The 1,153,433-nt window shown below is 38.4% G+C and overlaps 11 protein-coding genes, 1 long non-coding RNA gene, 2 other non-coding genes and 16 pseudogenes across 26 annotated transcripts; 16 read left to right on the plus strand and 14 right to left on the minus strand.

The window, feature by feature from the left end:
• Nucleotides 1-2,884: 2,884 nt before the first annotated feature.
• LOC118605105 lies at nt 2,885-4,261 on the plus strand. The gene is made up of 2 exons (XR_004951914.1): nt 2,885-2,962; nt 3,671-4,261. It is a non-coding gene; the product is annotated as an uncharacterized LOC118605105 (long non-coding RNA).
• A 220-nt stretch (nt 4,262-4,481) lies between these two features.
• On the plus strand, nt 4,482-83,243 carry PLEKHH2 (pleckstrin homology, MyTH4 and FERM domain containing H2). Of its 4 annotated transcripts, XM_016142230.2 has the most exons (30): nt 4,482-4,603; nt 10,561-10,690; nt 17,307-17,369; nt 24,480-24,629; nt 25,807-25,890; nt 26,493-26,574; nt 31,337-31,522; nt 33,271-34,232; nt 37,055-37,130; nt 38,496-38,590; nt 39,192-39,336; nt 41,441-41,577; nt 41,687-41,797; nt 41,958-42,044; nt 43,315-43,473; nt 50,067-50,147; nt 53,935-54,114; nt 57,201-57,309; nt 58,235-58,347; nt 61,352-61,531; nt 63,423-63,520; nt 65,274-65,451; nt 66,373-66,528; nt 68,407-68,504; nt 73,444-73,585; nt 74,797-74,945; nt 76,011-76,140; nt 76,903-76,989; nt 79,382-79,519; nt 81,149-83,243. In XM_016142230.2, the coding sequence occupies exons 2-30, from the start codon at nt 10,568-10,570 to the stop codon at nt 81,332-81,334; spliced, it is 4,485 nt and encodes a 1,494-aa protein (XP_015997716.2). In that variant the 5' UTR covers nt 4,482-4,603; nt 10,561-10,567; the 3' UTR covers nt 81,335-83,243. The 4 variants fall into 4 exon arrangements, 3 of the variants coding, with proteins under 3 accessions (XP_015997716.2, XP_036080154.1, XP_036080155.1); XM_036224261.1 differs by lacking the exon at nt 25,807-25,890; XM_036224262.1 differs by lacking the exons at nt 57,201-57,309; nt 58,235-58,347.
• Nucleotides 72,423-72,541, plus strand: LOC118606034 (annotated as a pseudogene).
• A 5,839-nt stretch (nt 83,244-89,082) lies between the features above and the next one.
• On the plus strand, nt 89,083-117,900 carry DYNC2LI1 (dynein cytoplasmic 2 light intermediate chain 1). Of its 2 annotated transcripts, XM_016142224.2 has the most exons (13): nt 89,083-89,203; nt 91,076-91,193; nt 93,044-93,078; nt 95,314-95,383; nt 97,436-97,524; nt 100,681-100,867; nt 101,810-101,878; nt 102,504-102,581; nt 105,766-105,842; nt 106,430-106,500; nt 110,661-110,758; nt 111,173-111,265; nt 117,444-117,900. In XM_016142224.2, the coding sequence occupies exons 1-13, from the start codon at nt 89,196-89,198 to the stop codon at nt 117,504-117,506; spliced, it is 1,056 nt and encodes a 351-aa protein (XP_015997710.1). In that variant the 5' UTR covers nt 89,083-89,195; the 3' UTR covers nt 117,507-117,900. The 2 variants fall into 2 exon arrangements, with proteins under 2 accessions (XP_015997710.1, XP_015997712.1); XM_016142226.2 differs by lacking the exons at nt 110,661-110,758; nt 111,173-111,265.
• LOC118606001 lies at nt 103,771-103,889 on the plus strand (annotated as a pseudogene).
• Nucleotides 117,901-118,008: 108 nt separating the features above from the next.
• On the minus strand, nt 118,009-144,410 carry ABCG5 (ATP binding cassette subfamily G member 5). Its single transcript, XM_036224646.1, is given in 15 exon segments — nt 118,009-120,643; nt 121,504-121,616; nt 124,862-125,047; nt 128,399-128,537; nt 129,337-129,542; nt 129,621-129,719; nt 129,721-129,832; nt 130,302-130,431; nt 131,174-131,313; nt 132,679-132,811; nt 136,451-136,550; nt 136,622-136,757; nt 141,982-142,068; nt 142,071-142,102; nt 142,735-144,410. Coding segments are annotated over 15 exon segments (1,920 nt in total). The 5' UTR covers nt 142,881-144,410; the 3' UTR covers nt 118,009-120,482.
• On the plus strand, nt 143,024-158,337 carry ABCG8 (ATP binding cassette subfamily G member 8). The gene is given in 15 exon segments (XM_036225047.1): nt 143,024-143,033; nt 143,174-143,328; nt 146,908-147,009; nt 148,089-148,239; nt 151,065-151,228; nt 151,230-151,307; nt 151,823-151,955; nt 152,068-152,337; nt 153,938-154,100; nt 154,189-154,272; nt 155,151-155,350; nt 155,784-155,860; nt 156,523-156,788; nt 157,757-157,886; nt 157,978-158,337. Coding segments are annotated over 15 exon segments (2,121 nt in total). The 3' UTR covers nt 158,116-158,337.
• A 6,109-nt stretch (nt 158,338-164,446) lies between these two features.
• Nucleotides 164,447-256,489, minus strand: LRPPRC (leucine rich pentatricopeptide repeat containing). Of its 2 annotated transcripts, XM_016142222.2 has the most exons (38): nt 256,297-256,488; nt 247,420-247,616; nt 245,949-246,071; nt 242,532-242,653; nt 242,369-242,427; nt 241,613-241,699; nt 240,894-241,020; nt 240,386-240,530; nt 239,977-240,122; nt 239,624-239,729; nt 239,435-239,542; nt 235,870-235,988; nt 234,312-234,405; nt 231,543-231,609; nt 223,144-223,171; nt 221,500-221,557; nt 220,335-220,441; nt 220,038-220,115; nt 219,654-219,698; nt 219,211-219,315; nt 218,095-218,225; nt 217,319-217,404; nt 215,696-215,903; nt 207,719-207,843; nt 207,128-207,234; nt 197,275-197,343; nt 196,370-196,460; nt 190,429-190,571; nt 190,186-190,294; nt 186,633-186,759; nt 181,172-181,260; nt 176,909-177,113; nt 175,227-175,366; nt 174,960-175,075; nt 172,449-172,523; nt 170,465-170,549; nt 168,428-168,570; nt 164,447-166,553 (listed from the first exon to the last, which is right to left on the minus strand). In XM_016142222.2, exons 1-38 carry the CDS (start codon nt 256,443-256,445, stop codon nt 166,497-166,499), a joined length of 4,176 nt encoding a protein of 1,391 aa, XP_015997708.2. In that variant the 5' UTR covers nt 256,446-256,488; the 3' UTR covers nt 164,447-166,496. The 2 variants fall into 2 exon arrangements, with proteins under 2 accessions (XP_015997708.2, XP_036079843.1); XM_036223950.1 differs by lacking the exons at nt 164,447-166,553; nt 168,428-168,570 and adding an exon at nt 170,048-170,226 and having other exon boundaries at nt 256,297-256,489.
• LOC118605914 lies at nt 225,695-225,813 on the minus strand (annotated as a pseudogene).
• A 2,841-nt stretch (nt 256,490-259,330) lies between the features above and the next one.
• Nucleotides 259,331-259,450, minus strand: LOC118605769 (annotated as a pseudogene).
• A 23,861-nt stretch (nt 259,451-283,311) lies between these two features.
• On the minus strand, nt 283,312-283,429 carry LOC118606211 (annotated as a pseudogene).
• Nucleotides 283,430-361,080: 77,651 nt separating this feature from the next.
• PPM1B (protein phosphatase, Mg2+/Mn2+ dependent 1B) lies at nt 361,081-423,581 on the plus strand. Of its 2 annotated transcripts, none has more exons than XM_036224000.1 (6): nt 361,081-361,508; nt 399,439-400,298; nt 404,879-404,996; nt 411,038-411,149; nt 411,523-411,580; nt 419,931-420,984. In XM_036224000.1, exons 2-6 carry the CDS (start codon nt 399,453-399,455, stop codon nt 420,234-420,236), a joined length of 1,440 nt encoding a protein of 479 aa, XP_036079893.1. In that variant the 5' UTR covers nt 361,081-361,508; nt 399,439-399,452; the 3' UTR covers nt 420,237-420,984. The 2 variants fall into 2 exon arrangements, with proteins under 2 accessions (XP_036079893.1, XP_036079894.1); XM_036224001.1 differs by lacking the exon at nt 419,931-420,984 and adding an exon at nt 421,817-423,581 and having other exon boundaries at nt 361,083-361,508.
• Nucleotides 423,582-432,746: 9,165 nt separating this feature from the next.
• SLC3A1 (solute carrier family 3 member 1) lies at nt 432,747-476,733 on the plus strand. 2 transcript variants are annotated; one of them, XM_036223999.1, is made up of 12 exons: nt 432,771-432,789; nt 433,788-433,915; nt 448,562-449,023; nt 453,068-453,247; nt 453,643-453,797; nt 457,635-457,760; nt 464,481-464,600; nt 466,681-466,805; nt 468,201-468,396; nt 471,332-471,499; nt 472,481-472,597; nt 475,633-476,733. In XM_036223999.1, the coding sequence occupies exons 3-12, from the start codon at nt 448,594-448,596 to the stop codon at nt 476,071-476,073; spliced, it is 2,058 nt and encodes a 685-aa protein (XP_036079892.1). In that variant the 5' UTR covers nt 432,771-432,789; nt 433,788-433,915; nt 448,562-448,593; the 3' UTR covers nt 476,074-476,733. The 2 variants fall into 2 exon arrangements, with proteins under 2 accessions (XP_015997702.2, XP_036079892.1); XM_016142216.2 differs by having other exon boundaries at nt 432,747-433,915.
• LOC118606330 lies at nt 466,332-466,445 on the minus strand (annotated as a pseudogene).
• On the minus strand, nt 475,624-511,013 carry PREPL (prolyl endopeptidase like). Of its 4 annotated transcripts, none has more exons than XM_036223996.1 (15): nt 510,692-511,013; nt 508,767-509,306; nt 497,345-497,467; nt 495,822-495,888; nt 495,042-495,248; nt 493,916-494,051; nt 489,535-489,751; nt 488,771-488,956; nt 483,993-484,190; nt 481,623-481,798; nt 480,011-480,227; nt 478,676-478,825; nt 478,176-478,299; nt 477,246-477,319; nt 475,624-476,881 (listed from the first exon to the last, which is right to left on the minus strand). In XM_036223996.1, the coding sequence occupies exons 2-15, from the start codon at nt 508,983-508,985 to the stop codon at nt 476,792-476,794; spliced, it is 2,184 nt and encodes a 727-aa protein (XP_036079889.1). In that variant the 5' UTR covers nt 508,986-509,306; nt 510,692-511,013; the 3' UTR covers nt 475,624-476,791. The 4 variants fall into 4 exon arrangements, with proteins under 4 accessions (XP_036079889.1, XP_036079888.1, XP_036079890.1 ...); XM_036223995.1 differs by having other exon boundaries at nt 510,616-511,013; XM_036223997.1 differs by lacking the exon at nt 508,767-509,306 and having other exon boundaries at nt 510,692-511,012.
• On the plus strand, nt 502,257-502,414 carry LOC118605001 (annotated as a pseudogene).
• Nucleotides 511,014-511,120: 107 nt separating the features above from the next.
• CAMKMT (calmodulin-lysine N-methyltransferase) lies at nt 511,121-837,535 on the plus strand. Of its 2 annotated transcripts, XM_016142219.2 has the most exons (11): nt 511,121-511,381; nt 521,865-522,037; nt 530,622-530,686; nt 792,388-792,448; nt 794,522-794,576; nt 795,631-795,694; nt 803,355-803,421; nt 814,072-814,146; nt 820,971-821,034; nt 831,114-831,245; nt 836,951-837,535. In XM_016142219.2, exons 1-11 carry the CDS (start codon nt 511,244-511,246, stop codon nt 837,026-837,028), a joined length of 972 nt encoding a protein of 323 aa, XP_015997705.1. In that variant the 5' UTR covers nt 511,121-511,243; the 3' UTR covers nt 837,029-837,535. The 2 variants fall into 2 exon arrangements, with proteins under 2 accessions (XP_015997705.1, XP_015997706.1); XM_016142220.2 differs by lacking the exon at nt 803,355-803,421 and having other exon boundaries at nt 511,128-511,381; nt 795,631-795,719.
• Nucleotides 523,374-526,969, plus strand: LOC118605000 (annotated as a pseudogene).
• On the minus strand, nt 540,393-540,511 carry LOC118606222 (annotated as a pseudogene).
• On the minus strand, nt 557,768-557,886 carry LOC118605724 (annotated as a pseudogene).
• On the plus strand, nt 576,796-576,914 carry LOC118606206 (annotated as a pseudogene).
• On the minus strand, nt 591,651-591,769 carry LOC118606274 (annotated as a pseudogene).
• On the plus strand, nt 612,754-612,872 carry LOC118605736 (annotated as a pseudogene).
• On the minus strand, nt 702,133-702,232 carry LOC118605884. Its single transcript, XR_004952280.1, has one exon. It is a non-coding gene; the product is annotated as a small nucleolar RNA U13 (small nucleolar RNA).
• LOC118605815 lies at nt 717,392-717,510 on the plus strand (annotated as a pseudogene).
• A 136,643-nt stretch (nt 837,536-974,178) lies between the features above and the next one.
• SIX3 (SIX homeobox 3) lies at nt 974,179-978,649 on the plus strand. The gene is made up of 2 exons (XM_016141964.2): nt 974,179-975,380; nt 977,193-978,649. Exons 1-2 carry the CDS (start codon nt 974,578-974,580, stop codon nt 977,383-977,385), a joined length of 996 nt encoding a protein of 331 aa, XP_015997450.1. The 5' UTR covers nt 974,179-974,577; the 3' UTR covers nt 977,386-978,649.
• Nucleotides 978,650-1,016,738: 38,089 nt separating this feature from the next.
• On the minus strand, nt 1,016,739-1,016,857 carry LOC118605679. The gene has a single exon (XR_004952237.1). It is a non-coding gene; the product is annotated as a 5S ribosomal RNA (ribosomal RNA).
• A 7,787-nt stretch (nt 1,016,858-1,024,644) lies between these two features.
• Nucleotides 1,024,645-1,029,134, minus strand: SIX2 (SIX homeobox 2). 2 transcript variants are annotated; one of them, XM_016141963.2, is made up of 2 exons: nt 1,028,074-1,029,134; nt 1,024,645-1,025,927 (listed from the first exon to the last, which is right to left on the minus strand). In XM_016141963.2, the coding sequence occupies exons 1-2, from the start codon at nt 1,028,631-1,028,633 to the stop codon at nt 1,025,597-1,025,599; spliced, it is 891 nt and encodes a 296-aa protein (XP_015997449.1). In that variant the 5' UTR covers nt 1,028,634-1,029,134; the 3' UTR covers nt 1,024,645-1,025,596. The 2 variants fall into 2 exon arrangements, with proteins under 2 accessions (XP_015997449.1, XP_036080399.1); XM_036224506.1 differs by having other exon boundaries at nt 1,028,068-1,029,134.
• Nucleotides 1,029,135-1,100,974: 71,840 nt separating this feature from the next.
• On the minus strand, nt 1,100,975-1,101,093 carry LOC118606040 (annotated as a pseudogene).
• Nucleotides 1,101,094-1,113,073: 11,980 nt separating this feature from the next.
• LOC118605802 lies at nt 1,113,074-1,113,192 on the plus strand (annotated as a pseudogene).
• The last annotated feature ends 40,241 nt before the right edge of the window (nt 1,113,193-1,153,433 follow it).

Below are 1,153,433 nucleotides of genomic sequence, written 5' to 3' on the forward strand. Positions count from 1 at the left end.
TCAATCTGCTTCAGTGCTTCCTCTCAGTTGCCTTATAATGAGTGAGCTCTACACAGCTCTATGTCCCGCTGTTCTTATCCTCTGTAAACACTTTTTCTCTCTCTATGGTCTTTACTGATGGCCATTAAGCTCCCAACTCTACCATTCTTGGTCCCACCTATGAGCTGCTACCCACATCTGTCAGTGATAGTGAAGGCCCAGCTCATATGGCAAGGCGAGATGAGGTTGAAGAGATTTCTTCCTTCTTTGCCAACCTAAAGGACTGAGCAGGCCATTATGCTCTGGACACTGGGGACACACCAGACAGGCCATTGCCCTGGTCTCCTACATTGCAGGTAAACCCCGTGGTGTATCCAGGCCTATAACCATACCTATACCTATACTGGCTTGTATACCTGTCCACTCTTTCTGCTCCAGAAGCTATATGCTCATTTTAGTGGAGTCAGTGGTATCTCCTTTTTTGTTTCTTTTTCTTTTTTGGTTTTATGTGCAGTTGGATTAAAGAGCCAGACACTTCTTCCCTAGTGTACACCCAGCTCCCTTATCCATGCTTCCTCCAACCTCTCTGTCAAGTATGTCAAGTGGCTTTGTGGTCAGCAATCATTCTTCAGTTTACATGAATCTTTTCTCTATGCAGATTGCCTTGAAATTTATACTTAAACCCAGATCTTTCTCCCCAATTTGGCCTGACTTATTTTCTGCTGATTCTCTCCTTCTGGATATTTTACTGGCACCTCACGTTGCACTTAGCAAATCCAGATCTCATTCTTTTTCCCATTAACTAATTCCTTCTTCTCCTTGCTTCTTTATTTTCATTAATGGCACCATCATTTCCCAGTTTCATAAAGCCTCCCAGATCCTCATATTCTCTCCTTCTAATCAGTTGTTAGACCTTATGTATTTTAATTTCTTGAAAAAGGTTGAGCTGCAGCGTAAAATAGAGATTACTGTGAAGCCAGGATTCCTAGTTCACTGCCTAATGTCTGCGTGACCTTAGGACAGTTATCTGACCTCCCTGTGCCTCAGTTGCCCAATCTGTCAGATAGGAATAATAATTGCACCTATATCACAGGATTGTCATGAGATTATATATGCTAAAACACTTGGAACAGTGCTTGATGCATTGTAAGTGCCACCTGTTTACTATTTTTATCTATTTCCCCCCGGGCTCTTTCAATTCCCACCGTTACCTCCACTGCATTCTTATCATCAGCAACCTAGTTCAGGTCTTCAGTGAATTACTTCCTTAGCCTCCTAACTATTCTTCCCCTTCCTGGCTAGTCTCCGAACCATGCTAGTCAGAGCTTCCTAAAGCACAGCACCCATTGCTTCTGTCCGTCACCACCACTCCCCAACTGCCACCATCTCTCACCAGGATGACCGAAATAGTTCCCTAACTGTTCCACTGAATCCACTCTAGCTCTTTTCCAATCTACTCTCTGTACTCCTGCCACATCTGATCTCGTCATGTCCCTGCTTATAACTCCTCAGTGGATTCCCTGTGCTCTTGGAATAATGTAGTCACAGCCTTGCTATTCAAAGCGTGTCCCTGGAGCTTGTTCAAAATGTAGAATCCTGGTTCTCATCCCAGGCCTATTGAATCTGAATTTGCATTTTAACAAGATCCCTACTGATGTCTGAGAAGCCCTGTTCTTCAAGGCACCAGACTGGCCACTTTCTTCTGCAGCCTCCTCCCGCTCTGCTCTTCCCCAGCTCCTTGTGCCCTGCCTCACTGGCCTCCATTTAGTCACTCCGACGTCTCAGGCTTCTTCTCACCACAAGGCCCGGTAAGTTCCCACGAACCTGGGATTTTCTTGCTATTATCCCTTTGCTTTTGCCTGGTTTATTAATCCCTTCAGAACTCAGCCTATCTGTCTTTTTCTCAAAGAAGGCCTTCCTGACTCTTAGGACTGGGCCAGATTCCCTTATTATTCAGTTGCACAGCATCTCATTCTTTTTCTTCAAAACAGCTAAGGCAATTTGTAATTATATATTTATGTGTGTGGATAGTTAATAAATGGTATTTCTTCCCCTGGACCACAGCTCCATGAAGACAGAAAGCATGTCTGTATTGCTCATTTTGTAATCCTCAGAACCTAGTACAGTGCCTGGAATATTTTAAAGACAACAGAATACTACCTTCGTTCATTCACTTAACAAATATTTATTGCATACCTACTACAGACCAGGCATTGTGCTAGACACTAGATATACAGTAAAGAGGAAAACCGGACATTTTCTACTCTCATTACAGTCTAGTGGGGAAAAACAGACAACCAAATAATTACAAATAAATATAATATTACAACTGAGGTAAACACTATGAAACGAAGGTACATCATGTCATGAATGTTTACGAGGGCTGGTCAGAGATATTTTCCAATTGCTGCTACTTAACATAAAAAACGTAAAATTCAACATGTATTTTTCTTTTTAAGAAAATCTTTGTAAATCTTCATTTCTTTTGTGCTTTTTCTATAATTTCATAGAATTCAACATGTTTTTTTTCTTTTTAGCTTTATTAAGATATTTTATATAACATGCAATTCATTCATTTAAAACTGTACATGGCAATGGTCTTTAATACATTCAGAGTTGTGTAATCATCACTGCAAGTTTTAGGATGTTTTCATTTCCCCCAGAGTAACTCTCCCTTCTCCCAGTCTTCACTCCCATCCTTTCCGGCCCTTTATAACCACTAGTTTACTTTGTTTCCATAAATTTGCTTATAGTGGACATTTCATGTAAATGGGATCAAGACCATTTATGAATGGCTTCTTTCAATTAGTGTAATATTTTCAAAGTTTACCCATGTTGTAGAATTTATTAGTACTTCATTTATTTTTATTGCTAAATAATATTCCTTTACATGTATTTTTCTTAGCACAGCCAGAAACAGGATGCCGTTCCACTGTATTCTCCACAGCCAAACAAATTCAATTTGTCATGTTTCTAGAAAAAGGTAACAGTAAGCAAATGTTGGCTGAGCCTTACCTGGATGGTAGCAGTATTTAGAAAGCTTTTCATGAGTAACTTTATTCACTGAGCAATCTTAGTCTACTTAGCATTCTGACTCACAAATGGAAGTGATTCTATTCCAGCATTTTTTCTTTCTCCTGCTCTTTCTTAGTTCTTTGGTCTCCACTGATTTGCTGTGTTAAATGATGCAAGTTACTTAAACTCTGTTTATTTGACTCCTGTGTGCTTTGTAAAATAAGCCTGTCCAGCCTGCTCGTTTGCCAAAGCTGTTTGGAGACAATTTTTCATATGATATGTATCATCAGCTCCCACAGAAGGCAAAAGGAATTTGATATGCGGGGGTAGTCTGGGATCCAGTCCAAAATTAGTGCTCATCTGGAAGAAATATGGAAGCCTGATACTCGCTTGCTGGCCTTTTAGTCATATTCACTTATTGCGTTCAGTCTAAGGAACTTTGTAAATCTTTATCTCTTTTGTGATTTTTCTATATAAGGTGAGATGAGCTTAAAAAAAAAAAAAAAAACCGTGGTAGAAAAAGCCTTCTGATACCCTCTACTGCTCTATTGGCCAACTGAGAGTAATTTGCCTGACTTAGAGCTTTGAGAACCTGGGGAAGGATTACCCACACACGCAGAATTCATTCTCATTCTCTCTCTCTCTCTCTCCCCCCCTCTCTCCCTCTCTCCCTTAGACTGGCTTCTGCACATCTTGGAATGGAAAATCCAATCCAATCAAAATTACCACCCATCTGCATATGCAATACTCTGTGCCTGGCGCTGAAAAAGATGCAAAAATAAAGAAAATAAATCATAGTTTCAAAGGGCTCAAAGTCTAATGGAGGAATAACTGATGTTACACGAGGCAGAATTAGCTAAGCGCCAAGAGGAGAAAAAAACTAAATGCTAAAGGAACAGAAACAAGAGAAGAGGTGGGGCGACAAGCATGCTTTCATGGAGAAGATAATTTTAGTTGTGTCTTAAGGGATAGTTAGCATTTTTAAAAGTGGACGTAGGAAATAGTAGGCGAACGTTCCCAAAGCACTTCCCTAGTGTGGGGAGGACACAGTCTTAGGTGTATGAAGGGCAGGTGTTGAAAGTAAACCTGAAAAAGTAGTATGGAAGCCTTGAATAAGGACTCTGTTCTTGATAATTTAAGCAAAAGGACATCAATGAAGGTGTTTAGCAGGGTGTGTATCAAAACTGCACTTCAGGACAGTTAACCTGGCAAGAGGGTGAAGGATGGATTGGCAAGAGGAGAGACTTCAATTGGGGAGATCAAACAGGTGGGTACTGAGTCGAGGCAGAGGGAACGGAAAGGAGGTGACCGCTTCAACAGGCTCTGAACTCGAGTTGTGGCGAAGGGTAGCGGGTAGATACTCCTGGACAAAACTCCCTCGGGCTGTAGGGACTGCGAGGAGTCTAAGTCATAGCCACACCCTCAGGTGACGTCCGGAGCTCAGCTGCGACCTCCTACTGGCTGCTTCTGCCGCCAGTCCAGGAGGAGGCGGTTCCCTGCCCCCTCCGGCTCCCCGCTCTGTGTGAGGCCAGCGGGGGCTGAAAGCTCCAGGAGCCGGGCACAGGCGCCGCGGGTAATCGGGCTCGGCAGCCGGGGTCGCGTAGCAAAGGTAGGCTGCTGGGAAGGGCCGGTGTTAAGGGGTGACCTCGGAGCCTCGGATGCCCGGGTATCCCCGCCCCCTTGAGAGCGCGCGGTCCTGGGGGGACGTCTTCCCGGGCGGAGGATGGGGGCGGCGGGCAGAGCAGGAGGGAGGGGACCCCTGGGATGGAGTGGGGTGGTGCAAGATTCGCCCCCAGCGCCCCGCCTCCCGCCGCCGACTTCTGACGTCGTACCCCTCGCTGCCCCCTGGACTGTCTCATCTTGGGGCGGTGGCCGACCCCTGGTCTCCCATGACATTTTGTTTGAAAAAGCGGGGCCCGTGTTGTGGCCCGGCGCGGGCGCTCAGGGCGGGGGGTCGGGGAGGGGGCGGAGAGTCGCACCCGGGAGCCCTGCATCCCCCGCCGAGTGGCTCACGCAGTTAGGGATGCTGCGGTTCGGCCTCGGCTTCTTGGGAGCCCCTGTGACCTCGGAGACTAAACTTCTCAAAACTTGAAAGAACCATTTTCTACACCTCGAGTTGATGGAATGTCAAAGTGCCCTTAGGTGACCTGCCATGAAACTGCGCTGTCCTTGAAGTTATTAGACTACTTTTTAAAAGACGGAACATTTGAGCCATAGATTTTGATGTGCGAAACGCAGTGGAAAGAGTCGAATCATTTACGCTGTACACACTTTAGTGCTGTGCTACCTGTAGGTCACTACTTTCTTTTTAAAAATGCCAGTTTCAACCCTCGACCGCGTGGCCGTGCGCGTCGAGGAGGACCTGTGAAGAGAGCTGTACAGCTTTTCTTGGTAGTGTCCCCAAAGGGCAGGCTTTGCCCAAGTGGGGCTGTGGGGACGGGCAGGTTCCTTAAGCAAGGCATGCCTCAGTATGGTCAAGAAAGGCATCTTTTCTTTAGGGGGAAAAACAAAAACAAAAAACAAAAAACCCCCAAAGTTACCTGGCCAAATTAAGCTGTTCCTTAAGAGGAGAGAACTAAAGAATATGAGTGGCTACCCCGCTTCATCTGAGTAAGCCTAAATAGATGAGTTTGTTCTTTTCTTTTTCTTTCCCTTTGGGATTTGGAAGAGAAACAGGAAGTCAAAGATTCAGAGAAAAGAGCATTCAGTTCACAATTGTAAACAGTTAATTTTGTGTCAGTAAATATTTCCGAAAGTCACTGGGGGAGGGGGGATGGCGCAATTGGAGAACCAAGACGTTTTTCTGTCCATTGCAGTGAAGACAGATTACTTTCAAATTCAAAATCTAAAAGTGACATTTATTTAGCAAGTGATTAAAGCTCCCAAAGTTATAGAGTTGGGTTTTATAAAATCGGTGGTAACGGAAAATGATGGCGGCTATTGTTCAAAATTAGAATATTTACTCAAAATGGCTAGTTAACACAGCAGTTACTTTATACCAACTGAAATTACAGAATGAAGTGAGGATATCAGGTGTCTACACCTCAGTACAGACCATCAGCCAAGCAATCTGTAGTTTGGAATTTTTTTGAAATTATGATCCTATTAATAGAGAATGCAGACAATAAATGCCACTGATATTTTTAAGGGTTTACTACCTCACTGTAAAATAGCTAATTAGCATAACTAAAGAATAGGTATGTTTAACTTAAAATTTAAATATTGTGTCATTTTCATAGCACAGTATTCTTGCAAAGATATATGTCTGATTCTTGTCATATTTGAGGTTAACAATTACCTTGAAATTATTTGAACTAATGGTAGAATTCTTGGCAGGGATAACCACAAACAATGGATCATTAAATTTGTTGATGTTGGCCCAATACACATTCATTTAAACTGTTACTTTTTAAAAAAAAAAAAACTCATTTGTAAATATATGCCCTTTTTTATTGAGGTATAATTCACAAACTATAAAATTTACTGTTTTAAAGTACACAGTTCAGTGGTTTTTAGTATATTCACATAGTCGTGCAACTATTATCACTATCTAATTTTAGAATATTTTCTTCACTCCAAAAAAACCCCAAACTGATCATCATTGCTCTCTCTTCACAGCCCTTAGCAATCACTAACCTACTTTCTGTCTCTTTGGATTTACCTATTCCATGTATGTGAAATCATACAATATGTGCCCTTTGGTGTTTGGCTTCTTTCACTTGGCACTTAGGGTTTTCAAAGGTTCATCCGTTGTAGCATGTAGTAGTGCTCTATTCCTTTTTTAAGGCTGAATAATATTTCACTGTATGGCTAAACCACATTTTGTCTATCCATTCATCTGACGATGGACTCGGGTTGTTTCTACTTTTTGCCTAGTTGAGTAATGCTGCTATGAACATTTGTGTACAAGTTTTGGTGTAGATTTATGTATTCAATTCTCTTGAGTATATACTTAGTATTGGAGTTGCTGTGTCATATGGTAACTTTATGTTAAAACTTTTGAGGAACTATTAAATTATTTTCCAAAGTAGCTGTGCCATTTTTACATTCCCACAGCAGTATATGTGAGTTCTAATTTTTCTACATCCCCACCAACACTTGTTATTACATGTCTTTATTATTATTATTATTATAGCCCTCCTTTTTGGTGTACAGTGATATGTCATTGTAATTTTTGATTTGCATTTTCTCTTATAGCTAATGATATTAAGCATCTTTTTAAGTGCTTGTTGGCTATTTGCATATCTTCTTTAGAAAAATGTCTATTTAGATCCTTTGCCTACCTTTTCATTGTTTTTTATTGCTGTTGAGTTATAAGAGTTCTTTATATATTCTGGATACAAGTCCCTTATATCATACAAATCATGTCAGATGTATGATTTGCAAATATTTCTTTGAATTCTGTAGCTTATCTTTTCACCTTCATGATGGTGTCCGTTGAAGCACAAAAGTTTTACATTTTGATTAAGTCCAGTTTATCTGTTTTTTCTTTGATCATTTATGCTTTACACATCATATCTAAGAATCTGTTGACTGTCCAAGGTCACAAAGACTGATGCTTATGTTTTCTTCTAAGATTTTAGAACTTATACTCTTATATTTAAGTGTTTGATCCATTTTGAGTTAATTCGTGCATATGATATGAGGTGTGGGAGGGGTCCAGATTCTTTCTTCTGCATGTGAATATTCAGTTGTCCAGCACCATTTGTTGAAAAAATTATTCTTTCCCCAATAAATGGTCTTGGCACCCTTGTCAAAATTCAGTTGAATATAAATGTGAAAGGTTTTTTTTTTTTTCAGTATGCTTAATTTTATTCCATTAGTTTGTATGTCTGTCTTTATGGCAGTATCATGCAGTCTTGATTATTGGAGCTTTGTAGTAATTTTTGAAATTGGAACATGTGAGTTCTATATATTTTCAATATTGTTTTGACTGTTCTCGGTCCCCAGAATTTCCATGTGAATTTTAGGATCAGATTGTCAATTCCTGCAAAATATACAGTTGGAATTTTTATAGAGATTGCATCGAATATGTATATCAATTAGCAAGTATTGCCATTTTCACAATAATACAGTTTTTCAATCCATGAATGTGGAATGTTTTCCAATTGTTTAGGTCTTCTTTAATTTCTTTCAGTGATGTTTTACAGTTTCCAGAGTACAAGTCTTATGCTTCTTTTGTTAAATTTATTCCTGAGTATTTAATTCTTTTCGATGCTCTTATGAATGGAATATATTCTTGATTTTATTTTTATATTTTTCCTTGCTAGTATATAGAAAAACAGTTGATTTCTGTATGTGGATCTGGTCTCCTGAAACTTTGCTGAACTTAAATAGTTCTAATAGTTTTTTGTGGATTTCTTAGAATTTTCTATGTACAAGATCATAACACCTGAAGATAGAGATAATTTTAGTTCTTCCTTTCCAATCTGGATGCTTTCTATTTTATTTACTAGCCCTGGGCAGAAGTGGTGGAGAGCAGACATGCTTATCTTGTTTCTTGTCTTAGGTGGATAAGTCATTTACCATTAAGATGCTTTCGTAGATGCTCTGTAATCAAGATTAGGATGTTTCTTTCTGTTGGTAGTTTGTTGAATGTTTTTATCATGAAAAGGTTTGGGATTTTGTGGAATGTTTTTTGCATCTATTGAAATGATCATATGGTATTTGTCTTTTATTCTATTCGTATAGTGCATTACATTGATTTTTATCTGTTGAAAATGTTATTTTTAAAACTGTAGAAATTTTAATGCTGTAAAATTAAACACATTATTTTAGGTGTAGGGCAAAAATTAACCCAATATGAAATAGACTTTTCTTGTTGCTTTAGATAGAAGAGTATCTCCACATTTCTGTGCAATGATGTGAATTGTTCAAGACATAGAGATGTCCATTGCAGGACAGCTCTTTATTTTTAATGTTTCATCCATATTTTTTTTTCTTGTCCACTCTAAAGCTAATGAGAAGAGAAATGAAGTAGCAGTAGAATTGAAAAAAGTTTGTAACTGACAAACTATACCATTCACTCCAAAATCGTTGATAGCGAATACTACTAATGTGGGTAATGAAAAAGGTCATTAACAAGGTTAATATCCGTAGGAAAAAAACTCAGAAAATAATCGAATGAGATTTCCATAGAAACAAAAAATATGAAAAGAAGATGCTTTCCAGCTCTACAATTATAAGTATCCCTTAAAGTATGACTAGAATTTAGGGGCATCCAGAGGCTTTGAGATGGTTTTAGCCTTGTAGGACAACTTCGCTTATAGTTATTTCTAAATTATTGAATGAAAACATAAGAATTAGTTTGAAAACTGATTTAAGAGCAAAACAGTATTCTAGGAAAATAATCTTGTGTGGGTTTTACAAATGGTATAGATTTAAGAAGGAGTTATATTACACTAAATATTTGGAAAATGAACTTTATTAATATGTGAGGGAGACATATATTTGTAAAACAAAAGAACAGCGTAGTACACTTAAACTGTACTTCTTACCTGGAGTTCTGAGAGTTTTGCTGTCACGTATATCCCATGACTTGGGCTTGGCTTCTCCATGAGATCTATTCTTAATGCCAATTTTATCAATTCATAGCAAGACCAATTCAGAAGTACATTTTAAGCCGTTTATTAAATGGCCTGAAAAAACATTAACAAACATTTAAAACAACTTTTATAAATCCTAGAGCGAGAAACAGTAATGCTTCCAAAATCAAGTAATAGTTTTTTGCACTTTATAATTTCAAAACCACTTTTCTTGCCTCACAGCTTCCCCTTTATAGTGCTTCTCACTGGGACTGATGTCCTCAAAAAGAAAAGTTAATATCATGGAAAGCACAGATTCCAGATTTATTTAATATAGGTGATTCCCAATTTTACAGTTATATGTTTTCTCTTCTTGCACCAAATGAAAATAATGCAAACTTGTCCAGGGTCATAATACTTTGCCCAGTTAAATATGCCAGAGGACTTTTGGCTTGAAAGACAGTCTGAACCTGGACAAATTTAGGGTGGTGATAAGTAATAATTAATATAAATCTAAGCAATAATTGTTGCACTGGTATAACATTTCTTTAGGTAATTCTATCATGCTACCAATTGAATTAAACTGTAATAATTCTGTAAATTTAAGAGTGTGGTAAAATTATGAGTGGGTAGATTTTTAAAATATTATCTGTTGAGCAAAGCTAAAATAATAACAGTACTCTGTGTTTGTGTGGTGCTATTATACTGTCCAAAGTGTTGTTAAAAACAATATTTCACTTGTTCCTCACAACATACCCATGAAGAATGGTTTGTTATTACCATGTCCCCCTTTTTCTGTATTGGATAAACTGAGACATAGAAAGTTAAGTTACATAGCAAGTTTAATTAACACTGTTGGGCCTCCAACCCTGGCTTACTAAGTTTTTTCCACAAGCTACCACCAGTTCTGGAATTCATCTTAGAATTCAAAACTTGTATCTGGATATCATTAGGTGGTGACTGGAATGTGTACATTGGATGATTTAGTAAATTATCCTGAATGCTAATTGATACTATGCCATTTGAATGCATTCCTTTATAGAAAAAATATGGCAGAGCTTTCTGAGACAGAAGGACCAGTAGATTGGAAAGAACGATGTGTAGCTTTGGAGTCCCAGCTCATGAAATTTAGAGTTCAAGCAAGCAAGATAAGAGAGCTCTTAGCAGAGAAGGTAAGCTTTTCTCCCTAAACCTTTGTTATTAAACATCAGCTATTTGGGGCCTATTTTATTTATATTAAATAATCTCAGTGCTTTTGGGAGTAAACATTTTAAAAATAGTGAATATAATTTAACTTTTTGTCAGGGCTTTGAAGTTGTATTCGGCATATTCTTTTGCCAGTTTTAGAGTGAATTGGACATTAAGACAGAAAACATTTCTTTGCAAATATTAGTGGAATAACTCAGAATTCCATTAAGAATTGTGTGTATTTGATGAATGTGGAGTTCATTCATTCCAGAGAGAAAAGCTATTAATTTATTTGATTTTACTAGAGGTGCGTGACAGCATTTTGATCTACTAGATGTTTAGAAAAATCATGTTTAAACTGACTATGGAAGAATGTCCCTATTAATAATAAAATGTGTTTATACTGTATGTGAAAATATGCAATGTTTTAAGACTTTATATTGACTATATATCACTAAATTATCATCTCGGCTAGAATTGAATTTAATATTATTATTTGCTTCTCTTAGTAGTTCTAATTGTGTAATAAAATTCCATTTATGTCACAGGAAGTTTCGGGGTATACATATGTATAAAATCAATAGATAAATTCATTCATTTGGTCATTCATTCATTAAACAAATATTCATTGAGGACTGATTATGTGACATCATTTTTAATGCTACAGTTAACATCTGTGAACAAGACAACCCATGTTCCTATTTCTAAGAAACTTGGATTCTAGACCTGCACTATCCAATATGACAGTCATTAGCCACAAGTGGCTGTTGAGCATTTGAAATGAGACTAGTTAAAATTGAGATGTGTTTCAAATGTAAAACATACACTAGATATCAAAGATGTAAATGAAAAAAAGAATTTAAAATATCTGGGCAATAATTTTTACATTGATTACATGTTGAAATGGTAGTTTTTGGATATTGTATTCAATAAAAACTATTAAAATTAATTGTACTTCTTTTTATTTTTTTAATGTGGGTACTAGAAAATTTTAAATTACACATGTGACTTACATATGTTCCTTTTGTACAGTGCTGTCTGGATGAATGGGTAAATGATGTTAATGGTCGTTCCAAACTGATCAGAATAATTTATAAGTAGTTTCTTAAACTCCAGCCTACATAATCTTTTTGAGATGAAGGGACGGTACATGTATCACATCTGTAAAATAGACCTTAAATTTTCTTTCAATTGCTAGCTAAGGATCTCTTAGCATATAAGTATTTTAATAAAACCCAGTATAACATTATTCAGTTTATACTTTCATATGTATCATCTTAAATTTTTGCACTTTAACATCTTTTAGGTGGAAAGATTAAAGTTATCCTATTCACTTTGGGTCAGAGGGTGACCCCGTAATAGGCTTTGTGGAATAAATCCCCAATATCAATTTGCTTTATTTATCACCGTTAGAATTAAACTTGTAGCTTGAAAAAAAATGCCAGTTTGAATATCTCCAATTTAGAGAAGCTTATCCTAACTCGAGTTAGTGATTCATGCTTTGTCTTTTGCTCCTCTCTCTATAAAAATCATTTCCCAAGTTGTACTGTGGTTTATGTGGTATTTTCCACAATCTCAACCACCCCATACAATGACTTTTGTCAAGATTACCAATTGTATTCTTGTTAACCCTCTGGACACTTCCCAGATGTTGCCTTAGCCTCTCAGCAGTTGGCACACTGTTGACCACAGCCTCCTTCTCAACATTTTCTCTTTTCCCTTGACTTCTATACTCTCCTGGTTTCTTTATGGACTAAATAGTAATTATGCCATTTGATTTCCAATTCAACAGCCTTGAAATTCTAAATTTGATAGCAATATTTGTTTTGTTCTTTAAAGTCTTGTTGCAACAAATTTTTTTGAGTGCCTATTTAAAAATTTTGTGTTATTTTCACTACACGTAAAACTTTAAATGGCTTTTTAATTATTAATTTATGTTATTAGGTTTTCTTTTTCTTTGTCAGCGAATTAACATTAAGAAGAATATTACTTCAAAGTTGCTGTTGTAGTTATGGTTTCCTCTTCTTTTTTGGGGGGAATCTTTTATGTTTTATTCTGTTACTTAAATCCTTTGTCAGATCTAAGAGATGGAATTATTCAGATGTGTTTCATACAGTGGAAAGTGGATAAGTATGCCAAGTTACTCATGGTTTCCCAGTAAATATATTCAATGCCAAAATGGGAAAAATGTTTTCCCAATATTTTCTGTTATATTCCATTATGAAATATTTTTCTCTGTATTAAAAATTGTTTTTGGTACCCATCCATGTTTTAATAAAAATGCCAAGTATTTATTGATTTATTATGTGCTAAGCACTTTGTAGATGTGATTTATTTAATTCCTGTAACAACCTATGAAGTTAGAAATTTTATTGTCCCCATTTTACAGATTAGGAAACTGATGCTTACAGTGTGCCAAGCAACCTCCTAAATGCTTTATACAAGTTAGCTCTTTAATCCTTACAACAACCCTATGAGTTAGGTACTAATATTATCCATATTTACATAGGAGGAAACTTAGGCACATAAAAGTTATTTAGCTTGCCTAAATTCATGCCAAAAAGTAAGTGGTGGAGCCAAGATTTGAAACCAGGCATTTTGCTTTTAGAGACTGAATGCTTAGCCATCACCCCATATGGGCTGTCTCATCTAGTTTTATTACCACATTCCTTGCTTTCTCTCCTATTCTTACCCACTCATCTATTCTGTCTTCTATTCAGCCATGCAACATATAAATCCATCTCTGCAGGGGGCAGGTATCTGTTTGTGTTAGGGTGTGTGTGTATATGTAATAATAACTATTTACATGACATATTTTTGAAAGCAAACCCTACTGCATTGCTTTTACATGCCCACTTGGCATTCTGGTCACATTCATAACCTTTGGTTTTGTGTTAGGACTGGTCTGCTCCAAGGCTTTTCCCTAATAGTTCCCCAGACCTTCCCCCTAAATGGATGTAGGCCCAAGGCTGAAGATTCTTGAGAGAATACTAATTTGATTCTTCAACTCTTTGCCAGGAATTCTAGCCAACTTTTCTTTCTTGCAACAGTTTTGGTTCTTAGTTCTGTTTTATTGGCACTGGCTATTGGCAGCTAATACTAGGCGCTAACTATGGTCCTAAGCCTTTAGTACAACTACTAACTAGTTTAAACCCCAAGGTAATCCTATGAGGTAACTATTATCCCCATTCTAAAGATGTTGATGTTAAGACTGATACTATTTCAGTGCTATGCCCAATATCACACAGCTAATGATTGCAGAGCTGGCATTAAACCTTAGATCTTTCACACTTTTGCAGCTAATAGAGTGCCTGGCACATGGAAGAAACTCATTATTTTTCTGTATCTTTCTACACAGTCACACTGGTTAAGTGTACAAGGGAATAACTTAAACAAATGGAATTACTGATTAATGTGAGACATCTTTCTGAATTATTATAGGGAAGATGTATGAGATGATTTGAGTGTTTTTGTAATTAAAGGTGGATTTCAGTTATATATGCCTTGTTTTTTGGAGATGGAGTTGGAGAACGTAAGATTTTTTTTTTTTTAAAGAACGATTCTGCACTTTTTTTCTCTCCATCACAATTTCCAAGTAACAGAATATTGAAGCTTGTGAAGAAAAAGACCTTATTGAAGTCTTGGGCAAATACTGCTGTAAGTGGGAGAGGTCTTTAGAGGAATTTAAGGAATGGTGTTGGAAATATCTCTAGTATGCCAAATATAAACTCTTTAGGGAAGCTGAGATTTAAGCAGTTTTTCTACTTTATAGTTTAACTAGTTTTCTGAGTCAGGAAGAAAAAAGGGTGAGTTTCACTTTAAGTTGAATCAAATGTTATTTCTTATGGGTTAGATTTTCAGGGAAAGAGAAAGGGAAAAATATGAAGAATTTTTCCCTTTGGGGCACCAGCACGGCCCACATCGTCTAATGCTGCCTTTACCTGATACAGCATTACTGTCTGGGATTTCTTGCCACTTGACCTTGTTTTTGTGAATATGATTCCCCTGAGGTGATCTAGAATTCTCTTGTAGGAAAGGAGTCCTTGGACAGCACAGTGTTTGCTTTCATGCCACAGTTCAGTATAACACCACAATTGCCCCAAATTTCACATCCCCCCAGTCACTCTATTGCCTCACCGAGTATTTGACAGTACCTAACAGAAATTACACATATACTAATGACAAGAGCTTGTGGGCTAATTTAAATGCCTTTTTTTTTTGGCTACTGACTAAAAATATTATTTATTATGACAAAGTAAACTGATGATAGAACCTTTCATGGGTTTTATGGGGAAAAATCAGGAAGAAGGGTACTTGGTGGAGAATTGCTGTCCACATCAGTGAGTGTGAAGATCCTAAAATGTTCTTTCTAAAATAGCCAGTCTTATTAAACAAGTAAGTTTGTTTGTATACATTACTTGGAACACTAAGTATTAAGTGTGGTGATGTTATGATCTATAATCAGTGGCAAATTTCCTTCTGTCACTTGCTGTGTTCACTCTGGCTACAGAGGGCACTTCTGGAGTGGTAAATCAAAACACTAGTTGGAATTTGCCACTTCCTTTTATTAGAGTAAAAGTGTCGTGTTCATAAAATACTTCTTTTTGTCCGAAGCAAAAAGATATGGGGTAGCAGATCATTTCAAGTTTCTTTTAGTGTCTTAGTTTGGATTGGTTGTGAAACTGACCCAAACTTTATGCAGTAGTGTACATTGTGAAAGTAAAACCTTACATTAATATTTCCTGCATTGCTTTTAGTGTTTTTCAGTTATTTTCCAGCTTGAATGATAGTAACAACATTTAGTCAAAGAATTGCCTTTTATGTATTCTTATGTTTAAACTGATTTTAAAGTGTTCTAAACTTTATTGGATATACTTAGTGCATATTTACATTTATGCAATGTGAAATGTTCAGTATTTATGATCTATAATATGGAATGTGAAAATGTAGCAATTTTCTTGTATCAAAGTTTATGCATCTTTTAAATAATTTTTTTGGAAGGAGCTGACACCTTCATTCATTTGTTCTTTCATTCATTTGTTCAACAAATATTTATTGACTTTCTGTTATGTGGTCTTTATTACACCTGCCTCTACCATTGTTACATAACTAAACAATAAACTAGGGAGAGACTACTTAGCTTATTACCACCTACTCAGTGGTAGAATTCTGTGAGAATCTCAAATTCTAAATTTAGCCTCTCTTGGTTATACCTCTGTCCCTGTTTCCTTCCGTCCCTTGAGAACATGCAACTTACAGTTGCTTTTATTATGAATGTTCATACAATTTTAAATTACCAATAAAAGATTTCTAGGCTGAAAGAATAGCATTCAAGGCACAAAAATAAAGACAAATGCTTTCCTTCCAGATAAAAATTTTATGGTTATGTATTTAGGACTGATTTTCATATGATTCTGTATAGCTATATTTTGTGTGTAGAGTTTATAATCATCAAAACAGCTGCGGTTCAACTGGAACAGCACCAGGAAATCAGAACATGACAACTCAAACCCCACGGCTTTGCAATAGCAGTAGACTTTTAATTCCTCATAGAGATATGTTTTCATAAAAGAAAACATACAAATATGTTTTAAATATAAGTAAGTATTAAAGACAAGACCCCAAATGGTACTGCATCATTTCTACTGCATTCCATGGGTCAAGGCAAGTCACAAAGCCCAGAGAAGGAACAATGGACCTCACCTCTCTGGGAGAAGTGACGTGCTTACAGGGAAGAAAGGAATTGATGGTGGCCATCTTTGGTGGTTAGTTAATCCTAACTAATTACTTTAATTCACTCAGACTCTTGCATTCTAGCTTATGCCCTTGCTTCTCCACACTGCAGTTGACTTCACAAAGGTCACTAATGACCTCCTATTGGCATACCTTACTACATATCATTTTGTATCTTTCAATATATCATTTACATCTTTTCATATATATTTTAAACTTGTTATTAAAAAACTTTTCAAACACACAAAAGTAAGCAGAATATTAAATTGGACCCCCATGCTTTAATGATTAACTCAGCGCCAATCCTGTTTCACCTATACCCTGTATCCATGTCATTTTTTAACCATTAAACAAACATTATTTGTAGTACTGTAGGGCTCTGCTTTGTCAGTCTTCTGTCCAAGTCTCTTTCAGTATAGACCAATCATGCTCATCTTTGAATTCTCCAAGGATGATACAGAAATATAGCTTATGAGAATATACCACTTTCTGATATCATCATGGCTTTTGATCAACAAATTAGGTATAATGCTTAGAGTCTTACTATACTCTTAAATTTAATTTACTCTTTTTACTATGTGTTGACCAGTAATTTCTAACTTATGGTCCAATAAAGAAAATTCTATTGATGAGTATTCATGTAGCATATATTACGTTGTATTTAAAAGTATCAAACCTTTGGTATTTTGTTTGATCAATTTTTAAATATGCACTGAAAGAGCCTTTAATGTGATAAATTACATGTAATTTATATGCATTGAACTGTTTTAAATATTCTTAAAGAATTTGATGACGTGAGATTTCTAAGTCCTTTTCATAAAGGATATATGATTTTTATATTTTTTTCATTTTTTTCTCCTTTTACAGATGCAACAGCTTGAGAGACAAGTTATTGATGCTGAACGTCAAGCAGAAAAAGCTTTTCAACAGGTAGGGCATAATTTTAGTTAAAAATTTCTTTTTTTGCTTTTATCGATATAAATGTCGTTTTGCCCAAAAGTATGATAAAGCATACTTTCAAGGAAATCAAATATAACTTTGACAGTAATCCTAACCATAATGAAGTTTTATATATAAACAATGTTCACACTAACTTTATTTGAAGTAATAAAGAGTTGGAAATAATATGAATGCCATATTATAGGAGAATAAATAAGTGAACTGTATCTACTTCATGAAGTATTAAACAATCATTAAAAATAATTATTATAAAAAATGTATACAACTAACATAGAACAATGGTTAGAGTTATAGTGTTGGAAAAATGTATAAAATTTTATGCTTAATATTTTAATAGGCATAGGGGAGAAAATTTGAACCTTCGAAAAGTCACGTGACCCTTTCTGGGCCTTGCCAACAGCAGAACGAGTGGTTTGGATGAGGCCATCAGCCTTAAAGTTTGCCTAAGGGTTCTAAATCCATAGCTTCTCATTTTGTGAAAAGATGTCTGTCAGATTCAGTCAAGAATTTCAAAATTATTATTTCTGCTAAGAAGTTTATACTAAATTTCTTATACTTTGTCTAAGTTTGTCATGTTTCCTTCCTTCACTTTGATTACAGTGCTACCAAATTTTGTTTTCACCCAAAAGATTTAATTTTACGCGGTAGATTGTTTTTGTAGCCTGACAAATTTCTACATAAACCCAATCTCACCTAATCCTTAATTTTGTTAAGTTAATTATACTTGAAAAGGAAATTTTAGAACTTTATTTTGCCAAATTTCAACCACTGCAAGAGTAGAGAAAATAGCGATATGAACCCCCATCAGCAACTTCAACTATTAGTCAATTCGTGGCTAGTCTATACCTCCATCCATTTTTCCCTTCCCGCCTCCACACCGAGCTATTCTGAAACAAATCCCAGACATCGTATCATTTCACTCATGAGTATTTTAACAACTAATCTAAAAATAAAGACTTAAAAAATCATAACTACAGTGCCATCATCATATTAAAAAATTACTAGTAATTCTTTAAAAACCTCAAATTTAGGTATTAGTAGAAGTACTAGTAGTAATGGTCAGGATCTATGCTGTCCTTGGTTTTTATATTCTTTAGCTGATAGGACCAAATAGTTGTATCACCACTCCTATCTATAAAAAAAAACAATAATTAACAGTAAACTCATAAAAGGTCACTATATTCTGTTTCTGTCATTCTATTCTTCTACATCAAATGTCTTTGTCTTTTTCTATGGTGGGCCATTTCTGTATGTCCCTGTTTAGCCCATGCCTTGCAGCACACATTTGTCACCTTGTCTGCCTCTCTGACTTTCACGTCTTCCTCCTTGTCTTTTTCTTTCTGACTTTGGCTTTTCCTGGTGATCTTTCTCATTACTTCTATGCCCGTGGCTGTCTCTATATGCCCCTCTATCCCTATCTTTCCCTTCCCTTTCTGTCTTTCTTTTGACTGCTCTTTTTCTAGGAAAACAGGAAATAAATTGAGAATGGCTTTGTTTTGCTTTTTCTTAGGTTAAAATACTTAATTCATATATGTGGCAAATTGATTTAGCTCTGAAAATTAAACTGAATTAAGTATATTTGATTTGTGATTTTTGGGGTTTTTTTTTTCCCCCTCCGATTTACTGGATCTTAATAGGAAAAAAAAAAATCCCCGTTCCCAATTCAAGGGAATAAAACCATGGCAGTTTGTCACTATCAGGGCTCAACCACTGATTTGATAAGTTAGCAGAAAGAATTTCTTATTCGAAGTTATCCTTTGAGGATACTAGGTACAAAGTTATTTTTTTTCTACATGCTACATTTTTAAGCAATAAGACACTATGATTGGTTCACAGAGATGTGAAGTCAATAATATTGTAATATTGTAATAACCATGTATAATGCCAGGTAGAGGTACTAGACTAATCAGGGGGATCATTTCATAAAGTATATAAATGCCTAACCACTATGCTTGTATACCTGAAACTAACATAAAATAATATTGACTGTCAACTCTAATTTAAAAAAAAAGATACCATGATTGGTTATTTTAGACATACTACCTTAAATCAATCCCCTCACCCAAAAAGAGTGAGATTCGCAAATCGCCCAATTTCTATATAATTTTGCAAAATCTGTAGATATTTCTTTTTGTCACAATACTTTACATTTATTCAGTACCTACTTTTATATTTCCAAAGGTTTTTTTCCCCTCTTAATGAATATAAAAGTTAACAGGAAATATAGAGAACAGATTAATTCTCATGCACCAATTATATTACCCTTTTTTTTTTTTTTGGTCTTCACAAGATTAAGTAAATATTATTATGTTAGAGTAACTGAATCCTTTGCTATCTTTAAAAGTTTCCATGGGACTGTCTCCTATCTGCTATTTATGTTGCTTAAATTCAGCTTATCCTTTGTCATTGAGCCATATCCTAACACCTAAACTGTACTTACATTAACCAAAAAGGAATGTTTCACTACCGAAAGCAGTCATCAGCTGAAAGCAGCTGAACTTTATGCTTTTTAGCTTTGTATATTTTTCTCTTGTTTATTAATGAGTGACATCACCTGCATAACCATTAAATAAGTTCTCTATATTAAAAAAATCACATATTTTCCCAGAGAAATCTTGGCAATCTTTATACTTAATGCTGTAGTACATTTTCCTTGTTGTTGTTGTTCACAAGAAAAAGCAGTATATATAAATCAACCTAGTACTACTTATGTGTATTCTTGTTACAAAAGCAGCAAATAGCACATTTAGAAGATACTGATACACAGGATTCGTTCTCAAGTATCTGATTAGGTGGAGTACACTCCAGTCTACTACACTATTTTGTGCTAAACAAAAAGGGATAATTAATTTCCCCTGTATATGTTTGTGTTTTCATTCTGTGCTTCTGGGTTCAATCACTTGCCTGTGTTTGATTTAGCTGTATTTAAAGTTCCTTCTGACCATTCTACTATGTGGGCTAATCTACCTTTCTGTAAAGTTGGTTCTCAGTACTCAAGTCATTTTTTGGTCTTAAATAATTACTACTCAGTCATCCGAATCTCCAGGACCTTATAATGAGTTACTTTATTACATAGAAACCAACTTTATCCAGTGCTGTTCCTTTCCACTTTCAGTAAGAGTGGTTCTGGCCTGACTGCATGAATTAGGGAGCTCTAAGATAAAATAGTTGTGTTTAAGATGTGTTTAGAATTATTAATTAATTTGCAATAAATTTTAAGTAACTGCGAAATGGTTTAGAGTTCAAAGTACTCCTACAGTTTCTTTCTTCATTCTACTTTAGATGATTAGGTATCTTTGTCATGCATTGCAGTGTATATAGAGAAATAGAAACTTTCAGCCCCCACTCAAAAATACAATTAGATCTTAATGATCTGTGTGTATGTGGGGTGGGGGGCGAGGCAGGAACTGAGGTTAGAAATGGAAAGAAGGAAATACCAATGGGAACAATATTTGCAGCTCCCTCTTTCTTCACTATGGTCAGGAAAATGGAAAATAGCATCGGGAGCTGTGTCAGGGTCCCCGAGACTACCCCTCAGGTTTGATGATTCACCACAGAACCCAGAAAAGCTGTTATACTCACGGTTATGGTTTATTACAGTGAAACAATACAGATTAACATCAGCAAAGGAAAAATGCACATAAGGCAGAGTTCAGGGAGAAACCAGGTATGCACTTCCATTTGCCCTCTCACAGCAGGTACACAGGGGTGCATCTGATTATACTACCAATGACGTGTGACAATAGGTTTGAAGAATTGTTAACTAGGGAAGTTTATCCAAGCCTTGGTATCCAGAATTTTTATTGGGTAGGGAGTCAGTCTTGTAAGCATGGAATGCACACATGACCGACCTTAGCTATTCAATTTCCACCCCTGCCAGAGGTTAAACTGAAACAACATGGCTTAAGACCCCAGCTGAATGAACAAAAAGGGTACTCACCGTATTAGCATAAAGTATCTGGTGTGACCCAATATCTCAGGTACATGAAGACAGCCTTATCAGGCAGGATTTTTTAAGGGCTCAGAGGTTATTTCCCAGGAGCCAGTGAAGGACCTGTCCTTTCTTTGGAATATGCAGAGTGTGAGCACCTTCTCTGCTGAGTTAACTCTTTACTGCACAATAGCTTAGGAACCTCAGAATCAACACATGTTTTGGGGAAATGGCTGAGGAAAGGGCTGAGGTGGGTGGATGCAACTGAGGCTCTCTTGGAAGTAAAGGAGAAAGGTAGCCTAAAACTTTAAAATATTCCTCATTGGAGGATATCCATTTATAGGTAATTGCAAGAGTTTCTTTAACAACCAATTTGAATTCATATATGTTTGTTATTGGCCAGTCTCTGAATAGTTAAAATTCTTATATGGTTCAGGTTAATGAGTTGAAAAAGAATTGGGCAATTTTTCATGGCCTTGTAAAACATTTGCTCCTTGGTTTTTATGTAAGCCTCTTGCCTTTATGTAGACCTCTTATTCAAACTAATCACCAAGGAAGGCTAGTGAATCCCGTGGAACTTGGTTCTTACAGAATTTATTGGCAAGTAGTTTGCCTATAGCTACTTTGTGGTCTCTTTTCCTAAGAGATTTTGCCATTTTTGCCCATATTTTTCTTCCCTAGGAAAGTTGATTATGTAAAAGTAATGGTAGATGTTAACAGTTACATGTGGCAAAGATGCATTCAGGGAGCTCTGACTGGGCATTCATTCAGAAAACGAGGATACCTTTCAAATTGAGTATGTTTTTCAGAGAAGAAGAGTACTCCCAAATCACAGTTTTCCAGGATTGTAGACCTTTCCTAAGTAATAACAGGATAGTTTTCTGTGACATTCCAATGTCTGTAGGGTGGCTTGCTCTGACTTAATAAAAAGAGATTGTAGGTATAGGTCTGGTAATATTTATTTCTATTCTTATTCAGTTACTTTTGGTTTTCTTAAGGTTTATAGGGGTGGAAAAATTTTTTTCCTTCTAGGTTCTTTGGCTGGTCTAATAATTTGACATAAGACAGCTTAACAGGAGAAAAATAAATTTAATTTTGTACATATGGGAGCCCCATAAAAATATGAAACTCAAAGAAGTGAGCAAAGCAGGCAGCTTTTATACATTTGAGACAAGGAAACAATACATTGTGAAAAATTGATAAGAGAAAAAAGGTTTAAGCTTCACTGAAGTATTGAAGCAATAACAAAATTTGTTGATACACACTTTTCAACCCTAAATTCCCTATTTCTAAGGATAAGGATGTCTTCAATCCTCCTGATACAGGGAGGGTACCTTTCACATGGAAGGTTTATTTCCTGCTTTTAGGGGGACAAAGGAGTATCAGAATGTCATTCTTGCGCTGCCTGTTTCTCAAGTAACTTTAACTCAAATAATTATTATGCCAAAGTGGCATATTTTGGGGTGATACATTTTGCTCCCCATCAGGTTTTTCATCTATTACTCTAGCCCCAGAGGAAGACTGCCATTTTGGACTTGGTCTCTGCTCTTCTCTCTCTGCTTCCAAAGCTACAGAATGCCCTGTGTGGAACTGGCTGTACCATCTTAAGATTGACCCTGGGCATTTATTTACTGTCCAGCTGTCTGTTCTGTTCCAGCTGTTTTTCATGACAGTATCTCTAATGTAGACCTTTGTTCTTGACCTCTTGGTCTATAGTTCCTGCAGAAGGCCTACTATATTATGATTAAAAATCTAAATCTTTAAATAATTTAAAATTATCATTTTTATAGTAGAATCCATTTCTCTTATTTTTTAAAAATCTACTTTTATCTTCATCGTTTCCAGCCATGTGTGTGGTATTTAAATAGGACACTTTTGGCATCTGAATTTACATTTATACATGATGAAAACCAACAGATGAAACCTTGTATTCATGGTTAAAAGAACAAAACCAAACTAACCTTAATGTCATCCTTGAAGCCTTAATTAGTTAAGTATTTTTAAACATTAAACAAGGACTCATTGCGATTTTTCACAGATGTTTTTAATAGTTTAAGATTTTTTTATCTGAACTATTATCTTTAATTTCTCAAATGCTTTTACATATTTTTCTTCTTTGCTACACTGAAACATTGCTTAAATTACATTTTTACCTATCTGGAGTATATGGAATAAAAGCTTTAATATTATATGCAGTGCCTAGTACTTTATTTTCTTTCTTACTATTGTTAGCACTCATACATCCCTTCTAAGACTTCGTATGCCAAAATATGTTTTACAGAAGATCCAAGCAGAGCCAATATATCTCAAGTATTAAACTTGAGGCAACACTCAATCCTCAGGCACACTCTTTTATCTTGCTCTTTTTTTTTTCCCCATTACCCTTATCGTCTTATGTAACATACTGTATGATTTTTACATCTTTATTATACTTGTGATCTCTCTTATCCAGTAAAATTTAATTTCAATGCAGGCAGAGTTGTGGGTCTCTTGTTTACTGATGTCTTCCCAGGACCTGGAACAGTCCTGGTATTTGGCAGGTATTCATTAAATATCTGTTAAATTAGTGAATCAATAAACCCTCACTGAATGCATTCTATTATCTATATCTTGACACTCATTTTTTTTTTTTTTTTTTTTTTATGATTCCATCATTGGGGCCTACAGTCCTATGTTTTCCTTTTGCTTTCCATGGTATATATATTTCTTTTCCACCTAAGGTAACTTTTTCTCCCACAATGTGTTGTTATACTAGGTTTTCCAGCTTGAGTCTTACCTCACCATTTGCCTTTTTTACTTTATAGTCTAACTTTATTTAAAAAATGAAAAAGTTAGGACTGGAAACTTTCTGATTCTATACTCATATAAAAGACTTTGCATATTATTATTGCTTTGCTAAACGTGTGGACTACTTTATATGATAGTAATATTCTTCCAGTTTTTTAAAATGTACCCTTTTGGTAACACTACTTGGCAAGATAGTGGTCAGACTTTATAATCGTTAAATACATTAAATTGTGCAGTTCAATAATTTCCTTTTATGATGGTACCTTTTAGGAACCTATTTAATTTTAAAGTAAGATTCTAAATTTAATACTATGATAAATTAAGTACAGGCATGATTTTAATATTTTATCCTATGAATTTAGGTACAAGTTATGGAAGAGAAATTAAAGGCAGCTAATATTCAAACCAGTGAATCAGAGACAAGGTTGTATAAAAAGTGTCAAGATCTGGAAACTCTAATACAGGAAAAAGATGACATCATCCAAAACTTGGAACTGCAACTTGAAGAGCAGGTTAGGAAGAATTTGATCATTGAACATTTCTAAATATGTGCATTCATTTATGCATAATTGCAAAGATTAATTACAAAGAGCCCAAACTTCTAAATTTTGACCAGAAATCTTACTTATTTGGTTAGCCCATTGGATTGCATCACATTTTTTGGTGAAAGATACAAGTAAAATGGCTTTCACCTTTAAGTCTGGGGTGATTCCAAAGCTCTATAACTTTTTTCATGTGGCAATGCTCATGAACACTCAAACTTTAGATTTTGAGTCTGGTTTTTAAGTTGAAAAAAATTCTTTGTTATCAGCAGATATTTCTGTGTGTAAAATGTTTGAAGTAAATCTTTGCTTTAGGTTGTTGGGATATTGGAAATATTGTTGGAACATTATATTTTAAACATATGTTTGATGCTTATCCATCTGCTTAGAAATGTGTACGCTGTTTTTAAACTAGTTTATTGAGATCAGGTGTTGTATTTATTTTCATATTTTATTAGAAAAAAATTGCATTAAGGTTATTTACTTAAGTTGTCACTTGTCATCATTTAAATATGACCACTATAGAATTGTTGACTATGTTCAATAGTTGTTTATTTTTAGCATTTTTTAAATTTCCATGAGGATCAGTATTTTATTAGGTCAGCGGTGTTCAGCTTTTCGTCACTCCTAGCTCCCACCTGCTGTGATTTATATGATAGGTCATATCCTCAGTAGTTTTGTGACCATGACCAGGTTTTAAGGTTGGTAAATATAAGTTAGTTTTTCTATCTTCATTTTTTTTCTGGGTCTTTAAGAACTAGTGTTTGAGCAGAAAACAAGCCATGCCCCAGAGGAGATCCTGATTCTCTTCTCCTGAATCTGCTTAACCCCTATCCTACTGTTATAAACCATAGACCATTTCCAGAAATGGTTTGTTTTGTTGATTAGTTCAGTGGATTGATTTCAGTATATGATCTTTCAGAGAAAGGGAATAGCAATTATTAAAACTAGTAATATTTGCATATGCCTTTATGGTTTATTGTATCTCCTGGACAGTCGTTCTCATTTTTTATTCATTTGGTAGTTTGAAGGTAGAAGTATTCACTTGGAAACAGATTTTAAGTATATGCCTTTTCTATTCATGATGTAACGTTTTTGGAGCAGTGAGCTTACGTTTGAACTAAATAAACTGCTAATGTTATTTCAGAAACAAATAAGGATACAAGAAGCTAAAATAATAGAAGAGAAAGCAGCTAAAATCAAAGAATGGGTAACAGTTAAGTTAAATGAGGTATTTATTGTTATATTTTCCCTTTTCTGTGTACCTTTTACTTCTTTTAAATAGATAAGTCAATAGAATATATGATCATTTGAGTGAAACAAAATTATGATCAGTTGGTGGTGCTGCTGTCTTTTGATAAATGTGAGACAGGTAGCTTTCATTTTAATGTTTAATATATTACTAAAATGAAAAATATTGATAGATTCATGATAGTGTAAGTAGTCTCATTCTAGTTAGTTGATTTTAGTTCTAATTTATAATTATAGAACATATGTGTATATCATAAAACTAATGTGTTCAGTATCTGAAAGGTACACATTATTTAGTTTTTGTGGCAGATTAAATGCTGAAATAATTTGTTTAAAATAATTTTATATGAAAAGGCATAGGGGCGAAAACATTTAAAACTTTTAGTTCTGGAAAAAGATACATTGAAACCACAATTATTTAGGTTGATAACCTATGCTGTGATAAATTCATCTGATTTTTTAAATTTTTTCTTTTGTATTTCATTTATGTGTAATTAGGTATTAATGTTTTCTAAATATCATAATTTACTAGTGCATTTTAAAAATGTTATTCCTATGTTTAAAAACCATATGTTCTTTTAGTTGGAATTGGAGAATCAAAATCTTCGTTTGATCAACCAAAACCAAACTGAAGAGTTAAGAGCAATACAGTTAAAACTACAAGGTATGAGCCCTTTGACTAAGATAGCTTAATTGAATTTAATGGCTATGAATTCATTTGAAATATGACTAGCACAACTAAGAACCCAAATTTTACATTTTATTTAATTTGAATTAATTTAAATGTAAATTATTGCATGTCCCTATTAGACAGCACAGGTAGACAGTAGCGAATAACACAAAGGAGGTAATACTAATTTCAATGTTTAATTTCAGGTATGTTTCCTTGAAAAAAATTAGTCATGTTATTTTCTATTTTCACCTTGTGTTATGGTGATCAACAGTGATTAAAACTCTTACAGCCTCCATATTTAGAGCAGAATTTTATAATATGAATAAACCCTTTGCGTTTTCCAATGTTTACGATTACTTTCTTTCTCTCTTTTTAACTTCAAAGCCTGAGAGTGGACAGCAGAGTTAGAGATAGAAATTTACTTAAATACTATTCTGGTGATAGCCACTCAAATGTGCATGGAGTTGAAGAGGAGGTGAATCAGTGGGATTATTAGACCCGTGGCCTAGGATTGCTTTTCAAACTTATTTAGCAACAGAACCCTGTAAAAAAAAATTTTCTGTGGAATCTCAAAATAAAACAGGTAAAAAGTTTGGGGTGATGGGTCCAGACTCTACAGACTTGGCCTCACCCATGCCTCTTCTTATACCCTCTGGGACATCTCCACAAGGCCATGGAGTTTCACAGAATGCATTGGAACAATACTGGCATGGTTAAAAGAACATGGGCTTTGAAGTCAATTTTAATGCTCTACAGTTTAATGCTCTACAGTTTAATACAGTTGTATCTCCAGGGTTTTTGTTTTGTTTTGTTTTACATCAGTAAAATGGTGATTGTAATAGTGCCTTACTGGTTTCATGGGGGGTTGATTATAGCAACAGTCCCCAACCTTTTTGGCACCAGAAACCAGTGCTCCTATGAATCTAATGCTTGATGATCTGAGGTGGAGCTGAGGCGGTGATGCTAGCACTGGGGAGCAGCTGCAAATACAGGTGAAGCTTTGCTCGCTCACTCACCGTTCACCTCCTCATAGGCCACAGACTGGTACTGGTATGTGGCCCAGGTATTGGGGACCCCTAGATTATAAGACATGAAAGCATTTTGTCTACTGCATAATAATAATTATTGCTATCATTCGTAAAGGGAAAAAACTTTTCTATTTTTCTTCTCTTCTCAATACTTCTGATATCAGATGTAAGGGAGTTTTTCCCACACCAATCAATTTTTCATTTCTCAGAGGACACCAACTGGCTCTCCTATAAATTAAACTCAATTCTGACATTATCTACTTGGCATTAGCATCAGAGCCCACAAGAGCTCAATCACACAAAACCATCCCCTCCGTCCACTTCAGACTCAATCCCAAGTACAGATTGTCGCTCCTGCTTTTACCTAACTGGCTATATAGTGGAGGTTCCCATGGCACTGTCTTCAGATTTCATAATTTGCTAGAGCAGCTCACAGAACACAGGCAAACAGTTTACTTGCTAGATGACCAACCAGTCTGTTACAAAGGATGTAACTGAGAAACAGCCAAATGGAGGAGATACAGAAGGCAAGGTACGGGAAAAAGGTCTCAGAACTTCCATGCCCACTCTTAGTGTGTCGCTCTCCAAGCACCTCCACGTGTTCACCGACTGGGAAGTTCCTAATGCCGTCCTTTTGGGTTTTTACGGAGGCTTCACATTGGTCGATTAAGTCATTGGCCATTGGTGATTAATTCAACACTAGTCTTTTCCTTTTTCCTGAGGTCAGAGGTAGGGACTGGAGAGTCAGGTTGAAATTTCCAGCCCTCTAATCACTTGGTTGGTTCCCCTGGCATTCGGCCCTCATCTTGAGGCTATCTAGGGCCTTTCCAAAAATCTCATTAACATAAACTCAGATTTGGTTAAAGGGTTTGTTATGAAAACAAGATACTTTTATGGCTCTTACTTAGGAAATTCCACAGGGTTTAGAACTGTGTGCCAGGAACTATGGATAAAGACCAAAACATATATTTCTTATATCATACATATCCTCCACTTATATGATGAAAAACAGGTGTTCCATAGTTTATCAGGAATTCCATATTTAGAATTAAAGTTTTAGGTCTCTGTAACATTTACCCTCATTGGAATAGACTGGATATATTAAACCTACTCTCAAAAGACTTTTTTTTTTTTTTTAATATTCTGATGTTGCAATTCTAGTCTTCATCGGCAGTCTCTTAGGTCTTATAGACTAAGGGTTATTGATCATTGGAACCTAGGCTTGGACTGGAGAAGAATAGATATGATAAATGTTGATATGATATAGTATACTTGACTCTTGAACAACTGCAGGAGTTAGAGGTGCCAACTCCTGCACAATCGAAAATCCATATATAACTTTTGACTCCCCTAAAACTTATGTTGGCCCTCAGTGTCCATGGAGTTTTAGTTCTAGGACCCTGCGCAGATACCAGATCCTCAAGTTCCCTATGAAATGGTGTCGATCAGTACATACCATCAGCCCTCAGCATCCATAGACTCCCAACCACAAATCGAAAACAGTACAGGTATTTACTGAAAAAAAATTCACCTGTAAGTGGACCTGTGCAGTTCAAGCCCATGTTGTTCAAAGGTCATTCATACTTTAAAAGTATATGTGCATGTATATGATTATTAAATAATTGTGAATTAGTTCCGTGAGAGATAATAAACATGAAATAATAAGAGATACACCAGAAGGTATACACTATGTAAAGATATTTTTCTATTGTACACAATCATCAATTGCTACTTAATACTTTGGTACTCTCCTAGAGATAAGAATTTAATTTTTTTGAAAAATTTTCTTACTATCACCGGCATCTTCATGCTTTTGATCTTAGAAGCAGCAAGTGTTCCAAGTCCTAGAAGATGAATTAAACCCACGATTAGGTACTTGCCTGAACACTCCACTAGCTATCTAATCATCTGCCTACAAGCTGCCCACTCCCTGTCTTTTCCTCTAAAGAAGTGATGAAGGTCCTCTGTATTGTGGTCACTGTACCACGCTCCTCTATCTGCTTTCTTGTGAGAAGCATACTATAAACTTTCAAAAGCAAAAGTTATTACAGCGATAAGGTGATATTTGCCCCAATGATGATCTAATTTTTTTTTTCATTGTCTTGCCAACCAGGACCTTGGTCCCTTTTTCCTCACCATTCATAGCATTACCGCACGATCAAATTTTACCAGTCCTTGACTGGTATTTACCAATACTTGACTTTGCAAGAAGCTATAACTCTCTAGTTTGTTATAATATATTTTTTATTTGTTTGAGTTTGTTTTTGTTTGAGAATTAACCATGTTTAAAGGGATTAGATATTTTTCACTCTACAGTTAATATTTTGAACATTCAAATATATAAACAGATTTTAAACATTGGCATATGAGGCTAGACAGTGAGGATTCCATGTTACTGTACATAAATAAGTATGAACTTTATGTAAGCTCCTTGACACAGGTCTTGTTAATGAATTTTTTTAATCTGACACTAAAAGCAAAAGCGACAAAAGCAAAAATAAGCAAGTGAGACTGCATCGAACTAAAAAGCTTCTGTACCACAAAGGAAATGTCAACAAAATGAAAAGGCAACCCACTGAATGAGGGAAAATATTTGCAAATTATTTATCCATTAAAGGGCTAATATCCAAAATATATAAAGAACTCATACATCTCAATATCAAAAAAAAAAAAAAAAAAAAGTGGAGGATCCGAATAGACATTTTCCCAAAGAAGACATACAGAAGGTTGACAGATACATAAAAAGATGCTTAATATCACTAATCATCAGAAAAATGCAAATCAAAACTACAACAAGAGATTACCTCACATCTGTCAGAATGGCTATTATCAAAAAGACAAGAAGTAACATGTCAGCGAGGAAGTACAGAAAAGGGAACCCTTGTGCATGATTGGCTGTAGTGTAAATTGGTTCAGTCACTATGGAGGACAGAATGGAATTTCCTCACAAAATTAAAAAATAAACTACCATATGGTCCACCAATTCTACTTCTGGATATTTATCCAAAGAAAATGAAAACACTAATTCAAAAAGATATATGCAACCCCATGTTCATTGCAGCATTATTTTCAATAGTCAAAATATGGAAACAATGTAAGTGTCCATTGATGGGTGAATGGATAAAAAAAGAATGAAATCTTAGCATTTACAACAACATGGATGGACCTCGAAGACATTATGCTAAGTGAAATAAGTCAGACAGAGAAAGACAATATTGATGATCTCACTTATGTGTGGAATCTAAAAGTGAATAACCAAGTTTGTAGATGCAGAGAACAGATTAGTGGTTACCAGAAGTGGGAGATGGGTGGATTAATTTTTTTTTTTAATTATTTATGCCTATAGCACCTGGTCTTCCTAGGTGGTTTCCCATCTAAGTACTAACCAGGCCTGACCCCACTTAGCTGCCAAGATGAGACATTGAGCTTGTTCAGGGTAGTAGACCATGGACTGTGACTCCACTGGGATGTGAACCCAGGACCTTCTGCGTGTAAAGCACACGTGCTAACAGCTACACTATGGAACCATGTCCTTCTTTCCTCTTCTTCTTCTTTTATTTTTTTAGTTTAAATTGAATAAAAAAAGAAAAAACTATAACCGTTAGGATTTTCAGGCTTTTTTCCTGGATTAAGGAGTGATTTGTCCAAGTTTTCATATGTTTTGATTCTATTTTAACACACTATTATGAAAAATACAAATTTGGTTTTGATTAATGATCTTGCAGAAGTTCAAGGGAAGAAATCATCCAGTGTTTCCACACCAAAGTTTTCAGAAGGCCAGCGCCTAAGCAGTTTGACCTTTGGGTGCTTTTTATCTCGAGCAAGAAGTCCTCCTCAAGTAGTAAAATCTGAGGAAATAAGCAAGATATCATCTAAAGAACCCGAGTTCACTGAAGGAAAAGACAGAGAAGGTATTTATGGACTGGAAGAATTTGCTTTGACATTTTTTAAAGGGTAAAATCATATGCTAAGGTTAATCCTTATATAGCTTAATTTTCCTTTTTTTTTTAATTTTTATTTTTCCATCACTCAAAAGGGAAAATATATAAAATCTATCTGGATGATTCATCCAAGTTTCCTTACTTTTTTTCTTGACAACTTGATGTCTTATGAGAATATTTCTAAAGAGCAGTACAGCATTTCACTTTGTGTATCTAGTTATCTTGTGTCTTTTTTGAGATTCTTTGCCACTGATGGTTAGGGAAACTGATTTCCCCCTCTTGACACTTTTTCCTAAAGTACGTAGCAGTGAGATTTAAAATTAAAAAGTTCACAGTCGTACCTACAAGGTACTTGTTTTAATTTAGAATTGCAGATTAGAATTACGAACTTTCTATTCATTATTTACTTAAAATAGAAAAAAATGACCTAATATTAAATATGACATTGCAAACTTATAAAGAAAAAGAACACTCAAGGAAAATTTCATAACTGCTTTGATTTTCCCTTTATTGTTTCAAAGAGGAAAATGTCTGTCTAGATGTATAAACCCTGGACCTGTGTGCAGATTTCTATCCTTCTTTGAGTCTTAAAGCCCCTCTAAATTTTGTTTTGCTGTGCGACTGTTAGCTTTGCCACCTGTGTGACTTCTGAAATATTTTATTGAGGTTTGAATTTGCATCTTCTTCATTTTCAGTTTCTGCTTCCTTTCTCCAAAGGAGAAAAATTATACCCCTAAATGTCTATGCTTGATTATGAAATTCTGAAAAACGACATAATGTTTTTCCTATCAGAAGGCTCCTTTGCTACTTTCTTTTATGCTGTCACTTGCAATTTTTGTTTTGGAGGGGGAGTCGTTTTAATTCCTTTCCTACTTTCTAATAGTCAGTTGAGTATATAGCTCAGTATAACTGAGGCTGCCTATACTGAGGCTCTTGCTCATTTGCAAATTTAACAAATTGCCTAATACTAAATTGTAGATATTTTTTGTTTAGCCTCTATTTTCTTAGTTATGAGGGTCATAGATATGCTTCTTTGTTTTCAAATTTTCTTTTGTAGTCTTCAATCTAAATTTTTTGTTCACTGTTTCTGAAGCCAGTAGTTTGTTCTGTTATGTTATAAACAAAGATAAGCCATATCTAATGACATTTTTTAATTTGTATTTATGATTAAACCAAAAGTAGAGCAAAGAAAGCTTTTCTGTATTTTCTTAATGGCTTTTCATATTTCAAGTATTGAAGTTTGGGAACAAAGTTTGTGTTTTAAACTAGTTTTATATTTATTATGTTTAAATTTACTTATGATAATTTTGAAATTTAATTGACAAAGGGTTGTCATTTGCTTTTAAATGGTGTTCATTTTTTTAGTACTTTCTTCTTTTAATAATTACTTTCTTTTTTTAGTATTTTCTTTAATAGTCGGTATTACCCTAGTTTACATTTTGCTTCTTTTATTATTCCTCCTTAGACTGTTCTCAGTTTTTTTCCCTATGTTTATTTGTAAAAAGCAGTTTAATTTTTATATTATTCTATTGAAGTGTTAGGGCTTCATGTTGTATATAAAGCTTATAGTTTCCAAACCTGGCTTTAAAAAAGACATACAATAAATTAGCTTTATCCTCATGAAAATTCCAGTTTTACAATGTAGTTACATAAAATTAAGTGTGTAGAGAGATTATATTATTAAAAGCAACCTGCTGATATGATGTATGCTTTTCTAGAAATGGAAATTCCAGAAAAGTCTGTCGATAACCAAATTCAAGAAAACAACCGAGGACAGAGAACATTGCGCCAAACCCCTTGTGTCTCAGAACAGAATCGGAAAACAAGAACAAGCTTTGTAACAGACGGTGGTATATCCCAGAATTCTGGGGCTCCTGTGAGTGACTGGAGTTCCGATGAGGAAGATGGGAGCAAAGGAAGATCCAAGTCCAGGTACACGTCCACCCTCTCCAGTCACACCTCAGAGGAAGGGGTCCATTGTAGCAGAATGGGCAGTGAGATGTATTTGACGGCATCGGATGACAGCAGCTCTATATTTGAAGAAGAGACTTTTGGCATAAAGAGACCAGAACATAAGAAGTTGTATTCTTGGCAACAGGAAGCACAGTGGAAAGCTCAGAATAGTCCTCTAGGAAAGGGAAACTCCGAAGCAAGTAAAAAGGAGCACGATAGTTCCTCAGATGAACTGAATAAAAAATTCCAGTCTCAGAGACTGGATTATTCATCTTCATCTAGTGAGGCCAACACCCCGAGCCCTATTTTGACCCCAGCTTTGACTCCAAAGTATCCTAACCTACTTCCTGGAAAAGGAACACAATTAGTGCCTTCATCAAATTTGCCACCCCTGAAGCTAAGGATTCCTAATGTTTTCAGTATAAGTGTGGCACTGGCTAAAAGGCACTTAAGCCAGCCACAATTAAGCTCTGATAGGATGTTTGGTACAAACAGAAATGCTATAAGCATGATACGACCACTGAGACCTCAGGAAACAGATCTTGATCTAGTTGATGGCGATAGCACAGAAATTTTAGAGAATATGGACACCAGTTGTGATGATGGATTGTTTTCCTATGACTCTCTGGAATCCCCGTTTCCAGATGACCAGGAAACCTGTGACTCAGCAAAGAAGGCGGCCTGCAGCAAACCTCCAACTCCTCCCCTGCACCGTTTTCCCTCTTGGGTAAATTATATTGCTGTGTACAATACATGCACACTAGTTTTCTTAACACTCGTGTTCAGGTTTTTTTTTTTTTTTTTTTTACTTCTTTTCTTGTTTCTTTTCAAATCTAGCTTTGTTCTGACAATTCCTAGTTTTCAGAATACAATTTCCCCTTCTCTTTCCCACTGAGTTCTGAATGAATTGAGAAATAAGGATAAGACAGAGAGGAGATCAAAATATTACCATTATTAGCAATAAAACTGATTTTAGAGAATTGGTGGGCAAATGAGCTTTTCATTACTGGACCTTGGAATTAGCTAGATTTAGTCACCAGGTAGCACTGGACCACCACAGGCTTCCTTCCACTGAGGCCCTAACCCTCTAAAGCTTACAACATAGAGCAAGAACAAATGATTATTTCCTGCATACAGCTCCTTCTCAAGAGAAAGCAGAGAGGAAGGTGCCGGGCTCTGCATGTCCAGTGTCTCCTTCTAAGCTCACTGATCACATCAAGGCACTCCTCTCCCTTGGGGAGGAGAGAGTGAATGAATGTTGGGGAGAGATCAGGAGTGTTCAATTACTGGAGCTCCCCCCACATGGAAAGAAACATCAGGGGTGGGGAAGAAAGCTTCCCCCTAACCGTGTAATACTTCTGGGTGAATTCTTGACCAGGACACTTAACTCAGATAGATAGGTCATTAGTTTTTGAACTCAATCATTTACTTGATTAGCTTTAGGGGAAATTTAATTTTATTCTTCATGAGCTTATAAATTCATTGCTTTTACCAAAAGCCTCTTCCTGTATATCCAGTATTACTGGAAATTTCTTCCATTGAAACATTGACCATTAATACAAGAATTAACTGATCAGTTGTGTGATTCTTTTTAGGTATCGCTAGATTAAAAAAAAAAAAAAAACTTCCTATATTTGAAACACAGTGAGATTATCTCTTCTGTAGATTTAAGTTTTCCTTCAGATACTGACATGATTTAACCTTTGGCCTCCAGAGAAACATCTGGGTTGCAGGATTTTTTGGTTTTCAGAGTCATGTTCTGTTGTGAATTTTTAATTAGACAACAATACAATTTTAAGCAAATTAAGGCAACCATGTTTCCCCAATATAAATTCAGATCTTGAGATATATCTGCTCTTATTTATTTTGAGAAGAGCATTTCATTGCAGCGTCCACATGAAGCCATCCACAGTTTATTGCTAAATTCTGGGTATTATTGAAAAAGTGCATGTTATTGGCCTGTGAACCTCTGGAATTCCAATTATGTTACCCTTTAGGAAGTGAAGAGTTGAAATTTTGCTGCTTTTATTATGTTGAGATGTTTCAGAGATTTAGGTTAAGCTTTCAAGTTTGTTTTAGTTGGCAAACAATTTTACTACCTTTTTTTTTTTAACTTTCTTTTCATCTTCTGAAGCTATTCAGTTCTGAAAAGTAATATTGCTTTTCAAAAGCCTTTTAGCAGAGTGGCCAAATATGAAGTTTCTTTTTGTTTTTTAGGTATTTTCAGGTTTCAAGGAAAAGAGAATTGTTTGAGTTACTTCAATTTATGAATTTATTTTATGGATTTTCAAGAGTTCAAGATAATCTATCCTTATTGAACTTGAATGTTACTCAGAATGCAGTAGTCGCTCTAGTGGGACGACATGTGATGATTCAGCAGCACCTTCTATAGTCAACTCCTTAGAAACAAGTGACACTCATGGCCCCTGGTCCAGTGGCTCAGCTTGTCGTCTCCTGTCTGCAGTGACTCTCTGCTTCCCTCACTGCTACTAACTACTCCTCCACTCACTCATGGCTTCTAACGGCCTCACATCTCCTGCTTACTGCCTTATTTTTTTATGATTTTCTGTTCTGCTCACCCTGCTGTTTGTCTCTCTTGTGTGTATTTCACAATCCTATGTCTCAAAGAAACTGCATCTGAGTCATTCAGTCAGCTACTCTTCAATCTAAAGTGTCTCGGATAGTTAGAGATTTCATGCTCGTTACCTCACAGGTGTCTGGCTAGCACAGTCCTGAACAAGACTGCCTTAGTGGCCCTCTGTGCTCTAGTCCAGACAGCTGTCTCCAGGTTAGACATGTTACAAAGTTTAGGACATGGTCATCTGTGCATTGGAACAACCTCAAGTCCCTTTTTTCACAGGGGGAAGGGCTAATAGCCTTTTTAGTACTCATTTCAGAGAGGTCTCTTAGAGAAAAAGCAAAATAATAGCCTGGTTTGGAAGGAGATAATATTATAAATTCTATTGCAATTTTCAGATTCATTTGTTATTTGACCTCAGGTATTTCTTCTACTTCGTTGAAATATGGAAATGATAACACTTAATGCTATCGTATCTGTGATTTCTGACTTGGTTTTTTTTTTTTTTTCTTCAAAGATACTTTAGAATGATAGAATATTATAGATAATATTTGTGTGTAGTTTTTTATTGTGAGTGGTTTCTGGCTTCATGTTACAGCCATTCAAGTTTTTCCCTTTTTTTCTTTAACCATATTCTGGAATTACCATTCTACTACTATTAAGGTGGTGTTTATGTATAGCCAGTGATTGTGAATAGCTTTCTCTTACTTTTTTCCTATCTTTTCAAAAAAAAAGAATGAAAACACCAAACGAAAATTGTGGGGCAAAGATAAATAATGGAATGACTAATGGATGGAAAGAACTTGGGCGGTGCTGTTCACAGTGGCATATTTTGGTTGGCAGTGATGACAGTTTCATAATAATGCTGCACTCCAGTGAATATTAAATGAAGAACAAATGAAAAACATGTGTGTTAAAAGTAATCACTTCTTTGCCTTAAATATCGAGTTTAAATCTCTCTTTTACATTAGGAAAGCAGAATTTATGCTGTAGCCAAATCAGGCATTCGAATGTCTGAAGCCTTCAGTATGGAGAATGTTAATAAAAGTAAGTGATTTTGCATGTTACGATATGGATGAACCTTGAGGACATTATGCTCAGTGAAATAAGCAGTCACAAAAAGACAAATATTGTATGATCCCAGTTAGACAAGGCATCTAAAGTAGTCAAATTTGTGGAAGCAGAAAGTGGAATGATGGTTACTTGGGTCTGGGGTTGGGGAAAGGGGAGTAGTTGTTTAATGGGTATAGAGTTTCAGATTTGCATGATAAAAAGTTCTGGAGATCCGATAGGTAGCAACGTGGATAACTGAACATTAACTGAACTATACACTTAAAAATGATTAAGATGGTAAATTTTATGTTATGTGGTTTTTTACTACAATAAAAATGTTTTAAAAAATAAATGATTTTGTGCTGCCGTTTCACTAGCTAAGTGCTTCCTAAATGTCTGAAATTATAGAATAGAATTATGTAAACTTTTAGAAAATGATTTCTAGGATTGCTGATTTATATATTTAAATCGAAATTCATGTTACTCAGTATAGGGGCTCACAGACATTCAACTCCCATGTAGAGGGCACTTCATTATGTTTTTACCTAAAAAAGCTAGAGCAGAGAAACTGTGTAGTTTCTTCTGTTTAAAGTAAAAATATCCATCTTTATGTTCTTTTTTCTCAAAGTTTAAAGCGTATTCCTCCTTCCTTTCCTTCTTTCTCTCGCCCTTCCTACCTTCCTTCCTTTTACCCTCCCTCCCTGCCTTTTGCATGCCCATTGTAAAAAACAAACAAACAGACTGTCTAGAATAAAAAGAGAAATTTTCCTTTGGTTCCTTCTATCATCCCCTTCCCTATTCTACCACTATCCCATATCTCACAGGTAACCACTACTGTTCTATTTCTTCTCATCTATCTCATGTTCTTACTATTTAGGAAATTATATTCTAACCTTTCAATATGAGATTCACCTTATAAAGGCTTTAGAATTAATGATGTTTTAACACCATGTCAGTAATAGGGCTGTGAATAATCAGAGAATATTTTCATAGGGCACTGCTCATAGAACCAGTCAGTCGGTGTTTGAACTTATTTCTGCCCAGCCTGAGCTGGATGGAGATGCCATAAAAATAAAAACTAGGATCCTTGCTCTCAAAGAGCTTACAGTCTGCGTAGCTGGGGAACTAGCACATATGCGGATGTAATGAAACATGTAAGAGTATATATTTAAACCTTCAAATGCCATAATTATTAAAGTAGACTAACACATAATCATGTGTTGATTCAGTTTCTCTTTTAATTGGAAAGTTTGTTCATTTATATTTGTAAGAAATAGACCTAAGTGCTAGTTAGAAGGTTGGTTTTGTTTGTTTGTTTTTTTTTTTTTTTTTTAAAAATCATTTTGTTTTCTGTTTCAGATTCTATTGCAATGCTTTCCTGTACCACATCAGGACTTTACACATCTCTGATCTATAAGAATATGACAACCCCAGTGTACACGACTTTGAAGGGGGTAACTTATTATTGTTACAATTAAACATGTGATTCTCTTCATAATGGATCAAGAAAACTGTTTATTCATGTTCCAGATTCCCTTCTTGTCATTTACAGAGTCTCCTTTTATAGGGAGTTTTAGAAGTTCATATTAACATATCATAAAAAGAGAAGAAATGGAAAGATCCGGAGAAGATATTTATTCTTATCGGAGTACTAGAAGTCTGAGTCCATTCCTATCATGTCCCGTATGATACTCTGCCCCCTCCATGGCTGTTAATTGTTTAAAGGAAACATTACTAATGATGTAATGAAAACGCCTAATTTAAAAAAGATCTTTTTATCACTGCTAGGGTCCTCCTCTCTAGCTTGAAGTATCCAATTAAAATAAGCATCTATCCGATATTCACCACCTTATGTTTTCAAGAACCTTTAATAATTGGCAGATGCCTTGCAATTAGAATTTGGAACTTAGCAACATTACTGATAATGGCAAAATATATTCTTGTATTCCTTAAAAAAATCTTATTCCATGATTACTTCCGGTAAAACATTCTATAGCTAAGGAGAGAGGTGACTTTAGAGTTGGACAAAGAAAGCTACTCTGCTTTTTTTTTTAGAAGGCAACCCAAATAAGCAGCAGCCCGTTCCTCGATGACTCCTCTGGGTCGGAGGAAGAAGACAGTTCCAGATCTAGCTCCCGGACTTCGGAGTCAGATTCACGCAGTCGGAGTGGGCCAGGCAGCCCCAGAGCCATGAAACGAGGTGAGGGAGAGTCTCAGGTAACAACTACAAATAATTCAGAATGTGTAATGGGAATTTTATCACTATGATAGGATTTTTAAAAAAATCAAAATACTTGTTTCAAACCACAGTGACAAGAAAATTAGCCTAAGACTAAGACACTTATATTCTCTTAATTCTCTTTGTGATTCCAGACAAGCCACACAAACTTTTTTTTGCTTAACCTTATTTTGTCTGTAAAAGAGAAATCATTTTACCATGGAATAAAGTGAGATGCTTGGCCAACATGAGGTTTCTCTTTTATAGTTATCATGTGGCATTTTGCATAATTTATGGATTTGACTTATTTCTGCTAAATGGCAGAAAATATACCAAAAATTTTTGTGGTTAATCGGATAGTAAGATGGAAACCAACAGCAACAAAAATTGCTTTAAATATATTTATGATTTTTACTAGATTTTGAAGAAATTTTTGGCATAGGTAGAGGTTGCGGAGAGATCTCATCCTAAATGATGTCTGTATTTACAAAAGTATTTAATGCATCATGATATGTCTGTTGGTTTTTAAACTGTGTTGCATGGAACCCCTAGGAACTCCCAAACCTCACAGCTTCGATGGGAGCTGTTCAGCTTTCATTGGTTTAGTATTTGGGGCTTTTAATAGTCTTTTTTCTCTTGCCTTGACCCCCAGCAGCTAGAATCAGGTTGCGGCACACTTTTGCTCAAAACACTGCAAGGACTCATAATGGCTCTAAGAAGTTATATGATTCTTCTATGTCTTTCCTCATCTCCTGTTTTCTCCTCCTTTACTCAGCTCTGGCCACACTGCTGTTCCTAGAACATTCCAGGCTTTTATCTCAGGACTTTTGCACTGGTTGTTTTCTCCACTTGGTGTTCTTCACCCAGATGTGGCTAACTCCCGCACCTCCTTCAGTGGTTCGTGCAAACCCTGTCTTCTCAGTGTGACCTACCCTGACCACACTATTCAAATGCAGTCCTTTGCCCTTCTCCAACTGCTGGATTTTTTAAAAATTGTCTTTAGTCTGGTCTATGTATTATTTTTCCATAGCACTTACTGCCCGGTTTTTGTCTGTCTCCTCCAGCTAGGAATGATGTTCTATAAGGGCAGAAAATTTTCTGTTTTGTTTTCTGTTCTATCCCTAGCACCTAGGATAGTGCCCAACACACTGGCCCTGAGGTTGGGAGCCTGAGATTTACACCCCAACAGTGCCCCTCCCTAACGATTTGACTTTGGACAAATCTTTTAATCTCTTGACCTTAGTCTCCTTAGAGAATGAGGGCATTAACCAGGAGGATCACTGATGTTTCTTATAGATCTACATTTCTGTTATTCTAGGAAAAATTAAGATATTAGTGTTATCACAGCTGTTATTTGTGTTAGTCAAATAATAAGAGTAACAGTACAGTGGCATTGTCCTAATACATCCCTTAAATGTTAATAGACACTTTTAAACAGTTGCTGGATACTGTAATAAATAATGATTTGCAAATCTTTTTCTAAAAAGGCAAGTGAATTATTGTGAACACGTTCCCCTGAATTTCATTTTATGGCTGCTGGCAAATGAAATACTCAGTTTATATCTCTAAGTCTTATTGCTTCTCTTTTACGAGAGATTTTTTAAAAACCTATGAACTAGTAGTATTGGGTTTACATGAAAAATGCTACTGAAATCATGGGAGATTGAATATGAATTACTTTAAAAATGATTACCAAAAGTGGTTTAAATTGTGATTGTGCAAGTCTTGATAAATTAAACATTTTTGCCTACATATCAATATGTAAATATATATTTTTAATCCTTAATAAGAGATATTTCAGTAGACTCTTGCATATATTTCATATATGTAAAGATAACTATGCTTGTAATCATACCAAATATTATTTATGTTCTTTTGACTTCCTTGGAGAGTTGCATGATAGTCCTTAACCCTTTAGTTCTGTTTTCTGCTTTAAAAGTTCTTTATGGCCAAAGGCATGAGAATAAATCTAGTGTAGAAAGATTTGTGATTTAGGGATAGCTGTATTCCTCGGGAGAACTCACAGTCAGCATTTGGGCCACCCAATTATAGAATATTGACTTGATTTATTTCTTTATTCATCTAGGTGTGTCTCTCTCTTCTGTGGCTTCCGAAAATGATTATGCTATTCCCCCAGATGCTTACTCCACAGACACAGAGTACTCTCAACCAGAGCAGAAGCTCCCGAAAACTTGCTCCTCTTCCAGTGATAATGGGAAAAATGTAAATGCTGCATCGGGTTGTTTTTAAACAAACAAACATTAATGAATCCATCCGTTTGAGCCTCCAAAAGGAAGCTTATTAAATATTTTTTAAATCTCTTTCTAATTAGGAGCCACTGGAAAAATCTGGCTATTTATTAAAAATGAGTGGTAAAGTGAAGACTTGGAAGCGGAGATGGTTTGTTCTTAAAGGTGGTGAATTACTTTACTACAAGTCTCCGGTGAGTGGGAAGTGCTTGCTATTTAGAACTGAATTCCTCACACTAGAAAGCAAATTCCTGATTGATTTTCTTCACTGTAATGCAATGATTTATATAAAGCATTTCTTATGGTTACTATTATAGGTAATCACTTTGTATTGGTTTTCTTCCTTTCATACAGAGTGATGTAATTAGAAAACCCCAGGGCCATATTGAACTTAGTGCATCCTGCAGTATTTTAAGAGGAGATAACAAACAAACAGTTCAGGTACTTTTTCTTTTCTTTTCACTTTTTCTTTCTTTTTTTGTATCATGCAAAACTCAATTCTCATTTATCCAAGTGAATAGAAAGGAGTTTGGATGATTCAGTAGTTTTTAAAATTAACTTTGGGTTAGGTTTGATGCTCAAAAATGTGCGAAACCCCAGGACTTCTTAGTTAAAACTATGATATAAGCTATTTGTGTTGAGTAACTCCCCACTATACTTTCTTTGCCCTTTATCTCATCGTTGTTTCTCTGTACCTAATCTCCCAGCTGTTCTCAGCTCTCAAACTGTCTAGCTATTTTAGGGACGGGTTATCTGATAAATGAATTCCCAATAAGATGTTAGTAATTTCGTGTGTTACAGAACCAGAAAGTGGCCGTTTTCTTTGAACTGCAGATGCTGTAACACCTAAATGGGAATGATATTGGTGAGAAAGGGGCTGTGCAAGACCTACCAACTCATACCACAGAGGTAGCTGCTGACCATTTCACCCACACATAGGCCAGTCTTGCCAGAAACCTGTTAAATTTAAAAATGCAGGGTGTGGAGACAGTTCAGTACATGTAATTTAAATTCACTTTATTTCTGAAATGCTTTTAATAATCATTATTTTCTTATATTGCTCCTTTGGAGGGCGGATGTCAACATTTATCAAAAAAGGCACGATATTAATAATTACCTGAGAATTGCCCCAAAATGTAGAAAGCATGACCAGGGAAAACTTTTTCTCGGTGCATGGCAGATAAGAATCATTTATAGGCTCCTGAAATATCTGGAAAATTTGAAATGTCATTAATCTGAGATTGAAAAATTGTGAGTTTCTAATATTTGATCACATTATGTTAATTTTGAGAATTTCTCTTATTGTGTAGTCTTCTTATTTTATTTATAATTGATTTCTTCTTTTCTGTAACAAATAACTCCTCTCTCTTTACTTAAAATGTAGTATTTTTTGTAGAGTCACCAATCATTGTGCTCTTCATTTCAACAACCAGGAACCTATAGCACATTTAAGGTAGAAAAGGAAAATATTGTGTAAACAGGATAAAAAAAATCATGACCCAGAGGTTTAATACTACGAAAAGTTTAAAGTCAACTAAAATGAAGAAAAATATATTTCAACAAAAAGTTAATTATTTATTTATCGAGTCATTATCTTAGAACCTAAGATTCAAGGTTTAACGTGTCCATTTCCATGTTCAGTAGTAAGGAAATGCTAATTATCCTAAATCTTCAGAGTTTCCTTTCCTATCTCTTTCTCATCCCATTCTAGTTGACCACTGAAAAACACACATACTATCTGACTGCAGATTCTCCCAATATATTGGAGGAATGGATTAAAGTGTTACAGAATGTTCTCCGAGTTCAAGCTGCCAACCCACTTTTCCTGCAGCCTGAGGGGAAACCAGCGGTGAAGGGACTGCTCACCAAGGTAGGGACTCTTTGCGCATGGCATTGTCCCAAGCAACAGATCAGCCTCACTGATAATGAAGAGTGGGCGTCAGAGACTATGTATACATATACACTGAATATTTATATTATCTTGAGGTCTTTTAAATAAGATACCAAAGACCAAAACTATAAAGAGGGAAAATGACAAATTAGACTATTATACATAAAAATGTAAATGTTCTTACTTTCAAAAATTCTCTAAGCAGAATTTTTAAAACACGGTTGAAACACTTTGAAAAAGTATTTGAAACATCTGAAAAACAAGGTTTTTCTAATCAGTAAGTTAAGGATAAATACCAGCGGAGGGAAAGGAACAAGGGACACCAAGGGAGAGAAGTAGAGCTGGTAGAGACAGGAAGGAATACAAATGATCCAAGGCAAACGGAAAGACACTTTATTCTCACTAATAATTTTCTTAAAAAGCGCAACATGAAATAATAGATATTTTAAAAAACCTGGTCAACGCGAACATTTTTTAACTTTATGAACCACAGTATTGATACAAAGTAAGAAATCTGCTGGTGAGAGAATTACTCTAGAAGGCAATATGGCGATGTCTTAGCCAAGCCGTTTACTCAGTAAATATTTTTAAAAGAATAAATGAATGAATCAATGAATATTAAATGTTTTTAAATCACATATACATATCCTTTGATCAGAAATCTCAGTCCCAGAAATTTATGCTCAGGAAATGGTTTCAATTAGCGAAAGATTTAAGTATATGGATGTTTATCACAGCATGGTTTTTTCCCCCCGTTTTTAAAAAAATGAGATATAATTAGCATACACTGAAATGCAGATCTTAAGTGTAGAGTTTGATGAATTTTGACAGATATATATATATACTGTCACTCTGTCAAGATGGCGAACATTTCCAGTAACCCAGAAAGATTACTTACATGGTATAGTTTGTAATAAAGAAAATTGGGATCAACTTAAATGTAGAGTAGGTGATAGCTTAAATAAATATTTATAGAATCATATAATGCTTTGCTCTGCAGTAATTTTAAATGTTGTAAAAGAATAATGTTATAGAAATATGAGGTATTGTTGGTCAATAAAACAAGTAGAGTGCAATATTACATTCAGTCCATATACTTGAAAGTATATTTATATAGAGAGCGTGAATATAATATGGTAAAGCACAACTTTTATTAAATATATTCCTAGAAAAATGTATGAATAGTCAATTTACTAAGGTATCTTGCCGGAAGCCAGCCGGCTAAAGGCGAACAGTACCTGAAAGAGGGGGGTGAAGCCTAAGAAAAAAGAAGACAGGAAAGCGCTCCGGGAGGGCATCCCGTCACTGCTGCAGCCCCGTATTTATTTAGCACAGCCTTTATATAAGTTTTTGGATACAATAGCAAAGCACAGGGTACAATATAGTAAAGCACAGGGAACAATAATAAGGTACAGAGTACAATGGCAAAGCACAATGTACATTACCATAGGAATGCTGACATTTACATAAGTTCCTATTCTTTTCTGGGCTGTAAAACATTCCACTACCTTAAGAAGATCTCTTTAGGAGGCAAACCTCCCCTCCAGGGTCAGTAATGTTTAACTCCACACCCTGCTTCCTAGAACCTTTGTTTAAGCAGTCTCAGCAGCAGCAGCTGCTTCATGGCTATCAGCTACGTGAGTTCTTCAATGTCTCTTAATGGCTCCCGACAGTATCTTGAGTATCTCTATGTGACTTTATTTTATTTTTGCTTAGTTCTGTTTTCTAAGTTTTTAGAATAAGTAGATATTGATTTATGTTAAGATAAATGTTATTTAAAATTATTTAAAGTACAATTGGTTTTGACAGATATTTACTGTCACTTTTAGAGAAATACAAGAACATATTTACAAACAAAATATTACACACAAAAATAACCTCTACACAACTGCTCACACTCACGTGCTTTGTTTATGTAAGAGGTGAAAAATTTAGGTGTTAATGAGCTAAACCACCATATAATATATACTTCATATGGGAATGTAGGTGGGTGCTATACGGTAATATTTATAAAGACTGACCGGCTTTTTTCCTCCAGAAGTAAGAGGAAAAAATTTACCAATACATTCAACAAATAAAATATTATATTACCGTAAAAATATTTTTTCAGTTACTGATGGGTTAGAGATCTCCTTAGTACTGTGCAAATATATATTTACCCATGAATACAGTGTTACTTTAAATCACATTCTTATTATAATTCATAATGACTAGTTGTCCCCCTTTTACAAGGACCACATATGTATATCAAACCCTTTAAGTTTAATATGTTCCCATGGCCAAGGGTTTGTTACTTCTCCCACAATTAGTGTTTTTGTTTGCTTGTTTTTACTTTATCAGGTGGCTTATTAATTTCTGCTCTTATTACATTTCTGCTGCTCCCTGCTTCCCATTTCACAACTGCATTTTAAGTAAGTCGATGTGATTATTAGTACTAAACCATTGGGGTTTACAGACAGGATGCCTATTAGGTTATCTTCCTACCATTTGTGAAGACTTGTCCACCAATATTTTCACCCTCAGAGCCTTAAAACAGAAAAACGTCCCTTAGTTATTCTGAGTGACTTGTTCTAAGCTCACATTCAGTCTGCAGTTTGAGATACTGAGATACAATTTGAGATACAGTTTAAAATACTTTAGAGAGGAGGAGTTTTTTTTCCGAGTTGTCACATTGTTATTATTAAGTACCCAAATATGTAGGTAGATATTAAGAACTTGGCTAATTTGATTCAGGATATTCACTCTTGAGTTTACTCTTTAGTTTACTACTTAGGAGTCACATTTTCTATATAAGAATTTATTTATTTAAACAACAAGAATTGAATGGGCAGATATAAAGGTAGGGGAGGGCACGTGGGAGGGCCAGAATGGCAGAAAGGTGAGGTGAGGAAGGAAGAGTATTATCTAAGTCTGTGGGACTTTGAGTGAGATTATGTCTAATATTCTCCATTTTCTTGATGACGTTTACTCCATAAAACAGGGTTGTTTACTGAGAGCAGGGAAGGGACTGACAATGATCATTCAGGAAAAGAGGACAATGTACCCAAGGACAAATAGAAAGATTGGTGAATGTTCTGAGGGTCCACCTGACTATAGTGATTTGAGTTCATACTGTTTATTTTTCTTTAATGTCTTCAGATGCCCAGAAATAGGAGCAGGTAATTTACATTATAGTGATGTGAGGATAGTGATTTTTTTCTTAATATTTTATTATGTAAATTTTCAAATATGCAGAAAAGTCAGAAGATTTTACAGCGAGCATCCATATTCTGATTCCTAGATTCTACAAATAACATTTTACTTGCTTTATACCTATCTATCAAAATGATGATTTAATCATTGTTTTATGATGATTTAATCATTGTTTTATGATAGGTATTTGCAAACATATGTGAAAGTAGGAGGAACAATAGAATGAACCCTCATCTATTCATCACCCAGTTTCAACAGTTATTAACTAATGACTAATGTTATTTCATATAACCTCCCATAACTATAATCTCTCTCTTTCCACACTCTCTACTGAGTTATTTAAAAACAAATGGAGATGAACTTTTGTTGGATGGATTTGTCAGAAGCATTGAAATGCAACATGATCATGGGCCTTGGAGCAGCATTTCTTTTGTGATCAAATACAAGATCCAAGATTGGTGAAGGAAGAGAGACCAGGGGGGAAATGGTAAACTGGAATAAAATGGGAGGATTTGGAGTGGTGTACGTAGAGAGGGAAGTGAGAGGAGGTTGAGATCAGAGAATAGAATATGTATTTCAGAAGTGGAGCAGTTCCCAGTGAAGAAAAAAGGACTAGGTGTGGCCAAGGGGTGAAAATGGAGGGATGGCAAAGGTTATTGGAAATGAAGATGGCAAGGTGCTTGGAGTTAAATATGTAGACAGGCAGTGTAGCAAAGAGGCTAGGGCAAGAGCATCGGGGGAAATCCTGGTTCTGACATTTGCCACTGTGTGACCTTGAATAAGGTATTTCTAGGCTTTGCGCCTTAACATCCTCACTTGTAAAGTGGGGATAATAATAGTGCCAACTTCACAGGGTGTTAGGGGATTAAATGAAGTATTTAAGCAGGTAAAGTTCTTTAGAACAGTGGCTGGCACATCATAAACACTTCAAAAATGTTAGCTTTTATTATCACCTAGAAGTCAAGCAAAACTGATGGCCAGATCTGTAGAGAAGGCTACAAGCAGAAGATACAGGAGAGGAGAGAACACCATGTTTTGTGTGATGACAAAGGCTAATTGGGATGTGATACACTGTCTTCAGAGTTTCAAACAGAGCTAATATGAAGTATCTTTGTTATGGGTGCAGGGTAAAATAGTCTTCTTCCAATTATTTAGTTTGCCAAAGCCTTGAGGTTTGAGATTGCCTTTAAATCTTCATGAGGATTCTTCTAGTATAATTTGCTTTATTATGAGTTTTTCAGATTAATTCAGAGTTTTAAGAAATCCTAATATAATCAGATTTACAAATATAGACTTTTAAAACAGCTTTTACAGTGAATTGACAAAAGTCTTCATTAACTTGTAGTTCTTCAAAGGTACACATTGTTCTATTTTAAATCATTTTAAAATGATGTACTGTATAGGCAGACGCATTATGTTTCAGTTTGGATGAGGATTTTTGAGGGAGTTTATTTGAAAGGAGAAAAAAATAACTGCATAACACAAACTATTTAAAACTTCCAGGATATTTGTCTGTAAATATATGTTTCTAAATTTAATTAAACTGAAACATGTCTTGCCAAGTGAAACATTTTTTGCTTTCTCTCAAGCAGCACTCGAAATCCATCAAAGTGTCTGATGGTGAAGTGATTTGCTTAAACCACAGTTTTGAAAGCCCAAAGGCTGGCTGTGTTTGGGGTTTAAATGAAACATGTGTTTTACTTCTCCCTGTGCATAGGGAGGAAGGAAGCATTTATTGAGTAACTACTTTTATTCTTTATTTACATTTTCTCCTTTGGTCATTACACCAACACAATAAGGTCTACAATAATCCCATGTCACTCACAGAAGCTGAGAGGTTAAGTCAGTTGTCTGAGGACATCCATCTGGTATGTGGGTAGAACTGAAATTTAAGCCTTGGTTCATTTGACCTCAAAATCCAGGCCTTTTCTACTATAGTGTCTTGCCTACTGTAAAACCTATTGTGGCAATAATTTATACTCTTCTCAATGTATCACTATCAGTTCATTTAAATGTAAGTCATTGCAAAATATGTGTGCCCCCTCTCACCTCCTGCTCCTTCCCCAGTGACCTCTGTCCTTACTTGCTCTGTCTCAGACACATGAGCAGTCACATACCATCTGAGGGCCTTGGAGCTTGCTGCTTTCTTTGCCCAGGGCACTCTTCCCTCAGATGACTGCATAGCTCATCTACTTCCTTCCGGGCTGGATTCAATCAGTGTCAGAGAGGCCTTCCTGAGCACCTCGTTTTAAGTTGTTAAACATGTCCCGCCTCCCGATTTCCCCAAGCACTTTCTTCTTCCCTGTTATTTTTCTCCTTAGTACTTACCACCATGGCCAAGAATGAAAGATAGAATATTGGGCTTTAGTTTTACTGGCCAGTGTCTTGGTTTCCAGGTGGTGGGCTTTTCCAGATGGAAGCCTCTTCTAACTATTGCAAGCGAGGGTCTAGTGTCAAGGCAGAAGTTGGCAGGGCTGGCAGGGTGGGGGGATTATAAGGCAAGCTCTACCAAACACACCACATTCTAGGTCTGGGGCAATAGGGCTTACTGTAAATCTACTCACTGGTGGAAATGGGGTCCTTGTTGTGTTTCTAGGCTTGAGGATATAGCCGGGACCGACCGGCAAAAATCTCTAATACCTATTTCCTAAGCAAAACTGGAGCAGGGAGGAAGCCGCAATAAGGATCTTAATAAAGACACTCAATGATGAAAAATCTACAATACTCAGTAAAAATTGTGGTGAAATGTCTCCCACACACACACAAAAAAACACATATAAATGTAAACTCTGTGTTCTTGTCAAAGGTATATAGTAAACTGCTGATTTAATTGTTTAGCGCCTCACAAGGCTGTGTGTGCTCCTGACATATAATAATTACTAAATATGTAATATTAGCTTTCAATGTTATTTTATTGTTTTGTATAAATCCTTTTGGAGACGTCATCAAATATTTTGAATGAATGAATCTTTTACATTTTAGAAATCACTAGAATTTTTAGGTTTTAATCTTCTCATTTCCAACATAGAGTGTTAACCCAAAGAGTAACCGGGTTGTCGAAAATCTATAAAATATGGAAACTATAAAATACACTTGTGAAATTGGCATCTTGTTTTATCTATCTTTGAATCCTCAATCCCAGGCATAGTACTTGATACATAGTAAACATTTATTAAATGTTTATTGGTGAGCACCAAAGCACAACATGCTATACTACTACTGTAACAGGTAAGTCTTAAATAGCATTTGGACAGTCTAGTTGGAATACCACTTATACCTTGAGCAAACTAGATACCTATACAGATAGAGAGTATATGTGCTATACTTTAAGATGTTAGAGTTCTGAGCTACATTTGTAATTCTTTGAAATATGGTTTTAGGTAAAACATGGCTACTCCAAGAGAGTCTGGTGTACACTTTTAGGAAAAACATTATATTATTTTCGCAGTCAAGAAGATAAGGTATGTATGTATTTTTAATGTGCTAATTAGATAAAGTTTTGTTTTTTTCTGTGTTAAAAAGTTTTTCTTACAATTCTTCTGTTGTTAGCTAAAACATTAGAATTTTTAATAAGGTTGAAATTTTGCATAAAATTTATCACCAGGTAATCATCTACCTACAAGGGTTTTGACTCTTAATTATAAGTCTTAGTAACTTTTAATTGATGCATTTTTTTTCTCAGAAGAAAAAAGTTCCTATACTCCACTCCCAACTATCAATTTGTTATATTTTCCAGATCTGACAGACTAGAAAAAGTCAAATGAAGGGAACAGTAAACTAGGAAAGAACTGGGGTGGGAAAAGAATCAGGCCTTTCCCTCAACTCCCTATGTACCAGTTATCTATTCATCTATTTACCTATTTATATCCTGTTTATTTAGTTTTAAATTAATCTCCCAAAAAGAACTTGAATTATCTTCGCTTTCAGAATAAAAAGATGAGATATCTTCCAAAGGTGAAATATATGCCCAGTTTTCATTATGGATACTCCACATCACCTTTGGGTTACTGAAACTATAGAAATTGAACCAACATGAGCCAAGAATAATTACATAAAATAGCAATGCCAGCTCCACAGAATAGCAGCCTGTGACCGATTACTGTGTTACTGAGACTAAACTTGGTCCAGTGACCACGTGGGTCAGTTAGTATTTCTCTGTTCCATAGTCACAGGCTGCACTCTCGGTTCTGAGTGGCTTCATTTAAAAATGTGTGTCATTATTTTCAGTATTGCTCGTGGGATGGGAAGTAACTCAGTGTAGCCATTAAAAAATGATACCTTTGGAGTAATGGGGGAAAATGATCACATAAAAATGCTACGTGAATAAGCACAATACAAAATTATACATTCATTAAAATCTCAACTAAATTATAAGTCAGGAAAAGAGAAGCCACTCTGTGTATGCCAGGTATAACAGTTTTAATATGGAATTAGGGACATGCACACTTTTAGGAAAGTCACATACTGTTTAGAAAAGTTGGGGGAATAGAGGTCAGGGAAGCTTCCACTGAAGGCCTGAGAAGTCAACACCGTGAATCTGAGCCCAAAGCACTGAGGCGGCTGGTCCTTAACAGTTTACTGGGAAGCCTCTGTGACTCCCACATCAGCCCAGGCATCTGACCGCAACTGCCTCAGAAGTATGACTTCTCTTTCACTTCTCATGCAAATCCTCTCATAGGCAAACTCGAACTCACAACCATACAGGAAAGGGGATTCTGACAGATACGGTTCCCAGCTTCTCTTCTGCAATTATGGAGAGACAATAAAAGAGAGTAGTTAGGATGCTGAGTTTATAATTCTCAGTCTGGCATATCTATGTAAAAATATATATAACTAAGACCGAAAAGAACTACACCAAAATTTTAAGTAATTATCTATGATGGTAAAATTATGGATGATTTTCTCCTTTTTCTTTTGATACCTTCCTATACTTACTAAGTTTCTATAATAAGCATGTGTTTTATAAATAAAAAATAAAGCTTCCTGAGAGTATAACTTAAATGTACTCACCAATAATAATAATTATTATTATTATTAAAATAAAATGGATAGCATTGGTCATAGAAGAAACAAGTCAGAAGAATGCAGATAAATGAGTAGAAATCCATTATAATTACTGTAAAAATATTGAGAATGCATATGAATTAGTATAGTTCCTACTTCATTTCATGCTATAGGTATTTTAGGAACAATTTACTTTTAATCTGGATCAGTATCTTTTTTTATTCATTGAAAATATTTAAAATCTCTAGGTCTATTTACTGTTTATGGAGTTATGGTGGATCCTTTGGTTAAATCAATAATCATCTTTAAATATTGTTGGAACCTTAGTTTTTATATGATCGACTATGCCTAAAGCATGCAATTAGTATAGTATTGTCATGTATTATCATAGTAGAATTATTTTTTTTATTCCATTTCTTAAAATTTGCTTTTTATTTATTAATGATTTTCTATCATAATTGTTTGTTTTACTACCTTTCTTTTCTGAAAGTATAAAGTTAATTTTGCATTTTTCAGAAGTAAATTTTTTTCCAGCCAGTGCTCAGAACAGTGCTTTGCACATAGTAACGACTCAGAAAATTATTATTATTAACCTAAGGGGGGGGGAGTCATGTTTCTCATGAAAGACAACACATTTAATTAAATGAATTCCTTTTTGTACTATTAATCAGCTATTAGCAGATAATATTTCATTTTAGATAAGATATTCACAGAAGACCTCTCTGAGAAGCTGACATTTTAATAGGTTTAATAAGTTCTGAAGAAAGCAAAAGAGCGGCCATGTAGCTATTTCAGGCGAGAGCATTCCAGGCAGAGGGAACAGCTAGTGCAAAGGCCTTGAGTCAGGAGCATGGCTGGTGTGTCTGAGGAACAGTGAGACGGTCAATGTGACTGCACTGGAGTCCATTAGGAAGAGAATTATAGGAGGAGAGATCAGAGATGTAACAGGGACTAAATCACATGGGGACTTTGGCTTTTACTCTAAGTAAGAAGAGAAAACATTAGAGATTTTTGAACAGAAAAGTGACATGATCTAATTTATGTCTAAAAAGAACACTCCCACAGCTGTCTGAGGGAATAAGGAGGATATTAGTTAGGAGGCTATTACTGTAATCCAGGTGAGAGATGATTGGGGTTTAGTGGTGGTGATGGATGTGTGAGAAGTGACCAGATTCTGGCTATATTCTGAAAGTCTTGGTGACAGCATTTGTTGACTGAAAAGGGATGGGATTTGAGAGAAAGAACAGGATCAGTAATTATTCCAAGGTTTTTGGCCTAAGCAGCTAGAAAGGTAAAGTTGCCAATAGCTGAGATGGGGAAGACTGGGAAGAGCAGGTTGTGGGGGATGGTATCGGACATTTAAATAGAGATATGAGTCTGGAATTATAAATATAGAAAGTAGCTAATACATACTGGTACTAAAGCCATGAGCTTGGATGAGTTCACTCATGCGAATGTAGATGGAAAAGAGTCCAAGCATGGAGCTCTGGGCCTGAGCATGAAAACATACGGTGATAAATGTCCTTGTAGTTAGAATGAACGTTTTCAGACTGCAATTGCAAACCCTATCAGATATTTCAGAAGCTGTATTTCTAAAGCTTACCTTGCATTTTCTTGGAATAAATGTACTTAATTAAAGCAAAAGTTTTAAATATACTAAATATTCATGAAGCAGATATAATTGTTTTATCAGTAAAAGAGCAGGTAAAGTTTAATATGTCAGTTTTATATTTATATTAATCCTAAATTAAGATGAAAGAAGCAATGGTGGTTTTTGTGATATATTACATATATTAATAGATACCCTCAGAACACTGCTCATTCGTTAGGACTTAGGGTGATAGTTAATCACACTTTTTTGTACCAGTTAACTAATTATGTTACTTTTTCATGAATAATATTGAGACTATTTCTAAACTTGTCCTTAATCAAATCAATTCTGTGGGGGAAAAAGTCAAGTGAATATTTTGACCGAGTTATATAATTGCTTGACTAAGTAAAGTATCTTCTTGCTTTTTTCACAAAAGTTAAATGTGTAGTATCCAGTTTGTTCTCTTATGTTATAATTGGGCATTTTGTTTGTGACTGCTGCTTTCATAACAATGTGGGTAATTCAATTGCCTTTAAGCATTCATTTTTTAAAAAGTATGCTTTATAAAGGTAAGACTGAAAAGGAATTTGAAAAATTTTACTAGGAAAAGATTTAGAAAGTACATTCCTCACAATTACTAACATTTACTTTAGTTTCCTTTAGGTCAGATCAAACTCTGGGAGGCTAAAGTTGAAGAGGTTGATAGATCCTGTGATTCAGATGAAGATTATGAAGCCAGTGGGCGAAGTCTCTTATCCACACATTACACCATCGTGATCCATCCCAAAGACCAAGGCCCGACTTACCTCCTAATTGGATCTAAGCATGAAAAGGTACGAAAGGACTTATTGGTTGATTTAGAATGATATAGATTAATGCTATTAAGTAATGGTAATAATTTTCAAATCATTATTATGGAAGCAAGAAAGAAAACTTTGCTAAAGACTTGCAACTCTATTTTCAAAGATTCCTTATATCCTTGGAAACAAGCCTTGTTCAAATTATGTCATTTTTTGATCCTTTTGGTAGAAGTGGTCTCAAGGCCGAAATTAGTGCATGAAGGTTTAGAACAAAGGCTACATTTGTTCAAAATGTAGCTCTCTCAGACTGGATTTTTTTGGGGTGATCTAAAGCCTCCACCTTTTATTTTTTGACTCATTTTCAACAAAATTTTTAGTTTAGATAAAATTGAAAAATGTACTATATGTATATGTAATCATATATAAAAATATAAAAGTTATATAACTTTATATGTTTTATATATAAAATAAAAATATAAATTAATTTGTGATTAAAAAGGCATCACAAATTATTGGAGAAGTAATGGATTATTCAATATACATAGTATTGCATGTCTTTACGTAGTGAGGAAATTGGCCGTTCAGGAAAACATTAGTTTGTCATCTTCCACATATAGCAAAATAATTTCCAGATGAATTTAAAGAGTTAAATAATTTTTTAAAGAGCCTTTATCTGATCTATGAATAAAGTCCTTTCTAAAAGAGAAGGCAATGTAAGAAATGACAGTAGAAATGGTTGCTAGATTCGACTACAAAAAAGAAATACTTCTTCATACCAAATAAAATCATCAACATAACTAAAAGGATAATATAAAAAATAAAATATTTCATGAATGACTACTATGTCTTTAACATATAAATAACTTTTATAAAGTATTCCTTCTTTTTTAAGGCTCAGTAATATTCCATTGTATGCATATACCACATTTTCTTTATCCATTCAATGGACATTTAGGTTACATCCATGTCTTGGGTATTGTGAATAATGTTGCAGTAAATATAAGAGTACAGATATCTCTTTGAAATTCTGATTTTAATTCTTTGGATATATACCCAGAAGTAGAATTGCTAGATCATATGGTAGTTCTATTTTTAGTTTTTTTGAGGACCCTCCATACTCTTTTCCATAGTGGCTGAAACACTTTACATTACAACTAATAATGTACAATGGTTCCCTTTTCTCCACATCCTCACCAGCATTTGTCTTTTGCTTTTTTTGATAAAAGCCATTTTAATGAATGTGAGGAGATACCTTATTATGATTTTGATTTGCATTTTTCTGATGATTAGTGATGTTGAGCACCTTTTCATATATTTGTTGGACATTTATATATCTTCTTCAGAGAAATAGCCGTTGTGTTCCTTTGACCATTTTTTAATTGGATTATTTGTTTTTTTACTATTGAGTCAGGAGTTCTTTATATTTTTTGAATTTTAGCCTTTTATTGGATAAATGGTTTACAGATGTTTTCTCCCATTATGTAAGTCGCCTTTTCATTTCATTGATTATTTCCTTTGCTGTATAGCAGCTTTTTAGTTTTATATAATTCTATTTGTCTATTTTTGTTTTGTTGCCTACATTTTTGGTGTCATATCTAAGAAACCATTGTCAAGGTCAATGTCCAGAAGCTTTGTCCCTATGTTTTCTTCTAGTAATTTTATGGTTTTAGGTTTTATGTTTAAATCTTTCATTTTGAATTGATTTTTGCGTGTGGCGTTAAGATAAGAATTCAATTTCTTTCTTTCTTTATTTTTTTTCCCAGTTTCCTCGGCAGTATTTATTGAAGAGACTATCCTCTCCCCTTTGTATATTCTTGGCGCCCTGTCAAAGATCAGTTGACCATATATGTATGGGTTTATTTCTGGGCTCTCTATTCTGCTCCTTTGGCTTACTTGTCTGTTTTTGTGCCAGCACCACACAGTTTGACTACTGTAGCTTTATAATATATTTTGAACCAGGAAGTGTAATACTCCAGCTTTGTTTTTCTTGCTTAAAATTGCTTTGGTTATTTGGGGTCTTTTGTGGTTCTAAAGGAATTCTAGGATTATTTTTTCTATTTCTGTAAAACAATGTCATTAGGATTTTGATAGGGATTGTATTAAATCTATAGCTGCTTTGGACAATAGGAACATTTTAGCAATATTAACCATTCTAATCCATGAACACTAAATGTCCTTTCACCTATTCGTGTTTGCTTTAATTTCTTTCATCAGTGTTCTATAGTTTTTAGTGTACAAGTCTTTTACCTCCTTGGTTAGGTTTATTCCTAAGTATTTTATTTTTTTTGATGTTATGGTAAATGAGATTGTTTTCTTGATTTCCTTTTTTGGATAATTTGTTGTTGCTGTAACCAACTTTTTGTACATCGATTTCGTATCCTGCAACTTTGTTTTTATTAGTTCTAACAGTGTGTTTGTGGAATCTTTAGAATTTCCTACAGATAAGATGTCATCTGCGAGCAGAGACAATTTTACATCCTCTTTTTCAATTTGAATGTCTTTTACTTCTTTTTCTTGCCCTGTTTCTCTGGCTAGGACTTTCAGTGTTGTGCTGAGTAAAAGTGGCAAGATTAGACATCTTTGTCTTGTTTCAGATCTTGGAGAAAAAGCTTTCAGGTTTTCACTATTAAGTATAGCACTAGCTGTGGACTTTTCTTATGTGGTTTTTATTGTATTGAGGTAAGTTTGTTCTTGATATTATTTTCTTTAAATTTTCTGGATTTACTAAGTATTTTGTATGTGTCATTAGATGTATTGGGAGTCAGATTTTAAATTTTATATTATTAGTGGTATTTCTTCAAGGAATATTAACTGGTTATATTTATTCTAGTCTCTTCACATCATATTACTTTCCTCAGTTTTATCATGCTTTTCTTTTCAAAGAAACATCTATCGAAAATAATAAATACATGAACAGTGGGAAAAGGTATTATGAGCACAATTCAAATGAGCCTATTTTAGAACTGTTTAACTATGTGGCCTTTAGTTATTATTTAAAAATTAAAGTTTTTTTCAATGTCAAAGTTTTCTTCTGTTTATACAAGTTGTTTCCCTCCCCCCCCTTAAGTCATCAAAGATTATATGTTTGTTAACATCTCTATTAATGTTTTGGTTTTAAGGACACTTGGCTTTATCATCTGACTGTTGCAGCTGGAAGTAACAATGTAAATGTTGGATCTGAATTTGAACAGCTGGTTTGCAAATTACTAAATATTGAAGGGGAACCTTGTAAGTTCATAACACATAAGGCTTTATGGTTTATGAAGTGGACCTTAACCCCTTTTCTCTCTGTGGGTTCCTGTTCCCTGCAATGTACTGACCTTTTCACTGGCTATGCTTATTGTGGGCCAAGATTCTCATCGTGGTGCTTAGGCTCCAGGGATGCCATCATTTCCTGATATGCCATGCTCTGTGACACCACTGCCTTTGCTCACGTTACTCCTCCTCCTGAAACGCCCCCTTTTCCTTCACATTCCTCACCGACCTGATAAGATCCTACCTGCCTTAGGAGCTCCCCCAGCCAGCTCACTCCTGCTCAGCATCTGGCTCATAAAAGATACTTAATAAGTGTTAAAATGATGTCCCAAAGCATTTTGACATTTAACTCTTTTATGACATTTGTCGCTTTGCATTGAAGTTATTTTTTTATGGCTAAGGTTTCCCCCGTTGAGAGTCTAGATTCTACGTTGTGCTTTACTTAATTACAGAGATCACATTTGCTTTTCTGTATCCAGTCTAAGAATGTAATAAATATCGACTTCAAGTTCCTCTTTATCATTCTATTTCCTCCTTTGGTTTCTCCTTTCTAGATCTTTCTCCAGCTCCTTTTCACGTAGAATCATCTACTAATGTAGGTCACCAATCTTTAGCTCATTTAAGCAACATACTAGTGTCCTGTTAGACTTGTTTCAGTCAAGAATATTAGGACCAAACTCTTCTAGAGTTAATGTATCCAAAATAGAAACATTAGAATTCCAATGGCCTGGAAAATGAAGTAAAATAATATTGCCAAAGGTTTCTTCATGACCTTTATGACTTAAAGTCATAAGCCAGGCCAAAATGAGCTAATTTTTAAAGGGCTAATAAGTAGGAAGCCAAGATAAGCGCTTCTTTCTGTTTTACGTTTATACTTTATTCTGTATTCTGTGTTTAGCCTCTCAGATATGGAGACACCCTACACTTTGTCACAGCAAGGAAGGAATCATTTCTCCTCTGACAACACTACCTTCCGAAGCTCTACAGACAGAGGCTATTAAATTATTTAAGGTAAAATTTTATATAGAGTTATATATAAAACTAGGCGAATGTAATATTCTGAGTGAGGATTTGGGATATACTGTAATAAACTATGTGTGGTTTGGGCTACATGAAACAATATCAGAGGAATCATTTCCCCACCAACCTCTCAAGTGGAGAGATTTCACAAATCACACCTCCCCCAGTATTGGGAGAGGGACCAAAACCCTCTTCTTTTCCAATGCTACTCTCCAATTCTTATTATTCAACTTTTACTAGAAATCCCTGAGCGCTTGAAACTTGTCATTCAACTATATCACTCTTTATCAGCTTCTGGAAACTTCAAATCTCATTAATTTCCCATTCTTTCTTGCTAACTCAAATCTTGCCATTATGCTGAAGGACTTTATTATTACTTGACACACCAATGCCATGGTCTTAATATTCCTGACCTTCTTAATGACAGTAAGCTTCACTTCTCGTCTACTTCACCCTCCCATTCTCCATGTCCACACCCTGACCTCACCTTTATTTCCAAGAACAACACCTCTGAAAGTTTAAATTGTAATATCACTTTCTTTAATCATATTCTCTTAGTCTACAAGCTCTCTTATTTTCTTACTCTTCCATTTTTCATCTTCACTAAGACTTTTGTTTTAAGCCATTTATTTTCTTTGCAATCAAGAGAGAGCATGCTAACTTCCTCTTGGCTTTTTTTTTCTTCTTTATTCAGTCTGGATTACTTTCATTAATGCTCCGTAATTCCTTAGAACCCATAATTCCTTACATTCTTCATCCAAACCCCAACCTAGATCAATGCTACTGTCTTGTCTGCTGCCACGGTAATCACATGTGTACTGCTAGTGAACATTACACAACCGTGTGGACTGGAACCCATGTAAATCTGTGGTCTTCATACCTCAGAGCCAACTGTCTCTTTGTTCACTTGCCTTTGGTCACATTCTCCCTCAAACTCCCTACTCAGTAATGCTCCTCACAAAAATTAGAGAGCATCAGACATGAACATCTCAAATCTCTCCCTTCAAGAGACATTATTTCATCTGTTTTGTCTTCCATTCCTCCAGTACCTTCTATGGATTCAGGTCTCAACCCCACACCAGGACCTTGGTACTTCGTTTTCCCCTAGTTTCTTAGAGTCTCAATTTTTGTGTTTCTTTTGGCTTCTTCTTGCCTACATTCTTCCCGTCTCAAAAAAATAATCTGTTCCTTAGGTAATATTAAGGAATTATTATTAATTTTGAGGTGCAATGTGACATGGTGGTTATGGGAAAATTTTTTTTATCAATTGAATATCCATGCTAAAGTATTTATTGGTAAAATAACATGCTATACATTAAAGTACTCCAGAAAAGAAAGTAGAGCAGGGGTTGAATGAAACAAGTTTGGCAAAATACTAATAATCATTAACACTTGATGATGAGTGATCATTATACTATTCTCTCTACTTTTGTCCATGTTTTAAAATTACCATAATGGAAGATTTTTAAAAATCCACCTTTAGGATGCACAAATACTGAAAGCAAGAAAGACTCTATACAAATATATTTGAAAATCAGATGAAGTAATCAACTTTACAACAAACTATAAATAGTCAAAATTGCTTCCATAGGAGAGTGAAAATTTAAACAGGGGAATTTACTAGACTTTATAAGTGTAGATAATTTCAGTACTATTTCAACTGTCACGAGGCACAGAAAAAGAAGGAAATTTCCCAAATTCTGTTTTTTTTTCTTTTACTTTTTATTTCAGAAAATTACAAACATATGTAAGAGTACAGAAAATATTACGAGGTCCAAGGACCTCATCGCTCAGCTCCACAATCATCAGCACAGGGCCAGTTTTGTTTTATACTGCCTACCCACACCGCTCCCCAACACTGGATTATTTTGAAGCAATTCTCAATGATCATATCACTAGATTCTTGTTGTGAAGTGAGTTTTACTTTGATACCAAATTCCAGAAATGATTGTACAAAACAGAGCATTTCATGTAAAAACTAATAAAATATCCATAAACAGAATCCAGCATCATATTATAAGAAAACTAAATAGTGACTAAAGGAGATTTATTTCAGGAAATCAAGGATGATTAAATATTAGGATATCTATTAATATTATTTATTATTAAACAAGTGTCTCTAAAGATGTTGAAAAGGCATTTGACAAATTTTAACTTTCATAAAATGGTGATGGATACTTACTTCCTTAACATGGTAAAATTTAATGATGAAAATCTTTTTTCATTGAATATTTTACTTAATGCTTGGGTAGCAATGCATTAGGTTAGAGAGTAAATTTATTTGATTATATTCTGTCTTCAGACCATAACGACGCAATAATTAAACCAACCATTCATGTTTATGATAATTTCCTTTTAATATTTCTTAATAGATATTATGTTTATTTAATCAAATTTTAAATTTCTTCATTTATTAAACATTTACTCTGTCACTTTATATTGCATGGAGAATACAAAGATAAGTAAGACATAGTCCTGTCCTCATGAAGTTTATAGCCTGGTAGAAAAGACATTGTTTTCTATAAATGTCAGTTAGATTAAGGTGGTTGATAGTGTTGTTCAAGTTTTCTAAATCCTTGCTGATTTTCTGTCTATTTGTTATCAATTACTGAGAGAAGTGTATCTTTGACTATAATTGTACATTTGTCTGTTTCTCCTTGCAACCCTGTCAGGTTTTGCTCCGTATATTTCGAAGCTCTGTTATTAAGTACATATTCACTTAAGATTATTATGTCTTCTAGATGAACTGACCCCTTTATCATTATAAAATGACCCTCTATCTCTGGCAGAATTCCTTGGTCTCAAATCTGCTTTGTCTGATATTAATGTAGCCACTCTGGACTTCTTTTGATTAGGGTTATCATAATATATCTTTTCCCATCCTTTTAAACAAAAACTATTGCTAAGAAGAGAATCAATATAATTAATGCAGAATAAATCTAATCATTTCTCACCTTGAGTATAGCTTTCTTTTTTTTTTTTTTCCTTAATTCAGACCTGCCAGCTTTTTATAAATGCTGCGGTTGACTCCCCTGCGATTGATTACCACATATCTCTAGCCCAGAGTGCTTTGCAAATCTGTCTGACACATCCTGAGCTGCAGAATGAAATCTGCTGTCAGCTCATTAAACAGACAAGACGGAGACAGCCACAGAATCAACCAGGACCACTGCAGGTATATAGTGATACATATACATGCAATTAAAATAATGTTGTTATCCTGATTGTAAGAATGGGGCATATTCAATAGAGACATTTGGAAAATACAAAAAGTATGAAAAGAAAAATAGTTATAATATTTTGATATATATCTTATTTATTTATTTATATATAGTTCTATAGAAATGTATATGTGTGTATATTTATATGCTCTCAGTTTTTCCCATTATTAGGGTTACAGTGTGCATACTGTTTTTTAAAAACTATAGAATATAATCATTTCCCCTATATTCAACATTCTTTAAAATGTTAATGATAGCATTAATATTAATTACTATTCATTTATGTTTTTTCAATTATTTTTCCTATAATAAATGCCTCTACAGTAGACATCTTTGTACATAAATCTTGTATACAGGTCCAGTGAATTTTTTGAATCCATCTCTAGAATTTCCTTGTATCTTCAACAATATTTAGCTTAATTCTTCTTTTAAATTCTTTTCAGGTAAAATTGGTATTTTGCTATTGATTTAGGATGTAGTTCTTTAATTGTTAGTGCAGCTGAGTATATTTTTCAAGTGATTTTTAGTCACTTCTGTTTACCCTTTAATGAATACCTATTTTCGTCTTTGCTGATTGACTCTTGTTAACTACAGGATACAACAGGAATTTCTTTGCTGGCATATAGGACTCTCAGGTGTGGATCTAAGTTTTGTGGGACTTGAAGCTTACACAATTACTATTTTGCACTCTTTAAGAAAAAGAGAATATATGTTACTTTGACACATTTTAAAAGAACATATGGTCATGTAAACATAGTTTATAAGGCTTTTCCCAGGACCTTGGAGGGGGCCCTTGCGTGAGAGAAGTTCCAAAGATTAAGCTTCATTTGCATCAAGGGCCCCTTATAATCTGGCTGCAGTGGCCTCCTCTTTCGCCACTTCATTTCATGTATCCTGCCTCCAACAGACAGAGAAAGAATAAACGCTCCCTATTCTTCAAACACATGCTCCCTTTGCATTATCCTTCACCTTGCATTTGGCATTACTCCTGTTACCTAGATACTCCTTCTTTCTTCCCATATGTAGACTTTACGGTCCAGCCCAAGCAACATCTCTCCTGTGAATTCTTCCCTGACTCCCACAGCAATTAGTCATTCCCTCCATTGGTTATACTTATAACGAAGTATGGCATGGTATTAACCATGTTATATTATAAATTACTGTTTAAACATAGAATGTCTTCCCAGGTACTTCAAGAGCAGAGACAGTGCTTTTTTTGCTTCCTTTTTAAAAATATAACTTTTAAAAAGTATTGAAGCTATACTTGCTTACTGAAAAAAAAAGATTAAAATAGGAAAAAGAATACAGAAGAAAACAAAAGAAAAGTAAAAATCACATATAATTTTATTACCTAAAGATAATCTGTTAGTATTTGCATACTTACCCCTTATTTACATATTTATTCATCTATGTATGTGTGAGTAGATTGGTTTTGTTTGGGGGTATATGATTTTTTTACTATATTTTGATCTGTCTGTTCTTAAAGCCATTACTTATATCACAACGAACGAGTCAATACATAAATGAACAAAAAAGGAGCAATGTCCCTAATCTTTGAGTGTGATGTCAAAAAAGACTATCATATCTACATGTCTTTTGGTACCTCTCTTTTAGACAACAGTAGACACAACTAGATGGATTATAGCTCTGACCCAATGTGGAGTTTTTATGTGTTATAAATGCTCTAAGCAGATAATGTATATGTGGAAGAAGCAAAATCATATTGGGGTCAAGAAAGACTATTATCACCCCTTTACTCTGCTATCCTCCATCAGTCACACTGGTTCTGACTTGGATCTCTGACTGTCACGTGGTACCTGACCTATGCTGCTTCTCTTTGCCCAGGCCTGGCAGCTCTTGGCACTCTGCGTTGGGCTCTTCCTTCCCCATCATCCTTTCTTGTGGCTCCTCAGGCTCCACCTAAAGAGGAATGCAGATTCCAGGTACGTAGAAAACTAGCCAGCTGAACCATTTAGGTGGCCTCTAAGTCTACAATAAATCATAAGTATTTAGTAATTTGTCAGGTTCATCTGTGGAAGAATGTGTGAAACAAATGTTGGTACAGGAAACCTTTCATTATCATTTATGTGAAACTTAAAATTAATATCGCCTTTGTTATGTTAGATCTCTTATTGAAGATTGCAGTGAAGCTTAAAACTTGACAAAGAATATTTTTAAGTGAAAAGTCTATGTGCAATTCAAGTATGAATGACTTAGCAGTTTGTTAAAACAGCAACTATTTTACTTCCTTAGTTTTCTCTGTTATGCTGTTTTTCTCCACATAGAATTTTTTTACATAGAAAACTTTCTGGTGGTCTTCCCTCCTCTTATACTTGTGTGTATCTGAATTACTTCAGAATTTTTATTCCCTTGATAAATACACTGGGACCCAGGGCACCTAGCCAAGGGTTATTGGGGTCATTTTGTCCAAGAGGTTAATATTAAGTTACTTAAACAGACTCTGGGACTAAAACAAACAAATAAACAAACTCAATTAAACAAGAAACAACTTTGAAGCAACAGAAAAATATTTATATTTCATAATTTGTTTCGGGGACTCTGTGATCAAGGTCATGTAATTTCAGTTGCAATCACCAACAAATCACCCAAAGGGTGACATTTTAAAGTCTGCCTAGAAGACACTTGAATACAAATATATTTAGAGGTGTTATTGATCTGCTTTTATTAACAGTATATTTTATTAATATACTTAACAAATGAGGGCAAATAAGATCCCTATCCAGCTTTTACATTCATGTACTCCAGTGGTTTTGTTTAATGCTTAACATTTTTAAAGAATGTATGTTTTATAAAGTAAAGAAGAAAAATATATTTTCATTTCTGTTTGAAGATATTTTGTTACCTTGTTTACCAGTCAAGCACTAACCTCCAAGTTCTTCAAAAGAAAACTCCTTTACGTCATGTGTTTTTTAAGTTATCCTATACTATTGTTTATACAATTATTTTCTTTATATTTAAAACAATTATTATCTATTGACTGGTAATTATATGATAACTGATCATTTGAAATATATTTTATAACTATAATAATATGATAAAGATGAAGAATGCTCTGTCGGGGAGTTTGATTCAGTCAGTGGCAAAAGTAAAGGAACTAGGACTAACAAGAACTGATGTCACTGACTTAAGCAAAGCAGGCAGCATTGATGTGTCCTACATCCAAGGCACTGTCTGCATAGGGATGAGAAGATCCATAACGCATAGGCCCTGTCTTCACCATGAGGAGGTGCACATGTAAAGGGCCAGTAATACAAGGAAAAGCCCTGAAGTGTGGATATCAAGAGTGTGTGAGGGATAGTTTTGTCGTTTTTTTCAAACAGATTCTTATCTTTTAGAGATATCTTTCATTTGAGTATCCCAACAAACAGTCACTGAGATAAGGATTTGAATGGAGGTAGTTTATTTGGAGGGTGCAGTAAACACCAGCAGGGGCAGCGGTATTAAGGGCTGAATTATGTCCCCTAAAAAGAAAAAAAAAAAAGAAGCTAGAATTTGAGAAAAGTTACAAAGGTTTAATATTACATTCAAAAAGAAAAAAATTCTGTCAGAATTAGCTTAATACTTTGTAATAATATACACCAAGGAAAGTTTTCTTAATGGTTATTTCTACTTACATATATTAGGTTGTCTTAATTAAATTCATTCTTAGGCTTTATCTTAAGTTTTGTATTATAGAACAGAATTTGGAAAATATGCCATTTATTGCCAGCGATGTGTAGAAAGAACGCAACAAAATGGAGATCGCGAAGCAAGACCCTCAAGAATGGAAATTCTTTCAACCCTTCTTCGAAATCCTTATCATCATTCTTTGCCCTTCAGTATCCCTGTGCACTTCATGAACGGGATATATCAGGTAGATTAGGCTTTCTACCCTGAAGGAAACCTGCTTAACCTCAGGGCAACAGGGAAGCGAGACTGTTTGCCTACCTTTGTCAGCAGCTGGCAATGATACACATGCAAATATATTAGATCTTTTATCAGAACAGCTGAATTTTGAAACAGTTTTTCTGAAATGGATTCACACTAAACACAAATCCATATTGAACCAAATAAGGGAGGAGTTTCACTGCCATTGCAGTGGAGAAAAAATACAAAACAAACATAATTTGGTTTGATGCCACCAGTGCACCTGTTAAGTGAGGAAATGATTACGAACATTGTGGGTGTACAAGTTTGGTCTCTTTCAAATCTCCAAATCTCAGGAAATGTCTGGGAAAACCTACCCAGACCCTCCCAACTATCAGACTGAGATGCTTGCTTATTAACGGATGCAAACATGTTCCCAAGCTAGCAATTACTCTTTGTAGCCATAAGCCTTTTATCATGAAATTCAGATATTTAACTGCATATTAAAGAAACAAACTATAATGCATGAAAGTTTGTTCATTTAAGTGCATAGCTGTTCATTTTTTTTCATGTGCTTAAAGATTACAGATCGTACTATAGTTCTTGGTTTGCTTTCAGTGGATAGGGATAATATCTCTACAAAATGTTTACAGCTGTCAAATGGCCTTATTTTGAATTCATGTCAGCTGGCTATAGCCAAGATTTCTGAATTCTTACAGCAAGGTAATGACTAAGATGATATTAATTTTCTCCCATGGCACTCTGTGAAAAAAAAAAAAGTTAAAATACCGAGGTGAATATATTTTACCCTCAATCATGCATCAAGTATGTCCTGTTTCTCTCCAGATATCTAAGTTTGAAATGTACATACCTTTTTTTTTTTTTTTTTTTTTTTTTTACTAAGAACGACTTTGTTATTTCTGTTTAGGTAGTTGGATTTGATGCATCCACCACAGTGGAAGAATTTTTGAATACTCTGAACCAGGATACAGGAATGAGGAAGCCAGCACACTCTGGATTTGCATTGTTCACTGATGATCCTTCTGGCAGGGATTTAGAACATTGTCTTCAAGGAAACATCAAGGTAAAACCAATTCCTCTAAAGGAGACACAGGCACACCCAGCGAACACTAAAGAAACTACTCTTTGCTATTTACAACAAGTTCAAGTTCAGGAATTTTCAAAACCAAAATTTAAGCTATCTAATCTTTACAATACAAAAAACTTGCAGGACTTTGTTTAAGCCATAGAATTCTTAATGCATCATCTGCACACTCACAGACTCCATATTAAAGAAAAAGAATCAATAATAGTAAGAATACTAAATATTAGGACAATAAGGGGGAGAAGTGGAAGCTCTAATCAAATGGTTTTCCAATTTATTCATTTATTCACTCAGCAATATTTATTGACTATTTATTGTATCCCGGGAGCTGGAATTGACCATGTAGGGAATATGAAGAAGGATCAGAAGTAGTCCCTGCCCATAGCAAATTTATAATTTGCTTAGGGAAGAGCAGCTTCACACAAACAAAACTAAACTAAAGTTGGTAACCTTAGATTAAAGTTGAAAGTGATAAATGTTTTAAGAGCGCTGTGGACATTCCACAGAGGGAGAGATTAAGTTCAGCATTGGAAATTAGGCAAGATCCGAACTGGACTTTGAAGGATGAGTAGGAAATGGACCTTTGGAAATAAAGAAGAGCTTCTAGACATAAAGAAAATCATGCGCAAAGACAGAAAATTGGAAGATTTTTAAACAGTCTCTCCTAGGTCATAGTAAAATAACTTTAACAAAGTTTCTAGTTAAGGCAACAATTAGAAATGTAGAATTACAGATCTATCAGGAACGTTAGAGAAACAAACAATTTTGCAAATAAGGAAATAGACCCAGAACAGGAAGTGATTTACACCAAATCAAACAGCTAGAGCTGGGCCTAGACCCTTTTCTTACTTGATGTGGTCCTTGATCACTCTTGGGAATAAGTGCCTAGTTATTGGGTGAAGGTGTGTCTGTGATTTGGAGATGAAAAATCAGGGCAGAGTAAGGGAAGAACTAGATTTACAAGTAATAGCTCACAAGTTTAGAGCATATGAAACAACTAACTTCCAAAGCCTAGCTCCACTTGCAAAAAAACTGGTTGGGGCTCCATGGGGTTCGACAGAATACTGTTAAAGCTCAGACTTAGTTCATTAGATGTTTTGGTTACTAGATATGGTTTCACCCCACACCTCTTTGCCTTTTTCTTCCACTGCATATTGAGAAATCTAGGTCAGTGAGTGCCTTTTCCCTCCTCCTCTCCAAGTATATCATGTTCAGTTCAACAATTCCAAATGTAAATTTTTGAGACATTCCTAGAGCACTATTGTTAATAATTAGTCAAGAAGATAAGCTAGTAATTTTGGCTGACTTGAACCAAGTAAATATTAGGGGCTTTAGTGCATTACTGCTTACCACATGTTTCTGAAAACTTTTATTTATAATTCTGTAAATGATCACTTAAATAAGCAAACATTTATTAGATTCTTGAAGAATTGTTGTTCTTTCCCAAAGAATCTTAAGATTTCATTCCAGATTTCTTAGTATGACTTCAGTTGTTCTAATCTTTATAAACTCAGAAGGTAGGAAAATTGCTTCTTCAGTGACTAAATTATGAAAAAACTTCCTGGAATCCTCTCATTTCCAGTCTCATGCAGTCAGTCCTTCATTAGGATTCCTTTTCCAGTAAAATATTTATCACCACAGTTCAAAGTTAATGTGTGTCCAAAAGGATAAGTGAACCAAAGAGAAATTTATAATTAAACCCTAAACTCAGAGCCGCACAGAAACTTAAAACAACAAGTTTCAGTCCATTTGGTTTGATCACAATAATTAAAAATTTTAAGTGTACAGATATGTTTGTCTTCAAAATATAGAGATTTGAAAAATATTATCCATCTCCCTTTTTCACTTCCCTTCTAGATTTGTGACATTATTTCTAAGTGGGAACAGGCTTCCAAAGAACAGCAGCCTGGGAAATGGGAAGGTACGAGAACTGTTCGTCTAACTTATAAAAACAGGTGTGTAATACTATCGCCAAATGCTAAAGTAGGAGCATACACTTATGTTTAAATCATGTACCTACAATTTAATTTCCACTAAAGGGCCACCCACTGTTTGAACAGATTCCTTTGATCTGAATAATAATGATCTGAATAATGGTTGTGAGCCATTGGAACTTCTCTGTTCAGGGGCTCATGAACTATAGTGATTGGCAAGAGTTCTGAGTACACAAGAAGATGACTGTTAAGCTTTGGTAGCTAAGGTTTAAAATCATGCTTTCTCACATATAAGCAGGATTACCTAAATAATGGAAACATAATAGGCTCTGATTCTGGAAGAACCTGTTTCAACTGACAATAGCCTTCATCTGTGGCTCTTTGGTGACTATCACGAACAGTGGGCTAGAATACTTGGGACCTTCCAGATGATTGTTTTAGTCCTGTGATTTCTGGATCGTTGGTTCCCATAGTATGGGGCCTAGATCTACAGCTTCAGCATCCCATGGGAACTTATTAGAAATGCAAATTATTAGGCCCCACTTCAGACCTAGTGAGTCAGAATCTCTGGAGTAAGACCCAGAAGTCTATGTTTTTAACAGCTCTCCAGGTGATTTTATGCATGCTGAATTTTGAGAAGCACTGATCTAGAGTGCTTCTCTCTGCTGCCCCAACTCTTGCTCCTGCCTGTTGTGGAAGGGAGCCAGGTGCTGGACCTGACCTGTCATACATCTTTCTGTAGAATAGGTTCAGGAATTCTCATTTGGTTCCGTTGGCACTAAATAGAGTTACTTTCATGTCTAAGACAATTTTTAATAATGCAGACTTTATGAATACTTATTTAGTACATACTAATTCTACCTATGATGGCTCCAGTTGGAGCCAACATTAAGTTTGGAGGAAATGGAGAAAGGTGGCCTGAATGACACAGATAAGAATAATGCTCCAAGTTTAGCAAATGCCACTGGGAAGGACAAAGAGAGTCATGAATAACAAATAATAAATATTGCCTTATTTAAAAAAAAAAAAACCCTCATCACAGTATCTTTGACATCAGAAAAAAATACAACTCAACCAAAAGGTTTAATTTTTAACAGAAGTCTGAAATGACTGGATAGCCACAGCTATGAGAAAGTACTATGTTTCTAAATATGGTCTTGTTTCGCATATGGTATAAATGGCTCAGACAATGACCCCTAATTCCCAGTGTCACAGTTAGGAAGAAACTGGCTGTGACCTATCAAGTAGCCATGGACTTGATTCTTCATCTGTCAAGCAGCACTATCATAAAAACAAAAATACCAGCTCTCTTTATCATGGAATTTTTATTTATATTTAGTAAGTTATGGAATTTTACTTTAGATTCAGAGGTTAAAGATCTAATTAGTAGGTCCTGAACTTGTTCTCACAGATGACCATTTGGAAACAAATGTGCAAATTCTATTCATATTTAAGATGCTTATTTAATTTGATTTCTTACTGTGTGTTGACTTTGCAAAGTAAAGACATGTTTTTAACAAAACAAAACTGGCAAGGGCCTTTTCCCTGGGGAGAACAACTCTTCTTTCCCCTTCTTTGAAATAAAAGATCATTTTCAGTAGTCCTTTGTTGTTACTATTTTCTGAGCATGGTTTAACATTCCCATCTCTGCCACCTTTAGCCGATTGTAAGAATGCCTATACCCATTGGCTCCTGAGCCAAGAAGCATCTTGACAGGTCACCTAGTTTAATCCATTTCTTCCAGCTACAGTAACACCAGAAGTTTTCAGCATGAAGAAACTCTTGTGTTCTAAAGACCTCTAGAGAAGAATCATCATAATAAATAATAATAACAACCACCACCAACAACATTTATTGAGCACTTACCACACACCAAGCCTTGTGCTGAGCTCTTTTCATGCATCATCTCGTAATTCTAACAACACCCCTATGAAGTAGGTATTATTATCATCTTTATCTATAAGATAGAGGAAACTGGAGCTTTAGGGAGTTATTTGCCCAAGGCTGCAGAAAGGGGATTCTTCAGGCTTTTGGCAAATAATTTCCGTATTTAGCTTTTCTCACTACCATTCATTTATCCATTCATGCAATAAACATCTGTTCAGTGTCTGCCAGTTCCAGGCTTTGTTGAAGCCCTGGGGATTCAAAGGTGAAAAGAATTCCTTACACTTTAGAAACTTACACTTTATAGGGAGAGATGAACATGTTATCAATATGATCAATGCTGTTATAGAAACAGTATAGCAGAGTAGTGAAGAACTGGAGAGAAACTGCCTGGGTTAGAATCCTAGCTCCTCCACTCATTTTGAGCAAATGACTTACCATCGCTGTGCTTCAGATACCCTCTACATGAAATGGAGATGAAAATAGTACCTACCTTTAGGGTTGTCCGAAGGACTACATGTCAGCAAATGTAAAGCACTTAGATCAAAGTCTGCCACGTAGAAAATGTTTCATCCATATTCGCTCTTACTGTGACTATAACATGAATATGTACAAGCCGTTGGGGGAACATAGCGGAAGGCTTCTCAGAGTGGGAACTTCCAACCAGATGACTCGATGTAGTGTCCATTGAGGCAGGAATGAACAGGGAAGGGCAGGTCACAACTGCAGTTCTAGTAGAGGGCTACCAGCAGACCAAAGTGGATGGAGAGGGAAGGGAAGGGAAGTGGAGAATGAAAAGAGGCTCTCAGTAAGTTTACAAGAGTTGGCAACAGTAGGAAATAAATGCTCTGAGGAATGAAATATGGAGCTGGTTGGAGGCAAGCAAAAGGATTACTCAGCAGGGCTCAGAGCTTTGCTAAATTTGGAGCAGTGTTTGTACAGTGGTACTGGTCCACATGGTGATGAAATTTCCTTCCCACAGTATTCAGCTTCTTGGGTGTCAAGTGAAGAGGTGGACATTTGGGACTGCCCCTGCTAGATTGCCCGTGCCCTGCCTGCTGTGACGGAGACCCACTTTCTCTGCTTTAGGTCTCTTTAGGATTGGGGAGCTGGTCATGTTGAGAGAGACTCAGATCACATTCTCTTGACACTTTTCCTATTCAGTATCCATGGATTTGATTTCCTGACTTCTTGATCATGTTTGTGACTCTTTAGTTCCTCTCCACATTCTCTCTAAATACCTGTATAGTTGTTGGAGCCCAAAGTGCTTCATTAGCAGCTTGAGCCTATGATTCTTACGTGTTGTGTTCCTACATATGTGGCTGGGATTATTTTTCCCTCTTTTGCTTATAGTGCTTCATTTTCCCTTCCCAGGTTCAATCTTATTGGCAGGCCAGAAACAACTGAAAATGCACATTAGCTCTTCTTGCCTATTTGTGTCTGGTTCTTTTCTCTTCCTAGCTGCATTACCAATTCAAATTTTTATTAAGAACCTTTTAGTGGTAACACTTTGCTAAACTCTAGTGTATAATGGTGATGAATAAGACATAATTCTTAACTTCAAGTGGAGAAAATACACTATGTACAATGTCAGCATGCTGAAAAGGGAGGGCTTCCCCTTCAACTTTATTCTGTCTGTTTCATAGCACTTTGCTTACATCATTTTGAACTTAGAATTGATTTCTCTTGCCCAGCAATAGTCTTTTACCAGTTAGTAATTTGTCATCATGAGTCACAGATAAAAATGGAGCTTAGGATTTATTTTTCAAGAAACCACTCTGAATGACTGCCCAGGCCAGTGATTCGTAAGCTGGGCTGGGTGGAAAGAATTATCAGAAGCATGCGGAGGGAGAGCTTTACAAAGTACACTACCCTCCATGCCTCCACCCGAGATTCTGACCTGCCACCCTCCTAGTCCCTGCTATTTGAGTTCATTATTGCAAGAGATACTGTGTGTCATCTCTCTCAAGTATATAGGGGGGAAAAGGCTAAAAGTCCAGTTATAGCCAATTGGGCACACACCTGAAAAATGCTGGATCTAAATCTCTTTTTTCCTTCTATGGCCATGCCACCCTGAACAAGCCCGATCCTGTCTGATCTCAGAAGCTAAGCAGGGTCGAGCCTGGTTAGTACTTGGAGGGGAGACCACCTGGGAAGACCAGGTACTGTAGGCATAAAAAATAGGTAGATAGATAGATAGATAGATAGAAAGATAGATAGATATAAGGGGTGTAAGCTGACAAGGTCCTTGCGATCTGTGAAGTCAACTAAGGGTTGCCTTGCCTAAAAAAATAAATAAATAAAATAAATCTCTTCTTTCCTGTGTTGTCATGACAGTACCAAGATATGTCAAGGTGCTGTTTATCCGTCCCACTGTCACAATGCTCACAGCACCGACAGCACCCGTGCTTGATCTGCAGCCTGAAATCAGAGCCCCCGAGGTCTCACCTATAAAGAAACAACATAGTGCATAAATAGGGAGGGTCACTGAATTGATCCAGACCTGGACAAACTCATGTCACACTTCAACAAGTAATAGTGAAATAACATGTAAAACTGTTTTTGAGCTCCTAAAGCTGCTTGTCAGAATGTCTTCAAAAAAGTCAAAACATTTAAATGTTCAAATATTATCTTTTAGATTCCCAGAGGAAACTGCCCCCTCCCATCTAACGTTGATATAGAATTGAAACCTCCATCTCCTGTTCCCTGGTGTGTCCAAGGTATTTAGGAAAGATCATGAGTGTTTTGAAACTTGAGTTTATACAGCCCATTGAAATGAAACATTACATTAGCATTTCCCACTAGAAAGAGAATAGTTGATTTTGCTCCGTGTCTTACGTCCTTCCTCAGTAACACTTCAGGATTTGGTATTTCAGGGCATAAAAAAAATAGCATAGAAGCATTCTTCAACTTCAGCCTCAATGCACATTTCCTCAGTTTGCTTATATAGTAGAGAAACATAGCATCGACAGATAGTAATGGTCTAAGTTTGTATCACATAGAGAAGAACTGTGTTAGAACAACCCTTTCTTTGTAAGAATTTTGTTTAATGAAAAAATTTTCTCTTTCTCTACAGACTGTATTTCTCCATGCAAGCTCGTGGAGAGACTGACAGAGAAAAGTTGCTATTAATGTATCAGACAAATGACCAAATAATAAATGGACTTTTTCCTCTGAACAAGGACCTGGCATTAGAAATGGCTGCTCTTTTAGCTCAGGTAACTTCCGTGTTATGTGGAGTAATATTTTGTAAAAATAAAATACAATTTCAACACTGAATTAACTGTAGTAAAATAATATACCTTTAGTAATTTTTAAAATTTATTTTGCTATGATTAACACCTTAAAAATTACAGGTATTGTAAGTACGATTTGACTCCAGTTGCTCACAATTGCAATGATGTGGAATGAGACAATACTCTATCGAGGGAATCTAGCTTCTTAATCATCTTGAAAGTATATCACTAGGTTTTGCATTCAATAAAGAAGTTTGAGTGTAGAGCTGTGGGACTAAGGATGCCATGCTGAAATCACTCAGTAATCTAACAGGAATCAGTCTTTTAAAAAGCACTTTCTTTTATTCACCTATTGTATCAATTAGGATTAAGTTCAGACTTCTGTAATCACACATATGCAAATTAATAGTTACAATCTAAATAGAAGGTTGTTTGTCTCACATAGAGAGGCTTGCTGGCACCTCTATGAAGTCATTAGGGGCTTAGGCTTTATCCTGCTCTCCATTCTCCTATCCCTAACATGCCATCTTCATGGTCCTTGTGCTCTGGCAGGGCCCAGCTGTCTATCACATCAGTATTCCAGGCATCAGAATGGAGGAGGCCTGAAGAAAGGCATGTCCTCCCGCCTTAGAGAAACGTCCCACCAGTTACATAGAAGATTTCTGTTTATGTCCCTCTGGCCAAAACTGAGTCACATGGCCTTGTCAACCTACAAGAGAGACTGGAGAATAGAGTCTTAGATGGGCAGCAGTGAGCTCAGATAAAAAGCTCAGAGAATGGTCATACAAGGCAAAAGTCCCTACCACATCTTTGCACAGGTTAATTAAGGAAATGTGTTAAGGCAACTATGTGATACGTCATCAGTGTTTAGCCTTCTCACTCGACACACCGTCCCAATAGTAGAGTAGAATGGCCTTTAGCAAATACTATTAGATGATGATATTAGCTTAGGGTGGTTAATGTAGAAATGGAACTGAAATGTTTAAGTTATAGAGTTTTTCGAAATTATCATTCAAGTGGAATTTAGATTTTCATAATAATGTTTACATATGATTATAAATTCTATAATCACACAATCATGACAAGTAGATTTATATATGTTATAGAGAATGTTTAGAAAGAATAAAACTGATTTTCTTTTTTAAAACTCTTTTCAATATGCTGTGTTTTCTCCTTTTTTGATTTCCAATTAGGTGGAGATTGGAGATTTTGAAAGACCTTTTTCAACTCCAGCAGGGCATGTTACTACTAATCAGTGCAAAGCAAATCAAACTCTAAAGCAAGTCATAGAGAAATTTTATCCTAAAAGGTATAGAGATGAGTCTTCTGAAGAACAGTTAAGGTGAGGAACAACTTGTAACTTTTAAAAGGCAGAGAGACCCACTTGCTTTTTGGTGATATTTTTCTGTTCAAAGTTTAAAGAGGAAAAAAATTGTATGAGACCTTTTTTTGTTAAAGATTTTTTAATAGTGTTGACTCCCAGGAAGTTTATTTAAGATGTGCTTAGAAGCTTTAGAATCTAGGTTAAAAAATTTTTTAATGAAAAAAAAAGTTACCTTAATTTAAATGATCTGCCTTTCATTTGGTCCTTTTCATCCTTGTTCAAATTAATCCTGCTAATAAATCAAAGAAAAAAAAACTATGCAATAATATTATTAATTTTATGAAGTAGTCATAAAATTAAGGTATTCCAATATTTAAAAAAATGAGTACCATATGTCTCCATTAAGGTATTCCAATATTTAAAAAAATGGAATAAAAGTAAACTAATTTTGTATTTGTTTTAAAATAAAGTTTTTAATTAAACTCAACTAATTTGGAGTTTTTATTTTTGAGTGCATGTAAAGAAAAGCTGTAACTTAAAAAATAGAGGCCAATCCAGTTCAGCATAAGCTTTTTCCAAAATAGAAACATTTGAAATCAGTCTATGTAAATTTAGTGGTTGTCTTCATGATTTTATTTAAGAGGTTTCCCCTGCATCTGACATTTCTCAAAGCCTGGAGTGGTAATACCTAAAATTCCACTGTTAGGGATTCATTCTTTGGTCACAACTTCTTGTGCTTTTCTTTAAAAATGAAAATTATTCCCATGATAAATTGCCTTTTAAACTGATTTACACAAAGGTTGATGTTGGCTAATCATATTTTTAAAATGTACCTGAAGTGGGTGGGCAATGGGAAACCAAGAGCACTAATAATAAGAATTTGGTGAAAGGAATGCTACAAAGGACAAGGGGTGGACATACTGAGATGGGAGCCACAAAATAACAGCTTCGCCTAGGTTACGCCTTGGTATCCCAGTTGTATCTAGGATTGGCTTAAGGAGAGCTTTGTCTTGGGAGGATGATACATTGTTTTTTGTTTTGTTTTACTTTTATATTTTTGCTTTTGTTCTCTTTTTTTTTTAGGCAGCTTTGCCAGCGACTGTCAACCAGATGGATGGCCCTCCGGGGACACAGTGCTGCTGATTGTGTGCGAATTTATTTGACGGTAGCCAGGAAATGGCCATTCTTTGGTGCCAAGTTGTTTCTTGCAAAAGTAAGAAAGAATGGAGAGACTATTCAGTTCAGGAAAATAAAACAGTGGTAATAGTCACCCCAGGTTTACATATTCGGCTTTTAAAAAGAAAATAAGGAAATTCCCAGTGATTTAAAGAAAACAATGAAGGGGCACTAAGGAAAGGGCAGGAAAGTCATCAGCTTCTCTATTGTTTTCCCTCTGCTCCACGTCCCCCTACCTTCAATCATTTCTTACACTTGTTAGGCTCATCATTAGACTGAAAACAACTGCCGAATTCTGCTTTCTTCTCTTTATTCGTCTGGTCATTCATTTATTTTCTCACTCATTCGCTCATTTATTTACTGTTTACTGAATTCTGTTTGTCAAACACAGAGCTAAGCCCTAGGGATACATAGCCCTTGGTTTCAGGTGGGTTGTACTCAAACTTCCAGGAACTCACAATCTAGTGTTGCGGTAGGACTGGAAACGAGCACTGTGTGGTGAATATGGCTAAGAGTGACATGAACAGAGTGCTGCAGGAACACTGAAGATGGAGAGACTAACGCTGGCCAGAGGGTAGAGCAAGTAACCTGTCCAAAGGCACATGTTAATAAGTGGCAAGTTTGGATCTCAAACCCGGGTCTCCCAATATTAGATTCACTGCTTTTTCCTTTATACCACACTGCTTCCTCCCCAACAGAGATTTTAAATAAGTTGTTGTTTCAAGTGTTGCATTGTATTTAGGCTGAAAAGTATTTCTGTAATTTTGCTTAGCATTTTTTATATTTCACCTCTTCATAGCCCATAACTCCATCATCACTTGGAAGTACTTTCCTGTGGCTGGCTATACATGAAGATGGTTTAAGCATCTTAGAATTCAATTCTATGGTAAGATTAAATCCTAAAGTTTTGCATTGTTTTCCATTGCTCAGTGTACTGTAAACAGAGGGTTATGAAATCTTAATCTGATTTTTCTCATATACAGAAAAGTCTTCCTAACACTGTATAATGATTAGTTCTTCTACAAATATATAATTATGATTACAATTTAATCTTTTAAAACACGATTAGACAGGTTATATACAGGCATACCTCGGAGATATTGTGGGTTTGGTTCCAGACCACTGCAATCAAGCAAATATCACAATAAAGCAAGTCACTCAAATGTTTTGGTTTCCAATGCATATAAAAGTTATGTCTGTGCTATACTATGGTCTATTAAGTGTACAATAGCATTGTCTAAAGAAAACAATATACATACCTTAAAAATACTTTATTGCTAAAAAATGCTAACCATCATCTGAGCCTTCGGCAAGTTGTAATCTTTTTGCTAGTGGAGTGTTTCACCCTCAATTGGTCAAAAACGCAGTATCTATAACACATAATAAACTGAAGCACAATAAAATGAGGCATGCTTATACTGTGTATAAGAAAAATATTAAGAGACCGTGGCTTAATTGTAATCATGGTAGGATTCTTAAAATAGCTATTCATTTATAGTGTTAAAATGATTGCTTCCTGCATAAAATGAAAATCTTTAAGATAACATTACAGTAGAAACTTTAGCTACCAAAGTTTAAGTTCAGTTTCACTAACGCTTCTATAATAATAACTATAATTTCCTATAACATATCATTACCAGTTCACTTGTACATATACAGTATGTTAGAGCTTTTTATATGATCAAATATGAAGACAAACTGTGCTTTCCATATGTTTGTTTATTTACCTGCAATTTATTTTCTGAAATATTTCTTATGTGTCATATTACATGGTAAAAATTTTGTCCTTTTTTTTTTTTTTTTTTTACCTGGAGGGCAGGAATTGCTAAATTCACTTGGTAGATGTGGCGGTGCTCTTCTATCTTTGAACAGTCAAGGATCACTGAGGAATTTTTGGAAACCAAACTATCCTTTAGTGTCACAAATATCTGTTTCTCCGTATAATTGCTAAAAAACTTTTTTGAAAGAGTTTATAGTTTTGAATGCTTTTTAGTTCTTGAGTGGCTAACTTGTAGATTATAAAAAATCAGTGATTTAAAGTCAACAAAAATTTGTAGACCGATATTAAGTCACTTTAGCTAAATAAACCAGTCCCCTAGCTCCTGGGAGATGGAGGCACAGGCCAGGAAGGAGACCCTGGGGGCTGCAGATCTTGAGGCATTTAGTACTGGAATGGTCTACAAGCAATTATCAGGTGTCCACATTCCTTTACTTTTAGGCAGTACATCTTCAAATTATATTTTTTAAATTGTTTGAGCAACACATTGGGAAAAATATCTGTTGCATATATAACAAAAGGTTGGTATCTTTTATGAACACAGGTGTTTTATAAAACAGTAAGGAAATGACAAGCATACCAACATTCATATGGGCCAAAGCAATTCACAAAAGAAATGCAAATGCTCAGTTAATGTATTTTAAAATGTTAATGTCACTAGTAGTCAAATACAAATTCAATCTAAAACAGTGAGAGTCTACTTTTCACCAGTCAGATTGGCATAGAGTGGTGCTAGTAACATAAGTGGGTGTAACCTTCCTAAAGGAGAGTTTGGAAGTATTCTCAAAATTGTCCCTATTTGTTTTGTTTTGTTTTGTTTTGTTTTGTTTTGTTTTTAGAGGTAGCATTTTCAGTTGTTGAGGTTTATAACCAAAGAAATAATTATGATGTGTATTATGAAATATGTTGAAAAATTTGCATTGGTGTATTGCTTAAGATAGTAACAAATAAAAATGATTTAAATATCCTGCAATAGGAGTTTAGTTATACGAGTACATATGTTGTCATAGAAAGCGTTTCACAATATGTTAAGTTAAAAAAAAGAAGCCACAAGCATGATAATGTTTCCCTTTGTGTATATCAAAATTTACATATCGGGGTGAACCATATGGATTTGCCAATATTTGACCATTTTTAAAAAAGTATCGGTTTCAAATGGTTCAATCTAATATATATATATATGATCTTAAGAACATAGAAAAATATTAACAGTGATTTTCCACTGGATGCTAGAATATAGATGCTTTTTACTTTTGTCTTGTATTTTCTCATTTTCCTGAGTTATTTGTTTCAGAATCAAATATATTTTAATTATAAAGATAAATGATACCTATATAAAATTAGAACACAACTATTTTGGATCATAATTTTGATTTTAGAAAATAATTTTTATATTACATCATAATTTATATCAGCATTTTAATGAAGACATATGGTACTCATTTCTCAACTTTCTTTGAAAACAAAGAGCATGTAACATATTTACTTCTTCTCTTTGAAGAGGTTAATAGTCAGCTATGTGTACAAGAGTCTAATGACCTTTGGAGGATTTCAAGATGATTTTATGGTAGTCGTTAACAATACACATTCAAAGGACAAACCAACAGAAAAATTACTTTTTGCCATGGCAAAACCCAAGGTGAGTAGAAGCTTTTCCACTAAAATTTTACTCTAGTTTTTTCATACTAAAACATTTATTGTGCAAAGACTAAGTTCCAGATGGGAAAATAAACAGCCCTAGGTCCAAATTCTTGCTTGCCTCATCTTTCTAAAGCCTTGGTTTCTTCATCTAAAAAAATGGTATAATGCTACTTTTTTTTTTTTTTTGCCTTAAGAATGAATTAAATGAAGGCATAGTTTTTAGCCTAGTGCCCATTATATAGGAAGTTCAAAATAAATGGCCTTGGTATAAGCTGTTGTTGTCAAGTACTTTATATGCATTATCTTATTTACTTGGAGTAATTCACTTTATGGACTCATTAGTGGGAAGATTGAGGTTTTATAATTAAAACATACTTGTTTCTTTACTATTTTTAGCAAATTACGTAGTTTTAATGTAGTAAAAGTTAACTAAAAGCATTAAATAAAATTACATTCTAACGAGTAATTCCAATTTTAGTAAAAAATGAGAAATTGATTTTTGTAGAACTTTAACTCTTAAAATTGTCTACCTTTCAAAGAGACTATTCTTAGAATCCGAAGCTTTTTAAAATTTTATTTTATTATTAGTTTTGAGTACATAGTACATTGGTTAGACATTTATGTAGTTTATGAAATGATCCCCCTAATTGCTCTTTCTCTCCTCTGGCTCTCCACCTAGCCATTACATTACTGCTGACTGCATTCCCTATGCCGTGCTCCCCATCCCGTGACCATCCATCAACAACTAATTTGTACTCCTTTAACCCTTCACCCAAATCTGAGGCTTTGTTAAAAATGGCAGATATCTTTTTAAATGAAATCTATACTTAAGTGAAAGCAGATAATAACTACAGAGGATAAGAGCAAACACACAGTAGTCTAGTTTCAATAGAGTTGATATGATACACTGAATTTCTTTTTTTATATCATTAAAGTGTGGTTGATACACCACATCATATCAGTTTCAGGTATACAACACAGTGACTCGACACCTGTTTACCTTATGAAGTTATCACCATGATAATTCTAGTAACCATTGGTCACTGTAGAAAATTATTACTATATTATCATTGACTGTATTCCCTATGCTGTACATTACATTCTTGTGACTTATTTACTTTATAACTAGAAGTTTATACTTCTCAATCCCCTTTACTTTTTTCTCCCTTTCCCTCACTGCCCTCCCCTCTGGCAATCATCAGTTTATTCTCTGTATCTATGAGTCTGTTCCCGTTTTGTTTGTTCATTTGTTTTGTTTTTTTAGATCTGGCATATAAGTGAAATCATATGGAAATTGTCTTTTTCTGTCTGACTTATTCCACTTAGCATAATACCTTCTAAGTCCATCTTAATTCATGTATTCACAAATGTGGCCTTAAGATAATTGATAGAGTCATACTACTGTCACGTTTTCTAATATTGCCACTGAATTCGATGGCTTTTTAAGAATCACTCTTTCTGCTGGTTTCAGTAATGAAAAAATATGTCCATGCCTTGATAGTGCTGAACATGAAAATTGGTTGATCTGTATAGAAGGGAATTGTGGTAGCCTTGCACTTTCAAATCTAGACCAGCTACGGCCAGCCTACTTCTCAGAAGCCTAATGGTTTTATTTTTCTTGTTTTAGATTCTTGAAATCACTCTTTTGATTGCCAGTTACATCAACAACTTCCATCAGCAAAAGGCAGCACTTCACCACCTCTCTGCTCCAGCACTGCTCTCAGCACGTACCGGGGGACCCCAAGCCAGGACAATGGGAAGCCAGCCCCTTCTGTCAAGCAGCAGACCGACCATAGGCCCCACTTTACTGTGAAAGCTCTGGGGCTTGAACATTCACACCCTGTCTCCAGAGCAGTGGCTGCATCACCTCTGAATAAGTTCATTTACATCCTGGCAACACGGCACCCACACGCTAGTATTCCAAACTTTAAAAATAATGAGGGTTACTCACTTTTATTTGATTCATAAATATTCAAATGAAAGCTAATAATAAAACAAAATTTGCCAACACACCGATTTTCTCTTACATTAAATGGGTTAGAATTTGTCATTGTTTCCATCTCGCTTCTTGCTTGCAATATGGGTTGTTTTTTTCTTTAAAAAAAAAAAAATATTCTGGCAATCTTTAGAAAGGGGGATTCCAAACTCTCATTTGGCAAACCAGTTGGTTATTTGGAAATGCTCACTGCCAAAAAACTAAGTACTGTAATTAAATGTGCTTTTAATTAATGATATGGTGTTTGGAAAGAAAGAGAGTACACATTGTAAGAAACAGCTGCAGGGTAGTATTTGTGGGTAAACTTTCAGGGCAAGTACAGTAAATCTTCTGGCCCTATGAATCATTGAGTGGGAAAACAGGATTTAGGTCACCAGAACCTCCTACATGGTATATTAGAAAGCATACCTGGTCACCTTTTCAGATCACTGGAGTGTAAACTTTAAAGTGAGACAGTAATTTTTGACATTCCTTGGTTGTCAACATAGCCTGAGTTCACTGGAATAGTGCCCATATTTCACTGCGTTTGGTGCTGGGTCATCTTGACCTTGTTTTGTTAAATAATAATATCTGAACAAAGATAATTCTTAAAGCTTTGCCTCATTTAGTACTTTTTAATTATAATTTGAAAATAAATTCCCAGAAATATTTTTAAAAGAAAAGAGAAAGTAATATTTCTGTCAAAGGAGGTAAAATTTTGGTTGAAAGAGTCTAGAAATATGTTACTTTACTAGGATACATAAATGATGAGTACATTCCAGTATGTATCAGAACAAAGTAATTGGTATTCATGATAAAAATGAAACTGTGATAAGACATGAAAATTATAAAAATGTTTAATTACAATAGTAGTCACGAGTATACTTAATATTATTTATGTGTAGAATATTCGTATTTATTTTTTGGACATATTTATCATTTTGTGGATGGTATTTTTTTTAACCAATTTGGGAAAAAAAATGTTAGCTGCTGAATTAATTTGTTGGCAGAGCCTTCTTCTTTGCTGCTCTCTCCCTATGGCAACATACTGTTCTCACACTAAGCCTTTTAAAAATGTTTCATCCAATATTAGCATCCTTATAAAGGGCAGAGCCAAAAAATGCCCTGCTCAAGTAAGACGTTGCTTTATGGGTAATGACCAAAAAAAAAAAGATCATAGAAATAGATTTCCATTTACTATTTCTCTTAAATCTTTTGAGCCACAAACACTCACTTCATAAGCAAATTAGTTTTGGGGAGTACACTGGTTACCAGTTTGGGATGACTCTCAGGAGGCTTTTGGCTGGGATACAATAGAGTTTCTAAGTTCCCAGAAAACCATTTAAAAATCATTAGTTGGTGAGCCAGAGGCTTGGCCGAGCTGTTACATATATGTGAGAACTTTATTCTCAGGCAATCATTAGTTCACTTTTTCATAAGCCCTCACCCCCTCAAAATCTTCTAATTTAAACAGTAGTGAAGGCTTAGCTTAAATGGTAGTACCTGAGAGTTGGCATTTATTTTTGATAGAGCAGAGATAAAATATTTTGATGGAAAGAAATCAATTTTCTGTAACTGATGATGTGAAAATTTTATTTTCTGTGAAATTACTTATGTAGCCATTTAAAAAATTCAAAGTATGTTATTATGATTGGTTACAAAAGAATAATGTTACATGTTTAATTGTAATATTTGTCTCCTATCATTTTCTTCCCTTTCAATCATAATAAATGATTTACAAAACCCATTTTGAGCATTAGCTTTTGAATAATCTTCAAGAAATACCTAATGTTTTCATTGTCAAAGCTGAGGTGTACTACCAGTGAAAATGGTAGTTATTACCTCTTTCTCTTGCATTCATGCTTTGTCTTCAGTGGTGCTTTGTTTTATTCGTATAAAAGAAAGCTATTTGGGCAAATTGTAATTTTAAGACATATGTTTGCATATTGACACATATACAATGTGTATAAACCATGGGGTTCTCCTATGATTTCATTATAAGCTCCTTAAAAGAGCATATTTCATATAGGTGAGTTGAATGGGCTGTGTTCTAAAAATTTATTTTAAGTGGTTCTGTGTTTTGTGTATGTTTGTCCTAAAACTCATATACTGTCACAGCTTAGAAATGAATTTAACTCTCAACTTACAAGAAAAGTTGATCTCAATTTATAAAGAGTCTTTGTTCTAAAAATGTGTTTATCAGTTGGTTGGTTGAAAAATTTTTTCCCATAGAAAAAAAATATGTGGTGGTCAGTTTCCTGGAACAAAACATTTAACCTATAATTGTACTGAAGTATAATTCTGGAGAGTTAACCACCATGGATAACCATATTTCTCTAGAAAAAGGCTTTCCGTGTTCCTGGCATGCCAATGACACATTTCACCCATCCGCCCATGCCAGCTGCCATGGAATTTGGACTCCCTTAATGCAGAGTCTCTGGGCTCATTTCTGTGGAGCCAAGGCTCCAGGGATGTGGGAACCGAAGAGGGGGAAATAAGAAGCAGAAAAAATGGGGTGGAGAAACTTCTCTGCTAACTGGTTCATGTAGAAGTTGCATCTCTTCTCAGGTGCTCCCCCCATTAACTTCTCCCTAAAAGAAGAAAGGGATTTTGCTCTTACAGAAGTAACTTTAAACTCCAAATTAATATAAAGTCCACGTGTAGATATTTAGGGTGAACTGAGATTCATCTATATTTTAGTGGGACCAAAACTCAGAATTTTCTTGGGCATTTAAGTGGGAAGGTCAGTCCTACAGTCAAGAGTTGGATGGGCTCGGGCAGAGGCTGGGGTGAGGAGATGAGATGCATACTTGCTCTATTTTATAATTTTACCTGTTGAAGTTAATTTTACCTAAATTGAACATAGTCTCGATGGTTCTGGAGGCATGTTTATAATCAGCATCAAACCAAACATTTTCATTGTATGCTTTTTAAGTATTTCGGGGTCCAGTAATAGGAAGGAACAAAAACTTTCACTTTGGCAATATCTATTAGCAAATAACTCTAAAACAAGATATAAATGTTCACCATAGCATTTGAATACAGAGTACCTTTCCTTTTAGCATTTCGTTAACATAATCCTCTCATCAATGGGGTTGGGAAGTGATGTGAAGATGACATTTCTTCCTGAAGGTATTGCTAGATTATATTAGTGACTTTATGGAAATTAGATGACTTCAAAAGAACAAACAGCAAAATAAAGAGTAGATAGATGGAGCTACGCCAAACTTAAAAACTTCTGCACATCAAAAGAAACAATCGCCATAGTGAGAAGGCAACCTGCAGAATGGAAGAAAAGAATTGCAAGTCATATATCTGAGAAAGGGTTAATATCCAGGATAGATAAGGAACTTTTATAACTTAACAAAAATCTAAAAAATCTGATCAAAAAATAGACAAAGGACTCGAATATTTCTCCAAAGAAGATACAAATGGTGAATAACCACAAGAAAATATGCTTAACATCACTAATTATTAGGGAAATGCAAATCAAAACCACAATAAGACATCACCTTATGCCCATCAGGATGGCCACTATCAAAAGAACAGAAAATAGTACATGTTGGTGAGGATACAAAGAAGTTGGAACCCCTACGTACTATTGGTGGAAATGTAAAATGGTGCAGCCATTATGGAAAACAGTGTGGAGGTTCCTCAGAAAATTAAAACTAGAATTACTGTGTGATCCAATACTCCTGCTTATGGGTATATATCCAAAAGAAATCACAGCAGAATCTCAAAGAGATGTTTACACACCCATGTGTTCATCACATCATTCACTATAGCCAGGAGGTAGAAGCATCAGCAACAGATGAATAGACAAAAAAATCTGGTATATACATACAATAGAACATTATGCAGCCTTTAAAAAGAAGGATATTCAATTAATGCATAATTTTAAAAGATAAGAATTTCGTCTTTATGCATGTTAAAAAATAAGAAGGAAATCCTGTCATTTCTACAAATGGATGAACCCCAAGAACATTATGCTAAGCAAAATAGGCCAGTCACAAAAGAGCAAATACTGATTTTTTTCCATTCATATAAAATATCTAAAGTAGCCAAAATCATAGAAACAGGGAGGTGGTAACCAAAGGCTAAGAGAGGGAGGAGGGAGCTTTAGTATTTAATAGATATGAAGTTTCCATGTTGCAAGATGAAACAGTTCTAGAGATCTGTTGCACAACAATGCAAACATACTTACTATTACCGAACTGGTTAAAATGGTTAAGAAGGTAAATTTAATATTATGTGTTTTTACCACAATAAAAAAAAATATTAGGTGAATCTACTTTAACAGTGGCAGTGGCTGTAGAAGGCTAATTCTTAGTGTCAGTATGTGGGCTGAGGAATTCCCAGGAAACGTCTGAATGTTGTGTAGCAGAAGGGATGGCTGGGAAGTTATAATCTTAAATTTTCAGAAAATACTATGGGCCTACCAAACTCCAGTAAGAGTTTCCTTTTATGAGAAAAGTTTGTTGAAAATGAGTAAACTTAAAAAGCTTAAAGAGCGTTCTTTTTAGCTTTTGGGTTATGCAGATTCAAAGATTGTTTTTCCCTGGGATGTGGTCTCATCAACACTGATGTCATGCGCCACTCTTCTACTGAAACGTCTTTACATGAGATTACCATTGCCCTCCTATCAAATCCAGTGGACTCCGAATGGTCTGTCTGTCAGATGGTATCTCAAATTCACCAGGTCCTCTAAGCCTGGTTCTCCAATACTTGGCTAATAGGATCATCAACTCATCAGTCACACGAGAGAAAACAACTTTTCTCCCTTTCCCATAGCCCCCACTTTTTGCTGTTTTGTACTTATATTAAACAGCACTCTTTTGTTGCAAATTCTAATATTCAACTTGAACTAACAGACAAAAAGGAGAGATTTTATTACAAGCTTACTAGAATGTCTCACATAATCAGAGAGCTGAGCAGCCGAGTCATAAGAAAGGTGAGAACACAGATGAGCCTCAGGGACAACTGGAACTCTGAGACATGTGCTAGTACTTTCTCTTCATATTTCTCTGTGTCTATTTCATGTTCTCACCACAAAATAGCTCCTTTATTTAGCAGAAAATATGCTAGTTTTTTCCTAGAGGGAGAATGACTTGATTTTCCCAATTCTACTTTGAAACATCCCAAATCAGGGCTCTGATTAGCCATGATAGGTGTTTTCTCTGAACCACCTCAAATACTCAATATTAGGAGAATTCTTAAGTATATTATTAAAAATCTATGTAGTGGAATATTTTGCAGCCATCAAAGTTGTGTTTATGATGTTTTTTTAAAAAAAATCGATAAGGGAAATACATGTTAAAATCAGAATTTTCATTAATTTTATAGTAAAATCTCAACTTTGTAAGAAAAAAGATAGAATGGAATACCAAAATATTTAATAGTTATTACTTCTGGAGTTTGCTTATTTATCCCCTTCATTTCTTCTGTATACTATTTTTTTTTTCTACAATAAGCTTACACAACTTTGAAAACAAGGCAAAAAAAATCTTAAAAACCTTATTGTCACTTTTTGGGCTATTGTTAATAGCTTCCATATGGTCTTCCAGACTCAAAAACATCCTTCATGCAGCTGCAAAAAAAATTATCTCGTTGAAACTCAGTTCTAGCCTTGACACATTCCTATTTAAAATCTTATTTGGTTTCTCATAATCAACACATTAAAACCTAGACTGCAGGCTCCTTCACTGCAGCCCAATCTACATGCCCAGTTTGCACTCCCTCCTTAGCCCCACCAGACACTTTATATGCTTCCACCCCAAACTACTCGATTCCCCAAATATATCCTGCACACATCTTTATCCTTCTGTACTGTTGCTCATTCCATCCAACAAGCAGCATAAAACGGTTTCCTCCTCCATCACCACCATTGAAATCCTTGAGTCTTTTTTGGGTGACCCAATGGGGAGCTCAAATTTTGTATATTCTTACTTTGAGAACAATTTTCATCTACCAAGGAAGACCACTCTGCCTAAGTGTAAAGCCTCAGGAGGCATAAGGGTAGAAAATGGAACTCACCTGCTCAATCAGATCAACTGAATCAGCTGAATCAATGCTGATGATCAGGGCCCAGCCAGAGAACTTTCACTTTCCTTGTTACCAGGCTCTCTCCTTCAACCACCTACCCGTTACCATGCCTAGTACACAGCAAGCACTTAGCAAAATGTTATCAATGGGGCTTCCTAACTAACATGCAAAGGGATTCCAGAGTTCCAGAACTTAAATTATCATGTCATTACAAGCTGTCCCACATCAGTTTGTGAGCTTATAGGCTGGCTAGCCCCAGGATATCTATGCTAATTCAGTAACAGGTATATCAACCCCCCTTGCAATCATCCTTTCTCCATTGAACTCCACACGCAATGCATCCCTTTTTATGCACAAATGCAGCCTTACATATCTCCAAAATGCATCTAGATGTTGGGAGAATTTTTGTCTCCAAAGATTTTATCTGAAGTGAATGTATTTTTTTTTTCCTACCAACCATCTGCTTCATTTCCAGGAATGTAATCTTGTGTTTCTGCGTTTAAAGTTGCTGATCAGCAGCTTACCACATGATAATGACAATCATTAAGTCATTATAATGTGTCAGACACACGAAAGTTATGTTTTACATACATTTATCTTATTTAAAACTCTTAATTCTCTCTACTTTACAGAATCAGAAACTAAGCCTCAGAGAAATTAAATTGAGTAATTTACCCCTTGTGGCCATGTGGCTAGTCAGGACTTAAATCTACTTCTATCTCACTCTAAAGCCTATGTTCATAAACATTACACCATAGAAACCAAGCCAAGTGATAGAAAGGAAGAAGGAGAGTATCGCCTTTAAATATCCAGGACATCTTAGCCTAGAAGACCTGGGTCTACTAAGCATTCAAGACAGATCAAACTGTCACTGCCATGAATGTTTCACCAATTTCATCAGCCACAATTAGTCACATGTTCTTATGTAAAATTTTTGTAATTTTATGTAATAGCTTATGTCACTGACTTACTTTAGGTTATAATTAGTTTCGTATGTCTTTAAGAATTGAGATCTTGTCTTCCTCATCTCTCTATTTCTCACCCTGTGGAGTGCAGAATATTGCACATAGTAATGACAATATGTTACTGATTTGGAGATAAAGTAAATGAAGCATTGTGGAGATGCATTTCCTTTATTAACTTATTGATAAATGATGTGCTATTACATAAAACCTGAAACAACTAAACAAGCAGAAAGTTGGAAAATACTAAAACTACAAATATTCTTTTCGTCTAGTAAATCACTAGAAAACAGCTCAGGAGATTGTTTCACCCTCCATTCCCGAATCATTGCTGTTGGGGAGAGAAGAATAACTGAAGACAGGTCAGAGAACCCTAGCATATATCTGATGCTCGGTAGAATATTTCTTTTTAATGAAAGAACACTTCCAACCCAGAGCTTTTAGATTCCAGGTTTGTTACCACCGGCACCTCGTTCTCTCACATTCTAGAGTAGGAAGATAAGCGTGAGACATGAAAAAGAACGTTAAGAACTACATTTCCCATGATGCCTTTCTTTCGTACGCAACCCAGCCTGCCACGTCGTTCCCATGGCAACCGAAGAGCCTGCACTCCCGGCCCATCTTGGAGTTTGCGGTGTGTCTGATTCTAATCTGGGCCTACGCGGAGCCGCCAACATTGGGGCGGCCAGGACACAATGCCCAGGTATCCCCTCAACCCTACTTGCGCCCGGCTCACGTTCCCCTCAATAGCCTCCCCTCTTTTCCACCCTAGCCTGGAAGGGGTAGGGAGGGAGAGGCCGCTCAGGATACCTTTGGGGAGAGGAGTCCACGCGAGACCAGCTGGTGGAAGAAATTGTGGGTCTGTCCTGCTTGCAACCCCTAGCTGAGTAGTCAGAGACCTGTAGGAACAACCCTTGCGTGTGTGGGTTCTGCCGAAAGCAGGTAGAGAAGTTCCGCCCGGGTAGAAAAGTCTTGATTTTGAAACATCACTCAACTCCAGCCACTCTTTTATTCAATAAAAGTTTCTTGCGAAGCAGGGAGTGTTCTAGGAGCGGGGTACAGGCTGTGAACTAGACCACAAAACCTCTTCCTTAGGGACCTCCCCTCCTGATGCAGGAGTTCACGACAACAGTAAAGCGGGGGAAACTTGCGAAAGCACTGTGAAAGTGTTAAGATCATGTTTAAAAGGGAAGGGGCGAGGGACAGAGGGGATATTGTTGCCAATTTTAATGACCTATCCTCAAGATCATACCTAAACGTTTTCTGAAACAACTTATAAGGACATACATGGAGAGAGAGGTGACCTGGAGTCCATCACAGAGCAGGATAAATCTTTTTTCTCACCCGTGGATCGGCGGTGTGATCTCTCTTGAGACTGAACCTTAGTGTGAAAAATTCCCAGCCTCTCACCATTTAATTGGTTACAGTTATAAAGTTCTGGCTAATAGTTATATATTTCCACCGGTGGCATGTCTGGTTGCAGCACCTCCTCTCTGTTGGGAACTCAAGAAACAGATAATCACGTTTTGAAAGGACGGTATGTAAATGAAGAGTAGACGGGCCGGGATTGAGTTCCTGGGGAATAAATGTATGAATTTTAGTGCAAACATTTCAGGGTATCTATTTTGGTCTTTTATTGCCTCCTTTTTCATTCTTGGTTCTTGAATAATAATTATTATGATCGCTCGATAATTTTAGGTTATTATATATAGGACAAGCCCTAATCTAAATGATTGCATTTTAACAATCAGTCGTGACAGTCTTATAAGGTTGGTATTCCTTTTTATTGGCTTTTTAGAGATGAAGAAACAGGTCACTAACACAGAAGCTTGAATATATTAATGCTCAATAAATATTTGTTGAATTAATAAAGGAATGAAGGATCCAGAGAAGTTAGGTAATTTACTGAAGTTGGCATACATAGAAAATAGCAGATTCAGGCATACAACACATCAATAACTCACTCATATATATTTTTTTAGTTCAATACATTTTTATTTAGGCTTTAACTTAATGATATAATCTAAGTTGTATAAAATTATATGTGTGTAGAGAGATGAATAAAAGTATGATTTTCAAAATATAATTTTGGGTGATTTTTTTACCCTTTTTTATATTTTATATATTAAAAACAGGAATCTTGAACCAAAAATATAATTTAAAAAAAAAACAAATATTTCAGGGAGCAGGGATTATTTGGTACACTGATTTTACACATTCCCCCATTTTCCTAGATGATGTTGGTTTTCTAGTCGTATGTTTCCAAAAGTCATACATTCATATAAGTCTGACAAGCTAACACATAGCTTTCAACCTTGCCTGAAAGGTCAAGAATAAGAAACCCTCGAATACTGGTGAAAAAGACTCTGCATATCATTTTTTACTTTCTTTGATGAACCAGTCCAAAGAAAATGACTAATCCTCAGAAGTTTTACCAGTTTATTGTCCCCCCAGAAAATAATGTCGATTCATTTTATAAATTTGACTGGAATAACATTTCTCTGTGCTTGAAATGAATAAATCAGAAAGAATTATTTTTGTTTTCCTGAATTTTATTTTTCTGCCTCTCATTTAGTGAAACTCTCTGGGAAATTGCAAAAGCCGAAGTAGAAAAACGAGGAAATAATGGAAATGAAGGTGATGGAGTTGAAACTGGAGAAAAATCTGTTTTCTTCATTGGCAGTAAAAATGGGGTAATGCCTTTTTTCCTACTTTTTTTTTTTTAAGTACTGTGGTGATTTAACAACCAGTGGTAAGATTTATATTAACACGTTGCTAAAAATGTGTCTACTTCGACGCTTTCACCAGATGATCAATCTTCAGCATGCTTGTTACTTCAGAGCTGGTTGTGTCCTATATGAGGGTGCCCTGCTCATAGCCGAGTGGATACTTACATCCAGCCTGAGCACTTCTTGTCAAGTGGTGTGCCCTGACATGGGCCACAGCAGCTCGAGGACTGTCAAATTCTAAGTAAACTTCCCAGAGGAGTCATCTTTTCCAAATCTGCACAAAGGCACCATAAATGCCGATCTGATGGTCATATTTATAGGTCACTTGTACAACTAAGTATGTAGAAAATAAAAACATGAACCATAGAGGATATGATACATTTAATCTTCACTTATCTTAACTGAAGTCACAGAAATTGAAGGAAACGTGGAGATTCTTTAGTCTTCTACAATAGGGATTCTTACCCTGGGGCCCATGGAGATACTTCTTAGGGTCAGTGAACTCCTTAGAAATGTATGCAGAATTGTGTGATTGTGAATCAGTGCATTTTTTTTCTAGGAAATTAGATTTTTCCAGAATTCTAGCACCTCCCCAATAGGTTAAGAGCCACTGCAGACAATGATTGTATAGTTTAGGTTTGAATATCTCCAGCAATGGGGGAGTTCTCTTCCGCAAGGCAACCTGTTTTAATTTTTGTTAATTCCTAGTTACTAGAAAACCTCAATCTGTTTCATTGTAACTTCCACCACTTGGTTCTAATTCTGACCTGTAAAAGTATGGGAATAAATCTAATTCCTCTTCTACTTGTTAAATCTTCAAGTATTTTTAAAATACCCTTCAAATAGTGGCCCCTCAAATAATTAATGGCCACCACGTTGTCCTCGTGGGTCTTTCCTTTTCAGCTTTATCTTCATTTATTTCTGCCATGCCTTCTGTGTCATGGACTCTATATCATTCATGGATTCTCTGTCACGATTTTTGTAACTTTCAACTGGAATTATTCTAATGTATAAGTCTCAGGATGGAACAGAATTTTTGAGGTTTTGCTTAACTGTAGTAGACTAGAGCAGGTCTGCCAGCTTCTCTTTTTCCAGATGCTGTGCTGCTGCTACTGTATAGAAAGATTTTTAGTAACCACCTAACTCTGTTCACTAAGGTTGAGCTTGAGATCTGTCTTTTTCGTTCATACTGTTATTTTGTCCTTACTTATATTAGATTGGGCCCTTTGTTACAGTGTGTTTCTGTTTTTATTTTTTAATTACTTTTATTAAAATAAATCATGTATGCGATCCTAAAAAGAAACTTAAAATAAGTATATTCTCTAGAAATAAACAAAAAAAAAGGTACTCTAACCTGGTATCTGGATTGCTGACTTTGAACATATTTGCCACGTGTCCTTTATTTGTATGTTATCTTTTTTCTTTATTTCCACTTCAACAATTGGAATTCAAACATTTTAGAAGACGCTAATCATCAGCTTACCCAGTAATTAGCATTGATGAGTAGACAGAAAATTTAAGACAGCTGCCAAGTTGACCACTAAAGTGAGGTATGATTTGCTAGTATTTGTCATCTGCAGGACTTTATAATTATAATAATAGCAGTGTAGTTACACTGAGATGAAAAGTTGACAGTTAACTTTTTCCACTTATCAAACTTAGGAACAATTCTGAAAGTTTCTAGTTTCCAGGTAATTTATCATTCAAGTGATTAAAAAGCTATTTTGGGCCACAATTATGAACAAGAGTAAAATTTTACATATGGATGACATTAACACAATATTCTTTTATTTTATTTTTTTTTACATTCTCAGGGAAAAACTACTATTATCCTAAGGTGTCTTGACAGGTAAGTATTATGTTAACCTTTAGACTACATTTTTTGTTTATTCTAGTTGCATAGGGCAAGTTAGAGTCTTAAAGACATATGGAAGAAGAATAAATTTGAGGTCCAAACAAAATAATTTAATTCCTGGTGAATCCTTAGTATTGCCTTTAAGATCTTCTTTAAAAATGAAACCATAGGGAGGGGTAGATGAGGTAAAAGGGGTCAAATATGTGGTGACATTAAAGAATTATAAATAAATAAAATTTAAAAAATAAATAAAACCAACAACAACCTGAAAAATTATGCAGAATTAATACGATATTCCCCTATTGGGAGAAAAATCAACATAACTACACTGCCTATGATAGTGCTTACTTACTTTTTGGATCTACTACTATGATATTTAAATTATTTTTACTCTACCGAGTTCATGATTATTTGAATATTAGTCATAATCTTTAAATTACGGATATAATTTCGAAGCACAAGGTTGGTCCTCAAACTGTACATTTTATCATTTGTTTTACATAGTTCCTAACCTTCTATATCATAGAAGGGTGCCATCAGGTTAAGATTCATGTCATAATTGGTAGATATTGAAGGGAGTTGATGAGGGAAGCCTCCAATAAATTTTGGAAGATATTTGTTTGCTACTTCACTCCAGTGCCTCCTTTCTGTAACTTCTCCAAAAACATCAAAAGAGATGGAATTTGGTCTTAAGGTCACATTAAAGAAATCATTCATTTAAAAAACATTATTAAAGAATACAAATAATAGAATCCTGGATTTGTATAATTCCTTTTATCAGCAAAATTGTTTCTTAGAAGAACCATCCACTGTGACACCTGTGTCATCTTTGCATCCCCAGGAATTATGGCTCTTTTTAGATCAGGTGTGTATCCCATTACAAACGAGTCATCCAACGCAATATCAGTTGAGGAGAAAACTAAATACTAAACTGATCAGAAAATGATCAATTTTAGTTCCTTGAAAGTCTACTTAGAAAAAGTAGACTTCAAATTGTAGGTTAAATATAAGCATTTCTAAATTTTGTCTTAAAAGCAGCATTTGTTTTCATAAGAGGAAATTTTTATCTTTCAGGAAATATAACCAAATATTGTTACATACATGTATGAAAAAAGATACATGCAGGGATGATATACAAAATATTCAATAAACATAGCTTTCTAAATCACAAATTAAAAATTATTTCTCTTCTCCAAATTAAAAATAGATATATACTAATATTATTCAGCCTTAAAAAGGAAATAAATCCTGTCATGTACTACAACATGGATCAACCTTGAGGATAGATACTTAATGAAATGTGTTAGTTACAAAAAAACAAATACTATATGATGTCGCTTACATGAGGTATCTAGAGTAGTCACGGTCATCAAAACATAAAGTAAAATGGTGTTTGCCAGGGGCTGGAGGGAAGAGAAAATGGGGAGTTGTTGTTTAATGGGTTTGGAATTTGTTTTCTAAGATGAAAACGTTCAGAAGTTTGGTTGTGAATATACTTAACGCTAGTGAACTGTACATTTAGAAATGGTTAAGATGATAAATTTATGCGTTTCTACTACAACAAAAAATTAAATAAATAGCTATATACCATAAAAGTGCTTACCGAGCACTGTAAGCTATAGTGTAAATAATTCATCAAATCATTCTAATATTTTTCAAATCATTTGTCAATTTTTAGGACTTATTAAGATCATTTGTAGCTCTCACTAGATAAATGATGTCCATGTTCGAGCTGTGATTTAAGATAGAGAACTGTATTCAAGTCTTCATCGGTGTCTTCTTTAAATTGATAGTCATTAGGTTCCCAGCTCCCCAGATCAAGGCTGAGCACAAACCTGATGTCGCTGCTTCCCACATGGCCTGGATGCAGAAAGCCTGTGCCATAACACAACCATCAGCACTGCCATCGGCACTGCCATCAACACTACCAGCTCCGCTGCCCTTTCCACTTGCCCCAACGGTGCCTCTAGAGGCTACCACATCACACAAGTGCCATTATTCACCTCTGCAGCTGCCGCTAAAATCCATTAAGATGGTTTTTTAAAGGCTTATTGATTTTTTATATAATTTTTAAAATCATTTTTACTTCAATGCTATTATACAAGGTAACTTCTTTACTAATGGATTAAGAAGAAGTTTTAAGAGAAAGCAAACATGAATCAGGTAAGATGATAGCATAAGAAAATAATGCCACCCATGATGGTAATGCTATCTGTCTTTATTGTACAGGGATGAGCCACCAAAACCAACCTTAGCTTTGGAATATACGTATGGAAGAAGAGCGAAAGGGCATAATATAGTGAGTGTCTTTTTGAGTGGTATCGCTATGTCCATAGATGGAAAAGTGATGATGCTGACTTTACATTTTCTATCTTATCTACAATCAGAAAACATATCCAGCTGTATATTTCATAGCTATGTAGTTTCAAATTTCAAATGCAATTCAGCAGATATAAAGCCAATTCAAACTGAAAATATTTTAGCCTTCTCATTTATTGTCTCTTAAAATGCTGAAATAAGGTTCCTTTGTAACTTTAGTGTATGTTTTTTGATATATTTATATTAATTGTATTAATGTGACTTTTTCTTTTTTCAAATGAGAATAATATTGTGAGTCACCTACTGCCTGCCAAAATATCTGCCAAAAATATGAGTTTACCCTGTGGAATATTTATGAAAATATTCTTATCAAAATGTAAATTATTAGCATTTTTACAAAGACATCTTAAAGTTGATAATATTATTTGAAATTGAAGGCCCTGATTAATTATAGTCCTATCTTCACTCGTTTTAGTCTCTTTTCAGAGGAAAGTTAGAAATTATTCAGGATAGAGGGAGAGTTAGGAGGATAAAAAAATCCTAAATAGAATTCTGCTTTGGAGTTCTCACAGCAAAAGAGGTCATTTCTTAAAGTTAGCAGTATGAAAGAATTATCTAGAATGGAAGGTTCCACTCTCCCATAACACAAGCAAATTTTTACAGACTGATGTAGTCTAAATGTTTGATTGTTAGACAATGTGTAGAATTAAAACTGCCTGTTGCTGCTTTCTGATTTCACCAGTGAAATTTATTAAAACTGTGAAATTAAAAAGAAAAGAAAAAATAACATATTGAGATACCTTTATTTTTGTGACTCACATGAATTTTGATACAAGTGATAAGCCTAGAAATGGAATTATTCTTTTATTAGAAACTTTGAGACAACTTTCATAGGCTTAACTTTTGAGAAGAGCTTTAAAAACCTCCCTTCATCAAATTCTGAATTAAGGGAGATTTTCCAATGAAAAATTATTTTTCCCACAAACATTAACAATTTAAATATCAACAGTCGAACAATTTTAGTGATTACGAGATGATAATTTGTCAAAAATACATATCGATTTATGTAAAACTTGCTTTAATGATCATCTGTCTCTTCAAAGTTCATGGTAGCAGATACATAAAACTCAGGTGATTCTTTTTCGCCTATTTTTTTCTTTCAACTTTCTGCTGTCAAGTTGGGCTTGTCAACATTTAAGAAGATTCATGTCTTTCTCAAATTCAGTGCTCCCTCAGAGTTTTAATGGAAGCACACAGTCTTGGTGTCCTGAAGGCTCTTCAGCATCACAGTGGAAGCAGAGATGCCAGTCACTAGGAAGTTTGCCATGGTCTTATTTCCAAGCTACTTGGCTGCCTGGCCTTTTCTATACTCTAATATTTAAGAGCCCTATAAAAAGGCAAGCAGTTGTTTAGGCTCTTCATATTCCCCCACCTACCTCTTGTATTGCCAGGGGTAGCCTGTCAGATTCTCCAGGGGCTTCAGGCAGACTGTCTGCTTTATGCTTTGCTCAGGTAATCCTGATCTGCAGCTGGGACTGCCATCTGTTCAGCCCATTTCCTCATGCTTTATCTGTTCATCTAATTTATTTTGTGAGCTTCTGCCAATGTAAATCAGAATTTTTTTCTATTCAACTGTTTTATTTCTATCTAGAATTATAATGCTTTTCAAAAAAAATATCGAATGTTTTCAAGAGGTTAATTTTATTTCACATTTAAGTAAGTGTCTGCTACATGTGATATTTACAGAATTGGGACACTTTATGTCTTCTGTTAAGGTATTACTGCAATCAGGGCATTTATGTTTACACATATTTTTTTTGTCTCATCTTTGTTGTTTAGAATATGTGTTTTGGTGCATTTTGAAGGATGGGCTAGAAAAAGAGGTTAGGTTTGACTGTCAAGAAAGGGTTGACGGAGGACTACAGTACTTTGTATCCATAATTATTACTGGCTGATGCTAATGAAGTATCAGAAGTATTTAAATTTTTTAAAAAATCAAAAAAATTAATATAAAAAAATCCTGTTTTTTCAGCCAAAAGATATTGCTCACTTTTGGGAACTAGGTGGAGGAACCTCTTTATTGGACTTAATCAGCATACCAATCACAAGTGATACCTTAAGGTAAGTGAGCCAGCTCCAGGAACAGTTTTTAGTAAGTACCCAGTAGTGTTCACAAGATGAATATTAATAGCCTTTTGTGAATCAGAATTTAGGGGGACAGTTTTATGTTGCTGAAGGCTTATGCTCACTTACTCTCTATGTGATTAAATTCTAATGCTTTCAAAACAGTTTAAAAAGAACTAAGGTTATGACCTGTGCTAAAGTAAAATAGCTGGAATTCCAGCCAGTGACATATTTTGCAAGCCTGCAAACAAACAAAATATGTCAAATAACTCTTGGGCAATGAATTCACTTGGCAAAAATAAATTTGAAAAACTTAATTCTTTCTAATACTCATCCAAGTGTGAGCTAATTCAGCCCTGAGTTTTTTCTTTAGCTGGATGTTGTAAGTCCACCTTTGAGTTTAATGCGAATTAATACTGTTGAAGCATCATCCGAGGGAAGGATATGAGTTAGAAGAGGAAGAAAGTCTCTTTATTTGCTGATGTTAAGAAATAGAACTTTAGGGAAAACCTCAATCTCATTGGTGATGTTTTCCTGACAATGCCTCCTGCATGTTGGCCAAATCAAATATGGAAGATTGTGACATTTCTCACAATATTTCTGGGAACCTATCCTAGCCAAGGAAAACAAAAATTTTTAGATCTGAAATATCTTACTCTTGTAAGAGTTGAACACAAACCATTGCTGCTGCTTGAACCAAATACAAAAGGCATGACAATTATTTATTTCACCCGTTGAGAGTATGAAATTATTACTTGTTAATGGGACAACTGTGTTTTCATAACTAGCTGGTTAGAGGTAATATTGGCTTTATTTTTCCTATGTTTTTTTTTTCTTTTAAAGACATATAATTTGCTATTTTTAGCTTATTACAAAAGTAATGTATGCTCACCTAGAAAACTTGGAAAAATACTAAAAGGTAAAAGAACGAACACTCACAGTTACATAAAAAATAACCACTGTTAACATGTTGAGTTATCTCTTTCACTGTTTTCAGTGTTCGTAACTATACTTTGTAGAGATTTAGAATGTTTTATGTGTACATTCAGATTTTACTTTTTCACTTCTAACCACTATTTCCCCTTCACATTATTTTTTAGAGACTTGGACTTTTACTACTCCCTAGTTTTTCATTTGTCCTCCTTTAACATAGACAAATAATCAAGCTGCCTAGGAATTTAGGTACCTCAGGGTGGTGTGGTTGAGAAGAGACTGCTAAGGTGAGAGGCAACTGAGCTGCCAATTAGCATGGCCTGAGGCTAAAAGCAGTTTGGCTCTTAGCAGGGTTGTGAGCTGGCTCCTGTTCTGTCCCTGGCTTACCACATCACCTTGTTACATTACCTCACTCCCCTTTTCTGTGACCAACAGGGTTTGGGCCTGATGGGCTTGTGAAAATTCTCATTTTTGTAGGAAACCAAATCTTTCCATAGGTTCTTTAATACCTGACTTTGTCAGTTCTTGCTCTTCCTTTTTCTGGAACCCCAGGGCAGCTGGAGCCTGCTTTAGGAAAGAGAAGAGGTCAAGGTTTTGAAAAGAGGGAAGGGGAGCCATAGGCTTGGGTCCAAAGTAAATTGCTAAATGGTAAAAGAATTCATGGAAAACATTTCATTCCTAATGTACTTGCAAATCGCAGAGTGTTTTGTGACTGGAATTAATTTGACACATAATTTCCTTGTGTTGGATAAAGCCCAGCAACTTGAGAAAATAATATTGCCAAATGCTATTAGGTATTGTTTATCTTTTAAATGGCTGTTCATAGAATAATTATAGATACATTGAAGATTTCCACAGACTTTAGGTAAATTGTAATAGAGCATATTCTATGGTCTGATTCTTTGTTTAAAGAGGTTGGGGTTTTTCTTTTGTTTTGTTTTTTGTTTTTTTTTTTTGCTTTTTAACTTTTTTTTTTAGCTGTCATTTGCTATGGAGGTAAATGTAACACAAGTACTTCCAATGCAATTAAAACACAAATTTTAATCTTGAAAAAAGTTAAACAATCCGTTTCTTATTTTGCTTAAAACAAAATTCTTTTTAATTTGAAAAAAAGTGATAAATTTTGTTATATATATTTCACCACAAGAAAAAAAGCCTATGCTAAATCCCTGAAAATAAAATTAGTTTCCTTATTATTAAATACATATCATATTATTGTTGCAGTTAAGCAAAACTGTTTATGACCTTATTGAAATGTTGTAGATATGATTTGCTAGATGATCATTGTATAGAAAATCTTCATAATTAATGTCTAAAACACTACTTTCTGAATTTAGACCTATAGTACAGATTTACTCTTTTGCTTAAATTACACAAAATAAGCAAAATATCTGACTATATTATAAAGTAACATAAAATTCCTTGCTATATATACTAGCAGAATGTGTGCCCTGTTGATCAAAGATATAATTGGCCCACGATTATGGTTCCACATACTTATTATGAATTTTCAGACATATTTCTAAATTTATGTTTATTTTTTATTGTGGTAAAATATCATAACATAAAAGTTACCATTTAGTCATTTTTAAGTTTACAGTTTAGTGGCATTAAGTATATTAATACTATTGCGATATCATCACACCATTCATCTCCAGAACTTACTCAACTAACTAAACTGAAACTCTGTACCCGTTAAACAATAACTCCCTATTTCCCCTTCCCCTAACCTTTGGCAATCACTACTCTACTGTTCCTATCTATGAATTTGACCACTTTTTGTTGCAAAGATTAAAGAAGCTAGGTAGACCCCTAGGTAGTCCATCAGTAAATCTGTTTCCTTTTCCCTTGCCTGGTTATGCTGCTGCTGTTATTATTGTTTCTCTTCTTTGGAACACACAGTAAAATTGGAGCTAGACGTTGCATCATTGGACCCAATTGCTTACAGATTATTTGAACTGAATTATTATTATTTCAAACAAAAACTTCAGTGCCACTCTTGATTGTAATATTTAAATATGACTAGAGAAAATCACTCAAATAAATAAGGATATTACTTTACTGTTGGATTTTTTTTTTTTGTCTTAGAAAATTGCTATGAGGTTTTATTTTCTTAAGCTATAGTGTTATTCTGAGATAATAACTTTCAGTATAGTAGGATTTCAACATGGTAATTATTTTTGAGTCTTTTTCGAATGATGTTTTTTTTTATTTCTTTAGGACATTTTCCATTGTTCTTGTTTTGGATCTTTCAAAACCTAATGACCTTTGGCCCACCATGGAAAATCTGTTGCAAGCCACAAAAAGCCATGTGGATAAAGTGATAATGAAACTGGGAAAGACAAATTCTAAAGCAGCATCTGAAATGAGACAGAAGATATGGAGTAATATGCAAAAGGACCATCAAGTGAGTTGCCGTTGGGATAATTCCTAGAATCCTTAGCCCCATATATAGTTAAAGATACATCACAAACAACTTCTCTAGATTTTTATGCACGACTTGAGATTTATTTGATGTAGATGAACCTACTCACTGGAAAATTATAGCAATTTAATGAAACCTCAGTAAGAGCAAAACAAGGAAAAAGATTTCTTGTTTCTTCTTGTTAGACATCTGCTGTGATTGTTATGGTATATTAACTAGTCAAAGGAAATAGTTTTAAAGTAGTCATTTGATACTGAGTTTATAAAATGAAGATTAAGAAACTAGACTGTACAAAAGTCACCTGGCAAAAACTAGATGAAGCTACAGATTTGAGCGAGGAGTAGAGTTTAAACAGCTTTCACCATCACTCTATATTTTACATTCATTTAGTGTTCTACGTTCAGTATCTTTTTATCATCTGACAACTAATTAAATCATAAAGTTACAATGGCGACAAACAAGTTCCTTAAATACAATCCTGCATATCATCGTCTATAAAACTAATAGCAGTGTTTTATCTTGCCCAAAGTTGATATGAACGTGTTTTACATAGGTCATATCAGAATAAAACTGATCGTTTACGGTTCCTGTGGATGTAGTATAAGTGCCATTGCAACAAACAATTAATACAAAATAGTAAAACCAAAAACACAGAAACAGGAAGACAACATGTTATACAAGAAAATAAAAGGTCAGAACAGAAAAAAAAAATAAACATCATAGTAATTTAGGGACTTGCCATTTCGAGTTTTATACTTAAGAAATACAGTTTATTAAGTGAAATTATTGGAACAACCTCTGTGTCGAGCAAACAAATCAACATCTATGAAGAGAGTTAAAATAGTGTATTTTTAGAAGTACATAGAAACTATTGAATATATACTAATAAACAATTATAATGAATCAGTGAAATGTATTTAACAGGATCGTGAATTAATTGACCCATTTCCAATACCTCTGGTCATAATTGGAAGTAAATACGATATTTTTCAGGTAAGCTCTTCCACTTCTAGTTGAGTTTGTCATACATGCATGCCTGTGCTTTATGGGAGAGGAACCAAAGTAATAACAAAATGAGAAAAATACCTCTCAGAGGGAGAGGTCAAGGAGTCACACATCTTCAAGATGGTAGAAAAGAGGATATAGTTGGAAAGAGAAAATAGCTAAAGGAGAATAAATACAGCGGAATGGGGATAAGGCAGTAGAATGGGGATAAGATAGAAGATTTAGAAATTGTATTTTTAACCTAGTCACTGAGGGATAGGACTTACTTCCCAACTTTTAAATTGAAGAAGGTAGAAAATTGGTTTCTTCTTATCTTCGCTTGTCAGAGAATCCTTAGGGTATTCCACACTATAAATGTGTGCCCATATCTATATTCTACCGAGCTAAGTGCTTAAACAAGGAAAGATCTGATAGCTGTAGCTCTAGAAGGCTACAGCTATTGTTCAACTCTCTATAGAAACAAACATCAAGGTAATGGAATCCTACTCCTGAGGGTGTGTTCAAAAAAAAAAAACCTAAGAAATCATCTATTTCTATATTTAATAATTTGCATCATGCTACAGATACTTAGTTCTCTCAACTTGTTTTTCATTTTAATAACATGTTTCTTCAGGATTTTGACTCCGAGAAGAGAAAGGTAATATGCAAGACACTTCGATTTGTTGCACATTATTATGGAGCATCATTAATGGTTTGTACATTTCCTATTTTGGGGGCTTGAACAGAGAGTACCAAATTTGGAAAAATTAGCAACTTGATACACAGTTATGAACAAATACTAATATTTTGACAGATAGACATCATCCCCTCCTTTCCTTTTTGTTGGCTAAAAGCCCTCTTGTTACAGAGTGTTTGATAATGTATCTATACAACACACTGCTAGATAGCCTGCCATTTCTTTGGTGCAGAAGTTCAAAATTGCTTATATCCATAGACCCCATCAATCTTAAAGAGATAAATTGGTTATTTTTTAATTCATTTTCAACTTCCCTTAATAATTGGAATCTCTATTCTCTTAAAAGAAAAGAGGGAGTCGGGGGAAACTTTAACAATATGTTCTTTTTTAAACTTAAAAAAAAATGCTGTTTGTTGCAAAGGTTAAAAACATGAATTTGGGAGTTATGCTGCCTGGGTTCAAATCTCAGGGCAACTATTTACTAGATATTTGATCTTGGGCAAGTCACTTAATCTCATTTAAGCTTCAGTCTCTTCCAGGATAAAATGAACAGCAAGCCAGTTTTGCTAGATATCCTTCAATGCAATAAAATAGAAAAACATGTTTAATTTAAAAAAACACAGTTTTCCTATCTGATGGTCTCTTTCCCCCTAAAGTGCTCAGAGAAACCAGGAGATAACATGGTCTAGCCTTCATAAAAATTTAAAACTTTTATACTTTTCAGAATACCACAAATAAACGCCATTATATATTTTCTTTAAAATCATCACCTTTTATGTTTGTACTATATTTGCTTACATACTGGGTTGAACAGACTACTTTGTAAATATTTTTCTCTGCTATTTTGAAAAGATGTGGAGAATTTAAAGTGCATGGCTCATCTAGGGTACAGAAGCGAAAACTATGGATCGTGTAGTTCCTTGTTTCTACTGCTAGGTAAGGGTTCACATTTAGTTCTAGTTAGTTAACTAAGGGAAATCTCTACCATTCTTTTTGGAACAAATCATATTTAATAGTAAGTGAAGGCCCAGTCTGGTTTTATGGGTACAAATTTAGATGAAATCAGGTCACTCAGGCCATGGCAGGCCTGAGATTGGCCATGGCCCAGAAGACCCTAGAAGATCAGGTCAGGGACAAGAGAAACGATTTGAGAAGGGCTTTGTCTCAGTTTCAGTAAGACCAAGAGATTAGAGGTTGGGGTTAAGTCTACGGCCATGCCACCCTGAACAAGCCCGATCCTGTCTGATCTTGGAAGCTAAGCAGGGTTGGGCCTGATTGGTACTTGGATGGTAGACAACCTAGGAGGACCAGGTGCCGTAGGCATAAAAAATAAAAAATAAGGGATTATAAGCTGACAAAGTCCTTGCAATCTGTGAGGTCAACCAAGGTTTGCCTCACCTGAAAAATAAATATGTGAATAAAAATAAAATTTAAAAAATTAAAAAAAAAATATTTAGCAGTTGGAGTCGGAGGAGCACTTCTGGACCACCAAGGGAACCATGAAACTTTTCTAGCTTCCCAAGCTGATAAGAGAGTAGCCAAAGTTCTCCGTGCCCTATCTTTATTTCACTTCCACTCTTATCCTGTACCCCATTCAAGGGAGCAAGTTCAGTACTGCTTTACAAGATTCAGTGATATTCAGCAGTTTTTTTCAACACTATAGTTGACCCTTTATATTTCAGTCAAGAATACTGATTCAATGGTATGAGCAGTTTAATAAAGTTAATAAAAACAAAAATAGAAAAACATTGATAAATAGGACCAGATTCAATGGAGAGCCACCAGGATGGTAGGCGACTTAAAATTATGATATATAAGAAGGAATATAAAATTATATTGTCATCTAGAAAATGATAATGCTCTTTCAAAATGTGAAGGACTGTTACATGAAAAGGGACTCCCTTAGACTCAAGAATAAGTAATCTTGAATGGGAGACCACCTAGGAATACCAGTTGCTGTAGTTAAAAACAAACAGACAAACAAACAAAAACGAAGAATCAATAGAAAGAGTTTAATTCAAAATAAGAAAGAATATCCTAACACTACCATTAACTGCAAATGGAATGGGTTGCTTTGGGAGATAATGAGTTCCCAGGCATTCCGTTTATCCAAGCAGAAGCTCTATAGCTATTCCTGGAGGATATTTTCAAGGTAATTGATGCAGCACATGGGGGGTTGAGTTGGAAAACTTTTCATGTCCTCTCATCCCTGTGAAATACATTTATGATGGAATTTTTTCCCTCTCCATATAGGGAATATAATAATAATATGAGTTTTTTAAATTCAGTTAAATTTTTTTATATTTAAAGAAATGTATTAATAGAAGCACTTGTTTCAATTTTTAAAAATAAATGTATCATATCTTATATTTTTACATGAACATTCTCCATTGAATTCTTTCCCTGAGCCTATTCTTAATCCAGAATGAATCTTATCCTGAAAATTGATCTCTGCTTTATAATTACATTTCATTTTGGTTCAAGGTTGTTTTTCTTATTTTCATACATCTTAGTTATTCTGATTTTGCTGAGTGACTTTTGGTATTTCTAAAACTCAGATTTAGTCATAAAAGATTTGTAGGGTAACCATGTGTCCTGGTTTTCACCCAGTGTCTTAGCTTAATTATTAATAATACCTACCTCCTTTCATTCTCTACAGTATTCTGGCTATGGTCACTCTAGTTATATACCACCACTGAGAATGTTCAGTAGCTTATTTTGCAGTTTCCAAAGGCAATTCAGAAGAGAAGTTAAAAAATCATTTTAGTAAGTATCAATATTGTTAGACTAGTCTGCAGCCACCACATTAACTGCTTTGAAGGCAGTAATATGTCCTTATTGGAAGAGTTATTTCCGATGTACCTACCTCTTACTTTTTAACCAACCAGATTGCATTTTGGCAATGATTATAAGCCATATGTGGGAGTAGCTGCAATGATTAGTGCATAAACACAAGTTCCTTCAATATAATGACCTCATGAAGTTTGAGGAGTCAGTGAAAACAAATTTATCAAAATTTCTTTTATTTCCTTTACTCAGCTTTTGTTATGTCTACTTAAACATAAATATTTGTTGAGCAAATAAATAGTACTCTCTGCAATCTGTACTTGTTCAAAGCCATATTTATGTTACCGATTTCTGTGATTTGAAAGCAGAGTATTTCATTTATTCTGATTCTTTGTTTGTTTGGTTTTTTTAGTTTACCAGTAAATCAGAAGCTTTATTACTAAAAATACGTGGAGTTATCAACCAGTTGGCTTTTGGTATTGACAAAAGGTACTGTTAAAATGAATTTTTTATATCTTTTTATTTTATTATTTTTGGCCAGTGTTGTCATATCTATTGTTCTCACCAGCCTTTTGTTTCTTGACTAGATAAGTACCCCAGATATCTATTCTTAGAGAATTTCATATTATCTTCTGCTGCTTATATTGTTTAAATATTTCTCAAATTTGACAACTACAATGTTATAGAACACTTTGAGACAAGACTAAAATAATGATACTATTATACTTGTTTTCCTGGTTTCTTTTACGTCTTTGCCTCATTTTAGTAGCTTTCCCTCTATTATCACTTTCTTATGTGATTACAAGTAGAATCAATAATTTTATTACGTATTTTCTTAACCTTGCTACTTTTCTTCATTTTGATTTAGGGTTATTTGAGTCTGTCACTTTTTTCTTCTGTAAACCCTTTATTAATGCTGTACTTTAATTTTTGAAATCACATTAATATTCACTCATTCATTTGGGGTAGTGCTCTCGCCAATTACTAGATATAAAACTTGGCTCTTGTATTTACAGTACAGCGTGGCATTCAACTGCTAAACTAAATTAGATTCTTTTTTCTTTTTATCCATGTAGCAAATCAATATGTGTGGATCAGAATAAACCACTGTTTATCACAGCAGGATTGGATTCTTTAAGTCATATAGGTAGGTGAGCTTATTAAGATTGTTCAGTCTTTTTTTAATTGCTTATTGATTTTATCCTACTCCATGTTCCCTTCATTTCCACCATATGACCATTTCTGGTTTCATTATCAGTGCTGTTATTTCTTATGTGTTTATTTGTATATACAGTATTGATGCAACATATATCACATTGACATTTGTGATGGAAGGTTTGTTGCCATATTAGAGACAAATTTCTGATCTCTATTCCACTAAAAATTTGTATGTATTTCATTTTTGTTACTGATTTCTAGGTACTTTTATATTTTAGCTTTTGGGTTTAGAAGAAAACCAAGAGCATAGTGGTCAGGAAATTCAAAGCTGTATATAGTGGGCAATGATGAACATTAGAGAATCAAGTGATGGAATAAACCCGAAAGAACACAGTTCTATGAATTAAGTATGCCTTAATTTTTCATTATGAAAATAGTTTGCCTCATCTATTGGGATATATATCCTAAATTTATAGATGCCATAGGCTCATGAAGCAAAAGGAATTTTATGAGTTTCTTTAGGCAAGTTCCTTATCTTCCTATAGAAGCTATTTTTATTTTGAAGATCTTTGGGCCTAAAAACTATTTAGGGTTGTCATAGTTTGACTTTAAACTCTAGTAGGCTTGCAAAAAAAAAACAAAAAACAAAAACTAGCCGGGCAGTACTTTTCTTTTTTATTTCTCATTCCCCATTATTCATACAAGCTAAAGCTGACTTCGGTGTAGAGATTTTGTGATGAGATTATAGATTGAATTGGAAAAAAGGGGATAGTGATGGTTAATGAGTGGTCATGGAGACTGAGGTTTTTTTTTTTTTCAGAGACATTGATTAACAAAATCCAGTAAGTTTCAAATGTGCAATTCAACAGTATGTCATATATATGCATACATATGCATATATATATACATATATACACATATATACATATGTGTGTGTATACACACACACACACACACACATATATGTGTGTGTGTATATATATATATGGTGATTTTAATCAAAAAAGGCTGTGTTGCCCCCAGATCTTGTAGGGAAGATAAGCCATCTCAAGCAGATGCTTTTGAAAGCATCTTCCAAGAAGTTCTGCTTAGCTCTGGCCCAGCGGGGACACAGAGCCCCATTTGGGAGGCAAGAGGCACTGAACGTGTTGATACTCTGCAAAACTAAGAGTCCTGTAAAGAGGCTATGGAGAAGGCACTTGCCCAAGGTCACAGAGTTTGTTAACAGACTGCTTGTACTTTAGCCCCCGCTACCAAATGACCCATGGTGTGAGCTGGATGTCCAAGGAGCTCACTGGCAGACATGAGAAGGCCAGCATATCTGGTCGGAGACCCGAGTTGTATGAGACACATCTGATCCTTTGATCACTCCACCCAAGTCAGCTTCTGGACTGCATACCGCCTCCCTGGAGTGTGGATGGAGAGAGTTCCAGAGCCACAATTCAACATGGTCCCTTCTCACCCCAGAGGCCCAGGGGCTCCTCTCAGAGGCCTCAGCTCCATCCTGCTTTCTGAATCTGAAATCAGACTTTTGGACCAGAGCAGACACCTCCGCCTCCCTTCCCTTTCTGCCTGAGCTAGTCGTGGTGGTCCTTTATACTCACTTAAAATTGAGAAAACTGAGGTTCGGAGAGGTGATCACACAGCTCATAAATGACAGAGTCAGAATTCAGACCTACAGCTATCTAAAGTCTTCCAGAATGAGCTCTTTCCACCAGTTTAAGGCTACTGTTTTGGCTTGTTCCTCAACAAGGATGGATGCGCAGATGGGACGATGGAAGGGTGGACCAAAGCATCCCTGGGATCGCTGTCCGTGGGTGGCCCTGAATTCAGCATGAGGTTACAGAGAGGAATGAGACATAGTTTGTATATCAAGGAGCCCAGTGTGTCAGAGAGTGCTTCTCAAACTTCTGTACCCAAGTACCCGCAAATGACCGAATATTCCCTACAGAGCCTCAAGGCTCTGGGGAAGCCTGTGCATTTGTTGTAAGTGAGAAATTTCTCAGAAGTCTCCACTTTTAGCTTATAATTCACATGAGTTGATTGTGTTATTCCATAGCTCATATATATATAGCATTGTATGTTTACCACCCATAGTTAGATTCATGAGCTTGGAGCTCATCAAAATTCAAAACTTTTTCTTTTGATAGCGCATGTAAAAAGGATGAAAAGATATACTCCAGGAGAAAATATTTTCAAACCACATATCCAATGAACGACTAATATCTAGAATGTATAAAGAACTCAACAGTAAAAAAACAAACAATCCAGTTAAAAAGTAAGCAAAACACACAAGCAGGCATTCGCTGAAGAGGATATCCAAATGGCAAAGAAACACGTGAAAAGATGTTTAATATCATTAATTATTAGGGAAATTCAAATTGAAACCACGTTGAGATATCACCATACACTATCAAAATAATTAAACTAAAAAACAATGGCAACACCAAGTGCTGACAAGGATACGGAGAAACTGGATCACTTATATTTTGCTGGTGGGAACGTAAAATGGTATAGCCACTCTCGAAGATAGTTTGACAGTGTCTTATAAAACTAAGCATGCAGCTACCATATGACCTAGAATTGTACTATTGGGCATTTATCCTAGGGAAAAGAAAACTTATGTTCACAAAAAAATCTGTACAAAAATGTTCATAACACTTTATTTGTAATAGCTAAAAACTGGAAACAACCAGATATTATTCAACAGGTAAACGAATAAACAAACTGTGGTACATTTATACCATAGAATATTACTTAGCAATAAATAGGAACAAACTATTGATATACATGACTTGGGTGAAGCTCCAGGGAATTAAGCTGAACGAAAAAAAGCTAATTAGAAAAGGCTGCATACAATATGACTCTCTGTATATAAAATTTTTAGAATGAGAAAATTTTAGAAATGAAGGAAATATTTGTGCTTATTGGAGGTTAGGGCCAAAACCGTGGATGGGGCGGGTAGACGGTGAGAGGTTGGGAAGCAGGTCAGTGTGATTATTAAAGGGCAACACAAGGGATCATCATGGTGATGGAATTGTTTAGTATGTTGACTGTGGTAGTGGATATATGAACCTTACAAAGGTGATGAAATTATATAGAACTTAATAAACACACACACACACACACACACACAAACACACACACACACACACACACGGATGAGTAAAATACCTGGGAAAGGTGAATAAGAGCTATGGATTACATCAAAGTCTTTCCCACCAAAGTGACAGGCAGCCCTGAGAGAGCAACAGTGAAACAATCTTAGTGAACGATACAGATGCCAAAACACAACGAAAAATCCCTGATTATAGATTTAAATTACCAAAAAGTGGCAGCGAATTTATAAAATTTTCAAATTAAATTATACAATCAACACATAAAGGCATTCTCCTTACAAAATGTCAAAATAGAATATATAAGGATTGAGTTTGGTATGTATCTTTCCAGACCATTTTCTATATATGTGTATGTTGTATAAAGAAAAATATTTGTATTAACATAATTGTATCATTCTTCATCTACCATTTTGAAATTGGCCTCTTTGACAATATATCTTAGAGGCTTTTCTATATTAATGCCACATATAGGCCCATTTGGTATTTCGACTTCTGGATAGTATTACAAAATAATTGAGTTCACTATTAATGGACATTTTGGTGATGGTGAATTTTTCACTAATGATGCTTCAGTATGAAATCATTAATACATGTGTTTCTAGAGCAAACACCAAAAGCTGGAATTGTTTTTTTAGTATTTTAATAGTATTTAATGGTGCCAAATTATCCTCCAAATTAGCTGCCCAATTTGCACTCTAGCCAGCAGCACATAAGAGTGTCTGTTTTCTTATAAATTCACAAGCACATGAGAATATCAAATGTTTATATTTTTGCTGGGTAGCAATTTAAGTGTGAGGAAAGAGAATTACAGTTTACTCATGACTCTGTTTCCCCTTCTTGTAGTACTGGAACCTGTCCCAGTGGTCTTGCTACACTGGGCTGGGATAAATTTTAGTAGTGACTGTATTATGGAGCGGGGAAATGAGTGATCTCAGATTTATACTTTTGTAAGCATCATCAGCTTTTTTGATAGAGTCTGTAATGTTTTAATCAATGCAGTCATTGGAGTAAAATTTTACTCCAATTTTAGGATCTCCTCCTGTTCCTGATAATGACATTGGAAAGCTTCATGCCCATTCACCAATGGAGTTGTGGAAAAAAGTGTATGCAAAGCTCTTTCCACCAAAGGTATATATTTCTCATTCTTTTAAAGCAAGAATTTTCAGCACTATTCAACATTATTGGGAAATGTTCTAATGAGTGTATTATGATAACTTTGTTTTCAACTCTCATGCTCGAAAGTTAACATTCATTTAAAATCTATTGTTATGAGGCCCCGTGGAGGTTAAAAGGTGGGCAAGACACAGTTCTTGCTCCATTTTCAAGCAGGGCTCTCTGGCTATTAGACAAGGAGAAACCTCAACTGAAAGGAGAGGAAGGAAAAAAGACCTGGTGGAATTTGTGGTGATCATAAAAGCTCAAAAGAGCATAGAGAGCCTTCATGGCTGGCTAAAGAACAGGAAGTTGGTTTGAAAGATAGATGGTAGACACTGAAGGTTTGGGGGTATGGACATGAAATGATTCGAAGACTTGTAATTTCAGACTGTCAACACACTAAAAGATATCAAGGACCCCGCAAAAGACCCTCAGTATGCTGAAAGTGAAGTTGATGAAATGAGAATTCAAAAGGATCAGGTATTATTCTAAACATTTATTTTATTTCATCTTGCATTATCACAAAAATACCTTTAGAATTCCATAGGTTTTTCTCTCTCTTTTTTTTTTTTTTTGCTTTACAATATTTAAATAGTACACTGCACTATAGAAAAATAAAATTCTGATATGCATGAAGAAGGAATTAAAAATCACCTGTCATTCCAACACCCAGAGATGACTTAATATTCACATATCCTTTTTGGATTTTCCAGTTTATGTTAAAGATGGGTAGTGATTCTAACCTTGCTGTTGGGGAGACTTTCATAATATTCTTTTGTTTGTGCAATTTTATATAAGGATTTGGTTTTTATTAGGACATTCAGACATATCTATACTCTCTTTGTACAAGAAAAATTGACTACCCAGTCTGAAAACACACAAACTAATAGATAAAAATATAGGATTTCTTAGGAAAGTGGTTAAAAGTGGAGACTGCATTGCATATATTCCAGATAGCACTGTTAGTGATACACAAATATGATGTAAAAATGCAAAAGTTGGTAAATTCATTAAGACCCAATACTTAGATTTCCTCAGATCTCGTTTTAGTCTGATAAAATGAGACATTGTATGGAATCTGACCTCATATAAGTAAGTTTATGTATAGTAAACACTGTAAATTGAATGCCTTGACAGCCTCTCAGGTAGGATTTGTAGAGCTGTATAGCTTGGGCAGTCACATTGTTGCAAGGATAACTTGAAACAACCATCCACTGAGAGCATCGATCAGGGTATTTTGGTCAGCATTAGCCTTTTGCTATCAAGGACTCTATAATAAGTAAAACATTTTATTTAGACATAGTCCAGAAGGCTTTTGAAAAATATGTCATGAATATTTAGAGGCTTCATAGCCTTAGCAAAGTGAAAGGCCTATTGTAATCCCAATAAAAATTCCAACGGCGGTTTTCACAGAAAGACATCAAGCAATCCTAAGTAAGGTATGTATGGAATCACAAAAGACCCTGAATAGCAAAGCAGTCTTGAGAAAGAAGAATAAAGATGGAGGCGTCACGCTACCTGATTTAAAACTATATTATAAAGTTTCAGTAATCAAAACAATATGGAATTGGCATAAAAATAGACACATAGGTCAATGTAACAGAATAGAGAGCCAGAAATAAACCCATTTATATGGTCAATTTACAACAACGAAGCCAAGAAAATACAATGGGGAAAGGTCAGTCTCTTTGATAAATGGTGTTGAGAAAACTGGACAGTGATATGCAAAAGAATGAAACTGGATTACTATTTTACACCATGCACAAAATCAACTCGAAATGGATTAAAGACTTGAATGTAAGCCCTAAAACCATAAAACTCCTAGAAGAAACATGTGGTAAGCTCCTTGACATTGATTTTGGCAGTGATTTTTTTTTTGGATTTGACACCAAAAGCAAGGGCAACAAAAGCAAAAATAAATAAGTGTGATTATATCAAACTAAAAAGCTTCTATACAGTGAAAGAAACCATCAACAAGATGGAAAAGCAACGTAGTGAATAGGAAAAAATATTGCAAATCAAAAATCTGATAAGGAGTTAATATCCAAAATATATAAAGTACTCATACAAATCAGTAGCTAAAACAACAGCAGCAACAAATAACAATCTCATTGAAAAAATGAGCAGAGTATCTTAATATACAGTTTTCCAAAAAAGATGGCTAACAGATACATGAAAAGATGCTCAACGTCACGATTTATCAGGGAAATGCAAATCAAAACCATAATGAGATATCATCACCTCACACCTGCTAGAATGGCTATTCTCAAATAAACTAGAAATAACAAGAGTTGGCACTGATGTGGAGAAAGGAGAGCCCTTGTGCACTTTGGTGGGAATGTAAATTGTTGCAGAAACTATGAAAAAGAGTACGGTGGTACCTCAAAAAATTAAAAATAGAATTACTGTGGGATCCAACAATTCTACTTCTGGGTATTTATCTGAAGAAAATGAAAACACTAATTCAAAAAGATATATGTACCTCCTCATGTTCATTGCAGCATTGTTTACAATAGCCAAGATTTGAAAACAAATTAAGTTTCCAAATCTTGGGTAGGTAAAGAAGTTATGGTACATATGTGGAACATTATTCAGCTATTAAAAAAAAAATGAAATCCTAGCATTTGCAACATGGATGGACATTGAGGGCATTCCGCTAATAAAACAAGTCAGACAGAGAATAACAAATACTGTATGACTTCACTTACATGTGGAATCTTAAAAAAAAATTTTTAAATAAATCATAGATAAGGAGAACAGATTAGTTGTTGCCAGAGGCAGGGAGTGAAGTGTAGGCCAAATGGGTGAATGGAGTCAAAAGGTACGAAACTTCCAGTTATAAAATAAAGAAGTCATGGGGATGTAATATACAGCATGGTAACTATAGTTAATAATACTGTATTGCATATTGGAAACTTACTAAGGGTAGATCTTAAAAGTTCTCATCACAGGGGAAAAAATCTATAATTATATATGGTGACATGTTAACTAGACTTGCTGTGGTGATCATTTCACAATATATTCAAATATTGAATCATGTTCTATATGTGAAATTAATATAATGTATGCCAATTATAGTTCAATTTTTTAAAAAGAAGCATGTTATAGGAAGAGTAACATGACCTCACGTAACCCTTATTATGTGTGTAGTTTGGCTAGAGAGATTAATTAGAAGTCATCCCTGAATTAATATTTATCTAGGAGTCAATGACTAACTGCCATTGTTAATAAGAGTATCTGTTTATATTGCATAACGATCCCTTTTATTACATTTACATATATAGGTAGTATTAAAAGGGTTAGAGTATTTCTCAATATCATGAGTCTTCACATTCAAATCCATTTCCCTAACTTACCGAAAACCTTAGGAATGTTGAGCTGAACTGGAAAACAACCCCACAAAACCTGTACATTCTTTGCTCAGCTCTTGTACCTCTCTGCTATGTCACTCAATTCTGTACTCTCTTGACTGAGAGATTTTTTTAAGCTACCCGAAAAGTTATAATATCTTAATTTTACCTCTAAACCAGTTTTATTTGTAGTATTTTAATAGATAAATGAGTTGATTTCAGTTTACCTACATAGTTCCTTAATGTTATTTTATGCTTCTGCTTTGAAGTTACCTTAATGATTAGTAGTTGGTGCTCAATTGTTTGATTGCCAAATTTTGACATTCTAATGTCTAAAATTTTAAAGTTGTGTATTATTTATGCCCTCCCAAAGTAGTTTCAGGGACTTAACATTGTTTCTGGTTGTCTGCTAACACGCAGAGAAGCTGACTTAGGTATGAGAAAACTCTAAAGATTAATGGTAAAAGATTCCTATTACTTTGTCTCTGAACACTTAAAAATAATTTTCTTTGGGGAAGATAGTAATGCTAGTTTTATTAATACAGTCTATAAAAGAATTCACTTGTATTAGGTGAAAATCTAGCCTACAAGTCTACGGCTCTTCAATTGCCTGTCTCTTTGATCTTTTCTTATGATTATTGCTGCACAGCATTTTTCAATGAAGATAGCATGATAATCTTTAAATTTGATTTGATTTACCATGTGGGACAATAATAATAATCATTTTTTAAAAAGTCTCACTCAGGGGTTTCTATAATTACAGAAAAATATGTCCTTTCTTCAAAGAAACCTATAAATGCTTAAAGTCTATACTGTGTGCTGTGTCTGCATACCTTTAACCCAAATAGTTACTTCTGATTCTTACACTTCTTGGAGGAAAGATGGCATCCTGTTTCACTAATATATAATACAATCACATACGAGTGGAGGGCTGGCCTTGAGCCTGACTGAGACTAATGTGGTCTTTCTTTTGACTTCCTCTCCATCTCCAAGCTTCATTATTAGTGGCTTAAAATAATCATCAGGAATAAAACCAAAAATAAGTCCAGGGACTTAAGCTTTGACTGTGAAATTTAAGCACATCACTTTGGGGAGGATAATTCATGAGTTCCATGCAGTTCCTCCAATGCTTGAGCCTTCAAAAAAAGCCCCAAATCATATCGTTCTGCCCAGAAGAATTGCAGTTAAATCACACTTCCATTAAATGATCTTGCCAGCAGGGGAGGCACTGAGCCACAATATTCCATAATACTTTATTTTAAGTCCTTGGTAGTAAAACATGTCATTTATGATAGCTGTGCGGAATCATTCCTGCTGCCAGTCTCCACAGACACATGGAGATCCTCCCAGCCTGTGAAATCAGTCCTCACAGGTCTGAGGATCCGTCTTAAGACACCTTGTACCTTTCCTGTAAACTAAGTGTCTTTCTTAATTTGCTCTCTTTTCTCTAATTACTCAAAGTACTCTTTTTTGGCAGACCTCTCATGGACACCAGAAAATATTTCATTAATATTTACTATTTTTTAAAAAAGCATTCCCGATATTAAGGGAATGTGAGTATACAAAGCATTTGTTGAATACTTCTATCTCTTTTCTATATTTTTATTGTGAAAGAAATTTTTTAAAAAGTTAAGTTTGAGTAAACAATTATTTTTAAGATCTTCTTTCTTGACCAACCACACATATCTGTTTTGAATCTCTGTATTTAAAAATCAACTTGCTTATAAATCCCTAGGCCTATAATTTAAACGCGTGTGTGTGCCCACACATATATATGCCGATATACTGATTTACATGTTTAGGGAAAAATGTTCTTACTACCTTGTGTTGAAGATGTTGTTTTAAGCATTGTAAGACTGTGGTCTGTTTATATTTGAAAACTTTAGAGGTTTTTAAGAGGCAGGGTGAAACCCTTTCATGGTTTTGCTTTCACTTTTAAAATGGCTCTCTAAAGCAGCCATAAAGAATTACAGTGTAAAGAAAACCCTCTTACCTGCCATTCCCTGAAAGCATCATCATATTACTTTGAGGTCACATGATAACAGTACTGAAGATCTAGTGGACATGGTGAGTTCTGTGTCACACTAGTTAGCTATTCTTTATCCTCCCTCTGACATGGCCTGTGTGACCAGCCCCATTCTTCTAAATTTGCTGTCTGCAAGAGAAAGATCCTACTAGCAAAGAATCCTAAAGTAATATCCTTATTTTTATCACTAGTACAAATAATTACTGGGGCTTTTTTTATGAGTTAACAATCTTTTGAAACCATTAACTGGTAGATAACTGGTGAACTGAATTAACTTCATTAGAAAAAAATAAACCAAGCTGTATAGACTACTATAGAAATCATTCCAAAGTCTTTATACAGTTTTGAAACTTTTTAACATTTAAATTTGAATAATTGAGAGTAATAGGTATGAATGAGACAATCAGTAATTTTCCTGAAAATGAGAATTTTCATAGCACTTCTACTATGTTAACCAAAGAGCAGTGATTGCTTAATCTTGCAGAGCAACCACTTTTTCTTATCTGAAATAATAATAAACTTAGTATAATTGAGACATGGAACAACATGTAAGAGACCAGGAGGCAATCCCCTTAGATCCCTTTTGCATGTCAGTTGTCTCATGCAGGATTTCCACTCCCTCTAAAATTTATTTTATGAATTATAAAAAAAATCATATACCCATTCAGAAAAAAAAAAATTAAAAGCTATAGAAGTATATAAAGTGGAAAATGGAAGTACCCTGCTCTCTCTCCATCTATTTGCTTTTTTCACCTATGACCACCATTATTTTTGTTGCCCACGGTGCACATGGTGTAGTTACTATCCTTCTATTTATATGCTTCTGTTCTTCTCTATTATTCTATATGATAAATTTCTAAAGGGAGAATTGTTAGGTCAAATATTGATACTTTGCTAACTTCAACCAGGTTGTAACAAGAGTTGAACAACAAACAATTAAAATTAAGATCACTTTTAAATACTTAAAGTATGACAGATGCTTTATTAGTTGGAAGACAATTTGTGTGTAATATATAGTATATAATTTTGTCTGAAACTTTATTAAATTCATCTCTAAATGTTACTTAGGCTACCCAGAAACTCCAAAAGATTTTCCATTCTAGAAGATACATCCTAAGTCTAATCATTTGTAAAACAATTGTCAAGAAATTATGAGAATGATAATGCTATAAAGGAAAGGATACATTGTTATATCTAAAACTGCTAAAGGAGCTTTAAGATGCCTAGTTCAATTTTTAAAGTTGAATTTTTAAAGGTATTTTAATACATATTTCTGTTTTAGGAACTGGAACAGTACAAAAGAAGTTCTTCCAAGTCTTGGAAACAAATTGAGCTGGATTCTTGAACCTAAGTCAACTATAGTTATTTATTTCTTCTTTCTCAAATAGAAGTAAGATTATTTTATTAATATTAAAAGAACTCCCCTTAAATCAATAGTGAGCATTATGATCTCAGAAACATCATTGACTCATTGGGAAGAAACAGCCTATTCCACAATAGCTAATTGATAGATGTTATAGTATTAATAAATAATATTAATAATAGCTCATTAGTAAGCTAGCTATTGTGGTAATAAATAAAGTTAAGATGTTAACTTTGTTAAAGGAAAAGTGAAATTCTTATATTAGTCCCCCCCCCCCCCCCGGATAGTTTTAAGTCCTTAAAAGAAAAAAAATTGTGTAACTACATGTAATATTTTTAAAATAAAAAGAATCTTCTACTACCTACCTCTAACATGATTAAGTAATACATACTTGGTTCAGCATTTGTAAGTTTCTGTTTGTATGTTTTATGAATATGAAAGCAAGAGCACTTAGTAACATTGATGAATTTAAGATTAAGTGTTCATATTAGACACATTTCTTCCCTAAAGAGTTCTCAGCTGTGGCTGGTAGGAAACTGGAATTGGATTCACTTTCACAAGCCTCATAATTTTAGTCTAATGGTGAGGCACAAAAAGCACCCAAAAATATACTTATTTAAAATATACATTCCTGAGTCCTCATACTCAAAAATCTGGAATCAGTCCGGAATGGGGCTCAGTAATCCAAATTTTTAATCAGCATCTCCAGTGATTCTGACGTACTTATCTTGAGTATAACTTTTGAAGAACAGGCACTTTTAAAGAGATATTTTGTCAACAAACAGGCCAAAACTTCCTAAGTTGGTCATAACCAAGATTACCTCCAAGATGGAATAGATTTTAAGAAGCCTTCCCAATCCTGTAGATTTGTGTACCTGCTAGGCAAATTCAATTTGGAGCAAGTAAAATTGCTGTTATTAACCAGGAAAGTTATTTCCTCTGTGTTATTCCATTTCCACTAGAAAATATGTTGACTCCAATATACCATGCACCCAGCTTCAAATAAGCACACCTACTAACCCCTAGAACACCAAGACTGATGAGTGGTATTTGAGTGAACAGCAAGCTACTCGATTATTGCAATGACATAAGACGTCCTAAACTAGTTGCAATATATGTGGCTCCAACACCCTTGAGAACAGGACTTGCAGCATGTTTCCAGGGAACCTCAGTTTAAGGAACAAACAGGCACCATGCCTGACTGCTATGGAGAAAGACCTCCTTTTAAATTAATAGTGAGCGTTCTGATCTCAGAAACATCCTTGAGTCAGTGGGAAGAAGCAGCTTATTCCACAATAGTAGTAGGTATTTTTATTATATAATTTGATTTTCTTAAACATCATTGTCCATTTTTGACTTAAGACACAAACTGTCACATGTTGAAAGTCATTGTGTTTTTCCAAGATGGTATCACTAACATTTAATAGCTTGAAGTCACGTGCTATGTCAATTTTCCAAATGTTTCTGAGCTAGAATGAAATTCATCTGCATATGAATAGTAGAAAATGTTTCCACTTACATTGTACACCCATATCTTTATTAAGTTGAAATCACTGATTTCAAAAGAGGTTCCTGTGGGACTTTCTTTGAACTACTTTAATAGATTATCATCTCCAGAATTATCTAAAACTGATGTGACATATATAATCTGTAAGGCATTATGTAACTATTATACCATAATCATCAGTGTCAAAGACCCTTTATAAGAATTGACAATACTATTCTGGTAATTTACCAATGTCTCCAGATCCTTAAATACTGTTCTAAGAAATAGAATTTTACTGTGGTTTCCTTAATGAAACGCTCGTTCTTACTATAATATGAGACATTTCAAATGCTATAATTTATCATTCTTTGCAAGTTAGGTCATAGTAACTGAACAAGTTAATGTACTTTCTAGGATATCTCGCTCAGAGTTACCATGGTAATGTGGAGACAGTTTCATTTCAGACTTGTACATGAATTACTTGGAGATCAATCAGAAACATAGTCATTTAGTATATAACTTGTTTATATACAACCTATATGCATTTCATTCCTAAAAGTATGTAATATGTGTTTATCAGCGTTCTTTCCCCTTTACAATTCAAGAACATTTCCATTACAATTACAATTCCTAGTGTGTAACCCTGTTCTTAGTGTAAATGTTGTGTCAGTTCAACACCTTTTCTATAGGGACTTTAAATAACAGCTGCTCTCCAGCCTTAGAAATGTCATTTCTCAGTACATACACTTCATCTAATAACATTTGCTTTTTAATTTTATAACTAAACTAAGAGAAAAGTGAAAAATAGCTAACTAATCTTTAAAAACATTACTAGAGGTTTGTCTGTTGTGTTATGTTCTCAGTTCAGCCCATTCCTGCAGGTTTTCATTTTAACCCTCGAGAAGATCACTGAGTACTCTGTACCTGTGGTCATCATCCCACATCTGTCCACCATCCTCTCGATGTGATCAAGTAAGTCAGACCCCTCATGTGGACATGTGCACATGATTAGAGGCTTTTAAAGAAAAATGAAAGCATTCTTACCCAGTTCCGCATGACGCTTTGCTTCAATCACACCCACAACTCCTTTTTCTGTCACTTAGAGTTAGTAATCATTCAGATGTTTTCTTTATACTGAATCCTTTATCAAATGTAAGCATAATTTTTTTAACGGACCTATTTTTCTGTCTAGAGCGAAGAAAACAGTCATACTAGTCTCCATAACTTTATGAATTATTATTATCTGCATTTTGGGGCTGTCTTAGTCATAATTTCCAAATACCACATGTCCCTGCAAGTTGGAATAGCATTCGCGGCCTGCATGGATCCAAGGGCCACTAACGAAGTCTTAATGGTTTAAAAGACCTGGGATGTGCTATCAAAAAAGAAACACGTGGCATTCTATTTCAGACATCCAAAGCCATCACGTATATCTAGGAGCTTAAGTTCCATTTTCATAGCAATGTTCTTTATTATCTGCAAATGAGATGGTCCCTTACTTTAAAAACAACTATTCCTAGGATGACAAGAACTGGGAATCTGGATGTTGCACCTGGGCAGATTCTCTCAATTAATTGAATTCCTTGATTGAAGGCACACATTGGATTAGTTGACACAGAACCATTTGAGCTGCCTGCCAGGGAAAAAATCAATAATGTCAGTTTGGGGCATTTGGTAAATACTTGTTGATTAAATCACGTCCCAAGTAATTTAATCAGCAAGTATTTACCAAGTGCCCACTAAGTTCTTAGCACCCTTCTGAGAACCATTCTTCATGAAAGATACAGGACATTTGAAAGAGCCTGGAACTCATCATTGAATGAAGCAACAGTGTTCTGTTATATGTGTTTTGTGCCTCGGCTTCATTGAAGGTGGAAATGGGTTTATTCCCAGTTTGGGTATATATTCATTACCATACGACTGATAAAAATCATGGTCACTTATGATCACTTAACACTAAACATTCTAAAGTTACTGATGTTATTACCTAAAGATGTTTAAAACAACTATTCAATTCTACCCTGTTCTTAGTAGTCTTCACAGAGTGGCCTGGGATTGCCAATGGCCAGCAGGACCTTGTTATTGCTCCCGCTGCCCTCTCACGGCACTGGGGAACTGACTTTTGCCAAAAATGGCTTTCCTCAGCCATATACTATGTACACTTTGGGGAACAAGAAGCCACTGTGGCTTGCTTCACCCTGTTTGGATTCCATCCAAAATATACTGGAGTGTACCTCAGTGTACATTGGGTCTGTCATTTTCTAAAAACAGACTGGCCTTAAGCTATTGACTTTTGACAGGCGACTAACCTGACCATGGCTTATTTTCATTTATTTTAAAAATCAGAGAAAATGCTAGACCTTCATTTCAAAACAAGGTTTTAAATCTATTTATTATAAAATATAGCTTTATTTAAAAAATACATTTCTCTCAGGAAATTGCTTTCTCAGAGTAGTACTACATAAAAATAATATTCCAAAATAGTTTACTTACCACAAGTGAAATTCTGTCCATAGAATTCATTGACTACAAGAATCTCACAGCAATATTTTTGGAATGTAAAATAAGTGAAGATTTTCAAAGGAATGGGCATTTCTTCTATGTTTCTTAAGAAAAAAAGAGAGCAAGGGAGATGAAATTCAGTAGGCTCTGGTAATAGTCCTACCAAATGAAAAGAAAGGCAACCCTTATTTTATATTTCCCAACATGAGTACAGTTTTCCATCACTCATTATAAAAATTATGCTTACTATAAAAAACTTCAAACAGTACTGAAAAGTATAAAGAAATACCACTCCCCAGAAATAACTATTGTTAACATTTTGGTGATATATGTGATATGTATATATGTCTGTTTATAAGATTTTACATAAATGGAATTAAACTCTTCATACTCTTTCCTAACTTGCTGTTTTTCAACCAAACATATGTCTCAGACATGCTTCCAAATTAGTAAATATAGCACACCATCGTTTTTGTTTGTTTGTTTGTTTGTTTTTATCACAGCGTGATGGTCGATTACAGTAGAAACCTTAATTTAACAAGTCCCTAATGATGGATTGGTATCTAATGTTTTTGGTAAGCATCATTGACATAAACATAAAAGAAAACACACCTAACACACATCACATAAGAGGGGGACTCTTGTGATTAAGCAGATTTGAGGGTGCTAGTGTATGAAGTGAGAACTTAACTACAATACAAGGGTAAAGGACAGAGCAAGCAAAGATTCATTGTGAAAATGAACTGTCTTCTCTTCAGCCTATTGCAGGAGAAACCTCTTGCTTACCTTGTGGCCTTCTTGGTCCACTATATAGCTTCTATCAATCAACAAGTATGATTAAATTCTTTGTTTGCAAGGTGCTAGTTCTAGGTGCTTGAGAAATTCAAAAGAAGTATCCCTCCACTAAAGAACTCACAGTGTCATTGGGGACATAGACTACATATCCTTAAGACTATAAAAATACACAGTGGTGAGCGATGTATGCCTAGAAAGTATAAAAAATCAGTACCACATATCTATGACAGTCCTGTATTTAGTATATATGGTTTCAGTTATTTCCAAGTGACCCCCAAACTCCATGACTTGTAGTTCTTGGCAATTTTCTAACACACAAAATTGAATTAGTCATATTGAGAGGCCACTAATTAGGTAGGAATTTGGGGAGAAAGTAGAGGGAAAGGAAGGACACTCTAGGAAGGCAGAATGGTTATGAACACAGGCATCTCAAGGGCTGGCTATGGGACCAAATGGACTTAGAGAGGCTGAAGCAGAGGATCTGAAGTGGGAGCAGTGGGAGGTGAGTTTGGAATGATAGCCAAGAACCAGCCATTTCAGGGCGTTGCAGTGGATTGACATTGAAGAATTATGAGAGAAATCATGTTGAAATTAGTGTTTTGAGGAAATATGGCACCAGCAAATAGGATGGACTGGAATAAGGGTAGATTAGGAACAGCAAGAAGAGGAACAGGCTACAGCAGTTCAAGTTCGAGATAACAGAGGCCTGGAATAGGATGATGGCCACTAGAGGGTGGCTGCCCAGCAGACTAGAGTGTTACCGCCTTGAAGTGGGAACCGTGTGCCTTCATCTTGTACCGTACCACACAAGGTGAATCACAGAGTCAAAGCTCCACGTGTATTTGTGGTTTGACATCAGAGAAGAAATCCAGCATGATTTGATGACTGATCCAGGGTGTGGGCAGTTGAGGCAGAGAGAGCAGTCATTCATTTATTCACTCATTCAATTTCAAAAATGAATTAAATTGGCTCAAGGCCTTGGGGTGGCCACTGATAAGAACTATAATGATGAATGAGAGCCGCTGCCCATAAGAGGTTGACAGTCTATTAAAAGGAGGATCACATGATGGGCTATGAGAAAAAATGGGGAAACAAAAGGAGAGCTCATCTAGCCAGCGGGGAATGGTGGGCAGCCTTTGTGTAGGTGGCAAAGGGAGACAAACCAGTCAGTGAGACACAGGAAGGGAACCAGCTATGTCATGGAAACCCCTGGTGTGCGAAAGTACACCAAGAGGGAGGAACCAACGATTAAATTTATTGGCATGGGACTGGCCATATTATATTGCTAAATGGGGGGGAGGAAGGGGGAGCATGTATACTTAAACTTAATATATTGCTTTTATATAACTCACTGCAGCTTATGAAGTATTTTCACACTGATTATCTCATTTGCTTCTCATGATCCTTTGAGGCAGCTTGGGCCAAGATAATGATCTCTGTTTGGTAAATGAGGAAGCTAATTTAGATAGAAAAGTGACTTGCCCATGGTCGCATGGCAGCTAAGTGGTACAGGAAGTCTCTGACTCCAGGGTCAGTCCTCTCTCCAGGGAGCCATGTGCATCCTAGGACAGTCTTCACAGTGGTGTGACTGGAGCTCAGTGAAGTCTGAGCTTAGTTTCTTACCTGAACATGGATTGCTCTGAGAGCAGTAATTAAACATATCAATATAATTACATATGATAGATACTCAATAGCTTTTTTCTTTGATTTTTTAAGTGAAAGAAACAGAACCTTCTTTACATTTCCTCAGGGACCCATAGGTTACTTATTTGATCCCATCTACATCACTTGCCTGGGGTCACTTTTACCCTTCCTGCTACTACTTTTATATATTTACATATTTTTTATTTATGCTATTTTATATTACTTATATTACTTTTAACATAAAATGTCATATATAATTACTACTTTTTACTTATTTATATATCTTTTTCTTGGTTATAAAACAATGCTTGTCCATTATAGAAAATTGACAAAATATAGGAAAATATGAAGAAAAAAGCTAAATATATATCACCCAGAGCTAATTACTGTTGAGATAATTACTGTTAACATTTGGAGCACATTCTTTAGTCCTGGTGCTTTCTTGAGCAATCTTTTATCTTGCAGGCTTTTTTCTTATCTGACTATTCTTACTTCCTAAAAGCAACTGGGAATTGACAACTGGAATAGAGACTCAACAGAGCAGGAACAGAAATGAACCAAATACATGCTGTTTAACTTGTAATATAGGCTGTGGGTTTTTCTGGAGAATGGATGGGTTTTCCTCCTGTTGTTATAATGGATTATTACATGTGAATCATATTGATAACTTGCCTAAATTGTCATTTCCTGATTCTCTATGTACAGTCATTTTATTCAGTAGATGGCAGACAATTTAAATAAGGTCTAAGCAATGATGATTAGCAAGCACTGTAAATACTCCAGACTATAAGGTGATTCCTTTGACCAGTATCACATAGCTCTCCTCTGGAATCCCTTAATAACAATAATGATCAGATGATCATTAACAACAAGTCATACCAATCTAACTCCTTTGACTCATCACACTTACCTTAAGAATCCAGATCCCACAAGCAACCCAGCAGTGCGGAGCAGAGCCACGATACTGTTGACCACATTAGGGTTTTGGACCATTCCAAGTAGCACGAGAGTTAGAAATTCACCAATTAAGTGGGGGGCCAAGAGAGCAGCAGAGAAATATCCAAACCTGGCAACCTCGGGGTTTAAGCCCAGAGTCCTAAAAAAACACAAGGTCTTTTGTTTCTAAGGGTTATCTTTTAAGAAAAGATACCGCCTTTGCCTTTTATGAATGAGCCCGTGGTGATTAGTTGGGGGAAAGAGTTTGCAGAGCAGGTCATACTCCCATTTGAAAGGCCCTTTGGGAAGAACCAACATTTGAGACCATTTATTACTGCAAATAGTTTCTGTTGTCTCCAACTCAATGTGAGCCACCTTTGCCCTTTTTCATCTCCTTCAGCTCTCATAGGAAAATATTAACACTTCGACAGTAGTCACAATTAACTGCAATAAGTAAGGTCGTTGAACTCTCCAGGCTTCTCCATAAATAACCACAATTCTGCCTAGCTAGCACGGCTCCTACTGGAGCTAACCTACTATCCTAATGCTAAGAGCTCTCCCAGTGTGCCTCTCAGCCCCTCCTTCCCTGAACCTCATCACTGTTATATGGGGTTATTGACAGTGTGAACACCCTTCACTGCTTTCATCTTCTATCTGATTATCCCTCTCCAAGCCTACTCCATTCCATTCTTGTTTTTTATTCTACCAACACCAAATAACATTTCCCTAGTCATAGCATGTCCTGAACAACCATTAGACATGGCTGCTCTTTTTTTCATTTGTAGAGTAAGGAAAAAAAGTTGGCATTTCTTATATCCACCTGTTCCTACCACCCTTCAAGACCACCTGCCTTTCCTCTCACACAAATCATGAAGTTTGCTTATACTATTAATTCTCTTGCCCAGTGGAATCCTCTGTGACTTTTAAGATTTTCGAGAGAAAATTTGATGATTTCATAGCATCTGAACCATGGTCATTCTTTCCATCCCTATCCACTATTCTTATTTCCAAGGTCTTTAACCTTCTTGATTGATGAACCATCACCATCAGTGCCTCCTGACTGGTCAGGTAACCTGATCAATGCCAGTGGCTCCCTCCACCTAAACTTGATCACCATGTCTTGGACTTAAATGTTACTCAAAAGTGTTCCCCTTCCACGATTTCAGATTCTGAAAATGCCCTCTCTGATCAAGGCCTCCCTCCTGCCTTTCAGTTCTCCAAGCCTTCGCTGCCTCTGATCCTTGCCTTCTTTTGTTATTCCTTCCTTACCAATCCCCACACCTGGGGACTCCTGCTCCCTAACTTACTCAACTGAAAGTGTGTTGAACAAGGCATATTGCTGTACTAGTTGCATCTCCTCTGCCACTTTGCCTCAGCTGACCCCAGACCCCTAATTTTTCCTCATTGCTTATTGGGTCCCGATTGCATGTCTCATTAAATCTCTACTTTAAATTACCATTTCTGCCTAATTTCATACTCTCTCCCTAGTGCCCGGCAAATGGTTCACCTCTCACTTTATTAATTTCTCACTATCTTGATCTTCCCTACATTCCATCCTCCATGTCTTGCACATGTGCACTCATTCTCGCTCTCTCTCTTTCCTCTCTCTTCCCCTCTTTGCCGAGCTTGATCCTGTCTACTTGCATCCCTGGTCCCATGTTATCCTGATTCTTCTATCCTTACCTTGATCTACTCTGTAAACTCCATCTGTGAATTATCAAGCTCTGCTATAGTATTATCTAATCTCAATCTAATGTTTTTTCCCCCCTGATGATCTTATTTACCATTTCCTAAAACAAGCATTCTTTGAGCCTGATAACCATTTAAGCAATTGCTCCCTTTCATCCTACCCTGAACCGACCGCTTCTTCCATCTCACCCCCTCGTAAGCCTGACTTGCACCTCCACCACTCTACTCTTCTTTGGAAGATCGCCAGCGACTCTGAATCTTATACCTCACCACCTTGAATCTCTGCAATACTGAATGGACTTACTCCTTCTCCTTGACATTCTCTCCTCTCTCAGCTTCCCTGGTGCTGCTTGATCCTGCTTCTCCTTCTACTTCTCTGACCACCCCTCTGCCGCTGTCGTTGGCTCACTTTCCTCTTCCCCGCCACTTAAGGTTTTATCTTCGCTGCTTCCTCCCCTTTTGACCCTCTCTCCTATAAGATTCATTCCTAGGTCTTTTCTCTTACTCTTTCTTTCCTCCAACCTCTCTCCCAAACCTCAGATTGACATCTCCAGTTGGGTGTCCAATAGCATCCCAGATGGAACATGTCCAAAACCAAATCCATTCTCTTTCTTGGCAAACTTGATAAAGACGCTGTTACCTTCTCATTCCTCAGGCTGGAAACCCAGGCATCATCCATGACTTTATTTACCTCCAACAAATCCATTCAGTTTCTGAGTCCATTTGGTTCTACTCTCTCAGGATCTCAAAGTGATTCCTCCTTTATGTTGCCACTGCTCCTCTCTTGATTAAGGCCTCTGCCTTTCCTATAGACTGTTGCCAAGACTCCTCACTTGGCGGTCCAGCGTCTCTGCCCTAACTCCAGTTTGCTGCCAAAGTGATGCCAAACTCACCCTCCAGAGTCCAACACAGATGGGTCCCAAATTCTCTTCTGTGTCCCATTATCAAATCCACTTCAGCTCCTTGGTCTGGCATTTAGCACCTCCCCCACCAGACTCCAAGGCTGGCAGCCATTATTTCCCACTACTACCTCCAATCCTTCATTCCCCACAGTGCAACTGAACCTCTTCTCTGAAAAAGTCTTGTGTGTTTTTGCTTCTGAACCTATGCCCCCGCTCCTTCTTCCCCTGGAATGCCCTTGCTCCCTTATCCATCTGTTGAAATGCGGCTGTCTCTCAAGTTCTCCATAAAGCATCCAAAAGTCCTTCTCCCCACCCAACCAATGGACTCTTGGTCTCCTTTTGTAATTAACTGTGATAATGGACATGAGATGGGGAAGACACTTATTTCATCTGTGCCTCAGTTTCCTTGCTTACAAGCAAGGATAATTATAATACCACCTTTATAGAATGGTTGCAAGGATTACAACCATTAATATATTTAAAGCTCTTGGTGCCTGACATATAGCAAGTGTTTGATATGTGTTCATTATTATTATTATATTCCTAAGCATAGTATTCATGCCCCTTATAATACCAATCTTACACTTTCTCGAATTAAAGTCATCTGGAGATTTGTTTATGTCCACAATCCATTATCTGACACACTTTAGGGTTGGATGTATTTTTGAAACATGGCAATTTACAGATTTTGGAAAGATTTTACACTGCATATACCAGACTTGCTTCAGTCGAATCTGGGACCCTGTCCCATAATCAAGCATGTTAATATTTCTGCTAAACAGGAGTGCTGATGGGGAAAAAGTACAAAGAACTACATGGTTCCCTACCCTGGAGCTCCCCCTCCACAGGGCCACTGGCCATGTGGGACCACACTGGGGGCCTGGCCCAGAAAGACTAAACACCTGTGAATGCCTCCTTACCAGTAGCACAAACTGCTGAAAATCATGGTGGCAATGATGCTGAAGAGGAGGGCATGCATCACGTAGGCCAACAGCATCTGCCACTTCTGGTACAGGCCATCCTGGTTCTCCTGGTCACTGACAGCTCGCAGCATAGGAACTGGGCATGGAAGGCAGGTTTCAGAACAGTCGGTCACCACGTAGCTGAAGGAGGGCGGGCTAGCCCAAACTGAACTTGAGGTCTGTCAGGGCTGAATGATAAGTACTGGCTGGGGCTCCCAAGTCATGCAAAGAGGGAACCTGCCAACTGTAGAGCTATAAATATCCCCCGCCCCAGGAATCTATACTCTACCTGAATTACAATATGGTTGCAAATTTGTTCCCTTCTCCCTAAGGTGGAGGGAGGAGTGTCATCAATTCAAGAACACACATGCAAAAAAGGGGCACAAATGTGTGATGTGAAGCACTTTGCCCTTTTTTGTATAAGGTCTTGACACAGAACATCAGGAAACTAGGTATTGCTTCTGGACTCCCACTGAGTTTGAAAATTAGGTGCCGGCTATCCTAAAATAGGCTCCGAAAAGAATGTAAAAGCACAAAGTTGGCCAGGTATCTAGGGCCCAATGACTGCAGATCCTAACAGCCAAGATAGGATACCAGGGACGGTCTTTTGATAAACTTTCCAAACCCTGCCCATCAGAACCTCATAACTTCATTTTCCCTAGATCCTAAGAGGAGACCCTCAGAGAGATCCACCTGGTGAACTAATTCACTAAGGATTAGTAGCTCAGCAGTTTCCTTTCCCAGAGAGAGAAGATGGAGTTGAGTTCAGAGAAACACCCTGATAATTGTGGATACTTGCAAGGTGGTGATTGGAGAAAAGAGATATTCAGGGAGAGAGGGTCACTCCCCCGATCAGCCCCTGCCACTAAGGCACACCGCCTATGCATGGCACTTACACAGATTCACTGCATTGAGCATGCCTGTGTATGGCATGGCACCCACAAACTGGTACAGGAGACCCACGCGGTCCTGGTAAGCACCCTTTAGCACATCATTCTGGACCCGAAGAAGGAAGAAAATGACCAACAAACCTATGATCAGATTCTGAACCAGACGCAATATCACTGCCAGCTTATTTCTCATTAAGTTTCTTGTCACTCTCCTGAAAGACAAACCCATTTTAATTCCTTTTCTTTAATTGGTGGATGTGTAAGCACCTAAAATGGGATGAGGCTCTTACCTCAAAAGAACACACAGTTTAGAGAGAGCTCCAGGGGAATTTTTGGTTTTGAAAAGAACCATTGGTAATGTTTTCAGGTGTTTTGTTCTTTCAATACTCCAAGATTTTTTGATAAATTGCTGATTTCTTATAGGCAGATTCAATCATCTGGACTCTCCTGTAGGTTTCCATTTCCCCTTCTTTGCTTTGGGTATCCACTGATGTCAGGTCCACTAAAATTTTTCCCCAAAAGAAATAATCCATGTGTTTTTAAATGCACATAAATACACAATAGCTAATAACATATATTTCATCATTGGTTTAGGAATACTAGCCATAATACCTCATCTCCTCAGAATAATACCTGTTGTTAATGCTCACCTATAAAATCAGAATATTTTAAAGCTACCAGCAGAGCCATGAAGATCCTACTGGAGCTGACTGGAAGAATTCTGAAGCTCGGCTAACTGAATTTTTCTCTGACAAAGTAAGAGGACCCCAATTTAAGAGAGATCTCCCACCTCATTCTTATATGTGATCTGTGGCAAGTGAATTGACCAGCAAAATTAATTCCTTGAAGAATAAACAAACCAAAACAAGAGCAAAAATAAAACTCAGTAATGCTAGTGTCATCCAGGCAGAAATCTGAGACGATGAAATTTTAAAAACATTTATGATGGGGAACGTGAAACAAAAACTTACTATAAAAATCAAAAGGGTTTGAATGTTCTGGACAAGAGTAACCACAGCCATTGAAGAAATCAAGCATTTCCACTGGTGTCCCGCAGAAAACCAGCTCCCCGTAGTTCAGAATGGCGATTTTGTCAAAGAGCTGGTTGGACAACAGATGGTGTTAGCATATAATCAAGTCACCACATCCTCACGGAAAAAAAGTTTTCAAGCGGTCAGTCCTTTGATGGTCTCAGCCGTGCTTCAGTATTTTTACTGCATCCATTAAGGACACTCAAAATGCACCCTTATTCTTTTCAGCCTGGGTTGCCACTGTGCATTCAGCCTGTGCCCAGCATCACATCTCGGATACAGGAGAACTACTGGACATGATCGGTGGACCTGGGTTCAAGTCCCAGCCATGCCACTGAGTGAGTCACCTTAGACAAAATATTTTTTTGGATCTCAGATCCTCATCCAAAAAAAGGCAAATAATAGCTCTCTAAAAGGATCTTAGGAGGATCAAGTGAGATTTTTGGAAGGACACTTATGATTTAGTGGAAAAACACAGCCTTTGAAGCCAACTGGACTGTGAATGCGAATTCCATCTTCTTATTAACTGCATGATCTTGGATCAGTTTTGTATCATTTCTAAGTGTCGCTTTTGATAGCCACTTGGCAAGACAGTTGTGCAGATTAAATGAGCTAATACACGAAGGGATATGGTACATGGTAGGTGCTGAAGACAGTGAGCGTCCATCCTTTGCCCTTCTCATATCAGGAGCTTTGGGCTCCAACTGTTCTGATTGGTGAGTACTAATCTCTGCCCTATGATTCTCAGCTCAGCACACACATACATACCACCCTTGATGAGTTGAGCAAGAACAAGAGATGTCCTCTCTCACCTGGAAGAGCTCAGAGCGGGGCTGGTGGATGGTGAAGATCACGATGCAGTCCCTGTGAGCCAGTTCTGCTAGGAGGACAATGATCTGATTTGCAGTCATGCAGTCCAGGCCAGTGGTTGGCTCATCAAACAGCATGATGGCTACCGGCAAAGAAGGGCAGATTTCAGTCTCTGTTGAGCCTGGGTTCAGCACTCTAAACTCAGAATTTTGACAGTTCCTAATTTGAGCTGTTTTCCTCCATCCAAACAGTGCGCACTGAGAAGCACCTGTGTATAAACTGTCTTCCAGCCCAAGCCCAGAAGAAAGAACCTGACCTGGGAGGACCCAACGCCCACCTCTGGAGCACATTTCAGGCCTAATCCTTGAGGGAACAGGGCAGCGGTCAGATCGGGCCTCTCACAAGGTACCGTGGACTGTTTGGGCTCAGTCCAGGGGACCCTGAGGAAACAAGGCCTGGCAGGTGAGCATTAGGTTGCTTTTAAAAGGCTGAGAGGAGGCTGGTTAAAAGGACACAACCCCTTTCAGGGCAACAGCACGAACAGGGTCTTCGCAGTGCAAAACACTCAGACCCATGAAACAAGGTCCGAGGTGGACAGGTGTTTGGGTTCTTTAAAGCCGTGGTCCCCAGCCTTTTCGGCACCAGGGACCAGTGCTGCTATGAGATTCTAATGCCTGATTATTTGAGGTGGAGCTGAGGCAGTGAAGCTAGCGCTGAGGAGCAGCTGCAAGTATAGATGAAGCTTCACTCGCTGTCCCGCCTCTCACCTCCTGCTGTGCAGCCCAGTTCCTAACAGGCCACAGGCTGATATATAGCCCAGGGTTGGGGACCCCTGCTTTAGAAGGTTTCAGTGTAGCTTATTTCTACCCAAAAAGTGGCAAGGGCTCTTAAGAACACCTCTCTAATTTGCCTTCTTATTTGCCCAAGCACCATCTGGAGAGCAGGAAGTCTTGGCCTCCCCCAATGTAAAGAAACTGTCCAGACACAATATGTTCTCTTCCAGGTAAATATTGTAGTGAGGTTTCCCCAGGCAATGGGAAGAATGACCGAACCAGACAGGGCAAGGGAGCCAGGTGGCAAGCTACCCATCTTGATAACCCTTCCCCTCAAAATATACACTTTTAAGTCATTACTTTAATGGCTGACATTTATAAATACTTCTAGTCACACCAAAGTTCACTGGCTTTCCATAGCAACACAGCAGTATTACTCGAGTAAGAAGTAAGGGTGGACAGGGCAGGGTCCCATATTCATGAAAGACCCTAATTGAACATTAAATGCAATGCTTCCAAGACCAAGAGCTGTTTCATACGTGGATGATAGAAGAGCAACAGAAACTATGTAGTATTTCTAAAAAGGCTACTTTCTCAGTTTGAAAGTCCCCAGTGACTTCGGTTCCAAACAAACCCCTTTTTAAATGGAGACTGTGAAGAAAAGGCCTAATGCATCTGCAGACACATGGAAGATGCCGAGGCAGCCGCTAGGGGCAGGTGCGGGTCCCACTTGCAGGGATCCTGGAGGAGCTGGGCTGCGATGGAGACCCGGCGCCGCTCGCCATTGGAAAGTCCCCCAAAGTCGTAGTTGCCGATCAGTTGGTCTGCCATGTGGCTCAGACTCAGCTCTGCCATGACCGCCTCCACCTGCAGGAGACACGAAACCCAGGAAAACTGGTCACTGCCGGGCAGCTGATTGCAATTCACAGTCTGAGGATGACACAGGACGGGCAGCACACTTCCCCCAGGTGCTTGGCCGCGGCCACGTTCGGACACACTGTGCCCTGAGGAAAGCATGCCCGTTCCAGTAAAACCCAACTCGTTTCCAAGCACAACGTAATTCACAGGGCCGATTAAAACAAATAACATGAACTGTTATAAAAAGTCCTCAAGGCAACAAAAATGCTTGGTTTTGCTTCGGGAAACAATGGAGACTCCACTGGACTCCCTCTGTTTTCAGACACTGCAGTCAGTCCTGCCCATACAGAAAAATTCCCCTTGCCTCTTTTGGGGTAGAAAAAAAAAGCAGAGTTACAATTTAGCTTGTTTTTTCCCCTAATGTTTGGTTTTTGAAACTTTATTAAAATAAATGTTTTATATGTTAAAAAATCCAATTTGGTTAGAAATAAACCTGATTCCCCTTCTATAGCCCAAATAAGTCCTGTTCTGTCCCCTGCGGTCCAATCTCAGTGTGGTTTTTTATCAAAGAAAGAAATATAATCCAGCTATCAAAAGTAATTTTAAAAAAGGCCAATCTTTACTTGAGTCTCTTTAAGGACTTTAAAGGGGGCCCGGTTTATAACAGCCACACTTCTTAAAATTTCTTCTCCCCAAATTCTCCTCATTTTACTTATCTTACACGTTGAGGCTCCCTGAAATCTCTCCTTAGTCCTCATTTTCAACTCGCTCACAACGATGAAAAAAATTCTTCACCGACTCTCTAATCAAGAAGGTTGGTCTCTTTCCTTCTTCTCCTTCGTTCCTTCCTCAGCTTATCTCCTCTCCAGAGACTCTTCAAAGATCTCTATTTCTAGCCCCTGCCTCACCGATTACCCCATATCTGCAGAAGGCCCTGGGGAAAGCAGATAGAAAGGGACTGAGAAGAGTCATATATATGTTAATGAGTTTTGTTCCCATACACCTTCAATGGGATTGTGTCACTTTTATAATAAAAGAGAAACCAAAACACCGCATTTTAAAAAATAACAACAAACTAGGTTAGAGTATAAGAGGGGATGTTTTATGAAATAAAGTTCTAGAACACAGGGGGTGGATGGACATAGATGAAACTTTGACCAAAAGAAACACATTTGAAATAGATACGAAGACATAATGAGAAGGTTAAACATACATAAGTAAACCATATGATTTGTTCTGGGGGAAAAAGAGGGTCTCCTCTTGCCATCGGAGTGGAGAGATCCTGGATTCTATCTCTCTTGACCTGGCCGGTTTATGTGGTCACCAGCCAGGACAGATTCCTGAACATCCCTTTCATCTGCTCTGCAACAGCAAGTAAGGAGTAAAGCTTGCCCCTCCTGGCTCAGAAAGGCAGAGAAGACTTTTACATCATCTGTTTCAGATGTCTCTCACTCTGGCAGGAAGCCTCTCTTGTGTTTTGCAGACGCTATTGGGAAAAGAATTCAGTCTTAGAGGGTACCATTGGGACCATTGGGATCCACGGGGATCATCAACTTTCTCTACGCTATGTGTTCTCTCATAAACTGATTTATTTCTCACCACTCCAGGAAAGATGCATTTTTATAGGAGGAAAAAAAAGACCCTCAGAGAGCTCTATAACTTGCCCAAGTCATGCCATTTGCAAATGGCAGAGCTGGGATTGAGAGCAAGATTGTCTGCGTCCTTTCAAGTGGTCCATGAAGCACGAAGTTTAGCAACAGCCCAATAAACACAGCCTGTCCACGTCAAGCACAGCCTGTCCAGGTTCCTGCTGTGCCCAGCCTCAATTATCACCAGCACTTCCTTCTCACTAAATTACTTTGCAGGATTTTGTACCCTGTGAACTGGATTTGCTAAGAAAGTACTCTCAAGCAGACATAATTTTTGTAGGACGTTTAGGAGCTGCCAGTGTCAGGGAGAGGGACCACTCACCAGGGGAACAAAAATGCCATTGATTTCAAGATATCCACGACTTTTCTGAATATTTATGCAAATATGTGCATTTTCTGGGAAAAGGGCTCAGTAACTTTTTCAGGTTCTCCCAATGGGGTATGTGAGATAATACATCATTCAGAAGAATTCGTTTATGACTATATTTCTCCCATCCAAAAAGCAATCCTCTCTTACCCCTTTTAGAGAGAGAGATACTAAAGCAAACAGAGAGAAAACCTGCAGAGGACCTCACCCCTCACTCATGGTCAGGGTCATTGAATCATATGAACATGCCTGTGGGCTGAACTCTGACCTGTGTCTTCATAGACCACAGTATAGCTCAGGGAGGCATGATGCAGCTAGAGGGCCTGGGTTCATGTCCCAGCGCTGCAATTTCCAGTTGTCTGATCTGAATGTCCTTGGGTGTCAGGAGATAATTCCTCCCTTACAGGGTTGATGGTCCTTCTTGAGGGCCAGGGCCCTTGCTAAGGTGCCTCTGAAGTGAAAACTATACTCCAGAATTGTCCAAAATTCAAATAGACTTAGTTCCATTCTCCAAGCCCCATCAGAGAGTTCAGTGAGGGAACAAGATGAGCAACTCCCCAGGGACAAGCTCAGCAGCGCTTGGTAAAAATAGGGTAACCTGCACCCTCAGACGAGATGAAGGATTCCCCGGGAGCCTCAATGGCATTTGTAAAAGGCCAGCATTGGAGCCTGAACTGCCGATGTAATTTGTGTGCCCAGGAGGAACCTCACCTAGGCCTCAGGGTGCTGAAGCCTCTGAGACAGATGTCACTCATCTCCTCTGGCAGCTCTGAGAGCCCACTTCCTGGGGAATTGTGCATGTTTCGCATGGCACATCTCCCTGTCCTCGGTCCTCTGTACATTCTCAGTCCAGGCACTTCACAGTCCAGACAGAAATGAGGTGATGTTTCCAGGTAAGGTCCCTGTGTGTTTACCTGCGGCTACTTCCAAATTGGGTGCATTTAAAGAAACAGATGGGAATCTAGAAAGAGGTGACAATTCAATAGTTACTTTATTACCTTACCTCAGTTTGGGTGACGCACATTCAAAATGCCTCAAAGAAAGTTGAGAAAAGTCTCAACAGGGCTCCAGGGCAAAGCACAATGGAAAAATTAACCATATCTAAAGAAATGCTGAGCTCTTAAGACAGCACCATCCAATAGAAATACAATGCAAGCCACACACAGAATTTAAACACCTTAGTAGCTACATTGTAGAAAGTAAAAAGGAACAGGTGAAATTAATTTTCATAATATAACAACCCAATATAGCCAAAATATGACCGTTTCAACCTATAATTAATATTTTTTAAATTACTGAGATATTTCACATGCTGCGTTTTAAGATGAAATTTCTAAAATTTGGTATGTATTTTACACTCAGGGCACATCTCAATTAAGACTAGTCACATTTCAAATGTTCAAAGCCACATGTGACTAAGTAGCGGTAGCCACACCAGACAGTGCAGGTCTGGACAATAAAAGGGCGAAGCATCAAGGGGAGGAACCGGCAAGCGGAGGGAACGCGAAGCCACTGGGCGCGGGGGCGAAGCCACTGGGTGCGGGGGCAACCCCTGCGTGACCCTCCTCAGGGGCCAGGGGAAGCCTGGACAGAAGCCCACGGGCGGCCGCTGTGAGGACAGGCCGCACTCACCTTCTTCTGGATGTAGCTGGAGGAGCCACCGCGGATGGCCAGCAGCGCTGTATAGCGGAGCATCTCGCGCGCTGTGAGGTTGCTGAGCAGAGTGTCGCTCGGCGGGAGAGGGAGGCGTCAGCGTCTCCCCAGACCCCGGCTGTAGAGGCTGGGGCCGGGGACGTGCCCACCTGTTGGACGTAGGAGAAGCAGTCCTGGAACTGGTCCCTACGCAGCGCCTGGCCGTTCACACACACGTCCCTGAGCAGGGTTCCCATGTGCCACAGTCTCCTGGACATGGCATCCAGCAGCGTGGTTTTCCCCCAGCCTGATGGGAGTGAGAGGAGAAGGCCCTGGAGGAGCCCTGCCAGAAGGCATCACAAGAACTACCCCAGACCCTGGATGGGTCCTCAGTCTAGCCCTGAGCTCTCTCTTTAGCCATGTGGCTCAAATTGTCATGACATGAATGAGTCTTTCCTGCTTGTCCCTAGTGAGAGGAGGGACAAGCCATTTCTCTTATCTGGGTCAGGACTGGAAGGTCTTTGCCTGCCTGTTTATTTGCTTTTAAAGCTGTTTTAAGTTGAAAAAGAAAATACAGGATCAGAATAAAAGGAAAAACCACGCTCTTGGAAATGCTTGATCCTTAGACATCTGAATTTATTTTTGTAGCCCTCTGGGGTAGTCTGGTGGTTCCTGTAAGTAGGGGCACTACCTAGAGCAGAGGTCCCCAACCCTTGGGCCTCAGACCAGTACCAGCCTGTGGCCTGTTAGGAACCAGGCTGCATAGTAGGAGGTGAGTGGCGGTCCAGCAAGCAAAGCTTCATCTGTATTTGCAGCCACTCCCCAGCACTAGCATCACCACCTCAGCTCCACCTCAGATCATCAGGCATTAGATTCTCATAGGAGCAAAAGGTTGAGAACCAAAAAGGTTGAGAACCAAAAAGGTTGAGAACCGCTAGCTTGGAGCCTTGCCAATCAAGTGTGGTCTGGAAACCAGCAGCATCAGCATCCCCTAAGAACTTGTTAGAAGTGCAAAAGGCCCACAGCTACTAAATCAGAATCTACTTTTTAACACGATCCCTGGGTAATTCCCACATATATTAGAGCTTAAAAAGCACAAGCTTAGTGAGTCTTTTGATAAAATCATGTTGATCTCAGCTGGCATAACCCACCGGGTCATTGCTAAGAACTTTCCCAAAAAGGAGTTGTGATGAGCTAACTGCCTGGTGCTGAGGTGACTAGATGTTGACATTTCCCCTGGTTTGCTTCTTCCAGGGTTAGAGGTTAGGTGATGCCTTTAGGATAAGACACCAGCGAGCCTCGTCCCCATTCATATTGGACTTAAGCTTACACAGGCCCAGAAGGTCATGGTGACAGAAACAGGTGTCACCAGGCCTTTCCTATCAAAGGCTGCTAAGACGTTAGAATTAATGACAGAGAAAAGAGGCAGGAGGTTCCGAACTGTCTGAAAAGGTAGCAAGAGAATTCTACTGAGGATGTGATGACTTGTGTGAAACCAAAGAGGTCTTTTGTTCAAATATTTTAAAGAAACTACTTGTTGCTATGAGAAGTACAGAAATAAAAAGCCATGCTCCCGTAACAGTGACAAAGCTCAGAGTTAACCCTAATGCATTCAGATAGAGGTCCGCTTGGAGGCGAAAGGAGAGTGATTGTAAAGAAACACAATGTGACTTCACTGGGGTTGTCTTTCAAAATGTGCCCTGAAATTTCCTAGTCATGCTACTGGGTCTTGTATGTGGTCGTCTAACTAGAAGCCTCTTGGCCTCACATTTTTGGGATCCAATTTCAGCTCTGACAGAAGTTCTGAGTATCCTGAAGCCTGGATTCCAGTCCCATCGCTACATCAAAACCGGCCTCCCTAAGATCATCAAGGCTACTTACTTATCGCCAAATACAGCGGTTATTTCCCTGTGTGTCAGTTGACCTTTCAGAAGCCTTCGGCGGTGTTCCTTGCTCTCTCCTGTAAATCTCTCTCTCCCTTGGTTTTGGTTCCACTTCACCCTCTCGATTTAATCCTGCTGGTTTGGCTGCCTCCTTCTCAGTCGCCTCTGGATGACACTCAGGGTTCTCTCAGGAGTTTCCTGTTCTCCTGTCACACATTCTCACTGAGCAACAGCAAAAACAACTTGCTTGCCAGCATAGAAGGGAGCCACCATGCAAGTAGAGTCTCCAGTCCTGCCCAAGGCTTCAGATGACCACAGCCCCAGCTGGCTTCTGACTACAACCTCATAAGAGGTCCCATACGGAACTTCCTAAGTCACTTCCAAATTTCTATCTCATAGAAACCCTGAGGGATAATAAATAATAAAAATGATTTATTACATTAATTTCTATAATAAATAATAAATCATTTTTATTATTTTAAGCCACTTAGTTTGGGGATCCTTTTTTTACTTGGAAATAGATAACTGATAGTTTTTCTGAATATGTGTCAAATATTTATTAACTCATTAATGAAGGTACCAGCAGGATGAGAAAGCTCATTCATATATACTATGTATATAGTCAGTCAGTGGAGAATAGAAGGTTAGAATAAATTGCAAAAATGGTTAATGCCCTAGGATATAACACCAAAGGTCAAGTAACAAAAGAAAAAATAGACAAATTGGACTTCACGAAAATTTAAAACTTTTGTTCATCAGAAGACACTATCTTTAGTGTAAAAAAGCAACTCATATAATGGGAGAAAATATTACAACCTATATATCTGATAAGGGATTAATATCTAGGATATATAGAGAACATCTAAAACTCAACAACAAAAAAGACAAACAACCTGATTGGGCAAAGGACTTGAATAGACATTTCTTAAAAAAAGATATATGAATGGCCAATAAGCACATGAAAAGATGCTCAATATCACTAATCATTAGGGAAATGCAAATCAAAACTACGATGAGATACCGTCTCATGCCCATTAGGATGGATACTATAAAAAAAACAAACAAACAAAAAAAACAAGTGTTGGTGAAAATGGGGAGAAATTGGAACTCTTGTGCACCCTTGATGGGAATATAAAAGGGTACACACAGCTGCTGTCAAAAACAGTATGGTGGTTCCTCAAAAAATTAAAAATAGAATTACCATGATATTTGTACACTCTTGTTTATAGCAGTATTATTCACAATTGCTACAATGTGGAAGCAACCCACATTGATTCCATTAATGGATGAATGGATAAGTAAAATATAGTATCTGCAGGCAATGGAATTTAGCCTTAAAAAGGAAGGAAATTCTGCAATATGCTACAACAAGGATGAACCTTGAGGACCTTACATAAGTGAAATAAAGCAGTTGTGAAAAGACAAATACTATATGATTTCGTTTATATGAGGTAGAGTAGTCTTAATCATAAAGATGGAAAGTGTAAGGTGGTTGTCGGGGCTGAGGGATGGGAAAAAAGGGGGGGCAGTTATTGTTAACAGGTACAGAGTTTCAGCTCAACAAGATGAAAAGAGTTGTGGGGATGCATGGTGGTGATGGTAGCACAACAATGTGAATATATTCAATACCACTGAACTGTGTACTTATAAGTGGTTAAGACGGTAAATTTTATATTATCTGTATTTTACTACGATGAAAAAGAAGGTTAATTCCTTACAGGGCAATAACCCCAGGACCTTTGGGGTTCTCTTTCCTAAAGGGACAGAAACTGTTTGTTCCTAAATAGTCTTCTCCAAGGGAACATGCTGCCCAGAGTCTAGGTCCTAATCGATAGCAAATAATGAGTCAAATAAGGTTACCTGTTCTTGGAGTGTTGGGTGACCCTAGGCAGGCTTGCATTCGACCATTCTCTAGTGAAACTTTGAGCATCAAAGTCATCTTTTGCCTCACGAATAAAGATTTGATAAACAATGCTGCTTTAGATAAGACACTAATGAAATTATGTCATTTTAGGAAACACTGAGTAATTTATATAATTTATTCATTTACTTACTCATTGATTCAACAAATACTTATTAAGTGCCCATTATGTGGTCAGCCAGCGCTGTTCTAGTTGTTGAGGATACAGAAGGGAAAAAAAAAAGACAAAATTTTCACTCTGGTGGAATTTGCAGTCTACTGTGAATTCATGTTCAATATAAAAGGATAGACATTGTCATAAAACCGTGATTAGGCATCATCAGAGTCTAGTCTATGTGCCCCCAAATCAAGGACCCGCACTCACTGTCCTGCTGAGACATGCATGAAGCATGACACTGGCCTGTGGGACACACTTCTGAGAAGGCGGGTTCAATTCCTCGTCATGTGCTACATGCCATGCTTTTTAATCTTACATAAAAAAGGCAACAAGTAATAAATTATTATGGGAATTACCCATCTTGTGTTCTTTTGTAAGAAGTATGTTATAATTATAAAAAGGAACTAGAATGACCCTGGCTGTTACAGTAAATGCATATAGTTAGAAGTGGTTAAAAATTGGAAATAGGAACTGAAAGGAGATCACAGGAAAGTGTCACAGTTGTAGTCAGTGAATTCCTTTTCATTTAATCTTAACACTCTTGCCATCCAGTTGTCCACCTGCTGTAGCAGGGGAGTGGCTGTGGGTTTAACTCCCAGGGTGGAAAGAGGCCAATCACGCTTAACTTTCATTGCAGACTTGCGGTGCCCATCTCTATTGAAAAGGGTAATGCAAGAGGACAGTGGCAGTGCACGTCAACAATTCGCAAGCGAGAACTCAATCACGAGGCTCCTGTGAAGCCCATTTGTCATAATCTTTCAACCTTAAAATGTGCAAGATAGCCTAGTGTGGAGGACACCGTGGCCTGGCACACAGATCCGCTGTCAGGGCCAATGCAGCCATCCCCCAGCTGCCGAGGATTCACGACCGTGAACCTCACGGCCATTGCCCTCAGCCACGAGCAGCTGCCTCACTGCAGGCTACACCTTCAGTGATGCAGGGATAAAAGACAGATCAATTCAGGCTCAAATACAGTCACTCAGAGAAAGAGGAAGAGGAGGGCGAGGTGGGGAATGGGCACATAGAGAGCCTCGGTGGACTCTGTAATTTGTAATTTCTTAAAAAAATATATCTGGTATATGGTATAATGTTAAGATGTATGAAGTCAGATGTTGACATATGAACATTCTTTATTTTATTCTCTATTCTTGCCTATATATTTGAAATACATCATGATAAAAAAAAAAAAAAAGGACCAGTGAAAATGGGGGATAAATGAACATCTTTGAGCTCATTTAATTCCTTTTCCTGTCTCTAGGTAAAGTACAGATAAGGGAAATTCTGTTTACTATGCCAGGCTCTTTGCTAGTTGCTTTCCATACTTTGAAATATGAATTAACTTACACTCTAGTCAGGACTATATTCTTTTTCAAGATCTCTCTAAAGATTTCTTATTAGTACCAGGTTCCATTCACAGTCAGACATGTCATTAGATTTCATTCTAATATCAAACCTGTGGCCTTCTTGCTACAACTTATATCTGTTTCCTCAGTGTGGTGTGGTGTTCAAATCAAGCAAAAGCCTTTTCTGAATCCTCGTTGAGAATTAGAGTACTCCATCCCAAGCTTACCTGAGCTCCCTAAGATACACATGATCTGCCCACTCTCGATGTACAAGGAGACATCTTTGAGGATCTGCCTGTTCCACTGGTGCAGCGAGATATGATGTTCCACCAGGACCCAACGTGATGGCTTTCAAGGAAACCCCAAGAGGGGAAAGTCAGCGTGGGGTCTTGGAAGGGGCCACACACTGGTCCCTCAGCGCCGACCCCAGTTGTCTGGATAGGTTCCTAAGTGTGTTTTAGCTTCAATGTCCTCCTCCGTAGACCCTGGTGGGTGATGACTGAAGAGGGTCGCCTGTGTAGAGCACCCACCTGGCAGCTGTGCTGGTCCAGCTCTTTGGCCGGCTGGGAGACGGCACACAGGACAGCGCTGATTCCTTGAGCTGATCCTGCATTCCTTCACCGGGCTTCACTACACCTCATGCTGTAAGCACCCCCGTTCCCCAAGCCCTCTCCATCCATATAAAGCAGACTATACACAGGGGACAAAACAGGAAGGGGCAAGGGCCACAGCTGCCATGTGTGGCAGAGCTTCCAGGTCCTGCCATGGGCAGGAGGAGGGGCCATTCACCGACGCTCCTTGTTTCCCACTGGCAGCCTTTCCCCTTCCTCTCTCCACCTCCACCCACTGAGAGCATCCATACATGCTCCCCATTAGTAAGCAAAGCCAGCAGAGGGGGCGAGAGGCCCAGTCAACTTGGGCCATGCCCAGCCCTGACCACAGCGCTAAGTTCCCTGCAGGTGGAAGGGGCATCTGTTTACCTGACACTGTAGGAGGCATGGAGAACGCCCAGGCTGTGCCCAGGCTTTGAAGTCGCTGCAGGAACCTCCTCTGGCAAGCACTGGGAGCCTCTGTTTATTTGGAGTCCTGAGGTCTCCCCGGGTATCCAAGCTGAGAGTTCACTCATGGCCAGCAGGCAGCAAAGATAGGCAAATGTTCTGGTGGCCTGACCCTTCCTGGAGTGGCCTCAGCTGAGGAGCCGGCAGCAGGCTGCTCCTTCTGTTCCTCGCCTGGCCCTGGAGTCCCTCCTTATGCCTTCCCAGCGGCAGCATGGGGTTTGGCCGCAGCTGCCAGTATCTGACGTACCTTTAGCCAGAATGTGTGTATTATCTTGGCAGTGGGCAGAACACACGGTCTGTGTTTGTGGGAAGGTTTGCCAGAGAGGAATGCTGGGAGACAGATGGTAGATCATTGAACAAGGACCAGAGGTTGCTCAGCTCTGGGAAGGAAAAAGAAAAAAAAAAAACATTGATACCGGCAGGCAGCAGCTAAGGTCCAAAGGAAGCTGCAGCAAAGGAGCACCCATGGCTGAGGAGAGAGGGCTGCATATCAGGACCGCTCCCCAGGATGCCTCGGTGAGTGGAGAGTCAGTCACTTCAATCCCAGTAAGGCGAGGGTGGATCAGACCTTTCTTTCCTTCCTCAGGAACCACAAACAGCGAGAACGTGGCAAAAGAACCCCATTTCCTGGGAATCTAAGGGCTGAGGGGAAAGGATTCAGGGATCAGGAGTTAGTGGGGGGCCTCTGAGGTCAGTTCCTGCCCTGAGGCACACTCCAATAGGGAATGGATGTTCCAGTTGGTGACTTGGACTGACCTAGCTTTTTACTAAGGAGACTCCATTGCAACCATGTCCTCACACATACCAGGGACTCTGCGGTATCTCCTTTGTGTGGCTGTCAAGTTCAGAGTCTCAGTGTCAGTAAACCGATGAAACAGGATTGCGGGTGACATTTATGGGAACACCAGACTTTATGTTCGAAATAAGGCTACAGCCGGCAGTCATAAGATCCCGGAGCTAGTAGGAATAGGCAACAGTCGGGGGACCAAAATGTTGGGGTTCAGGGTTTCTGCTCTCATTTTACATGAGAAATGTTTAGTTGCGAAATGGCCTTTGACTACAATTGAGATTTGGGCAGGATTTGAAGCAGGAGGCTAAGTTGGAAGGTGGAAAGGAAACAGCTCCCCGCTCTCCACCGTTGCCTCACCCCCACCCCGCTTTTCTGTCTTTGCCTGCTGTGGGGAGAGGGGAGAGAAAGTCAAGAGCCACCGAGGACTCCATACCCAACAGGGAAGGCCACAGGCGACCTGAGCTGGCCTTGAGTTGCCTGGCCCGACTTCGGCCAGGCCCAAGGAGCCCCCTATTCCTGGTCAGCTCTGTAGCCACAGCAAATAGCCAGCTCTGCTCTGTGAATATCCCACGGGACCAGTCCTCACCAGGAAATGACTCCTAGGAGCCATGACTGCAATGCTCGCAGCCTGAATAGGATGTAAAGTCACTGGCAGCTTTGGGGACACTTTCTGCATGGAAAGCCTGACAGTTCAGCCACCACAGCTTGGGTGGAAAAGAGCTGCCCAAGCCCAACGCCCAGGAATGGGTACAGGCATGCCTGCCATTTCCAGTTTACTTTTCTTCAATCCTGTTACTCAAGGTGCCAAAACAGGAGGATGAGGGCTATGCGTCGTTTCTCTAGATATTTTAAAGTTATCAATGGAGCTAAGAACTGTTAAATAAAACGGTTTCTCTCCTCTTACCTTGCTATACTTTCCCCACAACCTGGCAGGCCGGGTGTAAATTCAGAAGTTCTAGGACTTCTCTGAGAGGTAGCTGGAATGTGCCTACTTGGAGGAACCAGCTTCCAGCCCAAGCCACAGCCTGTCCCCCTTCTCTACCCATCTCAGCTCCGCATGCGACCTCACACACACCTACGTGGTCACTCCAGCCTGCCCACCCACTTTCCATCTGCACTCTCTGCAGAAAAATGCCCCTCTGTCCTGGGGTGCCAAGTTGGGTGGTACTGTCAATGCCCAGGGGTTGCACTTGGATGAAACTTACACGGGCCCTGGACGTGGGCTTCCAGTCATTTGCACAGAGAATTTTGGTGTCCTGGGTACCTGGAGTGGCAAGTGCCTTGGCCCACAGGCTCCTCAGTCTACGGTCGAGATCATGGCCAGAGGAGGGTGGGAAGGGCCCAGGCCTCAGGGCGGAGCCATGTGAGATCTGATCTGAACATTTTATAAAAGGACAGGGTCCATCCCCTCAGCCAAGCACAAACCCCACGTGTTTCCCCTGGCATGAGTCCTCAGCATGTCATCATTTGTCCGGGGCACGGGCTCCTCATCGCAGAATAAGGACCTCGTGTTCTGTGCTCCCCAGGCTTCCTTCCTCTCTATGCTTCCGACTCAGGAATTTGATCAGAAGTTAATACAAGGAGAAATTACAGTGTAGCCCAGCAAGAACCGAGCTGGTTACCTACAAATAAATCTGCTTTTGCTTTTCTGGGTGTCACCTGTCAGAAATTCAAGTGATGTTCTGACAGTCGTGCTGATTAAGATGTCAGCCGAATAGATATTTAAGTATTTGAAAAATACAGAGAGTTTGTCAAAACCTTAGGAAGAGTCTAACAAATTCTTTTCGGGAGCAAGGAAAATATTTCAAAATGGAACAGAGGCTGTCCCCAACCCAGCCATGAATTCTCTTCCTCTGAAAGTTGAGCTTCCTGTGGAGCTCCAGAAAGCACAGTCCCTTCACAGTTGTTGGGGTCACAGGCTGGTCCACACCTTCCCAGGGTGAAGGGAGAGGAGGAGCCGAGGAGCAGGGAGCACGCACCTCTCCCCTTCCCTTTACCCCTCTTCCCGTTCTGATGTCTCTTTCCCCTGGGCCCCAGCATCCTTCACCTGCTCAGAGCACCTACCTGTTATTTTCGCATAGGTTGTAAGTCGTGTTATTTTCACATACAGCACATTGGATACACAGTGAATATATATCCTGATTGGGTGCCCGAGGTCAGCTTACCTCTACGTCTGGCCTGTCTTGCGTTATGCTAATCACCTGTCTTATTCGCTAAAATCTAATCTTCTCAGAGACTGTCTTTTTCACTGCCCCATCCCAAATTCCATGCCTAAAGGATATGTGGGTTCCCAATAGGTGTTTGTTGGATGCTTGCTTGCTTAATTGATTGAAGGAACGCATCATTGCGAGAATGGCAGCTCTGAGGAAAGAAGACAGAAATCAACAGGAACTCATTAATGAGTGCGTCCTTTTCCCTACACTGCAGAAATGGAAGAAAATTTGAATGCATTAAAAAATGGAAAACTTACCAGGCAGGTTCTTCATTGTTTGGGCCTCTATGATTTAAATGATCGAATTGATAAAAATAGAAGGAATTCAGATCTGTAGATGGTTGGTACGATTCAAAGGCATCAGCTGATACCATGAAACATTGATTTGTTTGATGTGCATTTAAATATAGCACCACTCCAACAATAGCAAGGAGATGGAAGAGGAGGAGGAGGAGGAGGAAGACCAGGAAGACCAGGAGGACGAGGAGGAGGAGGAGGAGGAGGAAGAGACTTTCTCTGAACTCTCCCAAGAGCATTTTGAATAGCTTTGTTGTGCAAAACTCATCAAAACAGGATGTAACTTTTCTAAGGATGATGCCTTCACAAATACTGAGCGTTAGCCTGTTGATAGCTGTTTTTCTCTAACATACTGGCTCTGTAAAGCCTGTTTGGCAGTAGGAGGTATAAAGTCAGATGCGGCGTGGAGAGGACGGAAGGCCAGTTCCCAGTGCAGGTCTCCCCAGAGCGGACACTCACAAAGCTCTCTCCAGTCCCCAGCCTGGGGCTCGTCCACCACAGGCTGCTGAGGTTCGGGTTGCACTAGCCTGCTGGTTGGGGTTCCCTGGGGCCGGGAGCTGTACTGCGGGCCGGTTCTAAAACTCTCTCTGCAGAGAGGAGAAGACGAGTCCTCATCGATGCTGCTATTTCCTCAGAGCCATTGAGTTTCACCTGCCCAAATGTGTGTCTTGCCAATTTGCGATCTCAACCGGCCACAGGAGCTGCCGCTCTCATCTCTCATGTCTCCTCCTTCCATTTTCTCTGTGTCCTCAGTGGCTTCCGAAGGAGCCCCTCAGCTTGTCGTGTCTCCCTGCAGGGCGCCCAGGAGAGCTGTTTCTCCTCTGAAAGTGACAACAGCCTGTACTTCACTTACAGTGGTCGGTCCAATACCTTGGAGGTTCGAGACCTCAGCTACCAGGTAGAGGCACACCTGTGAACAAGGTGGGAGGAGCGGGCCGGGAAAGCCAAACAATCCCACGAGTAGAAGGGAAGGGTGAGCCCGCCCTGAGGGTTCTCTGCTCGCAAAGACAGGTGCCGGTCCCCGTTGCCTCCCGTGTTGGGTGACTTCCTTCTACTGCACATGGCACAGCTGGAGGTTGCGAGGCATAAAGAATGAGACTTTGTTAACCGTGTGAACTTATGGGGGAAAAAATCTATAAAACTTTTTTTTAACTTTATATTTTGAATAGCTTTAAACTTTTGATAAAGTTGCAAAAATAGTGCAGAGTTCCCGTTACCCTTTTGTCCAACTTTCCCTAATGGTAACAGCTTGCTTACTGACTGCAAAATTATCAATTACGGCATGATACTATTAACTAAACTGCAGACTTTTTGCAGATTGCATTCACTTTTATATCTTTTTTTTTTTTTTTTTGTAAAATGTACTGTTGCTGGAGCTAATAAAATATTCAAAGTGCAAATGCCTTTCAGAGACTCTCCAGAGTCCCCTGATCACTTTCAAAGACCCCTATTCCCCACCCTTCCCCTGGGGGAGACCCCAAGTGGCCCAGATGGAATAGGGTGGGGCCTGGGGTGGTGAACCTCAGAGGCTCGCATGTGGCTTTCTGTGGATGTGAGTTAGGACGAGCAAATGAGCTATGTGACCCTGAGCAACTGACTTAACTGCTCTGAGTTTCATCTGTAAAACAGGGATTATAATCATATCTATGTTATAGGTTTACAATGCAGATTGAATGAGATAATGGATCTAAACTGGTAAATACAGTGCCTTGCACATAGTAAACATTTGGTAAATTTAGTAAATTACTATTATTATTGAGAGCAGGCATCATTTTACTTCGTGTTGTATTTTATTTCTGTTCTGCTATTGCACGTGTTTTCCATGTCCAGCTTCCACGTTGGGTAGACCCTGGGTGGGGGCCGCTCGGGCCTGTTGTGTGTCAGTGGGAGGATGTCTCCTGTAGAGAGCCGAACAGAAGTTACTGAAGCCCCTAGCCATGCGGCTCTCCGAGGAACCTGCCAATGTCTCCCTGCCAGGTGGATGTGGCCTCCCAGGTGCCTTGGTTTCAGCAGCTGGCTCAGTTCAAGATGCCTTGGACATCTCACAAGGACTCTTGTGAGCCAGGCATCCAGAACCTGAGCTTCAAAGTGAGGAGCGGGCAGATGCTGGCCATCATCGGGAGCTCGGGTACCACCAAGGGGCTATAGTGGGGAAGTGGGATGCAGAATGGTCCCTTGGGCGCAAACTCTGCTCCTCCATTCACCTGCTCTTAAGTACTTGCTGAGAATCGTGAGTGTGGAATCATGAGTGTGCCTCTTGTAGATGGTCAGAGCTTCTGTCTCCGGTTGATACCTTTGACCTTTCCAAGATCATCAGGGAGCTTCAAAATTTAATGTTCTTTTCAGGGGACTCCTCCACCACAAGGAACACTCATTCACTGTTCCCCCATTATCGAATTCCGGGTTACGGTCAGGCAGCGGGTAGGCACAGCCCTGCAAGGCTGACACGACCTTTAACCATCTGCACAGATCTAAATTCTTGGAGTGCCTCAAGTAGCCGCCTCAGCAGGCCACACTTAACATTACAGAATGCCAGAGCCGAATGGGGTCTCGGAGAAGAGTTCATTCTTGTCATTGTCTCCTACCTTTCTTCATCCTTACCAGTTTGGGAGCATCTTTAAAGGAGGATGTTCAAATGATATAGCCCTCAATCCTTCTGGAGTGTCCTCCTGCCCCTCCCCTCACACCTTCATTGACAGATGAGGAGAGTAAAATCTAGAGAAATACAGTTTTATCCACCTAAGGACATAAATTTAATGCAGACTTAGAACTAGAACTTTGGCCTCCTGATTAAGATATCAAATCAAAGCATTTCTCCCTTACATTGTATTAGAGAGAGCACTTTATCTTTGAATTAATAATTTCCAGAAGTACAGATAACTCATCTCTTTAACCATGGGCTCTAAATTTTTACAGTCTTCAGATAAGGGATTTCTATTTATTGTTTAACCAAAGATCACATAAGATAATGTGCGTAAACGCACTTTGTAACTGAAGCAACCCCACAAGTCAAGTCTCACCCTCTCATGGCCTCCCGCCTCGGCAATACTGGTCTAAACAAGGATAAAGTGGATACTCCATAGGCCAAATTTTTTTGTTTGTAACCTCTGGTGGCTTTTCTTGTTATATTTGCTTCCTCTTCACAAATTAAGAATCTAGTGGACACATAGGCACTTACCAGATGCTTCCACAAAGCCCATGAGTCATCCAAGTTAACCCTCACTACACGCAGCCCTGTAGCTGTCACATTTCTGATGTGTGGCTGAGGAAAGTAAAGTTTGGAGAGGTTACGCTGGGTCATCTCCAGGTCTTCTGACCCTAGGTTCAGAGTTGTTTAACTTCAAGTTTACTTAGCTGAAAGAGTTAAAATAATTTCTTAGAAAGGTTTATCAATAACACTTCCTATGACTTTTACTCTACTCACAAAAAAAAAAAAAAAAGAATGTTGGTTATAATTTTCTTAAAAATAAGCTAAAACAGCCCCAGGCATTTTAGCTTCTTCTATAAAATCTGCAGTGCCAGAGATGTGTTTTGCAGTGAATAAATTTACCGCTTTGGAGATTCCAGCCATTTTATAAGGGTCTTGGATTGGGGAGGGTGTTTTCTCCTGGTTCATGAGGGTCTCTCCAATCTTCCAAGGTGCTGGGAAGACCACTCACTTCTCACAAACTTTTGTTTAGGAAATGTGGCCTTTCTCCTCCCTGATTGGGGACCCCACAGTGTGAATGTTGCCAAAGTCCCCTGTGCTCTGAGAGCCTGGATCTGCCATCTAAGGCTAAGCATTGTGCAGGAACCTCCCCTGGCCATTTTACCACCCCTAAGTTCTCAGGGGCCTTGAGAACTAAGGCAGCGGTGTGCAGGTCCCTTTCCACCCTGAGAACCCGTGGCCCCTGCGCAGAAGGATCACTGGGGAAGCTTCTTGAATGTTGGTGGTTGCACGAGGGTTGGTGAGGCTCCTACAAAGAGGCACTTGCGTGTGGCGAGGAGAAGTCGTTACATGATGTGTACTGGCGCTTCCCTCGTTTGAAAACAACTTAGAAAATTTACTCTCCGAAAGGAATTTACAGTAAGGAAACCAAAACCCCACCCAGGGAGACTGGACAGAGCTTTTTCCCAGCTTGTTTGCAAGAAGGTGTTCTCAGACTCATTCACGCTTTCAACGTCTGTCAAGAAAGTCACATGGAATGCTTTCAGAAACCCGGTGCAATCTGACACTTACCTTCCCAAATCCAGAGCAATCGCTGTGCCATTCAGAAGTGGATGGTGTGAATTTGTGTGCAATGGACCATTTGTTCTTACAGAGAGTGAAAAGTACCTCTGATAAAAAATGAGAGCATGTAGAGGGTGGAGAGAAATGCAGAACGCACATGTACTCTGTGCTGTAATTTTAAAGTCATTTCCACATCTGTTACTTCTCTATTTTTTCCTCTCTTATTTCTGAAAATAGATTCATTTGTGCATTTTTAAAAGACATCCTGTTAATTCTCCAAATTAGTCCTTCTCACAATGCCAACTTCTGAGCCCAGTGACTTGAATGATGAAATGTTGCTGGCATGTTTGCCAGCCTAAAATAGTTAAGCTTCATGGGTGCAATTAATGACAGCCTTGCTTTGGGGGGGAGGAGACACACACTCCAGATCCACACATGACTGTGGAGGCCAGGATTCCATCCTTCTCTTGCAATAAAGCCACTGGCTGACCTGGCTTCAATCCTCAGCATCGAGTACCTCTAGCACCCCAAGGCCTCTCAAGTTGGCTTCGTGCAAAAGCCTGGGGCCCCAGCTCCTGGGGCTCCCTCATTTAAGGCTCCCCACTGTGCTACCTTCCTAGGGGCCGGTCACTTCTGCAAGGACAGAGCAGTCCAGGGTAATGGGAGAGTATGCTGGCAGCAGTGGCTTCCAGGATGGCCCCCGAAGAATCTCTGATCTCAGGGATGTCTTGGTGGCTTTGCAGGTTGTGGGAGATCCTCTTTGCTGGATGTGATCACTGGGCGAGGCCACGGAGGCAAGATTAGGTCAGGCCAAATCTGGATCAACGGACAGCCCAGCACGCCCCAGCTGGTGAGGAAGTCTGAAGCCCATGTGCACCCGCATGACCAGCTGCTTCCCAACCTGACCGTCCGTCCGCGAGACCTTGGCTTTCGTTGCCCAGCTGCGCCTGCCCAGAAGCTTCTCCCAGACCCAGCGTGACAAAAGGGTAAGTAACTGACCCTGGTGACCCCAAGAAGCCATGACATCCTTCTCATCCCCGGCCCTCCCTCCCTGCCTCAGGGCCGAACCACACAGTCAGGTTTGAGCAACCCAGCTCACCATTCGTTCATCTGGAAAATTCTACCAGGTTCTCAGCCCTGCCCTTCAGTACTCTTTTAAAGCTCCGTAACCCTCTGTAAGCCATCTCAGCCCCGCTGGTTCCCTTCACGGCAGGCGACAAAATGTGTGACGAGTATTTATTTACTTGTTTGGTGGTCCTCCGCGTGGGCAGGGAGGCCAACCCTCTTTTCCCCAGCACGCGGCCCCATTCCTGACACACGGCGCGGCAGGCGTGTGAGGGCTGCTCGGGACAGAAGCAGGGAACGAACCGTGCACCAGAGAAACGAAGGCTGGAGCTTCAAAGCCGCCCGGAAGAGCAGGCATTTTTACACTCTGGGGCAGCTATGTCTGGCGAGGCCTGTGGAGGTGGCCTCTGAAGCCCTGGGCTCCTCTCCCTCTCAGGTGGACGATGTGATCGCTGAACTGCAGCTGAGACAGTGTGCCAACACGTGCGTGGGCAACGCCTGCCTGCGGGGGGTGTCAGGGGGTGAGCGGCGGAGAGTCAGCATTGGGGTGCAGCTCCTGTGGAACCCAGGTGAGGCCTGCGGGTGCCGGATCGGCCGTGAGGGGCCTGTGTCACCTCCCTGGCTTGGCCTGGTCCAGCCAGCGCCCTGCTGACTTACCAGGCTCCTCTCTCTGTCGGGAAGGAATCCTCATTCTGGATGAACCCACCTCTGGGCTCGACAGCTTCACGGCCCACAACCTGGCGAACACTTTGTCCAGGCTGGCCAAAGGCAACAGGTTGGTGCTCATCTCCCTCCGCCAGCCCCGGTCGGACGTCTACAGGCTGTTTGACTTGGTCCTCCTGATGGCATCCGGCACCACCACCTACTTGGGGGCAGCCCAGCACACGGTCCAGTGTTTCACGGCAGCCGGCCACCCCTGTCCTCGGTACAGCAACCCTGCTGACTTCTACGGTAAGCCAACCAGGCCTGTGGCCTGGTACCCAGGGCAACCCCACGCCCCCAACCCTGCCAGAGGCTGTTGAAAAGATTCAGGGGAGAAACTCACAGAGGCTTCAGGAGAGCAGGACCGAGGACTGGGGTGTGGGCAGCAAATGCTCAAAATGAGCACCTGAGAAAAAGCAGCGTCTGACATAGCCACTCTTGTGCGCGTAGACTCCTGGCCCTGTTGCCCACCCCCTCCCTCTAGCACCCACTCTCTGCCCGCCAGCCTTCGCCCTGCGCTCTCACACTGTGAACTCAGTCATGCTCCCTCCCTGCGCTCAGATGCCAGCCTGACTTCCTGCAGTGTGTCAACTTCAAGTCAGCTGTCCCCAGATAAGAGGGCAGAGGGCACCTGCCAACCTGGCCACAGGGAAAAACTTCAATAACTCTGGAGAGGGGTTACTAAATGTCAAACACCCATAATAGACCTGGGGGCAGGGGTGGGGAAACAACCTTTTTTCTTTTTCTTTTTGTTTTATTATCTTCATTTTTTTTTTTTTTTTTTTTTTTTATGGGGTCTCTTGCCTGTACCTGCCTGGGCCAGTTCACAGCCTGGCTGGGGTGCAGGGCCCGGCAGTGCCCAGGGAATCTGGAGTCCTGAGCTCCAGCCTTGCACGTTCAGGGGACACATCACAGTTTACAAGATCTTCCCTAGACATGACTTTGCCTTGAGACATGCCGTGAAAATAGGAGGAGGGAAGAGGCAGAAGTTAAGAGGTAACCCCCAGGGAAGGGAGGAATGAAAAGAGGGGAGACCACCCCACTTGGGTCTGGATCATGGCTGAGCTGGGCCGGCTCTGCTGTGATGGGTAGGCGTGCCTTTCTAGCATGGCAGAGCCCCTGCGAGGAGGGCTGTGGTCTGGGGCGACCAGCTGTCCTCAGAGCCCTAAGTGGAGGCAAATGCAGGTCAGCCTCGTTCTCCAACTTGTCGCGTTGGCTCCCTCCCCTGGGAGCAGTGAGAACTTCATTTACAGGTGGCTGAGCCCGGGCACCCTTTAGCCAAAACATTCTTCCCATTTGGGCAGGCTGCTTGAGATGGCCAAATTGCTAATTTACAGCGAGAACTAGAACTGCCAGGAGCCCAGACTGCTCAGCCCCACCCTGGCCAGCCCACCTTCTCCCCAGGGACGACACACCTGGCAGGCCGAGTCCTCACTGCAAGCTGCTCGGACAGCTGGAGTTGGAGCCAGGGCATAACTATGCCACAGCCTTTGGCTCTGAAAGTCTAGTGTCTCCTTCTCTGTCCTGGGGATGTCCCCATAATGAGCCTGGGTGGTGGGACTTGGGGCCGGTGCCCAAGGGCCTCCTCTACTGCCCCCTACCTGATCCACTGCCCCTATTCCTGAAGCAGGCTTTCCATAGACCCGCCCAGGCCTGGCAGGGCGGAAGCCAGCCCTTGGGAGCTGTCTGCCCTACTCCATTCTGACCATCACTTCACAGTCCTCTTGCAGAGGGGTGGGCAGCAGGTCCCAGACCCGGGCTGACCAGCAGTATGGGCTGGGCTTGCACTGAGCTCCTCGCCTATGAGCACATGCAGGGACCAGGTCACCTCTACACCCTCTGCTTGCAGTGGACCTGACCAGCATCGACAGGAGAAGCAGAGAACAGGAAGTGGCCACCAGGGAGAAGGTACAGTCACTTGCAGCCTTGTTTCAAGAAAAAGTGTGTGACTTTGATGACTTCCTATGGAGAGCGGAAGCCAGGGAGCCGGGTGTGGGCTCTTGCGCAGAGAGGTAGGCAGGCCGGGTGGCCCAGGGTAGAGAGCACCCTGCAGGAGGTGTCCACCCCTAGGGCTCCATGACACACTCTCCCTCCTGACAGCCTGACCCTCCAAAAAGACATCAACAACCTCCTGACTGCCACCAAGCTGCCCGGCCCTGTGCAGCAGTTTACCACACTAATCCGGTAATCGTCTGCCCCTTCATGCCCCATTACCCCCACCCCACCCTGAGAGTCTTTGTTGTATCAAATTAAGCTCTCTCTATCTGAAGGGATTTTGAAGGAGGAACTAGAATTTGAAATGACTGAAGAGGTAAATCATTCGAGAAAACCCTCCTCACCGACAGGCACCAGCACTCCTGTTATTTTTATTTTTTTTAAACAAAATCAAAATGTCCTTACTGGCTTGTTGATCATAGAAATCACCTAGGACCATTGTGAAAAATTCAGACTATACAGGAGAACCTCAGGTGGAAAGGGAAGGTTTCCTGTCACGCCAGCCCTTGGAGGAAAAGAGCCCCAGTATTTGGTCTGAGTATGTTTTGGGGCACGTTAGCCATTTCAGCAGATACACGGGATAATGCTCTGCATATTGTTCTGTAACTGGTTTGTTTCATTTTGTTCATCAAAATAGTGCTTCTACCTCTCATCTGGTCAGGTCTTCCTCATTTCAATCTAGCCATGATGCATTTCCCCTCTGAGTCCATATTGATGGTCAGATGATTCTTAGCCTTTTGCCATTACAGGTAACTAAGGCTGACATCCTGAACACATCTCTTTATGTACCTGATTGGTTATTTCCTCAGGATGACTTCTTTAAGTTATATGGCAAGACAGATACATCGATGATAAAAGCAACAGCCAATTTACTGAATACCTACCATGAGAAAGACGCTTTCATCAGTGAGCTCATCTGGTCCTCACAGTAACTCTGTGAGGTGGGCATGGCTGTCCCCATTCTACAGGATGAGAAAAACGAGGCTCACAGAGCGTAAATGACATTGCCAAGGTCACGGGATGAGTGTATGTTGTGCCCCTGGCACCTGTTACTTTTGTTCTCTAAGTCGTCAGATTTCCAATGACTTCCGAGACTTGCCTACCCTCCTCATCCACGGGGTGGAGGCCTGCCTGATGTCCCTGATCATCGGGTTCCTCTATTACGGTCACGGGGCCTCCAAGCTCTCCCTCATGGACACGAAGGCCCTCTTGTTCATGATCGGCGCTCTCATCCTTTTCAATGTGATCCTGGATGTCACTACCAAATGTGAATGTTGCCTGCTCCCTGTGACCAACACCTGGAGCAGCTGGAGCCCACAGCGTCAGCGAATGAGCTGGTCCAAAGCTGACCTGTGCTGCTCCGAGCTCCCAGGGAAAACAGGTTTGCTGAATAATTTCACCGATTGTGAAATAAAAGATGATCATTGTTTTTAAAGTTCGTGCATTAATATCAATATGCAGATGAAAACAAACGACCATGGAGCCGGAGGAAGTCCTCTCCTAGCAGGATTTATATTTGACAGCAATGCACAAGTCACAGAATTGCAGACATCTAAATCAGAATGATTTTGCTCTGCCTGTTTTTATGAAAACATAAAACATTTAGGCAATATAGTTTAAATTGCACTAAGAGAGACTCAAAAGCAGAAACACTGAAAATTATTTTTACTTTTTCATTCTCCTTTTCTCTCCTCTTTTAGGTCACTCAGAGAGGGCAATGCTTTACTATGAACCAGAAGACAGGCTGTACACTGCTGGTCCATATTTCGTTGCCAAGGTGACTGGTCAGGGCTGACAGGGAGTGACTGCCCCAGGTTGGGGTAGGGGCAGAGACAGCCGCACCACATTGTACAGAGGTTACAGAGAAGCATTTTGCTGAACCAGGGGGCCAGGCATCTGCGGTCGTAGATGCCACATTCCCTAGGGGAGTTTCAGAGACTTAATATTTTTTAAACGTTTACCAGGAAGTCAGGACCTTGGGCCAGAAATGACCTTTTCTGGTCAGCAGAAACCTAAAAAAGAAAAGGTGGGAAACATCAGTCCCACCACATATCCGGGAAGCAGGTCCAGTCAGGCAGGTGTTGCTGTCCTCATTTCATGGAAGTGAAGGCTCAGAGAGGTTATGTGGCTGTCTCAAGGCCACACAGCTACAAGATCTGAGCAGGCGGGATGGGACCTTGAAACCAGGTCTTATGAGAGCAGATACCCACTGCCTCCCTAGAGAAAACTGCTCTGAACTGTCCCAGGAGCAGTTTTGAGCAGCTGTGAGCTCATGCGCAAGGGACCCACCAACCTGCACCCACCGGCCCTCCTGCTGCAGCCTGACTGTTACCGGGAGGGAAGGCTGGCATACCTGGGGGTTGCTGTCTTTAAACGTTTAAAAAATAGTGGCAGATAAAAGCATTGGCTCCACATCCTTGCAAGAGCTGCTTTTTGCAGATCCTAGGGGCGCTTCCGGAGCACTGTGCCTACATCATCATCTATGGGATGCCCACCTACTGGCTGGCCAACCTGCGCCCGAGCCCCGAGCCCTTCCTGCTGCACTTCCTGCTGGTGTGGCTGGCGGTCTTCTGCTGCAGGACTATGGCGCTGTGTGTCGCCGCCCTGCTCCCCACCTTCCACATGTCTGCCTTCTTCGGCAATGCTCTCTACACCTCCTTCTACCTGACTGGGGGCTTCCTGATAAGCTTGGATAACCCGTGGACCGGTGAGGCCTGCTCCCCACACCTGGTCAAGCTTTTTGAGGCCTTCTGGATTCTGTCTGCTTTGGCACAGGGATGAGAACTCATCATTTAAGTCCAACTCAAGGGTGGTGCTTCCAGGAGCAGGCGCCCTGGACAGCTGTCTTGAGTGCCAAGGGAATAATTCTATAAAAGGGTTCAGATGTTGCTGTTTTATGAATCCCAGCTGACACCTGGAAGTCACTCTTGACTCTCCCTCACCTTCTATAGCACCAGTGAGCCAGGTCATTTCTGCCTCCCAAGTCTTTCCGAAATGTTCTTATCCCCAGTTCTGCTCTTATCAGCTGACCTTGGACCACTGCAATAGTCTGGCCTCTGTGCCCTGGTTCCTCCACATCCCTCTCAACGTTCATCCATGCAACGACCTTTCTAAATGCAAGTCCATGTTGCTGCTTTGTTTGAACCCGATTGGGGGTGGGGGAGGGGCTGCTCACCCCCTGCTGTCTCTACCCAAGTCTTCTGAGGCCCATACACTCCACACCTTCCTCTCTATGAGAAACTGAGGCACAGCTATTCTGTACCTCCCTCGGCTCCTCTCCTCTGCCAGGCCTTTCCTGACCCGCCAGGGGTCACGGCTTCCTCCGCCACATGATACCACCACAAAGTCAGGACACAGACTCAAAAGTCTCTGTTTTGGGGCTGCTGTGTCTCCACATCCAGTCAGCTCTGGGAAGCTGGGCCCGTGCCAGGAGGGACACCTAATTAATCGCCCTCTGGAGTCGTTGTGGGCCCACATGTGGTGACCCAGCAGCCACTTGCCAATCCTCACGCCCCCATCCCTCCCACTCCCTGACTCCCCCCTCCCTAGACCCTGTCCCAATCTGCCCCTCCTCCTTCAGGGGACTCACGTTCCCGGGGGCAAAGCCACCACGGCCCTCTCTCCATGCTTCACAGGGAACAGGGGTTAGCCTGTGGGAATAATGTGACTCTCACTGTCCTGCGTGGATTTCCAAAGCATCCTTCCTCCGATGGTGTTTCGAAGGACTGATGCAGATCCAGTTTAAAGGGCACACTTACCACTTGGCAGTCGGCAACCTCACCATCCCTATCCTAGGAGACGTAGTAAGTAGCCGAGGCCGTGGACTTTCGGTAGATGGCATTCATCTGAACGTCTGCTTAACCGTAATGAGCTCGCTGAGGTCTGTGTCCACAGATCCTCAGCACCATGCACCTGGACTCGAACCCACTCTACTCCATCTACTTAATCGTCATCGGCATCAGTGGTGGCTTTGTGGTTCTGTGCTATGTGTCCTTGAGGTTTATCAAACAAAAATCAAGTCAAGAATGGTGATTCACGCCCAGACTCCGGCCCACTGGCGGGGGACTTGAGCAGACCCTTCCACTGTACTCCCTTTCTCCCCAGGAGCCCCTTCCTGGGCACACGGACGACAGCGTGAACACAGATGCTCTACCACACCCGGCCCACAGCACTGCAGTGGCACAGGCTGGCCACAGGATGGCAGTAGAATAAAGACAGTCAAAAGGGATTCCTGATCACTGGCCAGAGTCTGAGATCACTGGGCCTGTGAAACCCATATTTGGGACACCTACAATGTTGCTAATTTATTTCCTTTTGATATGTATTTATATACAAGATGGGAGCAAATTAGGTAGGAACTGAGTAGGTATGCCATGCAAAAATTGATAGGGCCCGGGGGGAGCAATAACATTTGGGGAGTGGAACATTTGGCCTTGTCTTCCAGGGTCCCCGAACTCTGTTAAGCCACTCTTGAGACAGAACATGCCTTAAAACCTACCAGTGAGGTGCTATCCCTTCTTTTTGTGTGGGGTCATGAGCTCCGAAAGCCAAAATGAACAATTGAAAATTTATTGAGCATCTACTCTGAGCCAGCTACAACTTTATGTGAGTCACATTCAGTTCTCAAAACAACCGTTTGAAGTGAGGTGGATGGTATCCCATCTTATACGCAAGGAAGCTGAGGCACAGACAAATTCGGTACGCGAAGTAAAGTCACACAGTACTAAGTGGCGGAGTCACATGGGGGCAGAAAAGACTTTAAGGCCTTGAGAAGCTAGATGGCAGAAGGCAAGGCCTGAGCCTCTGTAAGACTTGGAACCCCAGGAAAGCTCCAGAAGGTGAAGAGTTGTGTAGAGCTTGTGTCTGCTCAACCAGGCCTCTTACAGCTGCATCCCACTGACCCTGGACCAGCCTCTAGCCTTCCACAGAAGCCAGGGTCTGGGATGGAGCAGACCCAGGTCACTTGCTTCCTGCCTAAGCACTGAGGACCATTTGACCCAAAATAGAAACACAGAGAACAGGGAGGGGATTGTTCCCAAAAGAAACCCAGAGTCTGGAACCAAGAGAAGGGGAAAGGTGTGTGTTTAGGAGGGGAACAGTAAGTGTTCACCACAGGTTCCGTAGGCCTTTGTGACTTCAAGTGTGGTTGTCTGGTCAGAGCATGGACCTTGCCTGGGGGCCGGTTAGACTGGAAGAATCTCAGGCCACCCGCCTGGACCCGCTGAATCTGAATCTGCATTTTAAGATCTTCTGCTGATTTGTAGGGACATTGGAGTTTGAGCAGTGTTCTAGCAGACCCCCCTTATATGATACAGCCATGAAACTCAGTATATTCACGAATTATATTATAATATCGTTACGTTGCCACTGTCCCGTGGGCTCTGACAATGTCCATCATAGCAAAAAGATCTAGATCAGGATCAAGTGATAGATTTAGTTGGCAATTCTCTTTGGTCTCCTTCAGTTTAGAACAATACTCAACTTTCCTTGACTTTCATGACCTTGACACGTGAAGCTTTTTGTAGAATAACTCTCAATTTGGATTTGTCTGGTCTATTTTTGTGATTAAATCGAGATCATGCACCTTTGGCAGGAATATCACAGAAGCGATGTGTTCTTCTCATTGCATCCTATCAGGCAATTTCAATTTGTCTCATAATGATGATGTTCACGTTGGCCACTTGATCAAAAAGGTGTCTGTCAGGCTTCTCCACAGTCAAGCTTCTATTTCTCCTCCTTTTCTAATTAATAAGCAGCTCACAGGTAGGTAATTGAAACTATGTAAATTGCTTATTCCTCATTAACCTTTCCATTTAATCATTTTTAAGTGAATATCAATATAAACTTATGATTTCCTGTTTTAATCAATGGGTTTAATCCTTTACTAGCATTATTAATTTTGATGTTCAAATTGTCCCTGATTTGGCCATGGGAGGCCATTCAAGCTGTTTTCTGCATCCTTTTGACATGTCTCCATCATTCCTTGAACGCTTTCTTTCACAATAAAGTATTTTAGGCTCATCTTACACTTTCCCACCCCTAGTTCTGAAAGCAGACATTTCTCTGAAGAATATTCATTACTTTTAGTGGAAAATGGTATTTAAAAGCCAAGATCTGAGTGATAATTATGCTCATTATCATTGGGGCATCACCACTCTCAGACTCTCTCAGAGAACCAAGCTAGGAAATATATATTCACATTAATACATCTAGTTCCAACCCAGCACCACAGAGATGATTCTAGTCCTCTCTTCATAGTTATAACTCCCTCCTCCAATTGTGAGCAACTTGGCTCCCATTATCTTGGATATTTTCACTCATTTGGTTAATTCCTTGTATATAACCAGTCTCCTACCTACACTGCATGTCTTCTGCTCTGTGAACACCCTCCTTATCCTGCCCGGGCTTTTACTCACATGTGGAGCTGTCCCTGAGTTTGCGCAGATGCCCTGCTCACCCTACTCTTGCCCACTACAGCTCCCCCACGCCATCCACACCTTCCCTCACAGTGTGGCTACCTAATGGCTTCAGGCCTAAATGGAGAAGGAAGAAGAGCATGCTGCGTTTTTTTTTCTTTAGCTCCTCAGTGATTCCAATGTGCAGTGAGGGTTGACAGCCATGAGGCACATCATCTGTCTCTGTGAGAGTGAGAGCCATTCAGTCTGCAGAGGGCTTTAAGAAGTCAGTAGGCTCTGGTGTGCAGGCTGCAGGGGCAAGGGGCAAAGTGCCAAGACCACAGAGATGGAGAAACTCCAGCAGCCGCCATTTTTTTTTTTCTTTTTTTTCCCTAGAGCATCATGGTTCTCCACCCTGCAGCTTTAACAAATGCCAATATGGACCGCCCCCACCATCCCCGCCCCTGCAGAGTCTGATTCCACTGGTCTGTTTTCTTTAAATGCCCCCCAAGGGCAGGTGAGGCCAGGAAGCAGCATTGGTCTAGAGGCATGCATGTGGCTCAAGTAGCCCTCCCAGCAGTGAAAGGGGTCAGATCTGTTTATGTGTAATTATCAAAATCAGAGTTTCCAAACTTTTCCTGTTAAGGGTCAAATAGCAAATATTTTAGGGTTTGCGGGCCATATTGTCTCTGTCGCAACTACTAAACTCTGGTGTGTCACAGTGTGAAAGCTACCACAGAACATTCTAAGTATAGGTAGTGTGGCTGTATTCCAATGAAACATTATTTACAAAAACAGTCTGCGCTGGATTTGGCCCAAGGCTCTAGTTTGCAGAGCTGTGATCAAAGGTTAACGGTTTTGAAATTTGCATTTTAAGCCTTCCAATTTCGAGTTATGCTATTGATGGGGAAATTTTAATTAAGCAGAAAATAATTACCTATATGGACTCAAATATTTCCTGATGTGACTTTTTTATTTTTATTTTTTTAACTGCTCTTGCTCCTATAAAGATTATTTAAGACATAATCTTGCTCAGGGTCAGCTAGACTCCCTGGTCAGGCTCACAGAGGTAAATATTGCATTTGCTTTTTTCTTTTCTCCTGCTTTTCTTTTTTTTGATCCCAGATTAAACAGCTAGCAGCAATAATATTTAAATCTACACCAAATCCAAGTGTTAAGTACAGACCTGGGGCCAGGGCTTTTACTGAGATTCAAATTAGTCACTTAGCAAAGGAGTTGGGCACTGTCACCCCATGCCACTTTCCTTGAGGCCCAGCCATGGGTCAGGAACACCAAGCAGGCTCTGAAGAAGGAACAAGGGACTGGATTGGGAGTGAAAAAGCATCTTGCCGGGTGACCTGTGCTTATTTGGAAAATATATCTAATGCTCATGCCTGAAAGAAAACGTCCTTATCTAAACTAGGTAATTCAAATCTCAAGTTATCTGTCTGTTGATTTTGATAATATGATTGAGTCTTCCTTTAAAGGGGCTGGGGTATAGAGCAATCAATATCCTGTGTCCCTACCAGAGTCTGCCTGAGGCAGCTTTGGCAGGGAGGAGGCAGGCAGATAGAGAATAGCCCATTTTTGGCTGGCAGGCCAGGAACAGCAGAGCATGCAGTTTTAGCAGCTAATAATTAAAACAATAATGTTTTAAGCGATGGGTTGAGATTTTCAAACACACACCAACTCGAAGGCAGAACGCATCTCGGCTTTCTATGTAATAGTGCTCACATTTATTGTTGGTATGAAGGTCTTGTCTCTTTGTAAAACTGGAGGTATTCCGTGTTTCCCCGAAGAGCTCTCCCGCCCGTGTTAAAATGAAGCTTTGTTTTTGTTGATCCCACTCTTGCACTGTGCTAGTGCTCAGCCTGTTTTCTGACTCCCATATCTGAGTCCTCCTCCTCAGTGCAAACTTAAAAACGTTATCATGTAAGCATATGGGTTGTGAAGGACTTCTTGGTCAACCCCCAATATCCTAGCTCTGAGCTACCAAGTGGCATCTTTGATCTGATGAAAACAGGCGTGTGTGGGGGAACCCTCCAACATCCAGAAACCATACATCTCAGAAAAGAACTGAATTGGAAACGACTGTTGTGCCCACCGACTTGCCCAGTTATGGTTACTGGGCATCTACCAGTGCCAGGCTGTTCTAACTGGTGGGTCTCCAGAGAATTAGGAGAGCTCACATTCTTGGGGAGGAAATGACAAAAACAAGCAAATAATGAATAGAATTTCAGAAAATGCATGCCTACTTTCAAGAGAATGCTCGACGCATGGGGCCCGGGAGCCCACCAGTGTCCAGGCAAACGCGCAGGGGCACTGCATCTGAAGTTGGTTAAACGTTTTTGCTCTACCTGGACATGACGATGTTGTCCTCATGCAAAGAAGAAAAAGATAACTGCCTATTTTGAATTTGCTAATGCAGCCATTTTCTTTATTTATACCAAGGCTGCATAATGTGGGCTTTGTAAAGTTCGCAGGTCTGAAAGCAGGATACATTTCTAATGGAAACACTCGTGTGCATGATTATACAACAGCATAGCGATAAATTACCATGATTTTGTACCCCCTGCAGCTGAGTACCACCATACTTCAGGAATGCTGCTTTCACAGAAACCCTACAAATATTGGTTTGTCAGAAAGACAAATATTATATGAAAATTGTGCTCAAAGACATATGAAAAAGTGTGTGTTCAGTCGTTGCAGACTTGAGAAATAAATTATACCAGAAAGAACAATTTGCAATATAAAGCTTGCTTAATAATTTACTGGCATTTGCAGACTCGGCCATTATGCCAGGCAATGGGTATTTGATTAAATAGAAGAAAATAACCTTACAGTGCAAGCTGTCCAGGGACTGGGAACACTTGTATTAATATAAAGGTGTTTTTTTTTTTTTTTAATAGACTATTTTTACAGTTTAGAGATTCCAATTTGACTTTCAGCTGCATTGCGTCAGGGTTTTTTTTGTATTCTCATAGGAAGTAAATGACTCATCAGAGTACTAGCCTTGTGATATACAGTAGTGGTGCGGGCAAATTAGCTCTAGCAAGCCCACATTTTCTTGCCATGCGTATCAGGTAAGAGGGGTGCCTGGCATATGGTCATAGGTGCTGTGACCTACGAGGAACCCACATGACAGACTACAGACAACGCAGACAACATAATTTACTCTGAGCTCAAAGCCAGGATTGTGCTTCATGCGGGATTCAGACAGGAGACAAAGAACAGGTCCTCAGGGAGTTCATGACCTGTGTGATACTCGCTCTGCTTTTCAGTGGCTGCGAGGGCCCTGGAGAGAGAACAATATAGTGGGTAGGGAGAGGAGCCAAGAAAGTGGCACAAAGGCGACACTGATGCCGGCCTCGTCAGCATTCCTGAGAGAGGAACGGGAGGGTGACGGCAGAGAGAGGAAAAGCGCGAAGACAACAGCTGAGAAGTGGATCGAGTCGTTCACGTAGTTGTAAAATGCTCCTTCTGACATTTAAAGCACGATAAAATCCCCTGCATTTTAAGTGTTGATTTGCCATGTATCCAATTCTATTAATTCTTGCCAACTTCGTACCTCAGGGATGTCAAATTAAATATCTGCTTGTCTGATATCTACAAAAGTTAAGCAGTGACACAAGCTGTACACCGTTTAACAAGGATGTTCTGGTAACAGAGGCCACCATACGTACACTTTTTAATTAAAATTTCTGAAACTAAAGTCCTTGAAATGGTTTAAAGCAGCGGTACCCAACCTTTTTGGCATCAGTGACTGGTGCTACTATGAGATCATGCCTGGTGACCTGAGGTGGACCGAGGCAGTGATGCTAGTTCTGGGGAGCAGCTGCAAACACCGGTGAAGCTTCGCTCACCTCCTGCGAAGCTCACCTCCAGTACTGGTCCGCGGCCCGGGGGTTGGGGACCCATGGTTCAAAACACATGCAAACATTTGATAAGATAAAGATGAAAAAGCTCACAGGTTTTTGGTATACGATTTATTCAGAGCATTTTACATCGAAATTAGATTAGATTCAAATACATGGATGTACAATGACATATAAAACACTATACTTTCTAAAAGTTTACAATGATGTTTATTTTAGAATTAGCCGTTTGCTTGTAGTTTGAGTCTAAAATGTATTGTTGCTATAATTGTTTACTCTGTATTTCTACTTACTTCAATTTCATTGGTATTTAGAAAGCATTCATAAGCCCACTAGAATATACAATGATTACATTTTAAATATTTACATTCAAATGGGAAAGCCAATTCAGTGCTAAAGATATAGGACATGATAGTTGTTAATACAGGTAATTTATTTAATGGCCCCAGCCTGTTTAGAACGCTAGATGAGGGATTGGTATCTATTTCCTCTGCGTTACACCCACATTTGACCAGAGTCAATATAAAAGGCTGGCTTGGAGTCCCTTCATGAAATTGAGATTGTACTCTGTTTCCCCAAAGATGAAGGGGAAGTCCAGATTATGTCCCAAGGTTATGCCTCATTTTAGAAACCTATTTTAATGAACACTAATAAAATTTAACTTGCGCTTAGCATAACTGCAATAAACAAGGTCTGCTTCAAAGCAATGACAAACGGAGTGAGGCTGGCGACAAATCAGACTTGAACAGGTTCTGCACCTGAGGAGAGCACAGAGGCAAGCTTCTTAAGTCCTCTTGGCTGGGACTTGGCACTGGCCAAGTCCCAATTCCTTAGGTCTAACTCTACAAAACCAATGAGGAAAAGCAAGGCCAATGCTATAACAACATTCATTTCTTGGCTTCCCTCCATCACCCCTCCTTCCCATGCCATCTGTAGGCTCTAGATGCAGGATGGCTGGTCCCACAGGACACAGGTTAGCAGCACGAACAGCATGAGGCCAGCTTGCTTCCCTGAGGAAAGGTCATCCCCTTATGTAAACAGTGGGGACCAAGTAAGTTGTCAACTGAAACCAAAACAGTAGGGAGACATCAATTCCAAATGGACAAGAAATACACCCAAATGGGGATAATAATGCTCAAATAAAACATTTTCAACTTCTTTTGTATTAATTACTAGGTCAATATTACATACTAAGATACCTTTGTAGTGACAAATTGTTTTGACTATCATAAATTCTTTCATAGTAACTACTTTACAAAGTAGATGTTAACAGGCATGAAAGCCATTTTGGGGATAACTTTGATAAAATGGAATAAAAACCAAGATTTTACTCCTTTGTATATTAATTACATAGGGTATGAGCATAAAGTAATAAGCCCAGTGTAGGCTATAGCTTGTGCGGACAAAAACCGGAAGCCAAAATGAGAGGAAATGCATTGCTCTATTTCATGACGAAGTCGTCACTCAGACTCAGTTTTAGAGGCTTTTATGGAAGAGGCTCATGGAAGCCACTGTGGTAGAAGGAAGAATAGCACGGTAAGGAGCCATCCAGCATTGGCAAATGGTACCCTGACCAAGGCAAGCGACCGTCTCTTTGGGTCTCTGCTTCCCACTGAAAAATGATGAGCACTGGATGCGGTAACTTGTAAATGCTTTTTAGCGCCAACATTTTACAAAATTAGAAAATTATGCAGGGCTCCACGCATGTAAAGAATATCAGTATAGAATATTAAGCATCAGAAAGCTCACTGGATGTCATTTTTTCGAGCTCCAAAATTTTTCGGATAAACAATATTAACAAGTTAAGTCTTAAATAAAAGAACCTTTCTATGAAAATAATGAAATAGAGTACAGGGCCTGAGGAGTCAATTAGGAAAAGAAACCCAAAAAATTACAGCTTCATACACCATGAGCCACAGATTTATATTGTAGGCAAAAAACAAAAAGTCTGGTGACAAAAGGCGTACATTATTGTCAATAAGATGCTGAACATATGATATCCTGTACTATGAATAAATACAAGTACATAAACAGAGTAACTTTTCATTTATTTATTTTTGTCCTCTCAAATATATTTAAAAAATAACATTTTAGACACAGAATCACAAATACACACAAAACAAAGCAGTAGTGCCTGCTTGTTTCACAAAGGGTTTTCCCTTAATTCCTTCAGCTGCTTTGCATAAAATTCAAAGCTTTCCTGTTGAAGAGACAAAATAGGAGGTAGGTCAGATAAAATTACTAGTAAGAGGTGATGGTACAAAACTCAAAAATCATCAAGTACTGCAAAGTGGGAGCAAAGGCTGCTTGGCCCAAGAGAGCTGCGCCCCCCTCAGCACGCCTTTATGTTTCGTGAAATCACTCGTTAGAGGGCCCCGAATTCAGAGTTAGAGCTGGCACCAGGAATCCCCGCTGTGTATGCGTGCGTGTAGGTATTTTACCTGGGTATGGAAGGTTGAGGTATTTGAAATAAACATGGTGTCGTGCCTATCAGTTTAATGACACAATAAAAAGTTCTGCATATATGATTCCTCTTATTAAACAGAACAAAATAAAACAAAACTTCCTCAGCGACTCACTAAATAGTAGAAAATATTTGAAAACCATATATGTGATAAGGGATTAATATCTAAAATATATTTTAAAAAACTCATACGAACGTACAGCTGAAACATATTGGATTTTGTTAACCAATGTCACCAAAAAAATAAATTTTTAAAAAATTATAAAAGAATTACTAAAAAAAAAAAAAAGCACCTCATACAAATCAATAGCAAAAACACCAAACGATCCTTTCTAAAAATGGACAGAAAATATGAATAGAAATTTTTCCAACGAAGACATACAGATGGCCAACAGGTAGATGCTCAATATTGCTAATCATAAGGGAAATGCAAATCGAAACCACAATGAGATATCACCTCACGCCTGTCAGAATGGCTATCATAAAAGACAAGAAATAGGTGTTGAAAAGAGAAGTCCTGTACACTCTAGGTGGGAATGTAAACTGGTGTGGCCACTGTGGAAAATGGTACGGAGACTCCTCAAAAAATTAAAAACAGAACTACCTTATGACCCAGCAATTCTACTTCTGGGTACTTATCCAAAGAAAACAAAAATACTAATTCAAAAAGATATATGCGCCCCCCATGTTCACTGCAGCATTAGATGTGCTACGCACACACACACACACAGAAGAATACTGCTCATCCATAAACAAGAATGAAATCTTGCCATTTGAAACAACATGGATGGATCTTGAGGGCATTATGCTAAGAGAAGTCAGAGAGAAAAAGTAAATTTTGTATAATTTCACTTATTTGTGGAATCTGAAAAACAAAACACAAAACCAAGCTCATAGATACAAAGAACAGATTGGTGGTTGCCTGAAATGGGGGGGGGGGGTGTGTGAAATGGGTGAAGGGGATCAAAAGGTACATGTTGCCAGTTATAAAATCAGTTAAGTTACGGGGATGTAATGTGTAGCATGGTGCTCATTAGTTAATGATACTGTATCGCATATTTGAAAATAGCTAGAGAAATGGTTCTTCAAAGTTCTCATCATAAGAAAAAAATTTTGTAACTACATATGGTGATAGATGTTAACTGGACTTATTGTGGTGCCTATCATTTTGCAATATATAAATATCAAATCATTACACTGTATACCTGAAACTAATATACTGTCATGTCAATTATACCTCAATAAAAAATGTCCTAAACGAAATTAAAACTTATTTAAAATGAGTAAGCAATGAACAGTTCCATAATGTACTTAGCTATTGAAATATAGGCCATTAAATCCTATTTCAAGTTGAAATGATGAGAAAACCACCCCAAGGACATTTAATAAATTCATACCTATAGCTGAAGGTCTGAGACTGATCTTGTATTTTAAATCTCAGCCTCAGAGGGCTATGTTCTCCCACAGCCAAACTCTCCCCTGAGGGTTCTTCACAGAGATCTAATCCTCATGTAATTAAGTATTCAACTATTTTTTTTTTACACATTATTATGAAGCATACATAAATCTGCAGAGGTAATTTTTTTCCCCCTTAATTAAGAAATACTCACAGGAGGCTCAGTAAAAGGGACAGACTCTCCAGCATTCTTCAGCAAAACCGCATAACGTTTTAGAAACAGGTCATCCAATTTTATATTCTTCGCAGTCAAATTTTCATACAGTGCTTTAGCAGATGAGACATCACTGTCCATGACTGAAGAGAAAAATATTAATCATAAGTAAAGACAACCTGGCTTCCTCTTTCCCCAAAATACTGGGCCATTAAGGGACTCATCGATTCCTTGCTCTCAAGGCAAAGAGATACTTAACTACCTTTAACAAAAAGCCACACTCAGAATCTACAAGGTCCCTCGCTCTTTTCCTCATACCTCTCATTTAGCATTATTCACTATAAGAGGAAAATGACAAATAGGAGTATTTTAAAAGATCCATGATAGTGGCCACATACTGAACTCCACAACCAGATAGTAATCACATACCGTTAAACCCTCTTCGTTAAACCCTCTTCGGCTTAAAATCACACTTTGAAATCAAGCTAATTTAGGGATTGTTGTGGTGAGGGGTATGTAAATTATGGAGAAATCTTTACAGCAAGACCAGCTAAACAACATCACAAATACTTTCAATACATTCTTGTCATAAAATTAGCAAATAGGAGGAACAGAGTAAGCTAAAATGACCAAAAAAGTCTATAGATTATCAATATACATTAAAAATTTATATACATCTATAAAATATTGTTATATTAATATTCCACTTAAATGAATGATGGAGCAGCCAGGAGGTAGATTTAGCTGACTCTTCACTTGTGGCTGATTTGTAGAAATTTTCTTTTTACGTTTACTGTAAAGATTATAGGGACTCTGCTAACAATTACGGCTGGTGATTAACATCTAAGCACCTAACAACCCCACCCCTTACATTGATGCTCAAAAACCAAGCCCAACGCTAGCAGGCACCAGGGGAGCCTCCAAGACGGAGGTAAGAAATTTAGGAATCAATCCAAGGGTGGATGACTCACCAGCTCTCACTGGAGCTGAACAGATAGATCTTTGCAGGTTGAGTAAAGTCTATTTCCTCCATGTAAATTCTTTGTTCCCCTCCCTAGGGGGCCAAATCCTTTCCCTGTCACTGACAAGGGCTTAGCTCAAACTCTACCATTGTCCCTTCCTGATCTCCCAGCTCTTCTCCCTCTTGATTCCCAGTGGGATCACACAATTTAGTAAGTTTTATACTGTTTGACCCTATTTCATGTTATAGTAACTATTTAATACCTGCCAATTCCCCAATAGGAATATTAAGAAGGTTTATGATTATAGCTCTGTTTTGAAATACATCACGTCCTCCTCATAGGGTAGAAAAAAGAAGAACCAATTTACTGATTCTGACTGAAATCTGTTGCTCTGCCGACAATAAAATCAAAAAAGCAATTCTTTACTCACCCTTGCCTCAAGTGAGCAAATTAGTGGGTGGCAGATGAAGAGGTAATTAAAACTTAGAAATGATAACATTTATCTTGATTTCTGAGGAAACTTTAGACTGGTTCCCTTTCATATGTGATGGACTGGCAATCGGGGTATAAACTGCTTAAGACTGGAATTTGAACTGTTACTTAAGGGAGAACCCCGGAGCCCACTTTTTAGTTAAGGGTCTGTTATTTCAAAGGCCTAGGTAAAGAGAGAGGGTACCGAAGAAGCAAGAAGGTAAGTCAAGCAATAGTCTTGAGTATGTACCTATTTCAAGCAATGTTTCAGGTGGGGAGACAGGACTGGTTCCCAGTATATAAACCCAGGTGGACTTCCAAGTCTCTCCAGGAGTCTGGGATCCCACTCAACATATGCGGGCCCCTCTGAAGATGCACAGTGATATGATTTTAGGTTAAAATTATATGAATAATTTTATTCAAAAATTATGAATAAATTATATGAATAATTTCATTTTTCTTATGTAGTTTTAAAAAATATTCTTAAGCTAAATCATTTATATCTAATTATTTGATATTTAGAATTACTACCTATGAGCTAAAGACTAACTTAGCTGACTACACTACGAATATTTAAATAATATAGTCAAATAAAACTTCTTACCATAGCTTTTCATGATGGAATTGTATGCTTCTTCCTTTTCAGTTAATTCAGGAATCAATTCTAACAAAGATTTCAATGTTGGTGCCTAGGAAATTAACATAGGTAATGTTACCAGCAATACAAAAGAACAGTGAAACATTATATCAGAACATCTTGACAAAAATTACAATAGAACTGCCTACTCAATAAAATGGACTATTTTCCCTTCTGTATACAGGCATACGTCACAGATGTTGTGGGCTCAGTTCCAGACCACTGCAAAAAAGCAAGTTATTACATAAAGTGAGTCATAATTTTTTTGCTCGTGGAGGATCCTGCCTTCAGTTTGTAAAAAACACATCTGCAAAGTGCAATAAAATGAAGTATGCCTGTATCTTAGTATAGAATTTTGTTTTAATAATTTATGGCCAAAACAAACAAGCATTTTTCAAAAGGTAATGCAATCCTATTTACATTTCCATGAATTTTTTTCTAAAATATTATAAAGGTTGCTTCTTCTGTCAGTTGGTAACCACAGCAAGAAGTTATGAGATCCCGAAGAGTAGAAGAGATAATAAGGGTCTGTATGTTTAGGTGCCACCAATTTTAAGTGAAATGTGAAGATTTAAGTCAAACATTCAGAAGTTTTCCCTACTGGGTATATAGAGCACTTGAAGATCTCACTGGAATTTTCACTTAATTGCTTCCAGCTTTTTGGTTCCTATAGTGAACATAGAACTGCCACACCCCAGTGAATAACCACTAAATATTTCTAAACACTCCAATATTGCTGGATAAATCAAAAATGAATAGTATGTAGCTTTATGCTCTATTCCCATTTCACCACAAGAAGCTAAATCAGGTTCGACTATTCTATGGTTAAACAGGTAGACCCTGTAACAGAAATTTTTTAAAAATCCTAATTCACTTTTAAGTGCATTTATTCCATCAATCTACACCTGGACCTGCATCTTTCAAGGACTTCCTATTAATTTCAAGTCTCCTGGAAGGGATGTTCTAAGCAGACACGTTACTATATATTTTCTGTCCCGTCTTCCAAGCAAGGCAAGGAGGTACTTGGCACAGCCCCATATGTGAAGTGACAAGTGCTTTTTAGATTCCTTATACTTTTCAATCACAAATTTTAAAAAATAATCTCTTTGAAAGAAAAAAAAAAGAGCAACTAAATACTGTCAAAAAATTGTTTATAAATACACAAGCCAGAGCTAAATATGCAATTAGGTTAAAATTTTTTTAAAAATGTGTATAAAAAGTACATGTATGTGTGTGGGAAGTATATAGAAATTAAGGAAAACTTAGACCTACCTCCCAGACTAGAAACAACCTAAATGTTTCACAATAAAACAAATATTAACAACTGGCACTCTGAAACTTCATAACGTGCCCAAATAAACTAATAATGGGGTTCCTGGTGCTCAATAGTTTAAATCAGGTCTTAATAGTTTTTTTTTTTTTTTTTTTTAAGAAATTGGCTTTTATTCTTTAACATCAAAAATTGGACTTGGTTCTGTCTCACACACCACACACATGCATCTTTTAGTGTAAGGTAGTTGTACAAACTGAGAACATTAATTTCTAGCATATGTCCGTTTTAAAGTCAAATGGATAACCTACGGATTAATAGTCAAAACGGCCACCTGATGGGAGCAGTGCTTCTGCACTGTTAAATATACTAAGTGACCTAAGCTACAGGGTTTTTATCCTCCATTTCTCCAGGCCCTTTCTCGGGGCTCTTAATGCACAACTATACGCATGGAGAATCCACTACACGGACCTGTATTGCATTTCCGGTACAACTAAGGAGCCAGAACTGACTTAAAATGTAAATACTTAAAATGTAAACAAGTATAGACAAGGAAAATCTTCCATCTTTATAGTGTTTTTAGATCTGGTCCTGAACCAACAAGCTCTTATGTGAGATTCACACCTTTGAACAAGATTGGCTTATAGCATCATTGATTTGTCAGCAAGGAAAGCACAGTACCTTTCCTGGTCTCCGAGAACTCCTAATACAGAACACCAAGAAAATTGGGGTTTGTTCAGCAATTGCACCACATCTCTAAAAATTGAAACATTATTCGGTAAGTGAAGGTTTTTGATAAACAAGCACACCAAGGTGAATATTTCCAATTAAGAAAGTTCACAATAATACAGTAATGTATCATTATCAACAGGAAGTCCTAATAGTCGACCAATTTTTTTTAAGGCAAGAAAAAAGAAAACAAGAGCAAGCTATGCCAGCTTTTGTGAATGTTGTCCCTGGCATTGCAAGTATAAAGTTTGTTTAAAAAGACAAGGGAAAAATTAAACTAATGCTTCAACGACCACAGAATAAGGTTTAGGACTGCGAAGAAAGAGGAAAAAAAGAAACACTATTCCTCTCCAATTATACTGCCAAGCATTCACAAGTGAGCTAGGGATCATAAGGTTAATTATACATTTAATAAGGTGTCAGGGAGATAACTGCTCGTTTCTTTATAAAAATTAAAATGTACAAAGCAAGTTCTCTTTAAAGTATAATTACCTACACTTATGCATACAAAAGGACTGATTTCAATCTCTCTATTTTATAAAAGGCTTTCATTGCAACAGACAGCCAGTGCTTGAGAAAGAGACAAAAGTTAAACTCAAAAAAAAAAGTTTATATGACAGACCAGATAAATCAAGTGTCTATCCAATCTTAGATGCTATAGTAAAATCAAATATGGCAAGACAATATTTTAGTTTACACTCTTCATAGATGTCATTCTCTTAAGTTTCTAAAAGCACATTCCTCTTTCAAAGCTTTAAAACATTGTCAATACTAAAACGAATAGTATAAAAAGAACTTTTGGGGACGCACAGAACATTTACATTATAAACTGATATTTTCGACATCTGTGAATAAAGTATTCTTCCTCACAGCAAGAATAATCTTTTACTGTTTGACAAGCAGGTAAAGGATGGGTAAAAGGTTTATCATATGAAACCTCAGTCTGCTGAAGGCATGAAAACGAAAAGACTGCTGCAGTTGCATCAACACGGCCGACACCGAGGAGCCGCTAGACAGGCCGCTGCGGGTGAGTGCAGCCCCGAGGGCAGCAGCAGCATCCCTGCGCTCTCCCTCTGCAGGCTGCTGTCAGTCTTGCTCTCTAAGAGCCTTGAAATATTCCAGCTCAGAACAAGCTGGTAGATGAAACACCAAGTGCGCCACTTTCTAAAGAACTATCAAAATAATGTAATAAAATCCAGTGAACACTACCATCTGTGTAAACAGATATGGGCGTATCCCTATTTAGGTACGTACACACAAAGATAAAGCATTAGAGTTTATTTCTTTTAAGATAGAACCTGTAACACTAAAGGCAGCAAGATAAAACAATGAAAAAAATTCCTGACATTTCTATCATAAGTTGCCTTTTCCATAAAAATAAACAAACAGACAAAGAAATAAAAAAAACAGTAAGCAACCTAAACCAAACAAAAAAATTCCCAATTAACCGGAATTTCTCTTCGCCCTTAAACAAAAGAAAGTCTTAGAGGCAGTGACAATTTATACTTCTTACAAAGCCATTTCCACAGAGATATTTCTCAGGCACTACTTTTAAAAAGGGCTTTAATTTTACTGTTAAACTAGATGAACGTTAGGGATCAAAACTAGAGCTCAAACAAATGGGTACAGTTTTACCATCGCTATCTACTATTCGGAAAAATGTAAGTGAATAGAACACTATTTACTACCAGAAATTGGTCCCAGGTCTCAATTTGACACAGGGAGTCTACACAAACACAGCCGTTGGCAGGATCACGGTGACTATTTGACTGCCACCTGCTGGGAAGGGGCTCCCCAGTGGTGCCTGTTTGTGTACATTGCCAGTGGCAGCTCCGATCACCCACCGTTCGGCACTTGGAGCAGCTTTATATTTAGTGCTGTTAAAATGGCATGAATGCAGTTGTCTCCTTCCCTGAAGATTGCTAATTTAACTGAGAGTGCGGGCCACAGAGACCTGCATTTGTCATTTAATGTGTCTGTGACACACAAGTGAATAGAAAGCAAATTCAACTCTTAATAAACCTTGAATAAGGCACTGAGAGTGTTTGAGTATTCAAGGGAGAAGCTGTACTTGAAAAGCAAACATTTCCTACTTTTTGTTTGCAAACTGTGTTGCCATGGTGATGCACAGTATTTAGAGCATTAGAGAAATTAAAGTAGGAAATCAAAGGAATTGTTTTGCGCTACCTATCTGCACAGAAACATTTGCCTTTTAAATCTCAGCACCCTCCTCACTCACTAAAATCTAAGGATATTTCTGTCTGATTTGGCATCTTTAAAACGAGGAACCTACAACTTACAATCTAGTCCTTGTCACACAACCTTGGTTTGCAATGAATTTAAATGTGCTAGCAGCACCACATTTCACTTCCAGTGTTCTACCACACACCTATGTCTGGTCATTTCTCAATTTACTTCTCCCAAGCCACCAGCCCCACTGTTCCATCTGTGGTGGGCCATTACCTGTAGAAGAGCTCTGGCATCATCCACCTTGCCTGAATCCAAAAGCTGAAGGAAAAGGTCAGTGACAGGTTTGTAAACTGCAAACTGATTGGCCAATCTCTCTGCCATGATGCTTACTGAAAAAAAAAAAAAAAAATGACAGGTAAGAAAAATATTTTGTTTAAACAGTGGTATAACTCATCTGCCAAAGAAATTTGGTCCAGTCTCTCTATAGAAAAAATGTGCGTGCGTGTGCGTGTGATATTATAGCAAGAACAGCCAACTTACTCTTTTCAAGTGCTGGTTCCAACCGCTCCTCTATTACTTTTCTGAATAAGTATGCCAAGCCAAAGTACTGGGGTTCCACAGTTTGATTCTCTGAAGTAAGCATATTTTCAATGTTTTCTATTGCAACATCTATGTTATTGCTGTAAAAGAAAGTAAAATAAATCATAAAGAAATATCTGCTCTGGTAATGTTACAGGCAGTTTTAGTATGAGAACTTACTTTGGAATTTATACACACAAAATGCTTTAGAAAAAAAAGGAAATAATTTACAATTAACCAGATAAAAAAATACTATGCAAGTTGAACCCAATCACATATAGGCAGAAAAAGTAATCAGTAGGTGGTTTATTCTACAATAAATAAAGTAGTTGCTTGTTTGAAAACACTGCTCTAGAGACAAGATCAAACAACTATATATAGAAGCATTGATAATGATAATAACTTTATCTTAAATATTTGACTTTGAAGCTCTTTGGACATAAAATGAAAACTTGTTTAAGTGTTATAACTTTGGCTTTAAAATCTAAAACTGGTCACTACTGCATGAAGTAAAGATGATATATACCATCTCAGGATTCTTAAGATTTTGATGATGTCTTTAAGAGGTGTAATTTCACGTCCCTCAACCCACAGTCACGATAATGTGTCCATCAAGTACTATAGAACATTTGAAAACTACTCAATTTATACTAAAATTCTTTAAAAAAAAAAAAAAAAAGTATCTTCATGTTTTACATTAAAAAAAAAAATCAATTACATGGCCTTAACAATTTATAATAAAAATTATGACTTTTTGGTTAAGGTGCTCTTTAGTTGTTACTTTATATTCATGGCACTCCAAACCCAATCAATTTTACGTTAGAGGAATTACCTAAAACATAAGAATTCTCTAACTTAAAATTAATGCCCCCATTACAATAAATTTTTCTTATGGGTTTTAATTAAAAAATTATTTACTAGTGAATAAAAACATTCTCCACATTATATAAAACTGTGTTTATATGTTAACATTTAAAACTTCATCCAGATCTTACTTGGATAATTTCCTTGGATCTTCCAACTTAATCACATTTTCTTATTAAAGGGAAAGTTTAAAGTTCTATTTAAGGATAGTTTTAAAAGGGAAAACAAAACAAAACATTACTTCTCTACCCAAAGAAACAGAAATAAACAAACCCCTCAAAACCAAACATTACATTTTAATATCACAACGTATTAAACGTACGTAAGAGTAACAACTAAAGAACATTTTTTCTAAAGGCACGAACACGGACAATTCCATAATTATTCCCAGGAACATGCTTGCTGAGCTCCCTCTTTTCACTTCTAGTGGAACATCTCAGGTGTTGCTGACAACCAATGAACTCATTTTTCATTTCTGCTAACAGTGTTACAAGGGCCTGGTGTGTATGAATGAGAGGAGTAATCAACCACAGATCAAAATTTACGTTTGAAAAATCTGATAAATGTTCTTTATTCTATAATTTACTTTAAAGCGAAAACACATTTTGTAACATATAATAAATTATTCCCTCATAGTTAGGGAATAATCAGCAACTGGAATCTTTATTTCCTCTGTAGTTGATATGGTTTCTAATAGTTTAAAAAATTTTTTTTAAAGTGGTATTTGAGATAACGCTCCTTCCGGTATCCAATGGAAGAAAAGGCTAGAAAATACTCACTTCTTTATCTGTGCCAAAGCAATGTTATTGATGAAAACCATATGTGAAAGTCCAATTGAATCTTCGAGTCCATTTACCATCTTCTGAATCGCATGTATGCTTTCCGTATCACCCTTCAAGGCACACGCCTGAATCAGGCGGGTCACTGCTATCCTAGAAGGTGTCTGCTTCAGATCCAAGGCCGTTTTTAGCGTTGTTAGAGCCTCTACAACAGAAGAGCAGGCGACTGAGTTTCTCTTCTATGAACTGTACTGACTTTAATGCATTTTGAAAACCAGCTTTTAAATATGAGCGCCAAATGGTCATATGCAAAAAACTATGAATAATTTATTCTAGATTACAGAAAATATTAATACTTTATACAAAACCTAAAAAAATGAATTTATTTGAATATAAGATATCAGAGACCAGAGAAATTTCTTCTATCACAGGGAAAATACAAATGTTACTGACAGGATGTGGGTACCATTCAGGGATAACATTTAGTGAATAATTTCAAAGAAGTTGACAATTTCAAGAAATATAAATGAGAATTTTAAAAATAGAATTGCCAAAAATATGTGATTTTTTTACCCACATTCATACTATCCCAAATTTTATTACACTCAGAGATTATATGATTATTAAAATCTTCTAATATTCCAAAGATTCTTTCATGAAAACAATGTCTTTTTCTAGTCCAAACAGCATTGATCACAAAGGAACAGCTAAAATGGAACTTGCAAATTTTATGTAATTAAATACCTTATAGGTATTTTCTTGCATTCATTTTTCAAAGACAATAAAGCTCATTAGATTCCATGGATAGAGCCATAGGAGTTTTTGTTTTGTTTTTTGGAGGGAGTTTGTTTTTAAGCATCATACTTACAAGTACTTGATTATGGATAAATATGAAATATCCTTTTCATTTACTGACTCATGTACAAGTGTAACAAAATCATTATATTAAATAAAGTGGTAGACTAGAGGGAAAATGTAATACTTAGCATAACAATCACCACTACCACTACCAAAGAAAACTTCATGGCTTTATAGCAATTAAAGCTATGTAACCTAGACAAAACTAACACTCTCAAAGCAGCTGTCTATTAAATAAGAACAGCCTATCTTTTAAAGAATGGGAAAAGGGTAATAATTAAAGTCTATTAAAATACATAATGAATTCTGTATTTATTATGGAATAAACAATTTATAATTACTCCAAATCTACAATCTAAACCAGTGACTCTCAAATAGGAAGAAGAGAAAATAGGTAGTTTAAAAGGCATATTCAAGAAAATTTTAAATACATAGTAACATAAAAAACAAAATGTTATTAATATAATTTTAATAATATAATCTATAGAAAATAAGCTTGAAAAAAAATCTTAACTGGTGGTCATACACAGATAATCAACTTCAGAATATTCTTTTTTTAACAAAGTAAAACTTTATTTGGAAATGCATCTCTTTAGATGAATGGGGGGCTATTATTTATTTATTTGTTGTTGGTTCTTGCATGACTATTACCAACTGCTGAAATGAAAAAGGTTCAGGGAAATTCACAGTAAGACAAAACATCAGGCCACCAGTAAGTGCGGGTTTACATGAAGTGCAGCAACGATCACTATTAAGTAGGCACTGTGTACCGTACAATCTACTTTCTATTCTGGTAGAAATAATTAACAAGTGGAGAAGTGGCTGACAAGTGCCAGAAAGGATATTCATTGCTAAGTAAAAAACGAATACCATTTTGAAGTGTCCGTTGATTTATTTCTTTTTGGTAAAAGGCAAGGAAATGTTTATCCTGTGAATAACAAATATTCGAGAAAACACAAAACACTTTTTGCTATAAATGTAATGCTGAGATGTCAGAAATAATATAAACATTTTGATGTTTAATTCTTTGAAATCATGTAAAATACCCAAGAATATTTTTATAATCAAGAATAATGTCAGCTAGGGAGGATCTTTACACCAGTGGATAAAAATAATAACAAATAAATAATGATGGTAATGATAGTAACTTGCATTTATTGAGCTTTTACTAGATTTGTTGAACATATATGACATGCCAGGCACAGTAGTAAGCAACTATACTCACAACTACCCTTCTGAAGTAAGTACCAATTTTATAGGCAAGGAATGGAGGTACAGAGTTTAAATAATTTACCCAAGGTCATGCTAGACACTAACCCAAGAATCTAATTACCGCAGAGTCTGCTTCTATGGACACATGTGTGTATGAGAGAGTGGAAGGTAGAGAATAGATTATATTATGTCTATCCAAAGGAAGCATGGAACATTAGCATCTAAGTCATATTCTCAAAAAGGACCTTCCTTCTGTACAGTTTATGATTTAAGAGACACCAAAAACAGTATGCGTCCATACCCGCCCGTCCTTTTCATAGCCACCTAATTTACTAGTAATACTGATTATATTGCAAAGGTGCTATGTATCGGCTATTAATATTCCAAAACAGTATTAGCTTATAAAATTAAATTAAAATTGAATTGGCTATATTTTTTTCTTCCTGTATTAGATGGGATTGAGAAAAAGAAACCTGGAGAAGGGAATTTAAAACTTGGGAGCTCTAGTCAGCCATGGAGCAAAGTAAGGAGATGTGGATAGTGCCAACACCATTCCCATCCACGCCAATGATCACTTGATTCTAGGTCAGCCTGTGGAGAGGCACAGGAGGTGGCATGTAGGGATGGAGGTGGTAGTGGCGGAACAGTGGGATCATCATTCCTGCTCTCAGCCAACCTCCAGTTAAACTGAATAGCTGAGAAGAATAGATGTGAAAATTAATCATAAAGGTTCTCATAGCTTTCACGGCGTACCTAACATAAAGGGTAACAGTCAAGTGAAACAAACGGAATTCAGATTCAGCACAAAAATCAACCCCTTGAAATTAAGAAAGTGTTTTGTTTTTATCTCCATGTCTGCAGATATATAAGCTATTTATGAATGAGCTGATTTATATGGGGAGCAAGTTTAATTTTTCTATGTTTTAAAATTGTCATTTCTACATAAAATATCAATTTGACAGAAAGCCTTTTTTTTATTAAAAATAAAATGAAAGCTTTTAAAGTTTTAATAACAAGCCTTACATCACTCAAGTATGACTTAAGGCTGTCCAAAAAACAGTCTATATGGGCTGGCCCTGCCTGTGGAATGCTGAGATGAAAATTTTGCAAAGGGAGAAATCATCACTTATTATACGCTGTCCTAATCAATTAGGAAGATATCTACAGACCAGTACATTTAGGTATTACAAGCAACGTTAAAGCTGCATAATCAGACAGCAATTTTCTCTGAGGGATGTGAAATTATTTTATAAACATGCAAGTAAGGAATAACACCATTATTACAGACTGAGGAAGACATATGGTAACATATTTAAAGGTTAAAGAGCTTTTTCAACCTTCCTTAAAGATTTCCTAAGTGGGTTTTATTGTATTGGCAAAAGTATGGTGTTACTGTACTAAAATTCAAATTCAAAAACGTGAAAAGGTGCTTACCCAAATTTAAGAGATTCAACATTTCCCCCCTCAGGAGCTCATTCATGACTGTCAGATCCAAACCCATCCCTCTGCAAACCCATGAAGAGCCTCCACCAAACAAATGGTCCCCCCCACTTAAGTCCTCCCAAAAGTCATCTCCACATCTTTCTGGTGGTATACTCTTAATTTAAAAACTTCAAATTCCAAACTCCAAACAAACACCATATTTTATTGTTGTTGGTATTACAAACTATTTTTAAAAAGTATTAGATTAAGTCTTAAAAATCAATATTATAATCATTTGGTGCACAAATCCGTACATTTAACACTCAATTTAACTCATTTGCTATCTCATACACAACCAACACAATATGCAAGAAACAACTGCTGGGAATTGTTTCAGATGCTCTAAAGTATGTTAATTTCCAAAGCAAAATGCCTTGTGCTGTGAATTTTAACGCACTTGAAAGCCTGTACTTTCTCTCATTCTGGAACACAAATTTTGCATGTCTGAAGAGCTGTGATTCATCTTAAGAAAACCCATCTTGTGTTAAATGGAATGGAAACTGGACTAAGTGGTCAAATGACAAGTACATTCATATTCAAGCTGTATTATAAATGCATGTACAGTAATTTACGTCTCTCAGCTACCACAAAAGGCTCTTGATAAGCAGGTAATTTGCTAAATGGACTCCTTTATCCAAGTATTCGAAGGGCGTTACAAGAAAAATCTGCAGAGGCATTAATGTGACGTAAAGGTCAAGCATTGTGACATACCTTTCAAATAATCCCGCCTAACTTGCGTTATGATGAGGAGGCTGTTGGCAGCATCGTTCAGTGTGAAGCCCTTGATGTGGGTCTCAGCGCTAAAAGAAGCAGACATTTAGAAAGGAATTACTGACATGCTTCTGATACGATAATAAATGGTTGAGCACCAAGGTGAAATTATAAAAACTACTGTTCGTATGTTAAAAATATTGCTGCAAAATATCGACCTGGAGACAGCTTTTGTGTTATCCTGTCAATGGTTATAGAAGGATAATTTTTTTTTGCATTCTGACAGATGACAAAGTTGGAAATGAGCAACAAAAGAAACAAAGTACAAGATTTTTTTTAAACAATCGGTTCAGATTCTTGAATGCTGACATATTAGATGACTAAAATAACTGCATGCCCTGCATTGTTCTGCTGTATCCTAAGCTGGATACTTTTTCCTCTTTTTTCTACATTCACCATAATTATAAAATGCAAAACTATTCTTTCGGCAACAAAAATGAACATTTATTTTCAGCACTGCATATTTTAAATATAAACTAAAGCATATTACTAACACCTTATCATTTGGTTGATTAACTTTCAAATTTCTGTCATCTAGATACATACTGTTTTTAAAGGTGAACATGCTGAACTAAAACCATTGTTAGATTAAATTAAAATTTCACACAACAATTTTGTCCTGGCCTTAAATCTAAAACATTCCCCTCACCCAAAAATAATGCACCTTTTTAAAACTCAGGAGCAAAAAATTGCTCATGACCAAAACCTACATGATTAAAAAAAAAAAAAAAAAAAAAAATCTTAGCCAGAGATGATTTCTGTTTGCTACACTGTTTGCACATCTCCTGTGATGAAATTTCAGCATCCTTAATGCCCCTGGGGTTCATCTCCCGATTAGGAAATTTCCACAGGTCAAAAGGACCAAAAGCAATTGCTGCCATTTGCCTTAATCAAGCTCAGCGATGATCTTGCTGCCAACAACCTCAGCCTGACTACATGAACATCTAAGCTGGGCAGATTTCAAGAACAGCAGGGTCACTGCTAAATTATTCTCATCAATCCCAAGAAAATCCTCCAAAGACATGGTGATGCGCGCATCCTCTCAGTCATTTCCAGCCTCTGAGGTTCACCCCTGCATTTCCCTGCCTGCCCCCCCAACAGGATTTTCTTATCCTCCACCCATCCCCTTAATCCCACCAAAACACCCATTGCTCAGTTTGACTTTTTTCCTTTGTCCCATCTGTCAAAGCTCTTAAGTCAACAACTCGTGCATGAGACTATAAACTGCATAAAATAAAGGATTTGCTTTCTCAGTCTTTAGCATGATTAAATAAACAGTAAACACTATTAAAATTAAGCTCACTTTTTATGTCCAACACTACATGTATTATACCGTATTTACCTGAAAATATTACCTAAAATTTATTAAACCCATGAGGTAACAAGACTTCTCTTTTAAGTGGCATCAAGTGTGAATCACAAAACCTTTCTGAAACCTCAAAACACAGAACATTTTCTTTCGTATCTCAATAAGCTGCCTAGTGCATACAAATATGAAAGTAAAACAGGAAGAAATCTCTCCAGCTCTATTATATACCGAACATATATATATTTTACATATATAGAAACTTATCAATTACATTCAAAGTCTATTCCAAACTGGCAAAAGGAGAAAAACTAGAACAAGTTTCTAGTAGAGATTTTGTGTTAGATTCATTCATTCAATATGATAAAAGAAGTTTACTTCTGACCCATAATTCTGATCCTTCCTTTTGAAAAAATATCTTTTCCACGGCTGTCAAATCAAACTTCCTATGATGAGGGGAATTTTTTTAATCCATGTTGTCTAATAGGGCAGCCACTGTGTCTATATGTGACAGAGGAATGGAAATTTTCATTCTATTTAATTTAATCAATTTAAATTTAAATAAGCACATATGGCTATGACTATTGGATTGAACAACACAGAATTCTAGACATTTTCTTTTCATTTTTAGAACTGCCAAATAAAGGGGAAAAACTACTGATAATGGACAAGAGTCTTTTAATTTACGATCAACTGCAAAAATTAATCTGTCTTAACCAAAGAAGATAGTATCACAGGGAGAGTTTCACATTAGAGATTTCACTGGTCTGTGGATTATACTTACATAACACACACAGAGGATAGTAGCTGGTGATTATAATTTACCTTACTTTGGATAACAAAAACTGGCCAATCCAGTAAAAACCATCAGTGGTTGATTGAGTATTATTTCCTAGATAGAATGAAATAAAAGCTGGTAGGGACAAAAGAAAACAAAGTGCTATTCTCAAAAGATAAAGCAGAGCTCCTGCCGTGTGATTCTCAAATTTCCTAATACAGTTTAGTGTTATCAGAGATTTAAAATAATAATGTATATCCCTTACTGATCTTTGAATAAGCAGTTCCTCTCCCTTGAAAGAATTTCACTGTACCTAAATTTTTATTTTGAAATATGAAGAAATGTAATTCTAACTAAAAGTGGAAGAAAGTTAGTTTCTTTAAAATTTTTTTAAAGGCAGCTGTTACTGTTACTTTTGAGGTTCCATTCCTTGTTGGGTAGGTTAAATGGTCCTGTTAATAAAATTGAAGTAATCTCATCAGAGATCAAGTGAATCTGCAAAACATTAGAGACAGCAAAGGTATAGCAAAAACAAAGACTGTACCTTTTAGTTCCTAGGAAAAATCATTGCTCTACAGACTGAACAAGTGGCATCGTGCAGATAATTATAGAACAGACAGCTATTCCCAGACCAACAGTAACAGCACCAGGATCACAGCAGGAGGCACTGCTTCTTGCTACAGTGGCTCATTTGGTTACACTATATTATAATAAAGATGCCTATAAAACAAAGCAACAATTCTTTGCTACTCTGATCATGGATACAGATCTGGAAATGGGAGAGATAACATGGACTCATGTTGGCAATGAACCAGGAAATGAATCCAGAGAAGTTACATGACATTATTCTGGTATATAGTTAATTACTTGGAAAACTGGAACTACAATCTATTCTTCTGAATTCAGTCAAGAGTTATTTTCAAAAGTATTCACTGCAGATCTAACCCAAGATACAATTCTTCATAGTCAGTTGTAACATTTTATTGGTTTAATGGAAAAGACATGCATCCAATCCCCAGATTAGGTGCTTCTGGGCATTCTAAGGCTTTCCATCTAGAATTCTCTTGGGCCACACAGCCACATGGGGAAGGTGGCTATGTAACACTCCTGGAAGGATAACAAAGCTGAGATAACAGTACCCTCAAGAGAAAAACTACTCTAGATGAGTGGTCTTCAATGGAAGCACTGTGTGTAAATGCTTTAGGGTGAGGCAAAAAAAAAAAAAGTTTAAAACTCTATTTTTAAATCTTATCCTCTGAAAACTTTTTTGAGCATTTTAAAATATACTTACATGTGAGACATTAGTACAATTCATTAGTACAATTATTAAGGGTATGCCATCAAAATGTTTAAGACATACAATTCTCAAATCACTTGGGTGTTCAGTAAAATGCAGATTCCTGGGCCCCGTAGCAGATCGGCTCAATCAAAACATTTGGGGGAGGCTGTGAGGAATCTTTTTATGCTGCAGGAATGTGAGGCTCCCCATTCTAGAACAAACCCAATTAAAATTTAAAAAATTATAATCTGTAATTTGGGGAAGTATTTCAGAGGTCTTTGTGACCAACCTTGAGATTAAAGGTTTTTTAAATAGTTTTCCTTCTTTGCTTCTACCCCCTCACTTAATCATACCCAATTCTCAACACAGAATGCTTCATTTTCCTGTCTCCTCTTATTCCCAAACCATTGCTGCTTCAGAACACCTTTGATTATTATGGCTACATAGTGTTGGAATAGAGAATTTAGATAATTTCCTGAGAAAAGTAATTTTAGGAAAAAACCCACACCTCCTTGATGACTTCAATGATTACAGATGATAGGATGCTGTTCACTGTCAAATTTTCCAAGTCACTAATTCAGGATGTACTAAGTATTCTAAAGATAGGTAATTTATTTAATTAGCCACTGACTAAAAAGAAATGAGACACAGAATACATTAAATACATGAAATCTTAATGTGATTGTCCTATATCAAAACACACAAATAATGCAAGATCATAGATACATATGGTATATATGTGTGTGTGTATATATATATAGTATGCATATATCCATATTTATTGTATATGTGTATCTATATGAAGATATATTTCCATAGACAAGTGCAGTCATACACATTTTCAAACTGTACTGAAACATCAACAGTAAATATGGCTCTATGGTGCATAACTTTAACGTGATACTAGTATTAACACCAGGTTTTCCAGCAAATTGCAAGAATGGCAAGCATCATTTTCTATTCAGGATTCTAATATCCCCCAAAATGCTGAGACTTAAAAAATTTGAAGGCCAAAAAATTAGCCCAGAGAGATTAATTCAGAACTCACAATATACTATGAAAAGGTTGACCTTTGCCATTGAAAATAAAGCTACTGACTCAATAGGACAGGTCTATGTTCTAGAGCAGCAGTCCCCAACCTCTCTGGCACCAGGGACCAGTGCTTCTATGAGAATCTAATGTCTGATAATCTAAAGTGGAGCCGAGGTGGTGATGCTAGCGCTGGGGAGCAGCTGCAAATACAGATGAAGCTTCGCTCACTCACCCACTGCTCACATCCTGCTGTGTGGCCCGGTTCCTGTTCCTAAGAGGCCACGGACCGGAACCAGTCTGTGGCCCGGGAGTGTGGGAACCCTGTTCTAGAGTAGGTGACCTTGATCTATTTCTTTCTAGGGCCCTTTCTGATTAATAACTCAACTTATCCATGGGGATAAGATAACAGAGTCAGTTAATTAATACATCAGGTAAGAAAACTATTCTTGTTCTAAGTATTTTACTCTAGGGAAGTAGCCAGAGATATGTGTTGAGCACCTGTATTTTCTCTACTTCAGTCTATCTTCTTCGATACCTAGAATAAATCTTTCATGTACATACTATCATTCGCTCATCATATAGAAGAAAAATTAATACTCAAAGATGAGGATAATTTTCCCAAGGTCATAGAGCATTCAGTAAGACTCAAACCCTTGCTCAAGTTTTTGATGTCTTCATTAGATCAAGCTGCTCCCACCACGAAAGGTACACATAACTAGCTGCTTAACAAGAAACATAATAAAAATTATTTTTCTGTATATGGGCATCATAAATGAGTTTCAAGATTATGTAAGGCAAATAAAAGACACTGCACTATGCAGGGCAGTGGAGGTTATATATCTTAAAAGCTTAAAAACCCCCATAAAATTAAAAAAAAAAACATGTCATATGATTTTTACAGGTAGTTGAGGAAAATCAAGCAACTGCTATTACAATAACATATCATTAGAAAATTTCTTAATGATAGGTGATAAGTGAGAGCTTTAATAAATGGACTTATACTTACAAATCTTTCACTTGCATTGCCTGTGGAAAGCTATCCTTTGTCAACAGTAATTTAATGAGACTGCTGTATGTTTCACTGTTAAACACAACATTTTGCTTTTGTGCTTTCAGGAAAGTATCATATGCATCTATGGGGAATAAAAGCAAAAACAAAAAAATCCAAAAAAACAAGATTATATCATTCTGAAATGGCAAAAAGGAGGGAAAAAAACTCTAAAACAAAACCCTAAACTCACATATTTGTTTCTTTTAAAACTTACCCACTATACCACTCTGTAGAGACACACATATTGACTGAGCAAGCAGCTGTTGTCACTCTTGTAATCTTTAAAATACAAAGTGATATATTTGGAAACTACTACTTAATCCAAGTGGATGGTACCTGAAAGGGTTTCCTTCAAAAATTATTTTTCATATTAGCTTTCTAAACTCAGTAAATTATTTTCCTGCAAATAAAAATGAGAAATAGCTCTTCTGAATTTGTCAAAAAATTACACCAGTTTCAAAAAAAATTGCAAAATGTGTGTTAAAGTCCAAATAAACCAGAGGTATAATTTAGACTGAGGGGAGCAAAAGATTCATTTTAAAGCAATCTTTAATCTATAAGTGGGTGGTTACAATGGTTAACATTTCCACACAATAGCATTAAAGTGAATATAGCCTATAATTCTAAAATTAGGAGATCAAATTATTTGGCTACGACAGGACTTATACAAAAACATACAATTTTCAAATATACAGATATCTAACAAGTAAACTAAGCAACATTTGTTTGACTGATTAACAGTTTTATTTCACTTGTTCACAATAACTGTCAGTGAATGAAAAGATGTTACCAAAAGAGAAGTAACTACACTTTTCAGTCACTTACTTTTCTGAAATAAAATTGCCTGGCTATAAACATCCAACTGAAACTACAATCCACTCTCTGGTATGTAAAAACAAATCACGGTAAAGACAGGGCATAACTGAACTATCACGTATGACCTTCTGTGAATATAAAGCTCACTGTAAAGAAACAGAGAACACACAACTAGGAATGAACATGCTATTAATGCTCAGAAGAATATTTGAGAGGTTCCTGAAAAAGCAGAAACTATTCTTATATTTATAAGTTAGGGAAGTGTGCATTAGCCTTTTAATTAACGAAGTGGCATCAAAAACTTCGTTATCTTTTTGAACTAAATTCACAGCAAACGAGAGAAAAAGTATGACATTCATATTTGTATCTTAACTAAAAAGGACAGAACCTGTCATTCAGTAAATAAGTGAAGAAGTTATGATGTAATGAAATTATTGTCTACTTCTCAACAAACATATAATAGTTTAGTTTGCTGAATGAAAATAAATAAGTACAATTTGAATATTTAAAATCAAATAATCTAGAAAATCTTAATAATTGTTTTCTAAAAATTGTAGTCTTCACATGAAATTGGTATGGCTATGTTTCTTATTTTCTAGTAGCTTAAAAAAAAAGCAATTACTGTAATGTACCAAATTCATTCACCACAGGTTTTAGTCTGGCGTGAAAGTCACACTATCCCTGTAAGTATACTAAACTACCAGAAATTTGATAAAGTGTTCATGTAAGCATTTATTATCTACGCTGTTCATATTTTGTTAAGGATTCAAATCCTGAGATATACACAAAAGTAACTAAAAGCTCTGAAAAAATTAACAGGATGAAACCAATTAGATAAATTTAAATTATTAAAATATTGCAATTAGAATAGGAATATACTTTTACATTTATAATACATTATATTTAAATAGTTAAGTGTTTTTACTTAAAACAGCCATTTGAAAAAAAGCATTATATGAAAGAGTTTTAGACTCTTTAAGCAGAAACTATATAGTCAAATCAAAACTCCACTAGAATATTTAATAGCATTGATAATGATAATTAATTTTACATTTAGGTTTAACAGATACATGGTGAGACTCAAGGATGTACAGACTGAGTACGCAGCAATGGATAATGACTCAATGAATAAAAAGTTACTCTGCATGACTGAGAAAGCCTAAGAGCTTACCTTATTCTTATTTCATACACTTTATCTCAATGTCACATAATTTCTAGTTAAGTCAAGAAATTAAGAGGTTCAAAAAATTTCTAAATTGATTCCTTTCTACTGAACAGAGCTAAAAACTGTCAGTACAAAAATGAATAAAAAATCTGTTGCATAATGGTAAAATTATCACAAAACATACTTGAAAATCCACATGGTACTGTTCTATGGAGAAAAATTAACAAGAATAAAGGAAATAACAGTCATGTATGATTTCGGGGGATTACAACAAAGTCTTAGTGAAAATATCTAGAATACAATTGGCAAGCTTATATTCAAGGGTTCAGATGGTCAGAAACCTTTTAAAGTTGTCATAACAGAGGTGGGCATGCCTTCAGGAAAGTTTACCACTAAAGCAAGGAATAGGGTTCATGTTCTGCCTCCAGCCCTGGATACAGTAATCCCCCTTATCTGAGGTTTTACTTCCTGCCGTCCAAAAATATTAAATGGAAAATTCCAGAAATAAACAATTAATAAATTTTAAACTGCACACTGTTCTGAATACTGTGATGAAATCTCACTGTCCTGCTCAGGATGTGAATCGTCCTTTGGTCCAGCGTATCCATGCTGTATATATTACCCAGTTATTAGTCACCCAGTAGCCATTTCCGTTATCGGATTGACATCTGTCATGGTATTACAGTGCTTAGGCTCAAAAAGCCCTTATTTTACTTAATGATGTCAAATTCACATAACTTTTATTACAGCATATTATTATGATTGTTCTATTTTATTATCAGTTATTGTTGTTAATCTCTTATTGTGCCTAATTTATAAATTACACTTTATGACAGGTATGGATGTATAGGAAAAAACATGGTATATATGTTCTATCTGTGGTTTCAGGCATCCACTGGGTGTCATGGAACGTATCCCCCACAGATAAATGAGGGACTACTATATTGCTTGATCACTTTGACACACACTAATATGGTGGTTAATGCACTAATCATTTTTTGCTTTGAATAAAAGCAAAATATATATTTGCCAAAAAATAAATTCATGGTAATGCTATTTTCAAAGTATAATTTTTGATAAACTGTATACCTATTTTGGTATTTTAAAAAATTGCAAATGTAGAGAAAAATATAAAGAATAGTATAATAAACCCCTCCACAGATCCATAACCTACATCTAATAATTACTTTCATTATTTGCCATTTACTTTATCTTTGTTCTTTATGATTTAAGTATTTTAAAATAAATTACAGAAACATAGATTTTTTTTCATCCTTTAATACTTCATTATAGATCTCAAAATTTAAGGACATTTTTCCATAAATCATAATATCATTATATTATCGAATAAAAATGAGAGCGATTTCTTAATTACCCACTCTTTAGTCAATATATAAATTTTCCTAATTGCCCTCAAATGTCTGTTAATTTAAAAAATAAAATAATATATACAATTTAAGTTCCATCTTTATCCTACAGCACTTCAAATTTGTTGGGCTATTAGAAGACCCCAGTGTACATACTGACCTTTGCTTCTCTTCCACTGGCAGGCATTCAATAGATCTTTCTGAATATTAGTTTCTACACGTGAGGGTGCTGAAGGATTCGGGGAATGTTTTTCTTCCTCAATCCACAACTTGAAAACAAAATTATTCAGTTAACCAAAACCTGGTAAATACAGTGATCATTTCAGTATAAAACTGGGCTAATCTATGACCTAAGTCATACTGGAAACAAAATCTGCTATGCTTACAGATAAAAACAAATTACCTCAGGTACATCAAATGGAACCTCCTGATTATTGTTTCTAAGGATTTCTGCTAATAATCTTAATGTCTTTCCACGAGGAATAATATTTTCTTCTTGCATTTTATTCCAGACAGCATCAGCTCTTTGCCAGTCGCCATTTACTTCTGTAAAATTTGATTAAACAGAAATTAATGAAATTACTAAGTAGAACTTAAGAAAATATTTAGAACTTTTTTAAATATGATGTTGGAAAAAGAACTATTCCAAATATTGCCTCCAGGGAAAGGAACAGAGTGATTGTGAACCAAAGGTAAAAATGACCTTCTGTGTATCTTTTGAATTTTAAACCACAGAAATACTTCACCTATCAAAAAGTGAAAGAAAACAAAAAGATCTTGCACTTTGTTAAACGCTCTGAAAATTACGTTGATAAAAATTTGTCGTTTTAAAGTGACTGAGAAACTGCCTGCTGCTGAAATCAGACTAAGTATTATAGGATGACAGGAAGTTTATTGGAAAAAGGCAGACTGTTTCATATCGAAAAAAGTCCCTTCTATGTGGTAATCCAGTCTTCACAAACAGAAAAAACTCAATATAATCATTAAGCATAAACCAATACTACTTTAAATGTGTTCTTTTTAAAAAATTTATAAATATCTTGATTGCGCACAGTCAGCTCTAGGAAGGTTTGGGCACAAATGTTCCATAAAACACAAGTAAAATTTTTCCCCAAAATATCCAAATACTAAATAAAATAAATGGAATTTTCCTAGCCCCCTTGACCCCTCACCCCAAAATTGGAAAGCTAAGTTTGTGATAACTAATGATTCCTGAAAGTAAAAAATCTTATTCACACTCCATTAGAAATTTGCAATAAAGGTAAATAATGAGTAAGATTTCCCCGAGCCATACATAGATTGCACCTCAAACTTTCACACAGAATATATTAAAAAGTGCCCTAAATAGTAGAAATTAAAGTTCAGAGTGATTTTATAAATAGTTTGATAACAAAGTCAGTCTAATTAATACAAAAGCCTTTCGTTTACAATCAATTTTCAAAACAAGACTCTCAGAAGCTAATTATAATTTCATTCATTAAAATATTCTCATGTAATGTAAAATTCAATTTATAAATGTAATTTTTCAAGTGTATGAATATACAAAACTAATTTGATTAAATAAAAACCTAAGCCTTGGAACCTTTAATTCTGAAGAAGAGGAAGGTAGACCACATCTGTTCCCTGCCAAAGGGTACCATGGGCTGTGGGAGACACAGAGAAATTTCCAAGAACTGGGAACAGCACTGCTAAGGTGCTTTTTACAGAGATGAATTTTTAAGCTAACATAACTATTCCAAAAACTGAAGACGTGGGTAGACAATGAACAACACTGTGCCTTCGGACTGAAAGATTCTTCAAGCTAGGAAGACAAGTTGTTTTTTTTCTTTTAAAAATGTCCCAAAGTATATGAAAAGCTTCTACCTGGGGAGGACAAGATATTACAGAGATGCACCTAATTCAAATGGACTACCAATTTATAACAAAAAATATTTCAAAATGCAAGGGAGAATCACTGTATATAGCATTAAACAACTGTTATTTATATACACATAACATTTTTTAAGGGGAAAAAAATTCTTGGAAATGTACTTGAATAATAAAATATGTGATAAAAATGTGAGGCAATGAAACTAATCAGTGTGCCAAAATCTGCAGCTGTGTGTGAAATCTTACAAGTGTGCAGAAAAGCCATGCCTTTCTTTCATAATATACCTCTGGGGCTTAAAGTTCCTTCCACCAAGAAAACAACGATTGTTATTAGAAAAACAAAATAACCACAAACCTGGGCTATGACCAGGGAATGGACACTCTGCCTCTATAATACCGCCACTTTCCTGAAACTCATCGTTCCCTCTTTAAATGAGAGAACTATTAAATGATCTCTGAGAGCTCTAAAACCAAAGATTTTTGACACTTAGTGAATTTTAAAAGATTAGACACAATTGTGGGGCTACATTTTAAGGCTACATGATCACTGTATAACAACAGCTGGCAATTTACACATGGTCTCTATGGCATTAAACTGAGATAAAGATTTCTAGTTCAGAGTTTTAATTATAAAGCTGGTAAATTTTTACATATTACAATTTCCAAATTCCCCATTTATCAATCATCTAATTATAGTCCTGAAATATTATTCCCCTCTAAAATAAAGACTCCAGGTGGGACAAGAATTATGCCACATAAGCTTGCACTGTTTTGTTTTGTCTGAAAGTAAGGAATTATTGAAGACTAATGGGAAGTGTCAAACGACCTAGAAACCAATGTTAGGGGTTCCCGCTGGTCAAAGATGGGACAATCTAAACACCAAAAAGAATAATGCTACAACAAATTCAAATACAAACATATAAAAAGAATTCATAATCTCATAAATCAATGATCGACTTGGAGGTTCCAAGGAAACCAGTACTTAAAATAGGCAATTAAAGGGGAGAAAAAAGCAAGCATTAATTTCTCCTAAGAGTTTATTTCATAATAAATAAAAAAGGAAGCCACAGAATACAACATACAGTATGAAACGTGTCGAGTATATAACAACCAAAATAATAGGTGTATATGTAAAAAACATGTATACAAATGGAGAGAGAATTGGAAAGATGGCGGCCAGTTGAAAAGTTAACACTGACGGGTGGACACAATCAGATTTTCACATTTTGCTCTGTATACCATTGCATTACTGTAATCTTTAGTAATTTAGAATATATTCATGTCTTATCTGTGTAATAATAAAGGAAAGAAAGACCACGTAATGTGAAAAAAAAAAAGGTCAATGGCAATAAGTACCTGAAGAAAACAGTACATAAATAACTTGAGGTAGAATACATGCTACAGTTATAAATATAGGGTTTTTAAAAAGATCTGAATAAGTTTTATTACAAAATTACAAATGTAAACTAGCTTTATGTTGGGATAGAATACTTTATGTATACAAAGAATAAAATTACTTTGTATATGTAAAGAAGAAATTGAGTGTTTAGAATATAAAAAAAAAGTTTGGTAAGAAGGTTAAAATATTGCCATTTAGAAATAACAGTATATTCCTTATGCAGGTGAGGGAGTTGTTTTATTTATGTAATGTTTGTCATAGATCTTAGTAGCTAATTTGGCAAGACTATCACAATGAAACATCAAATGTATTAGAAAGGATAGAGCTAAAGTTTGAATTATGACACATTTCTGTAACCGATCACCTATGAACATCATACCATACTGAGTACATAAAAAGTAAAAGCAGTTTTAGTACAGCAAATATTTAAAGGTATGAAAATAGATGTACTTTCTATTCTATTTCTTAATCTACATTAGAGTTACATGAATGTTGGCTGTCAACCACTGCACAATGGGTTTTTTTTTGGGTGCATGTTTCTGCAGTATGTGTAATTCAAGACAAAATTAAGTATCTGTGTATATTGTTTTATTTACTTATTTTTATTATAATTATTGGGGTGATACTAATAAAATCAAATAAGTTTTAAGCATACAATTTAACATGCCATATGCATATCGCACTGTGTGTTCACCACCCAGTTAGATTTCCTTCTATCACCAAATATTTGAGTCCTTTTACCTCTATCTCCCTCCCTCTCCCCCAAGAGAGATTCTGTTTTAAAACACACAAAGCAAAATTGCTCAACAATACCCCAAAATAATTAAGCCTCCTTTCAAGGACTAAAATTACATCATTCAAAGAATAAACGCATGAAAAACTCCAAATAAATTATTTTCAGGTAGGTAAACCAAATTATTTTCTCAGAAATCCAGAATCTAAAATCTGGACTTTTCAAGTATAATAATAGGACCACCATATATTCCTTTTCAAATAAACCAAGTCCGCAGTGCTTTATGTATTACTTCACTTATTAAAGCAGTGGCCCAAGTTGGAAGGCAAAAGGAAGAAGGCGGGCCGCAGAGGAGCTAACTTGCTTTTTCTTCAGAAAGAGAAGAATTAGGGTTATCACAACTGCATTATTTATAGCACTACAGAAAGTGGGAAGTATATAAATTGGGTTAAAAAGTATACTACCGGCTCTTGAGCCCTTGAGCTTTTGAGCTATGCTTCATGCTTCTCTCACTTAGGCCTGCTTCCACGTCTGTAAGTGTACTATCGCTTCTAATAAAGCTATTCTTTTCTGCTGTTAAAAAAAAAAAAAAGCATACTTCTCTATAATTATTTTTCTGGCTTCCAGCCTCATAACAGGCCACCCTCTCAAGCTACAGAGTTCCTCAGACTATTGGCTTAAATACAGAGTAAGAAATTGGAGAGAGGTGTCCAACAGAACAGATAGAGGGGATCAAGGAGAAGAAAATGATAATAAACCTCAGAGACTGCTTACCTTTGAAGGAACTTTTAAGATGAACTTAACAAAACAAAACCAGAAAAAGATCAACTGCATAGGAAAAAGTTTGCTGACCACCTCTCACCCTTCCCATAACACCCACTGTACCATGTATATTCTTACAGCTGTGATTTCACCCTGAATTATCAGTCTTGTTTCAGTCTAACTCTTTCTGCGGAGCAACACCCTGTATCTCTGCAGCGCTCACCTCAATGACTAGCACAGTAAGGTCTTCAGCCTATATAGTCTTCTACGGGGACAACTTTAAATGCTAAGACTCATTTGCATAAATTTGGGATTTTTTTTCAGTATTTTTGAAGTTTGCCTAAAATTAGAATTTAATATGGAATAGCTCTTCAAAAGGAAAACAATGCAGCAGAAAGAGAGAATTCACACGCGAATACAGGCTATATTCCACAAATTAAGGACTAAATACTCGAAACATAACTCTTTAAATTTTATACAATTGATAACAACATCAGTATTGTGTGCCAGAATTTGATCATCATTCAAGCTAAAATTTAAGATTGCCAATACATGGTGAAATAACCATAAGAATGTATGTGAAGTATGTACTTCAATGCAACCAACAACTGAAATGTAAATTTTACAAGTCTTATTTTACTTAAAGCAACAAGATGTAAGATAAAGCTACCAAGGATAATAAATACAAGTTCAAAAAGTAAATGACTCAACTTATTCGCTGCTGTTTGTTTGATGAAGAAAAATTTCCCATGAGAAAAGGAAGAAAATAAATCTAGATCAAATATCTATGAAGCAAAAAAAAAAAAAAAAAAGGTTGTTCCTTTCTACCCAAATACCCTAAAAGAAACTGCAAAGTTCCCAGATGTGTAAACTGAGATATTAGAGCATTGTTGCTAATAGAGATCAAAGGCTTCAGAATGTCGGTCACTTTTAATCCTTAATACAAATACAAATTCACCCTAAGAAACAATTAAGGGTGTGAACAAAGACTAAGGTACAAAGATGACTAATGCAGTGTTATTTTATAATATGAAAAACTCAAATCTATTGACGTGTCTAGCAATAGACTGTTACAGTATATCTGCTCAATATAGTATTTGTAGGTGATAAATGTAGAAAAATGTTTGTAATACAGAACTGAGTCAAAACTGTATTCTAATATGATCACATTTTAAAAAGAAATTGCTTAGCAGTGAGTTTGTATATCAATATGCATTTTTCTGGAAAAACGTCTATACTCGTGAACATGTTGCTGGTTACCTAGTTACAGCAGTGACTGATACATCTACCAGAGGGTTTAAATAAAAAGAAGAAAAAGAAGAGTCTATCGTGGTCCTGATGAAGATTTTTCAAACTTCTCATTATTGCAGTACAAATGCAAGAAATTATAAAGATTGTATAGTGTCTATTGACATTTTGTGATAAAGTTTAATCTGGCCTCTACCTGAGTCTCTGTTGAAGATCTCACATTTGACAATCCCTGGAGCTTCCTCAAAGACTGATATTTCTTTCCTGACACTGCCTTCAACAGAGTAAATGAACATCACAAAATGAAAACATAGGAACAATCACGTTACTTACTATACAGTTTTAGCAGATTGTAGTACAGCTGGTCTCTATCACATTCAAATAGCTTCTGTGTCAGCTCCACTAACTTTTCTAGAGTTTCAACCTTAAAAATAAGATTTACAGATGGATCTAGATTGTGTAAAGGATATAGTACAGTTGACAAATCTTAATTGCATAATCCCTCAAATTAGCTTTATCCGAAGAGTAAACTAACTTTATTTCAAAAGGGCTGAGCACAATATGAATGTACTTAATGCACTAAACTGTATGGTTAAATGGTTAAAATGATATATTTTATGTTATATGTATTTTGTATTTTATATAAAATTTTAACTTAAAAAATTTTTTAACTTAAAGAGTTCAAAGACTACTGGAGTCAAGAACACAACATGTACAATTATCTAGTTAAGGGAACTTCTAAGAGGTACCTTTTGGAGAATTCTAAGCTATTGCAGGTGGAGGCCTCAGTGAGTATATCCTATATTTATTAATAAGAACACTCCTCCACCCAAACATTATACTACTCTTCTCCTGTGGCTTTTACTTGGCAGGATGTGAACAGATATCTGGACTGGAGGAGAGGTAAAGCAGAAATTCCACTGGGCTCCCATCATGCAACTCCTCTGGTCACTAAGGACAGAAGCAGACGTAAATTGCCAAGGAGATACAGGCAGCCTGCTCAAACCAACAACTAGAATAAGTGAGCTAAAATCGTCAGAGTTCAACTTAGAATTTTTAGGAACTACTGCACCTCAGGAACTAGAATTAAGCTACAGCTTACTTGGAAAATAACCAAAATAACATTGCTTCCATTAATAACGCTGTCTCTTAAAATCCCCAAATGCTCATAGGACATGCAAAACACTTGCTTTCTACTCACGGTTTTAGGTGCTTAAGACCAGAAATTAAACACAAACCTGATTACTTGAAATACATCTATCACAAAACCACTGAAGTCTTGCAGGTCGAGCTCTAATGCCTGGAGTCTGTAAAATAAAATAATCGCACGGCACACAGGTAAGGCTTTAGTTTTCCGTCTAATGCATTTGCTGCCTCTGTCCCAAACATATACACTAAAAAAAACCCTATAACTTAAACCCAGTTATGAAATATCTTTATTTTTCATAAAGTTATGAAGGATTAGAACAGAGCAAAAATTATTAATGTTATATAGACTTATACAAAAATAAATCGATGGCTTTTTTAGAAGAAACATGCTTTGCAAAATTTAGTGATAAAAGTCTTCTGACTACCATAAATGCTTGCCTAGTATCTGAAACTAAACGTCTAAAGAGGTAAGTACTTAAATCAAGCTAAGTACTTAAAATTAGTCTTAGTTTATTTCAATAATGGAGATGTTATATCCTCAACTAAAAATTACTAAGGTTTGGTCACTAATTCTGGCTTCAAAGCAATTATTTCACAATTTTGGATACTAGAAGACAAACCATTTAACATATAATTCCAAGGATTTGTTACTGTAAATATACTATTTTCATCATCTGTATGAGGGCTTCACCATTAAATACATTTCAATCATAAGGAAACTACAATACTCATTAGCCCTGGCTGCTCCAGGCTAGGAGGTACTTATACTCCACTCAGCTTTGTTGACTAAATCAGGTACCCCTCAAATCGAATCTCTTATTTATAAGTCCTCATTACTTTCTATTTCTTACAATAATATTGTACAATGTTAAATTAGGAACTGAAGCAGAAACTAACATCTTGGAGCTCTGGTAGAATGACAGACAAACTGGTACAGTAGAAGTGTTCTCATTCTAATTCTGCAAGTACCCACATTTTGGGATATAAAAAATAATTTTTGAATAAATTAATTTTTGAAATATATTCTCAAAAATCATTAATATTTACATTTCACATAATCTATACTCAAGCATTTTCTCATATTATGTTTTGTTTCACATATATTACACTGCAAATGAAACCCACGTCGACTCCATACAAAAAGCCCTTGAAAAAATACTAGATAATCCTCTTTAGAACATGGCAAAATGCAAGGGCTACATTCACTTACAACTTTCAATATTATTCCTGATCCAAAAGCCAATGATCTAAATAGGACAACTTTTATGCAAACTCTTCCCTTTTGTGGCTGATTAATCTCTCTGTCACTGGCAGGACAGCTGACTTATATGGCAGATATTCCTACGTTTCATTTTGAAATTGAGAACTGTTTACGCATATAAATCTCAATCATGAAAAGAACATCTAGGTCAGATTAACGAAATCTCCTAGGCTTCTGTCTACATTTCTGGCTTATCTCTTAACATCTTATTGAATTTTAAACACTGCAAGTTGAAAGCAAAAACAGAAAATGTAATAAAAACATGAAGAAAGACAAAATTCTAACTGGGAAGTTGAATGTAACTTATCAAAAACCAGTTAATGTTTAATTAAAACAATGCACTCACCTCTACTTTTTTGTTTTTGCTATAAACAATCTACTTAATGGACAGTGAGCATAAAATAATTATTGTAATAAAAAAAACCTGGCATATTTGTTTCTACCTGTATTACTGTGCTTCAAAACATTTTTTGAGGTTTCAATTTTACTACTAGGTTCACTTGCATAAGAACAAAAATTAATCCAAAATCAAAAATAATTTTCATTACTTAAATTTCATTACATTACTCTGATATAAATTTGCTACTATTATAATAGGCTTTTATGTATCTAGTAAAAACAGATATCAAGTAATTATTACCTTTAAAGTTAAAAAGAAATGGTTCTTTTACCTCAAGCTTTACCTCAAGAAAAACAATCTTAAATATGACTCAAATAGCAATTTTTAACCATTTTAATTTTTCTTGCCATTACTGCTAGAAACAAAAAACAGAAAACAGAAAACAAACAACTACCCCAAGCTTCATGTCTTCTAGTCAAAGAAGCATGAGGAAAATCAAGTGCATGAGGGAGATGGGGCAAACAAAAAACAGGAACCCAATTATGTATCCCCACAGCTGGGATAGCAAGAGAAGGAAAAAGGTATCATGGAACTTATTAAACCTTTCAGTAGTTGCCCTTTTCTCCAGAATCTTTAGAGAGGACTGAAAGACCATGTCTATCTAGTAAGGATAAAAATATGGATGATCAAGTCAAACTAACAGTCTACTTGAAACTAAACATGATTCACTTAACCAGGTATTATAGGAGATACTAAGTAAACTAATTCATGGGAGAGGGGTTATAAACTGGCATGAGAACTGATGTTTTTTGAAATTTGAAAGACCAGGGGGCGGGGGTGGAGGGAGTGAGGGTGGAAACCTAGCTCTAAAATCCCTTCTGTATATATAAGATCCATTTTGGCTTATTAAGGAAGGCAAATCAGGGCAAAACCCTGAATCTCATCTAGTTAAGAACAAAGGGAAGAGTAACAAAGATTGGAACATCGTTGTAATCTAAACTTTTGGTCTTAAACCTAAAGCCATAAAAAGAAAGGCAACAGCAAATTTACTCTGGCTACAGTGTGATGGAAGGATAATAGCAGATAAGAAGAAACAAAAGATTCAAGAAGAGTACTTTTGGAGAAAAGGTAAATTGTTTTGGTGGTTCAGATACTGAAGAGTCAAGAGATGATGGAGGTCATATTGAGATACATAAATGTATCAAATCAGCACCTTGTATACCTTAAACTTACAAAATGTTACATCTTTTCTCATTCTTTTAAAAAATGAGATCATGGAGGCAGGAACCAACAGAAAATGTGAAATCAGGACCCAATTTCCAATTACAAGACTACTGCCAACTAAATAAGCTACACACACTGAAGTTTCTTTGCCCTAGTTACTTCTAAGTTTTGTTTTTTTTTTTTTTATGAGGCTCATGTGAAGATGTATATGAAAATCATTTTAGAAGTATAAAAGTGTTACCAATATTACTAGTTATACTGTTTAGTTTAAAATCTAGGGTTGAAACTCAAGGTACGAAATTAAAATAAGAAATGCTAAGAAAGTATAAAGTAGACTTTTACTAATCTTTGTATTTATATCATGAGAACTTACAGCACACAAAATGAATTGTCCAAACTGTGTTAATTTACTTAAATGACCTGTAACACTTCCTTCCTGGAATGTGACTGAGCTACCTGAAAAGATACTTGACTAAAAAAATGAAGATTTTCCTTTTTTCTTTTTTACAAAAAAAAATTACCATCTTATTTTATCATAATTAATAGCAAAAGGAGTGTGGGACAAGAACTCAGGTGGCCTGGGTTTTAGTCCTATGCTCTGCTACTAAGAACCATAGAAGAAGTAACACCTATAAAGACAAGAAAATGTCTGTCTTTATGTATCAGGGGCCCCCAAAACAGTAATGACATCTGACCCACTTCTGAGAAATGATCCTAAATAAATATCTGAAAACCAAATATGCCTTTTAGGTAAAGATGTGAATTATGATGATTACTAATAGTGAAAGTTTTTATTAAAGGAAAAATGGACAAATAAACTTTAGTTCACTTATACAATGGAATGATGTGGCCATTAAAAATAATGCTTAGAAGAGTTCTTAATTACGTGCAGGGAAATTCAGAGAGTGAGTAGGGTGAAGAAAGTATTAAATAAGTTATATGATTCAACTTATTTCTATTTTATATAAAAGAAATACATATTGAATAAAGGATAGAAAAACCACAAAGATGACTAGATAGAGTAATGGAATCAATATTGAGTTTTTATACTTGGCATATTTTAAACAATAACATGTTTAAGTTGTATCTATACATGTGGGAAAAAATCATATTGATCATCATCACTGGTAAGATACAGATTAAGTTCACAAAATATATTTACCTGATATTATTATATAAGCTTCTAAATATAATGTGTGAACATTTCCCAATGGCGCATTTCATTCCAGAATGTGCCAGAAGAAGAGTGGAAGGAACTAGGGATAGCTGACAGAGGATGAGACTGCAGAAAAGACAAAAGGGCTGCCTTCAACACAGCAAGAAAGTGCTACAGAAGGGAATAAAACTAACATTTGTTAAGTGTTTAATAACGTATCAGACGCTCTAGATGCGGTCTTTGTGTTATCTGATAAGAGTCTTCAGAGACAAGGATAAAGGATGAAACCACTTTCCTGCCTCCTAGCCTCTGCACAGGAATGCTTTTGCTTCCACTCTTTATGTAACTGGCTCCCAACTGGTCCTTTAGTTTTCATCCCACCTATCACTCCTCAGGAAGATCGAGGCTTGAAATAGTTCCTTTTGACATCACCTTCTCTTAACAGCAATTATTGCATTTTATTGATTTATCTTTTGAAGGTCTATCTCTATGACTAGACTGTAAGATGTGATCAATAATTACTTGTTGAGGGAAGGGGGAGGGAGGGGAGAGAGAGAAAAAGAGAGAAGAAGGAGGGAGGAGAAATTGGTCAAATAGGGAGGTCGCTGAAATGTTATAACCATCTTCTTACAGGGTTTCATTCGGGAAGTTTCAGATGACGAATCTGCAAATGCCAGTTGTAAGGGTTCAAGATGAGAGTTGCTTTATCAGATCTAAGTTTGAGCTTCGTTTACCTCAAGTCGGAGCTCAGATTATCTCATCCCTTTGTTAATTCACTCCACCTTCTGCTAAGGTCACTATTCTCCAATTATTAGATATCATTTGAAATGACTAAGTGTCTTAAAAATCCCTACAACGATTATCCTAATTCAGATCCTATTAATCTCACTGCCTCAAATCCCCTTTAATCTATCGTACATCCTCTGCTAGTATAAATTTCTTTTCAACACTGCTTAGAATCCATTGTTTTCAGAATGAACTCCAACCTGCTTATTCTGATACTGAAGGGTCTCTGGAGACAGTCTACCCTTATAAAATATTTCTCACAAATCCTATACCATACGATAAAAGAACTATTAGAAAATTGGAAAGTAAAATTTTCTTTGTTTGCATCTATGATCTTATATGTAGAAAATCCTAAAGATTCCACCAAAAAACTATAGAACTAATCAATGAATTCAGTCAAGTTACAGGATACAAAATCAACGAACCAAAATCAGTTTCATTTATATACACTGACAACAAAATATCTGAAAAAGAAATAAAACAAACCCAATAGTATCAAAAAAAATATAATACTTAGGAATAAATTTAACCAAGGATGTAAAAGACCTATTACTGAAAACCGAAAAACTTTGATAAAAGAAACTGAAGACATAAATAAATGGAAAATATCTCATGTTCATGGATTGGAAAAATTAATATTGTTAAAATATCCATACTACCCAAAGCCATCTATAGATTCAAAACACTCCCTATCAAAATTCCACAAGGCATTTTTCACAGAAATAGAATAAAAAATCTTAAAATATGTATAAAACCACAAAAGATCCCAAATAACCAAGGCAATCCTGAAAAACAAAGCTGGAGGCATCATACTTCCTGATTTCAAACTATACTACAAAGCTACAGTAATCAAAACAGCATGATACAAGCATGAAAACAGACACATATACAATGAAACAGAATCAAGAAGCCAGAAATAAACCCTTGCATAGAAGGTCAGCTAATATTTGACAAAAGGTGCAAGAATACTCAATGGAGAAAAAATAATTGCTCTTAATAAATCGCTTTGGGGAAACTGGAAAACCACATGCAGAAGAATGAAATTGGACCCCTATCTCATGCCACTTACAAAAACTAACTTGCAATAGATTAAAGACTTTAACATTAAGACCTGAAATGGTAAAGCTATTTAAAGAAAACATAAGGAAAAGCTTCTCGATATTGGTGTTGGCAATGATTTTTTGGATAAGACATCAACAATACAAACAATGAAAGCAAAAATAAATAAGCGGGACTACCTGAAACCAAAGAGCTTGTTCTGCACAGCAGAAAAAACAATGTGAAATGAAAAGGCAATCTATGGAATGGAAGAAAATATCTGCTGGTCATATATCTGATCAGGAGTTAATATCCAAAATACATAAAGAATTCATACAACTCAATAGCAAAAATAAATAAATAAATCCAATTAAAAAATGAGCAGAGGAACTGAACATACATTTTCCCAAAGAAGACATACAGATGACCAACAGGTACATGAAAAGATTCTCAACATCACTAATCACCTGGGAAATACAAATCAAAATGAAATGAGTTATCCCCTCACATGTGTTATAATGGCTCTCATCAAAAAGACAAGTGATGGGCGTTATCGAGAATGTGGAAAAAAGGGAACCCTTATGCACTGTTGGTGGAAATGTAAATTGTTACAACCATAATGGAAAAGAGTATGGAGGTCCCTCAAAAGATTAAAAATAGAACTACCATGTGATCCAGCAATTCTACTGGCTATATATCCAAAGGAAATAAAATCGAGATCTCAAAGTGATCCGTACTCCCATATTCCTGCAGCATTATTCACAAAAGCCAAGACATGGAAACAACTTAAGTGTCTGTCTATGGATGAATGGATAAAGATGTGGTAATATATTATATAGAATGGAATATTATTCAGCCATGAGAAAGAAATACTGACATTCGTCATTTGTCACTTGGATTAACCCTGAAGGCATTATGCTAAGTGAAGCAAGTTAGACAAAAGACAAATATTGTATGGTATCATCTATATGTGGAATCTTAAAAAGCTGAATTCCTAAAAACAGAAAGAAGAACAGTGGTTGCCAAGAGCTCAGGGGCAGGGGTGGGAGAAATGGGGAGATGTGTGTTGGTCAAGGATACAAACTTCCAGTTATAAGATGAATAGGTTTTGGGGATCCAAGGCAAAGCACGGTGGTTATAGTTAACAATGCTGTGTTATTTAGTTGTAAGTTTCTAAGAGGATAGATCTTAAATGTTCTCACTGCAAAAAAGAAATGGTAATTATGAGGTGATGGAGGTATTAACCAAAAATACCGTGGTAATCATTTTGCAATATATAAATATATCAAATCAATAACTCGTAAACTTACACAATGTTATATGTCAATTATATCTCAATAAAGCTGGGGGAAAAACTATTTTGTGATGTCCCCTTTATGCTTCTTTACTCTACCACTAATACTTCTAATATACTTCCCATCAAACTCTCGAATGTTAAAGTACTACCACATCTCTCGGTCTCCACCTCCTGCATGCCCCTTTTCTCCAGAAAGTCTTGCCTAATTTCCTACAATGGGAGTAAGTTCTACCCTTGAACTCTTAGAATTATTTATGCTTTTCTTATAGCAGTTAACACTTCTCAGTCTTATATAGCAATTATCTTCACGTAGTAATCTCATGTTCAAGGAACTTCACATTAGCTTCTTAGGGCTTGATCCTAGCCTGAATCACTTTTATCTCTTACCCTCTTTCTTTTGGGGAAAAAAATAACACTTTTTTTTTTAGTATAAGAATATATGTGCTCATACAGAAAACTCAGAAAATATACAAAAGTATAAAGAAAAACACCAGCTATAATTCCATCCTCCTGTAATAATCCATATAGAAATAAAAGACTATGTTAAAAATGTATTATATATAATACCTAATATATGTATGCCAACTCATTTTAAAAACAACAAGTCATATTATACACTGAATCTTGTCTCTGCTTTCTTCGTTTAATGTGAGCATTTTAATGACTGGTTTATCTTATCTACCTCAGTGCTTCAAATACAAAGAAATTTCATTGTATATTTTGCTCTAGAAATTCAACCCTAGTGAATCTACCCATTGACAAGACACCACTGCCTTTTGGAGAATGATAAAAATGTTGCTCTGTGTTTATAATATTCTTTCTTATGCTGATATTGTCCTAGTTTGTTAATTTTCATTACTTCTTGTATTTTCAGCAATTCTTAGAAAACTATTAAGAGAACGCCAGGTATTGAATTTTAACAGTGAATAAAAGCAAGTTCCCAACTTTAATTCAACTCCACGACCATTAAAAAAAAGACAACTGAAAATGTGCTTCAGTATATTCTCAGATATTACAAACCTTGCTGTCCTATTCTAGGGTACTACAGGGATTCTGTAAAGCTACTCTTTATCTTTAAAGCAATTTTGTACATATTCACTCTGAAAATTCCGTCATCAGTAAACAGCCATTCCTAAGTGATTATACTCAATGATGCTGTACATTGGCAACGCTTTAGAGAAATTAAGAGACAGTCTGCTCTTGCTTATTCACGTGACAAGCATATATCTTAAGCTAAGCACCATAATGTGAATTATGTGGGGTAAAGAGGACAACAAATCCCAATCTTTAAGGGGCAAAGAGAATTAATATTATTGATTACTATATAATCCAGGAAACACAGAAGTTGCTTTAAAAATACACCATATGATTGAATCTTAAAAAAAGATACTATATTCCCTTTTATAGATGAGGAAGCACAAAAAGGTTTAGTAACTTGTTCATTATCACACTAGCAAGAAGAAGGCAAAAGGAGAACTCACTCTTATGCCTTTGGTTCTTCCTATTGTATCTTTCTTATTACAAAGAAGCACATGGCTACCTACTGTAAAACCTCTCATTGCTATAATCTGAATATCTTAAAGCAGTTAACACTTCTGAGCTTCATTTCTACTCTGATCGGTGCCCTGCTAATACCGATAACGTGCACACAGAGCAGCAGGACTCAACAGGCCGGCAGCTTTCCTCACATTTTCAGATATACCATGCACTTATAATGAAAGAATTGATACTGTTTTCTAGAAAATACAAATGGAATACTTGAGCTACAGAAACATTTGTCCGGGAAAGCATGTCTCACTTCCCTTTGACAGGGAGATCAATTGAGTTATAAGACAGACTAAAAGAGAAGAAAGATCTGAATTAATTTCACAGTCCTTCATTTCCATGCTAAACTTTTCTTTGAAAAATATTAGGAGAAAACAATAATATTCTGGCCTGTATGCCTACATTTTCAATTTCATGATAAACAGTCATCAATATATAAATAAGAAGGTCAAACACCACCTTTGTATACCATCCGCCCTGGGGACTTTTGGAAAATTACACTGAGTAATGGCAAAGTATGATGTGAGAGGAAGATGATTACTGATATATTTACAAATATTTTCTCTTAAGGTGATGGGTCCATCTTCTGTGGAATGTCTTGCTTAAAGGACACAGAATTGTTTAATAGTGAAATTAATCACAATTTGAACAGACTTTATAGTTGCCCTTTGACTTATGAACCTTAGTAAGCAAAATTTCAATCAAGCCTAGATAAAATATATTAATCCTAAACAGGCCATGTTTGTTGCCTACCATTTCTCATAAGCTGCTTACCGTAGTTTAAAAAAAAGAAAAAGAAAAAAGAAAAAAAGGAAAAGAAGAAGAAATTTTAAATTAAACGCCAAACAGTTGCAGACAGCACTTGTTTGGCTGATTAACTTGTAGACAAGCATTACAAACAAATCTGAGCATGGTCTGCAGCAAATTAAATTCCACTGCTTTTAAGAACAAAGAACTCCTTGGCAAAGAGGATTAGCAACTTTACACCCAGGAATGCCAGTTTAATTTAATTGTTCCACAATCCAAGATTTATGCAAATATCATTTTGATATATAACAGTGAATTTAACAAAGTGAGGAAACAAATTCAACATACAACCAGGCTGCCTTTTCTGAACTGTAATTACCTACAATAAAGAAGCAGGCCGAGTTCCCCCCTCCAACTGCCCCATTATTGAGATTGAATTATACTAACATGAATCAGAACAAGTCTAATTAAAGGTTAAAATTTTTAAATATATCCTAATTAAGAGTCTAAATAGCTGTACAATTAGAATACTGTAGTTAAAATCGCACCTCAATGATCTTCTTGGCCTCCTTGAAATTTCCTGTTTGTAGAAAGGCAAAGAAGAGATCATACAGCATTGTCATTTCACCTTGTTCTTGGCTCACAAAGTCCATTGCTAGAGAGGAAAGAAGAAAAAATATAGAGAAACATTGTATCTCTTGAAGTTCTGGAAAAACACAAAAAAACTTCGAAACAAATATTTAGAGTAACTTAAAGATTATAGCTTTGCCAACCAGTTTCTTGTCACATTCCTTAACAGCACACATTTATGACATTAAGTACCCGAGACCAGCTTCAAAGTGAGAATAGGGTTAAAAAATCCTCATAAAGGCAGATAAATAATCAAGAAGCAGAACAAAAAATAACAGGGGCAACTTTTCAAAATGAAGAGTTATTAAAATCAAGAACATTTATAATACTACCTGATATAAATCTACCTGATATTTTTCCTCTTCAATTTAGAAGTGTTAACCAAGTTTTTCTAGATGTACCTGCTTTTCTGCTAAATCTTCTCTTCACAGCAACGCATTAAGATTAAATAAGCAATGGGGGCGGCGGGAGGAGCCCCAAGTACACGGAGATATTAGAAGGTGACTAACCTTTCTGGATTAGATCAGTCTCGCCTTTCTCTATCAGTTTACATAAGACATCATGAATTCTTGGTAATATTTTATACTTTTCATAGCAACCAATGGAGGCTTCAAGAGCAGCAGGTAAGTCATCCCTTGGAAACATAAAAATATTAACAATGAGTTAAATATATCTAATTAGCTTAGAGAGATGTACAATGACCATTCAAAATGTACGTGGACTGAGCTTTAAGGTAGAAAACCACGAAGCCAAAATTGGAGGAAAAAAAAAAAAGTAAAAGAAACAATCCTTATATATAAATAAATATTTAGAGTACAGACGTCATTAGCAATTCCCTGTTTTCCTTGCTTCATCTTTTACTATTTTGCTTGCTAAACGGCACTATAAAAAAAAAAGTCCAAATAGACAAAGGCATTCTCTGAGATTATTATAAATAAAACTTGACGTCACAGAATAAGTTGCTCTAAGAATGCATTATTTCTGCTATCAAATAATTTTTCCACTACTTATGGTCTTCAGTGATTCCAAATTTGGGGGCTTTTATTAAATGTCCATCAATGGCTCTCAAGGAATTTTCGAACAATTTCAAGTTTATCATATTTTTCATACTGCCACCTCTCCAAGGTAATGAGAAAACAACTTCAGAATTCATATATATATAAATTTATTGTTGCTAAAACTAGGATATTCTATAGTCAGTGAATTCTAGGGAAACTCTTAAAAAGTTTTCTTTAGAGATTAAATTTAAGCTTTAAAACTTATTTCCAATCATCAAGTCAATTCTTCTCTTCTGTGTAATAAATTAAAATAAAAAGATATTAATAAAATAAAGTTATTAAAATAAAGATATTTCCATTAAGTCACAAGTTTCTGAAGCAAGAGTATAGAAATATATTCTTGTGAGTCCTCAAAAACTTTTCCTTTAAAAGGAAAGTTGACAGTGAGACTTGAGGAAAGCTGGAGAGGTTATGTGTCTCTACTTGCCACCCTCCTTTATTTGTAAATAGATGAGGAATTAAGGCATCTAGAGATTGACCGATTGCTATAGGTAACAGAGGAAGGCAATGCCATCAGGTCCCTGGACTTCCCAATTTTAGTAGAGTATATTTAATTGCACGTTATACTCTAATGAAAGCACTGATGTTTGTTTAACTGAGAAAAGTGGTGCAATTGAGAATAAAAAAATAAATTCTTAAGAATAAAAATATATTCTTAAAAATAGGCATGGTTAGAGACATGGACTAAAGTACAACTACTAACAATGACAATCTACATGGACAGAACACATTTCTCTCACACACAAAACAGTTTAAAAAAAGGAAGAAAGCCCCTTCTTTTCTATGGAAGCCCTAACATTTTCATCCATTATACAAATGTTATGTTGCCCTGGATTGAATTACTATTTTTAACTAGATTAAGATTTTGAACTGTACAAAAAACGTAAAGTACCATGAGGAAGTGTTAATTTTACTGCAATAATACTGACACAGTGAAACCTGAGACTATCCTGATGGAACTCTACCTTATCCCCTTTACTGAGCCCTGTTTACAGTGCATCTTCTGGCACCCCACAGAGTCATTTGAATTTTTGTCATTTGGGGTGAAGACTAAATTACAGGTTAATTTCAAAACTGCAAGTAGATGTTGCAGGCTAGATTACTGTCATACAAGAGAAATGCTACAGTAGCTACCACATATGATATAAAGCTTTATCTAATCAGTATTTTCCTTTGCTTGCTTCAGACACAAGTTCAGTTATTACCTTCCCACAATTCCATTTCATAGAAAACTACTAAAATATTTTTAAGAGAAAAACTAACACATACTGATTTTTTCAAAGCGATATAATTTGCTTTTTCAGATCAATTCCCAAACTAGAATAGTAATGTCTCAATTGTATTTCCTCTACATTAGGTCAAAGCTATCAATAAATGAATGAATAATTGTACTGTCAATCAAAGAGACATGTTAATAGTCTTTGGTCTCCAAATATATGCTTCTGAAGATTATACATGCTCAGAACAACAACAGAAAAGACAAGAATAGCAAAATGGAAATAATTCATATACGTTAGAAATTTTAAGTACCTATATTATTGCTCTCAGGTTGCCGACAAAATGAATTATAAATCCATAATGAAGCATTTCATATAAAGTGTACTCAGGATAGAAATAAACTAATGACTTGTCTATTCTTCTCAATCTCTATCTACATTCTGACTTACAGTTGGATCACGTCACTTTAAAAAGAGATAAAACTGCCCATTCCTCCTGTAATTTGAAATCATCATTAATCTTTCCTATTAAAGCCTGGAAATATAAGTGATGTTAATGAAAAACATGAAAAAAGTATCTATAATTCACATTGCTATGAAAATAGTTATATACTCATAGGAGTTTTGAATTTCCATCCTATTAATAAGTATACTACCTGCAGCTCAACTACAGCAATGTGATACAGTTCTAGAAGTGATGATGGAAAGCAGATTATCACAATGGCTGAACCCAAGGACCTTTGGGTTCCTTTCCAATTCTAATACTCTAAATGTGAGGTTTCTCAAAATTGACCTTATTAGGTTTATCAACTCAAATGTTTCACAACAGCACAGAAAATTATATGGAAATGCCACTTTTATCAAGTGGTATGAAATCAGTAAGAGCAGCAAAATATCACAAGGAAAAAGGTGGAAACTGCTTTATACCCAAAATGTGAGATATAACACTACCTTTCCAATCAATGTACTTCTGGTTTCTGTGACCTAAAATGATTCTCTGATTTGCTTTGTACACTTTAAAACACTAGACCTGATTTAAAATCCTACTCAAAAATAACAATAATCCTCTGAAGAAATCTTGTAGATAAAATTAATTCTGGATTCAAAACTTTGAATCCATGCTTATTTTAGTATATAGGCATAATTCCTAAAGCTTTATCTACAAATGGGTCACAAATTTTAAAAAGTCCATTGCTGATAAAAATTTAGCTGCTGTTTTCACAAACTTCAAATAATACTAAAAGAAAATCAACTCTACAACATATTATTATTTCTTTAAAAAGAACTCACTATGATATTTTCAGTGACTAGACCCCCCCAAAAAATATTTCAGTGAAACACATGATCTTCACGAATAAAACTATATATGCTAATATAAGTAGGTAATCATTTAAAAAATATTTTGACTGATGCAAATTAATGTTTTATCAAGATTCTGTAAGCCTGTGAAATAAAGGTAGAACAGAGGAAAGGAAGATTCTATAATTCTAAGTTTTAAGAACACATAATATACAATAGACAGAATCCAGTGAGTAATTAAAACACTTAAAAGTGAGATTTATTAACTAGAATGGACTTATCTGGCCCATATTAAAATTCATTCCCGAAATCTCTAATTCACTTTTTAAGGGAACATGACCATATATAAATCTATTACAAACTTAATTTTGCATTGCTACATGAAGCAACATCCAAAACCACAAACTTGAAGCTCACAGGGTAAATCTGATGTTACCTCTTGTTTTAGTCCTTATGAAATTCAAGTATGTGACAATGCCCCTGACATAAAAACAAACCCTGGACATACATACACAAGAAGCATTTACTGATCCTAAAAATATCTACTTAAAGGTACCAGGAAACAAAGCACTCCTAACTCAAATTCCTCACTGTATATAACTGTAAAAATTACAAATATGTTTCATATGGTCTTGAATTGTTAGAACAAGAACAATCAGTGACAACTGTTCACCTATCAGGAGCTTTAAAACTAGTCTCTTTTGAGTGAATAACTTTGCAATGCAGAGAGTATACTTAAACAAAAAAAGACAAATATTGATTTTTAATTGGAATAAAGTGCTTCAACATTATGCATAAAGTGTTAGAGAAGTGCCAATTCACTTACACTTAAAGGACTTATTGACTGCAAAGCTCTCAAAATCTGAAATCACTAGAGATAAGAGGGGCTTTAGGGAAGAAAAACGTTTAAAACAAGAGGGGAAAAAATGTTTCAACACTCTAAAATCAAACTATTCTATAAATCTTAGGCAGATGTTCAGTATGGAGAAAATTCAATTCAGAAGAAACCATCGTCTTCACAAAAATTATTCTGTTAAGAGAACCAGCCCTTGAAAGAGCTAAATGTTTTTTTTTTTTTCTGTTCATCATCTATAAATGAGGAATCTTCAAGGAGACTGGTGTTGCAATTACAACTAATCCTCCCCAAAAAATTAACTGTGTTGAAGGCTTTGTAATTTCCCTAGGTACAATTTAGCTGTCACTTACTTTAAAATTTACTCAAACATGCGTTCGGAACAGCACTAACTTCACATGTCAAGTGCTTTCCAGCCAATTGAGTCTAAACTGGAAGTCGGTGTTAAACAACTGAATGATTAGACAAGATAGCTCATTTCCCTGCTCTTTTGTTCAGAATAAAATGCCACATTTACATTATCAGGCTCAACAGGATTTTCTGACAGAGGGAGAAAAAACCCTACTGAACACTGTCCGCACTAAGCACATGAAGCCTGTCATTTACCAATCATCCTTCAAAAAGCAATAGCCATGAATGTAACTTAATTACGACCCAATGATCCTTGACGAAAAATCATCTTATCACTGTCCTGTCCCCCTAGGGCAAATGAACCACTTTTGTCCTTTGGCACTGATGATGCTAAATTCTTAATTGCAATAATGGAGTAAGAGAGCCGAACCTCCTAATTTCCTTTCAGCACATAAAGAGTTTTACTCTAGAAGGCAAGCATTCCCATAAATAATAAAAGTATCCAGTACAAATGAAGACGCTAAAATTGAAGGGGAGTGTATGTGACAGAATAACCAGCATTTAAAAAAGTATATTTCCCATTTATGTAACATATTAAAGTGTTACAGTGAGTTTTAAACTTATATTGTTATAGGTTCATCTTACAGAAATTATGACTTTCATGAAGAACTCAAAATTAACTTAGCAAGAGTTCTGGGAGAATTACATAAAGTCCATAATTCACTTAAATGAAATGCATGTGGGCACATACAGATTATAGCACAAATCAGCACTGAAAAATCCTTAATGGAAAGCAAAAATTAAAGCTTCTTTAATCAATTATACTAAATAATCCAGTTAAACAGCTTGAGATATTTTTCGTATGTGATGAAACCAAAATAGATCAGCTATAAAACAAATGATTCTGAAACTGCATCACGCAAATTCTTATGCCTTTAAACCAAATGGCCCAGATTTTATTAATTTCATTTATTTTACCATAGCATAAAGACTAACCAAAAGCTCTTTTAACCATTTTAAAGCATTTCTTTCTTCCTGCGCGTCCTGGTCATTTTCCAGAATTAGGCATGATTTCAATTAAAAAAAAATTTTTTTAAGTAGCTACAAAAAAATGTTTAAAATAACATTCATTTAGACTACATATAGACTAATGGCTTATAAAACAATCCTAATGAAAATGGAACACATGAAAATTTTGTTCGACTGCATATTTTTCTGTTTAATGCAAGTATTAACATTTTAATAATATGAAACCAGATTAGTTTACCTATTTGTTTATAATTTGGTAAACCTGTTTTGACGAAAAAATAAAAACAAAATATATTATTTTCTATATCTATAAAGCTTTTTATACATTATCCAAGTAACTAAATGACAGTGTTAATTTCTCCTGTTTTATCTGGTACTGGGAAGTCAGCTCAAAATTAAAATCTACTAAAATCTTAAAGATCACCTTTCTAAGGGGCTCAACCTCAAGAATTTGCTCCAGAATTACATGTAAGTGTTGGCCTCTTTAGTTTTTGCAAAGACATTCCAAAAAGGTGCTTGCCTTTGAATGAAAAATGATGAGAATTTTGTATGATGTTCTTAAATGTTTATCATAATTTTATCTCAAATTTGAATAAATAAGGCTCATCCCACTGATGAGCTCATACATACCTGCTGAGGTCAATTACATGATATTAGTGAAGATTAAACATTTAATCAAATCAAATACATATGGACTTTTTGGCAGGCTAATGTAGTTAATCCTAGTACTGCACTTGTCATGACTGAATAAATTATCTTCTATCAGTTGGGGAAAACACAATTGGAAAAAAGTTTTAAAGTCAATTTTTTCTTGCAACTTATCCCTGACTAGCAGTGCTCCTATTGTTTTCTCCAATTTTTTAAATGAAATTTCTTTTATCTCCTTTTTATTATTCTCATGACTCTATAACAGTCAACACAACCTTTTTATTATGATAGATAAAACTGAAAGATCTTGTCCTGGAGACTGACTGCAAAACAAGGATAGCAAAAAAAGGCCTAGGCAAATAAAAACAAAAGGTAATTATTTCTCTATGTATCTGAAAATAGTGAGAATTCAAAAAAAAATGCTAATTTAGATTTCTCTAGCCCAATTAACAAGGACAGTCAGATTTTACTTAGACATACAAACCTCTGACTGTACTGTACAACCAAAAGCACAGAGGACACTCCAGGGTAACATCTGAAGCCCACGCTATTTATTTCCATGTTCCTTTGGGTAAGCACTCCTTGGTTCATGAGCCCCATCTGCAGACCTCTTTTGGAAAACTTCTGTGTCTCCTCTGTCTTCAAAGTATTTCTACTTGTAAGATACTCTTCTAGCAGGGTCTCATTTTCACTATTAATTATTTTATTTTTGCCCAGTAGTGGAGGAGGGCCTAATTCTTCTGGGCACTGGGCCCATTTTTTCAAATCCCTATGCAGAATTCCACATGCAATTTGCAGAGATGGGTCTTTTAAACAGTCGAAAAATTCTAGTAGGAAGCATATTAATTATAGGATTTCTATATAACGTTGGCTGTGAACATGAGCACGCAATAACAGTAATTGTTTGAATCGCTATTTCTTTAAAAGAATATAAAGCTGAGACTGTGGAGGTTAAGATTTGGCCAATATTCTAACTTGATAAATTGTTTTTTCATTGGATAGCAAAGGAAATATTTCATAAAACATGTATGTACATGTGTGTATTTATGCATATGTATTTATACAGACATTTCCTAACATATAGCTAGTTAAAAGAGATGTTTTTCATTCTACATTTTAAATCCAATGATAAATCATTCATTATATTCAATTAATTATAACCCCTAATAATGAAAAACTATCTGAAATTTGGGGAAATTATGAGAATCATTAAAATATATCTTTTATTTTTCTCCTGTCATTGACAGAACATCCATACTAAAATCAGAAAACCCCATTCGCGATATAAGCAGATTAAAAACTGCATTAAGCCACAGAAAAAGATGACAAAGAAGATCTAGGAAATTAAAAAAAAAAAAAGCAAAAGGAAAAGAAGATAATAAAGGGTGCTTAATCAACTTACGAAAATGTTTTGCTCATTAAAAGAGAGTAGGATGATTTCGTGATTTGCATTGCAAATGATACCTTAAACTGGGCACCAATATGAGCATTTGAAATGTAAGAATTTCGAACTGAGTAAATCTTGCCCCATCAACAAAATTCATCTTCTTCACACAAGGCACAGAGACATGATCTACAATGTTTACCAAAGCTAGAAAAACTGTATTGGTACATGCAATTACAATAAAATACCATCTGGATAAAATGAGCACTGAAGAGATGCTGTTACACTGTTACCTGAGTAACAGTCATGATCAAAAGCCCCAGGGAATCCTTCTTTGTTATACTTATTAATAATTAACACTCATAAGGCTCAAAACTGGGAAGAAGCTAGATTTGATGTCATGTAATATCACCACATGCCCCCCACCCCCACCAAAATTACCATACACCATCCCATTGAGAAGTAATCCACATGACCACAGGGCTGCTGATGGTTTTAAAGGTCACCTAGTCCATATGAGCCCTCTCATTCTCGGCAACCTTCAAAGCTTTCACAGCACCACACAGTATTTACAAAGTACAATCCCCAAATGAGTAGACTCATTCTTTTAATGCCAACATTTAAAATTTTAAATTCAATTAACTTACTTTTCCAGATACAGAGTGACCAATGGGGAACTTATGGTAGTAGATGGTTTCGTTAACCCCAGAGTCACGATGGCTTCATGCAACTGTTTTACTGTTTCAGTTTCACCTCTTAAAGCTGCGCCATTTAGGATGTGAAAAAAGGACAAGACTGTTGCATCTTTGATAAGAACATCCTTCTCTTTCATTTCCTTTAGAATGTTAATAGCATCTACAATGAAGGAACACAAAAGACCCTTAGGTAATTTCATGTAGGGAAAACAAACCGCTATTAAAACAGCATTTCAAGCCCAGCAGGAATGTAAATTCTAGTGTATAATGCCGATTTCAAGTTAATTACTACTTGCATTTCTAAACGAGACTACAATTATAAATCCACAATAGCATGGTTTTATCATTTCCCTGCAACTTTGACTACAAATTATAGACAGGGACTGTGTGCCCACTCTGCACCACGTAACCCTGTACGGTCTGCCCTATAGCTGTAAGATCCTCCTAAATGGATGCTTTTATCGTTCAGAGCTAACATCTGCTAAATCACACCATTGTTTCTTCACCAGATGGCTTGTCAGGAAGCCAGATAATAAAGATGTGTTTACACTGTATATACAGCCAGACTAATGGTCTGATACCGATAGGGCCTGTTTGCTATGTCGATACTAATTAGCCAAGCAGAGCCAATGAAAGCTTTCCAAAAGACTGCATGTTAATACATTAGATTCATTAAGCTTCATTAGGAAGGCAGAAACAAACATTTTAGGATATGGAATAAGTGCGTTTTTATAATGTTGCTCTTAATTATTGCACAGGCAAAATGTTTTGACCACTTTACAAAAAGTGATTTTTAAAAAGCAGGCTAATCCTTATAGAGTTTTCTGTGTTAGATATGACTCCTAGGAAAAATTCAATGTTCAAAACAAATATTCCATCCATACATTTTTCACTATAAAAAAATTTTCTTTAAATCTTCTCTAGGAATAAGAGGAAGAGAGGAAGGCTAAAAAGGAAATTTCAAAATAAAACCCAATGAGAAAATCAAGAAACGAGCAAATAGTAAGACTATATTATCAAGTGTATTTTTATTAGGCTCAGCATTATCTCAGCAATGAGAAAATTAGAATATGCTCATCAGCTATTTAATCATCTAGGCTTTTCCTGCAAACTTCTAAATAAAAACTCGTTAAAGTATACATTTTATTAATGTCATTAAAAATTAAGACAAAGACTGCTGCAAAATTCGCATTCCTAAATAAAGGTTATGTTTATAGGTTTTATGTTCAGCCTCCAGACATCCTTAAGCAAAAACAAAGCCATTAGTGCAAGCATATAAGCAAATTGTGCCATAAGTCATGATCTTCAAACTCAATCCAAACAGCAATGCTAATAAAAACTAGCTGCAGAAATGCAAAAAGCACTGAGCTGTGCAAATGTAAATGACAAGCTTGCCAATCCATTAAAACTAATGGCCTACACTGTCCATGCAGCTCTGGTTGGATTCACATGCAAATTTGTATGCAAAGTGTTCAAGCACTTTGCAGGACATGATATACCATCAATATCAATTCACATGTTATTCCGATGGCAAGATACTTGCACCACATAGTTCCTTTATATGCCCAGGCTTACCTTGGAGTTTGCCATGTTTTCCCAATACTTTTACAAGGCCTACGTACTTGCTGGTGTCAAGGACAGCAGATGAATCTAAACGGTCACTAAAAATTAAAGCAATATGTATAGTATGTTAAAAGTCAATTAACTGAAAAAAGAATTACAATATCCAATTTAGCACTTTTCAAAAAAAACATCACACTGTCTGAACTGTTAACAACATTGGCCCCTACATTTAAGTTATGGTTTGTTTTTAAAGCCACATACAAATTTGCATATAATTATATTCAAAGTGACAAGAAGTAAAACTCTAACACCACATATAAATTGTATCACTCCATCTGCAAATGATAAGAATGAAGGAACAAACGAAAGAACTCACTTCATAGCACGTCAGGTGATTCTAACTTTGTCATGAACAGTGAAATACCCAGAGACATATTTTTATTTGCTAAATCAAAATTGGGAAACCAAAGATACCTGAGAAATGGGGGGAATTTTGCTTACACTACGGTATCGCAAGAGGACTATTCGACAAGGCTTAAAAATACCATCACCACTGTTATGACATGATATGGAAAAAAAACCCTTGGCTTTAAGAAATAGAATGTCTTATATTTAAAGACTCTGCTGCAAACAAGCCATAACTAATCAGTCTCATATTATGAAATTTAAAAACAATGACAAAAATTTTTTAATCATATTGTATGAGAGTAATGTTCAATCTACTTGATCCATCAGGACTGTATATCAGCATTAATGCTGAAGATCTGTTTCAGTGCCAGAGTACTCACAATTCCTGTTTCAGGTTCAATGCATCTTCTGCATTATCATGTCGACAGCACAAATTTATTAAAGCTGCATAGCCACCAACAGCCATGTCTGATTCATATTTTGCTTTCAATTCGAGAGCTTTATTCATGTTCTAAAGAATAGAAGTGAAAAAGAAAGAAATAAACAAAAGAAAATGTAAAATTTCTAGATTTAATGTTTGAAATGTAGAAAAAGAGTACTTCAAAAATAGATTTATGTTATTAATTTCTCCTTGCTTCTTGATATTTTTATTCACCTTTCAAAAAGCAGGTAAAATATATGTGTAGGGTTTAAAAGGTTTGTTATTTGTACTGCAAAACAGGCCACTATGCCAAATTTGAAATTTCAGCTTTGATACTGTATTATAAAAAAGACTTCCAGGTTAAATATGTTTCAAGTCAACCCCTACTCATGTCCAATTTCCATACACAGAAATATATATCATTGCATAGTTCCTCACAGTCTAGTTTAATATCCATGTGAAGAAATATTTTAGAATTTAACATTACCATGTTATAATCTTAAAGACAGTTATATTTTTTCCCCTAAAATCACAGGCATAAGACCAAATCGTATTGAACTAGAAACTGAAAAAGTCTAGTGATATGCCACAAATTACAGACACACACTAAAATAAACACAAAGTACAGCTGGACGCCTGCTGAAAAAAGGCAAGAGACCCTTTATCTCAGAGAAAGAGCTTTTTTTCCAGCAGGAAAATGGAATTTCAATCCTTGCATTAACAACCTAGTAATATTTGACTTGCAAATGACTACTGCATGTATCAGTTGCTTGACAATCTAGATATAAGAGACCGGAGCCATGGCTTGAAAGGACATTTGGCATGTATGATAAACCTATCACGGCTGTTACTATCATTCACTTTGCAGATTATCGTAAACAAACTACAGCAACCCGAAAACATGCCATTCAAGGTGTAGCTAAAACTAGTTAACCTTTCATTTAATTGCATTCTTCACAGGCATGACATATAATAATCAATTGTAAAAATCATAAATATTGTATTTGGCTTTGCTTATATTTATCTGTAAAGAATTTTTTACCCTAATAGCATATTTAAAATATTTAAACATTACCTCTTCTGAACAAAGTGTTAATATGAGCTGCTTTAGGACATCTCCTATAGGTTGATTTTCAGCTTTTAGTTTTTCAAGAGTAGACTCCAAATCAGATGACGTAAGCTGTGTAGTCCACAGAAATGCAAAGAAAAAAAGAAATTCACTACAAAAAGAAAGTGTACCACTTGTCACTCTTCCTTTTAAACTTAACCTTCCTAAATGTCATAAATGCTATCAAGAATATTAATGGGTATCTGTGGATGGACTCTAGGGATGATTATATGTATGCAAATTTCTTAGATACGTTGATTATTCTGAGAGCGGAATAGCTTTTACCAACTTTTTAGTGGTATACCAATGGCAAAATGTTTAGGAACCACTAGTTATATAAAGATACAGTATAGAATTCTCATTAAATGTGGTTATGATAGAATGTAGAATCTACTCAAAAACCAACTTACTTTTCGAGAGTCTGTCTTCTCTCTTTCGACCAATATACTAACATCCTAAAATGGGGATTTAAATTAGAATTAAAAAACACATGAAAAATATGTTAGCAAATGTCAAAAGCAAATTGAAACTCTCACCTCATTTTACTACTATTTTTCCATCTTTCCAAAATTTTCCAGAAATTCTTTTCATACTTTATTAACCATTTTAATAAATGTTTTAAATGCATTCTTCAATATATAAACAGTATTTACCAACAATCAATGAAAAAGCCTTGTTTTAACTGTTGTCATTTAAATACACTTTTTTGGCCTAAGCATATTTAAATAAAAATTTAACATGCGTTTTAGATATAAAGTAAGCATTTAAAAAGTTGATTAACATTTCTCACACACCTTAATCAATTCAGGAACATGGTAGCTATCCAGTAGATTACGAATGCCTCTGTAGATATTTTCAGGAATTTTTACATTCTGTGAAAAGGGAAAGGAGGAAAAAAAAAAAACAAACCCTGAGTTTTAGACAACCAAACTGAAATTTGTCTAACAGAAATTATCTCAGACATAATTTAAGTCTCCAACTCATGTATGTCATTGAGAAGTGGTCTGGTTGTACTTAAAAGCAGCAATTTCAAATCTAATAGATACATGTCAGGCAGGACAGGCATTATATAGCAAAAAATGAAATGGTACCATCTCCTTCAGCTGATGGAAGTATTGTCTCAAACGCTCCTCCTTGGCCTGTACCTCTGAGTCACTCATGCTGTCAATCAAGTTATAAAGAAAATAGCCAACAGCTTCTGTGGAAAAAAACAAGAGAAAGCATTCCACTAAAATTACTGAGACTGTCATGTTATCAAGATTAATTTATAAGAAATCATTTTGGTGTGAGATGTCACCCTGATGAGAGGCTCTGAAATGGCAACAATGATCACTGAGGCATAGAGATTATGTGGTTTGGGAGCACATATCTAACTGGTGAGTGAAAGGAATATTAATTATTTTCAGACCGAGTGACAGCTTTTCAGTACTGAATCTTACTTCAATCTATTTTTTTCCACCACTCTATGACAGAAGTGGTTCTGCCCAAGGCCTTACCCCTTTCCTGTCCAATTCACAGTAGTGAGAATAAATAAATGCCTTGTACTCATTTCTATACTAATTTTTTTGTGGGAAATAAAATTAGAAAGGATTGTTAAATGTTGAGTATAGAAAGTTAAGTAATTTTAATAAGTAGATATAGTAATCCTGTGGAGAGCTGCCTATTAGCCAATGAAAAACCAAGATTAACAAAGATGTTTCGTAACAACAGTAATTTTCCTATGCGTTCAAGCATAAGATGTATAGGGCCATGTGTTAATACCTAGGATAGAAAATGTGAACTTTCAAGAAGGGTACCTTCCTACAGAAAACAGTTGGTTATAAATCCTTATACTGATAACCACAACATTTTGAGGTCTATGAGGTGTTTGGTTTTCTCATAATTATTTTTTTAAAGACAGGGATGGGAGGCTTTTTCTTTTCAGATATTAAGGAACTGATCCTTATAGCACCTATGAAAGAAGGCTTAAAAATTAGTAATCCTTAGTGTTTATGTGGTTTTAATGTTTCGCAAGTGTAGTTAGTTATCTTTAAACATATAAAATAGTAAAAAAGTCTTATAAATTTTTCTCACTTAATAGAATTTATTACATTATTTGACAAAAAGACTTTCATTTTTCACATAAGACCTAGAATATATGATTTTCATATTTCACTTTCAAAAATAAAACATTTACTGTTGTAATCTTCCTAGCCCATCATTACACAGAAGAATGGACTTGTGGATAAGTTACAATCATCAAAATTGAAACGCTACCCGTTGGTCCTGGAGGCTCCTGGCAATAACGTCCATCCTTGTACAACAGTTCTGTTATCTGGTAAGACAGAAAATTCGTGCATTGCAGCAAGAGAAGCAAACAAGAACAAATACAATCTGAAATTGAATTCTTGAAATAATAAAGCCTCTCTCGAGTAAGGTATTATTCTTTATCACAGTAATTCAACACCACCCCCACCTGCCAAGGAGATTGTTTCGTTTTTAAATAATAGGTTTGTCTTTTAAAAACAAAAACAAAACAAACTCATGTTGAAGGAAAACTGTAATATTTTATAAAATGTCACTAACAAAGCCTCTAAACTGATTTGTTTATAGATTGTTTTAAATGGATTATCATATACGGGAATTGCTTATAGAAACTGTCAACCAATGTTATTTCTCATATTGTATTTGGTCTTGTTAAAATTGGACCAGTTTCTTGGTTTTAAATGAAGTATTACAGAAATAATTAAGTAAAATATCCTAGACCACTAAATAACTTCTTTTTTTTTTTAGTTGTTTATCAACTTCTTCATAGTCATTTTAATGGCATCAAAAGAGGTCAATGTATTTGTTCTCCTGGATCCTTATCAACTGAATACACAACACTTACTTTTCAACATTAATTCTGCTGGCAAAATTTTACTTAAAAAAGATCCAAATATGTATTTTATAATGAAAATTATTACAAAATCTAGAACACTGACTTGTAACTGCTGAACACAGGATTTGACTATATATCCTTGGGCAGAAGTTAATAAAAATGGAAGCAATTATTTTCCAAAACGATGTCAGTTAAGAATTATGAACTTCTTTATATAAGTCTACCACTGAATTTATCTGCTCTTAAAATAACACCTGGCACATATTATAAGTGTTAACTACTCAAACTACAGTTATTTCTCCTACTATTTATTTCCTAACATGAAAAATTAAGCAAATTAACCACATCCCACTTTACTCCACCATGAAAACTGTGTTGCAGTTAGCGGCAATTCAAAGGATAGTTAAGGCAGAAACGGTTCAAAAACAAAGCAAAACAATTTTCACCTACAAACTGCTTTTTAACCAACAAAGACAAATAAAGTCTATCAGAAGTTGTAGCCATACATTAAATATAAGACAATCATATGTAACACCAAATTTCGAACAAAGACACATTCAATAAATAAACCAATAAAAACTGTCGAAAAATTACTTTCAAGTATAACTATCCTGAACATATGCTATAACTGACTATAGTTTGAAAGACTATAATATTAACAAAATTAAATGAAACTTAGATTTTAAAAAAATATTTAATTGGGAATTCTAATCAACAATGCACATTCTATTTTATTACGCTACAAATATTTCTTGCAATTCAAAATAAGAATAATTGTATTTACTGCATAAAAGCAGTTAACTTCTTAAAAATATAGCAGTTAAAAATTGGTCTGTTTAACATTTATCTAGACAGTTACACAAATGTATAACATGTATACATTTTAAAAATTATTAAATCTGTATGGCCAAATGTCACTTCAAGATTCTAAATTCGTTAACTTAGAATAATACATTATAAATGTATAGAGCTAGTATAACTTTTGCTCTTAATAGCTTTCTATACATCACCTTATGATTTGCACAATTAGGAGTACTTACCTTGCTCCAAAGATTTATATTCATTGACCTGCAGAGGGCAGTAAAGGATTAAAAATAAGCCCAGAGGTTTCAAAATCATTTTAAGTTAAAACACACTAGCAATTATTATACGCAATGCATACAGATCAAAGCCTTAAAATAAATAATAAATATTTCCAAAATCAAGTTGAATTTTCAGGAGAAGGTAATTTAATTTAGAAAGGTGACTCTCACTTGTGATCCCTTCAAAACAAAGGTTAGTTTGAGCAAGAATAATTAGGAACCATCCCTAAATCTTGTGGTCCAAGCTTGATGAAGCACAATATCTGTATGGTCTCTAAGTGTCTGCCCATGACTGCTTGCTTATTACTTGCAGTGGTAAAGGCAGTAACTATATAATGGAGAAGTCGAACATCTCTATTGGATATCAAAGTTAATATCCCTAATGAGATGCTGATGGACATTGTGTGATTTTAGATTTCATTTCCTGAGGACAGAATATCACTCCTGTGGAACTCCAGCCAGGATGTATAACCTGAAGCTAATCATGGAAAACCATCACGAGGAACATCCTATAAAATAAGTGCCCTATATTCTCCAAAATGTTAATGTCATAAAAGACAAAGGCTGTTCCAGACAAGAGTGAATTAAGGAGAAAAGACAACTAATTCATCCCTGAACTGGATTCTGTACAAGAGGGAAAATAATTGATAAAACTGAAACATAAACTATATTGGAAAAAAATATTCCATCAATGTTAAAATTTCCTTAACTTGGTAACTGTGCTGTGGTTATGAAACATCATATCCTTGTTCTGTGTAATTACATACTATTTAAGGGAAAAGGGTCATGATATATATAACCTCAACCCAAATAGTACTGAAAACTTTTATATATCTGTATGTGTGTATATGTATATACAGATTCACATATTGATGGAATAAATGATAAACTGGCAAAACGCTAAAAATTAATAAATGGAGATACAAGAGTTCTCTGTAATATTCTTATAACTATGCAAATTCAAAATTATTTCAAAGAAAGCAAAAAAAAAACCCAAAAAACAGCTCACCCAAATTTTGCCTGTTTAAATGAGAAACCATTGACAAAAAAGGATAATCAATGAACACTGGCTTTATACTACTTTTAAGCTTTGTAAACTTAATGTCTATAAGTTTCTTTGAGAAATCAGTTAACAAAAGAAATGATAAACTGACCTAAAAATCTAACTCTAGGCTGTAGTGGGAAACGATCCCTCAACTATCACAAGGGAGTTTTCATCTCACCCACCTACTTACTACATACAGAGAACCTGCTGTGACTACCTGACATTGCCACATGCAAAAAAAAAAAAGTTTTTCTTTTTCCTTTTTTACAAATAGTAAGTGAAAAAAGAGATCTCAAGGCATGAGGATAAAAGAGAGGGTAAAGAGTACGATATGACAAAAATTTATATTGTTGAGTTCACAGAGAAGGGGCCGAGGTCTAACAGTACACAGTATTATATGGCAACACTGGCAGTGGTTTGTCACCCTTTCTGTATCATGTATCCCCCCTTTGAAAATCTGATGAAATCTTCTCAATTACTGTAAATTTTGTTAAGTGTGAGAATACTGTGGTTCTGTTCTTTTACTTAAAATAAATTCTGAGATGTATATTAAAGTATTTATAGACAGAAAGACAACAGATCTGTAATTTAAACAGTCCAGGGGAAAAAAAGGAGGGGAGGGACGGGAAAGAGATGACACAATATTGCCAAAATTTTAACTGTTGAAGTTGAGTGATGAGTTTTACTTTTGTGAATGTTTGTAAACTCTATAATAAAAGATAAACATATACCATCCCTCGTCCATATTCTGCATCTCTATTCCAACTGTCAACAACAAGCTAGGTTTCTTTTTTAATAAAGCTCTTTTAGTCATATCTTTGATCAAAATACTAATTTAATGTAGAATAAAAAATATTTCTAAGATGTTAAACTGCCCTCAGACCTGATATGAAGTACTGTGAGAAGGCATGGAGAAAAACTTTCAAAATTGTACATATATTTAAAACAACTGAAAATAACTTAAAGCGCTACCTTGAATGGGAAGCTTCATGATAAATGGTGAAGGTTCAAAAAAAAAAAAAAAAAACCTATGCGGAATCTTTTAAAACTACCGTTTGTAAAAAATAGTTAACATTTCTTTACTACATATTTGCTCCCTAATGCACTGCAACCTGGCTTCTGGCCCCAAACCTCCACTCTTGCTAAAATACTACTAACTTCAACTCAAAATTCACCCAGCACTTTTCAGTCCCCTTTGACTATGTTTTGAGATTTATGTTGTTATTGATCATTATCTTGCCAGGCTCCCAATGATGCTATGCAATCTCTTTATCAGAAATTCTCTTTCCCTATCTGTTCCTTATAAAGCAATCCTCTGTACTAGGTTCCAAATGCATTTTTCATTTTATTTATTTATTTTATATATATATATATTTTTAGGCGAGGCAACCCTTGGTTGACCTCAGGGGTTTTAAGGACCTTGTCAGCTGGCTTACAATCCCTTATTTTATTTTATTTTTTTTATGCCTATAGCACCTGGTCTTCCTAGGTGGTCTCCTATCCAAGTACTGACCAGGCCCAACCCTGCTTAGCTTCCAAGATCAGATGGGATTGCGCTTGTTCAGGGTGGCATAGCCATAGTTGTGTTTTTTATTTTTAAGACAATCCTGCATGTAGGTATTTAAATTCTCTTTCACAGAAAAGTAAACAGACTTAGAAAGGCTAAGTAAAGTATCTTCACCTGAAGTTCCATAGCATCTCAAAAGGCACCTCAAAATATCCCACAAATTGCTGATCATCTCTTCATGTTGTCCTGGTTCTCCATTTACCCATATCTACACCCTTTTCCTCCCCCTTCAAATACCCACTCAGTTATCTTCATTACATTAACTTTCAATGGTTCAAAAGCCACAGCTCAAGGTTCAAACCTGATAACAGAATAAGACCACTCATGGAGAGCCCCAGGCTACCATTTTGGCTTTATTTCTTGCCATTATGTCATGTTTTCCTGGGCTACCTCTTATTAATCTACCTTTAGGTCTCCAACTGCACTATTCGCTCAGCCTCAATACCTTTGCCTGGAATGCCCTTCCTTTCCTTAGGACAAATTCTTACTTATCCTTCAGTACTCATCTCAGCACCTTCTCTGTACACCTTGCCTTGACCCATCCCTCCCCTAACATTGGCAGAAAGAGACAGTACCTTTTCCTCTATACATTCATAATTATCAAGACTAGTTTGCAGTTGTGTTCTTACTTCCTGGTTTCCAACTATGAACAACTGCAGGGCAAGACGTTTCCTATTCATCCTTGAATTACTTATTATCTCAGTCCCAGCCCCTGGCACACACTCATAAGAGCTAGTATTCTCTGAGCACTGACAAACTGTAGTTCATAAAGTATTTCCCCTCCCCCTGTGAAAATGTCATGAGTGGGAGTTTCACTGCCTGGCTGAAATGAGAATCTTAACATCTGGCATTTAATTTGGTGACTTCCGATAGGATTAGTATCAGAAAGTTAATTGTATTTCAATGTATGAATAGCAGCACCACTTCAGCGGTACAGACTCTCAACTAGCCAAGTTCAGACTATTGTCACTGGGTCAGAAAACCCCTCCTTAGATCACACAGCTCTTTTCTGTGCACGACAAAGAATTAGATGCCTTCACAGAAATTCTGAAACATTTCTCTTCATGATATGATATATTCCCGGCCAAGTTTTGAACTAGCTTCAGTGACATTTTGTCTTTTAGAAGTGACTTAATATTTCTGATGGTGGAATTTTCAGTAATATATAAAATGTATACTCCCCTCTTTCTCATTTGAATTTTGTTTAGCTAGTGCTATTAGGAAGAAAGTCTTATTCATAGTAAATATCTTCTTGCCCCAGATTTGACATAAGACTTTACTAACTTTATCAGTCAGATATAAATGCCGTTTAAAATATACTCTTAAAAACAGCCTTATTTTTTTTAAGTTTAAAAGTAAAAATTCCCTAAGAATCTTAAAGACTCTCCCCCTAACTAAGCAATATTGAATTTAAATTTCAACAGGTGATTTTCCCTATATGTTAATAAACAATTTTTAAATTGAAAAAAAAATTTTAGGGAGGCATTACACTTGATTGGTAATCAATGACCACTTTTTGAGTTTATCGACTTATAGAAATACCAATTTGCCATTCAAATACTACTCGAAAAAGATAAAGAAAAAAAATAGTGTTGGTTTTTCAAAAACAATTTCAGGGTAGCATAAAAAAATTAATCTGGGCTAAAACAGGTTACAGAACACATGCTAAAAACTACTGCCTCATAGACCCTAGACCCACCACTTGAAGGCAGACCATACTAAAGGTTAACAAGCATCCCAAAAATTGCATTCCGATATTGAAATACATATCTAAGTTTCTCTCAGGATCAGCTAAAGTGACTACGATATCTCATTTAATGTTCTGTAATTTCTGACATTTCTGATAACTATCAATAATTATTTTTGGTAAGGAGTAATTTTAAGTCAATCTCTTATGTGCTAATCTTTATAGGAGTTACAGGTAGTTAATGTAAACTCTATTGGGAATGCCAATCAGTATTCAGTCTTCTCTGTTCCACTCAGCAAATTCAAAAGATGCTAGAGTAGGACAGGATCTTGAGAAGCACATGATAGGTGACTGTTTCAAAAGCTGTACTGTATATACTGACAAAGGGATTTTAAAAATACATATATGTGACTCAGCACTGAAAGACTAGAAGGCTATATTAATAAACAGATAATAGACTGTAATATTACATTTTTAATTTTTAGTTTTTGGAGTGGGAAGGGAAAGAAGAAATCACCTCTAGTCACAAATGCTTCAATTATGTATATATTTTTATGAATAATACCATATTACCACAAGCTGAAACTTTCTGTATCTACAATAAGAAAAATTCATCAACATAATGTAGTTTTAGAATATGAAGACTTAAAACACTTTCCTGGAAGGGACTAGTTAAGACTGATTTTTACTGGGCAGAGTACCAGAGGGGAGACCTTGACAGAGAGCGAGCTCTGGAGATCTGCAGTGAGCTGCCCTCAGTCTTTAAATGACTACTGAAAAGCACATGTGAGTGAGCTAATAATCTGAAGCTGAGGACACTACCTGAGTCCTTTTTGAAGGCTCTGAAAAAGACAATTTCCAGAACTCACATGGGCTTAACAGTTCATATTCTCAATAATCTTCAAACACATAGGGGTTAGCAGGTAGAGTACTCAGAAGCAAAGGCCTCAATAGTAGGGCTATTTAGTGGGAATAATCCTCGACTAAAGCTGCTCCAAGTCCTGCCTAACAAAGCATAAAAGCTAGCAGAAAACTGTTCCAAGTAACTTAACTTAAGGCTGTCTCTGAACAAAGTTCAAAAATATTTAAAGGGAAAAAAAAAAATTCATATCCACCAGGATAAAATCCACGTCTGCTATCCAAGCAGAAATGACAAAGAAGCAGAAATGTATGATGCACGAGGAGGAAAAAAATCAATAAACAGACCCAGAAATGACACGAATGACAGAATTAGTAGACAAGGACATCGAAACATCTATCATTAACAACCCCACATAGTCCAGAAAGAATAAAAAAGCACGAACATGATAAGTAGAGATGGAAGATATTTTAAAAACCTAAAGTGAATCTCTAGAAATAAAAATGTCTGAAATTAAAATATTTTCTAAATGTATCCCTGTCTCAGCCAAGCCTCTACATTACACAAGTCAGTCTACTTTCTTCAGAATAAAGGAAAAATTCCTCTATGTTATTTAAAATATTTTACAATCTTCAATCTCAACAATAAATACTTTTAAATTAAAGAATTTGCCTAAAATCAGAGGTAGAAAATAAGGCCCAAGTAATTAATTCAACAGCACTGATCATGTGGCAGGTATTAAGAAATTGCTGAAGAAAGTGCAATAAACCAAACATGGAGCTTATGTTCTAATAATCAAAATAGCTGCCACAAAATCTTTGTTACAAAATAACAACAAATAGATATGCATGTTCTTATTTAGAACTGTTTATTTTTCTATATTATGGTGATTTCATTACCTAATTTTCAGCCTACAATAAACAGAAATAGCAAATTATTTGTATATAAGTTATTTAAGGTAAATATACTGAAAGTTGTCAAGAGTGACAGTAAAAAATCTGACAGCAATGATGGTAATACAAAATTAAAAAGCAAAAATAGAGAAAACACAGCAATCAGACACACTCACTAGAGGTGCAAGCAGCTCTGCATACTTAAATCATTGAGCCACTAAAAGCTCGACGACTGACTTGGATACATATCAGAATACACAATTTGTTTCATTCCACCATATTGAATCAACTTTAGAGTCTAAATACTTTGTTTAAGGAAGTCTAGGGTTTGCGAAATATAACTGACATTCAAACTAACTAAAAAATATAAAAAACTTTCCCCAACCGTTTCTCAGGAATAACTATATGAAAATGTTACTCTATTTCACTTCATAATGCATTATGGGTTCTTTTTTTAAAATCTGGCTCTACTAGCATGTTTGTCCACTCTAATATGTATTCTGTATTTTTCTTTTCTTTCCTTTCTCTTCCTCCCGCACTCTTGCACTCTTTCCCTCTTTTCCTCCCTCCCTTTCTCCCTCTCTCTCTCTCTCTTTCAGTGAGGCAACCCTGGTTGACCTCACAAATTGCAAGGACCTTGTCAGTTTACAAACCCTTATTTTATTTTTTATGCCTACAGCACCTGTTCTTCCTAGGTGCCAAGTACTGACCAAGCCCGACCCTGCTTAGCTTCTGAGATCAGACAAGATTGGGCTTGTTCAGGGTAGCATGGCTGTAAATTGTATTCTGTATTTTTCAAACTTTATTTTTAAAGACATGGACCTTGATTTCTTCTTTTTTTTTTTAACCGCACACAAAACCATCATATCACTGAAAAGACTATAACTGCACTAGCTAAAGAGCAGCAACATAGAATCCTGCCTACTTGTTTTACCTCTTCTTGCCTACAGTGGAGATTCCAAAGATGTCTACAGAAAACTCCAGCACTCTGACCAATGAACAGACTAAAAATTATTGGGGTTAATATTGGAAGTCATTAACATTATACAGAAAGAATGATAATATTAGAAACTCATCCTTTTGCAACCACCACTGTTAACAATTGGTTCAACAAAGATTACCAGTAGCTGCTAAAAACACTGAGTGAAAGATGCTAGGAAACAAGGCAGACACATTTTCTCAAAGTATCACCTCACAGAATTCTTACCAACAAAAAGGGGATGAGGTTCCCTTGCAAGGGAGAGATATGGGGACCAATACCACAATCAAGTGATGACTGAACTTAGCTCATGGCGCCTGACATTATGTCTCTTGATGCAATAAGAAATACTTATCACCTATGAAGCATTGTTTCTAAAAATGTTCAACCTGAATATATCATGGGAAAAAAGTCAGACAAATAAAAATGTGAGGGGGACATTCTACAGAGAAAGTAGCCTAAACTCTTCAAAAAATAGTAAGTGTCATAAAGACAAAAACAAGGTTTAAGAGAATTGTTCTTGATTGAAAAAATACAGACACAGTAATTGAATGGAATGTATGAACTTAATTGAATCCTCAATCAAAAATTAAAACAGCTATAAAAGAAATTTTTAGAACAAATGGGACTATCTATATAGGGACTATGTATATTGGGTGACATTACGGTACTGTTAATTTTTTAGGAGTGACATTGGTACTGTGATTACATAGATGACCTTATTCTTAAGAGTTATAAGCTAAAGAATCCAGTATGATATCTACAACTTCAAGTGGTTCAGCAAAAAAGTGTATATATGTATGTGCATGTGTGTATATACATTAGAGAAACAGTGTATGAGAAAGTACGTAAATATTGCAAAATATCAAAATGGTAATCTATATAAAGAGTATATAGATGTTTACTATTCTTTCAACTTTCGTGTTTGAATATTTTCAAAATAACAAAAGTGGGAGGGAAAGGTCATTAACATTCTCCAGTGCAAGAAAGTAATATGACGAAGATAATCACCTTGTAATTAAATATTTAAAGTATAAATCAAACATACATGCAAATTTGTCCATAACTCCAATTCATCATTTTCAAACAGCGCTTTCTTCTCTGAAACAAGACCTTTATCAAATCTGTATTTCTTAGAAAAAATATAAAAAGCTGCCTGAACTCCATTCAACTCATTAGTAGGAAGAATAAAACAAATAAGATTTCAGGTAACTAGTACACTGGAAGATTTAGAAGAATACCATCTTTCTTCTTACAATAGGTCAAAAAGACAGGAGAAATCAGTCCATATTCAGGTAAAGAACATTATATAAGGTGATCATCTTACCTCCTAAAGCCTAGAATTAGGCTGCCTCTCAAAGTAGTAAGTGAGAAAGGCAATGTATTTGATTCTACTGCAAAAGAAAATGATCATGATTAAATCGCAGACCAAAACCAAATAACTTAAATTATCAGCTTATTTGAAAACACATTTAAATCTATACCTTTTAATTTTCATTTTGGAAATTTTATTTTTTAAATTGAAATATTTCATAAAAAATTATAAAATGCAATTATATTTGCTATATATAAGCTATCTTTTTAAAACATTTTAACTTCATTTTCATGCATATACATGACTAATGAATTTACATGTTCTTTCAAATAAATATCAGTAATTAATCCACCAACATACTCAGAGTCGGCCTGGCACACATATCGATCGAGGCAGTATGTTAATGGACAAAGTAGCACTGTAACGGGACAGAATAACTACCCTACAGGACTTCTGTCTTGTAAAAACAGTAGATGAGGAGAAAAGTTCTTTTCTGAGTGGTGTTGGGTTCTGTTGAATCATTCACACTTTCTTGTTCTGTTTTCTTGTTCTGATCAATGGCCTGCACTCATGCAAGAGTAACAACATTAAGTCATAAGAAAATCGGTTTTTACTTCTGTTATATTATTGATTTATATTGATCTCTCCCTTTTCTGAGCATTCACTTGCTCTACTACTCATTTTGGCATTTAACAGTCTACAACCTTGTATGTTTCAGTGCTCATACTGTAAGCCTGATTTGCCTTAGTATTAGAATAAGGCCTGATTCTTCACATAACCCTTGCCATAACTAGCATGGAATAGAATCACATTTGGCATCTCTTAAATATATTTTTCTCTGTCATTCTATTAAAATGGTGCCATGCTATAAGTAATTGATTTAATATTTTCAGTATACATATAATGTGGTTGAATGATCCAAGATGGACAGAATTAGAGAGGAACTCATAGTGGAGGGAAATTCTGAAGTCAGAGTTAATAAATACAGTTTAGGTGAAGATTAAGATACCTGGTTTAAAAAACAAAACAAACAAACAAACAAAAATCTCATGGAAAAAGTCATAGTAGATTGTAACATCATTTGCTTAACTCCCCCACACACTTAAAGAGAGCTGTCTTAGATCATCTGTTATATCCCTTGTACACAGAGTATGAGTTTCTCGATGGTTTTACATGGCACTGAAAAACTAAAAATCATTTTTAAAATGACCTGTCTTTTGGTGACTCAGAATTAGACATAACTTACATGCCTTTCAGCAACTTTTAATTTTGCTTAATAGAATTAATTTTCCATGCCTACAAACACACGTGGGAAAATGCTTCCTACTACTCCATCAAGATAAGCCATTTATTTACTCTTCTCTCCTACCTACCATCCTTTGTGATGTGGTAACCAAAAAATCATGCCTGTGACCTGCCTAACAGTGAATACCAGCAATTACAGAACTTACTGCTCTCCAAAGACCTGGAAATAAAAGGAGGGACATCAAAGTTCCTGAAATTTTTCTTTTTCAAATTTAATAAACAATCTCTTGAAAATTTATTTTTATACTATTTAAATTAGTCTTTTACAGAATATTGTCAAGTTTCTATTCATTACAAAGGTGACCAGAAACATCCCAGCAGGCTGAAGGTTGCTGACAAAAAACATCTAGTTTCCTTAGCAACAAACAAGTCTGAAAAATCAAGAGGTTGACAATGAAGTGAAATGGGTGGTATGATAAAGAGAAATGGCAGCTCTCGGGTATGCACCTTATGTGCTCAGATTCATCTGCTAATGCTTCTCTGTTTTCATCTTGTCAGTATGAAAAATTTATATATTATAGGATGGAAAGCAAAATCAATACAGATAGCAGCCAGCATTAATACCCAAACTTCAATGCTAACAGCTATACCACTACCCATCACCATTTTTCATACTAAACACTTCACCTTTCCTTCACAATATTATAAACTATTTTAAACATTTACACAGATTATCTCAATGATTTGGTTGTTACAAAGCCTCCACCTACACAGTTTGAATATACATTAATCAGAGCTTAACTTTGAACATTTTAGGTTAGAAATTAAAGTTTGTGTGTTCTGTTTTTAACTTTTTTTTTTTTTCACAAGATCTGAAAAACTCAAGTTCAAAAAAGAAGCCTTTAAGAAATGTCTTATTTATTAAAATATAGTGTGATGAAAAGAATAAGGCTAACGTTAGATCTAGGTTCTGACTCAATTACTAATTTTGGGCAAATCAGTTAACTTCCCTATGCTTTTTTCTTTACCTATCAACGTGTATGTGATGACCATTGTAAAGCACCTTAGCATTTATAAGTGTTTTGTAAACATTTGCTGGTTTTTGTTAATGAGAACTGGGAGATGGCTTCATATAATTATGGCTATAATAGGAGTTAGTTTAAAAACACTTTAAGAAACAATATCTCATGATTTTCACAACTCTCACAACATAGGTAGATAGATAATACTACCCCATTTCATGAAACTGAATCAAAAAAAGGTAAAGAGACTTGTTCTAGGTCCCATAATCAGTGCCTTAATTACAAACAAAACCCAACTTTTCTAGGTCCCCAGTCTAACCTACCAACTATGTTATCCCCTCAAGATCCTTTTAACTTTAAAATTATTTCCAAATTATCTACGAGTTCAATTCATAAACATCTTATTAGTCCGACTGACTTAAAATATACACTGAAGGCATAAAGTACCCTGCATGCTTTCAACAGTAACTGAAATCAACACCTATCAAGTTTACTGCTAATGCTGAGTACTTACAAAATGACAAAACATAGTCTAAGTTCCCATTTACTGCTTCACTTCTCAATTCAGCTTGAGAAAATACATTACTTTCAGGTAGACATCCATTTTCCTAGGGATAAAGCACATTTCAATGATAATATGCCTCAGCTAAAAACATTATGATATGCCAAATTTCCTGTATTTCCATTTCTTTATATGACCATATTCTCTGATAATCCTTCATTTAAAGAATCATTTTCTAGAACAATACCTAAACTGAATAATTGCACGTTAGCAAAAACTATGAAGTTGGAGTCCCAACATTCCAAATTAAAAGACTTTCTTCAAGTTTAGATAATCCGTTACCTGTAGAGTGTCTTCCTTCAAGGAAGAATTTACTACTAAAGACACTAGGACAATTCTCTGATTTAAAACAATACAAAAATTTATGCATTGATTAACTATGGTCTTTTGGGGCATACAGTGAGGTAAAAATAAAATTTAATTAATCTCCAAATGGTTAATCACTTGTCCCAACATTACCATGTTTAATAATTTAAGTACATGAGCTAAAAATGAGCTCGAATATATTTACTGAGTCACTGTATAACAGCACCATATTAAAAACCATCCAATCAATAATAAGCAATAAATAAAAGTAAATTATGGTATAGCCACAATAAAAGAGCATGCAAGCATAAAAAATAGTTGGTGGATTTATACACTGTAATGGAAAGGTACCAAGTGAAAAAAGATTTAGGAAAATAAGGATTTAGGGGAACTATTTTTTTAATATATATTTTAATAGTAAAATATATACAGCACAGGCTCAGAATACTCTGTTAAGTACTTGGGGAAGAGAGGTAAAGACACTTCAAACAAACTATCTTTCAGAGGGCTATAATTATGTAATTATTTCAAAGAAAAAACACACTCTACTATTAGAAAAATCAAGGCATTAGGTGAAAAATCATCTAGGAAACAGATCTTTGAACAAAATATTTCTTATTAAAGTATTTGGTGCTCTGCCATGTTGTTCCAAATTGTATAGCACTTTCTTTTGAAAACAGAAAGTACAATCCTTGCTGATCTAATATACGAAGTCAATTTTATCATATTCTCCTTTATAAAGACCTTTCCTGTTCTCATGGGGACAGGAAGTACTGGGTAGGAAAATAATGCTTTGGAGTCAAACTAAAAATGACTTCTTAGAAAAAGAATAACAAATAAACTATGAGTGTATTATGAAAATTCATAGAGAAGTACAAAGTAATATTCAAAAGGTGAAAATTAAAGTTGCATTGTAGAGTCGGATTCAGGAGCAAATATTGTGTTATTTAATTTTTTTTTTTTATATTGACATATTGTTTTTCAACACACAAGAAAAATGCTGCTTTACTTTTTTAAAGTTTTAAGTTTAACTATTACAGATGTTACACTAACCAGTATTTTTACGAAGCTTTAGAAATTATATACAGTTACAACCATTTTTAATGCTCAGCTTAATGACTTTTTTCTTTTTTGGTGACCACGAAACATTAGGGAGGAAAGATATTCTCTTCAATTATGAAATTAAAACCATATGTATACTCACCTGCAAAATAGCACGAACTGACGTTACACTATCAAACGATGGAAACACATAATTTATGTATGTTTCTTGATCAGGATTTACTCCCATTTCATGCATTCCTTTGAGGACTTCAACTATACCTGTAAGATAAAATTTAGAAGAGATGACAAACCTGAAATAAATTAACAAAAGATCAGAAAGTTTAGTTCATTTACTTTCTGAACCATAATGAAGGAAAAGTACTCAGCATTTTGTTTGACTAAAAGAAAAAGAGAAAAGAAACAGAACTGGGAAATAAGTAAAATTCTGTAATATAGAAATGATAATAACGCTTCCTACTTTCCTCTCACGGCAGTCATTAAAATTAAAGAAAAAAATATGTGTGAAACCCTAAAATATTAAATAAATTTAATATTAGCAATAATAATTTAATTTTTTATCCTGCCTTAAAATACTCTAACAATTCAAAAATTTTCCTTAGATGCTATGTAGAGTAAATTTAGCATAAGGTAACTAGATATTTGATTTTCTTATGTTTGAAAATAGGCCAAAAATGGATAATTCTTATTATTGTACAATATACTTCACTCAATCATCTATGTCTCAAATACTTTTTATTCTCTTAATTCTTCATTTTTCCAATAATGTTTATCAGGGAGAGGAGTGCACTCTGTTTATTTAGATGACCTGTGTAACCAGCATTTTTAACTTATGCATTTTTCTAACTGAAACTAAAGCAGGTTTAAGAAAATCTGGGTTCACACCTTTACCTAGGTAAGTTCAGTCACTCCCTCAGGCATTCTGAGAAAGTATAAAAAAGATATTCAACAACTGTAGTCAGATGGAAAGAGAGAAACACATATCAATAAGAAGAAAAAAGTGATTAATCTGACAAAACTACATATGTCCCTCTAAAACATATAATTCATATTTTTAAAAGAGATTAAAATAATCACATATTAACACAACCATGGAACCCAAACCTCTATGAACTTAAAAAATCTGAACTAAATACACAATCTAATAAAAATATTTCAAATGTAGTCATGAGAAAGTTTATGAATCAAGAGGAAAGTCTCCATTCAAAAAGTTTTATAAGAATTAAAATAGTTCAAACTTTTGGGAAATAGCATATATGGTTTGCCCGAGCAACTTACACCAACTATGACCATTTATTTATTCTGCATGATTTCAGACTTTAACCAGAGCACTCATTTTATTAGGAGGCAATTTCTTACTTTTTGAAAAGTATCCTCTAATCAAACACTTCACTTATCTGGCATTTATGCTTTCATATCAGCTCTCCCTTACATATTTTACCTTTTCTATATTCTAATTTTTATGTTTTCTAAATATATGAAGAGATTGTTAGTCATTCTGGGTTATTTCCTCTTATTCAGGCCAACTTGCTAAAATTCTAAGTGGTAACTTTTTCATTTATGCCACAGAAAAATACTAGTAGATGAGCCATGAGGAAGTCATCATAAGAGTCTTTCTTAGGGATTGGTGATGGATAAATCTGTAGCCAGAAAAAATTTTAGAATTCAATAAAAATCTGATCATCATTACTGAAAACTCTGGTTCAGTTTGAAGTGACCCCCAGGCAGCTTTCTTTGCTATCCTGAAGGGTTTTTTTTATTCCATAGGAAGCATTCCTCTACATCCCCCGGCTCCATAGCCATTATTTTCTTCTGGTATTTCTACCAGTTGATAATGTTGCTTTCTTACCTTACACTAAAGATACAATATATAATACATACAGCCATTTCCCTGTTACATGAAGGAAGATCATATAATCCATAATATTGTAATAACTTATGTATGGTGTCAGATGGCTATCAGACTTATCAGGGTGATCACTTCATAAGGTATATAAATGTCTAATCATTATGTTGTACACCTGAAACTAATATATTGCATGTCAACTATAACTGGGAAATAAATTATTTTTTTTAAAAAAAGACCACTGATTTAAAAACTTAGTAACACTTTTAAAAATGTCCTTAATGTAAAAATCAGTACCCAATTTTTAACCCATATCTAAGAATTTTCATAAAATAAATTCAGCATACAGATGTCAAATGTAGAGGTATTATGGTATTTAAATTGAGTATTTGAAATAGAAAGAAAAAATACTCAGTTCTAGTCCGAGCACTACAGACAGCCAGATGTGTAACTTAAGGTAAGTCACTAAATCTCTCTGCAGCTCTCAGTTCCTTCATCAATATAATGTGAGTTTTCAACAAGGGACCTTTGAAATCTAAATTCTAAGATTCTAAGAAAAGACAAATTCAAGATAAAGCTCACTTTTCTACTATTTTGAGCTATAACTATAGAAAGAAATGCCCTGAATTCTTTTGTGTACTAAGTAATAAAAATGTGGTATCCAATTCAAGTCTAGATAAAGTACTAAGGTTGAAGAAAGCAAATTTACTTGATAAAGAAACAAACATTTCAACAGGGGTATGCATTTTCACATCTATGTAAAGGTGGACAATACTAATATGCTCCCAAATTTTCATGGAATGATATAAACTTTCTGTGGTTCAAAAATACTGAGTTAAAGGTTACTTCTTGGAGCTTTCAGAACTGGAGGCTATGCAAAGAGTTAATCAACTAGCATATTGTTTTCTAAAGATTTTCTAAAAAGGGTTTAGAGACTTTTATAGCCAGAAACAATTAGGGAATACTTGTTTCACTATTTTCTTCAAAGCAGAAGACAGCTATATATTTAAAATAAAATTGCAATATGAAAGTCTGCTAAAAGCACTTTTTTTGTTGTTTGTGCATTTTGTTTGTCACCCAGTGTCATACTAACAACTCTACATCTCATTCTAAAGCACATTATACTGCGAGATAAAATGAAAAAGACCATTTTTTGTTTCCCCATGGGGGAAGTACTTCTGTTAAAAGCATCTTTTTATGATACTACTCTTTCTGAATTACCAATAATGCAAACCAAAGAATTAGATACTGTACTCTAAAATTTAATATTTCTTCAATTCTTATTCATATCCTATAGACATCCCATGTGTACAAAGAAAAGTATGTTAAACGCTTAAACGTACTTAAGAAACTGAAAGATTGAACATTTCTGTCCTTCAATCAGCAGGCTGTCAGGTCATGAGTACTCATTTTGCAATAAAAGTTTTCTTTTCTTTCCTATTATTGTAACTCAGCTCAGTTAAGAAGAAATATAATGGTCCACAAAGAAAATGGCCTGATTACATATAACTTTATTTTTAATAAGGCTGGACAAACTAACTTCTAACCCTATATGTAGAACCAAGGACTAGTTTTAGAAAATCTTAAAAATAAGGAACTATTTAAAATTACACTCGCAAGTTTGAATATCCAGATCAGAGATGAATTAAGAAATGAAATGTTAATTAAGATGAAAGAAATCTATTACGTTTGTTTTATAAAATCCTTAATATTTTACTATGATTTAAATCAATTCTATTTTCAAAGAAGATTAAATACTCAGGAGTAAGGATGTTTTCCCAAAGAATTCAATTAGATGTGTGTAGAAACTACTACAATGAATCTCTGAACCATCACAAATCTGTAAAAGGCAAAACCTAACCTTGAACATTTTTCTTCTTCTGATGTCCAACCAACAATGGCCAGAAATAATGAGTTCTGACAGGAAAACCTTCTTCCTTCAGAGCCTTCATTAGAGTTTTTGCCAAATCTGAAAGAGATACCATGAAATATTACAAAGCTACTTCAGAAAAACTTATTTATGTTGACTTAAATGATAAGAACATAGTACCGGCTTTATTGGCTACTAAAGCACACTGGAGTGTGAACTGCAAAGGCGCCGTGTGCATCTGGGCTTCCTTTAGCTTCTTACAGTATTCTTTCAGCTTCTCTTCAGGCTAAGGGAAAAAACAGCACACATCAGCTAGATCTACAAATATCCTACCATTTGATATTGTACAAATATTCTAACACTTTGGGGATGAAACATTTGAACTTCTCATCCCCTTTCTACTCAATAATCTTATAATGTGAAAACAAAGTTTCCATAATATTTATGATTGGTCTAATCTCATAATAGATTATTATTTTTAAAAAATCTTATTTCACTATTACACTGTCTACAAGTAATAATGGACAGAATACCGTATTCATAGTCACACAGTGCCGTAAAAAGAAACTGCCAAAGTCACTCAGACCATCTTCCCTTGATACAGGACATGCTAATAGAACTTGCAATGCTGTATCTTCCAACTTTTCAGTGACTAAAAGCAGAATGAGGTTCATTGCATCTGGGAAGAAAAACAAAGATGTCTTTGTTACTGAATGGAACAATATTTTTACACTGCAACCAATATGGAAGACAAACTTATGACCTACAAACACCAAAAGGATATATCTACCTAAATAATGAAACACTTGCAAATCATTACATTTATTAAGCTGACTTTGAGTCCTTTGTTCATCTACAATTCCCTACAATACCCTTTTCATCATGTAAGAATAGTAATTCAGATTTTTAGAAAAATCATGAAAGTAAACTTTTAAAAACTACCTGGAATATATCTTCTTTCATATGTAATTTTTTCCAAAATTTCAGAGACATATTGAGGATATCCGGCTTTACTGAAGCTAAAGATAATTTGCAACAAATCACGGTCCATAAGGTAAAGATCAGACTTTTCCACCTTCTCCAGAGTCTACAGACAGTTCCAAAAATTAGAACAAGTTAGAAACCAGTATTCTTTAATTAAAGCCAAATAAATTAAAATATCAAGATTTTAAAAATTAGAAACATATACTATCTAAAGATTTGGGACTTCTTTTACAAAACAGAAATATTCTGTTTCAACAATAACTGTTACATTAACACCAAGGTACTAACTATAAGAATTCTCCTTCACTACTATTGTCTATAAGAGAAGTAAAATAGCCACAATCATGTAGACAAGAGATATCTTTAAAAATAGACATAAACTATACTTTTCTGCTTTATGAAAAAAGTAACGTACATTTATACAAATGATTTTAAAGTATATTTATTTACATGGTATAAGTCATACCCGCTTAACATGGTCAATGTCACCCTTCTCAGCATATGCGTTTAATAAGGCTAGGTACGTGTCTGGACCAGGCTCAATTCCGGCCTCTTTCATCACAGTGAGAATATTCTCTGCATTCTCCATATCTCTGTAAGTTAATAAAAATTAAAAAAAAAAAAAAAGGTTACTATAATACTGTCAAATGTAATATATTCATTTAATCTAAAATATATTACCTATGCTTAATAAGATTAAAAATTCTGAAGTACCATTTAGAAACAGGCTAACATCAGAAAAGGATAAATATATATTAAACTGGTTATAGGTTTCTGAATTAACAAAGATCATAAACATCTCAAATTTTCACAGATAACTTTTACAAAAGAGAAACTAAATTGACATTAGTATGTATTCTAAGTATGTTATGACTCAAAGTTAGCTTTTTAGGGAAGAATAACAATTAGTAAATTATTCTTTAAAAATGAAAATATTCTCCAGGGCACCAGATCAGTTAATAAACTTTACGAAGTTAGCTACTTTGAATCAGGCCCAATTTTTGAAAGTGAAACATTTTAAATAAAAGTTTTATGAACAGATATTTTAAAATAGTGCATGTTCTACCTCACACACTGATTTTTTTTTTTTTTGAAAGGGTAGATAAACACGGCTTAAGAATTTTCTACAGTTATTTTCTATAATTCAAACCTCACTTGAGAATAAAATCAAAGGTTGAAAATTACCCGGATCTTGCATGCCCTGTAACAAGAGCACTGAACACTGCCTCTGTGACTGGAAGATCCTTAGTTTTCATAAATCCAAGAATCTTGCTGTAATAAAAAAGAAATGAAAATATTCCTTGGAAATACACATCAAAAACACTTTTTACAACATGTACACACAAAACACATTCCCTGAAATTCAGTAATTATCTTGAAGTACTCTTGTTAAAAATAGCAGATAATTTTCTAAAATCTGTTTCTTCTATACAACTAAACTTTAAAAAGCACGCATTTAATAAGATTCATTTAGTTAAAAATGTGATTGTACACTGTAATTTAACCCTTATTTCCTAAACCTCTATCCCAAAGTAGTAATAAGTTTTACACAAGCAGAGAAATTCCACAACTGATTTTATATGAATCAGCGAGAGAAAGATATTGTTTTATAAATAAATATAGTTTAAATGGCTAAGAACATTTCCTTTAGGAAATGTCGATTAAAAAGTAAAGCCAGCTTTATACCTCAACAATTTTAAACCACTGCTCCAGTAAATCAAGTTTTTAATTAAGACAGCAATTTTCACTTATCTTTCCCCTCTTACACAACTTTTATATTTTACCTAAATCATATTACCGAATTTGCTAGATTAAAATACTTCTGAAATAATTTCCCTACCAAGAAGAAACATAAAAAAAAAAGAAGAAGAGTGAATATATTCTAGATTTACAAGGCTTATAAATTTGTTTGCTTAAATATATGTTTACAGAGCTCCATACCTGGCTCCTTCAATGTCTCCCATGTTACAATAAGCGGCAATCAACCTTTGGTATGTCACCTGTCAATATAATGGGCCAGTTAATATTTTTTAGTATTTTTTTCTGGGGAAAGAAAAAAAACAGAAGATGTGACCAATAAACATTTATAATAGCAACTACCTACTCGGTTTGGTTGAATGTTTGCTTCCTCCATTTTTGCCAAGAAGTCAGTTGGTGAAAATTTATATTGATTTTGAAGGTAGACTTTAAGTAAAGCATTATAGTGACTTACATCATACACGGTACCTACAAATGAAATTTAAATCAACTTTTTAGAAAAGTACTTAAAATCATATTCTTTTATCACAACATGTACACTTAAATTTAAGAGTAAAATGATCACTTCAGTATTTCACCCCATACTTAGATCCTTCTATGTAGAAATCCTATCAGAACAGAGCAAGCGAAACATGTAAGACAGTAATTACTGAATTACTATACAATTATAAGGATCTGCCTAGTAAGATATTAAGAGGTCTCTTACTTATGAAGTATAGTATTCCCTTCCTGTTACAAAATGCTGACAATATCCCTGTATTTAAAGTGACTAAAAGATTTTTCTTTATTAGTAGTCCTTGCCACATTACTGACACATTGAGACAGATGGATTAGTTGTTTCATACAGGTAAGACTGTGCTGGCAGTTTTGCTTATTTACTAACCAGGCCTTCAAAGCCTTTGCTTGAAGGTTCTCCTTCCACTCCATCCCCAGTTGCTGAACACCAATTCTACTCTGCTACTGTTAGTTATCTGTATTCCAATGCCCTTTGTTTTCTTTCTGTGTCTATCTTGTGTAAGGCCACATCAATTAAGGTTATCATTCAGCCTTACTATATCTACTCATGATATCATAGTTATCATATTAATCAAGTGCTAACATGTTTTACTAAGTTTTTATAAATTCCGCACCTATATTCACCTGCCTGTGGCCACACAGGCCCATGGTCAGTATCTGGTTGGTTATCAGTTTGAGATTCAAGCCAGCAGAGACCAGTTCTATAAAATTAATATGTTTTCATCTTCGTAGACATGTAGAGTGCTTACTATGTCTCAGGCACTGTGCTAGGTGTTCTGCATATACTCAGTTACTCTTCACAAAAGCATCAAGGCAAGTACTATTATCATCCTCACCTTACAGATGAAGAAAACTGACTTTTACTTGTCCAACACCACATGGTTAGTAAGTGACCATAAATTTGAATGCATGTGGTCTGCCTTGACAGCCCAATCTCTTAACCACCATAATAATTTTTATATAGGGCCTCATAGAGAACCATGCGTAATTCAGCATCTGCAATATGATTATGCAAAAATGTTACCATATAATGTCTAAAAACTTGTAGAAAAATCAACAAGTCAAGCTGAAGACTCTACTAATGGTCAACAATAGCTCTATGGCTGAAGGATAGTATATTTTATAATTTTGTAAAAACATTCACTCCGGTTTGTTGGAGAAGCTAAGGAAACTTCAAAACGCAGATAAGTAACATATATTCTAGCTTTTCATAGATTTGAGTCAAGATCAATATTCAGTATAACTCTACTGTTTCATTTATTTCTCTCACATTGGAATAGTGCTATGGATGACAACAATGTTTCTATGAACTCAGTAAAATTCCCATAAAAATTTTTATTATGCCTAGTTAATTCCATGGGTTATTTCTAACTTAGACTAGAGATGAAATGGAGAAATTTAAACCTTAGCTTGAAAAATAGACTGATTTAAAGAGTAAGAAATAAAGACCATTCAAGAAAAGATGAACAACTTGAACAAACAAAAAGTGAGGAGACATATATTATCATGGTGTGTCCAAGGAGGTACACCAGAAGTATTCCTGTTTTTTAAAATTTACCACATGACAACATTGAAATGATATTCTATCATTTCCAGCAATTCCTCCAGAAGTCCTTTTTTTAGTTTGGAAATCTTCAGTTCCAGTCTCAGATCTGTCAATAGCTCATTCTGTAACTCTGGACACATTACCTAAGCTAAAATACCTTTTAGTGCTTTACAAGTTTGTGAATAAGAGTCACAATGGCAACATACTAGGCTTCTAACAATATTAACTCGACAAGTATTTATCAAGTGTATATGTACAAAACATCATGCTACCGGCAAACAAAGGTGTTATGGATTCCATTATCAAGTAGGATATGGAAGAAAGACATGTTTGTGAGAAAATACAATAGAAAGTATTAAGTGTCTATCTTTCTACTGAGATGTTAACATTATGACTGCGATGTCAGGGCTTCTTTGTATTTTAGAATATAACCTTTTTCACATGTTTCTCCCAGTTCAACATTTTTTAAAAATTATGTGACATACAGACATTCCTAGTTTTTATAGAGTCAATTCTTTATCTTCACTTTTCTGTTGCTTTTACACTTAGAAAACCCCTTTCCATTCTGGAATATTTAGCTTATCTCTGTTTTGTAAACCTTTTTAAAAATAAACTTGTCATTAAAATTAATTGTAGATGAATCCAAAACTCTAAAGTATGGTTCTGTCTTTATTCTAAATATTATTTAAGTTAATGGATTTTTGTCATTTTATATTTCTAAAATATAAGTTGATTTTCTGGGATTTTACAGGTAAAACGCACATCACCTGAAATATAATAATTTCTAGTATTGTTTCATATCTTATTTCATTGGCATTATACATTATATTTATTAGCTGTCGGCATTAGATTTTAACATATGAGAGAAGCATCCATCTAAGATTTATTAAAATCTTTTTTTTTTTTAATCCCTACAGCAAGCACCTGGTCTTCCTAGGTGGTTAAGATTTATTAAAATCTTAAATAGGAATGAACATCAGATTTTATCAAATGATCTTTTAAACTATTTTATTTTTTGAATAGGTACTATGTTCACTGTTCAAAACTGAAAAAGTTTAAAAAGCTATAGAGTAAAAATTGTATCTAGTGTTTATCATTCTTCCAGAAATATTTTAACATTGTATACACATAAACATAACATTTTTCTTTAAAATGGTAGCATACTATACACACTGTTTTGTACCTTAATTTTTCTTTACATTTTGGAGAATACCCCACATTAGTACATGAAGAACTCCTTTATTTTTTTTAACAGCTGGAGAGTATTCTATTTTATGAACACTTTATTTAGCCAATCCTTGAGTAAGAGACATCAAAGCTGGTTCCAATTTCTTACTATTATAAACAAGCTACAATGAAGAATATCCTTCTATAAATGAGGTATATCTGGATCTAAATTCTAACAAATGGAACTGCCTGGTGAAATGGTATGTGCATTTATAACTGACAGACCAAAGGCTTTGTTAGTTTGTTCTTTGCTTTTCAGCTTACCATAAAAGTAATAATTCTTATGAAAAATTATTTAATTCTTAATGCCCCTAGATGTCACTATAACTCACCAAATAAATATTACAAAAAAATTATGAATCAAGTAGCCCCTCCATAAAATTAAATTACAGCATTAATGTAAAGAAATTCTCTTTTACTACAGGATAAAAAATGTACACCTTTTATATACATCACATATTTAAACGGTCATACCCAATTTCTGAAGTTTGTCCCATATTCTATGAGCCAATTCTGTTCTCTCTGAGACCTTTAGCTCAGGCAAAAGAGAACCACAGCTGCGCAGCAGAAGTAAGGCTTGATTACCACCTGGGCAACCTATGAAAAAAGGTTAATGGGCTACATTTAACATAATACTGATATCATATAGCTAAATATCAAAACAAACTTAATTCTGTTAATATTCAAAAGTCTCTGGCCTCCCTAAAGATAACATTAAGAGAATACCTATAAAATGGAAAAATACTATCCTAATTCACAAGTACAATTTATAATGTTACTAAAAATTATAAGTTTTTAAAAATTAGTCTGCTTTATTAAGGCATGCAAGGTTATGAATCTATATAACCTACAAGACCATAGAATACAAAAATACAAATAACCTAATTTATAAGCAGTGCTTACTGCAATTCAAAGGCTAAGCTTCTCGGTATCTTATGAAATAGCACAAAGCACGATTAAAACCCATGAATATCAATTTTCGGTTTATAAATAGTTACAAAAATATAAACTTCCTTCACCCTTTATCCATGTCCTTTATCTACATGTCCCTGAAAGCTGATTTTAAAACAAAAACAAAAGCGAGCCACTTATTGTATGATTCCATTTATATGAAGTATCCAGAATAAGCATATCTATAATGGACAGAAAGTACACTAGCGGTTGCTTAGGGCTGGAAGGGATGGGAGAGTTTGGGTGCTGATGGGAGTAGGAAGGTTTCTTTTTGGGGTAAAAGAGCTGTTCTGAAATTGATTGTGGTGATAGTTTTGACTTTGAATTAATGAAAAAGAGAAAATGAAAAACAGTATTTAAGTGCACATTAATTATAACTGATACTTCTTTGGTATCCCTCATCATTAGAATCTATAACTTTTTAATGTGACTGAAATCCATGGATGGGCTTTAGGAACCTGGTAAATGCTCTGAAACTATTTCATGTGTTTGCATGTGGGCTCTTTTTCGGGGGTAGAGGGAGTGGAGTACAGGGCCTACAGGCTTTTACCAGATTATCAAAGTTTCATAAGTGACTCAGATTTTAATAGCGAAGTGAAAATAAAAGGGCAATAATAAAAGAGAAATGATTATCAGTGTTCCCAGGAATCTGTCACTTATAGTCATCTCAGTGAAAGCTGATACTATACGATGAAAGATAAGAAAAACTAGCATCTTTCAAGAAACTTCACCACTGAAAATCACATATAAACTACAGAAAGCAAAAGGGAGATTTTTATTTGATTTTGAAATAAACACCTGAAACAAAATTTTTTACTTAAAATTTTGCCCTGATGAGTCAGAAAGACAAGATCACAACAATAACATAAAACCATGATGATCAATAAAAATAACAAAATTAAAAGCATCAAATAATGTGCTCTACAACGAGCTTACCCCCAAACAAGTATTTATTAAGAAGTTTCAACTTTTTGAACAGAAAATTTTGAAATACCTGAGTCACAGGTGTTATCAAAGACTTTTTGTAGAAGAGTCTTTGGGATGCGGCCAGTTCTTCGGACAGAATTATCTAGTCTTGTTAGAGCCCAATCAAATTGACTGACATTCCTCCTCTGAGAGGTGGGCTCCTCTTGAAGATAATTTTTTCCTTCAGCAGCAATGGCATACAGTCTGGCCTGGCTCAGTAGTCCTCTATAAAATGAAACACAATTAATAATAAACTAAGTCAACTACGATCCTTTTAGGTCATCTTTTTTAGCAAAATTTATACAAAGCTTTTCTATTAGTTACTAAATACATAAATTTATAGTACAATAGCGTTCTGCTCAAGGAAGTATAAACTGGTATGAAAGTTATGAATTTCGCTTTAAATAAAATCACACGCACATATACAAACTGTATGCAAAATAAATCTCTTTTTTGACAGTGTCTTGAAAACCTTCCATAAGTAACCATTTCAAACTAAACCATAATATGATGTTTTAAGTGTTTTTTTAATCTCCCTTAATGAAAACCATCAAAAATAAAACTAGATTACTGGTGTTAAACATCATTAATTTTCAGTAAATCATATGAAAAATGTTTATGTTAGGTAAGGTCAGACTAGTATGTGCATATTTATAAAGAGCAAACAACCTTTAAATCATTCAATATTTTAATAGTACAGGTCTAACATGCAAGCTAAATGCTCTAAAACATGAAATCAGAGGTATTCCATACTGTAGAAATACAAGCTGTACCTGATTTACAAATACCAAACTTAAAAATAGTCCTTATGTGTGAAGGAAACCTTGTCATAAATCTTTGAATTGACTTTAAACTTTCTCTGCATTCAAATATCATTTACACAAAATTACTAATTCAAAGATTTATATATTTACTCCAAAATATTTTTAATTTTTTAATAGCTGCTAGTAAGTACAAACAACTAAATAATACATAGTTAAGTATAAATTAACTAAATATAGTGGGAAAGTATTCTACTTGTTAATCCAGGAATGCCCTCAGGGATGTGTATTTTTTTCTGACATGTATATTTTTACCAGTCAACTACCAAAATAAATATTTATATAGTAATTTATACAGTAATAATCTTTAATAATAAAACTATTGATTTCCTACCCTATGTCATTAACATGGAAAACCAGTCACAAATTGAAGGATTAAGTATGTGATGTTACATTAAAGAAAGCTACCCCAGCAATTTCACCACAAAGTTATGTAAGACAGAGGCAGTAACTGATACTAGACTAGAAAATGCTACCACTGGGATCTGGGACAAATCACAACCACTCTGACCACCAACGATTTCACTTAAGTAAATAAACAGAATGAATGAAAATAAAATAGAAAAAGTCAGGATACTAACTCAGACAATGTCTTATCCTTGTAAATTTAATGAGCAGTACATTGTAAGATGGTTAGTTGATTCGTCTGTTAAATGAGCTAATTGTGCTAAATTATTACCTACAAACCACAGAAGATATACTCCTACATATATTTATCCCTTATTTTCAAAGGTCTGCTTTGGCCATTTACTTGGCTACTGGATCAGCTGCTACTAAACTATGCCCTTGTTGGTCAAGCAAACACAAAATAACATTATTTTTAAATCACCCAGAAAAATGTCAAGTTCAGATGAGTGTACAATAATAATTTTCAACAACGAAAGCTGACAAATATAAAAATTTCAAAATTGTAGTGAAGTATATTTGCCAAAGTTTTTCACACAAACCAAATTTGATAAACTGTGAAAGAGCTTAAAAAAAAAAAAATAAAGCCTTTGCTAAAATGCAGTTTTTAAATGTAAGATCAAACACACACAAATAAAATTCAGGCAGAAAAGACAGTAATAAATCAGCACAGCATTCTGAACATTCATTCTAAAGCTAATTTTTCTTTCAAATAAATCATTAATGAATGCAGCTAAGACTCATATAAGTGTATGTAGAATAGCTTGGGTTTCATTAGCTAAGTTCAAACATGAATCTACTATAAAATAAATTGGGGTGGGGGAAGGATTACACATTTAAACCAGAGGATTCTCCAGTGCCTCCCGAGATGGCAGTGCTTTCTACATTTATTTTTTGGCCCAGAATTTATTTTTAAATTTACCTGAGCGCACCCTATAGGAAACAAGAATTTTATGGCCTGGAGCAATAGTATGTTGTGATAGAAAGGACAAAAAAGAATAAATACAAGGGCGGGTGCATGCAAGGTAGACACCTACCTACCCATCGGGTCAGCACAAGCTGGAATGCACTGCCTCCAAATTCTGATGACCAAAATTTATGTAACCACATAAGAGAAATTACTGTTTTATCATCTCATCGAAGAGTCATAAATGGCTCAGAAGTTCCCTCCTGAGACTTCACCACTCACCACTAATATTCAGGCTACCCATGAATTCTCTCTGGCAAAATAAATAATAGTTACTTTTCTCATTTTTTAAAAAATTGGTGGTGGTGATGTTTGACTTTTTAGTACAAAAAATAACGATTTTATAATCAAACATCTGTATTTCACAAAGCTTTATAAAGGAGGCTTCCATAGGACTCCCCTTTTAAGCCTCTACCATTTTTTAATACTTTATCGTTTTAAGGCATATTTTTAGGTTTACATAAAAATTGTCCAGAAAATAGAGTTCCCATATACCCTCTTCCCCTTTCACAGTGTTTCCCTATTAACATCTTATGTTAGTGATCCATTTGTTACAAATGACCAATATTGATATAGTATTAACTAAGGTCTAGAGGTTATAATAGGGTTCACTCTGTGTGTACACATCTATGGGCTTTGACGAATATATGACATGCATTCCAGAACCATACAAAACAGTTTCACTGTCGTAAAAATGCTCTGTGCTCCACTTATTCATCCCTTACCCTCTCCTCCTGAACCCCTGGCAACCACTTTTTACTTGTCTCTATTGTTTTGTTGTGCCTTTTCCAAAACATCATATAGCTGCCTCATACAATAAGTATGCACCCTTTTTCAGACTGGCTTCTTTCACCTAGCAAACATTTAAGATTCCTCCATGTCTTCTCATGTCTTGACAGCTCCTTTCTTATTAATGCAGTATTTACTTCACAAGGATATCAAAAAGATTAACTGAGATATGCAGTGTTTCCTAAAATATCACATTTCTGCTAGGGAAGATAATTTTAGATAGCATATAAAGATTTTCCATTTTAGTAGGTCCATTTATTTTAATAAATATTTTAAAATAACTATCACAGCAAGCTCTTTATTTTACTAGCATTCTTGCTTAAGATAAAATTACAAAAAAATGTCAGTTCAAACCTAAAAAAAAATGTCAAGAAAAATATTAAATATAAATGGTTTAGGTAGTACTCAGATATGGCAAAAAAGAAAAAAAAATGTGAAGGTAGTACACAAATGCCTAAAGTTCAGGCAACAGTGAGAGTATACATAAAGGACCCAGGAATGTAAGTGTATTAAATATTAACTACATATTTACTATAGCATTTTTTTTTTTAATGTATTAGCAGAAAGCATGAGACTTATTTTAAAAGCCCTAGTCAAATCCAAACTACACTATTTAATAACTATGTGACTCTGGGAAAGGTATTTAATCGAAGGAATTTTCTAAGTTCCTTCATCAGAAGAAAAAAACCTACCTTGTAAAGATCACATTAAAATAACAAATATAAGATTCCTAACAAAACAGTGCTCAACGAAGCTCATTATATAATGTACTCAATAAACATCTGATAATTGATCTTTTTTTTAAGTCTTTCTAGAGTTGTCACAACAAACTTCTCCCTGAACTATTTTGCAAGACCTCAATTCTCCAAAATAGTCTTGCCCAGTTATGCTATCCCCTAAACACTTCATGCTTTAAATTTGACTGGTAAATCACAGAATTTTAGACTAAGAGAGCCATTTGTAGATGGGTTGATAAGTCTCCTGGCTTGAAACACTGATACCATTCCTTTCCCCCTGTCCAGATGCCCCTCCATCTCAGGCTCCTCCATTTCTCTCAACTGTGATAGAAAGGGATGAAGAGTCAGTTAATGAGGTTGTGACATATGATGTGACATGGAGAAAGATGTCTTTAGAATCTTAGTGAGAAGGGGATGGACTAGATTATTCTAAAGATCCCTTCCAGAGTTCACATTCTGAGATTGTATCATACTCTTACTTACCTGTGATAGTCTTTACTTCCTAAATTTATAAGGTTTCACGTACTGTCTTTTTAAAAAATGTTGCTATGCCCATAAGTAATCCCTTCAGCACCTAAAACATGGCAGCGTATTCAAAACACTTCAGAAGAGGGGATAACAGTATCTGTCGTCAAATCTCAACTAGAGATCCCGGATAAATTACTTCACCCTTCTGTGCCCCAGTTTCCTACTTTGTAATATCAACCCACAGAAAATGAATGTATGTGTGATGTATTCATACTAACATTTTGAAAATAGTAAAGACCTAAACTATAAAAGTACTACTGTTGATACTAATCTCCAAATCTATTCTTCCTAATTTTGCTAACATCCTTACCAAGTTCTTGTTCTCTCAAAAAGAAAATCTCTCTTCTTCAGATCTGCAGTTGAGGCCCTATTAGCCCTAATTTACAGTATCAATGTTGTTCCTTAACTGTTCTGTCCATGTCCAGACTCTATGTCTTCATTAGTCTAAGTAAACTTTGTCAAAACCTGTACCTTTCAAAACCCTCCAATGGTTTCCAAGCATCAAGTAACCAACTTTCTAATCAACCTTGGGAGCTTCAAGAAATCAAATGACCTTTGTAGTTATCAACTTTCACAACATCCCACCCACCCCATGTACAGTCTCCAAGTCTCTTCATTCTCTTCTCTTCCCCTAGAACACTCTGACTACTCATTACCATCTTCTTAAATTCAAGTGATCCTCTATCACAAAACAAATGTACTGAAATACCACAGTTTATTTCCCTATGGATAGTACGTATGTAATAGTTGTACATGTGCCTATCACAGCCCTCTGTAATTGATAAACTTATAAACACAGGAAGCAGAGGCTGAACTGCAACCCCAAAGGACCCGGATGGGCTCTTAATATTTGTTAAGATTTTTTTTTTTTTTTTTTGAGAGGTAAACAAGGAAGTTTTTCTTCCTTCCAACATTAGAAGTTATATTGTTCTGTCATGGGGCAATATGTGATCTTCACCTTTAAGTCAATCATCGATCTAGATCTATTTCCAAACTAATTTAGCTCAAAGCTTACCTTTCCTCCGAAGCACACAAATATTCTAAAAATCTCACAATATATAGGCGGCATCTGATCCAGAAGTGTGAGGAAAAAAGTGTCTGCTCTTTCACTTTCCCAAAAGACGATAGGGTAAGAGCTAGTTTTTAAGAAAACATTTGTTTAAAAAAAGGAAAAAATAAGTAATAAAATAGGAAAATGAAGAGCAAGACTAAATATAAAAATCTATACTTACTGGTGCTTCAAGTTTGAAAACAATTTAATAAATTCTAATAATTTCGCTCAATAATACTCATTTGTCCTCAGACAAGTCATTTTTGGAAATCAAATCAGGGTGAACTTGTGGAGATTAACTGCATTCTATGAATGGGTTAAGTATCCCTTCAAACTTCTCTGCATCTCACAATATTCCTTCCTCAATGTCTAAGATTTTCATTGATATACTCAACCCAAGGCAAACAAAAAATAAAACAAAGTTCTTGCTTTCAAGGTATTTACAAATAGGTCTGGAGTGCTGGTGGGTACACATGTAATCAAGTTAATGGAAGCTTTAGCGATTCAGGTTATGAAAAAAAGCACAAGAAAGGAGTGGTCAAATGGGAGAAGCAGTCAAGAAAGATTTAACAGAGAAGGGGAACACTTGATTAGGGGGAAGGGAAGACACATCTCAAAAGTGAACATCATATTCAAAGGCAAGGAGATGTTTAACATGGCCCATCAGAGTCTTACTGGTCAGCAGCAGCACCTTTATCACCCGGAAGCTTGTTAAAAATGCAGAATCTCAGTCCTCTGCCCAGATCTACAAAATCAAAAGCTACATTTTTAACAAGATCCCCAAGGAATTCTTATGCTTATCATAGTTTCAGAAGCCCTGCTGACTTCGAAGTAGTAGTTTGGTATGGCTAGAATACAGGATGCCATGGGAAAAAAACATAAGCGGCTAGGCTTCAGAAGCGTATCCAGATTATGAGGCAAACTTATTCTGGAGCTAATGGGAACCACCACAATGTCTATTTGTAAGAAAAAGACATAATCAAATTACCAGGGAGACTAGGGAACGATGAGGAGGAGATTCATTCCAGATGAAGTAGATCTAACAGGTCCTAATCATTTGTGCAATCAATATGAAGGGAACAGAAGGGGCAGGGAAGTGTCAATAAAATATGAATGAGAAATCTTGAGAAAGCAGATAAAAACATTCACTAAAATGGGAAACAAAGGAGGTACAGATTTGGGAGGGAAGACAAGTTTAGTATGAGACGTGATGGGTTTGAAGTACCTGTAGTTCAACCAGTGGAGGTGTCCAGTAGACAGTCTATATACAGGAGGAAAAATAATGAGAAAACAAAAGACCAAGGACCAAACCCCCTGGACATCAGCATTTAAGAGATGAACAGAGGAAAAAGGATGCAATAAAGCCAGTGAGAAAAATCCTAAAGAAAAACAAGAGTGGTGTCATTGATGTCAAGAAAAGGGTCTCATGAATGGGAATTGGAAGTAATATGCCAGAGGTCAAGGCCGTGAAAGTAGATCATCTCACAGATCTTATACATACATAAGTGACTAGGAGTTATCAATGGCTCTGAGTGATAGAATTAAGGGTGATTTTTAGTTTATTACTTTCCCCTTATATTTTGCAATTGTTCCTAAGGCACATGAGTTTTATAATTGTAAAATATACAATAAAAAAAAAGACAATGATGGCTTCTGCACTAGTGATTGCAGTGGGTAGAAGAGAGTACAGTGATGAAATTAAGGAGATGAGAGTGCAGACGGGGAAGAGAAACTGGGAAGCATCTAGAGTAAGTCCAGAGTCTTGGAAAGGTTTTGTCTTTCAGGTAGGAAAGATCTTGGTATGCTTACAGGCTGAGGAACTGGAGACTATAGAAAAAGTGTTCGGATTCCAGGGAGAAAAAAAAAATACTTCCTTATTACTTGCTCTAACCTGACTACACAGTGATGAACAAAACTAAGTTCTGCTGTCATGAAATTCATTTTCTACTAAGAAAACAGAGAAAAGATGAATATCAGACAAGTGAGAGGTGCCATGATAAAACTGGAATAGGGTGGTTTTCTAGACTGAGTATTAAGGTAAGGCTTCTCTGAAAAGACAGCATTTAGGTGGAGTCCTGAATGACAAGAAATAAGCTTTACAAAGAAAGCAGAAAGGCTGTTACCTCTACTTTATAGATAATAAAACTGAGGATCAAAGAAGTTAGGTAAGATTACGTGGCAAGTAAATGGAACCTAGGTCTGATGAATACCCAGAACTTTTTAATAATACCCTATTACATCGCGTACCCTCTGTTGTTCCCCTCAAATGCAACGGTGAAGATGAATGATAACATCGACCTTCCTCTGGCCTCACAGGGTTAAGGACTAGAAAAATGAGAATAATTAGCACACCTTTTTCAAAGAAACTCTTTGAAAGCCAAGAGATACAGCACAAAAGCAGAAGCATGATTTCTGAAGGTTAACTTCTGAGGCCTAATGAGGAAAATCCAGGAAGCTACATTCCAAAGATTTATAACTAAGTTGTTAAGAAGTCATAAAACATTTCCTCTGTATAATTTTATGCAGAGGTTTTCAGGCTGGCCCACAAAGACCCATGTAATCATAGTTGCTATTATAGTAACTAATAAAGTACTTACTAGGTACCGAGCCTTAGGTTAAGTGCTTTACATACAATACTACCAACATTACTACTCCTCCCATTTTATAACTAAGGAAGCTGAGGCCTGGAGATATTAAGTAACTTGTCCAATGGCATTATGCAAATAAATAGGGATCTTGCCTATTCCAGATCCTTAACTGTCTCCCAAAGTACCTTTAAACACCATTCTTTCAAAGTCAGTTTTTCTCTGATTCTAAAATCATGGTACCCATCTGCCCTTCTCAGAACACTATTCAAATTAACACTTTCATCAAAATTCTCCATACCCTCTACCACCAAAGTCTATACTAAATTTATATCCTGATAAATCTCAACCCAGGAAGGCATTTACTTACACGTTTGATACCTACTGAGAATTTAACTTGTCTTTGCCTCCCCATGTTCCCATGGAGTGCTTTGCGTGTGCTCACTTACTCATTCATTGATACAGAGCCTACTGTGACAATTCTCAACCAATATCACACCCTAGTAAATATTAGGAGAAAAAGCCCAAGAAAATTTAGGGAAAAACTCAAACTAACATCATCAAACGTCCATCTCTGAGCTATCCCTAGCTCACACCAAATCTCAAGCTATCCTCCTCCCCCCAAAACAAACACTCTCAAAATCTAAGTCCTAGTACCTAGTTTGTTACTGATCAACAATGCTTGCACGTGGGACAGAACTCAAGCGGGTCAATCCTAAGAGTAAATCCTGACACTAGCAGAAGCCTTCAAAGCCCCCTCAGCTTCATAGGCAGTAAATGGCCTGAGGATCCAGGCCGGAAGCAAGCAATGCCCGCGACCATGACCTTCTGAAGGCGACCAACCCAATCAGCCAGAAAACCCCAGGAAGGAATTGGGTTCGTGGCCCCAGGACGCTTGGCCCTGGCGCGGCGAAGAGGGCACGGAGAGGGCACACAAGAGGGACCCGTCCCCCCAACAGCGTCAGAGAACTCGGGGGACGCGCACACTGCAAGCGGGCTGGGGGAAGTGCCTGGGCACTCACCCGGCGACCGGCCTAGCGCGTGCGCTAGGGTGACACAGGGCGGCGTGCGGCTGGCCCGGGGCGCCAGCGAGGAGGCGCAGGGAGAGCGGGAGGCGCGGGGCCGCCCCAGCACGCAGGAGCCAGCCGGCGGGTCTCAGCAGTGCTGCCATGGCTCGGCTGTCCCCACTGCGGGCTCCACGTTCAGCGAGAAGGACAGGGGGAGCACGTGACTGAGAGGTCGCCCGGCACGGGAGAGACCAAAGGCCGAGAGCCCCAGATGTAGGGGGAGGCAAGGGTCCTTTTAGTGTGGAAGAAGGAAAAACCTATTTATCTGAGGAGACATGAGCCCCATGCCAAGTTCAAGTTACAATGTGGTTGTAATTGTTATTTAAAGAAGCTTCTCTTTTCGTCTTATATTCTTCATCTCAGCACGATAAGTCGCTCCACCCCTGCGCTTTTCAGTTGGTGGAGTCGGAAGAGGTCGACTCCTCCCAAGTTAGCGCAGGGCCTTGCGGGGGGCCAACCAGCGAGAACACGCGGGAACTCTCCGGAAGAGCCGACCATGAAGATCCCAGAGTGTGGAGCTGTTCTCTTCGGAGGGTGGATGTTGCCGCCGGCGTTCAGTGGCTCTTACTCAGCGCCCAAGCTGCCGCGCTGATAGGAACGTTCCATAGCTCCCAGAAATGTGGGACAGAAAAAACGTTGAGGACCTTTGCACTGTGCTAGGGGCCTCTAAAGTTAAACATAGTGTGATTTGCATTACTGGGTCCAGTGGACAGTGTAAAGGAATACAAAGGTCCAAACCTAAGTCCATGAGCAGTGCCTGGCTTTATGAAGTAGACGGGTTCTAACAAAGGTATAAGTTTTAAAGCTGGAACTGAACTCATTATCTTCCCCACCTACCGCGCTGCCCCTTCAGTAAATGCACCAGCATCAGAGGTAAGAACGATATGACAAGCTAAATCTGGGGATAAAGCAAGAGGCCTTCACAGGGTTTACAATCTGGAAAGGTTCCTTGTGCACACGTGGAAAGTCGGGAACCTAGGGATCGATCTTCCCCTCTCTCCTCACTTAGCTATATCCTACCCATTCCCAAGAGAATACTCAGCTTCCTTCGAAAGCCTTCCATGGTAATTTCTCTTTTGGCTGTTTATCCCACTGGACATTGAACTCCTTGAGAGCAGGGACTATATGACCTTTTCTTGTAGCACAAGCACATACTCAGTTCCAGGCATCTAAAAGGATGCATTAAGTATTTACTGAATAAATGTGTATTTTAAGATGATCTAGCTCATCTCTCCTTCAAGAGATGAGCAAAAAGGTTAATGATCTCTGGGTTATACTATTGGGCGTTAGGAATATAATTTATTCACTCATTCGACAATGAACACATATTCAGTGCCAGGCCCTATTTGAAATCGGGGTACAGCAGAGAACAAAACAGAGCAAGTCTGGACTCTGATTAAGCATTCCAAATTTTAGTTTGGGAAGATAGATAAGAACTGTGATGTAAATTAAATCCGGGTAAAGGGATCGAGGGGGAAATGTTTAGCCCCTACAAAGAGGAGTAAGGAGGACAGTGTGGACGTGAGGAAAGAATAAGGCAGGGAGGGGAGAAAGTGGGCATGGAGGTCTGAGGTAGTTTAGGGCTAGATCATGCAGGGACTGTAAGGACTTTTTTTTTTTAATTCCAAAAGAGAAGGAAAACCACTGGAATGTTTGGTGTGTTGCCATGAAATGAATCCATTTTTGTGTATTCATTTAAATTTATTTAAATTAGTTTCAAGTATACAGTACATTGGTCAGGCAGCTATATACTTTATAAAATGGTCCCTCCAATTGCTCCCTCCCTCCCCTGGCCCTCCACATAGCCATCATATTAATGCTAATTTCATTCCCTCTGCTGTGCTCCCCAACCCCTGTGACCAACTATCAAGTGCTAATTTGTACTCTAACCCTTCACTCCATTCTCCCAACCCCTCAAATCCCCTCCCTTTTGTCAGTCACCAAGTTGTCCACTATATTTGTGAGTCTGTTTATGATTTCATTTACATGTGGAATCTAAGGAACAAAAAGAACAAACTAATCCATTTGCATTTTTAAAGGATTAATCTGGCTGCTGTTTGGAGTGGTGATTTTAAGGGAATAAAGGTAAATAAAAGTTGGAAGACCAATAAGGAAGAGTTTATAACAATCCAGACTAGAGATGATAGTGGCTTGCACTAGGGTAGTGGCAGATGAGATAATGAGAAAGGGTCAAGTTCACTCTATTTAATAGTAGAATCAAGAAGATTTACTGATGGATTTGCTGGAAGTGCAAGTTAATGACTACAAATTTTCTAGCCTGAGCAATTTGAAAGGTGGAGATGGCACTGAGGGAAAACAGATTTAAAAGGTGAGATCAAAAGTGATCTGTAATATTAAGTTTGAGGTGCCTATTAGACATCTAAATGTCAAGTTTGAGTAGGGGGTCGGCTATATGATATACAAGTTTGGAGTTCAGAGTTAGAGATACATTTGGAAATCTACAGCCTATACCTAATATTTGAAGCCGTGGGAATGGATGACAGTATCTAGGAAGAAAATAGAGATAGACAAAAGGTGAGGTCCAAGGGCTGAGGCTTGTGACATTTCAGTATTTACAGAATGTGAAGATGAAAATCCAGCACTAGAAACTAAGACAGAATAGCCAGAGAGGTAGGAGGAGAACCAAGAGAAAGTGGTGTGGTCCCAAATAACAGAGAAAGAAGTCTTTCAGAGAGAGAATTATTGACCACATAAAATGCTGCTTTTAGTTCTTGTAAAATGAGCACTCAACATTGACCATAGGATTTGGCACCTCAGTGGTCCCTAGTGATGCTGAGAAGAGCCATCTTGATGACATATTGAGTCAAAAGATTGCTTTAAATGAGTTTAATAGTACATGAAGGAAGGGGAAGTGGAGACAGGGAGTATAGACAAACCTTTTGTAAGCTATATCGTGAAAAAGGGAGCAGAGAAAAGGGGGTGGTACCTAGAAGGGGGTGTAAAGTCAAGGGAAGTTAATTTTTTTTAACACCTACAGTACCCGGCGTTCCTAGGTGGTCTCCCCTCCAAGTACTAACCAGGCCTGGCCCTACTTAGCTTTCAAGATCAGACAAGATCGAGCATGTCTCAGGGTAGCATGTCTGTAGACTGGAAGTTAATTTTTTAAGATGGAAGAAGTAACAATGTGTTTGATGCTGATGGGAATTATCCACATTTAACTATTTAAGTTACTTTAAATTAAATTTTAAAAAATTACTTCCTCAGTGATTAACCACATTTCAAGTACTCAATATCCACAAGTAGCTAGTAGCTACCGTATTGGACAGCAGAGACAGAGAACATTTCCATCATCGTAGAAAATTCTATTGGTCAGTCCTGCAGCAGGGAGTGAAAAACTGATAATGCACAAGAGAGAGAAAGAGTACACTGAGTAGGCAAGAGGAGATGGGATTCCATATAAAAGTAAAGGAGTTGCCTCTAAACAAGAATCGAGACAGTTCCAGCCATTGTCATAGAAGGAAAGACGTTTTACAGATGTAACAAGGTTAATAGAGGGAGCAGTGAGAATGAATGGATGTTCTCTTCTAATTGCTTCTATCCCTGAAACCCTTAATCTTCAACCAGCATTCTCTCTGTTACCATACCAGGCTTCCTCTTGAAATATGAAGCAACTGTTTAAATTTGTCTAGGCATTGATTTATTCACTCATGAGTGTATTTATTGTTTATTAAACACCTAAGATCTGCCAAGCAGCAAGTTAAGCAGGAGCAGTTCTTAAAGTTATGGAGCTTACTTTCTAGAGAGCAAAGCAGATATTAATTAAATAATCACGCTAATGAATTACACACTGAAACAGGGGTTCTGAAAGACAGAAATATGTTTCTGTAAAAGCATATGTCTCAACTAGGAGTCAGAAAGGTTCTCAAGGAAAGGATCCTTAGATCTCAAGGAGAAATAGTTGCTAACACATGCAAGGTGCGTGCACACATATGTATGTCTGTGTGTTTCACATGTGTCTGTAGGAGAAAGAAAGAATGGTGTCTGCTTCTTCTTTTCAGTTCAGACTTCCCAAGTTCTTCTTAGATTTCTTTAGATTCCAGAAGCTATGACAAGTGGAAGTCCAGGTTGATCATCTTTGGTTTTGCCCTTAGCTTATTTTGAACTACGAAATAGATTCAAATGTTGGTTGGAAAATCAGTGATCCATGTCCCAATGAATGATATAACCTCTGAATAGAGTCTTACTCAGAAGGACAGCTAAAAAGCTAGATTTTGCAAAAGTACTTAAGTACTGCTTGGTTTCCTTATGTGTAAAGCTGGTGATACCTACCCCTTCCTCCCAGGATTTTTTTGGGAATATTAGTTAAAATAAGAAAAGTATTTACTGTATTCACAGGCACATAGGAAGCTCTGAAAAATAGCATAGTACTATTATTATTGTTGCTTTTCATAATCAAGCCTAAACCCCATGAATTTGGGTTCTCTAGTCCCTTCTTGGGATCTGATATTTGACACCTGTCTCTTCACTTCCTAATAACCTATACTAGTGTGTCAAACTCCTAACTCAGTTGACTCAATTGTTAAGTACTTCGTGTAAGCAAAGCACTGGGTAAGTTTCATTTTAGGACAAAGAAGTTATACATACTATAATTGGTGAGCTTAATTTATGGGAGGGTGAAACACACTATTGTATACAGATAATCATTACATAAGGCAGTGTGATGAGTACAATAAAAAAGAAGCAAACCAAGTGACAGCTGGGCAAGAGAACAGAAGTTTCCATGGTGGGAATGGCGTTTCAGCCCTTGGAGGCTTGGGAATATATGAAATAGTGAACGTGGTGGCAAAGGGAATTCTAGGCACAGGAGGCAACAGCAACAGCCAAGAGAGAGAGCACCCCTTCCTGTAAAAACATCCCCCCTTAAACTCCAGAGTCTGCCCAGAGAGAATCACTAAACCAGTGGCTTTCACACTTCTGTGACTATGACCAAAAGTAAGAAAGTACATTTTAGAAATGACACACATATAAAAATAAATTTTATAAAACAATGAGCCTTATTCATGTGACGCACTAGGTTATTCATTAATCTATTTTCTTCTATTTCATTTTTTTAATGCTGATTGATCCTAATTCTAAAAAAAACAGCTTTAAAGAGACATTTTTTAGACACTTGAGGTATTTTGCACAATACCTAGAGTTCTCGCTAACTTTTTTAGGCATGGTAATGGGATTTGTGGTTATATAAGAAAATATTTACATTTTTTTAGAGATGCATTCTGGCACACATAGAAGTAAATTAACTTGCTGTCTGGAATTTTCTTTAAGATACTTCCCCAAAGAATAAAAGAAAGAATAAAATGACATAGAAAGCAAAAGTGACAATATCTTGCTAATCATTGAATCAGGGTGATGGATGTATGGGAGCTGATTACTCTAGTCCCTCTACTTAATATACATTTTTAAATGTTTATAAAGAAAAAGGTCTTAAAAGCTGGTTGTATTTTGATTTCGCTACTCAATACAGCACGACTTAGAGTTTGAAAAACTCTGTACTCAGTCTTGTCCACCAGGCAGACAAACACACCAGGCTGTACCAATGAGAGCTGGAGACCTGTTTACAGGAACAACATGATCGAGTGACTTCTCCAGCAAATAGTTGCTCAAACATCCAAACTTGGGATTGTTGCTAAGCCATTTTACATAAAGCATGAAATATCTGAGATTATAGCCATTACAATCTAAGAAATATTTTCATTTAAGACCAAAGTTAAAAAAAAAAATACACCTGAAACTAATACAATATTGTATGTTAGCTGTATTTTAATGAAAATCTTAAAAAAAGAAAGAAAGAAAGAAAGAAAGAAAGAAAGGAAGGAAGAAAGGAAGAAAGGAAGAAAGAAAGATACATTTATCTTCAAATTCTGAGCTGAAAGTATGGTACTCAACACCCTGAATGAGAAATTTATAAGGCAATGGGAAATTTATAAGTCTTGTTTCACTTTGGTCAATTAACCTTTGGGTTGGTGCGGAGAGACTCATAACAATTTATGATGAACCACGAAGAATCAAAATAGAACTGATCATTCATAATTGTTTGTTGGCCTTTTTGGAGTCCCCTTCAATTTTCACACAAATACATTCAAAGTAGTGAGTGTAAAGAAGCAAGTGATTGCCTTGAGTTTAAAAGCCTATTTTGCTTGAAAGCCTTAACATATTTTAAGCAGCAGTTTTAATGTTTAGCTATGATTGTATTTTTTCTTAAGGCAACTTGTCTGATGAATCAAGGGCTTCTTCCATCTGTGACTACATCTTTTGCATCCAAATTTATTCATGTATGTAATTCCCAATTATTCAAAAAATATTCTGCTTAGACCTTTATTTGCACACAGCCCCAAGATTCTCATTATAAGTGGAGGTCCAATTTGTCATTGTTACACCCTTCAGCAACACTTCTGTCAAACAATAATTCTTTCATAAGCACACAAACCAGTAAGACAGATGCAGGGTCATTTACTATAAAGAAAGTAACCAACACTGGCAACAAGGGCTTGTTGCTGATATTTTCCCAGTGTTACCATGTGTGAAGGCTGAAAGTTTATGTGTTTCCCACAGGGCAGATAGTGTCTGGATAAATCAATATAGAATAGTAGTCAAACATAATTGGCATTTCAATGTACTATACAACTGAGTCCCTTCAAGACAGAAGACAGTTATAATCCTTGTAATAGCTGAACATAAACTTTATGAAGTCTTATTAACAGTCATGGTTAATTCCTAAAATTTAACATGAATCCTTTAAATGTCTTGATTAACTGACTTTTTTTTTTTTGGTTTGTCTTGTTTTTAAGGAACTAGAAAATATATATTCAGTTTTCTCTAACCAATAGATAATGTGAAATTTCTGTTTCAACTGTGTCTCTGTAAAAGTTGAAAATAATTTATCTTTCAGAAGTTGGACGCTTACATAACTTGCCTTTCAATAATTTCATTTTAATTTGGAGGAGATTATTAGAGTTTACTTGGGCTTAGGAAAGAACATATAGATTTTCTGTTGAATTAAGTTGCAAAGACACTGATATGGCCGTTGTTCTTGACTACTCATCTTGCTTTCCAGGCCTTATTGGGAGGAATGCAGATCACCTAGAAATGTGGTATTCAGAGCAGGATGTAGAAACAATGTGTGTCTTTGGATTGTCTTCCACTGGAGAGTGAATAGGTATGTTTTCAGTTGCGTGTGGGACAGTTGAATTATGTTATATTAAAGCACTTTTTAAATTATATATGGGAAGAAAGAATGTGTTTATTGCTGCATGTTAGAAGGAGTAGACTGTCAGCAGTTTTGGTTTTTTTTGTTTTTGTTTTTTGGTTGTTCCATGTTTCTCCTACATACATACATACTTCTGATTTCCAATATCACCCCCATTTCTGGACATAGGGTTCAGCATGTGACCCAGGCATAGTGCGAATCTCATCCTTTTGGCTAGAGCGATTGTTTTGGATACCCAAACAAAGGCAATTGGAATAATTCATTGGCTTTACTAACTCTAGCTACTAGGACAGATGTCTTATCCTAAAGTCATCAGCCATGAAAATGTGAATCGCTAATTGCTGCTTGGCCATTCTCCCTACCCACCAAAAGACACCTGCATGTAGTAGGAGAGAATGAGAATGTCACATAGAGAAGCAGAGCCAAGGACTGAAGAGAGACCTGACGAATTCATTGGAGTTTCTATGTCCACTTGTGCTTGAAGCCAAATTTACCCCTGGCTTCCCAGTTACATGAGCCAATAAATCACCTTTGTATTTAAGCTAGTTTCAGAGAGGTTTTTGTTGTTGCACTAGAAAAAAGGACTCAGAACATACTGAGTTTGGGAAGGGTCATCATTCTCCCAAATTTTAGGATTAGTTCTTTAACAACATACTTCTTTCTAATATGAGTAAGTGTTGATTTATTATTATTATTATTTATTGTGTGTTTTAATTCATTCTCTGTGTTCACATTTCTTTTTTTTTTTAATCATTGATTATAATTTCATTACATTTAAAAAAAAATAAGGCACTGAAAGTGCTGGAAGATTAAAGTACCAAAAGGGAACAAGTCAAGGATAACTAAATTTTTAAAATATCAGATATATTCCAAATTGAAAGTAACACGCCAAAAGTATTTCACAGCAAAACAGTACAAGAAGTTGAGGAGAGACACCCTAGAGCAGGAGTCCTCAACCCCCAGGGCCGAGGACCATCGATCTGATCCTGATCTGATCAGTGGCCTGTTAGGAACTGGGCCACACAGCGGGAAGTAAGTGGCTGGCGAGCAAGTAAAGCTCCATCTGTATTTGCAGCCGCTCCCCAGCGCTAGCATCACCACCTCAGCTCCACCTCATATCATCAGGCATTAAATTCTCATAGGAGCACTTGGCCCTGGTGCCAAAAAGATTGGAGACTGCTGCCCTAGAGCAAAAGTAAAATGGCCTGCTGACCAAGTGGCTTGGAAATAACACTTTCAAAGAAAAAAGTCTCATTTAATTCTACACTACACACTGCCATCATCTCCCTAAATATAATTAACTGCTCTAAGGGGCTTAGTTTCTTCAACTTCTGCAGATCCCATGGCTGCAGATCCCATGACATATATTTTACGTAAACTCCCCAGGTGATACCGATGCTCAAAAAATTATAAATTTATTGAGCGAGCTACATAAATTAATTCATTTAACTTTCATAATGGTTCTATAAGGTGGATTCTATTATTAACTACCTTTGGTAAATGAGGAAACTGAGCCACAGAAAAGCTAAGTTGCTCAAGATCATATAGCTAGTAAGTGGTTAAGCCAGGTTTGAAACCCAGGCAGGCTGGTTCCAGAGCCAGTGTATTTTAAGATAAATGGCCTTAATGCAAAGGCAAAGTAATAAAGGTGACACTTTCAGGCTGGCCAGTAGAAGACATATTTGGGTTCATTAGGGCCTTTAGTTACTCTGTCTCCCAAGAACTCTTCTACCCCAGCCAACAGTGATTTCTCTCATTTCTTAATCTCTTCCACTAAACTTCAAATCAGTATTGCACAATTTGGCATTTCATTACATCCTCTTTCATTCTGTTAGTTTTGCCTTCTCGATGGTATCAGAAATTGACTAAGAACTCAGGTTCACTTTTACTTCTCCCTTTGCTTGCAGAGCTTGGTGCAGTGCACCATGAAGTTATTTGTTGATCAGATTTGGAAGTGCTAAATTGACTTTAGAAACCTTTTTGTGACTTTTAGATTCATTTAGGACCAAATTTATGAGATCGTCATTACATTTTATCACTTCCTATCCATTTGCAGTTTTAGATGTTAACCAGATATTTCCTTCCTTTGGTCACATTAGGTATACTTTTATTGATCTGCTCTACTTAAAGCCCGTGTTTATTTTGCTAATCAAATTGGTGTGAGAACATTCCCTTTCTGCAGCCTAGAGCAGTTCTTAAAAGATTTTCCTTTTGAGAAAGCTTCCAGCAAGCTCTTTCCTCTTTGATTTTTGTTTATTTCCTAGAAATGTCCATGCTGGGACAAAATTATTTTATCCAGATGCCAGTGATTGAAAAGACATTCTAATTATCTGTTGATTGTAAATCATAAAACTTGAGAAACCTACTTGTTGAGCTTGTGAACGTTCAGAGGAAAGAGAGGTTTACCTGGTACCACAAAAGTAAGTTTGGTCTTTGAAAATGCTTTAGGCTTGACTGCATTGCATTATAAATCGAATCATTACTAACTTAACCTCTGGGGGTTTTCAGTGATTGTTTTATTCAGCTTTAGTGACTACACTGCCCATAGCAACTCTGGCAATGATTCCCCTAGCGGCACGAAGTAGCTGCCCAGCTGCAGAAATTCATGATGGCTGCATTTGCCTGCAGAGTTTGGAAAGATCTAAGGTCTTTGGAGACTAGGAATGTGTTTTTTCTTGTCTTAACTGGCAGAATGAGCCTCTGGCATTTCAAAGTGCAAGTCATTAGTGCCCACCCGGGTGATGTTAATCTGTCTGTGTTTCAGTCTCAGGACATTTTCCAGTTGCTTCTGCCACAACAATCTCTGCCATGTCAGTGCCTCTGGTACCCCTTGTGAATTCAGGAAGCTCTGCAATGCCAGCAGGACTTCACAAAAACCAGTTGCTAACAGATCCTCTTTTTCATCCCTCTCTCAGTCATCTTTAAAGAAAGTCTCAAAGCTCATTTGAAAGGTGGGGCTTGTGTTTGGCGTTTTCAAATTTCAGCTGAGAGAAACCTGTGTTTTTGTTTTTGTATTTAATTATCAGTAGGAAGGAGACTCTATTTCAAATTTAGTGCTTGAGTCATATAGTCCGGGGAACTTAAATTGCTGTTGATCACATTCAGGAGAGATATGAGACTTGTAGGGTGGGGAGAGGGAGAAGGGAGAGTGAGAATTGCCAGAAAGCAACAAAAACAAGGCACTTCAATGATTGGAAGAGACTCAGAAAAGCCAGAGGGTCCAGGTGATACTTGAAATAGGTGCGAGGGGTCAGAATCTTCAGGACATCCTATTTTCCTCCTTCTTCCTGGAATGACTAAGCTGAACCCCCCGTTGTCTGAGCTGTGGTGTCCTGGAGGGCCAAAAGGGAGGGTGGTTTTCTCCTTTCATCAGATCGATTCAGACTTCCCTGTGACATGGAGCCAAATCACACCGAAGAGAGCTAGATGGCGGTTGTTAAGAGCTTTGGCCTTTGATTTAATCATCAGAAAAACCAAGGCTCATAGATGCTGGTAAAGTGCCAGATTAATTATTCAGAAACCAGTGTCTGGGATTGGACCAAGTGTTGTCTCATTAGCATGCAGTGTCCATGCTGGAGTCTGGTTAGAAATCCACAGAGACCGCAGGAAGTTTTGATGGGAGGAAAATAGGGGAAAAATAAAATTAACTTCCCCTATACTGTGCTGTAAAATCTCATTCTAACAGAATGCCACCCTCCCCAATATAGAATACTCTCCAGTATGTGCCCTGGCCCAGGCACTGTTCTGGAATATGCAAGGTAGTTATTCTACTAGCCTCCTGCATCTGTACCTATAAACTTGTTCTCCTTTCCTCTTATAATCCATTGCGTCTAAGGCCAATCCTCCCTTTTGTGTTCAGATCTTGTCTCCTCGTCCCTGCTCAAGGACTTCATGCCTGAAATTCTTCTTTCTCTTGCACCGTTAAGTTCCCCTTTTTGCTAAATGATTCCCATCAACATGCATTCCATCTTTAAAAAATGCAAACCTCTACTTTTCCCGCCATCAATCATCCCCCACACCTTTTTCCCTTTACAATAAAATTCCTGAAAAGCAATATTTATACTGGGTTTCCCTCTACTTCATCAGTTTTCGCTCACTCTTAGATTTATTGGCTTTGTCCCCACCATTCCACTTACCAGGACTTTTACATAGCCAAATTCAGAGGTGACTATTCCTCCTAAGTCTGTTTTACTGGAAACCTAAGGTCTCAGTCCTTAGGTTTCTTCTTTATCTACCTTAGCAAACTCTCTTGGCTTTATATATGATGATGACACCCAAATTCCTATCTGACTTCTGCTCTGAGGTTCAGTCTCTAGTTCCTACTTGGATGTTTAATAGATATCTCTGACCCAAACTGCTTCTCCGACAATTTTCCCTCTCAGTCATAGCCATTCCATTCTCTGTTTTCTTCAGAGAAAAAAACCTTAAGATCATATTTTTTCCTCCCCTGTCCCCCACACAGTGCATCCACTCCATCGACAAGTACTGTCAACTCCACCGTCAAGATGTACTGCACTTCACGCTTCTCACCCCTGCATCATCACGTCCCGCCCCTGCCAGGTCTCACCTGGACTACCGGAATAGCCTAACTGCTCAACTACAGTCTGTTTGCCACACAGCAACAGAAGCTGTACTTTTAAAATATAAATCTAATCATTTTATTCTCATAGTCAAAATTCTTTATGGCTTTTCCATCACACTCAGAGCAAAAATCCAAAGTCCTTACCATGTTCGCATGAGATCCTGTATGATGCGGCCCCTGCTCATTTCTTCGACCTCACTCACTTGCTCCCTCTTGCACCTCTTTCCACCTACAGTAGCCTTTCTGTGCTATCTCCAACACCTAAAATTTGTCTCAGATGCCATAGTCCTAGGTTTCAATTATAATAACAGCATATCATTTATTGAGCTCTTACTGCAGGTAAGCCAGTCCATTAGATATTTTACATATATAATTTTTCATCCTAACCATTACCCCTCAACATAGATATCATCATCTCCTCTATACAAATAAACCGAAGCTCAGAGAGGTTAGGTAATTTGCCCGAAGTAACAGAGGTGAATAGTGGTAGAGCGGGATTCGCATCCAGGTTTGTCTGGTTTTAAAGTCTAAACTCTTTCTACTGCATTATGCTACTTCTCTGTGACTAGTGTGGACATAGAGCCCTCAGTAAAATGTTACTTTTTCTTAAAGGTGTGTGCGTATGCACAAACATGTGCTGATGTCCTGGCACTCATTATAAAACTGGCTTAAAAGTTTTGAAAGAGGTAGTTGAAGAAGTTGATCCTGTTTGTAAACTCCTTGGATCTCCAGAAGAGAAGTGAGGGATATCGGGGTACAGCTGTGGGGAGGATGGGTACAGCATCTTCCCACCTGAGTGATGGAGCCCGTAGGACTGGGGGAACAGGCCCTGGGGGAATGGCTGCAATGAAGACTCTCTTTTGTTTCCAAATGCTAATAGTTCTGGATTCAAACTCTTTTCTCTCTTTGACTGGACCCGGAGATAATAAAACAAAAAACTTACAGCATATAATTTGGCATTTTACTAGTATGGTAGGCTCACAAAATTTTGTTCTCCTGACAAGGCTCAGATAATTCTATCAAAATAAATCTCTGAAGGAAAAAAAAGCTTTCTTTTAAAGTCTATGAGAAGCCTTTTCAAGAACAAAAATAACACTTAAAACCGATATCCTGTGTATCTTCTTTTTCTTTTTCAGAAGAAATCCTGCCCTTTCTGATAATAAAAAATAAAAAATGTCAGGGGGAAAAATGTCAAAATTTGGCATGCTATAGAGAGTGGAAATTTCCTCCAGCACCGTGCTTTGAATTTTAAAGAGTTTTGGGCACAGGTTGTTCAGGAGTCAGATTTCCACATCTACATGTATTCTTAGTCAATGCATGTGCCCAGCTTCAGAATATTTGCACTCATTTATCACACCTGGACTGAGAACATGACTGTATTGGTTGGGGTTCTCCAGAGAAACAGAACCTATGGGGATATGTATAGATCTCTAGATCTGTATCTATATCTATATATATAGATAGAGATTGATTATAGGAATTTGTTCACAGGACTATGGAGGCCAAGAAGTTCCACAAACTGCTGTCTGCAACCTGGAGAATAATGAAGACTGTGGTGTAATTCAGTCCAAATATGAAGTCCTGAGAACTGTTAGAACTGACCCTAATCTGAGTCTAAATATCCAAGAATTGGGGAGTTAATGGTGTAAGTTCCCATCTGAGTCCAAAGGCTTGAAAACCAGGAGCTCCTCGATGTCCAAGGGCAGGAGGAGATGGATGTCCCAGTTCAGATAGAGAGCAAATTCACCCTTCCTCCACCTTTTTGTTCAATTCTGGTCCTCAGTGGATAAGATGTTGTTCATTCTGGTGAGGGCAACTTCTTTCCTCAGTCTACTGATTCAAATGCTAAATCTCTTCAGAAAACACCCTCACAGACACACCGGAAAATAATATTTTACCAGCTATCTGAGCATCCCTTAGCCCAGTCAAGTTGACTTGTAAAATTAACCATCACAATAATCATTACAAGAGCCAAGAATTTTAAATGGTCTGTTATGTTTCTTCTCAGCCCTTGTGAACACTTCTCTGCCCATAATGTGCTTTATGAGAAATGACCATGTTCTTGCAGGTAGATCACACAGCAAGGTTGAGTAGCCAAGCTGAATTCTGTATGCATTTCAGTAAAGCCACATTTACTATGTGTTCAACATCATGCTAGGCGGTGTGAAGGCAATAGTGGAGAAGAGGAAGAGAGCAAAACTTGTTTTTTACTGAGAGCCTACTGTGTGCCAAAGAATTTATACTGCATATGTAATATAATAATATATATGGTGAACATTATTCTATATGTTTAGAGAGAAAGTAAGGTTCCAAAAGGGTAAGTACCTCACTTAAGCTAGGAAATGGAAGAACTAGAATTGAAATTGAGAATTGTCTGATACTAAAAAACGTGGCACAATTAAAGCTGAGGTTCTTTTCCAAATGCATCATGGTCCAGGATGAAATGCCAAATTTTCCAACTAATAAATTCTGAAGCAATTTGGATAAGAGGGAGACCTAAAACTACTTGGATTATCAAAGATGGTTTCATACAGGAGGCAGGGTAGGAGCTGGCCTTTGAAATCTGGTTAAGATTTTATGAGCAGGAAGGTAAGTCATAGTAGGTGAGGGGAATTACAGCTGGGAAACCAGAACGAGCCAAATAATGAGGGGAATGACAGTGGCATGCAAGAGATGAAGTGGCATTTGCTCTCATTGCTGCTAAGAATGTACGCTAAAATTAGACGATAGGGCTATACAGGTATTTCAATCAGATTGTGGAGTGCTTTCAAAGCCAGGTAGAGTTATAAGAGAGATATGGGGAAGAGTGGATAGTCCATGTGCCTTCTAGAGGGGGGAATTTTGTAACTAACTGAAACATGATAGAACTCTTAGTGTATGTGAATTCTCTACATACATTGGGATATGTAAATCATAATTTTGTTCTGAAATATAGTATAAATTAAAGTTACTCTTCAATTAGAAAATAAAATGCATATAACAATGGCCATCTTGAGATAAACTCTCACAAGGACCTTCAATTTACCAGGGTCTCTACATAGTTCACATTGATGTGTCAGCACCATGGACAGCGACTCCATGGCCTCATGCATTTCCAGGCAGAATTTAGACTTGCTGTGTAGTACACCTGTCACACCAAACCGGTGGAATGGAATCTTTCGGTGAATTTCAAAGACGAACATTTCTACCAAGCTTCCCTTTCTTGCGACTCCTACCAGGGAGAGAAGGGCTCTATTTGTGCTCTCTTGTGTGCATATGTGCAAGTCCACGCACGTGCAAGTACACACGCACACACACAGAAAACGCAAAGCTTTCAGAAAATTAAAACTAATTCTTTCTACAAATATTGAACACCCTGGAAGAAGAAGATAGGGATATTTTAAAGTGGCATGATGCCCTTCTGAAGTCACCTTTCCCTGAATACCAAGACATGGAATTCAATTGTCCATCATATTGAGCACCTTAAAGCCAGCCAATTATTCAGAGTCTGAGACCCTCAGCTTGCCACCTGCTGAGAGCAAGATAGAAAATGACAAAAAAAAAAAAATGCAGAATCTGGTTGGCCTGATTCAAAGAGTGTGCTCTGAGTTTTTTCTGTTTTCTTAATTCTCATCTGCATACTTCTCAATCAGGTTTAACTTGAAGTTGGGCTAAATGACATCTTAGGGCTGAAGCCAGGGTAGAATATTATTCGTTGCTTACAGGAGAAAGAAAAGGATGGAAAGAGATGTGTAAAGGGATTTAGAATCTATAAAAAGAATCTTTAGGACATCTTTTTTTATTTTAAGGGAGGGGGGCAATTCTGTCGCTGAGGGGCATTATCAGTTTTGCTCTTCCATTCATGGGATCTTTTTCCAGTTTTTCTCTTCAGGCTGACTGCATACTGAAAACTATCACCTACTGGAAGATTGTACTTCTTTTGCCTAGTGCTTTGCCCCAGTCAGAACTCTCATTCCCTCTATTTGACATTTCCTGAACACTCATCACCTATGTCTCTTCCTGAATGTTCTACCCATCTTTTAAGCCCTTTGTTTTCATAGACTTTTTTTCTAATGTTCCAACTAAATCAGGAGCATTAAGTCCCAATAGTATCTACAATGCATAGTTTTGCTTATTGGTACTTTGTGCATTTGTACTGTCTCTCTTCCACTAGATTTTAAATTCCTTGAGAGCAATAATTATGACTTGTGTTGTATGTGCCACAGGGAAATCCATAAGTATTTGTTGAGTTTAATTATGTGGGAAACTTCACTTGTGAACCAGCACTTTAATTGAACATTCAACATATACTATGAAGGCTGACAGCCTCTTAGAAGTGGAGGAGAAACAGACAGGACCTGAGCGGATTGCCACCAGTCACTCCACTCCCCTCACCTCCCTTGAATTCCTTTGTAGCAAAGGGAATACAGTGTTGGCTTCCTCATTTAATCATCACTGTGATTCTTTGAGGCTCTTAAAAATTAACTTTACCCTAATGCATTTCTAAAATGCCACTTGACAATAGTCTACAGGTATTTTACATAACTACTGTATACCAGAGGTGTCTTCAATAGAATGTAGTGATCAAAATCCAGATCATAATTATATCCCGTCAGTGTTTCCATTATAAGCTCCTCTCCAGAAGGGTTTGTTACTCATTTGTTTAATTTGTATTAGGCTTTAGTCTGACATGCAAGTTCTCAGTCCGACTGTAATGTAGGGAATCTTTTTCTACCCCAAAACATACATTTTAATCAGTACCTCAATTCTGTATGTGGAATACTGTGTTTCTCTGTTAGGGAAGCAGACTCAATTATCCATACTAGACACTCGTATTAACACTAGATATTTGTATCATATCATATTTGACCTTTCTGAGGCAACTCAGATGGTCCAGGCTTGCACTGCTCAGGGTCCCCTGTGAGCTATCCCGTGGATTGGGTGTCATACCTGAATACAAATGACACAATGATTCTTGAGAATCTTAGTCACTTGTGAATGTGTTCACTCATAAGGGCAACTCAGAATGTTTGCCAGCCAGGACGTCTGGCCTCCTGTTACCTGCTACCTGGGCTAGCAGTAAATTCTCAGAAAACTAGAGGCTCTCTGATTCCTCCTCAGGAGTCAGTCTTATTTTCTTTCCTCTGGATTTGCCTCAGCCTTTCGAGACCCAAATTTATTGCCCCATTGACTCCTCTTATTCTGAGAACTTTGTACCTTATGGGTCAGGAGTTAGGGAGTGAAGTGCTTACCCCTCACAAGTCTTCTCTAAGGTGGAGTACATTTCCCACACCCAATGTCTTTCCTCCTCAACACTATTCCTCTTGACATTCAATTTGTTTTTAGACATCTCTAGTGGATTTTTGCCAGCCTATCTTTACATTGAATTTTTCTGGGACACTTCTGTGATATTAAAGGATAGAAAAAGGCAGGGACCAAAGAATAGAGGGAAGATAAAGTCACTTCTTTTGAGTCTTACAAGTTTGCTGTGGGAATTTCTCCTAGAAAACTTTCTATTTAGAAACTTCTTGCTTTGGGAATTCTACTAAAATTCCTGATGTGTAGCTTAGCTAATTACTTATTTGCTCTGTTTCCTTAGGTATCATGGGAGGAGATTCATTATGTAATGCACTTGAACAATATTTATTGAGCAAGCAAGAGAAACACAAGTCCAGTCCTTATGTTTATAGGTGTTGCCAAATGGTCTTCAAAAATAGTTCTACTAATTTGCTTGGTGTATTGATGGATAACTGTTTCTCTATATTCTTATAGTCAACAGTGATCCAAAGTTCAGCTTAGGGAAATAATCTTGAAGAATTATCTAAAGCACTTCATTCAAGACTTGAATCTCTGAATTTACCGTTGAATCTAAGTTAGGATGGTGGCTTCCAGAAATGGTGGGCAGATGAAAATAGACAGGTGATGGAAGAACAGAGCTCTGCTTTCACTTTCAACCAGAACTGTTCCAACTGGATTGGGTTTAAGTGTTGAGGTGCCACATGAGATCTCATTTTTAACAAAGAAGTCTGCCATTAAAGAAAGTTTGAAGGTCAAGAACTCTTAGAGTCAAATTTGTGTTCTACCTTATTTGTAGCACGTCCCCCCCCCCAACACTGACTTTGTCTAAATTTTCTCAGTTAATTTTTTTTAGTGAGATATCTAAAGTTCATTTCTGAATAAGGTAGGGTATGAGTAAATAAGTATATAGGAAATTGTCAGCATTTTAATCATAATAGAAATTGAGGCAGTAAATGCGATCATCCAGGGAGAGTGGGCAAAATGTGAAGAGATGAGTGCTAAGGGTGGAACCCCCGGAACAGCACATGTATGTGGTTGTCTGAGGAAGGAAAAACAAGAGAAAGAAAACTAGGAAAGGAGAACATTTCAGGAAAGAGGAAGTGGTCAGTGGTGTCCGAAAGTAGAAAAAGGTCACATAGATTAAAACCTGAAAATATTCATTGGATTTAGCAAGAAGGAAGTCAGTGGGGACCTTAATGAGAGTGTTCCAATGGAGGTATGCAGGCACAGCTAGATAGCATGGGTGATCAAGGGAATGGGAAATGAACGAATGGAGATAGACCTTGCAAAATGTTGGCTGAGAAAATAATTACAGAAGGAGGTGGCTAAAAGGGTATATAATAAGGGGAGAGGATGAAGTTTGTCCAGAGGGAGACTAAGGATGTCATCCCTTGCTCACATAGCCAGACAGGGTGGAGACCCGCAGCCTGACTCACTGAAGGGGGGTGAGGGGTTGCAAGAACCCAAGCTGCCCCCTAAAAATATACAGGGATCCTGGGATGAGGGGCAGCCTCCGGAGTCCCCAGAAGCCTGCATGTCCCAGTGTGAAGAAGGGGGACTGCGTTCTTGGATACTTAGAAACATGTTTATAGGCTGAAGAAGAAGGTCCAGTAGAGAGGGAAAGGGTAAAAGAGAAGAGACAGCAGTTGGTGGGGCAAGATCCTGGAGGAGTGATGAGGGATGGAATCCAGAGCACCAGTTCCAAAACTACGCATGCTCACAAATGCATAGTAGTCTTGCTCAACCTCTCTAAAGATTTTAATAATCTCTAGTAATCGCAGCCAAAGTCCTTCCTGCTTCAGTCTTGTTTGTTCCAATGGGAAGTCAAAGAAGAGTTGAACACTTTCCTCACAATAGACTGTTTGCATTGGAAGTGAATTACCAGAACTTCCTTTATCCTGAGCCAAATGACCTCGATTCACTTCACTTTTCTCTGAGGCCAAATTTTAGCCAAACCAAAGTTTAGTTTCCCAAACTTTCTCTTGATATTTTATGGTTTTGTTTGGTTAAGATTTTCTAGGTTCAGAAAAATATAGGAATCTGATTCATGGCAAGAACATTGTAAATTTGGCTTTTTCTCATGGCCTGAGGCAACAGCATCCCCAAGAGATTAAAAAGTTTAAAATGGCTTGGAATTTGCCACAGAGTGATCAGGAAGATGCCAAAACATATTAATTTTTATGGGTATTTTCTATCATCCTAGCAGTTTCATTGTGAAGACCCCAAGGGAGAAATTGGGCCATGATGCCATCCCAACAAAGGCCTCAGCCAACCTCACAGAGAACACTGGCAACAGAATGAGCTTTCAGTTGTGTCAAGTTGGGCCAGTCTTTATGCCCCCACATTGATCAGTAACTGGATGCCAGCTACCCCTGGAAGGAAGTGTGACCTTGGTTGGGTGTGGGGTTCAGCTTTCTTCATGCAAGGCCAACAATAGCTTAGGGCCAAATCTCTTGGCCCTCCCAGCAGCTGGAGGAATAAGTCCTTCCCGCCTGAAGGAGATCTAGACCATTCATCCCGGCATCTACAAAAACTCCCAAAATTTGTGGAGACTCAGTCAAAGCCAAAACTTTAGCTCCAAATATCATCTCCTTCTGTCTGTTCCCCATGGTTTATCGGTACATCTTTGCCCTTCTTAGTTTATTTCAGAGTGCGGCAGATATTCCACGACCATTGACATGCAAAAGAAGAGAGGCATCTGGGAGGATAAGCCATTTCTCTAGGTGACTGAAGGAAAAGGCATAAAGGGAAATTACGTGAGAGTGACCTCATCGTCGTAATTTGTTGGCTTACAGTGGGGATGACATCAGAACCTCACGACGGATCCACATGAAGTCATTGCAGGTAGTTGGCAAGTCGGTGCCATATTAGTTTTGGATCAGATTTAAAGGTCATTCATGGTTCCTCTTCCATCCACTATATGACTATCTTAGGAATATTGAGAGATCATTGGGGAAAGAAGTGAAGGACATGACTTCATACTTTGATCAACCTTATTCTCCCCAGCTGGTCCAACCCAAGGCCTCCAGCGCCAGCCCAGATATGAGAAAGAAGAAGAAATATCTTTTTATAATGATGATAATATTCCCATTCTCTGCTCACCCTGGAGGCTTATCTTGAAAATCACAGTGATTTAACTTGTTAGCAGTTTAATTCACTTTTAAAAGATTAACCAGACTAATTATTCATCAGATTTCACCATCTTTGTCAGCCTCAATAAGGATCCTTTGTTATAATGATTAATGTGTTTTAATTGTAGCTTCTCTCAGAGCAATAATTCGATCGCACAGTATTTGCCGAATCTATGGAAATCTTGGAAATGCTTTGACAGCTGAGCTATTCTCGGGAAATGGAAGTAAAGGAATATGTGTAACTAAAAAAAAAAGTGTTTTATAGTATATCACTAATATGGATTTTCTTTCTCTGACAGACCTTCAGTCCATGAAGCTACTTGCCGTGAATGTCATCTTGCCATCCAGGAACTATCAGGAGATGGATATCAATTAACACAGGTGACTGGACTTTCTCAAGTTGGTGCCCTCAAACATATGCTAGTTATAGTAATAATCATGGCAAATATACTTAGGTCACAGGGAAAATTAATCAAATTAGCCAATGTCCATAAATTACCATCCAATTAAAAAACTGGATCCTGTGTTGATCATTCCATTTTCTACCTAGTGTTTTATCATCATTTATTTATTTAACTAGTGGCTGCTGTCCAGGTTAAAGAATTTTACAACATTGAAAAGGCATCTGTAGAACCTGGTAGAGAGATAAATTGTGGCCAATTCTAATTTCAAACTGAAAATGTATTTTAATGTTATTTTTTAAGCACGGTTGTTCTAAGAGTTTTGGAGTCAGCCAGATCTGGAGTTGATTCTCAGCTTTTATTAGCTATGAGACTTTGAGGGGAAATTAGCCTGCCTGAGCCTCGATCTCCTCCTCTCTAAAGTAGATATAGTAATACCCACCTCATAGTGAGGATTAAAATGCGGTATTACTTGTAAGACCTAGTACACTGCCTGGACTATAGTAAACACATAACAAACTATTTCTTAAAAAGCTATAGGCCATTATAAAGAAAATCATATAGACATAAGCATTTTTGATTCTCGCAACAACACACACTGAACAAGTAGGAAAGGCGTGTTGCTGTTGTTTATCACAGAAGAGAAGACAGAGCACAGAAGAATGTGGTAATCTTACTAAATATGTTATATGTGCCCATCGACTCACTACTTAATCAAGCACAGAGGGTGCTCTAAACCCCACAGATACTTATTCCTATTCTATGCTTTTTTTTTTTTTCAAAACTGCAACCTTAGAGGAACCAAGGGCTCTGAATGAGTAGAGTGGTTGAGAACAGAATAACTAATTCATTATTTGTTGGAAAATATTAGCCACTCTGTTGGGATATATACACCAATAAGAGCTAACAGAGCCAGGCGTCACCTGATTTAATTCCTAGCAAGCCTTGGAGGTAAATATTACCGTTGCTCTTCTTTTAAAGTTGAGGATACAAAGGTTTAGAAATATTGAAAAGCTTGCTTGACAGATTCAAACCCAGATCTTTCCAATACCTCTGTCTGTGTTTTAACTGTATACAAGTCTGCTTCTTGCCACCCCACTTTGTAAATGGAGTGTTGTGAGACCTATGAGGTTGGTACAGACACCAATTACTATACTTTAAATTACTGTCCTTGTGGTTCAGGTCCCATGATTTTAAAATTTCTTTAATTTCTGAACCAGAGATTGGGAATACTGTCGTTCCTTCACGTGGGGAACAACATCAGCTGTGAAAAAGGTTTATATGGTCAAATATTGGAAAGTAAATTCTTCCTTGGATAGTCATAATATCCATTTACATAGCAAAGGCTCTGAGAAATACTGTGGTTAAAAAAAATTTTTGATTATGTTAAATGTGATTCCCAAGCTTATTTGACCACAGAATCCTTTTTAGTTACAATCATTAAGAACCTATGGAATCCCATTTAAATTCAATTAAATAATAATTATGGCCAAATTTATGGAGCACTTAGTATATCCCAGACACTGACCTCATAACTTTATGTGTATTAACTCATATTATAATACTGCTATGAGGCAGGTGTTTTTAGAAGAATCTTATGAGGTAAATATTTTTCTTAACTTTCCCAAGATCGCAAACTAGTATATGGCAGAACCTGGGCCTAAACTCAGTGTCTCTTCCCAGAACCTGTGCTCTCAGAGCTGCCATGGAAGAGCTGGTTCAGCACATCGTACTCAAATATATGTTATGTTATTTTCGAATATCCATTTACCTGGTGGCTGCTAACTGCAATAAGCATGCTATACCAAATTGCCATTTTGATTAAATTGACCCCACTGAGGGGAAAAACCCTGGCAAAACCACCTCTCTGAATCAAACACTCAACACAATCAAATTTGTCTCCCTGATATTAATGACTATATTTTCCCCTTATAGTAGTGCTGTTTAATTCTTAAAATACTTGATCCAATGATGAATGCCAACTTACATTTTGTATCAGACGCAGAGGGAAAACCATCTTATCACCATATGTCTTCCCAGGTAGCAATCACTTGAGTTTTCCACTAGGACTAATATACCAATATCAGACAGATAAAAATTCTCACTTAGAAACGGTTAGGTGAGCACTCATCTAAAATAGGAAAGATGTTACTTACTCTTACCAGTAAGGCAAAGGTGCAGAACATTTTTTAACCCTCTCCATTAGTTTTATTTCCTTACTTTTCTTTATTTAGTTTTAGGTGAAGCAGTGGCTTATGGAATGACAAAATCTGGGACTCACTCACTTAACTGAAGATACCGCAGACTAGAATAAGGACGAGGAAAAAGGGCAGAAAGCTCGAAGGAAGCTTCCAAGTACTGCTGCTGCCTTCTTTTTCTTTTGATCCTCTCTCCCCATAGAGTGGCTTTTTTTTTTTTTAAACATACTTTTCCAAGTTGTTACATTAACAAATTTGCACTGATTTCTTTATCCTTGTCATCTAAAGACCACCTTGTCGGTGGATGGTGAACTTTTCCTTCATGTCAGGACAGCTGCACTGTCTAATGTCACAAGTGTCTGCTCACATTAGCTCCCAGAGATTGGAGAAGATTCCGCATGGGGCCTTTCTGGCAAGTTGATTTGACAGAATGAGTCCCCATGCTAGCTCATGGCACTTATCAGTTAGTCAGCCCTCCTCAGGGAGGGGAATTTAGAGTGCACCATATTCAGTTTCCAAATCAACTGCTGTCCCCTCAGGAAGCTGTGTGTTGCATTATTAAAAGAGATGCCTTCAACCACAGCACCATACTTAAACATTCATCCACATTAAAAAAAAAAAAAAAATGAAGTGGAGGGGACAACACTGTGCCCCAAACCCTTCACTGTGTTAACTCTTTCTCCCCAGGTTTCAAGTCTCCCTCAATGAACACTCCTATAACTTACTGGTGAGCATGTTATTGTGTGAATCTTACCTTTATTTAAAAAGGGATGCTTTTGCATTACTTGGGATAGCTATGAAACATTTCCCTGAACTGTAAGAGCTTGGGGCTGAGAGCACCACATTCCCAACCTCTCCTTTTCACGGAGCTCCCATAGCAAAGTTAAATTCAAAAATCTAGCTGCCAGAAATAGCACTGACTTTGATTTATCTGTTACCTACCCCCTCCCAGGGGTTCAAATGAAAGGCAAGAATTGGTTCTGAGTTGCAATTTAGCAGATCTCAAACTCACACTTTAATAATTATAACGTCAGTATTTCTAATTTAAAAAAATAATATAATATATGTCCAGTTTACCTTTATTTTTCCAAATGAGAAATTGACAAGATTTCTGGAGAAAAGGAGGGATTCTTTTTAAAGCTGCATGTTGATATAAATATGAAAATGGATTAAACTCTGCTTCCAATTTCCAAACATGTGTACTTCAATGAATATTAAATGGCAGGCCCCTATCACCATCATGACTTATTTACTCACCAGAGTTTTTATCAAAAAGGGACCGGAATTGCCTATGGAGCGTGAAAGTCTCCTGTAATTGAGTTTAGAGTGGTAAATCCACTACACAGGCCATGGCCCCAGAGACACCCCTGAAACCCACCTGTCAGCTGGTGTTAGATCACGGCTCAAACGAGGCATGGCTGCCCGCTCCTGCTAAACACTGCTGTGGCCCAAAACAAAAAAAGAGAAGTCGTTCCCCAGGGGATGAGGGAGGGCTGGGGGCAATTCATGGGGGTTGGGAGGGCAGGGGAAAAACTCTCATCTAACAGCTGCCAGGTGTCAGCTGGAATCATGATCTGAAACTCAGCTTGGGAGGGCAGCTGGCTAGGGCCTCACTTGGTAAGGTGTCATTTCTTGATCCAAACGTCCGTTAGGTAGGAGCGTAATGGAGTGGACAAGAAGCTTTTTCATCATGGTTGAGCCTTGGAAATCAGAGCTCAGAGTTTCAGTGAGGATAAAGATTCAACAGGCTTAAGAATGATGCAGGAAGGTCCATGTCTAGAAATGGAGGAGACCAGCCAGGGGTGGGAGTAGTAACATTTTAAGCCAAGAAACCATCATTTATCCAATAAACATTTATTAATTGTTTAGTAGTGCTAATTACCGTATCAGTTGCTAACTGTGCAAAGATAGATAAGACATAATTCTTGCCCTGAAGGAACTAAAATGTAGTTGAGGAAACACACAGATAAGTCAACTATTACAATATAGTGTCTCAAGGTCTATGGGAGCAAAGATGTGTGCTTAAAACAATAAGTTAAGGAAGACTTCTTGGATAAAGTGACATTTAAATGATTTTGTTTTGCTTTTGTTTGTTCGCTTTTGAATGAGCAGGATTTAACCAGGCAAAGGAGAGGAGTAGGGTGAGTATAGGGATGGTGGTAAGAATGAGAAGCTCTTGCTATGTAGAGATATACCATCAAAAGGGATACTGTGGTACCCTTGTAGTGCTCCCAGAGGCTTGATGTGGCTGGGGCATGGGTGATGGGATAGAGCCTGAGAGGAATGAGACCAGAGGGGGTGAGAGAGAGAACGCACATAACCAAGGGCTTTATCAGCTTGGCTAATCAGTCTGAAGTTTATCCTGGAAGCCATGGGGAGCCAGGGGAGGATTTTAAGCAAGGGAGTGATGTAGTCATGTTTGCCTTTTAGAAAGACCAGTTTACCTGTTGTGCATGACATGAATTAGAAGTGGCAAGGCTAGAAATAGGAAGGCCAAGCAGGAGGCAATTAGAGGAGCTTTTGAGAAAGTAGGCGATGGCCTGAACCAGGGAAGTCACAGTGGAGATGGAGAGGAAAGGACAGAATGAGAAATATAGAAAAGAATCAGTAGGACGTGAAATGGGAAAAGAAGGAGGAATTCAGGATAGCTCCAAAGCTTCTGGTTTGGGAATAGGGTTGCCAGATTTAACAAATAAAAATGCATTCAATAACATTCAATATTCGGGACATATTGATCAAAAAGTGATTCCTTAACTGAAATTCAACTTTAACTGGGAATGCTATACTTAATCTGACAAACCTACTCGGGTGGTTGGGTAAATGGTGTGTCATTTATCATGCTAGGGATTGGAAGAGGCACAGTCGTGGAAGAGGGGGCAAAGAAGATGATAAATTTACTTTCATTTATATTGAGTTCAAGATATCTGAGGGCTATAGCCAACTTCGATTATCCCCCAATGCCTTTCTGCTTTTCTGTAAGGATAATTTAAGCTGACACATGGCCACTCAGCTAAAGACTACTTCTTAGCTCCTATGGCAGAAAGTGGCCATGTGACCAAACTCTGACCAATGGCATAGGAGAAGAAGTGATGTGTGTCTTACTCTTGGGAGGATTGGACATTAAGTCTCCTGACTCTTTTCTCCTTTCCATTGACTGAGAAATGATAAGCAGAACCAAGGCAGCCGCCTTGGGCTCAGAGGCGAAAAGCACATGTCGTGGTTGGCAATGCCATCTGTCTTTCTCCAGGCCACCTACCTTTGAATTGAAAGAGAAATAAGCTTAACCTGTACCTTAACTACAATTCAACATCCAAGTGGAGATGGTCAATAAGCAGTTGGATATACAAGTCTGCAGCTTAGGAGAGAGGTGTGAGCTAGCAAATAAGAATTGGGAGTACTTAGCAAATAGGCACATTATGAGGCTTTAGTTTAACTGAGGTCTCCTGGAGGGAATGCTAGTGTGAGAAGAGTTAAGCACAAGAAAGTCAAATGCTATCTTTTTCTTTTGACACTTCTTTTTGAGACACAACCTTAAATTTACCCTCCAGTTAATAGAGATGTTCCAGGAGTGTTAGGATGCATGTTGGAAAGTTTTGTTTTCATTTCCAAAGCCTTTCCCCTCTACATAGCCATGAGTCAATGTTCAGTGCTATTAAATTCATTTGTTTGTGTTTTTATTTCTTTTTCGGCCCTGTCTGGCAAGTAGGGGTTCACATGCTCTGTGGCTATTTGGGCATTTGTGCACATCCTGTGCAAACATGACTGGCTGTGCTAGTGTTTGTGCTAGGGTCAGTACACATGTGTGTAGCCTACATGCCTCTGCGATGTGAAAGCGCACATTTTCATTTATTCCTCCATGCTCTGGCTTGTTGATATGTGCCCTGAAGGTGTCTTTGCATGTGTCTGTGGGAGATGCTGGTCATTTTTGCTCAGTTTAGTAGCCAGTCCCCAGCACTGCCTTTTGGATTCTTCTCACATAGAAGTCTTCTGTCCATTTTGGAGACTGTAGATCAATTCAGTCATCTTTCTTTTTATTTTATTTTATTGTATTTTATTTTATGTTCATTTAATTTTATTTTTTTTAAGCAAGGCAACCCTTAGTTGACATCATAGATTGCAAGGAACTTGTCAGCTTACAATCCCTTATTTTTTATACCTCCAGCACCTGATCTTCCTAGTGGTCTCCCATCCAAGTACTAACCAGGCCCAACCCTGCTTAGCTTCTGAGATCAGACAGGATCGAGCTTGTTCAGGGTGGCATGGCCATAGACTCATCTTTCTTTTTTAAAATGGACTTTGTTTTTCAGATCACTTTTAGGTTCACAACAAAATTGATTGAAAGTACAGAGATTTCCTATATAACCCCCACCCCACACATGAATATCAATATTCCCTAACAGAGTGGTGCATTTGTTACAACTGAGGAGCCTATGTTGCACATCATTATCACTCAAAGTTTATAGTTTACATTAGGGTTCATTCTTTGTTTTGTACATTCTGTGGGCTCGGGAAAATATATGATATGTATCCATCGTTTATAATACAGAGGCTGTAGCATTTTGCTTTCCCAATAGTAATGATTGAGAGTTCCTGTTGCTCCACATCCTTGTCAGCATTTGGTGTTGTCGGTGTTGTGGATTTTGGCCATTCTGATCGATGTGCAGTGATATCTCATTGTTGTTTTCAATTGTCTTTTCAAATCCAAAATGTTTGAAGGAAGAGCCTCCCAAACTTCCCCAGGGGCATTCTTTGCCTCTTCTTTATCTATATGTCCATCCAGACCCCAGACCCCAGATCCGACTGGGCCTGAATTTTACATAATATGAAATGAATGAAGAACTTTATAAGAATCACAGGCACCACAGAGTGTATGTATGTATTTTTTTATTATGAAAATTTCTAAATGTACTCGAAATTAGAACAAAAGGAACCTCCAAGTACCCATCACCTAGCTTCAGTAATTACCAACATTTTGCCAATCTTGTTTCACCTACCCCTCCCTTTTTTTCCTGCTAGTGCATTTTAAAGCAAATATTAGATACCTTATCATTTTACCTGAAATATTTGTATCTCTAATTGATATGACTTTTTTACATTCTACAATATCATTTACCTAACAAAATTAATGGCAAGTCCTCAATATTATCTAAACCCAATCCCTATTTAAATTTCTTGATTATCTCGGATATATATTTTACAGTTGTTTTTTTTCAAAATTTACATATTACATATGGCTGTGTCTCTTGATCTCTTCATTCTGAAGCAGACCACCCTTGCCATTGATTTGAGGAGGAACCAGGTCATTTGTTGTGATTAATGTCTTGTGCTCCGTATTTGTCTGATTGCTTTCCTGTAGAATTAGGTAACGTGTTCCTCTATCACCTGCCTTTCCTGTAAACTGGTAGTTATAGTTAGGGCCTGGATTAGATTCAAGATCAATATATTTATGTGCCGATACTTCATAGTGGTTCTGTTACTATGCAGCACATACTATCTGGTTGTTTCACTTCTAACAATTCTAAAATTGATTAGTAGATTTCAATAGTGTCAGCCCACAAAGTTCCCTGTTAACTTTTCACCTGATGATTTTAGCGTTCGTAGATAATTGTTACCTAGATCCACTATTTCATTTGGAGTATCAGTGGCTTTTAAAGGTTCTTTTATTTCTTCCCTATGTATTCTTCCAGCTCCAGAATACTGCTGATCAAGGGAATAATGAAGTTGCCAAGCACTCTGGGCCAAGTGGGGGTTGGCCAGGTCTTGTTCCATATTTAAAAAGATTAGTTCAGGCTTGCTCCAACTGGAATGACCCTTTATGCTCAGATAATGTTAAATTTCAGTAAGTGCCCTAGGAGAGGGATCTACCTTTAGCTTTGGGAAAATGGTCTCTCGGAGTTGGAGAGGGGAAAACCCAGGACACTGGAAGCTCGGGGCTGCTCAGGACCTAAGGCCTGACCTCCAGGAACTGGCTCTGCTCGTTTGGGGGTGACTCTTTTTAGCCTCAGTCAGGCTCAGTCTGGGGCTCTGGCTTTCCTGTTCCTCTTCAGAGAAGCAGTGGCCATTCAACCACTGACCCCAGGGACCAAATATCTGAGTTTCTGATGCCTTGATTTTCTACCTCTGTGTCCTCAGATGGACTCCAGGCCCTTTGCCACCCTAACCCTAGCTTGGGCACTGGTCTCCACAGATTCTTTGAGAAACAAGAACAGAGCTGATCTCCTGCCTGGTGTCCCTCTTAAATCTGAAGTCTTCTGAAAGCCCCATGACAAGCAGTCCTATAAGCAGGGCTCGATTTCTCATTTTAATACTCAGCTCTGAGGGACCAGGACTTGAGGGGAGACTGCGCTCCATCAGGCTGTCTGGATACCTCCCTAGTCAGTGGTGGAATAAAGCAAACAGACCATTTTTCTTTCTTATAAAAGATGGGCCTGCATGGCAAAAGTGGTACCAACACTCATGTCTGGGCAGAGATGTATTTTAAATTTTTATAAAAATGTACTTTAGTAGGATTCCGTGATATACATTGTTGGCTTTTAAATGAGACTTAATTCCCTTAAGACCCTAGTTGAAAACATATATATTCTTCAAACATATATATATAGTCACCTGGCTACAAACGGTAGAAGAAAATCTGAGTTATTTCTTTGTATTCCCATCAGTAACCGTTTGGCTTAGAATAACTTTTAGCTGTTTCTAAAAAATCAAATCCACTCTGAAAGCAGAGCGGTTTTCCCTCAGGGAGGGTGGCTGAAAAATAAGCCTCAGGCTGAGCTCCGCCAACAAAGGAGCAAGGAAAGCTTGTTTGCCCCTGCACCTCCCATACATGGACACTAGATGGCAGACTTACCTTCCAGATGGAGGTGTCTGACACCTAGAGGGAAGCATCTGGCTCTGGCAGCCCTTTCCTACTTCTAGCTGCCACACACTCTCAAGCAGATCCCAGGGCATCTGGTAGGCACCCCAGGACGGGTGTGACTGAGCCTAGAATTGGAGGGGGCGGGGGGCGGAGCGGACAAAGGGAAGAGTCGTTTGGTTAGGGAATGCCTGCCTGTCTAACTGCAGCTGCAGTGGCATCAGGCCAGGGCTACTGGGTCCCAAACCTCATGGCTTGTGGCCATGATGACTCCACCGCGGTGTCAGCCACACCCTCCTCCCAACTGTCTACTCCAGGTGTGGGGCTCAGAAATACCCCAGCTTCCTTAGGCCGACTCAAGGTGCAAGGTGTTTTAGATGTCCCAGACACGGGGAGGTTATGCTTTATAGATGGAACGTGTGTTTTCTAGGATGCATGTCTTCATCTTTATTCCTTCTTCCTCATCCCCAGCGGATTCTACCCCAAGAGCTCAGTTTGGGATATGCCTGAGTCTTTCTTACATCTAGCTGAAATCTCTTGCACAGCAATTTGAGACGGTTCTTTTTTCTGTGACCTCCATGCAAATTGACGATGGGATTCGGGAACAAAATGATTATGGACTGAATCGTGTTCCTCCTGCAAATCTATATATTGAAGATCTAACCCCCGGTACTTCAGAATGGGGCTATATTTGGAGATAGGGCCTTTAAAGAGGCGATAAAGGTAAAATGAGGCTAATAGAATGGGCCCTCATCCAGTCTGACTGGTGTCCTCATAAGAAGAGGCTACTTGGTCACACAGACACCAAAGGTGCGTGCAGAGGGAAGACCGTGTGAAGAGACAGCAAGAGGGGAGCCATCTGCAAGCCAAGGGGAGAGGCCTCAGAGGAAAGCTACTCTGTAGGCACCTTGATCTTGGACTTCCACGCACCAAAATTGAGAGAAAATACATTTCTGTTGGTTATGCCACCCGGTCTGTGGTATTTTGTTATGGCAGTTTTAGCAAACTAACACAAAATGACATGATTACAATGTAATAACCATGATATGATACATAATGTTTTGCCCCTTTTGAAAGCATGTCCAGTGTCCAAAGGACTGGAATCTAACTGTTGTTGTGTGATTGAGTCTCCACCCCCACCTCTGGTCCTTGGCTCTTGCCCAGTAAGCAGTTAGGGAGAGACAAAGACCTCCTAAGAAAAGGCAGATGTTCATAGCTTTAGTCATGGATGGGCTGCTCTCCCAGGTCCTTTTTAGAAAAGCAGGCACAAATGTGATGAAGAATAGGCTGATACAGCCCTCAGGAGAGAGGGCTCCCAAGTACCACAAAAGCTAAGCTCCCCAAAGAGATCAGCACAGCCTCAGCGTCCCAAAAGTGGACACATCGAGATAAATGAGGCTTGTCAGAGAGGCTGCTTGTTGGAGATTAGGTTAGACCTGAGAAGATTTCTTAAAGATTCTACAACCTGGAAATTGAGGACATGGGAGGCAAGGAGAGAAGGCACAGCGCTGGCTGAGGAAGTGTCAAAAGAAGCCACAACCCTGAAGCTAGAATCAGCTCAGTGAACACAGAACACCTCAGGGTCAGAGACCATTGATGGGGAAGCTGTGAAAAACAAGGCAGTGCCTCTCTTTTTCCAGAGTCAAATTCAAGTGGTAGGATTTGGTCTTTGAGAACTAACCGAAGGTAATTCATTCTCTATAATGTGGAAATTCTGGGTCACACTGGGGGTGGCAGGGCCAGGGTGGATGGAGGAAGCTAAAACTGAGACTCAGATGACTATAGTTAAGTTTTGTGGCAATCAAAAGTTACACACAAATTTTCAACTTAGGGCTGGGGGATCAGTGCCCCTAACCCCCCACATTGTTCGACAGACAACTGCCCCTGTCAAATACCATCACATTGGGGATTAGAGTTTCAACATAGGAATTTGGGGGAGACACACATATTCAGTCCATGACTACGGTCTTTGGTAAGATGGAACTGATGTTAACAAGAGAAAGGCTATTACCTTTTAAACGTTTCCCTCTGAGAGACCCAAAACCTCCTCAGGGACCTCAAGGGACTGAATGCTGTCCACGACGGGGCCAGAATTCTGCAGAGAAGGCAGAGAAGTAGGAGGAAAACCCAAGGAGACTGCAGAAGGGAAGAGTGGAGAAGAGAGAAGGGTCTCCTAAGTGCCTGGGTGTCGTGGTACTTCTTTAGCAGTGGGAGTTGGTGGTTCAGCCTCAGCTGGGTATGTGCAGGATGGGGGTTCTCTAGCAATCCGAGATTCTGGTACTTCCTGTGTGGGGAACTGGAAGCCATTCTTCTGAGCAAATAGCAGTAGAATGAGCCCATATTTGTGTTGTAGGTTCTTGCGGGCATCATGGTCGCAAGCCCGGCAGTCAGTATCACATTTTGAGCAGCATGATGATAGTGGCACACTGAGTGCCCTCAGTCTTCTCCATTGGAATGGGGCAGAGAGAGGCTCAGTGGCACAAAAGGCAGGGCCACTGTTGGGGAAGAAAGTCCAAGTATTTGCACTCTGCCATTCTCTTCTTCCACCCGTCGTAGGCTCCCTGAAGCTGCCGCACATGGCTGTGTGGTTTGTGCACTGCGCAACGCCAGGAGGCACCATTCACAACCACAGTGCAACACTCACTGGCGGCTCTTTGTGAAGGCAGAGACCGCAGGGAATCCAGGAGCCAACCCCAAATTGCCATTTCAAAAAGACTCGTTGCCTTGAGAGGGGCGACTGACCTTTTCACAAACATTGGTATGAGATTGACAGGATTCCAACCATACAGCCAGTGAAAGATGAATGGCCCTCCCAGGTGTTTCCCTACTGGAGATGACCTTCAAGAAAGTTACAAAGCCAGAGGTTCTCAAGTTCTCACACTAAGTTGGATTTTTAATTTTTTTCCTTTACATTGCACAGAAGCAACTTAACCATTGTAATATGCTGAAGAAAATGTTGCATGTTACATCTCAAAGTGTAAGTTATAGGCTTAATTTTAGCCTAATGTGATTTGAAATGGGAAACCATAGTTGCAAATAGCCCTGAATATGATTAGACCCTGTTGGGGGCTGGTAATTAATGGAGACATGACAGACCCCTCACAATCGCTCACTCCACACAGTAGGCTAAGAAAATGCACTTAACATCTCTACAGTTGATAAGCCAGATATTTTTTGCCCAATGGAGAAGAGCATTCAATTTTTAATTATTTGTTAAATCTTTTTTAAGTTATTAGGGAAAATTCTTTGGTTTGCCAATATTACTTACTGGAGAATATGTGACTCTTCTGAAAAAAAAAAAAAAAAAAAAAACCTTCCCTTCATGGATTTAGAAGAGAAATTTGGAAAGAAGAGTGATATATCGGCCATGATGTTGGGCAGGAGGAAGGCTGATGTGGCCAGAGCCGCAGCACTGGGCTTAAAATAAGAAAGAGTCGTCCTGGTTTTCAGGAGGATCTGGAGGGGGATTCTTTTAATCACTGAGGGCTCAAAAGGGCACTTCATTTCGTTAAACCCTAAAGCAATTCCTGTCTTTGGGTGAGAGAAATAGAAGGGATGTGTTTTGAAGACAGTACTTTTTTTCCCATAAAAAGATCCTAATTTGATTCCACTACTCTACCTCATTGATCTGCTTCTCTTTACTGCAGAACTTCTCAAAAGTTCACCATTCCCTCTTGAAACCACTCCAGTTCAGACTTTTACCTCCACTACATAAAACCACACTTGCCACAGTCATCTAACGCCTCCAAGTAGCTAAATGTAATGGTTGGTTCTCAGTCTTCCTCTTACCAGACCTGTCAGCTGTATTTGCCGTGCCTGATCGTGCTTTACTCCCTAAAACACTTTCTTTGGGATACCACCCCTCCTGGTATCTTACTACTTGTCCTTCTCAGTTTTGACATCTCTACTTGGATGTCTAAAGGAACCTAAAATATGTCCAAAATTAGACTGTTAATGTAGACCATCCAAATTTGTTCTGCCTATCGGTAAACGCGTAGGCCAAACGTCTTGTGGTCATCTGTAACTTTTTTTTAGACTCCACTAACAGTCCTTGCATAACTCTTTTAAGCTTTACCTTTAAAATATAACTGAATCTACCTTCGCTCACCACCTCCACTATCTCCCGACTCAGGTCATCCATTTCCCTCCCCTGGATGATGGAAATAGCCTCCGAACTGTCTTCTGCTTCTGTCTCATCCCTGCCATGCAGACTTTTTTCAACACACCAGCCTGAGTGAGCTCATTAATATTTAAGCCGGATCACAGGATCCAGGCTTGCATTCTTTCTCCAATATTCTGCTGCCCTCCTTTTTCCAAGAAGGGCATGGTCACTTCCAGGTAGGGGGACAAGGGAAGGACCGGCAGAATTAGGACTTGAGTCAAGCTTGAAAATAAGTAGCATTTGAATGGGTAAGGGAGAACAGTGCCCTCGGGAATACCATGACAGGGTCCCCAAAGCAATGAGTCTCCTGATGGGCTCAGACCAGTGAAGGACCCAGTGAAGTGGACATTCGATGTTCACCTTGGGGAGTGCCTAGAGAGAGAGAGATTTGAGTCAGATGGTGGAAGGCCTTGAATGCCACACTCAGAAGTTTGGCCTCTATCCTTCATTTTCCAGTAGATTTGGGCATAAGGGGGTGGGAGCAACTATGAAATTCACTTAGTATGGTTATCTCAGCTGCCTGCCAAGTAGTCTATTTAGTCCAATTCACAGGGAGAGCTTTGTTGAGCGTTGAGAAGTCACTTGCTCCCTGTGAATCCAATCACCACGGCAGGCATACCTCAAAGAGGGAACACACAGCCGCCTCTGAAAAGCCTGCCCCACACTCTGGCAACTCAGTTCATGAATATGCTTTTCCAACATCTGATGCTGCTGCTTAGCAAAGATATTATGGGACAAATCCTTGATTTGACCCTTTGTATCTCTATCCATCCCACTGTGCTAAAAGCAATTATGTGCATCTTGTGTGTGGCTGTTGGAATGAGGAGTCACTTAGCAATGGGTCCTTTTCACACTCCAACTGTCCTCTAGCTCATTCCTCTCCCCCTCTCACCATGGCCCTCACAGCAGGCCTGCTCTGCTGCTTGGCAGAGTCTAAAATGGCTTTAGAGGGAGGTGAGCAGGGGTGTAAACAGGTGGAAACAGTTCCTGTCATGGCGATTAGCATTCCCCTTGGCCAGGCACAGCTACCCATGAAAAACGGGGCTGCAAGGCAGAAGGGTGGAGAAGGCTGGCTCAGGGGCTGAAGGCAGAAGAGAGCTGAAGTCATCATCAAAGTCACAGCAAACTTTCTGTAAAAACTTCCTACCAAACAAAGCAATCCCAGTGTCGAGGTGGGTGGTAACGGTCTCTGCTTAAGGATAGATGATCTGTCAGCCATCTTCTCTGCCTGTAGTAGATTTATGTGTGCTCATGTCTGTGTCATGTGATTAAATATGTGTGCAAGTATTGATGTCTGCATTTATGAGAATGCACAAGTTGTGCCTGTGTGTGTTTGCATCTTGTGTATATGTTCAAATGTCTGGATGAATGCTCGTGTTATTCATGTGTATATACTTTTAAGTATGGGTGCCAAGGAGAAGACACGTTGGAGCGTGCATGTATACATGACCATGCGCATGTCATTTCCGGATGTGGTGTATTTCTCTGTCTGTGTACATGTGTTTGAGGGTACTAATTGTCATGTATGAGAAAAGGGCTGAGTGAGAAAGAGTTCTACTATCCCTCTTTTTGATGGAGTAGCTCAGTATGACTGTAGAGGCCACTCCAATCCTAGGCAGAGAAAAAAGCCTTGATATTGCTAAGTAGTCCAAGGGTCTGGTTCTTCCAGAACTGATACTTTTGACTTAGTTTCCTACTTTCCCCAAACTCCAGCCCTAAAAGTACTTGAAAGACAGACCCAGAGCTAGGGAAGATACCCAGGAAGATAACAGAGGGAGAGAGTTAAAATGCTGGAAGTAAGACCCTGGGGGAACTGGGAGAAGATCAAGGATCTTTTCTCAGCTTTTGTATGTAAATAATTTACTAAGGAAAAGTGAGCTGGCCTTTGGGGCAGGAGGTAAATGCAGCCCAAGAAACAATGTGAGTAAAGTGATCTGCCCTCAGCCCAGGCTCACCCCCGATTGGGACTAGCTTGGAGAAGAAGAGGATATTAAACTGGTGGTGGGCAGTGTTATCAGAGCTGACTGGGACCATCTCTGGACTGTCTGAAAGAGCTCTCACCTCCCTGTCGCAGGTACAGCCACCCGATGGTGCTGCCATTGACTCTGGAAACTAGGGCAGGAAGGAGAAAATCTGCAGTGCCTGCAGTCAGAGATATATGTTTTTATCCAAAAAACCTTCCACGCACAGCAGATTTTACTGCAATATCCAGCTTCTGCCTCTCCAGCTTCCAGTCAGCAGTGTGTGACCTGGCCTGATCTTATCACCAATTCCAGATCACCTTTGGACCTCTCAGATTATTCTCAAGGTAGGGAGGAGTTGGTGAAACCTCAGGGTCAGTCTGTCTGCTTTTAAAGTCATCCAAGGGACTCAGACTTTTTATGATGACTCATTGATTGCTCATTGTATGAAAATGAAGAATAGAGGTAGAAAACAAAATAAAAATTACCCATGAAGATGCAACTTGGAACTACCAACATTTAACCTTTTGGCATATATCTTCCTGAGCCTTTTTTTTTTTTTTCTGTGTATATAGCTGTCCATATGTGTATATATACATACCTATAAGCTTTTTATAACAACTTTTTCACTTACAAATATGTCTTAAATATCTTCTCATGTCAATAAAAATCTGTACCATCATTTTAAATATATACTGCCCGCTAAATATCACATTGTTTGAGCATACCATAATTTGTTTAATCAATCCTCATTTGTTATATATTTAGGGCTTCCTTTCCTTTTTTTTTCTCTTGTAGATTTAAAATTTTGAGATAATGACATTAAAATATAGTTGCATGTTGAAGTTAATGTATTAAATTATTCTCAAAATTATGTATATGAAGATTGTACTTGTAACTTCTAAAGAAAAATTATCGCCTTTTATTACTTAGCCTAGAGAGTAAATTGCACGTGATTAAGCTACACTAATCTCTTAATACAACCTAGGAAAAAACTGTTATGACCTGATTTTCTTCTTGACAGTGGTAATGACATTGAGAAAATATAGCTTCTGTGTTTTCTCATTTTCAGTCAAAATTAACTTTGAATGTTATTCTGCTTATTTATAAGTGGGTCAGGTCAAAAACAAAGAGATGGTAATTTCTTTGTTAAAAAAATAATTGAGATAATGATAATCAATGAGCTTGCTTGCTTTCTTGCTTTCTTTCTTTCTTTCTTTCTTTCTTTCTTTCTTTCTTTCTTTTAAAGAAAGGTCTTTCATGGTGCCTTAGGTGGGGCTGATTGCAAAGGTGACATTAAAAGCAGAGAGCCTGACCCTGGGGTTTCATCACTCACCTCCCCATCTTGAGAATAAACTGAGGATCAGTGATAAAATCATGCAGGTCTCACTCTGCTGGTTGGAAGCTGGAGTTGCAGAAAGCGGCCAGGCACCATGAAATCTGTGGTGTTTGGAAGGCTTTCTGGAGTGATGTATATTATCTGATTACAGGCACTGCTGACTTTCTCTGGGAAGCAGCCTTCCTGCTCAGGTTCCAGACACAATAACTACATCATCCAGGACCGTTACAGGGAACAACCACTCTCTGCCCAGACAGGTGAGAGGGACAGGAAAGAGCAGAGACTTCAGCAGACTTGCTCAGTGTCAGTGAAGGGTTTTTTGTAGAGTTTTTTCCTATTCTGCATCACTCACTCTGGTTTTTATTGCTACCTGGATCTCCTAGGTTTTGCCTGCTTCTGCTCTCAAATTAGAGTTCTTTACAATCAATTTTGTTCTTCAATCATTTCTTCCATATAGTATACATTTATTGAACGTCTACTGTGTGCCACATTGTCTTTGGCACTTGAGGACATGACGTTAAGTAAAACACAGTCCTAGGCCTTCAGGTACCCTATTTCCTGGACAGAATTTGAAGGCAAAGAGAGAAAGCTGAGATCAAGCTTTCAGTCTTCTAGAGCCAGGGCGATGCCTCTTCTCTCCATGAATTTTCTTAGGCAGGGATGCTTCCCCATCTTGACTCCCATGTCTCAGCCATTACAGCCCTTATACAAAACTGTCTGCACTTGAGACTGAGAGCTTCTCAAGGCCAGGGACTGGACTCTGCCTACCTTCATGTGCCTAATACCTGACCCAGGGTCAGATGCACAGCAAACCCTTAGGGAGCATCACGTAAGAGAACAGTGTGTTCACCACTGCCGACCAGACTTGGTCCCACTGGACCATCGTTCAGTCAACTGCACTAATGATCATTCTCCACTCCTGCCAAGGATCTCGATTAAGCCTGTGGGCTCCGAAGTCAGAGTGTGTGGGTCCAAATCTCTTCTCTTCTACTTTCTAGTGTGGCTCCAGATTAGTCACCTAACAGATCCGTGTGTCAGTGTCCTCGTTTGTGAAATGAGAATAAGAATAGGACCTACCGCATCCTAAGACATGGTGAGGATTATGTAGTTAATGTTTTTAAAGCACCGAGAATAGGAGTGGGCACATTGTAAGCTCTGAAAAATAGCCAGCTCTGACTATCACCATAATTTTTACCTCAAATGGAAAGAAGTATTCTTTGAGCCTTTCAACCAACCTCGGGAAGCTTGGCTTCTGGTGACTATATCTCATTTGACTCTTTAAAAGGTGCTCAGCTCTTTTGAGTTTCTTTCTTTCTCTTCCCAGAGACCCAGACCATGCCTTCCTGGAAGCTATAAATCATAGCATGACCTGTGCGGCCCACATTACCTTGCACAGAGCACCTGACCTCCATTACTGTCTTGCATCAACCAGAGTTCTTGGCCTCTCTCAAGCACATGTCTCAGGGATTAAAGGATGGTCATTGTCTTCCTACTTTCTGTACAATGGAAATCTGACCATTGGCTTCAAGATCACCTTTTTAATTTCCCTCAGGATGCTGGAAATGCCATTCATACTAATCCGGCGTTGGTGGCTTACCATGATGTCTAGAACTTCTGATGTGGGCACATAGACTCCCAGGCACATTGGCACATTGTCTCCCATCAAAAGAAAATGACATGTGCTCCGAGTTGTACATCTAGAGCTGCATGGGCTGCATGGAATTATTCCTATTCTCAGAATCCTTTGTGATCTATAATACACTTATTAGCAGGGGGTTCTCTGGAGTTAGGAAAACTACACATCCTTGACAGCTTGTGAGGGAGGTGAAGTCTGTCCCCAGTGTTCCCATCTGTCCATTCAGGCCAATATTATTGATTCATTTGATGAATATTCCTTGAGTGACTACTATGCTTCAGGCAGTGTCCAGCGCTAGAACAGTGAAAAGTCCTGCATGGAACATGTGCCCTTGGAGCTCACAGTCAACCAGGGATAAAGGTTATAAACAGTCATACGATACAGTGCATTACATGCTATGATGAGGAAAGCACAAGGAGTTATGGGGATACACGGCAAGGGCATTAAACCCAGACTGAAATAAGTAGGGAAAGCTTCCTGGAGGAATTAATGTCTGAATTGAAATTTAAAGGATGAATAGGAGTTAGACAGCCAAAGGAGTGGGAACAGAGCATCTAATTGCCATAAAGCAAGCGAGCAGAGAATGGACGAAGGAAATGAAAGATGATGGGTGTTACAGGATGATCACATTGCAAAAGCTAAATATAAAAGCGATGAGATAAAGCTGGGGAGATTGACAGAGGCCAGATCGTAATGGGTATTCTAAGCTGTGTTAAGGAGTTGGACTGTATCCCCTACCCCAACTACTTGTCCTGTGCCCCATTCCTCCTGCTTCTCATTTATTACATCAGCTGATAAGGCTTAATGCTCATGGGGAAGGTAGAGAGGGTGTGCCTTTTAGAGGACACCTCAGAGGAGTAATAAAATATTTTGTCCAAGAGAATAAATCTGTAATGGTATAATGATGGTCAGTGGTGTGGACATTTTGGAAGTGAGGAACCCTGCCTAAATTCTCTTCAAGCAGTTTCTTGGAAGTAGCTACCTGCTTCTAAAACTCTTTTGCTTTCGTTTATCATAAGACTCAAGTAGACCAATTTTTTCCCCATAAGGATTCAGAAGCCATAATCTTGTGCACTGTGACAACAGAGAAGCCAATGAGCATGCAGGAGGAGCGGGTAAAATAGACTTAAGTGTGATGATGTGTGTGAAAGGGCCTAGCACAGCGGACAGCACATAGTAGATGTCAAATATCCACTGAACTTGTTGATGCCATTTCAATTAACCATCTTCAGATGCTCACCTTTCCTGAGTATCAGGCACAGTGTATGGGGAGTGGTGCAAAGAAGTCTAGGACCTAGGAGCTCGTGGTCCATCTCAGGAATTCAGACATCTCCACTATTGATCCTCATGGTACACAGTATAAATGCATATGGCGGCACCCAGAGGTACCAAGGCTTGACAAATGGATGGCTGAGACAAGTAGAGCTTTGAGTGTTCTCTTCTAGAGAGTTTCTTAGAGGAGATTGGACTTGAGGAGGGCCAGAAGGAGAGTATTTACCTAGGCAGAGAAGATGGGAGTCAAAGACGGGACGGAGGGATATGTTTTTCTAAGAGTTGAGAAGACTAGTAGGCAAGTGGGAGTGGGAGTGGGACCAGTTTCAGCAAAGGTATGGGCAGAAGATGCAATCCCAGCCAACCATGGCTCAGTTTTGCAGTCAACTGGACTGGAGTTTGAACTCTATTATCACTTCCTATAAGCTGGATGAACCTGGATAAATTATTTACCTTTTCTAATCTAAGTATTTCTCACCATTAAACTAAGATTAATAAGAACCCAACTAACTTGAGGAACAACATTTCATAGACTCAAGGCCACAGAAATTAAGAGCAAGGATTTAGGGGTCAGCTAGAACCAGTTTCAGGTTATACTTAGCAAACTACCATTCAGGTGGATTTGGGGAAATTAATTAGCCTCGCCAAGGTTCAATTTCTTGTAGGTAATGGGGATTGTCGTTGTAGCAGTAATGGATTATAAATCTGTCGAGATGAACAAAGGAGATAATGCAAGTAAAGGACAGAATGCTTGGCACTTCTAGTATGATTGGATACCAATTACTAGGTAATAAGGTGGGAGGGATACATCTGGAGGAGGAGGAAGAGAGTTTGAAATCAGGGCAGTGCAACTTCCCTAGTCACTCTCTGGGCTGGAGGGCCCAAGCCTAGAGACTTCCTCCCCTCCCTGTTACCTGGTGACCAGGCACTACCTTTAGCAAAGCACTCACAATCTGGAACGAAAGCAACATAGGAGCTTCTGCCAAATGCCACTAGAGCTGCCCAAAGCAGACTGTTAACCATTACCCTAAGAACAATAGGCCCCCAAATTGACATCTGAGTGCCACCATCTATGTTTCAAAAAACAGAAGGAAAATGCTCTGATTAATCAGCTGGAAAGGAGCTGAATGTGAATGCATACGCATGGGTGTGGCTGGCAGTGCTGAGTAAAAGTAGAGAAAGAGGTCACGAGTTTCTTTAAGCTCTATTGACCTGGAGGTGGTAAGAAGTTAATATTGGTTTCTAGTGGAAAGTTTTATTGTGGATCAAAATCCAAAGTGCAAAAGGATTGTTTGATGTTTTCCATTACAAGACAGCTCATTGATGTGTAGGCTTAGCTATAATTTTGTTTTGCCTCCTGAGGCAAAGATTATAACAAGAAAATTTGAAAGCAGAAACATGTTCTTTTCACCTTTGGGGTGGGGAAGGAGGAGGTTGCATCAGGTCCCTCTAGGTTAGAGGGGCTCAGTGGCACAGGAAATGGAACACTTGGCAACCGGGGTCCAGGCCTCTGCCTCTGCCTCTGCCTCCCCCTGCTCTGCACTGCTCTGAAGTATCCCTATTCTGGCTGCCTTTATTACCCAACCTACAGTTTCTACATCCTACCTGAAAAGGATCTCTTTCCTGAACCTATTTGTTTATGTTTGTTTGTTAACTGAAATAGTTGGGTGCCTTCCAGTGTGCTTGTGTTGCATCAAGTTTTCACACTCTGGGAGAAGGCAGACATGTACTGGTAACATTTACTACAAGTGAGCATTGTTTTAGTGGTGGAATGAACATAGTGTAATAATTGTTTAGAGGAGAGGCCAAAATGAACATTCCAAAGTGCGGTGCCAACACCCACTGCCTCTCTCTGTCCTGAGTCTGTCACCAGAGGACAGACAAACGGTCAATACAGAGAGAACACCCAGAGGGATCTAGGGGTACTGGTACCCCCACTCTCAGTGACAAAGCCTGGATTGAATGTTTTAATCAATGGTTTATCCACACCTCTTGGTTGTATGCCTACTGTATACACATCTGTATGCTAGACGTTTCTGTGAAGATGAAGACATATTGACTACCCTAAAGGAGTTTTTAGTCTAACTGGAGAGGTTAAAAGCTAAGATAGGGAACAGATTCGGTGGGAAGGATTTTTTTTCTCCTTCCCTTTTCTTCTTGGTACCTGCCATGGTAGGTTAGCAAAAGAAGACAGGCTCTAGCATGACTGGGTACAGATATACAGGCTGCACACTGCATAGCTTGAGGGAAACCATTCACATAGACAGTGGGCGGCTCTGCAGGAAGTGGTGGAGATGACCATCAACAGACTTGCCTATTCGTCTTGACTCCCGAAGACACATGAAGACAGTCAGGGGGCCTAGAAGGCTTTCCCTGCTAGCAGAGGACAGATTTTATTTTAAATTCATGTCCAGCCTTACACACATAAGAGTAAATAAATGCATACCCAACTCAAAAGTTTCCCGTTATAGTTTTATTCCTGTTTCTTGTTTTGGGGGTTTATAGCATTTCTTGAATCCGCTAGTGTATAGCTATCATCAAATTGCAACATTTTCAAACATTATTCCTTCAAATAAGTTTTTTGTGACCCCACCCCCCACTTTTAGGGACTGCAATTATACAGATATGAGGCTCAAAGCTGTCCCAAAGCTCACTGGTTCTTTTTATTTATTTATTTATATTCTTTTTCTCTATGCATTTCTTTTTGGATAGTTTTATTTTGCTATATCTTCAAGTTCATTAATATTTTCTTCTGCAATGTCTGTTAATCTGTTGTGATTCCCATTCAGTATATTTTTTCATCTCTGATAGTATAGTTTTCATTTTTAGAAGTTTGCTTTGGGCCTTTTTTTATCTTCTATTTCTTCAGTTAAATTTTTGAACATGTGGAATACACGATAATAAATGTTTTTGACATCCTCTGTTAATTCTAGCATTTGTGTCAGTCTGAGTCATTTTCGATTGACTTTTCTTCTCTTTATGGGCTGTGTTCTTCTGCTTCTTTGTGTGCCTAGAAATCTTTGATTGGAGTCCAGACATTGTGAATTTTACTTTGTTGGTGGCTAAATTATTTTTGTATTCCTACACCTGGTGATGCCAACCCATTACCTAAGGCTTTTCTCATTTTCTAGAAGCCTATGTTCATCTTCTTTCGGGTAATTTTGCTGAGAAATTTCATTGGAAACCACAGTGGTTTGCCCACTTGTGCACCTATATAAAATCAGCAGTGCCTTTTGCTCTATCAACTTGCAAGGGAGGAAAATTTTTTTCCTTCTATCTTTGCTAAGTTCTCATCTGGGACTCTGAAACAAAAGACATATTAATGAGCTAAAAGCGTACACATTTATTTAATATGTTTTACATGACATGAGATCCTTCATAAGAAAATGAAGACCCCTAAAAAGCAGTTAAACCTGAGTATTTTTATACCAGGTTTGATAAAAAGTGGAAAGTTGTGGGAAAACATTACAGGGGACAAAGAATCTGAGCTAAGTGTAGTAAACTGGGGGAAACTTAGCAAAGCCCATGCGTTTGGATTCCTTTCAATGTCCCTCTGTCTTCGGATGTCGGGATGCCCCTTTCCTCCAGGTATGGGGAAGGAAACTCACATGAGGATCCTAAGACCTGCTTCAGGGCAGAAGAGCAAGAGAAAGTTAGAAAGATCTTCCTTCTTTTGCCATTTTCTCAGACTCCTTCAGCTTAAAATATTCAGTATACCAAGGTGCCATATTTTGGAGTAGTGTGTCCTGAACCCTGTGAAATTCATTTCAATGGACCCAGTGAAAATTTAGATTTTCATAGATTCCTTGTTGATTAGAGAATGTGTACTGATTTCCATTTGTAGAGATAGAGAATCATAATTGTTTTCTACCCTCGTATTTAAAAGATATTCCCAGCTTAGGAAGAGCAAGGAGCCATGCTGGCTTCAAGTTGTCCCTAAAGACTCTGGACCTACGCTGTGCTTTTCCTGGTGGGCTGTGGGGCTTTCTTCCTTTAGAGAAGCAAGAAATGTCAAACAAGGGAGGATGAGAGATAAATCGTTCCCGAATTCAGACTTTTTCCTCATGTAGCAACTCCTGCCAGGCCCAAGAGAAAAGACCACAAAATTAAGACCACGAAATTGCAAAAGGGAAAGAAAGAGCAAGAGAAAGTCCACTCACATTGAGAAAATGGTACAGTTATCACTGGTCAACCAAAGCTTTGCCTGGGTTAAGAGTGCTAAACTAGTCCCTTTGGATTGACCATTAACTGAAATCTCTGTAATCAGATCTCTTAGTACACACACACATGCACACATGTGCACACACACACACACAATACATATATAAGAATATATTATTGGTGTTATAAGAAGAATGAGTTGTACTTCTTAAAAAGGCTTCATTTATAAGGCATTTTTCACATATATTATTTTGTTCCATTTTCATATGCGATAACCAAGGGTTGGGAAATAGCTTGTCCAATGTCACACAGGTGGTAAGTGGTGGAGTGCTCTGACTCCAAGACCCATGCTATTTTCAGCACATCAAAGCTGCCTCACATACCTACAGGGAGGCAGAACCACTGGAGGGTTGTACACTTTCATTATAGAAAAAAAAAATTTTATTAAAGATAACATACATATACATAAAATATATATACATAAAAGTATATCTATATAAAATATATACATATATACATGCACAGAAAACAGGAGCAATACATTGAAATTAGATCGAGTTTATAAGCGACTTTTTTTCTTTTTCGCTGTCAGTAGAATCTAGAGCAGCACTGTCCTGTGGAACTCTCTGCTATGATGAAAGTGTTCTCTACCTGCACTATCCAATATGGGAGCCACTAGGTACAGGGGCCTATTGAGCATTTGAGATATGGCTACTCCTAATCCTAATTGGAAAATACATACTGGATTTTTAAGGCTTAGTATGAAAAGGAGAATGTGAAATATCTCTGTTATTTTTTTTATATTGATTAAATGTTGATAATATTTTGGATATATTGGTTTAACTAGAAAATTATCAAAATTAGCCCCACTTGTTTCTTTTTATGTTTTCAATGTGACTAATAGAACATTTTAAATTATATGTGTAGCTCATTGTATATTTCTATTGAACAGCTCTGGTCTAGAGTTTAAGAGCATGACATTTGATATTAGGAAAACTTGAGTTTAACTCCAGTGTTCACTTTTCTAACAGATGACCTTGAACGAATTACTGAATCCAACCCAACCCTTGTTCTTTTTTTTTATTGTAAAACAGGATTAATGATTATACCTAGCTCAGATAATTATTATGAGGATTAAATGAGTTGATAATGTAAAGCCTCTACAGCAGGTAGTGCCTGGCATCTGCTAACTGCTCAGTAAGAATTAGCAGTTGCTGATTTCTAACTTTTTAAAGCAGATGTGAATTTCTTGTAAAGGTTAAAAAGAATATTGAAACAATTAAATTAAAAAGCAAAAGCAATTATTTTTAACCATGATCAGAAGCTGAGTATTTATGTTGTTTTAAAGCTGCACAATAATATTTGTTTTGTCTTGTAGTATATGTGTATGTGTGTGCATGTGCGTATACAAACCATAGACACAGTAGAGTTTGAGACCATTACAAGTGGCCATTTATTAGGCAATCTCGTTCTTGCCTTCTGACCCTTGTCCTCCCACTTCCATCCAAGGGAGGGGAGAATTGCATCATGGTTCTCCCTGGCATGCACAACACACCAAGTGTTCGCCTATATTTAGCTAACATGAAGTCACTGAAACTCTATGCCCACTAGATGCAATTAGTGCTTTGTTATTTGTTGCTCACATAGCTTATATCCTGACTATTCTGCATAGTTTGCCTCCTTAGATGAATTTAAAAGGACTGAAAACCTTTTGTTGCTGGGAAAATTGCTCGGGGAGTAGGAACTAAAATCTCAAGTCAATGAGTCCCCTGGAAGGGACCCTGAGGTAAATATTTGATGTCTCTTGCAAGCCAGGGAGACCTCAATTATCCTTTTCTTTGATGGCTGGGGGAGGACCAGGGTGAGCAGCCTGGGGAGGCAGGAATAGTGTATACTCCACTCAACTGGTAAAAGCAGCACTTCTGGTCTGTGGCTCCCAATAGTGGTCCCAATTCCATTTTTTTTTTTTTTCTAGCAATCAGAAATAATACAGGATGCAAAACAGAGCAGGGTTGGCAGGGTGGCAGGGGTTGACCTTCAGTTTTACTCTTCAGGCTTCCTTCCTCTAGTTTAAGGCTCTGAGAGAGAGACAGATAGACAGACAGACAGACAGACAGAGACAGACACAGAGACACAGAGACACAGAGACATACAGGGAGGAAGGGAGGGAGGGAGGGAAAGAATGTGTGTATGTCATTGGGAATATTTGCTTAAAGTCTTGATTCTCAAATTTTTGTTGCTCAAACTTTATCTTCACTTTGGATGACAAAGGTTTACTTTTATTATTAAGAACCCAGTTTGTTTTATTTAACAAAATATCTTCAAGGGAGCAAGGAAAGAAACGAGGCAGACACGAGCAAAATATTTCTAAAGTAGATAAGGTATTCACAGAAGGATATTATATTCTAGAGGCCAGGGAGTCTATACAAAATTTAGAGACCAGTTGCCACTTCTTTCTACCTCAGACATTACCATTTTCTTGTTCTCTATGTCTCATTTCATCATTTAGGACTTTCTTCTGCTCCCCAAAATTGACATTTTTATGATGAAAAAAATATATAAAAATAACATTTCAAAGAATATTAAACTCTATTTAGAAATACATCTTTTGAAATTACTGTTTTTACGCTGCAGATTATATGAAAAGTAAACATTTCAGAAAAGCATAAACTCTATTTTTAATGTTTTAAATATTCATTTACTCATCCAACAAATATTTATTGAGTATCCATTTGTGAATAATAGTAGTATACATTTCATTTGTGTCGTCACTTTATCTTTCATTAATCATAATTCTTGTAGTTTTACTAACAAATGTGTTTCCAGCATCATTCTTCCTCACCTAATATAGATTTGGTAAAATTATTAAAAATTTATCTTTGGACAACATTATAGAGAAAATGAAAGCAACCACATAAACTCAACTCACTCTCATGGCAATTCGTAGTGGCCTCGGCTATTAAGGGTACATTGTTATATCCCCATGCGTGGGCTGTGACATTTTCTCTCATGCAAAAGAAGTGTGTAAATAAGTTAAGGTGAATATAATTCAGGGGAAACATTGAGTCAACTCAGATTTATTACAAAGTGAAGTATCTCAAACTTTAGTACTCTATTATTAGTAACAAGTTAATTTCCACATACCTCACACTCTAATGAGAATAGCTGTGTTGGACAGTAACCAGTCATCAACACCTCAGTATGAGTGAAGATCTGAGAGTAAATTCTAAAATATGAAGTGAGGTAGTGAGGAGAGAACAGTGGGTACTTGGAGTAGGGAGGGTGCACCCTGGGGAGAAAATGTCTCTCACTTTCTAGTTTTGCACAGGAACCCTGATCTTTGAAATAACCTTCCTAGGTCCTCATCCTGTTTTCCTCAAAATCATAGAAACTGAGTTCTTTGCAATTGCAATTCATATTTTACTTCTACTAATTGCTATGATTAGCACTACTAATTACAATGATAGAAAGGGAAATCTGCTCCTTTTGAGAGCTTTTATGTGTTGACAGTCGTTGTAATGACCATTTACGGTAAATTTTTAATTGCTTGTAGTGAGGTCAGAAGTAAATATTGTTGCTATAATTTTAAAATGTAAATACATAAAAATAATAATCCCATTGTTACAACAGTCAAAATATGCCATAGTAGAATTGACAATAGCTTTTACTATTATATGTATATAACATAATGATTTTAAAAATTTCTTTCAGATGACATATTTCAAATCTATGTGAAAAAGATAATCTATTAATAAATAGAGCACCTATTTGAAAAATAAAATAAAGGTGAGTGTCTATCTGACTCCTTATATAAAAAATATTTTTAAAGGCCTAAATTTTTAAATAAAATAAATGAATGTTTGTTCCAAATTAATTCAACTTTACCTGGAAAACAGTCTGTAGAGATCTTTATACACCAAATGTGAACCAAAGAAGTTTGAGTTGCAGGCTTCCACACTCAGACCTGTACATATGAGCGCCCTGGGAGATCCCAAGGCCTCATTTGCACTCTTGGCTGCAGAATACAAGAGACCTAGCTCATTTGGCTTGGCTGCTCTTGCAGCAGCTTTCAGAGGCTCGGGATGTGAGACATTGAGTTAAAAAGACATTCCAAGTCAGCCCCCATTTGTTTGGAAGACAACCTCCAACCCAGCTCCACTAAAGGTCACTGCCTACAGGGCACGGCCTTGCCAAGGATGGATGCAAAGATCAGACCTGCCAGCCAGGGCTAGACACTGATACAATCTGAATGGAAACCAAGAGAAGGGAAAAGAAAGCAAAATTTGTATAATCCTAGTGGCTTTAGCTATCGTTCAGATCAGGATTTCCCTAAATCTGGCCTGCACACAACTGAGGGCATGGGAAATAATACTTTTAGGTAATAGACAGATGCATTTTAATTTCAATAGCCTTGCATGTGTTTCAGTGTATAAACACATAACTGGCACATAAATGTTATGATCTCAAATATATAGTTTTTAAGGTGAGCCTACATTAAGTGTTTAGGTGAAAAAGAAAAGACTTCATTTAAAGAACAATACTAAGTATTAATGGTGCCGGTGTTATTTGAATACGAAAAAGAAATTGTGGCTGAGGCATGCAAATGACTAAAGTTTGGGAAACACTGATATAGTCCATTTTGTATAATTTTTTTTGAAAAGTCCTGGAAAGAGAGACATTTTACAATGCCTGCCAATCCATCCATACATCCATTTATGCAGCTGTAACAGAGTTTGAGAAACAGTATTTACTATTTGTGCAATGTGCTCTGGAGCCTAGATTCACTTTTGACTCCCCTTTTCTCTTTCTTTCTCCTCATATTTGATTGTCTATAAGCCCTTTTTTCAGTTCTGCTTCTAAAGGCTCTTTATCCATCCCTTTTCCCATCTCCAGTGCTTCTTTCCTGGTCTATGTCCCCATTACCTTTCACCTGGACTATATCCTAACCCTCTCCTCGCCTCCAATCCAATTTTTCTCCTTGAATCCACCCTCTACGCTGTTGCCAAAAAGGTTATTCAAAAACTCTGATCTGACCGTGCTGTGCTCCAGTGAACAGGATAAAGTCCAAGCTACTCGGCAAGCCTTTAAAGGTGCCTAGTGTTGGTCTCTGCCGACCCTTCCAAATTCCACCCAACACTAGCAGAACCAGCCCTAGAAATCCAGGATTCTTGAGTCTCGAGTCTAGTCCTCTTCTCAACATACTATGCTACCACCTCAAAGAATCCTTGTTTTCATTCCACAGGGGATACCTGCCTAGGTAATACCTACCTTTCTGGCACAGGAAGTTTTGAGTAAACACTGTCATGAGACAGAATATCATAAAGTAGACTGCACATGGTCAAGGGTATTGTGTTCCTGAACACATAATGTCGTAAGTGGAGGGTATAGCTAGTGATAGAAATGAATAAAAAGGACATTAAAAGTGTCTGTTAGGCAGTATGAAATTCATGTTGTCGGCTGCTAATACTGCGTAAGGATTATCTAGGCCATCCTCACTTTGCAGCTCTCCCACATGAAGCAGATGTGGGAGAACTGCAAAGTGAGGATGGCCTAGATGTGAGCAGACAATAACCCACTGGTTAAATTCCAGTCTGGATCAGCTTACTAGAGTTAGCAGAGTATATACCACTCCCCGCCCCTAACCCCCATTGATGTTGGATTTGCCTTAGTCAATGGAATATTAACAAACAGAGGCTTCAAATGTGTTTGCCTGTTTTGACTTGGCCTCTTGAGTGGCTTCGCACCCTGCCAAAGGAGTATGCCTCAGGTAGCCATATTCCTTTCATCTGGGTCCAAAAATGGAACCACGTGGAGCAGACTTGTATCTGACCCTAAACCTGGAGTCCACCCTAGCTCAGCCAGCCCAGGTGAGCCCAATTGAGAGCAGACCAAGGCTGACTTGCAGGCTCATTAGCACGAAAAATGTTAGTTGTCCCCAGCCACTGAGATTTTGAGGTGGTTTGCAACAGCAAAAACTGACTAATCCAGAAGTAAAGTGGGCTTTTGTTTTGTTTTTGCTTTTATCGAGTTAAAAATCAACTTCAGTTTTCCTTTTGTGGATTATCCTCCGGAGGGGGCGGGGGCGGGGGCGGGGGCAGTAATAACGCGCAGTTGACCTCCTAGCCCCCAGCACATTTCTGGGGCATCTCCCAGCATGCTGGTTGCGTAATGTGGAAAGCTCCAAAACCTCTTTCTCACATTAGCCTGACGAGAAAGTAAATTAGGACTGTTATACTCCTGCACTCCCTCCCCCACTGAAGTCACAGTGAAGCACTAAGTACAACAGACTAGCAAGTGGCCCTTTGTTATCAGCATATCCATGCCGCTGCTTCCTTTTTTTCAGAAACATTTGTTTTTTTTTATCAAAGGCCTGCACCGTTAGCGATCTTGTCCCCACGCAGTTTTGGTCATAATTTTTTCTAGTGAGAGTTTATGGTGCCTGAGTCCCTTTGTAAAAAGGAATGTTCCCAGGAGAAAGCCAGCAGAGTTAATGCCACAATGTCCAATGGCCTGGATTACTCAGAACTCATTTTCCTCTAACTGAGGTAGCGGAGGAGCTTCTCTCCAATTGGTTAAGCCTCCTCTGTGTTTTTCCTCCCCTCCTTGCGTCTTCCCAGCTCGCGCCCGTTTTCTCTCGTGGGTTCCAGCCCGCCAAGGGCCGCTTCCTCGCAGCCAGGGGCCTCTGCGCCATTGCGACGCTGTCCTCGAGGTGGCAGTAGAGAGCCGCTCCCTGCCTAGCTGGTTACGTCACCTTGTTTACCCGACTCTGGGTCATTTTTAGATCTAAAATCACAGGATGTTAATTGGGCCAATGATTTCCCATTCGTTTTGGCAAAAGGCCCTTCTGTGGGCGTCCGGGCAAACATGATGTCCTTTTTGACAATGAAATTTTGCTGTGGGCAGTACTTATTTGTAAACTCTTGGAATTTCATCTTTAGGAAATGGGAAAGCTGTGCTTCGGTCTGAGCTGTAGGCTTGTTTTGGGGTCACTTTGGTTTTAGAGCCCGAACAAGGGTGGCGGTAACTAGGGAGAGAGAACCTAGATATTACCACGGTGCCTGGGAGGCTCTGCCTGCGCCAGCTGAGAGCCCACTGAAGGAGTCTGTTTTTTACTTCCCCTTTCACCTTCTAAAACAACTACTGAGCAGGAAAGCATTTGGACTTTGGAACTTGGAGGAATAAGGAAAACAGCTGATTTGATCAATCTGTGCCCTGATTCATTGTAGGGAGACACCTTGAAACTCAGGGACTCACTCTGAGGCCCCTGCCTCGGATGCCCTCACCCAGAAATTGGATCTGAATGTCTCATTGCCATAAATTACATGTTTTACAGGCTGGAACTTTTTGTTCCAAGAACAACAAGCACCACTTATGTATTACTCCCACACTGCCCAGCTACTGATGAGGAAAGGTGAGGCACAGAGGAGCTAAATGGGCTAGCACACTGTCTCATTTCCAGACCCTGTGGCCTTTCTGCAAAGGTAAAAACATCAAAAGCACTGGGCTTTGTGCCCTTTCCTGCCGGCTTTGGTGGACAGGGGATGGAAGGGGCTGGGAGTGTGTCTGTGACTGTTCTAGAGGCATGATAAACAAGTAGGTCTTCAGCGATGCAGTCCTACACAAGAAGAAGGTAGAAGCATCTTATGCTAAGGAGAAGAAAGATAGAAAATCATCTGGGAATTAATGTTAAAAATAAATGAGCCTCCAAGTTTCTTAAGTGCCCGTTCCTCCCTGTCCACCTCCCATCTCATCCTCATATGCACTCCTGCTGCTGCTCCCATGTAAAAACCAACTCCCAGCAAAGTCTCTCTCCCTCAAGTAGTGTGCAACCCACCGAAGCGGTTACGCTGGCCTGGAGAAGTGGGTGGTTTTCAAGCAAGCCGGAGGGGAAGGAAAATTCAGTTCAGTTTGATATGGCCACTGTCCCTCGAGCTCCTAATGTGTGTCAGCCACCCAGGCAGTATAGGTTATAAAAACACAAAAAGACACAGTTCCTGCCACTGTGGAGCTTTTTGAGACTAGTGGAATTTATAGTCATAGGGAGTTTCACGTCCCTTTTGGAAAGCACATAATGAAAGAAGAGTTGAAGGAGATGTTACAATAGAAAGAGAGAGTCCCAGGTAAACGGCTTGGAAAAGCATTCCTCCATTTTGATATCTACTCTTAAGTAGATATCAAAATGGAGGAGTGGACTAGAGACAAGGCTGGTAACTGGCAGAGATGCTCGGTGGAGAATAGGAGCACCATGCTCCAAGCACTCACCAGCTCTAAGGAGGCTGAGAGAGGCAGAAAGAACAAAGAGGACAGTGCTTGCTCTGGGTCAAATAGCTCATCAAAGGGCAAGGATTTGGAGCCAGTGAACAAGAACCATGGAGTTCTGCAAAGAAAGTTCCAGAGTACGAAGCATTCCCTATGGCTGCCGTCTGACACACATCCAGGACAAGCGTTAGACCCAGCTTCAGGAGAAATGTGTGAATAAAGAGAAATAAATGGTTCCGGGTCCACTTACCATCAGTAAAACTACCTTTCGAATCCCTTTTGTCAAGAACCTGTTGATAATTCAGATCCATCTAATTAATCATAGGGAAAAGCAAATGGGGGAAAAAAGCAAACAATGAAATATTTTATTTTTTATGGTTATATGAAATTTAAAAAATATATATTTAAAACACTTTTAAATTGTTAAATATGAAGCAAATGCAGACAACAGCATAAACAAATTTACAACTTCATAAATTATAAAGCCAACATTCTAGTGACCATGAAATCACTCATGAAAGAAGCAATCTCAACCAGAACTCTGAAAGCCACAGTAACTGCTGCAGCCTCCTAGGTTAGACTGGACAGGTTACTTACAGGATGTTCTGAGGCCTCCAAAACAAAAATGGGGCCTTCAATCATCACTAAAGCAATGCTTACTGAATACACATAATAGGGTCACATACAAATTAAAGGACTTCATCCCCACATATTTACCTGAAGGAAGGGAGAAAGGAAAAGAACCAGCATTTATTGAGTGCCTACTATATGCTAAGTGCTTTACCTATGTTATCTCTAAATGAGATAAATGAAGATTAACACTCACTACAATTCTGTGAGGTTGGTGTTATTATGGTCACAGCTCTTGTCAGGTAGCCCACTTTACAGATGAGGAAACTGATGCATAGAGAGGTTAAGTAACTTGCCCAGAGTCGAGTGGCAAGAGGCAGTTGGCATTTGAACCCAGGCAGCTTGGCTCCAGAGCCCCATTCTTCACCACCACCCTAAAAAGTAAGTCAGTTAGTATGCTAGATGCTTCCGTTTGCCCTTCCAGATCCACCCTCTACCCTTCTCCACCCTTCTCCACCCACTCAACGTTGCAAACTTTATCAGCGGGCTCCCTCACCGTTTGACTTTTGGGGTTAGCCAGTATCTTAGGCAGACCAGAGGGAGGGAAAGTGTGTGAGAAACCTGGGGTGGAGTGGGGTCACCTTCAGGCTGGCTGCATCCCTTGACTCATGGTCACAGCTCTTGTTAGGTGGCCAACCACACAGGGCCCACTCTGCAGGTTCTGGTGTTTATACCTCCCCTCACCCCTTCAAGCTTAGGGGTGGTCAAGTAGCTGTTACTTATTGCACTGGCTTCTGTGGTTTCCCTACATCCTGTCCACACCTTTGTAAATAGCCCCTTTATTCAGCTCTCCTCAAATTACCCAATTTGAGTGTGCCATCTGTTTCCTGCCTGGGTCTGACCTGATATAAATAGGAAGTCAGGAAAGCAGCAGCTCAGAGGCCTCCCTCCCTGCGTGGGCAGCATTCCTCATGGGTATAGGACCAATCGCAGGTGAATCAAGATGACCTCTCACTAGAAGGGCGTCGGGACTGTCTGTGTGTGTGTGCATGTGCGTGTGCGTGTGTGTGTGTGTGTCCCAGGCTTAGGGCCTCCTGACCAAGACAGGCTACAAAGGATTTTATAGGTTTAGAGGATCCTAGGCCTTCTAAGAGAGCTAAAGGGAGGAAACAGAATATGAGGGAGGTTAAAGAGATGGGCTTCCAGAGCCACTGTGCTTGGTCCAAGTCCCAGCATCTCTAGGTCATTTAGTATTTTCATGTCTCAGTTTCCCTATCCATATGAGATAATAACAGTAAACAAATCAATAAATGCAGTATCTGGCCCATATTAAGAGTTATAGTACTGAGGTAGCTCAGAGATAAAATGTGGGACTTTTGAGAAACTCAGGGCAGATGAATCTGCCCTTGTTGATGATTCACGGGGAAATCAGAAAGTGAACCATGAAGCAGATTGCCACAGCTTGGATCCTGAGACCGGCATGAAACGCTAAGAGAGGCTCAGGGCATGGAATCCTTCCAATACCTCTTGGCCCTGTCCTGGATTAGGCTGTCACTTGAGGGCACGCAGAGCAGACATCTGTCAGAAGACCAGAGCAAAAAGTTACCAGAAAGATCTCACACTGAGAGAATGAAGTACGCCCACTTCTCCCGTTCCTAAAGTCTTCCTTTCTGCAAATATCACGTCTCTCTCCTGTATTGTCAATTTCTCCCTCTTGAAAAGAATATTCTCATCAGCCTATAAATATGCCTAATATCTCTTATCTTAAACCCTGCTTTGATCTTCTTCTATTTCTGTAATCTCATTCATAGTAAAATTTCTTCAAAAGAGTTATCTGTAGACACTGCTTTCGCTCCTGTTGTCTCCTTAACTCAATCAGTTAGCATTTCGATCCCAAACCGCTCCCCTAAACTGCTCTTCACATGGTCACCAATAAGCTCCACATTGCTTCATCTAATGGTCAACTTTCTACATTTCTCTGCCCCGTAGCTGCATTTGGCCCAGTGGGACAACACTCTTTGTGTTGGCATGTCTTCCTGCCTAGGCTAGGCTTCCATGGATCTGTATCTCCTCCTACCTCTTCAGGTTTGTCAATGTGCTATGCCAGCAAGCCAGACACACTTGAGCTCTTGGGGTGTATGGTGTGCAGAGATTATTAGCTCATTTATTGATTCTTCACAGCGCCTCAGGAACTGTGAAGGGACTTCCATCTTTAGTGACCATTTGATACATGAGGCTGATGAGAGCTGGAGAAGAGAGAGGTAGCCAAGGAGAAACACTGGAGATGGTGCAAGGATGAGCTCCAGTCTGTCTCACGCAGCCCTGGGAGCTCACGGCAGTCAGGTGCTGACATTCACCTCTAGATTTTTATGGTCTACTGGCCTTTATCATTCTTGTTTTACAAGGGAAGAAAATGGAAGCAGGGAGGGTGTGGGATTTACTAATATTCTCGGTCAGGGTCATATAAGGAGAGGAGGCAGTGCCCCAATAAGGCTCTGTGTAGAAGTAACCCCCATGCTTTCCCACCCATGTCCTGCTGGGTTCCCCCAAAATAAATCTCAGTCTATGGCACTTTCCAAGCCTTTACCAGAATCAGTCCTCTCTTGAGCAATCCAGGGGCAAACCTGAGACTAGAGCTTAGTCCTAAGAGCTCAGCATCACCACAGTATTCTTTTTTGTCTTTACTGGGTGTCTTGATTTTGTGTGTCGAGGCAGGGAATGGCAAAGTGTTTGGGGCAAGGGGGGAATAAGGAAGGGAGATGCAAACCCAGGAAACAGATCTTTTTCTGTTTAGAATTTAAGTCTTTTATAGCCTATCTGCAGAGACTGTGTCATGAATGTGAGAGGCAGGATGTTCCTCAGTGAGAAATGTTTGAGAGGAGCCAGTGTTGGCCTTTCGCCATTACAAAGTCTAAGTGCCATGTCCAGGTGCGCAGGACAAAGCTGGAGGCCAGTGTCAAAATGTCTGTGGGTTTCCCACTTCTTCTTTGGAAGCAGTATCCAGGGTCTCTGGTAAGGGATGTTTTGAGGACAGTGGTTTAATTACCCATATAGGCAGTTTCAGGAGATGTGATGTCTATTCCTTTCTTCCTTCTGTCTTATGCCACCAAACCAAGTAGCCTTCCTGTGCATGTTCATCCTCATCTCTTCCACTGTGTCTTTGGAAAGCTAATGAGAGGTGGAATGTAGGGAAAAACAGTCTGACCAGATCTGGGTTTGAATTTGAGTTGCTCCTTAGAGTAACTAGGAGATATGCATAAGTTGGCTTATGCTCTCAAAGCCTCAGTATCCTCATCTATAAAATGCAAATAATAAATATCACCCTTTTTGTGTGTGAGATTTAGTCAGTGGTTCTGGCACATGTGTGTGGTCAGTGCTTAGTAAGCAGAAGCTGTTATAATAAAGTTCCCAATAGGCTAGCCTTTCACTTAAATCTTTTCATACAAAAAGATCCGGTGAATCATTTAGATCAATTAGGATGCTTTCACCTATAAGCAACAGGAAATTTAAATAAGAATAGGTTAACAATAAGGAAGCTGTATCTATTTAAAGAGAAATCTTGAAGTAGCTTCAGAGACGGCGAATCTACAGCTTAACAATGTCAGAGTCCACCCATTCTTCCTTCTCTTGATGTGTCCTCAGACTGTCTGCTTTGTCGTCCCCATCGTCTTCTCCTAGTTTCAAGACAGTGGACACGTGGTGTCATATGGAAACACAACCACATCGAGTAGCAGAAGAGGACTATCTCTTTGTATGTATGCCTTTTTAAACAAGGAAATTTTTCTGAGAATCTCCCCAATAGACTTCTCATCATATTTCATTGGCCAGAATTATCTCATGTGCTTATGTTTGAGCAAGAGGAAGACAATCACTAAAACTGGTTGTTTCAATCAGGTTTTATTCCTGAAACAGAAAGGATGGTTACTGGATAGACAACCAACCAGTGTTCTGCTCCACTGTTTGTTTAGCAACGTACAAAAAAAAAAAAAAAGTTTATTGTGCACCTATTATGTATGTGCTTAGGCTCTGGAGGTATTGACACCATAATTTAATGTCAATCACCACAAATTTAGAACCTAAATGCTGGAGATCTTGACTAACAGAGAGGAGGTGTTGAGGAAATGTCCTCTGAAGCATGGAGCTAAAGGGCAAGGTGGAGTTACCTAGGCCAGGTTCATTCATGGCCAGGAAGTGGCTGTCTTGGAAGCAGAGCTTGCCAAAGAGGGGAGGGAGCTCCCCAAGCTTCAAGCTGGCACTCAGCTCCCAATTATGATTCCAGAATTATTAGCTTTGATTCTGTGAGAAAGGAGCACATCAAAGTCAGAATCCTATGAATTAAAACGTTGACTAATCGAGCTAATTATAGTTCAGTCATCTGAATTTTCATACAGTGAGCCTGAGTTCCCATGAAAGTCTTCTGTTGGACAGGAGGCTTTGGTGATGAAGCAGCTATGTGCGTCCTAGATCCATTCCTTCTCAATCTGGCCAGGAGTCCTTACAGAGTGCCTTTGCCTGCTCAAACCCCTTATGAGTTCTACCCCAGGTTTCTTGAAAGCTGAAGCAAGCTCAGTTGAGGCGGAGCTTATGAAGACGTTGGGAGCAAGATTCCCCTCCCTGGAGGAAGATTTAACCAGTGTGTCAGGATGTCATAATGGGATTCTTTTCATTTTCAATTTTATTCCAGGTTTTAAAATACTTAGGTAATTTACATAGCCTAATTATACTTCAGGGAGAACCTTCTCACTTAACATGTCTCAGTTATCAGATGCAGAGTAGTATAATAAATTTTAATCACTGTTTAGATGTTCTTTGTTGCAGAGTTAATAATATAGACTAAGCCTAAATCTTTGAGGAACTACTGAAGACATTTTTTGGTTGTCACAGCTGGGGAGGATAGATGCTACTGGTATCTGATGTGTGAGGCCAGGGGTACTGCTAAACATCCTGCAGTGCACAGTTCAGACCCCCCATGACAGAGAATTATATGACCCTAAAGGTTAATAGTGCTGAGGTTAAGGAATCTTGTGTTCAAGGGTAAAGGTCCACTCGGCGTTAGTCATCCATTCGAGGTGAGCATATTTGCTTAAACAGTACTACCTGCCACCAACAGACATATTTGGGCAAACTCCTTTACATTTAGCATTTCTGAAAGAGGGCCAGGAATAAAGAAATGGATTAAATCCATGACAATTATAGTCTCAAGTCTTATAGAAGATGATTAATTCCTCCTAGTCAACATGCTTACTCGTCAGGTAGCTGGCACTTGATGAAAAACAATGAAGTTTATAGATGCACAGGCCCACTGGTCAGATGCTCCTTTTGTGTGGACAGTTAAGAGAAGTAATGTAGAGATCATGATCTACTCAGTGTGTTTCTGTCCCCAAACTACCTCTTTTTCAAAGAAAGTTTTAATTAACTCTGCTATGAATGTTACAGAAGCAATAACAAGATTTCAAATCAGGCAAGATCTAGGTATAAATTGTGTTCTTGTTATTAAACTTAACCGCTATTGAACTGTACCTAAATCAACTAAGGGAGCCTTAGGCCTTCCTCTTGCTTTCTAACTCTTCCCTATATTATCTGGAGTGTTTGGAGCTTGAAGTTAATTGGCCTTTTCAACACACTTCTGACTGTGAAGATGTACTGTTCTTCCTTGTTCTTTTGGAGAAAGACCACTTAAAAATTGTTTTAATGATGCCCATAATTTAAAAAGTGAAATAGCATTCAAAGTTGAATGACATTCAGCAGTTTTCTTTCTCATTCCTTCCCACTCCCCTCAGTCTTCTTGTTTCTCCTGGCATTTACACACTGTCATATTTCAAATAATATGCATATGCTGTTCTCTTCTGGTTCTACAATTGAGATGTGTTATCTTCCTTTTATGGTAAATAGGGATTTAGCACTCTTTTCAGCTGGCCCCCTCTGTTTTATCTCCCTAGTTTTCCCTACATAATGACATTATAACTTTTGGTTAAATTAATATTTGGTGTTTACATCATTATACACATGCAAGGAAACTGGAGCCTTGTAGTGCAGTATTACTTTTCTTTGTTACTTTTAGTTTTTCCTGATGTTAATAATTGCCTTATTTTTTCACTAGCGACTACTAAAAATTGTTTTCTTTGTATTACCTTTGGTTAAAAGTACAGTAGTTCTGATCTGGTTTCTCTTTGCACAGGCCAGGTTTAGCTGACATTCTGAGTTTTCAGCTCCTGCTTGCCCTCCACCTCACAACTCACTGAAAAGAGACTCTAACCTTCCCATCATCAGTTCTATTTTCCCCAAAATGAGTCATTCTTCGGTCAAAAGTTTTTGTCTCCATTTAAGAGCCAAACTTCAGCTACTCTTTCGTGGCCTTCGTTAAGGGGCCACGTATAAATTAATACTTGAACTCTCAACACTACAGTGTCTCTAGTCACACATCTTAGATCAGGCATTAAACAGCTAACGTTGCCTTCTTCGGAGGGTTTCAGGGGCAATACTGGCTCCAGCATAGGTGAACACAAGTTGGGTAGCTTTTGGAAACTCCTGCTATGGCCATGCCACCCTGAATGTGCCCGATCCCGACTAACCTCAGAAGCTAAGCAGGGTCAGGCCTGGTTAGTACTTGGATAGGAGACCACCTAGGCATATCATGTGCTGCAGGCATTTTGAAAAAGAAAAAAGGAAAGAAAAAGAAAAAAGGAACTACCAGTGGGCAGCGTTCACACGTGGCTGCGCCCAGGATCTGTTTTCTCCTTTTGGTTTTATGCCGTTGCTTGCTGCCCTTTGGATTCAGGATCTTTAGGTTGCCTAACTCAAATCATCTTTGGCTGTGAACAATCCAGGATTTGTTAAGAATGGCGTCGAACAAGTGGCAACCCCCTGGCTTCCGCTTTCACTGAGCATGGTCTATGATATCCCCAGGATTCACTGCCCTGTTTTTAGTCCTCTCTATGAGGGCCTATGTTATTGCCAGTACATGAAACCCTGGTAATACTGTCCCCAGGAGTGAGGGGGTCTGTCACAGAAGATAAAAACTCCAATGTTGAGGAGAAGAAACCTCATTAAAAATATGCATGGTTCAATTCATCCAGAGAAAAGGCCTCACTCAGCCAAGGGTCCCCATCAGGAGAGCACCCCTCCAAAGTATACTGGCCTCTCAAGATGCTGATAGCAGCTTCCTGACTTAGCTGATTCAGCCCTGGTCTGCCTGCTTTTGGAGGATGCTTGATCATGTCAGCTTCCTGGTGATAACTGGCTTTAGCCTGCCATGCCTGTGTCTATTCCTGTACCCTTTCTTAGGGAATTTCTTCCCATCCAAAACTGAGCAATTATGGAGGAAAGTCAAGCAGTCTATGCTAGAAAATCTTGAAGCATCCAGATCTCTCTCCAAAATTCAATGACTCCTACTTGTAGCAGAAAGACACACACACAGATGTTGAAACTCTGGCTTGGTGTCTTTTCCTTAAAGACAGCTCTGGCTTTCTACTTCTGCGTCTCTGCTCACGTCTCAAGAGAGAACAAAGAGATTTTTGTGGAGGCAGACACGCCCCACATTCCTAGTTTACGGAATTTATTTTTAACCAGAACTACATTTAGAAATATATGAGCAACTATACTAGTAATAATAGGCGGAAGAAGAGAAGGCATTTGTGTGTGTGTGTGTCGGGGGGGGATTCATCTGCCTAGGTAGGCGTGGCTCCAGTTAATACTTAAAATGACCTTGAGTTCTCTGAGCACACACTGACTGTCTGATGGGAGAGGTGGTGGGGAGAGGGACAGGTGGCAGTGGGAGAGCTGACCTCGGATCAAAAATTAATTGCACTCAGTTTTCAAATTACATCATTGTAGTCAGATGGCTATGAATTTTAATATGATTTTGTATTTAACCTTTTTTGAGGAGATTTAAACTTATTCACCAACTAGGCAATTTATGAACTCACATTTCAGCTTTAATTCTACCTCATCATAAGCAGAATTATAGGGCTGGAAAGACTCCACCAATCATCCTCTGCTGGAAAGAACCACACCCAAAGCCAGCCAGGGCAACAGGGATCCCTAACACATTTTTTAGATTTCTAATTTAAGGTATTCCACCGCCAGTCTCCTTTGGGAGCAAATTCTGGTATTCCACTTTTCCATTCTGTTAGACTCTGCTGTGTTTCCTCTTCCCCTGTTCCAGGCAGCTGGATAGACCGAAGAACCACCACCTGCAGCTCAGGCTTCTTCTGATTCAGCCGCAGCCTTAGCCTCTTCAGGGGCTTGCATACCTGTTCCATGGCCTGTGAAGTAAGGCATGCCAGATCAGGTCACGATGTTGGGCCAAAGGGAAAGAGCAAACAAGGAGAGTTCTTCTTACTTAGGGTATAAGCTTTGGGCTAAAAGGAACTCACTGGAGGCTGGTCCCACAAGGAAGCTTGGTCTACTCAAGATACAGTGCCCCCCCAAAAAAGGGTATAAAAAATGATGCTGATGGACACACTGTTCCTGATCTCAAAATCCAGCCTGTCTCTCCACCCCTTCCCAGAGGATACTAGCTGCTCTTTGGGAGGTGATGGGGGGCAGGAACACCTTCATAGCCACATCAGCCACAGAGGGGCAACGCCAGTGGGGAGCTGCCATTCATTTCTCCTGGGGACCAGCTCAGAGATGAGCTTAGAGCTCATGGCCATTCTAAGAATAAAAGGAATTCTTTTAGGTTAAAAAAAAAAAATGAATCCCCAGCCAGCTGCAATGGACTCTTAGTTTGAAGAAGTCATGAACAAGAATGAGAAAAAAGGAAAGGAGGAACTCTTATCAAAACTTTAGACTCAGCTGACATTTATTTGAAAAATGCCAAGTGGTCTACTCTGTGAATTTTTAGTCTATATATGTAAAAGGTAATCAGGATGATGTCAGCCATTACAGTTCACAAGGAATAAACCCACCAACAAGTAACATCATAAAGTGATTTCTAGTAAAAGCTGCCCTTTATTTTATCACACTGGTCCTCATTAAACTCTGCAAATATTTAGTCATGCAAACATGATCAAAAGTCATCGATCATGAGCCTATGAGTCTCTCTTTCTCAATGTCTGCCTGGAAGGGAATAAAAAAAAGATGACCGTGGATCAGTAAGATACAAAAGTGGCATCTCCTCTCCTCCACTTTCAGTGCAGATGCATAGCCCAGGGAAGGAGAGCAGACGGAATAAGCTTACTTGTTATTGACCTCTGTGTGTCCCTTCTCCCCAGCCCCACCCACCCACCCTCATCGCCCTTCACCTACATACACCTATATATACACCTACACCTATTATCTCCTTACCATAAAATCAGTGCTATAAAAACTAAAGCTTTTGTGTCAGCAAAATATTCCCCCCTCCCAAATAAAAAATTTCAGGCAATCTTGTAAGTGGTTCGTGGTCTTTTTGGAACTTACCTAGTTGTAGAAAGACTTGAAACTAAAAGGACTTCCGTTCCCAAGGGGCAGAGACTTGACAGAGGCTATTTTAGTTCAATCATCTCTCCCTTTTGGAAATTAACAGCTCAAGTCTCTATTGATTTAACATGCTGTCCCTGTGATGCAGCGGGAACTTCACACAAGTAATGAGGACAGGCCTTTCTGTGATTATTTAACCCTTGTGGTCCTTTGTTTTTGTAACTTTTTCTAAAATGAGAACAACTCAAATACATGAATTAGAGGAAACAAGACCGACATCTGCATTCCTTCTTGTACTTTAGATAGATGTGCTGAAATATACTGTACAGATAAGCGCATTTCAGTATGTGTACCTGCACTGTACTTCTGAACCACAGATGTTCTTGTTAAAAAGCAGACCCCATCATGCATTAGGACAAGAGGCAAGTGACTGGGCAGGGCATGGAGGAGAATGAATGTGCACCTTAATTTTTCTGCTTGGATCTCTGCCTCTTTGTCTCAGAGTAGTCTGAGGCTGTGCTTGCTTGTGATGATATCAGCTTGCTGTGGGTAGAAATTATGATGGTGGACTAAATTAGATACCATGACTTCAGTGCAGGGAGAAAGAGGAGGAGGGAGGAAAGGAGGCCAGAGTTGCTGTTTAAAGTGCAGTTAATGGAGTGATTGTCAGGAGCGATCAATTAATTACTTTATACAAAACTGAATTGCCAGGAAGGAGTCTTCCCTTTGTTTTGAGGAAGGAAGAAGCAAAATCCTTTATCTTTGGGATTTTAAGGACAAGGAAAGTCTTCCAAATCATGGTGGGTGGAGGTGGAGGGATAAAAAAGAAAAGCCTTATTACCCAGGCCACTTAGCAAATGTTCAGTGAGCACCTGCTGTGAGCTAAAGCCTGAACTGGACTGAGGGAGAAGCCCCACCCCTGCCATGGACTGGGGCTTTGTGTAGGTGGAGAGGTCACCAGGACATCCTAGCTTGTGCCCTGCTTAGACAATGTCTCACTCTCTCGCACTATTGTAAGTTAGTAAAATTGGTCTCTGGAGTCCTCCTCCCACCCCTCCCTTGTCTGGGGGTCATCCCTGTGTCGTCGTCAGGTTTTGCTCCTGTGGCACCCAACCGGGACCCTTTTATTTAATTTCCCCTCCCCCAGTTTATCAGTCTTAGTTCCTTTTCTCACTGAAAAGGGGTGGGGTGGTGGAAAGAGTACTACTGGTTCTGCCCTTGCTAGGTGACTTTTGTTTTGGCATGTCATTTCGCTTCGTTGAGTCTCAACTTTTCTGTAAATAAGAATGGTAATAACACCACTATTGTGAGGATTAACCGAAATAATGAATGTGTGTTTAACTACAGCTAATTTTTATAGAGAATATAGCGCACGCCAGGCACTGTGCTGAATGTCCTGTGTGCAATATTCCATTTCATCCTTCCAACAGCCAGTCGTGCAGGCATCCTCATTCCCATTTACGGGTAAGAAAACTGAGGCTTAGAGAGATTCAGTGACTTGACCAAGTCACACTGCTAGTTTGTGGAGGGGACGGAATTCGAATTCAGTTGTCTTACTCCAAAGTCCATGATGCTAGCAACCACACTGCTCCATTGCCTCTGTAAATGCCCCTGTAAAATGCTATGTCAAAAGAAGATAATTTTATTAGATACAACTACCTGGTACCATTCACTATTAGACAGATTCGAAGATACCAAAGATCACATCATTTACATGTAACAAACGCAGGGCAATTAATTTAGTAGAACCACAAGCTTTCACAGGTGAAAGGGACCTTTGAGATGATCCAGGTTTGTGGTTTTCAGAGGCCCCATACCAAGCTCTGCTTTTATGTTTTTAAATTTATGATTATTTCTAGTAGCATTTTTTTCTTAAGAATAATTCTAAGGCATACTCTTTTCTAATTCACTCACAATCATTTTACAGTGCCTTTTTTGGGGAGCACTTTACTGAATCCTTACGAGATAAGATACCCAAAGTTTCCTGACTTCTGGTCCAGGTCTCTCTTTATTCCTTCATCCTAGCTCTTAACATAATGTGTCCAGTGTAGTAAAGAATTTAAAATATTAAAAATTAATAATCAAGAGAGATTTTTTTCAAAGAAACATTTTAAGAAAGCACATAGGTTTGGATGATTTAAGCAAAGGCAGCAGAGGACTCGACCAAGAGAAAGTAATAAGGCTTGGTAACAAAAATAAGAACAAAAAGATTTCGAGAAGGACTTGGAATGATGTCAGTGGTAACTATTATGAAGCTGTCTCCTATGGGAATAAGCAGAGAAATACTAGCCTCTGAGGCCATCAAATTCACTTAGTCATTCAACCATCATTTATGAAACATCTATAGTGTATACCAGGCACTGTATTAGGCAGAGGGATCATAGAGATGAATAACACAACGTCCCTGCACTGGGGATGGGGGGGGGGGGAGGTGGGTGGGTTAAGTGACTGGTGTGGGAGGTGAGGAGGCAAAGGCATTAGAGAACAACAATAGAGAAGAGATTTACAGTGTTCTGGGGATGTTTCAAGAAGGGACATTTCATCCTGGCATTGGTAGAGAGAGGATGGTATATGTAGAATGTAAAGATGTACCTGGGAAGAATTCAAATTACAGGAGACTGACATAGGACAACATTGTTCTGACCTTAGGTAGAAGGGAATTTAGTTTCTTTCTACTTTTTCTAGTGAGGCAGAGATGGGCCATCCAGCAAGGCAACTTGACCTAAACCACAAGCCGATCAAAACCCAAACCGCATTGCCTCAGGGCTATTGCTAACTAGAAGTTCTGCTTTCAATGACTATAAATAGTTTTCTAAGGTTATTTCTTCCTACCAAGATGAAAACAACTATTCCTCAGAATCAGAGCTGGGTGACATTTTTCTCAGTGATCACTTGGCTCTTACCTCCTTTGGTTGATTTCTAAATATGGGAGCCATACTACATGTTTATTGGATACTTGAAAGAAATATGAAAATGAACAGTATTAGTTATAGAATGGACCCTAAAATGCAGTGGCTGAAATCCAACAGAAGTTTATCACTCATAAAACAGGGTGAATATTCCAAGTCATCAGTAGCTTTCTTACGGCCCCACGCTCTTCCATCTAAGAGTCTGCTCCCCTACAACCTTGATGTCTCTCTGCATTCAGTTAGAGGAACAGGAAGGGACCTGTGAACACTTTTTTAAAGAGCTACACTCAGCACTGGCCCGTATTATTTCCCCTCATAATTTATTGGCAAAAATTAGTCACATGGCCACATATGGCTGCAAGACTGCTGGGAAATGTAGTTCCAAGCTAAGCAGCTGCTTCTAGCCACGACTCTATTGCTATGGAAAAGGAAGATTTTGGGGGGCAGCTACTGTTTTCATCATCTAAATTGAGAGAAAGGAAACGGATAGTCACAGAAAATCTTAGAGTTGTAAGAATGCCTCTTACAAATCAACAAGTTGTACACCTTAAACTTGCACAATGTCTTATGTCAATTATATCTCAATAAAGCTGGGAAAGAAAAAAAATGCTTCTCAGCTCTAGAGCATTTTATAGTTATTTGCTTGATAATATTAATATCTGACCACTTCTTCAAAGTTTCAGATAGAATCCTATTCATAAATGGAGACCACAACTGGGTGATTGTATATTTGTTTGTTAAAGCCCTGATTAGTTTTTGAAATATTTAAGGAATCTAACAACTAAATAGATAATATTAACAGCAGTAAATCATGGGAAACTGTTAGATTTTCCCAATTATAGCAATTTAATCACAGCTACAGATATTTTTCAATGCCTTTCCTATGCTAAATACTTTGAGATAATATAAAAAAAGACATTGTCATTAAAAAATGTTTGAATATATATGTGTTTGTATACAATTAAGATTGAAATAGAAGTGATACAGCCCAATGACACTATTGATTGCGAAATGGCTGGCACAGGAAAAAATGTAGGTGTGGTCTGGAGGCATGGAGAAAGGATCGAAGCGTGACCGAAATGCTGATAGGTGTAATGAATGGGAAGGTATGAAATATGTGAAAGTTCCAGAAACAAAAGAGAGCAAAGTCTGTGAGAGGGACAGAGGGGACATCATCATGGCTGAGGAAATGGATAACACTGACTCATCATAGTGGTGATTCCATATGAATATGGGATGAAGGAAGGTAGGAGAAAAGGTAGGAGACATGTAACCTTTGGCTCCCTAGGTGGGAATAAGGTTGAAAATAGTGTATGTAACCGAAAAAGCTCCCTAAGTAATGTTGTTACATGTTACATGTCTTCACTGAAACATTTTGAAAAACCACTTTAATAAGTTATATTTAATTGTTTATTGAAAATATTTGACTTTTTTTTTAAGCCTGTAGTAGACTTCAAGTTTTCAAGAACGTGAAAAATCTTTCAGACTAAAATTAAGATTCCATTCAGCATGACTGTGGTACAATGCACTTAATAAGTGGCCAGTAGATTATTGAATTGATAAACTGACTGATAAACACCTTAAGATAGATTCGTAGAACAACCACGTGGCAGGCAGAATTCTAAGGATAGCCCCTAAGGTTCCCATCCCCTGGTTATTCTACCAAAGCTAATCTCAGTAATCCTGTGAGGAGATTTTGCAGATGTAATTATAGCCCCAAGTCAGTTGACCTTAAAATACAGAGAGTCCTTTAAAAACACAGCTTTTCTTCTGGCAAGTAGCAGAAGTCAGACAGATTGGTAGTGTGAGTGTCCCGTGTGCCACTGCTGACTTTAAAGATGGAGGAGACCACGTGAGAAGGAATGTGGGTGGACATCAGGAGAAGACAGTGACAACCAATAAGGAAATGGGGACCTCAGCCACAAGAAACTAGATTCTACCAACAACCTGAATGAATCTGAAAGTAGTTTCTTTTCAAGAGCCTCTGGAAAAGGACTTAGTCTGACAAACACTTTGATTTTGACCTTGCGAGACTGAGCGGAAAGCCCAGTTGAGCTTGCTCAGACTTCTGGCCTACAGAGCTATGAGCGAATAAATGAATGTTGTGTGTGTGTGGGGGTGGGGGGTTAATGAATATTGTTTTGAACTAAGTTTGTGGTGATTCGTTACATGTAAATGATACCTGAAGTCAGTTTAAGGAAGGATCATACACTTTAAGGCTCAATTCTAATCAACTGTGAAAAAGTCTCTGATCACCCGAGAGTAATCCTTTTCTCTTCTCTAGTCCTCTAGGACTTTGTTTCATCATTCTGGAGTTAGATATCACATAAGATTACACCTGTGTAATCGATCTTTCTTTTACCCCTAGATAGTAAGCTCCTTGATGGCAAGAATTAAGTGTACAGTTTCTACTTTAAGGGTATGGGAGTGTAAGAGGAGGTGGAGGGCAAGCCTGATGACTTTCAAGAGTTTTCTATCAATAAAAGCCAATAAAGTGTTGTGCGCAAGAACAAGTAGCTATGGTTTTCTCTCAATAAATAAGAACCGGGAAAATATTCAGTTACTAAGATCAAAGTTACAGACCTCCTGTGAGTGCCAGCCTGACCAGGGTACTATCGCTACATAACTGGCAAACCAGAATGACTAGCCTGACTCATAAGGGATAATTGAGACCCTTCTAGTTATGAGTCTGTTTTATTCTTAGTGCCAGTTATTACCCCATAACTGTGGCTTCATCCTATCCCTGTTTGCTGCTGAGGCTGTGACTATGGCAGGGTGTTAAGGCCTGGTTTACAAATTACAACGTTCTTTTCTTAGGTAATCCTGTGAAAGCAGCTTACAAGCCTCCAGATGCAATATCCTTTATTTCTTAGAAGCTCCTTGATATATATGTATTTCTCATATGAGTGAATTTTATCTTTTTATCTTTATGAATGATCCACTAATGCAAATAACTTAAAATTTATAAGTGCCCAGCACATTTTATACATCTGCAAACTGATTCTGTAATGTGTTCACATAGAGGTGGAAGAAGGCATCTGAGAACTTACTCCAGGGTTGCGAATTCATTTCTCCTTCCTTTCTTTATGGGTAGCAAAGGAAGCTTTACAGTGCCAGAGGATGATCAGACAAGCCCCGAAATAGAATAGTTTCACTTGAGACTACTGTTTAACCCACAGTCAAAAAACCCGGTTTTAGGAAACTCTCATGACACCCAGTGTGATTTTATATGACAAGTTTGAGGTTTCAGAAACTACATCAAATGCAGTTTTCTTTCTTCTTTTTATTTTTAGATAAAAAAAAAGATTTTAAGATTTACTAGCAACGTTTTCACTGGATTTCCTTGGCCTTATGCTTCAGTCATCCTTTTCTTTTTAGACCGACCTATCTGCCCATTTTCTGGTTTTGCAGTAATTTACAAAGTATTCTGAACTCCTCCTACTCATCCCCAACCCACCCCCAACCCCACCCCATACACACCACATTCAAGTTCAAGTCCAGGATGTTCACCCTCCAAAATATCTTTCAAAACTACTCTCATTTCTCTGTCATCGTCCTCACTGCCAAGGCTATGTTCCTCAGTCTCGCAGCTTCTCTCTCCTGCAAACTAGACCTGGAATAATTTTTTTCTAAAAGATCGATTTAGTTATGTCACTCACTATCTTGCTTAAAGTCCTCTGTCCTAGTACCATCAAGATATACTTCCAATTTCCCAATCAGACAAAGGTTGAATCTTTGCCTATTTCTCTAACCTTATTTCCTGCCTTTACCCATTTCTTTGACTTCTTCAGTATTTCTCAAAGTGTAGTCCTTTAACTGTCTTTTAGAAAATCACCACTTATATTAAAATTACAGATTTCTGAGTCCTGTCTGAAATCTACAGAATCAAAAACTAAGAAAACTATAGCATTTACAATGAGGACTGTTTCAGAAAATCTGGGATGTTATCATTTCTAAAACTGTATCAAGAAGTCGAAAACAAATGGCATAATGTCCCAATGATGGTTATTAATTTGTTTTAAATTTAAAAAGTTTTGGTGAGAGCAAAAAAAAAACATTTTCAGAGGAGACAATAGACTAGGTGTGTGCGTGCGTGCGTGTGTGTGTGTGTGCGCACGCGTGTGTGTGTCGTGGGAGGGGTGGGATGATTATTGAGGAAGAGTCTCGAAGGAAAGTCTGAAAAGTTGGCATTTCATACAAAAAGTGTTTGGAATAAATACGAATTCAAGCAGTAAGTTTTTCAGTTTTCCCTAATGTTCCCCTAAGATTGGTCAAGAATTTATTTTTATTGGAAATTATATTTTAACAGAAGTATAAAATAATATGCGCTCCATGATAAAAGAAAAACTGTAAAAGAAATCTCAGGAGGGCTAAAAGTAACACAGGAAAAGAAATCAGCAAGTATTTTTTAAACAATGGAAAGAATTCCCATTTGTTTGTAATTAACTGCTAATAAAACCCTGCTTTCCACAGAGGTATAAATAGATCTGTTACTACCCTTATTAAGAGACAATCTGGATCACTGGGGAACTACACTTACTCGTTTTAACCAGATCCCCAAGTAAATTAGTTCTGTGGCCGAGAAAATAGTGTTCACTTGATATTCCATGTGCTTCCCTATTTCCCAGCTTCCTTTGTTTGCCTGGTTAGGGCCTTGTAACTAGTTCTTTCCAGGAGACTCTGAGGAGAAGTGCTATATGTGTTTGCCTTATGGTCTGAGATTGGGAGTAGCGGGTATGCAACCACATATTGAGATGGTGGTGTTGCAAGAGATGGTTCCTGACTTGCCATATGAAGGAGAGCTTTGCCAAACTTCTTTGGACTTTGAGTAACAACTTCTTTTGTTGTGTTAAGTCACTGTATGTATTAGTTTGCTAGGGCTGCCATAATAAAACACCACAGACTGGGTAGCTTAAAACTACGGAAATTTATTTCTTCATAGTTCTGAAGGCTAGAAATCTAGGATATCTGGCAGCTTTGATTTCTCCTGAGGCCTCTCTCCTTGGCTTGCAGATGGCCACCTTTTGCTGTATTCTCACGTGACTTTTGCTTTATGTAGGTGTCTCTTCCTCTTTTGGTGTGGACACTAGTCATATTGGATTAGAGCCCCAGCCTAACAACCTCTTACCTTTATTGCCTCTTTAAAGGGGTTGGCACTTCAACATATGAATTTGAGGGAACTAAAACCTAGCCTCTGACAGTCACTGAGATCTTGAGATTTATTTTCTTACCACAGCATGCACAGCTTTATCCTAAACAATATAATTTTCCTGGGAACAGGAATATAGATGTGTTTGTTTTGAACGTATAGATTTATGTTCATATATGAGGGTGTGCGTGTGTGTGTGCGTGTGTGTGTGTGTGATACGCAGAGCATTACAACCTGTGAATGAGTTACAACATACCAAGATATTGTTCCCCTCATACTTGGGATAGCTGGGCAGGTTCTGAGGGGTGGGAGCCCCTAGACTATTCACCTTCGGTCATGAGCAGCCCATCTGTTCACCCAGTATACCATACAAATATTATCTTTGATATATGCAATGGTTGTAAAAAGGTTCCAAAGTACTTTTATTCACTATGAATAATTATATATCATGTCAACATATATATATTTTATGAATTTCCTCCATTTTATTGAATGTAGGCAAAATTAATAAATTTTACAAGTACCAAGCAACTGTTCTAAGTTTTCTGTTCTAATACACAAAACTCTAAATGAGTTATACATTAACTCATTATATCTCAGAATAACCCTTTAAAATAGGCACATTTAAAACCCCATTTTACAGATGAGGAGACTGAAGCACAGATGAGTTAAAGACTTGCTCAACGTTACAAAGATGATAAATGGTGGAGTCAGAATCTGAACCTAGGCAGCCTGAGTCTGATCTTTCTGAAGCAGCACTATAGGCATTGCCAACTTTAAGCAGAAAAAAATATTAATAAATGAACTTTATGATCGGATTTTGTGATATGCTTTTCCCCCCTTATGTCTACAATGCAGTGGTTGAATCAGTCTCTTCTTTGATGCTTTTGAAAAGTAATTGTTTTGATTTGGAACAAAATAAAATTCTTGCTGTGAAAAACATGAGTAAACATAGTATGAGCTGAGGATCAATGCCATCATTCCAATCAGTTCAATCCAGCAAGGTAATTTGTTGAGTAGTTACTATGTGCTCGGCTCTGTGTCATGTGCTGGAATGACAGTCGAGACTAAAATGATGCTATTTCTTGCCTAGTAGGACCAAGCCGCGATAACAGAGGCGTTTATGGTATTTTCCTCAGGTGTATTAGTTAAGAAAAGAGATTAAGAACCATAATAGGTTAGCTCTATATTGAGCTACAAAACAAAACAAAACAAAACAAAACAAAACAAAAAAAACTTAGAAATTAAAACCGAGAATTTAAAACAATTCATTCTTTTAAAATAATAAACTCATGTTAGTAAAAATAATATATTTATGAAAAAAATTATTTCAAAAACAAAAATTTTGGTGAAAAGAATGAGATTGTCTTGGTTTTTTTACATTTCGTTTTTGCTAATCTTAATGTCATGCTTAATAGAAAACAGATTCTCATATTTGCTTCTGCATTCAGTCTGTTGCAATAGACAATATGTTGCTTAGTTTGAAACAAAGAAAATCTGGCTTCACACAGGTAGTTGGAAAAGGAAGGGGATTTTAACAGTCTTTCGGGTGATTTTGGATATTCTTCTTTGCTATTTCACAAAAACTTGGCAAATTATAATTTCATAAAGGTTAGTTGAGATCTGAGAGCTGACCTTTTCATACTCTGTTAAATTAAAGTCAATGTATCTATCTCTCACTTTGAATGAATATGTGGAGAAGGAAAAAATAAATTTTCCTTCTACCCTTTGAATTCTTCCAGCTGTACTAATAATTAAATTAACATGAGACAGATTAGCAGGAGAAAATGATCACATTTATTACTTATGTATGTACAGAGTGTTCATAAAAACAGGAGACCGACCAGAAGACAGATGGGCAGTTAAGGCTTATTTGCCATCTTGAGGTAAGGAGAAATGCTGGGGGCAGGAATGTTTGGGACTTCGAAGGGCGAGAAAGCAATTCACATGGATATAGAAAAGCAAATGTTGTATAAATAAATGTTTGCTGGGCCATCTTTAGCAATGGGACGCAGAGGGGACTTTGATCAAATGGGCCTTGCAGTGTTCTTCCCTGTCTATCACACTATTTCATTTTAACCTATAGTTATCTATGATTATACTTTCCTTTCTGGAGCAGATCCTCTATCTAAATTCTTTAGGCAGTTAGGAGAAAGGGCCAATGTTTTTCCTGAGTCTTTCATTTCTTAAAAATAACCAGCTTCAAATAATCAGTATCCCAAAAGGCATGTTTTGAGGGAGAACAAACTCTGCTTCCCCTCAAATATTTTACTCATGCATGATGCATTGTCATTTAGAATATACTGGCTCATTGAGGTATGCATGTCATCCAAATGTTGACACATGTCATCATACAAAGCCAAAAAAAATCACATTTATTAATATCACCACCAATCCCATTGGAAGGGTCTTTAAATACTTACTGAGAAGCTGTCAGGTTTACAGTGGCAGACACAAGGTTTTTAAAATTCTAATATTCATGTGGAAACCCAAATTTTACCACTGGCAACAAATACTGTCAATTGTTTTCATTGAAGTGACAGACTCCTTTGTTCATTCTTGAGGAAATGTTTCCCAAATACCCATGTTTGAATAACTGTAATTTGTCTACCAGTCATTATTTTAAGTCAAAATGGCGTTCTATGAAAAACAGCAGCTAGTTCAGCTTGCAACTCAAAGAACAAGTGCTGTTGCCTCAAGATAGCCCCCTATTTCAGCATACGGCACAAGAGCTTTATGTGTACTTCCTACTTTATCATAAAGCTATTAAAAAGACATGTACTCAAGGTTCAAGACTGAGCAAAATGAGAAATTTTATTGTTTCACCAAGAGCATTCTTAAGTTAAACTGGCATCTTAAATGTTCTTTCTTTCTTTCTTTCTTTCTTTCTTTCTTTCTTTCTTTCTTTCTTTCTTTCTTTCTTTCTTTCTTTCTTTCTTTCTTTTCTTTCTCTCTCTCTCTCTCTCTCTCTCTCTCTCTCTCTCTCTCTCTCTCTCTCTTTCTTTCTTTCTATCTTTCTTTCTTTCTTTCTGGCTTACTTACTGCCAGTCCTTAGCAGTGAACAACATAATGGCTATTATTACAGTTTGGAGTAACTGCTTTCTCTTATATTAAGGCACCATTGCTTCCATACCATCAGTACAAATGTCAACATTATGAAAGAGGTGGATAATTTCTTAGTATTATCAGGAAAATAGTTTTGACCTCATGGACCTCCTGAAAGAGTTTTAGTGACTCCCAGGGAGAGGCAGACCACACTTTGAAAACCACCATGACAATGAAGAACTGTATTTCCTCACAAAGACTGATATCTGAAACAGAATGCTGGAGTAAATCACTGATTATAATACATGCCCAATTAATAGGGCAACTACTATAAAAATCACGAAATGAAAAAACAAAAAGATTTATGATTAATTTAGCTTTTCTAATACATGTGCCTAAAAACGAACTTATTTTCAAAAGTTTAGAGACTTTAAAATTAGATTAGTTATTTATATTTTTGTTTTTAAGCATTAGAAGTTCCATTAGTGAGATAGCTTTTCCTTCCTTATTACTTAGGATCTAAAATTTCATTAATGGTAAAGGATCTGAATAGACGTTTCTCCAAAGAACATATACAAATCATATACAAATGGTCAATAAGAATATAAAAAGGTGCTCAACATCATTAGTTGTCAGGGATTTGCAAATCAAAACTACAATGAGCTACCACTTCACACTCGGTATGATGGCTAGAAATCAAAAAGTCAGAAAATAACAAGTATTGGTGAGGATGGGGAGAAATCAGAACCCTCATATACTGCTGGCAGGGATGTAAAATGGTCCAGTTACTTTGGAAAAACAGTCTAGCAATGCCTCAAGCAATTAAACACAGTTTAAGTATGATGCAGCAATTCCACATATAGGTATATGTCCAAGAGAAATGGAAAAATATGTCTACACAGAAACTTGTATATGAATGTTCATAGTAGCATTATCTGTAATAGCCAAAAGGTGAAAACAACCCAAATGTCCACCAACGGACTGACAATAGATAAACAAATGTGGTATATTCATGCAATGGAATATTATTTTTCCATTAAAAAAAATAAAGTACTGAGGCATTCAACAACATGGATGAACCTTAAAAATATTAGGCATACTGAAAGAAGCCTGTCATAAAAAACCACGTATTATGTAATTCCACTCATATAAAGGTTCAGAATTGGGATATCTATAGAGACAGAATGTTGATTAGTGGTTGGGGGTGGGTGTCAGTGAGGAGTATGTGGGTGAAGGGGGTGATAGCTAGAGGATAAAGGGTTTCTTCTTGAGACAATTAAAATGTTCTAAAACGACTGTGATGATCATTGCACGTATATGTGAATATACTAAAAACCATTGAATTGTACACTTTGAATGAGTGAATTGAATGTCATGTGAATTATATCTCAGTAAAGCTGTCCTCCCCCCACCATCCCCAAATTAATTACATGACCAAAAAATTAACCATGAAAAAAAAGTTTTAGAAAGATAATTTTATAGAGGGGGAGACTGAAGCCCCAGACAGAGAGGTGATTGACCCAAAGTCACACTAAAGCTGGAACGAGAACCCAGGTTTCTGGTTTCTACAGTAGAGTGCATTTCACCCCCGGAGTAGTATAACAATACCCCCTTTCACTTCTGAGAAGAAAATTCCAATGATCATACCAAATTCATTCAAACTAGAGTCAGCTTAAGAGGTGAAAAGAAAGTATCCTCAAGAAAAGTACTCTATCTACAATTCTGCTCTGAACAATATCACGCTTTGTGGAAAGAAATGGGAAACTGAGCAGAATAAAAGAGGAGAAATAGAATTCACCTTCTTGCTTTTTAAACACTAAACCATTTATGGTCAGGCTTGTAAGTGATCACATCAATAGCATAGGCTTTTTGCCATCTCCTTTAAAAATAGCTGTTCATAAAAATAGTAAACGCAAAATGCACCACAAACATTTTGGTAGATCCATGGGCTAGCAAATATCATACCTTTTTGTGATCAAATATACTGTAATGGACAGCTTGGTGCTTTGCTCACAAATGATTTGTTCCAGTGCTAGTCAGAGTCAGGCAGAACTGTATGGATACCTCTGACTTATGTAGTGCTTTGAGTTTCGATCTGCATTTTTTTTTTTTCTTAATCACTCCTTTTATCCTTGTTGATTTTTTTTTTTAATTTTTAGAAATTCTTTAATGTCACCTCATATTTGACCCCTTTTAACCCCATCTACTTCCCCCTCCCTTTTTGTTTTCAATCGGCTTTTACATAGTATCACGTCTGATGCTCAGAACAACACGGTGAAAGCAATAGGGTGGGGTATTATTAGCCCTGTTTGCAGTTAGGAAACTATTTTTAGGTAAGTAGGACAAGGTATTATCATCCTCGTTTTATGAATGAGGAGTCTTATTTTACACAAACAGTGTGATATAAATAGCTGCAAGAGAGAACTTAAACTCGTAGCTGGTACATGAAATTTTGAGAACTATTTAAAACTGGAGAACAAGGGAACAGAGTGTGCAGCTGGAATACTCACGGAAATGACAGATTTATTGCTGCCTTTATATTTATTACACTTCCACACACTGCTTTTAGACGGATCTGACCCTGGACCTGCAAGCCCTAATATGCTATAGAATGATTAATAGTGCTGCCTCCTTGCCCAGTTCCAAGGCACACACGTGGAGGTGACACCATTTCCCATAGCATTAGGTATGAGTGGTGGCTGTTAATGGAATTAACAAAACAGATTCTTGGCTGTAAATCAGAGATGCTATGTAGATATCTCAGACATGAATGGGACAAATCTAAGGCCCATCACAAATCCCACCTCCTTCATGAAATCTTCCTCAATAACTTATAACAGTCCATTATAAGCATCGAATATTTTGGTATTTTTTTATATTCCATTTTAACCGTAATTCGCCTTTTTATGTTATTCTTCCATGTTTTATCCTTAAGTATTTGACTCATATAAGTTTTATCTCCTTCAAAAGACTGTAACTTTTCTACTTTTCCCACTGTTTTCCACTTCTTTATGCTCGTCTTTTTTATGCATAGTAAATACAGTAGTCAATAATTCAATTAAATTAGTCAGTTTGTCTTTAAAAGTGTATCAGTTAGGGGTTGATTTCAGCTGCATGTAATAGAAACTCAACTGCAGTAGTACTTTACCCTGATAGGATTTTAATGTTTTCAAATAGCAAGAATCTAGAAGTAGGTAGGGTTGCCAGTTTGAGCAAACAAAAATACTGGACAGTCAATTAAATTCGAATGTCATTAAACAATTTTATATTGTAGGTACATCACATGCATAAATTAAATTGGGCAACCTGTATTTTATTTTGCAATCATAGAAGCCGGCTGTCCAGAGCTGGTGCAGCTGTTCAAGGATGTGTCAGCAAGCTCCTTCTAGCATTCTATCCTATAATCTTTTGTGGCTTTTGTCCTCATGGTTGCAAGATGGATGCTGTACACTGAGGCATCAAATTTATGTTCTAGGCAGGAAGAATGGGAGAAAGAGAATTGGAAAGACAATAGTCCTCTTATCCAACACAATTTTGCAATGAGATTTTCTTCCTAATCTAAGTATATTATGTGGGTGATTCTCCTACCAAGAGACAATTAACTAAGATTGGGTATCAGCACCTCTCACAACCTCTTCAAACATTTAGCGTTAACTTATTTCTTTTCTTGTGGAAATTGAAAAAGAAATCACTAACAAATGTTACAAGATTTTTTTTTTTTCTACTTAGTACTGGTCTTAAAAAACTATTGGTTCTTTTTTCTGGTTAAACCAGCAGAAGTTTCACAGTTTTGATGAAATATTTTCTGTCAATAACAAAACCAGTCGTTTATCTAATTTGGGACTATCAAAAGCAATATTATATATTGCCAATTCTATTTTATTTTTCTGTATCAGTAGAGAAGTATATATAAAATAAGAATATAATTTTCATCATAATTAATGCATTTCTAGTAATTAAGATGAATTCTCAAAAATAGAAATTTAGTTTTAACAAGCTTTTTCATTTTGTTTTGTTTTTACAACTTGGCCACCTATCTGTCTTTATTATGGTAATATCTACTTGATTTCTAGTTAAAAATAAGATTCATGTCCAACTGAATAAGCAGTATAATTATTTGGTCAAGGAGTAATGAAAATGAACATTTCCTCAATGTCTTGGAGTAGGATAGTTTTTACAAGCTCTACAGAAGGAATCATTCAGATAAGGTCACACAAAATAGAAGTTTTGCTCATTGAAATAAAAATAGATCAGCTCAGTGACTCAGCACGTAGCTTATTGCAGTTGCCTACTGAGAACATCCTAATTCTTCCTTGTACTACATCACAGTGAAGTACTTGTGTGGCTTTATGGGGATTAGCTTATTCAGCTATTAGAAATAAGATCACAGTATATCTAGGACATTCTGTCAGATACAAGCATTAAGAGTATTATAGGTCAAATTCTGGTTAAGTATATGTAAGCATATACTTAACATTATTATTTAAATTTCTTTTACTGAGAATATTATGGGTCAAATTCTGGTTAAGTGTAAGTATTTGAAGATTTAAGTTCTTTTTAAAAAAAATTACAGTAATATGGCTAAATTGAAAGCATGCGATAGAATCAGGTTATAGAGAATATTTTACTGTGCTCTAATTTCTAGAGCAATGCCTGTTTCATTATGCCATGAGCCTTCCTACCTGACTTGCCCTCCCGTTGCCATATGGGAAACCTCAGGGGATCTTTACTGTCTTTCCCTCCTTTATTACTCACATTCGGGCAGCAGCCAAGTAACCTTCAGCCCCAGAACAATCAGGGATCATCTTACGAATGAAGTTAGTAGTTCTCCTGAAAGGAGACGTAAGGAATAGAAGGCCACCTTCCCCAAAATCTATCTCCGAATTATCGGCTATCTATCCGGAAACAATTTAAGCTAATATCTTCCATTAACATATATTAACATATTTGGCATCCTAGCACTTATATTAAGTGTTAGAGAAACAAAGATGAATAACACTAGGTCTTGACCCTTTAAGGGTTCTATTTAGCTCATGATTGATCAGGTCCTTGAGTAAATAAACAGGTAAGTCATAGTGTGGAAAAAAAGAAAAATAGGAAGGTGGGAAGGTGGAAGAATCAGTCTTGCATGGCCCCGCACTGGAGAGTCAGCCAGGGTAGCAGGCCGGTGACAAGGAGTAGCTTAAAGGATCTAGGGCCTTTGAAAGGAGGAAAAAATCAATGCAGAGGCTCTGAGAGGTACAGAATACAAATTTCATTCTCATAGAAATTTAACCTAAAGGTAATCTTGGGGACACTGCCTGGTTTAGCCTGTTCCTCTCTTACATCAGGCCCTCAGTGAAACAGAGGTAGCTGAAATTTGTCTTTGGCAGACAGTCTTGTTTCCTTCAGAGTAGTTATTTTTCAAATAAACTCTTAAAAATTTTAATACACCTGTTTATCTTTTAACAAAGATTAATATTACTCAGCATTTCAGGTCTTTGTCCTAGTCCTCATCATTTTCCTTATTTCATTGTGTGTTTATTACCCATGTAAATGACTTTCCATTCATTCGTTCAGAATAAATGCTATTTTTTGTCAATTATTAATCCCAATCAAAGCATTTAAAAAAATATTTATACTTCCTCTAAGAGTAGAACTAACTGTAAAAAGAAAATGTAGATTGGTAATTTTCTAAGCATTATTTCAAGGTTTATGTATCTAGTTTGTCTGGGAGCTAGTATTAAGGTAGACTTGAATATATCCTCTGTTCACATTTTCCTTGGAACATATGTTCATAACCACCAAGACTCATCTGCTCTCATTGGTCCCCAGTACATGGCTCCTACCTGACATTGGTCTGGTGGTCAATGTATTGAACCTCAAGAACTTAATAGTCAGTTGCTCCCAAGTTCTTAGAACTGAAAACTGTCAATCGTTTCACAGTATTTACTGAATCCTTGTTGGCAAAGGAATTGTGTTTATATAGAGTTTATATCAGTCTAAGAAAAGGACTTGATAAAGTTTACTAAGCAACATAAAAATAAATGTAAACGAATGGAGTAAATATAGTGTATAAAATCAGTACGAGAATATGTACCAATCTTCTTAAATGCTGGAACAAACGTGAGGGCAAATACAAATTTTCTCCTAGCTGAGAATGAGCCAAGAAACTGTCCTCTTTTTCCCTCTGACCTTTTCAAATGTATGTAAATCTTTTTAATGGCTAAATAAGCCTCTGGCCAGTCACAACTCAGGAATGTTTCCTCGAGGGCCTGAGAACAAGCTCTTTGAAGTATAATCACCAAGGAAGATAAAACCCAATCTCCTAGTTTCCTGGGAGTAGCTGGGTCTGTCTAATTTGTCACCTAACTCCAAATTGCAAAACCTACCTGAGGGTCGAATGAGTATATCCATGTACTTGTATTAAGGAGGGAGATTCTATTCTGTCTTTGCAATTTGTTGAGCATTAAATTCTGGTTTAACACGTATTCAAATTTAAAATTTCCCATTTTTCTACCGCTGTGGAAAACTTTTCTGTTTTGAGAGGAGATTTTGTTTTTAATTATAGCTCCCCAGTGCAAGCATGGGCTGAGTTTTCTGGCAGCTGAGATATTGATGCCCAGTAGGTTTCAATTATGACATTAATCCTCTGTTTTCTTTAAGTGATGGAGAATCAGTGCAGCATTCTGGTCATGGATAAAGACTCTGGAATTAAAATGCTTGCCTTCAAATCCGGGCTCTTTAATTCAGCAGCAGTGTGACCTTGTGCCTGCCAATTTGCAAGTACACTCAGTTTTCCCGTGGTCTAAATTTCCTCATCAAGTTTTCTTCCTTATCTCTAAAATTATGAATGATGAATCAGGTCTACCTGAACCTTATGGAAAGAAACCCCCACAACAAAGACTGACTCTGTTTCTGGAAGAAGTAGAAGAGGATGCTAGGCAACTGATATCCAGACCATTGTTAATCTACTGCCGGATGAGGCTTGGATGGAGCTGTGTCTTACTTTATGGCTTTAGTGCCCAACACAGTACCTAATACTTAATATTCACTCAGTAAATGTTGGATAAATAAACAATGAACGAACAAATGTCATAAGTAAAGTTTCAGAGGTCACAAAGCTAAAACATGGAATATAGAGAGTAACAGTGGGAAATATAATTGAGATGTAAGTTAGGACCATATAGTAGAGAGGCTTAAATTTTAAGCTGAACAATTTGTTAATTACTCGGTAGGCAGTAGGGAACCACTAAAAGTTAGTGGGCAGGGAAATAATACGATCAGAGCTAAACCTTAAGAAGAGTAAACCAATAGCTATGTCTAGAATGAATTGGTGGTGGGACTCCTAGTGGAAGGGAAGATGTTTCTAACAGAAGGCTATGGCAATCCTTTAAATTAGAGAAGTGGTTCTCACCTGGGGGTGATTTTGCACCTCCAGGGACATTTGGCACTGTCTACAAACATACTTGATTTTCATAACTGATGTGGTATTATTGGCATCTAGTAGGGTAGAGGCCATGATCACTGCTAAACATCCTACAATGCACAGGACAGTCCCCATAACAAAAACATTATTCTGTCCAAAATATCAATAGTATCCTGCTTGAGAAACTCTGGGTTAGATGTGTTTAGATAGATAACAAGAAGGAAAAGAATGGGGCAGACATGAATGGCACTATGGAATTGGAATACACAGAATTTTGAAAGTGACCAAATCTATAGGGAAGAGGAGAAGGAGGAATTTAAAAATTATATTTTAAGCTTTAAAGCAGAAAACTGGGACGATGATGATGATGATATCAGCAAGCAGAACAGAGAAGTCAGAAGGAGGGCCAAAATTTAAGGGGAAATGACAAGTTGGTTTTGAGTACTGGATGTTAACTGGATACTTCAGCACTATTCTAGAGGCCGTTGAAAATGTGTTTGTGGAGCCCAGCAAGAGGCTAATACCAGAGATATAGATTTTAGGAGACATTTGTATTGAATTATTGGTTAAAGAAGGGGAACAGAAAAGTTTGCTGAAAAAGAGCAAAGAGGAGAAGAGGTCTGAGAACAGGGCTTTGAAAGACTGGCAGAAAGATGCAAAGGTCTATTATTATAAGACTTAGTGACATTTTAAAAATCATGTTATTTTTCAGTATATTTCTCCATTTCAATTAGTTTCCCCTGACAAATCCAACATATTAATTAGAGTACCTGGAAGTGAGTCTTTCCTGTTTTTGAACTCTTTATTAAATCCATATCAAAGAGCATCTTGTTCTCTTGTTTTTAAATAACTGTTTTATTAAATTCTTCAAATCCTCTTCTAAATCCCAAACGTACTTGCAAGTGTGGCTTGATAGAACAATATTTCTAAAGTATTCTTTTCCCACTTTTTCTCTATCTTTAGCATTTAATAATTATTTAGAAATTACTTTCAAGATCGGCCTTCTGCAAAATTGAGAAGTGTTTTATTTGATTTCAGAGCCTAGCAAGCCTCTGGCTTTTTTGCTATCCATAGGATAAGAAAAATGTGTGAGCATGAGTTTATATTCCATGAGTTTATATCCCACTTCTGCCACTAGGAAACTTTGTGACCTTTGGAAATTTTCTTTCTCTCTCTAATTTAAAAAGCTTGTCTTGAATTATACCATACTTACCAAAAACCACATGAGTTTTGTCAAAGACTAACATAAACATTTAACAGGGTTGTTGCTCATAGACCTATCCTAGTATAATTTATTGCGCATACCACCAGTGTAAATTCCTAGGCACAATTCAGAAGCATTCTAGATTTTTTAAAAATTTCCACAGTTTTCATTTTGAAAAATGTAAAACCTACAAAGAGTTGAAAAAATAGTATAATGAGCACCCATATACCTTCACCTAGATTCACTTATTATTAACTTTTGTGGTTTGTTCGCTCTATCTGTTTGTATCTATCTAGCTACCTATCTTATTTTTTGCTAAATTAGTTAAAAGTATGTTATAGATAACATGGAACTTTACCACCAAATGCTTAGTAAATCTGTCTCTGAGGAATGAAGACATTCTGCCGTATAACCACAATATGACTTCATCCAGGAATTTATCGTTGATACAGTGTATTATCTAATACATTTTCAAATTTTTTAATTTGTCCCCCAAATGCCCTTTAAAAGAGTTTTGTGTGTGTTTGTGTGTTTTGTCAAGCTAGGGTTTAATTAAGGTTCATGTTTTTCTAGTCCACTTTAATTTAGAAAAGTCTTTTGCATTCTTTGGTCTTTTATGACACTAATAATTTGGAAGATTACAAGCAACTTGTTTCGTAGAATGTTTCACAATCTAGAATTGCCTGATTATTCCCCTCTGATTAGTTTCGGGTTAAATATTTTCATAAAGATACTACAGATGATGCTGTGTCCTTCAGGAGACACATAATATCAGTTTGTCCCATTATTAGTGATATTAAGTTAGACCACTTAGTTAAGGTGGTGTCTGCTACATTCCTCCTTTGTAAAGCTTTCCTCTTTTTAGTTAATAAATAATCTGTAGGATGATACTTTGAAGCCATGGTAACTACCCTCTGTGGTCTTGGAGTTCTTATCTGGCCTAGCCTTCTGGAGTTCTTGCCAGTTTATTGACTACGGTTCTTCAGAATTTTTTTTTTTTTTTTTGAGTGCGGAAACTAAACTTATAATATGTGTGTGGGGGGTGTTTTTTTGTTTTTTTGTTTGTTTTTTGTTTTTAATTGAGTTAACCAGATTTGGCTTCTGTTATTTTCCACAAAATACCCTAACTAACCCCCATAATATGAGAAAACATTGTGTAAAATTTCTATCTCACCAGAATACAACAAAGGTAGACATTATTTTCAGTGTTTCTAGAATCAGAGTGTTGTTTTTAATGTGACTATATACCGCACAGAGGCCCATCTATATGGGACCTCCAGAGATATTCGGGTTACATATAGAAAAATAGTTATCAATATGTGTAGCTGGTGAGTCCTGGCCAAGCTTGCCTAGCTCATATATCTACCAATGGACTAATCGTTGTAATGAGAATATGCTGATTGTAATTCTCAGTCATTATTATAACGCTGTAGACAATGTAGCAAGATGGAACTAGTGACAGAGTAAAACACTATATCCAAATCCTACTTGCTAGATCCAGATGATCTGGTTTGCTCAAGGCAGATTTTACAATCACATTAGGTAATTTTGCAAGAATTTCAAGGTGGGGTGGATTATATTTGTTAATAAGCTGTAGTAACAGGAAAACTCTAAAATCTTAATGGCTTAATGCAATAAAAATTTAATTTCTCTCAGTCAAATTCCAATTGGTGTTTGGCAAATGGCTTTCCATATAGTAACTCAGGCTCTTGAGTTTCTTTGATCCCATGGTCTGCTATCTTCTGGAGTTTTGGAGTCCTGTTTTCCAGTGGCAGAAGAAAAAGATCATATAGGTTTTTGGTTTTGTTTTTTGAATTACATGTTTTACTGAATTGATTTTAAACACACAGCAAGAAGCAAGAGAAAAGAGAATGAGGTAGGTAACCAGAGTGAAGATAAGAATGGATAGACAGACCACTTGAATTTTGTGTTATGCAATGTTCATATGTCCTATATCTTTTGCCACATCAATTTGCTCTGCTGATGGTCTGTTTGAGCAAAGAGGCTCAGCAGATAGAGTCTACGCATATTATGCACATTGGAGAGAAGCAGGGGCATGTATGCCTGGCCAATAACTATGCAGGAGGATTTTAAAGCCCAAGATGAAAGCGCTACATATCACTTCTGCCCACATTCCACTGGCCCAAAGTCAGACTGTGCCTCTCTGTAATGGAGGCTAGGAATTATGCCTAGGTGCAGCGGCATAGATCTGGTGAGCAGCCAGTCATTCTCTTTCACAGAGGCTGTAAGAGGCTTGGTAGACCCCCAAACCTGGGGCTACCTGCGAAACTGAGAGGGACTGTACATACGAGAGAAGCCGTAGTCACTAAATACCCCCAGCCTGATGGTGTATGTTTCAGGGACTAGTTGGGCCTCACTTCTACAAACTTTTACTTGTACTAAATATATATTGAAGAGCACTATATTTCATTGCAACCTCAAATGCACACTCCACTGCAGGATTGCTACCGCTACTTTCTTAATTTTTCTTTAGAAATGTTGAAGGCATCTATAGCTAGTCACCTAATTGTGAAGAGTGCATAATCACTTGTATGCCGAAGCCAAGCTCAGCAACGTGCAAGTATGAAAGTAACCCTATTCATCATCACCAGTTTCAGGTAAATGTCCCTACCTGAATGAAAATTCAGGCATTCTGTCCAGTTACTCCAAAATAACAAAAAGGCCTTTGGTTTCTTTCAAATGTTAAGGGGTCTTGTCCAGATTTTCAGAAGTACGTACACCCAGGAGGAAAGTGACACAAGTTTGTAAGCAGACAAAAGGCTGTGAGAGGTTTGATAAACATCCACTTGGGGTTTTACCTTGAATGAATTATCGAAAAAATACTTAAAATGTGTTGCTCACTAGTATGTTACAAGGAAACCTACAAGGCCTAAAATGAAGTGGAAGCAGAAATTCTAAGAGCCAGAGTAAGCACCAAAGCTAACTTAGCCCTAAGATTTCTGAAGAACTCTGATGACCTTGAGCTTCCACTTTGATGTCCTGTTTGGGGAAAGATGATAATGCCTAGGGCTTATCCAAACGGAGAGTCTACTACAAAATCTCCATAAAACTGGGACGCCAGAGATCTCAAAGAGAAATAGACTTATCACTCAGAAGTGAATAGCAAAAAAATCTCCACTGAGCATTTTATAACACGAGCTGGCCTCCAAGTGGATTTTCAGTCCAAAAGCATATTCCCTGTGAGGTTCGAAAACCACAAATGATCATTGAACTTGAAGTGGTCTCAGGTTGGTAGTTCCCCCAGGCAACAGACAGGAAGATTTCAGTTTCAGCTTGGACCTCAAAGAAATTCCACAGATAAAATGCCAAGGCCAGTGGTTCAGCTCGCAGTTAAACATCTAACACCACAATGAAATAAGGCACTTGAAGCAAGAACTAGTGGAAGCAAAACAAAAGAATCAAATCTGCAAAGACTTCAGAAATTGCAATAGTTAGACCCGACATAATAGTACTACTATCTGTTTAACAGATTTAAAAAATAAAAGAGTGGCTTGAAAATATAAGCAAGGAACAAAAGACTATTAAAATTGTTAAGCAGGTACAAAAAGGACCAAACAGTTTCTGGAGATGACAATTTTAAAAATTGAAGTTGAAAATTGAGCAGAAAAAATAAGCATCAGAATATAAACAGCTGAGGGGAGAATTTGTAGAAGAGTCCAGTCCAGGCTTGTAATCACATAACTCCAGTCTCATGGAGGATAATTTCAAAATTCCAAACGTGTTCGAAGCTAAACCTTCAGTGCTTTCCCAGCTCAGGCCTGCTTCAGGCCCGGAAGCCTAAGGTCGGGGAGGCGCCTCGTCAGCTGCTCTCTCTCTCCTCCCACACTGCCTACCCCACTTCTTAGGGCAGTTTCTGACATCTTCGCCTGTGCCAAGGGGAAAAGAGGATCAGGGGGAAAGGGAAACAGTCTTGTATGCCTGGTACTGTGTCCTTTGATGTCAGTGCCCTCTGGGTATGGAGACTGTCCAAAGCTGACTCTTTCCAGATTTTTTGCTCAGAAGTACCCCTTCGCCCTCCACATACTCTGATCGTAGCTTCCTGATGCAGGCAACACTGCTCTGGCTGTCAGCTTTTGATAACTCTCTCAAACCTGGGCTGCTGGTGTTTTCTTCACCCATTGGGGGCCAAAGAGGCTAGATTCCTTTGCAGATGATGCCAGGCCAATGCTTTTTATGGATTATATTCCTTGGGACATACTCCTCCTTGCCTCCTGTAAGTGAAAGTCAACTTTACACTGTGTAGTTTCAGTGTAGCCCCGAAAGCAAGTGAAGCCTCAGCCATGCTCTCCTGCCTTCACACTTGGCAAGAATCAAACCCACGCCCTTCTTCCTAAAACTCTAGGAGACAAATTCTGAGAGATCTCCTTGAGGCAGTTCTCATTTAGCTTGAGGTAAGGGAGAACACATACCTCCCTGACTCCATGTGAAGGTAGAGGGAGGAGAAAGCACTTCCCAAAGAAATCCTCAACCCGCACCCCGCCCCCACAGTCTTTTCTACCTCAGCCTCCTTATGCTTTCAAGGTCAATAGCAGGTTCATGAAAGCCAGAAATGTTTATACACTCTTAACAGAGCCAGAGTACTTGAGAGTACTGGTCAGCCATTGTGTTGGTTTCGGCTTTGGGGACCTGGCCAAAACAGGGAGAAGTGCCATTTGAGCATCTTGTTTCATTAGATTTTATCCCAAATAATTGAAATCATTATACTTTTTAGTAAGTGGAAAAATCCAAATAAAATGCTATGATTTCTTTGATGTCAAAAATTCAAGGCTGAAAATACAAACCACAGAGAGGGAGAAGATATTTGCAATGCATCTTTAAAAGGGTAATGCATATTATTCAGAATGCATAAGGAATTTTTACAAGTCAGTAGAAAAATGGAATAGAAACTTGAACAGGCTCTTCACAAGAGGATATACAGTGACAAGTAACCATAAATATGTGCTTAGGCTCATTAGTTATAAGGGCAAAGCAATTAAAACCACAATTACATCCATTACGCACTTACTAGAATGGTTAAAATTAAAAACAGAAAATACCAAGTGTTGGTGAGAATATGGAGAAGCCAAAATTTTCCTATACCAGTGGTGTGGGAGAATAAAATGATATGCCCACATTAGAAAGCTGCTTTACAATAGCTATTAAAGCAGAACATTTGACCTAGAAATTTCATTCGTAGGTATTTACTCAATAGAACATACATGTGATGCAATAAGAGATAGGCTCGTGAGTGCAGCATCATTCATTATAGCCTCAAACTGAAAACAACTCCATCTATAGATAGAACACATACATAAATTGGAATATTTGTAAAATGGAATACTATGCAGGAATAGAAATGAATGAACTACTGTTCCACATAACAAAGTAGATAAATCTCACATGGGTAAAAAAGAAAGTTCAACATGAAAGTATCCATTTTGCATGATTCCATTTATATAAAGTTTGAAAACAGGCCAATCTATGGTGTTAGAAGTTAACAGACTGATTTCTATTTGGGAAGAGGGAGGGAGGAGTGATGGGGAGGGGTCAGACAAGGGGCTCTGGAGTGGCAATCATATCTATTTTTGTGCCTAGTTGGTGATTACATGGTGTATTCTCTTTGTAACAACCCATTGAGCTGTAGATTTATTTTTGTGTCCATTTTATACTTCAATAGAAAGCAGTCTTTAAAAGGAAAATAAACAAACAAAAACAATTTTAAAAAGCCCAACTATAATAAGACGAAGACCAAATGTGGGTCAGAAATATATAAAGAACACTGATTTTGAGTCTGTATTGTATCCTCACTAGGTTAATGATACTGAACAAATCACTTGATGTCTTTGAGCCTTAGTTTCTTTATTTATGAAACAAAACTGATCAAATAATATTTCCTTAGAAAATTGTTGTGAATCTCAGATGAGAGAATGTGTGTAAATGTGCTTTGAATGGTAATAAGTATCAGTTATGATAATAGACATATATTAAATATCAAGGCCAATTTTTCTTAATAAATAATTCTCTTTCAAGAAATAATATAATGCCCAACTGAGAATCAGGTAACAGAGGCCTCCCATACTATTTAATCCTCATGAGTCACCAACAGATGTACTGTATAGCTACACAGATATGTGAGTCTACAAGATAAATTTAGAAGCTTTTCATGGCAACAAAATATTGGCCTTTTAACAAGACTGATTTATCTCAATGGACAAGTGTGTAGGAAAGACTCTTTCTTACTTTTAATCTGGATGTCTCAGTTGCAACTATTTTGGTTGCGAATAACTGAAACCAACTCAAGCTAATTTAAGCAAAAAAGAATGTGGAGATGTGTCACAGAACTCAAGGGCAGTAAAGTAGTTGGGCTTCTGGAATCAGAAACTATTCAGCCTTAAAGAACCAGGCAGAGCTTGTTCCCTCGTCTCTGCCCAGCTTCTTTAGGGACGTCTGCTTCATTCTTCTCTCACAGAAGGCTGGCTCTCTATCCTTCCCTGGGCACAGAATGGGGGGAGGGATGATCCTGAAATGGTTCTTCGTAGACTGCCTTTCCTCTCAAGGGACCAGCCTAGCCTGATGGGCAGTTTCTTGGCCTCAAATCAGATTTTCCAGGAGAAAACCAGTTTGACTTGGCTTGGGAAGAGCAATCACCTGATTTGGTTAGCTGGCCAGAGGTACAGTGCCATTTTGTACAAATTTGTTTGCTGTAGGTCCACCCCACTGGATCAGGGGTAAAGTCCGCAGAGGAAGGGGGTTATGAGCTGAGAAGAAACCCATAAGAGCTTTTATTGCAATTTCCTATAGATTTTAACTGTGGTTGTTGCATCCATCAAGTTATCTGCCTTCTGTCTTTCTTCTTCTTTGAGAATTTTCCCCCACAATCTTGCTGAGAATGGATATCCAACAACATGACCCTTGGTATCCAAGTGACAGCTTATTGGCCCAGGGACTGTTATCTGACCCATTACAGGCCAACTGGATTTTTTAAATAGAAATTTGGAAATGGAATGTGAAGGATGGGTCAATTATTCATGAGTACCGGACTTGTAAGACCATGGAAGGTTGATGCTAGAGTGACCATGCCTACACCTACATAGTGAGATACAAGCAGGTGGATGGAGAAATGGAAAAAAGAGAGGCCATGCTGACTTTTAGAAAAAGACATGAAAACATTGACTGGTTTCTGACATTCCAGCTCTCAGGTTCAGTCCTAAGCGGTCTTAATTACTCATCTGAAGTTGGGTTCCTTGAAATCATCCTGTTTGTTTCTTATAGATACTAAGCTGAGCCAAGTTGAGGAGATTTATATCCATCGTAACCAGTGAGTGTCCTTTTGGCCCCACACAGGCGTGAAGATTTTTTTTTTGCTTCGAGCTCTGGCCACAGTTGTACAAAGCCAATGGCTACTTTTAGATTTTCCAACAAGACACTTAGTGCCTACCATGAGCAGCATAAAAACCATTAACAAAGAAATATGACACATGGTCCTAGCCTCAGAGACTACAGTCTAGTTGAGAAGAGAAAACATAGCATACTCAAAACAATTAGAGACTAGCACAAAACAACATATCATTAACTATTAAATTCCATGGCACAGAAACGTTAGTACCATACAGGAAAGAGAGAGAGCAAGATCCTTGAGTCTGTAATGGACAGAGATGAAAGAAGGGGAAAGGGTTCCATAGTGAACAAACCAACAGGACTGAAAAAGAGGGTTCACATCTCAAATTGGTAGGAAATTTGCTTAAAAATAGTTCTCTTATCTCTAATTACTAGCTTCTAGTTAGTGATGAGTTCTCTTGTAATGTTGGGAAATTATAAAAGCACACTGCTTTAATCGAAGTTGTCTACTCTATAATCTTATAGCATTTTCAATGCAGTCTACTTTCACTCACTTCAGTTTGGTATAAGATTAGATTTCCTGGGGCCAATCAGCTATTTGTCCTACTCAGTGAACTATTTTGCAACAAATATTTAACAATCACGTCTAAAACCTCAAGCTGGTTATTGTATATTGGCCGGCATGATGGTGATTAATAGCAAACGAACCATAAAACAGTTATCTTAATATGAACAAATGTGTGCATATTCATGTAGCAATTGAAATTCACAAAATACATTACTTTATAATATAATCACTGTACACTAAGTAAAAAGAAGTAATGCTAGGAAGTTACAGTAAAAATATCGTTACGGTAGTTATATATAATCTTCTAAAACACACACAAAATACAGCCAGGAGAAAGAAGCAAGAATGTATACACATTCTATATGACTTATACTATGAAATTATTATAATTCTAGAATTTATCTATATAATTAAAGAAGAATGACCTTTATTTGGTGTTAAGTTGTCATAGATTAAATAAATTTTGTGTTAACAAAACCAGCAAACTAGTTGTTCTATGTGGGTAGATGACTACTATGAAATAGTGTGAAAATTACACTTAATTTATTATGGGTGACCAATTATGTTCCAAAATAATACAATGCTTTAAAAGATGGCTCTTTTCTTTTTCTATAGCCATTAACTATGTCAAACTTAACCTTATAGTGATAAATAAAAGATAAATCTAAGTAGGGAATTTTTACAATGTATCTTTTCTGTATCTTTTTGAAATGGTACTCTGAAAAGGATAATTTTCTTTTCATCTTTAGTGACTTATTCCATCTTTCCACTTCAAAGTCAATTAGCTTCTCTTTTAATTATTGTTTTAAAGAATTACAATTTTATGTAATATGTATCTAATTTTTTTTAAGCCTACAGCACCCGGTATTTCTAGGTGGTCTTCCATCCAAGTACTAACCAGGCCCAGCACTGCTTACCTTCCCAGATCAGACAAGATCAGACGTGTTGAGGGTGGCATGACCATAGACTGTATCTAATTTTTTTGAATGAACACATATTAAACGTTTATTAATTCATTAATAAGAGAACCAGTAAGATGGTAAAGCTTGTTTAAAATTTGTCTCTTTAGACTCATGGACATTGACTATAAACTAGTGGTTACCAGAGGTTAGCAGGTGAAGGAGGAGGGGGGTGGTAGATGTGGCAAATGGGATCAAATATAACGGGATAGAGAGAGAGTAAAGTGAGTAAAGCAGATCAAATATATGGTAACTGGAGAAAACTGGACTTTGGGTAGTAAACGCACAATAGAATATACAGATGTTAAATTATAATGTACACCTGAAATTGTATAATTGTATTAACCAATGCTACGCCAATAAACTTAATTTTTAAAAAGTTAAAAAAATAAATAAAATGTATCTCTTTAATTTTAAAAGCAGTTCTATTAGAACTGTGTCCATACCTCATACAAATAATTTGAAATGGTATTCTATTATTTTTTAAATGTTATATTTTAAAGGCATAATATTGGCCAAAGTAGAATCTAAAGAAAATTTAAAATATATTTAGATAAACTGTTAATTTAACATAGTAATGACTTGTCTTAAGTTATATTTAGAAGTGCTTTTTAGAATGCATTTTACATAATAAACTCAAAATGAAGGTGCACAAATATTACCTTCAAAACACAACCCAAATGCAAAGCGATCTAAAATGTAGAGCGAAACTTCAGTTTGGACTTTATGTTTTGTAGTTGACTTGGCAACAAAATGCTCAAAGAAAACATCATGCTTGAAATGTTTACAAATCTGGAAATACCCCATTTTTACACAAGAACAGGACTTAGGGGGTAAAACGGCATTTATTAAGCTTCTGGGCTATGCTAGGCATTTACACAATTATCTCAGAGTAATCCTTTCTCTACAAAGTAGGTATGATCTCCCTCTAACATAGCAGAAAATGAACCTAAATCGCTTGCTCAAGAAGTCCTCACTAGTGGTTGCTGGAATCTATTTATTATTTTGTAAATTCATACTTTTCTCTCTTCCTTTCAGTGACTATCTTATTTGGAACCATATCAACTGGTGATTAGGTTAAATTTCAAAATCTCAGACTCTCAGAACAGGAACTTTTTTTTTTTTGTAAACAAGGGAAACTGAAAAATATCTTTCCTCTGGAGTTACTTAAAATTATTATTAAAACTGCTTCTACAACTGTCTACCTCTTTAAGAGGTCGATGTTATAAAAAAAAAAGAGGGGAACAATTTTAGATTAAAACCATGTAAATAGATTGATTAGAGTCAAAGACACGCTATCCCAAAATATAGAAAACTTTTTTCTTTCTATAGAATATAACAACCAAACGAAAGTGTAAAACTATTGGATCCTGGTTAGGAAAAAGATATAAGAGATATTCTTGGGAAAATGTGGAAAAAATTGAATAAGAACTGGATATTGGATGACATTATTGAATTAATTATTGCTTTTATTGGGTATTATAATGGTATTATAGTTAAGAAGCTTCCTTTTCTTAGGGATGCATACTGAAGTATTTAAGGGTTATCTGCAAGCTTTTAAAAATGATTCATTGATGATATAAAATATGAATAGGTAGATCATTGGAGAGTGATGAAATAAATGTGGTAAAATAATAACAGTTATTAGATCTAGATGGAGAGTGTACAGCTGTTTATTGTAATTTTCTTTCATTTTCTCTCCGTGTATGAATATGTTCATAAAAAAGTTTTGGGAGATAAAAGCTTAGTCTGTAAGCATCGCTTAACTTCAGGTTTTTTTTTAAAGGACACTACAAATTATCTAAAATAAATAGATGAATTTCTATCAGCTGTCCTACAAATTCAAATCCATTTCATTAAAAAGTGAGTTTCATTCATTTGTTGAATATCTACCCAGTTTGGAACATTCTGTTTGTGGGAGGCTGAGCAAAAGTGATGAAGAAGACAAAGATCCAGTGTGTGGGATTAGGATTAGTGTATTAAGTATTAAGAAATTAGACTAAAAAATTAACAAGTACTGGGGAACTTAAGAGTAATGGGAGATCTCTGAGAACTGTAGTAAGTGGGATCTTCAGACTATCCTTTAAAAATGGGAAATATTTAAACAGGAAGAATTGTAAAAATTATAGTTGAATGAATCAAAATGAGTGAAAACATGGAAACAGGGAAGACTTTTAGCATGTTTTATAAAACAAAAACATAAAACTGTCATTCTAAATTTCAAATTTCTAGGAGATAAGCAGTATTTCTTCACCGAGTTGGTATAATTCCAGAACTGAAAGTAAGACATGTGGCCAATGCAACTGTACTAAAAGTAAAGGCATGATTTCCTTTAAGTTTTTTAAATATGGAAAATAGTTCTCAGGTTCCCTTTGTTACTTTTGAGCACCATTAGAGGTGGAGAGACCTTAAATTGCTAGCTACTCATTAGGGGCTTGTAACTTTTATTGCTAGTGGGTATTAGATCCTTTAGGTGTGAAGAGATGATGGTCTAGACTACTATGGTAGAAAGTAACTAGTGGCAGCTAATAAAATAGTCCTGATGTAAAGGCTAATCTAGGCCCCTCTGTGAGGGGCTCCAGTTTATGAAGGAGATAAACAGACGATCTTTTTGTATGTTGTACTAATCTAGGCAGGCCATGACCTCTCTGAAGTTATTCTTAAAAGAATGGTCCCTGGTTCATATAAGCATCTCAGCCAATTTCAAACACTCAATTTCCACTTAAAATTAAGGCCTATTTGAAATCTATTGAGTTATTGAGGGTTATGAAGTTTTGATTTTCATAAGCTAAAATTAGTGATTTGCTGGAGTTTAGTGAGGACTATGGAAGACAGGATGCATGCAAAGCTGCTCTATATGGCACGTGTGCATATATGGTTGGTAGAAAATCCCATAATTTTCAGGAAGAATACTTTTATTATAAGTGCTTCATCAGTATTATTTTTGATTGGTAATGGTTTTTAAGAGTTGCTATTTTTATATTCCATGCTCACTTAAACTTTATCATTATCAATTCGCTCTGGGGTTTCAATTAAATTACAACATGCAGCAGTATATATTTGCATCAATATCATTTTAGCGTGGAATTTTCCAATATTTAGATATTAAGATATGTACACATTGTTCAATCAATAAATAAACCATATTAGAATTCCAAAAATAGATACATACATAATCTCCACAAATTTTCCCATAGAGTGACGCTTCACTCTTATATCCAACTCTTTTTTTCCATTGGAAAATAAGAATGAGTAGATAGGAAAGCAAATATAGGGTGTGATTTTTCTAGAGTTTTCTCTCCTGACTAAAGCTGTCATTGACAAAAATTATTTGAGACCAGCTGCTCTGTTCCAATTACCTGCTATTAATTAACGCTGGAGGCTTTTCTCCCTTTTTTTTTTTGGATGAAATAGTGGTCTGGATTATACAGGGTAAATTTGACAAATATTATGATCTATTAAAATTATCCATCTGTTTACATTTTTTCAGTGGAGTATAACATTGTTTATCTGAGAAGCAAGACACTGGTAACATCAAGACAACAGAATTTTCCTAAAAGGATTATTTTAATAATCAGCCATTTAAAAAATCAACCCATTGAAGTAATGTAAGAATTATTTACTATAGTAGTGTTTAGAAGTGACAATATGATCTACTTAGGATGCTAATGATGACTTAATTTTTCTGAGTAACAACTGTTTAAAAGTGTTAAATTGTAATTTTATGTCTGTACATACATGTTACATGAATATTTATAATATATAAATATTGTTTATTGTATGCATATAATAGATAAAATGAGAGAATTCTTTCATATGCATTTTAAGGATGAACCTTAAAAGATGCTGTTGGTAGGCTGATTGCTCTAAACTGGACAGCCCAGTGGTGTGTTTGGCCCATGCAATTTTAAAAAAAGTAATTGAGTTAATTCTTAATATTAAAAAGCTTAGAAATTTACATAAAATTTAGATGTGAGGTTTCTTTGGGGGAAAAAAAATGAATGTTTTTTTCCACACTGGGTCTACATTTACTAATGAGACAAAGTGATAAATAAGCTATCCCTCTAGGCGAGTACCTGTTATTTTTTGTTTTTCTATACTCACTTTCTTCACGCATTTATTTCCTAGCCTCTATAGGCATGGGAGTGTATGATATCTGAGTTAACTTACAGAGGTCTCGGGATATTTACGGATTGCCACCTGCAGTATTTTCATGTAGGCTCAGTTCCATATAAAAGTAGGAAGGGGTTCCAATTTCAGTTTGTTGCCCCTATACTTTTAAGAGAAATACAACTAATGCTGATTTCTATTCAAGTACAATTCCATTTGTTAACTAAGGATATTATGCTTATTTAAATATATATTGCCTTAGCATTTCTCCAGCTCTATTCTGTGGAACGCCATAAAATGGTGACTGGAAAATGAATGCCTTTTTGGTCAATTAAGCTTGGGTAGCGCTGAGTAGTAGAGTCCCCTCTTGAGGCTTAATGCACAGAAGCATATTGAAAGCTCTGAGAAGTCCTGAAGCAACTTTGTTTAATGGTTTATTAAATAAACTTATTTGGCAGGGGAAGATTATTTTTCTCTAAAAATTATTCTCTGAAAAATCTTTGCTCAGAAAATGCTTTATCCATCCATCCCTCCACCCATTCATCGTATCGAATTCCTATTGTGTGCTACACTTTGTGAACATGACAGAATTTGCCATGACCAGTATTTTTACTTTTTTCAGCCCCTCACTTCTCAAGAGGGCTATTTCAGGGCATTGGCTTGCACTATTTTCTCTTTTGCCACTAATGGTAATTTCGTTAATGGAGAGAAAGGAAAAGAAGTTGGAAGAAAACATTTCAAAACTGGCTAGATATGGAGAATCATAAAAATGACCAAAAGAGAAATTATGATGCCTCAAGCAATAAACTTGAGGAAGCTTTAGGGAAGACAAATCTGATTTGTGGCATAAATATCTATGGTTTTGGCTGCAAGTAATAGAAAATTCAACCAAAGAAACACAAATAGTAAGGAAAATTATCTCATTTAATGAGAAATTTAGGGATAGGGTGGTTCCAGAGTTATTTAATTTAGTTGCCTGATATCATCAATGCTTAAGTTCCTTTCCAAATTTTCTTTTTTTCCTACACAGTGAGTTGGTCTTTGTCCTCAAGCTGCTCTTTAATGGTCACAAGATGGCTGCCACAGCTCCAAGCATCACACCCTTAAAAATAATAGCTAAAATTTACATAGCACTTTTGACAGGCCAAACACTGTTCTAAGCATGTTACATATATTAGTTCCTTTGCTCCTTACAACAACTCCATGAGTTGGTTCTATCATCCCTATCTTACAGATATGAAAACTGAAATACAAGGAAATTAAGTAACTTTTCTCAGTGTCATCTTGCTAGGGAATGGCATCATTGAGATACAACTGCAGGTAGTCTGGGTCTAAGAAAGGGAGTACCTCTCTCACATTCCTTTATAAGAGTAAGGAAAACTCTTTAGATCCTGCATATTTCCCTTCCAGTATCATTAGCCTGATTTGTATCACATGCATATTCCTAAACTAATCACCCAAAAGGGGAGATGAAATTAGTTCAAACTAATCTAGATTAACCTCTGAGGCTAGAGAGTAACCAAACCTACCCTCATACATTAAGTAAGTGAGGTTCTATATCAGGACACAGGATTAAGGTGGGGAAGCTCCTGGGAAAGCAACCAATGGTGTCTAGTACAGACTGAAGGGCCACGTGACTTTGAAAGGGACAGATCCAACATGCATCTGAGGACACATCAAAGGATAGGGCGGGTGCTCCATATTTAGGGCTCTGATGCATGGAGTCCTGAAAATGGGGTCCATTTCCAAGGAAGATGGTATAGAGATCAGAGGGCAAGAAACCAAACCTTAAGAAAATTGAGGAGAAGGATGGTTGAAGCAATATAGTCAAAATTGTGAGAACTGTGTAAGCTGTGTGATTCGTACATGTGGGTCATTATATAATTTTTCTGTCTATTTTTGTGTGGGTCTGAAAATTCCCCTAATAAAAAAATTTAGAAAAACAACAAAATCAACCATGTATCCTCTGGAAACTCTCACTGTGAAGGAGCTTTCAGTCCATGCTTCCCTAACCCCTCTGCAGCCTTGGTCCTTAACCCTTGTCTAAAGTTTGAACCCATGCCCATACTTTGAGTCAAGTTTGGGTACCAGGCAGGGAGGATATAAGAGTTCCTAGTTTGGCTTCTTACTGGTTCCATTTCCAGCCATTTCTGTTGCTAGTCTATGCTAGCAGTTATGATGGGAGTCTCTGGCTTCCTCTCCTGTCATCATTTCTACTGGCTTCAGAGCTTGAATTTCTCAACCCTGATCTCCAATCTTTCTGTGGCCAGGTCCTGATAAGATACCTACATCTAGACCAGTTATCTAACTGCTAGGATCTCTGCGATTTGCCAAAAACGTAAAGCCTTTATCTAAAGGATATTCAGTTTGGGCCTTATTATGAAAGCTTTTAAACTAATAGCACTCAAGTCCTGCATGTCCCTTTTACCATGAATTTTTCACTTGAGAATATTCTTATAGTTATTTCCCTGAACACTTATTCTTAGAATAATCAACCTGTGGCTTTACTCCTGGTTTCATCTCCTGGATGTCTGTTTCATCCTGAAAGTCTGTTTAGATTCTTAAGATTAGCAGTCATGCCTAGCTTTAGAGCAAGAGAAAAATAACTTTCAGATAAATAAACAGGAAAGGAGTGGTTGCAGATATGAGGAAAAAAATATAAAGGAAAAGTAGCACAATGTTTCTTTTAGGTTTTTGAAGTATGTGCAAACCACCATATTGCATAAGCAAATGGCAATGCTACTAAGAAGCAAAAGCTAAAGAGTTGGCAGAAATGTATAGTTTATTTTAAAAAGAAAACAACATAACAAAGAGAACGGATAACATAAATGAACTTGGGTGTAAATGCTAAACTGCTTACATAAATGGCTAATATTAGAGTTTTTCACAGCCAAGTATGTTTAAACATTTTGTAGTTTTGCAGCATTTATATTGCTGGGCTCCAAGTGAAAAGTGTTACTAATACCACCCACTGTGTGGTAACCATAATCTCACTCATCTCATGTGCATGACACACACTTAAAACACAGAGGAGCATCTGGGCTCTGAGACAGCCAGTTTTGGCCTCCAAGGCTATGGGGATTGCATGCAGGATGGTGATAGCTTGATCAACTTCCTCTCTTAGGAGGAAGTGGGGTGAGGAGCCAGTCCAGGCTTGGCAGGGTAGCACTGAGGAGAGGGAAAACATTCAGTGAATTACTTGAGATTACCTAAATTCAATTCAGTGAATACTTATTGAGCATCTACTTTGTACAATGCACAACAAAAGAAATAATATACTTACTGAACTGAAGATTACTGTCTCAGCAGGGGTTATTACTCCCCATACCTGTTTGTTTGTCTGTTTGTTTGTTTCAAAGGATCCCTTTGGTGAATCCTAGGGATTCCTTCTTAGAATATTTTTAAATACATAAAATGAAGTCCATAAGATCTCAAAGGAAATTAATTATATCGAAATAGTCATTAAACTTAAAAAAACAAGCACATTTGTGATATAGTAATATACATGCTTCCTTATTGAATACTTCAACAAGATCTAGTGGTGAGTCTAATAATTCCTGTAATTTCAAAATAGTGTTTAGTGTAAATGATATTTCAAGAGACCTGTAATAACTCTAATGTGATATAAAAATATCAGTAATGCCTGTTGGTGTAATATCACAAGTACTGCTAATGTTACTGCGGTTTGTTGTCTACATTCATAAGAAAGAATGCTAAATTTCAGTTAGAGGTTAGTAAAAATAAATGTGTAATTTCTTTCCCTATCCAAGTTCATAAATTTGTGAATTCAATCCCCTTGGACTTTGTGGACCCCTGGTTAAGAACTTCTCATTCTGTGTGTGTGCATGTGTGCACATGTGTGCTTGTGTGTACACATATGCTCATATACATATCCTTCAGAGCAGGTAAAATGTTGGAACAATAAATTACCTAAACAATTAAAATATGAGGCAGAATAAAATACGTGTTCTAGATTTGGAGCAGCAAAGCACTATTGGGGCTCAATGGGGACAGGAAATCGCAAAGGGCTTAAAAAGAGTAAAAGGGACGAAAAGAAAGTTAAAGTAAGAAAGATAGGTATCCTACCTTCTGAATCATCCTTTTCTTCCCGTCCTCTCCCTCCCCACCTCATTAACCTGAATAAAGCCAGTTTATGTTTGGAGCTAGCCTTAGGTGGAATATGACTTAGAATGGTTCTCAAAGAGTTTGGTCTCAAGATCCCTTTGTCCTCTTACAAACTGAGTACTCTAAGAACTTCTGTTTGTGTGGGTTATATCTATCAACATTTATTGTATTAGAAATTCAAATTGAGAAATTTAAAACTATTAATTCATTTTTTAAAAAGCCTTATGCATCACATAAATAGCCTTCTTTTGGTGAAACTTAACTATATTTTCTAAAACAACAACAATATTAGTGAGGAAGGAGACATTGTCTTACATTTTGGCAAATCTCTTTAATCTCTGGCTTAATAGAGCAGTTGGAAGCTGTATCTGCTTTTGTATTTGGTGTGTTGCAATAGACATGTTATATAGTCTCTGGAAAGCTCCACTGTATTCTTGTGAAAGAATGAGAGTGAAATAGGCAAATAAAGTGTTAGTATCATTGTGAAAATGGTTTTGACCTTGTGGACTCTCAGGGGCCCTCAGGCCATATGATTGAGAATTGTTGATTTAGATTTCTTCTAATATTTTCCTTCTTTGCTTTATGATTTAAATTTTCTTTACCTACAGAAAAAGATGAATTCTATAACTTGAAATAAATAGTATAAAAATGTGTGTGCTGGATAGCTCTTGCTGTCCTTCCAGATGTCCAGCTGTTCCTTCACCTTTCTCCATCCTATTCTGTGACATGTATGAATAATATCAAAAGGCTCCCGTTGGTTTTGGCCAATGAGTAGCACCAGCAGGAGATCAAAGAGAGAAAAGAGAGTGAGGTTAGAGTATTTATTCCCTAGCTGAAGAGGGCTCCCAAGTCCCTACTGCCTTCAACTTGGATATCTTATCTGAAGCTTTAGTAACCATCCTGCAATCCTGGGACAACAACATAATTGTAGAAGCACCGACTTTAATATTACCATTAGACTCCAAACTTCTTGTTATATGAAAAAAATGCCACTCCATGCCCTCCAGTTATTTAAGCCACTGTTGAGGTTTTCTGTTAATCGTAGACCAATGTATTTCTAACTTATGTAATATAGTTTTTAAAAGAAGATTCTTCCCATCATGAAGATAAGAATTTTAAACAATATTTTAATATTGAAGTAAGTATTAAAAACTGGAGCAGAGGACAAAATTCTTATGAATTTTTAAAATAATTTTTTAGCATGTGTGGCCCAATTCTTGCTAAATCCCCAGATATCTTGGGATAAAAGGGCCTCGGTGCTAAGGAGTTGTCCTCTGAAAATGTTTGAGAAGCACTTTTAAGAGAAACCATGCTGTAGTTTCATGAAAGTCACTGTTGGTCATTTCTAAGAAAGTAGTATGATCAGTAAAAGGGAAAACTTGTTTCCTAATCTGTTCATGACACTTCTGACACCAAAAGTGTGGCTTGTTTTCTTTCCATTAAATGATTCCGATACTACCTGGAGTTAGTGCAGCCCCTACAGGTGAGTACCACAAGACTGCCCCCCGCTCCCCCCTCCACTTCAGAGGCTAATCATAAGTCCCAGGTTATGTATGACCTGTACTTCTGACCAACCAGGTATAAATCAAGGGGTCCCACCCCACCCCCCCTTCCAGTTTGACAGTTTGCTAGAACAGCTCAAGGAACTCAGAGAAGCACTTTACTTACTATTACCAGTCTATTATAAAAGATACAGCTTACTATTACCATTTTATTATAAAAGATATAAAAGGAACAGCTAAACGAAAGAGATACATAGGGCAAGATATGGGGTGGCTTTTATGCCCTCTTTGGGCTCATCAACCATCCAGCACTTCAATGTGTTCACCAAGTCAGGAGGTATCTAAAACCAGTTTAGGATTTTTATGGAGGCTTCCTTTTATGGCTGATTAAATCATTAGCAATTGATTTCATTTTCAGCCCTCCCCAGAAGTCAGGGATGGGGCTGAAAGTTCAAACCTTCTCATTACATGGTTGAGTACTCTGACACCTAGCCCCAGTCCTCCAGGAGTTACCTCATTAGCATAAATTCAGGTACGGTTCAAAGGGGTTTATTATGAATAGCAAAAAATGCTGCTCTCACCCCTATCACTCAAGAAACTACAAGGGTTTGGGGAGTTCTGTGCCAGCAGCCAGGGATGAAAACTAAATATAAGCTTATTATTTCACAATACCACAGTTAATTAATTTCAAAGGCAGCAGTGCCTATCATTTACCATAGTACCTGATGCAGTGAATTTTTAATATTTGTAGAGTGGAACTGGTGATTTTTTTTCCAATGAAGAAAACAGGCTTATTAGTGGAAAATTTCCAGTGGTTAAGAAGGGAGTGGATCAATCTACTCAAATCAGACTACTAGAAGTTCGACACTGAAACTCCTTGTCAGAGAACACAGTGATCTGCATATAACAGGCGCATAAATATTCTGACTGAATAAATGAAATTTCTCCTGTGTGACATATAAAGATTCAAATTCAACTGTGGCAGGCACTGTATTAGATGCTGTTATATACCACATCCCATTAACTTTTGAAATAATTGTGTGAAGTAGGCAGCACTGGATTGCTAGTGCCTGAGTGTGGGTTTAGTGTACCAGCAAAACTAGGGCACCCAAATTTGGAGGAAACCAATATCTGATGTCTTATTTAAAAAAGAACATCAAAGTACTAATTGCATTACTAAGACCATCTAAAGCTCTTCTTCTGGCTTTGGAAGATGTTATGATTCCTGTTTTATAGAAGAACAAACTAAGGTTTGGAGAGCATAGTTACTAGCTGAAGTCACACGGCTAGTTAGTAGCAGAGCTCACTATGATGCTAGTCAATGTTTATTAAACACTATATATTTATGATGGCACATACCAACTTTCCTTTTAAAGTTGTGAATTTTGTTGGGCCTTCTTTAATGTTTTAATGTGTAATTAAATAAAGCATACAACAAAGTTAATCTAAATATCTCTTTTAATTCCTATTGTATTCTTAGTGCCTAGAACAGTATTCAGTATACTTTATTTTTAGCTATCGAAAGAGTGATGTGCAATCATCAGTCTACTTAAATGATTGTGCATTAGTTTTGGGGTCAACCAAGGGAAAGTGAAAAGGGAATCAAGCAGACCAAGATAGCTTCTCTGATGCCCTTCTGAGGGTGCTTGGATTCTCCAGTCAAGGGTCACTAGATGTCTCTACTTTTATGATCTTTAAGTTCCTATTTTGGAAGCTGGAATCCCAGACTTCCTTCCTCCTGTATAAAGTGTGTCAGGCAAAGGAGTGTGATTTAAGAAAATGTATTCTGTAAGTCATTTAAGAAATTTTTCCTGAGAACTATATGATCTCATAATCATAATAAAGGGGACAAAGGACAGACAAAATCCAAATGGGCCTACTTATTTTTGTCTTTTTCTTTCCAACATTCAGTAGTGGGGACACTGAATTTTAGCATTACCTGTGCTATAGGGTATCAATCATTGGTGTGCACAAAAACCACATGGGGAATTATTTTAAAATTCACCTAAGTCTTATACCCCGAGTCTCCGATATTATAGGACTTCACTCCAGGTAATTTTGATGCTGGTGGTCTAGTCACCATGCTGTACAAAAACACTATAATTAAAGAAACTTGAATAGATCAAAAAATCTGAATTGTAAGCAAGTATTTCTGCCATTCTCGCCATAGCCTGGGCAATTGTTCTATTCCTGAATTTGTCCTCCCCCAAACATCCACAGTCCTAAGCTGAATGGCACTCTCTTGGGCCTTAAATTGTCTGCCCAAACCAGTTTACATAAAAGAATGAATAAGGTTCAAATCCACTTTTGTAGCACTAAAAAAAAAAAAAAAAAAAAAAAAAAAGAAAGAAAGAAAGAAAGAAAGAAAGAAAAAAGTATCCTAAGCTATTAGAATGCCTTCATTATACTTCAGTTTTATATCTTTTGGGTGTGTGTGGAATTACCCTGTCAGTATCTTTTGGTCTAATTCTGCTGCTGGAGAGTCATGTCCAGTTCCTTCATCTGCCTATTGGATTACTCATTCTAGACTCATCCTGTGTCTTTGTGGAGCTTTCCTCGGTAAACCTTATCCACAGGTATCTTTTGTGTCATCATCGATCCGTTGCACGGTTCAATTATAGCACCTTTCGTCTTGTATTGGGATTGCCTAATTTATTTTTGTATCTCTAGCTCTACGTACAGGGCCTGGCAAATAGCAGATGCTGAATAACTGTGGAATGAACGAATGAATGTCAAAGAGTAGGCTGAAAGTTTTTAAAATAAATGTTGGCTGAGAAACAAAACACGGAAATGGCAAGGGCTAAATACCAGGCAGTGCAGGCCTAGAATAAAAATGACCACTAACTGCATAGAAGCCTCTTGAAGGGATCAGTTTTTTCATTTTCTCACATCGCTTTTTAGGCACTCCTGACACCCCAATTTCCCCGCTAACTCAATTCTCTTCCCTTTCGGAGGACAGGTCAGGCAGGTATTCCAGCTCAGCTGCTCTGATTGGTCCGCGATGATTTCATTGTTAGGGCACATCCGGGCTTTTCCCCTCCCCGCAATACGTCCATCAGAGCTCTGCCTTCTTAATTTCCCTCTCTCGCGTGCGCCCCACCCGCTGGCTGAGGCCAAACAACCGCCTCTCCCCAGACCGCTTCGCGCCCTCCTCTGCACCATCCCTTCCAGTCTGTGCGCCCAAGAAAGGCATTTATAACCTCCAATGAGGGCTTAGCAAGCTTTGTTAGCCAATCAACAGCCAACCCCCCTGCAATTCCGGGTGGGACTAGGCATCCACACTTGTAACTGGACAGCCCGTTGGCTTCTTTATGACGCTCGTTTTACGCAAAGCTTAAAGGTCAAAATTAGAGGGGCACAGTCCTTGTAAAATGGGAAGGATCCACACAGACTCTCTGGGTTTGACCGTTTTCGAAGACTAGCCAATCGCTTTTCGGATACTTCCCCGCCTTTTGCCCGTTCATTTAAAAAAAGCCGGTGTGACGGACCTGGAAATTGGTCCAGTGACGGACGCAGAGAGGAAGCCAATGACTGAGAGTTCGGGCCACCCTTTGGACCAATAAGAAGAGAGAATCGCTAGGGCTTGAGCTTTGCGAGGCGGAGCGCAGGTGGGTGATATTTGATTGACGGCAGTCTCTACTTATGGCTGGTAGGGTGGGTTGGTCCTTGACGTCCGGGCGGCATAGCAGAGGCGGGGATGAGTGAAGTAAATGGTAATAAAGGGTTGGGTCTCACTCAGTGGGCGGTGTTTGATGGATAGTTGACCTTGCCAATTGAAGGTGGTCACTGATGCCCAATGGAAAATTAGGAACTCGGAGGCGGGTTTTTATGGGCGGGGAAAACTCAGTACATAGGTAAAGGGGAAGCTGGAGTGGGAGGTAGGGCGCTGATTGACAGCTTGCTCAACAAACCGAGTACAGCAAGAGGCTGCGCGGCTTCCCAGTGGGTGGGAGCTGGGGGCGGGGCTCGCCAAGGGGCGGGGAAGGATGAGGTGCGGGGAGGGGGTTGCAGAAGGAGGCTGAGCGGCTGCTGCTCAATGGCGGAAAAGCCGCCGGTGCTCTGACCGCCTGGTCCCCCTAGCTGTTGCGGGGGAGTTTCCTGCCGGCGCGGCTGGAGTCTCTGTTTCTCAGGGTTTGGTGGCTGGAAGATGCTCCAGAGAGACGAGGCTGCGGCGGAGGAGGTGGCGGCGGCCGAATCGGCAACGGCGCTAGGGTGGAGGAGAGAAGGCGGCAGCGGCGGCGGCGGCGGCGTGCGGGGCCCCACGGTGTAAACAGACCCGGAGGCGGCGACCGAGACCCCGAGAGGGAAGCGGCAGCTGAGGCAGGGTCCTCGGTTGGAAGCCTGGGTTGAGTGCAGCTGGGGGCCTCTGCGGCGGCGTGAGCAGACGCCCTAGATCTCGCCTCCCTCCCTTGCCCCAGGTAAGGCCGCTTGACGCCTCGCCGCCGGGGAAACCGCTCGAGGGCATAGCCGAGACCCTGGACTGTTTTTGGGGTGCCGCCGATCTGCGGCTAGGGCCTCAGCCCGCGTAATCCTGGCCTCTTTTCTTGTGGCGCGGTGCAGGGAGGAGCGGAACGCCGGGCCTGGCTCCTGGATAGGCCCCTTCCCCAGCCGCCGCCTCCGCGCTCGACCGAGGCTGGGAGAGGCTTGGGTAGGGAATTTTAGTTTGTTCCAACACCTGGAAGTAAATTGCTTGCCCCTGTTCTTTGCTTCAGTTTGCGAACATCTCTTTCACATGAAAGCACTGGGGACACCCCAGGCCTTAACTCATCCCTTCTTGGTGCCTGCCTATTTGAAAACACTACCTTTTCCCATTTGTTTCCTCGTCAGTTTCTACCCCACTTTGCGCTCCACTTCCTTGTTAAATTTTCTTTCTCGATCTTCTGTCCCTGTGTCTCTGGCATCTCCTTCCTCCTTAGTGGCTTTAAATTGTTTCTCTCTCTTCTCAGCGACTCTGGGCTTCTCTCTCCTGCCTTCCTCACCAGTCCTTTTCGGATGTCATTCTTTTTAACCAGTGAAGTTCTAAAATTGCTATCGTCAGTACCCCAAATATACCAGAGGCCCATTAAGAGTACACTCGCCAGCTTTATGTGGCTGATCATTTTTTATAATTTAAGTGAGCCTAATATTCTTTAAAAAAAAAAGTATTATTAAACGCAGAATGTGAAAGTAACACTGAAGTAATATTGAAAACGAAGGAATCAATGAGTGTTGAAAATATAGTATTTCATGGTTTGAGTTGCGTGACCTCTGTCAGATTTAGCAGATCTAGAACATTTGCCCATCTTACTTGGCAAAATGCTTAAGCGTTTGATAGCGGAGCGGGTCAGACTCACCAGTATTCAAGCTGGTTTAAACAACTTGAAGATTTTAAAAAAGAAGTCTTTATACGAACAACTAGGAATATGTTTTGGTGAAGTCACAGCTAAAGACCTTTTAAAATAGGCTCCACATGTTTAATATATCAAAATTAAGTTGGCAAGAGTCTTGTAAAAGGATTATATAGGCATTTGACTAGTCTTGGTGTTATGTAGCTATTTTGGGAAAAACATTCTTTTTCTGTTAACAAACGTTTACAACTCCTGTGATGTGAGAATTACTGAGGTTTATTGTGGGATTAACACAGGAACTCATTTTATTTGAGCTGCCTGGATGTAGAAGTGGTAAATTGTTCAGGGTAGACAGTGCAAGTATATTCTAGGAGATGAAGAAACATGCCATCAACACTGAATGTTAATAGACATTTCATTTACTTTGTTGTGCAATAGCAAAGTTCCTATTGTTGGCCTACTTTTAAATAGAGCATTTATAAGTAAATAGGCAAGTTACTCTAATTATTATAGTAGTCTCTTCCAAGTGTACAGACTTTTTAAAAAATATATTGAAATTATACTATTAAAATGGTAATTTTTAAAAATATTTTTGTAGGCCTCCTGAATAGATTGTGTGTTGTTTCAAGTAGAACTTTTAAAATTTAATATTTAGAACAGATTTTTTAAGTCAACAGATTTTCAAGGATAATCCTGATTTTTACTGAGCTTCTTACCTTCTCTGAACGTCGTCTTTGTCTCTTTTTTAAGTGATTTTGTTTTCTCCTCTCCATCTTTATTTTTGCTCTCATAAAGTCTAATCACAGTTTTGTGGTTCTTCATGTTGTTCAGTTATCAGCATGGAGTATTTTTATTTGGTCTTCGTACCCATTAGCTAAGATTTCTCGTTTCTTGTGCATTATCTTTTGGATTTGTTCATGTTGTGATTATTCTCTTAGAAGTGACCAGCAGAGCTTTCAACACCTGTTTTCTTATACTGGGTGTCTGATTTCTGTGAAAACACTAGTAAGGTGAAAGCCTTTTCAGTTTATCTGACAGTCATGTCAGTAAATACTATTTCATTTTAGTAATTCACATAATTACCAAATTCCTTAAGATTACATCATCTGGAGAAATGGCATAGTATCTAAATAGCTGTGCTTCTAAGAGCACCTGATTCACAAGTTGACAAGGTCAGAAAAAGTGGCACTTGTTGAAAGGTTATTTTCCTATAATGTACATTTTGTACAAAGCCCTTTGAATTAGAATGTGATACTGATAGATTATCTTTTGGCACTCTTGGGTGAGTAGAATTTGCCATAGGATAGCTTAGTGATTGTGGAGATTCATTAAAAACTGGCTGAGCCAATAGTGGAAGGATTGCAAACATGCCTTTGTAAATGGGTTGGTAAACATTTATTGCACATGATACTGAGAGTGAGTTTTTCTCCCCCACATTCATTGGTATTACGTCCACAATTTATCTTAATTATGTGAATTTTTGTATGTTGTGTATAACTAATTTAAAGTATTTTTTGACATTACCTAGCATAGAAAGTAGTAAAATAGTATAATTCTAACTCTGCAGTGGCCCTTCATTATTAAAGTGAATAAAATTAATTTATTAAAATAACATGGTATTCTACTTTTTCTGTGAAATATGCCTTTCACAATTCACTGATTTTTAAGCAAAAAATAAGTTGGAAAACAGCTGATGATATCAGTTACAATAGTTAAAAATTTTTTAAATTCTACAATTCTAATAGCAAAATTTATTAAAATAATACTTAGCTTAAAATATAAAATTGCAATTAGTGGTAAGAGAATTTGGGGAAATGGTTATTTCTGGATTTTCAGTGATTTTTCACATTGTACTTGATTCTTTTTTCCTTGAGTGAACTAATTTTAGAATCTGGATTGAAATAATACTGTTATTTATATTAGCTTTAAAGTTTTATTGTAGAATATAACTTGTATATCGTACTAGTAGAATCGTGGATTAAGAGAACTGACTAATTGGGAATATGAGATATGATTCCTACAAATTTAGATAACCTCTGGAATTATAACCTGGATTACTTCCCATCTCCCTGTTCTGTACTCAAACTAAACAGTGTAGGTAAAATAGGGTAGATTTGGGGAATATTGGTTTTTGTAGTTTTTGCTTGACTCTCTTAAAATTTATAAAATGACAGCACTTGTCATCAGCTTCTAGCAGCTGATCTAACAAGGATAGGTAAAGAAAAGGGTCCATGAGCTTCATAATCTACCATTTACCATTGTTTTTGTTGGTGAGACTTGTTTAAATGAACATTTTAAATGTTGATTTAAAATAAAATAACTTTTAGTCTTTTTGACTAATTTAAGTATGCTAATAATTCTGATCTGCCATTTTGGAATCTTTTCAAGTGAAACATCTCTAATGTGATTTAACTTCTTTGTGTAGATTTGACTTGAGTTACACTTCAACTTTCCATCTATATCTCCCCCACCCCCACCAAAGAAAACCACCATTTAGACTAACTTGAGTGATTTGATCAGGTAGATGAATTGGTGTTCTGATTAAAAGAAGTCATTACTCAATTCTTGACAATGTTACAAAGTTTTCCAAAAGTGTAGTCTATATTCTGCAGTTTCATTTCTCAGACTGTAAAGATTTTGAGATTTAGTTTTTAGTATCATCTAGCAACATAGGAAACAAATATGTGGTAGCTCATACCTTTTTTAAATAAGTTTTTATTTAATTTTTAGGATATTTTATTTCTCTCCTTCAATTTAATGTTAATAACAAACATTAATACTTTGCTCTAAATTATATGCTAAGTCGTGACACAGAGAAGTTCTCAAGTAAATTTTTTTCTTTTTATTTTATTACAGCTAACTTGTGACTACATCTACAATATCTTATTATTTCTTGGCATAAGATACACCTTAAATAATGATATCCTTTGTAATAACTTACTTTAAGAACCCGGTAGCTTAGCAGTCAATTATATTTTAACTTGTTCATACATTTAGACATTTAATATTTTTCGTTAACATTAAAAGCACAGTTTACCAATTTAAACCTTTTATGACTTACTAAATAGTTTAATATTTACTTGGTAAGAAAATGGACTCAAGTTTTTTGAGGGGAGTGTTGAGATCAAGATTATATATTTATTTGCTTTAAATTGAGTTGTTTCTTTAAAGATCTTAAAGTTTAGAAAGTAACACTAGTTGGAAAACTTGTTTTGCATCCTTTTGAACCAAAGATGATCCACTATAACATGGTCTGATATTTAGAGGAGAGGTAGACAAACACTGGTAGACTCTATTGGATACTAAGAAACTTGTCTTACTCTTAGTGATGTAGGGAGGGTAATGTCTCTAGTATTGCTGTGCTTTGTTTGTGTGGAATGTCCTCTACTTCAAAATAGTTTGTGAATGGAAAGTGCATTTATGTGATAGAAACATGAAAAACCTTTTCATTTACGGAAAACTGTTTTATAATGTTATGTTATTAGGTATAAACAAATTTGTAATACAAGAAAAAAAGTGAATAGATTTTGTTTGATAGGTAGTATATATAGTAGTACCCCCATATCCACAGTTCTGCCTTTCTGTGGTTTCAGTTACTCATGGTCATAGTAAATGAAAAATATTAAATATTGTTAAGTATTATGATCATTTTAAATAATTATATTAAATGGAAAATACTCAACTATATTAAATGTAAAATTCCAGAAATGAATAACTTATGAGTTTTAAATCGCACACCATTCTGAGCAGCATGATGACATCTAGAGCTGTTTCCTGGTAGGTAAGTCATCCTTTTGTCCAGTGAATCCACCTCACTTCATTTCATCACATAGATATTGTATCATCTTATACCATCACAAGAAGGGTGAGCACAGTACAGTAAGATATTTTGAGAGACCACACTCATAATTTTATTACAGTATATTATAATTATTCTATTTTGCTTTTATTAATCTTTTATTGCATCTAATTTATAAGCTAAACTTTATCATAGATATGTATGCATAGAAAAAAACAGTATATGTAGGAATCAGTATTATCTGTGTCTTCAGGCCTTACTGGGGGTCTTGGAACATATTCCCAGCAGATCGGAGGAGACTGCTGTACCTGAGAAGAAGCAGATTTGATAAAGGGTATATAATTTGTGAAGTTCTGAAGGATTTCGTAGCACTTTAAAGCTTGGGAGTAACATCACTGATTCTTAAATCTAATTGCATTTTATTTTCTTGATGTAGGTGTGTATAAGTGTATTCCTAATATTGAACAGGGTAGTTGAGAGATGTTCTTACGTGTAGGGAATCTAGGAGTGTCCATATTGCTCCTGGATGCTTAGTCCATCTTGGCAGAGTTTTGCTTTTCCTCCCTTTTGATTAAAGCAGTCAGCTCTGAGGTCACAAACTGGCCTTATCTGTTGAACACAGGTGACCCTTGGTAGTCCCTTACAAAGAAAATAGTTAAAGCAACTCTAAATGATAGACTGCATGGGAGATCAGGTTTAGATATGAGGCTTCCTGTTACTTTTACTTTAGGCTACTAATCCAGTGAAAATGAAAGAATTCATTATTTATTCTGTAGGTAAACCCACCATCCCTAATTATTATTCTTACATTCACTGAGTGCTTTCTAAATATGCAAGGCACTATTCCAGTCTGGAGACTGAACAACAAAAATCCCTGCCCTTACAGATCTCTTATTCCGATAACAAACACTCTTCCTCAATTTACATTACAACATGTTCCCGCTGCGGATAGCTTAAATTATGATTGGGAAATTTAGGATGTATGGTGTTTAAAAGCTGTGATTAGAGAGAGCTTCACTATTTTTAACAAGCGAGAAGGAAGAAGAGTTTTTCTGTAGCTGGACAAAAACTGGAATATGGAAAGAAATAGGAGCAAATGTTATTGTACCTAAGATTAAAAATGGGCCAAAGATTGAAAAAGATCCCTACATTAGGCATGAAGATCCTTACATAAGGCATGAGAAAAGCTGGGGGCTTCAGGTATTTTTATTCACTGTCCAACCTTGGGTAGTTGAGTTTCTGGACAGGAGAATGGGAGAAAAGGTGGGATAATGGGAGCAGGGTGAACAGGACTTTTAACAATATAACTTTAGTAACTTGAGGTATACCTATGAAATACATGTTGTTGTTTGTATTTGAGAAAGACCCTGTTTCTGTTCTTTGTGAGTACTGTGTAGCTGCAAGGTCAATGATTGACTAGTAGTGTTTGGGAATACTGTCTCTGATTTGTGTTTCTATTCTCTGGCCATATGACAGTTCTGTTGAAGATAGCTGATAGAGCCAATCTAACTCTTAATTTATTGTGCTCAAATTTATCTATATATTTGTCACTGCTTCCCTTAATTTTATACTGTGGTGTATTACTTGAATTTGTCCCTTTATTTCTTCCTGCATTGTAAATTTCTGTATAAGGATGTCCTGTCGTACTTAGCTATAAAGCAGGTGCTTAGTTTTCTATTCTATAGCTCTCCTAGTGATGGTCCAGTTTGGTAAAGATGTCTCCTGAGTTTACACAAACACTGCACATGTAGCATCAGTATGAGAAATCTTTGATCTTTGTTTTTATTTTAATACATAATGGTTTTTCACTTTCATTTTTGAATAGTTGAGTCAAAGTCTCATGTGATCTTGCTTGCTGAAGTGAATTGAGATTGATGGATTTTTCTTTTTTATTTTAAAGCAGATCAACTGTGTTTATTTCAATGCCCCAATATGAAAAGGGACACTAGTTCCATTATGATTTAAGAGACCTCATTTGTAGTGCCTAAATAAACTTTGAAATTACTAGTTTCACTTTTACTATATTTTCGTAACTGTATCACTTTTATAAAATCTCTGATGTACAAAAGTACTTGAACTTTTGAATATATTAAATTTAGTACTGTAACTCAGACCAGGTTCATTAACCTATTAATGTTTGGACATCTTTGAGTGCCTATATTTTAAACTAAAAAACAAAACAAAAACAACCTCACTCGATTTTTTAAATTATATCTCATAACTGGTTTTGTTTAAATAATTCAGAACTTATCTTGTTAAACCTATGAACACAAATTTCCTGCTGTTTAATTTTTATTTGGTAAATAAATATTGCTTGCATGCATTAGACACTTTGGGAAACAAGGATTATTTGAGTCAGCCTTGGGGCAATGAGGAAGAGAGTAAAATGTGTATGAATAATTACACAAGGTAAAAAGTTAAAATGCAATGTAAAGAATTATAGGTATATATTATGTGTTAGGACTCTTTCTAAAATGTGTAAAAATCAAATGGCAGTATAATTAGAGTATCATTTTTTCTGCCTTGTTCTCACTTAGAAATCACAAGCTTAAAAGTTACAGCATCAGTGTCATGAACTTCAGGAGAATTTCTTTTGGGTTGACTTTGATATGTAATCTTAAGAACTTTTGAGGAGACTTACGACTAATTTAATATTTGTGGAGGAGAGTGGTGAATAAAATTTAATAAACTAAAATCTCATTGCATTTTTACCTTTTATGAAAAATTTTAATCCTATATACTGTAACAGTATACTTAGTACCACCTAAATCGAACAGTATATTTTTACCATATTTGCTTCATCTATATAACCTTTGCTGAATTATTTAAAAATTTAGACATCATGTTGCTTCAATCCTAAATGCTCTTAAGAATGAGTCTTTGAAAAATGACATTTTGCTCTCTGCCTACAATATTATAATACACAACAGTTATCTAATCACAGAAGTCATCAATCCCTAATCCATTTGCAGATTTCCTCAGTTGGGTCAAAAATGTCTTAAATAACTTTCCCCCTCCATACCAAAGTCAAGTTGAAGGATCATACAATGCATTACATTGCATTTACTGTTGTATCTTAATTCTCTTAAATTAAACACCCACTTAAAATGGACTCTTTGAAGAGACCAATTATCTTGTAAAATGTCCTAGATTCAGAATTTGTCTGATTATTTCTTTGAGGTCTTGTTTAAAACTTACTCCTTTGTCTTCTATAAGTTAAATCAGAGCTATGGACTGCATTAAATTCAAGTTACACAGTTTGGCCAGGATACTTCATAGGTGATGCTGCTTCATGTTACACCACATCAGGAGGCACAAAATGCCCGATCATGCTCTTAGTGGTGCTATGTTTGACCACACTCCGTTAAGGTAGTGATTGCTAGAGGTCTCCATGGACAAGGAACATTTTTCTAATTACTAGGTTATTTGTGGCATATTTGTTACTGCGCAAATTCATTTCTCCTTCAAACTTTCACTTAATGGATTTACTGTTTTCTTTTTTAAAGGTGAATCTAGCTAGGGTCACCATACTGTGGCTCATTGGCCAAATTTGGCCTGCTGCTTGTTTTTGTAAATAAAGTTTTATTGGAACACAGCCATGCTCATTTGTTTACATATTGTCTGTGGCTGCTTTCCCATTACTGTGGCAGGATTGAGTAGTTGTGACAGAAACAACATGGCCCTTTGAAGCTACAACTATATATTATTTGGTCTTTTAAAGAAAAAGTTGCTGACCCTTGATTGAGAATGTATGTATAGTTCCCTTTTTCTCATTGTAGTGGTAGTAGTGATACACAGTTGATGTTTATATATTTGGTGTTTATATGTAGTTTCTCCTGAACCCTGATGTTGTGCAAGTATACCCAGTTAATGTTTCACATGATATATAAAGGTATATGTTGGAAACATAGCAGTATTTCAGTTGTAAAAAGTGTTATAAAGAATAGCGAACACCAAAGTACCCACTACCCAGCTTAGTTTAGGATATAGAGCATTACTAGTATAGTTGAAGCCTTTCTATATATATTCTTCCCGGATTCCATCCTTTCTCATTATCATGAATTTTGTGCCTATCTTCACATATATGTTCTTAATGTATGTCTTAATAGCATATTGTACTGTTTTAAGAGATTTTTATAGTTTTTGTACATGTTCATATGTGAAATGACTTTATACAATTTGCTTTTTTTTCTATTAACACTTGTGAAATTCTTGTTGCTCTGTTCCTTTTTTAAAATACTGTTACATATGTATTACATAGTATTCTATTGTATTATTATAACACATGTTGTCTGGTTTCTTTAGATGCACATTGGATTATTTTTGTAATTGTATACAATGGAGCTAAAACATAATTTACTTATCTTTTTGTATACATGTGTGACAGTTTCCCACAGCACATACTTAGGTGTGTAATTGCTAAACTATAGGCTCTCATCCTACAACCTACCTAGATATTTCCAAAATTCTCTCTAAAGTGGCTGTACCAATTTGTGCTTCCACCATTGGCATGTAAAAGTTTCTAGTGCTCTCTCTCAGTGCTGTACTGGAAAAAAAAATAATAATGTCGACTGTATGTGTAACTTAAAATTTTCTAGTAGCCATCGTAGCAAGTGAAGTTAATTTCAGTAATACATTTTATTTAATCACGTATATAAAAAATTTTCCAACATGTAAACAAAAATTAATGAGAGAATTTTGTACTCTTTTTCTGTTAAATCATCAAAATGTGGTATGTATTTTATACTTACCAGTAAATCTCAATTTGGATTAGCCACATTTCAAATTCTTACTAGCCACGTAGCTAGTAAGTGGCTACTGTATCAGACAGCAAAGCTCTATATCCTTATCTGCTTTTGGTATTGAGAATGGTCCCCCCCCTCCACCCCCTTCAATCTAATGAGAAAGAAATCTGTTTCATTGTGACTTTAATTTTGAGTTTTCCTATTCGGAAATTTGCATTTTTCTGTTACTAGTGAAGGATGAATATTCTCATGTTTATTGGCCATTTGAATTTCTCCTTTTGTGTATTTGCTGTTATTTTGCCCTATTTTCTATTTTCCTATTTTTTTATTACTGACAAAATTTTATAGGCATAAATATGGATTTACTTTAGAATGCTGGTATTTTTGTTAATTGGTGTGTCTATAAAAATGACACATTAAACATTTTAACCTAAATCCAGTTTTGAAATAACTCCAAAGATATTTGGATTGAAGCAAATGCTTAGAAGCATAGTACTTGAGTGATAATATGAGGATGGGGGGGAGATGGAAACTGTGTGATTGGTTTATACTTAAGGTGAACAGTCCGTTGCATATATTTTTTTTCCTCCGTACATTCTTCCTTTTGCTCAACATAGTCTTGCTCCTTCTTAAATCTAAGTGCAAAGACCCCTAGGAAGATCTAGGCTGAATGGATTGTGGTAGAACCAAATTGGTTCTTAAAAAGGGCTGTACAGGTGGGGAGTTGGGGATGCTTTGTGTAGAGCATCTGGGCAAACCAAGTGAGAAATGTATCGCTGTACCCTCTCTCTGCAGTAAGTGGGTGTAATTGGCTGAGTGCTTTAGTGTGAAACACCAAAAGTAAAATTGCTGGAAATCAAGAACTGCTTGTACTTAATAAGTGTTACAGTAGATGATGGAGGTTAATCAGTGTTCCAATAGTTTTTTAGTTCTCTGGCAATGTAGTATTTTTTGTGAACATTGGAATGGCTAACTAGGATATCCATTCTTGAAGAAATATCTTTTAATGTGTATTTTACTCAGTTCCTGCTAGGTCCCAAGGTCATAAATTAGGGAGAAAGGGGAAAAGGAAAGCAAAATGTTAACAAGAATGTGGATAATTGTGTAGGAGTAGTGAGAGTGTGGGATGAGGGGCTGTGAATGGCATCAAGGAGGAGGTATTCCTTCATAGGCACCTTGAAGGATTTGGTTAGCTCAATGAAAGGAGATAGGAGCAGAACAAATTGACTATGAGGTAGTAATGAGCATGATATTCTTGGCCTGTGTAAGGCCTAGGCAGGAATATGAGGGAGAAAGGTTCCAGCGGGATGTTTTGTCCTTAATGTCAGTTGGGGAGTAAGAAGCCACTACATCTTTTTGGGACAGTTAAGGTATGTTTTAAAGGAAGTCAAGCTGGAGCTAATCTTCAGGGTGGATTGAAGGAAGGGGAATTTAAATCAGGGAGACCAACTAGGAGGCCATTAAGATAATCCAGACAGTAGGAGCTAATGCTCAAGATGAGGATAAAAGATAAGAGAGACACTTAAAAGGAAGATCTAATGAAACATGGTGACTGGTGTCTAGTGGTTGGATTTATATATAAAAGATATATGGTTTCTAGCTTGAGTTACTAGAAGAGTGATTATGAATAGGTATAATAGGTAGTTAATACACATAGGTTGGGATATGAAGGTGATTTGGGTTCAGAGATGAAGCTTTTTTGGGGGGGGGCGTTATGTTTAAAGAGATGTAGAATAGCCAAATTTAATGATAAAAATCGATTAAAATTCATCTGAGAAGTCAATGTAGAAGTGATAGCTGAAGTGATAATACTAGATCAGAGGACAGATGCTATGTTTTGGGTTGAAGGCTAATTACTGTTTTGGGGGGCCCACTTCCCTCTTGAATTTGGGAGGCTGAAGGAAAAAGAATGAACATGAATGCGAGTGTTTTGAAAGTTAGCAGAAGTGTAGAGTTTCAGTAAGGGAGGCGTTATCAACAGCGTGAAGTACTGCAAAGTACCTCATCTTAAGAAGCCTGTTTTTTAGGACCTGAATGATATGTGATGAGCTAATTCTGTCAAGTAGGAGCTAATTCTACCAAGCAAGATATCAGTGTTTGAGTTGTTTTGCCAAGAATATTAGTCATTTTTATATTGGTATGGTTATATATTATATCATGACAAACGTTCAATATAATACATTCTAGATATGTTGGTAATACGTACCGTGACCATGCTCCAGGGTAAAATAAATTTACTCATAGATATTAGGACTATAACTATACATTAGAGTCATGTTCTGTTCCACTTCAGTAACTTCTCATAAACATAGTGCTAAAATGATTAGGCAATCACACCTATAAATAAAATTTCCTCTGAAATCGTCATGAAACCTTTGCTATCTGATATTTCTCTAAATCTAATTTTTGTGATATGGAGCAGTTTATTTAGGAGGAAGGAGAAGACAGAGAACAACTAGAAGTAAAATCATAGTCCTGAACTTATTATTGTTATAGCCAATTAAAAACCTGTTGGCGTTAGAAGTTATTTTATTCCTGGGTTTCTTTGCTGAAGTTAAAAAAGTGTTCTCTGTCAATATGCTTGAAATCAGTCTTGTAGTAAAATAGTCAAGCATAAAAATCATGACAAAGTTCAAAGTACCTTTAGCCCTGTTTCATCATACAGATAGGAAATCATTTCAGCAATATTAGCTGAAAATGTTAGTGTTATGGTCAAGGGAAAAACTCATTTACTTTAGAATATTAAGCTTTTAATGGACATGAGCAGGGAGCTGGTGATATGTTCTTTACAACAGGCCTAAACTTCTTTCTTTAGGCTTTACTTCAGTCTTCCAAATCTGTGAGGACCCAGTTTTTAAAAGCCATGGACGCAATAAAAAGGAACAAACTAATAATAAATACAACATAGGCGGATCTCAGGAACATTATGCTAAGTTAAAGAAGCCAGACACAAAGGAGTAATAAATACTATGTGATTCATGTATGCAAAAGTTTAGAAAAGGCAAAACTGCTTTACTGACAGCACATCAGTGGTTGCCGAAGTCTGGAGGTGATGGGGAGATTGACTTCAAAGGGGCAGGAGTGAACTTGTTTGAGTGATAGAAGTATTCTGTATCTTTACTGTGGTAGTGCTAGTTATACAAGTATATATATTGTCTAAACTCACCAAGCTTTACTTATAAAATGGGTGAATTTTATCACATGTGAAAAAAAAACCAACCAGGGGTCTTCAGCAATGGGTAAGTTGGACAGCGAAATGGAACTTTTTGAATTGGACACTAATCTGAGTTTTTCGTAGTGAATTGGCCTTTTTTCACGGTAAAGGTATCTTAACACTGATGATAGCCCTTGATGTACTCGATAGGGAGTTATATGTGAGATAGTAATTCAGATAAATGTGATTTTACTACATTTAAAATGTAAGCAAACTATATATATAGATATATATATGTATGTATGTATATGTAAAATCAACTAAAATGTTATACCTAGTTAAATGTCTTTTTTTCTGGTTTGCTGGTTTTAGAAGCCATTGAAGGGATTTCAGGAATGGAAAAGCAATGAAAGAATATTAAATGTAGTTGAGCCTAGTTGGAAAAACTTGAAAGTTCAAGAAGTTATCCATAGGATAATCATTCTCTAAAATATTTTCTCATCTGTCAACTTATATATGGATAGTTGACTATGGGACATAACTATAATTCTTTTTTTATTTGAATACATCAGATTTTATTTATTATTTGATTGATTATGATAGACTAAGGTACACTTTATGGATTATAATCGTAATGATAGCTAATACTTTTAAAGCACTTATTTTATGCCAAGTAGTGACCTACATAGTTAACTTGTAGTTCATTTAGTACAATAACTTTGTGATATAGGTGCTTTTATTATTCTTTTAGAAATAATTAGGTCAGGGTGACACAGTGAGTCATTGAGCTAGCATTTGAATTCAAGTTTACTTCATTCTAAAGCACATACTTTTTTTTTTTTTATGAAAAAGGGAAGTCTTGAAAGGGAAATTGTTGATTTAAAAGAGAGGGCACAATTTGGAGTTTCTGCAGATTCTGCGATCCATGCTAAATGGATCTTCAATACCCAAGATAGAGCATTTTTAGCTTTTGACGGCCCATGATGGCAGATTGTGCTTTTTGATTCTGAGCTAATGATTCTGATGGCCGTTGGGAATGAGGTTTCTGCTTTACCCAAGGTCATTCCTTTCTTTTTCTCTTCCTCATCTTCTTTCCTAACATTCTTACGTCATTGTCTCAAGTTAGGTTCTTTTGGAAGGCCTTATGGGAACAATATTCCCTGAGTTCTTGCATGTTCATAAATAAAGTTTGTTTACACTCTTTTATACTTGAAAGTCAGTTTTGCTGGATGTAAATTCTGTGATAAATATTTTCTTTCCTTGCATATCTTAAATGTCATTGTTTTTTGGCATAGAGTATTGCTGTCAAAATTTGATGACAATCTGATACAGCCTGAATGCATATTCTTCACAGTTCAGATATGCATGAAGTCTAATTTTTAGAACACACTGTGCATATCTAGTGATAAGTTTTTGTTTTTTCCCATTAAATTTGCAGCTAAAGCAAAATGTCACTGTCAATAAAGTTATTTTCATTTTATGACCTACTGTTTCCTTAATTGAAGGGCTAGGGGAGGGATTAAGAAGTGGTACTCTTACCCCACATTTGAAATTTCTAGCTATGCTTTTGAATTAGAACAAGAACATCTAAATTATTTTCATATCTGGTGAACCTCATTTATTATAAATTAATGTCACAAAATCTGTGACTTGAATTAATTCGTTTTCATCATCTAATCGAGTGCTGTAGTTTTCAGCATTTGGGGGATTTTTTAAAACTGCCCAGCATATTTCCGTCAGTAATATCTCTTTATTACTGGAGCTGGGTGTGGTCAATGCCTACTTATCCAATTATTATAATAGAAACTGTTAAAGTATCAGTTTAACAATTATTCAGACCTTTTTAAACTTTTTAAAACCTATTATTTTCAAAACCTTAAGCAAACACCACTGGTAATACACCAGAGTTGATTTGGAAGAAGAGAGACTTTTTGATTTAATACTGAAAGCATTAAGAATTTGAAAGAAGAATGAGAGCCAAATGTTTTGTTCTGTTTCTGTGAGTTTAGGAAAGGGAGAGATTTCCGTCAAGCGGATACTAGTGTTTAGGGTTGGGGCAGGTATTTGTGACAGAATGTGCTCTGTATGGCTCTGGATTGACATTAGTACTGTGTGATTTTTTAAGCATAATTTTGAGCATGAGCTGAGCATGGATTTTATTACTCCTATCATTAATTTTAGTGACATTATAGTAGTAAAGCTGTTAATTTAGGCATTGTATCTACCAACAGGCTGATGGTGAAGAGTACTTGGCTACATCATAGAAACATTTCTTGATAACCCTTAGGAAAACATGTAGCCTTGATTAAAATTTGAAAATAGAGGACTGCTCTAAGCATTTCATGTGTATTTTTTAAATTCTTACAACTTTCTGAGAGTAGATATTCTCCAATTTTATGACAACTGAAGCACAAAAAGATTAACTTGACCAAGGTCACCTAAAAAGTAGAAGATAAATGCACATCCAGATGGCTTGGCTCTTGAGTCCTCGCTTTTAACTCCAAGTAAATAGAATAGAGCGCATTGAACAAATGCATTATATTAAGAGATAATAGCTGAGAATTTTCCAGACTTGAGGAAACCTGGACCATCTGACTCAGAAGGATCAGCGATTTTCAACCTCAAGTAAAGTGTTTAAAAGTTTAGGGTGCTTAGAGATCTAGGGCTACAATCTACAACATAAAATTAATCAAATTGTATGTGTTTCTGTTGTTTTTTTCCCCCCACTATTGAATTATAAATTTTTAGTATTCTTGCTAGTTTAAAGATAACATACCAGTACTGATGTTATGAATGCTAAAATTACAATTTGTTATCAGCAGGTATATTTCCTTTAAATTTGTTTTGCCTTAGGTTTCTTCATTTTTAAATGCCATTTTATTACCTTAAATAAGTGATTTTTTTAAATTCAGAGAAACATGCTTCATATTTAATGATGGCAAGCAATAAGAATAAGTTTAACTTTATTTTGGTTATCTATTGAGTAGTCTACATAACTCAGCAAAAGTACTTTTTTTATATTTAACAATTTTTTAAAATTAAAGTAATGTACCCATAATTTAAAACAAAAAACAAATTGTGTAGAAAGTTATAATGAGGAAAATAAATACCGTTCTCTAGAAACAATAATTTTGGTAATATCTGTGGGACCTTTTGGTAATTACTTGCATTATCTTTAACTAAAATGTTTATACAACTATTTAATGATTTTTTAGGGAAGAGGGTTAGACATCAGTTGATTTTCTTCTGTGGAACTTCAAAAGAATTTTCTGTCATCCGGCTTTGCTGAAGAGAAGCCCCATGCCATTTGGATTCTTGTTTTTGTGTAGATTACTTTCCAGCCCCATTCTTACTCTCAAAAGCCTTAAAAAATATATATAAACAAGTTTTAATAATGGTTAAAAACATAAAATTACCATCTTAACTATTTTTAAATGTAACGTAGTGTTAAGTATATTCACACTGTTGTACAGCAAATCTCCAGAACTTTTTCATCTCGCAAAACTGAAACTACACTCATTAAACAACTTGCCTTTACCTTCTCCCCTCAGCTCTGGTAGCCACCATCCTGCTTTCTGTTTCTTGAATTTGATATCTCTAGATACCTCATATAAATGGACCCATACACTATTTGTCTTTTGTGACTGGCTTATTTCACTTAGCATAATGTCCTCAATTCACAGAGCAGCATGTGACAATTTCCTTCCTTTTTAAGGCTGAATAATAATTAATTGTTTTTATACCACACTTTATTCATCCATCGTTGGACACCTGAGTTGCTTCCTTTTTTTAACTATGGTGAATAATGATGCTACGAACATGGTTGTGTGAATATCTCTTCTAGAACTTCCTTTCATTTCTTTTGGTTATGTATCCAGAAATAGGATTGTTTGATCACATCATAGTGCTATTTTTAATTTTTTGAGGAATGACCAAGTTGTCCCCAAAAGCTGAGGTCTGAACTTGTCCAAGAATCTCTCCCACTTCTAATATCCCCACTTCCAATATCTGAACTGTGGATCCTTCCATTCTACTTCGTTAATCAATCACCATGCATCCACATGCTTTATACCTTCCAAAGATTTTTTGATATATCTACATATTGATAGCACACCTTTTACTCCTCTGTTCTTCCTCCCAAGTTTTCGCTGTCGTTTATACTTTTAAAATAAATTTCTTTACTAACATATCGATGGTATATTAGGAGGGGTGAGTGGTTAATGGCTGTGTACCACTTGCCTTGAACTAGAAAATCCTTTTTCACATGGGTTAATGTATTGCTATGAATGATTATTTTCATCACAAAAATATTTTACAAAAGATTGAGATACCATAGGGCTTTTGCTTGTGTGCAGATTGTTATTTAGCAATCGTATAGAGAAATTTTTTACATTGGATTTTGAGAAAATATTGAAGCTCTAAATCTCGTGTCTTGTTTCTTGTTGTGCTTTTGAAACTTTTCTCCCTTTGCTTGGTCCTATATTTAAAAGGTTTTCTTTTGAAAATAATTTTAAAGAACTCTCAATTTAGTAGGCAGATAAATTTAAATGAGCTGATCTTTTATTTGTAAGTGTTAGACCAGGCGTCTGTTAAAACAGAAGTGACATTTATTTTGGCTAAACAGTTTCTGTTCTGCATATGTGTTTACATAGCTTTTTCACACTCCATAAATTGAACAGAACAAGTACTCATATTTTCGGATTGACTAAATTTTACTGTAATATCTGTAAAGGAAATGGATATTAATGACCATTAATATAGTAAGGGAAATTGGTGCAGGATTATTGTGTCGGAATGAAAGTTTAACAAGACATGAATTTTATATCAGTGTATGCAACTTTAACAGAATGAAAATTTTCTTGCAGCATGAATATTTAAGTTGATTCTTGACATAAGGATCCATGTACCTATTCTCAGGACGCAGACGCTAACATTTAGCTATGTTTGCTTCAAACTGCTCTCAGAAAGAAAATGATAACAATTTTATCTAAATATCATTCCCTCTCTACCTTCCCTAGAAGTAATTTATTATCAAGTTGGTCTTTATAGTAGTTTTAGTTTTTATACTACTCAAGTATGTTTGTAATATTTTTGCTGTATGTTCACACATCTAATCTATTTATTATTTTGTAAATTTTGTAATTTTTACAAATAGAATCACGCCTTTTCTAGCTAGCTTTTTGAGATTTATTCATGGTGATACATGTAGATGTAACCCATATTTTTAACTTCAATAGCATGTTATATTGAATCAGCATTATTCTGTGCTTTTGCTGGTGTAAAGATTGAGATTTTTCTAGGGTGGGCAGGCTATAACCCGACAATTCTGTAGGAAGTACATTTTAAGTACATTAATGTACATTTTTACCAGATATTACTCTGAGATTTCTGATGCTGTTCTGGTTCCTGATTCTCTTTGTGTGACCTATTTCCCCCCCCCCCCCCGGGAATTTTCAGGGTTTTTATCTTATCAGTATTTTGAAATTTCACTTACCTTTTCTGTTGTTGTGGTTCTTTCATCAGTTTGGTGGGCACTTTCAATCTTGACACTTATGTTACTAAGTGCTGGGAAACTTCTGAATAATTTCTTTGATAAATTTTTTGCTTTTTAAATTCTCTCTGGAATATCTGTCAGTTGGATGTTGTACTCTGGACTGATCCTAAAATTTTTCAGTTTTATTCTCTTCCATTTTGAGTATTTTTGTTTTTGGAAGATGAGGGGAGAATCCTACTTTTTGTGTTGTTTTTTTCAGCTTGGTTTTGGAACCTTTTATTTAAAAACATATCTGCTCATTTCCTATGAGAACTTTCCCTTTCTTCGAAAAAGTTTTTTTTTTATAACATCTCATTCTTATTTCTTGACTACAGTATTATTTCTCTTGAGGATTTTTTTTTGTTCCTCTGCACTGTTTTTTTCTGATTCATTTATTTATTACGTTTTTCTTCAAATATCTGGTAATCTTTGGTTGTCTATTAATATTTAAGTTTGGAAGCCTTGTGTGAATGAATGAACAGGGAATGTCATTTGGTGGGCCTCCTTGTAGGGTGACCTGACCATTTTGTTGAATGTTCCTGTATGAGAGTAAATTGAAAGTACTTTCTCTGGCACTGCTCAAGTTCCTCAGAGAGCAGTAAAACTGTTGTCTGCTGAGGTTTATTAGATTTCTGAAAGTTGAGTTGAGAGAGAAGGCTGAGGGTTTCAGCATTCATTATTCAAGTTTATAGTCCAAATCTCGGGTTTTCAGTAAGGTTTGGCTCTCAACTAAATCTGTTATCTCTAAATTCAGAGCTTTTGTTGTTCAGCCTTTTCAAAGTAAACCACCAGTCTTTTGCCATGTGTTAGGTAGTTTTAATACACTTCAGCAAATTCTTTAATCTTCCTCTTTGAGAGGCGGGGGTCTGTGGTCCCCTCCTCTTGAATCTGAACTGGTCTTTAGTGACTTGCTTGTAACAATGCAGCACTGGTGACACTCAAAAGGCCCTGTAGTTTCTGCCTGGTTCCCTTGGGACATTCCCTCTGGGGAAAGCCAGGTGCCACGTAAGAAGTCTGACTACCCTGAGGTAGTCAAACTGGAGAGACCACATACAGGCTCTCCTCAGCTGAATTAAGTCCCAGCTGAATTCCTAGCCAACAGCTCCCATCTACTGCCAATCATATTGCATTGTCTGGTGAATATTTCTCCAGCCAAAATCTGAGAAGCTCCATGTAGGAACTGCCCAATTTAGCCCTTAGAATTAATGAGCCAGTATTGGTGCATTATTATTAACTAAAGCCCATACTTTTTCAGATTTCATTAGTTTTTTTTTCCCTAATGTCTTTTTTCTTTTCCAAGATCTCGTTTAGGATATACTACATTCCGTTAAATTATCATGTCTCCTCAGCCACTCGTTGCTGTGGGAGTTGCCTGGACTTTCCTTGTTTTTTTATGACTGTGACAATTTTGAGGAGTACTGGTCAGGTATTTTTTATAGACTGTCTCTACTGGGATTTGTCTAATGGTTTCCTCGTGATTAGACTGGGATTACGGGGCTTGGGGAAGAAGACCACAGAGATAAAGTGCTATTTTCATCACATTATATCAAGAGAACATACTGTGAACATGATTATAACTGTTGATGTTGACTTTGATTACCTGGCTGAGATAACGTGTGTCAGGTTTCTCCACTGTAAAGTTACTCCTTCCCTCCCTTACTCGTTTTGTGCTCTTTGAAAAGGAAGTCACTGTGCCCAGTCTGCCCTTAAGCCCTGGGAAGTTATGGCCCACCTATTTGAGTGTAGAGTATCAACATTAATTTATTTGGAATTCTTCTGGCCTGGAGGTGTGTCTGTTCTCTCCCATTTATTTTATACTTTGGGTTATAATTCAGTGCTACTTTATTTTGTTACTCAGATTATTTTAGCTTTGTCCATTAAAAAAGTCATTAGATCTACCACAGGCCAAGAGTGGTCAATTAATTCTGTTTTGTTTCTGGTTCTTTCCCTTGTATCACCTGTAGTTTTTAGGGCGTTGTGTTATTTGATTTATCACTACACTTAAATTTTCTTTGTGGGTTATATTTCTTCTAAACTGGATTCCCCCCCGCCCCCGAATATAACCTAAATTTGCTATTAATTTCTTGGCAGTGATTTCTTTTTTATTGTTATTAGTTGTCTTTATGTTTTATGTTCAGTCTTTGTGGGTGGGTTTTTAAAATATAGCATGTAGATAGATGAGTTTTGTGTTCCAGTTTGATAATACTATTTTTTAATAAGTGAGTTTATTAATATGACAGTGTCTGTGTTCTGAATTCTTAGTTTGTTTTTACTGTTTGAAAATTTAAAATATTTTACTGTCTTTCTCGGGCATATTTTTCTTTCTTTCACTTAAACTTTTTATAATCTCCATATTTCTCCAATGGCTACCTTTATAATTATATAATAAAGCTGAAATTCTCTCTCTTAATGATATCTGAAAGATGTGGCAATTAGTTTGCTTCTAATGTTACCTACTTTATCTTCTACCACTTATTTTGATTTTTACTTCTCTTTAACACACCTCTGCCACTTTAATAGCTCTAAACAAATGTGACCCTCTTCCTCCATGAAAGAAAAAATTCACATATATGTGCTACCTTTACTTTCATTTCTTTCCTGTACCTTCCAGTAGTGTCATTTTATATCTACATGATAATGATTTATGTTTATCACCAGTTCTTCTCTAGTCATTTCTTGTTTATCTGAATTCACTCTTTTATTTGTTTTTTTTTTTTTTTAAGGGCCCAGGAGAATGAAATTGCATTCTTGCATATTCAAGAGGAAAACTTTTCCTAGACCCTCTTGTGTCTGGGATTGGGGGCTTGCGAATTAAACTGACAAAATACAAAGTATCAAAAGAAAAGAGTATCTTCACCTATGTACCTGAGAGCTGAAATAAGTGGTTAGAATTTAGTTTATATACTTATATAATCTTAATGGGAAGGGGAAGGAGAAAGAGAAAAGGTCACTTATGGAAAAACAAAAAACTTTTAGGAAAGACAAGTAGGTCTTTAGGAGAGTAGATGAGGAGGTATGATAGTTTTGTGACAATGTTTGATTTCTCATCTCAGTGCTGATTTCTTATCTCAGGTGATAGGAGTCACTCTTACCTGTTATTGGAAGCCTCCTTTGAAGGGGGATTTTTGTCCCATTCAATTCTTTTGGAAGGCTCTGTGTTTTAGGAAGCTAAGGGGAGTATAGTTCAGACAGAGCATCTGTCTGCATTAGTTGATTTTCAAATGCTTTCACTCAAAATAATATTTATGCCTTAGCTCAAAACTAAATAATTTGCATCCCTTCACATGTTTGAAAGAACGAGTTAGAGGTAAAACACTTGTGTCATGCTTCCCTTAAAGTCTTTGACACTGCTCCACTTTCTTCTGCATTTCACTTTGGAAGACTGAAGCTAGCCTAATGTATCTACTCCTCTCCTGCTGTAAGTGGCTTTACTGAGGGGGGGGGGGGGACATAGAGGAGAGTGGGGAATTGAATTCCCACAGGATTCTTTATCTGCCTTGAAAATCGATAACCAGACTATTTTGTGCTATTTTTTCCTTAATCTAAGTTGTAAATGTTTTCCCCAAATTCTTATTAGTTGTGGTATTTTATCCCATAGGTGAGGCTTTATTAGCCTTAGCACTGTTGATGTTTGAACCATTAATTCTTTGCTGCAAGGCTATTCTGTGCATTGTAGAATGTTTTACTAACCTTCCAGACTAACTAGAAACCAGTAGCACCCTCTCCCCATGCCAGTTGTGGCACTCAGATATCTCTAGACATGGCCACATGTCCTTTAGGGGCCAAAATCTCCCACGAATGAGAGAACCACTGCTATAGATTTACTCCATTCCTCTATCATTTGAAACCCAAGTTATTTTTATTTTCATTATAAATAGCACTGTAATGAACATCATTATACCCAAAGATTTTTCTCTTGTTATCTGTTACTATGGTGATTTATGTTTACTGATTGCCAGATATATAACTTTTTCTTTTTGTTTTGTTAAGGTTTTTAAAAATATGCCGATGGATCTATTTGTTTAATCTTTTAAAATAATATATAACATTTATGTACAATTTGGATTGTTTCTTTAAGATAACTTCTCAGAAATAGAATCATTGAGTCAGAATTTCTAATTATTATATAATCTTGGTATTTTTAGGATACATTTACAAGCTGCCCCAACATGGTTGGCAAAATCATAGGTAGAAAGATTGTCCATATCCAGTTTATAATCCTCGCTTGCAACACGTTGGTTGGTTGGTTGGTTGGTTGATAGGAAGGGTTCTGTTTAACTGAGGCTTATCTACTACTTTAATTTTTTTAAATAAACTTTTAATTTTGAAACAATTTTAGATTTATGGAAAAGTTACAAAGCTAGTAGATTATTCTTACATTCCCCTGTAAACTGATTTTCTTACATTACTATGGTGTATTTGTCTAAACTAAGAAACCAACATTGCTATTATTCCATTAACTAAACTCCAGACTATTTGGATTTCACCAGTTTTTCTTTTATTTCCTTTTTTCTCTGCCAGGATTCAATCTGGGTACCACATTATATGTAATTTCCTTGCCTTTTGAGGCTTAAACATTTATATAACTATTTTTTACTTTAAAAAGGAAGGAAAAGTTTTTAATGCATTAATCACTTAAGCCTTGAGATGAAGGAGATGAAGAATGCCAGACTGGTCTGCTTTGATTTCAATCCTGATTTGCCAGTTAAATTGTGTTGTTTGGGTACACTAGGTATCTCAGTTTTCTCAATTGTAAAATAACAATATTAATAGTACTAACTTTACTAAATTGTTATTTGAGGTAAATGATGTAGTGCACATCAGTTTTTTAATATCAAGCCTGGCATACAGAGCTCATAGAAAACACTAAGCATTATTATTTATTCATATTACTTATTTAGGCAAAAGAACAATACACTAATTTCAGAAACTCTTGGGAAAAATCTTGTGTATGAGCCTAAGGCATCCGTGCTATCACCTCATCCTTTTGATAGGAAGCAGATGGGATTGACAGATTGTGCTATTTTTAAGCAAGCCTTGCCAGTGTTCATGTGCCCCGTCTAAGAGAGTGCCAGCTATAAAAAGGAGAGGGGGAATTTTGCAGTATCTGAACGTCTGTTGTTGAAATTTTATAGTTTGCTTTGTCTAAAGGTTTTTGACTAAAGGTTTCTCTGAGAATTGTTTGCTTTTTTGATATTTGTTTCTCTAAAGGGTAGAATTTAAGTGAGTTAATGATCATGAAGCATTTAAACACAGTGCCTGCCACAGAATGAGCACTGTGGAAGTATTTGCTTATTCCTCAATGCCTCAAATAAGATAACAGCATATTATGATGACTTGTTATAATGAGCCTCTGGAGCAAAAATTAATCGAAATAATAAGAGATAAGGAGACCATTAGCCCTCTCTCATTAGTCACCTGGTTGTCCCTGAAGGGGCTCAGTTTCTGACTGAACCCTCTGCAGTCTGCTTCTTCTATTCTTGACGTGGATTCAAGCAGCAGAAGATTCTTACCTTTGGCCATAGGGCTGGTAAAGTGTGAGTGGCACCTGGTGTTTGTAATGAGAGAGGGAAAATGAAATTGTTCAGGCAGTTTTTTCTCTGTACGTCTTGCGATTTAAATTTTATTGCAATCAAAAGTATCCAAGTGTGATTGTTTGGGAAGAAGTTGTCAGTTGTCCTAAATTGCTGTGAACTCCCATAACATCATCAGTCTAGCAGCAGCCGTTTTTATTTTTGTATATTTACTTTTATATGTACAAATTTTACATTACTAAGTAATATTTACAAATATTTTTGTTCTTTGTGTTATTTATATTTTTTGTAAGTAGTATTAACAATAATCAGTTTTTAGTAGGGGATCACAATTCTATTTTATGCTCCTCAATTCTCCCTTTTTCTTTTAGCTTCTCTTTCCATATTCTGTTCTGACTTTAGTTTGGAAAGAACACTAATATTTTTATGTTGCAGATGATGATGCATCTTGGTTTTCATGTATTATAAACAGTAGACATCTAATGTAAAGGTGTCTTTTTTTTTTTTATCCTTGGTGGGGGCCAGTGGGGAGTGCATGTAAATTTTAAAATGTTAAGTGATTGAAGGACAACTGAACTTCCAACTTGATTGCATCCTTTCTTTCAGCATAATCTAAAAAATGTCTTAATGTTAACTAGACACCAGCCTTTTATCCACTGATCCTATATCTGCCCTCTGGAACAAATAAATAAGCCTTTTCTTCCTTTATAAGGATTCAGTATTCGCCATCAGCCCTGCTAGGACTTAATAGTAGGACTTAATACCTCCTCTATGGTCCAAGCAGTCCCAGTTTTAAATATAAACTTTATACGATGTGTGTTTTGAGCTGCCGGCTATTCTCATTCTTTAGCTTAGGATATATTTTAGTTTTGTCAGTGTTTGTCTTAACATAATGGTTCTTAGAACTGAATTCAGTGCTTTATGTTTGGCAAGTTAGAGTACTGAACCTTATATTAATCTAGACTGTTGTATTTATATTTTCTAGCTTTAATGAGCTGGAGTTTGGGGACTGTGGTTCAGCCATTTTCAGTTGCAGTGGGCCTCCTATAATGTGAGCATTATTAAATGCATATTATTTATAGCAAGCCAGCTACTTCATTTGGTGCTCACTTGCTTGTTCGTTCATTCATTCCACAAATATTTATGGAGTGTTTACTACATGCCATGAGTAGTTTTAGTCGTTGGGAGTGAACAAGACAGATGTAGTTTCTCTTCTTATGGAGCTTGCATTCTGGTTGGGGTAAAAAAGTAAGAAATTAATGAAGAACAGTTTCAGCAAGCTATGTATAAAATAAGACAGGAAGATGGAGCTGTGATAGTGTTTGGAGAATACTTTAGATTGGGTCATCAGAAAAGACCATGCAACTATGGGGGGTGGAAAGGTAGTAGAGGTCATTCCAAGAAGAGAAAACAGTAAAAACAGAAGTCCAGAGATGGGGAATAAACTTGGCATATTGAGGGACTAGAAAAGGCCACTGTAATGATGGAAGAGTTATAGGAACTAAAGTTGAAGAACAGTAAGTAGGTCAGATCACAAAGGGCTGTAGTAAGAAGTTTGGATTTCTAAATTCAGTGAGAAGTCAACAGTGACATAATTACATTAAAGAAAGATAACCCTGAAGAATGAATAATAGGGAGGCAAAAGTGGGAACAGGGCCCACTAGTTAGGGAACTAGTTAGGAGGTTATTGTAGTAGTCCAGGCAGGAGATGATGATGACTTTGACTGGGAGACTGCAGCTATAGATGTAGAGATGTAGACCGATTTGGGCTATATTTGGAGATAGAAATGATAGGATTTGCTAATGAAATAAATAACATGTGTGAGAGAAAGCAGAGTCAAAGCTCTGACATTTTTGTTCGTGTGAAAAAAGATTTGTTTCAACTTTGGAGATAAAAGCTGGCATACTTGTAATATTTACTATATTGTGTGTTGGTGGCGAAGAGAAGAGAACGAAGTCTGAAGCCAGACAGCTTGGGTTGCAACAGCTTTGCTTCCTATCTTGAACAAGTTACTCAACTATTCTGTGACTCAATGCCCTCATCTATAAAATAAGGACACTAATATTTACTTTATAATGTAAGGTTGTTGGAAAGATTAAATGAGGTGATTGACATAGGTGAAGTTAATATAGGCTCCAGTGCTTGCCCATATTGTTATAAATGTTAGTTTTCATTATATTAAGGGTTTTTGCAAGGGTAATTTTGAGTGCTTGTTAGCCATATGCTAATTTTATGCACTAACCCCTATACAAGGTATAATTCTACTTTTTAGTTGCAACTTTCTGTTTTTTTGTTCCTTTCATCAGGGGTATCTAATTTTTTATTTTCTGCCTTTGTGAAAATATGGAAAATTTACTTGGTGTTTTCCTTTGGCTGTATGTTGCTAGCTAAAATTTACATTGGTATTGATTGCATTTGTAACAGTTTCTTTCAGAGTGTGCTTTTATACCGCAGTGTCTTAAACTGAGAAACATCTTGCAAGAGCTATCAGAAATACTGGATGTTTGCTAACATACCTCATAATACAGCTTGTATATTCATGTCTAGGGAAGTATGTGTTAATCCTATGTCTCTAAAATTATAAAACGTACCGTGAGAATTTTGTTTTCACCTTGTATCTTAGAGAAGTGCATTTCATTTAGGTAGAGTTTGTTTGATACTTATATTTACAATGTAGCGGCACTAAATCATTAGATATTTTTCCCAGTTATGTGGTATATATTATACATCTCTGAATTTATGATATGCTTTACCACAGTTTGGTGCTATCTTATAGAGACCGTTACATCTCAGTTTTCATTTGCATTGAGTATAGAATTCATGCTTTTTATTTATTTTTTTTAATAGCAGGATTTACCAAGGGGTTTACTTCTTCAAGGAAGTGACAATATATTAAGAGAAACAGGATATATTGATTGGGTCTTAATGGCTCATTCACTGTGTCAATGTCGATGATTATTTTTTTGATTTTTTTGATTCTTTGATGTTTGCAGAACATCACATAGTTTATAGTGATTTAGGTTTTTATAGATTATAGCTTTTGATTGCTAAAATGGATTCACTCCAAAGGAATTTTCCAATTGAAATAACATTCAATAACTGGTATTAAATTTAAGGAATTTAATTTTTGGTACATTTACATGTTTAAAATTGAAATGGTACAATATGGCATATAATGGAGAGCATCTTTTTTCTGTCTTCCAAGCTCTTGATTTCCCTTTTCCATAGGTCAGTTCTGTGTGTACTTCCAGAAAATTAATATGCATATCTATGCATTTGTGTGCACACATGTATATATATATATTTTTTAATTGTAGGGTATTATATTTTATCATTGTATTATTAAATATTTATCATGATTCATCCTATTAATCAGTTCCTAAATGAATGTTATTAAAATGAATACTCATTTTGTATATGTAGGAGTAAACATGTAGATAAATTCTTAGAATTTGGTTGAAGAGTATATATACAGCTGTAATTTTTGGTAGATTTTATTAAATTGCCTTCCACTGAGATTACATGAGTTTATTAGTATCAACAGTATGTGTTTCTGCCTAATCTCTTCTGGGGAATGGTTATCAAACCTTTGATTTTTTGCCATTCTAATACATAAAAATGATATCTCAGTGTAGTCTTCATTTTTATTTCTCTTATGAATGTGAGGTTAGGCATAGTTTAAGATACATTTGTGGGGGGTTTTTTGGTCCATTTTTCTACCACACTGGTCATTTTCTTACTGATTTATAAGACCTTTTTATGTATTAAGGCAATTAGTTCATGATTCAAAACACAATTCCTTAAATCTTGTCATGTAGTGTGCTATTTTACTTTATGCTTCTTTAATTTAGTTTGTAATTAAAATAAAATTAACATAAAGAAACCACTAAGTCTACAAGCTCCTCTTCTTGGAGAAGATTCCAGAACCAACCATTTTGAACTTATATGGCTAAATCATTTGGAATTTATCTTCAAATCTCTAAATAATGTGATTCTTGATTTTTTTTTTTTTCGGATTTAGAAATTATCTTTCCTATTACCAAAACTGAGATTTAGCTCTTGCACACTACTCCAAACATACCCTACGTACCTACACAAACACTCTTCTTGTTCTTATCAAGATAGATCGTTATTTTTTATTTCTTATTCTCCCTAGAGTTAAGTTTTGTTTAGTGTTTGATTTACTAATCATTAATTCAACCCGAAATTTTCCCCCAACTGGGACCAGTGTCATTCTGATTCTTGAGCTCTAGTGTGAAACCTTTTTCTGTCTCTCTCCGAAAGTTTATAGGTTCTTATCCTAACTCCAGTATTGTGAAAGTTTTGATAATGTGCCTTTGTAAATGTCTTCTCATCCATTACGCTTGGCACAGAGTGTGCCCTTTAATCTTGAAATTATTACCCTTTAGTCTGAACTTTTCTTATGTTATTTTAAGAAATTATTTCTTCTTTTCAGTTTTTTGTGTTCTCATTTCTATTTTTTGGTGTTTGACCCTCCTGGACTGATCGTCTCCTGTTTAACATCTCTCTCTTGTGCTCTAATTTCTGGGAGTTTCCTCCATCTTTTATCCTTCTCTTCTATGATTATGTTTTCACTTTACAGGAGCTCTTTTGTTGCTCTGAATGTTTTATTTTTCCTTTTAATAGATCCTGTTATTTCATGGATTCAAAAATCTTATCTTTCTGAGGAGATTGCTTGCGTGCCCTTTCTCTTCTTACCTTAAATTTTCTTTTCCCAACTTCGTTCAGCTCTCTTCTAAGCTGCCTTTTTCTGCTTGTTTTGGCCCTTCTTTCTTATATTAGGAAATTGTTCTATTTGGCCATTGACTGTTTGTCTGTATATTAAAATGGGCATTGAGTAGCTGATTGGAAGCTCTTTGACCGTCCACGGGATTTGTTGGCTGTGAGGTTCACTGATTGGCCGATTTTTTTTTTTTTTTGGCCAGGGTGATTTGACTGATTTTCACCTATTTTTTTTGAGTAACCTTCAATGTTAGCACTTTTAGATCTTTCCCTATAGGGCTAGTGAGAGTCAAGAGTTACTCTCTTCTTGGTTTTTGCTTAGAGGATATAAATTTGATTGCCAGCATTTTAGGAACCAGGTGTCTGAAAAAGGCTAGTATATCAGGCAAATAAGTGTGTAAACTTTCACTTAATTTTATATTTTAAGTCTAGTTTCCACCCCTCATCCCTGCCTGGTATTCTCTAGTTCCAAAAGTCCTGTTTACCTTCTTCAGAAATAAACCTCCATCTCTTTTGGAGTGAGAGAGTGTTGTTCATTCATTGAGCGACACTGAACCCGACAGGAGAATTCTGGGGAGTCCAACACCTTCAGTAGGCTCTCAGTACTCTTGTGTTTAGCTCTGGTTTCACCTCCACTTGCAGAGGTGCCATCGAAACCTGAGCCTTTTTGGTGGAGGCGGCCTCTTTTTTTACTCACAGCTGGCATAGTTTGTAACTTAGTGTTCCACTAAGTCAGAGTCTTGGTTCTCCTGCCTCCCAGCCTTCACAGTTTGGTTGCTGTTGTCTCTATTCTGATTAGCTTTATCTCTATGGATTTAACTAGTCACTTATTACAGTTCAGTGGGGTTTCAGAACAGACGAGAAGCAAACATTTGTGTTCAGTCCTTCATCTTTAACTGGAAGTCCTTTATATAAATCATTAAATATTTTAGCCCATTCAGAGTTAAGCTTGGATCAGGTGAAATTAAATAATTTTTGGCCTTATGGCTATTGTTTTTCTCCTGTTTTTGCTCTCAAAAAAGTTCTTGAATCTGATAAATGTTTTGAACTCCCTCTGAAATTTTTTTTAAAAAGTATATCATACAGTATTTTGTATACATTTTATATTTTCAGAATTTATATTCTATGAGTCAGAGATGTTCTCTATTGAAATTTATTCCCTTTTGTCAGCAGTTGTTCTTCAAGGCAAATAGTGCCCAACAACATGGAGAAGCATTGACTTCCTTTACATAGAATGTAAAACTAAAATTCCCCAAAAGATAATCATGCCAAATTAGTGACTCCTTCCTTAAAAAAAGTGAAATCCACAGTGGGTAAATAAAAATATGATAGGCAAGCTTAGTTCTGCTTAAAGGTAAGTTTCGGTAAAAAGATTGCTTTTGCTTTGAATAAAAGATTGAAATTGAAACTTGGTTCCATATGACACAAGCACATACATTTAATGTGGTATAAATGTTAATATCTAGTATAAGGCTTGTCATAGAGCAGAATGGAGTTAATTGCCTTTTGTGTGAGAGCTACTACTTCTTGGAGTTCAGAAAGATAATAAATACTTTTTTTGATAGGAGAGGTGTATAATATTTCATGTAAGAAGACATGCTTGACTTGAGGGTTCTTTTTTAATTTGGAAAAGAGGATACGGTGGTTATTGTTTTGGGAGCATTGAGCTTGTATAACCTCTTAGCTTCCTTTGGAAATTGAGAGATTGTGTTAAAATTCTTAAATCCTTTTTTTTGTTAACATTTATCAGGCATTGCATATGAAATACAGACTTGTCCCCTGGTACTTGTTCTATCCTTTGTAAGGTGTATTTTGGTCCTACAGTGTCATATAATCTTAACAGCTATTGGTAGCAGGTGGTAATTTACTTACTAACCAGACTAAAAATGTAGAATTTCAGAACTGGAAGAGATGCTTTCTTTATAGGAAAGCAGATGCGGTGCTTGGTAGAGCCAGGAATCAAATGCACAGTTTTGACATTCTTTCCCTTGTTTCCTCCAGTTCATTGTCTTAAGACGGTGTTTATTGCATATGTTTGTATTTTTCGTGCAAGTTAGTATGTTTTTGTTATCAGAAAAGATATTTTTCTAGTCACTATAGATTTTTTGGTTCTTTTGGGACCATTTTGTTTAGTCTTCTGAAGTCTGGATCTAATGTGTATAGTCAAAAACATAGTTTGTTTCCTGGAGTTTCTGTTGGATGAAGCTTTCCTAGATCATTTCAATAAAATATGGTATTTGATTCCAATAATCTCCTCTAATAGATGTTTTTGTAATAATGTGAGAAAATTTTCATGGCCACACATTAGAGAATATCCTGTGAAATGAACTGTCAATAGATAAATTGACTTTTTATGACTGTAATATGTGCATAAACTATTATTTTGTAAAAAAAAAAAAAAAAGAAGAAGAAGAAGAAGAAAAGAAGAAGATAGGAGTGGCCAGTCTTCTCATTCCCCGTGTTTACTTAGGCCAGAATTTCTCTTCCCTCTGGGAGACTCTATCCATCATTACTACTGCCCCTCAATACTGAGGGAGACGGAGAGCATTCAGTTTACCTTCAATGCCTTCTGTAGAATATGAGCATTTCCCCCCTTAATTTGATGTAATTAAGATAAGGTAAGAACTTTTAAGCTTTATTAAAGGTAGAGAAACTTCTAAGAGAAACACAGCACAATGACCCAAATACATGATCTAGGGTATGCCTTGTCTTCTAGGGTATATACAGTATAATTCCTGAATTTCCTTCATGGGATGGATACCATGTTAGTATCCATTAATTACCGCAGATCCCATTCCTGGATGCTGACCTCCCTGGAAATGTTTCTTTGAGAGAATGAAGCTCTTCTGTGACACTAGAGTGATGAGTTCAGTTGTTATTTTCACCTGAGGCCTTTCTCTTAAGTATAATACAAGAATGTCTATTTTCATCATGGAATCTACTTCAATTTTAGGAAAGATATGGTCTTATGGTAAAGGCCGCATTACAAATTAATCACATTTATTGGGGATGGAAGTGTTGCTTTGTTAAACGACTTCTCTCAAACTTTTTTTTTTTTTTTTTTTTTTAAAGAATCTTATATTTATTCGGTCTTGTTTTGGCAGAGGAATAAATATAAGTTACTATTTGGGGAATTAGGGGTTATACACCAAGGGCCATTAATTATGCAAAGGAGCATGTGTTAAGTGCTAAATGGGTGGAAAAGAAGAAAGTGGTGATGAAGTTTAATACAGTACCATGGGGAAAGGATTTCTGGAAGAGGTCAGACCCAGGTACGACTTTTCAGGAAGAATGTAACTTTATAGAGGTAGAAGGTAGTTAAGGAGGGAGGACACAATTTTAAAATAATTCAGTGTCCAAATTATGGTAAATGTAATAGTCCTGCTTGTGATTTTAGGCTCTATTAGAATCAGTTACTACAAATGTTTAATATAAAAAATTTTTTTTCTTCACTTTTCTTTTTTATATTTATAACTAGTTTGAAAAAATGAAGCTATGTTCTTTGATGACCCGTTATTGTTTCCTACTGTGCTATCAGTTTTCTTTATTAGTGAGAAATATAGTTGGGCTTGATTATAACTGAGGGCAACTTTGAAGTATGTCCCTCTTCCACTGTGATTGATAAGAACAAATCAGCCACAGCTTGCCAGCAAAGGCAAGGAACCTAGAACCTTAAATTCAAAGGAATTTTAAAAAATACTTCAAATAATTTCTCTTATTCTTGTCAGAGTTTATCATCAAAATAAATTATTAACTAAGTGCACTATATTTAGTGTTTTTAGGACTAGTAGAGAATTTGATCTGTTGAATCTTACTTTGGTGTTTTATATTGGAGATCAGCTTTTTTTCTTCCCCAGCAATGGTGAATCTAGTTCTTTAGATGAAGTTTTATTCCTTAGATATTTTTAAGGGAGAAGAGAGAGAAAAGCTTCTATGCTATGAATTCAGTAGAGATGATTCTGAGCGAGCTAAAGGGGGATTTAGAAAAAAGGGAACCTGAAATTCAGTTCAGCGAGTGTTTTAATTATCTGATGATAAGTAGTGTTAGTAACTTTTGAATATGCACATTTGCATGTAGTTGATGTTATTTTGAACATTGTAACATTTCAATTTTAGTACTTCAAACAGCCCTTTAAGTTTTTTTTTTTCTTTTTACCTGAAATTGGACTCATTATATGTAAAAGTTGCCTACCCTTCTTCCTTACCCCCCTGTACAAAGTTGGTTTGTAAGCAAACTCAAAAGTATCAGAGTTTTTATGTGGAGGCTTATTCTAGAGAAGAATATAAATTATAGATACCAGTCTAAATTTTAGGGCCTCTAGAACATTTTTTCCAGATTTGTTCTCAGCGAAAAGCAGTTGTTTTTCAGTTCGGTTTGCTACTTGCTCAGGCAAGAAGAGGATGACACACCTTTGAGTTCCCTATCCTTGATTCTAAGTAGATAATGGACATCTCAGTAGGACATGTTATTAGGATTTCAATGCTTCTGCTTTGAAATCACACACACACACACACACACACACACACACACACACACACCAGCTGTACCAAATTAATTGTACTCTTACTCTTCTTTGGTCTCTGTATATGCTGGCTAATTCCTTTTCCCACTTATGTCTTTTAGGTCTCAGCTTAAGCTTCTTTCTTTGGCAAAAAAATTATTTAACTACATATGGCTATTTTTGAAACCTCTTCTTGGCATTCCTGTACTTGTCCCATTATACCCAAAATTGGTGTCTTTATAAACTGTGCACTGGTCTGTTTTTTTTTTTTTTTTTCAGTAAAGAACATTTTATTTTTAATTTATGGTAGTTGGTATACAATATTATATTTCAGGTGTATCTGCACTGCTCTTTATCTTCCATCAGACTCTAAGTTCCTTTAAGGCTTTATTTCCAGTACCTAATATAGTGCCTGACATGAAAAGTACTCAAAAAGTCCTTGAATGAGTGACCATTGCACTATTACTATATGTACTTTTAAATTAATTGAACAAAGTTAAAGTAGTACTCTTACAAATACATTAAAAGTGTGAATAATTTATTGCTGTATTTTATCCACTGATTGTAAATGAAAAATTTTAGAATCATCCTAGAGTAGAATACTATATAATATATAAACACATACAAAACTTTTTAAGCGACTTTTAAAATGTGATTAAAGTGATTTAAACAAATTATTTAAATAAAAAAAGGTAGTAGTTCTCAGTCTTTCCAGGTATGACAACCCTTCTAAAATATTCTTATATTCTTAACTTCATAGTACAAGTACTGTGTACCATTGATAGAGAAAGAAATAATGATATTATGTTGCTATGGGTTCAGTAATGTATTTTTTCTCAGAGGGTAATAGAAAAGGAAAAATGTGCTGAAAACATTATTTATTCAGTCTTTAGACAACGCATATTCTCAATCTTGTAAAAACTCTTGAGGCCCACAGAGCTGTAGAGATCAGAAGTCTCTAAAATGAGTATGCAGGGCCATCCATTAGTAATAATATTTTAAAATTAGAACTTCTATTGTCTTTCATCTTGAAAAAGGCAAATTGCGTTTAGTATAGTGACTGACACTGGCCTCCCCACACTGTTAGTATGTCAGACGGGCATAGAATTTTCATGTCCTTATTTGTATTCAGCATGTATCACATTGAAGTTTACATGTGATGACATTGATTTTCATGTGATCTACTTTTAACTAAAATGTCTTTAAGGAATGAGCAAGTAAAAGACTGTAAAAGATTCCTAAAAGAAAATCAGATTGATTAAAATTATAAGAAAGTATACAACATAAAAACGTTAGAACCCCTAATCCCAATATGAGCGCATATTATGGCATAAAAACTCTGGTATAATCAGATCTGAAATGTCAACCTCAAAAAAATCTGAGATTGCTAAAGAGACTTGTTTGAAATATGGTTCTGTATTTACTGTTGTTGAACTGTACCTTGCTTAAGTGTACAGCGTGGCTTGACATGTAGCTAAAATGATAGCATGAAATCATAACAAATTAGCAAGGCATTTTTAAAAATAATGCTTTCTGAGGATAAAAACTAACTTTTATGAGTTTTTTCCAGGGGTAATTGACAAAGCCATACAACATTCAATACAATACTTTATAAAATTTCACTGAATTTAATTATAAATATTTACAAGACCCTTTCAGGTTTCTTGTTGAACAGAAGGATATATGCCATTGGGGAAACAATGCCTTGGTCAAAATGACTGAAATAATACATGTAATATATGGCAAAAAATTCAAATGCATTCCTTTGTCATCAGATTACTTTGAAACATTCTTCTTAGTAAACATTGCTAATTTGAAGAAACCAATATCAGAACAATTACACACTGTAGTATTGCTTTAAGGTCGATTAAAGTATTGGTATTTGTAACATAAATCCCCTTAGTATTTGCTAAGTTGTGTTTCAGTGACAATGTTTTTGGGAGGTGAATAGTAAAAGCAAATAGATACTACACAAATATATATTCTCAATGGCTTCTCTAATGAAGACAACCTTTTATGGAAGAAAAATCATAGTTATTTAAGGTGAAAACCTTCACTACATCATTCATAGGCAAATTACTGCAGCAAAGAAATTGAACCAGGAGTTTACAAAGAGCTTTTGGGTGTTATCCATGTAGTTTAGTTAATTTTATGAAAGCAAGACCTTTAATATATAGTGAGTTATTTACAGCACTTATAAATGAGATATCAAGAAAGTATTTTACCATATATGATTATCTTATAGCAAAAAGTTGTTTGTTTTTGAAGTTATGGAGCTTAAAAAGAGTTGCTAATTCCTTAGCAGTACGCAGGCGTTTTTAGATAAAAAGAAATCACAGAGGCACTCACACACATTCTTAATCTTTTCATTCAAAATTAAGGCTACTTACTATGAAAGTAGTTATTTTAAAGAGAGTAGTATTAGCAAAAGAGCATTTGGGAAATAAATGTTTGAAATGGTTTGTTTTGTGATTTTTGTTGGGAAAAAAGGCCCTTTATATTCAAAACAGCACGGTTTTATAATTTTTAAAATGAGATAAATTCATTGATAGTGGAATGGATAAAAATTACGGTACATGCATACAGTGGCATGTGACGAACTGCAGCTGTCTGTATCAATGTTAGATGAACCTCAAATACAATGTTGAGCCAAAAAATATTAATACATACTATACTTTACATCAATGTAGATTGTCAAATATAAAAACTAAACAACCACACACGAAATTGGTTAAACTACAAGGGATACTAATTAGAAAATTCAGGATGATAGGGGGCTTCAGTGGTCTTGATAATATTCTGTTTCTTAAACCGCGTGGTGGGTACATGGGTGTTCATTTTATTACTATTTAGCTAAATGTATACATTATATAAACTCTTCCCTATGGTATTTCATGATGTTTTAAAAATTAAATGTTCTATACATTATGGGAAAACCCCAACTTTAAAATAAGATCAGTTTGGAGCTTTTTAAAAAATTATCAATTTGCGAAAGAATGCAGTCCCTGATACAGTCAGTTGGTGTGCTGGTGACCTAAGCTAGGTCATTTAGATACTCATTGCCCAGACTTTGAATTTTGAGCAAGTGACTTGCCAAGAGGAAAGGTGGAAAGTAGGAATCATTGCAGCACCAGCAGCAGCAAGCCAGCAAGGTTGTCCTCGGTGTGACTTCAGCAGCGTTTTGCTGCCTGGCCTCAGGGGCTCCTTTTGTTTCCTGATGTTTTTCCAAGCTCACCTTCCAGGCTATAGCTTTGTGTTTAAGACCCTCTTCCCGCTTTTCTTTATTTCTAAATTAAAAACAAATTTGGAAATAGAAACTTCAAAATTATTTTTTTTAAAGTATTTTGAACCTATTTCTTGAAACATAAAACAGCAGCACCTTAATTGCAAGAACATCAAGATGTTGGAAATAACAAAAATATTTTTTCATAATTGAAAGATGGGATTAAAAAGGTTTTGGTAAATACAGTTGACAATTTAGTTACATTTGCATTTCAGCATCTTTATGTTGTCTTTTTTTTCAGGTGAAGTAGCCATTAAAAATAAGAATCTAAATTAAAATGTACTTAGAAGTAGGCTTTTATATTGTATCAAAGTGGTAAACCAACATGTTCAGAATTATGCATATGCTATTACATTGCTCTCAATGTAAAATATAATTGTATTACACTTGAATGAAAAATATTTTTATGTATTTTAAAAATCTTATTCTTTCAAAATTCTTTTTTATAAATATTGATACACATAATATATTAGTACAGTATAATATGTAACTCATTAAAATTATAAACTTTCTATAATTTATAAATATATTCTACCTATATGGTGGTTTGTTGGGTTGTTACAAATAGTGATATATAATCTTATTGTAAAGTTAGGTAACAGACATAACTGAAAAAGATACCTCACAAAGATACCTGGATCCCAATGAATGTCAATTGATGTAGACTGGTGTCTCGCAAAATGTGATTCCTCAGTCTTCAGCATGCTTTTTTGAAGGTCCCAATTTACTGAAAAAAAATCTTTGGGTGTAGGAATAGGGCTGTGGAGTCTAATCTACAAGTGACTAAGAAACTGGCGCAAGGTCACACAGCTAGTGAGTGTTAGGGCCAGAATTATATGTAGAAAACATACTAGGGCATAGTATATAGTATAGTGATTTGGAGAACCACTATAGTCCAAGTAAAGTTGGGGGGAAGGTGGTGCATGGTAGTACTCTACAGTTCTTTCTATGGGTTTTAAGTCTTTGTCAGCCAGGACTGAGTAAAAGTTGTCCTAATGCCACTTCTTAGATTACAAAACTCAGCAATATTAAGTATGTTCTTTAACACATCATAAAAGTTATATTTGTTTTTAACAGAATTCAAGTAAGGGATTTCAGTCAGTCTGAGTAGTTTTCAATTTGACATGTGGCAAAATCTTGATAAAATCAAATGTTCTTAGAATGGAGATGTGGGGTTTTAACTGAATTTTGGGGTTTTCTTCAGGATCACTGAGAGGAAATTTTTGATTACATTACTTGCTTTTAGAAGTCTTTCAAAAATATATTAGCTTACTTTTTTATTGAACAAGATGTTGCAGCAGTCTAAATTCAGTCTTATAAATTGAACCCACAAGTTACAAGTTGAATTAAAAAAAAAACCACAGGTTTATTTCTTAGTTTTCCTATCTCTTAAAACAGTAGTTCTCAACTATAGGCTTTAAAAAGAGTACTGATATCTGGGTCCTACCCCAAGAGATTCTGATTTAATTGGTCTGGTGATTCTAATGTGCTAGGACTGAGAAACCACTTTTCTCAAAAAAAAAAAAAAAAAAAAAAAAAAAATGTATGGGGAAATTTTCTTAATTTCTTTTCTCTTTTTCTTTTCCTTTTTTTTGCTATTGTTCCAATAAATTTGGATAATACTGAAAAATATATTTGGATAGGAGTTACTAGAGAATAGATGAAATATTGTAGGTAATTCTCTATCGAATTGAAACATATAACACTTATAATCTTCTTTCTTTCAGATTTATTACTAAACATGGGTGCATTTTTGGATAAACCCAAAACTGAGAAACATAATGCTCATGGTGCTGGGAATGGTTTACGTTATGGCCTGAGCAGCATGCAAGGATGGAGAGTAGAAATGGAAGATGCACACACAGCTGTTGTAGGTATTCCTCAAGGCTTGGAAGACTGGTCATTTTTTGCAGTTTATGATGGTCATGCTGGATCCCGAGTAGCAAATTACTGCTCAACACATTTACTAGAACACATCACTAATAATGAAGACTTCAGGGCAGCTGGAAAATCAGGATCTGCTCTTGAGCCTTCAGTGGAAAATGTCAAGAATGGTATCAGAACTGGCTTTTTGAAAATTGATGAATACATGCGTAACTTTTCAGACCTCAGAAATGGAATGGACAGGAGCGGTTCAACTGCAGTGGGAGTTATGATTTCACCTAAGCATATCTACTTCATCAACTGTGGTGATTCACGTGCTGTTCTGTATAGGAATGGACAAGTCTGCTTTTCTACCCAGGATCACAAACCTTGCAATCCAAGGGAGAAGGAGCGAATCCAAAATGCAGGAGGCAGTGTAATGATTCAACGTGTTAATGGTTCATTAGCAGTATCTCGAGCTCTGGGGGACTATGATTACAAGTGTGTTGATGGCAAGGGCCCAACAGAACAACTTGTTTCTCCAGAGCCTGAGGTTTATGAACTTTTAAGAGCAGAAGAGGATGAATTTATCATCTTGGCTTGTGATGGGATCTGGGATGTTATGAGTAATGAGGAGCTCTGTGAATTTGTTAAATCTAGGCTTGAGGTATCTGATGACCTGGAAAATGTGTGCAATTGGGTAGTGGACACTTGTTTACATAAGGTATGTAAGTCTTTTTGTTCTAATTAAAATACTCTGTTAATTTTGAAAAGACACGGTAAGTAAAATTAAGCAAACCTAAATTCTTAAAACTTAATGTTTTCATTAGGGAAGAATTGTGTATTTTAAAAGTATTTTCTTCACCAAAAATGGAACTTTTTTCCCCCATTCTTGTTTGCCTCAATCTTCTAATTTGAAAATTAAGTTTAATAAATTTGTATTATTTGTTGTCATTTAAGTACTTTATGGCTTGTTGCTGTGGCTGAGGCATCTATAAAGAATTGTGACTTTTGATTCAAATTCTCAACATTGGCAATAGGTATCTTATGTCTGATTATGAAGCAGTTTGATAAAATATGTACGTAGCGTAATTCTGTATTAGATGTTTAAAAGATCAAGGGCCGCATAAATATTGAAAGATAGACGAGAAACCTAGGCTGAGTAAAGTTTTGTAATTTAGTTCTGAGCCTTCTAGCAGCTAAGATAAAATTGAGTTGAAGTAAAAGTATGAGTTGTATACTTCTTAATTATCTAATAAAAGAAGCTTTTTCCTAGCAATAGAATATAAAAGGAATTTATATGTGACTCCATGTAAGTAATATATGACATGATGGATAATGTCTTTTTTAGGAGGTATAAAAATTCTCTTCATATATATAGATGTTTTTATTATCACCGATAAAAAAATCAAAGGCTAGTATAAAATGTCATATTGCGAAGAATTCTTTTGGGACATTAAAGTTGAATTTAGAGTTGTAATCTATGAATCTTAACTTGATACAGTCAGTAATAGGGGGAAAAAAAATCAAGGCAGATAGTATTCAATAATCCATGTGGATTTTTGATGGCATCTATATAGTAACAATTAAAATTTGAACCAGCCAGTATCTGGAATATGCAGGTATTCTATGACTTCTGATTAAAAAGATATCAAGGCAAAACTAACTTTTGATTATATTAAATACAGGTGTTGACTTATTTATTCTATCTAGCTTAGAATTATTCTGTCTCCCTACCATGGAAGTTGTTGTGGAATGTACAGGCGTGGCCAAAAAGTCTCTCAAGAAGGATCTCTGAGTCTATGGAAATGCTCAGGTTTTGGTGAGGTATCTACTTCTTCTCCATAGAATGGAAAGAGACAACTTCAAAAAGAGAAAATTTAATAGCTGAAATTTTTAGTTGACAGCTTTTTTTTTCTGAAAGAATTTTAATGGTACCTCTAGCTTTTCTGATTTTTTTTTTAAGTATATGATATGCTTTTTATTTCTCTGATGAGTTAAGTATAGAGTATTGATAGTCGTCAGTGATCGAATGAATAGTAGTAAGTGGCTCTAAAAATGTCTTTTGCCTTGGACTCTAAATGGAGAAATTCTGATTTCAGCTTTTTGAGAAGAAAGCAAGCATATGTTTTTTTTTGCCTGATTAGCAAATGGAAACAGCATTTCCCCTGATTATAAAAATAGTCTCTGCTTGTTAGTGACAAAAATACAGATAATACAGAATAAACGAAGAAACGCTCAAAAATTTTGCTACCTACCAAAGTTCGCTACTTGCATTGTTGTGGTATATATCTCTATAGTCTTTTTGCCTACCTGCAAGTATGTATATTTTTATAAAAATGAGATCATTATAATTGTTATTCTACAATCTGCTTTTTCATTCAACAATATATTAATAGAGAGATCTCCATATTTATAAATATTGATCTAAATCATTTCTCATGGTTGCATACTATTCTTTTGAGTGAGTAATATGTAGTTTTGAGGGAATAGCCAATATGCTATTAGGTCTGTAATCTGACGTTAAGAAAGAAGTTTGTATTGTGGATAAACTGCATTGTCCCTTCCATTGAAAGGTTGTTAGTTTTCAAGAATTTTGACCTCACTCCTTTGAATGTGAGATTTAAATAATTCTGGTGGCATTATTCACTTGATAGCTTTCATCATTTTAAAGTGATTAAATATTCCTGTTGGTAGTGCTAACAGCTTCTAGGCAGAGTCTTAGAATCTCAGAAATGATCACTGATAGTAGTAGAGACAAGAGATTGGAATACAGGATTCTTTCAATTTTAGTGGACGTTGACCATCATAGTTCTTTGAATGAAGCAGCATTCATATTGAAATCCATTTTGAGAAACTTAGCTGTTTTGTGTTGAAACATAACACGTTTATGAACCACTGCATGTTACTGAAGGAATTAAATAGACCTCTTATCCTTTCCTGTTTTTCTAATTACATAATTTTGTAACTCCACTTGTTTGTATTGTAAAAGCAAGGATTAGCAATATCATAAAACAGTATGATTAAAATAGAATATGATCACTTTGAATTTAGTTCGAAAGATTGAATATAAATTTTTAAATCCATGGAAAGCATTTAGCCTAGTGCTTTTTGGCACTTAACGATTATTGCTCACTAGGTATTACTGCTTTAAGAGGAAAATAAATCAGAGTAGATTCAATTTTAAAGTAGATGTTTCTCTGATGATAGATTTAAATAAAGTGTTAATGTTTTCTAGCACTTCTAACACTTGTCATGCCCTAATAGTTTACAAGCATTTTTATATGTTAACTCATGTAATAATCATTATAATCACAATACTATCAGTAAATTATTGCTTTCTATGAGCCAAATGCTATTCTAAGCACTTCACACTTTTTAGAACTCATGTTATTTTCACAACCATAAAAGGTAGTTAGCATCATTGTTTTTGAAATCATTTATCACAGTTGCCATTTAACAATATGAAACTATAAATGTTCGGGAAGACATACATCCTGTCAGTTGATAAATTAACTGATTATACAGGATGATTTTCATAAAACAAGAAAAGGAAGAATTTTTAATTGCTATATAAAAGTTAACAGCATCATTGAAATCACATGATGAGATGTAAATGTAAATTACTTCCTTTAAATATATTTGTATATTTAAACTTCTTAAACTGTGTTTCAGTTAATTTTACAACTGATAGGCTCTATGTTTTATAACTTATAAGAATCTAATGGGAATTATATATATTGATTAGGAATGGCTAAACAATGCTCTTGATATTGTAACCAAAATATAAGGCATTAATTCTTTTTATTCATAAAAGTGCTTTACAAGATTATTAGTATTCAAGTGATGCGTGGTTCTTGAATATCTATGGTATAAAATTTTTGCCTGATCTGAACTTATATGGTAAATCCTGATTGGTAAATGTTGTAGAATGTATTGACTCCCTTTTTTTGGAGGGAGAGGGGGCCCGTTTGGAACCATAGTATGTATATGTGGTGTGTGTGTGTGTATATGTGTGTATATAGTCATACAGCCAGTGCATTATTTTTAATATTAGGTGTTATGAAAGTTTGGTTTCATTAAGGAGTGAAATTAATGTGGGCCATTTTGGAAATCCTGATTTTTTTTCCCCAGATACCAAGAATCTGGTAATATATTCATGACTGTTCTTCCTAATAAAGCATGAGAGTCTGTGAAGAGAGTTTACTCTTTTTGAAGACTTTAAGACCTGACCTCCACTGCCTTCAAACTTTGCTTACTAATTCTTAGACAGTGATAGCAGAAGTTCTTCAAAGCTTGCCTGTTTTTTTTGTGTGTGTCATATAGGTTCTGAAAAGGCAGCAAGTCTGAACCGAACAATGCCTATCTGGATTCTGGTCAAAATGACTGAAAAGACTAGAATGGATGTGGCCTTGGTTTTTTCACTTGGGCCGGCAAACCCAACTATCAGACAAAATAGTCTACCACCTTACCTTCATTGACTAAATTTTTTTAGAGTGGTAAATTGGAATACAGGGGACTTGAAAAAAATTACTTTTTCAAAAACAGTTTCATTCTGGTCTAAGAAACTCATTCAAAGTAATATACCAATAGGAAAAATAATGAGAAAACATTTTAAATTCAGTTCTCATGATCTCATGGTAATAGAGTAGTATATATTCTGCGCTTCCTTTTTAATATAGATGATTTGTAACAATCTGATATGTTTTCGTCAAAAGTTATTACATCTGACTACAGTGTATCTCAGCTATCAGTTACATTCCATTGTTTTTTTTGGCTGTACTCTCAGAGCAATTTCCAGTTTGTTTTCTTCTCTGCTTATAGTTGTTCAGTTTAGTGTCTTGGGTATCCTAATGATTGACAGTTTTCAGCTAGGTCAAAATCAATAGAATTTTAGTAGCATTGGTAAATGCAGGTAATTAGCTGGGGAAAAATTACACATTTGGGAGAATGAGTTTCGGGCTTCAGTAACTTTGGGAATATGCAATCTTGAGTGGGAAGTAGTGTTTAGAATATTTAATACATATGAAGATTATCTTCAGTTCTCAGGTTGTAGCATGTGGTGGATAAGAATAGGTACATAGAATAAAAAGTTATAAAATACAAATTTACCTGTACATAAGAGACCTTGTTTCTTCAGAGTGTGCTTCGTATAGTTCCTTGTGGAATGAAAATGAATGTTAAATGTGTACATTCTGGATGATTACATAAACTAATGTAATTAACCCTGTTTTTGAAGTAAATACTAGAAAGTTACTAGACTATAGAAATATAATTATTTCTTTTTCTTTCTTTAATATACAGGGAAGTCGAGATAACATGAGTATTGTACTAGTTTGCTTTTCAAATGCCCCCAAGGTCTCAGAAGAAGCAGTGAGAAAAGATTCAGAGTTGGATAAATACTTGGAATCACGGGTTGAAGGTAAGAAAGAGGCTTTCTTTTCTCTTTCTTTTTTTTAGAAGGAAAGGAAAAGTATTCTTCCTTGTTTATCAAATAGTTCTTTTAAAATTTCCTTAGGAAAAACAATTAAGTATTTCAGAACAAGGCCTTAAAAAACAAACATCTATCTGTCTAAGATTTATTGGCAGGGAGAAAACAATATGTCTCTTATACCACCAAAGAGAAACATAATTTGAAAGAGAGTCTGTTAAAACTTACTCCCCTCCCACCATCCCCTTTCCCTGATTACATTTTTAGTAGTAAGTGAAGAATCCAGTGAAATTTGCCTCAGGTTATGAACACTGGGTGCTATAATCTCACTGACAGTAATTCTCCCTTCCCAAGTTGATGATAGGAATCCATTACCATTTTTTCATCATACCAATGGAGTTTATGTCCATGTTGTGAAAGATTGTTCATTTTACATATTTTTAACTTTGTAGTAATTTTTAACTTATAGAAAAGATGCAAAAATATTATCGAGAATGCCCATGTAAATGTAGTACCTTTTACCTAGATTCCCCTTTTGTTTACGTACCTCATTTGAGTCATCTCTGTCTACTTTCTATAACATGCATTCTCTTCTCTCTCGGTCTACTTCTTTCCCCATTCTCTTCCCCCACCAATTGCTAAATTATTTCTGAACTAATTGGAAGTAAGTGCCCTTTAATATAAAAAGGACAGTCTCTACAAAACTATGGTACATCCATCAAAATTAGGAAGTTAACATTGGTATAGTATTACCATCTAATCTACAAATCACATTAAAATTTCCCCAGTTGTCCTAGTAATTCCTTTTATTGTTCCAAGGTCTAGTCCAGAGCATGTGCTGTATCTAGTTTCCATGCCTCTTTAGTCTCACTCCATGTGAAAAAGTTGCATTGTGTTTTTCTTGTTTTTACTGACCTTGACATTTTTTAGCAGTACAGGTTAGTTTTAGAATGTCCCTCAATTTGAGTTGATTGATGTTTCCTCTTGATAAGATTGATTATACTTTGGCAGAAGTAATATAGAAGTGATGCTAGGTTCTTCTCAGTGCATCGTATCAGGAGGCACATGATGTAGTAATCTTAACTTTCATCACTTGCTTGAAATGTTGTCTTCCATATTCCTCCATGGAAAAATTAATAAATGTCATACTTATACCTATTAATAAGAATTCAGTAGGGAGAAACTTTGAGATTATGTTAATAACTTATTCCTTCTCAAATTTTCACCTCAAATTTTCACCTACTAGTTTTAGTACCCATTGATGATTCTTGCCTAAATCAGTTGCTGCTAGGATAATAGGTAAATGGTGATTTTTCTAATTCAGTCATTCTTTTTATATGTGTTGGAATTTGCTGTGTAGAAAAGAAGTTTTCTGATCATTCATTTAATTTATATGAGCATGGACTCAGATTCCTATAGTATTTATTTTTATAAACTGTTACTGTTATTGTCATTTTGATGCTTTTATTGTCCAAGATTTAGCCAGTGAGAACCTCTCCAAGCTTGCTCCAGTGTCTTTTTGACCTGTCTCTATAATTCTGTGAGCAATTCATTACTTTCTGGCATAATGAGATAGATATTCCAGACTCATTTTGTATTTCCCTGCACCAACCATGAAATGAACCACTTTTCCAATGATCTCTCTTTTATTTTAATTTTCTTTTTATTTAGGAATTTGGATTTGTGCTTTAGGTGTGTGCTGAGGTGTTTCTGTTCCTGTACCCTCTCAAAGGATAGATATACACACACATATACATTTATGTCTGTATCCCTCCCTCCCTCTTTGGTTTCTTCCTTTCTGTATTTATCTATCCCACCAATAACTCCAGCTCCTGTATAATACTTCTGAGTTCATTCTAGTTTTCTCTTTTCATATTTGTAACTCCCTTCTACAGTGAGAAACTTGGCACCTACTATCAATCAAACAAGCCTGTCACAGCTAGCCTTATGTAGCTACCTTCCTCACTCCACACTGGCTTTGAACCCCATTCCAAGTCGCACCTCCACCAGTGCTAAAGTCTTACTGTGCTCAGACTTGCCTACCTCCTGGACCCTGCTACTGCCACCATTGTCCCCTCCACACTTTGTAAGACTTACTTATTTGACCTTATCTAAAGTTTTTTATGAGCTAAAAAAATGCATTATTATTCAGGAGTAAGGGAGGGAGAAGCTTTATTGTTAATATAATTGCTGAAATATTTGTGTTTCAATCTATCATTTATTTCCATATAGTCCATCTATTCTTTTTCTTTATTCTCCTTTCTTGCCTTCCGTTAATCACCATTTTCTATTCCAGTTCATTCCTGCATTTGCTTATTAGTTATACATTCTTCTAAAAATTCATTTAGGTGGTTACCCTGATAAATTGACAATGCATGTTAGAGATTATGACAGGATCCCCAACTTAATATTACATTTTAATTTTACATGTGGTGCTTAGATGCAAAATCACTTTTTATGATGTTGTATTATATCAATTTTATTTATTTATTTTTGCCTTGATGTCATTCTGACAAAGTTCTTTCCTCAATTCAAGATTATATATTGACCTATATTTTCTCTTAACACTTTTATGGCTTGATTTTTTAAATAGTAAATACATTCAAATGATATAAATGATTATGATATAATAGGCTTGTTGAATTTGGTATATTATGAGTCATATTTTGGATATAGTAGCCATAGTAATTGGTGAGAGTTTAGAAATGTGAAGATTTGCAATTGCAAATGAGTAATTACCATGGGAAAGCTCCATTTGAAGTAGATGAAAAGTAAAACAGTTACAGAGTAACAAGATATTTTGATCAGGAGGGTCTCTGTGAGGAAAGATATTTGAGCAGATGCCTGTCTGTGTATGGGAGAGAGTGGCTATCTGGGGGAAGAGGATTCCAAGCAAAGGAGCAGCAAAGACTTGAGGAGGGAATGTCCGTAGAAAAAGTGGCTGGATTTGAGTGAGTTTGTAGAAAAGTGGAAGATTTAGAGCAGCTGCTAAATGGTGATAGATTATGTAGGATTCTGTAGACCAAAATGAGGACTTTGGACTTGATTCAGATAGTGATGAGAAGTCATTAGAAGATTTTGAGCACAATAATGACTTGATCTAACTTTTTTCCAAAGCTCTCTTAGTTGTTGTGTGGAGACGAGATTGGAAAGGAGACCAGAGAGGAAGCCAAAAGACCCATTAGGAATCCAGCATTAATGCTGGTGGCAGATAGATAATGGTGGTGGATTGGACTGCAGTGGCTAGTGGAGGGATATGAAAATTGGTTGACAGAGTGCTAGAAGAAATGGTTCTCAATTGGAGAGATTTTCGTCCCTATGGAACATGTGGCAATGTCTGGAAACATTTTTGGTGTCATAACTGAAGGGGTGCCACTGGCATCTAGTGGGTAGATGTCAGGGATGTTGCTTAACATTCTGCAGTGCACAAGGTAGACTCCATAACAAACATTGTCAGGTCCAAAATATCAGTACTGCCAAGGATGAGAAACCCTGCTCTATAGAGATATAAGTTTAAGGATAGAAAAATTACAGTCCGTCTTCATGAAGCTTGCAGTCTGTGATATAGTAAACATTGTATACATGAGAATATGTTACTATGCACCTACTCCAAACAAGGGTCAGAGAAGAATTTGAGCAAGTGACATATAAAGTTGAAACCCGAAGGAGGAAAACGAGTTAACCATTCAAAGAGGTAGTTGATTGGACTGGTGTAAAAAGTGTTTGAAACCAAAGGAAAAGTACATGTGAAGATCTAGAAGTAGGAGAAGGCTTCTTTGGATAGACTCTTTGGTGATAATAGGAGTCAGGAGCAGAACCAAATGGGAGTGGTGAAAGTTTAAGGTAACATTGAAGGTCTTGTGAGGCTTGGTAAACAGTGTGGATTTTGCATCAAGAGGGATTCTTATGACACCGTTTTTTTGTTGTCTTAAAAATAAGTTGCCATTGTCAGATTTCTCAGTTTATGTCTCGATACTGGCTGAATAATCATGCTTCAAAACTCTGTTTTCTATAAGTTGTAAATATAAGTGGAATGTGTAAATGTTTTATTTTTTTCTAAGCATTAGCAAGTTCTGGGATTTATTTCCCCCTTTAAACTGTTGTGGGACATAACTAAATATTTAAAAAACCTGTAAAACAGTTTTTAATTTTTTCTCATGATTTTTACCCATCCATTGCTTTTATTTTCCTGTAATTATAGTATTAATAACTTTTATATTATTTTTTACATAAAATCAGATCAAAAGTGTTTTTCCATGTAGCTGTACTATGTTCATAGGGGTCATTTTTCCCCCCTGGCTTTATAGAAATATAATAAACAATTTGTTGCTTGTATTTCCGTTGTACAATTCAATGAGGTTTTTTTTTTTTTTTTCCAATTATAGATGTACAATCTAGTGATCAGAGATCCACATAACTCACAAAGTGATCACCCCACTAAATCTACTATCACTCTTCCCCCATATATATGTATTACAACAATATGAACCATCTTCCCCATGCTACACTCTACATCTCCATATCTCTTCTCCTCCTATCCATTTGCCCTCACCCCCACCCATCTATTAGCCCTCAAAACAGTCTCTGTATCTATGAATTTATTCCTGTTTTTGTTGTTGTTTATTTTGTTCTTCAGATTCCACATGTGAAATATCGCGTGAAATCATGCGATATTTGTCTTTCTCCATCTGACTCTTTTCATTCAGCACAATACCCTCTAGGTCCATCAAGGCAATATCTTTTCCCATCCCCTTCCTTTTTTCAGTCTGTGTGTGTCTTTTTGTCTTTTAATCTGAAGTGAGTCTCTTGTAGGCAGCATATGTAGGGGCTTGTTTTCTTATCTATTCAGCCATTCTGTCTTTTGCTTGGAGCCCTTAATTCTTTTCCATTTGAGGAACTTGTTGATGGAATGTAGTTATTACCATTCTTTATTCCTGTTTTTGTTACATGTTTTTTCTTCTTAAAGAAATCTCTCCAACATTTCCTGTAATACTGGCTTGGTGTTGATAAATTCCTTTAGCTTATTTTTGTCTGAGAAGCTCTTTATCTGTCCTTGATCTAAATTAGCTTTGCTTGAGAAAGTGTTCTTGGTTGTAGATCCTGGGTTTTCATAACTTGGAATATTTTGTGCCAAGCCCTTCTGTCCTGCATAGTTTCTTTTGAGAAATCAGCTGCCAGTTTTATGGGTGCGCTCTTGTAGGTAACTAACTGCCTTTCTCTTGCTGCTTTTAAGATTCTTTTTATTTAACCATTGGCATGTTAATTATAATGTGTCTTGGTGTGGGCCTCTTTGGATCCATGTTTCTTAAGACTCTCTGAGTTTCCTTGGGTTGTATGTCTATTTCCTTCACTAGGTGAGGGAAGTTTTTCATCATTATTTCTTCAAATAGCTCTTCAATGTCTTGTTTTCCTTCAGGTACCCCTATGATACAGATATCTTTATATTTAGTTGTGTCTCATAGGCTTCTTAAATTATTTTTATATTCTTGGCTTCTTTCTTCTTGCCATTCTGTTTGAGTGGCCTTGACTTCCCAATCCTCTGTGTTGGTGGTTTGATCCTCATCTTATTCCACTCTATTTATTCTATCTAATATACTCTTCATCTCAGCTAATGTGTTCTTCATTTCTGACTGGTTTCCTTTTATAATTTCCCTTTCCGTTTTTATGTTTTTTTATCTCATCATTAAAGTTCTCACTGAATTCATCTATACTTTTCATAGAGGTCATTTTTAGTAATTATATAAACCACTTAGTGACTATACCAAAATTTTCTTAGCTGTCCCTTTATTGCTAGGTACTTAATTTGTTCAGTTTTTTTTTTTTTTTTAATGAATAATGCTGCAGTGAGTATACACACACATGTGTGTATATGCGAATAACTTTTTATATTACCTTTATTCTTATGGGATAGTAAGGTAATGTTTGCTTTTAATATTTTAAAATAGGAACTACCAAATTATATTTCTTATTTCACTTCTTAATGAATACCGAGTTATCACATTAATTTAGGAACTTTTTTTAAAAACCTACAGAAATTATGGAGAAGTCGGGTGAGGAAGGAATGCCTGATCTTGCCCATGTAATGCGCATCTTGTCTGCAGAAAATATCCCAAATTTGCCTCCTGGGGGAGGTCTTGCTGGCAAGTAAGTAAAACAAAAAACTAATTTTGAGTTTGTTTGTAATTAATAATAAAATAATTTTGGGTAAGCAGTACATCAGTTATCTAAAGATGAAATGGGTTGATGGTTCTGATACCAAAGAACTCTTAAAATTTTATCCAAAAGAGATTTTTTTAAGGAATTATCACACTCTGAGGATGAAAGTCCTTCTTTCATTGGTAAATGAGAACAAATGGATTGTGCAAGATCAAATTCTGAGTGAATTGTAGAAACTGTGTTCTTGGCAACTATTTAGTGGGGCAATTAATTTTTTAGTGTAGTCAAGATGAAGTGTATTTTAAATACTCAGAAGATTAATAATTGTAATTTAATAAAACTAAAGCATAATTTTTTTTAGGCGCAATGTTATTGAAGCTGTTTATAGTAGACTGAATCCACACAGAGAAAGTGATGGGGTAAGTTTTATTTTATTTCTTAAGCATTTAAAATAATTTATAATATTAGATATGAATATATCTAATTTATTTATATTAGAGATGGATATATTCACATAATGAAATCTATAATAAATTATTACTGCTTATTTTAAGGAACCACTTAAAATTTAAGGAAATATATTGAAATGGAAGTAGAAGTAAAAGTCTGTTTTGTAGATATGTTTGTCACTTAATCGGTATCAAATACCTTTTTGTTTGAGCTGTACTTACTTCCTCCCTGTGTGTCTGCCTTTTCTTCTTCTCCTTTAAATCTTAATTGTGAGGCAAAGAATGCACTTTTAAATATCTCAGTTTCTCCTTCAGCAGGCTGCTACCATTGCTGGAAGTTAGCTGTAGTGAATGAGTTGTTATTTTAATGACCAAACATTTAAGTGTCCCTTTGTGCCCAGTTGAATGAATGCCTGAGGATAATTTCTTTCTAATCTTATTGTGCTGCGGGTTTATGTGTTCACCTGAGGTAACCATTTTTGTTGTACCCTGCTGTGCTTCATCAGAGCAAATCTCTTTATCCCTTTACCTTCCTTAGAAATAGTGATAAGCTGTCAGCTGCTCCTTTGCAGTTTTTTTTTTATTTTTTTATTTTAGGACTAGTACCAGGAGACAAAACAGTGTCTTTTTTTTTTTTTTTTAATTGCTCCGAATTTCATAGTCAATAACTCAAATAAGTATTTTCTTACAGGGTTTTTAAGTTTTGTAACATCAAAAATTGAATAACTTAATTTTTAACATGTACACTTCAAAGATTTAAGGAAGCCAATGAACTTGTTGAGAAAAAATAGACTTACCCACCAGTTCTGCTTGGCAGCCACTAGTAGAAATTATGTATCATCTCAGTTGCATTGTTTTCTAGGATTTATTACTACGCAGCAATATCACATCATTTTTTTCCTTAAAAATAAAAGTGTACTGTCATAAAGGAAAATTTAACAACTAATAGATTTAGTGGGTTGGACAAAAGTTGATAGTGTATATTGATAGTAGCAATTTATATCTTGGTCTAGAGTGGTAATTCCGAGTTGAGTCTTTCTTGTATGGTGGGTACCTCAGAATGTTAAGAATTATATCCAAAGCTGTAAAAATTAATTTAAAAATAAAGATGTCATTGTGATACATTTAGATAATTTTAAATCAAACAACTGAGGATAGGATGTTGACATAGCTTAAAGAAAATGGTGGTAATTGGGAGGTAGAGTGAAGAGAGTTTTACCTTTTCAGCCAGCTTATAGGTTCTGTATGGCATCTGCTACCACGGTTAGAGGAAATAAGCCCTCAAAAGTTAGCTATTGATTCATTTATTAGTCATACAAGTATTCCTGTTTCCTCATGTATTTGAAATGCAACCGTAGTGTGTAATCTTAAAAGATTATTTCATTATACGTTGCTCCCTCACAAAGTTGGCTGCTTTTACTCCAAACATAATTTTTTCATTGTTTTATAACCCTAAATTTCTGTTAAATGAATACCAAGGAGGGGACTTTTAAACTTTTTTTTAAGTAGAAAAGACTTAAACATAGTAGCTTTATAGACAGTGAATAAATAGGCAACAGAACCATAAAGGTATGGGAAAATGCTCAGGATATAAAACTTGCTTTAAGTATGATTATTATATGACTTTAAATTACGGAGATACATATATAAGCTTTTTATTAATATCAGCAGATCAAACACTGAGTCTACCATGTAGTGAATTGATGTAGGGAAGAGACTACAGACAAAAGATAGAGTCCCACCCCTGCTCTCAATGCAGCTTACAATGTAGATATAAAAAAAAGTTAAATAATAAAAATGTTTCATATCATCTAGTAAAGAATAAAAAGAAATGACAAAGTCTAGATTGTGATTAATTCTCATGTGAGTATTACAGTGATTGCTGGGAAAGTCTGATTTTCAGAGAAAAGATAGGATTTGAGGAATGATTTGAATGGCAGGCATAAAATAAGGAGGACGATAGTTCAAGTGCATGGGGGAGCCAAGAACAAAGTATAAGCTGTCTTTAAAAGGAAGAACATTATTTTGACTAACATGGAACTGTTGTGAAATTTAAGAATATAGGATGTCAGAAGTATTTTTGAGGAGACTTGGAGAGGCCATTTTAGATTGAGGAGCCACCATATGTTTGGAGCATAGGAATGATAGACTCAAAAAAAGAATATCTGTGGTATTTTAATCTGTTAGAAACATGTGCCTTATTAAAGAGATACTGGAAGTAGTTTTGAAATAATTACAGAGATCAGACAATAAGCATAAATTCGTTTTAAGTAGCTATATATGGATTAGAGGAACTTCCTATTTACTGTAAAAACTAATTTTTGCAGCCCAGAATTTTATCTTGGGAAATGTGACTTTTATCCTTTCAGAATACCATGACCTTAGAAAAATGTTAAACCATAATCACAAGTAGCAGAAATGTACTAAAAAAATACAGAAGAAAAAAAATGAAGAAATTATAGATGTTTAATTAAATTATTAGCTCTTGACCTGCTGTAGCAATGAGATGGGCAGAGAAATGCTCCAGGAATGCTGCTTGACTTAGTCTGTGCCATGTGGAAGATGTTGCCAGGAAGCCCAATGGCAGAGGTGGTAGTTGCTTTTGCAGAATGGGGAAGACTGAAGTATGGTCAAAATTCAGAGGCAACAATTGGGAGCTATAAAATTTAAGTCTTGTTTTAGTAACAAAAATAATGTGTTTAGATACGTGAGAAAAGAATGCTAGTCAGAGTTAAATAAATTTTTTAGATTCCTAAAATGTCTGTATTATAGATAGGATTATTCTACTGTAAATGCCTGTAAGTAGTACCATTAGGATTTATTTATTTTTCTTTTAAAAACTCTTTTGGTTAATTAATTCATTTCAAAAAACTGATTTGACTATAAGTCAGTAACTAAATTATTAAAATGTATTCAGAATGTTTACTAGGATAATCTTATTAAGTTGTTTTCTAAATTTGTTTCTCAGTTCAACTATTTGAAATTTGTTAATGTTAATATTAGCAATATCAATATTTTCCCAACTTTTAAAATAAAAATATATGGAAAAGAGTCTAGCAGGAATTCTTAATCAAGGAGTTTGTGATTCCCCCACAACGTTTTGCAAATATATTTATGTGTCTACATAAATATTTTTTAATGATGAGTATGTCTGCGATTTTCATCAGTTCCTCAAAGAAATGACCCCGAAAGAATAAACCATGTAGAGAGCCAGAAAAAGTAAAACTGCATTTTGCTATAAGTTGTTCTTATATTAGACAGAGCTCTGAGTCACACTCCTTTTCTTCTTCTAAAGTGCTAGTTTATGTTTTACAAGTAGAATGTAAATTCTGTGAGATCTGGGACTTCTTTTGATTTATTTATGTCCCAGTACCTGCAGCAGTGCCTGGCGTGTGTAAGAGCTTAATGCCTGTTAAATAAGAAATATTTGTTTTTTCATTTCTAGGAGGAGTTTGTTAAAGCTATCTTTAAGTCATATTTAAAAAAATAATTTGAGATTGCTAATTGGTATGAAAGTATTTTTTAGAGCTTTATATTTTCAATGCAAAAATGTTAAGATCTTCCCTCAACAAAGACTTATCATGCTTTCGAATTAGTATACCAATGATCAAGTAGCTACATAAGTGGATGATATTCTAAGGATAAAGGGGGAACGTGTGTGTGTGTGTGGGGGGGGGGGTTAAAATAATAGGCAATCTTAGCACCTTTCTCATAAAGAAAAGACTAAGAATCAGTGAGATGAGGTAGCTTGCCCATGTTGCAAAACTAAATAAATTGTGCAGCCAGATTTGAATCTTAAGTCAGAGTGACTCCAGAAGCTGTTCTCTACACCTTTCATGCTGCCTCTCTTAAGATTTTTAGGGACTATGCACCTCTGTCCATACCTCTGCTAACCATCCAAAAAAATCATTTTCTTTTGTGAATCTCATGTTTAATAGTCAAGATATTCTGTTTTTAATGAGGAATATTTTATAAAGTTGTTGAAAATAAGCAGTCAAGCTCAGTTTCTTATCACTTATTTTTCACTTAAATATACATTTTTATTTATCCTAATCCAAAACCTTTTTAAAGGCATTTGGATTTTTGAGAATGAAAAGAAAGAACACAACCCCCAGAGAATCTCCATACCCTGTTTTCTCATTATTGTTTTATATACAATCTTTTAAATTTTATTTCAAATAGATCAATTAAAATAAACATAGCTGCTTTTTATACTTTTACATCACAGTTTTAGGACTTTGGGAATACTAGTTTTCTGTAAGTTGTTTCTTGTTTACTTTTTACTGGTCAAAGCATTTTTTGGAGAAAGACCAACACTATTTGGAAATGCACTAACATTAGCCACCGTGCGCTTGACATGCCACTTCTCTCAGCTCTGGTCTTAACCATTTTAGTGACTCTGAAATTATTTCAGATTCATTAAATTTTACATGATCCTTGCAAATGACTTCTAATTTATTAGATTCTTCATTAGTCATTGTTAATTATTTTATGAAGAGATTTTGGAGAATCTTTAGTTCTGAAAATTATTTTAAAATTATTTTTAGCTGACAAGCAGACCATTAGGACTCCACAAAAAATACAAATAATATATACGAGCACAATAAACATGTTAGTATTCTTTACTTTTTATCCACTGTTTTTAACTAATCATTTGAAGAATTTTGCTTATAGCAATTGGATTTAGAGAAAAGTTGCTGCAATTAATATTAGCTAGTGAAACTTTATTTTTAAAATGTACTTAGATTTTCCCCCTTTTGTTTGCTCTCTGCTTGATTTATCTAGATTACTTTGTCTTATTAGGTGTAAGGCAGTATTTTCTTTTCTTTTTTTCTTTTTTTATTTTGTAAGGCAGTATTTTCATGAAATTCGATTTTTAAACTGTTGTAGTTTAGATGACAGTAAAAACTTACAAACAAAAACAGAAGTCCTACATTCCTATCTCTGTAATTGCCTTAAATTTATTCTATTTTTTGTCCTGTAATTTCATTAATCTTTCTGCATTGAGGAAATAGATGATAAACTTTAATATGAAATAATTTGTGGTCTGGTTCTACTGTAATTTAAACCAATATTCATTTTGTGTCTATTTATATGAGACACTCTATAAAAACTGTTACTTATTATGATGTATTTAAAAGAGCATTCAGAAGGACATAGATATTAATTATACCTGAACACAAATCTGAGCTGTGTTACTTACTAGCGTTGTCACTCTGATATAAATAACTTACATCTTTTGAGTCTTAGTTTCTTCACTTATAAAAATCAGGCTTGCACTGCCTATTACTTAGGTTACCTGTGAGGATTAAATGAGATTATGTAGATAAAGTCCTTAGAAAAAATATTAATTTTCCCTTCCCTGGGTAGTAGGGAGGATACTGAAAGTAATATGAAATTATCTTTACCTCAGTGAGTTTATAGTCTAATTGGAGAGAAGTGTGGACAGTTGCAAAGTGGAATTAATTGCTATAATAGATGTGTATATATGATGTGCTATATATGTATGAATTAGTGAAAATCCATGAAAGAGTTGTATAATGGTATTTTTGAAAAATCAAATGAAATGATTGGGAAAGAGGTTTCATGCAGCTATCATCTATCCAACACAATAGGGAAATTAAATTTGCTATAAGATAACATCACTTTTAAATGTGGTCAGTAGCTTATGTTCTTTTCAGTTCACTGGTTTTATACTGCCAGCCATTATCAGTCCATCCCTGCTTAATATACAGGTTTGGTTTTAATGTGTCTTTTAAAAAGCAACTACTTCCCAACTACTGCTGTTACATCCGTTCACAGATACACACATGATTTCTATAATAATAAGGTGTCAGAAGGAGAGTGAGAGATGCTTATCTTTTGCATTCACCAAAATTGACTAAAATACAACCAATATGACAACCTTTGATTCAACCTTACCAATAAGTTAAAATAAAGAGTTATACTGTTTAGTCTATATCTGTGGTCCTCAACCTTGGCTGTATATCAGAATCATCTGTCAGGCTTTTTAAAAAGAAATCACTCCAACCCACTAAATCTTAATATCATGGGATGGAACTTTGATATCTGCATAAATTTAAAGGTTCCACAGGTGATTCTGATGTGAAAACCAGAGTTGATAATCACTTTCACTATATGTAAGTCACCTTGCCCAATTGAAGCAGATTTTGCTTCAATGTCCTAGAAGTTTTTTTGTTTTGTTTTATAAAAACGGAGTTGTCACTTTGATGTTTTCTTTTGGGGGCAGGAGAGTTTTATGCCTTTTATTAAAAGTCCTTTGTGGTACACTATCAAGTAGAAAATTATCTTTTGGAAGACCTGATTAAAGACTGATAAAGTTATGATGAGCAAGCATTTATTGTTCCATCTTAACCTTTCCTGAATAGATTCAAATGAGAAACTTAGGGAAACGTTTATTTAGTACAGAAGAAAAGGTAAGGAGATAAAAAATACAAAAAAAAAAAAACATTAACAGTACATCTTTTTATGTTCTCTCCACACAATTTTGCAAATTAAAAAAGTTATTTGGACAGTTATTATGCTTGATATAGAAAACTGGAGAATTCAGAGAACACAAAGTATCTGTAACTTTATTACCCATTATCATTATTTCTATATTACTCTATTTTCCTTCCAGGCAGTTTATTTAATACTCTAAAAATGAACAGATACAGGAACATACACATACATATAAAACATTGTTATACACAATATCATCTCTTGCTTTTTGCCACAAGGGCACTTTTTTTTTAAGCGTTCAAGTACTCTAATTTTTCTAATAAACATCATGTGGTTATATTGGTGTTATCTTTGTTGCAGAATTATAGAGAAGCAGTCTCCAAAGATGGCTAAGAATTTGTGTCAGATCATCTATATTAGTAACCTTTTTTGTATGTTATTTTCCCAACGTTGCATGATAAAAACTTCCTAACATATAGGAAAAAATGAAATGATTATACCGAACACCTATATACCTTCTACTTAGATTCAGCATTTAACATTTTACCATGTTTTCTTTATCTCTTTACATATGTGTGCGTATTTACGCTACTTTTTTTCTTTTTTGACTGAACCTTTGACATCAAATTGCACACAACATAATATTTTACCTCTATATGTTTTTTGGCATGTACCTCTTAAGAATTAGGATGTTCTTCTACATAACCATAATGTTATACCTAAGAAAATAATAAATTTAATAATATCTGATATCCAGTTCAAATTTTCCCAGTGGTCCCTAGAATGACACTTATAATTGTTTTTGAACCATGGTCTAATCAGGTTGTTATCAGTTAGGCATATTAAACAAGTCTTTAATTAAGCCCCTACTTTTTCTTCCCCCCATGACACTGAATATGAAGAATCTGAACCAGCTTTTTTTAGGATGTCCTACATTCTGGATCATATGATTATTTCTTTGTGGTATCCTTTAACTTGATCCTCTATCCCCTGTTTCTTGTAAACTAGGAATTAGCTTTATTAGGTTTATATTAAATATTTTTGGCAAGAACACAATACATGGCCCTGTACTCCCTAATTCATCACATCAGGAGGCACATAATGTAAGGTTTTCTGGCTTTTCTGTCTTTCAGCTTAACTATGACCAGCCTGGATGTTAGAGCTTGTTTTGCTAACAGGGTTAAATAGTTACTATTGTAGAAATCTATAGGTTTTCCAATTTTAAAAAAAATGTAAAAGGATAAGTAGTTTGCCGTTCATATCTATTTAAAATGTTCAATATATTTTATCTATTTTTATCAAGAGATGTTTTATTAAGATATTTCAAGACAAAAGTAAATAAAAATTTTAATCCAGAAATGCTTTAAATTTTCCCAAAAATCCAGTTTAAGTTTATATAGTTTTGTGTTTTGTATCTCCTACTTGTCATTTAGCAGAACTGATGAAGAAACTAATGTTCTAATGGCCTGCTTTTCTGTCCTTTCCTACTGCTTTACACACTAATTTCCTTTTATACTAAATCATTATAGCCAATTATTGTTTTGTTAAGTAAGTCAGTTTAGGAAATGCTTGTGTTGCTGTTGAATTCTAATAGCAGAGTAAATATCAGATTAAACTTTAAATTATAATGTGAAATAAGACGTAAACTAGTTAATGGTAACTTGCTAAAAATAACGAGATATTTCAATTGGTAATTTTTATTGACACAAGTAAGATGATACTTATTTAATGAAATGTTCTCGTGCTTAGATTATATTACTAATGGTAGAAAAATGAGTGTTTTGCTGTGATATGTTTTGAAATACATGTAATATCCTAGTTTGTCTACTGACACTGGGGTCTTGAATCTTAAAAAAAGGCCTCCGATGAAGCAGAGGAAAGTGGATCACAGGGGAAATTGGTGGAAGCTCTCAGGCAAATGAGAATTAATCATAGGGGAAACTACCGACAACTTCTGGAGGAGATGCTGACTAGTTACAGGCTAGCTAAAATAGAGGGAGAAGAAAGCCCTGCTGAACCAGCTGCCACAGCTACTTCTTCGAACAGTGATGCTGGAAACCCAGTGACAATGCAGGAAAGCCATACTGAATCAAAAAGTGATCTTGCTGAATTAGACAGCTGTAATGAAGATGCAGGGACAAAGATGGGTGGTGGAAAAATATGACTTTACTTTGTGGTGATATTTTTGTGATCTTTGATTTGACGATTTTTACTTAGGAAGTATAATGTATGCATTTATATAACCATTTTGTTATTTGAATCTTGGTAAACTAGTTTTATTATACTCATATAGCCTTGTTTTTTAAGAAGGCCTTTGCATACACCTTTATCAGACAGTTTAAAATTAACTATTTATAGTACTTTGAATTTAATAAAATTATATGTCATTTCATATTGTACGCCAGTATTGAGGCTACTGGTTCTTAAAGTCAGTAGTTAAATTCATACTAGAAAGAATGAACAATTACTGGTTAGCAAGATTACAGTATATTCTGGAAAAAACTTGTTAATGTAGTATTATACTGCTTCACATCTTTTTACATATTAGTATACTCATAGTTAGTTTTGTAATAAATTTGTGCTTTAGTAATCTTAGTTCTTAAAGATTGGCAGATGCTGCCCTGTAATTTTTTTCAAGGATGATAATTTGTGTGTTCTTTGGCTTGTTTATATTTTACATCTCTGTAGTTTTATTTTTAGAAGTTCTGAGGTATTGGATGTGTGGTTATTTTTCCTTTCTCTGTATTCTTTACAAAACATAATTTTTGAAAAACCTGTGTATTCATATAGCTTTGGTTTGTATATTCTGTATAGACTATAACTACATACATCAAAATGTATGTCAACCAAGTGTTTAGAATGAAATTATAAGTGTTTAAGCCCAAATAAAGCATGTGATGTGGAATAATCTATGCATGTTGTACTTATTTTTAAATTATTATTTTTTAAAAACCAAGTTTGGTATATTGGAAAAATACCCATTAGAAATTTATTTGTATTTATATAAAATTTAGAAAACTTTTGACTTGGCTTTTTTCATTAATAAAAGAAAAAAAATATTCAAGAAGTCTTGCTTAAAGTAAATCCTTCTGTTTCTTATTCCCTTTTTGTGGTGCAAAATATTAAGCTTTGGACAGAATGGACACACATAGACATGTCCGAAAATTGCCATGATGAGCATTTTAAAGATTGCAAGACTGTCAACTTCGCTATAAGTGTTCGTCACATATTAATAAATGCAAGAATGTGGGGATATTTTAAATAGTGGCAGATGAGTTTTGTTTTTGTTAAAATGAGTTTTTAAAATCCAGGTAACTATTAGTCACATGAGAAACTATTTTCTTAAAACAATTATTTTGTGAATGTAGACCATTAACTCTTCTTTTTCATGTTTATATTTATCATGTGTTCTAAAGTTGCTTAAGGTACCATAAGTTGAAACTCTGGACTCTTCGGAGGTAGCTGATGGTTCATTCTATTTTTCCAATGCCGGAATACTTTTAAGTGGTTTAAGAGGAAAGCATTTGGTGGAGAGGGGAGAGAAAACAGCCAGTTATCTATCTATATTAGATAGATCCATGTTTGTACACACAGCACACAATGCACACACCTCTCTGTAAAAGTACCTTTTCAAACAAAGGAAGGTAATTTGTTCATCTAATTTTGTTTTCTTTTGAAATTCAATCCAACCTGGAAGTGGTATAGGTAAATAATAATAATATTCTTCCTTTTCTCTTCCTGTAGGGTGCTGGAGATCTAGAAGACCCATGGTAGCCTTATAAACCTTCTAAAATGCTTTTGATTCTGAAAATTGGGGGAAAAAAAACTTTTAATCACAATTTTCTTCAATACAAGGGAAAAATATTCTTGTGGATTTCCAACGTTTTGTGATATGAGCAGAAAATAATTAGCATATCCCATCATTTGTTCATATTTGTGTTTTCCGATAATTGCCACTTTGTAGCATTGCCTGTACTACAGTATTTTTGCCAACCTCAGGCATACTGGTTACATCTGTATTGAACTTTTGGCCCTAGAAACCAATGAAATTATTTCAGCACATATAATAATTGTGTCTGAGGTGCATGGGAATATAGTTAGCTGTACTCAGAAGATACATTATGGTTTTGTTTTTGTTTTTGTTTTTATTTTTTAACAAGACACAACATATAAGCATGTAAGAGTAAAGAATTATCCAAGATGTTCCTTGTTTCAATTCACCAAGTTGGAAGCCTTTTGCAGCTCTGTGGCTTGAAATTTCATTTGAGCATACTGTAGGATATATATTTATTATTAATTGTTATTTAATTTTTTTCCAATTTTACCTGTATTACCAAACTGGGTTCTCCAATAATGTCCAAATTGTAATGTTGCCTGCTTCAAGATAAAGTGTATTTGGCAATAATAATAAAACCCTTACAGGTTTTATGCATGTATTTACTACATCCTTCAATTCTCACTAGAAAATCTTTGAAACCAAATGGATTAATTTATGGCTATTTATAATTTGCTTTGACATCTCACTGCTGCAAATTTTTTAAATGATGAAATTTGCCTTTATAATGTAAATTGTGATTTTCATTTTAAATGTGGGTTTTTAATAGTTTTAATTTTTCAGCTTTTAAGATACAAGTTTTGTGTAATTTGGCATAATTTTTAATTGTTTATGTTATTTTAAAAGCTCAGAATATCACACTGAAATGACTATAAATACATTTAAAATTATCTATTTTAGATCTAAGGAAGTATTACAGAGATATTTTCATGGGTTCAGTAACCTTTCATTTTATAACATTGGGCACGGTACAGAGTGGTTGTTACATAAGGTACTTGAAGACTATTAGTTTAATTCTATTTTTACAATAACCTTGAATTCTTTTTGAGTTTTGCATGTATCCAATTAATTCTGAACATTAAGAATAAAATATTTATCTAAAAGAAGCTATTGGGGTAGGAGAAGCAATGAATGTAGCCATTTGTACATGGTTTACATGTTGTGGATGCTTTGTAAACATTTTTCTATATGTTTAAATTGTGTTTCAGCAGGATGTAATTGCCCTTGTGTGTAGTTAAAATGAGTCATCATCTGGTCCTATGTAGAATGGAATTCATGGTATTTTCTGTAACGTTTTCCTGAAGCTGTTTCTGGAGAGCCACACATTTGAATATGGATAGACAGCTTCCTTGATCATTTGATTTATTGTGCACCTGATTTTTGGTCTAATGGAATTATTGCCACAATATATTTTATTTATTCTTTAGATTTTAGCTTTGTAAGTTAAAGTGCTTTACATGATGATGTTAAAAGCTCTTTGTCCCTTAATGGGTTTGGGGGGTTGTTAAAAGATAGAGAATGAAGAATGCAAAAATGGTTTATTGTTCAAACTGTCCACTCTGATCCAACCTTGTACTGATAGTACCTTTCCAATATGGTATTGTGATGTTTCATACAATGCAGTGAACATAACCAACTTGTTACCTAAATAAAGGATTGATAAAAACAGTGTGACATATTACTATTTGGTATGATTTCTAAAAATAAAAGTCCAGTTTTGAATGTTTTAAACATTTATATACTTAGAATATTTATTGTGAAATGTTTTATACAAAACTATATAGGTGAATTATAATTCCTAGGAAGATTTGTCCAAACTGTATAGGATGATACTAATGAACTCCTCCACTCCCCAAACAGTTTTTATATGTACTTTAAAAAACCTTTCTCTGGGACTTTAGTGGCCCTTGAAACAAAAAGAAAGACCTGTATTCAGTGTTTACTAATCTGAATTCCCTAATCCAGCTATTCTCAAATATTTTGATCTCGGGACTCATTTATATTCTTAAAAAATTGAAGACCCCAAAGAACTTTTATGGGTTATATCGATATTTATTGTGTTAAAAAATAATACCATTACCTGTTAACATAAATAGCATTGTTTTATAAAAAAAAAATTTTTTTTTTTCCAAACCTAAAAGGCACTGGGTTTTGTTTTCCTAAATCCTTTAATGTCAGGCTGGACTCATATCTGCTTCTGCATTCAATCTGTTGCAGTGTGGCACTTTATTTGAAGTATATGAAGAAATCTGGCCTCACACAAACATGAATTGGAAAAGAGTATTTAAATAGCAGATAATTGTGCATAATTCCTCTTTGATGTATTATCAAAAGTAGAACTGGTAGTTTCTTCAAGGTTAGTTGAGGTATGAAAACTGTTGTTCAACTTTGTACTCCCATTTGATCTATCTTGCAATTTGAATGGATCTTCTACTTTTACATGATTTTATAACATTTTATATTGATCATTTGGAAAATACTGATTCGTTGAATTAGCAGTTCTTTAGAATATTGATGTTATTGTGCAATGTTTAAAATTTTTTGGTTACTCTAACTGATCTTTTAAGTGTTGGGAAGCTGCCAAGCACATGGTGATGGATACAGATTTTTCAAAATTTTTGTTTGAAAGGTTGTAATTTTATCATTGGCAACAAATATTGTCAATTGTTTTCCTTAAGTGACAATGGGCTTTCTTTGTTTATTTTAGAGAATATGCCTGCTGAATAACCATAGTCTGTCAGTCATTCTTTTCAAGTAAAAATTGTGTTCCATGCAAAGTAACTAATTCAACGTACACCTCAAATAGTAGCATGAGACAACCACCACATTTCAGCATGCTACAGAATCAGTACTTCTAATTTCATCATACAGGATATTAAAAAGATGTGTGCTCAAGGATAGAGTTGTAATGAAATTAATTTTCAATGATTAATCAAGGACATTGTCAATTAAAACTGACTTTGCCCCCTTTATTTTTCTTCGTGAGTGGGGTAGTAAAGGCTCTACAGCAACTCATTCGTTTGGTGCTGCTGTTTTGATTTGTGCTAAGGTGTCTGCAGTTTTACCCATTTCTTCTGCACAATCATTGCCAGTGTCAGTACTTTGAAAAAAAGAATAAGTATTTGTAGTAAGTAAATAGGTTCATTTCGTAGACCTCTTTTAAAGGTTCCCTGAGACCTCCAGACTTTCAGAATTGCTGCCCTTGTCTGTTTGGACAGCTTTATAATGTATTTATTTGTTCCAAACATTGCAGTATGATAGTAAACAAATGTGAAGTCGTACAGATCTGGCATAGAATCTACTTGGGCTCGAAGAGGTGGTGGCGATATGTCTGTATGGTTACTATTACACTGAAACTTAGAAAGCAAGATAATGTGGAATCTTTAATAGCATACTATTTTCCCCCAGGATAGTCCTATGATGGGTTTCAACTTGCAAAACTCATGATTTAAGATGAAACCTAACAATAGAGTTTGATTTTCATATAGCAGATATTCAGATCATTTTAATCTTTCAGGATGTCATCAATTAATGTAGATTTGTGTTATTCTAAAAGGTCTCACGTCTATATTGATTTTTTAAATTCACATTTTAAATAAAATCATTTTCCCACAACTGAGATATCACATCAGGTTGGCTAGATAAAGACAGGGCTTTCTTTTTTTTAATGATGATTAAGTGGGTCAGGGCGCTATGCTAAACTGTAAAGATTTTAAAACATATTTTGGGTAGCTAAATAGTATTTAGTGAAAATAGCGTGGGGTGTTTTTTTTACATATTAAAAATGTATAATGTGCAGAAAATCTGTTGTAAGTCAAATGCTAAAGTAATCATTAAGACTGAAATTTGAGTTACTATTTTATTTCAAAGCAATTCTGAGAGTTACGTTTTCAAAATTTTAGTGTGCATTTTAACAATTAACATTTGTGCTCAATTGCTTTAAGATTTTTTTTCTGTTCAACTTTGGGAATTATTCTGTAGCCCTTAATGAAAATGGTAAGCAAGTGTTTATTTTTGCCCATTTTGGTGATGTATGTATGTATGTCACATTGTGGTCTAGAAGTAAAACAATGTAAGTACTAATATGAAAACGATTGCTTTTCAGGCAGCATCACCGCCGATTCTCACTTCTTGCTGGCTTTCTTGGCTATAATATCTTCTCCCTCTTATTTTCTGTTTCAGTTTTATTCTACCTGGCAAACACTTCTGTTAAATATGTATATCATTTATTGCTCAGATGTAACTGTCAGCTGTGCTCTTCTAATTCAGGAGCAAGGGGTGCATAACCTTGGTGTTAGGAGGTTAGTTATTCTCTTTGTATCCACGACTCTAGTGGAGCAAAAAAGAATCATAACTTTTATGTACGGGTAGAATCCAAAAGGTTGGGATTTTTTTCCTTTTGACTAATAACCCTAATCTATAATATTGGCAATAGTTATTTCTTTAGTGGTTACATCTGTACAAATGTTCTTTTATTCTCAATAATATCTACCTGTAATGAAAATACTTGGTATGTATTTGAGGTGAAGGAGACTAGTACAATCCAAGAATTAATATATGGGTCTGATACCTTCTTTTTCGCTCCTGGGTTATTTACACTCATTTTTCCTTGTGCTTTCGCAATCAAGAGTGGTTTTGTTTTGCTTCTAAGTCTCAAAGACGTGAAGTACAATTTATTTTGACAAAATTCCACAGTAACATGACTTAGAGGACCATGGGTTTATTTTCCTGAGATTTTGCGTATGAATAACAATCTTATAAGTAAATTGATATAGTATAAAGCCTATTTTCAATATTTTTATTTAATATTTACCATTAAAATTTATTTTAGGTAAGACTTGTTATAATGATTATAGATAGCACTTGGATACTATTGAAGTATACACCTAAAATGAAAGTAACTGCATTTAATTCCTGGAGTTGCAGGTTCTTTAGGAACCTACAAAACTTTTATGAATTCACATTTTTAAATTATGTATACTCAAATCAGTAGTCCTAAGGATTTTCTTGAAGTTCAAGCTCTCCTTAAAATGTTATAATTACCAGAGGAAGTTGCTAGGGTATCGGCTCACAACCTCCAGAGCAGTTCTGCTTTTTTCTGTGTTAATTTGTTGGGATTGCAGCTATGATTTCATTTGTGTAAAGGTTCTTTGACTTTGGAAAGTTTGAAAACCACTAGGCTCAGAGAGTGTAAGTATGAGTAGGCAAACGAAATTGGACAGTTACCCTTTTCCAAGACGGGAAACTCAAGAGCAGTGTTTGGCTGAGCTGTGAGCGATATTTACAGGATTTGATTTGGTGGTGTACCCAAGTATTGTGATTTAGTTATATTTAGAAGGTAGGGAAGGGCACGTTGGGTTATATAAGAGTCACATATCACCTACCATGAGAGGTCAGTCACCTCATCATCCTTTCCCTCACCCATTCACCCACCAACATGGTTGGTTTTGATTTTGGCAGGGGTATGATATGAGAAAGGGTGTTATTCTCAACCTCAGGTTTGAATTTATCTGTGCACGTTATTACCTCTACATCCCCCTATTCTATAAAACAAGCTAAGGGTTAAATGAAAAGATTTAACTGGTGCAGTATTCCGCTGTGTGATTATGCCACAATGTACTCATTACCTCACTGAGGGATTTAGGTGATTAGCAACTTTTTTACTGTTAAAAAGCTGATGCACTGGGCATCCTGGTATGTTTCATTGAGCACATGTACTTGTGTTTATCTAGTATTTGCCTAGAAATAAAATTACTAAGTTAATAGGGTATGCATATCTTCAAGTTTATATTGCAAATACATTATACTAAAGATGTACTAAGTCACACTTCCACTAAAAATGCACAAAAAGTCCTTCTGTCCTGGCCCAGCCTCAGGAACAGTTGCTATTGTCAGACTAAGTTTGCCAGCCAGACGAATGTAAATAGTATCTCATTTAATTTGTATTCTGAGTACATGGAAGACAAACGTTTGCCTTTTTCGCGTTGGCCATATTGAGTTTCCTCTTCTGAATGCTCATACCCTTTGCCCATTTTCCATTTTTGTTTGTCTTTTTTCATTTTGTAGTTTCCTTATTTAGTCTGGATACTAATCCTTTGTTATATATGTTACAAAACCTACACTTTACATTTTACATTTGTAGAGTCTTTTGTTATCAATCTCTTCATGGTTTGTGCTATTGTATGTCTAGTTTAAGAAATCATCGCCATCTCAAGTTTTATATTCTTTGTTTTCTTTCCATTTTAAGGTCTTCCTACCTCCTGAGCCCACATATTTAGGTTTTTAATTCATCTTAAATTTACCATTCTATATAGTATGAATTAAGAAAGCTAAGTATTTTCCATTACAACTAACTGTGCTAACACCATGCCAGCCCTGTCAAATACCAATTCCGCATATGTGTGTGATCTATTTCTAGTTTCTAAGTTCAGTTCTTTTTGTTGAACTATGCAAATATCACACCATTTTAATTACTATAATCTCAAAAATACTGATACCTGACAGGCATGCATTGCGTTCATCTTGTAGAAACCTAGTTCTTTTTATAAAAATACAGTTAATAATCCACATTCTCTATTAACAGCCTGCATCCATTTTGAGATCTAATATTGGAAATTGTTCACCCTACCTATGAAAATTACTGTGTGTTCCTGTTGCGCATTTATATTTTGAACTGTAATGTGGTACCACATTGATCACACCGATCCCTTTCCTTTCCCTATAAGGTGGGACCAGTTATAGTGCCCTGCCTCACTCTGTTGGAGACTGAGTTTGTCTTTATTTAAAATTCAATATGCCAAGGTTTTGCATTCCTGTCGATTCACTCAAATCTTGCATTAAAATGTTTTGATTACCGACCTTCCTGAGACTTTTTAAATGTCCCCCCAAGGCAAGTGTCTCACCTTGTCACCATAGTTTCAGCTGGTAATAATGTGAATTTCAGGGCCTTTGAATTGACTGTCTAAACTGTTTTCCTGATTTAAGGCAGACGTTACCATGGAGGAACGCCACAACCTGCTAGTACCCTTTACGGGTTTTCTGGGATGCTTAGTGAAATGGAGGGGAGGCCAGGCTAAAACAAGGTCTAGTGCTCCAGCCGCAGCTAGTTAGTCGCCACTGGTGCTACTTCCTTGGGCATGTGAGCCATCTCTTAGACTTCAAAAGTGTGATGCCAAAACAGCACGTTTCAAAAGGATGTTTATGTAAAAGCTTAAATCTCTAAAATTTATTCCAAAATGCTTTCTTTTTTTCTATTTTGTTATCTTTGATATTGAGAAGCATCTTACAATGGTATCTCACAGTTGCCACTGGCGAGACGGCTGTCATGGCAGAGTGGCACCAGCTTGGTCATAGTTACTCATATTTTGATTTCATAATTGGTTTTCGCACACTTGGAATCGTGTTAAATGCTGTTTAAAATGTCTTCGAAACGATCACACAGTGATTTAACATAGAAGCAGAGTTTTTGTGTAAGCAAAACTACGTGGGACTTTTTAAAAGTCAAAGTCTTACAAGTTTATTACAGTATAAAATAATTCTAAGTTATTAAAGCAGTTTCATAGTTTAGATACATAAAAGAACGGTATATGAAAGAATAGAATTTTAGAGTTGATGGAATATGATATATAATTTATAGATACATCCGTAAAACATGCATAAAAATACACATTAGGACAGTAGTTACTTCATAAGCATTGGGAAGTGTGAGATTTTTATATTCTCCCAACACCCCCACCCCCAAAAGATAACAAAATGTTAGCATCTATTAAATATGGGTAGTGGAGAAGGGTATCTTACATTATTTTCTGTGATTTTCTATATGTTTGAATTTTTATAAAATTGATTTAAAAAATAAAACACAGAAACTAAATGAATTCAGTGGCCCTGAGTTACCTTCAGGAATAGAGTACCAATTTATAATACCAACAGTATACAAAGATGCTCATGTTTTCTGCTTCCTGGCCAGTGTTGCACATTGCCGATATGGTAGGTAAAATATTGTAATTTATATTTTAAAATTTAATTATTGATTATTTTGACTACTAGTGAGTTTGAATATTTTTCTCATTTTGACAAATTATATATCTTATTAAAACCTGTTCACGTATGCTGCTTATTTTCTATTAACACATTTATCATTTTTCTTATTGATTTGTGAGAGCTCTTTATGTATGTAGGAAGTTAACTGTTCTATTACATATGTCATGAATTATTTTCCTCAGTTCACTACTTGCCTTTCAATAATTTTTTTTTTAAATAAGGATGTTAAGGGATAGAAATCAGAACAAAGCACACCTAACAATCCTGAAATGACCTAATTGCCTGATAAACTATAAGCCCAATAGCATAGGGTTTTTTTCTCCCCAAATTTTATGCTCTTCTATTTCTGTGTTTTTTTCTTACACAATAACTTTTCATTTCTATGCCAACTTTTTCTAGATGCAGAGTAAAGGCTTTCTACTCACTATGATTGAAGAACCACTAGAGAGAGCTAAGATGCTCTGATCCGAAGATTATAGGATCAATCTTTTTGGTCAAAAATATTTTCTTTTACCCCCATATACCATTTTAAGTCAAATATAGTGGGTTTTGTTTTCTGTGTCTTTTTTAAAATTGAAGTAAAATTTACATACAGTAAATTGCAAAGATCTTAAGTGTGCAATTTGATAAGTTTTGAGAAGTGTCTCAAATTTTTACATTCAAAAGATTTAGAATTTTATCATTTTCTTTAACAGTTTCAAACTTCAATTGTATTCATAGAAAATTCACATTCTGAGTAAGTAAATATATATTTTTTCTTTTATGACTTTGGCCTTTTTATTATATACACTACAAATGGAACTTATTTTGGGTATTTCTACAGGGCAAAAATCTAAAGTAATATTTTCCATTCCAGCTAATACATAAGTCATATATTTGAAAATGACCTTTCACTATATATTCTAGTATATGCTTGTATTTTTAGGGGAATTCTATTCCATTGCTTTATATTGTGTGTCAGTATGACATCTTAATTATCATAATATAATTATATATTTTATTACCTAGTAAGGAAAGTGCTCCTTTATTAGTCTACTTAGTGTTAACAAAAATTGAATGTTTATTCTTCCAGATGAGTTTTTGAATAATTTGGCCAACATTTCCCTAAAAAATAAAAATCCTGTTAATGTTGACTGGTTATATGTGTAAATTAATTGGGGGTCATTGATATCTTTAGCAGAGATGAGTCCCATTGTAAGAAAATGCTACATCTTTCTATTTATATATTTTTTAATGCCCCTAATAACATTTTGTAGTTTCCTCCATATGTTTTACACATTTAAGTTAGTTCCTTGTTATTTTATATTTATTACTGTTATTAATGGTTTATCCCCAATATATTTTTGATTCATAACTTCTTACTAGACAACTTGGCTTAATCGCTTAAAAAAAAAAAATTCAATTTCTACCATTTCCACCAGATGGCAGTCTTAGGCACATCAGTTTGTAAACCTGATGAGAGCTCTGGTGACAAGAAAGGCAGACCTTCCAAGTTCCTAAACGAACAAAAAGGTTTTTTCTTAACCTAAAAGAAAAATGAACCCAACATTATATCATTATAGTATTTATGCTATTAAGCATTAATCTTAAACCCATTAGTGGAGGCAGAGAATTATCACTGTACCCTTCAAAATCATTTTTCTCTGTCCATGTGATAAACGCCTCTGACTTCTTGGCAATACTTTTGGTTTTATTCCAGGGACTGTCATGGTTAAAGACAGGTTTTAATCTGTCATTATTGTTCCTCTTCTCTAAAAGCACCGTTGAAACCAGAAGTTACTGGATTTCTAAATGTTTATGTGAGAGCATCTTGTGACTGGTTTTTATGATGCCCAGATCTCTTCTGAAATGAGGTACAGTGTTTATAATTAATATAAAAGGAAGTAGGTTTGTAACTGGCTTATTCTACATGAATAAAAATCTTAAGAACTCCCTTAAATTAGAAACTTTTTGGCTTAAAGATGACTTCAAAGACCTAAGCTTAGGGTTATAGATGATAGTGAATTTCTTGGCCAAGTATTTTCTCATTGACTTTTTCTAGTGGCCAAAAAACTAGTACTTTTGGACAAACATACATCACCTAGGCAAGCTCCCCTCTTGTAACTTTTATTACAATTCCGTTTGTTAATTTACTTGTATATAATCAGGGAGTATTAAACGATTGTACAATAACTGTACATTTCCCTTCTGAGGGGTTGTATTTCCACTCGGAGATTGAAAGGTGCAAGGAGGTATAGTAAGAAAAAGGAACACATGTTTGGTCCTTAAATACAGAGATATGCCAAGGTTAATTCTTGGTTTTGCAAAGAAAATTGATATAAATATTCAGTGGGAGTAATAATGCAAAAATTTTGACAGTAGGTACTTGAGGGATAACCATGAAAAATTTTTCTTTTACTTTTTCTTCCCTGGATAATTCTATGATATATAGAATAGCAAGTTAGTGTGTTGCATGGATTTATTCATGTTTTGTGTAGTATCTGAGTTAAAAATGAAATGGGGACCTCAGCTATGTAGTAGTTATGCCTGGAGCTTGCTTGTAGCATTCTAAGATACACCTTTAAGACAAAATTGTAATTGGTTACAGTTAGATTCATGCCACATATTTCCAGAGAATTAGGACAACTTAAACTGTATAAAGAAAACCGTCAGTTAAATGCACCTGAAAGATTAGCTAGGTAAAATAATCTTTGAAAAGGAAAGAATCCCTTTCTAATAACTCATGTTTGTATTGTATTTTTATATATATATATATATATATATATATATATATATATATATATATATAATTTTTTTTAGGGCTTTTGGCTTTTTCAGGGTGGGACATGCATGAATCTGACAGGTAAGACAATGTTCCCTATTACAGTATAACTGTACTATACTATACTAGTGAAATATCTTTCAACATCAAAAATTTAAATGTCAGTGCCAATTGCTTTAACACTAGGGCAGGGAAAATGAAAATAAATTACATTTTCTAGACTGATTTCAGATCCAAAGCAACACACATTTCAATTATATATCAGTTAAATGAGGAGGTGGGAACAACACACACAAATGTTTGTCTATTTGAGAGCTAAAAGACTGGTCTGTAGAACTGAATAACCTATGGTTTTATATCTTCAAAGGTTTTAACATAGTAGTTCTGAATAATTGTCATTTGTGTGTTCCTCAAAGAGTAATAAATTTCATAGCTGGACAAATCTTTAAATACATATTTATGGAATCACTAAGTTGGAAAAAAACCTGAATTCCAAATGATCCTTTAGCAACCTCTGGTCTGACTCTCCAGGGACCAAAATCTAATTCCCTCTTTTTGCAGCTCTGCTGACTCCAGTTGGTTCCCTGTTTCCCCCCTTCATTTGTCCCCTAATTCTTGGGACCAAACATTTCACTCCAGTGATTATGATGACTCCCAGCATCTTCTCTTTTCTGTCCCATTATTTCAATCATTATACATTGTACTTCCATTGTCTTTACCATCTAAGACCCTTTTCTCCAAAGACTAATTTTTTACATCTTTCTTAAAACGTACAACCCAGAAGCGAACATTTACAGGTAGCAGAACTGTCATGCCCCTTTTTCCAAGTAATACTCATCTATTTAACACCCAGGTTTTGGACTAGCTTTTCTGATGCCCCCATGATAATGTTTGAGTCCTTTGAGGTTAGTTATTTTTACTGGTGTTAAGCATTCTTTCCCTATTCTGCACTTGTGTAGTTGATGTTTTGTTTAGCCCTCTTTGTAGGACCTTCATTTATTTTTTCTAGTATTAGATTCATTAACCTTTTGAGATGTTTCGGATTCATCTGAGATATATTGCTAATGTTTTCTTTCCAGTCACTCCGAAGTGTGATATGTAAACCTGTATTGAATGAAACAAGTCAGAATAGCGGTCTGTAGCAGGCCTCAGAAACTTCTCTTCAGTACAATACAGATGGACTGATATATTAATCAACACCCATTAGGTAAGAATTTCAGTGCTTATCAACCCATATTTCTCCAAGGTTATCTGTGAGGATATCATGGGATCTTACATTTCTTGCTGCAGACCTGCATTTCCCAAATGTTAGCCAAGTAACTGCCCCCCAAAGTTCATGAAATTAAGTCAAACCTTCTAATTCATAGTGAATGGTGGTCTCTTTCCTAAAGACTTAAAAAATATTATCATTATAACAAGGATCTATTTTAGGGCCTTTTCTGGGATCAATATCAAGTTGTCACCATCTCTCACCTCTTCCAACAATTGGAATGACATTTACCCTTTATGATGTTGTGGCCAGTACCCCACTCCACACTTCTATATAATTTATAGCGGCCACCAGAAATATTCTCAGATTTTCAGTATCATTTTCTTGTTTTTCATCAGCATAAAATAGGAAATAAAGTTCTCATTGGTCCTATCACTTGTGTATAACTTATTTTGAGTTTTTGCTTTGACTCTATTCCTGTAGGTGCTTTCAAATTTCTGGTGTTTATTTTTACTTATGGTGTTTCTTGCATTGTTTATTAATTTTTGAAATTCTAAACTTGTTATATTTCTTCCTTTGCAAACTGGTTGTTCTTATTTTGTTGTTGTGGTTCTATTCTTTTTAAATACATCTCCTTTTTTTATTCTGCATGTGTGTTATTCTTCAATAAAAAAGTATTTTACAAAATAACCATAACGCATTATGAAAAAGTCAAACTACAACTTGGGCTATAGCCTGTAGCCATGTGCAGCATGTGTACCGGACAGAGCAGAACAGTGTCATGTGGAAATGGATGCTGCTATTCACGTCGCAGGCAATGGGGACTTCTCTGTCATAACTTTTCAGCAAGTGGCAGGAAAGTGTTCTAAACTAATAGTATAGCTATATTACAACAAATATAGCTATACTATACAGCATATATAGTATACTGTACTATATCTGACAGGTGGAAATAAAGTGACTCAAGAAAGGAATTCTTTGAAGACATTTTAAAAATTTACCAAAGATGCCAAATTGGCTAGTAGCCGTCCTGGAGTCTTGTATTTGCTTTGGGGAAGGAGATGATGTAGCTTCTCTCTTTACATTATGCTATACCTGTATTTTATATGCTTTTCCTTTAAAGATGGGAAAAGGTGACACTGGAAGTGTGGCAGAGGAATTGAGCCACAAGTAGACAATTGTAAAGGACCAGCTTTGGCTTCTAGCTTTGAGTTCAGACTTCTGGGAAGGGCCTCTCTGTGACACTCTGGGTGCCCTTTTGTTTCTAGTCTTCTTGACTCTCAATTAGCAGGGCTCCAAAAATATCAAGTAAGAAAGAATGGGAAGGAAGAGAATACCTCAGATGTAGACAACTTTGTAAATTTCTGCAGATATATATATATCTATATATATAATGTATATATAAATAGTATATTTGTATATATTTCTGTATGTATGCTATACTTCAATAAAATTTTATTTAAAAAAAATCATGGCTGATGCAGTAAACTTCATATATATTTATGTTCATATGAAGTTTTTGTTAATAGAACACATGAAAATAGTTGAATAGATGTGATGGGTGTGCTTTGGATAGATTCTGTTTTATGAGAAACTTCCAGGGTTGTGAGTGGGGTGGGGGGCAGGGAAGGAGCTTTAAAGAGATAAGCGGTATTTTATTCAAAGTAAGCTAAACTGCCATAACAAGCATAACCAAACCTGTAATGATCCAAATAATAGAAGTTTATTTCTTGCTCATATGTAGACCCGGACGGGTGTTCCAAGTAAGTGTGCTCTCTTCCACGTAGTGCTTCAAATCTGACTTTTCCCATCTCGTAGCTGTATCACCACCCAGGGCCTTGTATCATCTGTATCCAAACAGCAGAAGTGGAGAGTGAGCAAGGAAAAAAATACCCCTATTTCTTAAAGTCTCACTAAATTTAAAGAGAATAGAAATCATACAAGGCATAATCTCTAACCACAATGGGATTTACCTAGAAATCAGTAACAGAAAAATGAGAACAACAAACTTGTAAATAATCCATGAGCTAAAGAACAAATTCCAAGATCAATCAGAAAATATCTTGGACAGAATGAAAATGAAAATCAGCTAAGGCAGCACTGAGAGGGAAATTTACAGCTTTAAACAAATTAGAAAGGTTTCAATTTAACTTTCCATCTTAAGAAGTAACTATGAATGAAAGAAAAGAGGGAAACAATAAGGATAAAAACAAATCAATGAAGTAGAAAACAGAAGACAAAAAAATCAAATCAAAATCTGGCTCTTTGACAATATTTATAAAATTGATAAACTTCTAATTAGACAGACCAGGAAAAAACAAATTATCAATAACAGAAATGAAAGGGGAGATTTCACCATAGTTCTTACAGACATTTTTTTAAAAAGAAATATTATGAAAAATTTTATGCCAATGAAATTGACATCTTAGAGGAAACTTGAAAATCAATATAATCTGACACCAAGAGTAAAAAATAAAGGGAAACCATATCATTTCATTACATCAGAAAAAACATTTGACAAAATTCAGGACCCATTTGTGATAGAAATTCTCAGCAAACTACAAATAAAAGAGAACTTCCTTAACCTGAGAAGGGTAACTGGAACACTTAAAACTAACAGCTTAATGGTAAAGACTGAATACTTCTCCTCTAATGCCAAGCAAGGTGAGAAAGTCTGCTCTCACTACTCGTATTCAATATTGACCAGAGCTTTTAGCCAGTGCAACAAGATAAAAACAAATTAAAAACAAACGAATTGGAAAGAAACATAAAACTGCCTTTATTTGCAGATGGCATGATTTCATAAGTAGAAAATAATAAGGAATCTATAAATAAGATACTACAACTAATAAGCTTAGCAAAGTCACAAGATACAAAGTCAATGTACCAAAACATTTGTATTTCTACATACTAGGAACAATTGAAAAATGAAATGGAAAAATCAATAACATTTACAATAGCATCAAAAACCATCGAACACTTGGAGATAAATTTAAGGAAATATGTGTAAGAACTGAGCATGTAAAAGTATAAGCCATTTGGGGAGAAATTGAAGAAGACCTAAATAAATGGAAGGAGAATACCATGTTTATGGATAAAAGAGTCAATACGGTTAGATGTCAGTTATTCCTAAATTGATTTATAGGTTAAATGAAACCCTAATCAAAATACTTAGCAGCCATTTTTTGGTATAAATTGACAAGCTGATTCTAAAACATATATAAAATGCAAATGGACCTAGAACATTCAAAAGCACTTAGATAAAGGAGGATTAAGTTATAGGATTTATACTACCTGATTGCAAGAATTACTACAAAATTACAGTAATTAAGATAATGTGCTTTTGGTGTCAGGCTACATACATATTAGTGGAACACAATAGGGGATCCATAAATAGAGTAGGTAAGTATGTAACACCTATATGGTCACTTGATTTTTCACATAATTGACATAATAATTTAATGGGGGAAAGGAAAGGCTTTTCAACAAATGGTTTTGGAACAAATGCATAGCTATATATACATATAAATAAAAGATCAACCTTGACTTTATGTCATGCCACACAAAAATTAACCTGAATCACTTAAAACTAAAATTAATAAATGAAAACATTGGAGAATATCTTTGTGACCCTGGATTAGTCAAAGCTCAGATAATAATTAAAAACTAAAGTGAAATTAAAATGAAAGAAAATGAAAAGGCAAGCCTTAGGTAAAACATATGATAAAGGACTTGTGTTTATAATAGACAAATTTTATAAAAGGGTAAAATACTGAAAAATTGAGCATTTCACCAAGGTAGATATGCAAATGGCAAACAAGCACCAACACTAAAAGTTACTAGTCATTAAGGCAAGTTTCAAGTGGCACATTGTAATACTACTTACTACAAGTCACTAGAATGAATAAAGTTACAAACACTGGCATTACCAATTGTCAGTGATAATGTAGAGCAAATGGCACACTCACGCATTGCTCATGGGAAGGTAAGAAGGTCCAACCACTTTAGAAAACTGTTTGACATTTTCTTATAAACTTAATATTATACTAATCTTATGACCCAGCAGTTGCACTCCTGAATATTTACCCAAGAGAAATGAAAACATATATCCACACAAAAATCTGTAAATGAATGTTCTTAAGAGCTGTATTTATAATAGTCCAAAATTGGAAATATATCAAAAGTCCATCAACTGAAGAAAGAATAAACCACATCCATATAATAAATGCTATTTCACAATAAGGGAAAAAAAACTACCATTCATGCAACGACATGGGTGAATCTCAAAACCATTATGCTAAATGAAAATAGACGTAAAAGACTACATATTGTATGGTCCCGTTTATCTGACATTCAGGAAAACACAAAATTATAACAATAGCAGGTAAGTTGTTGCCAGGGGCTTGGTTTGGGGAGGGGATTGGCTACAGAGGAGCATGAGGGAACTTTAGGGAGTGCAGGAACTGTTCTATATCATGATTTGTGGTGGCGCTTACATAACTGTATACATTTGTCAAAACTTATCAAATTATACACTTAAAATTATACACTTATGTATTTTATATCCCATTTGTCTTACTAAAAAGATTAAGTAAGAATATCTTAATGTAGATTTGGGTTTATGGGTATTCACTGTAAAATTCTTTAAACTTTTATGTTTAATACTTTATATGATAATATATTTCAAAAGATATGAACTTGAGATGAAATTCACAAGAGAAGAATACTCCGAATTTTATTCCTTGAGTTACTTTTCACATGGGCCCCCTCTATGTGACCTGTTTAAGGTAAGTAGTACTAGGGATTTACTATTTATGTATTTATTTAGTAGTTAGTGTATATATGAATGTATTTATTATCTGATTAATTAATAGTTTTTCTGAGCAGCCACTGGGATAATGGTGGGGTTGGAGTGAGGAGGAAGCTTTGCTAAGTAATCTGTTTGAATGTGCAGAATTATATGATATCGATGGCTATAAATTGATCAAGGTCACTTTATTATGTAATTCCATCTGCGACCCTCTCCCAGGAGTCAGGATAATAGAGCATAACTTTAAAACATTGTAAAAGTAACTGAAATTTTATTGAAATCAGTTATAAAAGATGTTCCTAGTTAATTTTAATGGTTTTGTAATCTTGTATGACATCCTTGTTAATGTAACAGTGCCAAAACCAAAAACACTTTCATTTTCTACTTACAAGGAGTAGAGTGCCTCATTTTAATTATGACTTTTTGTTTTGATGTCTTCTCAAGTTTAGGAAAGTAGAATTCTACCTTTTAGGCAAACACCATTGCCTTTCTGGTACAAAAGTGTAAAGGCTTAGGGTGGCATCCTTTGAGGCTCTTGGAGTGATAACTTTTTTTTGTAATAATCCCTTAATGTATTTAGCTATTGCTCTTTATTCTGTAGATTAATGGTTGGCAAACCTTATAAATGGTCAGAGAGTAAATATTTTAGGCTTTGAGGTCCATGTGGTCTCTGTCTCTCTTCTGTTGTGGAAAGTAGCCACAGATAACATATAAACAAATGAAAGCACTGTGTTCCAATAAAACTTTATTTACAAAAACATGTATTGAGCTGGATTTGACCCGGGACAAAGTTTGTTGACCCTGGGTATAGATATAAACACCCCTCAAAACAAATCTGCTACTTGTGATAAAGTGTTTGTATGGTCAAGTCACATAGGTACTTCTCGAAAAAGAACTAATATTGAATGATAGCAATGGGGTTCAGGATAACCTACTCCAAAATATGGCACCTTGGCATATTAAATATTTCAAGCTGAGGAATTTGAGAAATGGCATGTACAGGAAGAACTTTCTGACCTTCCCTGAAAGCAGGTTACAAAACTTTCATGGGAAGTTTACGCCCTCCCTATACCAGGAGGAAAGGAACACACCTTACCTCTAAAGACAGAGGGGCACAGAGGAACCTGAATGAATTTTAGCTTCACTAAGTTTTCCCCAGTTTACTACTTACCTCATACCCTTTGTCCTATTACATCTTTGCACAACTTTATGCTCTTCATCAAATCGAGCACAAAAACATTCAGGATTAACAATTTCTTCATGTCTTCATTTCCTTTTGAAGTCCCTCGTGTCACATAAAATTTTTATTAAATAAATTTTTATGGTTTCTCTTATTAATCTGTCTTTTGTTACAAGGTTCTCAGTCGAGAACTTAAAAGGGTAGAAGAAAAATATGTTTCTTTCCACTACAAGGCTCCATATTAGAAAATCAGGGTGTGCATATTCCAAGACCCTGTATAATTAACTGGTATACAAAAATCTCCAATTTCTAGAAAATACGAAGATATTTGTCCAAGATAGCTTGCAGGATATTTTATGTATTTGATTATAGCTTTATTTGATAAAGTATACTTTAGTTACAAATGTAAAATTTAGAGGGTAGGTTTTACTTTGTTTTCTAAAGAGTATACTTTTTTATATTTAGCAAGTAACCAAAGATGACTACAGTTCTTGTTAGAACATTCCAACAAACCAAATTCACTCCTGTTGAAGAGTTAGTTCCACAGATTTTCATTCTTGGTTGTAAGGAATAGATAAGGACATGACTAATATCTTTGGCTAGAACTTCTATAATTTGTGGTGCTCCCTACAATTAGATAATTTTCCCCAATTTAAAGCAGACTTATTAATTAAGGACTTTCAAAGGACCAGTTATGATTCAAGTAAAGGTACTATCATTAAACGGAACTAAGAAGAGCTAAGAGTCTTGTCCTCATGTTCTTATTCAAATTAAATATATTTTTTAAAGTGGAAATAGAGAAAATAGAAACAAAAGGGACATATTGGTTGATAGGCTCTGCTGCTTCTATTCTCTTCCTATTCAGTATTTACTAACAGAGAACTGATACTTATTTCTTATTTCATGAGAGAAATTTCTAGCTGGCTCTTGGGATAGCTGAGCATAGAAAATTTACCTCCAAGCAGATTATTCATGTTTTGTAAAGAATAATATGAAAAGTTCTCTTTAGTTCTATAAATGTAGTTTCATTCTATTGTCCTGATACTTAATAGTAATTGCTATTAATATAGTTATAATGTTAACAGTAACAGCTTTAATCTGTGACATATGGTCCTCACTATGCAAGCTCTTCCTGGGGAGGAAGCTAACCAGTCTTTACATAAGGAGCCTGTTACCTCTGGTACATAGTTTGTACCTGCTATTTAATGTAATTTTTACCATTTTTATTTAATTACATTTTATTTATTGGAGATGATCTCCAAGGTCTTTTCCTCAGCAAGATTCTGAATGTTGACTATGGGCAAAGCTCTGTGGTGATAAGTACAGTTGTCTAGGATGAGAAGACCAAATAAAATCATATTTTAAAATAAACACCATGATAAGGATGACTATACACTTGAATAACACAGACATGGGTTCTGGGAGGGGATGGAGCAGAGCCTAGAAGAGAGCCAGGAACAAATGTCCAGTACGAGGTGGTCCGGGTCTGTGACGAGGGAATGATGAGCATCAGTGGTTGACGAGAGCGGAGGGCCTGGTTTGGAGATATCACGAGAGAAATAAGATTAGAAATGTAGCATGGGCATAGATTGCAGCTTAGGCTTCTAGGCTAAAATACTTGGACTTGTTCTCTTTGTAATGAGAAGCCATCAACATCTTTGGAGGTACAATATGAGTTTTTTGAGAAAATTAATGGTCTGATGGATCCGTGCAGTGTGAATGGGCTTTATTTTAAAGAGACATACATTCACAGTGGTTTTATGTACCTGCCTTGATGTAGATAAAGGAACTTCCTTACAGTATGACATGTGTTCTCAGAGACCCTGACCCAGCGTCCAAAGCCATGTGAATATCTGCTGGGTTTGAGAGAGGCCTTTCTAAGAGAGTGCCCAATAAAGTCAGGGGGTCATGGAGCCTCCCTCAGGAATCTGGGTCTAGCTAAGGGAATCAAGGAATTCACTCAACATAGAAGAATCACATTTCCCCACCTGTAGATGGCAGAGAATGACGTCTGCATCCCAATGAAGTTGTAATACATAGTATTTTCATATGACTGCAGCATTTGGAAAGTAGCATGTCATTCATGCTTTTTGGATTTGCCCTGAGATGATTCATGGCAGTACAATGTCTACTGATGCTAATAATTACAAATTTTCCAGAACAGCTCAGTGTGTCTGATTTTGAAATATTTGTCATAGGGTAAGTAACTTGGCATTAAGCTGCTAGGTGATCTTTTTCAATAGAACTTTTGTTAAAGACCAGTTACTATGTGTCATTGTTTCTTTTATGATTTGGGACTTTTTCTAAGAACAAAGTCTTTAAGTGGTCAAGAATCAAGACACCCTAAAGCTAAAACCCTTTATAAATCAGCCCATTACATTGTGAATTCAATTATGTTTTTGGCCAATGATGTCGCATAAGGACCTAGCTATTTTGTTTGTTTGTGCTGTTTTGTTTAGTAATGTCTAGAGGATGGGTCAACAGGAAGGCACAGTGGTGAAGTGTTGCTATTAATAGCAGTGGCTCTGTATTGACAGTGGGCGCAGAAATCCCTTTGCTGTGATTGTCACAAACTTGGGTCTGAGATACATAGAAATATCTAGCCCAAGGCTGCCCCTGGTACTGTAAGGCCCGATGGAGAATAGAAATATCTAGCTCAAGGCTGCCCCTGGTACTGTAAGGCCCGTTGGAGATAACGAATTAAAATACTGTTAAAGTTTGACGATAAAAATCAAATAACTTGATTTAAAATTGAAAAAAAAAACTTAAATAGATATTTCCCCAAAGACGATATCCAAATAAGCATAAGAAAGATGTTCAACATCATTAATCACTAGGGAAATGCATATTAAGACTATAATGAGATATCACCTCAGACCCATCGAGAGTTACTAAGGAAAAAGAGAGAGAGAATAGAAGAGAAGAGAAGAGAAGAGAAGAGAAGAGAAGAGAAGAGAAGAGAAGAGAAGAGAAGAGAAGAGAAGAGAATAATGAGTATTGGTAAAGATGTAAAGAAATTGGAACCTTATGCATATTGGTAAGATTGTAAAATGGTACGACTGCTATGAAAAATTGTATGGAAGTTCCTCAAAACATTAAAAATAGAACTCCATATAATCCAGCAATCCCATTTCTGGGTGTATATAGCCACAAGAATTAAAAGCAGGGTCTTGAAGGGATATTTGCACAACCATGTTCATAGCAGCATGATTCACAATAGCCCCAAATGGAAGAAACCAAAATGTTTGACAGATGAATGGATAAACAAATGTGGTATAGACATACAATAGAATGTATTCCTTCCTGTTTAGGAAGGAAATTATGTCACATCCTATATAACATGGACAAACCTTGAAGACATTATGCTAAGCGAAATAAGCCTGTATGATTCCACTTATATGAGATAACTAAATAGATTCATGTAAACCAAAAGAATGGTGGCTACTGAGAGCTGGGGAAAGAAAAGTGAAGAACTTGTTGTTTAATGGGTATAGAATTTCAGATTTGCAAGAAGAAAAAGTTCTGGAGATAAGTTTCCCAACAATGAGAATGTACTTAACACTGCTGAACTGTACACTTAAAAATGATTAAGATGATATAACTTATGTGGGTATTTTTTTTCTTTTATGTTTTAAAAGAAACATTGTTAAGGTACTGACAGATGGATTGCATTAACAGCCCAATTAATAGCCTCACTGTATCCATGTCCTTTGCCCCATAACTTCTTAGTCCTTTCACACATGGATTCTGGGCTTGGTAGATAAAGTATAGTCAAAAAGATGTGATGTGACTTCTGAGACTAAGTCACAAAAAGAATAGGGTGTCTGCCTGACTTTCTCTCTTTGCTGGGGACACTCACATTCAGGAAAAGCCAGAACACTATGAGAAAGCCCAGAGTAGCCATGGAGAGGTCCTTGTAGGGAGAACTGAGAACGCGCTAGCTGACCACCAGCATTAGCTTCACCAAAGATGTATATGGATGACAAATAAGTGCTAAAGAGATACTCAACGTCATTAGTCATTAGGGATGTAAAGATGCAGATCTCAAAGAGATACCTCCACCTACTTACCAGAATCACTAAAATTAAACAGTGGAACATAGCAAGTGTGGAAGAACTGGAACTCTCACACGCTCCTGAAGGTAATATAAAATGGTACAACCACTTGGTACTAAAAATGCTCTGGCAGTTTTTTAAATGGTTCAACAAACACCTCTCATATGATCCAGCCATTCCACTCCTAGGTGTTTACCCAGGAGAAAGAAAGCTGTATCCTTACAAAGACTTGCACATGATTGTTCATAGCAGTTTTATTCATAATAGTCAAAAACTGGGAGAAATAATGTTCAATTATAAACAGCGGTCTATCAATATATTGAACAGAGTACATCCATATACTGAACAATAAAAAGGAATTAAATAAACAGCAATGAAATACTACTATTCTATTAGAATGGCTAAAATCCAGAACGCTAACAACTCTGAATGCTGGTAAGGATGTGAAGCAACATGAACTCTCATTCATTGCTGGTGGAAATGCAAAATGATATAGCCACCGTGGGAAAAAATCTGGCAGTTTCTTATATATTAAATATAGTCTTACCACACAGTCTAGCAATTTCGCCTCTTGATATTAATTAAAATGAGTTGAGCACTTATGTCCACGCAAAAACCTGCACATGATGGTTTATAGTTGCCTTATTCATAATTGCAAAAACTTGGAAGCAGCTAAGATGCTCTTTAATAGGTGAACAGATAAACTCCGGTACATCCAGACAGTGGAATATTATTCAGCAATAAAAATAAGTGATCTATTAAGCCATGAAGAGAAAAATTAAATGCATAATGAAATAGGCTCGTCCGAAAAGGCTAATACTGTATTATTCCAACTGTATAACATTGTAAGAAAGACAAAAAACTAAAGTAAAAATGTCAGTGGTTGCCAGGGGTTCAGGGAGAGGAAGGGATGAGGTGAAGTGCAGGGGATTTTTAGAGCAGTGGAACTATTCCGTATGACACTAATGGTAGATACATGACATTTGCATTTGGCAAACCCCCTAGAACTGTACACATAAAGTGTGAACCATAGGAAGGTCTGTTTGTGGTGACTTTACTCTGTTCAATTGACCTTTTGACCTAACTCTTCTTTAGTATCAGCTCTATTTTTCTGGAATTTTTATTTTAAAATCTAGTAGGGCTAACCTCATTCATGACTCTGAAAATGTTAAGCCATGATACACATTGCTAAATTGCTTTCTAGAGTTATTATGTCAATTTACACTGGACCTTGCTAGCACTATTGTCTTTTAGAAATTATTAACCAGTGTGATTGAAAATATTTATTTCTCGGATATTAGTGAATTGATTTGTGGGAAATGTCTGTTTTTTTTCTTTTTCTTTTTTAAATTAAATTTGTTGTTGTGACAATGGTTTATAAAATTACATAGGTTTCAAGGTACAATTCAATAATACATCATATGTATATTGCATCGTGTATTCACTACCCAAAGGTAGTGACCCCCTTTATCCTTATCTACCTCCCTCCCATATTCTTTTTCTCAAGTGTTCTACTGACATTTGTATTTCCAAATTGATATTATGAAATTTCATATATTCATACGTCTAACAACATATACGTACCTTTAACATTAAAGACGTAAGTTCTTTGGGATATTTATTACCAATACATTTCCCAATTTGTCATATGCTCTTCAATTAGCATGCTTTATGATATGATAAATTAAACGGTTTTATTAATCTGTTAAAAAAATTCAATTGAGTAAATTCGAAGATCTAAAAAATCAAGCAGCACCCCATCTAGTGACTACAGGGACGCTCCAAGGAGCTATACAAAATGGAAGGTTTTTATAGGAAGAAGGGTGGCAAAAGGGAGATACTGACAAAAGACAAGATTGTTTGGGGGTGGGGGGGTCTGGATAGCTTTTCTTTGGGGAAAAAGAGAGCAAGGGTTTTTATCATGCAGACTGCCTGTTCTTTCCTTGAAGGACGGAGAGGGCCCATGTGACGGATTATTTTACTGGTGCTTGACCAGAAAACTCCAGACTGGTTGATAAAGGTTACCTTTTCTAAGAGAGGTTGAAACTGCAGGTAGACCAGCTATTACATCTAGGTTTGGTATTGAGGGCTTTTAGCATGAGTGATGCCATTTTGGGCCTGCGGTTTTCTCTTTACAAATCAGTTCAAATAATCTTTTGTAATTTTATTGTTTAAAACAAAATCCTCCCACCAAAGGCCAGGTAATTATTCCAGAGTGTTTTTTTTAGAAAGGTTCTGGTTTTTATCTTCTGGAAATTCAAAGTATTATTTTTATTATTGTTACTTTAAATAAAATGTAGAGAAGTTGAAATAGAATCTTTCTGTCATGAAGGCATATTGTGATGATATAGAGTTTTATCTACATTTATATCATGTACACTTAAAATTTGAAGATTTATAATTAAAACTTATTTTTGTAATGTAAACTTATTTAATGTTTTAAATTAAAATTAAAAAAATTATGGATGACATTAATATTATATTAGTTTTTGGTATACAACATAGTGGTTAGACATTTATATAACTTATGAAGTGGTAACTCCAATAAGTCTATTACCTGCATGACGCCATACATACTTATCACAATATTATTGACTATATTCCCTTTATATCTGCATGACTATTTTGTAACTGCCAATTTTTGCTTCTTAATCCTTTCACCTTTTTCACCCAGTCCCCCAACCCCCTCCCATCTGGCAACCATCAGTTTGTTCTTTTTATCTATGAATTTGTTTCTGTTTGGTTCGTTTGTTTTTTAGCTTTCATATATAAGTGGAATCATATGATATTTGTCTTTCTCTGACTTATTCACTTAGTATAATGCCCTCTAGGTCTATTCAGTTTGTCTCAAATGGTAAGATTTCATTTTTTTTTTAATGGTGAGTAATAGTTCATTGTATAGATGTACCATTTTAAACTTAGTTTGAAACTATGGGTATTTTTGCATGTCCTCCCCCCCCAAATAGTATTGGAATTTCAAGAATTAGATCCTGTTTTGAAAATTAGTATTATTATATCTTTGAGAGATAAAACAATTTCAAGACATAAAAGTTAAATTCCTTTGATTTTTTAAAAATACACAATATGTGTAATTAATAATGATGCTACTAATGGATGCATTCAACAAACCAGGTATTGGGATTTACTCATTTAAAAAAATAACGTGGCCAAAATCAAATAGCTAATTCCTCTGTACCAATACTGCTTCTAAGTCACTCTACAAAAAAAAAAAATAGTAATAGAAATTAGAAATGTAACTCACTTCATTTAAAAAAAATCTTATCTGATCAAATGATTCATAGGACTGTTCATGTCATTGATTAAATGGAAAACTTAAATCTTTACAATCTAGTAAGGCTTGCAGAGTCTTCTAGGAAAGCACACCTAACTTTAATGCAATTTCCTCAGGGTTCAATATTTTACACTTGTCAATGATTAAACAACTCTTTAGTGCTTGTATTAAGAACTGTTTATCTGTAGTAAGGCTCTTGAACTTGAAACACATATAATCCCCTTTGCCCTATCCTCACCCTCTTCTGAAAGTGCTTCTAAGAATGGTCAGGATTTCCTTATCAGAAAATAGTATACAGGACTGAAGGTACCTGGGCCTGAACCAAGCATACAAATGAGTATTTTTATAGGATTGGCTTGAACTGAGAGGAAATAAAATTAACTTCAGCAACAAAGTGGTGGTGTTTGCTGTCTCCAGATCCTTTTTCTCTTGGATTTGTAGGAAGAAGAGAGCTTCAAAGCAAAAATTAAGAAAAGCCTGTTTCTTCTTACAAAATTTAGTATTTGTTTCTTTTTCTTACTTAGCTAAAAAGAAAAATTTTAAACTTTTTTTTTTATTGTGGTAAATATACATAAAATTGATCACTTTAACCATTTTAAAATGTAAAATTCAGTGGCATTAAGTACATTTACATTGTTGTGCTGCCATCACCACTATCTACTTCCAGAAATGTTTTCATTGTCCCAAATGCAAACTTCGTACTTATTATTAAATAACGATAATTCCCCATTTCACCCCTCCTCGCAACCCTTGATAACCGCGCTTCTATTCTGTCTCTGTGAATTTGTTCAGGTATCACATGTAAATTATACAAGATCCATCCTTTTGCGTCTAGCTTACTTCCCTTAGCATAATGTTTTCAAGATTCAACCATATTGTAGTACATGTCAGAATTTCCTTTGTTTTTAAGGCTAAATAATATCATGTGCTTATATCACATTTTGTTTATCCATTCAACCGTTGAGGGACACTTGGCTTGTTTCTACGTTTTGACTATTGTAAATAGTTCTGCCTTGAACATTGGTATACTCAGTCAAGTAACATCTTAAATTGCAATGGAACCATGTTGCTTCTTATTTCCTGTCCTCTGTGCCTGTGTCCCAGTCTGGGACTGAACACCCCAGTATCGTCACTATAGCTACAACAGCCTCATGGGTGTCAAGAGAGTTTTTTTTAAAACCGCTTTACCTTTACCCTTTCTTCTTTGACTGGACTTTGTCTTGTCAGGTTTATTTATAAACCACACAATGCTTATTAACATGACCAAATGTTTCAGCAGTCCACCTTTCTACCTTTCTTATTGCAGGAAGGCACTCCTCAGAGATAAGACAGTGAGACATGGCTGAGGAGAAAAGCAAGAGAGGCTCCATTGGAATGAGTTTGAAGGGATGCCAGACAAACAACGGGTTTGTCCAAAATGAAGACATTCTGGAGAAGGACCCAGATCCTGGCAGCCCGGGGGACAGCCGGCAGCACAGCGCTGTGAGCATCCTTGGCCCTGAGGAGCCCGACTTGAAGGACATCCAGCCCTATGCAGGGATGCCCAAGGAGGTGCTCTTCCGCTTCTCCAGCCAGGCCCGCTACCGGGTGCCTCGGGAGATACTCTTCTGGCTCACTGTGACTTCTGTGCTCGTGCTCATTGGGGCCACCATAGCCATCATCGCCATCTCTCCCAAGTGCCTCGACTGGTGGCAGGCAGGACCCATGTATCAGATCTACCCAAGATCTTTCAAGGACAGCAACAAGGATGGGAATGGAGATCTCAAAGGTACCTGGGGGAGACAGGTTGGTGGGGGGGCAGGATGAGGTAAGTTTGTGGCTATCTCTGTCCTTGAAACTGATTTATGCCCGGGTTGTGTAGAAAGCACATTCCAGTATGACTGGCCACACCTTGTTTATGATATCTTTAGAAGCCACTTAGGAGAACCCAGAAATTCTTCTCATATGATAAGAGACTACTTGGAGGCCTCCGAGCCCCTCAAAGAGTTACTTAATTTACTGCCTATGAAGTACATTTGCTTAGTTGGTCATCAATTCTAACTTTTTACATGCACCTCTTGAAAGTTTCCAGCTTCTGTGCACTTTATAGTTAATTATCTCACAGTGACAGTTTAGAATTGCTTTTCCAGTATATATAGTAGCAATCTGGCTGAGAGTTTCTTACTGACTGAATAAAAAGTAAATTATATTTTAGGAAAAAATTAAGCGATGTCTTTAAAAGGTGTTTGCCAAGTCTTTAAAATTTAAATCTTGAGAAATGAAGGAAAGGAAAAAAAAAGCATAACAGTGTTAATCATTACTTGTACTGAGGCTTATTTAAAACAATATCCATATTAGTAAGAAAACAAAAAAGTAGAAGTGAAAAATTATTTTTTTAAAGTTACACTAATAATCTCTTAGTGTATGTAACCTCTTAGTATATGTAGAATGTCCTTATAATTTATGGCTAAAAACAGGACACTTTTAAGAGTAAACTTATGCCAGATAGCATAAACTGGAACTGTCCTGGGCAAATTGGTTGAGATAGTCACCCTGGCTAAGAGCAGGAATAAGAAACAAACTAACAAGGTAATTTTTGATAGTGATATTTGAAGAAAATAGAAAGAATGGCTATTTTAATAGAGTGTGGGAAGTAGAAATGAGTTTAATCTAACTTCAAAATGTTATAAACTCAAAATCTCTCACTTTCCTTAATAACTAATAAAAGGCTTTTCTTTTGTATGCTCATATCATTTTCTCTCTTTTAAAATCTTCCTGCATCTTCACTAATTGAAATGCTTTCTGTACTTCAAGGTACAGTTCGTACTCATATCCTGCATTCTTGTTTATTTTTTTCCTGTAATTCTTTCTGATTAGTGTTCACCCTCCCTCCCCAGAGCTCTTTTTGTCACCATATATTTGACTACCTTTACCTTCATCTACCTTCCACTACCCCTTTTTCCATTAGACTATTGTCTGTGTCTATGAGTTTTTGTTTGTTTGTTGCTTTCAATCTTATTACAGCCCACATATGAGTGAAACCATGTGATTCTTGACTTTTTCTGTCTGACTTATTTTGCTTAGCATGATATTCTCAAGATCAATCCATTTTGTTGCAAATGACAGTATTTCATCTTTTCTCATGGCTAAGTAGTATTCCATTGTATATACGTACCACATCTTCTTTATCCAATCATCTGTTGAAGGACACTTCGATAATTTCTATGTCTTAGCCACCGTAAATAATGCTGCAGTGAACATAGGGATACATATATCTTTTTGAATAAATGTTTTCAAATATATTGGGTAGATGCCCAGAAGTGGGATTGCTGGTTATATGGCAATTCTATTCTTAATTTTTTGAGGATCTTCCATACCATTTTTCCATAGCGGCTGTACCAATTTACATTCTGAAGGCAGGCATTTCAAAGGTATATTAACCTAGTTGCACAGAAACAACAGACAGAGGTTGCTTAAGGCAAAGAAAGAAGCCTTTTAAGTAAAAAGGTTATTATATGCCTGGGGTGTGACTAACCGCCATGACCTACCCAGTTAGGAATTTATGATCACATCACCCTGTGGGATTATTTTCTATAGAACCTTTTCCTCCACAGAGCTAAAATCCCTAAACCAAAAGATATATTCCCCATTTCCTGGTCCTCCCTTTTTTTTTTTTTTAAATTATTTTATTAGTTTCAAATATACAGTATGTTGATTAGAGATTCATATCGTTTTTATAAAACACTCCCCCTAATTGCTCCTTCTCTCCTCTGGTTCTCCACGTAGCCATTACATTAATGCTAACTTCATTCCCTATGCCATGCTCCCCATCCTCATGACCATCTGTCAACTACTGATTTGTACTTAACTCGTTCTCCCTTTTTAATCAGCTTCTAGATACAGGTTTTCCCCGCCATGTGAAAGTAGAGTGTTCCTAGGAAACCTTTTGTAAGCTGAAATGGCATAAAGAGAACAAGCAATTATTAATTTATAGGGAAAAAATTTTGAGCATCACCTGACCTAGAAATAACCTACCAAATCACACCATTTAAAACACATAAAACCAAAAGTAACCCTAACATATAGTAAAAGCAGGAAAGATATGATAAATAAACAAGGCACATCTTGCTAACGGATGGACACAATAAACTGAGAAAAAGCACAGACGCTCACAGACACAGATCGATCGATGCTCGGGCAGCTTGATGCTGTGATGCTGTGTGTGGTTTTCAGGGAAGGCGCTTGGCAGGGCCACTTGCTGCTCCAGGTGTGTGCTGCCTCTGTCAAGGCTCATTGCCAAAAAAGGATGAACACTATTTTTTGCTTTTTTTCTTAAAAAGTGAAAATCCTCTTAAAATTTCTTTTGGTTAGCAAAAACAGGTATTAATGTAGGTCTTTTGCAAAAGCGAAGTGGTGTAATATGAACTTTCAAAAAGTGGGGGCTACCTATGTACCCCAAATTCTTATAAACAGGGCAGCATCTAATCAGCTCTTACATTTGTCATTTCCAATCACTTTTTCTTGAGGAACTGGCTGCTTCCTGCGATCAATAGGTATTTGTCCTTAAAGTTGAGGGGATTTTCTTATTATTTGGAGAAACCATTATAGGTTGCGGTTTGGGTTTTGTGATCGCCTTCTGACCCCTGGAGTATGAACCTGGGATCCTTTTTTTACTTTGCGTCTGTCCAGCCCCATCTTGTTCCTTTGTGCCCATTCTTAAGATATATCATATTATTGTTCTGATTTAAATCAAAATTCTTTTGCCGTCTGTTGACACTCTGTGAGGTCTCATAGGCACCCAGATAGGGGAATTGAGGCACAGAAAGGACAAAAATGAGCAGCTTGTTAGAGATGAAGAGCCCCAGGCCAGGAGTCAGATGACTTAGTGTTTCGGGCTCAATGACCTCCAGCCTACTGTGTGACCCTGACGGACTCTGACTGTAGGAAGCCTAAATGGTCCCACAGAAAGTTGCTGGAGATTGAATACTAGACAACGCCTGAGTCTACATTCAGGACTCTGAACTAGAAGCAAAAAACCCTCACTGTCTGCTAATTACCTTATAAGATTCCAAGTACAAAGTGCTTCGTTCCAATGTCTATTCTCAGCCAAGTCTGGAATTCTCTTCCGTGTAAATTCTTGGCTTCAGCACTGTCCAGAGGAAATAGAATTACATATGTAATCATAAATTTTCTGGGAGCCATATTTAAAAAAGTAAAAAAGAATTGAATGAAATTAATTTTAATAATATATTTATTTTATTTACTACATCAACATATAATCAAAATAAAAATATTAATCAGATATTTTACATTTTTTGCACACTGGCATCTTAAAAACCCAGTGTGTTTTACATTTACAGGACATCTTAATTCACACTAATCACATTGCAAGTGCTCACATGTGGCAACTGCCTATCGTACTGGACAGTGAAGTTTAGACTACGTGGCCATAAGAGGAGTGCGTTATTCTCTGTACCTTGGCACTTAGCCCGGCACCTGGCCTAGAGTAGCTGCTCAAAAACTATGTGTAGAATAAATTAACAATTCTATAGTCTTGGTTTTAAATATAAAAAATGAACAGGACACAGAGAAATTTTATAAATGTAATTACATCTGTGTTAAAGGTCAAAGGTTATTGCTAGAAGACCAATTTGATATTTATAGAACTAGACCTTGCTATTTGAATTTTTACTCAAATTCAGTGAAATTCCAAATACTTTTGTCTCAGTCTAAGTATTTTCTTTTTAGGCATATTCCTTTTATTTTTAATTTTTCAACCAAAAAACCCAAACTTTACTTAGTTATTTTTCGTGGCCTTGAATTTTTTCTTCAGGTATTCAAGATAAGCTGGATTACATCACAACTTTAAATGTAAAAACCGTTTGGATTACTTCATTTTATAAATCAACCCTTAAAGATTTCCGACATGGCATTGAAGATTTTCGAGAAATTGATCCCATTTTTGGAACAATGAAAGATTTTGAGAACCTGGTTGCAGCCATACATGATAAAGGTAAACTGACCGGAAGGTGGGTGAGATGGGGTTGGGGACTGAGAAAAACATGTCTCTACATACTTCTTTCAAAATTTTTATTGCATACTTTTTCAATTTTAATTTTTATTGCAAAATATGTTTTTATTTATTTTTATTTTTCAATTAGAGTTGACATTCAGTATAATTTTATATTAGTTTTAGGTGTACGGCATAGTGGTTAGACCTTTATATAATTTACGAAGCAGTGCCCCTAATTAGCCTAGTATCCACTTGACACTATCCGTAGTTGTTACATTATTATTGTCTATATTCCCTGTATCCAAATATTTACTTAAAACATTTTTCCTTTTAACTGTCATGTATTATTCTCATATAATTTTTTTCCTAATATTTGAAATGTTTTCACTCTTTAGGTTTAAAATTAATAATTGATTTCATACCAAATCACACCAGTGATAAACATGCTTGGTTTCAATTGAGTCGAAACCGGACAGGGAAATATACTGATTATTACATCTGGCATGACTGTGTCCAGGAAAATGGCATAACCACACCACCCAACAACTGGGTAAGTTCCAACTTGCCTAATTTATAAAGCAAAAATGGTTAGATCTTTAGGAATTTAACTGGTTATTTATAAAGCCGTTTTAAAGAAAACAATTAATAGATATGGTTTATGAGAAGGAAAAAGTTTCCCAAAGAAATAGAAATAAAGTACCCAAGCCTCCTAATGTCATTTGGATTTCCAATTTCATTGTAGAGCTGACGTGTTCAAGCAAACTAAAACCTATCCTCTTTATTAGCCTCTCTTTTCCTCCTTCTCTCACTTCTCAATTTGTCCAACTTGGATTAATGTCCCGTTTGTTCCATGTCTTGCCAATCTCCAAACCCCTTTGCCCTTTGGATTTTTTGCCTCCCCCCGTCCAAGAAAACCCTAGCCATCAATGAACCCAGCCATCCACTTTCTCTTTCCCTGAACAAAGCTCTGGGTCTGGAGGTAACCTACATTCATTGTACCTGCCTGAACTGAGGGATCCAGTCTCCTTGGGAATTTTTCTGAATCCAGTAGATCAACATGCCCTCCCTCCTCTTCAAACATCTTACCTGCCTTCTCCCTATCTTATCACTTTCAGCAGCCAACTCTACTTAAAAGAGAGAACGGAAGCCAACCTGTCTGCCCTCATTCCCACTTTCATACTCACTTTTTTTATAACTGAGACTATGCCCTACTTATCTGGGGTTACCAGATTTACACATAAAATCCAGGAAGCCCAATGAAATCCGAATTTTAGATAAACAATGCATATTTTGTTATTATAAAATATTGCACAGGCCATACTTATATAAATGATTATCCATTGATTTAATTGGGTGTCTTGTGTTTTATCTGGCAACTCCTGTCCCAGGCCAAACCCTCCTCCTGCTCTGGTTGGTATTCTCTCCTGCTTTCTGTGGAGCCTGTTACTCTGGATCATCTCTCCCCTCTCCAGTTGCTCCTCCTCTCTTCTTGACCTTTCCCATAAACGATGGAATGGGCTGGCTGCTGGGCATCAACTTTCAGTTGAACCTAGAGCACTCCAAATCAACATGTGTCTAAGCTGACTGTGTAATCTTCCCTACCTCCCATATCCCAGGTTCATCAAATGGTGCTAATATGCCATCTGGTGAACAGGTTGTCAGCAAGTCCTGGCAGTTTTACCTCCCAAATTTTTATTTTCCCCAATCCATCCATTTGTTAAAATGGCAATGATAATAGCAAACATTTACTAAATGCTTACTCCGTGACAAGCTCTGTGCTAAGTGTTTTAAATTCATTAATTCATTTAATGCACCCCACAATCTTATGTTAGGCTTTAATTCATTTGTAGACAAGAATACTGAGGCAGAGAAACATTAGGTACCTTGCTCAAGGTCACACAGCTAATATAAGGGCTAAGGACTGTATCTAGTCAGCCCAACTCTACAGTCTGCTTTTAAAAATTGCTGTTTTTACTTTAAACCATATCACCTCGTACCTTCGAGACTATAATAGCTGCCTCTTTTGGTGTTCAATTTTTCTATTCCTCTGTTAGTTTTCCACTGTCGCCAAAGTTGTATTTTTCTTATAATGTAATGGTTGATGCATAAAAAATATATGTAATATATAATAGAAATATAAACATCTGGTGGTATAACCACACAGTGGAATATTATTTGGCAATAAAAAGAAAGGAACTATTGATACACACAATAAAGTTGATGAATCTCACAATAACCATGCAGAGTGAAAGATGGCAGATGAATAAGTATATACTATATGATTCCACTTACTTGAAATTCTAGAAAATGCAAACCAATTTATAGTGACATGAAGTAGATTAGTTGTCACTTAAGGATGAGAGGGAGACAGGAATGAGTGGGAGAGTGAGATTAGGGATTACAAAGGATGGATATGTTTGTTATCTTGATTGTGGTGAGAGGTATACATCTGTCAAAACTGATTAAACTGTAAACTTTAAATACGTGCAGATTATTGTATTCAATTATAATGGAAAAAATTATTTAAAATATTTATAATATATATCTAACCTAAGGAAGATAATAATATAGTGAACATCAGTGAACCCATGCTGAAATTAAGAACTTGAACATTACCAACACTGCTGAAACTACCTGTGAATCTCCTTCCTGTCCCTCCCTGTTCTTCCTCTTAGAGGTAACCACTACCTTGAACTTGCGGTTTTCCAAGTCTTGTTTTTGTTTTGCTTTACTACATATACCACGTCTTTAAAAAAGCATTATTTAGTTTCTCCTGGTTTGAACTTTACGAGACTCATTATGCTGCATGTAATCTGTAACTAGCTTTTTTCACTCATTGTTAATATTCATTCATAGTTCCGTTACCTATGGTTCTTACATTTTCACTGTTGCATAGTATTCCATAGTGAAAACAGTTTATGATTTACTTATCCACTCTTCAACTAATGATCAGTTGAGCTGTTTCCAGTTTTTTTTTTTTTATTTCATTACTATTATCAATAATGCCATTGTAAACATTCTCACTGATCTATTTCTCTTGGGGTAAGTGTATGAGAGCTTCTTTAAGGAAAATGACTAGTAGTGAAATTGTTCAGTATAGAATACTGCATGCTTAACTTTACAAGATAATGCTAAATTGATTATCACAGTGGTTGTACCAATTTATATCCCCTCTATCAGTATAAAAAAATTTCATAATTTTATTATTTGTTGGTACTGCTAGACTTTGTCATATTTACCAAGTGAACATAAATTGTTATCACATTGAAATCTTAATTTTACATTTATCTAATTATTAATGTAATAATTATCTAATTGCTAATAATCTCAAATATCTTTTTGTATATATTATTCATTTGAGCTTCAAATTTTATGTTTATGGCTTCTATCCCCAACTTTTTGTTGACTTGCTTGTCCCTTTGGAATAGATCTGTAGAGTTCTTTTTGTATTCTGGATACTGATGTTTTCTTGGTTCTACCTTCTGTAAATATTTTAACCTGGTTTGTGCCCAGATGGGCCCTGAGCTGAGCTGGTGAGGGTACACTTCCTTGAAAGACAGCAGCAACTACGTAGCTTCAGCCAGGTGTTAACTATGGGGAATGTGGGCCCAGTGTGATTATGTCTTCTAACTAAAAATGAGAAAAAGATGTACACAAAATCCCTAGCTTTTAAATGCTGTCCCGATGTTCTCCTGAGCATGAAATGAACAAATGTCCCCAGATGGAGCCCTGAGGAGCTCTCGTATTTGAGGCTCCTCCAAGGAGATGGAGGAGTTTTAGGAAATGAAGGGCCAACCAGGAGAGTTGTATCACGGGGTGAGCGTTTCTAGAAAGAGGAAATTGGCGTCGGTGTCCAACTCTGCTGGGTACCAGTACTTGAGGTTGTTAGATTTCTTTTATTTCCAAAAACTGGTAGAATTTTTAAGGAATGGTTCTAATACTTTTCTGAGAATGCAGTTTAAATATTCACTCTCTGTGGATTCAAACTCTAAAACCAATGAAATGTGTCTTTCTCTCAAATTGACCATCATTTGCTTTTCTTCACAAACAGGAGTCCAGAGCCTGGACAAAAAGTTCAAGAAAATATGCTGGAAGTGTCTGCTCCTTAAGTCAGCCTTGTCCTGCGGTTGAGAGCATTGATTTGCTGCCGTGGTTGTTGTGAATAACAGCTACTGTAGAAATACATCACAACCACCTTTGGGGGGCATTAGGCCAGTGGATGGCATTTTAGAGAATTAGTTTATCTAGTGCTTTCCCTAGAAGGAAAATTCTAGAGTTTGTTCATTCAACCTGCATGGGGGCAGGGATAGCAATTATCATTTTTTTTTTATGGGAAATATCACATGAATAGTGCTAAGTAACTGCTTTGCTATTTTCTATTTGCTAGTTAAGTGTATATGGAAACTCCAGTTGGCATTTTGATGAAATACGAAACCAATGTTATTTTCACCAGTTTACAAAAGAGCAACCTGATTTAAATTTCCGCAATCCTGATGTTCAAGAAGAAATAAAAGTGAGTATAGACACCCACACAGACTTCTCTATGACATGGGTCCTTAAGTGATTATTCAATACACTTTAGGTTGAACAATAATTGTGCAGGCAAAATCCAGTCGTGTAATTAAATTCTGGGATTAAGGCGTCTGATGCAAACATAGACTCTCAGACGTGTTGGTGGTGCCTTCCTTCCTCTAACCCAAAATAACTGAAATGGGAGGAAGGCAGAAACATCTGCTACCTTAGCTCTGAGTTCCCCCCTCTGCCTGAGACAGTGTGGTGGTGCAGTAAGGTGGGCCAGACGTGGGCTCCAGGGTCCGGCTCTTGTGTCTGGACCCAGCCCCACCACTGTTCGCATGGGCTTCTGGGCGAGTTCTTCGGCGTTTCATATTTCTCATCTATGAAACACAGTTGATGGCAGTGTTTGTCTCATAGGGCTTTTTGAACATCGGTTGAGATAGCCATACGCAACACTTCTGTGTTCACTCAGTAACTACTAACTTATCGTCTGCTGCGTGGCAGGTGCTGTCCTAAGCCCTGGGAATGTAACAGTGAATACAAGCAACCCTGTCCACAAGGAAGTTGCAGTATACCGAAGGGAAGGCAGACACTTAACATCCAAATAAACAACATGTCAGGCGGTGGTGAACACTATAAGGAGAAGGGACCTCGGAGTGCCAGGTAGAAGTCAGGTCAGAGACACTTCTAAGATGAAGTCCTGCTTAGACAAAAGCCTGAATTTTGAAAGGGGGCCATGTGAATATCTGGGAGAAGAGGATTTGAGGCAGAGAGAAGAGCAAATGCAAAGATCTCCAGGGGAGACTGTACTTCATGTGTTTCAGGAATGACCTGGAGGCCAGTGCACAGGTCACCTGAAAAAGATGGCAGGATACCTAGTTGAAGTTTAATTTCAGATAAACAATGAATAATGAAATATTTGGGACATATTTCTACTAGAAAATTATTCATTGCTTATCTGAAATTAAAACTTAACTGACTGTCCTGTATTTTATCTGGCAACCCTACCAGTATGCTGAAATAAAATGAGGGAGAGATTTTGGGAGCCAAAGTACAAAAAGATGGGGTGATCCTACAGGGCCTTGAATGCTCTTGTAAGAGGTACATGCTGAGCTACTGAAGATCCCTCTGTGGCCTGTGCACGGATTTCCTGCTGTGACCCAGGTCACAGGCTCGCACCGGTGTGGTGGTGGTTCCAACAGCACCTGACGCATAATCCACAATAGACGTTGTCTATTGTGGCGTGGTCATTATTGCTGTCATTACTGCTGCCGCTGTGGCTATAATGGGCAAGAATTTAGGTTAGTGGTGTAGTGCTCTGAGATAGAGGCGGAGGAGACCAGACCAGACCAGAACAGAAAGGCGTGGGTCCCTTTTTACAGTTCACTATGTCAGCCAGATGGAGAAGATGCAGGCTGCTGTGTTGCAATCGCTAAGGCACCTTCACCCCTTGGGTTGTTCTTGCTTTGTGTTTTAAATAACAGTTTTGCTGAGGTATAATTCATGTGCTATAAAATTCACCTCTTTCAGTGTGTCATTCGGTGGTTTTAGTATAGTCAAAGAGTTGCGCAACCATCACCATTAAAAAGTACAGTCACCCACGTGAGGAAGGGTGGAGCAAGATTCGAGCCAAGCCTTAAGAGTCCAGAGTCCTTTCTCTTAACAGCTCCGCATTCGAGTCGAGGCACTCTATTTCTCTCCCTGTGCTTTACTTTTCCTATACAATTTTTTCAAGGAGATATTCAGTTGGAAACTCATGAATGTGAGTATAATCCAGTTGGTTTATCAGGCAGTGGGTTTCTCCAGGCTCCTTATGGCAATAGTAATGGATTGTCTAGAGATGTTTAGACAAGTGTGATAAATTTTGCCGAAATGTGCCAACCAGTACATTAATTAATTTTGGCTACCCGTGCTGTTCTCTTGTGCCTGCAAATAGTGGAGTGTGTGAATAGGAGCCTTGTTTACTAATCTTGCAGAATGCAATCCCTCTTGGCATGAATCATTCCTACCTCAAGTTGAGCAGTTAGATATTATTTGCAAGGCAGATTTAGAAGATTCACTATTAGAAGTAAATAAGAAAGGCCAAGAAAGGAAGTCTCTTTGCTCCTGGAAAGTGACTTTTTACTGTGAAAGGGACTTCTGACACCCTCCTAGCCCCCAGCAGGGCTGATCTCTGCAGTAGTTAAGCAGGTTAATAATTTGCAACCAAGAGAGTTTGTGGTGGGGAGGCATTTGGAATGATTCCTGCCTGCATACCAATTTGCACTCAAAGAGCCTGAGCCTTCTTCCTCCTGGCTCCCATCGAATTTTAGATTATCTGCACTGTGGGATGCTGGCATGCAGGGGACATTTAGACACCCTCCTCTCTCCTCCTTTTTGCCCTCCCCCTTGCACTGGTCATCAGGGGCCTTGGCTTTGCCAAGAACCTCTCCGGGCTTCAATGTTTTCGGCTAAAAAGGTCAAGAAGCCTTATTGGAGAAGGTGGGAGCTTATATACTTATATACTTACTGTTTTGTATTTTCCCAATCACTTTGGTTTTCAGTTGTCTTCTAAATCTTAGTTGACAAACAAGAAAACTGAGGCCCAGAGAGGTGAAGTGACCCAGTGGGTTAGTGGTTCAGGAAGGAGGAGACTCCAGATGCCCCAGCCACACGTCTAGGGCTCAGTGTGACCCTGGGCCTGCCATGTGGGAGGGAATTCTGAGCCCTGGAGTGGGAGCTCCTGAGGAGTTAGTACGTTCAGAGCAGCTGGGGACAGGAAGCCCAGATACCCAGCCAGCTTAAGATGGAATCCATAGTGTAGATGTCAGCTCTGCTCCACCCCTACTGAGCACAGTATTTCTGCAGACAGTCAACTCAATCCAAAATAAAATTCTCTCACTACCTGCCTAATAAACCAGCTCTGTGCTTGATGATAATAACTGTGCCATTTGTTGCACCTCCTATGTATCAGGCACTTTATTATAAACCGTTCGCTCATTTAATATGCATTTCGTATGGACCATGTGCAAGGGATATGATAGTTGGTGAGCTAGACCCATGTTGTAGCCATCATGAGGATTATATTCTGAAGGGGGGAAGTAGGCAAACAGGCAGTTACAATAAAGTGTGCTGAGTGGCCATGACAGCAGGAAGTGGGACACAAGGCAGGCACCTAACCTGCGCATGGAGTGGGGGAGAGTGAGGAAGGTTTTCCAGAGGAAGCAGTGATACCTATGGATGAATGCGAATGAGCCAGGGAAGAGGCATGGTGGGAGTGTTTCAAGCAGGCAGAAAGCATGGGTATGGCATCTTAGAAGTGCTAGGAGTTGTCCAATATGGAAACCTCCATATTGTTTTCCATAGTGGCTGGGACATGGTGTACAGAGAAAGAGCTTTTACTAAGGTTTAGGGAGGTCATGGTGATGCCCTAACTCATGCAGCTGGACTGTAGGGGAGAGACTCATCTTCCTCTATGCCCTGCTCCTGGGGAACTTAGCAAAGAATTTGACCAAGATTTCTGAGCGGCACTACAGTCAGTTTTCTTTCCTTTGTCTATAAACAGAGAATACAGTTTATACAGTTTTCTCTCTGTACTTCTGAAGTATCCTATACTTTCTCATTCCTTCCCGAGATGGACAACCTGGGGTTTCTGTCATTATCAAGAGGATGTCTCATAGATCATCGGATGTAAGAGCAGAGCTTTTCTGTTTCCCAAACTTGGCTTTTTAGGTAAATAGACCCAGTAACTCCAGTCACCTTAAAAAGAAAGGTTTGCCTCAAGGTTTTGTGAGTTTGGATATCAGTAATGTTGAAATAAATTTTTTATTCATAGCAGTGAGTTTAAGGAGAAACTAATGAACAGGTGCCTGATGAGAAAGCAGGACTGTGTGATGTCTTGGGAGTTAGACAGGAATTGGGGACACAGTGTACTGTCCCCAGAGTCCCATGGCACCTACATGGGTCACCCAGCCCTGGTGGAACCAGGCTCTGTGCCCATTTCCACACCTGGCATGCTGGGAGAGTAACTGGAGTGGTTAATGAATAAAATCTGGGGCTTTCTTTTCTCACCCAGTCAAGAGAATAAATAGCACAAAGCAAATATTATTCAAGAGCAAATTTTGGATTATCTGGGTGAACATCTCAGCATTTAAAAGGACTCTCAGAAATAACCATCCAGCGTTTACTGTTTTGCTTCATCAAATAATGATAGTATCTCTTACCGGACGAAAATGGAAACCCCTGCCAGGGCCATAAACCCATTTCTCATTCTTCAATGCTGGGTCAATAGTTGACAAGACAGAGAACTCCGAAATGAATAAGGACCCCATGAAGAAAACTGGTAGTTTTATTCTAGCAAATCTGTGCTCAAAAGCTTGTTTACAACAGCCCGGTGTTTAATATTTTTCCACATTTCCGTCAGAGGCTGCTTGGATGGATTACAGCTATTGGCGCCTCACCCTCACCCTGATCCTCATCCATTGTTCCCTCTCGTAAAGAACAGCGCCACCTGGGGGTGGGCCCGGGTTGTGAGGGGTCTGAAGCTTGTAAAAATTTGGGCTTGTTTTTTTTTTTTTTTTAATTTTATTTTATTAGTTTCGAGTATACAGTACATTGGCAAAACATTTACATAGTTTATAAAACGATCACCCCTAATTGCTCTTTCTCTCCTCTGGCTCTCCACCTAGCCATTACATTACTGCTGACAGCATTCCCTAGGCCGTGCTCCCCATCCCCATGACCAACTTCTTTAACCCTTCACCCCTTTCTCCCAGCTCTCAAACCCCCCTCTCCTCTGGGAGTCACCAGATTATCCTCTGTATTCGTGAGTCTGTTTTTGATTAGTTTGTTCTTTTGTTCCTTAGATTCCGCATATAAGTGAAATCATGTGGTATTTATCTTCCTCTGTCTGACTTATTTCACTTAGCATAATAGCCTCTAGGTCTATCCATGTCATTGCAAATGGTAGAATTAAATTTTTTTATGGCTGAGTAATATTTCATTATATATATGAACCATAACTTCTTTATCCGATCGTCTGTTGATGGGCATTTAGGTTGTTTCCATATCTTGGCTATTGTAAACTGTGCTGCCATGAACATAGGGGTGCATACATCTTTACGAATTATTGTTTTGGTTTTCTTTGGATAAATACCCAGAAGTGCAATTGCTGGGTCAAAAGGTATATCCATTTTTAATTATTTTGAGAAACCACTAGACTGTTTTCCCTAGTAGCTGTACCGATTTGCAATCCCACCACCAATGTATGAGAGTTCCTTTTTCTCCACATCCTCACCAACACTTGTTGTTCTTGTGCGGTCTTCTTAAAGAGCATAAAACTAGGGATAGAAAAATGAATGTTTACTTAGAAGGCGAAAAGGAGGTGGATAGGAGGGGCCCATGCAAATGAGGGGCCTGAAGCTTAAGCTTGGCAAGTGAATTAGCCATAGCATGAACCCTTGTGTTTAGCCCTTGGAAACCTCTGAGACCCTTAACTGCAGCACTTTAGAGACCTCGTATTCACAGGTAGATACAAGAAAAGCTTTATCAAACAAGCGATTTGGGAAATAGTCCTCATTTGGGATCTATAGATCTGTTCTCTTTAATAGGTGAAAATTGGCTACTTATCACTAGTACTCTGAATTACAGGTGGGTCTGTTCTAATGTGATAAATACACTCCTGTAAAACCTTCCCCTCGGCAAGGGATGAGCAGAGGGGAAAGTCGCAGGGAGAGCCACTGTCCTTTTGCAGAAGGGTAGCTTGTGGTCAGTGCAGGAGTAGGCTAAGCTGGGAGCGGATGCATCAGTGTGGGATGGGGAGTTGAGATGCAGGCCCTCTGCTTCTCAAGGCTGCCTGGTCCTCCCAACTCTTCCAATACAGGCCAAGTCAGTCTCTGCCTCCATGGTTGGCTCATGCTGTCCCACAAACAGTGCATGATGTCCTTCGCGACCTCACTCCCTATGAAATCCCACTGGCCAAATTCAAGCTCTAGCTCTTCCTTCTCTGGTAGTGCCCACCCATCTTAAATTTGATCTTCCTGGAGTTCCAACAGCCCTGTAGACAGCACACTCTCCTCTCATGTTGAACTGTACCTGACCTTGAGTGAGGTAACCCTCTCGTGTCTTGTGCGTCCCCAACTATTCTGTAGATGCCCCAAAGCCAGGGAACATGCTGTATTTCTTTAGAGTCCCAACAGTATCACACCATTTTTGACTCATTCAGGCTCACTACTTCATTCATTCCATGACTGGTTCACTAAGTACCAGGTACTGTGTCAGAGGCAAGGGCAACAAGTGAACACTGCAGACTTTCCCTCGGGAATATCCGTCTGGTGGAAGGGCCCTTCATGACCAAGTGCTTAATTGGTTATGTTCTCTGTTTGGAGTGACCTCTAAGGAATTGGGCATGAGGGAAATGAGATATGTTCCCCGTTTCTCCTGAGTCCTCGCTTTCATTCTTTCATTCTGAGTGGATTCCTTAAACTTTGGCAACATGCTGCTAATATCGGTTACAAATGTAACATTCTGAATTCAAATATGAGGTATGTATGGGAGTCCATAAATACAGTTGAGAACTCATTATTCTAAGACACTGCTATGATAGATAAAAATACAGAGTGCTATGCATGTTTTATACATGGAGATGTCTGTTTTACTTATTAACAGACAAAACTTACATTAAACATTATGATAATAATGTATAGTTAATGTAACCAAATATTTTGCTTCTTTGTTTTAGGAAATTATACAGTTCTGGCTCGCAAAGGGTGTTGATGGCTTTAGTTTCGAGGCTGTTAAATTTCTTCTAGAAGCAGAGCATCTGAGAAATGAGATCCAAGTGATTAAGACCCAAATCCCGGTAAAGTTTTAAATATTTTACTCCCTTTTCTGAAAATGTCATCAGAGTGTTTTATTTTTTTGTCTCAAACATCAGTTACCAGAGATGAGTTCTGTCCTGTCTCTATGAAGTCCTTTAAATAATTTTCTTTAGGAAATACAGAAATACAAATGCATATGACCAGATGTTTCCTTCCACGGGTTCCTTCAGGAGTGAAGGATTCCCCCCGAGTCCTTTGGTGACAAGGGTTCTGAGGCCATGCACAGTGTGGACTCCACCAAGGGCCACAACTACTCCCTACAATTTTGTCATGTTACCTGAGCTCAAATGAGGGGGCCTAAATTCCCGCAGGCACTTTCGTAGCCGTTACAGAACGCACAGGTGGAAAGGAACTAACGCTTGTTGAGTGTGTACTGTATGCTATGTGCTGTGTACTGGGATATTCCACTTAACTCTCTCGATTTCTTTCGAGTGGTTTCATGATCCTCATTTAGTAAATCTTAGAGAAATTAACTTATCAGAGGTGACAGCGGTGACTAATGGGACTACAAACCAAGCCCATCTTCCTACAGAATCTGGCTCTTTGTGACTCTAAACCAGCAGCGGTTCTTGACCTTCCCCCACACCAGGCCTCTCTATTTCTCTGGTTGACTACCATTCTAGAGTCACTCTGTTTCCAAGGCCAGGTAGATAGTAGTCCGAAGATACATTCCAAAATAATGTATTTGTATATTTACACAATGGAATGTCAAAATAAATGAATTATAGCAGTGCAGACCAATATGAGTAAATCTGCTATTAGCCATGTAATGTGTAGCAAAAGAAATCTAAAATTATATATAGCATGATGCTCTTTTTAATAAAGTTAAGCAAGTAAAGCGAAACTCATGTGATTATAGCTTTATTATCAAGCTTGTAGCTTTTGTCCAGAGTAATAGATTTATGGGTACTTTTAACTTCATTAAAACAAATCAATTAACTAAAAAGAAGTTGGCCATGCATGGGCTAATTATGAGAGCATGTCATGAACCAAAGGTTATGATCAAGCCATTTTTTTAGCACATGATTTTCAATAAAAAGGAAAAATGAAAGGAAAAGTGATGAATTAACCAGCTGTCCCAAAGAAGCAGAAGCACTTATCCTTGGAGAAGAAATCTCAAAATAACCCTGCTAATTATGAGATATCGTACAGCAGGCATATATTTCTAGTCATGACGAATGATCAGAACAATGGGTTTTATGTGCTATCCAAGAAAAACTTAACAAGTAATTTCAGAAAGAGATCTAAGATTCCAAAAACTTCACTTGACCTAGAAAGGAAAGTTCACTCATAAAGAAAAAAGGGGGTGGGGGACTCGACAAATGGATGACAACTCTGGTTTGGATTGTCCAGCCTGTCCATGTCCATTCCTGGACTTATAACCTTGGCTCATGTTAGACATAATCTTTTCTTTGGAGTCTAAATTACTGTAACCTTAGAAAGGCATGGAATATCAGGAAAAATTAATGAAATCTGGGAAAGTATAATGGTAAAAATAAAGGATAGACGTGGTAAAGAAACAAGTTTAAATGCATGATATTAATTTGTGAGCAAATATAGGTGTAATAATGAGCTCTATAATGATTAAGATAATTTGTTTTGCCTTTAAAAGTGTCCGAAGCAGTTAGGACAATTACATGTTTAGGAGGAGGATTTTGTTAAAAACATTTGTTATCAATGTTTAAATATTCAAGAGTTTTTATTTTTTTAAATGCCTACAGCACCTGGTATTCCTAGGTGGTCTCCCATCCAAGTACTAACCAAGCCTGACTCAGCTTCCGAGATCTGATGAGATCGGGCATGTTCAGGGTGGCATGGCCATAGACTCAGAATTTTTTAAAACTAGATTTATAGTTAATAATTTAAGCTTCAAGTGAAGTACTAATAGTCACGATTGTTCTTCAGCCATAAAATCCTTTGAGCACTGAAAAGTCCTAAAACCATCTTCGAGCAGCATTTGTGGGCTTGAGCCATCTGAAGGGACAGTCCATATTCACTTAAGACCAGCTGTGGGCATTTAACATGTGACATGATGGTAACTGTGCTGTCTTGTTTTCGAAGGACACAGTCACACAGTACTCAGAGCTGTACCACGACTTCACCACCATGCAGGTGGGGATGCATGACATTGTCCGGAACTTCCGGTATATAATGGACCAATACAGCACGGAGCCTGGGAGATACAGGTAACCAAGGGCACACTTCCGTGCTTCACAGGTGCAGTGGTTTCTCTCTCACCTTCATTCTCAAGAGGTTCAAGTTATAATTTAACAAACCTGCAAAATTACAGTGTGTTATCACTCAGGCCAGGGCCTGGTATATTCTCTCAGATTGCTTAACGTTGCCGATTTTCAGTTTCCGCTGTTGTAAAAGGATGCTAACCATAATACTTATTTCACATGAATTTTGTGAAAATTGAAAGGTAACATATTATCTAAATGTTAGCCATTAATTATTTTTATTATGATTATTTGACCTGTTAGTATCCTTGCGCAGTACGAGCTAGTAGATCACAATGGTTAGCAACACAGCTCTGGAATTATATGGGCCTGAGATGGATGGGCAACCTTGGACTGGTTAATTAACATACGTCTGTTTTCGCGTTAATCAAAAAGTGATAGTGACACCCTTATAAAGCTGTTGTGAGAGTACACGAAATCATGTATATGAAGGACTTAAAACAGTGCCTAGCACATAATAAATAAACTTAACTCTTACTATGTTCACATAATCACCCAATCCAATCAATAGAAAAGGAGTTACAAGAAAATTCCCCTCTCTAAAGCAGGTCTTCTGATTACGATCCCCATTTTACAGATGAAGAAACTGAGATTCTAAGCATGCAGTGGTCACATCTGTAGTAATGGCAGAGATGGGATTGGAACTGAAACATTTGGGCTCCATATACTATGGGGTTACCTGTTAACGTAGTGTCTCAAATAGCTAGAGCCAGCATTGATGTGGATCATTTTGGGCCAGTGTTTCTTCCCTGAATTTTCAATGAACTGAGTGCACCCCAATAACAAAGTGAGAATTTACAGGGATTCAAATATAAGGGGAAGTTTTTTCAGGAAGTTTTTTTTTTTTTTCTGTATCTATACTGTTTATTCATATGATGAACTTCTGTATTTACTCAGAAATAAAGAACTTTCTGATTCATGAGCCGCATAGATAATTCTCAAAAAGGTAGTGCTGAGTAAAAGATGACAGACAAAAAGGAAAACCCCCTTACTTTACATGCACACATATACTGTAAACTCTGAGCGATGAGACTTACTTAAGAAAGTCTTCCTGGAAGTTACTGAATTTTTATCATATGTAGAAAGAAGTGAATATTGAGATCCAAATGTGTTTAACTCTTAGACGTGGCCTCAGGCTAGTCTTTGGGTTTATTACAATGAGAAACTATCCAGTGGTGACCCAGTATGTCGTTTCTCGGTCATCTGGCTTCCTCGTGAGCCCCAGCCTAACATGGTTAACAGTGTGTGCATTCACCCCACTCCCATCTTGTTAATCAGCAGCAGCAGTTTTCCAGTTTTCTGACAGACCCTGAAGACACTGCACTCTGCCAACTCTTACAGATTCATGGGGACTGAAGCCTATGGAGACAGCATTGACAAGATTGTGATGTATTATGGGTTGCCTTTTATTCAAGAAGCAGATTTCCCCTTCAACGACTATCTCACTAGGCTAGACACTCCTTCTGGGGACAGGGTGTTTGAGGTTATCACATCCTGGATGGAACACATACCAGCAGGAAAATGGCCTAACTGGATGGTAAGTCCCCGTGTCCAGCTCAGCACATCTGGTGCTGGTGAGCATGCTGAATAGTCACATCTCAAACAAGGGCTATGTTTGTCTCTTAGTGACCTTCACCTTTCCCTTGTGACTGTTTAGTGACGTAGTCCTGTCCCAGCTTTTGACTAGGTTCTTGTCGTTTTTCTTCATTCTTTGTTTCCTGGTTCTCAGTCTAGATAATCTTGATCCGTCTACAAGTTTGCTCATTCCTTTGCCAGTTCACGTCTGTCAAGGCACTCTAGGAAATTTTTCATTTGTTATTGTGCTTTTCAACTGAAATTTCCATGTGTTTCTTTTTCAGAATTTCTCTTTGTTGATAGTATCTATTTGATCAGACATTGTTCTCATATTTCCTTTTAAATTCTTTAGATATAGTTGAGTATATATTTTATTTAAAATCTTTGTCCAGTAAGTTCAACGTTTGGGTTTCCTCAGCCACATTTTCTATTAAATGCTTATCCCTCATTATGTATGGATCATACTTTGTTTCTTTACATGTCTCGTGTTCTTTTTGTTGTTGTTTTGAAAACTAGGTATTTTCAAAAAACATAATGTGGAAATTCTGGAAATCATATTCTCCTCTTCCCAGTGTTTGTTGTTGCTGTTTGTTTCTTTAGTGACTTTCTTGGATCAATCCTCCAAAATCTGTGTGTTTCCATTGTGTGGCCACTAATGTCTCTGCTGGGCCATCTTATCAGTCACGTAATAATTGGAAAGAGATTCCTTAAATGCCTCAAAACACTAAGTCTCCCACCCCTTGCTAAGGAGCTATGTACGTATTATTGGGGAATGATTTCAACACTCTGGGAGGCAGTTTACAATTCTGCTTCGATATTCGCTTTCTGCTTTCTGTTCGCACAGAGATTCACGGTTAGCCAGACGCGAGAGATCAGAGCCTTCTCAAGTCTTCCCTGGGCATCTGTATAGCCCTGTACATGGATGGAGCCTTCTAGATTCCAGAAATATGTCAGAACCCTTTATGGACATCTCATTCCCTAGCCTTTAAGCATTTTGGTCAGTCCCTATTTAGGCCCAGTTGATACTACCACCTCAGGCAGGTGTATTGTTAGACAACTGCTGCTTGATTTTTGGCAAATGCCACGGGGATAGGAGTATTTACACAGCTCTGACTCAGATCAGATAAAGGAGAAACAAAAACAAAAACCCAGATCCAAGCTGCTAGAGACTCGGTCAGATAGTGAGTTCTCTAGGGACGAAACTTTAGGTGACCTCTTATTCTGCCCCTCCCGTGGCTGCGGGGGTGCTGGTTTTCACAGCCACTATAGTTGCAAGACTGTTGGTTTTCGTGGCTATCATGGATTTGAGGGGAGGGGCACGAAATAAGGGGAAGTGAAAAAGACACAAAGCTTGATTCTCAGAGATCCAGCTGTTTTTCTTGAATAAATTATTCCTTGGATTGTTCCAAGCCTTTAATTTCCAGAATTCGGAAAAAAATAGATTTTTACTTTTTGCCAGCATTCTCCTTTTATGATTTTTGGAGGTCCTTACTTCCATCATTCCAAAAGTAACCCCCTATCACAAATTTTATGATGTAGTTTTAGCACTTTTTTTTTCACGTACTACAGTTTTGGGTGACTGGGACCTCTCAGCCTGAGAGGCTGTGATCTCTATCCATTGCTGCAAACTATACTGTAAATTTTGAGTGATGAGAATTGCTTATTAAAAGAGGCTTACTGGAAGTTACTGAATTTTATCAGATTTAGAAAGAAGAGAATATTGATTGAGATCCAAACGTGTTCCTTAACTCTTAGACATAGCCTCCTATTAGGCTAGTCTTTGGGTTTATTACAATGAGAAACTGTCCAGTGGTGACCCAGTATGTCATTTCTTGGTCATCTTTCTTGACACTAAAAATATTTAAAAAATCAACACCCTCTTAGAAACAAACGTTTATGTTAATACTTAAAAAAATAAAAAAAGGTCCGAAAGACTGTGCCCAGATTAGCACTGAAGTTATACCAAGAATTAAGTTTGCTTCCTAGGGAGCATAATCAATGGAAATAAATATTCCTTGATTTCAGTTCTGAAAAAGAAAGTGCTCTATTTCGAAGGCTTAAAAATCACAGGGTTTCTTATTAGATGTTCTTAAGATAATGAAAAGAATAAATGAAGGCAAAATTTGACCTAATTTTCTGGCCTTAAAAATAGAAAAATGCTTTATAATGGTCTATAAAAATTAACTGCAAAGGTAGTTTTAGTACATCTAAAGGGAAAAAAAAGCAGCCTCCCTTTTCCCGAATTGTAGCAACCAAGTTCCTCTTCTCAGACTCATATTCAAAGGCTAGTTGAAAGGGCTCCTGTCCTGACTTGAATAAATGAGGCAGTTTCTCAGAACTTGTCTCGTCATTTATAAAATGGAGATAACCCTTTTTAAGCTGCTAAGTGGCATGCTCAGCATATGCACGTGAGGCTGAGTTGTGCTATATGGAAAGAGTTGATAGGCGATTTAAATAAACTCTAAAATAAGCACTAGATGTTATAATATGTAATTAGAACACAACATGGGAACTTTGCAAAATTTCCTTGTGGACAATGTATATTTCTTTATAAAAGTTGATTTATCTTTTTATTTTGTTTGTTTTTAATAGGTCAAAAGTCCCACACACCCTGTCCCTTCCACCTGTTCTGGGTCCTGCTCTCCATGGGGGAAACATTTTTGTTTCCTTTCCTGTCATAAATTTTCTTATTTGTAATGTCATTGTCAAGTAAATGTTTTGTTGATCATAATGGTCAGTTATGTAGCAAGTAGCAGAGTTGGGACTCAAATCCAGGCTTGCTGATGCCAAGGTACCCTAGGTAATGTTCTTCTGCCTGGTGAACTTTTTGTGAAAAAGGATAAATCTTCCAGAAAACTGTGTATAGAGCTGTGTTCTTAAAAATATCTCCCTTTCAGATCGGTGGATCAGACAGAGCCCGGCTGACTTCTCGTTTGGGGAAAGAATATGTCAACATCATGAACATGCTTCTTTTCACACTTCCTGGAACTCCCATAACTTACTATGGAGAAGAAATAGGAATGGGAAATATTTTGGCCACCAATATCAGTGAAAGCTATGATGCTGTAAGTTAGTAAAATTTACTCATGTACCATACCATATACTCGTTTTTGCCAAATCAGAGAATTTACTATTTCTAGTCCACAGCTGAAAGTCATTAACTTTTCTTGGCTGGGGAGCTTGTTAAAAATGTTGCTTCCTGAGACACACAACTAAATTCCTTGTGTAGAGAGCCCAATTATCTGCATTTTAAACTTGTTTTCCAGCTGATTCTTGGGCACACTAAACTTTGAAAACCAGTATTTTGAGTTTGGAATATTATCCCTTGCCCTCTACCTGAAATGTGGAGTTAGAACCTTTATTATAGTGCTTGTCTGTATTGCTGGGTCTCGCTTGTCCACAGTGCAAAGAGTATTCCTTTTATGTTGACAAATGTGATGCACAGCCTCAGACTTGAGTGGTTTTAATTTTGTTTTTGTTTGAGGCTATGGATCTCATAATTGCATTGCTGGGTAGATGAATGATCTCGAACCTATAATTTATGGTTAGATTTCAATTGTATGAGATCCAGTTTCCCTAATATTTGGTCTAAGGGAAACCTTTCCTATTTCAGCTTCTAAATCTGTGTGCACTCATGTGCAATAAATAACCAGGCTGGATAAAAGAGGGCAGAATTTAGGCTCATTTGTTCATGGCCGCATAGGTGAATTCACCATCACTGTATATCACAGTAGAATGAGTTGGTAATAGTACATTCCGAAATCCTACATTACTCATTTTTTGGGAAAAGCAGCAAAGATTTCAAGCATGTATCAAAGTTCAGTTAGTATAGTCTATTTAAACTCAGAATGTCATTAACTATTTTCCAATTAAAAGTGTGAAACTAGGTTTATATACTTCATGTTAATTCCTTTTCATTATGAATGCTAATGAATACAAGTACCAGCAAAGAAATATAGACAAATAATTATGAAATAAGTCATGGCCAAATTACATTTCTTTTAATAACCAGATTACTGTTTTCTCTTTATGGTCTTTTGACACAGGATACCCTTCTCTCAAAGTCACCAATGCAGTGGGACAATAGCTCAAATGCTGGTTTTTCTGAAGGCAATAGCACCTGGTTACCCACCAATTCAGATTATCACACTGTGAACGTTGATGTAAGTATCAATGAAAATTTTACGCTGATTCCAGAAACAGGAAATGAGTTTCTGTGCTGATAACATATACTTACTCTGAGTGTGTCTAAAACCTTGACTGATGCTCCTTAAATTAAGTGCATAGACTTCTCTTGTAGTTTTCATTTTTAAGGAGTTTGGAAGTCATGTTTTTGTGAAACTACTAACTGGTACAGAAATGCCGTAACAGAATACACAACTCTTCACTGGAATGACCAAGTGCTTTGAGCTATTAAGGAAATTTTATGGAGGTGTTTCAGCTAGCCCAGCTATTTTTCCTCCTTGCCTCCCCTCAAAAGGAAGGAAGGAAATCAGTCAGTTGATCTTTGGTAATGTGGACTTGGGAGCAAGAATGTTTACCTGAAGAAACCGAAGACATGAATAATCCCTAAAAGTAGCTGTTCTGGAAAAGCACGCTCTTTGGTTTTAGCCTACACTATTTTCTTTTCTCATGATCAAGTTTGCCGAGTTCAGCAAATTTCCTAAACACTGTGATTATTAAATAGCATTAAAAATTTAGTTCTTGTGTCACACTAGCAACACTTCGCATGCTCAGTAGCTAGTGGCTACCATATGGGACAGCTGATAAAGAAGAGATATAGAATATTCAAATGGGCAACTATTAAAAGAACAGACATAACTATAATTTTCAAATAACGTTAGGAGGAAAAATATGATAAAGAAAACCAACTGATCCAGTAAAAAGTTAAAAAGGAATAAAATAAAAAAATGCAACTATAAATAAAAGATAAAATATGGTAATTGAAAATATAAATGGATTAAACTTAAGATCAAGACAAAATCTAACACGATACAACTAAACAAAAGGACACAAAATTAAAATATAGGTATCAAAGGCAAATGCTAACAGAAAGAAAGCTTGTCCCCTGACTATAGCTATCATTCCTAGATATCTATATCTCGGATTTAAATGTTTTATCAATAGAAATCCAGTTCAATCAATTATGATTAATCTATACAATGGACTAATATGATGCTTTTAAAAAGAATGAAGGAGGTTCTATGTGCTTTGATATAAGACCACCTCTAACATGTACTAAATAATAAAAAACAGCATAGAATGGTAACATACCACTCTGTAAAGAAAGAACAAGTATGTCTATATATGTCTGCATAGGCACAGGATGTATCATTTCATGATTGAAAAGACATAAACAGTTACAGTATCTATCTCTGAAAGAGGAACTGGGAAGCTAGGGGATGGTGAAGAAAACCTTTTTATTTTATATGTTCACCTTATTTTATACTGTGTACATGCATTTCATATTTAAAAAAGTAAAGTTACAAAAAGCAGGAGTGGAAATATTTAATAGCAGACAAAATAGAATTCAATATGAAAAGCATTATGAGACAAAGGTCAATTTTTAAAAATTGATAAAAGAATATTCCACTACAAACCATGAATCTACGCATCTAACAATAACTTCAAAATACATTAAAAAAAAGTATTCTGAGAAATGCAAAGAGAAACAACAAATCCACAATTACAGAGAGACACTTCAACATACTTCCAGAAAGTGATAAATAGACAAAAATAACAACACTTATTGGACACTTCTTATGTGAGTGGCACTGAACTATGCTTTTTCATGCATTATCTATGGCTACAGAAAATGTTAATAGTAATTTGACAAGTCATACACATACACCACAAATACTTTTGTACTTGGTAAATAGAGAATAAACATTTTCTCAAACATTCATTAGATATTCATTAAAGACTACACATTAGGCAACCACCACCAAAACCAACTCAGTCAACATGGCTGGCAAGAATATAATGAAATGAACGTTATCACTGATTTAGCAATAGCTCTTATGAAGAATAATTTGGCATTATATATCAAGTGTCCATACTCTTTGACACAGTAATTATCTTTGATATTTATATCCTAAATCAATAATTTAAATATGGGCAGGAGGCACTAAGAATATGAAAAAATATTAGAAAATTGAACGTTGAAATGAAAGGTAATGGTTAAGTATGGTACAATACAATCGTTCAACAAAATATTACTCTGCCATTAAAATGACATTTATGGAGTTTATATGATAACAGAAGATGCTTGAAATGTTAAAGGGAACAAAGCAAGAGAAATACAACATTAAAATATGTCTGTTGTTTATATAGTGAACATATAATAGTTACTTTCACTTAGACGGCGTTTTGCTTTGCATACTTTTCAGCAACTTTCTGTTCATCATTAGCTATGCAAGAAATACGTGTGTACACATTATTCTACAAAAGAGAACACAGAGGCCCCAATTCACCAGAAGTTCTCAGAGTTTGTGGCCATGGTGGCTGCTTTTCTGCCAGTTACAATATAGCATAAAAGAACTTACTTAGGCAAATTAATTATCCATTAACTTAGATGTGGACATTTGTTTTGGGATTCCTAAAGTGTACTCAAATTTAGTCTCCACATCAGCTCTGGCAAAGATGTAGCAAAGCACTGTCCATACTGCAGTGACTTCCGGACAAGGAGAAACCCTGCATTTGCCAATTTCTATCAGCAGTTAAATAAAGTATTCTTATCTACTTATTAATACTTAACGATTTTGGTAGAAGTAGTTATTTTAAGGGGCCGAATCGAAGCAAGTTTTTGGGGGGGAATTTCTTGATACTAAAAATATCTTTAAAAAACCTCTTAGAATCAAACATCTGTTAATTTTATTAATTATCCATTAACTTAGATGTGGACATTTGTTTTGGGATTCCTAAAGTGTACTCAAATTTAGTCTCCACATCAGCTCTGACAAAGATGTCACAGAGCACTGTCCATACAGCAGCGACTTCCGGACAAGGAGAAATCCTGCATTTGCCAATTTCTATCAGCAGTTAAATAAAGTATTCTTATCTACTTATTAATACTTATGATTTGGTAGAAGTAGTTATTTTAAGGGGCCGAATTGAAGCAAGTTTTTTGGGGGAATTTCTTCATACTAAAAATATCTTTAAAAAACCTCTTAGAATCAAACATCTGTTATTTAAACAGGTCCAAAATGCTCTACCCGGATCAGCATTAAAGTTATACCAAGAATTAAGTTTGCTTCATGCCAATGAGCTGCTCCTCAGCAGGGGCTGGTTCTGCTATTTGAGGACTGACAACCACTCTGTTGTGTACACGAGGGAGCTGGATGGCACAGACAGAGTCTTTCTCATCATTCTGAATTTTGGAGAATCTTCACTGCTAAATCTAAAGGAAGTGATTTCAAAAATTCCCACGAGAGCGAGGATAAAGTTAAGTACCAACTCTACCAGCGAAGGGAGTGAAGTTGATACGCACGCCATTACACTGGACAAGGGAGAAGGACTCATCCTTGAATACAACACGAAGAATCTCCTTCATCACCAAACAGATTTCAGAGACAGATGTTTTGTTTCCAACCGGGCATGCTACTCCAGTGTATTAAACATACTGTACAGCTTGTGTTAGACACCTCTATAAAAGAGATGAAGACACTGGCTTTCTGTCCTGTTATAAGCATCTGCAGTAACTTCATGTACACCACGCTCCTGGGTAAACTTTATCAACAGTCATTAATTATTAGATATTTCTGTAGCTTGAATGGCACTGCTTTTAGGAACGGTTCTCAAATGTTTTTAAAGATTAAAAAAAGGCTGAAAGGAAATTATCTCTTGCAGAAACTTGTAACTTTACTGAGATAGCATCAACAGAGATGATCATAACAGATTATTAGAAAAACCTAATGAATTTTAATGTGAAGAATGTTCTTATTCACAAAATGCAAGCACAGAAACCAGAGGATGATGTACCACCAAAGTGTCTAAAAATGGTCACTAGCAGGAAGGCAGGACCCTGATTTGTAAACTGTTCAAAAAGATCTCAGTAAAAAAGGCAAACAAAGCTGTTTGGATGGGAAGAGGGGAGAGTTCTGCTGTCACCAATCCTTCCTTCACCCCGCTGCTCCATGTCGTAAGGAGCATGATTAGAAAACTGCTCTCCTAGGTTGGGGGGCACATACATCAAGGACAGAACAGTGTAAGCAAGATGTACACTAAACAAAATTTGGATGGAGAAGAAACTTTTAAAAAATTATTTAGTAACTTAAAATAAAAATCTCACTTTTGCTAACCCAAAAGACTATATGACATATTTCAGTGTGTTTCCAACTCCCATTAAATATAGCATTTTAGAATTTTAGATATTTCTTAAGATTCTCGAAAACACTGGTGTTGTCAAGTCCAAGTTCCTCGTACAGGAATTTAATTTGGGCTGTAATCTAAAAGAAACACATTGAAAAAGTTAGAAGGCCTTTGTAGTAAAACCGCAGTGTTCAAGTCTTTTTTATTCATCTTCACCTAACCCTGAAGTCGACAATTTATGGCAGAGGTATTTTTATTTGGGACAGAGGCAGAAGGCTCCCAACAAATAAGATTCAATTACTTTCTTTAACAGAGCTCATGAGCACTAAAGAGAGCCTTTTCTCTTAAGTGACTCAGTGTTTTTCCTTCCCCTCTTGGGTCTCAGCCACGACCTGGCAGCCGTGAAGCAGCTGTCACAAACCCTGCCACAACCACTGAAATGTTGAGGACATCAGATCTCTACTTGGGGATCTGTCATTGGAAGGGAGCTTGATAACATACCTTTTTGTGAGAATCTTCAATCACATGATTGCCTCCAGGCTGAATGTCTAAAATAATATTGGGGGACTGATAGCCTGAAAGAGTTAACATATAAAACAATTAGAAGGTTTTGGGCAATTGAGAGCCATTTCTACTCTCTCCTTCAAGTACTGTATTACAATAGTAGTGAAGAAAAAAGGCAAAAACTGCCACCAACAACGAAGACAGGGGAAGGGACAAGCAGCAGAAGAAAAATTTCTGTAACAGGGAAAAGCAGGAGGACCAGTGGCTGAGGAAGCTGGATGGAAGAGACTGTAGGGCCACGTGGAGAGGGATGCAACCTAGGAGGAAGCCAATTGGCCCTGTGGGATCTGAGTCTTAGGACCTGGCAATACCAGCTACAGCAATGGGTGAGAGTGAGACACAGAGCTGAATACAGGGTGACTGTCTGAAAACGTGTATGGGGATCCCTCCTACCCTGAGGTCTGGAAGGTCTTGGCATGTCTTGGCAAGGAAAAAAAGGTCAGAGTCCTTGTTTAATTGAATTGAAAGATCTAGAGAAAATTAAAGTAGCTAGTTTGGGCACTTAAAGTTCCAGAACAAAACTTCAGAATCTGTTTTTCAGAGGTTCTCAAGAATAATGGCTTAATTATAATACTTTTAAATGAACAAATGGTCGTATGACTGTACAGCTCCAATTTACATGTTGATATTCAAATTTACTTTTTTCTTTGTGCCTCGCCTACCTTATTACATACTGTTCTCTGAAAAAGAGGCAAGGTAGTTATAGTTACTATTATATGTTTCAATGGGTAATCAACATAGGAAAAATAATTCGTCCAAAATCATGGGCAGATGATTTGGTCTGTACATAAAATGTATTAGTCTGAGCAGTATGCTAAAGGTAACAGTCCAATAGACTCCGTTCCCTGCTTCCAGGTGGTCTCCTACCTTCACCGGTGTTCTTAGCATGCTCTGCAATAGCTTCCTTGAGTTTCTCAGTATAGTTTACAATTCCTTTCAGAGGCACCCGTTCATCATTTTCATAAGCTGTGATGTGAATTGCAGGGTAATGCTGCAAGAAAATCAATGTACGAAGAATTTATATTATTCCTTATGGTCCCCTTCTACTTTATAGGTTATGAAAAATAATTACTTCCAATTTTTTTCCTAGGTGCTTGATGTTTTCCCCTTATTTGATATTCCTGAGAGAGCTTTAGTATCACAGTACTAGACTTCTTGTTATCAGGTACAGCCTTTTCTTGACTAGAGAGACCATGACCTTAATCAAACAAACATGGAATATGAGCAGAGATAGTGCTGCAAGGTGTTTGTGTATTATAAGTAGAAACAATCTAAAGTCCTACTGAATTCCTGTCTCAGCTCAGGTAAGCATCCTTTTGATTATTTTCTCTAATACTTCTGGATGGTAATATCATAACTTTCACTACCTGAGGTTTAATATTTTGATAGGGACAGTAACGTTTTATGTAGTTCTTATGTTTCTCATCAGATGAAGGATTCCCCCATTCTTCTAATTCTTCTAATGTCAGAGGAAGTGTAGTGTCCATCATGGTGTTGAGAACATCCAAGAAAGGTGCCTAAAAAAAAAAAAGCCAAAGAAACTTAAACTTTGACCTATAAGTTAGTAAAATGAGTTTCAGAAAAATATACTTTATGATTATATATAGGCTGACATGAGAAAATGAAGCTCAAGAAGCCATGTGGGCTCCCAGGGGCCAGACTAATTATTTAGTTCTTAACCTGGGCTTCTGAATTATAACTAGATTTTAAGGCGTTCAACCCCTTCAATGTCATTTGTTTAAAAAAGAAAGTTTTTATGTTCTAATTTCACAATTTTTGTGCCTTTCTTATTATATATTAAATACAAGTAATAAATACTACCACCTCATATCTATTTGGATAGTTATTATGAAATAAGTGCTGGCAAGGATGTTGAAACTCTTGTGCACTATTCATAGGAATGTTAAAGGTTAGTTGCATTTTTTATATTGTAAATACTTCTACCATTGTTTTTGTGCATAGTTTTTTTTCCCCCTCTATATTCAGTATTTCTATTTAAAAAATAGATTTACAGATCAGGATTATTTAACAAATATTTACTTAATACAAACCTACAGTTTATATTTATCCCACAGGCTCAAAAAAAAAAAAATCTGAAAATAATTTACTGTGTTCATTCCAGTCATTATGTTTTCTACAGTATCTAACCAGGAAGCAGGAAAATGATGGAGGTAAAAATGAGCTGCTATAACTTCATAATTTTGGACACCAGTAAAAGACTGTAGAGCCTTTTCAGAACAGGGCAAGATATTTCAATTAGACAAAAATTACCCCTAAAGACCATTAAGAATGGAATATCTAAAAATAGGGAGCCCGCCCCTAAATCCGAGACTGAAATGTTGACAGGCAAGAGAGTAAAAAATTGTGTGTGACCCAGAGTCAGCGTGCTCTGCCTGACTTATGGAACTGATGACCATATATACTTTGTCTCTTTTCTACCAACTCTAAATGTTCTTACAAATAAAAGATGATCAGTAGGAATAGTCGATTAATATCCTTCACCGGTAAATAACACTGTCGGGGAAGACTAAAGGGTAAGCAGTTGGATTAAAATAAGAAGTTCTCCCTGAGCTAAATTCTGTGTTTAAAATTTAAAAGCTTCGTTATACTCATATGCTAAAGTAAGACTGCAACATAAATTTATTCTTAGAGCAACCTATGGCTTTACTCCTCCCCATTCTGTAAAGAGACAAGGTACTCACCTCCAAAGTCACAGCTCTCAAGAGGTCTGGATTAAAATTACACAATGCTCCCACAAGCACCCCTCCAGCACTGAAAGCAGTCAGGGCTGTTAGACTTGGCTGAGAAAAGCCTTGGCCATGAAGTGTCTTAATACAAGCCTCTAGGTCAGCAAGGCCATGGAGTTTTTTAGTTAGACGGCCATCAGCATGCCACTGGAGGCCTAATTCACCACCACCCCTGAAATTAAAGGGCAAAACAGTTTCAGTGGGAAAAAAATATTAATGATACAGGGTCAGCAAACTATAGCCTATGGGCCAAATCTACCCATAGGCCTGTTTCTATATGGTCCTCAAGCTAAAAACGGTTTTTACATTTTTAAAGGTTGGGAGACAAAACAACCAACCAGGATATGAAGCAGAGGCCATTATGTGGCCTTAAGCTTTAGTTCTTTAGAGCAGCGGTCCCTAACCTTTTTGGCACCAGGTACCGGAGCTCTTATGAAACTCTAATGCCTGGCGATCTGAGGTGGAGCTGAGGCTGTGATGCTAGCGCTGGGGAGCGGCTGCAAATACAGATGAAGCTTTGTTTGCTGGCCCACTGCTCACCTCCTGCTGTGCGGCCTGGTTCCTAACAGGCCATGGACCCTTACCAGTCTGCAGCCCAGGGGTTGGGGACTCCTGTTTTGGAGAGAAAGTTTGCCAACACGTGATATAGACAATCAAAAATTTACTCAAAAAATATGTTTCGAGTACCTGCTTACTATTTACCAGGCACTGTGCTAAATACAGGCCTTAAAAACACATAAATAAGCAAAATTCCCCTGCCTTGAAGATGGTTATAATTTTGGGGGGAAAGAAAACAGCTACCAAGCAATGTGGCTGCTACTATAACATAAGCGTATTAAGGTATCACAGAAGCAGATAAAAAAAATAATCCACCTTTTGGGTTAAGGGTATGTACAAGTCAGGAACACAAATGCTTAAGATAGAGATATACCCAAGCAGAGTCTTGAGGGAAGAATATGAATTCTCAGAGGGCAAAGAAAAGGAAGGCATCAAGACACAGCATGTACAAGGGCACAGAGGAAAAAGAACTTGTCACTGAAAGGATGTAGCTAGGCTGGATGTGTAGGATGTGTATGGCTAGAGCGCAGGAGGTGATTGGGAAGGGATGACAGATGCCATTACAGAGATAAGTCGGATCACTAGGGTGTTAAATACAATACTGAGAAATCTGAATTTTATTGTGGAGACAGGGAAGTGGTGGAGGATTTTAAGTAGAAATGGAATCATGTGTGCTTCTTGAAAACAGCTAAAATAGAATAGAAGTTAGAGTGGAAAGAAAGTCCAGCTTAAGAGGCTATTTTAGAAAAACCTAAACTCAGGAGAATGAAATGGAAATAATAAAGTTAGTAAGTTGAGATTGGCACTAGTCTAAAAATCCTAAAAATCTACCCTTTTGCTTTTGGATCAACTAATGTCATCAAATCATTCAGCCAGCACAGGTTTGGGAATACCTAAATTCAATAATACAAATAAAAAAAATTAACTTCTGCTCCCTGATATACTGTTATTCTGGACACCTGTCACAGGGCTCCAGCATTCATGTGCTAGGCAAAATGTGCCGACTCACCGAACATGGCAATATGCTAATATCCATCCATCGTCCACCAACACCCGCCTTTCAGGCCTGAAATTCATTTTCAAATCCATGCCATAAGCTCCGTACACATGTACCAAGAGAGGTTTCTTCTGCAAGTCCTCAGAATCCGTTTTGTGGAAAATGGTCATTGGCACTAATTTTCCATCCTGGAAATGAAGATTTACTATGCATGTAAAGAATCTTTTAAAACAGTTTTATCCCCAATTTTAAGTGCTGCTTATTGATGTTGAGCAGAAACTTCATTTAAGACAAAGAGTTATGGTCTCAAAAAATCCATCATGGTACTTATTTTCAGTTACTTTGCTGACCTACTATAATTAAAGAGTTCTTCACTACCTAGTTTTACTGTAATTTTTTTTCTTTCAGGACGAGCCCAAATACCTATTAAGGTTAGACATACTAGCATGGCATTTTTCCTATACCTGAGCTACATACTGGCATTTCTCATCTTTGAATATTTACAAATATGTTAAAGAAGTTTTCGTTTTTAAAGAAGTTTTAGCAGCTCAATTTCTGTCCTCTATAGTCAGAATTCTCAACTATTAGTACCTGAAATCTCACACTGACCTGATACCCACCTACATCTTCTTCAAAGGCTCATTTAACTTTATTTTAAAAAGGTTTAAAAGTAAGTTTTATAAATTACTTGTAGGGCAGGTAACTGCTCCCTAATGTAGTTCACATCTGTCAATCCCAAATGACTGAAAAGAGGCACACTCTGGACAGATGAGATTAATCTGAATTCTTTCACAGAAAAAGGGTAGGAAAGTTGGTTCTCACTCCGCTTAAAGAAAATAATGAAATAGCATGTTTTACATAAGGAAAAGAATTTAACCAAGCCACTCTCCCTATTTTTTTTATTCTCATGTTGAAAACTTCACTCTGGGCACCAGAGTGTGATCTAATAAGGAGGGACTCTTCCTCTCATTATTCTTTACATAACTTGCTACGACAGTGTGACTGAATTTTCACTTCTCAGTACGACTCATTCTTATAAGATAACCTTGTTCTTTTCATCTCCTTGCCTCCTCTCCAACTTCAATATAACAAGCACAGAAATACTTGCTGGTTAAATACTTCTGAAAAGGAAGAGGTGAGGATGGTCGCCGTCCTGCGGTGGCGGGGTCACAGAATTCACCAGCAGTGCACAAGTGCCGCAAGTTACAACCGGTTCCATCAGCAGGTGCTTCCTTCTCCTCTAATGTGCAAAGAGTCCCTTGGCTCTCCAAGAACTAAGCTTCACTGATCTTTCCATTGAGGGTATAATGACAACATTTGATAGCCCAGTATAAATCCCATGTTTGTAACACAAAACAAAGCCTACACATACATATTTTATTGACAAAACACAAAAATCTGGAAGGTGATACACTAAATGGTTAACAATGATTTTCTTCTAAGAGGTATAGCAAATGGGACTGAAAAGTAGCCATTTAAACTTCATACGTTCTATGTTTTTGCATTTGTTCTATCAAGCATGTAATCCTTTTTAAGTATTAAATATTTGCTTAAAGACAATCAATGAACTACAGAAAAAATTAATAAGAAAAAAAGGCTTATGTCTCAATTCACTCTTTGTTAGCACATGAAATTACCTGATGTATAATATATTAAGGTCTGAAAATTCCTTAATTTCAAGGCCAGTTTATACATTAATTTGTTCCTCACTCACGCAATTTTTTTCTACTCCTTACAACCTCTGCCACCCCCTTCCCCCTGGCCAATCTTTCCTCTTTCACTCTATCCTTTGGCTACATTGTCTTCCTTTATACTTCCCGAATGCACCATTTCTTCCTCAATTCAGAGCCTCTGCACAAAATGGAATCCTCCTGCCCCTTTTCTATCTTAACTGTTTAGTATCCTTAAGGCCTCCCCTGAGATACTACTTCTCTCCATACCTGGTAAGGTCCCTTTGCTGTTTCCACTGTATAGCAATCAAGACGTTACTAATTACTTCTTCATCTGTCATCTTCCTCACTAGACTTAAGTTCCATGAGAGCAGGGACTATATCAATCTAGTTCACTGTAGTCAACTGCTTATCACTTTGTTGTTATAACTGCATACCAACTTTGACTGTTTTTTCTTTAAATCAACTTTTAAAGTTTAAATATAAAAGACAGGTGAAATAAAGGGCTAGTTATAAATTTTCTAGTCCATGTTAAAATAAATACATGAGTATTAAAGTTTAAACAAATCCATATATCCCCTAAAATCAGCTGGGTCTTACTGTGGTATGTGAGATCCACTTTATGATACTGTGCTAATGTAATACCAGCAACTACACAATACTTGACAAATAGTATGCTTTCAATAAATGGGGCTGGAGATTTCAGACTTACCTTGCTTTTGGCTTCTAGACGTAACACACGACTAGTCTTTGTGATTGGGTCTTCATGTCCAGTTTCTTCAAACAGTTTGCCTTCAGCAAACTTATATGTGTAATATTTTGGGGGACGTATTGGAGAGCAAAGCTGAAAGGGACAGTTCTTTGGGTCTGAATTTGTATCCATTATGAATCCACAGGCCCAAGGAGGGAGCTAAAGAAATAAAACAGGTAGTTTTACTCTTTATCTGGACACTAAGTATCATGAATTAAGTTTCTTGGTCTGCTCCAAATAAGATGAAGTGCACATCAAGTTTCTTTTTCTCTATTACCACAAAACGCTTCATTTAAGAATTACTTCAGTATGACAAAATATACTTCAAGTAATAAACAAAATTACACTAATGACCAATAAAATGAGAAAAAGTTATAGGAAAATGGTTTATCATGATTCTGGATTTACATTAAGTCTCCTTTAATAAAAAAGTTTCTTTTGGGGGTCTAAACTTGGGCCATAAAATAATAGCAACATGGTTAATAATAAGAGCAAATCAAATAGTAATTCCAGAAGTGAGTGACATCTCCAAGATCTCTGTTCTTATAGAACGTGAAATCTCTGACATGTGTTTTTAATAATTTACCCACCAGCCCACACTCTGCTGCCTGGACAGCCACAGTGATGACAGTTATTATTCCAGGGCTACAAACCGGCTCAGCAGCACTAAAGCATTTACAATTTGTTTCTAACTTTAGCTCCCAGGCTAACCATTGTGCAGAACAAAACCTTGCCCAGCACATCCACTCCGAGAGACTCAGAGCTATTATGATTAAGATTCTTAACTTTAAGAAAAAAGGAAAGGAATCAAAATTTATTCTCTCAGAGCAGCAGGGTCCAGCTTCCAGCCTTCCACTAACATCCTTCTTACACCTTTTAAAGAACTCGTAAGCAGGCTGACAGTGTGTTAGAAATAGTACTGAGAGTCAGAACATTAAAAGAAAATTGCCTTTCTTTTCCTAAGTAATTGTAGAAAGAGCAAATTCCTTAGAAAATCAGAGGTCTTGGCACAGCAAAGTCACCGGTGGCACTATTCAGAAAGGGTAGGTGGGGTATGGGTGCATACAGTGTGCACCGTTTAACCTGTAGAAACTACAGCCAAAGAACTTACGTTCACAGAGCAAATTTCTTGTAATTAATCCAAAGAATCTATTTGCCTGAAACACTAATAAGGACATTCATTTGCAGTATTTCTTTAAAAGAGCTCCTAATTTATTCTCCTCAGACTGAGGATTATTCTCAAGCATAATTTGTTTAAATGCAAGCCATAACTGGAAAGAAAAATGTAATTGTGAAAGTTGGGAAACCTGGTAGCATAACTAAGGGGAACGAACTGAGACCTTAGCGGGAAACAAAGAAACACTGCTAACCTTGTAACCAGGCCTCGGACTGAGGCTACCGGGCTCCTCTGCCCACAGACGCGCAAGGGTTTCAGCCATTTTGTGAGAGTTTAAAACAATTTCCATGTGACCCATGTAGTAAGCTGTTTCAGTTTTAGATCAAGTGGATTACAATAAATCAAAAAGTCTTTTGGGTGTATTCCTTAAACTACTGGGACCATGGTTAAAGTTTTAATCATAACAAAAACTGTGCCCAGGCTATAGACTTTTTAAAGTTTGTTCAGCTGATGCAGAAATAAATATTAAGGATATCTTAAGTCACATTTCTTAGAGATAAGCCTGCATGTATATTAATGGACAGAATATAAGAATAATTGTAAGCTGGCGTGGTGATATGCAGATATTCCTTAGATACTTGAACAGGTTCAGGATCCTACCAGCAAATCACAGTCATTTCGTTGAAAGAATGAAGATGTAAATACTGAAAGAAAATCGGCCCAAGTATGCAGATTCTTCCAAATGAACTGATAACAGCACAAAGCAAAAAATTTCCCAATTAAATTAAATGTTGTAATCAATTAAACTATCATAACTTCTTTTTGTAGAGGAAAAAATATTACCAGGAAATACTGATGACATGATGACCAATGATAGGAGGCAAATATTACATTTCTATTGCTGAGATTGACTTTAAAAATATCTTTCGGTCAAGTGCCCACTGGGCAGAGATGGTACAAGAGAAATACTTTATAATCCATTTATAATTTGGCTTAAAAATTTTGTCCTTTGTATATGGCATTGTCTATGCATATTAGTCAGTGCTGTACAGTTCATGAAAAGGCTCTGATATGTAAAATTCTCTTTCAGTAGCACTTGGTATATAACACAGTATCTCACTCCATGTGACGATGACTTCGAACATTATGGAAAGCATAATAAATACTACAGGTTGGAAAGGGTGGGGGAATAAAGAGATAAAGGATATAGAATGGCATGATGTTTGTTTTAATAAAAGTTAAAACCATGGAAACTAGGGTATATCTTTAGAAATAGAATACTTACAAAAAAGTCATATTTACTTAGAAAGTCAAATCTTATAGCATAATAAACTCGTGAAGTCCTAATTTTCTTGAATTTTGTTGTACTAAATGCATCTCATCTCTATTCCTATAGAGCACAATAAGAATAGATGTTCTGTCAGTTTCCCAATTAAAGATATCTGAATTTCGCAAATTAGGAAAGGAAAAGACACTTTGAATCCAGTAGATGAAAGCAATAAGAAGTTCGCTAAAGTAAAATCACCAATTTTGTTTTAGGATTCTTATATAGTCTTCTGAAACAGTAAACATTACATTTGATAACTTGATTTTATGATGTAGCTAGAAAATTTTGGTTGTTTGAGGCCCTTGTTAGTTCTTATTTATACCACTACGACAAACTCAAATCTAACTTCCCTGCCCCTTATCTTTTGTTGCTTCAGTGGACCCTACCAGGCTGTCGGGTAGCCGCATGAAGTGTAACTTGAGTCCTCAAATCATTCCCCTTCCCCTAAATTTCAGTTGTTCTCCCTTTTCATAATTTATGCATAAGTTCATCAACCTGACAAAGAACGGCAAATCATAGCTTCATCTCCCAGAAATTTATTCTGCTTCAATAAAATGGAATTACTGGCAGTTTCCTGAACATTTTCTAAACTTCTCTAGCTTAGAGCTTCATTTGAAAGACTTTCTCATCCTAGAATACCATTCCCCTCGATACACATCAAAACCCTATCTATTCTCTTTAGTTTATCTGAAATTCTACTTCCCCGATAAAAGCTTTCCTGGGCCCTCTCTTCTGCTTTGGGTCCCACAGCACATTTTGTGTTTTTGATACGACTTATTTATTTTATTGTTACTATTATTTTTTACTATTAACTATAGACTTTATTCATATTTCACCTATATACATTTCCATTAATGTCCTTTTTCTGTCCTGGGATCCATTGTAGGATTCCACACTGTATTTAGCTATTGTATCTACTCCTGCTCTTCCAATTTAAAAGTTCAACAGTCTTTCCTGGACCTTGAGGTCATTTTGAATAGGGGGCAATTATTTGGTGGAATGTCTTTCTATCTGGATTTGTCTGATGTTTCTTCATAAATTGAAGTTATACATTTTAGCAAGAATATCATGTTAACAGATCCTATTACTAGTGATGTCAACCTTGAACTCTTGCTAGGTTTTTCACTGTAAAGTGACTATTTTTCTTCTTGTAATTAATATTTTGTGGTCGATACTAGTCCTCTTGTGAAGACTAGGAAAATAACCTATTTATCCTTAAATTTATACCCACTAATTTTAGCATCCATTGGTGGATCTTGCCTATAACGATGATTACTATGGTATCCTAATAGTAATTTTTTATCACCTTCATTTTTACTACTACTTATTTAGATATACTTCATACTTAATTTTTGTGTACTAGTCTAATCTTGTGATAAACTGTATCCTCATTAAGGCCAGATATTTTGTCTTGCTGTCTTTCCACTTCTGGCTGCCCAATACAGTACTTGGCACATAGAAGTTCAATAATCATCCAGTGAATTTACTGGAATTGCATTTTACAGAAATCGTGACAATCCTGGAGTTAGGGAGGTACTAAGTGGTCTATGTTAGCTGGTCAATTGGCTCCACAAATCTTTCCATATTAAGCAAAATGGAGGCCTCTCCTCTTCCCTTCAGTGCCTGTTATCTGAATTCACATGTTAACGCTGCTTCAGAACTGGGCGATAAGGATGCCTTTGCAAGTTCACTTGTAGAGGCAGATTATCTTTCTGGCAGCCACAGGCAGTATCAGTGAGTCATCCTGCCAGGCAGATGTGCCTCCATCACAGCTGTGTTGCATTGGAGACCACTGCTGCCTCCTTATTGAACAGAAACCAAAGTTCACCCTCCCTGATCCCCTATGGGTAAGAAAACTGGCAGAGAGATGATGCACACACAAGCATGCAGTGGCAGAAACATAGTGGGGCACGACTACTGTCCCTACTGTGGGTATGGGACGGGAGCAATGGGCAGTGGTTGGGCACTAGTTGCCAAGTTTGCCTGCGTTATTGCTATATCTAAAGTTGTAGAAATATGTGATACGTAGAGATACATAGAAAAAGACATAATGGCACTTTACTTCTAAAGTTCACGCTAGTAAGACAATATTTTAAGAAAATCTCCATTAAAAGCAAGGTCCTCTAAGTAATTTACAGATACACCTTCTAAATCTGATAAAGACCCACTATGCTAAATTCCATTTAAATTAAATTCCTTTTAAGAAAAAGTACATTATTCAATATTTGATGTTCTAGTTAAGCTAAACTGCATGTATTTTGATTAACAGTATTGTCTTTTGATAATTAAACATACCTTTAGAGACCGAACTGAATCATCAGCCAGACCAATCACATTAACATAAAGCAGATTGCTGTGCTTCAGGAATAGAACACAGTGATCCTTAAACATGTCCATGTCTACAACTTTGGTATTTCTCTTCATTGTGAAAAATAAATCCCAATTCATAATAGCAGGTGTATCAGCTGCTGTTCTCATTAGCTGTGTGGAACAAAGTTAGAAGAGATCTAGGTAACAGAACATGAGGACCACAAAATCCACAGATGAAAACACTGAAAATGAGACCTTATGAAGAGCTGATGGGAGTAACTCCATCAGGGCTGAAGTGTGACCATCACCATATGAACAAGCCCAGGCCACCCTGCTGGGTGGCCCAGTGCTTAGTCTATAGCTAACCAAAGGACACTCGAGTGAGGCCACTCACAGCCAGCTGACTGTGGAAGCTTCAGGGAACCTTGTTCAGACTAGCAGAAGAAGTGCTTACCTGAAAGCAATACAAATTGCTAACTCACAAAATCACAAATTTACAAAAGCTTTTTAAGTCACTAAGTTTGGCTTTGATAACAGATATAATCAGGACAGAGTGTTTCATTTAAAATAGAGGTATTAGCTTTAAGGGAAGAGAAATGGGATTGGTTATGCATAGGAAAGTATACCATCAATTTCTACATTTTACCAAAAGCTTACAAAACAATGAACTCTTAGAGCAAAAAATGTTGCTGATGGAAGTATGACACTTCTTAACAGCCCAAATGGGGATAAGGAGAATACAGGATCACCTTGAATTCTGTAGGCTCGCCAACATTAGTGAGGATGTACAATTCATCATCTCTGTGTTCAACGTAGTAAAGAACCCCATGTATTCGCTTCTGGATAAGTACTGGTGGATCCCAAGGGCTTAGGCCATCTATCAACCACACTTCAGATGTAGTCTTGTTCATGATATTTATGGTGAGGAAACGACTGTCTTTTGTAAGATAAAGGAAAACAAAATAGCTACACAGACACACACACACAGTGAGAGAAAGAAAGAGATGAATATCCATTAATTCAAATGCATGCTACCTTGTTAATTACAATATCTCACAGATGGTCAGTATGTATGTTCATTTATAATGCATACAGAAAATAAAAACTCCCTAGTGCGTTTTGCTAGTAAACTAAAATACTATTCTTTTTCTCATTCCCCTTCAAAAAAATTCGAAGTAATTTTTCTCTAACTTTTTATTATGAACATTTTTCAAACATGCAGAAGAGTTGAAACGAACATAAGATAAATAGTCATATACTCATCACTGAGATTCAATCATTACTAACATTTTGCTATACATATTCTTTATCACATATCTATTCATCATCAATCCATCTTTTTTTGAATGCATTTCAAGGTCAAGTACAGATATCATCTAATTCTCAATGACATTAATAGGTTATAGGGATTTCCCTAAGAAGTGGAAATAAACTCTCTAGAGGAGATACATAATTATATAAAAGAAAAAGGACACAGGAGTTTACTTTGTTTTCCCTCTGTATACATGTTGAATTTCCTTTTTTTCTTTTCTCCTAGTTTTTACAACAAAACAACAATAGGGAGAAAAACCCTCACAATCCCACTAACTTAACATTTAAAAAATTAACATAATTTTAATTTTTCTATTTCATTCTTCTAAGGTTTATTTGTATTTCATTCATGTCTTAAAATAGATGTAATTAAAATACAGATACAATTTTGGATTCTGCATATTTTCCTTCAGATTATACCAATATCTCCCCTCATATTAGTTACACAGTCTTTATGATCATTATTTTAAATAGCTACCTAATATTCTATCAGGTTAAAATAATAGTAATTCTTAAAATTTTATATTTTAATGTTTCATTTTATGTTCATGAAGATAGTTTCCCCCTCCCTTATCTTTATAATTATTTCCTTTGGATAAATTCTTAGGAATGGAAATAATAATTTAATGATTATTTTTATGATTCTTGATAAATATAATCAAATAATATCTTAAGAGCCTTGTACTAATTCACACTGACACAATGGATGGCTTTAAATATTATTTACATATTTTCTTATTACAAATTAGTTTATACTAATAAAAACTACAAAGAAGGAATCCTACTATCCAGCGATTAGCATAGCTAACATTTTGGTAAAATTCCTCTGTATTGGATAATAGTGCCATGTTTGTCAATTTTATTTCTTCTACGATGTGTCTGTGTCCATTTTAAACTTGGTGATTTACTTTATATTACTGGTCTATAAACATTTCTTTGTAAATTAAGGATATAGACTTGTCTTTTTGTTTAAAATACCTCCCCCCATTTTGTCATCTAGATTTAAGTTTGCTTACAATGATTTCTGACTTAATGTTTAATATTTTAGGTAATCAAGAATATTGGCATTAACCACCCTTTGTAATTTATTCTATTGATTTCATGCTCTGGAAATATTAAGTTGAGTAAAATACTTAGATTATAATCTAGTTTCTTTTTTTGATGGTTTTATTTTTATCAAAGATTTTTAAAATCTTGTAGGAATGTATGCTGACGTATGAAGTGATGAAAATTATTTTTATCCAAATAGTCAATACTTCTCATAGCATTAAAAAATAGATAACATCCATTTACTTTCCATTAGTTTGTGAGGCATCTTTTACCGTATAGTAAGTTTTTATACGTACTAGGGTGTATTCTCGTCTCTACTAATCTGTCAGATTGTAGTACTTTAACTGTTGTAGCTTCATTTGTTTTCATATTCGGTTGCAGTGAAAGTCCCCTACCCTACTTTGCTCTTTATTTTTAACACTTCCTTTGCTGTTTTTATTTATTTTGGTTTGATGATGAAACAGGTAATCAAAAGATAAATTACTTGGTCAATTATTTGGCAGAAATATGGCTATAGGAAAGTGAGAACACAAGTGGCTCTATAGTGATAGATTTCTTAGAAAAAGAAGTCATGGTAACCACAAAGCAAAAACCTACAGCAGATATACAAAACATGAAGGGAAAGGAATCAAACCATACCACTATGCAAAATCATCAATTCATAAAAGAAGACAGTGAGAAAGAAAGGAACATGGGAACCACAAAACATCCAGAGAACATTCATAATATGGTATTAGTGAGTCCTTACCTATCAAATATTACTCTAAATGTAAAATGATTAAATTCTCCAATCGAAAGGCACAGAATGGCTGAATTGATTTAAAAAAAAAAAAAAAAAAGACCCAACTACATGCTGCTTATAAGACTCACTTAGGCTTCAAGGACACACACAGGCTCGAAGTGAAGGGATGAAAAAAGGCATTCCATGCAAGTGGGAATCAAGAGAGCAGGGGTAGCTATACTTATATAAGCCAAAATAGATCTTAACTCAAAAGCAGTAACAAGAGATTAAAAAAGGCCATTACATAATAAGGGGTTAATTCAAGAGGATATGATAATCATAAATACATATGCACTCAACATTAGAACACTCAAATATATAAGGCAAATATTAACAGATGTGAAGGGAAAAGTAGACAACAATACATTAAAGGTTGAGAACTTCAATACTCTACTTCCAACAATGGGTAGATCATCCAGGCAGAAATTCAATAAGGAACATGGGACTTGAATTATACTTTAGAACAAATGGAACTAACAAAAGGACATATACAGAACATTCCATTCAACAGCAACAGAACACATTCTTCTCAAGTGTTTAGGGAATATTCTCCATGACAGATCATACGTTAGGGTACAAAACAAGTCTTAAAAAAAAGAAAACTGGAAAATTCACAAATATATGGAAATTAAAAAATACACTCCTACTAAACAACCAATGGGTCAAAAGAAGTCAAAATGAAAACAGAAAGTACCTTGAAATAAATGAAATAGGAAAGACATATGGTCCATCCATTCCTTATAGGAAAGAAAAAGTATGCTAGATGCCAGATACTTTCCAAGAATCTTAAATATATGTATGACAACTTAATCTTAGAACTTTGGACAGTAACAGTGCATGGCAAGCAAGTACCTTATTCAAGGGTATAGCTCACTGGGCCAGTTTTGAATTTTTTTGTTTTGTTTTTTCAATTTTGAGCTTTATGCACCAGATGGAAAATGATTCATGATTATGAATCATTGATAGAATTAAAGTCATTGATAGAACATACTAAATTGCTAGCTTAACATATGAATCATGTGAACAGATTTGGTGATTTCTCACTACAATAATCATCACTAGAAGAAAAGCAATGACTGTATTACTGGACTGAGAACATTAGTTCTGCAGGCTAGAATAATGTAATTTCTCCAGAAGTCAAATTATTAATAAAAACTGGGGGTTGTGTAGGATTTTCTTTAAGGTCCTTGTCAGCACTAGCATTTTAGGAAATGAAGGGTTAATTTTCTTGTTTTGGGTATTCACTTTGCTGCTATAGATTTATATGGTGTTAAATCCTATTTTTCCCCCCAGCAATATCTGTTTAGATATTGTCCAAACTATAGTGTTAAATGATGAATGGTGTGACATGACTCTGTGTTAAGAAAAAATTTCTCATAAATCATTTGGAAAAGTGTATCTGGATAACAGTTAAGAGATTTTGCCAGATAAACTTACTATCATTTCCTTCCAAGCTTGGTTAAGTGGTAAAATAAGGCATGAGTCCTGGAGATTACAAGGAAGTAAAGATAATTAGCTCTAAGGAGGAATTATCAAAGTGCTTGGAAAAGTAAATTTAAAGATCAATGACCACCATGGCTCAAAAAGCAAAGCAATTTAAAATTCAGATAATCTATATGAAATGAACACTGAATTCTGTACAACTGACACCATAGTATCTAGGGTTATGACTTATAAGAGATTTATATTTGCTATGACAACCCTATTAAATGTTTAATTAACAACTCCTCTCACATGTCGTAGTTCAGAGAGAATGTTAGTAACTCATCATTTGCAGTCTAATGATTCATTTGTATTCACTCTGGAGTTTGGATGTAACTAGACTCCAATTTGGAATCTAAACAACTTATAAAAGAATGATAATGCTCATCTTAGCTTTATTTTATCTGCTCTAGCCAAAATCAACATTTTAAGTCAGCCAAGAGTAACATTTTAGATAATAGGAGAAATACTCTGGAGAAAAAGATTTAATTGTATTATTCTAGTACCTTGGGTCTTTTTCTGTGTAAAAACGTTCATTACGTTTGTTATCACCAAAAGTGGCTCGATATACATCATGACAGCGAAGGTTCCTCTGGAAGGTGTAGAATAAAACATCTTCCTCTTCTTCATCCTTTACCCATTCTGAAAAAAATAATTAAAGAATTATATATAGACACCCACTTACAGTTAAAAAAAAAAAAAGGCACAGTGCATTCAAATTTGGAGTGCCAAAGAGAAGAGATGTGCAAGTTTATCCCTGGAAATCTAAATCTAACATAGTTTTGACTGTACTTAAACTATATACAAAGAATAAAATAAGTGCTTACCAATCTTAGGGCTTTCAAGTTTCTAAATAGGAGCTGAATGTTCAATATTTAGGAAGGATTTTGGAAAAGTCAGTATTTGCTTTCAGAGGATGATTTATGTTTAAATCTACAACCTCTAACTTTAAATCAGAACAAATCATCGGTCATTTTCCTCATGCATAAATGTTTTCTGTCTGCCTTCAAGCCACAGGATGTCTTAAACTACCAAGTATAGTTTCATGCTGGTGTTTTCTTGATCTTACCAGGGCCGTCATCGGGGGTTTTCACACAATTACATCATGACTGCCACCAGGCTGACAAGACCGTAAGACATTATTATATAATATGCATCCTAAATTTAAAGAGGTTAAAATGTACAATGTATGTCTTAGAATCAATTAGAGTATAATTTCAATTAATTCTATAAGCATTTAGTTATTAAAAAATGGGAAAATCTATGTCGGAAAATGAAAAAGGGGGATAGAGTATGAACATATGTATTACTCAATGATAAATGATAAAATTTAAAGTTAGTTCTATAAGTAAAAATATCACAATTTCTATTGATGAATAAGTTAGTTCAACATGTTCCGAAGCTGCTCTCAGTAGTGACCTTGGGCAACTTCCTATTGGATGTATATAATTAAAGAAAGGAAAATCTCCTGAATAAGGGGCACATAGGAAGGTATGGAATCCATGGGGATAAAGTGATCAGGCACTAATCTTCTTATTTACTCACATGGGCAAATAAAATGTATCACAACTGTAAACAATTCTCTTACTCTTGACTTTTCAACATAGAAGACTGTTTTGGTTGGCGGCTTACCAAAACTGGACACATTTGGAAAAGAAGCTTCCAATAAAGGCTGATCACTGAGCTTCACAACTATGCAGGTAGATGCTTCAGAATCTTCCGTTCTTATCTTGGCGGCTACATACTTTTCATCAGGAGCAACTCTGATACTATCAATGAACGGCTGGTCTAATTTAAGTTCCTCCAAATTGAACAAAACTTCATAATTATCATTGTCTGCTGCATAACGGATGAGAGAGATAATGCCATAAGATGTACTTAAAAAAATTTTAAGTTGTATTTCAATATTTTAAATTAGCATTCCTCTTCTATAAGAAGCTATCTTCTGGCTTCCATCAGCATTGATGGCAGCTTGATTTACACAGAAACTGGAATTAGTTATTTAATATTATCCTATGCTATTCAATATCATACTGTGCATCAACCTATGTGATATTATTTGATACAGTGACAGTCTAGTATTTATAGCTCATATAGAACCTAGAAAGTAAGACAATGTAAATGACACTGGATAATCTATGTAAAAAAGCTACCTAGCACAGTACCTAGGATATAGCAGATGCTCAAAAAATGCTGGTTCTCATCTCTAGTCTCCCTGTCAAAGCTTTTGAGTATAGCTGTTAACTGTATCTTAACCAAACCCAGATCTTAAAAACTAGTCATTGAAAAAGAAAATTCAGATATAATATAAAAACTTTTTTCTATACCCTTGAGAATTTAATTTCAAATTTCCTTTGAAAAATGTGAAGTCTGAAAAATCACAGTATGTTAAAAGGAAAAACTGTGGAATACCTTCTTCATCTTTGGAACGAACCAAGCAGCAACCTTCTTGATAATAAACAAAACCACCATGTTTAACCTGACAATGAAAAGAATCAAATGGTTTCTTAATAATAAAATAATTCATTTAATAAATGAAACATGATTTAATTAACTCTTTAATGGTCTGGCTAGCCAAGATAAAAAAAAAATGAGACCTTTTTAGAAAGCAGACCTGTTGAAGTCTATGAATGAACACTTAAGGATCACTTTTTACAACATAGTGGTTAAGAACCAGTTTTCATATGTTCACAATCACTGAAGGAGTTTTTTATACATAAATGGAAAAGGCGACAAAGAGAACACATAATGAAAGCTATATTGGTTCTCATGACTGTACAGAGCACTTGAGCTATATTTTGGGAACATGTGAAATCTCTACAGTGGGATCCAATTAACAGAGATCAAGTGGCATCTTTTTAAAAAATTATTATTATTATTATTATTTATGCCTACAGCACCTGGTCTTCCTAGGTAGTCTCCCATTCAAGTATTAACCAGGCTGCAGACCATGGACTGTGGCTCCACTGGAGCGCAAACCCAGGACCTTCTGCGTGTAAAGCAGATGTGCTAACCGCTACACTATGCAACCACATCCTCAAGTGGCATCTTTAAGATAATCCAAAATTATGCAAACGGAGAAACTTTGGCTCAGACTGGGCTGAAAATCCAGTCAATAACTTTGCAATTCTTTCCTCTAAAATATGCTGTCACCACCAACTAGTTGTTCATGGTCCTGGTTTGATTTTACACAAAGTATCACATCCTCCGTGGGGTGACAGATACAGACAATTTAAAATTGAGAGAACGGGTGTTACCAGTATGTGAATAATGCTCTTGTTTAACACCTACATAATTAAATGCAACTGATTGATTGACATGATTTCAGGTAGCTTAAGACATACTTATTACCTGATAGTGGCATAATTTGAATCTTGAATTTCTGACTCTTAACCTACTGTTACTTCCACTTTATGCGATTCATTTATAAATTGTGGTTCTGTTTTCCAATTTAACTGAAAAATTTTTAACATTCATGTTAAATCTGTTTCAATCGAATATTTATGACTGTGGTAATCACAGAATAGTCAAAGAAATACTTAGCTTTCATGATATTACATTACTTAAGTGAATTTCTTTTTATATAAAAAAAGTATAGATAGAGCAATCAAAGACTTTACAAATAATAAAGAAACATGAATGTTTCATGTGAACGCGTCCTCGGGAATTATTTTTAAAAATTTCAAACAGAATTGGCTGTTTCCAAAAACCGTAAGTAACAGAATACACTTGAAAATTCACCTTGGTTTTGATCTTTATCATTTATTTTAAGGATTACACTTTGTTAATTCTTCGTTCTTTAAGTTTTTTAGCGTATTTTAAAGGCCAGAAGCAGTCTAATTTTGATGTGGGGTTATGTCTATAAATCACAAGGTATTTCATTTACATTCTGACTAGTAATATCAGATTTGAAAAAAAGTCATATGATATCCTACCTCTGCATTGATGATTTCATATTCTTCTTGTGGCTGTGTTTCTAATTTTGGTCTCACTTTTTCAAATGCATCCATGTTTTCTGAAAGGGATTTTTCGTTTTCTTGTTTAGTAGGCAGAAATTCCTGGAAAAATTTTTATTTGTATGAACATAATTTCATGTAAGTACAACAATGTTAGGTTTATACCTATCATATGCTATGCATTTCACAGATCTTAAATGCTGTTTAAGTGTAATAAATGGTCTCTTTTTCATTTAAAAATGTAAACAAAGAAAATAAGGTAGATACTCGATAGCTATACTATTAATTTAAATGGATAAGTTCTTAAGATGCAGAAGTACCAAGAAGTACTGGAGAATGTTCAGAAATACTATGGGAAAGGTTTATAGAAAATTAAGCAATAAAGGATATCCTATGAATGTTTACATACTTAATAAATTAGGGGTGAAAGGTAGAAAAAGGTCTAGTGAGTTTTATAAAGTACTAAAATACCTCTTTAAAAGGCAAGAAATAATGAGAGGAAGGCATTATCCTTATTAATAAATGTTCACTTATTTTATTCACAGCAAGAGTTTCTTTGTCCTATTTTATATCTTTATAAGTCATAATTTCCTTCTCTTGTAGGAGTAAAGAATCCCCCAAATAGAACTGTTTATAAGATCAAAAGGTGAATTAGTGCTTTATAAAATAGAATTTTTCTTTGAGTTTAAGGAAAAAATAACATATTCACCTTATAAAAGAAAGAACAGGGAAAAATGGAAAAATAATGAACATGAATAGAGATATAAATGAAAGTTTAAAAAGCGCTCTATCGTATTGGGAGTATCTAATAAGCTAAGAGCTTTAGTTGACCTCTGGTAAGCACATAAATACCATATAAATGATTAAAATTTAGAAAAGGCAAAACCTCAGTTGTCAAATAAAAAAAGGGTTCAATAATTCAACACTCTACATGTTTGCCTTGTTTAGGCAAAAGAATTCTAGCCAAGATTTCATCATCAGCTTTCTGCCAAAGACAACAACTGTACAGTGATTTGTGCCAGAGGGGCCCTGAGCCTTTGGTAAGGAACTCTTAACAGCTGGTAAATATTTGTTGTACAAGAGTGTCCATGGTACTTTACCAACACTGCGGAGAATGTAAGCTATAAATATAGTAGCACAAAGCATTTGCAATTTAAAATTAAACACAGAAATAAAATAGAAAAGTCACTGAAAGAAATAAAATGGAAAAAATTATTTTCACAGAGTGTTTTATGATTTGTATTAGATTCAAATTAGCAACAACAGTTGTTACGCAGTCTAAATCATTCAGTCTCCACTATAATTATACAATTAATATGCTCAAGTAATTATTTGAAGACCAAATATTGGAGGCTCATATATTTATTTTTCATTTCTTTTTTGGCATTTCTACAAAATCTAGAGTTGATCTTTTAGAGCAGTGAGGCAAAATATCTATATCAATAATTTCCTATTATCACCTAAAACAGAGATTGGATCACTAGAAATTTATCCTGAAATTGTAACTTAGCTATGGGATCTGCCTACTCGCCCACTTATTCTGGGCCACACTGGCCTCTCTGATATACTTCATTTCCAGATATATGCTTATCTACTTCATAAGTCCCATTAGAACTTACGAAGTAGAGTCAGGATAGCTATGAGAGTACCTCTTTTTACTACCTTACGGATCCTAGCACATTCTAAGTCAGGGAGCTGGGGTCTGCTGCTTTTAAATACTCGTTGAGAGCCATGGCCAACGCAGGGATAAAGGAAACAGAGCTGGGCCTCAATACTTGCCCTCTTAGTTAAATTTACTTTACATTTGGAGTTTATCTGAATCAAAATAACCCTAGAAGCAACAAGATTTTTAACTGTCAATAAAATGGAAGATTTCAAGAGCTTCGTAAATTCCTCAAAAATAATTACTTCTAGGGAAACTGAGATTTTATGTAATATTCATAAAGTACTTGAAGTTGTTTTTGGTTTTTGTTCTGTGCCAGCATTACCTAATGGGTGTTTTAAGCTTTCATTTCAATGCCAGCTGGCATGATCATTAAGGTATGCAGCAAAATCTATCCATTTTAGCTAAATATAGTCTATTGGTTTCATTAATAGTCTATTGGTTTCAAAGGCATATACTATTTAATGGAGCCGAGGTGAGGACAGCTTAGCTTTACATTTTAAGGTTACATGTACAGTATCACTGAATCAGTGGAAATAAGCACTCCTTCCTACTCTCTAGGTAGCCCACCACAAAACCATTTTAACAATAAAAACTTGTAATAGGAGAATGGAATAAGCAAACTTTATTATGGCAAAAATGTTGAACTGTAAAGAGAAAAATGACACAGTAGAAAGATACTAGATAGCTTTTGGTCAAGATGGTGCCATTAATAAATGGCTAATCCCAAGTCTGTGGCAGGGAGAGTAAAAAGTAGGTTTAGGACATTACGTGCCAGAAAGCAAGCAAGTGCTCAAAGATTAATGGAGACGTATCAAAAGATCACAAGAGCTGGTTTGAAGGGATTTCTACTAGCCACTTTTGGGACAATTTGAGCATCAAAAACAATAATGATTGTAATTGAGTATAATACACTGAAAGAGTAAACATTCACAGTAAATTGAAAATGAGCAAAAAAAAAAAAAAAAAACCTCACAAAACTAAAATACAAAAATAAAAGGGGGTACAACAAAAATGGAAACTCTTCTTTAGAGAATAATACCAGCTAATAAATGTAGAAAGAATAACAGAATTAGAAAATCATTAGTAAGCCCAGTGAAGCAACTGATTAGGGTAAAGATCAGTGGTTGTTAAACTTATTAGGTAAAATTATGTTGGGTATTACAATATTTACACAGCACCAAAGTATTATCCTCCAGATTACTTAGCAATTGCAAAGGGAATAATGTTCCTTTAACATGGAAGAGAACAAGTGGTTACCACCCTAACTAAAATTCTCAAGTTTAGCATCATTAATAGGGGGGGCAAGCTAATAGTATGTGTCTCTGACATAATGCAATACAAAGCATTTCAACTTAAGAAGACAGAAAAAGAAGTAATTAATATGACTGAAGTGCATTCATATTAGTATACATCTTATTTAACATCTGTGAAACACTTTTCAAGAATCTTATATTCATTTAAAATACCTAGTTATAGTTGCTGTTTATTTGTTATTCAAAAGTGGCTATTAAAGAAAAAAAGTAATTGTGTTAGTCCCTGCCTCCAATTTCTCTCCTCTCTCCTCTTGAGCCCAGTAAGATTTCTGGCCTTCTCATTCTACAGACTGCTCACTGATGGCCGCTGCAAAGCAGAGTACAAACATTAATTCTAGATATTTTATAAGGTGCATGAACTATCAGCACCTTAACATAGCTGATTACTTCCTTCTCTTAAAACACTTTTCTTGACTTGACTTCCAGGACACCCAATTCTCATTGTTTTCCTCTTATTTCACTGGCCCTCCTCAGTCTCTGTAGCTGGTTCTTACTCAACTCTCATTGGTATGCCCTGGACCACTTCAGCACTAATTCTCTCAGTGATCTCATCCAACCTCCTGACCCTAAAATGCTATTTATATGCTGAGGACTCCCAAATTTATATCCCTAGCTTGAACATTTCCCCTGAACAAGCTGAAACTGTATATCCAACTACTCAGTATTTCTACTTGGATGTCTAATAGGTATGTCAAAAAATGTCCCAAACTGAGCTTCCAATCTTCTCATGTACCCTCTCCTAACAAAAATCTCTTCTTCAGACAATTTTCTCTACGTTCATAAATGGCAACTCTGTCCTTCTAGCTGCTCAGGCTAAAAAGCCTTAAAGTCTTCTTTAATCTCTCGCCATAATCAAGTGATCTGCGAATCCTGTCAGTTCTACTTTCAAGACATATTTAGAATCTGACCACTTCTCACACTTGCACTGGTACTCGCTCTTCTGGTGGTACCAGTACCATTTCTCCTTTGGATTACCGCGAAAGCCTAAATGTTATCTCTGCTTCTGCCTCTGCCTTCCATAGTCAGTTAAAGTGAGATCGTATAACTCTTTTACTCAAAACCCCTCCAATGGTTTTCCCATCTCACTGAAAAGGAAAAGGAAAAAATCCTTATAATGGCCTACAAGGTTCTAAAGGATCTTGTCCCCTTACCTTGCTGCCTCATCTACTACTCCACACCTACTTGCTCACTTACTCTGAGCCACACTGGCCTCTCTGATACACTTGAAGCTATTGCTCAAATGTCGCCTCCTCAGGTAGGCTTTCCCTGACCACCGCACTAGAATAATCCTATCTCAATCCTACTCATTCTTTCCCTGTCTTATTTTATTTTTTATTGTACTTATTGCCTCTGACACACTTTGTGTTTTACTAATATATTTCTTTATTCTTCTCCTCCTGCCAATTGGAATGGTAAGCTCCATGAAGGCAGGGGTTTTTATTTCCTTTGCTCAGTGCTATATACCCAATGACTAGAATGGTGCATAACAGGTGTTTGACAAATAATTGATAAGTTGAATGAAACAGACAGCACAAAACATAAAAATTTAAAAACCTGTATAACAAAGACATAAACAAAGTGAAGATGTAGCACAAATATATAGAAGACATCTGCAGCACAAATAAGAGACAAAGGACATGTAAAAAACTTATTAGTTTTAAAAAAAAGGCAAACTCAATAGGAAAAATAGTCAAAGAACATGAATAAACAATTCAAGAAAACAAAACCAATAGGGTCAAGAAACATAAAAAAAGGTGTTCAAACTCATTCCTAATCAGGGCAATGAAAATTAAACAACAACATACTATTTATCCATCAAAAGAATAAAAAGGAAAAGGTCTGACTCCATGACTGCCACTGAGCAGATCAGACTCACTTGTTCAACGAGCCTCACTCAGCTTCCTCTGCAACCATGTCTGACAAACCTGATATGGCTCAGACCGAGAAATTCGATAAGTCGAAACTGAAGAAGACAAACCCAAGAGAGAAATCCACTGCCTTCAAAAGAAATGACTGAACATGAGAAGCAAGCTGGTGAACTGTAGTAAGAAACACACTGCCAAATAAGCACTGGACATTCCACAAGCATTGCCTTGTTTTACTTCTTTTAGCTGTTTGACTTTGTTAAGATGCAAAGAGGTTGGATCAAGTTTAAATGACTGTGCTGTCCCCTTTTCACATCCAAGAACTAATGGAGGCCGCACTCGCCATTCACACTTGCCTGTCTGGCTGGCAGGAAAAGAAAAGAACTTGCATGTTGGTGAAGGCAGAAGCTGAGCGGGACGACAGTGAAATTTAGAGTAAAAACCAAGCTCGTCCGAGGTGTCCTGCAGGCTGTGAAATGCAGTTTAATCACTGTCATTTTTTGTTGTTGTTCAAATGACTTCAATTATTAGAAGCACAATTTTTAATATGTAAATAAAAAGCTTTAAAATCTGGCAAAAAAAGGGGAAAGGTCTGATAATATCAAGTGTTATTCAAGACATAGAATTTCCACATGTTCCTTCCTAGTTTGAGTGTAAAAATTCTATCAATTTAGAAATTAATTTGGCAAAAAACAGGTAAAATCAGGAATTCTAATTCTGGATATAGACTCTAAAGACCAGCACATATGGATAAGGAGATATAAGACTGTTTTTTACAGTTTTTTGTTTTTTCTTAAGATGTAAAAGACTAATCCACAGAAAATACATTGTGTTATATCATACAATGGCATACTATACAGCAGTTATAATAAATGACCAGAGATACACTATTCACTGGAATCTCAACATCATAATGTTGAAAAAACAAGCAAGTTATATAATTGTGTTTATTTTTATATGTTTCAAAACATGCAAAACAATACTGTGTCTCATCCGTGAATACGAATACGTGTGTAATTTATAAAAACATATTTGAAAGAGGTTAAGGACGACGATTATTACTGGGGAGGTAAGGAAGGAAATGTAATCAAGGAAGTACAGAGACATCTTTAAATGTAATTGGAAAAAAGTCACAATGATTAGTGGGTACATGGGTATTTGTTATGGTATTCTTTCAGGCTTTGTATATATTTGTACTAATAATACAAGGTATTAAAAAAGAAAGGTAACATGTGGCTACTTGAAAGGTTACTTGAGGTCTAGTTCTGATTCTACTAATTTTTTTCTGTAGTTAGCATCCTCTGCACTAGTTTGTCTATTCAACATATGTCTATTATGTATTTAATATATGTTTAGCACAATTGTATATATGCTAGGAATACTATGGTAAATTAAAGAAAAGTTTTCATTTTATAGAATTTATAATCTATTTGTACAAAATATTACCACCTTTGACACTAGAAAAATGAAAATCCTATAGTTCCTTGCCATAGCGCTCTTACCCCTTTTCTGCTTTATTTTTCTCCATAGTCACAGGTAGTGTGTGTGTTATCTTACATGTAAAACTTATTTACTTTGCAAATCATTTATCTTTTTCTACTAGAATAGAAAAGGCATGTGGTAGGGCATTCTGTTTTATTATTATTATTATTATTATTATTATTATTATTATTATTTTTTTTTTACTTAATCTTGGGCTCTGGCTTTAGTTTTTCATTTGTAAAGAAAGAGTTCCCATACTTTCTGATTTCTAAACTCATTACAAAGCTATAGTAATCAAGAGAGTGTGATACTGGCCTATGGACAAACATATAGACCAACAGGATAGGACTGAGAGTTCAGAAATAAATTCTTACATTTATGGTTAAAGATTTTCAAAAAGGGTGCTGAGACAATTAAATGGGAAAAGAAAAGCCTTTCCAACAAATGGTGCTGGGATAGCTGGCTATCCACAAAAAAAGAATAAAGTTGAACAACTCCTCACACCATAAATAAAAATTAAATTCAAAATAGACCAAGGACCTAAAGAGCAAGCTCATACTGGATGGTTTTGGGGTTTTTTCTTCTAGTAATAAAATTTATGGTTACATAAAAAGTAAAAAACCTCATTCATTTAATTATTAATTCAGTCCATAAACATTTATTGCTTTTTTACTATGTGATAGCCATTAGGCTATGTGTTGGGCATATAAAGATGTACTTTATAAAATTCTTGTCTTCAAGGACTTCCAATCTAACAGGGAGAGAAAAAGTTTAAAATGATGTAATAATAACAGAGGTAAATGTAGTGTTATGGTTCTTATGGCTTCAACCAGTACCTATATATATACAACTCTTCCCAAATTCCAGACTCTTATATCCAACTGTCTATAAAAATCTCTACCTTAATAGCGAGTTATACCTATTGCATCTCCTTCCTTACCCTTAACATCAGAGTAACAGTAAGGCTGTATATTTGAGTGAAATAAGTCTATCTGACACATAAAGATGATCCAGATGTGTTCTGGAATTTTGTGATATTGGAAAGTTAACATGGTACCTATCCTAGTGAGGGGGGTACTACCCTGTAATCAAATAGTTAAGAATTTGAAGCAAAACATCTACTAAGTGGGATAAATAAAGATAATAGTTTTGTGTCTGTGTAGGTCAGGTTTGGCTAATCATAATAGTAATAATTAGTAGTAGTAGTAAAAAAATTTTTGAGGCTTTTGGAGTTTAGAATCCAAACAGATAAGAGATTACCACTCTATATACTCTATTCTTCTGCTAAGATCTTTCAAATCTTACTACTCTGTAATGACAAAGTTTCATCGATTTTCTCTGTTTAATGTTCCTTCAAATCTTATACTTTATTTCATTCTAAGGATATGTCCTTAGTTTAGGCTCTCATCTTCATTCATCTCAGTTACTGACAAGGCTCTCTACTTCCAACTTATTTTTTGCAAATCCATCAGGGCGATTCTTCTAAAATGCAAATCTGATTGCACCTACATTTTTCAATGGCTTTCTATTTTTTTTTCAGATGCAGTTCAAACTTCTCACAAGATTTACAAAACCGCCTATACAGCATCTGGCTCCTGCTTACTTCTTTTGGTTCATCTTTGGCCATTCTGGCTACAAATCCTCGACTGGGAGCTTTTACACACGTTGCTCCCTCTGTCTGGCATTACCTTGACTATACTGAGTCTTTTCTTTTTTGTCTAGCTCAACCCTTTATGTTGGGACTTAGGTTCAAGAATTATATTTTAATCCACAGAATAGCATTCTATAAAATAGATGTAGGCCGCTATTTATGGGAACAGTCATTCATTTGACTATATTTTTTACTATGTCATGCACTGTCTCAGACAACAGGGAAGGAATGCTGAACAATACAGACATGGACCCTTCCTTTACGGAGTTTACATTCCAGTTGGGAAGACAGAAAAAAAAGAAAAGGAAACTGACAAATGAAATAATAGTTGTAGTAAAGTGGCATAAAGAACACAAGGCTAAGATTAAAAATAAAGTGAATAACAGTTACTTCAGTTACTATGGTCAGAAATGGCCTTTCTCAGGAGGTAACATTTAATCAAGACCTAAAATAGAAGGAACTAGACATGAAGTGGTGAATGGATTAGGAAATAGTAATGTAAAGGCCCTAAAATGGATGGAAAAGAGTTACGTTCTTTCATTCTGGGAGATGACTACTGTTTCTTGATCAAAGTGAATGGGGGGCCATTGGCTGAAATGAGATGGGGGGTCTATCTCACAGGGTCTTTGGGGACATGATTAAGAAACTGGATTTTATGTTTATATATTAAGAAGTTCTGAAAGAGATTTGAGCTGGAGATTGACATGATGTAATTTATATTTTAAGAGCACTCTTTCAATTGTATGGAAAATGGGTAGAAAGGGAAGAGGGCAAGCAAGAAACCTGTAATTGCTGACCTATATCATAGAAACTGGCAACAGACAAATGTTTAACCAAAGTATTTAGTCCTTTATCATTTTTTTATCTTTTTGATTTTGTATCTTTTGAATTATCCTGATCAAAGATTTTAGAAATTACTTTTGTAGACAAGCAGAGTGCAGTGATATGGAAGATAAATATATCCGGTTTGATACTAGTCTTTGAATATTACTAGCTGGTGCATGACTATCATGAAGTTTATCTTGCCATCTGCCTAATGTAAAATGGAAAGCTAAGGTACTTTGAGGACTTTTTGAGAACACCAATTTGAACCTTTTTTTCCTCACTCGGGAAGATGAGAGTCCCTCCTAGTTCCCAGGCACGCTAGTTATGGCTGGATCTCTTGTCTTTTGGCATTTCTATCATACACGCTGTCCCTCTCTTGTTCTTTAGTCAAATTATATAAGTCTGTACTTCAAGCAACTATGTTTTAATTTGTGTACAGGCACTACTTACTTTTTCTACATTACTGTACCCATAAGAGTGGACACAGCTGGAAATGAGTGGAAACTTGCCGAAAGGAAATGTGCATGCTTGCCTACAGGTCTCTTCACAGCTTCCTCACATCCCAGGGACCATAAAGGACAAAGACCACAGCTTTTAGATGATATCATTTCTCGTAGAAAGGAATGATCGACATATGACACGCGAAAGGAAGACCACTTTGTCAGGTAAAAGAATAACCAAGAGTTCCTTTTCTTGGAGCTACCAAGTCAACACAAAATTTCTAGGTTATAAGTATCTTTGAAAGAGAATTAAAAAGTTGCTTCCGGGATAGATGGAGCAAAAAAAGTAAACCTTGTGCATAGGATGTGAGCTAATTTCACAGCTGTCACACTGATGGTAATTCCTGCCTAGTATTTATAAACAAAGACTGAAGATAAAAGCACAAGATGACAAAATGGTCTAAACACAGGGAAAATAAAATCATCTAAAGGTCTAAAATGTGTCCAGAGAGTAAAATTTAAAAGTTTATCTTTCTAAAGTAGGATAAAGTTGCATGTGTGTGTGCACACACAAAAGGTAAAAATGAAATAAAAGGAAGGCATAAAGAATTTCTGAATGAGTTAAGAAAGAATCAAACTGCTAAACTAAGATGCTAAAGAAAAATAATTTGAAAGACTAAAAGGTAAGGAGTAAAAGTCTAGGAACTAACAGATAAAAAGTAAAAACAAACAAACAAAAACAAACACCACAAAGAGAAAACCCACAACAAATAAGTATAAGCCAAGGGCAAAAATTAAAAAAAAAACAAACAAACAGACAAAATGAGTAAAACAGGATTAAAAAATCATTTTTAAAAATAGAAGCTGCTCAAGTGGCTATCAAGAGATGAATGGATTCACAAAATGTGGTATATACATATAATGGAATATTATTCAACCATAAAAAATGAAATTCAGATATATACTACAACATGGATGAACCTTGAAAACATCACTCTAAGTGAAATAAGGCAAACACAAAAGGGTAGATATTATGATTCCACTTATATGAATTATCTAAACTAGGCAAATTCATAAAGACAAATTAAATAAAAGGATACCAGGGCCTCAGGAAAGGTAGGAGGATATTACTTAATGAGTGTATTTTTCTGCATGATGAGAGAGTTCTGGAAAGAGATAGTGGTGATGGCTGTATAACACTGTGAATGTAGTTAACACCGGTGAATTATACAATTCACAAATTTTATACTATACCTATTTTATCACAATAAAAAACGAAGAAGTCAAAACAGAGTAAGAAAAATCTTTATGCAACAAACCAATCAAAACCAGAAATTGAAATAATAAAATACATTAAGTATGCAAGAGTATCACTCTGAAATGTAATTTAAGGAATCGAAGGACCATGACAAGTAGAGGGTAGGGCAGGTAGTCAAAGAGGCAGCAGGGGAGCTCCAGCGGTGCAGTGGGTTAGCGCGTGGTACTTAAAGAGGCAGCAGCACAACAGCTTGATCTCAAACAAGCAGGATAAGCATATAATTTACCATCCTAACCGGGACACTTTTGAGAGGAAAGGGGACACTATTAATAATTACACAGGGACAACAGGTGTAGACTAGGACTGTCCCAGGCAAACTGGGATGTGTGGTCATTCTACATATAAGAACAAGGTTCTCAAGGCAGAGGTCACTCCTGCAGCTTGGGGTCTGCCTAAAGTGCAAGTCTGAAAGCATCTTCCTAAAGGACCCAAGTGGTCAAAGATGCAAGTCTGTTTTTTATTTTTATTTATTTATTTTGACACAGAAGTTATACACAAGCAAATAGCCTTTACTGAAGTTTACTAATTTGGTATTCATAAAACAATGAGCATATTACTAGAATTTATTAAGCATCATTATGATAGCCTAGGAATTTTAAAAAACTGGGTTATACTTTAAATTGCACTAATAGGCACACTGAGTAATTTCTAAGGTGAATCATCTTTATACAACTATATTTTAATATATTATATTAGAGCTCTATAAATATATATGTTCTTTTATACTTATATTTGACTACAGACAATGGAACTTGAACATTTAATCAATCAAACTAGAATTATTTTTAAACTAAAATTAACCTTAATGACTTACAAATAGATTAACTTAAACAGTCCATACCTTACATGAGAAGCTCCGACTTGGGATGTTTCTTGCTAACTCTGATATCTTGGGTTTATTCTGCAGACATTTGGTTTGTTGATTTATTTTCAATTTTATTCTACTGTAATAATGATCGGCGAAGTTATAGTGATTCAAATGCTGTTTCTGTATGCATTTCCCAAGGTGAGGAATGCTATATTTCAAAGCTTGGAGAAATAATTTGCTCTTCTGCTGCATGATATCAAAGTCCCTGGTTTATGCTCCCTTTGGGGATGGCAGCACATGAATGATTTCATAGGTATAATTATACAGTAGTGGGTTCTCATAACATCTAAGATCTGCAGTTCTTATCCCTCCCCTTCAGGGCCATGCACCCCTCAGGTAATGAATAAATGCAGATAGCTGAGAACTCAGATTAAAAATATCTGAAAACTTGTATAAGTTAATGTTTCATTCAAATCATACTTCTTGGCAGATGTGACTTAAATGTCTCATTGTAAAGTCAATCCTATCAGGTTCAAACTATGCAGCACTGATTCTGGTACACATGGGGGCAAACTAAAACAAAACAAAACAAAACAGAAAATAAATCAAAAAAACAAAATAAAAATTTGCAAATATACATAGACTTAATGGGGGCATCTCAGGAACCCTGGAGGCTTTAAAAGGCAAAATGGCTTTGACCTTAAACAATCAAGAACATATATTTGATAAGTATAAGGAGGATAAGCTGGAAAAGCCTAATTACTTAATAAAGGTGTGTGTGTGTGGGGGGGGAGGGGTTAATATATGGTGAGTGTTTGCTATGTGCCAGACACTTTTACATACTTTGTTTAATTTAAACTCTATAAGTACCTGACAGAGTAGCTATTAATGATGTTCATTTTACAGATAAGCAAACTGTGGCTCTGGGAAGTTTAAGCAACTGCCCCAGATCACCTGGATAGTAAGTAGTAGAGGAAAAAGTCCAAAACTCCAAACAGGACTTTAACATTAAAAGATATTTAACTATTTAGCTACCCCTCCCCCAAACAAAAACAAAACAAAACACTTCAGGATGCATAAATAAAATGTGAGATCATCTCTGAGAAGCTGGTTCTAATTAACCTATTAAGGTAACTAAAGCTAATACGTAGTTAAGAGCCAGAGAGACCTGGATTCAGGTCTTCGCTCCTGCACCTACTACCTGTGCCTCAGTTTCTTCATCTGCAAAAGTAGAATAGGGACACCACTTACCTTATGGAGTTATTATAAGAACAAAATGAGTTTATATTAAGATCATAACGCAATATCTGGCACGTAGTAACCACTCAATAAATGGTATAGGGATAGGAAAAGATCTAGGTATGCTGCACAGTGTTGGATGTCATCATGGAAGTATTTCACAAAATGTCCCTCGGTATCACAGGTACAATACCGCGTCAGATTTACTATGACTCTGATCCGCTATCACATCCCCGCCCCCACCCCCCTTTATCTCTATGTCGCAGTAAAATAACGGGAGGGTAGGGATAGGGGATCAGCAGCTGACACCAGCAAAAAAATAAATAAATAAATATCCTAAATCACTATATACATGCGGGCAGACTCAATCCATCTATCTCAGCCGCAGTGAGAAAACAGTCTGCACAGCTAGGGATGGGGTGGGTCGGCGAACAGGTGTTCCTGGGAGAATCTATTTGTTTTTCCAGTGCAGCTCTCCATCCCACTGATGAAGCCATTTGAATGCGAGAGAGCAATGGTTTACCATGTGCCACGCAGTGAAGGGACGTCGGTCAAAAAGCAAGGACCAAGGGACTAAGGGGTGGCTGGATGGGTAAGGAGAGAAGGGGGGAAGAGAACCCCAGCATACGCCACCCATACGTACGCAAACTGGAAGACAGTCAGTCTGGTTCTGGACACCAAAACGAATGAAGGCAGGCCGAAGAACCTGAAGCTCTTACCGAGCAAAGGTAAAACCTCAGTCGCGTCCACCCGAAGTCTGCGTTCTACAGCTCGCAGAACCACAACCTTCCTAGAGCTGCCCGAGCTGGTTTGCAGCACGCCGGTCTGCGTAACCCCAATGCAGCACGAGCACTAAGCAGATTTCGCCATCTTTATTGTGGTCAAGAATAGATATATTTTTTTCTCCTCCTAGGTTCTTTAACTCGTAAAAATACGTCTTTTGATTCTTTGCTAGTATTCAGAGCTCGAGATGAGGTAGGGGGGAAGAAAACAAAAAGAAGCAGCGTCCCACTAGTTCTGCCACAGCTCCCTCTCCCCCTGGTCCGCCCTCACTCAAGGTGGCCACCGGCAAAATGGTGCAATGACGCGAGCAGCGCTGGCCTGGTTGCCAAGGCGACGCGAAAACCGGAAATGCGGATCCGGGGTGGTCTAAGGCAGTGGGAGGGAGGCCGGGCGTCTCAGGTCCTGAAAGGGAAGAAAGAAGTGCAGGTCCTGGAAGGGAAGAGCTGTGGTGAAGGCTGCTCGTCTCGTGTGTAGGAGGCTCCAGTGGGATGGAGTCTCGAGTCACCGAGGCCGGGTCCGACAAGGCTGAGCGCGCCTCGGGCGAGGGCCCGGGAAGCGGGGGCGCGGTTCCGGGGACTGCAGTCTCGGCACCGTTAGGAGCCGCCAGGTGGAAACTCCTGCGGCAGGTAAGGGAGAGTTTACTCATCTCACCTTTGATTCTGGCCACTCCCCTCACCTGTACCAGGCGTGCGACCCGGCATCTACTCTACCCTGGGCAGTTTTGCCATGTGCTACCTGAGCAGTGCCCCCTTACTTCACCTAAGCGTCCCACCAAAAGGGAGAAATCAGATGGGATTGAGCGGAGAAGGAGCAGCCAACGCTGAGTTCCTGGGAAACTCAGATCGAAGTAGAAAATTCCTTTCTAGACATTTGTCTGCATCCGGGGGACTTTCCTCCTTGCTCTCCAATCGGATATGTAGGACCGCCGCTCTTTACCCCATACTACTCTTCTTTCCTGCTTCTGTTTTCCTTTCCCAGGTTTCTTCTAGCTTCTTAACCCCTACCCTGATTCCGGTCCTAAGTCTGGCCCCTCTTTTGGAGATCAGCGTGGTTGACTGTGTTGGGACTGTGACGTTGCACGCGTTGCCTAGTTTCTTCCGTACTGGGCGGAGTGAAGGGAGTAGCAAGAGCCGCCTTCCTTTCACTGAGATGTGAAAGTTACATGCTTATGCTGTCTTTTGGTCAGCGAGATTCTCGCTGTCAAGGTGGACTAGTTTGTTTGATGGCGGTATATTCTCGTACTTGAAAGTTGCTGCTATTTGCTGATAACTTCAGTCATGTGCAGGTTTGACAGATTTCCGATTTGACATCACTGACCTTATTTCCAAACTGCTTGAAGTGAAATCTGTTTATTGTTCTACACACCAGTGTTATGACTCTGCCTGAGGCTTCCTGTTGAAAACTTTACTCAGGAGGACACTTTCCATTTTTGACTGTCGTATTTCGAGAAGAGTGCCCCAACTATTGCCACTTTATTTGAGATTGTGCGTTTAGTATTTTGGAGGTTGCTTTGCAGTTATTTAGAGTCACCTTTTTATATGGTGGCCTTCCAGTGCTGTCATGACATAACTCCAAGATCACTTCTTTGCTGATGCATTTAAAGTCTTTCCAGAGCATTCATGATCTGGTTTTGCTATTAATGTTACAGATGGTACTATCAGGTAATAAACTGAGTGTTCTTGTAGATCATTGTCATAGGAACTTTCTACAGTGAAGTAAACAGTCAAAGTTGAATTATCAAAATAGTAAATTAGGGCCTTAAATTAATCAAATCTTATTGTGATGACTCCAGCGAATCTTAGTATAGTATAGTATAATTGACCAATGCTTATTCTCACATGCTTTGACATTTAATGTTTTGGTACACTTGTGCCTGCTCTGTAGAGTCTTTTTATCATCTTCTCTACTTGACGAATGACTATCTTTCAGATTTTTATTTCAGCCTCCTCTTTTGCGAAGTATCTCCTAGCTCCTCTGGACTGAGTTAGACCCTCAGCTCACTCTTTTAGTGAACCCCATGTCACATTATTTTATGATCATTTGATCAAAGTTCACCTTTCTCACTAGAATGGGAGTTTTCTCCAGGAAAAGATATTTTATGAATCTCCATCTTCTGCACCTAGTACAAGGCCTGGCTAGTTGGTTTTTAGTAGATATTGTTAAGTGTTGTGGAAAGCCTGAGAGTAAGGACAATCTTTAAATGGCCCATAGCACCTGTTCCTCAATGTATTGTATCAGCTACCTATTGCTGAGTAACAATCAACTACAACATATGTGGAGGCATACAACAGTGAGCACTTATTTGTGCGTCTGTGGGCAATCTGGGAGGTAATTGACATAGGCTACAAGCAGCTGAATGATGATGCTGCATTTGTGGTCCACATGACTCTAATCCTTGGTCCACTTAGCTTATTTGTGCTCATGATATTGATAGAGTTATGAGAGCAGACATGAACACTGAAACACATTTTAAGCCTCTGCTAACGTCCTGTTGGCCAAAGTTGGCAACTACGGGATTTCATCACTCACCTCGCTAGTGACCCTATTCCCCAACACCCAAATCATTTCCTCTCACAGACCAAGTTTGGACCAATTGCTGCTGCCCAGGAGAATGGGGCACTTTGGCTAACCTGGGTCATCAGCCCACATGTGTCGGGGAAGATAATAACTCCACCATTATCATATAGAGTGAAGGAAGGAACAATTCCCAAGAGGAAGGGATATAGAGCAGATGAAAAAGTAGCAATGACCATTACATGCTTACAAACACCTACAGAAGGAATAATCTTGACTAGAAGTGTGAATATTTGGCAGAAGAGTCTGAATAATGGAACATTTCACAGTACAATTTAAATTCAAGCAGGATACTATATGTTTGAGACTATCAGTGCTGAAAGAAACAACATGATTTCTGCAATAGAATTTAATACAGCTTGATTTTAGGCCAAGATCTGCCCTTAACTATTTGTATGATCGTGAGCAATCTTGTTGGACCTCAGTTTTCTCATTTGTAAATGAGGGAGTGGAACTAAATTTCTTTAAAACCTCTTTTTCTTTTCTTTTCTTTCTTTTTTTGTATGATTTTATTTATTACTCTTACAAAATATTTTAATTAATAACAAGAATAATTGGTGTAAAAAACTTGTGAAGAAGCACAATTTACTTGGCAAGCACACAGCAGGGACAGGCCAAAATAGTGCATTGGCCACAAACTTTCTGTTCACATGGCCTAGTCTGAATATTTAATCGATGAAATGGAGTGTTTGTTAATCCAGAAAGTTAGTTAAGAGAGCCGCTACTGTATTTTGTGCTCTTTTAGGCCTCTGATTCTGTTGTAGAAAACGGCAAACAGACACCAAGAGACCATGTCTTAGAAATGGTTGTGTGGTGTGTCTATAGACCTTGCACTGAGGTTAGGATCTCTTTGTAAGTGAGGAGCTGAGAGACTTGTGTTTTAGTGGCATTGCCTGGCTTCCTGCAGCAGGTCTGAGCAGGGTCCTTACAGCCCTTATTTTTTTTTTACATCATCATATTATAAAGCCTTTTTCATTGTTGACGTTAAACTGACATTTCAAGTGATTATAGAATTGTATATTGCTATAGTCACAGATTACATAGATTTTTGCAAGCTCTGTGGAGCATACTTTAACCTTAAGGGTCTATGTATAATGCTCACTCAACTCCTGTTGTTCAAACCATGTTGACATATAAGTCGGTGACTGCAGAGTTTCTTTTTAATATCTCTGATTTATTAAGATTAATAATTGGTTTAATTAGAGTTCTTAAAAATATTTAGGATTGTGCTTTAGGTTATAAAGGTGAACATGAGTGTTTTCTTGAGTTTGAAAGTATGAACCTTACCACTCTAAAAACAAAGTATTTCCCTAATACTTATCTTAAAAGAAATGAACTTTTAATTGTGGAGTAAAGAAAAAAATATTTAAAAGGCTGTAAGTGCAAAAGCATTGTTTTTTTAGTTTCACAGAGCTGTAAAATTTATTAGTCTGTATTAATTGATAATTTTCCAGAAAGTAATGTAATAATTTTAAAGGTTAAATACTTTAACCACCTTTTCTAAAATAATGTTGCATATTTTTTATATGGCTCCTTTTATTATTTAAATTAGGATCAGAAAACTATGATTTATTTTCTACCTTAATAACAGTTTTGAAACTACATTCCTATCAATAAGTACCTTAAATGAAAAAGAATTAAGTGCTCCGACCAAAAGAGAGAATGGCTGAAAGGATAAGAAAACAAGACCCCTACATATGAAAAGGAAAGGGATGGAAAAAGAAATTGCTTTGATGGACCTAGTCAGACAGAGAAAGATAAACATTATATGATTTCACTTATATGCAGAATCTAAGGAATAAAAAAGAACAAACTAATCAAAAACAGACTCACAAATATAGGGCAATTTGTTGTCAGACAGAGAGGAGCAGGGTTTGGGGGGCTGGGAGAATGGGGTGAAGTACAAAGGAGTAGCTGATGAATGGTCATGGGGGCGGGGAGCATGGCATAGGGAATGCAGTTAGCATTAATATGATGGCTAGGTGGAGGGCTAGAGGAGGGAGAGAGCAATTGGGAGGATCGTTTTATGAACTATATAGATGTCTAACCAATGTGTATTGTATACTTGAAACTAAAAAAAAAGTTTTGAGTCCATATAAAATGATGCTTTTATATGAACTTTACTAAGATCAATGTTTTTTAATTTAAAACTTTTTAGCTTTATTGAGATGTAATTGACAAAATTGTAATATATTTAAAATGTACAACATGATGATTTGATATATGTGTACTTGTGGAAGACATCTCCTCCAATCAATTTAACACATCCATCACTGTGTGTGTGTGTGTGTGTGTGTGTGTGTGTGTGTGTGTGTGTAGTGAGAACTTTTTTCGTTTTTCTTTTCCTGGAACTTTCTAACAACCTCATAATTTTCACTTTTGTCTACCTGGTTTTCATTTACTATTGCCTTGTTTCTTCTAAGTTCCTGGAAGAAAAGAGTTGATATAGCTCTCCCGCCCCTAGGTGTTTTTGTTTGTTTGCTTGTTTGTTTGTTTGCTTGTTGCCATTTTAGAAAGCCGATCTCTCCAGGTATTCTCTTGACCTCATGATTCTAGCTCAGATCCAAAACTTTGTTTTTATAACCTTTCTTCGAACTTAGTCCTGGTTTATTTTCTAAAACCCCTTGCCTTCTTTTATCTTCCTATAATGACTTTTCCTTAAGTTATTTATTACTGAAATGGTGAGCAGAATAAGGAAAACGTCTTAGTGTTTCGAACTCATTTTAGGCATTATTGCAGAATTATAGAACATCTAAGCACTGTTCTGGCACAGTGGAAAGAGAGCAACATCAGACATGCGGAATCCTGTGTCTTACCACTTACTGTGTACTCTTCACTGATTTCCTGTTAAGTGTTTAGCTCTTTATGGAATGTACTGCTGTTTCACATTTCTTCTTCCTCTTCTTCTTCCTCCTTCCTTTCCTCCTCCTCTTCCTCCTCCCCCCCCCTCCTCTTTATTCTTCTTTTTGTGGAAAGAGGTGGAAGTGGGAGACTTCTGTATTTGAGTCTAAAGAAGTCCCTCTTGCCAGCCATGGGCTGGGCTTCTGTGCTCACTCTGAGGACTGAAAGAGCAGGCGGGCTTAGAAGAAACTTCTTGATGTCTCTAAAGTTGGTTGTCTCATTTCTATCTCAGAAGATTATTTCTAAAGTTGAGGCAGTTCTTGCTAGTCTGATTCAGGAGAAAACAGCCACCATGCCCGCTCCACTGTTTTATTTTACTGCTTTCTGGAATACACAGGTCATTGAGGAATACAGTTCTGCAAAAGATTCAAACAATACACACATTAGCAAATAAAGTTCATGGTAAATGTCCCCTTGTTTCCCAAGCTACCTCCTACATTCCCACTTCCTTCCAGCGGGGCACCACTGTTAACAGTTTGATGAGTATTCTTTCAGAATTTTGTCCACGCCTTTACATGTTTATGTACATATACAAAAATAGATATAAAATTTTGAAGCATAAATGTCACCTTTATTCCTAACTTTGTTTTATATCCCTACCCTTGCATTCCCCTTTTCCTTCTTATCCATCTTTAATGAATGACATCTTGTTTTGTGCATCTTTCTAAGCCACTTTAAATCCTTGGGCAACATAGAAGGATAAGGTAGCATAAGTAAGTCTTCAGTAAGTTGAAGGAATTTGAGCAACTTTTTACTTTCTAAGCCTGTTTCTTTCTCGTTTATTAAGTGGGAGCAATAACAAATTTTGAAGGGTTTCGAGGAATTAATTATTGTAAAATTTTTAGCTCATAGTCTCCCATATCGTGTACTTAAAATAAGTAGTAGCTATTACTATCATTGTTATAACTTCCTGTTTACATTGCATTTTCATTGAGATTTTTCTGTTTTAGCTTAGATAGTGGACATTTTTCTTGACAGAAATGTTAGCTTTTTTTCCCCTTCTCCTGGTTGAAGAAATATAGAATGTTAGATGCTTTCTCTTCTCACCTTGTTTGATTCTCTTTTGTCTTTCCTCTACCTTGAGACCTGGATAGAGCTGGTTCCTCTTACTTCTCTATAAGATCTCTGGAGAAAGCCCTAACCTTGGAGTTCATTTTTGCCTATAGACTTCTATTTTGAACTCACTTGCTTCATTCTTCTGGGACCTTCTGACTCTCAGAGGGGGATTATTATTCCTTGTGGGCCCCAGAATTAAATAATCCCATTGGTTTCAGATCATCCCAATTGAATTTGTAATTACTCTTCACCATAGGGTGATTTCTGCAGGAATTGGCCATTTTGTTGAGAGGTCTCAAATGTTAGTAACTACAGGTCTTTTCTCTTGGTCCAATATCCCCCAAAGAAATCCTTCTGTCTCCTTTCTGGCACATATAAGACTGGCTGCCTATGATCTAGAAGCTAAGTGAGGGAAAGGGGTATTGATTAGAATGAAGAGCATCTTACACGACTATAAACTGTGCTTGATGTTTAAGATAAGAATTTTTATGATTCATCTTCTCTGAAAATTTACTTTTCAGAGTTCCACTGTGGGGAGGCTGGTTAGTTGCCCGGCTTTGCTAATGGAATCAGGGGCTCTAGTTATCCTTTTAAAAGGTTTTCAACCAATACTTCTGTGTTTAGCCTTACTCTTCTATTCTATTATATCCTGGGCTTTCTAAGTACCTCTAGTAAACAATTCTTCGTTGAGTGCGTGGTAGGATTTTGTTTTTCTTGGCTTCCCCACTGCTGGTACTTAGATTTCAGTTTCTCCAATCTTCCAAATTAGTTATCATTTAACATTTCTCCTCCTTGTTAACTGGTGTTTTAAGGGATTTGGAGGTGAGGGGGAATGAGAGATAACTGTGTGTATATTCTATCTGCCTTGTTTAACCAGAAGTTAACTATTGAGTACCTACTCTAAGCTAGACATTTTCCATGTAGCATATATTGTTTTATTTGATTTTCACAAAAGCTTTGAATTTAGTCTATAGCTATTGTGTGTCAGGCACTCTACTAGAAGCTGCAAAATAGGCATTATTTTTTTTTTTTAATTCTTCTTTTGAAGTAGTAGGCTTTATTTTTCTTGTCTTACAGGGTAAGAGAATGAGCTCAAAAGGTTATAAAGGTGCTTACACTCATGTAATTACTGAGGGACAGGCTCTCTTACTGCAGTGCCCTTGCTCATTTTCTGAGTAACACTGCTTCTAGTAGAATATTAGTTATTGGGGTTCCTGCATAGTTACTTATGTTCAGTTTAGTTAGTTCTTAAGTAAATAAACACTTTAGGTTAATAAATAGGTCTTTGACTTCCATTGTATTTAGTTGCATACATTGTTTAGCTCATGGGCCCAGGACTCATTGCCTTTTTTTTCTTCAGATATTTAATATTTTGACATGAACTTATTTGATATAACATTGATCTTTGATTTAAGAGCTCATTCATTTAGAGGAATGAGAAAATGCTTTGACTTTGAGTGTTTTACTTTACTCCAGATAATTTACCTGAATATTACTTAGTTATATACATAGGGGGTGGGAAGGAGATACTCTAAAAGTGGCGGGTGTTACCTTTGTGGGAGATTTGCGCATCCTCCCAGCTCACAAAGCTGCAAATATTTTGACCTTCAACTGAATCTTTAAAAAGAAACCTCAGAAGTAATTTGACTTGGCCTCTATTGTAATTACCTTTACTGAATATAGATTACATAAATATATGTTTCCTTTTAATTTATTCTAATCATATTGCCTGTTACTTTCTATTGACTATTGCCTTGTTGCAATGTTGCAAATCATGGGATTTAGTAAATATAAAGCCCTTTCCAGTATTATACATGTGGTGGTGACAAATAATTTTTAACCTTAGTGGTTTATGGTGCCATTACGTTGACTTCAGGGTAATTTAATTATTATAAAAAAGCATTTGTTTTTTGGACGTTATTTGGACAAGATCGAGGATAATTTATAATATCTACATTTTTAAAAATTTAATTATTTCTTTTTCTTAAGTGTAAGCTCTGTTGAGCAGTTTGTTTTCTTCCTGATGACCATGGTTGACAGATAATAATAAGATCCTGTTTTTGGTAAAAGCTTTTGAACCGTTACAGTCTTAGAAAGAAAGAAAGAAAGAAAGAAAGGAAGGAAGGAAGGAAGGAAGGAAGGAAGGAAGGAAGGAAGGAAGGAAGGAAGGAAGGAAAGAAGGAAGGAAAGAAAGGAGGGAGGGAGGATAGGAAGGAAAGAACCTTCAACCAAATCAAGGAGAGGTAACCCTTCTAAGCCTTCTAGATAATATATAAATTTTAAACAGATTTTTTTTCCCCCTCAAGGTATATTTATTATAATGTGTTTTCTTGGTTGTTTCTGATCTCGGTTTGCCCTTTTCCATATAAGAATTATGGTAAAGGAGACAGGGTTCCTTTTCAGATAAGAAAAGAAAAACAGATAAGAAAAACAACGCTAGCTATTTTAAGCAGAAAAGGGTTTAATATAGTGAATTAAGTGCTTACAGAATCTTTGGAGGGATTGTTAGTGCACTCAATTAGCTAAACCAGAATCACATCTGCAACTCTGGCTGATAAGGATTCTGGGAAGTGTAGTTTCTGATTTTCAACTTTACTATACAGAAAAGTATCTTAGAAGGAAGTTGGAATGGGTGTTTGAAGCCAGTCTCCCATATTGTCCACAAGCAGAGGTGTAAAAATTCAGGATCTGTAGTCAGATTGCCTGCATTTGAACTCTGGGTTTCCATCTTATTAGCTGACTTTGAGCAAATTAACATCCCTTTACCTCAGTTTCCTCTCTCACAAAATGAGTATCTATCCCATAGGGTTATTTGAGATTTAATGAAGAGTGTAGCAAGATTTGCATTAATTCTTTCTTTCGGTGTAATTCACTGGTGAGCATTCTGGACCTGGAGTTTTCTTTGTGGTAAGGTTTTTATTTATGCATTTTAGTTTTAAAATAGTTTAGGACTATTTAGACTTTCTATTTCTTCTTAAAATATACCAATTTTTGTAGTTGTATTTTTCTAGGAATTGGTCCATTTAATCTAAAATTTTCAGAGTTAGCATTCATACTATCCCTTTGCTATTTTTTAATGCCTATGGAATCTATAGTGATCTGTATATGTCACATTGATATTTATACCTTTTTTTCCTTATTAGTCTCATCAAGGATTTATCAGTTTTATTAATCTCTTCCAATAATCAAATTTTAATATTATTAATCCTCCTTCCTATGTTTGCTTTCTACTTTATTAACTTCTCTTTGGGAACTTAATTTGCTGCTTTTTTTCTAATTTTTGTAATGGCTGCTTAGGTTGTTGAATTTTAGCCTTTCCACAAATTTCCCTCTAAGCATAGATTTAGCTGCATTTTGTGTTTGAAATGTATTTTTATCATCATTCTGTTCAAAATACTTTCTAATTTTCATTGTATTTTCTGTTTTTGGTTCATCAGTTTTTTAGAAGTATATTGCTTAATTTGTAAATATGTTTGGAGTTTTAAATTTGTTATTTTTTATTTATTTATGACAATTAGAGTGTGTATATCTTCGAAAAAATGTTTTATTATGGAAAATGTCAAACATATACAAAATTGGAGAGAATAATTTAACAATCACTCAGGTATCCATAAACTTCAACAATTTTTAACTCCTGATCAGTTTTGTTTCATCTCTAGTCTCTCATTACATCCCCAATTGTGATTATTTTGAAATGACTCCCTGGCATCATATCATTTTTTTCTGTAAATATTTCAGTATGTATCTGTACAAGATGATATTAAAAAACATAATTATGAAACCATATCATACCTAGAATAATTCCTTCATGTCATGAAATATCTGGTCAGTTTAAAAAATTTCCCCTTTATCTCATAACTTTTCTTTACAATTTGATTATTTTGAAACAAGATTCAAATAAGGTGCAAACATTGTTATTGGTTGATAATGTTTCTTATGTCTTTTTAATCTAAATGTTCCCTCTCATTTGTCTTTTCCAACTCTAACCACTTACTTATCAAAAAACTGGATTTTTTTGGTTCTTGTAGAGCTTCCCATAATTTGAATTTTGCTACTTGCACTTGACGATGGTATTTAATGTTTCTCTGTCCCTGTATGTTCTAGTTACTGTAAGATGTAGAGGCTTGGTCAGATTCAGATTTGATGTTTTTCATTATATTTGGTTGATCAAGATGATGGTATTGTGTACGTTTATCAGTAATCACAGTGTGATGTCTGGTTATTTTTTGTCTTGGTGATGGCTACCTCAGTTCATGAATGCATGAGGGGGTTGAAAATGGTGATATTCTAATTCTGGCATTTCTTCATTACTTGGGATCTACTATAAAGAGAAACTTCCCCTCATATTCTATTTGTATACTCTCAGTTCATGTAGGAAAGACCGATAAATATTCTTTGTTCTGTAATGCCTTCAAGTAATGTTTTAAAATATTTTGTTCATCTTTTAGTTGTCTGCACTAAGAGGTTACTCTGAATTATCTAACCAGCCATTATTGGAAATGAAAATCCCTGTACCGCTTAAACTTTGAACACTTACGCTTATGTAACATGGCCATAATATTTGGTTTTATTTTAAAGGTTCTGAAGCAAAAACACCTGGACAATTGTCTACGACATGTATCTGTAAGAAGATTTGAATCATTTAATCTGTTTTCAGTAACAGAAGCCAAAAAAAGGGAAACTGAAGAGGAAGTTGGTGCATGGGTCCAATACACAAGTGTCTTCTACCCAGAATACAGTATTTTCTTAAGGTAAACATCATTTTAATTAAGATTTTTTAAAAGCATTTTTTCCTTATAGAATAAAAACAATAAGGACCTCATTGTTCATTCTGTTGAGTTTTCAGGCAGCCTTTATCAGAAATTAGATTTTGCAACTTTGTGTTAGGGAAGCATGCTGCTTTAACTAGGTCTGGCTGTATTCTCAGAACTAAAGAAAAAAATTCTCAGAAATGTAGTGGTATTTGAGGATAAAGTGTGTTGCAAATCAAAGGGTTCATTTAACCATTCTCTGATAACATTTGATTGTGACATAAAGCCAAGTCTTTTTTGAGGCAAGGAAGGCTGGAAATGAAAACAGAATTTTTCTAAACTACTGTTGAAGTAGTAGTTATCTAAAAAAATCAAGCTTTGGGATTTATCCTATTCATGTTTTGTCACTTTCAGAATAGAATCTTAAGAATAGGAGGAGAAAATTCAGCTGAAAACACTGATATTGTGAGAAGCATACAGACTATTCTGGTTCTAAAGATTGTTAGAAAAGAGACAAGAGAGTTGCAAACTTAGGTAACAAGATACCATTTTTACCGAATTAATTTTCTCTCACAGTTATAGTCTAGCATGTTGCAACATTACTGTAGGTGTTTGATATTATAAAATCTGCCTTTTTTTTTTTGACAAGATTTCACATTTTGAAAGTGAGGGAGGAGCACATTTACAGTAACTATAAGAAGAGCAAAAACATTTTAAGTGGAAATGTGACTGAATAAGGTTTAGGTGAGGTTAGGAATAATTTAAAGAAAAAGTTTTCACAAAGGATGTCTATTTATAGTATATATTTCTTGAACAATGTTAGCTTAAAATATCTAAGCTTTAAAAGATACCATAATAGCTAAAAATTTGAAATTTGGATAAAAATTGACTAGGGTGGGGGAGGGAACAATTAGGATCTGGTTTCATAATACGGCTTTATTGAAAACCACAAATGGAAGATAAAAACTTCAAGATTTGTGAACTTGCCTGAACATTCATCATGAGATTCTAATTAGAATACTTGAACTGCCTTGCATTCCGATGGAGTTAATTAGTTAATTGTTTAGGAAGGAAAGAAAAATGCATTAAATACTTAGTATGAGCCAGGTACAGAGCTAGGTGCTTTGATGTATTCTAGTTTATATAATCCTTACAATAACTCTGGGAAGTAAGAATGAAAAGGGTTAAACAATTGGAAGATAGATAGTATCTATAAGGAAATTCAAATGAGGGAAAAACAGGGTGTTTCAGTAGGTGATCTTCAGGTATAAAGTTCTAAAATATATCTTCTATATCCATCCACTAGGGGACAAGAGGCAATAAATATAAACTTGACATCTTCAAGGCCCTGGCAGGCATTAGCCAGAGGGAATGTGAAATCTGCTTTTCTTTAGAAATTTCAAAATAAGGCATGATTCCCTCCCTACCTGGTCGATGGAGATGACCCAGATGTAGCAGGAAGCCAGGCTTGAGTGTAAACTGAGACACCTTTCTAACAGGTTCTTTGTGGTCTATCTGTTTTTGAAAGAGTAAAACAGGTATATGTATAAATATGACATTTAATCCTAATTTATGGAGAGAAAACAGATGACCGCACTAAAATTTTTCTTAAATAGCTTAAACATACAAAATTCTGGAGCTGAAGGTAATCTTAGAATAATTTTTTAAAAATCATAATAACATTAATAAAGGCTGACTGAGTGCCTACTACATGGCAAGCACTATTGTGGGTACTTTCCATGTATTAGTTTATTTAATCCATACAACACTTTATGAGGTAAATACTGTGATTATCCTTATTTTACAAATGAAGAAAGTGAAGCCCAGAGAGGTTAAATAATTTGATTTAGGTCACCTAGCCAATAATTGATCGTGCCTATATATTCAAACCCCTATGATTTGGTTCTACAGCCGGTGCTTTTAAACACTTTTATTTTGAAATAATTACAGACTCTCAGGAACTTACAAAAATAGTACAAGGAGTTCCATGTACCCTTCATCCAGCTATCTCCATTGGAACATCTTATATAATGAATAGTCACAGCCTGCACTTTTAACTTCTGCACATCCTGCCTCTTGGGAGGCAATCATGTATCCATTTATTCATTTTACAGATGAGGGGATTGAGGCCTAGAAAAACTAATTTCCTCATTGATTATTCTGAACCTTCCATTTCTTACTCCATAATCCTGTTACTATATAGGAAATTGCTGAAATTACTGAAATTGCTTAGGTAGGGAAGGATTTCTGCCAAGAATAGTTTATTTCATTCCATTGCCAATTTTGTTCATGTTTATTTTTTATACAGTGACTGCTTTACCTTGTTTTCTGTTATCTGCCCCATATGGGTCTCCATTTTTGTTCCTTTTCTGAACATATTTCTATGATATTTCTTTAGCTACCTTTATCTCTTGCCTTCAGTATTATTTGAATTGTGAACATTCTAAAGTTTTAAAAAATTATTTGCACTAGCCAAAAATAGTGGTTTAGAAAATAGTTTTGAAGTAGAGTACCATCATCTTCCTCTATATTTTTAAGTTTGTTAAATCAACTATGGAATGATTGAAACAAGTGAATAGTTTTAAATAAATTCAAATCAATATAAATATTTAATGGCACCTTCTGTGTAGATAAACAAAAAAAAAAGGTAAGATATACTATCTTCAAGGAGCTCAAATACATGAAAATTCAAAATATAAAAAATAAATAAAAAGGGAAGTTAATCATCCATTCTAAGAACTCTCACCAGTCAGTGCAAAACTAATTTCCAAATGAGTGGAAGACTTGACATATATTAGAAGTTTAGAGGTAGGAGGGATTTTTGGAAAGCCTTGAAGAGCAGGAGTTTAAACTGGATCTGGGAGTGTTTGAAAGTTCTGGGAGAAAGGGAGAAATCATTCCTGATAAGAGCAAAGACACTAGAAAATATATAGGGGTGAGAAAGTGCAGGGCAGAATCATCAGAGGCTACTGAGAATACCATCACAATCTCTTTGGGGGAAGAAGGGTGATCAAAACACATTATAAGATGGTTCTGCTTCTAAGATGGGTTCTAATAATAGGGCTAAACATTCAGGATTTTTTTTCCTCATAGATCATGAACATAAACCCATTTCACCTTCTCAGTTCTCATCACCTAAGATCACCTGCTACAATTCAGCAGAGATGATACATATACGGTGATTAATGCTTCTCAATACTTATTAGTCTTGTCCTTCTTAAAATTGCCCTACACATTAATTTCTGCCCTTTTAAAGGTTTTTTAGACTTGAAATGATTACTGTAGGAAGGCAGAAAACTAGATATTTGTGAATTCAAAGTACATAGTTATAGCTTGCTTATATTATTAAACATATGTAAGCAATGGCCCAAATTAAGACTTTAATCATTATTTTCTGTCGTCTTTACATGATGATATTTAAAATGAAGGAACAAAGAATTTCCATTGGTGGCTTTTCATCAGAAGCAGAAGTTTGGTTATATAAAAGTTAGATTATGATATCCCTTAGATATGTTGTCTTTTCTGTATATCTGAGGATGGTTGACTCTTTGTTCCAAAGTGAGTATTGAGAGTTATGAAATCAAAATTCAGGGCATGACTCCTACTTTATTCATTAGCAAAGTCTTCTTGTCTTTCTGGTGCTTTATTTCTTAGAACTTTACAGAAGAGGCTCTTGCTATTAGATAGATGCATATATAGATAACTAATGTATACTAGGAGATGTTTATACTAAAAATCTTCCATTAAAAGTTTCTTCTCCCAGTCTTATAAGCTGGAATTTGTTATTATATAGAGTATGCTGTATAGACACTGGAAATTGTTCCCACACCCACATTTCAACTTACATTTGGAACCATGGAAGTGTCTGAATCATTCCTTTATAGATGTATACATGTCTTAGGTATAGAAAAGCTGAGAGGTTTGAACTGTCCTCTTTTATTTGAATAAGACTACAGTTGCTATGGTAATTGTTGAATTAGAAGCCTCTTGACTTTGGGCTTGTCCTGGGAGCTTAGAATGGACAAGAAGTCAGGAATGACTTAGTCTTTGACCATGGTGCATTTTTCTAGTACAATAAATGCACTGCAGCAAGATCATATATTGTTTCTCTAGGGAAAGGGAAAAAAGGAAAACAAATCTCCACCCTACTGAATTTAGTATGTACCCTATGAGTGCTTACTAAATAAAAATTAGTGATACTTATGAAATTATGCCTATGAAATTAGATTTATGGCAGATTATCCTTATATGTGTGGTATATCACAGATGCCCATGGAAACTTGGCAAGGCTGGCATCTAAGGCAAATATAAATACTGAATTTATATTTTAAAAGTATAGTTTTGCTTTCGCTGTATCTACTGTGAGGATGAAGACCATTCTCAGCAATCAGGCAGGCTATAGACATTCCACAAAATGTGGACATCCCTCTGGGGACGTGGTTATTGCAAAGGGCCCCAGAGGCATCCTACAGAGAGACTTTAATCACATCAGTGTAGAACTCAGTCTCTTTGGAAAGAAAGAAAAGAAGAGGCTTTGGGTTGACAAATGGTGGAGATATAGAATTGGTTACTCTTTACACTATCTACAGTCATGTACAAAACATGATCAAGGGCATTATATTGGGTTTCTGTTATGACATGAGGTCTGTGTGTGCTCACTACCCCATCAACATCGTTATTCAGGAGAACAGTTCTCGTTGAAATCCAACATTTCTTGGGTGAAAAAGACATTCACGGGGTTCAGATGAGGTTAGATGTTGCTTGTTCATTATCTCGAGGCCAGAAAGAGGAATTAATACTTAAAGGAAATGACATTAAACTTGTATCCAATTCAGCTGCTTTGATTCAACAAGCCACAACAGTTAAAAACAAGGGTATCAGAAAATTTTTGGATGGTATCTATTCAGAAACATTCAGCAGGCTGATGAATAAAGTCTAAATTGTCCAGATACAGAAACATCAAGATGTCAGTTGATTCCTCAGACTTATTTGTGATATTTTAAAGATGCAATAAAAGTTTTGTTTTGAAAAAATTATATAGTTTTAACATTAGTGATATTAAGAGCAGATGTGAATATTAAAGCAGCTTTTGTTCTCTTGCATTTTATTTTGTGTTTTAGAAGGAACTTAATAGAATCTTCAAAATACGATTCAGTGTGTGTAGAAAATTAGAAGACTAATCCATTGAAGTGATATTTTCATGGAATTTAAATCATAGATATGGGCTAATTATAACTTAGTTTTCTAGTTTGTTTTAAATCCAATTATGATAGTTTATGTAGTTTTGAAATTTCATATAATTTCAAAATTTTGTATATTATATGTAGAAATAATTTACTGGTTTTCTATAACTGGTAGATGTAAGGCTGGTGAAATTTCTTTAGCCATTAATTTTTAATAGTACGCCAAAGTAAATTGCACCTAGAATCAAATTTTTCAAACCTTTAGGTGTTTGTGAACAAAATTAGTTGGTTTTAGGAAGAAGAAACTGGCTATTGGTAATTATTTTCCAGCTTTATTAAGATAAAATCGACGTATTGCATACATTTAAGGTATACTATGTTTTGATTTGATGTAACTTATATATTGCAAAATGATTATCACCGTAGCATTAGCTAACACCTCTATGGTGTAACATCATACCATTTCTTTTTTGTGGTGACAACATTTGAATTCAAGGCTTGGGAAACAAATTAAAACTTTGGCGTACAGAAGAATGTTGGAGTGAACTTTTTATACTTTGGATATGTTTGCAAAATATTGTCATCGTTATATAACATTAATTATCAGTGTAATGCTAAGTAAGACTCAAGTTTAATAAGGTCCCTTCCTTGTAGGTATTTCTGTCTAACCACATTGTCCAGTCAGAAGTTGAAAGATTAAGAGTAGACAACATCTTATGGGGTTGACACTTGAATTAAGGAGATGATTCAGTAAATAAAGAATAGTTCTTGAGTTTTGGGACAAATGAAAATGAACTTGAAATAATCAAAGTGAATCTTTACCACACTGTGTTTGTGGCAGTTATCTTATAATTAGCACTGATTCTTAATAAAGACAATGGTTATTGACATTATTCTTTCATGAGATGCCAGCTTTTAGAATTTCTTGACTAAAGATAATTGACTTTCATTTTTGTAAGTTAGAGGTATAGGATTAGTTTTACTGTTTTCCCGCCCTGATCCCATTTAAAAATGTTGTGGGGTACACTTTTTATTTCTTGGCTTTAGGAAATAAGGCTTTCAGGAAGACAAGTTTTGTGTCAGTGATAACTCTGAAAATCACTTTTAATTTTGAATGTGATTTTAACTTTTAAACATATATTTCACATCAATTGCCTCAATTTCTGCTTTTTAGAAATATTTAACTATGCAAAATATATGCACCCTTTCCCAACTCTTGTATCAGATTCAGATTTCATTTTAAATATTTATTTCATTCTGATTTGGGGGAGGGAGACACACCCGCACACATACACACAGAGGGGCGGGGGGGGGGGAGAGAAAATGAACATGAGATAATGTACTTATTAAAACTAGGCCATGAAACAATTGCACTTTTAGGAATTTATCCCAAGGAAATAATCAGAAATAGGTCACTGATGTTTCTACAGGATGTTCATTGCGTAATAGCTTACAACTGAGCATAATCTAAAAATCCAACATAAAGTGTTAGTTTAATAAATTGTGGTGCAAACATTCATTGGACTACCTGGCAGCCATTAAAATCATGTCACAGGAAGAATACTTAATGATGTGGGAAATTGTTTTTATTATGTTAAATGAAAAATAGAAATTGCAAAACAGTATAGACAATGTGCTCTCAGTTTTTTAATGACAGGTATATGAGCACAGCATAAAATTTGAAGGCTGTATATAAAATATTAACTGTGATTATCTCTGCATGACAAGATTATGAGCAGATTTTTCTTGAAGAAACCATGTATTGCTTTTATATGTAGGAAAAAGTTCTTGAGTTCTCCGCTATATCGCTGTCATTTTAATAGCATCACCTTGTATTTTCGACGTTCGATACCTTGTTCTTTTTCCTCTCTCGTCTCATGTGTAGTTTTCCATGTTAGCATAAATAACTATCTATACCTAGAATCTTGCATGTACAGACAAGATACAGAATGATTATGTTATGGTGATGAAAGTTTGATTTGTAGTTGGTAATTTAATTGCCTTAGTTTATGATTCTGTTGAGCACAATGCTTATTTAGCCAGTGATGACTGTAAATAATTTTTGCATTCTCACTAGTCACTCTATCAAAGAACTGGGTCTCTATGATAGAAGTAAAGTTTTTCTGAAAAGAGTAATATGGTTTACATGTATTCTCTTACTATATGTATTAGTTTGTTAGGGCTCCCAAAACAAAACACTGCAGACTAGATGGCTTAAATGACAAATTTATTTTCCCACAGTTTGGGGTCCAGAAGTCTGAGATGAAGTGTTGCAGGTTTGTTGCTTTCCTCCGAGGCCTCTCTCCTTGACTTGACAGGTGGCTCCCCTCTTGCTGCCTCTTCACATAGTTGTCCCTCTGTGCACGTGCCCTGTCGCCTGTGTGTCCTGATCTCCTTTTCTTATAAGAACTCAAGTCATACTGGAATAGGGCCCACCCTAAGTACCTCGTTTTAATTTACTTGCCTATTTGAAGACCCTATCTCCAAATACAGTCACATTCTGAGGTACTGGGGGCTTAGGTCTTCAACATACGAATTTTGAGGGAGACACAATTCAGTGCATAATACTATCTGTCATTTTTGATGTTTTAATAACAAAGTTAAAGTAGTATTGATGAAGTAAATTTTATTGTGAATTATTTTTAATGGTTATTATAAACTGATATAATACCTTAAATAATTACAGGTATAAGTTATATAGGGTAGAATGTTGAAATAGTCACACTAATATTTTACCACCCCTGGAAAAGTAACTCAAACTCTATGACCTCTTGACATTTGGGTCCATTTGTATATGGAGAATAGTATCTTTTATAAGTATTAATGAAATATCAGTAATCAAATATCTGAAGGGCTGTCAAATGAAGAGAAATTAGAATTAAAGTGAATGGAAGTAAAATTAGTAGGCAAAAGATAAAATATTTTGCCCTCTGACATTTAGAATTTCCTCTAGATGGAATGTGCAGCCCTGAAGGTTGGTTAGTTCTTTGTGACCGAAGTTCTGAATTTGTTGCGCTGTTAATGTATTGTTGCGGTTCTGGAGGTTGATTGTTTACTTTTCTTTTGAGATTCTCAAAGTATAAAGTTTTGTTTAGTTTAGTTTTGTTATCTTTAACAAGATTAATAATTAATCTCACCTTTATATAACTAAAACAACAATAAAATATTAGTACTTTATAATGTAAATGAATCATCAGGCAATGTCATTTCATTAACTATTGGGAGGACTATATTCTGTTGTATCTTTTCCTTCTCCCTCTAGTGGGAAGATATATTTTAAAAATATAACACGGAAGGGTTTATTAGTATTGGGTGTATCACAATGCAGTATCAGCTTTTTAAAAAATGAACAAATGTTAATATTTCAGAGTCATTGAAGAAAATGCTTTATTGCTTTCTAGGCACAATAGTGGATCTTTGAATATTGAAGATGTTCTTACCAGCTTTGACAATACAGGAAATGTTTGTAAGTTATATGACCACTCAATGGAAATGTTTTTAGTATTTTAAAAAGTGAATTTATAATCGCTGTTTTTTTCACTAATGTTTATTATTCTAATATGTGTGTGTGCATGCATATGTATATAATAGAACTCATTGTTTTTAGCTGCAAAATAAGCTTTACCTATTACCTGGAATAAGGCAGTTTTGCACTTGGTGTGTGTATGTGTCTCTGAGAGACAAAATGTAGGTCAGAAGGAACACTGGATTGTCTAGTACTATCCCTTTTGTTTCTTGTTTCTATTTTGACCTTCTCAGTTATCCCAGCAGAGGGGCTGTCGATTCTTTGCTGTGTTGGGGGTGCTTCTCTCTTTCACTACAGGATAAACCCAGAACATGTTTTCCTTGCTGCTAATATATTTTAATACCAGAATGTTTTTGTTTCATAGAATATTATAATATTGTCGAATATATGGTCTTTTTATGTAAACGTCAGATTAAGTCATGATTTGTCCACTGAGAAAAGCATTTAAATAAATATGTGATATGATTCAGAAAATCAAACACAAGATTATCTTTATATCACTGAGTTAAACAGCATACTATGATAGAAGTTGTTACTGCTTTATGTGTTTTGCATAGGTTATTTCTCTTAAGATAATGAATTATCAGTGAAATAAGATGATTTCAAATACAAAAATTGTACTCACATACTATTTTTTCCAAAGGAAATTTCAGAACTGTAACTACTTATTGTCTGAGCTAAAATAACATACTTTGTCAACAGTTCTACTTTATCAAATGCTCTCTAATTTTAGGTCTGCATAGAATAATGTCCAGCAATACTCAGGCGATAATTTTGTTCTTATGCCCACATTGTGGCAAACTTCTGATTGTATATACAAAAATTATGTATTTTGTCACTAAGGAATTTATAAATATCCTAAAATTATTCTAAAATATTTAAAATAATGTAGATTTCTTTTTCATGGACAGTGATGTACTTTTTAGTTCCTACATGTTGGCACTTGATGAATTCTTTCTTATTTAGGTGTATCTTATAGTTTACAGAGGTTTAGGGCAAGAGATGCTAATGTTGGTGAGGGAACATTCTCCTTTAGTTCCGGGGGTAATGTAAAATATTATTAAGTCAGGTTTATGCATCTGTGATTTAGGAACATGGTTCTAGAATGTTAAATGTGGATTTTTGATTCATTAATGTAAAAATCAAGTATTGTTCCCTGTGCCTCAATATGAAATAAGGCCACTAGCTGGCAGCATTATATAAAATAAAAATACTTTCCTAAAGGTATGAGCTATTAATTTATATATGAGTAACTTAAACTTCTCTATAACATTTTTCCCCGTCTACTTGCCTCCTCAAAAATCCAAGTCGTTTATTGCATTGAAAAATGGGGAAATTGCATGTTAAAAGTATTTTTTCACTGTTATCTCTTATTTGGTAGAAAGGTTTGAATCTTTGTAGTAAGAATCGTGGTTCTGAAATTTATCTTGAGCAATTTGTATCATCTTCATGAGCCTCATTTCCCCCCCTCTCTTAGAAATAGATCTAATATATAGAAAGTATATGACATGTACTACATTCTCCTAGTTGACACTCAATCAATGGAAGCTATTATCACTGGCAATAGGTACCTCTAAAATGTCTTTCAGTTTTTTTTTAATAAGATAATATTAAGGATTATTCTGTTATTTTGAAATAAACTATTTTGATTGAACTAACAAGGCAGGAAAAATATGATTAAATTACTAAAATAGCATTTTCTTAAAATGTCATAAATGTGGCCTGAGAAACCAGAATATATTGTCAAGTGATAGAAGTGGTGACAAAAATAAGACCTATTAAAACATATCGTTTAGTGTGACTTTTATATTCTCTTTATTTTAAAAGAAAAATCTATAGCAATATTTCGCTTACTGATAAATTGGTAAAGTCCTGATATAATAAAGTAAATATTGATTAAAACTTTTATATAATCTTTGCCAAAGCTTAAAGTGATCAAGGATTGAAAAAGTGATTTTTCATTTGAATGCCTGAAATGTTTGATTTCACACAAGTAATATTAGTTTCAGTTTGTGATTAGAAAAACCAGCAGAGGGCGCCACACCATAATTCTGTCTCACAGCTCAAAATAATTGGAATAAATAACTTGAAATAACTGAGTTTTCATCATGTAAACATATAAAGATGTATGTTTAAACATTTACATCTGATTTAATTTGATGTATTTAATGCATTCAGCAACTTATTAACATGAAAAATATTTTTTCCTGACAGATTTTGAGTTATATTTTAATTTTAAATATCAGTTTAATTTTTATACTTCTAGCCTTAAATAAAAGAATATTTTTCATCTTGTTAATCTTGATAGAAAGTGAAAGTTCTATGCAAGAATATCAATTCCTACCATCACTGTGGTAGTACACTGACAGATATTTACAATGAGGAAAAAAGTTTCTAATATCGTGAAACTATATTTTAGGAATTAGTTTCATGGTTAATATTACTTCTTGATAATAGAATATTTTATAGTTACAAAAACCTGATATGTGTTTATGTAATGTATATATATAATGTATATGTACATACAAAAACATATATTCATGGTTTGTAAAATCATTAATCTCCATTTTAGTGTCTTATTTCCTGATATATTAGAAAAGGAAATATTCTTTATATTTACCTTTACTATTTAAAAGTGTCACGTGTTTTTAGATGACTGGTAAAGACTTAAATTTTTGTGATATTCTTTCACTGCTTGAAGAAATTATAGTGAATCTTACGCAATCATTTCTGCATGATTAACTGCTGTATAGAATATGACCGATCTTATTTTTATATATTTGTTATTCTAGAAAATAAATTATTTTTAAAGGTAAGTGCCTTTTTGCTTACCTCTAACTAGAGACAGGCATGCATATTCCATTCATTGGCTACTACTTGAGAACCTGCTTTCTTTTAAAACAGCAAAACTTAGCAAAACTAGGGAGAGGTTGTATCTATTATTGATTCATCATGCCTGGAGAGAAATGCCATCAAGCTACCCATGGAAAGGTATAGGATGATATCCTTCACCTAAGGAGAGGGGCTGGCTGCTTCTGTGTTTCATGTGACATGTCACTCAGGTATCCCGGGCCACTGCAGCAAATCTCTTTCTTCTATTTTTTTTTTCCTGTGGGCAGAGTGTCCTTTGCAGCCAGTCCTTGACCTCTCATCAAAGAAGCCCCATCATACTGTCTCTTCCAAAACCATTTTCTTTCTCCAAAGCTATCTCTTTCTTCTCCTGAAGTGATTTTTTTTTTTTTAAATGTGATTCTCTTTAGCATTTAGTTGATCCAAATTTGACTGTCATGGTATATGATACAACTACATATTTGGTATTTGTAGAATGTCATCAGTGCTTGGGGATATAATAGCTTCATTTGCACTTTTTAGCACATCATCCTTTATTTGGCAGCATGAGCAGCTGAGTTAATACTTTTCATATAGTTTATTGTATACAATATAAAATATAATGTGTATAAGCCTTTAAAAGATAGGAAATCATTAGTAATTATATATCATTGCAGTAACCTCATGTGAATCAGGATTTCTGGCTAACACTGCAGCTTAATTTTAGGAAGTGTGTTGATAAGATCCCTTCTGCCATTCTTTAAAAAAACATTTTTTTTCTTTTCCTCCCAACTAGGCTAATGATAGGGCTCTGTATGGTGGTTTGTGTCTCATGGTATCTTGGGGACATTTGTAGACCCTTCTGTCTATATACTCTTACATGTGACAATGTGTCCCCTCCCCGCAATGAATCCTAGGGTTGACCTGGATTTTTAATCCACACAACTACAGTCTCCTGCTTCTGGATCTTTCCTAGTGGAACCTGTTTTGTGATGTATCCAAAACTGGTCTCTTTTGGGTCAATTATTACTTAAGAAAATATTCTTCTTAAAATACAAAATATTTTTACTTTCTACCTGTATTTGGGAAAGCAAAGGTAACTGTGTCTTAGGAAACATAGTCCAAATTTATAATTTTTCTGTTTCATTGTTATTGTCTTATGTAGTTGGGGTCCGTAATATTGGTGGAATTATTCAAGCTTCAGGAATGTCAGCTTGAATTTAAAAAGTTTTTCTTCATTCAAACAAAGGTCTGTGTGTATATAATGCATGTATGTATACATATGTATGATATATATGTGTATTATATATAATATATATTACATATAATAACCCCACACACGTAGTAAGGTAATTTAATTTTAAAAATTAGAAATTTGGGTTTTTATGAATAATTGCTCTATTTTTAATTCAGTGGGGTCATAGAAGGATCACATAATATAAAATTCAGGTTTTAGTTCTACCAGTAACTAGCTGTGTCTTTGAGCAAATCCTAACTGTGTTATAAATGAATAAGAAACAATAACTACTTTGTAGTGTGACAAATATAATATTAGATAATATGAAAGCACTATGTAAGCTGTGAATAATTTGTATTACATTTTATTGTTAGTATTAATAGCATCTATATCATTTATTCTTCTTGAACCTTTTCACTATTTTCGATGTTGAAAAATAATACTAATTAAGAAATATTTTTCGTGTGTGTCATCCTGTTTTGATATTTGACATTTTTTATATGAAAACAGTGCAAAGTTACATAATTAAAAGTATGGTATTACTGCAGAAATACATATATAAATCAGTGTTTTCAGGAATGTCAGCTTGACTTTAAAAAGTTTTTCTTCATTCAAACAAAGGTCTGTGTGTATAGAAAGACATAAGTGTATGTGATTTATCATATGTTGAAGATGGAATTTCAGTGAGACATAAGGATGGATTCTCCCATATACAGTATTGAACCATCGACTAGGAGTTTAGAAAAAATAAAGCTGAATCTCTCCTTTCCACCATATATCAAAATAAATTTAAGGTGGCTTAAATATTTAATTAAAAAATCCCAACATGCCTAGATATCTCAGATGAGTTATTTTATATTGAAGTAAGGAATGTCCTTTTAAGTGTGACCTAAGCCCCATGAACTTAAAGATGAATAGGTTGACTAAATGAAGATTTAAAGAGCTTTAATAAAAAAGTACCAAAAAAGTTGAAAGACAATTGACAAACTGTTAATTATTATTTATGACATATAGGCAAAGATCTATTCTCTTTATTGCGTAAAGGGCTCCCACAAAGCAATAGCAAAAACAGACTGCAAATCTATAAAGCATGAAACATAGCCCAAAATTAGAAAAAGATTTTTCACAAAAGAAATACAAATGCTCTATAAACCCATCAAATGATTATTTTACTAGTAATGAGGTAACGGAATACAATTATACAGTAAGATATGTTTTTTGTCTATCATCTTGGCAAAGATGAGAGAAGATAAACAATAATCAGTGAATTGTAGGGAAAAGGGCATTCTCATCTACCATTGGCTTTAAAGATTGATTCTACTTTTCTAGAAGTGATTTGGCAATGTTTCATAATGTCAAGTATCCATATCATTTGACTAATAGTTCCTTTTCTAGAAAGTAACAATCAGAATGTAAAGCTATAATGTAAGTAAAGGGATTCCTTGTAGAACAATGAATAATTGAAAAAACATAAATCTTTAATTTTAGTCGGTTAATTATGGATAATAGAATAATATAGTGAAATAGAATAATATAGCTGTTTAAGGTCTTTAAAACATGTTAGGTTTAAAAAATCACTATAGGGGATACGATCTTATTTCTGTAAAATACATATACTCATTAAGTAGGTATGTATATGTATAGAACTGTGTTTTAATGTTCATAATATTTCTTGAGGGTATTAAAGGTATTGATGACTTTTTTTCTTCTTAATAGTTTTCAGTATTGCTTGATTTTTTATGGCATATATTAGTTTTATAACTGGAAAAAGCAATGTTATTTTTATTTTGAAAAAAGTAGACACTCTTTAAGTTCTAAATTGAGTATTAATTTCTTTGACTGAAAGCTGTGATAAAATCTCAAATTGTTTAGGACAGGACTGGGAAAAAAGGAGGAATAATTCATTTTACCAGCGAAAAAATATAAAGTATTTGTTTTTAAATAGTACTTTTCTCCAAGGAACTCACAGCATATTAGATGTTAATATAGTAGTGTCTCCATACACTTATGAGATTAGAAATCAGAGATCAGATCTTTCTAGTCCCATATTAGGCTGTGAGAGTACAAAGAGGTTAAAAACTTAGCCTGGCAGGATATTGATCTTGGGCATAGATAATTTATAATTCTGTTAACAAAATAAATTTTAAGGTTCAGTGCATTATGTGGGTAGTATGCATGGGCAATGGTTAGCAACCCTGAGACTATTGGAGGCCCCAATGCCAGGGGGGAGCTGGTGGTAGTATGCAGCTCTGACTCTGGACTTGGCTCTTAGCCCCTCTAGATGATCACAAAGTATATGTGTAGTCTTGTTAGAAAGACTTCTGGAGGGCAGGCCAGAAAAGGTTTTTAGAGGGTAGGTTAGTTCTCTAGATGGTAGTTTTCCCAGCCACGTATCTCCAACTGTCTGACTTCACAGTTCGATCGTTGTCAGGGCAGTTTTTTCTTCTTTCTTTTCCTAACCCAATATTGATTGAGTAAGCATGTCCCTAAACCTTAAACAATCCTACACATTTTTTTTTTAATATTTACCAGGGAAGAAACATTTAGACGACATCCCTTTTTAATTCACTTTAAAAATTTTTATTTGAAATAAAAAATTATGACATTGGAATGGCTCTCTTTGATAATAGAAAGTGCTGCAATTGTGAGAACTTACAGAAGTAAATGCTATAATACATTCTAGATTCATAGCATGTTTAATGCTTAATCAGTGCAATAATGTTAGAAGGTAGTTCATGTCTTTGTCATAAACCTGCTAGGTTTTCCTTCCTTTAAATATTTGAAAGGATGTTCCTATTTAGGTAACTACAAGTTTTAGCAAAAGATATGCCAAGCAAGTCTTTTTTCCCTTCTCTTTGAGCAAATACTGAGTAGTATTTCTTTCTCTTTTTAAGGAATAGCTACCATTTCTTTTGCACCTCTTACAGTATTTATGAGGAACTTTGTAAATATTATTACCATTTAATCTTCTTAACAACTTTACAAGGTAGCGCTAACTCGCTTAAAAATTAATATTTAGTAAGTGGTCAGGAATTTATAACTATTCCATTATATTTCTGGAAGGTAGCATTTTTCCAAAATGGCAAGAAATGAATTTAAAAATTCATGGTGGGAATCGAAACTAAAAGTGGTAACTTGGAGTGCTAGAAAATAACGTTGGCAAATGGAAAATAATTCTGTCCAGTGGATTGTGTCTCAGAGGAGACTGATTAAAGGTCACTGGAAAATGGGCTCTCTAGGGTTTCTGAAAGGTAGTTGACAATCTAATGGAGTGGGGATTCGGGGAGTGAGGATAGGGGCGAAAGAATACATTTTCTTGTAATAGTCTAAAACAAATGTGAATTTTGTTTTATTTCAGATTTTTCCCCTTTTTATGAAAAATGCTGGTTTTTTTTGCATGATAATAGTAATACTGATTTCCATTTTTACATAGTCCTTTCTCTCAAGCTTATGGCTATAGTGACATTTAAAAATTATTCATATGACTATAAATCACATGAAAACCTCAACTAAAAGAATATTCTTGTCCTCAGCAAAAGGGTTTGAATCGTGGTTAACCTTTCCACGGAGAATTATTATATGGACATTCACGTGGCCTACGTGTGTTGTATCACTCTATGAATGCTTGATGTGAACTAAATATTTGATGATTGAATGAATTCCGTGCTGTGTATATGTCATTTCCGTGTGTGCGTGTGTTCTCCCCTCTCATACTTCACGCTCCACTCCTAGCCCTGAATCTGAGTGTTTGTGTTGTATCCTGAGGAGGTGGGGACAATTCATGGAAAGAACGAAGAAAAGTTTCAGATCATTCTATCTGTGTATTTGAGTTGGAAAATATGGATGTATTATGTATATCGTAGATGCTCCACATGCTCACAATATGCTTGTTCTAGTATGCTGGATCAGACAGGGTCTTTGCTCCTGGTGGTAAATTCATGATTTGTCTGCAGCCTTTGCTATCCAGGTGGTTGGAGGCCAGACTTCGTGTCATTGCTCTTTCCCAAGAGTCCCTTAGTTTCCGACTAAACACTGTAATGAAACTCAGACTTAAAACTTGAATGAAGTATCATTTTTAATTATGTGATAGTCAAGGAAAGACAAAAGTATTTTGATTATTTCTGGACTTTGATTTTATTTTAATATTTGACAACTTAATTAGAATTTAGCAGGGATGTTGGACTGCCTTTATGTACAGTTGAGAAGTGGTATATATTTATGCAAACCACAACTTCTCTGCTTGTGCCTGTCTTCTGGATTCCTTTAAAGGAGAAATTAGAATAACAAGAAAAGAGAGGTTGATTCATATTGCCCTCTTTGATTTTTCTATCATAAGTCCTATAAATTTGTAGTTTGTATTGTACAATTTAGCACTCAATTTTCTACCAGATTGTATTAACTATTTGTTAATCTTTTTCTCCCAAGATAAAATTTAACCACCAAATTACAGGCACCATACCCTCTTCTGGTTCATTTCAGGGGGTGTTAGTCTAAAGTCCATGCAACAAAATTATTTTCAATTAACTTCAGTATTTTACTTCTCTTGGTTGAATGATATGAAAGCTACACAGTCTTTAGCAATTTTCTTTTCTTTTTACCCTCTGCCATCCAGTACCATCCCCCATTGCTGCTGGTTCTGCACCTTTTAAATACAAAACAATCAAACAAAAAATTGCAGAAAACAATTCTAACTCTTGTATCTTTCATAATACCACTCTCTTCTTCCTTTTTACCCCTTTTCTTTCTGATTCTGTATCACAGTACTGAGGAACCAGGCTGTCATAGCAGAATCCTCTTTGGAAGGTGTGAGCCTGGGGTGGGCAGAAGGCAATATACTGAAGCAGACCAGTTTCCTTTAGTTAGGGCGACTGCACAGCCTGGTTTGTCTGGTATGGTCTCACTTTTCACCTGTTTTTCTTAGCATAATTATCAACAGTGCCTTCTTTCACTCTCAAAAGTGTCTTTGCTTAGATGATAAATTATATGGCGATTTTAGAAGACAAGGAAAGAAAGAAAGATTGGAAGTTTATGTTAATTATTTATATCCAGTCATATCCCTTAACTCCACCAAAGTATCTTGTACAAGGTTTGGCTCACGTGGTATTCAATAAGTATGTATTGATTCATTTGAATTCTTAGTTACACTCAAACAAATCCATTCATTCTACACAAGTGTATTTGTATTTGATATAATATTCTGCATAACATCTAGGTCTCAGTTTTAGAGGACATATACCATAGGCCTCATAAATTAATAGAAACAATTCAGAACACAAACATGTTTTGATTAGCTAATGCAATCATTGGGAAAAAAAAAAATGGAATTACTGCCAAGATTTGAAAATGGGAAAATTCGCATAAAAACCTACATTTTCGCTTTCTCATGGAGAAAAACAGTGATCTAACATTCTGAGTATGAGCTCATTAGGTAATTGTTACTGGAGCTGAGCAGATTCTTCACTTTCTGCGCTTCCCACTGTACCAATGGACGTTTGAATTGGCAACCTCTGATACATATTACATCTTTGGAGGCATTTAAGGCATGTTTGTCTTTGTACTTTGTTTGTTTGCTTGTTTTAACACCTACAGCATCTGGTCTTCCTAGGTGGTCTCCCATTGAAGTACTAACCAGGCCTGACTCTGCTTAGCTTCCGAGATCAGATGAGATTGGACACGTTCAGGGTAGCATGGCCTTAGATTTGTATATTTTTTAGATTATCAGTTATTTTCTTAAGAAGAGTCAATTCTGATTAGTCATTTTGTTTATCAAAGGCAATTAGATAAAATATTTATAAATTCTTTTAGAGATGAGCCTTTTTAATTCAACAGTTTAATCCTTTGTTTTTGGGAAATATTTTTTTCCTATACTTTCTAAGAATGGCAGCAACATTTAACAAATATTTATATTGTTATCTTTAACAGAAAATAAGATGATACTATTCTAAATATTTTCAATTGTGAGTACCTTTATTCAAACATATTTTTGAAGCAATCGTTTTCATTAAAAATGTGAAATATAATATAAAATGAAATTGAAAGCTAGTGTAGAGCTAGAAGAGAAATTTTATATATTTGTGAACATGTGTGTGTTTGTACATGTATATGTATATATGTGTATATGTGTTTATATATGTATATATAAAATACATAGTTAACTTTATCTTCATTTGCCTCTTTTTTTATTTTTAAATTAGAAAAGAAAGAGCATTCTCAACAAGCGTTTATTAAGTACCTATTATGTGCTCTCCTGCATTTTCAATCTGCAAATGACTGTTCAACTTTGAACTACTACAAAGGAATAAAACATTCTTTCTACATTTGTTGGAGAAACTGCTGTGTTTTAAAATTTAGATGCAGTGTCTTATGCATCCAAGTACTTAGATGATCTCTGTGAACTGTCTTAAATCTTACCAGCAAACATAGAAAAAATAATTTAAAATAGCTGTATTGCTTCATCAATCAATGAAGAATTCATTCTGATAACAAATTTTGGAATATAGGCAAGAAAATTGCTTGACTTACTCTAACTACATTAAAATTAAATTTAAAGGCACAAACATGTAATCTCATGTATTTTTAAAGCTTTATTTGTGTATTTTTAAGGCTTAAGATGTTTTCATTTAAAATTTTTCATATGAAGGCCATTAATTTCATGTTTGTGAAGTCTTCTGATACCTCTGACCTGTTCTAGTCAGATCTGTAGGCCTGATACAATCTTTGGAATCTACCTTCACTTCCACCCATCCTGGGGATTCCTCTGTTTACTCCATCATTTGGTTGATTATAAACTCTAGGGAAATAATTTTTGAGACTTTTTATATCTAAATAATAAAAAATTATTTAGATATAAAAAATTATTTAGATATAAAGTTATATCTAACTTTTGTTAGGTATAAAATGGTAGAATTTGAAATAGCTCTTTCAAAATTTTATAGCAATGTGTTGGATTCTAGTATTGCATTTGAGAAGTCTAGTGCTATTCTAATTACCTTTTTTTTTTTTTAAATGAAAACCTTTAGTTCTGTCCGTGATTTGACAGTATCTTATTCTCAGTGTTCTAAATTTTATAATATAATATCTTGGCATGGCTCTGTTTTTAAACATTGTATTAGACATTTGGTGTGCCCTTTCAATTTAGAAAGTTATAATTTTCAGTTCTGGGAATTTTTTTTGGATTATTTCTTTAGTGATTTCCTCTCTGTTTTCTCTGTGTCTCTTTCTGGAACTTCCATTTTTCAAATGTTGGACATCCTGGACAGGTTCTCTAATTATCTTTTTATCTTCTGGGTTCAATATTTTTGACTTTTACTTTACTCTCAGGGATATGTCTATAATTTTATCTTGCAACCTTTCTGTTAGATTTTTTCACTTCTATTTTTATGCTTAAAAAGCATTACAAATGTCACAAAGCTCTTTTTTTTCTAAAAATGTCTCCCAGTGCATTCTTTTCATGTTTGATTGCTTCTTAGTTTTTAAAATATATTACTGAAAGTTTTATTTTTCTTCTGTTATTTATTCTCTATTTCCTTAAAGCTACCTTTTCTGGTTTTTTGTTTGTTTGTTCACTTGCTTTTTTTTTGACTCTTTTTTATAATAGAAGCCTTCATCAAACTTTTGGTGATCTTTAAGAGTTACGTATTACAAAACTGATTTCTAGCTTGGTTTGATATCCCAGCTTACTGAGTATGGATTTCACTGTGGAATGATCTGGCAGGATTGTTTGAGGAACCAGGATGAACACGTTTAGGTGTTTCTCTTGAACTAATCTGTTCCCCCAGAGAAAACTCATTCTGAGTCCGCTGCTTTGGGGAGTATGTATGCCTTAGCTGCTAGTATTTGGGGTAGGGTAGGAAGCAGAGTCTCAACATTCAGTTACTCAATTTCTCTTTAAAAAATATTTTACCTTACCCTTCACTACCTTCCTTATCTGAGCTAATGCCCTGCAATCCAGAGACCCTTTGATTTATACTCTTTGGAGACTAGACGGGATGACATCGGACAGATGGAGGGGAGGAGTGGGAGGTAAGATTTCAAGGTCTAACTGCTTTGTAAATAGACTTTAAACAAATCCTTCTGTATTTAGCCCGGTCTTACCTCCATTTTCAGAGATGTAAATAACTTCCCCCACTGCTAATTTAGGATTCAGCTTTTTGCTGTTACCTTCTTTATGAACCCTTGTTTCATTTTCAAGTCTACTTAACACTTTTTGTTTTAGATGGTGTATCAGGAAGGGAGAAGACACTAGTATATAGATTCACTCTAACATCTTTAACTACTGCCTTTAACACACATATACACACACACATATTCATCAATCTCACATACTGTAACAACTTAAAAATAACAATAAAAATTCTAAAACTTTGTTTAAGTAGACCACATATGGTTCTTGTCAAATCTACAGTAAAAGGCATTTCCAGTTTAAATATATTGAGATAAATCACCAAGGCTTTGCACAAGTTTTAGAAATTCTTTTCCCCCTCATTTTTGAATTTGTGAGCCTGCAAGATTCAACTTAAATGTTACCTCTTCTATAAATTCTATCCTGACTCTCCTAAGCTATAGCTATAAGTATACATTTTATGTTTATCTGTAGACTTAAAAAAAACATTATAATATATCCTATATTATAATAATTGTGTCTAAATTACTTACTATACTGTAAGTTTCTAGAAGCAGGAGTGATTTTTTTTTTTTTGGTCTGTGTACATGCAGTGAGTGCATGGCATATAATGAATAATCAATAAATGCTTTTTGGATTATTGAACTTAATATTTAAAAAAGGAAACCACACTTTCAAGAAATAAATTAGGTTATGATCTTTTTAAATAACATGTTCACAGTACAAAATAATTTACTTTAGGATTCCTGTAAATAGCCCATGCCTCAAGTACATTTCAAATTTCATTATATGCTTTTTATGGAGGGACACAATTTAGTGTATCTCTTTTGCATATCTGTGTACATATACACACATTCTATATTGTTCTTTAGTTGGGATATTACTTATATTTAAAAAGAAGTATATGTTATTTTGTTGCACATTGGTTATGTTTTTCCCCTCCAAATATCTTTTGTTGGGAGAGCACTAAGTGGTTATTCACCCAGCTTTCTGATCAGTGAAATATATTTTAAGCAGCTAGTTCCAAAATACATTCAAATAGCATGTCCTATTCCTCATGAATTGCTATTACTTTGTTTAAATTTCCACTTGGACCACCAGCAATCCCTTAAGTACTTTTCCTACCAGCTAATGCTAGCTTTTAAAAATCTACTTAATGTTACTCCTTTCTTTCTCTTTGTTGCCTCTGTCACTTAATATACCTCTGTGCCTGCCTGATATTGTTCCTTTCAAGGTCTTTTTATGCTTTTAAGATGATCTTTCCTAGTCTATTTTTCTGCTGTCTTAGATGCTTAGATTCTGCTGTTTCTCCATTGCAAAGAGCTTAGTAGAGGAAGTGAATTTTTTAAAAAGTTATGTACAATATTAAAGAGAATAGAAATGCTGGTGGTTACCATATAACTAGTGTGCCAAGAAGGATTTTGATGAACTTTTAGAGCTATTTAATGAGACTATTAAAATGAGATTTGTTTAAATTTTATAGACCAGGGAAGGGGAAAAGAGGAACTTGAAAATTTGGCAATTGTTAAAGTTGAATGATGGGTAAATGAGAGTTTATTATTTTCTATTATCTTTATTTTTGTTTATATTAAAACTTTCCTAAGGTTTAAAAAAAATTAAAGTGTTGTTAAAAAATGTTTTTGACTCAGCAATCCCATTTTTTGATTTCTTTCCTCCGGTGTACAAGGACACATGTGCAGTTGTGTTAGTTATAGCATTATTTGGCTTGGAAAGGAAAATAACCCGGAAACAGTCTGATGAGTCTATTTCCATCATTAATGGAATTGTCAGACAAATTACAATGTATTTATACAAGGGAACATTATGCAGTAATTAAAAGAATAGAGTTATGTGCTAAATTCTGAATGTCCAAGATGTTAAGTGAACTGAGTAATGTGTATAATGTTATTTCATTTTTATAAAAAGAAACTATGTGAATATGCTGAAAGCTGTGAAAACCTATGTACCAAATTATCAGTATTGGTGATTTCTGGGAAGTAGGACCTGAAGGAATAGGGTGAAGAAAAAGATTATTTTTTTCTCTATTAATCTTTGTATTGTTTGCTTCGTTTCAAGTATGTGTTACTTTTGGGGGGAAATGTAGTAAAGATTTTTCAAATATAAATATTTGTAAAAAATATTTTCAAAGCGAGTATCAGTTCATTCATGATAATAAAAACTCATTTTTAAAGTTTAAAGAGGAGTGGAAAGTGATATACATAGGAAACCAAATGATGAATTAGGTTATATTTTGCTTTCAAAAAGAAAAATAAACGAATTGATACCCGTGTCTATGGAATATATATATTGAACTCTGACTCTATTCCCTAACTTCCAATAGAAATAGCCTGGTGACAATAAGAAGACTTTGGTCTTCTTTATATTAATTCAGTAGCCCCTAAAAATTTGACTGTGCCTAAAATTCAAGCTTTTTTATTATTGGTAATTAAACAAATATATTTCATAAATAAAGATGTCTAATTCTGGAGAAGCTATATTTAACTTACAACTAGGGTATGTAGTCATATCAATTAGAATTTGTCGATTGCAGACGACAGAACTGACTCTGGCTAACTTAGGCAAAAAGAAATGTATTGGAAAAGTTTTACTTGACAACTGGGCATTTTGCTTGATGTTTTAGTATGCCTCTAATTATTTCCTTCTTTTAATTAGAGCTTGGCACTGAAAGTTCTTCGCCAAACACCTTTTGTCATTTTGGTTTTTAAGGATTAAATTGTTTTTGTTTTTTTTTTTTTAATTAAGGGAAACATATAGCATTTTTAAAAAGGGAAACATATAGCATGTTATTTAAAGTGTATTTCAGTACATAATGAGTTTGGGATTAGTTTCATTTAAGAGGTTCAAATACTTCTTAAACATTCAAATACTTACAGATAGTCTCAAACTACAAATATTATTTTAGAATTGTCTCCATTGAGTTTCTCTTTAATGTCACATCAATGTGTGTGTGTGTGGCATAGTTTTTGTTTATTTGTTTGTTCGTTTCTTGTTTTAATGATAAATTTCCTGGGAGATTGATTCTAAGTTCTTTTTCATGTTAAATTATAATTTTATACGTATGCTATTCTTTATAATGTCTTATCTACTTAATTGGAACATGCTGATTTTACATTATGATTTTTTTAAATCTATGAAACAAATTCTTCCAGAAGTTTCTCACATATCCTTTAGAAATAGCACACTAATTTTGGCCATATTTTTCAAGTTAATTATATATCTGCATTTCATAACAGACTATTCTAAGAGGCTTACTACCATTTTTATTATAAATTATAAATCATTTATATTATATGTAAGTTCATATATAAAAGTTAATATACATAGATAAGTTATTTATAGTAAAGGTAAACTTAATGTTTTTCATTTTGAAAAGCGTCCATTTCTTATGTATCAGATATAGGGAACACTTGAACTTATATAGGGTACTCATTTTTCTCCTTTCCCTCCTTCGGGGCCAAGTTTTCAACTGGCAGTAGGGGTGGGGGCAATCAAGGTTTAGGCTCAAATATGGGTAGAGATTGAGAGGTGGGGAGTGGGTAGGTACATCTGGGGTTGAATTTGCTTCACAACTGATAATATCAAGGGATGAAGAAGTCGAGCAAATAAGTGAACACATTGAAGATAATGGGGGCCAAAACCCTGTGTGTCAAATTAGAATGAGAGGTATTAGTATGAACTCATTGCTTTGTTAGATAGATAGATAGATAGATAGATAGATAGATAGATAGATGATAGACAGACAGATAGATGTATGTGTATTTCCTAACTGTGTCTGGGTCATGGCAGTGAGCATAGCTAGCATCCAGATCTTGGTTTCTAAATATCATTCTCTACTGAAAAGAACCAGGATTTTTTGAAGAAATGTATGACTCCAGGGCTAGGCATTTTATGTCATAAAATAAGGAAACACTCAAAGGGTGATTACTACATGCCCAAAGGGCACAGGACCTGGTTTCAAGTCTGAGACAATTTGAGTATCAAAAGAAATGATAGAAACAGATTGTAACTCTTTGAGTAAAATATGACTCTATGAATCCATAATAATAAATATATAAATGAAGGAAAACAGAAACTTTAGCCTATATTAGAATGTCATTTAGTAAATCTAGAACAGGTGCTATATAAATCTAGAACCTTGGCACTAGTGACATTTTGGGCAAGATAATTCTTTGGTGATTGAGGTGGAGAGCACTGTCTTGTACACTGTAGGATGTTTGGCATCTTCCTTGGCCTTTACCTACTAGATAGTAGCATCCCTTCTCATCCCCAACATCCAGCTGTGAAAAACAAAAACGTTCTCAGACATTGCCAAACATCCCCTAGGAGGCAAAATTACATCCCCCATCCTTATTTGACAACCATTAATTTAGAAGGAATGATGGAATTAGAAAATTAACATTTAGTAGTTATCATAGTAATAATTGATTGAGGCATGAATTATCAATGGATGCTAAAACATGTAAGTAAAAATTTGATGAGGAATATGATATTAACTTAATCTCAAAGTGTCTCTTCACAAAATACTAACTACTTAGTTGATCAATACAACATGCTTATAATTAACTTTACAATGAGAAAACTCGACAAATACAACTTTAATCAAATAATAAAAATTAACATCAACACTAATGGAGCAAATCAACATTGCATGCCTCCTAATAGATGCTCTCTCAGTGCATCTATTAGGAGGCATGCAATGTTGATTTGCTCCATTAGTGTTACTTCTGTGGTAGTCCTGCCGAAAATCACAAACCACGAGGAAAATCATGTACAGCTAAATTGGGAGACAGCCTACAAAGTAACTGGACTGCACTCTTAAAAAATGTTCAGGTCATGGCAGACAGAGAAAAATGGAAGAACCGTTCCAGAAATTTGACTGGGTTTGTGGATTAGATGGTAATATTGTATCAGTGTTTATTTCCTGGTTTTGAGGATTGAGTTGTAGTCATATGGAAGAGTCTTTTATTCCTCAAACACACTACACTTATTTCCTTGAGAATGTTTCAGTTTCTGTTCTCTGTGTTTTTTTCTCAGTTCTTCCCATTGGTGGCTCCTTAAGGACTCAGTTGTCACTTTCTCAGAGAGGCCACCCATAACTGCCTTATCTAAAGTACCTACCTTTCCTCAATCTCTATCACTTTGTCTATTTTATTCATAGCATTCATTGTTACCTGTGATTACCTCTTTATTTCTTTGTTGAATACCTGTATCATTCTACTGAAGGACGCTCATGAGAGCAGAGGCCTTCTCTGTATTGCATCCTCAGTCTAAAACAGTGCCTCATACTTAGTGGACTTGCAGTAACTATTTGTCAAATCAGTGACTGCACCTGTGAAATCTGGCCCTCTACGTTAGCTGGTTGGTCATGTAACCTATCTGGGTATGTTAAGATGAACAAGAGAGTACTTTCTAAATGTTGTAAAAATTAGTGTCTACTGAGAAAAAGAGATAAAGTGGTTTGGGTTGGGGTGTGGGAGTGGAAGGGGGAGAGAAAGGGAAGGATAAAGAGAAAGAAAAGAAATATAATTGTTTGACATAACCTAAAATAGCTCATGGGATTACTTATATGTGCTTAAAGAGTTGGACTGAATACAGCTTCTCTGGGGCATATTTTGCCCAACCATTGACTTAGGGCCCAATGAGTTGTTCGGATCTAGCTCATTCTGCTTTCTGTGCCATCTGGGCCCACATTAAAGCTGTAAATAATCAAATTCTTTTTAAGAAGTAGAGGCCAGACATTGTTCAACACAGAACTAAAGGTTGGAAATAGGTAATGTTGTGTAATTGTGATCTTAAGTTCTGTCAAGGTAAGAAATGTCCAAACCTGTAGAGAATTTTTCTGAGTTTATTTCATCCAAACTGACGACATATGCTGGGAGCAAGATCTCAAATGTTCTGCAGAATTAACACTTTTGCAGCTTCTTTTGTGCATTCGAAATTAAAGAGGGAATGTAAGATTACAAGGAGGTGGGAAAAAGCAAGGTGGGGATTGGATTACAGGATAGTTAACAAGATTAAGTGCTTTCCTGAGGGTAGTTAAGGTTTATTTTAAAGGTGTGTTAACCTGGGTGCACAGAAACAATGGACAGGGCTTGCTTCAGGCAACGATAACCTTTTTCTAAAAAGTTATATGCCTGGGGCGTAACTATGAACCATGGCCTTCCCAGTTAGGAATTTATGATCAGATCATCCTGTGAGGTTATTTTCCATAGAGCTCCCCACTCACCTATTTTTTTTAGAAAAAATTTTCTCATCTTTCTTTTAAGAATTTTATATTTTCTAATTACAGTTGACATACAATATTATATTAGTTTCCGGTTTATAACATAGTGATTAGACATTTATATAACTTACAAAGTGATCACCCCAATAAATCTAGTACACCATACAATAATTACAATATTATTGACTATATTCCTTATGCTATACTTTACATCTCCGTGGCTATATTATAACTACAAATTTGTACTTCTTAAGCCCTTTCGACTTTTCACCTGTACCCAATCCCCCTCCCATCTGGCAATCATGAAAATGTTCTCTAGATCTATGAATCTGTTTCTGTTTTTTGTTGTTGTTGTTCTTTAGATTCCACATGTAAATGAAATCATATGGTATTTGTCTTCTCAGTCTGACTTACTCAGCACAATACCCTTCAGGCCCATCCATGTTGTTGCACATGGCAAGATTTCATTCTTTTTTATGCCTGAGTAAATTTCCATTGTAAATATATACCACCTCTTCTTTATCCATTCATTCATTGATGGGCACCCAGATTGCCTCCATATCTTGGCTATTGTAAAAATTGCTGCAATTAACATATGGAGACACATGTCCCTTTGAAGTAGTATTCTGGTTTTTTTTTGTTTTTTTTTTTTTCAGCTAAATACCCAGAAGTAGGATTACAGCCTCTTTCTTTGTTATAGCCTTTGTTTTAAAGTCTATTTTGTCTGGTATAAATATTGCTTCCCCAGCTGATTTTTTTTTTTTTTTTTTTTTGGTTTCCATTTTCATGAAATATCTTTTTTCCTCCCTTTACTTTTAGTCTCTGGGTGTCTTTCGATCTGAAGTAAGTCTCTTTTAAGAAGCATATGTAAGGATCTTGTTTTCTTATCTGTTTGGCACCCCGTGTCTTTTGATTAGAGCATTTAATCCATTTACATTTAAAGTAATTATTGCTAGATATGTAGTTATTTCCATTGTATTATTCATATTTTGGATCTTTTTTTCCCCCCTTCTTTTTCTTAAAGAAGTCTCTTTAACATTTCTTTTAAAACTAGTTTGAGAGTGAGGAAGTTCCTAAGCTTTTTGTCTGGGAAGCTCTTTATATGTCCTTTGATTCTAAATGATAGCTTTTCTGGGTAGAGTAACCTTGATTGTAGGTCCTTGCTTTTTTATCACTTTAAATATTTTATGATAATCCGTTCTGGCTTGAAAAGTTTCTTTTGAAAGATTAGCCGACAGTCTTATGGGAGATCCCTTGTAGGCACTATGGCCTAGAAACTTCTCTGGGCAGTAAGTTGATACAATTATAAAGATTACTGTGTTTTCGCTTATAGATCACAGTCCTGTGCTACCTCTTGTCCAACATCTGAAAAATATTGCCTCATGTTTCATGTATCAGAAATTGAGGCTTCAGAGGTATGTGGCTTAACTGTAGTAGCAGGTAGTACCTAGTAATACATTTCCCAGTACATTGGAATGGTCAGAGAAATTTTATTGAGACCTGGGTTGGTTTGGAGGCAGAAGACAACAGCTGAGTATCTCTTTCACTCTTTATAAAGATCTCCTTTGGCTTTGGATTCCAAGAAATGAAAAGAGAAACTCTGGTTTTGTTTTGACTGAATATTGACTAGATGCTTTGATAACATTATCTAATTGCATTATATTATGTATGCAATATATGAATCATTTACTACTGATTTATATCCACAAATGAGAAATTTAGTCTCAGAAGGATTAAGTGAGTTGCTAGAGGCGGCTCAATCACTTTATGTTAGAACATGCCTTTGACCAAGGTTAGTCTGACTTCAAGGCTGAACTCTTTATATTACTTTGCCTCCCAAGGCTCAGAGATTCAGTAAGGAAAAGTAGTATTCAGAAACCTCCAAACAAAAAGCTCCTACATTTTTGTTTTTAGATGTTTATTTCAGCAGATAATTTTTTATTGCTAGATAAGAACAACTTGCTAAAATTCAATGAAATATCAACTCATAGCTTATGTGTTCAGTATCATTGGAGGTACATATTCTCTCCTAGTTTACATATGACCCCCCCAGAGACAATTGTGACCTATTGATTATACCCAGTGTGACATTTCTTACGTTCCTGTGGCTTGGGAACATTTAAACTTTCATACCATATGGGATTAGATGATTTACAAATTAGGTATTGGCCCATTTTTATCTTTTTTTGAAATACTGCTTTAACCCTAGTTTGATTTTAAAATTAGATGCTTATTGTGTTATCACAAGTAAGCGATTTGGGATTTTGCCAGGTCTTTACGGTTTTTTTTTTTTTTTTTGTCCCAATGCACATCCTAAAATCATTTTATGACAAGATTAGCAGCTATTACAGTGGTAGATTTGGATGGCTAAATATTTGAAAGCAATTTAAAAGACTTGTTTATATTGTTGTAAAAGTATAAGATTATAGATTACGATTTAAGATGGCAATATAAAACATTTTATCTTCATTCTATATACCCATTGGCTATAGAGATTTTTATAAAATAATCCATATATAAAATCATTGGACTTTTTTTTTTTTTGTCATCAGAATGCATAGAATCAATATGATGGAGGTATTTGTAAGACCAGATTTGTTTGTTCATTCATTCAGTCATTTGATTAACAAATATTTACTGTGCTAGATACTCTCTTAGGTCCTGGGATTCAAAGAGAAATAATATCTGGTCTCCGTTCTCAAATAGTGTATAGTTTAATGAGGTAGGCAAATAACTTGCTAAATTTTAATATATTAGGATGTTGTAATAAACATGAGAGAACTGCTATGGAAGCATAGGGAAAACAGAATTGTGACCTATTTTTAATACATTTTCTTTACATAGTTTTGTTTTTTACAATAATTTTTTGTAGAAAAGTCTGAATCTGCTAGAGCGTATGTTCCAACTGTTTCACATATGTGCTAGCAAAGAAGCAGAATATAAGATATCAGGAATCCAGCAATAATATGTGTATCCTGACAAACTTAAGTATTTAGCTTAGCCTAATCTGTAAATGGAAATGTTTTCAGTTCCATAAACAAGGGGATACCAGTTAGATATCAGTGTGTTTCACAAGCCTTTTTCCCTGATATAAAAGGATGCTTCCAAGCCAATGTACAATGTAGCGGATCCTCTTAAAATTGAGAGTTACAGTCAACACTGAAGTCAAAGTTCTAAGGCTATTCAAAGCCCAAGGTAGACTTTCATGGCTCATTTTATCTAAATGAAACATACTCTAATTTATTCAAAGCAATATTTCAGTTACCTATTCTTAAATATGCCAAAAGAGTGGTGTAGTAATTTGGAGAAATAACTTCATTAATAAGTGGAGGATTGCTGCAGCAAAGAGTAATTGCCTGACACTAATGGGGTAGCAGTATACCCAGAGATTAAAAGAGTTTTAAAAGGTTAAAAACAACAGCTGTGTTTAAGGATTAGTGAATTTTAGTTCGCTTCCAGAAAATGAAGCAATTACTTTTTTTGTGTGAAATGTTTCATTATGTATAATATTAATTTAAAAAGAAATCGATAGTTCTAAAGTATTAAGGAACTTTTGGCTGAGATTTTCCTATTGGAGTTACACAGCATAACAAAGGAAACTTAATCTTTTGAATACCAACCTTGAGTATTGAGTTCCCAGAAATGATCTTTACTAAATTCATTAGTTCCTACTTGTTGGAGATTCTAAGAGTAAGAAATTGAATTGTTTTGTTTTATAAAATGCTTTTTTTTTTTTGAGCAAATATATTCGCAATCTTCGTAGATCCTACTTTGTACATAATACTCTTGGATATCCAGATTGGTTAGGGTAGATATATTTATGATTAATTTAATATTCTGGCCAGCAAAGTTCATTTATTCTACAAAAACCCACTATATTTGGTTTTTAAGGTTTGTGAATATTTAGAACCCAGGGAGATATACATTTTATACTCATATTAGACATCGTTGCATTTTTAAAATGATTTGACCTTGAGCATAGAATTTGTGCTCCAGATTTTAGTTTCCTCATCTATAAAGTGACATATTTGGATTATATAATCAACAAATTCCCTAATGAGATTTTTAAGATCCTTAATACTCTATCAGTGCCTCATGATTTTGAATAAAGACTAAATTTTAAAAAATCCAAGTAGCAGACAAATTTTTTGTATTTTCTTAGTTAGCATATTGAGTATGCAAATGAATATAGCTTTGGGCAATGTAATATGACTACCTTTCTATTATGTATCATATCAACCATTGGAACAACCTTTCCCTAAGTTTTGTCCCAAGTTCTTTTTTTTTTTTTTAATTCCACTTATTAAACTCTGTTTAAATGGTTTCTGCCAGTTGCCATAGTCTGTTTAAATTGTCATCATTCAAAGTAGTATTTTAATTATTTTTTTCATTGGTGTCCTAAGCTCTTCAATTTCCACTGACTCTTGTAACTTCACTTTTACTGTTGATTTATTGCCCAAAACATCATTAACCTTATTCAGAAATTTTGGCTTTCAGTACATAGCCAATCAAGACCTATATGAAAATCCTTTTAAAATTGTTTTCTTCATCAGACAATATATATTTGTACTGAATCCTTCATAATTGTTCTGCCATGACTCTTTGAGGGTAAAAGCCTGTGGCTGAGAGAAGACAGTATGTAAAATCACCACAAGGAGAGAAATGATTGTCATGAGCACTAATTTATTCAGTCGTATCCATTTATTCTGTGTATCCCCTGCAGCATCTACTGTAGCCCTATACGTATAGTGAAGGAACAAGTATTTGTTGAATGAATGAATGATCAAAACAATGGATAGTATAACTTTGCCACAAATTGTTTTTGGACCGTCAGAGTATATATTTAAATTATATACTGTAAGAATAAAAGTATGAGATGCCGAAGAAGAGGAAATTGACATTAAGAAAAGAATTTTCTGTTTCTTTTCCATTCAGTAGTATTCACCATTTTTAAGCTTCTTTTATATGAATTTAGCTGTGTTATTCTTTGTTTATTTCTAATCTCAACATTTGTAAGTTATGAACTATTTCAAGTACACAGAAAAGCATAGAGAATATGAAACATCCATATAGCCACCATCCAGATTTAGCCAGAGTAGACAATGAATTTTTTATAACAGTACATAGTTATAAATCAATCTCGGCACGTCCTATAATACATTAGTTATTTCCACTATCTCCAGACTATGGCGCTAGTGATACAAATTAAAGAATCACATAGATAAGTTAATTTTTTGTATGTGAATTCCCTCTTCAGCATTTCATACTTAGAGTCATTTTCTTTGGCCTTTAAATTGGTCACTTTGCATTATTTGTATGAATATCTAATATAAACAGAGAGAGAATTTTGTGTGTGTGTATGCATGTGTGTGAAATCTATAGTGAAATCACAGTTTAGAGAAGGAATTATACGTTTAAAGTCTTCAATTTTGTGAAAACAATGATTCCACATTTCTTCAAGTGGCTGCCATGGAATGGAAATTGAAATCCCTGGGGGGGAAGTTGCTAGAAATCATAGTATTCCTTTTCAAAGTATTTTGCATCCCCTTATATGTATGTTCAGTACTTCATTTCTAACCCCTACACACTGAATCATGCTGTGAGTCATAATACTGTGTTATGTTTTAAATTCAAATATTGTTTTTAAAGGGAAATTGCTACTAATGTTGGCTAAGCTGCACATAATAGTTTAGTAAATGGTTGTAGGTTTGATTCTTCTAATGTCAATCTAAATGTGAACTAATATTGTTCAAAATCCTTTTAAGACATTGAATAATTGTTTCAGTTAACTAAATGCTTTACCAAATAATATCAATTTATGAAGTATAGTTGAGTTTAGTGCATTTATTATTTAAAGAAAAAAGTAATAGGGGCATATCTACATAATTAAATGTTAATGGATATCTTTTGAGTAGCCCTGTGTTCAGAGAAAGAGGCAATTTAGTATCTAAATAGAGCAATGAAATTATAGATCATTGAAAAATTTCAAAAGTAATGTATGACTTAATTTGCTCCTTTTTCACTTAATTTTTTAAAAAAGCAACTCTATTGAGATATAACTTATATAAATGTACAAATTTTATTGTACATTTTGATGAGTTTGGAAAATTTTATATACTCATGTAACCACTATTGCAATCCATATATAGAACATTTCCATCAAACCAGAAAGTTCTTTTGTGTTCTATTCCAGTCAATGCCTTTTTTCCTCCTAGGCAACCATTAATCTATTTCTGTTACTATAGGTTAGAGTAGACTCTTCCAATATTTCATATAAATGCAATCATGTATGGACTCTTATTTTTTTCTCTAGTTTCTTTCACTTGGCTAAATGTTTTTGAAATTCATTCATGTTGTGTATATCTGTTGTCTATTTATTTATTTTTATTGCTGAGTAGTGTTGTATGAATATATTCATAGTTTGTTTATCCATTCATTTGTCGATGGACATTTCATTTCCACTTTTTGGCTATTTCAAATAATACTGTTGTAAACATTCATGTACAAGATTTTTTGTGTGGAAATGTTTTCATTTCTTTTGGGTGTATACCTAGGAGAGAATTTCTGGGTTGTAGTAAGTGTAGTAAGTAATATTACCAAACTGTTTCACTAAATGATTAAATTTACAATTTTACATTGCCTCTAGCAATATTCGACAGTTCCAGTTGCTTTGTATCCTTGTCAGTGTTTGGATGTTGTCTTTTTATTTTACTGTCTTATTATTTTATATTGTCTTTTTAGCTATTCTACTGGGTATACAGTGCATCTACCTATATATGATTTAATGATATACCTGATGACTATGATATTGAGCATCTTTTCATGTGCTTATTGGCTGTTTGTATTATTTTTTCATTTCTGAAGTGTATGCCAAATCTTTTGCCCATTTTAAAATTGGATGGTTTGTCTTCTTATTAATGAGTTGTGGGAATTCATTATGTGTTCTGAATACAAGTCCTCTGTCAGGTAGGTATTGAGAGCATTTTCTCCCAGCTGGTGGTTAGCCTTTGTGTTTTCTTAATGGCATTTTCCAAAGAGCTAAGGATTTTAAGTTTTAATACAGTCTAATTTATTATTTTTCTATAGTTCATGCTTTTTGAGTCTTATTTAAGAAAACTTTGCCTACACTAAGGTCATAAAAATTTTCTCTTATGTTTTCTTCTAGAAGTTTTATAGCTTTTGCTCTTATATTTTGTTTATGGTCCATTTTCAGTTAATATTTACATATGGTATGAGATAGAGATCACAGTTCCTTTTTGTTGTTGTTGCACATGGATATTCAGTTGTTCCAGATTCATTTATTAAAAAGACTTCATTAATTTACTGTTAAATTAATGTTGTATCTTATTAGAAAATTAATTGAGCATATGTGTACAGGCCTATTTCTAGACTCTGTTTCATTCATCTGTCATTTATGCCATTACCACACTGTTGTCTTTATTGTGGCTTTATTAGTGAGTCTGGAAATGGGGTAAGTCCTCCAACTTTGTTTTCGCTTTTCAAAATTATTTTGGCTATTCTGGGTTTTTGCATTTGATATAAATTTTAGAACCAGCTTTTCAGTTTCTACTAAGAAGTATATTGGCATTTTGACTGAAAAAGCACTGAATCTATGGATGAATTTTGGGGAATTGACACTTTAACAACATGAAGTTATGCAATCCATGAAAATGATATGGCTCTCTTTTTATGTATACATTCCTTAATTTCTCTCAGCAAAGTTTTGTAGTTTTCATTTTGCAGGTCTTGCACATGTTTTGTTAAATTTATTTCTAAATATTTCAATTTCCTGATGTTTATTGCTAGAAATCAGTTTATTATAATTGAGAAATATATTTTAAGTACAAGTAAGGTAAATTATTAGAAAAAGCTCTCTACCTATGAGATCGGAATGATTTGGTCAAATCAAACAAATTTTGCCAATTTTTATTCTGTAGATAAAAGATGTAGATCATTTTTAGAAGGTAGATTTACCACCACTTTATGACATATGCATTTCAATAAACACTTTAAAAATTTTTTTGTGTATATTGAACGTAATACTAGCTAACAAATTTAAAATTTTATTGGTTACTCTTGTGACTTTTGTGATCATTAAATCTGGCACAGCAGCTAGAATTATTACATTTAAATATTATTGCTTTTAGCATCTATAAATTTTTTATTGTATTTATTTTCTTTACCACCGTATTACTATAAAAATGTTGCTTTATTTGTCTCAAAGTAAATAAAAGTGTATAATTATAAAATAACATGCATAAGTCATAATAAATCACTTCCATGAACAAACCGGTATCTTCAATAATAATGCACATATTTGTGCACATATTTTTTAATGCAATGTTAATGAAAACTCCAATGGCTATTTGTCAAAGCATAATGACAAAAATAGATAATTTCTGAAAATCGTTATCATAATGTTTGGTAATCATATCTGTTAGTGTCTCCTTTGTTCCCTCATTCATTTTTAACTCTAAAATAGTAAAAATTAAATGGATCTTTACTCTTAAGTGAATATGCCAATATAAACAAAATACAGCATTTATCTATCTATCTATCTATCTATCTATCTATCTATCTATCTATCTATTACTACAGCATGTGGTATTTCTAGGTGGTCTCCCATCCAAGTACTAACGAGGTCCGACCCTGCTTAGCTTCTGAGATCAGATGAGATCGGGCATGTTCAGGGTGGCATGGCCATAGACTAGTGCTCAGTACTTTAGATTCTTTACTAATTATCTTTGAGGTCTAAAATCATTGAAGTTTCTGAAATCTGACTGAATAAAAAGATTCAAGGATTGCCCCTTCAGTATTTAAACTTTTATTTAGTACTAATTGGCCTCGAGGGCTGATTGACTAAAGCATTTGAACAAATACAATGTTTTCTGAATTTATTTTGAATTTAGTATGTACTTTGAAATGTAAACCAACTGTTTACAAATGTTTGATTTTAACTGATTATTTAATTTTAAACTGTCTAACTTTAATTTTAACTGATTGATCATTTAATATTATCTGATTGATTATTTTAGTACTGTACCTCTCTATTAACTTACTATAAAGACAGTAGTACTGTATTTTTTGTTTTAGTAAGAAATTATCTCAACAAAAACTGTATTTAAGTAACGTAGTTTGAGTGACCCAATGTATTCAGAGAGAATATTGAGTCGTTCTATCAGAGGTAAGATAATACCATATCTGGGTAAGATTTAGAAATTGTATGTTAAGTGACTTATATTTAAATTTCATAAAGATTATAGAAATTTTAATACATGGATAAAATTGACTGCATTTAGTTACATGTATAAAAACAACACTATATTTATAGCTTCCCCATATAATACATTCTCATTGAAAAAATATCCAGCAATATAAAAAACCCGAAAGTCCCTTTTCATTCCATAGAAATAGCATTTGTTAATGGATTTTCTTCTAGGCTTTTAAATGCAAGTATAAACATAATTTAAAAACTCTTTTTGTATTTATGTTATTCTGTACCCACTTTTTTTGTCTTTCTCTAACTTAACAGTAAATATTAAACATCTGACCATAACAACTCACTAAACTTCTAGTTCATTTTTTTTCCCTAGTTCATTTTTTTTAAATGGCTGCATACTACTGCATTGTGAACTGTTCCTTAGTTTATCAGAGTCCCCATTGATTGATGGTTAAATTTGCTTTGACCTTTTGGCATTTTATACAGTGTTTTAAGGGGGATATATACTACTTTATATTGATTTTCTGTTGTCCTAACAAATTTTCACAAACTTACTCTTTTAAAACAACATAAATTTATTATTATCTTACAGTTTTATGGGTCAGAATCTAACACAAGTCACACTGGGCTAAAATCAAGATGTATGCATTCTGTCATCCTTTCTGAAAGCTCAGAGGCAAATATATGTTCTTGTCATTACTAGCTTCTAGGGTTTGTTCACATTTCTTGGCTCATGGCCTCCTTCCTCCATTTTCAAGGTGGGGAAATAGGAAATCACCATTAGGACTACTGAGTTTAAGAATATGTGTCTGAGATCCAGGAATCAGAAAGATATCATTGTACCTTTCTCTTTCACCCATAGAGATAATGGCTGGACAATAGAATGCTTTTGCAGAAAAACCCACTATGCTTTCCAACGGCAATAGCTTAGCCAAAGCATTATGTTCACATTTCGAATCCCACGTAAGTGCATCTAAGTGATGCAACCTATTTTGCATCCAGAACCTTAGCTGCAAAGGAATCTGGGAGAGTAGTTTTCCTGCTTTTTTTGTACAAGAACTCAGTTTATTAGGAAGTTGGAATGCAGGCTGAGTTTCTATTTCACCATATTTTGCACAGTAGATATGTAGCCACATGCTGAAAGGTTGCTACTAATTTGTGTTTGCTGCATGAGGTTGACCAAGAGCTAGGAAAGTGAGTCCTTTTTATGAGAGCCAGGATTCTTAGTTGCAAAAAAACAGAATCCATGTTAGTTGGTTTAACTGAAAAGGAATTTATTAAAGTATTAAGGAACTCCTAGAATCCTGGGAGAGCCAGAAAGTCAGACTTGTGTGAGATGAATCAGATACAATGCCCAATACACATTGAGAAACCGCTTCAGTGAAGGCATTCTTGATGCCACCACTTGCCATTGAACCCATAGTCTGTGTTGAATCTCATGAAACACTTGCCTCTTCACTTTGCTCACTAGTAAATTGAAGTCATATGTGAACGTGTTTGATTGGCTGAGCCTGCTCTATTAACAAGGTAAGATGGAGAGTGAGTTCTAGCTTTTACTCTGGAGAGGAGGAATTCACAATGTGGGAATTTTTTAGACCTTAAAAGGATGTTCAAAAGATGTGAAGTATCCAGAGACATGAAGATTTCTGCTATATATAATCAGCAATAAATTGAAGACAAATAAACTGTATTTTATAAATGGAATAGTCTGGTTTCCCAGGATATTTAAAATTCTCTTTGTTAACTCCTAACTTTTTATGGATCTGGTTTAATCAGTCCAGCCTATCTCCTCTGGGCAATGCAGGACTGTTTTAGGACATGTGTAGGCCTTAGGAACTCTTACTTTTGGAGGCAGACTCTATCGAGCTCATTAAAGTGTACCCACATCCCACATTAAGTACAATTTAAGTTCAACCACATGTGTTAAATTGAAACTTACCTCTTGTTATGTTTTGTTTGAACCTTTATTGATTTTGATCTTACAGTTTTGTAATATTGGCACAGTATTTTTTTTTAGATTTCAAATGTTAGGTCTTTGGAAAGCACAGAGCCCTAAAGCAGTGTGTTTATAATGTCTAATGCATCAAACAACCTTAATGCTTTGTGTGGAATCCATTGTTCAAATTTGGACCAAAGGGTAAAATTGGTAGCCTCTCTCAGCAAGATAGTGTAGCAACAGTGGTAATAAGTGATAAAATCCCCAAGGGGAGAAGAGGAGACAAGAATCAGGTACCTGTGTGTGTACAGCATAATAAAAGGAACACATTGCTAGTGGCTTTTGTTATGGTTTAGAAGATGTACCTGTTTTATGAGAACTGTGAAATTAACATAATATGCCATAGAAGAATGTGTAGATATGTAAAATAATAAGTATATCACAAAATCAAACCAAGCTATCATTAGTATTTCTAAACAGGTAGAAAGTGATAAATAATCTTTGTGTACTATGGAATCCCTTTTAGCAAGGATCTATTCAAAATGAACAAATCGTTCCTTTGATCAGCATTGCCAGTCTAATGTGACAATTTTATCAGAATGTATTTTTCTGTGTTTTACTGACGTTGAAAAATCACAGTACTTTTGTGAATTAGGCAGTCTACTAGTATCAGTTGGTATTTTAATTTTCTTATAAATCTGTAAACATTTGTATATATTTCTTGAGGTCCAGGAAATAGTCTTAAAATGTTTTTTCTTCCATGGTTGATACTAATGGGTTTTTAAAGTGCAAAGAGTCACCATCATCAGACACAATAGGTGATATAGTGCCATCATTCCCTCTTTTTAGTATTTACATAGATTTTTGCCATCTGAGAAATATTCAAACAGTGTCACTGGTTGTCTAGGTTTAGGTGAATTACACAATTATTTTAGTAATTATAAATACAAATTTATTAATTGTATAAGTCTAATATAAGCTCAGTATATAGGATATAGTTTAAATCTCTAGCTTCTATTTTAAAACTTTTGAAGGATCACATCTAGGTATATGAAATAAAAAAGTAACATATTCTTCTGTGTATAATTTGTGTTTTACATGGGTTATACAGTTAAGTCTCAGGCTGTTTTTTAATTAATAGAAATATTGTTACTTTCGTGATTTAAAAAATTTTTCTTTTTCATGAAAACAGCAACAGATATTTAGAACCCAGCCAATACTTTTTCCCCCCATTTGTGAGAGAGAGAATATTCATGTAAAGAGATAGAATATACAAAAGCTAGGTGCAATGAAGTGCATCCAAGACATTACTAGGCCTTTGAAGGTAGTATGAAATTTGGAGCTAATAACATTTAATTACATTTTAAAAAATATTAGTTTGTTGGAGTCGTTCCCACCCCTTTCGTTCAGTATGGAGTATCATTTATTTCATAGCCTGCATTCTGCTAGTAGAAGCTTACTTTTTTTCCTTTGCTTACGTTTTTTGAAAATTGTCTAAGGGATTAACTGTCACCTCATTATCTTTGTTAATCACCTCTAGAGATTTTTGCTATTATTCATCACAGTGGCCAAGAGGATCACAAAGAAAGCGCTAACACTTTATTCACAAAGAAAGTTGATTGTTGGCTGCTGCCTATATCTGCTATATATTTTCTTTGAACGTTTCTGGGGTAGTAATGGTTAGAATTAAATATTCCTTGAGAAATTATTCTTAATATTGTGTTCATGGGAAAATTAGATGTTAGAGCAATATTGACTATCAAAACCATAGAAAGTAGAACATTAAGATATATAACTAATGTTTCCTCAAAACAGTTTAATCCTATTCATGTAGTTCTTTTAAGCAGTTTTCTTGAAAGTTTTAAAGTAAGACTTTTTTCTTGTTTAAGAACTTAAAAATTTTTGGCAATGCGAAGAAATTTTATTTATATTTTTTCACTTGTAAAAACTTCTTTATTTCATGTGGTTTTTCTTGCAGTATTATTGAGCTGTAATTGACATATAACATTGTATAAGTTTAAGGTGTACAACTTAATGATTTGATACACACACATCCCCCGCCCCACAATATGTTTAGTTAACATCTATTACCTCACGTACTTACAAAAATTTATTTCCATTGTTATGAGAACTTTTAAGATTTACTCTCTTAACTTTCAAATATACAAAGCAGTATTGTTGGCTATAGTCGTCTTGTGCATTATGTCCCGGAACCTACAACTGAAAATTAGTGCTTTTTGACCACCTTCTCCCAGTTCTTCCCTCTGATCCCACCCCCGCCTCTGGCAATCACAAATCCCATCTGTTTCTGAGGTTTTTTTTTTTTTTTTTTTTTTCATTCAGGTTCCCCATATAAGTGAGATCATATAGTATTTATCTTTCTTTGTCTGACTTATTTCACTTAGCCTAATGCCCTTAAGATCCATCCATATATTCGCAAATGGCAGGATTTCCTTATTTTTTATGAGTGAATAGTACCACATTTTCTTTATTCATTAATTCATCAGTGGGCACTTAGGTTGTTTCCATGTCTTAGATTCTTGGATATTGTAAACAATGCTACAGTGCACGCAGGAGTGCAGGTATCTCTTTGGGATAGTGATTTCCTTTCCACTGTATATAGTCCCAGAAGTGGGATTGCCGGATCATACTGTAGTTCTATTTTCAATTTTTTGAGGAGTGTCCATACTGTTTTCCACAGTAGCTGTACCAATTTACATTCCCATCTACAATACTTCAGGGTTCCCATTTCTCCACATCCTCACCAACGCTTGTTGTCTCTTTTTGATGACAGCCATTCTAACACGTCTTATTGTGGTTTTGATTTACATTTCCCTTATGATGAATGATACTGAACACAGAGCACCTTTTCATGTACCAGTTATATATTTGGATATCTTCTTTGGAAAAGTATCTATCTACTCAGGTCCTTTGCCCATTTTTAATTGGATTATTTGTATTTTTGCTGTTGAATTCCATGAGTTCCCTATGTATTTTGTGTATTAATCTAAAATATGTGTTTTGCAAATATTTTCTCCCATTTGGTAGGTTGCCTTTTTATTTTATTGATAATTTCCTTTGCTGTGTAGCACTTTTTAGTTTGATGTACCTGTTGTATATTTGAATATCTTCTTTGGAAAAGTGTCTACTCAGATCCTTTGCCCATTTTTAATTGGCTTATTTGTAGTACCACTTTATTTTTTAGATATTGCTTGTGCTTTTGTGTCATATCCAAAAAAACCATTGCCAAGATCCATGTGGAGGAGCTTATTCTCTCTTTTCTTCTAGGAGCTTTATGGTTTCAGGTCATATGTTTAAATCTTTAGTCCATTTTGAGTTAATTTTGCGAGTGGTATAGGATGGGATCTAATTTTATTCTTTTGCATGTGATTATATTTACATGTTTGATAAAAACATCTATGGACTTTTCTTTCAGAGATAAAAAACTATGAAAATTGAAGTTATAAAATGAAGATGCTCTCTCAGCTAAGAATGCCTTTCTAGAAATGTGTAAATGCAGTTCTCCTTTAACAAGTAAATATGTCTTCAAATATTCTCAGTAATGTGTTTTTGAAAAAAATGAAAAGATGACATTGCTACTCCCAATAACAATACAAAATGAAAACAGTTGCAACATGAATCCAGGATGTTAGAGATAAGTGAAAAGTTATCTTGCTTTTTATAATTAAAGTTTGATAGTTTAATATTTATGAACGGGCTTATAGACTTCATAATTACTCAGGTGAAATATTATTTCCTTTGTTTTGAAAGCATTCTGTTTTTTTCCTAAATCAAAAGCAGAAAATCTTAAAGTACACGACTCGGTTATAGTTTTAGAATAACAATGGGTGAGAATATTTTAAAGACTTAGGAATCCTTTCATTTCTCTGATATTTCATCATTTCCATTCTATATCTAGTTTGGTTGCAAAATAATAGAAACTGATGCTGACTAACTTTAGAAATAACATTTATTATATTATTATTTTGATTATAAAAATTTTAATTAAAAATTTAAAATTAGATTTATTTTAAAAAATTAGACATAGGTTTCATAAATACAGTTCTATATATCATCTGTATATTTTATTGTATGTTCACCACTCAAGGTCAGATTTCCCTCTATCACCACATATTTGACCCCCTTAACTCTTTTCTACCTTCTCCCTCCTAGAAATAAAATTTCTTGGTTAAGCAATTCCCAGAATCTGTGGGGAAGCCTGGGAAATGGACAGGAAAGAAGGCAGACTGGGCTCAGGAGCCTCTCTGTCCAGATCAATCTGCAGGATCAGTCTCTACTTTCCCAAGAGGTGAGCTGCTTTTTGATGAGGGGTTGCATAGGAACAGTGAATTTCCTGGGTTATCAACCTATAGCTTTACTTTTTCCACTGTAAAGTGAGCTCCTTTTTCACAATCGGTGTGGTGTGACGTACCAAATGTCTATTACATCTTCAGTCCAGCTTTCCTTCCCTTCTCTTTTCTCTATATCTTCAACCTGTAGTAGTATTAATAATATCATAAATAATTTTTTAATGGATTCCTAAAGAGGAGTGGTATTTCTTCTACTGGTTGCCTGGATTTTAATGGATTCTCAGGAGTGAACCTAGATGTGAGAACAAATAAACATATGCTTAGGTTCAGACTCAATGATCCTTCAAGACTTTTAGCTCTTATAACATTTCACATTTTAGTCCTCCATCTCTACCCTTCCTTTATTTTTCTGTGCTGCAGAGATGCCACCTTGTAAATCATGCAATGAGCAGTCATTGCACTGAATTGTAAATAAAAAAATACATATATATGTATATCTGTCTTCCCCACACACTATGAACTCCTGGAGAACAAGAAGGGAAAGGGAAAGTTTGAACAATATTTCTAACCAAATGGTACAGCATTATAAATACAATACTTGTTTGTTTTTTAATGAATTCAAAGAAAATATTAACTGTTTTGTGTATATATGTATTTATATGTAAGCCTGCCTTATGTACATACTCGCCTCTTTTGGACATATGTGTACCATAACTTAAATGGTACTTTTATTTTTAATTTTAGCTGCCTTCTAGAAATAGAATACCTTTAAAAAATGAATATCAAAGGTAATTTGCTTGAAGAATCCTTCATTTACTCTCATAAGTTTTAAAGTCGCTTTTTTCTTTTATAACAATTTTTGACTTTGAATTGCCATCCTTTCTAAATTCTAATTTGCTCTCTTTTCTTCAGTCGCCATTATAAAGTAACAGCCATAATGATAATGCTAGGATATGTCACCAGCATTTATGTAGGTCAGTGTACCTAGTCTCATAAAAGAGGATTCAACCCAAAGTTGATAAAGAAAATGGTGCTTATATTTTAATAATGACTTGATTCATGTTATAAAATAATAAAAATAAAACAAAGCTATTTATTTATAGATAATGACCAGATTTTTAAATGAATACAACTTCATCTTACCAAAAGGCAACAGTATTTCAAATCCAGCTGAGAAGAGACTAATGATCTATCTGTTTAGTGCCTGCTAACCATTGTTATAACACTCATTTTGATGGAGAAGATATACTTACATTGTGACAAGAATATCATGACTGAAAGAGAACTGCGATTGCAAATTATCATAGAAATATGAAGATGAGGTCATTATAGATTCTTTGGTAGTTAATGGAGCAATCAAAAACAATAACATTTGATATGAACTATTTTGATTACAGAAAGGCCATGACTCATTTTTACATTCATATACCTGCAAGAAATTTTTAGATTTATAAGAGTGACCCTTTAATTATTCATATTTTTGGTAACACAATGAGTAAATGATGTTACATTTTTCAGAGGGCAAAAGAACTGTTAAATCAAAAACCATATGTATAAAATGGAGACTGTTACAGAAAAACTGATCTAATTCTCTCTCCGGTTGAATACATTAAGCAAAAGCTTAATAGCCTTGTCCATGACTTAAAAAAAAAAATAATAACCTGAGAATCATTTTATCAAGTAATTTGCTTTATACGATTAATTGGAAATTATGCCAATTCTAAAACATAGATTAAAATTTTATGAAAATAATTTGCATTTGTATAAAATAGAATTATTGTAAAGGCAAAGGCAATTCAATATAATTGACAAAAGGAAAATGTACTTAGTCAAGGGGTTGCTTGACTATAAGTAAAGTAAATATTTGAATTTTGGTACAAATAGAAATTTTCAGTTCCACCATTGAGAATGATTGCCTAGCAATTAAGAATAAGAAAATCTAAATACCTAGAGATTAAGAATATCTGGGAAAATATTCAGTGTCAAGAAAAATGCTAAGAATTTGTGAGGTCAGGTTATTATCAAATACTTTCATAAGATCAGTTGTCTGGTCAAACTGAAGAGTACCTATAAATCAGAGTCATCAAGTTACCACCAAGCATACTAAAATAAGATACTTAGGGAAGTTTTTGTTAATGCTGCATTCCAGCCATATATGACTAGGTAACAAATGAATAACACTGTGGCATAAAAATATTGCCTTCGAAATTTTAAGTTAGTCTTCAAACACATGGAGCCCAACATGCCAATAAGTAGCTACCGCGAAATATACCAGGTTCATTTTATAATGCACATATGACCCAAACCAGACTATATGTTTTCATTTTTTATAAAAATACGAAGGAATTTATAAATGCAGCTAATTCTTTTAGTAAACTCAAGATTTTTTCCCGAATTCGTGTGTGTGCATGTGTGTGTGTGTGTGTGTGTGTGTGTGTGTGTACCCAATTTTTTCAGGCTTCACATCAGCTTAGAGCTGTGGAGTCACATTAAGCATAATCCAAATTCCACTGGCTCTTGTAACTACTGCTATTGTAGGACTTCAGCAAATGTGCTCCTGAAATATTCCCAAGAGTCCCCAAGAGTATCACAAATGCTCACACACAAGGCCTCTTTCACCAGGAATGAGATACTTAGGAGAGTTTTGGTTGATGCTGCATTCCAGCCATATTTGATGAAGAAGCAAATGAGTAACACTTTGGCATAAAAATTCTATGCCTGTCAGGAATTAAATGGGCATCTTTTACTGTTCTAAGTGCTGAGGTCTCTTTCCCTACCCACTCTGGGCAGTATACTGGATAGTATACCATAGTACTATAAAACATGATGAAGCATGGGAGCATGCTTTTCTTCCTTTTGTATTTCTTTGTTAGGTTCTAAAACAGGTCTGCTTATCTCTCTCATGCAGAATCTTCAGTGAAACAGTTCTTCCAGTTTTTTTTTTTTTTTTTTTTTTCATGAGTCCCATGGAGGATGCTCAATAACCAGAGTCACTCTTTTAGTCCAACAACTCTTCAGGGTCACATCAGTGTGCCTAGTTTCCTCTTCCACATTCCTTTTTGTCTATTTACTTTTAGCATAGATTTCTTCTTAGAATTTTCCTCAGCAACTTCCTCCACCCTAACCTCAGTCCATACACTTTGCTGCCTTCATCTAGACATGCAAACAGCTGACTGGAACTTAAGTTCTTTCCCAAGAGGCTCCTCAGCCACCACGGAGAAGAGGTTTTAGAGGGTCACGTGCCGCCCTGACAACCTAGGTCCTGTTTAATATTTTGTTGCTTGTTTGTATTAGGGTCTTTTTTTTTTTTTCCTTAAAAAGGTTTTAATAGCCTTAGCTTATGTGAGGGAGGCAGAAATTTGGGTATATAACTCCAGATGCATGTTTATCATGACTCTATGAGTTTGTAAAACTATCACACTTTCAAGGATCATGCAGCATGGGCATCAGGTATTTATTCTGTGCAACAAGCTCTGCCTACTAGAGTGACAGTCTGAACCTGGGTATGTTGGAATAGGAGGCTATTTTGCCTTTTCCTGTCTTTTCTCCAAACATTGGGGACTTTAAGAATGCTTTGAGCCTTAGGGAGGGATTTGAAATTCAGGTTGTGAGAATCTTTGTTTCAGTCATCCGAAACTTAAGGTTCAAATCAAAGAGCCTTGCTCTTCTTAGAGAGCCCTTTGAGCCCTGCCATCTAAACAGATCTTGTCTCTTGGGTTTACCTAACCAGCCCAGAAATGTCTGAATCCCACTTAGACTCAAGCTGGCCTACCCACCCTACAAGCTATGCTGCTGTAGACTTTCAAGCAGTGTGGAATGCATCGGCTTGGTAATTCAGGTCACTACACACACACACACACACACACACACACACACACACACACACAAAATATATAAAAGTTCAATATTTTATGGATAGAGAATGATATATTGTTAATGCAAATTAATTTCTAGATATAATTCAATTATAGTTTTGGATTTTTGTTCAATCTGAAATATAACCTTAGCCAGACGTATATCTTTGCCTATTTCTTGGTCTCTATTTTATCATTCTTATTTCCTCCTCTTCTACCATAGTGGAACTACTGATGATTTATTGGGTTACCCTTCATAAAAATAGTAAGTCACCAAGGGAGAAGCTTTTCATAAAGTAAGAACATTGTTTTGGGAATTGTGGCTTGAATAATAAAGAGAGTGGGCTTTAAGCTCACAGTGTTTGAGATTCTCATGTTGTAGGATCAAATCAAAATATTCCATCGAGAGCAAAGGTATTCTTGGTGGACCCTAAGGAATAACCTGTCTCGTAGTCTCTGATATTATAAAAGAATCTTCCCAAAATATGATCTCCATCAAATGTAAAGTTAGAGCCTGGAATCACACTTTTCCTTTTTTTTTTTTTTTCTCTCCTCTAGCAACCCTGAAGAGTTTTCACCAAATTGCAAACTGGAGTCAGATAATAATGTTTGTTTCTGAGCTTTCAGTGGAAGCTGTTTATTTTAGTAGGCAATTTTCATATGTGATGAAGTGAAATGTTGAGAAGGCAGCCTCTCATCAGTGGACAAACAATGCCTAAGAATTTAGCTAATGGCCCCCCTTCAGTGCAGAGAATAGATGGCAACAATTGTACTTGCAGACTAGACCTGAAGCTACTTGTTTGGCTGCTAGGTGTTAATGCAAATTTGTTCTTCAGCTCATTCAACCCTGGGGCTCCCATCCTTTGATTTAATTAAATGTAATTGGTTACATTGCTCCTCCCTGGCCCCTGAGGTGTTTTTGTTTATTGCTTACTCTTTGCAATAAAGCTTCAATTCATGGCACAAAATGCTGGATAAATAATTTTTTTTTCCTATGTTGGATTTGTAGGGAGATTATTTCGTTCAAATAGTTTAGCTTTACAGTTAAAAGTAAATGACTAGTGAAATAAACTCATGGGTGGCAAATGTAGCATATCCAAAAGCAAGGAATTAAGTAGAATAAATTACATGAGATTAGGAAAAGTTATGAAGTTGTAATGTTAAATTAGTAAAGATTTGCAAGAGTACATGAGATATCAATGCTGTAAATAAATAAGAGTTTTATAAGTAAGATTATCATTGTTATAGCACATTATTATTAAGTTACTTTAAAATGCCAGCTATGAAATAGTCTGTAAATTCATTTTTTAATCATGCAGAATTCTCTTATAAATATGTAAGTAGCATTGTTGGGGACAAAAGCAAGAATAATATTGACTTAAATTAGGTCAGCACAATTAACCTATTCCTTTTTAATGAAAGATTTTTTTCCTTCTGCACAAGTTTTGTTTTTAACCCGAAGATATTGTAAATAACATTTTTTTATAAAGTGATATTTTTTCCCTTTCAAGTTTCATTTTAATTTGACAAGTGAGATAAATTATCTTTGTATTAACTTCTGAAGAAGAGCTCAGAAATTTAAGAAAATTAGAAAAATACCATTAGCACTTTCGAATTCAATTTTAAGTACCAAACTGTAGAAATGACTTTTCCCCTTTTTGTCCTTGTCAGATAAAATGGCCTGCCAGAAACTGGTATTTATTATAGCCTGGCCTTGTAATCCCTTTATTCTTCCTTCTTTTCCTGTCCTTTATTTTTCCCTTTTTTACAGCAGAGGTATAGGATACTGCACCAATTTCATTTTCATTAATGCAATAGGCTTTCTAAATCTTACTGTGTCACAGACATAGCTCATATCTCTTCTGGTGGAAAAAATGAAAAATCTATGATAAGAACACAGGTAGTTTCAGTGCAATAGAAAGCTTCAGTTCCTCACAATAGGATTGTTTTGCAGGAGTTTTTTTTTTCTAGGCTTCTCTCATATTCTATTGCTGAGGTACTGGGGTTTTATGTTTATCAGGTTGTGCTATCAGAAAGTTAGGCCTTTCTTCTGGGGGATGCCCTTGATGAAAACCAAGTGGTATTTATAATAGAATATGGGAAAACACTCCCCTTGGGAGGTAGAGAACTGGACTGAGATGTCAGCTCAAAGGTAAGTGTTTAGGGAAGAAGTGGAGTACCATATTAACATCTTGGAAATGAGCTGTCAAAGAGGCTGTGCTTCACCTTCACAGAGACTTTTAGCCTCCATCAGTTCAGGGGTGGGCAGAAGACCCAAGTGTGGTCCTAATCCAAAAACACTGGATAGAAAGTTCAGGTTTTGTCAGCTGAGTGATTTGACTTCTTGCCTGTTTGTATGAAGTCAAAGTTTAGCTATTGACCCTCATACTGGCAAATAAGAATGTTTAACATATCATAATGTGCTAGATACTGAGGGTTTCTTTTGTAAATGGAAATGTAATGTCATACACAGAAGGGAGGGAAATATTCCAGTGTTTTTTTAGATAAAACCAGATTCTCTTCTCTTGTACTTGAGTAATTTCCTCCCTGTGCACTGGTAATAATAAGCCCATTGCCAGTCCCCTGACTGTGACTCTCCTGAATCCACAGCTTTGATTGGAAACTCTCAACCCCTGACTGGTCTCGGGAGCCCTGATTACGGAGGCACCCCACACACTTCCCTCATAAACATTTGGCAGATCAGGAAGTGCTGAAAAGCGATGCCCCTGGCTCTCAGAAGAGGGTACTGGTGGGAGAAGAAATAGAACATTTTCCCTCTTGCAGCTGTCAGAGAGTGATTATGTCAAATGGGTTTTCAAGGAGCCACAAAGTAATTACAGGGTAACTTCTTGACATTATTTTCCAATGTTTGACTCAGCAGATGATGATGATTAATTGATGTGTATTATTTTATGGCTCTGTGAAACTTTGTTTGATACTTTAGATAGAGGTCAGACTAAGTCTTTTTAAGTACTTCGGAGTAGATTTAAAAAATTTTAAGGTATCAATATTTCATTCAAAAGTATTATTATCCTATAAATTTAAGGGAAATATCTTAGAATCAGATATCTTGCTATAATAGGACTCTGCCATGTCTTTTTGCATATTGAATTCATTCATTTGTTTGGTGGTATCTGTGTGCTGTGAGTGTGTGTTTTGTAAGTAAATGAAGTAAGTGAGCTATTTATATTTAGACTAATATAGTAAATGTGCCTCAAATTTTAACATGTTAACTCCCTATTATAGACTCAGATGATTTCCTAAACTGGCCTTCTGCTGGCTAAAGGAGACAATGTTTAGGCTGCCTTTTTCATGTAGATTTTTAAAAAAATCAAAACGTACCATCAAAGTAGTATTTTACTCTTATATTCCGATATTATTGTGGATTTCTGGGGCTAGTCTGAGAGTTAAATGAGTTAAATCATGAAAAGTAAAAGTAATAACTGGCACATGGTAAGTGTTCAGTAAAGGTGAGCTATACTGAAACATGACATAGTAATCATTAAACTTCAAAAAGGTATTTCCTTGTATACTCTCACTAATGTGGTCTAATTAGCAGAAAAGAATCTGACACCCTGCTCATTTTCTTCTGTAGTTATGTTCAAGCTAGTCTATCTGTTGGTTTATATCTTTTTATTAATTTTAGTTCAATTTAAAATAGTAGGGAATATTTAAAATGTATTTATATTTACATGTCCTTTTGCTGGGCATATCTTATATATGGATGTCTGTATTAATTGATTCCAAGCAAGTAATTGATTCGGGTAGGCCAAGATCTAGACATTCAAAACTGATATAATAGAAACATATTATAAATTAAGATATCAATTAAAATAATAAGTAATAAATATAATGGTACTTTAATTATTTTTAGTTTAAATATATTTTTTTCAAAGCAAAGCTGTTAATAATATGAGAAGTGTTAGTGATCTTAGATGTTCATAAGCTTGTATATAAAAGATGTTTCATAGCCAGAATGTTTCTTATGAGAAAAATGGAAGTGCTTGATATTCTGAGAATTTGCTTTATATTCAGCCTAGATAAAAAAAATATTCTTTCAAATTTCATTTTTGCTTTTGTGCCACAGAAAATAATTTCTATTTGCTGATCCCAAACTGTTCACTGAAAAATAACTACCGTACATATGAATGTCATACAAATGACCAGGTTATTGCACAAATGCCAAGATTTGATTCATTTTTGGAAATGTGCTTAAATACAGTTACATAAATAAGTACTTTTGAGTAGATTTTTAAAGTTTTGAAGTATCAATATTTCATTCAAAAGTATTATTTTTCTATAAATTTGAGGGAAGTATCTTAGAATCAGATATCTTTCTACAATAGGACTGCCACATCTTTTTACATACTGAATTCAGTCATTTGTGCCGTGGAGTCTGTATGCTATGCATGTGTGTATTTTGTAAATAAATGAAATAGGTGAGCTATTTATTGGCCCTGTTGCTTCTGCCTGCCAACTGGATATGTCATCAACATTCCAGGTACAAAAGATGTTTAACCAGTTCAACTGAATAGTCTCCCTTTGTTTCCACATGTGTTTCACAAAGAAAAGATGTTGCTCTCATGGTAACAGAAGGATGGCAGTCTAGGGTTTGCAGTGCCATCTTTATTATGTGTATGATGAATGCAAAGAAACCAAGTATTCAACTGTGGGCTGTATGGGTTTTTTTTTGTTTTTTTTTGTTTTTTGGTGTTAATGGTGGTCTTTCTCCATTGATAGGATATTTTAGACTTAAACTCCATCTGTTTATAGGAAGCAAAGGGAGTGCAACCCTTCTGCTGAATTTATTATGTGTATTGCAAATAACAGATGGCTCAGCAATAGGTTTACCCTTCTGTAGGAATTTGTTGTCTCTAAAAGTAACAAACCTTTGTCTTTCAGTATTAACACATATTACAACATTGACTGAGGTTTGTTTTCCTTCTGAAATAACGTTCTCTGGCAACTTGATCTACATCTCTCGTTCACTGAGTAAACCTTGCCTGGTTGCTTTGAATCATCAGTTTCCTTGCTCAAGTCCCACCTTTGACATTTTTTATTTTCTATCAGAATTATTATCAGGAAACATTATGTGCCCAGGACTTTCCCAAATTCTAAGGTTATATATATATTTACTCTCTCTATGATTGCAATTATAGCAAATTGACGTGGACTACTTATAAAAAAGATTGTACCCAGGCAACTCTGTATTATTGTGTATATAACTCACCTTACAATGTTTCCTTTATTTAAATATTCTACAGCTCTTGTGTTTCCTTGAATTATTTTTTTTCTTCCTTGTGAAGCATGTTGTTAGGTCTTAAGCAAGCCCTGCTTCCTTTTCTTTTTGGAAACTTATTTAAACATATTGTTTTTATTTAAGATCGTGAATGGATACAAAATAATATTTATAACATATGTAAGGAATAAAGATGAACTGAACAACATATGTCCATGAATACACTAAACTGAGTCAGCGAAATAGCCAAGGCGGTAAGAAAGAGGTATATGTATTTCCCATGGCACAAATGGAAAATGTGTTCAACTGGGTAGGGACCAGAAGAATCTTTTATGGAATTGGACACTAGTATGACACCCAGCTAGTAAAGTTGCCATGGGAAACATCCCTTTTCTTTAAATAAAGTTTTTGGCCGTGGCAGTTGGGCAGCAGGCTGTCAACTACATATGATGGCTGGCTGACCAACATTTCAAATACTAAATAAAATGCAAGCACTTTCCACAGCAGTCCATCTACCTACCTGAGTGTTCAGTAAATGCTATTTGTTATTTTGATGGTGACATGTATGATAATTTTAATCGCTGTGTTCTCTAGCTCTTGATTCTACGAACATTTTATAGACATTTTAATGTATACTCTAAGTCCCTTATGTCCTTGTTTCTCCTATCACTTATCCTTACATTCCCCAAATTTTTAAAGCAAAAAAATAAAAAAAATCATGATTTAATTCATCTGTTCGAAGTATTTATACTTATTTCAGGCTTGTCTAGAGGTATCCAAAATTCTTACCTTTCTAGCCTCTATATTCTTAGGCCTATAAGCATTGATATGAGAATCTGAATTAAACTTACTTTTTAAATTTAAAGTTCTGTGTTTAAAAAAGTAAAGGAAAATTTTCATTCAGGTTTTTTAAAATTCAGTTTTTTTAACCTGTCTTTCCTTGTCTAGTATTTACTGAATATAAATGAAAATTATTAAAATTAGAAAATTATTAAAATTAAGCTTCTGTATAAAAGTACTTAACCTAATTCAAAGTAACCTCAATTTTGTAGTCTTGCTTGATTTAAATGAAATTTGAATTTTTAAAAAAATAAAGGAATGTATGGATATTCACAAGCCTATAGATTTCATCGCCTCTCTCTCCCATTCTCTTACTGTTCCCTGCACATGTCATCCATCTTCTTAGGTGACAGGAACTGTGAACTATTACTTGCCCTGTGGGGCTTTATCCTATGTCCCCTAGCAGAATTAGTGACTTGCTTCTCTTTGTGCCCAGCGCTCTCTGTTTGCAACACTTGTCCTTTTATATTGCAATTATCTGCTTACCTACAATCTCCTCTGCAGACAGGGGGTGACCTTGTCATATTCATTTTGCCTCTCCAAGCTCAATAAACACAAGTTTGTTGAATGAGTGAAGTAATCTGTGTGTGTGTATGTGTGTGTGTGAGAGAGAGAGAATACATCAGAAGATATCTAGAGCTGCTGTTAATTCTTCTTTAATAATTTGATGAAATTCAGCTATTTTGTGAAAGCTCTCCTGCTCTTTTTAGATAAAAGTTACTAATAGGTTTCTAACAAAAAATGGCTGGAACCTAGACTGCAAACTTACTGTTTATGTTTACATATATTAAACAAGGACCCCAAATGAAAAAAATTGACCAGAATGTTAATCACAATTTGAGGTTAAATCAATTAGAAAACATAAGTAAGTTTGTTATTATTTCCAACTTCCCATAATGACATCATGTTGTCTCTGGGGCATGTATGTTTTAGAATATGAACATCGTTAGGGTCTTAAGAACAACTATACACCATCATGAATTTACATATATAAATACTACTAATTAACATTTGTTTATTATTTTGCATTTCACTGCTATTTACTAACAGATTTCAAGACAATAGGCAATTTTATAAAAACCACTAGTATTTTTGGTCCCTAGCAACCATTTAATATGTAAATTAGGTATTTTCGGGCTTAATGTACTTCATTTTTATAAAACAAATACATCATTAATCTGATTAAGTTCTTGGATGGGAGTGTTGTCCTCAGATCATTGTGGATCATTTATTGTTGGGCATGCATCCAAAAAAAATTCAAGCATGGCACTTACAGTCTACGTTTAGGAGAATTGTTGAAACCTCCTAAATGATATTTTCCAGAAGAATAGAAAGGCGCTGCTTACTTACAATTGCAAGAATTACCTAAAACTTAATGATGTGTTCTTATCCTTAATTGCAACTCAGTTTGATGATGATTCAGTGCCAGAAACTATGCCATATTTTGCTTTGGTGGTATAAAATGTATAACGAAAACCAGATGATCCAAGTGAATCAAAAATAGATTCCAGCTTTCCTGTAGTGACTTAATCACTATTTGTCTGATTTCAGAAGTTGCTTGATCGGCATGGTTATTATTTTGTATGTCTTTCTTTAGCTTTTAGTTAAATTTACTACTTAAGAACTGAGAATGTTTAATATTAAGGTTAAAGAAAGTTCATGATGTTTTAATTCATTTATCAGAAAGAACTTTTAAGAAAATTTAACAAGAATTCTGCCGCCTTAGTTTCATTTACAAAGTTGCATATATATTCTCTGTTTGGAGGTAGTCTTTGTCTAGTGAAGCACAATTATAAATTTCATTTATTGAATTTCTACCATAGTACCTCATTCATTTTCCTAGAAATCCTATGAAGTTATTATGTTTATTCCTATTTTACAGATGATTAAACAAAGGCACAGAGAGGTTAAGTTAGTGCCCAAAGGCATACAGATAACACGTGATTAATCAAATATTCCACTATGTTCTCATTCCAGAACCTCTGCCTCCCTAGAGGAGAGAAAGAAAGAATGTAACTTACAAGGCCCATCACCTAGTGGCTGCGATCACTTTGGACATGGATTGGAAAACTTTTTCTGGAAAGGGTCAGATAGCAAATATTTTAGGTTTTACGGACCATGTATTTATGGTCTTTATCACATATTCTTTATTTTTTTACAAACTTTTAAAAATATAAAAACCATTCTTAGCTCAGGGTCCTTATAAAAACAGGCTGGGGTCTACAGCCATTCCACCCTGAACAAGCCTGATCCCATCTAATCTTGGAAGCTAAGCAGAGTCGGGCCTGGTTAGTACTTGGATGGGAGTCCACCTAAGACGACCAGGTGCTGTAGGTGTAAAAAATAAAATTAAAAAAAAAAGAAAGAAAAACAGGTTGAGGACCAAATTTGTCAAAAGTCCTTAGTTTGCCAATCTCTAATTTAGGACAGTATCAATAAGCCCTATATATTTTTTTCAGGACTATGTAATTATAATCAATAATAATATAATACATATCTATAATAATGACTTTTAAACATCAATAAAATGGAAAAATTATGTTCTGTATACATGAAAGCATGACACCTTAGATTTTCATCAAAGAAATCAAAATAAAGTTTTAGTATTTATACTGATATTTTAGATAACCAGAAGAGTCAACTTCTTGAAACTATTCATTTTATAACAGCATAAATGAAAGATTATAAGTAAATTTAACAGTTCCAGAACCAGAATTTATAACATACTGCTTAAGTTTTATCTTTGAGTGTTTAATTTTATTTTAAAAGTCTTATCTCCTTGATATTTGAGTGCTTACTATTCTGTCCAACTTTTTTGATATTGCAGACTACTGGTTCCCTTTTTTTCACGGCATACATTTTATTCAGGAATACTAAAGGATAGCTGAGAAAATGATTCTTTACTCTTCTCAAGAAAAAAAAGTATCCTGTTACTGAAGATGCCAGATTTCTAAGATTTTTGTTGATAGACTAATGTTTATTGAGATGTGAATGTTTCTTTCTCTAACTCCTTTATTTACATTCTAGTTTCAACTGGCTTAAGGGCCTCAGACTCCAGTCCCTTTCCTAAAGGGGTCCCAAGCGGGATCACTGGGGATCGGTTGTCCTCCAGAGTGGTGGGAGACCTAGGTTATGAAACCTGTAGCTGGAAACTTGTTTTTATTCAACTTTCCTGTATTCATGTTTTATTTCAAGCCATTAATAATGTTTCCTTTGAAAAATTCAGTGCTGTTTTGGTCACACTAACAAGGTAAAGAGATTTTGGGTCTTTTACCAGACTAGGTCATGTATGCCTAGGGGGCACATGTGCTGCTGAGCAAGGAACCCCAGTGGGCACACAAGTGAAGAAGGAAGGCTTAGTGAGTTGCCACAACTCACTACTTAGGGAGAGCCTTTGGGGGGAAGAAATGAGGTGAGGCTAGAGAAGTCAGAAAGCCCAGATTGTGAAAAGGCCTTTTGTAACCAGTGCCAAATACAGCGAACTTGATCTGGAAAGCAGTGAGGAGCTAATAAAGGTGACACAGATAAATCTGTGCTTTAGAAACATTTTCCCTTTGGTCGTAGCGTGAAGAGGGAATGGAGGAGAGCAGGCAGGGTGAACAATTAGGAGGCTGGGGATGTGGCCGTGCGAAGAGGTAAATATAAGTTGTATAGTCCTTTACTATTGGTACTGATCATAATTGGAGAACCTTTGTTCTCTTACATATTTTTATCTCATTCATTTTGAATATCTTGGCATTATTTTTCACAGAATTCTTCTTTTACTTGAAATAGGCAGAATTCTCCATTCATCTTTTAACTACACTGCTCTGTTCTCAAAATGGCCCATTTCACATTAACTTCACTACTTCCACCAATTCGAATTCCACGTCACGAGGTGAATGTTAGCATTATATTTCCTGTTTACCTGACCAACACTTCAGGGATTCATCTACTAGATCATGTTATCCTCTTTATTATATTCTTTTGGTTCTACTTCCTTAGCATTTTTTTTTTTTTCCACTTCTTTGCTCCCTGGTTAATATCAGAACACTTTTCTTGTGTCTCAATACATGTTTATATTCGGGTCTGTTTTTCTTTAAAAAATTTTATTTTTTCAATTACAGTCGACATTTAATATATTAGTTTCAGGTATACAGCATCGATAGTGGGTAGACATTTATACAATTTACAAGACAATCCCTCCACAAGTCTAGACCCACCTGGCACCATACATTCAAGTCTATTTTTCAGTTTGAAGTTTCCGGATACTTTTGACTTGCTGGAAAATAAATAGTTACTCTTTCTCTACAATATGTGTTTCCAGGATTAGAAAGTTCTTGACCTTTAAATTATGACTAATAATTTGCCTAAATCAGTGTCATTGGGTAATAAGGTCCAGGCTAAATCAGAATGGTGACTCAGAGGTCTTAATCCTCAGCCCACGTCATCAAGCTTGCAAATAGAGAAGTCTCGATAACTAAGACCCTGTCTTTACTTTTCCCTATGGCATATGTCATCTTGTATATTCAAAAAATATAAGATGATTTGCTTTAAAAAAAAAAAAAGGCAAGTTGTACAGTTAACCATCTCTTGTTTTTTTTTTTTTTTGTTCTTTTTCTTTTAATTCAACATGGAGTGAGTAATATAATGCCTTTGTATACCTTTTAAGTGTGGTTTTAAGTGTGGTGAATTAATGTAGACATAATTCAGATTTGGGGAGTGCTAAGTCTTCTGCCTTATAACTCTGTAGGTATATATTCTTATATCAACTAGTTTTACTGTAGAAGATGATTTGGAAACTTTCAGCTACAAATCATTCTTGCCTTTTTATATCTATTCCATATTGAGCAACATTTTTCTGTGCATTTTGACATGGTAGCTTTTATGCTTGAAATGATATAAAGGCAAGGAAAATATCCTCTTTATCTGGAATTCTAAGGCTTAAGCTCTGTTTTTCTTTTCTTTTTCTTTCAGCACCTGCTGTGTGCAACTATACACAGGATTCATGGGGAGCAAAAGAGTCTGCCCCATAGCACTTTAGAGGACAGATGTTGGGGTGGTCTTCAAGTTGGCCTTTGAGAAGCAGGTAGCTCCCTTGCTGCTGGATGGATGTGCTGGTAGCAGCTTGGGAATAAAGGACATCACGCAGAGTCTGGCCCGAGTATTCATCTTCACTTTAAAGACTTCAATTTAAGATAAGAAGGAACCGTGTAGGTGAGGTGAATGAGGGAGACGGTGTGTGCGACTCGGCTCTTCCAATTGCCTTACGAAAGCCTCAGTGGCCCTAGCAGAGGGCAGATAAGAAGCCCAATAACATTGGTCATAATTTACCATAGAGCTGTGTGTGTATGTACATGTATGTAAATATATGTGTTACATATATATATATACACACACGCACACATATGTGAGATATATATATAAACTCCCTTGTGTCCATATATAAAATAAAATATATGTAACAAATGTATATGTATAGTTTATAGTTTATATTTGTTTATTTTTTGATTCATCTATTTATTTTTTTGATTTGCTTAGTGCCAAAGTTTTCATGATTATGGCACTCTTGGAGTCTATTCACAGAAACTTGAAACCTATGATTTCTAGTGTCATCTCTTGCCCATAAGCCATATTGGAATACTTTTTAATGGCAACTTGTGTTTCAATGTGATGTTACTTCTGCCTTGAGGATTCTCCTCTCAATTCTCTGGCAGACTTTTATTAGTCTTTCTAGGTACAACTGCAAATGCTGCCTTCCTATTAAAGCCTATCCAAATTCTTCAGGCTGGCGGTTCCTTCTTTTGTGCTCCCCACAGTACTTAGTTTATTCTTTTATTATATCACTTGGAAGGTATTTAAATTATCACTCAATGTATGTGTCATCCCTCTGTCTGGTGAGCTTCTGGAGCAGGGGTTATTTTTATATCCTTAACATCTAGCACAGACCTAGACTTATAAGAGGTTCTCAGTAAACGTTTGAATGACTGGAAGAATAAATGAATGAATAAAATGCACCACCTCGTGTGAAATGCGCCTGAGTTCTTCAAACCGCCTTTTCTTTTGTGCGGCTTTTCTTTATCTTCCCCCCCTGCCACACGTTCTTCTGTCCTACCTGGTAGATTTAGAGCTTAGGAAATACACGTTTGAAGATTTAAAACATAGTGCCTTGAACTCCTTAGAGGAAAAGTCTATGAATAAATAATTAGACTCATTTCACATCAAAATCTAAAGTGTAAAGAAATGTTCGCTATCATTTGGTGCTTTATTCACTTGTATGGTAATCTAATGGCATATCCATTGTTATCTCTGAACTATACTGAAATATTTTACCCTTGGGGCTTTTCATCTGACAAAAGGAGGCTTTTTGAAAATGAAAAAGCATAGTTCCTGTTCCTGGTATGCCAAGGGGCAATTTATTAGTTTTGTAACGCATGGGTTAATATTGCCATGTTTTATTTTGAACATTACTTGAAAAAATTGCTATTAATATCACTGCAGCATGTATGTATATAACTCCTGTCATCTTTGGGGTATGTAAATCAGGAATGTTGCCGAAGAACTACTTAGCATTTTCTTGGGGGTGAAGTGCTTAGTTTTAGAATTTAATTGTAGGTTTTACATTTAAGCTGTTCAGTACTACTTTTATAAAGGTTCTATAAATTTCTTGCTTTGTAGTTTAACAGGTTTAGTCACCACAGTTGAAAGGCATCATCCTCATAATGAAGCCAGAAAAGAATAAAGGTTGATCATGCAGGGCTGGCTGGCTGTGACATTGAACAATGGAGCTTGACTTCTTCATGTCTGTTAAATTAGACTATGGGGTGTGCTTATCTTGCTGCAATGATATTGAATTATAACAAGAAAATGTTATGTTGTGCAGCTCTGCGAAGGGGGTGTGCATCTATTCTCGCTTCACGTGTATGGGAGAAGCTTTAAAATGCTGTCGAAGCTGCCTCATGAGCTTAAAGTCCAATGGCACAACCTGGGCATAATACTGAAAATAAATAAAGAAAAAAGTGCACAGGCTTTTAAGTATCCTGTAAAGTTTTATCCATTGCAGTCTTTCTTTGAAGGGCCTAAGGCAGCTGGAAAAATTCAATTTTGAAGAGGTTTTTGAAGGAGATAAATTATGTCTGACCTGAGGGGCAAGTAAGAGGATATTATGTTACATAGGTAACAGATTTATTCTAAACTTTTCTACATTTGTGCTTGATACAGTTCAACTCATTTCTCTAAATATTAATGGAATACCTACTATGCTCCCAACACTGTGGTGGATACCATAGGAGGTTTTAAAAAGGCGTGTGATTCAATCATGCCCTGATGAATTTAGTATCTTTTTTGAGGAGATGAAAATTAAATCCATGAAATAACTTCTTAGAATTGTTGGATGTATGAATGACAGTATTATAAGCTGTCAAGATCATTTAAAATTTTGATTCTGTTATTATATGTATCATTCCCTGATGTGTCACATGAGCACAAATGATAGGCATCCCTTTTATGTCTTAAGTTACTGCTAAAAATATTGAAAAGTCAAGGCCAAGGTTAGAGTTAAGAAAGAGCCTCTGTCACTTCCCATGCTTGTTCTTAGCACGTTTATTGCTTACTCTTAAACTCTGTGTTATTTTCTAAACATGTGTAAACTACCTACTTAATAATTGGTTATGAAATTTGATCATGGATATTAAGCCACTGTTAAAGTTTTATATATGTAAATATACTATATATGTAAACATATATATCTTCATTTCTCTTTTGCAAAAAATCAAAGCAGTGTTTCCATATTCCTGTTTCCTTCTTTTCTCCCATTTGTCATGATTCCTCAGTGTGATTACTGACATGGGATTACAGATACAAGTTTTAAGCTTAGTTACCATGGTGGAATGCAGATCGCCCTGCCTGTAAATTCAAACCCTCTTCAAGCAGCTACTAGATTTTCTAGTATTTTCTTACTTCTTATAGCCTGCATTTTCTTCTTTATGTTGTTTATCTTTCTTTTCCTTTCTGAAGACCATTTTTCTTCATGGAGAAGACTGAATTGAAGTAGAAGGTGAGTAGCTGCACAGCTGATATCCATTTCCTCTCCCTTCTTCCTTAATAACAGAATCAGAACTCAGGTTTCGTGTCAAGCAAAAACACTCTGGACTCCCTTGCAGCTGTGGGTGGCCTTGTGATACATTCTGGCCAACGGGATGTAATAGGAGGTTGCTGGGTGGAATGCGTTAGTTAGCTGATACTGCATAACAAATTACCCCAAAAGTCAAGTGGCTTAAAACAACAATAAACATTCATCATTTCACAGAATTTTGGGGATTAGTAACTCAAACCAGCTGAACGATGTGATTTTGGCTCAGTGTCTCTCCTGAGATTGTAGTCAAGATGTCAGGTGAGCCTGCAGGCATCTCTGAAAGTTAGACTTAAAGACTCTTTAAACCTCTCTTTTATTACCTCTCCTCTAATAGTGATGGTGGTGATGATGAAGATGATGAAGGTAAAGATGATGATGATAATAATAACAATAATAATAATAGTAATATCTGTCCCAAGAAGATAAAGCTAATATGTATACAGCACTGTTATAGGCCAAAAGCTACTATGAACTTAAAGATGTTGATTAGAATCAAGTCCATGTTAATAGTCCCATTTACTGATTTCTTTACTTTTTGAAGTGTTAGGATACTTTGAATTCTCTCTTACTACTATAACTTGCTTTCTTTTGTAGAACTTCTGTAATCTGTCTCAGAAAGACATCCTTGACATCCCTCTGGCCAAATAGCTATCACATACTCTCAAACTTTGACCTAAAACAAACAAAAAATAGTACAGGGCAATACAAAATTAAGTGTTAAATTTATTGTCATTAAGTGTAAAACCTTCCAAACAAAGGCCACATGTCAGGAATGAGAGAAATAATAATGGCTAGAAACACACATCATGTGTGAAGAGACTGATTTAAATATGACTAATCCCCAAAGCAAGAGATATCTGGATGATGATAGAGATTTAAAAAAAAAAGAATTGATAACAGAATATCTATTACTATATGTAGCTTTTAGACAAGAATTCATGTTGCTGAATTATGTATAGATTTCTTTTAAGCAATATTTCTCCTTCATATATAATTAACTAAATATGTAAATATATCAAGAAGCTGCTAAGCATGGCATGTAACCAGTATCAGGATTGAGGCTGGTGTTGAACATTGGCAAGGGGGCATGATGAGGCACCTGAGGCCTTCGCCGACATTGAGTAGCTTGTTTCTCAGCACATGACTTCTTTGGTGATAGAAGAAACCTGAAACAGCTTATTGGGTGTCTTAATCTTATAGATGGTAAAGTTTATTAGAAGAGAGAGAATCTGGTAATCTTATTTGTCAATTAGTTGGTCTTCATGTTTGGTTTGGGAATATTTGGGGCAAGTAAAATTTCTTGGTTGAAAGCTTGCTGTATTCAGTCAACAAATATTTATTGAATAATGTGTCAGGTTCAGTGGTGTTGATTCCTCATTCTCAGAGTCGCCTGGATTTGTTCTTTCCTTTATTTTCTCATTCGCGCCAACAACCTAAGTTCAGACCTAGTGGCATCCTTCCACCTTTGTCTTCCACCACTCGTATTCCTTGTAGTGCTGCTGCGAGCTTATGTATCAAATCCACACATCTTGGTTCATATCAAGGCCTTTCATCAATCCGTTTTTGCCCTAAAGTTCATCTTCTGTTGTTTCTCATTATAACTACAAGGAATTATGGCCACACTTGAGTCCTTACCTTCACTGTCATACATATTGGTGATTACCACATCTGGCTTTTGCTTATGCCTTTCCACTTTAGCATTCGTAAAGGCATTCTATACTTGATTACCCAGGCGTTCTTTCTTTAATGTAACTCATATTCCTGACGAGTAAACAAAATTTTGGTATATTGAACCATTTAAGGCAAGAGTAAATAATTTTAACTTATCTTTGTTTAAAGTTCTATTTTAATTTAGTAGCTATATGACTTTTCTAAATATTATTTTGTTGTAGAAACACGGGACCTCAGAATTAGAAGAACTTTAGAGCTCAGCGTACACGCTCCATCCTTAATTTTCAGATGAGGAAACTGAGATTTACAGTGGTTAAGAGATTTGGCTTAGGGAATTTGACCAATAAGTAGAGTTTGGATTAAAGTCCACATTTTATAATTCATCATTGAGTGTGCTTTCCACTAGAGTAATTAATTTTCCTCTTATTCTCCTTTTGTTTTATGTATCTCTTTTATGATATCTCTAAAGGTAAGAGCTGTATTTTCTAGCTACCACCCTATCTCCCCTCTCCCTATACCCATAACTGTAGTACCATATAGTAGTTTTGGGTAAATAAACTTGGGAGAGAGTTAATTACCATGTAGATGTATGTGAATATGTCAGTTTTAATGAGATAGATTATGCTGCAATAACAAACAGCCACCCCTAACCTCAGTGACTCAGAACACCAAAGTTGATTTTATGTTGCATGTTTATCTTAGGTTTATTGTGCCTCTGTTCCATGTTGTCCTCAATCTGGGACCCAGGATGATGAAGCAACTTGCAGAACAATTGTAGGAGATGGAAATGAGACATTGAACTATGCACTGGCTCTCAAATGGTTTTGTTTTTGCATCTTATTGGCCAGAGCACTTTAAAAGGCCAAGCCTATTGTCAACATGGTAGAAAAGTATGATCCTTCTCTAGGTAGGGCCAGCAAATATTTTTGAAAAATAATACCCACAAAGAAAAATCTACTGTAAACTTAGAGTGTTGAGTAACATACTTTTCAAGTTGTGGCACACTATCATTATTGGTTCCTGAATGGCCTCTTTCTTTTCTTATTCACTTGTTTCTTTGTTTGAATGTATTCTTATATAATGCATACTGTTATTTAGTGTATGTATCTTGTATTTATATAAAGGGTATTATACTAGAGATTACTTTGTTCCTTAATTTTTTTCATTCAGCATTATAAGATTTATCCACATTGCTGAACATTCATCCAGTCTGTTGCATCTAGCAAATGTTTAGTATTTCATGATAAGCATCCACCACACTTTTTACCTTGTCTACTCGCCTAGCTTGTGTTCCATTCTCTACCACAGTAAATGATGCTGTGTGAGAATTTCTTTGGGCTACATATTCAGGAGTAGGAGTTCTGGGACATACATATATTTAAGTATTGCTCTATCAATATTTTCACTAGCTTTTTAGAACTGTTAATTCTTGGTGTTATTAGAGTTTAGCAATTTTATGTATTATATCTTATAAATTAATATTACTAATTCTGTAAATCTATCAAGTCCACACTAAGAACACACATGTAACGAAAGTGATATGTAATTTACATCTGTAAGATTTTTCACTGATGATGCTCTACAAGCATGTGTTATCAACTCCTGTTCTCAGGTATTATTTTATATTGCCATAAATCTAAATCAGTAAATAAATAAACAAGATGTGGAATATTTATTCAATGGAATATTTTTCGGCAATAAAAAGGAATGAATTACTGCTGTGCCCTACAATATGAAAGAACTTCAAAAAAATGTTATATTAAGTATAAGAAGCTGGTCACAAAAGCCCACATTTTTTCATACCATCTATATAAACTGTCCTGAAAAGGGAAATCTATAGAGATAGAAAGTAGATTAGTGGTTGCCTCTGGCAGGGGACAAGGAAATGAAGACTAAATGATACAGAGTTTCTTTGGGGATGGTGGAAATGTTCTACAATTGATTATGGCTATGGTTGCACAACACTATAAATAGATGAAAAACTATTGAGTTGTATACTTTAAATGGATGAACTTTTATGGCATGTAAATTGTACCTTAATAAGGCTGTTAAAAAAAAAAAAAACACCTCAATTGGATCATTTTCCAAGAAGCAAGTTGGAAATGAGTCAGGGCTGACCCCTTAGTTTCCTTCTTCCTTTGTGGAAAGAGTAGGGGATCATACTCTCCTTCTGTGGGACATGAAGGGAAAGAATCAGGACAGTTTTGTCCTTGAGCTCTATCCTCAAGTTATTTGAAACCCATGCACGTTATTTCACTTAACAGTCTCTGTGCTGATATACTTCCTAGCCCTGATCTTTTGTTGAGCTATTTGCAGATATGTTCAGGACCTTTCTCCTTGTATGACCCAACAATGGTTCCTTTCTCAAATATCCAATTTCTGCTGTACACTCAGTTTTCATATCTCAATGCTTAGAAAACTTGGATATCTTTTTTCTTTTCTTCTTTCTTATTTCCAGATCCAACCTTTTTCATGTTGTATCATATCATATCTTGAAATTATTTTTCAAATTTGCCTCTTTTTATTCATTAGGCTTTACCTTGGCCAAAAATAAGAAAATTTTTAAAATTTCCAAAATTTTAGAAAAGATACAATTGGCCTATTTGTGTTAATTATGGTTGTTTAAAAATTACAAGGAAATTTCTTTTTCAACAGTATTAACAAATAACTGACATACACTTTTTTGAATAAAACTGGAAAATTTAATTCTGATTTTTTCTGTTTTATGTCATTTCATTGTCACTGTAACACTTGTTTTTCAAATAAGTTAAATGATGGTAATTTTTAAGTAAAGCATCGAAGTCCATGATAACTAAGGGGTGCTCAAGTGACTTGAATGCTTCAGCTTGAGATGGGTCAGCTTTTGGGGTTAAGTTGTGAAGAGAAAGCCATCACATACACTTCATCAACACTGTGGAATGAGAGGCCAGTGCATTTACTGAGCAGTGGATATCCAGTGAGCATATAAACTAATTGGTGGATGAACATGCCCCAGGAGCAATGATTTTAAGGTCATAGCAGGCTCAGTGAATAATGCTGACTTACACTGCGTCTCACTGGTGGCTGATCTTACCAATGAGCAGTTTAGAGGCATTCAAGCCTGAGCTCTCTTCCATGTGCCTTGAATGGCATGTCAGCGGTCACTGTTTTTGACATCCTTTATATTTGTCCAGTCAGCTCTAAATCTTTAGGTTGGGCTTCAGAGTACTCAGGAAAGAAAAGAGAAGCAATTATTTTCAGTCATTGAGTTTTGAAGATCTTAGCATTAATTATGCCAAACATTGTTGGTTCATCAACAAATAAAAACGTTAAAAGGCGGTATAAAGCATTCCAAACTTGTTTAAAGCATAGTTTATGGTGATTAAGAATATCTTGTATACACTAACATATTTTTAGATACTTTCACGCATGCGTGTTCATGTATAGTTTCAAAGCCAAATATTCAAATTAAAGTTATTTTTAACTTTGGAGAATAAATATTGAAAAGCTTATTCACTTTTAATTACCATATACTTTTTTATCATATGAAAAAAGAATAAAAAGTACAATTCACTATTTCTATGTGGAACCCAGAATAATTTGGGGTATGAAAAATATTTTTATAAAACAAAATCTCAATGTTCTAACTCTAATAATACTTGTTAAAATTATTTAAATAATAGTGGGCTTTGATTTAGGGATTTTTTTTCCCACTTAAGTCTTTAATTTATAAAAGATTATTTGAGCATTAAAAATGTGCTTTTTCTTTTGTTTTTCAATCCCCGTGCTCTCTGACCTGTTGAAGTTTTGCAGGAAGTGCCCAATCAAAGGATTTGAGGAAGCAGTACTGAATATTCTTTGCAAGTGTTCATCTGAGAAAATGAAAGAGGCTAAGCTGGTATTCTTGTTTGTTATTCAAATTTTAAAACTTATTTCCCATATAAATAAAGTAAGCAGAAATGATGTAAACTCCCTAAATCTTCCAGATTCTTATGTGTGTTAACGAAAAAGTACTTTTATTGTATCAAAAGAAACACATTTAGTTTCTAGAGAGAGTACCATGGGTGGTATTCTCTTTTGAAGTAGAGATTTGAAGTAGAATAGTTGTTTTTCATAACGTACATGTATTATACTAGACACATTGTTGAATTAGAATGATTTTTCTTTTTTACTTTTTTCCAGTTTTATTGAGAAATAATTGACAAGTTTAAGGTGTACGGCATGATGGTTTGATTTACATATTTTGTGAAAGATTACCACAATAGGTTTAGTTAACATTTATCATCTCATATAAATACAATAACGTTTTAGTTTCTGATACATTACTACTTAGAAAAATTACCCTAATTTTCATTTCATAACTCAAAAACAAACTAGAAAGATTTTTGTTTCTTGAAGGTGCATATTTTTTCCAAGTAGGTGATAAAATATGTTCCACCATTACTTTCATACCTTGCCTTTCATAGTAAGATGTAATAGTTACTATCTTACATAGAATTAGGTTCAGTTGTTTCTATTAAGACAAAGCAATGTCATAGCTTTTAAAAATGGGGATGATCATATATGAGAATCTGGCTACAATCAAAAGCAGTAACTATTATCCTTACAGGTTTATTATTCAGTAAAGCATTATAGTCTTTTTGCTATTCTTTGACTTTTCTTATGAAATATATTTATCTTTTATTAAAAATTTCTATTTTAATTGAATTGATATGTAATAATGGAAGCATGATAAACTTAATAATAGCATTTAGGTGGTGGCTATATGGGGCTTCTCTAAAGTTCTTTCACATTTTCTATATACTTGAAATTTTTCATAACAAAATTTTGGGGAAAATCTATTTTGAATAAAGGTCATAGCTAAATAGCCAAAATAACTTATTCTGCTTTTTAAAAAATATAATAAATATTTTCTTTTACTTATTTATGCATAGCAAGGCAGATACAACATAATTTATGTATTAGTAATATCACATATTTAACCAGTTAGCAAAACAAAGAACTAATTATTAATTATAATACTCTTCACTGTACCCCATTCATATTTTGGTTGGTGGTTCAAAAGCTAATTTGAGAGTTGTTAACCAAATCAAGACAATCACATCAACAGTAGATTTTTAGATGGAATCATTTTTCATGTTATTGGAGGGGCCAGGATGAAATGAAGTGTTTGGAGAGTTTTAGGAATAAGATGCGGATGTGTATGAGAACCAGAATTAATTTGCAGTGTACTTTGGGGTGTGAAGAACACCCCTAAACTGTTCATAGTAAGCTTCTAACCAAGCATAGTGCTGATTAACTCAGACTTTAGAGATGATATATTGTCCTTAAAGTAAATAAGTATAATACCTCTATCTTTTAAGTGGTTTTCTTTCTTTTTTTTTTTTTTTTTGGTTTCATTCAACTGTTTGCGACATGTGTGCCTGATGTGTTGGTGGTTCATCGAAGCAACATTGAAGTGTAGTGTGTGTATGGCCCACCCCCACCCCTGTTTTCTTTTAACATACTTTAAAAAAGGCATTACTATTATTTCTACCCTGAAATCTATTTTATTTTTGGCAGTCTTAGCTTACAGGTTTTAATCTTGCTGAAATGCTGGTTTATTTTACCTTCACCAGCATTGGAGTCTATAAGTTTGTAAGTCATTGATATTCTTTTGATATTCCAAGGTAGGAATCTAGAGATGATTTTTTTAAAGTAAAAATTATTAATGAAGATAAAGACGTGAAAATAAAAGAATCATTAATCTGGGCCTTGCATTCATTAGATATATTTACAAGTCATCTGTGATCAGTTTAGTTACTATCTCTTTGATATCCCATGGCTGTTATTGCTTGCCCGTGGGGTTAGGATATCATGCTGTGGAAGAATCATTCAGCTGCAGGTTTTATGTGTTTTTTTTATAGTTGGTCACAATATCCCATGCTAAATTATATGATGAATTATTATACATTAGCTGGTTAAAAAGATGTCTAATTGATTCACTATGCTAAGATATCAAAGACTATATGCTGCAGGAGTGATGCTTCCAGTTAACAATCTATTATGTATTCATGGAGACGACAATGCTTGCTCACATATTGGCAATATTATCTAATTTGATGTGCCCGGTATTGTAATTCAATCATCTATTATTAAAAATAGATATGACTATAGGGAACAAAGGCACATACAAACCCATAGTCATACATATGTACATGTTTACTTATGCTGATACATGTATATCTAGTGAGGTTTTTTTTTTTTTTTTTTTTGCCTTACCTACTGTTAATGCCTGCGCTAGTGAGTCATAAATGGAAAATATGTATTAGCTTTAAGGTAAAATAAAATAGATTTTGATTTAGTTCAAGTGAACCATCCCATTTAAAATTAGCCCAGGGGTCTTGTAAAGAATGCAAGTAATCTAAACATAATAATGCACATTGCCCAATTGCTTCTGTGCATGATACAGGTTCAGTGCTATAGTGCTTTGACAGCCCATTACTGAATGTAATGAACAGCTTTTTTTAAACAGAAGAAATTCAAGTTGACAGCTTGGCAATGAAATTCAGCTAGTGGGATAATTTTTGTCATCCCTAGTAGAGAGAATGGATTCAGTTTGGTTTAAGGAACTTCGTATCATGTAGTTTATAGAGCAAACATTTTTATTTAAAGATAATTTTGTTGTTCATTTGGAGGGGGGACTGATATTACTGTAAGAGTATAGAATCAGCATTTATTGCATATTTTAATAAATTATTGAGGCACCATCTCTAGAACTGAGGCTTAAAATAAAGTTTCCCCTTCTTCTTTCTTGCTAGGGTGAAATATTCAGTCTAGTAAAGTGCCTATAAGAGTGACTATAAAAGGTGTTTTTCAATGCTGCTTTTTAGTCTTTCGGAGTTTCAAAGAAGGAGCTTTTTAGAAATAAGAAAGCCTTTGGAAATGGACATAAAGCTTGAGGCAGTGTTGTTTAATGGAAGTAAGAATTAAATAGGAGAACATGGAGGGATAGAAAGAAAATATCTGCCTGACTATATTTTAGAGAACTTCTTTTACTAAGGATAAGAGGATGATAAGATCTGATTTTGACAACTCTTGAAAAGTTGGAGATGCTTCTACAATTCTTAAAACAGGTATATTATTAAAGTCATACATTAAAAAATAATAGGGTAAATCACAGTGAATTATTTCATTTTTTTCCTGATTATAGCAAAAATTGTCTGAGAAATATTTTTATTTTTTATTTTTTTATTTTTTAGGCGAGGCAACCCTTGGTCAACCTCACAGATTGCAAGGACCTCGTTAGTTTACAATCCCTTATTTTGTTACGCCTATAGCACCTGGTCTTCCTAGATGGTCTCACATCCAAGTACCAACCAGGCCTAACCCTGCTTAGCTTCTGAGATCAGATGGGATTGGGCTTGTTCACGGTAGCATGGCTGTAGACTGTCTGAGAAATTTAATTGCTGTTTTTTCTAAGTACAGCTAATTATTAAGGCTTGTAAGACAGAAACCTGAGGTTCAGCATTAAGGATTTGTGTTAAATGTAGTCTTGAAAAATCAGCAATTCATTATTCAATGAAATTTGAGTGAGTTAAATAAGTAAATTGATTACCTTACCTAATATCCAGTCATATTTCTGGCCCAAGGAAAGTCTATAGTGGTGGTGGAAATTGAAAAATTGTCAGTTATTCCCTTCTAAACATATTGTCAGAAACCTCCATTCATGGAGGTCTTCGTCACCCTTCCATGATTCCAGGACACCTTCTCTGGGTCCCCACGTGGCTGGCGACTGAGTGCCAGCTTTGCTTAAGGACTATACCTTAAATTAGGAAATAAAGCAAATCATCTCTAATAGCCAATAGTCTTGTCTGTTCCTGATCTAGTTCTCTATCTTACTTATCTCTTGGAAGACATAATGGCCCCAAACTTATGTATCAATGAATCTATGTGCAAGTCAAGCATTTTTGGAGAGGCTTTCATGTTAAGTCACTACTGTACTCTTTAGAACTGTATTATATCAGTGAATCAAAGGAATTTCTTGACATGAAAGAATTGATGTACCTCAATACACATTTTATTTAAACCTAGAGAGGATATTGTTCATCTAATAGGATCTAGTTTATTTTTACCATCAGTTTCACAAACTGAACTTTGTAGCCTGAACTTTGAGCTCTTGATTTTGTTGTGAAGTGCCCCTCTTGAATTCTTGGTTTACCTATGGATAGAGGACATTGTATGAGGCAGAAGGGCATTATCGCACTAGCCCTTCTTCTCTATGGTTCTCTATGGCATCATGGGATGCTAGCCCAAGTTGATTGCTGAATAATTTGAAGGCACCATGGTACCCAGGTGTTTGGTTAATAAAATAATTAGTTACATTTGGTGATATTATTCATGGAGAGGAAACCACTGGCAAAGTAAAAGCAGGACTGGCGATGCCAAAACCAAGCCTAGAGATATATTCTTTTAGAAGGAGGCTTAGTGCTGAAGATGGGCACAATGAAGAAAGTCACCAGTACTTCCAATAAGTGCTTTCTGTATTATGTGCCTTCATTTTTCTGTGCACCTGTATTTTAAGGTCCGAGCAGTGTAGGAAAAGGAGAAAGAATTGTATTGTCATCATATACTGTTGGTGGGCTTGCGGAAAATATATTATGGCAGTGGTTTGCAAGATACTGAGAAGGTTTCCAACTCAATTATCATCCATTGCAGCTGGAAGAATTTAATGGGATATAGTCCAATGAAATATACTCACTGAAAAGTTCTTAAAGTGAACTCTAGTGTCTTGAAAGCAAATATTGTGTGGGAGTGAAGAAACATTTTGTCTGGAGCCTGACTGCCTGCGCTTGAACCTCATCACTGACCAGCTATATAACTTTGAGCAGTGCATTTTACTACTTTGTGCCACAGTTTCCTTATCTGTCAAATTACAGAAATCACTCCTAACTTTCAGGTTTAGTATAAGGATCAAATGAGTTAAACATTTAAAATTGTCTTAGAGCAATGCTTGACATTTAGAAAGAGCTTAATATACAAAATCTATTATTATTGTTGTTTCACAATTCATTTTCTATTTATATTTTTATAATTTTAAAAAATAATTTTAGTCTCCAGTATAGTTGGATGCTCCTTGTTAGGTCTTTTATTGAAGGTTAATGTTATTAGGAATTGTAACTTTGAAACAAGAAAGTCAAAGTGTGAACTCTGTATAAAATGATTAATATTTATCAATTATAAATATTAAGTGGCATATTGAAATCATGGCTTCTACCCTTCTAGTAAACTCCTTGAGATTAGGGAACATGCTATATGCTGCCTACCTTTGTCACCTAAATTGTGCCCTGTATAACAAATATTTGTTCACTGAAAGATCAACATGAATTCTAATGTACTGCTATACATTTTAGACACTTGATAAGTGCAACTTGAGTGAAAGGATGTTTGTGTGTGTGTGTGTGTGTGTGTGTGTGTGTGTGTGTGAGAGAGAATATAAATGTTCGCCATTTTTACTAGTGACGGAGGACTCAAATTACAATAGAAAAGTTGTAGGTTAGATATAATTAAAAGTGTCTTGATTATAGGGTTGGGAAATAGTCAAGTTCTTTGCTGAGAGAAATAACAGAATATATAAAATCGTAAAGAATAGGTTATCGGTTGATATTCAACTCTTTGTTTGCTATAGAAGAATATTTAGATCTTTCTTGAGAGATTATCAATTCTTCTTACCCTTTAATTCTCAAAATTTATTACAAAAAATTCTACATTCTTATGAAGTAAGAAGCAAAAACACTTTAGAATGAAAAGATTTAACTGCAGCCAAATTTACCTTTCCTACATGCCATCCCTCTCTCTTTTAGGGGAAGCGACTAGGGAAATATGAAAGAAATAACCACTAATAACTGTCCCTTTCTTTTGCTTTAGTGGTAAATATGGGGAGATGGAGCTCATGAAAAGTACTTTGACTGAAGCAGCCTGTCCTTTCTTTCATGATCTTGACTACAAACAATTAGAGCAGAAACCTTCATGCTAAATGTTTTTCTTTTCCTTCTCTTCTGAGAGATCAGTAATCAGTTAATCCTATTTTCCTATCTTAAGGTTCCTCTTTGTCTATCCCAAGTATGTTTTACACAAAGCTAGTATCTGGGATACTAACTCTAACTCATTAAAGCAAACTTCTATGCTGTATTGTTAGAATAAATTCTATTTAAAATACTTTGTGACATACAGAATTCATAAGACAATTATTACTTTAGGTTGTAGCTGCAGTGCTATTGAGCGACATTCATCGTAAAGATAGTTGAATGTGATTTACTTATGTTTGTATGTATGTCTGTATGTTTTGAGTAAATAGTATACTCATATGATTCTAAGTTCAAAATGTCCAAAAAAGTATTTACTGTGAAAAGTCTACTTCCCATCCCTGGCCTTCATCAACCCAATTCCCTTCCCTGGAGGCAATCATAATGACCAGTCTCTTTTATATCCTTCCAGAGTCATTTATTGCATACAAACAAAAACATATGTGGTTGGATGTATTTTTATATACTTAAAAAATAGAGGTGACTTTCTTTTTTGTAAATTTATCACTTCTGGAAGGCCAAGAAATGAAAGCCAAGGAAGGTCAAGGTACTCTCCTTCTGAGAGTACCAACTTGCCTTAAATCATATATCTTAAAGGTACCTAATGTGTAAGAGTCTTTGAAAATAAAGATAAATAAGGAGAGAAACTAAAGGTGGATGAGAAAGTCTCAGTAATTTTTCTCTTGAAAATTTTCTTCTCAAAATAGAAATTCCAGATTTTACAAAGTCGAAATAGCTAGTTCCTCTTAGACTTGCTGAAGGATAACACAATCTCTCTGGAGACCAGTAGTGAAGCCTAAGATTCCCTTGAAGGCATGGAGCACCTTGCACAAGGGTATGAAGAAGTGCATGTCGCATTTTGGAGTCAAATTATCTGGGTTTGGAGACCAGCGTGAAGACCTAGTAGCTCTGCAACTTTTAGCTAATGCTTGAGTTACCTTCTGCAACTCTGTAAATTGGCAGTAATCAAACAAAACCTTGTGGTGTTTTTCGGAGGATTAAATGAGATAATATAGGTGAAATAATATCTAACACAAAGTACGTAATAAATATTAGTTCCTTTCTTTTCCAGTCTGCCATTGTGTAAAGGTTATTTTCAGTGGACTGTGGTGTTCAGTTTTACTGTCTTACTCATAACTGAAAATAGCATTTAGAAAGTTTTTAGATGATCATTCATCTTGTAAGTTTCAGAATTGTTTTAAACCTAACAACCAGCTTTTGTGTAGTGCTTTAGCAGTTTATAATAGTTAATTTTTTTCCCTCTAATCTCTCTGAGGTAGATGAAAGAAATGGATAAAGGGAGATCACAGATGAAGATGTCTATAGCAATTTTCGATAGATTTTTAAATTGTTTAAAATGTTTATTTTTTCCCCTTTCTCCCCAATTGAAGCAGTATAAGCTGTCCAAAGGCTATAGTGATGAACACAAAGGGGAAGACTGGCTGGGATTTAAAGACCATCAAATTAGGTTTTAATTTACTGAGTGTAACAATAAGGCAAATAGTGAGGCAAAAATATCACTGAATTTTAAGTGACAGATAAATCAATTAAAAATTTACCACCGACTTTGAGTTTTAGTTACACTAAGTCCCTGTGAAACTTAGTTGCTTCACCTTTGTAGTCCTTATATTCCTTCTAAATTAAAAGAAAAAAAGATTTGGGAATAGTGACCTTTACAGATTCCCTCAGAATTATAGTTGTAAGCATTATGTAAATTCATAAAAAATAGTTTTGAAGACCAGCTTTAGAATTTCAGTAGTTATTGTATATTCAAAACAGCTAGAGAAGCACTTTATTTTCATTTTAAAGATTTACAATTAAAGTGATTTTTATGTATACCTCAAATGTCTGATTATATACAAACCCATTACAGGGTTTATGCACACATTAAATCCTTTCTTATTATGGGGTTTTGTGCACATTAAATGCCTGGTTGTTATAGATTGTTGTTTTTCTTGTTACCATTAAATGTAACATTTCCCTAGGTGATGAAATGTATTATTATTGGAAACATTTATTTTAGTGTGTGTTCTGTATTTTAAAAGAGAAAGGTATTTAAACAGCAAAGACGTAGCTGTTATGAAATTTATTTTTTTTTATAAATAGCTTTCAACAGAAATCAGAGCAGTAGTTTAAAATTACAGTTAAAAAAATCATTTAATCATCACATTCCATGTTGGCTCATAGGGTACTAAGTGACTTTTTTTTTTTTTTTCTGCAGAGGCTATTTTTGATACGCTCACTAAGTGGACCTAAGAGTACTAGTATATTTTATGTTAGTAAGCCTTGATAGGAAAGTGCTGAAAGTTCAGGGGGCATTTGTCTCCTTTCTCACAAATTCATTTAAGTACCAGTCTTGCTGGAGCTTTAACTGGGGCAGACAACCATACAAATGACTTGAGATAAAATGAAAATAATGGATTGAGCTGGGTTCTTGGGATGGTAGTTATGCTGAACACACATCAATAAGCTTTGAGTGTGATTCTATGCTAATGCAAGCCTGATGGATCAGCTTTCTCTTATAGCCTGGAGGACCATTAAGCTCTGGAAGCTGGGTCAAACTGATAGAGTCTGCAAATATATCCCATCGGTTAGCAGCAGTAGTTAACTGACTGTGATTCCTAATGTGTGAAACTAACATTGCTCAAAACCCCTCTATGATCAGGACATAGATCAGGAAGAAGATAGTAGATTGTTTTAATTTGTACAATCAATGCTTCTTCATTTTTCAACCTATAGATAACATAAAAGCGGGGGGGGGGGGGTGGGGAGCGGTAAAAAGCTGTCACTACTTCCATTATGTTGTTAATCCTGAATCACAGCAAATAATTTCCATAAAAATGTAAATAACTTGTCTCAAAAGAGAAGAGTATAATCGAAAGATTTTCTGTGTTTTCTTTGGAATTACACTGTAGGCACAGTTACACAGGTTAATCAATGAGGATCTCGGGGCTATGAAAGATAAATTATTTTTTTAATCAGCAAGTCTTTGTAGTGATTTGATTCAAACCCTAAAACTTTGCTGCCTGTGGTAAGTCAGATTTCTTGTGATGTGCGAACTTTGAAATAAATGTAAATTATTACTGTGACCAAAATGACAGGGAACTTGATCATTTCTTATTCTTCCAAGAGAAAAATGAACTGATTTGTTTCATAGCAAAAAATAAAATAAACAACACCAGAATGGAAAGAATCCAGAAAAAATGTTTACTTTTATGGAGCACAAATGCTAAGAGGGTTCTGGTATTGTGAAGAAGAGGGTCTTCTATTCACTTAAACCACACGGTTTCTTTTACTCCCTTTGTATCTAAGTATACTACAACTATGGAGCATAGTCCTGCTTTTGACTAGTCATTATTCTCATATATAAAATTTAAAGTTCTATACTTTTTACATGAGGATGCCAGTTTTGCAAACTTATCAGAGTCATTTAACTTCGAATTCTATTATGTTTCTATTGTGTCATGTGAGAACTCTCTCAGTTCATTCATTTAAAAAACATGACCAGGTTTCTGCCAAATAGACTTAGATAGCAAATATGATGCTGTTTTTCTAGCCTCTGGTTTCCAGACTATCTCAAAATTTTTTGAACATAAAGAAAAATAGTATATTTTTATTTAAGAAAAACTAAGTGCTTTTGTGTACCTTGTTGTAATCCAGACTGATATCTCTACAAAAAAACCTGATAAAATTCTGTATGTATGAATCTTTTTCTTAGTGCTTACTATATGTTTCAGCTCTTTTCTAAGCACTTTACTTATTTATTAACTTATTTTAAAAACTCTAAGAGGAGGTATTATTATTATTCCCAGGTGAGGAAACTGAAGCAAGTGAATAACTTGCCTAAAGTTACATAACTAGTAAATGAGAGAGGTGGGATTAAATGGGATTAAAATCTAGACAGTTTGGCCCCAGAGTCAGTGTTCTTAATAACTATTACTCTACGGTAACCTGAAGAAATTTGTTTAGCAGAAAATGTGTTGCTATATTAAAATGCAAATTCTAGGAGGGCACATAATGTAACTCATCCCTTCATCTCTATCCTTGCACTTAGCGCTGAACTTAGGCTATGAAGGGTGCCCAATAAATGTTGGCTGAATGAATGTAAATGAGTATTATATGCAGAGTAATATTCCATATCAAATCATTTTAAAAATTTATTTTGCTACTCTGCTTTGTTGGTGCCCTAAATATATGCCTTGTGTCAATATAATCACTTATTAATGATAACGTAGGGATGGAGCCAGAATTCCTTGGCCTTGCTCAGTTTTAACCCTGTCAGCCTTAGGTATTGCTCAGTGGATCACATGAAAATGAGCTCCTATTGTACCCTTGATAATATGTACTTCCCACCCTTGTGTTCTGAAAGGGTTCCTTCATTTTCAAAATGCAGCAGTGTTCTTTAGAAAGGGAATTTGCTAATGGGTACAGTGTAATCTGGATTCCAAAATGTTTCCAGTAGAATGGAGTAGCTTGCATATCTTTACTGCCAATTTTGTTTCCATTCTCCTTGTGTCTTTGGAGAAAGCATTAACATTGTTTTGTAAGTATCAAGTTCATATTAAATGGTTTACTGAATGGAGGGTTTCTCATATGTCATGGTTTCTTTTAGAAGATAAAAATGAAACAAACCAATTTAAAAAATATAATAGACATATACACTCGTGTTGAATTTGGGGCAATAAAGAAAAGGATAAATGATAAAGTAAAAATAAATCATATTCTCATTACTCAAAGTAATTCATATTACCATCATTCAAAGCTATTGGTTCTCTGTTAACATTTTCATAATTATCCTTCCAGAGAACTGTATGTATATTAGGGCACTTATGTATTATTTTAAGTAAATGAGTTTATATTTTGCATATCATTGGGTAACTTGCGTTTCTTTCACTTAACAATAGGCTTTGGATTTTTTTTTTTTTTTAATGACAGTGAACATTATATGAACATTGTTTTTATTTTAATGACTTTTTAACATTCTGTTTTTTGAATTTATTGGCCTCCTAATATTAAATCTAAATTCCTTTCTTTTATTTTTGCCATTGCAAAGAAAACTGCAATGAATACTATACACACAGATGTGCACACACACGAATTGTTGCTGCATCAAAGATTTTAATTTGTGTGTCATTGTATATAGGCCTTGTGTTTATTGCTTAGGAAGTATCTGTGTTCAAGAGGAACATTGTATGAGTGAATAGAAATGTAACAGGTATCAGGTATTTTTAAAAAATGCTTCTTAAGTCTCGTAATCTATAGGCTTCTTCTCTATCTCCTTTTATCTTTTCCCCCTTGCAGTTTGTTGAAGAAACTGCATTATTTGTCTTGAACGTTTTTCTATAGAGGCTGAATTTTGCTGACTACATGCCCAGGTTGTTATTTAACATAAGCCTCTGTCTTCTCTATTCCCTGCAAATTGATAGATCTAGAGGCTTGAACTGTTTCATGTCTGTCTGTCTTCCTTCCTTCCTTCCTCCCTCCCTTCCCCTTCCCCTCCCTCCCTCCTTCTCTCTCTCCCCTCTCCCTTTCTCTCTCTTTTCTTCCATCCGTCATTCCTTCCTTCTCTCTTTCTTTCTTGTGTGTGTGTTTTTTTTTCTTTTCTTTCCCTGCCTTATTTCAAGTCTATTTCATAGTAAGTGTTATTCTCCTCTGCCAAGAAGCTCTCAATGTCTGGTTGAATGTCTTATTGTAATATTCACATTCTTGATTAATGCCACTAGTTCCTATGCTAATGTCTTTCCTATCATTTGAGTTATATCGATTCCTGAATTTGCATAAAAACCAAATTCAAAACTTAATGGCTTAGAGCGATATCACAAAATAGGAAACTCCAGACCTTGGTCTCATAGACACTGATTTAACACAGTATACAATCCAAAAAGCCTTTATGAAAATTCCAGAAACCAGTCAGGAGGTTGCCATGCCACAGGCCACTTCAAAGCCAAGAACAGCCATATTGAAATGGGTAAGAAAAGCTGTTTCATTTCTACCATGTCAGGCCCTCCCCCAAGCTGATATAGCTCATGGTTGGAAGGAGAAGCCCAACTTTTGGCTTCTTCCTACGGAGGAAAAGAGAAGAGTAGAATATATATGCAAGTTCTGGCTTTTGGAGAGGACTGCCTCAGTGACTAGTTTCTGTCTTACCTGACTCTAGTGCTGACTGAATTGGCATACCTGGTATACCTGTGTGTCGGGGGGAGGCACACAGTACACAAGAGAGCTCAGTGGCTTGTTGCAGTGTCAGAGAACCTAGAGTGCCAGAAAAAGACACCAGAGGAAGCAAGCTCTCTTCTATAAGCTCCTGAAAAAGAAACTGGCAAACCTCTCTAATTGGGAAATTACAGTCACAAGCCCGGAGAAGATATATTTCCATTAAAGGTTTGAGAGGCCCCCAGAATCCCTAGCTGGGCTGATAGATGATGATCTTCCCTGTACAAAGAAAGTCCCTAAAGACTGGGAGAGGTGGCTGTTTTTTAGTTTTTTGTTTGTTTGTTTGTTTGTTTCAAATGCAAAAAATAACAAAGCACAGGAAAAAATGGGAACATGGTCCACATGGCCCAAATCAAAAGAACAAAATAAACTTCCAGGTATCAGCTCTACAGAAGTAAAGACCTATGAATTACAAATAATTCAAAATAATTATCTTAAGGAAGTTCAGCGTGCTATAAAAAGACATAGACAACTAAATGAAATCATGAAAACGATGCATGAACAAAGAGAAAATTCCAAATAAGAGATAGAGACTATAAAAAAGAACCAAACAGAAAATCTGGAGCTAAAGAATACAATTACTAAATTGAAATTTTCATTAGGGAGGATCAATAGCAGACTTGATTAAACAGAAGAAAGAATAAGTGAACTCAAAACAGATCATTTGAAATCATCAAGTCAGATGAACAAAAAGAAAAAAGAATGACGAGAAGTGGGAAAGAAAGACTTAAGGACTTATGGAATTTAATCAAGTTGACCAATGTTTGAAGGAAAAGGAGAGAGAGAGAGGGGCGGGGGCGGCAGGCTGGGACAGAGGGCTTATTTAAAGAAATAATGACTGAAAATTTCCCAAATCTGAGGAAGAAAATGGACACCTAAATTTAAGAAGCTTAAAGAATTCTAGCTAAGATGAACTCAAAGAAGCTAACACTAAACATCACTAGCTATTGGGGAAATGCAAATCACAACCACAGTGAGATACCATCTCACACCTGTTAGAATAGCTATAATCAACAGGACAAGTAATAACAAATGTTGGAGAGGATGTGGAGAAAAAAAAGAACCCTTATACACTGCTGTTGGGACTGCAAATTTGTACAGCCACTATGGAAAACAGTATGGAGCTTCCTCAAAAAACTAAGAATTGATCTACTGTATGATCCAGCAATCCCTCTACTGGATATTTACCCCAAAGACTTGAAAACCCATATCTGAAAAGATATTTGCACACCGATGTTCATAGCAGCGTTATTCACAGTGGCCAGGACATAGAAGCAACCAAAGTGTTCTACAATAGATGATTGGCTAAAGAAGCTGTGGTGCATATATACAATGGAATATTACTCAGCCACAAGAAGAGATGAAATACTGCCAACATGGATGGACCTTGAGATAATCATGATAAGCGAAATAAGCCAGACAGAAAAAGTTGAAAATCACATGATATCACTTATATGTAGGATACAAACCTAAAAGGAACAAATGAACAGGACAAACAAAAAGAGACTCATGGACTGGACTACGGACTAGTGGTTGCCAGAGGGTGGGGTGAGGGGAGAGATGGGAGAGGTAGATGGGGTAAAGGAGGTCAAATATGTGGTGACAGAAAGAAATTTAATTATGGGAGGTGAACACACAGTATAAATATATATGCCTTATTGTTAAAGTATACAGCTGAAACTTAATGAATTTCATTAACCAATGGTACCATAAAAATATACATATAAAAGAAGCTGACAGCAAGACACATCATGATCAAACTGTCAAAAGTTAAAGACAAAGAGAGAACCTTGAAAGCAGCAAGAAAACAGCAATTTGTCATGTACAGGGAGCTCCCATAAAATTAACAGATTTCTCAGCGGAAACCTTATAGCCCAAAAGGGAGTAGGGTGGAATACTCAAAGGGCTGAAATAAAAAGAATTGTCAACCAAGAATAATATATCTGGCAAAACTATTCTTCAAAAATGATGAAGGTAAACAAAAGCTGCGGTTTTCATCACCACTAGACCTGCTTTGCAAGAATTGCTAAAGTGAGCCATTCAAGTTGAAGCGAAAGGACACTAGACAAGAACACAAAAGCATATGAAGGTATAAAGCTCCCAGATATAGGCAAATAAATAGACAGGTACAGAATCCTGTAATGCTGTAATGGGATATATAAATTACTTTTAATTCAAGTATAGAATTTGAAAGATAATAAGATAAAAATAACTACAAAACTTTAATGGATACAAAACATAAAAATATATGATTTATGATATTTTTAACACAAAATGGGTGAAATGTACAGGAGCAGAGTTTCTGTATGCAATTGAAGTTATCAATTTAAAATAATTTGTTATAAGATGTTATATGAAATCCCTATTATAATCACAATGAAAACACAGAAGATGCACAAAAGAAAATTAGGAATGAATCAAAGCATGTCACCACAAAAAAAAAAAATTAACATAACACAAAAGAGGGCAGCAAGAAAGGAGAAGAGGGACAGAATCATTACAAGACTTACAGAAGATAATTAACAAAATGGTAATAGTAAGTTCTTCCCTATCAGTAATTCCTTTAAGTTTAAATGGATTAAACTCCCCAATCAAAAGACAGAGTGGCTGAATGTATTTTTAAAAAAATCCAACTCTATGTTGTCTACAGGAAACTCACCTTAGATATAAGGACATACATATGCTGAAAGTGAAAGTATGGAAAAGAATATTTTGTGCAAATGATAAGCAAAAGAGAGTGAGGTGGCTATACTTATATTAGACAAAATAGACTTTAACAAAAATTGTCACAAGAGGACATTATATAAAGATAAAAGGGTCAATTTACCAGAAAGATATAATAGTTAAAAATATATATGTATCTAATTGCAGAACACCCAAATATATGAAGCAGATAAAGACAGAACTACACAGAGAAATAGTAATACAACAACAGGAGATTTACATACCCCACTTTGAGTAAGACATAGATCAACCAGACAGAAGATCATTAAGGAAATGAGACTTGAACAACACCAGAGACCAATTTGATCTAACAGAAATACATAAAACACTCAACCACTAACAACAAAATACACATACTTATCAAGCACATACACACAATGTCCTTCAGGATACATCACATATTAGAGGACAAAAACAGACTTAACAAATTTAAGAAAATTGCAATCATACCAAGTATCTTTTCTAGCCACAGTGGGATAAAACTAGAAATCAACAGCAAATGGAAAATTCACAAATATGTGGATCTAAAACATATTCTTGAACAACTGATGTGTCAAAGAAGAAATCATAAGAGAAATTCTAGAATATCTTGAGACAAATGAAAGTTAAAACACAGTATACCAAAACTTATGGGATGCAGCAAAAACAGTGCCAATAGGAAAGCTTTAACAATAAACAACTATGTTAAAAAACAAAGAAAGATCTCAAATCAACATCCTCAAAAAAGGAAAACAAACTAAACCTAAAGTTAGCAAAAGGAGGAATTAATGAAGATCAGAGAAGAAAGAAATGAAATAGCGAATAGAAAAATAATAATACATCGATGAAATTTAAAGTTGTTTTTTCGAAAAGATAAAATTGACAAACCTTTAGCTAGACTAAGAAAAAAAAGAAAAAAGACTCAAATAACAAAAATCAGAAATGAAAGAAGAAATATTATAGCTCATGTCGTGGATGTAAAAAGGATCGTAAGAGACTACTATGTACAATTATATAGTAACGAATTTGTAACCTAGAAATAATGGATAAATTTCTAGAAACATATAACCTACCAAGACTGAATCATGAAGAAATAAAAATTCTGAACAGAACTATAACTAGTAAGGAGATTGAATGAGTAATCAAAAAGTTCCCAAGAAAAAAAACTGAGGACTAGATTGCTTCCCTGGAGAATTCTACCAAACATTAAAAGAACACTAATTTTTCTCAAACTTCCAAAAAATCAAAGAGGAGAGGATACTTTCAAACTCATTCCATGAGCTCAAATCAGACAAAAGATACCATATGAATGAATGAAGCTGTACTCTTACCTTACACCATGTACAAAAATCAACTCAAAATAAATTAAAGACCTAAATGTGAGACCTAAAACTATAAAACTCCTAGAGGAATACCTAGGGGGAAAAGCTTCATTACATTGGATTTAGCAATGATTTTGTGGGTATGATACCAAAAGCACAAGCAACAAAAGCAAAAATACATAAATATCAAACTTAAAAACTTCTGTTCAGCAAAGAAACTATCAACAAAGTGAAAAAGCAACATATAGATCGGGAGAAGACATTTTTAGACCATGTATCTGATAAGGGGTTAGCATCCAGAACACATAAAGAACTATAAGTCAACAACGAAAAACAAACAAACCAATTTAAAAATGGGTAAAGGACTTGAATAGACATTTCTCCAATGAAGATATACAAATGGCCAACAAGCAGCATGAAAAGATGCCCCACTTCACTATTCACTAGAGGAATGCGAATGAAAACCACAATGAAATATAACCTCAAACCCATGAAGATCGCCACTATGAAAAACAGTATGGAGGGTCCTCAAAAAACTGAAAACAGAATAAGCATATGATTTAGCAATCCTAATTCTGGGTATAGATCCAAAAGAATCGAAAGCAGAGTTTTGAAGAGATATTTGCACGCCCATGTTCACTGCAGCAATTTTCACAGTAGCCAAGAGATAGAAGCAACCTGAATGCTCATCACCATATGAATGGATAAAGAAAATATGGTATATACTGTATACATAGAGTGAAATATTATTCAGCTTTAAAAAAATAAGTAAATTTTATTATTTGCTACATACAATATGATTCAATCTTCAAGATATTATGCTAAGTGAAATAACCAGTCACAAAAAGGTAAATACTTGATGATTTCACTTATACGAGGTCTCTAAAGTAGTCAAACTCTTAGAAACTGAAAGTAGATTGGTGGTTTCCTGGTGTTGGGGCAAGTGGGAAACTAAAGTTTCTTTAATTTTAATGTTTGTTTTGTTTCACTATTTTTGCTTTCTTCTTCAGGGACCTTTATTGTATGTATGTTGACCTCTTCGTGTCTTCTATATATGTTACTTTATCTCATGTCTCTATGATTTCTCTTCGTTTCTTAAAAGATTTTTTTTTCTTTTCACTTTCTATTTTTCTTAAAGCATTAACGGTATGTTTATTTACTCATGTTTTTATGGTTTTGTTTTCATTTTTGAAAAACATTTTTTTATTTCTAATTTTTTTATCACCTTATTTCTGGGTCTAATTGTGATTTATGTTCTTTAATATCATCTATCATTTTCTTAATTTCTTTCATCTTATTTTAAAGTATTAAGTTAGAATTTCCATCTGTTTTATAGGCATGTATTTATTTTATGTTTTTATTATCTATAGATTTAATATTTCTCTTTATTCTTTTCTAGTAGGAGATTTCTATGGGATTCAACCACAGTCTTTTTTTGTGGATTGTTTTTATGTGAAAGTAATTATCCTCAACATTTAGGTAGGAAGGTTGTGTTAGAATAGCTTTTCTAGCTTTATAGTTCTAGAACTCTCAATTCTGTTTTCAAAAATAGGACCACAAACATTATGAAATGTCTGTTTCTTCTCCTCTTCCATTTTATCTGGATCTTCTCTTTCCTTTGACTATATTGCACCATCCTGTTTAGTTTGCATCTCACTTTTAGGCATTTTTCCTTCATGAGGTCAGCTTCAGACCCTTTGCACTCTTACCCAGAAAATGGAATGGGAAATAGTTTCTCTTTTTCAGTTGCAGTTCTTAAATTTGTAGTCTCTGCTTTCCAGGGAATACCCTGTAGCAATTTGGAGGTGTTCATGGTTTGTTCCCATCTGTTGTATTTTGTCATTCATGGAGATACCTCGTCAACTGGTTTTGTTGCAGTTGTGTCCATGGTTTTGTTTTTTCTATTTAAAAAGTATGCTACTATCCTGATTTAAGAAACCAAGTATTGAATTTTGCTATATATTACTAAAATAATATCCAGAAAAAATATTTCTATTTATATAGTATGTATGATTGTTATTTTCTCCCTTCTCTCAATAATCTTAGGTATTAGGTTTATTTTGGAATTGTCAATTCACAAAAAATAACACTTTATTGAATTTTTATTTCCATTTTATTTAATATTTGTGGAGTTAACCACTTTTCAAATATTTATAGTCTGCTGCATTTTTTTCTATTATGAATTGTTTATTCTTTTGTCTATTCCCCCATTGATATGCTTGTCTCTTATTGATGTCTAAGATCTCTTTGAATATTAGGGATATTAACCTTTTATTTGTTATGTTTTGTTAATGTTTCTTCCCCACCTGTTTGCCTTTCACACTTTAAAAAATTGTTAAAAATTCTATGTATTTAAATGTCAGCATTTATTATTATTATTTCTTATCCCATGAAATGATAACATATATTATTCAATTACATTAAATATGGAATGCTTTAAATCAATGACATTCAAAGATTAACTAAAATATTTTTCTTGGAAATTTTTGAGCCATAAAGCTTTGAAAATTATTAAGAGAATACAAGATGGACAAGATAGTATGTAAATTTAAAGATCGATAACCAAAATCAATTGGATATCCTAACTAAGGCAATAATTGAAAGGTTAACTTAAGGAACTGCGATGTTATTGATGATAAATATGAACAGAGTGCTTGAGATATGGAGTATAGAAGAGGTTAGTCAGATAAATGGGAATTAGTTTAGATGGTGTACACACACATTAGATATATACACACATATATAGACATATATATGTATGTGTGTGTCTGATATCTAATAAATAGTAAGAAGAATGAATTTAAATAACTACAGGATATATGTTTATATATTCATATATATGTATTTAGATATAATACACACACACACACAAACACACATATATACGTGGTAGATATTTGGATATTTGTTAGGTATTATAGATCCTCAAAGCAAAGGAATCAGTTGGGTGATAAATTAAAAAAAAGCTAATATTTATATAAAATGTTTACTCTGTGGGTAGCCATTGTGTTTTCATGTATTTTTTTAAAAAGTAAACTTTACAACAGTGTTGTGTGGTAGATATTATTTTCAGTATTTTGTAGATGTTGGGAAAGTGAATTGGCATATTAGAAAAAACATGGACTTTGGAGTTAATTAGTTAAGTGGAGTAAGGTGGAGTAAGCTTAACCACTAACTAGCTGTGTATTACTTTGGTCAATTCACTCCTCTCTGAGTCTTGGCTTTCTCATGTAAAAAAGGAGATAAAAATAGTATTTTACTCCAAGGGGTTGTAAAGATTTTCAAAGGAATTATTTATGATTTTTCCCAAAAGAATAAAATAAACAATATTATTTTAACCAGTGCATAAAATTTGCTTTTGGAGTTTATTTGAATGGTTATTATTTCTTATTGTGAAGATTAAATGAGATAATGCAGATAAAGTAAATTCCATAGTAGTCATTTAATAAATGGTGGCTATTACTACCGTTGTTGTGAGGCTCAATCTGATAACTTGTCCAAGGTTTGAACTTGTTTGTCAGCTTTTAAAAGCCTCTTTGCATGAAAATATTCATGTGAAGACACTTATAATACAAATATTTCATATATCCTCTCAGTTTAACAAATATATATAGATGATACAAGGTAAGTCAAGCCCTAAAGATACAAAAAAGTAAGACATGGTTTCTGTTATGTAAAAGCCACAGTCCGATGAGAGGGCAGGCTAATAAAAGAAAGAAGTGATTGCTTTCTTGAAATTATGCAAGTCATAAAACAGCATTTTGGAGCCTGGTTTTTAACAGATTTTGATTCTTCAGATAAAACAAGTTACATATTGATGGTTTAAATGTTGGAGTTGAATAATAAAATAAATTTGCTTGTATACATTTAATACCTCCTTATTTAATCATTATTTTATATTTTTCCTAGCTGCTTTAAAATCTGTGCACATTTCCTTCCTACCTCTCCTGAGAGTGACATGTGACCAGTACATTTCAGTTATTATCATGAGAAATAAACCAGAAGAGAGGAAAGATGGGGGAACAGCTGATTTAGCATTTACTCTTCCAGGATTTACGATGTAGGAGCAGCAGGAATGTTTCCAGTGATAAAATAGTGGTTGAACTGCTATCTGGTGCATCTTATTATCAATTATCACTAAAGAGAAAGCCAGAGATATGGAATGCTATTGGCCAAAGTATGTTTTTCTGGGCATTTTCTCTGTGTTTCACTTTATGAAAAATTATAAGCCTTATATTAAGAAACCAAGTAGTTTATTTATGTAATGGAAACTTCATTTTAGAGTTTACATATTATTTACCAAAATTCTAACAATCTATATTTTAAAAATTAAACATTAAACCACTAATAAATTAAATCTAAATAATTTCATTGTTGAAGAAGGATCATGGTGGTAAATGATATAACAAAACTTTTTTTTTAAGGGCCCTGTATTTAGTACATTTTATAAATAATTCCAAATTTCCAAATTTTAAAGTGTGTATTTAGAGAGATAAATTATCTAGAGAAAACAAGTTATACACAGCAAATTTCATTCAATATAGAATAACCATCTTATGGACAATGAAATATTTCTGTCTCATGATTTTACTTGGTAAGGAATTTTTAATAGAGACTGAGGTTACAAAATATAAAAACAAATGCTTTATCCTCAGAGAATTTACAGTTTAATAAGTAAACTGTCCAGTAGAAACCCAACTGACAAAAGCTAAAACAGTTTATGAAGAGAAAATCCAACCACCCAGGGAGGCGATAAACTTGCTAGGATCATGGTCCTCTATGGCTGATTTTTGATTAATGGAGTACTCATCATTTAACTGTGCCCTTCTTTTACAGCTGCCTTTCAACCAGCAAACTGGAACCAATTGTTCTATTTAGAGATTATCTGTGAGGCACCATCCAAATTGAATGCTATCAAGCAGCAATTACATGAATTCTAGCATAGATTATCTGCTTACTTGCAGCACAGGAGCAAAAAGAATGATCTGTTTTAGAACTCTATTAATTTCATCACATGATACATGGCATCATATGAGCATATGAGCATCATAATAAACATCATAATTCTTTGGAATTGGGAGGTATCTCTGAACTTAATAGAAATTTAGAGTATGAAAAGAAGATAAGCATTTGGAGAAAGAAAAAGTGAAAAACTTAGTTATGTGCTGGAGTAATTTTTTTCAAAAACTATATAACCAGACAGCATATTCTATTACTATTTAATTCTTTTATGTCTGTCAACTCATCTAGATCTCAAATCTCTAATGCAGTGATTGCTTAAGGTTCAAATTCAGCATACAACTGTTCTGGGTCTCCCTCACCTCCCTACATCAAAAGCTCCTCCTCTGTATTTCAAATAGCCTTGTATGTTATCTTGATAAATTGCACTGACACCACTGTAGATGCATTGAAACACTCTCTGTTGAAATACTTGATTTTCACATTTGTCTTCTTATATTGCTGAAATACAAGCTCCTCAAACTAGAAACTGCCTTATTCAGTACCTGGTACATTGAAGACTCCATGTAAAACGAAGCCTCAGTAAATAGAATATGTACTTACAAACAACAACATAGACACTTAATGTGAAATTGGCACAAGAATGATAAGACCTGAGATACAGTGATAGATGCAATTCAGGAATGTTACAAGAATGATAAGACCTGAGACATAGTAATAGATGCCATTTAAGAATATTACTGTACTCTTTCCTTAACCACGGTTTGCTTTCCGTGGTTTCAGTCAACTACAGTTCGAAAATATTAACTGAAAATTTGTTATCTTGAAAAAGGAATATAAAACTGGGCCTTATATGAAAAGTAAGGGTTTGTAGACATAGGTGAGAATAAGGAGACATTTTGAAAAGAATTGACTGGTGTGCCTAAAGCAGAGCTAGCAAAATTCATTTGGCCCGAGGATGGTACCGATAGGGAAGAGGAGTGTTGGATAGCCCTCTTAGTAAATTAATTAATTAATTAATTAGTTCATTAATTAATTTTTCAATCCACTCCCCCAGCTTTATTGAAGTACAATATACAATTAGTTGTTCAGATTTACATTGTACAATTCAATGAGTTTTTTCAATTATAGTTGGCATACAATAATATATTAGTTCCAGTTGTACAGCATAGTGATTAGAGGTCTGTATAACTCACAAAATGGGCACCCTACTAAATCTAGTCCCCTTCTTCCCCCTTATGTATTTTTACAACATTGTTGACGATTTTCCTTATGCTACACTTATATCTCCGTGACTATTTTGTATCTGTCCATTTGTATTTCTTACTTCCTTTGCCCCTTTTCACCATCCACTCCCCCTTCCTCCACCTCCTCTCCTGTCTGGATAGCCTTCTAAAATAGAAGGGAAATTTCATCAAAAAGTCTCATGCATGATCTTATTTTCATTTTGATTTACTAGAGTCATATTGTAGGCATATCAACATTACCCTTCAAATGCATCTTTAGAAATTAGCAATTTCTAAAGTAGAAATAGCCTGTGATTGCATCTCTGAGAACCATCTACTCTTCTATGTCCCTTAGAACTGAAGCTTTAGGATATCCATCAAAACCTTTTCTTTTTTTCTTATTCTATAATGTATAGTGACTGAAATGATATTGCATTTGATTTTTGTGTAAAACAGGATTAAGTCACTGTTTAAAAAAAGAGAGATGACTTGACGATTTAAAGAAAAGGCTTCTTCTTAATATATTTAAGAATCTAAAATGTCTCTTGTCCTTAGGGTAGCACTGTAGTTCTTCGGTGCTTGAGTCGCTATTGCAATTTATACTGTAGCTACAAAGAAAATTGTAGTTTTTAAAACTGTTTATTCCAGGTGCTTTCAAAATAAAGACACTACAAAATGGTAAAGTGTATTGTTGAAAAAAAATGAAGAGATTATTAAATCCTTAAAGATCTAGAATATTATAAATTCAAATGATCCCACTCAGCAATATGGGATCCCTTTACAGGTTTGCATATTGTAATATGTTCTTAAAGTGGGATGTATATGACTTTATAGCATAAATTATTTACAGTTTTCAGCTGCCGAATCCCTTTTTGCTGTGAAATGTGTTCATTTTATTGCGATAATATGTATCAAGAATATAAGCAAATTTTAAAATTTTGTGACATTCAGGTCTTTATAGTACTTTATGCATTTTTAAGAACTTTGAGTAATTCAATTCTATAAAAAAAATTGTCTTGTAAAAACTACATTAACATCCCATGTTACATGTATCAGTGCTCAGTAATTTTTGTTGAATTGAATTAAATTATATCCACAGATGTTTAATAAAAAGTGCACCTGATTTGTAATCTACAGTCCTGGTAGCCGTGGTCAAGTCGTATACTTTCCCTGTCCTTTAGTTTCCTCATCTGTAAAGTGGAGATAATATTTCACGGGGATGATCTAAGGATCAATGTTTAGGAAGAAAATGCTCCTAGAACATGACAAATGGTGGATACAGACTCTGTCATAACTATTATTATTGTCCAAGTGGCTTATTAATGAAGTAATAAAAGAAAGATTCATGCAATTATATTAATAATAGTTCTGGGTCATAGGCTCTGCAAAAGTAGTACAATGAGGATACAGAGAATTTAGGAAAATAAAGAATATGTAAATGAAGTTTGAGAAACACTGTGGAAATATTTTACCACATACAATTATATCTATGTATCTAATCACTATCTTTTAAAAAACTCTATAAAAATCCAGCTTGCAATAGTTCATTATTAAGTTAATAGGAAGTTGGAGATTTGATATAATAAAGCAACATTTACTTCATAGTAGAGCAAACCCATGATACCATCAGAAAGTTTGGAGAAGCGCAGAATTAGTGTACACGAGTATCTACCCTGAGAACCACCTGATATTTATTGGGCTGGTATGTTACTTTCCATACAATGATATTGTTTACATACGAATATAGTTCAAATAAATTTGCTTAACCCTATAACAAATAGAAACTTTTAAAACTGTATCTCCCCACTCTAGTTTGGAATTGAAAAAAAATTAAAGTTGAAAGCTTAAACTGTAATGATTAAATAAACAGCTTAAAAATAATGCCTGTCTGTAGCTGGAGAAAATGATTATAATAATTCAAAAGTAGTCTACGGCCATGCCACCCTTAACAAGCCCAAACCCATCTGATCTCGGAAGCTAAGCAGGTTCAGGCCTGGTTAGTATTTGGATGGGAGACTACCTAGGACGACCAGGTGCTGTAGGTGTAAAAAAATTTAAAAAATAAGGGATTGTAAGCTGACAAGGTCCTTGCAATCTGTAAGGTCAACCAAGGGTTGCCTTGCCTAAAAAAAAAAAAAAAAAAAAAAAAAGATTCAAAAGTATAGCTTTAAAGCCTTTTTATACCTATAATTATTAGGTGCCTATCATTTTTTGATTGAACACTTACAGCTTCTTCTATTTCTCTATCTTGCCTGGCTGCCATTTCTCACTTATGAAAGGGATTGAATGTCCATCAGAGCTTTTGTCAGTAGCACAGAATAGTCATTTGAAGAAGATGGTGGCAGGTCAGATATGTAAAGACACGTAAAGAAAAAACTAAGTTGGTAGGCTTAAATTCAGGACTATAAACATACCTATAATGGTAGAGCCATGGGCTAGGCCTTGGCACCGGTGAAAGATGGGAGTGTTAGAAATCATGGGGTTAACTTGCTGCCTCACACAAAGGGCGGGATAATACTTCTCTGTACAGTCCTCGGTGGCAAACACAGCCTATGTAAAGCTACAGTGACCATTTACTTCAGTGGCCTTAAAAAATATATTTATGTACCATAGATTTAATGTATAACATTAAGAGCAGTGTATATTTGTTTTCTAGGAATCTGATTTTGTGACAGGAGTTCTGAATGATACTCAAAATCAAATTCTAAGGTTCTGTTTTTTTATAGAAACATGATAAATATCTGGATAGTTGGCTAAATTTTTTAATATTCATCTGTCTAATAGTTCAGGAATAGTCAACATTTCAATAATAATTTTATTTGTTTTTCATAGCTCCAGATTGGATATTGTTTTGTTTCCTTATTTTGTCCTACGTATGTTTTTTTTTTTCCCCTTGCCATTTGATGCAATTACAGACAGAGGTTTAGAGTTTAGCATTTGCAACATCTTGCTGTTGAATTCGAATGTCAGTTGATGGCATGTCTTTAACAGTATAGTGGACAATGTTTACTTATTTTCATAGCTTGAGTGCTACTTGACTCTGACTGAATGGTTTTCCGCTATAAGATTTTCTTTGGTTTATAAGCGTACTCTACCTTGGCTTCTGAATATGCTGAAATCCTTTACTTCTGCCCTTGAGTATAACACCTTTTATTTTTGAACATTTAAAATGCTCTCAAATCTTTAACAATAGTAAAGGTGTTGGCTATTTTAATTAATAAATATGGACAAAATAAAAACAAAAGGAAATCCTTTGTTTTGTCATTTGATGATTACAATAAAAACATAGAAAAGTTAATTGATTTTCCGTTCCAAGAAAATCATGCTAGTATCTTTGGTACCTGTTACTACCCATAAAGTCTTGAGTTATTGAATACTCAACAGTAAACATCTTTAAAAATGTGTAACCTTATTTAAAATAACCTAAAAATGCCGCAAGGAATTGTCAGCTTTATGGTTACTTCATTATAGAGTAAAGTAAACTCTAGGAAGATGGGACTTACTGTGGTAACCGGCATTCTACACTCTATAAACACTTTTCCTACTTTTGTCCCTTTGCAGTGAGTCTCAGCAGAATGCCTCTCTTTTGTGGCTTTGTTGGTATGGCTTGGCACTAAGTGACATCAGATTAGCAACTGGGGAATGACTTTGTGAAACTGTTTATGGAAATGAATTTGTAAAGTTCAAGGCTATGTTTTTTCTATGTCAAATCACCTAGCAACTTTAGATTCAGGCAAAAGTTGAGTTTATTTTACAAAACACGAAAAAGCTTTTAAACCAACGTCTTTTAGGTAAATCTGTATCAAAAGTGAGGCCACCTGCTGTTAAGAAAAGTACTTACACAGTCAGCACATTTCTGTCCCCAATAGAGGGTACTGCTGAGTAAAACGCTGCCATTATTGTTCAGATCCTATAGGTGGCAGCAGTTCCTGCAGTTTCGGAGCATAACAATGGCTTGTTTTGTGGGTCTAAGAATAAAGCTGTCATGAACTCATGGGTTTAAGGACTCTTCTTTGAAATGTGATACATGAAAATTACCATTAGTTTTAGTTTCCCTTTAAAGATTTAAGTAGCTTATCTTTCTTTTAAGTTCCATTTTATATTTTAAATCATGTCCCCAAATGTTCACAGCCATAATTTTATGGTCATACATTATGAAATATAAATCTTTAGGTAATCTGAGAACAAGGCAGGATAGAAACTTTTTTTCTCTCCCCCTCCCCCAATTACAGGAATAATCCATCGTTAATTTTTACTGCCACTGAAATCTTGGGAAGGAAATCCTGCTTGCTATACAAGCTTAATTTCCCTCATGTTCAGGAGCTGAGTGGTTAATGGTTTAACGTTGCCATTCACCTTCTAGGAGGCTTTGAATCAAATCATAGCGCCTATAAAAGAGTGATTTTGTAACTGTCTTTAATAAATACTGTGGTTTCCCTTTAGAAGACTCAGAACTGGGGAAGTAGGCACTCATAGAGCTGTTCAATCACTTTTTCCCTCTGAGAAGCAGCCGTCATTATCAGTGTGGCTGTTCACTTAAACACACAAGCATACGCACATACCACAAGTCCCTCCAACCACCCAAAATAAACCCACATTAGGTATAAAGATTGTCATTCATTTAATTGTAATGGTCGAAGTGATTATTTCAAAAAATTTTCCTGCCAGTTATTTTAATCCAGAGAGTTGCAAAATTCTAAAAGAAACTAGTTTTTTGGTTCAAGTTAAAATATTTAAACCTACCTTGAAATGTTTATTCATAAATTAAACAACCTTTTTCTTATTGTTCAAATTAATTATCCAGAAAATTTATGATAATTTATTCAAATTAATATAAAAGTCTGGGACTCATTTTTTTTAAAATTTAGGAAAGACTATGTTCTCTTTATCATTTGCAATAACAGAGCAGTAAATTAACTGCAATGTATGAAAATCGTATATATTCCGAAGGGAAGAGGTTATTTTTTGGAGCTATCTATTTTTATTAATTAGATATCTTTTTAACTACTGAACCTTAATTTTTGGGATTAATCTACATCTATTACTGTATCTGTTAAGTAAATACATTATTGAACTCTAAAAACATACATATTTATATGTAGTACACAGATATTTAGAGATGCATATATACATTTCTTGTAGGTAAAGGAAATACAGCTTTGTGAGATGTGGAACATTTGAATCATACAAGTGAAAAGATATATGTCTATATCAATCATCCATATATCAAAATATTTATTCACTTGTATGTTCAGAATGGTGTTTTTCATAAGGAATGATGGATGTTATATATACCTACCTCCATATCCCATTTGTTGCGTATAAAAGGAAACAGAATTATAAAAGCAAAAAAGTTTACTAGGAAACTTCTATGCTCTTAATATTTATATTGTGTGTGTATTGTCTGCTACTTGGCAAACATATGTTGTTTTAAACGCAGCTACTAGGAGCAAAAATACAAATCAATTTATTTTTGAATGTTTTTAACATTTTAAGCACATAAAAATATATTTCTATGGCATAATGATCGTTTAATTATGTGTAAATATATTTCTTTTGTCCTTGCTGTTGTTTTTTAGCATATTTAAAATAGCTAGCTATGTAGCCAAAATTCATCACTTAAGGCAAGGCTCTTTTGGTTATCTGGCAGTATTGTTCACTCTTTAAAAATGTTTCAGCCAGATGCAAACCAAGATATTACAAAATGAATTCCATGTATATATTATTACAATTCTCTTTTAGAATATTATGTTAAAATTAACCTCTCTTTATTAGTTTCTCACGTAAATTGCGAATATGTAAGTATGATCACTTTGCTCTAGTTTCTAATATTTATAAAGTATTTTAATAAAATGAATTATGTCCTTCAGTGAATTTATATTGCTAGTTAACAAAATATTCCTTAAAATTAGAGTTGATTTTGCTTTTTGTAAGTAAAAAAATGTTGATACTAAAATTCTTTATTTTTAAAATAAAATGGAAAGCCTTTGATTGGTTAGATACTATGAATGCTTGGAGTTGTTTTCAGCAAATGAAATGTATGTAGACTTAAAAAATAAAATAAAAAAATTTAAGCATATAAGTATAGAAAAAGAAAATGAGATATTTGGTAAAGTTTGAATGGTTTAGACTCATTTAAAGCCAAATTTTAGTATTTCTTTTCAATTCCTTATAATTTAAAATTTTGCCAATCTAAAATGATTTTGCATTTTATTTTCCCATATTCAGTAATAGTAAGCTTTAATGTTAGTAAATATTACCTAAAAGATGTTCACAGAAACTGTTTACATGTTTAAAAAGACAGGATAAGATTAACTCTCATATTTTGAGGGGAGTTTTAAGGCTTAGAGAATAGCATAATAGACTGATAGGGAAAGACTTTCAAGAGTGGAAGCACAGAGACTAAGATGTCTGAATTTGAGAAAGCAGCCAACATAATAAACTCTTGACTCTAAATAATGGCCGTTGAATGGAAATTTTCATTAATTGCAATTTTCTGTTTAACTGATTACTCTTCTGTACGTCCTGAATGTGTGACCAGTTTTGCGAGCATTAGTATGTAATAAGGTAAACTTGACTTTGAATATATACTAAAAATAATTACTTTTAAAAAAACTATTCAAGGGGTACACTGGGACCTTTATCTGAACGCTTACCATCATAAGCATCTATTGGTATTTTAGAATCCTGTTTAAGGGGGGAAAGAATTTGATGATAATTGAGCTTTCTGGTTTCCTGGGTTCCAGATAAATCAGAATTTGTTAATATTAATTCTATAAATTTAAGTAAAGAATTACTTATAAACATTTAGCTAAAATATTATTGCATAAACATGGTTCTTTTCTGAGTCATATAATTAGAAATAACAGGACCTCAAGCCACTTTTTCTCTGAGTGGCTTTCTACAAATTCCTGATCCCCTGATTCCTGGCCTCTAGAGATAGTCTTATTCACTCTAGGACAGCTCTGTTCTTTCTTAGGCCTGAAACTGTAGAGTCTATACTGGATATTATTAATCGGTATGTTTCTTTCTGTATAGGGGGGAGTGATGGTTGGCAAGGTCAATTAGTATCCTAAACATTCCAGGTAATTCAGTATATGGGGGAAACTGTTCTTTCCCTTCACGTATGGCACATTTCTTTCAGAACCTGCCAAAGGGACCTCCCAAGCCAAGGGCATGTAACATCAGGCTCTGCTTAAAGTTAACATTGTAAAAGGTACCAACTGTATCATAAAGAATTATGATGCCAGTGCTACAGCTTTAAGTGCTCTCACATCAAATCAACAATTGTACATAGCATACATGCTGTGGGCAAGACACGTGCTTAGCACTGTATAAAAACACAATGACTACCCCTGCAATTGACATTCTCCCCTTCAGGCCTGACTGACCAGCCATTTACTCTCTCATCTAAATGAATGTTACCTTCAGTCAGTATGGGAGAACACCTGATGTAAAATTTAGCTTCCCTACTTCACATTCAATTTAACCTGCAATGAGAAGTCAACTTCCCATTCAATTTAAGTATTTTTTTTTTCTTAGTCTCTCTTATGTTCCTTTGGAAAAACAATGATGAGATCAAAATTAATTATTCATGAATTCAACCACAATTATCAAGCTTAACTATTTTTAACGTGTCCTTGTCCTGAAGCCCTTTGTATTCTAACGCAGGGATCCCCAATCCCGAGCCACAGCCTGGTATCTGTTGTGGCCTGTTAGGAACCCGGCCACACAGCAAGAGGTGAGCTGCGAGCCAGCACACAAAGCTTTATCTGTGTTTGCAGCCGCTCCCCAGCACTAGCATCACCGCTTCAATTCCACCTCAGATCATCAGGCATTAGATTCCCATAGGAGCACTGATCCCTGGTGCTAAAAAAGTTGGAGATCGTTTGTTTAATGCACTGTGCTATCCTTGTAATCATCACCCAGTGAATACAACATAGCCAGTACAATTACTCTTTCTTATATGGAAAGTCTCGATGGCACAGCTCTTAACTGGAAGCCTGGAGTCTTGACTTTTATTTTGAGACCATACACTTCTAAAGTTGCTGGTAGGTTGGGTATTGAGAATTCAGAGCCACAAGAATATATATAAAAGTCATTATGTAGCTAAAATTCTAAGGGAAAATAATGTTGTTACAGTTCTCATAAAAATATCAAACAAATGATTACATGAGAAGTTATTCATTGTCAGGTAAAATTGGGTTTAAACAAAAGGAGAGTAATTTCCAGAAAACCATTTACATTCTAAAATTCTATCAATTTTGTTATTCCACTTGATTTTAAAAGGCGACATGAATGGAACTTTCTTAATCTACCCTGAGACTTTTAGAAGTATATGTATGGTGCTGGCAATTATCATAAAATATATTTCTAGATAGGTCTGAATAGTTGTCTCTTTAAAAAATGTTTCCTTGCAAAATCTCCAAGGGACTGAAGCCAGTTTCTAAGAATCAAGGATTTGCTCTTCAGGCAATGCCATGAGCCTTCAACGGGAAACACGTCATATGATACCTCATGCCTTTTCTGCAAAATTTTGTGCTCTTTATTATACAGAGTTCCAAAGAGTAGAAAAATACTTCAAAGAGATCTGAGGTTATTGGGAAGGAGTCAGATGAATTACTGTTAGCAGCAATTGACAGATGATTTTAGTATTTGTATGGAAATGCAAAGGACCAATAATAATCAAGATAATCTTGAAGAAAAAGAAGAAAGTTGGAAGATTTACACTACTAGATCAAGATTTATCATAAAGCTATAGTAATTAAGGAAGTCTGGTACTGGTGTAAGAATTGACAAGAGTCTAATAGAATTGTATAGAGTCCAAAAATAGACACATACATATATGGAAACTTGATTTTATGACATAGATGCATTGCAGAACAATGATGATGAATGGTAAATTTTCTTTTTTTAATTTGTAAGAGTTTATTTGAATTTATTTGAGCCAAACAGATGACATGTCAGAAAGCAAGATCTCAAATGCTCTTGGGTGGTATTTTCAATAAAACATTCTGAGCCAACAGGATAGCCTCACAGAAGAAAAGAAATCATGATCCCTTACCTGACATCATATACAAATATCAATTTTAAGTGGATCATAGATCTAAATGTGAAGCATGAAACATTAAATATATAAGAATGCTGTCATGACCCTTAGGCAGGCAGAGATTTCTTAAATGGGATAGAAAACATAACACACAGGAAAAGATTGATAAATTGGGTTACATTATAGTTAGGAACGTCTGTTACTGAAGGACACTGAAGGAAATCAGGTGAGCTACTGAGTAGGAGAAGATATTTTCAAAGCACATAACTAAGGACTCGTTATAAGATCTAAATTTAACTTTGCTATCTCCTTTGTAAAATGCTTAAAATTGAACAAACTGAAGAGAAAATGGAAGAGAAGAAAACTGATGAGGTCACTAAGGAATGATAAGAAATGCACAGTATGCCAGAGATTGTGACAAGGTCTTCGCTGTTTACCTTTTTTGGGGTTTCCAGCAAGTCGTGCCAAGGGCTGGAGGGAGTCATGGGGGAGGGCCAGTGGAGGGCAGGCAATAGGGGGTGTTAAGAGAACTTTAAAAAAATAATGAAATTGAAAGTTGATCTGCTTTTAATTATTACCATGCACCAGTAATTTAAAAAAATGTCAGTAATAAAATCTGCCTCTCTATTGGGGTAGACTATTCCTGCCATGCCCGCCCTTCGTTAAACCACGGGTTTCTGGTGTATTCGAAAACTGAAGAAACTGCCAAAGTGAGATTACAAAAATTGTGGAATGTTTTAAATATCTTCATTTAATAAATTAATTCTTTTAATATAAAAATCAGTATAATTGAACTATGCATAGGATAATTGGATAATTTACAAAAATATGAATTCACAGTGCACTATGATAAATGGCTTGTCTTTCAGGCCTGTCAGTATATCTCTTGTGACTATACATATGACCTCCTTTTGATATTCTTTGTGACTAAGAGACAGGAACATACACTTCTCTTGTTTTTTTATCCATTGCGCCCCCAAAACCAGAATGGGCCTTGTTTAATTGGGAACTATTTGTCTTAAAGTTAACTTGAGAATTAAAGTTATTTGAAACTATCAACAAATTTGTAACAAAATCCTGGAAAACACGAACTTCAGAAAATGTTTCCTTTCTTTTTTAAATGAATTAAGTAGCCAGACTTAGTTTTACTAACATTATTGGTTCATCCTTTTTTTCCAGATTTATTGATATAATTGACATATAATTGATTCACCTTAATTCCAGATTCCAGCTGACCAACTTTTTGAAATGTGATTTACTAGTTAGTAGTAGTTTGGGTACTACAGATATGTGACTATTATCATCTAGATTTTAATTATGATTTTATTGGTCATTGGATTTTGAGGGACAGAGGGAAAAAGGAGGGAAATGAATATAAACCTCAGAGAGACTACATGAAGAATAATGAAATTATGTTTCTTATAAAGCATTTGAGTTCTCATTTGTCTAGAGAATGCTGGCATGTGAGGATAAAGAAGATTCACTAATAGCTTCTAACATTTATTTAGAAGCAAAAGCAAATTATACTTGAAAACGAAACTTAGACAACAGTTAAGAGTTTATTTCCTCTTAAAATTATCAGCTTTCATAATTTAAATTGTATTTTTTTATTTTCCTATTTTTTGATGGTTAGTCAATACTTCTATCCAACATGGACAAAGTATTAAACTGTAATACTAATGAGTTCTTAAGTTTTTTAATTCCTTTTATTTCTAGAAAAAAAATTAAAATGCAAAAAGGTTTTAGAAATTAGAAAACAAACAACTGATCATGGTAAACAGTGTAAGATTAGATTTTTTTTTATTTATTTTTTTTGTATCTAGAAATGTATTTGGCCAATATAACTAAGGGCGAAAGTAATGATTGACTACTGCGATGACATCTCTTGATGCATTTTCTTTGGACCCAACCTCACTGATGGTGTTGGTTTGAGGGTTGGCCATTCTTTACTACTTGGTCCCATCTTTAATGCTGATCAGTGGTGGTGTTACTATTTATCAGTGCTCAAAATAGGGTACAGTTATTAGGCTTTCCTTTAAGGCATTTGTTCCTCCTTTAAGGATTTACTGTAGCAGATCATGCTTTTTTTATTGCATTTATTGGAGCCACGTCATCTGATCTCTTGGGGACATACTATAACTTATTTTTTGCTATGTTAAGCAATGGTCAACAAAAAAATTACTTTGAGTTCTATATAAGTTATAGATAAGAACTTTAGAAGGAAGTCACCAATGCCACAGACCTTAGGCCCAAGAAACAAATTACCTTTGAATATACTGTCTATTTAAAAACGAAGTAACAAAGCTTCTTTTTGTTTTTAAGTTTTAGTTCTTAACTTCTGCTCCTCCAGTGCTGTTTAAAAATCTGTTCTTTCTGTCTTTTGCATCTAAATATGTTGAATATTTTCTCTCATTTTTGTTTTGCAAAATGCTAATCAAACTATTAATGGTAAAAATCCTTTATTTGATGATAATGATTTTTGCTTTTTGTAGATGTTCTTCTTGGTGAGATTTTTTCCCAAGGCAAATTGATGAGGACATTCTGACTACCTGATTTTTACCTGCTGCCATTGACTTTTCCTGTTTGAAGTGAGACTAAGCTTTGACAGCTCTTTCTTTCATAATTCATAGAAGAAAAAGCCTTCAGGAAAAAATATTTGTACTTGATTTTAAGGAATAACTAAATTTCTTTGTTTGTTTTTTGGAATTGTATTAAAGAAAATGGTGAAATTGTAATGACTAAGTGCATAATTTTGAAGGTTTTTACTTTATTTCCTTCATCAAAAACAAAACAAAACAAAACAAAAAAAAAACAACAAACTCACAAGCAAACCAGTAACTGTTAACCCTAATTTATTTTTACTCTTCAAGTGACATTACTTTTAACTGGCTACATTTGGATAATAAAAGCCATGGATTTTAAGCCACTTAGTAATTTGGTTTCATTTTTAACACAAATAACACCTTTTCATCCATTTTATATAAACTTCAAACAACATATGTTTTAACTTACTGCCAAATAAGAAGAAATGTGTTACATTAAAGTGCATGTTGTTTGCTTGCGCATTTGGAAATACCATTCATTTTATAGCAATTTTGAGTTATTTTTCTGTCACTTTGTATTCCTATTCAAAGAGACATACAGAAACCCTCACTCAAAACAACTCCCTTAGGGTTTACTCCTGGATGTCAGTAGGCATGAGCAGGAGGTACAGTATACAACAAGCTTAGGTCATGGAAATGTCAACTCTTGGTGACTTGCATTGATTATTATCCTTTGAATTGTGTCCTCTGGAAATTCTGTGAGTGGTATTTTAATATATTTCTTTTACATCTTCATGGGCTAAAGAAAGATATCACATCACTTTTTTCTCCCTTTCCTCTGTTGATATAAAAAATTGAGACACTCACATTGTCTAGAATTTGGTCCAAATTTTAAAAATGTGCGTTGTCAAGGGATAATGCATACAGAATGAGAAATGTTAATAACAAAAAAGACAAGGGCATGAATGGAAACTTTTTCAATGTTAAGATGCAGTTCAAAGTGTTAGATTGCTTATAATTTAATGAAATGAAGCAGATAGAGAAATTTAGAGAAAAATAGGTCTTGTTGTGTCCTATTCTTATTTTGGGGGAATTGAGACAGTTTTTTGGTTGAGAATTCTGAGGAATAGAGAAATTAGCAGACATAGATACTAATGCTTTTTTTTTTTTTTTTTTTTTTGGCCTCTAATTAGCTATGTGACCTTGGGTAAGCCATTCTATTTTCTGAGCCATAGGAGCTCAGGTTCCTTCTAACAACAAAATTTTACAGTTATGACAGCCAAGTTGGTGCAGGATAACTATGGGATGGTGTGGTCGTCTCAGGGTGCCAGGAAGAATGAGATACATAAGAAGGTACCTCAGATTTAGTTTCATTGGTTAGCATAAAAACTTCTGGGAAAAGGAGTTTATCAAAAATAGTTGATAATATGGGTGCTCCAACTTTTTTTCTTTATATTTCTTATAAACCGCAACAAATTCAGTGTTGTAGTCATCAGCAAAAAGTGGGTTAATATTTTTCTCAAAAAACAGCACAGCTATTGTATTGATAAGTGTACCACTATGTATTTTTTTTTATGGCAATTTCTGTATTTTCCTACAATTTGAAGTTTGCTAAAGAGTGATTTGAAATCTTCTGGTGTTCTATAGCAGATTATCTATGGCAAGTTCTTTGGAAAGAGTGTGAGGAAAGAGTTCTTTGTAAACTGAGTGGTCAGTTTGCCAGTTTATTCTCCACACTGCCCACTTGTCTCTCTTCTATATTTAAAATAGTTGAAGAGCATCACAGGATAAAATATGGTGGAATAACAGAATATAGCTCTTTTAGACATTCATGTGCTTCTAAGATGATAGTGCCCTGAAAGTTTAGAAAGGACTTCTTCTTGCAGAAAAATAGAAATATTTTTTAAAGCCCTGTCCTTTAGCACTTTAAACCAAGAGAATGTGGTTTCTTTTAAAGAATATAGATTAGAGTTATGTAAAGCATACTAATTAGTATAGGAAAGAGAAGATCCTTTTTAGCAGCTAAGGTTTAGATTTAATTTATAATTAGTAAATTATAAAACTTTCAAACATCCCCAGGAGTTTTCTCTGACCTATTACATCTCCTGCCCCTACCGAGTTAGGCACCCCTCTGCGAGGCTCTTGTGAGTAACACTCAGGCTCACTGTGAGACACACATCACAACTAGCACATCGTCATAGTTGGAGAGCTACTCGAAGGGACTATGTCTTTTTTTAGAAAAAAAATTATTTTATATTAGTATGAGGTATAGAGTACATTGGTCAGATATTTACATAGTTTATGAAGTGATCCCCCCAATTACTCTAGCACCTATCTGGCTCTATGCACACCCATTGCAATATTACTGACTATGCTGTACTCTACATCCCTGTGACTATTTTGTGCTTCCGCATCCCTTCAGCTTTTTCACCCAGTCTACCAACCTCTTTCCCCTCTGGCAATCATCAGATTGTCCTCTGTATCTGTGTGTCTGTTTTTGTTTAGTTTGTTTCTTTTTCCTTAGATTCCACATATAAGTGAAATCATATGTTACTTATCTTTCTCTGAGTTATTTTATTCAGCATAAGACCCTCTAGGTCCATCCATGTTGTTGTAAGTGGTAGAATTTCATTTTTCTTTTTAATGTCTGAGTAATATTTCACTGTGTATATGTGCCATAACTTTTCATCCAGTCATCTATTGATGGGCACTTAGTTTGCTTCCATATCTTGGCCCTTGTGAATAGCATTACTGTGAACATAGGGATGCATAGATCTTTACAAAATAGTTGTTTGGTATTCTTTGGATAAATACTCAGAAGTACAATTGCTAGGTCAAAAGATAGTTCTATTTTTAACTTTTTGAAGAATCTCCAAACTTTTTTATTGTGGCTATACCAATATGCAATCCCATCAACAATATATGAAGGTTCAGGCATGTACTATATCTTAATTTGACTTGTTCTCATTTTTGTCATACAGTAGTTGTTCAAGAAATATCTGATGCATGAATGTCAGATGTAGAGTAATGATTTTATATCCATGTAAAATCAAAATGAGCAGTATGTTTAGATTTGCAAATACTCTTACTACTTTTTATTAAGAGACAAATGCCTCCACAGTGTTCCATAAGAGTTAATATTTATTACTGTTGAGGACTGGCTATAAAAAAGTACATGCAGTAGTCTCCTCCCCCCTTCCCACCCCCCCCCCCATTATATTATGTGAGGGGGATAGGCTCCAAGACCCCCAGTGGATACTTGAAATCATGGACAATACCCAACCCTATATATAACTATATTTTTTCCTGAATATACATACAATTTTACTTAAAGAAAGCACTTTACAGCTTCTCCTTGGCATAACTGAATTGCCAGCATCATTACTCTTGTGCTTTGGGGCCATTATTAAATAAAATAAGTATTACTTGAACACAAGCACAGTGGCACCATGACAGCTGATGTGATAACGGAGATGGCTACTAAGTGACTAACAGACGGGTAGCATGTACAGCGTGGATACACTGGCCAAAGGGATGATTATCATCCCGCGTGGGACGGAGTGGGATCGTGCAAGATTTCATCAAACTACTCAGAATGACTTGCAGTTTATGAATTATGTATTTCTGGAATTTTCCATCTAATATTTTTGGACCATTGTTAACTGTGGGTCACTGTAATCACAGAAGCAAAACTCTGGATAAGGGAGGGCTACTGTATATGTAACATTTTTAAATAAAAAAATTTATTAGTTTTTAATATGTAAAATGTTGGTAAAATATATTACAAAAAATGTCACTTGATTCTGGTAACTTCACCGTTTTTAGGTTTGAAGAGCCTTTGTAGTATTAATTTCAGTACTGTCCTTTGTTGATGTCCAAGGTCGTCATGCAGAAGCAATTGTTGCTCCTAGTTGCTGACCAGTTACGTGAGAAAGGCAGATTTGGACCTAGGCCGAAATATTTGGTCAGACCCCATTCGTTAGCAGCTGTCACAGTGTAGTTCAAGCAGTGGTGTGCGCATTTCTCATTTCTCAGTAGGTGATTCCAAAGAAAGCTACCAGGGAATAGGACTGGCCAAAAGTTTACTCTTGTTCTGTTGGGCTGCTTTTGAGTAGATCCAGTTTTGTTTATAATAGAGTTCTTCCCCATATAATCCCATGTTTTTGGCAGAATCTCATACTTTGTTGTGAAATCTAATATCTAGTACTTAAAAGTAAAGAGCAGTAAACAATCATATACCTTAAATTTGGCAAAGTTTTTTTTCCCCTCTCGCATTCGGAATAAGGCCCTGCTTGTTTGTAGCGGACCATAAGTAAGTTAATAATTTTTAAAATATCACGCCATTTGAAGTTTTTCAGATTTCTGTTGTAAAAACCCTCAGTACGATTTTACACTATTTTTTATATTGACTGATCTAAAGATTTGACTGTTAATTTAACCAGCACCATTACACTTTTCCTCTAGGATAAATCAAAGCTCTTTATATGAATTAATCCCTTACTGTCCTATAACAATAAAGAGTATTCAGCAGTCATGTTTTGCAGACACAATTGCACAGTATTGTCAATACTCGAAGAGAAGAACAACTGTTATCCAGTGAGTGAGGGTTAAAGGTAAATACTCCCTACTGATTCAAAGAAACACAGGCACCCTACTTTATTATGTATGTGTAAGTAGAGATCAGTAGAAAATATGGTCAGATTTCATGTATATTTCATAAAGTAACAGCAGCATTTTTCACTTTTGAATAATACAGCCTTTAGAGCCTGCCCTTGTAGGTGGCTCTTGCATTGCCATATACCCTGCAGGCACTCAATAAATATTAGCAGATGATGAAAGATGAATATCCTTGCTTTTCAGTTCTGCGCATGAGATAACCAAGTCTTTTAGGTAGAGTTAATTAATATCTGGTGGTCTTCTATATTCCTAAGAGAATATGACTTTGAATTATCTCTCTTTATCATAGATATATTTATAAAGTCACCAAAGTAGTTGTCCCAGCTTTGGACTTCAGGAATGACATTTAAATGAGTAATGATAACCCATGATAATGTAAACACTTAGTTCGGCTTACAATTTGAGTGTAATATGTAGGCATTTGGGGAGTCCGATATACTCATTTACTTTTAAGTGAGAACCTTTGGTGTTCTGACAGTGTTACTTGTTTGTATCATTTGTTGCATTATTAGTGCAAAAGTGGATTTAGAAGTTAAGTGTTAGCCTTTGGATGGAATTATCCTCTAGCCAAATAATCTTAGCCATTTTCAGATTTGGAGTTTTTTAATAAGGAAAGAGAAAATATTCCTATTTATTATTCATAGATGCAGTATATTAGTTATGATTCCTTTGTTAAAAATGAGACAAAATATGAATTAAGTCCAAATACAGTTTTAAGGGCTCCAAAGTAAATTAGAAAGATGGTTTCATATGACTTTAAAAATTATGATTTAAAATTTTATTTGCTGATTATTTCACGTCAGTTATCATTGGAGATATTGACTGATAACTAAATATTTCTTTTTCACTGGAAATACTTTGTTTCTGTTTATTTTTTATGATCATAAAAATAAATTGTGTAGTATTGGAAAAGGAAACAGCAGTATAGTATTGGGCAAGTGTGGAACAAAGTACTTTGAGTAAGAATTGGCTGTGGAATGAGTTGGCTTCAGGGAATTCGTTCTTTCATTTTTAATTTTTAACTCAATTTTCTCCACGTAGGCATGACAAAAGGTAAGAGAGAGTAACAAGATTCTTTTTTGTGTGTGGAAAAAAAAAAAACAAAAACAAAATTAAAAAAACCAACCAAACATATTTGTGTAGATGACTAACTTTGGGGATCAAGCCTCTGACCAGAGGACCTTTTCTTTTTTGTTTTATGTACCTCCATATCATTTGTTTATTTTGAAGAGCATGTATTATTCCTATAATTAAAAGAAAATAAACAAGCAAAAAGAGAGAGGCACACAGACAGAGACCGACAGAGGGGGATGGAGAGAAAGAGAGAGAGAGAGAGAGACAGAGAGGCGGAATCAGAGACAGAGACAGAGACAGAGACAGAGAAGAGACAGAGACAGACAAGATAGACCGAGACAGTGAGAGAATATGAAGGGATTCAGGAAGTCAGAGAATGGCAGAAAGGTGAAGATTCTGGGCATCAGAACTGGATCCTGACACACACCATCAACTCAGATACTTGCTAGCTGTGGGGGCCAGAATGGAGTCTTCTTGCCAGAAGGGAAATCCAGAGCCTAGGCCAGTGATGGTGATGTAGGGGCCTGTGTGGGGAAGCAAGTAAGACTATAGAGTGAAATACTGTGGTGGAGTAAGATTGGAAAGGTAAGGTGATTGATTCACTGTGGAGATAGCTTGAAATAAAGATATTGGTGGTCATGGAGTATAGTTAGGATATAAGTATTTTGTGATGGTTTTAACCTGGTGAGCCCCTGAGAATGTAACTGGGTGTCTCTATTGAGAGAAATTAGTCATAGTGTACTATTATTATTATTATTATTATTATTATTATTATTATTCAGAAAATGAGTGATGCTTAATCTCTCTAGATAACTACAGTACAGTGACATGACTTCAGATTGCAGAGTTGGCCAGGTTATATCAACATTCAGAAATATAGCTATTTATTTTTTTAGTTTTGATAATGATGCACATAAAAATATTTTAAATTGTATAATATGAAGTTAGGCTCTTACACCCAGAAAATGAAGTATAAGAAACTATTTATTAGCTAATGGAGTGGGTCAATTAGTCGTTTGCTAAACTAGACATTGGAATTACATCAATGTATGTAGACAGTGACACACACACACACATATACATTCTCCATGGAAGGTTAAGATCTATAAAGCTAAATATATTCATTAGCATCACTTAGGAGATGCTCTTTTGTCATGTTCCTTTGGCAAAAGCTAGCAGCCCTGTTAGTAGTGGTTTTGATGATAAAATCCTGTAATTCAAGAGGTTGGCTTATTCAACTGCTACCTTGGGCAATGCTGGACCAACTGTGAGAGGTCTGTTTTCTTGAGACCTGGAAAGCTGTTCTGTTTGCTAAACAAAGGAATTGTTGATTTCAGTGATTTAATTCCCCTTTTGGCTAAAGGCTGCTGAGTGGAAACGGTGCTTATTTGGGAAGGAATCTGTTGCTAAGGCAACTGATATATCCTTAATTATTGGCCAATATCCCCATATGAGATTGGTCTCTTTTGATTGTTGGAAATAACCAAATTATCCTGAGCACTTTCAAATCTTGAATTTGGTAGTTATGCTGGGCAGTGGGGAAAGGATTTCTCTCAAACATATAATCAGAAATCGCCCATCTGGGTTGTCATAGTGAAGGTACTATGTTTGATGTGTGTGTGTTGTGGGAGAGGGGGGTTAATGTTAAAATGTAATCATATCAAATTTGCAAAATCTCCTGCATTCAAAGAAGTCTTGTTACTTAAGACGAGTTGCAGTTATGAGATTAGTGACCCGTGTTCAATCTTTTTTTAAAAAATTAAATTATTTGCTATCTGTAAGAAAATATGTTTAATCAGTCATTTATCCTCAAGATGGGCAGATACAAGGAGAAACTTATAAGTACTCTGGAGTAATTATAGTAACAAGGACTGTCTTCAGAGCTGTCTGCAGCCATTTATGTGAAGTTCATCTTTTGAGTGTATCTAGTGGTACATGTGCTGACCTTGGAGAATGACCTCTTTTTGCCTATTACTTTGTAGGATCATGTAAAAGACCTATGGTTTCTTTGGGAGTGCAGTTGTTTGATCATTTAAAATTAATTGAAGCTTTGACTGTAGTCAGGCTCAAGTTCTAGTACATTCGTATTATACTTACTTCATAATTATTCTCTGGTGTGAAGGACATACTAAGAAATCAGTACAATTCTTTCAAAATGAAAATTTGTCATTATAATTTTATCGTATATCTCTTTAAACACTTATTGTGGGTCATAGAGATCACATGTTATCTCATGTCCATACAACAAAATGGGAATTCATTGTACTCGTCCTCTGATAAACCTGGTGAGCATTGATGAAATTCTTCTGAGATTACTTAGGGTGTCCCAGATCTCCAAGTTGAGTGAATGGGAGGTTCTGAAATGCGACTGTTTGTGATTTTCGTACTGTAGAACCATGTGGATTTTAAAAAAACATATTATTTATTTTTATTATGGTGACATTAATTAATAAAATCCAGTAAATTTCAGGTGTACAATACCATGTGGATTTTGCTGGAGTTTCACATGAAAGGCTTTGGGACAATAATACTGGATAAAATCTGTTTTGTGATACTTTTGGATGGTTATAGTTCTTATTCAGGATTAGTCTTTCTGTGTGTCGTTCATAGGGATGACCTTAATTTGACGCCTTGAATATGGAACGATACTTGAATTGGATTTTGTGTATATATTTATTATCTATTTTAGACTTTCAGAGTTTCACTCTTCATTTTGAATAGCTACAAGAAGTAAATACAAATAAGATTTATTTAATGAAAATATTAAAATACATAAACAGGTACCATAGCCTGCAACACCGTTGACTAAAACATTAGCAGGAAGCCACAGAATATAAGTTCAAAGCAGTTGCTGTCCTTACATGGTTCTTCAACATCATTAATCTAGTTCTCATGCATGGGTTTTATAATATTTACCCTAGTTCTTCCACCTAAGCCTGCAAATTTAAACATGCAATTATATCCATGATACATGTTGAATTAGCCTCCTTTTTAAAAAAACTCTTTTGAGCTTATGTCTTATTTAAAATATGCTGAAGTCTGAACTATTAGGCAATGTTCTTTGAAGAACATTTTTATGTTTTATTTTTTAAATTTTATAGTACTTAAAAATTTTTCAAAAATATTTGTTTTACTCATTTATCCTATTGATTACCTTTTCTGAATTATTGTAGGAAAATAAATTTTCTAAGATTGTACAAAGAATTGATTTTCTGCGTTGACTAGATAATAAAAGGTTGGCCCAAGTTATTGCATATGTTAAAGTCTATGCATATCCATCCATTCGTGTATTTTGTCACATAATAATTGGTTCCATTTTGCAACAAAAAGATAGTGTTTTACCATTTTCTCAAATTCATTGAAGATCAAAGATATAGAGAATATTTTGTTAGCAATTCATTAGCTCTTTATAAGCGTATTTGTTCTGTTTTCTGGGGAGACTTGTACTTAACACAGACTTCCAGTTTGCATAATATCTATTAATATATTCAGTGTGGATTGATTTTTATATACATATTTATGACAAATCATAATCTTTATATACATACTCAGGACAATATTCTTTTTATTTCTGCAAATGTAGTTTTTTTTTGTTTTTGTTTTTTTTCTGTTCTAAGCCTACTTACTTCTATGGTTAGCAGTTTATTTCTCTTTATAACCATGTATGGTATTTTTTTATTTTATTTTATTTTATTTTATTTATTTTATTTTATTTTATTTTATTTTATTTTGAGAAAACATTGACATTCTATTACTACTAGACACTTTCACTGGATGAGATAGAACTGTTGACTGTATGTTGTGGGTGTGTGCGCCAGAGAATGTAAAAGAACAAAAGAGAAATGTTTCCTTACCATTTTGAAAGAGTCTATTGAAAGTGCTACAAATTTCTATAGAATCTAGAACTGTAATTGAAGCAAGAGTAAAGGCTTGTAAAATTTAAGTTTTCTATTCCCTGGTATGTATGGCGTTATCCTATTCCATCTTTCTTGATACTTCCTCTAATTGATGGAATAATATCTATGTAAGCTTTAGCTCCACCAAGACTAGGATGAATTCAAATACTGATTCTACTCAGGGAATATTTTTAAGATGTAGTTCAAATGTCTGAATGAAATCATCCATTAGAAAATGTAAAGGTTACATAAGGCTTGCTTTTGGCAAAAATCATCAAATAGACACACATTTATCTTTGATATTTTCCAACTGACCAGCTGTACCTCATCATTCAAATTGTCCTTCTCCTCCCACCAACCCTTCCCAGTGCTCTGGTGCACCTTCTGACTGATTAGGACCCTTGTCTCTGCCATGCCCTGGCCTACCCGCCTTCTCCTGGTCTCTTTCTGTGCAAGCCCTCCCCATTTCCCATGCTTTTCTCTTCTTTCCACCTCCTTTAAAAAATTGCCAGTCCTTCATTTCAGTCCACCTGTTATCCTTTCTTCTAGAAATTAGTTAAATGCACTGATCACTGTTAAATCGATAATGGTTGATAATGTGTTACCCTTTTCTGAATTGCCATGTTAATTAGAATTGTAACTTTCTCAGTTTTTTGGTGAGGAACCCTTCAAAGTATACCCCTTTGATGGCTGGACTTTGGTGGTTATGATACTGTTTCAAGCTTGTTCTTTAGATATTTATTTTAAAAGAAAAAGAACACTGATGACCTATCATGCAAATCTACTTTCAAGATTTAATAATTTAAGTACAGTAGATTCTTGAAAAATGTTGATAAGGTGCCATAGGAACTTAATTTTTGTTTATCAGTTAGCCTATGGTAAAATTGGTTGTTAGATGTCATTTTCACATAGTTCCAAGAACCTAAAGATAACATTAAGTGAGGACTTACTATATGAAATTTTGATTGTCCCTTAAGAGAAACTGATTTTAGAAAAGAGAAAGCAAAACTTTATTCTATAATTATGATCCATAAGAAAATACCCCAAATTAGCATGTATTATAGGTAAACCCTCATTTGTTAAATTATGAAGGGAGCGTTTTAATTTTTATTCTTTTCATGTTATTTTTCTTATCAAAAGAATGCAACAAAGAAAGAACTAAGGTCTAGTCATAAAAAGAATACTTCATCATTTAAAAAATTTCTTTCCCATATTCTATATTTCTGTTTGTTAGTGTAATAATCAAAAAAATTTTTTCAAATATTTATTTAACCTCTTTCTTGCTTGTGTCATTCATTTTGACCCAAGAGGAAGCAGTTGAAGTACTTCCAACCTGCCTTTGTTAAAACTCTGCATTTCAAAATCAATATTTGTAGGAGTGGGAAGAAAATAAGAGTAAAGAGGATATAATATATAAGATAGATTGCTTTCTCATAAGACATTTATGGTTCATTAAAAAATCAGATTACTTTATATGAAACAACCTATTAACAAACCAGAGTAATTTTAAGTTCTCAGGTATTTGAAAAAGTTAACAGTATCAGGCATTAGAGAGAAAAGAGACATTACAATAGGCTTGAGATGTCAGAGAAATTTTAGGCTGAACTTTGATGGATAGGTGAAAGGGAAAAGGACCTTTGAGATGGAAATGTTAAAATGCTCTTATCAGAATTCTCAGTCCAAAGGTGATACATGCAACAAACTGAGAAAAGAGAGAGAGAGAGAGAGAGAGAGAGAGAGAGAGAGAGAGAGATTATTAGCTTCTAGGTTTCCTTATTGGTGCATAGGAAGCTAGTCTAAACCCAGTGGACTCGTCTTTCCTTTTTCTAAGCACCCTTTCTTAGTCAGCTTTGGCTGCTATTACAAAGTACTGTGGACCAGTGGCTAAAACCGCAGAATTTATTTCTCACAGTTCTGGAAGCTGGGAAGTCCAAGGTCAAGGTGCCAGCAGATTCAGCCCCTAGTGAAGGCCCACTTCCTGGTTCATAGACAACTGTCTTCTTATTATGCCCTCACATGGTCTTTCCTTGGTGAGTGCATGCAAAGAGAGAAAGAAATCTCAGGTCTCCTTTTCTCTTTCTCTCTCTCTCTTGTTAGCTTCAATGAGGTATAATTAATAAATTATAATATATTTAAAGTGTACAATGTGATATATGTATACCTTGTGAAAGGATTCTCACAATTGAGTTAACACATCTATCACCTCACATAGTTCTTTTTTTTTTTTTATGAGAACATTTAAGCTCTACTCTCTTAGCAAATTTCAGTTATATGATACAGTATTATCAATTAGAGTAACCATGTTATACATTAGATCCTTAGACCTGATTCGTCTTATAACTGAAACTTTCCCCCTTTTTATAAGGACACTAATCCTATCATCAGGGCACCACCCACATGACCTCTTATAAACCTAATTACTTCCCAAAGGTTGTACCTCCAAATGCCATCGTGCTGGGGGTTAGAGTTTTGACATGAATTTTGGGGAGAGTTATTCAGTCCATCACACTCTCCAGAGCTCATTTGTGCTACCTTCGATCCTGTCTTCGCTTTGACTTTCTATCTGCCCTCAACACCCTGGGAGATAAGATACACTTCAGAGATGACTGTAGGACTTTGTCCAGACTTAGTTTAGGCTCTCTCTTGAGGTTCATATAGTTGTATCAGTACTGATTTCAGAGATTTCTAAATACTTTTATATTTATGTTTAGTTATTTTCCCCAAATTAGCTTTTTTAAAGAAATGGTTCACTTTATGACTTCATGAAAGTGAATATTTTGGCTTTAGATTAATGCGGTGTGCTTATATATTTAACAATCTTTTAATAGATGCCTATTATATGCTTCTTTCTGATTTTTGGCCTAAGGTGGGTATAAAAGCACTTGCGATGAAATATAGTTATAATTATTACTGAATATATGTTTTTAAAAAACTTTTATATACACTTTATTCCCGCCCCCCAAATTTTTATTGTGCATATATTATGTGCAAAGTATTGTGTTAGGTCAGGGATTTACAAACTTTTTCTTAAAGGAGAAGATAATAAATATTTTAGGCTTTGTGAACTATATGGTCTCCATCATAACTACTCAACTCTGCCTTTGTAGCATGAAAGTAGTCATGACAATATATAAATAAACGAGTATAGCAGTGTTCTAGTAAAACTTTATTTATAAAAATAAGCAGCCAGTCTGTAGCCCTTAGTTTGCCAACCCTTGTGCTAGGTGATGGGGATACCAAGATGGATATGACATGATCTTTGCCTTTGAGGCATTTATAGTGTAGCTAAAGATACAAACTCATGAGAGATAATTTCAATATGTTGATAAGATCAAGGTAGTGCATGGGGTACTTTGAGGCACAGAGTAGGGGCACTTAGCTTATTCTGGAGGTTCAAGGAAGGCTTTGGGAGGAGGGGAAAGAAAGATATGAGTCAATCAAATGAAGCAAGGTTGGAAGACAGAAGGAGCGGCATGAGCAGAGACACTGGTTGGAGCTGAGTGGTAGTCGCCATCTGCTAATAGAGTGGTATCACTGAAGCACTAAGAGCCATTTGTTGATTAGTAAGATTAAAGAATTAGAAGGGTCCAAGTTATGGGAGAGACTTATAATGGTATGTTGAGTTTACGACGTTAGGTTAGAAAATTTTGAGTTGCAGGTGCTTTGGGGACAAAAGGGATGTGCCCGGCTGGGTGCTGATATTGATTGGGAATCGTTAGTATGTGCATGATTGTTGAAACCATGAACATGGATGAGATTTCCTTGGGACTGCGTAGAAAGTAGAGCATAGAGAACTAAGGACAGACTCTTGGTAACAATCAATGTTTAGGGAGTGGGCAGGGAAGGCTAAGCCTAAGGAGGTATCAGAAAGGAGAAAGGATAAGTGGGGAGTATTGTCATAGTAGCCAAGTGCACTCACCAGAGTTCAGTACAGCTAAGCTATGATAACAACAGAAACTACAAAGAAGAAATACTGAAATCTCAAAGCTTTATTTCTTTTCATACCAAGTCCTCTGTGGGTCTGGCTAAAAACCTCCATTCTTTAACTACCCTTCATGGAACTTGTGAGCTTTGAGTTTGCCATGGTGATATTGGGAGGAGAAGAACGAGATGATGGAGGGACACTGGTTCTTAGTGGTCTTGGCCTGAACTATTTGGACTAAAGCTAGTCAGATGGGTTCAAGCTAACTGCAAGGGAGACCAGGAAGTGCACAGGACTCCAGAAACACCAACAGTCTCTGTCTTATCAGGAAAGTAATTAGTTTCTAGAAGCAGTGGGCAGCCAGTGATGTCTGTACAGCGAAAAGGCCCACCTAAGGGACTTACTACGGACGCCTTCCTCAGGCTGGAACCAGATAGAGATTCTATTAAAGTTTCCAGAACTGTCCTTATTTCCAAATGCATAGTTTTGGTACTTCCTTCTGTTTAGCCTCTTAGGGCATCCCTAGCAAATCTTATTTTCCCAAATTCAAATTTGTTTCTAATAAGTATCTCCATTTTTCCCATGAAGATTCTTCTTATGTCAGAAAGAAGTTTGTGAACAGAAGAAAGAGGAAGCAGGGATGGTCTTACTGCTAAAATGGGAACATGTTCTTCTCTGCTTAGGCAATGGAAGGGGACCAATGGGTTAGTTTTGTGTTTTTCAGGAGTCTACAATTTAGATTGCCAACATCTGTCCTTCTTCACTTATAGAACAGGTTTAAATGCACAATTTCCAAGAAAGTTATCAATAAAACATTGATTTTATTGAGGGATTTTATTTTTTTCATAATTTAATAATTGTATTGCCCTATTTTTTTTTTTTAAAACAAAGCTCTGGACTAGTAGCAAAAAGGTTGGGTTCTAGATGAGACTACAGTGGAATAGAATAGACTATGTTGATAAAATAGAATAAATTGGATTCAATCACATATGGTGAATGTGAGTATTGTTTTTTGAAATTTTGTTTCAATTCTAGGTGTCTGTATGTATGTTTTTGTATTTGTTCTTGTATAAAACACATTTCTTACTGAGTGTTGTGGACAAAAAAGGCTGAAAAACACTAGACTAGATATCTAAGACTGCTTTTGACTTACTACTGGACACTTTCCTCAGACTGAAACCTGGAGCTGAGTGAAAGAGGATTCCAAGGAAAAGGAGACATGAGAATCAGAAAAGGGGAGCAGGAGATGTCTTCTCTGGAAGAGAGCAGAGTGTTTAAGCTTTTTGATAGAAAGCATGTAGGTGTCAGGAAAGAAAATGGTCCCAGTTATCTGGAGGCCAGCCTACTTAGGGGAAGTGCCTGTAGGCCTTCGACAGCTGTTGGTTATCTAATTGCTTATAAAACAAACTGCTCCAAAACTTAGTAGGTTAAAACAACTGTTTTATTTTGCTCATAATTTTGTGGGTTAAGAATGTAGGAAAGGATCTGCTGGTCAGTGAAGATTTCTCTTTGCTCACATGTCAATTGCCCGGGTACTCTTTGGCCACTCTGTCTTTATGTGTGTTGTCATCCTCCAGGGTCTCTCTACATGGTGTGATGTTTTTCCTTATAGCATGATAGTTTCGGGGTGGTCATATTTTTTACATGGCAGTTGGCTTCCAAAAGTGAATGTTTCAAGAGATAGTAAGGAGAAGTTGCCAGTATGTTAGGGCCTGAGCTCAGAAACTGGCATACTGTCATTTCTACCTTATTTTATCAGTTAAAGGAGTCACAGAGCCCACCCAGACTCAAGGGAAGGTAACTAGACCCTACTTCTACGTGGGACCATTATCAAAGAATTTGAAGCCTCCTTTAATGTGCTGTTTGGCCAATGTATGGAGACTGTTTTAGAAGGGTAGACCTGTCCTAAAGTAACTTAGTAAAGGTTTTTGCTGCTTTTATCAGAATTATGAAGATGAGAAATAATTATGTTGTTGCTCAACGATTTTAAACTTTTAAAACTTATTTCCTATTTCCTTTCATTCACTTTAATTAAGCTTTGAATTAATTGTAGATCCACATGCAGTAGTGAATAATACAAAGAAATCCCATGTACTCTTTACCTAGTTTTCCCCAGTGGTAACCTTTGCAAAATAATAGCATAATTTTACAGTGGGAAATTAATGTTGATCCAATCCACAACCTTGTTTGGATTTCCAGTTTTACACGTATTCCTCTGTGTGTGCACACACGTGGATCTGTATTTAGTTCTACGCAGTTCGATCACGGGTAGGTATGTGTATCCGCCACCACAGTCAGAATACCGAACGGTTCCATCACCACAGATTCCTCATGTTGCCTTTTACAACCACATCTACATCCTCTCATCCTTGATCTCTCGCAACTATCAATCTGTTCTCCATGTGTGTAATTTCGTCATCCATATTGTTGTTTCTTTTTGTTGCTGACGGGAGTTCCATGGTATAAACGTACTAGTTTGTTAACCATTCACCTGGTGAGAACATCTAGGTTATTTCCAGTTTGGGGCTTTGATAAATAAGATTGCTGCGAACATTCATATACAAATTTTTTTTTCCTGAGTGTTTTTATTTCTTTAGGACAAATACTTAATAGTGCAATTGCTGGATTGTATGGCAATTGCATTTTAGTTTTAAACTGCCAAACTATTTTTCTAGAGTGGCTATATCATCATTTATTCCCAATCTTTGCCAATATTTGGTGTTATCGTTATTTCTTATTTTAGCCATTTTAGTATGTGTATGATGCTATCTCATTGTGGTTTTAATTTGTATTTCCTTAACGACTAGCGATGTTGAAGATCTTTTTGTGTGCATATTTGCCATCTGTATACCTCTTTGGTGAAATATGTGTTCACATCTTTTGCCCATTTTCTAATCGGATTTTTATACATATATAACTGAGTGTTGAGAATTCTTTATGTATTTTACATAGTAGTCTTTTGTGGGGTATGTAGTTTGCAAATATTTTCTTTTAGTCTGCAGCTAATCTTTTTTATTCTCTTCATAAAATCTTTTGCAGAGCAAAAATATTTAATTATGGTGAATATTTATTTTTCTTTGTGGATTGTGCTTTTGGTATCAAGTCTAAGAATTCTCCTCCTAACCTAACCGCAGATTCTGGAAAATTTTCTCCTATGTTTTTGTCTAAATTTTATAGTTTTACATTTTACATCAAGTCCATATTCCATTTCGAGTTAATTTTTGTATATGGTGTGAAGTTTTCATTGAGATTCATTTTTTTTTGCTGATGGAGGTCCAATTGCTCCTTCCCTAAATAAAATTGCATTTACAAATGTCAGCTTTTCTCAGTTAAATCAAGGAGAAACAAGGAATTTTAATCTGCACTTGTTCCAGGAAAAAGAGGGAGCAGAAAATGACTAGTCGTTAGTTATAGGAGTATAAAGGGGATATAAGTGAATTAGGAAATTTGAAATCCAAGAAGGTGAGGACTACTTATATACCACATCCCTTCTGCAGAACATATTTATTTGTATTCAAGAAGTTTTCTCATTTCTTAAGGATTTTATAATATAAAGAGAAGATTCTCTTCCTCATATATGAGATGGTATAAGACGGTTTTCAGAGATTTTTATATAAGTATAGCAAATTATTCTTTATTTGTTTCTGATTATACTTGATTTTGACATTTGAGGATAATAGTGGTTGGTTTTAGTCAATATCTGTATAATTTATTCTTGATTTTTTGGAGTTGAAATTATGTTAAAATCCTAATTATAATCTGGTAGTAAACAAACCCCATTTCTCATTGCAGAGGGACACTATAAATGCATATACCCATAAAACCAGAATTTTAGTGCTAAAAATGAATAATAATATGTGGTATTTCTCATAGCATAAATATAGTTAAAGAATTCATCTCCTTATACCAAAATGGATTTCTGTAATAAGTCTACTTTACTGACTAATCTTCCTTCCAAATTAACTCTGTTTAAACCATTCTTGCTTTTTGTCATATTTCAAAATGTGTTAGCTAATATTACTTTAAATAATAAAGGTATCATTTTTATCTTGCAAATTTATGCTGATCAAAAATCTTCAAATTTGAAATGTTTATAAAAATGACTATATGACAGAATGGCAAACATACTCTTTAAAATGTTTTAATTTTAAAAGCTCTCAAGGCATTTAGAAAGGTAATGTCTACAAGAAAAGCATTATCTTCAATATTATTTACCTGTTCATTTTGGAATTTGTAAAATTTTTTCACTTTTTTGGAGAAATTTGAATATATGGGTCCTTATCAGAAAGGAATAGAAAAATTGAAGGCAGTTTGGAGCTGAATAGAAATTATTAATGAGCTTAGCTTTGACTGAAATGACAGATTAATGGCTACATTTTCTTCCATAGCAAGTCTGTTAAAACTTCTGGCTTTGCTTCAGTAAATTCTTTTTGACATTACAAATTGAAGGCAAAAGGCAAAGTAGTTTTAATTTCAATTTTGAAATTCAGACTTTAAATCTTTAGTGACCTTCATTCAGAACAAGGACGGTTGTACTCCTTTGGAGCACTTTATAAAAAAGTCTTGGACATTATGAATCATGTAACGTATAACATCTTCTTTTTTGTATTGATTATAAAAACACGCTAAACCAAAGTTGTAGACTACCTTTAACTGGTACACTGTACCATGTGGTATGCCTTTTTTATATCTACCCTGACTGACTTTATCTCATTTTTTAAAAATATTTTTTGCCCTGATTTCCTCATCATTTTAGAAATTTTGTTATGATGATGATGATAATTCATATTTATTTAGTGTTTTTATAAGGACTGTATATATTTATATTAAATTCAATGTTTAATACCCCTTGGAGATAGGTATTTTCATTATCTCCTTTTATTGATAGAGAGCAGAGCAATGCTACTGGGCAGTCTGCAATGAAATTAAGAGTTTGTACAGAATTAAATCGACTTGCTGCTTCTTTCATCAAGAAATTTATGCTGTTAAAAAATCGTGGTACTAAACAGTATGCTTAATGATGTTGATTTTCTTTTTTTATGTTTATTTTTATCAACGTTACTGGTCTAATTTACATGTAGTAAAACCATTAAGTGTACAGTTCAACAAATCTTGTTTATAGGATGTGTACACCCCTGTAAACACCACATCAGTCAAGATGCAGAATATCTCCAGCACCCCCCAAAAGTCCCCTCCTCCCTTTTGTAGTCAATCTCCCCAACTCTGGCAACCACTGACTTGTTTTCTGTCATTTTATTATCCTTTAACAGCTTTATTAGAGTAAAATTCAGTAAATACACAGTCTAATTCATTGTGGTAAATTTATGCAATTAGCAGTGATTTTCATTTTGATGCAAGAAATTTAGTCAGACTGGTAACAAACTGTTCATTGCCAGTCTGGAGACCAAACTTTGAGTAGCACTGTTCCTAAACCACTTCTCGAACTATCTGTGGTAAGGAAATTTGTGTGCGGATTTCTTTTTAAATGTTCAACACTTGTAGACTGATACTTTCATAAACTACAATAAAAACATTGTGGTGATGTTAGAAGTTTCTATGCATTTTCTGTAATTATCTTGTGTTGCACCAGTAACTAACAATTTTTGGACTGGTACTGGCAAACCATGCTTTGAGAAGCACTGGTATGGAGTGTATTAGTGTATGAATTATTCTAGATTCTAATGAGAATTACAGTGTCTTATTCAGCATTAACATATGTGCATTGTCTGATTTGCATAAGTATAAACCTATGGCCAGATTGGCGGAGAATAGCAGAGTAAACATCTAGGTATTAATCCTATGATAAGCACCATTTTGCATATAGCCAATCAGAGCAAGGGAGTGAACCTATAGGTGTCCAGAGCAGTAGACTTTTAGCAATACCAGTCACAGGAAGGGAATGTCCCACTCCAGAGTTTAAGAATTCTGAGCCTTTATGCATAATGGACTTGCTCTCACTGCAGGAAGCACATTTCTCTGCTTTCTTCACACTTAAAGGTTGAATGTCAGGCAGAGAGTTCTAAGCTTCACCCTGTTGACAGCCCTCATACAGGATCTCATCCGCAGTGAGAGGGGAGGTGGGAATATCCATACCTACAAGGGACCATTGTGGATATCCACCTAAAGGTTCAAGTTCTGTGACTCTTTACCTTACCCCTAAAGTGTGTGTGTGTGTGTGTGTGTGTGTGTGTGTGTGTGTGTGTGTGTGGTGTGCGTGTGTGTGTGAGAGAGAGAGAATAAAGTTTGGTCTAGATAGATTGAATCATTTTATATTGGACATTTTTTTCTTTTAGTCAAATAACCTCTGACAAATATAAATAATCTGGAAAGGGTAGTCTGCCCAATTTCTACATTATCATGTTGAAGGCAGTAGAGCAAGTGTAGCATGGTTCACTGCGGGTCTTAAACTTACGTAGCTTAGCTGTGAGAACACTGAAGCACAGGGAAGGAGCGAGAAAGAATAAGGGATGGAGTCAGGGTTTGAGTTCAGGCCGAATGTCCCCAGTAGCCCAATTCTTCTTCTTCTTCTTTTTTTTTACCTTTTTATTTTGAAATAATTTTAGATTTACAGAAAAGTTGCAAAAAGAGTAGAGCTCTCAAATATCCTTTCCCCCGCTTCTCATAATGTTAACATCTTACATTTCCATAGAATAATTATCAAAATCACAAAATTAACATCGATTCACTACTATTAACTACTCTACAGACGTTATTAAAATTTCACTGGTTTTCCCACTAATGTCTTTTTTTTTCTTTTTTTTTACGGTCCAGGATCCAATCCATGACTATATATTGCATTTATTCCTTAAATCTGTGACAATTCCTGTCTTTGCCTGTCGTCTATGACCTTGACACTTTGAGGAGTACTAGACAGTCATCTTGTAGAATGTCCCTCAATTTGAGTTTGATGTTTTGTCATGATTATATTGAGGTTATGAAGATTTTGCATCGCACCAGGGGGTACATAATATCAACATAACTTATTGCTGGTGACATTAACCTTGATCATGTGGTTACAGTTGTGCCCCTTAGTTTTCTCCACTGTGACACTATTATTTTTCTCTTTGTAATTTATAAGTATGTTGTGGAGAGATACTTTGAGACCCTGCAAATATCCTGTTTCTTTTTCTTTAATTGAGATATGTGACATATAACATTATATTAATTTCAGGTGTACAACTTAATGATTTGACACTTGTGTATATTAGAAAATGATTACCACATTAAGTCTAGTTAACACTTGTCATCATATGTAGTTACAAATTTTTTGTGTGTGATGAACACATTTAAGATTTATTCTCTTAGAACTTTTAAATATGGAATACATTATTATTAACTGTAGTCATCATGCTGTATATTACTTCCCCATGACTTATTTATTTTATAACTTGAAATTTGTACCATTCGACCTTTTCACCCATATCAGTCCTCACACCTCTCACACAACCCCCACCTCTGGCAATCACCAATCTGTTCTCTGTATTTATGGGCTCATTTTTATTTGTTTGTTTGTTTATTATTTTAGATTCCATATGTAAGTGAGATAATCAGAATTGCCTTTCTGTCTGACTTATTTCCCTTGGCATAATGCCTTCAGGGGTCATCCAGGGTGTCACAAATGGCAAGATTTAATTCTTTTTTATAGATGAATAATATTCCATTGTGTGTGTGTGTGCACGCGCGTACGTGCTTTATCCATTCATCTGTCTGTGGATACTTAGGTTGTCTTCAGGTCTTAGCTAATATGTACTAAATAATACTGCAGTGTGCATGAGGGTGCATATTACTTTTCGAATTAATGCTTTTATTTCTTCGGGTAAATACCCAGAAGTGGAATTGCTGGATCATATGATAGTTATATTTTTAATTTTTGCAAATATCCTCTTTCTCACAATACTTTCCCTGTCTGGCTGCAGCACCTACCGATTCCATGGCTCACATTCTTAATCATCACACTGTACCTGTGTTAGTTGTCTCGAAGTGAAAAGACACCTAAAAGCACCTGGGGCGCTTGCTCCAGCTGTTCCCTCCTCTGGACTATCCTTCCACTAGAAAGCACTTGGCTGCCTCCCTCGCTTCAACTCTTTGCATCAGTTTGGCCTTTTCGACAAGACCCCCTTGACCACTCCACTTAATGCTGCAAACCACCTTCTCCAACCTCCTCACTTCTTCTTTGTACTTCCCGTTCCTTTGCCTTGCTCTCTTTTTCTTGTTTTCATAGCACTTATCTTCTAATGTCATTATACAATTTGCATACGTAGGCCTTGCCTCTTGCAATTTCAGACTTCAGAACAGTGAGACACAAATGACAACTTTCTGAGAACTTTGCTTGTGGGTGGAGGAACGTACAGCCTTCCATCCGCCTTCCTTAATTAACTTTACCACGGCACTTGTGGTAACTGATGCTACCGCTTCCCAAAGGAGCTCAGACTTGGAGCTACGGTTACCTCGCAGGACAAAATCATCCGATGCTTGACTATTTCTATGTAATTTTGTACATCAATTAAAATTTCTTCCTCTTCTCTTCCAAGAGGCAATAGTGTGGTGATTAAAAACAGAGCGTAGTTATTAGCTCCTCCCCTTGACCAACATTTTGACTTTGGACAAAATAACTTCAGTTTTCTGTCTCATTTTCTTCATAATAAATCATAGGTTTGTTGTAGGGATGAAATAAGAAAACACACATAAAGCACTTAGCGTGGCACTTGGCATGTTGTAAGCATTCAATGAGTGGCAGCTATTATTATTATTATCTAGCTTTTATGGATGCATTTTAAACATGGCACAAAATTCTGATTTCATTTATCTCATTTTGATAGTATATTACTTCTTCTGACCTACACGTACCTACATTTAAAGAAAAATTTTCCTACCCTTTCATTATTGCTAGCCTTTCAAGGGTGCTCTACTTTTTTTGCACTGTCTCAATTCCTGGGACATGATATGTATGAACTATAATAAAATAAAGCTAGTAGTTTTCTAATATTGGAAGGCCAACTGGTTAAAGGCAACACAAAATATACATGTATATATGTATATATATATATATAAATCTATAATTGTATAAAATTTTGAAAGTTGTGATGTATAGCCAGCTTAAAATGGTTTTATTGTACTTGCTTAAAATTGAATTTTTATTTTGTTTGTACTTTTTATTATTTCTTAAAATAAGATGATTGTAAACGAACTTCCTTTCTCAAGCAAATAAAATGAATGTCAGTATCTCCTGAGGCACTCGCAATGCTGTGATACATCTTATCCCTATCTGTGTGTGGAGCCAGATCATAAAAAAAAAACCCGTTTAAACTACATTTGGTGTTAATGTTATTCATAAGAAGCCATGCATTTTCACGGAATTATAAAACAATCGGAAGAGGGCTTTGATAGTTGGCTATATATGTTTATTTTCATGGGTGGTGCTGTCTGTTGGTCCTCATTTCCACACCATGCAGAGGGAGAAGGCCCTCAGGCAGCTCCTCTGTGTGGCCGACTACAGACGGCCAGCTCGCCCCACTGCCTGGCTCCTGCCCGCACCCCACCCTCCAGATTTACACAGAATTAGATAGTGGACAGAAGAGAGGGGGCCAGAGCACAAGAGGATGACCAATACATAGTAGTGACTCAGTAATTATTGAATTAATGAATGAATAAATGAATAAGATCTGTTTCTATGTTCACCGCGAGTGCTAGAAATGTAAGAGCTAAATTTACTGTTCGGTTGTACCCGATTGAGATAGGTGTCTGATATATGGCATTTCTAGCCCTAATCGTTTTTAAATTTTGGTTATCCAGCTTTACGGCTGCTGTAATATCATAAGCTCCCTCTCTTATTTGCACTGTGAGACTTTGGAAAAATTGGTTTCGAGTGCATGGTGTACATGCAGGGGAGCTCGTCCTGGGTCGACGGACTGGCTCCTGCTGGGCTGTCTGTCCTCTTCCCCTTCCTGGGCAGGAGCATTGGAGAAGATGACTTCTGATTATGGTGGACCTCAACTTATTCTGAGAGTGTAGAACAGAGCACTGTGAAAGCTGAACGGACATTTTCCCTTGCTTCCGAGATAGACAAGGAAAGGTTAAAAACAAAAACCCTCAGTACTTAGAGGCAGCAGAGGGTGAATGGTTATGCAGAAGCCAGCAGGAAAAGCATAGGAGAAGGTGAAGATGCTGAATAAGCTGCCCAGGGCGAGGACCTCTATCCAAGAAGGGCACATGTGTTTAAGAGTAGGATAAAGTTTCCTTAATGTTTGTGCCGGATGATACATCAAACATACCTCTGGCTAGACCTTGGTGACTGACTAGATACAGAGGTCGGGAGAGGGGTGAACTTGGTGAAATGAGGCATTTTTAGGTTAGCATGTCATGGTACCAGAATGTCTCAGAATGTCCAAATATATCCAAGGTGTCTCCTCTCGAAGGACTAAGCAAGTCTACTGCTGCCTTGCTCTGAGAGCAAGTAAACATTGGTTTATGGGAGTTGCCAGTTTGTATTAGGTAGAAAGTCAAAAGAGGGAGAGCTGTGAAGAGAAATCAAGGGTGTTTAATTCCGAAGCAAAAGATGCCGAGCTGATGAGAAAGGCAAAGGAGGAACTAATGAGACTGCAGATGCCACAGAGCAAGGACCTTTTCTCTTATTCGTTGCCGTTTTCTGCTCTAGACTAGGGCCTGATACACGGTGGTTGCTCAGTAAATAGTTTTGAAGGGTTGAGTTAATAGGAGAAACTTTCTGATTAAGCGCAAGGTCAATTATATGTAAAAGTTATTGATGTATCAATGATATTCATGCCCAGATTTCTTCCTGTATCCTTCCGAATATTTTAAGATAATTAAGTGTATATTGAAGGAATATGTTAGGTAATCATAGGATACGGTTGCTACGATTTACAGGATGGTGCAAGGAGTGATTTAGCGTATTCATAATGCCGGATACTCTTTGGGTGTGATGCCTACAGAGCCTCTGAGAAGCTAGGCAGCCTGTGTAGACCACTTGCTTATCTCTACCAGACTGAGTGGCAAATAAAGCTGACCCAATATATTTTTATGTCTTAATCTCTATATAGCTCTAAGGGATGACGGAAGGGAATACCAGGGGAGGGTAGAGGGTCCTAGGATTAACATCAAAGTATCATCTACAAAGATTATATCCAGAAGTAAATGGGGCCTCACTAGTGGTTTTCATATCTATAAGAAGAGATCTGATCTACCACAAGATCAGTTCTCCACATGCTGGCTTTGGTGTCTGAAAGGCTTTTTGGGAAAACGGCTCTGGTCACTGCAGAGACTTTTCAAGGGATGTGAAAGGGGTTAGGAGGAACTTTGGGTTTGAGTATTAAAAGACTTGTGATACCAGGTCAAAATGTTCCAAGCCTGACGAGGCTTTGGTGAGGGATATCTACAATGTCTATAGAATATCCTAGAACACAGGGCCATAGTGGAGGTAAATGACCAGCGGCACAGGCAGTTTACTCACCCGTCGGTTACAGAGGTCATACTTCCAGGGGAAATCTGGAATGAAGGGATCTACTCTGTTATATGAGTCCAAGACACAATTTTAAAAACTGGAGGAATTATGGCACTAATGAATGAATCAGGGAATTTGGATGGCGGAAGGATGGTCATTTGGTATTAGAAGTTCTGATGTAAAATAACAGCATGGCGTATTGAAATGTGAAGTAGAAAGCTGGGAAGAACAGAGGGAAGCTTAGGTGAGAAGACAAGCAGGGGTCATCTGTCCTTTGTCCAAATCCACATTTAGTTTGGTGCTACCTGGGTCTTTAGGCCCTTTACCTACATGTTACTGTAATGAATGAAATGGTGAGAACACAAAGCAGTTGCTTCTATTTATTAGAATGAGAATCTGAAGAACAGGAGTCACGGATAAGCAGTTTATTTAAAGCAATTTTCGTTCTCGTCGCTATTTTTTTTTTCTTGAGAACTTCTCATTGTTATATAGATTCTATTAGGAAATACATGCGCAAAGCCAAACAAAAATATCTCATCGTTTATGGTGAAAGGCACCGGGTGGCTGATGGGTGAAAAGGAGAACCTCACGTGGAGCACCGAATGTTCTAGCACTCCTGCCCTAAATCAGGGCGGTTACTTAAAATTTCTTCCACAGTTCTCGTTAGACTCATGCAGTAAATAAATTAAGTACCTTTCCCGCTGGGAGTTTTTTAGAAACACTTAATGAAGTAAACGTCACAGTGTTAGGTCAGAGAGGAGCCAGGCTGTTGAATTATTTTTAGCACATGTATTTCTTGTTTAATTGTTGTTGGTTTCTCTTGGTCTGCGCTTGCATCTTAGTCAGATAATGTGATCCGGGGGACAGAGGACAGGGTGAGAGAGATTTAGGTCGTGTCTAGTACACATAACCAAAGGAAGCCTGCTTTTTTCTCAAAGGTTAAATAATTTAATTTGATAAAAATGCTTTTCTAAATATTGAAATAGATGTATTTTAGATGGCTAAAGAGACATGCTATTAACTCATTACCCCTGAATGTTTGGGAAAATTCTGCATGCTTACTTTTAACTATTCAACTATATTGCCTTTTAAGTAAAGTATTATTGTGTGCTATTTAAAAAATAAGCATACATACTCAACAACAATGCATTATTTTAAATATACCGTAATCTTTATAATTAAAACGCTTTGGGGGATCTTGAAGGGCCTTGAATCATTATAAGAGCTGAATTATTATATCACAAGTGTTAGTCAAGTCTTTGATTAATGGAATTGTTTTAAAAAACTATAACCACATTCTTTGAATAACTAAAAGCAGTTTCTAAAGAAATAAAAAATATATTTTAAGGACTTTTTTGACTTAAAACTGTAAAAGTGCATCGAATAAGATGCATTGTGTCTGGAACCAATCTGTGTCTGGAGAGAAATCTTCAGTTTTGATTAATTTACTTTCTGTGTAACTTAAGAATTAATGAAATATAAAGTTAGATAAATTGCTGCAACAATTTTTCACTGACGAATTTTTTAACAGACTGCTGTAATTTTCCGGTAATGTACTTTTAGACGTATTTTATTCTAGGGAGGAAAATAAACAAAAGACGGTGATTTTTTTTGTTTGTTTGTTTTTGTTTTTTTTTTTTGCACAGAACCTATAATATCTCTCTCTGTACACTATCTGAACAGGGAGCGGTGCTCCTCATTTTAAGTTGCAGCCTGTAGTAAGTATGGACCAGCCTTTTCGCAATCTCCAGGTAATCAAAAGCATTGAAAATTGTCATGGAGAACAAAGTAGAAAATGGCAGTACCCTAAGTTACAGGCTAATGGGTAACCCCAAGAGAAAGGTTTTGACAGCCATAAATATTTCATCTCAAGAACTTGATGCTACTGTGTGAGAACACTTTAGCTGGAAAGATCATCAACAATTAGGTGACATCTCTATCACACCTATTACTGAGTTGAAATTTCACTGACATGAATAATAAGGGGTCTTGTTTGACATTTAACAGTTTAATTAATTTGTTTCCTAAAGTGAATGATGTTTTACACTGTGATTTTTCAATACGCCAGCTTCATACACTTGAATTTTTTTCTCTTGCTTTTCTTAGGAAACCATTTAGTTTTCCTTTTCACTTAACAAATTACCTACCCATCTTGGCTGTAGCGCTAGCTAGTGTTTGGTGGGGTTTAGGGCTTAGAGCTAGGATTGGGAAAGTCAAGGCAAGTGCTGCAGATCTTCCCTTACTGTTCAGTTTTAGAAGACAATGTGGGACTATGGAAAAAGAAAAGGAAAAGGATAGCACTTTTTTTTTTTTTTTTAAAAGAAAATGTAGTGCTTTAATTGTTGTGGTTTGGTCAAAACAAAAGTCTGTCTCTGTGATCACTCTAGTCATGGAGGATTATCAAGAGGCCATTATGTGTAGTCACACCTGTCATGTGGCATAACTATTTTCACTATTCCTCACATGTTACTGACTTTATTGGTTTCTGTACACCTTCAAGATATGTCATATATTAATGTGATGTCTGCAGCGCTATTTTTGAAAACAAAGCACATAATGTTTTCTAAAGGTCACTTCTTTAACAGCCACTGTGAAAGTAGGAGGAGTAATCCAGCGTGACAATAGAGAGCATGAATCTATTATGTATTCTTGCAAATAGAAATAGATTTTCAAAAAATTAGTCAACTCAATTAAATTATTTACTCTAATTGCGCCTATACAAGTCTCAAATCCCTTACCTTAAACTACTTTACTTTGCAAAGAGTTTTTTAAAAACCAAAGATCTGTAGGAAAGCTACTTTTCTCCCACTCAAACCTGTAGGACATTAAGGTGAATGATGCATGGGCATTCTCCGGAGTACAAGTGTCCTTAACTCTCTGATTATGATGCATATTTCTAATGGATGGAGCTTAGCTGGGTAGATGTGCCCAGATGAAATCGAGTGAGTGAGTGCATGTTCGTGACAAATGTGAGTGGGAAGAATGTCTTAGAACATGTCATCTTGAAGAGGCAATGCTGAAGTGTTGTAGGTTGAATAATGAAACGGGAAGATAGCCTCCAGCTTTGGGGGGAAAGACCATTCAGTACACACTTCTTATAACTATGCTTAAAAAGTAAAACAGATGCCACCACTTTTCTGAGCTATTTTTGGGCCAAATATGATGAAAGCGATGAAACTGCTTTTTAACCATCAAGCCTCTTGGATCGATAAACGTTTAATACTATCACAAAGCACCATGAGATACTTCAGCATAATAGAGTGCTAAGAAAGTTGAAATTGCTGCTATTGTGTATCTTAGACTTGTTAAAGCTGTTCCGGACCCATGGTGAAATAGATCGCTTCCTTCTACTGATGGAAATTGAACTTTTTTTTCCCTGTACATGTGTTTATAAATAAGCTGGGACGTAAACTCTTCCTTTGGAACACATTTTGAAGCAGAGATGAGTGTGCATGGAGAATATTATGTGTATTACTTAAATGTTCCTTTTTTCAAAACAGCTGGTTTCCAGTTTGTAATTTTGAACCTGTATAATTTTCATCATGATTTTCTTCTCCTCTGAACTGAAAGACCATCTAATAAATAAAGTGCTTTATATTCATTTTTATTAAATACTTTTCCCTTTCCAGCTTAATATGTACATAGCAATGTCAAGAATAATTTACCGAAGATAATTAACCACAAGCCTTAGTGACTTTCTTCTACTATGAAGACTTAAGTGAAAGAGTTGAGTCAGCATGTTTTGGTTAAAAAAAAAGATCTTTGACATGGGGCACAGATGTTTATTGACTAAATCTTTTTACTGTGTGCCAAGCACTGTGCTTAGAACTCTGAGGTAATTATTATTATATTGTCTTCATTTTGTACATGAGGAAACCAAAGCATTTTTAATCACTATGCAATACTTCCATTCATCAAATCTCTACCATTAACTGGTTATATCAGCACGGATGAGCTACTTAAGATGCTGGGGGTTACAGTTTCTTTGCTTATTAAGTGGTGGTCATGGTGCCTGCTCCTTTTACTTCAAATGCAACACAGTATAGTGGAAAGAGCACTGGACTTAGACTCATATAATAGGATTCTTTTTTCTTTTTCTCCTCCTTTCTTCTTTCTCTTTCCCTCCTCTTCCTTCCTCTAATTCTCTTCCTCTTTCCTTCTCCCTCATCTTCTTTTTCATTAAATAATGTATACTGGGCATCCTTTAGTATCTGTTTTCATTTTATTGTAGTTGGCTTTTGGGGTTGTTGTTAGCTCTAAAGAAAATCTGAAATCTAACTGTAAAATCTGAAGAGGACAAGAACACAAGGGAGAAAATCTATAGAAGAAATAGAATGATTGTTGGAGAGCATTTTCATCCTGTGAGTGCACTGTGTCAGTGAGGAGGAAAGTTGAACGAGATTCTTAAAAAGCAATAGATAGTCTGTTGTTTTAACTTCCAGTAAGATGAAGTATGAGAAGCCATCGGTACTCCCCAGTTCCCCTAGGGTAGCCAGTTCATGGTATTTCTAGCATAAATGAGAGAAGGAAACGGCTAACCTTATGCAGATCTTTTTGCACTGTCAGTGCAAATCACTTAAAATGTGAATGGAATTGAGGGAGGTGTATTGGCTGGAAGATCTTTGAGTATTCCATAAGTATAGGAAATGCAAGTTTATGGTACCTATTTCTTGAGCTCTTAATAAAGTCCTTTGTCAGTCATGCAGGGTAATGGAGTAGTGATGTTAATACTCAAATATCATTGTTTTATGGTTATGTTTTGCTTTTATCATATTATTTGAGCATATTCCAATTTACATTGTAAGGAATAGACTAGGACTCATTGAGATAGCAGGTAATCAGTAATCAGCTTATTATTTAAAACTTAAACCAATAAAAATAGACAATGCCTTTGCAAAAATAGGAGGAATTTTAAATTTTGGAGGTAAACTAGGTGAGTTAGGACAGCTTATGTAAAATTGAACAGGAATTTAAAAATGGCGTACCTTAGTAATTCAAAGAGCTTATCTCACAAAAATCCACAATAATTAAAAATGTCAGTGCAAACTTACTACCTTGAGATTCTTCTACCATATATTTCTATTAATACCCATTAGGTGCCCTACTCCAGCACTTTTTATTTCCAGTTTAAAAATTTATTTATTTATTTATTTTATAATGACAATAAGTTTCAGCTGTACACTTTAAGGTATATGTATATTTATACTGTGTGTTCACCTCCCATAGTTAGATTTCTTTCTGTCACCACATATTTGACCCCTTTTACCCCATCTACCTCCCCCACTTCCCCTCTGGTAAAAACTAGTCTATTGTCCATGTCCATTAGTCTCTGTTTGTTTGTCATGTTTTTTTGTTGCCTTTATGTTTATATCCCACATATAGGTGATATGTGGTTTTCAACTTTGTCTGGCTTATTTCACATAACATGATTACCTCAAGGTCCATCCATGTTATTGCAAATGGCAGTATTTCATCTCTTCTTATGGCTGAGTAATATTCCATTGTATATATGTACCACAGCTTCTTTAGACAATCATCTATTGTGCAACACTTTGGTTGCTTCCATGTCCTGGCCACTGTGAATAATGCTGCTATGAATGTAGGTGTGCAAATATTTTTTGGATATGAATTTTCAAGTCTTTGGGGTACTCAGTAGAGGGATTGCTGGATCATATGGTAGATCAATTCTTGTTTTTTTGAGGAACCTCCATACTGTTTTCCATAGTGGCTGTACCAATTTGCAGTCCCACCAGCAGTGTATGAGGGTTCTTTTTCTCCACATCCTCTCCAGCATTTATTATTACTGTCCTGTTGATATAACTATTCTAACAGGTGTGAGATGGCATCTCATTGATGTTTTGATTTACATTTCCCTAATAGCGATGTTAAGACATTAATATAATTATTTACATTGTCTACTTTCCCTGTTAGACTAGAAGTTTCTTGGGAACATTTGGTCTATCTTGTTTACCTCTGTATCTTCAGCACCTGCACATACTTGGTGAATAAATGAACTAGACACCAATTCATTTCTATCTAGCCTGAGAAGTCTATCTTTTATCAAATCATTGATACTCCATCATCAAGAAGGATTCCTTATTTTCGCAGTTAGCCATGCTTTACTTATGCTCCAAGAATACTTTGTATATCACTCTGTTAGCATTTATCTAATTCTGTTGGAATTACTCGCTTACTTACCTGTGTATGACAATAGACTAGGAACTCTCAGGAAGATGCATCATTAATCTACCAGGTTGGCATGATGCTTGGAATTCAGCAAATGCTTGTAGAGTGGTTGAACAAGTGAATAATTTTCTTTTTCTGCTTTTCTTCTAAACAATAGATATAACCCTCCTAAGATCTTTTTTTTACTTTAAGTAATTTATGAGCTTCTTTCTGAGTGCAAAGTATCATAACAAAATAACCAATTTAGCTTGTTAAGCATCTCTTTGTATTTTTCATTAAATATTCATTTAAACCTTTTATTTTATATAAGAATAAGTGAGGTTAAGATATTCAGCATATATTAGTAGTTATAGTAATAGTAATAACAGTACTGGAAATATTTTAGTCATTTATGAAATATCTCAGGTTAGATGATACAAATATATATTAAATTAGGTTATTATTATTAAATCTGTCCATGTGTAGCTTGTTGATGGCTAAAATCCAACTGTAATTGTTGGAAAAATTATCCTACAAAAAACTAGACATTTCCTCCTTTTGAAAATTTCACTGCACATTTTCACAGAAAAAGTTGTAATTATAGCAATTTTTTGAGCGTTAGGTGCTTTACACCATCCTATGTGATGCAATCCTCATCGTAATCATATTAGTTAAGTGGAAATCATTATACTCCTTTCAGAAATGTGAAACTGAGGCTGAGAGAAGATAACTGTTTGTCTGAGGTCAACAGCTAATAAGTAGCAGAGTTAGGGTTCAAACCTGGCTCTTTCAGATTCCGAACCTGTTGTCTTAAGCAATATGCCTCTTCCCCAAGATTTCAGACTCAAATTTGGTCCCAATAAATTGAATGTAAATGTGAATAACCCTATGAAACCAATAGCTGTTGCCAAGAAATGCATATGCTAAGGACACTCACAGGTAATTTTCTGTTGTTCTCTTTTTTTATAAGAGTGTTATTAAGATACAAGTCACATACCACACAATTTACTACTTCAAAATGTATATAATCCAATGGTTTTTAGGATATTCACAGGGTTTTATAACCATCACCACACCAATTTACACTTTTGTCATCCCAAGAAAACAAGAGAAACCCTATATCCATTAGTAGTCACTTTCCATTTCCTCCTAATCTCCTATCCCTAGGCAATCACCCCAAGTCTTTAGAATGTCCTAAAATATTTGAAGATTATTTACACTTGGAGACAATCATGGAGCTTTAAGAAGCAGCAATATTCGGATTTTGTACATTATGTTCATGAGAATTTTACTAGTTCTTTTGTTTAAATTTTAAATAGACTATTTTTAAGAGTAGTTTTAGGTTCACAGCAAAATTGAGCAGAACGTACAGAGATTTCTCTTATACCCCCTGCTTCTACCTATGTGCAGACTTCTCCACTATCAACATCGTGTATCAGAGTGGCAACATTCATTATAATTGATGAACCTCTATGACATATCATTGTCACTCAAAGTTCATAGTTTACATTGGGGTTCACTCTTAGTGTGGTACATTCTATGCGTTTTGCCAATGTATAATGATATGTGTCCACCATGATATTGTCATACAGAGTAGTTTCGTTGGCCTAAAAATCCTTCGTGCTTCACCTATTCATCTCTTATAGTGCTTTTAAAAATTACAGAATTTTAGAAATTTACAGTAGAAAAGAATTTGAAGATTATTTAGTTCAACCAACCAATTGAGAAGGATCTAGTAAAAATTGTTAGTCTCTTCAGCTAAATGTATACTTTGCTTTCTTGTTGACTGTTGTAGATATAAACATTTTCTTCTCTTTTTGTAGCTACCCTACTCTTACAACAAATGGTCATTTCTTAATTTATAGTGAGCCAGGCAATATGTTTTAGAATTTAACAAGTAAACGGTATTTCCTTAGTTTTTATTTTATGTGTAATAAAAAATATTTTATAATAGAAAATTTCAAAAATATAGATTAGTAGAGAGCATAATATATTAACCCCCAGTATTCTACCCATTCCCCAATTATCCACACATAGCCAATCTATTTCGTCTATCCTTCTACCCATTGCCAACTGCTACCCCAAATAAATTATTTCTAAATAATTCACAGACATTATTCATTTCATCCTTATATATTGCAATATATGTTTTAAAAGATACGGACTTTCAGAAAAAAATTAACACAGTGCCGTCATCAAACCTTAAAAATTGCTAGGAATTCCTTATATCATCAAATATCTAATCATTGTTCAAATTTCCCCGAATGTCTCATAACTTCATAACACTTTGTTTGAATTGAGATCCAAACAATGTTTAAACTTATGGTTTTAATCTGTAGTTTCCTCTCCCTTGTTTCTTATTTGTTGAAAATACTGGGTCGTTCTTCTTTTCATTTCTCACATTTAGGATTTGGTCATGGCATCTCTGTGGAACTGTCTAATACATTTATCTTCTGTAAACTGATAGCAATCTTAAGAAACTCGATCTGATTCAGGCTTTTTTTTTTTTTTTTTTTTTGGCAAGAAGATGTCATTGGTCATACTCTGCATTTTCATTTTAATGAAGTATCTGATCATCTATTTTTTTTATATTAGTGGCCATTATTTCATTAGGTGCTTGCAAAGTGATGATATTCTAATGTGTTTATCTTTCTTCATTGATTAGCTAGAATACTTCTATAAAGAAAAACTTTCTCTTATCAATAACTTGAGGTACAGTTCTTATAGGAAAGGCAGATTAAATGCTTGATTTCTTTTCCTTTATCTACAAGTTTTCAGAATAAATTTGTTCCCTAGCATACTCCAAAGGAGACCGGCCAGGTTGTATTTGAGGTTATTCGTGTGTGGGTCATTATGAACTCATAGATTTTTAACTTATTTGATGTGTTTCAATCCATGATGGCTACTGTTCTATTGATACTCAAACTTGAAAATGAATAGAAAATTTTAAAATTGGATCAGTTAAGGGTGATTACATTACAACTGGTTTTCCTTCATTGAATTTATCGAAATAAAAAGCTTTCCTGTGTAGTTACGCTCGATTTTTCAGGAATCTATCTAATATGTAAAGTGGGTTGAACCTGCACATGGGCCTTCTTATACATATACACTTAAATGAATGGATGTGTATCTCTGGAACTGTGTATGGCATCCTAAGGAACGATTTTACATGTTCACCTTTATAAAAGAAACTCGGAGTGGTCTGCTTTGGGCTAGTATTGCTTCTGAGGCAATAGCTGTTCTGCAGCAGCCCTTTGGCCCTTTAAAAACGAGCACAGTCTCAGAATAAGTACCTCGGCTTGGGCCACAGGAGGAGAGCTGGGCTAACCTTCAGTGATTTGTCAGGTTTACCTGCATTTTCATAGTATTCCTATCAAAGGAATTTGTTCTAAGTGTCAAATTGCCGATTTTTCCAGTGACTGAAAGGTCTCATGGGGACTTCTGTTGTTATTTACATGTATATGGAGAAAATTGCAATCTGTGAGTAATTTGAGAAATTTCAACAGTTTCAGCAGTAGTGATCCAAAAATTGAATGGGTTTCAAATACAATATTCCAGTGCAGTGCTGCATATATAATGTATGTGCAACATATGCTGAGGTCTTTTTCAAAACATTTACATTAAACCTGTCAGGTATTTATGAATAGCAAAAATTAATTTCCCCAGTTCTGTCATCAGTTAGAGAAATGGATTTTAGCATAGAAGACTGTCAGTGTTTTCTGCATACAGGAACAGCTCACTTCAATGTCATAGTATTACACCAGGTGGCCTTCTAAGAGTCAGCTTAATGTGATTTCAAATGATAGGGTAGAGAATGTGAGGGAAATTAAAATAGTATCATACTTATGATTTAAAAGCAAGTTAATTACAAGGGCTTGTTAATAAACAAAGAAAAATTCAGAATGTATTATCTGTTATATAGCATATCAATAACAAGTGCGATGCTTTGAAAACAAAAAGTCTACCACTATGTGACTTTCAGATGACTTAAAAATATTTAATTAAATTGATGACAAATGTGTTAGTCTACTAATGGCCTTATAGCATTTAAAAGAATTTTTAGATATTTATCTTTGCTCTTAAAGCACTTCAAAAAGCATTGTTTAACCAAAAAAGATTAGCTACATGTTGGCATTTTTTCTAGAAAATCACTGATGATGTGTTGATGTGAATGATTCTAACAGCACTGTACTTTATCAATGTTCAGTCAATGCATTTTCTCCAACTGAATACTTTTGAGGTTCTTAAAGGGACAAAGCACTTTTGATATCACTACTACTAAAAACACATTTCACTTGATGAATGCTTTAATATATTTGATGGTCAGGGGTGGTGTGCCTCCCCGATGCTCCTGTCTTATATATTAAAGAAAAGGGGAGGGTATCTGATGTATTTTAAGAAATTATTTAAATTCTGATTTTAAAAATTCTGAAATTTTAATGTGTAGAAAGCATTAAAAATATCCACTATTTGTTAACCTCTGACAATATCACAGTATTTCCAGGTCTAGGTTCTCTTTACAAATGATTATTAATAGTTGTATAGTTTGGTGGCCTTAGAGGGAACAAGAGATAATGACAACATTGCTCATTGTGCATATGAACTTTCTGGGAGCCCGATATATATGTTAGTATGAAGAACAGGGGGAACAGGGACTGAGTTTTTAAAAAATGAAAATCTCATTTTTTAATCACAAGATAAACTGAGCATAGATTATTCCCTCTCTAGATTATACTATTAGGTGGTTAATAAACCTATTCTCTTAATGATCATTCAGAGGATTTTGATAATTTTTGTTCCAATCTCTTTTTCAAAGTTAAGAATTAAGTGCATTCTTAAGAAGTCTCCTTTTAAATAGTGGGTCCAATATAATAGGGTTACATGGAGTACAAATCCTAGAAATCTATCACTCTACATATACAATGTTTTACATAGTTATCTTTTTAATAATTGTCCTGCTATACCATGGTATAATTCGAGACTGTGCACTCCTGTTACAAAGGATTTCTTTGTAAAATCCAGCTCTGACAACCTACAACTGATATAGTTGCAAGAAATCCCATTTGAATGAGAAAGACAACTGACATATTCATAATTTTATCAGAGGCCATAGCATCATTAGCCACAGGAGTCAGTGGTTTGGTTCCAGTCATATATCACCTTTTCCACAGGGCTTCTTACTTTATGGTTTTTATGTGTGAGCATCATGTATACCTATTTTATGTAAAATACACATTAATAATACAAATCTCTTTGTACATACTGGCATCAATTTGACTTGAGATTTGTCTATGTTATAGCAATTTCGATAAACCTTTGAATCTTATGATATTAAACTTGTATTTTCTTAATTACATAGAGTTTCCCTTTAAGAAAAATAAGCCAAATGTTTTGGAGTACATTGAAAAAGAACATAATTTCTGCATTTTTTATTTTTGGTCTTATCACAGTGCTGTCATTATTCTAAGGCATCTTCTATATGAGATTAAGCATTAGAAAATAAAAGGCAGGAAAGGATATTTATAGACTATTTAACTAAAGTGTTGTCTCATGGTAATTGAGAATTAAGACTCTTGATTCTATTCTTTGTAGTGATTTCACACAGTTCTATGCATAGCATATATGTATGTACATGCATTTTTTGAATATGGCTTCTTGCTGATCCAGTATTATTTTTATCAATATTTTAATCAATTACTCATTTAAAAATGGTACTTAGCAGTATAGTTAGAGGCTACCTATTTGCTTTGAAACGCCAATATATTAGAACAATAAGATGTTTTGTTGATCAAAGTTATAATATACAAATGTCTAAGAAATCACAATTATTACTATTACGCATATAGATTATGTTGACAAATATGTGGGCATGTGAATTCAAAAGGAAGTAAACTGAATGATCTGTTGATGTACAAAAAGAAAATAGGTTAATAAAAAAGGAACCATGGGGTGGGGAGGAATTCTTAAATCCAAAACTTTGAATGTCTGTTTGCGTACAATAGCACTTGCAGTTTAGTTAGACTAGTGTGACACATTTTTTGAGTTCCTACTGTATATCAGGTTCTGTGTTTGGTACATGGGATGAATATGACAATTTGCCTGCCCTCATGAAGCTTAAGGTATATTGGAGAAACCTAGCATGCAAATAAGTAATATATAATAGATATGATCAGGTGCATACTTTCCAATGGGAGCACAAGTTAATTTTTCTGTGGGAGCCAGGGAAGGCGTTGCTATTAAGGCAAATTGGTTGAGTAGGCAGAAAATGGAAGTATTGAAGCTGAAAATTTTTTTGAGGAAGGTCATGATAAGGAATTTTGCTTTTATCCTGATTGAATACCATTCAAGATTTTTTGGGGAGTGGGGTAGGGTGACAAATCACATTTGTGTGTTAGAAATACATTTTGAAGTGGCAGAGTAAGGATGGTAGTTACCTCCATCTTTACTGTGAGGAACAAATCCAATAATCACATTTTTTAAAAAATAATGGGAATAGATGCAAAGGCTGATAGTGAGGCTTCCTTAAAAACTTTTTGCATGGCGTCTTGAGAAGCAGACAGGGGGAGCCTGTTGTAGGAAACAGGCTTTCAGGAAGGAGGAGTTAAGGAAAGAGAGACTGACTGTATCATGAGTAGTTGAATGTATCATTTGGCTCAGGGGAAGGAAAGGCTCAGAGAATTTATTTGATCTTATGTTCTTTTAGAAATCCCAATAGCCTAATAGCCTGAACTGTTGTTCTGGCTTTCCCCAACATGAACCCCATGCAAATAGCTGGTCTTGGAAAAATTCACCTTGCTCAAAGAAGAGCAATAAATACATTTATTAAAAGATATCGGGAGGATCAAAATAGAAAGATTAGACAGAAAATAAAGGGAAGAAATAGAGGGAAAAAGTGGCAAACACTTACTAGAAAAGTATTGGATTACAATAGAGGCAAGAACAATATTTGGTCATGAATTTAAGATGATAGATAGATAGGTAGATAGATAGATGATAGACAGATGTAGGGAAAGAGTGAGAGGAAAGGAAGGAAGGAAGGAAGGAAGGAAGGAAGGAAGGAAGGAAGGAAGGAAGGAAGGAAGGAAGGAAGGAAGAAGAAAAGGAAAGGAAGGAAGGAGGAAAGGAGGAAGAGAGGAAAGGAGGGAGAAAGGAAGGGAAGGAGGAAAGAAGGAAGACTGAAAAAGAAAAACCCTTAATGAAGTAGTTGCTTCTATAAAATAAGACTGGGATTAGAGAAATAAGAAATCAGAGAAGATATGGTGATTCAATTGAAGTAAATGAAACATGAGTTGAAAAAGCATAGAAAGAAGAAGAAGAAATAAAGTAAAAACTATTACAAAAATGAAAGCCATATATATTCTGTAGAGTGATTATATAATTTATCGCCCAAACTTGAATAATTTTGTGTCCTATTAATAACATGCCAGAACCACAGGCATAACTCAGGATATCCCAGGCAAAGTAACATCTATGGTTACTCATTATTTTGTCATCTTAGAGTTCCTGTTAATATTTTCTTCTCTTACTGAGAGAGACTCCATGTGGATGATTGATTTCTGTAGGCCACTTGGTCTCAGGCTCTTATTTGCTTGCTTTCCCTTTCCTTCCTTCCTTCCTTCCTTTCTTCCTTCCTTCCTTCCTTCCTTCCTTCCTTCCTTCCTTCCTTCCTTCCTTCCTTCCTTCCTTCCTTCCTTCCTTTCTTTCTTTCCTTTTTAATTGTTTTACATTAAGGTGACTAATATTTTCAAAATATTTTGATAGCTTTTTTCCCCCCCGGGAATAGATTTGTTTTTTTTCTTTCACAGTTATGTTCTAACTGACCCTGAGTTTCTCAGTAGGAGATGAGTACTGTCTGTGATGCCCTCCCCAAGGAAATGCTGTGTGGAAAGTACCACGATTTTACACATACACACATATACACTCTTTAAAAATTTTTTCATCTTCCAACTTACAGAAAAGTTTCATACCCTTTACTTGAACTCCTCTACCCTTTACTTGGATACAGTAATTATTTACATTTTGTCCCACATACTTTAATTTTCTTTCTCTCTCTTTATATATAGAGAGCATTATCTTTATATATGTAAAATACTGTTTTCTATATATCTTTTATCTTTTTTATCTATCTATCATCATCATCATCATTTATTATCTTGTAAGTTGCAGACATGATGTGTATCCCTTTACTCTTAAGTACTTCATGTGAATTTTCTAAGAACAAGAATATTGTCTTACATAACCATAGTAAAATCAGGAAATTTAACATTAGTATAAAACTATCATCTAATTCACAATACGTATATAGATTTCATCAATTGTCTCAGTATTCCTAATAGTTGTTTTTCCTATACCAATGTCCAATTTAGAACAATTCCTTCTTTAATTTAAACAGTTCCTCGGTCTTTCTTAGTCTCCTTTGATCTTGACATTTTTGAAGAGTAAAGGCCCAGTTATTTTGTTGAATGTCCTTCAGTCTGGGTTTGTCTTTTGTTTTCCTATGATCAAACTCAGATTATGCCTTTTTGGCAGGCATATCACAGAGCGATGTTGTTTTATCAGTGCATCATATCAGGGAATAACATTATATTGGTTTGTCCCGTTATTGGTGATGCTGACACCCATCAATTGGTGATTAAAAAGGTGATGACCTCCGCGTTTTCCACTCTTCAGTTGCTGTTTTTTCTTTTGTAATTAATAAGTAATTGTGAAGAGATACTTTGAGACTATTTAAATATACCCTTCCCCCTCAAATTTTCACCCACCAATTTTAGCGTACATTGATGAATAATGCCTGAATCAAATATTACTATACAATCATTTCTTCTACATTTATTAGTTGACATTCTGTTGTAAGGAAGTGCTTCCTATTTCCCCTCTCATATGTATGTACGGACGTACGTATGTATGTGTGTATGTATGTATGTATATGTTTTAATATGAACTCATGGATTCTTGTTTTATTCAAGAGATTAAAATCTTTTGCTTTCATTATTTATTCTGGTGCCCAAGCTGACCCCTTTGTCTTTTTTGACATGGCTCTATCATTTTTTGTATGCTACTTAACTTTCTGATACAACAAGGTATTTCAGACTCATTTTATACTTTCTCTGACCCAGCTATTGAACTAAGCAATCTTTCAAGGAACATTGGTTCTGTTTAGTAAAAACGGTATTTAGAAATCCAGGTATGGGTTCTAGGTACACTCATTGTTATTATTGCTTTTAGGTCCTCACAGGAAACAAAGCTAAAAAATATTCATACTTATATATATGAACTCATACTCATATTGCCAATCCTATTCCAATACTATCGTGTTCATTATTATTATTTTTTCTTTCCATATTTGTAACTCTCTTCTTTATCAGTGAAAATCCTAGTGGCCATTATCATTAGTATATTTATTTACTGGCTGAATCTTAGAATCTACAGAATATACTTTCAGAATTGCTAACCAATAAACACTGCAAAAATCAAACCTATTTACTAGAGTTTAGTATTTGTTTACAGTTGCTTTTGTCTTGAGGCTGAGGTATAAAGTCAAAACAATTGTGTTCAAAAGTTACTTCAGTTAGTTCAACCCCACCTCCGCAAACCCTCCAACCACTGCCGTTTTCAGTATGTTTATATTATATAATGAAATATGGTTTCATTCACTTGCTTCTATTTGTGGTTTTCCCCTTATTCTTGGTTTTGTGATATTTTACCTTTTTAATACATAAAGTATTACTATGTTTCCAAAAGTTGAAAATTTACAAAAAGGTGTGGTCAAAGGAGTTGTCATTCTGCACCTACCCAAGATACCACTCCTCCACCCCACCCCCTTAGTCTCTGATTTATCCTTGAAAAAAAAAAAAAAGCAAAATATGGTTATTTTCTTATTTTATCTTCTTTCTTATGCAAAAGATATCTTTCTATATTGTATACTATTGTACTTTGTTTTTTTCACTTAATAATATATCAATTCATAGAAATCTTTCTTATTCTTTTTTATAGCTATGTATCACTCCATTCTGTTGATGTACCATAGTTTATTTAACCAGTCTATTTTATATAGACATTTAGGTGGTTTAAAATATTTTGAACTTAACAAAAAATGCTATAGGGAATAACCTTAAAAGTATATATTTTTGCATTGTTCAGGTGCTTGTTAGGGCGAATTCTTATAAGTGTGACTGCTGGGTCAAATGGTAAATGCAATTACTGCCAAATTCCCTTCTGTAAGGGTTGCACCTGCTTCCTTTCCCACTAGCAACAGGTGAGAATGCCACCAGAATGCTGGCCGAGCCTTTTTAATTGTTTCTAATCTTACAGGTGAGAAGTGTTATCTTAGTATGCTTGTCATTTGCATTTATTTTAGGCCTTTTTCTCCATAAATTTTTGAGAATCTTTTATCTTTAATATATGTTACAGATATTTCTACCAACTGACTTTGCTTATGGTGTTGTGAGTTTCTTTATTTTGCCATGCATGCAAAGAGTTTTCTTTAATTGCTCTTAACTTTAATGGAGTCAAAATTTCAAATTTATCAATTTTTTCTTGGATTATTTCCGGATTTTGAGTCAGTCTTTTCCTACACCTAGGTTATAGAGGAAATTACTCATGTTTTCTTAGAGTACTAGTATGATTTACTTTTTTTACATTTAAATCTCTGATACATTTGAAGTTTTGTGTGTGATGTAAGATATGTATCTAATTTCATTCCCCCCCCCGCCCCCAAATGACTCTCCAGTTACCCAGCACCACTTATTTAAAAAGTCTATCTTTGTCTCAATGATTTGGCATGCCACCTTTCCATATACTAAATTTCTATATGTACTTGGGGCTATTTCTGGACCATTTATTCTAGTCCAGTGGTCTATCTGTCTATTCATGTACCAGTATAACAGTGTTTTAGTTATAGAGGCTTTATCTTAAGCTTTAATATCTAGTATGACTAGTCCCATCTCATAGCTTACTTTTTCTGACTAATCTTGCATGTTATTTTTCTATACAAATTTAGTAATAACTCATCCAGCTCCATAAAAAAACTGATAGTATTTTTGAGATTGCTTTGAACTTATAAATTAATTAGAGAGAGCAGACATCTTTATGACGTCGAGTCATTCTGTCTAAGAATTGAGGATGTCTTGAATGTGTTCAAGTCTACTCTTGGATTTTTCTGGAGTATTTTAAAGATTTCGTCATATAGATTTTGCACATTTCTTATAAAGTTTATTTGTATTTTATCTTCTTTGTTGCTATTAAAAGGGAGTTTTCTCTTCCATTATGACTTTAAATTGGTTATTATGTGTATATTTAAAGGCTATTAATTTTGTATCCTGCTGCCTTATTGATTTTTTACTGTTTAAGCATACATATTTATTATTACCAAGACTATTGCTTCAGAACAGCTACTGAAAGTAGCCGTGTCTTTATCTTTGTGCATGTAATCAGCTCAAACCTAAGTTTGTGTGCATAAATTACTTTCAGATACTGTTTGTTGCATAACTTCTTTCAAGTCTTTTAGAGTATATTTATTAAGTGTAGAGATGTCATTATAGAATTCTACATAAGAGTCTCAGCTAAAAATCTAAAACAAATACTTATTAAACTGTTGCCATGCATAAACACTGCTAAACATTTTGGAGTTACCCCTCCAAAAAAAAAAAAAAAAAAAGACAATGACATTGCAGATTTCTACTCAACTTGCTTAGAGTCTAGCTAAAGAGAGAAGGTCCCTCCCCCGCCCCACTGCCTTTTTGTATGTACATATATAAATTTAGCTGGCAGATAAAACTATTACATTGTAAGAATTAAATTAGTTAGTTGAAAGAGAAGAAGCCAGAGGAGGGCTCATGGAAGAGGTAGGACCACTGCCAGGTCTAGAAGTGAACATGGTGTTCAGAGAGGTGGAAGTCTCAGGACGGCAGTTATGGAATGCATAAAGCAAGAACCAAACAAAAGGTCATTCCAGCATGCCTTCATCTGGTGAGCAGTATATGGGAGTTATTAGTATGGGAAACCTATACTAATAGTCAGATGGTGAGAGACCCTGGGTACTAGGTTAGGGAGCTTGAACTCTATTTCCCTTTATCTTCCATTCCTCACCCTTATTAGCTTTTAAAATCCATTCTTTTTATTATAATAGAGAACTTAGTTTATGTACCATACAGTTTCTTTGATGCACATTATTACAAGTTGGTAAATAGAGAAATGAAGTAGAAATAATGTGGAAATAGTTTTTGTTTATGTGTGATTCTCCCATTTTTTGATTAATGGTTTAATCGAAAGGCACTGGGGGATGCCTTCACCTAATTAAAGAGAAAACTTTAGTGCTGTATGAAGCTCTCAAGAGAAAAGCTAAAAATCTGTAAGAATACCTTCTTTTAGGGTAGAGTAGTGACTCATTTAGTAACTTCAAGAACCTCTATTCTTTTCTCTATGATAAGCCATATGTTGTAGCTGCAAGGGCAGATGAAGAGGCTGCAGAGACATTCCCTCTATATTAAAACAATGAATAAATGAAGAACACTATGCTCTGGAGTATTCATACTTTTAATATTAATGAAAATGTTCTCCAATGCCCTCTGGAACCTGTATCTACAAGAAGGAAGCACGAGCCTCAAGCTTTAGGGCTGCAAAGAGTTGACTGGTGCTAAGTGTAAATATCAGCAGCTGTGAACTATGTTAGTATTTTTAATAGGATTATTATTTTTATTTATGCTTTGGTTAAAACATTTTGAGTGATTGGACCCAACCCTATGTTTCTTATGTCCTAATTTATTTAGTGCATAATTTTGCAAAATGCAAAGATTTTCAGGAAAGACTGTGGTTGGTTTTACAGGGCAGCAAATCCTAATATTTTCTAAATATTTATACAACGTAGTTGATCTAATGCAGTAATTACCTATTTTATTTCTCTTAAAATTGTATCGTCACTTATAAGAATTCAGAATACTATTTTACTCTAGTCTTATCTAGTTAACTTTATTTGTTGACTAATATGTTTTATAATGAAAATCAAGGTAGATGAATAATTTGATTGAGTTAGCTTTAATTTTAATTTCTGTTCAGAGGATTGGCTAAACCAAAACCAAGGGGTCAAGATAAGTCAAATGAAGTTTATGAGATCCCATAATTGTGCTTGACAAAATCTACTAGGCTACCATAGGAGATAATAATTTGAAATAAATGTTTTGGGTAAGGCTTAATATTTTTAATTTAGTGCCTCCAAAAAGAGAGGTATGAGAAAATAATTTCAATTTGATATTATTAAATACATCCCACGTTTATTCTTAAAATCATCAAAGAAATTCTCTTCGTATTTAAAAGATGGTTTTAAGATTACCTGGACATTTGGGAAACTTAGCAATTAATGTCAAGGGTTATTTATTCTATTGCTGGTTCAGAAATGCCTGTTTATACAAATCAAAAGAGATTTTCAGCAGCTTGAGCCCTTTTTTTTTTTTAAGATGGCAAAGTCAATGGTTAAAGGACAAAAATTCTAAATTGATTGAGTTACGAATGTATGCAGTGTTAATTAAGGTAGGCTGTTGTCTTTAAAGAGGAGTCAGTGCATTGGAAGTCAAATTTCTCTTGCTGTTTAGTCCAACCGCCTCAGGCTGCAACCGCTTCCTTATTAGGCTGCTGGCTACGGGGAGATGTCATTGTTTGCTGCTGGAGCTTGGCTTCCTGTTAAAAATCACAGCATGAGGCTTAAACTGCTGCAACCATTATCCAGTGCTAACATGTCACTAAAGGTCTGCTAATAGAACAAGAGGAAAAATATCAATCTTTAATTTTAGAACAGCTGAGTAACCTATAGCACCTGTTCATTTTCGCTCATCCACCCATTTAAAACAAGACTAGAGTGATCCTTTGATGGGCAAACTATAAGATCCTAATACCATTTTTTTCTTTCTTATTGGAGGAAAATTTAGAATTTAAAGCGAGACTTAAGAAAAGAAAAAATAAACTATAAGTAAATTTCTCTTTAAAAATTTATTTAAAAGGTAGACTGAACTAATGTAATCCAATTAGGAGTAGGTTATTATCTATTTTTAAAGGATAGTTTTGTTTAATTTTCTGAAATGTATTTTGTAGGTAAAAGTTAATCACTGAAGACATATGACTGGTCAAAAGGGCAAGTTTTCTATAGACTGCAGAAACTCTTTCAAGCTGTAGATAACAACCAGCTTACATTTACCTATTTAAATATAATAAACAGAATTAGAACTTAGCAGCTGCTAGCTTTCCCCTATGTAAAGCTCAAGGCTCCATCACAGTATGGGGCAGAATTAAAGAAGGCATTGTGGCCTGCTCTTAAGAGAGGTGAAAATAAAGAGTGGCTTCTATAAACCTCTATTAGTAATAACCATTTTCGGGGATGCTATATCCAGTATTGCATGCTTAACAAATAAATATGTAATAATAAAAACAAAATGCAATTTAATAAATCTTTACAATCTCAGAGTACATCCACTTTTTATTTAGTTAAATTAACAAGTAGATGACTGTTCTGAGCCAGACACTTTACTAGGTATTGAGAGCATCAAGATGAGTAAGTAATAATACATGTACCCTGCTTTCCATCATGGAACTTGCAATCTGTTATCGATCCTCTCTATAAAACCTTTTTGCAGAGCTAGTACTAACATATGTGTTTTTTGTTTGTTTTGGTTTTGTTTTTTGTTTTTTGTTTTTTGTTTTTTTGCAGGTAAGGAAATTGAGATACAGGGAGGCTGTGACTTGCCTAAGGTCACAAGATAAATGGTAGAACAAGGATTAAAAGAACCCAGTATTGTGATTTATAGTCTAGGGCATTTTTAAAAAAATTTATCAAGATGAAGCACAATTTTAATACATACATTTTGGAATAATATGAGAATGGGAGTATTTGATTCAAAAACTAATTCTAATGATGGAAATCCAGAAGCCAGGTATAGTTTAAGTATCTTCTAAAGGAGACATCGCTAAAATAACAAATTACACCTTTTATGTAGAGAGTTATCTTTTGTTTGTAACATTCATTGGCATTTGATCACATTCTTTTGGATTTGCCTCTGAAAATACCTTAGACTGCCAAGACACACACATACACACCCCACTTATACCTTTGACCAATATCGCATCTGAGGTCTGACATTTAGCCCTAAAATCTCCTTAACCCAAAGCTGCTGTTGTCCTTGTCTTGGGCATTCCAACTTTTAGCATTTTCTTCCGTAATCACTTGTGTGCCGCATCTGTCCTGAGGTCTACATCAGAGCAGGCTCAGCCTCATTCTGCCACGACCATTTCCATCATCACAAGTACTTGATCTGTTTCACGTTTTATGGAATCGATAAATCTCATCCCTAAAGAGTCCAGCAGGCCTTTGATTCCTGACCTGACATTTGCTAATGCTATTCCTGATGACCTGCCACTACGGATCTGCAGCACTGCACTCTGTGTTTGACAACACTCATAATATGAATCAATATTCAGCATTCAGTAAGTGAGCTGAGGAGTCATTTCACTGCTGCAAAAGGCAGCATTGCCCCTGGGCAGCTGTCAGAAATGGGTAGTTATTAATAGCCCTCTCTTTTCACTTAGCATAGTCAGTAGGGGTCAGGCATGAAATGATTTAATCAGTTTATGATATCTGTGACAGGGAGCACTTAAAATGTAATCACAAAATTTAGGTAGAAGTGTCCCTGGGCTGTTGTAATGTTTTTCTCACTTAATTTTCCCTAATGCTGATACAGTGCAGTACACACAGAGACTGACCATACAACCAAATGACCCAGGATTTGGTGTTGGTTTCATTTCTCTCTCTGTAAACTTGCCTTTTTAGTGGGATTTTTCACTTTAAAATATAGACTGTAAATCCCTCAGGGTAAATAAGGATAAACCTCGTGGGTTGGCCTACCTGGCTCTATAAAACGTGTCTGGTGTTGAGGGGTCTCGTGGATGGAGTAAAGAGAACCTGATGGGGCAGAAGTGACTCAAGCTCATGTCTCTTTCTGATTCCAGAAGAAAATGTGAATATAGTAGAAATCAGAGCGGATGATCCAGGTATACAACCGCCACTCCAGTGTTGGCAGTCATATAGGACCTTATGGTGCCACTTAGAAATTAGCTTGGCAGAAGTAAGAATAAAAGCTGTTCTCAGCTGATGGTTTGGGAGGACAGTGCCTGAGTAAGGATTGGTCAAGTTGGGAAATCAGCGTTTGAATGGGTTAGGAAATGGTAAGTGAAAGATTCACCTAAAACTTAAAAGACAGTGGTGTGAAATCATTAGAAGTTAATGGTTAGGAATATATGGAACAAGATTAGTACAGTGGTTGGGGCTTAGAATCAGAAAGACCCAGATTTCGAATCTCATGTCTGTCCCTTAATTCCTCATTACAAATAACGACCATTTCATAGGGTTATTATGAGAATTAAATATGAACTTTTGTAAAGTGTCTAGTACATGGAAGATGCTCAAATGATATTATTCCTTCCTTATCCATAAAGACCAAAGTTTGGTTAATTATAACTCAGTAGGGAGAATGGTATTGGACTGAATGAAGCTCAGGTAGAAAGGGACCATTACCATAGCTGTCCCTGACTTTTCCTACTGCAGCTCTGTCCATGCTACTGACTAATGGAGGAACACTAGTCACTCTAACTATCCTGATGGAGGAGCCAGGAAAAACTTTAGCTTGGAACATTTTCCTGCAAATTTAGGGAAATGAAAAAAAGGCAAAAGCACAGAAACATGCTGGGTTTAGAAGAGTGATTCTAACGTTAATTAATGTTTACCCCAAAATGTGCTAAGCTCTTTTATACAACAAATATTTACTTAGCACCCAACAACTACTTCTTATGATTTGGTATAGTTTATGGGGATACCCAGCTCCAGGTCACCTCCTGCCTCATTCCTGACTCTGTTGGATATCATAAAATGAATGTTAGACAAACGCATGCCACTTCTAGTCCCAATCTAGAGTTCTCTGTGAATCCAGAACCTTGAAAGCCTGTCATTGACCAAGACCCATTTCTAAGAGCTTTGGTTTGTACTGCTTCATTGCTCATTTTTCTAAACTAGGGGACCATTGCCTTACATGAAACCACAGTCTCTAATAATAGGTGTCTTCTGTGTTGTGCATAATTTTAAAATGGCCCTCACATTACCTTAGTGTGCACACACCATTTCCCAGATATTCAGTCACACACTACTAGTCTATGTGATGCCGTGGAAGGATTTTGCAGATGTAATTAAGGTCTCAAGTCAGTTGACCTTAAGGCAAGGAGTTTAGCTGGGTGGATCTGACCTAATCACATGAGCCCTTTAAAACTGGGTCTAGATGTCAGAGACAGGAAGTCAGAGATTTGAAGCATGAGAAGGATTTGCTGACTTGAAGGTGGAAGGAGCCACATGGCAAGGAATGTGGGCGGCCCCTTAGTGACAACCTGCAAGAAACAGGGGACTTCCATCCTACAACCGCAAGGAGCTCAAGTCTACCAACAAGGATGAACGTGGAAGTGGATTTTTCCCCAGAGCTTCCAGATGAGAAACCTGGTCAATACCTTGATTCCGCCTGTGATACCCTGAGCAGAGAACCCATCCATGCCATTGCCGGACTTCTGACCTACAGATCTATGAACTAATCAGTGGATGCTGTTTTAAGCTGCTAAATTTGTTATGCAGTAATAGAAGACTAATACATCTTTTCTATTTGGCTCTTGCCTGTTCCACATTAGTTGCCTCCTAGGTCAGAAGAAAACATTATCTCCTTTATGCTGTTTTTACATCTTATGCCCATATTAAGGTCATCCATTAAGTTCTTCTTTCTTTTGGAGGAAAACGCCCTCAGTTCATTTGCAAAAAGAGTTAATTGTGATCTCCTGAAGCTAGTGAGGAACTAAAGCTTTCTTACTTTACCAGTTCTGTCCACTTCTTTGGACTCTCTCTGGTGACTAATCACTCAGGCATCCCCCAGGGGAATTCTCTGCTTGAGTACTATGATTATAGTTAGATAATCCCCCAAACACTGAAAATGTACATTGAGTGGCACACATAATTTGCCCCAAGAGAAGAGGAGAATCCTCCTCTCGCAGCAGGAAGACTCAGTTTTTTCCTGTCAAGTCACCTGCCACAACCTTGTGAACCACTCATGTACTTTAAAAAACATTTCTTGGGGAGGATTATTATCCTTTTGTTTATTGGCTTAACTTAAGGACCCTGAAAGCCTCGAACTCCAGTTAGCCTATTTCTGTGTGACGTCTGCCAACCCCACTCCGTCTTAAGCTTTCATCTCGGAAGGACTGAATGGGTCTTCTTGAACTTCTTGAACTTTGGCCATACATTTTTGTCCCAGATCCAGCTCTGTCATGTTAAAAGTCATGCTGTTGCAAGGAGAGCAACTTTACTCTATCCTTCTCTTGCTTAATCTGTAGCTCTTACTAACTTTAGGTTCTAGAATTTTTAAAATATGAGAGAGTCACTCTGATCAGCCCGAATTGGAACTAACATTAAAAGGTGGGCAGGGAATGTGAGGGAAGCTGTGGGGAAAAGGAGCGTGTGTGGGGAATCACATTCACAAAAATGCCTTGCTAAAGAGACAGCGTCAACACAAAGAGCAATAGCATATATATTTTTAAGACTGACAATCATTCAAGAGTGTATTTACAGAGAAATGCAAATATGAAAATTCCAAAAACGAAGATAGTAAATGATTTAAATCAATTATTGGATTTCTACGAGGAGGTAAACATTAAGCCGGGCTCTTCGGGAGACAGTGAACACGGGGAGCTTATGGTGCCTCGTATCTTTTTGTCTGTTTCTATGTGGTGAATATGGAAAGAAATCAGTAACCAAATAATATCTGTCGAGCAATTATTCAGTATCTTCTGAACCAAAGAAAAGTCTAAGAGTTTGCAGTGTGTGCGTAAGTTAAATTCTGTGGTTCCCTGTTTTCCACTCGTCTTATTTGGGATTAAGCCAATGACATTTTTCTTGCCTCATACATTGAGGAGGTGCATGAGGACTGTTGCAAGATATAAAAGGAACTGTCGATGTTCTAGATATCCTCTGTACCTCGTCACAGGGACTGCCAGGAATGGGGCTTGGGGCTAAAGTTCTAAACTACTCAACAGTGAATGGTCATTTACTTAAATTCCTGTACATAATATATGACAGCTTGCAAGACCTGAAAGCCAGTTATTTTGAAAGCAGTTTCTTCAGTGTTTTGTTTTGTGAAAAGTCATCTATCCCACTATTGCATCTATTCCACTTAGCCACACAATTCCAGGCAGTGTTTCAGAGTTCAAGGTAGAGTACAATGTGGTGGTAACCTAATCACAAGATTACATGGTACTGCTTAATTTGGGGGCAGAAACCCATGTTTGCAAGATCTTTATTCTCTCTCTTAGATTGCCCAGACAAAGAACGTTACTGTGTCATGCAGTGGGTAGGTATTATGCTATATATATCACATTAATTGAATTTACAAATCGACTCCAGACACCTGATCATGAAGACCTTATATTCCTTATTGCTCAGGTGACTCTAAGTAGATGGCTTAGGCATAACGTTGGCAGGGTCGGAAGTTCCGAAGGAAATTGTTCTTCCTGCCATTTATATTCCTCTGGCCATTACTGATGGACCTTGAAGCTCCCCGGAGTTTTAAGCATAAGAAAGAAAGATATTAGATTTGCCTTCTTGAGTAGTTTTATCAGCATCACCTGTGATCTCTATTTAACATTCAGTTGTAAGAGAGAGTTCCCAACAAAAAGATGCTGGAACATAGCCAATCCATTAGCATCGAGGCCATGCTTTCTTCAAAACATCCTGGCTGGGCTCAAAACCAAAGAATGCTTTTTAAATGGCAGCAATGGAAAAGATTTGTTGAAATTTTATGCCACTATAGATGAATTTGTGTGGAAGATTAGAGATGTGATTGTCAGCACAGTAAACTTTGAGACATCACAATAAGGCACTGTGCTAAGTGCTTTTGCACGTTACTTCATTGGATCTTCCTAACAGCCCTGGAATCACATGACATCATTCCCACTTTACATAAGAGAAAACTGAGGCTTATGGATGATCTACCTTTGCATAGCTATGAAGAACTTTCGTTAATGGTCTGTTGACATTTATATCAGAACCGGATTAAGTTACTCAGGGCAAAGTGCAACATGAGTTTCTAACTTATAATGTGGATAGATATTTACAGCGATTTTATCTATAGTCAGTCATACTTCTGAATATTTTTAATGAAATTCAGAAGATAAAAAATTTTAAAACCTCATTTTTTTTTTCTGACTTTCTCATTAGCAGGCCACGCAAACTAAACCAAGTCACTTACCTATCTTAGGTCTGACATTCTTTTTTAGAAATGGAAGATTTTTCTTGGTGAGCTTTACAGTCCATTAAAACTCTAAGATTCTGGAATTTTATACAACTGGGATCCTTCTACACAAGACACTATAGCAGTGCTCGTAGTTTGCTATGAGGTCTGAGAGAGCTACTCCCTTTCATACCTTCCATTTTTGAACACTATATTTTAGAAACCATGCTAAGCAATTTACATACATCATCTTAATTCTCATAACTATCCTGCTAACCTTATTCCCATTATACACATGAGGAAACAGACACAGAGAAGCTAAGTAGGTTGTCTGAAGTCACATAGTATATGGTGATAGAGCTAAGATATGGAAATCAGTTTGTTTGATCACAAAGCCTGCCTCTTACCCATTGGTCGATTTGCCTTCCATTATTCAGCTTTAGGGATAGAATAAGTTTATGTACTTTAGGTAGGACATTTCCCCCTGATAATCATTAGAAAAATCCATGATTTTAGAGGAAAGAGAAATATTTTAGAAGAAGGGAGTGAGAGAGTTGGAAAGAAAGTAAGACAAGATTTCTCTTTTTAGTCTACATTTTCCTTACCTAGTATAAGGAATATTGTTGTCAGTGTTGTTAATATTTATTAGTATTAACATTGAGCTGAAATTGCATCATACCTGCCATAAATCTTCAGCTTTATTTGTGTGTATATGATCTGGAATGATTTTCCATTCTTCATTATTCCTCTGGATAGTAGTGAATATGGACTGCCTGAGGTCTTACGTCCATTTCTGTGCATGTAACAGAAAGGGCATATTTAGGATGACTGTATAATACATAATAGAAACAGGGACATTTTTTAGAGTGAATAGGAGTGCTATTAATAATTGTGCTAGAACAACAGCATGAACCAAGACTGTCCCAGGTACACCAGCCAATGTAATCAGTTACCCTGAGCTTATGAGAATAGAATAGGTTTGTGGTTCTTATCCTGGTTGACAGGACAGAGATTGTCAGATATGTAGCCTAAAATGCAAAGTTCTCTTCCGATTCATTAAAATTTAGTCAGTCTTCTGTGGAAGCAACCTAGGTGCCCATCAGTAGACGATTGGATAAATCATCTATGGAATATTGGATAAGATGTGTGTGTGTGTGTGTGTGTGTGTGTGTGTGTGTGTGTGTGTGAAATACATATATATATATTATTTCATTATATAGATAATGGAATATTATTGGGCCATAAAAAATGAAATCTTACTATTTGTGACAACATGGATGGATCTAGAGGATATTATGCTAAGTGAAATAAGTCAGAGGGAGAAAGACAAATACCGTATGATCTCACTTACATGTGGAATATAAATAATAAAATAAATAAACAAACAAACAAAACAGAACAGACTCATAGATACTGAAAAAAACTGATGGTTGCCAAATAGAAGGAGGTTTGGAGGGCTGGGTGTAAAAGGTGAAGGGATTAAGAAGTACAAATTGATAGTTAACAAAGTAGTCACAGGGATGTGAAGTACAACATTGGGAATATAGTCAATAATACTGTAATAGCTATGTATAGTGCCAAGTGATACTAGAATAATCAAGGGAATTACTTTGTAAATTATATAAATGTCTAGCCACTATGCTGTACACCTGAAACTAATATAAAATAAGATTGAATGCCAACTCTAATTAAAAAATAAGACATATATGTAATAAAAAATAATTGACAAGAAAAAATTAGTAAATGTTAGTGGCAAATACTTATTGGGCAATGTTCATGCCAAATTCTTCTTTACGTGAAGTATGGATGAAATAAAATAATGTTTAGCTAAAGAATTCAAAGTCAGAATGCTCCCTTATCACAGAAATTAAGTACCAGACATGTGCTATGATTTAAAGTCTCATAGCACATCAGAGTCTTTTGTTAAAAATCTGTAACATCTTCAGCAAGTAGCAGACACTATTCAAGTACCAGTAATTGACCAATACAATACTACACTCTGTTGACCATTGACCCAGGGGGTCACACGTGTAGATAGCACATGAGACTTCCTCATCTTATACTCTGTTCTCTCACACAAATGCTATGATTCTGGGGTAACTACACATAAGTACTCCTAAGAAAAGACAAATTGACTTTTAACCTCTGTTATATATAATTTTATCCATTAAAAGGACATGGCATCCTTTTATTCGGAGGGGAGACACACTTTTTTTCTTAAGTTACAAATGCACTCAGAGAATTGTATTTCCTGTCTGTGGCCTACCAGAGTTGGATTGTAATGATACTCAACAGTTATATCCTTTTTCTCCCTATTCTAGTAAATGATACAATTATTCTCATATCTCAGATAGCATTTCTAACTATACTTTGACATGAAAATGAAAATAACAGTTTACCAAAGGAAGATATTTTAATGAGTTTTAAATTTAAGTCTTCCTTCTTACAAAGTAGCTTTCACTTAATAATAGCATATTGATTACCTCTATTGTTTGGTTGGGTATTCTGGTTCCGGAAAACACAAAACTTAAAAAAGTCTCTAAGCATTAATATTAAGTGACTTGCAGATAAAGAAGTATGGAGAATCTTAAGAAATGGATACCTGTTTAAGTTTTAAAAATGTTTGCTTACCAATTGTAACCTTTTTTGCTATCTCATTCATTCATTAAAGAAATATCTAGTGTCTATACATGTAGTAGCAGTTACTGGGAAACTATTAGACATTCAAAGATGAATAAAATATAGTTTCTGCCTATAAGAAACTGACTTTTGTGGAGGAGATGGGCAAGAGAGTCGGAAAACTCCAATAGTTAGGTAAGCATTATGATAGAGGTATGCAGCGGCTGTTGTGGGAGCTCAGATTCTTCCTGGAGGTTAAATAAATGGAAGCTGGACCCAGATCACATGGGTTTCAATCCTAGTTTTGCCACTGTTGGCTGTGTGGCTTTGGACAAGTTACTTGACCTTTTTGGTCTTCATTTTACCCATAAAACAAGGATAAGTAAAATGGGTTAATATTTATAAAGCCCTTAGAACAGTGCCTGGTTCATAGTACGTGCAGCACCATTACACTCTATTGAATAAGTACAACTGAATCAATGAGTAGAAATTAACCAGATAAAGTGAGCTTTGGTTGGGATGGGAGTAGGGGAGATAGAGTACTTTTGGTAGAGGAAATTGCATATAAAAAAGGACTTACCAATAGTGGTCTTCGAAATGCCAAAAAGAGAATAAACTAGAGAGATAAACAAGAACCATATTATACAGTCTTATATAAAAGCATGGCAATGATTTGCACTTTTACTTTCATGTTTTTACAATATTTACATGCAAGATAGGGGTTAGTTTAGAGACAGGAAGACCAGTCAGAGGCTATTGACATAGCTCTGATAGAAAGGGGTTAGTTTAGAGACAGGGAGTTAGTTTAGGAAAAGGGGTTAGTTTAGAGACAGGGAGACCAGTCAGAGGCTATTGACATAGCTCTGATAGAAAATCACTGAGGCCTTAAACTAAAGGTATTGGTAGTGGGGGTGGAGAGAAAGAGAATTGATTAGAGAGCCGTTAAGAAAGCAGTTATTAGGATTTGGTGACTGTTTGAAAATGTGGGATGGGGATGAAGGGGAATCAGATGTGACTCCCAGGTTTCTGACCTGTTTGGCGGGTAATGCTGAAGCAGGGACTACAGGAGATAAGAATAAATTAGGATAGAGGTAGAGCAGGAGGAATGGATTTCCTTTTAGGTATTTTGAGTGTGTGGAGTCTGTGGGACAGTTGGAAAAGCTGCCCCATTCGGCCTTTGCCTGTTCAGAAGGTCTAGAGGTCAGGAGAGAGGTTTGAGCTAGAGAAATGGATTTGCGAGTCTTCTTTAAAAGTGTGTGAGGTGAAGCCATGAGGGTGAGTGAGATTACATTAAGAAGAGGAATATAGAAAGAATAGAGCTTAGGATAGGTTCCTGGTGATCATTAGTTTGAAGGGTGGTTAGCAGCATAAAAACATGGGAAATAGACTGAAAAGGAATGACCAGAGAGGAGGAAACCTGGGAGAAGGTGTTGTCATAGAAACCAAGAGAGGAGAAACTTTCAAGAGGGAGAGAGTGGTCAACCATGTCAAATCCTGCAGAGATGTTGGGGAGAATGAGGACAGAAAAGTGTCCATTGAATTTAGCAACAAAGAGGTCATTATTGATTTTGGCCAGAGAGGCTTCCAGGGGGTAATAAGGAGTGGCAGCCAGATTGCAGTGGGTCGAGGAGTGAATGGGGGGAGAGGAAGTCTGGCTTGTCTATAAAGGAAAATCAAGACATGGGGCAGTGGAAAGGGGAGTGTAGGGTTATAGTCGTCTGTGTCATGAGTGGCATCTTCATTGGAAAGTGAAAGGCTATTAAAAAATAGACATTAGGAGGATGTAATTTTATTCAGGATAGAAAATGTACAGAAAATATTTACCCTGCTCTATGCCCATGAGTGCAACATCATGCAAAAGTTTGTCTTTTTTGCTCTCTCTTTTGTGGTTTGCTTTGCCTCTTTTCACTGAGGAAATGAAATGTCATCTTTATTAATTTACCTAGTTATAGGATTCATTCATAATCAATGATAATGTGGTTTGCAAGTACTATTTGTCACAGAAATATCCAGTAGAAATGATAATGGTAGTAACTGCTGTTGTGTCCCCGTTTTGGCATTATTTCAATCGTAGTCTTAGCTCTTTTGGAAGACAGCTTTGAAAGGAAGTTTTTGAAATGCTTTCTGTTTTGTTTCCGGGTTTTTTGAGGGGTTATGTTTAAATGCTTTGTGCATCCCCTCATTTGAGGAAATAAAACTAACACATGAAACAAATAAGAAGCAACGCCGAATTGTGTTTTATAATAAGGCACTTAATTTTGTGGTAATACAAAGGCAATTCTTTTGTTTGTTTGGCAATCCTTTTTTGAAAACGGGCAATAGTAGTGGTATGGTCTGGGGGCTTGCTCCTGACCTTGAGCTGTACTGCTGGAATACTTCAAACAAGTCATTTAATTTATTTCTGCTTTTCCTCCCTTCCTCCCTCCCTCCCTCCCTTCTTCCATGTGTGAAATAGAAATAATAACGATGGTAATAATCTCTTGAAAAAAGGTTTGCGGGGAAAAAAGTTTCTAAATAATTGACAGAATGGTTGGTACCATATATCTGAGTCATTGCCCATTTGCTTGTTTCCAGCAAGAGATCACTTTATGTGGAGAGATAATTTTTTTAAAGGCAATTTTAATTGTTTTTTCCATTTTTTTTTTGTTCCATGTTGCTATTTTTAAATGATAAGGGATAGACAAATGCCCCATATATTGATAATATACTAAGGGAAAATAATAATATTTTAAGGAGTGGGAGGAAGTTTAAGCATTACATTAATCATTGCTCTTTGCTTTATATCAATTTAGGTCCCTCCTCCCCTCCACCTCAACATGTCAGTCAAGTTAAAATACCTGTTAACAGGACCCAGACTGGCATTAAAGGAAAACTTATGTGATGAGTTTCTCCTGAGGTGATCAACTGCAGAAAACTGTCAGTTTTTTACAGAGTTCATTTGCACTATCACAGCTTTCTTAGTGCTTGCTAAGTTTAGATTTTGGGATGGGCCAACTTAAATATATGGAAAGATATAGAGAATGCTTTTATCCTCTGTCGTAACCTCAAAGGATGTTTCCTAAGACAAAAGTCCATCTTCAATAGACAAGGTTCAGAGAGGCAAATTCTCAGTATCTACAGCAGATGATTCTTCAAAGGCTTAGATCCATTAAAGTCATCTAACTTGAGAGATGTTGGATTAGAAGCACAACCCAGTGATGGCTTTCTTTTAATTAGGACACAAGATACACAGAATCATGGAATAATGTTGGAAGGAGCTGTACAAATCATCTATTCCCCCAGTGTAGGAACCCCTCCCATATGCATCTTGACAAATTTGTGAGCATTTTTACTAATGGGAAGTGTACTTTTTTTTGAGGTAGTGCATGGTTAAACTGTTGCAGGTGTGAGGAAATGTACCCTGTAATGAGCCAAAAATGTACCTCTCTATTATAATATACACTCTTTGTCCTGGTTTCTAGAACACCACCCTATTTACATGAGACTCCTTCAAGTATTTGATGACAAATCTAATGACTTTCTAAGTCTTAATTTTTTCAGACTAAGAATCTGTTTTTTACAACCATTTTTTAACATGGCCTTCAGAGGTTTTCACCCTCTTCTTTACCAAATCTATCATCGCTGTGGAAGATGTGGTTTGCATAGGGTCCAGAATAGCAGACTATTATATCTGTGCATCTGAACCTTCTATCTACTTACTGATGTCTAATTAAAGAGTAGGTGAAAGAGTCTAGCACAGTGCCTGACGCAGTTGATTGAATTATAGTTACATAACTGATTCATGGTAAAGCACTTTGTGGCTATTGGAAATCACCTTTTTCATTTGAACTGTTAGCAAACTGGGTCTTTGCTAATCTATACGTTGTACTTGAATTTTTGTTTGTTTGAAGATAAATGAGCTTCTTTATATATCTGACTGCCAAATTTCATTTGAATGTGAATAATATTGGTTTTAAACATTTTTATGCCAATCAAAATCAATTCAAATTTCTATTCATCATCCAGATTAACTAACTTTCCTGCTTCAGTTATTGGAAAAATAACCAAAAATATGCCTTTGAAGTCTTTTTCCAAGTTGATAAATTTTCAGATAGGCTAGTTCTAAACACACCATTCTGGGAGTTTTTACTAAAACAAGTTGACATTTATATACTAACTTGGCTGGTTGTTCTTGACTATAAGGATCATCCCGAGGCTTAATTAAATGTCATCTTGAAATCAAGAAATACTCTGTGGCATTCTTCTAATGACTGCCTGATTGTTCTGTCAAAAAAGAAAAAAAAAACGATCTGAGATGAATTTGGCATACTTTCCTTTATTAATATCTAGTTTGGGAGGATGTATTATAGTTATATTCTTTGAGTTATAGTTTTACCTAATCTTTCACCATTAAAAAAAAAACTGAATAAAACCTATATTCGTTTCCATTCTCCTGGCACCTCCTCTATTCTTTGGGATATTTCAGAGTTCTTAATTTTGATTCTGCGCACTTGCCTTCAAATTCTTCCAGTACTCTGGGATATAGTTGGTCTAAGTTTGCAAACTTGAATTCACTTGAAGTGACTTCATGCTATTTTCTTATTGTCTTACATTTTAGATGGGGCTTTGAGTCCTTCTTTTTGACTCTTGTTCTACCCTTGCCAAAGAGAAAATTATATCAGAGCAAAAAAAGAACTGATAGGTACTTCCATCCTCCCGTTGTCCTTTGTTATTACTTGGCACACCTTGGTCACTAGTCCTGTTACATTCTTGTTTATCTTCTTATTCCAAACAACCTATATAATCTTTATTAATATTTTGTCTTTCTTCTTGCAAACCTCAGCATTCTAGAATTTAGCCTGTCTGGTGCCATGTTTTATAGGTTCCTATGAACTTTCCAGCATAAATCTGGTGAGGTAAAGCTCCTTATTACTACTACATCCTACCAAAGTGTCAATTTTGTATTTATATTTTGAAATAGGTCATCTTAATTCTCAATCCGACTGGTAGTTTATTTTATATATACACAAGATTGCCATTGCTGTTTTTCTTTTTTAATCTCTGCATTATCCTTTCCCTGTTTGTGTAGATAACATGCAATTTAACTGTTATTCATCTCTAAGAGTTGGTATATAGCTATATTAGTTGGGATTCTCCAGAGAAACAGAACCAATAGGAGATATGTTGTGAGGAATTGGCACATGTTATTCTGGAGGCCGAAAAGTTTCATGATCTGCTGTCTGCAAGCTGGAGACCCAGGAAAGCTGGTGCTGGGAAAGCCACTTGACTTTTAGGTTTCCATCTTTCCTTCTTGAAAATAAGATGTTACATGGGATAACTTTTTAGATCACTTCTAAAACTGACATATCAAGATTCTATAATTTAATGTTGTCTGAGGTCATACAAGACCTCAAGGATAAACAGATTCTAAAGTGGTTCTTTTGAAATTTGGTTGCATGTAGGAATCACCTGAGGAGCTTTAAAACAATCAAACAAACAAACAAACCCCATGCCTGCATCTCACGCCACAGAATTTGATTTAAGTGAGATGGGATGTGACCTGGGTCTAAAATTAAAAAGAAGTAGTTTGCCATACCATATTATTTTGTCATACAGCAACATGTTTGTGTGTGAGTGCATGCATGGGTGTCTATAGCACATAGGTCTGTTAAGTAAATTAGATGGGCTAAAAAGGAATAGAAGATTACAAATTATCTCTACCAGCTGTTGAATATTTCATGTCAATTAAACATTTGCAAAAACCAAGCATAGTATTATGATCCTCTCATAACTATTATGGGACTGGCACATCTCCATACAGCAATAGCCATTGCTGAGGCTACTATACTACCCTGGCATGAATCATAATACACAGGGGTCCCGCTGGACATAATGAACAGTAATATAATTGTGTACTTATTCTCCTAGCATGATGAAGCAGCAAGCCAAATTGAGTTTCTAGATAAATTTGACATATGGGTCTTATTCCTAAAGAAAAAGAGCTATTGTTACTCTGGCTTTGTTCCAGAATTCTGCAGAAATCCACATGGTAGCTTATTGTTATATTACAAAAAGGTACTACAAGTATTTTTTATGAAAAATATCAAATTGCTAAGTTTGATTAGTCCTTTGGGGCAGATTTTGGAATTTCTTTTCAGTCTAGTTGCTGTATCCTATGTGAGCTATTATTTGGCTCATGCAGGGGAAGTCTTAAAGGCCTGTGAACCACAAGGCCACTGTGGGGGCTTCTAGTTGATGGTGGAAAGATCAAGTGGCCTTCCTCTCCACAGCAGTGAAATGTGATGTTAACATCACTTTTTTAAAAATCAGCCTTAGGAAAGGAGTTTGAGAAGTGCAGCAAAATTGAAACAAATCTAGACCTTTCAATTGGCAGTTTGAGAACTCCACTTGACATTTATGAGTAGATGCAGTTCAAGGAATTGTGTGAAGGATAATCAGTTCAAGGATGCTTTTAATTAAAAAATTTAAGATAAATGGAAAACATACATGTTAAAACATCTCAGTTGACACTGTCTCTTATGCTTATCATAAGTATTAGTAAGTGCGTATTGAAGAGTTGGGCCCTGTTCTGTAAATATTTCTCAGGGAGACAAAATTCTAGAGTTAAACACCTAGTAGTAGCAGAAAGCAGAATTATAGTGTCGGTGTATAGCCAAAGTCAGAAGCTTGAGGGAGAAGCTACCATAGGGACCAGTATTCCAGAAGTAAATTCTGCTTATGAGCGTTACCAGTTGACTGACTAAAAGATTCCTATGTGGGTTTGTAAAGGGTGTCAAATCTCATGTTCTCATGGAATTATTGGGGTAATTAAATGGAGAAACAGAAAATTTCCTGCAGCTTTTAGCAGTACTGGCTCAGCCTTGGGTATCCAAAGAACTCTGAGCTTGTCCTAATTAACATTAATTCAGCCCTTCTGTCAGGCTTATGTGACATATGCAATCCAACCATCAGTCAATGGCATATTAAAATGCTCTTCAAAAGACCACAGAGCTGTGGGTGACCTCTACATGGACATGATATTTGCAAAGCAGGAATAATCATATTTCTGTTCTAAGCACTGCACAGAGCAACAGCTATCAATTGCGATGGAAAAATTTTGTTCATTCCAGGGTCTTGAAACATCTTGGAAATTTTTTGTTATAAAATCAGAGAAAGGATGCATCTCACAGACACAGTTTTGGGTAACAATGTCTAAGCAAGTGCACTAATGGAAGTGGGGTCCCATTTGGAGGAGGTTCAATTTAGGGCTCAGCCTGTTTTATGGAGGGAGAAGATCGCTGTTAGACTTAAGCAGATATGTGAGGGATGAGAACTGAAAGAAGATAAAAAGAGAGGCTTTCCCATGTCAGGTTTCTTTGTAGTTATGTCTGTTGCCCTGGCACAACCCTGCTAGCACAACTTGTGGCACATTACAAAATCTGGGGCCCAAACCAGGCATTACCTGTTTCTTCAACAGCACAACCATAGAAACTGGTTACAGAGTTGGTGGTCACTGTTTTCTGTGGATCTAGCGTTAATCATTCAGGGGTTTATTGAGTGCTTACTTAGCCCTAGGGAAACTGATGAATGAGGCAAAATACCATTCCTGCCACCATGGAGTTTACAATCAAGTCCCTAGAGGTTAATTGTTCACTTGCAGCTGTGATAAAGGTTGCCATTAGAGCTTATGATAAGGAGATCTAATTTTGCCAGGGTGGAGGGCTGGAGTAATTAAAGAATGAATTTCTGAAGAAGTGACAGTTAAGCATAAATCCAAAAGAGGCCCTGGAGATAGAGGCAAAGTGTTCTAGACAGTGGGAAAAACATTCAAAGTCCCTGAGGTAGCAAGGAACTTGGTATTGAAGGAACAAAAAGCCTAATAAGGTCCACCTGGCTAGAGCAGGTGAGCAAAACTGGAGTGGAAGGAGAAAGAGCCATACTTTGCAGGGGTCTAGGTCTTTCTCCTAAAAGCAGTGAGCTGGGGGAATGACATGCACAGCCTGGTACTTTTAAAGGACCTCGTGGTTATGAAAGTGCACAAAGGACTAGGGCTGGAACGGGACCTGGGCTCTGAGAGGCCTGGGGGAAGCTACTGCAGAAGGCCAGGTCAGACAACTGGAACAAGGGAGAGGGTGGTGGAAGAGATCAAAGAAAGAGAAGTAGAAGCTTTCAAGGTATTTATTAGGTGGAATGGTCAGAGCTTGGCTTCGGTGGAATGGTCAGAGCGTGGCTTCGGTGCCCTGGTAGGGACTGACATGCCGGTCTGCAGGGCAGTCTCAGAATTTCACCTGACCACTCTGGCTATCTTACCTCAGTTTCTGGATTGTTCATTTAGATTAATGCCAGATAGTTAGAGCCCCAAACTAAGTATGTCTTCTGAGAGACTCTGCCTCATGAATAAAAATAATACTCTCCTGTGATTTTTATTCATGGAACAATTGTACCTAGGGACAACTCAATAGGAAAACTATTAATAATGGGTGATAATATCATCTCACTTCTTCAAAATAAATGTTTTTCATTTTCAAAAGTTCTAAGTTCAGTTACTTGCAATATTTCTGCTTACACGGTAAAGGTCTATAAATCAAATGCAAATATCATAGGCTTCTTACAGCTTATTATAGAAAAGGCAGTTTTCTTGGAATTATTTCACTAAATTGGCATAAGTAATCAAATGGAATATATTCATTTCAAATGATTCTGACTCATTTTCACTTTTTCCTATTTTAAAAATTAGTTTTCTTAATAACCTTACATTCCCAGTCTATATACTGTTACTATTTATTACTTTCTCTCAGTTGTTCTCTAAAATCCCTTCCAACTCTCAAATTCCACGATTTTCCTACCTCTCTTCTTAGCTTTCATCTTACTCTCTTTGCGGCAGTAGTGACTGGCATGATAGGTACGGGTTGGAATTTTCAAAGAGTGTAGTTATCAGGGAGGCTTGGGCCCCAGTCATTGCCAACCCACTTTCCTCAATTTCCTCTGTGCATTAGCTTCAAGTGCAGCCATTACTCATTTAGTCCTCAAATAAAATGCTCTTTGTTGCAATGACATTTTTTCCCTGGAATAGGGCAAAATGGCATATCAGTCTGATGATGTGAATTTTACAGCAATTGCCAGATTTTATTTGTGTAGAGAGTTTTTATAGTTGTTGGTTATCTTTTTTTTTTTTTAAGTTGCCATTTGGATCAAGGAGGATTTTATTTTTTAACTAGAATTATTTTTTTATCAGATATTAATTTAGAGTTATTTTTTTTCTCTCTACATACCAAATTCATAGAGATGGTACAGAGTTAATTTTTAAAAACTGGATTAGACCCATATCAGGTATTTCATAAAGCCTAGATAAATGTATTTAAGAGAAAATATCCATCTTATGAGTAATATTTCCCCCTAATACAATGAGGCCCATTTAAAGGAATACCTGAAATAAAAACAATCCTAATGATAGGTCTAATGCATCAGATCCATTGAATTTCTTTAAACCTTATTCAATAAATGCCTGATTAATAAATAATCCTGTTAAATGACTAAAACCCCAGTGTGCCAAATGGAGACATACAAAGCAATCATGATCGGACTTGTTATGAGAGAATGATAGATGAATAAATCTACTGTGCAATTAATTTATGACTGAACTATGATGAAATCCCTGTGGCAATACTAAATCTGTTAGAGGAATAGATTTATCATCTTCTTTCAAACAATTGCATTCCAGGAATTTAACAAAATACTATTATCTAAGTCTCTTCATATCTATTTATTTACATGGGGGAAGACAGTTCCTCTTGTGTAGTCAGAGCTAAATAAAGGTTTATTGTTATTGTTATTGATACTAACCATAACAGGAGTAGTCTATATTGGAAACTACTAAAAATGCTGATAGCTATTTTTATCAGCTTTTGTTTCTTCAAATTCTGTCAAAGTTGTCTAATTTTTAGATAGTTTGGTGTGAATAAGTCTACTTTTTAAAAGATTAAAAGCGAACCGAAAACATGTGTGGTGCCAAGTGGGTAGTAGACTTATCATGGGTAAGTTATATATCTAATCACTCTGCTATACTGAAAGCTACTATAGCAGCTGAAACTACTATAATACTAAATGTCAACTGTAATGGAAATAAATAAAAATCGAAATTAAAAAAAGGACAAATTAGTTACAAAATAGTCAAGAGGAAGTTAAGTACAACATAGGGAATATAGTCAATAATATTGTAATAACTATATATGATGCCAAGTGGGTACTAGACTTATTTGGGATATCACTTTTTATGTTATCACTATCCCGTACACCTGAAACTAATATAATATTGAATGTCAACTGTAATTTAAAAAATAAAATTAAAATAAAAAATATAAAATAACAGCAAACCAAGAAAAACATGCCACAGGCTAATTTTAAAACTATACTATTGTATAATGTGGATCCACTTACCTTATGAAAGCACAGATTTGGAGACCATGTTTTAAGAAGATCGTTGGAAATTGGTAGGATATCAGAGTGTTGCATATTTCAACTTCAAAAACCAGTCTTGTATTTTAGTGTACTTTTAGACAGGCACTTATTAATACAAAAAATAAATGTTTGGAGCTAAAGGCTAGATAATCTGAAGTTTATGAGTGTTTAGATTCAGAGCATGATGGCAAGGTTAAAAGAGACTTTAGGATCAACAAACTAAGCCATGTTTAATGCAATCTTTCTTTTGTCTGAGGGGAACTAGAGCTGATATTTTAAATCCCGTCCTTTTACCAGTGTAAGGAGATTTAAGAGATAATACCTGAATAAAAAGGTAGATTTGTACAGTGATATACAAAGACGTGGACTTTAACTAGAGGTTCGGGTTTTTGGTTTTCATTTTCAGATAAAAAATGAAGAATTTTTAGAGGTGAAGTAAAAGAGGAGGGATTTTAAAATTTGAGGGAAGAAAGAATTTGTTCCATTGTGATAATATTTGAAGTCAAGTTTTAAGTTTATAAATAAAAGCAAACACACACACAGACCTAGGTCTATGCAAATGAAACTAAAATATTATCCTAGTTTAAATCTAGTCTGCTCTTTTTAGTAGCTAAGTATCGTAATTTTTTTAATAGCCGTATGTGGCAGTTTTGTGTATTCTCTTATTTCTAACACTTAACAAAGAACTTTACAAATCCATATATGTAGTATGTTTCATTTATTTGCACAGTTATTCATGATCAATATTATGCAACAGCATTGAACTAAGGTGCTCTTTGATATAATCTTGGGTATAAAAGAAACAAAAATAGAAGTTACGACTCTTGTAGAACTTATACTGTGATGACATTAACCTATGAAATGAAAATTAGAATATTGTATCTGACATGTCACTCATTTACGAACAATCTTCATTAATTCTTGACAAATATTCTGAAATTTAAAAATATTTTTATGGTGATAAAAATATACATAACATAAAATTTACCACTTTATCCATTTTTAAGTATATGGTTCAGTGGCAGTAAGTATGCTCACGCTAATGTGCAGCTATTACCATTTATCTTCAGAACTTTTTTATCTTTTCAAATGAAAACTCTGCACCCATTAAACACTAACTCCCTCATCTCCCCCTCCCTTCAGAACTTGGCATCATTCACCTCACTTCATCTCATCATATAGGCATTTTATCATCTTGCATCATCGCAAGAAGTAGAAGGGCGAGTACCATACAATAAGATGTTTTGAAAGAGAGGCCACATTCACATTATTGTTGCTAATGTCTTACTGTGCCTGATTTATAAATTAAACTTTATCATAGGTATATACATATGTATGGGAAACAAACATAATATATATATATGGGTTCAGTACTATCCACAGTTTCAGGCATCTACTAGGGGTCTTGGATCATATTCCCCATTGGTAAGGGGGCACTGCTATATTCCATTGTATGTATATATAACATAGTATTAATTTATTCATCTGTCGATGGACATTTGGGTTATTTCTTTCTTTTGGCTATTGTGAATAATGCTATTATGAATGTGGGTGTACAGATATCTGTTTGAGTCTCTGCTTTCATTTCTTTAGGGTATATACTTAGAAGTGGAATTGCTGGATTATATGATAATTCTGTTTAATATTTTGAGGAAACTGGCATGCTATTTATCACCATGGTTGCATCATTTTACTTTCCCATCAGCAATGCACATATAGGTTCCAGTTTCTCCACATCCTTACCAATACATATTTTCTGTTTTTTTGTTTTCCTTCTCTCTCTCTCTCTTTCTTTCTTTCTTTCTTTCTTTCTTTCTTTCTTTCTTTCTTTCTTTCTTTCTTTCTTTCTTTCTTTCTTTCTTTCTCTCTTTCTTTCTCTCTTTCTTTCTCACTTTCTCTCTTTCTCTCTTTCTCTTTTTCTTTCTTTCTCTCTCTTCTTCCTTCCTTCCTTCTTTCCTTCCTTCTCCTCCCTTTCTCTCCTCCCTCCTCTCTCTTTTAAAATTATAGTCATCATAATGATGTGAAGTGGTTAAGTGGTATCTTATTGTGGTTTTGATTTGCATTCTTTAATGCTTTGTGATTTTAAGAATCTTTTCATGTGCTTTTTGGCCATTTATATATCTTCTTTGAAGAAATGTCTATTTAAGTTCTTTGCCTATTTTAAATCAGGTTATTATTATTATTATTATTATTATTGCTGTTGAGTTGTAGGAGATCTTTATATATTCTGGATATTAATTTGTATTTGTATATGATTTATAATTAATTTTCTATTTGTATATGATTTACAGATATTTTATCCCATTTTGTGGGTTATCTTTTTACTCTGTTGAGTGTGTCTTTTGATGCACAAATTTTTACATTTGGATAACGTTTAATTTATCTGTTTTTTCTTCCATTGCCAGTGCTTTTAGTGTCATATATATATTTTTCTTTTGCCTGTTGTTTATTTAAATAAATTATTTTTTAAAAAATCTTAAACCACTACTTAAATAGTACGTTAATACCACTTCATATAAATAGAAAATTATCATTAAATAACATTATATTAAAATGAAAAAAAATGCTCGTTTATCTTGCCTACAACTAATGGTATATATTGCACTTTGGGAAACACTGATGTGGAAAGAGCTAATGCCTGGTGCAGAACACAAAATAAATGACCCAGTTTAGGCCTTTAGTGAGCCTCAAGTCTAAAAAATGAGTTAACTACATGTAAGACATTATTTTATAATTGTGCTCCTAAAATGAACAAAACTTGTATAGGAATTCAGAGGTCGAAAATATTTTCTGGTATAGGAGAAATAGGAGGTAAGGTAAGGTAAGATTGCACAGGGAAGGTACATTTGAGATAAGCCTTAAAGAACCGGAAATGTTTTGATATGTGTAGATGAGGGGAAACATGAACAAAGGTGTGACATTAAGAAAGCAATGAGGATGGTTAGCACACGGCCACCTAATCCATCCTGACTACAGTAAGGGAACAGCGGGAAATAAGGCATGGTGCATCAGGAAAGCCTGTGCCGGTCTGGCTGTATGTGCCTCAGATTTTTTTCTCTTGGCTATCTTGTTTAACATTCTTTATCTAGTCCTCCTTAAAGGCTTCTGGCTTTTCTGTCTTGTTTAGGAAGGCTATCTCCATCATAATATTATAAAAATATTTTCTTAAATTTTATTCAAAAACTTCTATAATTAAAGAAAAAAAAATTGGTTCTATGATCTCATCAGGAATTTAGTGTTGCATGTGATATGAGGTAACATTCCAAATATATTTTTTCTAAATGGTCATTTGTTTGTTCAAATAAAATATTAAATAGTTCATCTTTTCTTTATTGTTCTGATATATAATCTTTTTCATATATTATATTCATATATTTAAATATGTCTATTCCTGAATGTTCTATTCACTGATTTATCAGTTTCTGCTTTAATTACTATATGTTTACAGTTATATTTTGATTTCTGATCAGGCAGGTTCCTCCCTCATTATTCTTCTGAATTATTCTCATAATTTTTTTTCCTGTTCTTATTCTTCCATGTGGACATTAGAATCTTTTTATTGAATAAAAAAATACAAGTTGTATATTAAATTGTAATCCAGATTTGTTTTAATCATATATAGTAAGACACAAAGGTATTGATTGTCACGAAGGAAGAAACTTAGACTCACAGATTTCTAGAAACAGGGGGCAGAGCATGCCATGCAGGGCCACCTGGGGGAAGCACCAGAGTCAGACAGGAGGCAAAAGAAGAAAGGTGAGAATATGTATGGTCCAGAGCCTTGTTGAGAGTTTCATGGGAAGGAATGGATGAGGCAGGGTAGATATGTTAAGCTTAGTATTGGATAGTTTGAATAATTGAAAGTACACTGTTGAGGAGTGGTTCTGGACTAAAGGTATAATCCCAGGTTGTCTGGTACCTGGCCCTGGGGTGACTTAGAGAAGGGGGAATATTGAATTGGTGTGTGAGAATTTGATAAAAGGGATGGTTGGGGATGTGGCTGTGGATTCGTTGGTTTATATATCAAAGGCACTCTAGCAGGGGAGTCATTTGCTCTTTGTAGGAATTAGCTGGCTCTGAGAGGAATAGTCTCTCCAGATTCAAAGCCCCAAATGCCAGTGCCAAGAATACAAAAAGGAAGGAAGGAAGGAAGGAAGGAAGGAAGGAAGGAAGGAAGGAAGGAAGGAAGGAAGGAAGGAAGGAAGGGAGGAAGGAAGGAAGGGAGGAAAACATAATTTCGTCAATAGAAACCGTGATTTTGATTGAGGCACATTGACTTAGAGGATAATATCATTACAATATTGAATGCTTTCATTTTGGAATATGGTATGTCCCTCAATTTATTTAAGTGTTCTTTCATGGTTTATATTTTTCCTATGTAAGTAGCTTTACGTATTTTCTTTACATCTTACTAATTTTTATTATATTTATATTTATAAATATTCTTATAAATTTTGTTGCTATTCTTTTTGCCTATGGCTTTACTTACCATGAAAACTTTATAGGATCTTATTCAGTCTTTGATCATTCATTTATTTTCCCAGCAAATATTTGTTGACTGCTTGTAAAGTATGTGTCAGACTCTAGGCATCCCCCTTCCTGGGGACCTACTATATCTAAATCTGAGAGATCTGACTATTCCTGTAGAGATGTTGAACACAGCAAAGGCATGTTGGTGGCAGGGTAGGTCTGTGAGTAGATAAGAATGGATAAGATCAAGAAAGTAGGAGAGAGAAGAGGCAGAGGAAGGAGAAGACTCAGAGAATCTGAAATAAAGGGGACAGAAGTTATATCATGAGGTGTTCAGTGACTTCAATATATTTCAGTAACTTGGGAAGCAGTCATCTGCTGAAAATGAAGGGTCAGGGGCAAGTTTGAAAGGTGGAGGATATTTATTGTCAGAAAAATAGAAAGCTTGTTGGATTATATGCGGGTCCAGCATGAATGTGATCACTGATCAAAGTGAATATGATTTTTTGACTTATACTGATAATATTTAACAACATAGGAGCAGGGAAGGAGATTGTGGTTGATGAGATTACTCGAGTTTGAAGTGTAGCATGTAGGGATTAGTGAGAGAAGGAAGTCAAGAATAGTAATAAGTGTACTGTTGAAGCTAGAGAGTGCTTATGATTTATTTAGGAAAAAACCTCACTTGCACAGTTTTAAAAATGCAACTCAAAAAATAATCATCGACAATTAAATAGTTCCACATCTTTAACTGTCATCATAACAGCATCCAGACAAAAATATTATGAAGAACATTCCTATGTTCACTTTCTGTGGAAACAATACTTGTGTTCAATGCTGGACCTCTTTTCAAGGAGTTTATTTCTAAAAGATTTACTTTCTTGAACCATTTATTAATATCATTTCTTCAAAGGTAAATGTTATTCAAATGTGAAATATCTCCTGTAAGCATTCTGGTGAAATGATTCCCTAGTGTAGGCAACTCACTTTGATGCTCTTAAAAAATATAGATGAGTTATAATGACAAAAATAATGAAACTTTTTGAATGTATCATTTTTATTATAGTTTTATATAAATTGAGTATATGAATAATGCTTGAAGGTAAATTAACATTGTTAAGAAGGATATACAATAATATAAAGTACTTAACATTTACAGTATAAAAGAGACCATTTATTGAAGAAAATGCCATTATATAATAATGAGGTTAATAATTTCAGATGGAAATAATACTGTATTAATTTGATGTATTCATACTAACACTGAACATGATATTTTAAATTTTGCTGTCACATAATTATGCTGCTACTTTCTGAAATGTTATATTGTCACCTAGAAAAACCCTTCTTTGAGTGTAGATCTGTGATCTTCATCTTTAGATGGCAGATTGCAATGTGTCACTGAGGTATTTTTAAGTGAAGAGGTGGAAAAAACTCCTGGCTGAGTCATAAAGCTGAGGAATTTTTCTTTCCTAATCTTCTACCTGGAGCAAGAATCTCCAGGATAACACTGGCCTTTAGCAAAGAATTGAAACGCCTTCCTAGTTCTACAAGGCAAATTGGGTAATTGGGTGTGATGTTAGACTTGGAATAAGAGGATATCTTAAGGTTGTGAGTCATGATCTGTATAATTGTTGCTTAAGAAAAAATGAAAGCATTCAAAGGGAAAATGAGAGCCAAAAGGATTTGAAGATCAAATAATTCTGTACTAGTCAACAAATGGTAGCATTCCAGCTGTGAATGACTATTTGATACAGGCCTCTGAACTCTTTGACTCTATTAGTTACCTGAGCTGTTTTAAAAAGTATTTTTCTGTAAGGAAAATGAACACATATTAAAGCAACTGATTGAAAGTGAAAAAGTTGACACATTGGTACATTAGAACAAATAGTGCCTCAAAGTTTACTCAGTGGTGGAAATGAAACTAAAATACAAAGCTACATCCTTAGGTAAAGTTTGCTAACATTTCAGGAAGTAGGTTGAAGTGACAGTGGGTAATCCGAAACAGCAGACATATTTCTTGCCGTGATATTTTACAGCTGTCACTGGCAGTATGTTTTCTTAAACTGATATCAGCTACTATTTATACACTTACAATTTCTGGTCAGATTAGGGTGGAAGGTTGTGGTACCCAAGTATATAAAATAGTATAATAATGTTCTATTCTTTTTGGAACAAATTTGTTACATGAAATGTCAGATGAGTCATTTTGCTCATGTCAGATATTTGAAAGTAATGGAAAGATGCCAACATGGAAGCCCAGTAATTCATGCACTGGTGTAATGGAGCAAATGAAATGCAAAGCTCTTGTACAGGTCCAATTTCAGCACCAAACGCTTACCTGTCAGTCAGCAAAATTGTCCCTGAATAAAAATGAACCCCATCTGAGAGGCAAAGCATTTTAATATACATCACATTCTTTGACTCTATTGCGAGGTAGAAGCTGCATGGAAAGAAAGAGAATGCTGCTGAAAAAGACATTTAACAGCAACCCCTGAGCATGCTGAAAATCTTGCTCGCACTGCTGCCCACAAAAGGTTTTTGGTTTGCCCTTTCTCTCCTGAGCTATTGACAAACTCTTTAGCACTGCTCCCCTCCGCCCCTCTGTATCTCTTATCTACATGGAACGGCGGCTGATTTACCCCAGACAGTGAGCGATTTGGCCACTCAGGGATGTGGGGACCAAGCTTTAGACAGGTAACTTTATTGCTGTCTGGGTGCAGCTGGGGGATGTATTTATGGAAGTGACAATTAAAAATATGTGCCGCACAAATCAAAAGTCAGACATCCCCTCGTAGAAATGATTATTACGGCCCAAAGTGACTGTCATTCTTTTGAAAAGGCTTTCGTTTTGGAATAGGGTCCCACTTTTTGATATGAGAAAGCATCTCACAGAAATGAGGTGTCCTAGTTTTTTTGTAGACCCAATTCCTTGTGGTTTTTAAGAAGCAAATGGGAAAGTTAAGAATTTGTGTGCTTCAGTGCCCACATACCCAGGGCTTCTTGAACCCTACCTCTAGGAGTCATGATTCGTTCTACCTTTGAAATGTCTGTTTTCCATTTCTGTGTTTTAAGATTCTAAGTGCTTATAGGAACCCAAGCAGCTATTGAAAACCAGTAATGACTAGTTCTTCTAAATGTTAATGATCAAGAATGAACTAGCAATCAGAACTCCAAAATAAAATAAAATAAAGTGTGCTGTATTAGAAACGATAATAATTAAATCAAGCCAAGGTGCCCTATACTTATGACTACACTAATGCTTGAAAAATTATGAGTATGGGGAAAATTTACATAAATCCTCTTTAAATGATGTATGTGAAAAAAGGAAAGAAAGAAAACCATGGTCACAGGACTGAATTTATTTTAATCCCCTGGTTCAAGTGGTCCTAGAAATAATCATACTTGTATCAATCTATATTGCATGACTTTCGTAAGATGTGAAAATAGTGTTTTTCACTAAATTGTCACTTATTATTGTTCATTTAGGGCCACTAACACAGAAAAATTTCTCAGCTACAGTGTCAAAAGAATAGGGACAATTTGATGTTTTCTTTTGATGCTGTTTGTTGATATCTAGACCACTGTAGCTTGATTGCCTAACATTAAACCTATAATAACAGTGCAATCATAGCAGTATCATCATGAATGTTGTTACAATAGAAACAACATTTACACGGCTTCAGAATGGTAATTATCAAACTTTTTGTCATGAAGCGCTTATTTGCTAGCATTGATCTGCCCCGGTCAGTTGTTAGCTCTTCTCATCTGAGGTGTATTGATTGTATAATCAGTAGATAGAGGCTGTGGGCAGATGAAATTCAGTGTTGTTGGGCAAATTATCGGCTGCTTGCCTGTTGACCTGGACCCTGCTGGTTGTACCTTAGACTCTGGTGGGATTATTACTCATTTCAGTGACCCTACTTTACGACAGAGCACTCTGTATTATTATCAGAGATAAATGCCATCCTGCTTGCTGTGGTTGTGGTTGACTACACAAATGTCAGAATATAGCTAGTCCCCAAACTAGGCAGTACAAGCATGTTTCAGATGAGATGAAAAAGAGAAATTCTCAAAGACTTCACTTTTTCTGTATTTATCTCTCCACATGAATATAATGTTATAGAGCTTATGCATATCTAACTGATGAGAAAAATGAGACCTTACATGTATGCAGCACTTTATCGTGTCCTAAGGGTTGTGATAAGTCAGGTAATATTCTTGTTTTACTAATAGGAACATTGAGGCCTAGGTTAAGTTAAGCAGATCACATGACCAATGAGCTGTAGAGCTAAGAATTAAAATCTATTTCCTCTGAATACAAGTTGAATGTGTTATGCTCTCTTACTGAGCCTTATTAGGTAATCTGACTTGACCATTAAATATATGTACTGAAAAATCTAACATTTCATCCAGCTAGATTAAGGGAGGAAAAAAAGACCTTAAATTATTGCATTTGGTAACTTTGGAGACTATCTGAGCCATTAAATATTAATAGCATTCCTAAGGCCAAGGTCTAACCTTTGGCTGTTTTAAAAGACAAAATTGTTTTCTATAAAAAGCAATGTGAATTTTACAGCTGGTAGCTGTTTAAAATCCAGAAGTTTCTAAAATGTTTTGCTTATGTGGGAAAATTCTTCAAGGTTATTTCTTTTGCCATTTCTTATTTCCTTAGTCCGGCTTCTCTTGCATTTTAGAATCATTCTACCCTTCATAGGTTCTTTGCAGCATGGCATTGTATCCTGATGCCTAGACTGGGCCTTTCTGACACTACGTGGAAACCTATTTTGATACTAAAGTCACCCACACACATATTTTTTTTAAAACCTGACACAAGGATGTACATTACTAACAGTGCAGTGCCATACAAATATTAATGATAATTCGAATCTCCAAACAGCAATCTAGATGAAGGGACGGTGACCCATAGTTCTATATCTCTACATGCGCTAGGTTATACCTAGAAAGCAGTCTCATTCTTTCTTTCTCTCAACTACTCGACCATTGTATTATAAAGGTTGTTGGTTACCTGCGCATTATATTTTAAAGGCGTACTCACGGCAGGTAGTGCTGTGAGAAAGTCAGCAGCACCACATTCTTCCTTGGTCTTAAATTTTGCCACTGTCGTATCATGATATAGCAATAATTTTTCCTTTTGGAAACTATTCTATATTTTTAGTTTTAAAAGACCAAATGACTGATCTCTTACCTAAAATATTGCAAAAGATAATGGGTGAGGTACATGAAAGTGACATGCAGAGGTGGCTTGGAGGTGAGATATTTAGCACTTTATATCTCTATGAGCACCAAGGAAAACAGCTGTTTGAGTACTTCTTGAACAGATGTCTTACTTAAACTAGGAAAATAGCTAAAAAGTAACTCCCTGTTTCTGAAATTTCAAGCCTTTCAAGAGAAGCGTTAATTTGTGTGCATATTCCTTTCCTTTATCTTATGGCTGCTGAAATATAGACACTGACTACCAAAATTGTATTTAAAAGAAAATAGTTATTTTTTTTCAGACTTTCCCCTCAAAAGCTAAAACACATGTAATACTTATATAGTCATTATTTGTATACTAATCCTATTGCACTGTTAGCTCTTCATGTCTGACCTGTTGCAATATTTTCTTCATTGCTTAGTACTGTGTTTTATAAATATAAAGAACTTAAATATTGACGAGAATGGATTGGACATTCAGTCGACAGGTATTTATTGAGTGCCTACTATATATAAAACATGGCAGGAGACATCAGATACTGCACTCAGTGAAAAAGATACACACGTTCCTTGCTCTCGAAGCTCATGATGGGAAAGAAGTGAGGCAGACATTAAGCACTGATTATAATTAATTGTTTAATGTAATTTTTCACTTTAGTATTATGTGCGTAGACAAAATCCAAGACATTAGATTTTTTCCAATAAGAAATCAGATCAATTTTATGCTTCTTCAGAACAGAGATCTTTAAAGATCAACCTTTAAAACTCTATTGCATTGTTTTTAAATGCATACTTTGTAAGTGTATATTTTGATAAGTCTCTGCAGTGTATACACATACCCATATGTAAGTGTATTTCAAAGTATATATGTGGGCATCTAAGTATATATGTGTATAAATAAGTATATACATATATTATGTGTAAGCGTATACATATTTAGGTTCATATACATGTTCCTATAAGAATGTGTCTATGTATATAGATATATATGTATCAATATAATCATTACCTCAATTAGGATATAGGCTTTTTATATCACCCAGAAAAGGTACCTTTGTATTCTTTCCCAGGGTACAACCCACACCTTTCCCCAGGTCCCTAGATTTGTCTTTCCTAGAGTTTCGAAGAAATGATATTATATAGTATAAATTCTTTGTGTCTGGCTTCTTTTGCCCAGCCTGATGTTCTACTCTGTTTCCATCAGCATTCTTCCAGCACCCAAGCAAGAAATCTTGGAATTATCTTGACTTTTCTTACCTTTTTAATTTAATTTTTCATGAAGTTTTTTCTTTTAAGAAGCTCTATTGAATTTGGTTTTTGCGTTTCTCACTCTTGCGTTCTCATTACCTTCATCTGCATTTCTGCAACAATCTCCTAGCCTGGTTTTTCTTTTTCACTAATCACTACCCTCCCTCAATATTTTCCATTGCTGCCAGATAAATCTGATATCTCATTTTTTTTCCTGACGAAGTCTTTTGAAAGGAAAAGAATCTAGCCTATATTGAGTCCACTCCAGTAGGCTCTTCCATACATTATTGCATTTAATTCTGTGAAGTAAATTTTACTACCCTTATTTTATAGTCAACAAAAGTAAAGTTCTCAACAGTAGTAGAACTGGAATTTGTGCTTGGTTCTGTCTGATGCCAAAGCCCATAATTTTCCCTCTGTTCTCCTTTGCAAAAACCTACAGTGGCTCTCTTTGGCCAACAATTTTAAGCCCCTACACTTATGGTCTTTAAAGCCTTACAAAATCTCCTCTCCTCCCTCAGATCATACCCTCCTACCCTCACCGTACCCCTCAAGCTAAACTCTTACATTTCCCAGTGTTCTAAAAATAAGTCCCGTCTCTTCTGGTCAGGTCTGCTATCTCAAAGACTGAAACACTGCACGCTGACTGTCTCTCTGTCTTTTCACATAACAGGTGACATGTTTTTAAAATAACATGTCTCCTCTGGAACCATCTCATTTTTGCCTATACAACATTTAGTCATCTCTGATTCTCCAAACTGAAGTTGCCTCAAACAATTTTAAAGGCCTTGCCAATATCTATATTAGGGAATAAATTTGAGAAGGGTAACTATAGAACATAAAGAGATCCATTTCTGAAAAAAAACAAATTTAGCCCTGGTTTTCAGTTTGGAAAATTTATAGGAATAAAATTATTAGTTACAGAATTAAGATTAGAAAATTTGCATTTTACAGTAAAAATTAAGAAAAACAAAGACCACTGTCCTTGTTCAAATTTTTTCTGTCAAATTTCTGTCTTCCTGAATGGGCTATGTAGGTAGGTAGGTGTTGGTGGCCTGAATATGTCAGAAATCAGCTACACCATAAAGCATCAGTGGGAGTAGAATATTCTTCAAAGAGAAATAAGGAAAAAGAAAATGAACTTTCCCACCTTTGCCTAATCAACATTGGCTCCACGAGAACAATAGGAAAAGGAAAGTTTGTGAAGAAAAGAAAGTTGACCGAAGTCCTGGAGATTCCTGTATTTTATAAATTAAGAATTTCAGATCTCTGAGCAAATTATTCAGACGATACATACAGAATTGTTTAATTAGAAACTCAGATATGCATATGAAAAACGATGACATTTGGGTTAAATGAGAGGTGATGGCAAATGAGAATGTGAAATCAAAGAGAGGATAGCTGAGATTGACCATCCCTAAAGAAACATCTTTGCGTGGGGAAATTTTTAGAATAGCTACCAAAGAGTTGGGCAGGAATCTCTAGTGCGCTCAAATTTATGTAATCCTAGACAGCACCCTTAAGGATACCAAGACAAGGATACCACTTTATAGAGAGAAGCACCATGACAGCAAAACTCTTGCAAATTTAAGATCCTTGAGAGCTATGTCTAATTCATATTTCTCTCTCAGTACCTAGAGTCTTGCTTGGTACTCAGTACGCCCTCAGAGTGACAGTAGAATGGTGAATAAGAGTTTAGGCTGTGCAGTAAAACAAATAAAGATTTAAATCTCTGCTCTGCTAATTAGCAAGCTCTGTTACCTATTATTTAATCACTTTAAATCTCAATTTCCTTATCTGTAAAATGGAGATATTATGTTGCCTTCCATCATAGGGTCGTTGTGAGGATTAAAAGAGCTAATGGTGGTAAAGAATTTAGAAACCTACTTGACACATAACTTCTCAATTATAAAAGAGCTATTACTATTTATATTGGTAGTTCATAAAATGTTTCCTTAAGCTGACATCAGATGATTGCTTAAAGTGCCTCAGTAACATTTAGATCTTACTTGAATATTTTATAAAATATAAAATATAACCTAATCTAGGGAGATTACAGATTGGAATGCTGCTTCTTAACCTTAGCCCTATGGTAAGAAGAAAGTAGGAGTGTATTTTTATTTGTGGGCTGTGGAAATGTACCAGAGGACCTGGGATAGTACCTTGTTTCACGATACATGAATATTGTTGGCCCGCAATGAAATCAATTAATCTCAAATGAAAGTCTGTTATAAAGACAAGTCCTACCTATAGAAACACTGTTTCACTGATAATATAATGAATAATATTAAATGCTGTCTAAGTAGTTCAGTAGAATGCTCAACTAAAATGTGAGACACTAAATTAAAATTAACCTGATATAGTACATTGTGGAATACTTGTGGAACGGAACATTTTTGAGAATTAAATTCAAGTCCGCCAGTATTTATGTTTGCTATACATAAAGCATGATATTCGATGCTATCAGGCAGTAGAAGATAAGCAGGATGGAGTTCCTTCCTGGGAGGTCCTGTGGTCTAAAGTAGGAAATTGGGTATCTGAATGAAATGACAAAAAAAAAAAAAAAAAAAAACCCAGTGAAAAAGGTCTTGTTGATTAAGCCAAAGCAGTTTTAGTGCCCAGCTTTTTAATGGGGAGAAAATTGTACCTCCTAAGCCAGTCAGGTTAATTTTGATACCTGTAAAGATTCTGTGCTAGATGAAATCATTGAACAATCAATTAGTCACCCCATAGGAGAGCATGAAGCACTGAGTAGTCACTATCTTGGCTTTGCAAAGAGCAAATTGTACCAGATCGATTTAATTTTCTTCTTCAAGAGATTGACAGTTTATACAGACATTTAGGAAGCAGGATATGTAATTTATCTGAACTTCAGAAAGGATTTTGATTCAGTTACACATGACATTTTAGCACTAACTCAAAGGATGTGGTTGAGTCCAGACCCTATTCCTATAAGAAGGGGCCCAATTCACTGAAAAGTTATAATTGAAAATGATTATCAAAGGCTTGGTCTCAAATGAGTCTTGTTCTATAAACACATATCCTAACGCTGGAGGTATTCTGAGTTTCTATCTGTGTCATGGATAAACAATGGAAAATACACTCATGGGTTGGCCAAAGAAAGCCCTGATACAAGTTCTTTGGAAGATTGTTATATTTTAAATGAAATGATATTAAACCATAAAAATAAGCTATTATATACTCTGTGAAGGTCAATAGCAAGTTCAAAATAACGTAAAGTGGTGACCATGAGCACTACCAAAGATGGATACAAGGTGGGAGTAGCTTGGCCATAAATATGACAAAAACTTGGGAGTCAATAGTGGAACTCCAATCATGTATCACTGAACAATTGCGTCATTATTTATAGGCAACACATAATTTTAGGATGCATAAAAAGGAATATGATTTGCAAGTATGAGGAGCCCAGAAGTTACTACTTTGCAATAGTCAGTTTTAATCACAACTCTCTAATTATTCTAATTTTACACTGCAGGAAGCTAGAGGGTCCAGAGAAAAGCATTCTAAATATATAATATGAGTAGATGTTTCTTTAAAGTTGAAACTAGAAAAGAGAGACCACTCTTCAAATTGAACAATGGGATCTATCATTTCATTTCATAGTCATTACTGAGTAGCTGCTATAGGTCAGATTGTCATAATTAGTTTATAGAGCACTTGTTTTGTTTTAATTTTCACAAGTGAGAATATAAAACAAATAAGCTCAAATGTAGCAAGAGTTTCATTAGGTAAAGGAAGAATTTTTTTTACTATTGAAGTCATTAAACATTCGAACATGCTATCAAATGTTTCTGAACTGTTTTTTCTTAAAAGCTGTTTGAAAATAGAATAGACAGCCTAAGATGGCATAGATGTTGAAGGCTTTGGTTTAGTCTAGTGGTTCCAAAATCTGACAGTGTCAGGATCGCTTGGATAGAATTTTTAATAATGCAGCTTTATTAAAGTATAATTGACCTGTTGTAAATTGCACATATTTCAAGTGTAATTGGATAAAATTTGACTTACGCATATACCCATGAATCCATCACCGCACTGAAGACAATGAACACATTCGTCATCTCCAAAAGTTTTCTCATGTCCCTTTGTAGCACTTTCTCCCACCCCTCCCTATAGGCAAACGTTATCTGCTTTCTGTCACTAAATCAATTCATATTTTCTAGAATTTCATGTAAATAGAATCAAACTGTTTTTTCTCTTTTTAATTTATTTTTATTTTTTCATAAAATATACTAATGTTCTAACAAAGTTTGAGGGTGGCACATCGCACACAATGGTATGGACACCTAATCATCATGCTTATGAACTACAAAAGTATCTGTACTCTTTGATATGGCTTCTTTCACTTAGCGTATTTATTTTGAATTTCACCCACATCGTAATGTGTTTTAATAGTTTGTTCCTTTTTTATTGCTGAGTAGTATTCCATTTACAGATAGATAAATATATATATATATATATATATATATATATACAGTTTATCCATTTATTCATTGATGGACGTTTGTTTCCAGTTTTTGTTATTACAAAGAAAGCTGTTATGAACATTTATATAATCTTTTGTATAGACATATGCTCTGATTTCTCCAAGAGTAAATACTTAGGAGTTGAATGGTTGAATCATATGGTATCTATATGTTTAACTTTTAGGGAAACTGCCAAATTATTTTCCAAAGTGGCAGTTCCATTTTACACTCTCATCAGCGGTGGTAGGAAAGTTCTGCCACTGCTCGGTACCATGAGTCTCTTTAATTTTAGATGTTTTAATAGGTGTTGTAGTAGTATTTCATTTTGGTTTTAATTTAAACTTCCCAAATGACCACAGATGTTGAGCATCTTTTCATGTGTTGATTTGCCATCTATGTATCTTCTGTGGTGAAGTGCCTGTTCAATTTCTTTGCTAACTTTTTAATTTGGGCATTTGCTTTCTTATTTTTGAGTTTTGAGAGTTCTTTATATATTCTAAATACAAATCCTTTAGCAGATATATTATTTGTAAATCTCTTCTCCCAGCCTGTAGCCTGCATTTTCATTCTCTCAATAGTGTCTTTCAAAGAGCAGAAGTTTTTGAGTTTGATGAAGCCCAATTCACCCGTTTCTTTTTCTTTTACAGATCATGCTTTTTGTTCATGTCTAGGAATAGTTTGCCTAATCTAAGGTCACAAATGTTTTCTCCTGTGTTTTCTTCTATAAGTTTTATCATTTAGGTTTTCCAGTTATGTGTATGATTCATTTTTGAGTAATTTTTTAGCATATTGTACAAATTTTGGATCAACATTCTTATTTTACCTATTGATGTCTGGTCGTTTCAGCATTATTTGCTGAAAAGACTGTCCTTTCTACACTGAACTATCATTGAACTTATGTCAAAAATCACTTGTATGAGTAGGTCTAATTCTGGAATCTGTATTCAGTTCCATGGATGCAGTTAAAGGATGTTCTGAGACCAAATTTACAATGCATGGAGAGGAAGGTGTTTCCCCACATACCACCAAGCAATGCCTGGGACATCAGTTGGGTGTCCCTCCAATGCAACTCAATTCCGACACGGTCTGCCTGAAGATAGCCTGAGATTCCATAGGTTAGGGCTCAGTTCCATAAGACCGTCCTCCACTTTAGCCTCCAATGCTTCTGACTGACTCAGGTCCCAAGACTCCCTCCTTCCTTGGGGTCAATTAATTGGCAAACTGGCTCACAGAACTTCTCAGGAAACTCATTTACTGACTGGATTACTAGTTTATTATGAAAAAAATGGATAAAGAATACAGAGGAACATCCAGATAGAAGAGATACGAGGAGCAAGATATGTGGGAAGGGCGGAGAGCTTTTATGCTCTCTGAGAACTCCACTCTCCTAGCGCCTCCACATATCCACCAGCCCAGAAGCTCTCCACACCCTGTCCTTTGGATTTTTATGGAAGGCTTCATTATATTGGCATGATTGATTAAATCACTGGCCATTGGTGACCCACCGATTCAACCACTATGCCTCTTTCCTCCCCAGAGGTCAAGAGCTGGAACTGGAAGTTTCAACCCTCCAATCACAGGGTTGGTTCTTAGGTGACCTACGGGCATCCCAAAAATCACCTCATTAGCATAATGAAAGACACCTTGATCTCTCTCACCACTCAGGAAATTCCAAGGATTTTCAAGCTTTGTGCTAGAAAAGATGGAATAAACATCAAGAAATATTTTTTTTACAAATCTCAGTATCACAATTGTCCATCTTTACACTGAAACCACAGCCTTGATTACTTTATCATTATAGTAAGTCTTAAAATTAGGTAATATTAGTCTTCCAAATTTGGTCTTCTTTTTCAAAGATGTTTTGGTTATTCTAAGTCTTTTGCATTCCCCTATGAATTTTAGAATCAGCTTGTCAATTTCTATTTGACTGCCTGGATTTTGACTGAGAGTACATTGAATCATTAGATCAATTTGGGGAGAATAGACATATTAATAGTATTGAGTCTTGTTACCCATGGACATAGCATATCCATCAATTTAAAATTTAAGTTTCAGCAATGTTTTGTGATTTTCAATGTTTTGTTCTTGCATATCTTTTGTCTAAGAATTTTATATTATAAAATACTATGGTAAATTTTATTTTTAAATTTTAATTTGCGATAGATTGTTGTTAATATATAGAAATATGTTTGTGTGTTGACCTTGTATTCTGCAACATTGCTAAACTTAATTATTAGTCTAGTAGCTTTTTTTTGTAGGTTCCATAGGATTTTCTGCATAGATAATGACATTGTTAATAATGACAATTTTATTAATTTCTTTCTTTCACATCTGCATGCCATTTATTTCTTTTTCTTGCCATACAGAACTGGATAGAACCTCTACTATGGTGTTGAATAGAAATGATAGCAGAGAATATCTGTGTTTGTGAGGGATGTTGATCTATAGTTTTCTCATTATGTCTTTGTTGTTGTTGTTGTTATTGTATCAGGGCAATGTTGGCCTCATAAAGTGAGTTAGACAGTGCTCTTTTCAGTTTTCTGAAAGGATTTGAAAAGAATTGGTATTTTTTTCTCAATGTGTGGTAGTATTCACCAGTGAAGCCAGCTGGGTCTACTGAATCTCAATCCGTGGATGAATTCATAAATCTCTTTATACCAAGATCCCCATCTGATTCTATGGCACATCCACATTTTTTAGAACCATTGATGTGATAAAATGATCCCTTAAAGTCCAATCCAATCATCAAGCAGCCAGGAAACTGGCTATTCTCCAGAAACAACAGAGTCATTCACGATCAGCTTCTGAATTTAAGCTTTGAGTTGCACTTGAGTCTTCACAGACCTCATCGTTGAACTATGGAACTGTCTACCCCAGACCATGCGGGGAGGTCATTCTGACAGAATTGTTGGAATAACCAGTCCAAAGTTTACTTGGTGATTAAAATCATGCACATGTATTTCTTTCTAATTCATAGCCAATAGAAAATTTAACGTTTGCTTAAATCTGCCATGAAATCAAACTTTATAGAGAAAAATTATATTTTTATAAGGAAAATGAGTTATCCCATAATTACTGATTAGATCTTTAGTCTGTTAAAGTTTGGAATGATTAAAGTCCTTTTCAATAATTGTGAAATTTTTCTCAGTAAAAGTCACCTTAGAGATTGTTTATTATGCATCAGATTCTACTTCATAGGTTTCTCTTTTGGAGCACAGTTCTCTGTCTGGGGTGTCACTAGTAGCGATTCTCCAAGTACATGTTAATTGACTGATTGATTTGATAAACTGTGGTGTGACTGTTTTCACAAAGGCCCAACTTTCACATGGACTAGTTAACTACCTTTGCGGCTAAGTTCCAATCCTAGGAAGGTGGTACTAATTTGTGAGTAATAGATTTCTACTGACTACCTACATACCTCTATTTAGTTGACTAAATGTAGAATTATTTTAAAAATCTAACAGCCATAATTTTTTGTAGTGAGTCTATAATCAATAATATTTACCAGCCAGTAAAATCATCACTTTATATAGGAACCATGCCACTTTATGGGCTCTTTGTTAATCTTAATTTATGTTCCAGTACAAAATAGAAATAATATTATGTAGTAGATATATGTGATTCTTTATTAATGCAATAAAATAATAAGATCTAGTTGTAGCTCTAATAACTATAATATTTTTTCATTGAGAATGAGCTACTAAATGGCATTTTGAAATAACTGTAACAAATATGATATTATATAAAAATATCATTGATCATAACCTATATCTGTAATTGAAGGAAATGCTAAATTTCAGTTAGTTTAGTAAAAATAACATATTTTTTTCTTCCAAGTTCATGGGCTCCCCGCCCCCCGGTTCTCCATGAATCCTAAGGACCCCTGTCTACTTTCTGTTAATTTTTAATGAAAATTTAGTTTTGAATCACAAAAACCAAGTTACACAAAAATAAATTATGAAGGAATATGGGAGAAAAAATGAAGGTCCAGTTTCTTTGTGGAGTTGTCTGAAAGGCTTTATTCAACATTTCGATATATGGTTTTTTTTACATTCCATTACTTTCTGCTGTAATTAGCATTGTCCTCTTCAATGAACCCCTAATGAACAGCCTGACAAGTTTGACTTAATCATATAGCACTTTTAATCTGTGAAACCTATTTAGAATGTTAGCACAAAATAGAAATATAATGATATAAAGGAGAGAATTATATACCATAATGAATTCTCAGCTCAGAAGAACCTAATTGGCAGCAAGCTTGGGACTCTTAAAATCAGAAGTCCTTTGTGTTTTGTCTTAGAAAATTGTTAAAGGCCATGAGTAGTGAGGTGGTGGTTAGAGAAAAAAGAAAATGAAAAGAAAAAACAGATAAAGTTGTGTTTTTTAAATATGACATTCAGAAGAGTTAAATTCTGTCACAGGTGTTTAGTACATATGCCAAACCTCATATTTGCAAGTTGCTAACTGACGTCCCATGATTAGATTGAGTAATTGCACATGTCGGTAAAAAGGCCATAATTACCTAAGAAAAATGTATGCATTTTGTCTGGGTAGGGCTCACTCATTTAGCATGTCTTTTAACTTTTGACCAATTATAAATCTGTTAGCAATGTAGAGAGTAAAATCCTATATTTTCTGTGGATCCTGTCACATGGGTCTTCGACCATTGTTTACTAAACAATTAGCTTTAACATTTACTGTGGAATGGGAAAACATTTAAAATTTGTGACAATTGCCTAACTATGAGAAGCTTTGGGACATTTTTAGAAAATTCTGTTGTTCTCTATCCCAAACATGTGACAATAACTCATAGTTTGTGTACAAATGGAAAGTAACACTTCATAATACTGACAGCTTTCAAAGCTAGATTATATCTGTCCTTGTCTGAAGGGCTCCAATAACACTATTGTAAAATATTTTCTTCTGACTATCTGGCAGTTCTTAGGAACCAATCTCCCTCAGCATTTCATAGCTACTGCACTGGTTACAGCTAATCCTTTCAATGAATGAGCTGGAAAATGTAGATACATCAATATCATATTCTTTTAGAGCCCATTTAATCCATGCCCTATTATTATTTCGTTTAATAGGGCCATTATCTTCTGTGGAAATGAAAAGTAATTTGTCAGAATCATTTCTTAAAATTTAAAGATCAATCTATGTAAATTTTTTTAAAATAAAAGAAACCATAGATTTTTTTTACAGAATTTTAAACACTCATTAAAAATCTCAGAAATGGGAATCTGGGGCTTAGATTACACACATGTCTTTGGTTTTATTTTTCAGTCTGTGTTCTGAAATGTCTAGTCTAATAACTGAGCTTGGGTTGGGCTGACAGTATTCCTGAGAAAGAATGTATATTAATGGTGGAGTTGAAACCTGAGGAAGGTCAATAAAAACAACTTTGTTTCTCTTTTGTTTGTTTTAAGAAGCCAAGAAGAGATTCATTTTAGTATAGGAGGAGTTTTATGAATTTTCCATTGAAGAAATTGGTACTCAACGGACTTTGAATAACTAATGGTTTTTAAATACCTTATCTTTCAATTTATGAATAAGAATCATGGAAAGCATTAAAGATTCTCATTTTAACCTAGGTTTTATTTCACCAAAAATAACCTATTTGGTTGAAAACTTTTGTTAGAAAGGCTATTACTTAGTTTCACATTCTGAAATTTGCATTTATCATTGAATTGAAATGCAAAAAATTGTTGATCCTTTTTTCAGATTAAATTTAAAACTGTCCCTAGCTTCACTATTTCACTAGACACCACCACCACCATGAGACCAAATTTTTGACAGAAACCTTTTCTACCCTAGTGTTTTGTACTTTCATTTTTAGATACTTTAACTTAGGCAAGTTTTTCTTTCTGTTGTTCAGTTAAAACACGCACACACACGCGCGCGCGCGCACGCGTACACATGCACATGCATTCATGCACACGCATAGGTTATAGAATGAATTGCTTTGTTATTCCCATAGTTTTTTGATATAAAAGTTAATATTTAAAATTTATTTAAAGATATTTAATGATGATTTCTAGAAATCTTTTCTTTTTTTTCCTAAGATGAGAACTGGGGATTCAAAGTACCCCAATGTTAAATAGACTCAGGAATTCATGTAATGTTTGGCTAACAATTTCGCTAACTCCGTGGATTAGACTCCCTCAGCATCCTTGTCGATATTCTTTTCTTCTTCCAATCACTAGGTTACCATCATAGCCTAAATTTAGGGAGGGATAATGTTTCCAAATTAATTATAACATCTGGATATATTTTGACAGTCTTTGACTGAATATAAATATCAGTTGTTTATTACTTTTAAAAAGTCATAAAACTGGAGGTCACTAACATAGTGTTCTTTTCTGGAGAGACTATTTTCAGAAAGAAGAAAGCTATATAGTCTCTTTTCTAGCATGTAGTTACTTTTATTATTAAGTATTTCCAAATAGCTAAACAAACTTTTTCTTACTATTCTCTAAACTCCATTCTTTTTATTTCTTTTATTCTGAAACATTGAATATGTTCATTTTAAAAAAAAGTTCTTTTTAAAATGAGAGGATTTAAACTATTAAACATTTTCCCTATTCTCTTAATTACTTTAAAATTTTTCTTAATTAAGTAGTACAGTTTAGAAAACACGTAAAGCTCAAAGGAAATAAAAAAGTCATCGTCCCATATTCAAAGGTAATAATGTAGTATATGTCTTTTTTCCTATATTTGTACTTTTTAATTTCTGTATTATGAAAAATATATTGCAAATAGTATTTTGTTCTTTGATTTTTAAAGATTTAGCAGTCAATTTTGATAATAAATATTCTTCCACCCATTATTTTTAATGACTACATAATATTGTGCAGTGTGATTGCACAATATGACCCAACCTGTTTTTCCAACATTTTTATTAAGAAAACAAACTACAAAAATATTGAAGTAATTTTATAGTGAGCACACAAACTTACCACTTAGATTCTACAACTGACATTTTATACTTGCTTTATCATGTACTGATCGAACTAGTCCTCTCTCTACCTAACAATCCATCTTGTATTTTTATGTATTTCAAACTAAGTTGTAAACATTAGTATCCTGCTACCCCCTCCAAGTATTTAAGAATCATTACCCAGAGTTCAATATTTTCTTATGTGCCCAACCTATATATATTAATTAATATGTGTATTAATTAATTAATTTTAAAAAATCTTAATGTCACCACATATTTGACCCCTTTCACCCCATCTACCTCACCTCTTCCCCCTCTCCTTCTACCCTCTGGTAACCGTTAATCTATTGTCCATGTCCATGAGTCTCTGTCCTGTTCGTTTTTTGCTTTTGGCCAACCTATATTTTTAAAACTAGTTTTACTTTTAAATCATTTTCCAATCTATTGGGAAAAAATAATATTTATTAACATAATTGGATAATCTTTATATTGCCACATAACCAAATAACCCCAAATGTAGTTGCTTCACAACAGGAAACACTTTATTTACTCATGGATTTGGTTGGGAGTTAGCAGTATGGGTTGAGCTCCGCTGGACAGTTTTTCTGCTGGCATTGAAATTATTCATGCAACCACAGCCATCTGGCAGCTCTACTGAGTCATCTGGGGTAAGATGCCCTCACTTGATAAATTCGTAGGATTAGAGTTACTTTACATAGTGTTACACATACACATAGCCAAATTACCCTCATTAATTATTTAAAATATTCTTCTTTCCACAGTTTCTTATTGCATTTTTTTTAATTGAAAGTCATTCTATTTCAGAGTAACTTTTTGAGGTGCTAGCTGCATTTATTTTATTGAACATACTGAGTTAGGCATTAATAATGATACAAGCCAAAGAAATACAAGACATTGTCTTTGTTCTTTAGGAAATTATGACCTAATGGGAAGGTAACACTAACATTTATAAAATAGTCAAATTGAGTTATAAGACCTTGTCTGGTTGCCAAATCGCTTACCTCCTTCCTATTTTTGGAAGACAGGCTTGGGTTAATGGTAGTCACTAACTATTTACTGAATACTTATTAGATGTAATAAGTATTCAGTAAATAGTTAGTGACTACCATTAAATTTTAGAGACGGGATAAGCTCAAGTCCTGTAGAACAGAGGTTTTGTTGAGGAGGTGTGATTTGATTTAGGCCTTGAATAAGAGGTATAATTTAGATAGACTAAAGAAAAGTGTATGGATTCATATAAAGAATCATTTGTTTGAAATTTATTTTATTTTTTATTATTAAAAAGACTTATGGTTAGAAGTTATCTTTTTGTTCATTGTGAACACAATATTACCTGCTGAAATATTTGCTGACTAAGCCCCTAACTGGGGTAACCAAAGTGCTGTTTCACTATTACATTTTTTTTCTGACTATCTTTTATAATACAAAAGGGCATTAGAAGTGACTATAAGGGAAACGACCAGATTCTCAAATTCAGAAACTCTTTTTTATCCATAAATGTAGTAGGAGAATTCAAACTTGGAAGATTTAGAACATATCGAGGAAATATGTTTGGGGATTTTATAGGCACAAGTAAACCTATGAAAGCTCATCTAAATTTTTTTACATTCTCTAAAATAAAATATTAATTTCAGCACTCTAAATACATATTTAAAGAGTTATAATGAGATTCTGATTCGTTAAATTCTGAAGAGTTAAAGCTGTTAACTTTGAAGGTTCTCCATCCATCCTTGATTTCAGTCCTACACTTACAAATTCAGTTTATTTTTGGATGCTCATATAAAGTTTTTCTTTTTCCTGAGTGTAATTTTCAATCCTCCAGAATATTTTATGATATAAAATTGTTGAGTATCTTATTTCTTGCATGGTCCCAGAGACAGAGAAAACTGGACATATAAGCTATTTCTGGCTCATTTTATTTAACCAGTCTGAATGAGTATTTTTTTTCCTCCATTTCAATGAGTGCTACATCGCCTTAGTTCCAAACTGAGTACCAATAGTCCCTGCTAAACTCTGACTCCTTCAACTGAAAGATGAGGAAATGCAATTCCAAGGCCTTTGCATACTTTTTCTCAGCTTCCTGCCGAACTCCCAGGATATTCCTGGTAATATTTCTGTTCTCCTCTATGTCCTTTTTCTTAGTCTATCCCCCAATTTGTTCCTTTCTTAATTAGTTGTGGGATGGAGAGTCTAAAACTCTTGAGGATGAAGAAGCCATACTTGAAAGTGAATTTCACTTAAGGGGAATACATAATTGAGAAATGATTATTTTTCATATCCTACTTCCCATACTTCGCCTAACTCTGCTACTATTGCTCGAAGTATTTTCGTTATAGCCTTTTCAAACTATAGCATGTTCTCTTGAATATACTTGGTGGTGGCAAATCTTTCCCGAGGGGTAAAGTTTGTTTTGGAAACAGGTACAGATTATTTACCATCAATATTGATGGTTTAAGTGGGTGGAATCACGCTGGGTAATATGTATTCACACACATGCACATTCACTCACACACACAGGAATACAGCACATATATAAAATGATGACTAATTAATATGTGGTCTATCATTGAAAAAGTGTAGTTTCCTAAGTTGTTTGTTGTTTTATTTGTTTAGGCACAACACTTTAGAATTTTGGGAATCAAAATATCAGAATTCTTGAGCCTTAGAGGCCATTTATTTCAATACCCTAAGGCAACAAAGATACAGAAAGATGAAATGACTCATCTGAGGTCTTATGGTAAGTGATAGAGAACTCTTGAGAAATCTGTTTTTTCCTTTAGTATCACACATCTTGCTTTTCCTAATTTCCTAACTTGAGTGTGAGTTCTGATGGAGTAGCATCTTGTATGTAGAGGTTCCTAAGAAATTATGATCCTAATGATAGAAAACAGCCACTTTTATACATAGAGCTTTTTAAAAATATTTTTAATATCTCCTAATTCTATTAATAAAATTCTAGTGTATAGGAAAATATCCTCTTAATAAGAAAACTATGAAAAGAAGATTTCTATATAGCTCATGGTCATTTGAAAAATTTGAGGCTATACTCAACTAAATAGTTTGCATGAGTATTATTCAAAATGAACCATTCTAGGATCATCAGTTAAATATTTTTGTGTTTTCTGAGTGTTTGGATATACCATTTCAAGCATATTGTAGATCAGCTATTTACTACTTTAAAAAATCTGAACTTTTCAACTAGCCCCTAAAATATTAGCCAAAAGTGATCCCCATTGTTATAAGACACTAAATTTCTAAAATACCTATTTTGTAAAGTGGTTATTTGGAAAGGAAAACAATTGGTGAGGAAATTAGGTAATACATAATCATTCGGAGAAAGAGATTGGCTGAAAAAATTACAAATTACAAATTGACTCTCGAAATGACAAATATCCTTTTCTATTTAAATAACCTAAATGATCAGCTTCTCTAACATTTAGAGAGTCAAAAGGTCTTAGCCTCTGTGATTCTCACTCGGTGTTGGAAGAGACTATAGAGTAATAGGATCCAGAGCCAGTCCATATACTGGTACAAGCCTATGAAAAGTGGCCAGTGGCAGCATTTTAGCTTGTCAGAGGTAGGATGAGAGAGGAGGATGATGTGATGAGTTTGTCACAAAGCTACATATACCCAGCTTTTTATTATTGAAATGTAAGTTTTTAAATTATAGTGCTAATAGATTTTTTGCTGTTATTGGTTTTATAATGTTCTTAGCAAAGTCGGAGTCCCCAAACTTAAAAAAAAAAAAAAATGTACCAATTGTACCAATTGTACCAAAATTTGGGTACCATTTTCAGAGAGGTCATCCAGTTCAATTGTCTACCATTTCAGAATATAAAGTGCCTGTTATAGAATTTCAATTACTTAATAAAAATGAAGTAAATTACTTAGAAGTTTCTTAATATGATACCTTAAGATTACACTGAGAGAGACCGGTCTTCTATAGCTTATTGTCAATATTTAATTGCAACTGTTTTTAGGCAGTTATTTATTTTCTCTTTCATTTTTGTGACCATCCTGAAGTTTCACTGAAGCTCAGCCTGCTTATATAGATTCTGAATTGTTTGTCAGTATTAGTAGCTTATAATTGTGATGTGTCATGCAGTACCTCTTACTGTTCTTCTAACAGTTCTGTGGTTTTAAAAAGTTATTTTGGTTCCTTTATCATCAGAGGGAACATTTTGCCTCAATAGGAAATTCATTCTGTGCAGACAGGCTGCAAATTCCCATGACATGGCAGGCTCATCTGTCAAAGAATATTTTTTGTTCCCGTTTACCTCTTTGAGTACATTCAGAATGCCCCAGTAATGCTGATGAAATCGTTCTCTTAAGAATATTTTTTCCATCATCTACAATAACGTAAAAAAGTTTAACTCACAGTGGTAATGGTAGGGAAATCTATTTTTTTTGGGGGGGAGGGAGGGAAAAGTAGGTTGCTATATGAAGCCTTAAAAATATTTTTAAAATTAGCAGTACCTGTGTTTATTTCTTAACTAAACACTAATTTGCTCTTGCATGTATCACATTTGCATATACTGTGTGTTCTAGGAGTCAATATTAAAGTTCCGATGATTTACAGAAAGAATGTGTTTTTTTTGTCAAGTCTACCTATAATGTATTGAGAGAACAGGAAATATTATGAATTGTTGATACTTTTTTTAGTGAAATGCGATGTTTTATGTACCATAATGAGAACCAAAATAGATAAACTCTTGGCTATAGTGATTTAAGAGCAGAAATGTATAATTGATGCAATTAGGTGGCTAATTGGCATTTTAAATGAAGTCTGTTTTTGTGCATATGTAAGTAATTATAATTTGAAAATATTCTCGACTTTTATCCTCTATTTTTGTTCAAATATAGTACAATATATATATGCTCAGTATTTTATTTTTTATTTTTAACAACTTTTTATTATGATACACTTAAAACATTCACAAAACTAAAGACAATAATATTATGAGCCCGATATACCCATTATCCACTTAATAGTCAAAGCACGTCGACCTTGTTTCTTTTATTATCTCCGTTTACCACTCTCTCCCCACTGGATTATATCACATCAAATACTAGATATCATTTCATCCTTAAATACTTTCATCCATAAATTATATACCAATAATAATACATCTAAAATATCTTTTCTTAATACCATCAAATATACAAAGGCTTCAGGTGTCCACCCCTCTTGATTATCATATATATACATATATAGATAGATAGATAGATAGATAGATAGATAGATAGATAGATATAGATATAGATATAGATATAGATATAATATTTACAGTTTGTTTCAATCTGCATTAGAGTTTATACATTGTATTTGGCTAATATTTTTCCAGAATCTCTTAAACTTAGATTTCTTCCTCCCCTTTTTATTTTCTTGCCTATTATTTGTGAAAGACACTGAGTCATTTGTCCTGTAGAATTTCCCATATACTGGATTATTCTGATGGTACCCCCTTGAAGGTGTTGCTAACAGGTGCCCCTAAAGTGTTAGTTTCAGTATTTTATTTTATGATTATCTTTCATCTTTTTCTTTGAACATAAATCTCAATGTGTATTCGTTTCTCTACTTCGGTCAGGTACTTAATTTACTTCATTTAGTAAAACCCAATCCCCAAATCTAACTTTTTCTGGCCATACCAACCACTTTTGCAGGTATTTCAGTAGAGGAAATTACATATAAAAAGAGTGCTTCCCCACTTATTCCTAGGCCTGGAAAAGAGAAGTTAATCAATGAAAGATTTAGCTTATTTTTGCTTGTGAGTGGCATAGAGTTCCACTGAGGTGTACGAAGGCTGTTAAAAGCCCTTTAGATAAGATTCTGTGTAAGAGACTTCTAATGTGGTTATAAGGTTCTTAATTACTAAGTACTTGTTGACAATTGTAATTTTAAAAATTTAGTTTCTGAAATTACAAAATTTGTCCTGATGGACTAATTCTCTTATCTTCCTAACAATCCTAATTTAGTGTTTCTCTGCTTGCTGAGGAGGGATGGGGGAGAAAGGTCTCATTTCCAGAAAGATGGATCAGAATCACTCATAGAGCTTTTAATGCCCCAGCTCTTCCCTTCCCTCCACTTGCTGAATTGAGAACTACTGTTGTTAGTGAACCCCTGCTACTGATGGAATCATCAAACATCCGTCAGATGACCTGGGAGTGGAAAACAGGTTTAACACCACTCTCAATAGTATATTCATGTAAGACCCTCATGAGAAAGAAGTTAAGTAAAGTTGCCGTGCATCTAGCTGACTTTCAAAGGCATCTTAGCCTAAGATGTTGACTATCAAGGAAAAAAAAAAAAAAAGCAGAGAAAACAATGATTTCTTTCTCCACTAAGAAAGAAGGCTTTTTTTTTTTTTTTTTTTTGCATCCTTAGAATAGATCAGGAATGAGGATACGTTTCTTACCAGAGAAATGAGTTTATTTCTTTAGTGAGGATTTATTGAGCATCTACTTGCTATTGCATTGCGCAAATCTCTGAGGGACAAAGGAAACAAAAATTTAAAGTGTATCTTTCCCCTGAGAGCTTATAGTTTAGTTGAAAAAAAGAGCACATAGATATAAAAGAGTTAAATTATGCAAAAGATAATATTTGATTAAGCATTAGTATCTGGAATAAAAAGAGTCCAAGAAGCAAAACGAAGCCAAGAATAAGGGGCAAAAGATATCTGAAGAAATTTGGCGCGTCTCCTATTTGGGATGTAGTAATGTTATCATGTGAAGTTGATGACCCTCTCCAAAAACTCTTAAGTTTCCTCCATATTTGTGATTCACAAGAGAATGACTCAAATTATCAAAATCTACATTTCCAGTGAACAAAAACTGTCAGTACAACCAAGATAATGTAACCCTTGAATTAAACTGACAAGCTTACACTTGCAACCTATTTGCTAAAAATAAATGAAACATCTCAAAATAAAAATAAGGTATGAGTGGTAAGCCCCAACTGCATTGTTATTAAGTGAGGGTGGGGAAAAAAAAAGAAAAAAAAAACACAGTTTTTAAACTACCTATGTTGAGGATCTGTGGAAAATAGATGAAAGCTACAGAGCCTTTTCTCCCTGAAAAATACTTATATTTACATACAGAATTTTACACAGAGGTCAGGAATCCATGGACCCTTGGAAGTGGATCCATCAACTCCATTTTTGAGAATCCTGTCATATAAGAATAAAACAGAACCAAACTCTTGTAATCCTCTCAAGTGGTGAGAAGGGTATTAAGCTTAAAGCTACAAACATTTAAGCAGCTGGGTTCAAGAAACAATGCTAGTGGCTAAAATAAGGAGAAGCAGGTCCAGAAGGATAATCAGAGCAAAAAGGGGGGGTGAGCTTAGGGAGGGTGGTGGTGACAGGATGTTCTCTGGGGCTGGGCTTTCATATGTGTCTGAAGGTATGTTTCCCAGTTAGCCCGAATCCATTTAAAGAATGTATACTTAGATACTTTAGGAGAATATGGATCGATTTTGACTAAAATTAATAGTGATAAATAAAGAAATTACAAAGTAAATTACACTATCTTTAGTAGATTTAATATAAAACCTGGGTTCTGAAGGACCCACAATAGGGAGTTTAAATTCTTTCCTTTAGCCCATTAAGCCTGGTAACTTTCAAATGAACTGTACACGATGCCTTAATATTACCATTTGTAGTTCAAAAAGCCCTTTATTTAACTTTCATACACTAGAATTGTGTTTGAAAACTAACAGAAAGCTGTTGTCATTAAAATGATCAAAACTTGATAATATTGCACAAAAAAAGAAAGTTAATTTATGGGAATGATCATTCATGAAATAGAATAACCAGAATATTTTGCCACTTTAAAAGGGAAGAGCTGTCAGCATATGCTATCAATAAAGTTTCTCAGAAAATTTCTGATATCTCCCTGCGAATTAATAAAGATGGCATCACATTCATCACCGTCGCTCTAGTTGTTAGGAATAATGTATTTATTGAGCAGAGACAGTACTTCAAAAAATCAGAGAGGAGAGTTAACTTTGAGGAAATACTAATTGTGGAATTTTAATAGTAGTAATTTCCTCGTCTACGGCCATGCCACCCTGAACAAGCCCAATTCCATCTGATCTCGGAAGCTAAGCAGGGTCTGGCCTGGTTAGTACTTGGATGGGAGACCACCTAGGAAGACCAGGTGCTGTAGGTGTAAAAATATGGGGGGAAAAAAGGGGAAGGATTATAAACTGACAAGTTCCTTGCAATCTGTGAGGTCAACCAAGGGTTGCCTCACCTAAAAAAAAAAAAAAAAAAAAAAAAAATTAAGTAATTTCTTTTCACTTGGAATGAGATTACAATTATAAGTATATCTTTACTTTTGGGGCCAAATATTTAATAGTACACAGCTTTGGAAGTACAGCACAATACTTAATTAGTTCCTATTATAAGATTCATAAATAGAAAATGGCTTACTTACAACTGGGTCAACCCACCAAAAAAAATCAGTAACAACATTGGCCAACTGCAGAGGAAAGGTTGACTTAGGAGTTTAATTTCAAGGTTAATTAAGAAACATGTTTAATGTCATCATGACATGGCCTCAAAAGTGATATTAAAAATCATTGAATTGATAACTAGTAAGTTTACTTTAATTATTATTGAGCTTACTTTTCAATCTCTTCCTCTCTCTTTTTTTTCTTACCCTTCCCTTCCCCCTCATTAACATCACTGACTTTTAAAACCTAAGTTATGATTTCTGTAAATATGAGTAGGTCTTTGCCGATCTACTATTTCTACTACCTGCATATAAATTTCTTCCATGTACATTATGTGGCAATAGGAGTAACGGTGAAAATAAAAAGATAGATGGGTGTAAGGATATAAAGAATTCAATCGTTCTTTTAAATATGCATGAGATTTCAGTGAGTCTATTTGGGGGCAATGTAATATATTGGACATTATTTTGGTAACATAGCAGTGTCACTGATATGAAATTTTAATTCATGCATTTGTTTTTTGTTTGTATAAGTTGTATTTGAGTGCCTACTATATGCAGTGTGGTCAGCTGCAACACAGCAGACCAAGCATACCAGCTGTTAAAATGTTGAAATATTTCCATACTAGCTGGGAAATAGCACAGCTCAGGATACCATACTCTACCTTTCATTCTCTGGAAGTCCCAGACTTTCTTCCAGAAACCTCCAGATCTTCCTATGATCCAGCAAAACAAGGAAAATGAAAGGCACAGCAGAAGGTCTTCAGGACCCTAATCTAGTGCCAAAGCCAGCACTGGTCGGGACCCCATGCCGTACCAGTTGTTAAAATATTCAATCTTTAAATCCCCTTTGACTGTATGTAAAACACTGTGCTTAACTCACTGGGGAATAAAAAGGTGAATAAGTCACATCCCCTGTTCTCAAGGAGCTCACAGATGAATCAGCAGTAATAATTATCATAACGGCTGACATTTACTGAGCACTTACTAGGAGCCTAAGCACTGTTCGAAGCATATTTCATGATCATGTCATTAACTCCCACGATATTGTTAAGAGTTTATTTTCTCTCTTTTACAGATGAGAAAACTGAGGAATAGTAGGATTAAGCAATTTTTCCAAAACCGTACAAACAATAAGCGGTGGGGCCATAACACATATCAGGCCTCCTGACTCCTGAAAGGACATGAGAAGACGCATACGCAGTTCTAATTTGTGCCTATTTTCCAGATACATTCAGGATTCTGGAAATATACCAGAGAACAAAACAGACCAAACTCTCTGTCTTCACATAGCCTATATTTCTATGAGCAAGATAAGCTGAAAATAAATTTTAAAAAATACAGAGTATAACAGTTGGTGAAGAGTGCAATGGAGAAAAACAAGGCAGGGGAGGGGATGGGGTCTGCTGCAGTTGGGAAGCATAGCTTGCAATTTTACCTAGGGAGGTCAAGAGAAGCTTCAGAGAGAAGACATTTGAATAAAATGCTGAAAGCCGGGAAGGAAACAAGCCCTGTGACTCTCTACAGTTCCAGGCGGAAAGAATGAAAAAGATAATTCTCTGGGTTGAAAGTCACTGGCACGTTCATGGAACAGCAAGGAAATGACATGGCTCGTTGTAGTGAGCAAGGGGACGATAGGAGCAGATCGATGACTTGAAAGAGGGGCAAATTGTTGGTGTATGTGAAGTTATTTTGAGACATGATTCTGGACAGGACACAGAGACCATATCATACAGGATATTAAAAACTATTTTAAGGAGGTTGATCTTAATCTTGATGGCAGGGGGAACCATGGAAGAACTTTAAGCATGGCAGTGAGTGACAGATCTGGCCGCCATATGGAGAATGAATTAGGGAGATGTAAGCCCAATGTCAGGGTAAGAGAGAAGTGATCAAGGTAAGAGATGATTAGCACCTCAACTAGGGTTGTGGCTGACCAAGGAAATGGAGAAAAGGAACCAGATGGAGGGAGATTTAGAAGGAAAAGAACCACTAGAACTTGGTGATTGCTTAGATGTGATAACTAAAGGAAAATGAAGACTCCAGGTAATTCCCAGGTTTCTGTCTTGAATCACTGGATGGATGATGATGCTATTCACTGAGAAAGATACAGCTTTGGGGCTGTATTTAGGTAAGAAGATGAAAGTGGTTTAAGACATACTATGTTTGAGAAGCAATTGGATGTTCTGGGCAAAATATAGTGTATAGATAGAGATGATATGTTCACTTCAATTCTTGTTGGTATTTTAAAGTGCTATAATGTATTTTTACAAACATACCTAAGATACCTTGTCACATACCAATTTGTTTTAGACCTGAAAAAAAAAATCGCATTTATCTGCCAGGCAATTGTTCCCCATGAAAGGAGTGCTCTAGTGATTGCTTGTTCCTTTGTTGTCTCTAATTCTAATATTTTAAAGCCCACTTTTTTTTTTACTATTGTCATTTGATTTAGATGACTTAAAAGCTTTTCTATCACAAGCCATATGTATACTAAAAGAACAACCTTCAACAATATTTTTGTGTGTGTGATTCACCAGAAAGGTGATCATTTCTTGATCACAAGCAGTAATGTTTCTTGTCCTCAATTCAACCTCATTATAACTATACATTTGAGCAAACTAAGATATTCTCTGAAATGAGTCACCTCATCCCAGGGTTCAGCTGACATGAAGAATTACCTTATTTTAGTCAGAAAGCCTTAATTAGATTAGGTTGGCCTTTCTGGACTTTACATGTTGCTACATACACGAGTTAAAAACCTTGATCTATGCATATCATACAAATCAGGAAGAAAACAAATGAAAGCAGAAATGAACTCTTATTTCTGTATGCAGCTGCTTTGATGAAGGCATTTCAAATAGAAACTGGAAAACCAGAAGCACAAAACCAAGGAGATAATAGCCAATGAAGGGGAGAAGTGATTAATTCAGATCAGGAAAAAGCTGCAGAGTTCAAAGGGACTATGATGAAATTATTAGGGGCTGTTGGAGATGTAATCCATATCTCCCTGTCACATATGTCCTATGTGATAGTACTGTGAATGTCATGGAAGAAAATTCGTGCCTTACAAAATAAACATGTTTAAATTTTATGAAAAATACCCACGCTGATATACATACATTCAGAGGTGGACACATTCGTCTCTACAGGGAAATTCATGCACTACATGGTGAGAGCAGCTGACAATCAGGAAACTTAAAGTCATGTTCTAGTGGAAACTTTTATTAATATCGACCCGTAATTGTAGCTCTGTAGAAGTCTTTATCTTATTCTATTTCTATAATGTCAACATCTTTGTAATATGATATGATAATATTATGTGATAATGCACCTCAATTATTATTGTTGGATTGCAAATAAAATATATTCTAAACATGTACTCTTTAGATAAGAGAAAAAACCTAAGCTATGCTGTTCTCTGCTCCTGGAATAAAGTAAACCGGAGTTATACAATTTTCTCTTTCTCTAAAAAAACACAAAGAAATCTTGATTAAATTTTAAATTATTTTTGAATTCTTTATACATTTTTTAATAAAATTATTACATGAAAACTCTAAAAGAGTTTCAATCATCAGGATAGGAGGCCTGAGTATGGGATGTAAATGTAGACATTTCTTTACTATTCCCCGATAATTTACATTGTTCCCCAGGCTCAGTGAGCTATAAGTCTTAGTTTTGAACTTCCCTGGACTTCAACCTCATTACAGCCTGATCTGCTGTCTGTGGATGGGTGAGGAATACCTCTTCAATGGAAAGAGTGTTGTGACTTTAAAGAGTACAATGCATTTTTCTTGAATGAGCATTAATGATTTTTCTGCAGAAAGGTAGGTGACATGGGACAACGGACTACTTTGTTTTGATTGAGGATTGAATTAATGTTACAATACCAGTGTTTTGTCTGTAAACAGGCAACAAATAAGTGTGAGATCCTCAAATGCAGAAATGGGATAAAGGTGGCTTATATAACAACCAACTATAGCAGAAGCATACAAATTTCAAAACTTTTCTTTATTCAGATATCAAGAAAGTATCATATCGGAGCTGGTTTTTAAAAATCTCTTTCCTGTTTCTCCTATGCAATGCTTTATGTACATTTTTAATAGTTAGACTACTTTTATTAGATAAATTTTCATTTAAAAGTAAAAAAAAAGGAAGATGTTCTCTGCCTTAAGCAGCAGGTGTGTTTTTAATCTTTAATAGGTCACCTTCCCAAGTGCAAGCAGGCAAGCTGTTATTGATCAAAGAGGTTTTGTTGGGTAGCTCTCAGATTATTGAGTGACAAACTTTATTGAATTTGACTTAACAGAAGTCAGAAGACAGCTGAAGCATAAGAGCTTGCACTGCCATCAGAGTCATTTTACGACAGCCAGGGAGCAAAGCTCAGAGATGGATACTGAGCTCTTTGCTGGCCCTTGGAGATTAACTGAACAGCCTTCCTACCAATTCCCAAGCCTGTCAGCAGAACCAATTAGATTTTCAACCAGTAGACAGGAAGGGTGGCACTTGGGGACCTTTTTGCTTTAGGTCGAAGGCTTTTCAGACTGCGATGAGATGACATTGATGATGACACGTTGAGCATTGGTTGGTTTTAAGACAAGTTAAATTAGCAGTCTTGAAATGATTCCAACTGTCTCCTGACTTCTCACTGTTGCCATATTCAGTGGATCCTGTCAGGAGCAAGTTGATGACTTAATAGTCTTTCTTGAGTGGATTTGAGCACTTTGGCTGTGTGTTTATGTGTAGTTGTCATGCTTAAAATATTCATATGAAGGTTTGAAATATTTATTTGAAGGCGCCTTTTGCAGAGTTCAGCAGTAAGGCTCTCAGTGTTTCTACCTACTTTTTATTTTATTTTTTGCTTCTCTAAGCAGTTATTTTGTACAACTACCTTTTATTCTGTTTCATATATAATTGATGACGATGTTTCATGTAGTTATTGATAACTTCATTTATGATCAAGTTAAAGAGCCTTTTCGATATTGTTTCTCTCCTGGACTACTGTAAATTCAGATCTACTTTTCATAACAGTTTAATTAAGGGGATTGTTTTATAAACTATATAAATGTCTAACCAATGTACTGTATACTTGAAACTAATAAAATAAAGTTAAAAAAAAAATCTTTTACGACCCATGGTGGAGATCTGAAGGGGTACTGACCGTAGGTTTTACTCCATGACCTTTTAAATCCAAGAAGACCGAGGCAACTTTGAATAGAAGGGATGTAAACACAAGGATGGAAACAGGATTTAATACTAATGCAGTTTAACTTGTCTTAAATAGTGGAAACAAGATATCTTTGAGAAACTTCATTTTTGATATTGAAAAGATTGTATGAGATACTCGTTTGAAGTACTGACTATTACTCAAGTCTGTGTCTGCACTGAAAGATTACTGAATGGTCTTAATATGTTCTAACCTCAGAAAACTGTTATGGAGTGTACTTCTACATCATATATATCATTGAGATTTCTAACTTAAAGTTTTTGATAATTAATGGAGTTACCTGGAATATAACTCATTTACAATAGTTCACAATTTCCTGTAGCTAACACATTTTTTCATCTCATTGAAATATAATAGACAGCTAGTTGCCTGTATTTACATTGTACAATTCAATGAGTTTTTTTTTTCAGTTAATCATCTTCCCTGTGCTATACTCTGCAACCCCATGTCTACTCTACAGCCATCCACCTGTGCCTCTCAATCCCTTTGTCCTCTTTTTCCTCCCAACCCCTGTCCCACCTAGTATCCCTCAGAATGTTCTCTGTATCTATGAGTTTATTTCCACTTTTGTCATTATTGTTGTTGATTTTGTTCTTTAGATTCCACATGTTTGTGAAATCATGTGATATTTGTCTTTCTCTATCCGACCCATTTCATTCAACACAATACCCACTAGGTCCATCAAGGCAATATCTTTTTCCATCCCCTTTCTTTCAGTCTATGTGTGTCTTTTAATCTGAGCTGAGTCTCTTGTAGGCAGCATATGTAGGGGCTTGTTTTCTTATCCATTCGGCCACTCTGTCTATTGGTTGGAGCACTTAATTCTTTTCTATTTGAGGTACTTGTTGATAGGCATGCAGTTGTTACCATTCTTTATTCCTGTTTTTGATACATGTTTTTTCTTCTTAAAGAAGTCCCTCCAATATTTCCTGTAATCCTGGCTTGGTGGTGGTAAATTCCTTTAGCTTATTTTTCTTTGGGAAGCTCTTTATCTGTTCTTCAATTCTAAATGGTAGCTTTGCTGGATAAAGTATTCTTGGTTGTAGATTCTGGGTTTTCATCACATCAAATATTTTGTGCCAAACCCTTCTGTCCTGCATAATTTCTTTTGAGAAATCAGCTTCCATTCTTATGAGTGCTCCATTGTAAGTAACTAACTGCTTTTCTCTTGCTGCTTTTCAGATTCTCTCTTTGTATTTAACCTTTGGCATTTTAATTATGATGTGCCTTGGTAAGGGCCTCTTTGGTTCCTGGTTTTGGGGACCCTCTGAGCATCCTGGGGTTTTATAAAAGACTATTTCCTTCACCAGGTTAGGGAACTTTTCCATCATTATTTCTTCAAATAGCTGTTCAACATCTTGTTTTCCTTTGGGTAACCCAATGACATGGATATTTTTAACTTTAATAGTGTCCCATAGGCTCTCTAAATTTTTATAGTCTTGGCTTCTTTTTTCCTTGCCATTCTGATTGAATGTCCTTGGCTTTGCCATCCTTTAGATAGGTCATTTGATTCTCTTCTTTATTCACTTTGTTTATTTCATTTAATATACTTCTCATCTCAGATAATGTGTTCTTCATTTCAGACTGGTTCTTTTTTATAATTTCCATTTCCATTTTTATGTTTTTTATCTCTTTGTTGAAGTTCTCATTGAATTCACCTACACTTCCCATAAGTTCACTGAGCATCTTTATAACCAGTGTTTTGAACTCTGCATCTGTTAGATTGCTTGACCCCATTATTTTTGGATCTCTGTTCTGTTCTCCCATGTCATTTCTGCTTCTTTGTCTTCCCATTTCAGCTGCCTTTCTGTGTCTGTTTCCATGTACTAAGCAAAGCTTCTAAGTCTTCTGGTCTTATTAGTACAGCTTTGTGTAGCAGGTACCTAGTGGCACAGTCCTTAGAGGGGTTCAGCTGCAGGCCAAATTTAGCCCAAGCCTGTGCCCCTCTAGGGCCATCTATTAAGATTCAGTAAGCAATGCACAGATGATGTGCTTATAATTGCCTCAAGAGGCCATGCCAGAAACCATGACCAGCTGCCACCAGTGTGAGTCTTGGCACTGGTCAGCAAGGAGCACCAGCCTTGCTGAGGATACACCAGAATGTGGTTTGGATGGGGCCACAAGTTGGAGGAGGCAGACTTTCAGGGGGTCCTCTGGGCGGAGCAACCTCTGCCATCTGGTTTGATGACGTCTCTGCTACGGCGGTGCTGTGTCCAGGAGAAAGGAGGGCTCAACAGATGAACAGTACTGCCAGTACTTCTGCCAGGGAGAGGGCCTCACCACAGCCCTCACTCGGACAACTCAATGTCGCTCTATAAGTCCCTGCTCAGCTGAACCGGCACTGGTGCTCAGAGTGAGCATGTCCGTCACAGGGAAAGTCTGCTCGTGGACACAGCCCCTTTAAGAGGCGTCTGCAGCTGCTGGCTGCCACTGCTGCAGCCTCTGTCCCAGACTCTGTCCCAGCCTCTGTCCCAGCCTCTGTGCCACTTAGCCACTCGGGACCAGGCAGCCCCGCGTCCGCGCACCATACTAACTGTTGCAGGATGATTTCTTAGATTTCTCCCTAGTTGTATGGCTTATTCCTCTAGATCTCAGGTAATTTTTCCTTGCTGTTTGCTCCTTATTTCTGTCACAACTTTGATTTGGTTGCCAGAGGGATGAACAGAACCTCTATCATCTAGGCCATTTTTCCCCTCCCTTAACACTTACATTTTTATAAGCAGGAATGATTTTAGCTGATTATATTTGTGTAGGTGTGTACATATCCATCTGCAAACATTTATATTTATATTTCAAGTACATTAATATTTATAATTTATGTTTGGTCACGAAGTTCTATAATTTCTACAGTTACATTCTTGTAGCTAGCACCTTGATGACCTATAGAGGTTAAGTCCTTTTTTAAACCTTGATTTACAAACAGAGCATCTTCGATGTATGTATTTAACACTGAATCTGAGAATCTGACCCTATGGTTTCATATGCATATACTGCTCTGAATAGCAGTTATAATATGTAGGAAATAACTCTTTCTTCACATCATGTTTTCAAGTAGATTCTCCTAGATACTTTTTAAGATAAGCCACATTTGGTCAGAACCCCATGTAATCATCACCCAGTCCTAACGAGCACCAATTCATGGCAAATCTTGCCCATCAAAAAGCCCGTTCATTCCTTCTCATATTGTTTTGAAGCAAATCCTAGCTAGTCATATAATTTTATTCATAAATATTTCAGTATCTAACTAAAAGATAACATAACAACAATATCATTAATACCTCTAAAAAGATTTACAATAATTCCTTAATATCATCAAAGAAAAAGTCAGATGTCATTTATCGTTGTTATCCAGAATTACCAATGGTTAAAATTTTGATACATTTCTTTCCTTTTTTTCTAAACACACGTTTTCCTCCTTGAAGCTATTTTCATATTGTCCTTTGATATTTATTTTTGACTTCTCATCCTGCCCACCGAGTTAAGCATTTCAATAGCACTCTCATCAGTACTTTTAAAACTTTCATCCCTTGACCTTCTTTTATGCTTACTCATCTAATCGCCAACTGCACATAAAGCTAACAATTGGTTTTCTCTGCTCCTAGACTGCTAACTGCTGCTCAAGAAAAATGCATAACTGTTGATGGCATCATTACACATTTATGATTTCTGGCCTCAAGTGGCCCCTTGGTACCACCTGGTGGTCATTTTCCCCATTCCTCACAATCTATTTCTTCATGGGGGAATAGATCGTTAGAAGGGCAAGAATGGAATGGGGAAAGGTGAATAAAAGATTATTGTGTTATTCTAATTGAGAGATCATGGTGATTTGGATTGTGGTGGTAGCATTAGTAATGGTGTGAAATAGATGAATTCAAGATGTAATTTGGAAATAAAAGACAGGATATGCTGATGGATTGGTTGTGAGGGGATGATGAAGGAAAGGTATGAATCAAGTATGACTTCTAAGTTATTGGCTAACACAGTAGGGTAGGTGGTGGGGCCAATTACTTGTTATTCTCTAGCAGAATTCTCAGATGCCAGGCAAAAATGAAGATAAGGAGTAATCCAAGATAAACCACAGCCATTCATTTTGGTTTCAAAATGTCCTTAGTTTCTCATTCCTCATAGTAAGATAGATGACAAGGAAAACTTCTATGTATTTATGTCTAGTGCCTTTTTTAACTTTAAAAATCAACTTTATAAAACTATTTATTTACAATGTACCCACTTAAAATCTACATTTCTGTGAGTTTAAACAAACTACACACCTGTGTAACCACTACTCCAGTAGTTTATAAAATGTTTCCCTCACTCTGTAAAGTTCCCTCGTGTTTTTTTGTGGTCAACTCCTAGCCCAGGTTCTAGCCCCAGGAAACTACAGATCAGTATATCGTCACTATAGATTAGTTTAGCCTGTTCTAGGATTCTATATAAATGAAATTACATAGTGTGTACTCTTTTGTGGCTACCTTTTTTCTCCTCAAATCATTATATTTCAAGATTCATCATTGCGTATCAGTAATTCAGTCTTTTTTATTTTGGAGTAGTATTTCATGGTATGAATATACTACTATAATTTGTTTATCCATTCACCTGTTTCTAAACAATTGGGTTGTTTGCAGGTTGAAGTGATTGTGAATAAAGCTGTTAGGAGCATTTAGAAACATTTGTGTACAGGACCTTTTGTGGACATAAGTTTTCATCAATCTTGCACAAATAACTAGGAGTGGAATGGCTGAGTCATACAGTATGTATGGTGTATGTTTAACATTTTCAGGAACTGCCAAACTGTTTTCCAAAGTGTTGGTGCCATTTTACATTCCCACTGGTAGTGTATGAGTTTCATTTGCTTCACATCTTCACCAACACTTGGTAGGTAAGTCTCTTAAAGTTTAGCCATTATAGTGGTTATGTAATGTTGTCTCATGATCTCAATTTGCATGTCCCTGATGTTTAAATATCTTTCTATATGTTTGTTGGTCATTTGCAAATCTTTTGTGAATTATGGCAATTCTCTTTAAATTTTGGTGCAGTTTTTAATTGAATTATATGCCTTCTTTTTGGTGAATTACAGGACTTATTTATATAACCTAGAAACAATCCTTTGTTATACATATATATTGCAAATACATCCCAGTCTTGGCTTGCCTTTTCATTTTCTTAATACTGCTTTTTGACGAGCAGAAGTTTTTAATTTCGATGGGAGTCTAAGTTACCTTTTTATTTCTTTTTCTTTCATAGCTAATGTCTATTGTGTCCTAACAAATCTTTGCTCACACCAACATCATGAAGATTACTCTTCTACCTTTTCACCTAGAAGTTTTAAATTTTTAGCTTTTCTGTTTAGAAATGTTATACTTTGGATTTTATTTTTAATATGATGTGAGGCAAGAGTCAAAGTTCAATTTTTTCCATACTGAGATCCATGTATTACAGCATTATTTGTTGAAAGAACTATCCTTTTCCTCAATAAGTTAACTACATAACTTCACATCTTCCTTGAAAGTCAATTGACTATAAAGGTTTCATCTTTTCTGTTCCATTGATCTACATATCTATCCTTATGCCACACCCTGCAATGCAACACACTCTCTTGGTTACTATGGATTTGTAAGTCTTGATATCGTTTAATGTAAGTCCCCTAAATTTGTTCTCTTTTTTTCTAAAATTGGTTTGGATATTGTAGGTTCTTTGTATTTCATATAAATATTAGATACAACTTGGCAATTTTTATCCAACAGAAAGCAGGCTGCTGTTTTAACTGGAATTGTGTGGAATCCATAGATAAGTTTGGAGAGAAGTAACATCTTAATATTATTGAGACTTTCCATCCATAATCATAATATTACATTCTATTTATTTAATTCTTCTTTAATTTCTATCAGTTATGTTTTGTAGGTTTTAGTAAACAGGTCTTGCACATCCACCCTGATGTGCATACTTATTCCTATTATTTATATATTTTAACAAATGCCATTGTTAACAGTATTGTCATTTTATTTTCCAAATGTTTATTGCTAGCACATAGAAATACAATTATTTTTTGTATATTGACCTCGAATGCTGCGACATTGCTAAATTCACTTGTTAATTCTAATAACTTTCTTGAAGATTTTATAGAACTTTTTATATATAAAATCATATCGTCTATAAATAGAGACAGACTTACTTTATCCTTTCTAGTCTGTATGCCTTGATTTCCTTTCCTTACTTTATCACACTGGCCAGGGCCTCCAATGCAACGCTGAATAGAAGCATTGAGAGTGGAGTGAATATCCTTGTCTTGTTTCTGATCTTAGTGGAAAGCATTTAGTCTTTTGCTACAAATTATGATGTTAAGTATAGGGTTTTTCATAGATACCCTTTATCGAAATGAGGAAATATACTTCTATTTCTAATTTGTCGAGAAATTTTGTAATGACTGTGTATTGAATTTTGTCAAGTTGTTTTCCTGCATCTTTTAAATGATTGTTTTTCTCCTTCATTTTGTTAATATGGTAAATTACATTTGATTTTCTAATGTTAATCCAACATTTTATTCTGGGTAGAAACCCCATTTTGTCATAAATATTATTACACTAGATTTGCTATTATTTTATTAATGATTACGTCATTTATGTTCATACTAGCTGGAATGGTTTGTATTTTTCTTCAACTTTTATTGTAGTGTCTTTGTCTGGTTTTGTTATCAGGGTATTGCTGAACTTACAAAATAAATTGCCAAGGGTTCTTTCCTCTTCTCTCTTCTGAAAGAATTTGTATAAGATTGATAGTAATTAACCAGTTAACCAGAGAAGTCATCTGGCCTAGAGTATTTTTGTGAAAAAGATTTTATTTACATATTCAATTAAATAGTGCTTCAGGTGTTTTATTTCTTGTGTTAGTTTTGACAATTCATGTCTTTCAAGGAATGTATCTTTTGTATATAATTCTTCAAATTTATTGACACAAACTTATTTATAATGTTCTCTTTTAATGTCCGTAGGATCTATAGCAATGTCCTCTATTTCATTCTCAATATTCATTCGTATTTCATTTTTTTTTCCTGAGTAGTCTATCCAGAAGTATGCCAATTTTATTAATCTTTTCAAAGAACCAACTTTTGATTTCATCGATTTTCTCTATTATTTGACTCTTTTCTATTTCATTGCTTTCTCCTTTTATTTTTTTTATTTCCTTATTTCTAAATACTTCGGTTTTAATGTGTTCTACTTTTCCTAGCTTCTAAAAGTGAAAGGTTAGATCATTTATTTTAGAACTTTTTTATTTCTAATGTAAGCATTCAAAGCTACAAATTTCCTTTCTAAGTACTACACACACAACAAATTTTTATGTGTTATGTTTCAATTATTCAGTTCAAAATGCATTTAATTTTTCTATGATTTCTTTTTTGGCATACAAATTATTTAGCAGTCTATTGTATAATTTTCAAGCATTCGAAGATTTCAAGACATCTTTGTGTTATTGATTTCTTAATTTAAGTTTGGTCAGAGAATGGAGTCTGAGTAATTTCAATCTTTTAACATCATGGAAACTTGTTTTATGGTTCTTAATATGGTTTCTTTTGGGAAATGTTCCATGTACACTTGAAAAAAAAATGTAGTCTACCTTTGTTTGATGTATTGTTTTATAAATGTCAACTAAAGCAAGTTATTTGATAATATTATTCTTATCTTTTATATCCTTAGTAATTTTCTGCCTATTTGTTCTATCAGTTACTGAGAGAGGAGTGGTGAAATCTGTTATTATAATTATATATTTGTCTATTTTTCTTTTCATTTCTGTCAATTTTTTCTTCATGTATTTTGAAGCTCTTATATTTGTTGTATATGTATTAATGATTGTTATGTCTTTTTGATGAATTGATTTCTATATTTATGAAATGTCTCTCTTTATTCTTGGTAATATTCCTTGTATGGAGTCTTATAGTAACATAGCTACTCTAACTTTCCCATGATTAGTGTTGCATCGTACATCTTTTTCTGTCTATTCATGTTTAACCTATCTCTTTATATTTTGTAGACATTTCTTTTTTTTAATTTTATTTATTTAAATTAGTTTCAAGTATATAGTACATTGGTTAGACATCTATATATTCATAAAATGATTCCCCCAATTCTTGAAGATAGCTATATAGTTGGGTCACGGATTTTGAGCTCACTGACAAACTTTGCTTTTAATTGGCTGACTTTAATTTGGATATAGTTGTATTTAATTGTACTGTCTTGCTATTTGTTTTCCATTTGTCCCATTTATTCTTTGTTTTTCTTCTTTCCTGTCTCCTTTTGTTCTGATTATTTTTAGTATTCCATTTTCCTCTGTTATTGGCTTAGTGACTATACTAAAGTTAGTGGTTACTTTAAGGCTTATATTATGTAACTTTAACATATCTACTTTAAAAGAGTATTATACTACTTCACATATAATATTTAAACCTTAAGGAGTGTACTTGACTCTTTCTACTCTCTCTTTTCTGCTATTGATATCATACATTTTTCTTTTGCATATGTCACAACCTCACAATAAATTGTTATCATTTTTTATTTAAGCTACTAATTATCTTTTAAAGCAACTTAAAAATAAGAAAAAAAATGTTTATATTTACCCATATATTTACCATTTCTAGTGCTCTTCTTCATTTATGTAGATCTGAGTTTCTGTGTGATATCTTTTCCTTCCGCTCAAAGACCTTTAATTATTTATTACGCAGGTTGGCTGACAGTGACTTCTGTCATCTTTTGCTTGTCAGAAAAAGGTTTTATTTTTCTATCATTATTAAAGTTTCTTTTCACTAGACATAGAAACTTAGGTTGATGACAGTTTTCCTTTAACACTTTTTCTGGATAAAGACTTTTAGTTTGCTAGATTTTTTTCTTTAACACTTTTAAAATGTCATTTCATTGTTCTCTGGCTTGCATTATTTCTTATGGGAAGTCAATAGTAATTCTTATCTGTTTTTTCTAAATATACTATGTCTTTTGGGGGGGCAGAGAGGCTGATTTTAAGATTGCCACTTTATTATGGGTTTTCAGGAATTTGATTCTGTCTTATCGTAAATTTCTTTGTAATTATTCTGCTTGGAGTTTGCTGGCCTCATGTACCTTTGGATTTATAATTTTCATCGAATTTTGGGCTTATTCTTTGGATATATTTCTCTCCCATTTCTCTCTCATTTTTCTCCCCAATCCTTTTAGAGCTTCAATTATGTGGATATTAGACTGACTGCTTGACATTGTCCCACATGTTACTGAAGTTCTGTTCACTTTTTTCATCCTTTTTTTTCCTCTCTTTCTTTTAATTTGGTTATCTCAAATATTGTATATTTTTGGCTCTAAAAGTTCATTTGTTTCCTTTTTTATAGTTTCTGTTTCCTCATTGTGTTTATGTTTTTCATTAATCCTTGAACATGTTTGTAATATCTTTTCATGACTCCTTATGTTACTGAAACTATCATTTTGTTTCTGGATCTGTTTCTATTAATCATTTTTTTCTATTTGGGCTCACATATATTTCCTTCTTTGCAAGTCTCGTAGGTTTTTGAAGATGCAGGATGTTATGAGCACTACATTGTTGAAGGTATGAATTTTGTTTTCTCTTGATAGTCAGTTAAGCTATTTGTGGGTCAGCTTGATTTTTTCAAAGCTTGTTTTTATTTTGTTTTGTTTTTATGCTTTGCATGGACACGTCTAGGATGGCTTCTACTTTATGTCAAGTGTAGCCCTGCTACAAAGGCCTTGCCTTTGGGGATCCTCACCAAATGCCTCCATTATTTAATGATATCTCTCTACTATTGCTAGATGGAAGTGAAACATCTTCCAGCCTGGCATTCTATGCACAGTATCATGGAGGCACTCTAAGGAAGCACAGCTTAACATTCAGGCAAACATTCAAGGAAGACCATATACAAACTTCTGAAGCTCCACTTACGCGTATAGCTCCATCCTCTCTGGTATCCTGCTCTCTAAATTCCATCCACCTCAGCCTCCTGATTCCATCCCTACTTCCTCAATTCAATGAGTCATCTTTTTTGCTTGGAGTGATCTTAAGGCTCACTTCATGTGTTTCCCTTCTCCTGGAGATCACAGCCTTGTGCTACTTCTTATCCAGTATCTAAAAGCGGTGTTTTCATATATTTAGTTCAGTTGTTTATAGTCAGGGGTCAAGTCTGATACCCATTTTCAGTAATCACTAGAAACAGAAGCACTCTAGTGCCTTTAAAATATTAATATTGTTTAGAAATTCACTTATACATCATCCCATGGTGATTTATTGAGCACTCGCAATGTGCTAGTATCATGCCAGGACTTTAGGATACAAAGGAATAATAGAGAAGATAAACATGTATTATAAATAACTAGGTGTATCTGAGCCCAAAAGAGAACATAAGTAACTATATGATGGGAGTAGAAGTACTGATGAAGAAATTAGTTTTATAGGCATTCATCAGGTTGGCAGAAAGGGCATTCCTAACGGAGAGATCAATAAATGGAAAGGTACATAGATATAGAATAGCACAATGTACTTATAAAGCTAGTCTCATTAACTAATCATTCATTTAATAAATATGAATTTAGTGTCTATTAGATGTTGTTCAATGTGCTAAGAGTTGGCCATCCAAAGGGTACGATGTTTATGAATCCTGCCCGCACAGAACTTGTAGTCTAGCAGTTCAATGTGAATGGAACGTAGGGTGCCCATATAGGAGTAGTTTTTGTGCATGAGGTAGCAGGAATGGCAGATTGAACTCAGACTGTGAGCTACCTTTAATGCTTCTCTAAGTGGTCAGTCATTGTCCTGGAAGCCACTGCCCTCCGAATGTTTTTGATTGTACATTCCATCTATAAATTTTTTTGCATATTTACCCAACATATATGTATTCATTTATTAATAAACTTATACATGTACTACTATGTTGATATATTATATCCACTATAAATATACAAAAAAAAGGAAATGTACATGGGATAATGTAAATATAAATAGACATTATGGTATTCTCTTCCTGCGCTCTCTGCTTCATCTGTGCATCCTAGGTTCACATCTCTCACTTTGTAGACCAGCAGACAAAAAGGAGATACAGGAGATACATTTGATCAGAATTCTGTTTTATAAAGATTCTGAACATGATTTTTATTCTAGTCATGTTGAATAATGCTTTTAAAAGTAGAGGAGAGGGGTGTTTCCATAGTATAGTGGTTAGCACATCTGCTTTACATGCAGAAGGTTCTGGGTTCACACCCCAGGTGGAACCATGGACCATACCCCAGGTGCACCTGACCCCCAGTGCGCCTGGCCCTAGGTGCGCACTGCGAGCATGTAGGAGGAGACACCCCACCTTCAGAAATCCAGTTCTTAAGGGAAGACAGCAATATCCATAGGTCACGAGTAGAAGTGGGGAGGGGGGAATTAAAGAGGGATAAATAAATAAATAAATAAATAAATAAATAAAAGTAGAGGAGAAGCTGAACTAACATGATTCCTTCCAGTCCCAGGAGTGTATAACTGGGGCTATTCCTTAGAAAGACTTAGAATCTAACCTAATATAGTAATTTGTCGCATTATTAAGGTGCAATATACTTGACTGGCCAAGTGACTCAAAACAATAGAATATGCAGCGCAAAGCTAGCATTCCCTGCAGCGAAATTGGCTATTATATGCAAGCCATCACTTTACACCTTGGGAAATTGCTTTTTGATTCACCTGTATGAGGCCCAGAAATAAAGAAATGGGAGCCGGACATACTAGACAAAAAGCTCCAACAGGTTGGTATTGGAGGTCCCAGAAATCAGTGGCACAGGCTAACGGGTGAACCAGAGAAGCTGAAAACTATTGGACAGAGTGAGAGGCCAGGTGACTGAGAAGGAGAGAAATTGGGAAGACAGAATTACCAGAGTTTGGACTCAGGGGGGCCACAAGAGCTTGGAGAAGGGATGTAAAGAATTAGGAAAACCTAATGACTGAAGAGGTGGCTCACTTCAGTCCAGCAGAGTTTCTGTGCAACCACTGAGGCCGGCTGTGTAGCTGGAAGCAAGAACCTGACTGGAGTGGAACATGAAAAGTCTGTAAGAAAGATGGTTTGGAAGTGGTGCTCCAAATTTATTCTCTGGATGGAACATTTGTATTACTTGTTTCTGAACTCTCGACAATTCTATTTATGGTTTTAAAAAATATTACTTCCAGAATAAAAATGTTTTTCCTAAATTATATGAGAGTATATTGACCATATCCTTTTATGTATACATCCTATGTAGTTTAAGAGCAAAGCTATATAAACTTCTGTTACAAATCGGAAAACCATGTGCAGAAAACTTACATACATTAGGGAGGAGAGAGTTCAGTTCGCCTTTTCCAACTTTTCTCCAGCTTTGTCTTTGTTTCCTGTCTAAGTAATTATTGAGGCAGATATGTCTACCTCTGGCTCCATTTCACCTAACCTATCTCAAACGAGTAGGGTAGCATCCCCTTTCTCTAGAAACTAAAGCCAAGAACATTCTCAACTACCAGACGATCTGGCAGTAGGTACAGTATACTCCAAATTGACAGGCATTGTGGCAGGTGAGAGGGAAAAATCGAGTTACCAAAGTATTTGACACACTGCTGTTGAAGCTGTCCCAAGGCTGGTGGGTGTTCACTGAAACCAAAATGGGCTGAGGCCAGGGGCACCTGTAGAATAGTTAATGGCAGTCATTTAGCTGTCATTCATTTTTCAGTTCAAATTATTGTAAAATACTTTGTTAGTACAGAATGTGTTTGCTTAAGTCATTTCAGTAGTAATACTTTCCTCCAGGAGGCAATTAGGTATTCTTCATTTTACAGCTCTTGCATAATAGCTGAGAAAACTGTAATTGCACAAGCAAAGCGCAGATAAACACCAGATTATCATATTAAAGTCCTTATTAGTCTGTCAGAAGAATTTTTTTTCACTGAATGCTTTTTGGTGTTTTATTATCTATTTTTTTTTTAAATCGGATTTTTTTTCTCACTGTTATTTTAGTTTTAAAGAAATCATTTAGGTCTCCATTTTTATTAGGAAATTAGTCTTTACCCACTCCACCACTTTAATAGCTAAAATAGTAAATTTTCCTTTAAAATTTTTAACATATATAAGCTGTTTTAATTTTTTCCCTGAGGTATCCAGTGATCTCTTTAAGGTATATTAGAAAAGGTAGACCTCCTCCCACTTCAGATTTGGCTGCAGTATTAAGAAGCCTATTAGTAATCCTAAACCCAGAATGACAGTGGTTATTTAAAATCATATGAAGTCTCCTATGTATTTACTTTCCTAGTTTCCTTTGTATTTGAAAAGCCACCATATTAAAGCATTCTTAACTTTACATATGTATTTATACATTTGTATGTGAAAATGTATATACTTTCATTTCAACAATGGTTTCATCTCCTGGAAGGTAGAAATTGTGTCTTTGACAGATATTTCTCTTCTCTTTTTTTCAGCATTCAGGGAAGTGTTATGAAAGAGGTTATTAGTCAATATCATTTAGTTTCTATTTGAAATAGGGTGTTTTCCCCCCAAGATTTGAGAATACACAGAACTCTCTCCCCTACACATACCCATGAAATCTAAAAGACTATCTTTCTCTAATGCAGCCATTATTATAGGCTAAAAACAGGAGGAAAGGAACTTAAGTTACTTTAGTGAGTCATAAGAAATTACTGAGAAATCTGAAATTTTGCCATCTGCTTCATATGAACCCTTTCCTAAAGGGAATCAAGGCAAAACACTGCGTTTCTTCTAATTCCTTACAGATAGAGTGGAATTAGATGATTAATCTTTCAAATGGAGGCAAGGCCTCTCAAGGGAAAGGCACTACTCTAAAATAAAATTGTAGGGTGCAATATAATTTGCGATTTTTTTCTTTCATTAAAAAATTGCTTGGCATCTTAGGCAGCTTGACTGCCTGCTTATTAACTTGCTCGGTCCTCTCCAGAGGAGTGTTATTTGGTCCATGAGAAAAGCAGACTAGTAGGAGACATGTTCTACTCTTTTCCAAAACCATGGGATCAATTGCCTCTGCCATTCATGCCCTCACCCTTGCATTATCCAGCACATATGGTCAGTGGCAGAAGGCTTAGATAGCCAGTTTTGCTTTCTTAGCTGGCAGAAGGATAGAAAGAGCACATTTGTAGTCACTAACAAGACCAAACCTTGTAGTGAAGATTATCTCTGGGTTGTCTGAACTGCCAAGTTAGCTCCCCAAATGGTTTGTTACAGCAGATTTGATCTTCTCATTACATCCTGAATTACACTTATTTCGCTTTTTGCCATGGAGAAAACAAGACCCAAGAAAACAAATAAAGACTGGTTATTTGATATTTAAGAAATATTCCAATCAAAACTAGATAGGCTGGGTATATTAACAAAGCCAACTGAGAATGTATCTGACTGAAATGACTAGTTGGTGAGTAAGCTATTGGTTTGTGTTCATTTGAACTTCTACTGTGTTTTTACTAAATTATGGTTTACTTATTGCACAAACAGCAATACTATCTTTCAGACTTTCTGGTGATATTATTAATTTCTTATGAGTGGTTTAGCATGGTGGTAAATAGTACAGATGCTGGAGCTAGACTACAAGTTTAAATCACAGCTCTGCCACTTTCTAGCTAGGTAGATTGGGACAAATTACTTAACCTGTGTTTCAGTTTTATCATCTATAAAATGGGAATAATTATGGTACCTACTTCCTAAGGTTGTAATGGGTTATAATAAATGACTTGATAACTATAAAAGTACTTAGAATTGTGCCTTGTACACAAAAAGCACTATACAAGTGTAGCTGTAGAAGTGGTAAAGTTTTCTTATGTATAACATGTACATCATTAGGATAATTTTGAACACCACCTTCTATCTTCTGTGGTTGAATATTTAGATATCGATCATATCCTAAAGCCCCTTTTTAACTTCTACTCTATTTGGTTAATCCTGTGTGGAGAAGGCAGATCACCCAAATGTGAGTATAGTTTTTCCATTTGTGGTCAATCAACCCTTGACAATCCAAATGAAGAGTACTCATTTTGAAGACTATACATGGAGATGTTTCATTTCTAGGCTGTTTTGCTCTGTTCAACCTATTTTTCAGGGCACCTCATGTAGGAGAAGTCGATTGGATGCTCTAGGAATAGAAGTTAGTTTCATGAACTATCTAAGGACTCCAGGGTAACTTAAAGTGTATTTATAAATATTCAGGATTAGTTCACATTTTGATGTTGTAGACCTGGTAAGCACATCATTTTGGTCTTCAAACACACTGATAGTAATTTTTCTAAGTCTTAGCTACCCCTTTTATCTCACACAATTTGTCTTTTTCACCTAATGAATATTTCAAGTAATAGTATGAAAATATAAATATCTTTTTAAATGTCAGCTTTCCCATCAGTAAGATCACATTTAAGAGTAAAGGCATAGTTATTTCTTATCATCATTTCTGACTTTTTTAGATTCTAGCATAGATAATTCATGCTTACCTATATTCTTTTTCTAATGTCGGTCCTTTTAAGTTCCTGCTAAAGAATTGTAGAGGAAGACAATTTCATGAGCCCATTCAGTCTGGGCCCCTACAAGGACAAATATGACTGTCCATGCATTAGGAACAGCAATTTTCTCAGCTGAGATGATAGCATAGCCCTAGTCTTGCATAAACAACCTCAGGCCTAACCCAGTAGACTCAAACACATACATCTGACCATCATTTATTGTTCTTGTTATAGGGCCAAGTTCTCTTCTGAATTTCTGTAATATTATATTTTCATCTGATCCCAGACATGAACCAGGGTTTTAGAAGAGAAATATCATCCTCGTGCCAATATTGACTATCACTTTTCCTGGCATCTGCTGAGCTGTCCTCACCCATCCTGAAATTTGAGTGAAAGACTTCTCTGACCTAATGTTCTTAGTCTTGCGTCTTTCCAGACCTCTTACTATGTTAGTTTGTGCGTCATTATAAAGACATAGTATTATAACAATGATACACTATTTTGTATTTTTTCTGCCTTCTATAAAAATAATAAATGGAAAATATTCATAAGGGAAGATACTATTACTCTTGTTGGCTAAAAATAATCTTGAGTGCCAGTATGAATAATGCCATGGGTGGCAGAGGCAGGCCTCAGGAATAGATGAAAACAACCTAACAAATAAGCAAAGAACAGGTGGAAAGGAAATAGAGGCTGATCTGGCAGAAAAGAATAGAGTGCCCTTTAAATTGCCTCGGGTGCTTTCTGGTGGCATCGGTGGTGTAAGGCAGCCGTGTTGAGTCTAAACTGAGTGTCTTCCTGATCTTCATCTGGGGCTGAAAAGGGTACAGTCTTTATAATTTAGAGAATGAGTGTGATCTAGGTATTTGAAAAGAAGACTGGTCATCAGGAAGTGTTCCTTCTGCTTCCCCGCGTTGTGTGTCTGTGATTATGTGTGTGACTTTGTGAGAAGTCTCTGACCTTCACTTTACACAAATTCTCTTGTTTGTGAAATAAGACATGCCCCAACGGGGTGTTGGCAAGCCTTCTGAATGTGTCTGAACTACTATGGAGGAGGATCATGGGGCGGGATGCCCTTGGGTTCAGTCTTCCTAGAGCACAAAAGGAAGTGACATTCTGTGACCCTGCTGCATTGAGGCTCATTGAGGGAAGGTTTGGTGCAGGATTCCATCCACTGCATGAAACAGTTAATGTTTCTTTGTTGAGTAAACACAGAACATACAATTACCAATGGATGGCTCTCAAGCAAAAGGCTCATGTTGAGTGACTACTGTGTTCATGGTATGGTTGTAAGCCTGATGAGTCATAAAATAAGACACCTAATTCTTGCTCTGAAAGGACTGACAGTAAAATGGGCAGGGGAGACAGATGGACAGAAAACACATACATAGAACCCTATGGATATAAATGACTATTAATATGTCAGTAAACAACAAGTCTTACTACCTTATTTTTGTTTAATGTCCACATACTTTTCAAAGAACTTCCAATTAAATTATTACCCATAAGTATCTGAAGGTGGCTCTTCCATTTAATTTGCAAGATTTAGGCCATTTTATATTCCTTTGATAGCATTAGTGAAAAGATATTTTAATCAGTCAAGTAAATTTTTGAGCACTGTAAGAACTGGAGAGGGTAAGAAATGAGGGAGCTCTAGTTACTCAATTTGCTATAAAGCCAAAGCTACATTATAAAAACAGTTAACAAATAATACGAGAAGATATATAATTCTATACTAATATAAGAAATAAACTATATTGGAATTATTCAAAGGAGAATGTAGAAATTGTCTATATTTTTTCAAAAAATTAAATATCCTTCTATTTATTTTTATTTTTAATTAAGTTTACCAGGGTGACATTGGTTAATAAAATTATATAGGTTTTGAGTGTACAATTCGATAATACATCATCTGCATATTTTATTGTGCGTTCACCACCCAAGTCAAATTTACTTCCATCACCAAATATTTAAAAGTAACTTTTAAGCCTTCTGATATGATTTAGATTCTGTTTTTGAACATCATGTGACTCTGTAGTTGTACATATTCTTCATGAATCTGGAAAGATACTAGTATTATACCCGAGATCAGTTAACATTTCTATATTATGTAGATATGATTGATATTAGTACAATATGATAGAATAGACTAACTAAAGGAAGTGACAAAATTTTGAGATGGTATTGATGAAACATTATCTCCGTCCATTCATTTCAGGAGAGTTGCTGCAATCCTCTCATATAGCGATTACCTCTTGTGACAAAAGACAGTATCTTCCTATATTTTCATTTTAAGTCAAGGTATAAATGTAGGCAGAGATGTCTTTCACTAATATGACTATGATAATTTTTGTGCCATTATTTAATTGTTCATAGAGATCAAATTGTACTAGTGCAGAGGAATCGGAATCCAATCTTATGCTATCAGTGGAGAATGTCAGCATTTTAGTAAATCACCCTGTTCGTGTCACCATGTATATAATTTAGGCCCGGAAAACTCTAAAAGAAATATTGTGTAAAATGTTCCAAAACGAACTGTCCAGCATAATGTGCTTTCTGTAGTGTTTGAAAATAAAAAATGAACTCTACAACACAGAAGTCTACAAGATGAGTTTCTCAAGATACTCAGAGCGGTAACCATTAACTAGGCTTGTGTGCTCTTTAAAAAATTATCACATGTTTTTGAATTATGCATTTAATTTAAGCTATCTTAACACATGGAAGTTTTGATGTAGTTTCCTTTCTCAATCAATTCCAAAGAGTCAAAGTGATTATCAAAGATGAAAGGGCTTTTTGTATTTTCTTCAAATGTTGAAGCCATGTATGTGAACAAGGCTGATGAATTTGCTGTTTTATTTAGTTGACATTTTAATTCAAAATGTAAACTGAAGTTTCTTTTCATGTCTTTGCACTATTAATATTATTCTGTTTTTGGTTAGCTTGGGTAAAACCATTCACTGGTGTCATTTTGATAATTAGCATTTTATGTCTTGGGGTTTTTGGTAAGCAAATAAATATTTTAAATGTAATTGGTGCAATTACTGTATGTGCATTGAACAACTTTATATTGAGCCTCATGTCATGTCACATTTTTATGCTAGTAACTTTTTTATGATTCTTTTAATTGTATTTGGTATTTTTCTAAAATATGTAATTACCAGCTCAGCCCTGAGTTAGAGAAGCAAGAGTTCTGTCGTTCTCTCAAATAGACTTGTATTGAAAGATGTAGAAAAGCTTGCTTTCTTCTAACATTCTTTCCCCATCGATAAAAGTAGTTAATATCTGAATGTTAATGTTATTTTTACATCTTTTGCAGTCCCAGCATCACACTGTTTTAGAAGGAGTCCAAGCAGACAGCTCAAGCTTAGTTCAGGTTTGGTTAGGTAGAAGGTTGTGGAGAGGGGATGGAAGATGGTGGTAATCACATGGCCAAGGGGAAAAATGACTGAAGAGAACAAGAATGTAGTAAACAATAGCTAAACATGAACTTTTACCCCTGGCCCTGCCTTCATGGAATCACGTAGCATGGTGAGAAACTTTAAGATGGCAGATCTGCTCAAGCATCACTTTTTCTCAAAATGTTACTAAGTGGTATATTCAAGCCACAAACAAACCATAGCAGAGGGGCATGGGGCACAGGTTAGGGTAAAAGTGAGCAGAAGGAGAAGGGAGAAAGTATAAATGAGGAGGAAAAGGTCCTCATTAACAAAATCCATTAGCAAAACCAAAACAAAACATAAACCTAAAAGGACTTAAAGTGGAGAATGAATAAAAAAGATGAAAAAACTTTGACTCTAATACTAATCCTCTCCTCCAAAGGATAGGAAGACTGACTGTGATGAAGGATAGTTTCTTATTGAAGGGTTAGAAAAACGAATTATTTTTGCTCAGTGCCAAACTATTCTGTTATACAGCATTGTAAACATTATAGCAACACTTAGGACTGTTATAGCCCTACATGTGTTCCCATTGCATGTTTAAGAATTTTTTTACTTTGAAAAGAGATTGAGAACCAGACCGAGAAGGAAACCTATTGTAGAACAGTTAGAAGGCTTCATGCTGGTCAATATCAATTGCGATATTATACTCTGTCTAAATTATGATGGGATCATTGGAGGCATCAGAGCAAAAAGCAAATTGTGGGGAAGCTATTAACAGTTTAGCATTTCAAGTTTCTGTGAGAATATGGATTCTACCTACTAAAGGGAATAGTTCAACTCAGATTAGATATGAATGGCAATATCATTGCTTTCAGCTTGGTTTCCTATGCACCTGTAACTCACAGTTAGGCATTGCTAGTTTTTTGTTTTTAAACCATATTTAATTCTGTGATGGTTCCAAAGGTCATCTCAGTAGAATGACTACTTTACCTGTCTCACAACCTAATAGAAAAATAAAGGGCTGAGGGGAAGAGAAATATTACCAAATTTCTTAGAATTCCTTCTAATGATCTGGAAGCTGAGTCAATATAATAAAGCCCGCCAAAGAACTTAGAATCCTCACTGCCTAGGTGTATGAAGTCCTTCAGACTCCCTCCCTCAAATCTATGTGCTCTATACTGAGATAAATGTTTGCCCAACCTGCTCGTAAAGCTAGCCTAGAACATTTTTCCATGAGAAACATTCTGCTTTTTTCCCCCCTAAAACCATGGAATTTCAATAACCTCACGTTTATTATGACTTGGAGACACTTTATTCAAATTGCTTTAAAGAAAACCAAGACCAAATATCAAGTTTCCTTAGTGAGAAGACTTTAGAGATATTTGATTGTCAGGGAAGGTATAGTTGTGCTTTTTAATATTTTAGATGAGAAAAGGGTGGAGACCAATGAATCTGTGCTATTCTCCAGCCGGGAGGTGAGAGTCACATGACAACTTTTAGGGAAACTATCTTTCGTCATTACTTTTCTTATAAATGGTATATTTGAAAAATACCCCTCAAATTCTCTTATACTTAATTGCAATAAGAAGCTCATCTACACATATATTACCACTTCATGCCTCTTCCTGTAAAAGTAAATGATATTTTCCATTGGGTTTTAGGTGAGGAGGATTATTACAGCTTTTGCTATCTATCAAGAGCCTGAGCTTTGGGGTCAGAGAGATCTGAGTTTGAGTCTTAGAGCTGCATTTTATAAGCAAATCTGACCTTGAACAAACACATAGTCTGTCAGAGCCTTACATTTCTCATCTATCCAGAGGAGAAAATAATACTAATTCAAAATGTTGTTTAGAGTTTTAAACTAAATGATATATATATAATTTATATATATATGTAAGTACTTAACACAGTGGCTGACTCATTAAACAGTAGTTTTCTTTCTTTTCATTCATTCTGTGGACATCGTTGAGCACCTACTCAGGGCTAAACACTGTACCAGATGCCGAACATGGGAAAGAGCACATCTTTGAGCCCTTTTAAGAATTCACAATATCGCGTGTAAAGTGCGGCAACTGAGAGCATACAAAAGGCCAAGTGAACATAAAGGAAGGTGCAATTTCCTTTGCTTGGGAGACTACTCTGAGGTGACATACTGGCTGGGTTTTTAAAAGAGTGACTAGGTAGAAAAGGAAGAAAGGCATTCCAGGCATACAGGCTTAGGAAGAGTCAATTCAGTTGGAGCTAAGGTGTATGGTTTGAGTAAAGGAGTAACATAGAATGAGTCTGAAAAGAGATCTTTGGACCTTGTATGCCATGGGTTTTCAGTGAAATGACATGGTTAACCTATCCTTGGAAGTCTCCCTCCATCAGTCATGTGGAGGATGGATGACGAGGAAGCCCAGCAGGAGGGATGCTGATTTGGAGGTGCTTCCCCTGCTGCAGAACAATGGAGGTTGAGGCCTGACCTGAAGCAGGAGTGATAGGAATGGAAGGGAGGGAGTGTATGGGCAAGAGCCTTGAAAGCAGAGCCTATGGAACTTGGTGACTGGTTAGGTATGATAGGATGAGAAGGAGAGGGGAGTTAGATGGCAGCAACCTGGTGGATAGTGATGCCATTAGTTTACAAAGAGAATATAGTAGGCTATAAAGGGAAGATGAGTTTATTTCTGGACTAGTTAAATTTGAGAAGTTCAGGATCTACTGGTGATGTCTTCTAACCATTTAGAAGCTTTTGGCCTAGGGCTAGAGCTAGAGCTTTGGTCTTCACTGATAAATAAATCATAGTCGTATCTTTGGAAAAGGATGTCCTTACTCAGGAAAAGGGTATAGAATGAGAAAGATAAGGTCCTGAAAAAGCACACCCAGGGGGCCACCGGAGAAAAAGGTGACATGGTAACACCTAAGGTAAGAGGAGAATCAATTATTTCAGAAGTAAAGAAGGGAGAGAATTTTAAGCTAGAAGGAGTAACGAGCGATGTTAAGTGCTACAACTAATTCATGTAGAAGAAAACTGAAAAGTGGTCTTCGGATTTGGCAATTGGTAGGTCACTGGGGATTTTAGGAAGAGGCATTTAATGCAGAGGTGAAGATCAAAAGCATTTCTTTAAGTGAATTAGGAAGTGCGGACAGCAGTGTGTTAGTTGATCCTATATGAGTCATCTTTTAAAAAATCTTTAAGAAATCATAGAGAATGGAAGAGATTCCTCAACACTGAAAATGGGCAAATGCCTTCCCAATTTTTGACAGCTATTACTAGCTTAAACTTCATGGCTCCTCCCAGGCCTGAGAAGAAGCCCAAACATGTGGAGGGCCATGAAGCTTGAGCATCATGATTTTTCTGGTAAATTTACCTTTATCTGAGAGAAAAATGCAAAGACTGCCTGTATAAGAATGTCCACTACATCATTATTTGTAATAGGAAAAAATGAAGGCGGACAACCTGAATGAAGAAAAAATTAAATAGGAGTTAGCACATTCATACTATGCAATTATTTTTTTTAAAAAATGAAGGAGAAATTGTATGTATTGATACAGAAGGGTGTCCATGATATGTTATTGAGTGAAAAACAACTAGTTTTAGAACATTAAGTGTAGTATAATCCCATATATGTGAAAAAGAAATGTATACATATACACACACACAAATACACAATACATACACACATATAAAATGCACACATATTTCTATTTCTAGTTAGATTTCATAGAAAAAGCTCTGGAAAGCTCACCTAATTATCAGCAATTGTTACTTGAAGAGTAGGAATTGGAGACTGGAGTTTGGTAATGGGGAAATTTTCATATTGTGCTCTGACACTTCTATATCATTATAATCTTTTGGTCAACAAATGCATGATTCTTTTGTTAATTTTCACAAAAAGCACAAAAATCTAAAATCTCATATAAGGAATAATTTAAGATACTTAGCTTACATAAACCCTATCTCGAGGAGAACATAATGGCATTCTTCAAAGCTATTGGAAGAGAGATTTGATTTGTTCTGAAAGATACTGAACTGTAGAAATAGGGCCAATGGATGCAATAGAGATAAATTTTTGAAATGATAAAAAATTGAAAATATTTATAAGGGCCAAATGCAACAGGCCTACAATCATTTTAGAGGTCACCGGGTTTTAAAGTGCAGTCCTTTATGTATGGCGCTGTTTTGGTCATGCTCTCCCCTTTGTTGGGAGTGGCTCTTGCAGCCTCACTTGTGAGAGTTTGGTGTCAACCCACATCAGACAGTATGTGTAGGAGTTCAAAGCAAGCTTTGAGACACACTGCCTGAGTCTGTTTCTCACCATCACTTACTAATGTTGGGTGTGTTCCTTAACCTTTCTAGGTCTCAGCTTTCATATCTGTGAAATGCAGTAATCAAAGTAATAATACTACTGTCTCAAGCAGTGATATCTTCAGTGTAGAGTTAGGATTGCTTCATATCTTCCTTCTTCATAGTCTCCTTCAGTTTGTTCCCCTAGACCACCCCAAATAAATATGTAATCTAAGTGAAAAAATGAGGGCCACCTTGGTCAATACAGCTTTCAGAGAAGTACTTTAGTCTTCTACTTCTAACCAGATTGATACTATAAACCTTTTCTTTATAAAAAAAAAAAAAGTTATCTAGAGCCACCACTGCCTCAGAAGATTGTTGAGGGGATTTAATGAGATAATTAATGTAAGACTTTCAGCACGATGCCTAGCACAGAGTAAATACTCAATGAAATAAAAATTATACACACACACACGTACCCCACTAAATCATAATATTATTATGAGGTGACATTTTAAAGATTCTCAGAGTATATCTGTCAGGTTTCCTTTCAGTGAGTAGAAAAAACTGTTTTGATGAATAAAAGCCTGGCATACTCTCGGTGATCGGGGGCCTCATTTCTTCTCTGTTTTCCTGTCTTTAAGGTTCAGTGACTTTTCTCATTCCTTTGTTTAATCAACAGTTATTTACTGAGTACCTACTGAGTTCCAGGTTCAATGCTAGGTACTGGTAGTACTAAGATGAAAAAATAGGGGTTCTCTGCTCAGGGAGCTCCTAGTCAGAAGGAGAAATTCATATAGTTACAATAAGATGTGATTAGGGTTAAAAATCAAGGTGTGTAATTGATGTTAATGGAGAAATCAGAAGAGTGTACTGAAGTCTGTCTGAGAGCCAGAGAAAGCTTCGTAATAGAGAAAACACCTGGCCTGGAGTTTGAAGAGAGGACAATAGTCTGCTAGAAATCCTCTATCACAGATAGGGTTGGATACAGACACTGCTTGATTTTTGGTGTAAATTTTTCCATGACTGTTTATAAAACTGAAATTATAAAAAGTTTGGTTCCTCTTTCTTTCAACGATTGGCTGTAGCAACAGAAAACCCAAGCAGTGATTTAAATACTAAAAATGGAGTATCTAATGACATAGGCTTCATCCATCTTCCTGTTCCAGTATTCTTACTGCACGATTTTTATTCTCAGGGTCAAAAGGGCAACTGTCTCATGGCTTTTTCCTTGTAAGGCTTTGTATTTTATTGGAAAGGAAAATCCTTGCCCCAAATTTTCCATTTATATGTCATTAGACACAGTGAGATAACACAGCCATCACGAACTTTGAGGGAGGCTGAAAAATTATTCTGGAAGGAGAAGGTAAGGAAAAAGGAGACTCTGAATGGAATTGGCCAATCTACGGTGTCTGCCAGAGGAAGAAATACAATTTCTTCATTAGCAGAAAGTGGTTTGATCTTATTTTCTATAGTTGTTGACATTTGTATTAGAGTCCTAGTACTGCCATAACAAGGTACCACAAACTGGGTCACTTAGAACAACAGTGATTTATTGTCTCCCAGTACTGAAGGTTGGAAGTCCAAAATCAAGGTGTCAGAAGAACCATGCTCCCTTTGAAACCTTTTAGGGGAATCCTGCTTTGCCTCTCGTTAGCTTCTGCTGGTTTGTCAGCCATCTTGGTGTTCCTTGATTAAGGAGCTCCATTACTCCAATCTCTGCCTTTGTCTTCACATGATGTTATCCTTGTGTCTCTGTCTTCACCCTTCTCTAGTATGACCTCATCCTAACCGAATTATATCTGCAATGGCCCTATGTCCAAACAGGGTCACATTCTGAGATATTAGGAATTAGCATATCTTTTGGGGGGAATAGGTAGTTCACAACACCATTATTTTGCATTTGGTGTGTAAATATAAAATGCTCTATTTACAAATTATGTTACTTTATACCTAGGTTTTGTAATGAACTTTCAAAAGCTTTATTTATATTCTCAGTTGAATTTCAGTTTTATTTTATTCCTAGTTTATTTTAGTTTGATAGTTAAAATAATTCCTAATTATTTTAAGTATAAAACTGTGGCACTATGAAAGATTATTTGATAAATAGTATTCAAATGACTGCCCACAAATTTAGAAAGAATATTTACTATATGCCAAAAAATGTACAAAGGTGTTAAAGAGTTAAATTTATTTTATAAAACTGCAGAGAACCAAAGAAACTGGTCGTTTTTTTTAAATCCTCACTTTTTATTATTATCATTATTATGGTGACATTGGTTGACGAAATCCAGTAAATTTTAAGTGTATAATTCAGCAGTAAGTCATATATATTTTGCATTGTATGTTCACCGCCCATAGTTAGATTTCTTTCTGTCACCACACATTTGACCCCTTTTACTCTGTCTATCTCTCACCTTCCCCCTCTGCTCTACCCTTTGGTAACCACTAGTCTATTGTCCATGTCCATGAGTCTTCGTTTGTCATGTTTGTTTGTCGATTTTAGGTTTATGTTCCACATATAAGTGATATCGTGTGGTATTCAACTTTGTCTGTCTGGCTTATTTCGCTTAGCATGTTTATCTCAAAGTCTATCCATGTTGTCGCTAATGGCAGTATTTCATCTCTGCTTATGGCTGAGTAATATTCCCTTGTATATATGTACCACAGCTGCTTTATCCAGTCGTCTATTGTAGGATACTTTGGTTGCTTCCATGTCCTGGCCACCATGAATAACGCTGCTATGAACACTGGTGTGCAAATATCTTTTCAGATGTATGTTTTCAAGTCTTCGTAGGTAAATACCAGGTAGAGGGATTGCTGGATCATATGGTAGATCAATCCTTAGTTTTCTGAGGCACCTCTATACTGTTTTCCACAGTGGCTATACCAATTTGCAATCTCACCAGCAGTGTATGAGGGTTCTTTTTTCTCTGCATCCTCTCCAACACTTGTTATTACTTGTCTTGTTGATGATAGCTATTCTAACAGGTGTGAGGTGGTATCTCATTGTGGTTTTGATTTACATTTCCCTAATAGCTAGCGATGTTGAGCATCCTTTCATATGTTTGTTGGCCATTTGTATGTCTTCTTGGCAGAAGTGTCTGTACAGGTCCCCTGCCCATTTTTTAATTGGATTGTTTGTTTTTTTTATTATTGAGTTGTATGAGTTCTTTGCATATTTTGGATATTAGGTCCTTATCGGATGCTTTGCTTGCAAATATATTTTCCCATTGAGATGGTTGTCTCTTTACTTGTTGATGGTTTCTTTTGCTGTGCAGAAGCTTTTTAGTTTGATGTAGCCCCATTCATTTATTTTTGAGAAGTCGAATATTTGTATGGTTATAAGAAATGATAGAAATCATAAAGAAATGATCTATAAGTTCTGACTATATAAAAATGTAAAGCTTTTTGTGCAAGAAAAAACTCAGTGGGAAAATAACAGATTGGGAAACATTACAACAAATAATTCAGACAATAAACATAAATAGTATGTTACATAATTCATATAACTCCAAAGACCCCAATAGATAGATGGCTAGAGTATGTGACCAGGCAATGTATTAAAAAGATTGTTTGTTAAGCAAATATGTGAAAAAATGTTAGTAATCATTAAAAAATGTAGTTTAAACTGCAGCATAGCTGATAAATTTTTACATTGCTGATAGTAAAAGACATTGATACAGTCCCTTGGAAAAAGCATTTGGCAAATATATCTAGAGTTATAAAAATGTTCATATAATTAATATTTCTAGAAATCTAGCCTAAGTAAATGGTCCTAAAAAAGAAAAAAAGAACTATAACTGTGTTCATGAAGTTATTAATTGTAGAATTATTTGTAATAGTGAAAAATTTGGACCAGTCTAATTGTCTGACAGTAGAGGAATGGGTGACTGAATTATGATGCATCCTTTTGTTAGAATATGCATCAAAAGGTATAAAAATTTAGACCTGTGGCCACATGAAGAAGTACTTTCATTTTCAACTTACGTGTTTTTCAAAAGTGGTATATATGATTGCAATAATGAAAATTGAAAAGCATGCATATGGGAAAAGTCAGTGGTGATAAGATAGCAGAATATGTAGAAGGTGTCAGGGAGCATTGAGTTGTTTTAAGGTGATGTGATTATGAGTCATTTTTTCATCATTTTCCAAACTTTCTTATAATTAAAACAAATATTTAAGCATATTCAACTTACTATTTGGTTTTATCCTCCTATACTTCTTGCATCTTAATGAAACTATTAGGAGGTAAGGGAATTTAATGGGCTTTCTGGGAAAAAATTTTTGCTCACAGTAGTATTGTAAATCACACCAGATATTTTTCTTTCATAAATAAGTCTTGAACTAAGTAGTAGGATTATTCTTATATGGAAAAGTGACATTTGAAGAAAGCTTTTTAATGTAGTATATGTGCATTATCTGACTAATGGCGATGGTTTTGAGTGGTGAAGTAATTATTTTAATCCCGTCTCATCATTCATTTTAGTTTTGGTTTTACAGCTGAGATTTAAAAGCCATATTTTCAAAGAAAATAATTTATCTATGGCTGAAAAAAATAACTTTACTTTCACCATGACAAATGATCTCTTCTGACTTTGTAGTTATGATTTAATGCTAGGTGATCAATGCAGTTGACACTATTTTAAGCAATCTCTTAATTTACATTCTTATAAAGAAGATTTGCTCCTCGATTCTCAGAGGCAGAGTTTATAAGAACTGTAAAAACATGATCAATCGCCCCTGTCCCTTGTTCCTGGTTGGATGCGCCTAGCATATTCCCTAGGCTTGCCGGACTGTCCCCGTTTCTGAGAGAACACGGGCAGCCAACTCTCTTTGCGAGGTGTGAGAAATAACCAGGGATGACAACCCCTTTGGGCCATTCACTGCCCAGGCTTGATTAGATTATACCTCTATGGTTGACTAGGCTTTGAATTCACCACCTGAAGATTAAAGTTAGTGGTAGTGCCTCTTACTGCCTCCCAAAATGACACTAACATACACACACACACACACACACACACACACACGCACGCATGCACATAAGCTCAATGCAAAACAACCAACTTATATTCTTTAGGAGAAAAGAAGGAGTCTGGTGGGGTGATGATGGAAAGGAGTTAATCCCTATCTCCAAAGTAAAGATTAGACAATGGGGATCCATGAAAAGCAATGCTGGACAATTGACATCTACTGGCTCCCTAGTGAAATGCAGCATGCCTTCAGTTATTCAGGGGCCGATCATCCAAAGTGTGGATTATCCAGGCCATATGCTTCTCTTCCTTTGCCATCTGGCTGGTTGCCTGCTTCTCTTCTTATTAATAGGGAAAATACTCAAAATGCCTCAGTCCATTTCTGCCAAACCATTTATATTACCTGTATCGAACCCTCTCTTTAAGCTTATTCAATGCACATTTTGGTCAAATCTGGTCATTTGTCATATCTGATTCCTCACAGGACACATTGGTTAGTTTCAACTGTACGATCTTGTGCTTGTCAATCTTTGCCTTATAAAAGGCCTTTAGTCATCTCTCGGATTCATTATTTATCACTTTGGCTAGTTAAGGAGCTTCTTTAAAGGAAGGAGCATCTTCTCTGCCTTTTATTCTCTTCGATTGGCCCAGAAAGCTTCTCTTTACAAGGTGGGTGTGGGACAAGTGCTGTTGGCTGACTAAGTACTATTCATCATTTCAAGCAGATAAGTCATGAGAAAGTCACAATAGTAAGGAGTGATAAGCAGAAATGTCATTTGCTATAAAATCAACTAAAAGAGTATCCCAGATTTCTAGAATTGGAAGGAGCGTTAGAGATCAATTTATCTTCTTGAGCACAGAGGAGTAAAGTAACTTGTCTTTGATCGCCCAGAATATTTGTAGCAGAGTCAAGACTAAAATTCAGACCTCTAGAGCCCACTTCTCCTATACTCCATATTTCTAAGGATTGCATAAAAGTGGAATTATGCATAAGGTGTGCAGAAAAGAAGTGGCTTAGATTACATTGCCAGGAGGAAGAGAATTTATTAGTGACAGGTAACCAAGAGTAAAGTAAAATCGTATCCCTCTTATATATTAATCTTTTGAGGTTATAGATATCATAAGAAAATAGCAATTTATTCGGCATTATTTTTATTTGTTTTTAAAGACTGATCCAAAAGAAGATTTGAAAAGATCTCACCCAAATGCCTAGAACAAACCTGACACACTGGAGATCAATGAAAATTTGTTGAGTGAAAGAATGAAACCAAAACTTTCTCATTTTCTAAGAACTAGTAGTATTCTTTAGTTCTACCATTATCAAACCCACTTATGAAAAATATTAGTCTTTCTTTGAATCAGAGTTTCTTGGTTTTGCCATGTATTTTAATTGACTCTGGACAAACAGTTCAGCCATAAATTATAATAAACTTATTGAGTACTTGTTTGTGGATGTCATACATTACCAGAGAAAACCGGTGCCCTGTCACTTACCAATGAAATGTCCATTGAATATTTTATGATCTTAGTCTGAAAATTTCAGATATAATTAATGTACATCTCCAAGGTGAATCTCAAACATCAGATTTTATTTCCAATTCCAGTTGAGGGAAAAACTATATAATCTCTGTGTATTTAGGTTTAGAATTCTATAATTCATGAAACTTTACATGAAGGCAAAAAGAATATATATCATATTCTTTAAAAGTTTTTTACATTACACAAATAATACATGTTCATTGTAGAAAAATTAGAAAATTAGAAAATACAGTAATCATTAAGAAGAATAAAACCACTGTTAACCCCAGGAGCCAAAGGTTGACTGTTAACTATTAGCTGTATATCATTCTAGACATTTATCTATGCATGTTATGGGATCGTATATACACATTATTTTAAGACTTGACTTTTTTTATATATATCATGAATATTTTTCAATGTCAATAAATATTTTTAGAAATCACTTTTAATGACTGCAGAGTATTCCATTTAACTAATTTAACTAATTTAATTCCTTCTTTGATAGATTTTTTTTTTTTTTTTTTTTTTTCTGTTATAGGCCATGCTATGGTAAACTTTCTCAGTTATATATTCGACTCACATGTCTGGTGATATTCTGAGAGTGGATTCTAATGAGTACAACTGCTTTATTTAAAATATACTCAGTTGTAAGGGTGGATAAATGAATTTTTAGGTGTCAAAGAGATTATTACCTTCATATAGACTTTGAAATTCTTTCAGAGACTGAGATGCTTTTAGAGACAGCATTTAATTTTGGTTCTTCATGTCAATAACAAACACATTTTTTATTCTGCAATAATAAAATTTATTTAACCAGTGATAATCTCTCAAACACCTAGTTTTAGATAGTTTTCAAATATTTAAATGATTTAATGTCACTGTTTTCATAGTAGTAGTAGTAATCGTAATAGTAATAGTAATAGTAATAAATTATGCTGATTAGTTTCCCCTCATTATTTTCAAAACCTGGATGCTCTGTTTGGCTGGTTGACAGTGAGGCAGTTTCTTGTTGGAGGCAAAAAGTCATTGAACCATGCACTAATCTTTTTTCTCCTCTGATTTACCCATTTCCAGTCCGATTATATAAACAATAAGGTGTCTTTTTAATTAAGTGAAAGCAACACATTGCAGGTGCTTTTCAATAATCTGAATTTATGTCCTTACTAGGTCTTGCATTATCTAGACCAAAATGAGAATATAATTGTTCAGGCAAGGCCACTCTAGAATCTAGACCATTTAAAGTAAGGAGCACAAGTATCTTCTCCAATTTTGCATGTGTTGAGATGTAAGAGCAGTGCTATCCAATTAGGATGAGAGGAGACACAGGGGAGAGAGACTATGCTTACCAAGGCTGTTCAGCTTGATGATATTATGATTTTCATGATAAAGTCTGCAATAACCTTTATCTTTTTATATTTAATTTAATGGCCTTGGAATCTAAAGAAGCCAGCAGGCATCATTTATCATGTGGCAAAGATCAGCCTCTTCTGGTACAATTTTTTGTGTGTGCTAACTATAAGAGACATGGAATTAAAAATAGGTCAGAAGGCTTTCCATTGCAGTTTTGTTGACTTAAGTGGGTGGTGGGGGGGAAAGCAGGAAAAACATTAGTTTCTTTTAAATGATATCATGGAGAAAATAATCTATAATGAGCAAAAAGAGATTAGAGCACTATGAAAACACTGAAGATTATGTTTTATGAAATGAGTTCTTTGTAAAGCATTAGAGAAGTGTAATTATAAAAACTATTTCAAGTTGCCTACAAGTGGTTTTTGCTTGAAGAAAGTAAGAGGTTGTTATTTATTTGATATCTTTTCATTTATCTTTATGTAAGGCTATGATGAAAGAGGTGAATGTTTTACTACATTATTCATTCATTTAGAAGACAATAAGTTTACATCCAATGAGAAACTTTTCTCAAAAGGAATTATTAGTTTTTTCTTAAAAAAAAAAAAAAAGGCTGAGCAAAAATAATGGTATTTCTAAAAGCATGTTCGGAAGCCCCTGGCTTACTAAAGAGTGAATGATGAGTGTAGTCTGAAACATTACAATTTTTCTCCCAAATATTTCTCTTTTTTTTCTGGAAAATAATACTAACCAAAAGCAATAGTTCCTCTTCAGGTACCTCTAGGCCTATGCTTAATAGTAAGAATGGATAATAAATGTAAATTCTGGGACATTGTCGCCCATAGCTGCATTACTTCAATGAAGCAAATCACAGAAACCCAAATAGCTATTGAAAGTGAGGTGATCCATTTCTCTCTTCTCTGTTACACTGTGACAGTCACTATGAGTTTCACTGAGCTCTCTTTAAAACCCATTATACCCTCAAATTATAACAATGAAAAAGGTCTCCAAAAAAAGCTTCTTTTTTTTTTTTTGCCATTAATACTCCTCCCACACACTCACCATTACTACCAAAATAAGAAAAAAAATTATGACAAGAGTCAGAGTGTGCAGAAATGACCTTCTGGCAGAAAAATTTCCTATAAATTATATAACACACTTAAACTTATATTCAAATAGTTTGATAACTTTCAAATGCTTCTCTGTCACAACGAGCAGGAGGGTAAGCATGCTCGCAGATACTAATGCCACAAACACTCTCAAGAAGCAAACTAAAATGATTGATTTTTGACAGAGACATTAAACATCCAGATGGGTACCATCAATGGGTTTAACAAGTTAACTCTTTCAGATACCTGAGGATACAGGCAGTTTCTAATTTGTTCTAATGTGCCGAAGAGGGTGTCATCTCACTCAAAATCCAATTTGTGTGAGAGCCATGTGAAGGCCATCCTGTAGTAGAGGTCAGGAACTCTCAGAGTGGAGTTTTAGAGGACAAATCAGACCCCTTTTGCATTTTGGAGAGAGCTTCAAGTCCTACATTGAGGATCCTCATGAATATTATGAATCTGAAGTCCAGACCAAAATGAGTTTCTATCCTCCCCATGAAAGGATCTAGCAGGTCAGAAATTCAGTTATGTGGGCTATCGAGATTTCTGGCCAAGGTCATGCTTTTCATGGTTTATGTTACATAAGTTTCAAGTTAAACTAAGCACATGAGTAGATGTACGTGGAACTTTCTCTGAACAAGTCATGCTTCTGATTATAGGTTTTCCAAAGGCCACTTCTGAAGATAGATCACTACTTCCTTAAAACAGGAAAGCAAGGCAATTCTGTTGTTCCAAATATGTCTTCACCAGCTATACACTTACTACCTTATAGATTCTTAAGACAGAAAAATCTTATCTCAGTAACACAGAATAACTAACAATGGGGATTCTCAAGTATTGATACTAACCAAAGAAAGAAAATGACCTTGTACCCTTTCGAGTCTAAAACAGTATGGCAAATACAACATTTCTTTAAGACCTTAGATTTTAGTTTTAAACTTAACATAAATGTTACATTCTTCTCTATACTCTGTTTTTACATAGAATAATGGTGTCCCTTCTCCCGATCTTTGATTTAATTTGGTTCTCTTATACCCCGTTTGATCCTGCAGTGCTGCTTAGCCCTGGCACTATGTACTTTGTAGCTCTATGTACCACTATGTACCTCTGATGGAGTGTGTGCTCTCCAGTCTGAAATGCATGAACCCGAGGGATATATTTACCTCATTTCCAGTGATTGTCCAAGCTTGAACCATTACACGCGTGGCTAATCAGAGGTGGCTCTAGGATTGATGAGGCTTCCAGAAGGAAGTTACTCATGAAATAAGTTCCATTCTTCCAGAGTAACCCATTTTTGCTTTTTAAAAATTGATTATACATTTCCCTATATCATGTTAGACCTAGAGAGACTATTTATTCATGACCATGGGAGACCTGTTACAAGGTTCTAGGACAGAGTTCTTCAAGAGTACAGTTTTAAAAATTTGCAGGACATTTTTTTACCCTCACAATATTGGAAGAAGCGATTGGCCAGGGATGAGGATCAAAGGATACATTACAATTACCATCTTATCCAATGTTTATGTAATAAAAAAAAAAAAATCTTAGCCAAGGACAAAACTTTATTTTACATTTAAGCATAAATTATTTTTATGCAATTTTACTTCTCTGAATTTTTCAGAAATATAGCTACTTGTAAATCAAAGGAGGACTATATTTTGTTTTATTGAGTGTTTTTCTAGTCCTAAAAATCATGTCAATTGATGGCAAAAGCCACTCGTAATCGAGCCTCCCAAAGCGAACACCTACATCATTATGTAATTGCCACTGCTGCATTTAGAATGATTCCGCATTTAGAAGCAAGCATCTCAGTGCCTCCATAAGTCTTCTAGCGCTGTCCCACTTGAATATTGACATATTAATATACATATTATTAATGGTAAATTATCCTAGTCTAGTGTTCTATATAGGGTATTAAAATATCTTTAGAGGTAGGTGATATTACTTCTGAGTTTTATTTCAGGAGAGCAAAGGAAATAAAAGATAGTTATTACAAAAATGAGTTACTGGGTGTACTAGAGTGAATAACACTGCTCTAAGTGGTGGTCTAGTTGACTATACATTAGAGTTGCCTCTTCGCACAGTTGCATGCTGACCCCCGAAGAATTTCTTTAGAAAAATGTGATTTAATGTAAAAACCTTGACAGATTAGCAAAGTGTTAAGACACATACTTCAAAATCAAACAGACTTTAAATCACATCTTGGCCTTGAGACTTAGAACTGTATGACCTTGGGCAATCTATTTACCCTCCTGTAGACTCCATTTCCTCAATTGTAAAATAAGATAACTTATGAAAATCCTTCAACAAGGTTACTATTGCTTTTATTCTCCTGATCACTCATAATGAAAAGAGTCTCATCACAGATTACTTTAAATGTCTTCAGAATTCAGGTCCCCAAGAACAATTATGCTTCTAAAGAGCTAATCCATTTCTTCCTAGACAGTGGGAGCCATTTTATTCATGCCATTTTACTCTTTGACTGCTAGTGAACATGCAGCTAAGTCCCTATGCTTAATTGCTGTGGCTTTCCTCAAATAGGGCTTCTTAATATAGTGTGCCCCTACTCTAGTCCGCCTCCACTTTCCCCTTCCTACTAAAGTTTGGCCTTTCATTCTGTGTTGTTGGTTGTTGGTCTTATTGTTCCTGTGCCTTTGTTGTAAGCTGTCTCAAATCCTTTTGAAAGTAGGCGGAAAGTAAATAAAATAAGGAAATAATAAGGCTTTTCTTTATGGTACTTTGTAGTGTTTATTTATATAGGTGGAAAATTTCTTTTTACCCCCTTAATTTATACTGTTTGATAGTATTAATTAGATATTTATTGTATCACTTATTTGGGAAAATATGACAATATTAAGATGATATTTTACCCAAAATACTCATCTGCAGAGTTAGTTCAGTGTAAATTATCTAGTTTTATTTTCTTAGCAAAAATTAGAAGAATAATATATATTGCTATGTAATAATACATATGCCACTGTGTTACTATAGAACAGTGGTTCTCAAAATTTTTGGTCAGGACCCCTTTGCACTTTTAAAAATTATTGAAGATTCAAAGAGCTTTTGCTGATGTGGGTTATATCTCTTAGTATTTGTATTAAAACTATGAAATTAAAACTGAGATATTTAAAAAATATTTACTTACAAATCATAATATACTAACATAAATAACAGTTTTCAATAGAAAATAAGTATATTTTCCAAAACAAAAACAATAACAAAATATTTAGAGAGAAGAGTGGTATCATTTTTGTAAACCTATTTAATGTTTGTCTTTTTTTTTTTATTGAGGTTTACTTGAACTACAACATTATGTTAGTTTCAGGTGTATAATATAATGGTTCAATATTTGTATACAGTATATTGAGAAATGATCACCACAGTAAGTCTAGTTAACATCCTAATGTATGTCTTAATGGAAGACAGCTAGATTCTCATATCTGCTTTTGCATTCAGTCTGTTATAATACATATATCACATAGCCTCATGAGAGAATCAGAGTGAAAAGGGAAAATATGTGTAATTATTATTATTGTTAATTATTAAAATAGTCTGGACCCACCCCACCCCCCCTAAAAAAAGTCTTGAGGATGCTCAGGTCCTTGGATCACACTTTGAGAATATAGAGCACAGCCAATGAAAATGACAATACTATAAGAAATGAAAATAATGTTTTGCCCACATTTCAATTTTAATGGTTTCAGTGAGGCTGCTGAGTTGTTAAAAAAAAATGCCCCTGTTATGCTTCTCTCAAAATTCATAGAAATATTAAGGTCAAACTATGTTTGACAGGGATGTTTGGGTTTTTCCTTCAAGATGTGGCCAACGTATTTTAAAAGCTACTAGCGATATATGGAATCAATGTTATCTTTTTTGGCATAGATTTTTTAAAAATATATGTATTGAACAGAGATAATCCTTTTTGTTGTGCTGTATAGGAAGACTTAGCTTTTTTACCTTTATAATCTATAATAGTAAAACTAGTTTTATGAAGCCATTATTTTTGTTTGTATGTATTGCTTGTTATATCATCTTTATACCATTCAATAACTAGAGTAGAGCAATTGATTTCTCTTATTCCTGCCGTGAGGTGGTTCATATTGAAAGGTAGATGCCTTGCCTAATTTACAGAGCAGCATTAGGTTCAGAATGAGTTAGCATGGAAGAACAACACATTTTATTTTACTGTATTTTACTTAGTTTTCTTTATTTAGGTAATAGCAATAATGATTGTGAGCAAGGCTTTAAGCCTTCGTATTGCCATAAGGATTCTCTAAGGATATTAGCTCTGCTTAAGTGTGATGGAATCTCTGCTGCAGTGTGATGGTGGTTCTGGTTCCAGTAATCACCTGGGTATTCTGTTTCTCTTTTCATGAAAGAACAACCTTAAACTTTCAAACATTTCAACAGGAGAGTATGGATGCTGCCAAGATTTAACTTGCCCAGCAGTGTTAGGTCTAGGATGTTTTGAAGTGGCAGAGGTGATAGAGTTTTCTGCTTATGAGACACAGCCCAAATCTCTTTAGGTTTCAGATGGGTGATAAAATAAACATGGTTAAGTGTCCACCACTACTTCTAATGGCAGCAGCACTCCTTGCTGGGCCTAGTAAATCACCTTCATATCACATCATTGTCCTTTTCATAGAAGATTAGATTGTGCCTTCACCTAAAAGTAGCTTGCCTATAGGTGTATATATGTCTAATATATATATACACACATATACACACATACATACATACTTCTTACTTTCCCAAAGATTTTCAGAAATGTCAGTTAGGTAGTTATAGACTTTCAAGTTTAGAAAGGAATCGTAAAGATGATCTATTCCAACACACAGTTTTGTTCCAGCTTTGCTTGGATATTTCCAATGATGAAACTCATGATTCCTAAGACAAATATTTTGGACAGATCCAATGATTGGGGAAGCGTTTTCTCAATTTGACCTGAGACAAACAGATACCCCTTTTCACACTATAGCACTTCAGATGTTTGAAGACAACTTCCATGTTTCAGTCTATCTTTTCTTCTTCAGACTCAATCAGTTCTATTCTTTATCTGAAAATTTGTCAGCCCCTTAATTCCCTTGTTCTCTCTCCTGTTGACCTGCTCCAGTTTTTGGCATCCATCTTAAAAGTATAATACCCAAAATGACACTCATTACTCCTGATGCTGAATTACCATTATAGAAGAGAGTGGGGCCATCTGCTCCTTATTGCTATTACCTGCTAGTGGATCTAAAATCTTCTAGCTTCTTTGGCAGTTGCATCACATGGACTTATACTGTACTTATGATCCATGGGAAGAATGTCTTAACCATATCAACTATTATTAAGCTATATTTCCTTCTGCATTTGTAAGTAGAACATGCACATTCGAAAGGGAAAGAGTTTTTTTTTTTTAATGGTGGAAATAACTTTTTATTTCAATGCAATTTTAAATCTACAGAAAGATTCAAGAATAGCTTGAAAGGATTACCATGTATCATTCACCTAGATTCATCACTTGTTAACATTTACCCCATTTACTTTATCATTCTCTAGGTAGATAAAAATCGCATAGATATATATATAGTTATATATTTTTTTCTGAACAATCTGAGAGTAAGTGGTAGACATTATGCCTTTTAAATATTTATTTACCAAGAGTGAGGTGATTTCTTAAATAGCTATGGTATAGTTATAGAATTGGGAAATTTAACATTGATATAATGTTGTTATCTAATCCTTAGTCCATACTCATTTCACCAATTACTCTATTAAAATCCTTTATAGCTATTTTTTTTGAGGGGGGGTGAAGGGGATTTACAGAATCCAATCCAGGATTATGCATTTCACTCAGGTGTCTTCTCATTTCTTCACCTTAGAAGAAAAGATACTCTTATGATTCAGGAGTTGGGTAGTAGCCATGGAGATTCACCAGGACTTTGTCCATAGTTTGCACATCATTTATTCAGCACATATTCAACTATTATCTTCAAGTAAAAAATAAATGAGGAAATCTGTTCATCTTTGAGCATTTCCTTCTGTGTCATCTTGGTTAGCATCTTTACTGTGGATGTTTCAATGTAAACATTGGAGGGCAATAACCTTCTAAAAGTTCTCAATCTCTTTCCATTCAAGTCCATTTTTAGAAGCTTTGCATTCGATGAAACTTTTTTTTTCCTTCCTGCAAATACAGCATGATCATTAACTGGGTCTTCTTGGACAGAGGCATACATGTCGGTCATGCCCCCATGTCTGTACTCTTGGGGTTTTGCTCACCTGTAACTTCTTACCATTCAGCTTGCTGTAACCATCCAAACTCTATCGATTTCTCAGGATACCATCTTATTTGTGAATCTTTCCACTCATTTATATAACAAATATATACTGATCTATAGGACAGGCAGTGCTCTTAGGTGCCAGGGGTACAGCAATGAGCAAAACGGGTAAATATCCTTGCCATATGAAACTTTTGTTATAGTAGGGCAAGATAATCAATAAATAAAATAAGTAAAATTTATACTAAGATGATGATAAATCTAAGGAGGAAAAAAATAGGCTCAGAAGATAAGGAGGGATGGGAGAGGTATAGCTTAAGTAGGGTGTCCAGGGAAGGCCCTGTAGATCATTACTGAACCCAAGCCTCTGAGCTCTGCTTTCTCTAAATTCTTCAGTTCATAAAGTAGCTTATCTCAAACAATTGGGTCCTAATTATTTCATGATAATCTGTTTATTAAAAGCAGCAGAGTAGAAAGTACTTGGGTTTTAAAAGTAGACCTTGAAGTAAATCTGGATTTAGTTACCTAGTGAACCCAGTAAATTATATAATGGCTTTAAGACTACAATTTTGTGATCTATAAATGAGGCTAATGACACTTATAGGTTCGTTAAGATGATAAAATGAAATTGCAAATGTGAAGCACCTAGCATTGCTTGAGCCATTGTAAGTCTTTAACGAATGCTAATAAACTCCTATTGTCTCCTCTATATGGAGTGCTTCTTTGGTTTTATCCGTAGGGGCTAGCTCAGTGCTGGCCATCAAATAGATATGTAATAAACATGTTGATTAACAATGTTCTATTATTGACTTTTATTCATTAATTAATTCACATAACATTTGCTAAGTGTTTATTATATACAGGGTGTTATGAATATTAATACAACCCTAAGGTGTTTATAATTTAATAGAGGAGATAAGACAAATACACAAATTAAGCTAGAATGTAAAGACAAATACAATAACAGAGGTGAGCACAAAGTGTTATTAGTATTCAGATGAGGCTGTCCCCTCAAAGGAGGGAAAGTTTCAAGAAGGGGTGACTTTGGAACTATGTCTTAAATTCCCAGTAGGACTTTAAAGGAGATTCCAAAAGGAAGAGGAGACAGAAAGTGAGCAGAGGCCAGCATTGGAGAATGGTCTCGGAAACTCAAGGACTATTGGGTGGTTCAGTTTGGCTCACAGTGATTCACAACCCTGGATGTAGAATAGAATCCCCAGGGAAGCCCCTTAAAAACTACTGATGCTCAGGCCTACCCTTAGGATTGTGATTTAGTTGTTCTGGGATGGGACCTAAATATCGCTGATATTTTTTAAGCTCCCAAGGTGGTTCTACTGTACAGCCATGGCAGAGAATTCCTAACCTAAAATACGGGGAGGAGCTGAAGAACAGGAAAGAACAACATTTTGGGATTATATTATAGAGGCCTCATTTCAGATTAAGAAGTTTGATTTTAATTCATCAAGTCATTGCTTTTGAACCAGGCAATGACAGCTTGACCTCTTCTGAACTTCCTGAATGGTTTATCAGACTTTGAATGCATTTGTCCATGATGTTCCTGTCCTCATCATATTCCTGTGATTGGTTATATTTCGTATATGCCCTATGAGCATCCTGAGGGTGAAAAGGGGGTCGTACTCATATTTCTATCCCTTTTAGTGTCTAGTGTTGTCTTACATGTATATACCCAATAAAACTCTGTTGAATGAATTAATTAGTCAAGGTTTAGGGCTGCAATTAGATTTGGGGTCCATATGTCAAATTAGGAAACTATCACAATATGAGGGCCCAGGACTGTAGGAATGAAGAGAAGATATACATGAGACCTCCCACAGAAGAAATGTTTACATTTTGTCCTTTAAAGTGGGACAAATCATTCATCAAACTGAGTCAAAAAGGACTAGGAAAAATGTGGAGACAAGGAAAGAGTTAGGCAAGACTTGGGAATTTAGGGGAAGAGTTTGAGTTTAAATAACCTGCATTGAAACTTCAGAGATACATCCAGATTGAGCAGTTTTTCAGGCAGTTCGAAATGCAAGTTTGATCTTTGGAAAGAGGTTAAGAGATTTAAACGTATTACTTAAGTATACATAGGAAAAAAATGAAATATGGTGGAAAAAGTGTCCAATGTGAATAAGGGTGGTGGGAGGTAGTGTTTTTGAGCAGAATTTCAGACAGATTCATTCAGTTGTTGATCATCTAAGAAATAAATACTGAAATAATTTGAGGCTTTCTAATATTCTCTACCCTAAATTTGACTAAATTCTGCCATTTTTCTTTAATATTTTCTCACCGTACTACTGACTCTCAGTTTAATGAAAAAGTCCAGGGCTTTTCCTGGGCCCCAACACGTGATAAGCAGACTAAGTAGTACCCAGTTATCCTGAAGCTTACCGTGCTGCAATTGGGGTAGATAGGTTGGAGCCCAAGGTCTAGTTCAGGTAGGACAGGGGGAGATCCACCACGTTCTCCAGTCTACCTTTGTCAGTAGTAAAACTGACCTTGTGTTTTGATCTTTTGGTTCCTAGTTTCTGATCTCATTAAGAATCCATGGAGAAGAAGTAACCAATTTGCCAACCCTCACACCTGCACTTACAAACCTTAGATCTTTATACAGGCCATATACAGAGTCTGAACATATAGATGAGCATATTCATCTAGGCATTTTATAAAATGTTCTGAAGTGGACATTTTAGCTGTGAGAGAAGTGAGACCCCAGAGGCCTTTGCATCAGCTTGAGCTTGGAAAGAGAGCCCACTTCCCACTGGGAGCTTCAGGATCCAACAATTTGCTGATGCCCCTTCCCTTCTAGGTAAATAAAGTCTCTCAACTTAATTGGAAGGTGCCCCATCTTCCTCTGAGGGACTATGTTGACTAATTCCATCATGACTCACTCCTCTACTCACCTCTGTCACCAGCAGAGGATATTCCCGTTAGCTCTCTCCTCAGGGCCCTTGCAGCCCTCCCAGAAGTTGGAGATTGTTTCTCTTCTGCCCTTCTGCTACTGCTCCACATTGCCACTTTTTTCCTTTCTTCTCCCATCACCATAAAAGCATGTGGCACTATCACTCATCTTAAGAAAAGGAAAGAAAAGACCTCTCTTGGCTCTGTAGCACCTCTAGCTATCTTGTTTCTCTGTTCCCTTTCACAAAAAAACAAACATGGATTGCTGGTCTCCACCTCCAAAGTTTCTGATTCAGTAGGTCTGGGGTGGGAGGTGGCAATGTATATTTCTTATAAGTTTCCAGGTGATGCTGCTGATCCAGGAGCTACACTTTGAGAAACTCTGCCTTTGTCTATTCTGTCTTTTTCACATCACCTTTAGCCAGTCTTCCCTCCAGGGTTTCTTAGAGATTACACTCTATGCCTAAAACATAGCCCACCTCCTCTGCTCACATGGCATCCTTTTGGTCAAAGGAGTTCTTGACCTCTCAATCTTTTCTAAGCCCTAGTCATCTTAGTTGAGTCCACCAGGTCTTCACAGCCCCGGGAGCAGATAGCTACATAGGGAATACTTGCAGTTTTAATAAATGCTACCATTTTCTTCCAAGTTAACATGTAGCCTTTAAAAGGTCCCAGTAGTATTGATTAGCCGACTTGGTAGTCTTCCGTAAGAGTGTATTGTGTGATGATATTATTTCAATGTAATTTTCAATCATGAATCAAACTCATTGTCTTGCCATGCTCCAGTACCAAGTCTCCTTCCCCAAAACCCTTCCCTCTTTTTTCCTTAAAAATTTCACTTAAAATCTATAACTTTTCCTGTCCCCCGCATCTCCAGCACTATTTGTGACACCTGTGTATTTTTCTAGGATATGCATAACAATATCAAACATCTTAATAACAAAGTCTCAGGTGGGTAATAGGTGCGCAGAAATTTTTAAGTCTTCCTTTTTAATTTATTTAGAGCAAAGTTTCTGAACAATGACACTATTGACTCTCTGGACTGGATAATTCTTTGTTGTGTGGGGCTGCCCTCTGCATCGAGGATGTTTAGCAGCATCAGTGAACTCTACTCACAGTGCCAGTAGCACCCTTCTCCCATCCAGTGTGACAACCATAAATGACTACAGGCATTGCCAAATGTCCTATGAAAGCCAAATCTCCTCTGGTTGAAAACCACTAATTTGGAGACATCTCATGCTTAATTTTTTATGGGTGGGGTGTGTTTGCATGTGTGTGTGTGAGTGTGTGTGTGTGTGTGAGAGAGAGAGAGAGAGAGAGAGAGAGAGAGAGAGAGAGAGAGAGAGATTCACCTGGTTTAGGCATTTAAATTCCAACTTTTAAACTTTTTTCACCTTCTCTGTTTCTTTCCTATTATATATTTCTCTAACGTCTACAACAAAAGGAAGAGATTATAGTTTTGTAATTGTTTTCCACGGATCCTCAACCACATTTCTATAAGACAAAAGGCAGCTCTCACCAAACACACAGAAATGCAGACCCCAGGACAGACTTTAGATTCTTTTCCTGTCCCTCCTGCAAGTATTAATCTCACCATAGGATGGTGATAGTTACTGCGATTAATATACTTTTAACTGTAATGCGATTATAGAAAATCATGCCAAAATTGCGAGAGCTAAAACTTGACCTGCCCTGACAGGATGAAGAAAACTCGGTACCATTTTCCCTGACCCCCTCTCCCCTACACTCCCGAATAGTCTTGCTTCTTAATGAGTAAGAGTAGTTTAAGCTGCAATTATTTCTTCTTACACTGACTGTCCTTTTCACCCTGATTACTCTTTGGACGTATAATGGGGAGATAGCTGCTTGCAGGCTAGCAAGGAGGTCTGGTGAATGGCAGCAATACATGCTTAGGGAGAGTGCATTCCACTCTCAGAACAACCTGCCCAAACTGAATGCAGCTCACAAGTGGAGTGGATAGAGCTTTTTACAGTTTTGATTTGAAATGCCACTTTTCTAGTTTCTATAGCTAAAACAGTAAATAATTTTGTGGGTGTTTTTCTTTTTAGCTGCTCTTAGTTTGACATTTGCTGAACCCCTCTTGAATTTACTTTTGCAGAACAAGACAACCATTTGTACCATTAGGCCACTGCTCCTTTTTAGTTGAGTTTAGGGACCTTCTTCTCCAATTTAGTCTTTCTTTGACATGAGTAGAGAATCTATTCATTCAAGGGGAACACCATGACAGAGCTGAAGAATATGCCTCAGGAATGTAGAGGGCATTGTGTCTCTTTCCCTATTTCAGAAATTCAGAGTGGCTTTATTTGCCAGTCTATCAACCAAGTGCCGGGTTACTGGACACTTTTATATGTCTATAGTTTTGTATTGACTGAGATAATAACAACTCTGAAGCAGTATAAGATCTACAAGTACCCTGTGAGTCACAAAAAATGTCTAAACAATAACAATGTTGTGTATAGTTTAAGTTTTAAGTGAATTCAATCTAATTTTAGCAATTTGAAAAGTAGAAATTCTTATAGACACTTCATAACCACTTAATCAAAATAAATCAATGCCTCGGTTATCTGTAATTTTCTCTTAAGACAACTTTAGACACTGAAACAAGGATTAATAATCTTAATTAATTCTGTGTTTTTTGGCAGATGACAGAACACCTCCATATATATGATCTTATTTGATTTTAAAAATTGACACGATGAGCAAAGAAAAAACCCTTGGTGCTGTGGATGGTTAAAAAAAAAAAAAAAATAGCCGAAGATCTAAAGATTGTGCTTGGCCAGTGTCATCAGTGGTTTGCTGCAAAAGAACTAGGAGGGTTCTGGTTTGGTGGCAGTAGCTATAGAAACAAAGGCACTTGCTGCAAAACTTAGAAACATGGGAGAATGATAGATGAAGGAGCCGGGCGAAATGAGAATGGGCAAAGGGAAGGAGGGTAATATGAAGGGAGACTGGAGGACAGTGGAGATTGCTGGAAAGAGAAGAAGGATTCAAATACTAGTATGAGAAAACGAGAGCATCAGTTACCAAGAAATCGAGAAAGATGGGGGCAAACAGCTCAGCACAACTGATCAGCATGTTAAGATACCCACCCCCAAGGCACTAGGCTCGCAGAGTAAGACAGTCCAGTGCATGCCTGGTTCCCGGCACCTGGAAGCTCTTTAGGCCATTCCGGCACAGTAACTAATCTTCAAAGCAAACCCCTTTCGTAATGAATGAAGAAAAGTTTGAATCATCTTTACTATTTTCCCTGCCAAGGAAGTCTATGTGAAATCACTCATTGTCCAATGCAGTATAAGATCTACAAGTACTCTGCAAGTCACAAAAATGTCTAAACAATAACAATGTTGTGTATAGTTTAAGTTTTAAATATAAAACTTATAAAAATATAAAATTTATCATAGTAATCATTTTAAAGAGTACAGTTCAGTGTCCTTCCTCACTAAATTTGACATTCCTATCAGATTTATCTGATATCTCATTTCCCTGCTGTACTGTACACAAGAGTTGATTGGAATATAGATAATTTTTTATTATATGAATTATTTAAGATAGGAGGAAATGTCGATAATCCAAGATGGTAATGCAACCTACCGTGATTTATACTTGGTTATTTACATTAGTATTTATGCTGTACACTTATCACTTTGCATTATGATGATCTGTTTATATCTGTCTTCTCTATTGATCAGTGCCTTGACTGCAAGGACCATCTTAGTACCAAAACCCAGAGCACTGTCTCTGGCACATAGCTATGGTCTAATAAATGTTACTTGAATAAACAATCAAAGAAATAGATATCTGTGATCTAACACTTTACTGTGAACAAAGTAATGCCACCACACAATGAAAACACAGTCAGTAACACCTGGAAAGCTTAACTGCTTGTTTCTCAGACTACTGGGAAACCCCCAACGTCAACCCAAGTGCCCTACTGTAAATCTTTCCCCAGAACAACAAAAGTGGTTAAGTGTTCAGGTGTCAAAATGGTACCCTGCTGGGCTGCAGGCCCGCACACAAAGTTATATTACATTGAGTTGGAAATGCTAACAAAGCAAGTAATTAAGCTGAGTAAGTGCTAACTTGCTTGAAAGCAAGATTTGAAGCTGATAAACCAAAATGCTGATAATTAAGAGTTGATTATACAGCTTTGTTGTTTCTCTACCCTGCTAATAGCCTCTCATTCTTGGCATGTAATGATTTCTTCCCCACAAGGGACAAAAAAACCTCAACCATCAATCTTCTCCACTTCTCTCCCATCCTGAGTTAGGTGTGACTCCCTCCTTTTCTAGGCTAAATCCTCCTCTACCTGTGGTCTTGATCCTTCTCTTCTTTCTTGTCTATCTCTTGCATCTCTTTACCTCTCCCTCTCCACTAATTTCTTCTCTTTTGTTTACAAACATGCTCAGGGGTTAACATACTTTAAAAAAAAAAAAAAAAAAGCAAGCCAGCAAATAAGAGTCCAAGAATCTTCCCTTACTCTACATTCCCCTAAGCCTCTACCATTTTTCTACATTCCCTAAACTCTTGGAAAAAGAATCTGCACAACTTGTGTCCTCAGCTTGATTGCCAAATACTTCTTATTTCCTTAAACTTTTCTACTGGTTTCAGCACTCTAATAAAGCTCTTTCAGAAGTTATAGATATATTCTTAATTGTCAGCTTCCTGAACCTTCATTTTTCTTCATCTCTGCAGCATTTTACATTGTTGAACTACCCCATTTCTGGAATGTGTTCTTTTGTGACTTCCATGACATTTTACCTTTCAGGTTTTCTTCTTATTTGTTACTTTTTCTCTCCTTCTTTGTCTTAACTTCCTTCCTTCTTTCTTTTCGTCTTCCTTTCTGATAAGAGAGAGAAGAAAGAAATTAATATTTATTGTTTTTTAAAATAAATCATATGCTGGATAATGTGCCAAATTTTCAAACATTGTCTTCTTTTACACTCACAAAAACCCTAGGATATGACTATTATTGTCTCTATTAAAAATATTTATTTACTTATTTATTCATAATTGTGGTAAAATACACATAATACAAAATTTATCATAGTAATCATTTTAAAGTGTACAGTTCAGTGTCATTAAGTGCATTCCCACTGTTGTGCAACTGTCACCACCATCCATCTCCAGAATGCTTTTCATCTTGCTAAACTAGAACTATGTATTCATTAAACAACAACTTCCTATTGCCTCCTTTCCCCAGTCCCTAGCAACTACCCTTCTACTTTTTGTCTCTATAAATTTGACAAATCTAAGTACCTAATATAAGTGGAATCATAGAGAATTTGTCATTTTGCAACTGGCTTATTTCACTTAGCATAATGTCTTCAAGATTCATGTATTTGTAGCCTGCGTCAGAATTTCCTTCCTTTTTAAGGCTGAGTAATATTCCATTGTATGTATATATCACATTTTGTTTATTTATTCATCTGTTCACTCTCCTCATTTTATAAATGATGAAGTTGTGGCTCAGACAAATGAAATAACTCATTGAGGTCACATAGCTTTTCTTCTAAATTCTATTCTTCTTCTTCTCTCTCTCCTCTCTCTGCTGACCTTACCCCACAGTTTATAACCCCCATATGGTCTTTAAATGTATATCTTAAATTTAACTTTAGTACTAAATCTAGTTCTGTATTTCAAGTAGATCCACCAGAATATCTCCATGCACAAAAATAAGCTTGTCATCATGTGATCCTCAAAATAAACTTGTTGTCTGATATCCCTGTTGCTGTTAATGATACCACAAATTCCCCAGCCACCTGGACCCTAAATTTGTGAGTCATCCTTGAGCCTCTTTTTCCTACATCCCTCAAATTCGGTGTCAGAAAATCTTGTCAATTGTGTTTCCCTAATCCTTGTCATACCCATTCCAGCATTGCTGTCCCTGTAGAAGAAGTCCGACAGTCAGGTAGATCTAAGAGCTTGGGTCAAGTTCCAACCCCAGCTTGGTCACTCACTGGCTTGGAGAGGAGCAAGAATGTCGGGCTCATCACCTGACCTCATTTTCCTCATCTGTGCTAGAAAGCCCCATATTGTAGGCATTTTGATCATTAATGTGATATTTATAAATAGCCCAGCACAATGCTAAGTGTTTAGGAGATACTAGGTAAATGATATTTCTTTCCTCTGATTTAAAATTTTTATCTTCTTACATCTAGTTCACTAGCCTTCATCCATTACAAGGATTTTTCTCTCAGCGTTTAGTCGCTTGCAGGAAATGAACTCTGAATTTTAGCATTATGTTTGATTTTACAACATTCTGTATTCTGTATACCAATCAGAGGACAGTGATTGTGTTCAGGGTTGACCCTTTATATTTGTGTTTGGGATTTGATTTAACATTTGGAATTTCTAAAACAATCTTGGAGAGAATTTCCATCTCTTAGACTGCTTCATCAAAATTGTCTTATACGAAACAATTGAAACCTGCAAAATTTATTGAGCTTTGTCTCTTTTTAAAAAGACTGCAGTAAAGTCAGTGAAGTGACGTTTCCGTGATTGAGATCAGTTGGAGAGGTTAATAGAGAGGCAGCATGAGCTTATTCAAAACTTTATTTTGAGTATGCCAAGAATTTTAACTGGGATAAGTGGAGTCAGCAAATATCCCTACTTCCCTCCCCACTCCTAGCACATCGAAGTACAATTTGGCAAAACAAAAACAAAAACAAAAACAAAAAACAGGCCAACTCGCTTGTTTTCATCGGAAGGGACATCCAGGTAGAAGATTGTCTTCAGTTCCTGGAGTAAGAACATGCAGGCAAATTAAATCCCAACTTTCTCATCAGCAATCTACACTCCGGGAAGCTGTCCAGTGTAGCCAGGCGACATCCAGCTACACCGAAGTTAGAAATTCCATGTATGGATCCTAAACTATTTTCTTTACCTAGAAGAGTTCCTGGATCTCAGAAAACCCATTAATGACAACAAAACCTCTAAACAATCTTTATGAGTAGCTTGGAGAATAATATTAATAACAACTAAGCATGTAACAATTAGACTTGTGGTGAGCACTTCAGATTGATCCTTTCCTTTAACGTTTTAGGACAGTAAGCAAGTAGGTAGTGAAAATGAGGATGGAGTAAGTTCCTCATTTTGATTAGACATCCAGATATAGCCCTGTGTGTAATTCTCTAAATCTAACTGAGCATTCCTGGAGATTGCTCCAGAGCCCACCTGCGATCACGAGCTGCTTGCTCATCAGTGAACAGCATGACCACTCTTGGTGCCACACTCCAGTTTCAAGCTAATGGTTCAGACATGTTTAAGATGGCCAATCTATTCAAACACTTGGGTTAGATTCATTACTTCTGCCTCATTCCTGATTATGTAATCAAATTCTAAAGACCGATTGCTTGTGTGTTCTCATTTTCTTTTGCACAGCAGGTTTTACTCAGCAAAAACAGACAACACTCCTCAATGGGTAACTTAGCAGTTCACAAGCTACTTTCCGATGTTTTGGGTTTTATTATTCTCTCATGAATAAGACTGTAAATGTGAATGTTTGTATATTGTCTTCTAAATTTTTCTTCTGATAGCCTCCTTTCCTGTCTCATCTCAGCTTTTCTCTTATGAGCCCTAAAAAATGGCATTCTCTGGTATTCTGTGTTCACGTTTTATGAAAATGGCAGACTCTGCTACTTACTTTTATTTACCATAACGAACTTCCTTGTACCAAATCCCATTTTTCTCTCATTTTGTATGAACATTTTGGTCTCCACATTGAGTTGAAAATCTCCAGGAATCCAGTAGCACACTGGGTGTTAAGTTGGCTTTATCAAATACAACCCTAACAGAATTCTCCTTCCATTTTTTTATGAATCAAATTTTTCCAACTCTCTTGAATAAACCTTTATGATTTCCTCTATGCTGGCTGTTAGAATTGAGTTGTGTAGTTCAGGATGAAAGTATAAACTCAAAAATTCAAACTCAAGTTTTTGGGGGGTGGGTGGGTGAATAAACTCTTTAAGAATATTATAACTAATTATTTGGCTGTTCTCTTTTGCCCTGGCCTAGTACCCTAACATTGTGAAATTACATTCTGTAAACGTGGCTCAAGATTTGACAGCTGCCATATTTGATATTAGACTGCTGCCACACTCTTAGTCATTGCCCCCACCCCCTCGTTTTTTTCCACTCTGTGTACTTGTCTCAGAGCTGAAGGTTCAAGAATAACTGTATTGCTAAAATGAAAGGAAACAATCTTTGAACTTCAGAGTGAAAAACCGTAAAGTGGCCAACAGTCTGATTACCAGTCAGGCTTCTAGATGGTTTATTAATGAAGCAATGCATTATCCACAAGGGGAAAGAAATGCCATTAGTGTTTTACTCTCGGCACAGAAATTCCTATTTAAGGAAAAGTATATGCATAGCATGCGCCATGTCAGAAAACTAATTTTAATGTTAACAATGAGTTGAGTATTCTTGTAGTGATGAGAAAATATTCCAGCCTTCATTGCCTTCCACAAATAAGTTGCTGGAAATAAACGAGGTATGCTATTTCAGTACCAATTTAGCAATACCTCTGCTCTATTATCAGCAACATGCACAGTTGGTTCATGGTGGAAGGCAAGCCACTCTTGTCTGCGAGTAAGCATCAGGCCGACTGTGCAGGATGATAATTGCTCTGCCTGCACTTCCTTTGGCACCTACTGATGTCTGCTAAGTGGTTGGTAAAACATTTTTGTAGGAATGTCAAGCACTTTTAAAAATTTGAAGGACTTAGTTTTTGATTGTTCTTTTTCTTATGTTTAAGTTTGAGGAAAGTTCACGGAAAGCCATTCCACCGCTGCTGTTACTGCTAGCAAATATCTTAAATAGTAGGGTTCCAGTGTGTCTGTGTTCGGCATCTTTTAATCAATTGTGTTTTCTTTTGTGTTATGCTATGAGACTGGCTGGATGTGTTGGGATATCAAGTGACTGACTTCAAATGGATGGCAAATTCACTAAAGTGAAAATGATTGTGATAGTTCCCTCATTTCCCCCTGCAGTGTATGTAAAACTGACTTTTAAAGTGTTTAGTGGATAATGGATCATGTAAGGTCAGTACTAGCCATGGCGGCCATGGCTATTATTTTCCCTTTTCATGGGAGGGTGCTCAGCAAAATGAGATTGTCACACTCTTTTTTTGAGAGGACAGCGACAGACAGTTAAAAGCCTCTTCATGTAAGGATGTTATTTCATAAAGACACCAGCACTGGATTATCCCCTTCACTTTAAACTTCTGCCAGCTTGTACAAAGAGATAAAACAAAATAGCCCTGGTCCCAGGGGTGGGGAAGTGCTGGCTAGCTCAGCCTGGGTCCACGAGCTTTCATTTTGATTAGTCACATGTGAGGAAAATTCACTTAGGCTGAGAGGTAAATTTAATACCAGTTATGCCCATGCTGTTCATATCACAACCATTTTCACATGATGCCACTTAATTCCCTAAGAAGCAGAAAGGTAAATCGGTGGCTGGCCAGCAAAGGTGTCACAATGCATTAAGACCAGGACTCGCTGCAGGGGATAATGGTTCTGATTGCTGTTGACTCATGTCTCCACCAACTGCCTCATGTAAAATAAGTGACATTTAAAAGACATCAAGATGTGAGAAGAGGTAAGGGAGAGGAAAAGAAAGAGAGGAGGGTAAAAAGTACATGCTACTAAACTTGCCACCAGAACGTGCAGTTTCTTTTCCACCCGAAGTGGTAGAAAATGATAACTCGACATGCCATGGGTGACCTACACTAAGCTTTTAACTTCCTGTCTTATGTTTTTAGAGAAAAATCTGTAAAATTGCTTCTGGGAACTGCTCCAACATGTTATCATTTATTTCCAATTTAATTTTTTTCTAAGTTTTATTCTTTTGCCCTTGCATATCAGTCTATTCATCTCTCTGAAAGCTTTAGGCTGAATCAAGTTAGGCGATGGTAGACAACAAGAGGCAGTCTACTTTCTGAAGGCCCATTTATGTCTATTTTTATAAAGAGAATCAAATTCCAGTTTACAGTAAGCATATGCTTCAGTTGACATCTGTTTCTAAGACTTGGATGCTTTGTTTGCATAACAGTCACCAATAAATGGCCTTGTTTTAAGTCTGCTCACTGAGTTGTATGTGGGTTGTTCAGCTGGGGATTTTAGTCCCAGCTGATCCCCTACCGCTCATAGCTGATAGGAAGGGGGAAAATCCGAGAAGCCCAGTTCTATTTATTAATGCAGATTTTAACATTCTCAATGAACCACTTATCCAGTGTGATTCGGCAACCAAATCCTTATTTGCTCAGGCAGAGGAGGGGGTGTTCTTCAAAGTGCTGAATTAAAGCTCACCAGCTTTTTTTTTGGAGAGGGAGGGGATGGGGAAGAAGGAGAGAGAGCATGGCCCTTTCTTTAGCGAGACTCTGATAATGAGATTGAATCTTTAAACAGGACGTCATAAACCAAGCTTATGTTTAATGAATTTATTGTTAACTAAGTATATCAGACGTTTGTGGAGTTCTAAATATAGGCCTTTTGTGCAAAATCACAATGCTTTTTATTCAGCACCACTGAAATATCAGTTTAGAGTTTGATAAAAGAGGGTTGTTTTCTTCATTCATCTAATTTTGTTTCATTTTAAAGCATACATGATTCTACGTGCATGGAGAATAAGCACAATATTGAAATGTTTCAAGATATACATGTGACTATCTTTAGGATCATTAGTGCTAATTAAAGAAGTTACTGTGTGTGTTAAGCTGCTTTAAAAACAAAGCTAATCCCCAGTCTCCATCAATCTGCCCCATCTCCCCCTGCCCCCGAAGGGCATGCCAGCAGTTAAAAATATTAAAAGTCCAAGGGTGGAGTTTATGTGCCCTAGAAAGTAAACCTGATTAATAGAGGGGTTTACTTTAATTCTCATGTTTATATAGAGGAGATCTGACTTTAATGTATTGGAAAATGTAATATTCGCTGACTTTCACGTACTGAACTTTTTCCCCTGAATTACTGTACAATATTCAGTAATCATTTATGAAATGTGTAACATTTTTCAAGAGGATTTACATATCAACTTTTCCTAGTGGAATCAACAACAGTAGCATGAAATATATCTACTCCATTTACTCTTATCCAGTGCTTCTACTTTCTTTTTCCCTTTAATTTTTATATATGGTAAAAATTTCATTGAAGAGAGATTTTAGATGACAGGACTGTAATTTTAAACCCAATAGAAGAGGTGTAAGCAATTTGAGCTTAGCTGAAGCATAATCTTAGGTTGTCAAGAAGAAACCCATTCTCCCTATGCTAATCAATCAGTGTATCAACCAACCAATCATCTCTTCAGCTTAGCATATATCCTAAGGTTTGATATATCTATTAACTGCCCATCATGCAGCTGGTCTCTGGATGATGAGATTCCCCCTATCTTGGCATTTGGCGGCAGACGACTAAGCTATCACAGCCTCAGATAAATACCAAAGTGGAGATTTCAGTCCCATTCCTGAGTGCAGAGACAATCCAGAAACGTTGAAAATATTCTTAGAAGAGAATACGCAGGAAATTACATTTCTCAACAACATGGTATGTGTGAAAATTGTATATATTACATAATTTTTCCTCCCTAGACACAACAAAATAAAATAAAATTACTCTTTTATTATGACTGGAATGCTGGTACTTAAAATAACTATTCGAATCTGCTACAAACTCTTAATTGCAAAACAAATTATATGTAGACATTTGAATAAGTAATAATGACCATTTAGATGATAAATTCTCTGAAAGCAAACTGCAGTTCAATTTTATAAAGCAAGGCACATAATCATTGTAATTCTGGAGAAAGGGGTCACTATTTCTGAAGATTGCACATTACTTCCTGGCCTCGATTTAGAGGTTCTGATATTAGCTGAGCTTCACCGGAATGTGTCTGTAGCCTCTTCCACCAGCCAGTGTGTTGGGGAGTTTGGAGACAGTGTTTCTGTAAAACTGTTTATCGAGAAATAGAAACCAAAAGGACTTAAATTTAATTACTAAGAGTCTGTGAATATGTTGAAAGTAGAATGAGTATGATTTATGTCTTCAAACACTGATTTTCACCTGGAGGATAAAGTCTTTCCACAAGATGCAAGTTCAAATCATGTCTTTCCTATACTATTGTTCAAGTCTCTTACTCTGAACAGAGAACAGAGGTGGGCTGTTGGAAACTGAAGTTCCGACCCACACTCAGCCACTAACCAGTTCTTTATGCCTTACTTCATAAATTGAAATTCCTCTGAAGTGCCCATGAAAAGTAGTAACTAATTAGTCCTATGATATGTAAATGCTATTATATATTCTTCCAAAAGGTTATTATTTTTTATATCAATTATGGTATAAATTTAGACTTCTACTATAGCACTTGCTCTGCCAAAATCCCTTCAGTTCTATTGGTCAAAATAAGTAGATGAAAACTGTATTCCAGCTTAAATACAATACTTTGGGTTTGAAGCCATTTTTTAAAATCATTTGTTGGGGGTGGGGCCAAGGAGGAGGAATGATGGAGTTCTCAATAATATGAACTCTTTGCTCCTGGAGAGAGAAGGACATCTATTTTCTGTCCTGAGAAGTCCAGCATGAGTCCATAGGGACCCTGATGATTTCTCCGCTCTCAACAACTCAGCCTGTACACTTTGATCTCAACTTAAGAACACTCATGTGTCCTGGTGTGAAAGGGCCAACAACAATTTAACAGCTCTAGAATTTTTCTCAACAGAAAGATAATCGTGGTGTCAAGTTCAGAGCAATAGTTCAGTTTAAATAGTGTATTTCGAAGGCCCTTCTGAAGGAGTTGTAATTCTCAGAGAAAACACTTTGCTATATGGGTTAAGGTTACAAATTTTATCACAGCAAAGAGCTCCCCTCCCACCCCCTAAAAAAAGAAAGAAAGAAAGCAGCACAGAGAATCATTTTCTCTATCTCAATTCACTTACAGGGCCCATTCTAGGATTTATTCCAGGCTACTGTGATTAGAGACCTGCATGTTTGTAGATATCCACAGATAAGCCCCAGATATGAGCACCCATGACACGTGCTCTGCTAAAAGAGGCTGAAGGATTGATTTAGGAAAAGATGGCCTATTGAATGTGGATTCTTTGTCGTCAGCCTGGAAACTTGTAAGCATGCACCTTTCAGGCCCAGGACAGCCTTACTCCCCAGAGCATCTCTCCTGTCTTCTGGTGATAATTGTCCTGCCAGCTCGGCAGATTGTGGATGTTGATAAGAAAGGCAGTGAAAGTGGACTGAGTGCAATTAGAAACTTATCTGCACAAGAATTGACCTGTGATTTCATTTATAGGTAGAATCAAGTCCTGAGTAGATACATCAGATTAAGCTCAGCAAATAGATCTTGCAGAAGAGGGATTCATCTTTTATTGTGAATTCCAGGTTTAGAACATTTTGCTACCATTCTACATGAACCCATGCATCACGTAAACATGTCACAGAGAAGTAAGAGAAGCAGTGAGCTCACCGCCCTCAAGAAATTTACTTTCAAAGACAACATAAAGAAACGGATCAAAGTATTTTTATGGGACCTCAAAAGTGGTATCAGCAAAATTTATTTATCAGAGTTTATCATGTTTGTTTTTCCATAATGAATTATTTTAAATGGAAAAAGGGGGCTAATACTACAGTGAAGATTAAAGTGAAAAGTAGGAGAGAAGATATGACGGATAGAGGAGAAACTGAAGAAGCATGAGAAAAAAGGAATGGACAAAGTGAAGGACTCTCTCGGGGCCACGGCTGTGCACTGTGGGTTCTGTCTACATTTTAGGCAGGGAGTTCTTTCACCTTAGACTGTATTGGGCTGTATAGGGAGTGTTTGTTCACTCAAACATCAGGCACCAAGGGTTGACCACTCATGTCAGTCCGTTTGGGCTACCATAACAAAACACCATAAACTGGGTGGCTTCAATGACAGACGTTTATTTTCTCACAGTTTTAGAGGCTAGAAGTCCTAGAGTAGGGTACCAGCATGGTCAGTTTCTATTGTGGGTTCCCTTCCCTTTCTGGCTTGTAGATGAGCACCATTTCACTGTGTACTCGCATGATCTCTTCTTTGTGCATGCACCAGGTGGGCGATGGGTGGGCATTACTCTCTGGAGTCTCTTCTTACAAGGACATTAATCTTATCTTATCAGGGCTCCACCCTTATGACCTTGTTTAACCTTAATTACCTCCTTATAGGCCCTATCTCTAAATACAGCCACTTTGGGAGTTAGGGCTTCAACATATGCATTTTGGGGGAACAAGATTTAGTCCATAGCAACCACCACGTGTAGCTAGACAGAAACTCCCCCAGGCATCTTTTACAGCCTGCTGTTGGAGAGACCACCATTAAGCAGTACATAGCTCATGCATCTTTGCAGGATTCTGGAAGCGTTATGCCCAACCATTAAGCAGGTGAGCAGAGGAGGGAAGAAAGCATACACAGAGAGGAGAGAGTGCAGAGCGAATGCTTTATAAACACTCCAAATTGGTGAAAAATAATGACCTCTAACTTCTTTGTGGTTCTTAACTCATGCTGCCACAGATTGGTTATAAGGTCCATACCACACTGTGATATGAAAGTATTAATTGAATAGGGGCAATCAGAATTTCTATGTGAATAATGACTTAGAAATAATATTCTGCCTGTTCGATAATGGAATGGGGAACCAAAGCTTGGCCACAGACTTCTCTTGATGGGGTCAGATTTTTTTGTTGTTAAACCCTGAGGTATATGCATTTTACATCCTGCTTTAACTTTTACATCTGATAGGAGTTTCTTTGGAGTAACTTGAGAAAAAGAAAGAGAATGAGGGAAGGAAAGGTATGATAGATGCTAGTACTGTCCTTTCGGTTTAATTTGTGATTTTCGATAGACACCCTCATCAGCCTTCATCTTGAAGAGTAACCCTTTCATTAAAAACAAACCCGAGAATTTAGTTAATATTATAGTATCAAGGTAGTTTCTTCGTTTTGACAAATGCAAAATGTTGACAACGAGAGAACCTGGGGGCTGAAGGACATCCAGCAACTCTATACTGTCTTTGCAATATTTTACCTTTCTGTAAATCTAAAATTATTCTAAAATTAAAAGTTTCTTTTTAAAACCTGGGTGTGTGTGTGTGTGTTTTATAGTGAACATGTTTGAATAAGAAAGCCCTTAGCTCTATATTTATATGAGCATTTTCTGAATATTTCTGCAAGTGAATGCTTACTTAAATTTGATATCCCGAGGATCTGATGGCTAACTCAACATCCATGTATATCATCGGACAGGTCTCTAGTTGATCATGCTGAGATGCTCACTTATCTGATATCAAATGAGAGAAAGAAGAGGATTTAGAATTATCTGACTTTTTGGAATGCCACTTGGCACTAAAATAAAGTATTTCTTAGCATGTATACTAGTCAAAGCATACTGTATTACATTGTAAGTTACTTTAAAGTTTGTATTTTCTGTTAGGCTAGTGGCACATTTGTGATCGTGCAAAAGTGTCTAATGGTTACTTTAAAATTAGAGGCTGTCCAAACAAAACTTAAAATCCTAAAACTTTCTCTCCAAAGTATGATAATTCTTGTCTACACTAGTAAACAGTTTGACATGTGTTTAAACATAATTCAATTTTTTATCAGATTGTCTTTTCTTAAAGGTATGTCTAATTAAGTGTGTGACTCTATAATAGAGGAGACAGTATTTGATTTTTAATTTTTATGTTAAATAGTTTCCATTGTGTTCTATGCCCATTTGGATTTCTAAAAACTAAAAAGGTAATAGAAAATGCGTATCTTTACCACTGTGCTTAACACATTGTTTTACTTATGGTTTCGTGTCTATCTTTTCCCCTGAAGAGTGAACTCATTGAGAGTAGGACATGTGACCTCAGTATCTAGCCTAATTCAGTACGTAGTAATGATTCAGGATATATTTGTTTGAATGAACAAATGAATGAAATCACATTCAAATGAATAGCTTCCGTTTTGAAGGAACCAAATAACCACCTCTTGATTTGCTTTCTTCTCTGTCCTTGTTTTAGGATGGCCTCACAGTTTGGACTGGTTTTTATCACTGCTATCATTCGGCTATGTATACTAACCTTTCAAATCCGTAAAAAGTATTTAAAAGAAAGAGAGATTGCTCCTGTTTCAAAAGCTATTATAATGCATTTTCAAATACGTGAGACACATCTTTGTTAAAATTAAACCAGGGATTGGTTTTGAGCGAATAGCCCTATATCCTTACAGATGCTGTGGATGGATGCATCTAAGCTGCTTATTATATTGATGGGTTTTGCTGCTCTGCAGCAAATGAAAACAGGCAGCTGCTTCCTCCATCAAAGCAAAAAGCAGCCTGAGTTTTTATTAACCGAGTGTTCATTTCTTCTATTGCCAAAATTCTTACACAAAACAAAAGAGCAGTTTTAGCACATTATTGCTTAACTAGACATGAACAACTGACAGCAAGTGATAAGCCTGTCTGCTTTTCACAACTGGTAATCATTTTTGGAATAGATGTTTTAATATAGTTGAATATAAATTTTGTAATTTACATCTACAATGGTACGTAAATTTATAGATCCAGTTTGTTGCAGGAGAACGAAGGCTATAATCACAAAAGCCCTTTGCCAGTGTTGTTTAATTTTTAATGACTATTTGAAAACTGAGGAAGGAAAATGAAATCAAAATCATTTCTTTAAAAAATACAGAAAGGTGCTAAAGACAATCATACAAGTCGGTTGGAGCCATTTGTAGATGGCCCTGACAGAACAAGATTGCTGTGTCTACAGCCGGGATGTGTTTCAAACCACACTCCCCCATAGTTGCAGTGAGCTGCCCAAGATTGTGCAGCAGCAGAAATTTCTGGAGAGCAGACTGTCATGTTTCCTTCATATTAGAGACGAATAATGAGCGGGGAGACAGGGAGGACAGAGCCCTGGCCATTTTGCACAGCTGAGATTCTCAGCCAACTCTCAAACTCTCATACTTTTTTTTTTTTTAAGCTATCTGACTACCATGCATTTGCTTTCAGCTAGAATGGCAGAGAGGGGTTTGTTCCCAGTAAGTTTAGATCAAACCTCAATGAGATGTTGCCTTATTTACCAAGGCAATTTTCTGATTGCTGTTTTATCTTTTAGAACTTGCTAATGGCAGTTCCTGCTGTAAGAAGGCAGTCCTCCCCCTTTCCTCTTCTCTACCTGGGGCTACGAGAAGGAACTTGGAATGAAGACAGTTTTCTAATAACTGATTCCAAAGACATGGAGCTCTGAGTTTTACAGTTCTGAAGGCTAGAAGTCCAAGATCGAGGTGTTGGCCAGTTTGGTTCCTCCCAAGGCCTCCCTCGGTGTGCAGAAGGCGTTCCTGTGTCTGTGCCCTCTCATGGCCTTTCCTCTGAGCACGTGTGTCTCTGGTGTCTCTCCCTCTTCTTCTCAACCTAGAGACAGCGCAGTTTTAGGGAATAACAGTGGAATGATAATTCTGTCCTCGCTTCCCTTCCCCCCGGATGCCAGAACCTCTTGGAATGAAGGCAGTTTTGAAACACCGGGATGCACACCTTCTGAACAACACTGATGAATGAATAAGTTCCGTTGCCTAAGAAGCCTGATACCAGGGCTGCTTAATAAATGTATGGTGCAACTCGGCACCTGTAACATGCACCTTCTCGCTGGGGAGGCTTTCACGACTGTGCAGAGCATGCACTGCTCTACACGGAACACAAGGCTTTCGGTTTGTTTGGAGGTCAGTCAACAGTGTTCCCCTAGAAGTGGGATAAAGCTGGACTCGCAGGCAGGAAGCTGCTTTGAAAATCAAATTCTGGAATCAGGAGCGGCGAGCCACACTTCTCCCTACTCTTCTTTGGTGCGCCGTCTACGTTGGCAACATGGCTCGCTACCTGTGATAAGGAACAAGTACAATTATTTCTAATAGTTTTGTCCTTGTTCCACTCTTGTTCCACTCTTTATGACACACTGCTGCTCTTACATACCTTTTCAAAACACAACACAGTCCCATTTTAAAAGGAAAGAGGAGGATCTCATCAAAATGGTGGCCTGATGGCCCCACTCTGAGGATACTGAGCACAGCAAGGTCCTGAGGGAGGATGTTACTCAGAGTAAAACTGGTGATGAAGTTTACTTCCTCCCTCTCCTCCTTCTTCTTCGTTTTCACTGTGTGAAAGCCATGCTGTGTTAATGGGGAAATGCCCCCTGCTGGGAGCTCTCTGGTCTGCTTTTCTGGGTACATCTTTCCTAGAAATGACTGTTCTCACCTCCTGACATCCTCTCTGACCAATGGAAGTGGAACATTTTCTCATCTAGAGCTCCAATTGGGAGATGCTCTACCTGTGCTTTGAAACCTCAGGGAAATTTCTTCTGCCCAAAGGTAATTTGTTACGCTAAGGAGGAATAAATATGAGGAAAAAATACAGGATATAGCTGAGGATTGTGCTCAATATTAAAGAGGAAAAATTGTACTTAAGGAAGTTGTCTGTTACTGATATGCTACATTAACTAAATAAAATGCTATCAGAACTAGACTATATAGATGTAAAGCAGTTTTTGTGAAGCTATGAGATTTAATTAACACAGGCAGTTCTGATTCAATTAAAATAGATATGTTATCGAGACTTGACTTCTAAGAAGTTTTTGAATCCTATCTAAAATATCTCCTGGCAGGGGTTTAAATTTGAGACTATAGTACAAATAAAATATTTTAACCATCCCTAATTTCTTTAAAATGTCACGAGCTACAGCCCACTAACAACTGTGTTGCTTTCATTTGAAAATACAGAAATATAATCATCTATAACCATTGCCTTTAGAGTCAGAAGAGGCCTCAGAAATCAATTCTACCCTTTCATTTTATTCTCGAAGCTTGAGCCCAAATATGATTTGTCCAGTCCAAAAATTAGTTATTGACAGAGTCATGAGAACTAGAAAGTAGTTCTCTTATTTCCAGAACCAGCCACCAGCGTTGGGACAATACAGTTGAGTGATTAAGAGACAGGGCTCTAGAGGTTGAGTGTGTGGGCTCAGATCCTGGCTATGTCATTTAAGCTCCCTGTGCTTTGGGGCCATAATGACAATATATACCCTATGAGATTGTTTTAAGTTTTAAATAAGATAATCAACAAAAGGTACACAGCCCAGTGTTTGCCAAGTAGTAAATGTTCGATAAGTAATGTTAATAATAATGCTAACCACAATAAACCCTAACTACACTTGCTTGGTACTCTTCTAATTCACTTAATCTTCACATCTATACTTATGGAGTAGCTGCGCTATTACTTCCAGATAAGGAGGTGAATTTAAGGAGAGTCTAAGAGTCTTGCTAAGGTCACAAAACTATTAAGTCTCAGAGCCATCTTCCAAGTTCACGTCGTCACCGTATGAGCCACTGAAGCTGTGGCCGTGGCTGTGGGTGCAGCGTATTCCTTTTTCTCAGTGGTGCTTCAGCGTCTTCCTGGTTCTGTCAACATCTCTCATCTGTCACTTAGTTGCTTTCCCAGCGTCTGTTACAAAACCGACCATCAGACAGGGGTGTGGGCCTCTGCGGAATGCTTTCTGAGGAGAATCTTCCTCTCCTTGCCTCATCGTCAGGATGGAGCTGGGGCTCCTTTCATCTTTCTCTTACCTCATGATCATCATCACATTAATAGGTATCTGAATTAAAATTTAAGTTTTAAATTATAGTATATTTTTAATCCATACCCATAAACTGACCCATTTTGTAGTCCAGAAGAGTTTATCGTTGAAATACTCGGGTGGTTTTCTGTGCCCCTTCGCTTCCCCTCCTTCCACACGCTCACTGTCTGTCCTTTCAGTTCAGTTGGCTTCTCCAAGAACAGGAGAAGAAACACATTTGCAAAACAATTTATTTAGACCTTCGCTTTTACAATCTGGTGTTTAGCAATCTAGAGGTTAAGACTAAGAGCTCTAGAGTCAGATTACCTGGGTTTGAATTGCACCTCTGTGACAAAATATCTGCCTAGTTTAAGGGAAAGTTTCTTAACGTCTCAGTGCCTTGATATCCTCATCTACCTCATGGTGCCTGGGCAGTAGTCAGTGTTCAACGAATGTTAGAATGTCGCACCTGTACCAGAATTCTTTATAATCTGGCTCCAAAGACATAGGGGGGCCTACACTTAATAATTTATTGTTCAGAGCAAGTCTGTCAATGGGTCAGAGTGGGAGGACAAGTATAAAATAAGTATTGTCTATATATATGTAATTCCTGTTTAAGATCCATTTTCAAAGTTCCCATAGCTGGGCAGATTTTTCCAAGGTTAAGTTTTGGTTTGATTTTGTGGGTTACCAATTGGGAATAATAATCTCCCTGAAAGCATCATAAAAATATAATGAAAGTTGATAAAATTCCCTGGATAGAAAAGTGTCAAAATAATAACAATGACAACAGCAGCAACAATAGCTAAAATAAAAAAATTGATTGTGTACCAGGCACTGTTCTAAGTTGCTTATATAAATTAGCTCATTTAATTCTCTCAACAATGCTGTAATTACTTTTATTACTGGTACTTAACAAGTGAGAGAACTTTAGCCAGCATTACCCACCAATGCTGGCTAAAGTAGCATCCCTAATAGTTATTCCCTGTTTAACTAATGTTTTATTTTCTTCACAACATTAATCGCTATCTGAAATTACCTAGTTTATTATCTATTGCCCCTATTAAAGTTATTTAGGCAAGGGCTCTGTTTTATTCACTGCTGTATCCCCAGTTCCTAGAACAGGCTTGGCTGTCCATAATTGTGTGTTATAAATGAATGAATGAATGAATGAATGAATGAGGCATAAAAAGTTTAAGTAGTTTGCCAAGGTCATGCAACTATTAGAGCCAGTATTCAGGCTGAACTCTGTCTAACTCCAGAGCATGCGATCTGGTTCTTTATCACAGCTTCTTACAGCTTGAAGACTTCCTAGATATAATCTAACTCGAGCCTACTATTTTGCAGATGAGGGTACTGAAGCTCAGAAAGGCAAAATTACCTCCCAGTATCACACGGATTGATAGTGGCAGAGCCAGAATTAAAGCCTAGTTATGTGTTTTTGCAGCCTTTGTCGTTCATATGAAATTAAAGGGAAGTCCTATGTATATCTGCTATACGTCACCCACCCACTTATTCATCCCGTAAACCTAAGTCATGTTTGACACTTCTCTCTTTCTTACCACCTCCTTCGTCTAATTAACTAACAAGTCTTGTCAATGTACCTTCTAAATATAGCTCAAATCTTTCCACTCTTCTTCATCTCCATTAACTATCACCCAAGCCACCATCAGTGCTCACCTAGGTCATCGTAGTAGCCTCCCACGTAGTTTCCCCTGTCTCTTCTTGCCCCTTTTCAATCTATTTTCTTTAGAGTAGCCAGACTTATCTTAAGTAAAAGGCATTACTTATTTTAAGGTACAGTTTAAAATTTTTAACATGGCCTTTGAGCCTGTTAATCTGGCCCCCAACCGCCCCTCCAGTCTCGTCTTGTACTACTCTCTTCCTTTCTCATTTGTTCTACAGCTCTATGGACTCTATTTTCAGCCCTAGAAATCAAGCTCTTCTCTTCTTCGAAGCTTCATTTCATGGGGCTCCCCTTCTATGTGTCATTCCCTCTACCCTTCTTCCCCACTTCCTACTCCACTTGGCTCTTCATCCTCTGGGTCTCAGCTTACATGCCATTTCTACAGGGTAGTAGAACTACCCTGTTGGACTCCTCCCAACCTCCCCTCAAACCAGGTCAGGTCCCCTATGGTAAGTCCTTAGAAGCACCCTCTATTTTTCCTACATAGCATTTATTACAGTTATAGGTAGGCACATTATTTGCGTAATTACTTAATGCCTCCTTCTCTAAATAGACTAAAGCTCTAGTGACCATGCTGTCTCATCTTCTGCTGAGCCACAGAGCCTGAAACAGTAGATGCCCAAACACAATTTTATGGAGCATGCTGTAGTCCTCTTGCAGATTTCCATTCTGGGTTGAAATATCAGTGACAAAGCAGAAATGTTTAAGGAAAAGGAGACAGAGTGGAAACACTGAAAACAGTCCAAAAGGTTTGCCTATCCATTCCAGCACACGCAGCTTTTCATTTTATTAACATCCATCGGTGCATTTCTTCTTCCAGAAAAGCAATGGCTTAGCTAAGGATGTGCTGGCTTCTCCATTTGAGTCTCAGATTTGAGAAAGGTTTTACTGCTGACTCCTCCTTGATTCGAAGGAGGGTAAAGAAAGCTTTTGTTTGAGTGGACATCAGCTGATCACAGGAAAAAAATTTCTCTGCTGTGAGAGTTGGGTGTGCTGCCATCATGGGGCAAATAAGTGTTATGGTGAGAAGAGGGAGTCAGCAGAGCATCCCGTTGGATGCCGTCTGTCAAAGTCTCTTGACTTCCTCTAAAATGAACTGTGGGGAAGAAAAAAGCTCTCAAATGCAAGTGACCTAAAAGGACCCATGCTTAGCTAGAGGCACATGTCTCTTAATATTTAATTTAATTAGATACTAAGTTATCTAATTATATGTGCAAATTCCCCTTCTATGTTCCCAAAAGAAGAGGCGGTTTAATAGATATTAAATTATCTAATATTAATCAACTCGAGGATTTGTTCAGCCTTCAGATTAATAGTGAATGTGTTGTTTGTTTCCAGATTAATCACAAAACTCAGCATTTAAAATAATTCTAAACTAGCTATTACAAAAACAACAAAAAAGTGGTTACATACATTAAATAGATCATATTACCAACTTTCCCCCTCATCATTGCTACACAGAGAGCTCATTTTTCATATTTTAGTGTTGGCCAGCTATGAACTTTCTGAAGTCTAACAGAAGCACCTGCAGGGAAGCAGCCCTTTGTTCAAAAGAAAACGAATGAGACCAAATGACCGTGGAAACCCAAGTATAACATAGTATTTTCCTTCTTCCAAATAGAGCTCTTATTTAGCTAATGCTTTTATAGAAACCCAGTGGATAAAGGGAGCCTTTTCTCTTGTGAGTTAAACTAATTTGATATATACAGAAAGCACTAAGGAATAGGAAACTACATGCCTCTGAATAATTTTAAGCAAATGTCCTAATTCATGACATGTGTTTTAGAATAAACCATTATCTAGAATAAACCATTAATTAAAATATTTTTTGATGCTTTTGGGGGATCCAATGCCGCTTAGGGCAGTCTGCTCTACTTCGTTGGGTGATGTCAAGAATATAGCGGAAATGCCTGTAATTGATTGACGGAGCCCTACAATATTGTTAATAGAGTATAAAAATCTTGAGCACAAAAAAACCTCACCATTAGTGTCTTTGGCTTGTATGTTCTCCTAAAAATTGTTCTCATCACTTTTTCAAAGAGTTTCTCTCTGTTCCATGAAGCCCTACCAGTCACAGTTCTTTCAGGAAATGTACAGAAATCCTACTACTCAGAGCTTAAAGGATTTATGCTAAGATGTACCTTGTGAGAGATAAGGATAGTTATTGCGTGTCTTGGATTTCAGAATTATCCCACAAACAATTACATTCAAAAGACCACACATGTCTGGATTTCAGGTAAATTTGGAGATTGAACAATGCATTAAAATTAATTCCTTCTAGAAACCTCACTAAACCACTATAATGAGATATTTTTAAGACATAAACCCACAAGGATGATAGAATGAGGGAGAATACAACAATATAATTTTGAGAGTGAGGAAGCAAATGGATGAGAAGTCATTGACTGAGCAGATATGAGAAAGCCAGCAGCTGAGAAAGTTGAGAATCCCCCCAGTTCATACCTCTGAAACCTTGAAAGGCTCAGGAATTGGTGGCACCAGGTCCTTCTACAAGCAGGAGTTGAATGGGAGTTAAAGTAAGGAGAATTAATTGCAAGTTGTTTGAGAAGCAGTAACTTCCCCTTCTTTACTTCAAACAGAAGAGTATGTTTAATCTCCGGAGAGGGTTAAACTGGGGGATTTAAGGTTGGGGGAGATCAGAAATAGTGGAAATAAGAGAGTACCAAAAGCGGGGTGAAGGAATTAGGAGAACATTTGCAGACTGAATGCTAAGCCTCTCCACCCACACCCCACCCACACACACTCGGCCCTCTTCACCTCCAATCAGCTTTTTTTTTTAATATATATTTAAGCAAACAACAAAGAATTACTAGTTAGCTGAAGAAAGCTTTTAATGTGACAGGTACCAAAACCAATAAACAGGAAAAAGAAAAAAGCAACATGAAGAAAACAGACCATGTAAAGATAAGAAAACTTAAAACAAACTATAATTAATATTTTCAAATAATTGGAAAAATATTTCACTCATAAAATGAGAATAAGTAGCTCTAAAAGAGACATATTCAGAGAACTACCATCAGCAATAGCATAAATGAAAAGAGCAATAAAAGGATTGGAAGATAAAGTTGAGGAAATTTTCAAGAAAGCAAAAACAATGAGGTAGAAATCAGGGGGAAAAAAAAGATAAGAAAATCGGAGGATGAATTCAGGAGATCTGACATCCAAGTACTCACTTTTTCTCAAGAAATTACTGGAGAATGTTTTGCACTAAAATGAGGAAGTAAACCAAGAAAGGAAGACGAAGGGTAGAGGAAACAAGAGATGGAATACGGGAGAAGGGCAAAAGGAAGCTTGGAGTTATAGTGAAGATTAATTTCAGAATAGCAGCTCTGCCTCGAGCACAGAGGGCATTCAGTCCAGACTAAGGCCGCTCAGAGGCATCAGGAGAGATGGCCTCATGAGATTGCTAGACTACTCCATGTGAATGAATATATTGAGAGGAGAAATTGACAACTGGATTTTGAGACTGAATAAAAATCTTAGCAATTGAGGGAGAGAAAAAAAATTATGAACTCCAGAGGAAGAAATATTATAGGTGAGAGAAAAAACAATCATAGTTTACTACATGGCTCATTTTTATTTTGTGGTCCTAATAAAATTCACAATGAATAGCGGTCTTACCAAAATTATAATATATTTATACTAGGAAGATGGTGGTGGTGAGTGGATATGGAGCATAGTAAGTGTGGTGTGGGGAGAGGAATAGAAATCAAAGCAAAAAAAAAAAAATGTTTATCCTCCACGGATTTTGCTTGATACTGAAAAAATCAAAAAATAAAAATACAAACATGTAGAAGTAATCACCAGAGAGTCAACTAAAAGAATTGCAAGTAGTAGTTTCTGTGGAAGGAGAAAGACTGGGGAATGGGGCTGGGTACTACCGTTTGTCTTAATCATTCTCATAGAACTTAATGACTCTTTAAACCACAGATATGTGTAAATTCTTTAAAAATACAATCTTCTTTTAAAAGACCCTTGTATGTATATCACCCAGTAATTTTGAGTACATTCACAGAATCGTGCAACCATCACCACAATCAATTTTAGAATATGTCTTCGCTTCTAAAAGGAACTTCATACCCATTAGCAGTCAGTCCTCATTTACTTTCAACCATCCCAGCCCTACAACCACCACTGTCTACTCCATCTCTATGGATTTGCCTATTCTGGACATTTCATATAAATGGAAACATACAACATGTGGTCCTTTGTGTCTGGCTTTTTTCACTTAGCATAATGTTTATGTTCCATCCATGTTGTAACATGCATTGGTACTTGATTTTATTGACAAATAATAATCCATTGTATGGGCATACCACATTTTGTTTATCTATTCATTAGTTGATGGACATTTGATGAACATTTGAGTTGTCTCCACTTTTTGGCTATTATGAATAATGCTTCAATAAACATTCATATACTAGTTTTTGTATGGTCATGTTTTCTTTTGGATATATACTTAGGAGTGAATTTGCTGGTCATATGGTAATTTTACATTTAACTTTTTGTAGAATTAGATATCTATCACATATTGATTGGGGCAAAATCAGGTTATTGAGTACCTGCTTGATAAGATCCCATTTGTATAAAATATCTTTATGCCTAAAGAGATTTTTTTTTTTTGAAAAGATGTCCAAAATGTTAACAGTGATTATATACTAGCAGTGGAATTTTAGGTGAATTTTTAACTCTGTGCTTTGTATTTTTTTGTATTTAATTTAGTTAAAAATCAACCTCTATAATTTTTTGAGAAAATTATAAAACTATTTTAAGAGAGTATGCATTTGAGAAGTCACATTTTTGTACTTAAGCAAAGCTTGAATTTTAGTTAAATACCCTTCCCTATCATTACTCTTTTAAACCTCAAAACCACCTACTAAAGGCATAAAGAAATTCATTATTGTGCTGATTATATCCACTTAATGTAGAACACTGTCTGGGGCTCTTCCTTAAGAGAATTTTATTGTGTACTTTAGTCTTTATAGAGTTCCTTGTGGATGTATGCCAGGTATTAGGACATTGGGGACATGCCAAAGCTCATGAGTAAGTCACAGAGATTCTCTATATGTTCTGGTTATGGAAAATGGTTTGGGGTTCACATTTTCCTCCCCTCTCTCTTCTCTGTCCCTTTGCATGAGAATGAATAACTTTAACAATAACAATGCACTTTTTTTTTCTTTGAGTTTGTTATAAGTTAGGAACTGTTCTAAATATATTTCATGTATGTTACTCATTTAATCTTCACAACAATCCTGTGAGATTGATGGTACAATAAGGTTATTTTACAGATGAGGAATCTGAGGCACAGAGAGATTAAATGACCTATCCAAAGTCACTCAGCTAGGGAATGCAGAGCTGAGACTGAAGCCGGAACAGTCTGGTTCCAAAGTACCTCCGATCTTAACTGCTACACTCTACTGCCTTGCTGACTATCTCCTAACTCTAACCCTAACCATTTCTTGGTGGTTTACTTTGTTTCTCCTTCAATCTTTCATTTCTACCAGAAATGGCATGGAGCCTGAGCTATAGTGAATACACCTGACAGGACTTTCCTGAAGCAAATAATCTATGGAGTCATCTTTGCTGTTCATTTATTTACCCATTGACTTGCAAGATTTTATTTACCATTTTTTTTTTGACATCTCCTCTGAAATGTACAGATTTCCTACTCCTCAAAGCTAGAGATGCATATGAGAGGAAAAAAATTAAGTCTCATTTGATGTTTCAGTTTTGCATCAAGACCCATTAGGAGAGGGCCTAGAACTAAGACAGCTCTTTCCTTGGACTCCATGGCCTTTTCAGCCTCAGTGCAGGATGCTCGGTGCCATGTCTGGTCTTTGAGTCCGACCTCTTGGGGAAAACTTCATTTTTATAAGGCTATAGTTTATTCTAATAATAAGAGTGATACCTATTCATTGTAAACATTTTTGGAAGTATAAAAAGATAGAGAAAAAAATTAAAAATACTTATAAGCCTGAAGTATAAAAAGATAAAGCAAAAATTAAAAACACTTATAACCCTGATAACCACTAGAAACTATAATTTCCTAACACATTTGTGTCCTCTTTAAGCAATTCATATTCATTCGTGAAGACTATGTAAGCCTTCTAAAAAATGATTTACAGATGATGATTTTAGAAAATGCCCATCCCTGGAATTTACTGGGTAGGGTTATTGTAAAATTTAAAGATGTGCCAAAGTTGGTGAAATTTAAATTTCTTAATTTTATATTCCAATTCTATTTTTGTTAATTGAAGAAAGGGAATAATTGTACATATTAAAAAACATTAATATGGAATCAACAAAAAAGGTATAATGACTTCTGTGATTTTATTTGCTCCTGTAAGTAATTTTTCCATTTAATTTTGCCTAATGTGGGTTGTATATACAGTAGGCCTTCAACTGATGTTTATGAATTGGCTGAAAAGAAGGTTCATGTGTGCAAGATTAAGATCTACCCGAAATACCATTAAATTTAACTTTGATATTTGTAATTGGTTTGTTATTGTTCTTGCTGTTTTGTTGTGATTGCAATTTGGTAAACTATGTTTAGGATATTTTACTATTTGGGGGGAAAAGAGGCTATAAATCTCTCCATTATAAAATCAACAACAAAAAAAAACTCATGTGATATATTACTAATAATAATTATGTTAAGTTTGATTCAAGTTGAAATAGCTTGTACTGAATGTTATTTTTAAAAGGCATTTCTTAAGAGAGTGTCTATAGAGAATGATAACAGGAAAGACTTTTATAATAAAAAAAAGTCTATCCTCTTGTGTTTTCCAGGCATCTGGCCGGCTGAAGAGGTTTTGGCTTACTACTGCCTCAAGCACAATGATGTATTCAGGTACAAAGCTGAAAATACATTTTTTAAAATCCATTATGGGTATTGTATCTTACATTAATGATTGCCATGATTACATTCTTTAAATTAAATTGTTCAAAAATAGAAAGAAAGAAAGAAAGAAAGAAAGAAAGAAAGAAAGAAAGAAAGAAAGAAAGAAAGAAAGAAGAAAGAAAGGGAAAGGAAAGGAAAGAAAAGAAAAGAAAAGAAAAGAAAAGAAAAAAGAAAAGAGGGGAGGGAGGGAGAAGGAGGGAGGGAAAAGAGAAAACAGAAAGGAAAAAAAGTTCATGGTGAAAACGTGTTGCTTCTGAAAAAAATCTGAATTGCCTTTGGGTACTAATATTGCACAGCAAGCTTTTTGCTATATGTCAAAGGCTTTTGATTTCCACTCAAGGCTTTTTATTTCACTTTGATTTGGGGGAAACAAAAGTGAAGCTCCAATCAATCCTTACTGATTGCGAAGGTCAAAAAACAAAACAAAACAAAAAAAATAAAGACATTCTTTAAACTTCTGCTAAGGAAGCCAGTACAGAATATTTGGTAAATAAATACCTCGCAGTTATTATTTCAAGATTCCATTCCACCCCCTGGTTTTAAAGGTATTTTATATACTTAACAGCGTGTATTTATAAAACATAAATTACTATTACAGATTTATGCTACGGAAATAAATGTTTTCAACTGTCAGTGCATTATAGATCAAGCCCATGGATGGGATTCAGGAAAAATAAAAATCTCCTTTTATTGAAAAATTCTAAAGATGTTTGGTAGACCGAGAAAATATAGGTTTTTCATTTTAAATCTCATTTTATAAAAGTCATCCAATATATACTTCCTGAATAGCCCATTATGATTCCAGACAAGCCATTAGTGATCATGGTGTGTGTTTTAACAATACGTACTTACAAGACTGGGTCAATAATATGTATTTTTTGAAGCTCTATGGGTCCATATTTACCAACCAGTCTATAATTGCTTTGAACAACTAAATACTCATTAAGTGTATTTCTGAATATGAATGTTCTTGTTTGGCTTCTTCTCTTCCCCTTCCCTCTCTCTCCACCTCTCCCTCCCTTTTAGTGCTGCTTTTTTTCCCTTCTGGTGAGGTAATAAGCTTCCCAAACTGGGAAGAAGAAACAATCTTAAGAGTCTAAACATATAAAATAAGAGCAGGGCCGTACTGAATTTGGGCTGCAGGGCTGCCCTGGAAGTCTGGCATTTGCTCATCTCGCTGTGCTTAAGCTTGACTGGAGCTCCAATCAGCGAGCAGTGGGCCAGGGCGAGAATGTCACACGTTGAGGACTGATATTTAGGCACAAAGAGGAAGGTAAGTGCAGAGTGCCACATTAGATTGTCAGCTTTAACTCCGAGTCGCTTTACTTTTGAGCAGTAAAGTCAGAGCCCAGTCACTACTTTAGCCTGGGTTTGCTAGCTTAACCATATTATGTCCCTGCATTGTTTATTCACTGTGTTGTGTTGGGGTCAATTGTGATTTAAGTGTTAATTGCTAAATGCTCTTTGTGTAATTGTTCTTTATGGGGGTGGTTCAGCTTTCTAAAATGTTGCAATTTGTTTAGGAATTTTTTTTTTTAATTCAAGATGGCATTTATTTGTGTGTGTGTTGTGTGTGTGTGTGACTATAATATAGGTATATACACACTCATATGTATTCTTCATTTACTTGTCTAACTGTTTTTGGAGGAATGAATGTGGATTAACAGTGTTATCCTTTCCTAACAATTATCTTTCGCTACTCTAGCTAGTTTAGTTCTAAAAGACAGCACCATTGACAAGGGAAAAAAAAGGGAACCTTCTCAGATTTTTCAGCTCAGCGGTGGTAATGTTGCAGTGAACACTAATGAGGGAACCCCCACTGATTTGCCTGCTTTGTGACTTTTCTATTTCATAATTATTTTTAAAACGCAAAACGACATGAGGTAGCCTAGTCATGTCTCTACAACTTCCTGGTAGCGCCGTTCTTACTGCAGATGGCAATTTGTTCTTGTAACATATATATCTCTCTGACCATTTTTATCTAATTTGTATGGGTTCTACCATTTCTTTTCTCTCTTTCAGGGACCTTGCTGTGTGTGAGCTAGGGGGTGGCATGACATGCTTGGCTGGGCTCATGGTAGGTCTTTTCTCAATTCCAATCCCATTCAGAGGGAGGAACAAAAGGAAAAATGTTCCAGGGCCTCCAACTGCTGGGTCAGAGAACCGTCAACAGCATCAGCTGCGGTCAAGCTGCCGGGTCTTGAGAGACCTTCTAGATTGACTTACTTTCGGATCATATTGATTTTATGGTTGCCTCGATGAGCAGAAACATTTTACCTCAGTGTAGTCAATATCGCTTGTTGTGACATTCCAGGCCTCGCACAGTCTTTCTTTGCCATAGCGAAAGCATTTTTTTTTTTCAGATTATAGTCCCATTTGCTAAGATAGAGGAATAGCCCGGCGAATCACAGTTGGAGCACCATGATATAGCTGCTAATGTTTTGCCTGCATTATTACACCAACAAACATGATCCAGAGCGCTCAGTAATTAGATTCTTTTGAATTAGATTGGCCATTCAGGAACGTCGTTCCCCATTCTCTGGGTTCTGAGTCATGTATTCAGGAGATATTATGTAGCAGCACAGTGCATTAGACAAGTTTTTATGTCTCTACAAATAAAAGCATATTGTTACACTGATTGGCATTTGACAAACCTGTCGCTCTTACACAATGTGTCGAGGTTACAGCCCAATGTGCGAGCATGTCAAAGCTCACAAAAAAATTACCCTCACAAAGCCATCTGCCTGCAATGCAAAGTTATATGAAGGGCATCAGGCAGTCAGACAGAAGCAAGCTGAAAGGCAGAGTGACAGCCTTGTATGATGGCTCTACTAGATAAACAGAAGCCCACAAATGAAAGCCTCTCAGAATACCATCATCCGCTGTCACAATGCAATTACCGAACAGAATGATAGCAAGATAGAGGCTCCCGCAAATGGAATGATAAAAGTATTGACTGATTTGATTGAATGATTAAAATAATGCAGACATAAAATGAAAAAAGATTGAAGATTGTTACAGAGAAATAGGTGAGGAAGCATGATACTGAAGGCTTGTCACTCCTGTCTTCACTTCCACACAGACAAGCATATTTGCTCATTGTTTGCTGTGCTCCCTTTTTTTTTTTCCAGGTTGCTATTTCTGCAGATGTCAAAGAAGTTCTGTTAACTGATGGGAATGAAAAGGCCATCAGAAGTATCCTTATTCAGATAGAAAACGGGTTTGTTGTGCTCATTCCTTTTTCCTGGCTGAGTAACAATTAATATAAAGAAAGGCAGCATGGGGTATTAAAAAAGAGTCTCCCCCCCCCCCAATACACATGATAAGTAATTAAGAAAAAGTAGAAATATATGGGATTCATTGAGTATGACTAAGTGGGGTTTTTTTATTTCTATAGGTTTTTATAGTCACTTTTCATTAAAGGAGCCTATAATTTGTGGACCACTCAAGGCAATAAGAATGCTTGTTTCATAATAATTTTCAAACATTCTTGTTCTTGTATTTCCATTAAAATTTGCCAACATAAAATGAATTATTTAATATTTATTATAGTGGATAGTGCTTACAAAAATTAACTTCCGACTTCATTTCGTTATTACCTTTCTTGCATTTGATAATGTAGGTATATACCACATAATATTGCATCTACCCTAATTGCTGAGTAGTTACCTATATCGCCCCACTCCAAACAGCTATCAGGTTTTCATTATTTCCTTTTATTTAGGATTATAAAAGCTATCTCTTTTTTTTTCTACTATGCTATTACAGTTCAAACTCCATTATATTAGATTATGCTTTACTAATATGTACACAGAGTTCATGAAAATTGAACTGTACTTTAACTAAGAAAGCAAGCATAATTTGTGGCTACTTTAGCAATCGAGCTGATTTGTTCAGGCGTTAGAAATTGAGAGGAAAGAGGAAGATGTATTTGCTTTGGATTTTTTTGGTGTACCTTACATTTACATTATCGAAGGAGGTAATTTTCTTATTTGAATTTTAGACCCCTAAAACGCCAAAGCAGTTCTGATTTTTGTGGTATCTTACATAAAGCCTTTTTTTTTGATTTTCTTTTTCTTAAAACCTCTGCTATGTATTTGAAAATAAAATTTGCAGCAGCTCCATCAGGCTGCTCAAACAGGAGAAAGGAGGTACAAGAAGCGCATAGCTAATATTGTTCAGCAGCACTTGTGTGCTCTACAGAGCCCCACCCAGCTAATTGCCTGACAGACTTAAAAAAAAAAAAAAAAATTCAGGAAGGAAAAACAGCCAATCACAGTCTTGGCCTTTCACACAAGGGAAAGAGATCACAAAAGGTGCTTCCTTTTTTAAAATGCAGGATTTTAATCATGATCTTCAGACTGTCGCAAGTTTCTCAAAATATTCCTGAGGATGAGCTGATGTCGCTTCATTCACTCTGCTTTATTCTGAGTTATTTCGTGCACTGTATCATTTCACTGTGCTCCTCCTCCACATGTCAGGGAACACAGAGAGGAGAGGAAGTCAGGCATTCTGGCTCAGCCCCGATGGATGTGTTCTTTTGGGTGGGTGGAGGGGGAGCAGGATTATTGGACAAGAGAAGGTCATTTTAACCACAGAAACTTTCAGATTGGACCTAGCAACCTGAGGTTTTTCTTAAGTCAGCAGGTGTCTTATTTAATAGCGTCAGAAAGCAATTAGAACTTTTATCAAACTATAGGAAGCATCTGTAGTCAGTATGTAAATTTAATTGTACCGAAATTATTATTGAGCTAAACTGCAAAGCCTCTAAAGAAGGAAAGCAACACTAATGTCATTAATTAACGCACCTTTGCTTTAAACAGCAAAGATACCATGCCAGCTCTTGAAATCAGAGAGAAAATCTCAGATTCTGTATTCACTCCGCCGGCCTTTCAAAGAAATGATTGGTACAGCCCCCTCCCAAGAAAATGGATTTTTAACATTTGGTCTTCAGAAGCTCAGCCCTGAGAGTGCTTTATTGTGCTGGGTTTTACAATGGGTTTAATATAGCGGGGTGCCAAAGGGCAGGAGGGGAAGAACTTTACAATGTAGATAAAGTAGGTCCTTTCAGGGTGCAGACCAAAACTGGTAGTGTGTTTTATTTCATCTCTTAGGACTTTCCTGGTGGAGTTCAGTTTTTGTCATACAGTTGTTCTATGTTTGTGTGCATTCTTCTGTTGTAACTAGATCTAATTCTTTTAAATTAAGAGAAAAAAGCATGCATAAAGCCTTAAAAATTGGCAATGTGTTTTTCCTGCTTTTAATACTAACGTTATTCTTGATTTGCTAACAGAGCTTACAACTGGCATTCATTATAAGCAGTTTTACCGAGTGAGGTTAATATGAATGAAAAAAAATTTTTTTTCTGTTTGTGTGCCCACTTTCTGTAAGAATAACTAATTCACTGAATCACATACTGTTGGTGCATATAGATCAAAATGAACTCATTTAAAAATTACTGTTTACATCTTTCTTTTAAAATTTGAGGAAGCCTAAATTATATAGCAGTTGTAGGATATTATCCAAAAATTACTTTCTAAAAAGTAAAAGTGAATGTCAACAAAAAAGGGGGGAGAAACATTGCCAGAAGCCAGAAAATCTCTAAGCAAAGCTGCTAATTATTCTTAATGGGCAAGATGAGCACATTAAGAAACAAATGAAGACATCAGCGAAATGTAATTGAAAATCGACCTGGCAATCACACATCGCATCTGAGTATTGGCCTGTATGTTATTCTCATCATTTTAAAAATTATTTTTGTTGTTCTTGCCATCTGAATTTAATGAATCCAGCTGAATCTTACTTCCTAGTCTCTTAATCTTCTAAGCTTCCGATTCTTACCTTTTAAAAAAAAATAGCATTTCCTGATATTTTCTTTTTATCTTCCATTATTTCTATTTTAAAAAAAAATATGTGAGGCAATGAAAGCATAAGCTCTGAATCTTTATATCATAGAAGCATATCAACCAGTTGTGAAGTTATTTATTATCTTCCTAAAAATGTATCAATTGGATTGGCTATGTCTTCTAGAGCTCTCTACTTTGACACTGGAAAGGTAGATGTTGATTTGAGATTTATCAAACAGAGATATCTGAAAAGGGTTAAGACTTAAGGTATAAGTGAGTGTTTAAGTCCTAAATATTTTCTCAGACTTGTGGGTAGACGTCCCTGTGGTCTCCTCGGTCCTTAAACTACACCGCTACGTCTAACACAGAGCCCATTTTTCAGAGCTCCCTCTCCCTACAGATGCCATTTTAGCTATGCCCGAAGAGAACAAAGGATACGTTGGAAATAACGTCATTTGGTTCATCCAGTTCTCAAATTTATCCTAAAACAATGTGGAATATGTTCCCTTTTCTTGGTGTGGCCCTTTTAATGTAATAAAGAAATCTCCAAGTTCCCACAGATAATAATTACTCCATAAAGTGTGTAGCTGGTGCTGGCAAAGACATAAGAATAGGGGAGAGAAATAGTTTACTGAGTTATTATTGGTGCTAAGCCTCTTCGAAATCATAATGAATAAAAGTACTACCCTAAAAGGTGAGTAGCCCTCTCTAGTACTAATTCACCCAACGCAAGCACTTTGCCTTGACCCATCTTTAGTAAACATCAAGTGTGTTACCTGCAGCATATGGCAATGCTTGATGACTCATTTCTTGTGCTCCTGATCCAAGTATCTTACCCCCGTAATATGTATAGTCTGGATCATGATCGCGATCTTATGGTTTTCCAAAACTTGGTCAATTTTCTATTTATTTTAAAGGAGATACCCCTAGCTCAACATTATTTTGTTTACCGGAATCCCTGGTTTAAGGGATTAATAAACTAAGCTTCATTTGGCATGGATGGTGGAGACCTTGGGAATGCCAGGCCATGGATGCAGGCATCCATGCCCCTTCCTCCAGTATCAATGCCAGCTGAAATATTGATGCCAGTACTTCTGTTTACTAAATGAGTCATAAATGGGCTCTATGTGCCTCACATTGGGTAGGAACTCAACAGATAGCTTTGAAAATTAAGTTTGAACTTATCAATTAAAATTAGTTCAACCAGTATTAACTACATGAATTTCAGGTGCTAAGGATACAGCAGTGAACAAGCTAAGCCAAGTCCTGTCTTTGTGGGACACAGACTATGCCTTAGCTAGAATATATTAATGTGTGTGAAAGACACCAAAAATCTACAGGGCAGAAGTTCTTTGATTCCCTCCAGTTATTTAAATTCTACAATATAAATGTTCACTTAATTAGTTCTAAGTTGTAGCAAAAGGAGATAAAGCTTAATTGCCAAACCTCATTTTAGTTATCATCACCAGCCTCTTCATCCCTCAAAAGTGTTTGCCTGAATTATTAAAAAAGAGAATGAATTGACATGAGTTAGGCACCTACTATGTGTCAGGCTCATCATATGTGATACTCCATTAAGCCTGTAAATAGGTATCTTTTTTCCTATTTTTGAGGTGGAGCTCAGAGAGGTTAATTTACCCAAGTTCACACACCCATAAGTATGGGAACCAACACTGAAGCCAGGTTCATTTGACTTCAAACTTTATATGTATTTTTTTCCCCCATTAACCCATTACGTTTCACCAAAAACTAGAATAATTTAATGAGTGTCATCTTGCATTTCCTCTGCACTCTCTGGAAGAAAAGATCTCTCCTCCATTAACATAACAGTTTACATTGCTAATAGAGTTCAAAGCACCTCTATGTGAACTTCTAAATTTATTTGAGTATAAACACATTTAGGAATATCAGACTTTGTCTATGGCCATGCCACCCTGAACATGCCCGATCCCATCTGATCTTGGAAGCTAAGCAGGGTCGGGCATGGCTAGTACTTGTAAATAACTAAATAACTAACTGAATGAATGAATGAATGAATTAATAAATAAGTTTTAAAAAAATGGGTAAAAAAAATATTTCTCAGACTTTAAATTGGCAAATATTGTCACATCAGGTAATTTTTAAACCTTTAGAGGTTAAAATGAATAGTATTTATATTATAATATCATAGTTTTCTACCTCACTTTTGATGTTCAAATGAAAATAAAAGAAACATGAACCAAGAAAATAATGCTTTGTAAATTATAATGTTATCATTCTCTAAAAAAAAAATATTTTTTGCTTAAAGAACAGGGCCAGCTCTTGGTATATGCAACTACTGATAAATATCAGTTACTAATCTCAGAAGGAGGCTTAATATTTTAAACAATATTATATGTAATATATATAACATATAATTTGTTTAAATCCCTATTATCATTATACAAAAGCATATATTTTAAAAATAAAATCAACTGAAACAAAATTAAAATGGAGTCCCACTTCTGAACTGTGCTTTACTTGAGAAGAAAATGTAGATAGAATCCTGGTTTCCTTTTAGCCAGTCACAAGCATATGTCCTATAGTTCTGGAAGTCCAGTTGCCCAGACAAGGAGATTGGAGGTGATTGCTCTGTATCCATTTAATCAGAAATCACATTAAGGCTTTCTTTGTACCCAGCACCTCCCACTGAAGTCTACCAGAAGGTGGGTGCAGTTCAGAGAACACAATTTGATCCATCCTATTCAAACTATCCTGAATGTATTGACTCGATTTGATTGGATTACCTTTATTACCCCGAGGTGATGCAGAAAAATGATAAAATCTATTACTGGACTCAGTGCCAACGAAAGGAACCACCTCAAAATCTGACCCAAAGTAAGGGGTGAAGAGCATAATGTCACAATATATCTCTTATGGTAATATTTTAATACACTATTGACATTTTTTCTCTTTGTATTTGTTTTAATATAAAAACACTTCCTAAACCACAAAATATATTTTATTTCCAGTTCTAAAAATAAAGCAGCCTAAGTACTGCTGTGAAGTTTTTTATTAACAAATTGCTTCTAGAATATAAATACATTCACTTGCTTTAGCCTGACCACCTGGAGTCACAGGTTTATAAATTATATAAAAGTATATAGTGTTGTTTACTAAAAATTATTAATAGTTTTTCTGAGTTATATAATTTAACTTCCCTGTGACTATTTTATAAAAAGTATTACCTCCATAAACAAAATAATATGTTTTGCTTGATAGATTAGTCATGTACTCACACGACGCTACAGGTGTACCAGGCACACTATGGCATGCAGTTGGATGTCATGGAAACACTGAGTAGGGTGTGGCCAGAGTGAGAGAGAGCTTAGTCAAAAACAGTTGTCAGTTGACTCTACTAATTTTGTTCCTCTCAGAATAACGATGTCAGCTGTCCTTTTCTACAAGACATTTCATTTAGAAGACTTTCCTGAAATACTTTCTTCCTGAAATAGACAGAACTGTAGGCTGATGTGTCATTTTAGTTAATCAAAACAAGTAGGCAAATTAGTCTCCTTTATTTTTTTAACGAATGTAATTTAACGGTATTTAATTTGCATACAGGAAAGTTCACCCAGAAAAAAAAAAGTCTGCATTATAGCACTTTTGTAAACCTCAACAAAGCCCTTCATTAGGAGACCTAATTGATTTTTCCTACCCACTCCTGGGGGAAGAAAGCTATCACAGTACCTGCTTATTCACTCAGAGAAGAAATGGGTGTGCCTGGTGTTTCAAGCAGAGATTTGGGTTAAAAAGTCCTGTGGCTCTGTTCTTGCAGGGAGATCTTGGCCAGTGCTTGTTTCAAGCATTCAGGAAATCTGTTTTTCTGAGCAATAGGGGAACATCGCTTGTCTGCTTGGTGTCCTCCCCATGGGCCCAATTTAGTTCAGCTTGCAGCCTTCACTGGAATTATTTTATTTCTTGTTTATTGAAGCCTGCCTTATTCCAAAAAAAGGGATTTTGAGGCTTCTTACAGTGACACACAGAATATACCATATAAAATAAATGAGAAAGCGAGGGCAAATGAAAATTAGAAAGCCAAGAAAATATGATGTAGGTCAGTATAGAAAATATTTGCCATAGGCGCTCTCGTGGTCGTCGGGCGTAGGTTTGGCTCTGAGTTGCACAGGGACCAGAGAGAAAGAGGAAGAGTTATAAGAAATATAGTATCTAGAAGTTTAAGCAAAACTAGTCTATCTAAAGTCTAGCTTTTCGCACTAAAACACTCTGATTGAAATCTGATATGATTTTTCTCATGGGCCCTCACAAAGATAGTGCTATGTGATATAACGAACCATTTCCTCAAAACATCTTTTCAATACATCTGGCTCTTCTTGTACAAGTCCTTACATACTAGAAGATGGCCAAAGGCCGAAGCATGAGTCTTTAAGGACAGTTCTTCAAGGGGCCTTTCACTGGGTTGACTTTCTTTTTTTGTAATTCATTTTCTCTCAAAGATTCTCCAAGCTTTTCTTCATCCTTCTTGTCTCACTTCCTCCCAAGTCTTTCCCTGCTGCTCATCCCCACCCTACCTACTAGCACTTAGGGAACTGGAAATACTTCAATTTGGAAAGTCTCAGAAAACTGCTATTGCGCTCCTACTGACTGAAAAAAACGTTTTTCATTTAGACTTGTAGCCCTTTTAAGCAAAAGAGACCTGGCACCTATGGAACAGTGATCTCCCCTGCCGACATCCAAAACCCCTGGGCCTTGCCTGTATGCTACCTGAACATACATTCCCCAGGTAACAGAACTGCAGCCTAGGGAATTAGAAGAGCTTGCCTGTGGCAAGTAATTCAACATTTGGTGGTGGGGCCAGGCCTGAATCCTTCTCCACCTATTTTATACCTACAGCTCTTCTCTTTTCCCTGTGCTGATCCCTTGTAGGGTAAGATCACTGTGTTTGCAGGCTTGTATTCATGCATTCATTCATTCATTCATTCATGTCAGTTGACAGTCACTGCAGAAACTTTCTTAACTATGTCCAATAGATGTGAGAGACATCATCACAAGGAATCAGAAGGCCGGTGTGTTTAAGACGCAGAAAATATCAAGCTGGTAAGATACATTTCTGTATGAAAATACTCTGGTTGAAATTGCTTTTCTCCACACTATGGGTGATTATTAAAAATAATAAAAGCTAACATTTAGTAAGTACTTACTATGTGTCAGGTACTATTCTAAGCACTTTTAAAGTATCTTATTTAATGCTCACGAGAGCCTGTAATGAGGTAGGCAGGCATTCTCATTACCTTCAATTAATAGATGAGAAAAACTGAAGATAACTATATTCTACACTGGGTTGGGAAGGACTTAAGGGTTGAGAGTATGTTACAGTATGACATTGGTAGACGTCCAGCCTGGGACCTTCTTATGAACTGCTCTATTCCACTGGTTTTCAACATGGGGGCAATTTTGCCCCAGGGGATTTATTTTTAATTGTCATGACTAGGGATATGGGGTTGCTACTGGCATTCAGTGGGTAGAGCCCAGGGATGCCGCGAAAAATCCTAAAATGCACAAGAAGTATCAGGCCCCAAATGTTAATAGTGCCAAAATTGAGGAACCCTGCTTGATTCCATGATTTTGAAGTAGTCTAGGTATCCATTCCTTCTAAGATTTTGTTAATTCTTGTCCAAACTAGGAGAAATGCTTACCCTCAACAAAAATGTGGTGCCACATTTTATTTGGGCCCTGTTGGCATGGACCTAGGGGAATGAGTAAACATTTAGTAGTTTTCACATGAAATATCTGTATTTGTGCATTTTTTCCTTCATATGTTTGGTCCCAAAAAGCATTAGAACAATCTAATTTTTAATTATTTAATTTATTTATTATGGTTAATCTGTCATCCTTTGACATTTTGAGTTTTCTCTAAGTTGACGGTGCTTTGCTACCCCAACTCCTCAGCTGGCGTTTAGAGGAAGAGGTGGATAAATAGCAACAATGCTTTAAAACTAAAGTAGTCAACACGTTGGGATGAGGCTATGGCATAGCAATAATTTTTTTTCTCTTATATTTGTTGTTGAATGTAATGAAGTCCAGATATGTATTTTTAAATCCTGCATTAGAATGTTCAGAATAGGCTGACGGCATGAGGGACAGTGTGCTCTGTGTTTCTCATATAAATGAACAAACCAGTTCCATTTCCCAGAAAACCTCCTGCAGGTCTGGAGAAAGAGCAGCCTCCTACCTGCTCTCCATTCGTGGGACAGCCTTTACTCCCAGAGCAGACTGCCATGCCCTTCTGGAGAGGACTTCATTTTTGGATGTGGTTTTCAACCTGGTCTTTTAGTTATCAATCAAAAGCACATTTTCTATGTTGTCCTCATTTACATTTATTTAATGCTTAAGGTCATTTGTGACCATTTGAGTGTATTTCAGCATATGGAATCAGGGAATAATAGATTTCAGCATCATGCTGTGAAGAGAGATTGTGTTTTTACAAGACATAATGTTGTTTACTGGGTGTTAATAATCACTAATTAATAAACATATCTAGACTTCTAAAATGTTGCATTTTGAGAAATAAAAATGTAGAGTGTTTAACTTATGGGATGTAATAGTATTTCCTATCATCTCTTTATAAAATTAAGTTACATAAAAAAGTAAAATGTCATGTTCAGCACAGGACATATCCAAAATGCCTTTATTTCTATTTATCTGTTCTCAAAAATGCTATTTCAAAATATATTGTTCTGTTATATACCTAGACAAAGTCTATATGTCATTAGTCATCCAGAAACCTCCAAGATGGTTTTTTTTCCATCTTTATTTCATATTAATTGTGGTCAGTGTCTTTTTTTTTTTTCACCACCACAAGCATTTTGTCCGAAGTCTACTAAAAAAAGCACTCTGTCAGAAAATAGGTGGATGAGTCAGTCCTTGAGATGCCTTAATCTCGTATTAAGAAGCTACTTGACCACTTAACCTTCAAGAAGCTAAGAGGAAACTGCCAACCAATGATGCAATAATCGGTATTCCCCTTCTATCCGCTGCTTTCCCACCCATAACCAGTACAATATGATAAAAGCATTAGCTCTATGTGAGAAGAAATAAAAGGAAACTGTTCACAAAAGGGCTAAGATATGGTTCAATATTCTTTTTTAGTGCCTCAATGCATATGTAGAATTTCTTCTCTAAATTGGAGGTGTGGAATAACAGTAGCGACAGATAACTAAGAGGTATTTACCGTAGCTACAAAGCCACACATGTAAGCCAAATATTTCTGCTATTAAAAAGCACTTCACAGCTTGACATGAAATTTGTAATAGCTGAACGTCTCCTGTGACTTCATTTGCAAAGAAGATATAAAGCAGAAAGGAAAATCATGATAAGAGAACTGTGAGCCTAGGAAATGGTGTTTTTAAAAAGGAATGAGAAACCACCCAGAAGTTTGACTGGCACTCCAGGCTCCCATTCTCACTGCTCTGACAATGTCCTCAGTCACTGTCAGCGTTCCTCCTGTGACCAACCTTTTCCTACCTCTCACTCAGGGCAGACTCAGGTCATGCAGGGCCTGAAACTTATTCTGAAGGCCCTTTTTAGAGGGAAAAATTCAATTATACCTTACTTGGGCAGATTTTACAGAAGCATCCTACCATGTGAACAAATTTCTAGGGCTGCCCCTGGGCCCTGGAAGGGACTTGTGCAAGCGAGGGGTTCTGGCACTTAACCGTTGTTAGTTTCACAGTAAACCCACCCCTGCTCTCATAAATGCCACTACCCTGGCCTAGAATAATGGCTCTTCCCTTATAAACTTTCTTTCTCCTTCTGTTCCTTTTTAATCCCAGTCCGACTGTTGCTAAATATGGATGATATATTTGCAAAAGCCTAGAAGCTTTAGCCTGGCCAAAAAAGGTCTAGGATGTACATACATGAAGCATATAGCCATTACATCTCAAAGGTCTTAATAAAATCATTTGATGTTTCATTCATTTGTTCATCCATGCAGCCACCCATTCGTTTAACTGATATGTCCAAGGTATTCTGCCTTTGAGAACATAAATATGGAGTAAGCAAGAATAACTCTTGAACAAAGGAAATTGTGCTACTAAATATAGTTAGAGATTGGTGAAAGAGCAAAGATATTTACAGCATCTCAATTGTTAGGTTTATCTGAAGCTGTCTTCAAAACTGTGACTGTTTAATAAAGAACCATTCAGAGTTTTTGACGTCTACATATTTCTAGGTGTTCCAGAATTAGTGAATGGTGTCATTCTCTGGTTAATATTAGTTAACACTTACAAAAAATTTTAAAATCTTTTAAATATACCCTGCTGTGATATTAACAGTGAGTTTCTACTTAAGAAAAAAGGTTATCTTTGTGTGAAAATTGCTAGTGAATTTAGGCCTGTGACTTTTATTCTTTGATAACCCATTAATCTCAGTAAACTATGGAACTTATTATAACTTTTAAGATTTTTTTATAATTCAAATTTTACCTTTATGTGGGCCCCCAGGATTGGCTATTGGCCCCACTGCCCTACTGCTTTGTAAGATTTGTATCTTTTCCTTTAGAGGCTCGTTTTCCTTTAGAGGTTAAATTGGGGGTGTGAAAAATGATTTTTAAAATGTGAACCTGAAGCAAGTGGGATCCAGTGGCTGATTTTTCCAGGACTTCAGCAATCTTCTCGCCTTCCTCCTCTCCTCACTCACTCTGGCTTTCACGGCTGCTCAACCTACATCCTCCTCTTTGTCACCCAAGCCACTTCATTCTCCTCCTAACACATTTGGTCCTTCTCATCTCAGATTTTTGCCAGTCTTAGTCTCCTCTTCCTCATCCATCTAAGTTCTTCCTTCTAAGATGGTTTAATGTCCTCCTGCCTTCTCAGGCTATTTTAGCCTGCCCTAATCTTTCTCTTCTTTTAACTTCTGTTCGCCTTAGAATAGTCCCACAGTAAAACGTAGCATATTCTCTTATTGTTCAAAACGTGTTGTCTTTGTTTTCATGTTCATTGGTTCATTCATTTCCTGACAGATATTTAGATCCCCTTCTGTCTACCAAGTGCTGTTCTAGGTGCTGGGGATGTAGCAATGAACACAACTGAGAAAGTCCATGCCTTCTTAGAGTTCACTTTCTAGCAAGGGAGACCGACGATTTTCTGCTTAATATGTTTTTGTATCCTCTGAAGCAATTAGTATACTTTATTGGTGGTACATGAAAGGTTTTAAGATTTGTATTTGGAGCACATGTTGAAAGATATGAATCCATAAGGCTTATGGAACCAAATAATTTTTCGTAGAAGAAAGTCAAGCTCTAGATATTCAGACATCAGTTTGTATATATATCAGATAACTGACTTTCATTTCAGGCTAGGGTTCTTCTCAGGCAGGCATATGCAGTGTCTGTAGACACACTGACATTGTGAGTAGGCATTTATCTGTCCTTTGTCAGATTGAAGAGGAAGGTTAGTAGAAGGTAACTGAGATAAGAAAGCTGAGGGCTCTCTTTAAGAAATGTTCTGATAAAGTATACCTATTAGTGAGTTTGCTAGAATTATGGTAACAGATTCTTGAGAACTGCAGAGAATTCTAGAGATCCCACAGTCTTGTTTCCTTCTGTTGCTATCTTGGATATGGAAAAATGAAATTACTATGTGTACTTTCTATTACTAGTATTTTTTTTTTATTTGCTTGACAAGTTTATAGAAGGACTCATGTCTTGGCTTATTTTGATTGAGTTCTCTTTTTTTGTGTTAAAATGAGCCAGATTTTAAATATGGAACATTGTATTTTTTTTTAGGGGCCCTTTAAACTGCAGCAAATTAAAACGTAAGTCCTTTCCTTCTAGAATAACATTGTATAGCTTTTTGGACATGCTGATCCCTACTCTATCAAGGTCAAAATCTCACTACACAACATCGGCCGAGTTCTATATTGATAGCCAGGTGTGCAGGTCATACTATTTCATCTTCTATGAAAATGTCTTCCAGGTTAAAGAGGGAAAAAAATAATCCCTCCTTCACAGAAACGGATATCACAGAAGTTACATATCAAACAAAAATGTCTTCATTTTCAAAGCAGTTCGTTGCTTTAAAATGTACAAAGGGCATTCTTAAAAACTTTGTTAGAGAATGACCATAGCATAATCCATTGCTAAAAGATAACATGTTTTATACTTGAATAATGGGCATGATTTCAGCATTTTGCTTTTACAATAATGCTGCAGTGAAACACATCTGTATATAAACCGTCCATCCATTTGCAAATATATCTACGGGGCAAATTTTCAGAAGTAGACTTTGTCTATTCATACCAAATTGTGTAGATTATTAAACTTCATAATTTATTTTCATATCCATTAAGACTAGTCCCTTGCCATTATTTTTTTCCCTAGACTATTCTAAAATTATATTGGTATTTTTATTACATTGGTATTTTCTTTGAAATATATAATTTACTAAGACTTGACATATTTACAACTGAATCTTTCTATTTAAGAACAAAGTGTTTTTTACTTAAAATTTTTTGGGTGTTTCACTAACATTTAAAAATTTTTCCTTTATTTCTCTTATTAGTCTATGGGTCACCCTAAGTTGCTACCACAATGCTATAGCAAAACAATTTTTACCCCATTATTTTGGATGTTATAATTGAAACTGGTAAAAAAAAAAAAAATAGCAAAGTTCCTATATTAAAATGCACTGTTTGAAAGTTCATAAATTAGAAAAATAAAGAGAAAAGAAGAAGCATAAGTGAAAATACAAAAAAACAATAATTAATTTTGCAATTTTGTATTAAAGGGCACATAATTGTAATTTGTTATGAAATTAGAACTAATTCTAATTTTTTATTGTCACTTTGTTTTGTTACCATGTAAATTAATCAGCTGCTATACTCATATAATTAGATATATTTGAAACGGAAAATGTAATTAGTAAATAATTAGTATCTTTCATTCCAAGATTTCAAAACTCTTTACTAGTGCTCCTTAATCAGTTTAAAATAAACTCATCACCAACACAGGGGGTCCAAATGTTAGGCAAATCTGTCTTCCTTTGGGACTCTGATATAAGTTTATTTCAGCTAAATTACAGACAAAAACACAAAGCCAGTGGGTGATATCAGCTTTAAATGTAGGCCAAAAACAGAGAAATGATACGCTGGAGCCACGATTCTCAAACTTTAGTACCAGAATTATTTATAGAGCTTGTCATGACACAGATTACTAGGCCCCATCTCCTGAGACACTGAGGTGGGGCTCAAGATTTTGCATTTCTAACATGTTCCCAGGTGATGCTGATTTTGCTGGTCTGGAGACCTCACTTGAAAACCATGAACTAGAGTTCGCGCTGAGAATTCCTCATTAAATTCTGTCATGTTTCATGCTTTATAGTTGTCCAGATTTCTATTCATTAAACCCAGGTCTGTCTACTGTATTCTTTAGTTTATTTTATAGATATCGTATATTTACAAAAAAAGAACAAGACCTGAGTTTCAACACTCAATTGTCTGTGGTTTACCAGTATTGTAGATCTCCTGAGGTAAAAATTTCATCGAGACCTAATTTTACTTTCCCCTCCCCTTTCTCCAAGTTTTATTCCTAGATTACTGACGCTCGAGCAAATTGCAGAGCAATGCCAGTTACTGTTGGTGAGAAAGGTCATATTGCAAGAACAGGTAAAGCGATGATATTAGACTCCTCCTGCAAAAATGTTGATGGCAAAGGGACAGAGAGAAATAAAATATGTACCAAGGGGAAGCAGAGTTGTGGGAAAAATCGGGCATGTTGGCAGGAATGCTAGCACAACTAAGGAAGAAGAAATAAGTAAAGATATGAAAGAGGGGAGGTCTGTCTATTTGATGGGGCGAGGAAGGACCCAGAGCAGCGCTTCTCAAAATATGGTCCCTAAACCAGCAGTATTTGCATCACTTAGAAATTTTTTAGAAATGCAGATTTTCAAGCCCTACCCCACATATACCGAATCAGAAACTCTGGGATCGAAGTTCAGCAATCTGTGTTAACAAACTTTTTGAGGATTCTGATGCACACTCAGATTTGGGAACCACTGACCTAGGGGAAAGAGGAAGGAGTGATCTTATCCTGTACACAGGTTGGGGGATTCTCCTTGAAAAGCTCCATATCTATTTGAAAAGAATATATATTGTGCTATTGTTGGGTAGAGTGGTCTATAAATATCAATTAAGTCAAGTTAGAAAATAGCATTGTTAAAACCATCTATAAACTTGTTTCCTACTTGTTCAATTAATATTGAGAGAAAAGTTTTGAAATCTCTGATTATAGTTGTGGTTTTGTCTATGTCTTCTTACAGTTCTACCCATTTTGGTTTTATATATTAGAAGCTCTATTATTCAGTGGATAAGCATTTAGCAATGTTATGTCTGCTTCTTGAATTGACCCTTTAATGTTATAAAGTGATCCTCTTTATGCCCAGTGATATTCTTTGCTCTAATATCTACTGTCTTATATTAACATAGCCACTCTGACTTTCTTTCAACTAATGTTACTTAGTATATCTTTTTACTTTCTTTTTACTTTCAACCCAGTGGTGGCTGTATATTTAAAATACATTTATTGTAAGCCACATATACTTGGGTCTAGCATTTTTATCTAATCTGACATTTTTTAATGGCTGTATAATTCTAGGTTGACAATTTTTTTCTTTTCAGTGCTTAAAAGATGTCACACTACTCCCTTCTGATTTGTATATTCCTTACAAGAAATATGCTGTCATCTTGATCTTTATTTGTATATCATGTGTCTTTTTTTCCCTCTGTGTACTTTTTAGATTTTCTCTTTGTCACCGCTTTGGGGAAATTTGATTAGATTATTATGTGTTATGTAGGGTTTTTTTTTTTTCACGTTTCTTGTGCTTGGAGTTGAAGTTTCCTAATTTACGAATTAATAATTTTCATTAAATTTGGAAATATTTTGGGTACTTTCTATTGCTTTGTCTTCAAGTTCACTAATCTTCCATTCTGTAATGTCTAATTGTTGTTAATCACATCTAATGCGTTTTTTTCCTCTCAGACATTGCAGTTTTCATCTTTAAAATTTCGACTTAGGACTTTACAAATATCTTTCGTAACTCTATTCAACTTTTTAAATAAAATGAATACCATTATGATAACTATTTTAGTGCCTTTGTTTGCTAATTCTAACATCTGTGTCAGGTTTAGATTTGGTTCAACTGTTGACTTGTTCCTTATTAGGTATTGTATTATTTAAATTACTTGCTTGTCTGGTACTCTTACCTCATTAGGATCTGAATGGTTTTGTACTCCCATAAATGTTTTTGAGTTCTGTTCTGAAACACAGTTATTTTGAAATAATTTGATACTTTTTGGTCTTGCTTTTAAGATTTGTTAGGCAGAACCAGAGCAGCTTTTAGTCTAGGGCTAACTATTCTCTACTACTGAGACAAGACCCAGCTGAGGACTCTGCTCAGTGCCCTGTGAATCATGAGGTTCTCCAGTCTCGCTTGTGGAAATAGGTACTATTCCTTGCCCTGTGTGAGCAACTGGCCCAGTCCCCTCCAATCTTCTCAGATGGTTCTTTTCCCAACTTCAGGTAGTTTTCTCAAATATATGCCCCAATCAGAACTCTATAAAATACTCCAGGGGTGCTGTCCACACACCTTTGGAATCCTCTCTGTGTGCAGCACTCTCCTATCTGGCGCTCTTTACTGGGACCTGTAACTGACTTGGTTTTCTCGGTTTCTCAGCTCCATCTCCTTAGCTCAGAGAGTCCACCAGGTTCTCCCTCAGTTCTCCTTCCCTGTGCTGTGGTCTGGAAACTCTCTCAAGGTAGTAACATGGTAAATAGTAAGGCTCACTTAATTTTCCCCCCTGTCCTTTGTTGCTAATTTTCAGCTTGTTTAAAATTATCATTGTGTAGTTTTGGGGGGTTGTTTCAGGCTCTAGGGGTCCTTGTTACTCTATCCTTGCCAAAAGCAGAAATCCTCAGAAAACATTTTAAGTGGCCTCCATATCTGGCTGAACAATACATTCTATTCAGAGAACAACTTAATATAGCAACCTCTATTTCTTGAGTGCCTTTTGTGTGCCAGGTACTATGCTAGGTACATTCATACACAGTTTATTTATATAATATATTTATTGAACAGCTGCTACGTGGCAGGGACTGCTCTTGGCAATGAATGTACATCATGGTACAAAACAGATTTAAAAAATCTCTGTTCCCGTGGTGCTTGTGTTCTACTAAAGAAAGAAAGAATTAACAAAATTAATAATTTACTTCTATAACACATTGAAGAGTAATAACTGTGTAGAAAAATGAAGAACAGATTAAGGGAGTTCAGGAGTACTGGAGTAGAAATGAATCATGGTCGTTTTAAGTAGAGTGGTCAGGGTAGGCTTTCTTGAGAAGGTAAGACATTTGAGCAGACTTGAAGAAGGTGAGGGAACGAGCCAAAAGGATATCTGGAGGAAGAGCATTCACACAGAGGAAGCAGCCCGTTTTAAAAACCTAAGGCGGAAGCATGCCTGGTGTATTCAAGAAATCATAAGGAGACCAGTGTTGCCAGAGCAAAGAGTTGAGTAATAGATGAGATCCGTGTGGTAACGGGATTGAATAGGGTCATTGAAAGACTTTGACTTTTACTCTGAGTAAAGAGAGGAGCCATTACAAGGTTGTAAGTAGAGAAGTCTTGTGATTTGGGGTGCGTTTTTAGAGGATAATTCTGGCTGCTCTTTTGAGCAGTGATTGTAGAGTGATGGGTGGAAGCAGGGAGAACAATGAGGAGACTATGCAATAATTCAGATGAGAGAAGATGGTAATTTTTCCAGGGTGGGAAGAGGAGCGGACATAGAGAAAAGTTGGATTTTGATGTAGGTAGAACTAACTGCATTTCCTATCTAATGTGGGTGTAACAGAAAAAGAAGAGCCAGGGATATGTAGTCAAGGTTTTTGGCCTGAGCAACTGAAAAGATGGAGTTAACAAGATGAGAAATACTGTGAACGAATGAAATGAATTCGAGGAAGTCAATTTTGAACATATGTTTGAGATGTCTGTTAGACATCCAGGTAGAAATATTAAAATAGGAATTTGGATATATGAATTTGGAGTTCACGGGAGAGTTCCAAGCTGATAGATCAAGTAAGATGAAGACTAAGAACTAACCTGAATCTAGCAATGTGGAGATCTTTGGTGAGTTTAAAACCTGATCCTCTTTTGGAGACTAAGTGTGAGGATAGGTGAATTTTAAAATGTGCCTGAAAACTGAGAACTACTATGTGAAAGTTGGCTTTTCTTCCATCTTGCCAAATTGTTTATTTTATCAATAAGAAATGCAACCGACATGCTAGGTGATATAGACATATACTAAGTTTCACCTCATTTCTTTTTATAAGTTGTATTCCAGTCAGATGGGGAATACTTTGATTTTAATATGTACTTCATTAACATTGAGTCTAGACTCGTTCTAACGATTTTGGTAAATATATTTTTTCCTGGTTTGTCTCCAAACAACCTACAAAAACTAGTAAACCAGCAAAAGCTTAACTGTTATATTTAAATAGAGAATTCTTTCTATTCTATATTCGAAGACTAAATAAAATATAGAACAGTTACATTCCTAGTTTTTATTATACCTTTTGAAATAACTTGTGTATACCTTTTAAATAATTTCAAGTGGCACAAAAAATAATGTTAATAGCTCAAAATCAAAAGTAAAAAAAAAAAAAACCCTAAGTATAATTTTAAAAATCTTTTTCTCCTCAAGCGTTTTACGATGGGATAATGAGACAGATGTCTCTCAACTGGAAGGACATTTTGACATGGTTATGTGTGCTGACTGGTAAGTACATAAAAATCATAAAACTCCTGTTAGAAAAAAATAGCTTTGCTGGAGTAATTGGGCTGTGCTGCTTTGCTGATGGCTCAGCAAAGTCAACAAATGAAGCACAAAGCCACCTTAACCTCAACAAATTAATATTCATCTCCATGTGACAGTTATAAGGTAGTCTTCTATCACACAGTAACTTCTACCACATTATTTCCCAAAGATTGATTTTGAGAAGCATTTCCATTTTCTGGAATTGCCTCTGTTTCATGCTTGACGTATCAGTAAATGGACGACTTAGGCAAATTGCAAATAATTATGGCTCGGAGAGGAATAGTCTGGAGAAAAAGGAGTTTATCAACACAAACAGCTCAATTAGCTTACTTCTTAGGAGAGATCTGACTATTGATATAAGAGAATATACATATGTGTGCACACATATATACTCTCCAGCAATAAACATATCTGTGGAATATCTTTAGGGAAATAACTTTTCTTAAAAATGTATGTTTGCTATCTAAATTTTCAATGTATTCAATTATGATATTTAATTATACATAAAACAAGAATTATAAAATTACATTTTATTGTTATGCAAATAATATTAAAATCTCTGCCAGATGCCTGCTTTTAAAAAATAATTTACATATTTGGTCTTCTCTTTTAGCCGAGTCTCCTTGTTGTTAATGAAAGTCTGATCTAAGTTACAGGATAAATATGTATCAAACCTTAATAATTATTTCGAGTAAGCTTATGTATTTTCTTCATGTATGTTAAATAATAATTATTTCAGCATATGAGAAACATTGACAACCCACAAATATTTTTCTTATTAAGAGTTAGATCTTATTTGTACTTTTTTCATGATTTTTTCATGACACTTTAGATTTGAAAACACAAGTTCAGATTCTGAAGAAGTTTTATTATATAGATAAACCCAATCATAAGATTGAGAACCTGGATAAGACTATCCCTATCAGAGAGCTGAATAAATGGAATGAAATTTTCAGCAAGTCTTTATTTTTATTATTATTAATTATTATTATTATTACTACTACTACTACTACTATTTCATATGATTTCCAATGGGTAACTTTTCTACCTAAGTCGATGAAATTAGATTTGTTTTCTGTTTTCTTCTGAAAAATACTTCTCAAAAAAATAAATATTTTGTTTAACTTAGGCTGAGATTTTCTACTTTTCCATGGCCCTTTTAGTCTCTTGGAACCCAATTTCAAAAAACCTGTTCCAAAAAGGGGGAAAACAGATTTCTGATTAATCATTGATATTGTGTCTCAATATTACATCCCTCATCTAATCAAAAATAAGGAACTAAAACTTCACCATATGATTTGAGCAAGTAATTTAGTAAATGCCTTTCCTCACCAAATATGAGAAAGGATCCTCCAGGTTTCATTGCACAGATGAAGATAATGCTGGCAGGATTAGATCAGATTAAGCATGAAAGTCAGATCAGAGAGCAGTGGAAAGTGGGAAGGAGGGCAGCGTCTTCCTGGAGGTTTAGACGAGGGTCGCACATGGATGGGCTCTGATTATGTGGGGAAAGTCAGGTCCGGCCAAGAGATTTAGAGTTAAATTTGTCCTTTGCACAAATATCAAAACAGCCTGGCTTTGTCATACTTTGTGTTATGGACATTCACACCATGTCATCCTATTTGTACCAGAGAGACAAGCAGAGGAAGTAAGATTTAAGCTCTTTTCTGATTAATGTTCTCAGTTAGGTTAAAAATAGCCACACAACATGTTTGAAAAATAGTCTTTTTTTCCTAGCCAACAACAAGGTCATGTACAACTGATATACATAATGCATCTTCAGTTAAGGCTTTCATTGCAAATATATAACATAATGCAGTACACACACACACACACACACACACATAACATACACACACATCCAGTGGCTATGTGAGAATTTATGAATTTAAATGAACTAAATATACCAAGTTTCATTTTATAAATGACTTTTCTATGCATGAATTAAGTTTTTTTTTTTCCTGGTGTTCAAAGTGCCAATATGTCAGCCTGTTTATAATTTCCCATTTGTAAATGTGGAACATTAAGCTACTCTCACTGAGATGCTGATATTATTTCCAAAAGAAATGCTTTGGTAATGGTCTCTCTTCATACTCACAGAGATGGGTAAGCTGCTTAGAAACTTACAAAGTACAGTGATGTTTATGATATGCATGTTGTGCACATAGCAGTGAAGCGCAGGGCTCCACGAGTTCTTTATGTCCCGTTGGTTTGGCGTTTCTCTCTAGAGTTTTGCCTGGATGCTGCATCGAGGGGCAGGCAGGCAGACTATGCTGCTTTTTTTTTTTTTTTTTTTTTTTTTAGACTGTCATAGAGGAGGAAATGAAAGCTCCCTTTAGACACTACCTCCAAGATGAAACCTGAAATACTCAGTGCCAAAAATAGGTGCCACACAAGTATATCACGCTAAGTTTCACATCATCCCTTAGTCATTGTCAGTCAACAAGGTCTAGATGAGGCCACAGGAATATGAAGCAAGAGTTGGAGTTCAAATATTAGGTACATGGATTAAAATCTTATTGAAGTATTTCCAGCAAGGGTGGCATTGTCTGATTCCCTGAATAGCTAACCAGTGGTACTGCTTGATCCCATTTACATGAAAACAAGCTCTATTCACAAACCTATTCCAAACCTACATTGTGGTTCAAGCAAAATGCACATGATTACAACAAGCGGTGATATGTTTATGTTCTTAAATCATTCATATATTCATATATTTACATTCAGACATTCATAAACCTGCGGGCAGTGGGGGAAATAACTCATTTCCCAGAAGAGACAGTCTCTTGGTTCACATCTAAATTATTAGCTCAACTAGATTATAAAATAAAAAGGCAAACCGAAAGCTAGTCATTATTTCACCATTCAGCTTTTTTGACAATGAAATGTGGTTTTGTGGTTCAATAATTCCTAAATAACTTGTAAAATGTCAACTTTGAAATAAACAGGAGGAAAAATTGAGGTACAGCCACACCTGCAAAAGGATGCTGTTGGCAAACATCAAAATATTAGAATATTTAACCACGGGTATATAAAAAAAAAAAACAAAACCTGCCTATTAAGTTCCTTGGTTGACTTGTTAAATGTTGAATTTAATGTAAGAGTTCCTTTCCACTGGAGTGTAGTCTAGCCCAGGCCTTGCTGAGTTTAGAATAGTGAGCGATTGTTAATTTTAAGCCTGCCTTTCCAGACTCCGGTTCAATCACAATAATCTAAGAGTCTGGAAGTAAGATTTTTCTTTCATCCAATGAACGCTTTCATTCAGCATTTGATGGCTTTCCAGTTTCTTGTAGCTCTGCAAAAATAAAACGATTCTGTACATTTGAATTCTCTAAAGGCGTGTAAAGCAAGCCCGAAATGCCACCCAGAGCCCGGCACATGGAGTTAGGTCTGCGGGACAGGCAGCACCACATCCGTGTGCCTGCAGCCTGAGAATCTGGAACGGAGCGGGGACTGTCCATCACCCCGCTCGCCCTCTCAGCATTTTTAATAACTATGTAGGGTGGGTTGTTTCTATTTTCTATATTCTTTACTCTCAATGATGAAAAAGTTTGGCATTTAAGGTGTTTTCGTGAAAAAAAATTTTTTTTTCTCAAAATAGGCTCTAGAATTTCTTTGTTTTCTTCCAGATGCTGTGATCATGGATAATTCTAAAGCGCACTCACAGACCTTTACACCTCATGAGATATTTAACACAAATGTAGTCAGCCCTTTCACCTCACCTGAGGAAACTCAGTCCCAAAGAAGACAGACAAAATGCCAAAAGATCTCGCACCCTAAGGGACAGAGCCAAGTGAGGTCAGAATATGGCATCAGTGGCAGCTCCACAACAGTCAGTGGATAACTACTGATAGAAGCCCTTCTTCCCCTGAAAGTTAATCTGAAATAGTGAATTTAACTTAGCATATTTCACCTTGACAATTACACAGAGGTCTCCCTTTTTGTGGAAAGTGACAGAGAAATGCCTCCTTGTTCTTTGCACTAATTAATTTCCCTTTGAGAGGAGTTGTAAATGCTCTGTGCTCAACATAAAACTCTGATTCTAAGGGAGATAATGAAAATGGCCCTGCCCCTTTCCTTTGTCATAAATCTATGATTTGTATCAGTGGAACAAAGCAAGTGTTGGTTCCGCAAGTGAATTATATAGAGGGGTGTGTGTGTGTGTGTGTGTATTGTGTGTGTGTGTGTGTGTGTATGTGTTAATGGCCAAAGCAAACTGACTGTCAATGTATTTTGATCAGTAACTGGAGAGCTGAAATGATATCTCCATCCCAATCACTGACCCACTCGGCCTTTTTTAATAGATCTACTTAAGCTACTGCTGTTCTCTGAGCCCATTAGGACTTATTTAAGGGGTGAATTTTCAGGAGATTATATATCACTCCCACTAAAGCACATTAAAATTGCTCATATGACGTATCCTACAAAGCATTATAAATTCTGCATCAGAACTAAGGAGAAAGGTGAGCTTTCTTGGGATAAAGACCTATTAAAGAACTACAACAATTACTTTTGGGACATTTGATTTGGGGTGATGGAGTAGACAACATTATCTTTCAGATAACTGTGTTTAGAACGCATACTGCATATTCAGCTGCATTTTCTGTAAACTGTGATGTTAATATCTGTGTCACCATTAGCAACATTAAGTAGAAATAGTGCTTTGTAAGGTTATGTTTTAAACTATGCTTTTAAGATGCTGTTTATCCTAACAATCTTACCAGCTCTTAGAATGCACAGATAAACTGAGCATGGTCCTTTGCTTAATGCTATGTATCCCAACCAGCCAGGTCTCCTATAGGCCTGAGTAATGACAGAGATATTTTCCCACAATGATCATCTTCTTAAGAAACGAAACCAGAATGCTGAATTATTAAAGCTTAAGATATTATTGTCTCACTAAAGAATAAGGTATATAGTCCTGAAGAGAAAAAATTTTTAAATGCTTTGATACCATTTGATCTCTTTCTTATTAACCCTTAATGGTTATTAATCACTGATTAATATGACTTAAAGGAAAATTTTAGAGCACTTAAATTAAACACATTCTGTGTTCTAAGATTTAAGAGCTTTTTTTGTGGAATGGTAAGAAAATTTTCCCATGGGTAATAATCAGGTTATCTTGATCGAGGGATGGAATGGGATAAGGTTCCCATTCTAAATACGATTCCTGGCTCGTCTTTAGAGTATCCTTTTCCCATTGCTCAAAGCATCGTTTTATAGAAGAACCTTATACTAATCACATGGTGAAAACCAAGCACTGACTTCTTGGAAACTTCTTGTAAATTGCTCTCTCCCCTCCTCCCTCTCAAAGGAGAGAACTGGAAGAAAATCTAGTCTGGTGCAACATTCTGCCTAAATGTTGATTTCTTCCGTAACAGTACCAGTAAAGGAGGGTGTAGAGCCTGTTTTAGGGTCCTTGAAACTAACCCCTATACAAGCTCCTCAACTTCAAAGACTGTCAGTTATGCAGTCAACAAATATTTACTTGAGTCCCTTCTGTGTTTGTATGCTGGGCCAGAACTAGTGATGGGTAAATGAATACAGACCGGAAGCTCTTTGAGGGTTGGAACTTTGCCATATTCATAGTTTATTTCTAATGCCTAAAACAGCCTCTAGTATGAAGTAGGTGATCAACAAATATTTGTCCACTAACATATATTGTTAATTTGATTCCTACCGCAGCCACATAAGTGGGCCTTTATTGATAAAGAAACAGAATTCTCATGTGAAGTGACTTGTCCAAGGTGACATAGAAAGGTCAGAGCCAGAGTTCTATTAAACAACGAACTACGCTCCCTGCTTGCCTGAAGTGTGGCTCCACACAATAGCCCTCCTACTGACAGCTGATACTTACCCGCAGCTCTGAGAAGGATGAGGGAGGGCCTTAGAATGGGAAGTACTTACTCATGCCACGTGAAGAGCAGGGAGACCAGATCAGAGGGGCCTGCACCAAACTGCAGCATTAGGATGGGAGTGGGGGGCCTTGCTGAGCCCCTCATGAAATGGCCGATGCACAAGTTTGCCCAATGTTCTAACCCGTGAGTCCCAGATAAGGACACTCTGTCCCAAGCTTCCAAGATAAGGCCTGGTGAAGACAGGGTCAGACTGACCCAGCCAAAGGGGTAACAGAACAACAACAGAAATTCTCAGAAGGCCAGAGGATAAAAAAGAAAGTGAACTGGAAAGAATTCAACATGGAAATCAAGGGCAGGGGAGGGGAATCCAGAATTGCCATGGTCCCTGTGACACATTGCCTAAACCTTACCTTTGTTTTTGGAGCCATTTAGTTCTAGTCTCCGGTCGACTCTTACCTCCGTGCTGCCCCTAGTCACTAAAGACCATCACCACTTGAGACCTGCTCTGTGGTTTGGATGTCGTAGGGCTAGTGGTTTGTTTTCAGAGGGTAGCCTCATAGCACCCTCGGTGGGCAGAGGGCCCAGGCCTACAGAGGCTAAGCTCCAATGACAGGAAGCTGGGAGAGCTTCGTCTCAGCAGGACGGTCCCCCCAAACAGCGGCTTAAAAGTTGTTCCTTTCACATTAACACGTGGCCCAGTCTCGCGTGAATACTGGCCTGTTGCATGTTGATGGCTTGGCTTTGGTTGGATACCACTGACTGCAACATCTTTTTTATTTTTCCAGCAAGACACTTGAATCGAAGGAAACACTTTCTCTTGTCTAGTGTTGAGTGAACATGTGTCATTAGCCCTGTGCTTATCTCCATTAGTATCATTAGACTTGAAAACCCAGTTTAATCTGGATTCTGCTCTCTTCTCAATGTCAGCCTGTTTCTGGACCAGTACAGAGCCAGCCTTGTTGATGCAATAAAGAGATTACTCCAGCCCAGGGTAAGTATGTTTCTATTTTCTCCTGAACACTGGCTTCAGAATAATTAGTCTGTGCACAAAGATGGAGAGAGTAATGGAATGGCAGGATTAATGTCATGTAATACTTTAATACTTATTATGTCCAACTTCAATTGGGTCTTCTGATCTATCAGATTCTTTCCTAATCATAACTAGGAAACTTCTTACCCTTGGCCTTCTGATAAAGAACACAGTGGGTGGGAAAATAAATGAAACCGCTTCAAAGATAGTGTGAGATTATTTTTATCAAAGAATTTCTTGAGTCTTTTCCTTTGATAACAATATCTTCATATTAAAGTAGATATTGAAAGTTTTCTGTTGACTTCTGTCATTTTAAATCCCTTCAGTAGTAACCTTTGTCATTGGGTATTTATTTATTACAAAAGAATATTTTTTCTTTCTATTTCTGTTTATATTAAAGAAAAAGGACTTCAGATGAATCTGTATATTAAAAGTTCTTTGCTTTAAAAGGAAGCCATTATTTACATATTATAAACATTAGGTCACAATGAAGCCAAGCATGGCATAAAATATTGTGCACATTTTTACATTTATATATCCATTTATGCCTGTGAGTAAATTACAGAGTTTGTATCCACTCTTATTTTGTTGGGCTGTTATACTAAGCCAGGAGGTCCTGCAACCTAAACGGAGAGTTAATATACGTCTATTTAAAGTAAGAAAACGAGTTTAAAGCTCATGCATTTAAAAAAAAAAAAATCTTATAAGTACGTAAGACTCTTGCTGTGCCATAGGAATTTAAAATAGGTTAACAATGTTAATGCAATCTGAGACAGGAACTCACATTTATTTGAGAAAGAACTGCAATGTGTGTGTGTGTGTGTGTGTGTGTGTGTGTGTGTGTAAAATATTTTCTAAAGTTTTGTTTCTAAAGACTTTTTAAAAGGAAGGTTTGCTGTAGTCTTCTGACCTCAGTGAGACTTACAGACTAATACCTCTCCATCTTTCTTTTATATCTTTTTCACATTGAAGGCTCCCAGAGCAATTTGATAATCATCCTTTGCTTTTTATTTTGTTACACTGTTGCTTTTTATTTTGTTATCTCTGAATAGCTCAGAAACTTTAAATAAGCCTCTCAGAGGAGTAACCACAGCTTTGTAAGTGGTAGTCAATTCAATTAAATTGGCCTTCTCAGTTCCCTCTGTGAGGTGGGCAGTAGGTCTTGAGGCAAGGAAGAGGCATGCTATAAGCTATTGATGGCTACGGCCATCAATATGGCCGGGTGAGCATATGGTTGGGTGAGCAGCCCAAGTTGAGGGTAGAATAAGGACTCTTGGGCTTCTTCATCCCCACTGCGAGGCTTGGGTGATTCTTGTGAGCATTTGCAAGATCAGGATTTTCGGAGAGGGTACTGAGATTCTTGGATGTAAAGGCCTCTATGAAAATGCATCGAATATAAATACTGTGCTTTCAAGGACGCATGGATCTCACACTGAACAAACAGAGCTTCATTCATCACCACCTATTTGTGTGAAATACCCCATTGTGTAGCAGATTTGCATGATTTACCCGGGATCTATATAGTAAGTCATCCTCATGATTTATAATATAAAACTGCCCAAACTTTGAATAGACCTAAATGCAAATTGGACCGGAATCTCTAGAAGCTCTGTCATACCCTCTGTTAAATTCTGAACCAGACTCCCTGTTGCCTGAAGTGTAGTTCCACACAGCAGTCCCTTCTGAGCAAAGACAGCAGCCCTCCTACTGACAGCTGACACTCACCCTAAGCTCTGAGAAGAGGTGTACTCACGCATGCCACACGAGGAGTGCGGAGGCCATATCAGAGGGGCCTGCACCAAACTGCAGCATTAGAAATGGCAGTGGAGGGCCTTGCTGAGCCCCTCATGAGATGGCTGATACACAAGGTGTTCTAGCCCAAGGTGTAAGAGGCTCACTGTAAGGGAGGAAATCCAAGTGGTGGATGGCACAAGGACATACCAAATTACCACCCAGGAATCTCATCCCCATCAGGAGGACTGGGGAGGCAGAACGCTTGAATTCCCTGGGCCTCCACCCAGGTAGACCCCAGAAGGGTCATATGGACTTGGCAATGACCAGCAGCTCCGCCTCCTGTGCGAGTGGACTGGAAGGGTTCCCGGAGCCTGTGGGTAACCAGAGAAAAACTGAATTCTTCTTAGCTCTCAGGGCTGGCTGTTCTGCTTCCAAAGGACCTCCCCCTGCTAAATGTATATGTTGTGGAAGTCACAGTCCAAGACTAAGATAATAATAAAGATTTTATTTCATTACAATTAGAGCTGCTTTTAATGTTTTCTTGAGCCCAGAAAACTCCGTGGTTTTGTGGCCAAGAGGCTAAAGGTGTCATCGGGGCCCACAGAAAAACAACTTGGGCTGCACCAGTGGATCCTGAGTTCCTGGCAATTTAAGGCTCAGCAAATTCACTGGGAGATACAGGTTCTCAAAGTGCTCAGCAAAAACTGCACTTGAGCCAAAAGCTTCAAATTCTTAGGAAGGCCCCAGTGGGTGGAGTCAGAAATATCTGCGTATAAAACCCAGTCTGTTCTTCCTATCTAACCATTTGCTGGACTCATCTCTTGAAGCCAATTTCCCACCTGTAAAATGGGGACTGAACAAGCCAATGCACTGGAAAGCTCTGGCACCTGATTGGCTCTGAACATGCGTTAGCTCTTTGTTACCTTGAAGAACGAGAGAGACTTTTTGGCTGTGGTGAGTACAGAATATAAGGAGCTCTTTCCAAGTATTTTCCTCGAAGAAACGCTGGTGGGAGGGGATGAAACCATTTTCTTGACCTGGATTTTGACAACTTCTGCACGTAACTGGGAACACACAGCGTCCCCCTGCACCCACGTCCTGCATACCTGCCATAGGCCCTGCACTGGTCCCAGGAGGGTTGTCTACCTGGACGAAGATGGTACTTTTTCCTCTAGACAGCTTGCATTGCATGAAGGGAGAGAGGTCACTATTAGATCGCCAAAATGAAATAATTGAAACACGAAAGTTCAAGTATGAAGCTGTAGGAAAAAATGAATTCTGTCATTGGCGGGAGTGTGGTTCTTTGATTTCTAGCTAGGGCAAACCAGCTGTCAGAGTCAGAGTTCCAGAAGCAAAGAAAGTAGAAGGATGAGAAGAGGTTCTCTGCTTTTCAGTTTTTCTAATGGGGTCATGAAAGGGGGACAGACCCTGGAGAGAGCTTAGCCAAGTGGGTGGGCTCCTGGCGATCTCGAATCCCAAGGCTGAGCTTCGATTCTCCACCAAATGGGCGCCCATGGTTAGAAAGTCATTCTAGGAAGCCCTAAATTTTAGGAAGAAATGTTTGTCACCTGATCCAAGTGGAAACTTTCTTCAAATTGCTGGTTGAGACAATCTGTAAAACACTTGACTCCTGCCCAAATACTACAAGGGACTCTCTAGTAGCCTTAAAAATGAAAAGAATAGATATTCGAAAGAAACAAAATCAGCAAATTTTACTCATTCCAAGAAGCAACCTTCCCCCCATCCCCTTTTACCTTTTTGCCTCCACTAAGTGGCTCCTTGTTGCTAATGATTAATAGGTGACCCCCTGTCACTGTGTTCTTTAAAGACCACCACCAGTGCCTGATATCAGAGGACCCAAATGTAATTTAAAATAGCCGCAGCAGCCTGCAAGTTGAACTTTAGTCTGGAACTGACAACCAACAAATGGTATCTACTAATACTCCTCCGAAATGGCTTTGGGTGCAGGGAGGGGAGCCAAGCCTGCCGGACAGTGCGAGTTTACTCGGGGCCACGAGGAGATGGACGGGGAGGCAATATCGACAGCTCTCCAGCTTGTTATCACTGCTGACCAATTGTCAAGAATTCAAAAATATCACTGTGGAGTTCACGTAAGCTTCTTCAGAAACTGGCCCTAACTGACCGCCACATCCCCGGAGTCCTACCTGGACGCAAGGAGCGCTGAAAATGTGAGCCGTGAACTCTCATGCTAAAAGAGCAATTTCTTTTTAGTGACAAATTTCCTCATCTTTTTCTTTCTTCTTTTTTTTTAATCTGACATCTCTGTACACACCTGTGCAAACCTCTGTTTTTGCTTGTCTCAGGGAAATTGCCGTGCGAGTGTGGGCTCAGTGCAGTGAACTGAGGTGGTGCTGCAGGACCCTTGGTTTCTGGCTGCTGGTTGGGTCAGAGGCCCAGCAGACCTTCCCCTGTCCTTGGTGAGAAGCTGCGTTCAGCAAGGCCTGCTCTCCCAGTTGCAGGAACAGAGCGTCCCCAGATGGTTTTAAGACCCTCAGAGCAGGGACCTGGCTCAGGAAGTTCTTTTCTGAAATCCACCTGCACGCTTATTCAGCATGCGCGGTGCTGAGTCTTCACCCCCGAGGAGTTTGTCATCCCTTGTGGAGATATAACACACACACAAGTAGAACTACGGTGGACAGTACAAAATGGCTTATAACAGCCCAGCACTTGATCATATGTAGCCTGGTGTTATTTTTATTCTGTGAATCTTTCTAATTTACATCTTTTATAGAATATGAGATACCCAAGGGTTTGGACTCTTGTCTTGATTCAGCAGACATTTGTTGAGCACCTACTCTCTGCCCGGCACTGTGCTGGGAAATGTGGGGTTAGGGGTATAAATATGAATAATGAGTACTGCGAGAATCTCGGGACAGTCGATGCATGAGGTACCAGGAATTACAGTGCAGTAGGGTGGCTACTAGGCAGAGGTACAGTGCACAGTGATTAACTGCCTGAGGAAGATTTCTCTGGAGGCAGTGGTACCTGACTTTGGTCTTGAAGAGCCAGAAGAGCATTCATTGTAAGCCTCAGAGGAAGTGACTAGAAGACAACATCCCAGACAGAGGGAACAGTGCTCACAGGTGTAGAGTTTGAAAAGCATGTCATGTTTGGGTGTTAACAGGATGTTTTCTCGGAGTGTCAGTGTGGTTTGGGGGTTGAGGTGGGGAGGGGCAGGAGATAAGGTTAAAGAGTTAATTTGACGTGCCATTACATGAAAGGCTAAGAACACTATGATGAAAAGACTGGGCTTTATTATATGAGTAATAGAGAACCATTGAAAGTTTTTGAGCAGTGGCAAGGTCTAGAGGTCTAGTGGATTCTAGAAAGATCTCTCTGGCCACAGCATGAAGGCTGGCGTGGAGTAAGAGATTTTGAAAGCGTCAGGTTTCCTCGGGGTTCAGTTTAGCCCAATAAGTTCAGTTAGGAGGGAGAGAAGACCTGAAGATTGAGAAGAGGGAACTGAATGGCTGGCTATTCACTGACAGATTCATTCAGCGAACATTTATCGAGTGCCTTTCAGGTACCTGAGGACACAGTAAGGTATGATGCAATTCTGCCCTGAAGGAGCACACAGTTCAGTGAGAGGCAAGCGAATGAGCAGTCACCTGGTGGTGTGTTAGGATGCGGCAGAGGTTTGGGTAGCCCGCGGAAACAGGGAGTGAAGTGGCCAGCTGCGGCAGGAGGCGCTGTGCGGGAGCCACAGGAGCTCAGCAAAGGCGTCACAGGGGCAGGGTGTCTAATCTGGGTGTCGAAGGATGAGTAAGAGTTTACAAGGCAGACAAAGAACCGGAGGTTAAGAGAAGCATTCCGCCTGAAGGGAATGTTTGCAGGGCCGAAGACTGTGATATGTTAGGCCTGATTAGAGCCTAAGATGAGTACGAGGGAGGGGCAGAGAAAAGGCTGCAGAGATGGGCATGGGTCAGGTCATGCCAGGCTTTGCCTGCCATCCCAAAAAGGTGGGACCCATGTTAGTGGTTTTCAAACCTTGTATAAATGGCAGAACCCTATGGTTAAAGTATTTTTAACCAGCACACCGATTATAAAACAGAAAAGTGAAGTATCTTCAGTTAAACTGGATGTGAGAAGCTTAGCACTTCCTTTCTCTTGGTCTCTCTTTTACCCCTCCAAGTCACCCTTGAAGCAACTCAAACTCGGTTTGAAAACCACAGGCAGCAGATGATAGTGATGTGGATAGGGAGATGTGGCGTTGGAGGGTTTTAAAAAGCAATGCCGTGATCCCCAGGTTTCTACATTCATTTTGAAGGTGAGGGGTGAGGAAGTGCTCAGTACCTTGTGTGTCTGAGTGTGTGTGTGTGTGTGTGTGTGGTGTGTGTGTGAGAGAGAGAGAGAGAGAATGAGAGAATGAGAGAATGAGAATGAATGAGTCGTACCCTGATAAGGGTAGGGGTTTGGGGCCAAGGATACTGAGTTTTATTTTAGACAGAATGGGTTAAAGGTACTTTCAGAACATCCCCATGGAATGATCTAGTAGTGAAAATATGGGTGTGAGCCCTGGGAAGTGGTGAATGCTGCATTTAAACACTCTGAAGTTTTGATGTATAAGTGATAAAGTTGCGTACAATTGCCTAGAACTGTACAGGGCATGAGCAAAATGTAGGCAGAGCTCTGGGGCCCACTGACAGTTAAGGGCAGGTGGGAGAAGAGAAGCCAAGGAAGGGGGCTGAGAGAGATGTAGGGGAGGAAGCGGGAGGAAGCACGTGTAGGCAGCCTCTCCAAAACCGGGTAACGAAATGGTTAGAAAATAAACATAAGCTTAAACATGTAATTGGTATTTAATAGTTGGTTGCCTGGAAATGAAAAAGGAATAAAGGCATTTCGTTGGCATAACATATTCCTTTTAAAATAAATCTGAAGCATACTTATTTTTTCCAGAAATACACACCCTTTAATATGTGCATATGGATTAGTCTAGCAAAATAACAACAACTGCTCACGATGTAAACAACATCATTGTTGTTTTGTGGAACGACTCTTCTCTCCAGAGATAAATGAGTTCTCTAAAATTTCTGCTCATCAGTCAAATTTTACATTCAATTGAGTGTTCATTCTGAGTTTAACATGATTCTGTGACTGTGAATGCTTAAAAAGTTATGCTTTGGTAAATCAAAAATAATTTTTCTAAAGCAGTTGGATAATTTTAAATCTATATTTTTTTCCTTGTTTTGATTTTTGTAGCCTAATTTCTAAGGCACAGTCCTCTGATTGTACAAGACAAAAGTGTCCTGCTCCACTGGGGACATGGGGGTGAGGGGCCTCTAAAACCATTCAATATGAGGTGGATACAGACACTCAATGGGGCTCGGTGGATGCTTATCAAATGAATGGGTGAAGTACTATTGTCCCTCCTAAATATTAATCCACATCTCAAAGGTCTCTGTGAGAAGAAATGAAAAAGAAAGTATTTAAAACTCATAACTGAGTAATTAGAGACTAAAGAGTTTGCTCTTCCTCTTTCTTGTGGGTACAGTATTGTACACAGAATGCTGCCCTCTGAAATCTCATCATAGTCACTGACTCTGTAAAAGCTTCTTGGAGAAAATCTTGTCTAAAGAATAAGCAATAGAACGTGGACTTCAAATTCCCAAAGACTTGTGTTTCTCAAATTATTCAACATTTGGATTTAGTTTATTCTCTCAACAAATATCGATTGTCTACTATATGCTCAGCTCTTAGAAACTGCAGTGAATAAAATATTAGAAGATCTGTTGTCACAGAGCATACATTCCAGACAGAGGAGTTGGACAATAACAGACAAGAATGTAATGTATGTCAGTGGCGTTGGGCACTTGGAACAAAAATAAAGCAGGGAGAGGAGGGTGAAAGTGATGGGGAAGGGCCTACTGTTCGAGATTGGGTGGTTAGGGAAGGACAGGTAAACTGAGACCTAAAGGAGGAAAGAGAGCACTGCCATATGCTTAGTTGCAATCCCCTAACAACTCACCCCAACCAACAAGGGGGCGCGGGGTATGGAGCATGTACTTTTTAGATGCAAGCATCAGCCCAACCAAGAACCCTGTCGCCCTGTAAACATTATGATGAATAGCTTAGATAATAGTTGTTAAAAATCAGCTCTTCCATTGTAACTGTAAGAAAATTTTTGCAGGTGAATTTAAAATAAATCAACTTCCATTATTCAAAAATCCAGAATGGCAGCCAGCTCTTAGAAGGGGAACCAGCTCTTAGAAATGACTAAATGACCTAGTATTCCTTTTTTTTTTTTTTAATGGAGACTTTTGCTCCCCTGCTGAGACCATGTATTATATCTAGTTTCACATCAAAATGGATTTTTGCTGCTAAGTTTGAAAACCGCCTGAAAATAGCAATTAATATTGGAAAAACTGACAGAACCTTAAGTGTAGAGGCATGATTGGTGCTGCTGTAATTACGTGCCTGAGTGTGTACATGGCTATGTAAACACAGTTTGAAAACACACTTGATATCCGGGACGGTGTATCTATGTATTTTCTTGCAGGTAAGTGAGGGAAAGAGAATGAGAGGGAGAGAGAATTGATGGAAATCTTATAGCACTGTTAGGTGGTATAAACGTTTTTAGTCTCACATCTACTTAACCTTGTTTTTCAAATTATTTTTTATATTTCCCACCTCATTCGATTCTTATGACTTGCTGGGTTGGTGGGCAGGGGGAAGGCAGGGCCAGCTTTGTTCTTCGCATTTGATAGATGAGAGAATGCGGTGTATACGTTAGGATGACTTGAATTTCCTACCTGCAGAATGAGATTAGACTAACATCATAGCTCAACAACTCTATGACTCTTTCTGATTTTACCGAAGTGACACAGCTGTTTAATGGTGACGACTCCCTTTAAGTCCAAAACCCTTTCTGCCGCACAGTTCTTTCTTCCTTGTATTCTTCGGCCCCTTCACTGCATGTTTATTTATCTGTAAAATGTAATGTTTCCTATACAAAGTTGTTGGGGAAATTGTTGAAGGAATCAAAGGAAAGATTGAAGCACCTGGCACAGTGGCCACTATTATTATTATTGTCATCACTGGTCCTAATAAGGAGGCAATGTAGTATAGAGGAAAGAGCATGGGCTTTGGAGTCGGGTAAGTGTCCAGTCGTTTACCAGGTGGGTCATCTTGGCCAGTTATTCGACCTTTCTGAGCATTCTATAAATGGAGCCTGTGATCCCTATGTTGTTGGTGGTTCGAAGTCTAAAGGAGACAACGCACAGAGAGCACCTCTCCCATTGCTCAATCAATAGTTGGCAGATGTGAATAATAAACCACCTTTTATAAGAGACTGGGTGATATTTTAATGATTCCCTCAAAACTGGAAGTGCCATTTCATCAAGGTGAAATGTAACCTTGAAATTAACAGAGGCATACAGTCATCTTTTAAACAAATAGAAAAGAAGATTCTGAAGTTTAGCCATTCTGTGCACATCTAAAAGTGTAAGGAAAAACCCACATGGACCCAGCAGTTAGCAAATGGTCTGTGTGGAATTTCATGTCAGATGGTCTTCTGAAAAACCTGTATGCGTTTTATTCAAGTCCTTTCATTCTTGCCACTGCAACATTATAAGGTTGTGCAGTTTACTTAGGGAAAAGCCTGTTTACCCTCGTTATCTCACTTTCTTTGAAAAGCAGTCATTGGAGGACTGTGAGGAGTTGCTTTGCTATAATGATGACCATTTCGAAGGATTCAGTGAAGTTGGAAACCAAGATCCTGGAAGCCTTGGCCCTGACAGTGGTCACGAAAAAGGCCAGGAGCAGGGCTGAAATGTGAAAATTCTCCGTAGGGCTTGTGGTCACTTGTCTCTCTGGAGTATTTCTTGGTACTGAATGTTCAGGGTACAATGAACTAACATTTCTAGGCATCTGTTGCCACCTTCTCTGGAGCTGTGTGGCGGCTGTGTTGCTAGCTGCTAAGGAGTCGCTTGGTGGGTGGCACTGCCCTGGACCAATTACTCTAAAATCTAGTTGTTAGTTGAAACCACTGGACCCAAAAGAGGTATGTATTATGCAGAACACCAACTTTGAATTACCATTTGTTTATTACATGCATTGTCTGAAAAGCATCTGTCCATTTGAATATGAAATACATATTTTTTTTTTCTTATTCGATGTATCTCTGTCCTTGAAATTATTCTCACTGTGAATGCCCATCTTGTGTAAATGTTTCAAAAACAATTGAGTTTTCTACCTGAGAGCAGTATGGTAAATCTTTGACCAGTGTCTGTTGTGTTTGGTTGCCTTCCAGGTTTAAAATGTGTAAATTTCCTCTTTTAACATTCTAGGGGAAAGCAACGGTATTTGCCCCACGCCGAGGGAATACTTTAAACCAGTTCTGCAATCTAGCTGAAAAAGCTGGTTTTTCTATCCAAAGACATGAAAATTATGATGAACACATTTCAAACTTCCACTCCAAGGTTAGTTTTCTGCTTGTGTTAGATAACACTTTAATCCGCATTGCATTTTGAAGAGATCATGGTCTTTTTGGCAGGTAACCTAAATATTTGATTAAAGTACTTCTTAGGTGTGCTGCTTCTGAGCAGCTATTTGTATCTGATTATTTTGTGTGGTAAAGCCATCTTTTATCTTTGCATGTCTAGAAGGATTTTACAGAAACCATTCCTGTTTACTCCTTTCTCTGAAACAAAGTAATCTTTTCATTTATAATAGACTAATTTGTAGGATGCAGGGGAGGTGGCATAGAATGAATGATAAACAAGCATTTATATTTTAATGAAAAACCTTCGGCTTTTAAGTAGGTTAAATGCTTAGCTGCACTGGAATAAATAGAAGGTGAATATCTAATTGTATCACGTTGGACTGTAAATCTTTATCTCTGCTTGCTTTATGGCTGGGTCAGTTGGCAGTTTGAGACTGTTAAATCTCATACAGAATTTCACAGTTGTGGGGTTATATGTCAGAGCGAAGAGCTACAAGATTTAGGTCAAAAGCACTTATCTGAGAGTGATTTCTAAGCTTGCTTACATAAAGCAATGTTATCAGCCTTTTAATTATTTATAGGTATATGGCAATATAGGACACTGAGAGGCAGGCATTCCACCAAAAACTTTTTAGGACTCTCACGTTTGCTAATCCATGTCACAGCTACTGGCATAACATGTGGGGCTTATACAATTCTGTGCGTTACAAAAATCTCCCTTCTCTGAACTAGTCTGACCTTGGCAAGAGACTTTGACTTGTCATGCTTTTGCAAGATGTGACTGCAGTAAAGTAACGGCCTGACTTTAATTTTCTCCTGGAAAAATACGAATAGCATTCTTTATTGCCCAGGACTATTGTATAATGTCGAAGTGTACCGACTTTTGAAAAATTATATGCAGTGTGGGTCTGATCTTCCCAGCAAGAGAAAGGAAACCTTCACATTCTGGAAATGGGCTTGCTTCCTTGGGTCGCTAGGGCTCCATTTAGCCCCTGGACAAGAAATGATGCTTTGTGAACTGAAGGGGTTAAATCACTTTCCCTCACTGGTGGAACTGGGCCATTTGCTAACAATCAAAATAAAAACAGAATGGCATGTTATTCAAATCTTACCTGACTCTCTAAAATGATGTTTCCCTTTTTCGACCCATCCCCCCAGCGAAAGGAATGGCTCTGGGGGCTTTACCTGGTGGGAGAAGGGTCTCTCCTGGCCCCCTGAGCTCCTCTTGTATCCAAGGGAATAAAATCAGCCTTCTCTCCAGGGCCAGGCTGGAACTACAGGGATCAGCTGGTGGCTGCTTCAATGTCATGTCATTCACTTTCCCCACAAAACAGCAAATGCTTTTAGTTTCTCAGTCACAGCTCAGGAGAGCAAAGGCGTGGGTTCCTCCGGCAGCAGAGATGTTCAGCATTGGGCTTGACACCCTCTGTCTCCTCCCTGTAGAATCCGAAGTGTGTTGGAACACGGAAGGCATTGGAAGGGGTCCTTGGTGGCCGCCTTTCCTTTGTCTAGAGCTTTAGATTGTCGGCAGCTAGTGGACAGCAACCTCCCCTTTTTAGTTCCAACCTTGTGCACTACCCTGTTAAGAATGACACTTTCCATAAATCACTAAATGTGCCACTTACATTTTAACTGATATATTTCTATTTATACCCAGAGTTAGCACTCCATAAATAACTACGGACTGATTGATTGATCCCACAAAAATAAATTTCCACGAATAAGTGGCTTTAGTTTTTATTTCTTCATAATAAATTTGTTTAAAAGTTAAATTCACCCCCACCCCTTGCAGACATTGGACCAAAAAAAAAAAAAAAAAAAACAGTTCCCCTGCCCTTTTGGTGGTTGTGAGGAGTGAAAGTTTCATTATGTTTTCAGGAAGTAAACCCTAGGGGAATATCTGCAGAATTGGGGTGCTCTAGATAAATGCTATAAATATGCACCTATGATGTTTATTTTTAATGACGAGAGCAATTGCATCTGATTTGGTGTTATGCTTCCGGCAAAAGAATGCCTCTTGCCCCTCCTGTACCTGAAGCTAGAATGCCCGATGTTCCTGCGCAGCAGCGGCGTACCCCCATGACCCAACTTCGGCTCGCGCGCGAAGGTCTCCTTTGCAGGAGGAAGATGCCCGGACAGGATCGCACCCACAGGCCCGGCTATGAGCCGTGGGCTAAACTAGGGACGGAGGGGGGAGTAGGGAGCGTCACTGTCCTTTGCCATGTCCCAGTGCTCTTCAGTGGGGCGCGGGGATGGCGACCAAAGCCAGCACCCGGTCCCCTCGGGTCCCTGCCTGCCGCCCGCCTGCCCAGGGCTCTGGGGACGCTCAGGGGCCGGCGCGGCCGCCGGGAACCTCTACCCTGGCCGCTTTTGTTTGCGGCGTGCTAATAGCCAGGGCTTAAAAGTTTTCCATCTTGAGCGGCAATCAGCTTTCTTCCTCTCCATCTCTGGCCAAACCCCCATGGTCCCTGGGACGAGCCTGCTCCCAAATGGAGGAGCAGCGTTTTCCTTCAGGCTGCGTGTTATCCTCTTAGCCCTACTGTGTTGGAATAGAGCGTAACCAGCTGGAGGACTGTAAGACGCCTGATAATGCCGCTCTTTTCCGCTGTCCTGTCTTAATCTTGTTACACAAATGGTTGTGAAGAGATTCATGAATTTTAATTTTGCCCTCTGCATTAGTGCCTCACGTCACTCATACACAGCTGCCTTCTATGCTGAGTTTTTCACCCCTCCTCTTACAACAGGGGAAAAAATTAGTTACAATCTTGGCAGTAGTGCAAAGTAAAAAAAAAAAAAAAAAAAAAATCCACAGATTTAGGCAGCCACCCATGAAGCTGATTAACAGGCAGTGATCAGGAGGAATGGCTCTGCCTCTTAAACTTTTCACCTCTCATTGTTAACTGTGAAATTTTATTTCCGTTAAAAAGCAAGCCTGTAATCAAAACGGTGCCATTCTGCACTTTTCTGCCAGTGCTTTTGTTAAATTGTGCCCACACCATGCAGCCGGCATACTCAGGAACCAGGCAGGCAAAGGTGTAGTCTGTTTTTAAATTTTGCCTTTCTGTGCCTTCAGGCAACAGGAAGAAAAATAAAACACTTCCCTCTTCCTACCCAACCTCTTGGTCTCCCCCCAGGCCGGGAATCAAACACATTGCCCTACAGTGTGGCTCAAAACCTTTAAAGGCTGTTAAGGTGGCAAATTGTTCAGCAAGGTAGAGACCTGACTCAGAGATTACAGCAGGCTTGAAATTAGTTGATAAACTACTCTCATTCATGCAAATATTTTCGAAACATAATTTTACATGCCATAGATTGTGTCTGTGTGTGTTTTTAACTTTTACAAAACCACCCATGTGTTTATTTTTGTATTTTTGTACTTAGCCATGAAAATAGGCTTGGGCTCGGCTGTGAAGTCAGTACATTGTGTTAAAAGCACGGCCATATTGCACTTCTGCTTATCTATTCAAAATGCCACATTACAAGTGGCTGGTGCTTATAATCTGTGTGGTGTGCTGTTGATAATTGTGGATACTGTAAAGGGTAAACAGTCTGAACTCCACTCCCGCTGCTGCTGCTGCTGCTCGCGCCGTGGCAAGGCTGAGCATGTTACATCCAATTATGAAGTAAAGCATAATGCTACTAATAACAGCTATATAATTTAGTTCAGTCCTCAAAGACCCTGTTTTAACCTATGAAATTGAAAAATTGTTTTTATACACAATTTGCTTTTTGTTCATTTTTTTCAAGGTGATTTTTATTTCTTAAAAGTATCATTATTAATTGGGCAAAGAAGTACAGCCTGGGTAAAAGGAATTATTCTTAAACCACATAACATTCCTCCATTGAAGCAAGTATTTTCTAAAAGCTTTGTGTGTGTTCGAGTACGTCACATAACAGACTGGATTCAGAAATGATCTGGGCTGGGGTGTAGTGTTACCTTTGAGGGTTGTGGGCTCTTCCCCACCTTGGGAAGGGCTCACAGTCATCACGGGGCTGGCCTCTGACCCCTTCTAGCAAGGAAGCCTCTGCTTTGGCCTCCAGAGGTCAGCATAGAATCCAAGTTAAAAGTGATTTCTATCCCATATTTACAGAAGAATTATTTATCCCACATATTACCTCAGGGACTTTATAAAGAGCTCATTTGAGTTTGTATATTAGTGCATTGTGAGTGAGTAGGTCAGCTGACACACGCTGAGTAATCAACTTTCCCTTATCCCCAATCCCCGAGGAAGAATTTACCAAGCCTGGCCCCCTCTTCCCTCTGTAAAATATTTCAGTGACTTCCTTCTATCACTAGGGCAACTGGCAACAAAGGTATTTACAGTTGGATAGGTCCCTGTTAGTGGGTTTGCCTTGGGAAGTTTGTGTTTGTGAAGCCATTTTCTTGGCCTTTTTTTTTTTTTTTTTCCCATGAAAGTGTGTTTAGGATTAACACTGTCGATATTTTGGTGGCAACAAAAATCCATGCGGCTCTTTCTTAAAGAGACAATCGTCTGCAAACATAACCAATTCCATCTAATAAAACAGAATAAAGTCACTTCAGTGATTGTCCTACCATCAGATCTTAGGAGAATGAATTAGAAAGTGAAGGTTAGGCTGCCTGCCTTTCTGTTCCCCAGGTGGAAAGGAAAAGCAAGCTCCTTTCGCCTGTCCTTGATAGTGAGGGCATGTCGCAGTTTGAGAGTATGATTTAGAAGAAATATGCACTTTGAAACGATTCAAATTACGCACCAGACCTACTAATCCAGGACAGTGTCATGTTGGAGCCATTCATTTAGCTTGGGTGGGGGATGGAGGCGGGTTGTCTGGTTTGAAACAGTAAAGGAATTGGATTCATGTATTGTTTAAAAAAATATTTATTTCTGATTCTCATAGATTAAAAAATGAATTAACAATTGGCTCAGAAAATACCAGCTTCAAAAATATTAATTTTGTCTTTATAAACAACAAATTATTATTGGCTAGAATACATATAAATATGACTATCAAAACTATTCTAGCCAGATAAGGAAAGGTATACTTTAGATTTGAGAATTCTGATCATATTTTAAAATCTATCATGGAAAGGCCCTGGGAACGTCACCTGAGTAGTATTGGAGCTTGCTGCTCTAATTGTTGGAATATGTTGCTCTCCTCAGAGAAGAGCATTTTTGAATTACTTAGCATTAATATTAAAACTCTTAAGAAGCAGCTGCAGAGTCTTTGAAATGTCTCAGGCCCCATAAGCCTCTCCCTTATGCCCAGGTGTTTCCACAGTCTCCAAACGGTGATCCGAAAGGTCTGCCCACTTGGTTCCTAGGGCCCTGGCAGGGAGCACAGAGGGCCGGGAAAAGAAACTTCTAAGCCAAGTGGCTGGCCTGGTGAAGATGAACCAGACCCCTGCTCTCCCTTCACTGGAGTGCCTCACAGTTCATGAGTGGCTGTGTATGAAAAAACACCCTATCCACCACACCCCCCCACACACACATACACAAAAGATTCTCATCTTGATGTGTGATATTGTCATGTCAGTGCCACTGAGTAAGTACTACTTTGATTTGCTTTTGTGTGGGTGTGATTTCTTTTTTCCAGAACAATATATTTAAGTAAGAAGTCTTCATTATACTCAACGTTAAAAGCGACTGGTAAAAAGTCTTAATCTGAGACTCCTTATCTTTTTTTTTTTTCTATTATTGTTTTCAGTTGAAAAAGGAAAACAAGGATATATATGAAGAAAACCTTCATTACCCACTTCTGCTTATTTTAACCAAAAGTGGATAGCAGATTAAACTGCTCAAGAAATGAAGAAAACATCAAGAGCACAGAGAATATTTTACAAAAACAGAAATCTGTATCAGGCATAATATTCAGCAAGCCGTTGGCTCCCTGAGACTTGCAAGCCGCCAGGACTTGAGCCCCCACCACCTTTGCGACATTCCACGTCCGGATTATGGAGTCCACCTGTCCTCACTCACATTATTCCCCAGCCATCCTGGATGATTCTTTTTTCCGTATGCTTGTTGCCTTTTATGCACCAAACCTTTGTTTATCTTCAAATATCTGTAAACAGCTTGTCTGAGATTTGAATTGGATTTGTGAGCAACCTAAATATTTTTGCGTCTAAGTGAGACAGAATTTCTTTTGATGATTCCCACCCTTCTTTTAAAAAAATATCTTGATTTTTGTTGCATTATGGGTGCCGGTAGTTTTTAATCTATAAACACAGCAAACATCAGGATTCTATCCTGGTTAATAAAAATAAAGCATATCTTTCCAATCTTCCTCAAATTAATTGTATTTACTCTGCCATCTCTTTTTCTGTCTCCTTTGCTCATTCTCTTTCTCCTTTTAAACAGGATGTTTTTTTCCCTATGGATGTATAAGAAATGACTACATCAGCCCAAAGCCTCATAAACTGACCGTTTGTCCTCTGGACACAATAGCATGGCCAGCCCTCTGCTCCTCCTCTCCAATTATGTGTGATTAGTCTCAATGTGTTGTGTCAAGAAGGAGGAGTGTGCTGAGTGCTTATTATCTGTTTAGGTACAAGAAGAGCACATTTAGGCTCTGACTATGAATGAAAAGTGAGCCTTTATCAGGGCTCAAATCTAACTGCTGCTGTTCTACAGGCTTCTTTCAAAATATGTCCTTTCCAGAAAAATTTTGGAGAAAAGATTGATAAACTAGATTGCAACCAGAGGGAGTTTTTAAAAAACTCAATCACACAATTATCTTATTTAAGGTAAGCATATATTGTTATATGCTGTGATTCAAATGTAAAGCAAACATTTAATAGATGCTACCTAGGATTAAGAGAGAATGACTTTTCTGCAGGGAACCCAAGCATATCCTTGCCTAGTGCATCCATGAGATGCTCTAATGCCTTTTGTGGAAATTCAGACGTTTATCTGTAAGGAATCATCTGTGCCCACTTTAGCAGTAATGTCATTAGTAGGTTAGCTATACATCCTCATATCTTTATTGGAGGCAAGGGATGTATTTAGTGTGATACAATTAAAGTGATAGGTGGGAGGCTGGGGACGAATCCTTTTGCATGTTAAACAAACTTAACTGTCACAAAAACAGCGAGACTCAAATGTCTTCTCTGCTCCCTTCTATCATCAAACAAAATTTTCACCATCAGTTTGCATGTCCTTGTATTCACCACTTTTTCTGCTCCATTAGAGCACCTAGATGGATCTCGGAAGGCATAGGTCAAGTCGCAGTTAGATCATACATTTCTTTCTCACAAAAACTTGAATTGCAATGCCAAGTGATGGGCTAACATCACAATAACAGCAATTTATTCCTCTTTGGATAAAACAGCAGTCTATTCTCAGTGCTAGATAAAGACCAGGGCAATGCAAACCAGCCATTTAGCTGAGTAGTTCAGCTAGTGGCAGCTCTCCTTTGGTGACTGTATAGGTTGCACACTGGCTTCATATTTTGTTTAAAAATTAGAACTTGGAATGTTTTAAAAGGCAATACAGATAGTTCCATTTGTATTGGTGAAAATACAGCAGAAATTATTTCTTCTGTAAAACCTGCAACTAAATCTGCCAGACAAAGAAAACCCATCCCTGTAGTAGCACCTAAGATGGTCTATTCTTTCTTTTTTCCTTTTAAAATATAGCACGGCAGAACCATGAGAATATTTCCACTTTTCCTCAAGAAAATACGTGAATTGGCAAGAATTCAATTTGCATTTGCGCATTGTGGGTGTAGAAATCCAGTGTTTATTTCTCTGAGAGAAATTGTATTTTAAAAAGTAAAGCAGTAATGCATTTTTTTTAGTACATGAGAGTAGTATGTACAGTTACCTAAACTTGAGACAGGATATAAGAATTGAGCTGTTCCTACCAAGAGATACCTAGTAAAGATATGTGTTTATTGTGTGATTAAAACCTAGAGAATCTCCTGTAAAATGTTAAAGGTTTTATAGATCTCCTCCTTATGGGATTCTCACCAGGAAATATCTCTAGTCCAGGCTCTTTGGAAGTCTGTGAGAAACTAATGTTGTATTTTCTTGAATAATTTAAAAATGTTTTTATTTTCTCAAGTATTGAGAAGGGGAGATATAGCTGCTTTAGAAAGCTTATCCACTTACATTTCTTTTGAACTTTATTATTTCTATGCATCGGTATTGGGTGGTATAATTGCAATTGAAATGCTCCATCCCATAATTGTCTATTATGTAATTTGCATGTGTTTGTTTCAAAAAGAAGCCTGTCTGCTTAGGAAATCATAAGAATTATTATGACATTCCTCTTCCCCCCGTACGTGTATCTTCATGATTTTCTTTTGTCATAGTAAGTAGATTTGGCTGGACGTAAGAATGTTTCTAATATTGCCCATGGTCAGTTCTAATACGGTGATATGAACAGCCACATACAAGTTGGTTATAAGAAGTATATTTTATTTTATAGCAAGACATATCCCATGAATTGGGATAAGAGTGCTAGAAAAGACTACCTAAGAGTTTGATGCTATTTTGTATAAATTGTGTGTTTTGTTGGCTTTTTGACTGAGCATGAAAATGTAACTTCCATTAGGGAAGGGTAATTTAGGTGCTCAGTATTCAGCAGAAAACTTGTCGGGGCCATAAAAGCTTTTCTGGCTGGTTCCTCGGGTGTTTTCAGAGACAAGCTTCCCGCCCCTTGCTGATTTTCCCTTTGGCTTCAGTATGGGCTGAATTTACCACTGCATACCTGTTGAATCAATTTGGGGGATCCAGCAGTTAACTGAGTGAATGGAAGGATTAGTGGCCCTCTGGAGCCCTATTGCAACAGCCAGGTGTCTGTCCTAAACTAGTTAACTGCTTTTGACAGTTGAAGAACCTGGTTTTAATACCATAGGCAGGAGGTTGTTGTAGTGGCGTGGTGGTGTTTTTTTTTTATTCTCTTCATTACCAAAATAGGGCATGCCTTCCCCTAAGGGTTAGACTTTTGTTTTATTGTTTTGTTTTGTTTTGTTTTTATTTTTGTTTTTGTTTTTCATAGGAATGGACTGTCGCCTTCCCTTAACCCAGTTTCCATGAAGTTTGTCTTTGCTCTTAATCAGCATTTGACTTGATTCCAATCTATGCCAAACAATTTGGTGACAGTGTCCAGCAGGACTCTTTCCTTGGACCCTGGGGGTGGGGAGAGAGCAAGATGCCCACAGGGGAATCAAAGTACACGTAGACACACATAGATACACATACACACAGGGAAGATTATGCTGTTTAGACCCTAGATCTGGGCTCCAGTTTCCAGCCTCCATCCCAGATCAAAACCTGAGTTCTGACTGGACGAAATGTCACAATCATGCCGATTGTATCCCGTAAAGGAAAGTCAGACTAGGTCTCCTTAGAAACTGAATTTAGACAGAGGGAAAATATGTTTTCCTGAGCAGACTGTTTCCAAATTAGGAAAGAGCCTGTTGGTGTTTAACAAACCATTAAGCCTGAAATGCCACTTTTAATTCTCAGATTTCGTTTTACTCACAGAGCTTACTGCCCAGGCTGTAGCTTAATGCTCACTGCATCCTCTGCCCTGTAAGTCTGTGTATTTAGAGTCTAGATTTTGCCTTTTTTGTCCCCCTGACTTTTCAATTAATACATTTTTTTAATAGATAAAACAGATCACACTGTGACTTTTAAAATGTCAACAAGCTTGTGAACAGAAATGTAATAAAATGGCTAATAGGAGATTCAATAGTTAATAGATGGCCTGAAGTGTGAGCAAATACAGTAGCTGCATATTGGAAACTGTGCAAGTGAAGATGGCTTTAGTATTGCAAACTGAGGAAGAAAATTGTTTTTAATTAGCACCTTCATAAGAACTGCTGATTAATACTGTTTTGTTTGGTGAAAAGCTTTCAGCTGAGTAATTTGTACAGCCATTACAACAGTTTTGTTAGAGCGGGACTCCTGTTGTTAAACACAAACAGCAGATGATAATGGTGGAAGATGAGTTTGTCATGTAACAATTTACCTTATTGAAAAAAGCTTTATATAAAACCCAATACAGTAGGTACCAGCAGAAATCACATATTTTAAATCCTTCCAAAATTGCAGTGTGCCATGCTTGTGTTTCTTTTTTTTTTTTTTTTCAGGGACTAGAAGCAGATTTTATATCATTTATAAAATTATATACACAATTTAAAGGTGGTGTAGCATGGACAGACCACTTTCTCAGCAGCATTTTACATTGGAGCAGTAAAGTGGCTGTGTATTCAAACACTTTCTAACTACACAAAGCAGGTTGGAAAATGGAATCCTAATTAAATAATGTAACTCAGATGTAAATTTACATTGGAACTGGATGTAGGGAAATAAGAATTGGTATTTCTGCCTTAGGTGGGTTTATCACACATAGGATCTTTAAAAATATCCTTCATTCTCAAGGGAAGTTTAATTAACCTGTCTTTTTCTTTCTTTCTTTCTTTCTTTCTTTTTTCTTTTTTCTGGAGGTGTTTTAGCAGATTAGGGAAAAAAGGGTGGCTCATTCAATAAGGCCTGACCAGGCAATAAGAGGCTGATTTCAGAGAACTCCCATCGAATGGACATTGAGCTAGCCAGAAGCATGGGAACTTTTTTTCTTTTTAAATCAAATGCAATGGTAAAGCATATTTGCATTAAAATATTACACTAACCAAGGCTGGTAAGAACTGTAAATTATTGGAGTGGCGTAATAGAGCACGAGATTTTTTTTTTTTTTTTTTTTTAGACAGGCCTTTGGGGTAATAACAAGGGTTGAGGCTCACGACAGTGCCAAATAAGCTTTAGACAGCATAATAGTCTGCAAAGAAAGCCACAGAGCACTAATGTGAAGGAAGAGCTGTCCACCACATGCAGCAAAAATCACCAAAGGTCATTTTATGGTAGCAATTGTGACATAAAATTGGTGGTCATGCTACATGTCTAATACTCAGCACAGCTTTATAAATGATGGGCCCCTAGCGATGGCTGTCATTAAGTGCTTTCATCATAATAAACTTTAAACTGTTGGCTTTATGAATCGCCAGCTAGCTTCAGCTGTTCGTTGGATGGAGCTTGCAGTGCCTTAAGTGTGACAAGACCTATTAGGAATTGCAACCATGTTTCAAGCGTACTTGGCTTCCCCACTCCTGGGGTGATTGCTGCCTATTAAACGGCGTCTGGGAAGATTTTCCTCCAGCAATCTCTGATCAAGAGCTTTTTTGGGCTTTGACCTGCATTTCCTTCAAGACTTTCTCTAAGGAGTTTTATAAGAGCAAAACTCCAGAGGATTTATAGCCACTTCTGATTAATACCTTTCCAGTTTTTCTAGCAACTCTCCCACTGCTGCATAGAGAAAAGCTTTCATTGTTCCTGAGGTGCTTATTTGTGACCTTTTCTCTGCTTCCTGATTCCCTCTAACGTGTGCTCTCAGTGAAATCCTCGGGGTGGAACGAAGACAGTCGGAGAAGTTGTTACAGCTGGAGAGACAGAGAAGGAAAGAGGGAGGCTTTTATATTTTTAAAGAATTCCATCCCGAGCAGCCTGGCCCCGCCCATTTAAATGCCCGCTGTGACGTCACCCGCCGCCTGCGGTACCCAATGCATCCTTAATAAGCCCTCGGTGTAAACTGAGTCGACACATAAAGATTTCATGATTCAAATTACACTTTCATTAACCTTTAGCATAGGAAGTCTTTTAGTTTCTGCAACTCTTACGCTGACTTACCGTCTGTCCTACTGATGTGAATAATAGATGTTTGGGGAAATCGCTCTTTAAAAACTCAGGGTATTTAATTTACAAGGGCTAAATACGTACTTCAGGCTCACTTAGCAAGAACTTTAATTACTTGTTGCTTTTTCTAACTTGGAGTCCCTTCCTCACCCCACCCCCCGGTTTTCTTCTGCTTGACTCAGATGCTTTCAATGTCTAAGTCCCTGTCTTAATAATCGTATGGGTCTTTCTTTTAAGCTGAGTAACGCCCTAAAGATAGTTAAAGGCATGTCTCAGGTGTGGACCATTACACAATTAAATTAGCAAACCTCCGAGGGATCGGATTAGAACTCGGCAGGGAACACCTGCGGATTCGAGGGCAGAGCCGAGTTCCTGAAGGGCAGGGCTCTCGCCATTGAAAAGCGAGGGTCTGCCCACTTGGTAGTCTCCGTCGCAAACTTGTTTTACCAGATACAGTAATGCAGGCTAAACTATTTTTTTTTTCTCCTGGGAGTAGGGTTCTGTGGCTGTCAGAGTGAACAGGAAAACCATCAGCGAATGTGTCAAGCCGAAGGGAAAACAGGAGTTGGAGGACTCGTGGCTTTTCACAAAGGCATCCGCCCTTCCCTCCCTGCGAGCCAGCCAAGGGTGGACAAGTGCATTTTGAGGCTGCTGCCCAGGTGCAAGGGGTGGGGGCGGGGCGGCTGCAGAATGCCCCTGAACAAAGGCGCCTCCAGGGGCCTGAGCCGAAGTCACCTGCTGCCTCCAGGGCAGATTAAGGAGGACTGGAGAGAGCATTTGTAGGAAATGCTGCTGTTCTTTGGGAAATCAATTCGTCCCACCCTTAATAGGGCATTTTGCCTTTCCTCTTTGGGAGTCCCAAGAAGGTGCTTCCAGGGTCCCTCAGAATCAGTTACTACCCCGCGCCGGTGTGAGGAGGCGGCACCTTTCGCTCCTTGAACAGCCGTGCCTCCCGAGAATCTGTCTGCCCTCTGCAACGTCTCAATTTCCTTTCTCTCTCTCCTTTGGGCTCTCTCGCCCCCCTCTACCCAGCCTTCTTTCATAATTAGGCTAGAAGAGGAACTTTCCCCCACTCCCTTACTTTGAGATTTCTTTTTTCCCAGTGACCTGGGCTGCACTTTGCCCCCACTCCCTGCCTGCCAATCTCTTCAGGGTTAGGGCCTCACTCTCCATTCTTGCAGTTTCCCCCTCCTTGAGAGCTCTGGGAGGCCCAGCCTCCCAGAATCGGATCTCCTTCCAACACTGCAGCCCCCTGCGGAGGAAGGAAGAGGCCTCCTCAGAATGAATGGCTGGTAAGGAGGTTTTTAATTTGTCTGGAGCTACAAGAAAAAGGCGTCCCTCGCCCACCTCGTTTGGAAGCCCCTCTGCTTTCCTGGTGGCCTCTGTCACATCACCACTCTAGGCCAGGTCCACAGGGAACATTTGGAAGAGGGATCTGAAAATACTGGTTTGTTGTGTGAGACTCGCCTACCCAATCTGGAATAAGGCCTTCGCTTTGTAAATTCTGTTTTCTTCTTTGCAATCTACCAATGTGAGAAATTTGGAACTTCAGCATGTTTCTGGCAGATAGGTTGGGAAAGTGAGCTCACTCATCCATTGCTTCTATTTGCAGTCTGCCTTCTGATGGCCTGGCTCTCCTTGAGCTTGAGGGAATGTCACCGTGCTGTTTCCAATACAGAAGACAGTACATTTAAAAGCTTTGCCCACCTGACCTATGGTTTCACCTCCAGGTGCATTAGCTTTCATTTTCTTTCACAGGCTTTATTTTTAGGAACAGAGGCCATAGCCCTGACTGGCCTATGTTTTGAGTGGAAGTCTCCTCTCCCTCTCTTATATGTATAAGCAGCATCTCATGATGCCAGGAGAGAGGAAAATGAGGCAGCTCCCGAGCTGTCCAAGGTCTTTCCTCTCTCCACTGGCTGCTCCTGGTCAGCCCACTTCCGGCCCTGTAAGACAACCTGAGCTGGGTGATATATGTCTCAGGGTCTCCAGCATGCATTCCTAGGCTCTTTGTGTTTTTCCCTAAAGAGATATTCACCCCTCATTTCAGCCTCCTTCCCCCACTCCCAACAGACTATGTACACCATAGGATGGTTATGATCTTCTCAATATGAATATAATACTGAAGGGGTTTATCTGACTCTCCCTTATGGTAGATTGAAAAAAAAATGGCAATAATATTTTGTAGCTCCTTTCTTCAAGAAATGGAGTCTATTTTTCCTCCCTTTGATTCTGAACTTGACTTACTCTGGCCAATGAGACATTAGTAAACATGAGTATAAGCAGAGGTTTGAAAATCACTTTGCACTTTGGGATTTGCTCTCTTTCGATGCTTTTGGAAACCTATTTACACGTTATTCCAGCCATGTAAATGAAGTCATCCAGGACCAAACAGCCCCTAGCAGACCTAGCTGCTGACTATAGCAGCATGAGCAAGCCAGGTGAGGCAGCAGAAAAACTGCCCTGCTGAGTTTAGCCCAAATTGCCTACTCACATAATCAGGATCTAGTAAGCCGTGGTTGAAGTAACTAAGTTTTGGGGCAGTTTGTTACACAGCAATAGGTAACTGATATAGTCCTTGATCTTTTCTCTCTGGGTTACCTTTCTACATCATTAAGTGTACCTTGGGGTACTAAAACTTTTGAGACGATATTATGACTAAAACATCTTGAGTTACATCGTGACTAACATTTTGAAGATACAAAAACAGGACGCAGATTCCGCAGGCTTCACACGCCCTTCAGAAAACCGGCTTATTACAAAGACAAATCACCCAGGCTCCTAGGAAAGGACACAAGAGAAAATGGGCTGTGGGAGAAAGTACACTAGACTTAGAGTAACTAGATCCTAGCCTAGGCTCCATCATAACAAACCGGTGATTTTAGGCAAACTACTTAATCTCTCTGGACGTCAGTTTTCTCCTCTTTGAACTAGATAATTTAATTTCCCATTTCATACTAAATTCTAAAACCATTCCGTTATAAATCAGGGCCAGAGATTTTGATCATCTCAGGGAATTAGAATTCTCTGGTAGTGCCCAGAAAGAGTTGTTCCCTATCAGCTTGGCCCTAGAGAATACTTAACACTTTTCAGGAGACTTTCTCCCATGAGGTTCTGGAATGACCGTGATGTTTCACCATGCCAAGTGCTGGGGAGCTGCTACAGGTACCACCGTGGGAAGAGGGAAACAGTGGGTGCCCGAGCGCTTCCATTTTTATTCACCTACTTGATAAGTGTGTACCGTGTGCTGGTCCCTCTATTAGATGCTGCCAATCTGATAGTGAATAAGAAAGGCCCCGTTACATGCTTGGGCCTCGTGAGAGAGAGAGAGAATGGTTCACCACATGTAGCTTGCATCCTTAACAATAAACAAATGTGCCAGTGCATTTATGAAATAATTGTAAATTGTAATAAATTCTATGACAACCACCAGATAGAGTCCTATGGGTAGAGAATTATTACTTCAGGGCCCGACTTTAGACAGGATGGTTGAAGAAAGCCTCTCTGAGATGTGGAGGTCTCAGTTGTGAGGAGTGATCATGCAAAGAGATGACGGCAGGGTGAGGAGCTCAGGCAGAGGAGGCGCAGAAGGCAGGCCCCGAGGTGGGCCAGAGCTTGTTGCCTCTGAGGAACGAGAAGGAGGCCAGAGTAGCTGGGGTCTGGTGAGGAGAGACATGAGATGACGAGGGCCACACCGTGCAGGGTTTAGTGAGTCTGGATTTTATTCAGAGTCTAATGAGCAGCCGTTGAAGGGTTTGGAGTAGTGAAAATAACATAATCAGATGTACATTTTCAAAAGGTCGATCTGAACACTGGAGGAAGCTTAGTTTAGAGCAAGTAGAGATTCCAGTTAGGAGGCTCCTGTAAAGCGGCGGTCCTGCTGAAAGAAAATGGCAGTGTGGACCGTGGACACACTGACAATGAGCAGCAGCCTGATTCACAGTGTGTGTTTGACATAGAATTAAGATTTGCTGGTGGCTTCCACATTAAATTTAGGTGAAGACCTGAAAGTCTGAGCCTACTGCTTTAGGAATGCACGCCCTTTCACCACAGGTATCTGCCTCACCTTACCTGTAGGGCCTGGGATATAAAGAGGTGTGGGAGGACAAACCACAGAGAGGACAGGACCGCCACATGCTTCCGCTTTCAGCTTCATGATCTGCAGCTTTAGGGAATGGGAATGGGTCTTCATGTTCTGGTGTCTTCTTGGTCACCAGATCGGCCCCACTTAACATCCTTTTATACTCTCAGAGAAGTGGCAGTGGCTAGATTGGACCAGGCTATAGGCGGAGAATCCTATTTCTATTCTTTGCATGGATATGACCCCCAGGATATAACAGTTTATTCATACTGTTTTTCTAGGCATCCAGCACTTTTGGGAGTACTCAGGAGAAGACCCAAAGTAGTTAGAGACTGGTTCTGTCGTGGTCATGAGGCCCCACTGAGCTTGATAGATGCAGAGCAAGTAATCCCCTATGTGGCAAGATTTAAAGAACATGAGAAAGATCTTGGGTGGGGAAAAATGTGTCATTGATACTGAAATTCCACCTCAGCTCAAGGCAGGAGTTACTGTAAAGTGAGGCTCATCTCGGAAGAGGTGACACTCTCATGGTCTTTGATGTGAAAGATCGGAGACTGGGCTTTAACGGGGATAGGGAAGCGAAGTGGAGAGGGATGAGGAGAGGACACTGGGAACCTAGAGGAAGTAAAGGGGCCCCAAGACCTGGGGAGAAGAGCAGAAATGAGTGAATCCAAATGTCAAAGGGCACTCATCAACTTCACAATGTTACCTGGGCCCAGGAAGGCATCCTAGTTCAACAGTGCATATATTCGACTGTGTGTCTTCCGATGCATAGGAATATGAAGATGAGGCAAGTGGGGTCCCTGCCCCCACAGTACTTATAAACTTGTAGGGGAGACACAGCATGTCCTCAGATAAAACACATCCATGTAAAAGGACTGGCAAAGGGTTGTTAGCAATCCACAGAAGGAACAATTACATTCTTAAAGAGGAGGCGGAATTTGTATTAGGCCTTGAAAGTCGTGGGAGCGGGAGGAAAAGGCCTACCAGAGACATGGAGCTCATGAAGATTTCAGGAAATGTCTGACTTGACAGCAATGAGGGGTTAATGAAGTAAAGACTCATTCACTTACTCATCTCACAGACATTTAACAAAGCCTAACAGGAGCCAGGCGCTCAGAGAAGAGTAGTGAACCAGACAGATCTCACAGGGAAGAGGGAGAAAGGCAATCTACATGTACACAAATGAGACTGGTTCGAATCAGGATTGATGCGGTGAAGACAAAACAAATTGGTATTTCAGAAAGTGACTGGGCCTCCTTCAGAGACAAGGTCAAGGACATCGTCTCAGAGGAGGTAGAATTTTAGTTGAAACCTAAGTGAAAGAGCCAAGCTTTGAAGACTGAAGGGAAGAGCATTCCAGGCAGAAGCAACAGCAAGTGCAAGGGTCCTGAGGCAGGAGCACACCTGCAGACATGGCGTGAGGTGAGGCGCGTACAGGACCTTGCAGGCCATAAAGGGGAAGGACTTTTATTTCAATGGGGAGCCACTGGAGGATTTTAGGAGGAAGAGTGGTATGGTCTTGATTTCCGTTTAGAAGACGGCTGTGAGAATGGGAGGTAAAAGAGAGGAAGTAGGAGGTCCCATGAGAAGCTATTATAGTCATTTAGGCAGGAGGTGACAGGTGAGGGGAGAACACGGAGCCAACAGAGGGCTGGAGAGTGAGGAAGAAGCATCTATCTTGCCCAGTGGGGGCCAGTGGGACTTGCTGACCTGATGAGACCTTTACAAGTACCTGGAGTAAAAATGTTCCTGCAGTAGTGGATACAGACATGGAGGCAGAGTCTTAGGTCCATCTTCGGTGTGTGTGTGCCAGGTGCAGGACCTTACCTAGGGCTCTAAGCCATGGGCATGACCCTTCCAATGGGCCCTGAGAACCCGAGGGCCAGTGTCTCATTCACTCAGGCATCCTGGTACCAGCTTGTAGTGGATGATGCACGGGAAGACCAGAGGAAGGAGATTGGACAAGAGCTCGGCCAGGACATCTCTCTGGCCCCTTGTCTGCCCTCTTTCCTAAGTTGAATTCGGGAATTGGCAGAAATGTCACAGACCTCTAAAAGTTGTCTTCAGAGACCACAATTCCTCTAGTCATGGGACTGTTTAAATAACAGAAACTCTGATTGAAGATTGGAAGGAACCAAAGGGAAATAGCAGCAGCAGCTCACATTCATTGAGCACTTATTATGTGCCAGGCATCATTATGCTAGGTCCTCTGACATTGTGGCCGTCAGTATCCCCCTTATTCTGAATGAGGAGGTTGAGGCTCTGAGAAGTGAAGTGACTTGCCCAAGGAGAGGGCAGCTGGCTGGCCAACCATTTCTCTGAGGAAACAATGCGCCCAGATGTACCCCGCCACTCTGTCTGTGATGCCCGTGCCCACAGGAAAGGTCTACCTAGAAAGAAGGCTTGTAGGTTCATTTGAATGCAAAAGGAAAGAAGGGCGGCACCACCAGTGCTTTGCTGTTACATGGGCAAGGTCATCAATGCAAATCAGCAGTTGAGAGCCATGTTTGAGCAGAGAGCCCTTAGCTCTGCAGCTGTGATGCACACAATTTGGCCAGATGCCACACTGTCCACTCCACCAGATGCAGGCACATCTGGGCCCAAACCACAGAAAGACTGGGAGGTCAGCCACCTGTCATAAGTTATGTGCCAATCTTGCTTTCCCGGTCTTCCCCACTCCCCTCTTCACCCCAACACACAACCTGCCTAGGAAGGAGCTTTCTTCGAACTTTAGGCTCTGGCCTCTAGGATCCCATGTGGTCACTGATGGTTGGGTGGTCCTGGTTACCAGGCTCTAAAATCGCCTTAACTGCTTTCTTTGCCTTGGGACTTGAAATCTAACCCCTGGAAAGGACTTTGGGAACTTGTTTAGAATTTCTCAGATGATGTCAAGCACAGTGGCCTCAGCAGCTGCTCCCCAAAAAAGTCACTTATGGCCAGCTCCCTTGGGTTGAGATTAGGCTCAAGGGCCACCAGGTCAACAATGCTAGAGACATTCTGTCTCTGCGTTCTCTTCCTGTCTTCATTAGCAAGGTAGAAACCAAGTTTTTGACAGAAATCAAGCGTGTGGGCGTGACGGTTCACCCCCTTACAGTGTGATTAAGCTGCTTCTGATCATCTCTACTTTAGGTAAAGACTGTGAAAAATAAGGAATACAAAAGAGACGAGGAAAGAGAGCCAGCACATAAACTTAGTAGGATCAATTACCATCTCTGGGAGGACTGAACAAAAGATAGGTCTGCCCCAGGAAGCAAGAGGTAAAAAACAGACCAAGAATCAGCTGACGTGCTGTCTGTAGGGACAAGAACACTATACAGACGATCCATAGAGAAATTATTCTTGAGTGATTCTGACTCTGAGTGCAGGGGAGCCCACACACAACTCCATCTCTCAGGTGCTTGTTGCCTCGCTGCCTGGTTGCCACGTAGAGAAGGGAGATACAGAAAATTCCATTCCCTTGCAGTGCATTTGACATCACTACAGCCATTTTTTTTTTTTTTAATCCAGCATATTTAGGCATTTCGTGCTCCTAAAGATTCTCTTGGAAGAAGCAAAGAAGGAGGAACTTGGGTGAAGTTTGAGGCAGTGTGTGATTGTCAGAGGATTGGGGGGTGCTCCATCTTGGGTCATGAGTCGCTTTGGGTGGGGGCAGCTCTCATCCCAAAGCTCTGTGTTGCTTGCAAGGTGCACAGCAGGCAGATTTTAGTTGATCTTTTATCTGATCAGCAATCACTTCCTGGAATTTTCTTTTTTTATTAAACAACATTCTCTAATGTCAACTGAATATTAAAGATTTAGATTGTTCCACCTTTGATGTTGGCAGCAACAGCTGCTAACCTGACATCAGCAACTCAGGAACCTTCCTCAGGTTTGCAGCACAGTCTCCAGAAAGGGGCTGAAGGGAGAGGTGTTTACTCAATTCCTTCCATCCCAAATTAAATATTCAAGTTGGGTTTGTTCTGAGCCATTGTTAAGGTTTGAGCTTTAATTTAATGGAAATAGCATTGTCTCCTGAATAAAGGTTTCATTAGGCCAACCTGCAAACTTTTCCCCTTATCCTCTGGAGGAGACAATCTGGGTGACAGCCTACCCGTCATAATCCCCCGCTTCAGATTTATGGTGACAAAAGACTCCTAATACAGAAAATGTTCGGGGGGAGGAGAAACACTTCCCAAACAAGGGGTCTCTCCCTGCCAGGCCAGGTAACAAAGGGTCAGGAAGAATTCGGTGGGGCCTCCTGGCCACCTGCCGGTTAAGCCCTCGGTCAGTAGATTAACTTCAGCTCTGACAGTGTTTGGAAAGGCAAGTTACGTGGCAGAGCAAACAAAATTCAGACTGTGCTTTACACATGGTAATCTCAGATTTAATAAGACCTTCACCACTGGGAATCCAGAGCAGAAAAGATAGCTGAGGTGTGGGGCTCTATTGTTCCCAGCCAGGGATGTCGCCATTGGTCCAGCCTCAGGACCACCCCCTGGGGTCTGTGGCTTCAGCTAAGCAAGTTACTCCTGGCCCCTTGGGTGAGTCTGCGATTTTCCCTCCTTCCAGGTTTCAAGGGACTTGTCCAGAAATGATTTATACTTTGTTCCAAAAAAAAGCCCCTGCGGAAGGTGAGGGTAGTCCTAAGGCCATATGAGCCTCAACCACTGTGGGCTGCACCAGAATCTGCCTCCCTGACCATTGGGCTCCTATAGGAAGAGATGAGGCTTCAGACAAGATGCCGCGGGAAGCCTGTGATTCAGGCCTTGGGCAATGCTGACAAGGGCCTGGATACCCGTGCCCAGTCGGGTATCAGACCTCTAAGGTGAGATATCTGTGGGGCCGCACTATGGGTACATATGAATCATTTCTTAGCTGAAGGCATGTTTCTTCTGTGGCCACCTTCATGCTCATTCATTCACTCAAAAAATATTTATTGAGCATCTGCTACATGCCAGTACCGTGCTCAAGTGCTTAGGAGATCAAAGTGAGCAAAAAACAGACACGGTCTTGCTCCACAAATTCTGCAAATTAAGAAGAACGCTATAGAGAAGAGAAAAATTGTTCCACGGGCCCATGCAAAAGAGGAACTTGACTGAGCTGGAGGAACAGGGAAGGCGTGTCTGAGGAACTGGAGCTGGATCTGAGATCTGAAGGGCTCATAAGGGCTAATCCAGTCTGGAGATGGGAACAGATGGAACGAAGGATGAAGGGGAGCCCACTGGGTGTCGTAGAGCCTCCCGGGCCCTGAGGTGAGGGGAACATGGTGTGTCCAAGGAAGGGCCACACTCCTTCTATCTCCTGGGGACCTGCTCAGGAAGACATTCGGGGAAACCAGGCCTAAGTTATGCGTACTATGGGAAGAGTGAGGACCATGAGACACTGGAAATCTTCAAGCAACACTTTCTAGGGGAGGCCTTAAACCCCAGGTGGACCTCCTGGCTTAGGGAACCAAGCTGCTCAGAGATGGAGCAATTGGAATTGTAAAAAAATTAAAACAATAAAATTTTCTGAATCTCCTTAAAGTTCAAGATGGTAAATCCAAGATACATATTTGCCCCTCATCCTTCTAAAATCTTGCTAAAATTAAGTTTTAGAATTCCAAAAAGACATAAATCTGTAAAATTAAAAAGGGGAGGAGGAGGCCACTACCAAATAAGAGATGTAAACAAATTTCTGGACTATGTCAAGTGCAGGGGAGCAATTATGAGAGGAGCCAGCTGAAGGAAGCCACACACGGAATGCTCTGTGAGGGGCAACAGAAGATAAGGGGGCCAGTGCGCCCAGAAAACCTCAGAAAGGTTCAGGAAAGCCCCATCAAGCAAAGTATGTACACAACTGCACAGGGAATCCACACCATCGTTAGTTCTTTATATTCAACCTCAAATGATAACCAAGGGGGCATACGTGGAGAATGAGGAGAACCAGCAGCATGAAGAAAATATATAAGCCAAAGAATCCCGCTCGCGGAGAAACAATTCAGAAAAGAGAAGATCAATTTAAATTTTTTTAGAATTCTCAGACAAGGTTGGGAAGATAATACATTGTAACAATGACGTTTCAAGAATAGGATGAGCTTTTGGAAATAAAATATTCAATAGAAAAACTAAAATTTGATGAAATCTCAAAGCATTGAGTAGAAAGACAAAAAAATATGAGAGAAAAAAAAGTCAGAAATAATCCAATATTTAGTAAGAATCTAAGAAGAATTAAGGGAGAGAGAATTATCAAAGAAAGTACAGAAGAAAATTTCCCAGGGCTGAAGAAAAACTAGTCCTAACATTGGAAAGGTCACTGAGTTTCTAGCACAATGACTGAAAAAGACCAACCACTAGACACATCCTGACCAAATTTCAAAGCACTAAGTATAAAGACTAGATTGTAAAAGGCTCCAAAGAGAAGGATCATGTCACCTACAAATGAATGGCAGGAAGAACGGTGTCAGACTTCTCCTCAGCAACACTAGATGCCAGAAGATAACGACATAGTGTCATCGAAATTTTTCAATTTATAATCCTATATGAAAACTGTCAAGTGAGAGACAACAAGAGTTTTCAGACAAATAAGAGTATATAGAGTTTACCTCCAACGTGTCCTTTCTCAGGGAGTTACTTGAGGCTATCCTTTAGTAAAACTAGGACATGAGATGGAAGAAAGAAGGAAAGCTGGGATGTAACCTCTGAGAGCGACGAGGAGTCTTGAGAGGGCAGTTGTGTAGCAGCCTGGACAGCAGCCAACCCACACCCACATCAGAGCAGGATCACAGATGACTCCAAGGAAGAGGGGAAGGCAGTTCTCAACAGGTTAGATAATATAAATGACAAATTTAAAATAAGGATAGAATAGCAAGTAATGCAAGGGAAAAAAGGTAACTGAAAACTCGGGGCAGGGGTAGTGGTTAGAAGTGGTTAAAAAGTAAGTCAAGATCTGAATGTGAAGCAAGTTAAAAATGACATGATATAAAAGCTAATGAAAAAGTAGAAGGAATGAGAATTCACGTGACTTGGTGCTGGAAACATTGTCCTTAGAGATGCTCAGGGATGACAACACTGATTTGAAGAGCAGGATGTGTAAACCTAATATTTTTACTACTCTTAAATAAAAATTACATAATAGGAACAATGAAATAAATATGATCAGTTGCCCATTTTAAGAATCAACTTTTAGGTAAAGCCGGAAAGACTAGGTTATGTAGCAGAAAAGAATAGAAATGTTAACACGATTAATGTCAAAGTGTGAGCACAGAGGCAGAAGGCGGGACATGGAAAGGGAAACAGGAAAGGATAGGATATTAGTGATATCTCAGCTTAGACAGTAGACAGTCAGGAGGCACTATTGACAGCTGATGGATCAAGAAATACAGGTTTAAACATTGTTAAAGTTACGTGGGCAAACAGTAGAAAAATGCGATATAATATAAATATTGAACATTGAAATCCTCTCACACCCAGAATTCCACAGATTCTGTCTAACAAGCTGGTAAATGAATAGAGATATAAATATATTAGAGGTATAATATGAGTAACTTTATCCATCATGTGGGGGATCCACCTAAAGTTGCCATATAAAACACAATATTATAGAATATTTGAGACATATTTATTCATTGTTTATCTGAAATTTAAATTTGATGGGCATCCTTTTCTCTTTTTTCCCTCTGAGTCTGGAAATCCTAAGTCCATCAGAACTAAAAATCGAACATATCAAAGAGGTTGCCCCTGAGCAGCGGACTAACGGTGGGAGAAGCTGTGGCATTCTAATCATGAGCAGGTATGTACTATTTGATTTGTAACTATACTTGTGCATTATTTTGGTAAGAATAGAAAATATTTCAAATGTGTTCCGTGCATGTAGTAAATCACCCTTTTATTTATAACATACAGGAGAAAGCATGTAATTTTATTAATAGGAAATCAGCATTATCCTACCTTACTGAATAAATTTTAAGCAAGTATTTAAAGAATGTTGGTTTGAAATTGTCATATTGTAAATTTGTATTGTAAACCTGTCAGACACCTACAGGTCTTGGGTACTTGGACTAAGTATATGCCAGATGCTGTGGGTCCCTGAGCTCTAGGAACAGGGAATTTAGTTGAAGGGGCAAGATATATGTTGTGTGGAAAACAGCTAACTCTCTAAAAGGTTGGCTTCCACTACTAGAAGCCAAATGATTAAAAAAAAAAAAGTGGTAGGTGTTAAATGCTACAAGGACTTGGCTGAGGGAAAAAACTAAGGGCAGGGCAGGATTCTTGGTAGAGGTTGGACTTAGAGGAGGAGGAGGAGGATTTGGAAAAGGAAGTGGCAGGAATTCTAGTGCCTGCTTTTGAAGTCTCTGTTTCAAACTGCATCTTAGCAAAGGAGCAGGTGTCTATTCCCCTAAACTTCCATATGCACCTCAAGAAGGATTTCTTTTTCGTGGGAATTCTGCCTCACCATTGCAATGGTTGCCAACCTTAGAAGGGCTACTTGATCTATAGGCAAATGTCCAAGGACCCTTTTAAAGTAACATATCAATGGTAAAAGATGATTGAGGACCATTGCCATGGTCAGGTCTGGGCAAACCCTGGCCAGAGGTCTCCCAGACTTGGCAGGCTGAGAGGACTAGGTTAAGCTCTCAGGAAAAGTTCCTTCCTTGATAACTAAATGCCAGGTGTTGATCTCATTCGGATCCTGATTTGTAAAACCATCTGTAAAAGTCCATCTATAAGACAGATGAGGAATTGGAACATTGGCTTAGTATTTGATGATATTAAGAAATTACTGTCAATTTTTTTGTGTAACAATGGAATTACGGCTATGTTTTTAAAAGAGCCTTTATCTTTTAGAAATATATTCTGAAATATTTACAGCTGAAATGACATGTTCTGTGGGATTTGCTTCAGTATAATTCGAGATGGGATGGGAGGATGGGGAAAGGTGAAACAGCATTGGCTACGAATTGATAATGGTCGAAGGTGGATGACAGGAACATGGGAGCTCATCATACTCTTCCCTGTTAGCACACGCTTAAATTTTCAGTAATACAATTCCTCACCTAATATTTCTTGTTCTCTCTATAGACAACATAACAATACCCGAGACTTATTTGACATGTCTGGTTTATGTTTACATCAAATAACTTCTTTGATCCCTACCATGCCCCAGTTGGGCATTTGGGAAACTTTACTGGTGAGGAAAGAGAAAAGGACAAAAGTCCTCAGAGATGTTAACTCAGAGAGAGGATCTTTCCTCCTCTCTCACAAGTTTAAGTGGCAGAGGTAAAGCTGCCTTACTGTGGCTTGTAAAATATTGTACCTTTTTGAGTGCTCAGTAATAAGTACTCCTAGCGCCCCCTTTGTTCATTTATTCAATATATATAGCTGTCGAGCATCTGTCATTCGTCACAACTTCAGGGGGTGGCAGGGATAGAGAGACCAGATATTTTTCCCACTTCCAGTTCTTCAGATATTTTCCCCAAATCGAATGAGTGTGTCTTCTTAAATCTCAAGACTCTTTAACTGGAAACTCCCTAAACTCAGTAGAAACCACAGTTGGGCAATAACTCCCCCCACCCCCAGCCCAACAATACCTAAGGGCTTTCTGGCCTATCACTGAAGAACAAATCATAGGACAGGGCTCGCAGTGATTCAGATCACGGCAACTCTTGTCGTCTGGGGAAAGATCCAGTAGAACAAGGTACCTGTGCTTGGGACCAGAGCATCTTTCCCATGAGCTTTGCTGGAGGCCTCCAAAGCAGAGGCCTGAGCACCCCGTAAGCCTGCCACTGTCTTCCATGTGGCAGTACACCACCTTACTCAAGAGCAGCGGTGACCTGACAAACCAGCTACCTCACCACTACAGTGGCCCCAGCTTCCCCCTTAGCCATCTCCCTTCTTTAAGATGCTGGCCTCTCTCTTTTCTCAACTAGGTTGCCCTCCCAACCCCATAAGCACATACCTCTCCAGGTGATTCTCTTCTGTGGACAGCTTCCTGTCAGCCAGGCATTTTTTAGTTCCTCCTCAGCACTCAATCTCATGTCATCCCTGACCTTTCTTCTCCCCATGGGGCCAAAACAACCATTGCTAAAGTCTCTAGGGACAAAACCATGAAGTGGACCCACCCATGATGGAGTGAATGCCGTGGCAGCCAGTTTTCTTATTCTGGCCCTCAGAATAAGAAAGACCCTCTTTCACCTGCTTTCCTTCAGCCCCCTTATTCACCTTTTCCTGCTTTCTCTGTCTTCCTCAGTCAATACATCCCCTCTGTCCCTCAGGCCAGCTGATGATTTCAATGCCCTGCCTCCTCAGACCCACTCCGGAAGATCTTCCACTGTCTGAGGAGCTGGCCTCAGAGCCCTCCCCAACTGGGGTCTCTGCCCATCTCCCAGTCGAGGTTATCTTTTCCGTCAACTTAGCCTGGGCCAACTCACTGAGCAGGGACAGCCACCTCCATGTTCGTGCCTCCCCACTGTTCATGATTCTCTTCCTAGATTCTGCTTTTTAAATTTGAGGAGGGTTTATTGAGCATTTCGATATGTCAGGGACTCTGCTACATACTTCCATGCATCATTTCATTTAATCTGCCCAAAAAGGAGGTGAGCACAATTATCTTAGGCTTAGGGAAGTTACCTGAGTGGTAAAGCCAATATTTAAACCCAAGCAGTCTGTCTCTCCATAGAGATCTGAAGGCTGGCCGAAGCTATTAGAAATTGCGTTATAAATAGAACCACCACTGGGCATAAGGAGATCCAAGCTTCTGCTTTCAGCTCTGCCATGAAACAATGTGTGATCGTGAGCAAATCATTTAACCTCTCTGAATGTCACTCATTTCATCTTAAAAATGTGTGTTGGAGATGTAGGGATAATACAGGTACTCATTCATGAGAGACAATATAACACAGTGATTAAGATGGCCTGGGTTCCAATGCTAGTTCTGCTATTTGTGAATTATGTAACCGAATTACCTACTGACTCGTCTTCATCATCTGTAATATGGGTATAATAACAGCACCTATCATAGAAGTATGGTGAGGACGTATCAAGTACTAGAGCACTGTCTAGCATATAGTGAGTGACATTAGCCCTCATTAGTATCCTTTTTATTATTTTATTCCATCGAAATTCTAAGATTTTAGGATGCCTTAGAACTTTTAGCACAATTGTTAATATAGCTAGGATTTTTATGTTTAAAAGTTAGGAAATAAGCGTTCTTATCTTTAATAAAAGGAAAAAAATCTCCCCACTTAGAGAGTAATTCACTCCTTTCTAAACATATGCACATATAGTCTTAATTAGGACCTCATAACTTTGGGAACTTGGTCATAAAACTGTATATTTGAACAGCTCTTCACAGTGATCAATGCATTTGAACTCCTGACAGCTCATTTTGGCCCCACCGCACCCTATGAAGCAGGCAGAATAGGAAATGTGCTCAGAGATGAGGAACTTTCACTCAGTTGTAGTAGGTGACTTGCGCTAGGTCAACATTAATGGATAGTAGAAACTGCGATGAAACTGAAAGCTCCAAATTCCCAGTCTAGAGATCTTTCTAGAAAGAAATATCTTTTTCTGCAAAGTGCTTTGTGCTTATATGTATGTTGGGACCCCACGGACCTAAACTTAGTGTGGAATTCTCCAGGTGGCAAAAAAATCTCATTTCCTGTAACCAAGGTACAACTCATCTTTATCTAGAATGAAATTTCCCTCTCCACATGATTGTAGGTATCTAGGGTCTCTGCTACTTCACAGGAAGTAAAAAAATCAAGGAACCTGGAATCACAGAGACCCCGATTCTCATTCCTACTCTGGCTCTTGACTAGCTTTGTGACTTTGGGAAAAATCACTTAAAATTCTCGAAACCCCTCCCAAAACTGGAGTTGAGCATAGCCATTATGTAGGGAAGCTGTCAGAGTTGGCATTAACATGCAGAGGCATCAAGTAGGCATTCAATAAATGGTAGTCTGTTTTTGTTTTTGTTTTTGTTTAAAAAAAACAAAAACAAAAACAAAAAAAACACCCTTTTGGAGAAAAGTCCAGCATGGCTGACAGACCCAGCTGCTGGTTTCACTTCTGTTCCTCCAGCATGCTGGCCCAAGAAAGGCAGCAGGCAAAGCAGACAGGTGACTTTAAGGCATGAAACAAATATTCTCACCTTAGGCACCCGCTGTTTTTAATGACTAAAATTTTTCCCCCCGATACAACCATCATTTAGCAAATACCAGGGCAAGTTATTAATTTAAAAACATGTTCAGCCTATGCTTTCAGAAACTGCCATTTCTCCCCTCGGGAATGAGTTTTTAGTTATGTTTTTAAAATTAGCTGGCGCTTGAATTTCATTTTCCATCCAAGCTTCCCTGTTATCTGTAAGGTCACAGAAACACGTAGGCTGCGGATAGTCCAATCCCAGATATTAGGCTCTTGGAATTAAAAGCCGAAATAAGTAAATAAAGAGAGAAGGCCCAAGGATTTTTCAGAGCAGAAAGCCGATCCCCAGAGAGCTGCTGGAGCCAGGTTTCCTTCTTAAGTGGCTCTTCCCTTACATTTTGAGGTGAAGGCCGAGGCAGAGGAGGAGGAAGAGAAGGAAAAAGGCCTGTGACCTATATCGTCAAGGTCTGTTTCTTTGCTCAGCAACAGGAAAGAATCAGAATGCATTCTGGAGGAAGAAGAAAAAACCCAAGTGCTGATTGTCCCTTTAAGCCATTCCAATCACTGGCTCGCAGTTAAAATAATGCTCACCTACTGCGCTTCCAACTGGGCCATCTACCTTTTTCGCTGGCGGGGTCAGGCCCAGTCAAGCCTGATGAGGCTGCCACTGGCCCCGTGAGCTCCGTGAGCTCTGTGAGCTCTGCGACAGGCCAGGCTACACCTGTTTATCACCAAGTCACTTCATTTCCCTTCCCCTCCTCCCCGCTTGAAAAGGAGCATTAATTAAACCAGTAAACAAGCCGGCTCCCATTCTAAATCAGAGCTGCAGGCAACGGAGAGATAACTTGAGTTCCCGAGAAGAGGGATTTTCAGTTAATTTATGGAATCCACCGTCATTCTCTCTCCTTCGAGCAGCCTGCTCCCCGCTTAACGCAGAAATTGAAGCAGACAGCCTTTGTCTAAACACTTCTTTTGCCCAGAATATCTTAATTTTTCTATTTGAATGTTTAATAAGATTTGGGGTGTTGCTTCTTTTTTAATTTTCATGGTGCAAACATTTGGGTGTTATCATTCGGCTGGTGGCTTCAGGGCGCCTGTCCTCCTGGGGTGTGGAGGGTAGGACCAGTTTTTTCAAACTGCCTCTGAAAGCCGGTGAAGTAGGAGTCTGGGATTGGAGGGGTAAATTTAGGGGGGCCCTAATCAGGGCGGCCCAGAAATGCATTGCCCACAGGCACCGCTCTTTCCTCTTTTCGGTTCCCCAATGCTGTCGGCGCCTGCAGGCGCCTGCTTGCTTTTTCTCCCATCTCCTGGAGCACCCGGGGCAGGGCGCTCGGCCGCGCCCCTACTGTCCCACAGGCGGCTGGCGCGGCCAAAGCCAGGTCTTGGAGGATCCTTCTCCGCCAAAGGGCTGGGCCACCGCTCATTTGCGGCTGCTGCTGTGAGAACCCCCACGCTACCTAAATTAATTTCTCTAGGAAAGGGGCCGTGTATGTGTCTTATTCCCCACCGAGATCTGGAATTCCTCCGTTTAAGTGGGAATCGCACTGAAATTGTAGTTTTCGTAAGATTACAGCTAGCCCACGAAAAAAAAAAAACCTCCGTAAATATTTGTCATTTCCTATGTAAACCTGTGTGTGTGTGTGTGTGTGTGTGTATAAATACACACATAGGAATGTCTTATACATATTTCAAGTCAGCTTGCTTCTGCGGGTGGCATATCCAGTAATCATGTTGACAAATTAATGGTAGAGAATTAGTTGTACATTAAAGATTTAAATTATATTATGCAGCACATTGTCATAAAATGATATAAAACAATAGGAAAATAAATGTAAATAAATTCAAGTTACTGACATGTGAAACGTCAGACTGACAACTGTACGCTTAGCGACTTGCTCTGCCGCAGGGGTGCAGCACGCAGCGCCGACGTCCCTGCCCAAATCAGGTGCACGGCCCGCGCAGGGCTGCAGGAGGCGCTTCCTCCGCGGGCCCGGCGTGCCAAGAGTTAAGTGGCGCCAGCCCTCCTCTGGCTCCCTCCCCCCTGTGCTGATTTTCAGGCCCACCGAGCCGCCCCAGAAAGTTTTCAATTCGTCGAGGCCAGAGCATTTCAGGGACTGAGCTCCTTAGAAAGCTTCAGGGCCCCGAGGGCCGCCTTGCGGGGAGGGGGCAGCCTGCCCGTCCCGGACACGCTAATTACTAGGATTCGGTTTCCCTGGTCTGAAGGAATGCATTACCTGCAGCAAAGGAGGGACTGCCTCTCAGGAAGGCCCCGAGAGGAAGCTGAATGCCCCAGTGAATTCCAGCCCCATCCCTAGGTTTATACCCACAACCCCAGCCCATGCTGAGAGACTAATCGCTTGGCCATTGTCAGGGCTGTTGTCCAATCAGCCCCTGAATAGCAAAACTTCACAATGCGGAGTATGAATTAGAGGGGAACAAATGTGGATGCAGACTTTTTTTGCAACAATACCTAACTGAGCCTTTCAGACAGGACAACGGATGCACAAAAGCTCGACGGAAATTGGAGTAACTTTTGGAGGCCCTTGTAGCTCCCGTCAATAAGCGTTAGCTCCATAATGGCGGTATGGGCCTCCCTTACATCCCCCCCCCCCTTTTCTGTGAGATGGATCAATTGTTCACAGGGTGGGGAGAAATTGTCATAAAAATTGGGCATTTTTGTTGTCCTTGTCTTGGAAACGGTGGCTCTCTGCTGAACACGGCCAAATGGATTTGTCTCCTTTTTATGTGAATTGTAGATTCGGTCATTATTTAGCCCATCGTAAAGTACTGACAATGTCCCCTCCCTCTTTCTGCCCACCCCCAAAGGAACAGAATAGCTTCTTGAGCTATACAAATGTCAGATCTCTGTTTTAAAATTTAGCTTTGTTTACCCAACAGAATGGAATTCATTACTGTGTAAAAGTGGTTCCATTTTCTGATCTTTTTATTCAAAATGTTGAGAGTATCAAAAAGCTCATTTGAAGGTCACAGGTTTATGTATCTATTCTCTTAAGTGTTTTAGAAATTCATATAGAGGACACAAAAGGTGGAAAATGTGAAAACATACTGTTCATTGTTTATCCTAACCTTGCCATGGTTATTAGATAAATGAGTGTGTGTTGGGGGGGAAATGGCATTAAAAGCCATTGTGAACTGGGAATTTTTTTCCCCCTGAAGACTGTTAATTTTAGCCCTTGATCTGTAAAGGTCAATTTCTAATTCTTTTTACTGTGCAGTTTATATAACTTCTGCATTTCAAGTCTATAAAAAGCTTTTGCAGACTTTTCATAATGTAAGTAGCAATTTATTTCATTACGGTTTGAATTTTTTATGTAATTCCTATGGACATTTTGATGAAATTGTCAGGCTTAAAAGCTGTAGTGCTTTTCATTTGGGGGGTGTGTGGATTTTTTTTTTTTTTTTTTTGCTCCGATCCATTCTTGCTGGATAATTTAAAATTAGTAAGATTAATCAGTTCAGTGATTTAAAAGACCACACTTTGGTTGGAACAAGGTCTGAGGCAAAATCATTTCTATTTTTTTTATTAGTAAATGATTTAAAAGGTCTTTTCAACTAGTTATCTGAAGCTGATATTTAACTGTTACTTATTCCACTAATTTCTATCTTTTGTTAAAAGAAGTTTCCAGCCTAAATCTCCTCGCTCTGTCCCATGCTAATTGCAGCTTACATTATATAAATGGCTTTGTAAAGAAAACTATAACTCCGAGCCTTGAAAGTTGCGTGTTTCTATTTGCTCAAACTTGATGCACTTGTTTGGAGAGGGTCATTGCAGGGAAAGCTGTGTAGCCTGTAAGAATGTCCTGGATAACAAGCTTAAACAGAACCTTTTGTTGTGCTTAGTATTCTCAGGACTCCAAAATGAGGCCTCCTTTTTCTAACTGCGGGCTGAAGTGGTTCATTACTGCTGTTTCCTCCGCCAGGCCAGGGCTCAGCCATTCCCACTACTGAAGGTCTGTAACTTCCTTAAAAAGGAAGAAGGAAAACATGGCCCAGAAAGGTCTTGTTAGCACTTCCTATGTGAAATTAGCAGCTTTCTAAAAGGTACAACTCCAATTACCTCACATTGTGGAGGCGAGCACAAACTCAACAATACGCACAGCCTAGCAAGTGACATTCTGTCTTTCTAGAGTTACTTCCCTAATTAGGAATGAAGAAGCTCTATTCTGCTGAGTGCATCTATTTACAGTGGCCACAATGCTTTAACTTGAGCATCCTTCTCAAAGACCAGTGTTAAAAAACACAAGTGCTCTTTTCGCCGAGCAGGCTATGGTGAGGCGACACATTCCTAACGGTTACGCCCTCAGGAAAAAAAAAAAAAAGTGTAGCCGCTTTGGCAGGATTGTTAACACTTCAGGATTCATTTTCCACAATAACGCCCCTGCCCAGAGAGCTCTGGGAATTACAGTGGACAATGGGGAGGCATTCTTAGGAGGGTCTAATGATGGAATAAAAAGAAAAATATTTATTGCTTTTGACAGTTCCACAAGGGGCAAAAATCTTTGTCGTGGCTAAAGTTTCCCTAGCTGGTGGAGGAAGGCAGCTTGCGGGGACTCAAATGGTTCCGCTTCCTTTGTTAGGAGGCTGCGTACCATGGCCACGCTGAGAAATTAAAGATTAAGTTCATTAAGGTAAGGTAATTGTGTGGAGGCATTGTTGTTGATACAGGTGGGGTGATGGAGGCTGGGGTAGGAAGCCCATTTACGTGGAGGGATGACCCATTAAACTGGCTTAACAGACATGCAACACATATATGTTTATTGTTTGCCTGATGGCTGACCTATGCTTTCACTGTTTCATTAGTCAACAGGCCCCCGCCCCCGCAGGAGGGCCAGGACTCCCTGCTGGGAACCAGGTGGACGAGAAGGCAAAGCAGTCTCTGGAAAGGAACAATCAAGTCCTGTGGGCTCTCCTCTCCCTCCAAGGCTCGGCTCCCCGGCTCCCCGTCTAAGTTCCCTTCTGTCCCCTTCCGTATCCCCATCCCCTTCCGACAAGCCCAGCCCTCCCCGGCTGAGTAGAGGGGATAATGCTCCCCCACCTGAGGTGTATCTTTGGGTCTTCTGGATGCTGACAGGAGATGTTTGTGCAGAACTCATTGGATACCCTTTCTAAAGAAGGCGTTGCACTCTCTCAGTAGAATCTGGTGATCAAGTTTTCAATCGGGGAGTTTATCAAACGCTTTCCTTCCCCATGTTACTCACCTCCCCAGAAACTATTTTGGGGGATCTGGCTTGCCTATCTTTCCTTCTTCTCAAAAAACAAAAACAAAAACAAACAAACCAAACATGACCCTCCCCGCCCCTCTGTCCTACACACACAGATACACTCTCTCTGTTTTGTTACTGCAAACTGTCTTTGTTAGAAAGAACTCCTCCCTAATTTGGAGACTCACAAATTCTGAGAACTGCCTAAAGAAATTGTACGGTGGAATTCTTGTGAGCATGGGCTTTTTGCGATTTGTTGGAAGGGAGAAGTTGGAGAGGGAGGCGCAAATGGCTGGGAATGTGTCCTGCGCAGTGTTCAAAAAAACCATTACCGTACAAGCCACCCATTCTCCCTGCATCTTAGGCAGAAGGAGAAAGGTCTTTCTTTACTTTTGGTGGGGTCAGTAGTTCTATTTCTGGTGAGGATGTGGTGAGGAGCTGAGAAATGCAGTTAGAGTTGGAGATGTCTTTGATAACAGATATCCTGAAAGAGAAGCCTTGTTTATTTGCATGCTAGGGTCACTTAGTATACAAAACTCACCAGCTTTCCTTTCTTTCCCCTCCTGCCCTTCCTCCAGCCCCCCTCTGAGGAAAATAAACAGTGTTATAATGATTTTTGTAAATAGAATTCTCTTTAAAGCTACCTGATCATGGTGAGGCATTCTGAGAAGACCCTAGGATTTAGTGTTGGTACATGAAAATAAGACAATTTTAGAGAGGTTTTAAAAAAATGTATATGTATATATATTTAAATATATATGTGCACACAGTCACATGATGATATTTTTCAGGAGTTAAGAATCAACATGTTTTGATTCTATCATGTTGCCTTATTTCTTCTTGTTATTTTCTTTTAAAAGAAAGGTTGCATTAGATTGTCGATTTCCTTTAGCCTGCTGGGCATCTATAATGTAGAGTGAAATGGAGAGTCTTTTAGTTATTTTCATAGATTATATCAGAAAAGTTTTTGAATAAAACATTTTCAGTATAATGTGTTTATCGGTTTGGGCAGAACTTGAAATAACTCAGAAGCAAGCAAGCAACATTTACCAAACTTCTGGGTATTTTTCTCCTCTTGTGCTTATGTCACGGTTTCTTTTTATTTATTTCTATAAAGTGTCCTTTGTCCTTGAGAGTGTTGAATAGACTTCTTTCAAAAGTTATCAGAGACCGGTCTGATAAATCAGATGAGAAATTAGGAACATCTGAGTTATTTTCTAAGATGGGTTAATGAAGAGATGAGGATTTGCATTTTCTTTTAAAGACCTAATGAGCAAGCAAAACAGATGAGGGAGGAAGGCTCAGAGGCTGTCACATTGTGATTTATCAGAAGGCAGAAAGGAAAATTTGATACAAACAAGAGTCCAGGCTAGGGCTTACGTGAAATGTGTTAACTTTCTCAGAACAAGTGTGTAATCATTGGCCTTTTACAAATAAAAACATAGCTTGAAAACCTTGTATAATGTCCTCAGCGCCTTAACATTTATCTCCATAAACGGTCCTTTAACAGAAAAGAAACATTGTTGTGTCAATAATCACAGAGGAAAATGCTGCTTCCTAAAGTAGTGGAAATCATTCGTATTTTCAACTCTACCGAATTGAGATTGTTAAACCTTTCAAATAAGAGGCTTTTTCTTTACTGCTTAAAAAAAAAAAAAAAATCCTGTCATCACATTGTCATATAAAGAGTGAAGAGTCATTTTGGAAATTATTGGTAAGTTCCAGGTTCTTAGAACAATCACCTTGACTTTGGAACTGTGATTAAACTTGGTGAAAGGATGGGTGTGTAAAAATGGTGCTACATTTCTCAGAGGTTCTTCAAAATTTTCTTGGATGGGGAAGAAGCCCAAGGCTTCTCCACTTTGGTGAGCTGGAGCTTCATCCTTTCCTTCACAGGGTGATGGGGGCCAGGAGGGCAGCAAACAGGAGCAGCTAAGGGAAAGCTCTGAAAAATCCTATAATTACATCTCACCAAGCCACAAGTGCTTTAAATATTTCAGGCTATTGGCATCACACTTTCTGGAAATTTTGCTGAAACTTTAAAATTTTATCTATTTAATAATGATGTTTTAAAAACTTCCTACTCGTGAAGAATGTTTATGAGCTCTTTTGTATTTCATATTTGATCTAAAATTGAGAATGTACTGAGTTGAATTTTAATGAAAGCTATTTGGTTTCTATTCCCTCGTCTGCAATTTTTTCTTTTAAGCAAAAATTCGATACTATAAAATTAACCACGTTAACATATACAATTCAGTGGTATTTACTACACTCACAATGTGCTTGTAGTTTATTTTTTGGTTATAATTTCTCTCAGTTGTAGAATCCCCAAGTTTTTTTAGAAGGCTTATTAACTACTGATATTCAGTCAACAAACATTTATTGAGCAAATTGTTTCAAGAGTAGTACTGGGCTAAGCACTGCTGAGGGTTATAAAGATGAAAAGGGACTGTTATGCCCTCAAGACTTTTTTTTTTTTTAAATCTAAGAGAGGTAAAACGTGCTACAGACATCAATAACTTTAGTCAGGGAATACTTATTTAATTTTATTAATAAACTTTATTAAGCCCCACAGAGTTTTATCATCCTACAACACCATGGTATTGCTGAATATTTTCCAACATTAGCCGGTATAATTAGACTAAAAAGATTGAGATTATTCACTGTACTATTTTTCTCAGTGGTTTCATTTTCTCTGATATGTTCCAAACTTTTCAAAACTTGGAATGCTTTGTTCAGCATGTTCACTTTGATGAGTGTTTATGTTGTGTAGGTCTATTATTTCAACGTGACAGTCTCTGTGTAACTTTCCAACAAATCTGAGCTTATGTGGCTGTAAAAGGATAGGGAGGAGGCGCCTCAGGAATATAAATTGCTTGACTTTGCTGGAAAAACTAGGCATGTTTCCATGGGGACTTGATGGCAAATGGTGACTATAAGGCAAATAGTTCAGCACCCTACATGGGTAATAATCAGGGTGATAGGACCAAGAATGTACGTAGCCTAAATAGATAGTGAAAATGACAGTTGTTTAATATTAAAAAAAAGAAAGTGCAATCCATCTGTTAAAACTTTATCTTTTTCTTGAAAAGTATTTCTCCTTCAAATAAAAATCTATATTTTGATGTTGAAGATGATGGTCATGATGGTAGTAGCAGTTTGGAAGTGAGAGAGCGGGCACAGAGGAAATGTGACAAGAAACTTGGTTCAATACAGCTTTGGAGGGTCTTCTTTGGCCTAGAATGTAGGAAAAAGATGACCAACCAATAAATATTTATCGAGTTGGCAAAGGTTGGGCATAGTTTCATTTGGGGAGAAAGACCATAGTCAACAGAGCAGTTTTTGGCGTTAATTTGTTGTGGGTCCCAGGTTAGTTCTGCCACTTTCTAGTTGTGTGTCTTTTGGGAAGTTACTTTCTGCCCTGAGCCTGGATTTCCCCCTCTGCTGGGATAATAATAGCCACCTTGCAGGGTCGCCTGTGCGGATCAGCGGTAGTGTGATGCTAAGTCATATCCTACATGCTCAACGAATCGGTGCTTGCTAAGACACATACACATGCTGGTCCTGCTTGTCATGCCTTTCAACCAGAGAAGAAAATCTGACTCTGTCAGGGGAAACAAAGTACCTTTGGTGCGAGTTTTAGAAATTATAAGGCATGAAATTAATTTATCATAGTGTGTGTGACATCTGGGGAGATAATATTTAAAGCTATTTGTGGAAGGAGGGAAGCTTCAGGATTAGAATTTTGAGTGGGAATGTCTAGAATCTGTAGCTTTGACTATCGAATACCATCTTTTGCTGCCACTGAAAGCTTACAAACATCACCTGAAAAATTATTTCAATTTGCCATCAGACTGGAACCATCAATTTATACCTGAAATGTGTCAAAATGTTGGGTGTTTCTATAATGATAAAAAATGATTGGAATTGCCATTCATGTTTAATTAAAATGTTAATCCACTGTCATCGTATATGATCTCAATTTATAGAGAATTTTCTATTTGCTGTTAATATGTTTTATTATTAAATGAAAACCCTGCTGTTTAGCCAGTGCCTGATGCTAACTTAAGGAAGAAGTGACAACCTGCTAGGGGTGAGAAGTGATCCCTTCATCAAAAGAATGCCTCTTGTAGTAGAAGGAATGATCGCAACAGAGCCAGAAAGACTACCCTGTCTCTAAAATCGTCCCTGGCTTGTTCCCTGATGTTCAAAATCTTTTAACAATCTATCTGACTGAAATGCAAATGATTTTGAGAAAAAGAACACTAAAATTCAAATTAATGAAAAGATATAAAATGTCTGATAGCCTTTTTCTGAGAATAAGGGTGGAAGGCTTGAGGGGTACAACATGGGAAGAAGAAAATGTACCCTCACTGAGAGTATTTATAATTTTACTGAAATTGACCTCGGATCAAGGAAAACCAGATTTCCTCTGGCAAGGCAAGGGCGGGAGAGGAGAGTAGAGTGAGAGGAGTAAGCCTAAAACATTGACCTTAGGAACTGACATTATCCCTGCTTTCTTGCCTAGAAGACGAGTGGGTACAAGAGCAATCTGTGTTCAGGTACAAGAGCAAATTACAGGGTCTGCACTCTGGGTCCTCGGAAAGGACTTGGAATAGCTACAAGGGTCCCTACTTGGTACGGCTGCCATCTTTGATAGAATTCAACCTGTCCTGCCTGGGTTACTTGCTCAACCAATCTTCCTTAGTGACTCTTCCAGGGCTTAAGGGACATCTTCGTAAAGTTTCTTTCCCTCCATCTCCAGTCAGGTCACCTTGGCCCTAAATACCCTCACCTGACCTATATCAGTGCAGCTCTGGCTCTTCCTCCCCATCCATTGGTCAACTTATGGCTCCCCTTCCCCAGCCAGTGATGAGCTGCTCCTCTGGCTCCTTCAGCTCCTGATCTTCTGGATGCAGTTTCCTCAGTGATATGTGTTCTCCCTTCCAGCTCAGTGCTTCCTGGGATGGTGGCTCCATGATGGATGGGTTTCACCCAGGTCCCACCTAAGCTTTTGCCCCAGCACCACTCTGTGAAACCTCAATGATTTCTTCCCTGGCTTGCAAGACTCCTCTATAGCAGGTGATGTTGAAGCATCTCAACCTCATGCCTGGACTTCCCCTATGGGAGCTGCTGGCCCTGCAGGCTGAGGGAGCCTGCCCTTCCTGTCTCCTATTACTTAAAAGTTCTTCTCCCATCTCCCCCAGAAAATTCTGCTCAAGGAATACCTCCCCTGCGATTCTTTCCCTTACCTTTCTAGGCTTCTGGGGAAAATAATCTTTTTTTTTAATTGTGAGAAAAATTTACATACTTGTAAGATCTATCATTTTAACCATTTTTAAGTATACAGTTCAGTGGCATTAAGTACATTCTCAGTATTGTGTAACCATTACCACTATTTATCTCCAAAACTTTTTGACCATCCCAAACAGAAGCCATATACCCTCAAACAGGAACTCCCTCTTCTTCTAATGCCTCAGAACCTCTATTCTACTTTCTATCTCTATGAAGTTAATTATTCTAGGTACCTCATCTAAGTGGAATCATTTAGTGTCTGTCCTATTGTGCCTGGCTTACTTCACTTAGTATAATATTTTCAAGATTCATCTATGTTGTAATCTGTATCAGCATTTCATACCTTCTAAAGACTGAATAATATTCCATTGTATGCATGTGTCACATTTTGTGTATCCATTCATCCATAGAGGACATTGGGTTGTTTCCACCTTTTGGCCATTGTGAATAACACTGTTACGAGCATTGGTATACAGGTGTCTGAGTGTTGCTTTCAATTCTTCTGGGTATGTAGCTAGAAGTAGAATTGCTGGATCATATGGTAATTCTATGTTTAACTTTTTGAGGACCTGCCAAACAATAATCACTTTTATGACACTACGGTTTACCAAATGCTGGCTGTTTCATTAGCTTCTCAGAGCAAGCCTGTGAGACAAATACTGTTATTAATGTCACCTTTATTCAGGTGAAAACAAAGCTCAGAGAGGTTTAGTAGCTTGATGAGAGCCATTCAACGCATTAATGGGGACTTGGCCTCAAAATAAAATTGTGTGACTATGGTGCCCATCAGGTTTTGGATGCTGTGTGACACCCCTCCAGTGTTCCCTCATTGCTTTACCCTCACTGCTAGAATGATCTTTGAGTCACCATGATTCTGTACATGTCTTGACACCCTTTCCAGACTGTCAACCTCAAGGACAGGGGCTGAGTCGTGGCTATCTTTGTCTCTCCCATACTGTGCAGTGTCTGATATATAAGAGGCCCTCAATAAATGTCATTTGAATGAATGAATGGGTTTTTGATGGTGAACAACGTGAAAAGAGGGAGGTGCCACAACAGAAAAATGGCCAAGAGGGCCTCTTGGTTCCTCTCTGTTCTACCTCAGATACACAGGCAGAACTCGTGTCTCTGTATTGGAAGTGACCTCTGCTCCTTCATTCATCTGAACTGTTATTTCTTGCTCTAATTTCCCCAGCCATGGATTTTCCTGCTTATGACATGTTCCACACTCTGTTTTGATGGCCACTTTGCTCCTCCGCTTTCCCTGCTGGACTGTATCTTCCCTGAGGTCAGGCATTAGGTCTATTACCCCAGCACTGAACATAATGCCAGGCACAGAACAAGGTGCTTGGTAAAGAGCAGGTGCTTAAAGAATTTTGCAATGAATGGACCTTAGGAAGTGGCTCGTCTTTACTTATCGATGCATTGGTGGAAGGTCAGAGAGAATACAAGACACCCAGTTAAATTTGAATTTCAAATAAACAATTTTTCAGTATAAACATGTATTATACCCAATAAAAGTATTTGTTATTTGTCTGAAATTCACATTTAACTGGGTATCCTATATTTTTATTTGCTAAATTGGCAACCCTAGTTACTAGGTAATTCTTATTACTTACTGTCACATTACCAACACCCTCAGAAATGCTGAGAAGAGAAGAGAGTCAGAAACTGGTTTTCCAGAACTGAATTGCTAACTATCTTTTAATCTTAAAAATTTAAATGGGAGCATGGCATTTTCTTCCTAAATGGAAAATAATCCTACATCTGCAACAATTTTTAATTCCTATTTAAAACTGCGGTTTCTGTAATTTGCAATTTCTCCTCTCAGATAACTCTGCTCTTAAATCACAATATTTCAGTGTCCATGATGGCTTTGATTAATCCTGACATCCAAGCCATTCACTCCAGGTATCTGCCTGCCTGTGATCATTTGGGATATTCCCGAAAGGATGACACATAGGGGTCCCCCTGCTCACTAGCAGGCCAACCATCCTGATTTGTGGACTTTATCACCCTCATATTTCTAAAGATTCTTCTGGGCTTGACTATTCTATGATCCAGAACTTCCTGTCTGAGAGTTAATTAGGAATCTGACTCAGTTTCCCCATAAGCCTGTTTTTAATTGTGGCACTGGCAGGAGATGCCATCTAATCTCCCCTAGGATCTTTCAAGAGTTCACCGGAGTGGGAGCCCTGAGATCAGTTCCTTTTACCGGATGAACCTCAGGCTTCCTGGAATGAAGGAGTGGCAGGGACACCAGGCGGAGAGCAGCCTCACTGCCTCTTTGACCAGGATGGCGTCTGCGGGACTGGGAAGCTGGGGGTTTGGGGCTAAGCCAAACTGAGCTGGAAGCGGGGACTGGCAGAAAGGACCAAGAGAAGAAATGAGAATCTTTCATTTGGTGTTTACTTGTGTGGTTATCCTCCTAAGTACTGAATTATATATAAACCCCCCTGCTGATTTTCTAACTCACCTAATTTAATCTTGCCAGGATGCAATTACTTATGCGTCTGTTGATTTGGTGATTTTTTTTTTTTTTTTTTAACATTAGCTTTTCAGACATAGAAGCAGCTGGGCTGATGAAAAGCCACAAAGTTGGAGGAGGGGAAGGACAGGGGACAGGAAGTGGTAGCAGCTCACCCAGGTGTTGTGAATAGCAGCCCTGTGAATGGAGTGACCAGAAGCATAGATATGGTAATGCCATATCTATGGGGCTGCCAGGCAACTCAAGGACACTCTCAAAAGTTTGGAGTTTTACCCAGATGATGATGAAGTGTGAGGAGGGCAGAGAGGTCACACAACCCAGGACATCCAAGTGACTTAACATCCAAACTTGGCATCTTGATTTAGGAAGTTTTAGGGATAAGGGATCGAAAAGTCTGTGTCTTTCCAGGGCCATGATTTCCCTTACGCTCACAGTGTAGGTATAAGTCTCCATTACTGGCTGGCCGAGATGAGGGAGACTACAGGAACTGGGAGTCCAGCACTTTGCATGCTTAGGAAAACAGGTATCTTCTAAAGTCACACTGGGATAGTCACAAAGCAAACAAGGCAGAGGACACCCATCCAGACGTTTGTGAGGTCAGGGAGGCTGAAATGTACAGTGCGGCCATACAGGTTGAGTTATTCTTTGAAAGCTCTGCTCCTCTCTGGAAGAGGAGATGAAATTTGCCTCATAATCTAAAATCCCACCTTTACTTTGGTATTACTCACTTGAGGGGACCTGGTGGGAAGTGGTTGACATGGGACCAGGAAGTCCAGGGGAAGTCAGCCTGCCCTGTGGGACTTGCCACAAAATCCCCAAACTTCCCAAACACTAAGGCTCAAGCTGAAACAGAACACCCCAAGGGGATCTCATCACCTGATGCCCCTTCCCATCCTACCTCTGAAGAAAGGAGTCTACGGGATATCGTAGCTCTGGGCTGTCTTTTAAAATATATGACTGAAAAAAATAATTTTGCTATCAGGAGGTACCCGAGAGAAGGCCCATGGAAATTTATTTCATCATCGGATTACAGCTACTTACAGGATTATATAGAAGACTTGACATGTGAGTTGCCCTCTGGCCACCCCAACAAGGAAGGGAGTAAGAGAGGACATGGTAGGTCAGGGTTCGTGAGGTCTATTAAGCCCCATAGCCCTTGTCCCATCAGGAAGGACCTTCTGGTGGTCACAGAGAAACCATCTAGAGATGTCTGCAGGCCCAGAGAATGGATGGACCAGATCTCAACCATTCAGAAGCCTGAATCCAAAAGATATTAACTATCGCCTCTTGAGCAGGACTTGTCTGACTCTATCAACAAAATATTACTCTATGAAAGCCTAAGAAATAAGAGTTTTATAATTTCTACTTCTCCCTTCTCTTCATTTTGTGGAAATTTATGTTCATTCCATATTGATATAGTGGGTAGGTTTGGTGAGATTGGTGTTTTTGTTGGTGACATATGGGCAGAAAGAATGGGAATGGCATTGGTGGGTGTAGGGTGCTATGAATAAGCCAAGTCTGTGGTTGGGAGCCACCTGGATGAAATGGGGAGTGGACCTTCCAAACGCTACTGAGAGCAGAATCAGAGCTGGGTCAAGGAGGCTGAGCAGAAGAAGTGGGCACACCCTTCCTCTCTGGGGTCCCCAGTCCTCATTGCCCTCAGCCCAAGCCTCTCTCCTGGGTCCCCTCTTCCTTGCCATTTTGTGTGCTGATGATCTGGGGATGGCCAGAAGGGAGCCAGTGTGCTGGCCTCTTATATATTTCTATGATTGGCTATAATCCACGTATGAAATATTTAGAGATCTGCTTCCTCATTAACACCTTCTTAAAGAATAATCACATCTCCACATACAGGCCTCTGGTCCAAGTTCTCCCCTCATAGCCTCAGCTCTAGGAAAAATGTTTGTAATTGCCCACACCCTGTTTTTTACAACTTATTGTAAATTATTTAAAAATCCATATTCAAGGTGAAGGCCTTCCATTGATGTCTTTGACTAAAACATGGGAGTAAAATTCTTAGAAGCTGATAGAAACAGAATCAGTTAGGCAGAGCATGCATGTTCTCAGTGTGACTAGAAGAGGGTCTTGACAGGAATCCTGGGTGAGGGGTAAAATGTTGGGGGCGTGGGTGGAGGAGTAGTGTTATAGGTGTGAAACTACAGCAATGGTTGTCATGGAAACAGCACTCAGATGTTTAGCCGTGGGAGGGCTAGGGTGGGAGGCCTGATACTCTTTCTAGGAGAGAGCAACAATGAGCCAAGGACAGGTATGTGAGTGAAGAGTCTGGTTTGGAGCTCCTGGGAGTTCAGCCCCTTCTCTGTGAGCTGGCCTCTGAGCATTGCTCAGAACTGTCTGCTCTGTGGGTGGGAGACATTCAAAGAGAGGATGGAGAACGGGTGAGAGTAGGAGGGGCTAGAGACTCTCAGGTGTTCAATGCTGGTGCTACCTGCATAAAGAAAGACTTTCAACCCCTGAAGTCTTCCAACCTGGGGCAGGAGGAAGCTGCCAGAGGAGGACAAACCCCAGAAAGAGCTGATTCAGGCTAGAATTCTGTGTTGAGCGTGATATTCAGGCAGGGTTGGTGGACTAGGTGGTTACACAGCTGGTATATTTTGGGGAGTACTGAAAGAAACTCTCTGTTCTCAAGTAGCCCACCAGCACTGATCAGGAGGCCTGACATCTGCCATTTGAGTTTCTGCCTTTGGCTTAAGCATCTCCTCCTTGGGCTCTTCCATTGCATGTTCTCCTAGGAGGGGTCACATGTTGGGTCCCTTAACCTGGAACTATGGACTAACTTATCAAATGTTTCGGCAGGACTAGAGCAGCATAAAGCTTTAGGGAACCTGGATTAGAGAAAGGATACTGGGAGAAGGGAGTTAGAGAAATGAGAGGTGGAATGCTCCAAAAGCAAATTCTCTGACCCTTTCAATTTTTCCACCTGCCTGTCAAATCTTGACAGGCAGTTTTTCCTACAAGCCCCTACCTCTCCTCATTCCCACCAAACCAGAGGGCTTAACAGCTCAGAAGATTGAGAGGCAGGTGCTCTGAAAAGAGGGATTTGCCACATGGGACATGTTTGCTTCAAGATCCCAGCCATTAGGAGATGAAGAAAGATCCACTCTGCTGCCTCTTCCAGATGCTGCTGCTTGTGTCTCCTGGCACTGGACCTGAAATGCCTGGCACGTGGGATTGCCGTATTGAGCATGGGATGCCAGTTAAACTGAGATTTCAGAAGAAGAGCACGTGATTCTTTAGTGTAAACATGTCCCACATGTTACATGAAGCATAATTAAAATTATTCATTGTCGATCTGCATTCCAATTTGAATGGGTGTTCTATACTGTTATTTGCTGGATTTGAGCAACTGGGATTCCAGGGCCCTGCCTTCCCTTCCTTCAATGTGGGGCTTCCAAAAGGATCAGCATTGGTTTCTATGTCTTTCACTCTTCCTCTCCATCTCCTCCTTTCCCTCCCTTCGTTCCTCCTACCTCTTCCTTCTGTCTCTTTCTCTCTCTCTCTCTCTCTGTAATTACAGAAGTTTGAGTCAGACACACCTGGATGCATTCCTGTCCCACTATTTACTGGCTGCATGAAATTCAAGTCCCTCAAGTGAAATGGGGATGATAGTGAGTCCTCATGAAGCCACTGCCAGGATTAAATGAGGTAATGTATTGGAAGGACCAAGGACAGCGCCTGACATCATAAAATTGGCAAATGGGCTTTTGAGCTGTCCGCTCTCCCCTTACACTTAGGTGTTTATGTGCCCAGGTGCTATCTGTTTTCGTCACCACTCCAACCCAAGTGTGCATGCTGGCACCCCTTCTGGTGAAGAACAGTCCTCTCACGCAACAGCATTTGTGAGCAATGGAGACTTGGCATGAGAGAAAGAGAGAATTTAAACTACACACTTCACAACCAACCAAACCTCTGAGGCTTTTCTTTCCTCCGGTGTCACTCTTTGAGGATCTTTTGCTGCTTTTTAAATCTTCTCCTTTCCATGTGTGGTGCACAGCCTGTTTCCCTTCACTCTCAGTGGCGATGCGAATCTGGCACTTTGTCATAGGTAGCCAGTGAGCAGCCATCTTTTGCTCTTGAGTGTTCCTTTCCGGCCTTACCTGCCTTTCCATGTTGTCTAACACAATATTTCCTCCAAGCAGATACAGTGCGATTTTGGGGAACGCGGTTTTATGCTTATCTTACTCTGCGTGATAGGGCCAGAGATTCCGCATAGATCATACTCGTTTACGTGAATTCCTTATAGCAACTCTACGATGCAGGTACTGTCAATATTGCTGCTCATAGATGAGGAAACTGGTGCTACCAAGGTTTAAGTAACCCCCTAGAATATGTAAAGAAACCTACAAATCAGTAAGGAAATGATAAACAATACAATAGGAAAATGGGCAGCAGATATCAACGGCCAATTCAAAATGCAACTAGGAAAATAATCGTTTGGAAAAATTCACCACCTCTTAAGGAATTTCAAATTAAAACAAAAATAAAATATCAGTCTTTACATTCACCAGTTTGGCCAAATTGGCCAAATAGCTGATAAGTCTAACAACATTAAATGTCAGCAAGAATGTGGGGAAATAGAGGTAGTACCAATAGGAATGTAAATGGGTATAATAATTCTGAAGAGCAATTTGACAACACCTAATAAAGTTGAAAACACACACTCTGTGCCACAACAATTCCACATCTTGGTGTCTAGCTTGCAGAAACACTCACATCGTGCTCAGGGAAGTGTGTGCAGGGATGAACGCTGCAGCCAGCACTCTTTGTAATGGGAGAACAGTTTAAACAACTCACCAGGCTCCGAGGCAAGGGTTGGCAGACTGTGGTCCATGGGCCAAATCTGGCCTGCCACCTGCTTTTGCAGGGTGAGAGCTGAGAATAGTTTTTACATTTTTAAATGGTTGAAAAAAATCAAAAGAAGAATAATATTTTGAGACACATAAAAGCTGTATGATTAAACACTTATATCCATACAAACACTTGCGTATGGATATTAACAGCAGCTTTATTCACAATTTGGAAGCAACCAACATGTCCTTTAGTAGGTGAATAAAGTAAATAAACTGGTACATTCAAACAATGGAACACTATTCAGCACTAAAAAGAAATGAACTATCAAGCCATGAAAAGACATCAAGGAAACTTAAATACATGTTACCACTTGAAAAAAGCCAATCAGAAACAGCTACATACTGTATAATTCCAACTCTGTGGCATTCTAATAAAGGCAAAACTATGGAGAAAGTAAAAAAATCAGTGGTTGCCAGGGGTCGGGGTGGAAAGTAGGTTGGAAGCAGAGCTCGGAGATTTTCAGGGCAGTGAAAATACTTTGTATGATCCTATGACGACGGACACATTGTCCAAACTCATAGGATGTACAACAGCAAGAGTGAGCCCTAATGGAAACTATGGATTCTGGGTGATTATGATGTGTCGATATAGCTTTATCAGTTTTAACAAATGAACCACTCTGGTGGGGTTGTGATAACGGGGGAGGCTGTGCATGGGCGGGGACAAAAGGTATACAGGAAATCTCATACCTATCCCTCCATTTTACCGTGACTCTTAAACCGCTCTGAAAAATTAAAAAATCTTAATTTAAAAAATTGTATGAAATAATTTTTTTTATTGCAGCACAGCCACACTCATACTGTTTATGGCTGCTTTTCCTGCACAGTGATAGAGTTAAATCATTGCAAGAAGCCTCGTGACCTAAAATATTTACTATCTGGCCCATTGCAGAAAATAATTGCTGACCCCTGCTCTAGGAGTTGGAGAAACAATGACTCAGGTCCTGCCCATTTTAAAAATCAGATTGTTTTTATTGTTGAGTTATATGAGTTTTTTAAAAATTATATTTTGGATATTAGCCTCTTATTGGAAGTATCACTTGCAAATATGTTTTCTCATTTGGTTGGTTGCCATTTCATTTTGTTGGTGGTTTCTTTTGCTATGCAGAAGCTTTTTAGTTTGATGTAGTCCCGTTCATTTATTTTTGCTTTGTTTCCCTTGCCTTTGGAGTTCAATTCACAAAAACACTACTGAGACTAATGTCCAGAAACTTAATGTTTATATTTTCTTTTTTGTATTTCGTTGTTTCAGGTCTTATTTTCAAGCCTTTAATTCATTTTGAGTTCATTTGTGTGTATGGTATAAGATAGTCTAGTGTTATTCTTTTGCACATAGCTGTCCAGTTTTCCCAAAACCATTTATTGAAAAGACTTCTTTTTCTCCATTGTATATTCTTGGCTCCTTTGTCATAAATTAGTTGCCACATATGTGTAGGTTTATTTCTGGGCTCACAATTCTATTTCACTGGTCTGTGTGTCTTATTTTTCTGCCAATGCCATACTGTTTTGATTACTATAGCTTTGTCATATAATTCGAAGTTGGGGCATATGATACCTCTGACTTTGTTCTTTTTTTTCCTCAAGATTTCTCTGGCTTTTTGGGGTCTTTAGTGATTCCACACAAATTTGAGAATTTTTGTTCTATTTCTGTGAAAAAATGCCATTGTGATTTTAATAGGGATTGTATTGAATCTGTACATTGCTTTAGATAATATTGATATTCAGATGAAAAAGGACGAATACCTTATGATTTCACTCATATGTGAAACATAAAACAAAAAAGTAACAAACATACTAACAAAACAAAACAAAAACTCCTAGATACAGGCAACAGAATGGTGGTGACCAGAGGAGAAAGGGGTGGGAGAGGGTGAATTGAATAAAAGAAGTCAAATATATGGTAATGAAAGAAAACTAGGCTTTTGATGGTGAGCACATAAGAGAAGATACAGATATCTAAGTATAGAGTTGTATACCTGAAATTCATATAATGCTATCAACCAATGTGACCTCAATACGTTTAATTTAAAAACCAAACAAAGCAAAACAAGACAACGAATGGCTCACTCTCAGACAGAATGGCATACAGCAGTGACACGGGCGTTGACAAAGGTAAATCTCAATATACTATTGTGTGGGGGGAAAAAGGGATTTTCAAAAGAATCCGTAAAATATGGTATCCATCAAGTAAAACTTTAGGTAACATCTATTATTACAACATATATTATTTACAGACACGTAAGTAGTAAAAAATTTTAAAAACGCACTAGAATAATAAATACCAACTTCACGACACTGGTTACCTTTTTCCTTAATTTTGTAATTACAGTTGACATATAATATTAGTTTCAGGTGTACAACATTAGACATTTATATAATGTACGAAATGATCACCCCGATAAGTCTAGTACCGATCTGATATCATACACAGTCATTGCAGTATTATTGACTATAGTCCCAATGTTGAACCTCACATCCATGACTGTTTTTATAACTGACAATTTGTACATCCTAATCCCTTCCCCCTTTTCACTCTTCCCCCAAACCCCTCCCATATGGCAAGGATACCGGTTTCCTTTGGAGAAGAAAGAGGGGGAGCAATGAGGGGATAGTGTTAGCCAATTGTTAACATTTCATTTCTGCTTTTAAAAAAAGGGTGATATGAAGTAAATATTATGCAATGTTTATGTCTTTAATTGTAGTGGTAAATACACCTGTTATATATAAATGTTATATATTTCCCTGAAATGTTTCATAATTAAACTAAGGTACTTCAGGAAAAGAAAAGAAAGATTAAATAACTCACTCAAGGTCACCCAGCTAGAAAGAGATTTGAAGAGGTTAGATTTGAACTCGGTCCATTTGACCCCAGAGATATAATCTTAACCACACACTCTATGTCTCTCTTAATTTACTGACAGAAATGTTTGATAAATGGCCTTTCTCTCTCCATCTCCCCTAAGAGTTTATAAAGTAGAGTAGAGGTGAGTTCCTTGGCACAATGACATCAGGCAGTTTGGCTCAGCTACTCTATCCAGCTCCTGGGTCCTGTCAGTTCCTATTTCCCCAGGAGTTCAGTGACACCCGTGGGGGCCATCAGGAAGCAGTTCAGGATGCTCGGCGAAAGGAGAATGAGGAGATACCTAAAAGTCCAGCCTTGGCATCCCAACATGTCTGGTACAAAGACAGTGGCCTAGGGTCATGCGGAGCGCATGGGATCCATGCAAATCTTTTCAGATTTTATGCAGTCATCCAAGAAGTTTCCAGATTTTCGTTTTCTGAGTCTTCATTGAATGAGAATATTCTTCCTTTCCTTCTCACCTCTTCAAAATGGCACCAAATGGGAAAGGGGTCTTCGGTAGATGCAAGCAGATCCTGAGTATAGTGTACACAGTGGAACACCCCACTCCCATACCCAACCCAGGGCAGCGAGGCCCAGGGCACAAGTCAGGTTTTCACTCCAGACCCCTACTTCCCCTAACTTCTATGTTCCTCTCACCTCCAGAAATGCCTTCTCTTTTGTCTGCTTTGTCTGTCCTACCCACCTACTAAGACCCATTCTGAAGCCCACCTCTTCCAGGAAGTCTGCCCAAATCCCCAGGCCACCATGGCTCCTCATCTCAGAACTCCTCCAGTATTTGTTATCCAGTGCTCTCATGGGTTCCCAAGACATCATTTTGTTAGTTACCCTTTCGTCTCTGTTAGTTTGATCTGTGAGTTATCTGAATTCAGGGTCTGTGCCTCTTCTGTACTTTCCCATGATACCTAACACAGTAATCATTTAATAAGTGGTGGTGAATTAGTTAATGAATGAGTGATGAATGAAGCATATTTGAAGAAGCTCCTGGAGTGTTGTTCCTAAGGAAGGAGAGAGCCCTAAACTAAGGCCAATGAAATGCCCTGTCCCTCCACCCTAGTCTGGCTTTGGGGAGACCTCAGACACCCTCAGCATGGGATGCAGGGTCGGCTTGTCTGGTCACTGGCCTCAGAGGGCAGGGAAGAGAGAGGGAGGCACGGTGCCAGAACTGATGCTGATGGAGTTGGTGCAGGGGTCGCTGGTCGGGGGAGGGGGAGAGCATGGCATTGGCCTCTCTCATTCTATTTTTGTTTATTTTTCTGTTCGTGCCAAATTACCTCAGACAACACCCCACACTAGTTAAGAAATGTGAAAATAGCTGAAGAATAAATAAAGCAAAAGAGAAAAACAAGGAAAAGAGGGTAAACAAAGAGAGAATTCACCTTTCATTCGCCTGCAAAGTCCTCAGTTGGGGAATGAAGTTAAGACACAAAAGCTTTGCAACAACAACATTGTGGGGGAAGGCACAAGAGGGAAGCTGAACAGCCATTAAAGCAATTAAGAAAAGATTAAGGTCGCTTGTGGTGGAGAGAGAGAGAGACCCATTAATCAATAGGCCAGAAATCACAGCAGGCTACAAAATTATAAGTCTAGGAAAACTGGAGAACACACAGGCTCACCTCAACCAAGATGCCTGAGTAACTTGAAAGCACAAACATTATATTCATTTCTCAGGCTTGGGGAATAATACTTCTGAGAGGAACCCTTTCCTTTTAATTAGCTAATGGGGCATCCTGAGGTAAGGGTGAGGGTGAAACTGATTTCAAGGCAAATTCTCAAACATCATGGTATAAAGAAAATTTGGTAATAATGATTGATACCAATGCTACTGGCATGGGGAAAACATCATAGGATAAAATTATATGATAATGTTAATAAAGTTCCTAAAACTCCCTGAAGGAGGTGATATTATTGTTCACATATATTTGCTACCCATTCCTTGGAAGACCTACATCTCTGCCTCATGGACCTCAGTCTGTCTGTATGACTTGCTTTTGACCAGTGAAACGTGTCACTTCCCAGCAGAAGTTTGGAGCCAGCACACAATTTGCCGTATGCTTTTTTCCCCTTTGTAACAACCGCCCCACAATGTTCTAGGTAGAGGCTGTTTCCTCATTCTGGGTCCCAAAGTGAAGCCAAGGTGGGCAAAAGAATACGCTAACTGGCAGAGGATATATATTGTGAGCAAGAAATGAAATTTGTTGTTGGACACTACTGAAAAATGGGAGGTGTGCACGTTTGTTACACAGCCTGTTCTGATCGATACATTTCCTTGCAACATGTAACTGCTGCATGAAACCTTCATTGGCACTGTACTTCCTATAGGATAAATCTCAAACTCTTGATCCTGACATGAAGCCTTTCCCCGAATTCCATCCATCATAGAGTCCACCATTCTCTTCATGTGCCCCATGATCTTGCCTGACTCTTTTCCTCTCTTCACATATACCTCTTGGGCAGGTTTTGGTGAAGAAGGTCTGTTGGATTAATAGCTTTGAATTGCTCAGGCCTTTGTTCTCCCTTCTACCTCCTCTGTGAAGCCATTCCCCATCACCTCCAGCCCAAAGCCGTCTCTGGACTGCTTTACCTTGTGATTCATACCTTTCAAAAAATATTTATTTTTACTTAACAAACATGTATATATATACACATTTGATCCTCGAACAATGCAGAGGTTATGGGCACTGACCCACCCCCCTGCCCTGTGCAGCTGAAAATCCATATATAACTTTGACCACTGCCCTGCTCCCCGCACCCCCCCAACCCCTCTCCCACCCCACCCCCACCCCCCGCCCCTGAAAGCTTAACTACGAAGAGCCTGCTGTTGACTGGAAGTCTTACCAATAAGATAAACAGTTGATTAACACATGTATTGTATGTTATACATATTGATTTCAAGGAAGAGTCTCAAGCATCATGGTCTAAAGAAAAAGTTGTAATGATGCTCGATGCCAATGTTACTGTGATGGACAGAACATCGCAGGAGAAAACTACGTGATAATCTTAGGAAGATTTGTAAAACTCCCTGGGAGAGGTGATATTATTGTTCACAAATATTTGCTGCCAGAATACAGAAGATACACTGTATTCTTACAATAAGTTAAGCGAGAGAAAAGAAAATGTTATTAAGACAACCATAAGGAAGAGGAAACACATTTACGGTATTTTTAAAGATCGCATGCAAGTGGACCCGTGCAGTTCAAACCCATGTCGTTCAACAGTTGGCTGTGCAGTTCTTGCTAAATGTCAAGTACCATATTCATAGCTTTTCAAATATTAACACATTTAATTCTCACACAATCCATTATTTCCATTTTTAGAGATGAAGAACTGGAGGCAAAAGAAGTTACGTAAATTCATGGAGTTAGTAGCAAGTGCAGAGTGAGGATTTAAACCCAGGCAGCTGGGCTTCCTGCTTTTACCCTCTTCAGCCCACACTCCCACATCCTCCTGTACCATCTTGCATGTGGCCTGACTATCTTCCCGGCAAGATCATAGGGCCTGGCCAGGGCCCTTTCTAGACCTCTTCTGGCTTCCCTAACACTTAGCCCATAGTGGGTCCACTAGCTCCCTGCTGGGATTGGTTAGGTGATTAAAAATCTAATGAGTCGCTTCATTTCATCCATTGCTTTGCCTCCAAGTAGAATAGAAGCCAAGCCATCTCAGAGAAGACGGTTTCCCTCGAATGTCTACATGATTGGGGAGGCTTCCTCATAGTTAGCTTAAGTTTCTCCTGCTGCCAACATTGGCTTGTTTGCCTTTGTTTTAGGCTTCCCTGAAGATACATAGCAGATGACTAGCTCTTACTTAGAATAATAACTATTATAGTAGAAGATCATTAATGTATTAATTCCTTTCTTATTTTAACTCTGCTTTGTTCCAAAAAGGATATATGGTGGCTAATAAGGAGCTATAAAATACAACAGAAAATACACATTTGGAACCCAGACTGAGAAAGGAATACCAAAGTATACTATTACATTTAAAGAGCACATTACAAAATAATGCGTTAGTGTGAACCATTTATAAAATGCATACCAAAAAAGTCCACCCACAAATTTCTGTAAGCACATAAATATTGATCAAATTTTTAAAAAGAAAGATCTGAACTGAATTTAAGAGAGTGATTACAGCTAGGGTTGGAGGCTAGGAAATTGTCTTAAAGGGGGACAATGGACATTTCAATTTTATGTGTAATATTTTACTGACTTTAAGTGAACTTAACGAAATATTAACAGTTGTCAATTTTATATGGCAGGTATCAGGTAGAGTGTTATAGTATGTGCTTTTCAGAATATTAAGTTTCTCAAGTTAAAAAAGAGGGAAAGAAATAGAAAAAGATCTGGAAGGATACCTCAAAGTTGTATTTATCACTCTAGGGAACAACTAATTTACCTCTGAGCTCTCTAAAGGCCAATATACAGAGAGGAGCCAAGCCAGTTATGTAATTCACAGTGCCGTGAGTGTCCCAGGTGAAAATTTATCCAGCCCTAGGAGGAGCCCAGAACTTGGTACTGAGAACCCCAGAAGCACTGCCGGCTCCAGAGTGTCTGCGGGGTGGTGGGGGTTGGGAATGAGTGTGAGAGAGTAAGAGATCCTGGGAGGGAGCTATTTGTTACAAATCTGCATTTGTATAGTTCTTTACCTAAACTTGTCCTCCTAAGAACGATTCAAGTGGGGACCACCCCTGGTCCCGCTGCTGTGGCTTGTAATGAACTGCCTCCTCCTGACAGCCTTGCCACTGGCCAATGGCTAGTTTTTTAAAATGGTATCACAGTAAGACCCAATTCGCGAAGCAGTTTTGCGAGGAGCCCCACTGCTGCAGGGCAGGCCCCCCAGTCTCTGCCAACCTGGCCCAGCCCAGAGGTGAGTTTTCAAGCCCCTGGAAGAGTAAAGGGGCCATATGCCCTTAAAGCGAAGAAATGCAAACTATTCCTGCCCTTTGCCGAGCCTGTGACAAATACAGGGAGGAGGCCAGTTGAGGACTGTGTTGCCTGAGAGAGTCACTGGTGTCTTCTTTTTGTGAGCTGGGAGCAGTTTTGACAGTTCCCTTATGGAAGCTGAGGAGACCAGGGACTTGCCTCTCTAGCCGGCCATCTCATCTCCTCTGGAGGTGAGCCCAGGGCAACTCACTGATCTGTCAGATTTTTCCTCAGAAAGCATTTAGAATTGGCTCTAGCACACAAACTCAATGATACAGGCACCCAGGGCCAGCTCTAGGTGATGTGCCCAACAGTGTAGCCAAAAAAAAAAAAAATTGTTTAAGGCAGGTGTAACCAGATATCCACCCCCGTCCCCCACCCCACCCTGTCGCTGGCCCTGCCAAAAAAAAATTCGAGAATGTTTGACTGGATTGCTCACACTTCCTGGTGTGTCCCCTGGATGCACTGCTTGGGAAATGAACTCCACTGTAACCTCATGAAGTGTGAAGCAGACATTTTACAATGGGTTAACATGACTTTCGGAAGAGTTATTCTCTTTCCCTTCCTTAGGGCAATAATTAGCAAAGAGAACCAATTGTCCTTTTAGGCCTCTCCAGAACTGGTTACTCCCTAAATAGCAAGGGTTCTGGAGTCAGAATCCAGCCCCATCGCTTAATAGGAGGCATATTACTTCAATTTGCTAAGCTTCTGCTTCCTTATCTTTTAAAGCGGAGATAATATTAATAATGCACTTGCTTCTCTGAGTTGTGAGGGAAATATATCGCTGTGCCTGTGCTTATAAGAATAGTTACTACAAAACTAATGATAATAGTTAGTTACCATTATCATTATTTATGTGGGTGGTGGTGGCATGTCTACCCATACGTTCTTTTTCCTGCCTTCCATCCTCCAGACAAATCTCAATTTCTTTGTAATTTGACCCTCCAGTGCTCAAAATGCTTTAATTGATTTGATACAGAGGCAACACCAGCTCACAACATATTATTCTTGAGTTTGGGCCTCGGGACAGTTTCCTGGGTCAGACAGTTTGGGGGATTCTGGAGTGTGTATCATTGAGTGGAGGTGGGGTGTCAGCCCCAGGACCCTCAGCCCCGCAGCTGTCCTCTGGAAGGGCATCCTCTTCTTTCTCCCTCTCCCCTCTCCTCCTGCTATCTAAGGGAGTGTGAACATTGGGATTCAGCTAATCCTGAAGGCTAGGCCTTGAGAAACGTTCTCTCAGCTCTTGCTTTGGGTAAAGGGCCTGTGAGCTGAGAAGGGCCGGTTGTTGTATTGGTCAAGTGTGTGGAACAAGACAGTAGTTTCTGAGGAGATAAGAGAGACTCATGAGTTTCTACAATGAGGAAAAAGAAAAGGCCTGCTGGCCATTGCAGAGATAGTGCCCAGGGACCCTCATTAAGCTCCATCCTCACACAGCTGGTCTGTCCTCATTAGCATGCCGCCACTGAGGGCCACTGGGAGCCACACTGTGTGGATTATCCAGAGCGGAGAGTAATCCCAAAATTCTCAGGGCACAGGCTCCAAGAATAAAAGAGAATGGAAACTGGGTGGGTAGGAACAAAGGGTGCTGACTACCAGACAAGCAAATAATATTTGCATTTTAGTGCAAAGATTCTCAGACTTTTCACTCCCAAAAATGATTGAGGACCCCAAAGAACTTTGTTTATATGGGTTGTAGCTGTCGATATTTACTGCATTAGAAATTAAAACTGAGAAATGTTTAAACTATGTCTTAATTTATTGTTAAAATCACCAGAACGAGCCCATTAAATGTTAACATAAATAGCATATTTTTTTCTGAAAAATAGTTATATTTTCCAAAGGGGAAACAATTAATGAGAAGAGTGACATTGTTTCACATTTTTTCAAATCCCTTTAGTGCCTGGGTTAATAGAAAACAGCTGGATTCTCATATCTGCTCCTGCATTCAGTCCTCTGTAATATCACACATCATGTAGCTTCTGGAAAATACCGAGAGAATGAGAGTGAAAATGGCAAATAATATTTTAGTATTATTTTGAAAATAATTTTGACCTCGGACCCTGTGGAAGGGTGCCGGGCCCCCCGGGAATTCCCAAGCCACACTTTGAGAACTGGAGCCACACTTGGTGAACACTGGAAATAACCCTTCAAAAATGGCAGGAGCGTCTTTTAACTTTGTAGCATCTCCTCCCTTTACTCTTTCCCTAACTGGTCTGCATCTTAGTGTTTTCATGTATGTAAAACCCTACTATGTGCCAGGCACTGTGTGAAATGCTGGAGACACAAAGAAGAAAAGGCCAAAGGCCTTGACCCAAAGGAGCAGCAGGCTGAGGTAAGATGGAGTCACACCTACCTCAGGTGTGAGAGAAGCTCTGTGTCACCCTAGGCTCAGAGGATGCGGCACTCAGCCTGCAAGTGAAGGGAAACAAGGGCCCCTTCCAGAGCGGACTGAGAGAGACAAGCGTAACACAGTTAAAGAGCCCATCAGTACTGCCTGTGAAGTGCTGTGTAGGCCGAAGTAATCAGAGAGGTCTTCAGGGAGGAGGCAGAATTAAGGACCTAATATGGTCTTCCTGGGCCAGGGCTGGGCTGCTAAACTCAGTGAGAGAGATAGAGGAGACTGGCCTGATCGATTGAAGGTGCTAGTAGAGAAAGCACAGGTGAGGGCAAAGGAAACAACAGGATGGGGATCGAAGATGGGGCCCATGTATTTGGGACCCCAGCATGGGCCTGGCCACTTTCTCCAGGTTGAGAATTCTGGGCTGTTGCAAATCAGCAGAACCTCTACTGGAACCTCCTAACAGCTCCCTAAATGCCCTGCCATTAACGTCTGTGCTGTGAGGACTCCTAGGGTTAGGGACCCCAGCATGCGGTTGGGCCCCTCACCCCTGGGTTCAGGAATCCACATGCGGGGAGGGGGATGGGCTGCCTGGGGCTTTCTCACCTTTTTCTCCGACCCAGTTTCCACACTCCCGTGGCAAGCACTCAGGCTCCTGGGTTCTTCATCCAAGGCCAGTATTCTTTTACTGCACTAATACTTTCCCTGGATGGCTATGAAAATAAGAAAAAGGAAGGCATGTGGGCAAGAAGACCAGAAGGCAAAAAAAGGAAGAAGGGAAAGATGGAAGGAAGGAAGGAAGGAAGGAAGGAAGGAAGGAAGGAAGGAAGGAAGGAAGGAAGGAAGGAAAGAGAAAGGGAAAGAGAAGGAAGGAAGGAAAAGGAAATGAAAAGACAAAGAAGCAAGGCGGTGGGACAAGAATAATCTTTAAGTCCTTCTGGCTCTGTAGTTTAGCGAATCTCGTTTAAAGTGTGCTAAATGCCAGTGCAGCGCTCTGACAAAGCTCTTGGTCCTCATGTCCTAAGTGTAGAGGGGGCAGCTCTCCACTCCAGCCCCCCGCCACTCTTCCCCTGCGTTACCCTACAGAAGAACAGAGACCCCAGAGATGCTGCTGGCGCTACAGCATTTGCTGAAGATGCAGCTGGGAGAAGCTTGAAAACTTCCCTATAATGAAAAAAGAACCAGAAAATGAGAACGTTCCTTACCCTGGTGAGACTGTAAACCTCTCCCTCATTGTTATTTCTTTCTGCTGCTTCAGCCTCACATCCCAGAGAGTCGGGCAAGGCCCCCAGGTGGAGAGAAGAACCCATATCGGCCCCTTTACATCTCCTGGTACAAGGTACAGGGGCACCTATTATCAAATGAGTAGTCAGTGGTACATAAAGGAGCAAAATCATATTTTATATGTAAGAGTAATCGGATCAGGCAAATGCGGGGAGGTGGGAGATTAATGAATTAGGAACCAAACAGGAGTAGAGGGAGAGCCTCAGAAGGCTGGAATGAAGCTGATTGAAGATCCATTCCCCATAAATCAACCGTCCTCCCTGTGGAGACTCAAGTCTGTGTGGACCATAATATGCAGATTGGCGGGAAAGCTATCCTCATCACAAGCTGGAAGGAGACACTGTGTTTTGTGGAGCTAGATAAGAAAGAGCAGCATAAAGGGAGAAATAGATCAACGGAACAGTGGGGGCCATTTGCTTTTCTACCTCGTTCCGTTTTCTCCAGGTTCTGTGGTTTCTGATTAGCTCTGCGGCTTGCTGGGTGATTTAACAGATTTTTTTTTTTTCTAAACTTACTGACAAGGAAGCTCCAAACTTCCAATAAACCTTCTGTAGAAAGCCAACTGGGACCCAAGGAGGGAGCCACAAGGGTATGCGTGAAAATACAGCTCTATGAGGAAGCTGCAAAGATTCACGTGTTAGTAATTCTCTTTTCAAATGCCTCCTGCTGCAGCCCAGCCAGCCCTGTTAGCCCTGACAGCAATAGGACATTGGCCAGACAAGCGAGACGGGGTGCAACCCCGGGGGCAAGGCCGCAGGAGTGGTCTGAACTTTGGTCATTGTTAGGAGCCCACACTCTCCGGGTGGGGCCAGACCATGTCTGGGGATGCCCATAGGCCCAGGCCCCAGTGTCTGGAGGACTCATTATTGTGCCCATCAGCTGCTTTTACAAAGGAGACTTGGGTCCCAGGGAGAGCCATGACTTGCTAGGGGTAGAGCTGATCCTCCATCCACACTCACCTCCTCCCAAATGTGTTCTGTGGGAGCAGAGATGATGCCAAATGTTGCCATGAGCGTGGGGTTATGGGCCTTCTCTGCTGTAGCAGCATAAATTGGTAACCTTTGCGGGGGAAGGGTTTAATTTGGCAGCATACAATAAAGTTATAAGCAAATATATATGCTTTAGGCCGGTGATTGCATTTCTAGGAATGTGACAGGACATAACTAAATGGTGTTTAAAGGTGAGCTTACTTATTGCACTGCTGTTTATAACAGCATCAGAGCGCTGAAGAAACCCTAATCATCCCCTGATGGGGTTGGTTAATAAATGAAGGTACAACCATGTTTGGGCTATACGACCATTCTAAACGATGCTGTGGGCTCAGATATGTTACCCCAGATATATATTCACAATATATTGCTAGATTTTAAATGGTAGGTTACAAAACCACATTGCATAATATGATTCATATTTTTTATAAATAAACATCACGCATATGTATGAAAAAAGTTTAAAAGGACATATACCCAAATGTTAACAGTGGCCATCCAGTGTGTTGGGGTTCCAAGTGGTTGTTTTCTTTTTGCATATTTGTACTTTCTATATTTGATATAATGAGTAATATGTACTTGTGCACATTTTTTAAAGGACGAGGTGGGGAAAGCTGCACGTGTGGCTGCTGGTGAGCCAAGAATGGGTCTACTACTGGCCAGGTTCTAGCTCAGCTGTTTCTCGTTGTCCCGTGCGGCAAAGAAAGGCTGACTCCACTTTCCTGAAAGGTCACTGAGAGGCACAGTCTCATCGCACACCAAAGACAGTCCAGGGAGAGGGTCTGGCCCCATTCTAGGAGCTCTGAGGATATATTCAGTGTCTCAGAGCCCCCTGGGCTTTCCTCTAGGAAGGGAAAAAGCCCACCAAGGCACGGGCTCTGTAACCACTTGCCCCACTGCCCTCAGGGGGAGCCTTCCAGGTTCTCATCATGCTGCCAGGTAGTGGGTGGGGTGATCTGAGAACTGCAAGTGGGTAAAAGAGAATAAATTGCATATCCAAAATTTGCCCAATGTTACAGTAGAGAAAGTCTGATGAAGCTGATAAGCATTAAAATTTTTTTGACTACAAAAACAAAACATTTTTATTCCAGGGTCTGTCTTTTAACTTTTTCATTCCTCAGTCAAGGAATACCAAAGACAGAAGTCTCCAAGGCATCCCACCTTATAATTTGTGATAATTTAGGTAGCATGTAGGGTAGAATCACTGGTGAAACAAATTAATAGTTACCTTCCACATACATTGTACATTCAGATTCTGGGTCTCCGGAGCATACTGGAGTAAATGTCTCCCTCTCTCAGAGAGACCTTCTGAAAGACTCCTTCCTGCCTGCTGATCAGCACAGCCTTGTCCCTCCATCTCCCTAGATTGACAACTCTGTGCAGTAGGACTTCTGACATCACTCTCTTGGGAAGCCCTCAACCCACTTGAGGCCTCTCTGATGGAGGTAATGGTCATTGGTTGTTAATTTTGTCTCTCCTCCTGAAGTGCTGATAAAAAATAGTGGAGAGATCAGGCAGGAGAGGAGGGGTTGGGCCAGAGATCTGAACTTTTGCTCCCAAAAGACAGTCTTAAACCCCAAAGTTAAGTTTTATAGATGACTTGCCCACTCTCTTCATTAGACAATGAGGCAACAGAGAAAATTAAATAAGGATCCCCATTATCAACCATAGAGTTTCCTCATATTTCAAATATGGCCTGAGTTATGAAATGACTATAGATTACATATTTGGGCATTCTGTCCCCTTTTCTCAGAACCAAATTCTCCCCACAGACCCTCTGTGGAGGTTAGATGGTCATGACTTTTTGTATGTTATCCTCCTCTCCCTCTAGCTGCAGCTGATTGGACCAAGGGTGGGCACCTGACTTAAGAGAAGCTGATATATACTAGTTAACTCAGCCAATCAGGTTCTCCTTTGCATATGCAAACTAAGAGTACTTGGGAGTGGGCATTTGAGATCATGGCCATATAGAATGGGAGTTGGAATTAATGCCAAGCAAACTCAAGCTACACGTAAGCCAGAACTGGAGAGGGGAGAGGGGGCCAGAAAAAGCAGAGCGAGATGATCTGCAAAGAGAATAAAGCACCACGGGAGAGAAAAGCTAAGGATGAGAAAAAATACAAAAGGAGAGCAGGAGGATAGAAAGAAGGAAAGACAGGTGCAGAAAGACAGAAAAAGAGGGAATGGGGAATCTTTTTGACTCCCTGTGGCTTCCTCATTACCAGTTTCAGTTCCCAAGAGGCCTGAATTTATTTCGACAAGATGCTTCCATATCCTTTTAGTAATTATCCCTTTCTTTACATTTCTGATTCTTGTAGCCTTTGTGCTCTGATTCAAACCATGGCACTGGCCATTGCAGAAGGATGGGGCAGTTTGAGAGGGCTGGACTCTGCCTTTGGATGTGCCCCATTGAGTGGAGCAGGCACTTAAGGGAGAGAGCCGGTGCAGAGAGTAGACAAAATCAGGGGCAGTTTACACATGGAAGTCTGGGAAGACAAGAAATTGGCCTCAGAAAAAAAGAATTGGCAGAGAACTGGGTCCCTGGGCTAAGGCACAAGAAAGGACGGGAAGAGAGAAAAGGGGCCTGGCTGAGTCATAGCAGCCTTTAGCTCTAGAAATACTGGACAGAGACACCCAAATGGACATAACCAGGCTCGGGGGCAAGACAGGCCAAGATCTTGGGCCTTCTTCTTTAAAGATAGGAAAAGAACATCTTTAAAAAAATAAAGAAAGAAAGAACATTTTTGTAAGTGTTTCCCAAAGCCCCACGCATGCTGAGTCTTTATTTAAAGGGGCAGCTATTACCAAAGTATTTCTTGCAAGTTTTGGAGGATTCTGACTCCAAAATGCCTAGGGCTTCTACCTAACTCCACAGATCTCTTATCCTATTGAGGGTAGATTCTCATTATTTGCAGTAGTTATGTTCTATAAAGTCTGAACACTGAATAATAGATACTGAACCATTGCTTCCAAGGGAAATAATGGAGTTAGGTTCCTATAAGCCTCTGGTCACAATTTTCATCAATGAGTCTATGTATATAACTTTGTTTTTGTGCATTTCTGTTTAAAGATATCTTATTTACTATATATTGGTGATTCATTAAGATTGAACTCACAGCCAGCAGCACTCTAACTCAGGCCTGAGCAAAACTCATTTTTCCATAAGGTGTATCACAGTCTTCTTGTACTTGAGAACCCGTACCACACTGATGTTGTCATTGTTTATGTGTGCTCCTCCTCAAAACAATGAGAGCTCTTTGGGGTAAGAGAATACTATTATTTATTAATTTTTGTAGCCATAGTGCCTGGCTCCTAATAGACATTTCATAAATATCTGATAGACGCATCACGGAATCAGGGAGGAAGCCCAGTTCTAAGAGTCTACCCTGGGTTAATAGCAACTGTGGACCTTCTCTGACTCTCTGCAAGTTTACCTGCATTGATTAGACATGGTCCTGTTTGAGGCTAAGCTTTCAGGAAGGAATCCAACTGAAGAGAGAGGCGTGAACCCTGGGCAAGGCCTAGAAGCATTCATCATGGCAAACAGGTAGCACAAGTAACCCTTAACTTTCAGTGGAGGAGCACTCATGGCCACTCACACCAGGGGCCTTGTTCTACTCGTCTTTGCATGCTCAGTATCTAGAACATTGCTAGGGACATAGTAGGAGCAGAGTAAGTATTTGTCCAATGAACAAATGACTAAACACGTGAATGAATTACAGGCCCAGTTCAAAGCCCCTGATCACTTTGACCACATAGACTTCTTTCTCCTGAACTCGCAAAGCACTTTCTGTTCGGCTGTGTAGTTGACTGCCACAATTCCACATCACATTTATCTCCTAGAGTGACTGAATTCTCAGGTGCTGGTCTTGGCCTTCCCCTATAAGCTTGCTAATTCCTTATAGGCAGCGTGGACCCTCTATAGCATTCAATAAATGTGTATTGAATGTGTTAGTCAGTTGGTATAAATTGCAAAGTACCTAATGGGAACACTCTTCCAGGTGCTGTGGTCATTCAGACAAAAGACATGGCTCCTTCTTGCAGGAGCTTGTACAATAAAAGAATGAGAGATTGAATTTTAAAAAATGACAGAAACCAGCAAGCAGGACCCCCCCCCCCCTTTTCAGTTACCCCAGTGCTCAGGAAAGATAGGTGTTTGGGGGTCCAGAGGAGAGCTAGTAGCCAGAGATGAAGAATCACTAACAATGCTTGGGAGGTGGGTTCATCCAGGCTGCCTGGTATATCTGGGGAAAAAACAAACCTGACTTTAGGATGCATCACTTGGGCGGATCTGCTTTTAGTGCACACCTCCCAATCCCCAGAAAGTCTCTTTCTTTCGTGTTTGATATGTTTGTTCTTGTTATAGTAAGAGATTTCCCATCTAAGAAACATTTCAGTCTCTACTTGATCAGGTTGGTTGTCTCTAATTTTTCTTTCTTAAAATATCAGCCCCTCACACCAGCATTCATCTTCCTCCCCTGTCTCCAAAGGAAAACCCACCAAGTCAGTTGGGTACAAGCCTCTGGCAGACTTTTAACCCTCCCCTTCCTCGCTCTCTCCTTTCTCCTTCCCTGGAAGGGCTCCTGCAGCCCTAGCAGAAATATGGAAGTCAATTTGTATGGTTGGTACAAGCGTTTTAGCATATCAAGTGGTCCAAATATTTAAATATCTATGATATAGGAAGCGTGGAGAACATTAAAAACCATTTTCTCCCTGCTGATTGTGACAGAAGAAATATACACATCCCCTGCTCTCCCGCACAGTTGCAAAACTGCTGGCCTAATCATATTGCCTATGTAAAGTACCTCTCCCGGCTCCCCTAGTCTGGCTTTAGGTTGCATTTACTGTAAACAAAGATGTATTGGGGGGAGGCAGTTGGATTGAGTTTATTGTTTATGTAAATCTCTTAGAATGTGACATAGCAAGATAGCTTCCTATGTTGTGTTGATCCACATTTTAGGCCAACAGCCAAAGTATTTTATCTTTTCCTTCATTATAGTGATCTTCCAATTAGCCGTGGTCTGTAATACCCTGATTTTGGTGGCAGTGGTTTGGACAGGATTGTTTGATAGTTCTGCTCGAGAGGCAAAATAAGGGGCCTTATTATAGAAGTGCAGAGGTTGTGCAGGAGCTGAGTTCTGTTGCAAAGTTTGCCGATAAGGGGAAAACCGGCCCTTAAGCGTCCATTCTGTTCTGTATATTAACACTTCTAATCTGCACTGCTGATAAAACTGCAAGCCATTTGCCTTTGGAGGAATTAGTTCTGCCTCACTTGTGTAACCAGGCAATGGTGATTAACCTTTAAACTGTCCAATATTCCCAGCAGCCTCCTGCTCCAGATTAGAAACTATTTAGTTATGACCAACTAAATTAACAACACTCCCTCCTCTGAAGAATGAGATTTGGAAGGTGGATGCATTTTAAGGTGGAATTGTGTTTTGAATCGGTGATCCATCCTTCTAAGGTGCTTATTTTCTCGTTGTTAAAGTCCAGGCTGCCCCCACTGGGGGCTGAAGACTCAGCTGGGAGATGGGGAAGCATGAGGTAGGGGAGGGGGACCAGTTGTCCTGGTTAGGTTTGCAAATCCGAGGTTTCATGGGCACAAAGGAAACCTGACTTCGGTTTAGATTTCCTTTCTTGTTATCATCCCAGGTTAAAAGGGGACTTTAGCTCTTCTGCTAGATCCAAGTCAGGCTCTCAGTGGGATTGAACAGTTGTTCCTAATGGAAAGCTTAAGGAATAAATAAAGTAGCTCCCTTACCACCCTACTCCCAATTTCTTCCTGGAATTGAATGTCAGAAAAAGATGCTAACTAACTTTCATGTTCCAGAGACTAAGTCTGCCCACCACAGGTGGGTGTACCCGACTGAACCACAGTCGAGCTAGCAGTCCTGCTCCTCTCTATCTGTCCCTTTCAGAAGTGTCATCTATCAGTGGAAACACACTCTCGCTGGTGAGGGCCAGGCAATTATGTAATCGTGTCATGCCTTAAACACCCAAATTGTCCTCCCTGGACAACAGACAAAATGGAACAACAGCCCTCACTGCCAACACCCCACTACTGCCCAATCTTGGTAGCAACGCTTTCTGTTTTACTAGTTTCATATTCGCTGCTTCCTTAAAAACTGCTAATCTAGATACTGCATTAGCAGGATGTCAGTCAAGCCGCAGTCCATAGCGAAGCCTTCTTCATATACCAATTTAAATCATTCATGGTCTTTTCTTTGGCATTATTCAAAAGATCATAATAATTTTCTTGTGCCCACAGCACAAAAAAATCAATTATTTCCCCACAAAGACTTGAAAGTACTTAGCGAGTGCGGCAAGAAAAGCTGAGGGTGATATCAAATTGAAATTGCACTCATTACATACAACACAATTAGTTGCCACTAGCCTGGCCGGGCTTTAATTCTGAATGGCATATCTTTATTATTACAGAAACAAGCATGCAAATGGCATTGTTCAGGATTTGCCGAAATCAATAGGATATAGTGCTGTGTGTTTGGTGGCCACTGTCACTCACGCTGCTGTGGATGCGAGATAATGTGTGTGTTTGAATTAATGAAGGGAGCAGGCAACATCATAAGTGACACCCAAATAAAAGAAATGGGTACATGATATTTGTAATTATTCTACTTGTGTTTTTGTTGTAAATACTTGTGCTTTTTGTTTTTTAATCAAAGGATTAATTGCATTTTAATAAGGCATTATGATTTGCAGAGCTTTAGTTAATTAAAACTTGTAGTATATAATTATGAAGTGATGCTGAGATTTTCTAAAGATCACCCATATGTTTAGAATATGTGTAATTTTTCTGTTAAGCAGTTGCAATCTTTCTCCCTTCCTCCAGCCTTTTTCCTTGGTCCCTCCCCCCACCAATAGAAGATATGGATGACTTATGTGAAATGCTGGTGAATTGATAATTCCAGGTGGATTTCTCTAAGTGGCAACGAGAACTGAATTTAAGTTATTGCACAAATTAAAATGACTGAAGCAGTACTCATGTGATAAACTGTGGCAGAAAACTTTCTGGTCGACACTTGCTTTCCATTTAATCCCCCTGAGATGGAGTGCTGTAGAGGTTTGGGGAGCTGACGTGAGTTTTAGAGTACAAACACTGAGATTTCAGATCTAGGGGAGGTGGTGCCATTGAGCGTTAGACTCTGGTTGGATCTCTGGGGCCAGGTCCAAATTCCCATGGAGTTGCTGAGCCCCGGCCTTGTCCTCCATGACACAGAAGAACTTGTTTAGGGGGGGCGGGTGGAGAGAGGGGATGCTGAAAGTCAAGGGAGTTTGGAATTCCCAAGTGTTAACACATTAGTAATTCACAGTGGAATCCAGCCCAAAGACTTGTAATCGTGTTTCCTGTAGGTGTGTATTGTGTGAAGTCTGATGGATTAATTGCTAGATAGATGGAATAGAGCTAAGGTAAAACATTATTAAAAAGTTTTAAAATCTTAATGTAACATTTTGAAGTTTGCTTTGGGGAATTTTTTCATTTCAGTCTCCTAGCTTTCCATTCTCCCTGGGATCAAGAGTCTTAGCTGTCTTTGCAGAAGGAGAGATCCATTTGCTTAGAGCCTAGGATGCTCTTTGTTAAGAACATCACAAGTGGCCCTGTGATGGCAGGTGGATGCAGGAGCTGGTGGCTGGGCTGAGTGCGGCCAGTGATATGGGATGAGCTGACTTCAAAAGGCTGGACTCTGGTTACCCTTTGGGAAACTGTGTCGGTTGGGCACCCAGGGGCTAATTTTTCTCTAAAGGCTCAAACACTACAGTGAGGAATATCATGATTCCCCACTCCCTGCAAGGCACAGGAGGGAGGATAAAGTAGAAGAGGAGGATCCTGCCCTGTTTGTGGCTCACACCTGGTTTTCCAGGAGACCCACAATAGTGCTCCAAGCAGGGTGGCCCAAAGCAGATTTAAAAATCTAATAATATTAGGTTGGTCATGTCTTCCTATTTTAACTCTGAAAACCTTGAGCTTGAAAAGGTGGTTCATTCAAAGCTTGCTAAAATATTTGCACAGCAGCACAATGGTGTGTGATGGAAAATAAACTCTAGTAGCTTGCTTCATCCTATCAGCCTCGGCCTGCAGCAGAGAAAGAATGAGAGAAGGTCAGTCAATTATGTGTGGTAATCACCGTAAGCATATTATCTGAGACACAGATGTCTTCTATGACCCCACACGACATGGCTATTAACCTCCAAGCAATATAAAAATGGAGTGGGCTTGGAGGGAGGAATGGAGGTAAACCAGACATTCAGTCTAGCCTTGTCCATAGGCTCAGGAAAAAAAAAAAAAGTTGTAGACATGAAGACTATTTTCGGGAGCCCAGCCAACACTCTGACCCCTGCTCACCGCGGCCAGAGCCTTGCACTCCTCCTTCCCAGAGACCTTTCTGTAGGCCTAGTCATGTGCGTAAGTACTTGCCTCATCTGAAAATGAGACTGACAAATTGTCTCGGGAGATATCTTGGACACACAATGGTCCTGGAATGCTACTTTCTCTTCATCAGAGAAAAGAAAAGAAGGAAAAGCAATTTGGGTGTTTGTTTGTGTGTTTAAATAAGCTCACCTCCAGTCTTAAATGTTAGTGGGCAGGGAGTCACTCGGGCATGTTGGGGGCTCAAGTAGGTTACACAGGAGACACAGACTGATGGAAGTCAAGGTTGTTATACCTCAGGGGCTTTTCCTTCCAAATGTAGCTCTGATTCTGGCATCTCCAGGGAGAAATTCATTCCAGAGCCTGGCATGAGGCTGGGCACAAGAGTAATGTTCCATGAAAGCCATGTATGGGTTGTTAATTGGTCCGGGATGCACATACATGTAGTAAGCACCTGCCCTGTGAAGTATCCTGGACCAGGGACTCAGGATTCAACAATGAACAAACTAGTTCCTGCCCTCCAGGAGCTTATAGCCTGTGGGGGTAACACAACTTAGTGTTTGACTCATTTCAACAACTGTTATGGATGCTGGGGTAGGCCTACAGAAGGGACCGATGTAGAAACAAAGACTGTCCCAAGTCAAGCAGATCATGTTTTGTCCCAGCCAGGTTTTGAACCCAGTCTCTGACTCTGTAGCCAAGACTCTCACCCGCTGTGGTCCACTGTGTGTGCCTGCAGCAGGGGTTGGGTGGGACAGCAAATTGCTCCTTTAGGACAGTTTAATCTAGGTTCACCTCTTCCATGTATCTTCTCCCTTCTTCCTGTGCCCTAAACTCTCTCTAATTAAAGAGATTTAATAGAGTATTATGAAAGTTGCAGTGGTAACCTGAGTTACTTTTATATTTTTAAGCCGTTATGAGAAGGTGATTGTACCAAATGAGCTACAGAAAAGATAGTGTTGCAATATATAGATTTAAAAAACTTAAAACAGCTTGATCGAACAGGTATTCATGAGACATTTTAATGAGTGTGACACAATCATGGTGAGCATGACTAATAAATGATCTTATTAAGTGTTATTTTACAAAGTCATAGAGGTTCTTTTCAACATCCTCTCTCACCCCTACTCCCCCAATCTTTCTAACAAAGCCTATTTTCTTCAGGTTTCACCTTAATCTTTGTGGTCTTCTGCTTCAGGGGAAGCTGGTTCTGGTCCCAGCTTCAAAGGGCTGATTGGTCCAAGATGGTCATCGCTGACCTGTTAGGCAGGGGCAGCTGATGTAATTCTGGTCGATGGCATGTGGGTAGGTGTGCTGGGAGCCTTCTGGGAAATGTTTCTTCTCTCCTAAGAAAACCTTCCTCCCCAGGACGAAGCAGTCTCTGCTCTCTATAATTTGCCATGTCTAAATGTGATGTGCCAACTGCAGCAACTGTCTGGTGACCACGAGCAGAGCCAGATACGCACCCAGAAATGGCAGGGCAGAGAGATAGAAGGGCTCTGGGTCCTTGACAATGTCACCAAGCCACCGATCACACACTGTGGAGTTGCCCTACCTCAGCCCTTTGTGTGCTGTGTGACAATTTTAAATTCCCTTATTGAATAAGTCACTTCTTTCTTTTTTAAAAAATGTAGCAAAATATACATAACGTAAAACTTTACCATTTTAAAGTGTACAGTTCAGTGGCATTAAGTACCATCGCATTGTTGTACAGCCATCCATTACCACCATTCATCTCCTGAACTTTTATCTTCTCCAACTGAAATTCTATAGCCATTAAACATTAAGACCTCATTCTCTGCTCCTCCAGCCCATTGGCAGCCACCATTCTACTTTCTGTCTCTATGAATGTGACAACTGTAGGAACCACATATAAGTGGAATCATATGGCATTTGTCCTTTCGTGACTGACTAGCTTATTTTACTTAGCATAAGGTCCTCAAGGCATCCCAAGTTAGAAAGTCATCAAACCTAGGTTTAATTTTTGTCTTGCCATAACTGATTCTTAAGTGTGATACTTAAGAGCATGGACTGTAGAGCCCAAATCCCTGATTTTAAATCCTTACTGTACCACTTACTAGCTGTGTGGCCTTAGAAAATTTGCTTACCTCTCTGTGTTTCAATTTTCCCAGCTGTAAAATGTAGATAATAATATTATCTCCTGCATTGAGTTATTGGAGGACTAAATAAGTTGCTATATATAAAGTACTTAAAAGAGTGCCTGGCACACGATAATTCTTATCATTACTATTGTCATATTATTGTTATTATTAGTTATGAGCAGATAGCAGTTTTGACAGCTTTCCCTGAATGCCATACGTGAGTTTATCCTACACTCAGCCAGCCATTAGTAAACAGACAATCTGGAATGGTTCCCCTGTTCTGCTACTGTTGCTCTGCCTAGATCAAAGGTTCTGGATCCTCTCCGGTCTTTCTTAGTCTTTCTCTTGCTTGAGTCTTCCTGCTCCCATGTGAGCAACATGTTCAGCTTCCTCTTGTTCCCTGCTCATTTCTGGAAGGACCAACTCCAGGGTTCAAGGACCCAAAGGTGAAGTGGCAGTTCATGCTATGTGCCTGAAGACCAGGAGTGGGCAGTCAGGCAGCCAAATCACCCCTATAAGAATCCTAGGCTTGAGGAGGGAGGTACTTGAGGGATGGTGTATGACCCTGGGTGGCATGGATAAGAAAGAATAAAGTAAGACTGAACCCTTGGTTCACTGTGTGGGAATCTGAGGAAATCAGGTGCAGTGAGGTTCTGGGAAGGAAACCGAAGGAAGGACCAGCAGGCACAGAAAGCTCCAAAGACCAGAACACAGACCCAGACACATTTGCTTTGCCCCCAGCAATTCTGAAGAAGGAGTCTAGCAGCTCCTACTCTCAACCCCACTGCTGTCACTACAGAGGAGCTTTTGATGTGACAAAAGAAGGAAGAGAGAATAAGATCACCTGAAAGGATAGAGGGTGGTAGTCAAAAAAGCAACTCTGGAGGTAGAGACAGGTGTGTGTGTGTGCATGTGCGTGTGTAACTGCCTTAATTTTCCCATCTGCATCTAGGGGGTAAGAAAAATGCCTGTCCCTCTTACGGTCTAAAAACCTTGCCAAGAACAAATAAAATGCATAGTTGATAACAGTATTATATACTGACTATAGTTGATTTTAATTGAAAAAAAGAACAAATGAAATAATTCATGGCAAAGTGCTTTGAGAAGAATAAAGCTTTCAAGGTAAATTGTTATTAGTGTGCCTTTTCAAGATGTCGTTTAGACCAGCCTCTTAGGGGCAGAAGAAAATGTGCACTTGTGGTGCGTCGAGGACACAATCTTGGATGCTGCCAGTGGAGGGGGTCCGAAAGAGGCAATTCCACACTATCTTTTCTACAGAAATGCTCATGTCTGCAGGGTAGGCCCTTGAAACTCTCAGGAAACCCAGTTGGGCAGAAGGGAAAAACAGACTCAGATTTTTATTAGCGGAAGGAGAGCTGAGAGGGGATGAGTGACACTCCAAGCAGGGAGGCCGCCTGATAAACTGTGTGTTTGGTGGAGGGACAAGACGGAGATAAAAGATTTAAAAAATGTAATAGAAGATTTGCTTACACTTCTTGGAATGGTAATTAAATTTATTTATAGTTATGGAAAATTTGGGGAAGGGAGGAAAAGCAATTTAAATGCAGAGTTTTCACAGGGCAACTGCAAATGGCTTGCTTTAACGCTGCCTCTGAAGGTTAACAGGATGGCAAGGAGGTCGGACTGAAGTGCATATGATAAGTGACAAGTGTTAACATGGCAAATCATGTCTTTAAAATTACTCTGAGCTTTATCAAATATTTCCTCTCAAAAATAAACTATCCTGGAGGGAAAGGTTAACTGAGAAAAGAGTATTACTCTAATGTTTCTCTGATGACTTGGGGGAAGGGAAGAGAGTTCTGTAATGTAGGAGAAGTGGTGATAAATGTAAATAGGTTGTTATGTTATTAACAGTGAAGAAACAAAAATATTCCACACTTGTACTGCCATTGGAAGAAAGGCAAGTAAATGTTCCTTCTCTTCCTGTCAACCCTGTCTCCATGAGACAAGCAACTTCCCAGTCCACCCATGGAGTAGAAGGGAGACACATGGCAGATGAGATATTACTGATAGAATAACAGCCAATGCCTCCAGAGCTATAATGATCCACAGACAGCTTTGGCCGTTAAGAGGGATCCATAGCACAATGAAGGAAACCATCAACAAATTGAAAAGGCAACCTATGGAATGGGAGAAGATATTTGCAAATCATACATTCAATAAGGGGTTAATATCCAAAAATACACAAAGAATTTACACAACTTAATATCAATTAAAAATGGGACTTAAAGAGGCATTTTTCTAAAGAAGACATGCAGATGGCCAACAGGCACATGAAAAGATAACTGACATCAGCAGTCACCAGGGAAATGCAAATCAAAACCACAATGAGATATCACCTCACATCTGTCAGAATGGTTATTATCAAAAAGACAAAAAATAACAAATGTTGGCGAGGATGTGAAGAAAAAGGAACCCTTGTGCACTGTTGGTAGGAATGTTAAACGGTGAAGCCACTATAGAAAACAGTATGGAGATTCCTCAAAAAATTAAAAATAAAACTACCAAACTATTCAACAATTCTACTTCTGGGTATTTATCCAAAGAAAATGAAAACACTCATTCAAAGAGATATCTGCACCCCTATAGGCAAGATACAGAAGTAAACTAGGTGTCCACTGACAGATGAATGGATAAAGGCGATGTGATATATATATATATATATATGGTAGAATATTACTCAGTCATAAAAAGAACAAACTTGCCATTTGTGACAACATGAATGAACCTAGAGGGTATTATTTTAAGAGAAGTAAGTGAGACAGATAAAGAAATCCTGTATGACTTCACTTACATGTGGCATCTAAAAAACAAAACAGAAACAGACTCATGGATACGGGAAACAAACTGGTGGTTATCAGAGAAGGCAGGGGTAGGCCCTGGGGAAGGTGAAATAGATGGGGCCTAAGAGGTACCAACTTCTAGTTACAAGATAAATTAGTCGGTGGCGTGGATGGGGGAGATGTAATGTACAGCATAGAGAGTATAGTCAATAATAGTGTAATAACTTTGCATGATGTCAGATGGTAACTAGATTTATCACGGGGATCATTTCATAATGTGTATAAATTTTGAATCACTATGATGTACTCCTGAAACTAATAGGATATTACATGTTGATTAAAAAAAAAAAAAGAGGAATCCATGAGATTCTCTGAAATCCCCCACCTACCACTCCCCTTGTCTGTTCTCCGGTTTCTCACAGGACTTCTCTCTGACCCTGCCTGGTTGACTATACCATTGTTCTGACATGCAGTGCTATAGAACAATCTCTAAGATTTCTATAGCATATAGATTGTATACTATACCATTAGCATATATAGCATACTATTGTAAGTGGAAAAAGCATTACATTCAACATCATGAAGAATCTTTAAAAATATAATATTAAGCAAAAAATAAAAATAAAAACAAGGCACGAAAGAATATATACAATATGATTTCATGAATATCAAATTTAAAAACAGGTAAAGCTAAGCTTTATTGTTTAGAGATGCATTCAGAGGAGGCAACCTGTAGAGAAAAACAAGGAAATGAATATCACAAAAGTCAAGATAATGGTTCCTCTGCAGGGAGGGAGGGGATTGATGATTAAGAAGAGGCAGACATGAGCCTCCGGTTGCTAGCAATGTTCTATTTCTTAATATGAGTGGCGGTTACACAGATGTACACTTTATAATTATTAACCCTACATATATTTCTTTTGCATTTTCTATGTGCATGTAATTGTCTCCTAATAATATATATATTTTTTGTAAAAGCCAGGTGCGGAACTGTATGTATAGTTTGATACTATTCATTTTCAAAAATAAGTTGCACATATATACAAGGCAAATACTTATCAAAATAGCTATTCATATGAGACAAAATATAATTTAAGGGAAATGTGTAAATGGAAATAAAGTGAAACATTTCATAATGAAAAGAACAAAAATTAGTTATTATGATGAAATTGTATGTGCCTAATAAAATAGTCTCAAAATATATAGAGTACAAACTGACATAATTGTAAGAAAAATTTTTATATAAAAGATTTCAGGAGAGTTTAGTATATCTCTATCAGATTAGAAGATTAAGCAGAAAATAGACAGAACATAAAAATAATAATATTGGATGGTGAAAGAGGACATAACTATAGATATGGTAGAAATTTTTAAATCTTAAAGTATGGACAACTTGATGACATTAGGGTTGAAAATTTAGATAAATGTATAATTAGCAAAATTGACTCAAGGAAATTTACTAACATTAATATTATATTATATTATCAATATTAAATAAATTGAATCAGCACTTAAGTTCATCATCAAAACAAACTGTTCCAGAGAATAGAAAGTTAGAAAAAGCTAACTAACTTGTTGTATATAGCTAGTTTAAATTTGGTAATAAACCTGGATAAGGATAGTAGGATAACATAAAATAATAGAGATAGGAAGAAAAGAAGGAAGGAAGGAAGGAAGGGAGGAAGGAAGGAAGGAAGGAAGGAAGGAAGGAAGGAAGGAAGGAAGGAAAGGAAGGAAGGAAGGAATAGAAAGTCACATAGCATTATTTCTTATGAACATGGATGTAAAACTTATGAACATAAAAGTGTTTAAAAGCAAGAATATGTCTTGATCAAGTAGGGTTTATTGCAGGGATATATCACTCAATAGCAGAAGATATATCAACGTAAGTGACCACTTATCAGATTAAAAGAGAAAAAACTTCTGATCATCTCCTCACATGCAGAAAACATTTGATAAAATCCAATACTTTTTCATAAATAAAATAAAATAAAATAATAAAACAGTGTTTATCTAACTAGAAATAGAAAGGACCTGTTTTAATCTGATAAGAGTATCATTTTAAAATCTACCATAATATCTTACTTAATATCTAAAGTTTAGAGAATTTCCTTTGATATCAAGAAAAAGACATGGATGGCTTCTTTTGCTCCTCTTACATAAGATTATACTGGCGGTCCTAGGGAACACAATAATGAAAGCAATGTATATGAGAAAAGATCAAATTTATACGTGAATATATCTAAGACTATTTTTAAAATGTTCAAGAGCATATTTCTCATAAGTTTACTTTTGGCAAATTAAACATTTTTTCAAATGCTGCTAAGAAAAATGTAATTTATATATATATGTATATTCTCTATAAAATTTATTTGAGAAAAGGCTCAAGAAGAATAATATATTTTAATATAGTCAACAATATATTATTTAATATAGTCAAATGTCTATTTCTTAAAATTTTTAATAAATTAATAAATATAAGTTTAACACATTGAACATTAGGTAGATCGACTTAAAAATTGGCTTTCACAGATGAAAGACTACATACTGTATGGTTTCATTTATACGCTATGTCTAGAAAAGGCCAATTTATAGAGACAAAGAACAGATAAGTTGTCGCCTAGGGCTTGGGTGGTGGTGGGTATGAGTGGGGATTAATTATAAAAGGGCATGAAACTATGGGGTAATGGAAATGTTCTTAAATGGAATTGTGGTGATTGCACAACTCTATAAATTTACTAAAACCATTGAATCGTACACTTACATTCAGTGAATTTTATAGTATGTAAATTATAACTCAATGAAGCTATTAAAAATGGAAAAATAGCTTTCAGTAAATTGATTGCCAGCATATTAAACTAGAACTATTATTATAAAAATATATTAATTAAAACAGTATGGCCTTAGTATGGAAGAAGATGGAAAGAACAATAGAATAAAATAGAAAGCTCAGAAATGCATTCAGATATATATAGGATCTTGATATATTATAAAGGTAGCACTGAAAAATAAGTGTGGAAAGAATGGACTATTTAATAATTGGTGTTGTACCACTTGGCTAACCATATAAAAATAAAATAATAGTTGATATCTATATTACATCATGCACAAAATTTAATTCCAGTTCTACTAAAGAGCTAAATATAAAAAATTAAACTTTAGATTTCTAGTTTCTGGGCCACTATATAAGGAGCTTAGAATCTTCAAACCACTGTAACAGTAAGTAGGAAGCTGAACAAATTGAAAAACCAACAACTCTTCTTAAATCTGTCAGAAAAGTCAAGACTAAGGGCAAACTGCTGCCCCCCAAATTAGAGACAGATGGATGTAGAGAATCACATGTATTGGAGCAGAAACCTCTGTGGGAATGAGTACAAAGGTAGGAAAACCTAAACTGTGATTGCTAAATTGCTGGAGGCTAAGTGTAGACAACCTAAGGGGTGCCTCACACTTTTGTGAGTGTCACTTCCAGGAGTATTGGAGAAAATTCCGCTGGTCCTTCTAAGACAGGAAGGACAAAAGAAACTATTTTGAAATACACTAAATGCACCAAATACACCAAAGCAGTTTGTGCTACTTAACAAGTCCTGCCATCAGGAGAAAATTATACCAGAGCCTAACCTACCTGGAGGAAGGGAAACACCCAACTCCAGCTCACTCTGGACTTTCATGTAGAATAGAAATACACAATTTAGCCCCTTCTTTCCATCTTTTTTCACCTAAGGGTTTGGGGGATTCTGAGGAGCACTGGTGAAGTTCACAGTCCAGGGGAACAGGCTCACTTAAAGACTGAGACTTAATCATAGGACTATAGAACACTTACCCTCTCCCCCAATACCCTACCATTATATTACCAAAGTCTTATTACCATAGTTCATTTTCCAGTGTGCCATGTCCATCTTTTAATAACAACAGAAAAGCATTCGAAAAGTAAAAAAAACACACAAGTTGAAGATACTGAACGAGCATCAGATCCAGAGTTAGATATGGCAGGAATGTTAAAATTATCAGACAGGAATTTTTTTTAAATTATGATTAATATACTAAAGATTTTAATGGAAAAAGTAGACAACATGCAAGAACAGATGCATAATGATGACTAATGTAAACAGATGGAAATTCTAAGAAAGGATCAAGAAGAAAGCTAGAGATCAAAAACACTTCAGTAGAAATGAATAATGCTATTAATGAGCTCATTAGTAGAGTGGATGTGGCTGAGCAAAGAATCTCTGCTTTTGAATATATAACAACAAAAATTTCCAAACTGAAAAGAAAAAAAGACTGAGAACAAAAACAACAGACTGAGAATTTTAGGTCAATTACAAAATATATAACATATATGTAATGGGACTATCAGAAGAGATAATAAAGAGAGAAAGGAACAGAAGCAATATTTGAAGCAATTATGACTGAAAATTTCCCAAATTAATTAATGTCAGATATCAAACCACAGATCCAGGAAGCTCAGATAACAACAAGCAGGATAAATGTCCAAGAAACTACATGTAGGCATACCATATTCAAACTTATGAAAATCAAGGATAAAAAAAAAAAATCCTGAAGGAAACCTGTGGAGAAAAAATACGTTACCTATAGAGGAGCAAAGATAAGAATTATATCTGACTTCTCAGAAACCATGCAAGCAAGAAAAGAGTAGAGTAAAATATTTAAAGTATTGAGGAAAAAACTCACCAACCTAGAATCATGTACTCTGCAAAATTATTCTTCATAAGTAAAAGAGAAATAGACTTTCTCAGACAAAAATTGAGGGAATTTGTTGCCAGTAAACCTGTCTTGAAAAAAATGTTAAAAGTTCTTCAGAGAGAAAGAAAATTAAATAGGTCAGAAACTCAGATCTATATAAAGAAAGGGAGAACACTGGAAAATAAATAAGCAAGATAAAATTTAAAAATATTTTTTTAATTCTTAATTTATCTAACAGACAATTTGTTCAAAATAATAATAACAACAATGGATTTCATTATATTTTTGTATATATGCTTATGTACACATATATAAGTGAAATGAATGACAGCAATATAAGTAATACAAGAGACAAGAGGGAGAAATTAGAGATATTTTGTTATTTTAAGGTACTAGGACTAACCATGAAGTGGAATAGTGTTGTTTGAAAGCAGACTTGGATTATTTGTAAATGTATATTGCAGCCTCTAGGGTAACCACTAAAAAAAAGTAAAAATGAAAGTAAATTGATATGCTAAGAAAGGAGAGAAAATAAAATCATAAAAAATGCTCAATTAAAACCACGAAAGGCAGAAAAAGTGTGGAAGACAAAAATAGGAGCAAAGAACAAGGAAAAAAATAGAAAGCAGTAACAGGTATGGTAGATATTAATTCAACTCTATCGATAATCAACTTAAACATCAATGGTCTAAATATACCAATTAAAAGACAGAGATTGTCAGAGTAGATTTAAAAACAAGACCCAACTATATGTTGTCTATAATAAACAACTATATGTTGTCTATCCACTTTAAATATAAAGACACATATGGATTACAAGGATGAAGAAAGATATACCAAATTAACATTAATCAAAAGAAAGTGGGAATCACTGTTTTAATTTCAGACAGAGCAGGCTTCAGAGCAAGGAAAGTTATCAGGAATAAAGACAGACATTACATAATGAAGGGTCATTACTTCAAGAAGATATAATAATCTTTATTGTGCATTTGCTTAACAGTGGAGCATCAAAATACATGAGGACAAAGCTGATAGAAATGCGAGGAGGAATAGATAGATTCACTATTATAGCTGGAGACTTTAACATCCCTCTATCAGAAATGGACAGATCAGTAAGCAGAAAATCAGTAAGGACTTAGTTGAACTCAATAGCACCATTAATCAGCTGGATGTAATTGATATCTATACACTACTTCATCCAACAAAAGCACATTCTTCTCCAGCTCACATGGAACATCCACCAAGATAGACTACATTCTGGGCTACAAAACACATTTTAACGAATACAGAAGAATAAAATTCATAGATTATCTGTCTTCACACCACAGTAGAATTAAACCAGAAATCAATAACAGAAGGAGAGCTAGGAAATCCCAAAATACTTGGAGATTAAACAACACACTTCTAAGTAACACATGGGTCAAGGAAAAATTCTAAAGGGAAATTAAAAAATATGTTAAACTAAATAAAAATAAAAATAAAAATTATCAAAATTTGTGGATGTAGTGAAAGCAGTGCTTAGAGAGGAATCTATAGCGTTGAATGTATATATTAGAAAAGAAGAAGGATCTAAAATCAACAAACTTCTACCTTAGGAAGCTACTAAAAGAAGAGCAAATCTAAAGTAGGAAGACAAAGATTATAAAAATTAGAGCCAAAATAAATGACATTGAATACAGCAAATCAATAAAGGCAGAGAACAGGGGATTTTTAGGGCATTGAAACTATTCCATACGATACTACAGTGGTGGATACATGTCATTATTTATTTGTCAAAAATCTATAGAATGGACAACACCAAGAGTGAATTTTAATGTAAACTATGGACTTTTCATGATAAAATCTATTAATGTAGGTTCATCAGTCATAACAAATATATTACTCTGGTGCAAGATACATGTGTGAGAACAGGGAGTATATGGAAACTACGTACTCTCTAGTCAATTTTGCTGTGAACTTAAAATTGCTCTAAAAAAATAAAGTTTACTAATTAAAATAAAAGTGAAACTTTAAAACTATTTGGAAAAAAAACATAGAAAAATATATTTATGACCAAAAAGTAAGAAATGATTTTTTAGGAAGATAGAGACAGGCACACACGCACACATGCAGAAATCATAAAGGAAAAGACTGAAAAAAACGTGATATCAAAATGGAAAACTTTGTGGAATGAAAGACACCATAAACAAAATTAATAAATAGCAAAGCAATATATTGGGAGAAGATATTTACATTATATACAACGATCAGAAGATTATTATTTAGAATAGAGAACTACAAACAACCAAATAGAAAAATGCATCATTCATGTAAGAAGAAACCTGAATAGCCAAAAAGCTTCAGCCTCAGTACAATCAAGGAGTGCTAATTAAAATCACAATGAGAGATCATTTCACACACATAAGATTAGCAGAAAATAAATTCTGATTGTTGAAAAGGATATGGAAAATAGGAACTCTCACATAATACTGGTGGGAATGCAAATTGGCCTAACCACTTTGAAAATCAACTTGTCAGGAGAGAACTTGGGAGACGCAAGACACTTTGACGTTTCGCTGTTTCCCTCTTTTCTCTGCTTTAGGGGTGCCGTTAGCCATCTTTCTTGTAGGACTTTATCAAAAGCAGTAAGAAGTAGTTAACACACCGAGATTCTGAATTTCTTCCTAATTCTACAGCCACGATAAACCTGGAGTCTATGTCCCAAGGAAAAATGGGGGACACTTGTTCTGAAACAAGGGTTCCCAACTTCCCAGCCTCCTCTGTCCTATGGCCTCCACTCAGCCAATTTCCCATTTTTATAGTCAGATACTTGCAGCACTCACTTCCTGATAAAAAGATATATATATAGGGAAATAATCTTTGGACAAAAACATACACACTTAAAAAATATAAAATGTTAACTGGATATAAACCAAATTCATTATAGTGGTTGCCTATGGGGAGGATTGGCCTGGGGAGGGACATAAGAGAATATGTTATCTGTAAAAGTCATTTTATTAGAGAAAGGTCTGAGTAGATGTAATACAATATTTTCCTGTTTCAAATGACATGGGCATTCATTATATTATCCTCTGTGCTTTTATGTTTTGTTTTGTTTTTTTAACTTAAGATTTCAAAAAGAGGGTAGAGCAGAGTCTATGACCATGAGAGAACACTCAGAGAAGTGATTAGTCTAGCACAACAGACAAAGAGGTGGCAGCTAAGACATTCCCAAGGGATGGTATCCCAAAGTCAAGTAAAGGCCGTGCTTGGGATCAGAGCATTCTGTGTGCATGGTCAACTTCTGTCTTTCCTCTGCTCTGCCCATCTAAATCCTGGTCACATTTCCAGGCTCTGAAGAAGTCCCACTCCCCCAGGAAGCCTTCGCTGACTATTCCAGCTCACACCCATCTCTCCTTCTAGTCAATTCTCAGAACATCTAAAGCCACTGCTCACTGTGCATCACTAATTCTTTATTTCGGGGGTTTTAGATAATCCACAGCAGTGAGGGCCAAAGCCCACCAGGGCCGCTCCAAAGTCGACAGGGACTGCATGGTACCTGCACAGTCTTGATCAGCTGGGGAACACTGAGGAAGATCCTTGCTTTTGATTGGGCCTGACATTTTATATGCCCCCACCAGTCGTTCCCCAAACCACAAGCCTATTAATGGAAGACAGCCTCAAATGTCACCTGGCTGACAGTGTGCAGCTGGCAGAAACAGGCCCATTTGCCACAATTCAGCAGGTCCAGCTCTCCGCTCGGATGAGCCCCGATCTCCTCCAAACGCATTTTCCTTTTGTGTGATATATGTAAAACACTCCTAATGTGAGGATCCTCAGAGAGAGCTCACACTGCCCGTCTAAGTGTTTTTTAAAGAATCGAGCTCTTACCTTTTAAAATTACGCCGGGGTGGTATTGTTCAAATATGTAAGACTGACTACTCCAGAAAGCGGCAACGAGAGGATACAATGCACTAATTTTACCCCACTTTGACTTAGAAAATATAATCGGTACTTATAAAAATTGTAAATACTAAAGAATCAAGGGAATAAGATTATTCTAAAATAGGGTGCTAATACATCAAGCAAAATAGCTTTTGCTAGTCTTAACTGAGGGCCATTATCTATCAGAGAAGATATACCTCTGGCCTTGATAATGTAAAGACACACAAATGACTAAAGAGGCTTGCCAATATTTCTGGGAGGGGGAAGAGCAGAAACCATCCATAATGAGATAGAAACTTGGAAAGGCTGAGTGATTCAACAGGGTAGATAAACAGCCTCAAGCATACCCAAGAGAGGACAAACCCTGCCTGGTTCAATTACCGTAATTTCCATGGAGGCTCCATTCCTCTTCTCCTTAAATGGCTGTGGCTATCACACAATTCAGGACTTCCTTATTTATCTATAGGTGGTTGTGTTTAATCATTGCATGAGTCTCCCCAACTAAATATAGCTCCCTCTGGGTAGAACTGTGTGCTATATTTCTCTCCTGTTTCAGCTCACATCACTCCACTGCCTGCCCACAAAGCCAGCGCAGCCTGGCCCACGCAGTAGTCTTGAGCCTTAGGGCCTCGCCAGCTTTCTCCCGCTTTCTGTGTCCCTGCCTGGGGGAAACAGGACTGTGAGACCATCATTATAGACACACTGTCTTGCTGAAAGTGTGCAGATTAGTAGAAATCATTTATTTGGGGCACAATTCCCAGGTGGAAAGGTGAGATATTCTAAATATGAAATATTTCAGCTGGCAAGCACTATTGAAGTACATCTAAAATTTAGTGTTTAAAATTTATCAGTTCCATTTATAGGGACTAAAACTTATGGAGAGTTGAGGGACAAATGTGGGGAGAGAGGTCCCAATCACCCCACCAGTAAATATGTACTGTTTAGAAATGACCAAGCCATGTGTATTATGTCCTTTTTCTGTGATATCCTTGCTTCTTACGGGCTCCCAATCTTTACAACCTCCCCTGCGGCCACGAGGTCTATCCCCCTGCCTCTGAGTATCGTCATACCTAAATCATTCCAAGAACATGAGGTGAAGGACCAATTCTGGTAGATATCGGTACTTTTTATGTTTTGTGTGATTCTCCGTAGAGTAGAGGAAGCTTCCATTTCATATTATTATATATACTTATTAGAGTATTCCTTATTTTGGTTCTCTATACCAAATCCAGGTCATTTTTATTTATGGGCGTTTGGATACAACCCTAAGGTTTTCATGTTTTCTTTTCAATTATTGTGTATAAAACATATTTATTGGCTGATTCTGAAGGAAAACCTGAAAATTAAAATTAATATTTGCTAGAGTCAGTATCTAAAATGTCATATTTTTGTCATTTGTCAATGTTAAATTTACTATTCATAAAAATATTATACTTGAAAATAATTTGTAAATTAGATTTTGCTCCTTCCCCAAATTCCTGGGTAAGCATCATATTGCCAGAAAACAATTATCAATTATGACTAAAATTAGCCAGATAATTTCAAAAGAAGAAATTTTAAAGTATAAAAAGCAGTTTGTGAAAAATGTTTCCTACTGAAAACATACACACATGTATTTTGTGTGGGTGTGAATGCATTTTAATACATTAAGTATGTTGTGAGGTTGGGCTCTGAGTGAAAATCGTCATTGCTACTGATGGTTTTAGGATGACTAATGATTCCAGTTTGGTCTCTACTAAACATTTCTATCTCAGCTCCCATGAAGAACTTAAGTTTCTTTTTACTCTGTGTTTATTTAGGTGTGTGTTAAACAAACAAATAAACATATATCTATGACATAAACCTTGCCATTTTAACCATTCCATTTATTCCATAAATACAATATAGCATTTTATAGAACAATCATTCTTTTGGGCACTCAATCATTCCTACTCCGTATTGTTTTTTAAGCAACTTGTGTGTTTCTAGTCTTTTCTCAAAGATGATAAGCTTCTTGAGGTAGAGAGTAAATAGCTTCTTTTCTTTTATAAGTTACAAGGCTAAGAACAGAGCTGAGTATTTAATTGGAACTCAATAAATACCATCTGAGTGAATGAATATGTCAGTTAAGGACAGTAATCTTAATGAGACAATTGATTCAAAACTGTGCCCTGCCGTACTCATTTTGAAACTATTTTGTATAGGTAAAACCAGTGTACCCAATTATTAAATGGAGGTGCTCTGGGTGAGCTGGGATAAAGGAACTGATGACCCCTTCTGCCTCCAAATTTGTGGAAGCCTCTTGCTAACCCACTCCAGACTGAAGAGAATCTCTTCAGGGTCAAAAGGCTTCTGAGAAATACATATGCCTCTTCCTGGCTAAAGGGTGCTTCTGCTTCTCAATTTCCATCTGTGTCCCTGTAGTAAAGACTTGACCACAAGTCATAAGATACTCCCTTTCCCAAGATAAGCAGTTTTTATCCATTTATCTTTCCCTTTGGCACTCATCCTAAAATCATTAATGGACATTGTACCTCTTCCAGCTCCTTCCCTGGTTCTCACTACCTGTTTATATTCTGGCAGCCATTTAAGTGCACAAAGACTGAAACCGAGCCCATGACTTGAAATCAAGTGGCTTGGGTCCAGATCCCAGCTCAGACACCAGCTATGTGGCCTTGGATAAGTTCCTTAACTCCTCTAACTCTTGTTTCCTCCTTGTTTCCAAAATGGAGCTGATAACATAACTCACAAGATATGGGTTAAATAAGATAATGTACCTGAAAACAGCACAGAGAGGATGCTCAATCATGTTTGCACATTTTTATGGAACTTAGTCATTGCTTCTGGTTCCGGTTCTCCTGCTTTCCTCTTTCCTTTCCAGTTCACTACGATTCTTAATGAATGCACTGTTAGTCCTTGGTCATTTCCTTAACTGCTGCGTGTAGTTTTGAAATATTTATTTATACATATGTATTTGTTGTATAAATATTTATTTATAAATATGTATTTGTTGCCTCCTTACGGGTATAATTTGAGGTAATATTTAGATTTATGTCATTTTCCAAAGAACTCCTTGGAGCAGCTGTAAGATTGACTTGTCTGACTTGCAAACATGTTATCCTTGCCTTGTCAATTGCTCTCAACAGAGTCTTCTTTTTCTTTTCTGTGTCAGAAGTGACATAATGTCAGATATGCATGAGTTCCCTGGAGAACAATAAGGGACTTCACACAGCTCAATTTGAGAGAATACACAAGTGTTGTTGTTACAGAGTGATATTCCCGTGACACTTGCAAGTGGGAAATGAACTGGACATTAGATGAAATGAGGAAATTTTGAGGGGAGAGAAACTTGCTTCCAGAAGGAACAGAACAAAAATGCGTCTAGCCAAGAAGAATTGGAAAAGGGATTGTGTAGATGGGATGTGCAAGGTTAATTAAATATCCACCTCCTATGTCTGTCATCAGCCCCTTGGCCATCACTGCAGGTTATGACTCCAAACTCCCCAAGACAAGATCTGTTTACTGAAACATTCTTTTCTTTTCTTTTTTTTATTTGGGTGAGGAGGTTAATGAATATATCAGTCCTTGGGATCTCTAGTAGTTTTCTAGCAATCATTAATTCTTTCTTTATTCAGGAAACATCCATTGAGTGACTAATGAATAAAGGAGGTAGATCTTGCTTCACTCAACTGTTCAACCTCGAGAGTGACAAACTGATCCCTTATGGATCAACTTGGAGGGAAAGTCTTTTCTCCTACTTTTGGCCTCATTTGTTTTCTTCTTCAGATGCTATGGTGAATAATTGAAATTCAACTCTAAATCAATTCAATTCCAAATCTTATGTGATCATATCTAGTTAGGCAGAACCTAATTTAAATCTAGAACACAAGATGCAAGAAAATTTAAGAAATGTAGTTTTAACCTTTCTAATGTCTCTGAACACCAAGAGTTCAGAGGGAAGGTTGGATGAGCCAATACAGAGTACATGGCACATCAGTGTAGCCAGGTCTCATGGAGACGATGGGCTTTGAAATAGGCTTTGAAAAATGTATAGGATTTGTTTTAAGAGGAAAACTTTTGGGGAAGAAAATTCCTGGCTGGAGAAAGGAAAAGTGAGCAGGAGATAATAAGAATAGCTTGTCTGGATTGCACTAAAGCAGGCATGCTAAGAAGTTATCAGGTGGGTAGGAGCTTGGACGACTGTTTAGAGAAAACTGAACTTGATCCTATAGACAAGAGGGTGTCAGAGACACTGAAGGTCATTAAGCAAGGAAGGAAGTTTGAAGAAGGTAAGTTAATGCTACCATTCCTATTATAATCAATATATACCTGGTAAAAGGTGATCTACCCTTCAACTTTTCTCTAGTTCTTAAAATCTAGCAGTAGATTACTACTATGATAAACACTGATATTATTTTGTTGGTTTAATATTTTCAGAATCAGTATACAATCCCAGGAAGTAGAAAAATACTTTAAAAAGCTGGAGGGAATTTTTTTCTACCCTGGAATTCTATACCTAGCCAAACAATCAATCAAGGATAAGTTCAGAATGATATTTTCATTCATATAGGAGCTCAGAAAAGTCATCTCCCTGTTACCTTACATATCTTTTTACTATGAAGATTCTGAAGAAATAAACGAAGAAAGAAGACGTTGGATGCCAGAAACAAGGAATCTAATACCAGAGAAAAGCTGAAAATCATTGGGGTAATCATAAGACTGATCCCGAAACAATAACTGCACAATAGCCGAGGGAACATACAGTCCAGGTTGAACCAGGAGAACAGAGAGCTATGAGATGGAAGTCTCTAGGGAAAAAATAAAATTGACAAAATTCTAATATTGTAAACATATTGAGAGAAGATTTACAACATTTAGGGATGAACTAGTGATAAGTATATAGCAAGCCAACTTTACCGAAAACAAGGAAAGTAAGTATAAGGAATGATATATAACCATAGAATATATATATATATATATAGCTCCACGGTAAATAAATATTTTCATAATGATAGTAATGTAAACCCTAAACATGGACCTTATCAAAATTATAACTATGCTGTGAGCATGGGGGCAGAGAAGTGTTGGTGGGGAGGGAGCAACTGTGAATGGGGGGAAAGGGGTGTAAGAAAGCCCAAACGTCATCTTCCTTAGTAGAAAATGAGTGGACAGTGCCTAAAAATGAAAAATGTAAAAATAACAGCATAAACATGTTATTTAGATAAATGGAACAAAATGATAGAAGACGCTGCTAAAAGATGTTCAATTGGGGAATGTGTCACGGGGGAATGTGAAAAGGGATTTGAGAGTAAGCCTTATAGAATTACATTTTTTCACTTTTAAACTATGTACCTGTAGAACTTTGATACAGATAATGTTTTATAAAGGTTTACAGTAAATGTTCAAGCTCGTTCTCTGATCAGTTTCCCCGTCGCCAAATCCCCTCAAAGTCTAAGACCCTTCTATGTATTAGCTGGTAGCTATTTGCAGGCCATTTATAGCAAACCACAGATTCCCACTGGCAAATGGGTGGCTCAGACTTTGTTGCATTCTGAGTTAGCTGCAAAATCAGAAGCTTTTGGAATGTCTTAAAATATTGCTATTACCAATGGCTTCAGCTTGTCACGTGCAGCCAAGGGAAGGCAAAAATGGCATGGAGGAAGGCCACAATAGTAGCAGGTCTTTTAAAGGGCTGTTTTGGTTATGGTATGCTCTAGCCAGGAACAAAGCAACTTAAGAACATTGGAAATGAGGAAGGAACAAAGATATAACACGATCTAAAAATTGATGTTCGTCTATGGCTTAAAATTATGTATTCTATCCCTTTGGAGCAGGCTGCAAACATAATGGATAATTCTTCAAGGAAACCAATAAATAGAGCTGCTTCTGGGTGAAAAATCAGAAAAACACAGTTATATTTTCAGACTTTCCCCTAGCTGTATTCTATCTCATCATACTTCCCTTGCGCTGCCTGGCCTTTGAAAGAGGGGATGATAATCATTATTGTTCAGAAGGGAGGGAAAACCATTTGTTCAATATCAGAAATTTAGAAAGTGTTTCATTTTCTAAGCTCCCAGTTACTAATGTATTAAGTTCTCATAACTCTCTTCATCATTTTCTGTGGGTTTTTTTTTTTTCTTTCTAAGCAGCATAAAGCTCCAGTAGAAGTCAAAGACATTTCCTTGTCTGAATTACTGCCACCATGAAATAGATTGAAAAAAAATATATCATTTTATATCAACCAGTAGCATCCCAGTCCACGGAGGGGTGTCTCCTAAAGCTATCAAGATAGTATCAGAGTATTAATCATTTCTGGAACAGTGAGAGCCCCAACACCAGCCAGCACCCACAAAGGCTGCAACCCCAGGGCCAGCGGCAGCCGCCCATGACAAATGCCTGCTCAGGATTCAATCTCCAAGCTCTGTGACTGAGAGCACGTGCCGGCGGGCTCCTGCTATTTGGCTAAAGGGCTGCTTCCAGGCACTGTGGCAGAGTGGGCTCTGACCTCCCGAAGCCAAGGAATCACAAAGCCCTAGTCATTGCCGTTGAGAGGGCCAGGAACGGCAAGAGTAGGATACATGGGATTGCGGCAAACATACTCACACAGGTAGAGCTGTGCATTAAATATACACAATCACATGCTCCTCATTGTAGACACGCACTTCACTAATGCAGGCTGGCCCCATGTGAAGCCCTACGACACTGTGGTTAAGAGCACAATTTTAGAATGAGACTGGATTCAGTGTTCTGCTGTCCATTTCTTAACTTTTCTAGGCCTCTGTTTTCTCATCAATAAAAGGGAGGTAATAATAGTACCCACCTCAGAGGGTTTTATAAAGATTAAATGAAGCCACATGTGAAGAGCTGTTAAGTCCAGTGCCTTGCATATTAAAAAAAAAAATGCATTGGTGTTAGCTATAGTTATCAATAATAAGAGTAGAAACTTACAAATGGGTACATTTAGTCAGAACTTGATAAATATTTGTATTAATAGTGGCAATGCTGTGGACCAACGAATTCTTTCTTTCTGCAGGAAAGAATCTTCCCAAACCTTCTTGGGGAGGGGCTCTTGGCATATTCAAGTATCTATTTTCAGATCACTAAGTATCAGACAGAAAGGTTGGAGCTATGAGACACAGTGAGGTTCAATAAGAAATTAAACAGATTAACTCTGAAGAGATAAGGTGTAATTTAATGGAGAAACAGGCTCTGCTTTATGAAAATCCTTTTTACACCCATGTAAAGGAGCATGTCAGGGAATTCCATGAGAGAGACTGTGGGAACACAGCACATCTGGCTGTCTGGGCTCTATCCGAAGGCAACTTTCTCTTGTAAGAAATAGTTTGGCAGCAAAAAGCATACTAGTGGGTCCCTTAGATGACTTTGAGAAATCCTCCCTTCGTTGTCAGGTCCTCGTCTTTTCTGGGTGGACGGGCCAGGCTCCACCCTGAGCCCGGAATAAGAAATGGTCCAACCAGCTGAGTGTCTGAGTGGGCTCTCCGTCCTCTGGAGAAAGGCCCTCTGCACCTCACTCTCCCTGCCTCGCGTCAGCTCAGGGAAAGGTTCTGGGAAGATCCTCCCAATTCCTCCAGGCTCACACCACGGTTCCCTGCGGTAGTTTCCTTGCCTACCTCTAGCATGGTGTGTGGCCACATCCAGGGATCAGTGTGGTTGGAGGATGAGATATTTTCTCTTTGGTGCCCACAAAATGGACTTTAAAGAGTCTGGCAGCCGCTAGGAGAAGGGGGTAGTTATTTTCCAGCACGCCATGTTTGCGCACTTCCTGACCAAGTCTTTCTCATCTCATATAGTCATTGGAGCCCAGTACCCTATATTCTATACCAAGGGTCCCCAACCCTTGGGACCAGGCCACATAGTAGGAGGTGAGCGGCAGGGCAGCGAGCGAGCAAAGCTTCATCTGTATTTGCATCCACTCTGCAGCCCTAGCATCCTCGCCTCAGCTCCACCTCAGATCATCCATCAGGCATCAGATTCTCATAGGAGCACCAGTCCCTGGTGCCAAAAAGGTTGGGGACCGCTGCTCTGTATGGTAGGTATTACTGTCTGCATTTCACATAGGAGGAGATTAGGGTTTTGGGATGGAAGGTGACACAACCCAGTGAAGGCTGTGCCACCTTTTGGCCTCTTGCCCACAGGTTTTTCCACCTCATGGGACCAAGATACAAAACTAGCCCCTTTCCCATCAAACAGTACCTCCAGCAAGTCTAGGCTGGGATTGTAAAAGAAATTCACATATCATTCCTGTCATCAGTAGTTTACAATCCACAGGGTAAAACAGAACACACGCACACACACACGATAACTGACTACTTATTATTCAGCAGATAATATTGGGGCCTCAAACGGATGGCGTGTGTGACTAGCGACACAGTGGGAGCAGCGCCACTGTCTGCCCTCGGAAGCTTCCGCAAAGAGGGCAGGTGCCAAAAGAGGGTCCGAGCCTGGGCATGACGGGAGCACGGAGGGAGCTTGCACGGGGCGGGACAGAGTCAGGCTTCAGGGACTAGTGCAGTGCGAACAGGGCTTTGAAGAACAGTTGAGTGGGGAGAGGCTCTGAGGAGGTTCCGGGCAGCGAGGACACAAGTGGGTGTGGTTCCTTTCAGCAGCCAGTGAGCAGTAGGTCAACCTTCCGGGACTGGAAGTTTCCTGTGAGGAAGAAGTGCATGATGAGTGGGGAAATGCAGTCAAGACCAGAAGGTATAGGGACTCGGGGCAGCAGTGATGTTTGACTTTCATCCTGCAAGCAGTCAGGGAGCCTTAAAATCTCCAAGCAGGAAGTCCAAGGAACTGATGGAGTTGATGAGCAGAGGAAAAGGAGAGGACAGATGGAGGTGGGCTTAACCTCGATGATGAAGAACAGAGCTCTGGGGTCAGATGAACCTGGCCGGCCCTCCGGATATGATCCTGGGCAAGTTTCTCTACTTCTCTGGACCTCAGTAATAGCGCGAAAATGTAGACCAAAATATAAGTAATAGAGGTGCCTGCCTCCTGCTGGGGAGTTTGTGTGGTATAAAAAGTACTTAGGGCAGTGCCTGGCATAGAGGAACTATTATAACCAGGACAGCTGCTAGTAGTATTGTTATTATTATTTTTGTTAGTGGAGAGCAAAGGAGAGGGAGGAATTAATGACATGAGACTGTGATCTCTGAACCTGAAAGGAGGAGAGGTGTAGACCCAGATGGACGCAGCTTCGGCAGGCCCCGTGGGGAGGTGGGATAGGATTCGAGGTTCCCCAGGCTGGAGGCTGCTTGAAGGCCGCTGCCTCTGGAGCAGAAGCCCCTTCCTGCCTCCTTTCTTCTCCCATGTGTCCCACCTGCCTCCGGCTTCTAGAAATCAGACTTCATTCCCAGAAGGCATGAGCACATGGCTTTTTTGGTGGATCTAATGCTACACAGAAAGATTTACCCTTTCTTATTCCATCTCCCTGTACAAGGCTGGGGGGCCACACAGTGAGGGAGGGGGTCGGCGGACCCTGGAAACTCAGAACCAAGGTAGCCTCTCGCCCCGCAGCGTGGCTCACAGAGGCAGCTGGAGCGCCAGGCAGAGGGCTTTCCCTGTGAGAATCAGTTTCAAATATGAGGTTGATTTTATTTTCCCCCGTTGCAATTAACTGAGAAAAATATTTCAAAGCTGTATAATTAAAGGCCGGCGTTTTATTAGGGTTTAAAATAGTCGCTATGAAATTTGCTCCTGCCACTGGTAATTACAACATACATCTTAATATCCCCCTGCTTGCCAGCCCCGAGATAACAGCGCTGTGTGCGCTGCATTTGGCTCTGCAGAGAAGGTAAAATCCTTATCTTATCTCCATCTGCACACAACAACCAGCCTCTCTTCCAATTCAACCCTAATCTTCTTAGTAAATAATACTGATATTTTTCACCATAACAAAATGGAGCTGGTGCCAGATTCTCACTGATAACACCTCTCGTTTACACACCATTCTCTGTCAAAATCGCCTGATTTTTCTTAATCTCTTTAACTTATCAAAAAAATACTTTTTACATTCGGCCATAGTAAGTTCTTTTCTACCAAATAATAATATTATAAATAAATCCTTTTGCCTACAGCTGACTCATTGAAAAGATACTCAGCCTCCTCATTTTCTTCATGAATGGGAAATTGTTCTGCTCTTCAATTTTCCTCCAAGTTTGGGGTCCATACCAAGTGAATTGTTCCCAGGCAGGCCCTGAGCCATCTTTGCATCTCACAGGGGGTCAGCTTAGTCCAAGACGTGCAAGCTTGCTCTTTATTTTCATTGTCCTGACTGTGCTGGCCTTCCCCCTCCCCCACATCCATCTACCTCCAACTCTGGCTGCCCAAGGAAAATGCATCCTGGCAGGCTTTTCCTTAGCCTGCAGGACCCTCCACACACACACACACACACACACACACACACACACACACACACAGGGACAAGCCTTTGCTGAGAGCCCCATCTTGGCAGAAACCGAGGCCCAACTGCCTTGTATTCCAATGTGAGTCTCAGAATTGTCACACAACCAGAGGAGGCAAAACTGAGAAGTGTTCATCACACAGCGGGTAGGTATTGAGCACTTACTGTTTGTCCATTTCAGGCCTAGCCTAGTACGGATTCCATCATGGGAAAGCCCAGTTTTGCCCTCCAGGAGTACATCATGTGTGCAGTAGTCTCTCTCCAAGCATAAAGAAAACTGTCAATGTAGGAGGATTAGGGTTTAAGAAATTTAAGATGTTATAGGAAAAATAGGATTGGGGCAAGGATGTTGAGAATGAACCCTTGGAATCCTTTCGAATATTTGTGTAATCACTAACATAAAGCAGAATGAAGATAGTAACAAAGACTCTATCAATGACATTTTACACAGCTCAAATTAATAATAATCGGCACTGTACTGGGAGAGTCCAATTTTCATTTCCAATTTCCTTGTTCACTAGGGACATTCTTTTATTTCCCTCTCCCACCGTTTCCATAATATGCTTGTAAATTTGCTTTTCTTTGTTGCTGATAATGCATACCTAAGAGGGGTTTTATTTTCCAGTGCTTTTCCATTCTCTGACACCCCAATCATGGGCAGCTGCTTCCTCTGTCTGAGGACTTGACTCCCTGGGGTAGGGGTTCTCTTCCTTCCCCCCAAGACCCTGTTGAAGCCTATGTTTAGGCATTTCTTACTTCTTTGTAGCCCCTAAATACCCAGGATTGTGGGATGTGGATTCCATCCCTGGTATACATTTTGTCAAAGCATGCGGCACCAGCTCCTCTGACCCATGTGCCTCCCGTCCTCAAGCCAAGAGAGTATAGTTCTATAGCCCTGTTTGTTCCCTTGTCTTCCTTTTTACTTTCCAAGGGGCAGTGAAAATCTTTCCATTTTTTTCTCATCTATCTGCCTCACATACACTTTTATTCCTGATCCTCAATCGCCTCATCATCTAGGAGGGTATAGTTAATTAAGAATCAGAATCAGACAGACCTAGATTTTAGTCTTAGTTCTGCCACTTGCCTGCTGTGTACTTTCGGCAAGTTGCTTGACCCCTCTGGCCCTCAGTTTCCTTATCCGTAAAATGGACATAATAATAAACCTATTTCATATGGCTAATTCAAAGTATTTTATAATCTGATTTAATAGTCTATTTATGTACTCGAATCATAGGAAAGGCTCAATAAATGGTAGCTACAGTTAATAATAATATAATTGGAACTCAAAGAAGAGAGATATTAGTGTGAATATTCTTGGCTGAGAATCTATCCAGAGTCATAGAACATCGTGAGAGCTGATCACAGAAGGCCAGGCAAGTTCTTTAAAGAGAACTCTTGGCACTTTAGTTTAGAGACATATTCAGGAACTTAAGGTTCGCTGGACCCACTGACCTCTTGAAAATAGCAAGAAGGGCACAGACAGTCCAACAAACAACTTTGTGCCCTGGTTGATAAGGACAACAAATGTGCAAAATACTTTTTTAAGTGAGATTCTTCTTGATCACACCAAAAGATCAATTTCATCCAAAATTTGTCTCAAGAAATCTCTGAATCTTGGGGCTGCTATTTACATGGGCCTAGTGAGCAATTTTTGTGCAAAAACAACTAAATGGAGATGGATCTTGGTGCCAAGACTGCCCCCCTTCTCCATTTTTGAGAGATGCTCACCCATCGGTGCAGCCACCCTAGTGGTTTTTCTCTAGCAGCTCCTCTGAGACTCCTTCCTCCTCCTGGTTACACCCACGTGGTACAAGCAGATGATAATCTAATGTGGCAGTCACTCAGTAGCAGTTGTGTTTGGATATGTAATAAGTGCTTATTGTGCACCCGGCACTATGTTGGACTCTGCACATTTAATCTTCCAACTCATTTTTATCTTCTAACAATCTTCTTTGGCAGGTGCCCTCTCCAACCCATACCATCACCGGGCTTGTCCCCTTCGCCCTTGACTCAACCTGCCACTGGTCTTCTGGAGATTTTCCTCCATCACTGAAGGCCCTGCCATGTCCCACAGGCTGAAGAAAAGAATTTTAGACCACCGACCCCCAAGGCCTCTCCCTCTCTCACCTCTAGGCATTGTGGCATTGTTATCTCATTGGAGAATACATGCTGTCCTTTTTTCCAGCAGGGTTCTACGGCCCATTAGGGAATAGATCACACCATGGAACTGTACACCTCTAGGGCTAGAACCACCTCAGACATCACTTATCCAACTCCTCATTTTATAGAGAAGGAAACAGAAGTCTGTCCAGGTGGAGTATATTTCCTTTTGTATTTCCCTTGACGTCTTGCATCAGATGAGCACATAGAACATGCTCAGTAAATACCAAGGCCATCTCTTTGGATCCAGTGTGGCTCCAGCATTTACTATGAAACCTGGTACAAACCTTTGTCTAACACTTGTTTTCATTGTCTGTGTTCACAACGTACACAACATACAGGTTTCACACTTAAAGAAAATCTAAATACCAAATTCCTGAACCAGGTAAACTAACATGAATTATTCATCCTAAAAAGCAAGGCTCCTTTAAATAGTACTACATTTGTGATAAGATTGGAGTGTAACACTGAATTTAAACTGAACTTTTCAGCCACATGTCAAATTGCAGAAAATAGTCCTCCTTGTACTGCACTTGCCTGACAAACTAAATGGACCTCCAGAGGAGCCAATAGTCTAACAGATTTACCCTTGAATCTGACCTCAGTTGGTGAGTCATCACCAAACGCAGGCTGGCTGGATGAATGGACAGACAGATGTGGGTATTCAGATTCAACAGCTCTGGGGAGCTGGATTTCTAGGTAAAAAGGCAGGAGGAGGAGGTGGACGAAGGGAGACAGCTGGATCAGCATGGTGCCCCGCTCAGCAGGGTGCAGTCCTGCTACAAAGCTTCTGGCTTTCTCTGGTAGGGTAGCCACAGTTAATGCTCAGGCCAAAAATGCTCCCCGCTGCCTTTCTTGCCTTGCTATTGGTCAACCCTGTCTCTCCTAACATGTGCCCTTCCCTCCATTTTCTCTCTCTCTCTCTCTCTCTCTCTCTCTCTCTCTCTCTCTCTCTCTCTCTCTCTCTCTCCCTCTTTCCCCATCGCCATCTCCCTCATTGTGTGAACATGTATGGGAGAAGGAAAATCGCCATGTAACAGTAGATTTCCGATTATTTGGGAGGTTCTTTAATGTCCATATGAACAAGGCCCTGGCCTCTTTAAGGAGTCAGGAGGTAAGCACTGGAAGCTCTTGCAAGCAAGGGCAGAGCAGTTCTAAGAAGATTGATTAGGAGTAAACTGCTGGCACAGGGACATTAAGTGCCTCTATGAATTCCCTGCCTCTCTCAATTATCCACTCTGGAAGAAAGCCTATTCTATCGGGCTCAAGTTACCATAAATAGACCCCACTGTTGACCTAACTGCTAGAACCCATGGGGTAAGCACAAGGCCTGAGGACTAAATCTGCCTCCAGAGACCTCCCTACCCTTGCCAGGGACTGCAAATGACCCAGCATCCTCTAGGATGTGAAACAGAGAAGTTCTTATATGAAATCTTCCTCCTCCGGGCAGCCTTCGTCACTCAGCCGCACTTTCCCTCTGCTTACCTCCTCCCTCTGTGAACCTTTCAACACCTCAAAATCAGTCTTTATTTGAGTGTTTTGCACTCACTCCCATGTTGTTCCGTGACTGTACCCTACTATTTCATGTGATTATATTTTATTTACTCAACTAGATCACAAGCTTAAAAATAATAATAGTGGACATTTATCAAGTGACTCTTATGGGTCAGATCCTATGCTTAGCATATATAATCTCTTTTAATTCTCGAACTGCTATAAAGATTAATGTAATGTTCCCTTTCTACATATGAGGAAACTGAGGCTCAGAGAAGGTAAATACCATCTGAACATGACACTACACTTGTAATCCCCTTCAGGATATGGCCTCTGCAAGAGCCAGGGGCAAGACTTTCCTTTCCCTCCTACCCAGGGCTCCACATGTCATACTTACTTGGCAAATGCCACTAACCAGGAGTGCCCTGTCTTTCCCCAACCCAGAGGGCTCGGAGCCCAGTTTCATGGATGTTAAGATGTGTCTTCTCATAGACGTGTGCTGGGACTCAGAGCCTTTGCATCCCTCCGCTTTGCTGCTGAGTGTGCACCCGCCCACTGCAAGTGCCAAGATAGTGAGGGTGACAGAGCCGTACATGAGAGGGGAAAGCAGTGTGCTTTACACCGAGGAAGTACTTTCCAGAGTGTGAGGCTGGAAAGTGGCTGTCGTTGTTAAAGTTGAGGCAGCCCCAGTTTGGGGATGCTGGTTAGGGTGCTAGGGACATTCTCAAAGTCAAGGGCAAAACCTGAGCACTGGCTTTCCCTGCCAAGTACGGACCCGCCCTGCATGTGGCAGCCTTAATTGGGCCCTTGTTTATTATTGTAATGAGGATCCCTTTTCTAATGTGTTTTTCCTAGCCCTCATGTGGCTGAACTGTTATTTTTCTCACTTGACTTTTTTTGCCTATGAAATGTTTTGGATAAATATGCAGCTGAAATGGCTTGTTACTGACTGTGTACATTTTTAGTTGAATGAAAAGTAAAGAAATACAGCATTTCACATATAAAATATTCTGTTAATGTTATATAATTTGGCTGCGGAGTATCATTTTGCTTTTATGAAAAGGTTTGGTGAAACCCTCAGGAATAGCAGATGGCTAACACGTAGTAATTATCGGTTACTAAATATCACTTATACTGGTCTATTTATACAAGTATAACCACATTAAATGTATATTTTTTTTAAAAGACAATATGTAATGTGAGTGCTTGAAACAACGGCAGGACTTAAGTAAGATGGAGGAACGTCTAAGGTGTGCATGATTCTGGGGGCCCTCTTGGGGCTGCTGCAGCTCCCCTCCCCATCACACATTGCCCTCTGCTCTGCGTTTTCACAGGGAGCTGGGCTCTGCCGACAAACAGCTGGTCAGGTCAGGAGTGTGAGGAGGGATGTCAGGTGGAGGTCAGCACTTGAGCAGATGTTTTGAATTCTCTGCTCGGGAGCTGATGTTTAGGACCAGCCATGATTGCCATTTTCTGTATAACTTCTATTTGGCTGTGAGTCAGGACTCAGAGACCTCAGGACAGAACCTGAGTTGGTCCAACAATGAAGCGCTCTGCTGGGTATGAATCACACATGATTTCTCTGCTTGTTGCAAGATTGACAGGTGACTTTCATTTCCCCAAACAACTCCCCTTGAAGCTCATAGACCTTCCGGTTCCCCTGCCCTTCTCTGTCACTCTTCCTGGAAAAGGAAGACCTAGTCCAGGTAGATCAAGTAATCACCATGCTGGGAAAGCCAAACTGCTGTATACAGTAAGTGCCTAATCAGTGGTGGCTTCCTCACTGGCACAGAGAAGGTGCTTCAAAGCTATATCGCAGTGATTTTCGGTTGCTTGCCAGGTTAGGATTAGCAAAGCCTAGGGTGGCAAATTCTGGGACCAATTCTGATCAATCAGGAATGTCTTCCTGGAGCACCTTCATGAGGAATCTGAAATGGAGTCCTCATCTAAGAAAAGGGGTGCTGTAATCAATGTGATGTTTGCTGTGAACATGGGCATGAGGGAATAGAAACATTTTGTTGCATATTTGATAATCCAGTTTGCTATGGTCAGAATATTTGTTTCTCCCCAAAATTTACATATCCCCAATGTAATGGTTTTTGGCCTTTAGGGGATGATTAGGTGATGAGGGTAGAACCCCATGAATGGGATTAGTGCTCTTATAAAAGAAGCCCCAGAGAGCTCCCTTGCCCTTCTACCATGTGATGACACAGTGAGAAAATAATCTGTGAACCAAGAAGTGGGACCCCTCACCAGACACGGAATCTTCTGGCAACTTGATCTTGGATGTCTCAATCTCCAGAACTGTGAGAAATAAGTTTCTGTCGCTTATAAGCTGCCACGTCTGTGGTATTTTGTTATGGCAGCCCAAACACAGCTCTAATTATCCTTAGATCTCACCTCACTGTCACCTCCTCAAAAAGCCTGCCCTGACTTCTCAGCAACATAGCTCAGGGCTTGAGGGCACCGGCTGCGGGACCCACCATGGGGGTTTAAATTCTGACTCTGCTACTCACTAACTTTGTGACCTTGAGCAAATCATTTAACTTCTTGATGCTGCAATTTCTTCTTTTATAAAATAGGACCAATAATAGTGCCCACTTCAGAGGGTTATTGTAAATAGTAAATAAGTTGAGACACTGGTATCACCTACAACAGCATCGGACAGTCAAATCCTGCTTAAGATTTTGCAGCTATTATTATTTCTGGGCTAGCTCAGGTGTCACTATTACTTAATCATCCTAATCCAATTGTATTTTACATTTGCAGTGTGGGTATTCACTCGGTTAATGTCTGCTTCTCCTCACCACTGCATGCCCACTAAACATGAATGGATGACCTCCTGGACTGGTTGGTTCATCCAAGGTAAGAGAAAGAACTAATGGCCCTGGGGGCACCCGAACTCTCCTCCAGATGGGTTTCTATTCCAACTAATGTTTGTTCCAACATTGCTGCAAATGAAAGAGAGAAGTGGGGAGGGAAAGGGCATAGGGGAAGAAAAGGAGAGGAGGAGGAGCAATTCAGAGAGATGAGAGAAAAAACCAAAACAGAGAGAAAGGAAAGGGGGAACATAGAGAGAGAAAATTAAAGAAGCAGGTAAGGAGAGAAGGGGGAAAGGGACGGAAGGAGAGTTAGCAAAAGCTGGAGGCAGAACATGTGAGAGGACCAGGGTATCAGTCCGGGGAGCGAGGCAGCCGGAAGCATCAGGCCGTCTGAGAATCCCCGTGGCCCTGGGACAGGTTCTCTGTGAGGGGACCTGCTGGGAGGCTAAGAGCATGGTTTCTGGACTTGGACTGCCTGAGTTTGAATCCTAACCCCCCACCTACAGTCTGAGCAACGGTGGGCCAGCTACTCTTCTGAGCCTTGGTTCCCACACCTGTAAAGCTGTGATAGAAAACACCCACTTTACAACATCATTGTGTTACTGAGATAACCCAGGAAAAAAGGTTCATGTTGTTGGAACACAGTAAGCTCTCAATGAATAATAACAATTGTAATTGTTATTATTAGAGAATTCCACGAGGACCCCAGGGTCTCTAATCCCGCCTTCCTGCTCTGTGCTTCTGTCACTTGCCCGAAGCTCAGGACTAAGCTGGCGGCACCCGAGGCTAACTCACTTCAGCACCCTTTTACTGACGATTCCTCTGTTTCAAGCTCTGTGATGGGGCCAGCGGATACAGAAAAGTCTCCAGAGGCCACCTTTCACCCTTTAATAGGTGATGAAGCCCATTCTTAATATAACCTCCATGGTGACTCGGGGCCTTCTTGCCCCTAGGGCAAGTCTCCATCTTCCAGGTGCAAGATGAGGGTCAGAGGCTGTGAACCGAGTCAGCGAGAGGGGAGAGCGAATCCCGATTCCAGCCCCAGCTCATGTGAATTACTGCTGCGGGGACTTGAAAGAATCTGTGATCCTCTCTGAGCCCCTGTTCTGCACTTTTTTAAGTGGAGGAAATAACACTTGCTATAAACTATTTTGCAGGATCACAAGAAAGCTTTAGAAACAGTCAGATCTACTCAAATGGCCAAGGTTTTTACTTTTTTATTTTTTATTTTTCAGCTATCTGAGGTATAATGGACATATAAAATTGTAAATATTTTAAGTGTACAATGGGATGATTTGATACACATATGCATTATGAAAGTATTCCCACCAATAACACCTGAGTTAATTAACACATCCATCACCTCACATATTTAGCTTGTGTGTGTGTGTATGAGAGAACATTTAAGTTTTACTCTCTTAGCAAATTTCAATTATATAATACAGTGTTACCAACTATAATCACCAGGTTTTTATATTCTTGTGATAATTCTTTGTGATTAAAAAAAATGATAAATTGTAAGCCAGGCTAAATATCTATCTGGAGGGCTTAAAAAAAGAAGAAGAAAAAAAAGAAAAAAAGAAAAAAGTCCCTGACTAGTATTAGAAAAACAATGATAAAGGGGCTGAGGCCAGCGGAGAGAGGAACAAACTCTCGGGGGAGACGTGTTCAGGGCAAAGGGGTGGCCGGATGGCCTGTAAATGGTGGGACTGGTGTGAACCCTTGCCCCTCTCTGAACTTCCTCCTTTAGGGACTGGACAGGAAGAGAAGATCCTGAAATACCGTAAGAATCGTGTTTCTCATTCCTCTCCAGTCCAAACAAGGAAGCCGGGAAATCTTACAAGGACATGTTTTAGTTCAAAGGCCTCAAGTCCAAAGAGCAGAGTAAGTTCAGCTAGAGCCAAGAACTGAGGCCTTTAATGCTTGAATGGTCTACCCTAGGCTTCCAAGTCTCTCTGGCACCTGAGCTTCTGAGAAAGCTTTAATTGGATCTCACCTATTGAGTCCGAACCACTAATATATTGGTTGACTCAGGGAACCTATCAAATGGTCAGCTGGCAAACAATTTGTTTCAATACAAAGTCATAAATAACTGGAAAAAAAAATTCATTCATTTGTTTATTCAACAACTATTAATGAATGTTACACACTATAGAATTCTAGAGGCTAATGACTGAATAGAAATTAGTACAAACATTGGGGTTTTCTTAGAGTCTATACTCGGCCACAGTGAAATCTTTTTTGAAATGTGAAAATCACAAATTTAGAGGGACTATTTGGCTACTTTAAATGTGTACCACTTCAAAATCACTTTTCAGAAAGGTAATATTTATAATTTAGCACCACAAAAGTTCCCCGTATATAACCTCCCACTCAATACTACCCCAGCCACCACCAAAGGGTAGCCTCTATCACCAGATTCATTTTGTCTGTTCTTGATCTGCATATAAATGGAATAATACATGTCAAATATACACTTGTGTATCTGACTTCTTTCACCCAACAATATGTTGTTGGGTTTCTTTTTCATTGCTATGTAATATTCTACTGTGTGACTATACCATGGTTTACCAAGTCTACTGTTGATAGATGTCTAGCTTGTTTCCAATTCAGGACTATTGTAAGTTTGTTATGAGTACTCTTTTAAATGTCTTTTTGATAACATAAGTGCTCATTTCTGCCAGGTATATACTCACTTAATTTTAGCATTTAAATTGAACCGGGTCTTTGTGCCCCCTTAATTCAAGCAATGCCTATATTTCTAATTGAGACCAAATATCTTTAGATTCCACTAGTTTTGCCATAAGTAATGGAACAGCCATTCTACTCCAAGACTTTCCATGTTGTTTTCTATTCTATTCTACATAACCGAAACCACATCCAACTTTTCTTAGAGGTAATCGTGCCCAGCCTGCACGCAGGAAAAGTGTACACTGCATCATACCGTCATACAGAGAATTCCGATCCTATGTGCTATGCTATATTAGACTCAGGGCAATTTAAAAATCAGAGTAAATGTCGTTTTTTACATCAAGATTCAACTGGCCTGGTAAAACTAACTTTGGAATGTGAACCTTAAATTCTGAGCCGATTAAAAAGGTCAAATCTGAGCAAACCCTTGCTAAGTTGCTGTAGGTAGAGAGCCAGGGAGAAACGTGAAAGCTGTGGAGACTTTCTACCTCCTGAAGTCAGGCCGTCATTTTCACTTGCAGTTCTGTTTTTACTTTTTTTTTTTTTTTGAATCATTATTAGTTGAGCTCATCGTGGCCTCTGTCCTAAACAGTTTCCCAAGGGCAGAGGGCTCATGTACCTGTGTTATCTGGTCTGTAGTACCCAGCACAAATTCATATAAAAAATCTTTAATGATTAATTGTAGACATGTCCTGCTCTTCTTCTTCTAGAGATGTGAGGGAATTTGGAGCATGGTCTGAGACACAAATAATAGTAGTAGTGGAAGCAACTACCATTTACTGAACACTGGGCACTGTGCTCAGCACCTCACATTGCTCACCTCCATTCTGATAGCCCCATTTTACAAATGTGTAAATTAAGCTCAGAAAGGCCAAGTAACTTGCTCAGGATTAAACTGTTAGTAATTTTCAATGCCAGGATTCAGAACCAGGAGTCCCTGGCTGCAAACCCAAGCTCTCTCCTCTACCTCATGCAGCAACCTTGCATTTATATGTCACTTTTCAATTTTTCAACTGCTTCTTCACACATTTATGTCAATTAATTTTTTTTACAAGCAGAACTGGATATTGCTATTCCCTCTTACCATTGCCGTACAGCTAGTAAGTGGCAGAGCCAAGATTTAAACCCAGGTTGTTTGACACCAAGTCCACCTCTCTCTCCACTGTACTACAGCTACCTTCCAAGAAGCCTTCTCCCAGAGCCCCTAGAACAAGTCTGGGTTTAATACCCTGCATTTGATGGCAATTCAAGTTACCTGGAAAATGAAGGGAAAAATTGCTTGGTTTGGGAGGATAGCACTTTCAAATAACTCTAGGCTCTCAGCTGTATTGAGGGTTGATTGGTTGTAGCACTTGGGCCAAGGAGTACAGAGTAATGGCATAACCACAAGGACCAGGCCCGGAAGTAAGTAAGCTGATCAACAGAATAAATTTCCCTTCCTCAAGAGAAATGCAAAACTGATAAGAAAAAAAATGCCCAGAGTATGTGTACTGCTACCCACCTCCCTACTCCAATCAAAAATTGTTCCTCTGGCATACTGTTCTGTTCTCATTGTTTGAAAGATATCATGTGTTGTTCATTGAAAGGTGCACGCTCTTTGAAAAGTACAATGTTCCGTGTAAATGCAGGGTGGCAGTGTCGTTATTGTAATCATAATTATTTCTGCAGGGGAAGAAGAGGAGGGGCTGGGGGGGCTGAGGTTCCTTCCTCAGCCTTGTTCCTCCTGCTGCGTCTGCTAACTGATCGGTATGATGCCTCTGCTAGGTGTCGATAGAAGAGTCAGACCAAAAGTATTGTCTGTGGGCATCACGAGCAACGCAGGCAGAATGATTCAAAAAGAAATCAATGGTCCTAAAATTAGCAAAGAGACATTCCCAGAATAACGTCTTAATGGGAAAAAGGGGGTTGAATCACGATGCGTTGTATTGTAAAAAGTCAAGTGTGTTTTTTAAATGTCTATGTAGAAAGATGAGTGATCAACTCCTAAAAGGGAGACAAAGGCCTGGAGATGTTCAGTCTGAGAGGCCCCTGGATGCCAGCCCCTGACAAGGCCCACTGGGAGAGGACTCACCTTTCTCCTCTTAGCTACAACTTCTTCCTAGTACCTTGGAGGAAAGAGCTTTTGATGAGAAAGGTAACGATTTTCTGATAATAAAAATCGCCCCCCAAAATAAGGAGCATGCAGCCATAATAAGGTTCATTCACACACAAACATGCACCCACATATGTGTACACACATTCCCGCTCTAGTTTTGGTTGTTGGGTTCATTGGGTTGTATTATATCGTGCTATATTGAATTGTGTAGGTTTGGTTGGATTTGACTGAATTGTGCTAAGTTCATAATTGTCTTCAGTGTGGGTGTAAGGCAGGCAGATATTCCCAATTTCGAGCAGCAGTCACGAGTGAATCCTTAGATAAGAATTCTGAAATTCAAAAACAGTGACAGCTTGCAAGGACTCTTCTGAACTCTCTCTGGCCTTGCTCTCTTGGATAATGATTCAAGACCAACGAGAGTGCTCTGGTGAGGCTCTTAGATTCTCCCATGTACCTTGCCCCACCATCGCCAGCCCCATGGTGAGTTTGTTGGTCCCTTGCAGGATTTATTAAGGAAGGTACACTTTTCATTGCTGATTGTAACCATAAAAGTTTTTTTTTTCCCAATTCTTACTCCAGAAGATAATATTCCTGTTACCTAGATTGCTAAAACAATAGACCTTAACTGGCATTTAGTAACCTAATGACCAAACGGTTGAAATTTTTCGTTGGCAAGATACAGGATACATACAGCGCTGCCCATGTGGAAAGGCGGTTTAAGGTGCAACATGGAAAACCTGTCAATTAGGAAGCTTTTGGTTTCATGTAACAGAAGATCTTACAGTAGTTTAGTAATAAGGATGTTTATTGTTTATTTAAAAGAAGTCCAGAGGTTGGTGGTCCAAGGGTTGGTTTATCAATTCAGCACTATCATCAGGCAACCAGACTCTGCATTCTCTATTCCATCTTCTTGAGCCGCCTGGCATTTGTCTTCAAGCTCATTGCCTCATGGTTACAAGATAGCTGTCACCGGTCCTAATGTAAGAACATGCAAGAGAAGGAGGGTAAAATGAAAAGGCTTTTCTTCTTGTGCTGCCCTTTCGTCATGAAGGAAAAATTTCCCCCAGAAACCCCAGCAGATTTCACACCATGTCTTGTACTGAGACAGAAGAGAATAGAAGCTCTTGGGCTCCGGGATCACATACAGGACCTTCCACTTACTACCTGTGTGAACCTGGATAAGTTCTATGTGTCTAGATTTCAACATCAATGAAATCATCATCATAATAGTACCTATATCATAAGGTTATTATGAGAATTGAATGAATCATATGTACAAAGGTCTTAGAACAGTGCCTAATACATAGTAAGTATTCAATACATGTTAGCTCTTATTTTTATTTAACCTCATCATGATCTTCATCTTTATTTCCTTGGCCAGATCTGTGTCATATACAAACAATTGTCACTCAACTCAGAGGCTATGGAGTTAGAGTCATCAGCAAGGATTTGAGTTTTTAAAAGTTCTTTACAACCAAATATTACAGGCAAAGAACACCTGAAGTGTTCTTCGAGTTCTGGTATTTTAGTCCAGGAGTTTGCTGCTAAATAATGTCTCTGGGTAGCAGCTCACTGAGTACAAGGCTGGAGGGAAAGAGATAAGAGAGGCCTCTGTGAGGTGTAGGAGCCTGAAGACCAAGGTGAGCTTATAGCCCTGTGGTCAAACCTGGCCAACTTTACAGTTTTGTCCAGAGTGAAGGAAACCATTTAAAGGACACACTGTGACTATATTTAGCAGAGTTTATAGGACAGTACAATTTTGACATTGATCCAGAAGATCATAGAAGTCCAGAGAGGCCCAAAGACAAGATTCCCTGGACTCTCGTTGGTATAAATCATATTGATATAAATCTTACTGTACCAACCAAGTTGAGTTCCTTAAAAGCAAAGAACATTGATTTCCCATTCTTCTGCCACCTCAGAGCACCTTAAATAGTACTAGGAACAGATATAACAGGTTTTTAATGTTGACCTGTTACTCAAAGTCTTTATTCTTCCAAATAACAGCAGATTTCCTATATTTCTAAGGGAAGTAGGTACCTGATGAATTAGAGGCAGCCAGACAATGATATCTATTAGGTTGATACTCACCTTGATCCCTTGGAAATCAAGGGGGAAGATATGGTTAAAAAACACCAATATGACCGACACTGTTCCAGGTCATCTGCTGACAGTATTTGTTCTTTCTTTACAATAATCCCATAAGCTAGGTGTCATGATCCCCATTTGTAGATAAGAAAACTGAAGCTCAGGAAACTAGTTTGACCAAGGTTTCAAAGCGCTAAGTGGCATAGCCAAGATTTAACCTTGATCTGCCTTGCTCTAAACACAGACCTTCTCTCTGCTGTTTCCTGCTGGTATTCCTGGGTGGAAAGGGAAGAAATCTCAAGTTCAATGTTGGGGTGTTGCACTCAAGTAGAAATCTGTTTTCCTGTGTCCTGAATTCATGCATATTTCAACCTGGCAGATGGTGGCTAGGAGACATGCTGCTCAGGAACCCCCTGAGCTCAACTTTTGACTCTGCCCCCCAGAATCATCCTCACCCCTAAGTATTGGATGGGTAGTCCTGTGCCTGATGCTCATGCATATGTTCCTACCTTAGGCTCAACATGTGAATAGTTTGTAGTTTGGTCCCCAGGCCTGCAAGATGAAAGCCAGTGTCCCTGAATGTGGATACTACATTGCATCCAGCCTCATTCCACCCCTCCCCAGTAGTTAGCAGATGAAATGATTGGGTAAAATTGACTCCATCCACAGCATAAGAAATTCAGAGAACAGGCTTTGACTAAGGCTCAAAGACTGCTTTGAAGGTAATTCAATCAAAGAGAAACTCCAAACCTTTGAGTGGTGATTCTAGGAAGCTACCCTCCCTCTTCTCTGGAGTGAACAAAGAATGTATTGCCCTCATTGCTTCTGCAGCCATCTTGTGGCCAGGAGAGAAGCCAGCCTATGAACCATGCCAACAACCAGAAGGATAAAACCAAGAGAAATGCAGAGAAAGAGTCAATGCCTTAATCAAACTGCATCTAAAATCCACCCTGCCTGGGCTTTATATGAAACAATTAATCCAAATCATTTTTGAAGCTAGTTTGATTGGCTTGTTTATTTCTACTCACAATTCAAAGCATCCTAACATATATATCCCTCCTATTCCATGCACTTACTTCTTGGTTTTCTCTTCAAGATAAGTCACTTCTGGTTGCCAATACCAGTGGAAAAAACATATCTAACAAATGGGAAAATGGGGAGAAAGGATGAGCCCGAGTTGCAGAGATGGGGATTTCCTCTCATTGTCTCTGTGAACTCAAAAGAATGCAATGTGGGTCAAAGGAGGTGGAGTGGAGCCTGTCACCTGGACCAGTCCAAGAGGCCGGGTGTAGGGAGGCGAGGCAAGATGTCTGTGAAGAGGTGCTAATCTTTGGGGCTAGAACGAAGTTTCCTTAAGACACTAGGAGGAATTTGGGAAAGAAAGCTATGTTGGCTCTTTTAATTCCTCATACTTTCTTTTATTTCTGTTTATTTCCCTTTTGTCCTCTTTTCAAATTTGCCAAAGTCCTTGGTGTGCTCCTGCCTGTCTCAGCTATGCCAAAGAGTATAGCATGAAGCTATAGGGGGAACGGCACTCAGCATCCATTCCCATTTCTTTCTTCACAAAATGAGGATGAGAACCCACTACAGATTTCATTGCAGCTGGTTCTGGGTGTCAATTACATTCTGCCAATTTTGTGTGCTCTCATGAGATTTGGAAGGTGAAGCGAGGAGGGGTCATCTTCCTTCTTTGGCTAGTGCTCGTGGCAACAAAGTAATAGAAATATTAGGCTGTTCTGCAGCAGACCCCCATCATCCAGTAGTGGAGCAGAGAGGCAAATGTGTTAGAGGGTGCTCCCTGCTTCCCGGCTCACTCCTCGATGATGAGTTGTTGGACTGATTCCAGTACTGGCCTCCTGATTCTCCACCTTCTTGATGGTGGCAGTACGTTCTGTTGTGGCATACTGGGAGTCACTCCGGGAGCCAGGCTAGAACCGGCTCCTGTGGCCCTTCTAATGGTTTCATAAGCACTCTCTATTAAATACCTTTCTGCTTAAAGTTTACAAAATGGCCTCTGTCTCCTGCTACTTAACTGATAGACAAGACAAAGGAGAATGTATTGTCTTCCCTGAGGACAGAGCATGGAAGGGCAGAAGCATTCCTTGGGGCCTGCATGAAACTCATTTGGACAGAATTAGTGTTGTGAGATCAGCTGGCAGATTCTCCTTCCAGGTCTAAGCCGTGGAAGTTCTGGACTTTATTCACTAAGTGAAACTACATTCTCTTACGGAAGATCATGGTATTGTGTAATGCACTTTACAGTTTGTGTGGTACATCTTACACGCGCTCAATCAGTCATCACGTCCGATAGCTCTGACATGAATATAAGTAAGCCTGATATTGTAATTCCCATTTTTCCAACTAAGACACCAATATTCAGAGAGTATGATCCAAGGAACCCTGACAAATATCTCAGCAGGGTTCCAAAATGTCAGATCTTTCAGTGCCTATAATTCCACCATTAGAGACTCATTCCTCTTGGATTAAGAGTGCTTAATCTCCACAAGTTCTTTTTTTAAAATCAAAGTTTCTCTAGGATTGAAGGCCATATGCTGAGCTCCTAGTATGTTACTATAAATGAGTTTAGGATGTTGCTCCTGATAAAACGATGTGGTGTCATAAAAGCACCCAGTGACTGTGGGGTAGAGGAGGAGTGAGAGATGAATTGGAGGAGGCGCTTGCCAGGGGAAGAACCAACCGATGTCAATGTTATATTTCTTAAGCATCATAATTTTTCTAGAGGCCAATTCTGCTGTCACACATCTTCTCTTCAGGATAGGAGAAGGTCACAGACTTGGTGGAAGCGCAGCCATTGCAGGCGGAGGGGTGGGAGGTAGATTTGAGAGTGTGAAGCTGGCTTAGAAGCCAACCTCCTTCCTTTGCCAGAAAGCTTGGCAGGATCATTCTCCTAGAAAACCCTGTGTGGCCTGGGTCCTGCCAAGGACCCTAGAGACAGAGTGGCAAAATTACCCAAAGAGCTAAAGAGGCAACAGCTAAGAATCTACTTTGTCAGCAATTCACTGATGATTTCCCCATCCTCAGACAAGGGTACCGATAGGAGCAGCCTTGCCCCTCGCCAGCAGGCCTCACCCTGCCTGCAAACTGCGAAGGAACAGGAGTGGTGCCAGCTGTCAGCACTGATGTCCTGCCCCTTCCAGCATGGCCGACAACGAGAACTCACAGGAGACAGCCCAAAGACAACCAGGGGACGCAGACCCAGGAAGATGGAACTGCGGAACGTGTCACCAGCTGGAAGCCAGCCGAAACGGCATTTCTCTCCTCTTTGAATGTTTTCCAAAGGAGGCACCAGATTCATGGGTAGCTCACAAAAGAATTTGATAGGAAGATGTGACACCTCATCTTAAGTTCCTTCACTGCGTTTCTGAAGTTGACGGGACTGTCAGGAAGTGAGGCTGATAAAGTCCGCGGTCCCCTCCGAGCATCCTAATCAGACGTGAAGTCTTGGCAAGAGATAACCAGGTTATAGGAGAGCCAAAATGACATCGCATCAAATCCATTTCAGATCCTGTCCACAGCAGTGCCTATCACCACTCCAGGTGGCTGGCATCTTCCACACACAAGAGGTATTTTCAGAACAGGACGACTGTCCCCCTTTTGCCCAGTAGCTGTCACTCTGGGGTATGCTGGGAACACATTTGTCACTATGTGTAAAGCCACACACATTAAGGAGCAGCCACTCTGGAGGTGAAGTCGGCTTCGTCCTGCCCTCCTCCCCTGCCCTAGCATTTGTAAGACCTTGCCCTTGGCATTCCAGACAGAGACCAGGGTGTGTGCCTTTGTGAGCCTATCCCCAGAGAACTGGACAGGGCTTTCCATCAGAGTCGTTCGCATCAATAATGAATTCCAAATACTTTATTCACTTCAGGAGTAAGTGACTGGCAAACAATCCTTACCACTAATTTGTGGGGATAATTGATTTCATGTAGTTTAAAGATGGGGAAAAGAAAATTAAGAGGGTTGGGAGGCAATAGTGATCGTCCTATCAGTTTAATTATAGCTCCATCTTTTGCTGACATGGGTTCTTTCCGCTTGGAATTAAAATATCCAAGCAACTTGAAATGTAACCGTGATGAATTCTTCCTGGGCTGCTCCCTACCTTGCATCCTGGCTCAGGGCACTGTTACGAGCACACTTCTAGCTTTTTTCAATAGATAGTTAACGCAACATGCAAGAGTCGCCTGTGTGACACAGATAACTCGGGGGAACGGCACAAAGTAAATGAGATGCATTAGTGTCTGGATGGGAACTGAAGATAGAAGTTCTCAGAACTTCTTGTTTAATTTATAGAAATGGATTTCCCTCCTGTGCTTAAGATTTAAAAATAGTAATCATATTCTGAAGAGGAGATGTTCCCACTCCAGGTACTAATATCAATATGTAAAAGAAAATCATTAACTAGCTGTACCTCTCAGCAGCACCTATTATATGTCAACAAGCTAACTGAGGTGATAAAACAAACTGTTAATAGAAATTTAATTACTAGCCATTGAGATTTGGGCAAGGACTGGGGATTCTAGATTTATTACTCTGGCACCAGAGGCTGCTGGAAGCAACCATCCACCTGGAACGAACATCTTTAATAGGTGTTTTCCTTTCTTTTAAAAAGTCAGAGCACCAAAGGCCAATCGGAAACTTTTCAAATTCAGTTCCTTGGGAATGGCAAGGGCAAGGTGGAGTGGAGGTCTGGGGGGGGAAAAAGGAAGGAAGAAAGAAAGAAAGAAATCGTGTGTTTCTAGCCATTTGTCTGGTCAGCTTCAGGGATGATTGGGGCCTGTGAGGTCATTTTGTAAGTAATTTCTGAACATTTAATTATGTCAAACTCCTGGCCAATTGCCACTTTTTAAGCTGGCATGATTTGTCATTTATAATATGATATAAAACAAGGTCCTACCTTCTGTGAACCTAGCTAAGCTAGTTTCCCTTCTCTAGACACCCCACCTGTACCAGTCCACCTGTCCCCAGCCCAGCCCCACCCCAAAGAACCTCTTAATGGTAACTTCTCTGCAGTAACTCAGGCTCCCTTTCTGCCCATACTGACCACCTTCATTTGCCCTGGGTATGAGCCCAGGCACAGTGTCTGGCAAATAAGAGGTGTCCAATAAGAAGTTCCATGTTTGATGGATGTCAGTTTGACTCAGATGTCACCTGGGGGCCACCTTGCTCCAAGGTCTAGGTAAAAAGGGCATCAAACCACACCAATTCCACAAAGCTCCCAGCCCTCTCACACAATGTGGGTGGATTCTTGGGGGTAGCGGGGGCATGTTTTACTGTCTCAAGGCCACTTCAGCCTTGGGGACTTTCCAGTATCTAATACTATTTCAACCCTAGAGTGAAACTCAGCTACCTTTTCAGTTTTCCAAAGAAATAAGTTATTTATATCAAGCATTTTGAATCAGGGGACTTCCATGAAACTAGGGGTTCATGCAGTTGTACACCGGAAGGATTGCAGGCATCAGCCCTCTGTCAGCTTGCCTCTTCTTTCCCTTTGAGGCTTCCTGCCCCATCTCCCGAATGCCATGCTAGAAGGCTCTAAATTCCCCTTCTTCCATTATGCAAAAGAACTGAGCTGATCTGGGTTAGGACAGGAGGTAGTAGGCCGACCAACAATCTGGTTTGGCTGGAATTGAGGGTCTTCCTGGGGGAAAGGAATTTCAGTGTCAAACCTGGACGGTTGGTCACCTTGGAAGGGATGACTATCTCAACACAGAGAGTACAAGCTATGGCAGAAACGGTACTTTCTCCTCCATGTTATATTAGTGTCATCCTCCCTTGTTCATGGGAAAGAGCCCCTTATAGATCAGTGTCTTCAGCTTAGCTGCCCCTTAGAACCATCTAAGGAGGTTTAAAACACCTTGGTGTCCAGACCACATCTCGCAATGGCTAAATCAGGATCTCTGTGGGTAGAAACTAGGCAGCAGTGGTTTTTAAAGACTCCAGATGATTCCAGTGCATAGCTAAGGCTGGAAACTGGTGCACAGAAGGAACTTCAAAGAGCTCTTAAGATTGGGCTCCCTTCAGGCTCCTGTGTCCACTCAGTCTTCCAAAGAGTTGCATGTGGTACACTCCAGTTTTCTTTGGAAAACTGAAAGCCTCAAAAGGCGTCTGTATTTTGGTCAAATGAATGATGTCCAAATGTGTTGTGTTTCTATCTGAATCTACTTACTGCATTTTTTTCCAGCCTCATTAAAACAGCTAAAATGGTTTCATTACTCCCTTTCTTCCTCCTTAAAGAAAGTCTTGGGCCCGCAACTTTGTCGAAAGGTGGCTAAAACTGACAGACATCTAGGCAATCCAAATGCAAATGCCATGAAACCCCAAAGTCCAGCTGGCCACCAGGAACCTATTGTAAAGGGAGGTGATATAGCTGCATTAAAAATAAGTAACTAGCTACCTAGGTGACTTTGACAAGCCGAGGTAACTCTCTGGCCTGGTTACCTAGCCGCAAACCAAGCCTGAATAATCTCATCAATCCCTTCCTGCGTTCTGGATCTGTGAGTTCTTTTTAGGAAATTCCACTTAGATCCTAAGATTCAAATTCCCTGACTCAGACTTTTTAAGCAGAGAGCAGGGCCTACATTTGTGACTGTGTCTGAAAATTTGTTAATTCTTCTGCTGCTACTGTGGATAAAGTTACCGAGAGAAGTTTCCAAACAAGTCAAGTGAGACTACAGGTCTCTCAAATTCTCTGTGCCTCAATTTCCTCGTCTGAGAAATTGGGGTGCTAGAAATGACCCTGGCCCCATGGAGCTGGGAGATGGGAAGATGGGTTTTGAGGGGGATAAAGCTGTGCCTTTCACGTATTAGTTCCACTAACGTTGATTACACCCTTAGTATGTGGACAAACATCCGTAAGAAGTGGTCCCTGCCTTCAAGGGGCTTACAGTCTCGTAGATACCTAATAAGAGCTATCACAGGACTCTATACAGTGGAGTGTACCACGTACAACTCAGAAATAGTGGCGTCATTGAAAGGAAGCCTTAGGAAGTGAATGTTGTCATGTGGCAAATAGTGCAATTGAATTTAATTCGACTGAATAGAGTGGCTTACCCTTTAGCTGTCTCAGTAACATCATTTATAACAGGAAATATTTAATATTCACTAAGTGTCTAAAGAATTTACAACCACTGGCTGGTGTGGTTGGAAAACATGTGTCTAACACTTCACAGCTCTTCATCATGGCGTCTGGTCGAAGATGTCTATAATAGTGAGATACCAGTGTGTCCATTTCACAGATGGGCAGTCTGAGGCCAGGGGTAAAGAAAAGTTGGTAGCCTGTGAAGAGGACTCCAGAGAGAAGATCTAACTTTCCAGGCCGTCATGCCTTTATTTCACGACAGAACTTTCCTCTTCTTCAGCCTCCTCCTTCAATCTTGAGACCACAGGCCCATAACACTGTTAATTTGCTATTTATTTACGTTTGCTCCTCCCTCTTCTTTCATTATTCTGCCTCCTCATGACATGCAAGCAACTTTTTGATATTCAAGTCTCAGCTCAGAGGTCACCTGCCCAGAGAGCTCTTTCCAGGCTCAGTTAGCCTCCCTGGTTCTTCTCTATCAAATTATTCTATTTTATTGTCTCGATAGTGATACCACTGTCTGAAATTATCTTGTTCAATTATTTGTATATTGTCTTCTATGAAAATGGAACCTCCATAAGAATAGGACTGTTTTATTTACTACAGAATCCATTATGCCTAGAATAGTGACTGGTACAGAGTCAGTGTTCAATAAAAATGTGCAAAATTCATTACTATGTTTGTATTCTCTCTGAGATATTGATGACAGGAAGGCTAGCACACACACACAAAAATGGAAATATGTGTCCCAGCTCTTCCAGCAAGGCTGGTCAGCTGCCATCTCTACACCTCAGCTTTCTTGCCTGTAAAATCGGACAACTACACCCACCAGAGGATCTGAGGATAGAGGTGCTGTGGACCAAATGAGAAAATGGTGGTGAAAGTGCTTTGATGAGTGAAAATGCGAGTTAAGTGGGAAAGATGTTATTATCTTCCACCATCTGCTTTACTTTAATCTTTTTTTTTCCCTCAGTAAGCGGACCTATTGATTGTAGCTTGCTGGAGGAAGCTCTCACTGTCTAATTACTGCCCCAGCTCAGCCTGTCACTGTGTCCTCTGCAGTCAGCACGTCCTGACACTGACCCCTGATACCACAGCCCTTTGCAGATCAGCCGGTCCTGGCACTCTGCGCCCAGCATCAAGGAGGCAGCTCTCCTTGCTCTCCTCTCCTGGGAGGCAGCCCAGCTGGGAAGAGGCAAGGACACAGGTGCTGCAGCAAAGGTGGCAGGAATGCGACTCTTCCCTGGAGCCAGGGGCCTGCAGCCAGACAGGAATCTGTCCCACCATTATACACAGTTTTGAGCATTCCCAGATCCTGGCTTCCAAAAGAATGTTCCCTGCAAAATTTTTCCAGCCCAGGATACTATTAGTGGTGATGGGGGGAGGAGGGGGGAAGAGAAGGAGTGGTATAAGAATAAATCATTTCTAATGATGGACAATAATAATTTCTTTCTGTTACATTGTAGAAAGTTTCAAACTATCCAGGGTATTTTCATATGCATTACCTCACTTGACCCTCACTTGACCTCACTTGACAACACTACTGTGCTTAGCATCCTTTTCTTTCTTTCTTTCTCTCTTTCTTCCTTCCTTCCTTCCTTCCTTCCTTCCTTCCTTCCTTCCTTCCTTCCTTCCTTCCTTCCTTCCTTCCTTTCTAAAGATGAGATCTGTGGTTTTAGCACTTAGGGGTATGACTTCCCAGATTCAAACAGCCAAGTAGTGGAGAGGGGAACTAGAACTCAGGTTTTCCAATTCTCAGTCTAGGCTGACAGCCTAGCCCCTCAGAGGGCTGGCCGTGGATGGAGACAAGTAGCTTAAGATGAAAACAGTCCTTGAGAGAAGTTCCAGAGGTATCAGATTTTAAAAGTGTTCTTAAGGAAACAAATGCTTTTTTAGCCAGCAAAGAAAATGAAGATGTGCTAGAAAAGACATGTAGTTCATGTCTATCATGAAGAAAGAACAAGGATCTATAAGCATACAGCTTTAAAAAAAAAAAATTCTTAAATAAACCACGATTTTGTCTTAGGTTCAACTCTTCAGGAAGTTGTTGAATCAGGTAACCTCGTGCTAGAAAATTGTCATATAGAAGATGCTTGGCATGTGTTTGTTGAATGAATAGATGAATATTGACCTGGATTTTAAATAGCCTGGGCTAGCTTTCTTTACTCCTCTTAATGAAAAAGAAATGATTCTTATATAGATTTGTGAAATGTTCTAATATTGGTATCTTACTTTACTTTTTAGTTTAAAAGATCTTTCTCAATTGATCCTTAAATGACCCTAGGAAATAGATGATTTTATAGATGAGGAGACTGAGGTTTGGAGAGATCAATTTTTTTCCCTAGAATCAGAAAGATAGTAGGTGGTCATATTTATTTCTTATAATTCAGTGGACTAGACATGCTGATCTACCTTCCCAAGGAAAACAGCTGTAACTTCTGAATAAAATAAAAAGAACATTTTGAATATGCTAATGAGTTGGAAAGAAACTAAGGAATATTCATCCAAAAATTAGATGAAAGTGAAAATTTAAAGAAATAAGTGCAGCAGTAAAGTTGGCTTTGTCTTTGAGGGACTTTGCCAAACCATGTAAATTTTGGTTTGTTCATTAACCTCATAGGACAAGGGGGAAAGGAAGAAAAACCTAGTGCTTACCTAAGGAGGGAAGTATAGTAGAGAGCCACCATGCATAAAACTGAGACCCCAAGTTATTGCATCATCAATGTAAAGATGAATGAGAAATAACTTAGATTCTAGTCTCACAACAGGAACTATGAAGAAAATCGCGAGTATTCAACTTTAACCCTAAATAGAGAGGGAGAATTATTTTGTGAATTTATAACCATAAACCAGTTCTTCCATGAGTTTGCATGTCAATTACTTCCTGAGTGGTCCAAGAAGCCTCAAGTTAAAAATTTGAGGAAGTGAATGTAAATTAATAGTGGTCTCCAGCACCTAGGAAATAATATGTGACCTCTCTGAAGAAACTTTAATCCAAATTGGAAGAATTATCATAAATAAAATTTCAAAGATATAAACTCACAGTCAAAAATCACAAAGTATTTGGAAACAGCTTAAGTGTCCATCAATGAATGAATGGATAAAGAAACTGTAATATAGGTGATAGAGTAATTGGAGAATCTTTTCATAAACTATATAAATGTCTAACCAATGTACTACTGTATACTTGAAACTAATAATAAAATAAAATGCTTTAAAAAATAAAATGTAATATATGTGATATAATTTATATATACATATATACACATATACACATATAAATATTCAGCCATATAAAAAAGAAGGCAATCCTGCTACTTGTGACAACATGGATGGACCTTGTGGGCATAACGCTAAGTGAAATAAGTCAGACAGAGAAAGACAAATACCGAATGATCTTATTTATATGTGGAATCTAAAAAAATAAATAAATGAGAACTCAGAACAGATTGCCAGAGGTGGAGCATGGAGGTGAAGGAAAAGGGTGAAGATGGTCCAAAGGTACAAACTTCAAGTCCTGGGGATGTAATGTACAGTATGGTGACTATAGTTAACAATACCGTATTTCATATTTGCAAGTTGCTAAGAGAGTAGATTGTAAAAGTAACTACGTGTGGTGGTGGATGTTAACTGGACTTATTGTGCTAATCATTTCACAATATGTACATATATTAAATCATTTCACAGTATGTACATGTATTAAATCATAACTAATATAATGTTGTTTGTCAGTTATGTCTCAATTTTTTAACTAAAAAAAATTATTTTTAAATCACAAGGCATTGAAGTACCATAAGCAAGAACCAGCAAACATCACATTTGAACCTACAAAGACATCAGATATTGAAATGCCCAAACAGATTCGATAAATGTAGAACATGTTCGTTCAATTCTACCTGACTCTTAACATTTCTTTGACATTATTTTTCTCTTTGTCTTTCTAAACTGCATTCTGGATAATTTTTTTTTCAAATCTATATTCTAGTTCATTCTCTTTTCAATATGTCTGATCTTCCATTGAAGCTATCTATTGAGTTTTTAATTTCAACAATTACAGGGGAAAAGAATAGGGCAGAAGCAATATTTGAAAAGATGAGAATTTTTCACAGATTCTGAGACAAGGAAATACCAAGAAAGATAAATAAACGGTAAAATTATATGGTATAGTATGTCCAATATCTAATGACTTACAGAGTAGTTTGGGTCCTTGACTTTTGTTCTAATTGCATGTCACAGATTTAAGACCAAGCTGGGAGTGATTAATGAGGACTGTGTTCATGTATAAGCATACCATATTATACTGTACTGAATTTTATGGTCATACTGTATATATATATAACACCAAGATTAGACATGTGACTGAGCTTGGAAGATGAAGATATTTTTTCAGAAAGTCTGATGTGACCCTCATTCATTTAAAAATTGCCATCTACAACAATGTACTCCTTTGTGAAAATTGAAGTCCAGAAGTTTATATTTCTGTCTCTTTCTGCTGTGTATTCTCACTGTGCTGACTTCCATCTGTTTTTTTTTTTTTTTTTAGATAAGCAAACCTCATCTGAATTGTCTAGGTGCATGTCTGATTTTTCCACCAATCAGAACCTATTACTGATATTTATTAATAGAGTTCAATACAATGGTCATGCACACATCCATAAACATCACACTGCAATTGTAGAACACAAAAGACAAAGAGAAAATCTTAAAAGCATCCAGAGAGGAAAAACATTATTTTCAAAGGAATGATAAATTGGAGTAGCAGCTGGCTTCTCAGTAGCAACCACAGAAGCCGGAAGATAATGGGAGGAAAATATCTTTCACGTGTTGAAAAGAAATACTTAGCAACCTAAATGTCCATACTTAGGAAAAATGCAGCTTAAAACATTATCATATAAACTGATTTTTATATAAACAGACCCTCAGTAAGGAAAATTAGAAAATCCTGAAAGATAGAATACTATATTTCAAAAAGTGTGGAAAGCAGCTCTTAGAAGGACATTTTTAACCTTAAACGATATTAGAAAGGAGAAAATAAAGGCTAAGAACTAATGAGCTAAATATCTGGCTTAAGGAGGTAGACAAAGCCAGGGATCCAACCTCAGCCTGACTCCATGCCACAATGTGAGACCACTAACTCAAAGACCAAATTGCTTCTAAGAGCGCTTAGAGAAATACAAATAAAAACAGTGGTCAAATTATTGAAGGCCACATGGTCATAGATGACCCTGGCATTTTCAGGTTCCCTGAGATTTTGGGTTTGGAAATTGGGGTGACAAGGATGAATATAAGGGGAGCCTGGAGTTGGAGAATGGGCGCTTTCCCTCAGGGCGAGGAGCCCTTACGTTCTGCCCGTGTCTGGCCTCTTTGGGCCGTGGTGTCCTACTCCGCTGGTGTCCCACTCTCTGTTAGAAGAGAGATAGAAGAATTCTGAAGAGCACACATGAAATCCAAGAGACAAAAATGAATGAGGCACAGAGTCCCTGAAAGGTTAGATTTTCTTTTTGAGGGAAGGGTTGTACAACAAATCTCTCCACTTACTTAAGAAACCTTATTTCTCTGGTCCTCTGTAAATAAATGTTTAACTCTGCTAGTGGATAGGAACCATTCTGACATGATTCACAAACTCTGGTGGCCAGAGTTGACAGGGACTCCTCTATTTGTCTAACACCCATCCCCTGGGTATCTCAATCTTGTGTCTAACACTGATTGGCTATGTGATCTTGAAACAAATAGCAGTTCTTCCCTGAGACTCCCTGTCTCAATCTGGCTGATACCGTGACTGTAACTGAGCTGGAAATGTGCTTTGACGGGAAGGTGTTATAAAATACATTATGTTGGTTGTCATCAAAGTCTAGCATCCTTTAGGAGCCTGATAGAAAACCCTGATTCTCTCCAGGCATCCCGACAATGTTCCTTCCTGTCAAAGCCAATGGTCTGATCAAACAATTTGGGTAAGGAGTAAAATTAGGAAAATTTAATTCTGTGTGACCTTAAATATTTAACATCTCTGAATCTCTGAGCTGTCATTGTTTTGCTTATTTGTTTCTTAAAGTTTTGTTGCACGTCTGCTTGTTTTCTGTTTTCTCCACAAAACAAATGGTTTGGATTAGAGGAATGATTCTTAACCTTGAATTAATTTAGAATCACCTGGGGGAGGCATTAAAACGCACTGATACCTGGGTCCCTCCCAGTCCGGTTGAATTAGAATCTCTGAGAGTGGGGTCCAGCATTTTTATGAGCTCCCCAAGAAATTCTGATGTACATTGAGGGCTTGAACCCTTAGACTGGATAGTATCTGAGGTCTTTCCCAGTTCTCTGATGCTGTGATACATGTATCTGTAAGACTGCAGCCTGTAGCCCTTTGGGTTGTAGCACAGATGAGCTGTCTGAGTCATATCACAGCACCCTGAACAAAATCCTTGACCTTAGTCAATGCTCTGAGGGTCTTTACCTCAGCCTTATCTAATCCCTATAAAATTGTCCTTGGGTGCCTCAAATCTGAATCAGAATCCTGACCTATAGGGCCATTGTAATCCTGGTATGTTCAGGCACAGGAAACCCAGACCTAAACTAATTACAGAATGACTATTACATACAGGGCACATACATACGTAATTGCTAATTCTCACAACCACTTTTCAATGCAGAATACATTATTTCCTCTTTTTTTTTCCTTAAGAAAAAAAAAGGAAATTGTAGGCTCTAAGAAATTAAGTGACTTGATTAAAGCTGTAACTGATAAGTTGGTGGGGTTGAGATTCAAGCTCAAATTAATCTGGATTCAAATGCCACATTCTTCCATTGAACCTACTTGATCAAAGATGAGATGATGTCCAAGGCCAGAAGAGGATGGGGTTACCTAAGGCAGAACCACTAGGGTTCAGCTGGGTCAATGGCTGTTAGAAGTCCCAAGAGAAGACCTTCAATCAGCTGGGAGCTGAGTCCCATGGTCCTCTTAGCTCCAGACATCCCTGTGAGAAGAGACAGTGCTCTTGACTAACACACATTAGGCTGCCAGCCTCAGTTTGTATTTTTACAGTCTACTAATTAGGCCATTTTAACTAATTTGTTTGCATTTTGTATGAACAAGTTGGGTTTTTGGATTGACTAATGTAATTGCAGCTGGTTTCTGCCAAATACAAATTACTCAGTCTAGTGTGGGTTAGAGAGAAAAGCAAATATTTAATAGACATCAATATCCTTGTAGCTTTTTAGTAGAGCCTTCCTCCCTCCCACCCCCCATGGAAAGTTGAAGTAATTTCTCTAGCATCTGATTGAACTTTCTTGTTAAGAAATGACTTTTTAATCATTTTTCTAAAAAAATAATGAAGCAAATGCTTTAGTGGCTCTGTTGAGGTTTATCTCTGATCCATTTACCCCTATGCTCAGGAAACTTATGGGACTTTTTGATGTCCAAGCTGTCTTTCTACAATCCTTTTCTGCTTAAGCCACTCCAGCAACCACCAATAATCCACATCATGATTGTGACAGCTAGAAGGGGCCTGAGAAATCATCTAGGCCAGTGGTTCTCAAAACGTGTCCCTGGACCAGCAGCATTAACATCTCCTGGGTACTTGTTAGAAAGACAAACTCCCAGGCCTACTGAATCAGGAATTCTGGGGGTAAAGCCCACCAAACTCTTTTAACAAGGCCTCCAGGTGATTCAGATGCATGCTAAATTTTGAGAACCATTGATATAACCTAATTATTTCATTTTACAATTGAGGAAACTGAGGCCTGGGAAGAGCCTGTGCTTACAGTCATAACAGGGACTATGTCTGCTTCACTCACTGTGTATCCCTTGGTTTAGCCCAGTGCTTGTGAGAGGCAGTCAGTGAATATTTGCTGAATGAATGAATGAGCTAGAAATGAAGTCTTTTAATTACATTTTATTCTACCAGTGCTTTCTTCTGAAAAAGGATGGAAAGGTAGGGGAGGACCACTTCTTGGTTCTTGCTTTGGGAGAGGGGCAACAATTAGGGCTTGAAACATTTCATCCTACGGCTTGACCCTTAAGGGGTTAACAGCTCTATTCCCACAGCCTTGTTTCCAAGCCATGGGCCCACCTGCCTTGCCCGTCCCTAGCCCAGTTTATTGACCAGGCCCTAACCCCACAAGGGATTGTTTCCATTGATTTTATAAACCCTAACATTGTCTGACGCAGAAACAAGCCCCTCATCTGGCTGTTGATTTCCTGGCCAATAACCATAGCTCAGCTAGGGAGTGGGGAAAATTAAGCTGAGATATGATTCATTGAAAATTGGGGTTTAAGGAGAAGATGCTAGGAAGATGGGTCCTTTAGGTTAAATTATTGGGTCCTGTGAAGCCCTCCTCCAGAAAAAGTCCTGGTCCTCAAAGCTTCTGATTGCAGACCTATTGATCCCTGTTACCTAGATCTGAATGATGTACCTTCTGCTCTCTTGATCCCCCAGGCCGGGCCTGTTGATCTTCTAGGAATGAGAAGAAGAGAAAGAAAAACAGTACCCATGAGCTTTCGAACACATAAACAAGGGGATTTCCCAGGTCAATGAGAAACAGGCTTCCAGAGAGGGTTCCTGAGTCCTCAATCTTGTTAAATCCATCTATGAACTTACTAAGCAACTAAAAGTACCACTCCATGTAGATTCAGTCACCCAAGGAGCTTATGTTCTAACCTCAAGTTCAAATGCCTCCCATGACATATAGCTGCCCAGATCCCTTGCCTTTCCTGTCTACATGCCTCATGGAGCAATCTTTTCAACCCTTATGGTATCCTCCTACCCTCCCTTGGGCACTCAATGCCTTCATAGTTACTTCTACTTCCCTGAGACCTATCCTCAAGAAAACACTTAAGAAACTCATTTATTTGTGGGTGGAAGCAACTAATAAGAGCTGCCACCTCCATCCCATGAAAGATATAAGCTAAAGATTCCATACCCCAGTGCCAGCTATTCATTCCTAATTTTTTGTAGACTATCTAACCCACAACTTCCTCTTCTGAGAATAGGTCCCCACCCACATAACGAATCAGGCCTCCGGGTCAACTTCTGACCCAATAGACCAAACAGACTCTCCCTCTAAAGAATTTGGAGTTGGCTGACAGAGAAGAGTAGAAGTCTGCTGGTCACCCCAAGTGAAGAAATATAAGTCTTGGGACTGAGGGTACCTTGGTCCACCACCCACACAAAGATGCAGAGAACACCAATCAGCAGAGAGGCGTGATCTAAGCAGAGACAAAAGTGAGTGAGGGTGAGAGTGAGGGAGAGAAAGGTCACCTCCATCCTGGTGTCTCTTCCACAATTGATCCCACACCTTTCCAAGGCAACTATTCCTTCTGCTACTTGGCTCTCAGAGATACTCTTGTATTCTTAACCAAAAATCTCCATCATTTTAATGATACCTGTTGGACTGAGTTTCTTACTCGTCACCAGGACATTCTCTGAGTCCCACACAGAGCTGTGTACCACAGATGTGTCTGATGATTCTTTGCAGAACAAGTGAGTGATGCTCAGTTCAGTGGCTCACAGATGCCAGCCCCGCTGATCACCCATACCTGATGGTTGGATATGTGTATGAATTGTCTGGGATGCTTGTTCAGTACATGAAGTCCAGACCCACCCCTAGACATTCTGATTTAGTCTATGGTGGATTTGTATTCTTATGATGCTCCCTAGGGCTTCCTGGTGGAGGGCTGAAGAGGTTCTTAGTTATCCTTGTAGACAGATTCTTACCTTGTGTGATCCTAAGTTAAAGAGTTCTACTGTAAAGGCTGATTTAATTAACAAATAATTATTTGACACATACCACAAGCAAAGCAATGTTCTAGATGCTAAGGATATAGCAGTGAAGAAGACAGATGAGACCCCTTCTTCCACAGGCTTACATTCTAGATCAAGGACATGGGAAATAAACAAGTTAACAAACAAAAGAAGATGATAATTTCCAAAGATGAGACATCCCATGAAGACAATAAAATAGGGTGATATAATAGAGTGACTTCAAAGAAAGCCTCTCTAATTGTACCATTTGAACAATTCAACAGGAAGGAGCCAACTATGAAAATGTCAGGGAAGAGTACTCCAGGCAGAGAGAAGAGCTTATGCAAAGGCATTATGGTGGAAGGATGGGGGGCTTGTTGTGTGCAAAACCAGACGGAAGGCCTGTGTGGCTGGCATGTGCCCGTCCTTGAGAAGAGCACTCTTCATGGAGGGGTGGGAATGGAGATGGACTACACAGAGACATTTTTAGCACTTTGAGATTGTTTTAAGTTTAAGAGAAGCAGGTAAATGGGGCGGTAACTAGAGAGGATCATCGGATTCGAGGGAGGAATCTGTGATGGCAGTGATTTGGTTCATTTGATTTTGTCGAAGTACATCGGATGTTGCTGGAAATGACCAGCCACGAGCACCTGTGTGAGTGCCTCCCACCCCTTCATACCCTACCACTGTCTCTGGAAGGGTCAGACAGTAGGCAAAGATCCTCATGGTATTTACTGTTCCTTTTGATATGGTCCCTCCCAGATCCCTCACTGCAGACAGGGGCTGTAAAATACCTTCTTTGGACATCTGTGTACCTCCCGGCTTTTGCTTATGCTGTTCTTTGCAATAGAGAATGGATAGAGAGGTCCTGGATACAGACTGCTGGCCCCAGTCTTAGCCCAGGAGATGCCATTGGAGGGTGGCAAGAAGCAACAAACAGCTCCATTCATAGTGGACATGGTTTCACCATGCAGAGAATGTACCAAACCAAAGGGACTTCAGTGCAGCTCTTCCTAACCTGTGCTCTGAAATAGTTAAATAAAAGAAATAATATCTAGAATTTATGAGAATGTCTAAAAAAGCAACCTTGTATTAATTATTACGTGCAGACTGTAATTATAGAATAAAATAAAGGCTGCCATATTTGTCAGGTAAGAAAACTGGATGCCAGGCATCCTTATAGCTTCTTGGGCTCTGAAAAGTGCCCCCTTCATCTCCACTTCCCATCCTTCCACAGACCACTTCGCACATGTACACACACACACACAAACTTATCTCAGGGTACTCAGATGTCATCTGAGGTCCAATACCCCAGGTGTTGTTTTAATTATTAAGTAAGAGACAACAGAATCTCAACTGATTTTGGAAAGAACTACTCAAATGTATTTTTTAATTAATGGAACAACCAAAGAGCCAATAATGAAAATAGGATGAAGCTATCTTCTATGTTTTGCTCTCTATATCTAAAACAGCTTACAGGAAGGCACAAAACATCCATGCAAACAAGTACATAACCATTGCCTTCAAAAATCACTTCCAATTCTGTACATGTGTGTGTATGTGTGTGTGTGTGTGTGTGTGTGTGTGTGTGTGTGTGTTGCAACGCTACAATACATTTTCCCCTGGACCTATCTGGTGTGGTTATCCACCCTGCTCAAGTTTCATGGACAATTGACGCATCTTCTCTTCTTCTGTCTTTGCCTGCAAAGCATGATCAGTCTGGCCATACCAGGACCTGAGTCAGTCCGGTATCCATGCCATCTCCTAGTAGTTACCTGGGTCCTCTGCCCTCCACCCTCACTGGGCAGGCATTTATCAGGTGTCTACACTTTTTGTGCCCTACCATGCCTGGCCACTGGGGGCACAACTGATTTCCCTTCCTTAGCCTAACTAAGGTGTGAGAAAAGGCAAAATTGTTAGCCCAGATCCGGCGTGAGTAGAAGCTTTTAAAATGAACTGAAAACTGAGACGCAATGAACACAAAAATGTAGAAGTGGAGGCATTTAGAAATTGTAATGTTTTTAGACTGTTACGTGGTTGAGCCTCTTTGTGGCCAAAGACATGTACTTGTTGGAGGGACCCCCGAGGGCTAGGAGCCAGGGGTGACAGTTGGCTACCAAGACAATTGGCTACAAAGAAACAGGAAGCCAAGCCTAAGGAAGAAGAAACCCAAGGATGATGTTGCAGTGGGTGGGACAGAAGAGCCCATAGGTACACCAACCAAGGATCTAGAAGCAGACATCAAGATTAGAGTGTGGGTAGATGAGAGTGTGGGTGAGGTCTAAAAGGCCAGGAGTAAAATGACCACATCTCAGTCTTACCATCTGGTCAAAGATGAACCTGGCTAGCACAGTTTTGGGTAATATCAGTTTTTTTCCTTGGCTTCAGTTTATTCCCAGCCCCTTTGACTTTCAAACATTGATTGTGAAAATCAGTGTAAATTGATGATGGTGCTTTTTGGAACACATCTCAGACACCTGCAAATCAGCAAATTCTCCCCTGACAATGGTGGACAAGGACTGATTCCCCTTTGGGCACACTCCGGGGAATAGAGACCACTTAAAAAGGGAGAACCTGAGTGAGCAAGCCAGGTTCAGGGGTGACTGAGTGACGGTCGGCAGCTCCCCTGAGAGCAGCATGATGCGGGTAGACGGGCATGCCGGCAGGAGAGGAAAATGGCAGCACTCGTAGGTGGTGATGTGAAACTCTCAGCCACCTGGAAGAATGGCCATGTACTCTGAAAGGGGTGGCTAGGGAGATGGGAGAGAAGACTCTTTTAGCCAGACATCTCAGATACCTCAGAGCTACCCCATTATGGCCAACAGTAGGGACTGGGATTTATGGCTCAGAATCAGGGATTTTTGGGGGGGCAGGGAGGTGAAGTCTTAGTGATTTTGGTTTTGGAGAAGAGTAAAGCTAATATGGAGAAGGCTGAGGGTACAAGTAGATTACAAGCTTGTGTGGGGGCTGTCACCAACTTAATTAGAGTAACAGATTGCTCATACCTGGCATATTCTCTGAAAGGAAGTAACAAAAAAGGAATAAGAATAATAATAAAAAAGAATTAGCTGATATCAGATGTTTTCTCCTTGGTTTCTGCTTGCCAGGTCTGACTGGTATAGCTTATAATTAGTCTCTGCTTGCAGATGTGTGGTTCTAAAGACTTGTGGATTAAGGAGAAACTCTAGAATTTCTCAGTACCTGACAAGTTGTAACGTGAAGAGCTACACTTAGTCCATTAAAGATTTTTCACAGTGACATTTGAGTGCAGCTTGAGAAATATGCCACCTTGCCATTTATCATTTTCAGGGCACGGGTATTGGAAAGGAGGTTGCTATGAAGAACAAAACAAAATGGATTGCATGTGTAGAGGTGAGCTGGTGAATACTGATAAATGTACTTCACTGAATGTCAGCAAATGTCACTTGAGAAGCCATTTGCAGCTACCATAACAGCCTCCCAAACCCAACAAAGAGTAGCAAAAACAGGCAAAATGAACTGGGCGTCTTGCTTCCACATGAATAAGCAATCAGCCCTCTCAGAAGTTACAGCAGAAAGTTGTTAAACTTGATAGAAGGAGCTTTCCACCCATACTGACGTGTACTATACATTACTACAGAGGGTTGGAGACCCTCTGAGGACATCAGTGTTGTGGTGCAGGGAAGGACTAAATAACCCTTTCTATACCAGGCGGGTGCCTTCTTTGTGTGTGTGGAGAGACTTGCCATCTCCATGGCATGTTTTCTGGGTCCTTCTTGCCCCCTCCTCCTGCTTTCACTGAATCTGCAGACCCTTCTCTGGCTCCTACCCTATACTCCCTTGCCGTGTGATCCAGGAGTGGCTGAACATGTGGCCAGGGGATCGAAACTCGAGGATGCAGCCCCCTCATGCCATATCCAGAGAAGACTCAACATACCATCCTTGAACAAAGTTTTCTGTCTCTCACTCAAGAAAAGGCTCTTCAATGTGTCCTCTGGTTAAGTTGAAATTTGAGTCATGGATTCAGCTTCCGTATTATTCTTGGTGACCAGGCCAAAATTTTGCCTACATGTGACTTAGGATTTCTGAAAGCTAAGGTCAGGTTTTCTTCAGAATTCAGCTTGGGTCAAGATGGTCCTCTCTTCCTCCTCAGCGTGGTGAGTCTCCAAACTTAGCTGCAGGGAAATAAATGGGAAAGAAGATCATATCTCAGAAAAGCTCTCCCGGGAAATGTGAGACCAATTAAAATGTGATTCCAGCCCCTTTTCATTTTCTAATCTCTCCGGGCTCCACCTCCTTGACACATACACACAAGGTCATCCAATACTTTTTTCCTCCTTTACACCCAGAGACTGTCAGAGTAGTTTCGATTCGTCTGGCCTTGTAAATACACCATGCACACATGCACAAGCACACTGCCCACACAAATTGAGGTCAGTTCAGCTTGCACTGGAGAGATGCTGCGGTATCAGGCTCCCATACAAGGAGCCCTTTATTGAACGTACATCCCAGACTCTGCCCCCGAATGTGCTAATGGACAGACTTCCCTCTTCACACTGTTCTGCCATATGTTTACCCTGCATATGGTAGAACAGAACACATTGCACAACCAGGAAAAGATAGGCTCTTGGGAAAGCCAGCTTCCCTCAGATGAACTCCGAGGGGCAGCACGGGGAGGTGGGTGGCGGAAGGCTGGCTTCTCTTCAGCCACACTCCTTGCTGAATCCTTCATAATCCTTGGTGTTTCCTCCTTTTGAATTAGGTGCTTCCTGTGGGAGGGCCTTTACTTAGGTCTTGGAACTCAAAAGACATCTGCTTATTATTGAAATTGAATTGTCCTCAACTTGTTGACTTTCGTGCTTAGTTTAGGAAGAAACAGTGGCTTGTTTAGGAAAAAAAAAAAAGAAGAAGAAGAAAAAAAAAGCAGAAGAAAGCCAGATTTCTGGAGCAGGGGTGGAGGTGAGGGCAAAGCGCAGGGGATTCTGGGGGAGGGAATGGAGATGTGGGACGTCCTGCTTGGGTCAGGATCCATGATACAGCCTAGCACTGCTTCACTTTCTGACAAGCAAATCTCTGCTGGATCCTAATGTGGATTGCAAGTCCCAGGCCCAAAGACCTACAAAAGCATAAAGCTGCATTCTGAAGAAAAGATGATATGGTTGTAGATTTCCCATTTTGCCAGAATTGTTTATTTTTCTGATGGTTGTAATTTTAAAATTTGTATCTTAAAGCTCAAACTAATAAGCATCTATTCCCATGGGAGAGAAAAAAACTGTTCATAATTGATTAATATCACCCAAATATTACTGTTGCTGGAGGCCAGAGCTATCTAAAAACTTACTTTCATACTGTTTTGTCTTTAAAGAACAAAAAACAAAAGTCTCTTCATAAGACAAAGGTAGCCAGTCTTATCTCAGTCTCTCAGACGAGAAAAAGTGAAACTGGGTTGAGTGAGCCACTTCATTCACCCACTAGAAACCAGGTTTCCTTGTTTCTAACCCAGAGGCCATTTTCAGTGGACTCTGCTCTGTGTATAAAAACCTAACAAGCCCCCTTTCACTATTTTGCATTCCGGGATGTTGCAAACAAAAACATTAAATTGCTACCATAAGAGAAAGGTTTGTTAAAAATACAAACTCCTAATTGCAATAATCCCCTCTTTCTTGCAAGAATGTAAACAAAACATCAATACAAGGGACATTTGCTCACGGAGAAGTCTCTGTGGAAGAACCTTCACTGACTTCCTGGTCAATGGGCATCATTTTGCCAGACCTAGACATCCTTAATAACCTCAGACTGAGCTCCCTTGCCAGAATGAGGGAGAGATACATCATCAAAGTGGGAAAGAAATAGAGAGAGCTGCAGGCTAACATAGCGGGCATGCCATCCTGAGGAGAAATGTTTAGAGAAATTTATTATCAGGCTTCTAAATAATTTCATTCATTTATTTAAATAACCATGTTTAAATACCTACCTTAAGTCCAGCCCGTCACTATGTTTTACTGCATACCAATTTTGCTTTTAGGTCTTACTCACTATTTCAAATTACACTCCACCTTCATGGTTCACTTCTTCCAGAAAGCTTTCTGAGATTTCTCCTGTGCTTCCCTCCTGTGTGCTCCCAGCCAGGACACCCACAGAATAGCACTGTTCCGTGGTGTCCTGACCTGCATATGTTCCTCACAGTATTAGCTCCCTGAGAAAACGGTCTCCACCTTATCTGTGCATCACTGAGGTGGTCTCCCCTAACACAACTGAAACAAGGTGTTCTTCCACCCATGTTGAGATTTAAGCCACCTTGGTTTAAATATATAGGGAACAGTCTTCTCCTCCTTGGCTATTAGTAGTATTCAACATTCAATAAAGGGGAAAGATGCAGATGAGGGGAAGACAAGTGGGTGGCCTATCTAGATAATATCAGCACTCGCAGCAGTGGAGGGAAAATCAGACTGGTTAATTTGGGGTAAGAGGAGCCGAATTATCCAAATAATTGTGTAGATCTGGCCTTTACTGGCAAGTGTCACCTTTTTTGACACACTTAGATTTTAAAGCAATTTTCGCCACCTTTGTATCAAATATGCTTTAGAAATTTTGAGATTGGTACCTCATCCAGATATAATGGAATAAAAATGGAGAGTTCACAGTTTTTCCTCTAGAACTGCTAACATCGAGGCACTCGAGCTTCTTTCTTAATGCACTGACTTTCCTTATTTTTCTTGTAGGAAAAGTTGGCGGTGTAGGAATCACGATACTTTCCCTCCTTCAGTTCTGCTTAAGAAATCACAGGGGAGAGAATACCTACCCCCCAACCCCCCACCAAAACGACACAGAGACATTTGCTATTGAACACTAAGATTTTGCTTTGGGTTTGCAAATGTTAATGACTTTTGAAAAGAGATTTTCTTTACTAAATCAGGAATTCCCTTCCTTCCTTCTAACACCTATTGTTTTCATATAGGCCTTTCAAAGAAGCACCTGGCTTAGAAATTTTCAATCTTTTTAGGGCAGAAAGTCTTCCAAAGCAGGCAGAACGCATCGTGTCTGAGTCCAACGTCAGGCCAGTAGCAGCTGTGATCAGAGTCATTTGATAAATGCGCGCAGTTCAATAAGTTCGTGTAACTCTTATTCCCCCCACCCCCTTGTTGGGCACTTAAAAAAAAAAATTCTCACCCACCCTAATTCAAAATAACCCTTCTTTATCATTCTAAGTGTTTCATTTCAGTTTCTGTAATATTTACTTGTTTCCCTACCCAATTAGGAAAAAAAGAAAATCAGCCTCGATTTTAAGAAGCAAAGGGTCTTTAAAGTTTCTAAATGTAAGAATGATTGAAAAGTTTTTCCCCCCTCTCAAATCGGCATTCATCAAAATATATTTATATATTCACTTTTGGTGTGAGAGCAGACTTGCCGCTTTTGCTCCGAGGAACGGGTTTTGAAATGACACATATCTATATGTCGTGTTTCTAGAATTAATACGCTTGTATTTACAGTCGTGGTGGGATTTCCTACTAGGGGAGGAGAATCCGCGTTGAGAGAAGTGCCCCGTCTGGGAGCATTTAAGGACATTTTAATATCCAAACAAAAGCAGTATTACGGTTGCTATCCATTCCCTCCCCCAGAGGAAAAACAATTGATAATTTGCATATGCACATGACTCAAATTAAAGACAAAGATTCCTTGAAATACTGTGGTTACTACGCAGCCCTCAGCCTGCAGCATAGCCCCAGCCCAGCACTGTTCTTGCTTCCAAGTGAATAGCATTAAGCTGGAGAACTGAAAATAGTGGTTCTGGGCCCTCTGGCCCATTCCCACTGTAAAATCTTGTTTCCCCAATCAAAAATATCCCCCAATCTCTCCAGGAGCTTCTAGGGAAAAAAGGACATATAGTTCCAAGGGAAAAAAAATATATATATACTTTGCCCTTTTTATTTTAATGGCCAAACATTGTAATGGTAGCTAAATAGAAATTCTTGTCTGTTAATAGGTTCCTTTAGTTTGTGATAAATAAGAATGCTAATGACTAAAATTTTGATATTTGGTATGCATTAGCTTTTGTGAGCTTTTCTTTACAGTCCTCATTGACATGCAATATGGCATGCTTCCTTTGAAACATATTTATAAAATAACTACAGTATAATTAAACCAACAAAGCCATCTTTTAAGTAAGCTTAATAGCTCGTTTTTTTTTTACCTCAGTAAAAATTTATTTAAAAAAGAAAAATAGTTATGCTTCAATCCCACTGTATATTTTATTCTGTGCATCTAATATTTCCTTTGCATCTACAATCTATGCATATCTAATTCTTTTTGACAACTATGATTATTAATAAAGTGCTCATGAAAGATATGCCTCATAGCTTCTTCAACAAGAATAATGTTTTTTTGTTAATGGAAATTGTAACATATCTTGACAGATACAATATATGAAGTGTGCTTTTTTATTAATTGTTAATATTGCTGTGCAGAATACACAAGAAGCAGATCAACAGATATGGCAGGTAATAATCAGAGTGGATGCTATTTTATACAATGTAACTAAAAATATTTTAATGCTATAAAAGCAATAGATAAATAAAAGCAATTATGTTTAATTTTGCTTTCGATGTGCCAACAATTTTTGGTGGTGGTTGCTGCTGTTGCGGGTGTTTATTAGAGGAAGAAGCTCGGAGCAGAGCGCAATGATGGGTACACAGGCAGCTCTGCTTTCTTGCAGCCGAAGGGTCCTGCAAACCTCCCTTTCTCTGCTCTCTGAGGCTTCAGCTTCCCAGGGGCGCAGGTCCCGGCTGAATGCTAATTCGCAGTGCACAGTGGCTCAAGTTCACCAAGTTTTCCTCAATTTTGCAAACCGTTCCTCTCTCTTCATGTCTCACGGTTTTAAGACCATGCGATTTTCCCAAAAGAAAAATCTCCCAAAAAACAGCAGGCGCGGGACGGGATCGACTGGAGCAGGCTCTGGCTGCTTCTCCGCCCGCTGGACCCCTGCGCGTTCCGCTCTGCCCCACGCGCCTCGCTCCCTTCTCTGGGAAAGTCTGTCCTCTCCTCCCGGGGGCTTCCAGGTCCCCCACCCACCCCCCGCACGAAGAATAAACACAGTTGACATCACCATTATAATCTTTATTTAAAACTGTTTCCAAGGTTACAAATTACCGTTCCTCGTATGCAACAGGTTCCTCCGAAGCGGTATCATTACAGATTACTGTAATGTGCAGGATTAGAATAAAAGCATAAGGGATTAGGTAAAAGAGGGGACGCTCGAGAAATAACGCCCGAGAGCATCTCGACTGCGAGTCGAGCTGGAAACCTCGTAGACGCTCGGTATCTGGGCGCCGCACTCGCCGAGCTAGACCCCGATCCTGTGCTGCGGTCCCCGGAGCGGTCAGGGGCAGCGGCGCCGACAGGGCTAGCGCGGCCGAAGGCTGTGGGTCGAGGATTCCTGGGCCCCAGGGACTGGCGACCGGGGCACCCGGGCGCGGGAGGGTGAGGGGCTGGGAGGCCGCAGAGGCGGAGGGCGCCCGCAGGCCTATGAACCGGCTGCGGGACACTTTCCCACCGCCATGCGAAGCGCCGGGAATGCAGCGAAGGGGACAGGGACAGCAAGCCCACATGGGGGTCACCGGATTTATCGGGGCTGCTGACACTGCAAAGGTCCAGGTCCGATAGGGCCCCTGAAGGCGTCCTCGTCTAGCCCCACAGCGCTGCCACTCTCCTGCCATGCTGAGGCTGGGACCCGGGCCGGGGCCGGGGCCGCGCGCCGTGCGCTGGGCGGCGGTGAAGGCCGCCCCCGCCCTTCAGAGCTCAAGACTTGGGCCTTCGCCGCCTGCCGAGGTCGTACACTCTGTTGGGCCACCTCTCGGGCCGGCTGACCCCTGCCCCCAACCTCAGAGAGACCCCAAAGCTCCTTCTCCCCTCACTCTGCTTCCGGCAGGGCGATGGTTCCCGGGCCTGCCTGGGACCAGGGACTCGCGCCGCTGACGCCGCCCCAGGCGCTGCCTTGCGTGCCTCGGTGGAGGACGCGGGGCAGGAAAAACAAACAGGGTCGGAGCGGAGGCTTGGGGTGGGAGCTAGCTGGGGGGTGGAAGGAAGTGCGCAATGTGGCCAGAACGGCGAACAAAGCCCTTTCGGGAGCCCCATCACCTCGCGGTGACCCCGGGCCCGTCACGCTGAGCCGTGGAGCCCCGGACCCTCGCCTCGGAGCAGGCCTCGGCGCTCGGCGGGCGCACGCCAGGGCTCCGGGCCTCCGCCGCCCGAGCCCGGGCTCTCCTTGTGCCTCGCAGGCCGAGCCCGAGGCCCGCCCTGAAGGCGCGAAGGACAGACGGCTCGCCTGGTAGTTAAACCTCACGCCAGCAGCAAAGCCAAAAGAACGAGGCCGAGGGGGCGACTCCATGCTGATGTCGTTAGCCAGGAAACGGGGTGATGCCGGGGCGCGCTGAAGCCACAGCTCTGCCAGCAGCCCCAGAAGGGCAGAGTGGGCTCCCAAGTGGACGGAAGTGGGCGACCAACTTTGCCGCGACTCCTGCTTGGAATGGAAGGGCCCCGGCTGAGGAGGCGGCGGGAGGGGACTGTTGCAAACAGCTGTTCCTCATACATATTTCATTACACAATCAGATAATGCGTCCCACCACCTTCTCAATTATTCACAGATAAACATTTTCAAGACGTTTTGACATCTGTCTTAGTGCCTGCTATTAATTTAGTAATCACTGTAGTTAAAAATGTATGGGATTTTTGCCGTCGGAGCACCTCCTCTCCGGCGCGCAGGCCCACTGTTGGACTGTGGCTGGAAGTCTGGGCCCTCCAAAGGGGCGAAGGCACCTTTGGAGATGACACGGCCTCTCCAGCGCATTGACACTGTTAATGGAAGGGATTAAAAGAGGTATAAGGTGTATCTGGTTATTTTATTTTATCGTCGGTGATCGATGTTCCCTCCCCCACCCGCAACATCCCCCTCCTTTCCCGCCCCAGTCCTGGACCGGACAGCATTGTCAGCCCTTTGCCCTGTGCAGCGGAAATGGTTAGCCTTTATCTAGATGGCGGGTTTCTGCTCAGGAAGACTCGGGCAACTCTACTTGGCTCATTGGGTGGGGAGAGGGAGAAAGGGAGAGAGGGAGAGAGGGAGGGGAGGGAGAGAGAGAGAGAGAGAGAGAGAGAGAGAGAGAGAGAGAGAGAGAGAACACTCACGGAATCACTAAGAATGCCTCGCAACAACAACAACAACAAAAACTAACACAGTGGGCCCCACTCAAAAGGTCACAAACCTCCCCAGTTTTGCCCTGAGCTGTGTGGCTCAGGCAGAGATGACAAGGGCATTTAGGAAGCACAGGAAAAAAAATTCGTTCCATATCAAGGTGATCACTTCATAAGTTATATAAATGTTTAATCACTATGTCGCACATCTGAAATTAATATAATGTATATCAACTGTAATTGAAAAAGTAAAATAAATAAAATTTGCTCCAGTAATTCTACAAGGGGCATTTGGGACTATGATAAAAGGAGTTACTTTTCTGCTTGAGTGATAAATGTTGCACTCAGCTTAGCTATGTACATGCAGTGTTATAAATCGGACAAGCAGAGTTTGAAGAATCTCGTAGAATTGGTATCATAACAGCAAATGTCTTCAACTCTTAAATGCCGATTGTTAATTATTATTGAAAAGGCTCTAAATAAACTACCCAAAGAAGGGAGAAACTCCCTCAAGGTAAAAGAGTTTGTGTCCTAAATCTCACTTGCAGGGAGTACAAGTTATACTTTGTAGTGATGGCCTTTTTATTCATTTCTCTCTTTCTGTTGTAGTCTCCTCACGAGGTGTATCAGCAGGTGGACTCTTATTAAGGAATAAGGAAAAACAAACCGAAGGAAAGAAAAAGTCTTGGAAGAAACTGCTCTACCAGGAAAGATTAATTGATTCTAAATTGATTTTCATTCTTTATTGTTCAAAACAGTTACAAGAACTCTTGCTAAAATTTCCAGTAATTAAGTGTATCTCTGGGGGAGGGGGACATAGTGTTTGTCTCACAAAGGGAAGAAATTCTTCTCTACTCATACCCCACTCCTCCATTTTTAGGGCAACTACGTGTGCTTAAACATATCCTCCTGCTGTGCTTTCCAGATGGTTTGTCTGTTCTTCACAAATCAGACCTTCCTCTGCCCTTTGGAGGGTGGTCATCCGACTTGCTGGCCCAGAAAGTCCTCTTTTCTTTCCTTCTTTTTTTTTCTCTTTTATTTCTTTTTTATTCTTTCTTTTCTTTCTTTCTCTCTTTCTTTCTTTCTTTTTTCTTTTTTTTCTTTTTTTTTGTCTAAAAGACTCTTCCCAAACTTACCCTCTGCCTTCAGAGAGAGAAAGTGGAAGGGAGGACACCATTGCATCCCATCCAGTGTTACTGCTTCTTCCACAGGAAAACCATGGTGGCTACTATATGGAAGGTTCACTGGGACTAGGCAGGCAAGCGGAGCTGAAACCACCACCAAGCCTATGGACTTCTTAGGCCTTTGAAAGAGAGCCACTCTGGGAATCCACCCCTCTTGCAGCTCTCCAGTTTGGCACGGGCAGTGAACTCTGCCTGAGACCTGAGAATAGGGGGTGAGAATTTCCAATATCTCACAAAGAAAATTAGCTTACTAAACCAAATAATTTAGTTAGCTTCGAAATGTTCTTTTGCAGATTATTTGCTATATAGGGGATTGAGATGGAAGCGAGGGCAGCGTGGTGTGGAGCTGAGCTAAAGTTCTTTTTGAAGACTAAATTAAGGATAAGAGGAGTGAAAGGGGCAAAATAAGGGTCCTCCTGCTTCTCTCACCCTTAGTTAGAGCTGAACCTTCTCATTAGGATTTAGGTATCTCACAGCATTGAGTGAGGGTACACTCTCCACCCCATCTCCTTCAGAACGCAATCTCCTAGTAATAACAAATAATCCCCGTCAAATGAGTCTTTCCTGGATTGCCCTCTTCTGGGAGTCTCCAGTCCAGCTAAGAGGAAGGTGAAAGGGCTGGCTTTGGGGTGGATGAGGTGCACTTTCTAGCCTCCAAGACTTGATCTGAACTCTTTCAGCCAGCTGGCTCAATAAAGTTTTCCCCTCAGGAGCCAACGTCCCTCTAGCAGGAAACCCTGGCCTGGTAGCCTGCATCCTCGCTCAGCCCGCTCTCCCTGTGTGTGGCTCTCTGTACATCTGCGGGTGTGGCTGGGGTCATTTCGCGCAGGCACCGCGGCTTTTGTCTGCATCTGGACGACTGGGCGTGCACCTTTGCATTTGAATAATTCTGTCCGGACACTTCTTTTTCCCCCTTAAATTCTGCTTTCAGTGTTCTAATTCTCCTGTGTGTGTTCCCGTACAATTGCATGTACGTTCCGTGTATAGTCAGGTGACAACTTAAGCCTGACCTCGGACTCGTGTGACCTCCTGGGTCTGCATTCGGAGGAGATGCGTAGGTGCAATCTCAGTGCGAAGTTAACAAGGTTTCCGGACCCCAAGGACCTCTAGGCCTCTCTTACACCTTCGTCTGCCCAACTTCTTAACCTTCCGGAAGGAGAGAGACCCTGAGAAGATCCTACGAATCGCTCCCTTCCGGAAGGGTCGAATCTGCCTCTGGGACCTCTCCTAGTGGATTTGGACAAATCCAAATGGGGGAGAGGGAAGTCGCGAAGTCTCCTCCAGGCTCGCGACCGCACCCCACCCCTCCAGGCAGCGTGCGCCCCTGGGAGCAAGGGGAAGGTGCAGGACCCTACTAAGGAAGTCATGGCGCCTCCGGGCAAGTGATATGCATGTTTGAGGGCGAAACTCTCCTCCTCGGATTCCCCAGAGCAGCGGAATTTGTAACTGGGAACTAACCTGGGACCGCCCCCTCGGCCCCTCCTCCCGCCCCACCTCGGCGTGTTGAGCTCCTCCGGCTGCTGGAGCGCGTGTCCCGGCCACCCTCAAGCACCCTGGGGCCACATCGTCACTTAGAGCCCTTGGAGTGGCCTAGGGACCTGGAGCGGGAAGGAAGAACACCAAGAATGTTGGCCAAGATCATCCAAAAAGGGCCACCGTGTATCCGTTCGCCGGGAGCCGCCTAGCTGCCCTGTATCCTCTGGGGCCCGCGGGAGCACCAACCTCCAGCGTGCAAGGAAGGGTGCAGGAAGGGTGTGCACGTGCTCGCGTGAGGCTGGAAAAGGTTCTCAGAAGGATCGTGCGGAGACTCGCGAGTTCCTGGAATCCTGTAGAAGTGTTTTCTCCAAGCGTGAGAGAGAAAGATGCGGACTTGCGTCTAACTTCAGGTCAGTTTGTTTGTAAAAGGACATTGTCAGTCCGTCGGTGGGTGGGTCTGTCTCTCCTGTGCATTCGCACTATGTGAGGCCACCTCTCCCCCACCCTCCATGCAGCCGCCCAGGACCCGACAAAGGGCCAAGGCCCTCGGTGGAGTGAGGCCCTTGATGTGCACCCCGGTGTTCTGATCCTAAGCCAAATCTGCCCAGGTGTCCACTCAGGGTCAAGCTGGAAAACCTACGTGGGAAAGGGGGACTCGAAGAGCTACCCCACAGTCAATGCAGGGTGAAGCCCCAACCTCTGAGCCTTGTACCCACAGACCTGGCATCTCACGGCCGACCCGCCGGGTATTCGGATCGGCGGCGGCGGAGGAGGCAGGGATGGTGGAGTTGAGTTGGTACAGGGTGGAGGTGAAGATGGAAAGAGGGAGGAAAAAGAAACAGGGCTGGGTGGGCATGAGGGGTGGAGACAGAGCTGGGTCAGCCTCGGATAGCGCCGGCTTTTGGCCGGCTTTGAGGAGGTGCGTCGGGCTGCGCCGTTACCACCCCCCACCGGAAAATAAAGCTAATGATGTAGTAATTTGGGGGGGGGGGGTGAGGGGCTGGGCGACTGTAGAGAAGGCGAATGGGGAATGCACGCCCCAAGAGCGAAGGCAAACAGCTGTGGAGGCGCTGCCCGAGGCTCAGGCTTCCCAACAGGTTAGCTAGACGGGAATCCACTAGGCATTTCGCAGGAAAGGGGGGGTGGGGAAGAGACTGAGCGAGGCGAGGAGAGAGCCTCACAGGGAAACTAGGGAGGGAGGGCAAGCGAGATAGCAGCGAAAGCGCGCACAGCGCGGTTTAAAAGGAGACACTTACACTTCCTAATGAATATTTATCTGCCGCTGCTTCCAGCGCCTGGCTTCCCTTACCTTTCTGCAGGTAAGATCCTCCCCGCGCCCCAACCCTGGGGGCCCTCCCAGCTCCCCCATTCATTCTCTGGGCACCGGTGGCCGGGCGGAAGGGCTCTAGGCAGCCGGGGGAAGAGAGAGGGAGCAGGAGGGCGGCTCCGCTCGCGCTCGGTTTGGGCGCGGGGGCTTGCGACCCCGCACTGCCCAAGACCGCGTGCGTGGGCTACCTGTGGGGTGGGTGTGAGTGCATAAGTGTGTGTGTGTGTGTGTGTGTGTGTGTGAGAGAGAGAGAGAGAGAGAGAGAGAGCCCGCGAGCAAGTGCGCCTATTTCTCGCGCGCTCTGAGGACGTTTTCCGACTTTTCACTCGGACGCCAGGGATTTCTTGCCTTTACCTTTCTCTGCTTATCCCTCCTTCCTCCTCTCGTCCCCTTCACCTGCCCAACCCTATCCCCTGCCCGGGTTGCTGCGACGCTCTTCTGCGGGCTATTGTACAGCTGATGCCGGCTCCGGGAGCTGGATCCTGGGTCTCTCGTAAAAGAGGGTGTATATCGGGTTTCTGTGATAACCCCCCCCAAAAAGGCAGCCCAGCCACAGGGTCCCCCGCTCCCTGCCACGACTCTCCTCCTCCCCCCACACACCTTGGATGCCACTGCCCACAACCGAGCTAAGTAATCGGGACCCGGGGGCACTGGGTGGAGACTCGCGGCGACCGCAGGCCAGCCGTTCTGCGCTGAAGCTCGGAGCCCGAGGACACCCAGGAAGAGGGCGCCGCTCGCCCGCACCCTGCCCCCCGCCCGAACTTCCTCCTCCCGCCTTCGCGCGCGGGAGGAGCACAGAGAATTCCGGGCGGCCAGGGGGGGAAACTGGGAGGGGAAAAAGAAGCGGGCCGGGGAGGGGCTGACGATATAAGCAGAATTCTTAAATGGACTTACCCGGCCACCTGTTGAGACTCCATTTGGGGTCGGCCGGTTCTGGAGCTGCGCGAGGTGGACACACAATACCAAAAGTCGAAGTTGGAAAGAGAAAATTCTTTCCCTGGCCATGCCCAGCGTGATCGATCAAGCTCGCAGCTCTGCATTGGGGTCAGGCGGCTGTAGAGCCAAAAGCAACTTTGCCAGGTGTCCCCGGCCACTCCAATGCCTCCCTAAACTCACGCCTCCTCGGCTCGGAGGCCGGGGGCTGGGAGTTCGCAGACTCGGCGCTCAGGGCCCAGTCAGTACAGGCAGTTCAGCTTAAGCCGGGGCAGGCTTTCTAAGCCCTGCTCAGAAGTCAAGAGCAGCAGTGCTGCCCGCCTCCGTGCGGCCTTTCAAGACGCGGTCGCTCCTTATTCTTGTGCCTCGGCCTCTCTGGTCGCCCCCGGACAAAGCCCCCGGAGCCTGGCCGCTCCCTTCCCTCTAAATCCCCTTCGGGTCAATGCGCTACCAGCACCAGGCCGCGCGCTTCTCCTGCCAGCCGTGTGGCTCTTAAAGAGCCGCACCCCCCAACCCCCGCCCTGCGCGCTCCCCCCGACCCCCGCCTCCCGCCCTTCTCCTCTGGATCTAGCCCCCCACGCCGAAGCCCCGACCGCTGCCCGCGGACTGCTAGCCCCCTCCCCTTGCCTCCTCCCCTGAGCAGTTGGTAGGCCTGGCCTTGGGGCCACAGAGCTGAGTTTTACCCTCCTCCTCAGGCCCCCTTTCTCTCCAGCAGCTTCCACCCCTCTCTTGTCTGCTTTTACCTTTGACCTTTATGTGAAGTAAGGCCCAGTACAGAGATGGTCCCTAAAAACCATAAGTTTGGGCTTGAATTAGGGGGTCTGTGGAACGGTAAATGGGGTGGGGCATACCAATTGAGCTGGGGGGAAGAAAAAGAGAAGCAGACCAGATGAATTTAGAAGACGCTGCTATTACAGGGCCTACCAGGCCTTTTTGCAGAGGGTGAGGGCTGGTTAGGTGTCACTCATTTCTAGAGGTGGCTACTCTGGAATGGAGTCCTAAGGTTACTGACCTGGGCAGCCTGCTGTGTGTCTGAAAGATTGTGAGGGGAGTGTCACCTACCTCCAGAAGGCCCATAGTGTGACTCTGAGAGCAGCCTGCTTCCCAAGTCCAGTATATTAATCTCCCTAAAAGCGACTCTTAAAAGCCCAAGAACTGGGTGAGCAAGGAGGGATCTTGAGTGACAATCGTCCAGAGAGGAAAGGAAGCCTACTCTTTCAGAGGTCTGAAGTACGACTTCTGAGAGGGTTCCTTATATTTGCTGGCGAACCATGTCATCTGTCCCCACTGATTAAAGGGGAAATAGATGGTGGCTTTGGCTCCCCTTCCTTCCAGAAAGTGTCCTCTCTTCCTCTCCCTCAAGCCCGTTTGAATCTTAGTCTCTTAGCAGCCAGTCGGTTCTGTAGCATTTTCTTCAGGCCTCCTGAAGACTGGAAGCATGATTAAAGAGAGATCAGAAAGGGCATGGCTTTCATGGCGGGGTAGGCAGGGTAGGCTGTGGTACCTTGCCTTCCCTGGTGCCAACTGTCATAACATTTGACTGTGTGTGGGTCTGTGGTTGGTGGGGACAATGATAATATGAGAGATTGAACGTGCTACTCTTTCTCAAATCCAAGCCCTAACACACCGGCTCTGACTGTTATATGGGGATACCTGCAACGAAGTAGTTAGCCTCCTGGGCAGTGGAGACCAAAGGAACTTGGTGACGAAGGAGGTTGGAAAGCAGACCCTCCCCTGGGCCACCCCAATATTAGTACAGATGTATCTTTAAGGAACTGGGATGACTAATTGATTTGAAATTGGCCCTCTCGGGACAAGATGACAGTGCACTCCCTGGACTACAATCCGAGCTCGCAAAATCCAGCCCCCCCAACCTGTATGGATCCCGTCCTCCTTGTCTCTCACCTCTCTCTTGAGGCTGGACAGGGTTTGTGCCCACTGTCCTGGGCCCGGCAGTGGGGAGTGCTGATTGCCCAAGACAGAGCTAAACTCCTCTTGTTTGAGGATGTGGGGGGCGGAGGCGCCTACAGCGGGCGGTGGGGCTCATTAGGCAGAGCGGGGTGCCGAGAGGTGCCCGCCGCCAGCCCCGGAGGCCGCTTTTGAGCCGTCGGGGCGACTTCATTAAGCGGCGCTAACAAGGCATACAAATGCCGGGCCCAGCAGCTTTCTTGCAGTGGCGGTGCCTTAGCAGGGCGCCGGGCTAATGAGGGTCACTCAAAGGGGCTGATCAAATATTCAAATTTCCCCGCACGCCGGGAACTTTTATGTAGGGAGAAAGTTGAGGCAACTGAGCTGTGTTTACTGTGTCGGGCGACAATTGCTTGGAGCTCGGGTCCCCGGAGGCTAAGGCAGGGGCGGGGGCGCGGGGAGGGAGCAGTTGTTGTTGTTGTTGTTGTTTTTCATTCAAAGGAAAGTAATCGGGGTCCTTGAAGGGCTTCGCGGCCTCCCCGACTGCGTGCTGCGCTCCTCTGCGCCCTCCTCAGCCGCCGGCGCCAAGCGCCTCAGTTTGCAGCTTGCGGGGAGGCCCCAGACCTCTGGCCACTGGTTCGGCCCCCGCCTCCCATCTTCCTGAGGGCCGGAAGAGGCGTTTCCCCTCAGGACAAACCGGCCTTAGGGAGTCGAGCAGGCCAAGTAGGTGCAGCTGCACCAGCCCTCGGATGCTCCTCTTTCGGAAGCTCGCGGATCTTTGGGCTTTCCTGGTAACTCTAAACAGGGAGTGGAGGGTCTCTCAAGCACCTCTCCTGGTAGAGTTGTGAATGCTGGGGTTGAGGCAGACATTTGTAAATAAATGCCCAGTAGGTCCTGGTAGAGAAAGACGCTCTCCAGCCTCAAAGCCCTTTCTCCTCGCACCACCTGTACGCTGTCCTTCAGGTCGCCTGGGCCAGAGTTGAGCAGGGATGATGGTGACAATATTGTGACCTCGGCCTGCATAGGCACCAAGTCCCTCAGATCTCGTAATCGGAGCAGCCAGAGGGCAAGGGAGACTTAGAAGCCCCTAGGGCTGACCTATTTATTCCAATTTTCCCTCTCTGAGAGATTCAGGGTGCAGGCGCCCCCCAGGTTCATCTCCCGGCCCTCACGCTGGCCAACCCCTTGGGTCTCCAGAGCAACGGAGAAAGCGGCCTGGGCCCGGGACACCAAGATCCTTATGCTTCTAAACCTTCCCCAACGTCCAACGCCTAGGAATTTGGGAGAGGATGCCCTGGTGCTTCGCACTCGCCCCCACCCTCGCCCCGCCTCCGCACACGGGTCAGCACTCCTAGACCGAGACCCTGCCGAGCCTGCGCTCCCAGCTCTGCCAGGAGCCAGTCCAGCCATCCGCGCGGAGGACCGGCCGCCCCGCCTCCCTCCACAGCTCTCAGGACTTTCAACTCACGGGCTCCGGACGGCGGGCGTAGTGCTTTGGACCAGAGCGGAGAGGCGCAGGCGGCAGCGGGACCGCGAGGTGGGCTCCGTGGGTTCAGTGGGAGGCGCGGAGCTGGGCTCTGCGGGGAGGCTGACAGCCTCGGCTGCCCGCCGCGCCAGGCCCCGTCCCAGCTCACAAAGCTGCGCGCCTTGCCGCCGTCCTCCATCCGGCTTTGCACTCCCTAGCCTCGGCCACCACCCGAGCAGACGGGGTGCAGCGGGTCGGCTGGCGCCCCGGCCGAGTTGGGGCAGGGGGTATCGCTGAGCTGAGTCTCAGCCCCACTTGCCTCAATGGCGATGATTTTCGATTTCAGCGCTTTCGGCAGAGCGCGCGGCACCTGCCCAGCCTCCATCCGGGGCGGGCAGCGCAGCGGCGGGGAGAGGCCCTGTCGCCCCCACCCGGAGGCGGGGGTTGCGGGGACGGGGGGAGGCGACTGGCTGGGATCACCCGCCCGCCCGGCGCCCGGGTCCTCGGCTCCAGGGGATGCACTTTCGGGGTCACGAGCTGCTTTCAAAAAGTTGAACACAATATTCGGAAACCCACCCGTAGGAATTCTCCCCCCCCCCACGCGGCACAATACCCACTCCCCTCCCCTTTTTCATTCCTTCTTTCCCTGCTTCCTCCTCCTGCCCCTTCCCCCTCCCACTCCTCAGTTTATAATCCTTCCCCTACGAGAGAAACGGATCGGGAAGAAAAGATAAAGTGTCTGTTTTTGTGTCCCAACCTTAGGGTTCTTTCTGGGCCCGCAGCGAACGACTGTCAGAGCTTCTCCGCTGAGCCGAAAATGACCTACGGAGATTTTGATATATGGATGGGAGAGATCACCTCAAGTGGGGCTTCGCGGGTCTTCCCTTTGGGCGAATATTTTCCTGCCTCAGTCAGCGGGTTTAAGACCAGCGACCCTCGGCTACCTTGGGCTGAGTAGGCGGGTTATCTATCCCCTCGCCCGGCCCAGAGCTTCCCTGCAGCTACGGAGCCTCCAACGCAGCTAGCTTGAGCTTGTCAGCCCAGGAGGCCTGGCGCTATTGGAGTCAAGGCCTAAGAAGGGCCCGAGCTCGGGGGTTAGGGTCTCAGACACTCGCAGCCCCAGTCACGTTAGGTTTCCCATTTAAATTCTCTCTCATTCTTTCTCTCCTCTCTCATTGAGATCTCCAAAGTGGTGTGGATGCGGCGCCTCGCCCTCAGATCTGCATCGGAATGTAGAAAAGATCTTTTTTTAAAAAAAAGTTTTGAATTCCTCAATGATTTTTCTTCTGGAAAGGCAGCTTAGGATAATTATTTCAGCTTTATTGAGGGCAGATTAGTTGAAGTCTGGACGCTGCGTTTCAATACACGTTGTACACGGGCCGACAATGTGGGCATTGTTGGCTACTGTGTGTGAACTCATTCAAAATATACACTTTTTAACACCAAACCGAGTCCTGTCTAAATATACACAGTGCTCAGGGGAAAGACGTCTCTGACCCCGACAAATCTGCGTAAATCACACTTCCATAGTTACAGAAGCCTCACAAACGGAGGCCCGGCTCAAGATGCTGATTACATCTTCTTAAAAGCGACATACCTTAGAATAAATACTCATGCTGGGCCTGGGGGCTGCAGTGGCCAGAGGGAGGGAGGGCCCTCTCCATTCTGTGGGTCTTTGGGGGTCTGTTTTGGGCTTCTGGTGTTACTTTTCTTCGAGAAATTTGACAGTTTTCTTATTTTTTCTTTACAGTATGAGCAAACAAGCAATTTTCAGGCCTATCCACTTCTTTGGGGGCAGCCTCCAACATTTGAGTGCCCTTCTGGGGCATGTAGGCAGGCCCAGTGCTCTTGGGTGAGTTATCAAGTATTGTGGGGGGCAGTTCAGAGAGCTCATGGACTTGGCAGCTCTGAAACCTCCTCCATAGCTCTTAGAGGAAGCAGCTGAAGTCTGGGGACAAACAAAGAGGCAGGTTGCTTTTTAAGATGGAAAGAAGTGTCCCGTTATTTCTACTGCTGTTTTAAAATGCATGGCAATATGGGAAATCAAGGCTTATTGACTGGGGGCAGATAGAAGCTGGATCCAATGCAGAGGAAGTTGGGGTAAATGTGGCGGATGATGGCTGAAGGGGGAGGCCGAAGTGTCTTGGTCTTGGGCTCAGACTCTCAGGCACCAGATGCCCCCTAAAATCCAAGATTTCTGGGCGCAGCAGCTTGCTAGACTGGGGTCGGCTGGCGGTAGGCCCCATGATCTCATCTCTCTTTTCTTCCTCGCTACTATTAGTGCTCATATAGGCAGAAAGAGGCTGCCCGACGTGCACACCATGTGCAAACCGTGCCCTCTGGGCCGGCCCTCTGCCGGTCTTTGCAGGCTGGCCCTTGGCCTTCATGCAGCATGGGTAGCCTCTCACCTCCCAACAAAATCCCCCCTTTAATTGCTCATCCCATTCAACAACTCCATACCCCTGGTTTTTTGAATTTCTGGATCAACTTCTCTGAGGAAGAGGGAAGAGGGGAATTCAGACAGCGAGAAAAGGAGAGAGAGAGAGAGAGAGAGAGAGAGAGAGAGAGAGAGAGAGAGAGAGAGAGAGAAGTGGGGGGAGTGCCGAGATTAAGAGTTGCAAAGATTTTTTAAAAATTCTCTTTCTCCCCCTTCTCTTCTCCCTCCTCTCCCCCTCCCTCACCGCCCCCCCCCCCCACTCAAGCTAAGTGGTAAAATCGTCCTTACGTTCTCGGTATTGATTGGCAGGGCTGACAGTGATTGGCAGCGGTTGCCGTGGCAACGCCACAACGACACATAGCAGACCAATAGAAAAGCGAAACAAAATGTTTCAATGCTGCACTCACTGTGGATTTAGGGGAGATATTATGAGGCTGTTGTCATTAGGGCGATTGCTGTGGAATCGCTGAATCTTGACTCGGCGGTGGTTGGCTCTCGCTCTCCTCTAGCTCTCCCTCTCCCTCTGTCTCGGGTTCGCTCTCTGCGCGCGCGCACCGGGCCGCTCTCCTTCCTCTCTCTCTATGTGGCTGCGCGGGTGTGTGTGTGTGTGGATGTGTGTAGGGTGTGGGTGTCCCTTACGCCCTTCCTCCTCCCCCTCCTCCTCCTGCTCCCCCCTCCTTTCCTTCTCCTCCTCCCCCCTCTCCTCTCCCTCCTCCTGGTCCTCATCGCCCCTCTCCTCCTCTTCCTCCCCTCTCTCTTCCTCTCCCTGAATTTTCTCCTCTCCTCTCAGGTCAGTCCATGGTATTCCGCTCCCCCCTAGACCTCTATTCCTCCCACTTCTTGTTGCCAAACTTCGCCGATTCTCACCACCGCTCCCTACTTCTGGCGAGTAGCGGCGGCGGGACCGGTGCGGGAGGCGGCGGCGGCGCGGGCGGCGGCAGCGGGAACTGTGCGGGAGGCGGCGGTGCTGGCGGAGCAGGCGGCGGCGGCAGCGGCGGCGGCTCCAGGGCCCCCCCGGAAGAGTTGTCCATGTTCCAGCTGCCCACCCTCAACTTCTCGCCGGAGCAGGTGGCCAGCGTCTGCGAGACGCTGGAGGAGACGGGCGACATCGAGCGGCTGGGCCGCTTCCTCTGGTCGCTGCCGGTGGCCCCCGGGGCGTGCGAGGCCATCAACAAGCACGAGTCCATCCTGCGCGCGAGAGCCGTGGTCGCCTTCCACACGGGCAACTTCCGCGACCTCTACCACATCCTGGAGAACCACAAGTTCACCAAGGAGTCTCACGGCAAGCTGCAGGCCATGTGGCTCGAGGCGCACTACCAGGAGGCCGAGAAGCTGCGCGGCCGCCCGCTCGGCCCGGTGGACAAGTACCGCGTGCGCAAGAAGTTCCCGCTGCCGCGCACCATCTGGGACGGCGAGCAGAAGACGCATTGCTTCAAGGAGCGGACTCGGAGCCTGCTGCGGGAGTGGTACCTGCAGGACCCCTACCCCAACCCCAGCAAGAAACGTGAACTGGCGCAGGCCACCGGCCTCACTCCCACACAAGTAGGCAACTGGTTTAAGAACCGGAGGCAACGCGACCGCGCCGCGGCGGCCAAGAACAGGTCAGTGGCGGGGCCCGCGGCCTGGCTACGGTCTCCGGGCCCCGGGAGGGGGAGAGGGGGTGAAATGGAGGCGGGCGGGGCAGGGTACCAGAGGCTGCCGAGCGCGCGAGAAGCCACGACCCCCTGGCCAGTTGGAGAAAGTTTTTGCTCGCCCGGGCGTGCGGAAGAGGAGCGGGCTCTGGGTTTACTGATTTCTTTGCCTCAGAGAGGCTTTCGTCAGTGTGGAGAGTGTATGTGTGAGGTCCTAAGTGTCCACGGCCCTTGGTCCCGGCCTCTGGGAGCCTCAGCCCTGCGATACTCCCCAGCCTGCCTCTTTAGCTGGGTCCCCAGCTCAGTGGTCCTCAGGAGTTTATTGACAGGGAAGGAAAGAAAGAAAACGCTCCTTGCCATCTGGTTCTTATTTCCATGCGTTGCACAAACTGGGGGAAGAATCCATGAAAGGCAGAGAGAGGAAACTGAACCTAGGTCCCTACCACAAAGGGAAAAGGCTAATAGCCACCATGCAGTGGGCCTCTTTCCCAAAGCATTGCCATGTTGTCTGATCAGGAGTGAAGAGGTGTGTGTGTGTGTGCCTTCCTGCCCTAGCCAAGGAACATCCCTTTGGTCCCCTACATTGGGAAGTGGGCAGGAGTAGCCTTGCTGCCAGCAAGCTGACCACAGAGTCACAAAGTTGTCCCGGGCTGGACCCCTCAGCGGAGCTGGGCCTGGGGAAAGTAGGGAGAAAAATAAAAGAGGGTAAGATAGGGAAAAGCGAAAGGAGCAGGGATGAAGAGGGAAGAGAGGAAGTTGGGTGAAAGCCCTGAAAAGAAGCCTATATCCCTACCCAGCCTGGATAGGCACTGAGCCTGGTGTACAGCCGGAAGCAGGGCCCCTGCCGCTGACAGCTGCCGGACTGGGGGCTGGATGTGAGTTCCTGGAGTGAGTGAGTGTGTTCCGGTTTAGGGGGCCCGGGCTTGAGCCTTCGGTGCTCTCGCCCGCCTTTGGAGCCAACTTTTCGCTGGACGGGGGAAGAGCCCAGAGCCAGGGGAAGGCCTCCTTGTGGAGAGAACTCAGGGACACTAGGTTCAGGCAGCTCCTGCTTGGCCCGAAAAAGAGAGGGCCGAAGACTGCTGTGCGCTGCCTCCCTGCCTTCTCCTTTCCCCCCTTTCTCTCTACCTGGTCTTTCCCCACTTTTCTGCCCCAGCTTCTGCGTTTTCCCTTCCCCGGCTCCTGCGCTCTGCGCAGGGATCCTGAGAGCAAAGCCAGCCGATCCTACCCGGAGAGGCGGCGGGTGAGCGGCCCTCAGCACCGGGAATGTATTTGGGGGAGCTGAGGGCTAGAGGCACTACCGCAACCTGACCGCTCTGGGGCCAGCCGGCTCAGTCTGAAGTGTACCAAGGGCTGGGCGGAAGAAGCAGCCTGTCTGCCTCCTCCCCGACTTCTGCTCCTTCAGGACTCGTCGTCTTCCCCTGCGTGACCCCACACTCCCCATGCGGCCGGCCTCGGGTTCTGCTTCTCCTCCGAGGGCGGCCCAGATCTGGGAAGACTTGGGAAGCTCGAGGGAGCCCCAAGGAGGGGAGACAAGAGCCAAGACCCGCGCTGGGGAGGCTCTGGGGTGCTCAAGGAGCAGCCAGATGCTTGGAGGAAAAGATGAGCACAGAGAGCTGAGCAGGGGGTGAGAGGTGGGGCGGGGGAGGATCGGTGGCGAAAGGGGCAGAATGGGAGCACGGGCGGTGGGCAGGCCCCGCAGGCGCGGGCCCGCGGAGGCGGCCTAGCGGAGCCCCGTGGCGCGGCCACTGTGTCAGGACGGGCGCCACTCTCTGTCTCCCGCAGGCTCCAGCACCAGGCCATCGGGCCGAGCGGCATGCGCTCGTTGGCCGAGCCCGGCTGCCCCACGCACGGCTCGGCAGAGTCACCGTCCACGGCGGCCAGCCCCACCACCAGTGTGTCCAGCCTGACGGAGCGCGCAGACACCGGCACCTCCATCCTCTCGGTAACCTCCAGCGACTCGGAATGTGATGTATGATACCCAAGGCCGCCCTCCTCCCCCTCCCCTCTCCTCATTCCCCTCCTCCTCTTCCTCCTCTTCCTCCTCCATCCCCAGAACAAACCGAAATCAGGATACACAATCATACACACACAAGTACACACACACTCCCACCCCAGCCAAAAATATATAAAAACCAAGAAAAATAAATTTAACGCAAACCATCAACAACCCCCAACCACCACCTACCACTGCGGCCACCCCAAAGGACCGGGACGCCAACAGACAGTCACAAAGGCTGATGTTTCGGGCAGAAAACATAAAAGAGGTGACAATTGTATACTTTCTAGGACAAGCACGGCTTCTCCTTTCGGTTCCCACGGACCCGGCACCCCACCTGCATGACGATTTATTTGTATCTGGGAAAATATTCTCTCTAGTTTAAAACGATTTAAAAAGAGTCGACTATACAAAAACCGACCACCACCACGATGACAAGACAACAAAAGCAAAACAGACAAAAAGAGGAAAAAAAATAAAACCGCTATCTCCGTTTGGAATTTAAGAAAGAAAAAAAAAAAAAAGAACTCCTGGAGAGGGAAATAGCAAATGTTTCTCGCCTTTTGTTGCTCTCTCTCTCTCTCTTTTTTCCTCTCTCTTTCTCTCTCTCGCTCGTTCTCTCTCGCTTGCTCTTTCTTTCTCTGTTTTTAAGTCCAAGTATTGGTCAAACAAAATGCAATCTTCTGTTTTTTGTTCAGCAGACAATCATTTTCTTCGTAAGCACCTTCTTCTCTCCACTCTGTCACTGCCTGTGTGGGTACTGGTTATAAATGTGGAAAAAGAATAGTTATGACTGTAACAGATTTTTATTTTTATTTCAAAATTTTATATGAATTATGTATATCTTAATGATCGGTCATTTTCCCAGTTTGTAATATATGTGTAGAAATTGCCTGTATATGATATTGCTTTCTCTCCTCTCCCTTTCTTTCTTTCTCTCCTCCCTCCCCGCTCACCTGTCTCTTTCCTTTTTCGGGATCCCCTCCCATTTGGTGTTCCTGGCGTCCACTTGGCAGTCAAGGCGTGCGTGGCAGCCTGGGTTGGGAAGAGGGACCCCCGTCGCTAGCGAAAGTGGAGAGTGAGACTGTAGTATTCTTATGCAAAAGCTATTTCAAGTATTTCTTAGCTGCTTTGGAGATATCTCTCACTCCCCATAGGGCGCTTTTACTGTTATCCTAACTGCGTGTTTATCTATATGTAAAAACTTTCTAAAGCAAATACAGTATTCTCCATTTTCTTATCACTCCCCGAGACTGGTGTTTTTGTCCGCCCCTGTGCTGAGCTCCGGGATGCTGCGGCCCAACCTTCCGGCCACTCCAGCGACGTGGCCAGAGCTGGAGCGGCATTTTCAGGCTAGGTCTGAGCTTTTTTCCCTGGAGGAGGGAGGTGGGGAATGGGAATGGGCTCTTCAGAAAAGAACCAACGGCAAATCCCGAGTGAAAAGGCACAGAGGGCACGGGGGGAGGGGACTACAGCCAGTTTCTTCAGCAGGAGCTGCCAGGCCACGATCCCCAGAAATTGTAGCCTGTTGCAGCCCTTATGGGTCATTGGGGGGAGCATTTGGTGTCTTTCGATGCTGTTGCCTTTTTTTTTTTTTTTTTTTTTAAGAGGAAACACACAAGGTGGCCAAATCCAAGCATCCAACCAGAGTGGAGCTGACAGGTTTTGTCTACTTCTTTTTTGGGGGGTGAGGAGGAAACTGTAGCAAAGTGGGGAGGGTAGGCAGAGAAAGGTAGGAGTATTTTGAGGAGGGTAGGGCCTAGAATCAGAATGAACATCCCTACAGACCGAGTGTGCGAGTGCAAGTCTGTGTGACTGGATGACTTGTTTTATGGATCTCGATCTGTATTCTTGAAATTTCTTCTGTCTTTTGGGATTTACTAGAGTCCCTCGAACCCCTAAGATATCTCAGAGTCGATTTACACCTAAAAACAAAAAAAAAAAACAAGCAAACAAAAAATCACCTCCTTTTGCTACCCGATTCCTGCCGCCAGGCCTTCCCCCCCTGCGCAGGGCCCCCACAGTTTCCTGTAATGGCGTGGCTGGGGGAGCCTCCGACGTTCTGGGTTGGGCCAGGCCAGCCTGCGCGCCCGAGGAGGAGCCAAAGAGGTAATTTCAGAAAACTTGCCTTCACTTGAAAGTCTAATTTCGAAAGTAAGGAGGATTAGGGAGAAACGTGCCTGGAATTTCGCGCCCCCGTTTCCAAACTAATTTTGACTTCCGATTTCCATTTGTCCCCATGGCAGCACATGGGCTTTACACAGGCTGCGCTGAGCAGGGAGGCAGCCAGGCCCAAAGGTGCCCTGGGTGCGCTAGAGGGGCCTTGCGCGCCGCCGTGCTTGCGTAGAGCGGAAGGTTCCCGTGTGCACCTTTGCTTAGAACCAGGACCTCCAGACAACCGTGAGAGCTTCCAAGTTCTTAGGCCTGGCACGGAATGTCAGAATCTCTGCGTGTGGTTCACTGACCCGGAAAACGTTCCTCGTGATGCCACCTTTCAGGCAATATTAACCTAGCTGGTAAGAATTTGGGGAAGGGGCTGCCTGGATTCAACCCAGCTTGAGCCTCTGTTCTGGTGCACAGAATGATGTCCTAGATGAGAGGATATGTCCCATACCCTCATTCTTTTTTCTTTTTAAATGTCTTGTCACACATTTCACCCAGAACTTAGGCCTAGAAACCCAAAGAAGTGGCTGCCTCCCATGGTGCCGAGTGTCTGGATTGATCCTCCCCAATGGCCTAATCGGAATTTGTGAGTGGAAGGAGAGAGACATCACATTGCTGGAGAGTGACTCCTGGAAGGGCTTTACTGGTGACACTGTGGAGCAGATGCCTTTTTGTCTGGGGACAGGAAATAAACCTGTGGAGTTAAAATCCTTTCTTCTCTCAGGATACCAACAGAGAAAGCAAGTTTTGGGTATCCAGTTCCCATCCTTCTTTCTCTATGGCAAAAAGGAAGCTGTCAGACTCCACGGCAGCTTTCTACTTTGGAGGCCTAGGCCCTGCTGGGTGTCACCCACCTGCCACCTGTCTGTCTCTATATCATCTATCACATTCTCTCTCTCCTGTGTTTCTACCCAGGTTTGTACATATACCAGTACCCTACTCTGCACTTTCTGACTTTATCTACAAATTCCCCACAGGAGAGGCATGAGTGCTTGTTGTGAGTGGTGTAATGTGTGCAATTCTGAATGCCGGGCTTCCGCTGTGCAATCAAGATCTGCATGTAAAGTGATGTGTGTGTGACATCTGATATAAATGTGTGTACAATGCATCAGTGTGTGCCCAGTATGTGTTTTCATGTATGTAGCCTATAGTGTCAGTATTTGTGTGCGGCTTGGGCAGTCTATACGTACCTAGTTCTGCAAGGAGTGGCTGCAGTATACCTACCTACAGGATGCTGTGCATTCGGGGCCCTTCTGTGCAGTAGACAGATGCCTTGTGGGTCTTGATTCTGGTATGGACATGTGTGGGCCCCACAGATATGACCGCCAGGCTGCCCATTCCTTCCTAACTGACCTTTCTCTCCCTTTATGTAATGGGAGGTGGGGGTCACCATGGATATTCTTTGCCAGGAGCGCGGAGGGGAGTAGGTCTCCCCTCCAGTCTACCCTTTACCCTGATACACTGTAGATATTATGTTGTATCTGGCCCCTGCTCCTTTAAACATCAGAATGAGGGCAAAGAGCCACCTTTCTGGCCAGATTTCTCTTTTATTAACTGCCTTCCTATTCTGTCTGGGTTCCTCAAAGCCACAGCCAGAGCAGACAGCATCCCAGCATCCTAGGGGCTGTGGGGCAGCGCTTAGGGTAAAGGTCTGGCTGATGTCCTCGGGTGGAAAAGCCATCGCAACCACTGTGCATAACCCCTGCAGCCTGGGAATGTTTCAGATTGTGCCTGAAGTTGAGGTGTGTGTGCAATGGTGTGTGCTCTTGAGTGGGCCTCGTCAGTCAGGCCTAAATGTTAACTCTCTGCCTGCCCCCCCCCGTCCCACCTGTGGCAGTCCACAGGTCAGCTCCTCCCCTGCTGCTGTGCCAGCGTGTTGGCAGACAGTGCCCTGTGCCAACGTGCTTCCGCCTGGCATCTCAGCCAGTGCATTTTGTCTCAGAGCCTCCCTTCTGTGCACGGGCCTCTGTGTATCTGGACCACCTACACTAGTGTGTAAGGGGCTTGAAGAATAACAGTGAATTTGGGGATATTCTCTTCATTCCCGCCTCCCTTAGAGAAAAACAATAGCAATCCAGGATTTGCATGGGGTGGGAAACTGGAAAACTCTGTATCAAAGTCACTGACCCCTAGAAGCCTTCTGCCTGAGGGAAAATAGGTCAATCTATCCTTTCCCTCCTGCTCACCTCTTCCTCCTCACCCCTCCCCACCAAGTTGAATCCCTCAGACCCAACCTGGCCCCTCTTCTTGCCCTCCTCAAAATTACAGAATCCACCGCCCAGTGCCGGCACAGCAGATTATCCCTGGCAAAACCTATAGCTGGTAAAAATGAAATGACCTGGAAGCTCCCACGGCATGGTTGGGGGTGCTGATCAATAGTGGGATTGGAGACACAGGAGCCTGGCCGGGCCCAGCTGACATTGGGCTGGAGGTGGTGGTACCAGCCATTGATGACTGAACTTTGGATGTGGACAGGGCTCCAGTGAGGTGTGGGAGGGCCAGGCTCAGGCCTATGCAGGCTAGGGTAGGGGTGGGGGTAGGGGGTGGAGTGGCTCGCTTGCTTCTTCTTCAGCTTCTTCTTCTTTGGAAAGGAGACCTGGCCCATCGCCGGAGTCACGGGAGCTCGCAGCCTAGTCGCAGGCCTGGGCGCGCTCGGCCTCCCCAGCATTGGGCATCCCAGTCCCTTCCTGCGCTCTCTGTCTTTCTCTGCCTCTGTGGCCTTCTCTGTCGCCACCTAGGTCTTTGTGTGGCTGTCACCTGGAGCACCAGCTGCTGCCTCGGGGGACTTTCCAGGTTTTCCCCTATCCCACCCCCCACCCGCAAGCGCTGGGGCTGAGACGTCCAGCCCCGTGGGAACACATGCCTCAAGTGCTCACGCTCAGGCCCACTCATCTTCCCCCTATATCTGCTGTTCTTTAGCCTCAGCTGAGTTGCACCTCCTCTGACCCAGTGCTAGGGCCCGGGTGGGCGTCTGGCCTGAGGCATGGCAGGAGGGAGCCAGGAAGGAGGGGAGCAGTGCTAGCTGGGCTCCAATTTCTCCGGTCAGCTGAGCACAACTTTCCATTCGAGTGTATTCATGCAGCGGCTGATTGAACTCCACTGTGTTGGGCGGGGCTCCGCAGGAGCAGGAGGACACAGCCAGGCGGACAGAGGCTACACCACACACACACACAAATACACACACACACACACACACTCGATTATCTACACAAACACACCCCAACTCACCTTTTGCACACACCTCACCTCTAAGCTATTTCATCATAAACCCAGTATAGCCTTTTCTTTGATCGTCCACCTGTCCCCAGAGCAGTTTCCTAACACCCATAAACCTCCTCTCTACACAACATAGGGCCTGCTTTTCTGATTTCCTTTCTACAGATTCTACACCAGTCCTTAGACACAAACACAAGAACCTTCCATCCTCCTTCTCCCCTGTAGGCACACTCTCCAGGGTACACATACTCCACACCCACAGATGCACACACAAACATGCCCATTCTCATAGCTGCACCCTCCCACAGAGCTATCCAGAGCTGTCTACAGCACGAAAGAAACACATCTGCATAAAAACAGCATTAACACCAAAAAACATTTAACAGACAGCCTGTTATATACAGTACAGTGGGCTGGGTCTCACCAAAAGTTCACATACAGGAAAGGGAGCAGATGAGCAGTAGATGCAGTCAGAGAAGACAGCCACTACACACCTACCAGGACAAACACACGGAGGATATGCAGAGGAAACCTTCAGACACACATCATATATGTGAGCCAACCCAAAGACATAGTAGAGATGTCACCCAGAGGCACTTCAGCCCTCAAACCACATAGCCTGACTGTAGGCAATGAGCGGTCACCCATTTGCCCAACCTCATCTACTCTCAACACACACACACACACACACACACACACACACACACACACACCAGGTGAGGGCCCCAGAGAAAGTTGACAGTAATCTAGATAAGCACCTTCAGAGAAACATGCCCAGTCTTGGAAGTGATCAGGTAAGAGGGATCTCCATTTTATAATCCACCCCAAATACCCAGGGGATTTGTTTTACAGAACAAGAAAGGAAGGGACAATGAAGAAGAAGGAGGTAAATTATAGAGAGGGGAGAAAAGCAAAAGAAGAGGGAAGAGAAAGGAGAGGGAGATTGAGACAAAAAGTGGGAGAGACAGGAATAGGAAAGATAGGGAGAAAATGGGGAGCAGCTACTTCCTGGCTCAGGCTGGAGGAGGGCCAAGTCTGGTTGGAGAGGTGGTGCCACTGTAAGCACTCTTCAGTCTCCAAGAAAGTGTCTAGGGGAGCTGACTTTGTGACTTGGGAAGTGAGCAAGCCAGCCTGGAGCCCCAAAGGGCCCGCTCCCTTGTGGGCTTGAGAGTTCAGGTAGCTTCTTTTGGTCAGGAGAGACCCAGCCGGGAAAGCACTGTCCTCCCCATCACAGGCCACTCCTCTCCACTCAGGAGCAGGCTCTCCCCTCACACTGCACCCTCTCAGACAGCTCCCCCACAGATGACTTCCTTTACGGCCACCCCTACACACACACACACACACACACACACACACACACACACACACACACTCAGCCTCTCCCGGTACCCATGGCTCACCACCCGTCCTGCCCAGAACAGAGAAGCACATCTCCACTCCTAGCAATGTCTCCCCATTCTGTACAAAGAAGTCCTTGACTCTCACCGATTTCTTCACGCACTCTTTTCTGAAAAAGTATGGGCCTTAGCTTGTAGGAGTCTAACCCTTCAGGCACTGAGGACTTTACAGAATGTGCTGGCAAGACAGGAAATCACAGGAAAGTCACATACACATGTAGATATCTCCTTAGGCTGCTCATTGTGGGCTCGTGGAGAGGACGGAGATGGCTGTGGGGCTGCAGTGCCACAGTCCAGGAAAGCACAGGCTGTTCTCTTCCCCTTCGGAAAGGTGGGACTTGAGGCCAGGAGTGAGTTCTCAGGCCCCTGAAGGTGAAGGCAGGAGAGTGTGTGCGGTCCAGGAACCTAAACAGAAGATCTGAAGGCCCTAGGTGAGGCCCAGAGGTGAGATGGAGCACTGCTGTGTGTCCCCTAGGTGAGGGTCTGGGACGATGCCCACCTGGCTCTGTGCGTGTGCGCTCCCCTCGATCCCCGCTCCGCCTCTCGGCTTCCGGCCTTCCCTCACGCTGGGCCTTTGTCCCAGCTTCCCAGGCTCGGACTCCGTCTTTCTTCTTTCAGGCCGCTGGGAGGCGCTGTGGCCAACCCCCGCCGCTCCCGGCCTGCCGCCCTGCTCCTTCTGCGGTGCCGACTTTCCCCCTGCCGGGTCCCCGCGGTGCTGGGCCGCCCCAGGCAACTGCCGGGCCTGCGCCTGTGCCTGGGGGCGGCCTGGAGCCTTTCCAGACCCGCAATGCCTTCGGTTTGTTGGATTTCGAGATGGCTATTTACCATCATATCTAATTTGCGATCATTATTAAACAGAAATTCTTAGCAGGGCCTCTTAATGACTGAGCGCACTGCTAATTACGAGCGTGCGCGCCTCTGGCTCTGCAACCCCAACGGACGCCACCACCTCCTGCCTGTCTGCCCCCACCTCTTTCCGGACGCACGGGCGCCGCCCGCCAGGCCGGACTGGGAGGAAGGACAGATGGAAAGACATAGGTACACATGCGGGCGCAGGGAATCCAGGCTCTTAGCCAGGCTACCACTGCCTTTTCCCGACGTCTCTGAGCTGGAATCGGCTCTGATTACACGGGAAGGGGGAATCGAAGCTCAGAGAGGGCCATGGCTTGGCTGCTGTCACTCAGCCAGCCTCAATCTTAACCCTGCCGGAGCGGTGCATCCGGCGTTCCTCGCTCCTGCGCTCGAGGTAGCCGAGTTAAATAATTTCCCAAGACCCTTCTTTGGGAGCGTACGGTGAGGCAAATGCGAAAGAAGGGAGTGGGTGAGGGTGGGGAGCAGCCAGCCCCAGACTCTGCCCCTCTGAGCCACTGTCTCAAACGCTCCTGCAGGGCTGTAGCCCCAACCAAAACGCGCGTCCTACGGGGACTGCATTTAAGAGAAGCGCGAGGCAAGGTGCTACTCGCGCTGTCATTCTCTTGATGCCCAGAGGATGAGCCGAGATTTCAGACTGGACTGGGCTCCGTTTGCACCACCGGCGCTTCCTAGCGGCGTGGGACTCCATGATTAGCATCACAGTGTGAAGTGTGTGTATACACGTGCACTTTGTTGAGTCTGCAGTGAGACTTGTGCAGATTCCCTCGGGATGCAAGAGACATATTTACCTCGGTGCCCTCTGACACATCTACCTGCAGATGTGCCTGATGGGGAGGGGACGGTGTCCAGAGCAATGTGTGTTTGTGGATATGAATGCATCCAACTTAGTCTAAAATCAGAACCGAGGGAGAGGGACAAGCACAGTTAAGCCTTGCCCTCAAGTTCCTCAGAGCCCAGTGGACAGTCGAGGTCATCACTGAAAGCCAAACAACCCGGGTGGAGTTGCATACAGCGTGTTTTGGGGCGTGGCGACTTGAGATGAGTACAACTTTGGGAGTGGGAACAGGAAACGCTTCTCTGAAGGGATGGCTTGAACGGGAAAGAGGAAATGGATTGCGCGGAGGGGATTCCGGGCAGGAACAGCAGGAACCGAGGCACCGAAGAGGTCCGGGCTCCAGTGCAGAGCAGTGCAGTGTGGCCAGTGCCTGGTAAATAAAGAAGCTGGCGATTGAGTCTGAGAAAAGGGGTAATGAGGGTCAGCTACAAGGTCAGGCAAATTGTGTGGCCTTGATCCCATGGGCACTAGGAAGCCAAATAAGGATTTCCAGAGAGCTTAAGTCGTCATACCCAGAGCTCTGCTTCAGGACTTTCGTTGGAGGGAGTGAGGCCGTGGACAGGAAGGTTATTCCAAGGCGCAGACAAGAAGTGAGGAGGGTGGAGCTAAGGTGTCAGAGCGGGTTAAATAGATCCGCAAGGAGGAATGAGGAAGGACTTGATGACCAGCTGGAGACCTATGGGCTCTAAGACGGCCTGATTTCTGTGTTTGTTCCCTTTTCATGGGTCCGTGACTTGGTCCCGGATCTCACCCTCTAACCCGGGTTCCTCCAGAAGCATCATACCCTCAGCCTCTCAGAAGGCTCCTGTCTTGCTCTTTAGAGGGGTGTGGGTGCGTCGTGGGAGCCAATCAGACTGGTACACCTTCTTCAGAAACCCATCTCCTACCCGGGATAAAAGTCTGATGTGCCAGGGCCCCCTCCCATGACCATCACTTTCTGCTTTAGTTTCACTGCCCAGTAACATCCTCTCTGAGGGGGCTAAGGTGAGGGAGGATGCTGAATGCTTGAGCCTCAGGCCGGAGGCCTGATGGGTCCTGAAGGAGTAGCTAGAGTGACCCGAGGAGACCAGTATACGCAGTGAATGGCAGCGTTGTTCGCGTGAAGGGACCCTGACTCAGAGACAGAGCAGGGGACTCAGGACAGAGCGCCTCTCCGCGAGCCTGGAGAGTCTTCGTCAGAACCGGACAGGCTAAGAACAACTTCCCAGCTTCCTGCCAACCGTTTCCCCGCGTCCTGCGGGGAACCAGACAGCCCAGCGCAGGAATCTACCGTTTGAGCCTTTAAGACATTAAGGAAGGCTCTCCAGGCTGCAGCAGCACCTCGGTACAGAGTAGGCTTCGGTTTCAGAGCCGCCAGGCAGCTTGGCGATCTTTTTATTTGATGAAGGAGGGTTTAGAGACCGAGAGAAATGGAGTGAGTCCAAGTCAAAACTCAAATTTCTTAGAGATCCTTCCATTGCATCTCGAGATCTCTCACGTCTGCTCTTTGCAAACCTAGAGTGTACGCGTGACCGGGGCCAGTCCGTGCAAGTGGGTGTCTGCATGAGTGGCCTATGTGTGACTTTGCGCCCGCACATACCTACTGAATGCGTATGGGTGGGCATGGCAGGCATCAGGGAGCAGGGCCCGGAAGCGTCAGCCTCCAGACTCGCTCTCAGGTCCTAGCCTGAGCTGCGAGCGGGAGCGTAAGGAGGTTTGGGGGGAAGGATGAAGGCAGACCACAGTTCTGTTCCTGCAGAAGAGTCCAGGAAGTGACCCCGCAAGCGGAGCGAGCCGAGGAGGCAGAAGATTGGATCCTTTCTCCGGGGGTGTGAGGGTAGTGGAATGTGCAGAGGAGGGCCGCGGGGTCAGGACATCTATATTCCACGAGTCCCTTGAGAAGTTTCCAGACACTCGTTTGGAAGCTTTAATGAGCTGGACAGCCGAGGAAGAGTCTTCTTCCGCCTCTGGGGACCTCGAGAGTCAGGCCGGGGCGCTCGGCCCGTAATCCTGCGGGAGCGCGGCAGGACTCCCTCCTGCTCTGGCTGCGCGCACCTAAACAACAAGCAAGACCTGGTCCGAGGCCGAAGGCAGCGCGCTCGGGGCCTTTGGCGGGTTTTTGCTGCCACCTCGCGGCGGCGATGCTTAGCGCCCGAGCCCTCTGCGCCGCGGGGCTTTGGCTGTACAGGCGGATCGCCAAGGGCCTCACCTTGAGCCCCTTCCCTTTTCCGCTGGGGTTTCCCCAGAGCCTCTTCCCCTAGGATAGCCTCCATCTACTCTTCAAGGAGTCTTTTATGGACCAAGCCCTTTCTTATACCAAAGTTCACAGTTTTGCGTCTGTAGGGCCCTCCACCTTGGCCTGTGGGATTTGGCTTCACCTTTCTGGCTCTTTCCTCTCGCTTTACTTTTTGATCCCATAGCTACACACCTGGACTTGTAATTCGTGTCTCATACTAACGCTTCCTTTATGTTGCATTATTAACCTCCTCTCCAGCAGATGCCCCTGCATCTCGTAAAGAAGGAGCGTGGGGCTCTACTTCCACGAGGATTGTCTGGTTGGAAGTCACACCGACCCGGCGCCCACTCGCACCCTCCATAACTGCTTGCCGAGCGCCGGCCACGCTCCAGGCACTGTGTTACATACACCTCCGGGACTGCGGATGGAAGAATAGACCCTGCCCTGGATCCCAGTTTAGTGGCAGCAGATAATGCAACACACAAATTATAATTTAAATGGCCATATGGAGGTATGAACAAAGGGGGAGCCAGGAGAGCCCCTGAAGCAGATCTTGATCCAGAAGTATAAATTTGTCAGGCTGGTGAAGAAAGACAGCCCAGGGACTGGTAAGAGCGTGTCCAAAGACCCTCACGTGCAAGGGCATTGGGTGCTGAGAGGGACAGCTATTTTCCTGGGTGCTCTTTGGTCTGATGGTTAAGACATTGCTTCATTCTGAACAGTGTGGCCAAATCTGGATAATGTATTGAGTAGAAGCTTTGGATTCTCTTCCTTCCTTATTTAGATAGATCAGGAAACTGACTCAGAGTGGCTCAGTTTCTGGCCTTAAGCACACACCCAGTTAGGTGGCCAGGACTTTGTAGAGCCCCAAATGGTGCCTGCTGGAAGGAGATGTCAGAGTTGGGGGGGGGGGGCGGGGAGGAGGCACGTGGAGCTAGGTAGGCTCTATTCCTTTTCTCGGCTGTAGTTTTGCTTCTGTTTCTCTCTCATACAGCATAAACACTGATCCTCCATCTCTTCTCTACAAATTCATAATTCAAAAAGCTTTGCTTTTGCTTGTTGGTTTCATATGTTTGTGGCCAAAACTATTTAGCTGCAAAATATGACCTAAATTGATATGAAACTATTTATAATCTTTATTCCTCCCCCTTGGCATGACTACTGGATGTTTCACTGTGGAAATATTCATGTGTTTGATTCCAGGTACTGCTCCAGGGTTGTATTGTGTAATATATAACATATAACATATTTATTGTGTAATATATAACCATTACATGCACTTTCTTGAAATCTCCTAAGTTCTGAATTCCCAAACACATCTTATCCCAAAAGTTTTGGGAAAGGGATTGTCAATTGCACTGAGTCTGTACTGTCTAAGGATAAAGACATTCATGGTAGGACAGGAAGTTGGGAGAGCAGGAATTTAAATAATGTAAGTGGATAAACCATGAAGGGTAAAGTTCACAGGAAAGGTAGGTCGAGTTGGCTGTGGGACAGGGTCACAGAGCCAGCCCAGCAAGGCCGGTGACATCAAAGGGCCCCAGGGGTGAGGGCCTTGATTTGTACATAGGCTGGAGAAGGCAGATAAATCCTGGCTCCTGGCATTAGGGGCAAGTGAAGGAGCCATACGGCCCTGAGAAAATTTATCTTTCTGGATGTCTTTTTATTGCCATCTAGTTGGAAGACCAGCCCAGGCCCAGGCCCCGCCTTCAAACATCCATTCTCCTCTCCAACACATCCAAGCCCAGTGAAGCTTTCTACTGGACACGTCATGGTGGGTTGGGCTACCTGGCTTCCTCACAGAGTTTGGTCCACGATAAGCTGAGTGGCTGGTGTTTCATGACGCTCCAGGTTACCTCCAAGGAGGGAGGAAATCTAGGTTTCCTGTGGTCACTTATGTCTATCTCCAGCAGCAGGACGGGCAGCATGGAGGAGGCTGAGCTATGTTTAGACCTGGTGAGCCTCCCAATCCTGTGGTGTGGTGTTATAGGCAAACCTCCAAACAGGCCTCAGACCTCATGAGCACAGGCTCCATCTTGCCTGTTCTTCTGATGATGGGAGACGGAGGAAGATGGGCTTGAGGCAGGATCGATTGGCCTCCTCTTCTCCCAGCTGGGGACCACCTGGGAAGCTCAGTGAAGGCTAGTGAAGCTGAACAGGGAGTGGTTTGAACAGGGAGCTAGGTTAGGATGAAGGACTACGATGTGCAAGGCTGGGTCTTTCTTAGTCTCGTTCTTAGTCCGTGTATATCAGGTCTGAGGGTGACACTCAACTGCTCAATCAAGGGCCGGCGGGGCTGTCCCTAGTGAGCTTTGGCCAATGGACACTACCTCCCCACCAACAGAAAGAGAAACTTTCTTTCTTCCCTCAGGCGAGCTCTAGAACTCTTCCTCTTAGATGGGGGAGGAGTTAAGAGGATAGAAGTAGAGGAGGAAATACTCAAGGCCTGAAAAGTATTTTTTTTAATTGTGGTAAGACACACATAACAGAAAACTCACCATTAAAACATTTTAAAGTATACAGGGCGTTGGTGTTTAGTGCATTCGCAGTGTTGTGCAGATATACCACTACCCAGTTCCAAACTGTTCTCATTGTCCCAGAAGAAATCCCGGTACCCACTAAGCAGTCCCTCCCCATGGTGTCCTTGCTTCCCCCTCGCCAGCCCCCCACAACCACAAATCTGCTTTCTGTATCCACGGATGTACCTAGTCAGAGATTTCATATACATGGAATCGCATGTGGCCTTTTGTGACTGGTTTCTTTCACTTAGCATAATGTTTTCAAGTTCATCCATTTGTAGCATGTATCAGTACCGCATTCTTTTTTTACAGATGAAAAATAATATTCTATTATATGGACATACCACATTGTATTCATCTATTTATCAATTGAGGGAAGGGGATTTTAGGCCCTTGCCAGGGAGGGATTGTGGTAAAGGGGACCCTCTGGCCCCCATGCTTGGGTCACCCCAACGTGCCAGTGACTATATTTTAGCTGTGGAAGAAAATGTCATTCATGCTGTGTATTCTTGGCTGTTGTAGTTTTCAGAGTCTTCTCCCCAACACCCTGCACATCCTGTTATTTCCCAATATGTTTGTTTGGAACAATTCTAACCTGGTGCTGGATTAAAAGAAGAAATGGGGCTCAAAGTCACCCAGAACAGGAGATGAGGGCATCTGTGGGCATTTGGAGCCGGGGGTAGTGGTGACGGCCAAGTTCCTCCTGAAGATCGAGAAGGCTCAGGGAGGCTCGCGGGCAGCCTGGCGTGAGAGAGCAGGCTGCTGGAGGTCCTGGTCCCTCCCGGTGCGTTCCCACCTGTGCTCTCTGTGCCCGCTCCCTCTTTTTTACTGCAAGGTCAAGGGGAAGATGCAAACTTCACCAAAGAAGGAGCTTGGTTCAAAAAACTTCAAAGTTGAAAAAATGAAAACGATGCCTTTCAAAGAAGTCTATAATTCTGCAGAAATTAGATCTCTAACTCAACTGCTAAGCCTACCCGTTGTGGGGACCAACTCTCATATTTAATGGCCATTCCCTCCCAGAGTTTCACTCTCTCCTTAGTACCAGACTTCGCCCATCCCCCGGACCCAGCTTGACTTCACCCTCCAGGTCAGCTTGGGTCAGTCAGGTGCCCACTAACTCACCCTGGATGGAGTTGGTGGGGAGGAAAATCCATCTCTCCATAAAGCCACAGGTAAGTGTCTCAAGCTTTAAACCTTTACAAAAGAGATAGCCTCAAAGGGAGGAAGGAAATGAATGTTGATTGATTGCTTCCTAGACATCGGATTCTTTCACCATCCTATTTTTTTAGTCCTCTCGGCATGCTGGGTGATTAGTATTTTTATCTCCATTTTATAGTTGGGAAAATTGAGAGGCTGAGAAAATTGTGGGATGCTTGCTAGTCTCCTCTATCACCCTGGAGTTGCCATGCAGGAAGTAAGGAGTTCCATCGCAAGCTTCCCCCTTTTCCTTCTTCCAGGCCTGAGAGTGTGGGGTGGGGAGTGATGTCCCTTGGAAGGATGTGGCTGGTGGCCCTGAGCTCTGGGGGGAAGGGTGCTAGAGGAAGGCCTGGCTAAGGTAATTCTGTGGAGCTCCTTTCTTCGAAGCCCCATCAGAGATGATAGTCAAAAGGTGACGCAACCCCTTGTTCAGGTGGGGCTGCTCCCTCCCCAGTGGCTCATCTCCTACAGTTTTTCAGCTCTTCTCCCTGTGGCAGAATTGTCCCCTCATCCCTCCATGAGAACTGTGGCTGTGTTGTTTTTAATGTTTATTTAAAGCATCGTAACACTCAAAACTTGGAGTGATGGGAGTTTGGAACTGCCTTCCTCGGGAACATCGGAGGCACTGGAGAACAGCTTAGAGACTGGGTGGTGACAGTAACCTGAGCTGGGAAGAGTGACTCTGGGAGGCCAACCCTTGCCACCTCCCCTCCCCCCACACCCAGTGCTGCCCAGAAGCATAGGTTACAGGAACTCTGCAGGCGACCCAAAAGGGAGCTGGGGTTTTCAAACAGCAGGAGGAGGGCTTCACTCAGGCTGTGGGCAGTAGTTACGGTGCATGTGCAGAAAGTGCCAGACAAATACAGGGTCCTCTCTGAGGTTCCCTGCCCACCAGAGAGCCCACAACCGCTTTCTATGTGTCCTTACAGGGATGGATCTGGGCTTAGTTCTCCCACTAGACTTGGGGCAGGGCTGTGCCTCATGCCCCTTTGTATTGCCCACAGCACCTACCACAAAGCCTGGCATGTATTTGTTGAATTGATGAGTGAGTGTGCGATAAACACCAGCCAGCTCAGGGTTATGGACAGAGAACGCTGGCATTACCAGCCTGACGTGGACTATGCCTAGGGAGACCAACAGGTGACTTAGGTGGGACACACTGAACCCAGAGCCACAGAGATCTCAGAAAGGGAGAGCAGGTGGGGATTGCTTAGGCATGGCTGGATGGCCTGAAGCCAACAGGAGTATTCTCGGGGGTCAGATGTGAGGGACACAACCAGGGAGCTACCAAAGAGGAAGTGCCGGCGGGCCAGGGCTGGAGAAAGAGGGGGGCACACCGGGAAGGCGGCTAACCAGGCTGCGTGGGTGAGGATGGCGGGAGCTGGAAAGGAGGGTGGTCTCGGAGGTGATGTCACACTGAAGTACTTGGAATTGAGACCTAGCACATCCGGGTTGCGGTCGGTTTGGACACTGGTAATCAAAGCGTTTCTCTGCTTTTAAATCCACCCATCATATTTTGGCAAATTTTAGAACAACTCTCCCGTCTCTCCCAGCTTCTTTACTGAATTTAAAAGTTATTCATTTAAACACAGATCTTTACACTCATTGATCTTATTATAAAAATAGGAAAACCACATGCGTGCAGAGTGACATTCCATTTTCTCCATATGGATGTGTGGGCTGAGCTGGCTTTGGATGGTAATTTCTGGTTAATGAGTGTGCCCTGGACTACAAAGTGAGGTAATGGATTTCATGAGGAAACACAAGAAAAAAAATTGAACTCACTGTTTCGTGTGCGTTAGGGCAAAACTACTATGTGCTCATCCACTTAGCAAACCCATTTCCATCAAATGAACCTAGAATTGGGACCAGTAGTTTCTGTAGGTCAATATCTCTCTGTGCAAAGTCCCCAGATATGTGCCACGAGCCCAGCCCCACCTTAATAAAGTGCATTTAATTTTAGGAAACGGGTAAGTATATTCCTCTCCAGGTGATTTCTATGTACGAGGGCATCTCTGGGTTTGTAATTCCTCAAGGTGGTGACCTTGTGCAGGGGAAAAATCAGGCTCCTTTGGGCTTGGGGCCCTTCAAACACCATTTTCAGAGAGATGCCAATCTACAGAGGTCAGCGGTGTGAGGGTGGGAGGCCTGGTTCTGAATCTCAGTGCTTCCTTGTGATAACTCTGCAACCTTGAGGGTTCTCAGCCTGTTTTCCTCATCTGTAAAATGGGCACAATAGCACATATCTGGCCAGGGCTGATGGAACATTAACGAAGTGATGTATGTTTCCAGCACCTGGTATACAGTGAGTGCTCAGCACATGCCTTGGAGAGGACCTATGTGTGTGGGTGGTAGCTCCGAAATGGGGCGATGGTGGCTAGGACCGGGGCAGAGCACATTAGGGGGAAGCTGTGAGGGCCTGTGTCCTGCCCAACTTCTTCCTGCCCAGCCATATGGTAGATGCTGCATCCAGCTGAGCCCCTGATTTTAGGCCAACTCTGCCCTCTTCTCTATTTCAGAGCCCCTGGCCACCGCCTTCTCCCCCCGCCCCACCCCGCTCCGTCCCCCAAGCACTGCCTCTCCACTCCTCTGATCTGCAGGACCAAAGTGATGGGTTTTGCACACTCGTGGCAGACATGGTCTGAGTCTCCACTCCAGAAGCCCCTCTCATCCCTGCTTTTAGGTTCCTTCTTTGGTCACTTGGTTCCATGTCTTCTCATGCCAAGAGGCACAGGCAGGACGTGGGGCCGCCCCATGCCCACTGCATCACCTTTGCTTTGTTGCACCCAGCACGGCTGTGGCTTTCTCTCTTTTCCACTTCCTGTTGCCTTTCTTCATCCCTCTCTCTCTGCTTGCAGGATGGACAAGCCTCGTCCCTGGCTGCTCCGCCGGCATCCTGCTTCTCTAGATGCCTCCCTCTGTCCTGTCTGCCATGCACCTTGGGCTTTGGCTATGGGTTCCCATGTTGCAGAGAGAGGGAAGGCAGAGAGATGGGAAGAAGCCTACCCAAGACTGAGCACCGGAGCAATGTCAGGGCCAAGGCAGGTGTCCCCCTGCTGGAGGAAAGGCCCCTGGTAAACCCAGGAGACCAGTGAAGAAGGCTCAGCTTCTGGTTAAACCCTTGCTAAAGCCCCCAGCCTGGCCGTGTCCTTCCCACACTTCCAGGGCAACGTTTCCCCAAATGTCTCTGACCATTTAGGAAGGCTCTCGTCAAACAGTCCCACCCTGAATCCTCATTGAACCCAAATCTCCAGTACTCTAAGTGATTTGTATGAACAAGCAAGATGGGAAACACTGTTCTAGGACTTTGTCACTAGAAGTGTGTGGGGGATATGGGGGAAGGTCCCAGTGACCTGGCCTGGGCATCACTTGGGGACTCAGGAATGCAGTCTTAGGCCTTGTCACAACATGCACTTAACAAGACCCCAAGTGATTTCTATGTACAGGGGCATCATTGAGTTTGCAATTCCTCTAGGAGGTGACATTGCATAGGGGGAAAAAACTCAGGCCCTGTGACCTTAATCATGTCATTTTCCCAAGCTGAGTTCTTGCTTTTCTCCTCTGTAAGTTGGTGATAAGAATATCTGCCAGGGGTTGAGAGGATCAGATTGGATGCTGAGTTGGAATCATTTCATGAAGCTTAGAAACAGTGACTATTCATGCTGCCTGGCCCTTGCTACCATTCCTTTCAGTCTGGCCGCCTAGGACGCCCCCTCCTATTTGTCTTCTCACAGGTGCTGGCCTTTCCCAGGCTGACTGCCTGAAGGCGGGCTGCTCAGCTCCTGCATATAAACTCCTGGAGAAGGTGGTCACATCAGGTGGTCGTCATCTCGGCCTGCCCATATCCCTTCCCTCCCGCTTCCAACTCTGGCCATGGAAACCGGGTGCCCCCATCACTCAACGGACAGACATTGCAGCAGGAGAACTGGGGGAAGAATCAGAGACCCACAGCCAGGGCGTCCTCCTGCAAGAGACTGTGAGGGTCCCAGAAACAGCCCGGGTAGAAACCGATCTGGGAGAAGGGCAGGCCTTCTGAAGGTCCTTAGGGCTGGAGAGTGGCTGCACTGGGGCCAGCAGGTGCAACACCACAAGAGTGAGAAAACATCGCCTGGAGCAGAAGATGTATATGAACAGAAGTACTGTTGTGTCACCAGGCAAGGTATTCCGCCATCGGCTGGACCGACTTCTGGATGGAGAATAAGGTGAGGCTGCCGCCAGCCTCCCCAGAACCCACAGCAATTCTTGGCTTCAGATAATTCCTCCTCTATTAAGATTTGTCTGACAGAGCTGCCCTAGTTGGCTCTCTGGAGGCCCTGGGTCTGTCCTGGTCATTCTAGTCACGACGGTTGTGCAGTTTAGATTTTCCATCTCGTTCCCTACAATTTTAGACTTTATCCCATTTGTTCTCATAAATGCCCTCCTGTGTGTCAGATCACATGTCCCCCCCCACTTTTTCTATCTCAGAAAATAAGATTGTTATATTAATGTGACTTCGCTGAGTTTTATTTTGTGGAAGGCAGAGGTAGAGCATAATTATCAGACCCTATTTCCCAACTCATTGTAGATTTCCTATTCTGTCTCTCAAATTGCAAATATTATTCAGTCTATACCAATCATTTCTATAACTTTTCCATCAGTGGTGTTGAGTTTTACTGCATGAAGTCACATACGACTACGGCCCAGAATTCCGGGGTGGGGGGCGGGGGGTGCTGGTATACCCCATAGCTTTCTGGGCCACAGCCCTGCTTTCTCCCATGTGGTGCTTTAAGGGGTTATGCCCGAAAAAGCAAACATCCTCTCCCTGTGATCTGATAAGCCTCTTGGAGAACATTCTTCTGAACAACCCCACAAAAATCTATTGAGAGTTTTAAAAAAATCATGAATCTGGAACACAGAAGCTTAAAATGTATGTAAGAAATTTAACAGGGCACGACCCTCCAATATATCAGAGCACCTGATCTCCCTGTGGGGACACTGAGATCCAGGGAGAGCCTTACTTGGGTGATGTTGTGGTTCCAAATCTTGGGAGTGACATATCAGGTGCTCTTGTAGGTTTTCTCTTCACCCTAGGTGTGGGGGCCTTTTTCACGACTGGAATTTAAAGAGGGGTATCTTCGGACTGGGGCACCACTGGCTGAGGCCCAGGGGCCCCTAGCTTCCTCAGAGGGGCCTTTACCCCTTTTGATTTTTTCTTTCTGGGCCTGGAAAGCTTTTCCCAGGGGATTTCCTGTTACCAGAAAATCTTCCTTCTTCCTTCCTCTTCCTCCTCTCTTTCTATTCCCAAGTCCCCATCCTCCTCCTTTCCTTCTTCCTCCTTCTCTTACCCTTCCCTTACCCACCTTTTTGGAGACACCTTCCCAGTGTACCCCTCTCTGGGGCCTGAGTTCCCAGTGACAGGCCCCTGCAGGCAGAAGAGCCAGCACCTCGTGACCCCCGCATCCCGCCCCACCCCTGCTGGTGCATCTGCCCCCCTGCCTGGCTCAGCGGCAGATGCAGGCACCTCCTGCTTTGTTTCCCATCCTGAAGAAGAGCAGCTGCCGCACTAATTGCCACCAGCAGGGGGTCCAGGGCGAGCCTGCGCTCCTCCTGCCACTGAGGCGGTACCCAGTGGGGGGAGGTTTGCAGCAGCTGAATGAGCTATGCCAACGTTGAGCATTATTCCAGGAATTTTAAACTCTCGTTAAAGGCTTTGCCGTGTCTCACTTCAGTACACATCATGCTCCAGTTACTGCTCAGAACCGCAGGGGCATCAGCCTGGGCAGCACTTATCAATATTTTAGCACGAGAAAGGCAAATGATGTTGAAACATTGAACTATATTTCCATCTGTTCAAACTGAAATGGGACAAGCACAGCTCAGGAAATGAAATACCTCCTCCCCAGCTTCCTCGGAAACAGCGATACCCACCGGCCTGGCCTCTGCTGTGCCTCAGTTTCTCCTTCATCTCCCTTCTTGCTTGAGCCCCAATGTTCACCTTGTGGCCAAAGCCTACGGAAAGTGATGGCGACTAGGTGCTGGGTTTGTTGGTAGAGCAAGAGTGGTGTCACCTCAGAGACTTTGAGATTGATCACCTCCTTGTTAGAATGAGCTTTACCCGTTGATTGACAGGGAAAAGTGAGGTCAAATGTGATCTGTCTCCTTTAGTGTCAGGGGACATCATCTCCATCACCTGCGTTGGCCTGGCTCAGCGCCTACAGATTGTCCCTCCTGCAGCAAGACCCAAGATAGGTGGTGAGACATGAAAAGGAATACACAGACCATAAGCAGGTGCATAACCACTACATAAATACCATAAACAAATTAAGCATTTTTATTATACTCCTATTTTCTCTGGAACAAAACAGAATTTATTGGCAGGAAAGAATCTTGAGAAATACTGGTGTTCAATTGTCCCAAAGGATCTAAGAAGTTCCTAGGGTGTTTGGAAAGCAGGGGGCGCTGTCATGGGCCCTGCGATCAGTCATCTCATGGTTTAGTGATCCCCTACGAGAGCGCATGGGGCATCTCCACCAGGTGGGCTCCCAAGAGGCCTGAGATTCACAGGATTCAAGGAATACTAAACGCTCGTCCTTTTTGTCCCTAGCCCTAAAGATGAATGAGGGATTGCTTCCTTTTATTTTCCCTCAGACAGTCTTTTTACAACTTCTTTGCTTGCAGACAAGGCCACCCATATCCCAAACCAGCTGGAGGAAGAGAGGCTTCTGAAGTCTTCAAAAATGTGGTCCTCTTCTTCTGTCAGGACAAGAAACAAAGGAAAGGAAATAACTAGCAGCATTTGAACCAAATACGCAAGTGCTAGGTGATATCACAAACAGTCATCTCTGAAGTCTGATAGCCAGTGAGTCAGAGGTCAAGGCCATTGCTGACATTCCTGGAGAAGAAAGTTCTTTGCCGGTTTTCATGCCTGTGGGGAGGCAGCAAAGTGCCTGGCTGCCCACGTGTTGTAAAAATGTGAACCAATTTGTAAACATAATAGAATGTGATCACTTCTACCAAGGAAGAGTGGTTTTCAACCTCACTGGCTCTGTAAGACTGAGGAGTAATGTCAAGATGTTGGAAAGACACAGACCATGGAAGATGGGGCTAGCAAGGTGGAGAGAAAATGGGGCACTTTGAAATCAAATTTTACCTGAGTCTCATGCTTCCTAAGACTTCCCAAGTGTGTCCAATGATTGAGACATCCAAGCCAATCATAACTTACATATAAAGATTCTATGGGCAGGACATTTTAAGCAGGAAAATTAATGTGAGTCTGGTAATATTATGAGTGTAGGACCATTATGTTTGATATGCAGCTTATGAGTTTTTCACATTGATTGAAGAAGACCCGGGTTATGTCAGATAATCCAACAGTGTTGATTGAGCATCTACTATGCACCAAGCATTGTTCTAGGAACGTGGGCTCTATCAGTGCCCACGAAGACTCTGTGTTTACATGTGCAGGAAGATGGAAAGGAAACATAAAAAATAAGTAAAACATATAGTGTATTTGAAGGTAACAGGGCTATAGGAACAATGAAAAATATGAGGAGGGAAAGGAATCAGGAAGAGCGGGGTGGGGGCAAGTTGCAGCTAAAAAAAAAATGGTTGTCAACTTAGGCTTCAGTGAGAAAGTGTGATGTGAGCTGACATGAACGAGGTGAAATAAATGTGTTCCAAGAAGAGAGAACAGCTACGTTAAGGCCTGAAGATGTATCTGTTGTGTTTGGGGGACAGTCGGGAGGTTAGTGTAAGTTGAGGGGGGATGCTGAGTGAGAGCACCAACGTACAGCCACTGGAAAGAAGTGGCTTGTCCTCCAGGGAAATGGGAGCCCTGGGAGGATTCTGAGAACCTGGAAGGTGGGAGGTGCCGCTGCCAGGCTCTGGGAAGCCTGCAGGGGGAGCACGATTGGAGCGGGGAAGGAATTCAGTTTGGACGTGTTGAGTCTGGACGTCTATGAACCTTCCAGGTAGAGAGATTGAGTTGGATATACAAGTCGGAGTTTGAGACAGGTCTGGGGGGAGGGTTTGGGGTTGTTCCCATGTTATATATAGATGGTGGCTAAAGCCATGGGGGTAGGATGACCTCACCAAAGGGGAGACTAGATAGAGAAAAGAGAAGGAGCCCTGAGTTTTCCAAATGTTATACATCAGGAAGAAAAGGAAGAACCAGCAAGAGGCTGAAAAGGAGTGACCAGGGAAACAGGAGGAAAACTGAGAGGCTTGTCCTGGGAGTCAAAGAAGTGTACCCAGGAAGGGGGCTGTTGTGATGAACATCAAGCAATGGACGTGCTGGATATAGTAGAGCTCAGCACATGCTAAGAACTCGGCAAGTAATAGATACTTGAATTATTTGTATGAGTAGTATTACGTGAGCCCTAGGGGAGAGGAGGAAGGTAGAAGTCCAAGAAGAGAAATGAGCTCTTAGTTAATGAGATCGTCGTTAACAAAAATCTATACTTGGTCAGAAACTGATGGCGTGAGGTCCTTGGTTAGCAACCACCAGAGTAAAGCCATTCTGCCCTTCTAATCACCCCTGGGAAAAGGGCCAGAGTTTAGGAACAGGGTGGGGTGGGGGACCTTTGACCTTCTCCACCCTGCTGTTCCCCACTATGGGGAATAGGCATCTGGGACACAATTCTGCTCTGTGGACTCTCAAAACGACTCCTGGGACTCCGTTTGAACTTCACCTCTGGCCTGAGGATGGGCTCCCCTGCCAAGCTGGTCAGAGAGGTATGAACGAGACAGACCTGCACATCCTTTGATGCGACAACTCATTTGAGCTCCCCACTTGTGTCTGCCTGTCAGTAGGACAAAAAGACCCCTGCTGGGTTCTCAAAACACTCATCAGCTTGGGCAGTGACTGAGCCACGGATACCCAGACTGGTGCAGGCATGGAGGGGCTGCTGAAGGAACGAGGGTTCTTGGGGAGCAGGGAGCCGGTCCCCGAATAGTCACTGCTTCCCAGCAGACCACCCGCGGAGCTTGGCTGGTATGTGGTTGTATGCTGGGCCTGAGAGAAGTGGCTCACAGAGCCAATTTGGGGACTCAGACATTTTTGGGTCATTCATTGCACAGTTTGCTGGCTGTCCCATGAAGTCATGTATTGTATCTCCCATCACATGTCCTCAATAAGTAGCACAGTGCACAATAAGTGCTCAGGTGGGATGCCCATGAACCCAGGTGTGCACAGGTCCTCTCTCTGCCACCTGATCCTTAACCCTGATGAGCAAAAACTCCAGCTGGGACAGTGATTTCCCTTCCAGCTCTTGTTCCAGAGTCTACCCATTTGCTATGGAATCCTGTGTTTTTACTAGAGATGATCCTCAGAGGCAAGAAATCTTGACAGGTAAGAGTCAGTATTTTTAACATGCCTTGGAGGTGATTTTGATGCATGACTCGATTTGGGACCCTTAAGTATACACACACCTTCCTGCCCAGAAAGTGCTGACTGGCTCCCAAATGGGCTTCCAGGTGGGACAGGCAGAAGGATAGGATGGAAAATTCCAGAAGATTCCCTCTGCCCCCAAAGATTCCTTCTCCTAACCTGTCGATCCCATCTTAAATTCCACCATGGAGTCTCATCCAAGTCTTGGAGCTACATGTCGCCCTCTCCAAAGGCTCCTAAAAAGGCAGCTCTCTCTGTAGAATCCACCCCTCTTTCTAGGAGGCTGTTGAAAGCAAAAATTTTCATCTCATCTGGCCCAGGACCTGTCCCACCTGTGTCACGGGCTGCCCCCGTGCCTGCTGTATTCTAGGAGCCAAGTCCTACCCCTCCACCCATGAGCCGGCCCAGGGCCACCAGCTTGTAAATTCTGACACAATCCTTTGAGAGGAGGAGGGAGATATTTCCTGTCTCTCTGCACTGTCCTGCTGCTGGTCTCCTCCCCAGCCCAGCATTTAGGGCAAAGGCACAAGGAGCCAGACAGTCTGCCGCGCCCAGCACTTCTGTTGGGAGGGAAGCGTCAGGACAGTTCTGCTGCCCTGCCCCTCACGCCAGGCACCAGGATGAAAGGCAACGCCAGAATGGCAGTTTGGGATTATTTAGTGCCCTGGGCCGGATAGGCTCACTGCAAGGATTAGAGGCTTCCTCTGAAAAAGCCACAGCCAATACCTTCAGACAATACTTTCTCTTCTAGGGATCTCCTGCCCCCTCTCCTAACCAAGCAGCCTGGCATATAGGGAGCTCCCAGTCTGCAAAGGACAGCTTATCTAGAAACACCGTTGGTGATGGGGAACTCACCACCTCTCACAGTAGCCCGGTCCATTTCTAGTCGTTCTAGACAGTTTTACTTTGTACTTATTCAGAAGCAATCTTCTGCTGTTTCTTCCTTGGGTCATAATGCAAAGCCTGCTGCTCCATCCAGGGCTATGGGGCACCAAATAATCCTACTATCAAGGTACCAAAAGAGTGAGTGCTCTGAGTCCTACCTCAGTAGGAATTCTGGAGATCCCACTGTCCTCGGGATGCCTCTTTAGACAGTGAAAGCCCTGCCTAAGGGGAGGGCCCTTTCAGCATTGTTGCTCCCAGTGAGCTTCCCACCCCTCTTCCGCTGCCCTCCTGCCCGCTCAGGCACCTGTCAACTCCATGGTCCCTTCAGTCATCACTCCAGCCAGGTTTATGTCACCTGGGCCCCTGTGTATGATACTGAGTGTGTCTGCTGGGTGTTTCCTCACAGCCCCTGGCACTCTGGACCCTCTCACCCACCAAGTGCCTGTCCCGGAACCCCTTGGTGGGTCGCCCTAAGCCCTACTCATACCTCTTTCCCCATCAACACAGGCCTGGGTCCCAGCCGCTCCAGCCACTGTGGGGGTAGACAGCATTGGACTTGGCAAAAGGCTGGCAGGCTGTGTCTTTGGAAACAGAACCCGCAGCCTTCCTCACTGAGCCTCTCTGAACCCCAAACAGCAGAGTGTGTGTATTTTTTAGTGTGTAAAATATACATAACGTAAGATTTTCTGTTTTTTATCATTTGTAGGCATACAGTTCAGTGGTGTTAAGTACAGTGAGAATGTTGTGCCACCATCACCAGAACCCTCTCACCTTCTCCGGCTGAATCTCTGTACCTATAAACAACAGCCCCTCACCCCTCCCTCCCCACATCTCTGGCAACCAAGTCTACTTGGTGCCTCTATGAATTTGACTACTGTGGGTACCTCATATAAGTGGAATCATACAGCATTCGTCCTTTTGCGACTGGCTTACTTCACTTAGCATGTCTTCAAGGTGCACCCACGTTGTAACATGTATCAGAATTTCATTTCTTTTTAAAGTTAAATAATATTCCATTGTATGCACTATCACATTTTGTTTATTCATTCATCCATCCATATTTTGTTTATTCATCCATCCATCAATGGACACTGGGGTTACGGCCGCCTTTTGGCTTTTGTGAATAATGTTGCTATCAACATGGGTGTACAAATAATGTGTTCGAGCCCAGAGTGTGTATTTTACATGTTGCCCAAGGAACTTCTCCCTCCTCCCCCATAAACACACTATGTTCCTATCAAATGCAGAATTCCTCCAGGGCAGGGAGGAGCCTGGGTCTTCAGTGATGCTATAATTTGCATCATTTCCCATTATGTCAACCCTTTTTAGGGGGTAAAAAATCTCTACTGTTTTTGAAGAGTATCAAATATAAGACCAGGAATGGAGTGGATATTCACACTTCATGTTTTCGTATGTAGCACTTCCATACATTGTGTTGAGCAACTGTTCTAAATTGGACCGTTAAATACTATGTTTGAGGCTGGGTTATTATTTTTTTAACTGCCTTGATTTTTCCCCCCCATTATTTATTACTTTTGATATACAGAATGAGCTTCATGCATTTATAGAGTAATAAGAAGATATATTTGATACGCCTTATTTTTCACTGAATAAGAACTGAAAGCATGGATCAATTAAACTTATTAAAATGGAAAAAAAAAATCTCATGCAGTGTGTACATCCACTCCAGGGCTGGGGTTATACTTAATATTCTTTAAAAACACAGTGGGACTTTTTGACTCCCTAAAAAGGATTAACATAATGCCAAGGCCCCCCATCCTCAGCTTCCCCCCCCCCCCCCCCCCGTCAGAACCTTCATAATGGCTCTGACGAATCAGTGTGACACCAACTAGGGAGTCTGGCATTTCTCAAGGGACAAGTCTGGCATTTCGCAAGAGACAGCGCTGTCACCTGAAGTAGTGAATGGGTAATGAAGGAACCTCAGGCATTCGCGATGGACAGAAGGGATTTGGGGCTAAAATAATGCAAATCATGCTTCTCAATGGCCATCTATTTCCACCGACTCAGAAACTCCAGATTAGGGAAGGTTGAAGGTCATTTACTTCATTTCCTCCTCCAGTCCCAAATCCTGCTGACCTCACCCAGGCTCTGCTTAAACACTTCCAAGGACCGAGAACACACCACAGGGCAGCCAGCCCACGCCAGGTCCGGACTTGCCTTGGAGGAGTTAGTTCTTCCTGCCTGCGTCAATGACGCTCTCCCTGTAGCACCTCCTCGGAGTCATATCTAGTCCTTGGAGCCTCCTCAGGATGAGACGGCTCCCTTTTTACCCCTTTAAATATTGGAGGCCAGTACTCAGTCACCGTGAGGGTGAACATTCTGGCTTTTGAAACCTCTTGAATTCCCATGCCCAGACATGGGGCCTCAGCCCAGCGGCAGCTGGGACCGGTCGATGCAGGGGCACCTGGCCTGCCCCACTCCTAGTCCTAAGAGCGAACACAGTGTTGAGAGCAGGGCACGTGGGAGGAAGGGGAAGTGACCAGCTGCTGTCGAGTGCTAACGGCATGTGGAATCAGGCTCTGTGCTTGGCTTTTACACATATTATCCCATTTGGTCTATCGGTCCCACTTTACAGATGGGGTTGCTGAGGCTGAGAGAAGTTAAGGTTCTAGGATTTCTGATAACAGTTTGGGGTGAGCATGAACCATTGCAATCTCACTTTTCCAGCGGCAGCAGCAGTGGCTCCCCTGCTCCTCCAACTTGGAGGTGAAGAGGGAAAGAGAAGTTGATCTTTACATTCTCAGAGTTGCCTAGGGGATTTCAGAGACGAGAGTGCAGAAAAGGGAAATCAAGGCATTTCAGAGGGAAGCTATTGGCTGCGGGCAGGTCCCGGCCGGTGTGGACCTAAACAGCCCCCCAGCCCTGGTCCATACGTGGAGTCGCCTTCATATCCTCCCTGTCCCTCGGCATACTTCCAGGCCCTGCGAGCACCCAGCTCCTTAGCCGAACCCTCAGGGATTCTGGAGCCAGCGGTCCAGGTTGCTGCCTGGTTTTCAGCTCTGTTGTGGGCATATCTGGGACTTGCCCTTCTGACCTGGCCGGGGACCAGGAGAGCTCAAGGAAAGATCAAAGTAAGGTACACACACACACACACACACACACACACACACACACACACACGAAGTTTCCTCCCTGGGGTAGAGGTGAGGGTGGATGTCAGCATCTTGGTCTTGGCCATTGAACCCATGGAGTTAATAGAAAAAAAAGTAGAAAGAGGAAGGATGTTGAGACTCCCCTCTGCTCCCCACCCCTCCACCTCCTTCTCACACCCCTCAGGAATGGGCTGGGATCCTGGCAAAGACATGTAATTTGCCAGTCGAGTAAGAAGAGGGTCTAAATAAGCTAAATTGGGGTCTGAGTTGTCAGGCCAGCTCCAGAAGGAGAGAGGCCTCCTCCAGCTCTCCCGGGCTGCCTCCCTCCAGCTCCACTTGTTGGTGGCTCACCCCAGCGTCGCCAGCTGAGGCAGGTGTAGGCCTGTAGCCTGGACCTGCTGGGCTGTCCACCTTTTTTCCCAGGCTAGGACTTTCTTGCTGTTGTTCTTGATTCTTTCTTAGCAGATGACCTTTTTCTCATTGATGGAGCGGCTGAAGCTCCTAGCCAGTTTAGGAGGGGACTGCAAAAGGGTCATTCAGCCCGTAGTGGTTTGTTGGCCCTGCGACCAGTAGCTGGAGTTAAAGGAATCTTCTGAGGGGTCCTACCTGGGTACTCACCAAGCCCCCCAGCAGGGCTGGGAGTATAGTGGCGGTGATACCCTTGGAGCTTCAGTTTCCTCTCGGTAAAATAAGAACAAATCCATCTTGTGGATTTGTTATGAAGATTGAATAACAAAACAAAACATTGAGCAAATTCCTGGGACTTAGTAAATGCTCAATAAATAATAATTATTACGGTTATTATCGTTATTATTTTGCCTTATCTATGCTTATCCTCTGGCACTCTCTTCCATCAGGAGTGCCTGGGGGGCCCTGGGTTCAGGAGCTCTTGCGTTGGAGCCTTCTAGCTCTAACTTTCTATTTCTAATACCTGGCATGTCTGTGTCCACGCGGATCATTTTTTCCTCACCTTTTGTTGTAAACCTACCTCTCCTCCTAAATGCCGTCCCAATATGTGGAGTCATCTTCATATCCTCCCTCTCTGTCAGTGTCCCATGTTTAGCTCATGTTCGACTCTGAGCCCAGCGGTCCCATTCATAGGAGAATTAACCAATCACTTGCTTACCTGCACCTGGAGTGTGTTTACATAAGTCCAAGACGGTACTTATCAAAACATGCTGTAATTTTTGTTTACATGTCTGTCTCTCTAATACTGAAGGCTTAAGGGCCATATCTTCTTTTTTTTTTTTTTTAAGGTAGTTATCAAGGATGGATGGATGGATGGATGAGAAAGAGGCTACGGAAAAACACTGTGAATCTTGGGTCTAGCAACAGAACCATCATTTTTTTTTCTAAACGTTAACTGAATCCTCCACCACCCTTTCTAGGGAAATGGAGCAACCATCTCGTCTCTCTACCAGAGTATGTTACTCTTAGTCCCAGAAAGAATAGGTGACTTGACTAAGGACACAGAGCAAATGGAAGGATTAAAGGATCTGAAAGCAGGACATAGAGATGTTGATATTGCCATTTCCTCCCAGTTTTTAAAGCTTTAGTGTGTTTCTCTGGAGCCAAAAAGTATGGGTGAATTGAGAAAGGGGATGAAGCATAGGTATAGGGTTTGCACTCAAAGCCCAGGTTTTGGAGACTTGTCTCGGCATGCACAAGAGAGGGAAAGAAAAAAAAAAGAGTCAAAGCAAAAGTCCCAGGCAATTTCTGGTTAAGAGATACGCTGGAAGGATTTCAACTGTTCTAGGGAAGATTTGCTATGTGAAACCGTCTGACCAGGCACCAACTCCTCTGTTCAGGCACCAGTCAGCAGCAAACCCTGGGCCCTCATGACCTTCAAAGCAGGCATAATCAGGTCCTCTTTTGCACAGCTGGAGACCCCAGGTGAACTGTTCACAAATGCACAGAACTGGGCATCCATAGAGAAGAAGAGTTTAGAGGAGAGAGCAAAGCTGGGCTAAAGTGAAAGAAGAGGGAAAAGGTGTGGCCAGGCACCCATGACAAGGGTTGACAAGGGAACAGAGAGAGGGTGATGGTGTGTGGTCATTGGAGTGAGCACAGGTGTAAGTTGTGATGATGGCCAGCATTTACTAAGCACCCAGTGTGTGCCAACAGCCACGCAAGATAGATATTATCCTCATTTCACAGATGAAGAGGCTGAGGTTCTGGGAGGTCAAGTAAATCACCCAAATTCGCAGCGGCACAATCAGTGTGAAGCTTGAATCTATGTGGCTCCAGACCCTAGGTTCTTTCCTCAGTGTCACTTAGGGAAGAACTTGGGGTTGGGATCTGGGGGCCACAGTGACAAGACCTGTTAACCTAGAGGAGGACAAAGAAAGACTTCCTGATGAGGCATATCTGCCAACTCCCATTTGCACAAACACACACAGAGGCCCATTTCTTTAACTAGCTGGAAAGTGCGAAATTTAGAGTCAAGAGATCAGCTTCGTCTCTTTCAACTATTGATGGACGGCCTCTCTATCTGTGTACTCCATAATATAAGACCACCATCATATCTCTCCCCAAAGGTGTATCACACAGGCAAGTCCTTAATAAACCTATGGCTCCTGAAAGAGGGTAACAATATTTTAAATACTTACATTACTGTTGCTATTGCCACTGCTTGTTCCAAACTGAGCTGGGGGTGTTTTAAGAGGCCCGATCTAACCACAGTGTGAACAGCAGAGCAGGAATGGACTTTTCCGGCTCTCCGTTCAGCACCATGGTGCCAACCATCTGGTCGTCTTGTCTGCCGTGTTCCTGCGTTCAGGCCACCTCTCTTTTCCTCTCCTCCCTGGGCAGTCTGAATGTTTTCCAATGCATGAAAAGAAAATACAGAAGACCTCAAAGGAAAGCAATCATTTTGAAATACGGTTATCAAAATATTTTTTTTAAGTAGTGATATAGGAATATACACGCTTATCCATTAATGGATTAAATAACATCTACTGGCAGGACTACTGGCCATTGGAGTTTTGAAGTGATGTGAATAGATGATGTTTGCAGATACTCGCTACAACTGTAATGGGATTTGAAAACATCCGTGATCACCGCCAGTACTACTGTGGCTGGTTGCTTCCATTTATAATTTCAGAAAAAGCTAAATTTCAGTTAGATGTCAGTTTTTTGCCCCCTCAAAGTCAAAGACCCTTTTGAATCTTAGCCTCCTGGTGGGGAGGGAGGAGGATATCTGTGGATTCCAAGCTAGAGATGCTGGTTTAGAGCAGTGTTTTTCACTTGACAACCTATTAAAAAGGTAAATCCACCCCCACTCCCGCGTAGCGAATCAGAAACTCCGGGGTGGGGCTCAGCAATTTCTGGGAGGTTCTGCTATGTGCTCAAGTTTGAGGACTGCCACCTGAGATCTCAGTGGGACACAATTTATGGAGCAGAATGCATGGCCAAGGTGACTCCTTACCCCCAAGTCCTAGAGAATAACCAATTGCCCTGTATTTTCTCTCTCTGCTTCCTTTGGAGTAACCCTTAACCTGAGGTAGACTGGTTAGTGGTGTGCAGTTCAAAAACCCAAGATTCTTGTTCACACATAATGAAGCACTACCAAGCAGCATCTGCCACAAGTGCAGAATAAAATACAGCTGCAGGGACAGCTGCTAAGTTTCACTCTTTTATGTACATAAAAAATGATTGACCTTATAATTATCTCCATAAAAGTGAGAAAACTTGCCTAGCTTATTAGCACCTTTATTAGCACTAGAAAACAATCAGACATCCTTAATAGCTTTCTAATGATTCCTAGAGGAGTGAGCCACTTTCAAGGCATCTGCCAGCCACTATTGGGTCCTTATGGAGCCTTTTAGATCTGGTCCACACAGAGTGAGGCACTCACAAATTAATCAGTGTTGGAATGGGCACTCCCTATCAATCAGCCTATGCCTCTTTCCTCAGAGCCAGTAATGTCCTTCCCAAAGGCTCTGGATGGAGGGCCCGCATCACAGTGGGCTGTCAGTGAGGGCTGCCGATTTGCATTCAGGGCAATCTCGGAAGACCCCGTTTCTCCTCTGGCCCTACCTTTTTAAGAGACTTGGAGCACGTTAATCCTGCCCCAGTCTCCTTTGGGAAAGACTGCTAGGCTTAGAACATTCCAATTCTCTGATTCAAGAAGCACGAGCTTTGAAAAGCTGAAAGCATATTCATAAGCTGGACAGTGCTTCTCAGCGGTCTGGGAGGAGGCCTCTGCTGGTGTTGTGTCTCCCAGGGGTTGAGCTTTAGAGCTGAACAGAACCTGGTAGCGGAGAAAATCGATCCTACATTTCTCCAGCAGGTGGCACCATAACTTTACCTTGGCTGCCTCCATCGCCAGGGAAGGCAGCTCGGAGTTTGCAAACCAGGCATGTGATCCGCCACCTGGGACTCTCCTTTTCAGTATTTAGGACTTTGCTATCGCTTAGGATAGCAAACTAACTCTAACTAACCTTCTCCACACTACTCTCCTTTCAATTCCCTCAATATTTCTGATTCTTTATCTGAGCATCACAAACTTGTCAGAAATACTTATTGATTGTCCTCTAGATGTGGAGCATTAAGGAAGAATATGAGCAAACCATAATTATGCTATCACCCTAAAATTCTGGGGCTTTCCTCAACCACCCCAAGCCACATCATAGAGAGATTTGCCATCCAGGTCTAGAGCTTCTAAAATCTACCTACATATCAACCTAATAATAAGATCATTTGCCTGGCTGACACTCATATTTCAGAGGCTAGGGGATACAACAAGGAGAGCATGCTTCAGGATTGAACTCTGTACAGTCTTTGCAAAGATGAAATCCTGACCAGTAAGTCACATATGGGAGCACACATTTTCACACATTTATGCCTTCCTACATGAATAGGACTGCCTCTCTTTGTATAGAATCTCAAAGTTAATTCACCTTCATTCAGCTGCTCGTTCAGTGTAGGAATGCCTCCTGCAATATGACGACCTCGAGGGAAATAGAATATTTTTTAGTTTGAAGATGGAGTTCACAGCTCTTTTAATGCTCACGACAACCTTGTAAGATACATGGGTGAAGTGACTCATCCAAGGATTCACAGCTACTAAGTGGAAGCATCTACTCGCGTCACCTGAGTTCAAGTCCAGCACTCTCCTGACTACACAGCTGCCTCCCAATCACCCTTGGCAAATGTTTATCCAAATCTTAATGAAAATACCCACAAGGCAGTCCATTCCACTGATTGTAGTTCTGATTTTGAGAAACACTTTCCCTATTGACTAGTTATCTTCTGTTACATAACAATTATCCCAAAATTTAGTGATTTAAAAACAACTATGTTTTCGTATATTGATTTTGTGCAGCAGGGAATGCTTGCCTGGCTGATTCATCTGTTCCATGTGGTGTTGACAGAACTCATGTGGTGGCGTTTAGTTGGCAGGTGAGCTTGTCTGGAGGATCCAGGAAGATTCTCTTGCATGTCTAGCTCCTTGGCAGGGATGCAGGAAGACGGCGCTGGGCTGGACCTGTCAAACAGAGCTCCTCCATGAGGCGCCTCTAGCATGGAGGCCTCAGGATAGCTGGACTTCTTACACGAAGACTCAGAGCTCCAGCAATGAGTGTTCCAGTGATCAAGGTGGAACCTGGACGGCCTTTTATGACCTAACCTTTGAAGTCACATTTGCCCCTTCCACCATATCCTATTTGTCGAAGTAATCAGAAGCCCAGCAGGTTCTAGAGGAAGGGAGGTAAATTTTGTCTCTTGATGGAAGAGGTGTAAAACAATCTGCCACCATGTTTTGAAACCACCACACTTATTGAATTGAAGTGAACTTTTTTTTATATCTGCCTCTAACTCTTCACTTACTAAATCTAGTCCTTATTCTCTATTCAAAATCTCTTTCCAAGTTTCAAGGCAGCTTCCCTCAGTACCTAAAATTTATGACCCAATCTACAGAATGATCCTTTGGGGTGAGAGAAAAAGAGAACAAAACTTTCATTCTGGTTTTAATTTTTTTTAAATAAAATTTAAAATGAAGCTTTACTAATATTTCACATATAGACAGAGGCTGGTGTTCACCTTCAGGGTGTTTGAGTTGCAAACATGTTACCTACTACATAGAAGATATTCTAGGCGAAAGTGAATATTCCCCAAATGGATCATCAATGGGGTCCTTAATCATCTGTCTGCCTTGTATTACAGAAGTACCTGAATACCAAGCTAACCATATCTAGTTTTAAGAAAATTGCTTGTCTCCAAATGGTTAACAAGCTCAAAAGGGTTTTGCAAGTATCTTTAGATTGAAAAATTAAACAATTAATAGAAGCAGAACAAGAAAAAAAAATGGAAACGACAATGAAAGACCACAAAACACCTATTAGAGTGACCAAAATCCAAAACATTGACAATAAATGCTGACAAGGATGTGATACATCAGGAACTCTCATGCATTGCTCGTGAGAGTGCAAAAGGGCACAGCCACTTTGGAAGACAACTTCGTGGTTTCTCACAAAACCAAACATACTCTTACTATTCAATTCAATACTCTTGCTCCTTGATTTACCCAAAGTTGCTGAAAACTATGTCCACACAAAACCTGCATACAGACATTTACAGCAGTTTTATTCATAACGGCCAAAACTTGGAAGAACCAAGATGTCCTCAGTAGGTGAGTGGATGGATCAATGGTGGTCCACCCAAGCCATCCATGGACTATTGTTCGGCACTAAAAAGAGATGAGCTACCAAGCCATGAAAAGACATGGGGGAAACTTAAAATGCTTGTGACTAGATGAAAGAAGTTAATATGAAAAGGCTACATACTGTATAATTCCAATTACGTGACATACTGGAAAAGGCAAAACTGTGATGACAGTGTGAAGATCAGTGGCTGCTAGGGGTTGGGGGAGGCAGGAGGGATGAATAGGTGGAGCACAGAGGATTTTTAGGGCAGCGAAATTACTCTGTATGATATTATAGTGGAGGACACATATTATTATACATTTGTCCAAACTCATATAAAGTACCACAGCAAGAGTGAACCCTAATATAAACTATGGGCTCCGGGTGATAATGATGTGTCAATGCAGATTCATCAGATGTAACAAATGTACCAGTCTGCTGAAGGATGTTGATAATGGGGGAGCCTGTGCATGTGTGGGGACGGGGAGCATATGGAAATTTTCTGTACCGTTTGCTCAATTTTATGGTAAAATTATAACTATTCTTAAAAATTGTCTATTAAAAAATATATATTTTAATGGCAAAGCAAGTACTTGTTTAGCTCCTGGTAACACTTCATCTACCATGTTATGAGGTAAAAACAATGCTCTCTTAATCAGGTTATTTGAAATATGGATTTGCATTTACTATTGTTATTGATGTTAAAAATGAGATATTAAAAACGTTATAGCTAATTTTATTCCTCAGTTAGTTTTAATTATTTTTGTTTTATAATGTACATAATATATAGTATACAACATATTTAAAATACATACATGGAGTTCAGATATTTTTTCTAATGCGACATATGAACAAAAAAGTTTAGAGATCAATGGAATGTATTTCCATCTCTCCATTAATTTAACAAGAATTTATTGGGCATGTACTATATACACATACTTTAGTAAATACTAGTAAATTTAGTAAATACTAAAAATACAAAAATAAGTAAGATTTTTGCTTTCATTCATTACAGAAGGGAAGATATGTAAAAAAAAAAGTAATTGGAATAAAGTGTTATGATAAGATTGTTTACAAAGCACTGTGAGGCACTCACTCAAGTAAGAGTGGGTCAGTTGTACCCTGAGGAAGATAGTTAGGCAGCTCCTCACAGAGGAGGTGGCAGATGATCCTGTGGTCAGAGTGAAACCCTTACTTCCGTAAGCAGTGCATAGAGGCAGACACTTGCCCTCTCACTCCACCTCTTCTTTGGACCTTCTGCAGCGCTCACATGGCTTCTTCTGAGCACAGTGATCGATTTTGCATATAATATCCCAGAGAGCAAGGAAAGAGAATATTTCTACCCTCCTTTCTGGTGACACTTGGCACTAGACCACACACCCTGTGAAGACAGAGCCCACATCTTGCATGTGCTTACAAATTGACCTCGAGTGTGATGCATGGCACAACATAGACTTTTGATTAATATGCAACTGAATCACAATGAACTTCTTGACTGTACTAGCCCATTGGTTAATGTCTTTGGAGAATAGCTAACAATAATTCCCATGCTTTCACCTTCAGCTCCCCAGCCCACAAATTTAGATTATTATCCACCTTCTGTCTGTTATTCGCTTGCCTTAGTTTACCTATCCATTGTAAGGCTACTCGTGTACCTTTATGAGATCTTTCTGAATTTGTTTTTATTTTCTTGGTCCTTCACTCTCTAGAAGAGCATAGTGTCCCTTGCAAGTGTAGAGATTTCACTGTGATCCTCCAGGTCATTTATAAAAATGAGCCAAACAGTTCTGATCTTCTGGGCTGTGAAGGGGATAAAGTCAGCCTCTCTGGCTTTTTGACAGCTTCTCATCTCCTTCATAGCTATGAAGGAACAATTGAGGGGTTTTGATCGCTCTGTTTCTGAACACTTCCTGACAATGCCAGTTCAAGAAAAGCCTGAACTAAAAGCGGAAATATCTCTGGTTGCATCCTAAGACCAGACAGAGTATCCGGGGACCTGAGTGGCTGGGAACTTTCTTCATTCAGGTACCTGGGCCATGCTGTATCTTACCTTTGCATAATACCCTCTGGCGGGAACAGAAAGCACTGGGGAACCTTCTTATCTAAGCTCACTTCACAGCCTTTGGCAGTACTTTGAACTGAGTTGTGCAAGTTTTTTTTTTCTTTGCAAAATAGAAATGGTCAGATTTAATAATACACCCCAGAGAAACATTGAGAAAATAAATGCAAATTACACACATAAAAGGCCCATAGGATTCCAGGACGGAAGGTTATACTCTTTGAATTCAGAAAGGGAGTTTTTTGGTTAGAATTAGATACAATTTCATGTGACAGAAAACCCAAGGTGTTAGTAGCTTAAATCGAATAAGGGTTCATTTCTCTTCTTAATAACATAAATAAAATCTGGAGTAGGAAGTCTAGGGCTAGAACAGTTACTGCAAAGTCATATGAGATTCAAACTCATTCTGTCTGGCTGTCCCACCAATTTTGGCATGCTGTCTCGTGTTTCAAAGTGGTTGTGCTATCTCTGACCATCAGATCTGTATTTCTGTCAGCAAGAGAGAAAGAAAGGAGAAGAAAAGGATTCATTTCCTTGAAGAATACTTCCAAAAACTTGTATATAAAACTTCTAATTATGTCCATTAGTTATGTGGTACATCTAGCTGCAAGGAAGACTGGAAAATGTGGTGTTTATTCTAGCAGCCATTTGCCTACTAAAAATTGCAGATTCTATTATTAAGAAAGATGTGGAGAGTGAATAAAGGGGGCCAAAAGCAGTCTGTGCTGAGGTAGGAAGGCATAGTTTGTTACCAGAAAAAAAAAAAATGACACCAATAACCTATTAAGTATACATACGATGACCTGAAGAGTATGAAAAATAATCCCTTTATTTTTTTTCTCTTGGATTACCTAATCAGTCTATACTAGGTTCACCTTAGAGGAGTATCGAGAGGTATATTAGCCAGGGTTCTCCACAGGAAGGATTTATAATAAGTAGGATTATTATAAGGAATTGATTCATGATTGTGCAGAATAAAAAGTCCCGCAATCTGCCATTTATAAGCTGAGGACCCAGGGTAGTCAGTAGTGCAGTTCTGGTCCAAGTCTGAAGGTCTGAGAACCAGGAGCTTTGATAATGTAAGTCCTAGCCCAAGGCAGAAGACCTATGTCCCGGCTCATGCAGTAAAGTTAGAGAGAGAATTCTCCCTTTATCTGTCTCTTCGTTCTATTCAGGCCATGAAGGGATCAGATGATGCCGGCCCATGCTGGACAGGGCAATCTGCTTTATTCAGTCTACTAATTCACATGTTAATCTCCAGAAACACCCTAATAGACACACCCATAAATAATGTTTACTCCGTCATCTGGGTACTTTGTGGCCCAGTCAAGTTGACACATAAAATTAACCATCACAAGTCCACCCCTTGTTAACTTGGCATAAGCATCTTCTTAAACCATATTTAACCATTTTTAATCTACAAATAAAGACAAGAGCCTCACCCTAGCCATGCATGGTATTGCACCCAGCTGGCATGGTAACCAAGTCTCCAGAAAGTATTCTACCTTTTAATCAAGCTAGCTGCTTTAGGATGGTGGGCAACAAGTAACACCAGTGAATTTCACTAGTGAATGAATATGGGCCCATTGCTATACTTCTTTTGCTATAGAATGAGTTTTTTGACCAGAAGCGATGCCGTGTTGGAATATGTGATGGTGGATAAGGCATTCTATAACTTCTCAGATGGTCGTTTTGGCAGAAGCACTATCTGTAGGGAAGGCAGATCTGTATTCAGTGTCTATTCCAGTAAGAAAAAATACCGCCCCTTTCATGATAGAAGTGGTCCAATGTAATCAACCTGCTCCCAGGTAGCTGGCGGATCACCCTGGGGAATGGTGTCATGTGAAGGACTCAGTGTTGGTTTCTGCTGCAGTCCGCATAGCAAAGTTGGCTTTGGTAAGCGTAAGTCCATGTTACTGAGTCCGTGCATAACCTCCACCCCTGCCACCATGACCTCTTTGTGAGTTCAAAGGGCAATGACAGACGTGGCTGGAGAAAGAGGCTGACCAGTACTGACAGAAGGGAGTCATCCTATCCATTCGATTATTAAAATCCTCCTCTGCTGAGGTCATCCTTTGGTGATCATTCTCATGGAGCACAAATGTCTCCCTGTTTTTTGCCCAATCAGAGAGGTCTATCCACATACTCTTCCCCCAAATTCCATTTTCACCAATTTTCCAATGATGTTCTTCCTAGTCCCTGATCATCAGTCAAACCACTGGCTACAGCCCATGAATTGGTATATAATTACATGGCTGGCAATTTCTCTTTCCAAGCAAAATGAACAACCTGGTGTACTGCTTGAAGTTCTACGCACTGGGAAGATTTATTTCCCTCACCACTGTTCTTCAGGGATGTCCAGAAAAGAGCTTTAGTGTTACAGCTGTCCATTTTCAGGTGGCACCTGCATATCATGCAGAACCATCTGTAAAACCAGGCCAGAATCTTCTCTTTCCCTGTCAACTGATCATGGGGAACTCCCCAAGAGACCATAAGTACAAGCTGGGAGAGAGAAGACAGTATAGAAAAAGTGGGGACCATGCGCATTTGGGCCTCTTCTTCATATAACTTATTTGTGCCTTTAGGACCTACTTGGCCTGATCACGTATTTACCACTTCTATTTGACAATGGACTGCTGCTGTGCACACCCACCTTTATGGCTTGGTGGGTCAGATAACACCCAGTTCATGATGGGCAGCTCAGGTCACATGGTAACTTTGTGGCTCATGGTTGAGCGTATAGTCTCTTCTAAGGCCCAGTGGCAGACCAAGTGCTATTTCTTTCTTTTCTTTTTTTAATTAATTTATTTTTTAAAATTAAAAAAAATTATTTAATTTATTTTTTTAAATGCCTACAGCACCTAGTATTCCTAGGTGGTCTCCCATCCAAGTACTAACCAGGCCCGACCCTGATTAGCTTCTGAGATCAGATGGGATCAGGCACATTCAGGGTGGCATGGCTGCAGACCCAAAAGATTTTTCTTAGAAGGAAAATAGTTATTCTCAGAAGATGGCAGGGCTTTGTTCCAAAATCCTAAGGGCCTGCACTGGCCACTGACCTGCCTGATCACTGAGATTGTGCCTTGGCTCCTGCCATTCTGGACTATAATCTTTTCTCTGAAGTTTTATCTTCACTCCTACCTTGTCCCTAACCCCTCTCCCCATTTCTTCCTATTTAATATTATTTGCCTTCGGAGTGACTGTTTAACCTACTCCTTTAAATAATAAGTAAATTACAGTGAGAGTTATATAATTTACCACCTAAGCAGGGGAGAGTCCTTTTGCATTTATAGAAATATAAAAATTTCACCACTTTATGTTTATTAGGAAGCTCAAACTACAAGTCGATAATTAAAAGAAATGTTTAAACTTTTGACGTTGCATGTTTTTGTTAACATTATTTTATGTGAGAGCTGAAAAGTGTTTTATATGCACATGTTTTTGTTCTTAAGCTCCTGAAATATATCTGGACAAAAGATCAGACTGAAATAAAAGCTCTGGATTCTCAAAAGTATGACCAATATAAAATTTTCTAAAACGCCCTATAAAATACTCATCCTTGTATTCAACTAACATCTAATTAGTATCTACTTTATTCCATGCACTCTTAGAGGTTTTTGAATGTATCATTACTGAATATAAATTATATTCCAAGGCCGTTTGTTTTCCCTCTGTCTTGTAGGTTGTGTCTTTGTGGTTGTTTGAAAGCGTAATATGGTTCCAGTTATAATGTAATTATAATAATTAATTTATGTTATTTTCAATAACGGTTTATTCAAATGTATCATTTATGACCCATCATGTCTTACTTAAATGTCAATTTTAAAAAATGGCTTCCAATGAAATAGACAGAATCAGCTATCATGAAAATAAATAAAATGTTTTTTCATTGTTTAAAAAAAAGAATAATAAGTAAATGGTAAAGTGAGTTTTGACTTTTTCATCCATATCTCTGAATTGACACCAGAGTCTAGTATCTCAGAGTAAACAGAAATCTTGAGTTTTCTCCAATTTTCTCCTGTTAAAAAACCTACAACCCTTTGGGGACCACTACCACCTTCTGAGGAAATCTCTGGCTCCCAACTCATTTGCTGGGAGCCCTAACTGATAAGTCTTGAGCCCATGGGAAAGCAAAACTCTAGTTCTCAGTGCTGCCCATTTCCAGAAGCTTCCCACGTAGGGAAGAGGCCTGTCAGAAAAGGCCTATTTCAGGCATTCCTTTCAGTGATTTACTAAATCAGCCTTTCTGATTTTGAGGTACTTTAAGTCTCTGTAGCAGCATGTAGATCTTCATGATGACTGCCATCTCTCCTCATCCTTCTCCCAACCCCAGGGGAACAGTCTTTACTCTGGACTGGTTTGGTATCTGCTATTTTCCCCAAACTCAACAGGTCACCTCAACAATAGAGTGTTGAGGAAAAAGCCTCTACTAACTCTGAGACCTCAAGAAAGTCATATATAACAACATCCCGAGCCTCTCGTCTTCATCTGTTAAAAGGGGATAGAATTACTCTCCTGCCTACCCTACCTTATTGTGAATATTAAATGATGGAGCGTTGTGAAACCACTGATACTTTGCAGAGCACTACATAAATGCTAGCAATATCTTTATTATTTTGATTTTAGAAATTATTCCGCTTCACTTTATCTGTTTCTAATTCCCTCCAGCCTCCTGTTCCCTGCCCCATCAGAGCTGTAGCTTTTTCTTTCAGCGACTCACATTTCCTGGTTGGGCTTCACTTCAGCTTCTTCCCACTCTCTCACTTCCTTAGGCTTGGACCAGTGACTTCCCTCATCAGTTCAGACATCTCAGGGTGGCTTTCCAGGGCTGACAATAGCTCTGCTTTGAAACGATAGGGTATTCCACATACTCCATCTTGAAAATAACAGAATTGCCTAGCTCAAGGAGAATCCAAATGCTTGTCCCACCACCACCTCCATGGGCACGGACAAAGGAGGGGATGGGACTTCTGGTGGGGCCAAAGTATAGGGTGGACCCCCCCCCCCCCATGGGCCCTGTCTATTCTGGTCTTCGAAGAACAGAGTCTGGCCTCCCCTTCCCTTCTTGACCTCCTGGCACCCTAAGGGTAAACTGGTAAACCCACGTTAATGGAATGATACTTTAATATACTGCCCCTCAGACAGATAGCCCTGTCCTCAACTGGAATAACGCCAGCACGAGAATAACGAGGGGCAGAGGGCAAAGAGGAGGGCATCCCACCAAGGACTCCTGTCTCAGCACTCAGGGTCCGGGAATCGGCCTCGTTTTCCCCAGCAGAATGGCGGAGAGTGGGCCGAGTGGGCCGGAGTAGCAGAAGGAGAGCGAAGAGGGAAGGGCAGCAGACCCACCCTAGAGTCCCAAGGTCCCATCTTCCCTCTCAAGTAACCTGCACTGGTAGAAATCCCCTTCGTGGTACTCGATGGTGTGTCCTGTCTACATAGTAGAGGACAGTGAGTAGGTATCCCAATTGTTGAGATAACCTCAGTCACCCGACTTAAGCGAATCACTGAGGCTGAGAGCTTCGCTGCACAGTCCTGCCTGGAGACAGTCCTACCGACAACGTTTCACATCACATTGCACTGCTGCGAGCTGTCTCCGACCCTCCCCACCCCCACTCCGGAGTAATTTGTGCCTGTGTCTGCCGCTGCCACTCGGGGCCCCGGGATGAGACAGCCCTCGGATGCCCGATTCCCGCACGGCGCTTGCAGGCAGCGGGTATCCGGGAACAACGTGCGACGCAGACTCGCAGAGTCCAGGTTCTAACGCCTGTCTTGCCGCTGTAACGTGAGTGACTCTGAGCAAGTTCCCGACGCTGACCTCTCAGTTTCATTTACCAGTAAGAATAGCTTCTTTGTGTGGCCACTGTGAAAATTAAACAGATACCGGGTGTGTAATGTGCCTGACGCATAGTAAGCGTCCAAGAAATGGCAGTAATGAACTGTTATTCTGGGGAGCAAGAAGTCATCATCGGCTGCGTCTCTAGGGCCGAGGATAATCCATTTACGGGGATAATTCTAGCAGCAATGAACTTCTGAGCGCGTGAGAGAGCCTGGCAGACCAGCACTGGCCCTTGGAAAAGCCCTGTAGGAAGGCAATCTAGGACCGGCAGCTCTGCAAGGTCCGCCCTCACCCGTGCTCTTGCCTTCCTGTCGGACCGTCTTTCTCTTTATAGGACCTCAGGCGACTCAAGTTTGATTCCCTGGTCCGGGGCGACCGAGGCAGCGCTCCACTGTGGTTGGGCAGAATCCCGGACGTTGGCCGTCGGGCCTGAGTGCCTTGGACAGGATGGCTACTGGGGATGACAGTTGGTATGGGTTTGTCGCCTGTGGCGCTTCCTATGAGTCCCGCTCCTGGGCCTCAGACCCCTCAGACCCCTCTGCTTCACGTTATCCCGAGTCGCGCATTAGCGCGCGGGTTACTGGCCCCGGAGGGCAGGAGGCCCCGGGCTTGGCACTGAGAACTTGGGGCGGGGCTGCAGAGGCTGCAGCCGCCGGGAAGGGGAGTGGAGAGGGGGCGCAGGTTGAGCCATGGGATCCCTCCCCGCAGCCCGCCAAAAGCCCGGCGGTAACCTCTACTCAGGGAGTTAGAACACACTTGGCACTCCAGGAGGGCTGGGCGGCTGGTAGATCTCCATTCGACCCCGGCAGAGGCTAGGGCTGCTAGCGTCCTAGAGAAGGTCTGCCCTTACATTCCCACCCGGTACTAGTCTCACGTTTGTGGGTCCCTTCGAGAAAGCGAGTCCTTGGGGCAACTACGGACGCCTGCCAGACATCGCGAGGTGGGCCTTTGGGCGCATCCACACAGTGTTACACAGTCTCTCTGGACCGCGAGTCCGGTTCTACCTAGAAGCGGAGCAGCCCTGCTGCTGAGATTGTGGGAAAAGGGTGGAAAACTCGCCCCATTGGAGGGCACCCAATCTCACCCTCTCCACTCTGATTCCATCCCCATACTCCAGGAGACCATTTCCGAGTTCCAATCACGCAGAGACCTGGGGAGTTCCGAGGAGATACTCCCGTGAAGCCTCGACCCTGACACAAGGACTCTAGGTCTTTCTCGCTCAGGCTCCACTCCACTGCTCTGCCCCCTGGCAGCCACGACCCAGAGATCCTCCTCCTTTCCCACTCACCCAGCCGCAGTCAGCAGAGGCTCCAGGTATCAGGATCGCCTCCCTCTGGGTTGGGTTCTGGTGACGCCAGAGGAAAGGCTGATCCTCCTCCAGCCCCAGGCGCCTCTGCTTTATGAGCCTCAGCGCTCAGGCTAGCCTGACTTCTGCTGGCTCCTCCAAGCGCCCTGGGGCGCACTGGCTCGCTCGCTCACACACCTACTACTCTTAAGATGCACGATCTCCCATCTATGCACGCCAGCGCATTTTTTCACCCTGTTGCAGGCCACACACTCTCTCATGCCATTGATCCTAGTATATCCTCACGCACTGGTTGGTGTCCCCTTCCAGCGTCCCTAGGCAGCTTTGAGCGCCCAAAGGACCGAAGCCTTAGCATTGAGATGGGGACTACGACAAAGGAAGGGGCCCAGTCGTGAACCCAAGTCTTTCTCAGTTCTCCACCTGCCATTCAACACAGAAATATTCAAATTTTCCCCTTTCGGAGCCCCAGGAGCATGCTGGCAAGAGGTGGGATTTGATGGGGGTCGTGGAAGCCTAATTCCCTGCATCCTGCCCTGGCTCTGGACCCTCATTCGGCTGGTCCTGGCTTTCCTCAGGGGTCCAAATGGTATTTCTTACAGGGACTGGGGAAAACGGAGGACTGGGTAGCCTGGTGTTCTCCCCCCAGATTTCCCTGGCTCTGTTTAACCTTTGCCTGTCTAGCACACAGTCACCACCCGCTCCCTAGGTAACCTCCCAGCTCCTCAAGATGCTCTTCCAGGTAGGACAACGGGGTCCAGGCCTGACCTGAATCCTGGTGAGGGCCGCCTAGCCCAGGCCATGGGGTGGGACAAAGGAAACTGAAGAGGAAGCACGGCAAGCCCCCACGCTCTCCTGTGTCCTCACTAGCCCTCTGCTTTTAAGCCCCCAAGGAGATGAGTTGGCTAGCTGCCCTCGAGGGCTGGGTTCTATCTTCTTCATTTGGTTTCATCTTCCAGGGTTGCGGGTTGCATGGGTATGGGACCTGGGAACAAATGAAAGGCGAACACGGTCACAGGAGCAGAGAGGGACACTCAGGCTCCCCTTGGGTCACAGAGCAAAACTCTTGGTTTCTTTGCTGCCGCAAAGTGAGGGAAGCAGAGCGAAGTAGCGACAAGCCACTGGGAACCTTGTTTGGTGGACGCCAACGGGGAGTGGTTGTATTCACCTGGGTACATGTGTGCAGAAGTTAGGTCCAGCTGGTGTGCTCTGGTTGGGGTCGCAGCTTCTCTCTTGGTCCAAGGGAGTGTGGAATGGAGGACTAGCTTGTACAGATTTATGCAGTGGGTAAGTAGCTGCTCAGGTTTATTTTCAGACCTTCTGTGTAGTTTCCCCCATTTAAATAAATTCCTTCGAGGTTAGCTTTCCAAGTGGAAAGGCAAGAGGGAAGTTGCAGCAAGGGGCTATACCGGAGTTTGCTTTATGGAATAAAGCTCTGGGACAGGCACCCTGACCCTTATTGGCAAGTAAAAGCTCCTGGCAAACTCTCGAGATCCCACCTGGGCGGGTAGGAGAGAAGGTGCCACAGGTGAGATCCCTGACCCTTTGCCACCTTGAACTAGAATTATTTCTTTCTCTGGGACTCGTTGCCTGGTGCCGAGACCTGCCCGCAAGCTGTTCTGCAAGGCCGGGCCCTGGCACCGGCAGATGGCTGGTCTGGACTGGGTGCTGGCAGGGACACCAGAGTAAATGTGGATTTGCGTGCTTCTGGGGAAAAGCATGATGTGTATTTGTGTTTGTGTGCGTGAGCGCACATATTTGGAAGGCACTTATTTGTGTATGTATCTCTGGTAAATCTGTGCAGGAGAGTGTCTGTTTTGCCTGAGAACATATTAGTGTGTCTGTGAAAATGGGTGGAGGGTCCGTGTTTGCTTCTCTGCATGAATGTGTGCGTGGGAACATGAGTGTGACAGAGTCTGTGTCTCCCTGTGTGGCCATTATGTGTGAGGGGGTATTTTTGGTGCCATCCATAGTGCTTGACACATAACATGCTTTTGGTCTCAGTGAATCTGGTTATAAATGTGTATGCTCGTGTCCTTGCAAAAGTTGGTACACAGCCTGTTTGCCTGTGGGCGCCTCTGGAAAATAGGGGGCGGGTAGGAAGGGTCATGCTGGATCCAAGAGCTACTGCATTTCCCCCTTCCCAGAAGAAAACCTGGCCCTGTTGGCTGGGCTTGGTTTCCTGCTTCCCTTGAGCTTCTCCGGACCCTCAGGCAGTAGTGCCTCTTCACCTCAGACAGAGGAGGTCAGCCTTCAGGCCCTGCAAGCAAAAACCAGGTCCCAAAAGGAGGAGCTGAGTGGTCCCTTGAGAGCAGAGCCTCCAGGAGAAGCCGCAGGAGCTGCCAGGGCTGGAATTCCTTTCAGGGTGCCCAGCCATGGGGGGACTTGATGCCGTCCCAGGCAAAGCAATCTTAGCGGCTGGGGATTCATTCGCTTGGCCTCCAGGCCTGCACGAAGCGAAGGCCAAGGCTATCCTCCACACCAAGTTACCCAGCCCAGCCACCCGTGTCTGTGAAGCTCTCAGTTAGGAAGAAATCCTGATACTTAGAAAGTCCGTGCAGATATTCGGTGAGTGCCGACTGACTTCACCAGAGAGGAAAGTCCCGAGAAGTCCCCGCACTCGAGATAACCTGGCTGGAACAGTGCCTCATACCCTCTCTCCCTTCCCGTCTGCGCCCTGCAGGTTTGGTCCTAAAGATCGTGGTGGCAGAGGTAGGACACTTTCGGTACCTACAGAGATCGCGACCTAAAAGGCCTCAACTGCCTCTTAGAGGAGTCCCGCCCGTTTTGCCTCTACCAGCTAGACGTGTTGCTTAATAGGAGGTGGGGGAGCTTGATCCCCGCAGAGGGAAGTCGCTGCAGATTAATTTACAGCCACAGAGGCGTGCTTAGGGTGCATGACGTGTGCAGGTGTCCGCTGGGCCTGACCAGCCAAGCCCTGGCACCCGCTTGCTCTGATTTAGAATATACCCCTGCTCCGACAGCCTTCCAGGCTCCTCTGCCTTCCCTCTCCCCCACTCCTTCATCTCCACTCTAAACTGACAGATTTCTGAACTTGGAGACCTCTGCTCCACCAACACGCAAACAAGACCAGGGCTTTGCTGCTGGGTCAGCGGCTGCCCCTTGAGGCCAGCGAAGCTGATCAATGAGTCGCGCCTGGTTCTAGAGGCTGCGACAACCACACAGGAGTCCACCCCTTGAGGAAACCTCCACGGCCCCATTTTCTCTCCAGTCTTGGTATCTCCCAACACAGGTACTCATGCTCCCCATACGGCCCCTCCCATTTCCTACCCAAGATCTCTGAGGTGAAGAAAGAGGTTGTGAGGGTCCTGCTGGTTTAGTGGGGGAAGAAGAGTCCCCAGAAGGAGCAGGCTGCCCCCTCCCTGCTTCTGCAGGGAACTTCCAGAACAAGAAAAGGGATAGTGGGCTTTGGAGGAGGTTTCCTAGTTTTCAGACCCTTCCCTTTGCGACTGACACACTCTGTGTATGTGAGAAGGCGTCTGCGGCTTTCAGGGGACTCGTGGGGCATCACTGCCCAGGACGGCCCACCAGGGTGTCGAGTCCCTGTAGGGAAATCAGACACTGCTGCACTCATGGCTCACTGGCCTTGTGGTATATATCCATATATATATTTATGATTTCTAATTTTATTATAAAATAAAAGCAGAAATATTTCCCAAAGAACATTCACAGGAAGGCATAAAAGGGAGCGAGCCGGCAAGTCCGAGGCTCCGGAGGCAGGCTCTGCTGGGAGCACTGTGGTCACAGTCCCCTGGAGGAAGAGCAGAGCACAGGCAGGGCCTCGCCGAGAAAGACAGGGCCAGAGGCAAGGGGGCTTCGTATGGCCACCTTTTCTCTTAAGTTACTCGGAGCAAAGGTGACACCAACAACCCCTATGATCCCTGGGGAGGGCCCCTGGAGAAGGCCTGGGTGCAAACGCCTTGTCTTTTTTTTTTTTTTTTTTTTGCTTTTCCCTTCCCACTCCCCACCCCAGGAAGTGAGGGATAGGAGGGGGGCAAATAGAAGGCCAGGCAGGAGGAAAAGACTGAGGGGTACAGACCCAGGGGCTAGGAGTGCAGGAGGCTAGCAGAGAGGAGAGACAGAAAGAGCAACAGAGAAACAGAAACCTAGCCAGAGAGGACAAGCCAGAAATATACAGGGAAACAGACAGTGAAGGGGGGAAGCAAGACGAGGAGAAAGGAGAAGAAAGAAGAGAAGGAAAAGAAAAGAAGAGGAAGAAAGAGAAAAAAAGGCGAGGGAAGAGAAGAGAGAAACAAAACGTGGCCAAGAGAAGGTAGGGAGAGAGAGTATGAGAATGGTGTATAATTTATTCTCTTCCCTGGTCCCAGACCTCCAAAGGATCTCAAAAACAACTTGTTGAAAATAAATCCCAAAGACTGAACCAGACAGCCATCTGCCCTGCGGGGGGCCGGTGGTTCCGTACGCTCAGCTTGTGGGTCTTTCAGTACCTGGTGGGGCCACCGGCGCCTGGCGCCCTCCCGACACGTTCTCTAAGGTCCCCAGCGCCAAGCCCGGAAGGCCAGCACTTCCAGGCAAGTGGGGCTCTAGGAGCCCAGGTCCACGAGGTTGGCCGACATGGGGTTGAGGATAGAGTCCTGCAGGCCGTGGTGGTGCTGCAGCGGGTCCGCGCTTCCTGCGCCCGGCACGGGCACGGGCACGGCGCTGGGGCCGGGCGGGTGGCCCAGGCTGTGCAGGGACGGCAGCCCAGGCGGCGGCGGCGGGCTAAGCAGCAGCGCGGGGCTGGACGAAGAGTGGTCTGGCGTCCCCGACGGCGTCTTCTCGTCCTCTGAGCTGCCTAGCACCGACTTGCCGCTGCCATTCAGAGATGCTGCCAGCGGGTTGTGGCTGTTCGAGTTGGAGTTCTCGCTGTTCTCCCTGCAAGTGCAGGAGCAAAGCAGCCGGGTCAGCGTGGGGCGCGGAGGCCGCTCGGCCCCGCGACGCTTGGAGCGGGAGCCCGCCGCCGGCCTCGCAGCCCGAGCCACCGCGCGCTGACTGCCGGTGTTCGGTTCTACCATTTCTTCGGCCTGGACTGGGGCTCTCGTTCTTTCTGCCAGTTATGTCAATCTCTCAACACCGCTTTCTCGCTCTTATTCTTCTTCTCCCTGCATCATCTGTATCTCCCCACCTCTCATGCTCTCAATCGCATGAAAACCTTTCTTGCTCTCTGTACGTTGTCCCCCTGTCCCCTCACTGAGTTGATAACATTTCTTTACCAGAGCAAAAGGGCAGCGGAGCAGGGTCCTTGGAGTTGGATGGGTAGTGGGGACAGGGAGGAAGGGAAGATGCCTGGCTTTTCAGGTCACTCTTCAAGCCAACGTTTGCTGGGTAGTAGTGAGGGCAGGAGAGTGAGGGACGCTAGATCCTAGGCAGAAGGCCCCACCTGAAGTTGGGGATCGCAGAGGCCTTCAGCTCCTTTCACTTTTCTCTGCTTGAGGGAATTCCCTGACTAGGGGACAGGTTCCTGGAGCTAAGGGTCCCTTCCCTCTAGCTCCAAACTGGGAGGCCTAGTGAGGGCTCCCCTTGCTGGGCCTAGGACAAGGCCCTAAGGATGGAGGACTCCTTTTTCCTGGTGGCACAGTGGACACTTCTGCTGGGGGACTGGAAGCTGGGGCTAGGAGGGCAGGTCGTAGGAGATGAGAAAGGAAGAACAGCGGGAGCTGCTAATGCTGGCCTAGACTGTCCTGTCATGTCAGGAACCGAGGGACTCTGCGGCCCTCACCTGGGGCCTGGCCTGAGAACCTAGTTCTTCAGGAGTCCGGATGCACGCCAGTCTGGGGAGGGGGGCTCAGCAGGAAAAACCCCCTTCCTACCCTACCTTTGACTGACAGCCTTGCCCAGATTGGAGATTTGAAATCTTGGGTAGACTCTCTCTTCACTGGCGTCCTAAGACCTTCCCTCCCCCCCACCCCCGCCCATTTTCCTGGAAGGGAACCTGCCACTGGACTGGCACCCGAGATCTTACAACTGTGGATACCCCAATATCGTAGTCTCAGAGACCAGGGTCCACCCGGTCCACCCCCATCCAGAGATCTGGTTCCGCTGTTAGGTACTCCCACCAGACCCTGCTCATGCAAACTCCGGGCTACACAAACCCCATAACACCCACCCCAGGTATCTTGTTTTGTCATTGCACTCTGGCTGGACTCTGTTTCTTTCCTATTTCCCCCTCCTTTGGGGTTCTGAGGGGCAACAGAGCTGGAAGCCACAAGGGCCTAATGGTCAACAATTACACTAGCTCAGGAAGTTTTGGTTTCCCCGAAGACAAGCAACTTCCAGTCTTTCTGCTGTTCTCAGCTCATCCCAGATCTAAGCCTGAGGAGAGAGGAGCGAGGAGAGAGGGGCAGGCCAGGGAAGAGCCGCTGGGTCTAACAAGGCAGAAATAGGGACCTGGGTTTCTCTTCTCTCCCAGAGCTGACATTTCCTCCTCAAGCATTTTGCCTCCTAGTTCTTTCTATGCGGGATAAAAGACTCGCTATCAACTCTATATCCATACAAGGAATATTCTCGCCCTGGTCTCTCCATACTGGGTCATACCAGGGAAGTTTCAATCCCAGTCCTGACCCCTAATCTCACTTTGGTGGAGAGCTGAGTAAGGCCCACGTAAAGTGCGGGAAGTGTTGGTGCATTCGCACAGGCAGACTGAAATCCTCAACCCCAATAGCCCTGGCCCAAACCCCTCAGTCCTTGGGAGGACTATTAGGCCCTGCCTGCAGTGCTCCCCTTGCAGGGGGTTCAGGCTCACTGTTTTGCCTTTGCCCCGAAGCTCACTGCTTCTCCACTTTTGTCCACAAGCGACCAGGGAGTTAATTGACAACTTCACGATTTGCTTTGCCCGCTTTAGACAAATTCCTGCCTTCCTGGCTTTCAGCAAGACCCGAGCGCTGGGTCAGATCGGGGTGCACTTTGGCGATGGCTAGGACTAGGGGCTCAGTGTAGGCCTCTATTGGGGGTAAAGCCGACGCCCTGCACCCCCTCCCTCGAGCCCAGGGGAAGCTGGCGCCGGAGCTCTACTTACTCGTACCTTTCCTTGGCTTCGGCTGCCCGGTCGCGCTGCCGCCGGTTCTTGAACCAGTTGCTGACCTGGGTGGTGGTGAGGCCCGTGGCCTCCGCCAGCTCTCGCTTCTCACGGGGTGAGGGGTAGGGATTGTGCGCATACCACTCGCGCAGCACGCTGCGACTCTTTTCCTTGAAGCAGTAGCTGGTCTCCTCGCCATCCCAGATGGAGCGCGGCAGTGGGAACTTGCGGCGCACGCGGTACTTGCCCACAGCGCCCAGGGGCCGGCCGCGCAGCTTCTCCGCTTCGATGTAGTGCGCCTTGAGCCACAGTTGCTGCAGCTTGGCGTGGTTGTGCGGCGAGAACTGGTGGCTCTCCAGGATCTTGTAGAGCTCGCGGAAGTTGCCGCGGTGGAAAGCCACCACGGCCTTGGCCTTGAGCACACTTTCATTCTTGTGGAGGTGCTCGCAGGCGGGCAGAGACCACAAGAAGCGGCCCAGTCGCTCGATGTTGCCGCCCTGTTGCAGCACCTCGCACACGCAAGCCACTTGCTCCTGCGTGAAGCCGAAGGTGGGCAGCATGGACATGGTGCCGGCTGCGCCCCCGCTCGCCCGGCCGCGCACGTCCTCACCGTACTGCGCTGTCCGGCATGGGCGCCTCCCCGCCTGGCGGTCCGGGCCGAGCAGCGGGCGGGGCGAGCCTCCTGGCCCGGCGCTTGCTCCCGGCGAACTCGAGTCACTGCAGTAAGTGCCCGCGCCGGCCGCGGCTCCCGCGCCGCTCCGCGCCCCCGCCGCCTGCGCGCCTCGCTTGCTCCCTCTTCCAAGCCCGGGGGCTGCCCTCGGCGCCGCTCGGCATGCTCCACGTCCGCCCGCCCAACCGCCGCTCCCTCGCTCTCTTCTCGCTCGTTCTCCCTCCCGTTTAGCTCGCTCGCTGCTTTTTTTTTAATAATATTATTCTAAGCGGGCATGAGGCGCGGCGGCCCGCGCCCTGATTGGTCTAGTTATCTGACCCGGGGCCTGCCCGCGCCAGACAATAGTCGGAGTCAAATTATTCGCCATGGAGACGCTGTCAGTCACTAGTAACCCGAGCCCCGGCGGGCCGGGCGGCTCCCCCCGGCCGGCTCCGCTGACAGATCGCCCGGCTGTGCGCAAAGCGGAGGGCGGCCGGAGACAGGAGCCGGAGGCGCTCCTAGAGCCTGCGAGGCTGAGAGGGCCGGGCAGGGGCCCGCAGCGGCGCTGATTGACGGGGCGGACGCCCAAAGAGCAAAGGAGGAGACGACACGGGAGGGGGGCGGAGTGGAGATGCGGGTAGAAGAAAAGGGGGGGACTGAGGTGGGGAGGGAAGAGGGGAGAAGGAAAGGCGGAGGACGGTTTAAGGGGGTGTCGGCAAGAAGGCAAGAGGGGGCGGAGAGAGTCTCGAGGGGGAAGAAACTTTGGGCGGCTTTTCTCAAGGCCCCACCGGGCTCCTCCGCCCCACTCTGGGTCACCACGACCCTCCTGGGGCCACCGTTTGCGGCGCGGATTCTGCCCAGGAACTGGCCAGTCCGATGGGAGAGTTTGGACGTGCTCGGACGTCCCTCAAAGATTTGGCTTTTCTAGCTGACCGCGCCCCACCCCCATCCTAGGAACTCCGGACCGGAGCGGTCCTCGAGGGAAAGGGGGAGTGAGTAGGGGAGAGCAGTAGGGGAAGATTTGGCAGTGGCCTCAGGCGGACGCCTGAGAATCTACTTCTAGGAGGATCCCGCCTTGCCTCCCTCTCCTAACTCAGCCGGCTGCCCCGCGGCCGGTACCGCCCCAACTCGTCGCTCTCAGTCCTCGCCAGGCGGAGACTCAGACTTAACCCCACGGGTCCCACCGGTCCCGCGGCCGGAGAAGCTCCCAGCATTTCCATGTGGCCTCTACGGAAGTTGACTCTGGCGACTGCTCCCGCAGTCCGCCCACGGGCAGGCGAGGGCCAGGAGACTAGGATGGTCGTAGCGCTTCTCGCGTGGGTGGTCGGGGAGAATAGAGTGAAGGCAAGAACCCTCCTCCCCCGCCCGCCCCACCTCTCAGCTCGGGCTCGCTCCGGCTACTTCCAACATGGAATGAGAGGCTTAAAAAGGGGGTCCTGGTTTTTTTGCTTCTTTGTCAGGGCAGTATGGAAACACGTGTTGCTGGATCTCTGGGAGAGTTTGGGCAGGCAGAGGAGGTGGGAGAGAGCTGCGGATGGAAGGGAGGGGAGTGTTGCTAGTGTGTCTACGGTTTTCAAAAGCGAGGGGCTGAACTCCTTCCCGGACGGATCCTTTCCACTTCGTTTCCTCTGTTGGCTCTGAGCTGTTGCAGGCCTGAGCCGATTCATGCTCCCCTTGCCAGGACCCAAGCCAACACAAAACCCGGCTCTGCCCTTAGCTTAAGACTGTGGAACCTGTGTCTAGGTAACATTTCTTCATTCTTACTCCTTTAAGCTTTGGCGGAGATTTGTGCTAGGAGCTCTGGAATAGGAATCCAGAGTCCTAGGTTCAAGTTTTGCCTTCTCTTAGTGTTTATGAGCAACGCCTATTCCTCTAAGTGTGTGTGTGTGTGTGTGTGTGTGTGTGTGTGTGTGCGCGCGCGCGCGCACGCAAGAGTTTCCCTCTTGCTCTAAAATTCTTGAAGTGTTCTAGGGGGAGAGGTTGCATACATGAAAGGAAACCCTTGGGACTCTGCCTAAGACTTTTGCTTCTGGGGGCCTGCCCTGATGCGTTGAGACCACAGGGCTGTCAAAGTGTGTTCCAAGCCTATTGCAGGGACGGCTCCTTGCAGAAATCCTAGTGGCATCTTCGGAGTCTGTGTCTGTGGTCTGGTAGGAGCCCTGCTGCATCCAGGCCACTCTATCCAGAGTCCTGTGTTCTCTTGAACAGGGTTCACTCCAGAGTTGGGCTTTAAGGACTCTGAGAGACATGCGGAATTTACTTGCCCCTGGCTACACTGAGGTTCAGAGCCCACCTTATTAACCCTCCAAGAAGGCACAAACTACTCTTCTCAAGACCTCTACGTTACCCGTAGGTTTAATGACTGGCAGGTTGGTCCCAGACCCAGCCATGGACATTTTACATCCTGGCAAAATCAGGCTGGGGCTGTGTGGGAGCAACCTGGTCTGGTGCAGGTGAGTGGGACTGGGCGGTTACTTCCTGGTATTAGACGCTAGGCCAATTTGTGGTCTGCTCCACCTCATTCTCTCCCACAATTAGACAAGGTCTGCATGACCTTTCAGGTCCCCGCTGGTTCTGGGCTGGGGTAAATCTAAGAATACTAATTTCGAAAACGTCGGTAATCTTTGCAACCTTAGCCACAGCTTTCACTGTGAATATGCTTCCCTAGACCCTTGCAGTTTCAAGATTAGACTTCCACCAGGGCTAGGTCCTGACTATGTTCAGCTAAGGCAGATTTTCTGTAACTTTTCTGGAGCTTCAAACTCACTGTCCCTTCTAGCATTGCTGTTTTTGCAACTCCTGTACACTAAACCCAAGAGTCAACCCTGCCAGGTGAACAGACCTGGAACCTGCTATCTTGGATAATATAGTGTGTGCTATATCAAAAGTCATTATAGAGCAAGCACAGAAAACCTGTAACCCATTTCCCAATGTATGGGTGTGTGTCCAAATATCGCTAGTTTTCCCCTCCCCCCATATTTGTAGGAAACCAACCAGTTCTAGCAGGTCTGGGCTAGAACCTCTTGCCAGCAGTGGCAGCTGAGTGCCTCCTAACCTATAAAGGTTACAAGCTCAGCTAGGCTCTTTTTAAATCAAAGCCCCCTCCCTGTCTAACCCCCTCCCTGATAGTCTTTGCTACAGGACAGAGGACTTGGGAAAGGACTATGTGAGGATTTGATAGATGCCAGCCTGACCCTAAGGCAATCTCAGCCCCTGGTTCCACCTCCTGCTTGAGAGGCCCGCAGGAGCCAGGCGCCTTTGACTTACTCCACCCCAATTCAATGGAATCCCTACTCTTTCTTCCCCTAAGGCATACTCAAGAGGCCTGCATGTACTGTTTCATCAAGCACAGATAGGAGAAGCTCCATGGCTGGGAAGAAAAAACCTTTTTGTAGACCTGTGGCAATCTGGGCTTCATTGAAATGCCTCCTTCCACCTCCAAGGTGTGTTGGAGGGCCCCTGGGATCAGACTTTCTGGAAGGTAGCAGTAGAGATGGATGGGTGTGCGCCAATGAGCTCTCAGAGCTGACAGACTGCCTTTGCTTCTGACTCTTGGTCAGGGACAGTCTGGGGCCTTTGTGTCTGGAACTGGAACTGGAGCAAGGCTGGGGGGCCCTCACAGGTGGCACCCATAGCCCTGGCCAGGACCAGCACATAGCCCACTCGAGGGACTTTTGGAGAAAGGGGGAAAGCAGCAGCCTCCCAAGGACTTCCCTGACTTTGGGTTGGGGCCATTTCGGAAAGAAGGGGGTGATCTAAGGAGAAAGAGTTCCTGGCCCGCTATTTCCAACGCCACCAGAGAAGGGGGAGGGGGCTCAGTGCCAAACCAGAAAACCAGAAGCCTTTAAAAAAAAATTTTTTTTTCAAACCTAGAAGTGTTGCAGAAATCCCTTAGGCGGACTCCGGCCCTGGCACTGCCGGTCTCAGGCCTTCCCCGCATCGCCGCACTCAGGGCTCGGATAGGGAGGTGGGGCGTCGGTCCTTAGGGAGTCCCGGGCAGACCGGCCTCCGTCTCGGAGCTTGGGCCTTGGCGGCGCTTTTCGTTGAATGCGGGCAAGTAGAGCAGGGCAGGTGCCCGCTGAGGCTGCTGGTGCCTCCCCACTGCCCCCACCCCCGCGCCCCGCCTGTTTCCCCGCACCCGCAGGTTCGGTTGCTGCCGCACGAATGCAACCGAGTATTTGCGAGCTCCAGTCCCCCCGCGGTTTTCTGTGTTTTAGGCAGGTTATGGAGCGGGAATTCCGCTCACACGAATTCTCTGTTTCAGACAGTGGTCCAGCGACGCCCCGAGCTGGGACGAGGTTGCAGCACACTGGGATCCGGTGGTCGCCCTCCTGAAACGGTGCGAAACGGGGCGTCGCCGGCGCCGCACGTGGCTGGCATCGTCACCGGCTCCCAAGGGCCAGAGCAGCAGGTTCCCCCTGGGGCCACCGCTGCCCTTCCGCCCTTCTGGCCTTTTGCTTCGGATCCACGCGGCGGCCTAGAGGGCCCTCACGGGAAAACGGTTTGGAGGCCGCGGGCGCACGGAGGATCTTGTTCAAACGAAAAGAGCGAGAACTAGGGCCCTGGGCCCCTTCGGAATCAGGCGCATCGGCCTGAGGCGGTGCAAGGACCGAGTGGGACTTGAGGCGGGTACCCAGGCCCGGAACGCTGCACGCCTTTCCGCGACGCCCGGCCCGGCTCGCAGTCTTCCGTCCCCGCCGCGGTCAGGGCTCAGTCCTCGAGTCCCTTCCTACGCGCGCTGCGCTCCCTCCCCGACGGGCAGGGGACGCCGGGCGCCTTCGCCTGGGGTGGAATGGAGGGCGCAGGCGGGGCGGGCCAGTATCCGGGTGAGGGGCCAGGTTCCCGGCTTTGGGTTTGAGAAGCCCAGTTCTGTCAGTGTGGGATCATGGCAGCACACGCATCCAACTCTGCTGTCACTTCCATAAAGCCCGCCTCTGGGTTTTGTTCCGCGGGGCGGGAGAGGGCTTGTGCGTCCTTGACCTGCCCGTGGCCGGGTCTGCCCGCGAGAGCCCCCACGCGGCAGGTCCCAGAGTCCCGGTGGGTGGGTGGGTCTGTTCAGTTTTCTCCGGGCTTCCAGCCGAGGAGGAAGAGGGTGACCTGTCAGTCCTCTGGTTCTTCCCTTATACTCCCACCACTCCCTGCAGTAACCCACCATATGCTCTGGCCCAGGGGGCACCAGAACTGGGGGGCGTCCATGAAGCGGGTTCCCTCGAAAACAGACACAAGACGGGAGGCACATCAGGTTTCCAGGGTCTGATCACACCATCCTTAGAGGGCGCTGGCTTTTCACTCTCACATGTTTCCTCTGGAGAGTCTGGATCTGCTTTGCATACATTGGATGCCCAGGAAATGTTTGAATGGACGCCTGAGTGACCAGTGGGATTTGACTGACAGCAACACCTGGGAAGTACAAGTCCTGTAGGAGAATGGCCCTCTTCCTCCTCATGCCTCCTAGTCTACCCTCCTAACCCTCTTCTTACCCTTCTCTTCTTTCCAGGGAAAGTCTCAGCAAGTCGTGATGGCTTCCTTCAACCAGAAGTACTGGGTGCTGGAGTCTCCATAGGGCTACCTAGAAGCTACAGACTGAATGCGCTGCTCTTGGAAATTCCAATGCCTACAGCATTATCAGGTTTCCTTAGATTGTAGGAAAGAAAGTTTTCTAAGTAAAGTTATTCTATTTTTTCTGGGCTGCTGTTTTTCGTTGCATTTCCTTAGTTAACTTTGCAAAAACCCTCTGCAGGCAACGTGTAGATCAAGTTTCCTTGTAACAAGTGACTTTTTTTTTTTTTCTTCTTTCCATTACCTGTGAGAAATTCTATCTGGGAGTAGGGATTCCTGGCTTGGCACTTCTCTCTCTTGCAGTATCTATTTTTATTACCATTAATTACAATGCATCAGTCCTACTCATCAGTGATACCTCCTCCCCCTGGCTGGTGACTGCTAAGAGCTCTCTGGATTTGGGTAGTGCTAGGGCCAAAGGGCACTCCCACCCCTCCACTGAAGGCGGCCACACAGGGGTTTCCACCAAGTTCTGCTTTTTATAAAGGGAACCTGGAAAGAGCCAGGACTGTTCTTAACTTGGAAATCCAATGCTTAATTTTGTTGTCTCTGTAAATTAAGGCTAAAATCCAGGGGCTGTTTTTTATAGAAGAATGTGTGATAATTAATTTATGCACAGTGCTGTGAGAACGTTTTAATCAGATAGAAACAAGATACAGTGCTGCCGGGGAGGGCATATAGTTCAGGAAAACCTGAGCGTGAGGCTGCTGCAGGGGGACCAGGTCAATGTCAGCCTCAAATAGATATCCTCTGGTAATAGGTAGGGTGGGTAGAGCAGAGGACATATTCTTTGGCGTCATACAGGCCTGGGTCCTTGGTCCAGACCCACCACTTTAGTAACTCACTCGATCTTGGAGTCTTATTTTGCTCATTTGTACGCTGAGGATAATAATCCTGTGCTTGGTGTGAGATAAGTATTCAACAATTTCTTGTTGAATTTAATACAGTTGCACTGAGGATTAAAGATAGTTTATGAAATAATAAACGATCTGGTTCACATTAAGTGCCCAATAATTGAGGCTTTCATTGTCCTCAGAATGTTCCGATGGGATAGTATGTTTACATAATTGCGTACAATTAGTGTTATTTCAGAAAGCACCTGACTTAAGTGTCAAAAGTCAGATTCAGTTTTCAGGTGACACATATAATTACGCTTCTATTGTATGTCCAGGCTGGACACTGTGGGAAATGCTCAGATATGGACTGGAGGTTCTGGGACAGTTGGAAAGGTAAGAACCCGTACATAGGAGACTACTTTAGTTTCCACAGATTACCATCCAAAGCAGCCTTGGAGAGAGAGAGTGTGGGCATTGGAGTCAGGCTATCTGAGTTAAATCCTGCCTCTGCCACTTAGTAACAGTGTGACCAAGGCGATTGTGACCAAGGGCGAGGCACTTAATCTTATGGAGTCAGTTTTCCAGTCTAAGGAGAATAAAAACCTGATGTAACAAACACCTTGTTCCCAGGGTTTGGGGAAGAGGAAATGAGCTAATATATGCAAAAAAGCGAATGTTTATCTCTCTATTTGGAGATGAATGGGAGAACTTCAGCTGCCATAATGTTTTGCCTTATCTTATTGTTTTAAATAATATATTTTGTAGCCTCAGTAGGACTTTAATTTAGGGTCCTGTTCAAAGGGTACATGGAAGAACACACACACACACATGCACGCACACAGAATCAAATTGAAATGTACATGCACACACATATAAGTAATGTGTATATGTAAGCAGATACTGTCCCCACACATACACATGTGGATACATACAAACACATATATTCATAGGAAATTATGGATTCACCCATTTGCACTTATACGAAGAAATAATTCTTGAAGTCATGGGGACCATTTTACCCTCAGTGTACCATATACCTCTGGGTCACTCACAAACCAGTCTTCTTTGAGAGTATAGTCATAATTTGGGGTTTTTTGGAAAAGGAGGGGTACGGAGAAGTTGAAACAAGAAAATGTAAATACATTCAGTTACTGAGTTTTTCCTCTTCTGAATGGCAAGCATTCTTAATTGGAAAAATTTGTATGTTCGATGTGTTATAAACTTTGTGGCTACTTGGCATGTGGCTGGGGATGAGACCATTCTTAAGGAATCTGTAGTTTCTAGTTTTTTTTTTTTTCTTTTTTTTTTTGGTCACATTTAATCTGAGAAGTTTCTGGAAGATCAACTGTCATTCACGTCAATACCGATAATGTCCACCAGCAATTCCATTCAATTCAATGTCATTCCATTCTGGTCAATGAAATGAGTGTACATATTTTCCTACAGAATCAGTCTAAATTGTATTTAAAATGCTTCTCCTCTGCGTCCAAGTCTGTGCCAGGTGCTGTGAAAGGGAGAAGAGAAGAAGACACTGTTATACCCTCTGGAAGTTTATAGACTAGCTGCGCAACACAAGCAACCTGTGTGAAGCAGAAGAAAACAAGATGAGATATCATTGCTTATCACCATGACTGGGGCACAGAGGTTGAGAGGAAGGAAATATATACCTGGGTGGGTAAGGAAGCCTTGGAAAGGGTGTTCTTTATCTGGGCTTTGAACAGGGAGATTTAGGGTAAAGGGAGAGGCCTGAGTGGGACAAACTGAAGTCTGGATGAGTGCTGGGCTGAGTGCTGCCCTCCTGACCTGCGTTAGCTACACCTGAAAAAGCCACTTAGCATTTGTGTTCATTGCCTGTTTCCTTCCAGCTCTCCAAAGTGAGAGAGTGAGATTTCCAGGGAAAGTCAAAATACGTAGAAAAATACAGAATCCACCAGTGCACATTCTTACTGGCCCTGTCAGGTGACAGCCCTGGATGGCAAATGCAGTCTCGTTGCAGAGAAAGGGTTGGTGCTCACTGTGTAGTCTGAGTACCGTGCTGGATGGGATGAAGCCGATCTGAAGAGCAGTGGTTCTAACTTTGGGAGTCAGAGGCTCTACTGGAAATGTGGGGAAGTCTTCTCTCCTAGAAAATGCTGATATGCATAGACACATAAAAGGTGGCATTCAATTGTTGAGACTCACAGATCCTGCCACCTCCCTGCTGCCCCCATCCCCGAGCCCTGAGCTCATCCCTGGATCTGTGGTGTGCACAGGTGCAGGCGGGAAGGATTGCTGGGGTACAGCCAAACACTGGAGGCCTCCTGTTTCCTGGGACTCTCTAGCTCTCCTTTGGGGTCAAGAACAGGGCTTTCATCTCCCTTCACAGCCTCTAGCCTTACAAACACAAGAGAGGATAGAAGAAACTTTGCACGCACCTTCCCTTGTCCCACAGCACCAGGGGTCTCGGTCTCTTTTCTCATCAAGGGCAGGTACCATTGTGACCCAGTAGTCAACGCAGTCAGTTTTCTCAGACACCAGATATTTTTCTGTTCCTCTAATTGCTCACAATTAACTGGATTGAATAATTTCTCCCTTGCAGCCCTTGGCCATCTTTGAACATGGAAATGGCCTAGCTCCCAGCCTGGTGTCTTGTCCCAGCAGAAGCTCAAAAAAAAAAAAAAAAAAAAAAAAAAAAAAAAAAAAAAAAAAAAGCCTATTGTTAGTTTATCAATAAAAGCTATTTTTTCTTTATTGAATGATTACAATGTGCAGACACCGAGCAAGGGGCTTTAGAAACAAGATTTCATTGACTTCCCTGACAGCTCTATTAGGTGGATACTGTTCTTAGGTTCATTTTACAGAAGATAAAGTGGGTACTGTGGTCCACTGAGGTTAAATTAGTGAAGTGGGAGAGTAGGGAGTCCAACCAAAGTCTACTTGCAGAATCTGGGCATACAACCACTATCCTATGTTGCTACTTCGAGCAATGTAGCCAGCCAGTTAACGGTGAATGCACTGACAGGGTAAAAGAAAGAATGGGGACCTGAAGACTTGCTCGAATGCCAGGCAGGCTGATGGACGCCCGCATGACTGAGCTGCTGCAAGGCCCGGACCCTGCTATTCCTCCAGGCAGTCCCTGGGGCCACTTGATCTGGGATGCAAGGACAAGCCAGTGCAACAACACCTCACTGATATTTTATTTCAGTAATTGCCCAAGCAGGAGGGGAACCATCTCATTGAAAGAATTGGGTCCTTCTGTAGTGGAGATTCATTTCCGACTGCCCCCTCCCACGTCTCCCTAGCTAGCTGGTGTCAGAGGGAGGATATTTTCATAAGGATGAACTGTTCTTGAATGTTTCCTGCCACTGCACAGGTCTCCCTCCAGCAGTCACAGGACCTGTTATCTAACACCTCCCTCTGCTTCCAAATACATTCAAATGAAAATAAAGCCCCTCTGTGAAGCTCCATGAGAGCTTTCATGAATGAGCTGGCCTGAGCTGGTCATAGGAGCAGGCATAGTGTACTCTCCTATGGGAGGGCTGAGAAGAATTCGATTCAATTCAGCACACATTTTCTCGAGTGTCCGGAAGTGTGCTTGGCACTAAGCTTGGGGTAGGAGGACGTCAGGCTTTTGCCTAAGATCCCATCATTAAGTAGTTAGTCGCTTTGTGAAAATACTTAGCATTCCTGTGGACAACATTCAAGGTGTCTGTGAACTTGGGTGGGAAAAAAATTGCATCTGTATTTTCACCAACCTCAAACTGAAATTTAGCAGCTCCTTCAAGAATATAAGCATCAGTCATAGCAGTATTGGGCAATACCTATGCCTTCCTCACCAGCAGAAACCAGATGTGGTCACATCACATGAGAGTTGATGCAGACATCCTGAAATACTTAACGTTCATCACTACTTTGAAATTATGGTACTTATTAGACCCACTGCTAGATCTTGCAATTTAACATGTTAATAAAGAAGCACAATGTTACTATATCACTTTAAAAATTTATTTATAACTTATTTCAACATAATTGTGCTTTTTTGCAACCATGAATATTTTATTTTATGCATTAGAAATTATTATTCTGAGGAGGAATTCACAGATGCCAAAGGCATAAAAATTAGTTAAGGACCCTTGTGAAATCGGTGTGTACTTAGGGGTTCTTTCTTCAGTACAGGGTTCTTCCTTCAGTACAGGGGTGCAGCTGTTTTGAAGAAAGATCGATTCTCCATCTTTCACTTGCTTAGGGAGGTGCCAGACATTAGGGAGAAAGAGGAGCAACCTGGGGGAGCCTTAGAGATTTTGATCTGTTTAGGTCTCAATTTTTCCATCTATAAAGTGGGGTAGCTAAAGCCAGTCAACAGGAGGTGCTCTTTCCCCGTTTCTGACGTGTTTGGAGCTGGCAGAGTAGTTTAGGCTTTAGGTGCTGGGATTTGACATGGCTAGGCGCTGAGCCTGGCTTGGTGGCTTCACAAAGTCAGCTGGACCCTCTGTACTTCTTGCATGCCAAGATGAAAACAGCTTTTTTGTTTGGGATCCAAGATGCTGAATCACTGACCAGCTCAGAAGAGTAGTTTTTGTTGTAAAACTGTCCGAGAGGCCCCTCCCCAATCCTTGCCCAGCATGCTAGGCGTCAACCCAGTTCTGATTCTGAGGGGGTGCCTCCAGGAAGCACTGCAGGGAGTGGAGGGGGTGGGGCTGTGCGAATTGGGTTTTAGGAGGAAAGCCCAGGTTTCAGAGTTTCCTAGGGTGAGCCCAAACCAGGCACTTGGCCTGGGGTCCCTTTCCATTTACTTCATCCAGAGTCTGTGCTAATAATCTTAAAGTCTCTGTGGATCATCTCCGGTGTCCAGCCACATGCTCCAGTCTGTGAGGACCCCGAAGGGGAAGACAGTTCCTGTCCTTGATGACCTGACAATTTAGTTGGGGGTAGGGGAGACCAGTTTGGCTCACCAGACACAGCACACCTTCCAGAAGAGCACCACAGCCAGGCCAGGTGGAGAGGCCAGGAGTAAACAGGGGGTGTCGAATGGAAGGAGAAGGACTAGACAAAGACACAGAGGGCCCAGAGGAGGGCGATCTAGAAAGCCAGGGTGAGGAGGGGGGAGGGTTGGCCTGAGCACAGGAGCAGGAGGGGTTTTGATTAGTGGCGTTTGGGGGGTACTGTAATGAAATTAACCAGGATTGAAGTGAAAGGCAAATGTTGGGGCAGCATGTGCTATGGGAGGTAGGGTATAGATTTCGGAGGACTGGATATCTGCTGAAGTGGTTTTGAGCAGAAAAGTTGATTCTGGCTGTGTTACAGGCTTGCAGGGAGGGGCAGGACTCCAGGTTTCTAAGTCCAGGTCCTAACTGTTCCTGAGTTATTGCTTTTCTACTTTTCTAAATGTAGCAACCATCCATCCATCCATCCATTCACTTACCATCTATCCACTCTGCCCTCCTCCCCACCCCCTTCCATAGAAACTGCTTCACTAAGTCAGAGACTGTCTTCTGCTGTATTCCTGGTTTCTAGCATAGTTCCTGGAACAGAGTTCCCTCAATAAATATTTTTAAACAAGTTCTCTCACTGAGATTCACCTAGCCATTAACACTTTGCACAGGATGCTTGTCCTGGAATATTGAGTCCATTTGTTCCTGCTCATCGCTGGAGCCACATCTGATTCTTTGGAAGGTCCACAATGTCCCATCGCTATCCCAACAGAGCCTCAGTCCCTTTCCCCTTTAGTTTAGCTAAGTGCCTTGAACTGCAAAAAAGACCTGAGTACCGGTCTGAGATCTATGAAGACAAGGTGTGTAGCCTTGGGCACTATGTTCTGTCTGTTTTCTTGGCAGAGAGATGATAAGCTTGCACTAGAACAGCTTTGAACTTCTTCAGACTCTGATGGCCTCTGATTCTATAACTTTAACTTGTCCCACTGTAGGACAAGTGAAACCATATTTGACGACTGCTTGAATCAAAGGGAAGTTTCCCCAGAGTCAGTGATTTAAGGTACGTTTCTCAGCAATGGAGTTCCCCTAGGTGAGCTGCTAACCGTTTATCGGCTCTAGGAAGCCATTCTCTTGTGATAGTCCCATTATGAATGCATTACCCACCTCATAATTGGGAGAATCCAGGAGTGCCCAGAAAGGGACTTAATTGCTCTGAGATTGCATTACTTTCCTGATTAAGTGACTTAATAAATGACCACATCAAGTAGCCTGAAGCGAGGCATTTCCTAAGAGGACCTAAATCACTTTTAATTTTCAGGGCTGTGTGTTTTTGTTTTGCAGCCTGGAGCTGCTGTGCCCACCCTGCCATCTGAGAAACATTTCTTCAAGGTGTCAAAAGGACGTGTCATGCATTAGGAATGAAGGCTAAATTAAAAGACCATAGAACACATAGTTATATAAATAGTGAGATATTCCAGGCTGTTTCCAGGGTAAACTATGCACTTGGCAGTCTTCTCTCGAGCAGCAACCACATGTCGTGTGGAACACTTGCCTGACGTTTACACCTTCACATGCACATACATGCATAAGTATACACACATGTCCGTATATGTACAAAAACACATGTATAAGCGCACACACACGTAGTCAGAAAGGAAATTATAAGGTCCCCTGAATAGGACATACCAGTTAGCCACATGGCTTTCGTTGCTACAGAAACGTGGGAAGGTTTGTGACTGGTAACTTGGCACCACCAGTTTTCATGCCTGTTCTGACAATGGCTGTGGGATTCTTGTCTCCTTGCCTCTTGAGAGAGAGACTTGAGTTCTGTGATGAACTCACGTAACATGCTATATTTCTTAACTCACAACTGAAAGGAAACTTTGATTTTATATAATGGCCTCATTTTAACAGAAGGAAACCAGTGCCCAGAGAGGTCTGGGGACTTGCCCAAAGATGTGTAGCCAGAGAAAGCCAGAACCAGTACAAGGATCCAGGTTTCTTGGTTCTTCATACCACACAGTCTACCCTCTGAGGTCTAGAGGGTATCATTTACACCAGCAAGCAAAGTGGCTGTCCTTGTCACTTTAGCTTCTCCTCTTGGAATCTAGGCTGATGGGCAGTTCCTCCCTCCACCCCCACCGGTGTCATCCCACACCAGCCCTAGCCACACAGCAAGGACACTGTGGCTGCTCGCTCTCTGCAAATGAACCCCCCTTCCCCATGAACCTCACCTCCCACAATTCACACTCTTGTGTAATCTCTCTGGCACTGAATCTTGGCTGGCCCTTTTAATCCACTGAGTGCAGTGGAAGTAACACTGTGTGACTTCTGAGGCTAGGTCATAGAAAACTTTGTAGCCTCTGTCTTAGACTCTGGAAATAAACGATCTGAAGAAATTTGCTACAGTGTGAGAAGTCCACTACTGCGAGGCCACCATATTGTGAAGGAGCCTAAGCTAGCCGCATAGTGGGAATATGTGGATACCATGCCCCAGCTGTTCCTTCCGTTTGGGTCTGGGCACCAGACACATACATGTGCTTTTGGACAACCAGACTGGTCAAAGCTTTCGCTGACTGCAGCTCCTGCTGCCATCTGAATGCTACCACAAGAGAGACCCGAAGGAAGCACTGCCTAGCTGAGCATTCTCAACCCACAGAAACCATGATAAATGAAAATAAATTGTTGTTTGAAGCCACTGCATTTTGGGGGTGGTTTGTTGTACAGCAACAGATAACATGAATGAACACAGACCATTCATTCATGGTTTCCTCCTGCTCTGTTCTGCTGCTAGCCAGGGCCCCCTTCACCAATCCCCATCCACCTCACCCTGAAGTGATCTCACCTTGGATAAGCCATAGGCAGATAATTGAGAGCAGACTCTAGGCTACCGATTTAACCCCAGGGAGAAAACAAGTGCTCCCTGCCAGCTGAGAAGTCCCAGCTGCTCCAGCATGTTGTGAAGCTATGGGTTCTGGAGAAGCTGTTGGCTTCACTTTTACCTTATGCCATTAAGAGAGAATTTCCAGTACTAGCCAGAGCTTTCAGATATTATGTCATGCCCATTTCTGCTCTTTATCTATCCTTGAGGTCTGATTTTGCTTTTCATTAAAAAGGTCACCTTTTCCTTCATTCAAACTCTAACTGAGGGGTGGGGTGGGGGCAGCACGTAGCCTGAGGCTAACCCTTCCAAGACAAACGAGGGTGAACAAGCTTCTGAGCCAAACAGCTCAGCTCCCAACTTAGGAATGAACCAGTCTTCCTAGGTCCTTTTTCGAGACTCAGTGACACGCTGTATCAATGTCTTCTTGGCCCTGTGGGGCTGAGGGACCATCTGGGATTAATGGACCGGAAGTCGATTTCCCGAAAGTCTAGGGGGTAAGAGGGCAAGTCTGTTTTCCAGAATACTAGACCCAAACTAAACAGGCTCTGGGCACTCACCACTGCCAGGTATTGGACTGGATGCTTTCTCATCGGGTATTTTACTGAAATACTCTGAGATCTGAGATTTACCTCAGGCTGACCTCAGGAATGTAGTGGTCACTCATTCTTCCTATGGGGGCCCGTCAGTATCTCTCTGCAAGACTTCCAAGCCCTGGCTCTCAGAGAAACTGAGGCTCAGAGAGGCCACTCTGTGGTAGACCTCTGAGCTCTGAGGCATACTCCCCTGGCTCCCATTCCTGTGTAAGCTGTAGGGCTGCAAGATTTAGCAAATTAAAAGACAAATTAAATCCAATTAAATTTGAAATAAACAAATCTTTTTAGTATAAGTATATCCCATACAATATTTGGGATATACCTATGTTAAAAAATGATTCATTCTTTACTCGGAATTCAAATTTAATTGAGTAGCCTGTATTTTATCTGGGAATCCTAACCTACAGGGCTCTGGTAATTCTTCCTTTGACTAAGGGAGTCTGCTACTGAGGAAAAAAATGTTTGCAGGTTACTGATTTAGGTCAGCCCCCTTATTGGATTGTTTTCCAGGAAAACCCAGAGAAAGGAAGTAACTTTCCCAGCTACCCCAGAGAGCCAGTGGTGAGTCAGGACTGGAAGCTTACCTGTGCCAGGTCTTTGCTCCAATGTTACTTTCTCAATGAGACTGTACCTGATCACCCATTTAAAATTGCACACCTCCCATCCCTGGGAACCTTCCTTGTTTTATTTTTCTCCATACTCTATGCTCTGTTAACTTCTTTCTCTTATTGCTTCTCTCTGCTTACTAGAATGTAAGTTCCACGAGGGCAAGGATCTTGTTTTGCTCACATCTGTATCCTCCATGCCTAAAAAAGCACTTGGCACTTTGTTGGCTTGCAGTAAATAGTTGCTGAATGGATGAACGAAAACACTCGGGACTCATGACTCATAGTCGAGAGCTCTTCTCCCCACAGCCCTCTGCAATCCCTGTCATCTCTTTCCTGCCCCATAGCCTCCCTGGAGCCAGGGAGTTTATACAACAGCTGCCTTTGAGGGACATGTGAGGATGTATGGTAGGGGCGGGCTCTGGGAGCTTTGCCCTTAAACCTCAGCCACTCCTACCATCCTGCTGGATGTTAGCAGCTGCTGGTTCAGGCCAGAGCGTGAGTGGATAAACTCCCAGGAGGGGAGCATGCTGTGACTAGCGCTCAGAAGGGGGGTCTCTGCAAGGACGGGAACTTAGCCGACCACACTTGCTTTTCCCCAATAGCTACCTTCTACTGGGAGTAAAGAGACCAAGGTGTCCTGAAAAGAAGTCTGGACTGGAGTGACCCAGTGTGGCGGAGCACTTCCAGTCCTCTCTGCTGGTCACCAGCCACACAACGGCAGTGGGTAGATGGGAGGTGCCCTTTCTGTCTTGTGCTCGTGAGTCCCTGCTGGCCTGGCAGCCTCACAAGTGGGAGGCTGGTTCTGGCCCCTCTGCCCCCTTGCCGTCTACCCCAGGACACTGCACTGGGCATTGAACTTTTGTGAGAGACCGTCTCACAGAGAGACATTAGCCATGTAGAATGGATGGATCAGGGAAAAAAGCCAGCCCCATACTGCAGACATATCAAAGCCCCTGTCCAACTGGGACAAATATCTTCTTTTCAGAAAAGGAATGTCAGACACCTCTGTTGTGCCTTTCACTTTGTAAAAATAATAAAATAAAAGATTCTGGAGGAGATAACAAAGGAAAACAAAATTATATATTACTGAGGAGCACAAGGGGTCTTGGAGGTCCTCTAATCGTCCCCCATTTACTGATGAGGAAACTAAGGCAGAAGAGGCTGGGATGGGCCAAGTTCATTTAGTGACTCAGAGGCGGGAGAGGGTGGTGTCTGTGTTAGGGTCAGGTTCTCTTCCCCCTATCTTGCCACCTACACACATTTGTAAGTTAATGTTGGGTGACTCTGAAAATGGGTCTTCGGGGGTCAGGTCTCTTGTTTGGGGGCATTTGACAGCCCCTGAGAGGTTCAGAGTCTGTGAAACAGGGACTCTTGAGGGTTTATGGTGAAGGTTTCTCCAGGTGGGGACTGGAGGCAAAGCCTTTTCACAATAGTGGCGGTAGACTGTGGGATTTACTTGCTCTTTTGCCATGACCGTAGGCAGATCTTGTTAAATGGATGAGATCCTTAACTTTCAGGAGCCTCCATCCCTTAATTTGGTGGTTTGAGGTCTTAGGTGAGCTCCCAGTATGTGTGAGGGAGTAGATAGCAGAATTGATACCTTACTCCATCAGAAGAGAGGAGAGGTGAGAGAGAGAGAGGAGAGGACCCAGGTAGCTTCACTCACAGAGGGGGCTGAAGGGCTGGGGAGCAGCAGGGCTTGCCCAAGTTTTCACAGCTAGCGTCCTCAGCTCCCTCTCTTAGCCTCCCATCTTGGACTCAATTAACACAACACCAGTATCTCCCTTTATTGAGTCCTGACTAATCCCAGGCATAGTGCTAAACACACACACACACACACACACACACACACACACACACACACACGAGAACACAAATACACATATATTTATGTACAATTCCAACAGCAATATGAGGGTGATACAACGTATTCCCATGTAATAAATGAGGAAACAGAGACTCAGAGACGTCAAGTCTTTTGCCCAGAGTCACCCAGCTAAGAAGCTGCAGAGGAAGAACGAAAAATGAAAAGCCCTTGCATCTAACTCTGCTTTTGTGGGAAGGGCTTCACCTCAGGGGCATGCAGGAAACTCCACAATTTTTTTTTTTTCTCTGCTGCTTAAGGATCCAGCTGTGCCTTTGTATGAGTTTTCAAAACTTCTAGCCTAACAGACTTAACATGAAAAGAGATGCCACCTCAGCTTTGCAAGCCAGGGGTCCTGATTTGTTTTGTTAATGACTCTATTTATCAGTGGTTTCATTAGTGCATTCTCTGAGTATCCAGATTACAAAGATTATAAAGAATTGTATTCTTAATTCAAACATGTCAGATTATAGGTGAGAGTCAGTTAATTATCTTTCCTTTCCAAATGGAAATTGACCTTAATTGTGAAATATTAATCCGCATATTTTATTCATTACATGAAACTCTCCATTTTTAACATGGAGAGCAAGGAAGGCAGGTCTGTGGCTGCATAATTGTTTTTAATGTAAGTGCATCAGTTAATTAATACTTGCAAAGACCCAAGGTTTTTCAGGAAACTTACAATTACAATCAATTTAAATGTATAGCTACATTAATATGGTGACAAGTTCAATAATAAGACTTAAGTGATTGCAGCAAGTGCTGAACAGATGTGTGAATAGGCATGCAGGCTTTGAGTGTCAGATCATGCTGAAAACTGGGGCAGTCAAACACCGCTCCCCCTCCCCTGCCTGGGCCCCAGCCCCCAGCCCTTTGCTTCCAGCCCAGTCTTCAGCCCCAGACCCTTTTGCATGATTATATAGCTGGCCCCCTGAAATAGGCCACACAGAGCTCTGCTCTTTATAGTTTGATCCATATACAATGCCAGGACATCTGGCACTGATGTCTTCATTTTACTTATTTCCTAGCAATCAAAGAGTTATTTCTCAGCACAGAGAAAGTGGGCACCTCTCAAATCGGTTAGTGTCCAGAATGGTCAGTGGGGTCCAAGGAACCCCTGGAACAGAGAAGACGTGGACCTTGAATTGTCCAGAAAGACCATTGACACTGCTCCTCTTCTACTCCTTCTTGTCCCTACTGCCATCTTCCCTCATAGTAATCCATTAATGTATCATCCAATAGGTGTCCAGGGAGCTGGGGACGCCTTTGACTCTGCTGTTTTCTGCCTAGCTGCACGACTTTGGGCAACCCCCCTTACCCTCTCTAAGCCTTAGATTTCTATCTGTCCAATGGGGTGTTGCGGCAATTTTAAAACACGTTGGACAATTTTTTTGACACTGCTGTCATTGAGAGGTGTGTGTGGGGGGTGTCTATGTCCCTTACCCTTGAATCTGGGCCATTCTTAGTGTCTCATTTGTAACCAATAGAGTGAATTAGAAAGTAACACTGCACAAGTTCAGAGAGTAGATTTGAAAAGGCCACACAGCTTTTGCTTGGTTCTTCTGAGATACTCACCCTTGGAGCCCTGAGCCGCCAGGTTAGAAGTTCAGCTATCCTGAGGCTGCCATGCTGTGAGGAAGCCCAAGTTACATGGAGAGGGCACGTGTAGATGCTCTGGCCGACAGCCCCAAATGAGCCTCAGCTGACAGCCGGCACCAACCACCAGTTGAATCTAACCTCCAGTTGAGGCCCCAGACATCACGTAGCAGAGTCAGGAGCATATTATCTTCATTTCTTAATTTGTAGCATTGTTGTAAGAAGCAAATGAAATAACACACACACAAAAAGCCTTTTGAAAAGACAGTCATTATTTTGTGGTTATTTTTATTATTGTATACGGAGAATATATGAAATCAAGAAAATAAGATCTTTGCTCTCAAAGAGCCCATTCTCGATGGCAGAGAAAAGACCAAGAAATAGAAAAGGACAGCAGACACAGAATGAGGCTAAAAGGACAAGGCGTGAGGTGAGGATTAAGTGCCTAGGGTGCAGCTGCCCACTGGATTCTGAGAGCTCGTCTAGGAATCTTCCAGGAAAAGCCAAGCCCTCTCCTTACCCCTCATTCATTCATTCATTCATTCAGCCAGCACTGTTGGTGTCTGGTACCAGTAACCGTGAGAAACCAGCCACTATCAAAGTGAGGCTTGGTGGCGAAGAGGCCAAGCCCGCATTTGCATCTTGCCTTCCCCACTCACCAGCTGTGTGACTTCGGGCAGATCGTGTTCTCTGAATCTCAGTTTCCTTTTAAAAATGAAGAAAAGGAGACCAAATATAGATTTACTATAAAGACTTCATGAGACAATCTATGTCTGACATACATCATATTTTAAAAACAAAACAAAATGAAACAAAACCTGTTAGTTGCTGTCGTTATTACGATTTGAGCTTAATGAGTTGGAACAGGCTGCCCGGAACAATGAACTGTCATTCGCTGCGCTTAGTGTAGCACAGAGATAACAAACACAGATGACAAAGGAGGTTATGCTGATCTCTAAGTGGCCTTTTGACACTCAGTGGAAGGCATTTGACCCCTGACAGCAAGGTGGTTTCTAGAACAGGGTCCCAACCTTTGTGTTCATTCACAATTATTCAGCTCTATATATCACAAAGGAGAATCATGTGAGCTGGTTTGCTCTGTTGATGGGAGCCAAGTCTGAGATGATGAGGTCAACCTTTGAGCACAGAAGCCAGAGAAGGACTTTTCCAGTCCACAGGCTGCACCTTTATTTTAGCCAGTTAGTACGTGCAGTGGGTCATCTGGTGGCTTGGGAGAGAGGGTAGATGATTCTATGTAACCTTTTACCCACTGCTGGAAACAGTTCGTCGTGTTCGACCCCAGCTGAGCATGAGGCAGGGACTGGGGTGAGAGAATTCTGCCTCTTGAAGTAAAACTCCAAATGTATTTAGTTCTGGAAGGAGATTCTCAAGGTGGAATGAACAGTTGGGACCAAGAAGCCCTGGTCTGGTGGCACAGGTCCTCTCTGAGGCTCCCTCACCCTGATGCCCACTGCTCCTGTCTTGTTGGCTCCAGGAGCAGTGACGCCAACCCCTTCTCTTAACTGTGACATCTGGAATTTCTCAAAAGGTTTCTGTAAATCTTAAGGGAGGTGGAAAAGGGAAATAGCCCTAGAAAATAAGAGTGAAAACCAGGCTGGCTTCAAGAGGATGGGGACTTTCAACACTGTTTCATTCCCAGGAGGGTCTCAAGGTGAGATTTATTTCTTCAATCTCACTCCAAGGGTTAGAACACCTTCTCAGGCCTCTTGCTGGCTTTCCTTCTTAGCACCAGATCCCCATCCTCATCCAGGAAGGCCTGCCTACACGTCTTAGCCTTCCCTATCTCTGGCCGGAACTCCTCAGGCTCTCCCTTCATCTGCAAGACCTTAGGGGCCCAGGAAGGAAGGACCTCGTCTCCTCAGAGAAGGCCCCATCTTGCACAAACAGGAAGTAGCTCTGGCCCTGTACAGGTCCACTGTTGTGGGAGCATCGTCGCAACTGTCACCTGCTAACATATCTGGAGGGGCGTTTTCTCACGAAGGTTTTTAGGAACATGCTTATTTCACAGGTGAGAAAACTGAAATTTCAACGAGGTTAAATGACACGCCCAGGGGCTCTGATTAATGCTAAGGTAAGTGTTCAACTCCTGTCTCCTGATGCCAAGCTGCTTTCTCTTTACTTTATATACACAGCCTGCTCTTTAAAATCTTTTTTTCTTAGTTTCAATTACAGTTGACATTTAATATTATATTAGTTTCAGGTGTACAACATAGTGGTTAGACATTTACATAATTTACAAAGTGATCCCCCTGATAAGTCTAGTCCCACTTGGCACCATACATAGTTATTATAGTATTATTGACTATATTCCCTATGCTGTTCTTTGCTTTCTTGTGACTATTTCTGCCAATTTGTACTTCTTAATTCCTTCACCTTTTTAATCCAGTTCCCCAACTCCCCTCCCATCTGGCAACAATCAGTTTGTTCTCTTAATCTATGAGTTTCTGTTTTGTTTGTTCGTTGTTGTCGTTGTTGTTGTTGTTTTTTTTAAGATTTCACATATAAGCGAAATCATATGGTATTTGCCTTTCTCTGCCTGACTTATTCTACTCAGCATAAAACCCTCTAGGTCCATCTATATTGTTGCAAATGGTAAGATTTTATTCTTTTTTATGGCCAAGTAATATTCCATTGTATATATGTACCACCTCTTCTTTATCCAATCATCTATCAATGGACACTTAGGTTGCTTCTGTATCTTGGCTATTGTAAATGATGCTGCAATGAACATAGGGATGCACATATCTTTTCAAATTAGTGTTTTGGATTTTTTTCAGGTAAATACCCGGAAGTGGGATTGCTGGGTAATATGGTAGTTCTATTTTTAATTTTTCGAGGAAACTCCATACTGTTTTCCATAGTAGCTGCACCAATTTGCATTCCCAACAGTGCACGACACTTTCCTTTTCTCCACATTTTCACATTCTCGCCAGTACTTGTTGTTTGTTGATTTATTGATGATAGCTATTCTGATGAGTGTGAGGTAGATATCTCATTAGGGTTTTAATGTGCATTTCTATAATAATTAATGATATCGAGAATCTTTTCATGTGTCTATTGGCCATCTGTATATCCTCGTTGGAGGAATGTCTATTCAGGTCCTCTGCTATTTTTTAATTGATTATTTTTTTGGTGTTAAGTTATATGAGTTCTTTATATATTTTGGGTATTAACCCCTTATCAGATGTATCATTAGCAAATATCTTCTCCCAGTTGGTAGGTTGTCTTTTCCTTTTGTTAATGGTTTCCTTTGCTATGCAAAACCTTTTTAATTTGATGCAGTCCCATTTGTTTATTTTTTTCTTTTGTTTCCCTTGTCCAAAAAAATATGACTGAAAACAATGTCAAAGAGTTTGCTGCCTATATTTTCTTCTAGGAGCTTTATGGTTTCAGGTCTTACTTTTAAATCTTTAATCCATTCGCATTTATTCTTGTATATGATGTAAAAAGGTGGTCTAGTTTCATTTTTTTGAATTTATCTCCAGCTTTTCCAACACTATTTAGTGAAGAGACTGTCTTTACCCCATTGTATATTCTTTCCTCCTTTGTCATAGATTAATTGACCACATACGGCCTGGTCTTTTATTGTTTCATGCCTTCCTTCCCACTCCTCTGTCCTCCCTACCCCCAGAATTCAACATGGCATGACCAAAGTCACTGAAGTTGCTTCGATTTATAGATGAAGAAAATGTTTACAGAAAGTCAGTGGATATTCAATAAGTCTTGGTTGATAGAAAGAGTTGTTGATAAGCACAGTGATGATAATGAAACTAAATGATCCATTTCGACAAGGCAAAAACTTGCTGAGAGCAGTTAAACAGAGCAGTGACTTAAAATCCAATGACTTTTCAGGGTCAGAGCCGTTTTCCCCTGGGACTGCATTTCCGTTCCTGCATGGGCTTTGGTAGGGGGATATACCTGTTTCACAAGCGTGTGGGGGATAACATAACAATTAACATTAAACATTTTTCTTAGAAAGTTCTGCAGTAGAATAACTAGAAACAGTGAAGGTTTAGTGTGAGAAGCCAGGAAACGTGGCCATAGGAATAACGTTCATATTTAATTCATTTAAATGACAGCCTCAAATACAATGCGATTAAAAAAAAATACAACAAACATGTGGTGGGGTTTAGAGCATCTGGGTTTGTTTAAATTGCTCTTGTTTTTCAAGATCAAGGGTATTATTGATAAAAACAAAAATCTTTGTAATCACTAAATTTAATCCAACTAACGATGATGAGAAGACCGTTGTAAACATGAAACATAACTTGGGAACCAAATCTTACATATTTTCCTCGTTGGGAAAGGCATGTTTTCAGTCATTCGCATTGGAGAAAGCTGCAGAGCCAGCCAGGAAGGGCTTATGGACTAATCAGTTGCCAGAGAGAGCCCCCCAACCAGCTGGCGCTTCGCAGGGATGGAACTGTTAGCCACAGTAGAACTAAAGAGTGGCCCGTGGGAGGGAGAGAAGCAAGTGTGCATTGGATGAGGAAGAAACGGAAAATCAGTAGAAGGAAAAAATGCCCTCTGGAGAGAAACATTGTCTAAGAACAAAGTAATAATGCACCTGTCTATGACCGGCTTTAGCAATTCAAGTTTTAGGTCTAGTTTAAAATTTTTGTTCCTTCTTGGTCCTTGGAGAACTTGCCCCATCAACATTTCAATTTACTGAGTGTGTGATTCTGGGCACTGTAAGGATTAGAGCATGACCGCTCTTCTTGCTTGTATAAGTGGTGATGCACACACATGAGGATGGGTACCGCCCTGGGATCATCCGAGGCGTCTTTTCTATCTGCTTGGCCTCAGCCTGGTGTCAACAGCCTGGTGTCAACAACTGTTGGTTGATCATCTCTATTCCTGCCTCACCCATGCCTCTTAATTCACACACCTATTTTTGCCCTAGTCCAAGTATAACCCCTTAAAAAAACATGAAAGGATTCCTGGGACTTTATGAGGACAGCGAAAGATTAATTGAGAAGACCCAAACTCACAATTTATTAAGTACACAGTTTATTAAACGAGTAACCCAAGCACAGCAATAGAAACAATAGATTTCATATCGTAGACATGCACGATAGCAGCCATACTCTAATGTTTAATACCGTCTCCTCCAAGCTCAGTATTAGTATGACCTTAAGGAGGGGGCATCCAAGACAGCATTCTCTCCCAGTTTTGTGTCATCATCCAATCTGTCACAACACGGTGTGCATGTCGAACTGCTCCTTCATTGAATCTGAGGTAATAAATTATTGCAAAACTTTCCTAGTGTTGATGTCTCTAATATTCAAGTTCAGTCTTTTAAGCAGTACTATGTTTCTGTTGTGTGAGCTATCTACCTTGCCACCACGAAGATTCATGAAGTATGTAGCTGTGAGAGATGGTGTGGCTCTCAGGATATATTAAACAGTTTAGAAATGTTTCCTAGCACAGACATCTCTGTACTTCTTTTAAAATGTTACCTTCTTGTGAGTGAGAAAAAAAACATCCATCAACTAATTGGAAAAATGGGAAAATAACATTTCTAGAAATCCACAGAAGAAACTAATTACAAATGTTCAAATCATATGAAAAGATGCTCAGTCTCTCCAGTAATAAATAAGGCAAATTAAAACAATGGCAGCTTTTAAATTTTCCTATCAGAGTAGGAAAGATGACAACTACTGTTAATACCCAGTTTGGCAAAGGTGTGGGAAAAACAGACATTTCCATGCTGGGGATGGAAAGGTAAATTGGTATATATTTGGAGAGCAATTGGCATTGTCTGTAAAATGAGAAAGTCCATAACCTTCGAACTAGAATTTATCCTATGAAAATATACATTGTGGAAGAAATAAATGTACTCACTACATTATTTATAATAGCATAAAGTTAGAAACCCCCTAACTGTCCATCAACAGAGAATTACTTAAATAAACTAAGTAATCTGGTAATTCACACCATGGAATACTGTGTGACTATTGAAAAAAGATGAAGTGGATCTATATGCCCTTGTCTGGGAACAGGTACACAAGATACTCAATCAAAAAAATAAGTTGCCCATCAGCATGTGTATTTTTATCTTTTTTTCCCCCCCTCAAAATAGTTTTTGTGCATAGACTATTCTCGAAAAAATATGTAGTGTTTGTCTTTAGGGAGAGACTTATGGTACATTTGCACTTTTTGCTTTATAAATTTTTGCCTTATTTGAAACCTTTTCTTTAAAACAAGGAGGATGTCAGAAGCATGGTGGAGTGAGATATGTCCCCAGAGCTCGCCCCTTGGTCTGACAATGAACTGAATGTCTAAAATTCAACAAATAACACCCAACCTGCACACAAGCATGTCTGAGCAAGTGATCCGCAATAAGAGCTTCCAGAGGCCAAGATAAGGAGAAAATATTTTAAGCAATGTGAGCAGTTTCTAAAATCTGCATATATTTATTTAATATAAACTATTATTGGATTTACATACTAACTTTCAGAACGGGAAAAAAAGTACTAAAGTATGGCCATCGCAATGAGAGGCTATACGCCTGCTACAAATAATTTTAACCATGTGTTAATATCCATTCCCAGTTGAATTCCTTCAAAATGTTATTTATAAAATTAAGCAGGAAAAAAAATTATTAACTTAAAATGTCAGTTTTTAACTTTAAAAAAGGAAGCTTTTATTTATTAAATTAGAAAACCCACAAATAACTTTTAAATAAAAGTCTACTGGGGATGCTATGAAATGAGTTTAGAGAATGTATGAGTCTTGGTGGGAAACTATTACCCATTATCCCCTCTCACTGCTAAGGAGCTTTGTCTCTGGGTCTCATTCTCTCCTCCTCATTACCCCATTGCTCCCCCTCCCTTCTCCGAACCCCATGGTGCAGGGTGAGGTTAATAGCTACCTGCTTGCTAGCTCCTGTGGTTTGACCTGCACTACACACGAGCCTTCTTGCATTTCCCCTCTTCCTCTTTCCTAGCTCCTTCCAGTTCCATCTGCTTAAGTCTTCCTCAAATGACCACTTTGCCCTTGCTTCCCTCCCTACCATTCATTCCAACAACCTGCTCCTGAGCAGCAGCGGGCACTCTGTTCACCCCTTCTTATTGAGATGCTCTCCGCTCCCTGGTTCCTCTCCACTTCACTTCGCTCAGTTCACTGGCATATTCTTCTGCCAGCTCCATAGCTCCCCTTCCTCACTCTCCTGTCTTCCCTTCTGCTTGGTTAGTGTTCTTCAGCCATATAGCATTATTATTTTCTTCCTCGATTTCACTTCTCTGCAGATGCTTCCCTCCTCCAGTTCCTAATCTGCCCTCTCTCCTAAATCCCAGACACACATTTCTAATTGTTTAGTAGATGTCTCCTCTGTGATGTCCTCTGCTGGCTAATGTTGGGAATTCAACACACCAACTATGTAACTCATCAACTTCTTCCTACTTCCCAACGCAGGAAAGGAAAAAGTTTTCCTCCACCTTCCTAGGGTCCCTGGCTGCATCTGAAAATTAAACTGACAGATTAGTAGGAGAAATTTTATTACATTTTATTAAATTATCACAAATCTTATTAAATTTTTACATGTATATGGGAGCTTTCACAAAAGAATGAAGACTCAAAAAGTGACCAAAGCAGGAAACTTTTATACTTTTTAGACAAAGAAATAATAAACTTGTGAAGAACTGACAAGACAAAGGGGTTTGGTCTATAGACAGTAAATGATGAAGAAGTAACTAGGAAGATGAGAGTTAGTTTGACAACATTGGTTTGTGCAGTTTTCTTAGTCCTCGATCCCCTGTCTCTGGTGATAAGAATGTCTTCGTTTTTTCTTGTACAGGGAGGAGGTCAATTACATGGGAATTGTATGACCTATTTCAGGGAAGGACAAGGGGGTAGGTCAACGTGACCTTCCTGTTTCTGCCATATTTTTCAACTTCCTTCGGCTTAAGATAGTCTCCATGCCAATGTGCCATAATTTGGGGTAACATGTCCTGAACCTTATCACCAACATCTTCCCTCTTATATTGACGATGTCATTTGCAATCTCAGTATCCTCCTCTACATTTCTCACTCCTCACATCCACTCAGTTGCTAAGCTCTGTAAGAGCAACTTGTGTGCATTTTTTACAATAGCCAAGACATGGAAAACAAATGTCCTTTGATGGATGACTGGATAAGGAAGATCTGGTGTGTGTATAGGTATATATGCACGCACACACACACATACATACTACTTTGCCATAAAAAGATGAAATATTGTCATTTGCGACAACATGAATGGACCTTGAGAGTATTATGCTAAGCGAAATAAGTCAAACAGAAAAGGACAGAAATATAATTTTACTCATATGTGGGATATAAAACAAAAAGTAACAAATGAACAAACAAACCAACCAATCAACCAAAAAAATGAAAGAAAAAAGAAACTCATAGATACAGACAATAGAATAGTGGTTACCAGAGGGGAAAGGGGGTGGGGAGGAGGAAGGAGAGGGTAAAGGGGGTCAAATATAAGGTGCTGGAAGGAGACTAGACTTTGGGTGGTGAGCACACAATAGAGTATACAGATGTATTATAAAGTTTTACACCTGAAATTTATGTGTTATTAACCAGTGTTACTCCAATAAATTTAATTAAAAAATCATATATGAAAAGAGCAGCCTATTCGATATTTCTTACATCTCTCATTTGCATCCCCAGTAAAGCCAAGCAGCTTTTCCTGACCATGACATTCTAATATAACCACAACTTTCAAAGCGTGGTCTTCCCTTCTCTGACATAATATCTCTTCTGCCGTGCATTTCTCCCACCCTCCCACCCTATTTAGATCACAACCTCCTTGAAGTCAAGGGCTTTCTCACTCACCTTCATCTCTGCAGATCTTGCACAGGACTTCACAGTGGTACATGCTCCAATTACACTCCTCTCAGATTATCTTGGGTTCCATACTCCAAGCACAGTGCATTGACTCGAATTGAACTGGTTCCTGCTACTACCTGTGGTCTGGAGGATCCCATTAGACCTGGCTCTCAATCTCAGGAGAGGCCTAAGGAACAGGAAGGTACTACTCAAGTTCAAGTGGTTGTAAGAAACAGAAATTTACTCAAGTTACCTCAGGAGAAAAGAAGATTTATCTTAAAGATTCTCAGGGCCTGGACCAGAATGCGGTCCAGAATTGAGGGAGCTGGCACACGATTCTCTCTCAAGAATGGTCTGGTCACTGTTTCACTGTGTTTCTGTATCTTTTGGTGTGTTTTCTCCATTCTCCTCTAGATAATTCTCTGGTTTCTGTTACTTATAATTTCTGTTCCCATGTAACTTTGGTTTATACTACATTATCATGGCTTCTCTGGTTTCTTCTTAACTTGCAAACTTTGTTTTAACCTTATTGCTAATTATATCCTTCACTTGGCATTCTTAGTTCAAATGCCTTAGAAGAGAATCTGATGGGTACAGCTCATCCTTTGGATTGGCCGCCCTTGATCCAAGTGTCTGCCTCTGTTTCAATCATCTCTTCTAGCACTAGAGAAGTGAGAGTGGTGGCTTACTAAGGTACAGGCATGGCAACTTAAAGACTACGCATAATGCAGGTGTCTCTGTCAGAATAATACTGAGGTTATGGCAGGTCTGAGGCTGGGTCTGTTCAGTTTAGGAATGTTATCCAGAGCTGTCTCTAGTTATTGCATTTGGAATCAGGAACCAGACTAAATGTGGGAATGATCAAGAGAAAGAACCTCTTAGTTATCTGGAATTTCAGTCTTCTCTCAATATCGCCTCCTTCGTCCCCCAGCACACCTTCTCACCAGATACTGAGAGCATTTCCTGACATGAAATGTACGAAGATGGACAAGCTAGAAGGAAATCAGCAAACAAAGTAATCCTAATACCAATGTGAGGAAGTGCTGTGAATTTTACAAAGGAGAGCATTGATCTTCACTAGGAAGATCACAAGAAGAGACAAAGAAGACGGACCCAATAGATAACTTGATACCCAGCCAGTACAGAGGACAAAATAAGCCAAGCCATCAGGATGCTAAAATGAGAATCTAATAAAATGACGATTGATGTGATCAAGACTAACTGCAGGTTGACATGTGAGAATAAATTTAAAAGAATTGAGTATTGATTCTCCAATGCTACTATTGGGTTGACCGACAGAGAACACATCCCTAGCTTCTCCATTTGCAGCTTCAAGTGAATTTCATAAATTGCCTTTTCTGTACTACAGGACTTTCTCTTGGTGTATATATGAAAATATTTTAAAAGAAAACTTGCTATAGATTAATCTTTGTTTCATATTTATAAACTGCTATAAAAGCGTCCCTCTCTCCCTCCCTCTTCTTCTCTAGTATTTATGAAAATCCCTTTTGTACAAAGCATAATATGCACAAATAGAGCTTTTTAAATCAACAGCACGAGAAATACAAATAATACAAAAAGTCTATCATTTATCAAATGCTTATTATGTGTCAGGTAATGAAGAAATTGAGGCACAAGCAGTTCAATCACTTTCTCAAGAATATAATCAGAAGTTGGAAAACAAAGCAGTTGGCCTCAGTGCTAGTCAGGCCACTACCAATGTTAGTGGAGAACTCGGGCAAGCACAGGGTAGGGAAGAGAGAAACTCAGTAGGAAGAGTCTGCCTTTCAGCCCACGGCGGACCCTCTTTCCCCCAGGATGGCTTTCTGGAGGGAGAAGGACTGGAGGGATAGTCTACCACGAGTGCAGTCTGAGTCATTAAATAACACAGGAGCAGATGTTGGGGACAGCACCAAAACAAAAGTCCTGAATTTGAACCCCGCCTTTACCGCTTTCTACCTGCATGACCCTGGGCAAGTCTTTCACCCTTTCTTTCCATAATTACAATCACCCGTGGAGGCTTTTTTTTTTTTTAAACACTGTGAAGAGCTATTTAAATATTTGATATGAAATGGCCGTGGTTAGGCAGGACATATTTAAGCGAAGCTAATCTCTGTGGCAGTGGCGAGCCCTTGCTCTGTATTGCGAGCACAGGGCTGAATTCACAGCTTTCAACTGAAATGTGTTCACTTGCACTGACCTGTCCCTTCAGTGAAGCTGATGTGGGATCTGGAGGAGCTGCCCCGAGGAACAGTCAAGAAGAAAAATACCAGCACCTTTTCTCAGGAGAATTTGCTCTAGGACTTTAACACCTTTTTCAGACTAGCAACTTCTAGACCTTCATAAGAAGTTACCGAGACAAGTCTGTTTATGGCAAGATAAAAGGGAAGAGAAGCCAGACATGAAAGGCCACATATTATATGATTCCATTTACATAAAATGTCCAGAATAGGCAACTCTATAGAGATAAGAAACAGATTAGTGGTTGCCCGGAGCTGGGGGATATTGGGGAATAGGGAGCCACTGCTAATGGGTATGGGTTTCTTCTCGAGGTGACGAAAATGCTCTGGAATTTGATAGTGGTGATCATTGCACAATCTTGTGAATTTATTACAAAGTGAATAGTGCACTTAAAAGAGTGATTTTATATGTAAATTAAATCTGAATTTTAAAAAATGGTAAAGTTAAGAGAAGAGGCTCACAGCAAGTTTTCCATTGCTATGGAAGATTTCTCGTCATGGAAGTCTCTTTGAGTGAAGAGGGAAGCCATAGGGACCCAGAGCTTCAAAGAATTAGCCCACTGACCTGACTGGGCCTGTCTGAGGAGCAGCGTCACAGGCATCCCCCCAGCACAAACACCTCATGGAGAGAGCGGCACACAGGTACCCGAGCCCATTCCTCAGTGGGCAGGGGTCCCCAGAAAACCAGAGCAAGGTCAGCTGCCACAGAGGAGACCCAGGCAGGATTCCTGCCTTTGAAAGCATGCCCCAAGCACTTCAAGACGACCATGGGGAGAGGAAGCTATGACCCAGACTTGGTGCATATTTTGTGGTTTGGTGGGATGGAGGGGGGTGGGCTCTGTGCTCCATGTCAATGTCAGTCTAAAGTTGAAGAGTTGAAAGACTCCCCAACTCTTTGCACTTTGCCTGTGGCTTACCTCAAGCAATGTACACAGTGACGAGAAATCTTTCATAGGAGGACTTGAGAGGAGAGTTTGCTTTTTTAAATAAAGAAAATATAGTAATATTCATCTTGGTCTACAAACTCAAGTCTACACGTACAAATATCACTTTGTATGTTTTCTTTAAATCAACTAAATTCCAACTCTAAGCTCCCATCCAGGCGGCTGGTGGGAAATTCTGTCATTGCTAGCTCCTCCTACCACTTGGCCCCAGGTAGCACCAGGATCTGGGTGTATGTGGTGCCTGGAGAAAGGTCCTTCCAACCCTTTGAGAATAAAAATTTAGGCCTGAGTGTTCACTTGAAGTCTGGTGGCATGGAGCAGGGGTGTGGCATGGGGCAGGGACTCTATCTTCCCTGGTGAGGTCTTACCACCTCCCCAGGAAGCTGCCCTGTTATGTAGGGGTCCCTCCTCCTTCAAGACCCACCATGGCCTGATTTATTCATTAGATACCAAAATCCAAGAACTTTTCAAGTACTCGAAAAGTGTTTTATCATTGGAGTTAAGTCCATGGGCTACGAAACACACACAAAAAGAACTGCAAAACAAAAGAGAATAAATGTTTGTGTTCACAACATCTAATATTATCATCTTCATTTGTTGTTAAAACTAATATGTACAGACACTTCATTCTATTTGAAAAGAGTTTGTTAGTTAGCTTTTCTCACTTAGCAAGAATTTCTGAGTAGAATAATGTTTGTTAAGTCATCCTTGGTTAGAAAAAAAAAAAAAAAAACCCCAAACAAAAAATCCTAGCAGCACCACAAAACAACTCTGGAACAACTAAGAGGTAATATTCTCACCATGCTAGTTCCTTAAAGCAGGTGCAGCTGAGTCACCTGGGGTCCTAGTTTCAATGCAGTTCTGATTCAGTAGGTCTGGGCTGGGACTGAGGTTGGGCTTTTCTAAAAAAGCTCTTGGGTTGGGTAAAGCTGATGTTAGTGGTCTCCAGAGCACATTTTGTGTAGCTAAGCTCTAAAGCATGCTTTCATTTCTTGCTTCTTGTTCAAGAACTTACAGTAATACCTTTAGCTGAGCTCAGGGTTAAGTCCACTAGTCTTCTGGCTCCATCAGTATTGATACTTAGATACCGACCCCTTTCTCCTACGGGGGTCCCATTGAGTTCTGCCACCGGGCAATGCTTATTCCAGCTCTCAGACCTGGAGGCTGTTTCTCTGCCTATAATGCCCTCCCTCCTGATCTCTGCCAAGCGAGAGCCCGTCTACCCTTCAGCATCCAGTTCAGCTGCCGCTTCCTCCACGACGTCTGCCTCAAACTGGCCTGCCAGCACTGTTTCCTTCCTTTCCTGAATTCAGTTTTTGTAACCTTCATTTTGGCTCCGATTATATCCTCTGTCATGTTATTAGCTAATTCTTTTGAAGATGTTTGTCTTATTTCTCCAACTAGGCTGTAGGGCCCTGGTGGATATTGCTAAGATTTCCCATTTTTTCTGCAGTCTAGACTTGGCTCTGCCATTAATTAGCTACACAATCTTAGAGAAAAAAAAAATCACTTTATTTCTCTGAGCCTTGGGTTCTTTATTTGTAAAATGAGGAGCTGAACTAACTCAGAGACTGCTGAAAGCCGGTCTGCCTCTTAAATTCCTTGGTTCCATATGGTTCTGACTGCCCTACGTTGCCTAGGACATGGTCGACATCCAAGAACGCACCTAGTGGATTTAATTAAATTGAAATTTTAAGCAAGGAAAGGCTATATGTCCCCAGAGAGGTCATGAATAAATGGCCCTGGGGCAGTGCAACAAATCATGGCTGTCCAGAGTCCTTCGTCCTGTGTTCCTCCACTTTTCAGAGGCCTTTCTTCTGCATCTCGAATTTGCCATCTCTTCTCAGAGCTAGTGCTTCTCTTTTTTCATACTTTACCAAGACCACAGAGAAAAATAAAGAACAATGAGGAAAATACATGCCTAGGGGTGTGAGAGAGAAATAAGAAAGGAAATGGGGTGGGAGAGAGGGAATAAGAGAGGAGGGGGAGAAGAGAGGAACATGAGGTCATAATCTGGAGGGACCAGACTTTTCAGAAATCATTTGTCACAGCAACCTAGCCACCAGAAGATGTAAATAAATTAAGATGGTAATTCCATCTCAGATTCGTGGTGTTGCGAACAGCCTTTCTAAGCTCGGCTCTCATGGTGTGTGATGTCATCCATATGCCTTGATGGAATTAGAGCCCTAATTTATTTATGGTTGGGGATATGCTATTCCTTATGGCATTGCAATTGTCTTTATTTTATTGGCTGCTTGAAGCAATTTAATATGGTCGACTCCCACAGAGGATGCATACCAGCAAAAGCTCAACAAGTGAGAGCTGCCTGGCTGGAGGCATCACAGTGCTTGCTCCTTGTGGACAGCCAGTTGCCCAGAGCCATGGAAGGTCTGGGGTCTCAGATTTTTCACCTTCCTCAGGGGCATCTACTTTAGAAAATAGAGACCTCTGAAGTGTGATAATCAGGAGCCACTGTCTGTAGGGGTAGTATTCTCAGAGACCTGGGCAAGCAACTGTGGAAACAAACCCTCAGCAGGGTCAAAGGTTGTCAGAGTTTTGGAGAACTACTCCATGCTCGGAGATGAAGTAGGACTTTTTAAAACTACTCCATGCCATGTACGGAGGGGCTTAGAGCAGCAAACAGTGTGTGGAATAGTGTAAGAATTTGGAGTAAGAAGCTCTGTGTGCAAGCCTTGGCTCTGCCAGTATCTGTGTATCACTTAATGAAACCTCAGTCCTCCCAGGTAAAATAAAAATAATATTTTTATTTTTATTAACAACCGCAGAAGGTTGTTAAGATGACCAAATGCCGAGGAAGGTAAAAGTGCTCGGTAATCTCTGAGTGTTGCATAGACGGGAGCTCCAACCTGGGGAGGCAACGTGTAGATGACCTCACTCTTAGCACAATCCTGCCTCTGGAAGCTCTTGAACTCCCAAGGGAACCAAGTCTCAGGACAATAAAGCTACCTACTGATATCCTGCATCCTCTACCCTTTGACTAACAGTCGTCATGGATACTGAGTCCTCTCTTGTTGAGGTACCCAGACATTAGACTTTTCCAGGTTACAACGCTAGCAAGCTGTAGATTCTTTTGGATCAAGGGTCCCTTCTCCCTTGTGACCTCTCCTCTCCTTCCTCTTCTGTAGGAGTAATATACATGCTTTGCTCATTTGATGGTTTTATACATGAACTTGTCTTTCTTGAGTGCATTGTAACCACTCATTGTGTCCTGAAGCGATTTATTTCTTCTTCTTCTTCTCTTTTTCAGGTTTCAAGTTTCTAGAATGGTTGGGGGTCTCACTTGAAGATGAAATACTTGGGTACAGAAAGAAACTGTAGTTGAGAATATATAGCTTACTGTATCCTAATTCCTATGAAACACGGCTATATGTATTTAAAGAAATAGTCAAATGACAAAGAAAGAAAGAAAGAAAAAAAGGAAGAGAGAGAGAGAGAGAGGGAAAGAAGAGAAAGAAATTTTATATAACTGTACATTTCAGCATACACTAGAGTTTCTTCACCTATGAAATAAGGAGTTTTCACCAAATGTTCTGGTAGCCACATCCAGTTAATATTATCTTAGAGATCTATAGTTTATTTCATCATTATCAATACATTACATAGGGTTCACCAGTCATAGCAGACATAATTAATCAATCGCAATATTTCTCCTGTGCTTCCTACAATCTCTTCCTAAATTATGTTACCACATGAGATGAAGCCTGTTTGCCTCCTGGGTTTACTCATCTAATCATCAAACTACTGCTGAATAATCATTTTTTCTACTTAAAAAATGTATTTTTCTATCTTTTCTATCCCCTTAGCTTTTGCAGTGACTGTTACCATGAGGGAAATTCGATAAGAAAAACACAAAATGCAATGGGTAAATGATTTTTCAGATGAAACAATGAGGAGCAACATTGTGGAAGAAGTAGCACTTGAAATATTATTAAAATGACAGCTCTATTAACCACTATCATGTAGCAGAGGACCTCTGTATGATAAGCATTGAGTCTGCCATTGGTCATACCAATCCTAACAACAATACTTTGAGATATTTGTTATTTTTTGCACCTTATACATGAGAAAACAGACACAGAAGAGTTAAATCATTTGCCCAGGGTCACATAACATACAAGTGGCAGAGTTGGGATTCATGAAAATAGAAGGGAGGAGACAGAACAGGCCCTAGTTAGCTCCTCACACAATGAAATATTTAGGTATAAATCTAACAGAACATATACAAGATCTACATAAAGAAAACTACAAAACTCTGATAAAAGATATCATAGATGTCAAACCCTGATGGATGATATCTCCATCAAATAAATGGAGAGATAGTCCACATCCATGGATACAAAGACTCAATATTATCAAGATGTCAGTTCTTCCCAATGTCATCCAAAGATCTGATGTAATCCTGATCAAAATCCCAGAAAGTTATTTTGTGGATATCAACAAACTGATTCTAAAATTTATATGGGAAGGCAAAAGACCCAGAATAGCCAACACAATATTAACAGAAAAAAACAAACTCAGAGGACTGACTACCCGATGTTGAGACTTATAATAAAGCTACAGGAATCAAGACAGTGTGGTGTTGGAAAAAGACTAGACAAATAGATCAATGGAACAGAATAGAGCGTCCAGTAATAGACTCACATATATGTGGTCACTTAATCCAATAACCTGAGCAGGTGGGGGTACCAGGAGCAGGGAGTAAAGAAATTGGAGGCAAATTCCAAACCGGATGTTAACAGAATATCAGGGCCTTCTGGATGAGGGGGCAGAGTGAGGGGAGGGCTCACGAATGGCTCACGAGTTTCAAAATGGTTGGTTGAAGTCATGGCTGGTGCCCTTTCCTGGGGAAGCTGAGGGTAAAAGAGATCTGAGAGGACACTCAGTGAGTCCACAGGGTGTCCTCTCCATCACTTCCCATCCCTGGGCCTTAGTTTCCTTATTTTAAAATGAGACACTTGGATTAGGTGACTCCCCAGTGTGCCTTCCGACTATCAATTGTGTCCTTCATGAGAAGACACAGAAAACTTTGTTTTAGGTACTTAGAGTCAAAATCAGGAGCCTCAGACAGAACACACCGATGTGAAAATGTGTTGCCTAGACAGCGAATGTGGCGAGGACCGGGTGAGCTGGGGAGGCCAGCTAATGTTTGGGGAAGCTCAGAGCTAAGGGCGGGGTGCTGAGGCTGAGAGGAACCCAGGCTTCTGATCGGGACAAAGGTGACACTGGCTGTGATGATGATGGTCTTTCCTAGACCCACAGCTGCCGAGGTTTCTCACAATTAGGCCAGGGACTCAGGTTGGGAGCTGCGGCCTCCGAGACGCTATTCCTCCTAAGCTCAGTTGCCCTCTGTTTTTGTGGCTGTAAAGACGCTAACCTGCAGGCCCTTAGGGGTGGCTCAGCCAGCATCTTGAACTCATTTTCCAGCACGAGGGGGTCTGGTTTTATGTCACAGTCCAAGGCACGTGTTTACTCAGCTTCTCTGCTCCCCAGCCCAAGGAAAGATAACTAAACTTGATGGATAACCACTAATTGGATCATTACCTTCATTTTGAAATAATTGCCCCTAGCCCCTGGGGGCATTAGTTCTGAACTGGGGCCCCCAATCCAGCCTACAGCAGGCTGTGGAGCAGAGGACGCTCCATCAGCCCAGACCCCAACAGGGCCACGATGCCACAAGGGCTCACAGCTGTGCTCCTGCCAAACCGTACCCTCCAAACAGACCCCTTTCCAATCCCTCCTGGACTCCATGTGCACGGCCAGTCATGGTGCACCTTGTTCTGGCTGACGTGCTCCGAAGAGTGCCCTCTTGTCCTTGCTCTCACTGTTCCCAGGGAACACCAGTTCCCACACCCCTCCCCCTGCTTTTCAGAGGACCCCTTCCGCGGCATATCACATCCAGGGTTCTTATAGTGTCCAGCTCACCTTCCCAGACAGAGAACAGGGTCCTCGAAGGCAGGTCCACCCCTTTTCTCTTGGGCGCCCCTGGTGTTGCTGGCACTGGGCTGGGCACTCAATGGTGCGTCGTTGCCTGATTAATGTTGTGGGGCAGGAGGAACTGGCCGGAAAGGGAGGGAGATTGATTCCAGCTGAGGAAGGAGGGGAGGCAGACTCAGGCAGAGGGCAATGGATGCCAGGAGGGTGGGGGCAGGAGGGTCAGGAGCTCTGAAGGGGTCCACACCCCTCTGCCTTGGTGTCTCCAACCTGGGAGCCTGGGTAAAAATAGTTTACCGAAGAAATCCCTCTGAAGATGATTAAATAAATAACCACAACTTCTGAGATGAAATATGACAGCCATTAACAGTGCTTTGAAAAATATTTAATGATATAGGGCAATGTTCCTACTAAATGAGTGAAAAAAACTCAAGTTACAAAAGATAATGTATGATTCCATTTAAAAAGTTGTTAAAACGTACATACAGGATAAAGGTGCTGACATGTATTGAGTCCTAATCACATGCCCCGCACTGTGCTGTGGGTTTCCCGTGTGTCACCTCATGCTGTCTTCTTATTGATCCTAGGAGCTAGGTTCTACCTCATTTTACATATCCCTACTTCACGTATGTGGAAACTGAGGCACAGAAAGGCACCCTCATCTTGGACTTACAGCCTCCAGAACTGTGAGAAATAAATTTCTGTGTTTGGTACTAGTCTCTGGCACTTTGTCATAACAGCCCGAGCTGACTAAAAGCCCTCTCTGAGATGGGTGCCCTACTCAGGCGCTCGTCCAGTTTCCTTCAGAAAGAACAGGCCATGACCTTCTAGCCCTCTCTGTTTCTCAAACATGCATGTGCTCTATGTGCTAAAGACCCTGGAGCCCAAGACCAAGTCCTTTACCATTTTTTACATGGGGTACCACGGCGAACTTGGGTAGTGAAAATGAAGATCCTCGAGAGAAAGGTCATGCTCGCTCAGTACCAGTGTTATCCTCCAGAGAAAGGCTTGGGTCAGGGAGACCGAGTCTCCTCTTGCCTTCTGTGGCCTCCTGAGATGTTGTGTAATTCTGGGCAACCTGGGTCTTGGAGGTGTGAGAGGGGTGTGTGTAGAGAGGTGGGGTGGGGATGCATTACCTGACTGACATATTCAGAGTCTACTTAGAGGACACTGGGGTGAGAAATTCAAGCTGACATTATCCCATTATCTCACAGTGTCCACTGGTGTTGATGGTGGTATTTGGTAATCAATCGATCAACCTTTTTTATTGCCTGGTAACCATGTACCCAGCATTGCATGTGCGTGTGAACACATGTGTGTGGCACACACATACATGTTTGTGTGTGTGTTCGAGGGCGTAAGGCGTGATGAGAAGGCATGGCCCTGCTCTGGGTATAAGACGGACCCAGGAGGAAACTGTTCACAGTAAACCCAAAAGTCTGGACAATGCTCTGTTATGAGTTGAGGGAGACAAGGGTTGCTTGTCTGCCTGGAAGAGCTGAGCCCCAGGCAGTGTGTGCCTGCTGCCTGAAAAAGCCCCAGGTGGCCTTACAACTTTAATACTTGGTGAAATACCCTTTTACTCTGTGTTTGAAAAGAAGTCATTGAATGCTCTCAGATGTGGAAGGAGTTGACATGAAAATGCACGCAAGGTTGAACCCTGGGCAAAGTGGCCCATCTGCCAGCTGAATCTCTCCTCCACTTCCCCTCCTTTTCTCTACCTTTTCTCCTCACTCCCCTGGATATAAACCTGTGGGAAAGATACTGCTCTAATTATACCCTGTTCACAGCATTGGGTTTTTGGTTTTGCAGTGGAGGTGGGGGAAGTGAGATGGCATTTACAGCTATAGAACACCTTGCACACCTCGTATGAGAGGGCCTAGTGCTAGGCATTGCTTGAGGGATTAAAGGTGAGTGAGATTTGGTCTTTATCCTCATGGAGCTCATGAGTGGCCCTGCAGAGCCATGAGGAGAAGGGTAGTCAAGGATGGCACTGAGTCTTCATGCCCGGGTGGCCGTAAGTTCTGTGAGCAGAGGCAGGGAGTTTGAGGGGCGGGGAGGAGGATAAGAAATGATTTGGGGGAAAGGCGGGTCAGTGTTTGCTCAGCTTGACTTTGGAGAACTTTCGATAGAACAAGGTGACTATAAAATGTACCAAGCCCCCAGAATGCTTGGCGTCTCTCAGTGACCCTAGCACAGTATGGCCAGGTGGATGTGCAGCCTGACATCTGACTCGTCCTGTTCTTCTTTGCCTTATCCTTCCAGAAATTTGACCTCCTCTCCGGACTCCTCTGCTTATTTACTACTGGGCTCTATGGGATGCGTCCAGAATGCCAGGTGTACTCAGGGATATCCACCCAGGCGGTGCTGAAAGCAGAGTGAGGCTGTGTGACCTGACCCGGGAGGGGTCCTCTCACTTTCCTCACTGCGTGCCTCTCCCCGTGTGAGGACGGCCTGCCCGCCTGACCGGGGCTGATTCTGAAGGCTCCTTTGACCCATTCGATGTGAGCCGGTGCTGAGCCGCACCAATTTCCTCATCTCCGCTGACACGTCCTGTCCTTCTTGAATCCCAAGAAGGACATCTATCTATCCCCTTGTCCTGACTGTGCCCTCCTCCTTTCCTGAGGAGACTCAGGCCCAGGAAGACGTGTTAACTCCTTGGTGGGCCCCATGGGTTTTTCCAGTGCCTCCCTTTAGTTCACTGGCCAGTTTGACCTGCTGGAAACCAGTCAGCTCCAGATTCTACACTGTCCTTCAGGCAGCTCAGCCCCTCTCTTTTAAACAGTCCCTCTTATGTACTCCATGGGGCTGGTTCTAATTCTCGGCTATGATTCTAAACTTTCTGACCAAGGTGCAGCTGCCATCTTGTGTCTTCCAATGGTATGAAGTAACTTTAGCTCTTCTTCCTTCCCCTGCTCTTTCTTGTATCCACCTGGAGAAGGGAGGGAAAAACAATGAGCTTGGTATTTTACGTTTTGTTTTGTTGTTTTGTTTTTCTCATTTAAGCTTTTTAAGATCTCTTCTATATGGTGTTGTTCTTTTTCGCAAAGGCATCTGAGGCTCAGAGACTTACCTCAGTTGCCCAAGGGCTCTGGTAGTGAGGCTGAGCTGAGTTAGAAACTGGTCTCTCTGGCTGCAGGGCCCCAGCTTGGGTTTTGTTATGAGTTGAATTGTGTGTGTCTCTTAGAAAGAAATATACTGGATACCATTTGGTGTCTGTGAATGTAACCTTAATTGAAAATAGGCTCTTTGTAGAAGAGATCAAGCTAAGATAAAACCATATTGGATTAGGGTGAGCCCTAATCCAATCGCTGGGGTCCTGATAAGAAGAGAATATTTAGACAGAGGCAGAGATACGGGGAGAAGATGGAAGCAGAGACTGGAGTGATCTACAAGCCAAGGATACTGGGGGAGAGACATGGAACAGATTCTTCCTCAGAACACCCGGACGGAACCCACCTTACCGATACCTTGATTGTGGACTCCTAATCTCCTGAACTGTAAGAAAATAAAATTTCTGTTGTTCTAAGCCGCCCAGTTTGTGGTCATTTGTTAAGTCAGCTCTATGAAAAGAATACAGTTTCTTATACATCACTTCAAGTCCCTCTGTGTTAGTTATGATTAGATATGAATACAAGTAACAGAAAACCCAAGGCAACGGCGATATGTTTCTCTCTCGTATAATAGTCTGTAGGCATTCCAGGCCTGGTGTGGGTGACTTAGGATCTTTCCATTCTGTTGCTCCGCTCTGCCTGGTTGCCATTTCCAAAGTCATCTCATGGCACCAAATGGCTGCGGGAGCTCCAGCATACCTCCACCTTTCAGCAAGGAAGAGCGCAAGAGGGCAGGCTTCCTGTCTTTAAAGACACTCTCTGAGAGTTCCATATGCCTCCTTTTCATATATCCCATTGGCCAGAACTTAATCACATGGGCACATCTACTGGAGAAACTGGCAAATGTGGTTTTTAATTTTGGGTGGTCATCTATCATCATTGAAGAAGGAGAGAAGAATATTTAGGGAGAGCTAGTACCTCTACCCTTCCTTTCATTTCTTCTCCATAGATCCATATTTCATTCTTCGAGATCAAGTCAAGTTCATCTGCAAGATAAGGACGTTGTATTATTAGGGAGCTACATAGCTGGTCCATGAGCAGACAGTGAGCTAGAAGCTTTACATGGATCGTCTCACTTACCCTGCAGCATAACCCTGTGGGCTAGGCACAGTTATTGTCTCAGCGTTACAGATGAGGAAATGTGGCTCCGACTGCTGTGCAATGCCATAGTTTAGGTTTCCTGGGAAACGATCTCTGAGATGGAGAGTAGCAATTAGAGGGCAGGACATCTATCAGAGAGTGCTTTTGGAGCTTAATGCTTGTGGGAAGGAGGGAGGGTTGGAAGTGGGACTGGGCAGAAGGAAAAGATGGGCTGTAATGCAGTTCCAAAAAAGGTCTTGGCTGGCTCCTCAGGGAACTCTGGAGCTGGGATAGTCCTGCAGAGCTGTTCCAAGTCGTCACTGAGGGGATGGGCCTTTAAACCCCTATGCTGGTCACTCATTAAACACAGCTGCCCCAGGAAGAGGGCTGGCTTTGAGCAAATCACTCTTCAGCCGGGGCAGTCCCTGAGGAGGCTGACAGCTGAGGGCTCACTGCTGGCAGCACTCTTCGGTGGCTGCAAATTTAAGTCCTTCCTTCTTGAAGCAGAATCCTGGAGGGATCAGAGTCATTTGATTAAGCTTTCACTAAGTAGCAAGTGACAGGGATGGGACTAGTACCAGGACATTTGACTCCAGTAGTTGGACTTTTGCCATTAAATGATTTCCTCAAAGTCACCTAGAGGAAAATGCCCACCATTCAAACACCCATATCTACACTCTAAATCAATTTTCTATATTGCCTCCTGAGGGTCTCTGCTGGTGCCTTCTCCTGGAAGATTTACATCCATGTTTCCTATGTAGCATGTTCTTTCTTCTCTCTGAATAAACTCTGGCAGTTAATATTACTTTGGCTGAACTATATCGAGTCAATCAAAGCAGGGCTTTGTGAATAAAGTCTCCTAGGGGCTCAGCTCTCTGCCAGGTGGAACGGGATTCTGAAGTAAGAATCCCGCCCCTGTGGAGTTGTGCGCTGCTTGGAGAGCCAAAGCTACCACCTGTGGAAGTGCTGGCAATGGTGGCAGATCAGAGTGGCACTGCCCTGTGAGTCCCGTCTGCCAGGTTCGGAGGAAGGGAGGGCCGACCTGGGCTGGATGAGAAGACCTGTGCTCATTCCGCCTCTACCGTCTCTACCTATCACGGCCTCCCAGAAGATGGGGCCAGATTTTCTCTCCCTTTGGGACCTAGCCAATGCTCAGTAACTAGAAAAGGATTTTAGAACCATAGAACCGGAGGAAGACAGTTAAATTTCTCATCTCAGAGATAAGAAAACAGAGGCCCAAAAAGCAGCATGACCGGCCCAAGGTGACCCAGCTAAGTGGCAGAAGTATGGCTGGATTGATAATGTGGGTTTCCTGACTCCTGGCCTTGTCCACCACCCTGAGCTGCCCCTGCCAAATGAGTACAGAAGGGCCAGATGCAGACTTCGGGCTGGTCTCTGCCTCTTGGCATTCTCAGCAAAGCACCCAGGACAGTCACAGTAACAACGAAGAGAGAAACAAAGCAGGTTGGGAAGAGCAGGACCATGGGAGCATCCCGCGGAACCCTACTGCTGATTTCTCCCAGGCCCAGCTGCCTCCTCGCTGGTCCAAGGTGGTGGCTCCAAGGAAGGGGGTGGGGAGAAGAGAACACAAAAGTTCTTTCTATTTTGGGCTTAGCACTTGGGACTGCAGATAATGCCCAGTCGGCCGAGAAGATTTAGGAGTGATTCTGTAGGAAGCCACAGTGTAATAAGCTTCAGATCAATAGTTCAATATGCAGAGAGCTTTGCCCACCACCCGGGAGAGGCTCCTTAACACACTGTAACCTGTATCTTCCCCCTGAAACATCTTAGCTCCGTGAAGCAATAAAACAGTCTGGCCTAAGTTACTGAACGTCTTTGAAGTCCTGGAGAGGCCCATAAATAAGGTAGGTACTTTGGAAGGGGGTGTTCATTTCGAGGGATCCCCACACAACTCTTTCAGAGTCACATTGATTTGTAGCTGCCTCTAAGTCAATTTCCTGGGGCTCATAAATCTTGATTCGAGCAAAACTAAAATGTCATTAATATTTATTTGATGCATTTCTTACCACTCCGTAGGAAAGGAAGAAAAAAAAAAATGTCAGCATTCTCACCCGCCACCTGAAGTAGGCACGAGATGCGGCCATTCCTGGCTCCTCACAGACCATTTCGTTGTGAACCATAAACCCCGGGTAACAAATGTTCCATTTCATGGTCAGCAAGAGTGGTAACTGTCACTGGAGAAATAAAATTGAGTTATTGTTTCCAGTTTCAAAAGAACAGCAACAAGTATATATATATATATAAAAAAAAAACACCAAAAAAAAAAAAAAAAAAGAACCCGTATGTGATCCTTGTCCTCTTCCCCTCAGACACCTGCAGCCATCTAATGTTTCACTGAATCCTGCCACATAAATGCATAGCTTCACTCACTAATCCATATGGCTCCAGAGACCACTGTTACATGAGAACTTAAACTGATGGGGCCAGGCAGCCCAGGGCAGCTTAATCTTTTTTAATTCAAATCGACTGAGTCCCATGTGGCCCGGAGATGATACCCTATATGCTGCAATCAGACTGACCTAGACTTCTCGTGCTCTAAATGATTAATGAAACTGCCTCGAGTTTGTTTCTATGGTGATTGGAAACCTGACCCGGACAGAGGAATCTGCCATTCACGGTGAATGGAATGGAAAGCCGGGCACTGGGGACCCTGGTCGCTGGTGGTGAAGAGATGCCCAAATGCTTCGAGTTCCTCTCCCAGGCCTGCCGCTGGCCTCAGAAAGTGGAGGGAGGGGACAGGAAGAAAGTGGACCTCTTATGGAAGTTTTAACTCAACTAAACTGCAGAATTATTTTTTCTCCTCAAAGAATCCAAAATCACTTTAAGTATTCCTTAAGCCTCTGACCAAGGAGTTGAGGAAAGATAGCATTTAACTTGCTTTAGGTTTCCTAAAATAAATACACGAATAAATAAAATACAATCATGACATCTTGGATTCCTTTTTGAAAATGAATGGTTTTGCCTTTGACGAACATTACGAAACCAGCCGAAGACCTCACATTACCTGTTTACTCTTTGGTCATGTGTGGTTTCATTTGTTTTTGTTCCTCATATGAAATAGGTCATATTTGGGCTTCATCTATCAAAACTTTGCTGTCAGAACTGCCAGAGGCAGGCGGCATGTAGAGGGAATTAGATGCTGCTGGTGGAGAAGCAATAGGTATGAATGGTTAGTGCCAGTGGTTACCTGCTGCTGTCCACCCGGCAGAACAGTTAGGTCTTGTTTCAGGATGGAGTCCATTCTAGCTGCCCTATCAGAGCCCCCGAACCCTGCCCAGCTTTATGAAATGCAGAACATTTAGAGAAGTCTAACACAGGGAACACCCAATAACATACTTGTTCATTTTAAAGTCTAAAGCTTAATCTTAAGACTGGCTATTGACCAAAAGATAATGACTATGAAAATTGGTGGGGCCATTGTTCCCCTTCTTTCATTCCTCCCTTACTACTCACCTACCTTTCTTCACATGGGCACTGGCCACCTCCTTAAACACACGGTCCCCTGCATCTGAACCTTTGATGCTCTGTGTTTCCTAATTTTAATTAGATGTGTAGGGTCCTCCACAGTTTCTTCCTACTTCCCATTCCAGCTCTATCTCCCATTCATCTCTACTAACTGTTTTCTGAATGTCTTCCCTGAGTGTCCCATTCTCTGCCTTTGCTTGGCTGTCCTCTCTGTCTGGAATGTCTTCCCCAAATCCATCTATTAGGATAATCCTCTCTGTCCCCCAAGATTCAGCTCAAATGCTGCCTCAGCACATGGGCATCCCAGCTCCTTAGTCATAGGCTTTCCTTCCCCATGTTGTGCCTTGATAAAAGTGTGTCCTAGGCTTTGCCTTGTGTGATGGGACATCTTGCTCTCAGCCACAGGGCTCGGCACAACGTAAGTGTTCAATTCATATTTGTTCAATTAAATCTCTTCCTCCAACCCTATTTCTTTGTCCCTGGCTCCACTGACTGCTAGCTGGGAAGTACATCTGGTCATCTGTTGTCCCCCTGATGGTCACCACCAGCTATCCCTGAGTGAGCAAAGGGTTCAGGATCTTGTAGTTCACCAAGCACTCAGGAAAACTGGGAAAGCAACCAGTAATCACTCTAGATTAGCTCTAGGCCGTTCTTCCAACAAGCTGGAGCTTATCTGGCCACATTTCTCCAAATTGAAACCTTCCTGTTGAAGGCCCGAGCTGGTCTCAGCAGGTTGAGTGCTGTTTAGAGGGTCCGTCTGAGCCCGGCCTCTCACCCTGGCCCCATTATGTGGCATGCACCTCTCAGGCAGTGCCTTCCTCTCCTCTCGGCAGGTGATGGAGAACCCAAGTAAGAAGGGGCCTCAGCCAGCCTCTTGTCCAGCCAGGGAGACATTTTCACAAACTATCCATTGGTGAGCAATCCCTAGGCCTTATCTGACTCTCCTGTGGAAGGGAATATCATGTGTGCCTGTTTTGTTCTCTGGGGACACAGGTGACGAAACTTGGGCGTGGGGCCTTGGCAGGGAGGCAGTGATATACAGATGCCTAGGAACAGATATTTGGGTGAGCAGAAACAGGGTGACTGCCTCTTCTGGCAGGCAATAAACCTGAATGAGCTGTGTCCTCAGCATTGTCTCTATTTCACCAAATCGCTGCACTCAATCTCTTATCTGGAATACCCCATGCACAGAGATCAGATAGTCCTCCCCTCTCCCATGTCCCAGTCTCTGCTTCCTCATTTGTTAAATGGGCAAGGTCGAAGTCCCTAAGTCTGCAACACTCGTTAAGGTAAAGAACATCTCTCCCCTGTTCCTCTGATCTCCCCTTGCATCCCCATGTCCAGCCAAAATGTTACTTGTCATGGCTGTACATTTTTTAAAATTGCATTTAATTTCGAGGGGTTCACAAAAAGTCCTCCATTCAGAAAGTTCTTCCCTGGGTGATGTGAGCGCTCTTCTGCTGCCCAGGCCAGGCCAGGCAGGTGGGGGTGGCTGGGCTGGCCGGACAACATGGGGCTGGAGTCAGCCGCTGAGGTAGGGAATGTGAGACACCAGAGACATGGCAAGAAGGAAGTAAAGTCATGAATATTTAGAAGACGGGCAGAGTGGAATTCAATCTGACACTGAGACACAGGAGGATTGGATGGATAGCAGTAATCTAAAATTAGAAGCAGTCTGTCAGGAGTTTAGAGTTCAGGCTCTACAGACACCCTGGGTTAAAAACTGAACTTACCACTTAGCAGCTGAGTGACCCCGGATAAGTAACTTAACCTCTCTGTGCCCCAAGCGTCCTCATCTGTAAAGTAGAGATAATAAAGTACTTCCTCTACGGATTGTTGTGATGACTGAGTGAATGCATCGGACAGTTCTTGGCACACAGTACATACTTGGTACATAGCTATTATACTTGACTATAGATCGATATTGGAAGCTGTGAGGATTTTTCTTTCTCTTAGCATTTCCCTGATTTTTAAAATCCTGTACCATGCCCCTACTCCTTTTAATTTATTTTGGTGAAAAAGAGGGTATAGGCCACCATAGACCAAGAGAAAAATAATGCAAAGCACATATGAAACTGAAAAATTTCTAGCAGCCGCACTAAAAATTAAAAATTAATTTTACTAATATATCTCATTTGACCCAATACTTCTAAAACGTTATCCTTTCAACATGTAATCAGTACAAAAAATTGTGAGATGTTTTACTTTTTCTTACATACTAATCTTTGAAATTTAGTGTATATTTTACACTTTCAGCATATCTCAATTCGAGCATGAGCTTGTCATCTGAAACACTTGATTGTATTTAGATCTCATCAAACTAACAGCTGAAAAGTAGCTCCACATACCCAAGTTGTTTCAAACAACTTGATTCATCTATCTAATAACTGACTCAAGTATCAGTTTTTAAATTAAAATTAATTAAAATGAAATAAATATTCAATTTTTCAGATGCACTGGTCGTATTTCGAGTGCTCAGTAGCCCTTTGTGGTTACTATTTTGGACAGCCAAAATCTAGAAATTGCTGCAAAGAGAAGCTTGAAGAAATGGTATCTGGCTGTAGGCATCTCAGGTGCGAGGAACTTACCAGAAGAGAGATTCTGTAACATCTTGAGCTTGTTTCTAGCGGTGATAGAAAGGGGGCAGGGTGGCGTGGAGACAGCAGTGAACTGGGAATTCTTATTCCTTTGAGAATCAATGCATACCAGTACCTACCATCTACCAGGCGCTGCCCTTGGTGCCAGAGGTGCAGTGTGAGTTAGTGCCCTGGACTGAACTGTGGTTAAAAGCTATCTGCCATCATCCAGTCTCTAGACTCCTATAACGTCCAGGGAGCAGTAGACTCTGAAATGTGACACCCCCCCAACCACCCTGTCGCCGCCCTGACACAGCCTGGCACAGTAATCTGACTAGAGCTCCATGTTGATACCGCAGCTGGTGGGTGCCTGCAGCGTAATGGGGTGACCAGCACTGTTTGGTTGATTGGAATTTCCAGCTCGCTCTTGCCTCTGGCTGTGTTGGAAACTTGTGGCTTCCAGCCTGTCCGCTCTACCTTGGCTTTTCCCTGTGCCCTATTCAACCCTACCCAGCCCTCCACCCCAATACATTACCTTTTCACTATCCTCAACATAAGCCTTGCGATGTATTTCGGCTCTAGGTCTTTGCCAACTTTATTTTCTTCCTGGAATGACCGTCATTACCTATCCAGATTCTACCTGCTGTCAGCGTTCTTTTTCTCCAAGCAGTCTTCTAGCCCGTGGGCTCTCCTTTTCCCTGCGTTCGTAGCTCGCACTGCCTATGCCTCGATGTTGGTAGTTATCTTGGAGCTGCATGCATGGCTGGCAGCATTATTTAACGTCTCATGTTCACGCTTTGTCTCACGGTGACAGAGCTGGACTGTCATTCATGCTTCTGTGAGCCCTACATTCACTCCCATTCCACCCTCCTGTCCTGCCGCTCTCCAACACCTGGACACACAGGCGGCACTCGGGAAACGCCTGTTGATGGACCAATACCCTAGCCAGGTGATCAGCCTGTTTTATAAAGCTTGGGAGCCCATTCTGCCTGGGCAATGAGTTATCTACCAACGATCTGCTGCATCCACTGATACGTCTCACACCCTGCAGGCCGCCACTGAAACGTTTGTGGGGAAATTAATTGCCCCGGATCCAGCCCTCATTGAGTTCACTGACACTGGGCTGCTCTTTCTGTTGATCTAATTGGAGAAAACAAAAGGCACTTCTCCCTTATGTCTTTATTCAGCTATGGAAACATTTTGCTATTGAGTAAATCAGTGGTAATAGCGATAATAGCAGTGAGCATCACTAACATTTGTGGATCACTTACCATCTGCCAGACACTGTGCCTCACATGTACGATTTCATTTGACTCCTAAAACAACCCACTGAGGTAGATACCACTAGGAAGCCTAGTGTTAGTGGAGGGGGTAGTGGTAACGGGCAGCCTGGCTCAACATTGCCAGCTGTGTGACTTTGGCACGTTTGTTAATCTAGCTTTAAAATGGGGATGATAAATGTCAATTTTTGTGAGATGATGTATGCAAAGTGCTTAGAAAGGCTCATTCTATATTTTAAAAGTATTTTGGCCGTTATTATCATTAGTTCCCATTTTATAGGTGGGAAAACTAAATTATAGAGAAATTAAGTAGGCCGCTCCAAGTCACAGAGTTCATAAGAGATACGTTAAGATTTGAACCCCATCTGACCTCATAATCCTTGTTCGTAATCACTACACTACAGTGAAGACAAATTTATTTATCTTTTTCACCCCAGGCCCTGTGCTGGATAGTCAGCAACCAATTATTTCATCAATCTTCTAAATCTGTGAAATGAATTCATCTCCTGGACAGGGAGAGGCCTGAGAGTTGTCCATTGGGCCAATATTTGGAGAGGATGATCCATTCTAGGTAAGAGAGGGCAGCTCCCCCAGATCCATCCATGGACGCTTGTGCCAGAGGGAAGGCTGCCGCCCTGGTGCAGGGCAGACAGGGTCTAAGGGGTTACATAGGAGGGGTTCACCACCGACTGAGAGGTCAGGGACGTTTTCCTGGAATTCAAGTTCCACCTTAAATAGCTGTAAACTTCATGAGAACAGGGTTTTTGTTTGTCTTTGGTTTTTGTGTTTTTTTTTTTTGTTCACCAATATGTGCTAGATCTCACATAGCACTTGACATAAAGTAGGTGCTTAATAAATATTAACTGAATACACGGAAAGTGAGTTCTAAATCATGTTCCAGGCAGTGAAACAGGGTGTGCAAAGGCCCAGAGATACAACGGAGGGCAGCCATTGTGGGAGTAAATTGGTTGAGCCCCTTCTAAATTGGGGGAGCCATGCCGTAACACAGGTGGGGCTCCTTCTGGTCAGGGTGGGATCTGAAGGCTCACAGGGGTACAGTCTGGCTAAACAACGTTGCAGTTCATCTGAGGGCCTGGGATGGAAGCCCTAGGGAGTAATAAAGAGGATTGTCCTTGCACCCCTCATGCACAGGTGGGAAAATAAGAGAAGGCAGACAGACAGAGGGGAGCCATGGGTAGGTGGCAAAGGAGCTGACCCCTGGCTTCATAAATACAACACCAATTAAAAGTTCAGGGAAATTGAGGAGGTACTCATTGTAGAGGGTGGTAGTGTCAAGCGAATGTGACTCACACACATTCTTCTTTAGGAGTGGCATGGGCTGAGAAGAAATTCGTCTCAAATGTTTCTTGGTTGCGACTGGAAATCGATTATACTTGGAGAAAGTTAGAGGCCAGATTTTGCAAAGCAGCTGCAGGTGACGGGTTGATCCTGGAGAAGCTGAGTTAAGATCTCATGGGGCACCTGACTGACCCTGTATCTCTGAGCAAGCAGCCTTTTTTCTCTGTATCTCTCTTTTTTTGGTCTTATATCTCTGAATTACCAGCTCTCAGCTTAGATGCCAGCTTCTCGGGGTCACTATGTGACTCCTCAAGCCATTCATCTCCCTTTCCCCACCTGCAGCCTTTACATCTCTCAGGCGGCCCTTTCCGCTGTAGGCTGCCAGAGAAAGACACTTGTTAAAATGCCCATGTTCACTCGCACACTGCCAAAGGTCCGAGGCTAATTTTGTTAAATATAGAGGCAAGAGCTGCAGTTCACTTGTCATCTGTAAAATGATCAGATTAAGTTGATGGAGCGAATAGGTGATGTAGTGAAATGGTTCAAAATCATTTTTAAAAAGTACGAAGATAAGCAGCAAAGTCAGCGCCCACCTTAGTCCCTCTGCCGTGTTTATGCTCCTCCCCTCAAAAACAAAAGCAAATCAGGCAGCATTGTTACTAGTTTTTTTGTATAGCTTTCAGAGATTTCTAAATATATCCAAGTAATATTTTTAAAATACAGATTGTACCATTCTGTATATGTTGTCCTTCGCTTTGCTTTTTTTTTTTCCACTTAGCAGATCCTTAGAATGTTTCTGTATTAGTACACAAAGAGATTCCTTGTTTTAAAGTTGTTATAGCATTCATTTTACAGATGCTCTACTTTTTATTTAACTACTGCTACCTCGTGGATGAACATCAAAGTGTTTAAGTTGCTCCCAGTCTTGTGCTATTACAAGCAGTACTGCGATGAATAATCTGATATTTAGGCAACAGTAAATGTGCTCCTAGAATTCTTACTACAGAAATAATCCCACCCCCGCCCCCCTCCCCCTCACACACACACACTCACTCCTTACAGTTTAGAAAGGACTTAAAAAATTAAACATTTTGGTTTGAGATAAGTGCAGATTCACACACAGTTGTAAGAAATAACACAAAGAGACCTCATGCACCCTTCACCCCATTTCCCTTAAGTGGGTATAAAACTGTAGAATAATAGTGCAGGGAGGAGAGCCCCACTGATACCAGCCACTCATGTGATTCAGATTTCACCAGTTTTACACGCGTGTGTGTATTTAGTTCTATGAAATTTTATCACCTGTGTAGGCTTGGGTATCCAGAGTCAAAATACAGAAGAGTTCCAGCACCGCAAGGATCCCTCCTTCTGGCCTTTTATAGCCATGCGTAGCTTCCTCCTTGGCCCACTGCCTCTGGCCCACACTCACTCAGTCCCGAACCCCTGGCAGGCTGGCAACTTTTGGCAATCTATTCTAATTCTCTATACTTTCGTCATTTCAAAATGTTATATAAATGGAATCATATCATGCAGTATATGGTATCTTTTGGAACTGACTTTTTAAAATCAGCATAGTCCTCTTGAGATCATCCAGTTTGTTGCATATATTAATAGTTCTTTTTTTATTGTTGAGTAGCATTCCATGCGTGGCTGTACCCCCATTTGTTTAAGGATATCTGGGTTGTTTCCAGTGGCCAGCAATTCGGAATAAAGCTGCTATAAACACTCCTGTACAGGTTTTTATGTAAACTTAAGTTCTATTTCTCCGAAATAAATGCCCAATGGTACAATTAATTGCTGGATTGTATGGTCATTGCATGGTTATTTTCATAAGAAGCTGCCAAACTTTTCCAGAATGGCTGTACCATTTTATATTTTCACCAACAATGTATGAATAATTTGCATCCTTGACAATATTTGGCAGTGCAACTATTTTTTTAATGTTAGCCTTTCTGATAGGTGTATGTACTGCTTTTTAAATTTCTCACCACAATCTTCCAGCATTAAGTCTTCTGACTTTAAATCCACATGTCAGTAATAATAACATTTGTCCTTTATTGAGCCCATACTATACGCCAAACACAGTACTAGGTATTTTAAATGCATTGTCTTATTTAATTTCCTTTATTCCTCAGCACAAGCTGGTGAGGCAGGACAATGCTGTGCCTCACAGGCTCAGTCATTTCTAAAGTGGTAGTCAGTGGGCTTTAATTCACCTGCCTCTCTCTCTAGCTGTTTTTCTGTCTTCCTTTTTCTCTCGAGGTTTTCTCTTCTGTCCTCTGCCAGGGGAGGAAGAAACTGGGACTACCTAGGCCTTACAGTTGCCTTTGAGACAGGTGCCTGGTGGACAGGGAAAGGACCTGGAGAGGCCAGAGGCCGGAGAGGGGAAGCGCTGATGGCTGTGGTGACACCCGCTTCCTGGCTCATGGCTGCAGATCGACCAGCCAAGCCTGTGGGCAGGGAGAAGAGGGAGAACAGAGTATTCTTTCCAGGTTGCCACCTACATTGTCAAGTCCCAAGGCCCTCCACATGAATTGAAAATGCCTTTGGCATCCTTCACGTGGGGGCAGGATCCTAGTCTCCCACCCATAGCCTTCCTCTGGCAAATGAAAACCCTTGATTGTCCCTAGACCATGAGCTGAAACCCTGTTCACTTTGCTGGATGGCAGGGAAGGAGAATTGCACAATGGTGACAGCCAAAAAAGTCCCAGAGACATCTTAGGGGTCAAACTGGAAGCAGTGCAATGTCTCTGAGCTAACAAAAGCCTGGAAACCAACTTGGGTAAATAAGGTTAATCAATTAATCAATCAGTCAAAATCAGAAAACATTTTCCAACACCTTCTATCTACTAAGGCCTTTACAAGATATTTGAACTAGGAGAGACCTTAGGGTCCATCTCTACTTTCTCCACTTTGCAAATGAAGACGGTCTGTCTGTGAAAGGAACCAAGAGTGGGGATGGGAAACTCATATTTGCCAAACGTCTATTTTCCAGGCATTTTTTAGGTAATTCATCCAGGTTGAACATGTTCTTTTTACTTTTTGGATGAGACTGAGGCTAGAATTTCCAGAATTTGTCCAAGCTAATCAGTAGTGCCACCAGGGCTTGAAAAAAGTCAGCTTGTTCCTGTGGCTCTTAAAGATGAAGTCCATATGACAACAACGATGACAAAGAATAGAAGGATGTGCTGGTCAAGAGCATGGGACTCTGCCACTAACTTGATGGGTGACCTTAGACAAATTACCTACAACATCCTAGGACTCTGTTTCTTTATTTACGAAATGGAGAAAATGGAGATGGCCCCTAAGGTCTCTTCTAGTTCAAACTTTCTATGGCGGGGACGTAATTAAAGAAGATATCACCTATTGATTATCAAATGAGGGCAACATATAATATATTGTATGACCTGACAACAGTGGGGACAATTAGGATGTGCCTCTGAAGACTAGAAAGCCCACTAGGGCAGGTGGCATGAAAGAACTACAGGGAGGTGGTTTTTGAGGATGCTTGGCTAATATAATCAGTCTGGGGTATTCTTTTGTTTGGCTAGTAAACTAATGACATGTTAAAGTACAGAGTTCCTACCCTGGTTTCACTGCCAACACTCCGAGTTTATTTTGTACAGGCCCAGCCCTTCTCCACGGGCCCCGCACCGGCCGGCCTCTGGTCTGCACGTGGGCTGCAGCTTGCTCCCTCAGAGTGTAGACACTTTTGGTTCCTGTAAGTAGCTTTGACAGAGCTCAGCAGTATCCCCAGGATGAAAGCTGTTTTCTTTTAAAAAACAGATGTCGATGACAATAAAGTCTAAAGAGAAGACTGCAATATAAGTGGATTTTTAAATCACTTCTATTTAGAGGAATTCACAGGACATGTTTTAAAAAATATAGCCCCTCCATGATTCCTATTACTAGTTCCACTGATGAAAAGGCTCAGCCACATTTGGTTTAACATCCTTAATACAAAGGGGCACCTCGAAACACATTTCCAGATGAAAACCAATGTAGATTTTTTTTTCCTTTTCAGTTAGACCTTCCTTTCTGTCGATGGGGCTCCCCTGTTACCTCCTTTTCCTTTTTAAATATTTTCTTTCTATCAGCTGTCGTATTATAAAGTTGTACACCTGAAATTTATATAATGTTATTAACTGATGTTACCCCAATAAATTTAATTAAAAAAAAGAAAAGAGAATCCACTGTGAAAAAAAGAGAAAAGACAAATCCTCACGCAGGCGAGCCCACAATTAAACATTAAAGATATTAATTGGAAAAAATAAGTAAAAATTCTCTTTCATTTATGAGTTAATAAAAAAGAAGCCAAAATCAAAGATGATTTTATTAATATATTTATTTTTAAAATAGGAGACACATTAATGTGATTGAAAATTTAAAAAGAACCAAAAAAAAATCATCAGCAAAAACCTTCTCTCCCACCCCACTCAGTGCTTTTCCCCAAAGACAACCTGCATTATCAGTTTTTAGTGTATACTTCCGAAGGTTTGTTACCCAAACACACACACACCCCTATTATTTTTTCTTTTTATGTATTATACTCACATATTGTTCAATTTTTTTTTTTTCATTTAGCAACACATTTTGGAGATCATTTCTTTTCGTCACGCAAAGACTTCTCATTCTTGTTTCAGTTGCGTAGTATTTCATCACAATTTATTTAGTAAGTCCCGTATGGATAGGTGATTGTAATCTGTGGCTATTACAAAAAGGCTACAAAGAAGTGCCTCGTATATGCATAATTTCTCACATATGCTTGTACATCCATAGGATAAATTCTTAGAAATGAAAGTGTAAGTTCAAAAGACATTGGCATTTGTAACTTTGATGGATTAAATTTTCATTTTAAAATCATCTATAACCCCTTCTCCAGTGTTAGTCATGCTAATACTTTTATCCATAATTTTCCAGAGTTGCTCATTTAACAAGTATTTACTGAGCCCCTAGGGGCTAAGTATTCTGTTAAGCACTAGTCATACAACACTAAACCAAACCATCTAAGGGACCAGAGCAGGAGGCACACGGTGGCTCCACTGGAGCAATCGATATGAATTGCTGCATGATACTTGGGTGTCAAAGAATGTTCCCCACAAATCCCATCAAATCTGGCTCTTAGCTCCACCCATGCCAAGGTCCGCGCTAAGTTCAACATTAGTTGTTGGGGTCATTTCCTTTCCCATGGATTGTACCAAAATCCTGGAGTTTTTGTGGCCAGAAAATCAGAGGCGGCTCTCACTTGCTCAGCCCACTGTCACAGTCCCTGTGGTCATCCTGCTCTGTCTGCTCGAAGACCTCTGCTGTTCCCATCAACCCCATGTGGGTTCCCACCAGCTCGGGTTGCCTCAGAGTTGGAGGCACTGGTTTTCAACCTCAGAGGAAATCCTCAGTCCCGCTGCATTCTGCCCCTGGGAATTTACTCAGTTTCCTGGCACCACCTCCTCTGCCTTCTTTTCAAAACACCAGCTTCCATTCCTTCTTTCCCTTGCCCAGTGCTGGCTGCCTCCTCAGAAGCCCACCAGCACCTGGGAAAAGAGACCCTCCCAAAAGAGCCTAGACATTGTATGCAAAGGTTAAGCTGCTTTGAGAACTGGGGGAAGGAAATCACATTCTCTTTCCTAGAGTTTCTGTATCTATGGGAATAAAACAGAAATTCATATGTAAATGAATTACCCATTGCATAAATAAATTAATTAAAATATAACTGCAAGTGGTGGTGAGCCCTGTTTTGCTCACTGCTGTATCCCCTGCACCTAGAATAGTCTGACACATTGTAGGTGCTTGATAAATATTTGTTGACTGAAGGAATGTTCTTTATAAAAGAACAAGAACAGGGAATGCCTTGGAGAGAACACTGGAGCTAGCAGCGACTGCTTTGGCCTGAGTGGTCAGAGACCATTGCTCAGGGGAGATGGCATTCCACCGATCCTTGAGGAATCAGAAGAAGTCAGCTCTGTGAACTGAATAGGGAGAAGCCATCCAGATAGGCGGAAGTGTGGGGGTCCCAAAAGTGGAAGAGAGTTTGTGAAGGGAGCACAGAAAGAAGCCTTTGGGCAGAGGCGGCACAAGAAGGTGACAAGGCAAGGCCGGGGCTGGTTGTGGCAGACCCTGCAGGATGTTAAGGAGTGTAGAATTCAGGCCAAACTGTAATGCAAAAACTTTCAACGATTTTAATCAGGGGAATAAAATGATTTTTAGAATCTCTTTACATTTTAAAAAGATCTCCCTGGCAGCTGTGTTAGAGTGGATTGAAGCAGAGAAGTGGGTAAACGGGAAGATCCGTTGAGAAGTATTGCCATTGTCACAGCCGGAAGAGGTGAGTGGTGCGGGGAAGCTGAACAAGCGTGGGTAGGTTTAAGACACATTTTAGAGGTAGACTTAGATAAGACTTGGTTATGGATCCAATGTGGGCGTCGAGAGAAAGAGGAAACTTTTAAGAGTGATTGAATTATTTTGGCTTGGAATAACTGCAAAGTGGAGGAGGACGTCAGGTAAGAGACGGCTGAGGGAGGCTGGATGGAGAGTTAATGTGTGCATATCTCTGGGGTAGTGGTAAGAGTTCAGGTAAGCCTCACACTGCCCAGGCCCTCGCTCTGTCTCCGCCTCCATTCCCTCACCTGGAAGTGAACAGTAATAGCCTCTTCTTAAATTTTTATGAGGATTAATTGACATAATCTACATAAAATACATAAAAAGGTTTTTTTTTACATAGTAAAGTACCTAAATAAATTTAGCTATTTTTATTATCTACTTTTACATTAGTATTTAAAATGGATGGATGATCTAACTATGGGGCGAACACACAGCATAAATATATATATACTTTACTGTTTAAGTGTACAGCTGAAACTTATTAGATTTCATTAACCATTGTCACCATAAAATAAATAATTTTTTTAAAAAATTAAAAAAATAAAATGGATGGATGATATTCAATTTTATGAATAAATTATTTATCCAACCCTCTAACTGGGTTACTTTCAACACTACAGCTCAGTAACAATAGCAGAGTGGTTAAGAGCACAGACCCAGAAGCTAAAGTGCCTCAGTTCAAATCTTCGTCCCGGAATTTACTATACATATAAAACATTAGCAAGTTATCTAAACTCCCTGTGCTTTGGTTACCTCACCTCTAAAATGAGACTAACAATAGTGCCTATTTCTGAAGAGATTCTGAAAGAATCAAATGAGTTAATAGGTCTGGATCACTTAGAATATATTAAATGCCATGTTTACCATTATATGCCAACTACTTTTTCAAGCATGTTAAGTGTTCCTCATTTAATATTGATAACATCCCTACGAAGTAGGTATTATTAGCCCAGAGTTACGGACCAGAAGAGCAAGGCACAGATACGATTTGAACCTAGACTCCTGAGCCTCTGGTTCCAACCATGGCACATCATTTATAAATATCTTTCCTCATCTGCACAACTATTTCTTTTAGGATAAATTTCAAGAAATGGAATTTCATAATTTGAAAGTTTCTTTTAAGGCCTTTGGTACATATTAACTTATTTTTCAGTGAGTTCGTAGCAATTTATGAAGCTATGAAAGTTACAATAGCTATGCTTCTTGGCGGATTACTCCCTTTATTGTTAAGTGATTCTTATTAACATGGCTAAGCCAGTTTCCTTTTGGAATTGTATAGTATATATATATTTCCATTCCTTAATTTTAATCCGCCTGTGTCTTTATTTTAGTTATGCCTCTTGTAAACACTGCATAACTAGATTTTAGCTTTTTTATCCATTATATTATTCTCTCTACCATGCTAGAAAAGCTTAATTCATTTACATTTACTAAGATTAGTGATATGAGACTTTTTCCCTGACATATTATTTTGCATTTTTTATCTATTGTACTATCGCGTCTTCTTCCTTTCCCCATCTTTTTATTCCTCTAATAGATCAATTGCATTTTCCTTATTCCTCCCTTAGTGTCCTCTATTAGTTTGAAGTTATACGTTCTATTCTTTAGCAGTTCCTCTTACATTTTTAATATGCTTATTTAACTTAACAAATTTTATCTTCTAAGCAAGATTAAGATTTTAAAATACATCAATTCCAAATTACCTCTTCTCCCTTCATTTATGATAATATTGCTAATATATTTATTTTTAAATATATTTGCTTCTCCAGTCATTTTTTAAAAAGTGTTCAGGCAGGACTTCTGGCTATGGCCTAATGCAGAGATTGGCAAACTCTCCTCCAAAAAACAACTATGAAGCCAGAAGGAACTGACAAAAATAGTCATTTCAGTACTCTGGAATCTAATCAAGGCATAACAACAATCTGAGAAGTTTTTATGCTTGAAAAACCACTGGACCTCGGGTAAGGAGAGTGAAATCTGTGGCTTTCTAGCCTGGGGCTGCTCATCTCCTGCAGCTCGAAGTTCTGTTGAGTGAGGTTTACAAGGTAGGGTGGCCCAGGAATAATGGCAGCTCCTCTGCCCCTGTTGAAGGCAGCTCACGAGATCTGGAGCAGTGGGCGAAGTCAGGACCAGTGACGTTGCTGGTGGAAGTGACTCTCTCAGCAGTTGATAAAAGGTGAGAGCCGATGGCTCTTCTGGCCTGAGGTTGTGGGGTCGAGGCGAATGTATTTCCTGCTGAGACTGTGTATATATAGCAGAGGCTGAAAAAGGTGCAGGATCGCACTTTTCATTTAGTCGTCACGTAGCCTTAGTCTTTCCCAATCTGGGACATTTCTTTGGTTTTTCTTTTCATGATACTGACACTTTTGAAGAGCATAATCCAGCAATTTGTAGTATGCCCCTCAATTGGGATCAGACAAGAAATTATTATTATTAATATGTTAAACAATTTATAGGAAAAGATGGATATAATGAATAAAGACTTACATGGCCTTATTTCAGAAAATAAATGAAAGTTCTAATATGAAACTCGGTGAAATCCTAAAATTGAAAAATAAATTATCTGAAACCATTTCACTGGATGGGATTAAAAGCAGATTAGACATTGGGTATTATTGAATGAAGGATTCATGAACTAGGAGATGGGACAATATAAATTAAAATGAAGTAGCATGAGAAAAAATATTTAAAAACATAAACAAACCTTTAGTGCCATATATGAATAATAGCAAATAGTCTAACATATACGTAATTGGAATCATAGGAAAAAAAAAAAGAGAATGTGACAAAAAATTTAAGGAAATGGCCAAATATTTCTCAAATTTGATGAAAAACATCAGTATAAAGATCCAAAAAATTTAACAAACTTCATATGAGATAAAGATACCTACCTAGACACATCATGGTCAAATTACTCAAAAAGATGAGAAAATATTAAAAGAAGACAGCAAAAAAGAAATGCTGCATACAAAGTAACGTGGATATGAATTATGATTTTCTAATTAGAAACAATGCAAGCTGGAAGACAATGGAAAGACATCTTTAAAGTGCTGGAAAAAAAAAACACTTCAACCTTGAAACCTAGAGCCAGTGAAATGATATATACTTCAAAATTAAGGCAAAATAAAGACATTTTCAGATAAGCAAAATCTGAGAGAATTTATAGCTGGTAGTTTCTCACTAGAAGAAGTGCTTGGCAACCTGAGTGTCCATCAATGGATGAATGGATAAAGAAGAGGTGATACATACACGCAATGGAATATTACTCAGCCATAAGTGAATGAATGAATGAATGATATCTTTACATCTGCATGGATAGACTTAGAGGGTATTGTGCTGAGTGTAATAAGCCAAGTAGAGAAAGACAAATGCCATATGATTTCACTTACGTGTGGAATCTAAAGAACAAAATAAACAAATAAAACAGAAATAAACTCATACATGTTCACAGAGAACATTCTGAGGGTTACCAGATGGGAGGGTGAAAAAGGGGGAAGGGATTAAGAAGTATCAAATGGTAGTTACAAAAGAGTCATGAAGATGTAAAGTACAGCATAAGGAATATTGTCAATATTGTAATAACTATGTATGGTGTCAGAGGGGCACTGAATTTACCAGGGTGATCATTCTGTGAGTTTTATAGATATCTAACCACTATGTTGTACACCTGAAACTAATATAATATTGTATGCCAACTATAATTGAAAAATAAAAAAATACTATTAAAAAAAGAAAAAAAAAAAAAAAGAGAAGTGCTAAAGGAAGTTCTTTAAATTGAAGGGAAGCGATACCAGATAGAAACATAAAGGAACAGGAAGAAATAAAGAGTTCCAGGAATGGCAAGCATGTGAGTAAATAAAAAAAAAATCACAACATTTTTCTCTTTCCTACATTTCTTTAGAGTTCAATGAGCAGTTTAAAGCAAAATGAATACTAATAATATATCATAGGGTTTATAACATATGTAAAGGTAAAATGTATGACCATAATAGTACAAAGTACAGAAGGAGCCAAATGATAGTTTCTTGTACAGTTTTTCACTACGTGTAAGCTAGCATAATATCAAAATTATAGTCTGTAAAAAGCAAAAGTTGCATATGGTAATCCCTAGAGTAAGAACTAAAAATAAAACAAAGAGGTATACCTAAAAATCCAATGATGGAGATAAAATGGAATACTAAAAAATAATTTTAAAAAAAGTCAGGAAAAGAGGGAAAAATGAACAAAAACAGGGGAACAAATAGAAAACAAATAGCAAAGTGGTATATATAAACTAATATAATCCTTTAGCAATAATTATATAAATGTAAATAGGCTAAGCACCTCTATAAAAACCTAAGTGCCTTGGGCATGTATCTGGGTCTAATAACATTACAGGCCATTTGCTTCCTAACCCCCTTTTACAGCTCTGCTTTTAACTTTATTTTTCCATTTTCTGGTATTATTTCAGAAAATAAATGAAAGTTCTAATATGAAACTCAGTGAAATCCTAAAATTGAAAAATAAATTATCTGAAACCATTTCACTGGTTTTAATTTGCATTTACTTGATGAGTATTAGTGTTCAACATCTTTTTGTATACTTATTGGCCATTTGGATATTCTCTTTTTTAAAATGCCAGCTTAATATATGTTTTTAAATTGTGTTGAGTTTTTTTATGGATGTGTAGGACTTTTTCACATATTCAAATATGAGCTCTTTTCCTGTCTGTTCAAAGATATTTGTCTGGTGCTTGACTTCTTATTCTCAATAATTTCTGTTGATGAACAAAAGCCTTCAATTCTAGTGAAGTTTAATTAATCAATTATTTTTAATTTAGGGCTACTGCTGCCTTATGTTCTTTTTGAGAAATATTTTCTTACCTCAGGGTCATGAAGATATTCTCCTATGTTTGCTTCTAGAAAGAAACCTTATTGGTTTACCTTTTATATTTAAATCTGTGATCCTTTTCAAATTAATTTCTGTGCCATGGGTGAGGTAGAGGTTCACACTTAATTTATTTCCCCATTATAAATATCCAAGTTTCAGCACCAGTTATTCAAAAGACCATTCTTTCTCCCACTAAATTGCACTGATGCTTTCCTTGTGAATTAGGTGAGCAAATTGGTGGGTCTATTTCTGCACTTTGTCTTGGAATATTGGTCTATTTATCTATTCTGTCTTAATTACTATGGCTTTCCATCTTTGTAACACTCGAAATCTAGTAGTGTAAATTCCCCAATTTTGTTCTTCAAGATCATCTTAGCTATTCTAGGTCTTTAGCAGTTCATTTAAAATTTAGAATCAACTTGTCGATTTCAAAAAAAAAACTATAAAGTTTCTGGGATTTTGATTTCATTGAACTTATCAGTTCAGGGACAATTAATGCCGTAACAATTTTTAATCCCTCCATCTGTGATCATGGCTGTGTCATTTATTTAGCTCCTTTTTCATTTTCCCTCCAAATTTGTTGCTGCCATTGCGCTTTTAGTCTGGCACTCATTTTGTGAAATTCATCACTATTTCATATTTTAATACTATTATAAAGCTATAGGGTTTAAATTTTTTAATTTTCTATATTTGTGGCTCTTTTATAGAAATACAATTTTATAGATTGACTTTTTATTAATTCACTTAGTTCCCTTTTAGTTCTAATAGTTTGTTATAGATCCTTTCGGAATTCTACATATATATTTATGGCAGCTGCAAATAAGGAGTTTTACTTCTTCCTTTTCACTTTTTATGGCTTTTTATTTATTTTTCTTTTTGAAAGGACTTCTAAATAATCTCTCTGTAGACTGATGGTCCTAATTCAAGTCATATGTAAAATTAGCCATAAAAAGTGTCAGGACAAGGAGGACTTAGTTGAAAAGAATATTAAATAATTTAATTGAAGCAATGACATGATTATGATTTCTCTCTGAATGCCCCTGTTGATATTAAATGTTTACATATACAAAAATGTATACAACATCAATGCATAATAGATATGCACATTAGCAACCATGTGGTGAATCACCTTCATAGAAAATGCAAGAAAATCTTACCTGAAGAAAAATTTTTGTTAAATCACCATAAAATGCTCAAGAACTTGAATTCAGAGGTCTCAAAACAAACTTTGCTTATGTCAAACTTTGCCTCTTGATCTTTTGGAACTTTCTGGAAAGGAATTTTCCCTATATTTATCCACCTAAGCACAAACAAGATAAAGGCAGGGTTTCTGTCTTTTATTCTTACTCTGTACTTTGCCAATTTGGTGTTCCATTGGTGTTCCTTGAATGAGTGAACTCATGAATAAATGAAAGGAGTGAATGAGTAGAATTATGGATGAGAGAAGTCAGCTCCAATCTTCAGTTATATCTGATAGTCCACTGCTGGTTTTTTTTTTTTTTTTTTTTTTTTTTTTTATGTTTAAATAATCTGGCTTCCCATTTACAGCTTGGTTCCATTAAAGAAATACTCTCATCCATAGGAGACTTTTTTCAAAAATGGTCACAGCAATTTTCCCACACCACCTTAATCCCACTGCTTGAGATTGCCATTGGTAACAGCCAAGTAGGAGAAGTGGATGTTGGGTGGACTGAATTCAACTTATTTTTAAAAACTTAATTTGGTTGCATTGATTTGTTTGTGTACATTGTATGTATAGTTACAGTCATAGAAGAAATGCCATAATTATTGTACAGCATCAATGAGCTTTAAGCCACCATCATCTCTGGCTAGAAAGTGAAATTGGTCCCTCTTCTCATTGCCGCTCCATCTAACTTGAGGCAAGTGCTTTCACTCTCTGTCCACACTCAACATGCCTGACGATGTCAACCACCCCTCCACCTCTCACATGTTTACTCATTTACCCGTATACATATCTGTCTCCATAAATAACTTCATTGTACCCTAAGGTATCTAGCACAGTGCTTTGCAAAAAGTAGGCCCTCAGAATAATATTTGCTAGATGCACAAAATAAAAGAGGAAATGAGGAGGGGGTGGACATCAAAGATGAGATGCATACATACTGAATGTCACAATTGGCAAGGTATAGTATACATACATTAAATTATATTGGATTGCTTTCTAGTAATTACGGTTCTTGGCCTAAAAAGGTTTTTAGAGTGGCATTAGGAATTCCTACTTTAGCTTAATCACAGTGTTTAGCTTTCTCTAGGAAGGCACCTTATTTATTTAATGTCACAATACTAAAATCGTTCCTTTCTGCAATGTTCAATAAACAGAAAAAGAAACCCTAACATCTATATTAAATTGTTACTAACAAAGTAAACATTTTTCCCCCTTGCTTTTTCCGAGTTGATTAAGCACCAGTGTATTTAAAAATGTTTCCCAAGCCTGAGAAAGGCTCCCCTCTGAACATACAACTATTGAGTGTAGAATGTTTTTCCTACCACTTGATTACAATTTGGCAGTAGTTTCTGAATAATTTACAAATTTTAAATTTCTGTGCCCCAAACACACATGTGTTTGCAGCTAAACAGACTTGAAAGAATATGCAAATTGCACTTTTATGTCAAAAATGAGTGAATGCAGCTTCATGAAGAAAAAAAGCAAACTGTCACCCTCATGTTTTTGTTTAGACTAATCTGTGTGCTGTCGCCCCCACATCTGACTGCATCAACATTTTCTTTGGGATATTAGACGTAAATGTTTATGGCTGCAGATAGCCTAGGAGGGATTGGCACTTATTAAAAACGACCCTGGAGTATTTTCTTTGGTTTTCACATAAATATCCCAGGGAAACGTTCAATCAAACAAGGCTGCCAGGTAGAGGGAAATGAGCATTACAGCAGAACACTGGGGTCTCCCAGGTCCTGTCCAGTGGGAGGCCCCACCTAAGATTGTAATCAGGAGGCTGGGCCCTGAGGACTCTGTGGGGCTGGCTTTTTCTCAGTGTGGATGATAATGCCACTGCTGACTGGAAATGCCTCCCCCAGAGGCCAAGAATCCATCCCTTTCCATAAAAAAAGCTTTGCATTTTAAGGAGTCATCAAAAGTCTAGACACCGAATGTGGATTTCTGCCACCTTCAGCTGTGGAGACCAAGCCTGGATGTGTTATCAAGATGGGACAACCTCTCACAACACAGTTGGTTTCATTCATGGTTTGAGGCAGGTGGGAGTCCATCCACCATATCTTCACAAAGGGCAGGAACTGGTTCCTGAAATTGAGGCCTGGAAATGTTCATTATTAACTTCAGAAAAAGCTGAGAATTTTATTCTAAAATCTCAGACGCTGAGGACATACTTTTAGCCCTCCCCGCTTCAGCCAAATTGTACTCAAACTCCGCTATATAAAGGTTCGAAAAGTTCTTCTGCTGCTAACCACTTCAGTGTAATCGCCATCCTCTGCCTTTTGCCCTAGGTTCCCTGAAATCTAGGAAACACCCTCCAACTCTCAACAGTCTTTTGCCTCCTCATTCCACTACCACAGCTATCACCAAGTTCATAAACGACCTCCATGAAACCGATCAGAGTAAGCATTTTCCAATTCAACAACAAAAAACCCCAAATAATCTAATTAAAAAATTGGCACGGTACTTGAATATGTAGACATTTCTCCAAAAAAGACTTACAGATGACCAATAGCCACATGAAAAGATGTTCGATTTCATTAACTATTGGGGAAATGCAAATCAAAACCATAATACCTCATACCTGTTAGAAGGCTATTATCAAAAATATCAACAAGTGTTAGAGAGGATGTGGAGAAGAGAATGAACCCTCATACACTGTTGGTGGGAATATAAATTGGTACAGCCATTAAAGAAAAAAGTCTGAAGGTTCCTCAAAAATTAAGAATAAAAATGCCATACGATCCAATTATTCGATTGCTAGAAACTATCTGAAGAATATGAAAACATTAATTCAAAAAGATAAATGCTCCCCTATGTTCATTGCAGCATTACTTACAATAGCCAAGATATGGAACAATCATATCTTAAGTTGTTCATCAATGGACAAAGAGATAAAGAAGATGTGGCATATATATGGAAGGAACATTTCTCAGCCATAGAAAGAATAAAATCTTGCCATTTTTGACAACATAGATAGATCTTGGAGATATTAGGCTAAGTGAAATAAGTCAGACAGAGAAAGACAAACACCGTATGACTTCATTTACAGGTGGAATCTAAAAAACAAAACAAAACAAAACAAATGAACAAGCAAAACAAAATGAAAACAAACTCATAGATATGGAGAACAGATTGTTGGTTATCAGAGTCAAAGAGGGTCAGTGGGGTCAGTAAAAGGAGTGAATGGATTCAATTGTGTGGTGGACAGTAACTAGACTTTTGGTGGTGATCACTTTGTAGAGTATACAGAAAGCAAATTATATTGTCGTACATATGAAAAATACATCTATATCTCTATATATCTGTATCTATGTATGTCTATAATATACCAAATTTACCTCAATAAAAAAAGAACATATTTTAGTTTCCATCTCATTTTACCTCTCAACAGTATTGACACTCTTGGCCACTCCCTCCTTGAAACCCTCTCTTCTGGCTTCAGTAACACCACAATCACTTGGTTTCTCTATTATGTCCGGCGACTTCTCTCTCCTTTGCAGGCTCCTTTCTCTCTCTACACAGTCTTTTAAAGTTGACAGACCAAAAACCATATGATCATCTCAAGAGGCACAGAAAAAGCACTTGATAAAACTCAACACCCTGTCATGTTAAAAATACTCAACAAACCAGAACTAGAAGGGAACTTGCCTAAGCTGATAAAATACTAATACTCATACTAGCAGAAAACTAATACAGATTTTGGTCTGTGGAAGTGGAGAGCTGCTGTAGAAAATACCTGAACATGCAAAAGTATCTTTGGAATTGGGCAATGGGCAGATGCTGAAAGCATTTTGAGGTGTATGATAGAAAAAGCCTAGATTGCCTTGATCGGTCTCTTAGTAGAAGTGTAGATGCTAATAACTCTGCTAATGAGGGCTTGGAAGGAAACGAGAAGCATGGTAGAGAAAACATAAATTGCCTTAGATTATACCTAAATCGTCATGAACAGACTGTTAGTAGAAATATGGGTGTTAAAGGTGCTGCTGTTGAAGGCTCTGAAGAAAATGAGGAACATGTTATGGGAAACTGGAGGAAAGGGGTTCTTGTTACACGGTGGCAGAAAGCTTAGCAGAATTTTGTCCTGCAGTTATGTGGAAAGCCAAATTGGTAAATGATGAAATTCAACATTTAGCTGAAATTTCCAAGCTACGTGTTGAAGGTGTGACCCAGTTTTCCTCATTGCTTATAGTAAAATGCAAGAGAAAAGATAAATCGAAGTAAGAATTTTTTGAAAAAGGGGATTCAGGACTTAGTGATTTGGGAAATTCTCAGTTTATCTAGACTGCAAAAGACTTAAAATGTAAGAGATTTACTCTCAAGCAAGTATATTATAGGAAAAAACATTGAGGGTGTATGTAGCTGGACAACCTCTTGCCAATACCTCAGAATTTTTTTTTTTTTAAAGTTAGAGTATTTAGTTATACAAAAAGCTCTTAGGGATACATATATTAAACATGTATGAGATATCCTATCTGTCTCATCAGAAGCCCAAACAAAATAGAGATGAGTTTGTTTAGGAAGACTCTATGGTGAGATCTCTTGTTTAATGGGAGAATAATAGATTCTAAAGAGTTTTATACCAGCAGAAACACTACCCGCTTGGACCAAAAGGGACAAAGAGAGAACAAAATGAAAGCAAGCTGTTGGACCCTCAAAATTCTGCAGGCAGGAAACAGGCTGATAAAACTATCCAGCTGCAAACACATGTTACCTCTCATGAAAAAGAAAAGATGGCTCAGAAGATGGAGCCTCAGGCTTAGATGGTGGAACCATGAACCCAGAGGTTGGAACTGAGGGTCCCAGAAGATTATTTCCAGACTTCGAAACCCAGTGGAATTTGCCTGGATGGAATTCTACATTTTGGGGGACCAGTGACTCTTTTTCCTTTACATTTCCTCCCTTTTTAAACCAGAATATCTATGCCAGTCTTACCGTTTGTGGGGGGGGGGGGGTTGAGGGGGCGGGTATGGAAGAATATAACTTGTTTCTTTAGTTTCACTGGTCCATATGGAGAGGAACTGTGCTCTAGGATAGATAGTACTATGTCTCATCCATACTTTTATTGATGATTTAGGTAATGGCATTGGGAACTTTTGAACTGATGAGATTTAGGTGAGGTTTTAGACTTGTTGATGCTGTAATGGGTTGAGAATTTGGGGGACCTAGGGATGGGGTAAATATATCTTGCATATGGGGCAGACATGAATATTTAGGGGGCAGAGAGTGGAATGTGGTAGGCAAAATAATGGTCCCCTAAAAATATCCACATCTTAATCTCTGGAATTTGTGAATATGTTACCTTCTGTGGGAAAAAGGACTTTGCAGATGTGACTATGATTAAGAAAGTTAATACGAGACCAGTATAATCACCTGCATTCTTAAAATTGGAAAACTTTCCTGCTATACTCAGCCAGGGGAAGATGTGACTATGGAAGAAATGTGAGAGAGACGCCATGTTGCTGGCTTTGAAAATGGAGGAAAGGGGCCATGAGCCAAGGAATGTGGGTGACCTTGAGAAGCTAGAAAGGCAAGGAAGATTCCCCCAGAGTCTCCTGAAAGGAACACAGTTCTTCTGACATCTTGGTTTTAGCCCAGTAAAGCCCTTGTTGGACTTCAAAACTAAATAACTGGGAGATAATACATTTCTGTTGCTTTATGCCACCAAGTTTGTTATATTAGTTATGGTAGCTATATAGAAAACTAATGCAGCCATTCATGAAAAACCCACAGCTAACATCTAGTCTGCATTATATTAGAGATTCTAGCTGGGGCATCTAGGCAAGAAAAAGAAATAAAATGCATCGAGATTGGAACAGGAGAAATAAAACTAGCTTTATTCACACATGATGTGATTTTGTATACAGAAAAATCCTAAGAAATTCATAAAAAGCTATTAGAACAAATAAATGACTTCAGCATTGTTGCAGGATACAAGATCAAGATGCAAAAATCAATTATCTCTATAACACTGACAATGAACAATCAGAAAATAAAATTATGAAAATAGTTCCATTTATAATAGCATTCGAAAGAATAAAATACTTAGGAACAAATTTAACCAAATAAGTGTAAGACACGTACCCTAAAAACTACAAACATTGCTGTAAGAAATGAAAGAAGACTTAAGTAAATGGGAAAAAGACATTCTATTTTCATGGAGTGGAAGACTTAATATCATTAAGATGGCAATAGTCCCCAAACTGACATAAGGAGTCACATGCAATTCCTACCAAAATCCCAGCTGGCTTTTTTGTAGATATTAATAAGCTTATCTTAAAATTCATATGGTATTCAAGGGATGCAGAATAGCCAAAACAATCTTTTTAAAGTTAAATTTATTAGAGTGACATTGGTTAATAAAATTATATAGGTTTCAAGTGTACAATTCAATAATACATCATCTGTATATTGCATTGGGTGTTCACGATCCAAAGTCAAATCTTCTGTTACCATATATTTGACCCCCTTTACCCTTTCCATTCCACCCCCCTTTCCCTCTGGTAATCACAAAACTGTTATCTGTGTCTATGAGTTTTTGTTTGTCTTATTAGTTTGTTGCTTTCAGTTTTATATCCTACATATGAGTGAAGTCATATGGTTCTCAACTTTTTCTGTCTGACTTATTTCACTTAGCATGATTATCTCAAGATAATATCAAGATAATAGTATCTCAGTACTATTTCTTTTCTCCAAGGAGAAAAGAAATAGTACTGGGAAAATTAGAAAGCCATATGCCAAAGAATGAGAAACTAGATTGCTGTCACCATATACCAAAATTAACTCAAAATAAATCAAAGATATAAATGTAAGACCTGAAACAATAAATTGCATAGAAGAACACATAGGCACAAAACTCATGGACCTTGTTTTTAGAGAGGATTTTATGAATTTGACCTCAAAGGCAAGGGAAGTAAAAGCAAAAATAAATGAATTGGACTATATCAAACTAAAAACCTCTGTACATCAAGAGAAACCATTAACAAAACAAAGAGGCAACAACTGAATGACAGAAGATATTTGCAAATAATGCCTCTGATAAAGGGCTAGTATCCAAAATATATTAAAAGTCATACAACTCAACAACAACAACAAAACAATCTAATTGAAAAATTAGCAGAGGACCTGAACAGACACTGCTCCCAAGAAGTCATATAAATGGCCAACAGACATATGAGAAGATGCTCAACTTCACTAGCTATTAGGGAAATGTAAATCAAAATCACACTAAGATACCATCTCACACCTATAAGCATGGCTATTATCAAGACAACAAAACTAAATAAACTTGGAAGACTCATAATTTCTGATTTCAAAACTTACTACAAATTAAGACTGTGTGGTATTGGCATAAAGATAGACATAGAGATCGGTAGAATAGAACTGAGTATCCAGAACTAAACTCTTACATTTTTGGTCATTTGACTTTTGACAATGATTTAAGACAATTAAATGGAGATATAATAGTCTTTTCAAGAAATGGTGTTGAGATAACTGGATATCCATATACAAAGGGATAAATGTGGATCCCTGCCTCCAAAACACATATAAAAGTTAACTAAAAAGGAATCAGAGATCTAAATATGAAAGCTAAAACTATAAAAGTTTCAGAAGAAAATGTAGCTTAATCTTAAGTCTTTGTGACCTCAGATTAGGCAATGGTTTCTTAGATATGACACTGAAAACACAAATTACAAAAGAAAAAATAGGTAAGTTGAATTTCATCAAAATTAAAAATGGTCGTGCTTCAAAGAATACCATCAATATGAGAGAAAAATTTTGTAAATAATATATCTGATGAAGGACTTGTATTTAGAATTTAAAAATTTGTACTACTCAATACTAAAAAGATAACACGATTTAAAAGTGGGCCAAAGATTTGAATAGATATTTCTCCAAAGAAAATATACAAATGGTCAACAGACACATGAAAGAATGTTCAACATTGTTAAAGAAACACAAATCGAAACCAAAATGATGTAATTTCCCACCAACAAGAATGGCCATAATCAGACAGGCAGACAATAATCAGTGTTGATGAGGATGTGGAGAAATGAACTCTCATACATTGTGGGCGGGAATGTAAAACAGTGCAGCTGCTTTGTAAAAACAGTTTGACAGTTCCCCCCAAAATTAAACATAAAGTGACCATATGACCCAGTAATATAAGAAAATTGGAAACATATGTTCATATAAAAACTTGTTCATCACAGCCTTATTCTTATTCATAATAGCCCCCAAATTGAAACAATGCACATGTCCATCAACTGATGAATGGATGAAACAAAATGTGGTATATCTATACAATGGAATATTAGTCAGCCATAACAAGGAATAAAGTGCAGATACATGCCGCAACCTGGATAGACTTCAATATCATTTTGTTAAATGAAAGAAGCCAGACACAAAAGGTCACATATCATATGCTCTTGTTTATGTGAACTGCTCAATATAGGCAAATTCATAGAGACACAAAATAGGTTAGTGGTTGTCAGAGGCTGGGGATGGGCGTGGAAATGGAAAGTGACTACTAACAGGGGTACAGGTTTTCCTCATGGGGTAACAAAAATATTTTGGATTTAGATATGTGTGATGGTTGCAAAATTCTTTGAACGTATTAAAGTACTGACTGAATGGTACACTTTGAATAGTTGAATTTTAGGTATGTGAATTATATCTCAATAAAGCTGTTATGTATTTAAAAAAACAGTGATAGCCTTCAAGCCTTGGTCCTAGATCTTATTCTTTTCTACACTCTCTCTAGGCAATCTCTACTACACCTATGGCTCAACTGCAATTGAGGTACCCATGAACCTCAAGATTACAGCTCTATCCCCAATATCTCTTTTAAATTCCTGTCCACCCAACTCTGCATTTTTGCCTGTTCCTCTTGGCTCTCAGTTTACTTCATACCCCTACTTCACTGTTACTTCCATAACAGTCTGTCCTATTTACCTCTCTATCTCTTTGCTCAAAAAATATCAATGAATATATGAACGAATGAAGAAAATATTTTAACAGTTCAATGTTGTAAGGGCTAGGTTTCAGGCTCATTGAAGTATGGGTGTTACTTTGAGAGAGAGTGGCTCTCAGTAGAAAATCCACTTTCTTACAATGCATATTTCCTTCTAAAGAAAGGAAGGCAATCAAACGTATTTAGATTTGAAGCCTGAACTTGAGTGAGCTTTCCTTCGAAGAGGCACCACAGAGATCCTTCTGCCATGACTATTGGCTTTCCTGGAAGATTTTGACAGACCAACACTTGAAAATGGGAAGGCCCTTCATGCTTCATGAGTGGTGAGTGACACTGAGTCAATAACTCACTGAGAAGGTCTGTGCTCTCTTCTATAAAGATTTTCTGGTAGTGGCAATGGGATGAGAGCACTTCTCACACACGGCTGAGCAGAGGCTGCCGTGTACAGCTTTCCCACATTTGCAGCAATGAACCTTTAATGATAGTTGTGCTATCTTGCACATCGCATATACCTTCTCATGCTAATTTTGGTTATATTCTGCTTTCCCTGCGGGAGGTACACAAATGGTGACTGATCTCACAAGTATGCATGTGGACATAAGAGACATACACAAAGCCCTCTTAAAGTTTGCACTTTTCCTCTACTTGCAGAAGCCAGACTCAAGTTGCATGATTCTAGTCACTCATTTGGTGTGTGCTGGGCTCCTACATGGACCATATCTGGAATATCCTATGGACACTCAATGTTGGGTGGTGACGAACACTTGGACTTGGCCACCCTTCACCATCTATGCCATAACATGCCTCTGCTCATTATTAGGTTTTAACCCAATGAAAGTGTAAGCTACTCTGTATATTTGCTGAAAAGCATAACCTACCAAGCCCTCCAGAGACATTAAAAGGTATGTTATGAGACTCATAATTTTGTCCTTCTTCCCAAAGCTTTGCTGCTGACGAGAGAGAGGTATAGAAGAATGCATTCTGGAGAAGGATCATCCTCTCCTCTCCTCCACTCTGTTGACAAGGATTGCTGGGTGTCTAGTTGAACATGTTGCATCGGTGCATCCTGACCTTGACCCTTGCCTTTCCTCCTTTTTTTTTTTTTTTTAGACGAGGTAACCCTTGGTTGACCTCACAGATTGCAAGGACCTTGTCAGCTTACGATCCCTTATTTTTTTTATTTTTTATGTCTACAGCACCTGGTCTTCCTAGGTGGTCTCCCATCCAAGTACTAACCAGGCCCAGCCTTGCTTAGCTTCTGTGATCAGACAGGATTGGGCTTGTTCAGGGTGGCATGGCCGTAGACAACCTTTCCTCCTTTGCAAAACCTTGGTTGACCCACAGTGGCTAACTACAAACTATCTAAGTCCTATGTCTTTTATGTGGTCCAACTCGCACCATTGGCAAATAATAATAATAATAATAAAAAAAAAAACATTTAGCAGGTAAGAGCACAAGTTTAGGGGTTTGAGACAGACTTGGGTTTGAATACTGTGTGACCTTGGGCAAGTTACTCAGCTTTTCTGAATCTGTTTCTTTGGCTGGAAAATTGGAATAATAATACCAGCTCCCTTATGAGATAGGTAGGAAAAGAATGAGTTAACATAGATAAAGCAGAATGCCTCGAACATGCAAGTAATTTAAAAAATGTCAGCACCAGCACCACCATTATCATTGTTATCATCCTCCTCCTCATCGTCGCGATTGTATGCATCATTTTAGTTGCAAGTGACAGAAGCCCATCTCAAATGAATTTAAGTGAAGAAGAAAAGCATTTTGGTTTAGTTAATGAAAAAGCCTGGGCTTAGGATCCAGAGTTTTGACAACATCATCTCTGCTCAATCTCTGTCTCTCCAAATCTCACTGTGCTTTCCTCTATCTTGGCTTCATTCTCCAGCAGGTGGACTAAGGGAGAGCAGGGGAACTCCAGCCTGCAGAGGCCCACCCCACTTCTCTTCCTACCAAAGGGCCTGTGTATTTGCATGTGAATACTCTTAGTTCATGTGTCCAAGCTCCATCCACAAACCCTCCTCCCAGTAAACAGCCTCTCTTTGGCCATCCCTTGTCCTCTGAAAGACAGATCTGAGGAGAAGGCTTCCATAAACTCTGGGTATTAGAAGCATAGCCCAAAAGTGGGAGCAGAAAGGATGCAAGCTCAAGATGGGCATATTCACTTGGTCCCAAAGAATCATCATGCCACTGGGAAAGGTAGGGCTGAAGGAGGGCCTGAACAGGGACCCTTGTTGCTAGGTCGGAAAGAGGTATTTTTAAATTGTATAGTGTATTTATTCAATAATAACTGTTATGGAACAGTCTAAAAGCAATTTAAGACAGGATACAATTATGCGTTCGGAGTTTTAGAGAAGAGAGCGATCACTGCTAGCAGGAAAGGATTCCTTGAGAATGAGGCCTTGTAGGTGGGAAGATAAGGATAGACTAGGACATAGAGAAGGGCATTCCAGGTGAGGAGAGCAAGGTGAACAAAGGCCATGAGGTCGTATTGGGTCTACTGTATTTTGGGACAATGGAGAGCTTGGTCTAGTAAGACCTAAGGTGTGTATTAGGAGAAATAGGAGCTGGCTGGTGGGATGTGATGGAGGTATTTAGAAGAGTTCTAAGAGGGACTCCAGGTCAAAATCTGTTGCAATAGAATTAGGGAGTTTTTGAAGGCTTATGAATAGAGGATGGTGATTAAAAGTGTGCTTGAGAAGCTGAACCTGGCAGTGCTTAGTCGGTGGAGCAAAGGGCCCACCCAGAGCTGAGATCTGGGCTGGTGCATGAGGAACTAACTGGACGAGGGCTACTGTGAGGATGATGAATGGCAGAGGGTAAATTAGGGGAGGAAGTGAGCACTTATGCACAGTCAATGGAAGAGGCTAAGCTGCCAAAGTGACCAAATCCGGAGCTGATGTCACCAGAAGAATCAAGTGCCTGGCCCTGAGTAAGCTGCATACAAATGTGTTTCCAAATTGAGCTGTTGGGGCAAATGAATGTCCAGTTTTATTTGTGGTTAAGATAACCAACTTAACTGCATCAGGTGTTTGCTTTTCAATTTTGTTCCAGTCCCCTGATGGGCAAATAAAATTCAGTAAGTCCGAGCGACCTGGCCTGGCTGGGATTACTGCCTCTGGGTGTTCTGCGGGCAGAGCTGGCGCCTCAGGCTCAGGCTGACGCGTTGGTGAAGTTCCTGTGGCCAAAACTGCGGGCCTTTTCCTGGCCGGTTTTGCTGGGTGGTTAGTAGGGCCCTGCCTGTCGGCCAGGGGTGAATGCAAACTGGAATGTGTTTGTAAAGGGGGCTTCCAGTCCTGGCCTGGGCCTGCCGGCTTCTCACAGGAGAAAGGGGAACCGCAGGCGCCTGGCCAGCCACATGACTGGGATACACGCCAGCAGGTCCAGGCGGGTCCCTCCGGAGCCTTGGCTCCTAAAGCATGGGGCACTCAAGGGGGCCCAAGGGTATTTCTGGGTGAGAAAAATGTCGTGCTAGGCTATTTGATTCCTCCCCAGTCTTTAAGCTGAGCAATTTATAATTGTGTGGTATCCATCAACCCACAATTATTTATTGATCGCCTGTTAAGTATCTGCATTGTGTTGAGTGCCACATGCGATGCAGAAGAGATCCGAATGACTTCTAAAATGTCTAGAGGTTTAGGTTTGAGGACTTCAGTTCAGGTCCCAGCTCAGCTATTTATTAGTTATGTAAACTTTAGCAAGTTTTCTAACCTCTCTTTTCCTGTTTTCTCATCTGTAAAATGTGTACAGAGACACGATAACAGTGTCGATGTGATAAATAAATGATATACTCTATAATGATATATCATCAACAGGTATCTATTCTAATGTGATAGAGATTAATATAATTACTAATTTTATAATATTTGTTCATAATACAATTTGTTCTGAAATTCAGTGAGTTCCATGAAACTTTTTCTTGCTCCTATGAAACATGTAAACTGCTCAGGGAAATAAAATTAACACATGTATAATAGCAATGAATACAAGAGAGAAAGAAAATATACCACATGGGCTAATAACCACTCGGTATTTTCTCAACTACGACCCGAATAAATTGGGTCATTTTCTTCCTTTCTTTCTGTCACCACTCTAAGTGTTTGGTTTTTACCATGTGCTCTTGAAGGTGGAAACTGTCTATAGTCAGAAGCCACTGTCTTTTCAGACCCTGTTTACAGATGGAACAATGGGGGCCCAGGGAGGTATGGAGTCTTACATTGCAAAGATTGCACCTTGAAGAAGTGGTAGGGCTGGGCTTTGACCTCAGCTCTTTCCAATCCACTCTCCCCGCCTCCAACATGGCAGTCATCCACAGTGCGTGAGATCTGGGTCACTGAAGGGGGCCCACTGGCTCCTCACCCATGTCACTGCAGGCCACTCCTTACTTTCCTTCCCTGGGGGAGTCCCTCCCACATAACCATAGGGCAGCAATTATTATCTTTGAAAACATTAATTTTGTATTAAAAACAATAACGATAACAACAAAACAGAGCAGGGGGAATTTTCAAATGGGAACTAGGTGGAGAGACAGGTAAAACATGTCCCAGTGTTCCTCCCAAGTAGGAGCCACCCCACTCTGACCTTAGACCTTCTCGACCTTCCTGGTCCACAAAACACTCAGCTCAAGGAGTGATCAACCCATAGCTATGCTGCACCCGGCCCCCAAGCCCCCAGACTGAGCACTGCAGCTGGGAGCAACCAACCACTCTCCTTATTTTTGCCATTTTCCTATCTGGCAGGAGTTGCTAATCCTTCATCACTGAAAAATAACTTCTTTATCCAAGACCTAATCACTGTGAAATCTCATATCATCAGGATGTGATTTCTTCCAATCCTGTATGGTAACTGATTTTCCTAAGGATGATCCCCGAGGCCCTGCAACACCCTGGAATGCATTCTGAATCATTGAGGGAGTATGCGGTTGTGTTCAGTCTAGTTTTAACGTGAAGTGGTTCTCACCGTGGTTTTCTAAAGCCTGGAATAAAAGGCAACTCTCATGGGACCTACCTATACAAATGTTGCAGAGAAACAAAAGACACCTGTCTATGGAATGACTGCACATTCTGGTCATTTCAGATGCTCTGGGCATCTGCACGTCTATGTCAATCCAGGTGTATCTGCTCAACTCTGGTTCTATCTATGATGTTGGGCGTTTGTTGAAGCAATTTGAGACCTTGCATTTTTTGGTGTATCCTCCTCTCATTTGGCTGCAAAGTCCTCAAGGGTGAGGAACATTTTTCATCCCTTCTTTGTCTCCCAAACATGTGCTGCTGTTGCCTGTGGTCACACCAGAAGCCAAGTCCATGAGGCTGCTGAGCTCAGTGCAGGGCTCACTCTGGTCAGACAACTGCCTGTTCCCTGCAAGACACATGTCACCTGCAGAAATGTAAACCTGCCTCCCAACGTGATCAATCCTTGGGCCTGAGTTTCCCAATTACTCTGACCGTTTCCCCTGGAGCGCAGTCTGCCAGCAGTTCTCCCAGGGAGATTTATCTGCTCCATAGTTTCTGCCTGCTCTCCTCCCAGGCTGCCTTAATTACATTATCTGCCTTCAGGGACAGGAGTTGGTGAACGGAATGAGGGGGAAATAGCCGGCAGGGCAGAGGCGATAAGGAAACGCTGGCAGCGATGTGATAGGAGGCACGGATGTGCGCTGCCCTCTTTCCATGAAGCGGCCCCTGTAACGTGAGGTCCTTTAGGGCAATAAGCTTACGTGTCCAGTTCGCCTTGGTAGTCCCAGCACAGAGAAAAGGGCTCTGCGTATGTTCAGCAAATATCTGCTGAAGGAATGGGACTTGGGCTCCCAAGACAATTCAGCCATTCACGAGCTCTGTGGATCTTTCGCTTTCTCTCATCTCTAGACTGAGGGGGCCACGGCTGTAGTTCGTTTGCTGTATTGTATTCCATTGGATAAAGCTCAGAAACATAATGTTGAGTGGGAAAGGAAAGTAAATAGTAGACAATGACATGTAATATTAGTTATCATTTTTCAAAGCTCAAAAACAAGCATGCTATTTAGAGATATACTGTACATTATCAGCAATTGCCACAATAGTGCTATATAACAAACTACTCCAAAATTCAGTGACTTACCAACCTTAACGTATTGTTCCTTACTCAAGTATCTGTGGATTGGCTGGGACTTGGCTGAGATAGCCTGGGCTCCATTGGGCTCCACGTGTCTCTCATCCTCCTTGGACCAGCAAGTGGGACCTGGAGCACGTTCTCCTCATGGCAGAGTCAGGCATGTAAGTGGAAACATGTGATAACTTTTAAGACCTAGGCTTAGAATTGGCATCCATCAATGCCTACAACATTCTGCTGACTAAAACCAGTCTAACATCATTGGGCAGGGAAATTTATTCCATTTCTAATAGGAGGAACTGCAAAGTCATATGCCAGTCGTCTAAACAACACAGAACAATAATGCAAACCACCACGCAAACATTGTTGATAAAACTATAAAAATAATCAAAGGAATGATAAACAGGATAGTGGTTATTTCTAGGGGGTGGGGATAGTGAGAGAAAAGAATTAAGAGGAACATCCATTGTAATGGTCTAATTCTAACATGGAGCAGTGGGCTCACAAGTTTTATGATTACTAAACTTTATGATTTACATAGATATTATTCTGTATTGTCAATTGTCACCTAATAAAAATAGTAAATATAAATAAATAAATAAATAAATAAATAAATAAGGATTATGATCCACAGATATGAGGGGTTCTTTCCAGTGCTGACATTGTATATTCTACAGTTCTAAATAAACAGGAGCTGAGAGCTCTTCTTGGGTGAAGGGAAGCATCTGATCATTCAGCAGAATCCTGGTTACTCAGCACACAGAAGTCGACCCATGCTGATTCTGTCTGGGCCCAGCCCTGCTCTGGACCCGATGAAGAAAATGAGAAGATATGCTCCCTGTTCTTAGGACTATGTGAATTTCCTGGAAAACAATTTGGATTGCAGCTGTAAAATAGTACTGCTCATTGGCCTCAAATCTCAACTGAGAAAGTCGCCAGCTGTGTGACCTTAGGAAAGATAGTTGGCCTTGCTGAGATGATTTCCTCACCCATAAGTGAAACAGTGCTGCCTTGGAAGGTTGCTGTGAATCCTTGAATAAGCCAGTTTCTATTTTGCTTTCTGATGTTGCACAGAGAGGCCATGTGGTACACTGAGTTGCAAAGTCTGGTAACTGTGTTTGAATCTAACCTATGCTTTTTATAGGGGTGGGTCCTCAGACAGTGATTTAGCTTTCCCAAATTTCCCTTGCCTTTTGTAATGTGGTGGCACTAATATTTTTCTTCCAAAGGCATATCAGGTGGTTTAAATTAGATAACATGTATAATGAACCTGACACATTTAAGGGGCTCAGTAAATGTTAATCCCTTTCCCTTCCTGCTTCCAGCCTCTACACAGCTTCTTTCTGGCTATAGCTCAAAGAAGGTAGGGAAAAGAGGTCAAGTTCATGGCCAGGTAGGTTAAGGAGAAGATGCGTGTGGATGTTGAACCCCAGTCTCCTTGGCTCAAATGGTAGGGGTGTGTCAGGTGTGGGTGCTGGGAGGGGGTTAGGCTTAGAGAGGGATTATGTTTTCCATTATCCAAACATCTCCAATTTCAGCCTCCAATTTTGGGAAACAAAATAATTTTGGCCCCCCACACAGTATCTGTCTCTGGAACTGATTATCTGCTTTGTTAAGTTCAGAGGCATTCTGATAAGGGTAATTGAATTAGGCTTCTCAGGGCTCCTACAAGCAGGCTCGTTGCCACAGTAGGGGGTCTCTGTTCAGGCCCCTTGGCAGTGGAGTGCAGGCTTTCCTTCTAGCACTCTTCTTTGGAGCCTGCCCTCCTGGGGTGCTGAGGGCCTTGGGCTTTGCCTTTGAAGATCTTTGCAGAGAAGTCTCTACACTCACAAGGTCCTTCGTACTTCCCTGGGGTCCTGCCCTGAATCTGTCCCCAGCCCACTCTGGAAAGCCTCTGAGGGGAGGGGAGGAGGATTCTTCCCTTGAGGCAAAGGAATTTCTGGAGGTCGAAGAAATGTCTGCTTAGGGACAAAAGAGCAGGAGGTCAAGGTTCAAATGATGTTGATCTAAATTTTTGCCAATTCCAGAGGGTTTCGCTCTCAGGGGAACTTGCCTCCACCTTCCTCATAATATTGGCAGGACCCTGCCCACCTGGATTGACAGAAATCTGCTCATTTGGGGATATTACTATGAGGGCAGCCACTCAAGTTTTCAAAAATCAGCAGGCTACAAAAAAAGTTGTTTGACCCTCAAAATGTGCGCAGACCCAGCCCCCATTTCTCTCACTTGACCACGGTCTCCATACTCTCCCCTACTTGTGACCACATTGAGAAAATCAAAGGGTTTGTTTTTGAGTACTCTTAGGGGTAGTTTCTTCTTCCTTCCACTAGACCGCAACCCATGGAAACTCTGCGCAAAAAGGTGTCAGAGCAGAGTGACGATGCAGTGTACCCCTCAAGGCTCTGCTCAGACTGTCTCGGTGCCGTGAGTTGTCTGTCTCACCCACTGCCCCATCTTCTGCCTCACTTTGCCACCCTACCTATCCATCTTCTGATGAGCCCGCTGGGCTCCCATCATTATTGTAAGTAAAATCAATATAGTTTTAGAGGCCACTAGAAAAGATCTGGGTTCGAATCCGGACTCTTGAATTTACTACCTATGTGGTCTTTGGAAAATAAGCAAACTGGGAGGATTGGCAATAACACAGAAGTCCTCAAATTTTCTGGCTTAATGGAGTCCTTGGTACCTTGGTCATTTTTTCACAGTGTCTTGAGGCCTTAAGAAACACCTAAGAGTCCCATTTATTAAAAGTTGAGACTAAAAAACTTAAGTATTTATGTCCTGACAAAATAATACACATACATTGAAAGAAAAAAGCAATAATTTTATTTCAATCTTAACAACCACTACTTATTAATGAGATGTATGCACCTCTTGGGCCCTGTACAACTTCTCAAACCTTGCAATCTGATTGGCTCCTTTTTCCTTCATCTCCTTTTCCATGTCGATTTTCATATGGTTCTTGTTTATTGCAGCCGCTCCCAGAGACCCAGCTTCACAGATATGACATCATTGAAAGGAATGTTGTATGATATGTTAAAACTGTGAATTACCTTGAACTAGTAGTTTGTACAGTGTCTAACATATGTTGCATATCATTATGTTTCCTTCAAAATTTTAAATAACTCACAGTGCCCTGTGAGTTTGCTGCAGCACCCCAGAATGGGAACTGTAACAATAATATTTGAAAAATGCCTAACATGTTATAGGTGCTTTAAAATGGTAGCTATTATTACTTCTCTTTAAACTTTTAAAGGCACTGTTGGTTGACTTATGACTGCATTGCCATACCATCAGACTAGACTGCAATCTCATTGAAAGCTATCTTATCCATCTACATATCCTGTATGACTGGCACATAGTAAGTGTCCAATAAATGTTTCTGAATAGATGGATGGATAGATGCCTTTTGGACCATTTATCTGTTGGTTCATCTTTACTTACATCTATCCATCCATCCATGCATCCATTCATCCATTCATCTATGCATCTAATGACAACAAGTTGACCGCTGTCAGCTGGAATTGCCTCCCGACTCCAGCCTCGCTTTAGTGGATAGTGTTGGCTCCTGTTTCCTTTTTGTTTACCTCAAGTTGCCTTGAAGAACCACCATACTTTGGGCCCCAGCTCTGAAATTGTTCTTTCATGTGTAGATCCTTCCCGCACATGCCCCCCCCCCCCAGATTCTTAGCAATGTCCTTAAGTATAGAAGCAGGTCTAATTCACCCACGAAGCTCCATACTTTTTCTGACATGGAATGTTCTCTAAAGGGCTGAACATAATGAAGGTACTCAGTAGATACTTGCTAGATGAGTTATTTGATTTATGCGATGGCTCTGTGCACAAACTAATGTCAACATTCGATCAATTCGTCTAGTGACTCATTAATGGGTAGATAGTGACTACCCCACGTATGAATAGGAGGAGGACAGGATGACTTTAACAGTTAGTGAGGGCTTCACTGAGAAAGTAGCCAGAACTGGGTTTTGAGTGGTAGGCAGGATTCAAAGAAGCCGAAAGAAGGAGGCAGCCATTCAGGATTGAGATCATAGGGCACAGAATGAGAAATGGCCTGAAGATGGAAATGCGCTTGTGTGTGAGGGGCTAGAGAAACATAAGGCTTAACTAGATAGGAAGGGAATGAGGTAGAGTTGTGAGGAATAAAACTGGAAAAGAAGCTTTTAAGATCTTGAAAGCTAGGGAGAAGCATATTAAAATGCAAATATTAGTACTAAGTCGAAGGTATACCATGGAGTTGGTTGTATAAAGGTGTTTGTACCATATTGAATCACTTTACCTAGGGAAAAGGGACAAGGCATGGAGGGAAAATTAAAATAATATGTCCTGTTACAGGAGCGGTCCACATGAGAACATTTTGCTGGGGTATAACTGGCCATAGGTTCGAAGATTTTCTATCCACCACACAAGTAAATAGCTCAAGGGCAGGCCGCCCGCCAGCATAAACCTTTGTGTGGAAAATACTGCAAGTGTGGCTATGGAAAATGCCCTCTTGCTGACCATAATTATACAGAATGTGTGCAAATAAAAGCTGAAAGAAAACACTTTTGCAGAGGTGTATTTTTTTCTGTTCTTATTTTGACAGAGTAGAAGAGAAATTCACAGACCATTTTCTCATTCTCCCAGTTGGGGCAGAATGAGCTCATGCTACAAGGCCGGCCAGGGGGTTGGGTTTCAGGGAGAGACCTGAAACTAGGTATACACACAGACCTACAGTTATGGGTCTTTCAGTCCTGAGATAGCCTCTGGGGGTAGGGAAGTTGTTAAGGAGGAGTCCAAAGAGGCTTTTCTTTGTTTAGCTCTCACAACCAACAAGGTTTGGTCTTATTCAGCCAGAGAGAGAGAGGAGAAGTTTGGGTTATTCAAAATATGACTCTTACCTTTTAATGTTATGCTTACCTTCAGTGGAATGTAACTTCTCTCTGCCTTCAACCCTTTCCTGGGGTTCCCATTGGAGATAACTTCTAACTCTGAAGAAGCCTGAAACGTAATAAATATCTCCTCGAGAGCTCTCTTTAAGTGGTAAGATGGCGGATTTTATTCCTTCAAGTTTTACATCTGCCCTTCCAGAAAGCTGTCCTTTCTCTTCTTCTCTTTGATATTCATAGGAATACTTGAATGAAAAATCCTTTAAGAGTAGGTATTTGCTAGTCCAACTGTGAAGCATTCATGGATGGCCTGGCCCCATCAGGACTGGGTGCCAAAGTGTAAATAGACAAAGGATAGGCAGTTGAGCAATACACACTCGAGGTCCCTGCAGTTGCAGGAGGTTTGCTGCAGGGACACATGTGCACTGGAGCTGGAAACGAATCAGGAACTGCAAAGCTAGACGGAACCAAGGAGCCCCGGAAACTGACCCTTTCTCCCAACAATTTGTGTTTTGTCTGCCTGTCTGTTTCATTCTTCTCTCTGCTTTCTCGTAGTTTCTGTTACTTCGTCTTGCATACAGCCCTTCATGGCTGCCAGCTCCCTTTAGTTGTGGTAACTTTCTATACAACTTTTGGTGTCTGTCCCCAAAGCTAATTGGCTGTTTCTCTGTGTCTTAAGAGAAATATAACTGGGTCAACTAGCCTCGATCATTTGTGGGAGAGAGCCTAGTGCTCTAGTCAGCCTGTGGCTTGGCTGCCCTTTTTTTGGGCACCCAGAGTGCAGTCAGCTGAGAGGCAAGCAATGTGCCACTTAGAAGTATAGGTTATAAGCTGGGGCATAGATGAGGCAGGCAATGATTTCCATCTCTAATGTAATAATCATTGTGAACAGCATAATTGGTAAGGCTGTGGCAGGGACTACACATACAGTTTTTATCAGTTTAGCTAACATTTGTTTTACATGTAAAATGATATTTTAATAGAAAGAAAAACACTTAGTCACAAATACCATATGACTGTGTCTAAAACAAATAGGTAGATTTGTGTCTTATATCCAGTAATATCCAAGGTACCTGTTAAAGAATAAAAAAGCCTTACTTCAACTCTTTGGTGTCATGTTGGGGGGAAAAAAACCTATCGCATTCCAATAAAAACCAAGAAAAACTACTCAACTGACTGTTTTTGATTTTTTTTTTAAATGTTTGCCTATCCAAGGGAGATAGGAGGAATTGTAATGTTTAGGTTACAATCTTTATATCTTTAAAAACTCAGCTTCGTGAGAAGACAACCTTACCTAGTCCCAGCCCATCCTTTGGGATATGTGAATGCAACCATGACCTCACACATGCGTTTAAATCTACTTTGGACTTTGTGGCAGGTCCTCTCAGTTGCAGTAGATCGTATACTCAGGCATAGCAGAGGAACATAGGCAAGGCTGAGTACGTCATTTAGTATTAGGTGTGGTTACTGGTAACAGACATCCAAAATAGCAGCAGATTAGACAAACAAGTTCAGATCTCTCTCAAGTAAAGTTCAGAACAATATAATGGCTTTCCACAAAACCTCAGGAACCCAAATTCATTCTGAGTTCTCCTCACTTTTGGAGACCTCCACTTCACAGTTTGGTTCTCCTCCTGTGGTCTGGGTTGGAGGTCCCTCTGCCACATTTCTGTTACAAACAGCAAGAAGGAAGAAGAGGAAAAGAGGTAGCAAAGGGCACACACTGGGTATCTCTTAGGGAAGGTTTTTAGAATCTGCCACATGAACTTCTGTTTACATCCCATTGGTCACATGGCCGCCCCTAGCTACAAGAGAGGCTGAGAAATGTAGTCTTTATTCCAGGTAGCCATTTACCAGCTAAAATTTCTATTATTATGTATATTAGTCAGAATACCTCAGAGAAACAAAACCAATAGGATGCATTTACATATATAAAGAGATTTGTTATGAGGAATCGGCTCACCCTAATACCAGTACGGAGATTGGCAAATCCACACTCTGCAGAGTGGAATAATGGGCTGGAGATCTGGGCATCAATGCTGCAGTTTTAGTCTGAAGGCCAGGGGGCTACAGCATTCTTTCTTGCTGTCAGTCTTTTTGCTCTGTTCAGGCCTTCAACAGGTCTTCGTGAGGCCCGCCCGTGTTATAGAGGGCAATCCATTTTACTCAGGGTTCACCGATTTAAATGCTAATCTCATCCAGAAATACTCTCATGAAACACCCAGAATAATATTTGATCAAAATATCTGGGCACTCCATGGCCTAGCCAAGTTTACATATAAATTAACCATCACAGTATGGAAGAACTGCTACGGCCATGCCACCCTGAACAAGTCCAATCCCATCTGATCTTGGAAGCTAAGCAGGGTTGGGCCTCGTTAGTACTTGGATGGGAGACCACCTAGGAAGACCAGGTGCTGTAGGCATAAAAAATAAAAAAAATAAATAAAAATTAAGGATTGTAAATTGACAAGGTCCTTGCAACCTGTAAGGTCAACCAAGGGCTGCCTCGCCTAAAAAAAAACAAAAACAAACAAAAAAAACACCCAGTATGGAAGAACTGGAGATGGCTACTGGAGGACAAGGGCAGATTGCATTTATTTCAGTAATTTTCACAATACTTGAACAATAATGGTGACCAATGAATATGTGTTAAGTGAATAAGGAACAAAACCCATGTGTGGAGAGGATTAAAATGAGCTAGAACCGTACACAAGAACAGGGTTGGCAAAACACTTTCCATAAAAGCCCTGAGAGTAAATATTTTCAGTTTTGTGGGCCGTATGATCTCTGGCCCAAGTCTTCAATTCTGCAGTTATAGGTGAAAGCAGCCACAGACAATATGGAAATGAATGGGCATGGCCAGATTTGACCCATGGGCAGTAGTTTGCCAACCCCTGGATCTTAGTTCAGAAGGACCTAACCTCCATTTTATAGGAAGCTAGAGTGAATTGGCATGGTTAAGTTTACACATGGGTCTGTGGAAGCAGAACCAGGAATAGATCATAGGTCTCCTAACTCTTCTTTTTGTTTTTAAGCCCTAATATTAAAAAATTAATTTTTGAGGGTCAACAATGTAAAATGAACAACTCCTGCTCTTCAGTCAATATCACAGACCTTGGAAGAGCAGATTGTATGTGTGTGCAGGTGTGTGCACTGTGTATATGTGTTTGGATTATGTGTGTATATGTGTGGTGTGGTATGGCGTTTGGTATATGCTGTGGTGTGAGGTGTGTGTGTATGTGTGGTGTGTGGTGTATATTGTGATATGTGGTATGATGTGTGATGTATGGTATGTGGTGTGTGTATGTGTGTGTGTGTGTATGTGTATGTTGACAGCCATGGAGAAGGATCATTACCTCCTGTGGGCCTGAGAGGGCATTGGTGTGCTATGACAATATCATTCCAGCCTCCACGGGTTCCTTGTCAGAGGAGACAGAATATAGAATGCCAAATCCATGCATATCTCCTCCTGAGGTTATCTGTGCCTTAATGGGTGGGTCATAGCTTGAGGCCTTGTCTTCTCTGTAACTAGTCCCACTGAAAAGGATGACAAGTAAAAAGAAGATACCAGGCAAGTACATGATGGGAAAGAGAAAGCCCGGCCCACTTCCCAGAGCCTGAGACTCAATAGAAAGCCCAGCTTCTGAAACTATGGCTGCCATGGTTGCTCTGTGACTCAGTTCTCCAATATGGTAGCCAAAAGCCAGGTATGGCTACTGAGCACTTGAAACATGGCTAGCATGGCTGAAGAACTGAGTTTTAAATGTATTTTTTTTTTTGGTCCTTTTAAATTTAAAAACGGATATTTAAGTTATTAGAAAACTTTTTAAGTCTTTTGGGAACAACCTATATATGTGAATCTACTTTTAACTGGGTATTTTATGAAATATTTCTGCTGAAAACTTAAGATTTGAATAGAATTTTAAAATGTAGATGGGTGGTGATGGTTTCACAAACATACGTGTACATCCAAACTCATCAAATTGTATACATTAGATATGTGCAGTCTTTAGATATCAATTATTCCTCAATAAAGCTATTACAATAAAATAAAAATAAAATACGCATGGGCTACCAAAGCTTTAATGTAAAACAAAAGAATTTAAAATGTTTTAACAAATGTGTGTAACAATTACATGTTGATAATATTTTGAACATTGTGTGTTAAATGTATTATTAAAATTAATTTAACCTGTTTCCTTTTGCTTTCTGTAGTGCAGCTACTAGAAAATGTCAAATGACATGTGTGGCTCGTGTTGTATTACCATGGGACAGCATTTTTTAAGGACGTGGGCCCCACACCTTCAGGGATGCCCTGATTTACTCTCTCATTTTCCCTCTCAGCTCCTACAGCTCCTACAAAGAGAACACTCTGTCTGGTCTCTGATTGTTTTATGAAACCATCTTTCTTTCCTCCCTGGTGAGGTAGGAGTAGAAGGATGAGAGCTCTGTGTTCTCAGTGGAGCCTGGCATACAAAGGGACATGCTGAGGATCAAGTGGAATGATTCTGAGCTGGGAATCTGAAATAGGGACTTTGCCCTGACCTCACGGACAACACGAAGGTGAGTTTGGGCAAGCTGCCTCACTGCCCTAGGCTTCATAATCCTCTCCTATAAAGTGAGAATAAATATTCCTGCCTTCCTCTCAGAGTTGTTTTAAAAGTAAGAATGACTATCTGAGGAGAGCTTGAAAAAATGAAAGTGCTACCTAATGTTAAATAATTTGTATTCACAAAGTGGAGGAAATTTTTTCTCTCTCTTTCCTCTTTTCTGATCTAGTTAGCAAATGCTAAGTGCCAAATGCCTGCTTTGGGCGAGGACTTCACCAGCCTTACCTGCATGTTACAGGCAGTCTTCCTTACTTGGCTCTGCTCCACCCCATTACCTGCCAGGAGAATCCTGGTTGTCTAAGTAGCTCACCTCTTGTGATCACCTGCAGTTCATACATGTGCCCTTGGGGCCAACAGTAGTTTACCCAGTTTCATCACCATCATGAACCCTGCATGAAGACCTGGGTCAGAAACCAGCTCACACACTGCGTTTCAGGCCCACTGTTACCCCTGCATGATGAAATGTACACAGAGACCCTCAAAATTGGTGTTAAAAGCACATAAACCTCTTCGGTTGTTGAGATTCTAGCCCAAGCAGGGTGTGTGTGTAATATCACTAAAAGCAAGTATGATGGATAAAAATGAATGATGGCCCCTTTCCAATGTAAACTGAGCTGCTCATCCCTCAGGGTTGTTTATAAATAGAGGGGAGTCCATTTGTTCGGGATCCCGGGGACCAGCCGGCACTCCATTTAGATAACGACCACATTTCATGCCCAGCCATCACTCTGCAGCTTGCAAGGTGGCGATTAATCAAACAGTGTTTTCGTTTCTCCTGATACACATCTAGTCCTTCCGGTTTAGAGCGAGCTGAAGATGGCTTCAACAGTTTACAGAACGGCCTGGGCCAGTACATTAGAGGCAGCAAGGATGAGGGCCCTCAGAGGGCCGATCAGGCTGGCCATTCCAGTTGGAATTCTGAGTTGGGTGGGAGCAGCTGCATGGATGGGGATTCCAGAAGTTTAGTCCGGCGGAGGCCTGGCCTTCCGGGGCATCACAGACTTATTATGTTCGGTCTGAGAGAGTGAATAACACCTGTCATTAAGATAGAGCCACCTGGAATTGAGGAAACACCAAAATTGGACTAATTGGAGGGCATTTATCTTTCTGATAGGGTAATCAGATACAGACCCCCGGTAAAAGAGTCTCTCCCCTGGCTTCTTCACCTCCATCAACAGGAGGAAAGAGGGACTCCAGAGTTCTGCGTATTCGTGCAAAACACTCCCACCCCAACATTCACAGCCGCATGACCGCAGTCTGCCTTGCAGACCACCGGGGTATATTCTATCATGCCTTTGATTCCTATGTATGCCAATCACCCCAAGATGCCCAGACTCCTAGATCATTCTTTACCCCCGAACTCTCACCTCCAGATAGCTCTGCGAAGCCACTACTCTTAACCTGCATCCCACTTCCGCGCTTCCCCAAGCCCTCCGGATCTCATTGTCCAGTGTCAGTAGAATGCCCCCCACTCTCTGCTTCTCCCGAAGGCTCTCTTTGTCCTTTTGCTGGCTTTCCACTCGGGACACAGCTTCCTCTGCACCCCTCACGTTTCTTCTCTTCTATCCCTCACGCCACTGGGTCTGGAGTTGAGGTCGGAGCTGGAGTCTTCCTTGATCCTCCATGCTGCTTGGGGACCATTGTTCTGCCCTCCTGTCTAAAACGCTTCCTTTGAAGCACAGGCCATTATCCTAGAGATCTCACAATTGTCTCAGAGCCCCAGCTCTCTGCACTGTTCCCCACATTCTCTTGTTTTAATTTGTGGTGATTTCAATATTTATGAAGATGATCCTTCCAATATCTGGACTGCTTAGTCCTTGACAACCTCTTCCCCAATACTTTGTCCTTCCCCTATCGCAGACCCTCACATCTTATAACCTCCTATCACCAACGACTGCAACCCTTTCACAATCCCAATTCTACCTTCCCACTCTAGGATCACCTGCTGTCTTGTAGCCCATTCCTCCATACTCATCCCCATCAATCCTCTGACCCATATACAGTTGTGCATTTTGGGTGCTGCACAAAAGTCATTGGCTAAGGGTACAAATGGGCCCTAAAATCCAACCCAGTCTCCAGAAACGATACAGTACACCATGGCTCATGGCTTTATCCACCTAGGGGAAGAGGCGACTTTTTCTTTGCACAGTTGTGAGAACGCATCACCTGTAGGGAAAGTATTTATTTAGTGTTAGCCACATTGGGACCTATAACTCATTGCTCTCACTACTTTTCCAATGCCCCTGAGGCCCTTTCATCTTTTATTACCTCAGATTTCACATTCTATGATTGTAATCTCTCTTCTCATCTCCTCGGCCCCTTTCTCCCTTCACTGTATTCCTGGCAACATCCCAATCCTTTTACAATTGAATCTTCCATGCTTGTACCCATGCAGCTGAATATGGCCAGAGTAAAGCTTACACAGTTCATGTTCATGTTCATGAGCACTGACTTCAAGTGGGCCTTTAGTTCTGCCTGGTACTCAGTCTAGTCACTCACTCCTTTGTTCAGATATCAGTCTGTCGTTATCTATACCCAGTGAGAGCCCTACTCCCCATTTCTCTGTGAGAATACAATTGGAAGAGAACTTCCCAATGCTCCTGCTACTATAGTCACTCATTTTCCTGCTCTGTCCCCTATACTTTGCTTTCTCTACTGTTTAGTGGATGACCATTCCTTGCTCTCATCCCAAACTAACCCTTCCACTTGTATATCAAATATGATCCCTTTTGCCTGTACAAGAGCTTTCAGTAATGATTCTCTCTTTTCTCTCTTGTATTATCCTACTTTCCCCCCTCTCCTGAATATTTATATCAGCATATCAATATATTGTAATATCTCCTGAATTTTAAGTCACTCTCTCTTGACCCTACAACCTCTTCCAGCTAGTACACCATTTTTCTATTCCTCATAACAAAACTTGTCTCAAGAGAGGGCTATACAAGCCGCCTGTTCCCTCTTGAATTCACTCTAGTCCCCAGAGAGCTGTCACCCCTGTCTGCCATGTGAAGATACAAAGAGAAGATGGCTGTCTATGAACCGTCAGAAGCCAATGTTCTAAGTGCTATCATAGACTTACGCAGAGGGAACCATGGGAAGTGAGGTGAGGAAGGTAAATCAGAATGGGGGGTTTGAATTGAGTCTGAAGGCAAAGTGTGAATTACAGTGTGGAGGAGGGGAAAAGGGCTTCTATATAATGAGAACTGCATGTATGCTAGGCAAAGAGGTTAAAAAGGGACTTACGAGGTTAACAGCTGATACACCTTCGGTGATTCAAATCCTCCTTCTTAGACTTGGTGGGGAAATTGCATTACCTCTCTGGACCTATTTCCTCATTTACAGAATGGGAATTAATCTTCAGACTTAAGAAAACTCTTATCATAATGTCTGACGCTTAATGGCAGCTAATAAATAATATTTTTAGGTAGTTGATTCAAGTCGCCTGATATAGATTTTATAGTTTTTTTAATTTCACCAGTTTTATTCCAATTGGTCCAAACAATCTCTGGAGTTTTAATCTAAAAAATGAAAGAAGAAATTTTGGTAGGAAATTTCAGGAAGAAAGCAGAAAGGTTGATTTTCCCTGGTCTCACTTGAGTCACAGCTGTCCAGCCTGACCTATAGTATCTTCTCATCTATATTTGCAATACAGAAATTCCTTGCAGCAGCCTAATTTGGGAATGCTGTCCCAGGATATAGATTGGCAGGTGAGGCATATTTCCAGGTCATGTTCCCTTTTACATCTGCTGAGACAGACAGGAAGTAGAGAGAAAAGAAAAGGTTTCCTTTTAGTTCAATCTGTAAAGTTCGTATCATTGAGAATAGAGCATATCACAGCTGGTCTCTGCTCTCAAGGTAATTACAACATATTTGAAAGAACAAAGCTCAGCTATATGAACCTGTGAGTTGAAGTCATAGGATACAATCGAGTGTTTCAAATGTCAGGATAGAAGGTACAGACTCTTGGAGCATGAGAAGGTGGGGAGGTGGGAAGGCCGCTGTTGTGGCTGGAGCCCCTAGCCTGCCTTGCCAAGTCTGACTCTGCTGAGACAGATGGTGTCTCTATACAATCACCTACTTTTTATTTTCAGCTGTTCATTCCAAGACTGCAACTTTCTAGAAAGGAAGTGCCAGCTAGACCGTAAAGCCATTAGGCCAGATCCATCAAAGACTCTGCCCCATGTGCTTTGAGGATTAGTGTTGGTCTTATTTAACCATCTAATTAATGTTTTGATAATTTAACAATTTTGTATGCTTTCTAGAAGGCTTTCTAGGGGAGCGGCCTTGGCAAATAAAGCCATGTTTTCTTTCGTTCTTAGAGAGATGCCTTTTCTGATCCTATTAATGAGAAACATCCTTCCTATCTGGGCTGGGCCAAGTGACTAAGAGCAGGCTTTCCTGCTTTGGGGACAGGGTGGGGGATCCCCGACAGCGTGGGCAGCGTGGGATGGGGAGTCGCAGCTGTCATCTCAGCCCCCAGCCACCCCAGTTTCACGTCCAGCCCCTGTCCAGGGTCTAGCTATACCCACCAGATGGTGCGACACTGTGAAAGGCGCCCTGCAAACCCGCTGCGTGGACTGGGCCTTTCCTTTCTCTGGGACTTCGTTTCTTCCTATTTCAAATGGACACGATTATCTTACCTGCCTCAGTGGGTGCTGAACCAAGCCATCTTTCAGCAGTGTGAGAATTATTTGGGAAGTTTAAATGAGACCTAGGTCAAAGATCCAGTGCAGCCCAAACACAAGAAGTGTGATGAGGCTGCAGAAGTGCGATGAGGTGCCCTCCAGGGAAAGGCAGCACTACCTTCCTCCTTCCAAACTAAGGCCTTGGGGAGTGACAGTGCAGAGCGCAGGCCCCCGAGTCCCTGTTCCGTCGCTGACTCGCCGTGCGCCTGTGGGTGCAAGTCGGTAGGCCTCTCTAAGCCTGCTTGTCTACAAATGGGTACAATAATAGCACCACCTTCATCCTTCACAAAGTTACCACGAAAACTAAACAACATAACATACGGGCAGTCCTCACTTTGCAGAGTTCAAATAAGCATGAATTTCGGTAATGGTGGTTTAGTTCAATAACACCACTCTGCAACCACATGGTTTGAATTTTAGTTACCACGTGTATTAACTGTGGGTAATTGCATAAAATACAAACTTCTTTGCTAGCTCTTCAATCCCTAAATCTTTATGCGAACGACAGAGGCACGTCATGATCAGTGGCCAATTGTGTCACTTCTTTCAAAGCCTTGGGTGACTGGTCACCGTGTATCTGTTACTCAGTTCACCCACAGACAGCAAAGCATGGAGCTGTTTCCTTGTCTTCCAGTGATAAACTCATCTGAGAATCAAACGGGGAGCTGGCCAAGAAAGAAGAAAGGGCAGAAAAGAAACCACAATGATAATCCTGGAAGTGAAATTCAAACCAAACACAAATGGAGTTAGAAAAGAAATAGCTAACCATGGGAATAGTGAGAATGCCGCTTTTCTAGAGATCCTGGCGGAGGCAAGCCTAGTGACATACACGAGGAGAGCGGTTGTGACCAAAAGGTCGACGATACCCCAGAGGAAGGGATGCCAGCAAAACGCTTCCCATGAAAGGGACTCTCAGAGACACTTCAGATACTTCAGAACATCGAAAGTGCAAAAAATAAAGTGTTGGAAGCTGATCCAAACTTAGAAGGGAATATGACGATTTGTCAAGGATAGAAAGATGTTTTCTCTGTATCACATATTTTACGATGAGAAGAAGGCAAGCACTATTCAAACTTCTCCTGTCAGGTTTTTTACAAAGAAATGAAATGTGCTAATTGCCGATGTTTCTAATGTTTTAAATTATAATTATTAAGTAAATATTGGCTTTATTATTTTTCATTTCAATAAACATTTATAACTGATGGTAAGAGAGTTCTTAATGTTTTGATAAAAAGTTTTGAAGATCACAGAACAACTCTAATTTCCCCCCCCCATAATTATTACGATCAATTTGCAGGGTTTCAGCTTTCACAATCATTTTTACTACCATGCGACGTGAGGACTGCCTGCATATAAAGATAAATGCTCATAACCGGTGGCTGCCTTTATTATTATACTAGCCCCGGGAGTCCAGAGGGGCGAGTCACACTGATTCTTCCATGGCCCTTTCTACTCATCCATCAGGAAGAACACTGGTCAAGGAAACTCTGGGACAGTACTAGCAAAAAAGAGGAAGGTTCCTGACCTGGCAAACCTTACCCAGGGAACCTTCTACGTGGAACAGCTAAAGGACTGATTTGCAACCACAGGCAACATAGTCCATAGAAGTTTGCAAATGTTTCCTAGCATCTTTAGGATGCTTGACATTTGGCAGAATCTTCAGACCCCACATTTTATTTAACTGACATTAGAAGAGATAGAAAGTTTCTGGGTGGATTTAAGAGCCTGAAGATACCACCTTCACCCGATTCTCAAAGGAGGAGGTCTGCAGAGGGCAGGAGAGCATAGACTTTCCAACTGTCTCTCATTTCTCTAGTGAACCGATCAATCTACAGTACTTAATTTATTCTAGGTTCCAGGCACAATGGAGGTGTCTGAGATGGGGAAGCAAGGGTTGCAGATAACTTAGAAGACAAGCTCTGTGCCAAATCACCAGGGTTCCAATACTGGCTATATAAGCTAGTATCTGAGGGGTTTGGGGCAAGTTCCTTACTCTCTTCATGCCTCGATTTCCTCATTTATAAATTAAAGATAATAGTGTCTTAGTTTAGGCTGGGCGTCTTAAACAACAAACATTTCTCACAGTTCTGGAGGCTGAGAAGTCCAAGGTCAAGGTGCCGACAGATTTGGTGTCTGGTGGCCATCTTCTCACTGTATCCTCACATGACATAAAGCGGTAAGAGAGCTGTCTGGGGGCTTTTTTATAAGGGCACAGTCTCCATCATGAGGGCTCCACCCTTTACGACCTAATCACCCCCCAAACACCCGCCTCCTAATACCATTGCACTGGGGGTTAGCCTTCAACACATGAATTTGGGAGGGGGACACAAATATCTGCCTATAGCCAATAGTATCTACTTATACGAATGTGAGGTCTACAAGTGATCATCAATATTAAGCCCTTTGCACATTCTCTGGCATATAGTGACTGTTCTAAAAATGTTTGTTTTATTAGAAAGCAATTAATTAAAACAAAAAATAAAGACTAGAGTCTCATTCATACAGAAAGTTACAGAGCATCAGGTTTTTACTATTATCCAAGTAAATTGATTCTATCCTAAATTGTGTGGTACAGAGAATCTGTGTTGCTAGTATAAAGATGTGAGCATAAAACTAATTATTGGTAAGTAGACCTCTGTGGTCCAGTGGAAGCTTCAGACTATCGCCCATCTTACGGCCTCTCTCTGCCTCCTCACCAGAATTAATCACTCTCCTCTGAATGAGATGCTGTTGAGTTAATTACTTATAATAAAAAGGAGCCTCCTTTCGTCTGTCTTCATCAACAGGGACTACAGGTTGTTTCATTTTATAGAGGTGAGGGCATTCAGATCCTCTTCACCCCCAGGTTTTAGAGACAGGGCCGGTTAGGGCAAAGGGTTGGTCTGTGGGAAGAGACGGAGATAAGGTAAGAGCATGGCATCATCCATGAAGCTCCGAGCACCCTAGCCCATGCTAAGCTCTTGCTTCTCCCATCTCTTTATTACGACTAGTCCTCGTTGGCACTCAGCTTATACCGTGACCTTTTTTCTTTCTTTTTTTTTCTTTTTTTCTTCTTCTTCTTTTTTTTTTTTTTTTTTTTTTTTTACCAACTATTGTCCACCTAGGTAGCTATTACATTCTATGAGGGTAAAGTGCCCTCCTTTCCTATCTCACCTCTCACAGAGGGAGCTCTCAATGGCTGTCAGCAGGAAGTATATGCTGATTGGCTGAGAGAAGGGACCTCTCAGGGAAGTGGAATGGACGCTCCCGGGCTGGGAAGAGCTTGGAGGGGAGGGTGAGGATTGCACACCCAGAGCCTGCCTCTGTCTCACTTTTACCCCCACAAATGGCAGAAAGGACAGTTTCATGCCTCCCACAGGGTCTGCCTGGAAGGTGACTTAATGGTTTCATGAAAATAAAAGCTGGAAACGGAGGAGTTGTACTTTCTGGACACAGCGGGAAAAAAGGGCTCAATCCCTTGAAGGACCGTATGGCAAGCAGGATTGTCTGCATAATTAGTGAGGCCCAGTGCAAAATGAAAATGTGAGTCTTCTTGTTCAAAAACTTGAGAATTTTAAGACTGACGGCAGAGCATTAAACCAAGAGTAGTCCCATCTAAGCATGGGGCCCATTTAAGGGTGGGGCCCTATACTGCACAGGTTTTGTCCCCACAAAGCCGGCTCTTCAACAATCCAGGAGCTCTGCCCAGCTTGGGCATGGTACAGTAACCACCACCGACATCTCTAAACTCCTCACTGGGCTTGGGATTTAGGGGCAAGGGAGAAAGTAGTGACCAGCTCCTTTCTCCCTGGCTGAGAGCGGGGATAGGAAAAAAAGAAATGCTGGCAAGACTAGAGTGCTGTGCCCTCAGAAGAGGCCCAGCGGCCCCACGGAAGGAAATGTTAAACACAGAGTCTGTGTTTATCTCACCCTGCTGTCATGTAGCATGACTAAGGCCTGCCTGCAATTCTGCACTGGGTGTGCTCAAGAGAAATTGCAGCCTCTCTGACAATATTTACTTCACCGTTGCCTTGGGGAGCTCTATATGCAGAGAAGGGTGGTGGTTTTTCTCTCTATCTCCACTCCTGTAAGCAACTTCTTTTGCCCACTGAGGGTGTTCTGGTTTGGGTCTCCTGCACGTCACCTCCAGGAAAAAACCTGGGGAGACCCAAGACCTTCAAACTCTTACTGTGGCCAAAGATGAGGAGGGTTAGAGGATACTCACACTCAGTTTAGTTGGTTCACCACCATTTAGCTTGTGAGTGGTTTTGCTTCTTTTCTCTGAGCACTTTGAGATGAGAACACCTCATCCCTTCTCTTTCACCTTTGCCTCCTCTGCACCTATATGTAGGTGTTCAGTTTACAGAGTGGAAGGAGGAAGGACGTAAGGGCAGTCGGGAGGTCCCTCTCATTTGCTAAGTGTGTTGGGCATTAGGAGTTGGCGTAGCGGTGGTGAGGGCAGAAGGGTGAGGCAAGTCTGCTCTTCTTGACAGCTGTCTCGTCCTCAGCTCCTCAGGACAACCCCAGAAGACTGGAATGTTGACTTTTGCCAAATACTTTCTTTCAGAGCAATGAACACTTAACAGCTTTGTGAAGTTCCCCACAGAGCTGCCAAGGTTTTCCTAAGGATTTAGCCTGTTGTGAACCTGTAACACCTAAGAAAAACTCTGCTTTTGAGTGTGATGTCCCAGAAAAGCCAGATAATACCAGGGAGATGAGCCTCCTGTCTGCAGGAGCCTAGCAAATCTTACATTTTATTGCTTCACGCAAATACTTCTTTTTACAATGGTGGCAATGCATTTCCTCTGGCATGATTTCTATATGTCACACCCATCAACCTACATTATTAGAATGACTTCATAAGTTTTCTCTTTAATCTTAGTAAACAAGCTGATATATCTAACTACTGTAAAGGAGAAATATGAGGAAAGTAATTTGTTATAATTGAAATATTACTATTTTATTTTATGTAATATATATGTTATAGATACTATAATGTTATATATTATATATTATGTTACATATTATATATTATATAATTATAATTATTATAATTACAGTTACAATATACATTGTACATTCTGTTAATTTTCATTACTTAGAGGTAATTTAAGACTCCTTTTTCCAGACTTTTAAATACCCAGATCATTCTTAATAGATTCAGATACTCGATGTTGTCACATGCATCCATGGAAGAGAGAGGTTAATTTTTTCAGCTGGTGGCTTTATCAGACTGCTAGCTATTACATCTTTTCCTAATGTCACACAATTACTTACCATCATATATCAACAAATTATTATTTGCTCTGTATCTTTGCACATAACCTATTATTACACATTTCATTCCTAAGCAAGATTGGCTGCAAACTACTTCATGCTTTTATGAAGCTGGGCTGGTAATGGAACACATATATAAGCAGACATCTCCAAGGTGACCATGATGACCATGGCTTTTTCCAACTTACAAAACTGAGTAGTAATTAGAACTTGCTACAGAGCTAACCAGATACTCTACTGCTTTCTGTAGTGACTTTACTTACAAATGTTCAGGCCAGAAGGGATTGGGAAATTTTTTTCAAACTAGGTACATGGTATCTATGATTCCCAACCTATTCTCCACCACACAACTACTGAAACTTGTTTTTCTCCACTGTTATCACTCACTTCACATTAGAGACATCCTTTATACACAGATAATGTAATAGACTCTTAACAGCCTTTCCAATATCAACCCTCTATTGTTTCCTGGTTAACAGTGGCAATCGCCAGCCATAGAGATTAAAAAATGGCTGCTTAGGCCTGACATGTGACCAAGTCCTGACTAACAGGACATGAGGGGAAGTTCCTGAGGCTTCTGGAGAAGATTTCCCTCATCAAGAGCAAAGGCAAGAGACATGGCAGTTCCTGAATTTGAGTGTGGACTGTGGTAAGAAAATTCACATGTGGAAGATGATGGAGCAGAAAAATGGAAAGAGCCTGGATCGTACTACGATTGCTGAGTCTCTTCATTGACCAATTTGCTTCTGCCCTGCCTTTCGACTTCTTGCTGGGGGAGCTAATCAGCCCCCATGCTGTTGAAACCACTTAGTTTTGCATTTTGTTATGAGCAGCTGAGAATATCCCTCCTAACTAATAGTACTTGCTAATTAACAATACATGTAGTAATGAAGAACCCTGTATCAGGTATTACTGGGAAATTCAAAATAATAGAAAATATATTTAAATACAAATTGCAAAACTTTCTGTAAGATTTGCTTAGATTGTCAGTTTTCAATAAGATGTGACACTGTTGAGAAAGAATCAAAGAAAAATTAAATATAAAATGTGCCTCCCTTTTCTTTCATTAATCTGCTTGGAAGTAGACATTATTATTTTTGAAAGCACTGAGACTTTCTAATATTTCTCAGAAATAGGAACTCACCTATAGAGCATGCTGAATGTATACACTGCCGCTTATGTCTGATTTGGAATATGCAAGCAATTTGCCTCTGAGAATTTACTACCATCAGGTTCATAATCTTCACTTGACATTTAGAGGGTAAATCACAGGCGCCTTCATGTTTTTTTAAACTTTATCTGCAGCTGAGCAGTTAGTCAATGTTAGCACAAATGCCAATTTGATGGTCTAAAATAATAACTTGTGCCTTTCAGTCTTCCTGGAGGCCACATCCATTAGGCATGTTCGGAAGATGGTAACAGAGTGTACTTGTAGGTTTGTGTTACACGGCAGTGATTATGGTGGCAGCTCTGACTCAAGCTTTCAATGTTTGGTGAAATAAGCCTTGCTTGAAAGATAAGCTGGTTGGTTGGCCTTCACATGTCTTCCCAGGGATACTGTAAAATAAGACCACAATCTAAAATCCCCTTAGAGAAGTTGTAGGGGGTCCAGCAGCAGCGGGGAGAGGGCAGCTCTACCCCAAAGTGCATCAGGACTTGAGAGGACTCCTCTCCTGCTGAGGGGGAAGCGAGACGCATAAGGGCTTTTATGGATGTTGGTGTTTCTCCTGTGCTGCGGTAAAGAGACACAATGGTAGAAGACGAGACCTCAGCTTTCTAGCCCCTCTGCCCGACTGTTGGTCCCGCTTCTCTCCCACACTCCTCAGGCTCCTCTCTGTCTTCTGAAGTGAACATGTTTATTGCTGCTTCTCTGCCTTTGCTCCCAGAATGCCCTCCCTCTTCCCATTTTCTTTCTATATCTCTCCTTTCTGCTATCTTCACTGCCTAATTCAAGTCCCACTTCTTACAGGACTATCCTGGCTGTCAGTGAGCTCTCCCTTCTGATAATAATAGTAATTACCATGTCTGGAGCATGCAGGATATGCCAGGTAATTCAGGTTCATTATGTGAAAATCTACTGTGATGAGATTTTCCCACTCGCTATACACTGTTTCCTTCCATCCCCACCTTGGGACCTGGTATACACTGTGAAAAGGGCATTCGGTAATGCAACTCAAGGAATTTGATGATCAGAGCCCTTTGCAAAATTATGCTTAGATTGTCTTGCAGGTGCTCTTCCTCTGGGAGCTAAACATCCCAACTCACTCAGAATGGAATGAAATGGAAATGAAAGAAAGGCTGATAACATTTATCAGGGCTAAGAGAGAGGCTGTAGGACCCAAGGATTAGGAGAAAAAGTGAAGAGAATTCACAACGATGACTTTGGTTTCCTCATAATGGAGGGAGAGGTAGGCCATGGGACAACCCCAAGAACCATGATCAAAAGACCTGCTGATTTTTAATGGATCCTCAATGTTCTATTGAAGAGCTGGGAGACAGGTAGAACTGGAAGAGGAGTGTCACCTGAATTTGCACAGACTTAGTGAAAGCTCTACTTGAAAAAAAGGTTTGTTTGTTTGTTTTACTGGGTGTGCTTTTTTGTGGAGAATCACATGTCATCCAATGGCCCCTCTTGAAATTATCTGACTTAAAAGAGGATGAACCTTTGATTGCTTCTAGGCTAATGAACAACTCTATAGGGACAGAAGTTCAGTGATAGAAAATGTATAGATGCGAAGACTCTAATTTATAGAGATCAAAAACATTTTGTGCAGCATGGCGGCTTAAACAAAATGGGAGTTTATTTTTCTCTAACAGTCTGAGCATGAAAGACAGCTGGCTATCATGACAGCTTTGCAGCGTGGGAAACCGATCCACACTGTTGCTCTGCTAACCTCCACACACAGCTTGCCTTTTGTGAACTAGGAGCCACTCCAAGTCTCCTGCCATCATGTCTACAGTCTAGCCAGTGGGAAGAGGGATTGAGAAAGAAGAGACCATGCTCCATCCTTCAGGACACATGACACAAAAGTTGCACATATCACTTCTGCTCACATTCTAGTGGCCAAAAGCTATTCACATGGCTATCCTGACATACCAGGGAGGCAGGAGAATGTGTCTTTATTCGGGGCACCCACGTGCCCTATTAAAATTCAATGATCTATTACCAAAGCAAGAAGACGAGATGGATAGTGGGGGCCAACGAGCAATCTCTGCTACCATCTTCTTAAAGTTTCTGGGTCAGATGCCTATATAATTTCTTCAACAGCTCCCCCTTCCCTAAAAGGGAAGAAACTGCCCCGTAGTACTTTGTTCCCTGCAAAACTTGGGCCAGATGCTCACAGTGGCTTTCTTCTACCCTGTTGCATACACTTTAAAGGGGCGAATTGTGCTCTGCTATTATTAGGGTGAATGTGAACCCTCTGGTTCTAGTTCGACCTCCCTACTAGAAAGACATGGCAGTTTTTCTTACTAGAAAAAGTAAATACACCTAACGAAAGCAATACTCAAACATTTAAAGGCACTACAAGTACTCTCACGTGGTGGGAAGATTATTTCCCATATTAGCATGCTTTGGCTCTGCTAACATGTTTGGAAACAATAGACCTCATTATCATTGTATTAAGGAGCACTGTGCTCTCACCCGTCCCACCTGAGCCTGCTTGAATTACTCTCCATCTGCTACCCAGGAAGGATGGCACCAACTCCTAATTCCATGTATATATTTGTTTAATTCCAAGAAATGAGGGATGATCGTGAGCAGCTAAAACTTACTGAGTATTACCAAGTGCCAGGTGCTCCTCTAAAAGCTTTACCTGGTTTACTTCATTTAATCCTCAAAATGACCAATTGAGGTCGGTGGTATTGTTATTGTTTTCAATTTACAGATGAGGAAACTAAAACTTAAAAAGGTTAACTAACTTGCCCAAGATAATACAGATAATGGTTTAGGAAAGAACAGTCGTATTTTTGTTTTATTTTTAATTAATAGGTATTGAGAATTTTTCAAATGATCAATTTCTAATTATCAAAAATTTCTAATTATCAATTTTTACTGCAAAAAGTATGAAGAAAAAGACAGATATTACCCATCATATCATTTTCACATAGATAGCCACCTTAGAGCCTTTTGCCTCTGTCATCTGTCTCTGTATTTGTCCTTGGTTTTGCTTTAAGATCCGATAACCTAGCTTTCCACAGAAAAGCCACTCTCAGCTTGTAGGCACACTCTGCTCCCTCTCTGTTAATGTGGCTTCATGTAACCCCCAAGCTTTAGAGTGACCTTCAGAAATCACTCAGATTGGAGGTAACTGCAGGATGGGGCCCTCGTTGCATAGTATTCACACAGGGACATGTATGCAGAAGTTTTTTAGGCAACAATAGTAATGCTTGGATATTTTTGAAATGTCGTTGTGCTCTTTAAGTTGTAACTCAAATCCTCCCCGGTGGCCGCAACTTGAAGCCCAGGGCTGCAGGGGAGACGGGATGTGTGGCGTGGTCCCAGGCTGGGGGCCTCAGCTATCAACAAAGAACTCCCTCAGAGGAGACTTCAGCCGTTTTCAGGTAGGAGCCAAGAAATTGAATCATATGATGACATTCGATATTTTTTTAAAAAACGAAACTCACCCAGAGCAATAAAATTTTAGAGACTACGCACCCCCGGGCAGTAACTGGCTGCACTTTGTATGGCGTCAGGGCCTATAGACTTGGGGCACAAAAGACAAAATTGTCCAGTGAAAGACACTAGCTTTTCCTGAAGCCAATTTAATCTGAAACTGTTTACTCCATCCAATTGTTTAGGTAGAGCTAGAGTATGGGTCCTGTGACTGTTCAAACTTGGACACATTGGGCTAGACATTTTAGGGGTGAGAAATATTCCCAGGATGCCAACGCGAACAGGGTAAAGCATTCTAAAGGCCTCTTTTCTCTGAAAGAATCGCCCATTACTGATTGCTCGTTCTTCTCTCTTCTGAGTTCTTTTCAATGTTTACTGATTCTTGGCGAAAGATGCCGTGTCCTGGGAATCATCTTTCGATGGCTTGGTGGCTTATCCTCGGCACTCAATTGTGCGTGTGTGGTGGCCTTTCTTATTCTCCTTGGTGTCGCCATCATGGCTGAGCAAGTAGCCAGTGCACAGGAGCTGCTCACTGGACATTTTACTTATTTCTGTGCTGAGCTGCCGAGGCAACCTTTCTGAACCCAGATATTCCAAAGAGCTCCCTAGGCGGACTTCCGGTTGTCCTCCATTCCCCCATTTACTTCATCCGATCCTCACAAATCTCTGTGAGGTGACATTAGCCTCATTGATAAAGGAGGAAGCTGAAACCCAGACAGGTAGAGAGAGTTCCCAAAGGTCTCTCAGGAGCAAGCAGTAAAGGCAGGGCTGGAAATGAGGTTTTCTGACTCCAAGTCCCGTGTTTGTGCCCTGATATGACAGCTGTTCTAACTTCGCCACGATTACCGAGCTGTGGGAAAACCTGTAGCAATGTGCGTGCTGGGAGAAGGCAGAAGGAGCATTTCCATGGCCTCTGTCTGCATCGCTTTGTCCCTGGGCCCACTGCGCTAGGGTCAGATGGGGCTCCACGGTGCACCACTTGGCAGCCTCAGGCTCCTCATTTTCAAACTATTAGATTCTTTCATTCCTTTCTCCCTGCCCCCTCACCTCCCTACCAAATACAGAAACAACCCCAGGAATAAAATGCAAGAGCTCCACCAACATAAAGCAAAGGTTAGAAATTGAACGCCACCCCTCCCGAAGCCAGGAAATTCCAGAGACGTGGTTCTCATGGCAAGGGGACTTCAAGTTACATATTTTGCAGTCTGGCTAACCAGTTGTACTTTTCAGTGTGAGGCTTAAGACAGGGACTGCCTGTGCCACAAGGGTGCCCCGGGGCTCTCAGGCCCATATTAGATTGCAGGCAAGCTGTACTGTGGATTAGCTGTGAGATTTGCAAATGTATAGTTTACAATGTGGTAAGAGCCTCGTGGCCCTGGAGCGAGCAGTGAGGGCTGTTACTGTGGCAGCGCTGCCTTTGCCGGGATTTGCCCTTCAAACCTCAAGGCTGTATTAGCATAGCTGGGGCCCATGGAGCTCCCCTGCTGTAAAAAGCAGTGTAAAGTTAATTTAAAGTGATTTTCATGAGTCTCCCCTCCTCCCCATGCAACTGAAGTGTTTCCCTGGGTAAAAAATGTCTCAGAAATCCAGATAAGCTGGGATGCCCAAGGCTTTAGATAGGAAGACTGGTCTCCATGAAAAGTGGATTTTTAATCAGTTGTGAGTTAAATCTGGGGGTCCCGTGCCCCCCTCGCCCTGGTCTGTAGGTGTCTAGAGAGGGGGCAGAGCACCTGTTCCAAATGCCTTAGGTGGAGCACCTACTACCCAACGTTTTTCTGACCCCAAAGCAGGGCCTGGACAGCTTTCCAGCCCATGGCAAGGCACAGGGTAGACCCTCACCCAAGCCTGGAGAACAGCATGAGGAAACCCCAGGCTTTTCTCCAAGTCATCCATGACCTCCTCGTCCCTTTCCTGAGCTGTCCCTGGCCCCACAGAGCAGGCCCCAGATCTCTACACCTTCCCCTACCTCTTCTCCCCTTAAGACGCCTCCCCTATTTCTTTATGACCTTCTTGTGCTTTGCACGTGCCCAGCCCTCTTCCCGGCCTGTCTGCCAGAGATCACATTCTGCTGTGGAGCTCTCTCCTTCCCCTCGTTTAACCCTCCTCCCCAGGCCTCCTGACAAACTTCTTCCCAGCTAGCTGTCATTCACAAAAAGATCTGATAAAATTGGGTAACAATGACCGATGCTATTGTATTCTATATCCAAAAAACATATTACCAAATATTCTCTCAATACCTATCTCTCAAATGGGTTAAGTGACCTGTGGCAGATCATGCAAGTAAAAAGTAGTAGGATTGGAATCACATTCTTCTGAGCCCAAATACCTGGTATACCCTTCAGCAGCAGCTGCTTTCTCACCACTGCCCTGCTGGAGATTGACAGCTGCTCAAGACTTAATCCATTACTTATGCCAGAAGGGTTTGTATTTTAGGACCCAGGGTGCTTATTTCAGAAGAGTAAGCCAGCATCAGAGAGAGGTGGGGGAGCCTGGGAGGGCTTTTCTAACTCCCTTCCACATCGGCCTCAGAGCAGATGCCTCCCATCTGACCTGCTCAAGAGAGAAATGGGTTGTGCTGGTGCGAAAAGCTTCGGAAGGCTCTTTTCTGCCAAGTTCTAGAAGGCGAAGCCAGGGAGGGGAGATGTTGCTGGAGGTACCATTCGGAGTGATAAGCTGACACTGTGGAGCCCACAGACTCCCCTCCTTCCTGTCGTCTCCATTTCTGGGGGTTAATCCTCTGCTTTGAGGCAGGGAGCCCTCTGCCAAAGATTCCGTGGGTCGTGGGTCGGTCGGTGGGTCGTGGGTCGGTCGTGGTTCCAAAGCCTATCCTGCCAGCCAGGGGTCTCTCTCCCAACTGTGAAGCTGCTAACTCCCCTCCCCCAGTTCCCTGAATAGCCCGATTTCCCTTTCCTCACTGCCTTCTTTCTCCTCCTTTTTTTGTTAAAAGAATGAATGAATGAACAAATGAATGATGTGCCACCCCTCTGCTCATGAAACCAAGTCGCCCAGACAACTTGTTCTCATGGGTGGCGGCTGAGGAGCTGAAGAGGTTGCCTTTTGTTGGAACAATGCTCAGTTTTTTAAAAAATGAGTAACTAATGTAAACTTTAATGCCCTAGATCTCCTGATTGGAGACGATAACTCACCGGGTCATTTTAATTTATGAGTGAATGCACTCAGATGAAAACAAATTGATGCAGACTGCCTTTTACATAATTGGAGTAGATGGTTGCCCATTTGGTAGAAGTGAAGGAAGGCTGGACTAGCTCTTCCATCCCAATATCACTCACACCAGTCTGTCTCAGTGCTTGGGATTCCACCCTTAGAGATGCATTACTTTGTTGTTTTAAGGGCCTTATAGACAAGCATTGTTAACAACTCAATATGACACTAAATATTCAGATACATTTACCTCTATGGTTGGGTTGCATAAAGATGGCATCATTATCTTAGTCAAGTTAAAGAAAATCTATGCAAGATGAGATTCACATGCTTCTTATTTTCTGAAACCGAAGGCACTTTGCTGATTCTGGTTCTGCCTCCCCCTTTTTCCTCACCCTCTCCCCCTTCGTTGTCTTCTATATTAGGGCTTAGCAGTACCACCTGCTCTCTGGGCCTCCAGAAGGGCAAAGTCATACCCACGGATTTTAAGCCCAAACCCTAGAAAAGGAAGAGAGGGTGTATGAAGAAAAAATGGTGTTGGAAAGCAGGAAGAGTTGGGAGATGAAGGAGACAAGTAAAGAACAGAAGAAGAGAGATAAAGGGGTGCTCGTGGGGCAACAGGCAAGAGAACTGTGACTATTTCCTACAGAAAGCAATGATTCATCCTTGTGGGCTAAGGCACTATCCTTTTTCCCTGGGCTCATCTTATTCTAGTTTGTCCTAGGGCCTGGAATCCCACCTTTGGGGATGAGATGCTTCATACCTTGACAGCCTTTTAGCAAACCTCAGTGGGCAGCCTGGGGCTGGTTCATGTGGCTACCAGTCTGCAGGAATCGTCTGCTCCTCTAATTGAAGGTCAGATGGCAAGGCCCGGCTGTGCAGACCAGGCTGCTCCTGTAGATGTTTCATTCACACCTTCCTTGGCATCTTCACGAACATAACGAAGAAGTTTTAGAAAGAACTAAATGTATGACTTGGGTCTGATCAAGTTGTTCAGTGGCACCGCCTACTCCAAATGCAGGGTGCTGGAGATAAAGACAGGGAGTTTGGCAGTGATAAAGCAATGCACTTCCTCCTTTGCAGCCTCTTTTCTCCCAGTTCTCATTTGGAGATCTAGGCAGTGGTGGAGATAGGGGTGGGGGTGAGGACATAGTGCTAGCTGCTTCTGGAGAACCGAGCTGATGAACAGATGTTGCTTTACCTGTTCTCTTTTCTGAACCAAATCTGTGCGCAGATATTGGGTATTTGGAGATCAGCCCTGACCCGACATCCTCAGGTGCTAGGGCCAGGTATTTGTGCACCCAGGCTGTGTTTTCTAAACTGTTGGCTCGCCAGTCTCTGTAGCAAATGACGGCTGCCTCAACGTGCAATGGGCGAAGCATGCGTCACCCTTTGAATGTCTGCTGAACTTCTGGACTGCAAGGCGGGGAGAGAATTCAACATCCTGTTCGACTCTCATTTTCAGTGGGTTCTTCATGGTCTCTCTTCTCTCAGAGCATCTCATTCCTCCTCCTTTAGATCTTTGATGATGCTTACCAAAACTCAGGCAAAGGACTTATTCCTTTAGCTTTTTCTACGTAGCCAGGGGTTTCCAACCTTTTCCCCAGTGGTAGCACATAAAAGCAGTAGGTCTCAAACCCCTTGGTCTCAGGACTCCTCGCCATACTTAAAAGTTATTGAGGACTCCAATAAGCTTTTGTTTATATGAATTATATCTATCAATAATGTCCACATTAGCAATTAAAACTGTGAAAACTTAAGAAATACTTGTTTATTAATTCATTTAGAAATAATAAACCTTTACATTAACAAGTTATACTTTAAGAAAAATAACTACATGTAATGTCTTAGTGTTGTTATGAACATAGTTTTGATTCATGGGCCACACTGAGAACCACTGCTTTACAATATCAGAGTTATTAGGCTTCCCAATATCGGCTGCCTTCTCTCACACAGGTGCATGTGCACACATGTGCACAATGGCGCATGCTTGTCTGGTATTTTCGTTTTGGTAATGTCATGATGTTCTTGTGATACCTGAAGACTGTGCATTGGGAATCGGCATTTGCACAACCTAGCTAGTGACAGAATAGAGGTTATGGTCCCACTTTGGAACCACGTAGTCTCAGATTTGGATCTCAGCTTTGTCACTGATGCTCTCTGGCCTGGGGAAAATGACATAATCTCTTTAAAGCCTCAGTTTCTTCTTCTGTAAAAGGAGACAATAATAACTTCTCTCCATAGAGTTGTTGGGAGGATTAAGGGCAGTATATATAAAGCAACAGCCACAATATCTAGCAGAGCGACAATAGGTACTCAATATATAGTAGGTATGATTGTTGGCATCATTATTATTATCCAATAACAATGTAAACTCCATGAGTATGGGGACTTTGTTCGCTGCTATAACTCTAGACTGCTAGTGAGTGCTCAAGAGATATGAGTGCGTGGAATTTTGTACAAATTCAACTTCCTTCAGAACCTATTAGCCTGACTCAAGGTATAGACATGCAAGAGAAGAACAGGTGGTCCCTGCCCCAGGAACTTTTGTTCTAATTAGGTGGAAAAAGACTTGCCCTTGAGAAACAGCAGTAACCAAAGGTGTGCAGTGAAGAGTCAAAATGAGCAGGGCCGCCGGCGTTTATTGCAGTTGCTCACAGGTGGCGTGGGGATTGGTGTTGGCTCTGAGGTCTATTTGCCGGCTGCTATTATTGTTTTAATCCCTCCAGCAGCTTGCATGCACAGCCACGCAGTGCGGAGAAGACTAGAACATAGTCCTTGAAGATGGCTACCACCAAGTCCTCTTCTGCACACGCTGCTCCTTCCATCAAGAGGACTATTTCATCTGGGCTGGCCTGGAGGCTTCCTTTGAACAGTAGAATGCTGTTGAGAGGACACTGTGGAGCTCCCAAATGCAAGCCTTCTTCAGGCAGATTCTGCTTCCTCCTTGTTGGAAGGCAGTAGCCATGTAAGAAGTTTGGCCATGTTGAGAGAAAGCCCACCAGGAGGAAGGGCCACATGGAGGAGAACTGAGACACCGGACACATGCATGAAGCCTTCCTTGACCTGCCAGCACGCCCCATCTGGCAGCTGAAGGCAGCCAAGTGAGTGACCCCAGCTGATATTCTGCGGAACCGAACTGCCTGGCGAACCTAGCTAAGACACAGAAGAAATAATGAATTCTTGTCTTGAGCCATTCTTTTTTGGAAGGGTTGGTTTCACAGCAACAGAAAACTGAAACAGGAGAGCAAGGGCTGGGCAAGCGGAGCCACTGCACTCATACACCTCTGCGTCTGGTGGACGACACCCTACCCCTCCAACCTTTGGACACAGGGCAGATAGAGTTAAACACGCTTTGCTAAGGAGTGTCCGGACTTGAACTTATATTCTCAAAGGAAATCTCATAAACAATTGTCAAATAGAAAAAATGTTTAGGCAACAGATAACAGAGTTGCCAGGACAGATATGACCAAAGTTCACTGTTGGTAAACGTGCTTATATCCCTCTTGTTGGTATTGTCACGACTATGGTTTCTTTTGAATATTTTTGTGTTCCACTTCTATTGGGACTGCCTAATTCCCACTGCCAGGCCTTTGCTCATATCTTCCCTTTCCCTAGATTGCCCTTTTTCTTTCTCTCTTCCAATCGAATCCCACCATCCGTCAAGATCCCACTTGGCCCCTCAACTCCACTGCAGAACTTCCTTGCCTCCAGCTTACCCACGCTGGTCACACCCTCTCATGAAGGCCCACAGCGCTGGTTGTATGTCGCATACATTTTGCCATGTAGGATTCAAGCAACACAGATGGTTAGAGCTGACTGGACTTCAAAGCTGGGGTCCAGATAGAAACCTAGAGCTCAGGGAAAGTGACTTGCCCAAGGTCTCCCAGTTGGTTAGTTGAATGTGTAACATCAATACTGTGGCTCTATAATTTTGGTTACCCAAGTTGACCCAATATATGAGTTAAAATGGAACCAGACCAGGACCCACTGAGTGCCAGCAATTGCAAAATGGCTTATACCTGCCACAAAAGAAAGGGAAGACACTCAAAAGAGGCAGTTATAGCGTTAACTTCTATAAGACTATACTATCGATAAGGTAAGATACTCAGAACAAGCATCAACGAGCATCATTTGAGGGAAAAGATTAAGATCGAAATAATAAAAATGTATCTCTTTTGTCAGAGCCCATAATATGGGCAGCTCTGATGTAACCAACAAGGTCTCCATGTGATAAAGTCCCTGCTCTGCCAGACACTGCCCTTGCAGGGCACACTCTTCGCTTGTGCCCTGTCCTGAGTCGGGGCCATCCACCTGTAGTGGCAATCCTAACTTGGCTTAGAAAGTGACACTGACTCTTTAGGGTAGTTCAGTGAAAAACATACCCAAGGTGAAGAACGAAGAACTAAATAGTTAACAATTAGAATAAAAACAAAGAAGAATCACATTTAAATGTATGGTGCTAGCCCTTTTGTAACTGATTTTAGTGTAAATGAACTGCTGAGGTTTGTATCAACAAATCACTGTTGATTTATTTTTAAAGGTGTTTAAAGCAATTAGAAGAATCTGATATATTAGAATCTTGACGACTTCAATTGCTTAAGTGTGCAAAAATGTCCACTTGTTAGGGAAAATCTAATTAGTTAAGTTGATGTTTTTGAGTTATTAGTTATTCAGAAGTGTGTGAATATTTTCAAAATGTCACTTGCTTAAAAATTAATAAATTGGACATTAAACTAAGTAAAAATTATTGTGAACACTTTTTTCCACCCCCCAACACTCCTTGGACACAAACAAGCCTCGACTTCTCCCCGGGGGTTCCTACTCCCAGGCTGCTCACCCTAGTCCCTCTTTCGATCACACAGATCTTGCCTTGCTCTCTATTTCTTTCATATGTGTTCATTTTCCATCATGGAGGCAGCAATGTGGCATCCACTCTTCTTTTTCATTCACGCTCAGAGCAACCCTAAATCATCTTTACATTTTAAATTAATTCGATTTAACAGAATTGAATGGGACTTTTAATCTAATGACAGCAACATGCCTGGTTCTACAGATAACTGAATTAGACACAGCTCTTGTCAAGAAACGTCCCTGAGGACATGACACAAAAGCGAAGAGGTTTCCAGACCTGGAGAAGGGACAGTGTTGACACACTCCCCTGGAATGTGCTGTGCTTTTGGCTGGTGCTGGTGGGCAGGTAAGTGGGGCTAAGCAGATGTCCCAGAAGTCATTATGAAGGAAGAGCTGATGGCAGGCTCCAGACCTGTCTTAATGGTTCACTAGAAGGAGGAAGACAGGATGAATCAAGGGAGGCTGGGAGTCATGACTCTAACCTAGCCTTCCTCACCCTGCAGCCGCCGCCCCTTCACTCAAAGACAGACAAGTATCATGCATGAGAATAGCCAGAGAAGGGAGACAGAGCAAAGGTCAAGTGTACAGTGAACTTGATTGGGGGAGCAAAGCAGAGAGAAACTTGGCCAAGTTTGATTTTGAAAGACCTCTCAGGAGGGCCAATGTTCACAACGCCGAGAGTGACGAGGAGTGTTCCAAGGACGGTAGGAACTGAGACTGATCCGGCAGGAGACCCTGGAAATGGCCAGCAGGGCAGGAAAGGGGAGTCGCGTGGACTGCATGGAGAAGAAAGCCGCTGAGGAGAAGTGGCCAGAAGCAGTGGAGGAGACACAGTGTCTTAAAGAGCCAGAGGCAGACCCAGAAAACATGAGACTAGTGACCCCTGAGGAGAGGCCCTGCCTGAGCAGGGAGCCGAGAGATCCCTGGAGAAAGAAGGCAATGGGGTCCTTTGGGCGACAGGCAATTCAGAAGCAGAGATGAGTGAAAAAACTGCCGACACGTGAGACAAGGCTGAGGTAAGAAAAAGCATTGGAGTCACTTGCATAAAGCCAGTTAAAACCGTGCAAGAAGGTCAGGCTTTCTAGAATATTGACATTTGGGACCAGCACTGGCCTTGGTACCAAGGAGGATTTCTACACCCATTGCAAGACCTTTAAACGTTAATCCTTTTGTTGCCGAAAAACCTGTTCCTTTATTTGTACAGTGTGTAATTTTGCACTTAGGGGAAAACAGGGCCATGTGAATCACCCTAAATTTCCATTTCTGTTGAATTAGGTTGCTTGGAATAGCCAGCAGACTTTCAAGCAATGAGCATTTAAACGAGCAGTTTACTGAAGTATTTCAAGACAATTCCTTTTTACCCAAACTGTACCAACAGATACGGCTGGCTGATATGGGAGGGATAGGAATGGCAAGAATCTGAATACCAGTCATAACTGACTTTGCTGAGCATGCTGTACTCCAGGGGTCCCCAACTCCAGGGCTGTGGACTGATACCAGTCCGGGGCCTGTTAGGAATTGGGCTGCACAGTAAAAGGTGAGCGACCAGCAAGCGAGCGAAGCTTCATCTGTATTTGCTGCTGCTCCCCACACTAGCATCACTACTTCGGCTCCGCCTCAGGTCATCAGGCATGAGCTCATAGGAGCACCAGTCCCTGGTATCAAAAAGGTTAGAGACTGGGGCTGCACACACTAGGCTTTGCTTTTGGCACGTTTCATACATTGTCTCCTTTACCAACTGGCCGCATGAGGCGGTACTATTATTTACAGGGGAGGAAACTAAGGCACAGAGAAGTTCGGTAACTTGCTCTAGGTCCCAGAGTGCTGGGATTATAATGCAGGTGTGTCTGACTCCAGCACAGCTGATGATAGGGTGATGGGGACGCAACGGCATGGAGATCTGAGATGAGACCACAGACAGGCTTCAGCTTTAAACCCTGAACCAGTTTTAATGTGCTTAACATGGGGGGAAAGGGTGGATGATCTACATGGTAGTGGCTGTATCTCTTATAGACTACCCGACTTTTTTTTTTTTTTCTGTTATTTACATTTTCATGTATTTTTGTCTCGTTCCCTCAAGGACCAACAGCTCCTAAAGAAGGGGACTGTCTTGTGGGCCTCTTGCCTCCCACTAACACCGATTACCTGCAGAAGTGTGTCAGTGAAAAGGTAACTGATTAACTAGTCTTTTTAGCCTCTTGCTTCACCCTCTTTGTAAATGAAGAACAAGTCACACTTGCTTCCCCCCCCTCCCCCCCCCCCACACACTTGCATTTTTAAAATGTAGTAAATGAAGTTGGTAAATACTTGGCAGGAGGTTTTCTAAATGCTCTACCAGTAGAATAAATTTAATAAAGCCTCAAATTTTAATAAAACTTCTTCCATGCTGCCTTCAGGTTGACGTTTAATTTAAAAGTTTGCACTAGACGTTTTTTCAATTTTTCTTTTGCATTAATTTGCCCACAGCTCTTCTCCCAGTCTTTCTTTCTACTGAGGTGAATAAAAATGTATATTCTGCCTATCAAAATACCCTCTGGGGCTACCAGACTATCCTAAAAGTTATTTTTTCCTTTAAATTAAAAGAAGTTCTGGAGTTTTCCTTTAGACTTTCTGTAAGAATAATGTGTGGATGATGTAATGCTGAAAATATGGTTAGAAAAAGAGAGAGAGACAAAAGAGAAAAGAAAATACAGATAGACACAGAGGCTAAAGCTAATCCTCCACGAATGTGCACCTGGGAGCACAGAACTGACCCCATCAGGGTCGAGAATGGTTGAAATACTGTCAACACGTTGCTGACTTTCTGATCAGATTCCACTGGTTACTCTTTCCCAGTACCGAAACAGAAAAAGAACAAGTCCTACCTTTAGCAATAACTAGAATAATATCTTCCAGTTATAGAAGGGAAATCGTCCCCCGGTGTGCTGCCAGTTTGGAACTGCAAATGCCCTGGGCTCAGGAGAGTAGAATTGAGTCTGGGCATTGCACAGTCTGAGAGGAGAAAAAAAAAAAAAAAAGGCTTCCTGAGGGAGGCTTGGGCAATGGTGGTGAATCAACTATTGTCACAGCAGACTTCAGGGGAGTCCAGCATTAGGAAGGCCCCTGTTCGGTGCAAACTGATCAAATACAGATGTTTCCAAGGAGTTGACCTTACTCACCGCAACTTCACTGGAGATTGAATGGCGGACGGCCGGTCAGCAGCAGGGTAAAGGCATGTTTTGGTGAGAGGGTGTAAATGTATATACAGTTGACAGGATGTGAATGACACTGGACAAACATCTCTTTTATTGATAAATACATGTTTGACTTCCAAAAAGTTTTATACCAGGGAGATGTGGTGAAAAATAATCCAGTTTCGGGCTTTGCTAGGTGTCTCCCGTGTACGTCAAACTCTGAAAAAGATGAAGGGGGGAAAATATTAAAAATGGGTTCAACCTTCCGTCTTCCTGAAGTATCAGTTTTCATATAAAACTCATCAACTGAGCCAAGTATTAGGCTTGATCAATGGCAGGAAACTAGGGGATCAAATGCTAATAAATCAGAAACAGCCCCTCTTGAGCAGAAAATATATCACAAAACTAAAAACAAGGAAATCATCCGATGATTTTCTAATGCGTGCTCAAGGAGAAAATGAGGTTTTTTGTTTTTGTTTTTGTTTTTTTGTGTTTTTTTTTTTTTTTTGGCAGGGTTGGGGGGTGGGGTGCTGCACCTTAAATAGCAAGAAAGAATAAGATTGATTCTTAAACACCTTAATCAGACTTGGACTTTAATATACACAAAACAAAAACAAGAAAGATTCAGATATTTGGTGAAGTCTGGGTACTGAGGAGTAATCTAAGTGTTTGTGGGTGTGTAGATATTAAGATGGCAAAGTGACCCCATGAAGACCCTGTTAATAACATTTTTGCTAGCTATTTCAATGCATTTTCTCTCTTTTGAAATTATATCCTTAGCCCTCGGCCCATACCATCTTTTAAAAAGGTCTTGTCCTACAACCCCATTCCCTTACCCTTTAGTGTTTTTTCTCTTACGTGTTTTCATTTTGTAAAAGGAATGTTTTATTGAAATAAAATGTATATGCTGAAAAATGCACAAACCGTAAGTTCACAAATACATAAGATCAATGGAATCAGTACCCAGTTTGAGAAACAGAACATTATCAGTGTCCCCAGAAATCCCTCTTGTCCTATGTTCCAGTTGCAGACTTTTCTTCTGAGGGTAATCACTATGTTGACCTGTAATGCTACAGATTTGTGTTGTTTGATTTTGAGCTTCATGTAAATGGAATCATAAAGCATGTACTCTTATGTTCTATTTCTTTTGTTCGACATTATTTTAATTGTTTAATTCATCCATAGTGATAAGCTGTGTAGTTATTAATATTTTAAACTGTCTTGTCTTTAAATATATATACGCATTCATTTTATTAATGCAGTTTTGTAGGTACAGAAATGTGTTATTTCAACCCTGATCAGTCAGAATAGGCACTCAGAATAAAGTTCTAAAAGGTAACCCCCCCCCGCCCCCAGCATAAATCATAAAGAATCCACTGAACTGTGATAAAATTCTGAACTGACAGGTCTGTAATGAAAGGCACATTATCATCAACGCCTTTGAAAGCTTCAAATTTTTTTCTATTTATTCTTCTTAAAAATATACATGCAAAATTTTTTTGTTGTTTGCTTTACCCACCTTAAACAAGAATCCAGACAGTGTGGTCCTGCTCCTTGAATGGAAACTGTTTGTTTCTGTGAAAACAGAGAGCTAAATTAAATTAGAAAATCCTGGTATTCAACAGGACAGAATTTCCCTTCCTTCCTACTTTCTCATTCCACAATCTATCACCTAGAGTAATTAAGACCAGGGAGGTATCATCTTCACTGGATTAACCTTAACTAAATTGTGTTCATTCAACATGTGCCCTTTTGATTAGTCCGAGCAGGGCCTGCTGTCTCGGATACACCCACCTTGTAATTCTACACACTTAATTAATTTCAGATGAATAGCAGAAGGGATAAGCTAAATTCTCCGATTAATAAACTATAAGTCCTTATGTGTGTCAGAGTGGCTCAGGATTTCCATTCTTCCTTTGTTTCTTTGCCCGGCAAAGGTGAATAGACACACACACACACACACACACACACACACACACACACACACACAGCTGTAATTGTGTGAGGTTGGTGAAAGGATCCCTGAGCAATTTCATCATTGTAAAGAGCAGATCTTAAGAGAGAAAGTACTGCACAAATTGTTAGTAAAATAAGTTATTATTCTGCCGACCATAATTTTTAATGTCCTCCTTCACCTGGACCTCGGTTTTTATTTTATTTGCACATATTTCCTGTTCTATGTACAGATTCTCAGTTATGAAAATTCAATATTAATGCCACTAATTTTGTATTTTTAATGCATTTCTCAGAAGTAAAATACTATTAAAAGTCAGAACTTTTCTGAGAAATGGTTCGAAATTATGTGTTTAATCATCAAATTTAACAGCTCTCAAATATATAATAAAAATTTACCCTCATGGGCATCTTTGACAGCAAAGAAAATTATTTCCTTATAATAAAACTGATCTCTAAGATGTTTATGTTATAATTTATCTCATTTTAAAGGATGGCTAGAAAATTATACAAGATAGATTTATAGTCTCTCCTTCAACCCAGAAAATTTTTCTGTCTAGTTATTAGTGACTTAAAAACTACTACCGATCTGCATAATTGTATATAAAGAGTTTCCCCAGTAGCTTTTATGTCCTATGATTCAACTTAATGAGGTCAATTATATTCAGGGAATTTAAATTACTTATACTCAGGGAATATAGCCAACATAGCTGTTGGTTTCTTATGATGGTATGCAAGGAATTCTAGTTACATAAGATTAAAAAAACCCCATATATTAATATAGCCAATTTTATGTGTTTAATTAAGCAGAGGTTTTTTTAAAGGCCACTAAGCTATTTTATATGGAAAATTATTCAAGATACCACATACTCAATTCACTTATGTCTTCAGATGTTAGGGCTGCTCTGATTTGTTTCCTAAATTTAGTCTTTGTTCCAAAATGATGTTTTTAAAAAAGTAATTCTGTTAGTATTTTCTACTAGTTTAGAAAATTAAACTGAAATTTTCGTGCTCCATTTTTAAGTGCACCACTAATTCCCAGGTTATTAAATATTCCTACAAGTTAAAGTACTGCTCAATAATTTACCATTAAACGAGAGTGTTGGAAGACTTTACTGATCATTTCACTAATTGCTTATTTGGGAAAATTCTCCAAATGGTGGAGTCATTTGGTTAATTGAATGCAAATATTAAATAATTTTTGATTGATGACATACATGCTGATAGGCACATCATTTTTCAGGACGCCTCAGCTAAATGCCTTATCAGGTTTGCATTATCTCCTCCATCTGAGGCTGGGCACATGGGCATTTTAACTTATGTCAGGAAATCTTATTCTGCCTTCCCTAAAACCAGATCCTACATTTGACCTTTTAGAAAAACACAGAGCAAGTAATTTAAGTCAGCCCACACCTGCACCATCTTCCAAAATATCTTCATATGAATGCTTAGCACATCTCATGTCTGAGCACCTCAGCTGACTGAAAAAGACAATTTATTCCTTCAAAAGAACAGAACACTGACAGTGCAGTTAGTCTTCTTTGGGGTTGGAGGAAAGTTGAGATATTATTTATGAAAGGGCAGCTAAGCTTCGCCCTGTGATCTAGACTTACTCTACAAAGCAACAACCATTTTGAATGACGGAATTAGGTATTTATATAAGGGGACTTAGTTCTTTAGCCTTGTTATGTTTGGCTGTTTGGTACACAATCGGAAGCCATGTAAATTCTGTTTTAGGTGATACGTCATCAAGAATTTTTACATTAGGAAAGTAACCATATTATCTGGGGTTGTTTGCCGTTGAGAAAGTTATTTAGCTAACTTTTGCACTTAAAAAATAGTTAAAGAAAAACTCATTAGAACGTCTCTGAAGTAGATATTGTATCGTAGTCAGCATCACCTAGCTTAGTTGCCATGTGTCTCCTATTGCCGGCCTCCTTTAACAGGACTTGTATCAATAAATTCAAGTTTTTGGTTTTGCATACAATAGGCATTTTAGTTCGACCAGATGTACAAAAAGGAATTAAGGGTTTGAATGGTTTTTCGATATAATTTGAAGCTGTTTATCCTCTGTCTCTTAAGCATCGCGCCTCTCCAGCGAGGTAAACGAGTCTCTCCGCCAAGCAAGGTCGCTCTGGGCCAGTTTGCGTTTCTGCGCCTCGGCGCTCGGACTGTCGTATCCCTCTCGGTTGTTTCTTTATGTCTCTGAAAAAAATATATATGTATTTTTTAACATATATTTTTTAAAGTTCGTGGCATTTCTACGCACGGATGGAGAGGCAAGCAGGAGAGGATGCAGGTGTGGGCTGGCGGCTGAAACGGGCGCGGCGTGCTGGCGGCGGCGGCGCCGAGGCTCCTTCAGGCGCCGGGGGAAGCCGGGACCCGGGCGGGTGCGGCGACTATTCCGCGCACGTGGCTCTCGGCGGTGCCGAGTTGGAGCGCGGAGGGCCGGGCGTGCGCTGGTACCGGCGGGGTCCGCCTAGAGCCCTTCGTGCCGCACCCGGCGGGGAGGGAGGGACGCCCGGCACCGGCTGGCGGCGCGGGTGACGCTCACAGCCCCGGGGCTCTGGCAGGCGGCCTCGGCTCGGGGTCCTGCCGAGCACGCCTGGCGGCCGAGGGAGTGCCTAGAGGGGCCGGGGCGTGGGGAGGAGGGCAGGCGCCGAGACGGGTATCTCCAGAGCGCCGGAGACGGATGCGATGGTCCGGGGCAGCCGGGCTGGGCGGCAGGGCAGCTCCGTGGACAAGGCCCCGCACCCGGCGCGGCGGCCGGCCCTTACCGCTTGCAGGTTTCCGAGCGGAGCCGTTCCCGCAGCGGCGGGGCGCGGGTCCTGGAGCGGTTGGAGCCCGAAGAGACGGAAGTGCTTGGAGCCAGGGTGGTCTCTAGGGCGGGGCGGGGTGGGGGCCTGGCCAGGGCGCCTCGCGGGGCGCTGGGGGCGGGCGGCCTCCAAGTGGCCCGCATCTCCGACATGCGCCACCCTTCTGGGCCACGCGAACGGCACCCGAGGAGGCTGGCGGGGCAGGCGAAAGAGGGTTGGTTTGCTCGGCCCCGAAGGGCCCAGGTCGGAGGGTGAGATCGTTGGCCCGGGTGGCCGCGCAGGCTGGGAGCCCCAGGATCGGACGAGGTTAGTGGAGCTGTCCTGACTTGGCGGGGTTGAGAGGATGGTTGTGCATAAATTCGGAACCCGGCTCAGGGCGGACGAAACACCAAAGAATGCGCAAGGCTCCGTTTCCCCCTCTCGGTTTCCCCCTCTCCGTTTTTCCCTAAGGCCCTTAGCCTCGGAGCCCGCAGTCGGGGCTACGCGGGACCTGCGGGTCGCCAGGTCCGCGGGTGGTTTGCGGGGACGCAGCTGCCCGGCGCCTTGTGCTCCCGCGCCGCGTCTCGCCCCCGCGCTGCGCCGCTCAGCCCTAACGCGGGCTAAGGGACTGACTCAGGGTTGACCTGACCCTCCGCCTCCGCTGAGGACCGCACGCTGCGGCCCGCAGGCCAGGACGGCCCCCGCACAGCGCTTTGGCCCCGGCGCCAAGCCTCCATGCTGCGGTTGTGGCGGGGAAGGTGTCGTCCCGCGTGGGGAGGGTAAGCAGGGCAGAAGCTCTAGACTCGCGTATGTCGCGGGCGGGTCAGACCCTGCGCTGGAAGAGCAGTCTGGCCAGCCAGGTTCGGGATTCCCCGAACGAGGCCAGGCAGTCGGGCCGGTGGAGGCCGGGGCCGGCGGCGAGCGTGGATTACTCTGCAGCCACTTAGGGAAGAAGCAGCGGGGCCAAGGAAGTTAATGGACTATGGGGCTCTCATACCATCCCCGCGCTACTCTCAAACTCAGGGGCCTCCATTCCCTCCGCCGTTAACTAGGTGCGCGCCCCATTTCGCCCAGAGTTCCCGCAACGGCCGCAGGCGTCCTGTGCACATAGCCCAGGAAGGTGCGGGGCACAGAGGCAGCCCTCCCCTGGTCTCCTGCCTGTCACATCTGCACTTATTTAAAGCTCGGCTGGTGGTCTGAGCTCTCTGGAATGCCTAATGCGGGCCTGGCCTCTTATGACATTTGCATTGATTAGCGAGCGGGTCATGGGGGAGGCCAAAGGGCGGGGGAGTACAGAAGAGTTTAGGGAGACCGGAGCTTCTTATTATGTCTAATCCCATTCCTCGCGCTACCCTGCAGCCCAGCAATTCCTACAGCACCAGGTTGCTGAGTGTGTCAGGGAACAGAGAATGGAACTTGGAGAACGTTCTGCGTGTATAGGAACGGGCCATGCCATTTAGCATGTACATTGTGGTCTGCATACACACACCACCCTAAATCTCTGAAGGCTCCAGGGCTGAATCAAAGAAGGCAAACAAGTGCTGTGACCCCCAGGTCACCCCAGGCCTTATACGTATCTTTTCAATGTCTGGGATATGCAACTTCCTTAATGTACAACTCTTAAAAAATGTTTCCTGGTACAAGTCCATAAAAACAAGATTGACCTACCTTCCTTAAAATACTCTACACAAAGCATAAAAAACCACGGGCAACCTGTGTTGGAGTCCCACCCCAAGAGGCCTGGTACGAATTCATCTGTGCAGAACAATCTGTGTTCCAACTCAAGTGCTAGGGTGGGAGAGAGCCAAGGGGGAACTTTTTTACTCTCTCAACCTGGAAAAGTTGGGTCTGATCTGGCATTTGCCTTTGGAGTTGGTATAATTGAGGGTGAAAATAAGGCTGCTCTGTATTTCAGTTCCCCCTTTGCTTTCTGTGAAAGCAGTACCCCAGAGGAGAGTTGTTTTAGTGACCTGGAGAAGAGAAACCATGTGCTGAGTCAGCACAAACGCTGTACCGGGCCAGTTTAGCTCAATAACACTGCTATGTGAAACTTACACATCCTATGTGCCTTTTTGGCAATCATGAAAATTATATTGGGATTTTCATGGCATAGAAATTCCTACAAAATCTGTTGGCAGTTGAGAGCCAGATAAATGCTGTGTCTTCTGAGATAAGAAAGATGTTCTGAACGTATCTTCTAACAAGTGTTAGATCCAACTCCATTTTATGTGAGCAAGAACAAGAGAAATACAATTCTCAAAACCAAGTTTTTTGTTTTTTGTTTTCTTCCCAAATAGTTGTCTTGCGGAATGTTTAAACATTCCTTTCTGCTGTGTTCTTGTGACAAATGCTCAGGGTAGTTCCAGTGGATCTTATTTTCCATTTTGAATCATTAAAAGCATTTCTCAAAAATGCATCTTTCAAACTGAAAAGTCTCCTCGAAAATCCTGTTAGAACCTTGATAACCTATTGATTATGCATTCTCATTTGTGTGCACAGAATAAATGTATTCACGGAGAGTCACTTGGAATGAAACTCATTCCTCAAGCAGTTAAGCAGTTGTTTTTGAGAATGAGTTCTTGTAACTTACAAGTCTTATCTGAATTGGTAGAACCTGTGCATTTCAACTGTTGAACAACAGTCTAAATCACTGTATTTTTTAGCGACAATATTTCTGGGGATATTTCTGTATAATTCTTTTAATTCTCATAGCTGAGTAACAAAATGTGTGGTTTCAAAAAAAAAAATAGAAGTATAAAGACCCAATGAAAAGTTTGCTTCTATTTTATTCATCTTTTCGATCTCAAAACTTAAATGAAATTAGTATAACTTTTATGCTTTTACTTTTTAAATACTTAAAAAATATAGCTGACTTCTTTAAGTTCTTTTAGCACAATGCAAAAACATCTGGATTCAAAGTGAAAAATCCAGTCTGTCACCCAGGTTCCAGATGTTTGGTACTACATAGACAAAACATCAGGATGGATGACTGAAACTTTTCTCTCCAATCCAGATGGTTTAGTGCCTTGTGCTCCTATAAGGAAGCATATTTTCCTGCCTCTAAACATCACATCCTACTGTATCCCACATAAAGCATGATTTACACTCTTTCATCGACAAAATGCTGGACCATTTGCAGTACAGCAAAGCAATCAGTAAATGAAACTGTAAGTATATGTTTTGGTAAGTGTAGTCCAAGTCCAAGTGTTAGTGTGTACTTAGGAAGGAGGGCGGTGGTGGAGCCAGAGATGTGAAGGTAAGAGAGAGAGAGCCTCATTCAATGGAAGAATGACTTGACTAAAAAGACACAGCCTTCCAAGAATCTGTCTGTGGTACCCGTAATCTTAAATAGGCAAAGGATAGCATTCAGCAGCAGCTTGAGTCGGCTGCTTTTTGCCGAAGATGCAAATGGACTGTGAAATATCGTGCTCTCTGAAGCCCTCTTTCCCCATTATTCTTTTTTTGGAGCATTATAAAATCAAACAAATAAATGTAATATAACATTGAAATGTGATTAGGAGCATTATACAGGTGGGAAAAGTCTGTTTGAAAAATCAAATGTGGTGAATATTTTAATAGCTCAAAAAATACAGTGATAATGAATAGATTTCTCTTCACATAAAGTGTCACCACAACTGTAAAGTCGTTTCGCTTGGGGATAGAGATGCAGAGCAACCTTTCTGCCTTTCCCAAAGTCACAGATTTAACGTCATGAGCAGGGTCTGAGCTTTCCCAAGTCTCTTCGCTCTAACCATGTTGAGAAAGAAGGAACAGACATAAGAGAGGCCTTCCATTAGATTCAGCAGATGAAATCAAACCCGGAATGAATTCCATTCTCCTTATTAACCTCACGCACTCACTGGATTTTAGAAGAGTGTTTAGATAATGAATGGCAATGAATGTTAAAACATCATAAAATCTGAGCACTTAACAATTGCTGCAAGAAAAACATACCATTTTAAATAGACGTTCTTACAACTCAGAATCTGAGACGCAGATAATGAGACACAGGATTTCATACTGGCCCAAAATCAATTTTAAAAAATAGTTTACAGGGATCTAGTAGAGTTTCAAGGGTATACATATTGAGTCGTTAAGAGACTCAAAAGTCAAAAAGTACTCTTTAACACCATATAAAACAGAATCACAGTTCTTTTTCACAATTGCTATAATTGGGACTTTTTGTGATTTTGTGATTCATTTATTAGAATAATATAATGACAGAACTGGAAAGGATGTAGAGCTCATCCAGGCCTTCCTTCTCCTTTTATAGATGAATAAACTGGAGATCAAAAACATTAAAGGACCTGCCCAAGGTCACACATTAGTTAGAGGAAGGGTCAGAACTAGAATTGCCAAGTTCTAGTTGTCCCTCACAGAGTCCAATGCTCATTCCAGAACAGCTTGCCTTGGAATCCTTACAACGCTAGACTTCCGAGATGCGTCCAAGAAACTGACACCCATCACTACATGTTGGAAACAGCTCAAAACCATTCATTTGTGTTACATATCTAAGAATTATAAAACAAAGCCAGTGTGAAGATGGAGTTCTCCCATTTGTCTCCAAAGTAGGACAGGCTATTACAAAAAACAGAACTAATAAAACTCCATCAACTTCACCAATTTGGCTCATGATCCTGATAACAGCAAATGACAGCTTAGCTTTTTATAGAGAACTTGAAGCACCTTGGAAGAATGTCATGCACAGAATCTGCTACAGAATCTGTTATTTTCTTTGAAAGTAACACATGCAAACATTCAAAATTAGTGACTTTAATGGGGAGAAGGAAGGAGAAGAAAGTGGTTGTGGCCACACTGACACCATTCTCTACAGAAGAAAAGGTGTCAACAGAAGGATTTCACTTAACTCCTAACCATCTCTACTCACTATAGTGTGGCTTTTTGAGGAAATGGAAGGTTAGGATGCATTGGGTAGTGGGAGGGTGAAGGATGAGGTTGGCAGTGGGGTCTAAGAGAAATGCACAGTTTAAGGATATTTAGATAGCAACATGAAGCATATAGCCCCAATTTTTAGGATCTGGGAAGCTCACTAGTTCCTCTTGGCACGAGCTAAGGAATTGGACTCATGTGTTGTTACCAAACCTCTTTCATTTTAGATTTTATTCAACATCAAACGTAGAACATAGAAGCATTGCTTCTGGGAAGGGAAACATTCTGATTCAAACAATGCAAGGAAGGATAGCATGGAAGGAGTGAATAAAATCAAGTTGCAGTATTTGGAATCGCGAGGGGAAAAAAATGGTCATGTTTTGATTGGCCTGGAGAGAGAAGAGATCCTGGTAAGGCCTTCTCTTCAAACTAATCCAAAGTCAGTGGCTTTTGAGAATCAGCATCTGGCCAGCATTTGAATTGAGAGTGGGGAAGATAGTGATGCTGAGAAAAGAGGTCGCAGGACCTGTATTCTTCTTTCGAAATGCTCAGGGGAACAACTAAACTTGCAAAAGTTAAACCAAATAAAACCAGCATGCCCGCTTACCTCTTTAATTTACTCTCTCAGATCATCATTTGGGCTATTCCCCTGAAGTCAAGCATAAAATCTCTTTAGCTGGATCGCTACCCACTGACCTACAGAAGAGATGCCTTGTTCTTTTAGAATCCCTGGAATGGCAGAATTCAGAGAAAACTGGAGCCACATGCCTGGGCTCCTTGAGACCCTTCCACCTCCCTATCTCCCCCGCACCCCCCCCCCATACACATACAGCAAAGGAACTTGAAACAAAAATGGAGCAGACTTTCAGGACCACCCAACTCAGAAGTACAGCTGTTGATTCATCTGCATAGGTTACAAAGTGACTTTAAGCCACTACGAGTTTAAGAGGGTGGCTTGTCCACAGGAGTTAATTTTTCATGCCCAGGACCCTTTTGGCAGTTTTATAAAGTCTATGGACTGCTTCTCACAATAATGATTTGAAATGCATAAATTATGTTGAAATAAGTTTTCAGAATATTTTTAAGAAACTAATTTGTAAAATAGTATTTTATTTATATTTGTTTCTTTATTAACCTATTAAATGCAAAATCCAGTGGTAGGTCTAATAACTTTTATAATATTGACATAATGATAGGTGTGATGATAATTCAAACTATAATGCGGTATGTGATTTCCGTTGGCAACAAAGTCACAGGCTCTGCTGATGCTGTAGTTTGTTGTCTAGATTCATAGTGAAAGGAAATGCTGATTTTCAAATGGAGGTTTGTAGAAATGATGATGTAAATTTTTTATATCCGAGTTTATGGACTTCTGCTTTTACATGGTCGCATTTCCAAATCATGTCTCTTGCTAGTAAAGAACCCCCCAGAAGGTGGAAAACGGGGCAGTGCTAATGGTACTTTAGAGATCTGCGATGAGACAGTCATAGCCATCTGAATCGTTTCTGATTGGATAACGCTGGGCCCAAATTTGGGGTTTAAACATTGAGCCCGTGATAGTAGCTCTCGTTCCTGAAGTGAAAAGTAACTTTATATTGTGATCCAGTAGAGGGGAGATTTTGAGAAGTGTTCCCTTGCTGAGAGGACACTGAAGGAAGTGTCAAAGATCACATGTCAAGGTAGCAGTGGGGTAACCGGAGCCAAGAGAACTTGATAAGGATGAATGAATCACCTCTGCGTGGTGAATGAGCCTGAGGTGGGGCTCAGACTGGAATGTGAAATGCAGAAGGATCTAGGAAAAGAGTACTGGCTGCTGATGGCTGGCAGGAAGATCCTGGGGAGGATGGCATAGTCCCAGCTTTCAAGACCTGCGGCCTTGAGGAAGTAAGTCCAGGCATGAGTCAGAAAAAGAGAAGAATTCTGCTTATTCAAAGTGGATAACAGCTTCAGCCTCTACCCAGGGAGTCTACAGCAAGCCCACAGAGCAGAAGGGATCTGCAGGAAGAGTAGGGGAGGAACCTGCAAGTCAATACAGAAGAGCTTGCAGCCTGGGAACAGAGGGCAAAGAAAGGACCCAAAGCAGAGTGTCTTTCTGGAGGCAAAGAAATAATTGATAATTTGAGCTTCATTCAAATTAAGAATGTCTATTCATCAAAAGACATCATTAAGAAGATGAAGAGGTAAACCACGGACCATGAGAAAAATATTCACAGCGCATATATTTGACAAAGGATTCATGTCTAGAATACATATATAATTTGTGCAAATCAATAAGAAAAACACAAACACACCAAAGTTTACAAATGTACAAAAGACTCAATAGACACTTCACCAAAGAGGGCATCCAAATGGCCAGCAAGCACATGGAAAGGTGCTCAATGTCATTAGTCATCAGGAAAATGCAAGTTAAAACTTCACTGAGATACACACATTGCAGAAGGGCCAAAATCAAAACAGAAACAAAAACAAAAAAACAACGGCATTGACAATATCAAGTGTTGGAGAGGATATGGAGCAATTGAAATTCTCATACATTGTGGGTGGGACTGTACACTGGTACAACCACTGTGGAAAATTTGCAGCGTCTACTAAAAAACAGCATCCATTTCATACCCTAAAACCCAGCAACTCCATGTCTAAGTACAGTCCCAACAATGCATTTGCTCATGAA

This window comes from Rousettus aegyptiacus, unplaced genomic scaffold, assembly GCF_014176215.1.
Source record: "Rousettus aegyptiacus isolate mRouAeg1 unplaced genomic scaffold, mRouAeg1.p scaffold_m13_p_7, whole genome shotgun sequence".
Taxonomy (NCBI): domain Eukaryota; kingdom Metazoa; phylum Chordata; class Mammalia; order Chiroptera; family Pteropodidae; genus Rousettus; species Rousettus aegyptiacus.

Coding starts and splice junctions, on each gene's coding strand:
- DYNC2LI1 (XM_016142224.2), top strand. Junction 93,079..95,313: donor ATCCTAAGGTGTCTTGACAG/GTAAGTATTATG, acceptor TTTATTGTACAG/GGATGAGCCACCAAAACCAA. Junction 106,501..110,660: donor GGATTCTTTAAGTCATATAG/GTAGGTGAGCTT, acceptor CTCCAATTTTAG/GATCTCCTCCTGTTCCTGAT.
- SIX3 (XM_016141964.2), top strand. CDS start 974,578: ATGGTATTCCGCTCCCCCCTAGACCTCTATTCCTCCCACTTCTTGTTG. Junction 975,381..977,192: donor GCCGCGGCGGCCAAGAACAG/GTCAGTGGCGGG, acceptor TGTCTCCCGCAG/GCTCCAGCACCAGGCCATCG.
- PREPL (XM_036223996.1), bottom strand. CDS start 508,985: ATGCAGCAGAAGAGCAAATTATTTCTCCAAGCTTTGAAATATAGCATT. Junction 488,957..489,534: donor GCGAGCCTACAGAATTCAAG/GTGATCCTGTAT, acceptor TGTTCCACACAG/CTAATGAGAACAGCAGCTGA. Junction 478,300..478,675: donor ATCAAAATATTAAACCTCAG/GTAGTGAAAGTT, acceptor ATTTTCTTGCAG/CATTACCCTGCAATTCACAT.
- CAMKMT (XM_016142219.2), top strand. CDS start 511,244: ATGGAGTCTCGAGTCACCGAGGCCGGGTCCGACAAGGCTGAGCGCGCC. Junction 792,449..794,521: donor AAGCACAATGATGTATTCAG/GTACAAAGCTGA, acceptor TCTCTCTTTCAG/GGACCTTGCTGTGTGTGAGC. Junction 794,577..795,630: donor CATGCTTGGCTGGGCTCATG/GTAGGTCTTTTC, acceptor TTTTTTTTCCAG/GTTGCTATTTCTGCAGATGT.
- LRPPRC (XM_016142222.2), bottom strand. CDS start 256,445: ATGGCAGCACTGCTGAGACCCGCCGGCTGGCTCCTGCGTGCTGGGGCG. Junction 196,461..197,274: donor GATGTATTTCAAGTAATCAG/GTTTGTGTTTAA, acceptor CTTATTTTTAAG/GTTGAAACTCTAGAAAAGTT. Junction 166,554..168,427: donor TCCCTTTTACTGAGCCTCCT/GTGAGTATTTCT, acceptor TCTCTTCAACAG/GAAAGCTTTGAATTTTATGC.
- PPM1B (XM_036224000.1), top strand. CDS start 399,453: ATGGGTGCATTTTTGGATAAACCCAAAACTGAGAAACATAATGCTCAT. Junction 400,299..404,878: donor TGGACACTTGTTTACATAAG/GTATGTAAGTCT, acceptor TTTAATATACAG/GGAAGTCGAGATAACATGAG. Junction 411,581..419,930: donor CACACAGAGAAAGTGATGGG/GTAAGTTTTATT, acceptor TCTTAAAAAAAG/GCCTCCGATGAAGCAGAGGA.
- SLC3A1 (XM_016142216.2), top strand. CDS start 448,594: ATGGCTGAGGAGAAAAGCAAGAGAGGCTCCATTGGAATGAGTTTGAAG. Junction 449,024..453,067: donor TGGGAATGGAGATCTCAAAG/GTACCTGGGGGA, acceptor TTTTTTCTTCAG/GTATTCAAGATAAGCTGGAT. Junction 453,798..457,634: donor CCACACCACCCAACAACTGG/GTAAGTTCCAAC, acceptor TCTATTTGCTAG/TTAAGTGTATATGGAAACTC.
- SIX2 (XM_036224506.1), bottom strand. CDS start 1,028,633: ATGTCCATGCTGCCCACCTTCGGCTTCACGCAGGAGCAAGTGGCTTGC. Junction 1,025,928..1,028,067: donor GAAGCCAAGGAAAGGTACGA/GTAAGTAGAGCT, acceptor CTGCACTTGCAG/GGAGAACAGCGAGAACTCCA.
- PLEKHH2 (XM_016142230.2), top strand. CDS start 10,568: ATGGCAGAGCTTTCTGAGACAGAAGGACCAGTAGATTGGAAAGAACGA. Junction 26,575..31,336: donor AATACAGTTAAAACTACAAG/GTATGAGCCCTT, acceptor ATGATCTTGCAG/AAGTTCAAGGGAAGAAATCA. Junction 76,990..79,381: donor TCTTAGAATTCAATTCTATG/GTAAGATTAAAT, acceptor TTCTCTTTGAAG/AGGTTAATAGTCAGCTATGT.